Source organism: Ischnura elegans, chromosome 3, assembly GCF_921293095.1.
Source record: "Ischnura elegans chromosome 3, ioIscEleg1.1, whole genome shotgun sequence".
NCBI lineage: Eukaryota > Metazoa > Arthropoda > Insecta > Odonata > Coenagrionidae > Ischnura > Ischnura elegans.
In genome coordinates, this window is record NC_060248.1 from 111,054,602 (window position 1) to 112,120,595 (window position 1,065,994).

General features: G+C 38.6%; 17 protein-coding genes, 1 long non-coding RNA gene and 8 other non-coding genes across 38 annotated transcripts; 13 read left to right on the forward strand and 13 right to left on the reverse strand.

The window, feature by feature from the left end:
- Positions 1-7,840: 7,840 nt before the first annotated feature.
- Positions 7,841-16,012, reverse strand: LOC124155242. Its single transcript, XM_046528960.1, has 3 exons — positions 14,842-16,012; positions 14,318-14,385; positions 7,841-7,948 (listed from the first exon to the last, which is right to left on the reverse strand). The coding sequence occupies exons 1-3, from the start codon at positions 16,010-16,012 to the stop codon at positions 7,841-7,843; spliced, it is 1,347 nt and encodes a 448-aa protein (XP_046384916.1).
- Positions 16,013-22,714: 6,702 nt separating this feature from the next.
- Positions 22,715-24,701, forward strand: LOC124155089 (mitochondrial import inner membrane translocase subunit Tim22). The gene is made up of 4 exons (XM_046528826.1): positions 22,715-23,107; positions 23,193-23,380; positions 23,459-23,531; positions 24,463-24,701. Exons 1-4 carry the CDS (start codon positions 22,888-22,890, stop codon positions 24,540-24,542), a joined length of 561 nt encoding a protein of 186 aa, XP_046384782.1. The 5' UTR covers positions 22,715-22,887; the 3' UTR covers positions 24,543-24,701.
- Positions 24,702-29,938: 5,237 nt separating this feature from the next.
- On the reverse strand, positions 29,939-33,107 carry LOC124155090. The gene is made up of 3 exons (XR_006864124.1): positions 32,935-33,107; positions 32,613-32,743; positions 29,939-30,506 (listed from the first exon to the last, which is right to left on the reverse strand). It is a non-coding gene; the product is annotated as an uncharacterized LOC124155090 (long non-coding RNA).
- A 104-nt stretch (positions 33,108-33,211) lies between these two features.
- On the forward strand, positions 33,212-98,609 carry LOC124156358. 3 transcript variants are annotated; one of them, XM_046530876.1, is made up of 13 exons: positions 33,212-33,313; positions 33,724-33,838; positions 51,034-51,145; positions 63,783-63,876; positions 69,630-69,684; positions 79,854-79,994; positions 81,013-81,175; positions 85,620-85,716; positions 86,574-86,627; positions 88,493-88,685; positions 92,292-92,437; positions 95,594-95,776; positions 98,395-98,609. In XM_046530876.1, exons 2-13 carry the CDS (start codon positions 33,727-33,729, stop codon positions 98,443-98,445), a joined length of 1,401 nt encoding a protein of 466 aa, XP_046386832.1. In that variant the 5' UTR covers positions 33,212-33,313; positions 33,724-33,726; the 3' UTR covers positions 98,446-98,609. The 3 variants fall into 3 exon arrangements, with proteins under 3 accessions (XP_046386832.1, XP_046386834.1, XP_046386833.1); XM_046530877.1 differs by lacking the exon at positions 33,212-33,313 and adding an exon at positions 33,592-33,625; XM_046530878.1 differs by lacking the exon at positions 86,574-86,627.
- Positions 60,765-62,868, reverse strand: LOC124156360 (protein ANTAGONIST OF LIKE HETEROCHROMATIN PROTEIN 1-like). Of its 2 annotated transcripts, XM_046530884.1 has the most exons (3): positions 62,735-62,868; positions 62,400-62,604; positions 61,801-62,014 (listed from the first exon to the last, which is right to left on the reverse strand). In XM_046530884.1, exons 1-3 carry the CDS (start codon positions 62,850-62,852, stop codon positions 61,912-61,914), a joined length of 426 nt encoding a protein of 141 aa, XP_046386840.1. In that variant the 5' UTR covers positions 62,853-62,868; the 3' UTR covers positions 61,801-61,911. The 2 variants fall into 2 exon arrangements, with proteins under 2 accessions (XP_046386839.1, XP_046386840.1); XM_046530883.1 differs by lacking the exon at positions 62,735-62,868 and having other exon boundaries at positions 60,765-62,014; positions 62,400-62,717.
- A 274-nt stretch (positions 98,610-98,883) lies between the features above and the next one.
- LOC124156359 (sex-lethal homolog) lies at positions 98,884-135,423 on the forward strand. Of its 4 annotated transcripts, none has more exons than XM_046530880.1 (6): positions 98,884-98,977; positions 100,401-100,611; positions 107,865-108,040; positions 108,128-108,241; positions 114,686-114,846; positions 134,017-135,423. In XM_046530880.1, exons 1-6 carry the CDS (start codon positions 98,970-98,972, stop codon positions 134,247-134,249), a joined length of 903 nt encoding a protein of 300 aa, XP_046386836.1. In that variant the 5' UTR covers positions 98,884-98,969; the 3' UTR covers positions 134,250-135,423. The 4 variants fall into 4 exon arrangements, with proteins under 4 accessions (XP_046386836.1, XP_046386837.1, XP_046386835.1 ...); XM_046530881.1 differs by lacking the exon at positions 98,884-98,977 and adding an exon at positions 99,435-99,579; XM_046530879.1 differs by lacking the exon at positions 98,884-98,977 and adding an exon at positions 99,443-99,584.
- A 7,487-nt stretch (positions 135,424-142,910) lies between these two features.
- LOC124155243 lies at positions 142,911-159,411 on the reverse strand. The gene is made up of 8 exons (XM_046528961.1): positions 159,395-159,411; positions 158,237-158,363; positions 157,025-157,140; positions 156,771-156,938; positions 154,823-155,142; positions 146,983-147,191; positions 145,097-145,368; positions 142,911-143,247 (listed from the first exon to the last, which is right to left on the reverse strand). Exons 1-8 carry the CDS (start codon positions 159,409-159,411, stop codon positions 142,995-142,997), a joined length of 1,482 nt encoding a protein of 493 aa, XP_046384917.1. The 3' UTR covers positions 142,911-142,994.
- Positions 159,412-166,857: 7,446 nt separating this feature from the next.
- On the forward strand, positions 166,858-179,846 carry LOC124155244 (ionotropic receptor 75a-like). The gene is made up of 10 exons (XM_046528962.1): positions 166,858-166,954; positions 167,354-167,514; positions 168,011-168,147; positions 168,375-168,558; positions 168,662-168,777; positions 172,666-172,833; positions 173,075-173,331; positions 173,885-174,093; positions 175,287-175,564; positions 179,060-179,846. Exons 1-10 carry the CDS (start codon positions 166,858-166,860, stop codon positions 179,394-179,396), a joined length of 1,944 nt encoding a protein of 647 aa, XP_046384918.1. The 3' UTR covers positions 179,397-179,846.
- A 1,078-nt stretch (positions 179,847-180,924) lies between these two features.
- On the reverse strand, positions 180,925-202,320 carry LOC124155245 (homeobox-leucine zipper protein HOX21-like). The gene is made up of 6 exons (XM_046528963.1): positions 201,994-202,320; positions 199,572-199,771; positions 194,636-194,900; positions 194,363-194,545; positions 189,367-189,578; positions 180,925-183,202 (listed from the first exon to the last, which is right to left on the reverse strand). Exons 2-6 carry the CDS (start codon positions 199,747-199,749, stop codon positions 183,093-183,095), a joined length of 948 nt encoding a protein of 315 aa, XP_046384919.1. The 5' UTR covers positions 199,750-199,771; positions 201,994-202,320; the 3' UTR covers positions 180,925-183,092.
- A 37,227-nt stretch (positions 202,321-239,547) lies between these two features.
- LOC124156362 (rhotekin-like) lies at positions 239,548-824,562 on the forward strand. 5 transcript variants are annotated; one of them, XM_046530887.1, is made up of 9 exons: positions 239,548-239,784; positions 814,794-815,026; positions 817,163-817,378; positions 817,703-817,882; positions 817,999-818,093; positions 818,342-818,649; positions 820,099-820,256; positions 821,617-821,729; positions 823,374-824,562. In XM_046530887.1, exons 1-9 carry the CDS (start codon positions 239,587-239,589, stop codon positions 823,706-823,708), a joined length of 1,836 nt encoding a protein of 611 aa, XP_046386843.1. In that variant the 5' UTR covers positions 239,548-239,586; the 3' UTR covers positions 823,709-824,562. The 5 variants fall into 5 exon arrangements, with proteins under 5 accessions (XP_046386843.1, XP_046386844.1, XP_046386841.1 ...); XM_046530888.1 differs by lacking the exon at positions 239,548-239,784 and adding an exon at positions 261,080-261,223; XM_046530885.1 differs by lacking the exon at positions 239,548-239,784 and adding an exon at positions 295,566-296,059.
- On the reverse strand, positions 327,122-327,194 carry Trnaf-gaa. The gene has a single exon. It is a non-coding gene; the product is annotated as a tRNA-Phe (tRNA).
- Positions 328,704-328,776, forward strand: Trnaf-gaa. Its single transcript has one exon. It is a non-coding gene; the product is annotated as a tRNA-Phe (tRNA).
- Positions 346,375-346,447, reverse strand: Trnav-uac. Its single transcript has one exon. It is a non-coding gene; the product is annotated as a tRNA-Val (tRNA).
- On the reverse strand, positions 354,847-354,919 carry Trnav-uac. Its single transcript has one exon. It is a non-coding gene; the product is annotated as a tRNA-Val (tRNA).
- Trnaw-cca lies at positions 381,645-381,716 on the reverse strand. Its single transcript has one exon. It is a non-coding gene; the product is annotated as a tRNA-Trp (tRNA).
- Positions 384,655-384,726, forward strand: Trnaw-cca. Its single transcript has one exon. It is a non-coding gene; the product is annotated as a tRNA-Trp (tRNA).
- Trnal-uag lies at positions 477,490-477,569 on the forward strand. The gene has a single exon. It is a non-coding gene; the product is annotated as a tRNA-Leu (tRNA).
- Trnal-uag lies at positions 520,574-520,653 on the reverse strand. Its single transcript has one exon. It is a non-coding gene; the product is annotated as a tRNA-Leu (tRNA).
- An 8,944-nt stretch (positions 824,563-833,506) lies between the features above and the next one.
- LOC124156365 (coiled-coil-helix-coiled-coil-helix domain-containing protein 7) lies at positions 833,507-834,222 on the forward strand. The gene is made up of 3 exons (XM_046530893.1): positions 833,507-833,786; positions 833,866-833,964; positions 834,047-834,222. Exons 1-3 carry the CDS (start codon positions 833,715-833,717, stop codon positions 834,152-834,154), a joined length of 279 nt encoding a protein of 92 aa, XP_046386849.1. The 5' UTR covers positions 833,507-833,714; the 3' UTR covers positions 834,155-834,222.
- Positions 834,216-855,815, reverse strand: LOC124156363 (ethanolaminephosphotransferase 1-like). Its single transcript, XM_046530891.1, has 8 exons — positions 855,628-855,815; positions 854,254-854,322; positions 853,193-853,385; positions 850,742-851,010; positions 842,380-842,537; positions 839,706-839,886; positions 837,775-837,960; positions 834,216-835,914 (listed from the first exon to the last, which is right to left on the reverse strand). The coding sequence occupies exons 1-8, from the start codon at positions 855,679-855,681 to the stop codon at positions 835,852-835,854; spliced, it is 1,173 nt and encodes a 390-aa protein (XP_046386847.1). The 5' UTR covers positions 855,682-855,815; the 3' UTR covers positions 834,216-835,851.
- Positions 855,816-855,856: 41 nt separating this feature from the next.
- LOC124156364 (40S ribosomal protein S20) lies at positions 855,857-857,721 on the forward strand. The gene is made up of 4 exons (XM_046530892.1): positions 855,857-856,024; positions 856,178-856,271; positions 856,351-856,550; positions 857,622-857,721. The coding sequence occupies exons 1-4, from the start codon at positions 856,022-856,024 to the stop codon at positions 857,676-857,678; spliced, it is 354 nt and encodes a 117-aa protein (XP_046386848.1). The 5' UTR covers positions 855,857-856,021; the 3' UTR covers positions 857,679-857,721.
- Positions 857,722-862,556: 4,835 nt separating this feature from the next.
- LOC124156366 (N-acetyltransferase ESCO2) lies at positions 862,557-869,932 on the forward strand. Its single transcript, XM_046530894.1, has 7 exons — positions 862,557-863,452; positions 863,804-864,502; positions 864,582-865,046; positions 867,862-868,078; positions 868,614-868,778; positions 868,879-869,135; positions 869,563-869,932. Exons 1-7 carry the CDS (start codon positions 863,448-863,450, stop codon positions 869,696-869,698), a joined length of 1,944 nt encoding a protein of 647 aa, XP_046386850.1. The 5' UTR covers positions 862,557-863,447; the 3' UTR covers positions 869,699-869,932.
- A 4,184-nt stretch (positions 869,933-874,116) lies between these two features.
- On the reverse strand, positions 874,117-921,443 carry LOC124155246 (probable ATP-dependent RNA helicase DDX43). The gene is made up of 13 exons (XM_046528964.1): positions 921,306-921,443; positions 911,911-912,363; positions 904,806-905,045; positions 903,033-903,142; positions 901,361-901,581; positions 883,327-883,492; positions 882,934-883,043; positions 882,718-882,850; positions 878,105-878,252; positions 877,471-877,626; positions 876,643-876,728; positions 876,077-876,239; positions 874,117-874,329 (listed from the first exon to the last, which is right to left on the reverse strand). Exons 2-13 carry the CDS (start codon positions 912,349-912,351, stop codon positions 874,117-874,119), a joined length of 2,187 nt encoding a protein of 728 aa, XP_046384920.1. The 5' UTR covers positions 912,352-912,363; positions 921,306-921,443.
- A 450-nt stretch (positions 921,444-921,893) lies between these two features.
- Positions 921,894-946,893, forward strand: LOC124156367 (NHL repeat-containing protein 2). 2 transcript variants are annotated; one of them, XM_046530895.1, is made up of 12 exons: positions 921,894-922,229; positions 922,305-922,471; positions 923,072-923,231; positions 924,201-924,478; positions 925,772-925,909; positions 928,816-929,075; positions 932,942-933,161; positions 936,419-936,679; positions 937,563-937,676; positions 940,947-941,139; positions 943,947-944,219; positions 944,283-946,893. In XM_046530895.1, the coding sequence occupies exons 1-11, from the start codon at positions 922,076-922,078 to the stop codon at positions 944,195-944,197; spliced, it is 2,196 nt and encodes a 731-aa protein (XP_046386851.1). In that variant the 5' UTR covers positions 921,894-922,075; the 3' UTR covers positions 944,198-944,219; positions 944,283-946,893. The 2 variants fall into 2 exon arrangements, with proteins under 2 accessions (XP_046386851.1, XP_046386852.1); XM_046530896.1 differs by having other exon boundaries at positions 943,947-944,206; positions 944,270-946,893.
- A 47,464-nt stretch (positions 946,894-994,357) lies between these two features.
- LOC124156368 (exosome complex component MTR3-like) lies at positions 994,358-998,811 on the forward strand. The gene is made up of 4 exons (XM_046530897.1): positions 994,358-994,602; positions 994,680-994,933; positions 995,016-995,162; positions 998,297-998,811. Exons 1-4 carry the CDS (start codon positions 994,455-994,457, stop codon positions 998,591-998,593), a joined length of 846 nt encoding a protein of 281 aa, XP_046386853.1. The 5' UTR covers positions 994,358-994,454; the 3' UTR covers positions 998,594-998,811.
- Positions 998,605-999,477, reverse strand: LOC124156370 (splicing factor 3B subunit 5). 2 transcript variants are annotated; one of them, XR_006864306.1, is made up of 2 exons: positions 999,340-999,477; positions 998,605-998,983 (listed from the first exon to the last, which is right to left on the reverse strand). XR_006864306.1 is itself a non-coding variant. In XM_046530898.1 (2 exons), exon 2 carries the CDS (start codon positions 998,976-998,978, stop codon positions 998,721-998,723), a length of 258 nt encoding a protein of 85 aa, XP_046386854.1. In that variant the 5' UTR covers position 998,979; positions 999,340-999,477; the 3' UTR covers positions 998,605-998,720. The 2 variants fall into 2 exon arrangements, 1 of the variants encoding a protein (XP_046386854.1); XM_046530898.1 differs by having other exon boundaries at positions 998,605-998,979.
- Between the last annotated feature and the right edge of the window lie 66,517 nt (positions 999,478-1,065,994).

A 1,065,994-nucleotide genomic window follows, 5' to 3' on the forward strand; every position in this document is an offset into this window, starting at 1 on the left:
TTTTTTCTGTTATTTACAGAGCATTGAATTCCTCATTGCATCGTCGACAATTTTCGACATTACTCAGTGCCGATACACTTCCGTATTTCCCCGCAAATGAATCAAAATCATGGCCTAAATAAAAGCGAGAAGTGTTAGATTCTGATGCGGGAGAAAAATCTCATAGATAGGGCGGGCAATGTTTCGGGATAGCAGTCGCAATGGGATCCGGTAGAGGATTGATTGGCCCACAGGCACTGAGCGAAAAGGAGTAACACGGAGAGTGGGGGAACGGAGACAATAGCGCCCCCTCTTAACTGCTTCCATCGTTACCTTCTCCCCTCAGACTTGCTCAATTACAGCCTTCTCCTTTTGCCCACACACCGCTCATGAGCCCTAGGGGAATCCACACGAAGCTGATTCTCTAATGACGTCATAGCAGCAAGGATCAAGACTTGGTGCCATATTTTGTAATGCGAATGCATTTTTTTATAAAAAAAAACGATCTTGCTGATCCATGAAGATTACGTATTCCTCTACAATGAAGTTATGACAATGCTTAACCATTAATTTCACCAAATTTCGCCCGCTCTTATGTAAAGAACTAATCAGAGATCAATGAAATAAGGATGGAATAATCGCGGAGCAACCTGTCCGCAGGTGTAATTAGGTATCAAATGTTTATACCACTTAATGTAAAAAAATTGAAATAAAATCAATCATGCATCTTTTAAATGGTACATCCCTAATAAACATGTCAAAACGATTGCTCCGCAAACCACTTCGCCTTTCTTGAACGCTTACCATATCAAGGATTTAAGAAAACCTTTTCGGAACTGGAGGTATAAGAAAAAACGCTTGGGAGATACAACGCTTAGGTAAACTCTTACAGAGACGGATTGCGAGAATATTAAACAAATAGGCTCATACACCGCTACATGAGGCCTCAATTGCTCGGATTATGAATACTCTTCGACCACTCCGGAAAATTTCCACGACAAGCGATTCAGTCTGCTCCTCTCAAGCAACTTCGCATGCATATATACAGGGAGGGATTCCAATTATTTAACTTGAATGAAGTAGAGAGAGAATTTTGGATGAAAATTTCAGCCTACAAAGCTTTGATATATAATGTCAATACAACTAATTTTTCCAGTGCAGCTAGATTTGACGCTATCATTTCCAGCTATGACCTCTGCCAGGCATCTGCTGCTGCCGCACCGTTACGAAATCGGATTTGGGGGTCCGCTAATCAGATGTTTTTCCACAGAATTACATGAAATGCATCGCATGCACACATGGTTGCGTCGATGTGCCCCGATCCGAAGACTAAAGAATGGGAAACCGGCGAATTCTCACACGAGAGGGCGCTTCTCAAGTTTCTCTCAATAGAGGGATGTGCTGAAGCCACAGGCGACACAAGGTCGTTGTTTTGGCGGTGCACGGTTCATACTGCGGTTACTTGATGGTATGCATACAACAGAGTGATAATGCATCTTGGGTCTTGTGTAAAAAAAAGCTTTTAGAAATTCATCGATTATTATTGAACATTGTTCGTTAAATTGGCAAAATAAAAAAATTACATCGGAAAGCCACCTTAAAATTGAGCGTCTTCTCAATATCTCCAGAAATTACGGGGTGTGGCAGCTTCCTCCCCACCTTAATCCGCCATTAACTAACTGCTATCGATACGGTCCAATGGATTTAACTGACGGGCGCAGCCAATAACGGAAATTTTACATGACCAGGTCATTTAACACCACTTCGGACTGAAGCAAGTCCTTCACATACCAGATTTTGATGTAAATTGATAAATTTTTCTCTCTTTAAATAAAAATTTCTTTTCGAAGCTCCATTTTAAAACCGAAAAACCAATTGAATAACAGTTCAGTTCAACCTGGTGGTTTCGGTCCACCTCGAAAATTTCGCCGTCACATTATACCTATGGATAGGAATAAAGATGAGATGACTGATTTTTCTAAGGCATTCTATAAATTTTTCATAAATATAATCAAGATATTTTACGCACCATCGATAACTGATTAATCAACAAATTGCCGAATAGCAAAAACATTATCACTTTAGCCATTGTCATCTTTAACATTTTTTTCATTTCATACTTATCATACGCTGTACTTTCAAGCATTTGATATGAAAAATCTAGGGTGGTGTTCTTCAAGCTAATAGATAAAAATTATCTCTCTGTACAATGTCCGTTTCAAGTCATTCACGAACAGACTCCGAATCGCCCTTGTTTTTGACTCTTTAAGAATTCCTACAATCGCGAGAAACTTTCCTTGTCGCGAAAATCGTCCGTATTATTGACATCAATATCTTCCACAAGTAAGAGCGAATGATAAGTAGAAACGAACCATTACTAAAACGGAAATTCCACTTCAAACTATCCACCCTATAAAATCATGGCAAGGACCTCGAACTACTCGAATTAAACCCCAAATAGGCACCTTTATCATAGGGATATGAGTTACTGCCGACTTATAGAATGTAAAGCTATCTTTACGGTCTAAATGCCCAATAAATTCTCATTTGTTGCAATGACTAATCGAGCCAGAACTAATGGCTTACCAAAGCTCATTTTAAAAACTGACGGCCGAAGGCAATACCGGAAATTGTTAGCATTATTAATGTGGTGATTTTTTAAGGAAGGTAAATTCAATTTACACAGAGCTTCAGCATCGATGTGAAATAGCTATTTGAAAATTCTACTGACATGAAAAATCACGGATTAATCACAAAAAAAATCATGATAAACCTTTTTGACCGAAGCTGAAAAAATGGATGATTTTAATCGGCTACAACTCACTCTCAAACTCAATCGACTGTTGGAATAAAAAAAACTTCATTGTCCAACTGTAAAAATGATTGCTATTGCTTTACTGCTGACTTATTCGGCGTTTCAAAGATTATTGAAGTAAACTGCTCCCAAAGGCAATATTCCTAATCTACTATCGATCCCTGGCGAATACGTACACGTTTTACTGTGGCAATGCCTATAACTATGAAAGGCATAGAAGGTAGCTCATTAGATATTGAGTGGATATAACCCTTAAAGAATTGACATTGTGGAGGCTCGTAGCTCATCATGTAGGTGTTGATGAAAGTGTGCCATAGGTTAAATTCTCGATCCTAGGAGCCAAATTCCAGATTTGTCACCTTTCTCTGTCCATATGTGCGGTTTTGAGTCATCGAGAGAAAGAGGTGAGGGACCTAAGCCTATCTCGTCCCCCTTCCCATATAATAGCGTAGAGGTCCATTCTGTCCTCCCATTCCATTCACCGTCCATCCCATTGTCGTGTAGAACCCCGGGAGGTCCCTCCACAATGCTGACCACTCGCAGCTGGTCATTCCCGAAATGCAATGACCATCGCTACCCCCAATTCCACCCCCTATAGCAACGCCTGGACAACATATGACCGTCGCGAACCCCTTGCCATCAATATTGCATCAATTCTGGTGAGTCACATGCACTATCAAGGAAAATCGAAGAAACTGGAATCGTTTACGAGGAGCGCGGATTTTTCTCGTCGGCGAACGGTATTAGATCTTATTTTAATCCTTTATATCACAGTTAAATCCATTTAAAATAACCATATTACACATTGGAAAAATTGCATACCCTCATAAGCACGAATACGTGTGGAGCAGCGGTGTTGTCGATATAATGAATGCAATAACATCCCACGATCAATGACAATGTTTTGCTGCATTAGAAGAAATTTTTTTATTTTACCTCATTCGTTGAGTTTTAATTTTTCGGGATTAATCTGACATAAAGTTACGAAGATGGATTAAAAGTGCTGCGCCACGCCTAATTGTGGTCTGAAATAGGGCTTGGAAATTTTAATCCAGAATCGGCTGTCGACTTTGGATTTAAAATCGATTTCGATAAAAAATAGGCTTTTTACCCTAATTAATATAATAAACATAATTTTAAATAGATTTACTAATTATATGCTGAAATATGAATGCGCTGCTGCAACAAGATGCAAAATATGGGTTAAGGGAAGTACTAGGCATAAGAACAGGATATAATTGAGTCATTTCATGCAGTAAATTTATTTTAAAGATGTAAACCCGCGGTAGCACACGCTTTTCACGCAACGCGATAGCTCGAGGGGCGGGGAGAAGTCGGACGGGTGGTAGGCAGCTAAACAAACATTAATAAATAACGCAACGGTCATATATTTTATACTTTTGGAAAGCTAAATATTTTATAAACATAAAAACTTATTTTCGATGCATGAAGGAACAACAAATGACCGAAGCAATGAGAATAATAGAATGTTCTGACTTGAAGGTAAGTTTACACGACCGAAGAGAAGAAATAAATGGAGGAATAAATAAAATAGTTGAAGAAGAAATATTAAAACTACTGAACATATAGATTGATAAAGGATAACAAAAATGCTAGATCCTGTGATAGCATCTTCCCGGCATTGTATCGAGTAAGTCTTCTATGTTGGCGGAAAAATCATACATGTATTTATTTCACTCATAAATTATTTTATGCATGATCCAGAGATGTATTTCCGGCAGGGAATACTCTAGACTTCCAGCAACTTATGAAAACTGGATATGACTGGATATAATCGGGTCACTCCTTAAAATATAACAGTTTGGGTCTCAAAGTTTTTCCTGCTTATACTACTCGGCAGCTAAATTGGATTAATCCGCAGACAAAAAATTGCAAATATTCGTTTCAAAGACACATTGCAATGTTTCCAGTGATTATTTGCACACGACGTATTTCATTGTTACAACAACATTTACAAGTTCTACTTCCATCATATCGTGCCACATATCATACAAGATATAGGATAAAAATAGTTTGGGAAAATAAAAGACTCTACACCTCGCTTCTGCTGGCTCATTTGCTTGCAAAGGTGGAAGAAAACTATTTATATCAGGTGCGGATTGATAAGCAAATCGGAAATATCGTGCTCACAAAATGGGCTTCAAACGTGATCAATATTAATGTTTCCCATAGGTTGATGTTTCCGATGGTGAACGGTGAGGTTTTTTCGGTAGTCGCTGGAATTTCGTCCCAAAGATGCTGCATATCTGGAGCAACTACCGTTGAGATAGAACGGCTTGGGCGGGAGCGGAGTCGCGAGACGCAGGTTGTCACAAATAAAGTAGCTAAAACCAGCAAATTTTTATTTGACAAATGAAACTAGTTAATTATTGAAGAATAAATTTCTATAAAAAAAGTTTACCTTTGAAAATTTCTAATATATTTTTTCTAATGATGTAGTTTTCTAAAAAAATATTCCTAATAAAATTATTTCTTGGCGGGAATTTCTAAATCAAATACTTTTAAGCTCATTAAATAGGCAAATATTCTAATTTTTTATTTATGGTATCAAGTCAATCCAAAGCAATGATATTTGGTAAAGGGTTAAAATCCTTTTTTTACGATTTTAACAATCTCGACTTGTGAGATACTGGTGAGCTGACTGCTGAGGTATAACTTGTAATACAAAAACGTCATCTCCTTCCGGATGCCGCACCCTGGATAAGTAGTCGAGCGCACGCGGTTTTATACTATGTTCCATACAGAGATGAAATAATCTACAAATATAACTTGAACGAGTGAAAAATGATAGCCTGAACTACTTCTATGGTATAAAAGCTTTTAAAATATAAAAATCATGATTTCGGAAAAAGTACTTTTTTCCTCTGTTTTTCCATTTCATCAACCTGTGCGTCGACGTTATCATTTGAACGGTAATGCGTGTTTAGGCTAAAATTTTCAATTGATAGCAATGAAAGCGTGAATCGTGGCACCTTAAACCATGGTAAATCACAGCAATTTAACACTCTAACTATTTCTCTTTGTCACGAATTACCAGATTGTGAAAATGAAAAATTGCCATTGCTCTGAAGTGGTAATCATGGGAATAGGATCTGGGAACCGTGAACCATGGAACGGCGAAATACAGAAGAGCATATGGTTCACAAACAACTTAATCGATAATTCAGAATCAGTCTTGAATTTCTGAGCTATGGAAGAGCAAAGGAGCTCGCGGTTGATTCCAGCCTTACGCGGACTGACAATATACATGGTGGAGGGCAGTAAACACTTGCGTAAGTAGCTGGGCTAATGAAATTGTCCCGGAATGCCGACAGTAGTGGATGCAGAAAACACTCAAGGGGGGGGGCGCAAAAGATATCTTGAGTTGCCTTTACTTTTATCGTAATAAAAAATAATCAACTCACAAGCAGAGTAAAAGAAAATTTTAATTAAAGTAATTATACACATATATGAGACAATGCCATGTTATGATATAAAAAATTCTCAATTGTGGTTCTGCAATGTTCGGCAATACGGGCGGACGTGCAAGTGTGCCCCCCGCGCCACCCATCTGTATCCATCACTAAATACCGTTTATTACTGGGTATGCCATATCAGGGAAGTCTAGGAGCCGCTAATGGACAGGGGAAGGAGCGGTAGACCTCTTGCCACCAACGATTTCGGCCACATCATGAGACAGTGGCGAAAGTAGGAATATGCTTTGGGGGAGAATGGCCACAGCCACCTAGAGAGAAGGCCTGTTCACAGGCGTGTGACGTCACTCATTGTAGTGCTACCGCCAGAGAGAGCATGGCAGAATGGAAGTAGTCGTGGTTTTGTCTGCGACGGTGGTTTAGCCGCCGTAATGAAAAGATAATTGATACCTAATTTACTCAGTCAATAAGAAAATAGTCAGCGGGTTCCGAGAAAATACTGACACGCATAAAAAAAATATTTTTCAATCTGAAGTTATTCGTTAATATTGCGTCTAATCCACGTACCATATAACTTCGCCGCTCTTCAGAAAAACAAACTATTTATAACTGATTCATAAATTGTCGTTGTGAACTAGAAGTACTACACAACAAGATTAAAATCTGAAATAACTGTCTAGAAAAGGCTCTTTGCATCCAAAGAGAATTTATTCTTCTACACAAAAGCGTCTCGAAATTCGATAGCATTAAGTGGTGATGTCAAGTATTTGATTAAACCTGGTTGAAGTCCATATACTTTCCTTGGATAAATAATTTCTTTCTGGCAGAGTAAAAGGTGTTCTCACAAGTTCCCAAATGGATCTATTAATTAAGAGTGAATTCTTATTTATTTTGACACTGAATTAGATATGCCCATGGGCTATGAAAATCTTACCTTAGAGCCTGACGAAATAAGATTTTCAATGATAGTTGCTTGTGAAATATAAGATCGTTGACACATCTGCTATTATTACGCTCGAATACATCAAAATGCCTGCCAAAATTTACGTATAGCCCAGCCTCAGCTAATAAAACGTACTCGTCCGAGGCGCTTAAGTATTTGAAAAATTATTTGGGATGAGCAAAAGTTTCAATGTCACTTCAGTGGATGTACCAATCTAATAAAAAATCTGAAAGTCCAGCAAAATCACCAACATAAACATTTGTATAAAGAACACGACATCTCTTAAATCAAACCTCAGATCTTACTTTAAATGAATGAAGTAATCACCACAAGGAATTTTGGTGGCAGGAAAGAAAAAAACACAGAAATAAAATACAAATATTTTGTATTTTCATTAGTCAATCACAATAATACCAGCAATTTTCTCTTATTACCATGAACTAATTTGATGAAAAAAATACTGGTAATCTCTTTTGCACGAAAATTATTTAAAAGAGCACTGGCAGAAGTCACAATAACTGTCTTCAATAGTTTTTCCGACGAATGTCCATTGTCACATCATCCACTTATAAAAAACAAATCCACCATAGTCCCAAATGTCACTTCAACCACTATGTTATTCTGTCTTCTAGATGATAGTTCGGTAATTATGAAGAAATGGCACCCTCCTCACCATCTGGGCACCTTTAATTCAACACGAATTATCTTCCCCATCTTCTCCGGCAAGGCCACAGATACTTTCCTGATGTCACTCGCTGTGAAGTAAAGCTCACACCACTAAAATTAATAAATAAGAAAATACCATATAAATTACTACGTAGTAATTTCATTCCCAATTTTAGGCATTTCTGCATGAGAAATATATCTAATGACAAGGCCAGTGAATATAGGAGATCATTATATACCTTGACGATTTTTTATTTAAAACTAGACCATAAGTTAATTTTAGATGATGAAAGCCGGGCACAGATAAATTACGGTTCATTGCACCAATTGTAAGAGAAAAACGCATATTTTTTATTCACGGTGGTTCATACACACAAATAACATACTATATACGTTTCTGACGAGACTCATGAATTTCTCATGATTAGATGCTTTCCATGAAATTAATCAAGTAAATATCGTTGGTCTTACGAAATGATACATAAGCTGAAATTAATTTGAACTCAAGAATCCTAGAAATTTATGTGCTGTCCCCCGTAATATAAGGTACTACGGCAAAAATAAAAGACTGGTAGTTTTATCGAAAATACCGAAGTACATAACATATTGCGTAAATAATTCAAATTGCTTTTCAACTCTAAGTTGCAAAAGTATAGTGAAATAAGCACTGTTTTACTGAGTTTCAGACGCATAGCATAGCAGAGGGCAAGATAAGGAAGAATAATCGTTACTATAAACTTGGCTGCTATATTATAATTCCCAGAAACTCCTTCAACCTCACGTTTACTGAACGAAATAATACAAAAAATACAGCTAAAATACAAGAGTTTCCTATTGAATTGTCGCTTCTATATTTAAATCGCCACTTTCAGTACTGTCAACATCCCCAAGCCACATTTAGCTAGAAATTACATCCAAATAATTACAGCGAGAAAGGGTACATACCTTACTGTTTTTCGTGGAGGTGAAATTGTCTCTTCTCATCCCTCAAATACACTCCTTATTCAACTCAGGATCTTTTGGAATGCTAAAAACTTGAACTTCGGATCCACTCCTGAAGTTTTCTTCGCATCCCGGCACTACACACGCGAAAGGGACTTTTGACAAAAATGCCTAACAAATACGTTTCTTAAGCCCAGCGAATGAAATTCAAGAATAAAGGAAACTTCAATATCCTCAGAAACTTCAATTTCCACCAACTAATACCACAAAAATCCCTAAAATGTGGTAGAACGTAACGTAAATACACTCGTAAACAAAGTGGTCTCCAACGGCAGCCGGAACAACAGAGCACTTCTCGTAGTGACGTCAGAGCCTCAGCCGTCGCTTGTGATCGGGCCTTCTCTCTAGGTGGCTATGGAATGGCGGACTCCCCCCCCCCCCGCCCCCCACCTCAGGCAACATTTTTAAAAATGTTTACAAATACAGGAAAATACAAGTACAGGAAAATTTTTAAAAAATATTATTCCTAGAAATGCATTTTACATCATTTTGGCACTTAAAATTTAACTTGTGGACTATGTGGAACTATGTGGTCTATGTGGAACAGGTAAAGAAGGACGTGAAATAGAAGATATACGTAGTTTTCAAAGTATTAGTTGACGAGAAAGTTGAGATCTGTGTCTAACCAATCTTAGGATTATTGGCCAGTGATGATGATTATGACTTGGAAATACCGAAGCTGCTACGAAGTTTGCTTCCGTGCGAAGAAAATGATCATAATAACTTTGAAATGGCGATAAAATAAATATTAATATCTATACCACCGGCAGAAAAAAAGAATTGCATTTCGCGTAAAAAAATTTCGCGTATGAATTATGCTTTTTAGCTGAGTTATGAGTCTTTAAAAATTGATCTTCATCGGCTGATTGAAAACACGACGTCATCAGAGCGTGACGTCACGGAACGGCATCCACTGATGACAGACTGAGGAAGTGGATAGAAAATCGATCTACGAGGGCTCAAATGCAAATTTGGCGATAATAATTGCAACTTTTACTTTAAATATCTTGCATTCAAGCCTCTAACACTCTACCCTCTTATCGAAGTGAATGGTGTTCCGTGCGTTGACGTCAGACGGCGTTTCAGGTCACGTGACTTCAAGCGATATTCGAGCATTTTTAATTAGCATTTATTGACGTTTGTGGAGTACCAGGAGAGTTTTGGCTTATATATTTGGACTCGTGAGAAAATTTTCTATTCAATGAGACTAACTAGGATGATGAACAAATTCCATGCATGTTCCCCATTGTGGCCTGAGATATTATATATAATGAAATCATGCCCTTATCATTATCAGAAGCGCAGCGAGGGGGGTGTTAGGGGATAAACCCCTCCCCTCCGAGCTCACAGAAATTTTTAAGTTTAATCTATTTTACTTAATTGGATTAATATTGCTTATAGAATACTGTGAGGATTAATAAAATATCCCTCAGAAGGCCGTAAAAATCACCATTTTGAACCATTTATCTTAATTTTTTTCCGGCGGAAGGTCTCCGCACCTCCCGCTAACCCTGCCGGGCATGCAATACCCCAAGCACCCCAGTATTGGTTGCGCCTGAAAACCCCCCTCCCCTTGCCTTAATTCCTAGCTGCGCCCCTGGTCACTATTACTGATTGTGCAGAAATTAAGGTTTGTGTGAAATTTTATAATTTGTCCCTGTTTTACCGCTCTATTAATGTTTCCTTTTATGTGGTCCATGCATTCATTGTTTTTATCACTCCCCTTGTCATTGAGTCCGTGTAAATGAGTCCACTATATAAGTTTTCATCATCAGTAACTTATCAGTAGTAACACACTTACCTCTGACCTGATAAAAGTATCGTTCTAATTCTCCTTGGTATTCGAAAGATATCACTTCATTTCTATTTACTTAATTACTTTCCTCATAATTTCCTATTCTTACCAGATTCAAGGTCTTCAGATTTTACTTGTCACTTGACCTAGTTTATTTCTCTCGAAATTTGCATCGTAGACAAAGTTCAAGTATGGATATCGATTACTCTCGTCGGGATTGAAGGGCGAAGGATTAATAAAAGCAAGACGAGGACGAAAATATATTTTATTTGAGTAATCAATTTACATGGATTGATTTCAATTTTTTTGTGTTGAACCATTGTTGCGTTCTACCGTTTCTTCAGCGCATTCCATGCCGAGCCCAGGAGGCCGCGCTGTCGGCTCGTTATCCTATTTAATGTGGGGATTCCCCATCCGGTCCCCTTCGGTTCCGGTCAGGCCTATACCACGCACCCCCGAGGTCGGAGTAGGGCCGTGACCCTCCTCTGTCCCCGTTCATTCTCACACACTCCACAGCTTGCTGACTGAGATACCCATAGCCTTCTTTGATACTAGTATTAAAGGAGATCATGAAGGAACCACTCGTGGAAGATGTCATCCATTGAGAAGTCACCTCCAGCCATCAGGCTGCGCTCGAAAGACCCGATCAACCAGCGGCTGAAAGAGGTTATAGGACCCCGAGCCCTCACCGCTGCCATCGTGGGGGACAGGTAGAAGATCCTCCTCTCCTTCGTCTTCTATGTCCCCCAGATAGCCTCCCTCCACAACTCCCTCCATCACTGCTTCAGCCAGGACCGTCACCTCCTTCTCCGTCACCTCCTCCTCCGTCTCCTCCTCCTCCGGGCGTCGGCAGCAGCAAAGAACGCAGCCCATTATATCTCTTAGCAATGGCTTAAAGAAAACAAGTCCACAGCTAAGCAGCTATTAAGGCCAAATGAGGAACCCGAGAAGTGGTCTCCATGGAACTCCCATTGTTGCTCAGCGCCAGAGCCTTGAACATCTCATCCATGGTAACGAATGAAGGGTACTTGAAATCAATTGTTGCCTCCGACGTTATTGAGATTTTAGGGTAATCATAAGATTAATAAAGTTTAAAAGAGACTGTACACGACACGAGAGAGTATTAAACAACAATAAAGTGGACTGTATATTTTATTATTGCTATGCGCCGGGAGTCCCACACCATCCAAAATCACCACTCACCTGAGTGTCGGGCTACCGTAGATGTCCTCCTCAGGCGGCGTCGGCTCGAGATGCTTCCTAGGCGATGACACATTCACGACTGCCGTTCACGGCCAACAAACACGTAAACAATACTTAAAACAATTACGCCCACACGGGCGCCCAACAAACAACAATCAGGCGAGTGGTGACTATAGCATAGGACTCCCTATGGCGCGAACAACCCGCCCACCTTGGAACGCTGTTCCAACTAAACTAGCCTATTTGATCTAAATTGTTGACCAAAGCTTCTATTGGAACCCCATCGTCCTACCAACTGAACTATAAACTTTAAAAAATCTAAATAATTAACTATCTACCCACTAACAAAATGGGTGTGCACCTTTGTAAAAATCTCTTTCCTATCAGGATAGGAGAGGGTAAAAACATGGAAGGAAAAATTACGATTAATCTTCACTCCCCAGGGGCCATTGGGGAGACTAAAGCAAAGGAGAGGAGGCCCACGGAAATGAAACCATAAAAATCTAAACCTAAAAAAGTGCACACCAAACGAAACCTAAATTTACGCTACTATTCCAGCGGTAATAGGCAAAGGTTTCTCACCCCTCTAGTGATAACCCCCTGCAACGTTTTCACATCGGCTACTCTTGCAATTTGATCCTTTTCAGGATGTACTTTAATGACGCGACCTAGTCTCCAACGCAATGGCGGGAGATTTTCATCTTTCACGAGGACTAATTGACCCTCCATCAAATTTGGTGGCATTTTAAACCATTTAGTCCTTTGCTGCATCGTCCCAACGTATTCATTTCTACATCTTTTCCAAAATGATATCATAATTTGTTGTAACAGTTTCCATCGGGCTACTAGATTTACAGGTTTTGATAAATTTACGTCTGTCTGCAATAAATCCGGCTGTCTTTGCAGTAGAAAATGCCCAGGAGTGAGCGCCTCTAGATTATCAGGATTGGAGCTGATTGGTGTTATGGGTCGAGAATTAAGAGTAGCTTCGACCTGTGCAAGTACTGTGTAGAATTCTTCGTACGTTAAAATCTGAGTGCAAATTGCGGCAGTAAGTAGTCTTTTGACACTTTTAATTCCCGCCTCCCAAATACCTCCATAATTTGGGGTGGCGGGCGGAATCAACGTCCACTTAACCCCCTTCTCATTCAACCAGCTTCCAATTTTATTTTTGTACTCCTGAGACTGAGTAAAACGCTGTCTCTCCTCCAACTTACGTTTCGCCCCGACAAAATTTGTACCACAATCACTGAGTATTTCACTGACTTGACCTCTGCGAGCAATAAAACGGCGAAATGCAGCGAGAAAGGCTTCAGCCGTAAGTTCTGAAACCAATTCCAGATGAATTGCTTTAGTCGATAGACAAACAAATAAGCATATATAAGCCTCGAACTTGCGAGCTTTACGGAGTCTCCCAAGAGTAATATCATATGGCCCTCCATAGTCCACCCCACATGTATTGAATGGCTTTATCTGTTGAAATCTTATCGATGGCAAATTTCCCATTTTAGGTTGAATTGTTGTGGGATGTGTGCGAAAACACCTAACGCACCTCCCAACTCTTTGCCGGATCAAGGCCCTAGCCGGCAAAATCCAAAATTGCCTTTGAATTATAGCATGCAGATTCAACGACCCTGGATGAAGATAAATTTCTAATAATCTAATAGTATCTAAAATCTACTAGTAATTTCGAAAACTGATGACGGCCAGGCAGCAGGATAGGATGCTTTTGCCCATATGGCAAGGAAGAATGAATTTTCCTTCCACCCACCCTCATAACACCTTTCCGAAGTGCTATTAGCTCCGGCGAGAATTCCCGGCTCTGGATGAGTTTAACCTAGACCAACATTGCGGTCTCTAGTTCCTTGGTCGAAATAATCCCAGTAAGACGACCCTTAGGGTTTCGACAATTGAATGCAAATCTCAAGCAAAAGGCTGTAATTCTCCTTAGTTTCGACAACAATGAAAATTTGGCCAGCAAATCGTCCTCCCCAACGACCACCCGCGAATTCAAGACTGTTACTTCTACTTCTTCTTCCAGCTGCAAGAGCTGACATTGGGTGTCGCTAATAACACTTCTCGAAGGCCACTCTGACTCAAGGGCTTGACAGCCAGGAAGGCCCATGAAGCCAAAGGCTAAAGGATGACAATTCTGCGGGGAGCAAACCCCGGGAAGCGCAGTCTGCTGGGTTATATTCAGAAGGCACATGCCTAACATTGAGTGGAGAAATCAAGTCCTGTATTTCACTAACTCTATTAGCGACATATGTTTCCCACTTATGCGGTGATGACCGGATCCAACTAATAGCTACCATAGAGTCACTCCATAAGGTGACGGAGTTCATCCCACCAGGTAACGCGATAACTTTACTGACGTAATTCAATAATCTCGCGGTCAGCAAGGCATCACATAGTTCAAGACGAGGTAAGGTCACTCTTTTAAGGGGCGCTACCTTTGACTTTGCCATTATCAAACTTACTGCCACTTCCCCGCTATTAAGTGTCACTCTTGAATACACAACTCCTGCGTATCCCTTCTCTGAACTATCTGCAAAGCCATGAATTTGAACATTCACTGCAGAATCAAACCTTAGGCATCTTGGAAGGGTAAACTTACTTAGCATTGGCAACTCTCGGCGAAATACTTCCCATCTTTTCAACACGTCATTCGGTGGGACTTCATCCCATCCCACCCCTAATTCCCTCAACTGCTGAATAATACATTTCCCAATGAACAAAACTGGTGCGATAAATCCCAGTGGATCATACAGACGGGAAATATCCGGCAATATTGTCCTTTTTGTTATGGCCCCGGGAGAATACTGAATTTTAAAGGAGAAGGCATCCACCTTTGTCTGCCAAATGAGCCCTAATATTTTCCCCACGTAGCCCTCAGCGTTTTCTTCAAATGAAAAGGAATCTAAATTTTGGGCATGATGCTCCCAAGGTATGCCATCTAATACAGCAGAGCAATTGCTCACCCATTTTCGCAATTCAAATCTACCCAAGGATAACAGCTTCATCCACTCGTCTCTAAGCTTGACCGCTTCCTCGGTTGACTCAACCGATATCACTATGTCGTCCATATAGGTTGATCTCTTAAGGGCATGCGATGCCCCCGGGTAGGCAGCCCCCTCATCCTCTACTAATTTATGCAACGTTCTAATTGCCAAATATGAGGCTGATGCAACGCCGTATGTTACAGTTGTAAGATTATATTCAGCAATTGGCAAGTCACTGCTTGCCCTCCAAAACACTCTTTGAAAATCATAATGCCTTTCACTAATACCAATGTTTCTGTACATTTGACGGATGTCTGCTATAACTACAACATTGTGCATTCTAAACTGTAACAGAACATCTACGATATTCAAATGCAGTTTTGGCCCAGTAAACAATATCTCATTTAATGATGGCCCACTTTCGGACTTCATGGAGGCATCAAAGACCACCCGAAATTTTCCCAATGCGTCTTCTCCGCGATAAATACAGTGATGTGGGATATAGAAAGGTGCAGGAATTGTTGGCGTCATGGAGGCTCGAATCATATGACCTTGTGGCTCGTAATCTGCCATGAAGGCATTATAGTATTGCCTATGCTTGGGATTTTTATCCAGACGCCTTTCGAGTTGAATAAACCGACGCAATGCAGCATTTCGACTATTCCCCAAGAGCGGTGCATCATTTCGTAAAGGAAGTTCCACAATGTAACGACCAGATTCTTCCCGACGTACCGTCGCCTGAAAGTGAGATTCACATTTCCTGTCGTCCTCACTCAGGTAACGAACGGTTGGCGGTTCCTCTACCTCCCAAAACTTTCGTATACAATATTCCAATTGTGACTCAACAGCCAAACAAAATGAATCTATATTTTCGACCGTTTGATGCACCTTTCCCACTAGGCAATATCCCCACAGTGTCTCAATGGCACTCGGAGTACCCTTTGGACCAGCTATTGTATTCCCAATCATTACAGTGCCCAACCATTCGGCACCCAGCAAAATATCAATAGCCTCTGGCCGATAATACTGAGGATCCGCTAAGGCGAGATTGCGCATGTGTGGCCACTGCTTCTTTTGTACCTCCATCTTAGGGCACCGCGCAATATTCTCAATAATCAAGGCTTCAACTTCTAAAGGTCCGCCCTTCGATGTCGGTTCTAATACGACAGTCATTTTACCGCGCGCGACACCCACCGCGGTTCGGGCTAAACCGAAAATGGACGTGGTTGTACTTTCATGGTACTTTCAATAGGCAACCCCAGACGTTCAGCGCATGCTCTACTTATGAATGAACCTTGACTCGCACTATCGAGCAAGATTTTCACCCGCTGAAAATTGCCTGCTTGGTCTCGCACTCTACCAACTACGGTGGAGAGTAACACAACATCATTCAAATTCACCCCGATAGCCTTGGATGAATCAACTACCGAATCCACAGGCGTAGTTAAGGTCATCGATACCTCCTCGCTAATTACTTGCTCACCGGAGTCGCCTACCTTTGGCTCTTTCCTTTCTACACCCTTCAACGCATTTCCTCTGGCTTCATCCTGCTCACGCGTCGTAAAATGCAGTAAGGAATGGTGTTTAAATGGGCAGTGTCGACAAGAATGCTGTCTGCGACAGTTTTTTACAGAATGCCCACTCTGCAAACACCCTATGCAAAGGCGCTTCTCCTTCACCACCCGAAACCTTTCTTTCTCAGGCAAACTCGCGAAATTTCCGCAAGATTGTAGTGGGTGCTTCGCTCCACACCATGCACGAGTCACGGAAGCGGGTACACGATAAGAATCCATACTTGTCAGTAACGTACTCGACTTATTTCCAAACGACTTAATCCTTTCCTCGTTATGGATCCTCGATATTCTTGGGCCAGGTGAGCCGCCTTTTGAGGGTCCACCCTTAGCAACTTCCATTACCCGCGCCTCTCGTTCCAAAAATGCAATAAATTCTTTAACAGACTTCAAACCCTCTTTCTCCCACCTTTCTCTCAGGTCTGTACTCAACTTTTTCCGTAATAGAAACAATAGGAGAACCGCCCACTCTTCGATACGATGCCCCAGCGCCCCCAATGCACCTGTGTATTCAATCAACAATGTAGAAAATGTCCGCAATTGTTCAGCGGACCGCTCGACAGGTTTCAAACCCAATAATGCCTCCAACTACACGTTCGTCAACAATGACGGTTCATAGTAGCGAGAGTTCAAAGAATCCCATGCCACCGCGTAATTAGCACTCGCAAGAGGCAAAGACGACACCAACGACAATGTTTCACCTTTAAGGCATGACCGTAAATACATAAATTTCTCAACATCCGATAATTCGGTCGAATTATGAATGACCGCCATAAAGATGTCATGAAAACTCTGCCATTTTTTAAGATCTCCATTAAATTCGACCAAGTTCAACTTCGGTAATACAATTCTCGACATCCCACCGCTGGTTATGGGGTTCACAGAGGCGGATCCTAATGAATTCGACCCCGGTCCTGCAGCATGAAGTGCCTAGGCCATTATCGCCTTAACGTTGTAGAACATTAACTCGAACTGCGCTATCTTGGCCTGACAACTCGCAGCTTGGTCAATATCCCTTTTCTTATAGTGTAAGACAATTTTCGTAATTATTTCAAGATAGCCGGCACCAAGTTCCTCTATTCCCTCTGTCATTGCCTTGAACATTTCCACATCTTTCGCGTCACCCGGACCCCTTTCGATCCTGACCGCGAACTCCTCGATACGACAAATCTTTTGCCACGCAAGCTCCTCTTTAACCAGCAAGTCCTCAATTCGAGCCATGATGTATAACCGACAAGTTTAGCACTACGATAAACCCAATTAAACTACCATATACGCCGAAGCTTCCTGAGAATAGCCACGAAAAATCAAATACAACGGGTTCAATACCCATAGGGATCCGGCCCGAAGGACCAATTGTACACGACACGACACGAGAGAGTATTAAACGAAACAAAAAGTGGCCTGTATATATTATTATTGCTATGCGCCGGGAGTCCCACACCATCCAAAATCACCACTCACCTGAGTGTCGGGCTCCCGTCGATGTCATCCTCAGGTGGCGTCGGCTAGAGATGCTTCCTAGGCGATGACACATTCACGACTGCCGTTCACGGCCAACAAACACGAAAACAATGCTTAAAACAATTAGACTCTCGCCCACACGGGCGCCCAACAAACAACAATCAGGCGAGTGGTGACTATAGCATAGGACTCCCTATGGCGCGAACAGAGACATTGTATAAAACAATAATTAATCCTTTGAATCAAAAATTATTTCGATTTCAAATTGAAATCCCTCGTTTTTATTGATTTTTAAAATTTATTCTCATTAGTCCAGGAAATGAAGCTCATAAAAGTGAAAAACCTTGCAATTTTTTCAAACTGAATCGATTTGCACCAAAATTTGGGAATAGACTAATTATACCCCCTACTTCAAAATCTATATCATGCCGAAGGGCGCTTTTTATTTTTTAGGGGTGAAAACTACCCCTAAAAGCTGGAACTTAAAAAATTATTTTTTAAAGCTAAATACGAGTAAAATTTAGTTTAAATTATTTGTATAATTATTTTTTTTGTTTGGAAAATAATTTCAAGGCGTTTCAACCCATAATAATCAATCCTTATTGGGGGTTAATGTAAAAAAGAATTTTCAAACTGAATCGATTTGCATAAAAATTTGTGATTATACTAATCATACCTCCTTTAAAATTTTTTTTCAAACCGAATCGTTTTGCATAAATATTTGGGATTAGACTAATCATACCCCTTTCTTCAAAGTCTATATTATGCCGAAGGGCGCCTTTTATTTTTTAGGGGTGAAAACTACCCCTAAAAGCTAAAACTTAAAAAATTATATTTTAAAGCTAAATACGGGTAAAATTTTGTTTAAATTATTTGTATGATAATTTTTTTTTTGTTTGGAAAATAATTTTAAGGCGTTTCAACCCATGATAATCAACCCTTATTGGGGGTTAATGTAAAAAAAATATTTATCACATTGTATCTTCTTATTCACTTTCTTACTCCTTTTATTATGTATTCACTTTTTTCTCTCATGATTTTAATCACTGCACAGAAAAGATATAACAATAGGATAAACAGAACAAACTTCGTCATGGTAACATAAACAAATAAATGTACATTTATGTAGACATTACATGAAACACAATCAAACGGAGACTGTATGGCTTCCAGTCTTCCCACCACATGCATGCTCACAGGTAAGCGAGAGCTCACATACTCACACATGTGTATGTATATATACATCTTATGGGTATGTGTGTTTATTTTGTAGCAAATGTGAGTGTGTCGTTAGCTTCTAACGTAAAGTACAAAAAGTATATGCTGATTATGAGGAATATTATGCTCTGAATTGTGGATTTCGAATTTTTCGAAAATAAATTTGATTGGTATTTCAAGCATAGCTCCTTTATTTTTTATTATAGAAAGTTCATTTAAATTGTATTTTGTAGGGATTTTATTGAATAGAAGGTCATATGAATTAAATTTTTTTCGAGTCATTAATTTTGAAAGGGGAGGGATTTAAGGGTTTAAATAAGGTGGAGCTGGAGGTGGAAATAGAGGTTTTAATTATCAATATCTCACCAAATATTTATTGTATAGAAAATTAAAACACACTAAAATATTTAAAAATAAAGAAGCTACAATTTATTACTCTTGCATTTTTTTCATATCTCCAGTTTTTTTGGAGTTATTTTGAAAAAAAGAGCATTTTTAACGAAATTGTAGAAAATGACTTTTCACTTTTTCCTCCAATTTTTTCAAAATTTAGAGTTGTAAATTAAAAAAACTTCTAGGATCAATTAACAATACTTAAATAAAGAGAAATACTGAAGGGCATTGATCAATTTTGTCTAGTGTGGTAATAAGGAGTTGTTTTCACTGATTTTTTCGTACAAAAAAGTAGGGACTGATCTTATTTTTAATCATAACTCGCTCACATTTCATGATAAAAAATATTTGTTCTCATTATAAGAAAGTTTTTTAAAAACACTTTTAAACAGATCATATAATTTTTCCTCGAAAATTATATTTTTCCCGCTATTTGGTATTGAATCTTTCAAATTTAGCGTATGACAAACAATAGATAACCATCAACAAGTTGTAGCTCGGTCCGAATTGGTCATAAAGGTAATATAAAATAAGATTTTTATTTAATTTTTTACAAGCTACAGTTTTGTAATTCACAATTTTCTAATAAAATTAATACTTTTCAAGTTATTTGCCTATAATCGATTAAAATCGTTGATTTTTTCGTCAAAAAACTGTTACTTTCAATCGCTAATAACTCGAAAAATATTAATTTTACGCAAAAAATGGAAGGAACATTTTATTCTTACAATTCAATTTTCTATCGATTCCTGTGGTCAAAATATAATTAAATATTTCCACCCCCGAGATGGGGTGGAAACCATCCCCAGGGTAAAAGCGCCCGTCGGCATGATATAGATTTTGATTCTTGGTATATTCCCTACTTATTGTGAAAATTACAAGAAAATCGATTCAGTTTGAAAAAATTGCAAGCCAAAATGCTTCATTTCCTGGACTACATGTGAGAAACCAGGGGCTGGTTCAATTTAACTTTGAATAAAGTTATATCAATTATTATTGCTAGCGGAGGAAATTAACCATAAAAAGTGGTTTGATTACTCACATATTATATTTTTTAATATGGCGAGGTGGAAATTGCCATTACCTCGCAAAACAAAAAGTTGTAATACCTACTACGACATTGAAGCGCAGTAGTCCATACGTCCTTCCCCAACCTGATTATTTCATATTGGAACAAGTAGAGCTCCTTCCGCATAGATATTGGATTTCCCCCAGTGACGCACCGACATCATTGTAGGCTTGGGACGCTTGGGACACTGCTCAATATGGGGCCTACCCACTATCGGAAATTTATCCCATTCTCTTTTTGAATACAGAGAAAACTGTTCTGCTGAAACCACTAGAAGACAGCTGATTGGCTGGGGGCTAGGAACATCAATATAAAAGAAAACTCCGCTTGGCTTGAGAAAACTGGAAAAAAAAATAAAATTCGAGGAATCAAGCGAGATGGAGTGGAATTGTTTCATTATTGGAAAAAAAAACTTTGCATAAACTGGAGGTGCGACCTGGGGAAGTTCCGCTGTGCTGTAAGTTATATTATCATTATATTTGAATTTAGAGCATTAAATATATAGGTAATTAAAGACAGTCCAAGGACCAGATAATAATTAAAGGTGAATTTTCGAGAAAAATAGAAAATAATAATGGTCATTCGGAGAGTAGAATCGGCAGAATGTAGGTTTTCAACAATTTTTGCTGAACTTATTTGGAACTAATAGCTGCAAAAAAAATGTCCTCCGGTCAAGGGGGAGAAGCTTTGTGTGCTTTTTGGAAATCTCATTTTTGCAAAAATTGGTCATCGTCTGGTTCTTGCACTCAGGTTTTCAGATCGTGGTCAATTCCTGTGTGTGCTTTGCGCATTAAATTTTAAGTGCCAAAATGGTGTAAAATTTATTTCCAGGCATGTAATTTTCCAATAATTTTCCCGGACCCGCCGTTGCTCGGAGGGTGGGTCGCCGCCCAGGCCCACCCCCCCCCCCCCCCCCCCCCCCCGCCCCTCCCCAAAGCATAGTCTAATTGTAAATACAAGCGAAGCAAGGTTCTTAGAGTAAGTCTAAGAACCTTGCAAGCGAAGTAGCTTTCGATTTATCCTTTGTTCAAACATATTACTACTACCAGGTACTAGGTAACATCAACGTTTTCACCAACTTTTAATCGTCATAGTTGTAAATAATTGCCGAAATATGTCTTATCTTTTCCACGAGGCCATATTGAGGACAACTGCGCTCTTGGAAATATGGTCTCGTGGTTACTTTGAAAATTGTTTATCGGTTTTTAAATTATGAACATCACAAATGGGCATCGTTCATTTTTTAAACGAATTGTTTTTCAATGGAATGATGGCTTTCGTTTTATCGTGAATGACCGTAAATCGTAATTTTAAGAAGTAATATATATCGATATATAATTTTAAGAAGGTATTTTGAAGAACATTTTTATTCGTATGGATATTTTTATTCCATATTTATTTATTTCACGCTAAATTTATTACCTTTTTCTACGCTTTTTCCATGTCCTAATTGTCGCATACTTTAAGTAATGATTTGCTTTATTTATAATATTTTATGTTTGGCCGCTGAAATGGAAATTTGCGTGAGCGAGGAATTACGTTTCTTGGAAACATTACAACGTCGTTCCCAAGTTAAACATAAGAAAGCATTATTCCCGTTATTCTTCGGTTATAATGTGCAATACTCTAGTGCGTTAGGTTTAGTAATTATATTTAATTTTCCTTAAAACGAATATATACGGACATGTAAAAATTGAGGTAACCTTTTCTGGACCAACTTCATCGTAGATTAGAACATCGTTTCCTCTGTAATCGAGGAGTAATACAATTAGGTTATACCAGCAAATTTTCAGCATTGATTTGTAAACCATTACTTAGAGAAAGTGCACTGAAGAACGCATTTCAAAGAATTATATAGAGATCTCAGGTGTTCCTCTTTTAGTGTTATTTTTGGTGTGCCAAGTTGACGTCTATCGAAATATATCTCAGTTAGGAACATGAATATTACTTGGATTACAAGTCCTATTGGTTATAATCTCCGAGTATCTTACTCTGAGTTTATAATATGTGGTAATGAACGTGATACGCTCAATGCGTAAATATGCAATTTTTTCTCTCCACCCGTTCAGACACAAGTAGCAATTAAATGATTGGTCATGATGGCAGTGAGAATCGTGAGAATCCTACGTTGCTATTGGTTGCTATCGTTATAATCGTCATTCATTTGTTAAAATGTCAGCCCCCATGATAAAGTCACCAAGGATGTGTTAAGTTCTGTGGACCTCATTAAATCTACGTTGTGTTTACGGCATTTACTTTCCCGTTGACTTCTTTGTTGACTGTCCTATTGGAAAGGGTTCTGAGTTTTCAGCAACTAACTTATCACCCAAATAATGGGCGATATGGCTAATGAAAAGCCTCAAAAAGTTCATCTCACCAGTGCAGAATGGGATGAAATTGCCAAAACGTTGGTCGGAAGTATGGAGAGGTATAGGGAGAATATTATCATACCTAAATCAGTTGGACCAGTTAAAATAAAAACTTACGAAGAAAAGTTAATTGAGGCTGGATTTGAAAGTTGTGCATTCAAATCTATTATGAGCTGTGTTTTAGGTGAGTGAAAGATAGCAGATGTAATCTAAGATCATAGGGTTATGTTTTGTATACATGTTCGTTCAAATGTGAAGGTCTCTCATAGGTTACGGTTTGGGAGCTGCCATTGGATTATTTTCCGCCAGTGTTAATCCTACAATAACTGGGGCTGATGCAAAACAACAAACAGCACGTGAAGTTCTCCGTGATATGAAAAACACTACAGTCGGATATGCAAAAAACTTTGCCATGATCGGAATGGTATTTGCCGGTGTAGAATGCGCTATCGAATCAGTGAGTTTATAGTTCCTAGTTAATTGTTATTATTTACATTTTTATGTGTTTGTAAGTAATTTGAATGTCCTGTTTCAGTACCGGGGTAAAAGTGATTGGAAAAACGGTACTTACGCTGGAGGAGTGACAGGAGGAATGATTGGTTTAAGAGGTAAACTTTTTCTTGTATACTCTGTTTGGTTTTACCATCATTTTTGAAGTATTTTCTTGGTGTCGTGAGTAATCTCGCTTTGAGCTTACGTCGCTTGAGATAGTTATTCATTTACCTAAAAATTACGAACTACTTCTACACTCTACGAAGTACTTCTCTGCAAAGAAGTATCTGCAGTGGCAATTGATTCGTAACTACCAAGGCATGGTTGTTGGTAAAGTAGATGTTAGTATTACGATCGATTCATTACCCAGTGCACATGCTAGGACTTTCAAAGAGGGCTTTAAACTTGCTACCCTTTTCTGATCTTTATTATCTCTGTTAATGCTGTCAAACTAACAATTACAAGCATAATAACCATTCAATAAGTGCTATTATGAGCCCCGGTTAGCTCAGTCATTGATGTGTGAAAGACAATTTTCGTTCAATAGGTACAGTGGTATGCCATTTTACTGCAGAATTGATTAGGTAGAGCTGTGATATTTGAAATGGGCACCTTCTGAATTATGGTATATCACTTGCTGATCATGAATGGTAAATAATCTTTACAAAAGATGTAGGGGCTCATCTCATTTGCCATTATTTCTGTGAATTCCTTTATCTCAATCTCATATTATTCTGCACAACTTTTTCTCTTCTTCCTGAAATTGTCATCTGTAGAGAGTGAGCGTTTCTTACCTTCCCATTGAATTTAAAATGGTGCATTAAAACCTGTTAGCCCAATAATGTGCCGATTGGAATTTCTGACACCAATGCTCATTTTTAAGATGGAAAGGTGGTCAGGAAATGCTCGCTTCCCTGGTGGTACTGACAGTAAGAAGAGCTAAAAGAGGCAGCAGTCCTGAAAACATCTTACTTACTTAATTGAGAAAAGAAAGTCCAATAGCTTTATAACAAAAATCAATTAATAACTATTTGACTTTATTTGCAGCTGGAATAAAAGCTGGAATCATTGGAGCTGCTGGATTTGCTGCCTTCTCAACAGTGATAGATTACTACATGAGACATTGATTGTGGAATCTTAATAAAATTATTGGAAGAATGGAAGAGCTGATAGTATAAAATGGTAAAAATGGATATATGAATCATTAGCCAAGTGCTGGTGTTAATTTACTTTCTATGAAAGTTGCTATTAGATAGTTATTAATGTCAATAAATTTACAAAATATTTATTTTGTTTCTTTATGATCCCTTTTGATAGCTGTACAGTATATATATCAGTTTGAGCTTAGATACTTTTTTCCTAAGTTTTAATCCATTAACTTTCCCTTAATTATGGACTAAAATTTATTATACCCACTTTCATAACTGTGGCTGAGTGTAGCTGTTTTAGTAGATGGTCTCCAAACATGTACCGTAAGGGAAGTCTTTCTGTGCTTTCCATTGGTTCAACACAGTGGCATATCTCGGCAGGGATAAGAGAGATGGGCATTCATATGATTGGCTGCAGGTGGCATTATGATGTGGAGTGCCAAACTCCAGGGCTTCCCTAGGCAGCAAAAGCTAGCCAGATCATTTGGTCAAGAATCTCTTACTTAGCTTCTGTTATTTCAATGGGCTTATCATCCATCATTGTACGGGAAAGCTCACATAGCATCATCTATCTAAGAGGCATGATCACATTTGCGTGTAGATGTCTTTGAGACGCATCTGAGTGTTTACATCTGAGTGTGTGCAGAAAAATATTCCTCATTTGCCTATAATTCTCTTCAATGATCTTCAGTTGCTACAATTATGAATAACTTAAGCAACTGAAGATACATGAAAAGAATAATTGGCGAATGAATATTTTTCCACTTGCAAATATGACCACTCGGATACATCTGTAAGACATCTACATGCATACGAGATCATTATATGTCATGAAACGTTTCTGAGATATTTGATGCTATGTGGGGGGGGGGGGGGGGTGATTTTAGAAGACCCTGAAATTTTGCGTAAATGCAATGATAGAAAATTTCCTCGCAGAAACATCACCAGTGATGTAACTCTAGCCTAAGAGATATAAATCACCAAAATTTCAGTACAGTATTAGCATTGCTTTTATGTCAGATTTTACAATTTCCCGGAGAACAGAATATTCAAACTTATCTTGGGATTCCGCGCTGGTAAGATTTTCTAAGGGTGCCGACATTTTGGTTTCGACTACCCATTCTCACAGCTACTGAGTATAGGTAATGTGTCGGAAGCCGAAACATTGGCGCTCTTAGAAAATCTTACCCATGCAGAATCCCGAGAAAAGTTTAAGTATTGCTTTTATTTCAGCCCACCATTTTTACTTGTGCATTTCTGTTTTGCATGCCAACAATGAAACATTTTGGTTTGAGACAAAAAAATGTAACAGCAGGTTGCATGTGTTGGAATTTCATTGAGACTAATATCATTCAGTTGGGACAATTATATTTTCGTAAGTTTGATAAAATTCCTTTTGAAAACAAAAAGGGTCTATTTAAAGATCTATAAAATTATGCGAAAATTATACTCATAAATATATATTTATCCTCACCTCAGTTGTTTGTGCTGTAAAACTTTAATTTTGTGCAGGTGCTAAAATATGGGCTGTTCAAAGTTTGATAGGTCAGAAAATCGTGTAAAGATGATTGCATGCAATGGGTATAATTATGTGGAATTTCTCTGTGATTGCTGGTGATGGAGTATAATTTAAAAAATCAATGATTATGATTAATTTTACTTTTTGGGTATTTTTTCACTTGTAATTGCTGCTATTAACCCTAGAACCGTAATGCTATTTTTCTTTACCTATTCTGGTATCGCGGGGTGAAAAAACACCCCAATTTTCAAGGGCCCGTATCTGGGGCCCAGTATGGCTTTAAAGATTTCATTAGGGCTTATTTTTTTTGTCTTTTCATCAAGAATCAAGAAAGCTAACTAGTTTTCCTAAAAAGCTGAAGGGTCCAGAACAATCGACCAAGAATGGCAAAAAAAACGTGAAAAACTAGAAAAAATAACATTTTTCGTTAAAATTACCATATCTTAGTAAGTTTTTGACTAAATTGAGTAATTCCAACGAGGTTCTTAAGCGGAGTTACTATGTTTTGAGGGTATTATAGTAGTTTTGGTCAATTCTCCAAAAAAGGGATTTATTTTGAGAAATCAAGTGCGAAAACTTGAAAAATCGTTTTTTCCGTACAGATTGTTATAATGATAAAGAATTTTGTTCAAATTGTTAAATAATATATTTATTTAAGATGATAGTACAATTGTTGAGAAGGAACATCAATAATATCATTAATCATGTTTGATCAGTCATTCTTGCTCATCACATGCCTGACAGACAACAGCTCTATAGTCTTGGCAAACAAAGCCCAGACACTTGGACCATTTGACACCGTATTTTCGGTCTTTGGTTCGGGGACAAAGAACACATCTTCCCTGTCTCCCTGTTCCACCTACGTCCCTGGCCCTTCGTCCAGTACCTCCTGTATACAGAATATTGTTTTGTGTGGTAGATTTTTCAATTCTTTCCTCCTCCGGATATGAGGCTTTGTGAGATCATCGACCAAACTTTTCAAAAAATCTCTCCTGTTCATTACTGGATTGTAAGCATTAAAATTGTATATGATCGAGGCGTTGATCCCTGATTGGTCCAGCATCCCCATGAAAATGCGCACTGGCCTTCTTTTAGTTTTTCTTGCCATGGTGTACTCGTGACACATCTGGTCAAATGTGTCAGTGCCCCCTTTTGTCATGTTAAAAAACATGACGATCTCTGGTTTGTTCGTTTGTTTACTTTAAAAAGACGAAAACTATACGCAAACGGTATCGCGGGGTGAAAAAACACCCCAGACGCACTTCAAACATTCAGTGCTCAAGCCTCCACGTGCTACTGACGCTGCGAGTGTGCTCTCTCCACTCTCACACCTTATAACTGAATTATGGTTACGGTCCGGGGTCGTAAACGTAAGGCGTTTCTTTTTGCCTCGAGTTTTAAACCGGTCTGGGTTTCACCCTGCGTTACCGTTCTAGGGTTAATATGATGCATATTATACACTCTTCTCTTGCTTTCTACTGTAGACCACTTGATTTCGAGTTCACATCATGATGAAGGAAAGCAATCTCAAAAGACAATTAAGGAACCATCTCCAATGGTGGAGGCGTATTGGTGACTTCGGTAATATGGGTACAATGGAAATTCCATGCTTATTTTTTTGACTCCACAATGACTGCTAGATGTCCCTTTCATTGGAAGTACTTAGTGAATTTTAAAATGAGATCAATGTCTTTAGTTATCAAGCAAACTAGAAATCAATTAACTTCATAATTGTCACTTTCACAATCAGCTGTAATTATTTTTCTGCAATGAGCTTTTCTCACAGGCTAATCAAAAAGCCAATTAGTAAATCACTGGGTTACAGATGGTGGGTTGACCTCTAGATACAGAAATAAGCTGTGATATAAGCGAGTTAATTAGTTGAATTAGCAATCATTGACAAAAAATATGACAGTCTGAGGGGGTATTGGTGTATCTTTGGGTATGGTCTGCCACGTAAATGTTACTGAAACTTAATAAGAAGCCGTGGCTTAACAATGGAAGGCTGCCAGCAAATATGCTTCCCAACATCCTGAGAAGTGGGCAGCAACTTTACTTCAAGAGAGTGAAAGTGAAGACCGCAAAGACTGGTAGAGCAATACTCATTTCATGGCAGACGTGGTAATACATATTTACTTTGAGGGTTGTTGTACTGCTATGTGGAAGGCAAGGGGAAATCTCTTTATAATAATCCCAAGGAGTTGTAACTACTCCATATGTTGACTCAATTGACATGAAGACTTCCTCTTGAGTAAAATATCTCTGGGCAAGGGCTACTTGAGAGGGTACGTTGGTCAAAAGTGATAGACTGTTTCAAATAGGAACATGGAATGTAACAGATCATTTGGTACCTTTGGTAGGCTTGGGAAGTAGAAATAAGAAGAATGATCATCGATGTATGTAATAGAATCAGCAAAATGAAGTGACTCAAGAAGGAGAATTTGGAGAGGAAGCCTCAGGAAAATACACACAGCATCGATAAATGGAAATATTGTGGTGGGGATATTGCTGAGAAGGATTACTGGAATGTTGGTGAAGAGCTTTCTGCTGTATAGTGAAAGGATAATCGAAAGGAACAGGGAAACCAAACTGGTACACCATGCAGGTATATATGTTAAAAACTGGCTATGAAGGGGTTTTCTAGGCAGGGGCGCAGCCAGGAATTAAGGCTGGGGGAGGTTAAGGTGCAACTAAGGTCTGTTCACTTTATCTTTGCGGGTGAGCAGGTGTGGCTTAACCGAGTTGGGGTGAGAGAAGGGAAGGTTTATCTACACGTGACTTTCCCTCGGCCTATCAGCAGACAGTAGGCGTGGCCTAGCACTTCCGAATTTCAGTCGCTCTCAGACCTCTGTCGTGTCAACTTCGTGAATCTGCTAGCTGTGTTGCCAAATCTCGTGCATTCTTTTGGTGCTCATCGATTCTTCCATTTAAATCCAACTTATAACTTACTGTTCCTTATTCTTCCACTTCAATCCTTTTCTATCTCCTTTCCAGAAAATTTTTATTCACCTTTTGCATTCCCATCAGCACCGACTCTCTCCCTCCACCTATTCCCTCTCAGTACTTTTCCGATCCCTTTCTTACCAAACCCTAAGTCTGCATGTGTCCGTCACGCAGAACAGCTGCAAAGGTGAAGATCTGAAAAAAGAAATAGCAAGGGATGCTATTATGGAGCCGATCATTATACAGCTCATGGAAAGTGACTCAGAAAATGAAGACACTGAGGGGAGGGAAAACGAGGAGGTTGATTTATTAGCCACACCACACCACATTAGGAGGGGCTTAAGTGCAACCAATACCGGGGTGTATAGGGGTATGGAATACCCACCAGGATAAGTGGTAGGTGCGAGATTAGTAAATTGCAGAATTATTATGTAAATGGTTCAAAATGGTGAGTTTTACGGCTTTCCGAGGGATATTTTATTAATCCTTACGCTATTCTATTAGTAATATCAATCTAATTAAGTAAAATGGATTAAACTTGCATAATACGAATATAGTCCCCCTCTGAATATACCCCCCCCCTAATTTTGAGGCCTCAGTTTCGGGAAAAGTTAAAAAAATGCGTTTGAATATAGTCCCCCCCTTTACTTTTACCACAGGCATTTTTGGAAAAAAAGGGGGGACTATATTCAGACATATACCGTATTGTGCTCATAATCATTATCAAGTGCTACTTTGGTAAAGTTAACTTCTTTCCAAATCAGAACAACTATTTCCATTACACAATGTTATTCAATTATGTTCATTTTTTAAACTATCTATTGTTTCAATTTTACGTTTGATTAATTTGTTTTTAAGATGTGAATCAACTCCCAGAGAGATTTGAGTTAGCCTCTAGAATTAAGTACAGACAGCAAAATCAGAGAATTTCAGTTGCAGGAAAATTTGAATAGGTTTTGTGGAAAATTGAAAAAGAATTTGAAAGTTAGTTTTGCAATCAAGTCCAATGACTTTTTTCAGTAATTATGCATTTTTCCTAAATTACATAAATTATGCAGATGAAGCTGTAACATCCTCAAATTTATTTTCTTGGTAAAACATGTGTTGACTCATTGGCACCATCATCGGATACAAAGATGTATACATTTCGTACCTGTATTTATGGAAAAACAGGCAGCCCCTCACCACACTCTTCAACTGCTCCAAATCACCAACTCACCACTAACTGACCCATCAGAAAACCCCATGCCATGTTAACCTTCTACCACTCTTCGACATGTTACCCTTATCTTGCTCCTTGGACTCAAGCTACAGCTGTCATCCATCACTCCTCCACACTTTTTTTCCTTTATTAAAACAACAACTGCCCTTCACTCATACTTCAACCATCATACCTCACTCCGACCCTGGGTTTTATCCTCACGTAAATACCCTGGTGGTGGATTAAGAGGAGGTGGGAGGAGCCATCCCCTCCATAATTTCTGTAAAAATTGAAAAGATGATAACGGCAAAAGATAAAGACAAAATCTTTAATATGGCCCTGCAATTTAAGGTTTTGACTTCACCTGGTTAAAAAGTAATTTTAAAAAGTTATTGATGATTATCTAAAAGGCACTTATCCAAACATATCAATAGTCAGACACATTATTACAGAGAGGTGAAGCATACCAAGGTACCACAGAGTGTGATAACCACCCTCCTCCTCCCCCCACTCTTCCTTTCATCTTCAGGCCTTTCATTTTACAATTTAAGACAAAGTTCAGGGAGAGATTGACAAAGGAATCCATTATAGTATCCATAATAGGGTGGTTTCCTATTATTTTATTATTGCCTAAATCGAAAGATTATTACTCCTGGAGTACGTATTTCAAGCTTTTAGATTTTTAAATGACGACATCTATTTTTTGCGATAAAATGAAAAGTGAAAAATTTTAAGCGCGCGAAAACGCGACGGCTAAGTATGAATGCTGGGAAAAGCCCGTGTGACGTCATTCTGGTTCCCACTGCAGCAAGTGAGGTGACCTTAGGGCGACGCTTTGAGCGCTGATACGATGCAGGATGCTATCAGGTAGCAGAGTACCCTGCTAGCTGGTAGCGCTTGACTTAAATAAGGATTATTAATACCTTATCAAATGAAGAAAACTTTCCGACCTTAGCCAGTTTTAATAGGTGATTATTGAGATGTTTCCCTGAGCTCTGTGTCACATGCATGCATTGGTAATCTTCGACGATGTAAAACTCCTATCTACTCGTATAGAATCTAGGTCCCTGGTGGCATCACATGGGTACCAATCTGGCCTTTTTCAAAAGAGGATTAAATTGACCATTGCCATTCGTGTAAACCGGTATTTCTAAAACCAAATAATTTGTATATTATGAATACACTATAATGGTGGGTAACGGATCGCAATCAATGCCTTTCATTTTCTTTGATGAAGGAAACTACCCTATTATTTATATTTATTTTTATATATTTTTATATTATTATATTTGATAAAAAAATAGTTAGACGTAATCAACCTCAAAATCCAAGAAGCTTACTTTACTATTTGAATTATTCAAGAAATATATTACCAGCAGTAAGCTTTAAGGAATACAGAGTACATACTGTCTTTTGTATATAATTTACTTTCTCCTACTTTTCTACCCTTTTCATATGCCATGGTTTTATGATTAACGTCATCAGAGGCAAATATATAGACATGGGCGTACCCAGTGGGGATCGGGGGGGAAGGAGTGGTGGAACTGCCCCCCCTAGAAGCAAAAATAAATTTAGTTCAAAGCAAAAGTTATAAATAAATTTTCCTTTTGAAGAAAATGATATGTATAGTATAAGGCATGGAGCTAAAATAAAAATCATTATTTTTTCAAACAAATAATTATGAAAACTGATAAATTGCTGTCATAATTTCCTTAACATTTTGGTTTCAATAACCTTTCCTGTGCAAAAAAGTTACAACTTGAACGACCCCAGCTAGTTTTGCCCCCCCCCCCCCCCCCCCCCCCCTAGTTTTAAATCTGGGTACGCCCATGCATATAGGGGGGATGTTGGGGATAGATCCCCCCCAAAGCCTCAGATAAATGAGAAACATTATTTAAAACTATTGTCTAGTTTTGACATTTAACAAACGCTATGATGATTTCCTGTAAAATTATGAGTGAAACCAAAATTTTAATTGCCAAAATTATGTAAAATGTATCTCCAGGCATGTCATTTTTCAAAACTTATCCTGGACCTCCAGTTTCATAAGAGAGCGTTGCCCCCTCCAAAGCATATTTCTAGTTATGCTGATGAGCTTGTTAATGACATATCATATGCAAGTGTGGCCAGTCAAAAAAAAACTTATTGATCACATACAATACTGACTGAAACCTTAACCTCTTCTTCCTTCTGCAGCATAATTTAATTTTTATGTCTATTTCAGGGCAGTGTGTATTCTACCTTTATTTACCTCGTTGATAATTCAATTTCTTTAACTGCTCACCCGAAATTCTTATTTATTTTCAACTAACAGCACCATAAACTTGATCCTCGAGGATTGATCAATTCTCCAGCTACATGTTTTCTACCAATTGAAGTCACTTACCTTGCAATTCATAATTCTCACTCTCTCTATAGATGCCAACTTCTACATTCTTCTCTGCACACATATCACAATCTTCGTGTCCTCATGGTTTTTTTCTTATAGATTTTCCTGCTGATTTCATTGATTAGTTTCTGGCGATACAGGTGGAAGGGAGCAAAATCAATGAGTACCGATTAAAGAATAATGTAAATATTTCAAATAATCTTAAAGTTAATGAAAATTGAATTGATGACAATTTTTAAAAGTAATTTCATGTAATGATGGAGCAAAATAGGCTTCATTGTCGTATAATGCCAGCGTCACTTTACGCAAAGCCAGATACCATCCAGTGGTGAAATTCTTCCATGGTGAAATGACAGAACATGTCCTTTCCAGGGGATAACTTATACGAAAGAGATACTTTAGCAACGTAGTACTCTCTAAACAGAGAGAAATGCCTCATTGAAAGTAATTTAACGCGACCGAATATTTAACTTTTCTCAAAAACTTAAATCAATTTTAATTTAAAAAAAAATGAATTTGGCGGTTATGTCAAGGTAACAGTTGCCATCGTATCGCTGGTAGGTGGTGCCATCTTTAGAACAATGGTTAAAAACAAAATAGCAGCTCTAGCCGATATCTCAAAATTCGTGCTTTCTCGTTGAATCTGTTGATTAAACTGTTATTTGTTATTAAGTACCATAGACTCCTCTCACTATTCGGTAAGTTGTAAATATATACACATAATTCCACTATTGTATTAAGTATTCCATTTATTTTTATGCAGAGTTATGACATAATTTTATGGAAGTGTTGTTATTGACCTAGGATGCCCTAATCTGTGATTTATGTCATCTCTCGTTGAATATGAATGGAATACTTGTTGAAATCGATATGATTATAAATTCCTTTACGTGATTGCTTGTTGGCGCTACAAAAGTCCTGAATTCATTCATAAATATCCTTTCGTAAGTCATTTAAGCGTCACTTGACTCGTTTCTTCCTAGATAACGGTCACCGTTCCCTCGTGCTCAGTATGAAAGTGTCATTATATCGTGATAATTAGTGGCTAATGTTACTTATTTCCTGTGCGAGTGCTTTAAATTTGAATGTATTTTTAATCGATTTTTAGACAATGCCGGTTGCGAAAACGCGTCCGTCCTCCAACCCAGTGGACAATGCTACAATCTCCACTAATGAAAAAATCCTACGTGAATGTGCAACGCTATACTCGGACCCTGAAAGAGGTAAGTTGTCATATGATTGAATTGGAAGATTCACCTAATTATTGTCATTTGTTCCTGTCTTTAACTCCTTCCATATTCCAACTCACACAAGTTGTGAGGTTGGCGTGGTAGAAAGAGTTAAAGAATAATTAAGCTAATTCTCCTTTTTACATACAATTTTCACTGGTTGTCATCTGTAGAATATCATCGTTACTGCTGGGCCCTAGGGTCTCTCTAAGGTATTGTTAGGGCTATGCGGTTACGTTTCCCGGTTTGATGTTTGTAAAAGTTTCCGGTAACAGTAGTTTTATCGAATCGCCAATTTTTGTCGGATCTTCATTAAACTTATAAATAAATAAAATTCCTTTAATTAAAGCGAACTATAATCTTTTCACATGATAACTCCGCACAATACTTCATTTGTCTTACCTCTACATAGCTTGTCATCAGTCTCTTTTGGTAGCAATTCTTTTGAGCCTGCCTTTTGCATATCTTCTTTCATCTATTTTTTTTGGACCTATGTTTTAGCTATGCCGAGAGCTTCATCTGTAGTTCGAGTGAGGATCTACAGTGAGGATTTTTTTATGGTCGTGAAGTTCCTCCCCCTATTTTAAATTTTTTGTACCTTTTAATTGCTGTTGAACGCTGCAGGCTATTGCATCGTAAGTTTACTTACGAAGAAGTGCTTTAAGTGGTCCTAACGATGGAGGCGCGCAGTCGGTAATTCTTGGCTGTCAAGATACATGATATGCCTTGGGAAACGTCGCGTCGGGTGGAATTTGCCCCGCTCACCGCTCGTTATGCTGATACAGCGTAAATGATCATTAGATTTTGTGTGAACTCTCTTGGATAGGTCTAATGTATGACCTAATGAATCAAGCGATGATTCAAGTGTTGTCGTAGTAGAGTTGCTTCTCATGATTTTGTCGATTACCTAACGACAAAAAGCATCAACAAACATGCGCTAAATTACGTGACTTCTTCCAGTCCTATATTTGGAAATTAAGTATAGGAAGAGCGCAGTGAAGACGATGTGGACGTATATTAGCTGTACTGTGTACAGTTTTAAAATGTGATCATAAATTCATTGATAATGGCTTTAATAGTAATCACTCTTCTGTTCGGGTCAAATCAAATGTTTGTATCATTAGGTTTTACCGGAATTAAACTCTTTAGCCGAGATTACACCATGCTTTTACCTGTGTTAAGTAAGTACGTGACGATACGTGTGCTCGGATAGAATCACGAAATTAGAACTGAAGCAATTTATTGGGCGTGCATTCATGCATTTACGCAATGTGTGGTGTTTACACGGTGCAATTTTGACGGTGAATTGTTTTATGCGTCCACCCGCGAAGGTAAAAGCGTCGTGAACACGCCTTCCTTCTCTACTGTGGTCTACTAGGCCACAGTCGCGACTCACGGCTATAGGCTGCTGTAGGCCACTACGTAGGCCTGCATCTTGACCGCTTTTCAAACTGAAATGCAGAATTATATGAAGCCCTTCTTAAATAGTGACTTAATTCGGAGTCACGCGCACTTGTTCAAAGAGTGAGAGCAAATGAAGAGAGTCGTTGCCGAGAAAATATTAGATTTGGCCAGAATGCGCACCCCAACAAATACTCTTCGGCAAAAGCACCCATTAGCGTAGCCAGGATTTTGAAATGGGGGTACCGGAGATTTCGTGGTCTCTCCGGGGTGTTGGAAAACACCCCTGGGCTAAGGAAGGTGTGGGGGTCCTCATTTGAAGGCTCAAGGGGTATGGGGTGTAACTCGGAAACCCCACCCCTTCCCCCGTGGCTATGGCACTGGAAGAACCACACTTGCCCGAAATATTCGTCAGCCCAAGGACTAGGATAATGCGTAATAATATTTTTCGAACCTTCACAAATATTACCAACGATTACGTAACTTCTTACATATTTTTCAGAGAGGACGAAAAAAATGCTCTCTTAATTGTAGGTCATTGTTGATGTTATATCTAGTCGCATATACCCAACCGGAAAATTAGGATATTCGGCGTTCGAATCCCGGGAATGGAAATTTTTATCGCATAATTTATTATTTTGGTGTTCTCGATGCTTCAGTTTGATTTGAAGTTAGAATTTTTATCGTTCTCTCTGACCTTTAGGTATGATGAAGTTATGTAATCGTTGGCAATATTTGTGAAGGTTCGAAAAGTATACCACCATCCATCACCACCACCATTATATTACCACCATCCTAGTATATATCCTGAAGCATATTTAGAGAAAGGAATTTTTGCCCTTTAGCTCAGGAATTTTTGGTGGGGTACATTCGGAGGGGGAATAGTATCTTTCAGCCAAACGTTTGGTTTTTTCCCAACCCCCGTGAACCCCTTTCATCGCAGTATCGTTCAAATAACTCCATGTGCAAGGAAAACTTTCATTTTACATTAATTTCTGTCGAAAAGTCTTCTGTTAAGTTTTATGAAATATAATCTTAAAATAAAGTTTAACTTCGTTGTTTGGTGCTTGGCGCTCCTTGTTGTCGAAGAGAGAATCGTTCGATGTGAGAAAATTCTATAAATTCCAAATCGCCCCAGTTTCTTCTTCCCATCTTTCGCTCGCGATAGTGTCCATCGATTTTGGTTTTAAGGGAATCATTCGCAGATTTTCACGCACGCACGCTTGCGCTCTCTTTTGCCTGTCGCCGAAGCCGAAGAATTCCTGGTAATCCCATTACCCGGTTTCGCCCTCCGTTTCTATCGACAGCAGAAAAGGATTTTGTACAGCCGACATCCTTCGTGTATTCAGTTTCAATCCTCGAGGGCTGTTTCTCATTGGTTTGAAAAAAGTCACAGTTAATGCCTTTCGCGAAAAGATTTTCTCGCAATATAAGTTTCTTAAGAGAATATTTATCATGGCCAGTGTTCCATTTCGACTTTCACGCTGTGGATTTTTTTAGAGTCTCAATGCGCAATTAAATTATCAAAAATGTATTTCTGATAAAATATATTATTGAAGTAGAAATGTATCATTTGTATTCATTATCACTGGTCAAAATTTTTAAGATTGGTTTCATATAGCTCTCCACTAAATTCCCCTTTCAGCTAATATTTTCACTTGCTTATATTTCTTCTCTATCACAACTCTTTACTTGCTTAATATATTTTATTCAAGGTCTTCCTTTTCCAATCTTGCGATCCACTTGTCCCTCGTCAATTGTCTTCATCTGGCCATCATACATCATGATAGATATGGGCCGATTTAGTTATTCCGCCATCTTATAAAATTCCGAAGTCAGCAAAATGAAATGAGAAAGTTCCCTTCCTCGCGAAAAGTACGTAAAGTTATCAGGAATCGGGTTCTACAGCCTATTTTCTCGCTTGAAGGTGGGAGAAAGGAATTTCTGTATCGTTTCCTTAGCTAAATGTATTTGATGATATTTATTCAGATATTCGTGAAATATTTAAGATTAGATATTTTGGGCACCACCGATGACTGGGAAATAGGGCAAGGGACTAAAATACCATTTTATCTCTTAAATTCGGTTTAAATTGGCTGCAAAAATGGAAAACCTCTTCCGATTGCTTATTTACTTAGATAATGACTCGGATATCATTCATTTGCCAATTTTACTTGCCGGGCAATTATTCAATTTTGGTCTTAATATGATGTGGTGCATTTTTTAATGTTGTTTTTTTTCTCATCGTTTGAGTCAAAAGTACTTTTCGGTTATCGAGAGAGATTCAAGATTGCAATAATTCCCCGTCATTAGTTTAAACTTAATTGATAATCGTGATTGATGTTTTTCACTCTCGTTTCTATATTTGGATCCTGGCCAATGGCCATACCTTTATTTACCCTGAATTACGGGTTGAGAAATTGTAGAAGGCAGGTTTTAGCAAAATATCGATGGAAAGATATAGAAGGGAGCGTTGAATAAAACCTTGAGTTAGAGTAATGTTTTCTTAGGACGTAGGGAAAATATCGGAAATTACCATTTATTGCCAAAACCTTCAAAATCGGTATTTTTCTGAAAAAAGATCAACATTCTCACATGATCTAAAATGAAATAAATCGGAGAAGGTTATCTATCAAATCGCTGAAATAAAAAAATACGAACTTCTTGCGAGCCATTCATCGTGCGCCATCGTGTGTGTAATCTTTAATTTATCTGTTATCTAGGCCTAGTGTGCGGCAGTAATCGTTATTTTGTATACGGTTTTAGTAAGAATGTTGAATAATTGTTTACAAGTTAGCTGAAATGCAATACACCTCTTAAAGATTACGGGAAAATTACGAATGTATAACCAATTTTTAAATTCATGTGGTGAAAACAATTACTTTATCGCAGAAAAGTGAGTTTTTTTGAAGTCTAGTTTCATTATTCAGTTTCCTATTCTCATTTATTTTACTGCTGCATTACCTTACAGCTCATTTAGGTAGAAATCGAATTACAGGCCATCCATTTAACTGATGAAAAAAATGGCCCACTGCGTGTGGAATTTCAAAATTGTTGCCTTTAAAAGTCATGAGTGGACGGGTACCGTAGACCACAAATAGTTAGACTTCATAGTTTTGATGCCTTTACAGACGACCCCTAAGGTCTTATCTGATTAAATGTACTTCAACTCCTTTCTGAGTAGTTCCTTAGCAATGCAAGTATTGTGGCGATGTACATTTTCTTACTTGTCGTCATCTTTGATGTAACAGAACTCTTTAGTAACTCATGTTATGGTATTTGGAGGAGGCGACCGACAGCTGAGGTCATTTGCGACTTTTGGGCATCTTAGTGAAGAAAAAACCGGCGTCGGCATTAGCGTGCTCTTCACGAAAGGCGCCAAGGGGACCACGTCCTGACGTCACATCCGGCGAACAGAGTGCTGGGCTTGAAGTATCTTCCATACCATACTCAAGGAGGGATTGGGCAGTTTTTGAAAAATCATATATTCATGAATATAATTATACATATTATCTGGCAGCATCAGCAGGTATGGTTATACACATCCGAATTTTCATTCAACTGTCTGAAAAGGGAGGCATTTAGTCAGAGAGGACTGGAGGTACTCCATTTCGACATAATTATTTCAAATTCTAATAAAATTTTTAAGAAACTCGACTATTTATCTAGTAAATGGGTTTTGCATAAGATAAGCTACAAAGCAAACATGAAAATATCCTGGTTATAGATTTACATGCGTCTCAAAGAGAAGAAAAAAAGAGGAAATTACTTCGAACTGTTTTCGATGAGAATGAGGCTCGTATGTGACAATAGAGACCTATTTTCTCTACCCGAGTTAACAATCAAATGCTGGCAGTGGTATAGCCCTTGTACAAATGACAATTCCGTTGGAATCTCTGGTCTCACAAAAATACCAATAAAATGTCGGAAAGAAATTAAAGACCGAATACTCAGTGAAAAACTGCTATTGCCTTTAAGATTCCCGTGATTACAAGCGTCCGTGTTACTCTAAGGCTATGTTAGAGAGGCTCGGTCTAGTAGCCATCAATTTCTATGGCATTTATCATTAACGTAAGTCTCCAAATAATCAGTCTAAATTATGTTGCTAGCGGAAAAATATAGAACGTATGTGTCGAAAAACCTAGCGCTATGAAATTGCTACAAATTGGTACCTCTTCTTTTTGTTTATGTTCGCACGACTTATTATCGATGGGTTATAGCGTTTTCATCTTGGACTTGGTTCAAATACTCCGATGCCGTATTCAGAGAATTACACAGTATGAGTGGTTAGTCCAAGTGAGGGGAGTTGTACTTACTTAGTATTTTCTACGGGTATGCAACCATCGTTCCTGTCGCGTCGCTTTAGGGACCGGAAAGACAGGCGTTAGCTGTAGTTGAGGAAATCCACTTCGTGAGCGGAAACTGTGCCTCAAACCGCGATAGCGTTAATGTGTGCGAAGCCGCATCTTATTTCTGTATCCTTTGAATCTTAGCCGTGTTTTCTATGAGGTAGAAGTAATTATTCTGGACATTCTAAACCTAATAAATGCCCACATTACCCGGAGAAACTTATCGTAGGTTTGCTCAGTTGGTGGATCAATCGAATCTTCTGTTTTAAGATCTTTTACGCGGAGCATGTACTTGTGTACAAAGTCGAAGTCAAAATTAAGTGTTAAGTGGTGAATTGCTAGAACACATCCGAGAATGCGTTGGCGTGAGACGGCAAAATAGCCCCTGTTCTAATTCCGTTCGTGCATTCGCGAAATTCCACGTCATAAGGAGAAATTAATGCATTTTTAACCCGGGCAATTCCGTGCCCAGTGTAAAACGGACTTCAGGCATGATCGAATCGATGGCGACCCTCCATGCGTCAATAGGAAACATAGTGTACTTAATTTGCAATTTGTTTTTACTTTCGGTCAGTCAATGCTATCCGGGGTCTCCCAGTGTCCGAAATGTTGTTAGAAATGTCTATATATAGTATCATTTGGGTGTTATCAGCAACAATTGGGGCATATTTTCTCATGAAATAAATAAGACTTTTCGTTCCGTCTACTTTTTCATTGCGAAACTTAACTACGCGTTTCGACGTCATCGTCGCGTCGATATGAGCGTCATCGTCGGGTCGATCAAATACTCGTCCAAATTAATCTCTTCATCATTTTGTTCCGCTGCATTTCTAATACGATTGAATTTCTCATCCTATCGGTTTTTTGTTCCTCCAGCCAAGTTATTGACTCCGATTCCTATTTAATAATTAGGTTATATCTTGGAAGAAAAAAATCGACAAGCAATCGTGCCTATTATGCGCTGTGCAATGGGTCATATTGTATAGGATTTTTAGACGTTCTCTTGGAGTGAACAAAACTATAATTTTCGGGTACCGAAGAAGAAAAACTGTGCATGTGTTAAAGTAACAACGCTTCGTAAATTAGCGTTATGCAACGGAATGATTTCGCTTGCTATTAGATATTTCCGCATTTTTTCATGTATGTTGAATGATGTTTGCTATGTTTACTGCCTCCAAAATGTATTCGGACGGCTTGAGAAATTTTTGTCACTTCGTGGATTTCAATTCGAGCCCACGGCGTGGAAAGCCAGCTTTGCCAACTCGATCCCCCTCCGTATTTAAAATGGCCAACGGTCATCATAGACTGAAAAGAACATTTTTGCGTGAAAAAAGCTTAGCCGGAATTTTGAAATGGGGTGGGGGGGTTACCGGAGATTTCGGGTCCCTTCCGGGGTGTATTGAAAACATCCCAGGGCAAATTTCCGGGTTCGGGAAAATTTTGGGATTTTTTAAATGGTGAAAACGTGATTTTTAGTACATAAAACCAATAAATTTGTACGAGTATTTATTAAAATAAGGTACATAATGTACATAAAATAAAGTAATAAAGGCTCATGGGGACGGGTGTTTTAACCCGGAAAAACCCGCCGTGGCTACGCCACTGCAGCTTTTCTGAAAAATTTCAGGAATGACCGAAGCCCTTATTGTCGGTTTTCATTCTTATCGCGAGAATTTATTTTACGAAAATCTTCCGTTAATCGTGGGTGTCCATAGCCTGCATTCCTTTATCAATTTTAAGTCCTCTGTCCTGGATAATACCTTTGAGCGGACTGGGGAGTGCAACTTTCAAATCCCGCGAGAATCTCGTCTTTGGGTTCATCCTAATAGTGGTTTACGCCATCGCGTGAATTAAAAATACGCGTCACCATATTTTAACGAACGGAAACCGAGGCAAGCGCGGGTGAGTGATTAGGGTTTTACGCCCTTATCGCCATGACCAAAAATATTTGCAAAACCATTCCAAGCACGCATGTGTGAGCGTCTTCCGATTGGCAGGAATGTCTCACATCGGCCATGGTGAATACTATCTGAAAAATGCGTCCATATTTTCGCTGTAGTGAATGCGATGAGTAATTCGAGGTTGTGACGCATGATTGCGTAGCTACTCGGTCAAGATTATTTCGATCAGTCGAGACATCCTTGAGCTTTGATTGAAACGGTACTTCTTTCGGTTCGCGCCACCACTATTTTTTGTAGGAAAAGGGTGATGCCTACTATAGTAATGTTGATGAGAATTTCATTTATATAAACACCTTTACTCGATATCTTAAGATATTATCTTTATGACTTTGTGACTCCTTTGGTCGTGAACACGCAAGAGCTGAAGCCCAATTCACTAAAACTAAAGTTGGCGTATGTAATTTATTATGAACGAGACCAATTCATGGCGTATTGATTCTCTTGCAGCCAAAACCGCACATGAGTCGTGAAATAGATTTTGGACGAAGTAACTTCGTTTTTATGTCTCTTGATTGATAAAAATATCTCCCTTGCTACTGGCTATTTATGGAGGATTCTGAGCCTTTCTCATCCAGTGACTTTTCTAAGTCGAGTTGCGCCATTTTAAGTGTTGTGAACGAATAGTCCCTCTTTTTGAGGTTTTAACTCCCTATTTGTTCCTAGTTGAGTGAAGGGTAAGATGGGAAACATAATAAAGATGCACTGTTGTATGTTCCACAAAAGTTTTAATAACCGACCCAGGTTTCGACAATGCACTATGTCATTTTCAAGGTGAAGGGTAAGATGTTGGGAATAAGACTTCATGCGCGTTGGCACTTAATAATATTGAGTACGTATTTCTGAAAAAAATTCTAGGTCGCACCAAAATATTAATTGCAATAAGGTGCCAATATTTTTATCATTTTGTGCTGTAATAATTCGTAAAGGTGGAATGATGGCCAATTAGAGCGTGGAGCTTTTGGCTGCTGACTAATGGCTCCCAGTAGTTTATTAGTTTCTATAGTTCTTGATAAAATTTATCGAGTTTTTGTTCTTATGGATCGAAGTGCTTTATCTGATACTGTTTTTTATGTTGTTAAATTTGTAAAAGGAATCAAGTACTATTTAAGTTTATCGGAGACTTTGTGCATCATGGTAAAAATTTACTCATAACGTTAAAAATTGGATTGCCTTCTCAGTATCATTATAAGTTTCGCATGTTTGTTTCGCCGCTTGAAAACAGAAAATTTCCATGGATAATTTTAAATGTTCGTTGATAATTGAGGTTTAGTGGCCATGTTCTGTTGGTTAAAAAGCGCCTGCTCAAGTGATGCGGTTAACTTCTCCTCTTCCGCCGAGTTAACAGATTGAATGCCTTTTGGAAGTATACAGTTATCCCGAGCTATTAATAGTGTAATACGCTCGGAGGTTTAGACAAGGGGCGGACCGCTTTCAAGAGTGCTGTTTTCCTGGAGGTCTGAGATCCTTTTATATGAGTTTTCCACGTTTGTTAATAAAAATACCTTGATTGAAGGCGTAACTCTCTGAGTTGTTGATGTGTTTCACTTTTGTGATGATGGTGATGAGTTTGGGAAATGATTGATTCTCAGCATTTTAAATAAAATGCTATACATTATATTCGTATTCGTGCATTAAATCAACAGATTTCGGAGTTACTTGGTGGAACGAAGTAATATTCATGGTAGAAAAAATCACAAACACAGTTTTGTTCCAAAAATATTTAAATGCTGTCTGCTAGTTTCAACTTTCAACGGCTTTGCGTCCTTCATGTCTTGGCAATGTCGCTATGCCCTTAAGAAATTATTTGTGGAATAATACTTTGTTTTTACCTTGTTCTATCCGTGAATCGTACAGTAATTTGTCAACTTTTCGGTGTCTTACCGAAATACTTGAAATGTTTGATGCAGAAGGCAATATTGAATTTGTTCATAAATATCTCAATAATGCCAATTAATATTTAATATAGAGAACAATTATTATTTTGGTATGGATTTTTACCGATATATTTTAGTATTCATTGTGGGAAATTGCTGCTTTCTGAAGTTTAGGTTACGGTTAAGGCTTAAAATCATCGATTGTGTCGAATAAACCTCTTTTTTTTCTTTTGATAAGGTGGTTATGAGCAGTCGGCATACTCGTTGGTTGATAAGATTGACTGTTAGGTAATCAAAATATTATGTAAAATTTTTCAGTTATTTCACATCAACTCCTCAGAATACTATTTGAAAGACAGCATTGATTCAGTGTTAAGTACTCGTTAAATAACGAAAGTGACGAACGCCACCTTGTCATTTGTGTCCTTTGAGGTAAACCCATTCTCAGGATGCTAATATCGTCTGCCAAAATAGCTGCTTAGCTGAATGTGATAAGTAAAATGTACAAAATGAACATAATTTAAAGGTTGGATTATTGGATTGGATGGCATTGGGTTATCTAAAAAAATTATATTAAATCCATGGGTCAAATTTCGATGCGAGTTCAAGATAATCCACCTCAGTTCATTGCAATATTTTTTGCGCAGTTCAAAACTGTAATATGTTGGTAGTGAAGTGTGCTCAGGAATTAGCCCAGGAGAAATTTTTGAATGGGTCATCGTTTAAAATCCTGCCTGATTGTTATTTTTACTGTGCTTCAATGCCCTCCTCAAGAGTGTTCAAACTTGAAGTGTGAGTGGAGCTGAAAAATTGTCATTCCGGGAATTTAGGCCCTGGCCCCCATATGTGTGTCCAGTGTCCTAACACCTATGTCCTGACACTCCCCGCCACTCGCGTATTTGAGGCATCTTGCGGGCTAGCATATGAATGTAGATGTAATTTTGAAGTCGTACCGACTCGCTGAATCTAAGTCGTGAAGAGTTACGACAGAACATACTTCGGTTTATTAAACGTAGAGATAATTTCGTGATTGATGTAGGAGGATTAACGATGCAGAGTCACTGTAAGATCGGAGGTAACAGATATAGAAAGTAGATGAAAGAGGATCAAGCAATATTCTCGTGGAAGGTAGGCACGAGAGTCGGAAAATATGTATCAGAGCTAATGCATACGTTTCGATTCCCTTTCTTTACGCTGTTAAATATGCGACCGATGCTCATTCTTCTTATCCTTAGAGCCTTTTAAATCCTGTTTTCTTCCCCCTCCTCCTGTCAAGGGGTCATGGGCTTCCTTTCAAATTGTAGCGAAATTTTTGTGTATACCTTTTGAATAAAAGTGTATATCTGCTCATTCCGTATATCAGACTCTTCCTTAGAATTTCCCTTTGACCGTTTTAGAGTTCTTATCATCAGGTATATCCTGTTGCAAAATATTTTCTTTGCCAACGCTGTTCTCTCTTTGACATCGCGACTTATTTTCCCATTTGCCTTTTACTAAGTAAGCTGGATAAATTTTGCTCTGGAATTACCGTAAATATCATAAGGTTCTATTATGTTACTGAATCCAAAAGCCTTACTTGTTTGTGATAAACTAGTTATTGAAGTAACTCATGGTTTATGGTGATCAACTCGATACTGCTAGGATTTGTTCGTATGTGAAAAATGGAAGAAACTTTTCATAAGTTTCATGAAACGAATTTAAAGGAAGTCTATGTAGAATAAGGCTCTTCCCTTACTCCGAATTTTTCTCCTGCCCTCTCTACTTCCTCTTGATGTTCCTTCAATTTTTTGTTCGCCGCAGGAAGCCACATCTTCCTGTTTCGACAGTTTTAAGCCTAGTATCACAGTGTTTAGCAAGGCTTGCCCGCATTCTACTTCTTTCAGTTGTTGCGTGAGTCTGAAAAAATGTCAAGTGGGATCAAGGGAATGCATTTAAATGTTTCACGAGGGGTGGGAAGTTTTATGTTCTACTCAATCCGCACTTAAGAGTGAATATTAACAAGAGGGATTATCGGCTTCTGCGCATGGAACCTTGGTTGAAATCGCCGAAACCGAAATTACTTGGTGGATTTGTCGGGCTTTCATTCATCGGCTGATTGAGACGATAGCATTTGTTTTCCGTGTTCTTTTAACCGTACTTACATTGAATTTATTACTGATGAAGATAGAAAAATAATCAGGATTTTAATAAAATTAATTTATATGTTTTCATCAGCTTTTTCCATTTCATGATACTGATTTTGGGATTTCTATGTTGGTTTTCGGTTACTGCGCAGACACGGTGAGCGTTCTTGTACCTATTTGCCATGAATTATATACTCGAAGATTCTCCAGTCGGGCCCTGGATTTTTTGTCACCCACCGCGTATTTAAACAGGTTTATTAAACCCATCAGTACTTTCATGGTTGGGAGGTTCACTGTTGTAGTATCTTTGGAATGCCTCAAGTTCCCGTACTTTGACAAAATTCATCCCTTTATCACTTATGGCACAATCTCATGGCTGACTTCGTCCCGCATTAAGAGACTCTCCTTGCATAAACTATCAAAGCAATTGCTGGACTGTCTACTATTTTCCCACATTTTTCCCGTGCCAATATTTATATAATCACCCTCACCACACACTAAAAGAAGTCACCACAATTGAGGGACTGAGAAGCCAAGGGGTACAAGTGATTTTGTTTTCTAAACAGAGTCGGGTGCAGAATTGTAAGAAGAAATATACAAAAAATAAAGTGGCCAAGGTATACGAGTGAGTCTCTGTTCTGTGCTGACATTGAGTGCATTTTAAATATCTAGTCCGCTAAATCTACTAAATATCTAGTCCGTATCGTTTGTTTAATTTACCTAATTTCTGTACCTAACTGTGGGTAAAAATATTACTTGTACCGCTTGGCTTCTCACCCCTTCAATTAAGTTTAGTAGACTAGTCAAGGCTTTCTTACTTGAAGAGGAATTTTATACTACAGCAGAATACTTTGAATACAGCGGGAACTATCATCTCATTCTTTAAAATAATATAGTATGTATTTTATATAATATTTAGTTTTTTATTTGTATTTTTGTGTAATGTATATTTTGTTTTTGTATTGACACATTCCAATGCCTACGCGACCTCTGCGTAATAAAGAATATTACTGTAACTATTAAATTCGTCACTCGCGTCGCTGACGGGCAGAGGGGTAAGAATTTCACGGAGAAATAGTATATATAATCAGTGCTGTTTTCTCCGATATCACCGAAATTTATATTCGCGTTGATATGATGTATCAAATACACAATTTTTGAATTCTACTCCTCGCGATCTTAAATACTATATATTAAAGATTGAGAATAAATGGATCCCTCACACCACGTTGGCATGTTGCGGACATTTTGTGATCATAAATAATTCCAGATAACTTTTGCGCGTCTCATTTTCGCTGTGTATATGCAATGTGTCATTTTGCGTATATTCCGAGTGGGAAATAAAATTTATAGGCCACAATGATGCATTGGCAAGTGCCATCCTTATATACGTTGCTAACTATTATGTGATCGCTAAATAGGCGGATTTAGGGGGGGGGGGGCTGGCCCGCCCCAACCCCAGATTCTTAAAAAAATACAAGATTTTTAATGCGTTTATCATTACGTTCGTTTAGTTTTATGTATTAAGCATCCTCATTCATTTTAATTTCATATTAATAAATTAACTTGTTATTAAAATAGAATATTTCGCGCCGTAATTGTTGTATGTTATTTTTAATCTCAAAAATATAAATAAAACGTCAGACCCTTGTGCCCCCCCCCCCCCTCTCAGAAAAAAATCCAGGATCATACACAACTTTTGAATTCTATATCTTTGATCGCTATATTTATTTTCAATGCAATTAACATTTAAAGATGGTAGTTTAAGAAATGAAATTGCGCAAAAACGCACTACACAACTTTCGCATTGTGCAATTGGCTTGAAATCATGAGATGGTATGCTCCAGGGCCGAATTTTTTTTATACGTCGCGAGTCTTCTCACCTATCATTTGTTTTCGCGACGCAGAGCTGCAAGGGGCAAATTTCCAAAAAAAAAACAAGGGCCGATGGAGCGGAAGGTCTAGTCGCGTCGACGCAACGTGGAACTGTGAAGCCACCCTGAAACGTATCCCCAGATGTTTAGTTAATCACTCTTCTAATGGTCTCTTTAAAGGGGCATTAACCTTACGAGTTAATGTCTAATTGCATGAAGGATATTGGTGGGCCGGAACAGAAAATGTACGATTGCATGAACCTAAGTAGAACAGGTTCTATTTTCTGTACTTGCATTCGCACAAGTTGAGTGGTTACACGGTGCATTTTTGCGCTCATTCACGCGTTCAAACATTTTGACATTAACTTGTACGGTTTAATTTACCGTGTAGCCAGGCCTTAAGACGCATGCTTTTGGAGTTGGTTGATATTCGTGCTGCCATCATAAGGTACCTCTACTAGTGGATCACTTAAAATAGGCTCGCATAGGCTTCTCGCCTTGGACGTAATGCAAATTGAAAGGAAAAGAAATATATTTTTCAAAAAAGTTTTTTTGATTCCATGGACTACTTCCGTTGAACATTTGTCGTATGATAATCAAATACTAAGGCACTTAGTTTACGTAGATCGAAGTGCAGATTTTGGCAAACTCAATCGATAATTTGTAAGGAAATTCCTTAAAGCTGTGTTTTCGTGAGTAAGTGATTCAATTTTCCGTGGAATTAGGAATTTTCCTGCTTTCATGCTGATCAGGGAAAAACATTTAAAATAACTGGGGAATTATTCCTGTGAGCCATGATTGGAGTTCAACTAGTAAGGCAACACATTTTTTCTGAAACAGGGGTTGTTTTATCCAACATCAAAATACACCATAAAATTGATGGTTTGAGGTGTAATTTTGTGAAAGCGATTCCTTATGAAAAATGAAAAAGGAGAAACTTCGTGCTCTCACATCAAATATTTATTCACACATTTACACACCTGATGATTTCGTCTTACGTTGAAACCATGGTCGTGTAAATGTGTGAATAAATATTTCACGTGAAAGCACAAAGTTTTTTCTTTTTCATTTTTCAAAATACACCATATTTTTCCCCGATCTTTTAGCTGAAAAACAGTATTTTTCAACGTAATATCTATTCAATGGGCTTGACGCCACATTTAAGGTAGGGCCTGTATGCCTGCACGGTATCATTCCTCCGGTCAATGTCGGAGCCAACGTCGTACTGCATCAATAACTTCTTAATTATCTTAAGTAGCGGCAATGATGAAAAACGCGTTGTCCAACGGCTTACCGTGATTTTGTCCGCTACGATATCACTGTAGACATTCTGCAAGCGCCTATGCGTTATATCTCAGAAATACCCTGGTTTTCCGCCAAAAGAAACTCAATCACTGGCCGTTGTTTGGAACACACATCCGTAAAGGTCGCTATGCACGGTGAATGATCATGCTGAATGATCACGTGATCATTCGCAGGATCTTGCGAGCAAAATAGAACATTCTCTAATATTCACTGAATGATCATGCGCATGACGGTTCATTCGCGAATGTTTCCGTTTTAAACGGCAAATGATTTCATTCGCGTGATCATTCACCGTGTATAGTGGCCTTTACAAACGCCTTTTTAGCACCTCCGTATAGTCGATCACCTACCGGAGTCAATGCTACTATACTAGACGAAGCCGGAATGTTTGAAAATGTTCCACATGAAGTGCCAAGTTTTCCCAAGCAAAATTGACCGTAAAAAAATGTGTTGCAATACTCATTGAATTCACCTCGTATGTTCTCTACGGTAAATGGTTCAATTTTGTTTATAATTAAAAAAATTCCAATTGGTATGCCTATTCAAATCGGTTTTTCAGGAATATGTCCAATGCCGATACAAATGCAGAATACAGTGAATTCCATTGACTCTCCGGTGTTAAAACTACTTTTCGACTCATTAAGGTTATATTAATTGTGTTTACCTTCAATATAATTGATAACTTTTGGCCTAACGGTGTGAAACCTTTCCATTACAAGAATAGAAGAATATACTTTGTAAGGTTCACAAACGTATTCAAAAAAGCACGACCTGGGTTTCACGACATAGTTATGACTGAAGATGGGACTATGTTATGGAAGCCTGGTCGTGCTTTTTTTATATATTATTGGTGAGCCTTGCAAAGTTTATTCTTTTATTTCCCATTCACTATAAAATCTTTTTCTGTCAATCCATTGTATTCTGGGGTTAAAATTAGTTCTACAATTCAAGCAGTGCTCGTCGTAAAAGCGGGCTCTGTTCTAAGGTTAAAATTTATCCGCTGAGTGCGGTCTGAACGTTATCGCATCGCAGCTGTGTCCTTGCGACACTTGTAGTTCCGAGAATTCAAAAGACATCCCCTCCAGCTCTTTCTCGGATTAATAAACAGCAAGTAATTAAGTGCTCCATCTGTGTGAAGAGTGTAAAATTCACAGCATTTTTCTCCATTTGAGTCTCTCATAATAAATTCGCAGAGTGTAATTTTCTGCACAAGGAATTGGGCATCGGATTCTTCCATTTCTTTAAATTTCTTTTTTACTCTAAAGATGACTATCCTTTTTCTGTCTTTCTCAGAAATTTGAAGTATCAAATAAATACCGAGTGAAGAAAATTTCTTTGCTCTTTCATCTTGTCTTTTGGATCTTTCTTCAGGATCTTTGCTCAGTATCTTTGTTCAGATCGAGGGTGTCTCACCAAGTTTCTATGGTTATTTTCTGTAATTGTCATTTTCTAAAACATTATGATTCATTTAAGGCCAATGGGTTATGTAGCAAAAAGTAACAAGTCTTATAATAATAAATTGATTTTTTAAACATAATTTATTTTCCCAGGTTGATAAAAAACTTACTTCTGCAATTGATCATAAAAATGCGGAATAATACTTTAATTAATTGGTTACTTACAAAATGATAAATCAACTATGTTATACAGAAAATAAATATTATTATTAGAAAAAAGATTATCGTTCATTTCCTTCGGACGAATTATTATTGTCATCCTATTCATCTTTACAGGGCGCAATTAAAACTTAGCTCTGAAAAAAACCTCTCTTGTGTTAAAGTTGGCAAAGTCAACGTCGTTTTTCTTCTCAGGCTTAATTATTTTTACTTCACGTAAACATTCATTTTCAGCTTATTCTCATCCGAAGAATCCTCATTGGCAAAATGAATATTTTTTAAATGCTAGCCTTAACTTAATTTAAGCCTTAACGAATAAATTTATTTTTTTACTTGTACTTATTTAATTTACTTCTGGTAAATTATAAATGACACAATCAATTAAATTCGTACTCGAACAATTGCGTGTTCGGAATATTATGAGAGTATCCAATTTTCACTCCTCGTCCTATATGATACCTATTTCTTTTACCCTTGTATGGTTTTATTAGTGCGACAGAATATTATGTGAGGTAAATTTTATTTTTTATCTATTTTAAATTGTTGCGTCGTAACTGTAAGAGCATTTTTTCTTCGACAGGCTTTGTTCGGTATTTACCTAAATACCATTGTCTGTCAACCTCTATTTAAACTCCTTGAAGTTAATTCATTTATGGAGTGTTCATTTTCGGTTTTATTCCTTTCAGGGCTGATAAAAGTTGCTGAGCAATTTGAACTCACGCTGGTAGCTCCTAGAAAGAAAATTGTTATAATGCTCATCGGGAATCATTCTGCCGGAAAGTCTTCCTTCATCAACTGGTAAGTGAATTAAGCGACTACCTTTCCTTTTCCTTCATGGATGCACTTCGGAGCGTTCTTTGTTGTGTTTGTTATTGTTTATTTACGGTATTATTAGTCCCCTTTTTCCTAGTCTACAGAGATCTTTTGAGCTTTTCCTATCTTACAAATATGGAAATAACCGTTGTACGAGCCACCGAGTTTTCACTACACTCCATGCGTCTACTTATATTTTGTAACGGTAATCATCTGGCGTTCCGGTTGGTGTCTTGTACTTGTTTGCTTTGTTGAATTTTCTGCCCATCGTATGCTGCCTTAGACGGGCACTTAGCCAGAAACTTGCTTCGGGGGTGCTTAGGAGGAATGCGGATATTGCCAGCTCTGATATTTCGTTGTCAGTTCGCACGCATCGCAAGATCTACTTTTCAATTCATCAGCCGTATATATTTAATTCGCATGATGCTGAAAGTTAAAACCACCGTTCGCTATTGGCAGAAATTATTAAATATCATTATATCGAAAAATTTAGTGTCAGAGGATGGATACCCCTGGGCTAGCGGTATCTTCAGCCGATGTTATGGGGATAGTCGTCTCTCGGGAAACTCTTTTTGCAAATTTGTTACTCAGGGAAATGTGGAAAAAGTTATACTCTATATACATTCAGGAAATTAAACTATGATAGTTTTATACTACTAATACCACGAAAAAAAGAACGGTTGAGCGAAATTCATGTTCCTCTTAAGGTTTATGGCTGTTCCTTGTTGAACGTGAATCTCATTTTCCTTTTCTAAAGACAGATGGAAGTGTAAATTGCGGATACGGGAAGGAAGAGAACTGGGTCAGGTACGAAGACTACTATCTTCTCCTATCCGATATTATCAGGGTGTTAATAGTGGTCCTCACTGTGTTTTTTTCGCGCAATAGTCCGTGATGCAGAAAAAATTACATGCTTGCCGTTGGGATGATCAATGAAAGGGCCTTTTTAATGGGATGAAACGGGGTCCATTTTCGAGCTAAAGGCGGGTGATTTGTTTTAGAACTTGGGCCATGTAACATTGATATAATTCGTACTGTTTGGAACCTGATTGTTACCATTCCTTAACTACCTCACCTGTATTCCTCCGACTATTTTTGCGGTTTTCTCCGTGATATAGGTCAGTTGTAAAAGATCATCGCAGAGTGTTTTCATGAAACAGATGGAGAGACGTAGCGGTTATAATTAATATCTCACGAAAAATCCACTTCAGCTTTCATTCAAAGAGTCAGTGCAGTCAAAAATGTAATAATAATTAATTGGCTTTTTTGGAGCTCAGTCAACGATTACTCATTCCATTCGTTTACGAGTTTACTTTGTCGAAATTCATATTAAATGAATTACTCTTCAACTTTTAATTTTCAACGTTGTACCGAATTTGTGTAATATTCACTAATTACTAATGTCCTAGGGATCAACATTTCAGCGTATGAAACTAAGGAAAATAATTGCAATGACATCGATGTTTCCAAGTCGAGAATCGACCCTATTCTTTCCGAACCTCCGCACTGTGACCTTTGCCGCTGTGCAACCTCTGCGGTGCCGTAGTGAAATCGGAATGGGTTTTTACTATATCATTTCGTTATATTTTACGGTCATTATTTCATGTTTTCTCTTAATTTTACGGGATGGACGCCGCCTCTCTTTATATTTTTAAATGATCGTTAACAGCCGCCGGGTACGAGTTATCTCGGCTCCCTCCCCTCCATCCTTTATGCCCGGATTCCTATCCTGGCGGTGGCAGACATTTTTAGGAGGAAGCTTGATTCCCGAATGGACGCTCCGTGGAGGGTAGGTATTCAGGCACAGCACTCCGTCCGTCAGATATTGCGCGATAAGCTGTTTCTTTATTCTCGTCTACCCTCCTCCCCTTCCCTACCATCCCTTTGTCGCCAATCGCTTCCTCCAGTAGACCAAATCTTAAAGCAGCTGCTTATCTGCTTCCAGCTCCGTAGACTTACGGTCGGCCGTTGAAATCTAAACTTAGTCCAAAAATAATAAATTTAAAAATAATTTATTTCCCATGTTGATACATATACTTGATTCTCCTATCGAACATAAAATTGCGATAACTTAATCCAAAGTGGATGTGTGTCCAAGGCCATGGTTGCCTCTCGAGAACCTCGAAGTCTGATCTGTTTGCAATGGTTGTGGGAAATGAGCTATCCCCACCAATAACAGTGAGGTAGACCATAGTATGTGTTTATTTCCATCCATTCAGCCCAACGTGAATTCAAATTCAGGCCTCCTTTTTCCCTATCCGTCCCCTCCAAATCGCCTCAAGCAGACCTCAACTTTAAACGTTAGCCAGCATTAAGCGCGCGTTACTAACTTCACTAAGTTTTTAAATGTCGTGTAGTGAGGCTCTTTTTGCATTAATATTCAGTTTCGTACTTCTTCCGATATTAAAACAATTATTATTGTATTTTCAGTGAAACAATGTTTTCTAAGCAACGGTTGACCCTACGAGGTGAATTTTGACAATTATGTCTTTGGATCGTGTTCGATATCTTTGTACACACGTTATCAATTGTTCAAAAATATCCGTTGGTTTTATTATGTTCCCCCCAATATAAAAAAACACCATTACTTTTCTTCATAAAAGGAAACAAAATATCGAAAAATCATTACTTAACAAGATTTCTTTGAAAAATGAAGTGTGTTCCATTATGAAAAGTGTTAAAATTAGTTTAAAACCCTATACTAAGTACTCTTGTCATCAAAAAAATCCCCTTCCAAACAAAATTCCTGGCTATCCCACTGTTGCACGCACTGCCATCCCCTCGATGTTGGGGAAGAGCTTGATGTTTCCTTGTCACGAGAATAGTGATAATAATTAACATCGGCAATATTGAAAGAACAGCGAACGATTCCTTTTCTGCGGCGTTGTTACGGAGGGACAGGGGCATGAGGGATTTCAAATGGGAATTGAGTGTAGGGAGAGAGGGGGGGATGGGGTGGTTGGGCGAGTGGACGCAAGAGGAAGAGCTGGAGGCGGCGGTCTGCGCTCGCGTGATAAGGGCGACCCGCCAGGGAAGCATGGTCGCAGGATGGAGACAAAGGCGTGGAATGTCGGGACCGTGGTGGTGGTGGCGGCGGCAGTTGGGGCGTCGCCCTGTGCTGCGTAATCTTTCGAAATACACGCGTTTTTTCGGGTTGTCCCGAAAGGACTTCCAGCACTTGTGCCCTACGCAAACAACGCTAAATACATATCGGGCTTTCCTCAAAGGCCGTTTTACACGGGGCACGGAATTGCGCAGGTTAGAGCTGCATTGATTTCTAAAATGGCGTGGAATTGCGCGAATGCATGAACGAAATTAGAACAGGGGCTATTTTGCCATCTCACGTCCACGCATTCTCGCATGTGTTCTAGCAATTCATCGCTTTACACGACGCAATTTTGACTGCACCTTCGTACATACGTCAGATTGTGCAAGTACGTGCCCCGTGTAAAACGGCCTTTAGGATTACGATCGTTCATCATGGTTCAGAGATACAAGTGTTAGGTGTATGATCCCTACAGTCTAATGGCTATAACTGCTTGACTATTTAAAACTACGGGTTCCGCTTGACTCTTTACTCGTTTAATGAGTTATGCAACCAAGACCTATGCTCTCGAAGAATTCCTTGAGGCCTGTGCTTGATCAACTCTCGTCTTTTTTTCTGAGAAAGCTCATGTTTTAAACGAAAAATGGTTGTAGTGCTGTGGACCCCCCCTGCTTTATCAGCATGTCCTAGAAATTCTGAGTGACCAAAAATCTAAAACTTTTTTCAGGCGTCCGAGAAGAAGTTCGAAAAATTCATAATGTCACTTATCGTTTTTGAATGACATTTATAATTTATTATATTGCTTCTCAGATTTTCTCGGAGTTATTGATGATTCTTCATCTTTCGGGTATCCGCCGCGTATGAGTCCTACACGTTGGATACCCGCAAGGTGTAGAATCGACATTTATTACTAAGTAGTGTTCTTTTGAAATAATTGGGAAGGCTCTCGAAGAGCTCACAGATCCTCCGTCGTTTCTTTTTTTGGACAGGGAAGGTGCTCGTTAAATCATTTTATTTATTTCTACCGCACTGTACGATGATTGGATTGCGAAGTCGGGCATTTATTTCTTATAGTAAGGGATTTTGTTCTCTGCTTTGCAGTCGCGGCCACAGCACGTTTCGTGGAAATTAATAATTATATCATGCATGAGTCAATTTAGTTTGAATGTGTTTAAAATAATTTCGTAGAAATGACACAAATAAAAGTCTTGACAATATAACCAAAAGCACAGTTTTTATGGAAGTTGCAAAACATAATTATGATATTATGGAGGAATACAAGGCATTACCGCGTGAATTTTGGTGGCAATCTGGGTAACTGAGACCACGAGAAAAAGTAAGGAAACTTGAAATGGTCGTGGATGAGCGGGAAATGGTTGGCAATTTTCAGAAAAGACCAAGATATATATTTGTTTCAAAAATACCAAATTATTCAAATGCATGCTCAATGTGCTATATATTTTGATATCGCATAGGCGTCAAGAAACCTTAAATGTGGTTAAGCTTTTCAATATTGTTCACGGAGGATGATGAGTTATTACTGTTTTGAGTAAGTTGGCGACCAAATGGGGAAATTCCTACCATTTTCTGTGTATTATAAATTTCATCTATCTTTGAATGGATCAAGGAATTTTACTAACCGTTATAGCTTAACCTCATTGACGCAATAGAGACCAAAATATTCTATTATAATGGCTATTACGTATAAAGTCAAATTGGGGTTTGTGATGAATGACGAGACAAATACATTATTATTTATGGAATCTTAAACGTCGGGTTTGAATCCACTTCAAGATACTGCAGTGAGTGAATTATTTCTGCTCATTTTTACTTATTTCCGTGAATATGGTAGTTTCCTTCATCAAAGAATGAAAGGCATTGATTGCGATTCGTTACCCACCATTAGTGTATTCATAGCATACAAATTATTTGGTTTCAGAAATACCGATTTAGACGAATGGCAATGGTCAATTTTAACCGCATTTGAAAAAGGCCAGATTGGCGTCCATGCGATGCCACTCCACGTGACGTCACAGGGACCTAGTTTCTATACGAGTAGATAGGAGTTTCACATCGCCTGAGATTACCAATGCATGCATGAGGTACAGAGCTCAGGGAAACATGTCTTAATAATCACCTATTAAAACTGGCTAAGGTCGGAAAGTTTTCTTCATTTGATAAGGTATTAATAATCCTTATTTAAGTCAAGCGCTACCAGCTAGCAGGGTACTCTGCTACCTGCTAGCATCCTGCGTCGTATCAGCGCTCAAAGCGTCGCCCTAAGGTCACCTCACTTGCTGCAGCGGCAACCAGAATGACGTCACACGAGCTTTTCCCAGCATTCATACTTAGCCGTCGCGTTTTCGCGCGCTTGAAAATTTTCACTTTTCATTTAATCGCGAAAAATAGATGTCGTCATTTAAAAATCTAAAAGCTTGAAATACGTACTCCAGGAGTAATAATCTTTCGATTCAGGCAATAAAAAAATAATAGGATACCAACCTATTGTGGCGTATGTTCTCTCCCCCACATCACCATATTCATTTGAGAGAACACAGGTACTCCTTGGCGGAATAGAACTGAAACCTCTCGCTGGTTTTTCCTTCGTGTTGTCTGCCCAGCCATCCGTGGATGCTCATTAGTCGCATTTACAGCATTTCCTTTTCTGGTGCGTATCGGGAGGCATACCGGAGTGGCCCGCAGCTTAAGATCTTTGCTTGTTCAAACGCTCGACGTCACCCCAAGAGAACCCATACTGAAAAAGAAAAAATGCCTATTAAAATCTTATGCCCGCAAGGTTACCAGATCACCTCGTAATCCTGGATATGTCCAAATAATTAAAACCTCTGTCAATCGCCCTTGAAGCACTGACTGTTTATGAAGTAAATTTTTAAGCTTTCTCAAAACAATTAAATGTATTGACTAGTATCGTATACTGTTTAATTTCCGAGAAAAAAGTGGATATATGCGAATCATTAGTAGATATGACTACAGCCGTGCCGCCAAAATTAGACAACTCGATTCAAAAAGTGCAATAAGGGTCAACAGCTCACGAGCTATTACAGCAGGGTTCCCAAACTTTTTTGTACCACGCCCCCCCCCCTCCCCCCCCCCCGCCCCCGCTACACATATCAGCTTTCCATTTTGCAATACCCTATTTCCACGGTGCCGTACATACCAACTCCTACTTGTACAAGTACTTGTACTCGTAGATTTTTTTGTTCACTGTTGAATGCGGTAACGCAGAATGGAAAGATTCAATAATTGTACGTATGATGAAAATTAAAACAAGTATTTCACGAAAAACGGATATAATTACTGATACAAAATTTAACATTGTAACACAGATACATTTTCAATTTAAGGAAGGTGAAACAATAGGCCTACCTACTTACAAAAACAAAACATAAAATTTAATTTAGTGAGATGGGTGCGCTTGCATGTTCTGGATAAGTTGACAGATCCTGGGTTGAGTTTCAGACAAAGCGCAGCGTAGGTCACTTTCGACATCAAGTTTGTTGCGGTACTTGGTTTTGATCGCCACAAGAGTTGAAAACGCTTTTTCGCACATGTATGTTGTTGAAAAAGGCAAGTACATCCGAACAGCTTTCTCTGAAACTATTTCAAATATCTGAGGAATTTTTTTTTGTAATTTTTTTATTTATTTCATTTGGGTGTCACGCCCCCCCTGGACTTTCTCCACGCCGCCCCCCCCCCCCCCCCGGGGGGGCGCGCCCCCCAGTTTGGGAACCCCTGTATTACAGGATGGTAGTTCTTACACGAAATATGTCCCTACGTATACAGTGATTTAGAAACCATTGTATCAACAATAATGGTCATTTTCCCTGTACGTCATGTAATAATTCATTTCTTTTTTTGATACATTCAATGAAAATAGTGAATGGGAATAATTTTCGGGGAAATGGTGACGCATGGTTATGTTGCCGATCGAGCTGATTGCTTGGCTTTGCGTGATGCATTTGTATCGGCCGGCATGTCCGATAATTTTAGCTGAAAATGCCACCCACAAATAGCTATCATAATTATAATATAACTATCATAGTTATGACTTCGGGGGACTAAGTGAGACACATGGTGTGTCCGAAACCGCGGATTAGTAGGGTGCGTTATAAGCGGTTTTAACTGTACTTGTTTTGTACACAATTACGATATTCCGTATCAGTATTAAAAAAATTCGTTTGTACCTTTTTCACCATTATTATCAATGGAAGTTATTGGAAAACAATATCCTTAAACAATTGTCCATGCATTTTCCGCAGTATTTTATTTTAAAATTTAACGGGGACAATTTTTCACCAGTGTTCAATGTAGAATCTCCATAAACCCATTGTCCCTATGAACACGGGCTCCACTGTGCGAATACTATTCTGAGAGAAGCAAGTGCAGGAGATAGGGCTATTGCCGAAGGAGTGAGGGAGAAAATTGTCAAACCTTCGCGGGTAAATATATGCAAGAATGATCAAGGTTGATTGTGCAGTTACCAAAGGCGCAAACCAAATGGAAAGATTCAGTGAATCCAATGCTTATAATTCTATTTTATCAAAATCCGAATACTTCTTTGTGGGCTCAAATAAAATAAATTGCCTATCGACTCAAACAGCACGAAAACGAATTCAATCTGTGTTGTCTGCCAATCAGATTCATCACGTGGTTTCGATTTTTTCTTCATTATAATCGTGGTCGCATGCGTATAAGCCCGTTTATCCCTCATGTATACTCTTACTCTGACAATAAGTACAAAACCAAGCTGGCAGATTTTTGGCCAAGCGAAGAAACCCTCGATAGCGTCTCAAGTTTTTTTTCAACCCTCCACGTTTGGCATCCCTGGAAATGGTGTTGAGCATTTCGCTTGCGATATATATTTTAATCTCTTCCGCTCCGTCGCCAGCTTCGTCTCAGGGCGTCTTGCCCGAGCGCTTCGCCGCTCCTCGCCCTTCCATCCCGCGCCTCGAAGGAACAACGGACCCGGAAACAGGAGGAAGGAAGGTGATAATGGCCGCCGACTTTTTGCTTCGAAAACATCCTCCTCGCCGCAGTTTCCGCGCTTTCCCCTCCTTACCCACCCGCCGCTCCGGGAGTGCGGGCGCAACCGCACCACATCCGCAGGGCATGACGACACCGCACCAGGGTTGGAGAAGGAAACCTGCTTTCTGTCCAATCCCTTGGTCTCGTGTTTTTCTCATTACCCCCCGTTAATGCCGAAAATTATGGAGGCGGCTTCCGTGGTTTCACCTCAAAAAACAGGTGGCGGGGTTAATAGTTTCAAGTGATGTTGATGTAGATAATTATGCGATTTAATTTTGGAAATTCCGAGGCGATATTATCACCCTAGTCATTTAATATTTCGTCATTAGCATGTATTGCATGCCTCTTTTGGTTTGATCAATTCAAGTTAGATAAATTATATGTAAGAATGTCCATGAACATTTTTATTAAAAGTGAATGTGACGTAAAAAATTAAGAAAGTACGAAATTATTGGGTAATGGATGGGGGATAATTCGATAGCTCCGAGTGGCGGTCGGTAGACAGCTTAAACGCTCAAAACGTTTCCTCATTTTTGAGCCCTATGCATCCCGCCGCCTCTGACATACGCCGTGAGGTTTCCATTATTAGTTTTAGTTATTAGTATATGAAGAAAATATTCCATGCTTTTAGTAAAATGAGTTTAATTTTGTAGAAAAAAAATAGATGTTAAGAAATCTACGAAATGTGTTGAGAAATAATGGTACTTTTAGTTTATTGTAATAAATATTTATTAATTTGTCCACATCAATGCTTTCGTCTTGAAAATCACCCCGTTATTTATAATACACTTGTGCCGGCACTCCCGGAGCAATAAATGGCGAATATGGGGGCTTATTGCTTTATTAGGAGTTACAGTATTATTTTTGGCCTCTAATTCTCGACTTAGGGTGCTCGCATAGTGAAGAGGTAAGAGGTGGAGGTGGAGGTAGAGGTAGAGGTCGCGGTACCTCGAGGTAACACAAATACATTGTGTGTTATGGGCGCGCGCATAGTGAGCAGGTCGAGGTAGAGGTGTACCTCGCGGTTCACCAGGAGGTAGCGCGGGACCGCTTTCAAAGACAAACGAGTTTGTCTTTTCGAGCGGTGTACCGCGAGGTTCATCGGGAGGTTTCTCCGTGATTGGTGCGTTCCAGGCCCCCCTACCACTCTACCCCTCCCCAACCGCTACCGTATTCCACTGGGCGCTACTCCGACACAGTACGCGACGACGTATGCCTACAGTTCTGTATTTTAAAAACATTTTATAGTGTTGGTTAGTTTTTCTTAATAACTGTGAACGGCAGTAGTAGTGAAATGAAGGAAGAAATAATTATCGCAGTGCAAAGTCGTACAGCTCTGTGGGACAAAAGAAACAAACACCACCACAACCGTCACGTGTAAGACAAAGAATGGAAGGCTGTAGCAGCCGAATTGAACTGTACACTGTACAGGTATGTCTAGACTAAATTATACAGGGTGTCCAGCTCTGGCTGTCCGAAACTGTACGGGGTTATTTGTAAGCGAAAAATAAACAAATAAGACAATACAACATGAGATTTGTCTTAAAAAATAAGCCCTTCAAACTTTTCAATAGTCGAAGCTGGAAACCTAATATATTAGCAAATTTCCTGGGACGAGGGTATTTTAAAACTATACTATACATGGTAATGTAACTATTTTATAATCCTTATATTATCTATTTTTAAGTACCGTATAAGGAAAAGGCCTGAGTATATAACATAATAAATATTTAGACAGTGGAACTTCATTTTCATGCAAACACTTGAATGTACTTTAACAAATGTACAAAAAGGATTATTGTAATAGGTTAATATAAACAAATCAGTACAAAAATTTAGGGTCCAAGATCATTATTTTTGTTAAAAAACAATTTTTACTTTCAATCTCCTTCAGTTTTTATACATTATTCACAAAGTATGCCTTAAAGCAATTTCTGACTTCTTTCGCACGGTTTGAAGCGGAATTTCTGGATCTCCCCAAAGGTTGTAGATTGGCTTCGGCAGGAACAGGCGGGATGTCGGACACACTTGGACTCCAGCCATCTATATCAATTATGATATTGCGAAGAATGCACGCAGCCTTTATTTGTTGGTCTGCACTTTCCGGGGATGTTTCAATACACCCACTTAAAATCCGCCATTTAGCATATAAAATGCCAAACTCACATTCAATTGTCTTTCTGGCACTAGACAGCCGGGTGTTGTACACATCCTCAGCTTCACCAACTGTTTTTTGTGAGAACGGCTTCATCAAATATTCCCGCAAAGGATACGCCTCATCCGCAATAAAAACATGGGGCACCTTAACATCACTTCGGGGCAAACATTTTTCACCTGGAACGTTTAGTTCCTTCCGTTCCAACAACTTGCCCAAATCCGATGCTTTGAAAGTGCCCCCATCACTTTGCTTGCCAAAACCACCTACATCAACAAATAGAAATTTGTAGTGGTCATCTGCCACTCGTTGCAGAACGATCGAAAATATTTTTTTGTAATTGAAGTACATGGACCCAGAAAGCGCTGGACATTTTATTTTGCAGTGTTTCCCATCGATGGCATCAATGCAGTTTGGAAATTTCCAAACTTCTTCAAACCTCCTAGCCACAGTTTCAAAATCTGAAATTGTCGGAATGGGCATATGCTTTGGTTGAAAGGTGCCTCATAGTAGTTTGCATACATTCCTCACAATTTTTCCCACTGTATTATCCCCCATCTGGAATGAAAACCCCAGAGTCTTATAACTGCTTCCAGTTGCCAAGTACCTGCAATAGAACAACTCAATACAGTATATTTATATCAACACAATCAAAACGTAATACACCAGTTATTTTAAATATCCTATTGTCGATAGACTAATCAATAAACTATTGATATGTTTTGGTAATATGTGTATACATTCACAGGGTGTCAATTGTGTCGCGGAACACCTCAAGATCTCCGAAATCATTGCAGATGTGGTAATAAAACTTATGACATTACTAGATAGAAATATAATTTAATATACTTTTCTTCATGATAAACCCTATGTCGGCTTACGATGAGGCAGCAGAAGATTTATTTAAATAAATAAATTAATAATTTAATAATAATAAATTAATAAATAATTTGTTAATACTTTTATACTGAATGATTAATTACTAATCTTACCTTATTGTTACTACAATCTGTTCTTCAGAGCAGATAGGGTTAATATGGAGGTTACAGTATTTTCTGCAATTATCCAGCTTTGGTGACACATTGGCGCAAATGTATGAAAACGTTTCAGGTGACATCCTCATGTACTCCTGGAATTTGTCTAGGTATTCTTTTATTTGGGAAAACAGATGGTGATATTCTCCCAGATCTTGTCGCACTTGATTAATTGGATGAGCAGTGAATTCGCGATTACTAGAAGTACCAATCAGCCACCACTTACATGCTGACGACATTTCGTCACTGTCATCACTGCTATCGCTAAACATTTAAAAAATGCTACTACTAACCAAATAACTTGTACACTGGATGCCACACAGTGGAAGACTGGCTTGTGTTCGAGGCTGTAGGAAAGCTGCGTGCGCAAACCTCTTTACTATGCGATACTACCTCTACCTCCACCTCCATCTCCACCTCTACCTCTACCTCCACCTCCACCTCTTACCTCTTCACTATGCGAGCACCCTTAGGAGTGAATTGTGAGAGACTAAAAATACGTCTAACCTCAGCGGCTGCCTGAGACAATGTTAACTATGAAATACACCTTAAAATTTTTTTAAACCCTTGGGGCATGTTTACCAACATAATAAAAAATTGCAATCGGACTCTCCAAACTCGCGATGAATTTAAAAATGAAGTTCCCGTTAATTTATGAACACACCTCGTATTGTATTAAACGTAATTTTAATTATTCACCCCATTTCCTTCGATTTTAAGAGATGTCCATTCAAATTTAACCTTCAAATCTCCTGGATGAAAAAATCCATTCTTGGAAAAATCCCTGCAGAAAAAGGTGAGGAAGTTTTACGAATGTAGCAGGTACGAAGAAACCTCTAGCATTTTGAATCTTGCAGGATAATAAAGATTGATAATCTGCTTCATTATATTATGAAATACGGTATAATTAATTGGAGAATATTGAGTGAACATTTTGTATAAAAAATACGGGTCTAATCCTTAAGTTTTCTCTTCCGAACCAGTTTTAACTTAAAATCTTTAGCGTGAAACACAAAGAATTTTGTTTAAAACACAATGAATGGTTTGTGAATAGTTAAAAAGTGACTTCAATGTATGGCAAATGTTTGGACCAAGAGATACTTCAATTTTTGAATCGCCTGTGGTAAAGTAATCTAATATTTTGTGAGGATAATTTCAGTGCTGTTATTTCATTCTTTCGATTCAAATAGTTTCCGATTATTTTTGTATTAGCACATACTCCCATTATTTTTCCGGGTGTTTGTGATTTCTGTTTAGCATTTTCCTCGCGCGAATTTATGTTATTCAAGTTTTAAAAATCTTTCATGTTGTAGCCAGTTCATTTTCATTTCGATTTTTCAGGTATATTGAAGAACACATACAAAGGACTGGAGTTGCAATTGAGACCAAAGGCTTTACGATTGTCACCAGTGGAAAGAAGAGAGACTCTCTACTAGTAAGTATCTGTTATCCATTACATATGTAAAAAAACTAGATGCATATTTTGATATTACGTCTAAAGTTGTAGATCAATCAAACTTACTGGTAAAAATCCATACGATCCTTTGTAATTAACCGCTACTGACTTAGAAAAGATGTTCTTATCTCTCTCGCATTGTTTTGAAGATAAGGGTTTTTTCCCAATGTCAAATGGGAAAGATCGTTTATGAAAAAATTTGTCTTTTATGGTTTCGCTCATTCGAAATTCAAATATTTATAAAATATTAATGCTGTTCTTGCCCTTCAACGTGGCAGTGGAATAGGAAAATATTCAAAGATTGTTTTTTAAATTTACAGTGAACTTAAGTGTGACTTACCCCATTGTTGATTTGTTTGTAAGAAAATGTAATTGTGAAAGTGGGGCGATAAGAATAATAATACATCAAGGTAAGCAGCCCTTGTGCCTCGCTTGCGGTCCATGAAGGATGTAAAAGGACGATCTTCCTAGTTGTGTGCAAATATTTTTCCCTGATGTTTTCTCTCTTAAAGACCGATTTGATGTTGGCCAAGCAAGTTCATTATAATGCGCCCGTAGGATAAACCTTATTGGGTTAACCGATTACAGCTGCTCTGGCTAAAAGTAGCATATGCCAAGAAGGAGCTGTAAGCTTATTAATATGCCGCGAAATCTAAGTTTTTCAGAACTTACTTCGTAGGGAGACCTGAAGAGAATTTTTCTTTCAATTTTCTTCCATACTCTGTTTTTGTAATTTTTTTTCGAAGTGAGATATTGAGAGAGATAGAGAGTGAAGGGAAATATACCGTATTCTTCTCTATTTTGAGCGCTATTTTCATCCTACTTTTTTTCCGTGCCACTTACATAGTAGAATATTTCGTGGAATGAAATTATGAATAAGAATCATAAAGTTTTCTCATTGTCAGGAGTGGATCCTTATCGAAAATTATGGATCTGGTTCACAATTGGTATTCGTGATTGCTGACGAGTGTACTGTATCATTGTTGATGGCGTGCAACTCCAAGTGCCTCGCCCGTGTATTTTCGTCCTTAGGGCTTTAAGAAAAGTAATAATGAACGGCATGGGCTGTACCCATGTTTTATGGCGTATTTTATTAAACTTCTGCATCAAGGCTAAGTTTCTTATATGCCTCATGTTAGGAAAAACTGTAAATTATTCATGGGAGACTAGCCTTGGGCATATGGCTTATCGCACATTAATTCTTGAGCCTGATGAAGTTTTAGCATGTTTCCTCATTGAATTGAAGGAGGAAAATGGAAGTTCCTCCCTTTTTCAGTTGCCAGCGGATTTTAGGTCTTTGGTTTCCCGCAGTTCAATTTTATACGGCTTTCTTATCACGATTTGGTATTTTTTTATTCCTATCCTCGTCGCCAAAGGGTGTTGGCCAAGGAAATTCATAATTGCGTCCCTAAGATAAACCTAATTGGGCCAAACGCATGTTACCGCATTTTTCCTAGAGCTATTTATAAATTGAAATAGCATTTCGATTTTTCTAATTAATTTATGGTTACTGAATGATAGGTGAATTTTTTACTGAAATTCGTTTAATTTTAATTTGAATAACCTAAAAAGCTGGTGTCCAATTTTCGTGATGGAAAAAACTATGCTCTCTTATTTTTAATACCGGATTTTACGTGCATTCAGTGGAGTAAAGATGTTAGGTTTGTGTCTGTAATGACGAATGCGTTTGTCTTTGATTTAAAAACTCGTTATGACGAAAGTAGTTAGAGAATAACGACTTTTTTTAAATAGGCGATGCTGTTGATGGGTGTTGACAAATCATATATATGTAATGCGTAGTGAAAATAGGATTATTATGTGATGTTAAATCAGCTATATGCGCGTACTTAAATCAGGAATTTGATCTGTACCAGGCGCAAATTTTTTATCAGCTTTGTGATAAACGGCGTTAATCCAAAGCGAGGACTGATTTGTTCCCGCCACGTGAAGGTTGGTACGATAAACGAAGTTGGTTCATGTTATTGATGAAAATTTCAAAATATACTCATCTAATTGTACTTCACCTACTGACGACCACAAAAAAATGACTTCGTACTATGTTTTCTTGCATTCGGTATGAAAATTGTATTTTAATTTGTGTCATTTTGACGAATATCGTCTTCGCAATCGAAAAATGCTGATACGCTCACAAAATAGTCATATAATGTTCCGAAGGAATTATTAATAGATATAAAACTGAAGCGTGTCACGGGATAATATTGATGGATTGGCTAATGAATTCTATTATAAAATTTGTACGAAAATGTCAAAATAGAAAGAATCGCAAAAGAACAAAGAAATTCGCAGTAGCGACTTAAATTTGAATTAGAAAAAAATGAAAAGAAAGTTACCATATTTGTACCAAAAATTATTAAAAATGAAAAATAAAAAATAAAATGATTGCAATAAAATACAATTGCTATGTTTATTTTGTTCCTACGCGTAGGCGCGTTTCAGATTATGTTCCGGTTGAGTCCAAGGCCCGCCCCAACCAGCCAGTTTACAAAAGACGTTTAATTGGCGCATGCACATCAAGGTCGGCGGAAATTGATGTGTTTGTGAATAGGAAGCTTAAAAACTAATAATTTTTACACAATGCAGAAATCAATTGAACAAAATTAACATAGAAATTTTATTTTATTGCAATCGTTTGATTTTTTTTTTATTTTTCATTTTTAATAATTTTTGGTACAAATATGTTAACTTTCTTTTCATTTTTTTCTATTTCAAATTTAAATCGCTACTGCGAATTTTTTTGTTCTTTTGTGATTCTTTCTATTTTGACATTTTCGCACATATTTTAAAAATTGAGAACAATAACACCACGCATTAATAACGTAAGATTACATGCGAAAGACTCATCGGAGAGTAACACGTTGAGGCAGTTTATTTGTTGCTGGGATACTTAGATCGTAATTTCAAATGTCTGTTACAAGTACCCTCAGCCTGGACTTAAAATTATGATCCAGATGTGATATGAAGTCATTTATGGAGGGAAGTTTATGGGGGATATGACATCGGAGGTTCTTATTAATCGGCTGAGATGGAGGAGGGAACGGATCGATTTATTTTGAAATGTTTCTAATTTTTTGCGGATAGTTTTGTTTTCTGCTTAGATCTCGCATGCGTAGAGTACCTCCGGGCGAATCATGCGAGAACTGTGGGAAAGTGGAGCGGTCATAAGACTGTAAGTTTTAAAGTATCCACGTACTCTTTACCTTTATTTTTCTTTTTAACCGTCATGGACCACCATAAGTGCATATTTTCACTCGCGCGCGCACTGTGTACACAGTACACGTTTCATGCATTGGAACGAGTACCCAAGGCGGTTTCGTGAGGTTAAACTCCTGAGGTACGGGAACCACCTCTCGGACTTTTACGCCCATCCTTCTAAGGTTGGAGAGGAGGAAATAGAGAAAGGAAGCGCCGCCGCGATAGGAGCCCGACGACGCTTACAGGGAAGGGATAGGGAAGGAAGGATGGAAGAATACCATCGCCGTCATTAAGGCGACGAGGGCTACCATTAGCGAAACCATACTTTGCTGTTCCTTCTGAAATGTGAAAGAATATTCCATAATTAGGAATATTCTCCCAATTTTTCCGTAGATTCATGTTTCATGAAGTTTTTCAATCGATTTCGTCCATGTTTTTTTACAAATATACATTTGAAAAGTATTTTATTTTTCAATACCAAAGTCGCGAGCTATCTCCTGAAGAGGAATCAATGAAAAATATTTGGTTTGAATAGTAGAGAGCTCAGTGGAATATATAGTGATACTTCCTGGGGAAAGGCATACCGTGATAGGGTGCAACGGCGCCCAATTCGATGTTCCCGTGTGCTGACCAATTTCTGTCTAAAATTTGAAGTTTGCTGATTATCAGTGCAAAATTTCCAGTGTGTGAATTAGGCCGAAGCATTCTTGGCTTTCCGAAATTCGGCATGATATTGGAGAAAATATTGGGGCGGAAATAGGCGCATTCTCCGCGTGGTGGACGACTTCCTCGTACCTTTACCTAGTTGTTACGCCTTCGTTCATTCCGTGGTATGTGTACCGTGGGTACATATATCTCGGAACTTACTTTCTCTCACCCCAGACCGTCCACCAGTGGCGCAGCGAGGGGGGGGTTTGGGGGATAAAACCCCCCCAGAGCTCAGAGAAATTTTTAAGTTTAATCAATTTTACTTATTTGGATAAGTATTACTTAAAGAATAGTGTTAGGATTTATCAAATATCGTTTAGAAAGCCGTAAAACTCGCCATTATTCTTAAAATATTTCTGGAGGAGGGCCCCCGCAACTCCTGATTACCCTGGTGTGTATGCAATACCCCCACACCCGAAAGTATTATTTACCCTAAAACCCCCCTAGCCTTAATTCCTAGCTGCACCCCTGCCGTCCACAGCACGATGTTTGGCGCAGTTCCGGCTCTGAGAAAATTGTACAATTTGGAATTAGTCATTACACAATAATCAGCAAATCATGTTGGGAAATGCCATAGAAATCGGGATTTGCATAGTAGGGTGTTTATTTTAGCCTCTCTTTTCCTTTGGAACCCGGAACAAGTCTCCAATCTGTACCTATATTAGGGGTGTGATTTCTTTTCCATTATGGTTTCTAACCTGCATATCTTTCGTCAGAATTTGAACTTGCCTGGCTTTAGAAGTTTTGAAACCTCGACTAATAACAAAAAATTTTCATTAATTTTTTCCGTCTCTGACTTTATATTTGTGTTAACAGGCATCAGTCAGATTGAATACTGGCAGGAAAAAGTCTCAATGTGTCAGTTTTAGGTGCGTTTTTCAGTGACAAGATGATTTAATTAGTTGCTCCAGAGGCCACATATGTTGGAAGTTGGCAGTCTGGAATATTTTTTCATCTCTTCTCTATTTCTACAGTAAATGACCCAGCGAAGGCATATTTTTAGTCAATACTGCCGTATGTGCTACAAAAAATTCTCCAGACAAGTCAAATAAATGGTGAATTTACTATTTTGCCGCAACTGTCGTGGACTTTAAAAAAATATGAAAATCGGGGAAGCTGGCGAGCAAAAAAATATGAAGCAAAATGGATTTAAATACTGAAGTCCTGAAAATGAAAAACAGCATATTAAAATGGGGTCAGAAATATAAAGTCTTAATATATACGTATATATTTTTTGTGAGGACAGTAAGTGTTGCATTAACCGGAACTATTTCTGTATTTTTTTTACAATTTAGAGTGATATACTTTAAGTTTTTGTTAAGACTCATTCGAGCATTACCCCAATGAGTGTATTTTATTAACTAGGATCAAATAATTGAAAATGGTTCTTCTTTGGATGTAATTTTGTTTCAGAAAATACTGTTTATATGTATTTTGAATTTAAACATGTTTGATTTTTTCGGTTGTCCAAAGATTTTCCTCTTCAAATTGATTACTTAATGGTTATTACAATTTTATTTCTATGTCCTCTCAGCATATTCCGTGCTTAAAAGTGTCTTCAATTGTGTATTAAAAGTGTTATTTCTTCACAATGAGTTAAAGCTCATGGCTACTGCTTTTTATGCAGCTGTTTAGGTTTTCAAAAAATCTATCCCATTGACCCTCAGATTATGTCGTTTATAATTGGTTCAGCAATTGGCCTATATCATTAATTTCTAGTGAGGTGTCTAATGATATTTTTAAGCTGTTATGTATTCCATGTTGTGAGGCTTGATGTTGTCTAGCTCATTTTGCTGCATCATTTTTTCTAGGGAAACGCAACTCTCCATCTTTTTCCTCACTTCAAACCCATAGGCCAATTTAAAGGTAATCCATTCGCATTTCATTGCATGTAGTTGCCTGCAAATCCTGCATTCCTTATTCTTTTTCTAACATTTCATTGCACCATTTCTTCGTTCTGTTGGTCCATTTATATTTTATTGAGTTAGCGCATTCATTATACCACATCTTAGGCTTTAACCAATTAAGTTAAGATTCCTTTACTGCCTGATTATAGTGAGGTGATGGATTTTGATGGAATGGATTCATTTTTGCCAAAATGAATTTATTCTTGATTATCTTACGGAGATAATTTATCATTTTTAGTTGAGTATGTAGAGTTGCCTGATAATATTTGAAGGGAGGATTTGCTATGAACTTAGCAATAACTGTTGTGGATTTTGTGTGGTTAATTTAAGGTTTTACAATGGTTTGTCATGAGGTTATTCTTTTGCCATCACTCAATGTACTGTACAACTGTGTGGATTCAAGCTATCATGTTGTGATGGACCAGTTCCATATTAACACACTTAGAAGCCTGTTGGCAGTTCATGTCTCAGAACCCAGTGAGAGTGGAAGGTAGCCTTAAGAGGGAAGAAATGGAAAACTTTCAGTCTCTTCAAAGCCTTGGATCTATCGGTATAAACCTACTATTGTGTATTGGAAATCAAATACTGTGAATAACTATGTGCTATGTATATCTCTTTTTGTGTTAATAATGCTTAAAATTTAGTATCGACTAAGTGTCCCAAGTTGACTAGAAATTGTGTGTTAGTTACTGTTTTTTTCATATTTTCTATGCCTTGGGACCTCAAAAATTTCCCACTTTTCTCCTTTTATACCCTTCCATTAGCTTATCCCCTTCTGTTAAGTCTATGCTTGGCTGACAAGTGTCACAAAAAATTGATTGTCAATGAGTTTTCCTATCAGAACCTCCTCACTTATTGTTAGATACAGTAAATCATAGGTCATCCACCATAATGAAGAGGAACCCCTAATGGATAGAAGATCCATATAGTCTATTCTTTTTAATTTTCACTTCATTTTTTACTTTGGTTCATCATGCATTCTAGACATCTTTGGCACCCATTTTCATTTAAATAATCGTCAGTATAGGCTGTAATAGATGAGGTAAGTGTATATTGAGACGTGTAGGCAAGGGGAGGAGTATTTGGGGATTGTGGTAGTTCGGAAGTGATAGACTGGTAATCTAGTAAATCGTTACTTGAATGATAAATTTTCGTGGCTCTACTGTGTTGTCTTTTTTATTCATCAGCATTCTTTCAATTCACTATAGCTCAAAGCTCTTACTTCTTGTTGTTTTTAAGTGTTGCTCACTGTCCCTTGATCGAATGCTGAAAATTGTCAGGTTCTTTTTTTTTCTCTCTATTGTGTATGTCTATCTTTGAATAATTGTTTTGTGGATCCTACCAAAATGTATCTTAAACATCCATCAAAAAAATTTGTTCTTTGCTATAGAAATACATATCTTCTCAAAATTTCATTTACAGTCCAAGCATTAGTTATAATTTATGCACATATAGCGACCAGGTATAAGCATTGAAATTAATCAGAAAATTGCTACCCTTCACGTGTTCATTTACTTTTGGCCTACAAAAGCTGTAAATAATTGATAAAAGAATCCTATTTTTGACTTTGACCAGATGAATCCTACTTTTTGTCTTTATGTATTCTCAGCTACTATTGAATAAATTTCTACTTTTTTCAGTTACAATATTAAGTTTTTAGGCTCAGAAGTGAATTATTTTTAAGGCTATGCTGATTTCTTTGGCTGTTTTTTTTTTCCTCTGTATTTATTTCTTAACTTCATGATTTTTCATGTTTTCTAGGACATTCAACAAAGAGGAAAGTTACCTGGAGAAGTGTTATGGTGTGTAATTCTTCTTGACTATACTTTGCTTTTCAAAATAATTATGTGTTTTTACACGGTGTGCTCTAACAATTTTCCGCCTCACTAAAATAATTTGATTTCCATTAACACTTGTGTTATATCTTGACTGTATTCCCTCTTGACTCTATTATTTGCCCCTTTATAAATGTCTTCCATTTTCTTCTTATTAGGAAAGACCGTAGTACGAGCCGAAAACCTTAAAACGATGTGTTTATTTTTTGTGCTTTTTTTCACCTACTGCTTTGTGTGATCTTGATATTCTGTTAGTGTGATGTCAATGCATACAACCATGGTCCTGACACAACCACGCACGAATTTGGTAAAATTTTGCATTATCTAACTGTTAACTGTTAAAAAATGAGTTTCTGTGATGTACTTGTTAAGATTGGTCAATATTTTCATGGTAAAAGAAGGGGTGGATACAGCAGGACAGTTATTATGAAGAGAATGACATTCATATAGTTGATTGATAGCAATAAGGTATTGGTAGCAGCATAGGCGGATCCAGGGGGCACGTGCCCCCCCAGGCCCTTAAAAATATGCTAGATTTTTAATACGGTCCCATTATCATTTCGTTCGTTTTGTATAACAAGGTATCCTTGTGCCCCCCCCTGAACAAAATCCTGGATACGGCCTTGCTTGTGCCCCTCCCAGAAAGAAATCCTGGATCCGCCCCTGGGTAGCAGTAAGATTTGGGGCTTAGGGGTTCAATTATTTAAAAAATCATTATGTGACAGTGAAATCTGTACATTACACGCATTAGTAACTGAAATCTGAGTGGATTTACTGTGTCTCAGATTTTTTTAATTTTAAATAATCTGTTACCATAATTTTATTCACTATTTTCTTTTTTCTTGAAAATGCAATCAAAGCAGTGATGAAGGAAATAGAATGCCCCAAACTGTTAGAGCTCAATCAAATTACCATTGGCTAACTTCATCTATAAATATGTTTGATTGTAATCATTTGTAATTGTTTAATTTATAATGAACTGAAATTGCACATTCATTTTTTGGAAATCTTAGTGATGAAAGTAGAGATGACCTAGTAAAATTGAGTTTTCCATGGCTTTTGGCATTGTAGCGGGGTAGTGACCCCTTGTGCGAACTCCTTGGGTTCACAGCTGGGTAAAAGGGTTGTATTTTTTATTTTAAACTCCAAGTAAAGTACTGTTTAATATGCTTCAAATTGAAAAATAGATGTCATTTTCTAATTTCAGCTCTATAGATACAAACTTCATGTCCATTTATGTAAATTGTCCATTTGTATTTATGTGTATTTTTATTATTGGTGGTTAATGTGAAATTTTGTCAGCAACATACTTTATTCTAAAGAGCCCTGTTAACAGTTGTCTGCATGGTCTCTTGGCTTTACTTATCCATGTAAAAATGTGTATTACAACTGCATTGCAAATTTTTTCTTTGCTAAAAAAAGTCATGCATGATGTGTCATTACTTAGGAATCATGATAAAAATAAAATGTGGACATCTTGAATCCCTAATTTCTCTGGTGATAGCAAATTAATGATGTAATGGAAGTGAAAATACAATAGCTAAATGAAGTCACTATTGCCTCAGACGGCTCGAAGGTGTGTCAATGTAAAATAGTTTTTATTGAATTAGGTATCTGCATTGTATACAGTTGTCATCACTTTGATTTTTAACGGGGAAGAATGGAAGTAAAATTTTTGTAAAATTATTGCACAAAGTTGGTTACAAATATTTGTTTCAGATAACACAGATGAGAGCTCTGATAAATGATATTTTGTATTCTGTCATGAATTATTCTATGTATTTAGTTTTATGATACTCTGTTTTATAATTTGGGATTTTGGTCGTTTTATTGTATCCGGCATAATCAACTCATTTTACAAGTGCTGTACATATTGTATATCTTATGCTTTTTATGTGAGGGTTGTTGTGTATTCTCCTGCTAATGATGGTTGGTTGAATTAGGGATCTTAATAGTGTGCCCTATACGTTGAACAAATGACTTTTTGTGGGCTTAAAAATATCAATACAAATTAGAATTGTCCAATATCTCTATCTGTGGAGATGGTAAGGCAATTCATTTGCATTTTTACAATTTTTGATCATGAGAATTTGTCGTATGCTATCACAAATTTTGTTTATGTTCTCCATAATATAGCGAGAAGGCTTTTGTATTAAATATATCCTTCTACCTGAGGCTGCACCCATAACAGAATTTAATTTGGAAAGGGGTATATGTAATAGGGAGGGCTCATTTGGAAGGACTCCTCGTAACAATGTACACACTCAGAAACTACAGGAGGATTGGAATGCTTTAACTTGTTGAAGGGGAATGACTTTGTCTTTGACTAGGTGTAATTTGAATGAGAAATTTATTGGGTGTTTTTGTAAACTGTTAAAATGGTACACAGAAACTAAGCACCTGAAGCATTCTGCTTCACAAAGAGGTCACTAAATGAATCAGCAGAAAATTTACATCCTTCTTTCTGAAGCTTCAATTCAAAGCTTCATTTTCAATGAGGAAATATGAAGAGGTGGAGAATGTTTACTGAGGTAATCATCAATTTTTCCTGATAAATATGTATCTGTTTTTTAGTCTATGTGATTTGGCATTTAATGCAAAGGCATGACTAGGTTAAACATTTTAGAGGTATATCTTATAAATGGTAATGATATTTTTTGTGGTCACAATAAATTTAAGACTAAGTCAAGAAAAACCATAATTACCCATAATCAAATATTTCCATCCAGTTCCATGTTTGTTCAAGTTCCATGTTCCAGTACCACAATTGATCAGTAATTGATCATATCAGTTCCACTAAGGATTTGGAACTGGAGTTTCTCATCTGGAACTTTTAGGTAAAATAACAAACAGGGAATTTTGCAATGACATACTGTTAGCAAAAGTTTTTTCAATTTTAATCTTAATTGTATCAAAGTAAATATGTGTGCTAAAACATGAAACAGGCAATTACCCAGAAGCTCTAAATGTTCAAAATTCAATACCAGTTCCATACATTCTAAACCAGTTCCCTGCTGGCCTGGTATTATTTGTATCATGCCTATTGGTTCCCTACTGTTTTCATGGAAATGACATGTATAATTTCCATTAATATAGTTGGTCTGTCTGTTGGCTGAAGGTCCTGTTTCTTATCTGAAATTTGTTTATGGTGGGTTCATGGTCTAGAAAAATAATAAAACTAGGTTGAAATTTTTTCACATTGTAAGTGAATTATTATTTGGATTACATAGTTTGTGGTCAAATAACAATTTTTTAATAATCATCAGTTTGTTATAAATTTTTGTAAGCTTAAATGTTTGACCTTTCAAGGACTTTGCTTTGGGTAATCTTTAGCTTTTGAGTCTGAAAAGAGGTAATTGCTACTTTGTTATTCATATTTACTTTGTGGTGTGCAAATAGAAAGAGAATATATATAATTTTCATGGAGTGGTTTAGTACTTCAGATGTGAAATTAGGTTGTACATATGTCTGTAATTGTACGTTGTACTTCTTGTTCTAGAGTGTTTATGTGTTAGTCTCATGGTGGTACATATTTCTCATTTCATAATCATAATATTACCGGAAAAAATTTTGTGCCCACTTATATATGGTTTTTTTCTGGTGCTGATTGAAATTCATAAGTTTTAGAATTTTCTTATGTTGAAGGAGGTATCTAAAGAAATGGAGTTACATGTGTATGATGAGGTGCCTGCTGGAGTGGGAAAATTCCCGAGCAGTGGCATTATGTTCAGGTCCTTGACCTGTTCCACTCGGCTCTTTTTGTCTCTCATATTCACATGTCATTTCCATATCCTCTGCTTGTAGTCCCCTTCTTCTTTTCACTCCTTAGGTTTTACTCCTTGACATTATCTCTTTCCCTGCCTTATCTCCTTATCTGCTTTCCCTTGCACTCACAGCCATCTGGCCTCCCTTGTGTAATGGCAATGTTCCTTGTACAGAATTTGTTTTAGCGCTAGGAATTTTCATCCCTTTAAAGCCTTTCTAACGTTCATTATGTAACTATATTGTTTAATTCCACTACGGTTAATACATCAATTTCAACAGTTTTATGGCAAATTATGTTGTCTCGCATAACTTCAAATTCTGATCAGTGTGCTGTCTTGTGGTATCTTACAGTGTGGCTAATTCCTTTGATTAGAACGTGTTGAATTTTAGCACAATTCAGATTGTTCTGTATACAATTATTTTTTATTTAATTTTGTTTTAGGATCATAATTTAGTGAAAAGTCTCTTGGAAATTAAAAATAATGTTGCCAGAAGTTACGCAAACATCCTCTGTGATGGCTTCACATTACTCATTTGCCATTACTTCATTCCAGTAGCTATGTAATTATAAATAAATGGTCATGAAATTAAAATGAAATTGATAGAAATAAACATATCTACATAAGATAATAGTTCGATGAAATACCCTTTGGCTTCTTAGAATGTTTGATTCTGAATGATTGAATTTTCTGAGATCATATTTTTTGTAGGTATGTTACTAAGTTTTATTTCTTTGAGTAGTTTTCTGAGAAACTTTCAGCCCTCTTTGAGTTCTTGGTGACCTGAATGGCAGCTGTTGATTACTTTCAGGCCTGGCAGGCTCAGTTTTCTTTTCAATGGAAGAACTTACATTAGGTCGAACTAATAAATTGCCTTAATGAATGAAAGTTTGTATCTCAATGCTACTGATCATGTTGCTCTCACTTTCACATTCAGTATTATTATTTCTAAAAGAATTTTTGGTGTGCAATACGTAGCTGAAATTAATTTTGGTGGTTTAATTGTGTTGCTTGTTTGAAAAAACAACCCAGTGTAAATTATGAACCGGAGTAATTCAAGACACCTGCTTACTTGTACTTATTTTTTGGTGAAAGAATATTTGTAATTATGATTTACACTCCTATATAGGTAGTTCTTCTATCATCATAATCTTTTTCAAGTTTAGGAGATAGATATTGGAAGTCAAATTTTTGTATGCCCGGTTAATTTTTGCACTATTTCTGTGCATCAAGTTTCCCCTCTCTGCCGTCTTTTTTTTTTATCAAATGTTCCCTGTCCACCTCCTTTTCTCATGAAAGCGTCAAGCTCGCAGCTGCATATGGTTAGGCCTATCTCTCGCCACTTCCTCTAGTGTGGTAAAGACGGCGAGAAGTGATTGCGGGGAAAGAGGGTGGGGGGGGGGGAGTGTGAAAGGGAGGGAACGAGGAAGGCGTGAGACAACGGGACAGTTTGGGGAGGCCCTTTTGGGATGGGGTGAAGTGGAAGGGGTGATGCCTCTCCGACAATATAAGCTGCCCTCGGCCCCTTGAGCATTCAGTTTCAGTTCAGCATTCAGTCAGTAGGAGTGGTGAAGAGAGCTGTAGGAGCAGTAGGGAATGCCCAGTGAAACATAGTTCTGTGAGCGGCTCATTTGGTTTTCGTTCAACGAGTGCTTGTCATTTTTTAAAGACATTTTTAGTTTATTACGAGGATCCCTCAGAGCCTCTTGTAATTGTTAACTTCAGTGTGTCAATGTTAGGTTTTTTCAGAAAGCGAATTCAGTTAGTTCAATCTCATTATTTAACGTTCAGTTGTTGAACTTGCGAGTTTGTAATTTAGGACTTGGTATCATTTCATTACTGAAGTAGGTTCTAATAGCTCACTTTTTTAATTCTGATCGATTCATTTAGTGTTCTTGTTATTTTTGATATGTGCTAGAGATAGGTGTGGAAAACTTTCTTAAATGTGGTGCTTCTTGGTGTGTGTGCAAGGATTTTATCCCTCTATTTAAGACCTTTATTCAGGCACTACAGTACGGCTCATCGCCGGGCATCTTGCGTGCTTTTGACATGGCAAGCTGCCTAGTGAAGGGCAATGCCGTGGTGCCTCACTGCATCAAACAGAGGATATGTGAAAGAGACACTTAGGGCTGGACTATTGTGAAATAATTTTGCCCAATAGTGATTTTGTGGTATTTTGTGCTTGTATAAATTTTATTATTTCAAATGTTTAGTACTTTTCAGAATCATATAGCCAGTTTTGTAAGCCTAATGTAGTGAATTATTTTTACCTCTTCTTTCGCCATTGAAGTGTGTGGAATTTTATATGTTTTGAAATTGATTACTGACCTTTAATTGTGTTTCTTTTAATATTTTTCAAGTTCATTTTCATTTTCAGTGATTTTTATGTGTGATTTCAAGTGAATTTTTGATCAAAACTCCCTCAGTATTTGCCACTCTCTGTATTTTGATCTATTTTTTGTTTTCTTTTGTACTTCTTATGAATAAATAAATGGAATTTTTAACTTTATATTACATGTCCTTTTTATTCTCAGATATGTGATTTAAGTTAATATAAGCTATTTTAGAAAAAGTGTATCAGTAGAGTAAAAGAACTTTATGCGTCTGGTGAACGGTAGTGTTTTGTAACTCTCCAAAAGTATTAGTTTTTGTATGATAATTCTCAATCATAATGGTTTATGGTAAATTATCTGAAGTTTATACTGTGTTACTTCATTCTTAATCCATTCTTTATGTATTCATGGGGAAGTGTGGTGGCTTACTAGGTAGGGTGCTTGGCTGCTGAGGAAATGGTCCCAGGTTCAAATCCTGAGCTTTCAGTGCCCCAAATCAAAAGTCCTCTAAGTCCTGGGGAAAAAAAACAGGCCCTGATTATTTTAGACTTCACGTGTCTATTACTTTGTCTGGGGGATGAGATTTACCCTCACCTATACAAGCCACCCTTCAGGTTGAATCAGTTAGTGTATGGTTTTTCATGAGAAACAACTTTATCAGAAGTTTGAATGATTTTCTTTTAACTTCAGATTTATAAATATTTCAACCTAGTTCAAAATATATTCTAGCAATGGAATTCTGGTATTATTTGAATCTTGAATCAAGTTTTGAATTGCCTTTAGTGTGTGAAGTATATGCTTAGGTTTTGACTTACTTAGCAATGACATATCAAGTTCAGTAATTGTTAACATTAGGTAACTTGTTTGTTATGGACTTATAATATTTTGTAGGCAGTTTCCTATCAATTTAGGTAATAATTAACATCATGTATCACTTATTTTACTTTTAGCAAATATAATTTCTCTAAATGTTGAGTCTATATCTTTTTTACTTTTTTCAATTTCCTTCCATATTCGTAACAGTTGCTTGTTAAAATTTTGGAAAGACTCATGTATTTTATTGGCCACCTCAGATCCAATTTCAAATCCTACTTTTTGCACTTAGAGTTCAGAAGTTTCTATGGGAATTAATATCAGATGGTGAAAAATTTAATTAGTGTGTAAGTATACATTTACCTATCATGCAACATGTGTGTCACTAACCCTTGCGAGGACACACCCATTATGGGCTTGTGTGCATCATTTGCACTCAGTATGTGAAGGTTTATACATAGGAGAAATAAAGGAATGTAGGGAACCACCCCTAAGCATGTATGTATGTGATTCAGAGTATCTGAATTTAATTTTCTCCCTTATAATTATATGATTACTTGGGGGGTTGAACTTATTCTCTCTTAATAGAGTTGAAGGATTTCAATAATTATTCTGTTTAGCCATTTACTATGACCAAATAACTGACATATGTACTCATGTTTATGATTCTTTTAACTTGTGTGTACAACTTATCCAAATTAAATTTTTCAGGTCTCTTCAGTGCTTATGCATTTACTTTAAGTTCTGTTTACCTTATACTTGTGGAAGATTTTTTTGCAATTTTGTGGACGTGTTGTCTGTTCTTGGTGGCCGGGTATTGATTTTTTGCATGTGAACCCATTATATTAACCTGCTAGTATTAACTGTTATCTCTCAAGCCAGTGAGTATCAGTAACATTTAAATGTCTAATATATTTGATCCATGAAGAGTTGCATGTTATCTCTTTCTTAGGCTTCTATTGAACACCTATAATTTAACAATATCCTGTGGTGTTATCCAGAGAATTCATTGTATGCATGCAAGTAATTGAATTTCTTAGAAAGTATTCCTCAGCTTGGGAAAAATGGCAAAAACATTGATATTATTCCTGTGGATGTGTTAAAAGTATGTGCATGTAATGGAATGGCTTATGTGAAAAATTTGATTACATATTTGCTAGTTTGTTCAATACATGTATATGTTTTCTTGTAATATAACTAAAGTTTTTTAAACATTTTTCTGTGAAATTTTCAGTAATTGAGTCAAAACCTAAGGGATTATTTGTACCATGTGTCTTTATTTAAGAAAACCTGGGGTTTTTGATTTTATTCATTATAAGGTAATCATAAATGAATTTAGGAAAGAATTTATAAAAGCTCACAGTATTTAAATTGTATTTGCAGGTGTTGTTGACTTCTTAACTACTGAAATATCCACCTCCAAGCAGAAGAAATTTAGCCTTGTCTCATTTGTAGACACTCCTGGGTTGGTAGATGGAGATTTAAGTTACCCGTTTGATGTTCAAGGAGCTCTACAATGGCTTGGTTAGTATGCTTGTGCTTAACTGAATGAGTTATCCTAAAGAAACAAATTTCCCAGGATTAGTTTGGTAGCATATTAAAAGGTATTCAAGGATTAAAAAATCTAAACAGTTAAGTTCAATTAGTGCAAATATGCATATTAATTAATTTTGAGTTCAAAAATGTTGAATGGTGAACTATTATCAGTGAGCATACTGGCTTGTTAAAGGAGATGCTACTATTGGAAATGATCTTTGATGGTGTGGTAACTCAGAATCAATTGCATTTTACTCATTTTTTTTTATTCCCAACCTTTCGGAATCGCATAATGCTCTTTTAAGGCATAGTTTGCAATTACCTGGTTCCAATGTAAGCTAGGGAAAGTGCTTAAAGCACCAATATTCACAAAGAATACTTAAAGTAAGTAAGATTCTCTTGGCTTGGTTTTCTATACTTAAGGTTATACATGTAGAGCCTTGATGAAACCTGTAGTCTTTGGTGAGCTTTTATTCTTACAAAATCGATTTTTTATGGTTCAATAAAGTAAATTCTCTGCAGTGTGGAGGATGATCTAAAATTTATGAAGTTGAAGAGTGAGCAAATTAAGCTATGTCAATGAATTATTGAGTTAATTACTCATGTCATTCTAGTGCAAAGTGTCTTAATATTACATATAATAGCTATGAAATTACATTTCTTTGTCTTGCCAATCCACAAAAGCATGTGAAGCAGTTGTGGCTTAAGGTGATAGGAATGGAATAAGAATTACAAATTTTGCTTGGACATGTACCCTTACTTTAATATCTAAAGTCTCCTAAAACTATTGACATGATTCACTTATCAGATGCCAAGTTTTTTCAACACAATCAAAATACTGATTTCAGCATCATGTCAATTTTTGTATGGTAAGCAATTTTAACCTCAGTTTATGAAATGTAGCCAATACAATGCAATGCTATGCAAATGTAGCCAATGCAACTATGCAATTAAATAGGATTAAATTCATTTTTTTTCAAGCCAGTCAATTTTTTTATTCTTCTAGGAGCATTGGCTGATTTGGTTTTTGTGTTTTTTGATCCCATCGGCCAGGCTCTCTGTAAGAGAACATTGAATGTTGTGGAAGCCTTGAATGATAAGCATGCAGAAAAAATGCGCTTCTACCTGTCAAAAGCTGATGAAGCCGGTACTGAATCAGACCGCCAAAAGCAAGTACAACTTTGAGTATTTACCATATTGAATTATTGTTTTCACCTTTCATCTGAATGGAATTTTAGGTTTGCGAAATCTTATGGGATCTATTATGTCAATTTGATACCTCCATTGCATAAACGCTCAACAATCGCCCACTGAATCAAATTCGCTCATCTTGTACTATAAGGGCTATGTAGATGAGCGGATTTGATTCGGTGAGCAATTGTTGAGCGTAATGCAGTGGAGGTATCGAATTGGAAAATCGTACAATTGCAAGGTGTTTTTAAATGTTTGTTTGCAGAAGACCCAGTAGGTAAATATGTGCATTAAGCATTTGCTATATGTATATTCCCCAAAAATTCTACCAACTGATTGTACGAAAGGATTTTGCAGTGTGTACATCGTGATTCATATTCTAAGATATTGCCATGGTTTAATCATTGCATATGCAATTTCAATTACATTATTGATCTCTTTTCAATAGAAGTCATGCATTGAATTGTTGTTTTCACCTTTCATCTGAATGGAGTTGCAGGTTTGCAAAATCTTAGGGTGCCTATTACATATGTCAACAGGCAAATCATACTATTGGAAGGTGTTTTTAAATATTTGTTTGTGGAGTCTCAGTTAGTAAATATGGGCATTAAATATTTCCTGCAACATATGTATGTGCTCCCCAAAAATTCTTTTTAATCTCATTTTCTGTGACCTGAATTTTTTTTGGAATTTTGATTGCTTTTAACTCTAAAATTTAATGCTTTTTTGCAGATTTTAGCATTACAACTTTGATATCTGTAAAGTAGTGGAGATTTATAAGTGTTTAATCTGCAAAATTGGATGAGGAAATAACCCAATTATTTCTACTCCTTAGACCATTTACTCTTTTGCATTTTTTCTTTCATTCATTGAGAGTGAAGGGTATCAGAGGTCAATATTTTTTTCTTCAATTGGATTATGTTGAGATGGTTATGTTAGATGGGTTGGATATTGTTGGAGCAGTTTGCATTAATTAAAGTTTGTTGTATTAAGATGAATTTGGCATAAATAATGGGGTGAATTGGATACTGTTGGTTTAGGTTATCATAATTATATTAATCTGTACTTTTTAAAGAATTCTGGAGATAAATGCCTATAAAATATGTTATAAAGGCATAACTTTGCAGATCAGGTCAATGGTCGATGAGTTAACTCGGTGGAAATTCATCTCATAATAACATGAAAGACAACATAGTAATTTTTCTTCCTTTAAAAGACAACTCTTGAAAATGACATAAGGCATGTCAAAATAGGGTAGTTTCCTTCATCAAAGAAAACGAAAGGCATTGATTGCGATTCGTTACCCACCATTAGTGTATTCATAACATACAAATTATTTGGTTTTAGAAATACCGATTTAGACGAATGGCAATGGTCAATTTTATCCTCATTTGAAAAAGGCCAGATTGGCGCCCATGGGATGCTACTCCAGGTGACATCACAGGGACCTAGTGTCTATACGAGTAGATAGGAGTTTTGCATCGTCTGAGATTACCAATGCATGCATGAGGCACAGAGCTCAGGGAAACATCTCTTAATAATCGCCTATTAAAACTGCCTGTGGTCGGAAAGTTTCCTTCGTTTGATTAGGTATTAATAATCCTTATTTAAGCCAAACACTACCTGCTGGCAGGGTACTCTGCTACCTGCTAGCAGCCTGCATCGTAGCAGCGCTCACATTCTCTCCCCAAGGTCACCTCACTTTGCAGCAGCGGGAACCAGAATGACAACACACGGGCTTTTCCCAGCATTCATGCTTAGCTGTCACGTTTTCCTGCACTCGAAAATTTTCACTTTTCATTTGATGATGAAAAATTGATATCGTCATTTAAAAATCTACAAGCATGAAATTCGTACTCCAGGAGTAATAATCTTTCGATTTAGGCAATAAAAAAATAATAGGAAACCACCCTATTGGTTGACTTATAATTAACACAGCGTGGAAAATTAGTGTCATCTTTCTTAGTAATTTAACTATGCAGTAGTTATCCATCATCTAAAGTGCTGTCAGCAACTCAATAACAATGTGATTGCTCGTAAATATTTCCCAAATATAATTATCATATGTATTTTTTCTGACAAAATTAGTATCTTACAGCGTTAACTTTTGCATCAGCAAGCTTATAACTCTATCTGCAAGCAAATTTCTTACAGGCCAAACATATGTTCATTTGCACAACATCAGATGAGGGTGTGCAATATGTATATGTAGAATCAGTTGCAGCCCCTTTACTAGAATGTTAACTAAGTGTGAGAAAAAGCTATGATTTTCTATAAAAAATAGACTCAGGTTAAATTAATTTAAAATTATTTAATTGGGAGATTGTTTCAATCACAATGATAAAAGAAATCACAAACAATTTTGTAATTTCCTGCACTTTCATCGTATGCTGAGCAGTCCATAACACCTTGTTCGGTTGTCTCCACAAATATCAAGAGGAAGAAATGACGCCTCAGTAGCTTTCAACACATTCAATGCGGGCCCGATTTTCATGAACGTCATCAGAATCGGCCGATAAAATAAGAAAGAAAAATAGAGAGTGGTTTTCGCACCATAACTTCCATTCACATACTGGTATTTTCAAACAGCCCACATGGGCCGAAAGGGGGAAGCTTGCTGAAGGCCATGCACACAATCGGAATACTCGGAAATGGATATTAGTCACATACGGAGGCAAAGAAAGGCCCCCAGTCCAACCGGCAGAGCACGTCAATTGACATGCTCCGTATCTTGGCTGGGACGGGAACAGGTCAATTGATGTGCTCCGCACTGAATGTGTTAACTGGCTTAAGCACTCGACCGGAAATCAGGGGACCTGGATTCGTATCCTGGTCAATGCGAATGATTTTTAACTCTGAGGATTTTTTGCCCAATTTGTGCATTGCTGGTGACTCCCGTAAAAGTTATCAACGTGGCTAGTCTCGGTATTCTTAAAAACTAGATTAAATCTTCTCTAGGTGTTGGACACCAGCAACCAGTATCATTGATTATTCCCTGGGCTCAAACTCAACCGTGAAAACCTTGAAACTGTGAATATGCCATGAATTTTGTCTTACCATGAAAGAACCTGAAAGAAGCCGTGAATTTCGTCAGAAAGTCTTAAAATTCTCTCAAACTTGATTGTAGAAGTACGATTGATGGATCAAAGGAAAATCAATGTGTTGGTCATATTTCAAGGTCAGTCATGCGCAGATACTGTCCAAGCATGGATCTGCTCACGTATATTCAAAGAGCAATTATTGGTCCGTGTGCAATGTCAACACATTGACCTTAAGACTGTACCAAAGCTAGAAGTCTGGTAACCAAGGTGTTCATAACCCTGGCAAAAATTCAGACACTTCTTAACTTCCCTGCCACCCTGCTCCCTCCATTTTCCCACTCACAACCTTTAGCGGGAGCTGAATTTTGCTAACAATAGGTGACATCACAAGAGACATTTTAGACAACTTATTAGATACTTTCATTGCTGTATTTGCATTTACGGCATCTGTCATATTTATTAAATTTTTAATTATCATGCAGTGCAATTAATTTTATTGTTACGTCATCAACATTTCTGCCTAAAATGGCTCAGCAGACCGTGAATTTGACGATAGTTAGTCCGTGAAAACTTGGAGAAAACCGTGAATTTTATAACTTAGTTAGCGTGGGACCCCTATATTCCTCATCCATCCCCCTTTCCCACCACCCTGTGAACTTTTGCTTCCCCCTCCCCAACTGTGACATATATATATTCCGATACCCTAATAATAATTACATGTTTATTGGCCCTGTTGATTTTTGCACAAACATAAGGAAAGTCAAATACAAGTACTTAGCATTACAGAAATTAACAAGTTAAGTATGAAGCATATTTCAGTATATAATTGTTCCCGTACAAAAATATCACTTTGATAAAATGAAGAACATGGCTCTGCAAATAAACATGCTTTAATTACAATTATACTATTAATTGTAACAATAATTTTGTTAATTATGACAGTTGAGAAAAATGTTTCCCTTGCAAAGGCATTCATCTATTGCTGGTGTTCGACACTTTAAGAATTATAGTTATCTGTTGAAACCTAGTTTAGTGTCAGTTTGATTTAAGTGTGGATAATTGCAAATGTTATTGTGTGCTGTTCTTTCATCACTAAAATTTTCTTTGTGGGGATTCAAGTTTTCAAAATTTTCTGTCACTTATTTCTCCATTATTTCCCATAATTTTCCAGAGATGTCTTCTTTTTGAAAAGTTCTCTTCCATTTTATTTTTGTGGTTTCATATTTCAAAAATTTGAGTTGAATTAGCTCTTTTCAACCAAAACATGGTTGACCTATGTTACCTCTCACTCAAAATGGTTCTCCACAGTACTAGAATCCTTATGTACTATATTAATTTTGCGTTCTACTTGTGACAGTCCTTTTATTTGCACTTATTCTAGGGTGATGATGCAGATTGTACAGGAGCTGTGTAAAAGGCCAAGTCTAAATTGCACTGCATTTGACATGCCTGCCATCTACATCCCTGATATTTACAAGGTAAAACTCACATTATTTTGTGTTATTGTGGATTTCTTTGATATTCAGGGATGTAAAGCATCTATGTTTACGTAATTTCGTATTCAACTTCAATGAAATATGTACCATAATTAAGCTTCACTTCAGTGATGCCAATTTCAGTGCCATGGCATTTTCCAAAAATATACTTAGGGGCATTATGTTTACCCATTGAAAGAGCTCCAAAAAAAGAGCAAAACATTTTACAAATTAGAATGGCTGAAAACACGGCTACCTAGTGAAATAACTTGCTATGTAGTTTGCCCTAATTAACATTTAAAGAATCTGGAGGTTGAATTTGCAGAGAATATGTTTAGGGTCCATCTTATTGAAACTGCTCATTCAATAAACAGGAAAGTTTCATTCAGTTTGAGTAAATTGCAGAGAAGTTGACAAATATTTTTTTAAATCATCTCATACTTTTTGGGATTCAAGAATATGCTTCAGTGTGATTTATGGAAAAAAATTCTGGTATAATGTGGGGGTTATGTAGTTATAAATTTATTCTGAATACATTATTTGTGCAACTATTACTTTCATCATATTGGTGTTGCCTTGAAAGCAAGCCTTGATGGAACTCATATTATTGCTGTCTATGCTACCAAGAAATACTGTAATATCTTTAAGTTTCTCTTGGGCTGCCTAAATTTTTTTTAGTTCACATCAGACTAACTCAAAAGGCGTTGAAGTTTGTTCTAACCATTCTCTGGTTTTTGGTGTTAATTGCATTAATTTCTTGGTGTTAATTTCTCTTATTGATCTATTAAGTGTATTATGCATCATATTTTCTTCCTTTCTTCACTATCTGTGATCTGATGCCGACTTCTTTGAACACACAGAAGCCATCTGTCACACATAAGCAGACTGATGGAGATAATGATGATAACTATCAGGTGATGATAGATTACTGTCATTGTTGTGCTGTTGGCTCATATTAATTATTGGATTTCCATGCAGTTCAGAATACATATCTTCAAAATGTGTATGCATAATCATTTACCACCAACATTCTATAGTGTTAGTAACAATTTTTGAGTTTGTAAGAACTATTGCCAGGCTCTGAAACTGCCCTAACAGAATATTTCCATAGATGCTTAGGCACAGCCATTAGAAAATTTTGAAGATGGAACCGTCTTTGGTGCTGAAAAAAATAGAAAAAAAGTTATTTTATGTATTTCTTCATTTGCCGCAGTTAATTCATGTTTCATCCCTCTTTTCTGTGGCAGCAGTTTAAGTAAAAGGGTGGCTTAGTGATTGCGTGAAATGTGGGAGTGTGAATCCTATTGTTGCATTAGTACCATCAGTTTTGAACTGCTTCAAGGGTTTTGAGTTGAATTTAAGACAGTTACCGGGTTCATGTAGTAGAAGTTATTGGTATCGGTCAGAGTGAAAGGTGCTTGATTGTTGTCCAATTTTTTCAAAAATAATAATAACAATATTTTTGATATTGTGTGTCATCATCAAGATGCAGAATATAGATAGCATTCTCGTTGTATGTTTCCAACAAGAAGTGAGAAGAGGGAAGGGGGTTGGAAGAGAACAAATTCTCTGTCTTCGAAAATCAGTGGGGTAGATTCGGTTAAAGTTATGGAATTATTTGAATGAGAGGATGAAAGGAGTGGGATGAATTTAAAGGGCCATGCATGGTCACAGGTCCATAACATCAGCATGCTAGTAAGAGAAGGTTGGAAGGAGAGGTGAGGCATAGGGGAGCTTCATACTTTGATGTCAATGGGATATTTCAAACTGTACTCAAGTTTTCTAGGCTTCATAATCATTTGTTTCTGCTCTATTTTTTTGTTAAGTTTTTTAACAAGTCGTCCATCATTGCTCAGTGGATTTTCCTGTGGAATGGAAGCTCTAAGAGGCAAATGCTGATTCCTGATTATATTGTCATGCTTTCATTAGTATTTCAATTTTTTTTTATTTTGGCTAAAAAACTTGATGTTTTTTTGAATGGAAAAACTACAAAAATGACTCCAAATGATCGCGTCTCTTTAGGAGTTGGATTTCATTTCAGCCCATTAACTGTGCTAAGTTATTTACACTAAGGTTGTTGTATAGAAAACCTAAAAAAATGTCTATAAATTTCCTATGGAACATTGGCAGATGAAAATCCCTTTTTTCAGCTAGAGTCAATCAAAATTTTTTGTACTACAACTTTTGTACATGGTCATGCTAGGTGTTAAAAAGTAAAATAATTGATCAATGGAAATAATAATCTTTGACTTTGTATGATCTTTGTCATTCTTTTTGTTCATATTTCCATATGAGAATGGTCTTTAAAAGTGAGGAAAACCATGAAATGTCATCCTTGTACTCGTGGGCGTGCCCAGCGAGGGGCAGGAGGGAGCAGCTGCCCCCCCCCTCCCCCCCCGAGAAACAAAAATCGCTTATGTCTTTAAGAAAAATAATATTTTTTTCAAGCAAATAATTTTAAAAACTGATAAAGAGCTGTTAAATTGTCCTTAAAATGTTGATTTCATCCACCTTTTCCATTCTTAAATCTTACCTACAACTTGAACAACCATGGCTTGCTCCCCCTAGTTTTCATCCTGGGTACGCCCTTGTTTGTACTCTTACTTAAGTTACTTGTTTTTTTGTCATTGATTAGGATATATGTAGAATTAAATGTATGTGGTGCATTTTTAACTGTCATAAATAATGCTTGAACTGCATCAGTAACTTGTTAATATGATTTGTATGTACTGTGCACAAGGCTCATTTGGTTTCAGCTAAAATGATTCATGATTTACAGGACAAGCAAGCTGTGAAATGTGATAACCAAATTGGTGAGGTGATTAAGGATATAGAACAAACCATCAACCACACAATACAAAACACCCTAGATACATTAGAGAAGGACTGTGACCATATAACTGAGCTCCTAGACAAGCGGTTGATGGTGGACGATGCAGCTTTAAAAAAGAATCGAGAAGCCTTCAGCCGAGGTATATACATTGATAGTGATTGTATGCATGCATTTTTGTTTCATCTCTTAACTCTTGTGGTGCATATTTATTGAGTCTAGCAGATTCCAGGTATGTATTTATTCTAGTTTGTCCAAAATCAGAACAAAATTTTGATTGCAATATGGTTTATTTATGTGGGTGGTCCAGTAAGTAATGCACAATGCGTTTCCATGCTTAAATATACACATACTATTCTGTAAGGTGAAATAAGTTGAAAGTATAGTTTGAATTTTGTGTTCTTGTTTACATATTGTAGATGAGACTTTGCCTTCTTCCATCTTTGCCTTCCTCCATCAGTTAAGGGCTGCTATGGCAGCTTGAAGTTTTATAACTTTTAAAAACTCAGTACTTGATCTACCTATGACTTATGAGAATTCAGTTTCTTGAATTTTTAGGTGGTATTTCATCATCACTGTATGGTGGTCATTATCTGCCTGGGGGTAGCTTTTGCAGTCTTTCACCTAGTTGATAAAGCTCTCCTTCAGCTAGATATGGTATCTAATTGAAATTTTATCACATCTCCTGTAATTTTCTTCATTTAGTTTCTATGGTGATGATTTTTAAACAAAGTGTTAGCCACCACTAGATTGTATTCTATTCATAATCCCAGTTATCTTTCTCCTCCTTCATTTCATTATCCTTATCCATATTCTCAGTTTATTCTTCTATCTTGAACTTCTCCGTTTACAGAATTCCTATCTCCTAAAATTATATGATTCTCCTTCTCTCTTATCTGTTTGATAACTACTGTGATATGCTTATATATGTCTTCCACGTTTTTATCTTAATAGTCCAGAGGTAGTTGAGATCATAGAGGTAGTTGGCATGTAAACCTGTACCACTACAGTATCTACCAGTTTGGTCTCCATCTTAACCATGGTTATTGTTTCATTATTTTGGAGAAAGACCTTTATTGCAATTAGCACTCTTTCTGAGCATTAGCCCTACCCCCTCGTTGCCATTGTTGCCATGTACACATTCGGGGTGTATAATCCTATTGCTTCCTCTCCAAAAGTCTCCCTTCAGCCTCTTCAGTCTTTAGTTAGTTCAAAGTGACCTGGAATTCCACATTCCTACCCTGAAAATCTTATCAGCTTTGACCCTTTGGGTAGTCCAAATCCAGATGTACAAATGGGAGATTACATACCTCAGGAATATTTTATTTGAGAGAATGCCATCATGTCTTTAAAATAATGGGCGGAGTAGCTGCGAATCCTCAGGTTAATGATGTGGTAGTATCCCATTGTCTTCTAATCGCAGTACTACAGCCTTTAAAGTAAATGTTAGCACACCTGTAGTGATAGGAGTGTTGCTACACTGACCACTGTTGTCTCCACCTGCACTCACTCACATGAAGAAGAGCTGTGGTCCACTCCTCTGGGGGTTAGGAAGTACATATAATTGTTGGTAGTCCTCCATCTCCAAGTCGTGGGTTCTTAACTGTTTTCATTGCTATTGAAGTGGCTTATCTTACCCAAAGATAGATCACTACCCCTCAGAACTCCATCACTCTTTGTCCACAAAACAAGCGAACTCGCATACAGTGCAACCTCGATATAACGACACCCCACGGTGCACTAATAAACACTCGCTATAGCGAATTGTCGCTTTACCGGAGGTGGAGCAAATAATAGCTAATATACCTGTTGCGAACAGATATACAGGAACAGGAGTGGTGCGGCGACAGATAAACATCTATCCGATAAACATAAGCATAAATCCAGACGAAAGGCGATGTTTTTTTGCATCACTAAATTTTCTTACTCAAATAACGACTAACTATTCAAACAATTTATAAGCGCCGCACTGAATAAAAATGATGCAAAGCATTGTTTCGTCAATCATTATATTTATCGAACGACAGTTTACTACATAAATTTGAGACTGAGCACTCCATTAACTTCATTTCTAACAGATCGCTAGCAATTACAGAGGTTAAGGAGTCTTGATGAAAGTCTTCCGGCGGTGAAACCCTCGCTATGGCGAGAGCCAACACCGAAAGGGTCTCGTAAAAACGAATTTTTTAACACGCTTATTAAAGGGTCAATTGACGGTGCATCGGCTATCTCTCGTTATAGCGGGGGTGTCGCTATAGCCCGTACTCGCTTTAACGAGGTTCCACTGTATATATTGCCGCCAACCTCAATATGTAGAGGTCTACCCACCATCCGCAGCCCAGTGGATACCCTCGGTGACTTTAGGTTGCCCACAAAAATATCAATTATGTATTGTAAGGTAGCAGTTCTTGACTAGCATGCAGCTATATACAGCAAGTAGGAGTATGCTTGCACAATGTTGCAACATTATGGCACATCCTCAGCCTCTTATATTTCTGGTACAAATTGTAATAACTAAGACATATTTATTAATGGTTGATTTCTATCTGCAGACCAAAATAGTGCATATCTTAAGTGAAACATATCCAGATACAGATGAAGTATTATTTCTGGTTCTTTCAATTGCAGTGAAAGTGAAAATCTTGTTGCATTGGCATAAATATGGACTGGTGATCTTTGCTGAAATGTAATGGTTTGCATCACTTGGAAGGATAATAACTTATGGAAAAAAAGTTAGAGAGGATGATATGGAAGAATGATAAACTATAATGGGAAAATACTAACAGTTTTGTTGAAGAATTATGGCATGTATTGTGATCACAATATGTGCCATTACACGCTCTTTCTACTCAGCACATACATGATGACATAGTAAAAGTATTTTCTGTGCAAACCTAAACATAATTTCCTTTTACAACATAACACGGGAAGTGAGGACCTTCTGGATTCATTTTTGGCTAAACATAGAATTAAATTGTCTTCACATTTACTTGCGAGATGCATCATTAAGGAGAGCTCCGTTCATAACTCAAAGTCAAGGTATGATTTCAATTTCACCTTGACTCTCAAAAACATTATGTAGATGATAAATTGTACACAATCATTCATAAGTAGTATGTAATTGCTCATGACCCCCTAAGAATGATAACTTCGGTATTTAAGTAGAAAAGCTTCTTACAACAACACGGTAGCAGTACAATTCAAGCCATTTATTGTAGCATATGTGTACCCGCTGAGTACTAGTTGAAAGGGCTATTGTTTTCATTGTTAGAATCACCTTTTTTAAACCACTTTTTAAAGGGAGAGTTATAAATTGTTCTGATTCAAGATTTTCTTATTCAGAAACAAGTATGTATGTATGCTTCTAATTTTAACCAAAAGTCTTACTTAATTGAATTTAATTTTTCTGAAAGGAATTATGTTTTCAATTACCAATTAGTAATTTGATCATTTAAAGTTTAAAAAAAAATAATGTAGTCCATTATTAATGAAAATAAGTTAAAAAATGTAAGCTAAAATCAATTTGTGTCCAAATGATTAAATTTTTATGACTCCATCTGTAATAGTTTTTATCTTTAAACTTCGTTTTTTATCTTTATAACTTTTTTGTTTAGGTAATGTCATTCATCTACTTACATTTAGCTGTAATTGAAAAATTTAGTCTTGGTTTAATGTTTTCTAAATTTTGATGCCATAATAATTTTATGATTTGTTTTTTAAATGTTTTCTTTGTTCTCGTTCCAATTAGTCTTCATCCTGGGAATGGGAGCCGTTCTACTACCATGTATTTTTATTTTCAAGTATGTATTTATGAGACTGAATACCTCAACAAGTGTACTTGAAAGTATTTTTGGATTTAATGGCTTTGACCTAGGAGCAGGGAAAAGTCATAAGGTAAGTTCAAGTTATTATCAAGTTATATTGTAATATCATAGAAAATCGAGTTTAAAATTGAAGGGATCTTCGACATGATACAGTAAAGCCACAATAACACATTGTTAAAAGGAATTTTTGTAAATGCGAACTGTTTGTGTTGTCTCTTGGGATCGCTGTTAGCGAGGGTTTATAGTATTCATTTTTCCATGAACCTAAAAATGTTTATTTTGTTACTCGCTGAACTTTCTCTTTATATCCTCATTAATTTTATTCTACATGAAGAGTTAACTCTTAACTGCCAACTGTTAGGATGAGGTTTTTTAGTCTGAGTAGCATTCAGTGATGTAAGATGTGAGGCTGTTGCCAACAAAGTGGCAACTGGCCTCTTCATGATACGAAGGCTGACTTTGATCATATCTGAGGAATGCCTCAAGTTTTTATATTTTGCAAAAATTCATTCTTTCCTCACGTATGGTACATTTGGGGCAACTCATCCCAATCTAAGAGAAATTTCTCTCTGCAGAAACAAGCTGTTAAAGCAATCGCTGGTGTTTCTATCAGAGAACATGGCAAAGCCTTTTTTAAAACAATGAAAATCCTAACTCTACCCAGCATCTACATCCTTCAATACTCCTCCTTTGTTAAAGAAAACCCCACTATCTTCCCGCTTAACAACTCTTTCCATGCCCATGACACTCGGGCAAATGGCGATGTGCACCTCCAAAGATTCAACTCCAGCCTTACCAAAAATGGCCCACATTTCATGTGTGCCCATATCTATAACCATCTCCCTCCAAAATTGAAAAGCATCTCCACAGTTGGGAAATTCAAATCTGATTGTGAGTTAAAGAACTTTCTCATTGAGAATGCTTTTTATAGCATCTCTGAATATTTAAATGGTTAATTGTGTGCTGTAACTGTATATAATTATGTTTTTATTTTTATTATTAAAAAAAAATGTATGTATGTAATTGACAACTTTCCCATGTCTGCATGACCTAATGGTATAAAGAATTATTATTATTAAAGAGGGAGTTTATGCATACCATGTTGCTTCTGGATAATCATTGACTCTTGAATGCATTATCATGGCTGTAATAATGGAGGAATAATCCTATTATCTCTTTATCTATAAAATGTAGTTTTAATGGAATGTTTTTATCTAAATTATTACTATTTAGTGCATATTATTTTTTGGACTGTGGTTTTGATTAATTATAAACCCTTATAACCATCTTTGCCATTTGCACGAAGCACCATAGCACTACCTGTTGTATCATCCATATATTGCACTCTTCAGATGAATATATTTGGTTATTATATTTTCATGCTAGCACTTTCTTTTCCTCTGTCTTCTGTTTGAAAACTTACCTTTACACTTGAGAATGCGTAATACCTATTGAATGTAAGTCAAATTTGATGCAGGTTTTAAGTATGAATTATAAAAATCCATGATGAGTTAAAAAGTGGAAGCAGGTGTACTATAGGGCTTAACTTTCTGGGCATTTTGTAATTGTTTCATTACCATTAACATATGCATATCAATGGCTAAGTTCTAACAACAAGTACATATCTCAAATTCGGCCGGTTTGAGAGAGGTATCTTAAACTAAGTGTAATAACATTAAAAAAATAAAATACAAGCATAACACAACTCTTTGTTTGTAAATGGATGCTTCTTTTTCAGTTTTATGCACTTTTGGTTTTTAATTTCAGTGTACAAGTACAAAAAATAAATCGTTTCTTTGCTCACCTGAATAGTTGCTATTTTTGAGATACGTGTTGTTAGAACTTAGCCATTCATATGTTTAAGGCTTTCCAATAATTAATTGTACTTTTTATGTAAAAGCAGAGTGTATGGTTTGGAAATATTGCATTTCAAAATGCAAAGATATGGGTATATGCATTGAATTTTTAATTCAATAAAAGCAATTTTTTTAATTGTCCTGAAAATTTTATTCCTTAACTATAATTACCCAGCATTGGTAATTATAGTTTAGTACAATTTATATTTTATTAAATTATTTATTTATTATTATAATTACTTTACTTTATTACCTAGCTTTACTTGGCTTATTATTTTAGCTTTATGACCTAGCATTGGTAATTATAGTTAAGGTATTAGGTTTAGGTTATTGGTAATTACTGTTCTCCATAAAATTAGGCTTCTTTATAACACTGTATCTCAAGATGTTTTGAAAACTGTTTATTTTTCAAATTTTTGCACTAGAGCTCCTCATGGAATAGTCCATTGGGGATCCTCCTCTAGCCTACTCCAAAAAAATTTTTTAGTTAAAAAAAAGTTATTAGATGTATAATGGGTGTTTCACAAAGGACTTCGTGTAAACCACTAATGAGAGAACTAATACTGTTAACTATTGCATCTATGTATATATATTGTGTAGCAATTTTGGTGAAAGAAAATATTCATAAATTTAATACTAATGAAGAAATTCACCCCTATGGCACAAGAAATGCATACAATATTCATGTAACTTTTCACAAAAAGAAGATATCTTCAAATAATCCTATGGTTATGGGTAATAAAATCTATAACTTACTACCTGACAGTGTGAAGTGTACAAAATCGACAAAAGTATTTACAAAACTCTTAAAAGAGTATCTGATAATGAAATGTTATTATACTGTAAATGAATTCTTTAGTGATGATCACAAACATTGTTAAATTGAATCATTTTCTTTATGACCCATGTATACTAGTATCACAGCTGTGATGCTTTTGTACTTTGTATTTAAATAATTATGTTGTACTTTATATACTGACGAATCTGATACCTACATTTGTATGGTCTGCGGAGAATAAATTATTATTATTATTATTAGGAATTAGTTAAATGGGGTAATATGGTAAAAACTGAAATCTTTAAACCCCCTCATGTGAGAAGATAGTGCATTTGATGACATGATGATCTGATAATGCCATCATAGGGAATTAAATTGATATAATGTTTTCAAAGTTATTTTTGCATTTGACACTTTTTCGTAACATTTTGGGTGTGGGGAGCTCTTCATTTGTTAAAATGTTTTAGTAAAATATCTTTCAAACTGAAGAAATTTTACTTGAGGCATTGGTTCATATTTTTTGTGTTTCTGATGTCGAAATATGGTGCATCAGTTTTTAATCAATTTGTAATCAATATCTATTTCATTATAGGTGGGAAATCCTGAATCTGAAGAGAGTCCATTGACAGTGGGCCTCATTGTTATGGCAGTATCAGTTTTATTGGCGCTACTAGCAAAAATATCATTTTCTTCTGCACCTACTCTTAGTAGGTCACAACGAAAGTATTTCATTGAATTGAAGAATTATATGCAATCAGTAGTGAAGAAGAAAAAGGTAAATACTTTGAAAATTACCCTGAATTTTCTTTCATATATGTAATGACTACAAAGTTAAGTACAGAGGTTTATTTTTGTAATTTATGTGATTTAATTGCAATGGATCATTGGGAGTGAATTTTAATTGGGAATTCCACTGAAAATTGATGATTATGCGATAAAAGAATATCATCCATACTGGAAATTACATGAAAAGCAGTTTTTCTCTAACCTGTTTTTAAAATGCACTTTATTTTATTTTCCATTGAGTCAATGTAATCAAAATCTCTGAAAGGTTTTCTACGAAGAAGGGAAAAAGTGCCCATTTTTCATCACTTTCTGGATTATCATAACGTAGTATCCTTCTAAAACTGATACCAATTGTATATTACATCGACTTGATATCAATAACACTATTAGATCATACTTTTATAAATGTGGTACCAAAATTCTGTTTGTCAACCTCTGCTTTTGCAAGAGTGATTGCTTATTTTGTGCAGTAACTTATTTTCCGGGATTCAGGTAGAAATGGCAGCTTAGAGCGATGTAACTGAAGGATTAGTTACCCTGGCTAAGCTGTCACCTGCTTGCTAGCTGGTAGTGCTCAAGATAAGAATTGAAAACAATCCTAATTCAATGTAACTGTTTTTACTTTAAGCTCAATGAGATCACACTGAAAATGTTGAGACGAAGGTATCGATGAAACACAGAGGTTTCTCTGAGTACTCATTCTTAAGGATGCACGAAAATCGCAAATGCGATAAATGCGGTATAGATGCGATGTGCACAAATAAATGTGACGTAGATGCAATGACCGGACTTTTATGATATTTTTACGCAAATTTGCCTTTCCAATGGCAAAATTCGTACATTTTGTGCCGAGCGCAGTTTAAATGCTCCGCTGACAATCACCGCTTAAAGCATGTGAGCGACTAGGCAGCTACTAGTTGGCTGGGACTCTACGTGGCCGCGAACTACAAGTGGGCGCGGGAAAGCTACACCTTTGCCAATATATATGTCTTACTCCTTAATTTATTATTGTTCTACAGCAAAATTATTTAAAATATTGTATTTTGTCATATAACTGTGTTTCACTGCATTTTATCGTCATCTACCTCATTATGAAAATAAAAAAGTAGACGCTACAAAATGCGATAAACTGTTATTGAAAGTGCAACAAAATAAAAATGAAAGTGCGATTTTCACGTATCTCTACTCATTCTATTACACTATCCATCCTTAGGATTCTAGGCCCACTCCTCTCTTCCTGAAAATGCTCCTCACCTCTCACCACCCTTTTGCAGCCAGGTTCCATTTCTATGCTCTATATCCTCAAACAGCATCCACATCCTATCTTCTCATGAGATGTCTTTTAAAGTCTAAAACCATATGCTTGTTATTGGTGGGAAACAATCGTATTCACTGTTTTTTTCTCACAGCTCATTTTCAGATCAGGCATAGTTTTTAGTAGATGTCTCCCTTTTTGTATCTCTTCAGTCACATTCATTTTTTGTTTTGTGCGTTGAAGTGAAGGCAGTCCAAAATTTTTGGAGATATTTCATTAAATGTTTTTTCATACCGAATCTCGTCCCTGGTAGGAGGCACATATTTTCCCCCATAAATCACAGCAGGAAATGATCTATCTCTAGCTCAAAGTCCTTATTTGAATTTTATATACAGGAGTAGATATGGTTGATTATCCTGCCAAAAGATCATTCTAAAATATCCAAATCTTGGCCGTAAAAATGAAAAGAAAGCCCAAATTTTTTTCAACTTTGATGGTTAAAAGAGGCACGGATGTCTAGTGTATAGGTTGTGAATAAAATACAGAAAAATTACTCCAGTGGCTAACATAGGGTGTACCATATGGTTTAGCTGTGAAGAGAGATGGATTAGAATCAATCATCAAACAAACAGGATTTCTATGCAGAATGATATGGGTGGAGTGCAGAAACATAGTCTGGGATAATGTGCAATATTTCGTGTAGGGACTCCTGTACTTGCTAGCTAAACAGCAGTTTGTAGACGATTCATGGTGGTAACTTCTAGGTCAGCTTAGTTTGTGGTCTTAGGCCATTTTACATGGGCAGGTATTTGCACAATCTATACAAAGGTGCTGTCAAAATTGCATCATGTAAAGTAGTAAATTGCTAGAACACATGCAAGAATGTGTGGACGTGATATGGGAAAATAGCCCGTCAGAAGTGGATCTAGGATTATTTCCTGAGGGGCACAAGAGTGACAGGTCTCCTCATATTAGAGATTAAAAGCATATCACAACAATTACGATACAAAATATTATCTTTATTTTGATATAAAGGTTATTAATATTAAATTAAATGATTGAAGCTCCGGATATACAAAATAAAACAACATTAATGATAGCCGTATCTTGTCTATTTTTTAAGCATCTGGGGGAGCAGCTCTTGCCCCCTGCCCTAAATCTGCCTATGTTGCAGTTTCTAATTTCATTTGTGCAATTTCTCGACATGATGAAAAATTAATGCAGTTCTAACCTGTACAATTACGTGCCCCATGTAAAACGGCCCTAATAAATTCACAGACTTATGTATACTAGTAATAGTTTCCTTTGATTTCAACTGGTTGTTTACTGATCAATGAATCATTTTATTTCAGAATCAATTATATCAAGAGTACCTGGAGCAAAGTGCTGACCATGATCTCTAACCATCCAGAAGACTAGGTGAAGCAGCTTTGAGCAGTTTGGTGGTTTATTGACTGTTGAAATGTTGTAATTATGTACCCCGAAGTATTTTTTTCTAAATTGTGACAAATCATGGAATATGTGAAAGATTTTTATGTCAAGCTGCCACTAAATATTTTAACAATTCCATTATCTTATGATTATTTGAATAACCCTATACCTCTACAGAAAAGATGAATCCTAGAATCCAGCATGACAAGGTGCTATGCTCGATTTAACCCTCAATTAAAGGCAAGAGAAACCTGGGTTTAAATTGTTACGATCAAGCCCGGCATTATAACGATTACCGGTAAAATAATTAAATGTTGACGTAAATGAGGCTTAACGAATGAGATTCATTGTACTGGTATCCATGACTCCACAATTAAACGTGAAGAAATACTCGTATTAACGTGCTCATTGCGTGAACTTAGCTCACCGAGGGAGAGAACTCTTACTCTGAGGAGAGAATCACACAACCATCATCGAAGGCCGAAGCATACTCGAGATGATCTAGTACGTACGTTTCAGTTTTACTTAATGATAATTATTTCAGACGATTCCCCATAATTGAAATTTTCTTGCGGCCACATTAATCATGGCGATGCGACTGCAGTCGTTCCAAATTAAAATTTACGCGAACGTGGCGAAAATTCAAGAATACTTCCTTATGTACTACAGTAAGCAGTAATTGCAACCAAAGACTGAATTGAATTCAGTGCAATCATGTAATTCTCATACTGCGTACGAGGAAAATTTCACAACACTCATAAACTGAACGAGATATGTCGCGGTTTTCGCTTGTTACTGTGAGATTCAACTGAGAAACTACTTTATTTCATTTCATTTAAGAGTTTAATCTCAGTTATAATAAGCCTCTAAATTAGTTTTCGTGGAGATATTTTGAATTAAAAGTTAAGCAGTGAATCAAAAAATGTAATTAATGTCGTCCTTTCAGCTAACAGTATATTATTCATGTGAATAACTTAATTGCTCTCTTGTCTAATGTTGCATTTACTGCAGTGTAGTAGGAGATTCTGAGGTAAGAGTCTCGTTTTAAACTGTTTAGTTAACTCATGTACAGTAACTATGAAATGGTGAAGAATCACCGCGGCCCTGTAAGGTAGGTGAAAAAGGTTAACTACTTTCATGTAAAAAAATGAAGTTATGGCTTTGAGTGAAGAGTAGTTATTTGAAATTTACCTGCCAAATTTTGCATCTCTTGTGTAGCTGTCTGCTTTCTGCTTCTATTTTCCCTTATTTAACATGAAAATTAGGGTTAAACTCTGGAAAATGGAATGACTTTAAACTCTGATGTACGTGCGTACTTGACGCATTGATGAATATGACGGCAGAATGTATTTCTGAGTGATTATTTTTAGACTACTCGTCAGTAAACAGATGATTTTGTTTTCAATGTCAGCTGCCCATGTAGTTACTTGAACTGCCGAGTAGAACCAAATATTTTTATCCCAAGAATTGTGTATCGGGGTATTATGGTAGAATTTTAGTCTACACAAGTAAATATAGGGAGAAACGGACATGAAGTAATCTTTCTTGTATTAAGAAGGTGAATAGGCACTCATTAGTGGTGCATTGACCATTTAGAATCTTATTGTGAACAGCAGAAAACATTTTCTCTCAAAATTTCCCAAAATTTTGTATGTTGAGTTTCAGTTATGTATATTTTTCGTTCACCTGTGTTGGTAATTTTTACTTATTTCTTTTATTTTATCCAAGGGTTTTGACATTGAAGTATTTTTAGTTTGTCTTGAACTATATTTGTTAACTACAATGTGATTTTCTTACTTCTTATTTTCCTTCAGGCAGGGAGGGACATTGGATGATTTTTTATTTTTTTTAATTATGAAAACCATATTGCCAGGAGGCATGCCTTTGTTTTTATTTTTGTATATTCCCCTCTATGTACTTGGCGTAGTTGGGAAGAAGAGCACCCATCATCCTTCACTTGGAGGGAGCCCAATCATAACAAACAGATGGCCGATCTGCAAACACCACATATGGATGGTGAAATGCGCACCAACTTGATCATCAATTACCTCCCTCAGAATATGACTGAAAAGGAACTGTACAGCATGTTCGTGACAATTGGGCCTCTGGAGAGTTGTCGAGTGATGAAAGATTATAAGGTATTAGCTGTGTACTTGTCAATCGTTTTTGCTATCTTAGAATGTGGCCTTTTAAATTCAGTAGTGTAAATATTTAACGCATCTTATGGAGTATGACTTCAGTAAATTGTGTGAAAATTGGTATCATTCATACTGCAGTATGTCTGGAAAGCTCTTCTGTTCTCTATATGCTGCATATCTTTGTCCTCAACATATTTATGGAAATGCAAGAAATGCTTTAATTTTGAGCAGCTGCATGTTTCATTCTGTTTATTTTGCCATTATTGTGTATGTAACAGAATGTTTCTTTGGCTACAAGAACTTAGATTGCTACTAATCTAGACTGTCATCATAAATTAACTAAGTTGTACTGATTTCTGGCTCATTCTATATTGAAATTATGTGCATGATTTCAGTGCCTCATGGAGTTAGTGCTATTAGTGTTGAAAGTAGATGAGACTTTTAATGCTGGGATGAATCAAGCAGTGTGTATGCTTATGAATTTCTTCATTTTCATTTGATGAAAGGGTACATGACTGCTCATCTTGCTCTGGTATATTCATCTATTGTAATTGCCGGAATGATTTTTACCCTAAGAGTGTAGGTGTCACAAGGTTTGGTTGTATGTTTTATGAACGCATACAGGCTTATATCTAAAAGCCTGTGTGCTAGAATAAATATGATAACGTACTGCATAATTACCCAACCTGTACTAATGCATGAACTGAATTTAATAGAAGCCATTCTTATTTGGGTCATGCGCTCATATATGTTCCATTCAGGTCCACCAATTATGCATTCCATGCATTCACACATTCACGCATATTGATCAATGTATCATGTAACTAGGCTTTCTGTCATTGTTTTGTTGTCAGTGATGGAGCCCTTGACCTAGTAACTGTATTTCATTTGCTGGCATGGGTCCAGGTCTTTTATACCCAGCTTAGTGTCACATTTAATTTTAGTTCCAGCTTAAGTAGCCATTGTGGGCTTCATTTTTCCTTACAGTGCATTTGATAGACAAAGATCTGCTCACGGCTACCCCAAGAACATTTCAGTAGTGACATTTTTTGGTCTAGCTAATCCTGTTGGAATAATAGTTAGCTTTGCAGAGATTGTTATTCATGGTTTTATCAATTGAAGGAACCTAATAAAAATATTTTTTCTTTTGTGACGGAGTTGCTTTACATGCTCCTTTACTTAGCCCCATTCTTATCTACTTCCAATAACCCTGGTTAGTGTTCCAACCCAAGCATAATTCCATGAATTGCTTATGGGAGCCTAGAATTGCGGTCACTTATGCACTCCAAATTCTAACTTAATATGTTCTATAAAAAAGATATTCAAGTTTCAAGTACAGTGAATCATTTATAGAAATATCTTAAGAAAGATACATGTTGTACGTAATGAATTGAAAACCAAACAATTGTTTGTACCTGTTAATGTTCATTTTTAATGTGGAAGTTGATCAGTATAAGCAATGAAAAAATTAACATTTTGGTGCACACCACCCTTGCTAATGTAGTCGTCGTACCTCCGTGCTTGAAATGACACTGCTTAAATACCTAAACGCCATTATGATGATAAAAAAATAGTCTCATGCCTATGCTTGTCGCAATTAAAATTAACGAAAAAGTTGACGCCGTATGATCACAATGAAGACAACAACATGTACAGCCACCACCAAGCCTCGAACCCTGGTCCCCCGGGCGGTAGTCATAAACACAACCACTAGCCCACCTGCCCATCTGAGGTATGATGCGATATCATGAAACTATAAGCGGCTTGTGAAAAGTACCGCATGAAAATTAATTAATTACAGCCAAACTAAGGCCCATTCAACGGAACCACTACTAGTTCAGGGATGTGTTCACCAATCCGAAGGCCATAAAAAATATGGCATTGAAAAGGGTGGAGCAAGTTTCGTGGTCTCCCCTTGTTAGTGAATGTCCCAATTTTTGCAGTGCTAAAAATTGTTTTATAATTCTAGTGGGAATAATTTTTTTTTCTTCCATTTCCTCTGATCAGTTTTTCTAATTGGTGATATCAGATTGCCTCTCCTGTAGTTTTTACTTTCTAGAAGATGCAACAAAGCATGTAATTATAGCTTTCATCATTATCCTCATTGAATGCTGATTACTCGTTTTTTATCAAACTTTTATGATTAATTTTGGCCTTTCTTCAGTGAAATTTTACTCTTTTCTTTCTCAAAATTTTGGTGTGGTGAACAATATTTTCTTAGAATTTTTGTGTATCCAAGAGTAAGATGTAGCTATATCGGATGAATGAATCCTGAAAGTTTTACACAAATGACCTACGGGACAAGCCTATGTCACTCACGTCGTACAATTGACAATAAATGAAAATATTCCCCTCCTTGAGAGATAATTGCGGGTGGGGGGTCCCCGATCTGACCTTAAGGGTAACGTTCTGATGCTTATGCCATCCTACACAACGCATTAAAAAGGAAAATGACTGGGACAAAAGGAACGGCAAGGGATATTTGAGGTGACCCGTGAAGAAATTGAAAAAACCCTTTCACAAAACTTTCAACTAACCAAAGTATAATTTAAACAATAATTATAATAATTTTTATAAAATAATAATTAATAATAATAATTTAAACATTGCATACAAAAAAATATCCGTCTTATGAACTAATGACATATGAGTGGATGAAAACAATTTATGAGACATCAATGAGAAAACACAACAATGTAAACTGATTTGTGAGATGAAAGAATTGAAATGAAAAAAACAACTACAAAAATAGTTTGATTGTTAACACGAAATGAATGATACAATTTGCTTTAGTTATTTCATGTTGGGGAGGTAAATAATATTCCATCCCATAAGTGTTATTTTTGAATTTGGTAATTAACTTTCACTTCCACTGGATAACTGATGTATTTCGTGACTGTCTGCCTTGAAATTGGGAAGGTGAAAAGAGGGGGCTTGTGGGGGGAAATGGTTACGATCTTACTTGACCGTTGTCTGTGGTTAGACCAGGTGAGATCTAGCAAACTCGTTCCTTCCGACTGCAGGCTCCTCCTCCCATGTTGGATAAAGCAGCGTCGGGAGCGTAAGGTATGCGTCTTTCCATGCTGGTCCTTGCTCCTTGAAAGGGGGTCTCTTATTTCAGACCGTATCTTCAAGAAATCAACCCAATGCTAGGTTGATCAGCCCCTCCTCTTCACTGCCTTGTCTAGGTTATCGTCGCACCAAATTCGGGCATAGGCTTAGCCCAACACTGAAATCAATCTACCTTTTTTTTTATAAATGTGCACAACCTTATATATTCCCATCCTTATATTCTTACAGGTCAGGTACTAACTGTAGTATATTTTTCTTTTTACATTCTACACCCTATAATTATAAAAATTTGATATAATATTATGAACTAAACTAATAAGCTTTAAGAAGCATATATTTTGAAAGCAGGAGATAAAGGTTATTCTTTATTAGTTTTTGTACTATTTTTTATACATTAAATTAATAAGGATAAAATAAAATATTTTAACCCTATAAAAAAATTAAATAGTTTAAAGATACTGGCAAAAAACTTTTTCAAGCCAAGTATATTAGTTTATCATAGTCTTGGGGTGAGGTAACACAGAAGGAGAGGGGGAACACATTATGAAATGGGAAAAAACCCAAGTTCCCGTCCTCCAAACACACTCACACAACCTTATCTATTCGTCATTTATTCCCGTTATGCGCACACACTTTCCTCCACAGGCCGTGGTCTAGGGGGTGGGAAAGGTTAGCGGCATAAAAGCGGGTAGGGAAACGAATGCGCCGATTAAGGTGGCATAGCGCAATGGTGTTTGAACCATAACAGTACCTATATACTAGAAGAACCATTCTGAAATATTATTTCAATTAACTAATAGGATGAAGTAAATGCTAGTTATGTAAAATCAATAATTTCGCCACATATGTCTTGTGCCTGCCATTTCCCAGAATCTTCCTTTGCCCTTCCAGTATAAGAACAAAGAGGACCACCTACAAATGTCATTTCTTCAGAAAAAATGCCGTTATTATTGCTCCCCGTTAATCTTTCGGTATGTTTTTGGGGAGGGAAGCTAGTGTAGTCTTCATTTCTCTGCGTTTGAAATTCTCAGCGTCATTTTTCATTTCTTATTTATGTATTACATTAGCACGCATTTACTGGTCGTCGCAAGCCTTAATCACATGTGCTCTCGCAAGAAGTGGTTTTCATTTTTAAATTGGAAGTTGATCACTATATGCAATAAAGAAATATTTTGCCTTCATGCTTGCTGCTTGTCCATCATCAGCCTCTCGCTGTCCCACAAAGGGTTGTTTATTCCCAAATCAGAATGTGCTGCTAGTAGAGTGGGAGCAGAGTCGTAACTTCCTCTGAGGTACACTTTTCGGTGTAAATTCTGCCTTTCTCCTCACAAAGGTGATTCTTTTTTGCCTGGGATTGTACCAATGAAAGTGAAGTTATGGAGTGAATTGTGAGATTCGATATAGTAAAAATCTATTTTAAGAGGCATACAAATGTGAGGTTGTCTCAGTTTCAAAATAGGGTGGTTTCCTATTATTTTTTTATTGCCTAAATCGAAAGATTATTACTCCTGGAGTACGTATTTCACGCTTTTAGATTTTTAAATGACGATATCTATTTTTCGCGATTAAATGAAAAGTGAAAATTTTCAAGCGCGCGAAAACGCGACGCGTAAGTAGGAATGATGGGAAAAAGTCTGTGCGACGCATTTCTGGTTCCCCCTCCCGCCTTGTGAGGTGACCTTGATCAAGGCTCTGAGCGCTGATAGGACGCAGGATGCTAGCAGGTAGCTGAGTACCTTGCTGGCTGGTAGCGCTTGGCTTAAAAAAGGTTTATTAATACCTTATAAAACGAAGAAAACTTTCCGACCTAAGCCAGTTTTAATAGGTGATTATTAAGACATGTTTCCCTGAGCTCTGTGCCTCATGCATGCATTGGTAACCTCAGACGATGCGTAACTCCTATCCTCTCGTGTAGAAACTAGGTCCCTGTGGCGTCACGTGGAGTGGAATCGCATGGGCGCCAATCTGGCCTTTTTCAAATGAGGACAAAATTTGACCCTTGCCATTCGTCAAAACCTGTGTTTCAAAAACCAAATAATTTGTGTATTATGAATACACTAATGGTGGGTAACGAGTCGCAATCAATGCCTTTCGTTTTCTTTGATGAAGCAAACTACCCTATTGTAGATGTTGGTAGTTTTATCAAGAGAAGTCAGAGTATTGAGGGAGAGAAGAGCTGTAGTCATAGTCTTATGTCACTTACGGAAGTCAAGCAACATCGAAACGTGGTGTTACCTCTGTGCAAAGCATGAAATTACTTAAGATATTTTAAAGTAAAACTTATTGATGTATATTAGGCTATCATCTGCTTTTGAGTGCTATTTTAGTAATGATACAGAATGCTCTTGCTGTGATTGAAGCATTTGACTGTGAAGTAAGCCTGCCATCTAATTCCTGAATTTCCGAAATTATGCGAAAGGGAGGCAGCAAACGTTTTAAAATGTAAAAGTTCCCAGATTTATTGCCATTTTAATAAAATAATGGACGATTTCAGGTCAGTCATGGTTTTAATGGAATATTTTTGTTGGTATTGTAGGTTTTTCCTAAATGCAACACACTGTACTTTTTTCAGAAAACTGTGCTGAAATTAAATGGGTCATTCTATCCTAATTCAATGAGAAAACAAATGAAATTGATCCATGAGGCTACCGATTTCAAGCAAACATGGCAAATCATCTCAAACTGATTACAAAACAAAGTCCTTAAGTGTATTTCGAATACATATGTATATGCAATGGTACAAGCGATATTGCATTGCTTGTGTGCCAAACAAACTATTGTTTCAGAAAATTCCGAAGATACACATTTAGTCCCTCTTGGGTGAAGGAACATTTTGCATGCATTGCGGTAATCAAGGGTATTCAATTCAAAATGACAGGTAAAAGGAGGTAGGTGGTGATTGAAGTGCAGTACAGACAGGTAATCGTTTGAAAAAGGAAGGAAGCAAATTTTCCAATGAGTGGTATGGTCTCTATGTATACAGTTGTTTTTACTGGAGATTAATACATGAATGAGTGAGGGCAAGCGATTGCCATTGGGACCATTTCATGTGAAGGTATTTCTTAGAGCATCATGAAGGGTACACAAGGAAAATATGGTTTGGAAAAAAGGGAATTTAGCCTGGAGGTCTAAGATGGGGCAAGGTTTGTCTATTATTTTTCGAGCTCAGTTGCTGATGGGCCCTCAGTCACCCCTGATATTAAACACATTTTTGTCCATCCTGGATTCTATTGGCGGTCCCTTCAGTGGGAAACGAACAACATGGGTAAAGGGAATACAATGGTCATTGTGCTATTTAAATTGGAGAAAAGGAGGAGATGGATGTGTGCTGATAAGACCTAGAGAGCTGACTATAAAGTGTTCGGCAGGAGATGTAGAAGCCCCTGCAGTGGGAGGCCAGTGTGAAGCCTTTACTCAGAAATGTCACCCCAATCCTAATTTCCTTGTGTACCCTTAATGATGCTCTCAGAGCATCACGTACCCCTTCAGTCATCACCATCTTATCCTGTCTTATATGTCATTTTAACTGTATACACTTCATTTCTGTAATGCATGAAAAATGCTTCCATCTAAAGGACTAAATCTCTGAAATTTTCTGATACAATAGTTTATGATGATTAGTTTCCAGGTTTATTCCACGTCGACTCATTTTTGGTGGACAAAAACATTTGACTCATTTTATTTTTGTCCCCCAAAAATGAGTCGATGCCGAATAAACCCGGCAACTAATCATAAATTTAATCACCGTGGAAGCTTCCATAATAATTTTTCAATAGTTTATGTTCGACATGTAAGCATTGCATTATCACCTAAACTGTTGCATGTATTACAAAAAGACTTAAGAGTTTTTGTTTTGTAATCAAATGAAGGTGATTTGTCAAATTTGGTCAAGATCAGTGATCCAAGGGGCAATCATCTGGTGGAATTTGGGTTTAATGACTTAAATATATCTTCATTTCTCTGTTTTCTGTCTTGATAAACGCTATGTTGTGAGAGCATTTGATGCTTGATGGGCATACTTATATATTGAAGCAGTTTTTTTGTTAGAATTCCATAGTCAGTGAATTTTCCAATGGCATGCATCAATTTTATCATAAAATATATATGTATGTATTGAGCTCTCAATCATGGTTTTTTAATAGTTAAAATATTGACATAATTTATTTTTATTTCTTTTAAAGACTGGTTATAGCTATGGTTTTGGTTTTGTCAACTACCAAAAACCAGAGGATGCAGCCAGAGCAATCGGAACTCTTAATGGTCTTCAAGTACAAAATAAACGGTTGAAAGTTTCATATGCAAGGCCATCAGGAGAGGAAATAAAGGAAACAAATCTTTATGTAACAAATCTTCCTAGGTATGCTCTTCTGCTTTAGACTTTCTCCATTATTTAGTCATTGTGTTTTCATTTAAGTCGTTAATTATTTTAATTAAAAATTTCCAGAGATATAACCGAAGAGCAGCTCGAGTTGTTGTTTGGGAAATTTGGCAACATAGTTCAAAAAAATCTGTTGAAAGACAAGGTTACCAGCTTGCCTAGAGGTGTTGCTTTTGTGAGGTAAGTGGATGTGTTCATTGACTTTTTTCTTATACCCCTTCTCAAACACTGGAAAGGTTGCACTGGTCCCTTTACACTTGTTGTGCCATTTGTCCCCTTAGTGCGATTTCATGCTCGATAAATTCTGCTGAAGAGGTGGTGTTCACTGGAAGCTGGACTCTTACTGGGGTATATATTTCGGATCAAATTTGGAGAGGATGGAAGGATGGATGGACTTCTTTCTTATACTTAATGATTATCCCAGGATGTGATTGCACATAGGATAAGTCAGAGAATACATATATACAGATCTAAAATACACCATACATTACATTAAGACAATAAAAATTCATTCGCAGAGTGAAATGTGTTCTACAGTAAAGCTTTAAATTTTGACTTCAGCCCCGGGTGACTCTTCGCACCTATAATATTAGTAGATAAATGGTTGAAAAACTGCATATGAGTATACTAAGCGTACAGAGAATATTCGTAGTTCGCCCGTATTCTTAGTTGACCCTGTATTTCCTGTAGTTTCCTGTAGGGCCAATGGACCCTGAATACATCATCAGCCCCTACATAAACCAATCTCGCCCTACATATGGCCGTTTTTAGAGCTAAACAAGCCCTACTTGATGTAGGGTACCCGAACCAGCCCTACACCCTACAAAAACATGGTGGCCAAATATAGTCTGCTGATCACTTCAATTAAAGAATCTACATTACCATGGATATTAAGGAGATGAGCTCACACAAACCACTTTAAAATGTAATGACGGAAGCCTCCGCGGTGAGTTAAGTGTTGATTGTTTTTCAGGTTCATTCCGCGTTGACTCATATTTTGCGGACGACAGTTTCAGGCGCGGTCCAGCTCCCTTCTTCGCATCCAAATGATCTGCAGAGTTGCAATCCTTTATATATAAGGCTAGTCAGGCGGCCATTGATTTGAATTCCATTGTTGGAACAGCCGTTAGAATGATGAGACTAAAGGATAGTCGTCCTCCCTATTGAAAATCTTTCCATGACTCGCTATTTCTATTGCCTCCCTTATCAGCCGAGGGAAATATTTATTTTCCCTGGCTATGATTTTTGATTCTTTGAATAGTATGACGTGCCCAGGTTCCGACCATGCATGCTCTGCAACCACAGAAAGACGAAAATTTTTCTTTTCGGTTGCCTTAAGATGTTCATTTGCATTTCTGCATTCATTCTGCATTTGAGGGATGTAGGTGTTTGCCCGATGTATGATAGACCACAGGAACACGCTACTTTATACATTCCTTCATAAATATCGGATGGGCGATGATCTTTTTCAGTCCGGAGGAGGTCTGAGGTCTTCTTCAAACTTTTAAATCTTGTCAGAATTTCATGTTTGGCGAGAACTCTAGCGATTCTCTCCAAAGTTCGTGCGACGTATGGCAAGAGAGAATGTGCCTTTGCATTTTGCTGGTCTTCCCTTGCAGTGTCCAAGGCCACATCTCGTTTCTCTTCTTCCTTACTCGCGATTTTCCGAATCAGTTCTCGATTGTAGCCATTCTCTTGGAGCGTGGTAAGGAGGTGTTGTTTCTCTCTAGCGAGCGAATCTGCATCCGAGATGGCATATGCCCTATGATATAGGGTTTTAATGACTGATGATTTTTGCCAAGGATGATGGTGTGATTTGGCATTCAAATAGCGATCAGTTTGGGTTTTCTTACGATAAACTGAATGTCCCAACGTGCCATCTGATTTCTTCTTGACGAGAACATCCAAGAAGGGAAGTTGGTTATTTTCTTATCAGCCGACATATAAGCTTGCAAAGATTCTAGCCCATAGCATGCGGCCATTATCAGGCCTAACTGCCACCTATGTGAAGAACTCCTCCCATTTCATCAAAAGTTAACATTATCATTTCATTTCATTTATTTCTCGTCTGATAAGGGAGACGATAGAAATAGCGAGTCGTGGAAAGAATTTCAATAGGGAGGACGGCTATCCTTTAGCCTCATCATTCAAACAGCTTTTCCAACAATGGAATTCAAATCAACAGCCGCCTGACTAGCCTTATATATAAAGGATTGCAGCTCTGCAGATCATTTGGACCTGAAGACGGGAGCTGGAATGTGCAAGAAACTGTCATCCACAAAATATGGGTCAAGGTGGAATGAACCCGAAAAACAATCACTATTTTAAAATGTTCAGTAACACAGTGGAAAGGTAATAATGTCACCACTTAATAAGCCACCAAGTTAAATAAATTATAAAATTGACTGAACTAATAAGAACAATATACAGTAAACTCTTGATTTTACGAAGTCAGTGGGACCGGAAAATTGGCACTTCGTAAAATCGAGTTTCGTAAATTCAAACCTTTTTCGTAAGTCACCAAAAAAATGTTCGCTTTTGTTTCTTCCGCCGTTTTTTGTCTTTAGTGGTCTTATTTAAATGTTTTCAGTGGTTATTCTCGTTATGATTCATAGAAAAGGCTTTTTGTTGTCGATTTATGATGTGAAAAATGGTTAAATAATTATACCACCATAAAATTCCCATTTCTTGTTCATACTTCAACATCAACGATCGCTAAAGAAATTCCCGACCAGTTTAGAAAACGTAATCAAATAATGAATTGCAGTGTTTATTATAAGAATTTTATGTTATAAATTTGTGGTTAGGAGCGAATAGCAACTATTAAGTATGCCGAAGATAGATATTTGTTTTTGACACCCTCGGAATTTTAGCGGCAGCCGGCCTAACCGCCATTTATGTCGCCCTCTATCGCTCAGTGACGAGAAAAAAAGAAAAACAAGGGTCTTAGCCCGTTTCCAAAATAACCTTTGTAAGTTAATATTTCGAGTTACTTCGTATTTTCAGCAGAGTGTGCTCTATTTTCACTGAGATTCAATTACGATCATAAATAACGTAGGATGTGATTATCTTCTGGCGACTATTTGAAGTAAATTCTGTTTGAGTTCTCCGTCCGACTACTGTGTTCCATCATCTTTGCAGACGTTGCCATAAAAGACAATTCTTCATCTGGACCATATTCTTCATACCGGATGTGATGTGACCTGTATATATAGTATTTTCTCTCCTTTTATGCCGACAGGAGCAAGGTTCCAACCGGAAAACGACAGGAGAATCATCTTACAGTATCGGAGAAATAGAGAGAGAAACGTTATTATCCATATTGATTGCTTTCCTACAAGAGACGTTTTATCATTTCTCAACGTGGTTAAGTATTGGTTCACTTGCGTTAATTCCCAAAAATGATACGCAAAAACCTGTACCTTCACCTCATTTAGTTTTCATGTTTCTTTTTCCGCCGTATTGAAAGTTATGCAAAGGATCATTGACATAGAGCGAAGATTTTCTTAGTTTTAGCACTAAAAAATAGGCGTGCTATAATCGTAAATAAATATAGAGTGGAAAGCGCAAAGAAAATAATTAAATTTTAATTTTGAAGTCAACAGAGAAGAAGAGGGACAATTTAATAAGCACGGCACCATTTCCCTGACTATGGTAGATACTTCTCCAGCCTCTCTCCGGTTTAAAACTTACCCCCGTTGCCGGTAAAGATGAACCATGCCCTTCTCCACAGTCGGAGAACATTCCCAATGGGTGGGGTGAATAAGAGTGGGATGGGGATTGCCTGAGGAAAGAAGTGTGGTCAGCATAAGGAGTGGTGAAGGGGGCAGGAGAAAGAAGGGTAGGGAAAGGTCCTTCAGCTCTGCCTCAGACTACGTTTGGGGGCCGTATTTTGTTACGACGCACGCAAGCTCCGCGACCTTAGGAAGGGAGTGAATGTGAAATGCTGGGGAAGGAGGGGTTTGGGATGCGTAAGGTGGGTGTCGGCAAGATCAGCCAAAGGCGGCAGGAGGGAGTAAACAAAGGCTTTGGAAAGAAATAACCCCAGCATGGGAGAACGGGGAAGCGCCGTAGAAGAAAGTTCATGGTTAGACTTGGAAGTGCGTCTTCATTACGAGAAGCCTGAAATATAAATTGGCTGTAAATAGAGCCCAATACTTAAGATATTTAAGTTGTTTATTCACAAAGGCCAATATATACACGAAAAGATATTACCCAAAAAATGTTATTTTTTTTTTTGCTTTTTTTCCCTTCTCCATCGCCGCTTCCACCATGGTTTCTAACTTGCATAAGTGGTAATTAAATTGGGGGTCCAAATCGTTAGCCAGATCAAAATGTCTTAATGTTTGGAAGGCAGCGTATACTTCTTTTTTATTAGGTGGAATTACTTCCTCACTTTCATCATCTTCGTCACTGCTATTCTGACTAGTCCCGGCCGCTGCTTCTTCCGACACAGGCACCGGCGTCGAATCGTCGCAAGCCTGGAGATCATCATCTAGCGCAATATAATCGCTTGATGTTGCGCGCTGTGCTCCTGCTTTTTCCAAATATTTTTTTAAATCTTCTTTTAAGCCACTAATCTCCTCCGCGATTTCATCTGCCGCAGCTTCCTGAAGGTATAACGTAACGATTCAACCATAGCCGTGATATTAAAGTAGTAAAATTACTATTAGGTTAGTTGTATCAAATACCAACCTCGGTAACATCCTCATGATGCGCTATCGGAGGGAATCCGGCCGATTTCCAGCAATTTGCGATGGTAGTGGAGGAAATCTCTCTCCAGGACTTGGCGTATTGCATGTATCAACGTCCATTTCGGGATGTTATTAATTTCTGTTCCCATTTCTAAAAGTAGCAAATATATTTGAAAGAATCATAATCATGAATAAAAATATCTAAATCGATATCCAAACATGAGCAAAATAGATGAATGTATACATACCGATCCATCGCAAGTAATACCGCACAAGCTTCTTCCGGTACAGGACTTTGAAATTCTGGATAATGCCTTGATCCAAGGGCTGGGACTTGCTAGTCGAGTTCGAGGGTAAAAAGAGGACTCGAACATTAGCCAATTTTAGATCTTCCACGTATTTATGGAAGGTGGCATTATCCATTTTTAAAACAATTTTGCGGTTTTCTCCAGCAATTTTTCTCTGTAGACGTATAACCGTTTGCTGGAAAATTTCTCGGGTCATCCAGCTGTTTTCATTTGCATAGTAAAAATCTGGGAGGGCTTCCAATTTTACATGTTTTAACCACCGTGGCCTTTCAAATTTCCCAATGACAACGGGCTTGATTTTGTCCGTGCCCGTTTGGTTGACGCACAGCCCCACAGTAACACGCACGTTACTCTTTTTCCCCCCATGGCAACTTTGCCCTTTGAAACCCAGGGTTGAATCAGGTAATGCATTAAAAGTAGCCCAGTTTCAGGGGCCAGCGAGGGTGAGCTCGTCGAGGAAAGGGTCCCGGATTAGGGACCCTTCTAAGTGCTTCGGCGAAAAGTAGTCAAGTAGTCTTCGAAGTACGTTCACAGCAGTGCAAAGGGTTAATTAGGGGTGAACAAAATACTCCGCGCGACCTTCCTGACATGTTAAACTACGAATTATTGTCGATGCTATGTTTACGAACAGGCACGTAAATAGGGGCATAATGTCAGCCAAGATATTTTTACTGAACTCCAACTTCCTCTAAATTCCCACAGGGAGGTTTTTGGCGACCCATTTCTCTCCAAAGTTGCATTATCATTTACAATTTCGCACTTTTGATGGGCCACAGTTGGAAGCGCTGATTTTTTAGCTACTTACGCCGGCGTAACTAGTTTTGTTGACAAATTTTTCGCCGTAGTTCGTATAAACGAATGCCATTTGCTCCTAGGGACCGAGCCGAGGTTCGTAAATTCAAAAAATTTCGTATAATCGAAACTTCGTATAATTGAATAGAGCCATGTATTTAGCATAGGCTTTTCACCGGGACCGCAATATCACTTCGTATAATCGAAAACTTTGTAAAATCCTGCTTCGTAAAATCAAGAGTTTACTGTAGTGGTATACATGCACCGTGTTTCTACAAATATATAATAATATTTTTCATGTTTGGCACTTGGTATACTTTTGAGAAACCAATACATCGTTTACGTATGACCATAGAAAACATATTTTCTATTAATCTTTTTCTATTTATATTTTTCTATTTATTAACTAAGAATACGGCCCTATGAACTTCAATTCTGAAGTCTACCTTTTGTGTCATGCCTGTGCACATTAAAGTTTTGAAGTATGCACCGTAGAAGGTAAAATATGTACAATTAGCATTACCTTTTTGTTTCTGCCAGTTTTATATTATTTACCAGCATATATTATATATGATGTGATTTTCCCCAGTATTCTCATTATTTTTTTATGTTTCTCTCGATTTTCTTTGATTTACAGAGATAATTGTCATTTTGAATTCAATTTGGTATGCATGTAACTTTTACAGAAATTGTAAACCCTTAATAAATTGGTTCATAGGTGTTTGAATTGGTAGTTTTGCATGACTCAGCCATGTTTATTAGGGTTTTGTTTCCTTGCTACTAACAACAAACTTTATTAACATGATGCTTTTTATATTTTTTCTTCAAAGGTATGACAGGAGAGAAGAAGCCCAAGATGCTATTAGGGGCTTAAACGGAGTTATACCTGAGAATGGCACTGAGCCACTTAGCGTAAAAATTGCTGAGGAGCATGGGAAGCAGAAGGCAGCATATTATGCTGGCTGGCAAGCTGGCTATAATCAAAGTCGAGGTTAGTTAACTCTATGTTCTCTTGATCGTCTTAGTGATAATTACACATCACCCATGGATGTTCATGAACTCAGTGGAATGCTTTATCGTATAATATTTCAACCCTCTCATATCACCCTAGCAATGATCTTGCTGTAGTTTTTAGCCCTTAGATTGAAAATTAGTAGTTATTGCTGTAGCAGTTGGGCAATATTTGTTGGTATACTTCTGCAAAGTGTGCTTTGGGGAGAGGAAACCATGTCAATGAAGAAACTAAAGGGACTGTTTACCCCTGTGAAAGCCCCTGTAAAGAATGTTTGGTTGCATTAGAATTAGCTTAGAAGATAGGAAGAGTGCATGACAATAGTTCACTCTGAGATAGTTGTGTATGTCTGCATTAATATAAAACATACTTGGTTGATTGGAATCCATTGGTGAGGTTCCAATGGGTGGATTCATATTTTTTCTTTTATATCCTTTTCATTACTGTGAGCTGTCTGGTGTAGAACGTTGGATAAGGGATAAGTGATTGTTATGACGTGAATTAGTTGTAAAAGAATACCTCCAGTTTGAAACCTTGTGTGATGTTCTATTGCTGTATCAAAGCAGTTTCTGGGCTTCCTTTTGTGATTATGGCATTTTGGTGTCAGCATCAACTAGTGAGGAAAGCCTGTCAACACCATCTGACTTTGGATGAATCTTACGATTTAAAGTTTTCAGGTATTCATTTTTATTCATTTGTAACCTAAGAGCCGGAATGTATGAAATGATTGACCATCCATACTTAACTTTAAGGCAACTGCTTCTGTCTATATCCTATACCCTGTGAGACTTAAGTCTCTAGGTAGTTGGTGAAGTGATATGTTAGTTATGTAGCTGTAATTGACAGCATAGGGCTGATATCCAGTATGTAGGTGAATATAATCAGGATTTTTAAAGCTACCTTGAATTATTATTATTAATACATAAATACAGTTTGGTGCAATTTTAGCCCTGCTGTGTTTATTATGTCAAAACATGTCCTACACAGGATGAAATTGAGATAGGTCTGTTGTCACTACACTTCACTACAAAATCCTATCTTGGGAACAGGCATAATGTGGAAATATTTTACAGATGATGAGAACTGACATAGAAAAGGAAGAGTTTTCTATGTCTGCCAAAGATATTGAAATCATATTAGGTGCAGCTTTTGAATGTAATGGGGATATCATCAGTCTCAGCAAAACATGAGAGTTATCAAAGAAATTTATTGTCTTTTCAATCTCTGAGGAATCAGTTGGAAAGAGGAATACTGAATGAAGTGAGGAATTGCTTTATTTTATAATGGATGAGTAGGTACTTGCAGTAAGTTGCAAAGCTATATTGCAGAAAAGTTGAATATGTCAGTGATTTTCTCAGGCTTACTGTAATTTTGGCCATTGAAATTCATGAGAGGAGGCTTTGGTCAGATGATTTCACTACATTAGGGTAGTTCTTAATGTAATTTTCTATTTTTATCTTTCTCATATAAGAAAGAAGGGCTGTAAATTTTTTTATGGCTTTCAGGTAGGTTTTCCATAGATAAGGATTGTTAAATTTGTATTGATAGTGCAGGGATGAAAATGCTTGGACATCGCTTTGTGATCAGGTGATTTATGACCAGTTTTTAATTGCTTAATTTTTCTGAGTGGGGATGCAGAACTGGAGTATATGTATTACAAAAATATTTATTATAAAATACATTCATTTTCTCATCACATTCACAAGTGTCAAACACATCAACCCAAGATTCTTGAGCTAGGGGAGTTGCAAATTCTACCTTAGGGATTTAAGAAAAGATACTTTTTGTGGAATAGGTTGAGGAAGATATGGATTTACCACTTTTTGTGGAATAGGTTGAGGGAGATATGGATTTACCAAAATCAATAGTCAAATTAAGGTCAAAGTGATCAGATGGGACAGTGTCCTGAGTCTTACACAGTAGCTTTGACTCAGTTGTTAGTGAAAAGTAATCAAAAAGGACTGACAACAAGTGAAAGAAAGCAGATTTTATGCATGAATGAGTCGAGAAATTAATATTAAGATCCCCTTATATCAGAACACCATCCGCATTCCTTGTAAACACAAATGAATGAATTCAAAACACAAGAGTCAGTTGTCAAAGTTTCCATTAGGGGCTCTATGCATGGATAAAACAGCAAAAGCTTGTGATAACTTTCAATTAACCAGCAGCTCCTTCACAGTTTTTCTTGTGAGTTGCCAATTTTTAGCACAGTATCAATTACCTTAGATCAGCAGTATAATGCCATTCCACCACATTTAAATTGATTTCTGCTGTCAGAAGACACTAAATTGAAACCTGCTATAGGACTGGTGGATATTTCCTCAGTAGACAACCAGCTGCAAGAATTTGGATATCAGCACAGTAAAACCTCTATGTAGTGAACCTCTTTACATCATAAACCTCCATACTTTATACCACACCTACAGTCCTGTCAGATCTACATGTAAATTTATAGGCAAACCTCTTTGTAGTGAACCTCTTTATCTCGTAAAACCTCCACTTATCATACCAAGGAGACACCCCCGAGACAGCCTAACTACCTCCGCAAATCGTACTGAGACAACTAGAGACCATTACTGCAGCTGCAACTACGTACATGGAATGACATTTTCAGCGACCAATGTTTCACCCTTATTTTTTTTCTTATACACCTGTAATATGCTGTAATTTTCACGTTAATCATTAGTTGTGGCCATTTTGTTCCATATAAGAGCTTACCTAACAGCAAATAAGAAAAGGTATCCAACTATCCCAATCATTTTAAGTGACTGTTGAATTAAGAGAAATCACATCATTTTCTCTCCAATCGTGGTAAAAATCATGCAATAGCACTTGCTTTCTGCAATTATTTAATAATAAATACATGTTCACTAATGCATGCATATTTGTTTAAACACATAAATATAATGGTTTAAAAGACAGTAGTGCCTTTCATTTCTGAAGGATATGAAAAAATGGTGCCTATCACTGAAACTTCTCTATAGTGGACCCCTATTCATCAAATTGCCCAAAGTTTGGTCCCCTCCATTACGATGTAAAGAGGTTTTACTGTATCTTTTTCATTTAATGATAAGGTAGAAGATTTGATAATCTGGAATGCTAGGGACCCAGCACATTCGAGATTAACGATATTTCCCGTGGTTTGATCAGTTACTCTATGTGGGCAACACAGAAAATATTTTTTTTTTTTTTTTTAGAACGTCCATTGCCAGCAGCGGAAATAATGCTTTTTTTTTGTAAAGGGTCAAGTAATGAGAAAAACCCATTCAAATTCATAACATTTATGATAAAAGAAAAATATTCAAAACATTTGAGAAAGTCCTTTGTCTGCAAATCGGTGAGCAAGTCTTGTAAGTAATCTTGATGCAACCACCTGTAATTGGAAGGAAAATGGCACAATATTTTTACAACCCAAATAGAACATCAATATTTTGCCCTTCCGTATTTTTCAATGTGCACCTGTCACAAATTCTATGTCATTTTCACGACTGCTAACATAAAATTATCAGTAATTTTCATATCCTCCGATTGAAGATAATCCCACTTCGAATAAATTACGGTAAATAATAACTGATTATGAATTTTGACTCTTTAATGTAATATTAGTAGTCGCAGCTAATCTTATTAGTGTGGAAAATGTCAGTATGTTGGAAAAACTTGGTATTAACTTCATGAAAAATATTCAGCAAGTCCTCGTGACTGAGAGAGAGGGGCCCTTCAGGTGGTGGGCTTTGCAGTAGGGGTCACCCGCCTTACTATCAACTCAAGAGCATATACTATCAACTCAAGAACGTAATACAAGGTGGCCTTTTGCTTCACTGATGGAACTGCTTATCTCTATCCCAGGTTTCAAATATGGGTGTCTTCAGAAGGGTTAAAAATGTTTTGAGAACAGCTACTTATGAAAAGGTATTTACATATCCCAAAGGAAAACTACTGGCTACATATTTCACTTGTGGATTTTCAAAACTTCTGATTGTGAAAGAGTATTTGCACCCGGGATAATGGCATTTGAAGAAACATATTTTAAGCAAAATGTTGACTCTGACTGCAGCAAATATGTTCTTGTAGATAAAAAAAACACTGGTAGAATTCCTCTTCATGATAGTTGGAACTCAATGAAAGAAAATTTAAGCTCTTGTATTTCAAGGAAGAAAATAAACTTGTTCATGTGCCACTCATTGCGTATGCTGCGCATAATAATAGCTGGAATCTGATTCACTGATTGGGTGATTGACCATAATTCGCAGCCCAAACTACCGGGCCGATCGAGGTGAAATTTTTTGGGGTAAAACTAAAAAAATATTCATCGGGAGAAAAAATCTGAATATGCCAAAAAGTGCGATACTTTTCGAGATATATCGATCTACTTTAACATGGGCTCTTATGGAAAAAAAATAAATTCGCGATATGACCCACTTAAAATCGCCGCACGCGGACGAGATCCAAATGGGAAACATTAGTTTTTTGGCTGATTTTTTTGGCATGGGTTAGAAGCTCCCAAGTCGAGCCGATTTCGAGATATCGATTTACACGCGTTCTTATGTGATTTCGATTTGAGAGCTGGCGAACAAAACTTAAGCTATGTAGCTCGCGAAGTTGTTGGCACAAGCCTACCTATTCGGTAGACTTAGGGTTTTCTTTTTTAATTAGGTATCCTAATAGTTAATGAATTATTTAAATCCGAAATTTTCCCAAATTATTTTTTTGAGTCCCCGGCAATCGCCGCCATTCCTTCCCGGCAAACGTTCGAGGTCGGGCTCCGTAAGAAATACTGGCATCGCCTTATACGAGGGAGTATGGCAGTAGACGGGAGAAATATGATAAGTATGGGACGATACCCAATCAACCATCGCGGTCCATTCTTCGAAATGCATTGCTCTTTTGTTCTCAAATTATTATCTTATGCCTCATGCCACATGGATATGTATATGAATTTAATGTAAGGGCGGCCATTGCCTGTTTCGCTGACCTATACTGCCATTGAAAAACGCAAATTAGCACAACTTGCTTAGTGTTTCGGATAGACCAATGAAATTTGGAGGAATGGTACATCTTGGTATTATTCACTGATCAATGTTAAACGGACTGCTGCTGGTGGAATAATTTTCGATATATATCGAATCTACGTTTTATTGTATTTTATGGAATGGTAATAAGTACTTGGAATATTCATCGCTGGGGATAGATGTGCCGGCATAGCATGTAGAATTATCAACTAATGAAATTTAAACCAACGGAATTGCGTATTCCAGCGTACCGGGGTCAGTATAATCGAAAGTTCGATTCGATTATTACACCAAATAAGTATATTGGTATAACTTGATAAGTATTTTTGTTGGAGTAATGAAATTTGGTGAATATGTACATCTTAGTATTCCTCATAATACACAATGGGAAAATGTTTTGTATATAGTCTCACATTCGATATATATCGAATCTGCGTTTTCTTAAAATATATCGAAATGCTATACCACATAGGATTTAACATCCACGGACAAAGTTGATATGTAAATATGTAGTGGATAACCATAGAATGAAATTTGAATAAAGAGCATTGCGCATTTTACTGTACAGGTGTCGATATAATCGAAATTTCGATTCGATTGTTATACCAAATAAGTAAATTGGCATAACTTGATAAGTATTTTCGTTACACCAGGCAAATTTGGTAAATGAGTACATCTTGGTATTCCTCATGATGTACATTGAGAATACGTACTGTATGTAGTCTCATATTCGATGTATATCGAATCTGCGTTTTCTTAAAATATATCGAATTGCGATACCACATAGGATTTAACATCCACGGACAAAGTTGATATGTAAATATGTAGTGGATAACCATAGAATGAAATTTGAATAAAGAGCATTGCGAATTTTACTGTGCAGGTGTCGGTATAATCGAAATTTCAATTCGATTATTATACCAAATAAGTAAATTGGCATAACTTGATAAGTATTTTCGTTAAACCAACGAAATTTGGTAAATGAGTACATCTCATTCCTCATGATGTACACTGGGAATACGAACTGTATGTAGTATCACATTCGATATATATCGAATCTGCATTTTCTAAAAATATATCGAATTGCTATACCACATAGGATTTAACATCCACGGGGAAAGTTGAGTAGGAAATATGTGGTGGATGACCAGAGAATCAAATTTGAATCAATAGCATTGCGCATTTCACTGTACAGGTGTCAGTTTAATCGAAAGTTCGATTCGATTATTATACCAAATAAGTAAATTGGCATAACTTGATAAGTATTTTCGTTACACCAACGAAATTTGGTAAATGCGTACATCTTGGTATTCCTCAAGATGTACATTGAGAATACGTACTGTATGTAGTCTCACATTTGATTAATATCGAATCTGCGTTTTCTAAAAATATATCGAATTGCTATAACACATAGGATTTAATACCTACGGGCAAAGTTGAGGCTGGATTTTGTTGTGGATGACAATAGAATTAATTTTGAATGTATTCAAATGCGAATTTTATCTTACAAGCGTCCGCATAATCGAAATTTCGATTCGATTATTATAACAAATACGAATATTGACATAACTTGATAAGCATTTGAGGTATATGAATTAAATTTGGTAAATGGGTACATTTTCGTATTCCCCATAACGCACAGGGGAAATATGCTTCTTATGTAGTCTCACATTCAATATATATCGAATCTGCGTTTCCGTAAAATATATCGAATTGCTATACCACATAGAATTTAGCAACCACCGGCATGGTTGAGACGGTAATAGATAGTGTACGACCATAGAATGAAATTTTATTCAATAGCTATAAGCATTTTACTGTACATATGTCAGTATAATCGACAGTTCGATTCGATTATTATAACAAGTATGAATGTTGACATAACTTGATAAGTATTTGAGGTAAATGAATGAAATTTGGTAAATGGGTACATATTGGTATTCCTCATAATGCACACGGTAAATATGTTGTCTATGTAGTCTCACATTCGATATATATCGAATCTGCGTATCCTTAAAATATATCGAATTGCTATACCACATAGAATTTACCATCCAAGGGCATAGTTGAGAAGGTAATAGATAGTGGATGAATAGAAGGAACAGAAATGGATAACATTATAAAACATGAATATAATTGCGTGTTTTTCAATACAGATGTCACTTTATTCATACGTTCGATTCCATTATTGTAGCCAATATTCAAATATACATATTTTCATAACTATATCAGTTAGACCAATAAAATTTGGTGTGTGAGTATATATTAGTATTCCACTTACTGTTCAATAGAAATCAATGCAGAGGATGGGCCAACTTTCGATAAATAACGAATCTGCGCTATCATAAAATATATCGAATTGCTTTGACATTACGTGGTGGAATTCTAGAACTTTTCAACAACTTATGGACACGAGACTCGAAACCACGCGACACAAATATGTTTTCTCTACCCTCTCCAACCCGCTTGAAGAATTCAAGCACCCATCCACTCGTTTTTCATAAAACTGCAGATGTCCTCTGATAGGTTTTGAGTAATTGTGCGAAAATTGTGCGAAAAATCCACAGGGAAAAAATCATTCGCCTTGACCGGGATTCGAACCCGGATCCCTCGATTTCCGGCCGAGTGCTCTAGCCAGTTCAGCTACCGAGGCGTCATTCATCCCTGTGGAAATTTGTGGACTATTCGCGATTCCAGCCAAGGGAGACACCACCTGGCGGAGAACGCTCGAAACAGAGGAACGATGGTCATGACGCGGTAGTGCTATGAGGAATAGTGTATATGAGACCTTTACACTGTTTTATTGACTAGTTACGGAGTGATACCTACTTTTTGGTTTCAAAGCAATTATTACCCTTACTTGAGGTTAAATATTCTTTAATTCTACGACCCTGTAATACCTGCAGCACAAGTGGAATTGTTTCAAAGCGAGGCGACGACTGTTGTTCCCGCAAGTAGGTAGGAGCAGAAAGCTCTTGCTTAGGACGGTTTTAATGGAGATACGTTGGTTTTACATGTTATAGCTATTAATAAGGTGTTATTTCAATTGAAAATCGTTCATGTGTCAGGTTACGCAGAAAAAAAGTAGAAAATTAGCTTATATCCAACGCATCAAAGTATCCGATACCCATGATCGCTGTTTTCGACATTTTCAATATTACATACTCAATATTTACATTGCCATTATTATGAATGGGATGGTATTTGCCCATGTTACTCTGACAAATACGTTTTTTTCTTTTGCGCACGATGTACTATTGAACAATTTACCTAAAGTTGCTGAGTATAGTAACTCAAGATTGACGGTAAGTTTCAATAGCAAGGAGGATGAAACTACTGCACCATTGAACGAACGATTTTTAACAGCGTCCCACGATGTAAATTAGTAATATATGCATATACTGTTAACATTATTAGCTTATTTTGATTTATTCCAGGTGTCAATTCAGTAGGCAATTCGAAGTCGTACATAGTCACAGAACATACTGCTTTCAGACAAGAAATGGACGACTTTCACCTATTCAAGGCAATGCCAAGTTTCATTTCGACTTTGAAATGTAATAGTGGGCAAAGAAACTTAGTCCCCAAATTACTTTCCCCGTAGACAGTTACAATAACTCATTCAACGAATTATTATTTAACTGTGACACCCAGTTTAAATCCAAAGCCCAGTCAATATCATGTGATGCTCTGTCGAATAACCATAAACTGGTGTTAATAAGATTGCTATAAGTAATATTGTTTCTACAGAATATTACAAAGATAATGTTGCAATTCCTTTCTGAGGTAACCGAACGATCAAAGCTAATATTATTCAGACAAGTACAACATATCATACTATGACATAATTCATGTAAAAATATCAGGTCATTCAGTTTCCTTCTAACCATCAGAGGTTGGATATCCAAAATATGCATTGTTTCTCTGTATGGGGTATGCTTACTATTGAATCCACCACATTAGTTTAAAATTTGCTTTATACCCTTTCAGTTGTTTCATTTACACTTTATAATAAGGATGCCATATAACTCTGTTAAATTCGAGAATAGGGCATACGAGTTCTGAATGCAATACTTTGAGCAAATGAATGTGTTTTTGTTACTCAAAGCAGACGATTTATAAAACCTAACATACATACGAGCCTTTTGCAAATTACCTATTAATTACACCAACTTGTATATTTTCATCTGAGGAACTATTAAAAAAATTATTAAATATTGCTAAATTGGTAGTAGTAGTAGACATTATTTATCTGAAATCTTGCTGTTCAGTTACTCGTATGTACATACTTCAACATGGGGATAAAGAATGAAGAACTATCGTCTCCATGATTTTACCAAGAACAGGGAATCAACAGTAAAGATCCTTAAGTCGTCGTTAAATTTCTAAATCATACCAAACAATTTCATTTCCCAATGGTAAATCACATGACATAACTATTTATTTAATTTCTTATCCGGAAATATGATAATAATATAGGTGAACACAGCAATCCACATCAGTGAAGCAGACGGCTGTGGCACCCAAATACAACACGAAAACTGTCTGAAATGGATTATGGTTCCATGTATTGAAGCGGCAGATTGTGTATGAAATAATATTAAGTTCTTTTGTAGTGTATTCCATAGAAATGGCTAGGAAGTAACGCAATACGAGTCGGATGAATGCAAGTCAAGAATCAAACCTGAGTCGTAATGCTTAGGTACATTATAAACACCTTTAGTTACATCGTCAAGCAGTTTTCCTCAGTTCTAGATCTTCTTACGGACGAAAGAAGCCGAGAAATACACCGTAAAAAGGTTTTAAAAGAATATTTCTATCTTATAAGCTCTTGATATTATGGTTTATGTTCTCTCCGTACGCCAAAGCTTTAAGATTGTTTTGATTTTACCATCACTCTGGCGGCCATATTGGAAATTGACGTCACTGACAGCAGCGCCGCCATCGGTCATTTGAGTCTCGAATACTGGACAAGGTGGTGGATACGTACTCCAGGAGTAGTAATCTTTCGATTTAGGCAATAAAAAAATAATAAAAAATATATGCATTCCTTTTTCATGTTTTGCAGTCATTGTTGAGAATGTTAAATCAATAAATTCTTACTCGTAAGTTTTGTTGGCCTTAGGGTCCATCAGATACGTACATATACATTTCCGTTTCTTTGTCGCATACATTACCCATGTGTACCATATTAGTCGCAGTTTCTTGCAGCTCGCTTTTGTTTTACTTAAGTGACATCAGCGTAATATCTGCGTTATATTTTTTGTGAAATAATATCACGTTAATATCTTTTCTTATATTACCATTTGTAATTCAAATCGCTTTTATTGAAGTGTCGTGGATACACTTTGTGTATTATTTTATTGACGTCGCGGGCGTAACACTCAAAATTGACCTTTTATTCCAAACATCCATAACTTTTAATCACATCATTATGCAAGCTTAGTAAACTCTTTAGTGTAGATAATGAAGATATTACATTGGATGATAGAAAAAGTCTTCCGAGGCAGGATCATTCTACCACATTCCACCGTTTTCATCTGCAAAAACAAATGTGATACGTAATTTCACATAACAAGCTTAGTAAACTCTTTAGTGTAGATAATGAAGATATTACATTGGATGATAGAAAAAGTCTTCCGAGGCAGGATCATTCTACCACATTCCACCGTTTTCATCTGCAAAAACAAATGTGATACGTAATTTCACACTAACTGCCGCGTAACGTACAGGAACAATAAACATACACCAATGGAAGCATTTGAGGCATTAAATAACCGCAATACTGTTTTATCAGTCATTTTTTGAATTTACAGTGGAAAATACCAAAATAATGGAATGATCGCATAAATACACTAATAAATACATAGAAAATGGCTTTGTTGGTTGTGCATTACCATGATGGTTGAGAAAGCAATGCTTTGTATGATTTTTATTCAGTACGGTGCATATAAATTGTTTGAATAGTGGTTATTTAAGTAAGGAAATTTAGTGATGGAGAAAAACATTTCCTTCATCTGGATTTATGCTTACGTTTATCAGACAGAAATTTCTCTGTCGGCGCACCAATCCTGTTCCTGTATAAGTTTGCACAATAGATATATTGGCTGTTATTTGTTCCACCTCCAGTAAAGCAACAATTTGCTACAGCGAGTACTTATTTGAGCACTGTGGGATCTCGTTTTATCGAGGTTGCACTGTATTTAGCCTTGGATAGACCTGGTGAAACAATACATACACCTCAAAAATCCCTAAAGGTAGTAAAGGTATTACCTCGCCACAGAGATTGGAATGGAAATTACTGGTTTGGGTTCATTCTGTGGGTGTACATATGTACTTCTAAGTTTCCACTTGCGTAGTGACCGATTTCACGAGCTTCAAGTTTTATTGTGAAATATTGTTGGCAAAAACACTTTTTCCTTAACCATACTTTTGTATCAAATTATGTGTTCTAAGTTTCTAATTGCATTGCTATGATCTTGATGATAGCGTGCAAAGTGGTATGCTTGCTGAAAGTAGATTCGTTGCAGTGGAGGATTGAATTTTCTCAAGTGACCTTTCCTTTACAAATAAAATAATGGATGGAATAATTTTTGGGGACGTTATGATGTAAGATTGTGTTGCCAAGCATGTTGATAACTGGGAATTGTGGATATCGATAAGTTATTATTGCACTATTGATATGCATCAGTCTGCAAATTAGGATAAATTTCACTAAAAAGTCATTTACCAGTAGAAATCAAAATCGTAAAATTATGACTTCAGGGGTCAAAAAAACCTGCGGTATATCTGGCAGTGGCCAGCAAGGGGGCTTTGGGAGATAAACCCCCTCCCCCCCAGAGCTCAGAGAATTTTTAAAATCTAATCCATTTTACTTAATTGGACTAATATTTCAAGATTTGGAAAAAACTTTAATAGTATTGAAATTTATAAAGTGCTTTACACATCTTTAGTTAGATCTAACTGTGATTACTGTTCTGTCGTATGGTCTCCTTACTATGTATCTCACATTAATACTATTGAGTCTATCCAAAGGAAGTTTGTTCGTATGGTTTCGATAAAGTTAAGACTATTTGATAAGGACTATAGCTATTCTGCTATCTTGCCTCTATTTAATCTTCCTTCCATGTTTAAGCGGAGACAGTGCTCTAATATTATTTTCTTGTATAAGCTATTAAATAACCTCGTTGATTCCCCTGTCCTACTAAGAGAAATATTCTTGAAAGTTCCTTCTTATTCCACTAGAGGTGACAACCTTTTTGACAATAGCCATCACTCACGCAACTATACCCATTTTTCCCCATTGCAGCAAATAATGCGTGACGGCAATTTATGTCTCAAAGTGGACCTATTTTTTGATTCCTTACCTTCTGTAATGAGGTACCTGAAACGATTACCAGATAAGATGTTTACTTAATACTTATTTACCTATTTAATATGTATATTATTGTCATTGTTGTGAAATCTTATAGTATTTTATAAAGAATTTTAAGCTTTGTAATTGGGCTTCAGCCCGTTAATTAATAAATTATGAAATTACTTATAGAATAATTTAAGGATTATAAAAATATCCTTCAGAAGGCAGTAAAACTTACCAATTTGTACCATTTATCTTAAATTTTTATGGGGGAGGGCCCCCGCACCTCCCGCTTCCCCTGGTGGGTATTCCATACCCCCTAACTCCCCAGTATTAGTTGTGCCTGAAACCCCCCCTAGCCTCAATTCCTAGCTGCACCCCTGATATCTGGAACCTCAGTTTATTGGGGTGCATTATTACTGTTTTTTTTTCTGAATATAGGAATGTAGAAGGAACTTAGGAGTATGTGCAGCCAAGGAATAAACCCAAACCAGTAATTTCCATTCCAATTTCTGTGGCGAGGTAATACCTTTATTGCCTTCAGGGATTTTTGAGGTGTATGTTTTGTTTCACCTGGTCTATCCATACTTATCAAATTAACTGACTTCATACATGGAAACAGTGGCAAATCCGTTACAAAATTGAAGGCAGATATCTATTATTACATCACATGATATATAATGCCCAGAAGCATGAGGAACCAACTTTTAATAAACTCCTTTTGAGAACATGGCTTGTGAGTTTGATCAAAAAAGATAATATTGGAGAACCAGTTGTTCCATTGTTAAATATAATGCATGCAATATAGGAATGCATGCAGGAATTTGTTACCAATTAATTGCATGAATAAGAAGGAATTCACCCATAGAATGAAAAAGGGACTGGATTGAATAACAAAGGAGTGCATTATTAGAGAAATATTATAAGAAATAAGAATTAGAGAAATCAGATAAGATTAACACCTCTCTATATTAACGGAAAAATTGATTCCACAGTGGGCCACTAATTTTTTGATGCGGCATATGCTACGTGAAAAGTATTATTGAGAGATTATTTTGTCTGTTTATTGTGGAGTGTTTGTTCTCCCAAGTTTTCTCTAAAGCCTTGAATTAATCTTTGGATGACACTAATCCATCAATCCCTTGACAATAATCCTTCCCTTATTTCACTTCTAGATGACTTCTATCTTTCTCACTATCTGTATTGTCAAAATTAATTGGCAGTAAGATTTTTTTTACCCGATCTCTACCTCCATGTAAAGCATGATTTTGTTTTTAGATACCGAGAAGCTAAATTTTTTCTTGCGTTCCACAACTTTCTATATATGCATGATGATATCCAGTCTTACTATTTTGAAATGAATCGTATAATATCATTTCCTCCAAAGTCAGTCTATTTTCACGATGTAATAAATATTCTACCATTTTCTTATTCTTTATCTGCCACACTTGGTGGAGTTTGTCTTTAGATGATAAAGCTACTTGCCAAACATATTGTGGATTGTTGATTGTGTTTTTCTTTATGGCTGGAAAAATCATAACATTTTATATAGATCAGTGTTGGTTTCCTCCCCTCCTTTATTGTTTAATGGAAATAATTTGTGTGTTACTTATTTACTTTTCTTTCTCCCTTTGCTAATGCATCAAAGGAGGAGATGGTTTGTATGGGAAGAAAAGAACATATCAGTTTTAAACTGAGCATTGTTATCTGTGTGAATATGTTTTGTTCTGTGTGCATTCTAGGTAAATAATATAAATACGTCATTACTTCCCCTAACATGGTACTGAGTTTCTTAGGTTTTAGAGCTGTAGATATCAATGCATCTCTGTGGTACTTCATCTTAAATTCTTTATTACTGTGTAGAAAAGTCAATGTACAATTGTTGTTAGCTTGGAAAACCGCATATGTGGTAGCCAAAATAACTATGAAATCTAAGTTGAAAAAATGATGAGAAGACCTGAAATATCAAAGATTCTAATGAGTGTTACAGAAGTCGTGTTTAGATGTATGTTATAAGTAAAAAAAAGCAGGCTTGCGTTATTTTCGTAATATTTTGAATTGTTGACCTCGAATTCAAATGAAATTGACCACCTTTTGAAGCAATAGTATTGTTATCTCGTGATGGCTTTTGTTTTAAGATGAAAAACTGATTTTTGTCCATCATGATAGAAGACCTGTTTTACTTTACATGCAGTCTGTTAAGATAGCATTGTAAGTATGTACATTACTTAACCCACCCGTGGAATTAAAGGTGCCATAAATTATGATATAGTCATTCATGTTAGGTGGCCGTGATAAATGTTGAGCCGTTTAATATGTAACCATTTATATTTTCTGAAGTTATGTGCTTCTGCTTAGCATGAAACTGTAAAATTATATATTTTTGTATGCTTAGTTATGCTTCGGAAAAATTTCAGAACTTCGCATCAGCCATGTTCAAAGGAAATATTTGAGTTTTTTTTGTTAACAGTTACCGTGGGAAACGCCTTGTAATATCTTATTTCTTAGATCATGAGCCTGCTTTCACAATTTTAAATGGTGCATCAACTGACTAAAGCTATAGAAAAACCGGTGGTTTTATTATGATTGCATGGGGCAATCATGGTTTGACAATCATACATCTGTTTTCCCCTGTTGACTGTTATTTTGTGCAGGTTACAAAATAAAATCCTGGGATAGTTTTCTGATAATTCGACAGGGATAGATGATGTACATAAGAGATACTTAAATTTCATTACTTGAAGTCAGATTAATTCATATGTATTAAATTATCATTTTGAAGCCAATGACTATTGGTAATTTGAAATGAAAGATTATGTACAGTTGTTTATTGGTAAATAATTGCCTATAAAAGTTGTTAAGGCTAAGTTGCATTTAATAATTTAAAGAGTTTAGAACTACTGTAAATATTGGGAGTTTGTAACTAGCCGCAAATTCTATGAGAGTGTAAAGTATTGTTTATTTCCAGAGTTTATGAAAAATGGCAAATTAAATTTGTCTTTTAAGGCTAAAAATGTCAGCTCAGTATTTTTTACTGCATAATTTTTGCATGTGCAAGCAGTTTTTGTTTTAATTAGCAATTCCATTGTTTGTTCATGAGATACCGTTTATACTTTCATGGGCATTGATGCCCGCTCATGAAAGGCTAATGTTATAAGATTGACGATCAATCATGTTTTATGATACATGTACAAATTCAAAATAGTATTATGGCTGTTTAAACAGTTAAATCTCTGGGGGTAATTCTCACAACAATTAATTTCTGAAATGCTATCATTTGAGATTTCATTTTTTCAGGTCTGTTATTGTAAAAGATAATTTAAGAGGTTTAGATTTTTTTCCTGGTTTTGACAGTGTAAATACTTATGTATATCTCTATTGATTTTAAATTATCTCTATGAGTATTAAAATTATGAGATGAATTGTTAAAGCTTTACGTGAAATTAGCCTCTGTTGTTAATGAAAGCAAGATATTTTTCTATAGACATAGCAAGCATTGAAATTATTCTTGTCAAGAAAAAAAGGAAACTATATGTAGATATGAAATTAGTATTAAAACTGTTTACTCTGTGGGTAATACCATTCTCTTAAAGTGATATGACATTATTAGACAAGCTTCGATTGAACATTGTCACTAGGTGCAGTTAATATTGGGAATACTGATTTTAAAATGTTTGTGATTTTTATTCTAGTTGTTGCAAAATTTTAATTCTTGTTAGTTGTAGGAATTGTCTTGGAAACCGTTCATTGTTGAAGTTTCTTTAAGAAGAACAAATGTAGATGCCCATCAACTTGTTCCTCTCTGAATACAAGTTATGGGCTTTAGAATTATTCTGTGATGTATATTGATGGGGGTATGTTGTAGAAGAAATCGTTAATGATGTCATCGTACCTCTCTATCAGTCATTTTGTCTTATTTTTTTTTTCATTTTTTTTGTAATTAATGATTGATTGTGACCTGAGAAAATCGTTTTTGTGATAAAGAATGCTAACTTATTATCTGCATTGACAAATTCAAATGAGGTTGTGTGAAATGCACAGTTTACTCTTCAGGACATTGTTAAATGTTTTTATTTTCATTATAGTCTTAAATATAATTTCTACCATTTTTGTCTCATAGGTAGTTTGTTCTTGTGAATTCAATAAAAGCTTGTTCAACCAGCACCTGTATAAATTAACGACATGCTTTTCAGGAGTAGTTGTTTCTACCAGCAAGGCTGATTGCAATAATATGTCATTTAAGTACGGAACGTACTTTTGGATTCATTAAAGTTTTAGCCTCTGGTTTTGGGATGAAAGGTTAAATATTGGGAAGGTAAATTCATAAGTCTAATTGCTCCAAATTTAATGTGTACAGCATGTTATTTGTTAGAGAGCTGCCACTGTAATTGCCCATGAAATCATATTTAGAAATGGCTCTTAGTATTCATCACAGATATCCAGTGCATGTCAAATGAAGACATGCAAGGAAATTTTCTCGATAGGATGTATGTTGTGATGGCGAAATGGTCTTCATTTTCCCAACCGTTTTCATCTCTTTATCACATTGTTGATTACAATAATTATCAGGAGAAGACTGAAGGTGAAAAAAGTTCAATTCATTGTAAGAATGTCTTATACAATTTTAAATATATGGTGTTCGTTATGTCTGGCATTAGAAAACTGAAAGTCAGTTAAGTAGCACACATGGGTCTTCAGAAATCAATGAAAGACTCATTCTCTGAGTCACAACTGTCTATAGGATATTCGAAATACAGGCGAGGTATACACAATACATATATTCATTAGTCAACCAAACATATCATATTTACCATTGCTATGCCCTAAAGGTATGCTTATAACTAATCTGTGATTTTTGGGGTTTTATGTGATTTGGCTTTTCTCTTAGGAGTCTTGGAAGTTTTTTTTTATGCAAGTGCTGTTTCAAAAAGAATATTTACTCATCACTTGATGCTCATTTTATTCAGTCTTCTTCCAGTGAAGTGCATAAAAAGAATTTCTAGGTTTTAATTTAAGTTGACGCTCTTGAGAATATACTCATCTTTTCTAACTTTCCTAATTTTTTATAAAGCACTTTTTTGTGATCTGCCAATATGTCTCAAGGCCCTGCCAACTCATGGTGTGGGTTATGAATTGCTTACTGTTATTAAATGGGTCTTTTCTAATAATGACAAAATAAATGGAGTCTTCTGCTACCTATTGCCCTCATTCTATAGGTTAACTCTGTAGGTTTGAGGACTATGTTGTATTAGGATCCAAGTTATGATACCAATGATCTTAAACTGTAATGCACGTAGTGAATGGTAGGTAAGTACATTTAATGTGATTTATGGTAAAAGGCTCATTAAGAATATCTAATAACATATATGCTGGTGGAATGGGTTTTTATTGCTCTTGGTTTTGAGGGACTTGTGCATTTTTTTGTTTTGTCCGTCTGATTTTTGCTTCATTGATTTGAGATGCCAAAATAATTTTTCTAATTTATTACCACGTGACTCTATCTTTAACGACAATGACTGGAGTATACTGATGTGTAATTCTTCTTTGGTGGTGTTATGAAATACTAAACTTTGAATGAGAAAAGAAATAGATATGCCATTGTATTGGTATAGAGTGGAGCTATGCAAATGTTGAAATGAATGTGATATTTAATAGTAAACATATTTTGGAAGGGAAACCATCTGTGTGGATATCCAACAGTAGAAGCAAATGGCATTATTAGAAGTATCTGTAGCTTTTGTCGTTATAGCTGAAGGTAAAGATGTTTGTTATGTAATTATATGCATTGTGAAAATGATTAACATCTCTATTCTCCATGAAATTCAGCACAAATAAAGATATCTTGGAATTCAGTCTTTTTATGAAGAAGAAAACTTCACCTATCCTCTTTAAAAAGTTGTTGTCATTTGATTGTTTTCTTTTTTTTAAAAAATGTGAATTCCTTTTTGTAATGATAATTTTTTCTTCGTAATTGAATTTTTGCGTGTTCTTAACATTAAGTATTTGGATATAATTTTTGTTGCTTTAGCTGTCTCAGCTCATGATATTTTTGTGGGTAGTGCTATCATTACTGTGCTAAAATTTAGGTCGCACCATAAGTACCAGTCACTCATCATTGTTCTCCCAAGATTCCTCCATTTCCATTGGTGAATATTAATGAATTGCTGACATTATTTTAAAAAGTAAATGTCAATTTTTAAATCTTTGAATCTACCATTATTTTTCAAAAAGCATCAGGGTCAGATATTCACCCTTGGCTAATATGTATTTACAGTGAAAAGTTATTGATGTAATGGAAAATTTTGTCTGCAGCATGCTTGGGTGAAATTTGCAAATTACATATTCAGAATGAAAAGCAAGGACTTAGTGATTCCTCATGGTTTATTGTGGTGACCATGGCATTGACAAGGAATGTCATCATAAGGGAAAAGCAGAGGTACAAAGGCATGGTTATTCATCAATCGTTGAGGGACTTGTGTATTTGGCTCTTGCGCATTACTGTATGCTCGCACCCTTGTTTATCCCTGATGATGGCATTACTTGTCAAAGCCGTGGTCGACTACATAATTATGCAGCATAATTTTGAAGTCCTTCCTTTTCATCCATAATTGTTGATTTGAGCACATCACTTTCCTGCAAAATTTAAAATGCACAAGTTACCAAAACCCTCTTGTGTAGCACACCCACATCAAGCTTCATAAGAAGTTAGAAAGGGTATGCAAATCCTTCACGCTGCTAAGTGAAGGATTGTTGGATATGGCTGCTTGATGATTGTTGCAGGTCGAGGCGGCCGTGGGGCGGTGGGGAGTGCCCGAGCAGTGAGCGGTGGAGGAGGAGGGTTGGGGGGGAGTGGGTTGGGTGTGGGCGGTGGTGGGGGGAGTTACGGCGGAGGACCATCGATTCCAATTAGAGGATACTCCCAGGGCTATGGGGCAATGCGACAGGACAAGACTCACAACCGTTACAATCCCATTGGGATGGGAGGGGGTTACAACACATACAATTGGAACTGATCAGCTGGGTGTTTAAGACCCTGTTTACAATTGTTGAATGGGAGGAAGAAGAGGCCTTGTTGTGTTCTAAATGTGTGGGGAAGAGGATGCTGAGATTCTCCTCCTGCACCAAATGAGGCTTGCTGTGGAACTTTTTCTCTTCTTCCCTCCTTAACTGCTATAACAAATGTCCGAGTGGTTGTGAGACACAAGTGGGGTGGTCATACCTCTCTTGTTGTTACTTGGCTCCATCCGATATGTTCAGCATCATGATGTGAAGATGCTTCCTTTGTTGGCAGCCTTACCTCAAAGAAAACTTGCTTTCCGTAACATTCAGCATTATGGATTGTGCCAAATACTAGGTCTCCCAATCTTAATCCTCTTTTAAATCCTTTATTTTTGTGTTTTGTTTAAAGTATTTCAAAAAGTCTGCTAAAAATATTGTTCTTTTATTTCATGCATGATAAGGTCCTTGAAACAAAGAAGAATTAAAATGAAATTGCTTTTTTATGAGCAATTATGGAAATGTTCAAATGAGTTCCTTAGTGGTAGGCATTCACCCTTAATTTTGGACGTGGTGAATTCTGGATGAAAAGTTTTGCTAAATAATCCCCGATCATATTTGAGGAAACCATTGACTGATGCCATGAACGCTTGTTTCTATTTCGATTTTTAATATGTATGTATATTTTTACATCCAGTATTCCTATGCAAAAAGTAATTATTTGGCTGAGTCTGTTGCCTAGTAATTTTTATCTTTATTTAAGTATTACTAAATATCAATATTTAGTTGGCTTTTCTATTCATGGAAACTAAATGAAAATGATAAACGCTGTGAATTAATTTGGTTGTACCAGGAAATAGTGCAACATTTTTAAAAGAGGACAAGTGTGCAGCTGCAGGTGTGCTGTGCATTTTTCTGGCAAGTTGATTGGTTGTATATAATGGCCTGTTTTCATTTTTGACAAAAGATGTGATAGAGGCTGACTCGTTCATTTTGGCGAAAAATATTCCACCTACTAATGAACTTTTTCTCGCAATGACTATCACATGAAAAATGGCAATACACGTGATTTTAAAACTTCTAAATTAATTTGTTGTCAAATTTATTTGTTGCCATGTTTTATTTTATTTATATCTAAGTTTGTAAAATCAATTTGAACATTCAAATAAAGTTAAAATGCTGTTAAATATTTATTTTGTTTTTTAGTTTGTATTTATAATTGTTTTTTTTTAACCAAATCTTTTCATGTTATTTCTGAGCTTCGTAGTAAATTAATATTTTTTTAGTTTCATTTCAGCCCTGAAACAAATTGTTGTGTTAACCTTTTTTCAGTTAATTTTTAGCCTTCGGTATTGATCTGTTTCATTATGGCTGCTCACTAAGATGACATTTTTTTCACGTCTTATCCCATTGTGCAAGTAGTACCTTCACAGTGGATTGTTGTCTGTTGAAATTATTGCTTAGGTTAAACTCTTATTCTGTTGAACAGCTTGATGATAGAAGTAATGAGTTGTGTCGCTGAACTGATTTTATAATACATATTTAATTCTTCACAATATACTTTTATCATAGTGCAACCTTCCACATGGGAGAATATGTAGATAGTTACCAAATTACCTTCCGTGCTAAGTATCTTATTATTCATTTTAAATGTTCTGATAGGCTTCACAATCTTATGTTGGAGCGAATTAATTCTTAGATTTGTGACTCATGAATGGTACACATTTTAGCCCTGCATAAACAGGTTTGTGCCAATGGTGTGGAAGTGCAAGGCATTTATATATATATGAGCACCAAAGAAAAGTTGCCAGTGACATAATCATTTCACTAAATGGGAATTCAAACTCAGTCTCCCTGTGTCTTTAGTCAATCATGACACCATGCCATTATTCTTTTAAATTTGCATTTCAATGATGATTTACTGAATATGATGTGGGCATAAAAAGTTTACATTTGAGGTAGGCTTGTGCTGAAGAAGCCATTCACTGTCTGGGGATGATGTCGCAAGGAGTGCCTGATTAATGTCATAAGTGTTGGATGTAAATCAACAATGGGACACATTCCACACACTAGTATGTAGGTCTAAACATGAGAGAATGAGTTTGCTCTAAGTCATGCGAAAGATCTACAGAGAAAAAATTTCTTTCGCACGATTGTGCATTGTGGGTGACTCCCGTAAAAGTTATCACTGCGGCTAGTCCCAGTATACTTAAAACTAGTCTAGAGCGAACACCTCTTTGTGTTCTATGTCCGGGCCTGCTCTCCGGCTGTGGCGCTGTGCGCACGATTTGGACTGCTTGTGGCATCATATGCTCAGCAGTCCAGCAACATCTTGTCCGGTAGTGTCCAAAAATATCCACAGGGAAGAATGACGCCTCGGTAGCTTAACTGGCTAAAGCACTCGACCGGAAATCGGAGAATCCGGGTTCGAATCCCGGTCAAGGTGAATGATTTTTTCTCTGTGGATCTTTCGCACGATTGTGCATTGCGGGTGACTCCCGTAAAAGTTATCACCGCGGCTAGTCCCGGTATACTTTAAACTTGTTCTAAGTCATTTAACTTCACTGTGGTTTGAAACCAGGTCTACATTTTTACGTCCAGGTATACTACCAATTATATCACGTATTCATTCTTTGTTAGTGAGCACAAATTCATCTTTTTTAGTCTTTTGATTTGTGACACCAATTATTTAACAGGTATTTGGTCACAATACCCTTAAATTGGCTTTGAAGAATCAGAAGAGAAGACTATGTAACTGGTAATACGTTAATTGGGAGATGTGAGTGTGAATTCCTCTCAAGGATCATAACATTCTCAAAGCAGTTTTCTTCAAATGTTTGCGTACCTGTTTTTACCAATGCCTTTTGATTTGATGACTCATTTTGCACTTTTTTGTGCCTTTCTTAATTTTTAGAAGATGAATTTACTCATTTGTCACCAGAAACATTTGAAAAAAGAAATAGTATGCGGAAATCAGTAGCAGTTTTAAATACTAGTTTTATGCAATTGATCTTTTATAAAGCTTCGTAATGAATTATGTTTTTCAAAATAAGGCATTGAGAGGCTGGCAGGCATTTCCAGTTTTTTACCTGCCAAATAATTTCCCCTCAGAGAAAAATAATTCAAGTGTCCAAAGAGATAGAGAACAAGGTAGTCTTATCTACATGTTGCTTACTGTGTGGCAAAGATGTCTGGAGAAGATTCCGTCAAATTAAACTCCCGCAGCCAGATGTGATCGAACTTTCCGTGTAGCCTTCACCCTTGGTGTTGAAGCCTACCGCTTGCCGAGTGGGAAAGAATAAGCGATGGCTTGATGAAAAGGAGAGAAAAATGCTAAATGGCAATCGATAGCAAATAATTCCTAGCGAGCAGAGAAGATATCAACAGCGTTGCATTGCAAAATAGTCAAACAAAGCTCAAATTCACCGCACCTTGATGGGCGATAGAAGAATTTAAAAAGAGTTATTCTCCAGGCTGCAAAATATTTTTACGGAATAATCTAGAAATATCTTTGGTTAATACTCCAAAGATGTATGTCAGAGACCATTTTCCAATTTAGGATAGTACTTTTAGGTAGATAAAGGGGGGAATGCTGAATGGCAGACAAGCTTTTTAAATAGTTATCATTACTTTCGTTTTTTTTTTACTATGGATCACCCAAGCATTAAATTTCATAATAATATTTTTTTATTAAAAATAAGATAATATTTCGTGCAGTAATTGTCGCATCTTATTTTTGATCTCAAGTATGAGAAGATCGTATGTCTGTCAGACACGGGTGCCCCCCGATTTTCTGTCGACTTAAAATTTTCAGTACAGTTCAGAACCAGATGGTGATGTATTCTCACGCTGTTTTTGGGTCTTCATAATAGGTATGAGCCACCGTTTTCATCAATTAAAATTTGTGATATTCGCACAGCTGTAGCATAAATTTGAAATATTTTATTCTTCACCACAAAATGATGTTGCATATGCGCGATATATATATATATATATATGGCGCAATGAATTACGCGTCTGATTACATTAAATAATATTCTGGGTTAAATCCTTACAGGTGATCCTGAAATATCCTCTCCCTTTACAACGGCTTTTGCTTCTTAGCAAGGATCTTAGAAAGAACCTGCGACGGATAGAATGTCACCGAATCGTGAGGGATGGTTCGTACTCGCAGTCGTAAAGGACATTCACAGCCCTATTCCCCACCCCCGCACGAGCCCCTATCCCACTAGGGCGATGTTTTTTTCGAGCGCCGACTAGCGAATGAACATTGGCCGACAAATCTATCTTCTTGACTTAGGCTCAATGCACAAATGATTGAGGCTCCATAGTAGGTACACGCAAAACGGACCTAATGATAGCAGGACTGTATTAAAAATCTTGTACATTTTTTGAGGGGCACGTGCCCCCATACACGAAAAATTTAAGTAATATTCACATTGCATTTCAACGTCAACCCTGAATTAGCTCTGTGGTGACATGCACTTCGCTCCCGCTCGACGGATCTTTTTGTCTTTTTTCCTTGAACATTATTTGTTGCGCTGTCGTTTTGAAATGGAGTAGGTAGAGTACCCTTTTCAAATTTATCTGTATCTGAAATATATAAAAATTACAGGGGAGAAAGCTTCGTATTAGGGATTCAGTGAAATGCAGTAGATAGTCTTCGAATAATGCCACGAGAAACGACAAAATTCGACCGCTCGGCGCGAATATTACTGGATAGGATTGGATTCTCCAGTCAAACTCAAGATGTTTTGTCCACCACTGCTCATTTAATTAGGTTTAAAAAAGTCATCAGTCTCGTCGTTGACTGCCTCAGCGATCCAGGTTCTAAGAAGAAATAATTACTAGCGACAACAGTGTTGTCGAACTAAATTTGAAGTCGTGATGACAGAAAATATTAAATTCATTATTTCTCTATGTTGTTCCTCGCGAGTGCGAACTCGCTACTACAAATATTGAGAATAAATGGATCGATGTACACTCATCGCTGCGTTTCGGACATTTTTGAAATCTGATTGAAATGCAGCCAAAGTGCCAACAATACTCAAGTTTCAACGGAACAGACTGTGGCCTCCTCTTACGTAGTTCCCTTGGAGGGCGGTAAGTTCTCTTATAAGTTTTGAAGATTTAATACGTTAGGGAAAAAAGGACAAGCGGGAGTGATTCAATCTCTCGAGTTCAAAAGCTTCTTCGCCGTGAAGTCGGACAGTATAAGACTTGGACTATAGCTCGTCCAGCGATTTGGTGGGGCAGCCACTACTGCGTGAATTCTTCTGCGTGGTCCTCTTTGACATTTTCAAATCAAGACACTATAGTGATCCCATGAACTTCTTGCTCGAGCGCTCTCGTTCAGTAAGCACTCAGCTCTTCACGACATGCACAGGCCTCGCGATTCTTGGACTGGTTTTAGGAGCGCAGCGGACGGGCGCGTCTTATGAACCGACACCACTCTGGACATCTCGGGACCCTATCTAATCAGGCGCGGAGCTATGTCACCCATGACGTGAAATACGAGGCGCGTCCGGAAAGAAGGTAAGTGTAATGATAATAATGTAACTACTCATTTGCGAAAAATATAACGGATTGAGAGGACGCGAAACACTTTTAACCGATGGTATTTTGTCTTGCTATGCTACCGTCATTAAACTTACCTTAGCACCTTGAAAATTGATCTTACCATATCGAAAAGCCCTTATTCAATTTGCCCTTTCCGTAAAGTAATATAAGTTAAACATGATAAAATACTAGGGTAAAACTTTCAATTTTGAAATATAGGCTAATTTTGACCACGGTCCGCTTTATGCACCATGAAAATTCCCAGACGAGATCATAAGTTTATGAGTAATAGCCCGTCAGATCAGGAAAAAAAACTCGTCTAGCGGTAGTTATGTATCCTCTTAAGCCGACCTTTAGTTCATCTCCCTTGTCGTTGAGTTCATTCAAACAAGCTGTTGGAGGGAAGGACAAGAAATATCTCGAAATGATTGGTGGAAGGAAAACCTTATTTCATTTTCGGGACCGGTTTTGAGGGGCTCTTAGACGAAAATGTGTAGTGAGCGGATTTTTTGGGAATTAAACCTCTGCTCGACGCGCATCGTGGAACCGTAAATCTCGCAGTTCAGCTTTTCTTAGAAAACTTTCGCAGTCCATGATGTCGAAGGTCAGTGGCGCAGCGGGGGGGGGGGGGGGGGGGGGGTTTGGGGGATAAACCTGCCACCCCAGAGCTCAGAGAAATATTTAAGTTTAATCCATTTTACTTAATTGGATTAGGATTACTTATAGAATAGTGTTAGGATTAATCTAATATCACTTAGAAAGCCGTAAAACTCGCCATTTTGAACCATTAATCTTAAAATTTTTCTGGAGGAGGGCCCCCCGCAAATCCCGCTTACCCTGGAGGGAATGCAATACCCCACACCCCTAAGTATTATTTGCGCCTGAAACCCCTCCCCCCCAGCCTTAATTCTTAGCTGCGCCCCTGTCGAGGGTTGTTCTATTACGGAAATCCGCGTCGAAGACAAAAAATATTATACTGTCAGCTTCATTTTCACTGCTGGGGACTTTCACAGGGTAATTTCTTTGCACGTCAATGTTGTATGTGCTGAGGTGGGGGAGGAATCGAGGGAAGGAGTGGAACGCTCACTTTCTCTTGATGAAGTAGGCTCTCGATGTAAGGAAATATAAGAACAATTTTAACGTAGATCGAGGACATGCAATAACTTCGTTCTGGCTTCCATTTATGGCCTCACGATTGGCTTAAATTGTTTGCTCAATTAAGAATAGATATCTCTGAGAGCGACACCCAGAACATCATTTTAGAACCTCACCATTTTTCTAGGTCCGGCAGAGGCGATAATTGAAGAGAGACATTTTGCCAAACGGATAAGTGTATTAAGTCGTCTTTCCCCCGAATAGCGAAGGACTTTATTAAGTAAATGTTAAGTGGGATTCAGTGAGCGCATTTCCTTTTCTTTTTATTTATTATTTTCTCCTTTTTTGTTAACGGCTGGTGTCCTAATACTTCTCGACACGCCTATGTAGGTGGTTTGAGGCGTGGTACGTAAATGTTATTTCAAGAAGTTAAAAAAGAAGCATAGAGATAGCCCTACACCTACCTTCACCCCCTTGAGGATGTATGAATTTGACGCGCAACTAATATGCTATCGCTCTGAGTAAGTCTCTAGCAGCGGAGACGAAGCTGTTGGTGAACATATTTTTTTTATTACGCGGCTGCTCCCAAAAGAAGATCGCTGGACTTCCCACACTTTCGTCTTTACTGCTGGGGATTTCCTCAGGGTATTTTCAGTGACTAAGTGCCAATTTTTGCATCCGCAACGGGGTAGAGATATGCTATTTTGATCCAAATCGGCATGATAAACGTGAGAATCTGAGGTTCAAACGGATTTTGTTCCGGCGTAGATGCCAAGGGCGTCGAGATAGTAGCCGTCATGATACAAAAATCTATTGTAGATTTGACAGTTAATTTACGAGTTCACAGATTAAAGGGGCCTTGTTGTTGCCAAATTTCATTCCTCTTTATTTACGGCAATATCAATCAATGAAGAATTATAAAGGATCAATCTAGAATTATAAAGATTTAAGAGTGAAGGTCAAACATCTATTTTCTTGCGAACCCAAGCCGATGGTAGTGAAAATCATGACGCTTTTTTTACATCCTATACCAATTTCCAAAAAAATACTTGGGTCGCTTTTGACCATACTATCTGTTTCGCTTTGTCTCAGTAAGAGAGTTGAGCCGCCGAATATGCGTCTGGATAAGTTTTCTGCGAACCCATGCATGAAGCATTGAGAGCAGTTGAGTAAAATCAAATAAGGAAGTTACATATGGTATCTTGTATTTTTTACTCTAATTTTTCAGTTCTATTTCATATTAACTTTTTATTCGAATTTCATATTTTATTTCTCGTGCAAACAAAGGACAGTTATTTGCGAAATTCCATTTTCCATCCATCCTTCCATTCGTACTACATCATTGAAAACTAAAACTGCCCGAGTTCAGTTACGGAAAGGAAATAATACAAGTATGCAGAGACGCTAAAGGTAAAAGTGGTGATCTTAAGGAAAATTTTAAATAATATTCAGTTTGAATTGATTCTTTTTCTTTGATCGTTGCATGATGGAACCTGAAAGCAATTGACATGGGCGGGTATAAAAGTTTTTCATGGGCATTATCCATCCCTGGATAGCACTGGCCGATTCTGATCATATAATTTACAGTTATTTTCTGCTTTTGGTGTTCCTTTAAAAGCAGTTCCTTTAATAAACGAGTGATCCCCAAATTGGACAATATTCTGAATTGAATTGGAGAAAATTTTATTTCTCATTGATATATTTAGACATTCACACAAGCTTTCATGCATTTGTCAATCTCTCATGAAATAATTTCCTAAGTCAAGAATTGATCAAGAAATTATGCCTCGGCCGAAGGCACGAAAATTTTTCGGAGGAAATCAAGGAAGGAGATTGGAAATAAAAGATCTTTATGTCACCACTGTAAACAAGCTGTATTTGATATTTCCCGTCGGTTTCAGGTCATATTTGGCGGAGTAAAAGTTGAGAATAATACCTCTACTGCCATCGGTGTAGGTTCAGGTAAATTAGATTTGAAAACAATATTCTGAAGCTGATTGCAGTTTATTCAACTGTCAGTTATTACATTTCTTAAATATTTCACTCTGTGCTTATTTTCCAAGTGAGGTCTGGGCTCACGTGGTAACTACATCTAACCAATTGGCATTTTACGAATTACGACCCCTTCGAGACGCTTTCTTTTTGGCTCTCTTTCTTTTCTGTCTCCTGTTGAGCATGATTTCACTACAAAGAAAAATCCACGACAAGCTGAAACCAACTCCAAACATCAGGAGGGCATGGCGAATATCAATCAGTCCAACACCTTCAAAGTTTAAGTGCCTTTTGTTGCACTCAGGTTTCTTGGATACCCAACGATTTTCCTCCCGGTTAGAAAGTCCAAACTCAATTACCTTGGTTAACCTGTAAGAGTTAATAATATGGTCAGCATTTCTCCAAAAATAAATTAAAGTTATGTGTAAAGAGATTGAGTATAATCACCTAAGACTAATTTTCGTGATATTGGCGCTTCAATGAATTCGTAATCACCATTTTGGCCATAATTTACTGTTTAAACATCCTCCAATTCAGCGAGATTGGTATTACAGTCAAAACTATTTGAATACAACATTGATATGAATTTCCGGTAGTATCTCATTTTTATAATGTATCTCAACTAATCAATGGGTGTAGTTATCTTAAATTATGTATTCATTACATTTGACGATAGATGAATTTTAAAAATTTCCTCGATATTGTTGTAAATATTAGAACCACTTGGAGCTGAGAACACAAAGAAAATGTTTCAAGGGATGAAGAATTGAAAAGTGTTGGGAAGCTGTTCCTTGCATAGTAAAATATGAAAGGATATTGAAAAAATCTTTAGCCTTCCAATGTTGGAAAATTACGGAATGAAGTGGGTGGAAGTAAAACTTGAAGCAATTACTCATATCTCTATCGCGGAAAGAACAGCCGGAATCATTCAGTAAGACTTCTTTTCTGCACATATTGCATCATCGCTCACCGGTAGGTAATTTCTGCAAAAATCGATGCTATTGCGACGGACCTATGGACATGAGTAAGGTCGCCGCTATGCATATTAACGTCCGTGAGCAGCAGACAGTATCAGTCTCTTCGTTTTATTGCAATCCCCACTTAACCCCGTATTTCTAATCCAAAAATCCCCCCGACCTCTTTTCCTTCGCAATCCACCTCATGCTCCTCTGGCCACGTCTGCTTCCATAAGCATTGCCAACTGAATATAATGAATTTGAAGTGGTTTGCTGTACCTCCGAATGGAGGCTCGTCGGAGGTGCATATTTACTTTTGCGTTCCACTGTACCGCGGCAGCGTCTCTGCTCGTTTTTAGGTAATCACAGGAGTTGAAGTAATTAAAAATTTTCTTTTTCTACATGATTTTTTATTCTCTCCGACCATGGCTTCGTATTGAGTAACGGAACACAGGAAAATTGTGATGTTTTTTTTAAAAGTGAAATTGACTCTTCAATTTTCGTGTGCTCTTTACTTAATGATGTTACTCCATAATGAAACCATGGTCAGGAAAAATAAAATACCACGTGCAAAGAGCCAAGTTTTAATTCCTTCAACTCCAACGATAAAGGATTTCCACCAAGTCACGCTCACTACTATCACTTATATATAGGCAATCAGTTTGAACATAGGTGCGACCGCGACGGGCTGAAGTATATGAGTAAGGTCGTAGCTCTGCATTATGGCGTCCGTACGCAGTAGAAAGTATAATTGCCTCCGTTTGAGTCGAATCACTTCCATCCAATGCCCACTTGACGGGGCGGACCATATCCTTTGTTTTTATTCTCCCGAATTTCCCTCACCACTTCTTCACATTGAATTTATGCTACTGTAGCAGCATCTGCTTTCAAAAGCATTGCTTGAACTATGAAAGTGAGAATGTGAAATGATTTTCTGTAGGTCCGAGCGGTGGGTCGTCGCAGGTTAAAATTTACTTTTGTGGCTCACTTATCATAAATTGATTGTATTTCCGCGTAAAATGCATGCATAATATTCATAGAAAAATATGTTCTCAATTGCCCGGTAATAATAATTAGGCTTTAGATAGCGTTGAAATTAAATCAATGAACTGACAAGTAAAACGGGAGAAAACAAGAGTTTAGCGCTCATATATTACCATCTGGGCACCATTTTTTCAAATAAAAAACTTTACTACGTACGTACTTTTTGCCATGCAAAAGATTGAAATAAATTGGAAGTATTCACAAGAATGAGTACTTACGCATATATGAAGATCTTTTTGTATGGTGAGTTCTTTCTCATGATCAGCCATACATTGGTTTTAGGCATTATATTAACTTCCTGCAAGCTGCACATTTCGTCTTCAGTGAATGTTTCTCTGATGACCTCATAGCCAGAACCAAGTTCCACGTGGAATGCAAAGAGACCGCCCCTAATCTTGGAAATGCCCTCCTCCATGGAGAAGAAAGCAGGAGGACGGTTGGGAGGAGCAATTTTGTTGTAAATCTTCATTTTGAGAGGCTCCTTCATTTCCTGAATATTTAAATATAATTATTAGGCAATATGATTAGTAAACAGCATAGTAAATCATTTTGGGGTGGCCAACGAATAAAATTGGAAAATTTCACTTTTGCACTTCGTGAACCAAATACTTTGAATTGATTCATTTGTATTGATTCACTGAGATGTAAAGAGCATTATTCTAATTTCTTGAGTGTTCCAGGCTCTCTCTGGCTTTATAGCTTCAAGTTATGTATTAATATATCATATCAGGATAATGTATGTATTTGAAAAATGAATAGAATTAATGCGTATTTTTATTTGGCATCCATTATTATTTCCATAAGTTATTTAGAAAGAAATTGCGATCTGTTTTTTTTATTGTATTAATCAACGATGGGATTTGGCACGTCCAGAACATTATATTATGAGATAATTTTAATTAGATGGATTAGTAAAATGCATCGATTTAAAAATAATGAATATTCTTGCAAATCAATTCTTGGAGGTTATGCTCCTGATTTCATGCAAAATGTATATTTAATTAGTTCTTTTAATTTTCTGAAACTCATCTAAAAAGCATTTATTTCATGATTTATGAGTTTGGTTGATCACTCGTTTTTTCAAGCAAATTAATGAGTGTAAACCCGATGAAGTATGAATAAACCTTTTACAAGTGTAATCCATTTTCGGGTTTGCTGCTAGGTGGGATTCCTCAAAGTTTCGTTCCTCGTGCTAGTAAGGCTGTAAGGACACTGCTGACCGACAAAAGACTGCAGCAGTAAATCCGATAATATATTATATTTGTGCATCTAATCGCTGCGGAAATTCCGAAACAAAAATGAGTACACCTCTTTTATGATCCATTTTGCGTTTGTTTTTATCCACATAAGAGTATATTTTACTCGCGCGGATAATCTAGAATCAAACGAAAGTACAGATAAGTGGACGTAAGTACAACGAGGGATAGTGAAAATTTTGCGTTCTTAAAAAAAAAACTGAACGCGGAAATGAATCTCAAAAGAAGAAGATTGTATCCTCTAAAGTCTGAGACTTACGAAGTTCAGGAATTTTAATTCTCCATAATGCACTTTCTTATTCTGAAACACGCTTTTTCATATTATTTTCGGTAATTTTTCGAGTTTAAATTGAGCCTTGGGACTCCCCAAACCAAAATCCTGGAAGTGTGAGGCGGCCCAAGGTAAGGAACGGGGTCCCTATTATTCAGTTATGTGCGAAACTATACGCCTTCCGATGTGTATTTTATTTTTTATTCCCACATCAACGAAAACCGTACATGTAGACCTTTTATATGGGGCAAATTTAACAATTAAACGTGCACAAATAACCATTCCCTGGATAGGGGAGACCTACTCATGCTAGACTAGAACTCGAGACCTCTTGCTTGGCAGGCGTGGACTTTGCCCCGCCGCCACTGAGGCCGGCGTTTCAGCATATAATTCGCAATTATAGCATTTGCATGCAATATATCATTTGCACAAACAATCTCATACTCTCCTAAGGAAACTTTATAAAAAAATTCTATTTTTGGTGCAACTTCTTATTCTGAGGCGAGTTTTACACAAATTTATTTGAACCAACCTTCTGGATTAATCACAGTGGGAGAAGGAAAACCAAAATACTCACTTGAAAGATGTGTCGACTAGCAATCACCTCATCCAGTCCCAGTTTAATTGGACTCTCATATAGGTCTTGTAGGGTCCTAATGGTTGCCCCTGGCATTTGTAAAAGAACCACTATGCTTGCAGCATATGAGGTGTAGAGAACAATTATTGTTAGAAATAGGAAAATGGTCACAATTCGCCCGGCCGCTCCGCGTGCCTCAGCTGGGAAGCCTGTAAGGCAAATAAAATGCTCACATTTTGTTTACCAATCAAAGAGGTATTCCTCTGTCCAAAGAAGAATTTCTTTTTTCCACAATTGGCAGTTTGGGCGAAGTATTTAAAAATAATATCGTGGAGTAGTGCGACACAAATCAAATCAATCTTTGGGTTGAGTTTGCTTGAATCTAGATGGTACGAGTTATGAAATGATTATGGCAAGGCTTAATTGAGCATGAACTCTATTCCTAGGAATATTTGGGCGGATAATTCGTAAGCAAAAAAGGCGAACCTCCCAAAAAGGCACCTTGCCTCCAAATAAAACCCCAACCATTTTTTTTTTTTTATTACTTTTACCATGGCTATTGATGAAGAGTCACAGTTGTGGGAAAAAAATCCAAAAAGGTAGGGGCAACTACTATTGCAGGTCCTCATCATCTCGGAACCTAACAATTTTATATTTCCTTCGAACATTTCTCTGATTTATTGTTCTATTTTAGAGCTTCGTGGGACATTGTTCTATGTGACCAATATCGCCCAGAGTGATGTTACATTGAAGTAAGATCTGATGTTACATTGCTTGACGACCATTTTCATTTACTTTAATATTGATTATTTTCGCTCTATATGGTGGCTATTTACCTTTATAGGCAGTACAACTATTTCTTTGGTCACAAAGAAGGTAATTTCCACATCAGAATTCTGGTCGATCTAGGATTTTCGAATGTGTATAATTTTTAATGGCGCCTGGTGCGCCGCCCACCGAGAGTTTCACCAGCGTATGCATAGGTTGCCTATTCGTCAAAAGGGGCAAGAAAGGGGAGAAAACCAAAGGAACAGATTGGAGCGACTAAAAAGCGACTGGAAGTTTACTAAGGCCCCTTGCACACATACCGATTTTGGAGGGCAGGTAAAATATCGGCTGATATTTTACCAGCGAAGCGATGCTTGCACACACGCCGGATTTTTACCGGTCAAACGATAAGTTGCTATGTTTTTGAGCCGGCGACGGTGATCCACAGTGACAATGGCCGGCAGCTAACCGGCATTTTGCCGGTGCCAGCGTGTGATCGGTGTGTGTGCAAGCTCTCACGCCTTCCCATTGTTCACTATTGGAATGTGGACGGCCGTCCAAAATCGGTGTGTGTGCAAGGGGCCTAACGAAAATCCATTCTTTAAGTAAGGAAGGAAACACGCAGTGTAATTGTTGACAGGAATTGCAAGTTTTGTATAGCTGCATGGAAACTACGGCGTGCAGTGAACTTTCATTGTGCCTGCACCGATGAAAATAAATATTTGAAGTGCAAAAAATATGTAAGATGTATCATCAATGAATACACGGCCGTATGTACAAGAATAACTGCATCTCAAACATACAAATGCTTCGGTAGTACCATAGCCACCTAGAATACAAGGCCTGTTCACTAGCCTCTCAAATTGTGATGACGTCACGTACGGAAGTGCTATCGTTGCTACCACGCCATTGCGAGTTTGTTTGGTTGGTTGAGACGCTCACAGGCAGAAAACGTGTGTGTTTGGTTGTGTTGGTGGAGTTTTTGCATAATTATAGTGACGATATTGGTTTGTGGATTATTTTATTCATCTTATAAACCAATATTCTACGATAAAATGCCTAATACTTGCGTCGTGCCTGGATGCAAGGGCAATTATCGGAGTGGACCAAAAGTGCAAGTGTTCAGCTTTCCGAAAGACCCTGAGCTACACAGAAAGTGGCTGCATGCAATAAGAAGAAAGGATTTCACACCTACCAAAAATAATGTGTGTATTATTTATTCCTAGTTTTCTCCTAACGTATTTATGAATGATATTTTCCACTGAAAAGCTACGGATGGACTCATTAACAAGTTATTCCTAATGGGTATCATTTTTGTGACGGTATTGCTATATTTACCTTCAATTGCCGTAATTAATATAATTACTAGGCTTATTTCTGAGCAAATCTCATTTCCGAGTGGACAATACAAAATGATTTTTTAAATCTAAGTTTTAATTACACCACTTCTAGTTATAACGTTACATTCAGTATCTATATATATGCAATAGAAAGTCAAAAATCGTGTTAGTTAAAACACTTATAACACGAAAACGGCTGCTCCGATTTTAATGCTATTAGGTTCTTTGGTCTCGTCTCAGTCCCGGATAACATATAGAACATTAAAAATAGGAAAAGTTCGCAAAAGAATTTCATCAATTCATCATTCATTCAATTCACAGCAACAATTGATAAGTCGGTCAAAAGTACAAATTAAATTATTTGTTTTGTTTCTACCATTTTAATAGCTGAACTTCGTAAGTGTTTGTAAACAAATATCCGAGCAATTGTTGACAATCGGTAATGTCCGTGTTCCTGACTAGGAATCGAGCAGTTTCATATCACTTCCTCGTAATTTTTGCAAATTAGTCTCATAGGAAGGTGAGCTCATAAATATTTAAAGCCCTAGGATGTACCTGGCTTACCAAGGCACGGTTCTTTGTTCATGATCTTTTGAAACCTAAACCAACAAAAACTATCCAGTGGAACGCGTTTGGTGATTAGAAAAATTGAAAATGAATATGATTCACGCGACTTTGCTCAAAGGAAAACTTAAAGATGAGGAAGTTGTCATTCCGAAGATTCCATAATCCTAAGTTATATGCCCTTTTGAGCTTAAGCGTATTCAATTTCCAATTCGTGTTGCATTCGTGATAACGATTTACAAATCGCAAGGCCAGTCTTTCAGTTTTTATGATGTTTGTACTCATGTGTTAATGAAAACCCATGATTTTCTCATGGTCAATTATATGTAGTATGTTTACGAGTCGGTAAACCATCCGCTGTATTTCTTCCTTCGCCTCAAGGGCGCAGTTAGGAATTAAGGATAGGGGGTTTTAGGCACAGCTAATACTGGGGGTCTGTAGGGTACAGAAAACCCGCCAAGGTAAGAGAGAAGTGTGAGGGCCCTCCCTCAGGCATTTTTTAGGATAAATGGTTCAAAATGGTGCGTTTTACGGCCGTGTGAATAGTTAAATATGTTTCCTTTGTCACTCATCCGTCCCCCTAATATTGGTAACAAAATTTTTTACAGCTCTTGGGGAGGTTTTATCCCCAAAAACCCTCCTCGCTGCGTCACAGCTTTTCTTCGCTATATTTCTTTAGCTTTATCCGTTTTATCTTACGCCTGATAATAAAACAAAAACTGTTGTTTATCAGAAGGTGCTTGACGCAAGACATTAAACCCGAATGTGTAGGCCACACCGTGGTCCGTTTACGCATGCAAAACGTTTACGCAGTGCATTTTTTCCAAACTGAGATACAATAATTGGTGCACATAGTCATTTGATACGAATGCTGCTTCCTAGGGGCTTTTCTTACACGATTTTGTGCATAAGTAAAGCGTCGGTCCGTGAACGGGCCAAGTTTACGCAACATACTTAGGCCTAAAAACATTTTTTACGGTTAATAACACAAATAGCTAACAACTAAATGCGTGTAATTTTTATTTCATTAACTGCTTTATAAAACCACAATTCCCAAAATTTCTTCAATTAAAACGTTAGAAATTCATTGAAAATAATCAGCGTAAACGTGCTCAGATTCACCCTATGTAGATTCAATAAAGAAAATGTCTTTTTGACAAGCAGTTTTGATACTCATTTAGGTGGTTTTGTTGAAATTGTATTCTTCGTTTATTGTAATAAATCAAATATGATTAAAATAGCTCAGCCGCTCTTGGTTTATAAATGGTGTAACTGAACTGTAAGTTCATTGATTGTTAGGCGGAACGAAGTTCGCCGGGTCAGTTAGTTTAATATTTTGTGCTAAATAGCTCTTACGATTCCCAAAACCATTGAAAGTCATGCGGGAAATACTTTGAAATGTATTTGTATTTTTCAATCATCAACTTGGGAATTGTTTTAAAGGAATTCTTTGCTTTGATTTCAAGTGCATCGCCATTAACTTTTCCAGCGAAAGAATTAGAGGAATTGTATTTCGATAAAACACTATTTTACCCTTTTTGTTAGTGAATGTAATATAAATTAATGATTACTCAAAAATTCCTTTAAAATTCCGAGAGCCAATGCAAGTTTATTTTGTCCAATTAGTTGTGACAATTTTATAAAAATAATGCTTGAATTTCCTTATATATTCTTTTAATATCCTATATTTGCTTGAGATCGGTTTCTCTTTAATCTCTCTCTTTTTAAAAAATGTTTACTATGGTGAAACATTCGACAATGTTATTGTGTTCAAGTGGTGTCACGATAAAATATTTTTAGTCATCAATCAAAATTACCTCCTACTGTGAATGATGTACATAAATGTAAATGCTCTGCTTGTTTGAAATCTTGAGGACAACTGTATGTTTTCTTGTTTTATATTTTTCCTCTTTTATTTACCCTGATTTTTTTATTGATAAGATGTGAATATTGAGCACAATGGTGATTTAGATAAATAAAATACAGTGGAACCTCGAACTATCGTTTTTCAGGGGAATGGACGAAAAAAACGATGAATACGTGAAAACGATCGATGCGGGAATGTTTGGCTAGGTTGCCTTTGTCCCAGGAAACCTAGGAATTTGGCGAGTAATTGTGATATTCGTTAAAGGATTCATAACAAGATTTCAGCCAATTACAGCAATACTAGTATTTCATCGAGGCACTTAGATCATATTGTTGATTCTCTTTTAAATATCCTAGAGGAACACGCAACCTCGCTAAAAATGTTTGCTCTCCACTCGATATTCACCCTGCTATTATTGATGTCTCTCTGATGTATAAATTCTTATCCATGAAACGCCATTTCCAATACACGTATTCACGAGAGTAATGTTCATTTAATGCCTAAAACAAACGCTTTCGCTGGCGCCGTGATTGGTTGTGAGATGGATCACATAGGCTTAAAATTGGCAATTCTTTGTAATTTTCCTGTCTAATAATATATTTTTCATGTAATCTAGGCAATGTGTAAAGCGTGAACAATGTAGCGTTAATCGTCAGCGGCACGCCCACCTGAGCCTCGGCTTCATCCCACTTATTGTTTTCACCAGGTAGCTCGCTTTAACGCCACCCCTACCGTCATGTGCTTGCTAACAGCCCGAGACGTTCTCCAATATTCACGCTCATCATTCCCAGATGCTTTTCTTCATATTAAATTATTTTCAGACAATCTTTTAAAGTACTCACTCGTTTCTTCGGAAGGGCCTTGGTCCGAAGACGGATAAAAGTAAAACCAATGAAAATGAAACCTGGCTTTATTAAACCCACACGGAAAACACTCGCTAATTTGAATTCAACCCCCCCTGGAAAGTACGGAACCACTCGTGCGAGGTGAAGTTAGGAACTGATGCTATCGCGTGCGTCTTCCGCAAAACATACTGTAGATGGGAAAGCATAAACATATGTCTGTCCTAAAGAGAAGACAACTAACAAATTCTTTTCTAATTTGTGTAGCGCCAAATGGGTAAATGAATTCGGAGTGTTAGTAGAGAGAAACAAAATATCCTGAGAAGATATGCCTTGCTCAGTAACTCTGACAAGTGAGACTCATAGTATAACATAGTGTATATGACACAACACTATGGAGCCTCGGCAGAATTTCATAAAAATGCTTAAGTTCAACGTTCTACCTTTTTTGCGCCGATAGTAGTTGGTTTCAGTTCCCATCGCTAAAGATTCACTCTTGTAATTTATTTTATGTGATTCAAATACGCCAATTAACTGGACGGCTATGTAATTATTACACTATTCACGGCAAAGGCAAGTTCATGAGTTATAATTTAGGTAAAAGTTGGCGTTCTATTGGCTGGAGACAGCTGAATGCCCAGCGAAGGACGACTTCCCGTCCGAGTACCGTAGCAACTTCCCTGGCACTTCTCTGAGTGACGTCACAAAGCAGTGAACAGGCCTTGTATTCTAGGTGGCTATGGTAGTACGCATTAATCTCTCCTTTCTCAATGGTAAAACATCATTTTTGTGTGTACAATAATCAATAAATATATCCTCGATGGATTTACATCGATTTATCCATTACCAAGTAAAAATTTCGTTGAATATTGCTCCATAAATTTCAATTTTTTGATAGTTTTCCGAATTTTACGCGCCACAGAGTAGTCGGATGCAGTGTTGCCAAGAGTAGCCCTACGGGTTGAACACAAATCGCTACTGTGTATCGGCTTCCTAGCTGGCTAGTAGCATACTAAGTTAGTAGCTCTTATCTGCTCACTTAATAGAATCCATGAATACCATATCCTTAGTAGGCGACTTAAAGGTCTTAGTAGCCGACTAAGTTAGTCACCCTGATAGCGTGCTTTTTTGGAAATCTATTAATACGGCCGAAGGCGTCTTAAATGAACTTCGTGAGTGACTTAAGAAGGGGAGGGCATCTTCTAAAGACCTCGTGTGGCACGCATGGAGGAGGAGGGTACATTCAAAATGACGCAGTTGTTGTGATGTGCCTGAGAGTGTTTCTTACGGCTGTTTTAAACGGGGCGCGAATGGCGCAGGTTAGAACTGCATTAATTTCTGAAATGGCGTGGAATTGCGCGAATGCTTGAACGAAATTAGAACTGGGGCTACTTTACCATCTCACGTCCACGCATTCTCGCATGTGTTCTAGCGATTCACCGCTTTACACGACGCAATTTTGACTGCGCCTTCGTTCATATTCCAGATTTTGCAATTATGTGCCCCGTGTAAAACGGCTTTTAAAATTTGTAAAGGGTGAATATATATGCTGCGAATATGATCGAAGTTCAACTCACCAAATGACGTGTTTTATTCTTTTGGCTCACCCAAGAAATCCGAGGATATCAGTAATCAGCGAATAAGGTGGTACAATTCAGCTTTTTATTGCTGATTTAATCATAAAATATATTCTACGTTATTACAATATGGATTTATGTCATTACACCATTATTTTATTCTACAGAACACACGTATTACATTGAATGCAAGAAGCTTGCGGAGATTCGTGCATTCGGTTGAGATCGAGCTTTCACGCAAGACCGTCTACTATTCGTGATTGGAATATGGGGACGAATGCTGAACGCTACTTGGTAGTGCGTTGGGTATTTGTCATTCTTTATATTTTTGTAATAGCGCTCATACTGAATGTCCTTATCTTCTTCCATTTCATAAAAATGCACTCGCTTTCACTCGGTTGGGGGCTCTGCTGCCTCCCCCCCCCCCCCCGTACTCCCCGGAAGTCACCCACGGCTCGTGGATAAAACCAGGTGCCTTTGGTTTTTCAGGAAATTGCGCAGACTGCAACCTTAATTACTTAATTCCTGTGGTTATTATACCGAGGTTCATGGTATTATATAGTTTTCCCTACCTGTCCATCCGAGATGATAATGAAAGGAGAATGGACTTCTAAGAAGCCACAACCAGTTGATCGTCTCATACTAGCGCATATTATGCCATGTTTATGTACTCAAAATGATCGACGTGGGTTCCATTGCCGACCGAGGGTAATTTTTCCCATGAAAATTTCTATGAGCATCACAAATACCAAAGCTATTAGCGAAAGTGGAAGGTTATAAAATAATCGCCAAAAACAGCTACTCATTTTATATATGAGCAGTGAGTGATCATAGCCTGAGTATATTCTTGAAATTGATGGAAATTGTCTAATAATGACTTACCTTGTTGGCAAAGAGCGCCTAGCGTAAGTAACGTGATGTCGCTCCATGAGTCCTGTATGAACTTCACTTTCGCCATTTTCAGAGCCCAACTCTTCATCTTGCTGTCATTAGCTTGGTCTTGATCACCGAACTTCACAAGTTCTAGAGCTACGTCGATGTTGTTTTCGTAGTATATTTTTTCTGTCTTGATGGTTGAGTAAAGAAACAGCGAGGTCAACATGAGCATGGCGAAGCTGCTGACCCAGACGTTTGCACCGAAGGGTAGAAGGAAAATGTTCCCGACCGAAGACAATCTTGGCTGCCTGAATATGAAGCGGAATCTTTCCACAGGGAGAAGAAGAAATAAAATAAAGTAATATACCTTTGCGTTAGCCAATTTGTCAATAGCGGGAGTAAAAGTTAAATTTACAGGGCGAGAATACACCAAAAAGTTTTTATTTCCGGTTCCCTCTCTCAATTGGCCTTTAAATTACAGTATTTTCTGGTGGATGGGGAATGGAGAAGATTTGGAAATATGTGGAAATATTTTTTTGAAGTAAATTCCCCGAAAAGTATTGTAAATCTAGATCGTAAATCCTTATGTTTTAAATGATTGGTTATATGGATTCCAAAACTGCAAAATCCACTAAGCGTAGTTTTGAGACGCAGAACTTTGTGCAAAAATTCCACGGAGGAATATTTCATAACACATAAAGTGCGAAAATGCCTATATGGAATTGTTTGAGTGCAAACATTCTTCTCCATAGAGACATTTTCGCCTTTAACGTGTTATTAATATTAAGTTAGGCCGCTGGCTAGTCCACGAATATTTCTCAAAAGACGAAAAACTTTTTCTGTACGTACATACTGAAAGCTACCAGACCGTCACTACACTCCTCATGAATAGATATTTTATCATCTGTAATATCCATTTCCGAAACAAATATTCAAGCATTAGTTCTATTAGCCGCAAGTGAATGCATAAATCAGATCGATTGTCGACGAGTTCACTCTGTGGGAATTCATTGTAATAAGATACAAACAGCCGTAATATCCACTTTAAATTATTCTGTTAACCGTTTTCTACGATTAATCGTCATAATCAAGAGCTGTCTTGCTTGCATAAAGACTGTCCAAATGCCAAGTGGAATAATGCCGTTTTGGAAACCAAATCTGCAATTTTTGACGGAGACACACAGAACTTGAGGATATTCCAGAACGGGTAGTCTTTGTACCCCCAAGTACTTAATTGATGCTTTATCACAAAAAAACAGGGATGGCATTTGAAACGTTACGATAATGTTTCACACCGACCCAGAGGGAAACGAAAATACAAGGCCTGGGTTTAGTTTTGTTCTCGCACGAAATTAAAATCACCAAGAAGTTTAGTTTCGACCCGGGACGAAACTTTACCCCCGGGAACGAAACTAATTTAATAGAAACTCCGTTGCTCATAGTTAAGTTTCGATCCCAGATGTTGAGTGGAGGGGAAAAGAGGGAATATTTTCGACCCATTACGTTTAACATACGTGTAGAGAGGTTAAAACAACGAGCTTAAAAATCGAATGGCCAGTTTGCGTTAACCGTTCTCCTTTTTGCGGAAAAAATATGAGTGTCCCATACATCTAATGCCGATAGGCGGAGCCTCAACTTCATTCAACCATACTTCGTACTCGGTGTGTGGCTCGAAACTGAAATGTTCGAAGGTGTAGCACGTGGTCCCTCCGGTGCGAAACATTATCTGCGTTTCGTTTATTCTCAGAGTTTTAGTTTAGTTGTGGCCCGAAATAGTTTTAACTCCGATTTCGTCGCGACCCTGAGTTTAGCTCCCAGGGATTCAATCCATTTCGTTTTGTTTCTACATTTCGCTTTTGGGAACGAAACTATTGAAAATTTACTGATTTCGACTTTCGTTTAGTTTCGATTGCCATCCCTTAAAAAAAACCCTCGAAACATGAAGTCTTTATACTTAGAATGACTCGTGATGCCCAAGTATTCCAGGATCTCTATTCGGTCCCTGTTGATGAGAAGAGGAGTCCCACCGATCTCCACTTTGCCGCGAAGTATTTGACCCACCATTCCGTTATAAGTCCCGTTCTCCTCATATCCCCAGCTGTCCACTGGCACAAACCTGGCGCTGAAACGGCCAAGATATTGGAAAAAATACACTGTTAATTTCTAGATCAGGTTCCTCTATTGCCTACTGAAAATACCTTGTCTAACCTTGCGTTCATGAAGTTTAAGATGTGCTGTAATAGATGGTAGTTCATCTTTGTCGAGGTGTCGTCATATTTATGGTCCAAACTATCCAATAAATTTAATGTCTCCGGATGGGTAACCTGAAAAGTCGAACACATCATCCATACCACTATAAGTCACTTTAATGTAAATTATGATGCGTTTTTCCGTTGAATTTTGTTAAATGAACCGGTCAAATCGGTCACATCATCCATACTACAAGAAGTCGTTACTCTGAACTTCGGGCTTGACTTAGTGAAACCTCTCTATATTGGAAATAAAGGAGTAAAACTTTGTCAGGTTCACTATTATATTAATATGGGCACGACTCGGGTTTCGTAACGTACAGTTACATCTTCAGGTGACTGATCTTACATGCATCTTATAGTTATACCTTACTGCGTTCATGAAGTTGAAGATGTAGAACTGTAGTAGATAGTAGTTCATCTTTGTCGAGGTGTCGTCATATTTATGGTCCAAATTATCCGGTAAATTTAATATCTCCTCCAATGGGGCAGAACTTCCAAGAAAGAATACCACGCAGTGCTTCTACTAAAATTCCCTCAGTGACACATGTCCTTCGGGGAAATCATTAACCCATGCCCGCACCATCCACTGCCGGACTCATGAACTACCATAGACTATTGTGATTTGGATAACTCAATCTATCCCCGCTAACCCTCTCTTTCTTCTCCAACACCGCTTCCTTCCTCTGCCCTCGTCTCCTCACCCACCTTAACCCCGCCCTCCCCTCGCTGGTCAGTTACCTATCACAGGAAAACCATAGAGTTATTAAAGGACTATATGTATACTCCAAGGGATAAACCCTCGCCCCAAACCATGGCTACTCCTCCTCCCCCTCCATTGCCTGCTTAACCCCCACCCCCTCCCACTCAACCAGTCCACTCCCTTCCAATAGATGTCCTTACTATCGTATTCAATATGTTTGTATAAATATAATAGCATGTAAGATCACTACTTGAAGATGTAACTAGGTTACGAAACCAGGGTCGTGCCCATATTAATATAATAGTGAACCCTACAAAGTTTTACTCCTTTCTTTCCAATACAAGAAGTCAATTAAATGTAACGTGATAAATTTTTATTCATTGAATTATACAAAATAAAAAGGTAACTATTCGAAATGTATTCAGTTTGAAAAACATTCCTAGTTTAAGTACAAGTGTGATAACTCACCACAATTGAAATTGGGATTTCCAACCCGTCCAAGCGCCTCCTGTGCAAATTGATCGGGTAGATTCTGTGACTGACCACGGGTTTACTGGTTGACCAAAATCCAATGGGCGTCCATTTTAGAGGAGATCTGTATCCAAGTTTAAATATTTCATACAAGGTGTACGCAGTAGAAATCTCTTTTGACGTATTTGTATCTGTCCTGAAAAATCAGTGCTGTGTGAATATGCTGACATTTAGAATAGAATAGAATTTTATTGTCCAAGGACTAGTGTCCTATGGAACAGGATTACAATTTAACCTTTTTTAGTTTTGGTGCTGCAAATGGACAATATACCAATTATATGAATTTCATACCTGCGCATAACATGCCAATAGAAACATTCGTAGATATTCATAAAGGAGTATACGTATGTTAACATAGACAAAATTCCAATTACATGACAATGAAAACATGCTTAGGTATTCATACAAGGTTATACGCAAGGGAAAAAAATACAAAGTATAAATTATGCATCTCTTCTGAAGCTATATACACACACATGTGTGAAATATATATACATTTCAGAAGATTTTAGATGAATTCAGTATGAAATTGTACACAATGACATATAAATGTTTACTAAATCATGGTTTTATATTCATAATTTAAATAGTTCGTAATTACTGGTTTATATACTGCTCTTAATCGTGCATTTTATGTGACTAAAATTAGATTTTAATCATTTAATCAAGTGAATTCCAAATCACGAATTGGAATTTTTTCAAGGAACATTACATTTTGGTTTTCTTTATGACAATCTAAAGGTTGTATTGCACTAGTATAGCTTGATGGGATAAAGTAAAATTAATAAATAATTAAATGCTTAAGATTTAATTTCATAGTCATAACTTGGGTCTCTCTGTTTGTATTGTTTCAGTACTAATGGATTTGAATTCCAAATAAGGCAAAAATGATGCGAAGAACGGCTTTATACAATGGGGAATAGTCTTCTAGAGACTAAAAATTAATATTTACGAATTCCTTTTTCCTGAAGGCCACGGAAGTGACCTCGAAGTCATTGCTCCGAAAGCTCGAACTGCACCAGTCATTGTAAGGGAAAGTCATAGTAGGTATCTTCAATGAACTTTCTTCAGAAAGTTAAGCTCTAATTTTCTCACCTTTCAGCAATGGTCATGCTTCCGTTTATGAATATTTTCAATCTTCTAATTAGTTGGTTTTCAGTTGCCGACAGTCGCTCTTCCATTAATAGTAACCAATGTTTTTGCGGCGTCCGATACAATCCTTTTTCACCTGCCTGATAGAATCATAATTGTGTTCAATGTACTGTTAGATGCATTTGTGACCGGTTATTACGACAAACGAAAGGTACCGTACAGAGGCTCGACTGAGAAATGTAAGAAATGTCATTTTCTTGATATTTTTACATTTAAATATAAAAATCATACAAAAAGGCAATCCTTTTTAAAAGAATTAATAATTGCCTCCATGTTCCTGGGTTTCACCGCGTGGATTTTCTTTGTGACGACAGTTTCGCCGGTATTCCAACCGGCGTCTTCAGGTCGATGTCGGGATTCAATTTTTAGTGACTATATAGTTCATTTTTGGCGCCAATTTTTCATGCTGGATGCTGATTGGTCCACCTTCTTTTTCTCTCGTATGACCCTCTTCCTGACGACCCTCTTCCTGACATCGACCTGAAGACGCCGGTTGGAATACCGGCGAAACTGTCGTCACAAAGAAAAATCCACGCGGTGAAACCCAGGAACATGGAGACATCATCTAGACAACGCCGCGGAAAACTACGCATCAACAATTAATAATTGTTGTAAATTATGGACACATTTAGAGGCGCTATGCATCTTAAAAATATATAGTCGCCTTCGGACCTCTAGGGCATGTATTCCTTTGACCACTCACCTTTTGTAGGAAGCGAAGTGATCCTGGACAGTTCAGTTTCACAATGAAAAGTATTTTTTCCTGTGCGGTGATATTATTTACGTTATTCGCCGCAACCATCGGCTCCAGTACAGAATTTAGGAAGCCTTCCTTGCGCAATAGGCGGGCTACAGCACTCCCGACTGAAAAGTAGAGCAAACTTTGCTAAATATTGGCTATATTTTATTTCAAGCCGTGCATTTAGTTAAAAATTGAATTTATCGATTACTTTTCATGTAGAAGCATTGAAGCTAAGGAAATTACATAAGACCGTTTTACTCTCAAGGTTTTAATGCATGTACTTCCCGTTTGTCAGCCTCTCGCACAATCCAGTGTCGGCGCACAAATCAGAGAAGGAGCACTTTATTCGTCATTCACTAATACAATTGTGATATCCCTCTTCTCACGTATGCCTATTGATCGTTTATCACCTCCGTTTGCTTGTTACTTCTCAAAATATTTTCGTCAGAATATGCCTTAAATTACCATGCGTAAAACGCTCTTGAGATGCAACTTGATAAAAAATCAAGTTTAGACAACGCTATTCGGGGAAAAAATTTTTAAAAAACTGACTATTATCATTTATTTTTAGTTTTCTTTGATTTTTATGTAATGTGGGGATCAAAAATTTGAATTTAGCAACAGTTTGCTTGTAACAACAATCCCGAACGGCAATTGGGAACTCTCTAATTCCAGGGAAGTCCCATTAGTTTTTTTTACCATGAAATTAATCTTTCAAGGACATGACTTAACCAGTTACTTTACGAGTAATCACATAAATCAGCTATATAGCTATTTTATGCATTGATGTGATTATAATTAGCTTTATTCACAAATTAAGAAGCCAGCTGGATGAGGAAAACGGTCTGAGCGTGTTTTCATTGTTTTAACATGTACATGTTAGAGTTTCGATAAGCAGAATACCATTACATCTTAGTCATCACTACTATCCACGGATATCTATAGAGGGATAGACCTTTTTTGTCAGGGTACCTACATATGATCACTGATCATACAAATTTATCTGGGTCTAAATTGCAAAAATTGTAAAAAAATAAATTGTAATGAAATGCAAACATTTTGTTAGAGGACCAGTTTATACCAGTGTTTCCACTCACAGTTTTCCTTGCAAACCACCGCAGTAACTTGGGTAAATGGCCTGGCATTCCGTAAGTAATGTTGAAGAAAATCTAGAGTTCTCACGTCACCATTGAGTCCACCTTCAAAGAAACTTGTAAAGAATAGGATGAATATCAATGTTTTTAGTATCATCCTTGGAGTAGAGTCTTAGAGTCTGCTCCAAGCATGATAAAACCTCCTGATAGCTTGAAGTTCTAACGCTGAGTGTCCTCTCATTTCACCGCTCAGTCTAGATGTGGATGTCATAAATAAGCTTGACCCTGATATTTGGAAGCCTCAAGTGAATTTGGGGTTGTCGTGATTTTTGGGAGTCCATCTGGCGATTCTCACGTAAGGGGTGATCAATAGATATCCCTCGTTGGTGACAGTATTACGGAAATCGGTAACAGATCTATGGGGGGGACTAAGGCCCCCCACGATAGGGTCGAAATATGCACTAGATAAAATCGACATTTTTGGAGGTTACCTCTTTGTACAAAAGTATTCAATTATATTTTCTGGTAAATTTAACCACGATGACGAATCAAAATACAAATTAGTTTTAAACTTAGTGCCCATTTTACAGGCTTTGGTACGAACAAAACGACCTACTACAAGCACATAGTAACGCCATTTTTATTAAAGAATGTACCTAAATCCACCGCATTTAAGTCAAGAAAATCCCAAATGTCCAAAATCTCCATAACTTTCCCCTTTTGAATGTGGAGGAATTCCCCAGACATCCGGTTTGTCCCCCTCACCCCAGGTTCAAATCTTTCCGCCACTTAGTAGGCGGTTACCCCCCAGTTCCCTCACCTAGCCCCCCCTTGTCCCTATCCTGGATCCACCACTGACGGCTATCCAACTGCTAAGCAACAGAATGCGAATGGGGCTTTAATATTGTAATTTTATGGGTTTGAATATTATTTTCCAGGAAAATTCATCCTCCTGAAATTTTTTGTGCAGTACTTTACTCGCAACTTCATACAAACCATTACAGAAATGTATAACTCTTTAGGTTTCCGGGATATTGTTTGTTTTCATCACTCTCCTTGGTGATTTTTTGTTTTAAATCATTTCGAAAATATTTTAATGGCTGTAACTGCTAAAACTGTTTTTCTACGTAATTTTCATGCGTCACTATTTCCTTGTTGTGACTTTTGTATCCCGTATCTTGGTTTTATCATGAAAAGGCCTTCATTAATACTAATGTAACCATATGCATTTATGTATGTTACGTAATGTTTTTGGTTCAGACCGGCTCATTTGTGAACATCTATTCACCAAAATCGTGTATCAAGTACGGGAGAATAGTCATGGTGCATTTTATAATATTTTGAGTTACCGATGAGTAGAAAAATATTATTGACATACCCACTGTTTGATATTCCATCTCACAAACATATCATGCGAATGAAGTCGGTTTATTTCGAAGGAAAATAAACTATGGACATTATTCCATGCTAAAATAAACTTTATCTGTACTTCAAAGGAATATTAAATCAAACATAGGTTGATCGTTGAGTGTACGCTCTTGGTCTTGTGTTTAGCCAAAGGTGTGCCCATGGAGGGACATTTATGATGACGTATTACTCCCACTCGACCAGTCTGAGTAATGCATTAATCTCGCAAAAATTGAGATGCGAGGTGCATTCGGAAAAAAAAGAGGAAGCAAATTTTTAAATTCCTCGCGGGAAGAATTCTAAAGTTTTCAGCTGTGTTCACCGTTTAGTTTGTCCGTAGCAGCTGCTATAAGGTTAGACGTGTTTTTATGAGCTCGGCTCGGCTTTTCTGCTCACACTTCATGGCTTGTTCGTGAATGTTTTTGCTATAAACAATACTGTAACGATGCCTCAGCCTCCATATTCGCCAGGATTGGCTCTGTGTTAATTTTCCTGCATCCAAAAATAAAGAAAGCCTTAATGGGCTGTCGTTTTATACGCATAGATGTCATTGAAAGAAATCGCTAACAGAGTTGAACGCTGTCCTAAAAATCGAGTTAGAGAAGTGTTTCGAGGATTCGAAGAAGCACTGGCTCAAGAGCATAATATCTAATGGGACTATTTTGAAGGCGAAAACATATATATAAAAATGAATAAACATTTTTCCCAATAAACTAAAATCTCGTTATTTTCTAAACGCACCTCCCATGACCTTAAATTATTAAGATATTTAAAGTAGACCCTTGCAAAAATATAAAATCTTCTGCCTAAAATTTGGAATTTTTATCTCACATCAGTAATTTCTCCGATATATTTTTTTTAGTATTTGAGGCATTGCAAATGTTGAAAAAGTTAAATTACTATGCCCTGTAGATTTTAAAGTGGTAGCGAGTTTAATACAGTACGTTTCTGGTCGAGAGGTAGTGATTTTGCCTCTAAGGGCCGGTTTTATAATGTCTGGTTAGCCTTAACCGGACCATGGTTCAGCCAAAACCTTAGCTGGAAAATGTTAGTAAGTTACAGTAAGTATAATAGTTCAAAATAACGTTAAATTAAACTCATGATCTCCAACGCAAGGATGAGTTAACTCCAGTTTTTATGCTCTGCAATATTTTAACCAGACATTATAAAACCGGCCCTAACTGTACCGTCAACGGGGACATTATGGAAGGAGGAACAAGAACATGTCGTTTAACACGCGTTATATCTGTTGCCACTAATTTAAGTAGGCAGCGGTATCTAGTTCGGTGTGGCTTTCGCCATTAACCGCAATGGAAGTGGTATTTCTTGCTTGACAATCGCCTCGCATGCGTTAAATGAGTGGTTTATATGATTTGTTGACTCAGTTAATTACATCCTTGTGAAAATTGGAAATCGATTACTGGTACTGCAACGAGTGGTGATTTTGGAATCTGATTTTAATGCCCGCGATGCGACAAAAATTCTATCGGCGGACTTGAATCATCTTATGTAATATTCGCGGTGCTGTGGATAGTTCAGGCGCATCGCTTTGCCTGACCTTCACAATGTCTTAGTGGTTGGAGGGACGCTTTCAGCTCACCCAACCTGATTGATTGCCACTTATCGAGTTTTGAGTCACTCGCTCAAGGGTCTCGTGTCCCAATTTTCCCTTTAATGAGTTCTGCAAAGGGAAGCTGGCCTTTTTTTTTTAAGAATTAGGTTCCTAATTGAATGCTTTCCCGAAAGGTGGTGTATCATTTGCATATCAGAAATGCACCTCATGACGTGAAATTCCCGTCATCCGTTTATGGTCCGTGGGATTCCGAGATTTTTCGATGGATTATTCAGAGACATCGCCTTCATTCCTCGTCCCATCTGGGTGATAATGAAATAGGGCCATAGGAAGCTTGTTTTGACTGTACCCCTCCATTATCTTCCAAGTTGCGTGACTCGATCCTCCCACGGAGCGTTTCTTACACAAGGGTCGAAATCAAAGCACGAGATGACCCAGTTTCCTCTACCGATTCTGTTTTATTCACGATATCACTGAAGCTAGGTTGGTACAGAGGCTAAAAATTCTGAGAGACCGAGCGTTTTCATTCAAATATATATTATGAAATCATAAGAGATATTTATATTGTTTTAGTTTTATATTTCTTAAGTATATATTAGAAGAAGTTTTGTTAAAATAGTAAAAATGCTGTTCAGACGAGCTAGAGTAATGTAATAATTTATCGATGTTCATGATTTGGAAAAGAATGGGACTAGAAGTTTCAAACTGTTTTACTCTTGTGATTTCTCATTTATTGCGCCTCAAATGAAGAAATAATTTTTAAATTGAATATTAAGTGTAATACAGTTACAAAATTGTTTTAAAATCACTCATTTGTGTATAAATAAGTTTTAACTTGGATAGTAAGTGTATCAACAGTTTCAAAATCGTTTTAAAATCACTCAATTGTGTACCTTTTGAGAATTCTTTTTACAGCCACGAAAAATGCAGTAGCAATAAAATTACTCTTGACATGTAATCATTACACATGTCAGGGGAAAACTATTTTTTAATACCTCCCATATAACCACACCTCTGCGAACTATGCCGTTTAGCATTGAAAAATGAGATATTTTTTATTGAAGAAAGAGGCGATATCCAAAAAAATCAATCTCATTTTATTAGAAATACCCTAATTGAGTTCGAAACTACTCATTGTTGATTGAGTTTTAGGATTAGCTTCAATCGGACCGACTATCTCAACTCATGAAAATATAAATGGCTCATGAACTTTGCTTCAAAACGATATATTCTGCAGCGCATCTTTTTCTGTCACGTTTCCCGTCCAGTATGCTATATATCGTCTTGGTAACCTCGAAGTATATATTAGGGTTTTAAAATTTATGCATCAATGCCGTTGATTCTCCTGAAAATATTTCATACAGTCGATCATTCAAGAAAGACATCATTTGGAATAATAAAATGAAATGGCAAAGGAAACATTGTTTATGAGTTTATTAGAGCGGCCTAGCATTTTTGCTTAATAATGTGATGTGTGAGTGAATATTATGATTATTGGCGTATGAATCGAGTTCAGGGTCCGAAGTATAGGTAGTTAAAACGGTTGCTTAGGGCTAAGTGATTACCAATGCTATATAATTACAGCCATCAGTTTTATTATTAGGGAGTAGTTTTGAATGAAAGAACTTTTATTTCACATATATCACTCAATTTGGATTTTAAACCGCTATGCAAAAAAAAACAAACAGTTGTGAACTCAAAATATATAGTACTGCATTTTGCTAATTTCACTCAACTTCTTGCAACTATTACGAATAACTACTGTATCATAATTTATAGCAGTTCATAAAGTCAGGTTTTAATTTTTACGGAATAGAAACGTGAGCTGAAGGATTTTCCATTTCTAGCCCAGTCTCTGGTAATGCTCATGGTAATAATCATGAGTAATAATGATCGATGGAAATTTACTGAAATTAAATATATGTTTTTAGATGGATTGTATATTTTTTATATATTCTCTTATACACAGTTTTATGCACATTTATAATTTGGAAAATGAAAAGCAGGCATTTTCACTATTCCTCCTATGGATTTTAATTCGAAATTTAGATTGTTCACAAGTTCTTACAGAAAGAATATATTTCTTATACGCAAATGTAGTTCACGACTTTGTTGAGAGATTCAATACCTACCTATAAGAATGTCCGTTTCAACTGAAGAGATTATGAGGTCTTACTGGTGAAAAATATCATGAAGGAAGTCCTTGAGTTTCACTACCAATACTATGTTACAAGTTTCTTTCCCTCTATCGATTTTATCCCTTTGTACTCGTGTAATTTTCCCCGTAATACCCCGTGGGAGTCACTACCAGAAATCTAATGCAAATCCATTGGCTCAGTTAGCGTGGCCGTAATTCAGGTTTAATTATCAAACGAGACAATTACTGAAGGAGCAGAAAACGTGGGGCTGGAATCTAGGATATAAATGCTTGTTCTATCCAATGCACGAGTTCTAGTGAGTACATTGCGCTAACTCGCAAGTACTGGCTCTTGTGATAGAATTTTACTCCGGAATTAAAAGTGTTACCGTAGCGATGGAGAGAAATTCTTTATTAGTTCCATAGCCTTCTCTTATTAGCATAACCTGAGCAATGAATTTCATATCTATTTTTGGAGTTTTTGCATTGGTATTTTCACTGTCCAAGGCTGATGCAGCATTGATAGATTTCTTTCGCGAATTTTGCAAGAGTAAGTTATCCCGTGCGACAGCATACTTATGCTCAAATAAAGGTATGTAAAATACTCTTCAACCCCGAGTACGTAATATATATCCAACTGAGTTAAAATTTCATTTCCACACTTATTCTCATCACCATTGTCTTAGCATAAGATCGGCACTGATATTATGGAGCCTAAACAGTGCAGTTATATTTATTTTACATTGAATTTAAGTACAAATATTTACAAGTTTTTGGTCCTTAGGAGTTGTGATCAAAAAAACTTACTCGGCTAAAATAATGCTTAAGTGAGGCTATATTTTTTACTTGAAATTCGGCACTGTACTGAAGTCGTCGATTACTCCTTGAAGCTTAGCGCTGCATGTTTTCCTGCGATGTTTTCTGATATATAACACTTTTTACTTTCCAGATGACCTTAAATTTGCCCGTGATATTTATAAGAGCGACATATATACGTCTGTGGCCAGGTTGGATAATAACGCAGGGCTTGCTCGAGTACTCGAACACTCTGATGCAATTAATCACGTGTTAAATCTTGACTGCTACGAATCATGGGCTTTACTTGACCTGGTAAGCCCACGTTAATGAAAATCGTGTGACTTTGGTGTCCAAAACGTTTACTTTATTTTATCTTAAGAGATTTTAGACTATGTAATTGAAGTACCGCAATATATAAATGGAATTTTCCTCAAATTGGCCGTAGAAAATATTAATATTAGTTCATAATAAATAGAACCTTATGTAAAATCAGGAGTCTGGGTATATAGACTCCTAATTTTGCTATAAAAAGTATCTCAAAAAAGTAGTTTTCGCTTTATTTGCATTGTGCATCCTAAGTTTGACACCCTTTGTAATTTCCCGTATCAACCGACTAATTTTTTTACGGTAAAGTATGTGTAAAAAGTTCTTCTCTCCGTGAAGCACGTTTTTTTTCGTGTGAAACTTAATTTTAATTCCACACTCAAAAATAAATTTTCCCTAAAATATTTAGTCCGTTTTAGTCACAAATCTATCGACAATATGAGTTCTTTTAGATAATTGAAACTAATTACACATTTTTTCCCAGGCTAATGATAAGCATCTATTTAGACCTCCAAATAGATGGCTACTTTTTACCAGTGATGAAGAACTAGAGATGAATATCAGAGGCAAAGTAGGGCATTTGAATTTTCTTCTTGACACTGATGTCACGATCGCTCGAAGGTAAATTACTCATTCTAACAAATGTTTCAAATTGCCTTGTCACACTGCACTTGGTACACTGGTAGGTGCGTGGCATATACTTAACTTATAAGCATACTCTATTCTTTTGCCGAATAATATTGCGTAATCAGCATTAAACTATGGCGACTTTAAATTACTTAAAGCAATACAGCATTCACGTGCGAAGTACATCTTAATAAATTTAATTTAACCTTGTTTTTCAACAGGGTATCTGTGGATGGATTCAGTACTTTTATCCTATCTGAAGTGTACAAAACCGCTGTTCATGAACAGTTGATCTTTAAAACTATGGGTTTCTGGAAGGTGAATTACACATTCCCAAACATCTATTACCCAACATCTTTGAGGAGGAAAAATCTTAATGGGCTAGCAATACCAGCGGTTATGGTTGTAAGCAATAAATTGCCTGTTTAAGTAGAGGAATAGTGTCGACAATATCTATGAAGTAATGAGGATTAATCAAATTTCTTTCGAAATATATTTACTTCCGCAGGTAACCAAGAACGAGTCGCTGAACCTTTTAGATGATTTGAGAGATAAATACGTCGATACTGCATCAAAATATAACTACCATTTGATGAACCATGCCATGGATTTCATAAATAGCAGGTATACTTCTATTTTACAAGAACCAAAGTAGTGCATTAATCCAGCCTTGAAACAGGCTAATCGTAGGCTTATTATTATTATAGTATTCTACCGATTAAGGTAGGTTTCCATGGAGTATTCAAGAAGTGATCTGGGAGCCTCCCTTTTCTTCCAGCACTGCCTTCTTTAATTCACTGTAAGGCCTACTCTCTTTCAATCTATCTAAAAATCCTATTCTTTTCCTTCCCCTCCCTCTTTTCCCTAACATTCTACCCTCTAACACCATTTTCAACATCCCCTTCCCGCTAAGTACTCGCTCCATCCATACCTTCTGTCTCCTACGTATCTCATCTAAAAGCCTCTCTTCGCCAACCATATCCAGCACTTCGTCGTTCCTTTTCCTCTTCGTCCATTTCACCCTCCCCATTCTTCTCCATACCCACATCTCGAATGCCTCCAATCTTCTCTCGTCTTCTTTCCTCAGTGTCCATGTTTCCGCACCGTAGAGAGCTACACTCCAGATCAAACTCTTCCCTAACCTTTTCTTTAAACTCTTACACAACGACCCTCTCAGAAGCTCCTTCCTATTCATGAATGCCTCCTCCGCTAATGCGATTCTCTTCCTTATGTCCTTACTACTGTATCCGTTTTCCTCTAACTTACTGCCTAAATAGTTGAATTGCTCAACCTGCTCAAGTTTTTCACGACCCACCTTTATCTTGAGTCTCACATTCCTCGCTCGTGATGCTTTACAAAACAGCATTACCTTAGTTTTCTTGTGATTAATCCTCATCCCATACTCCTCGCAACGCTCGTGTAACGCAACCACTATAGCCTGAAGCCCCCTCGCTTACTGGCTAATCAACGCCTGATCATCCGCGAATCTCACTGATTTGAACATCATTCCTCCCACTTTTATTCCAGCTTCTAACTCATCCCACGATTCCCTTACCATCTCTTCAGCGTACGCGTTAAAGAGCAGCGGCGATTGAGGACAGCCTTGCCTCACACCTCGGCCAATGCTTGCCCACCCAGATTCTCCGTCCGCTACCCTCACTTGCGCAGTCTGGGCCATATACAGATTGCGAATCAGTCGTCTATCTCTCCAATCTACACCTATTCTCTTGAGAATATCCATTAACTTTACCCAGTTCACCCTATCAAACGCTTTCTCAAAATCCACGAAACACGCACATACGTCCAGGCCATATTCCACGTTCCTCTCCACGAGGGACCTCATTATTGCTATTGCATCACGAGTTGACTTCCCTTTTCTGAAACCAAACTGATCTTCGCCCAAATACCCGTTTGCCCTCGCCTCCATTCGTCTGTTCAATATCCTCAGCACCACTTTCGCCGCATGCGATATTAGGCTGATAGTCCTATAATTTCCGCATTCCACAGCTTTCTTCTTTTTCGGAAGCGGAATTAAAACCGTCTTCACGAAATCCTGCGGTCAACATCCCTCCTCATAGATCCTGCGCACTAGTTCGAAAAACCTTTTCTTACCTTCCTTCCCTAGATTCTCCAGAAGCTCACACGGGATATTATCCACGCCTACTACTTTCCTAGCCTTCATATCACGAAGTGCTCTCTCTATTTCCGAATCTAATATCTCCGGCCCAAGATTATCCTCCTCCACTGCACTTTCCTCCTCTAGAGTCAATCTCTCTGGTCTGTTCATTCCATCATACAGGTCCTCCACGTATTCCTTCCATCTACCCTGTACCTCTTCTCGCTCGGTTAGCATCCTCCCACGTTTAGCCTTCATTTTAGACATGGCTTGTCCTCTTTTGCCGCACGATAGCGACTTCACTTTGTCGTACAACGCGCCTACTTTTCCATGCTTCTGAAACTCTTTCATTTCCTCACACTGTATTTTCCACCAAGCCTCCCTTGCCCTCTTAGTTTCACGTCGTAATCGATTATTCAGTTCCCTATACATTCTTTTGCCCTGTTCTGTGTCCACGTTCTTCCACTTCCTCCTCTTCTCCATTTCCCTTATCATGTTCTCCGTTATCCACGGCTTCTTTATCCTTCTGCTGTCAACGTAACCAATTGACTTCTCCGCCGCTTTTACTATTCCCGTTTTAATACTATCCCATCTTTCCTCAACAGTCTTAGTACTTTCAATCTCCCGTATACTAATGTCCACTAGTTCCTGATATTCTCTCCTCATACTCCCCTTCAGGGCTTCTACATTCCATTTCTTCGCTTTCCTAACTTTCATAAGTCTTTTGAATCTTACGTTGCATTTCATGAGCACTAGATTGTGGTCCGAATCCGCATCCGCTGCAGGGAAGCTGCGCGAGTTTTTCACACTATTCCTAAACCTCTGTCTTACCATAATGTACCTTATTTGATGTCTCCCCGCATCCCCTGGACTTCTCCACGTGTACCTTCGCTCTTTATGATGATTGAACCACGTGTTTGTGATAAATAATTTGTTTCTCCTACAAAATTCTGCTGCTTTCTCTCCCCTGTCGTTCCGTTTTCCTAGACCAAAATCTCCTATTTCGTTTCCATCCCTCCCTTCCCCGACTGTGGCGTTCCAGTCCCCCATCACTACCAGATTTTTCTTACCCGGTGTGTCTCTAATTATTTCCTCGAGCTGTTCATACACCTCATCTACTTCTTCCTTTCTATGATTGCTAGTGGGCATGTAAACTTGGACCACCACAAGGTTTGTGGGCCGCGCCTCAATTTCTATCACCAGAATCCTATCGCTTACCTGGTCTATGCCTACCACATGCTTACCCATCTTTCCGTTTAATACTAAAGCTACCCCTCGCTCGCTTTCCTCCCTACCACTATAGGTATATAACCCTATACCCATCACTCCAATAGTCCCCCCCATCCCTCCACCTCACCTCGCATAATCCTAAGATATCTATTCCCCCTTTATCCATTTCCCTTTTGATATTTTATAACTTCCCCGCCCTCATCATTGTCCTCACATTCCACGTCCCTACATTTATAGCCGACTTCTTCTTCTCCATCATCTTGGTCTTCTTTTCTTCCTTCTTCATTGCTGATGCTGCTGCTGCTGATGACGATAAGTCTCTGCAAGGATTTCGCATGTTGACGACCCCGAGGACCTTGCCGACCTCGCTGCCGTGCCCGACACCCGCTCTTAGCGGACGGGTCCCGGGCGATGAGATTCCGAGGCTCATTTGGTTGTACTCCATGTTTTCAGGGAAGAGATAGTTGGTAGGGTTTCCCACTTCCATTCCAACAGTGTTTTTCACGTGACACCATCACGTGGACTACCTTTCGTCTGGCTCCTACCCTTCGACCTATCTGGCATGGGTGGCCCTACCGGGAGTAATTTAGAATTAATCCCGCCAGTGCAGCTCTAGGGGTCATAGGAACGCGCAAGCCTTTCCACCGCGACAAGGTTGTAGCCCAAGGGAAAGGATCGTAGGCTTGACAAGAAATAATTGATAAACTAATATTAATAGTGTTATTACTACATAATTGCTATTTTCTCAATGGAAATACTTTTGAAAGTGTGTTCTCTGTTAGAACTAAATACTGTTCAAATATTATTATTCATATAGTAAGTTTAATGTGGGCAAGGAAAATATTAATAAAACTGTTTGTTATCTTTGTTAATTGTGGTGCAGATAACTTCCTTTTCCTCAATGAGGAACCTTGTTTTCTCGTTTATCTTGACATGAAGCCTGCTCTCATTTTCATGGACTATGTACCAATGGTACATTGTACCATGTTCAAGCGTTATGGAATTTTTAAAGCTAATCGTGGATTTTTAGGTACAAATTGAGCCATTTCAATAGCTTGATAAGGTAAAGCTACACAAATAAACTTAAATAAACTAAATAATGGCATTCATTTCATCAAAAAATAGACTCTATCAGCTTTTTCATGAATTCTTTTATTTCCTCCCAGTGCGGAGTATACAGTGGAGAATACTTGGGGTAACAAGGTTAATGGAACATACAATGGGATGCTCGGACAGCTACAGTCTGGAAAATCAGAAATTGGCGCTTCAGCCCTTTTCATAACCGCCAAAAGATGGCCAATTCTCGACTACGTCTCCATGACAACACCAACGAAGTAAGAAGGTGCTTCTGTGCGCGTTATAAATTATTTCCGTGCTCTATTTGAAAAACACAAAAAAATTTAAACAGTTTCAAGAAAAAACTAAATAGGTTTTAGCATAAAAGAGTAATTTATTGGTTGCATTGGTGCTTCGTTGGAAGGTTTATTTGATTAAACATAATTAGAATTGAATGATTTGATGATGATGATTATTATAACAAGGCTTGTATTCTTATAATTTATTTGTCTATTTTAGATTGAGATTCATATTTCGACAGCCTCGGCTTTCTTCAATACGAAATATCTTCATACTGCCATTCAGTGCCCCAGTTTGGGCTTTGCTGTACGGATTCCTCGCTATCACAGCTGCCTCCTTGTTTTATGCTGTGAAGTTTGAAAACCAATTGGAGAAATGTGAGTTCGTCAAAAAGAAAAGGAGGAAGCCTTGCAAGTATTTACGGGCATCTTGGAGCGATGCAATACTCTTGACGTTTGGTGCGTCTTGCCAGCAAGGTTAGTCCTACACGTCCAGAAAACTAGTTCGTTATATGTGAAAACTTAGTATTGCGTTAATTTGAACACGTTTGTTCAGAAAAATATTTTAGTAGGATTCATAGTCACTTTATAGCAACCTAGTTCAAGATAAAAATAAATCCCATTAGCTGAGAAGCCGATAAAGATGGCATAAAACACGTTTCTTGATGAATTCTCAGAATTTCAGATAAAGGTTTTAAGGTCCAACAAGTTCTGGATAAGGTGAACAAGATGATCATGAATTGTGCCAAATGCGACCTATTTATGAACATAATCAGCAAAGAATTAGCATATTTTTTTACATATTCCCCCGAAAATATGCTTATGGAATAAGATACCTACTATTCATAGCATAACAGTTAGTGATGAAAATTGATCCGAACACCCTTGCGAAGGGCTAAGAATACCAATGAATGAAAAAACACCCTCGTAATTTTTTCCAACCAACAACCTAACTCTGCCTGCTTAGTATTAAGTTTCCATATAATGTTCTCTTAATTTTTTATACCAGGTTTTGACTTATTATTCACAGGTTTCTTTGCCGAGGCACAAGGAATGGCGGGTCGGTTTGTGACGATAGTTCTATACGGTGCTGTCATTCTCCTTCATACCTCTTACGCTGCAAACATTGTGGCTATAATTCAGTCTTCTGGGACGTTAATTCAGACTGTCTCTGACCTGCTGAGCAGCCCTATGAAAGTAGGAGTTCACGACATTGTCTACAATCGACACTTTTTTCAGGTGATTAACCAGAATCCATCTTTCGAAATAACTTATTTGACATTTAGCCGATGGATTGCACTGTTTCGGCGTCGTTTTAAATTTTTTATTGAAAATGATCTTCAGTTGGCCAATGAGCTATCATTTAAGAAGCCTTGGCATCCTTTTCTTTGATTTTCCCTATGCAGGAAAATATTGATTGATACTGTTAATATCCATCTTAGGTTTTCAGATAGCAAAGAGATAAATTCACTTGAATCTTTTGGTTAAGCAGTGATTTATATCATGAGATTACGAGAGAAATTGGTTTCATTCTCCATCAAATAGGTTGATTTTGTTCACACTGCTATTTCGAACGCTTGGTCTGTAATTAGGAAATAGTTATAAAAAGATGCAGCATCAGTATAGATGGCTGCTATTGTGATGTCTGATTTGAGGGCTAAGTCGATAAGTTTACCAATTATTTCCCAGTTCCTCTAGAGGCCTTTAAAGAATATGTGGCAAGATATGGAAAAAAATAGGCGTATCTCGTAAATTCGTTATCGATTACGGGATTCAGGTGAATTGAATATCGTGTGTTTTTAATATTTTTAATGGACTTTCGTTATTCAAGTATGTTTACATACCATAAAAGATTCAGCAACTTCATCTCTTCATAGTATAGGTATAGTAAGATGTCATAGCGTGGTGTATTCACCTTAATTCAGTCAGTATGCCTGTGCATATCAGTTAATTCATGTCAGTTTTGTCTTGTATTTGTAGTCTTTTTTAGTGGGGCGTCTTGATTATATTCTCCTCGCATTAAAATGAGTTTTTCGTTAATAAGAAGACATAAAAAGTATTATCTCTGGGCCAAGAACCCATAGAATGGGACTCCCCCTTCCTCTTTCTTGAATTAAATTGAGATCCTTTCCCAAGAAAGTAAGAGGGTGACTCAGATGTCACCCAGATGACGTTTGGAAGGAGATGTTTCAATTATGAAATGCCTAAAATTCATGGTTTAATCAAATAATACCATATGAGCTCATATAAAACTTTTCTCGATTCAATTTTTTGATACCCTTAAGAATAATCTCCACCGTCAGCGTTTTCAGTGAGTAGTTAAATTCTTCAATGTTCTTACAAAACTTTCACCAAAGCCAAATTAATTGACTGATAAACAAATGATTTGTGTGGGATTATTCTCTAAGCTCCATATTTCTATTTCTCCTCAGCACTTTTCTCACGACCCAATTACCGAGCAACTTTACCAGAAGAAAATAGCTCCGGTGGGCAAGAAGCCTGCTTTCTATGCGATGGAGGAGGGGATAGAGAAAGTGCGCACAGGTCTTTTCGCTTTTCACGTGGAGAGAGGATCTGGATACAATCTGATTCGAGAGACGTTCAAGAAAGAGGAGATATGCAACCTGCACGAAATCCCTTTCCTACAACCGTCCGGGGCTTGGGTCGCGGTCAAGAGACACTCTCCTTACAGCAAGCTCATGAAGATCTCGTAAGTTACACCTACTTTAAATCATTCTGTATTCATTTATCGCATCAAACGGGAAAATATTAATGTTTCACGGTAGAAATTATTATTTTTAGTAGATTGGCATGCCAAGCGTCTCTAAATCGGTCTGGCTATACGTTAAATGCAAAAAGTATTCTTTCGATGACATGAGTGAATGATCTTTGAAACTATTTTTTATAAGTAACAGACATAAATTTTTGTAATAAAAATTTATGTCTGTTTCTCCCGAATATCTTTCGAATACTTTAGATAAATCAAGGCGAAAGTATTTAATGACAGGTACATATTTCTCTCCAGCATCAAATTCTCTAGGCATCTTGCACCTTAGAATACTATTTAAAAAACTCCATACCGTAAAGCTTTAAATGACAGTTTCCTACTGGATTGTGCTTCATCATCAAGCTTTAGGGTATAAATATGATGATCTAATATTCATGGTAAAATTTAGTTGAAGTCTACAGAGTGGATAATAAAATGGTTTTCAGTTCGTTTTTGGAGAGATTGGTTGACTAAAGAAAAACCTACTGGAGCGTAAGGCTTAATCACGATTGTTTTATGTTAATGCGATTCCAAAATACTAGCATTTTTATGGCCGCTCCAATACTTGAATAGGTAGTGGACGGCTTTCATATTTTTGGAAATACAATAAGATATTTCTTCTGGTTGTGATATAATGGACGGTGATTGCCTTGATGATGATATCATCACAGTGAAATATTTACCATGTGTAGGATAACATTTGAATGGGGAACTTGCATGATTTTTTTTTATTTCATAGGCGGACAGAAAATTATTTTCTGAATACAACAAAGAAAACCGCATGTAAATCTGAGTTTTCCTTCGCGAGATATTTAATGATAAATATTACGAATTTTAAAGCGCGGGAAAAACTCCCTCACCCCCCAAGCCACTGCCGACGCAGCCTCGATGACGTCAAAGGTGCCTAAACACCACGCGAAGCTATTGTTGTGATTGTTTGTAATAGTTGCCAGCAGTTGTGAGAGCTTCGTTTGTTAGACGTGTTGAATATTTTATATTTAAAGATAAATATCCGACGATAGAGGTTTGGAAGCCCTCGTATTTTGCATTATTTATAATATTAATATCTGAGTAAGGGCATAAAATATAAAACTGGAGCAGTTAAACCAAAAATTTGATAATACCTAAATAACATCGTTGTAGGAGTCTGAGCCACGGCCATTGGAAAGGGGATACGTTAATTGTAAGTTGAAGTTATCGACGTCATATCATTCATTTAAGTATGTAATTAGAACGATTTTGATGTTTACTAATGTCCGCTTAGCTTTTATATACAATAACTTTATCCGTTTATTCGTAGGTACCGGAGAATTCATCGTTTAGGACTGTCTGTGCTTGTATTATGAGGTGAATTCCTGTCAATGCAACTTTTGCTCGCTGATTGGAGACATCTAGGAACATTTTTGTGCCAAAATAGTGTTATTTTCAACGTGACATCTCCCGTTAAGCTACTGCTAATAATCACAGTGCCAGTGGTTGTAATGCACAAAGTTTGACAAGGTTGAAAAATATCGGCCATGAGTTATCAGTGTTCCATCGTGATTGAATTGTAAAAAGTGCTACTACGCTATCGATAAATGTCTAACAGTAGTGTAAAAATTGTCAGTGGCGTGCTAATCTCCGTTGTTCACCGTAGATATGACATTTCACGATCACGCTATTGAAATAAAAACTGTGTGTGAAGTTTGTTATTCCATTATTTCAACGAATAGTAGTGAGAAATGTCACCTGTGTCACTTGTGTGGGATAATTTAAGGGTTTAAATCAGTGAATAAATAGTTGTATTCATCATAACGAGTTCTGTTATTGTAAGTTGTACGTGATGAATATAAGAATGTGATAGTGACATCCAGTTTTTGATAATAGTATTTGCCTATTTCCCACTATATTATTATGGTATATGCTAGTATATTGTTTATGGATTTACCTATATTATTGAAATAGGTTGTAGCTTGTGTGTGTGTTGGCAGCGGAACCGATTCGCGATCTCACATGTGGATTGTGTGCAGACTGTTTTGCCGTGAATTCGTACCGTAGGGCGGATAGGACTACCTTCTCCGTTAATCCGGCGTTGCCAAATTCAACAGCACAGCTTACTCTAATGTCAACAGCACAGCTTACGATCGTTATCCTCCAGTATTACAAGTTTCTTTTACAACTCGATTTGCCGCCGACGTATAGCAATAATTTGTCTTAACAAATTCCATGAGGGTCGTGGCATCAATTTTTGGTGTCCTAAAAAAAGGCTGGTGTCCTAACACCCCATGCCACACGCCTTTTAGGCGGCTTGCGGGGTATTATGTAGACGTAGATGAATTTAAGGTGTACTATTCGAACGAGTGGCAACGTTATCATCCATTTTTCTGATAACCAAAACACACGAAGTGAAACGCTTGTACTTCATCATCCCGATGCCGCATTATTAATATCCCAAGTAATAATCTAGGCACAATAGCAATAGGAAAACTTTCCCAAGAATAACAGAACAAAATAAAGTGACGATGAGCGGCTAAATACTCCCTCAAAACAAATTTTACACCATACGCTCAGCGTATTTCCCTACTCCCTACGGTTGTTTAGGCACCTATGACGTCACGCCTGGCCTCGGCAACGCTCGGGTGTCTTCGCGCAGTGGTCGGCTCAGAGAAATTTTTCTCGATTTAAAATGCAATTTTTTTATTTCTTTTGATGTTGAATGGAGAAACTGAAGGTATTTTTGCGAGATAATGTATCCATTTGACTTATTCAAAATAGTTTTTAGAGCAATCTACGACCCATGCAAGTTCCTCATTATGATGTTCTCATTGGGTGCTTTCCCTTAATGTGACTCACGCGTCGACTAGTGTCGACTCTCGGAAACTGTTTATAACTCTACAATTCCTGCGCGTAATCGTTTGTTGACTTGTGTCACAACAGTCGGTGACACACATAGAATGGAACAAGAAAACCACGACGCAAGTCGACTTGCGTCGACGTGTGTTGATGAATTGAAAGCACCCATTGTAATGCAATTATTCCGAAAAGTAAAGAAACATATGTCCAAATTTAACCAAGATACGAATGAAAAATGTCGATATCCATGATCTGTTACCAATATTTTACTGAGCTGATTTTTAAATTAGGAAAAACTATCCGCATGCTTTATATTAGTTCCTTTTTTCGCGATTAACTGTAGTCCTTTCATATCCAGATCTTGAATTAGCTTTATTTTTACCGTTTGATTGCGGTTGCCTGGACAATATTGCTTGTAGAAATCGAAAATAATTCATTTATTGCTTTGGAATCAGTTTTAGTTATGACTGTTATCTTCCGATTTTTTTGCTACTTTGCTGCCTCTGTGTTGAGAGTAATTGAGGCTAAGATTATGCGAACGTCAGAGTCACGATAGCGAATGTAATTATAGTTAAGTGACCTGCCTTGTTCAACGTTTTTTCTAAGGTTCAGAAGAATTCAGGAAAGTGGATTGCAGAACAGAGGGTACTTGCGGTGGTTTGCCAACAAGCCAGAATGTGATGGCCTCCAATCAACCTTTGTCCAAGTCGGCCCATCGGATATTTGCCTCTCACTGGTCGCATTAGCATTTGGGACAGTGTCGTCCGTTTTGATATTGCTATGCGAGTCGGCATCCTTTAAGAGAAAGAAGAGACAAGCCAAACTCAACGATAGCAAGAATAAATTTTTGAAAAAGAAAGACCTTCAACTCGTGGTGTATAATGATCTCCAGAAAGCAGTAAGCCAACCTCCGCCGTACAAGAAATCGGAATGTTCTTTTTGAAGCGGTGATTTCGACAAATTTCCGATTCTCTCAACGCCTGTTATATCTTTCAAAGGAGGCCGAGGAAGAAAAGTAGTAATAAAATAGATAAAGTAGTTTTTACGTAGTTTAAAATAGTTTACTATGATGTTCCAATCAAAATAAGCTTCAAAGGTCATTGTTGTCATGTTGGTAAAAAAGTATGCAGTGCACATTGTGCAGTATGTTGACATTATTCTAATCAATTATTGTATTTCATTTAGTCATTGCTGAATTCAATTTTGATCTAGTAATCTTTGACAATACAATATATGGCGAGACATAAAATATTATTTTCGGAAAAGGTAACACATTATTGTTTGTCGAATTAAAAAACTAAATAGTAACATAAATTTAATATCAATTAATTAATTATCAATTTGGTGGAATGTAGGTAATGCAAATTTTGAGAACGATACCTACTAGTCTGTGTAAGCTACATGTTGATGTAATAAGAAAAATAATAAATTGACTGTAGGAAAAACTTGAATTTCAGTTTAGACTAACTTAATTAGCTGGCATCATTTCATTAGTACATTAGAGTTGACTGCAACCATCAAGTTCAAGGAAAACCAACAAAATTTCTTAGGTTAATCAAAGAAAAATCGGATATTTTCTGCATATGTCACCCTGAAGGAGTTTAGAGTAAGTTAAAATCAACTGAAAAAAAAAACAGTTTGATTTTTAGTATTCAAATTCTCTGCTTTCGGTACACTTGTAATATCTGAGGGGATGGTTAAAGATTCTTGGAAACAGAATAGATAATAAATTTGGCCAAAGTAAATGACTTTGATACCTAAATTGCAAAGTTTTGGTATGACTGATTATATTTATAATCTTTCGGTTCATGGAGTATTCTTATTCGTATATTCTTCCTCAGCAGCAAATGTATCCCCTTTTGCCACGAATCAGACATCAATTTGGTGGGATTCTTAGTCAAGATATAATGTCTTCCCTTCCTTTTCACAAAAATGACATTTTTTCGAACAATAAACGGCATCGCCACGTCGGCATAGCATAGTGGCGTCGTTGACCGAGAAGAATCTTCCATTAACTTACACGTCAATAGCTTATGAAGAAAACATTATCCTGAAACGTATGCAGTTTAACATGCAAAGGAGCACTGAACGTCGCCTAACCCGTCGGACTCATGAGGGCTTCTGTGTCCACCAATTAGAAAGGGGATGCCTCTTAAAGAATAAAGGAAGGGATAACTTCTTTATCAACTTCATGCATTGTCACGACTACTCACGTTTTGGAATGTGTTAGGATCGGATTGGCATGGTGGCTAATATGCTGGCTTTCCTCGTGACGCCTCATGTTCTAACATTGGTAGAGAATGTTAGTGGTGATCCAATCCTTACTGATTTGTAAACAAACATTTTCGAGAAATAATTATTTTATTCATGATATAAATAATGGTTATATGTACATAGATATAGTCAAAATCACTGGTTAACGACATTAATATCTGTACACATTAAAAGTTTGACCACTTTTTTAGCCTAGGTTTTCATATTTACATATTTATTTACATAGGGCAACTTATAAATACCCTTATTAATTCATCTCACCAGTCGTCAGAAACATTTTTACATTGTTTTACAAGTCACTCTGAATAATTTCACTTTTAATTGCACATGCATACTTACATATATATGGACGCGATTTTCTCCATCAATGTCACATATAATTGGTTACATGATAATTTTGGGTTACTACTGTATTTCTTGGAGAAAATCTACTTATGGATAATTTAAATTGTTGATTAAATAGATTTGTCTTTGGTTCAAGCGGTATACACTGTCTTGGATTGAACCTTAGCCTTTTTGAAACGGTACTTTTTCATGAGTTAAATAGTTTTCAAAATATAGCACAGCTGATTGGAAATTGAAAGTAAATATTAATTACAAAGTTTTAACTCAAGATTTATATATTTACGTAAAAACTATTCCCAGTTGCGCTTTTATAATTATGGGTTATCATTGATTTGATTGTATTTCTGGAATGGCATTATGTTCGTAATGTCCAGTTCATCGATTATTTTTGGCCGATGATCACTATGAAAGAGAAAATGCTAAGCAAATTCGAATCTTTTCTGGAAAAATTATCAAGTTTTATATTTTTAAAGCCAATTTATTTTCAAGATTTCAACCTCGTTACATGAAATGGACCGGAGAACTTAATGATAACTAATTAGCATTTTTAATTGTCTCACTATTTCAGCAAGGTCGACTAGATAGCATTAAATTTTGTTAAATACAATTTTAAAATGTTCAGGTACATTTTAGGTACGGCACTCTGAGGATTGCGTAAGCTATGAATGCAACATTCAAAAAGCAAGCAAAATTAAATACAATTCAGTATATCGTGGTAGAATATGTACATAGATGGAGCAAAATGCCAGGTTTCGTCCATCGTGTCCATTGTAAACTACAATTTCATCCATCTTGGATTCTCATTGAAAACATTTATATATCACTCTATAATGAGTTTTTATCTTTTGGTAAATTTCTAGCCTACGTTTATGAACACCAATTCATCATTGTGTATGGAAAAAAACATCAACTCTCATTGTTTTGTATTATCAAGACCTCAAGGAAAAATTCCTTCCCCACGCATTACTTTCCAATGATTTGTTCAGTTTTGTCTTTCGCCTATTTTCTGTAACCTACCTACCTACTCTGAAAGACTCAGAATAACTGTGTAACTTTTCCACACATTGATTATTATTTTAAAGTCAGATATCATCCATGGAGTCTTACATAGGTGGTAGCTGCTAGGCTGCTACCATCGTTACCGTGTATCTCGTATAAAACATCTTCCTGATTTGAAACTATTGACAGGGTCTTAAAGAGACACTTTACTTTGTGTCACCAAAATGTCTTCAGTCCGCATCACCAAGACACGAACTTTGTGTTGTAAGTGCATTTAAAAAACAGATCTCCACGACTCTAAATAGCCGTGAATGTGAAAGTATTCTGAAAAAAAGTGTAATTCACTTGAGTATAATGAATATTCTGAAGTTGAGAAGTCACTCTTACCATGAAGTGTTGGTGATTATTGAGGGACTCATGCGGGCAAAAACTCGCAAGATTTACCCAGTTAATGTACGGAGAAAGCACTAGATCTTTCACTCTCAAACGCACGCTATTTTTCCAGAAGTGCATCATGATCCATTGTTACTCCGACGAAGTATCACATCATGGATGTCACAAAATTACAAAGTTAGGCACTCTATGGAGTGCCACTCCGCGTGCAAGTGCAACATATTCTCCAGAGGATGGCAAAGCAAGTATCCGTCCTTCTTCCCGGAGGCCCCTTCCCATACGTTGATCTTTCCTATCATTTAGGCCCTTCACCTCAATCCGACCCAACCCGGCTCACGTTACGGATGTCACAAAAATACATACACATGGACTCCATGAAATTTATCTCCGCTTGCAAGGGCAACATATTCTCCAAAGGATGGCGCAGCAAACATTCTTCCAGGAACATCGATCTTTCCTCTTATCATGTAGGCCCTACACCTTAATCCAGCCCAAGCCGCCCTCGATTCGAGCACTGGTAGTCCCAGTCTCCGTATGCCATGGGCAGCGGTCGTCCATCTTGGAGTCGTTCTGCCGGCCCTAGGCGCCGCTCCGTCGCGGCCCTCGTCAGGGCCTCCGGGGCGCGTCCTCAGCCCGCCATCGTGTCCGCCGTCAGCGTGAGCGTGGTGAGCACGCTGCGGCGATTCGGGTTCACGCCGAGGTTCTCCCAGTTGATCCATGAAAGACGGGCCGTCAAGTCTGGAAAATTTGGAAATGAGCAATTTAAGGGTAGAACTTTGCTTTCCACTTCCTTCTCTAATATTCGGCGGCAGTGGCGTGACTAGTTTTATTTTTTCTTCCGGGGTAAAATGTAGGACTGGATAGTGTTTAAAAATTTTCGTTATTTTACAACAAAACATGCGTTCTAAAAATACGCAAAAGCCATCTTTTTAATCTACATTAATTTTTTCAACTTTTTGTGAAAGATGAATGTTGTAGACGTAGTAGTTTTCCCTAGGTTGAGTTACAAAATTCATGACGTTGACAAAACGGCTAATTTTATGGTACACGGAGTCAATTATTGCACTTGCGGGTCTACATTTTTGATTTTTTCATAAAACAAAAAATCAAACACAATTTAGAATAAAATTTACTTTAAAATGACGTATTATTCATTATTAAGTCATGCACTTAAGTCTATATATAAATTTGTAAAGTACAGCGGCACATTATTTTAACGCCGACAGACAGTAAAAAGGGCAATGATGGGAATTGAAACTCCCCCAAGGCTATTATTACCCAGTGTTATGTGCTATTCAATCTGATCCAATCAGATTCCCCCTTCCCAACACACAAACCAAGTCCTAGTTACGCCACTCCTTAAAGATATTATTACGGCATAATATAGAGGTTTAGTGGAAGATGGGACTTTCTATTCCTAATTTCTCCCAGTAAAGTCAATTTGTTATTATTATTATTATTATTTTTTATGCACTTTCTCAGCTGATTAAAACCAGCTGGAAATATTCACCTATCCCAAGGTCAATTTAGGATTAGGCTCGGATGCTAAGGAAGAGAATTCACCCTATCCCACACTGTCCGATCATGCCCGACCCAGGAATCTTCTCACGATCTGGCAGGTCTGTAGTAAAACAGCTTTTTGCCCGAGGTTAATCAGTTGTTTTTTAATTCCCAGGTCTTCAACTTCTTTTTTGAATCTTTTAGACAAGACTCCCTCCGCAGAGATTATCAGTGGGTGTATGCTGACGTCTTTCAACTTCCAAATATTTTTTATTTCACCGGCTAAATTCTGATATTTTTGTATTTTCTCTCTTTCCGTAGACTCAACATTGTGATTTAGTGGCACTGCTACATCGACTATTTTTGCTCTTTGCTGTAATTTGTGGATCAATAAAATATCAGGCCTATTGTAATCTATGGTTTTATCTGTAAGTATCGGTCTATCCCAGTATAGGATGTGTGTATCTGTCTCTAGTACGGCGGGAGGATGGTATTTGTAATATGGTGGAGTATTTTTTAAAAGTCCATAGGTAGTTGCTAGGTTTTGGTGGATAATTTTGGCCAACTGGTTGTGCCTATTGAGATAGTCATTACCAGCAAGAGCTGAGCACCCCGAAGTTATGTGTTCAATGGATTCACCCGTTTTCCCTCATTTTCCACATTTATCTGCAATTTCAAGTTTTAATATATTTTTTTCATAGTTGTGAGTTCGTATAACTCTGTCTTGAATTGCCATCACAAACCCTTCAGTCTTCGGGTATAAATAGCCATCTTGGAGCCATTTCAGAGAGGCGTTTCTGTCAACCTAATCCTCCTGTATGACTGTTGGGAACTTTCCATGCAAGATTTTAGACTTCCATTCCTGCTTTTGTTGGTTTAGGTCTGGTATTTGAATCCGATCTTGGTTCTCTCCAAAATTCAATGGTGTGTATCCCACGTCAGCCTTTATTACCTCTTTCATTAATGCATCTTTTGACGATTTTAAGGAGGATTTCATTGACTGTTCCTGAGATCGGCATTGTCGGAGAATATTTATTAGGCCTCTACCTCCTTCCTTTCTTGGGATATATAACCTAATTACTGAAGCCTTATCATGTAAACATCGGAATTTATTCAAAAGTCGTCTAGTCAGTCGGTCCAGCTCATTTAGATCCGTGTCAGACCATTTTAAAATTCCGAAGGAGTAAGCCAGCACAGGCACTACCCAGGTATTTATTGCCGTTATCATGTTCCTTCCAGATAGCTTTGTGTTCAGGATCTTCGTCACCCGACTCTTATATGCATTTGCTCGAGCTTTCTTTAATTCAGTATGGTCTATCCGATGATTTTGATAAAAGCCTAAGTATTTATATGACCCATCTACTGGAAGTATCTCTATATCGTCTATACATTCCAGTGGTGTCTGAGGTTTTCCTTTATTTAAGTGAACACTGGCACATTTATCCAGTCCAAATTCCATAAATATATCCTCACTAAACGTTTTCGCAGTTCTGATGAGTACCTGAAGTTTTTCTTTGGATTCGGCGTACAGTTTCAGATCATCCATGAACATTAAATGATTGACTCTAGTACCATTGCTTCGATTTAACCAATATCCGATGTTACATTTCTTTAGTAGAGTTGACAGTGGGTTTATTGCTAAACAGAACCATAGTGGTGACAGTGAGTCACCTTGAAATATTCCTCTTCGGATGTTTAGGGAACACATTTTCTGGTTTTGAAGGTGCAAATTGATTCTCCAGGTTTTCATCATCTCAGCCAGTAGTTCCCGTACTTTCGGATCTATTTTATGTATTTCCATTGTTTTTAACAGCCAATCATGGGGTACTGAGTCGAAAGCCTTTGCATAGTCAATATATCCTACATGGAGGTTTCTATGGTTTCGCTGAGTTTGCTTCAGAATTACAGCATCTATTGTTAATTGATGCTTGCAACCAAGTGAATCTCTTATACATCCTTTCTGTTCTTCTCCTATGAGGTGGTTGGTATCACAGTGTAGGTAGATGCTTTCAGAGATTAATGCAGTTAAAAGTTTATAAATAACAGACAATCATGTAATGGGTCTGTAGTTTTTTGGATGACATGGATCTCCTTTTTTAAATAAGAGATATGTGTTTCCTTCAGTTAAGTATGAGGGAAGTAATTTCGGATCTCGTAGAAGTTTAGTAAAGCTATTAGCTAGTGGTCTGTGGCTTCCTGTAAAGTACTTAATCCAGAAGTTGTGAAGTTTATCAGGTCCTGGACAATTCCAGTTGCTTGCCTTCTTGATTTTAAACATAATATCCTTAGCAGTGAAACCTTCCAAAGACATTGGGTGTACTTCCTCCAAATGTTTCTTTATTCCATCCAACCAAATTGCTCTATCGTTAAAACTCTGCGGAGTAGACCACAGAGATTGCCAATAGTTTTGGAAAGCGTGCGAGTCAACAGATTTTATTGAAGAATTCAATTGGCTCTCAGGCGATTGTTCCAATTGGCGGAAAAATTTCTTTTGTTGGTTCCAGAACATCTCGTTTTGTGTTTTCCTCTTTGTGAGTTCATTATATCTTCTAAGCCTCGCCCCTTTTAGTTTAGCCTTCTGTCTGAATGTGTCCATTAACTCAATGAGTTTTTGAGTGATGTTTTGGTCGTCAATATCTACTTTTTCATTACAGCATATATTCAACACTTTCTTTTTTAATTTTTTCGATGGGCTTCCTTTCATGTACTCTTTTATGGCATCTGCCTTGGATCTGAAATAGTCAATACTTTTTTCCAATCTTATCCTCCAAGCGGGTTTATAAGATTTCATATTCGTCTGATTTCTCTTCGTCAGTTTTGGTACATATGTTATCTGACCATTTAACTCAATAACTGTCACTGCGGCACAGTAGATCGATAAATGCACTTCATCCAAATCATGGACATTGGTTAGATGTTTTTCTAAAATGCTATTGACTTTGGCTATACATGGGAGGGCTTTGGTTATATTTTTTAACACTGGTATGTTTGGCCGGTTAGTCGGATAGGTATTGCGATAGAGTTCCAAGAGGCTATGGAATCTTTCAAATTCCTGTGAGTTTTCTAGTTGATGATAGGTATCTTCCAGTACGGGACTGTTTGTTGAAGTGTTCTGATTGTTTTCTACGGGATGGCTCTCATCAACATCTCCCATCGCCTCAAGCTGGTCCAGCTCAAACCCCACTTCTCGTCTCATGGATTCTAAATCAACTGCTGACAGGTATCCCTTTCTCTGAATCACACCTCGCCGATCAGCTATATTTTGCTCTGTAAGATTTAAGTCTGGATACATCCGTGTAAACTCTCTGTGAAGAAGCTGTCTGTAACCAGGGAGGGGATGATCGTCACACCTGTTCACTCGGTAGAATGCTCTCATTACATCTTCATTCATTTTCCGAGTCCATTTTATTCGCTTGGTATGACCTCCTCTATTAGCAGCCCTCACGGAATCTTGTGAGGGCGAGCATAGTATTGGAGTGGCATTAGTTGTCATCGCCTGATCCAGTTCTTCCCCTAGATGGTCGTTTTGGGCTGTATTTTCTTTAATGACACGAGCCCGCCTCATCAGCTCCGTGCCACCGACGGATCGTAAGCTGCCGTGTCCAGCGTCGGCTCCAGACACGCCCTGGCGCTCCCCAGGCAGCGACCCTTTCCGAGGCAAATCCAAATTCTCCATATCCAAACGGTATGGGTACAGCTTTTTATACCTACAGCCAGGTTTGTCATACAGCCGGTCCTCACATGGACAGCAGACGCTGACCAGGACGCCGCCCAATGTGGGAACAGACGCGCCTGGGTTTTAGTTTCCGTTTTGGTCCGCGGGTGGTATTTTATTTCCCACCTACCCTGCATATCTGCCGAGCATTCCCCTATCCGCCACCTGGGGACGCGCCCGATGGGGGGCCGGAAAACCCCACACGGGGGGGGGGGGGCGGAAAACCCCACACGGGTTATTCGGGTTATTATTATTATTATCATTATATTACAGCTATTTTAGGCAACTAAATATATGCGGCAACCGCTTATATGGGACGAATATCAAGGAACAGAGTACAATTGAGGAATTTCCACGAGTTTTTTTCCGGCTAATTGGAACAAAAAGCCGTTTGAACGAGTCGCATAATGGTGGTATCAGAATTATTTTGGAGTGAATATATGCAAAGTTTTAAACGCCAGGTACCGATTTTGTGAATCCTCTCTCCGTTGCACTAATTTTGAGCACGTAAGTTCGCAAAGAGCTAATAAATTAGGGCATTCAAATTACAGCCGCCACATACTTTCAGTGATAATTATTTCAAGCATACCATTCACAGCCGCACCATTTGCTTTTTGTTATGCATGATTTCCTGTGTTCTGAGAAATATCTCTTGCAGTGAAAAGAATTAACCTCACAGTAAATTTAAATAAGAGCAATTTTGGACTTCTGTGTACACGGATTATGTTCAAATGATAAAACCCGAGATCGAGGGATGGTTCTCATTGGATGACTACGACGGGACTTCATGATGTTTTCATGATGTTCAATTTTATTAGAAATTTTATTTTCTAAAGCTTTAATGCTCACTAAAAAGAAGAATGAGGATTTTGATTACATCTTTACAAACCCATTGCACTTGTTGACTTTTTTCCATTTTCCATTGGAAATACTGAAGTCGTGTGTTACAATGTGTGTATGGTGTGTATATGAGATTGTATTCGATTTCATTTAGAGAAAAGTCTGATATGCATTGACAAGCAAGTATTAAATTTATCATATTATGGCCGTTTTACACGGTGCACGTACTTGCACAATCTGACGTGTGCACGAAGGCGCAGTCAAAATTGCGTCGTGTAAAGCGGTGAATTGCCAGAACACATGCGAGAATGCGTGGACGTAAGGCGGCAAAATAGCCCCTGTTCTAATTTCGTTCATGCATTCGCGCAATTCCGTGCCATTTTAGAAATCAATGCAGTTCTAACCTGCGCAATTCCGAGCCCCGTGTAAAACGGCCTCTATATGCGTTCCACGTTTTTCGTTTTTGATACCTGGATTACTCTTCTAAAACTCATTTTAACTTTCTCATAAATCCTACTTGAAATTTTCATTAATTTAAGATTCCTTAGGCCGTTATTTTCTTTTTAATAAAACGTGTTTTTTAATGAAAATGCTATTTTTATACTTTACTGTTATTTCTTATGCCCATTCCTTACTTATTCAGAGCAATTTAATAAATAAACTGCATTAAAAACTTTTATTTGAGTTTCACTGACTTATTCAGCCATTCTAGTTTTCTAAAATTCTAAATGTATAAATTTTTTATAATACTAGTGTTCTAGAACTCTAAAATTTGCGCTAAAACCGACAATCGCTCTCTTTGGCGTTGATTCTGGGAGACAAATGAGTGGAGAATTTGCGCACTCACCGCTGGTGTTCCACTCGGCCCTCTCCGCCTTGATCTCTCCGCGGAGGCACTTCTCGACGTGCGTTAGCGGGTCGTGGTCTGAGGCGAGCACTTCCCGCAGCAGGGCGATGTACGCGATGGCGAGTCGAAGAGTGTCGATCTTGGAGAGGCGCTTCTCGTACGGGAACGTGGGCACGTGCACGCGCAGCTCGTCGAAGGCCGAGTTGATGCTGCTGGCGCCGGTGAACCGGAGGTAAAAACGAGAGAAATAGAGGGGGCGGGAATCGGCAGGGTGCGATAAGGAAGGGTCGGGGATGTGGGGAGATGGGGAGGGCGCGAGGTGTAGTAAGCAATGTTGTCAACTTGTTGACTTATGTAAGCATAATACATTTCATGAGCACTTGAAAATTAACATTCAATAAGGATCTCTTCATTTCCCGGGTTTTCGCCGCGTTTTTTTTGCCAGAGGTGACGACAATTTCGCCAGGATTCCACCAGGCGTCTTAAGGTTGAAGTGATGACTTCGTGAAAAGACAGTTTTTCATTTAACTGAACGCTGGATGTGAAGTTTGTTTCGTCATTTTAATTTAAACAATAAATTATAAAGATTCATTCGGTGGGATATATTACATTTGGTTTCCTTCGGTGGGATTGCCTTTTCCCGTTGAGTCGTCACTTCAACCTGAAGACGCCTTATGGAATCCTGGCGAAACTGTCGTCATCTCTGACAACAAAAGGCGACGAAAACCCGGGAAATAGAGAGATTCACGAATTCTGAACGCCACGGAAGACTACGAAATAACATTCAATATGTTCAGGCGTTACTTGTTGGAAGTTAAAACAATCAGTAATAAACGAAGGAGTTCTTCCCGAAAGCGGAAAATTGAAACGTCGATCATTTATGTTTGACTCGGAGGAGAACCCGAGAAATATTTGTCAGCTGGTTCTCAGGGAATACATATGATCATATCTCAATCAATAATAACATTTTTTGTCTTTCACGGGAAATAAAATATTGAGCGTACTACCGGCTCTGCAATTTTATGGCGTCATCAATAAGTACACTTATTTCACTTCGGCAAAACATAATGGCACGAAAGAAGTCTTTTAGTTGATAAATAGTGTGATAGAAATTACCGTCATGCACAAGTGACTGCCATAACTTGGCGAATATAGTGGTATGCCCAATATAATACATTCCACCGAATAAATGGTTATAATTTATTGTTTTAATTAAAATGACGACACAACCTTCACTTCCAGTGTTATTTTACTGATTAGTATAAGTGTTATTTGTACGATTACGAAACAAAATAGCTAAAGAAAGCAATTGGATAGTTTAACCAAGGCATTGTTTCAGTAATGAGTTGCAAAATGTGTTCTTTTGATAATGGTACCTCAAATATTTATGAGTTAAATGCGAATATTTTCATGAGAGGATGTTCATTAAAAATATGAATTCATGATAAATTTAATTGAAAATTTTAATTTAAAAATTCTTTTAGAAGTACAGATCTCCAGTACCAGTTTCGAGCCAAAAATAATCTGAATGAGTGGATTGCGGTGCAGTTTTTGAAAAACATGTTTTTTTATAAAGCGCTTCTGTGAAAAATGCTGACGCTATCCGTGTATGAATCGTTTGAATGTAGTTTGCATTTTTAGATTTGAGGTAAGAATTGGGATAAATTAATTATGCCTTGGCCATTTCAAAGTGACAATTAAAAGATGCTACTTTCAAATGCTACAATTCATTATTTCTAGGAATAAATATATTATTTCTTTTAGCAGTTGGATAAAGTACTGCACACCAGGACAAAAAAATATTTCACAGAAAAACCTGGAAAATTTATTCTTTTATGCGATATACATTTAATTCTATCATTCTATCATATAATTTCCTGATTTTATTTGATGAAAAAATGTTTCTTAATATTTAGAAATGAACTAAAAATACTCAATCTAGAAATCATTTAGAAATATGATAGATATTATATTTTCCGTTGTCCACGGTGGATAGTCTTCTTTGTTCCAGTTAAACTTAATAAGTTCGGTATCCGTGCATTATTTCACGGAAATGGAAGTTTCTCCGTTATGGTTAAATTAATTGCCTTATTTGACTTTTTAATAGGTTTTTTTATTGCTTTGGAATTTATGAATTGGAAAATGATGACAAGTTCGAGAAAGTTTTATAAGTATTGAGGGAAGCTACTCCAGATACGTTGGCATGAAGTGTCAGTAAATAGGAGATTTAAACGATGGAATAGTGTTCTTTCACATTAGAATAGGGATTGAAATTTGCCTGCTCTGTGTAACATATTATTCAATCATTAATTATGGGTAACTGTCCATTATTTATTGTCGATAAAAATATTTGTTAATGTCAAAAGGAAAGAGGTTGCCGTGACACATAGGCCATTCTAAATAGATGTAAGAGATCCAAAACAGTTATGAATTCTCTTGGATGGCAAAATTGTATTGATTGTAGTTCAAATCGGTTCCAATAGAAGACATAAACCGTAATATATTAAAAATAAGAGCCTCATCTCTGTACTGTTAACGCACTGATTTTTTAGAGGAGTACTACTAACTTCAGCTGTCAGCTCTTTTTGAATCCAAACGAGAAGGGTAATACTTTCAACCGTTTTAGATTTCCGTTGTATTTGGCACCGTTTTTTTTTTTTTTTTTTTTTTTGAAGCACGCTTTATTTCTTCATTATTCTTGAACCTCATGCTCGCATCAGAGTTTATTATGAATTATTACAATGACGTAGACAAGAACTAATATATTAAATATTACACTGCTGAATATTACGATCCCTTTTTGACTCTTATCTTTAAGGAGATACGTTTCCGAGTCGCTTATTCATGTAATTAGAGTGATACCAGGTTGAAGTGAGACATTAAACTAAAGAGTGAAACGGCATTTGTATTTTTTTTATTTGTGGAGCAAGTATAAAGTCCTATGAATTCCATGTATTTCAGTACATTTTGGCCGTTGCAAATGTACAGGGCTCGTACTGTTGGTAAATAATTTCTTTCTATAGAATCAATCGTGTGTTCGACTTGTAAATTTTTGGCAGCTCTATAAGCGGATGTTATTTCAGCTGATCAATAACGCGGAAACCTATTGCTGCGTTTGACACCACCCTACCCTCTCACCCCTCCCTTCGTCTCCCCCCGGCTAGCTCTCGAAAGCAATGTGGATAAGCGTCGGCCATCTTGTTTTCAAGGCGCCATCTTTTACTAATATCGATCCGTCTTGCACTCGCACTCATGGTAGCTCGGGATTTTTTTTCTTATATCATACAGTGGCAAATGCAGTAATATACAACTAAATCTCAATCAAAAAGCGTGCACATTTTTAAAGTAAGTTTTCGAGCTTTGGATTGCTTCTTCTTCCGACAGTGAGAATTGTCCATAGCAATTGAAAAGACTTTATATTTTTTCCGCTATCAGAAGGAGAAGTATGCTTGTTCTCGAAAATTTAATCTTATATTTATATAAAAACACACTACTATATATACCCCACTCTTTAAAATCATCAAAGTTGTGTTCCGATTGTAGGTAATAAACTGGAGAACGTAGCAAAAGAGAGAAAACCGTCTCAGAATTTTGATTTTAGCGTGAGAAAATATAATAATGAACATAAAACACATTCATGCTGGTATACCGATAATCGGAACGCATCTCTCAATAATTCTCGCATTTACCATTGATAGAGCTGAGGAATTTGCCATCCTTGATTCATGCATTTGCTTTAAATTTACAATATAATTTGTTAATCATGTGTTGAATAAAAAAATCACAGTATATATATTATGAAATTTAGATGGCATAAACTTAACCAACATCATTCATTTTTAGTTAGGGAAAAATGGCATAATCCTCAGCTCATCAATGGCGTTTTTTTTGCCAATAATTAGAATTTCCTCCCCTCAAACAATATCCATATAATATTGAAATGCCTGTTGCTTGCGGTAAAATTTTAGGACAAAACATTTCACAAAATCAATTATATTCTTGCAAATGTATTTTTTTATCGATAAAAATATTGTTTTGGTAAATAATGCTACTAAACAAAAATTTTCATATTGGTTTTATCGTAAAACCGAGTTCACAACAATTGAGTTACTTGGAGTAACTTGGTTTATAATGAGCGAGATCAATACATATCGTATTAATTTAATCACAACGCAAACCGCTTATAAAACGTGAAATCGTTTATGGTGAACTTAAGATAGTATCTCGTAAGAATACACCTTCCTCGCTACTGGTAATTTTGTAGATACATAATTCATTAATTTTAATTCTCACGAATCGCTGGTTTACAAGTAACAATATGTTTTAAATAAATAAATTCCGGGATATACATATATGTATTTCATCTTTTCTCAATAAATGACTATTTTTAGTCAAGTGACGGCCATATTTAATCGTAGTAAATCAATAAATGCCCTTTTTGAGTTTTCATCTTAATGGTTACGCCAAGTCAAGTTGCTGTGAACTAGGATGAAGGGGGCGAATCCGAGGAATGGCGTGCATTGCAATTTCCTAAAAATTAAAAAGTATGCTTTTCGAAATGTATCTCATCGATTGACGGCCAAAACAAATGGGCTTTCCGATCTATATTCCCGGATAGTAAGATTTAATGCTTTCCGGGCGAATGTAGTCAAAAAAGGAAAGCTAATCGGGCTTATAGCCGATTTATCTCCATTCCATTCGGCCGAATGGAGAAATATAACCCTGCTAGAAGTCCGAATGGTCTTCTTTGACTATGTTTTCCGGATATTTATTTTGAAAAATAGCCATTTTTATACAATTTTTCTTCCGTCGATACAAATCTAAGCATTAAAGATTGTGATCAAGGTTTAAAGGCAATTCCATGAAAATAATCGAATTTGAGGAGACGTTTCGCCATGAAAATTTTTCCCTCGGAGCAACGGGCATGAGTAGGTGGTAGTAATAGATAGGTTATATAATGAGTCCCCTCCCCGCCCTCCCTCCGCGGATGCCTCACATCTTGACTGCAGGTTTCTCGGGGGGGCGGGTGGAGCCTGACGCTCGTGCCGACCTCAGCATCCTCTTCCGCTCCCGGACGTTGGCGGCGTGGCGCTGCACTCGGTAGGGGCTGCCGCCCCCGCCGCCGCCGCCGCCTCCGCCGCCCTCGCCTCCGTCTCCGCCCCCGCCCACACCCCCGCCGTCCGGCCCTCCGCCTCCCGCGGCCAACATGGCGGCAGCCGCAGCGGACGAGGAGGAGGAGGAGGGGGTGGATGGGTTGGAGGAGGAGGACGATGAGGGGAGGGGGTGGTGGTCCCCTGGGTGGTGCAGTTGGTGCTGCCCGAGGTGATGGTGGTGGTGGTGGTGCGGGTGGTTGATGTGGTGCGGGTGGTGGTGGGCGGGCGGGTGGTGGTGCAGGACGGGCGGGGGCTGCACCATGTGGTGCGGGTGGTGGTGCTGGGGTTGGTGGTGGTGGTGGCTATGATGGTGCGGGTGGTAGAAGCCGGTCACCTCGTCCTCCGTGTCCACCAAATCGCCGGCGCCCATGTCTCCGTTGTCTGCAAGGAAATCAAGTGGACGACGGATCACGAACAAGGTCCATCTGAATCAATCTAGCTGGAGCAGAAGTAGCTGGATAAAGTATCAACTTTAAAACAGAAGAATATAGTACTCCACATTCTGTTCAACACAATTTCATTCTTTGACCTCGATGGATGTCGTCTGTGAACGCAGACGTTCTCTCGGGTTACCTGATCCCTTAGGGCGAGGAGCTTGTCGGGCTTTGAATTGAGTGGGTTGGGAGCCAAGGGGTACAAGTGATTTCTCTTTTCCATGCAGAGTTAGGTGCAGAAATTAGGTATAGAAAACAAACGAGATCAATTAGATCCTCAGGAGTGCTTTTGATTTTCCTCTTGAAGTCAGCACAGAACAGAGACTCACTCGTTCCCCCTGGCAACTAGGTTTTTGTGTATTTATTCTAACAATTAACTTTACCTAACTCTATTGAGAAAAAAATCACTTGTACCCCTTGGCTTCCAACCCACTCAATTTTTGGATGCAATAAATACTATGACTCGGCTGGAAACCGGATGTTAGCGCTTTGTTGATGCTGTTCGAAGAGTCGCAGATGAGATAAACACATCCATAGTTTTGAGGTCCGTCATCAGGAGCTGATTCAGAATTTTTTTCTGGCGGACGGGGGGGGGGGGGGGAATGGTCTCACAGGCAAACGATCTTCTCATACTTGAGATTAAAAAAAAGATAAAACTATTGCTGTATTGAATATTCTATTTATTTTAATATGAAAGTTAATTATATTCAATTAAATGATTGAGGCCGTAATACACAACAAAACGAACGCAATGATAACCGTGATAAACATTTTTTGCCTATTTTTTAAGATTCTGGGGGCACACGTACGGTGTGCCCCTCCCCCTAAATCCGCTTATGTCAGTCACCTTCCTCGCACATTGGAATGATCCCTAGACGTGAATAAACGTGACTGATTTCGAAACGTCGGATACGTTGGGTTCTCTCACTCGGACGGAAACCCGACAAAACTTCATCTAGGAGCGTTATAAATCGCATACGTAATCAGATATCCCACTTTCTCAGCTTCACCGTACTGGTTGTTTTTCGTAACAACAACCCGGGCCACACTGCGCAGCCCGACTTTCAGTATAACTCTTTGTTCGCCAGCCATGAAAGTTTTTTAAGAGTTTGGTGGAGGTTTTTGCTATCCAGTGTAAAATGTTTTCTTATTGCTCACCTCCTTAACTGTTATAAGAGACTAGCTTGTCATAATTCACGAAGCTAAAGGAATTGTTTTTCGATCGATTCATTAATAAATAAATAAATGATATCTTCAATGACATCATGCGAAGCAAAAACGAACAGTGGATTAAATAGCATTAACATCAGTAAAGACTATTGCATACTTTGAAATTAATCTTTTTCGTAGTAATGTTTGAACTCCGAAATTAAGCCAAATGCATGGCCATTTTCATTTCCAAAACTTTTGCTTTTTCCGAATTTCAGAAACGCATTGGCTATTCCTATCCTAAAAGTTAAAAAATTTAATTCTTATCATGCGCAAGGCAACATGTGACGGTCAGCAGCCACAATATGTCAGAAGAAAAAATATTTATTTCCAGCGATAGTTTTTTGGTTTAACCCGTTTCAGGAATCATTCCCTGCGAATTTCAATACCGCACTGACACGTCGTCTCAACATTTGAGCATTTCTGTTTTATTACGCGCAAAATCATCGATGCATTGACCTCGGTACGCAAAATATGTAGATATTGTATGCATAGACCATGCGTTAGAAGATTTTTACTATATTGAATATTATTATCTCTACATTTCATGATCAAGAAACTCATCAACTCGCGTTGAGGAATACATGCTGTTTTTTCGAAAAATGCATACGCAATCTTGTCCTAATTAGCTCTCAACTTTAAATCGACAATAATGGCTGCCATAACAAAAGGCCCTATTTTAACTACGAAGGTAAATTTTAAGGTGTTTATTAATGTGATATTACCACTTCGTTGTTTTCAAATACGCGAAGATAATTTTAATATCGAAATAAGTTTTACGCACGCCTGATATATCAAATTTTTTATGTTTCGTAAAAACATTATTTTTACTGAGTTTCATCCCATTTTTTCGTTTGCTTTCCACATAAATGTTGATATTTTTCGATTAAATCAATGCATAACAATAAAGAGCCTAAAATACGGTTACGTTGGTAGCGTTTTCTCTGGAGGCTGCCAGCAACTAATCAATAGATGTGCGTCGCTGGAACATAAGCCGCCATTTTGTCGACTTTCCCAGATTGCTAAGAATCACTGCTAGGCCAATTTCGAGGAGATGAAGTCTAATTCTATATTAGTACTGAGCACAGAGGGGAGCACAGATGTGCACGGGTAGTCGAAATAAAAAAAATCAAAAGCATGTCTTTTTTTGCCAAGATATCCAACAAAAGGAGAAGGACGAGAGAGCATGCTGAAAATAGTGGGGGTGCGAAAATTAACCCAATAATAAGCAGGTTCGCGTAAGCGCCTCATTCAAGGGCCCAAAGACAATCGCGTGGGCGGAAATATGAGATGGTGGTCTCCCCATCGTGTATGACGCCAGGCTGTGTGGTGCTTAGCAGCCACAGCAGATGCTCTCTCTGCATTGTCGCTTAAATGGCCTGTTCATCTCGACGCCAAAAGGGTAGAACGAAGAGATATCACGTTCACAGTGCCTCACATATGCAAAGCCGCGAGAGGATCCCGGTTTGCTTATGCGTTATTATCATTGCAAAATTTAAGCGTCCTTAATTCTCCCCTTTGATTATCAAAATGAAAAGGCGCTGAAGAGCCATTTGATTAATATAATTCTTCTAAATTTGTTTGCTTATTTAAGTAAGCTATATTATGATTATTACCATTGTAAATTTTCAACTTCATTTTTCGTAATAGGTGGTCATGAGCCTTTGCAGGAAAAATAATACATGATACAATCATCAATGGCCCTATTGCCTCAAAATATTTTTCAATGATTGCCACTACTTTAAAGAAACTGGCCAGGGTATAGTGTGGAGATGATCTTATTTTCTTCGCCACTGGAGTGATAGCGAAACACATCGCTACCAGCTGATGTTGTGAAAATAGGGTCTCCGGAGCTGTAGTCCGGACTGAAGGGCATTTTTACAATAAATTTAGCTTAATTTACGGGTATTTTGATAAGATTCTACGAATTTTAAACGTACTCTACAAATTCACTTTTTCTGTGTTTTAACCCGAAAATGCACTTGGATTTGTGAATGTAAGGCTGACCCCAGATTAACCCGAATTTCAAATTTATAGAACAGGAAAGCTAGCATCTTTCCCTGGGCCACCGCGCGGTTGACTATATTGGAGTGGATTGTCCAAAGGCTTCACCCAGGAATAAAACCCGGCACTTTTCGGTCAGCAATCTTACACTCCATTCTCAAAGCCACTACGCTTTACGCTTATTAATTAGTGCTTATTAATTCAAGCCGTTCCAAAGTTGATGTTAGTCAAATTTTCTGATGGAGAGCATTATTGAGGAACAACGAAATAATTTGGCTCTAATAACGAATCATTAGATCATTTCATAGGAAACAAACGATCACATTGACTCCAATTAGCTTGTTCGCCAGTTTTCTTTTATTGCTGATTGTGATAGCAGTTGAATCATAAAGAGACCCGTATTTATCCATTCCTCTATCCGTCGCCTACTTCTCGAACTATTTGCCACGAACCAAGGACCGCATTTACCCTTTCGTGGATAAGTTGATAACGTCATGAACTCATGTATAGCTTGTCTTTGCGTTTCAGCAACTCCTCGGTGCGGGGCGTGTGTCTCGTTTCCTTCACTGCTGTTTGCACTCTTGCTATCGATTCCGTCTCTCAATAAAAGTTTCTTCCTGATAGAGTGAATGAGCGAAAACTCTAATACCTTGAACTGAATACAAGTCAGCTGAAACTTTCCCTTTTATTTTAACTTGTGTTTCCTTCCATACAACGGTTTTTTTATTCACTGAATTGCGATTTCTAGTCAGAGTGGATTCACGGACCGAGAAAATAAAAGTCGAATGTCAAAAAAAACGAAAAAATAACAATTGGTACTATTAATTCCAATTTTTTAAAAAACTAAATCGATCTAAACTATACCGTTTTTCCTGCTAGTCAAACTTGTAAGAGAATGCTGAATGAGGAAGATTTATTTTTCGTTTTTACTTGTATTTCCTTCCATACACCGATTTCTTTTACTGAATAGCTATTTCTAGTCTGATTGTGAGTGGATCCACAGGGCCGATAAATAAGAATCGTGGAAGGTTACTCGGGATTTCCACCGGGTCAAGTTCTCCAACTCCATCTCGGCCGCTGTTTCGATGGGCGAGTTGTCCATCGTCTTCAGGGCCATGCCGAGTTGGAGAACCTGAACCGGTGGAAATCCCGAGTAACCTTCCACAATTCTATACGCCGGGAAAGCCTACGATCATTCTAAAATAAGAATCGTTTATCAAAAAATCGAAAAAATAACATTTGGTAATTTAATTCCATTTTTTAAAATCTAAATTGATCTAAGTTTTTAAGTTATTTTTCAATCATTCTTAGGCCTTGAGAATGAGATGGCAAGATTAGGTAGATTATGGCAATTGGATGAAGAATCGTTGACCTCTTTTTGTATGGACTCAAATAGACTACTCACCGGATCCTAGGCGGAGGTAGGGGTGTAGGGAGGCGTTGGAGTTGCACCCGGGTCCCCGGTGGAGGCTGCGGCCCCCGAAGGCGCAGGGAGGGATGTCGCTCACCTCGTCCTCACTCAGCTCGAAGGCGGACACCATGGGGCCAGGGGGACCCCCCGACACGCAGCCGGACACCTGCATTTCGCGGCGCGATGCGCTCGCCCTGGAGATGAATTGGAAAAAGTGAAGAAGAAATGTGAATAGATAATCAATCACTTACAGCACAGGAGGAAATTCAGGAAAAGAAAGTTTTTGATGCAGCTCCTTGACTAATGTGAACTTTTTGAGCCTGAAGAATACGCATGCATCTACACAGTGGCGTAACTAGGGATTTGCTTTGTGGGATTAGGGGAGCCGAGAAGGGCGACGCCCCAGGCAAAATTTTTGAAAAATGACATCCCTGGAAATACGTTTTACATCATTTTGTCACTTAAAATTTAACTTATTTATTTATTTCCACACCTCCGAAAACAGCATCATTCTGCCTTTAAATCGGGGTTTTCGATAGCATTTTAACAATCGAACAGGTACAAACATCTATGCCCTGGATAAGGGTAACTTACCCAGGCGGGCCTCGAACCCGCGACATTTGGTTTGGCAGGCGAGTTTACCCCGCCGCCACTGATGCCGGCGAAACTTAAAGCAAATACAAAAATTATGCGTCAAAACTAGACAATAGTTATGAATTTTGTTTCTTTCTCTGAGGCTTTTAGGGGGGGGGGATATATCCCCCTCCTCCCCCCATAGTAACGCTACTGCATCTACAAAGTATTTATGGATTCTACACAAGACCCTCCTAGACAGGCGTGCGACAAAAAGGTTTTGGGAAACCAATCGTTAACTTGTTCGAGAACAACAAAATTAAATCTAGGCACGCGTTGTAAGGAATATGGTTGCGTCAGTTCGACCCAGCATTTATTAAGTCCTTTCTTATTTGCGGAACAAACGGATTTCTATGCTTTTTTCTTCGGCAAAATATCACTGTTTCCGCCGAAACTGGAAATTTATCACTACTTTAAGATGATGTAATTCCTGTCACTCCGTCCAGTGTCTGCTCTAAATTGCTCAAGCAATTTGAGTATCGTACGAAGCCTCCGAGTCACTTGAGGCAGCCAGCCTTATTTGAGTAAAATCTGCGAAACGCTCTCTGCTCGCTATTGCCAGCTTTTGACGAATTGCGCTGTTTTCGTCTGTGACTCATTAAGTTCTCGGTTTAAATAATTCTGCAACGGATTCTAAATACTCCTAATGTATTCGGAGTGCGGCCTGAAAAGCATGAAGCAACCCCTCTCTTTCACTTTTTTGCCGGAGGATCTTTTCACGTGAGCTTCTTGAACCTGAAAATCACGCCCTAAAGTTGAAACGAGTTTGTTTCTAAAAATGTTTTAATAGTAGACAATATAGCATATGTTTCCCAACTAAAAAAATTACCATTCTCAACAGAGAGTCGCCGAATTTAAATAAATATAGAATCTAAGCGCTGTAAATGAGAGAAACGCTCTTCAGTGTGAGCAAAATGTGTAATGTCATGATATATGGTTGCAAGAAATGTACTTTGGAAAAGATAGGTAAGGGCAGAATTAAGTTGTTTCGAATGAAGAAGTGGAAGACAATGGTGAATACACTTTGAATGAAAAGGGTTTAAAAAAAGGCAATGAATAACTTTGAATAAGAAATAATAAGATAAAGTGGATAAATAATAGATCGTAAATAAGAGGTGTTATAAAAACAGCTCCTCGATAATCGGTAGAGAGAGGAAGAGAATGGCTAGAACTGATTTAAAACTTAAAACCATAGTTACATGGTACATTAACTCGTTCGAGTTAATGTGTGATTACATAAAAATTTTGGTTGCCTGGAAGTAAACCTGCAGGACTGCATGAACCAATTTATAAAAGGTATATTTTTTGTAGTGATATATGCTTATTTTAAGTGGTTACACGGCGAATTTTTGTCTTCATATCGCGTTCACTTATTTACGTATGCATTTCGGTTTACTCGGTATTTGAAGGAATATATGCATTTGAATATACATTTAGTTGAGAATTACATTAGTTGGACAATTACTAGGATTTGAAAGCACCGTGGAAATCGACCAAAACCATCGTTCAATCAAATATGATGCTCACTGCTGGTAGCCGGACATGATAAAAAGACCACGAACATCAACTTAGTCTCACAATTGGGTCACATGAGAAGAGGCGATGCACCGCTGACACTAAAACTCTTATTGCATCGTCAGAAACGTCTCTCGAGTAAATATCCAGTACAAGGGATTCAAAATAACTTAAAGTCTTTGCTGCTCAGCGCATAAGTAAAACTCTTCAGGTGGGAAAATATAGTGGAAGAAGCAGTAAAAAATAAAATATAGTAAAATAGTCTCACCTTAGAGCCGTGTTGAATGCTCAGGATGAATCTCTCGCCCGGGAAAAGCACCTCTCGAAGCCTTTCAGAAGCAGAAGAAATCTTTTCTCCCCAACCAACGCCGGTGGAACTTGGTCTGTCTCCAGCCGATGTGTCGTGGACAGGTGAAGAAAAAACTATCGCTAAGATGACACGATTCAAACGGTAAACTATCCAGTCAAAATATAAGTAGAAGAGATGCTGAACTATCCCACGGTTTTCCTCCCTGAACCTCCAATCGGAACCCTAGCTGATGGATCTACTCTTTCCCTGCGATCAGGAGAGCTCGCGGGTATCGTGACGGTAAGACCCTAGGATGCGCAATGAGACTTCGCTGGCTGTGAGCGGTGCTACTTATAAGGGTTTTCCTGTCGAGGGGGTGTGGCCCCGATCACCTCCCTCGATCGCCCACCCTAGGGTCTAGGGAGCGTGCGCAAGCGACGGCTTAACGAGGGGGCGTAGGGTGCAATTGCCAAATAGGTAGACCAATGGGGGTAAGGGATCTGCTCCGGCATCGGAGGCGGTGGGGTGGGGTGTAGGGGCGTGGTCTCCTTATCCTGAGGGGGTGGCTTCGAGGTGGAAACGAGGAAGGTAGGGTTCGGGTTAAAAGGATCGTTTTGGGGAGGGGGGAGGACATGAGTGTGGTGATGGAGCTTGAGGTGCCTCGAGATCAATATTATTGTGAGCAAGTGGATTTAAAGGTGAAATCGGTGGCTCTTATTTGATGGTACCATTATGCATATGTTATACTACAGATTCATGGCTTCATTTTTGTACTTCAAAAATATTTGTTTCACAATTGCACACAAAAATCATAACAATCTTAACTTACCTCTTTACACAAAACATTTATGTAAATTTTACAATGTAAAAAATAAGATAAATTGTGCAAATCAATTACATAGAGATTTTACATTATAAATGTTAACAATATAATTCATCCTGAGCCACATGGCTATTAAGGAGGTGCTTGCTAAAACAGATATAGTCAAGTAGAGGAAAACGTATAAACATAACATATACCAATAGTTCCGAGGTTTATGTCATAGTTGGTGTTTTATCATTTATATAATTGATTAACTTCGGTTAATTAACATAAAAATGAAACAAATTATTTTTTTTGTATTTCATTATGATAGATATTAGATTTCATTAATTCAGCATGCACGATGATTCGTGGAATTTCTATTTCGCCTATTACGAAGATATATTTACTTAATATTTTTAGATGTTATTACAATTACATTAGGGTTATTACGAAATTCATTCGCTCAAGATTCGTACACAAGGTTAACATATATTAAGGAAGGGTTTCCAGCAAAAATTGGTGGACCTCATTCATTGATTTTCCGTAAATCTGTCTCAAATTGAAACATAATGCGTACGTATTTGGTTTCATTACATTCAAAGTCTATTAGCTAGTTTGTGCTCGTGAATATCATATGAAATAACTTTCAATAACTAATTATTAAAGTTTAAAAGGACTGAGTAATAACTGGTAATGAATGAATGCTACTCCGTGTTTAAAGCTTAGCTATCATCTTAAAATCATGGGAGTGTATGGAGCAGACTATTTTCAAGATGCAAGTGACTCGTCATGGAGTCAAATGTAAAATAAAGGATTTAATGGTGAAAATTTTAAAATTTAATCGGTGTCTGCCTTAATATGAAATCGAACCAAGACTCCTCAACTTTTCCCCGAGTGCGGCAAGAGGGCGAATCACACACGCACAACCGGTTGTAAGTTGTCTCATCTCGAGACGTACCCTTTATTTTAAACTTTTTCTGTCGCCTGTTTTTTTTACCCTATACGACAACATTCTTCCGAAAGTCTCAGAGTATGTTGAATAGACCTTTTTCAGCATATTCTTGTATCTCAAACATAAAAAAATCATTTAATATAAATATATAATGCTGATGTGAAATTTTAAAATTTGAGATCTAGGAAAATGTTGAAAATGGCTTGCTCTGTACACCCTGAAAATTTTAAGATGATAGTTGAATTTTAAACATGGAGTTGCTATCGTTCATTAGTAGTTATGTTACCTAGTCCCTTTAAATTTTTAATAATTAATTATTGATAATTTATGTCATATGATATTTACATAGTATAATATACATCTAGGTACCAACAATTAAGAGCCGCTGCTTTTACCATCCATGATACATATCCTTCTTTATTGTGGTAATAATTTTAAATTTGGATTAAAGGGATTTTCATCACTATTTGTTGGCTTCCGCGTCAGTTTGTCTTCAGTTGTCTGTATTCGCTTCAATTGAGGTATTTTGATTGTTTCTATTAAAAAAATTATTTACAATTGATTGCAGACGCCCATAATCATCCCTCAAGCACAATTCTATCAATAGAGTGTGAATGTTGAAGACAGTTAATAGACTGGTAATACAATGGAAATCAAACCGTATCAACGTATTGTATTTCAATTTGAAGTAGCTTTACGGAAAATCAATTAATCGTTTCCCTATCTTTTTTCTGAAACACTTTTATTATTTGCGTTCACCTTTTTGACTCACGAATTTCATACTAAGCCTCATATAATCATAATAAACTCTTAAATCTTTAGCGCATAAATCCTCGTAATGGGCAAAATGTAATTTACACGAAGCATTTATCTATGCTGCATTAATAAAACCTAGTTTCTATCAGTACGGAATACGAAAAAATAATTTGCTTTATTTTTATATTAATTTTAAATTTCATAGCAAACTTCCTCGACCTTCTATCAATGCACTATTGCCCACAAGTAAATCGGTCTGTTCCTTGGTTTAAATACTAAAAAAAATACTAAAACTACGTATTGCGATTGCGTTAAAAATGCTGCAATCCATTCAGTATAATATCCGTAAGATAATTTCGTCTTTTGCTTTTTATTCAGACGCAAACTCTCTGATCCACTTCAACACACCATATCAGGATGGTGATGAAACACGGAAGGAAAGAGACATAGACCTGTCGTTTCCAGTTATCGCAAGGGATTATCTGGTGTTTCCCTGAGTTATCCAAGCCGATAATCTGGGATATATTTCCCGCACAAGACCACCGGGTATAAAGTGAAAATAAAGAGTTGCTAAAGACCGGCGATAGTAATCAGTTTCTAAATGGGAAGCTCCACGAGCCATTACTAATTCACGATGCCCTATCTGATGAGATATAATTCATCCAGGGCTATGCATCCTCGTTCAACTTCACTTCCCCTTTTCCCTTTAACTCTACCAGTCCTCCTACATCCCAGTTCTCTCATTTTCTCTCGCAGGGTCCGAAGCACCGCAGATGACATCGGAAAAACACCCACAAAAATTTTCCGCTTAATCTCCCACCTTATTGTCCTGGTCGGCCAAAGAAAAACTCATCTGGAGGCGTACAAACCTACGCTGGTGGTCGTGGGATAAAACTCCTTCCTGCTCTTGTATTCCGGTCTGCGTCATGAATGGAATATGCGGTAAATCAAGGGGTTGGCTTGGGTAGAGGGTGGGATCAGAGAGTCTGGTTGTGTAGTGGGGGTTTAGCCGGGCCCAAAGCGAATGGGATGGGGAGTTAGGTAGGGGTGCATAAAGAGACCCTGGAGGGCTATCGCACGGTCCCTAAAGGGCCCGGCGGCGGTCCTTGTTGGGGCGCGTGCCGAAGAAGTTCTCCGGATGTTCAGGTCCCGCCTCCGAGGAAACTTTTCCGTCACCCTTCCGGTAACAGAAGCGCTTCGCTAACTGCTACACGCTGCGATTTGTCGCGATAACTCCGCGGGGGACTCATATGCGTACCTCTGGAACAAGTTGGTCGGCCGTGTTTACTGGGGCCGGAGGTAGTGTTCTGTTGTCGCCACTGATTTCAAGGCTCCCTCTTCATTGGGAAGAGTTGGAATGAGATATGCGGATCACCAATTATAGGTCAATAACATGTGACATGATCGTGGAAGATCATACTTAAAATATATTTATGAGATATTGTTTTTAAGCTTTTTATTTTATACGTTTTTTTAGCCAAGCATAAATTTATTGTATTGGATTACTTAGGTATTTTCTTAATTATCTTCTTCCTCGTTTCAAAACTCAAGAAGATTTTGTTTTTAGTGTTTTTCATTAAGATTATACCCGCAGATTCCTCAATAGGCAGCATTTGGACCAATCGTCATTTTTGAAATACATTATTGCTCATTGAAGAATTAGTGGTTAATATAAAATGTTAAATATGTGAATATGGTGGATAGCTATTGCTCCCACGGTATGGTAGTAATATGTTACCAAAATTCTAGGTTCTGTGGTTGGCGGAGAACTAAAACCACTCGAATTAATAAAATATGCTAGGCATTTTCACAGTGTCATTCTCAAGGGTAATTTTTGTTGCTTAACCTACCTGCAAATACTATATTTGAGTAATTGAGATCTGTTGTGAAAATATTGATTCCGAAGGAGATCGCTCGCAAGTGAGCAACAGCTGCACTTTCAATGCAAACGTAAAAAAAGAATTTGAGCATTTTATATGAATGGAGACCCAAAGAAAAATTGAGCAGACTTGAATTATAACAGGCGGGTAAGGTAAAAAAATTACCTGATGATTTATTTTCGATTTTAAAATCGCCTATATCTATAATCGGCCACTCAATTGCTTTTTTCACTGTTAGAATTGGTTCGCATAGCCTGTGAAACTGGTTACACGACTAGTGTGTGGTACGAATACCTAATGGGGAAACGGCTACCTATTTCTGTTATGTAAACAGTGTTCTTTGTGGTCATGACCTTAATAGATAGGTGACACCATAGTGGTAGTCAGTTTATTATGGAAAGGATAGAAGCGAAGAGGCACCATTCGTCCGCACAGCCTCCTCACTCTAGCGATAGATTCCAAGGAAACAACTGTTTTATCCCCTGCAGACGAACAATATTGGTTTAGAATTGCACTCTCCACTTCACTGCTAGATGGATATTGGCTAAGTGTTGACGCTCAAAAATAGCAGTCATCGGTGGATAAGGGATGATTATTATTCTCTTAGTTATTGTAATCACTATCAATCCACTTGTTAAAAAATACTTTCTTCATGCATTCTATTTATTTATTTGTTTATTGGACCATGTTTAGAGATTTGAATATGAGGTTTTACTTTTCACTTATTTTTTTTCATTACATTTGAGAATATATTTTTCCTATTACGGTAATACGAAGTGATTAAAAGAATTAGAGAAAACTTTTAAAATAATTATGAAGAAATTGGATCAATGAAAACCAAACTTATTGTCCGGTTAAGGTGAAAATAAAATCTTGAGGCGATAATTTGTGGTGATAGCAAAATACAAATGGATCTTCTGGCGCATTGATGGCTCCAAGAAATATTAATGGATGTGAGTGTATATCGGAGGAAATATTTATTTGATTTATATAGCTTCAATTTAGGCGTGACGAGATAAACACGCTTCTGAACGCTGTTGCGCCAAAGACCATCTATGGGTGAGCCAAGGCCGAATTTGTGGTTAACACCCTTTCCCACAGACTCTCAATGCCGGATCGGGGAAAGGATGCGACAGCTATCAGGGAGTTTTATCGAACGGGGTAGTTTTCGCACAGGTACTTGAGATTAATCGGGAAACCAGAAGCTAAAAAAAAACTATTCGTCAATCCATGGGAATCGCCCGCGGAATACAGGGATGAAAGAGACCCTTTTACGTCACATTTCACGTATCAATCTGTTCTCATCGTCAGTCCTCCACTTCAACCTCCCCTCACCCTCAAACAGCCTACCTCTGGGGCCTGTTCATTGTATCTGCACTCCAATCTAACGAGTAGCGACAAAACGATAGCAAACAATTACCTCCCACGCCTCAGGCGAAGCGTTTGGCCCCGTGAACCCCCTTGGCCTGCTTCGTTCCCCCTCCTCCCAACCCCCACCTCTCCCCCGCCCCACGAGGCTTGCCCCATTCTTAACTCTAAAGTGTCCCCCATGCTCCTCTTCTGCACCCAGGCCCAAGGCCAAAATATTCCCGCCAAAACCGGATGAGCCACGCGACCGACCAACGTCCTTCCCCGCCATAGTCCCATTCGACTTGAGCTCCCCCTACATTTAGTTGTATACACTCTTCCCCCCCCTCCGATCGGCTCTTTAGTGCAAGGGGTGAAGATTCCTCCCCCTCTCGAGACCCGTTTGACCTCTGGGAAAGGCGGAATAGGGTCATCGCATAATGTGGACGAGTATGCGTGTCTTGTGTGTTTATCCAATGCATTGCCATGGTCGGTTGGTCCTCCGTATGGCCACCGTCGCCACAGATTCACCCGTGGCCGCTTGTTGGCGTATCGACAGACGCTCCGCGCTCGTCCCGGGAAGAATCGCGCGCTAAAAGTTCCGCCAGGACTCTCGTCTGGCCTTGTTGTGCTGACTCCGAGTGTGTGGTCAGCGGTTTGGAGCTCTCGACCGCGCGGGAAGCAATGTAAACATGCGTGCCGAATGAGGAACCCTGGCGAGTCGGAAGCGGAACCAGTTCACGGGACCGTTTTATAGCGAGCGTGCGCTTTGATTTTTTACATTGTTTGTCGATTTTATTGCCCGACGAAACAATCGAGAGTGTTCTCCCTCAAGTTCCCCACCGCAATGAGTTCCGACCGAACACGTTCCCAATGTTTGCAGATGCAATGCGATTCCCACGTCGACTGCCGATGCGGAAATTGTGCCTTCAATCATTGCAAAAGGTTCCAGGTGTGGTCGCTAAGTCTCTCGTAACTCGAAATCAATTTTAATATTTTTATAAAATTTTTCTCCAATGTCGTATTGGAGTGTGATTAAAATGCCAGTAAAATTTTCAAATTCTTGTGCATGGATTCCCATAGATTGCCTTACCATTATAGGAAAAACTATATATAAATATATAATATAAGAAATATATAATACAAGGGACCTACGGAATTCCGTTGATCCCTATTTTGTAATAATACTTGCCACATAGCGAGGAGAGCGTGATATTCTGTTGTTAATCTTAGATACCTCCTCTCCTGAAGAATTCCTTGTGACTATGGGCAAGGTATCCAGGTGGAGTGTAGGGTCTCCAAATGTTTACTCATTTGATATTTTCTAAAAATACAAAGTAGAATCATTATTCCATAAATTAATTGTTGAGAACTAATTTTTCTAGCTGTAGAAGAAATAAATACAAAGAAATGTTTTCATAATGCGGTTGTAAGCATGGTAACTTACATTTCAAGTGAGGTATCCTCACATGTACACATACAGCGGTGCTGAAGTCGATCCACCTTGGTCTTCATTATAAGTTCGGCTGGATATAATAACAATCACACGTAATCTAGGGGAGATCTATTATAATTTTGTTTCTTCGCTATGGCTTCCAGGGATTTATACTTATTATTATTATTTTTTCTTCTATTCTTGACCTTGTTTAATACATTTTATAATATTTGACCTAAACTCCATATTATAAAATGGGATTTATACTCGAAAAGAGAAGCTTCTGCCGAGTTGAGCACCTCTTATCAATGATATTTCCCTTTATCATCGGCTGTCATCAAAGTTTTCGCTTTCTTGATTAAATTACAAAGTGAACTACAGGAAAACGTAAAAACTAACTACTCTTCAGCGAAATTGTAATTTATCTTAAGTAACAATAAATTGAGTTACAAACTGAATACGAACACTATAGTTTTCTGTCAGAATGCTCGATGCACTTTTTTCACAACTAACGCATCGCTAGGGATTATTTTTTTTCAAGTTTCGTCAAATCTTCCCAAGAAAGAAATAAAAGAGCGTGGATTGCATTTCCCTGTTGATAATGAGTATTAGTGTGAGCAGTGGCGCAGCGAGGGGAGGGGTTTTGGGAGATAAACCCCCCCCCCCAGAGCTCAGAGAAATTTTTAAGTTTATTCCAATGACTTAATGGATTAGTATTACTTCTAAGTAGAATAATGTTAGGATTAGTCAATAATCTCTCATAAAGCGGTAAAACCAGTCATTTTGAACCATTAATCGTAATATTTTCTGGAGGAGGGCCCCCACACCTCCCACTTACCCTGGCGGGTATGCAATACCCCCTCACCCCTAAGTATTAGTTGCGCCAAAAACCCCCCTGGCCTTAATTAATAGCTGCGACCGTGAATGTGAGCGCATTATTTTTTTGGCGAGACACTGAAGCGTATTTGTAAGTTAGTTGTCGATATCTTCTAAAATACGGTGCGGTAAACTTGGTGTGGGGCCGCGGAACTTTAGCTCACTAAACTACTACACTACACTACATTACTACGACTACAAAAAAAACTCACTGGCACCCTAAGAATCCACGGTGCTCATTCCAGTCGTAATCTGAAATAAAAATACTATCTCTTTTTCGTCACTACACTGGTGATCAAAAATGTGCAGCGGTAGTTTCACGAGCTAACACCCGGAATTGGTATTTTTTACATTTAGTAACATACTATCAATCGGCTGTCTCTCATTTCTGCATGTAAGCCCAAATTTCAATATATTTTCCACATGAAGGGCAAAATAATCTTATCTTTTGAACCGTAAAGTTAGTGTAAGGCATAGATTTTCAAGCATATTTCCCAAGGCTACACGTTTCCAAAGCATTCTGGAAACACAACATGGCTAATAAGTGAATAAGTGGTCGAAAGAGACATACCGTGAGAACCTGCCCGAGGGGAGATGGAAACTGTCTCTATTGTCCCCTCTCATTGCCCTCCCCGCCGTAATAAGCACCTGCGTTCATCTCATGTCTAGTAACCTCGATTTACTCCAGTCATTTTTGACCCCGATAGGGTCTCACCCCTACTTTATCCCCTCTCGGTGCCCGCCAGCTGATGACAGGGCACGTAACCCTTAACCTCCTAAAGGGTATGTAGAAGATTAGCCTGGGTCGTATCTCAAAATCACAACCCTTACCCACACTTAAAATTTGTGATGGGGTTCATTCGCCTGTTGAAAGATTGTGAGAACAATTTTTGCTAATATTCCGATCAAATTACCGGAAGGGCTTATTGAAATCTTTATCGTGAATGCAAATTAATATCATTTGTTTTATTTATTATTGAATCAAAAATGAATTCCATGAAATTTTATAGTATTTAGCGCTGATGTTACAAATAGGGAGTCAAATAAAACCCAAGAGTGCGAATTAAAAAAAGCTGAAGTGTGGTTTCCCGGTGAATAAAGAGTAAAAAATTGAAACGTGGTCATTTCTTTTCCTGGCTTGGTGGAGATCACCAGAACGTTGAACGAAAATTAAAACGTATTATAACACATACTTTTTCCTAGTTTTTAAAAAGGTTTTAGATTTCAAAATGGCATTGGTAATTTTATCATTTTTTAATCGGAAATTCTTTACAGACGTGTTATTAGATACCTGAAGCGCCAACTTTAAGAAAGATAAAAAACGTCCTTTATTATTGGCAGAGTTTTCATCTGTCTCATTAAAGTTAGATTCGTTATATTTAAATTGAAGAAAAGATTCTCGGGTTCTCCAAGTCTCCCGACGTTTCGAGCAGCGACTTGAGAAGATCCTCAATAAGGGGATCTCAGGGGATGTTCAGAAGATCCCCTGAGGATGAATTGCAAGTCGCTGCTCGAAACGTCGCGTCGGGAGACTTGTTAACCGAGAAAAAAACCCGAGAAAATTTTATGCATTTGATACCGCGGAATAACCTAAGATCATCCATATAAAATGGAAGTTTAGTACTAATTAATAGACTTTTAAATTTTACGAATGAGAATCATTGATTGATGTTGGATATGCTGGTTACGGTGTCATCTCTTCCTGGCGCTATGCATGCTAAGACACCGAATCCATGGTGATAATTCAATCTCTCGCAAGAATGTACTGGTATATTCATATACCGCGTACTCGCGCTTGGATTATATCTAGCCATATTAATGTGTCACTGGCCGGTCGCTTGTCATCGTCGCGGAGTCACACTTCCGTTCGGGTTTCTCATCGCGCGGACAAAGCCACACACGCCCGCACTCGGGTTGTCCACAATTAGCCCCACTCATAATCCCTCAGAGCCCGTCGTCCGCACCGACACCTCTCTTATATGGCTCCGTATGCAAATCGCGGGACGGCTGCCATGCGCTCCTTGCGCCTCAGCGCCATCTTTTTGCCCCTACGAAACCGGAGGGAGAGAATGCCAATGAGTAGTCGGGCGAAGATGGATTCAACAGTGGAGCGGCGCACACGACCTACATGGATGGTCGACTGTAATCCTTCCACTTGAAAATTCAAAACCCTTCGGCTCTTTGCATGCATATTTTGTCAAGTCCTCTGGAGTGGTGAGGACGGAAAAATATGCTGGAATCAAATGGGGGAATATCTACAACTTATCTGAAGGATAAGTGATGCAACATATTTTGCAATAGGGTGGTTTCCTATTATTTTTTATTGCCTAAATCGAAAGATTATTACTCCTGGAATACGAATTTCACGCTTTTAGATTTTTAAATGACGATATCTATTTTTCGCGATTAAATGAAAAGTGAAAATTTCCAAGCGCGCGAAAACGCGACGGCGAAGTATGAATGACGGGAAAACTCCCGTGTGACGTCGTTCTGGTTCCCGCTGCCGCAAGTGAGGTGACCTTGGGGCGAGGCTTCGAGCGCTGATACGACGCTGGATGCTAGCAGGTAGAAGAGTACCCTGCTAGCTGGTAGCGCTTGGCTTAAATAACGATTATTAATACCTTATCAATCGAAGAAAACTTACCGACCTTAGCCAGTTTTAATGGGTGATTATTAAGACATGTTGCCCGAGCTCTGTGCCTCATGCATGCATTGGTAATTCAGACGATGTAAAACTCCTATCTACTCGTATAGAAACTAGGTCCCTGTGACGTCACGTGGAGTGGCATCGCATGGGCGCCAATCTGGCCTTTTTCAAATGAGGATAAAATTGACCATTGCCATTCGTCTAAACCGGTATTTCTAAAACCAAATAATTTGTATATTATGAATACACTAATGGTGGGTAACGAATCGCAAGCAATGCCTTTCGTTTTCTTTGATGAAGGAAACTACCCTATTAGCTGCTCCCAGAACTGTTTGCCGCCTCGCCACCGACATCGGTAGGTACAGAAAGAACGCAGTACACCCCTATTTTGCATTACTATTTGATTTTTCTTAAATTGTACCGGAAAGTCTACCCACATATTGAATCTTCACGTGATTTTCTAATATAAGCGGTCCCCCCCTCCCCCTATAACTTCCGATTTTTTAAAACTTGCAATTCAAATGACAATGAGAAATCACTTTACCAGATGTAAAAAATGAATTATTTAAAAACTTTTTATTTATATAGGAAAGTTGAGTTTTCGAAGTTTATGTCATGGAACTAATCTTGATTTTAAATTAATCGCCTTGATATTACCATAAATTTTCTTTTGGATTTGAGAAAATATTTCATTCGGTGATCCTAATTGTATTAAAAAATCAGTAAATATATCTTTTTAATGGAAGAACTTTAAATAGTAGGCATCACTTTTAATTTTGCGAAATTTGGGAATACAGGTTAGAGATTTAATTAGCGGAGGCTTAAATTCGGTTGAGAGGTTTTCTATAAACATAAATGCGCGTTACCAAGTTTATGATCCTTAAAATTACGGAAAATATATTTATGCTTTTTTACGAAATTTCATCTAGGTGCTACTGAAATTATATCATCTACATAATGTAGTATAGTTATATGAGTATGATAATGAGTTTATAAAATACTATATAACAATTATGTTAATTAACAATAAAAATAGAAATTTTTTACTTCTTTGACATTGCAGTAACACTCTTACATTGCATCGAAAAGAAAATAGGCGAAAAATAAGTACCAAAAATTGGCAATAGAGATAAATAGAATATGGAACAGATTTTATAGCGCCAATTGCCATCGCTGCTGCCGGTATCCTCCAAAAGCAAATACAAAATAGTTTTACAATGCTCAACCCAAATCCAAATACATATATTATAGTGCAAAAGGCCATAATAATATCAACTTGACACATCACGAGAAAATTTCTCAACTCAACAGAAAAGTGAAGAGTTACTTTGGTGAGGATCTGTAGAATTTACGTAAAAATTTCATTGAACACCAAATGAATATAATGATAATGACAATAAAAACAACAATGATAATAATAACAATAACTATAGTAATAATAATAACAATATTAAAAGACGAGAGTGCTTGGCGTAACCTGTACATCACCTAAAACTAGCAGAAATACTGTTGGAAGAAGAATAAAATGATAAGAATAATAATAATAACAATAATATACTATATGTCTTGAAATAATTATCCTTTACTATATGGCCTCGGTGGCTTACGCTTTAAACGGCAATGCACCAATGCAATCCCACGGGAGATGAACCGAACTCGTGCGAGGGTGTGGAGTCTCCCGAGACCCAGGGATGATCAGGGTTGGTCCTGGCCTTGCGATTAGCCTCCTCTCCCGCCCCACATCCAAATCATTGTGATTAGCCGACGCTGGTGAGGCGACAGACCGGAACTGCGCCAACCCTTTCTCGCTGGCGCGCGTGCGATTCCTTAAGCCATTTATGCGTCATGAAGATTGCACGCTACGGATGATGAATGCACCGCGGGGTCAACTAGCACTCTTGAGAATGACGGCGGTCGCGTGGAAAGCTTATTATTTCCTTATGAATTGGACGTATTTTAATCCTCGCGATCGGCACTGCGAATTTTCTTGTCAGCAAGCACTCAGGAGCCGCGTGAAGCCGTCGTAAATCAGGCCATGGGAAAAGTGTTGCAAGGCTTTATTTTCTCTTAACTTTAAATTTGGTGGCAGAGACCTTGGACCTTGTCCATTTTGCCCAAATAAGTCTTCATTCACGAGGCATTTTTCGTTGTTGAAGCAATCTTGACATATTTAGAAAGACATTGGGTACTTGCACATCGATATCGCAGGTAATTTGCTGATTGAAGTCGTTTTACATGGTTCATTTTACTAATCACCCTAGTCTGTTCTCATCTCACATTGGATTCCCATGTTTAATTAGGCATAATGCTGATTGCTCTTTGTACAATCCATGATTCCTCCCTATTCCTCCACATCCCCGCTTGCAAACTATTTTTTGAAAACATAATAAACGACAAAAAAACTGAATGATTGACGATGAGGATATTTTTAATTTATTATCTTTACGCAGACATATACTTTCAACAAGCGCTAAGTTTAAAAGTATCAAGGAAGGTCTCAATGATGAGCGAGAACTACAATGGCGTCATCGACCCATGAAATCTGGGGGCCAACTTTCGCATGTTTTATAGTGAAATTATGAGGGAATGACTGAATGATGAATATTTTTAATTATCTCATCCACCTCCCTCAATCCTGAGGTCATTAAAATCCAAGTCGATTTTTAACCTAACCAACAAGTTGTCTCAATACTACTCTATCCTCCGCCATGCCAACCTCTTCGCCAAGTCTTCTCATGTCTTCAACCACTTGGTCATTCCATCCTTGTCTTCCCCATGGACGCCTTCCTTCTGGTTGACCTCTCAACACTCTTCTTATCATTGCATCAGCTACCCTTCTTCTTACATGACCAAGCCACCTAATTCTCCTACTTCTTATCAGAACCTCACTATTAAGTCTTCCGTATAAGTTCCTGAACTCTCTGTTTTTCAGTATTCTCCATACGGCTTCTTCAAACGTTGGCCCATACATCCTTTTCAATAGTTTATTTTAAAATATTATTAATTATTCTGGGTCTGTTCTGTTAGGGTCTAAACCTCCGCCCAACATAAGAGAACTGGCTGTATTATGACTGTGCGTATTCTCATCCAACTAGCGAATTTTTTCAATTGAATTTCGATTTTGTCCCTAAGTGATTGACCCCATCCAAGCCATATGGTTACCATAGTGGTCCCTGCAGTGGACCGAAATCCAAAGGTCCAGGTTCGATTCTCGGCCCGGAGGATTGTTTTTTTTTGGCTATCCCATTCCCATGGCATGAGAATTTCATTGCCGTTTAGGCGACGAATTTAAAATACGCAACTTGCTCAAGGGTGTTTACGTATCGCAAAAACATATCACGTTTAGGGTATCAAGACATACTATTATGCACCAATGTTATTCTCCACGGTTGATCTGCCCAGTCACCTTTCCGCCTCATTTGAATCGCACAGAAGTGGTCTCGTTGAGGTCATCACCGAAAAGTAATGAGTGTATCGCCCGTCCCACGCTGTGGAGAGGATGCGCTCCACGCTCTGCGGTGTCGACAGAATCCGTGGTTGGCCACACTTTCTTTCTCCCACGCCCCAGGCCGCACTGCACTTGAAGATGGAGAAATGAAACGGAGTATGCGCAAGCCATGTTACAGTCACACGGTCCGGGAGTCGCCCTCCGACAAAGGAACTTGTCCGCCGATTACGCGCCTGGCGATGCGTGAAGTCGTGATGGTTTTCGGGTGACACCGCGAGCCGCAGGACACATATTTCACCCACCATTCTCACGCTCTGTTTACCACCGTATCGCCTCGGTCATGCCAAAGGGCTGGCTGGAGTGTCTGATGAGAGGAAGGAAAGGGCCGGGGGGACGGTTTGGGGATTTTTTCTGCTGACAAATAAATGCCAAACCCCGTTTTATCAATCATAAGGCCCCATTAACGATTTCAACGCATTTTTAAGATGGGTTTTACATACAAGGTAATAATAAAAAGATGATGCAGTTTCAGTAATTCATAGGAGATTTTTTCTTGTTGGAGTACATCAAAGGCGTTGTTTCTAGACACAGAATTCGCGACCTACTCCACTCAATGAACAGAATTAATGAAGAAATGACAAAAAATAACAAAGAAATATTAATTAAAATTTGGACAGAGGTTTGTAAATTTGGAAATTTATAAAGCGACTAAAGGCGCACGTATTGAAATTTATTATTTATGTAAAAAAGATCCTTGAGATGAAAACTTCGAAAAATAAAGAGCATAAACTGCAAGTAATTATTTTTTCATTTGAACAGTGTTCAAAATCACTCCATTCTTTTATGATAAAAATGTAGTATATAAACAAATTTTTCTGGAGGTTTTCTCTTCAGCGCATGCTATGTTAAGGCCATTATAACAGACGTGAGGTGTTAATATGGCGTCAAAAGTAGTAAGCTGTGAGAAATTTATTAAGAAATTCCATCTGGGTGCCGTAAGTGGGGAATAAAATTTTTAGAGTAGACCAGAAATTGAGTTTGCAAATGCAATTCCATTAATTGTGCATCGTGTTTTGCGTAACAAGTGGGATACTCTTCATTTTCTTATTAAACCATTTAAGGAAATAAACTGAAGTGGACGATATTCAAAACTCTCTTTATCCTTCAGCCAATTTTTTTCTAAATTATTTCTTTTATTCAATCAGAACGAAAGACTTGTATGGTCACTTTCATTACCTCTCAATTCAAAATCGTTGGTGACCTGGGACTCAGTAGTTTACTATTCGAGATCAAGATGCGTTCCCATTGGCTGACTCTTTCTAGCTTGGGGACATGAGTCACAAATATGAGGCATGAAAAGGTTTTCCACCGGTTGATGACGTCCACTGAGAACGGTATTCGGAAGATCCCCTGAGGATGATCAACAAGCCGTTGATCGAAACGTCGGGAGACATGGACGACATCAACCGGTGGTAACCCGAGAAACTTTTCAGCAACTGATCCGCCGGGAAAGCCTAAGATCAGAAAGATAATTTGTTCGTGAACAGTAGGGGTGTTTGGCGCAATATGCACATCGATTAAATATTTGGCAGGGAATTACAATTAAAAAATACACGAATGAAGTATTCACTATTTGTAGATATTTCTACCGTTTACAGAATTTATCCTACGTATCGGAAGATTAAAGTGATAATTTAATGCAAAAAATTCACTGTAGCATAGTAAACCATTTCTTTGCCTGACTGCTAGAAACTCAGCACCTTCATCGTTCCCCTGTATCGTGGCTCCAAACTTGCGCGAATATCGCCCCAAAAATTCGTGAATCCCCCAAAATCGTGAAATGGTTTTGACACTGCTCTCTATGCCCATCCTCAAGTGGCGTAGAATACTGTGCACACAAGGATTGAGAGAGGGGAGATCGTTTTGTAGAGGTGCTGACAAGGGTGTGAGTATGCCGAACAATGCGCCCCCTGCTGGGGATGTGGGTTTTAGGGGGGGTGTCAGAAGAGGACTGGGGTTGCCCCCCCCCCCCCCCCCCCAAAGGTCCAGGCAACCGAGGTCCCTCTGCTGAATGGCATTCTAGCTGGCAGGGGAGGGATGGGTTTGGGATGGAAGCGGTGGAGTGGGGCAGCTGGTATTTTTTCCGCAAGGATTTCGTAAGGAGAGGGATGGGAGATATTTAAGGGGAAAGGGTGAAAAAAAACCCTCCATAGCCACCGTATAGCACGACCCACCCCACCGGAAGGTCCCAGTTTAACACTCGGTTGAACCCGACAGCCAACGTGATTCAATTTTGTCGAGAAGCGATTAAGTACGTGGTGATAGTCACGGGGGGTGGTCCTTTTTAAGGCACGGTTATGAAGAAATATCTCCCCGTAAAAAAGCACAATTTCATTCGCTCTATTCGCACTTACGATTGAGTAAATTATCTAAATCACTGAGTGAGACAGCGAAAATTTGTTGATTGCCCACTAATGCGAATTGAATCCAACCCGAGGTCTAAGTTATTGCGTTAATTTTAAGAGTACAAAATTGTCTCTATCCTCACAGCATGACAGTTTAATCAATAATAAAAAAATCCATTCAATGAAATAACTGCGGACGAGACAGTAGTGCACATTTACGGAACCACCCACGAGTGCATGTGAAGTGCGAAGAATCTACGGAGGAAAAATCATGTTCTACGTGTGGAACACCTGATGCGAATTTGTGAGATCCGGTTTCCAGTTCCGATCAAGAGAAATGACTTTTTCTCTGAGCAATTATCGCACTGAAAAAAATTCATTTCGGGTATATTTATAATTGGCATTGCTCTCTTATACAGGCGAAAGCCGTTTCAAAGCCAAAGAAAAAGGACGGATTATCCTAAACCGAGAGCCAGGCTTTGATTAATGATTTTGAATCTCATTCTTGGTTATTATAAAGGCCTGGTTACACGGTACATTAGAATGTACAAGAATCTGTACATTTTTCTGAATGGTTTTCTGAACAGATTCTTGTACATTCTCATGGACAAGATCCACGAGTAGGTGGTTACACGGTACATTTTTTCGGACATTTTTTCGTACATTTTTTAATGCGCAACAAATTATTTCAACTTCAAATATAAACCAATGGGGAACATGCAAACTTTTTTAAAAGTACTAGAATAATAAGATCCTTACCTCAAATGTACTTGCCGAAATTTTCGCGGATGAATGATGTTTTATAGCTGAGATATGAGTCTTTAAAAATAATCTTCATCGACTGTTTGAAAACACGTGACGGAGCGTGCGCGCGTTACATCACGGCCTGGAATCCACTGATGACAGACTGAGGAAGTGGATAAAAAAACTGTCTATTTAGGGACTAAAACGCAAATTTGGCGAATATAATTGCTGCTTTAACGTCAAACTTCGGATTGTGAATATATTGCGTTGCCAAGGCGTTGTTGAAATAAATAAAGGCGATTGTTTGGGGGGCTTTGGAAAGATTAAATTAAAATAAGTTGATTGCAGATTGTGATCTACGTTACACACCTACATCATTTGCTTAATGCAGTAAGTATATTGTAGCATGGACCTTCAATAGAAAAACGTGTGAAAACCATATAAATAGTGTATCCCATAAAACCATATAAAGTGCCCCGACGTCTAGTACCTCTATTTACTCGCCGGAGAAGTTTTTTGCTTGTGCTCGAAGGGACAAAAATAAGAGTAATGAGTGGTTGATGATCCACAGAATGGAGTCAAATACATTATCTATATTGTCAACGGGATATCCTCAACGTAAGTACACTCTTAAATCAGGGTTACCGCAGGATATTATCAAGTTACTTATTTCACTTTGTAAACAACTCTATAAATGTACCTATCATTCTACCCATTGTAGGATCAAATTATAAGGAAAGTGGCTGTTTACGAGAATAAATACTGATTACGATTAAACCACGGTGAAAAATAAGGAATGTAATGGGCGGCCGGCCTCTCGTCACAAGGAGCCCCTAACAAGGAATATTCTCAAAGTGTCTTTCGCCGATATCGTTAAAATTTTGGTGGATAGTAGTGTTCCATAATAAAAGCACATTTTCAAAATTTCTCGTGCCCTTAAGCCTTGTGATATAAAAAACAGGACATAATAAAGGCAGTTGAATTTTAGATTTGAAAGCGAGTGTGTCGTGATTTCTCTCCATCCTTCTCCTGTGAATCGGCGCACGCTACAGGAATATACGAGAAATATGAGGCTTTTGGCAAGGTAAATTCAATATTTATTACTGCGATGCCCATAACGTTCGCTGCATGTCAACGCAACACCTAAAATTTCGACTCGCTTTGCAGTCGGTCTCGATTTAAAAACAGGAACTTGAGTAAATACAGCGTAAATAGTACTTGAATCTTATTTCTTTGCCTATCACATGCTTTTTATGGCCTTTTAACGATCATTTGGATCTCAATCTTGGACAATTCTCGCGGTTCATACATTCAGCGCCTTTCCATCTGATCCTTCATTTTACCCATCCCCTTTTCTTGTGTTCCATTCTTTCGCTACCTATATCCAATCAGTGAGATATCCAAGTCAAGCAAGATCATATCAAATCGAAATAACTATCGGGGCCGAACGTAAACAAAGAAGTCGTTTTCGTATTCTGCCACCAGGTGACTCTGAGTTCAAATTGTATGATTGTCTGAATGAAATTAGAGCAGGCGTTTAGAAATTCATACATTCTTACATTTTGCGTGGTTACACGGTGCATTTTCGCGTTCATTCTGAGATTCAGACATTCTCACATTTTCTTGTACATTCTCATGTACCGTGTAACCAGGCCTTAATAAACGTGCATACACTTCGTATTGTTAGGGTAAAATAAATGTACTTATAACTTTCAAGTTTTTTTTTAATTTTTCCAAATGTTTTATTACTTATCCAGAAGCGAAATATTAATTTCAACCCGAATTAAATTTTTAACCTGGCTAATCTTGTAGTAAACGAGCTGGTCATATATATGATTTATTTAAAATAATGTGAATACGGAAAAAGGAATTTGAAAAAAGTACAAGGTAGTACAATTGAACTTCATGAGGAAGCTTAATTTGTGATACGGTTTGGGTTGAATTAAGATACATTCCTTTTGAAAATAATATCTTAGCTATTCAGCACCTTCGCCATCCTGTCAGTTTGGCCTGCTCCCCTTTTTTCAATCTGATTATTTTAAAAGTTAAATCCTCGTAAATATCCTGCGAACATGTGTTCCCTTCTAAAGCTTACAATTCACCTTTTAAAATCGATTTAATTTTTCGTGTTTTTTTATGAATGAACCCCATTCATCTGCCTCATTCTCTTCCTGTCATTTCACCATCGTCGCGGGGCGTAATCGGGTCTTCCAGAAGTAAGAAAAGATTATTTTCCCGTAATACCCTCGATTAGGGGAAACCACTGAGTTTACCCCGTGTCATCAAAACTCAAAAGCCTTTTTGTAAGCTCCAAAAGATATATAATACCCGGCTTAAGTTTCGGAGTGATCCCTCCCCAAATCGTTTATTGGAAAACCAAAATCCTCTCCTTTTTTCTGTATGCTTCCTTTTTTTATTTGCTTTCCTGCCACCGAAAAAGGATTTGGACGACGTTCCTCAGTTTTTCGCCGCATGGAACTATTTTGGAGAGGAGAGTGAATGGGTGGTGGGGGAGTGCAAAGCGTTTGGTCCTGGAGTTGGTGAGGGGACTAGACCGCGAAACAGTGTTTGACGTCCACCACGACGGCTTTGATGTGTGGAATGGGGAAGAGACGGCAGTGCTGTGGGCAGGATGGTGCAGCATCGACGGCGTTCGCATCGGCCACGTGGCTTTGAGCCTCGTCGGAATCGCGGCCTTCCCTATGGTTCATGACGGGTCACAATCCCCACCCTCAATAACACAGCAGAGGGGTCCCTCCTCCCCCCTTCGTTTTCTGGCGGGATGGTCACAAAGGTCGCGTGCCGGGACCCCATGGCACGGACGCCGTCGGCGCGGCCGCCACTCCAAAAGGGGCCACTCGGGGCAAATTAAGATTTCACGGCTCCCGGCAGTGTGTGCAAATAATGGTCGGTTAGTAACACATACCGTCCCCCTCCTCCCCTTGGAATATCTCCTCTCTTTTGCTTCTCATTCCACACACCCACGGATATATCCTTTGGTCCTCTATTCGTCAATATACGTGATACGCTTTTTCTTAAATCATATGTAGTCAAATGATTTGTAGAAGGCATACTCATATTTCTTTCGATACGGAGCGTTAATATTAGCTTAAGGTTGGATGGCGATATTTGGTGGAACTTGTTCGCAGGAAACATAATGAAATACACTTTTGTATGTTCCACAAGAGTTTTTAATCCCGACCTAGGTTTCGGCAGTACACACTGTCATTATCAAGGTAATTGATAATGACAGTGTGTACTGCCGAAACCTAGGTCGGGATTAAAAACTCTTGTGGAACATACAAAAGTGTATTTCATTATGTTTCCTGCGTTAATATTAGTCGGTTTTCGGATAACATTAGTCGTAGGATGATAGCTAATGCGTAGCCTACGTTATATACATATATGAATAACGTAGGCTACGGCTAATGAGGGGATCGGGTTGGTGTGGTGGCTAGAGTGTTGGCTTCCCATCCGGTGGGCTCGGGTTCAAATCCCGGCGGAGGTAGAGAATTTTCAGAGACTGTCCGATCTCTGCTTGAATGTTGTGTGGAGGATGTTTCAAGCGCAACACTCCGTCCGTCGGATGGGACGTTAAGCCGTGGTCCCCTTGGCGCCTTTCGTTAAGAGCAGGCTAATGCCGACGCCGGGTTTCTCTCCACCACTGGGTTTTACTTACACCAACCCTCATGGAGCAAATGACCTCAGCTGTCGGTCACCTCCTCCAAATACCATACCATAGCTAATGTTCCCGGAGATAGTACAAACCACCTACGCCGCAAAACTGTGCGACATGCCTTTAGCTGTAATTATATAGCTATGTCAAAGGGGCAGTAATTGGGACAAAACTGGGGGCACAGATTTTTATTTCAACTGTATCAAATGAAATTAGTTGGCGTTTCCCGTTCGGTTAAAATCAATTTCATTTTTATTCACTCATTCCACCCACGGACATATCCTATTTTCGTCAATAAGTGATACCACGCTTTTTATTAAATCGTACGTAGTTTAATGATTTTTAGAACACATACCAATTTTTCTTTTGGTAGTCTGGGTTAAAATTTGTCGCACGTTGATCGCTAGCGTTCCTGGAGGCACTATATAAAAATGAAGCAGCAAAATTGCGCGACACACCTACGGCTGGAAATAATATACGTAGTTATGTCTAAATGTATTAGTATTTATTGGGTACACTTTTTCGTTTAAATTTTACCACATTGAATTTGCTGGCTTTTCCCATTTGATAAAAAATATTAATAATTTTGTCATGGCTGTCCAGCATTGGATGAAATTACTGGGCACTGTGTAATATGATATTTCGTCCAGCAGTGCCAATGTCGCTGTGTTCGGTTGGACTTTCTACCAGGATCTCTTGTACTATAAATTATCGCGCTTAATTTTTTTATTCATTACTTTTCTTGTGTTTCAGAACGGACGTGCATTTAATTTTAAATATTTGAGATGAGTTACTGAAATGGATTTGTAATCTATGTATAGAAAATAGGCTATATCATAAAATCAGTCTGAAATATGATATAACAATTTATACATTTAACGATAGCAGCGATTGATGCGAAACGCTAAGGACATGGAAATTAAAACTTTGGTTGAGTCTTATCATTTGTTAATCAGTACGCCTTCCACAGTATACCACCTTTGGCTAATAGACCAAACTAGGGTAGGCTATTGGCTAATTTTAGACCAAAGACGATCATTACGCGTTTTGGGTACATTTTTGACGAATGCTACCACAGAAGTCAATTGGAGGCAAACGGCGATAAATAATGTCGTCGAACTTGGTATCCGCTCCATTCCGTTGTACATCTAAGCACGAACAAAAATGTTTGCATTATCGCTTTCAATACAGAAATTATATCGCCAGTTGAATGCTCTTGTATACTGGAACCAGGCAGTGGTGTGATAAATGTTTCCTTTGGCAGTGCCATCAAATATTAGCTCATAATACTAGCACGTAAATCTTGCTCGTAAACAATAGTTGTAGCTTTTTATTTCAGTTGAAGGTGTGAACCATAGGAACCATAAGATTTAAGTTCTGTGATATTTACGCAGCAATAAAATTATTGAAGTCAGTCTGTATCCATAGATTTCACGGGTTCCATTCCGGTTAGTTCAGGCATTTGCGGCAATCTTCGGCAGCCTCCCCCACTGCCGTCTTCAGGGATGAATAGTATTCAACATATATAAGAAGAATTCCCGTTATTTCCTATAATAGTGGTGGAATAAGTTCCCAATACCCACTGTATAATGTGCATGTCTTAGCTAACCCGGGTGAAATTCCGAAAAGCCTGTGTATAACTTTTTGTTGATATAACGTCATATTTCCTTTGAAGATGTGGATATTTTGATCACTGAAGCGTATATCATTCTAGTACTGTGGTACTTTAACTTCCGAATGCATCTTAAAAATTAAAGTTGACATATTTAAACTTTATCTCGTGTCTCTCATCGTTACAACATGTCTTTCCGTATTAATTACACCAGATGCTGTGCGATTGGGTCAGGCTAACCCTAACTTGATTTGATTGGTTGAAATAACCAATTTCTTGCCTACGTCATAATACGACATGTTTAACACCGGATTAAATTAATTTCGGTTATATTCGCATAACGTAATGACAGAAGAGCGAGTGTATTGTCCACAGATTTTATTTCCGACACAGATTTCAACAAATTATGTGATTTTCAAAGCATGCATATGCGACATGAGAATAATATTAATATTGTTTATTAATGGGGAATAAAATCCGTTAAAAGATTAGAATACATCAAAAATAAACCAACACAATAATGTGAGAGAAAGACAAGATAAACACTATTACATAAGAGTACACTGGCTTAGATAAATGAGAAAAAATACAAGGTATACTTCATTATACAATATTACACATTCGTGACTCAATTTCTATAGTGCATCTTAAAAATTGCATTACATTGCATTACATTCTTACATTTACCTAATTGTTGTTCAAACAAGGTTCCTAAAAGTATTTAATGGCATAGCAAAAAAGTCCAGGTCACAATTCGTATTGTCATCTCTATTGCACGAAAAATAGGCAAGAAAAATAATAGTTGGCATAGTTTGTCGAAACCGGGGTCGAGTAAAAATCTGTAGCCCATGCAAAAGTTTTCCTGTCATTCAGTTGCCATCTACTCGATTCGTTCGAAGTAAGTTCAAAAATCATATGCCGGAGGAATTTTATTATGAGCAATAGCATTCATTTGCGAATTCGTTGAATAACATACAATTGCAATGGTCTATTTGCCTTTTTACTGGAAACTAAATATTTCGTTCTGCAGTGGTTTATTTTCCTGTTTGCGCATTGAGCTAGTCTCAATAGTTTTAAAGGCCCATCATCCGCATGAGAACTGTGTGGCCAACCGTGCATTTTACAGCCCAAAGACTGATGCTGCGCGACTCCTCCCATTCCCGTATTGATCAACCTGTCTCCTCCAGAGGTGCGGCAGCCTCCACTTCAAAAGCCTCGCCCCTTTCGCTTCCTTCCTTCCCTCCCCTTTACCTCCACCCCTCTGTGGATCCCCGGGATGCGTATCTGGACGCTATCGACTCTTTTCATTTTGCCCTCTCTCGCAACCTCTACGCAAGAACGTCATAACATTATGTTTAGCAAAAACGGTGCCGGGATTGACAGTGTGAAATTCCTACATCGTACCTATTGGGTAATTGCGTATTGTACCCAACTGTAAAAGCGCACCATTAGTTTATTCCCGATTCCAACAGGAACGATTAAATAAGAGAGATACATACTTCTGTATGCTTTGGTGGTGTGGTGAAGATTCCGTGGAGAGCTTTACGGGATACTATATATTTCGTGCGTCCATCTTTGTAGATAATAGTTTCGCTGGCTTTGCCGCTGTGTTTCCGTCGATGAAGTGCAGAGTATCGAGTGACGCTCTGCAATCAACTTTTCATGTCCTTCCATTTTCCTTCAATACTTTCTTCAATTTTCCGCAATGTTTCTCTTCTTTTCTTTCCCCGTCTTAGGCTACCCCTGCCTAAATTTGAAGACACCACTCGGTACTTTTACATCTATCCCAAGTTGTTTTTCGGAAAAGACAATTCTTTGATTATTGATACACCATTTGATTCCAAGTTTTCAAAATATGTCTTATACTGTTCTCCTATGATTAATTCGATCTTTTTCATTCCAGTCTTTTAATACAGGGCTTCGTCATTATGATCTTCCTGTCCCCATCTTGTTTTTAAGATTGCCTTCATGCGATTCCGCTCCGTTATGTATATTTTTTCGCGGTTGGATTTATTTGCAAGCCCAATCCACGACGGTGCTGCGTATGTGAAATGCTGATTTGTGGTATGGACCGTCTTCCCATCGGAGTCCGGTGTCTTCTTATTGGTTCAGTAGGGGACAGGAGACTTCTCTTTGGTCTGTCCACCTTGGCGCATTCCTTTTTCTTTTTCTCCCGAGCTAGTTTGAGGACTCTTTTTCATGAATAAGATAGCTGGTATCTATCCTATCTGTTGAATGCTTTCGTGGATTTCATGATCTCTATCTTTCCCGTATTGATGCGTGGATAGTTTCCCTTCTCCTTGGCAATTTTGCTTTTGCGCAGTCATAGTCAGCGTTGTGAGTTATCCCTCTCCATATGTGTTCAGCTATGGCTGAGGGGTGCAGTAGTTGATTTCTTGCGGCTCTTTGGTGTTCTTGGACCTTATCTTTAGGGCTCTGCATATTTTCCCGATATATGCACTGTCACTTGACTTCGTGCTATCTGAGGAAATTTCCAGCCCACCTCATTTTCTTTTATTTAATCTTGCTCAGAATGGTTGGTCTTCTGTCGAGATTCTTTATGTCATAACTATTTTTTTTCTTCCATTGTCCTCCGTCATTCGTCGGCTGGTACACTTTTCGCTAATAATTATTTTCAAGTGTCGGTACGTTTTTCTTCCCCAACAAGAACTTCCGCTTTTTAGAACCGTAAAACAAGCAATCTGATTTCGGTGCCATCATCATCAATTCTAAGATTGGTTTGACGCAGCTCTCCATTCAATTCTCCTATTAGCTAATCTTTTCAAACCTACGTATTTCCTCTAGTCTAAGTTCTTCTTTCCGTTGGAAATAAAGAAAAAAAACTTTGCAAGGTTCACTTTTATTTTAATATGGGCACGACCCGGATTTCATAAGGTGGTTACATCTTCAGGTGATGAAGACGAAAACCGGGTCGTGCCCATATAAAAATAATAGTGAACCTTACAAAGTTTTATATCTTTATTTCCAATATGGAGAGGTTTCACAAAGTAACGCCTGAAGTTATCAGTTACCTTCTTTACGTGTTCCATATGTTTGGTCTCCCTTTTCCGTTCTTGCCATCTACTTGTCCCTCGACAATTGTCTTCATTAGGCCATCCTGTCTCAAGGTACTACCTGCAAGGCTGTTCCGTCTTCTTGTCAAGGTTTTCATGAAATTTCTCTTTTCTTCTACTCTTCTTAGGATTTCCTCAATACTTACTAGGTCGATCTATTTGATCATCGTCATTATTCTGTTGCACTGCATTTAGAAGACAAGACGGAATCATTCAATTACGATATAGTAATACATTATATGACATATAAATTATGTCTCATCTGCAGGAGTATCTGTCGTAGGAGTGTACTCTAGGCAGATAAATCAAAAGAATATGCTCCTGAGGTTAACTTTTAAGTCTCGTCAGCGAATGATTCCAGCACCAATGATATATCTAATGCAAGAATTACGTGCTGGTCTGGTTCGGAGAGGTAATAACTTGTTATCGATGCCCTCTTGCGGTCCGCGTATACTATGTAGATGTAACTAAGTCGATAAAAATTTTTTCCAGTCAACATTTCCTAATGAGGATATGTTACGTGGAAGCCATCTCAAATATTGATAACCATTTAATCGCAATCTTCATGACCAACAAAAAAAAAACGAAAACTAACTGAGTACAAACAGCTTCATTCTCTTCATTGCTTTTCCAGAGCTTCGATTATTCGAGCCACCAGATGTCACACACTTCTTTGGGAGTGGCGGAAGTAAGTGCAGGGCAGGTATTTGAATATTTACCAACAAACATAGTCATTTTAACGAAAAGTTAATATTTACGGCATGTATTGAACTTTGAGTACAGAAAGCACTCAATGTGAGTCCAATCAATTTTAATTGGTCGTTCCAAAGTTTTTACTTCCACAATAATTTAATTATTTTTACGCACATGGTGCTCGCCACTATTCTTGTTGACCCGTTGATGAAAACAATTAAAAAGATGAATACACCTTTTATACACGACTTAATTCATCAAAATCCTCTGAGACTCAATAGTTTCTCTTATGTGACTCCTGGCTTAAATTGAAAATTTTCTCTGGCGTTAATTAGTTTTAATTTTTCGGGAAAAATTTGAACATTGGTCATTATATAATTCGGAGTCCAATGATATTATTACCATCCGCTATTTGATACAGCAGTGTTTATCTTAAATTGAATGACTGGAAATGTATGATACGGATACGACTTATGATAATAATAAAATAATTATGTATTTAGCTCAGGGATCTCCAAACTTTTCAATGTAAGGGCCACATTATATATTTCTCACGTCTGTGCGGGCCGAAGGAATAAAAAGTGAATAAATCAATACCAGTAATTTAATTTCTTCAAAATTTAGAGTATAAGCATGGAAAAATTTAAATATATCTTGTTGGAACGTCAGGGTAAATAAATAGATTCCTGCCTATTTCACAGAGATCTAAATAATTCCCCAGCTTTGAATAATTCAGCGGTGCAAGCCGTACGATAATTATTTTTTCAAGGCCAAAGCATTTGAATTTGTTTGGAGGGCCGGATGAAATTATGTGTCGGGCTATATGTGGCCCGCGGGCCATAGTTTGAAGACCCCTGATCTAGCTTAATGACGGTCAGGTTCTCAAGTTACGAAATTGAACCCCAGTTTTTCTCAACAAGCTGATGGATAACGCAGGTGGTAATTTCCGTTGAACTATCGCAAAAGTGATATCTAGATAATTGGTTTTGACGGCACATTTTATAGATTTCAATGTCATTCTCGGAGATTTACGGGGACAGGTGGAAGCGTGATTCCTAGTCACAGGCCTTACAGGTTATGCAAATACGTTTGATCTCGCATTGAATGTGTGCGATCCCGATTTTTCGAATCGAAGCAATAGTAGGCAAAGAAAAAGTTGAAATAAATTGCATTAATTATAATTTTATTCCTATCCTTAAATTAGGCTTTTTAAAGGGAAAAGATAGATTTAAAAAATACACTATGTTGTATTCCACACGCTGTTTATTAAAATGCTGTCTGTTTCGACCTTTTCAGGTCACTAAAGGGTCAAGAGGTTACAGAATTATGTTACCTCTTGACGCCTAAGTGACCTAAAAAAGGTCGAAACCGGTAGCGTTTTTAATAAATCGTTTGCGTAAAATATCAAAATAACATGTTTATTTTTGAATTTATTATGTCACAATTCCACGAAGTGTACTCGGGAAACATTGATTTGATAAATGGTCAAGGTGAACAGTGACTTCGAGAGAGAGACCTGCCAGTTCATGCACCTGACGTTTGAAAATTGTACTAATTTAATGCTGGTTTGGAAGTGGTTTTGTACCGCCCTGGAGCAAACGACTGCACACAGTACCAGAGGCGAGGCCAGGAATTTAGTCGGGGGGGTTCAAAAGGGGGGCCAGGGGGGGCAATTTTTGAAAAACAGGGTACTAAGTAGAGGGTTTTCAACTAATTTTAACACTTTTCATAACCGAAAAAGCTTCATTTTTCAAAGAAATATTTTGCAATATTTTGTTTTCTTTTGTGATGCAAAGTAATAGTTCTTTTATATTTCAAGGGGGGTCCGCCCCTCCCCATTGCTACGCCACTGCACAGCACAGCCCCCACTCTTCCCATCTCCCATACATCGGCCAGGGCCTGCGCCCGAGTTTACTGCCACGCCCATCGATGGAAAGCGCCACCGCTCGTCCCCCCGCCAAACTGTCCTGTCAACTTCAGGCGTTGCCCCTCCCACTCCACCACCCCCGCACCCGTGGCACGGCACCCGACCCATCTCCAACAGACGTCCACCTCATTGCGAATCTCTCCCGCATCCCTGCACCAATGCTTCTCCGCACCACCTCACTTCCTCGCTCTGCCTCGAATCTAAAGATTTGTGAAGTGGCATGCCTGCCATTTGCAGGCGCAACATGCATCGGCGGTGGCGCTGAAGTCCGCGAGGACTGCTTTTGTTTTTCGTAGGGCCGCCATCTTATGCCCCGTTCACATTACCATCTTTCTTAACCAGCGTAAGATGACGTCAGAACCAACGCGCGTTCACACTCAACCATGGTTAGACCCTGGCGACATCTGATGAGTGGTAGAGTAATTCCAAGTGAAAAATGAATTGACAAGAGCGAATAACTTGTTGGAAGGAAATATAGAATGTGTAGGGAAAAGTTCTTCTGTTAATTGCAATGATATTGATGATGAATTTAAACATATGTGCATATTATGAGCGGCTTATGAATTAAAAATTGCATTCCAGCGTCGACAATCATTGTTCCTTGCTACGTAGAAGGTAATTCAAATGTGTTCGTCCAACTAATCATTTCATCCATAGTGTGGCTTGCATTCTTCTACTGCTCTATTTAATACGAATGAAAGCGAATATTACTGATAATCAGGTTGATATCAACAACATATACTACTACTTGCCCTTGATTCGGATGTGTCGACAAATCATTGATGTAGGTGAAGAAAATCGAGGACCTAATCTTGAGACTTGAGCCTCAATTTGAGACACTTGTGATTTGGGATAGAGATACACTTTTCGCTGCATTACATTCTTAGCTATTATTGTTTTCTGACTTTGACAAAGGACATGATCCAATCTGATGCTATACCGTAAATTAAAACTCTATTACCTCTTCTTCAAATGTGGACGAATAACTTGCAGAAATGTGACGATTGTTGAACTTTAACTTATGAAATAAGAGAGAGAACGTGGTAATTTTTGCGATATGTGGTATCACCCGACGTTTCTAAATTTATTTTCTATCGTTACATCTGACTAGCCGTTAGCCTGATACTTTATATTGATATGGGAAGAACTTTTGTTCAAGGATGAACATAAGTGATCTTTTTCAAACTGGGACTAAGCACTCTTACCAAAACATTTAAATCATTGTGACCTTCGGATTTTTATTATGGTAGTTTCGCACATTTTACTTAATTCTAGCAAAATATTAATATAGATTATTCAATCTGTCCGTAACAATACAATACGAGCTAATAGCTAATTCACTACGAACTATAAAGTATATCGCATAACTTAAATCAGGTTTAAAATCTCATACTATACAACACATTACGGAATGAATCAATAGCACTTTCCTTTGAATTAATTCTGACGAATATAATTCAACAATAACGGCCGTCTCCTCTTCGAAACTTTATTTTCTGTTTTCTTTACTCCTATCCCACTTCGTTGCTGCTTCGCCTTCTTCTTTTTCTAACCAGCTTTTAACCAACTTGCGTTCACACACGCATGAACTACCGCCAACCATGGTCGGAAAACGGTGGTCAGAATCCCAACCACGGTTAACGGGAACTTGCGTTCACACCTCGTTTTGTAACCATGGTCGGGGCTAACCGGCGTAAAAAGGACGTAGTGTGAACGGGGCATTAGCCGCGTTTGGTGAAGACCCTTCTCTTACACACTGGGATTGTAATGATATATCATTATTTTGCAATCATTTTTAGAGTAATTGTGAGTTATATTCCAGTAAAAGTACTTTGCTGTAAATATATCATTCCTTTAACGAAATCTCATAAAACATAAATGATATGGGTATACATTGCTACGTAAAATCATATTCATTTATTCCCTATTGATTTCGCGACTTCACAAATATAAACAAGTTTTATCGGACATGTTAAGAAAATTAAATTAAGAAAATAAAGGAATAAGCGTAAGTTAAACTCTCTTGGAGTGTACTGGGCTGATCGAGATTTGGCCAGTTCCAGCTAGCAGAGCGAGGATTGCAAGAGACTGGAATTCAAATTTGACAAGTGGTAATATTCCTTTTTTTTCTCTCTCTCTTTTTGTGGGGATATCTCCTGTAAAGAGCAGATGAAGGTTAGCATTGTAATGGAAAAAGACTTTTCATTAGATAGTGGTAAAACTACTGAACAACTGGATATGGAGTGCGGGTAATCCTGATAAAAGTAGTAAATTTAATAGAAATGACCTCAGTGGGAAAATGGATCTCAGTTGATGACATCCAAATATAAAAACTTCACCCATTCTCATTTATTGGAAAAGTTATGAATGAGAGAAAATTTAGTAATCTTGGAAAGCACCCTCGGTGACTTTAGTCGCACCGTATACCGAACAAGAGATTGAAATTTTACCTATTTCAACCATCCGATCCTTCGAAGACAATATTTTTAATTCAATACTCATTAAGATGAATAATTATTGTTTGAGATGCTAAGGACAGCATTTTAACCGGAATACAATTTAGCGACTGGAATGTAATTTAGCGACTGGAATATAATTTAGCGACTAGAATATAATTTAACGGAGAAATGCAGGAGACTTTTTTCTATTTAATGTTGAATTTACATTTTATCTTCTTAAAATCAATATGCTCTCCTATAATAAAGTAATTATCTCAGGATAATTCCTTGCTGAAATCAATGTCGAATGATGCAAGTACACCACCCAGAGTCTCTACTCTAACTCAAGCGACGTTTTGATGAAAGCCATGCATCATGAGGATAATAGTTACTTATTTAATAATATGATCTTTGTTGCCATGGTGTAAACATTTGCTACTTCAAGAGGACCTATCTCCAAATTGAAGCTTTTGTGGCTCGTTATGACCAAAATGTAGTGCTGTTGTGCGCTGTTTCCTTTTCCTTTCATCCCCGCGACGTTCACAAGTCCGACTGCTGGCCTCCCCTACGTAGAAACGATCAACTATGCAGGATCACGGAGGACCCAGAGCTCATTACCATGGACGGATAGCCAAAGGCGGATTTAAGTGGGGCCTTTTCCCCCTTATACAATAGCCAAGATTTCCAATACGGTTATCATTACATTCGTTTCAGTGACGTAGGGAGGGGGGTCCGGACCCCCCTCCCCGCGAAATATAAAAGAACACTTACTTTGAGTCGCAAAAGAAAACCAAATATTGAAAAAAATCATGAATTTATAAAACATTTATTTTTAAAATGAAGTTTTTTCGATAACGAAAAGTGTTAAAAATAGTTTAAAATCCTCTACATGGCACCCTGTTTTTCAAAAAATTTCCCACTTGGTTTTGCTCCCTCACCACTCCCCCCCCCCCCCCCCGAACATAATTCTTGGCTAAGCCACTGGTTCGTTTTATTTGTGTATTACGGAGCATCATTCATTTGAGTCCAAGACAAGAAGACAGATTTGCCGATCATTGGGCATTCGCCAGTCAGCGCACGAAAAAAAGCAGCGCCCAAGTGGGAAAGGGGAACGAAAAGTGTCGACAATGATAAGAAAAGGCCGTATAGTAATATTTGTACGTTATTTTAATCTCAAATATGAGAAGACGGTTTGCCTGCCAGACCCTTGTACCTCCCCACCGCCAGAAAAAATCCTGGATCCGTCCTTGCTCATAGCAGTTCAAATATTTCATCAATAGGATGGTTTCCAATTATTTTTTTAATTCCTTAATTGAAATATTATTACTCCTTGAGTACGCATTTCACGCCTTTAGATTTTTAAATGACGACATCTATATTTTGCGAATAAATGAAAAGTGAGAATTTTCAAGCGCGCGAAAACGCGACGGCTATCAATAAATATGAATGCTGGGAAAACCACGCGTGACGTCATTCTTGTTCCCGCTGTCGCCGTGTGAGGTGACCTTGGGGCGAGGGTATATGCTTCACTGCGATGCAGGCTACGAGCAGGTAGCAGAGTACCCTGCTAGCGGCTAGCGCTTGGCTTAATTAAGGATTATTGATACCTTATCAAACGAAGGAATCTTTCCGACCATAGGCAGTTTTAATAGGTGATTATTAATAGATGTTTCCCTGACCTCAGTGCCTCATGCATGCATTGGTAATCTCAAACGATGTACAACTCCTATCCACTCGTATAGAATCTAGGTCCCTGTGACGCCACGTGGAGTGGCATCGCATGGGCGCCAATCTGGCCTTTTTCAAATACGGTTAAAATTGACCATTGCCAATCGTCTAAACTGGGAGTTGTAAAACCAAATAATTTTTATATTATGAATACACTAATGGTGGGTAACGAATCGCAATCAATGCCTTTCGTTTTCTTTGATGAAGGAAACTACCCTATTAGCTGTGATTGCTTTGTTAGAATTCAATGAAGTTGTTGGATTAAGGCGAGACTGTCTGAAAGATTTTCTTGCGGAATCCTGATATAAATTACTAGGGATGTGCGAGTACTCGAAATTCGAGTCGAGTCGAGTAGGAGTCATTCGACTCTAGTGTTTCGAGTAGTATTACGAATTTCGAGTCGAGTTGAGTATTTTCGGTGACACGCCTGTCGATGCCACTAAGTTCAGAAAACTGCCGACACTATTACGAAATTCATGCAATAATATCGTTTTTAAATTCGATAAGTTGTTCTTATGTCTTGGCCTGGAAGTTTCAGCTTGTTGTATACATAGCAGACAACCACTATAGTAGTCGACGTGGGCACCGAGAGCGGCCGCCGAATGTCCTCCGACCTGGCTACGTATTCGGAGTGGACCATGACATCGCTCATACTTTTCTTATGTGATATTTTTATACCCTACTCTCTTTACTCAAGCGCCGAGAGAATGCGTAAAAAATTGCTAAGATTTCTGTGAAAAAAATGCAACATTTAGGGTTTAGCGGACAATGCCAGTTTTACCCGGTGTTTGACATCATAAGTGGTGCCACTTTTTCGCATATTTGAGTACTACGTACGTCCGATGTTACTTTTCGTTTATTCTTTTGTTGCGTTTAGTTTCCTTCTTGAAAAAAAAAGATTTGCCAAGGTTAATTAAAGGAAGTGGGAAATTAAGATTTTTTTGGTCTACAAAGCTAAAGCTAAGTTCTATTTGGTTCGCTTAGTCCACTTAAATTCCGTTAAGATTCGAGATCCATAAAAATCGTCATTATAATTTTTAATCAAAATTCCCAAATGTTGCAATTTCGGCAAGAAAGTACTTGTCCAGCCAAAAAAGAGTGTAGCGAAAGAAAATTTTCTGCAGGCAGTAATTCTATAATATGGAGACGTCAAAAACTCTTGCCTGAACATGTAGAACAATTAGTTGTCTGAATGAGAGTTTGGAAGGATCAAATATTACATGATTCATTTACACATATAATAATTATTACAATTGTGCAAATTCATTTACTCTGGGCTATTACTAGCAGTTTGGATACATGTACCTATTAGTTAAATTGTCGGCATAATACTAGAGGTTAATTCATTTCAATAGCTTATAGAACTGTTTAAGACACGTCAATTTTCAATCATCTCCTAATTATGACATAATTACCATCAACGTTCCTCTTTAATTTTTCCTTTTCACATCAGGCTAAGCATTTAGAATTGAAAATTTACAAGGGGATTGGAAATGTTGGAGCACGCATTATTGTTATGCTTGGTCGAGAAATGACCACTCAACTCGACTCGATACTCGCGAGTAGTTTTCAACTCGACTCGAGGTCAAAAAGTACTACTCGCACATCCCTAGAAATTACTTTTAGGATCGAAGATCAAGCTCCATCGTAATAAACATTAATATGTAATTATAACTAACATCCTGTGTCTCCCATACATATGGAAATAATGAGAGGTGAAATGCTTTAGATAACGATCATTAATTGAAAATTTATTTAGCACCGACTATTGCGGAGAAAATATATGTGCATTATGTTTAAATTGCTATAGTAACTTCGGCTTTTGATGCCATTAACAGGCCCCGGTAGAGTGCAAATAGAACTATTTACTCTGCTTTGCTATTTTCTTTCTTGGCAAGGGATAATAGAAATCCATCCGCTACCAAATATGATTATGGCAAAATCGTCATTCGTTCCCACTCTGAATCGTTTATGCTTTCAATTATACTGATGCACTCCGACCCCGAGGCGGTATCCTTTTCAATGCTACCGCCTCATTTCCCCCCTCATGCCGTGGGAATTGGCACTCGTTACAAGTCGAGGGAGAAATGGAAAGAATATGCCCTAGCATGGAAAAAGCGCCTCCCTTTCCCCATCCCTGCTTCCCATAATGGCTTGTCTATCGGCCAATTCAAGGCGACCGCATCAAAGCGAAGGCATAAGCTGCGCGTCGCAAATCCCATCCTCCTTCACATGCCCCTCCCATCTTCGCCCTAATATGCACCCTCGATGGAGGGAGAAGGGGGTCTTCCAGCACGAAGGAGAGTGGGAGGGGTGAGGCATGTATTGGGAAGCACAGAAGTTTTATAACGCAAAGAGAATGGTTTTTTCCGTATTTTCCGATTTTTAGGTGACCTCGAGTTACTTATGTATCATATTTAAGAGTAGACATGAGTGGGGTACAAGTGATTTTTTTCCCAACAGAGTTAGGTAAAGTTAATTGTTAGATTAAATACACAAAAACCTGGTTGCCAAGGGAAACGAGTGAGTCTCAGTTAATCTGTGCTGACATCGAGGGAAAAATCAAATGCGCTACTAAGTACGTAATTGATCTTGTTTGATTTCTATACCTAATTTCTGTACCTAACACTGCGTAGAAAAGAGAAATCACTTGTACCCCTTGTCTTCCAACCCACTCATGTATGGTCGTTGAAGGAAATGGGTGCGTTCCCTATTAAGTGAGGAAATTTAAGGGGTACTCGTTACTTCAAACTTATGCAATATGCATGCTAAAGGACAAAGCTATGCATTTTTACCTACCGCCCCATAACCTCAAGTTCCCTTGTAATTATAATATTCTTAGAAAAGAAAATGAATAGAATAATCAAGCATACGATTCTCGGCCTTACTTCTCATCTCAGAAATTCCTTTCATCATCGGGAAAGACATGGCCTGCGCGGCGACCGCCCTCGTGTACTCTTAACGGCTGTCGTCTTGCTAAAAGTCCGCAGGCGAGATACCCCTCGGAGGAAATTGGCGGGTGAGTGCGACCCGCCGCGAAGGCCGCTACACACGATGAGACGCCGGAACACCGGGACGTTACCTGGTGCGCCCACCAGCCTGGAAATCTTTGGCGCCCCTCCTGTTCCAAAACCAGATTTTACAGTCAGAACACCAACATTAAGCAGTTGAATTGATTTCAATGATGTATACATGTGCTGATGGATACATGCATAATTATGCTCTTTAATGATATATTATTAAATAGCATAATTAAAACCATCTGGAGTAAACAAAAAAATAATTTAAATTAATGTAATTCATTCTGGATCATTCCGGTATTCCTCCCTCTGCATAGTGCTGATGCCCCCAGCACTTGAGCAGAATATTAGGCAAACCCAGACCCTTAAAAAATATGCAAGATTTTTAATATGGTGCCATTATCATTGCATTCGGTTTATATTACGAGGTATCCTTGTGCCCCCCTGTACAGAATCCTGGATACAGCCTTGTTTCCCCCCTAGAAAGAAATATTGGATCCACCCCTGGACTATGGCCCTTGTTATGAATATTAAGTGAGAGGTTTAGCATTCATGGAAGAAACAGGAAGTGATGTAGCTAAGGCTCTCTGATACTAGCCTTCTTCAAAGATGAACAATGTGACATTGCGCTCTTATTGCAACATCTGCGATCCAATTATATATTGTTAAAGTTATGTTCCACGTCAATTCTTAATTGCTCTCTAATGACGAACCATAATATAGGTGAAAAGAGTAGGATTTTCAAGATCTGTTAAAAGTACTTTATGTCAGTGATTTCCAGTAATGAGCTTCTTACCCTTAATGGTATGAGCCTCCTGGCTATGCAGACATATGTTTGTGTGCTCATAAGCTGTGTGCTATCACAAAACCACATGCATGTTCGGCTTCGCAATTCAGAGTTTTTCACCGACCTTGCTTTTTATTGTCAGAACGGCATAGTGTGCTGTTTGCAGAATATTCTGCTCAATATGGCTCCAACTGCTGTTGGATATGAGATAGTTGTAAAAAGAACTAAAAGCATTATATGCTGCATGATTTCAGCAGACATGTCCATATCATATTAACCAATTAACATACTTACATTATCGTGGATACCTTCCTGATTTTAACAGTAAACCAAAGCTTTGTAATAGTATTAAAAATTGAATGACTAAGACTCGGAATCTCATCGCCAAATAGTAGGAAGGATAACCATTAAAGAACACACCGAGCACATTCTAAACAAACTGTTGTTTAGACTGTGCTCTGGGTCCATATTCTGCCCTCATGCACCACCACTTCCAGAGAGGAAACCTCAGTGCCTCGAATCAAAGGAAAAGTAATTATGCGTCTAGGGTTGATCAACATTAGTGAGTGATAAATTTTTTTTAAGCAGGCTAATTGCCTAGGCATAACCGTATATTTAAGGGGCAAGGGGCAAACATAAATTAAGGTAAAAACTGAAGCCAAATTTAAAATATTTCACAGTTTTCTTGTTCAGTACGATTTAAGCAACGCAGACAAGTTATCAGTTTATTGTATTAACCCTTAATTGATGTAAACTATGACGCGGTAGCAAAATTCTACTTTAATCGTTAAACGGAATCAGTGTAAAACTTAAAAGAATGATCAGCAGTACTGTAAATGCCTGGTCAGTTTTAGAAAAAAAACTTATGTTATTAGGACTCAAAATATCGATAAAGGATGAAAGAAAATACTTTAATACACACATATGCTGGATTTCTATCACCAAGAATGAAACTACTATAAGGGCAAAGAAAGAATTCAAAACATTTTTGCCCTAAAAAGACCAGGAAAGACTAAGAAAGAACTATAAATTATATCAAGCTTGAATGTACTCGCTCGTCCGAGAAAAACGGTTTTCCAAACACTGGAAGATATCGTCTACAACCTCAACCAACCTCATCAACCCCCTCCTCAACAAATGTGTACATAAATCAGGTTTCGCGGGTTTTCCAATCACGCCCAAACAGGTGGCGGCAAAAAAAACCGGCTGCGCCGACGCCATCTATCACCAAATGCGTCGACTACTTTTGCGCTCATCGTTCATGTTTTGTTTACATAACGGATCATCCTTTTCAAATTGTGAGCGCTTATTTTTGTGCGAAAATGGGTCCGAGAAAAATCACTAGGAAAACTCTCACACTTGGTTTTAAGAACCGGGAAAGTGCACGGATAAAGAAGATCGCTCGAAGAACTCTGAGTTTAGGAAGCCAGAACGATGGTGGTGATTATTTACATGGATTGTGTGAATTTCAAGCTCGTGCCAGACGCCGGGATTCTCTTCGCTCAATGAAGCAGTTAATGGTTAGTACGGTATTTTCCGCCAGTATTTTAGAGGAAAGTTGGATAAAAGTTATTTCATCTTCGTCATTGCTTCTTTGGTTCTCTACAATTTCTCAATAATAATGATAGCAGTCTCCCGCTTAGAGCAGACGATGGCCTTGAACACCACAGGTTGTGTATTTGGTGGAAATAGATGAGTAAGACTTCTTAGTCGTAAAAAGAAGTTCAATATGTATATTTGGGTTATTTCCATTCTTTGAAAACATTTTTATATTGTTTTTGATTCCAATAGCCTCCATAATTTGATTCAAAATAACAGTTCTGTATCTGTAGTCTTTTCGGATGTTCAATTGACTTATTATATAATATATTATAAATAACATTTAGGGATACAAAATTTGATCACTCCATATTGGTTGAATATCTTTGAAATGTTTTAAAATTTCCAAAATGCAAACTTTTCACGGTGTTTGAATGGTAACCACCAAGAGATGTTTATGTAAGAATGCAATTACCGGTGGAAATATGAAATAGCCATAATTTTGGTAGAATATCCTTGCCTTTACCGATTTAGAAATGGTGAATACATTCGGAAATCTCTTGAGAGCTATTTTACTTGCAGAAAGTCAGCGGTTTGGATGTGGAGATGTCAGGACATATTTGTTTGTCTTCATCCATATGTTCTCTCTCTCTCCAGCTGAAAAGAATGGCTAGTTTTTTTTACTAACACTCTGCTGATTCAAAGTGGTTATTATAGATTTGTGGCTTAAAAAGAGAGCCAAGAAATACACAAGTGAATACTAATTTGGAGGTGTACTGAACAATGTTAACATTATCCATGTTTGATTTAATATGCCTACATCACTTATACTAGTTTAATATGAAATCAGCAAAGGAATCAACCTTTTTGCTGTTTTAAGTATTACTTTAGAAGATTGGATCACCTTCTCAATTTGTTTCTTTGTGGGCCTTTTTCTGTTTAGAGGATGGGTGTTTGTAACCTTGTGGTGGTTGGAGCAACCCGTAATGCTTTGAAAGCAAAGCTCTTGACATTAAAGATGTTGGCAAAAAGTTTGAGTTTGTGAAATAGTTTCCCTGCATACTTTGGCTGTATATTTGGGGAAAGTCACCAAAAGGCAAATCTAAGAGCTATTATTCTAGAGGAGAAATAGAGGGGTAATCAAATAATTACACCTCTAGAATTTCTCTCTATGTTATTACATGATATTATTTTTAAGCAGGTATTTCTATCTTAAATCTTTATGATACAGGTTCAATTGACGGTGCAATAGACCAGTCCTTATCTTTCAGAATTGAGAAAAGTTATGTTTTCCTAGGCTCAAAATGAACCGAAATTCACATGCTAACATTTGGGTACTTTAAAATTACGGGAACCCATGCCCCAAAGGCCCTAAGTACTAAGGACTTTCAGTTGGGTTTTTTGGGACCGAAAAGGGGTTATCCTAATGAAAAAGGTGAAAGTAGAGTTCTTTAGGGCTGAATTTCTGTTTGTTTTGACCTATCTCTAAGTGTTTACGAAATATCATCCGTCGTAATGCGATCCACCCTCTAGGGTGCTACCCCGCATCGAGGCGCCATTGAGGTACGGCCCACACCACTTGCTAGAGACTTCCCCTCCACCCCTTCCCTGCCCTCCTCAAAGTCTTTGCTCTTGCTAGAAGGATCTAGCCTCTGAAGGCGTGCTTACGTTAGAAAGGATTCAATTGACATGAAAAAATTTCCAATCAAGAGCGATCCATTTATTTTCACCTTGTCCATGAATTTAAGTGCATATTAACCAAAATAAAATACATTTTCAGTGTATTTCTAATCTTCCACGGTTAGACATTTTTGACAGTGTTTTTGCGCATATCAGGGGTTGTGCTATGATGAAAATTTATACTTAGTAATAAATTTGAAAGCTCTCTTCATTCTTCATAAAATCTCAAATTAGTTTCATCCCTCTCTCAGCACTATCATTTACCGCATGAAGACCCCAAATAATTTGCTAACAGTTCCTGTAGTCAGGATGATCATCCCATACTTGTGTGGGTATATCAAAGAATGCAATAAACTTGATTGTTTCTGGCTTTACTTTGTGAAAATCCATTCTTAATAATAAAACGTTATTGTACTTTTCCACACGATTTAATTAATACGACCGGTTTCGTCGCAGAGGCGACATCATCAGGTACAGAATCCGTTATAATAACAGTTATTTTGTTCTTGTTTATCTGGTTGCTATTACGTTGGTAGGGGAGGGTTGCGTTGGGGTTGGAGCGTCACTCAGCTTCAGGGGAATCTCCAAGAGCGGGGAATAGTTTACAAAAATATTTTCATTTGCTAAAATTCCATTTTTTATATGCTTCCTTATCTCCAACTCCTCCAAGCAGTCCATCCTTCTTCCCTTTCCCTCAAGGTGGAGAATTTCCGGAACAAAATTGCTCCTGTGGTCACTCTCCCATAGATGTTTCGCAAAATGCGATTTTTCTAACTCCCCGTTTCTCAAATGCCTTCCGTGTTCCTCTGCTCTTACTCGGAACGAACGTCCAGTCTGGCCTATGTAATAGGTCTCACAGTCACTGCACTTGAGTCTGTAAATGCCACTTCTATCATTTAAGTCAATTTTATCTTTTATATTGCATAATAACGCCCTTAAATTAGATGTGGGCACAGAAAATGATATACCATTCATCCATTCATAATGAGCATAAGAAACGCTGGTGCAAACTGAGTTGTTATGGAAATATTTCACAGGCAACCGCAAACCTTTTTCCCAGAGAAGACTTTAAAATAGCATATTATAACACATCTAATTTAAGGGCGTTATTATGCAATATAAAAGATAAAATTGACTTAAATGATAGAAGTGGCATTTACAGACTCAAGTGCAGTGACTGTGAGACCTATTACATAGGCCAGACTGGACGTTCGTTCCGAGTAAGAGCAGAGGAACACGGAAGGCATTTGAGAAACGAGGAGTTAGAAAAATCGCATTTTGCGAAACATCTATGGGAGAGTGACCACAGGAGCAATTTTGTTCCGGAAATTCTCCACCTTGAGGGAAAGGGAAGAAGGATGGACTGCTTGGAGGAGTTGGATATAAGGAAGCATATAAAAAATGGAATTTTAGCAAATGAAAATATTTTTGTAAACTATTCCCCGCTCTTGGAGATTCCCCTGAAGCTGAGTGACGCTCCAACCCCAACGCAACCCTCCCCTACCAACGTAATAGCAACCAGATAAACAAGAACAAAATAACTGTTATTATAACGGATTCTGTACCTGATGATGTCGCCTCTGCGACGAAACCGGTCGTATTAATTAAATCGTGTGGAAAAGTACAATAACGTTTTATTATAAAGAATGCAATGCATATTTCTAATGTATTACATAGTTCTCTCGAATTAGCTGTGGCAAATTTTGATAAACTATCTTAGTCAGGTCTTTTTGTTTTTAGGATGCCTTCTACGGAGGATCACATTTTCCTTTTCATACTTAGAAAGGGATCCGTCAAACAATCACTTTGCTGTTTTTGGTTTTGATTGTGGTCATTTCTTCATTCACTCGCATTCTCACTTCTGGTGTTGAAGTTAGAGTTTTCAATGATCTACAATTTCTTTGGAGCCTAGATTTCAATCCCAAGGCCACTCTGGCCACGACAAGGATAGGCCTCATTCATTACTTTGTTCATAATATCTGAAAAAATCACAGTTGCATTATATTTAACGGAATTTTAGGGAGATACAACACTTTGTTCCCTTTGAAGTTGGTTTATTTGGTGGATTGATACTTTGGAATGTACTTTAGTACTTAATTTTCCAAATTTACCTCTCAGTGGTCATAGCCACTTGTGACTGACCCATTATACAATTCCTCTATTTTCCCGTGGTACTGTATTCACTTGAACACTAGATGAGGTATTTTGAACAAACTGTTACATAGAATTTATTACTATAATATGAGTGGATCCCAGATTCAACAATATTTCTCAGGCATTGAATCTAAAGTACCTAAACATCCTCTAGTGTTAAAGGGAATAGGGGTACAACAAAAATTGCCTTCTTCAGAATTGTTGTTTAACTCCAGTGCATTTGTGCGGAATTTCACTCAAACCAGCAAGAATTGAACAGCATTTAGAAACATCCTCACCATTCTCAGCTTGTCAATGATGCATCTCATCTTGATTCTTTCAGTTTTATGCCTACCCTATGAAATTTATTTTTTCTCTATCCAATGTGGGACCTTGACTATGGTGGATTTAGGTTGCTAATTTAGACCATTTAATTTGTTGCTTCAGGCATTGGTTATGTTCAATTTTAATATGTATGTTTGTAAACATTTTGCCCCCAGGCTCTTTCAAAATTGATACAAAAAATTGCCTAAGATCTGGTCTGACAATGGGTGTGCTCTGGATTTAAGGTGAAAGGTGATTGCCCGGTGAACGCGTTTTCTAATTTAAGCGGTGAGAATGAAAATATCTGAGTGAAATTTTCGCTACTGCATAAAAGTTACTGTATATGTTCTCCCTAGGTTATCCAAATTTACATAAAGTGGAAATTGCAGTTTTAACGCGTGGGAATTAAGTGAAAGCATTGTTTTAAGCGAAAAACAATCACAACGGGAAATCCCCAGCTACGTTAATAGTCGATTGCGAGTTTTAAAATCAAGAAATATGCATACATTAAGTCATAAATTACCGAATAATAATGACTAAAATAGGAACCGTCGTAGGGCGTCGCCTGCGGCGAGGTGAGGGTACTAGAAGGACTGCATCGCTCGGCAAGAGGAGGGGGAGGCAGCGGAAGCACGGCAAGGGGAGGGGTCGGGTAAGGGAAGGAGCGCCCTCCCTCTTTCTTCGAAGCTTTGAGGTGCTTGATGGACTGATGGGGCAGATACCCAGTGATTTCAGTTCCTCTATTTTCTTTTAATTTAATTGGTCATATTCCTTGTCCCAATTTTTTCATTTCCTTACCATTTTTTTAAACTTGAGACATTTTTCATCATCAAACCATCGGCTGTCACGGCTGCAATTGCTACGTTTGCTTTTTTTTATTATCAGAAATTCTGTGCATTTTTCTAATCCTTTAATCTCTCTTTGTTCAACTCTTTCCTATAATTTCTATGTGGCCATGATTTTGTATTTTCAATTTTTTAGGTAATTCTCTCATTTCTGCATGCTACTTATATGCTAGGTTTCATTTCTTTATGGTTATATTTTCCTGTTTTACACTGATTTCACATTGATTACTCTGGAAAATCTTCAAAATTAATAATCTTCGAATTTAGAAATAAATTTCCAGCTCCAGCTTTTGTCGAATGATCTATTGTCTTTTCACAAATGGGCATTTTGACTTAGTTGCAATAAATTCAATTGGTGGTGATCCAACTTTGTGGAAGTTCATTTCAGCCTAATCGCAACGCAAACTTTGTACTTTTTCACGCATTTTAATTTACTTCAATCAATTTCAGTGCCTTAGCATTGTTCTCAAGGGGTAAAGTAATGGATTTTATTCTTCAGGCGTGCACGGTGAGGGAGGGTGATTACATGAGTATAGGAGTGGGACTATTATGTTTTGGAGGTCAAGAGGATGAAGAGACAGTATTTGATTGCCTCATTATAGCCCTTACTCACCTTCCCTCATGGTCCCTACCTATTTATACATCAGCAGAATAAAATCCATTACCTTGAGAATAGTGCTGAGGCACTAAAACTAGTGAGGATCAGCTTAAATGGGTGGAAAAGAACAAATGGAATCAAAAAAACTTCATGATACTATGTAAATTTAATACTGCAAGACTTAGGTTTCGATGTGGAATTATGCCACATCGAATCCTAGGATGTACATTATTAAATTTATTTGGGATTATAAAGATTTTTACATTTCATTTTGTTATGTCTAATCCATGAAGTCAAAACCCGAGATAACGAATTAGAAAAGTGCAAAGTTTGTGTTTTAATTTGGTTGGTTGAAATTTATAAATTTGATAGATAATTATTGTAACTTTCAGTGAGTAAGAATTCTATGTTGCTAAATGAGAGAATCATGTTTTAATTCCTCTTATTCCCACTACAACAGCCCTTAGATTGACTTCATGGAGGAGGGCCTTGGCTCAGCCTATGGAATTTCATGTACTCACTCATTTTGTAATAGATGGTAGAGTGTCCCCTTGCTTGCTTTGAGGCATGTGATTTTTGTGGCATTCTTGTCATTCTTATTTAAGTAATCTTCCGTTGGGGGTAGATTTCGGAATTCAATTGCCATCATATTTCCCTTCCCTCGTAGAATCTAATTTTTCAACTTCATACAAAGTCATACCCAGGATCAAAACTAGGGGAGGGGGGCAAGCCATGGTAATCAACATTTTAAGGAAACTGTAATGGCTCTTTATTAGTTCGCTTATGACTTCTTATAAGGTGGCTCATTAATCTCCTATTCATTGACTCCATTCACTGTATCATTCCTTTTACCTACTCACATACCCGCATTTTGGTACATAGCAGGGTTAAGTTGTTTTGAAATACTCGTGTAGGCAAGTAACCTTTACAATTTATATAAAATTATTCTGAAATTTATACTGTATGTAAATTATTAGTGTTATATAGTAAAGAATCATTCGCTAAATGTCCAATCCATTGCTTTTAAATGATCTTTAATGAGTTGTTGCTTTCATTGCAAGTTGAGTTGACTCAGAAATAACTTACCTGTCCTAATTCTTTTTTCAGTGATAATTATCATAATAGAAAGAAAATAAATCCTTGTTGAACTAGATATCTAATATTTGTCATTACTAATTTGATACCTACACTGCACAAACGCTCAACAATGGTCCACCGAATCAAATCTGCTCATCTAGTACAATTAGGGCTACTAGATGAGCGGATTTGATTTGGTGGGCGATTGTTGAGCATTTGTGCAGTGGAGGTATCGACTTCTTTATTAGAATCTAATTGGAATTCATCTACTTATACTCACTGCTTTGTCACATCATTCTTTCAGTATGGAATGTAAGCCCCTTATTCCCCCTCTCTTTTACATAAGATTCTTTTTACTTTGCGTTGAATCAACAGAGTAAGTATTATTTGCCGTTAGTTGACTTGCTTTGGGATCTTCCAAAAGATTGCAAAATACCATCTGATATCTAATAAAACCTCTGCACTTCTATTACGGAAGACGTATCAAATCACCATCTCTAAAATATTGACTTTAGTACCACGCACTCAGTGATTCAACCCTAAAGTTGGTTTCGATGGGAGAGAACTAAGAGCGAATTGATAAATGTGATGATTTTTAGCCAAATTACTGTGTTGTGCATATTTTTTTAGAATTATAGGTTCTTATAATAGACTTTAGGCTTCAGTTTTCACTTTGTAACATTTAGCTAACATTTATATTAGATTATGTTTATTATAAATTTAGAAAACTGCAGTACATATATTTGTATTCTTAAATGAGTTCATTTTAATACTGATGGCGGATTATATGCTGAAGTATTAAAGTTGCTAGACATCCAATGTGCTTTTAACTTTTACATTTTATTGAAGAAGAGCTTTTTAGGATTAGAACTACATACTTTAATATTTCCTAAGCACCCTAATTAAAAATTGGTATCCTCACATGCATACAGATGTATTTCTCTTGCTTTGGCTCAATTCTCCTCCCCCACTATGGACCGCGGCTATGGTTTCTCCAATCTCAATCCTTAGCATTCTTCTATATTCCATTGAGAAAATTCTACCTGAGCATACTGTATCGTTGAATTTGATGTTTGTATAATGTCTTCCTTTTGGAAACGTTCATGGTTCATAATTTTATAATTTGTTTGTCTCTTTTCCAGGTAAGTGGCCTTGATCCTATCTATCATCACAAAGTGTAAGTCAAATGATAGCAATCGTTTTGAACAGGAGCAATGCCACTTTAATGACTTTTGAAGTATTATAATTTTACCTCTCATTGATTGAAAGGTAATTCTGCTCAAAAAATGTTGGAAAATAATATCCTCATGTTGATTTTAAATACTATTATGCTAAAATGGAAAAGATTTTAGCTACCTGTTATCTGTCTGATTTTCCATCTTTTTGTCATTTATATTCCCACCCCTATCTAATTATTTGCAATGAGGGAATTTGAATATTTTGTCATGCCTTTTACTTGGTAGAAATAAATATTGTAATGGCTAGTGTAATTAGTCTCACTTTTGTTGCTTTATCTGTTCATTGAATTATGCTATGAATTTCCATACGGCTGCATGGATTGCAACTAAAGTTATTAAGTACTTGCATCTCATGATTCCAAAGCTCATAGTGCTACTTCTGGTTGTGCCCGTGTGGACACTCACAATAATAAAAGTTTTGGATCAGCGTATAAGCTGATCCAATGCGCCATGTATGGAAATTGTTGTCTTAATGAACCATTAGGATGAGACAATAAAGGGGTCATCAAATAATTCCACCTCTAACATTTCTCTCTATATTAGTGCATGTTATTATTTTTAAGCAGGTGTATATGTACTTCATAATCTTTATGATAGTTTCAATTCAAGTTGACCTTGCATTGCAAGCACTTTGTTGTTTGTGAATGTTTTGGTTCTGATAGTGGTCATTATATCATTCAATCTCATTCTCGCTACTGGAGTTGAAGTTAGAAAAATAAATAGATAACCCCTCTATTGTCTATATTGACTCTAATGTCTGATCTCTTATTACAACTTTTTTTGAATTTGGAAATATGTAAGAATCCTTTAAATAATCTTTTTCTTAAATTAGTTTCAGTATCTTGAATTTTGGTCTTTTGAAAGTCAAAAGTATGGCTATTGTTTTTCATTTTATTTTCAATAGATGATACCGGCTGGTAAATTCAGTTCTTTAAATATTGTGATGTCTCTCTGGTGTAGCAACTATTATAGTCAAGTCATGTTTATTTAAATATTACATTACTTGTAAGATTTTTTGTGGTTTCTGATTTAATTTTTGAAGAAGCTGGTTTTGAGTGTTATAATTTTTGTGTGCAATTTTGTAATCTATTTTTTAACTACTTTTGTAATTTGTTCAAATAATTTATTTATTTAAATGAGCCCACGTTATATAGGATCTGTAGCATTTGATAAATCTATTTTATTTAGTTAATCTTGATTATTTGGATAGATAGGATTGTTTGTATGAACTACAGAGTGGATGAGTCTCTTTGGGAAGTGGTTATTAATTTAATAATGAGTGATTTTTAATCATCTTCACTTGATCTTATTCACTTCGTTTCCTTTGCCGTTCTGCCTACCCAACTTGTGGGACTTGATGTTGGTGGTCAAGTTGTGTGATCATCTTCTTTGGATTTTTTTGTACACTTCTTTTTTCTCTTATTTGGGCTTTCTCATTACTTACTCCTATAGATGATGACTTTGATCTTCATCATATTTCTGTTACATCATGTTTTGAATGTGTCTCCTTTGACTTCTTTGCTGATATGCCTGACCACCATGGAGAAACATGCTGTACTGAAGTATTTTACCATTCCGTTCCTGCCCTTTCCCTCACTTTGCTTCCCAGAAGACAAATTACTACACATTCTCGACAATTTAATTATTGGTTTGATATTGGCCTACCTACTTTCTCCTGCATACTAGTGACTTTGTTTTCTTTTTAATAAATTTCAACTGATGTAAGGGATTGGCTCTGATGGAATTTCTTCCATTTATGATGCCTTTATTCACCATTTCCTGCTTCTCCCTTGGCCTCTCTCTGCATTTAATTTTAATGTCATAATGAGGCTTGCATATGATCCTATTGTACGTAACTTTTTCTTTGATAATTTCTCTATGAAGATTGTTTACAGTGTTTGATTCTTCCATATATTGTTTATTTCTTTTATCTTTTTCCTCCTTCTCTGACAAACTATTTCTATTCTCATCACTTAGTACATTGTATGAATTGCTCCATATGTTATTGGAAATGGCCACTCACTATCTAGTATGAAGCTTCCTTTTTATTCCTTGTTATTGGCCATTAATTATCTCCCTTTATTGGTTTTTCATCTACATTTATCTAACATTCCTTGGCTTTTTTGTTTATTTTTTTGCTAATTATTAAAGCCCTTTCTTAATTTTTTTCAAATTCCATTGATTTCTTGGTCTGATCCTGTTAGAATTCATTCTGTACTGATTCTTAAAAATGCCAACTGGTGTAGGGAATCCATTGCTTTTCATACATGCAGTGTGTTCTTTGCTGTTTTTTTTTCCAGTTATTGGAATACTTTTGGATGGCATTTCATCATCATCATGGCCACAGTCAGTGAACCCTTGGGTAGCATTCTCGCAGTATGGTTGATGCATTTGAACTTCTCTTGATGCATTTTGCCAACCCCATGTTAAACTTGTCTGCCAGTTGCAGACAAGGAACAAGATTACCATGGTTATAGTAAGAATGGCCACCCATCTGACTGGAATCTGGGCCGAACATGGCTTCGTTGGTCTTTTAGGAATTGGTATGTCAATGTGGCTAAACCCATTCCCTAGTTTTTTTTTTTTGCTCCGGAGAGACAATTTGGGTTGGCAATCATTGGCCGAGGAGTGGGGGAAGGCTGTCCATTATTGGCATTGCTTTTCAAAGTGTATGGTAGGGAGATGTAAGAGAGGTGTGAGATTACTTTGGAAGGTTGAGTAAAAGTGGGGGGAAATGATGTTTAAATCAGTGAGGTTTACGGATGATCAGGCATTGATTAGCCAGTCAGTGAGAGGGCTGCGGGCTCTATTGGATGTGTTAGACAAGCTTACTAGGAGTATCGCATGATGATTAATCACAAGAAGATAAGGTTATGCCATGGAAGAAGGAGGTCTACCATGGTTATGCAGTTTTGTAAAGCATCACAAGCTAGGAATATGAGACTTCAGGCAGTTACAGCATTTCAACTACTTGGGCATCATATTATAAAAAAACAGATGCGGTGGTTAGGACACCAAGAAGAGAATTGCATTAATAAAGGAAGGGTTTTATCAAAAGTAAAGAACTGATGCAATAATCATTAATGATCATTGCATCAGTTCTTTACTATTCATAAAACCCTTCCTATTTCCTTCTGTAAGAGTTTAATGAAAAGGCTTGTGAAGAGTCTGATATGGAGTATAGCACTTTACCATGTGGAAACTGGATGCTTGAGGAGTGGGATGAAGAAAAACACTGTAGACCTTGGAGATGTGGGTGTGGACAAGAATAGAGAAGGTGAAGTAGACAGAGAGGAGATGGAAAGAAATGTAGTGTATGGTTGGTGAGGAGAGGCAGCTTCTAGATGAGATATGGAGGATGCTAAAGGTTTGGATGGAGCAAGAACTGAGAGTAAAGAGAATTTTGAAAACAGTTGAAAGGAGAGAATGATGGGTAAACGAGGAAGAGGAAGAAAAATAATGTTTTTTTTTGTAGTTTAATGGAGTAAGCCTTATTGGGAATTGAAGAAGGAAGTACATTAAAGAAGGTGATATGTACCAGTATATTTCATTTCATAGTTTACCATTTAAACTGCCCACTGAGAAATTTTAAAGAAAACAAAAGGTGGTCTTTTTTAGTAAAAAATTGTTAAATAATTACAAATTTTTATTGGTTAAACTAGTCTTATTTGTTTATTATTCCTTCAAATGACTTGAAAGTTATGTCAGAATGTGCATAAATGCATTTTCTTCAAAATGAAACAATAACCACTACTCTATGGGCCATGGTTCTTTAGTAATAAGCATTTATGTGATTTTTCATGTTTTACTCTGAGGCCTGACTCAGCAATCTTCAAAGGATAATAACTTTACAACGGTCCAAATCTGAGCTGAGATAAAGTGATCATTATTAAACATAAGCATACTGCTTTCACATAACTTTCAGAGAAATCAGTGATGGTTATATTTAAGCATTTTTTAAACGTTATTTATTTCTTCAATTTCATGGTTCACTGTGGGCGTATCTATAGATCTCCACCACCATGATACCACTCATTTGGTCTTGGTACAATGTTCTTTTCTAGTATTATTCCAACTTCAACATTATTATTTTCTTATCTATTGTGCATAATAAGGGCGTACCCAGGATCATACCTGGGGGCGGGGGTCAAGACATGGTCTAGGGGGGAGCAAGCCATGGGATTTATGAGATTATTTTGTTGAAAAAATAGCTTTATTTTGTTTATTCTCCATATTTCCTCTCAATTTTAAAAATGTGAAGCAGTCTCACATTCCATGTTCCTAGCATAATATGTAACTTTATTGCACTTGATTGAAGTCTCCTCGTCCCAACCTGTAAAAAAGAGCTGCAGACTTTTTTAATGCATGCTTTTTCTTAACTTGCTTTGTCTATTTGTCTGTTTCATCGATGAAATCCTGTAGTTGATTTTTAATCCACTTCCCATTGTTGGATCGGCTTAAAATTTACAGTACTGATCAGAACCAGTTGACAACGCATTTTTATGCTATTCCTAGGTCTTTAGGGTCAGTATGAGCCACCTTTTCTGGCAGTTAACATTTGTTAACAATATTCGTTCTGCTTCATGGTAAATATTAATGATTTCATTCTTTATGTTTACAGTGCATGTCATCTGGCACAATGGCTAAACGCATCTGTATAGCTAACAGTAGGTTACAGGTTCGAATACTGGAAAAGTTGATTGTTTTCCATTTATTTTAGAATGCTGCTTACTAGTTGCTTTTAAACGTCTTCCATTGTTTTATGCTGTGCAACTTTGCACTCTATATGGGGAAAGTTTTTGGAAGCCATATGGGCCCAACTTTTATAAAATAAAGTCATGACGATAATATTGAAATGGATTAAAAATTAATTTAAAATTCTTATTTATATTATAACTAAAAAGAAGAAAATAAAAATAAAATGAAAAAGATAAGAACACATTTTTTCCAAAAACATTATATAATTATTAAATAATATAAACATTACATAAAACATTATATAACTGTAAAATTCACTAAAAAGTAAATATAATAAGCTTTTCGTCAAAAATTAAGATCTGAGTGTGGGTGCTGATTAGGTTTAGATATTAATATTTCAACCCAATCCTTATTCACTCATCAATCTCTTTTACAATCATTCATTATTAACCTAATCAGCTCCCGCTGAATATATTTTTAAAGTCTATTTTTTTTATTTTTTATTCTGGAATATTTAACTCAAGAGGGTTCCACTATATATTTAAATGAAAATGTAGCAATATAGTATTTGCAGCTCCTCAGGATAATTAAATGATGGTTTCCTTTTGCCTTCCTGGCTGCATTTAGATCAATGATTTTCTTTTGTAGAGGCTAGGCTTTGATGGATTGGGGAAATTCGGAATACCCAGTGGTATCAGAATGACTCTTTGTAAAGAAGCCTGATATCCCCACAATCTCTAGCTGGGACCCTTGGAAATGAGTGTCAACCTGTCAACTTGCTTACTCTGTCCAATTTCCATCGAAGATTCAATATTATACTTGTTGAATGATTTTTTATATAGACTGCGTGACTTTGCGTTCATCGACGTGACACAAGCGGAAAAGAGAGACAGTCAAACTTCGAGAACACCAACTTATTTATTTTGGTTACCAACCAAAACATTCCGACAATTAACAATCGATAGTATCGATACACCCAGTATCACAAATACATATGTAATATATACATTACCAAATTTATGTATTCATATTTTCCAACAATACTCTTCGTCATGATGTGTCTCTACATAGCAAACTTACAGTGTGTAATATGAACTGCCGTGCAGAATGTGGCAATGTTCAGCAAAAATAATTAGGGGAATGATCATTTTCATAAGATTTATCAACAAATAAATTCAAAATTGCCCATAACATCACTCTATTTTAGAGTTGGTGGTCTTTACCATGTTTACAGAGATTGTTATGGCTTTCATGTGATATATGTGATTTTTACATGTGTGGGAAATTCACTTTTTTGTCAATTTTTTTCAAAAGGGCAATTTTTGAACATTTATAGAAAAAAAGTTTTCACGTGAAAATCATTTTGATAATATTTTTGAATACAATATCAGCTTTTTGATAGCCTCTAAAAGTTTTACTAGCTTGGCTCATTTGGTTTAGGTTTTACAGGGGCAAAAATATGGTAGTTTGGAATAATTTGACCGGTGGGCAGAATTTTTGTGTGTGCCTCATTGACTTTAAACACTCATATATAAAATATTCTTGCAATGGGTCTTTAATATTTGGGATTTTTCTAAACTAAGGTTGAAACTAACAACAGGGAATAAATGATCAAAATCTGAGATGGTGGGTGTGACATTGACATTTAATGACCCCACATCTAAAAAAATAGCTTACAGATGTTATATATTTTAGTAGTGGGGGAGAAAGAGCGAGGGGGTCAGTAGGCTCCCCTCCTGGCAAAATTCCTAGTTCTGGCATGCTATATATGGTGGTGTGTAAGATTTTTTGACAATTTTATCTCTCGGTAAATTCTTTGGGCTCGATTTTTTTGAAAATTTCCTTTTTGCTCTATTTTTTTGCTTTCTCTATTGTTATATTCTAATTTATGAAACTATGTCCCGAAACTATGTCCCTTTTACTAATGATCTAACAAATTTTCTCCAAAATTCAAGCAAAATATAAGTATGAATTGTATGACCTTCTAAGTCCTCTGGCGTCTCCCTGGGATCCCTGTCCGTGCGAATGACTTCTCATCGTTAGCTTGTCGTATTCGTGAGTCTGCCGAAGGAGCCGATGTGCTCTCACTTTTCTTTGGCATTTTCGGAAAGACCTTCTCGTAAGATCTCCGCGGTCACGGTCTTTCGGGGAAAAATTGTTTGAAAGGGTGGCGTGTCTCGGAGGGCGACGATCATTAAATTTTTGGAAGTTTGCTCCCTTGGAGATGGTCGGAGAGGGGGTAGAGAGTGTTGTTTAGCTTGTCATTTAATCACGCGACGCTCCCCGTGTTTTTTTTTACGTTCGACAGAAATCCTTCTCCACATACACTTTCCCGCCCTCCGTCGCCTTCTCTTTCGCGAGAGAATCGTGAAAGTGCATTCGGAGGTGAGGCGGTCGGGGAGGGCTAATCGGTTTCCTCGTCGTGCACCACTATCGGCCGATGATGATGATGAGAAGGCGGTTGAGGGCCGTTCACTCTCTCACGGTCACATTCGTGAAGAGAGCGAGAAGGAATGGTGGGCTAAAGTGGAGCTTTCAAGATATAAGAATACGTACCTCTACTTACATTACCACCCGAAGGAGATCGAAAAGACGCAGTTCCTCGGTTATGTGCATGGCTACGGATTTTATTTGCTACCCACGTAAAAATACGAAAATATACGTGTGAATAAAACACGTAAAAATACGTGTGTTCAGAAAATGATGTCTGCATTAATGTTGTCTCCTTCAAATTAGTCCCCATTCGATATATTGTGCACTTTTACCAGTGCTTCTAATCCTCGAAATAATTCTCAAATTCGATCTTTGGGATAGCCTTTACTTATTTATTTTTTATTACCAACTTCCCCGTAAATAGCACATAAAGGCCTTTAAAACGGAGGATTAACAAATCACAGCACAAATATCGATTCCCTAGATAGGGACCACCTACCCAGACGGGATTCGAACCCACGACCTACGGTCAGGTAGGCGAGGACTTTACCCTGCCACCACCGAGGCCGGTGGGGTAAAGTCCTCGCCTCTATCCCATGGCTCTGTCAGCGATTTCTTTTAATGCCATCTTTGCTGGTAAAACGACGATTATTTAATCCTTTAAGGTCCAAGGGACATATATGTCCCAAATTTTTTAAATTCTCTGAAAACTAAATGAGAATGTGTATGGCTGTAAGAATTGGTTCTATTGCATAATAAGCTATTGGATTCTGGTTTTAAATTCTTTTTCTGGCATCCTTTAGAAATTTTATTTTCCTCATTGTTAAGAACTTTCACTTGAAATACTGTTTACAATGTGGACATTTGATATTGTATAACAAATCAATGAGAAGGTCAATTATAACAAGACTTTCGGTTTATCCTTTATGCGTACCTAGCCTGAGGATTTTGAACGAAAAACCCTTCATTTGAGCTTTTAATTTCACAAAATTGGTGTTTTTATGTCATGGGACACACATGTCTCTATGGACCATAATGGAGCGAGAATTGCTATTATTTTACGTCCAGGAGTGTATCTCAGAAACTATTAGAGATATCGCTATCGTGCACTGAATTGTTGAGGCCTTTACTTTGTAGAATTTTCAAGACTAGTGATACACATAAGAATTTGCCGGGATATATACTCTGACCACAGAGATATACAATCACCCGACCACAGAGTACATATCCCGGCAAATTCTTATGTGTATCGCTAGTCTTGAAAATGGTAAAGTGTAACCGAAACTAGTCGGCAATAAAGTGTGTTTTGTAGAAAAGCAAAGTAATTTCCTTCCAACCATATCGCTTTCATATAAATATTTTTGGAATATACGCATCAATATCAGCCTAAAAACGTATTTTTGTTACGCAATCTAACGGCTGCAATCTTTATATACCTTAAAGGGTTAAGGCTTCCTTTACTTTTGGAAACAGAAAAGTCACTCGGGTCAATTCCTGGCGAATATGGATGTTGAAGCATCGTTACAGTATTATTTTTGGCCAAAAATTCACGAAAAAGTAATGAAGCGTGAGCCGACCATCGCCGAGTTTATAAAAACACGGAAGCCACAGGTAAAGTAAACAATGAATAAAGTTAACAATTTTATCATACTTACTCATATGCCAACGTACTTATAAAAATATTTGACAGTAGGACTCATCAAACTCGTGGTAAATTTAATAATGTAGTTCCAGTTACTTTCTGAACAAATCTCGTTTGCCATATTAATTTGGCATTATGGATTAAGAGGAAACGCTGGTGTACACATACCAACACGTAAAAATGAACTGTTTAGACGGTTTCTTCTGTATCTAGGGAATGAAATATTTTCATCTCTGCCTGAAGAAATAGTTAAATTTAAAAATGAAGAGGGGTGTGAAATAGGTTTATGGAAATGGTCATTTGGAATTAGAGATGAAAATTAGTTACTTATTAAAGTTATCTAAGAGTTATAATTTTAAAATTGTATGTGGAAAAATACAAAAGATTTCTCCTTTTTGGTCTGTTTAAATTTATTATATTTGTAAAATCAGTCTATGAACACAAAAATAATAAGAAACTGGTGCAGATTATGTTCGAAAGTGTTTTTACTAAACGATTATATAATTTACATGCGTATAACTAAAAATGAACGTGTGTCAACATCAACTACAAATGAATGTTTTATTTAATATTGTGTTGTACCCATTTATAATGATTATTTAAATAACAGATTACTTGTTGCTTGGGTCTTAAAGTACTTATTTCTGAAGAAAGTTTAATAATTAAGTTAAAAAACTATAATCATAGATAAAAATGTTACAATATTCCTTTTATATTAAATTGTATTCTGTTGGAGCATTGATTGACATTGAAGTGTAAAAAATAGCTGCCGCAGATTACGGACAAAGGTGTTTATGTGAAAGAATGATTCAAATTTTCTGTTAGCTCTTGTCTTTACGCTTATGCATCTAACAGCTTTGTTTTCACTCCATATTTCTATGGGTTAATTACTAATTTATCTAGCACCAATGATAGTATCAATGTGATTGTAGTTGCAACACACTTATTCTATGTTCTTATTAATGTATTTCATCTGTGATGGTCTAGTCGGTGACACCGTAACTGTGATGGTGTCCAATGGGGCTCCTATATTCCGGGAAAATCATGGTATACGTAATAATTGTATTTATCTAATTTGGAATAAAAATCATTATTTTTATATTATTATCATTTCTGGCCCATGTTCCTACAATTAGACCTATCTGGTATTGTTGGGATTACCGAGAGTAATTTCTTTATACTCCCACCAGTGGCGATTTATAGGACATGGCATTGAGCTATATGGATTCATTTCTTGAATATTCGTCAAATTCAGTTGTGCGATTTCAGTTTTGCCTCCATACATCACTAGGTCCAATGCAGCTTGGGAATAAATTTTGATAGCGGATAGATTAAAATAAGGGGGTAGAATGATTTATGGTCAAATTAAATCATTAATGAGGATAACATTATCTATGGTAAAGAATCGGTGCACACCGCGGCAAAGTCCCCAAGGGTGATTCATTAGACTTAGACTGTGATATTTCTTTTTATATTTCTCTTATCTTGGTGAGCGAAATAAAATTCTCTGCTACTTTCATGTATGCGTACCTGGGCCATAGGAACGAACAAGCCTTTCCGCCGTGACAGGGTTGTAAAGGATTCTCCGTGTATTACACGATACACTAGCCATCGCTCGTTGGGGGGCTCAGCTCACTACTCTCCACAGAATTGTTACAAGGTATGGCTGCCACAGTGACTTTGGTGCTATTTAAAAGCTTGATTAACCATTAGCCCTGGTGATGGAACCCGACTCGTGTTCCGAAACGTCGGCAGAATGGAGTGAGACCACCCGGCTGGAAGCCCGAATAGCGTTTTTCGAGTATTTAAAAGCTTCTTTGCGATGCTCAAATTCCTCATTATCATCGATTTTTTTATCCGCTGCTGCCCCCAAAATGTAGAGGAATAGAGGCAGTTGGCAACACAGTAACAGAAAATTTTGTGTTTTAGGATAAATTTTCTAGGGTTTCAGATGATTTTAGGGTTCAATTCCATGTCTTTTCTTCGTATCTCGTCTCGCTCACCCAAGCATGAATCAGTCAGTCAAGAGTCGGGAGTGAGTTTTATAGTATAGTGATTATATAATTAAACAGTCTTAAGTGAGAGAATATCTATATTAAATATTCTTCCACATAAGAGATCGATTTTGCCATTTTCGGCGCGCGGTGCGTAAGACCGTGAGGCACTACGGTGGCCTCATCCCTGCGTTCGCGCACCTTAAGTCTCCCTCCACACCCCACGTGTGAGCGGCACATCCGCCCCCGTGCCTCGAGCCAGATAGGTCGACCCCGGTGCTCCTCTTCCCGTGACCCCCTTGCGCCCTCCCCCTCCTGCCCCACCTACCCACGAGGCAGTCGTGCCAACCCTTCAGAATTCCAACAGCATCTTTATCGAGTGAGGTTCTTTGATGTTGTCCCTCTATCCTTAAGTTCTATTTCGCTAAATCTCTCCCCGATCTCATAATTCTGTACACTCAGCGCAATTATTTGGTTTGAACATTTTTAATACTATTATTTCCTGTTTACATATGTTTAACTACATGTTATTGATAAGGGAACTACGTTGGGAATTGACGTTTGAAGAAAGTACCGGGTGTTTCTCTAGTAAAAATTACAGGCTAGTACTTACCGAATGACTGGTGAATGTATAGTGCTATTGTAAGCCAGAGCTGCTTCTGGGAGATATTGAATTTAAAGAGTTTTCATTTAACAATTGAAAACAATTTCTACTCAACCATAATTATTGTAGCAGCTACATATATCGACATTAAACTTTACAGTACAAAAGGACACGTAAGTAAAATATTTCCTGAATAGAGCTGAAAATGCATTCGTTTTTTATGTTGCTTAGAAGCAAAATTGGGTTATAATGGATTGATGGATAATGGAATGGATAATAAATAACTGAATAATAATTTCCGAGTTCCTCTTCGCCCACCAGTGGCGCCAAATTTTGGGACGAATTTACTGTTAATCTGTTCTTCAAAGTGGAATTGCGTCTCTCTTCAAAGCGGAATAAGTCTTGTACGACCTTTTTTATCTTCCATGGATTTAATTTCCAAAGCTCCCTAGTATTTTCCATCTTCGACTCGAAAAATACGTCATTGCGTCCTTAGGCCCTTGTCCCGAGTGTCTCCATTCCTGGCACATATTCTCATCTTCGATCAGTTCTAGTTACTCTCTGCTCTTACCATCATGCCACGTGTGAGTGATGTCGAGGTAGTTACTGAAGAAGTTGTAATGCAGTGGTTTTTATTTTTTGTGATGGTTAATTTAAAATGCTAGACTGCAGCTCGTGGGGAAATGTATTGCCTTTCTCGGTTAGCATTTCAAGTGATTCTTAGGGTGTGGTCGACGGCATTCTCCCAACTCTCTAGAAATTTTGGTGTCATTATGCAGCTGATTGATATGTGTTTTCATCCTCAATCCTTGCTGTTGTGGGCCAGTGCAGCACAAATGTGTATCTATCATCCCTGTCATTTGAGGATTCTCGTTCGAGGGATCCCATTGCATAACTGTCAGTGAAGCAAGCCCATTATTCTTATTTTGGTTTAAATTGCCGGATAAAACTTTTTATGGATGACTTCGCGGCATTCCTGTAAGTTACGTTTTAAGTCGGGTTCTTAGAATAAATGTTGATGGGTATGTTTTCAGATAATAGCACTATTAATTCACTGAATATTCAGTTAGTAAACGACATCTATAATCTTTACCCAAAGAATTTGTGGTGCTTCTATTTATGCCACGTACATTTGGCTGATAAAGAAAGGACTATCAATTAGGTATCTTCTACGATTGAAATGGATAGGCTACTTTCATAATTTCTTGTAATTAGAGAGTCAGAGACGTTATGTGTATTCAATGAGATCTCAGATGCATCTGGGTTATGAAACGATGACTTTGGTCCCCTGATAACCACAATTTTTTAGTCTCCCTAGCTTAGGGTTTCGTTAATTGTAACCAATAAAGTTTAGAATTGTTATGCGCTCTTCGGGGATTTATCATTTAGTTAAAAAAATGTGAATCCAAATTTATATTTTTTTAATTTCTTTTAGGATCCATATGTAGATAAACGTAGTCCCTTCAACTCTCCAAGTAAAGTATGCACTCACGATTTGGAAAATTCGATGCTTTTCGTCGGACCATTTCGTTTCTACGTCTTAATTATGCCTGTTAAATTCTATTAAACTTTTTGATTACATTATTCTACCTTGCGAAAGAGGTTTTATTTCGGTCTCATCAATTTATCACTAGTTTATGGCTCAACCACAATATCGTGCTTTCGATATATCTTTGTTTCCGTTGCCATGCGCCTCCCTTGCTTACCAAATGCAAGGGAGTTGGCAACCCTTCTCGTGTATTCTTTGTCTTTATTTTGTTCCAGCGATCTCCCGACTGTCGCGCTCTTAGCGAACTCAGCTCAAAGCTGGAAAATAAAAAAAATGAATAAAAATACAAGATGAATAAAACTATGGAATGGAAGGGTTGACGCGTCCTCTCCTCTCGCCGTCATCCTTCGTGGGCGCCTTGTTTAGTTTTCCCTTCCACCTGTCTCATCTCTCGCGGTCGGAGGGGGTAGTAGGGTAGGGGGTTGCAAAGGGAGCGCGCCCTACAGGTGTCAGCGGGGGTCTCAGGGAGTGTCAGGATGCTTAACATGCCCGTGCGGAGCGAATGGCGTCGTCGAGGGAGCGACTCCCTCTGCTGTCACTCGTCCACCGCCAACCCACACCAGGTCATCGCCAGCCTGCCGTTCAGGGTTCGATCCTCGCTCGGGGTGAGTTGCGTGATTTGCGCCACATCCAACTTGGCGCACCCCTCCTCCATCGCAGAATTCAACAACCTTCGTGTTTTTGTTCTTTCTTTTTACTCACCTTTTTGGGAACGGGAGTGTTATGCCCAAGTGGGTCAGAGCGCTTGACCAGGATATTATAGTCCCGGGTTTTGATCTCGGGTGAAATCATTGAATAATACTCGAGTAATGAATCCTCGAAGTGCGTTGTGGCTCAGGGAATGGAACCCCTTCTCTGAATGTGTGAAAGCAACATTGAGTGTGTAAGAAGTTAGGGTAGGATGTTGAATAAATCGACAGTGATCATCAGAATCGATTTTGTGTTTGAGAATGCTTAAAAATGAAAGATAATTGGAAATATAGAACTCCTCTGTTCCTTTTCAAGCTAGTCAACTCTCTCAATAAAGTGACCTCTTGCCATGCATTGATGTCAGGTTATTTCCCCATCGAAGGTTGCATGCTTTACCCTTTTCTAATTACTTAAGTGGTCCGCTACTTCTATTGGAATACATTAGACCTGTAAATGTTTAACTGCGTTTTTGTTAAACTAGGTATTGGTTATACAACCCCATATGGTGGCGATTCGTAGACAGCTCCCGATGGACTAAAAATTTCGATTAAAATCTGAGACCCGGTTTTCGGACACTCCTCTTGTGATACTAGGATTCTCTGCGTAAATATTTTATTGCCAATCAGTTGCATTGTGGTGTTTTTCTGCTGCTCCGTGCACCTGTATTTATAACCGAGGCATCAGTTGCTTCGAGTGGGAAGAAATGCTTTCGCAAGTATTTTTTCTGTCACTTTCAATTTGTAGACGTCATTTCTGAAACGCTGAAATTTGGCTGTTGTGAGACGTACCAGAGAAATGCATAGAATCGATGACATACGATATTGTGTGGCGAAAGGTGAGTATAATATCTTATGAGTAAATCTGTAAATATGCTGGTGCTAATGATCGCTCTTTTTAATTTTATTCTGTTATACTTTCCTAAATTAAGTTTCTCGTCCAGAATTGTGAGTGATGTATTAAGGACGTGATATCATTATATACTCAATACAATGTCATTAATACATTATATACATTATACAAGTCAATTTGCATCTAGTAAACAGTTCAAGGAGTGTGGCTTGCCTAGCTTTTAACAATTTATGGTTAATCTCATACTAATAGTGGTGTCTAACATAAGTAATTTCTAATGCTTTCCCGGAGAAAAATATTTTTTAAGATCTCGGGAGTTTCACTTCGGGTAATCATAGATTTCCCATGCATTGTTCTTCTGAACCTTTCGAATAGATTTGATTTCTGGGTCGCTTATGACGACACGCGAGTCTCTCGTCATGGCGTTGGAGAGCCTAACCCATTGTAATTTAAGTATACCGGGACTAGCCACGGTGGAAAATGTACGTAGTTACCCGCAATGCACAAATTGTGCGAAAATTCTACTGAGAAGAAAATCATTCGCATTGACCAGGATACGAACCGGAAACCTCCAATATCCGATCGCATGCTTTTGCCAATTAAGCTGCTGAAATTTGTGTACTATACCGGACAATATCCCGGTCAAGGTGAATGATTATTTCTCTGAGAAATTATCGCGGTAATCCATTGTGATACTCGAGAAATCTCGACGTATTTATCCCTGACAGAAATTTATAGTACCAATAGTAAATCAAAGAAGAATCTTGCTCTCTTCTTCGCGGCACCTGAAGACGATAGTCCATTCATAGCCATTTTTTCAAATCAGTCTTCAGGTTGCAGTTCTGAAGCGAGTCACTTGTTCCCCTTGGCCATGTCCCCAGTAGTGCTCCTCTTCTTGTCGCAGATCCGCATCCCCAATCCTCCTAAATATTGGATCCGCGCCCAGCCGGTCGCTAGGAGATTTCAACGACCGTTCGCCGCCAGCCCGTTGGCCAGCCGCCCGGGTTCATTCTCAGCGCCAGTGACGGCAGGCTTCACGGTGACGAATATCCGGTCGTTTTTGTTTATTTTTCCCCTTAACTGTGCTCGAGGTGAGGGGAGACCATTCTCGTATCCTTTCCGTGATATTTTTTTAAATCTCGGCTTTCTATTGTTTCGCGTGCAAAGACGATTCTTTACTTTTCTTATTTGGTCGCGTGTTGGTTTATCGACACGCGTGCCGAGTCCACTGTAATGTGGCTGTCATGCCCGTTTATAATGTCATTGTGATCCTCGCACATTTGCTGTCGTGCAGTAATTGTTTACTCTGCTTCGGGTGACTTTGAGGCAGGTAGTCGATGTCTTCCATTCATAGCGATAGCATACATGGTGTAATTTTTAAACTCAGATTCCGGTTACGTATTTATTCTGTTTGTTACTTAATTATTTGAAAGTTTCTCGGAGATTTTTTTCTGAAACTTTTCGGAGGGAAAGCCGGAATTACATTGTTATTTGAAAGTAAAGTTGTGTATAGGGTGATATGTGGCATATAAATAACATGTGATGATAAGGAATGCCGACTGATGTAGAATTATCAAAGGGTAGATTAAAAGATAAAAAAAATTAAACCTGATGATGAAAACAATGTAGCGATGCATTTTTGCAGCAGAAGAAGTTTCTAATATTTTTTAAAATGCGTTCATTTACTTGTTAATTTCTTTTTCTTTGAGGAAATTCTCTTCCTTTTTTCTTGCGTTTCTCACTAAAACATCTTGCCATAATTTAGTAATGAATATGTGATATTTTTCTTCGCCCATTAATGGTTAAACGTGTTTAGAATCAGACTCTTGGCACGGCAGTAACTTACTGCCTTAATTTTTATTGATATCTGGTTATCACATTGAATCCGGTTTGGGGGTTACTTTATTTTCTGCAAAATAATCATCTTTATACCGTAAACATCGCAATTTCTGATTTTTGGGAGTGCTCATCCGTTTTTTATGTAATTAGGAACATAGCGAGGAATTACCTCATTTGGTGTTAAATGAATATTTTTTTCCTGCGACTCAAATGTTATTAGGAAAACCAGCAATGATAAATTAAAGCTAGCTGCTATTCTATAGCATAAATTTTATGAGAGCTAGATTTTACAATGGCAGCTGCAAAAGGAAATTATGAACAAGGAGAGAGTTCATAAAGGAGTGACGAATGAAGGGTAAATGTTGAATCCGGCCCACGGAGTGGGCGTTAGTGCAGCACATATTGAATGGTATGATTTCCGATATTGACGGAATTGTGTCTCGAGATCAGGGGCTTTCTAAAGGTAGAACTCAAGATGAAATTTTCCTGTTGGTAGGCTTAAAAATTTGAATCCCCCCCGTGGAAAAATCGACGCTGTAACTTTCGCGAGTGCAATCATTAATTTCGACCAGAATCCCCTTCATTCTGCCATTATTATTCTGCGGAGTGAACTATATTTTCGAAGTGGCAGCATGACTTGTGTGTTTACTTGATGAATATTTATCTTAACGGTCTCGCGCCGGTAGCATGACGCAGCTGCCGGGGAGTCGTTCCATAACAACGCCCGCGAGATGTTCATCTTGGGTGGAAGTTTGCGCTTCTGCGAAGGAGTGCAAGGGAACAAGTTCTGAGCAAGGCTGGGAATTTATCCTTGCCTATGAGATTGAGTTGGCGTTGGCAGAATACGTCCTTGGAGCATGAATGCGTGTCTTATGTCGTTGTCCGTTCCTCTTCAACAGTTCGGAATGATCATCTGGTGGGTTGCGATCATCTTATCTCTGATTGAAATTCCTCCATTTATTCTAAGTTTAACGGGTCGGAAGATGCGCGTACTTAATCATTCCTTTCTTCCTGAAAACCTCTCCCTCTTTTTTGTTTCTCATCGGAATCAGCTGTTTCTAGGTGCTATCAATCATTCCAACTAGCCGGTGCCGCTCTGTGCCACCTATTAGTCTTGTGGAATGAGTTATTTTTGCTCAAAATTATGATTTTAGTGCCGAAAATTTATCAGTGGTCCACTATTTTCATGATGGGTATCAAAATTTAGTTTATAAAACGAACCTATTTGTCTATATTTCGGATGCAGGTAGTACTTAGTGGGAATTCCGAACTTCTAACATGACAAATGAAACAAAATTTGTACTTTCTACTCAGATTTATGCATGTTCCGATATGTTTTGGTGACAAAGCGTCATTTTCAAATTGATTCATCCTTGAGAATGACGCTTAGTCGTTGAACTCTAAAGCTGTGAGTAAACTACTAGTTGATAGTTGTGCGTTATGATGCGATGGTGGAAGATAGTGGATTCGTCAGGCAATTTTTGTGTTCACCCGTGCCTGCTGATAATGCATTAGCATTGAAACGCGGCGAACGTGTAATAAAAACTGAAAAATAACAAGAACTTATTGTTCTGTGGACAATGAACTTCCGCTATTTGCAGCCTTGCTCCGCCAATTGTTAAAGCACGTAGTCAGTCTTTTTCATTTAATCGCTCGTTCAATATTTTGTCTTTCGCAGTATTCGGAGAGAAAATGTTTTGGTGCGTCCTTCTAGAGCAAATCGTGTGAATGTATTTCGTCGCACCCCTTGACCCCAGTTCTTCACAGTCATTCATGATCCGCCGAAATACTCCGGTACGGCTAGAGAGTGCCCCACTGTCTCTGTTGGAATATCTCAATGGCCTTTCTACTCCTCAGTTTACTGGCTCTGGCCATATAAAAGTGCCTTGTATGGAAGTTTTACGATGATTTGTTGCCTCTGTCACTATCATAAGGATTTCCTATGTAAACGTATTGCTTAAATAATATAACGTGTGATCGTATCACCATGGTCGTTTTTTTAGTTTGGTTGAGTTGTTTCTGCAAAGTAATCTGTGATGTAATCCTGTCAAACGCCTGGTGATGATTATCCTTGTGGTATTAAGGCTAAGTGACAAATAGGTCATTGTTTCCGTGGACACTCGGGAATTACCTGGGAGATACATTCCTTGGTTCTTCTGTTTTTGCGTCCTAAGGTATGATAGCACTCTTTTTATCGTAAACATACCTTTGATATTATTAATGCCAGAATTAGATGCGTTTGGGAATTATTTTTGTATTTATTATGGTATACATATAATAAACTATATTATAATAATTGATAATTTATCATTATTATTTAGAGGATAAATTCGTAGCTTAATCGATTTAATTGACTTCTTTCTCGCTTGTCTCACATTCACTTGTTAATCGTTTTCTACTCTTTTTCATTATCCACGACTAGGATTTCTGCTTTTTGGCCATAAATACGTAATATCTGCATTTTCGCCATATCGCTTTTCGCACCAAAAAATTCCTGTCCTAGCTTCTAAAATATTTCATTAATTTTTGTTCTTAGATCGTTATCGCGCAATAAATGTGACATAACGGTAGAACTAAAATGCGTGGCTTCGTATCTCTCTACCTCAACTTCTTCGTATTTCATTTGCTTCGCACTCGTATCCACCTCGACCTCATGCTCTTCGGAATAACCTTTTAATACGCACCACACTCATTGTGCTCAAGGATTCCCTCAGGTATGTCCCATATGCGATGTGCCTTGTCCCCATTGGGCGGATATGCATGTCTCTTACGCCTTTTCTCACGCTTTCGCGATACGTGCCGGTATTTTGATTCCAGTCCTCGACCTCCTGAGACACAACAGTGTTTAGCGAAGGATCGTACGTTTTGGGCACTCCGCACGCGAATAAGTCTTCTCTTTCCACTAATGCCTTTCTCCCTCTCTCATACACTTTGTTCTGATACCCTTCTTATCTGACAAACGAGCTATGATTAAGCATCCTTAATGCGATGGTGGGTGGCGTAACATGGTGGAACTCCGTCATGATGCACAAAGGGTATGAAAAAAAGACTTTGCTGTTCCACAAAATAATATATATGTATTTGCGACCGGTTTCGATGTATTTATTTATATGTTTTATTTTGTGGAACAGCAAAGTCTTTTTTTTCTTACCCTTTGTGCAAGCATCCTTAAATATTTTCTTCCGGGGATCGGGTTAGTGTGGTGGCTAGAGTGTTGGCTTCCGACCCTGTGGGCTCGGGTTCAAATCCCGTCGGTGGCAGAGATTTTTCAGACTGTCCGATCCCTGCTTGAATGCTATGTGGAGAATATTTCAGGCGCAACACTCCGTCCGTCGGATGGGACATTAAGCCGTGGTCCCCTTGGTGCCTTTCGTTAAGAGCAGGCCAATGCTGACACCGGGTTTCTTTCCAACCTCCCTTCCATACCCTTCCCTCATGGCGCAAATGACCTAAGCTGTCGGTCGCCTCCTCCAAATACTATACCAATATTATCTTCCATTGCGTATTGGTAAGTGTTATGCTCTCTTGATTTTCCCCCTGTCAAGAAGTTCCTTTCATATTGCTGAGCAAACGTGTAGAGATTACGGTATGATTCCGCTCTGATTAGTTATTCTCACGACTTTCCAGGTGCAGTGCGTAAGTCGGACATTGCTTTATGGAGTTAAGAGGATTTCTCCGCATGAATCGTGTCGCACGTTTGTTTTTCCGTTGTATTCATACCGAAGATGCAACTGTGGACGGTCTCGTAACTGTCTACCGGGGTTTAATTTTTCTTTTACAACCGTGCTCCCTCGAATCTGGGCTATCTATGTCCAGATTCGAGGGAGAGAAGGAGATTCGAATTGCCTGTGGTGATCTGGAGTGGTGGAAACTCATTTTATGCCTCGTTTTAGTATTTTTTTTGTATCCGTTTTATCAGTATGGATCAAAAATGTATGGAAATAAATGTAAGTTGCTCACCCATTGAATCCTCTGACGTACGCTTCGGGACATAAAACGCTTTTTCTAATTATGTTTACTACTAATAAAGTGTCGTAAGAAAAAAAATATGGAAGTGTGATAAACTAGAAACCTATATAAACTATTTCAGTCCATTATTACAGAACGAAATGAAGATGACGATCGTCACGAGAGGCTAAAAAATAAAAATCAACTGTTGCAACAAAATGCATGAAGAATTGGGTCACTGCCGATGACCCTTTATCGTCTGCTTTGATTGAATTCAATGTTATATTAGAATATTTTTTGCTTAGATTATACGGTAGGATTACAATTATAAAAACGTAAATGTTTATCGTGAAAGTACCCATGCATTATGCATTTAGAATTTTCGGTTGTTTCCTCCTCAATTTTACGTTTTAACCCATAATTTCGTTTTATTTCGGGGAAATCATTGAAAAAGTATGCTGTTAGGTAGGTGAACTGTTGGTCTTTGTTTCCTTCACTCTCTTCTGTTCTTGAATGCACCATATAGGTCTATTTTCTCCATTCATTATAAGTATGTGAAAGAACTTATACATCTGTGATTGTTCAGTATACTGTCACATTGTTATGACTTCTTCACTCTTTTTTGTCTTCGATTTTTCGCCTCTCACCCGTTTATTATCTTTATTTTATGTCAACTAACATGATATTTTCTTCCGCTTTCTGTTTTTTAAAACCCCTTTTTGTCTGCGTTTCCCGAATTCAAATGGTCCTTCCTTTCAGGGACTATTCTTCAGAAATTTTTATCTCTCGTGTAGATCGCCATCATCTTTTCGTTCTGTAATTATGGATTGAAAGAGTTTTTATAGGTTTCTAGTGTATCACACCGCTATATTTTTTCTCGTAAAAATATCAATAGGTTTCTCTCGTCTCTTAAACAAATTATAATTTCTTTCCTCCTTATAAAATCGATTTTAGGTATAGATAAATTTCATCCATTCACTTTGCAATCCCTATTTATCTATCTAAGCCTGTGGAATTCCAGCGGAATGTGATTTTCAGAAAAAGTAGTGCGGAAAGATGATTTTTTTTTGCAAATGGGTAAGTGCTGTGACTTTTTTCTGCTCTTCGAAAAGTGGTATAGCTCTCATTTTACTAACTAGGCAATTTGCGAGTGTGTTTTTTATGTACATGCTTCGGTTCCGCTCCTGAGTAAAATTCCCAACCCTCGGGAACTTTCTCCACTCATCTCTTGCCTTTGAAGAAGCGCAACGCAGCGTCTCATGGCCACAATCTTCCTCCATTCTCCGCTTTCCTCATTTTTGCGTCTAACGTGTCGCGTCGATCCGTGACGCCCTTGTCTTGTCATCTGATTCATTTGGGTTTCCGGGCCATTCGGAGCTGTCAACCAACTCGCGAGTCTCGTTTTGTTTCGCCCTCCTTCCTTAACTGGGCGCGTGCGCTTTAGGTTGACCCGTTGGTCACCATCCTCCGTGCATCACTATCGTGCATTCTTCCAGGCAGGGATGGGATGCCGTGACCAACCAGTAACTGCTATTCCGCAGGTTGGGGCAGGCTTTTCTTGTAAGTGGCCATTTGTGAGACCATCGTTGTTGTGCAGGTGAAGGATAAATGGCCAGATAACGATGGAAATTAAAAATTACCCGTACGGAATAGATGCTCACAATCATGTTCTGCGTGTTTCGGAAGGATTGAGGTAATTTCGCAATCTTCCGTGCTCTTAAGCGCTACTTTGAGATGATGATGATTGGGAGTGTTTTTTTTGCATGCAGAGGTGTTTTATGGCCTTAAAATTCGTTAGACGGCGGAAATCGTGTTGTCCGTGATTTTCATTAAATGAGACTGCACGAAAGCTATATTTTTCATATAAGTACATGAAAACTAACTAAAAGCTTCCAAGCGTGTTTTATATTTCTAAAAATAATTAAACGTAGACATGACTAGGTCACTAGATTGCTAACCGGCATCTCTTTCACGCGATTCTGTATAATAATTCCTCTGCATATCCTTGGAAGTGAACCTACTCTTCTTTCTCCATGATTGGCGTAAGATTGAAAAAACAATTTCGTTTTAGGTAATTATAAATGGGCGAGAAAGAGAGAAATTAAATGAGATATGTGGGTAACATGTGAAAATCATTGAAAAAAACTTCTTGGGTTGTGGTAATCTAAAAAATTGGCAATTATTCTGTGAATTTCACAAGCGTATTGATTCACTCCTATTTTATGCTTTCGAGTGTATTTCAGAAATATCCCTGGTAGATATCAGTCTTTCTGATCTACTACTCTCTCAGTTTTTAGCGGTACTGATAATATTTTACCTAACCCTCGCATCTTTGTAGGAATTTTGATGTAGAGACTTTAACGAGCGAGGGATTGCCTTAAACTATTTTTGTTGCACGGTTGAATCCTGAAAATTGTATTCATTATTGTAGAAATTGATGTGGCTAATTCTAAAAGAACTCCAATGTTTATTTTCTACCTCTCCCTAATCATCACTTTGCTCTTTGCCTATTCAAGCTTAAAATTCGGCATTTGCCTCCACTCACACCCTTCCAGTCATTGCTAAGGTTTAAGCGTGCGTTACTGTGTATTAATGACTCATTTTGTGTATATAGGTTTGATTGAAAGCATTCATACAATGAATTCCTCAATGAATATAAGTAATCTCAAGCTCGTTCGTCGTGTAATGAATTCTCATGGTTAGCAACACCATGTATCATATCATTTGTTTTCCCTTTTAGTCCCATTGTTATTTTTTTGATAAAATTTTGCATTACATCGCTATACATGAATACCTCGAGATACGACTTCAATTCGTTTCGTAACCTTGCTAGTATGTCAATTCTTTCGTAACTCAAAGCGATTTTACCCATTGAAATCAATTGAAATAGCCATTAATCCGTTTCAGGTCCAAAAATACTACCCCAATTGTTTTTTTTTTACGTATTTTTGAATAAGGAAATTGTACCTATTTATAAATGGCAAATATTGTATAAAAAGCACAATAAAAGAGAATGCCAAAAAACTTGTTTTATAAAGTGTATTTTTATTTTGGCCACTCAAATGCAATTTATAAACAACTTAAATGCTACCAAATGCTTAATTTTAGTCGCTGCTTTACTCTTCACTTGTACTTGAATTCCGTAGTACTTAACATCATTTACTACGTTATTTTACATTCTATATTTTACCGTCCTGAGAGCTGACTTCAGCTTTTTCTGAAAATAAATAAGTGCATCGTTTCACCTTTCCATACCAGATCAATTCATTTTCTTCACGCCAAAAATTAATAAAAATATTATTTATTGTTCTTGGACAAATTTCCATTGAGAACATAAGATGAATATTACATACAAAAGAGATCACAAAATAAACTTGTTCAAAATATATCAAATATTTCCGAATGGAATTCAGCACAACTAACACATCAGGGCATAGAAATAAAATCTTGAAGTTAACTCAATCAATAATAGCAAGAAAACCTAAGTATGCACATATACCCATCACAACATTTAGGGTAGAACATGAGATAATAATTAAATAACTAAATAAGTAGAACATGAATAATGATAAATCATTTACTCCAACAAATATGGCATTCGATTTCAAACAGGCCTGAGGTTAATGTTATAAAACATTAATTATGAATAGTTGAAATCTCAATGACGAATAAATAAACAAACAAACATGCACACTTAACAAGTTTGAAAACCAGTAAATACTTTCCAATAGCATGGACATAAATTTTTAAACATGCTAATGGTATTGCAACTGCGATATATTATGTATTTCACATTACTCAAGAGTTTGCAGGTGTTTTTTTTTTAGCACCATCACTTATTGCTACCAAACCCACATCTATACAAACTAAAAATATTTATAAATGGTAACCACAGGAGTAGGCAGAAACATTACAATGAAAAAGAATACAATAGCACAAAACGATGCCATACATTTTCGAGGGTTTTAATGAATTGAAGAAATCTTTGCTTGAAAGAAGACCGAGACATAGAATCTTTTACATTCTTTGGAATGCTATTCCACAGACGTTTGTACCATCATGTCACGAATTTTGGTCCCCAAATTATTTAATGACAATGTAACTTAACGCTCGATCATGGTGAACTCGATCGATTCGATTTGATCGGGGTCAAGGAATTCTAGGCCTTCCACACAATTTTCTTTAGTGTTCAATGAAAAAAGACTCCAAACGAGGCGTAACAAGTAAAGCATGTGATACTCATTCAGTCGAGCTTCGCTTGTTAAGATCGTTTCCGCAGTATTTTGCTCTTTTTTGTCGTAGTGCTGTGCGGATGATGCGGACACTTAATTGGCTTCGTGGTCGTCATGGCGAGACGTGATTAACTCTTCGCTCTTATTGTCTATTTCTCAGCCAATTTTCTTTTTTTCGAGCGGCAGTGCGAGGGGACTAGTGCGATATAGGACATTTGGGCTTCACACCCTTCAAGAGTCGTTTTTAGCTGTTAAGAGGACGCAGCACTTCCTCTCCACCGGTCGTATTTTGTCTGTCTTTCTCGCAAAGATGTACTCGTGTAAAACTTAGTAATCGTCTTAAAATATAGATGCAAATTTTACATCTTAGTAATAGTGCAAATAATTAAATCCTAAAGTAAATGTTAGGCGAATTATGGAAAGGTTCGAGTCTAGGTAAAGAAAGATTCCTGATGATGAAAGTAATTGGTCGCGAATCACCGATTACTTGCCTAAAGTTTACTCTATAATCTTGAAAATTTCAGGAAAAATAGAACATACCCTATGCCAGTGGCGCAGTGAGTGGTTTTTGGGGTTCAAACCCCTCCCCCTCAGCTCAGATAAATTTTAAAGTTTAATCCATTTTACTTAATATATTACTTATAGAATAGTGAAAGAACTAATAAAACATCCCTCAGAAAGCCGTGAAACTCAAAATTTGGAACCAATTATCTTAATGATATTTTATGGGAGAGGGCCCCCACACCACCCACTTACCATGTTGTATAATCCAACCCCCAAGGGCCCCTGTTATTAGTTTCGTCTAAAAACCCCCCTAGCATTAATTCTTAGCTGCGCCCCTGCCCTATGCAGCATTTGTCTTTATTCACAAATTCGACAGTTTTGCCTCTGTTTTTACTCAGAAGGAAATGGAGTGTAGGTTTATCTAACATAGGTAAATATTGATAAGGGTTGGATGTACGTCTTGAAAATTTTAAGTTGATTTTTATTATGTTAGCTTCAAACAAGTAATACGTAACGAAAAAGGAAAAAATGAGACCGGTGGAGCGGGTAATGACGCGTTCTCTTCGGAAGGAGGTTGCTGCATCCTGCGCAACCGTTGTTTTGCGTGACAAACCACGCGCCCGCCGGCCACGGAATACGATCGCCATTCGACCCGTAAACCGCTAGTTTGACACACCACCTGCCTTGGTCTCTTTCCCTGTGCATCTCACCTCCCCTTTTCTGTGCGAGAAGATAAGCACGTCTCCTCGGGGACGCCTGCTCTCAGCGTCTGTAGGGCCAATAATAGGGTAGTTTCCTCCATCAAAGAAAACGAAATGCATTGATTGCGATTCCTTACCCACCATTAGTGTATTCATAATATACAAATTACTTATAACCTCATTTGAAAAAGGCCAAATTGGCGCCAATGTGATTCCACTCCACGTGACGTCACAGGGACCTAGTTTCTATACGGGTAGATGGGAGTTTTATATTGTCTGAGATTACTAATGCATGCATGAGGCACAGAGCTCAGGGAAACATCTCTTAATAATCACACATTAAAAATACCTAAGTTCGAAAAGACTCCTTCGCTTGATAGGGTAATAATAATCCTTATTTAAGCCAAGCGCTACCTACTAGCGGGGTACTCAGCTACCTGATAGCAGCCTGCGTCGTATCAGCGCTCAAGCCTCGCCCCAAGGTCATCTCACACGCCGTCAGCTGGAACCAGAAATACGTCACACGGACTTTTCCCATCATTCCTACTTAGCCGTCGCGTTTTCGCGCGCTTGAAAATTTTCACATTTCGTTTAATCGCGAAAAATAGATATATTCATTTATAAATCTAAGAGCGTGAAATGCGTACTCCAGGAGTAATAATCTTTCGATGACGGCAATAGAAAAATAATAGGAAACCACCCTATTGACGCCAATCGGGTCCACCTCGAGGCTGATTCACATCCTCCAGGCGACCGTAAAATTAATCTCCGATCCTTTCTTCCTTGGAGTTTTCCTGAGAGAACTTCTCGTGAGACTGGAATTTTTCCAGAGCATCTCGTGTATGTTTTCCGCCCAAAAGTAGGTATTCCCACCCTTAGTAAACAACTCCATTCCGTAGGTTTCAGTGATAAGATTAGGCTCGGCTTTATTGCTGTCTCAAATTGTATTTATCCTCGGAAAATGAGGCATAGAATCTTTTTCGGTGATCAAATTAAAACCCGAGGTAAAATAAAATCTGCGGCCTAATGTTACGGGTATAGCATGGAGAACATGGAGCGATTTTGCATCATTTTTTTTACAGTCTCAAAGTTCTTGAAGAATCTGAAAGAAAAAAGAAGAAGAAAAGAAAAAAAGAAGGAAATAAGAAAAGAAAGAAAGAATAGTGGTAATGTTTCTAAATTAGCTTTTAAAACTCATATACAAACTTGTTTTAAAGTCGCTATTATTAATAGATGTATGAATAGTACTCCATCTACATTTGGGGCTTAATTGACTGTTTTGGTTTGGCTTCTTCCCCCATTATATGCTGAAGGAAGTTCATGTCGCAATACTTCATTCTCCTCTTACCATTCAACACATTTGTGAGGACTTGAAGGACCCAAACTTAGTAACCCACTTCAGTATGAATTCAATGGATACATGCATATTAATATTTTCCACGCGATGCATAAGATAGTATGAGTGTTCTCGCCCACCGCAATGAAAACTCGTGGCGCAACAGTTTAACCATTTAGAGGAAACGTCAAAAGAATTCTTTCCTTTCATCGTAGGCGTGCTGCGTGTAGTCCGTGTGGGAGAATATGCTCGTTATTTCCCTCGTAAGCGAATGAATTCGGGATTGTCTAATAAAGGGAAAATACTTTTCCCGTCCTCTCTGAATTGGGAAAATTCAGTCATAATGGGTGAAGGGGAGGGAGTAAGAGAGGAAATATGTATCTTTTAATGGGCTCTGGCTTGCTAACTTTTGTCACTTTGATTTTATGTTGCAAGGACTTCGGAACAGAAAAGATTCGAGACAGAAACTTTTAAGAGAAGAGATTTTGTGTTGTGATATTTACGGTTTAAGATTTTGCTTTGCAGGGATTTGGTTGAGGCGGTTGAGCAACGTTAAATACACCGGCCCTGCAAGCTTGGATAATGCTGTTTAAGGAATTGAGAGCAAACGTTTTTCAGTATGTCACATCTTAATATTTTGTAACCACTTTTACTTCCTGGCCCATAATAAACGATGCATGTGATGAAAGAGGTATAGTTTTGATTTTTTGTTGAAGGAATGCATTACTCCTCGGTAAATAAAGGATCTTAGTAAGGATAGAACTGCAAGTAAATTATTGCAACACACTCCTAAAAGTTTGATAATATGTCTGGTGTTTTTACTACCTTTATGCATTCCCTTCAGGGCAGCTTGCGAGTGGTAACCATATATAAGCGAGTTTATATATACCGTGTAAGTGTAGTAAGTATATATGCTGGTGAATCGGCACGGTATCAATGGAAACACTAGGTACCAATAGTAGGCAATGGTGTCAATAAAATATTCCAGTGAAAAGTTACAAAGATTGTCTGACATTTACTTTTCATTTCATCTTGGAAACACTATTTAAAATATTTTTCCAACGGATTTGGTTACAATAATTAGCCGTTGTTGCATCTACTGACGATAGCTCTACTTAGTAGAATAGGAAATTACTTGACTAAGGAGTGCCATCAGGCGGTAATATCCCACGAATTTCATTTTAAACCCGATAGGCGTCAACGCCCAACCATTATTTTCAAGAGTACACAATTTTCAAGGGCAGCGTGGTGTAGTATTTCTTGGTGCTGTTTTTCAACAATAAAATTAACTTGGATGCGTGCCCGTTCAATATTCACTATTATGCAAACTCGTGCCCTCCGTTTTATTCGCTTAAGTGGTGTAGACCGCTGCTCTCAAACCGAAACCTACGTAACGAAGATGTACTCATTTTTAGAGTGCCATTTGGGCTGGTGCTGAATCCACAGTGGCAAGCAAAGCAGCAGAAGAATTATGTCACCCAGAAGTGTCTTTCATTTTATCGGGAGTAGGGCAACGACATCAGGGAAGACTTTCCATCCTCAAGCGTCAATTCAGCCTGTATAGTTTCCTTGCCAAAAAATCCCTCGGTCACATCGATCCAGGGCGCAAACCTCACTCGCTGCATGGTAGATGGTGGTGAAGCTTCTTCGAAAGTTTGACCACACTTGCCATTTCTTTTAGGTCCTTCCTCAAATCTGTAAGAAATGTTTAAGGTGCAGTTAACTTTAGCTCACCGAATATTTCTGGCAGATTTTCACGGCGTCTGAGTAAAATTACCTTATTATTTATGGTTTCCGAGCGCAACTTTGATTAGTTTTATGCGTTTTTCCTCCTATTATTGCGGTAACTTCAGGTCAAAGATGTGAAGAAATATTATGGCTACAGGATATGAAAGCATAAATAAAAAACAACGCGAACAGGAGGTGAGAGGGGAAATTTGAGGCTTTTTTGTGTATTGTTAGTGGGCCGTCAATTTACAATAGGATTTGAATAAAGGTCTCTTGAAGCCGATGGAAAAATAGTTTTTTCTCCACTATTAAAAAGTGGTGTCAGCATGAGATGTTTTGCCTGTAGCCAGTGTTTCTGAATAATTTTATGCATAAAAAATTAATACGTGAACTATATTGATCCCTGGGTCATTAGCGAATTTCTGTTTTCATTTGATTCGAAAGTTAGTAGTTTTCCTTAGCTGACAAAAAATCCCTAAAGTTATACCCGTGCTATTAGGTGTTCACGAGAGATTTTATGGGTGGTAAAATTCGTTCAATTTTTCCCCTGTTATCAAGTTCTGTTCTTTTGAAATTAAAACGCGGCGAAATACCAATTGATCTGAACTGATCTTGTGTGTTTCCCGCCATGGATTTCCTTCCAGACCAACGAGGCGCAATCTTTACTCGCTACATGGTAGATGGTGGTGAAGCTTCTTCGAAAGGTTGACCATACTAGCCCTATCTTTTAAGTCCTTCCTCAAATTTTTTTTAAGGTGAAGTTAAATTTACCTTGCCGAATATCTCTGGATGTTTATAACTCTATCTACCGAATATCGAAATTCGAACGTACGTACAGAGCTATTTTAGTGAGAATTACCGCGCTGGAAATTCGAAATTTTGTTGACGTAGAGAGAATGCCCAATGAAGAACTTTTGCAAGTTATTTTTATTTATTTTTAAAAAATTTATTCTCAAACCACCGAATACAGCTATATTGGCCATTTTACATCGGGGTATTCAACAAATTTAACATGTAAACGTACACGTACAACCGTGCTCTGGACAGGGGAAACCTACCCAAGCGGGGCTCGAACCCGCGACCTCTTGTTTGGTAGGCGAGGACGTTACTAATAATAGTAGGTAGTAAATGCTAATAGTAGGTTTTTTTGTACTTTATGTGTTTTTTAGGCTATGTTTGCGCTATATGCGAGTCTGATCCCTTGTACTTTATTAGTAGCCCTTGCCGACTCTCTGTAACCTTTGGGGAGTCATTCCCGGGCGTACCGAAGCCCATGCTTGTCGTGCAGCGGCGAGAGAGATGAAGGGATCAGTTCGATTCGCCAACCACGACTCGGTGAGCACGAAGAATGCGGACGTACGTTGAAACTCCCGCGATCGCGACTTGGCATGTGGCCGCACAACCGTTCCGAAATCGGCGGGAGTCCCATTGAGCAGCATCCTCGGCTCTTCGTGAATGGATCGCGAGGGAGAGGCCTCGTTATTAAACTCGCTTTCGTCGATGGCGAGGCGATGATGTCAATCGCCCATTTCCGTCTCATTCGCCGCGAAAAGACTCGGAATCCGCGCTTGTTTCCTTTCTTTTTTTTTTTGTCCTTTGTGGTCGTCGCGGGAAAATCGTCCCTTTTGTGCTCATACTCTGCGTTTCTCAAAACCCGTGACTTTCTCATGTCCACATTGGATACAGCACGGGATAACGTTGCATCGCTTTTTGTCATATAATAGGTATAATTTTTCCACTCTTATTTCACTTTCGTCAACATGAGTTTTCTAGCTAGTGGTGCGAAGCCCTTTCTTTCCTTTGCTTAGTAGTGAGCTTGGAAGATTCAGTGGTGATTTTCAATTTCTCACTCACAAATTATTTTTTCTGTGGGTTTCTCTTTCTAAAACCTTATTTGGTTCACATCAGTCTAAAACTACTGTATATTTAAGATGCGCGCACTCAAATTTTCCGTGTAATAATTAGAAAATGGAACTTTGAAATAAAAAGGAGTTGTAAAAGTAGATAATGTTAAATGATGAATGATTAATGATAAATGCCTGCAAAAGGAATCATGTTGAAATTTAACGTGTGATTTAATGCTTAATTTAATGTGGCATTAGAGGTCGTCATTCAAAATGCATGCGATGTATTTAGGGGTCCCCAACAAAATTTTAGTATGTTGAATTAAAACTTTTGGGCTATGTCGCCGCGTCAGATTTTGCGTGGCCCCAACGTTTCCCGACCGATGCTGGTCGCTTTCTCAAGGGAATCTCTAGATTCAGCCTCGGTCGGGAAACGTTGGGGCCACCCAAAATCTGACGCGGCGACATAGCCCAAAAGTTTTAATTCAACATGACGAGCACCCGCGAAAGTTTTAACGAAAAAATTTTAGTAAACGAAGTATTTTTAAAATGTTGTCGTAAATTTTAGCATCCCGCATGTATCTTTTGCCGTTTACCATTGGTCTCCTCAACAGCGAGCGCATCTATTCCTGCGGTCCTTTATAAATCTTATTCTGAATGCTGTTGCAGGAAACTTTTTATGTCCCTCCGCCGACTACCAATGATCGCTTTAATTTCATCCAGAAGTTTGTTTTTCTATGGAAATATTTTTTTTACATGCGTAGTGAAAAGAAAGAGTGAGAGGGAACAGAGAAGCACAGTTATGATTTTCTTAGTTTGATTTAAGTTTGAGGTAAGGTTGTGCGAGTACTCGGAAATTCGAAATGAGTCGAGTAGTTTGTATTCGACTCGAGTGCTTCGAGTGGTGTTACGAATTTCGAGTCGAGTTGTTTCGGTTACAGAGCTGTCGAGGCTAGTAAAATTCATAAATCTGCCGACAAGAGGCGCTATCATGAAGCTCACGTAATAATATCGTATCTTAAGTCGATAATTCGTTCAAATGCCTTATCTTAGGAGTTTCAGCTTTTGTATACGTAGCAGTAAGCCGCTATAGTTGATCACGTGGGTGCCGAATACCTATTCGCGGCGGCCGATCGTCTTCCGACCTGGCGGTATAATCGGAGTGGACCGTTGTATCGCGCGTACTTTCTTATGGGATACTTTTATACCCTACCATACTATCTTTACTCAAACTCCGAGAGAATACGTAAAATTTGTTAGTACTTCTATGAAAAAATGCAACTTTAAGGTTTTTGCGGACAGTGCCGTCTTTCAGCCTTTATGAATACTACATACGTCTGACGTTGATTTTTGTTTATTCCCTTGCTGCGTTTTGTTTCCTTCTTGAACTAACAAAAAAGGGGTTTTTGCATGAGAATTTAAAAGTATTGAACTATAAAATAAAGTATAAAGAAAGTATGATATGATTAATTTACGTAAATAATCTTTATTGCAATTGTACAAATGCCATTAATGAGTACTCTTCTGAGCAGTTGGGATAATTAAATTGACGACATGTTACTAGAGGTAGATTCATTTAAATTGTTCTTATTGAGCTGTTTAAGACATTAATTTTCATTCATCTTCTAATTTTGACACAATTACCATTAACGTTTGTCATTATCTTTTCCATTTTAGATCAAGCTAAGCATTCAGAATGGAAAATTCACCAGGGAATCGGAAAAATGAGAATATGTCGGAGTATGCATTGATGTATTTCCTAGTTCAGGAATTGCCGTACTCGACTCTAGATCAAAAAGTACTTATCGCACATCCCTAGTATTAAGTCGAATTTTCTAATAAGGAATGAACCTATTATGGTTTTCTTATCCTACCTACCTATTTTCCCATCCTAAGTCCTACGTCTTTCCCTGGACAGTATTTGCAAGTTGCATGCTTAATCAAGATACGTGGTTTAATACCAATTTGAATGTCATTTTTTTGTAAGTTATCGCAATGGATAACATCCATGTATATCAATAAAGTGTGCTGTGACTCATGATAACTCTCTGTATTTTTCCCCACCTACTCGGACCTGTAGTAAGCGATCGAATCATATTTATCATGAGCACTAGCACTTTATGAAACGACAGAAATATGGATATCATTCTTAATAACGGATTATTTGGGTGAAGCTTATTTCCGCTATCATTTGAAACAATATAGTGCTTTTTAGACTGGAATTTTAGAGTTGATGATCTGACGAATACAAAATTAAGTGCTTTAATTTTCAACTTTTTACGAGGTTCAGTATATATGTGATGAGTTAGTCCCCCTGAAGATTGGCACATAAATATCCCGTTTTAGAAGAAGATTCTGTCCTGGCACATACTTACTCTTCTAAAATTGCACTACTTAGTGCGATTCTTCATTTAAGCATGCATTGGTGTAATGATGTAATCTGGGAAACAACTTGCATCTAAAATTCAATACTGTCCTTTAAAATTTACTTTTTGCGTTTTCCTCATTTCCTCTTCCTTTTTCGAAATCTTCTCCAATCTGCTACGCTTCTGTTTCGAATTGTGATTTGCTCTTGATGAATCGGATTATGTGATTATTTCCTGTCTCTCGTCTCGTTTTTGCTATCCTCTTTCCGTGAGAGACACGATCCTTTTGTGTCCCATCTCCGATTTTTTCCCCGGCCCCATCCCCTCGGGCGTCCGTCGCTGGAAAGTCGAGATGAGCTTAGACCGTTAAAATCGGTCCAGTCCCGCAATGTCGGCAGGACCTCACGTGCCGCCGTGAGACTTCCTGTGAGTCCTTATATCCATCATCAGTGGTCATTAGTCCGAAAACCATCTTGCTGCACCCCAAAACCCCGTTATACATTCGGCTATGCGATGGTGCTGGTGTGATTAGCACTTATCACTCGTAAAATCTTGTATATCTATGTAAGTTAAGCCCTAAAACATTTTGTCGCTCGCCAAAGGTAAAATTGTCATGAAAAAAATAATTGGGCTTACCCTGGATTCGAGCCCGGATATCCTGTTTGCGGGTCCGGTCACCGCAAGTTACATAAATACAGGATTATCATAAAAGACTGTTGCAGTTTTGAACTTGGTTTAAATGACACGGAATTAATTGCAGTTAATGTTTTTTTTTTCAAATTTGCGTATCACAAAGCTTTTCTTAGATGGTAAATTTCCTTATGTGCGCTCGACAAGAGAGAAACCCGGCGTCGACATCAGCCTGTTCCTAACGAAAGGCGCTGTGGGGACCACGGCATCCGTTAATGGAGTTATTGCACTTGAAGTCCCCTCCTCAATGCACTCAAGTAGCAGCTTATACTCATGTTTTTTCCCACAAACAGAAATCTATTTTACACCAAATTTTCACATATACTTGTTTATATTTTTGGCATTTCACAAATAGTGTGTATTGTATATATTTTGTATTGTAAACGTTTAGCTACCATTTTTTAATATGTTTGCATTGACGCTATCGAGGGGTTAGGTGGAAGAGGGGGCTTCTTAGCCTCAACCTCGCCTGAATAAAGGCATCTTATTATTATTATTATTATTAAGCAGGGATGGGATAACCTCTGAAAAATCTCTGCCACCCTATCCCTACTATCTTCCTAAGAATTGCTGAAACCGCGCCCTTCTTATGCGATAGCTATGTATTTTGAAAACTATTAATACTGCACCGCTTTATTTGGTGCGACCTTGACCGGTTTCAATACTTCCGTGACGTTATCAAGCAGCAATAACTTTTTTGTTTAGTATTAAAAACAATCTTTCTTCATTAATTAATCTTAATAATGGCTCGGTAGTATGGATATGGGTGGATGTTCTACCGAATACAGCTTTATAATTGATAAAGTTTTCAATAAATTTATGTTGCCATTAGTAAGTTCCACAACTCGAAAACTATTCGAGATACAGTACACGTTAATTTTGCTTGAGACTGCGTACGAAGTCACTCTATTCATGCAGTGCTCTGAATGCTTTAAACTATTAATTTAATTTTGTGTGGGTACATAATGGAAATTCAACAAGATTCTTCGCTTGTAATGGCTTTCCTACTTTACCGAAAGTGGAATTCTGTTCTAACGTGATACTGCCCGTTCTTACTCTGCATCATTGGGTTTTATCTGGGGAAGAAGTCGATATTGTCCCTGCCATTTGAATTTAGGATTACCTGCTTCTTTTCGTTCACTCCAAGCGTGTGTGACTCGTTCGCCTTATTTTGTTCCGCTCCTGGGAAGAGAATTTATCTACTTCTCCGTTTGATTGGTGGTAGGGGTACAATTGTGGTAGATACTTGATGAAAAGGATTTCACATGGACTCAGAATGGATCTCTCTATTGAATTGACGTCTTGTTCTCATTTTCTCCTCAAACAACCTCTCTGTTGCTCCTTAAAATCAGTAGTTGAAGTAACAGAAGAAGGGGTTTCACTCGTCCAGCCGAGGTATAAAGCACTAGGAAATCGAGGTATTTTGGCCCTTTCCCTATTTGTTCTTTTTTAATCTCTTTTTGGTGCATTATTTAATGTGTTTGAATACATTTTATCAATAAAATATGAGCGGTTTATTGCAATGATTTCGAAGTGTAAAAGATGATTTGACTTAAGAAGCCGTTAAAGCATATGGGAGTATGGTGGCAAATTATAATTTCAAAATCGCCTGGAATAGACAATTCAATAACGATGGTTGAATCTTTCATAGGTTATACTTTGTATCAAGTATTACTTAGGTAAGTCAGTGGTCAAACAAATCTCAAGTGATTTATGCCTCGCCAACAAGTTGCCTCCACTGATGTCTGTCTTCAGCCATTTCCAGATACGCTGTATAAAGTATTGATTACATTAATGATAATTGCATCTGTTCCTAAAATTCTTGAGGAGAAATAAGTCGATCATTTGCAAATTTGTTGCAATTTCTCGAAATTTGTGTGTGTGTTGTTTTTTCGTGAGTCGTTTAAATTCGTTCTCAGTCAATCTGAAGTATTTCAGTGTGGAAACAACTGCAGGATAGGTATTTTAAAATAATTGGGGGTGTTAATTGGAGGATAAAGGTTTCAAATAAGTATCTTATCTATATGGATGTAAAATCTCCTTCTCTTTTTTTGTTCTTGCCGGCTAATTTTACTCTTCCTATTGGATCGTAATAAACATTGAGGGAAACGTCTGCCTCCTCGTGATGAGGCTACGGAAGCTTCCCACGGACTAGGAAGCATTCTTTAATTGCCTGGATTCGGGGAGAAAGTGTTCATCATCAAGACATTTTCCACCCGCGGTCAAACAAACGCTTGAGATAGTCATTGTGGTCGCATGGCATTTAGAAAAATACAGCCTGGGTAATGGGAAAGTGACTCATTCTCGAAAATGTAATTTTATGCTTTTATGTCCATGTGTCGTAATATTTAATTTCGACGCTCAGTTTGCTTTGCTTTCTCCTGGAGTTTTGGAAACAAGTGCCGATGGCTGGATGGCTGTGAGTTTTTTAAGTTCCCTTAGCTCGGCTGTATCATAATTGGGTTATTTTCGTTCCGTGGTCGCTGAAAATGAGAACTATAAACTGCAATCTTTTCGAGCATGTTGCAATATTGACGTTGATTGAGTCTATTTGTGATATGTTAGAAATAGAAATAAATGATAAAAACTGCTTTAATATTTTTCTCTTATTCTCTTCGATTCCTTCGAGATGAAACGATGTTTGCAATTTTGGCCCATAACCGTTTCTGATTTGTGAGAATTACTTTCTTATTTGGTTTCCTCTCATTTTTGTGAGGTTATTCGCTTTTGAAATTTTAATACGGTAAATACACGATTATTTTTTATCGTAAAGTAACGGATTTTTCATTATTTCATCAGTTTCTCTTCCTTGAGTTTTTACAGAACTCTAGCGACAACTAGCATTTTTTAATAAAGTGTGCGTGTAAATTTAAAATTGATAATAATACAGAAATTTGACCTGGCATTGATTTGGAGAAATAGAAATTTGTATTAGGTCAATCCTATAATTAGAGTCTTGATCGACTTCAACCAAAATGCATTAGGAGTGTATCCTATTGGTTTGAAAGCCTCGCAATTTTTTGTCTTGCTGTTGCTAGTTCATCTTAGTATGTTTTGGTAAAAAAAACCATCGCTGCGTCATTGGTAGATGGATTCAATTGTACATGTTGTGACGTTATTTGTGAGAAATGTATTCTATCGTTTTAACTTGTTTCTGTTTGCTTTGTAAAATCGTATTTTCAGTGAGTTCACTTGAGTTGCAATTACAATTTTCAAACTTTAACCATAGCTATTACCTAAATCATATCTTCCAATAAGCATTATTACATTGTCATCATAAAGTCTTGGAATAAGTCGGAGTCGACGGTATACTTTTCATCGGGTGATTCTACTTAACATATTTTCTTCAATGGAGCGGTCTTCGGTATTTTTTTCAGCTTAAATATATATCTTATGAAGCAGTGGTGGCGTTTGTTGGATATTTGTTTTGAACATGGTAATTTTCTTCATTTATCAATTCATGAGGTTACCAGCTACAGCTCTTTTCATTAAGACGAAGCCGTACGAATGCATGGTGAAGAGGAGTGTTCGTTCAATGATTAAGAGTGTGGAGTAAATGAATATGACTGCTGCCGGAAGCGAGTATAGCATGTACGCGACACGCGCGGATTCACACTCGTATTTTATTTCGCGCGTGTCCACTATGTCCGTTCGCGGAGCTTACACTCCACCTAATCGTAATGTTTCCTTCGCATCATCGCCGTAAATTTTGCCGTTAGATTGCTTTTTTAAGTGAGCTTGCCGTCACCCGAGCGTGCGGAAAATTAACCTTGCTCTAAATTGAAAATGCGGCAGTGGCCAGGCCTCCGTTGCGGAAGTCGCAACTAATTCCAGGTGTAGAGCCTGAGAGGAATACCATAATATTATTCACCTGGAAAATTTTAAATCGTTTATAATTCGTTGATATTTTTCAGCTTCTTGTGGGAGATTGGTGAATATAGAAATGCTGTAAATTCCTTCATCTATTACGCAGTGAATTTAGAATTTGAATTTCCATTTATTTTGCTATACGATAATACAATCAAGAAAAATTTACTCTGTCGGTATGTAGTGGTATTTTCTTAGCTTTAAGCTCTGTAAATATTTTATTCACCTTATGGATATAATTTATTTTATTTGTTCATATGAATATCTACGTTATGATCAGCAAACGCTGCAGTACTGTTCTCTAGTAAATTGAACGTGAGGTGAGCATTACTCCTAATATCTAATTCTAATCTAATTTTATTGGTGTTCGCGAAGTATTCGGCGAGGATCATTAATTAATCTTATTCCAATTTTGGGTTAAACCGCTTCGACGTGAATGGATGAGTGGGAAAATCGTTATGATGTGCATTTGCCGTGAGTGAGCATGAGAGAGAGGCTGGCTGCATGCTCATCCTGTTGCAATGATTGTCTGGGTTGCCCGACCGCTCCAACTAAAGGCCGTTTTCGTGACATTCGGAGACGGAGGATTGGGATTCTTTGCCTTCTTCGGAATAATCCTCTTCATTCTCTAGGAAGTGTCACTCCCCATTCATGATTCTGCCCTTCGATTTGCTCGTAAATCTATGACTCTTCCTTCGTTTCCTAGACAGCAACCTTGTATATTACGTAGTATACGTTCCCGTTTCGAAACATTCGTTTTTCGTTTGATGGTGATAGATTTATCATGCATGTGAGGCCGGGCCGACTGCATACTTACGGTCCCCTGAGGTGGGTAGTTTTTGGCCGATACCTGCTACAATGCTGCTCAGTAATCATCAGGGATATAAAATTTTCGTACCGGTTAATACTTTTAATTTTAATGAATTTTTCATGGCAAACAAACATTAGCTATTTTATTTAATTTAAATTATTTAACGTAACTGATATGCCTATAGAAGTCTTGTAACCAACTATTATTACTCATTTCATATTGTACATGCAATATTTGAATAAAACATCTTTCGTTTTACTCTTCTAAAGCCCGCTCTATAAAATTACGTGGTGAAACTCTCCTTAATTATATTCTAGTCGCCAATTGATTACTTGATTTCGTATTCCAAAACGTAAATCTCACTGAATGTGTTGACGCCCATACTGGATTGACACTCTCGCGTCATTTCGTATCAATGAAGATAATAAAGGCTTAGAGAATAGATATTTTCTATATCCGTATCCGTATATATATGTGTGTGACGTGTATGTATTAAGATTTTAATTCGTTCTCGGTCGGAGCTATATGTTTTCGTTTGATTGGATCAACTTCCTGGTGGTTGTGGAGACTTTTCTTTGCTATATCCTTTCGAGTTTTGGGATTTCCTTATGGTATTGACGCGAACTTGTTTCTTCAGCTATTTTATTAATTAATTGAAAAGTAAAAAGTAGATATTCTTGGTTTACTATGTGTTGTCATCCATTCGATGCCTAGAGTATGCTGACGGCTGCATTTCCTGCAATTCTGACGGCTTACTGTGAATGAAAAGCGGAAAACCCTCATACTTACATTCATTTGCATACAGAAGCCAGTTGAATAATTATAGCTATTTATTTTTTTTTAATAATTTTTAATTTCATTATAAATTCAGCTTTTTTATGTTTCATTGTGAAAGAGTGATTTTTTTAAATAGCTTTATGAAATTATTTGATGATTGTTATTAAGATTAAGTCCAACATTTTGATAAAAATAAATTTAAAAATCCCTGTAAAATTATTGATCTAAAATTCCCTATTCTTTATCTAGTTTACTTGTTTATTTGACCTTCTTAAATTCATGAATGTTTTTCATTTACTGATTTTGAATATGTTAATGTCGAGACCCAAGTATGGACAGTTCAAGGAAACACGATGGAATTGTTGGGATGGAATTTATTGTTAATTTCTTATGCGCTTCATCTCTCCTTTCGTAGAGTTTTTGAGTGCATTTCAACCCCCTTGGACTTTTGTTGTTAATATTAAGTCTAAAAAAAATTTAGTACTGAGTGAAAATTCCCATTGGCATTGTTATGGCCGTAAAATTGTCGAGTACACGAATGAGCTGCTCTATTTTCTTTAAGGACGTCAGTTTTCTCCTTGGCGTTTGAATTGTCATTTGGCTTAATATTAGAGACTTGAAAAGTATTCATTACTTTCTTGCATTGGTGATTTATGATAGATGTGGACCTGACGTTCTCCCGTCCAATCGTATTGATAAGCCTTCTTTAGATATCTACTCTCGGCGTTACTTTACGAAAGTTAACCGTATTTAATGAAATGGCAGTGACCTTGATCCACATTTTCTGTTTGAATTTTGGGTTTATTACGACATTTTTCTTCTTATTCAAGTATCCTTGGATACGAAATGCCATGCTGTTAGGTTACGTCACTCTTTAGGGTTCATTTCTGAAAGCAGCTTTTATCTTTTTTTGAATCTGATGTTTAAAATAATTTTTTGATTCGCATCGATGTCCGTGAAAACCATTAGTGATGTCATGTTGATTTTCGATGAGCGAAATTCTTGTGTACGAACTCGTTTTCTCGTACCTTACTTATTGAGGTTACTTTTTGCTTTTTTCTCTGCTGCTGTTTTTTTTCCACACTGAAGCGCATAACAGCGTCCCTTCTATTGTATTCGTCCGAAGCCTCTGTTAAGATTACTCGGTTGGGACTTCAGAGATATCATCTTAGCGAATTTTTATGATGATTCTGCTAATCTGTTTTAAACATGGTGAGATTATACGCTTGAAAGCTTCTTCATTATGCCTACCTCATTGTTCACCTAACACCGCCTGCTGACTACTCTGCAATTTTTCTTTAGTGTCTCTCTGGCTTCATTGGTGATGCTCTTAGCGCATTTTTGTTGAGTCTCGAGGAAGGAACGTTGATGGCTTTTCTAGTCGTCTAGTGAGGTTGATGTTCGCTCGCTCCACGGTTTACGTTCGATGCAATTACCCTTCTCGACAAACCTATTTTATCATTTTTTTAGTTCTGAAATTAGGTCTTGAAATGTAGCCCTATCCGTCCGAAGAAATAATATTGCTTTTTCGCCAAAGTCGACCCCCATACAAGCCTCCACTTGTACTGAAAATGTTTCTTATAATTAATTTTTCAGGTTTTAAATTATACTTAATCCGTGCAAAAAAATTTCGTCCTCTCCAAAATTTTCTTTTTTTCTTTTTAGTTTGACTCACCTTTTGAAAATCGTTTTTGTATTTAGATTTTCAAAACTTTAAGGTTGTACAAATGAGATGACAGTAGAATCATCCTAAGTTAACACTTAAACCGAGCATCAGTGATAAAATTAGGTCTCAGGTATGAAGAAATTAGTATTCTTGTAGAAGTAGTAGAAGAAACTAGGAGGCGAATGATTTTTCCTCTGTGGATTTTTCACACAATTTATGCATTGCGGGTGTCTCCCGTAAAAGTAATCACCGTGGCTAGTCCCGGTGTAATTTAACTCGGATTTGTCGTCCATATATTCCAAAGCCTCGTATAAAATCCGGACCCAAGCGACGGACTCTCCAAAAGAAAATCACATATTTCTTTCAGCAGTAGGACTTCATTTAAACGTGCTGGTAAGTTTTGAATTTTTATGAACACATTGCATTTAGTCTTTAATTAAACATATTACTGTATTCGTTGCACAAAAACATTTAAGTTTGATGGATTTTTTTACGTAAAATTTAAATAGAACAACACTATTACTCATAATAACTTAGTTCCATTAACACAAAAAATCTCAGTTTAGTATGTATTTCATGAAAAATCGTAACTTTTTATTTCTCCTGTGTTTTCGATCAATTAGTTAAATGACTCTAATATAGTGTCACTCTGATGTAGCGTCGATGGTCCCTTGAATGACGTTAAAACCAAGTTATACTGTATAAATGTTTTGAAACGGTTTTGAAAATTTGGAAAGCAGAGTGGTAAATCCTGGGAATTTTTATTGTGATATATCAGTAGCCGCCGTAGGTGTAACGAGAGAAAAAATTAGACTAGTTTGGTGTTCGGTAATAAGCGGACGTAACCCTTCCGTGATTCAATCCTTGCGATGCTTGCGGGCGAGGACGGGTCTGGGATTTCCTGCATGCATGCTAATCCTCCCGTGGAGTGGATATGTACCGCTCTTGTAGGTGTATCCTCTAGGAAGGCGATCGGGATCGCACGGGTATCGAGAGGCAGGCGAAGGTGACGGGGAGCGTGCGTCTCGGACCGTGGCGATGTAACGGGGGGGCGGTCGCGTGTCCGGGAGGACACGGGAGGTGTTCCCGATCCACCCACACCCTTTGATCTCAAATCACTCGGCTCACGTATGGATTGTCGTCGCATGCGAGGAACGGACGTGACGGCCAGGAAGCCTTCCACCGGTGGAATAAAGAACGCGACTTAATCTCATCCATCTCTGCTGCTGCTGCTCTAGCTTTGATACTGCCTTGGGGTGATGCGGAGCAATATATTGGGGTTGACTTGTAATCAGTAATTGAATAAAAACATTATTTTTATCTTTATAACGCAATAAATAAATCGTTATTTAATAAGTATCTAAGTATTATAAATCGATTGTTAACATTAAATGGCAATGGATCAATCTACGATAGATTAAAATGATAAAATATTTTTTTATGAATTTAGTTTTTTAAAATTGTCTTGGCAACAATGTTTAATTTTGATTCATTGTCTTGGTGTACAGGTCTTGAATAATTTTAAATACAAACATTTTCTAACGTTTCGGTATATTTATGCTCATTCATTAGGACTATTAATGAAAATATGTGTACATAATTTTGGTAAATAAAAATCATATAATGTTAGAACAGTGTTTTTACTATAATAAAATAAAAAAAATAAAAATAATTCACTTCTAATTTAATTTAAAAGGAGATACTAAAATTTTGGCGTACCTTTTTTTGAAAATATTTTTTGTGGCCTTCTTACGACCTACGGTTCAATTCCTAGCGGAGTTGAAGATTTATAATAGGTAGGTTTCCCGATTCCTACTTGAGCGCTATTGGGAGGGCCATTCGGGCACAGCCCTCCGTCCGTCGGATGATCCGCTCAGACCTTTCATGGAGTGCATGCTGAGTGCCCACATCGGATTTCTATCTAACATTGCTTCCCTAGCCTTCTCTCATGGCATCATTGGTCTGAGTTATCGCCTTCCAACTTCCAATTCTACTGAAATCTATCCTACGTATCTAATAGTGACTCCACCTCGTGGCTTGGACAATTGTTGGAGACAGAATATTATGGAGACTCATTAAATGCAGAAATATCTCATCGTTCTCCCTTGCCCTTAAAACCTTCCTTATCAGCTGTATTTGTGACGTCATCTTATCTTCATTAGAAACGAATTTGTACTAATGTTTCAATTATTTGTGAAAGGAAACAAATATCAACTATGGAAAGGAAATAAATTTCAACAATGAAAAATTAATTCCCCAACAATGTTTTCATCTCGTCACGTAATCAAAATGAGAAAAAACGTCTAAATATTAAATTATATTAAAATAGGGAGGCAAAAACTGATAGAAGTGGATGAATTCTGTTATTTGGGAAGCAAGATAACTAGTGACGGGAGAAGCAAGAAAGAAATTATCAGCAGAATAGCCCAGGAGAAGAGAGCATTCCACCAAAAGAGAGACCTGCTTACAGCGGGAAACTTAAATATGGATGTAAAGAAACAATTTATAAGAACCTACATCTGGAGTATGCTCCTATACGGAAGTGAGGCATGGACAATGACCGCAGCGGAGAAAGCAAGGATAGAGGCCTTTGCAATGTGGTGCTACAGAAGAATGATGAAAATCAAATGGATCGACCGAGTTAGTAACGAGGAAGTCCTAAGAAGGGTAGGAGAGAAGAGAAGCCTCATGAAAACCTTAATAAGAAGACGGAACAACCTTATAGGCCACATCTTGAGACATGATGGCCTGATGGAGACAATCGTCGAAGGACAGGTGGAAGGCAAGAATGGAAAAGGAAGACCTCGAACAAAATATATGGAACAAGTAAAGAGGGATGTGAAAGAGAAGAAATACGTAGGTGTGAAAAGATTAGCTGATAGGAGAACTGAGTGGAGAGCTGCGTCAAACCAATCCTAGGATTGTTGACCAGTGATGATGATGATGATCCTTTAAAGGAATCCATCTTCTATTTTTTATCGTCACATTTTCAAATTGGTCAATTGAGACAGTATAAAAGTCACCAATCAGTTGCTCGATTTCCACATAACGATCCGGGGTAGGTCACAATGTATGTATATAGCCTCAGTACTGAATTATTTGAACAAGGGACGGAGATAGTAAAAGTGGAGGATGTTTTTGAGCGGAAAGGGTGCTCCAAATACGAAACCCGGATTTGCCGTTGCACACTGGGGCCGGTCCAGGTCAGGGAGAGAGAGAGAGACCGATGAGCTTAATTTCCGGAATCGCCGGCTCCCAAGTTCATAGTCTAGACCCGTGGACTTTCGATTTGTCACTTTCCCCGCGTTTTTATGGCTGTGTGGGTCGCCACACATCCCTCTCGTTCCGACTCATTCAGCCCCATGGAGATAACGTGTCTCGCTTTGCCCTATTTCACGATCAGATCCTCGGATTTTTATCAGGAATCTCTCTTTTTTCCCCCGATTAAAACACTTATTGATGGATTTTGAGGAATGCGGGGTCACTCAAAGTTTATTTTAACGAGTGAAGAAATTCATCGTCTACTCTCTTTGTCTTCAGTCTATGGATTCTCACCCCTCCTTCCCCTTGCCTTACCTGACGTCCTTCCTTCTTCCCAATCGAAGTACCTTAACCGCATATGAAACGGGCCTGCGCCTAACTCTGTAGAACTTTGTTTTGAATTTGAGGAGAACTATGCGAAACCCTCAGAAAAGTAAATTATGAGATCGACTAACGGCTGAACTTCCTTATGTCGCGACTATTTGATGGAACCTGGTTATGTTAGTATAAATTTCGTTCGTGATTTTTTTCATAAATTGCTGCAGTGAGTCCTAAATTCCTTCAAGAAGTACTTAGCAGTCGTTGAATTCGTCTTACAAAGAAGGGAATGAGTTCACGGATTATGTCTTTACTTCGTCTCTGACGGTGTACCGTCTCGTAAGCTTTTCCATCCATCGGCCAGAAACCTCTTTCCTTCCAATCGTTACCTTTATCCGTGATAAAATATAAACAACAAATGGTTACTTCCACACTTATTTTCAACAAAAACAGCACTACAATTTCAACTTTACGTATAACTCATGGTTTCCACACGTAATGTCATTTTCAAGGTGAGTATCAAAACCATGGCCGTTATAGTTAGTGCAGTAATACATTACAGTGTGGAAGTTGCCATTTGTTGTTTTTATTTTATCATTAATATATCGCATTTCCTCCATGTCAAGCCTGATACGATTTCATACCTTTCCTTTATCCTTTCCAAATCATCCCCATCGTCTTCCACTCCTCTCATCCCCCTCATAAATACTATAACCCCTACCAATCTCTTCCCTCCTCTACCCTTTCCCCCTCCACTCACCCCTCCCCTCCCGTGAAAGTGCGGCAGACAGAAACCCGGCCCGCATCCGCTGACCAGTCTCCACGCGACCGCCGTGCTGGAGGCATCGCCCGCCAACAACGGAGCGAGAAAGTAAAGCCTCTCCTGCTCGCTGCTTTCCGGCTGAGTCTGCCGCCGAGACCCGTTTCAGCGAGTTCACATGTCTCATTCCTCGGAAGTGAGATGGTCTGTGTTCCGCCGTAGGAAGGAGGGCCGCAATCACCACGCCCCTTTTCCTCACCTTTTGGATTTGACAGCGCTTGTCCACTTGACCCGCCAGGTCATCGGTTCGAGGACATTTTGTCATCTTTCTTCGAAGAGTTCATCTTGCAGTTCGCCAATTTTGTTTGCAAAATTGTTCTTCATATTTGTGCTCTGAGGTTATTATTTTGGAGCGACTGTAGTGACAGTGCAATCAGTGGATCTTGAAAGAACCTTTCCGTGAATGACTTCAGAGAATATTCCTGATTTTTTTGCTGATCTATTCGTCACATATCCTATCCTGAGGGTATTTTTTTACTCGAAGAGGCTTATCTGCTCTATCCTTGAGTGGCCCTTTGCGGGCAGCAATCGCTTGGCATTCAAGAAACATTGCTAGAGGAATATTTTCCTCGGTGCAACTTTAAATTACACGTTCAGGTCTGCCAATTTTTGTAGTGGTCTGTTCGTCTCATCTTAACTCCTGAAGATTACTGTTTTCTGAAGATCAAAGCTAGTATGACCCTTTGCTGACAGCAATCAGTGGAATTTCAAGGAAAATTACTGCGAGCTTCGTTGAGGGATATTCCACACTTTTGTTTGCCGAACTGTTCATCGCATACTTTGCCACTGAAGTTTGCTTTTGTTGTTAAGTACAGCTCACAAAATCTCGTGTGATCTGTAACAGACAGCAACAGCAGACAGTTACAACGGTGGCCAATCAAGGGCCCTTGCAGCACGCGACGTCCAGAAATATTTTCCCTAGGGCCACATAAACTCATTCTCGCCGAGGGCTACACCTGTCGCGTCTCTTTTCCGAAATTCTCATTGGGAATGCTTTTCATCCGACCGCTGGATTGGGAATCCTCGGAATCGCGAGGCCCAGCCCCGAAGCCCTCCGAAGTTTTCAGACACCCGGAAGGATTCTTCCGTTGAGAACCGTTCCGTACCCGTCGACCGGCGTTCCTTACCCCGAAGAGCATCTCCTCCTGACGTGGGCTTGCACATTTTTTTCCATCCCCTCGTCTCCTTTTTGAAGTGCGAGTGAGGTGGATTTTCGCCGTGTTTGTTCCGTCGCATTATTTTTTTTCCATCCTCCCTGTCTCCCGGAGCCGTCTTGCTTCCTCCGAAGCGGACCCGATTCCGTTGCGCTCTTCCGAGAATCCGCGGCGGTTCTCTTCTCTTCCCACGTGCTCGTCCGCATCGTCTCCTTCGCAAACACCACCAGCAGATCGTATGAAAGCAGACGTTTGCATTTGTGCCCCGCGGGTCCACGCGACGGTTGGGAATCACACTAGTGAATAAGGGAAGAAAATAACGTTCTAAGCTGTGCTTCGAAAGGAGCAGAGATCCGAACTGTGCTGCAAAGGAGGCATCTCTTAAACCATACCATGCAACGTCCCTGAACTTGATCGGATCATCCGTCTCCGGAGTCTTTGTCCTTTGTGTGAATAGGGAAGGACTGTGGTCCTTTCTGTCTCTCTAATCGTGGAGGACGGTAATTTTTTTGTTCATTCATCGTGGCCTACAACTAGGATATATTTGTCGTGTCTATCACGCTCCGCATCGCCTGTTTCGTGTGTTTTTTTGATGACATAGACTGCTGGTACCTCACTCTTTGCCAGTGCTCCCTCAAATTTTACCCCAGTGATATATCATTCCCTTGACGTTTTTTTTATATTTTCCTGGGTGCGGCACGCGTTGGGAGATATCCTTTCACACTCTTTCAGACACGCCGCCTGATCGCTCCAGCCCTTCTCTCCACGGTTGGGGTAAAAGGGGTTGGAAACTGGCCGAGATCGTGCTTTAGTGGAAAGGCGGTAGTTTTCTGCTTCCCCCGCTGAAAAGGTTGTGGGGGAGTCGTGCTCGCTCGCTCGCGGCCGTCCCCTCCACCGTCGCCGGAAAGCCCTCGCCCTCCCACCCCCGCTCACGTCTTGAGATCCCTTTCTGCACTCACACGAGCGCACGGACGCTGCGACCCGTGGGAGATAGTGCGAGTCCGTCTCTTCGACCGCGTGCATCATCGTGTCGCATGCGAAACCGCGCCCTCGCCGAGGAAAATATCGTGTTAGAGAACTTCTTACTATGACCATGAAATCACTTATACACCGTCTCCGATACGCAGTCGGTGACCTCAACGACCGTGCTAGTGCATCAAACGGATTGTGATTTATGGTTCGTGGTTTTAATAGGAACAAAAAAGGAACGTTATATATTGGTTATTTCTCACGAAGGAAGCACTAAAGGTACTTCTGACGGGTGAAAAATATGAGTTACTCTTCCTAACTATCTTCTTCTTCCCGTGGAATACGCATTTCAGTGTTTTTATATTTTTTTAGATTGTGGAATCTCCCTTTTAAAGTATATTAAATATATTTCCCTCACTTAATATCCTATTGCACCTATAGCGATATAGGCCTATTGGATACCGTTTAATGGGAAGATAATTTTGTGCCACGGTTGTTTATGCCTTTTCTCCTGTCGGTAAAGAACACTTATAAGAATTAGGATAACAAACACAAAATTAAAGAACACCTATAAGACTTGGGATTGGTGTCTTGATTGCTCGTATTGAAATAATTGGTGTTTAGATTAAGTTTATACGGTTATAGCGACCTTAGTGACCAATAACAATAGTGTCCCCGTGTGAAACTCCAAGTACTTGGAATCTTCCCCCTACTTCGGATTTTCGCTCTTTGTGGGGAAGTTTTTGACAGTGCTGTATCGCCATGTATCGCGTGCGCCTGTATATCGTGCCGGAGGAGGACACCAAGTCCCCTTTGGGCGTCACCGATGACGAGGAGGAGGTGAAGAAGAAGGGCGGCCCCACGTCGCCGCCCCTGCTCATGGGCAGCGTCGGGTGCTGGTGGGTTGGCCAAAGGGGCGGGCAGCAGGGGGGGCCGCGCAAGGGCATCAAGGTCCCCGTCGTCCATCAGGGCCCGCCCGTCCCTCCGCCCAGGACACCCAAGAGGGAGCGAAAGGCCTTCGCGATGAGGGCCCGAAACAAGGCGGCCGCCGCCAACGCACCCCAAAATAAGGTAAAGTAGTGCATCGAATCGCTAGCAGTTATAACGATAACAATTACGTCTTTATTTTGAATGAAAATTCATGGCATTACACCCGCTCTTATCATTGACTTAGCACCCCAAAACAAGGTAAAGTAGTGCATCGAATCGCTAGGAGTTATAACGATAACAATTACGTCTTTATTTTGAGCGGAAATTCAGGGCATTATACCCGTTCTTATCATTGACTTAGCACCCCAAAACAAGGTAAAGTAGTGCATCGAATCGCTCGAAGTTATAACGATAACAATTCGATGACTAAGTTCTAACAACACGTATCTCAAATTCGCTCGGTTTGAGACAGGTATTTTAAACAAAGCGTAATAACATTTAAAAAAATAAAATACAAGCAAAAAAAACATTAGTTGTTCTTGCTTCTTTTTCAATTTTATGAACTTTTTGTTCTTAATTTCAGTGTACAAGTAACAAATATTGATCGTTTTTTGCTCTCCTGAAAAGTTGCTATTTTTAAGATACGTGTTGTTAGAACTTAGCCATCGAATTGTGCCTTTAATTTGAGCGGAAATTCAGGACAATACTGCCCTCTCTTATCATTGACACTTACCGTGCTGACCCTAGTACTGTAGATCTGTACACCAACGCTGAGTATTTTCAATAATTTTGTGTTATTTCATAACAACGATCCTTTGCCATCGAATTGTGAGGAATGGGTACTTGGTCTCATTTTAAGGAATGAAATTTTTTTTTATCCATTTGTTTATTTAGAGGTAAAAGTTAGAGGTTTACCACCTTTTTGAAAAATGGCGCACTACGATTTTTCAAAAGACGGATGGCGTAATATTACTGCCGTATTAAAAATCGAAGGATTTCACGTGGCGCAATATTAAGTCCATAGCACGGGAAGTATTAACTCTTGATTACGATAACTAACATCCATTTCCTGTGAGCGAAATAGGCTACTCAGGTGGGGTTCGAACCCGTGATCCTGGGATTGGCAGTCTAGGTATCGCCTCCTTGTCTAGGGCACTGTTGAACTACCAGCTTCATCATTTACTATATCACAATGTAAAGCGATACATTCCGTCATTATCCGCCCTTTATATGACCTTCATTGATCGACATTTAATTGAAGCAATATATTGAGGTTGATTATTTCGTAGCGTAGAAAGTGATTATCTGTTTTTATTATTTAAGTTTGAATGGATCATATCTTCTTCCAAAGTCTGCGAAATGTTTTTCATTTACTATTAACTTGAGCAGGTTGAGCAATTCAACTATTTAGGCAGTACGTTAGAGGAAAACGGATACAGTAGTAAGGACATCAGGAAGAGAATTGCATTAGCGAAGGAGGCGTTCATGAACAGGAAGGAGCTTCTAAGAGGATCGTTATGTAAGAGTTTAAAGAAAAGGTTAGTGAAGAGTTTGATCTGGAGTGTAGCTCTCTACGGTGCGGAAACGTGGACACTGGGGAAAGAAGACGAGAGAAGATTGGAGGCATTCGAGATGTGGGTATGGAGAAGAATGGAGAGGGTGAAATGGACGGAGAGGAAAAGGAACGACGAAGTGCTGGATATGGTTGGCGAGGAGAGGCAGCTTTTAGATGAGATGGACAGACGGAGGAGACAGAGGGTATGGATGGAGTTAGTGCTTAGCGGTGAGGGGATGTTGAAAATGGTGTTAGAGGGTAGAATGTTAGGGAAACGAGGGAGGGTAAGGAAAAGAATAGGATTTTTAGATAGATTGAAAGAGAGTAGGCCTTACTGTGAATTAAAGAAGGCAGTGCTGGAAGGAAGGGGAGGCTCCCAGATCGCTTCTTGAGTACTCCATGGAAACCTACCTTAATCGGTAGAATACTATAATAATAATCATTATGTTACATCTCTTATTCTCATTCAACTATAACGACCGTTTATGAAGGCATTCAAAGATAACATTGGAGAGCATTTTGGTTATTTGAATAGGAAGTTTTCGCTATGGTTGGTACTTGAAAATTTGTTACTTAATTCAAAATTAGTGCCAATGTTGCGTAAAATAAATAGTGCCACAATAGGTCAGACAGATCTTCTGCTCTAGTTAACTCTCTATGCCTTATCGGAAAGTAGTAAAAAATACTATCTTTGAATAGATGGCCCATAATTTTCCCAAGTCCTATGCCAATTTTTTTTTTAATATCTACGACCTTGCTCAATCACGAGTGTGATTCAAATGCTCATCCTTACTTTTAATTTGCTGACTCTTTTACAAACACCACACGCCCAATGCCCTGTCGTACGCACTATTCGATTGAAATTCCTTTTATTCTCGTATCAGTAGAAATGTATGCGTTTTGATGATGTCACCGCCACAAAGTGAAATATGGGACAATCTTTCGAATTTTATGATACATATTACAATAGATAATTTCCTCACGTTTCCGTTTGAATTTAATGTCAATACGCGGATTTCAGCTACTCATGAAGCAGTTTTGCAACTTCTGGCCTTTTTTATTTTTCTTAGAAGTTAATACTTTTTGCTTCCGTTTATGCCTTACGTAGTCTTTAAGTGCCTCCTGACTTTTGTCTGTTCACCTTGATTTCTATAGATAAATAAATAAGAAAAGTAGTCTTTTATATTTCTATTATCTGTTAATAAATCAACCAATTTGTTATTATTATGATCGTTTTAGGTAACTACAGGGGGAATTTCAGAGGATATATTTTCGTAGCGTAGGACTCATATTGTTCATTAATAGGCCAAAAATATATTATATTTTCACTTGCTCGATACTTAAATCAACGCTCAAAAAGGCTGCTACCTCATGGAGAACCACACACATTTGTTTCACAAATTCAGGAATTGGGGGGTGAGAGGCGTGTCCTTTCCCTGAGTCGGCTTGCTCGACGTAGACCTTTGTTGGATGAGCCCAAAGGCTTCATGCGGGATTAGAACCCTGGAATTTTCAGTCAGTTAGCCATGTACTATATCCATTGGTCACCGTGCTCACCAATAATACTAGATTAGCTTAATAGTATTATTATCTGTGTAATGAGTGAGTTTCCTGATCAGTTTAGTAGAAAAGAATACAGATTAGTTCGTAGGAGCTTGGTAGTGGTCCATTCATATTCTTGGTTCCTACTGCAATGAGAGCATTTTTATGTTGCTTTTTTTCGTAACTCGGGGTTTAAATTCGTTCGCTTTATCTGAATTATCCGCCTCCCGCATCTCGAAACGAATCCATCGATTAGGGACTTGGTGTTCGCCTCAGCCGTTATTGTATTAATGTCTGTACTACCGAATCGGTACTTTAGGCCAAGAGGTTAAGTATGAGAGTAAATTAAAAGTAATAGTATTACCTTATGGAGGATTTAAAGAAGACAATGGAGTACACGCCAGCATTTGCGATTGTTGAAGGCGAGAGAATGAGAGAGCGGCGGCTTAACATCTCATGGAATGCTTCTCTCAAATTCTATTCGCCACTTCTACTCGGGCATTTTTGTGCGATTAATTTTTGCGAAAACTCGCGGTAGAATTTAAAGTGCGGATTTAAAAAAAAAGAAGTTAGCACTTATCTGGTGCTATTTACCGTTTCTGATTACGTAATTATCTTGAATAATGGTAATTTTCCCGCTGTTCATCGGAATTTGCCGGTACTGGGTCAGTGGCAGAATAATTTGTTATTGTAAATCCAGGTTAAGCCACCGTTCAACGCGACCCTTGCCATACTAGTCCTCTATGCTTTCTCCGTTGGAAAAACTTTTGGTGGTACCCAATTTTCTACTCCGAATCGATTGATCAACTTGGCAGTTTATTACTTGCCTTAAATACCTCAGAATCGCGGAAATCAACAACGTGGGCAACTCTGAAGACACCATCTCCGCCGCTACTGTTAGCGTTCCTACACCGGGACAACCCTATAAGTAACTTAACTATTTTTCGTGGTATGAATGGGTGTATTATCATTGGCCGAGAGCACTTTTAGCTGCTAGTGATTGACGGAATACCTACCTCACCTATTTTGCTCTCGAGGCAGGCTATCTCCTTTTTATTTTCCCCATTTTTATTTATTTTGGTATCTTATCATGAGATTATTGTTGTCAACAGTAGTCGTAGCACCTCGAATAATTCTATTTTGGTCAGTTTATGAGTACGAGGGGAAAAATGAGACTAAATAGTTTTCCTCGAATTGTGGGAAATGAATGAAATGATCAGCGAGTGCTCTCTATGTACATATTTCACATAGTCAATCCTTCGTGCATGTGTCTTTTTTTCATAGTCTTCTTGCACAATATTCAGAAAGATAAATTGTGAAACAAACTGGTAATTTTCGTTCCCAAAGCTCGCTCACAGATTTGCCATTTTGTCCTATTAATGTGTGAAACTTCCGCAAGAAAAAACCTGGAAACGATATCTGTAAAGAAGAAGAATTTTTTTGGAGACTTGTCTCCCTATTTTTTCATTTCATCCGCATTTCCTGTGTAAACGTTCGCCCGCACTCGAGTGAGCTTGTCTTGGGATTAATAAATGACTAATCTAACGTGACCCGACTTTGTGGTGCTACTCGCGCCTTCGTTGCTGCTGTTACTTACAGATTTTAAGTAGACAATCAGGATTTATTCCCGTGCTGCGTCGGGATAGGTTTTGCATATGTTCGTCCTGATAGGTAACATTGGAATGAAGTGTTTTTAGGCTTTATACATGATTTTATTTTTAATTATAATTTAAAAATTTCTCTCCAATTGAAATGGTTGATTCCAATTCAAAGATCTTGCTGCTTTCTTTTTTTACTTTCATTTGCACCCATAGTACAACTCAACTTCAAATTTGATTACTATGCAGACGCGCAGTAGGATAGTATGCCGATGGACATGTTAACGACTCCGTGCACCGAATGAGAAATAAATCTGAGCCGTGTGAGAGATGACAAAATTTCAGAGTACATTAAGTAGAGCCTTTACTTTATGGCTGCACTTAGGTGTTCTTTCCTTTAGTTTTTAGTGGGATCGATATCACTAGCCGTGGTTAGGTAATTTTATGTAATTCTCGTCGATAAACTGTGTTGTCAGTGTAGAATACGTGTTGTGTTCCCGATAAGAAGCATGGATGGATGGGGTACAATTCATTTCACGTTTCAACCTTATTTTCGAGGGGTTTGGCTGGGTACCACTGGCACGTCGTACGTTTACATCCAATGGTGATACCCTGCCAATAGTTGACCCAAAACCCCAATTCAAACCCGCGCCTTCCTCGAGGACTTCCAGCTCAATGGTGTAGCGGCTCGAGTGCTCTAGTGTTCATCATACTGGACGCAATGCGTCACGAGTCCTGGATACTCTTTTCTCATTTTACGGCTGAAAATTCATAAGATTATAATGTTTTGAAGCGAAGAAATGTACGTGAAAGATTTTTTTCTGCAGATTCCAAAAGCTATTTTCAAAATCATGCATTAAAAATGTGGAACAAAAAAATGTTATTTTTTTGGCTTTATGGTAACGTATGGAAATGCTCTTTTGAGGAAGTAATGAATGTGTCAATGAAAGATAAACTTGGCTGTGAATGTTTAATAAACCTACAAAATGTTTATCTTTGAACATTCCTCTTCTTAGAGAGCCTTTTGGTGTCAAGCATTCAAGGTTAGTTGTAAAACATCATGTGTACAGTCTGCTATTCTTAATACCTCTTTCTCATTTCTTTCATTTCCCGAATAAAGCTCAATAATGATTGTGATCTATGTAGCGTTGTGTTTACCTTCTCTTCTCTTTCCCACAGTATGCTACTGTTTGAGTCTCTTGTATTTGCGTGTTTTTCGCCTCGATAGATCGTTATCCTTGCGCTAGCCTTAGTTTTGTTGACAAATTGTTTGTGGAAGTACCTCCTCGCAGACTTTTTGCCGGAAGATGCGCCCGTCTGTAGAATAGTGCTCGAGGCGGTCAGCTTAGCCCGTATAGCGACCCACTTCCAGCGACCGCCTGCGTGTCTTTTCAAAGTTTTCTTGCGTTCAGGGACTTGCGGTAGATTTTCTCACGATTACTTGCGAGTTACCGTTATTTTCACGCTGAACTCTGTCCAGTTTGTGTAAAACTTATTTGTTCTTTGCTCGGCGTCAACTTTTTTCTCCTATCTCAGTAGAAAAAAAATTATATCATGAACAGTTAAAGCCGGATTAAACGATTATTCCTGTTCTTTCCGTTTTTTTTTATTTTTGCGGTGTTCAGTCACAAATTAATCCTCTTAATACTTAACCCTTTTACCTTGATAGTTGACGTAAGGCAATCTTCAACATTTTTATGATCTCCACAATGGTCAATTGTAGTTCACATCTCTAAATATCCACTTTCGAAATAGTCCTTCAAGGTGAAAGGGCTGTTTTCATTTGGCAGCCTTAGTGTAAATTTGCATAAAATTTAATTCTGTACTGAACTAGGAACGCCTATGGATATAGTAGTTTAAATTATGATCTCCGGAAATATCGTGATATCACGGTCCCTAAAACCCGTACTTATGGCATATATAGCGCGGTTATCATGTTACCATTGGAATGCAAATGATATTTGTCTGCTTAAAATTAAGTTCGAGGAGACATCTCGAGGCATGGGAATTGGCTTGTGTCCTTGAGGAAGTGGGCGTTTCATTTTGGGCGAACCAATGTCACGCTCTCCGGGTCACAAATCACCATTCAAGCTTCTTTGTTTTTCCGGCCTTCCATTCGTCTGAGCGCTTGCTCGTGTTTTGCTTTGGAAGGGCGTCTCTTTCATCTTTCGCTGGCTCACAGAAAGACATTGATTTTTTCATTCTATGGTTGATCTAACCTTTTTAAGTTCATAACGCATGAACAACCATTCTAAATTCTTAGGCCTAATCCACTACTCCCTCGTTTGATGTAACTAAGGAATTGAAGATTAATAAGGAAAATATTTATATAAAGGAAAATTCTACCTTTTTTAAGACCAGTATAACTGATGATGACGCAGTAGCGTTGAAACGCGTTGTACTAAATTAAAAGCTTAAGTGGACGTTGAAAAATGTTATCCTCGTAACATGTTCCACTACATCTCGTCTGACACCGTTTAATCTAAGGAGTTGGAAATATTGGAAGAGCGACAACTGGTTTTCAATAACTCAAAGCGGTGTAACTCGGCTTGGAATGGTCATTAGTTGTGAAAAGCACTCACTTCTCTTTAAATTAACCAGTAGCATGTATACGGAATTTGAGTCTTATCGACATACACAGGAACTATCGAAAGCTCTGTTAATTGGATTTCTCTGTTGATACTGTCTGAAGGGAGCGTCGCGGTCGAGTGGGTAAAGCGTTTGGCCGCTAACTGAGGGGTTTCGTCTTCAAATCCAGGTTGTAGCCTTCGGATACTCAAAAAGAGAATACTCGAAATGCAAGATCGCCTTGGACAGGGTTCTCCAAAATATGGCCCGCGGGCCACATACGGCCCACACTTAATTTCATCCGGCCCGCCGAAAAAATCCCTGTGTGTGTACTTACAATTGGCTCATTTAATCTGGAACTTGATTTTAATGAAGTTTTGAACGACAGTATAATACGTCACACTAATTTGGTTGTATAAAACTAAAGGCAGGAATCTATTTAATTTACCTTTATTTTTTCCAGCAAGATATTTTTTTCCATGTTTATACTAATTTTTGAGGAAATTTAATTACTTTTACAGATTTCACTTACCCATTCTTCACTTTTTGGTTTTCCATTATAAGATTTCTGGGACATTTAACTTTTGAAAGTTAAAAAAATATATTTATTAATATTAATGGGTAATTGATGTTCACTTTTGCGAATTGTGGTGCTAATGTAAAAAAATACATGTAAAAATACTGGTATAAGTTAAAGGGAAATATCCAAGAAACCTTTTACTGGTTTGTTTATTTTTGTTTTAATTCTGCCCGCATAAATGTGGGAAATATATAATGTAGCCTTTACATTTTTAAGTTTGGAGAGCCCTGGCCTCGGAAAAGGTATTACTGAACTACTATCCTTATGTGTGACTTTCGCACGCTTTTTATCCAGCCTCCGGTAAGCTCTTCCCTCGCCTATCCGAACCAACCTACGGTGTGAATCACGAAGTGAGTGTGATTGGTGAAATATTTTGGGTATGGGAGAATCAAGTAATGCCAAGGTCAACATTTTGTACCACCTATATTACCGGCCTCAGTGGCGGCGGGGTAAAGTCCTTTCCTGCTACACAATAGGTCGCGAGTTCGAGTCCCTCCTGGGTATTTAGCCCCTATGCAGGGCATGGATTTTCGTGCGCGTTTGATTGTAAAGTTATAGAAGGCATGAAAAAAGGCCCTGATCTATCTGTTCTATCCGGCACCCGATGTCAAAGTCCGATAACTCTGTTTTCATTGGTTCAGGAATAAATAAATAAAATATGATTGGGGTTTAAGCCTTCCCTCTCTTTTCCCATGCCGTCTCGGTGCGTTATCCCCGCTTGCATTCCACCAACTTTTCTGGGAACGAACTTTTCGCCATCACCGCCGGAATGCGTGCGCCCAATTCATTTTTCGCTCCCTCCGCCACGCCCTCGCCGCCTTTCTCTCGGCCTCGGCAAACGGAGCACGCCTTCTCCGATCCTCCATTCTCTTCTCGCCCGCAAACGCTCTGTCGCTCGGAGAACACGCTCTTTCAGACGTTGAAATCTTCAGTAGCCGCCATTGAACCAAGACAAGTTTTGAGACTCGGAGGCTGCGCGCTAGACTTAGATTGCTTGAACAATTGAGAATGGATATCTTTAAGAGCGACACAGAGAACATAATATTAGAGCCACGTTATATTTCCAGGTCCGATAGAAGCGATAAATTAAGAGAGATGTTTTGCCGAAAGGATAGATATGGGAATTCGTTTTTCCCCCATACCATAAAGGACTTTAGGAACGGTAGTCCCAACTTCGTTAGAGCATATTTTTAGCTGTAAACGGCTGGTGTCTTAACACCCCTGCCACACGCCTTTTAGGCGACTTGCAGGGTGTTATGTATATGTAGATGTAGATGAACCAGGGATGGCAATAGAAACTAAACGAAAGTCAAAAACAGTAAAATTTCAATAGTTTCGTTCCCGGGAGCGAAATGTAGAAACGATACGAAATGGATTTAAACCCGGGGAGCTTAACTCAGGGTCGAAACGAAATCGGAGTCAAAACTAAAGTGAAACTCAGATAGACGAAACGAAACGCAGATAATGTTTCGCACCGGAGAGACCATTTGCTTCACATTCGAACGGTTTAGTTTCGACCCACACACCAAGTACGAAGTATGGTTGAATGAATTAGAGGTTCGGCCTAGATGCATGGGGCACTCATATTTTTACCGCTAACAGGAGAACGCAAACTGGCTATTCGATTTTTAAGCTCAATGTTTTAACCTCTCTACACGTATTTCAAACGTAATGTGTCGGAGATATTCCCTCTAACCCCCCTCCACTCAACTTTTGGGATCGAAACTTAACTATGAGCAGCGGAGTTTCGAATAATTTAGTTTCGTTCCCGGGAGTAAAGTTTCGTCCCGGGTCGAAACTAAACTCCTTGGTGGTTTTAATTTCGTGCAGGAACGAAACTAAACCTTGGCCTCTTATTTTATTTTCCCTCCGGGTCGAAACGAAGCATTTTCGTTTCACTTGCCATCCCTGCGTTGAACCCTTCGGTCGTGGGCATTGCAGTATTCGGTGTCTAGCGGTCATTGAAGTCTCTCTCGTCACGGCTATATTTTAAAGGATTTGTTATATTTGGTAAAAGCATACATACATGTGCTTTAATACATTTTAGCATGGTGGTGATATTTTGAGGAGGCGACCGATAGCTGAGATCGTTTGCGCCTTAAGGGAAGGGTATGGAAGGAAGGGTGGAGAGAAACCTAGCGCCGGCATTAGGCTTCTCTTAACGAAAGGCGCCAAAGGGACCACGGTTTAGCGTCCCATCCGACGGACGGAGTGTTGCGCTTGAAAGTCCTCCACATAACATTCAAGCAGGGATCTAGCAGTCTCTGAAAATTCTCTGCCACTACCGGGATTTGAACCCGAGCCCACGGGGTGGGAAGCCAACTCTCTAGTCACCACACCAACTCGATCCCCTAATACATTTTACCTATACAATTTTTTCCTCCCGTATTGTCCATTTATTTATATTACATATCATAGTTACGGCAGCAAATTCAAGTGTGGAAACATTCAAAATGTGGTGCTACGGAAGAAAGATGAAGATAAAATGTATTGACCGAGTAAGTCATAAGGAAGTACTGATAAGAGTGGGAGAAAAGATGAATCCTCTACAAAACTTTATGAGGCATGATGGCCTGATGAAGACAATAAAAGAAGGACAAGTGGAAGGGAATAATGGAAAGGAATGGCACCGAATGGCTTACATAGGACAGGTTATAGAAGATGTAAAAGAAGAGATACGTCACTATGAAAAGGCAAGCGGATTGGAGAGACGAATGGAGAGCTGCGTCAAACCAATTTTAGGATTGCTGACTAATGATGATGATGAATTCACTTTCATTTAAACCTCTTCAAGACTACTTTATTTTCTATTATAATTCAACTTAATATTACATATGATACGTTTTTTTTGCAGGGTTCAGATACCTTTATACTTGTAGACGGGAGTTTTCGTTTGTGCCCCGAGACGAAAGGGATATTGACTTGGAGGAAGGGGTCGGAGAAATTGTTTACAAAATTCGGTGCATGCGCTTGATCATTATTAAAATGGAAAATCCGAGATCACTTGATGATTTTATTGGGTTTGATTGGCTGATAGCGACGATAGGGCTTGTTTTTGTGCTCCTTATTTTGATTGGATTTCAAATGGAATCAAATAGTCAAGAAATAGGATACTATTTATGATTTTATCTGATGCATTGTTGAGGAGCTATTTTGCTGCATCCTTTTCCCGCCGTAATTTGGAAGTTATGATTTCAATGTTGTCCTCGGAAATTGGTTTCTGCGCAGCCTCCATGCGCACTCTAGTATGTTTTTCCTGTGAGGGATAAACTCCGATACTTCACGACTACAGGAACAAAATATGTGAAATTATTGGTATTCATTTATTGAAAGGATGTAATGGAGATTTAAGTTCTGATTTATATGGAGAAATTGAGTTTTACTTCGCGATTTTTGTTCTTCCTGCCATACCTATATGCACTTTGCTTCCTTCACAATCCTCTGCCTTTTATTTTATTCCTTCGATTGGAGGAGAGCGGTAGATTATGGGAAATATATATATTTGTAGCAAGCAGGAAAATATTTATTATTTCGCCGGTCATACTCGAGAAATTCGCGGAAAATACGTAAAAATGTGTAGGCACACTTAGAGAATTTCCGTGCCTGAAATTCACTGAGAGTGATGCAACCTATTTAATGAGTCTTGATGGAAATAAATACGTTCCTTTTCTTGGAATTTGGGTAGATAGGAATAACGTTCTCAATTTGGCGTATGAATGACTGCCGCTGTTTGAACCATGAAACCTTAGCTTCGGAAATTTCCTTTCGTTTATTTATTCATTTGTGGGCTCCGAACGTTTTACCGCACTCATAATTTTCTTTACGAGAGTATGAGAACTCTTACCGTGATAGAGGTGGTTGTTGCAGCAACTTGTCGTGACTTTTTTAGGACACGCTTGCTCTTCTCGTTGACCTAGGTGGTAGTTTACCTTTATAAACTGACCAATGGACCTTGGATTATAAGCAAGAGCGAAAACCCCTTGAGTAAATGTAACCTTGGAAATTATGAAACCAAGAAAGATTATCGGGGTCTCTTTCGAATGATCATTTCAATGACATTCAACAGTCGGTATGCTCTTTTTATATGCAGCTTGGAAATCATCCCATCAGTACTCTGTTTCGAATTAATTATAGTGTGACGTACTTTCATAACACGATGAAAAGTTTTATAGGTAGCTAAAATTTTATGTTTGAGTCTATTATAAGGAGCTTTTTCTTTTTTTATAAGGATTTATATTTTTGCATTTAGCTGGCATTTCAAGTACGCAAAAGCTTACGATTTTCCGCGTGGGATTTTAAAAAAATATTTGGTTAAAGCATTTCCCCATGTGTTTTGTTAATTCAATTTACGTGTCCAAATTCTTGCTCGCAGGGACGACCATTTTTTTAATTATATGTCATAGTTCATTTTAATTTAAACCTCTTCAATACAGAGTGTTATACCTCGACTGAATATAGCATATTATGCGTTTTTTGCCGTTTTCAGGTTCATTTATACTTGTAGGCGGGAGTTTTCGCGTCCGCACCGAGACGAATAATGGGTATTGACTTGGGAAGAAGGGATGGGAGAATGGCCGAGCAATTCAATTCCTTTCAATAGCACTTGTTTTTTTCCTTACACTTTCGATAATCTCCAGGCACATGCCCTCGAGACTCCAAATTCTGCGAATGAAATCACTTGAACGGCGTTCTTGCAGCCATTGGGCAAGAAGTGGCTTGAAGTCTTTTTCCGCAAAGCGTTCTTACATTTCCCACCGCTTGCTTTGAAGTCCCTGGTCGTTTGCCTCGCAAACTCCTGAGTCACATCAGTTGATCGTAGTTTTGTAAACCATGATCATTTGCGAAAAATTCGTCGTGATGCCTTTTGATATGTTTTTAAGAGGACGTTACACTTCCCCTTGATCAGTCGGCCTTGATCAGTTCAAAACTTAGGTTATCATCACGAATTATTCGCTTCATCAGAAGGTGACGAATAAGCAATTTTTATCAACGTTATTGAAAAAGATAACTTACTACATATGACAAAGTAAAATACGTCGTTCGAATGTAGGCATCACATAATTTTGATGGACCCAATTTTGATATGGCGAGCATTACTGTTTATAAAAATAAGTTACACCTACCTTTTTGGATTTCATTGTATCTGAACATCCCTCCATGTGTGCAAGTGTACAATGTGCTCTACAAATTTACCTTCAAATGATAACTATAATCTAATTACGTAAGCAAGTGGACATTTCCAAATTTATATTCTTATATTCCTATCTCTGAAATCAGTTAAATCGCTTAAGGAGTCCATTAATTTGTACTAAAACTATTGACTATCTGATGTTTATTTTAAAATAATGTCTTTCTGCGCATGGAAGAAACTAAGTAAGTATGTCTTTGAGAATTAATTTTTCGCATAGCATTCGTAATAATTTATAAAGATTCGCTTTCGTTTTTATGGCTTCATGATCATTTCTCCAATTCACTCCTAAGAGTTCATTGGAATCAGTCACTGCCTTGGATTCGTGAGGCCGGACTTTCTGAAATGATATCGTTGATGATTTGAGTCGTTGTCTTGGACGCAAAAAATTATATATTACGAGAAAATTCGCCTTCCCCAAGCCCTCGTAATCTTTTGTTGCTCAGAGGCGGTCATTAATGACGGGGGAGGATAGGGTAGTGGGAACAAAAAGGATTTTGCGGAAGCTTTGAGGGCAATCGACCGAACGTTTAATGTCACTTTTTTCAAGCTCTTACGCTGCATGGGTGCCCTGGATTATCCGAAGACTATTTTCCGTTGCATGCCGCGGTTTTGCTCTAAAACGTTGTTGGCAGTGGAAACTAGGCCATCGGCGTGATCGTGGTGCTTCGGAAGAAACACTTGATGTTCCTTTAAGTCTTTTCATCTTGTGAATTTCATGACCCAGGGTTATAAAATCCTTCCGGATGGGGAATGTAATTGCGCCATTTTTCTAAGCTTCGAAAAGGCATAATCAGTTGCATTTTCATTACCACCCGATTGGCTTTTTTCTCATTTATCTCTTCACCATGTATACGAATTCAAACTGCGGTCTTTTCTCGGCCTTATGATTCCGAGTTGAAGGTTTTCTCTTATCCAGCGCAAATTCGCCCTAGATTCATGCAGAGGTCGCTATGTTCTCGGTAATTGGAAATTTTTCTGCTATCAAGCGTGAACAATTGATGGTGAAAAGCTTTCATCTTAGCGATCTCATCTGCTGAAGCTAAGCAAAATTTTCGCGTACCCGTTCTCATGATAGATATTTGAAGCCTCTAGGGTAGCGTTTGCCTCAAGCTCTCGCTGCTATTTATTGATGTAAGGGGGACTTCAAACCTGACCTGTATAAGGGAAACACATAGATCCCTCTTACGCTTTCATAGTTTTCTGGAGTGAATAATTGCAGAGTTTAATTGAAGTCCCAAGTGAATCCATTAGGGAAGTAGGTATGGAATTTCAGAATGGAAGTCAATCTGTGAAGGATTTTAAAATCGGCGGAATTTTGATAGCAATAATATGCATTTAAACGCACAGAATAAAAAAAAACTACACCAAAGTGGCTGTTCCAGTAATAATGAAGAGAAACGAATGAAACTTCAAATTAAATTCAGTTATAGGGTGACAAACTGAACAAAATAATATTTCACGCAGTGTGTTCATGTGAGTGAGAAACATTTGTATAGTACTAAAAAAAATTATATATATAAATTGTGTTCTTGTTTATTTTTATGATAGAATAGGCTTTTTTCGCTAGAAATAAAAGTAAATCTTCAAACGGGAATCAAATACTCGATAGAATTAGTGGATAGTGGACAATCTAGAAAATCACTGGGAAAACCAGGATGTATACTTGAATTCCTAAATATAATAGTGGCTTTTTCTTGATTTTATGGCTATAAACGAAGAAATTTAATCTTACAGGCATTTCTCGATCACGTTTTTTCGTAATTAGTCAATGCTGCTTTAGCAAAAAAATATGAGAATGCTTTGGATTCTAACTTTATTGGCGTACATTTTTGCCTGTGATTCTAAGCGTATTTCCAAGAATAGTCCTTGCAGTCTATCCTTCGTGCGCATTAAAAGGAAATTAAGGTTTTCCCCAATATCTATTCGTCATAGTGATTGTAATTCCTTATCGAGTCCACGTTAACTGTTTCTCCTTTCGACTGGGAGTATGGTTGATCCGTGCATCTGATGAATGCTTCTCAAAACATGGATTGAATCCAAGATATCGTGTCCGAGTGTAGTCAAATCGTTTTATCATCCGGGAGGCGATAGATTCGGTCAGCGATGCTAGCTTACTGCGCACTGGGAATACAAATGAGCCAGGGTGCCCTGGACAAGCGTGAGCGCAGTCGTAGGGATAGTTGAGCGATTTGTCCTTGTCTCTACGGAAGATGTCCCTCGGGGGGGTTCATCCGGCCACACTGGCCCCGATCCTTCAGCCGCCGCCGACGAACCGTAGCCATGGTAAATCTTCCACGATGCGCCTCATCTCTTCCGTTCTCTTTCGAAATTTTTTTTGAGAACTGTCTTCGGTTACGGCAGGGGTGGTCAACCAACATGACCTTGCGAGCCACTTTGGAAATGCTCCGCGGATCGCATTATAAATTATTTTTATTTATTTTTCCCATACCATTGAAAACAGCTCTATATAGCCTTTCACTTATGCGGGTTCAACATTTTAACAATTCTAAAGTACCCGAACAACCATACCCTGGACAGGATGACCTACCGAGGCGGGTCAATCCCACGACCTCTTGTGTAGCAAACAAGGACATTACCCCGCCGCCACCGCGCAAGGTCATTACCCCAGTTTTACAGATAATATTTTAGTAAATGAATACACTAACAATGTAAATTTAATGCATTAGTTCTCACTTATTTGGCCTTTCTATAAAAATAAATGTGTTTTGTGAAAGTGTGGTAAATCTCACGGGCCGGCGGACCCCATGTAGAGTGCAGGTTGATCACTTATGACTCAAGAGATAGCTGTGGATATATTTTACGCGCATTCATAATTTGATTAACTGCATACCTTACCTTTTTCTCTTAGAATATTTGGTATTTTTTTTCTAAAAACATAATCTAACAGAGATGTGAATAGGAATAAACATCAAGAATCAAGAGAACGCTCTACTCCCGCTAAATTAGTCTCTTTTCGAGACGAATTACCTACTCGCTTTAAACTTATGATATCACTTAGAAATTGTCTGTGTGTTTAGACTCTTCTTGGCATTTGCCTTTATCTCATATTTTAAATTATGCCCTCAGTATTTTCTCTTTTATAAAATTATTATATTTGAGGCAAAGCTAAGGGTCTGGTACGTATACCTGAAAGTTTCAAGAAGGCAACGTAAATTTGAAGTGATTAATTCTTAGCGAAAATAGTCAAAATACGGCCAATTTATAGGGATTGATGCGTCCTCTTAATGAAAATACGTAAATTTAGCCTTAATATTTACATTCCTTAAAACATAATGGGAGGAGCAGTGAATAGGAGTGATTATTAATAATTAAAATTTTCAAATATTGAATTGAGTCATGAATGAGGAGATTAATTTATTCAAGAAGTGTTTAAATTTTTGTTCCTGCGACGCGGTGCGTGGCATACTTACCGTGATTACGCCGACGTTAAATGAAAAAGGGTAGCCCAAGTATTATTTCGAAATATGCTTCATTGAATTGCTCGAAAAACGATTTGACTCTTCAAGCCACCAATAATTTCTCATCTTCTCGATCGATTAAACGTGAATTCCGCGTTGAAAGCGGTCAATGACGGAGTTAGGGAGAAAATTGCACCGATCGCGCGCGCGCCGGGTGTGCGGCACATATTTTTATCTGGAGCATCACCAACCGTGAATTTATCGATGGGAACCCTGTTTTTTAATCGTTCTTCCTTTGTTGCGAGTGGAAAAAATAGTATCCGGAACTATCCTTGTTTCTCACCCTAAAAAAATGAATAAAGCTAAAATGGAAAGATTCGTCGATGTAATAAGTCCTTCGGAGTGCCAGGGGAAGAGCCTTCTCGATGTTATCCTGACTTAATAGTGGCGATATAGTTCCCCATTGAAACCGTTATGGTCGGAACTATAAATCGGGTGTGCTATCGTGATCGAGTCCTCGTCGTCCATCACAAATCCGAAACTAGGTCTGTTGCAGGGCTACTCTATTTTCCGATCCAGTGGCGACTTAGTTCTTTTTTAGACTCCTTTACTTTGACGCCATGTGTGAATTACTTGAATTTTTTCTACACTTACTTCCTCTTCATCTCTTTTCATTCTGTCAATGAATGTGTTTTGTGTCTTTGTGTGTATGACTTTGCCCGAAAAATTGTCTTCTCTACTTTTATACTTGCTACTCCACTTTTTTCACCATCTCCAGTAGAATATCTCCTTGCTATGCTCCCCATTCTGTAATCACCATCATTTAAGAAATCATGAATTGGCCTTGACACGCCACGATCGGTCGAAGCCGATGTAATATTTTGAAATCTGACGAGCCAGCTAATAGTGTCTGCTAGTGAATAGTTTTCTACGTCATGCTACTATACCACCCTGTGCTGCTCGCGAGTATTAGACCCCTATTTACGAAAGGGATCATCGGTAAAATTATTTGAGATACTGAAATCCTGATTAAGAAACTCTCGGACTGTTTTGCTGAAAGATATACCTGGAATAGGAGAATGAGGTTTCCGGCTGCAAAATTATCCGTTCAAAGATGGATTTCTGTCATTGAAGCGAGTGCTGTAAAGTAGGATGTTACTCATCCCGTCCTGGTCTAAATTAAAATAAACTATTTACGTGAGTTACTCGTCGGACTCGTGTTCTTAACGGTTCGCGTTGGGACCGCTTCCATCTAATCTCCTTCCTCTGTAAGTGCCGCTCTTCAGATGTAATGCCCGGCAACACGAACGCGCAATTAAGGCCGTCCCATCCCGGGGCGAGCGACTTCGGCGATAAAACACCTGCCAGAACGCGTCAGTCTTCCGTCCGTCTCTGAGGTCGCATACATCCGCCGTGGACAGCCAGGTCGATTTTTCTAGGATCTCCGTTCTCTATTTCGGTGCAGCCGTTGAATTTACATTGCTAATGAGTGGCAGTTCGCAAGAGTAGATGACCGGCAGCCGAGCTCACATCTAGTATTAGCGTTATTAAAGATGGGGTGGGACAATGTTGATGCTCGAGCTGTGCATAATTTACGCATCAAGCTCTTATTTTAAATCCCCTTACTTATGATACCCTAAGCTGTGGTTTCCTTTTCGGAGTCCATCGTGTGAACTATGTCAAGCCATAAAAGCTGTAGAAAAGGAAGTTGGAAAATTATAAGCACATAACGTGAACAATTACAAGCATATAACTTAGCTTGCATTCATAGCTGTGACCATAAAGTATTGCATTCTTTTATGATTGTCACTTGATTGCATGTTTAACATTTTCAATAAGAAATAGTGTCCAGGATAGATATATAATGTTTTAAAATCTGCATTAGAACAATTTTATCAATAATTTCTGAACGATTCTCATTAAAAAGCTTCGATAGACATACAAATAATGATTTCGAGGGTGTAACTATTGTAGCATATGAAGTTATAAATATAAATACGTGCTTGAGAGCCATTATACCACATTCAATAATATTAATGATAACATTAATTTGTATAATATGTGAAATAGTCTCATTGGAGATACATTGTGGAATTTGTTAATCTTATTAATAAAGCACAATTGTGAACTTTGCACATATTTTAATGCTAACCGACCAGGGTTTCAGTAGCTCCGTGTTCTTGGCCCAGAAAATGGCGCAGAGGTGCGGTTATCATTAAAATTAAGTGTGGAGTTTATAATTGTTATTTATTATGAAAATTAACTCTAGATTCCTCTTCGAAACACATGCACTCGTTTCAAATTTTAAGAGAGAGCATTTCAATTGGGAGTTCCCGACGTAGTTCCCTCTAACTCTAAGTGCTCGGGCGGTGCGATGTTTTCCATTTCGAGTATTTCGAGTGGGAACAGTCATATTTGGGTTCTTATCTACTTATTGACAAAGAAAAAAATCGCTGTGGAAGGTTGGCTGATTCAGCCACCCGGTTTTTATGCAAACAATGGTTTCTGTGCAGTAAAGTTTCTCGGGTTTTCGACCGGATAATGTTCTTCTACACCTGATACGCCGGGAAAACCTAAGATCATGCAATGGTTCTGTATTGACCGTGGCCGTGACACTGTGGAAGAAAATAAATCCATTCAGATATTATTTAGCCTTAGTATTAATCTTTTAGACCTATTGATGCTGATAACTCATATAAAATGTCACTTTGGGTCATGCGTACTGAAATTTTGATCCTACGTCAACGTTTTTGAACTTTTATACATACTCCCATTCTCAGTGAGAAGGAAAATAAGAAAACGTTGGTGAAGAATAGATTTTTCATTACGAATGACATGTACTCGTTTTATTGGACGTGTTCGTATGTATACCCTACCGTTTTCCTCGCAGTAGTATGCGAACTCGCTTATTCACTGATCCAACCCGAAGGTTGGGTTTTATAGGCGAGGATAGAGCTCATCCCAGACTTTGCCATAGGCGTGTATTATTATAGTATTATCTGGGTAGGGGGATAGCTCCTTTCTCTCGGTCACCTCGCATTACGAGGATTTTATTTTAGGGTATCCTTAGTAACATTTGAAAAAAAAATATTGAAGAAATATGGGCCAACGTTTGAAGAAGGCGTATGGAGAATACTAAAAAACAGCGAGCTCAGGAAGACCATATATTTGGCTGTGATTAGCAGTAGGAGAATTAGATGGCTTGGGCAAGTAAGATAAAGGGGGGAGGATGCAATGATAAGAAGAGTGGGGAAGGGCAACCAGAAAGAAGGTGCCCACGGGGAAGACCAAGATGGAATGACCTAGAGGTAGAAAACTTGAGAGGAATGACCTAGAGGTAGAAAACATGAGAAAACTTGAGGGAGGTTGTCATGGCGGAGGACAGAGAAGTCTGGAGACAAATTGTTGGTGAGACCATGAATCGACTTGGATTTGAGTGGCCACATGAGTAAGTAACTGTCCTAAGGCTTCAGGCTATTTAAACCTGGGACTCTTCGATCAGCAGCTAAGTCTGTACCCGCTGGGCAACAGCGCACCCCTGCGTATGCAATATGACTATGCAATTATACTAAGAATCACAGTAAAAATGTTAGAAGTATTCGATGCTGTTATTAAAAAAACGGCATACTAGATATCATCTCAAAAAATTTCGACCTTGATCAAGGCGGATTATTTTTTGTCCCATACGTTAGCGTAGTCATTGTCTCGCATCGGATAAAATCCGATTCCTCGAAATTGCCACGCTCATTGGCCTCGCGATTACCGCCGTAGATCCTCAGTTTCTCTCCCCACAGCTCTGCTCCGCCTCGCCTTACTGGTGTCGGATGCGAGTGTGCAAGTTGGGTGGTAAGGGGTGCAAGAGTGGGGCGTGAATTTAGTCCGCCTCGGTGGCCAAGTCCTTCGGGAGTGCGTCCACCCTCGCCTTTGGGGGAGGAGAGTGAAGGGGCGCGACCACAAGCATCAGTCACCAGCCCCTCCTCGCGATCGCGGTTTTGTTCCTTCTTTCTGTCGCCATTTCTTTCCGACCCCTCCCCTTGTACCATGTTCGGCGTCTCGCCTTTGAAGCATGCTAACTGGATGAACGAATGGCTATTTATTGTATGCCCTACGGCACACCAAATGAGCAAAACCATAAAATCATTTTGTTAATGTTTTGATCAAAAATATAAATGAATCTCTTATAAAATAATTTATACGTGATAACGATAGTTGCATTGCCTAAACTGTTAATTAAATATATTTACAATAAGTTCTTATAAAAATTTTTTTTTAAAAAACCAGCCTTTATATTTAGATTACAGGGGATGAGCAACGTTTATATATGACACAAAGCAAAAAAACTCAGTGACCCCGAAAAACCAAAAGTGACGTATTAAAAAAGTCACTATATTTATTAAATTTTCAGTGAATGGTAAGCCCCCTATGTTTCAAAATGCCACCCCTATGCTTTTAAATGCCTACCCCTTTGTTAAAAATGCCACGAAACACGGAAATCGACCATTTGGAACTTCTTAGATCAAAAACATGTTTTGGGGGGCTATAGGTTGACTGGGGGGTGGTTAAAGGGGGGTTGGAGAGAAAAAGTTATATTTTCATGTATTGTCATCGGAAATGAAGAAGTGTGCAAAATTTCAGCGTTTTTGCTTCACAGGAAGTGAGTCAAATTTCAGTTACAAGATTTGTACCAGACAAACAGACAAACAAACAGACAGGTTGGTGAGTTGATATAAAGGCTTTAAAAACCGTAATGAAAACTTAATCACATGAAGAGATTTTGATCGAGGAAAAGGAATATATTTTTTTTTAATTAAGTACGACTTTTCCAATGGCGAGATAATTTTTCTTTGATTTTGGTGGTTGGATTGAATTATTAATTTTCCCACAGTGGTATTCTGACTTAAGTATCGTCATTTCTGCTATATTGCCACGCTTGATTGATGTAAAGAGGGATATGTGTATTTGCCTATCGGAGGTCACTTTTAATAAAAGTAACAGAAAATTAGCCTGAAATCTTCCATTCTCTATTATATTAGTTTGTTTAGTTAAAATTATTTAAATGTTTTTCCTGACTATGTATTTGGATTTAAATATTGTTAATTGTTAGCATTAGTTTTTGTGGCCATTGGAATTGAAGTGTGCCTAGAGTCTCCTCGGTACTACCTCTCCAAATTTTTTTAACCAAATAATCTCTCCATTTTAAACCTCTAAGGTCTTCGTATCCTATCAATAACAGTGGAAAGTGTCCATACTTCTAGATATTATGAAGGGCAACTTCCATCATATGATGCGGTGGCGTTAGGGCAAATATGGATTTTGAGAGTACTATAAACGTCATCATAGATAGTGCTCCATAATTAGTTTCTTAATATGTTATTGGATTAATTTTTTGTTGCAAAAGCTATATTATTTATGAAATTTTCATGTTAAATATTTTTAATTCATGTTAAATTTTCTTGCTTTGAATATTATTGTACGAGTGCGCGAAGATACCAAATATCTTTCTCATCAAAATGGAAAACCCGATTATTATTTCGGTATTTTCATTATTTATCGAGGTTACTATAGAAGGTTACATACGAAACACCTTAAATTCCACCAGTTTTTCCCTTGATTTCCCCCTACTGTGTTCATATTACTTGTTATTTTGATGATATGAGTGTGTATTTTTGTTGTGTTTACGTCTTATTATTTCTTTGTTATTTATTTACTGTGTCCCTGCAAAATGGCAGTATTGATGTATGCGAACAAATAAATAAATAAATATGAAAGTAATGGTGAGGCAGTTTCTAGTAATAATCTTATCGGCTTGTTTTGAAGCATGTTGTATCTTACGATGTGTACGCATGCTGATGGTAGCTCTTCGAAGTTAGGTAGATCAAATTACTTGTTAGTTTCTACCTCCATTGTTCATCGTTTTCATTTCATTTGCTTGGATGCATTAGTCCTGTTTGACTTATACACCGTTTTTATATCCACCGCTGTTATCTTCAGCCCATGTCATTTGACACACGATATTCTCAAACGACGACATTTATCAAGCATCGTACCGTTGAATCTCGCCTTTACATTTGTCTGCGATACTGAGATCGGATCCATTTCGTAGCTTGCTTTTGCGGCTAACTAGTAGACATACGGAAGCAGCTATTGGATATAGAAATGGGTTAATAGCAGTCGTTAGTTTTATAATTTTTTATAGACTTTTCTCAGCTGATGACCAAGAGAGATCTCTGCGTACGGGCTAGGAAAAATAGTAACATTTTGCGGTTCCATCTCGGCTCTCATCTAGTGTCAGCCTGCTCCCATCCCGTGCCGAGGTATTTTATTGAAACCACGGCCATTTGAATAAGTGCTTTATGCCACCTAGGAAGTGCTCCTGGAGTTGAATTAATGTTCCTCCGTCTCCTACTCGCTTTTTCCCACAATTTTGCCTCCGGGCACATTCCTAGGATGCAGGTCACTGCGTCTCGTACATTTACTCGCGACAAATTTCTGTTTTTATGAACATTAATGTATGTCTAAATTAACTGAGGGTCATCAAGTGGTTTTTTACCTTATCCTGTAAAATACAGTCAAATATAACTTGATGTGGGAATCATGTTGATGCTCTTTCCCAATCCGGAGACTCGGGTTCCTAACCTAGCGGCAACTAAGATTTTTGTAGGTAAAGAAATCGCCAGCACCTTTTCTGAAGTTAGTGAATAGACAGAATAAATGACAAAATCCGACCAATCGTGTGCGAGTTACCCTTCCTCTTCAATTTTGGTCATCTCCTCCAAATAGCCAAATCACCAACATTACCAGGTATTTGTATGATTAGCGAACTACGTGAAGGCATGTCATTATGTGGGTCAATTGCTGATCCTATTTTCCAGTCAGATTCCAACGTAGGTTTTGACTCAATTTTTGGCCTTCAGAAATTTTTACGCGAGTGTGGATGAAAAAATCGTGTCCATTCCAGCGTTTTTTCACTTGTTATATCCAGGTTGATTGAATCAAACAGAGCGTAAAAAGCTATTACCTCCTCCCGTCGGACACACCTGTGAGCTCTCTTCACGGAAAATTTCTTTTGAGCTTAGGTAATTATGATGTTCATCACTCTTGAGTAATGCGTGACATTTACAATTTATACGGTAACGCAAATTTATCACTTTTATTTCCTTACCTGCATCAAGCGTCCTACGTTATTAGTTTAATTTTCTGTTGCAGCCCATCAGAATAAATATTTAGATAGGCTAATCTGTCTCTTATATTCTATTAACATTATATCTCCTTCCTATGATGTTTTTTTTAATCTCTCCCTCCTTCTATTTCTTGGGAAACGGATGAATTTTATTATTCCGTATAATGTTTTTGGATCGTGTGATCGAATAGTATACAAATACTGTATCAGTAATGGATAAAAAGAGTATCAATGAGAAAATAGCATCGCAACCGCTGATCGCATAAAATATATTCAACTAGATACATGATCAAACTAGTAAAATAGATTGGCGTTCGTTTGAGTTTCTTCTCAGGATAACTTAAATTTGGTGTCATTTCGAATTTTCCAATTTTTATTCATTGTTGACCTAATATTTTAATTGTGCCATTGTCCCTAAAAAAACTGCCTTGAGGATATTGTTTAGCACAATGATGATGTACATTAGCTCAAAAAATCTAAGCTCCATTAATCAATTCCCTGTACATTTTAATATTTCATCGGATATACTTAAATTTGTTTTATTAATTTGTAATCAACAAGCTTGTTTCACTCAGATCTTCTCTCGCTCCTCCTTGCCAGAACTTTTCATTTGTTTGTAGTCGCCACAAGTCTCCCAACGCCTGCTGAATATGCTTTCCTAATTCAATATTTGGTGTTTGTGTTATTCTCCACATGTTATTTTTGCCGGTCCTGCAGCCTTTGCTTGCTTTTCATTCATTTCATACATAACCGTGATTCGGCTAACTCACGCTGACTAGCACCTTTGCGTTTAAAATACTTGTCCTTAATTTAATTATTCCCTAAAACGTTTATTACGTATTAAGAGAGAGTTGGTTTAAAGTAATCTTCTTGTTCAATTCTTAAGAAAAATATTCCATAAATCAGATCACCCCAATTGTTTCCATTTTTCATTGAACCAAAATTTTAAGGTAAAATTACTTTGTAACAATCCAGAGTATTTATTTTTAACCGACTTTCGCTCAGCAAACCAATCGCCATTATCTGGGTCAATTATGTTGTTGAACCCTGGAGCGTTTTTTAATACACACTTATCTATGTTAGGTGCTACTCTTCTGGGAACTACGTGCATTCAGGGAAAGCCTTAGAACTTCATTTCTTCGGGAAGGTCATAGAATCTCAGGGAGAGTGGCTAACAATATTAAACGTCATATTTGCTTTAAAAATCAAATGTGTCGTATTTTCTCATCCTCTTACGCGTAGATTTATTTTTATATACATTAATATCCCATTTCCTACAAGATATTCAGATGGTACTCCCTACCTACAAAACATTTTGTCGCGAATTTCCCTTTGTATATTTGAAGCTACTATTTAAATGACATTATCACAGCTTCGTTATGTTTTCAGATCTGGTAAAGAAGGCATTATTTATCAGTCTGGAAATATTCTGTAAAGTCCTTAGAAGCTAGAGTAGTTACGTTTGGTATTTGAGTGGCAACGATAATACTAGGCTAGAAGTAGAATGGATTTTAAGTTATGTAAATTATGTCTTCATTTCTTATTTTGGATTTTTTCACTGAAAACACAGGTACTTGTGCTTAGAAAATGGTGCTTCTCCTGTTGCGCCCTTTAGCGAGGTCAAAACCCTTTTTTTCATAGACCTGTGATGCTCGAGCAAGGAGAATCGCAGTTTCCTTTAAGTGCCATTTCCGATTAATGGCACTGGCGGCGGCGGAGATCCTCCTCCACCCAATGATCAACGGAGCGGAACGCCTTTTCGGGCCTCTGGGGCCATTTCCTCAGCATCCTTCCCCTCGCCTCCGATATACAAGTGGGGAGAACAGTGAAAAAAACGAGCTAATCGTTTTTAAAGAATATTGTGCCTTATGTGCACCGTCTTCTATTTTACGACCATCACAAAGGGGGCAGCGAAACAGTTGAGCATTGAGTCCCTAGACTGCCTGGAGGTCATCGCCAAACGAATTACGGATCTGACTCTCTTAATAGCCCTCATTGTCTCCATTAAGCCTCAAAGGGTGTTCGAACATGGCACGCTGCGTAGATTTTTCACTCACTTTTTTCTGCCCGTGGTTAATGATGGTCGATCTTTTTTTTTAGATCAAGCGGAATAGGCGAAACTATGATTAATAGCCTCGTTAGTCTCTATTCCTGGCGTCCGTTCTCGACGAAAAATGATGATGAAAACATCGTTCGCTCGGTTACCACGCCCTATGGAATTCCGAATCGTGCTGGACGCAATGAGAGACCCATATAGTTCCGCGGACATCGCATCTTTTGTCATTCCATATTTTCGATTGTCGTTTCAAACTAATCGACAGATAATAATCGACTCCCTTGCATTTGTTTTCTCTACTTTTTTTTTAAACCCGTAGTCCTCTTCGTGTTGATAGTTAACGTTTATATTTCAAGTTTGTCGCTGCGTCACTGTAAATTGGAAGAAATGCTCTATATGAGTAAAAAAATAAATAAATGAATAATCGAAAATTGAAGTCTGTGTGTACGTGTATGCAAAATGGCTGAATGTTGTGAATGAATGAGTGCATTCTGAACCCATCGTTGAGTAATCTGCATATGAAATACTTTGTATGTCCTCAGGAGCTATTCGAAGTATTAGTTATTGCTTGTTGGGCAGCATGTCCCGTGATCTTGAACAAGGAGGAAATACACTGCTTGCATTAGAGATGTGGCTATGGAGGATTATGTAGTCTGTAAAATAAGTAGTAAATTATGACGAACGAGGAAGTGCTAGTGAAGATAATCGACTAGTAGAAGTACTAATAGAAGATTCCATTTTAGGAAAAAGTTCATATATTTTATGGAAAAAATGGTTTGAAGGAAGCTATAAATGAATAGAAACAGTAAGAGGAATAGGATCAATGGATCTTATGGCAGGGTGGAAAGTATATCTAAGCGATATATAAAAATTGCTAGGGTATAGGTGCTCTCAGATATATAATTGGCCATGCGTAATACTCAGGACAAATAATTTTTCTTGGTTAATTTTCTTGGTTTCTTTGTTGTGCAGCAAAAATATTTGCTTTAATTGCACGCAGCATGTGTCAGTCGTCGTTAACGGATGGCAATGGCTTTATCAACCTGACATTCGTTGGGTTAATTCCATTTCTTAATACGTATCATTCAACTTAGTAGAGAGGAAATGTGTTTAAATTAAAAATTTTATAGAAAAATTAGGTTAGCCTGAAGCTACCTTAAATTATGAAGGATTCGGTGCTTTCCCGGCGAATCTTGTTGAAGTCTTGTCGGGAAATTAGCTGGGTCAGGATGGACATTGCTGCCAACGCTACGTTTCAATGGCCTTCTCTGCCATCGTCTTCAGGGCGAAAGGGGTCTTCGCCCTGAAGAGTGGCAGAGAAGGCCATTGAAACGTTGGAAGCCATGTCCATCCTGACCCGGCTTAATTTCCCGAGAAGACTTCATCAACTACCTTAAATTGCTAAGCAGTTATCTGTTACCTGCCGCAGTGATTCAATCCCAAGTGATGTGGTGACTTCGACACCAAGTAAATTGTTAACGTTACGGCCTTGGCTATCAGCGCTGCATGTTTTGAAGTGTGCCAGTGTTTACGCCAGCACATTGATAATTCCTATACACCGATATCTCGATGAACAGGAACTTTTGAGATCCCCCTCGGTTGTGCTTATGGAGCCTCGGGCCACGCGCGAATGATGTTCGCTTTCATATCGTCATACTCCTGCGCCCTTCCTCCCTCGACTAGTTCCACGGTGCGGTGCGTGAGGACTGCTAGTTCGGCTCCAACTGCGTGAAAGTTCTGCCCCAGCGCTTTATCAAATCGTCTCCCCCTCTCCACTCCCACCATTTATTTTTATGGTGGAGGAGAGTTTAATCCTCTCCGCTAGACTAGAGAACATAGGGAATGGAATCGCTGAGGGCACAGCGCCGAGGGATTTCCGAAAGGTTGATGGATATGCCGCCATGGACCGTGGGTCAGTGTGTCGTCGACTTATCATGCGTGAAGTGGAGATGGGACCAGTTAATGGGCATGTGCAACCGAGCGATAACTGTTAGCAGCGTGTCATATGTACCTTTCGTTTATTTATTTTTTCCGACGTTTCCCCTGAATTCGTCTCCGTCAACTTAAAGCGGCGCATAGTGGAATAAGGGGATACTATAGCTCTCTTTCCCTTATCTACGCACACAAAGCCACCATCTCGCCCCAGCGCTTCTTGTCAAGTTAATGTTGCACATTATTTCCAGTCTGACCCCGTTAAAGAGGAAGGCTGCGCGCTCTCAGTCTCCACTAATGGATTTTTCCTCTGTTTAGTGCAGGTGGGCGAACGACCCTTCGCTGCACTTACTAGTAGAGGGGAAGGCTTCTAAACCGGCGCGGCGGACCGGAGGACACTGTGTTCTTGAAAAGCTTCGGGTGTACCTCTTGAAGCCGAGCAAATGTAACAATAATGAGCTAATGTAATAATTCCTTGTCATGCCACAATTAGTTCCGACGATAACCCAACTAATCATATTCTCTACTCTGTTGCGAACTACTTATCGTTCGTGCGTTTTTCTTGGCAAATTGCCTCAAAAGATGAATTTGGTACATTTACAGTGATTTTTCTTCTTCTATAGGATGATTACTGCTGCTAAAGAAAAACATCGAGAACAGTGGGATTTCGGTGCCGTATGGAGCATTAATCAAAATATTAAGGTAGTTTGTAGAGTATTGAAAAACATAAATTAGACCGGAAAATCAACGTTGAATAATATGGATGCCCTAATAATTTAAAAGTATCGATAGTGGCATTTTAGAAGGTATTTCGTGAGGATATACTGTTGGTACCGAATGAAAGACCTTCTCTTCCTTGAAAAACGGGAACCCGATTATGACCAAGGATGGGTGGTGAATATCACCTCGCCGAGCCGTTGAGAAGGTATAATACATAAATATTTTCACAGAGGATATTTCACCACGGTAATAAATAGTTTTGATTACCATGACGATTACCCGCAGAAGATTCAAAGGTATGGTATTTCATAATGGCAGCTTTCGCTTCGTGTTTCTTCTTTTGTCTCTTATTACACAAAATATCCTTTAAAAATTGTTCATGAGTATGGTGTTACTAAAATTTCCTTTTAGTGCAGTCGAGTAAATTTTTCTGCATCCTCTGCCGAGTGTCTGTCTTGTCAGCAGAAAGTTCGTAGTCGGCGGAATGAGGCACTAAGTCCACCGAATCTCGTATTCCTCGGGCGCACCCGCCTTTTTGCCATAAAATGGATTTTATCATGAAGAAATAAAGGTGAGACTTGGCCGCAGTCACTGGATCTATGAGTGAAATTAGAATTTTCCAAGTGCTCTTTTGTTTTGTTTTTGGCGTCATCTTGTCTAATGAAGACATTCTAGTACATAAAATACCTATTTGCAGTATTTTTTCAATTTTATTTTCAAGGAAGAAATTAAAAGAAGAATATATCGCCTCTCGATGTCTAGGAAATAATTATAATGCAAAGAAATAAAGTCAGTTTAATGAATTTTTCCAAATATTTTCTTAAAATTATTTCTTCTTGACTGGCTTGACAAAGGCCCAAGAACTAGGTTTTCCGCGGCATATTTTCTGGAAACTGCATTTGAGAACTCTCATTTTATCGCAGGATCAGGATGGTAACAATTGTGTTCGCATGCGATACATTTTGCGAAATTAATGCAAGAATTTATCATATCATTTTTACAAAAATCTGTATGACCAAAATAATACGCAGTCTCGCCGTGGGACTGATTTTTGAGCTTATACCCAATTAATGCTGTACTTGAAGTTATATATCACGTTGCTTATACAATAATCGGTCTATATACTGCGGTCGGCGTAAATGCCTAGAAAAAATGATAACTTAATGATGTAAGGATTGTATTATATGTATTCTCGCTACCATGTAGATTTACAGCCTCTACCTATGATGGCAATAAATTTTGTGCAAAATCATGTGCGAAAAGTGTTTATTTTGAATCGCATAGTCGCGAAACTACCTCCTTACCTGACACCTGCCTCCTCGCGGAGTCTGTTGACCCCGCTATAGAAACGTGTGGAGTTTTCGATCAAAACAGCCTTCCTTTTACGTCAGTGTCAAAGTTATGCTCTGTCAGGATTTCCACGATCTATTTGCCCTCTCCTTCCTGCGACGTCTCTGTGCTACTAGTTAGTACACGCTCCCGCAGCTGAATTGCGATTCCGAGTGTGTAACATTTTCGTGACGAGAGGTCGTCGGGTGAACACGACAGAGGTCGCTCGATCCTTATCTGAGAGGGAGCAAAACGAATCGAGAGTGAAGGAATGAAGTTGAAAATAATTGAGGACTGTCCCGATCTCGGTAGAGTTCGAGGTCATCCGGAAAAATTCGCGCAACCGCGGTGGTATCAAACAGATTCGCAGCGAACCGCGCCGCTGTTTGATACAGTTTTCTGATGTCTTCTACCGCCATATTTGTTGCTTTATCTTTCTTATTGAACAGTTTGGTCTGTGAAACTTGTGATGATATAAATATTCAGTTTTAAGCGCTGATGCTAACGATTAATTTCGTGCACAGTGACGCGCACGAATTACAAGTCATTAACATTGCGTTCAAGGGCGTTATTCTATAGAATAGATACATGCAGAGCTTTGGGAAAAATTCGTAGCTGAGGAATGAATAATGTTTTTTGCCTCCTAGTGGGGCTCAGCTATCAACAACCCCGTTTTCGTCTTCTACGATGTGGATTTGAGACGCTAACACGTTTTTCAGTAATTCTAATCTGAACTTCAACATGCAGCAGTATGTAATAACCTACGTATAAGGTTAAGTATGGCATATTTCCATTGAAAAGTTTACAAATACAGGAATGGTAATAGAAGATAGGCGGCGCGTAATTTTACTTTTGCGTCCAAGGGAACATTTGGTCACAGTCTTCTTTCAGCTCATACGTGTGTGGGGTCGAACCAAGCCCTACGCGACTTGTCCTAGTGCCTGAAATATCGAAAACGTCCTTAATATGACTTCCTTGCAACCAGCAATGGTGATTACAGCCGACTGAAGATCTAAAGGTCCCTGGTTCAATCCCGGGTTTCGGCAGTTCTTTTTATTCTCCTCGTTTCATTTTTGCCCTCGTTTTCAACGTGTCCAACTTTCGCAAATGATATTTTCTTTCATTTAACGCATTATTTATAATACTTCTGAATGTTTAATAATTGGAAACAGGATATTTCTCCCTTCCTTTAATGAGATTTACAAGAATGTGGAAACTTTTTTGAATGAGTCGACTAAATTAATTATTACTCGTTTATAAGTAAAATTTATACAATTTTAATGACGAATGCAAAGTTGATTGTTCAGCTAATATAATTTTGGAATACGTGCGAGATAAGTTTGAAGAATTATTTTACGTCGAGGAGCTGCATTCTACAGGAATGGTTTAATTCTTTTACCCGATATTCCAAGTACTAATCGAAGCATGGTGCAAGAGAGAGGAATAGAAGTAAAAATCATAAATTTTAGAAGGGAAAGTTTGAAATAGCAGAAGTTATAATAAAAACTTGACCCTAGAAGAACGAAAAATACATGCCGGAACCTGGGATTGAATCAGGGACCTTTAGATCTTCAGTATAACGCTCTCCCAACTGAGCTATTCCGGCAATTGAAGAATGGTAGTGATTACGAAAAGCAGTTCTAGTTTAAATTATATCTTTCACAATATGCCATACTGTCTTTTTCCTGTGGCACCTTGAAAAAAGATGAAGGGTCTCGGTTTTTCTGTCAAATACAAAGTTCAGTCGAACGGTCAACCGACTATTACGACCTAATTACCTCGGCAAACGGGGGACAGCGTAATTGTGCATTCATAGTCCTAACTAAGTAATCCGTCTATTGTCTGCGTTATGTGTATTTTTATTTCCTTGGGGCATACTTTTCCTCCGTAATATTTAAAAAAAACTTGTTTGAAAATTTTCGAGTAAAATCCAATTTTTTAAAATTTGGTATCCAAGAAAATTTTCTTTGTTGAATCGTTCCATGAAATATACAATTTCTTATTCTCTGTGTTAAAATTTTCGTTTTTAATTCGTCATGACTTGCGCCTCTATTAAAAAACCTTATTAATTCCTAATTAAATCCTTGCGTATTTCAAATAAAATAAGATCTTGAAGATCTTGATCCCCTTAAAAACTTTCTTCGCTCCACTACATGACGCTTTTCTGTGCTTTCACATAAATTTGCAGAGATTTTCCATTTTTTCGGGTTACATAACGTCCAGCTATGCAGTAGTCAACCGTTTCGCCTGTAATCCATTTGGTGTCTTCATACTCTTGAGATAATGCACCTGGAGAATGCTCCAACTGCCTTGCTAGTGACTCGCTTGTGAAACTGTTGTGCACGACAAAGCTGGACGCGATGGAAAATCATCATTCATTTCTCGAAAATCTGAGAAGCCACATCATTTTTAAGTGTCTCACAATCAGTTAGTGTTTATAAATTACTTATTATTATTACTTAGAAAAATCTTTCCTTAGCTATGCACTATATGATCTGTGGACTTTTCAGTCAGATTTTGTGGATTCCCATTTAAAGTGGTGTCCATGATCACGGATCTGTTCCTGAGCGTATATTACGATTTGAGTGAATTTTACGATCGTGAAGGCGTTTCTATCCATAGCTTTTAACCCATGTGGATTGGATGATTTCGTCTTGCCTTCCTACCTCGGGCAACCGATTTTGCTGCGCGAAATCAGAGGCTGATGTCACATTGCGGCCAATCTTGGCTCACGCGGCGAAAATTTGCGCCATACCTCTCGTGAATGATCTGCGTCCACGCCCTCTGCAGGATCGTTTATTATTTGGCCGCAGGGGTGTTGCCGCGAGTGGCAACTGCGATCACGTCTCATTCCGAACGGTTCCGTTTTGCGGAATCTCACCCGGCAGCCTCCTGCCCGCCGACAAAACTATCTGCTCCATTTTTGTAAATCCGTCTCGGTTCTTAGTCAGTTCCACTCTCGTTCCTATTCATGCACAAGACTTGAAGAGAACACGTGATCACAGTCCCCTCTTAGCTCATGCGTGTGTGGGATTGAACCAAGGCTAATAAATATATCGATATATCGAAAAACCCCTGCATGTAGCTTCCTTACTACCGGAAGTGAAGATTGTCCGCCGAAATAGCTCAGTTGGGAGAGCGTTAGACTGAAGATCTAAAGGTCCCTGGTTCGATCCCGGGTTTCGGCAGTACTTTTGTTATTCTTGTTGCATTTTTACCCTCGTGACAAATGATAGCAACTTTCACAAATCTAATTTTCTTTCAGTCACTGCATTATTTATATAACTTAAATCGTATAATAACTGGAACCCGGAACTTTCACCAATTTGAATTAATTTCTCTAGTAAATTGGACTTTATAAGAATCGTAATACGTACCGCCTACTTCTTCAGCAGTGAATTTAATGGAGATGAAATTTCCAATCGCAATATACGTAATGTAAAAAAGTTGCATCTTAAGAATCAGAAATATGCAACAAAATTAGCTAATAAAATATTATAATTCTTTTAATTGTTTTTTTTTATATTTCTTGTAATTTTTATGCTGTCTGTAATTCCTGTATTTTTTTTCTTTATGCGCTCACAATTTCTCACAAGATTATTGTATTGTTTCTTTCATGTACTAGGCGATATGCACTGTTCAAATTTGTCTGTATATGTATATATATTTATTTACTTTTTATTTTATTTATCTATCTCAATGTGAAATGTAGAAAGATGTACTTATATTTTCTTATGGGCCCCAGTGCCTACGAAAATAAACGATATTATTATTATTATTATTATTATAATTTCGTGAAATAGTTCAATTATTGGATAATCGACTTCCTCTTGTCTATTAACTATAACCTATAAAACCGTATGCCCACCTACTTTCTTTAATACATCTAATTATTTCAATGCTTCCATTATCTCATCCTCCCATTTCTATGATTTTATCCCGGACTGCGCGGTTCGAAGTAATGCTTTGAATTTAGGAGCATGCCGTTTTATCGAATTTTTTAAAATGTATAATTGATTTTGAAAGTTATGAATTCTTTTCCGTGTTCAGATCATTCCGTCTCGATCTATCGTTTTTCGAAAAATAGCAATCGGAGTCGGTGCCTATTCCTAAGACTGATAGTACATTTGAAGCTTAGCGTGGTGCATCTTTGCTCCCCGGGGAATATTTGCTCTACTTTGGGATCTCACTTGCAGATAATGAGAAACTGTTTGAGAATTACTGTATATCGATACGATACTTGCACGTTTCTGGAGACCTTATTGACTGTTGCGCTTTCCTCGCTTTCCCTAGAGGGGTGCCATTTCAGCTTAAATGTAGCTCGGCTCGACGTGTATTCGATGAGGCAATCTTTGAGGCTTGAGGCCATTGCGGTGTGTATTGCATTTTTCTTCACGGAATGATGTGAAATGTTGTCCAATGAGGAAGAAATGTGCCCTTAAGAATTCAATTGACCTCTCATGTACTGAAAGTCGTCCTTAATTGACAGATATCTTCTCTGAAAATCTTTTTCTCTACTACGTATTTCATGACCTGCTTTGTTGAAAACTAGTACTTCGCACGAGTCTATTTCTAAGCTAATGATTGGAGGAGTTAGGAAGTAATTGAAGCCATCTCATATTTGGATAATGTGGACTGGATCATATTTGTAGGTATAGATTAGGTTAAGATCTTTCCAGATCAGCCGGCTTTTGGAATTATGCGGCTGGGTAAAACTTTAAAATGTAAGTGTTCAACCCTTAATAGAATCGTCAATATTAGATTAATAGATGACGGTTTTTAAGTGGTAAGTAAGAGGTCACTCGCTCAATAGGTGACTACTGAAAAAAAACCTTTAACTCACGTTTTCAATATGTAGGTATTCCCCTTAACCTTTAACGACTTATTATCTCGTATTTTCCTTGCATTCTTTTCCTGTCTTGTATTGTGTAATAACGCTAATTGTCATGTGTCCCTAAGGCAATATTATGTTTCTGTAGTTAGGTAGTACTATTTATTAAAATGGTGATTCGCCAGTTTAATTATTAAGATATTTTAGTTTCTCAGCTGCCATTTGTTTGCCTTGAAATCTTTTTTAATTTCTTGTTCAATGCTGGTGGAACGAGAATCAAAACTCTTGACTCGTTAATTACAGTTTTTTCGACCCTGACGGTTTCGTGGTGCGACTCTAGTCCCATTATACATTTTATTGCTGCAATTTAAATGGATTATTGTTGCTGTTATTAGGATATATACACGACTTAGTGGGTGTAAGCGTCGGTGTCCACGTTATCTTTCTACTTTTACTGCTATACTACCCATAATACTGTTTCTTTTTATGTTTGACCTTCCTAAATCACGCGGCGATGGAATATTGTGAACCGAGGCCATATAAACACAATGAAAATATAGGAAGCGAGCCGCAATAGAAGGCTTAAATTTGGCGTTTGATTTCTAGGTAAAATTGAGTTTAAGAATGGAATTAAATTATATAGACGTTTCGTGGGTTCGGTGTTTTGGCGTGTGCGCTGGCAGTAAACACTCTATGGCGGTGGCGTCCAGGCGTATTTATTACGACGCACATAGGAGTCCACGGCGACTGTTACTACGGTGAGAATTGGTAATTAACGATTAAAAACCTAGCTCTAACGATTAAGAGTTATAAAACTAATATTCAGATCTGAGGTTTTCCCGGCGTATGATGTTGTTGAAGTTATTTCGGGTTTCCCACCGGATAAGGTTCTCCATCTCTGCCGACGTTTCGATGGACGACACGACCATCGAAACGTCGGCAGAGATGGAGAACCTTATCCGGTGGGAAACCCGAAATAACTTCAACAAACTAATATTCAGTTTTGAGTATGCAACCTAGTTCTGATATTGAGAATATTCTAGGATAGTCGCGATCTTAATTTTCAGTGTCAGCAGCACGGCACCCAAGTAGTATCAGGTTTCCGTGCTTTATTCGCTTATCTTGCAGTAAGACTCTCCGAAACTTGCCCTTAATCTTCCCGTAAGACCGTCGTTGCATGAAGTTTAGTATCACGTGTATATTGCGCGAAAGTTGGGTGAAGACAACTGAATTCAAACGTATTTTCCGCTGTCGATTTCTGTCATTGCCCGAGACCACATTGTTCCTATCTCCAGCCAGCCGGTTGACATAGTTACGGGTCCTCACGACCTAACCACGTCTCTTCATGAGCCTACGACCGCACGGAGTGTATCGTGTTTCAAACCGCGTCTTGAGAGCGGGACGAATAGAGCGTTTACGCGCAGCATTCATCTTTTTTCTCTCTGTCTCTCTGTCTCCCCCCCTCTCACTACACCCCCGCTTTTTCCCCTCCATCTTGCCACCCCTTCCCCCCCCCCCCCCCGCCTCACCCGCGAAAGGGAACTCTATTGAAGCACTTTCGCCTTCGGCCGCGGTCGCGACCTCGCGGATTCGCAATCATCTGTTGCGAGAAAATCGTATATTGAAATGGAAATGTTGTATGGAAAACATGACCAAAAGGCAAGGTTCTATCAGCGAGTCTGTAAATATACATTAACATAGTAGGAATATTTCTAGACTCCACGATTCGCTGCTAAAATTTTCTTGTGAAATTTCTTTGAATTCGACGCTAGCGGTGACGGCACTAGCGAATGAACTCTCTTTATATTAACTCTGTGGTGTATTATGCTAATGAACTGTTATTGAGATGGCTGACGACGGTACTTTGCTTTAAGTGGTCGATGAATCTAGGTGCGTTTTTCAACTTATAGGAGATATTCAAAAACATAATGACTGCGAAGAGTATCTTTCTTGCAGTGAATTAACTGAAACAGATGCATGCATAAGTTTTAAATGAATTGTAGTTGGATAAAAATTACCATCTAGTTTATTCTTAATTCCTATTGCATGTTTAATGCGATAGATTGGGGCTAAAAGACTCAAATGGACTTCATGATGAGTAACCAAACGTCGATTAAGAAATTAATTAAAGACTAGGGGAAGGGAAAAATTGAAAATGCTACTTAAATAATTAATATTCTCATTGTCCCATGATTGAATCTGGACAATAGGTCAGCTCTCATACAAGTTTACTTGACTAATAGATTTATATATTCTTCAGCCTACTTTTCATTTTGAATTCATCACTACTTTTTATTCTTTTATTTAGTTACGAAATGTAATTTTTTCAATAGAATAAAATATTTTTTCATTCTGTAGAAAAATCAATAATCTGGAGAAACTTTAGTTGATACAGAGAAGCTATTTCTTCATGACTGATAGGAGAAGCCAGGGGAAATGTTGTGAAAAGTACCTGTTGATAGTTAAAAAAAAAGCTGCATGCCTAAGTTAGAAGTGAGCGATGGCTCAAAAAAATGGAATAAAATTAAAGGGACTCGTTAATAAGCTAGCTACAAGAGAACCATTTGTCCGATTTTCAGTCTCCGAAATATCATGGTAGAATAGCTTAGTTTGGAATCTATTGCACATGGCGAAGCGTGGGTCGATTGATTAAAGCTTATAGTACAGTGCTTAGTGTACACAGTATTTTTATTTTTTTAAATACAGGTCCAGCTAGAAACGCCTGAAAACGTTCATTTAACCGAAAGAATATTTTTTGTACTAATCATTGATATTATCGCATTGTTTTCCCCTAATGAAGATACATTATTGTGCTTATTGCTTAATTATGCGTATGATGAATGCAGAAATCATGAATATTTATGGTTGCATGCCTTGTAATACAATCTTCTTTTGGTAAGCAATTTTCATGACGGGAATTCTTTATCGCTTTAAACCTTGAGTGAATAAGGCCTTGAAAACCAGGGAAAAAGCTGAGCTTGGAGTGCGTGCCTTCTTGGCCACCATCTCTTATCTCCTGTCTCAGGATTAAATCATTGGAAAATTATTTTTTATATATAAGTCAACGTTGCATGGTGGGAAGGGGCTGGCATTTCCTTTTCACTCGACCTTGTGCAAGTGAAAGGTTGCCTGGTCGTTGGAAACCTGAAATGAGAGAATATGTTATCACTATACACTCAGTCATATCTTCCGTGCCTCATGGATCACTCGAAATCTTCCGCTATTCTCTCCTCCCTATTACTTGTCCAATGGGAAATTCTTTGGCTCTAACGTGTGTACGTGGAAACCACGGGAAATGGATGTTTATTCGCCGGCGCGAACCGTGTGCCTCCCGCTGCAAGATTAAACCTTCCTGTCCCTTTCTCCTACATCTACATACTAACCCGCAAGCCGTCTCAATAGGCATGTGGCAGGGGGTGTTAGGACACCATCCGTATGCATATAAAAAAGAAACGCTCCAACGAAATTACGACTTTCATTTGTTAAAATCCTTTTATGATTCGTGGGAAAAACGAATACCCATACCAATCCATTCAGCAAAATATCTCTCTTAATTCATCGCTTCTTTCGGAACTGGAAAAATAGTGGGTTTCTAATTTGATGTTCTCCGTGTCGCTCTTAAAGATCTATTTCCAATTGCTCAAGCAATCTAAGCCTTGCTCGCAACCTCGGCGTCTGTAGCGTCTCCCAGACTAATTAGTTTAACATACCGACCTTTTGTATGCATTGTGTATGTTGAAAATGGTTGTTATTTATGAGATTATTTTTATACGTGTTTATTTATTATATTTACATAATTTATTTTGTTTGTAAACCCAATGTAAAGGCCTTAGTGCTGTTTTTGGTGTGATATAAATAAATAAATAAATACGTGAAACGTTTTCTGTACGTCCGTAGAATTTAGTGACGTACAGCGTAGCTTTCCTTTGTATTTCATTAAGTTCTTGGATTAAGTCCTTCTGCGTTTGATCCCATATGTTCGCTGCATATTCAAGTTGTGCCCGGACGAGTGCGAAATAGCACCTCTCTTTCGTATTCTTCCCATTCCCCTTAAGCTTCCCTCGACATGCGTCATTCCATCCATCTCTATCGCCCGAGAGGTTGATCGCCAGCGGGCAAAGCAAAATCAATCGAGGTGACGAAACTGTATTCCTCATCCTGGCTTTATCCGATCGCCTCCCAGGTTGTCGCTCTTGAAGTAAAGAACGTAATGAGGGTTAAGAGGTCATTCACGTCCTCACGTAATCGAGTGCTTGTATATGTATGGAAAAGCACCGAACCATTTTGTAGCAGTGGTGTTTCTTGACTTCGCGTATTTTTCACTTATGACGCAGGCGTTGTATCGGCTACCTACGGACCGGGTGACGAATACTTGTAATTTTTTTAAATCATTTAAATCGTGAGAGTTGCTTATGAAAGTGAAACGGGTAAATTTATGATACACATCGTTAATTTTTGTGTAAATATATCTCTTAAAAATTTATTTATTCTGAATGGAACGTCTAATACAAATGGCCTCAAGCGGAGTCCGAATATCCTCTGCTACAGGTTTGCATGGCCGTAGCATAGAAGTCATAATTAAAAGAATTCGATGCGGTTTAAAAAAATAATAATTTTTTCTCTTTCCGAAATAATTGCTTATTACGATGATGAAATCCAGAGAATACCGGCTCATTGGAACTAAATGAGTAATTCCACGCTACGTGCCCCGGAAAGAAAAGATTTTTCTTTGCGCTACACTTCTCTTCTCTTTCATCTACAAGCCAGTGTATAGCGTGAGCGAGGGAGCGTGAAATTGGACGCATCATTTCCTGGTTCTTCTTTGGATTTCTCGCCAATAGTTAATACAAGGGGTTTATAAATTAGTGCGTATCCTTTGCCGCTAGATTTTGTTCATGTCTCTTTAATGAGATTAACCTCAAAACTTGTAGAAAGTTTCTGCTGATTAAGGAAAGCGTCGAAACTGAATCCATTTTCGGTTTTTTGAGACTGTCGTGGTGGATTTGATTAATCCTCGTTTCCGTCTTCAAATCTATAGGATCTCCATGCATTAAAATTTTTATTTCAACACTCGTAATTACTATTTTTAGCTATATAACATCAGTGCTTATTGGATTGACTTTTTTTGGAATCCAGGTATATTTGCACAACCAATTCTGGGCTATTGCTGTAGTACTTTGGTTTTAGATGACACCGCGTCTAAGACTTATTTGCTCTTGTTTGTCACCTCTCGCCGATGGCGGTCAAAAAACTCGAATAGTTTTGTACACATGCTCTAACGACCTTATATAGATTCTTACATTATGGCGTTAATATTCTCCAATAGACCTTATTCCTCATTTATTGCCATGTTTATTTGTCGCCATGTAACCAAATTCTCTCTTCAAGAGCGTGATTCTTGAAACTATTATATTTTTTATACTCGAGTCTTTGCTGAATATACATGGAATTATGGTGTATTATTCGCGGTGGATAGTGACCTAGTGAGTATAGCGTAAGTTCACCATTCGAATTGTCCTACCGTCAAATACCTTAGAAGCATTTTTGCACCGCTCAATGAAACTTCGAACGGCGCGAGGTGAACTAGGGAAAGGGAATAGAAATAGAAAAGTTGAACTTATGAAATTAATAGCTGTGACTCAAGTCCAGGGTAGCTCTATCCTTCCCTAGTCTAATCCACTCCTGGCTCTAGAATTGAGTGTTTTAGATAACATTCATCATTCGTGTGAAATACCTTTTCTGTAGTCAATATATCATAACAATGGTTGTAATTGATCATCCACATTCAGGCGTTCACGAGCGCTTTATCGGCAACCAGTGTTAAGGTCGAGCGCACAGTGCATATTAATTATTGGCAGGCATGTGTTTTTTTCTATTTTATTTTTTCTGGAATGCAGCGTTTCGCTTTTCCTGAACCATTCCCAATGGAAGGGGAAATTCGCGTGCCTGCATTAGGACCTAGAAAGCTGGGCAGGAGCGCGGACTGGTAAATGTCATCTCTGGTATAGGTCGATTCCTATTCTGGGTGGTGGTCTCCTTAGATGAGGAGACGTCCCTGGAAGAAATGCGGCGAGGCATTTGCGACTGCGTTTTCTCCCGTCTCCGCATGCGTGAAAGCGATCACGTGGGCGGGTCAGTTTCACCCCCGTTCCTCCTCGTCTCTGAAAAGGGCCCGCTGTCCTCCGGTCACCTGTTTGCACTGCTAACCCAACAACCCCTCGTCTGCTCCCATGAGTTTAACGAACTCTTCGATGCCCACATGCGAACGCGCTAGTTCACCGCCCCGAGAAAAGAGCGAATGAATTTTTATGGACTAAAATAAAAATTGCTCCAGACAGTGTGGTTGACTTACAATATGTGGTCACCGGGTTAACTTTGTGTACACTTATTAGGCATCGTTCACAGCAACGCAACTATTGAGTTGAAAACTTAAAAAGAGCGTCTACTGTTTCACAACTTCTTAAACTCGACTTGTAGTGGTCATTAGAAGAGAAAGGCGCAAATATCTCTTAAAAGCAGCCAATAACAAGGAGGTTAGCAACGATTTTCTTCAGTCATGTGAACCATATTGTTCACCTCTCTATATCTAACTCTCGAACGCCTCGAGTCTTTCCGCGACTTCTTCGCCCACTTCTTCAGAACATAAATCACTACACTCCAGCTCAGACCCTTCACTAGCATTTTCTTATTAACCTTGCCTAAGGATCCCTTCATTAGCTCATCCCTAATATAAAATTCCTCCTTTGCTGGCGTAATTCTCCTCCTAATATCCTTTCTTCTATGTCCGTCGTTTTCTTACGTGCTTCAGGGTTCTTGCGTGCTTCCCTCATAGTTGCTCCTCCTACTCCAATCAATGCCAACCCACTTTCCCTATCACATTAATTTCCATCCTTTAACGGAACACGGTATTCATTGTAGTTTGTGCTAAATAATCACATATCCTTTGATCGTCATGGATCCAATACTCCCAGGAGGATACTATTTGGGGTCAAGCTGTTTCTTGAAACTTAAAATCTTTCTAAGCCGGTCAATTCATTTTTATAAACAAATAGAAATATGAAAATGGAAAGCATCGTCTCATCCCGAAAATCCAATCGTATTCACTCGTTGAGTTAAACCGATGGTTGGTTAGGATAGGATAGGATTGCCGTATTTTAAGCCTCAGGAATGTGACCCCACGCATTTACGGAGTAGAAGGTCAATTTCTTTCTGGGTGCCTCCTCGCACATAGCAGATTTTTGTTTAGGGAGTCTGAGGCTTCACCCGGGATAAGGATCAATTCGATCAGTGAACCAACAGCCTCTTGAGTCTCAAAAATTCAAAAAGACACTTATAAGAGAGGACAAATCCCTTTTCTTTGGGTAGCTAGTTACTCAAAAATTTTAAAATTAAAATTTTTTAAATCATATATAATTGCTTTTATATATTTTTAAATCCATTTAGCCCTTGAAACTGGCTTTGATTGAATATTTTCTCTCATCGCCATGTCGATTTCTGCTTTCTCTTGGTGAACTGTTGTGAGAATCGGAACGCACTCTTCCTGATTTTTGAGTTTGTCCTTTCCCAGGTGGAAAGGCCAAAATTGAATTTTTTCATGCGCGCTCGTACCGGTTTTCGATAGTATCAAGAAACTCAGCCAATTACGGACGGCGCTGCGAGTCGAATGCTGAGCCAGTCTCTGTCGATACTGGGAATGTTTTTCCATTTAGAGTCGGGGTAAATGCGACTTGGGACCCCTCTCGATGGATCCTTTCCCGCGAAGGTGGAGTAATTAAAATATTCAAGAAAAATAAGGAGGTAGCTTCCCGATTCACGGTATTGCCTATTTGACATACTTGGTGATTATAACTTTGAAACGCCGTAAACTCGCAAAGATAGTGGTTTCAGGCGTGACGTGTTCACCAATTCAGAGAATCAACCCGAAGGTTGGTCGGAATTAGTGACGGTAGAGCTCGCCTCGGAATTATCCACAGGCGAATGAAATATATATATATACAGGGGTCTGTTCATTTTCAAAGGCTACTACGCTCTGCGAAGATTTATGTTTTAGGGGCACCTGAAGGCTTCACCCCGGGTTATGAACCCGAGACCATTCGCGCAGTGGCCTAATACTCTATCCACTGGACCATCACGTGGGCTGATATGTTGGAATATCATAATATAAGTAATTTGGCCACTATCTACGGGATCATCGCCTGATTTTAACGTAGGACATAGAAATGTGGTTCACAAATGGCTATTATGTGTGCAAAATATTGATAATTGTGGAAAACTTTGTTTACCCATGTAGATTATAATTCATACGAAGTACGTCAGTAAATCGCGAATGGTTTTATCGTCTCGTGAAGAGAACGTCTTTATTTTAAATACGTAATTTTTTCTAGCAAACCTCTGTCCCTAAGTCGCATGGGATCGAATAGAATTTCCGCGGCATTTTTTTGCTGTTGTTGAATATGGAATTAGTATTTGTTTTGAAATGCGCAGTCGCAAACCTGCTTCTTATAAAATAGTATTAGGGGATGGTAATTTTCCCTCACATCACAGTCCGGATCCATTCAATCGAATACACAGACCCGCTTACCCTAGTGTGGTTGGTATACAATCATCTTCCTTCTACGCCTTCTACGTCCTACCGTCTGATATTATGAAGGCATCTCTACTCCCACGATGCCCTCTTCCACCTCGTACGACAGAAAGGACGTACTCTGCGCTGTGAGCTCGCCCCCCCCCCCCCCACAAACATGTCCTCTTCTTTACGTCTCGGGAGTTTTGTGAACTCTCTTCTCTCAGGCGAGGCGGAAAGAAGCGGGTCCGAGATGAATTCCAACAATGGGAAGGGGGAAACTTTTCTGTGAGCGCTGAAAAAGGATATGGGATGGCGGGCAGCACGATATCTTGCTATGAATAAAAATCTCATCACAAACGTCTTTGTGCTTCTGGCTGTGCTTCTGGGTGTCACGCCTCCCTCCCTTCCTCCTCATCCTTTGTCTCCTTTGTTGTTTACCTGGTGGGGCTGGCGACAGCCGAGGTCGCTTGTGCGTTTATAGACTGGCCAGTAAAGTGGGTTGGTAAAATGTGCCATCATCGATGAAATGGATGATGCGTATGGGGAACTTTAAATTTCTCTCAGTGCTTGCATTTATGGAGGAGTTCTCCCTTCTATACGGCTGCGAAAATTTCGCTAGAAACAAAACCATCCGTAGAAAACTGGAATTTTTTCAAAATAAATCGCTTCGTCTTCTCCTGAATATTTCTAAATTTACTAACATGAATGACGTTCGCTGTGCTTTGCGTATTCCACCTATCAATGATTTTATAAATTATTTGGTAAAAAATTTTAAATCCAGGCTCGGGGAAACTAATAATACATTGCTTACAGACATCTGGAACTACGATCCAAACGTTCCCACCACATACATACTGCCTTTGCAAATTACTCTCCTATGAGTCTATCCTATGTCTCTCTTTCTTCTAGATTTAATGTATTGGTTATTATTCAAATAAACTTGTGTCAAATGATATGTTACTGGACTGCAAACAAAAAGAAAATATAAAAAAATAGAAAAACAAAACAAAGTCCAAAAAAAGAAAAAAAAAGAAAAAATAAAATAAAATAATAATTATTATTATCAATAAATGTGCTCTTTATCTATGTAAAAAAATCTTTTATTTTTAATTAATCCAACTGTTTAGTATGTAAGCTTCTGTTAACGCAAACACTCACGAACTCAAACAACACAAACAAATGCGCAAAAAATCATTCTATTGTAATCTGGCTGGTTGTGGTGAACATGGTTTACCGGTACGGCTGTGAACGCTGCCTAGCGGCGCGCAAGATAATGATTGTCCAAGTAAAAATATTCAACCTGATAAAAATCACACTGCTGACAGAGGAAGCTGTTAGCCAGGTAAACATGATATTCAGGGTTCCCATTTAACCGTGAAAAAGCCGTGACTATCGTCGTAAAACCTTAAAAATCTCTCAAAATTGATTGAATGAACTACGATATACAAATCAAAAGAAGAATCGATGTGTCGATCATATTTAAAGGTCAGTCAAGCGCAGACACTGTCCACACATTTATCTTATACACGTATATTCGAAGCGCAATTATTATTGCTCCGTGTACCGTGACGACACATTACCTTAAGACTACCAAAGCCGGAAGACTGGTAACCAAAGTGTTCATTAAATCTGGCGAAAAATCAGACACTTCTTAACTTCCCTCTCTCACTCTGGTCCCTCCATTTTCCCACTCTAAACCTTTAGCCGGGGCTGTATTTGGATAATATTTCGTCTCGGAAGATAAATAACTGATATCAACATTCGATTTTTTTAATATTTTGAGTTCAGTGATGCGTGCTTAAATAGAGTCGATCCCCACTCTACGGTGGTTTCTACTTACGATGGATTCTCCATACGATCTGAGCTAATTTTGGACGTGCTCTTGAAATTTTCATATTCAACTGATTTTATTTCCTGCCGCAGATTGTGTTATCAATTATGTTATTATACGCCATATTTGCGTGGGGAATATTGTTTAACTTTGCAAATTTTACATGCGCTGGTGCTCTTCTGGAGTGATTCCTCGTCCGGAAATAATGCCGATTCAACATGAAATTCGATTCAGGATCCTTCTGAACGGTCGAACATTGTTAAGCGAGGTTCTACTGTATATTCGTCACACCCTTTTCTCGACACCGGGAATCAGGCGATTAAATCAAGATGTACGAGGCACTTTGGCTGGTGAGACATTCTTGTTGCTGGTAAACAGCTTACGATCGAATGAGGGGATCAGAAGCCAAGACGTACAAGTGATTTCTTTTTCTAAGCAGTGATAGATGTAGAAATTAGGTCTAGAAAATAAATGATATCAACAAGATGTTTAGTAGTGCATTTGATTTTCCACTCGATGGCAGTTCAGAACAGAGACCTACTCCTATCTCTTAGCCACCAAGTTTTTTTATCTACCAATTTCTGTGTCTATCTCTGTTTATTAATCACAAAAAGACCAAGGTAACGCGGTTTTGTGAAGCATCGCGAGCTATGAATGGGAGACTCAAAGTAAAAGTTGGTGGGGAAAGACTTGAGCAGGTAGGAAATTTAAACTATTCGGGCAGCACATTAGAGGAAAACGGATGCAACACTAAAGACATCAGGAAGGGAATTACGTAAGCATAGGAAGCTTTGATGAACAGGAAAGATCTCATGAGAGGATCGTTATGCAAGATTATAAATGAATGAATGAATGAATTTATTACTCCAAACTTGAATGTACACTTTTTTTCACATCACACAATTAATGGAGCTTTAGGTAGCTTCAATGGTTAAAATAAAAAAACCAGCATGGAAGCTACCATCTTAAAAATTAAATTCAAGGCAGGCCAGAAAACAAAAAGAAAGTATATATAATTTTTTGAAACATCATTATGAAACATATATGTGACAATAACTTACAATAAACAAGAACAAAGTATAATATGTGGGCAGAACAAAATAAATTTCTTTTTCCTCCTTTCACAAAAAATAATATAAAATAATATGTATATTATTCACAAACACATCAAAAAAGAACATTTATATTATCATGGGATAACAAGCAATCTTTGGCCTTTTTTACAAAATTTATTTATACTCTTTAACTCTTTGATCAAACAAGGTAATTTATTAAAAATCTTCGGCCGCAAATAAAGAAATGATCTTTTAAATAAAGAAAGATTAGGCTTAGGAACTAGAAAATTAACATTCCTACGTAAGTTATAACCATGCTCGGTTCCAGAAATTGCTGGAAAACTACCACTTCGCAAAAAAAATAACTTGAAGTTTTATAAACAAACAAGTACCTTAATGGCAATAACTTAAGACTAACTAATAGGAGGTAAGAAGTTTCAAAATGATTTTTATTCGCAATTATTCTAATTAACTTTTTTTGAAGTACCACTGCAGTGTTCAATGTCGTTTTGTGGGCCCCACCCCAACATATCAAACCGTAACTTAACTTAGTGCCAACCAAAGCGTTGTACAATATTACTTGAAAATAGTAAGGACACTTATGTCGAATAAAATAAAGCTTCGATACATAATATCGTAAGACTCTTACTAAATCATTTATATGGTGATACCATTTCAAGTATTTATCAAATGTTACTCCTAAATATTATATGCTGCTTACCTGCTCAATTATTAGACAACTACAGTTCTGCTTTAGGCAGTCTACATTATGGTAATATAATTTAAGATTGATTGCATAGCCGTTGCTAGGATCAAAAAACATAAATTTTTTTTTTTCACTCTGTTCAAGCCCATTATAATCAAACCATTTACGTATGAAGTACGAGTCATTTTAAACGTCATTTGCAATGCTTATTTGGTAGTAACCACTGTAACTCAAGGCGACATCATCAGCAAAAGCTGTCAAAAGACCATTAAATTTAAAATTACACAAATCATTTATATACATTAGGAATAATATTGGTCCTAGTACAGAACCCTGAGGCACACCAGTGTCCACTATTTTAAATTCACTATACTTTAGTCCCACTCTAACACACTGAGTACGTTCAGACAAATAGGATTTAAACCAATTTGATGTTTTACCACGGATACCAGCACCATGAATTTTTTGTAATAAAATGCCATGGTCCAGCTTATCAAAGGCTTTCTTTATATCAATAAATAATCCTCCAGTGCGTCTATTTGCATATATTTCGTTATATATATTAGTCATAAATTTTGTCAAGGCATCTTCAGTTCCCATATTGCGTCTAAACCCGTACTGATTAATACTGAAATAGTTGCCCGAATTAAGAAAGGTAGCAGCTGCTGTAATAAAAGACAAGTGAAGAGTCTGGTCTGGAGTGTCGCGCTTTACGGTGCGGAAACGTGGACACTTTTGAAGGAGGACGAGAGAAGACTTTCGAGGTGTGGGTGTGGAGACGAATGGAGAAGGTGAAGTAGATGGAAAGGTAGACGAACTAGGAAGTGCTGGTGGGTGAGGAGAGGCAGCTTCTAGAGGAGATACGGAGGAGACAGAAGTTACTTATGGATGGAGCGAGTACTTAGCGGGAAGGGCACGTTGAAAATAGGGTGGGACGGTAGAATGTTGGGTAAACGAAGGAGAGGTAGGAAAAGAGCAGTATTTTTAGATAGAATAAGAGGGAGTAGGCCTTATTTTTAATTGAAGAGTGAGAACTTTGCAGCTTATAAAATTGGATTTTGTATTATGGTTCTATTATCTATTGAGTGTATTTGTTCCTTGAAAATGACCTTAATTTAATAAACCTCAAAAATAACCTTTTCGAATAACTATTTCAAAAAGCGAAAGTAAAGTTGCAAAATATTACAGCACATTTTGGGGCCAGATATAGACTTTAGGTTGTTATCAATTAACTATATCTATTTAATTTTTGCATGGCATATAGATAGAATCGGAAGTCCATGAGGGTAGGGTAGACTGCCGGAATGCTTCGTGAAGCTCCATGCAAACCTACCTTAATCAAAGAAAGATCTGAAGTTTTCCCGGCGCATGCTGATGTTGAAGTAGTTTCGGGTTTCCCACCGGGTGAGGTTATCCATCAGCCCTGATGACGATTGACGACACGGCCATCGAAACTTCGGTAGAGATGGATAACCTCACCCGGTGGGAAACCCGAAACAACTTCAACTACCTTAATCAGTAGAATACTTTAATAATAATAATCTCTCTTCAGGAAAAAAGTCCCTTGTACCCCTAGGCTACTCAGCCCCTCAATTATGATGTGCCAGTGCTGTAGCCACTTCGCCGGCATCTGTCCTTCCCGCATCCCTTCTCCCCCATCATCTTTCTTCCCTGCCCGCTCCGCTCCTTTGGGCTTGTCGACTGCGTCGTCTCATTTTCGTGGGAAAGTGATCGTCGGCGGCGCACGCTGAATCTGCCCACCCTCCCTCGCCTTCTCCCGGCCGACTCCGATGGCTGCATACGGCATAGGTGCGCCGCTTACTCGTGATCTCGCGTCTATGAATAGTTTATTTCCCACCCATTTGCGGTTTCCAGTCCCCCTCTTGAGGTTCACGGGAGATGAGCAGGGGCCTCGTGGATCCCTCATCAGATGGCATTCCTACTCGCGTTCGAAGGCTAATTGAAGTGTTGCGACACCTCTGAATACGCACCGCTGCCCGAGTGTCCTCAGTTGCCTAGTGAATATGAGCTCCTTAGTTACCATGGCAGGTGAAAGGGAAATTGAATCACCAATGCCATACCAATGCACAATATTTGAAAAGAACTTGTTGTTATTCATGGTTTCCAATGTCACAGCTTTTTGAGTACATATTTTTGCAAAATCTTCTGTTTTAAGAGTTACTTACTTGTTAGTGGTGATTTTAGCTTAATTTTAAGCCGTAATTTTTACAGTAGTCGAAATGCAATGCTCCGCGTGGAAGGGCTTGCCCTTCTTAGGGATGAATTTCGTAATAATTGTTAATTTTGTAATATCTTATTACTGTATGTTAAACTTCGGATTTAAATATATATTTATAGATGAATGCATGATTTATTGATGCTCTGGTAAACCCATTCGTGTAAAAAAAAACTCATTAAATTTTAATATTCTGCTCAAAAATACAATAATTATGAAATAAGAGTTAGTAAAGAATACAAGGCGTTTGCGCACTGGTAGGAAAATTGCAGGTTGTTTGAAGTACCTATATAAAAATAATTATTTTCACGGAAGCAAGAAACGTAGTGGCCTAACAAAGTGAATTCCTCTCAACGTTATCATGTGAAAATTCTTGCAGAGTGCGTATGAATACGCATTACATCTGGATAATCGCAGGGAAAGTATTTAAGAAATCTTTGTAGCAAAAAACATATAATTAATTGTAATGGAGTGAGTTTTCTTAATAATAGAAAAAATAATTTTGCAATTAATCTCTGTGCATACTGATGAGAGTATGACTAGAAAAAAGCTATGTATTATACAGATATCAATTAAAATGAATTCGGTTGATTCTTCCTTCGTTTATTGTGCCATTAATGGCTTAAAACGGCTTATGCTTGTTTCCCACAAGTATTCTCCTTTATTTACCGGCGACCCATGTTGTTTGTAAAATTAGGAACGGGTTCAATAATCAGGTTAACGTAATAGTGAAACTCGAACCAACAGTATTTATGCACGCTTCGCTCACTAACGCTCGCTGGTAATCGAGGTATTTGGCGGGGAATGAGGGACTCATTGGGAATGCTAATGGCAAAGAACTGCCCCGTAGCCACTTCATTTGTACAAATTTTTTGTGTGTGAAATATTCGATTACTTGGATTCTTTTAGCATACCAAATTCAAATTTTTTTTTTTTGAACTTTCACAACCAATTAGCTCTATTTAACTAAGAAAAAAACGCGGATTATTGACATATTAGCCTGCTTTGATTTATATTATCTCAGATTTTTTGGGTCTTTTTTTTAACTTCCTTAGCATTCATATTTGTAGAATTTAATGCTATATTTCACCCGCTGGGTATCATAGCGTGTATTGGTGCTTTTGCTGTAGGTGGACGTAGATATTTCAAACAGCCTTTCATTTAAATTCTATGTATTTTTTTTAAATATTCAAATAATCTCAACTTTTTGCACTTATTTATTTGTAGCGATATTTTGTGGTAACGATGCTTTCCAAATTAATATTTTACTCTCTTTACACCAACCATGCAGCCATCATCATTCCCCACATTACCTCCTTAAGTTTTATCCCCTCACCCTCTTTATATACGTACTATTTCTACCTCCTGAGGTTAGTAGCCGCTCTTTGAGCTGGGAATGAGGATGCTGGGAATGCTCCTCAAGTGATTTCTTTAGCAAATGAAAAATATTAATTAAAGTATAATAATTAATAAGATAAATCTGGTAGGTAAATGCTCAACAACCTCAATAATATAGAGAGAAAATTTCTATCTTAAGAACTTTTCAAACCCGAGAAAAAAATGTTCCCGCCCGGGTTCGAACCGGGGACCTTCCGCGTGTAAAGCGGATGTGATAACCACTACACCACGGGAACGATGAGGGGAAGGCGCATAATTTCTCAAAGGAGTTCTTAAGTCCCAAAATCATACCTGTTTGCCATCCGTTATCATTGGGTAGCCTTGAAAGCAGCCTTGGGGAGTAGGTAGACGAAGGCTCCAAAGAATGGCCAACGATAGTGTTTATTGCATCGCATGAGGCTTAGTACTGTGAACTATACCTCGTTGTCGGTATCTTATTGTTAGTTTTGCATTTCTCTTGCATATTTTCTGACTTTGTATCTACGTTATTGTTTGCATGGCATATCTTGTGTTGACACTATAGTTTAGGATTTATCTTCAACCCAATAATAATAACGTAGTCTTTTCTGATCTTCCGTCAAAATATATGGTCAATTAAATATACAAGCTCTGACCTTTATTGCTGAAGCCGAAACTTCGGCATCCCTGAGGCATTCACTCCGCTATTGCTACCCGTGAAGACTTCCTCGATAATGCGTGTGCATCATTATTTTATCCTTACTTCTTTTTGTATGCTGTCTTAACACACCAGTGCTTTTGGTACATGTATTCATCATGAACCCTTTGTCAATTTAAACACCACATGGTTTTGGGAGCTCTTCAGCATCTGGTTATTCTGTGTGGAGACAGATTACCATGTTATATTCCTACACTCTACCCACCTCTATAAATCTTCTCCCCTTTGCATGAGGAGGACGAATAAGAAGCTTGATACCAAGAGCAGGGAACATGGTTTCTTATAGAATTCACCTCGTCTTATTTTTGGTGGACCATCTCTTCCATTCTTGAGAGGCAGCATGTCCACTCAATGACCACAATTATCGGTCCTGCTTCGCGACGTGTACGGGCTTTTTCATGAGCCATGCAACCTCTTCGTGGCTCTTCTCTCTTCGTCCAACACAATGCAGCAGGACGCTCTGAGGTTTGAAATGAGTCTCGTTTGCACGTGTTTCTTTACGGGTTCGTGGAGGAGGGCCGTGAATCCGTCCCACAATGGACGAGACCGTGACCATTGTGACGGTCGAGATCTAGGGATCGGGAGCGTATGGAAGCGCATTCATCGCGGGAAGGAGTATTAAAAGCAAGAGGTTTTTTTTAGTGCGTGAGCAGGTTTTTATTTTCATCGAAAGCAAGAGTTCGGAGGGGTCGGTGGCCGGCCAATCTCCCGCTTGATGGCATCATCCAGGCAAGCAACCAATCGACATTCTATATGGATCGAGTTTTGCTGCCTTGGTTGAGTATGCTTGTCTTCCACCCCGGTGACCCATCTGAATTCATGTAGAAAAGTTGTTTTTACCCGTTCAACCTCATTCTATGGAGGGATACGATGGAATTTTTATTATTATTGTTGTATGGCATTATGATTAGTTTCACTAGCGAGGACAATGTTGCGAATATTAGTATCAGAAAAAAATAAAGTGCTTTAATAAATTTAAATTTCCGTTTTATATTTTTTCGTCAAGTCTTAAAACTTCCCGCTACTCGTCTATTGAGGTGTATTACAGGGTGATATGTGGATGTGGTATTATTTTGCCTCTATTTAAAATATAAGGAAAACTTTTTGAAGGGAATTGATTACGATATTGAAAAGGAAATTTCGTTGATTTCCACCGATTTATTTCGTCAGTACGACATGTTTCGAACCATAGAGGTCATTATCAAGTACAATAAATTTGAATGGTAAGCAATCATAAATACTCCTTGAAGGGGATGGGGGAGAAGGTGGAAGGAATGGGTGTCAGGAGTGGGAGGGAAAGGTGTTGGGTTGGAAACCTCAAGTGGAGGTTGTATTGAGAGATGAGAAAACAACAGTTGGAGGACGTCGCTGGTGAGACGGTGGAAGGGGGGGGGGGGAAAGGTTAGTTGACTCGAAAGGGTTTTCCCGTGAGTTAAGGAAGAGGTAGGTAATTAGTGGAGTGGGGTGGTAGGGTTCTGAGGGTTTTTGTCCATCCGTGATGTTAAGGGACACTTGTAGGAGTGGGGAAAATCTTTCAAAAAGGATGTCGTTTGGTAATTGACCGAATTTAACCGAATTCAACGAAGTCTCCTTTGCATTTTCGTGTATTAACGTCCACGTAGTTGAGCCTAATACCATTGAGGGAATTGATTGTTGAAGTACTTGGGAGTTAAAATTAAATATTGAATGTACCGTGATGAATGTTGGGGAAAAAGATATCTATTCTTGAGGAATTTTCTCCGCTTACGGGATCCAAAAATTGAATGCCGATTACGTACGATAAAAATACCGTTTTCCATTTGCATGAATGTGCGTGTACATTTTTTACTATGAGTGATATTTTTATGAACGTGTGGTGTGCATGTGGGAATCCTCTTTGGTACTGGCATGCTGGTGATTGGTCACACCCCTGCCAAACATCCTAGAGTTATAAAGGAATAAAACTTTGTAAGGTTCACTATTATATTAATATGGGCACGACCCGGGTTTCGTAACGTAGTAACATCTTCAGTAGATGTAACCAGTGGCGCCAGGGGGAGGTTTTGGGGAATAAACCCCCCCCCCCCCAAAGCTCAGAGAATTTTTTTAGTATAATCCATTTTACTTAATTTGATTGATATTACTGATAAAATAGATAGAATGTTTAGTAAAATATACTTCAGAAAGCCGTAAAACTCACCATTTTGAACAATTTATTTTAAAATTCCGCAATTTATTAATATCGCACCTACCGCTCATCCTGGTGGGTATTCCATACCCCCACACACCCCGGTATTAGTTGCACCTAATCCCCCCACCAGCCTAAATCCCTAGCTACACTCTGGATGTAACTACGTTACGTAACCCGGGTCGTACCCATATTAAAATACTATTGAACCGTGCAAAGTTTTATTCCTTTATTTCCAATATGGAGAGGTTTAAGAAGTCAACCCTGAAGTTATCAGTTATATCCTAGAGTTAGTTCGCAAGGTATTCCGAAAATGTGGATTGGCTGCGCAGCGTGCGCTTTGGATGATTTGAAAGATATTATTTGAATGTGCATAGTAAGATTCTTGAAAAATTTCTGTGCTGTAGGCATCTAACGATTATTCCTTTTGTGACCAATTATCTATGATCATTCTTTACACAGTCTCAATTTTGTCAGCTTTCACCAAGGTGGAGTGGCTATTGTCTCCTCTCTCGAGAAAACCTGAGAGAATATTTAAGTATAAATCGGTATTAAATAAAGTGGGAATCGTGCGTCGGTGGTCTGCATTGTCTACGAAAATTAATGACTTTTTTAATGTTAGATAATTAACCATAATGTTGAGTTATGAAAATCACTATGCAAAACCACTATAAACTTTGACCCATTGTCGCCGAATCAGAATCTCTCTCGTCTTTATAGCCGTTGGCGTTCTATCTCATGCAACTACTCGCGATCACGGTGCTTGTGCTGTGGATTCAGATGTTAATCTAAAAGGTAACTAGTGCCGTACTGAAAGGGTTTAAAGTACAGTCCTTCCTCTGTCGTATTGAACGTTACGTAATGACTGTCTATTTCACCTTTGTTGTTCGTGTCCCCTCATCCCTTTCTTTCTTTCCCTTTAAAGCGTTCATAAATAGCACAATATCTTACTTATAGTACTATTGTTTACCTTTTCCAATTTTCACTGGAAATCGCCTAAATAAATATTTTTCACTGGTCTCTCTTGGCCTACAACTGATGAAAATGTTAGTTTTCCATCGTAATAGTAATTTGTATTTCAAATGGACAAATATTTCGTGAAATTTACCTTTGACCCTCAATTTCAATCGTGATGAACGACATGTTTCGGAATCTATTCATTGCTACTTTTGTTTGGCCAGCGACGAATTTTTTCGTGAAGCTAACGGTCCGAAAGGACCCCGGCTATCGCTAACCATAAAACCCGAGTTACAGCTATCCCCACGCCTCAGGATCTTTCTCGCGCCCATTGGACGTGTTAAACGGTGGATGCAAGGGTGGCGAAGGGTGTGACTTCCGAGGTGCTTGATTCGGACATTGATAACCGTTCTTCGGTCCACGAGTTGCCACTTCCTCCTTAGGTTCACCTTCCCTTTCCGGCGAAGAACAGCCCGCATTCCGGAGGTACAAATTGGCCTCGAATATTTCGCCGTGGATGAATTGGAATGCTAGGTGAACGCGCTAAAATTCTGATCTTTCAAATGATAACCAAAGACTTCGTATTACTCTTTAATTTTATTATAACAGCTTACAAAACGTTTTTCCATTGCTACACAATCACCATCACGTAGACATGATGTTGCTGATGATGCCGTGAGTACTATCTGTACTTGATGGCATCATCTGGTACATCTTGATGTATCTGATGATTCTAATTGTACTCGTAAATGACCGCTCAAGGTCGAAACATGTCGTACCGTCAAAATAAATTAGTGGAAGAAAACGAAGTCGTTTTTTCATTTGTGAACTTCAACTTCCACAAAGTTGAGCCTGACACCATTGAACGTAACACGATTGTTCTCGATGGGAGGAACACGGCAGGGATCTTCAAAGTAGGTCTAACTATAATCTCACACTAATGCATTCAGAAAACTGATATAGCGTGTAATTGTTTCATTCTCTCTAAAAATGATCAAATTTTGATCTGCGTAGATGATTAGTAGATACCTCATTGCACAGCTGTAACCACAAGTGAATGATATCGAGAAGCATGAATCTAAAGTAAGCATAAGTGTGTGTAAAGCGATATGACTTTGTATTTCAATATATTCTGTTTTATAAACTTACTGTTCAAAATAACATATGCCACATTGTTGAATATTTGCAATCACCGAACGCGATCCAAGTTATTGTAAACTTACATATGTGGCAATGAAAAACGTTGTTAGACTTACCTCTTTGTTCCTAGGAATCCATTGAAAAGTATGTGAGAAACTTAAATGGAAGTGGGTTTCCGTCAAAGTATCGGTAAATTCTTTAATTCCAATTCTAATCGTTTCAATCAATTGAAAAATGAGAGTGGAAGGAATTCCAAAAACGCGCTTTAATTATAAAAATGAAACAAATTACTTTCAACCGCTTCTCTCCTTGCGGTAAGTTGAGAACCTATCGTATCTTGTTGAATCTATATGCCTTCTAAGTCTCATTTTGTAGGAATAGTAATAAAAACACTTCTAGTGACTCCAATTCGCCATTACCAGTGGGCGTACATTTTTAAAAACACATTAATTCGTTTCCATCTTACTGTGCTTTTTCTTACGTGGCGCGGAAAGCCATATATGCTCGCTGAAATGCAATGCTCAGAGTTTTTATTTCCATCCTCTCTTTGTTCATGCTCCTGAGTACGAAGCTAATCCATCAAACCTCTGGAATGCCGTCGTATCGCTCTGGAATTCCTGGGTACATATAAGTTTTCTGTGCGCGTCAAAACTCATTTTTTTTGTTGATAGTGGACACGCCCTTATAAAAATCGTAAGTTTCGTAATATTGATAGTTACTTTACGTGAAAAGGGGCCGAACTTGAAGCAATATGGCTGAGGTAGCAGTCGTGTTTAATGTTTGATATTATGTAAAGGATGTGAACGAATACCGTTCATAAATAACCGGTGGCAGGTACCGTTGACTACTCTAACAGCAAAATTTTTCTATTGCTTTCATTACCTGGTTTTACACGCTACTATGATGCTATCTTTCGTGTTTTTAACGGAGATGTGCTAATCTGTTTGTAAAACTCTTCAGTTGATGATAATAGTCATTGGTGTTTAGTCCCGTGAATAATCCACGACTTCTCTTTAACAACATATGAATTCTAAACTAAAATAGGTGCGAACTTATGGACTCCAATTACGCATAAAAATTCTCGTTACCCATAGTTTCAATCTTATCGCGGGGCAGAGATACTCTTCCCTCGGAAACATTCCGGTAGTTAAATTGTTTGTTGTAACAGCGAAACAATTTAAGGGACACACAATTGGTATATTTTTTAAATCTTTTGATAATAATTTCAAGATAAATTTTAAATTTGTGATAAAATATAGTAAATGTGTAGTGCATTTCCATTTAAATATTTTGTTGTTATTGAACGTCACGGAGCTTTTTCTCGCTTTCTACTTCATGTTATGTATATTCCACTGTCGATTTTAATACTAACGGTCTGAAATGAGTGTCTTTATTCTTATTTTATCTACTTGAACCTGTTTATCGTGAGCGAGTCAATTGGGTTCTAAATTATATCTCAGCCCTCATGAATAATACATTCTCCAAGAGGTAAACGTTCATTGGTTTTCGAACTTTTATGTGAATGGATACCATTTTATGTTGAATAACGTCAAAGTGTGCTCCTTTGCATCAATATTGGAGAAACATCCTACGTGTTCCTTGGAAGAATCAGATGTGAATCAAAAGGATTCAAAAATCGATGTAATTGTAGTTTTTTGTGATCTAATTGTCTTTCTCTTTCGTGAAATGGCCTATTAAGCCTCATGAGATTTATGGATTTCTTTAACCCATTGTTATATATTCGATTCATGTTTGGGAAGACAGCTACAAACTCAGGGTTATGGTAAAATGTAATTAAAATAGGATTTGATTTTTAAATGGGAGCATTATTAATTATATCATAGGTACGATATCGTTTGCTAGCGAGTCGTTAGTTAAAATAGATGCGGCGACGAGATAATTCTGTGCTTCTTCTGGGTTTACCATGTAAAATTTTTCCGTAATGGAAATAATAACTTTTACGAAGCCGGCGCACAAATGAAATTCGCAAAAGTTATTATTCCTAGAGTAGGCTTAAAGTTTTTGAGGCGTAGTACCCGAGAAAAAACATCCAAGCCATCCCCCGGTAAAGCCTGAAACCTTTCATTGTAAAAGTATTTCTCTTGTTATTTTGCTCGACACGACCAATAATCACACATATTTCATTATCATTATCACCATTCGTTTCTGCTCACTTGTAAATTGCCCATCGTGCTTATTACGACGGATTAAATAATTCAAGGCTCAATTATTCTGCGCTGTGAGTAAATTTATTGTTGGCGTTATCTTTAGTAGGAATTTATTTGACTTCTAAATTCGTTCGGCAAATATATCCATTATTATATTTTTTACATATAGTGCTTAAAGTTCCTTCTTAAAAAAGCATGCTGTAAAAGCGGAAGATCGTTGATAGAGACCCGCTATTGCATTCCTATCATCCAGGTAGCATGCCATGATTTTTTAAAACGTTTTCTTAGTTGATTTTTTAAAACGTTTTCTTAGTTGATTTTTTAAAACTTTTTCTTAGTTTAACGTGATTATTGATCGAACATAGGGATCAGCCCAATCTGTTTTAACGATTAAATACTACGTACATAATACTTTAGCGTTTGAAGATTAGCCATTATTTTTTATTTATATACAAAGTATACATTCACATTTATTTACATTTGATTCCTAGCACCTTACTTTATCTCTCGGAATAGCCCTTCTCGTAGCCCACATTCTTTGCTACTATCTCTGCCATTCGGATATTTTTTTTCGTGGCCCCGTTTGTCCTAATTTTCACTCTGTTCCCTTTATGCTTCTTCACCCATGTTTTCCATTTCGTTTAATTTTTTTCGCCACCTAGGGCGTGTGTGGGTAGCTGTTCCGGAGGTTTCGCGACCCTCGGGGCTATATTTGAGTGAAACCTCGCCTTCTCCTTTCATCCCAATCAAATAACACGCGAACTTTCATTCGCGCGAATCCACACCCTGAAATTCCATTGCGTGGGCTTCCCTGCCTGCCTCAATAAAAATGCGCGAGAAGGATATATATATTTCAATAACAGCGATTTCCCCTCTTACAGCGTACAGCATCTATCCTTGCTCTCTACGCTTTCTCTGCCGTTTTATCGTACTCTACCCACTGCCCCCGACACCTGAAGCTTCTTGATCCCGTTTTTAAGCCCTAGATGTTTCTTCGCCATTTTACGAGCGAATGTGCTCTAGACTTAAACCTAACGATTTATTTGGACATGATTGTAGGATTGAAAGCAAGAGGAAAATTCATGGGTATTGTAGAATCGCCTCTCGGAATAGAAATCGAGGCTTGTTTAATCGCAAGGTTATTTGTATTTCCGGTATTTTCTTTATTATAGATTTTTTGAATTTCCGTAGCCTTTCGATTAATTTATTTCTCAGATATAGTGAAATTGCAACGATTACAAAAGTTATTTTGAACTTAGCTTCGTTGTCTTGGAAATATAAAATTATTTTTTAGCAATGAAATTCCCTAACTATTTCCCATGCCTATTTTTTTCGTTTCAGTACTAGCCCCTTTAATTCGAAACGTAGGCATGGGCTCAGAATCTGATGAAAATTGTTGCTTTACAAGGAGTTTTAATATCATTTTAATTGAAGGAAAATGACGCTATTTAACGATTAATGTAAAAATTTGCAAAGCCTCTGAAAAACTGCTCTGAAAAATATTTCATTACTGAAGGATGGAAAAAATGTTCCCGCTCGGGTTCGAACCGAAGACCTTCCGCGTGTAAAGCGGATGTGATAACCACTACACCACGGGAACGTTGAGGAGCATGCCAATTTTTCTGCAGCGGATTTGGCCTTAAGTCCATCCCATTCAGGGCATTATCATTAATGCGGCGCTATCTCTGACTCGTCTTGGTATTGAACTCTAAGTGGTAGTGGCGTCAGCATAAACCCGTTGGTTTTTACCTCGTTTTATGAATACTTCGGCACTTCGTTGATATAAAATTTCGATACCCATCATCCTATATTATTTGAACAGCATTTTCCGTGCCAATGATATCAAACAGATGCACTGATACTGTTTGGTTTCTTTCAGTGAAGTATTAGCCTTAGTTTTGAAATTACAATATTTTGCGAGTGGAGAGCCTTTGTTTCTACCAGTGGCGGACTCAGGTCAAAACCTTGGAGGGATTGGGGAGGAATTTTATGTACTCTTGCCCACCCCCTGGGTCTGGTTTTTGTTTCAATATATTTCACCGCATAATTCTAATACATATTTATATCATGAAATTATTTGGAAATTTAAAGAGGTACAGTAAATTTAGGTCCTTATTTGATAGCAATATCGCTATATTTTCTGCGTTTTTGTCCTTAAAATTCTTTCAATTGAGGTCCAAAGCCACGTATTATTCATGTTATATCCATGGTCAAAGACGCTTTTCCGCTCTGAATTTAAATTATTTGATTATTCATAAATCTTTTGTGTGACTTCTTAATTCGTTTTTCAGTGTTTCTCATGTGTTTATTTTCATAGTCCTTTGTAATGAAAATCTCACTTTGGCGGAACCCGAAACCACGACCCCAAGTTTGGCCGTTGAGGGACTTACTCCAGTGAACAAGGGCACAGAGTACATATTCTATGGCATGAGCTAATTACGGTGCTAATAATTTCACCCTTACCCATGAAACCAACGTATGAAGTGATTGTCGTGTTCTTGCATGGGATTATTATTAAAGTGTGGTAGCGATAAAGGTTTTTTTCATTCGAACTCTTTCATGGGAGTATTTTAATTTACAAGCGATGGGTGAGAGACGAAGATTGAAATCGTTGTAAATAATTTCACTTGTTTCATGGAGTGGCAGCCTTATTCAAGGGCATCTTTCTCTTTCTTCCCGCCTCGCCTTGAACTTGTCCCATCACTTTCCCCCGGCCGCCCACTCTGCCGTCATCGGCCGAGCAGCCTCCCACTTCCGGCGCTCCGCTTGACCGCGAAAGAAAGTTCCATCGATTTGACCCGATGAAAGGCGACCGGTCCATGCCGTGCGCTTTGGGGGACTTGGTTTTTTTTTCCTCTTGCGTCCTACTCTACCGTCCCGTGAGGTCTTTGACCACTGACCTCGCTGACCCACTGGCTGCGAGTGGTCTTCTCCACCGATTCCCGTATTTTTTTGTGTTGGGCCATATTTTCGGCGATGCACACCTTCACGCTCGCCTCATTCCCTTTCTAAAACCTGATTGCCGCCGGTTGCCTGTATTTTTCCCTTTTCCCTCATTTTCAAGTTCTTTCCTCTCATTGTAAACGTAAATGTTAAAAAGATCATTTATTTTGCCTTAGTAGGTTTATATTAAGATATGGTGTCACTGTTTGGGGGAAAAATAGTCACTTAATAGAAAGTTATGTAGTATTCATAATTTATTTTACCCGGAGTGTTGGTTAAAAAAATTCCAGTGAAAACTACTGCTAATCACACAAAAAACATGCCTTAATCATTGCAAATATTACCAGTTGATTAAACTACTGACTTGCATTTTAGTTATTGACAATTATTTCTCAGGCAGAGATAAAACAATTGAAAGGGGATGCACTTATTATGCAAAAAAGAAGTGTAAATTATTATGAAGTTACAACATATTTAAATGAAAGTGATGGAAATAGAATGAAAAGGACTGTGCCCAAAATATTCAATTGATTGCCAAAGACGTTGCATGCCTTACGGGCATTGAATGAGGTGACAATGTAACTCAGGAAGCGTTTATTATGAATATGACCCTTCAATTATTAAAAAAAATACATAATTATAAATGCTATTCTTAAATGTATTATTTCTAAGTTAGTGTGAATTCATTAATTTAATTGAATTACCTTAAATATTCTATAATTGTATAAATATTTTATTATTTTCAATCGTGAAATTTTAATGTGATGACAAGTGTGGTGGCAAGTGTGGTGATGTGGTGACAATTTATTATATTATGTTTAAACCGTGTTTCAATTATTGGACAGCAAAGATATTAGTCTGTTAACTTGTTCATTATGGCATGCATATTAATATTTTATTATTGCATATATTAATGCATAATGGAAAAAGAACCTTCTGATGAACTAAATAAGACGAGTATGGCTAAGAAGGACTCATAATGTAAAGAAAATAACCTACTTATTTATATTTTGTGTACATGTGTTTGTCATTGAATCAGTTTTGAAAATAAAGAATTCCAATTTTCAAAAAAAGTTATTGGACTGAATCGAGCACTTTCACGATATGACTGATCAATGATCATGTTATCTACATAAAGATACTCCGCCTTCACAGGCTTGCGGTGTCAAGACGCCAGCCGTTAACAATTATAAACGAAATGCTCTGAATAAGTTCCGTCTAGAATTTGTTTAAGTCCTTTATTATTCGGGGAAAAAATAATTTCTATGCCTATCCGTTTAGTAAAATATTAATATTGCTATTGAGAATAAAATCTCTATTGCGGCTGAAATCGGACTCAAAAATCGTGTCTCTCTAAGTATTTCGTGAAATACTTTCAAATGGTGGTATTTTTCAGGTGTTGGAAATATAAATGCTTTTATGTATTGAATGTTTTACCTTTTTCGATCAAAAATCTGATTCACCATTTCAAATGCATTAAAAATTACTACCAATAAATGTATCTCATTAAAAAATTGTGATTGGAGACTGAGAGAGCCTTTACTCAAATTGGCCTCGATTGAAAACCTACTTTACGACTGAAAGAAATGATTTTTTTATCATCTATTTGTTCTGTTGACTTGCCAAATTCAGTTACTTGTATTTCATTGATTTTTTAATCGCAGATCAGCATATTTTCTATCTTAGATAGGTATGCTGCAACCCTCCATTCCACTTTTTTTAATCAAATATAACCCGTATTTTAGCCTCCAAGTCTCCTCCCCTCGAATGACACCCTAAACGCGGAAAACTGAGAGGAGAAAGTCATCCTTTAGCATTTGGTTCAATGTTTCTTTTCTGGCGGTTGGAACCGTTGTTCGGCATTGAACGGTTAGTGTCTATCGCATGGCCCGACCACTACCACCCGGAAGGATAAGGGGAGGAGGAGAAGGGGTCACGCCCCTTCCTGAACATGTGCGCCACCTAACTCCTTTGACGTCGGGATCCCTCAATTTGCATAAACCTTGAAAATCTCAATTTGGCATTGCCCCTCCTCATTCTTCTCTCTTAAACTTTCTCTCAAAAAATACCCTTTTTTTTATAAACAACAAATAGCAACGTTCTTCTCGACAAACTATAGAAAATCTAAAACATCAACCCAGCAAAACATACATAAATACGAATTAATATTTTTTTAATCTTATATATTATCAGAGAAAGGTCTTTTTCTGTCATTCCGTATATGATCCGTTAATGCATCTGCAGTCATAAATGAGACATCATTTTAAACTTTGAATCGTCGGCTTCTGACGGATAATACAAACTGAATCTCAAATTTCACTATTTACCCATTAATTTGACTTAAAAGTTTCGATTTTTCCATGCCAAACACCCGCTCGATAATATCGACTCCACACATTTTTTATTCTAAATTACACCGTTTCCTTAACATATTTATTCCCTGATATCGCGAAAGGGCGAAATTTTCGCACGGGTTACCTAGTTAACGTATAAATTTATGCGATGAAAAACCCAAATTACGTGCGGAATTGAATTAATGAAGTAAAAGTTAGATAAAATGATTGAAAATGGAGATGGACAATGCACGACGTTCTACTCCTACCGCTCCCTTGCTATTTCCTTGTTCATCACATCTCACACCTATCGCATCCTTCCCCCTCCCTCATTGTTTTCCTCCACCCTTCCGCGTTGGCGCCGATTGACCCGCCCGCGGAAGTCCCGAGTATCGCGTTCGTGCCTCGAATATGAAACTCCCTCCGTCAGCCCCCCTATCTCGAGTCGCATCCTCTCCCTTTGTCCGCGAGAGTGAAAGGAGCCATATATGTCTCCTGGCTTTGATTTTCATTGATTTTTTTTCGTTATTTCCGTCGCCAGGAGGATTTTTCAACCCTTTCCACCCTTCCAACCCTTTGAATGGGATTTTCGTGTTTTTTCTGTAATTGATGCAGCAAGACGTGGTGATTGGAACGTAGGTTTCCGCGGCGATGGTTTGATCTCTGCATTTCTTCAGGGTTTTCTTCCGCGTTAGCTTGTTTGTGGACAACACTTTCGCTGGCTATCCTACCAGCGTCTTCAGGTTGAAACCTTCCAACAGCCGACACCTTCGACCTGAGTACTTTATGAGAAGAAGATAAATGTGGCTTTGCTTAGACGTTCGTGTATCAAAAGTCGGAGGTTGTGAGAATTTGAAAACATTAAGTGGCTTAGTCGGGAGTGATCTCTAATATATAGTATGCGTTCGTTTTTGGGTGAATACATCTCTTTAAACTCTTCTAAAAACCATAGAGATAAGACGGTAAAATTTAGTCGGCTACATTAAGAGCCATGATGGATTGATGAAAACAATCGCAGAAGGACACGTGAACGAGAACAAGGGACGGCCCCGAATGAGTTACATAGGACAGGTTATAAAGGATGTAAAAGAGAAGACACACGTCGCGGCTAGACTAGCGGAAAGGAGAGCGTAATGGAGTGCTGCATTAAACCAGTCTTAGGATTGTTGATCAATGGTGATGAGGATAGCTCTTTAAAAAGAATTTTAGCTGTAAAAATAAGAGTTTGTTTGGGATCCTCAAGGACGGGTGCTCCCAAAAAAGTCTCTCTTTTCGGAAGACGAAATTCGCGGTTCGCTGCGTGGTCACGTCCTGAGTTAACCGCAGAGGCGATGGTTATATCCCGACGATTTTGATCAATGACCCGAGGGAGGATTTGCAATGGCCTTCGAGTGCTCCGACCGTGTGGTTTTTCTCTTATGCTCGGATCACTTGGTGCTCTAAATTAAGGCGTTTTTCATTTTGACCATTCCAAATATTTCCCAAAAGAATTCTTCACTCCTTGTTGGGATATCCTTTTTAAAATTTGAAACGCTCTCTAAGAGTTAGAGTTTCAGTAGAAGTCTACGTTATCCTTTAGCTTTTTCTGAGGGTTGAATCTTTGAGATTGAATCAATGTACTGAAGCACCTCAGAATCACTGCATGTTTGTTATGCTCTTCACGAAAAACTGTCTGGCCTGTAAAGCATAGGATGTGAATCTCTGGGGACTAGAGTCTGCTTAGTTGACTTAAAAATTATTGGAAATTCTTTTTAAATCTTTCTCCCATTTATTTTTCACCATTTTCTGAAGAAACCACTATTATAGCTGCTCGATAAGCAAATTGGTATCATCCTCAAGACTTATTAAAATTAAAAATGATGCCTGCGCGTTGAAACAAGGGCAAAAGAAATTAATAATAATTGGGAAGCATGGGTAGTGTTCTTTTATTCATAGATTTCACTTTTTTGCATGTCTTAATGACCTGATGTTCTAAAATATTTTCTTTTCTTTTCAGGTAAGTTGAATCGACCGTTTTTGTGTAAGTTCTTCCATTACTGATCGCTGATTGTTTGGAGACAATGCAGTCTCTAACTCATGACGTATCCTTGGTGAGTCAATATAACAAATTACGTGGATATACTGCATAAAATATGGATGTGCTCTAATAATGGAATTAAAAGGTAGTAATCTTCACTTCCCGCATTGTTAGGGCTCTTTTTGGTGAGAGGTAAAGCGAGTAATTCATTGCCAACTTTGTGTACTTACACCAAAAATATTTAGTTGGTGAAGGTGAATAAGGTCGGTTGAAGCATCAAGTTCAAGATATCGAACTTTGGACTGAAGCAATTTTATTATTGTGACAATAATTCTGTTTTTGTTGAAACTAAGAAATCAGTTGTTTTAGTGTCGAGTGCTCGGCCGTATATTTTTTTAACTCTAACCCAGGTATTGATTTATAACCATCAGTTTACCCTTTTAGTGCGGCGCGCCGATACTATATCGGCTTTTACGTAGTTGATGTTAAATTTGAGGACATTGAAATAAAAATTACTTATGCATCAGTAAATGTATAAAAATGTTGTGATTATTGTCCAATTTAATCTCATTAATAAAAAAAACCGCTTAAAGATATCTAAAAAATTAACTATATAATGTTTATTTTTCCTAGTCGCTACATTTTATTAAAATACCCTCCGCATTTTTCGACAGTACCCTGGGAAGAAGGATAGCACTAAAAGGGTTAATAAAGTTCTTGCCTTCCAACTTGAGATAAAATCTAAAAGAGGTCGTTTTTACCATCCATTCTTGTAGAAACGTTTTGTTTCGTATTTTTAATTCGGACTGGAAATTTAAATAAAATGTTAAGAGTAGGGATCGAAGCTCAAGTCCTTACATTTGCTACATTGCGAGCTGTGAATAATATCTGATGTTCTACTAATCCTTGTATTTCTATCTTTGTTTTATGCTTTACCTGAAACACGTGAACTTCACTGATGAAGCACTCCTCCAATTCCACCCTACCTTGCGCCAGGGCTTTCTCCTCTAATTAGTGGAAATTTAAGGCATCCTATTCTTGAAAAAAATAACATGCTCTTGCAAGTGCAATGGAACGAACATGCTTTCTAATTTCCCCTCCAGAGGATCGTCCTCCTTAGTGCCACTGCCGTGTGCCGCATCCGTACTTTCCCTGCTCTGCGGCTACGAAATAAACGAAATTCTTTCACCTAGGAGAGCCTCCCAACAAATGTTGTCTCTGTATCGATTTCTATTTTAGGCCGATAGATGCGGGTGGCCTCGATGGATTAAAAAATACACTTTCAACTTGGAAAAACATTTTATCGTTGTGATGAAGACCATTTCGTCGTTTCTTGATATAAGTTTCGTGTAATGCTCTTGGTGGAAACATTTCAAATGTGATACAATTTTTACGATAAAGTTTATATTTATCTAGAAATAATTTATGAACATCTGTATGTTTCTGCTCTTACCCTTGATATTGCCGAAAATGCGTCTTATCCTTGGTTGGAAAATGAGCAAAAATGTGAAAATTGTACTGAGCTCAGAACTTGTTTCCCTTGATCGACCAGTGTAAAATTTCTCATAATTCATTAATCCCCTCCGCTTAAAACTAAGATATCATCTCAAGAAGCATTTTATGAAGTAATTCTTCGTATATACTCCGTGAAGGTTAGTGATGGCGGCAGGACTATTGGGAAGGCGAAGGGTGTGGAAATGGATTGAAGGGATTTTTTTTACGAGATTGAAGTAGGCGTAACCGAGAAAGAGGCTTGTCTGTATGCTCCAATAAAAGTTCTCAATGCATTGTGTCTCCTTTTTTCTCGCCAACCCTTTTACAGTCCATTATTTCTTCAATAGAGCGTTTAATAATTAAATGTGTCATATTTTGTCATTTTCATTGAGTCCTCAGCTTTGGCATCTGAAATATTATGTGTAATATTTATTATCTTGTGTTTTAAATTTATTCATCGAACATGTTTTTATTTTTGGGCTTCAACCTAGTTCCAATCATAGAATGTGGTGCATGCATTTACGGAAAGTTTGTATGCATGTTATGAAACTTCCAAACATACTTAAAACATTCGGCGTTTAAGCAACTGCGGTAAAATGCTGGCTGCCACAATTGTCATAGCTGCGTTAGGTGTTTTTGTTTCTCATACCGAAGTGTAACAAGAAGACTGTAATTTTTAATGGTCTGTTATTCCATTGAAGTAGCAGGTGAAAACCACTGGCACCCTTGATTGCGATTTGACTTCCTACCTCGTAATTTGGTGCGCTCCAGTGATTTTAGCAGCTTTCATTCTATCGTGAGACGGATATTTTCTCGAAATTCAGTGCTAATTATGAACGAATAGTAGGTCATTGCCAAGCATATGAGGTCATGCGATTTCGGTCGATAATTTCTCAAAACTCATTTGCATGTGCTTGTGCTTACTTAATGTTGTCATGGAAATTTATGTCATCCACAGTGCAACCGAATTGCTGCATTTAGTGCATGAGGTGCTATTTGATTGAATGTCAGGAAGAACCAGAGGGCATAACCTTTTTTTAAAAGCTAAATAATCCAATTGTTTCATTTTAAAACCTTTAACGGAAATATATTCGCCGTCGTAAACGGTAAGTGATAATGATTCAATACAATTTATTATTATTGGTGAATGCAGCTTTTGCAAAAATGTAAGGGAAGTAATATGTAATTTATATTGAATTTAGACCTCGTAGTTCTAAATTTTGTACCTTTGCTTCCCTCCACAATAAATACTTATTCCACCATGGAAGTTGGAAAACATTATTCATATCCAAAACCTCTTCGTGTTAAATTCCTCATCACATATTCTAGCAAAATCGACGGGATTCCTAAATTTCTTTTTTTCTTGCATTCATTTGTTTTCTGTTACCCTCATGTAGAAATTTACACAGTGTTTCACAGGTCATAATGATCAAAATGCTACGAAATTGTACCTACTTTTCCATAATTTAATTTGGACGTGTTTGGCACAATGAGCCACTTGGAAATTTCATGGTATCGGAGGCATATTTTCATGATTTTGATAATGTAATGTCGTATCGTATTTTGTTGTTTCAATTCAACTTTGGAAACGCATGGAGGTGGCAGAGCATATTCGGAAACTGTCCTGTCCTTGCCGGACTGTTGCGTGGAGAACACTTTCAAGTCCATCGGATGAGACGTAAGTCCGAGGTTCCCTTGGCGCCTTTCGTTGAGATTAGACTAATTCCGACGCCGGGTTTCTCTTTATCCTTCCTTCCATACTCATCCCTCATGGAGCAAATGACCTTAGTTGTCGGTCGCCTCCTCCAATTATCATACCATACCTTCGTCAACCATCACTTGTGTTTAATTTACATTGATGTCAGTGGCGTATCCAGGATAGGGACAAGAGGGGGGCTATGTTGGAGGACTGGTGGGGCAATCTTTCAGCAGTATTGGCAGTAGTAAATAAAACTGCCATTTTATCTAGTGTAAATGGTGTACCGCAGGGGGGTCTATAGTCTCCTACCCCATCTCTGGATCCGCTACTAATTGGCGTGTATTAATAGTGAAATAACGAAAGATACCGCATATCCAATATCTACACCGGGAAAACATTCCCAGATGGGGTTCGAACCGGCAACCTTCTGGTTAAAAGAGAGAACTTTACCTCACCCCCACCGAGTCCGGCAAATTTGATCTAGTTTCGATTTCCTGCGTCGATATCTTTTTACCTACCTCCCCGTCCGAGTGTGTGTATTTTTTCGAGCGATCACTGCCTGAGTGCCGGTGATATAATGCCACCATTTACATCAATGCCCGAGGCCATTCTCTCTAGTTACCGCATCGCCTCGGGAGAGGGCGGGTGGGCACGCTCTGCTTCCCCGGCGGCCGCGATGCTCCCTGGGCCTTCAAATTGATACGCTGGGAAGGGATGGGGTGGGGAGAGATGATGGTAGGTTTCGCAGCCTCGGACTACTCGATCTTCGAAGGGTCGCGTCCCGCTCCAGCGGAGAGCCAACAATGTGTCCTCCGATCCGGATGAAAACCTCCGTCGCTCCGTGAGGAAATTGTTTTTAACGAGTTTGATCTATGGGGTCCTTTTTCTCTCCCTATTCTGCTCGAAGGGTTTTGAGGCATGGAGATGGATAATGGGCTATGTATTTGCGGAGTGCACTTCATCGTCATTATATTTACTTCCCGTTTAGGGCCCTTTTCTTCTTCGCAAGCGTGATGGAGTGGAGATTTTCCATATTAAAATAAATACTTGCAATTTTCCACGATTATGAAATGTATTACGACCTAAGTTTCAATGTTATTACATCATCTTCGAAGTACAAATGATGTGTAGTGCATTCAATTTATAAAATTACATAGTGACATTTAAACCCAGGTCGTTATAAAATAATCGTGGAAAACTGCAAGGATTTATTTTAATATCTTCACAATTTCCTTCAATCCTCCTTTTTCCTCTTTTTTTTACACTTTTAGGTCATCGTCTGCATCTGCTTCGAATCCTATTTTACGTGATACGCGCATCTTCTCTACACTTGAAAAATACTTGGAAATTCTGCTCCTTGCATTTTTAATATCGCTTTATGAAGCAACAGATTCTCATCTTATACGACCAGCATCGGCAAGCCTTCGAGCATGTCAAGGGTAATCAGATGTCTATGTTCTTGCTTTCAGAAGTTAAACCTTCATGTTAATTGCAATTCGCCACCCATCTTCTATTCCGTACTCCGTGCATTTTGTCTTCCTCTGGTTAATGTTCCGCAAGACGCCCATTTTCCTTCGTCTATTCATGTTTCTATAATTGTTCCGCTCTTGTAAAAATATAGTCGCTCTTTGTGGCCATGGCGGGCTGGTCTCAAGGTTTGCCCAAGGGGACTAGGAAATGTAATATCCGTGGGTTCGTCATTGCTCTATTCCGACGACCCCACCCCGTTCGTAGCATCTGAAGAATAGAGTCTCCACCATGTGATCCATACCTCATAGTACACTTGGATGAGGATAAGCTCCATGGTTCCTCGTATTAGTTTAGCGAGAATGGCAAATCTAAAAAATGCCCCCCTTTCTTCAGAAGTCTTGATTTAAAATATCTTTACGGGTACCCTAGTTTTGTTTTTTTTGCATATAAAGTTGTCATCAACTGTTGTAGTATTTTTTTCAACCAATCCAAAATTCTGAAGTAATATTTTGATTTAGAGTACCTACTCGTTATTCACGAAAATTTTTCATTCCTTAGTTGCTCGGAGATCTCATCTGCCCGTCGAAGGTATTTAAAATTTGATGGAACGTATCATGTGGATGTGTCCGAATAACTGCGTTAGGTTTTGGACGCATCCTTTAAATGCACTGCGAGGATAATTCCCTGTATTTTTAGTGAGATATGCCGCCCATAAATTTTTAAGCCAAAGCTGATTGAAATGAACTGGACCCATGAGCTGTATTTTATCAACTATTTCTTTGGAAGTATTTGAAATCCCATTTAATTCAATTCATTTTAAACGCATTGAAGGAATTATTTTCCTGTTCTCACTCTCTTCCCTTTCTTCCTCTTCGTAGCTGTCGTCCCTAAATTGCAAATACGATATACGTGCCAGGAAAACTTTTAACATAAGAGTTAATCTACGTGCGAAAAATATATGTTATCATATTATTTCACATGTCCTCGGGAATACCCGACGTCTGGAAAGAAAATCGTGGGTGCGTGCAGCCACTTCTGTAACTTTTCAATCGGCTTCCAAAAACATCTTGTAATTATGGTAGCCCAGAACGCTTGGCTGTAGATCGGAGGGTACCAGGTTCAAATGACGGGTGAAGCCTTCGGACATGCAAAACAAAAATCCTCGGAAGTGTGAGGAATTCCAGGGAAAGAAACTGGCCCAGCTATTCTAAATGTGGGAATTTCAAACGTCTGTGGCTTATTCCGGGTTGAACTCTGCCCCCACACTTCACTTTCGAGTTGTATCACAGAGTGAGGAATTAATTTCCGCCACCTCTGATGTCACAAATATCTTCACTAATAGTACGACCTAAGGCAATTCTTTAAACGGGGAAATCGCTCCGACTTTTTGGTGATATTCTCTTAAATCCTGAAATATTGCTTAGTTGCCTTTTTTCTCTCGCCTGCCGTACCAGCGTCGTCGTATGTATTATTTTTTCTTGCCTCGTCGCATGTTCCGCTTGGATCTCCAAGAGGGAGGCTTCTAAACATCCTTGCTTTTTCTTCTTTTCTACTAAGAGAGTTGAGTGACACGTTCCATTGTGAGATATCCGCCCTGCAATGTAATAGTTTTTTGTTCCTCGCGGATGAGGTTTCTTTGATGACGTTAAAAAAATGCTTGGTCCGTCTCCCGTGACTTATTGAGGAGTGGGGGAGGGTAGTGTATTCGATAGATCGTCCTTCACCGTGCGATCATCGACTGTTTTGCGTCACCTCTATAGATTTACGCCAAACTTTTTTATGTCAAACAGCGGCTCAATTCCAGAGAAGTTTATCGTGTAATATATTTGCCGTATAGAAACCCTTTTAATAATTTATGTCTCTCTTTTTCTATTTTATATGAGCTAAAAAAAATTACGCTGTCAGTAGCCCGTGACTGGAAACCCTCTGCATCCCTCAGAGGGAAAATTGACTGAATTAAGTGAAAGAAAAACTGAGCAAGATATACGGGAGAATCCATGCTATTGCCTCTATTTCGAGATGTTATTAGTAAAAACGTAAGTTTTGAATTATAAGTTGTGGCTTTTTTAATTTTATTTACTACATAATTTTCTATACCTTTGTATTGTCATTGTCATTTTTGCTAATAGGTCAGAGGTGTCGACCATTGTTAAGACATTCTCACCTAAATAACAAGATAAAAGCGTATAAATTAAAAGGCTGGGAAATAAAAGTAACAGAATACCTACAGGCTAAGAAATATTCAGTATTATTTATAATTTTGAACTGTCCTATCCTAAGTTCCTTCTACTTTGTGCATCATTCTTTTTAAATTTTATCGATTTTATACCATCTGAAAATTATATAAATTTTAGTAATAAGTGTCGAGTTGAATTGATTATATGCAAAGCCGATTATGACTATGGTGTCTCAAGACACTCAGCGCCTTGCTGGACAGGAAGAAAAAAATAATTCAAGACACCGTATTTTTCCATCTGACATTTTATGTGAAACATTTTTTGCCCGCAATTTTTCCGTTTTTGATCCGGCTCAAAATTTCATTTTACCGAATTTTATGTCATAATTTATAATATTTCCCACACTTATATTGAAACTTCTCTAGCCGCCAGCTACTTAAGAAATGTAATTATCTCCCTGCTGTATTAAGCTTCAGTGATAGTCTTAGATTATTACCGAGCGATAGGCATCATGCTGCCCAAGCTGCGAACTCCCTCTGGAATTTTCTATGAACCAAATCTAGAGGATGCGCTGTGTGCTAGTATCCAATCGGGGTGTTTTGTTAGAAATCGCACCGGAGACCGCATTCGGGTCCGTTGTTCAGTGCGTGTTTGAGATCGCTGGAGCGAGATGAGCGACCTTTTTCACCTTCAATTTCTCTCAAGCCTATAGGATGTCGGTGGATTTCTTCAGCTCACGAGAATTTACCCTTCCCAACTTAGCGACTTTCATATACACCTACTATACACGTACCTTTCGTTTTCCACGACCCCGTACCGCGACCAAGACGCAAGGCTAACCTGTCCTTTTCCCTCACATATATATTTTTTTCTATCAATTTCCCCTTTTTCTTATGAAATTGTTCGGTCGTGAGGAACCAATTATTCGAGATGCCTGCGAATGGAGAGACTCTCCCGATGGATGAGACTCGGGTCACCAGTTGGTCGGCCGTCGGCACGTGTAGAAGCGATTCGTGCCTGTGTGTATGGTTCTCGTTGCAACACACAAGCTCGCTGCCCTCAAGCCGGTAATTCAAGAGCTCTTTTCGGCGGTGGAGAAGGGCTTCGTTTCGTTTTAAGTCCCCCGAGGTCACTTCTGACTCCTTCGCCCTCCAGCTCTCTCTCTCTCCCTCTCACCCCGTCCATACGTTTGATCGTGCTAATTGATCATACTTCCGCGATTTTATCTGCCGAATCGTTATTTCCAGGGGCGGTCTAGGCAGGTCGGCTGGTCGGCAGTCGGCGAGGGCCCCGAGCTTAGGGCGGCCCACTACGCTCGCGTCTATTGTGATGCGTACATGAAATGTGTAATAAAAAAGACTAAGATTACTTGAACAAAGTTTTTTGCAACTATAAAAATGAATTATATGGAACAGGTAAAGATGTATGTGAAAGAGAAAAAATGCGCTGGTGTGAAAAGAAGCTGATCAGAGAATTGAGTGGAGAGCTGTGTCAATCCAATCTTAGGATAGCTGACCAGAGATGATGATTAAATTCTACGTTTTCATTAGTTTCATTCTTTACAGCATGCTCATTGTAAAATGACCATACAAAAATAAATAATAAAAAGATGTCATAAGATAAAAGAGAGCCTGATGCTTTTTTGAAAGGGTTATTCGAAAAGGTTATTTTAGAAGTGTTTTTAGATTTCAGTGCTATTTCAAGGAAAAAAATCACTAAATAGAATCACAATAAACATTGTTAAATCTTATAAGCTGTGAAATTCTCACTTTTCATTGTATTTTTTCCTTACGAAATTACCCTGTTTATGTTATTAATTTTTATCAAGTTGTTAAGAACCATAATAACGTTAAAATCCATTTCCGCGCATACAATCTCCCACAGCTTTTCGAGAGAGGACCCCAGAAACCCCAAAGACGGGCCCCGTCATGAGCCCCAGCCGCGGGCCCCAAATTACCCCAGACCGTCCGTGGTTCTTCCAGAATATTTTTTGAGCCTGCCATCTCAGCCCGTTGTCTGTTTTTATAGTTATTTCCTCCCTGTTGCTCATTGCACGTTGCTCTGTCATTCCAGTCTCTTCAAGTCTATTCCGAATTTTTAGAGACTTTCACTGAATTTCAACTGAGAAAATTTTCAAATAGAAAACTTTCATTATTGTTTTATACATAATTGATAATTAATATTATTGATAGTGAAATATATTTTCGAAGAAGACCAACCTTTCATTTTTTCTTCCTTTCATTCGCCTTCAATGTCGACGCGTGTCCCTTAAAAAGTCATTTCAACGGAAATGGTATGGTAGGCTTTCCGAGTCGAGTTGAGCATCGAAATGTCGGCTATAGAAAACCTGATCCTGTGGAGAACCCGACATGAATTCCTGTAAGTCGTGTATATTGTTTTCATTGTCTCATAGATAGTTATTTATCGTTTTGGGTCGTTTGGAGATTGTTTTCCCATCGAGTATCGAGATATCTGTTCAGCTTCGTTAGGCTAAACATTATTTTTTTCTTGCGCAAATTTGGATGCGCCTTGAAAATAACGACGGAATTGATTGCTTCCGGAACGACGCAGAAAATTTGTTGAATATATTCTCATTTATTTCTTTCTCTTATCAATCCTCTTGCGGCTGTTGAGAAATTGGTGATGCCCTCTAGATCTTCAAACTTAAAAAAGGTTAATAATTTTATAGCAAAAATTATATATTACTATAGAAAACTTTAATTTTTTGAATTTGAAATAGCCCAAATTAACATACGATAAATATGATGTACTATAGTTATACTCGCTCACCACCAGAGGCGGTAGGCTCAGCGCACCGTAAGTCGGCAGGGGGGAAATTACATGGGATGACGCGTCTGTATGAAGTGAGGTACTTCTCTGAAGGTCACGGGCACAAGGAGCAAACATTTTGACCACATTAGTAAAGGTAAACAGGGTGGTAAGTTATTCTCCGGCGGATGGGTAAATTTCCGGCTGAGAAACCCTTAAGATATTCATCGCCTCCCTCATGGTGAGGAGAAAATCCAGCTGTAGATAAACCCGGCTCTAAATCGGGAAGGCTCCGGTCAGAATCGGGACGCAACTGACTTTCTTCGATGTCCATTTATTTCTGGAAAGAGTGAGCCGTGAAATTACTGCCGACATGCACGCTACGTGCGACGGGTATCATCTTCCGTTTTGCGACATTTTAATGGGGTTAGCGGGGAATTTCTCCACTGTCGCTTACGGGCCTCTTGCCCTTCCACTGTCTCCTTCGCTTTATTCCGAACGGGTTCGCTATCCACCTGGGGAATCTAAATGCATCCATGCAGTAGAGATTTCGCTCTCTATTTGCAGTCGAGGGAAGGCTTGCTTAAATTCTTAAGTCTCCGTCACATTCAATGTTTTCGTTCGCCTCATCTGCTGTGGAAGTACCGGCAAACACGAACATTTATGTAGTTTTATTTTTGCACCTAACGCCAATAAATTGAATCTTAGGGGGATCGGGCTGGTATGGTGGCTTCATTGTTGGCTTTCAATCCTTTGGGTACGGATTCGAATACCGGCGGCGGCGGAAATTTTTCGGAGACTGCTCGAGTACTTTGTGGAGAGCTCTTCGTATACAGCACTCCGTCCGTCGGATGGGACGTTAATCCGTGGCCCCCTTGGCGACTTTCGGTAAGAGCTGGCTAATGCCGACGCGCTAGGGTTCTCTCCACCCTTCATTTCTTATGGAGTAAATCACCTCGGCTGTCGATCGCCTCCCCCAAATGCCATATTGTCTATTGAATCGTAGGTTCTTAGGTGCCTGCAACATAATTCGTCTTGCTAATTGCTACCTGCTCTTTTTAATGTTTTTTTTTCTGAAATAGAAATACTTATGGTGAGCATTATTGACCGAATTATTATACCTCTTGATAAGTTTTGATAGGTAGATAATAGTCTCAGTTTGTTGTATTTCCTCGATCGAATTACATGCAGACTTTTACGCTTATCAGTTGCAAGGAAGCAAAATGACTGCTTCTCGTATTAATTTTAGTGTTCAATCGCTCCAGGCTTTTCGGATGACGCATGAAGGATCTCATTGAAAAGTCCCAAGTTCTCCATTGGTAATGTTTGCTGATATTCGGGTCATCCATATTATCAGCTATATCAGCTACTTCCGAATATGGACTCGGGGATTATTTTTAACTGACCTCAATGATTCCCCTTGAGTATCGTATTTTTTGTGCCTGTTTAACCTTTCCCTCCTATCATTAGGTGATCTCATCTCACCTTTGTATCAACCAAGGGTTAATTAATTTTTAATGCATGCATACTAAAATATTCATGTGCTCTCGTTTATCATTTCCAAATAGGTTCGGTCAGCTTCCAATCTCGCGATATGCCCTCATTCGGATTTCGTAAAATAATGTTAAGGGTCATAGTGTTGTTGAACATTATACTTTGTTGTTGACACAGTATGCGATGATACACTCCCGTAGTTTTGTCTTACTTTCCCGTTTTTTTATACAATATTCTCTCAAAAATATTGGTAAATAGTAACCCAATCTAACTGAAAACGTGATTAATCCCAACTACATTCAAAATAAAAAATAGTTGAGGAAATGAAATGCCGGGAACATGTACTTGCCGTTAAATGTTTCAGGACTATGTTTTGTCTGTTATATATGTCAATTTTAATTTTCCCTGATAAGTGTAATGGCTTTGAGTACTTAACTTTTCCCTAATTTTTCTGTTTCTTTTTGGTTCATTAGTTTTTCACATTAATTTTTAATGAGTGTGTTGAGTGTTTCATTTTGCACCTGTCTCCGTGCACTGCCCCGCCTCTTCCAGTTCATCTTGATTATATCTCTGGACCGACCTCATCAGATCTCTAAGTCGTGGGCAATTAGCTGCTTCAGTCGAATCAATTTCTTTTCTTTTATGATTAATCGAGTTGTCAGCGACTGTCTTCCTTTTAGAAACCGGTATTTTGCTTCAAACATTTGGAAGCTCTTCCCGTTTTCCGTTTAGGAAGGCAATTTTTTATATTCACTATCAGCGAGAATATTAAAGTGACCCAAATTTTATAATTCAATTCCAGGTCGAATCCGTGGCCCGTGAGTGACTTTCAAATCACTGCTCGTTCGTGTCCGTCAGCTTATCTGGCGTTCAGACGGTCCTAATCAATCTCTTGCCCTTTTTCCCTTCACTTGGGGACTCGTACGACTCTCTTCAATGGGGTGTGGTGGAATGGTGTTGCGACGCTGATCATTTCACCGTAGAGTTGAGACTTTTTGAGTTCCGACTTACCTTTACGAATTTCTTGAGTTCTAATATGTGCGAAGCATAAGGGGGCCATTCCTTTTCAAAAATCTACTGGTGCCTTTCTGAAATTTTTAAAAACTGCTGATGACTCCAGGAAATATACATGGAATTATTTATGTTCAAAACTTCTGACGGAACTTAATTATGCAGCGTTGCAATTTTATCTCCGTGAATGCCATGAGCAAGATATTGTCCCCCTAAATTATGGTTAGGAAATAGCACAGCAGTGAAAAAAACGCTTAGAAAGTCATACGCACGACGAAGACTTTTATCCTCACATCTAATTGTGAAGGACGTAGAATTCCACCCCCAATTTTGTAAGTACGGCATTATAACTTATTGAAAAAAATTAAAGCGTTATGTTGATGATTACCATTGATTTGGGTAAAATAATAATGAACTGGTTGCAATTACCAATGTGTGCAACGAAGATGACTCAGGCAAAGTAGTTGACTCTTTATTTTGTGAATGCAAAATGTAAACATGGTTGTTTGACTCCCTTCTTTAAAAACTGTTCTTGGGAAAAATGCCCCGGAGATCCATGTATGTTGGTGTCACATGGCATGGCGTGGAAGCAAGTGGAGTTTCGATTTGGTGTGTGCGCGAGTGGCGATTTCTGTAAGCCCATTTAAATGCGCGGTGGGTGACAACACATTATGAGGCCGACTTGAGGATCCTCTATGTTAACCCGTCAACGCCCACGGGTGCCATATTCATGCTTGGAAGCCTGGACAGTGCGAAAGTCGAATGATGGCTAAAAGCGTTCGAGTTCTTGGTGTAAAAGAGTGTGGGACAATAAAGATTGTATGAAAAATATAGTAATTGTAAGAGGTAGTCGATCAGATCGATGAGGATGGTAAACTTTGAGAAGAAATTAGATACAGAGTTCGCTGCTATGGCATTTGATTCGCTAACTGTAGAAAGGCATTATGTCCAAGTTGGACGATTTCTCTTTTTTTTATTTAAGTTGTTACTAGTTGCAAGACTAAGCTTGTCATGCTAATAACACCGAGCATATGTTTCCATAACATGTTACCTTTTAGTAGGAAACGTTAAGTGTAGCACCTAGCGACAACTTAAAGAAGAAAAAAGAAAAATTGCCCAACTTGGACATGATGCCTTTCTGCAGTTAGGGATTCATACATGCCTCAGTCATCTATAGGGAGAGGGAATGTGTATGTCTTTAATATAAGGAATGATTTTGGCCAGTCAGGAAAAAGGAAAATGGATATTGATAAGACCATCTGAATAGCATGAAGGTTGGTAAGACTTATGGGGAGCCTTTCACTTCAAGTGTCGCTGATTTTTCCTATTTTCAGTGCTGGGATTTGTGTAATTCGTCTGAGAGAATGAACTCCGCTCAAATATTGGTTTTTATATTTTTATTTTCGGTAGCGTTTCTTAACTTAAATTTTTGACGCAGTGGAGGGATCTGAATGTGGAAAATGGGTAAGGAAAATCATTTACAATTAATTAATGAGAAATTAATAATTTTTGGTATTTTTTGTTGTTTTTTTGTGTGGATGGCAAGCGAGCGATTTTTTCCACAGATCCTAAAATAACTTGTTTGAACACAACCTTTTTTCCCAAACCTCGCAAATTTAAAGCAAAAGTAGTGCATAAAAATATTAAAATGACATTGCGTAATGACATGTTTTGTAGCTTTCGGTTGAGGAGGAAACGTATTAGAAAGATTATATGGTACAATAAATCTATCCTTGTGCTACAAAAATTGAATCCGAAAATTACAATCATGGACGGTGCTTTTTTTTCAATAGCTCAGATTGATGTTGGTTACCGTAAATAAGATAAATTTTTTAAAGATTAAAGATAATAAAAAATAAAGATTTTTTTTATAAACTCCAAAACTTTTGATTCGGAGTTGCTTAATTTGCCATTTTTTACCAGCTTACAGGCCTTATAACATTCGTAGCCTTGAAAATAATTTTAATATCTTATTTCTCTTATTTTTTTCCATAAACACCACCGCCTTCAATTTCCTCCTTGCTTAGCATTTTCTTACTGTCATGTTCGCAATTTTCATATGCCTCTGTTGAACTAATGTTTTCACCCGAAATGGCTCCTACCCATTACTTAAAAAGTAGTATCGTTCTGGCTGTCCACGGGGTGAAGGTCTCCATTGACGCCGACGTTTCGAAAACCGACGACTGAGCAGAATTGCCCAACAAATATTCAATTTTAGCCGGTGAAAATATTCGCATCGTCCTTGATTAAAATTTTATGGCGGCATTCCAAATAAATTAGGTCATATGCGTCCATATTTCTCAATAAAATACCTGGTTATGGTTGGCTAAGCACAAGAATACAGTCCGAAATATTTGGATTATTTTCGACCTTGAGTCAACCATGAAATATACAGCGAGTGCCATTAGTCTGTGTCCAAATGAAAAGCTTGTTAACTTCTTATAATTTAATTCAATCTTATCTGTCTCTTAATCATTAATAATTAATCTTTTAAAAAATAAATTCAGTGATGTTGATTGCGTAGTAAGATTTTGATCGATTAAGATCAGCTGATTTCCCACTTTCAACATCATAATTTTCGCGCTTACACCCTATTATAACTCCATGAAACATGCCTCCTTCTTTATTTATTAGATTTTTTTCTTAATAAATGACCTTCATAAATTTCAAATTAGATATTTAGTCACTCGTATAATATTTATGAAAGTTTTCTTGTGATTGGTAACAACATAAATTGGTTCAATGCACCAATGTCAGTTATGCACGGTACTATATTTTCTTTTTATTGTAAAATTTGTGAGATAGATTTCTGCAAATATAAATGCGTTTCGCGTGTAGAAATTCATGCGCACCAGAGTCAACTAATACTAATAATTGGATAACGCATTAGTCAATGAAGTTAATTGACCCCAATCTCCCCTGAGCAATCCACTATTTTAAATCAAGTGAAGTAACTCTTGCTGTCCTAAATTTTATGGGAATAAAATATAAATAACTTCTATTAATTTAATTTCACGGGGCGGTTTAGGAGACTGAACACATCTCGATGGAGGATGAAAAATAGTGAATGTAATAAGTATTTTCATCATTCATTTGTCAACCTCTAAGATTACGGCCATTTTAATTCATTAAACATATTTTGACGTCGTCATATGATAGATCAGGCTAGGATTTTCGACCAGAATTAGCGTTTGATAGAAAATTGGAAGTTACAAAGTGAGATATTTTGAAGTTATCTTTCGAGACAAGAATGTGGGAAGTGGAAGGAATATAATAAGCTCATTAGGTGGCGTGAAGCAAGATAGTTGCGTATTACATACATATTGAATGAAAATAAAATTTTTAATGATGCTCTAATACGGGCGGTCGACTTTCCAGTGTCCATATATTGACTTGTTTTAATAATGATATTTGTCGTATTGGACTAATTATATCGCTGTTTTCATGTACTTGAGCAGAATAATCATTATTATGGAAAACGGTCAGAAGATATAATGGCGAGATCCGACCGCAACTCGGCATTCCGAAGAGTCTTGTAGAGCAGGCTCGGCACATGCCTGCCGGCTGGATCCGTGTCGCATCCCAGCCGCTTGCATCGCTTTCACCCTCGTCCTCAGTCAGTGTCACTCTCTTCTGCGGAGGAAAGGGTGGAATGCGGTTTGATCTCCACCTATATTCTCTCCCTCGCACCTTGCCCTTTCCCGATCGAAGAGTCGACCCCCGTGTCGTTCCGGTGTGCGTGGAAAAAAAGGGTTTTTGTTGTGCAGAAAGAGGTCGCCATTCACAACATCTTGACCCCGAGAAGGAGAGAATTCTAAGCGGGGACACCCAGACACATTTGCGCGTGTCGCGAGGTCAGCTGGTCCTCTCCGTCTCGTCGCACGCTAAGGAATCTAACTCTATTGGAACGATAATAAAAGCCGCTGCAACGAGACATTGATGGCGAAAACTTGAAAATCGTGTAGCGGGTACAAAAGTTTCTTGCTTCTCTGACCGGAAAGTTGTGAAGTTTTCATCGATTTCGCTGAGGGTAACTTACTCGGGGGTTCTGTCGTGAAGTTGTCAGTCATACAAAGTTCCGAAATTAAGCTATTTTTGTTAGATAGGTTCATAATATGCAGTTATCTACTAATTATCGACATCCAGTCTCAAAATTAAGGGGAATATTTATTCGTTCAACTAATTTCGACTTCATAATTTCCCTTAATCACGCGAAATATGAATGACAAGTACTGTTTGGATTGCTATTCATCTGTTTTCGTTTTAAATTTTTAAGAATGTGATGTAAATTGTTAAATAAGCGAAAAAATCATGATTTATGTGTATTTCGAAGATTATCATATTAATTTCTCCATGTAGCTCTTTGTACTCTTACTGGTACTCTTAAAGCTAATAAGTGGGAAGAAGTAATTATTTCATTAACTTCACGGTTATTTAATCAGTTTTATGACATAGAACTTGCATAGATTACTGATAAATTCCATCGAAAACTATTTTTAAGTTTTAAACTACTCACTAAATGTACTTTGGAGCGAGTGGTTAATTTTGCCCATGTTTTAATTGTCACTACGGAATAAAGCTGGTATCTGGGGTTTGGATCACAGCTGACTAATTCTATATCATATCCGCATTACATCCGTACCCGTGATGTTGAAACAATTGGCATATTACAATATGGTTAATTTAAAATTGACTTCAAAAAACCTGTTTTTGGTGTTCTCAAGTTGAAATTGATCGGGTTTCCCTGCTAGATGTTTCTATCGCTTCGAGAAACTAGAGATTAGCGGTGGGAAAAGGACCGTGACACTTTCGTGTTGAATCGACAAGTTGCTGTCGTAGGATGAGGTTATCTGTCAACGAAGCGGTTTGCGGGAATAGGAGAGGAGAGTGATGAGTTGTTGCCAGTCAATCTTCCCTCCCTCGTGTCCCGCAAGAACGCGAGCATGATAAAAATACCCGAGATTGGTCCAAGAGCTTCTCGCGGCGAAACCAAATAGAAGAAGAGTCGTCTGAGAAACCGGACGAAGTTATGTCCATGGTCGGACACTTCGGAGCGATCGACGGGATACCCCTCTCGAAGGGGGGAAGAACGCCTTAGTGAGTGACTTATGTAAGGGTTAGTAAGTATAAGTAAGTAAGCAATCGAGTGTTTCAACATTCGGATGTTATGAGGATATGCTATAGACGATATTGACTCTAGTTTTCAGTTGCCCTAGAGTCACAGCCCTTTTGAGCATCAACGGACTGTGACTCAAGCGGGAAATATTTTGACTATGAATCGCTTTTGCGAAAATAAAATTTTGCATTCGATAATTTGTCCTAATTCCGAATTTCATAATTATATCCTTGTTTACTGGTACTCTTAAAGCTATTAATTGGGAAAAAGTAATTATTTCATTACTCTTCACGTTTATTTAATCAGTTTTATGACATAGGACTCGTATAGATATTCGTATAAATAGTTTTATATGATATTTAACAGTAACCTCACCGTTAAATATCATCGAAAACTATTTTTAACTTTTTAAACTGCTCACAATGACGTGTTTTGCTACGATTTTACGTTTTTTTAAAGTCATGAGCTCTTTAATCAATGGCTCTTTGGTTTAATTATAATATTCGTTCGTATTGAACCTTTCTTGTAGTAACAAAATCTATGGAACGAGAAGTGAAATGCATGACTGGACTCAGGATTGTGGAGAGAGTGTGGAGAGCGTGTGAGCCGTAGAAGGTCATTGTGTTCATCATTTTAATACCACTCGCAAACGAGAGCTGTCTCTTCGCGCCTCTAATGGAAATTATATGATCTGTGTAATTGCTCTTTGGTCATCCACACTTTTCCATCAGCCCATCAACTTTCACAGTGGGAGTTCTTCGTTCCGAATTCCACCGCTAGCGAATCGTCCCTGACCGTGCCTCTATTTTCTTTCTAGGCAAACAAAATTCTGCGGTGGGAATGTTACTACAGTCTAAAAGGTGAAAGTTCATTTTCAGTTTTTAAATTAATTTATGGCATTATTACCTACTTCTATACTCCTCCCTTCATCCATAACATTAACATAATGTGGGGTTACTCCGATATGAAATCAGACTCATCTCCATCGTTCGCATTTGCCCGAGAAATACCGAGACATTTTATTTTCTCCTTTTATAATTACCTTGGATTCATCAATATTTAATTACCATAAAAATTTTAAAAGTGAATGTACCGCTTAGTTTAATGATTCGAAATCCGTGATCCATGAACAAGGAGAGTTTGCTCCATTCATGTAGTGATGCTGGAAATATTTAAATTGTCCGTAATATTAAATTTAAAATATATATAAGTGGAAAGTAAACTTTGCATCTCATTTCTTCGCTACAGTTTATTGATTTTTGAAAAGTCGAATGCTGCCACTTAAATTTAAAATATTTATAAGATGTTTTTCATGTAATGGTTGACTCTTTCTACGCTATGCCTTATCTGAGGCCACACATAATCAGCAATTTTGTTTCATGTCCATTTCGTAATTACAGAACAATATAGATCTATTCTTAAACTTTTTATAATGGTCTTTGTCAGTCGAAATGATGGCATAATGTCATTCTAGCATCATTTTCTAATTCTTCTGTATCAATTCGGATTTGTACATCTTTTTTGGTTATTATCCTTCCTTTGATTCCTCTGAATGGCATCAAGAGCTTTGCCACTCGAGTTATGCCAAAATAAGGGGATACTCGTTAATACTGCTTTATAAATACCTAACCCAGCTTGAAAGATTTTTCTGAACTGAAGCCGCTAAAATTTGTTGAAAATTCATCAAGAAACGAAGGAAATACCGTATTTGACGATTACTCTTCGTTATGCTCATATAATTATACTTAATGGACTTGCAATCAAAAACTGTACTTTGTATACTTTATTTTATAAAAATCATTGGTATTAGAAAATAATATTTTTACATTGGCTCTTTTGGTGCTTCCGGTCAAAGTATTTTGATTAGAAAAATAATTAGTTTTCGTTGTGGCGAAAAGGTGATATTAAGTTCGTTATGCCATCAAAATGAAGATAATACGTTGGCGCGCGATGATACTAATCTTGAGTTGTCAGTCAAATTATACTGCTCTTGAACTCAAATCGCATTAGGTACATAGAAATGGAAATGGCGCAAACGTCGGCTGCTAGAACTAGAAAAAGGCATAAGTGTAGAATTTTAAGGATTTAATTGTCGAAATTCTGCTTTCCCTCAATTTTTTGTTTAACTTTCGATCATATACGTCAACAGATATGCAATTTTATACACTCTGCCACTGAGGAAGTTAGCACAAGAATTAATTAACGCGGACCCCTGGCGTCACGCATAAGGGTGTCATGGTGCCGGAACGCCGTTCCGCTACTGGTTGACTAACAACATAATTTTGAAATACCACTTTTATCAATTTTGTTGCCTCAATTTTAAAATATATTCATTCGAAACAAAAATATAACATTTTTTCATAAAATGTTAATCATAATTTGTCATAAAAAACATAAAGAGTAATATTTCACTTCTAAAAATATTTAAGGAAAGCGCGTTCCGGCACTCCTAATTTTGCCATGACGTCACTGGTCATGCAACATTTTCTCTTGAGGAGCCCATGCATGACATGTTTCGATTTGCGCATGTGCAGAGTGACTTGCGGCACATGTGGCTCTAGCGGTACAGAACAAGCTCCTCATTACTCGTCACGAAAAAGGTTTTTCCTTGGAATCAACGAGTTAGTATTAACACTCTTACTCATTTGAACTCTATCTGGTTGGTTAGAACCTGTATTATTATCTAGTTACGCATCTACTGTTCCCATTATCGACATTTTTAGCATCAGTGGAGTTCATCGGTGAAAGCTAAATTTTTTGTCAATATAGTATGCTGAAAGTATTTGTTTTGAAATCGCCATTCGTGAAGGGACCTTCTTATAGCTGGTCAGTGGAGTGTCCAAGAGGCGATGGGAGGGCGAGAGGGCGGGCAGACGCGTGAGTGATTCGTCCTGTGGCCGTGTATCTTGACAGAATTTGACCGCATGGGAAGCAGGGGGGACTAGCGATAGCCCAAGGAAATCGAACGCCATCCACTCGGCGGCGAAGACATTCTCACCGCGGTCCATCCACCTTTCGAGTCACCCTTCTTTCGATCGGTCCCCTCACGTGCAAATTGTGAATAAATAAAAGAAGGAAGTAAAACATGACGAACGGTCGCCCTTGCCCTTTCATCCATCTCGATTGTTCGGCCCCGTTCCGTGGTCCGCGAAAGCCTCGGGAATAATGAATGGTTTGAGGCCCTCTCGTTGGCAGCTTTTCCGATAAATTTCTCGCGTTTCCATTCGGAGTTACCTGCGGCATGTTCGGGAAGCCTTTCAAACTCGATAAATTTATCCACCCCGGGTGTGGGCCGCAGGACGAATAAAAAAACTCGGCGATGGATCACTAAAGCAATTTGCATTGAGTTAAATGAGTGAGGAAACAATTCCTTATGTATTCTAAATTATTTTTGTAAATTTCCTCTGAATTTGGTTACAGGCACAGCGCTAGGGTAGGATTGAGACTGATAGGAGTTATACGAAGTTTGCTGCGGAATTCGGTGGTCCCTTCATGATATATTTTCAGGATGACTTCCGTCAGGATTTTCCGCTGACTTCTTTGGGTGGAAAGCCTTTGCTCTAGTGGGACAACTATTCGAAATGTCACCTAATTTCCAACATGGAGGCAATCTTACGGGGGTCGCTCACCTGGCATCGGTTAAACTTTTTTCTTCGACACTTGAATTGCAACAATAATTTCACGTTATTCAAAGAACGAACCTTAAGATCTCCGGGATGCTTTAATATTTTATAATTTTCATTTCCAAGTGTAAAAAAGGTTACATTATTCGCTGATTTTTCAAATTCCAATAAAAATATATTGACCCCGACGTGATTTGAACACGCAACCTTCTGATCTGGAGTCAGACGCGCTACCGTTGCGCCACGGAGTCCCTTGATGAAGAGGGTTGTCTGCTGGACTGCACCTTTAAGCATCTTCGTTCGACTGCTCGTCCCAACGATGTTTTTCCGTTCCAGAGTGGTGGATTTTTAATGTAAAATTCACCGTTGGAGTCTTAATTGTATGTCGAAGACGTGATCGATTGAAATCGTGTGTAAAAATAATTTTTAAGAAATTTTACGCCGATTGCTCTTTCCTGCATTCAATTAGCGCTTGCATTTTTCACATTTCCAATTGCTGTGCTGCTATAGAGACGGCAAGAATTTTGTCAACTCAATCTGAGGTCCGCTTACGGCAGTTAGAGTTTGAAATCTTAGTTAACCGTAACTAGGAAGAGAAATTCGTGGTTAAATAAGATCATAGCAGCTCTTTGTGGTGAAATAATTGAAGTTCATGACATTGAAGGAGCCAAGCGAAATGTAAAACGATAGAAACTCTGCCTCAAGTAGAAAGTAGCGTAAAAGCAGTATTCGTGCGTAGGTCACGAGCATGACTCGGAATACCAATTTGCTTCTGGACTACTTCGCCGGCTTCAGGGTCGCCTTACCACACGACAATTTCCTGTGACCCCAGAGATCGGGCGAACAGCAACTTGAGAAAAAACCTGGAAAGGATTGTGTCGGCGCTGCGGTGACCCGGTTAGGCATGGACGATATTTAAAATTAAATATCGGATTACGATGATTTCGATGTCTATAATTGGCGTTAACGATAAGTAAAATCTGGTACAGTAAACATAGGATCCGATAAAAATGTGGAATCCGAAAAATTTATCGGATAATCCGATTGTTGGAACTGCTTTTGAATGGCCTCTTTGTGGTCCTAACGTTCTATTCCGATTGCTTTCTGTCCGTACGTAGCTATGGATCCCGACTTCGCGGCAGCCGAAAATATTCAACTATCACGGTTGTTGAAATTGCTCGTGATCCCCTCCCCTTATAAATTACGTACTTACCGACGACGGTCAGTATCAGCCTCAGAGGAAGTACAACCACATTGGCTTCTTCACATGAAAGCAAGATGTCCGAGATCACGTGATTCCTCACCCACTTCCCTAATCCCGTGTGAAGAAGATCATTTGGTGATTATTTACGATTTGGTTTGCTTTTTTTATTCTTGTGGTAAGCAATGAGAAGTTGTTTTTGATTCTACCACCAGGTCATGAATAATGGCTTATTGTATTTTTTAATTCAAATTACAGAGTGGAAATTGTTTAGAAAAAATTAAAGTGCAACTATTTGTTTTAAAATCTCAATAAAAACATTTAAAAGCTAACGGCGAAAAAATGAAATTCGACTCCGATGTGAATGGATCATTCAACCTTCTGAAATAGGGTGATGCGCACTACCGTTGCGCCACGGTGACATATTTTTAAGGAGAGTTATAGTACACCTTTTAACTTGTGGTGATTGATAATCAATGGTCGTGGAAGCTATGATTTGAATCTCATTTCTGGTGGAGTAAATCTTATTGTATTTACATACCGCTGGACTAAATAGACCCTCTAGATTTATATTATTTTAAAAAATTCAGAATTTTATGTTTAAAAAGTGCTTGTACTTAATTCAGTTTATTCGAACGGATAAAATATATGATGCTGAAACCTTTATCATTATGGAAAAGTTAATCATCGTTGCTTAGTAGAAAATGAACTTGCGAGACAACGTTATGTTTTCAATTTAAGGTTCTATTTCTCGAAATATGAACGAATTGGGACTATATCAGGATGAATAAATAGAAGTTGAAAAAAATAATCCGCAGACACATTTTACAAATCACGACCAAGGCTACACCTCAATGGATTCTCCCAAAAGTGCACTAAGGATTAAAATTATTTTGAATGACAGCTGGACTTAAAGACTACATTCAGTATATATGTCCTATTGAAGAATGAAGAATGCTTAGCTTTACCCATACCGGATGGTATAAACAAATTCTCTGCCCGTGGCTAGGTACCGCCATGATTTTACCCCTTCCTTCTTATTTTTAATAGCCTTATGTTGAGTGTGGATGCTTACATACATTTTTAGCAAGATACGGAAATGGGGCTGTAAGGTTGCCGTGGAATGAATTATAAAATTGATTTTATTCTCCTACTTTAAGTATAGGGCATTCATTTCCATAGATTTGGTACAATTAACTTTTTTTCACTATCGCTGCCGCTTTATAAGGCTACAGCAGTGATAAGCCTCCCTGTGTACCACCACTCTGAGCTTTTACAGGGAAGAAATTCCCAAACATTCTACGGAAATATGAATATTGCCAGTCACATCAGCTATCTTTCGGGAGAGGTTCTTCACATTTCCATGCATACTAGGCATAATTTTTATCGCCCTTTCATCTTCCCTTTCACCCATCTTCGGTCTTGGGGCTTTTCTCTACATCCATCCTGCAAACATCCGCCCGAAACTTCCGTCTTAGATGGATCGAAAGTCGTATTTCCCCCCTGTCTCTCAGATGAGCCCAGAATGGCGCACGATAACTACCCATGTCATATTCCTTCGATGGTGACCGTGCAAAAAAAAGTGAAAACTTCTTGGGCGAATTTAGCAGGTTCCCATAACAGTGGGTGCTTGGATTCCTTTTTAAGTCTTCCCCCTCTCACCCTCCGCGCATAATCCAGCCGCGCTGATGATCTGGGAGCGGTCCACTCGTCTTAATCGAAGGATTTCACTCCGGCGCGGAATGTATGGAGACACTTTCTAATTTCAATCCAGATAAGGGATGGCCGTTCATTTGAAATGGAGGCCTCCTCAACATTTGGTTGGAAAGAGGCTAGTTTGTTTATCCAGAGTGTTTTAGTTTGTGTCTAGCTTGGAAGTCTATTCCGTATCATTTTGTGGTCGCCATTCATTCAAACATCGTTGGGACGGGAAGTCGAACGATGATGCTTTAAGGTGCAGTCTGGACAGACAACCCTCTTCATCAAGGGACTCCGTGGCGCAACGGTAGCGCGTCTGACTCCAGATCAGAAGGTTGCGTGTTCAAATCACGTCGGGGTCAATATATTTTTGTCGGAATAGGGTAGTTTCTCTCGGACTGGGCGGGATTGGGACGATCGCCTTCCCTGTTAGCGTATTTTTCAGAGGAAGTAAATTTACATCCTTTGACCTTGTATGCTGCATTCAATGTTTACTACTTATACACCAGTTTATATTTAATGCTACACAAGATGATAGGAGGAAATATTTACCATATCCGTGGCTAGGTACGGCATTTATTTTGCCCCTTCCTTTGTACTTTGAATAACCTCATTCCGAGTGTGGGTTTTTTAATACATTTTAGGAAAAGGGAAAATGGGGTTGTCAATATGACATGAATATGACGATGGATATCAGTCATTTGTCTAATTCATTCTTTATTAAAAGATAAGAAAATTGTTATCATTGTGATATTATGCCCTTGTCGTTACCTGATGTGGACACGGATGTTAAGTATTATCCAAATTTGTCCAACCCTATATTTTGGTTGCGAGATGCTCGGAGAAATTTGATAGTTTTATTGTTTCTTCTTTGCGCGATTGTAAAAATTTTCTTCAGATAGAGAGTGAATCGTTGTCAGCCATTAATGGTGGGCCGCTCATTTTTTGTTTTAAAATGCGAGTGAAAGTAAACTGTATTGTACAATCACTTCGTCTTACTATTTTGCAAAAAAGGTCTATTTTTGGTCATCTTAGTTGTCTTCGATTTTCCCTTCGAAGTCCTTACCAGTTTGTTTTTTGAGATTCGTCATCATCAAAGAGTAATCAGTCGGTTTTATCGAGGAAGTTAATTTTATCACTATCCCTGCATTTTTATTCCGCCCTTCATGGGAATAAATTTCGGTCGGTGCAAGCAAAAACTTTCTTCTTTTGTTTGCCTTTATGCGGTTCTTTATTACGTAAAATTTTCACGCTTTCCATAGGCCAGGAATCTCTTTTTAGCTCTTAATTGTGGATATATAGCAAAAAGTGCAAATTATCTATCAGCTTTCATGTTTTGTGGGTGGCGGTGGACCGTTAACCTGTTTCTCACTCGCTTTATATATTTTCGCTCGCTAGAGGATATTCGTGAATCAATTGAACTAGTAATATGAAATATCATGTGATCTCCTTATTTAAAATAACCTAACCTTAAATTTGTCTTGAAGCCTCCAGATAAAATCTGTACGCGCTAATGGTGGTATACGTGTATTAATACACGTGGTTTTTTCGTAGATATAGTCATTAATTTTCGGCAGATATAATAACAATAACAATAATATCTGTAATGAGCACAGTTTCTCCCCAATTAAGATCATTTTGATATAATAGGACTACATATTTAAAAACGCCCATGCCTAGGCGGGACTCGAACCCGCGACCATCGGTTTGGGAGGTGAGGACTTAAGCCCGCCACCACCGTGGCCGGCTTCGTTTATAAGATAGTCGTTTTTTTTTCGGCATAAAAAATATTTCGGTTTCCGTGTCCCGTGCGTAATTGCCATTGTCTTGTGTGCTGAGGAATTTCGTTTGGGCTGTCACTCCCACGTTAACAACCGTCCCCTTTGTTCTCCCTTCCACTCTTGGTTTTAAGCTCGCCCTCGTCGGTGAAAGTCCTCGCCAAGGACTCGTGTCCCCACCCCCTAGCTTCTCACTCTCCTCTTTCGCGGCAAGGAGCATCACCATCCATCCGTTCCTCATTTATCTCCGTGGCTACGGAGCATGCGAGTGAGGTCGGGACGAGGAATCCCGCTAGGTGAGCGAAGGATGGGCTTTCTTAGGGGTAGGAGGCACAGGAGAGGGAGGGGGCGCTCCTGTGAAGCGATGATGCGACCACAGAAGTCATTTTTAAAAAAAGGAAAGAGTCCTCTTCTACTGGGTGTTTCAAACAGAATATACGTATTTTGAATGGATATATTTATTAAACTTTAAGACGTACGATTATGAAACTTAGCAAACACATATTAATGTTGGTGGTTGCTTTCGGGAAATGCTGCGTAGGTAACATTATCTGCTCGACGTTGCACTCCTCCTCCTGGGAGCATTTTCAAGAAACGTTTCAAGAGCGTTTACACGTAAAACTTCTTCGAGAACAACAACGAGACATGTAACATGATGGGAACAATAGGAAAGATTCATCACTTATCTCCTCCGGGTCCATCTAATTTTCTTTTTCTTTACAAGTACTGGGTGACATTTTCCATCTAATTCATTGTTTTTGTAGATACTCAGGTCTACATTAGCTCTCTCAGTAGGTTTTCGCAGATTTTTCACGCCCCCCTCCTTGTGTGGGCGTTTTCCTGCAGTGGGTTTTTTCCAATAAGGACGACAGTCAATATCCTTAGGTTTTTCCTACGTTCACTAACATCTTTTTACACTTGGTCAATAGTAACTTTGTTAACTTATAACTTTATTTATTTTTTTATTTTTATGTAAATTCTTTGCATGTAATTTCATGAATAACTTGACAATCTATTTAACTGCATATATTTCATGTTTGACGAGGGGCTAGATGGAAGATGGGACTCTTTAGTCCCAATCTCGCCCAATAAAGACGTTTATTATTATTATTTCCATTCTCTTGAAAACGCTTCCAGAAGGAGTTAAACTCGAGCAGATAATATTACCTACGCAGCATTTCCCGAAAGCAACCACCAACCACATTGATAAAAGAAGCTGTGAAAATCTTCATACAAAAATAAACAAACATATGTACGAACCTCTAAAGTTCAGAATACAGTTCTTCAATATGTCCTCTATCAGTGACACGAACAATATCACATGCATACTCAAATTCCTACCATACTCTGGCAGACATGTCCTTCGTGACTGATGTTATGGCAGTACGGAACCTCTTCCAGGTTCTGTGGGAGTGGTAGTACATAAGCGTAGTATTTAACGAAACCTCACAGGAAGAAGTCACAGGGTGTCATATCCGGAGACCGTGGAGCCCAGCTGAGACACGCTTAAATCGTCAGCTCCTTGACGACAAATCCAACAGTTCGGAGTAGTTTCATTCAGATATACCCTTACTTAGATACTCCAGTGAGGGGATGTCCCGTCTCGTTGAAAAATTAAGTTGTGTTCATGAAGCCTCGGAAACAACCAAGGAGCAACGATTGAAAGTTTGGGCAAAAAAATGCTTTGTAATTCGTATATAATTTTCGATACTGTTTATCTCACCCAAGGAGTTTGTAAATATCTGTAGGCGCTGTTTCCGAGTTTTTGGCTGGGTAAAGTTTCCGTCATCTTGGTTTGACAATTTTTGGACTTAAGACTCCGACTAATAATTTAGGGTGGCTAAGTTTTGTTCTGAAAATGAACTACATCAAGTGAAAAATGCTACCATAATCATAAGTATTTCGCCTGTGAATGTCATCGGATTTTTTCCTATCATTCGCGATTCCACAGTTAATTTATAAACTGTGTCCTGTTACCCACTTCACTGGTGGGGATATCCTTAAAAATATGCTTTTGTACTATAATTTTTAGATTTCCGTTGGTTATAATAAAATTAAATACCAGTATAAGTGCAGGTAAATGACTAATTTACTGTCGTAAAATATTATTTTCAGCTGAGATGGTTGTAGAACGTAACCGTGGAGATTGATAATAATTTTTCCCTGGGAAAAGATGTTTGAGTCATAACTTCGCGAAGCCTACCAATGAAGTAAGAAAAAAATGTTTACTTTGCGCGTTTCATAGTTAATTTTAATGTATTAACGAGTTATGACAAAAAATTTCACCAAATAGTAAGCATTGACCCTTGCGGGATTGTCAATGTTTTGGTAAGGATGGGCGTGGCTTTCCTACCCAAGCACTCCGGCCACACTTCGCTCCACGCTCTAAACCATTGGTGCCCCCTCCAGATATTTACAACCTCCTAGGCAACGATCGATAATTTGGACAAAATAATACTTAGTAATTCGTATATTATTTTCGATACACCCTGTTTGTACTCTCGCAGAGTCCTTTGGATAGGCCATTCTCGACACTACTCCCTCACTAGTTATCATGAGGCAACCTAGAGGACTCTGAGTAATATGTTCGTAGTAGAGCGCTTGCTGATCCCATGTTCAATAATCCAAAATTGGGTCTTGTGTACGTTTACTCTGAGATTCTGCCGTTTTTCACGACTCAAAAGTATTTTTACCATTTTATCAGATTAATCAATTCCGGCCTACATTTTGAAATAAGACATTGATTTCTAATCACATTTAATAGTAGACATATTTCGGATTTAAGTACTCCTAAAAACTAAGGTTTCACATTTCTCTCGTGTTAAAAAATATTCAGTGTCATTACGAAAATAGAGACAATTTGGTTTATTATGATACAAGTTATTATACATTAATATCAAAATTCTCACTTTTCCCCTCAGCGAGAATTAAATGTAATTATATGGCAATGTACAAACAGAGTAAGTATTATGTAAACGCTGTCGTCGCAGTCAGGTATTCATGCGTATCAAGTGATCTCGGATTGTGTCAACACTATCCTTATCCCAAGTTCAGTATTTCAAAGTTGAGTCTTGTGTATGTTTACTCTGAGCTTCTACCCATTCTCACTGCTTTAAAAAAAATATACCCAGCTTTACACGGGTGACGATTATAATCCCTTAGTTATAATGACGGTCATCCATTAACACTTGTGGAACAAGCACGAATGCATGAACCAATTTAGAACAGGCTCTATTTTCTGTGCATGCATTCGCACAAGTTGGGTGGTTACACGGTGCATTTTGGCGTTCATTCTCGCGTTCATACATTTAGACATTAACATGTACGTGTTAATGTACAGTGTAAACAGGCCTTTAGTCATGTCAGTGATTAACGTGCTGGAAATGGCTTAATGCGATGTATCGGTTAGGTTTTTTTTTACGTAGAAACCTCACTCTGCCCGGAGAGGTTTTCTGCAAACCAGTCTGATTAAATTGGTATGATAGGAGCAACTGCCGTGAATCTTTCATTGTGTACTGGGATATCCGCCGATATATATAATTTATCACGGTAATTAATAGTTGTGTTATATGTGTTATTTGAGTTATATGTGAATATGAAAGGGAAAAGTGTCAGCAGAAATTGGTGCGTACGATTGGGTTGTTGCAGTCGCGCAAAATTATAGAAATATATGTATAAACTCTAAAAGAGTTGGTAAGGTGGAAGTTTTTTAAATACGGTCTCATGTTTAAAGGATTATATTTTATCTTTTCATTATTTGATGGAATAAATTCATTTCAATCCACATAATGAAGCAAGACATTGATTTCTAATCATTTCTATCAGCAGAGATATTAAGGCCAAGGGATCTTCAAAACTCACTACACCCTACCATCTCTCACACGTTTTTTAAATTTTGTTTTTGCTTGTAGCGTGTAATTGTAATAATTATTATTAATTTTTAAGTCTTGAGATACATTGAGTAAAATTTGAAAATGTTATTAGCCAGAGGGGAATGTACTCTGCCATTGCCATTCTTCTCCCGATATTTTTGTTTTTCCCGGTCTTCCCGATCCCGGATTGAACAGTTTTTAATAAATGGAAACGGAAGGAACGTACATCAAACTATTTAATTTTGTCTTTGGGGTTTTAAATTGGAATAAAGAAAAATATTCTTAAAATTTTGTATGAAATTACGCGTGTAAAATAGTGTGTTAATGAGATAAATGTTCTAAAGTTTTAGTATACTACGCACTTAATTCATTTAGAGCTAAGAGTTATGCAATTACTTAAGAATACGCTATGAATCCTTCAATGTTGCAGAGAGGGTGCTTCAATCTGTCAGAGAGGGTGAATTGTTTTAAAACGAATGGAAAAGTTTGGTAGTTTTTTATGTCTACAGTAAAGTTGTGAATGCTTGACTGTAATGTGAGAAAATTACCTTGGTATGATTTCAAATTAGTCCATTTAGTAATAATTCCTACCATCATTATGTGAAGGTGCAGCCATATATTCGACGTTTATCCTTTCTACGTTTGTATGTGGGTCCCACATGTCTGGCCGCGAGCTCCTCGTAACCAAGTTACGATCCTCGCTCCCTCTTCTTTTCCCTTTCCCTCACTTTCTCTTGCCGCCGCTTCGCATTACCGGTTCACCCTGGGCCGGATAAAGACGTCACGAAACGCCTCCCCCACCCCCTCGCTCCCCGCCACCTCTGCGCCCCATCGTCTTCCTTTTTCTTCGGAGGTGTAGGGTTAACGGTCAATCGCATACTATATACGCGCGGCCAGCCGACGTAAACCCGCCCTCGCAGTCTCTCCGCCATGCCCACCTGTCCGAGTTGTTTTGGTGCGCCGCCGCCATGGGAGAGGTCAAAGGGGGTCAGGCGTACTCGGAGGGCTCATTCCCGCCTTGACGGCACACCATTTGAGGAAAGACATAGTGTCACCTTCGGCGCAGGAGTGTACAATGTACACTGTGAAACCATTGCATTTGTCAATGAAATTATATGACGAAACGTATTGCCGAAGAGTTGAGTTCTAATGGTGAACCAAATTATCTCTCTCGTCTCATGCTTAGCCTTATGGAAGATCATTTTAACGTAAACGAAAATTAAAACTTAGTTACATTCCATCAATTCATTTTCAGGTGCAACGAGTTTCGACGCATCGGCGTTGTCGCTAGTTGTACCTGAAGATGGCGCCACTGCATCGACACTAGTTGTACCTGAAAATAAATTGGTGGAACATAACAAAGTATTTCTTTTCATTTACGGTGAACTACATCTTATCGACGTAATCAATATTTAAGATTTCTCATTTGTTCCGTGAAAATATTGTTTATTATGGGACCAGTTTGCCAACTTATAAATTTGGCATAGCCCATAAGTAAAATCAGATTATCGAACATTAAATAATACGTTGGGGTTCTGAAGGCCATCGATTCTCAATGGTACTGTGTGACTTTTCGTCATTGTAATGCGTCGGAAATTTCAAAGTTTTGATACGTTAAATACATTACGTCGCGGTGCTTGACGTGATGCTCATTTAAACGCGGTCTGGATGGCGTAATATTGAGCAGCGCGATAAGTAAGGGTTTTAGATATATTACAACTCAAGGTAACTCAATATTAAAGGTTTTTTTAATCGATATTAATGCATAATTGAAGCATAAAATATAAAGTATGTGAGTTAGTAAAGAAAAGATCATGTACACGTGTGATAAAGGTAGGATAGAGAAACATCAACTGCGACATTTTTTAGAAAAAATTACCTTTTTGTGAAAGGAATGAATAAAGTTCAAGTATTTTATCATTCCCAAATGTGGAGATTACATTTCCTGTTTTATAAATTGTAATCAGGGAAGAACGACTGTTCGGGTTATTTTAGTGCGCCGGGAGGAGGTGGATGGGAGAGGTCAAAGGAGGTCAGGCCTTCGGTCAGCGGCCGCCTCCCGCGTCTTCGGTGCTGACCAATTGAGGAGGGATATAAGGTGACTCCATTGGCTCAAGAGCGCACTCAAGATGCCGTTAAACTGTGTCACACGAATGACACATCGATGGTTGCCATGGATGGACTTGCCACTCAAGCAAGGTGCCAATAATGTCCAGCCCCGTGATCACCGTCTCGTACTCGCTACGTGCGAGTATCGCTTAAGATGTATCGGATGACGGTTGTCACTGTGGGCGTCACTTAACTCAGTGATGGCATGGAATGGCATCTGAGTATCGAGAACACTCGGAGCACATATTCCTGATGCCTGTGCTTTTAAAGGTTGCTCATACTCGTAGGCATAGACTTAGTGTCTTCTCATGTGTGAATTGTCATTTTTGACGTATGAAAATGTTATTTATTGTTTGTTGATTTACAGATTCCAAGCTATTAGTATTTTTTGCTGTCTCCGAATATCCCATTGCTAATCCGTCAATTCATATATGTTATTTTTTCTTTCTTCCTTTCCAATTTTTTTCACGGTATCTTTTCGTTTTGAAAAAATCATCCTTGAATTCATATCATATTTTGATTATTTATCATATAAGTTTGGTTATATTTATGTGTTAAACGACAAGGTGACACCAGCGGATTTCATGCGATTTCATTCTCCAAATGGAATTTGGGGTCACCTCCTATTCTCCGGGCATTGATTGACCTCGTATGAACTTAGCAATATCAGGGAGATCACGATTCTATTGAAGAAATTTCAAAGGAAACAATAGAAAAGCTTTGTCTAGAACTCGGCATCAGATATACAAAATTTCTCTGAATTTTTATGTGGGACGTAGACGTTATGGCAGTGGTTTTTCTGATCGAATGTTGGATGCAGAGATACCAGGATCCTTTAGCACTACCAGAGTAATCAATTATCTAGTACAGTGGTGTAGCCAGGAAATGGAATTTTGTGCGGGGGGGTCCAACACCAGGGGGGGGGGGGATTTTTTAAAAACAGGGTACTAAATATAGTGTTTTAAACTAATGCAAGCAATCATAATCGAAAAAACCTTGTTGAAGAAATATTTTGTAAATCATGATTTTTCAATATTTTTTATGAAGGAAAATAATTGTGTTTTTATATTCCGGGGGGCGGGGGGAGTTCCGGACCCCCGGTGACCTTTTTGAACTAATCTCCACACTTAATTTTAAATTATGAATAGCGATGGAGATACGGTTAATGTCATATTAAAAGTATTACATATTGTCATCTGATTCTGATTTATACTGAAATTTTCAGCTTGATAGCTATTTGTAAAGTGAGTTAAAATTGAGTTGCAAAATTTGACCGGGCATGATGAAAAACAACAAAGGGAGATTATGAAAGCGTTATAAAATGGCATTATTCATAATTATAAAGAAGACAATTTTTATTTGCAGCCTCTCTCAGTGTTTGGGGATTTATAAGTTAATATGCTCATATGCTTGTTCTCTGTTCTTTAAAAATTGATTGAATTAACATTTAGGCTGATCCTCTTGTGAGAACATAAAACAAGGTTGTATTTATTTCATAGTTTTTTATGCGCGAGGCCTGGACTGGACGTGGTGTAGCGTAAGCCGTTAGCTTCCTCTTAGAACGAATTGTTCTTCTACTGAGGGTCGAAAGGCCGCTGAAGGAATGGGGATGTTTTCAGCAGCAAGGCACCAGCGTGAAGTTTTCGATTTCATGTAAAGAAAGTTTCTACAGCGCAGCATGACGATTTTCCATGCTGTGTTGGAATCAAAGGGCGTACCGGTGAGAATGCATTATTATACGAGGCATAATCGGAGGAAATGGAATTCCAGAATACCACTTTGATTGAAAGGCACAGTACGCGTGGAAATCCGTCGTAAGCGACCTGACGAGAATCATATCGTTGTGTGATTCACTTCTTCGTGCTTATTCTAAAGAACGGTGTTATCCATAGTCTACGTTTCTGGCTGAAGGTATTGGATGTCACCTAAAAAGCTGAAATGATTAGCCAGGGGGATAAGGATTCAAGAATTTAGTTGTTTATAATACGTCCATTAACTTTTTTGCAATAAAATTTTTATCCTTTCCAAATAAATAAAGCAAGAAGGAAGTTATGGATTTGATAACTACCCAATTATGCTCTCTTTCATGATACTCTGAGACCATTCGATTTATTTAGCTACCTTGAATGCGAAAATCCAAGATTTTTTTATCCAATCGTGCATTCTACGTAAATTACTGCTAATTCTTCAGCTATCACTAATTGATTACTAATTTTTTATTGTATTGAAGATGAGTAGACCATTTTTCAAGATACCTGTTCTCATTAATAGTGGTCAATGAAACTTTACGGTAGGTAGTATATTCACTTAAGAGTACTCCATGGAAACCTTAACCGGTAGAATACTTTAATAATAATAATTCACTTAAGATTTACGATTCATTGCACTAACAATGGTTTCTTTGTTGGTGGTTCCCGTTTTATTCCATGGAATATAATGAGAAATGTATTCGTGCATCGATCTGAGAGATTTGAATTGCTGGATGGATTGTACGGTTGCCATCCTTTCCTTCTGGCCTGAATCTCATCCTCTTCATCAGTCTTTCCATTGTGCAGCGTCCTGAATTTTATTTCACCGGAGGCTTTATGAGATCGTGCTCGCATAAAGTCCGTTCCATTCACCATAATTGAAGTGTCGCGGAATGTAAACCAAGAGAGCTGTCATCAGTGTTCTTATCGTGAAGGTAAATTTTCGTCAATTGCGCTCAATGCGGATGTTTTATTGCTTTATTAGTTCGGAGATTGATAGGAAGTCGATGAATCGTGAACATTGGCTGGGGAAACTCTCTCTTCGCCTCATTCATTATTTTGCTTGTGTACTCTTATCATACAAGCTATTGTATGCCGCTATCTCTTGATCAGTTGACGCCTTCCGCTATTATTTTGTTAAATTTCGATTTTGGCCACTCGTTGCTGCTTTTCCTCTGTACATTATCGTTTTCTGTTTAACGGAGGACTTCTACATTTGTTCGGTTCCCATTTTGCTCATATTTCGGTGATAACTGACTTGTTCCGGCTCCATCTGGTATCTTCAAGTTCGAGTGGACATCGTCGGCTTGCAATTGAAAAAAAGACTACGGTATGAACGCAAAAAATGGACGAGTCGTCTCCCGAGCGTCGAATAAATAACTTCGAAAAACAATGATCAACTACAGTGAAAAATAAAGCATTCAAATCCTTAAATCGCTATCATAAGTCTACAGTGAGTCTCATTATGCGAAACCATCTATGATGGTTTTCATTAAATGAATATTTACCAAACTTTACTATGCTCTAAAATGGAGCGGGCTCTTAGCGTATCAAGGTTAGTCTTAATTCAGTAGAACTAAAATAAGCTAACTTCCTAAATTTTCGCAGTAAAAAATGTTGCAGCGTGGAGGTAGCGTGGTAACATGGTATAGAGAGCTTATCTACTGTAACCGTAGGGATCAAGGAAGCCTTTGAACTCCTCCTACATTCCTAAATTCTTGCCCTTTGAGTTTGCCCTGTGAATGGAACTACCCCTACACTAAATTATTGATATCGCACACCTGTGGTTTACTTTGGGAGTAAGCTCTAACCTCAAATGTACAAACAGATTGCGTTGAATACTGTCGACAGTCGTCGGAGACGATGAAGAGACGCGGAGAAAATCCTGGAAGCAACGGCGCGCCGGTTATTGGTTTTGGTATTTTTAAAGTTAAAAAGCGGTCAAAAACGTGAGAAATTACACTCAAACAACTTCTGCTTAAACATTCCTGTAATTCGAAAAATGGGTAGTAAGGGGAGATAAAAAGATCCATTTACAATGGAATGATCCTTTATCTTCACATAATTAGTATTTTTGGACGGTTTGAACGCCATCGAAAAATCGAATTTTGTTCGCGGAAAAGGGCATCTCAGACCACTGTGCGGCTCTTGGTGCATGCATACATGCATGGTATTTTAGGTGGAATCTGCAATACTTCAGGAGGGCAGACAATGTTCAGCATTTTTTTTCCATAAACATAAGGTTGCACTTTGCAGATGCTATGGAAATGGGTTTTCTTGGGTACTATCCAGCATTTTCGAAATTTTATTTAATACTCTGGGTTTTTAAGGATATTAAATAATTCAGGTTTTTACCAAAATGTACTATTATAATCGTCTGAAAATTCTCAAAATAGGTGAGATTACGCAATCGTATCAATGACAATCGCTCAAATCTCTCGTGTTATTAACCTCAAATATTAATTGTTTAAGACAATTGAGAGGGTGAGAAGCCAAGGGTTACAAGTGATATTTTTTAACAGAGTTAGTTAAAGTTAACTGTTTGAAGAAATACACAAAACTTGGTTGGCATGGGATACGAGTGAGTGGAAAATCGAATGCACTACTAAATGTCTAATTGATCTGGTTTGTTTTCTATACCTAATTTCTGCACCTAACACTGCATAGAAAAAAGAAATCACTTGTACCCCTAGGCTTCTCACCCACTCAATTACAATCGCACATTTTCGTCCAACCTTAATAATTCAATCACATTAAAAGCCATAGTATTAAATAAATGTCAGAAAGGCGGAATACTCGAGAAAAATCATTTTCAAGGTAACTGCAAAGGGCATTAAAAAAATGTTTGCGTTGTCATAGTTAAGTACCTAAGGAGTTGGACCCCATGCTTACAGGACGTAAAATGCTTAAAATTGTGTCCCCTACCACCTTCGGAAGTATTCCAGATTCCTCCTCAAACACCCTGCATGGAGGAAAATTTCCAATTCTATCACAACATTCCACCAGATTACGCGTGAGACGATTCATTTTATTCATTATTCTAACTCGTATCGCCAAACTGCCCATTTTTTCTCCCACCACCCATATTTCAGTATTTCCTGGCCTCGGGGAATTTGTTCCGGTTTTTCGAATGAATTCATCACACCCCGTTGCGATCCGAAGTGTTGACCCACCGGTTTCGACTCCCCCCTTCTTGTGAGTCGAATTTGCATACGTGTGCCTAGCAGCATTCGATGGCCGGATATCACCTGCCAGGTTATTCCTCCTTCCCATATCCATTTTTGGGATCCTGCACCCATATGTCAACAATGGAACGAGCAGCTCTTCGAGTAGGAAATGGTCCGAGAAATGACCCAGTTCTCATGGCCGCCGCTTATTTCGAGATCATCCCGATGGACCCGATCGGTGGGAAGGAGGAGGCCACCTGGATTTTTTCGCTCCTAATTCGCGGTTGCACACATTCCATTTCTTTTTATTCATTCGCCAAAGAATAAGACGAATAGCATACCGATATGCCTGGGGGAAGGAAACCTAATCTTTCACTCTTATGTGTATCTTGCTGTTCTCAAAAATTGCTGTGTCTTCTCCCTCAGAGTTTTTCCTTTGCCTCCGTGTTACTCCTTGTTTCTTAGTGTCCTGTGTGTAGTGCCGTTTGAATATTCATCTTTCCCTGGTTTAATAATACCGCACTATCCTAATATTTACCGATGTCCATTCGAGAAAGGGTGAAGCTTAGGTAATCAACTTTTTCAACGCTTGAATTTTGCATCTGCTTAGTGACGGAATAGCCAATACAACCATGAAATTCGGGATCCGGTTGTCATTTTAGGATAAACTTGACTGTACTCGCGTTTTAAATTTTATGACTAGCCCAGTTTATGTAAATCGACCTGTTTCAATGAACTTCAATTTTTCTGTCACTTTAAAACTTTTCTTACTTCTCTAGGTTTTCTTTGTCAGAGAAGCATGTTCGGTTGGAAGATAATAAACTGCGTGTGAGTATCCAAAATACTGCATAATACGAGGCACTTTTCCCACTAATACAGGTTCATTCCCACGCTAAGGTGCTTAGATCTTTTTCGTACCTTTATGTGTCCTTGGGGATGGCCCCATGAATGTATGCCACTGGATAAACCGTGATTATTTCTTTTAAACTCAAAGAAATCATATGTTGTGTTGGAATTCCATTCCAGATCACATTTTTGACAGTCACGTATGCTACTATTTAGATCACTAAGCCTTTTGGTTCAGCTTCCGGTGAAACCGAATGATTTTTTCATGCCAAAATCAATCATTGATGCGTAAATCTTTTATTTTTTCAATAAAAGTTGCGTCACATACGATAAATACCATTTTACGTGGTAGATTCAGCGCCTTTCCTCGGATCATGGCCTGGGGCCATCAGTTGCTTTTGGCTAGTTGGAGTATTTTTGCTGCAGGTTTCATCGCAACCTTCGGCTTCCCTGTTCCTGCTTGCCGCCGATCACGAGACTGCTTTTCTTGGGTTAGCTTTTTTTGCATTTTTTTACCTTCTTGGCATGCGTCGATCTGTAAGACTTACTGTGTGTGTTGCAAGCGATGGCACTCGACTTTTTGCTACTTCCTAGTGCGGAGAAACATGTCGATTTCTCTGAACTGAGTGGGTCGTTACGCTAAAGTGAAAATCCTCAATGCTCAGTTAAATCCAAGTTTTTTTTTTCAATTGAAACCGGCGACACGAAATAACCCGCAATTTAAAGTCTTTGGAAGTGTCAAAAGGTGAAAGTGATGTTCTTTCCTCGAGGTCTTCGCCAGGCCTCATCGTTTCTACGCCCCAACCCAATTGAAATTTTTAAGTTTAGCAAGTATAGTCATGAAAACACGATAGTCTGATGAAGACATTCGTCGAGGGACAAGTAGATGGCGAAAATGGAAAACGAAGACCTCCAACATAATGTATGGAATAGTTAAATAAGGATGTGAATGTGAAGAGTATACGTAGGTGTTAAAATATTACCTCATTGGAGAATGTAATGGAGAGCTGCGTAAAATCAATCTTTGAATCTTGACCAGTGACGATGATGCTGATGAAATATGAATTATTTTCTTCGGAATTATATTAAGTCCCGCTCGCTCATATGAAAATTTGCGTTTTTGGCCTATCATTTTACCAGATCTTAAACGTTCTCTTTGGTCAGTTTTTCTCATGTTCTTCAATTGTAGCGATTGCCCTCACACTTCGCAATAAAGATGATAAAAAATATTGTCGTTCACGATCTTTAACCAAATACATCTTCCACAATCGTGAAAAACCTTAAAATCCTGGTTAAAAATCTCTTCACATAATTAGTATTTTTGGACGGTTTGAACGCCATCGAAAAATCGAATTTTGTTCGCTCTCTCTCCTTTGTAACGTGCAAACATTAATAAACGAGAAGCTATGAATATTTTCAGTGGGTTGTAAGTTATGTGTTAAAATATTAAGGTTTTTCGTTTGATTACTTCAAATGCCCTTGAAGCTCCAGTCAAATCCTAATCAGAAAAAGATAGGGCAGCACAGTTGCAGGAGAATATAACTGTATTTGTTCCATCGCAGTTTTCCCGTGAAATTTAACTTCGTCATACCTCCCCAATTGCGTTGCGCATCCCGTGTTCCAGATGGTTTTTTGATCGTCCCATCGCACAGTGGGCTAGAATCGAAAAAAGCTGGCCAAAACCTCAAAATCGATTTTTTTGAGCTAGGAAATTGAAACTTCGCATACACATTCTCAAATAAATTGTGCATAACTTCCCAGATTATTTTGGTCCTGTGTTTACACTTTAACAATATATGTGAGGTCAAAGTTGAGCAAATTTAGCGAAAAACGACCACCCTCGATTTTTTCTGAAAATTGCCGACTTTATCCTCGTGCAGTCGTTTTATAAATAGATTTATCGACAAAACTGTTATACCATCTTAATTGACACTTCTTATTCTTTCATTTGAAGGGTTTTTAAAGATTTTGTTTCATCAATAATCATAGATACATAACAAAATGGCGGAGCCTGTTTTCAACCCATTTTTTCACATAAACGTAGAAAAAAAGTAGACATTGTCACCGGCTTACACTAAGTAACTTATATCATGTCGTTCTTTGAAGCTTCTATATTGTGAATCTAAAGTCAAACCTTGCACCAATTTGCAACCCCGAATTTTAAATAGTTTTTTCGAACGCACGGACGACACCGGTTCTGGCCGGCGGCGGCGGAGAGTACGGCGACGCGGCAAGCGGGTGGATGCAATATGGTCTCATTCACTTTTATGTGTGGATAACAGATATATTAGTGACAGAAAATAATCACCAGAAAGTAAAATTTATAAATATTGCTACGAATGACTCTCATTATGCAATCGCTCGGCACTGCAAGAGGTGCACTGAAAGGTTTCCTTCTTTGAGTGCATTCCATGGGGAATGGACTTAAATCGCGTGCTTAAAGTGGGGAAACGGACTCTTTTATTAACAAACAAGCTCTATTTCTAGGCAAGAGCCTTCGATGACCCATAGCCTCCACTTCCTAACCCTCCATACATATTTAAAGGCCTTCTGACCACGGTCGTTTTACAGTATTGTTGTAGTGCCGAGCCCTTCGAACTTGTTTTTGGTTTGAAGTTTGAACTCCTGTTAGCTTTAAAAGTTTCGGAAGGCATATTACTCACATCAAATAATGTATTCTTCCTAAGAAATACAGTTTATTTTAATGTATGCCTTATGCTCAATTTAAAGTATTGATTTAAATCTCTTACCTATATATCAACGTCATTATTCTTATTAAACTGCGCTGCTGACAAAATGGTTATTTTTCAGAAATATTTTACCATACAAACATAACATAAACAAAAGCAGCAAAATTTACACTTTTCCCAACTAACATACTGCAATTATCACTGTCAGCAATAAAAGGTTACTGTTTTTCATTCACTATCTGACGAATTTTTATCACTTTCACTGTCTGAGCTAAAGCATTGTTTTCCTTTTTCAAAAACAGATCCATTACATTTTTCGGCAAGCTGTGTGTTTCCTCCAATTTAATTGGCGTAATTTTTGTCATTATCAGTTATGATATTAGTAGTTGTCTTCGGAATAAATCCCTATTTGTGACCACTCGTGCCATTTTTCTAGTCAACCGTTCACGGAACTTTCTCACGTCCTTATACCGTGCCTATATCGCTTCCCCTGTCAGTTGTCGCCATTAAGAATGGACTCTTTTGCAATGTCAGTTCCTTGAATGAAGACCTTATGTACGGTTGGTGGCATACCATAATTGTATTTAAAGCGTCAGTGTGAGAGAGAGAAAATTAAATTATTTGGAGAGGAAATCTAGAATAATTGTGATGACTTTTGAATACTTGTGCCTGTTTCATGCTTGGCCTAAGGAACAGCATTTTTTACCTAAACAAGAAGGCACAAAGTTGCTCACGAGCAATAATTCATGAGACATAGGCCCTCGTTCCCACGTGTGATTATATTGCGCATGTCCTAACTGCTGCAAAGCCGTGTTTGCAAATTTAAGTGCACTTTATATGCGACGCGAAACTTTGAACTGTGGAAATGTAAGTTAAGATTCGAGTCGCAGTAAGATGCAGAACCATTTTTGGAAACTTCTTATATAACCTCTGCTACAATAATTTCACTCGGGTAAATGAAATCATATACTCGCGTCACTCTCTCATCGCTGGGGTTAATATTATATCCCTGGCATTTCAGATTTTCGAAGACCCTTGCACCGAAATTTTGTGAGCTGCATGGACACAATTACTTAGTGAGAGGGCCTCTTAATCTGACATAACATAATACTCGGGGTTGCATTTTATCCACTTGGCAAGAGTTCTTGCCTCCGAGGATGGTCACTGTATCTTCCTTTTGCATTCGTTTTCCTCATAGTCGTTCTCTTCATACAACCCTAAAAACATGAATTGACGTCCATCTGCACTGGCTAAACTAGAGCAACATGTAAATTGTGCTGCATAAGGAATAGTTATTAATTGCTTTAAATCAAGAATATAAATTAAATAACCTTACTGGATAAGAATAATGAACTCTTCAAGCACCAAGACAGTACTTGATTTGGCAAATTTCGGCAAAATCAAGTACTGTATTGAGCCATTTTCCATCACGTTTAAGGAATATATTATCTGTTATTGTTAAAAAGTTTATTAGTTAGTAAAGCACGCGATTTAAGTCCATTCCCCATGGAATGCACTCAAAGAAGGAAACCTTTCAGTGCACCTCTTGCAGTGCCGAGCGATTGCATAATGAGAGTCATTCGTAGCAATATTTATAAATTTTACTTTCTGGTGATTATTTTCTGTCACTAATATATCTGTTATCCACACATAAAAGTGAATGAGACCATATTGCATCCACCCGCTTGCCGCGTCGCCGTACTCTCCGCCGCCGCCGGCCAGAACCGGTGTCGTCCGTGCGTTCGAAAAAACTATTTAAAATTCGGGGTTGCAAATTGGTGCAAGGTTTGACTTTAGATTCACAATATAGAAGCTTCAAAGAACGACATGATATAAGTTACTTAGTGTAAGCCGGTGACAATGTCTACTTTTTTTCTACGTTTATGTGAAAAAATGGGTTGAAAACAGGCTCCGCCATTTTGTTATGTATCTATGATTATTGATGAAACAAAATCTTTAAAAACCCTTCAAATGAAAGAATAAGAAGTGTCAATTAAGATGGTATAACAGTTTTGTCGATAAATCTATTTATAAAACGACTGCACGAGGATAAAGTCGGCAATTTTCAGAAAAAATCGAGGGTGGTCGTTTTTCGCTAAATTTGCTCAACTTTGACCTCACATATATTGTTAAAGTGTAAACACAGGACCAAAATAATCTGGGAAGTTATGCACAATTTATTTGAGAATGTGTATGCGAAGTTTCAATTTCCTAGCTCAAAAAAATCGATTTTGAGGTTTTGGCCAGCTTTTTTCGATTCCAGCCCACTGTGCATCGTTTCGCTTCGTGGCCAATCCTCCCTAAGATCTCACGGACATTCCTGTGCTCTTTAACTTTGATGGGGCAGTCGGAAGAATTATTGCCGTAAGCACCATCATCGTTTCTTAGTTTGTGTTCATCATGGAGTTTACTAGAAATACACAAGAAGTTTCTTATTTATTTCGTGTGGTCTGGGTTTAAAAAAGATTGCGAAATCTTTTGACCTCTTTTAATCCCTGGCTTTAGTTTTACTCCCTTGCGTTCGTCATTTTATAAAAAAACATCTTCGTTGTTGGTTTAAAATATCTTCCGGTCTAAGGAATCTGTCGTAGAATGTATCTTTAAAAGATATAATTTCTTTCTTTGTCGCTGTCAGCTAGGTCGTCAAAGTATTTCCTTGCGGTTTTCTTCACTATATCTTTAGCTGCTGTCATTTTGCTGATGGAATATACTGCGCGGTTTCCCAAAATTGTCTTATTTTAGAAGTTGACCTTAGGTATCTCCTTTCTAGTTTTTCAATCTTATCGATCTTGTCTTTCGTTAGCAAGCCCCACCACGCCGGTGTAGTGGACTGGACAGTAGAGTGGACTGTATAAAGGATGTATATACTATTGACTTTGTGGCTACCGACGCGACGTGGCGTTACTTTTTAATATGGGGCTTAGAGACACCCTTTCCCCAATATATTTTGCGACGATCTTGTCAAATTGGTGACTCATATTGAGTTTTCGATCGAACTCGACACCTAAGTATTTTACGTATTCTTCCCAACTCAAGACTTGTTGTTTAATTCTAATTCTTGTTCGCCTGTTGTCTTCCATTGTTGCGTGTTTCCTAAAAAATATTGCTTTCGTTTTTTCTGTATTTATTCTCATTCTCCATTTACTAATACAGCTTACAACGTCATCAAGGACGTCCTGGCGATATTCTGTTGCCTTTTTGGGGCACCTGGCTAAAATGGCTGCGTCGTCGGCATATAATGCTGTGATGGTGTGGTTATTCCGCTCTAGTATTTATTGATCGCAGCAACCATCTCCTACTTATTTCCCAGAATTATTTGATGTTATTTTGTTTGAAATCCCTTTTTACTTGCCCTTGCCAATCTATTTTTCTCCTCGTATGGTTTTTATCCTCGAAATTTTTGTGTGGTTCATAGTTGTTCAACCGTGCTATCGAATCTTACGAGTATAGTGTTGCAAGTTTGCCCATAATTCGTTGTCTCGGGCGTAACTTCATGGAATCAGCATACTGGAAATAAAACTTCGTAATTCCACATTGATTTATCAATGGACGACCTATGTTTCGAGATGGCACGGCATCATCTGATGATAGTTTTATGTAGAAATACGTAGTTTTACTTGTCTTACTTCATTCATTCACTCGGCGCATTGAGCGTAAACATACAAATAAATTAACAGGTAAGTAAAGAAAGGATAGGAACATATAATGGAAAAAGGACGAGGACAACGTTGCTGTGGTAGATGGAAAAAACGCCAGAAATCAAAGGGTAAAAATGCGGCCTGGTCAATATATAGTTTACCTATGTCAATATATTATCAAATTTTGCTCAGTTTTGGAAGTGAGTTGATAATGCGATATTCAATAAGTGCTTTCGATACTATATATTCCCGATTTTTTTAGCTTCGTGGGATTAATAAATCAAAGATGAAGAGGAATGATCTGTCCACACTGGAGGATGCGTGTTTATTAAGTTTTATCGTCTATAGACGGTCACAAGTTTACTTCATGGACGTTCTTTGACATTGCTGACCAATATATAAGAATTGAAGCGCCAAATGGTGTAGAGAAAGATAACAGATTTGAATTACTCTGCTGAAGAAGTAGTTACATAGTGATTTTTACTTTTGTCATATTACGAAATACAAAATCAGATTACTTGGTGCCGTGGTCAGAGCCATGGAAAATAACGATTTCGAACGATGTCAATGATGATTTCAAGCATTGATTCAAAAAGTATTTTCCTCCAACAATAACTCATTTTCGCTTACAAAGACATTATTTCATCCTATTTTCATGAATGGTAGGTTAATTATTACTCAATAATGGCTTTCATCGTAACTCAAGCCAAAGAACCCAAGCACATCCAATTCTCCATTGAAATCTCGATTTAAATTTGTTGTTCGATTCCGAATGGTTAACGACATCCGATTGCATCAAAATTTCATATTACCACTCAGAAAAAATCAGGCGGTTGAGAATTTTTGTGGAAATTTATTTTTTTTCCAAATAAGGGACACCGTAGTGTTTATACTTGCCTGCGTGGCTTGTGTGTGTGTCGGGAGGGAAGTGGGAGGGTCTCTTACTCTGTATTCGGAGGCGTCGAGGAAAGGAAATAAAAAAATATTTGGGGAAGGGCAGAGACCGCGACCGCTTCAGGAGACCGTGAGAACAAATGACTCTCTCTTCCCGCGCGGGCTATTCCTCGAATTCGCCGTTGTCGTTGCATCACTGCATTTTCTCTCTCCAGTATTTTCTTATCTTATTTTGGTCGTGTAATCTTACTCTCATGATATTTAATTACTTTCGAGGTTTGTTGTTGTGGATATTGGAAATCAGCGCGGGGTAAAAGATTCAGTGCAGTGAAAAATGTTTGGTATTCATTGATCGAGGTGTTTACCATTATCTTTATGGAAACTAACTTTAATTTAAGTATACCTGCCTGCAAAATAGTTTAATAAAGGAATGTCGAATGAAATTTTATATAGTTATTGGCACATTGAGGTGTTGTTTCATTAATTATCTTGCTTTTATTATGCTAATATCAGCTTGTAACCATTTCTCCTAATTTTGATTCGAATTGAATGATGGATTAAGTACTTGATGAAATTTGTATGATATTGTATGACGCTATTTTTAATAGTAACTGGTATCATAATGGCAGAAATAAGTTCGTCTTGCCCACAGATTTTTATCTCTCGACCCTTGTTTCGATAATCTTTATCAATTTATAGGTGCCACACTGGTTTACGACGGATAAAACAATTTCCGTGAACGGTATCTAGATCACAAAAACTTCATTGAGCACACGAGTAGTTCATTCAGATGAATTGATTTTTAATCATAATTTGGGAAAAAATTTAAAAGCTTAAGTCAGCATAGTATCTTCTACAACCTTGGAAATGACAAAGATGGTTGAAAACTTGGTCGGTGAATAAATATCCGTGGATCATACAAACGTTTTTCTGCCTTTGAATTACCTCGGCTATATTTGGTGCTTCGCTCAGATGGGCGTTGTGCGTAATGGGAGCAATCTCGCGGGCATTTTCGCTGCCCACTTGGGCGCGCACGATGGATTCCCAGCGGTGACCGCAGAAGAATAGCCCATAAGCTTCCGACTGCGCTCCGAAGATGGTAGTATTAGCGGTTTGGCCCCCAAGGAACGTCTTAGTGTTCCGTTATGCTGGAAAGTAGTACAGGATATCGGTCGCTTTGGTGCAAAAGGGGCATTATTATCTTCGGAATTCGCATTAGGCACGGTCAAAAATCGGGATTCGCCTTTCAGAATGATATCCAAGACTCATTTATATCGATGAATATCCGTTTTGCGCGGACGCTTCGAAGCGTGTAAGTTCCATCTGTGGAACAGCACCATCATCCTAATGCTTTACGAGGAGAAAGACTCCTTTTGGATGGGACTTCTTTTATTACGATGCATGCTGTTTTTCTGAAGGCATTGTTGAGGGGTATGTCTTTTTTATGCAATCGCTCGATCAATCAGGGATTTGAAACGACAATTTTACCAATTTTTATCGCACGAAGTCATATGCTTTCAAATCTCAATATGACAAAGAAGTAGATCATCAAATCTCGCAATGCAAAAGAAAAAAATAATATTCGCCTTCACTTTTGGATGTCAATCTTTAGTATCAAAGGCGTCCCTAGGAGTTGTGGACCTAGAGAGAGGCTAGAGGGGGCTATTGGGTATCCAATTTACACTAGATAATATGGTAATTTTGCTCAGATCCCACTACGGCTGGGAGGTTACCCCCCAGGACCCCAACCTGGCCTCCTCCCCTGCTCCTATCCTGGATCCACCACTGGTCCCTAGTTTAGCTCAGATATTTCCTCATTCTCCCTCTTCGCCGTTAAAGGATAGTCTTCTCGAATGTCAACTGTGAACTATAATTTATTCTTGAATATGTATCAATTAGCAGCTGAAAACTAAAATTATGAATTTTTCTCATTCTTTGAGAACCATTATTCATGAGTATATTGTCAGATCGCGGTACGGTGTATTCATCTTTGACTTCTGTGAAAATATGCAAACTGCACTTCTTATTTTAAGGGAATCAGTTCCGTATTCCCCCTCGCGACTTCCTTTCTCACGAAGTAGCGTCAAGGAAGTTTCCTCACTCGAGTGAATCCAAAAGTGCAATGAATTCGAAATGTCTCTTGAGATGCAGCTGTGCCTGAATATGGACGTTGCGACACAACTCCTGCTTTTAATGTCTCGCGTTTTTTTCTCCAGTCCGAATGAACTCTCTTGTCTCCGCGCACTTTCCTCCTCCACTCATTTCCTGTTCTCACTGTCATAAAAAGTCGCGGTGTGTCTTCCTTGATTTAAACGGCTCTGGATTTCAAGTTGCCGGCATCATTCCTGAAGCTGTTTGAGGGTTCAGAAAAATTTATTCTCGTCTATTTATCTCGGTGAGATAAGATTGATGGAAGCGTGAATCAGCTTCAGTTATATTGTGGCCATTTGTTCCTGGCATCGTCTCGCTTGTGTTTTTATGACGCTGCAGTTATTTTTGGAATTGATCTACTATTAAAATTCCCATTGATGAGAAAGTATCTCCATGTTTTCTTGCCCACATCTATAATTTATGCTATGTACGACAGATGTAATGTTGAAATTGAAAATTCCAATTTATTCTTCAATTTTTTAGGGCTTATATGATTGTCAGTGTTTGTCTAGACGCCTGCCTATTACGTTGTAAAACGTGTTATAATTCATTTGAAATCATTTTTCTTTCCGTGCGGCGTTTATCCCGCTTGATAGAAATGCGGCATGTGTGCCGAAGTTCAGGGCGGCGCGGCGTCTCTCCCTTTCTCTGCGGTTGAGACGCCGCACTTCGTGGTTATATGGCCTCTAAGGCCAATATGGCGTAACTAGACTGAAATTATTCTCGAGCAGAACTTACTGTTGCTACAAATCTCACATCATCATCATCATTAGTCAACAGTCCTAAGATTGGTTTGACGCAGCTCTCCATTTCTCTCTCCTATCCGCTAATCTCTTCATAGCTACATATTTATTCTCTTTTACATCCTTTATAACCTGTCCGATATAACTCATTCGGGGCCGTCCCTTGCCCTTTTTCCCTTCCACTTGTCCTTCAACGATTGTCTTCATCAGACCATCGTGCCTCAAAATGTGGCCAACTAAGTTGTCCCTTCTTCTGCATAAGGTTTTTAGGAGGTTTCTCTTTTCTCCCACTCTTCTTAGCACTTCCTCGTTACTCACACGATCAATCCATTTTATCTTCATCATTCTTCGGTAGCACCACATTTCGAATTTCGGTAGCACCACTCTTGACTTCTCTGCTGCTGTCAACGTCCAAGCCTCGCTTCCATAGAGAAACATACTCCATATGTAGCATCTGATGAATTGTTTTCTTACTTCTATGCTGGTATTTTCAGCTGTTAGAAGATTCTTCTTTTTGTAGAAAGCCCTCTTCGCCTGCGCTATTCTACTGTGTATTTCTTTCTTGCTCCGTCCATCGCTGGTAATTCGGCTTCCCAGGTAAGAAAACTCGTTCACCTCTTCAAGCTTATGCTTTCCAAATCTCACACAAACGTGATATAGCAGTAGTTCAACGTCCGATACAAATTTAGTTCAAGGCGAGGAAAATTTTGAAGGTAAAATGCCAGACCTCTATCAGTATTTGCGCTTTAAAATCTTTAAAACAAATGAAAAACAAACGGGACATCCTCACTCATTCCCCGGCATCTACTGTGCCTCTGCATTGCGTATCTGCCCGGAATCTGTCTGGAAACGCCGACACTAAGGGGGGTGCGCAGTCTATCCCGTACGCGGCCTCTCTCCCCGAGTTACCCTACTTCATAATTGGAAAGTAAAAAAATGGTGAACCGAAAGTTGCGCAAATCCCGCATGCCTATGTAATTTTGTCAAGTTCATTCTTCGAGGCTTCGGAAGAAAATGATCTGGGATTCCCGTAATGATCGAATATTGATATCAGAGAGAAATTTTCACGGCCTCATTCCAGGTCTCGCAAATTTTCCTCTGTGGTCACCACTCTTATTTATTTATTTGCACGCTTCATGATTTTTTTCCAATTTTTTGAAAATGAGCCGTTATTTCCCTTCTCATTTTTCCTCGGAACCGGGTTCTCGCACGTTTCTCCCTCCCGAATGTCCTTGCCGGACCGCTTAAGGCCATTTTAGGAGCATAATCTCCAGTTGGTCCATCACCTTGATGGCCAGTGATGCCTTTGCGAACCGGTCATCGAAGAAGCATCCGGGACGCAACTTCCTAAATATCTGGAAAATACTCCTCTCGCTAATTCTTGTCCTCGAAAGACACCCACCCCGGGTAATATTTGATTTTCCTCGTCTGTATATGATGTATATACTTCCCTTGTACCGCTCTTCCATTGTAAAATAAAACAAAAAAACGGGCCATTGCGTGCCGGAGACGGTGTCCTTTATGTTAAAAAACATTTTCTTTATACGCAGAATGTTTAACCAGCGTTCACTTCCTGAAATTGCATAAAATTATCTCATATTATTTACTACAACTGTTAAGTACGTATGTTAGAATTTAAATAAATGTTCAGTTTATCGTTATAGCTCTTGTGTCTTACTTTTTTTTTCGGCAAACTGATCAGCTGTGTCTAACAACGAATTAATTTACTATAGTTCGAGATAAAGTTCATACACCAAAATTTTGCTATTCGTTTGCCCGAATCTGTGGTAAACAGATGGATTTGCTCTCAATGTTGGTCAGAATCCGAATTTGTCACGGGCAGTTTGAAGTTAAAGATTGCATTAGGAATGAAATTATGGAGAAATTTATGTCACATTCCATTTGATCATGTGCAAAAAAATTCTATGAAATTCCAGAAATAAATAAGCTGAGGTGGTGCATTTTTTAAAATTTTAATGCACATCTTAGACTCAAAACAATACATAGAGGTAATATATTTTAAGCAACTACGTAACATTGAATAAAAATATTCCAGCCTTTTCCATAGGTCATTTTTACTATGGAAGAGAGTGCTGCTAAATGAAACGATAGTGCTGTGGTCGGTAGGCGCTGATTACAATCGGACCCTGTCATCCGTCCAGCTTCGTACCACACACCGCTACTATGGAAAAACGCTGGAATGTACTTAATGCTTAAAAAATAGACTTGCGCGACTAATTAAAAGCAAGGCTGCAGTCAATCTACGCAAAGGATGAAAACGCTTCGACGATTCGCATACGCGCTCTTGGCAGGAAACGAACTTTCTGCAAGAAATTGAGCCTAATGGTGATAATTTAATCTTTCTATAAATATATAAATAATTAAGAGTCTCTAATGAAGACAGTTGCTTGGATAAAATCGAAGATACTGCGCGCAGAAGTGTGGTTAGAAAAATTTAGGGATATTTCTTAATGAGTCAATCATAAAAACTCCATGAGAAAAAAATACGCTCTGAGGAATGTAACAGAAAACGAACTGAAGGAACGTCAATATCTTTTATATGCAGCAAATACACTCCGAGGCTGATAATGGCCTAAAACTTACGGCATAACAAATTGGTAGCTTTTAAGTGTGAAATTTATCACCCGCAATTTTAGCCCCGTCAATTATAATAGCTAATATCCATGATAAAAACACAAATGGTAATTTCCACACTATTTATTACAACACTCAACGACCAACCATGGTTTCAACACTTTGTGTCATTTTCAAGGTAGTACAAGCAACACTATCCTCGGTATTTATACCCAGGCCAAGGTAGGAGGTGGGGTAATATGGAATTGGAGTGAGGGGAGTGAGAGGGGGAACAGTTTAGGTGAACAAAAGTATGAAGGCCGATACCAGAAGGCATACAACAAGTGGAGCGTGAGTGAAGGTCAGGGTTTTGACGTCATGGGGATGCTTAACTTTAATAAAGGTGTGTCAGTACAAAATAAAACATCATTACCAAGTCCATCTGGGCTATTGGCAATTTCGAATTTTTCCATAAAATCTAATTTAAGCCCTTTTTTCGATACAATGTACAAATAATGAGAGTGTTGCTTGTATTACCTTGAAAATGACACAAAGTGTTGAAACCATGGTCGGTCGTTGAGTGTTGTATTAAATAGTGTGGAAATTACCATTTGTGTTTTTGTCATTGATATAGCAAACTACCAAAAAATCAAGCCTAAAACGATTTTATACGTATAATAGCTAATTTTTTATGATAATTACCGGTTACACGTCCTACAGCGATTCCATTATATTTATGTGATAAAATATAAATCTTATATATGACTTTATTATTTAGTCGAGGGAACTGTGGAAGGTGGAAGAAGAAGGCTGAAGATGACAGACGAAGTGAGATTGAAAAGAAAGTGTGAGGAAACTAAGGAGTAGGCCTTGGATAGGAGGTGGAGACACCTTTGGTCTTTGGGACCTGATTTTTTATAGTGGGCAGAAAACCAGTTGATGGTGATTGTAACTTTATTCACCCTTCAACGATGAGGATATTTGTTCGCCAATTGAAATCAAAATTCAAATCATTCTAAACCTAAAAGTCTACAAATGAACATTTCAAAGAAAGAATTTCGTGGATTTTTATAGTGAGAAGCAACCGAAAGAAAATATGTCAATATTTCACTCAGCGATTCCACGGCTGACCGACTCTTCACCCAAAACACCGCAAATTTCCCCCAAACGTGGTACATCAAGCGTAGACTCCCCAGGGAAAAAATTCATCATGCCTCACGTGATATCGTCCCACAACGGCAGATATCATCGAGGAAAAAAAACTTACGGCCGTACGGGTTCAAGAGCTTCAAGGGAAAGGCAAGCACCTTTGTCGTGGTTGGTTTATAACAAAATTTTCAAATCAATTTTAAATTTATTTTGTATAAAATTTGGTTAAAAGCGTTGACTTCTTCTCTTGCTTACATCATCACTGGTCAACAATCCTAAGATTTGTTTAGGCCTGGTTACTTGGTACATTAACGCGTACATGTTAATGTACGTTTGCATGAATGATTTTGGTGGACCGGAACGGAACATGTACGAATGCATGAACCAAATAAGAACAGGTTCTATTTTCTAGTCATGCATTCGCACAAGTTGGGTGGTTACTCGGTAATTTTGGCGTTCATTCTCGCTATCATACATTTAGACATTAACACGTGCGTGTTAATGTACCCTGTAAACAGGCCTTTGGACGCAGCTCTCCATTCAATTTTCTTATCTACGAGTCTTTTCACACCTACTTATTTCCTCTCTTTCACATCCTTCTTTACCAGTTACATATATTTCATTCCAAGTCTTCCTTTTACGTTCTTGCCATCTACTTGTCCCTCGGCGATTGTCATCATCTGGCCATTATATCTCAATATATTCCTCATTACTTACATGGTCCATCCATTTGATCCTCATCATTCTTCTGTAGGAGTTCAACAGATTCAGGCGTGATATAGTAGAAGTTTGACGTAAGTATTGAAATAAAAGGTATTTGAACTTCTCCACAATAATTTAATGGGAAGCATTAGTAAGAGCTTGTACCAAATGATGGTTCTGTGAGCCGAAACACGTCAGACGCATTAAATAACTGTGGTTTAGTGCAACTACCTTTCATGTGAATAGTCTTCTGTAGCACCACATTTCGAAGGCCTCTAACCTTGATTTCTCCGCGACTGTCATTGTCCATGCCTCACTTCCGTAGGAAAGCATACTCAAAGTACTTTTTTGCTTTATTCATATGTATTTACCCCAATATCGATACGCTTGCCCTATCTTCGATTTTCGATTGAGGGGGTACAAGACATGATTTTGGAATGCGTACAAGGGCGTACCCAGAATCAAAACTAGGGGGGCAAGCCATGGTTGTTCAAGTTATAGATAGGTAAGACTTAAGCATGGAAAAGGTGAATGAAACCAACATTTTAAGGAAACTTTAACAGCATTTTATTAGTTTTTAAAATTATTTGCTTGAAAAATATTATTTTCCTTAAAGGTATTTGCGATTTTTGCTTCTGGGGGGGAGGCTGCTTCCCCCTCCTGCTCCTCGCTGGGTACGACCATGAATGCGTATTCGTCGGTTTTGTGACCCTGGCGTGGGAAACGGTTCCGATACACCCTTCCGCCTCTTTTCTTGACTTTCCGTCCCTCCGGCGTGAGATCCATCGTTTTAATCATGCGCGTTTTCCTAAAAGACCCGCAAATTTTCGCTTGCTGGTGGAAATCGTGTCAGGTAGTACGCACATACCTCACTTATTGGAGGTGGGCGTGGAAGATGATCCCGCGACTATTGTGCCGGAATGTACGCATGTGCACATACTGATGTGGTGAACGATTCTTGCGATTGTGTTCCCACGCCTCAATGTGCCGTCATTATGTGTGCTTTTTGCGTTCCATTTCTGCCTGCGCATCCAATCATACCAGCGAAGCCACATCCCTTCTTAAAAGTGTGCCGATAAACCTTTTGTGCTCTCGAAGCAACACTTATATTGCTCATTAAAGTGATTTTTTTCATGGCTTTATGGTACGAAATAAAAGTTGAGAAATGGAGCCTCTGCTTGATTCAATTTCAAAAGCTATTCAGCGACGTACTCCGTTAAATTTCTCCCGAATTTATACGAAATTTTTTAAAAGGTGCCAGTGGTTACTGCTTGATTATTAGGTTATTGCTTGATTTTTTTGCTGCGAGAAAAGCGCTCATCATCGTGTTCTACTTTGATCGAGAGAGTTGGATCGTACGGATTCCTAATTTTCAGAAAAATACTTGATTGCGAATTTTATTTCTACATGGATAACGCTTGTCAAAAATGTCTTTCGTTCAATATTACTCTTTTTATACATTTTCACATTCACTAATATATTTTATTCCATTCTAGGTGAGTATTCTTCCGTCGACTTCCTGTCTGTTATCACTCCTATCTGTGATGTGAGTTGGTGTTTCATTGAGAGGGCGTACTGTAAGTAATAATATTGCGTGATGCATTGGTTTAACGGTGTTTTTTAGAGTTACTCCTGAGGGATCAAGGCGTATGTTCATATAGATATTACCCATATTCTTCAGCATGTATTTTCATTATTATTCTTTCAGTATTATCTCATAATTATCATTTAGTACCCCGCTGTTCGTATTTCCTTCCCGAACGTCCCAATAAATCACTAGAATACGATTGTACATTTTCATAAGCACTGTATCTCATGCTTCCTTCTGTAAATTCTCTTTGGAGATGGTAAGAACCAAATCCTTCTCATGGAAATGCACCATGATGATAAAAATGTAAGCGCTTGCTGAAAAACAGTGGGCTTTTCCTTCTGAGTCGCATTACTCCATCATTACTTGGGACACTTTGTCAAACCATCATCCGAAGATGATGTGTCGTAAATCGGGATAACTACCAGTGGCGCCGACTCCATGGGGCCTGAGGGGGCCCGAGCCCCCTCAAAGATTCGTTTGGGGGGGCGGAGCCCCCTCAATAATTCAAGAAAATTATTAAGTTGTATTACGCCTTGTGAAATCACATAAATATTGGTAATTTTTATTTCCCATGTTTGACAATAGTTACCTATTAAAATAAATTCAAGAATGTGTGTTGAAACAAATAATTATAAGGTTAAGCAGGTTATGCAGGTTAACTGAATCAAGTGGTGTGAATCATGGTAGTGTTTCGGTGCTGCGATACACTTTACCTCTTCCCGGGGCAAGACCTCCGATATGGGCCCCCCCAATATTTTTTATAAGTCGGCGCCCCTGATAACTACACATTGTAAGATTTCGAAATATAGGTCACAATGATGTCTCTCTAATATTACTCGTGGAAAATTGCTTATAGCTCTTCAACTTCTGGATATCTTCAGTAGTTTTATTCCAGAGGCTGTAATCATCCTAGATATCATTGATTACAATCACACGAGTATTCAATGGAGCGACCTACCGCAAATTTTTTCGCGCCCCACTTCCCATCGCTATAGAATGTCTTAATTGTCTCGCTGGTCTGTTTTTCCGCTTCGTATGCGAAACTCAGCGTCGGAATATCCGGCCGAAATGTTTTGGATGGGAAAATTCGATATATCGTTCGGCTTTCGAACGCGTCAAACTTGGTTTTCCTTGTGTGGACATAACCGTCGTGTTATTGTGTGAAACTCGGGATTTCTACCCATTAACCTTTGATCGGTAGCCGAGCTATAGCTGTTCCCTCCGGCTGCAATCAGCTATCTTGCTCTCCGTCTTAATTAATTCAATAACTTATGTAATAAAATAATCTCGCCTGTTTAGCATTCAAGAAGAAAAATAATTATTCTTTTCATTGTGTTTTGCTCTAATTTAAGTTTTACCATTTTTGCATCTTCACTTCCTTGATAGAATTGATGGAACATGTATAAAAAATGGCATTTAGTCAAGGTATAGCTACCCATAAAATAATGTTATATATATTAGCCGGAGAAGTAACATTGCAGTATTACTTAATTCATTAACTCTTCAGCTCTATTTAATTGGCCATCAAATTTTTTGTAAGGTTTTGCCATATATTTGTTTATATTGTGATTTTTCTGCTATCAGTTCAGAGAGTTTTTTTTGTAGGTTGCTCTCATTTCATTTCCTGTATGTGCATATGTTCGAATCCAATATCAGACGTATCTTCTTCATCTTTAAATTGTGTATTTACGAATTTTTGTCCTTTTGATTGTTAAACCATTATACTTAAACAATAATTCAATTTTTTATCATTCATAGTAAATTCTTTATGGCATCACATATATGAGAATACTCCATTGGTAGATTGAACCTATAAAAAAAAACAGTTTCAAATGTTCATCTAGGCTCTTATCATATGATGACCCGTTTTTGTGCAAGTTATTGTGGTACGAACAAATTTTTTATCAAATTTATTGTTTGCTGGAGTTGAGCGGCCTTTTCTTCATGTTAAAAATTGCTTGAGATTCAATTCTGTGCCCACACTGATCTCGGGCACTCTTTTGCCGTGCAATTTATACTACTTTATGAGACTTTTTTTAGGTGCATAACGAAGATTCTCGTGGAAATGTGACGCATGCAGTGTTTTCTCCCTCCATCTCTAATATTCCGGGGCAGTTCATGAATCGGTATCCCTTGTTATCTAGGTTGAAACGGAAATTTAAGTGAGTCAGCAGCACTTGGTGGCCCGTCATGCATCAGCTAACCCTCTGACGACCTTTTAGAAGTGCCATTGCAATCCGTCCTCTCACTATCTCGACTTGCTCCGTGGGAAATTTCGAAGGGGGAAAAAATCTCTATCCTCCGCTCCCTAGCATATGCATCATCCTCTCCTGATTGGACTCCTCCTCAAGATCATGTCATTTGAAATTCGAATTAGGTTCCCCTCCCTTCACGCCACTTAGGATGCTGTCTCTCCTCCTTTCGTTGATCATCGTCCCACATATGCGATAAGCTCCAACGAGGTCATCGCCAAATGTTTGCTGGCTTGGTGCGAAAATTTTCGTCATCCATTTTATATTCAGTCTTCAATTCATTGAGATATCAATAGACTTACAGAGAAGTTAAATACCGCCAGGTACCGATGATACGAATACTTTCGATATTGGTTGTGTCATCAAACTTTTTTTGTGGATCATGGACGGTCTGTTTCATTAATATGTCAAACTTCCACCAAATGTTAGCCTGAAAATTCAATTTATACGATTTTTTCTTCTCAATTAGTTCCCTTATTAGCGTATATGCATTACAAAAAAATGTCTACTTTGAGTGATCATTCCGTTCATCAGGAATCTTATTGCTCGTCATTCTCTAATATAAATCTGTTGAATTGAATCAATCAATAATGACTGCGCTGTACTTTCAGTTAATAAATGCCTTCATGCTTAAATATAGTACTTGGGAGAGTGAAATCGAGATGAAATAGTTTTATCCGCAATGTGGAATTCAATTGTTGCCTTTGGTTTTAATACTCATCGTCGTATGCTAAGGAAATATTTTGTATAGTTTTTTTTAATTTTGCTTTATGGCCTTTACTTGACTTAAGTAAATGACTTTTTTATGATTTAACTATAGGAATTTCAAATCTGTAAATCCTCCATTGTGAATTAGTATAGTTATTTTTACGGCCGACAGTGTTCCATTAGTTCTTCAACTGTAAAATCATTATTAGTAACCTATGTGGGGAGTAGTCACGAGGTGCTATTTTGACCTCGGCTTTTATGCAGAGATTACTTGCTTGGTATTCCTGCTAATCGTTTTACGTGTAGTTTTCACGTAATTAGCATGATAATCTCTGAGAAGAATGTATTCGACTCTGTTTCGGTTATTCATTCACTTTACTAGTACATTCCGTCACAATTTATCTCGATTCTATTGACGTCAACTATGTTTTGCACCATTTTTATCCGTACGGATTGTCAGCGACAGTATCTTGATGACTTCATTTTTAAACTAATTGTTCGTAGAATTTGGCATAATTTCTTATCAAACGCCAAGATAATTTACGCATCTTCCGCCGAGTAAGTCATTGAGAAATTTATTGTATTAATTATCAAGTGTTTAAGGCTTTCCCGGTGGATTATGCTCATTAAGTCTCTCAGATAGACTTCCCAGGTCATTTGATCCATCTCCTCCAATGTTTCGACAGTTAACTGTTCGTTCACAGGGAATCTTTCCATTTATTAAGTTTTAATTCTAGCATAAACCTTTAATTTCTCTCTTAATTCTTGAATCTGCTCGGAAATGTTGCGATTGAAGATGAAATCTGTGTAGAACAATGGTGCTCGGTGGATGTATTCTGGCTGTTTTCCCATCGAGTATTAGAATGTGTTCTGAGGCGTCGAGTCGGTGGCCGGCCTCTCTCTCTCCCGGAAGGACTGGACTCCAAACCCATATTTGTGCTCGCTATTAATTTCCTTTCTCGCGAGTGAGCGGCCGTCCGCTTTGGGTCCGCTGCCATCGGCAACTCGCATACATCATAGTGCTGCGCCGAAATAATTGGTGTCCAGCTTAACTTCCGCCACACCCACACCTTCATCCAGCTAAACCTTCCCGTCTTTCTTTATCCTACTCGGTCTTATTTGTTCGTTTCTCATAATTGAACCACGAAGCGAAAGTACTATCGCTTCTGAAGTTGGTGCGAAACCTTACAGGGCATTGCGTGGTGAATGGCAGCATCTTCTGAGGTTTCCAACCGTGTTCGCTGTTGTTTAATGGCAACAGTTTCGTACCACCCGGATCATCACCACTTCTACCTGAAGATGCGTGCTGGAACGCAGGCGAAACTGTTGTCATTGAAAAACAACGAACACGGTTGGAATCCCCAGAAGATGTTTCCATTTACTATCGATTCTCTTTGTTCATCCTGTGATTCAACGGGAAAATTGGTTTTGGATGGGTGAGGGTGGAGCTCTCCCCGCACTGAACCACACGCAATAAACAGTCATGTAAAGGGTCCTTTGGTCGCCATGAACTTCGAATAATATGGCCAATCAATTTTTGTTAAAATCCGACGTAGGTAGTGAAGATGTAGGTGAGTTGTTTTCCGAGTAATATTGAGCCATCTCCTAAGGATATCTTTCATTTTATGGAGTAATGTACAATTGTTCCAAATTTACCTAAAACAGTAAAGCAATAGCATGTCGTATGATACAGCATGAGTGAGTAGATACAAAGGAATTAAAAGCTTTGGATATCTTTATTGAAATCACAAGCGAGTTGTGGGGCTGAGATTCCCTCATCAATAAGTGAAATATTAGCCTAAGAACAGCCTTCTTGCTGGTTATTTTAGCTCTTTTCGACTGTTGCCCAGAGATGTTAGTGTTCAAGCCGTAAGAGAGACAAGTAGTTATCCTTGTACCACGTTTTCCAGAGTAGGTATATTTCGATATTCCCTGACTGTTCCCTAATTTCCCCAATCTTCGAAATCCAGACTCCGGAGTTAACCACACGCGATGAACGTTTCATGGATATTTTTGGGCCGCAATGCTCTTCGAGGAATATCGATACCTCCACTGCATGAACGCTCAACAATCGCCCACCGAATAGAATCCGCTCATCTAGTACTATAAGGGCTATCTGGATGAGCGGATTTGATTCGATGGGCAATTGTTGAGCGTTCATGCAGTGGAGGTATCGATATGGCAATCTGTCAATTTTTTTTAATCTCTCGCAGGAACTAAAGATGAAGGTGAGTTGTTTTCCAGATTTGATTGAACCGTATACATTGAATCATTCATTCAGTGATACAGCCCGAAGGGTGGGAAGTATGGATGAGGGAGAAACCCACCCCAGACTAAGCTACCGGCGTGTGAAAGTCACGCATACAGGGTGAAGGTGCTCGTTCCTTTTCATGGGTCCCCTGCACTTCGATGATTAATATTTAGGGGCGTCCGCAGGCTTCACTTGTGAGTTGAGCACTTTGGTCAGCAGCCAGAGCTCCAAACCACTAAGCCACTATGCTCCGTTCTCTCGATGGGTTATAGCTCTTAAATTCAATTAAGCCTGAATCACATGATCATTTTTCCATCTTTCTGTTGTATTCCCGATTTTATTTGACGTTTTCAAACTTCCATTATTGTTGTCGTCCCATCAAAGTTTGTCGTCCTCGGTGGCGGTGGGTTAAAGTCTTAGCCTGCCAATCCGTAGGTCGTGGGTTCGAATCCCGCCTGTGTCGGTGATCCCTAACCAGGGCATTGATGTTTGTGTTGTGCGTTGTTGATGTTGAATAACTCGTTGTAAAGGCCGCAATGTGATGTTTACGGGGAAGTGGAAAATAAATAAATAATAAGCTTTTAGTTTTATGTATATTTTGAAAAGTATTAATTAAAGGTTTTGTTTTAATTCTTGTTTATTTGTCGTCCATTGTATCCATCGTAGTTGGCTTCCTGTTGAGATATCTAGAGAAGTAGAAAGCAAGAAGAAGCCAGAAAGACACGATCATTTTTTCGTCCGTCAGAGTGATTGCTCCAGCGATAAGTTTTCAGGGACAAAAAGAAAGGTCGCTTGTCCCTTCATTTTCCTAGCTCTTTATTGGTTTTTAAAATTATTTGCTTGAAAAAATATAATTTTCCTTTAAGACACTTGCAATATTTGCTTCTAGGGGAGGGGTGGGAAGCTGCCCCTTCCTGCCCCTAGCTGGGTACACCCATGCTCTGAATGATTCGGATCACGATGATTTGATAAATTTTTGTCGATTAAATTTTAAGCAGACGGATAAATACGGCATTACCCAGTGGATCAGTCTTACAGATACCCTGCGAATAAATGATACAAACTCGAAGGAGTAGTGAAAGTACACAGATGTCTTGGTTAAGTGTGGTTTTCATTAAATCTTTGAAACTTTTGATTTCGTGCATTTCATGCTGCATGCTCATGATTTTGATTTTTCTTGATGTTGTGATATTATTTTTTCAATCTCTGTTCCAGTTCAATAGCTGTTTAATGGGAGGCGCAACGCATTTGAAAACTCTCGAGTCCATTCAATTGATGAATAAAGCAAGTTCAATTTTTTAACTACAACTCCTGTGATTTCATATTGTTAATTAATATTAATTGGTTGGTTTTTTACGAATTCCTCATTAACTGGGCAATTTGAACGAACATCCGCTGGATCAGGTGTCGTGCTAAACGAACGCGGTCATCTCTATTTTTATAAAAATTCAAAATCTCCGAGTTTGTAGTAAACTCTATGTAGTACACGATATTTTTTTCCATTTGAAAATAACCTCAATATAAAATTAACTGTGAACCGTAATTAATAGCATTAAGTAAAAAAATTATACATATTTTAGAGAAGTACGTAGTTTTTCGAAAATTTTACTTTGGCGTTGTCCTAATAACGCCTTTGTTGTGTACTTTTTAGTGGATAGATATTGCATGCTGCATTACGCCCCTATTTATTGATGTAAACTATACCTCTGTTCGCACAGCCGAGTTTTATTATTTGTGCTCACATTTTAAACATTTCGTGATTTGTTCACGTTGTTTCATTTTCAAAAGAATTCTCGCTATATGGATGGCGTACGAATAGCATGCAATTCTTGTGAAATCAAGCAGAAAATTAAATTCTAATTTTGTCTCTTTTGAATGGAGAAATTCAGCAGAAATGAGGGAACATTACATTGTGTTAAATGCAATAAGGTTCTCTTTGGAGTCTTTTGTTATTCTTTAGTCTGTCTGCTGAAAATTCTTTCACGACTCGATCTTGCAATGTGCGAGACTTGCGCACAGCTGCTCGTAGATATTTTTTTTTAGCTTTTTTCGATTTGATGATATTTATCGTGCGTTAAGGCAGAGAAAAAATCTCATTCGTGGAATTGTTCCATAAATTTCATTCTGCTCTCCACGCTTAAAAATGTGGGAATGCTCGTTCAATTTTTTTGAATCTTTTTGTTAGCCGAGAGGTCTGGAATTGCGTTGGCAGGTGGTTAAAGTATTAAGCCACCCCGGTGAGAAAGGGAAAGAGGGAGACGGAGTGACCCACTTAAGTCGCGTCACTTACTATCCGAGTGGACCGGGCGGCTCGATGTCGCTTTTCTTCGGCCCCTCGACGACGACCGCCTCATTGAACTCTCCGAATCTTGATTTTGTTTCGTGCTACAGCCAAGCCTTTTACTTTCTCCCTATTGCATTGACTCTTGAGCTTCTTGTGCACTGTTGTATTATTTCCTTCAAATTTTGGATGCGGTCAACTGGATGCGGCCCGGAGACGTAAAATATTAATAGTTTTGTATTTTGCCATTTTCTTTGAGTTATCGTTTAAGTTTTTGCATCAGTCAAGAGGCAGAACTGGCTTCACTCCTGAATTAGTTTGGGAATTAGTTCCGTTGAGTAGAAGGAAGTTTGAACATTTATTGGTAATATATACATTAGTTCATTTCAATATAATATAATTTTTCCTAGCGGAAATATTGTTTTATTTTTCATTTTTACCCGAATGAAATAAGTTTACAGGTTAAAATCAAGGAACAATTGAAAACAGTATACCAAGAGCTATTTTGTGTGGGGTATCTTTGCTCCAACGAATGGTCTTAACTAGATTTGTGTGCTTTCATTAGATTGGGCCGAAGTTACCCCAATGTAAAGTAACTTTGGCCCAAGTTTTTAAAAGCAAAATCCTCATCGGTAAAATAGTTTAGAGGTTCAGAAACAGCCTTAAATTGATGGTACATGATCTGTCAATAATTTTAACCACTTGATGGACATTTTTTTATAATTTTTAAATTAGATAAGTTTGTTCGTTCCCAAGAAATCATGAAAAGTTGGGCCAAATTTATTCAGTTACAGTACTTATTTTGCGAAGCGTAAAAATCGTTGACTCAATATTACGATGTTGATAGACTTAGATGGCATTCGTTAGAATAAAAATGATTTCCCATTTTTCGTCACCAAGCGACTTAGGTCAGATAGTAAGACTTCCTTAGAGTGACTTAAATCATTTATCTATTTTATATTTGTATATTTAATATTTATCTTACTAATCGTCCAAATTTTAAAAATAGTGAAATTTTTTTCCATTTTTTGTAGTGAGTGAGAAAATAACCAGTTCCATCGTAATTTTAAAGTTGGCGCGAATAATTGGGGGCACAGAATTTTATTTTACGAAACATAGGGTTTATGGAAGCCGCAGAAAGCATAGATATAACGAATTAACACTAATTTTTGCCGTTTGGTCTTTGTAGGATCATAAATAGGTAGTTTATTTAGAAGATATACAATAGGAGAAGAGGAATTTCCGCAGAGAAAGTTATAGTTTTAAATTAGCCATTTTCCCCTGCATGGTTTTACGCTTAATGAAGCCTTATGGGTTAAAATTGTTTTTCTACATTGTTTCACTAAGTTATATATTTTTAACCTCGCTGCGAGAAGGAGGGGGTTATTCGTGAGAATGAGAAAATAGAACCGATGCTCAATAAGTGGGATTCATTAATGCTATACATCTATCTGCTATTCTTTTCACAGATTTTGCTGTATGATTGGTGATGCAATTCATTTTTTTAGTGGACCGATGATACGAGAGCAAAATATCGAGGCTCATCAAAGGAATTTTTTTTTATACCCGAGTTTGTTCTCGTAGATATCATTGTCTACTGAGTAACGCTAACTCCTGCAATTCTGAAGTATGTGCGTACGAGTAGATTATAGCTTTGTATCGATCTGATTGTAACCTATTTCAGAGATATTCTTGGTTTTCCCGCTCGATTCCTGGTTTCTGTGAATGAAATTGGCTGGTCCACCGGCCACGCCCTAACATTATTGAATCATTTCGCGGTGATCATCTTACAGGCTCAGGATATTGTATGTCCACTCATCAATTTTCCCCGGGCTCATATCTAGTCGGTAATATCCTTGAAAAATCCGTCTTCGATCTTCTACTTGAATCATCTTTCCAGCTTTTTTCTATATATACTGTGTTCTCATATTATAGACCACTTTCTTTCTCAAATTTTTCCTCTTAAAAATGTGTATTCCTTCTTATTCCACTCCACTTCAGCTTTCAATTTCTTTTCCGTTTTCATTGCTGCTAAAAAATGGCTATCTCCTTCATGGCTATCACTTGGCATGTGCCTTGTAATTGTTAGACTAGGGGTGTGCAACTCTGAGGAATGTTGTGAGAAATGGAAAGAAATGGAAAGCCGATGTATACTTATAGCTGTTTCTTCCGAGAAATGTTGCGTCCGATTCGTTCTGTTCTCAACACTGATGTCTCTTGATAAGGCTTCCAGTAAGTTGAGTGAAATGTTGGGTTGAAAATGATTCATTTTCAACCCAAAGGAAGAAACGGCAATAGATTATAGAGGCTGCTAAAGCCTTCATGTAAACTTATTTTTGGAGTTGCGTACCTCTGGTTGTTAGATAAGCGGGGGAGTTTAGGGGAGGAGATAGGCTAGAAAATAAATATACGCATATCCTATTCCAAACTAAAGGATAAAATTTATTTGTAGCTATTGCCCGTGGCTCTTTGGCAATTTAATGTCTCCTAATCCACTGTAACTTGCCTTACTAGACCTTTATGGCATATGATATAATAATGATCTCTTTTGGAATTATAACGAAATAACGTGTAGCTACCATCATATGGCTTATCTTTAGTGTACTTGCAGTTTAAAAGAATTGAAGTGGCTACTGAATTTTACGTTTAGGTGTCTGAAAATCAAAGTAAAATTTCAATCAGTCTTAGCTAATTCCATAGAGATAAATTTTTCTCCGTGAGTCGTTAGAAAAGGTTTTGCTAATATGGAAATGATTCCATTGATAATGGCTAAACTTGAGTCTGCCTGCCATTGTGACAAATGCGTTGATGATGGGTTGAAAGACAAGTTTTCCTAGTAGCTGCGCATATATTCAGCCTTGCTTTTCGTGGTCGTATTCTGTTGACGTTTTTTGCGTATCATGTACCTATAAAATCTCAAGGTAAGGACTGCAATGGTATTTTCTCGTAAGGACTTCATCGGTATTTGCATGGCGACCTATTGTGGACTACTCGTCAGTGAGTTTTCCCTTCTACTGTTTCTCACTAGAAACGCATCGTATTATGGAATCGGGAACTCGCTTGCCAAACGGACTCTCTGCGGAAGTTCCGTGACTTGCCTGTCATCCGGAAGGAGTTATTTTCCCGCCCTTCCTCCCGGACTCAAAGACTTTTCTTTTACCATTCCAACAAGTATAGAGCCTCTGGGAATTAACTCGACTTCATCACACTGTTCCCTAATGCCGAATGCAAGGTTAGGCTTTTCGTGTCAATCGCCATTACTGATAACGTTTTCGAAGGAAGAAACCTCATATGTAATAAGATAAATCGTTTAAAAAAATATATATATTTGACACGATTTGAATCCACATTATGAACTATCGTTCGTCTTGGAAATATTTTTGCTTTCGTCATGTAGACGTATAGTAATGACACTAGATTCAACAAATTTTACTCAACTTGAAGTATATGGTTTCCGATTCCGCTTCGTAGGTATTTTTTCGCAAAAATCCATTCCCCTAGTGATACAGCATTCGTCATGACTATCCTACTCCTATTTGTACCACAGCGAATAGTGGTATTCTTAAGGTGCGTGTACACTGACTAACATGTTATAAGAACAAATTACGTAAAACATGTTTTACGAAAAAGTTAAAAATCCTTGTAAAATGTTTCATGTAATATTGTGTTATAAAATAGAAAACCGTGTTGCAAAAACAATTTTTTTATTTCCCACACGAACCGGGAAACCAAAAAAACTTGTTTTATAACACGATTTTTTGTTTACTAACACAATGTTACATGTAACATGTTACAAGGATTTGTAACTTTTTCGTAAAACATGTTTCATGTAATTCGTTCATATAACAAGTTACTCAGCGTAAACGCACCTTTAACTTGGTAATAGAATTTTTACCTTGGGTTTGAGATGTTATGAGCGAGGTGTCGACTTGGCGTTGAACTTTCGATGTTTAATATTGCGATGCATAATATTTGTGGAATGGTAAATTAAAAAGTATTTTAGTTTTTTTTAATGATAGTAACTAAATCGACCCTCAGTAACTCTGTTTCTCTCATCTTCGTCGGGTATCGAGTTTTGTCTTCGTCGTCATAATGGGCGGAAACTCGAGGGTGGTTCCGCATTGGGGTAGTCACGTCGATCATCGTCAGAGAGGTTATTACCCTGGCGTCGTCGGATCTCGCTGCTCGAAGCAGACGGAGGGACCTCAAAAAGGACAACCCTCCACCTGTCTGGGGGCAGTGCATCCGCTTTCTTCCTTCATTTCGGGATGCACTTCGATGCTGTCGGCCATTATATACTGTTATATATCAGTGGCGTAACTATGGGGAGGGATGAGGGAGATAGATCCCCTCCCCCTCCCCCAAAGCCTCAGAGAAAAAAAAATTCAAAATTACACTCTAGTTTTCACTTATAATAGCTGCATCTGCTTAAGTTAATTTTTTAGTGCCAAAATGATGTAAAATGTATTTCCTGGCATGTTATTTAAAAAAAAAATTTCCCGAACCCACCAAGGGGGTAGGGGGGAGTTCTCACCCCAGGCCATCTCATCCCCCCAAAGCATATTCCTAGTTACGCCACTGGTATATATCATTCATATTTATTTCCGTACGAGGGAAATAATCAAATATGCCGAAATTCAATTACTGCTGTTGCAATGTTGGGATTGTTTCATTGCTACCCTTTAGATCTGAATGTCCTATGTTAATGACTGGACGATTCTTTTTGTATAGTACATCCTTCTTGATGTGGACGCAGTCATCAGTTTCCAATCTCTCAATTCCTTGTGGAATTTTTCCAGCAAATTTGTGCTCCATTATGTTCTCCTCCTTATTGCTCATACATTGCTACTCTACCTTATTCTTATTTGGCGCTCCCCAGTGCCTTCTCTTCTCCTGTTACTTAATATGCCTCATTTTTTTTCTTATTTTGTTCTCCAATTTGACATTATTATCCGCTTCCAGCTCCAGGTGTCATTTCCTTATGTCACTTTTTGGCCCAGTTGTAATTCGCTCATGATGGCGAAACGTTTTCGAATGTCATGCGCGGAAAGTATTTCTTTTGAATCTGGCAGTCACGTACCTGCCTCGTTAATCGCGTGAGTACGTTGACCCCTTCGGAAGCGGGTGGGTCGCAGCATATTGGTGGATTGTCATTATTGCAGGTGGAGGTGGATTGAGATTGCACATTGCAGGAGTTTTCGTCTATATGTTGCGCGAGAAGGGGTTTTTCCGTGGTGAGAAATAGAAGAATGTTGGCTTTTCATCAGATTGGCATAAGGGTCAGCATAGAGGAGGCCCCAGTCCATTCCTGAGGGCCTTTATTTATGCTGCCATTTCTGGGGAATTTTTATCGGTTTTCAAAAGTGTCCGCACCGCAGCGATGGTAGAGCGATTCATTAATTCGCAACATTTGCAATGGAGTATTTGCACACCTGAGGAATGGCATGGAATAGTTATGAATACGGAGGATGATCTCATCACGAGTGTAAAGTTCGGTATTTCGGTTATAATTCCTAATTTGAAATTTATTGAAATGAGACATTGAAGTATTTCCAAATTTATATTAGCACCACGCGTTTCGTTGTCACAACAACATTCTCAAGCGTATTGTTGGAAGATTTTCGGATGAGAAAGTAAAAGAAAGGTGCTATTTCACAGTTCACACTCGTCCGACCGCACCTTGAATATGCAGCGAGCGTATGGGATCCGGTGCAGAAAGCCTTAATCCGCGAACTGAACAAAATACAAAGGAAGGCTACGCAGTTCGCCAAAAACTGCAACGGGCGCAGAGATGGCGTTACCCAGATGTTAAGCGAATTAGGCTGGAAGCCGCTGGAGATTCGGAGGCTGCGCGCTAGGCTTAGACTACTTCAACAATTGAGAATGGATATATTTAAGAGCGACACGGAGAGCATAATATTAGAGCCGTACTATATTTCTAGGACCGACAGAAGCGATAAATTAAGAGAGATGTTTTGCCGAACGGATAGATATGGGAGATTGTTTTTCCCCCGAACCATAAAGCATTTCAATAAATGCTAGTCGTAATTTCCTTAGAATACTTCCATTTTATTTGTAACCCCCTACCACACGCCTTTAAGGCGGCTTGCAGGGTTTTCTGTAGATGTAGCTGAAGTGCAAATAGCAATAATGTTGTAACAACAAAACGCAACATGCCTAAATAAATTCAATGGAAATATTGCACTATCCGATAGGCAATTGGAAATATTGCAATGGCTTGTGTAACTAATGTTAATAACTTTCAAAATTCCACGTATTGTACAAGGCACTCAGTATTGCTTATTTGCCTGCGAAATGCTGATTGCTCCATCGTCAGCATCGCTAGCGGTTACTTTTGTAAAGCTATTGAATGCGTGGTGGTGAGGGACAGCGCATTTCATGGCCGACTGGAGAAATACTCCATCGTAATATTCATGAGATTGGCTGCGAATGTCTCTCGAGCTTTGGGTTAGGCACTCCATTTCTGTTATATTTAAAGGGCATTTCATCGAAACGTCGGCAGAAATGGAGTGCCTAACACGGTGGGAAGCCCGAGAGACGTACGTAGCCAGCATTCGTTGGTAAAGAGTAAAGGTCGTCTCATAACTGATGATTTCAGGGTTAACTGTGTGAAACCTTTCCATTGTAGAAAATGAAAAAAATAAACTTTGTTAGGTTCACAAATATATTTGAAAATGCACACTCGGGGTTTAGTAACAAGTGGACCTGACGATGTAACTATGTTATGAAACCCGGGTCCTGGTTTTTCAAATGAAGTGTCAAATTCTCAGTTCAGTCTCAAATCTCACGAATAAGAAGGATTTAAAAAAAATACTTATAAACTCGTTAGGTTCTTCAATATATTTGAAAAAAGGACGACCGGGGTTTCATAACATATGGACCCGAAGATGTAACTATGTTATGAAACCCGGGTCGTGGTTTTTTCATATACATTGCTGAACCTAACGAATTTATTACTATTTTTTTCAAATCCATCTTATTCGTGAGATTTGAGACTCTTGTTTTTCCCGAAACATCTTCCCTCACCCCTCTCACGTCACTTTCTTTTTTTTTTATTCCTTCCCGCGGAAGCTTCTGCGCTCCTCCTCCCCCCTCCCTTCAATTTCCCTTTTATTCCCCTCTTCCTCGAACCCCATATAAAAGGCAAAGAAGGCGGAAACTGGAGGCTGGAGTTCGCACGTTGGACTGAAATGTCGCGGGGCACGCGATGTTCCGTGGTTTCGGCAGCGAGTGAAAGTGAATGTCAATCGGCTTGAAGAGTGGTCGAATCCTATTCGAGTCTCATAACAGATCCAAAAAAATGTCAAAACGGAGTGAGTTTGCAGGGTTGATACAAATTTTCACGATGTAATTCCTCCAGTTATCCATGATTTTCAGGTCAAAATTTTCTTTTACTCATTAGTATTTCATAGGTCAACTGAAACATATTATTTTATGAACGTTGCGAAATAAATTAAGAACACTTAAGCCGTGTTTCCTCAAAAATTAGGCTAACTTCGAAGCCAATAAAATACCCAAACAAAAATACGGTGAAATCTTTTATTTTTCATCTACGGAAGATATCTTTCATTTTTTTTTGGTTAATGCCCACTGATGCAAATGTTGACTAAAACACAGCAATCAAAAGTCATTTCATAGAATATTGGGCGAGTGTGCTAAAATGAAGTAAAACCTTTGGATATGTTTAGCGAGTTGTTGTAGAAATTTGTCGGAGTTGAGATTTCTTCATCTAAATGTGAAATATCCTCAGAAAATATCAGCCTTCTCGGTGATTATTTTGGCCTTTTTGACTTAAGCGTAGAGATATTAGCATTCAAGCCGCAACGGAGACAGCTAGTTATCCGAACGCCACGTTTTCCAGAATATGTTTCGATATTTCATGACTTTCCCCTGATTTCCCCAATCTCCGGAATAGCAATCCCGGTTTGGTATCCGAGCTCGCTAAGGCACACGCAAGACGTCCACTGATCGTGATAACCAGGAATTTTGGTATTATCGGTGAATTATCAGTGCAGCACGTTGAGTTATTTTTTAATATCTCTTTTTAATATAGAACGTACGAAGCTATCATTCTAAGACAAAATATGTGTATTATAAAAATAAAGTCGTGTATGACTGTGGTGTGTGTTTTTTCTTGATTAATTTGATTATGTTGCGGTATAACCTTTGCTAAAAATAAATAGGTAATGGAATTAATTAAAAATTAAATTCTGGGTCATTTTATCGTCAGTACAAAGCGAAGATGTTTTAAATCTAATGTTACTTACCTTCTGGAAGCTGTCAGGGTTATATTTCGCGCCCTATTTTTTGTTTTATTTCCATTGCCTTTCGGGGATAAGCACAGGCTAAATACGAAAAATAATATCTTTATATACCAACGCATAAACCTCCTTTTTTAGGGGCCATATAAATTTTACCGTATTTTGCTCTGGGGGATCCCGTGATATTAAAGATTACTTTTTGCAATAAAAGATGCATTTTGGTACATTAAGTTATTATTTCCACATTTTGTTCACTCCCATAAGGAAAATCTTGCTATTTTGAATTCGTTATAAATAGTTTAAGTTTGGGAAATAATAGTTAGGTCCAATACGATGTACCTTACGGTTTGGCAGCTTCCCTAGGAGTTAAAGTCCCTCGAGTGCGTTTTTGGAGAACTACTTCAATAGTATCTTGGAATAATTATCTGTTTTAAAGTTTTTTGAAAGTATTTTTATATCGCTGCTAACCTTTTTCTCCAAACAGATTCATTTTTATTTTACTTTATTTTCGATAGGTTTATAGGTGCGCTAGGAGGAAACCCCAACTCTCATTCGTAATGCCCGCGTACAATGTTCAGTCGAGTGAACTAGAAGTTCTCGTCTCCGCCGCAGTGGTAGCGCTGATCGCGGTGGTCCGTCAACAGCTGGGAAAGTATCTCGCGAGGGCTCTTAACATCAGCGCTCTGGGTATGTCGGTGGGTGTTTCTCAAAGCTCTTGCGATCATACTTGTTGCTGCATGGTATTCAAACGCTATCGTTTCATTACATTTTGGAAATTTGGTGTTTCTGCATAAGGTTAAATTTTATTTTGGCTAATGTAGATATACCCAGTCAGAATTTTCTAATCAATGGTATTATTCTAACAATTTACTTCTGATTAGTTTTCTTGGCCGATATGAAACGCGAAGTTCGGTTTTATCGCTTGCAGGATTAAATTTTCTCGCAAGTGGAAGTATGAATAATATACCGGTGAGATCAATATAGTTTCTTAAATTTATATATTAAGATAGCTAGATATAGTTAAAAGAAAATTGATTAATGATTGTAAAAACTCATATATCTCGTAATTTTTCGTATTACGCGTGGTAATATCTTAAACTCGGTACCATCAACCGTTATCATCGGCCGCCTCAAGCCGACTTATTTTATAATTATTCGTTAGCATTGTTTAGATGAGACAGTGCTATATATTGTCTGCAAATTTCATTTGGTACAAACCACACGTTTCGTTGTGCTGACAGCATTCATTAGTTGTGAACAAAACAAAATATTTTGTGCGTAGTTAGTGCGGGGAAAATGCCATAAATGTATTATACAATGTTCTATCTCAAATTGCTTGAAAGAATATTTTATGGAAGTCACATTACTAATTGCAGAGGGGAGAATATTGCTTATGGTTTAAGTTAGAGAAAAATGTTTCTATCTCATGAACTTAAGTCATAATATCAAATGAGTTCGGCGAACATACATACACGTAAAAGTTTAAATAAAATCCCTGAGAGCACACGAAAAATTGTAGACGTATACATTTGGGATATTTCTAGTCTACAGGTAACTTAACCGATGGAAGTTACCAGTAGACCATAAATATACGCGATGTACTACTACCGCAATTGGGATATTTCAAGTCTACTGGTAACTTAACCGATGGAAGGCTGTAGACCAAAAATATACGCGATGTACTACTACCGCAATTGGGATATTTCAAGTCTACAGGTAACTTAAATGATGGAAGTTACCTGTAGACCATAAATATACGCGATGTATTCTACCAATGCCTTCTAAGCTAACGAGCCGTATGCTAGAGATGGTAACACAGTTGGTCGTCTGCACACCACGTTAGTGTATTGTTTTGATAGTATAGAGTTGCGAGCAGTTGTGAGATCTTCGTTTGTGATACGTGTTGGTTATTTCCGATGTAAAGCAAAATCTCCGACGATAGAGGCTCAGAAGCCCTCATATTTTGTATTATTTACAATATTAATATCTGAGTAAGCGCATTAAATATAAACTGGAACAGTGGTTAAACCAAAAAGTCAGTAGCATCGTTGTAGCAGTCTGACAATGAGCCACGACCGTTGGAGGTGGATACGTTAAATGTAAGTTGATGTTATCGACGGCACCTCATCCATTTATGTTATTAGAACAATTTTGATATTTTCTAATGCCTGCTATGCTTTGACAGTCAATAATTTCATCCATTTCTTCATAGGTACTGGTAAATTCGTCGTTAAGGACTGCTTGTGCTTGTATTATAAGGTGAACACCAGAGAGTACAACTTAGTTCGCTATGCTTGGAGATTTTCGATTTTTACTAGAACATCTTTTGTGCCAAACAGTGTTATTTTCATCGTGACAACTCTCGTTAATCTACTGCTGGCAATCACAGTGCCAGTGGTTGTAATGCACTATGACAGTTAAGTTTGACAAGGTTGAAAAACATCGGCCAAGAGTAATATTTTCAGATTTCCATCGTGATTGAATTGTAAACAGTGCTATTACACTATCGATAAATGGACAGTTATGTAAATGTCAGTGGCGTGTTATCCTCCGTTGTTCACCGTGGGTATGACATATCACGATCAAGCTATCAAGATCAGAGCTGTGTGTGAAGTTTATTTTTCTAGTATATCAACGAATAGCAGTGAGAAAAGTCACCTGTGCCACTTGAATGGGCTAATTAAGTCTCCAAATCGGTGAATATATAGTATTTTTCATCATAACGAGCTCTGTGATTGTAAGTTGTACGTGATTAATATAAGTATGGTAGTAACTTCCAGTTTTTGATGATTATATTTGCCTATTTCCCACTATGTTTTTATGGCGTGTGCTACTATATCGTTTGTGGATTTACCTATATTATTGAAATACGTTTTTGCTTGTGTGTGAGTGTGTGTGTTGGCTGCGGAACCGATTCGCGATCTCAGATGTGAATTGTGTGCAAACACTTGCTGTGAATTCGTATTCGTCAAACCAAGGAAATTGTGAAGCTTTGTCACATTATCATGAAATAAAAGTTTCTTTCTACAATTAGTACATGTCTTGTGTTTCTTTAACTGTATATTGCTTTTCATAGATAACTGCCTAAAAGTTATTTTTCATTATTTTAGCAAGCGTTTTCTTTTGCTCCCTGAATTGGCATTATTGCTTTCCAAACCCCGCTACATACACGAAAAGAATGCAGAGCAACCGATTATTTGTTATTTCATAGGAGTTCAGTGTTTTTGTCTGTAATTATAATTAGGTTTAGTGCTTAGGAGAACCTTATCAGGTTCTCCTAAGTATTCGTGATGGGTTTTTAGCATTTCCGGAGGGATAGGAATACCTTCTCCGCAAAATTGCCATAAATTCATTTCAGTTGAAAATCACACATTGCTACAAGGTTAGCATTATAAAATGTATGTTTTTGTAAAAAAAAATACGCCTGCATTTGGTATAACCGTAGAACAAAATTATCATAAATGGGCGACATTTGCCCCTAATGTAGACCAAATATAGACGTCTACATTTGGTATAACCGCAGACCAAAATTATACCATTATAAGTTACCAGTAGACCAAAAAAGGAAGACATTTGCACCTAATGTAGACCGAATGTAGACCTGATGTAGACCAAATGTAGTCGCCTACATTTGGTATACGGCAAACCATTAGGTTTGCTGTATACCAGATGTAGACGTCTACATCTGGTTTACATATGGTATTCTGCAAACTTTGTGCTCTCAGGGATAATTCACATGAGGAGAAAATTTTTTCTGTTTTTTTTTTATTATTTATATATTTTGAATAATATATATTCACATATAGCAGAGGTGTCATTTTATTGTGGCTGATTACCAAATCATCACTGGACAGAACTTATTATTTAAAAAATATCAATGATAATGGAATACTGGAATCGTGGTTGGAAAGAAAGGCCATTTAGGTGTCAGACTCGAAATGGAATGGATTAAACGACCTAACTGGAAGTGGAAAGGTATCAGTGAAAAGTGGGTTCTGTGGAGAGGTGGAAGGAAAGAGAACGTTTACTCATCGAAAGTCTAAGAATACGTGTATGGAGTAAAGAATGAGTAGGGCGGGACGGAACTTGAAAATTAATTTAAGTAATTCTGAGTCGTTGATGTTATGCCAACAACCCGGTTGCATAAGCCGGTTGATGAACTCCCGACCTTATACAATAAATACCATTAGTCGCACGCGTACTCGTGATCTTAGCAAGCTGTTACATAGCGGGCTTAGTTGTTACGTCCGCTCCGTTTACTGAATCGATTAACCGCACTCGGCGAGGTGAAGCAGGCATTATTTCCTCCGCTTCGGTTTCCGATTGCGGCCGCCGGGCATTCCCGTTCGGTCAGTGGCCTATTGGGTCACTGTGCCAGGTAAATATGCTGTCACTCTGCTGAAAGGAAAAAAATTGCATCTTCACCTCGTGTCGTCATTCCTGTGATTGATTGATTGTGATAATTGTAAGGATTAGGAGTACCGCTTCACTCCTTAGCGACCGATCATATGTTTTCTTTTCTCGTGAGGTGTTAGTCTTTCAATTCACATTGCCAGGGTTCATAGAGTAAACCCTTGTCAAAATTCCTCTGTATTTAAGATACAAAACTTTTATATTTAGGTAAATAAAAATAATTTAATACGGTTTATTCTGTATGCTCAGAAAATATCAAGATTATACTGTAAGTATCAAGCTTGTAATTCGCCTAAAAAAAAGACCGGTCGAGCAGAAGTGATGCGTAGCCGTCAGTAACTGTGAGCCTTATTGAAGATTCAAATTACAGCACATGATATATTTTTTAATAAGTCTTCTGTAGAGGTTTATATAACCATAAGTCCGGGTCCGGGATAAGACGTCTTTAATTTCAGTAGTCACATATAAAATGGAAAGCGTAGTAAATCTATTCTCGAGGCTTCTTCGAATCTTGTACTACGACTACGTGATATCTTATTCACAAACAAGTTAAATTGATGGAAAATTTGGAACATTATAATTTTCCGCGTGACGAAACTGGAAATGTAAATAGCTCACGTGATTACTTTCAGTAAATTAATACGAACCTTGGAAGATTTTTCATGTAAGTATAGGCTATCTACCTGATAAATGTATAATTTTAAATAAATTAATAAGAAATTCTTCGTCTAATCAATTTTATCAGCGTCGGAATCAAGTAAGTATTTATTCAAGTAAGCAAGTATTCATACATTTTCCTCCTATCTTGATCTTCGAATATTTTTGCCAATATTTTTCCCATTGCTTTTCTCGCTGGTCATCATACGGCTATTCACCATCACCCCTATTCCTCCCGTTCCTCCGGTTTGATGAATAATGTGGTTCGGGATGTGTTCATTAGTTTTCCTTTTCAACTTGTCATCGCCACGCATTGAATTTTGTCATCACCCTCTCCCTCCGACTGCCCCCTTCATTTGTCACTCTGCCCATCCATCTTGTTTCAATGGCTATTTCATTGGACACTCGCCTCAAATTCCTTCCGTATATCTCTGTGCTCATCGCCCATTTGCTTAGCTTTTATAAAAAAAACGCATTAGCGATTAAACGTGCTTGGTACCATGTATATTTTTTTAATGTCTTCAAATAGAGGCGTATTTCGCTTCTACTACGTATACCGTGAATGGAATGGTATTTCATTTCGTTGAATGATTTCCTTTACGTATCATCGGTTACAATCTTCCTATTTTTTTAATGTTTGAAATATGGTACATGTAAATCTTATTGATACATCGGAATACTTTTGGAGTTCTTTTCGAACTTACCCACTAGCTTATTCAAGCGTAGTTGAAAGATGCAATGGTAGCGAATTTGCCTATCGGTAAATGCCAATATCTGTTGACTCTTTATATAAACGAGCAGTAAAATTAGGGAATAAATATATTCTTAAATATCATAAAAAATGAGTTTTTTCTTGAGATTTGTCCAGGATAATGAAATTTTATTTATAATGTTTTAGTATTTTCTTTTGAAAGTGTTACCTCTTCGTTTTGTCATAAATACAGACCACTCCTCCAAAAACGATTTTAGCGTCGTAATTGTCTCTTCGCAAGTGTAGGATATTTTAATCTGTTTAGGATTCGGTTGACTAGTTATTATGTAGCTTTTTGGCGGGTTTTTATTCATGAGGCAGATATTAGTGATTTTATTGTTTTTAATGCCTATAATTTATAATGCATATTTTTTATTATTTTTCCTCTTCATGTAGGCTAAGTCGAGATGCTAGCGAAGGGTCTTGCAGTCCATTTTTAGGATAATAATTAATTTTAGCTGCAAATTCCGCTAATTCCTTAGCCGGAAGGAGGTTCATACTGGTATTGAAGTGGTATAATGGTTACTGCTGGTATTCGAAACCCATAACCCATCAGCTTTCTTTAATCACAAATAATTCCTCCACGACGTAAAATCCTGGGTTGCGAAGCATTTTTGGGATATGCGTGCGTGCGATGCCGCGTGACCCGTAGGCCCTCACCCTTGACCGTGTGACCCACTTCGTCCGTGCCCTCTCCCAACGCGTGTCCCCTCCTAGGGGCTACGCAAAGATTTCCGTGACCTTGGAGTATTGCGCGCCTACGCGTCCCAATGTGAACCCATTCCTGCTCCAAACGTACAATCATCCCATGAATGGGTCAGCTAGGTAACTTGGATGTGGAATACTGACGTGATTAACCAAATAAACTTTTTTCAGGGAATATACCAGTTAAGGTGGGTTTAAATAGATACGGCAATCCAATTTAACAGTAACTTAATAATTTAACTTTCACATTCCTCCGAAGAGGCTTAGGCCAAATGACTATTATTTCTTAGCTCCTACTTAACGAGGTGGTGAGAATAAAACTATTATTCATAGCAGTTGCGTAAATATGGGGGTGATGCGGGGATAGATCCCCCTCCCTCCATGCCTCAAACAAATGAAAAATTTATTTAAAAATATTGTCTATTTGTGACATATAATAACTGCATCTCCTTAATGTTAAATTTTATGTGCCAAATTTATGTAAAACGTATTTCCAGGCATGTCATTTTTCTAAATTTTCCCGGAGCCCCGTTGCCTGGGGGGGGTCCCCCTCCCATGACTCTCCATCCCCTCCAAAGCATATTCCTAGTTCCGCCACTGTTATTTATCAAATCCCATTTATCAAAACTGTGTGATAAAGTTGCTCTCTGGCTTGATTTATATTTTTCTTTACATTAGGAAGTACTAAAAATCAAACATATTTTTAAGCTATTCGTTTAAAGATATCGATTGTTTAATAAGTTACGACGAAAAAGAAATTTACCATAATACGCCATTCTATCATTCGTAAAAGTAAGTGAAAAAAACGCGGAGGCTTTCCTCCAATTTTTAGAGTTGGTGGCGTCATTAGTATTCTATTTCATTTACGCGTCGAGAGAGGACCTTTGAGTGAGGGAGGGATTCGCTCTGAAGAGGGTAAACAACAAGGAATCACGTGCGGAAGATGCGCGGTGTCGAGGAGTGGCGGATATGCGGTGAACCTCTTGCAAAGAGTTCGTGGCGTCATCAACGTATGTGCGAAGGGGCTAACGTTGTCGATTTTTCGGTTTGAATAGGTCGAAGAAGTAGGAGATGGATCGAAAAATAGAAAAAATATGAGTCCTTCATTAAAAATTTTTTTTAACTCAATCACAATGGATTTTTTTTTAATGATGAACGAGACCATTTCCTTGTTTAATGGCTTCCGCTCGACATTACAGTTGTAGTCCTCGTTCTATCCACGATAGTTGTCTTCTTCATCCCCCATCCCCGCTTACCCAACATCCTCATCCCAATCACAGGATTCAACATAACTTCTCCCCCAGTGACGTCATGGCAAAATTAGCATTGCTGGAACCCACTTTTTTTAGAAGTTAAATATTACTCTCTGTGTTTTTTATTACAAGTTATTATTTACATTTTATTACAATATTTTTTGTCGTGATTATAAATAAGGAATGTAAGGAATTTTGAGGCAACAAAATTGATAAAAGTGTTATTGGACTATTATGTCTTTTGTTTACCAGTGCCGGAACGGCGCGGCGTTCCGGCGAGGTCCTGAAGCATGACACCGCTGTTCTCCCCTTAGAATTCATTCCATCCACACCCACTATCTCCTTACCTCTCTTAGTAGTTTCCTTTACTTACTTACCATATTCTGTGGCTTGCGAGATTCTGCTTCATTTTCCGCTAATATAACACCGCGGGATTAAAGTGAATATTAGGTCACTAGTTAAAAGTATGTGCTCTCACTCCGGAGTTTATTTACGTCCTAGTGATGAATTTGGGGGCATATGATAATTGGTGGAAATGTGAAAAGCAGAATCGCTGGGTTGATATCTGATTCGCTATTTGACCGTATCGAACGGCTGTTTGGTGTTATGATGAACCAGAATCGCGCCTCTGCACTTCCTCGTTCCTTTTAGTCGCAGTCCATTTCACCTCACCTCTCCCTCGTTCCCGCGCCCCGAACTCCTCCAGCTAATCGCATCCTTCTCCCTCAGCGTGAACACCACCATCCAACACTCAGTATGACTTTCTAAATTAGACATTTTATTAGCCTTTTCCCCTACACCTCCACACTTTTTCGTCTCGCCAGCTTTTTTCTAATCATAAGCAACCCGTGACGCATACTATGCTTTGTGCTGACCATGTCTTAGAGCTTGTATACCACATTGGTGTTATCAATAAATCATTCAAACGTTTACCATGGTAATAAATAAGTTTTTGCTCTTCCGCAAGTTATTATTCTACGATAAATCGAAAAATAAAATGTGGAAATGTATAAAGTTATTCATTACCATGGTTAATGTCTTCACTAAGTTACGACTGGCTTTATCAGTTTAATCAGTCATATTTACTGTGCTTCCTTTTCAAACCACTATTATATTTACAGGATTTTTATCTCTTTATTACCTATCACAAGCCAAAATATGCCCAAGTATAATAGATTAAGTTAAATGCGATTTTTATTGCTTTTTTAAGTTATACCCCTTTCAACTATTTTCAGCCGTGTTTTGTTCGCTTATCCTCTTCCCCCGCCACTCACCTAATCCTTGTCGCACACTCCAACACTCTTGTCTACACTCGTCGCCCAACGGTAACGTCACCTATTAATATCTCAGAAAGGTGGAAGAAGGCGGACGGACGTTCTGGCTCGAAATTCTCAAAATCGGCTTTCGTGCAAACGACTTAGCTGGGAAGCTGATATTCCTGGCTGATTTGGAGAAGTTATTGGGTCGCGTGTAAATTTAAGCAATGGAATGCTATCGAGTCGTGCAAAAAAGTCAATTCCGCCGTCCCGTGAGGGAGACTTATGGAGTTATCGCTGATGCAGGGGCAATAAGTTCCTTTGGTCGGAAAAAAATACCTAATAACTCATGACTCAGTAGTCGTTTATTTCCAACTTGACTTTGAGAACAATTAAGTGAAACGTGCGCGAGTGCCTTTGACTCAGTATCCACAAAGGAAGCATGAAATGTATGTGTAATAACTGCGCCATTCATTTTTATCAGTGTTCGTTCAGTGTTATTGTATTTTTCGCATTATTGTCAGTGTTCTTTTTCACCGGTTTAGACAAATTTTTAAAGAGTCGATTTGATTTATTGGGTTATTTTGAGAAGTTGAAGCATTGTATGCTGATTTATGATTTTTAATTAAAATTTTACTCAAAGTTGTATAATATTACAAAATCTAGAAAAAAAAACTTTTAGCTATGAATTTTTTGTCGGTTCTTGAACTTTCTGTCTCTTGTGGTACTTCGTACTACGCATGCGACTTTATGAATTTCTCCGAATTGGGGTGATTTGTGAAAGAATATAACTATGGTTTATGTTTGCTGTATTCTCTATGCCAAGAAATTCCTCGGGGGATGAGATAGCCTATTCCATAAATAATACTCATCTAAAAAAGTAAGGCCCATACAGGAAGTATGAATGATGGTTATAATATAAATACTGGAATCTGTCCTCCCAAGAACCCTACTGCAAATTACTTGCACCAAATACTCGTATGTAGAATCCGATAGCCATGAAATATTAAGTATTACTGCATTAGCCCATCAGCACTGGAATTTTGCCAGCCTCGTATTTACTTCCTGTTTTGAAATTGTACTACAAAGCTCAGGATTTTTTTCTAGGTGATAAATTTAGGGTTTGAGTTAAAATAAATATAACTCCTATATTTTCTTTCTAAATTAATTATCTCAGCTGAATTTTTTGGAATCACATAGCATGCAAGCGTGACTTAGTTATTTTTGTAGATTACCATTAAATTATGCTATAAGTTTGTATACCGGGCCTGAGAACAATCGTTTAAGCCTGTTTTTCTTCTTTCGACGCGTATTTTTCCGTTATATTTCTTTATATAAATAATCTGTGGTCAAAATATTGTATTCGGGTGATCCTGATTTCGCGGTTCTTCCTCGCAACCTCTTTTAAATGATTTGGTGCTATATACAGCTGATACTCCGTTGACCGAGGAAATATGCTGTTGTCGATAAATTTTTAATACTTATTCAATAATTTATTGACTGTAAGATGACGAAATTGAATGGGAATTTGAAAAGCAGCTTCAATGATTTTTCCCATGCGAATTGCAAATATTTTTATGGTAATTTAATTTAGAGATTAAATTTATCTGTAAACTCTCTCCTCCATGCCATTAAACTTTGGTAAAAATTTGGTTGCTATCGATTCTGAAATATTCTCTGTTATCGCTAAGAAAGGAAATTGTTTTACCTTCTGTATAATATCTTGCTGATATTTTATGTGAATATCAAAATAAGACAATAATAAATATATTGTTGTCTTTTTTCCGGAAACGAATCGCCAAAACGGAGGGAGACTTATTCATATACAGACAACTGTATTTTGGAAGTCGCCTCCCAACCCTTCAAATCCGCAGCCGCAAGGGCCAAGAATAGCCCGCTTCCGTCGCCATGGCAACCTTCAACACGCCATTTGCCATCTCACATTTTGATTCATCCCGTCTCCTAAGGGACAAATAATGTGAGATGCATATGTGCGTCTCAAAGTTATAGCTCCTATCCGTTTCCAGAAACTTCTACGGCCTCTCGGCGATTCCCGTGGTCATCCGTGTGAAACGAGCTGGGCATCTCAAATGTTGACCTGATCCTCACCCGCCTCCAGGGATATTAGAATACCTGACGGATGATTTTCTTTTGAGTTTCGTTATAAATGATTCCGTTGCCTTTATTTAGCAGGATTCATTGATGCTTTAGCAGTACAAAGCGGTCAAGAATTGGGAGAACAATGGGAAACTATTGCATGTGAAAACATATTAAAACAGTGGTGTAGAATTTAAAGATTATTAAGAGTTTAGGAGACTTATTATCGGCGCATAAAAGTAGAACGCTGAACATTAAGCATTTGTATGAAATTTTGCCGAACCACCATAGGGTCGTGTAATGTATCGTTTTACTCATTGTTTATTTGACTGCAACATTAAATCATTAAAGAGTTTTTAAGAGTAAAAGTTTAACTTTTACGGTCGAGAGAGTGAAGAAGAACACGCGAAAACCTAGTAGAACGGCGAAATAGTAGTCTTTTTCATCTCGTCACTTGCAAAATATTAAATTGGTACACTTTATTCTTTTTTTGTAGATACATTAACATCGTAAAAGCATTTTTTTCGAATTCATTTTTACCCATTCATTGAATTTTTTAAAAGACCGAAAGATAGATTTCAATTTCCGTGTTGTAGAAAAGTACAAGAATGTCGATGTTACATATCCTGTTTGGAAAAAGTATTTCCTAACTTTTCATCTAAGGAAATGTTGAGATATAATATTGTTCCTGTCACTTAAAACAAACTACAAGGACAAAAATCGCCCCGTGAAAATGCACACTACCAATTTGGTTCAGCGTTATACCATAGAGTAAGTAAATACTTACTCTATGATTCTACCTTTTTTGCTCCGATAGTAGTCGGGGGATTTTTAAAGCCTCGGAGAGTATAAGTTATTGCTAGATTTCAGATCTACCCAGCGTGTAATAGCTGGTTCTCCCTCTGGAAATTATGGTAAAATTAACCCTGGGCTTATAATTCCAGTACTAATCTTACCTGTGGGGATTTGCATTTCATTAGTAATTTATAGGTGTATTTTTTCTGGGGCTTCATATTTTTGCTCGTGTATAATTACACTTAAGATTGAGGCTTTCGTAGAAAGGAAAATCTTTTCGATGTGTAGCTCGAGTATGGTTAAAAAAAAGCCTTAGAAGGTTAAGAAATTATGTTGCATTTCATGGCAAGTTGCGGTTTACGCTATTAATTTTATTGGATGATGTTTTTCGAAATATCATCGCCCTTAGGATGAGATAAGAATCAGAAATAATAACGTTCCTGTCCCTACACCTGCTGAAACATGAGTTATATGTATGCATTAACAAGTCAATCGCTTTTGATAGTACTACCTGCTGATAGTTTTTATGAAATGTTCAAATGGCGTTACCTCTCTAATACACTCGATTTTCTTCCACGAAGCAATGCGGAATCCAAAGTTTAAGAATACTTTCCTCAATCTATATAGCTGTGAATATTTTAGTTAAATATATACTTACTTTACAGCGGGCGTTGCGAAAATAACTTTTTCATGATAGTTCTTCATTGATTGTTTTGATATAGCGCAAGTTCTCATTAGTGTATTATGTATTTTTAATCTTCACCAGCAATTGAATGCTTAAACAAGGAAAAATAGTACATATTTTATAATATTACATATATTACGTGAAAATAAATTATCTTAATTGTTGTTTCAGGTTGGCAACTTCTGGTAAAAATTGAGAGAATATCAAGAATTTTAAAGACTGCGTAAATGGCTTTGACAAGTCTTGCGGACTGCAACGTTTTATATTTACAGCAGTGTTGCATGGGCGGTATTTATTCTGAATATTATTGCGAAATTCATCCTTGGCCGGATATTCCACCGAGAAAATTATTTTTTGGGGATTTTCTACTTTGTAGTAACTTGTATGGGTATTTTTGCTGGGGCCACAGAATTAGTGGTATGGAATCGCTACGCGATCATTACTTGTGGCAACTTCATTTCTCATTACCGAGTCCTACTCCTTAAGAAACTTTTGCGAGCGGTAAAAGGTTTCCTGGAGAACCGTAGAGAGTTAGAAACGAGGACTAGTTTCCTGTGCTTTAGTCTTTCAATTATTTTTATCGTTGCTTCATATTTTTATCATCTGTCTCGTTATCGTGCGATTGAGTGCTCTACGGTATGTAGGTATGTTCTGAAAATGTTTTTTTAGAGAAACAAATGATATAGTATTAAATGATGCATGCTTATGCTTCGTGTTCCTTATGTTGTCATACCATGGGAAAATATTGTGTTGATGTAATATATTTTGCATATTATTCTGAGGATACCAAAATGAATTACGATTCAAAGATTTGATTTCCCGTATTAAATAATTTTTACTTTTTTCCTTTACTACTCATGTAACTATTTTATATTGTACCACTGCATTTAAATACTTTTAAGTGATAAAGTATGGGAGAAATTAAAATGTTTTTCTGGATATGCTACATTTTTTCAGCCTAAATTTTTAAATGTCAAATGGGAAAAATTCTTACCCTGATTTTTTTTGGAGATACTCCCTTCCTCTTTAAAGGAACTTCATCACTCGTGTGTAAATATGTGCACGAGAGGTTATTGATGAGAAAGATGCTGCAAGGGTCAGGTATAGTGTAGGAAATTAGTTTAAACTGGGTCAGTTTCCTCGGCGGTTAGGCACCTCGTGGGAATTTTCAATTTTCGAGCCCCTTGCCGTGTTTTTTGCTTTATATCCATGCCTTTATTATCTAGGCAACACTTGCCTTGATTGCATTATCAGTTATGGAACCCTTACCTTAAATATATTTTCAAGAACTTGGCACGCAAGTATTTATCTGTAAGTATAACTACATTCTATTGCGTAAACAGGAAACTTCTTTTAAATGCAAGAACCTTTTTTCGGTATAAGAGTTGATTTATCCTACTTTAGGGGTATTTAAGTGTGCTTAGAAAATTTTTAAAACATTTTCATAAGAAATAAAATTCTCATGGCGAGGATATATAATAGACTTTTAACAAAATGTCCTATCTTTATTACTTTCGTCTTTCTTGAGTTTCTTTATTTCATTTCTGTTTGAGTAGTTCACAGGAGAGAAATGAATTTTCGAGACTATGTTGCATATTGTTTTTAAAAATTCTCTTAAGTATTTACTCTGAAAAGTATTTAAATTAAAGTGAGTATTTATACGGCGGGAAAGCTGAATTTATCTCGTTATTTCGCAGAATATTTAAAAATTTAAAGTAAGAAATAATTATATTCAATATTGTTACTTTATTATTCTTTGTTTCGATTATTTTCTTTTTGATTCCAAAATATTAATTTTTATTATTCCATTTGTTTTTCATGTAACCAGCTATATCACCAATAATATGTTTCAAGCAATGCTACATTTACACTAGTTATTTTTAATTTTTTAAAGTTATGAGAGCCTCCGCTTGCTGATGGAAAAGTAATTTTGGAGTTGGACTGGATTGGAGATGTTCAGAGAAATTATTATGCTGAGAGATCGAAGGAATTAACTATATTTAATCCTCACTCATTATACTTTCTGGTACAATCTTGATCATTCTGTCATTCTTACTGACTCGCCTACTTAGGCGGTGATTGCTCATAGTCACCTGGCGACCTAAATTGGAAAAAGTTCAAGCGCCTAAGGCCTCCTATGCTCTATCAAGGGAATAAGTCGGTTGGGATTCTTCGTGATTGCAATATTTAAACATAAATTGGTAATATTTTCACTAAATACATTGACAGAAAAGGTGACTTTTGACATATGTCACCCATAATGAACATGTGCTATGACGATTTAGTGACGTGAATTCTTTTTGAAAACATTAGGAGCTACGAATTAGGTGTGTAATATTCGTGTAGTTGTATGTTTTGAATTAAAAATGTGTGTTTAATACAAAACGCTTCCATCGATGGAATTGAGCGAACGATGTGCCGCGGTTCATTCGATTAACGTCGATATACAAGACGCCCTCGAGTGAGCGGAAGATCCTTTAAGAGACCACGGAAAAGGAATTATCCAATGTTCTGCGAGTTTTTTTTTCGGAGACATCGTCTCTTTTTATTTTACGCTTCACTTGCTTCCGCGGAGGCAACGCTCTTACTTACGTAATCCGATTAGATCCCGCAAAACTCTCCGAACTCACTTTCCTCTCCACTCCGGCGGGTTCACTTTGGAGCGCTGTCGACCCCAGTTACATCCGCCAGAAATTTTCCAGTAAAGTCTTCGATCCCAAATCTTATTTCAACCGAAAATTACACCTAACATGTCTATACGTGTGATCTCTTGCATGGAGTTGAGTGGAAATATGCAATATTTTCTGGGTTAATACCTCGAGCGTGCCTATACTCAACGCAATCAAATATTTATACTATATTAAATTCGTTCTTTTCTTCTAATATTATTAGGGCAGCGCATTTCATCGACGTGATGCATCACCAGCTCCTCTTCCACAAATTTGGTATCCTTTTCCACTGTAGTTTTTTCACAGATCTATTAATTCCTTCCATCGTGTATCTTGTTGTTCAAATTAGTTAATTTAAATCTGTCGTTCAGTTACAATTTCCTGGTTTTTTCCTCTTACTTAGTGATTCATGGTTGGATCGGATAGGTGAGAGTAGATCTCACCTCAGATTAAGCCCCAGGCTTGTGAAAATCTCACATTTCGGATGGGGGGAGCATTTGTATTCCATAGGCTAATTCGAAACTCGTAGATTTATGAAGGATGTGCCCGTAGGCTACTCACGGGCTTTCTAGCAGGAACTCTCCGATCGGTAGTCAAGTTCTTTACTCTGTAAGCTTCCACATTGTATATTATCCTCTGTTAATGCATGGAGTTAGTACTAAAGCGTGAAGCTCTGGGTTACCAACGGGAGGGTCCAGGGATGACGTGGTGTTGAAGCTTATTTCGCCCCTCATGGTGAAACTACATTTTTGTCTGATGTTCGCGGGTAAGTGACCCGCGTTTATTAACTGGACCCTTTACAGTGAATGTTAGTGAGTGTTAAGTTCGTGGGTCAATGGGTAATCACGGAGCGATCTATATCTACACATTTCATTATGTAAATTGTAACTATTTCAAAATAATATTTTTTTAATTGCAAGTGAATGATCAAGCTCACTCCGACTTTCCTCGTTATTGATTAGCTCTTTTTTTTATTAATTTTGAAATATTTTTGATTAATTTCCATCTTCCACATTCCAGTCTTGTCATCTAACTTTACCGCTATTCATTTTGGCTTGGTTGGACTTAAGAAAAAATACCACTCTGAAATAGTGTTTGAAAATAACATCTGTGAAGCTGTACCATCAAGAAGACAAAAATAAAGGATATTTTGGAAATCTGGTGCTTAAGGCATGGGCCGAAGCCGTAATGTTAGGATGAAATCAATATCTTGGGGTAATGATACAAATGTTGCTGCTGCATGATGAATGAAGTATTTTTGTCAGATGCATGTTTCTGCATATCAGGATAAGTTAAAGAAAGGAAAATAATTTGAAGATCTTGTAACAACCGTGTAGATGATGGAACGGCTCAGGGGTGGCGTTGAGGCAATGAAATAAGATATCCACTGGTCGCGCCACGTGTCAAATCTCAACTGACGCAGTATCCGTTAACCACTTTTCCCGAGGAGTTGAATTTACCAAAAAAAGGTACAGTATAGCAGCTACATCGTGACCCGACACTTGGATTCATATCACAGGCGATATGGATCTTAAAAAATAACATTTTTTATGGAGCCTAATAACCAACCTCTTGCTGGAGGGTAATAATGGGATTGGGTCACTTCATCTGAATGATCTCACTCGCCGTCAGCCATGTAGCCCCTTGTCGTAGTGGTGTAACCCTCGTTTGAAGTCCTCTCGTTCCCGACTTCCAATGCTGAGATGCTCCGTCGAATCCGCACGCCCAGTCCGACTGCGGCGGGTTTTTCATCCCGTCTGCTCCTCGCGTCATTAAGTCCCTCGTTAACACCACCGCAATCTCGTTCGCTTTTTTTTTCACCCTCGGGCGGGATTCCAGCCTCACCCTCGGTTACAGCGTGCTCGCAAGTTTCCAATAGCATCATATGACGAGAGAAGTTTTTTTGCTATCTTTTTTGCGCCCGCGGGTTTGGGATTAACGAGCGCAGAATGCATTTCTTCTCCCGTCTTGCTAAAGAGCTAATTTTAGAATGTTGTGCTTCCTTTTTTTTCCCCTGTAATCTACTGCTCTTTGTCGAGCGGTATATCCTTGTCATTTCTTATCGGTGGCGTTAGTGAGGAGATTTTTTCTCACGCTCGATTTTACGGAACTACATAATTCTTAAGTTTTTCAGGAGAGAAACTGTTGTATTTCTCCCTTGGCCTTTTTTTAATTCCTCATAAAGTTTCCTGATTGATATTTCATCTTCATAATCAGTATTTGCATGGATTAAATGCAGATGAGATGGTTTTTGGAGGTGGTGATCAACAGCTAAGGTCACTGAGAAGAAATGGCATAGAAAAACCCGGAATCGATTTTATTAGGGTGAGGCGCCTAAGGAACTGTCTTAATGTCCTATACGAAGGGAAGAATGAATTATTTGATATTCCATCCACACGCACCCCTGTAGGGATCAGGATTCGTCTCTTACAGGTTTCCCTCCGCCGGAATTCGAGCCGATCCTCATGATCGTAAATCAACTCTAATCGCTGACAAGCTCGATCACTATGTATTTCGGAACTTAATTTGATCGAAAATTTCTGATGCTGTTTTTCATTAAATTATTGTTCTTTCTGAATTGTTACATATTTTTACTTTTTGGCGAATAAAAAAATTCATTTATTTCAGCAATCGAAAATTTTCTTAATTTGATTGTGGTTCTTCGCCATTTTTTGTGATATTGATATGGGTTTTTGAAAGATCTTAATTGACTCGCAGGCTTTCATAGCGAAGGATATACGTTAAGTGTTGGTGTGCCACATAATTATTTTTTCAAACATTTTTATTTTATTTATTATTAGTTTTCACTTTTTAAGCAACCTTAACCCGACATCAAAGTTAGCATAAAGTTTACATATTATCAGAAATAATTTATGAATTCCTGTCTTTAAATATTTTGTCATCGATTTTTTTCTTTCTCCTTGATGTTTTAAATTGCAAGACAATAGATCAGTAAAAAGTCATCCAATTACTTTTTTATTTATCCTAATGTACTTAGCTAGAATCCAAGGTTTTCGAGGTATCATTCCTAGGTGATTATGAGGGTAGCGCTTGATTTCAAATTATTTTTATGCTGCGATTTTTTATTCATGGCTCGATAGCCTTTAAGAATGAGAATTATTTAGTTATAGAATTTAAAATACAGCTATCACTATCGTTTTTGCTCATATAAGATAATGTTTTCACAATAGAATAATTGTGAGCCAGTATATTTTTCAGTAGTTTCTGAACATTTTCCTGATGCATGAAACTTGGTTCTATCATGTCTTGTCTCCACGTCCATTCTGCTTCTTCATCTTCTTCTTTCTTGAGGGGATTCGACCCGTCGTAGTTAATAGATGCCCCCCCATTGGATTGAAAAATCAAGCTTTCGAGCTCCCAGAAATTTTCTGTGCTACTGTTTCAAGCCGTGAGGAGAGCATTTCCATTTTTTTGTGACCGCCTGTGTCCCGACAGACGTTGAAAAATTAATTCCAGGGCAACTAGAGGAGTTTTTTCACTCATCCCTATCCCAAGGTGCGACCTTCACCCATTTTCCACTGCTCTTCGCTGAGAAGGCTCGAGCAATAAAGCTACTTTATCTATGTCTCCTGCCTATCTTTTTCCTCAGTGAGATCCTTGGTGTACCAGGAAGAGAGATATATTTCAATTGTGGGATTCCGTCCCGCCCAGGAGGCTTTGAACTATAGTGCCTCTCGTTGACCTGCAAGAAAATTCTGATTCTATAGTTTTCTTACTCCTACTCTTCAAAAAATACTTTCCCGATATGCTTTCAGTACTTTTATAACTAAGTATGGGAATTACATGCTTTTTGACCGTTTTAAAATATTTATTTACTAGCATCGCATATCTTAAGAGCGCTATATTATGAGTAATTGTTTCGCCATTACCATTTTCTCCTTACATTTCGGCTTCTTTGTATCGACTGTCGTGATATCAAGTTTATAAATATTTATGTTATTAAGGCACTAACATATGTAAATTAAAACGTCCGGAAAGCTTAGAGGAGAGCGTTTGACTGTTAGCATACAGATACCAGCTTCAAGCACCGGTTAAAGTACCTGACTCCCAAAATGCGGTTCGAGGTGGCTTAGGGATGGTAAATGCCTTCATAATCCCACAGCGACAATCCTACTTAAGAATACGATACTATGGTGTGAAATAGTACCATACACCCACACTTTACAATGTAATTGTCTTACGATTAATTCGGCGCACGATCTCATTTGATTTTGATACTTCTTAATATTTCAAATTTCGCCTTTTTTTATTTTCACTCGCAAAATATCATCCATTATTTAATTCTACTCTTTAGTTTTTCAAGACACATTTTATAAGATAGCAACATCATCATGCGCTGATGCTGTTCAATCTGATTCCTCGTCCAAAAAAAATGCAAATTCGAAGTACGATAAAATTCGCTTTACTATCGGTCTTTCCGAATGGATTTTCATCGTAGTGTAATTTATTTTCTAGCACTCTTTCGAAGTGGATTTTTAGATCTTTCCTAGCCCATGCAAGCCAAATATAATGCCACTAAAGGTAGAAACTAAAGCAATGCCTTGACAAGCGTGATTAATTTGGAAAAGCAAAATGAAACCAACACTGTGGATCGCGGAAGATGAAACTAGTTACATCCACAAGGAGGAGTTTCGGAGTTAGCCTGATCGTTCACTTACCTACAGTTAAAAAATATTATTTTGAATTAATCGTAATAAATATAAAACCGAGGCTCTCACTGAGATAAAGGGTCTAGCCGGTTAAGATGGTGAAAAGTGCCCCCCGATGTTTTGAAAAATAAAAATATACACTAAAAGTGCATAAAAAATTATGTGTTTCCCCAAAGTTTCAGACCTTAACAATCGATAATAACCCCAAAAAAATTGAAACACGATTTTTACTTTTTTTTACTATACCTCAAGTTTTTATTTTTGTAAAATCGTAATTTTGATTTTAAAATGTAAATACAATTGCGTTCTACCACCCTGATTTTTTTCAAAATTTTTAGACCGAACTGAACTTTTACATAAGTTTGAAGTATTCAAAATTAAATTAAAAAATTTAGAAATCAATAGACACGCCGAAAAACATATATGTTGTTACCCCTACATCAAAGTATATTCCTAATTTTTTTTCAGATTTTTAAAATTGGTGGAACACTGTTAAAAACACGAAAAACTGCTTTGCGCCATTTGCAACTATGTATTCCAGGCGATATTTGAATTGATTATTGAGAGCAACGATTGTTGATCAGTTTGTAATATTATTGATTAAGGCTACAGATTAGCATAAACAATTTCTTTCGCATTTAGATTTGTCGTAATTATTGGTTATAACCATACTGCTAAGCTTTAAGTTCGTCTTCCTGCTTCGAGAAATGCAACGACTGCCGTAAATGTTTTTCTTTCATCTCTTTCAATATCGGGGGGCACTTTTCACCATCTTAACCGGCTAGACCCTTTGATGGTTACAATATGTACTCTACATTATCCGGTTAGCTCCTTGTTTCTTATCTTAAGGGAAAAAAGTTAAAGAAAAAAGAAAATTCCCCCATTCACCACTCTTTCATTAGGTTTTTCCAAGCCTTGCCATCCGCCGTTGAGTGTGGGCAATCGATTGTGAAGTCGCCACCGCGTGAAAAGGTGAGTGCGCGCGAAATCGTTCGCCTGCGGATCGGTGTGACGTAGTGGAGTTTCGGGAAGTGGGAAGTGTGTCAAGGAGAGGTCGCCGCTGCTGTGCCAAGATGCACTGTAGTGCTCGGCCCACTTCGATACGCCCGAGAATGTACTCGCCTAGGACCTCTGTGGGCCAACTGGGTCATACGACTGCTCCGGAACAAGGGCCGAAAATTGAAATATTTGCATCCCTCGCCGATGGACCCGAGCGAAATTTTTGCATCCTCTCCTCCCATCTGTGTTAATCAGACAAAATGGGAATATGGTCCCGCGTCAATGGAAACACTGCGAAATGAATTGGTAAATGAGCCAAAAAGAAATTTCCGGCCAATAAATAGTAGAAAATGCGTTCCAATTATTGGAGGCATTAACATAGCATATTTCGTGATATAAATCGTAGGATAACCCGAGTATAGCCTTTGGGCATTCCAAAAATGTTCTTGCAGTAACCCGAAGGCCCAGGGAAAGTAGCTGGCACCCACCCTGAATGTGCGTTATATTACACCTTTGTCTAAGTCTGGTGTGAGCTCTACCCTTACCTCCCCAAACTTACCTGGGGGCTGAATAACTGAGTATGGGAAGTAGATGCTTATTGACAGTTTTAAAATTTATTTCTTGACTAATATCGCATATCTTAAGACCGCTATATCATGAGTAATTATTTTGCCATGTTTATCATAAAAATGCGATAAAAATGGCAGGATTTTATCGGGGAGTATATCGGCCTTGTGGGTTAAAATTTTTGTATTCGATTAAAAGGCCGTAGATTCGAATTCGCGTGAAGTTTGAACACCGCAAGCAAAAATCGTTTCAATGAAAGGTAGCTTAGGGAAAGGTATTTTCTCCCCGTCATGAATGTGCGAAATTTACTCGAATGTGGGTTAGTTATGGGTGAGATTTACTCTCACCTCTCCAAACCATCCCTCACATCGGATCATTGAACGAGTCAGTTGTGTTATATATGCTCTTGTATGTTTCATGAGTAAAATCATGCTCTGACACCTAAATATTTAAATTTTATTTTCTTGAAGGATCCCTTCATAGTACAAAGAGGAGATGGACAATAATGCTGGCTAAATTCCGCCGAAGATTTATTCGCATGCTCCCTTGACTCACAGACCTTCATATACGTGCACTTCATCGTACCATCTTCACTCATTTCCCGTTAATCAAGGGTTTTGTTTGATGTCTTCTGAGGTTTTTTCTCTCAACTCCCCAGTGGTATTGGGCGCAGCGACTGTAAAATCACTATATCCCATTCTTATTTGAATGACGAATGAGCTCTCCACCCTTCGTTCACAACAGTCTTAACGGTGTAAGTGGCCTTTTGTATGTTGCTTTTTCCGAACAGGAAGGCATTAGGGTACAGCCGGACCTGATACATTTTTCTTCCGAGTTTATGCAACCACACATAGCAACAGAACGGATGATTGCATAACCTCAAGGATACAAAATCCCCAGGCGAGTGAATATTGCTGTCTCTTCATGTGTGATGTCATATTTCGGGTGCTACTTCCTTGTCGATTTTATGATTATTTTCACTAGGTAATCTTTTTCAATTTTGAAGGATATTACCCCAAATTCGATCAAATAATACATAAATAGTGGGTCTATTTTTTCTCACCTTATCAAAATTCTAATTAGGGGATGTATTAGTTCTTTTACTATATATCAACACACAAATTGACCATTTTATGGAAAAAAATATTTTATGGAAACCGATTTGTGAAGCAAATTTAGATCTGATACTTAGTTCACAGTCCGTATTCTACTTTTTCCTATACATTTAGTCTTTAATGAAAAATTATTGGTTAAATGAGACATTGCAATATTTCCCTAGGATTAATTGGAACTTAATACGTTTCTTTGTTACAACAACATTATCTAGTGCAAGTTGTTGTAGCATTGTTGTAACAACAAAACGCGTTGAGTTCAAATTAATCCTATGGAAATATTGCAATGTATCATTTCACCAATATTAAGAACTTCCACCATATCGAGTCTCATATCAATCAAGACAAATGAAGAATGTCTTGTTATAATTCGACCAGCGTGTACATTCAAGTTCTGGTCAACGTATAAGATAGCAATTATAAGCCAGGTGAAAAAGGTGAAATCAAAATGGCTGTTTTAATGGCGTATAAAATTTACATCATTACAATTCGTGCAGAATAAATATCATAACGCGTATCGATATACGCAATGTATTATACGAGCAAGTGGGCCTCCCAACTTTTATACCAAAGAAGGGTATGAAAGGAAAATACTTTTTGAATGGTTTTGCATGGCATTTTTTGAAAAAATGTTCGTCGTTGATTGAAACGCTTACTGTACCTCAGCGCTTTTCTTGAACTTTATTTCGCTTTGACGCCAGCATTGTTGATTTTGTCTTTCACTCCGATTTTTAGCATTCCAACGTCAAACTTGCTTTTCCAAGACGCCTAAAATTTTCCGAATTGCACATACAGTCACGGACGACGTTATCTCAACCTCTTCATCTCTTCTTCTGTAGACCTTGAAACTCGAGTCTCGCTACCCAATGTCTCTTTTGATCATTTTATTGTTACAGAAACTTTTCGACTCTTCTTTTTCTCACTGAGGGAAGTCGCTTCGATGGCTCGCCCTAGAGGACCGGCGGATGAAAAAGTCATCATGGCTCCCTCTGAGACGCCACCGAGACGATATTTTTAAGCGTTGAAAAAAGTGTTATTGTCGATAACAGGGAAAAAGTTCTGCCATCCTCGACGATCGATAGCTCTCTTTTATTTCCTTAGCAGTGTCGAAATGACACGTAGGGCGGAGAAGTCGTATGGGAATTGACGAAACATTTCTCTCCCTTCGTGTTGGTGATGAAGCTGAGCCCGAGGCGCTCATTAGGGACGATTCTCGCGAAGTTGCTCTCGCAGGTTGCTGAGTCGATCGCCAGAGGATTCAGAACGGTGCATGATAAAATTTCTGATAGTTCTGTGTTTCCTAATGTGTTATGTATTTCATAGCAAACACTCTGAAGAGGTAAATATAGGAATTTACTTCCTAAGAAAAAGGTTATTTAGTTATCCTATTATAAATGGATGCGTATACTTTTAGTTATTACTTTTTTCGACTTTTTTGGCGAGTAAAAACGAATTCAATGCTTAAATAGATACCTCCATAGATATTTAAAAATTTATCGATTAAGCTGTAAATTTCATCAATTTTTGTCACTATAAAATGTGACATTAATGAGCCTAATTGATTGAGATGAAGAGTTTGGCATAAGTAAAAATCTATTAACACTTTCATAGGATTTACTAGTGAAAATTTTCGGGTACAAATGAAAGTATTTCTGAAAATTTCAAATATTCTGAGTGAAGTTTTTTACGATGGTTAAATATTCAGTTCAGTTCAAGGTACCTAGTTGAATAAATAAAATGATATGATATTGAAGGTCCGCATCTAGTCTTCTCTTCCCTAGTTTTCGTTTTCCTCTCATTCACAGTATTGTGGAGATGTATGTAAATTTGAAAAATTATAATTATGCATTCTTTCATATCATATTTTCACGGATGGGAGCTATGATATAGATTCCTAAAATGGCGTCGCGCAGAACATTCGTTCTTGTTTTATGCAATGTAAATAAAGGATTAGTTGCAGTTACTGTTTATCAAAACATTAATAGTACCATTTACTTACTGTCATTTCCGACGTTTGCGTCATCTCAAATATTTCTGCAATTGATATACTACTCAATCATTATGGAAATAAAATTATTAGAGCGTTTCTTGTATTTTTGTGAATTGCCGTATTTGAATGCCCATTTTTTGACAATTTTTTGCGTAATTAATAGCAGCTGCTGGAAAACTGCATGGAGTAGGTAAATTTGCTCGCGGTCACGCGCACGATTTTTTAAATTAATTTTATTTCTTTATCATTTATTTTTTTTAAACCATCCGACGCTGAATTTTGAATAGCGCCGGACGTTTTACAAAGCAATGGAGAATTAATTTTAATGGCTTTGTCTTAGTTAGTAAGCTCGATCTCTGTTTACAGTGCCTCAGTCTGGACTTGAGACGTTAACTCCTTGTTCGGAAAACTCAATCTGAAATTCAGGAGGAAGATCAATTGGTATTATTTGCATGAGTGTACCTGATAATTTACCTGAGCGTTACTTGGGAGATCCGGGTTAGAATTCCGAAGAAGGAAAATAATTTTCTCTTTTCGAACGTCATCAATTGGTGTATTTAACAATTCGAATAACTGTATCAAAATTAAATTTTTCCAACCAGTGAAAATGCCACACTCACAACATCACTGTATATTGCAACAACAGAAAATTCAGTTCAGAGATGAGGATTTATTCGCAGGAAACTTCTTTTCTCGACCACTAAGCTGCTCTGGTCTTGGTTTATTGATTTTCCTGCCTCTAATGCTTATCCATTCTCTTTTCCTCTGTCGTTGAATGTGAGATTTTGAAGTCATGTCACGATCTTCTGTCCCATTTTTCTTTCTTATTACTGTTGGTTACGGATGTAGGTACATACCTTGTCCCAATTCCCATTCTCTAAAATATACTCAGACCCTTGCCTCATCTGATGGAAATTCATGAATTGCCACAGCTTAGTTGCCAAGAGTTTGGTCCCTTAAGGATTCCGCCTGAGTGACCCTGGACCCCATTATTTTTCCAAGAAAATTGGTACCCCTTGAGAGTTGGAGGAGAAGTAAGGTGGAGACGGTCAGTGAAGGGAGGGGCAAAGTGATTCTTTTAATCATTGCTTCGACTCAAGGCTCGAGAAGAATTGGATGGGGGACCACCAAATTATACAAAAGCCTCAAGCCGATCCCGTTTCTCCTCGGCGGAGAATAGGTCAAGTGTAGTGACGTCGGCAAAGAAGGATTGTATGAGTCACATCGGATCTACTTTATATTTGTTCGCATTGTTTGATTCTACTCTAACATCGGGTATTTTTTCGTAGTTGGGGAAAACTCCCACCTGTCCTTTTCTGCATCAGCGAGCGTGTTTTTTTTTCTACTATCAAATTAAATTTACTTTAAATGCCTATAATTGATTTGGTGTGGTGAATGAAAGGCGTAACTTACTTAATGACTCATTATTAAAGAAGTTTGAATTTAATGAGTGTTTTGAGTTAGATCATATTGTCAGTCACCTTACCGCAGATATAGTTAGGTAAAGGTATCTGAGAGTATAACCTAAAATCTATGATTTTTTATGAGTCTGAAGAGTGTTTCCTACTGAGGTGACATTTATCGCTTAGTATCATCCTACAGTTTTATATTTGCGCTTTTTTACCCTAAATCTCAAGGTTTTATTTTCCAGGCTATGTGGTAATTCTTTATATTCCAGTATGAAATGTAAGAGCATATGTACAAATTGTTTGGAATGCAAGCCAGGAGTTTCTACCGCATATTTATTGGGATAAACGATCGAAATCGAGCCCTAGGCCTTTCCCTCTATCACTCATGTATATTTTGAGGCAAAAGGGAAAGTAGCAATCAAGGGGAATCCTTCCTTTCTCTTCCATGAACTAGCTGAACACATTTTATTGCCGAGATAGGGTACGATTACATCTTATATGCGTTTTTCGTGGATCTCTCCATTTCACGGGTTTTCGCCCCGTTTTGTTGCCAGAGGTGACGACAGCTTCACCAGGATTCCACCAGGTGTCTTCAGGTCGAAGTGATGATTTCCGTGAATAATCATTACTTGTTGCGCCGAAGGCGCGATTATGCTGTCCCGGTGAACCATGTTCACCCTAACCAGCCAGTTCACGTAACAATAATTATTGTGCGCCAATGAATGTGTTGTGTGAACAGAAACTTTAAGAGGACGCAGTACACCCCTATATTATATGCTTCTACACGTTCCGTTCTTATACCGTTGATTTTGCTTGTACAGGCATGCGTTTTTCGATATATTCAAGGAAAAGTATGTAGCTAAGTCGATATCTTATTTTTTTTTTTTTTTTTTAATTATACAACTATGCAAGGCGGTATTGGAAATAATCGGAATTTACTGGAATCTCTGTGGAATATTGAATCCATTAATGACGTTAATGCTTACGCATCACCTTTTAGTCAGATGTTTATGGTTAACACACCAACTCTCGTGGCCAATGCTTTTCACATAAGTGCGTAATTAAGGAATGAAAAACGAGAGTTTTGAGGGATTTCAGTCCCAAAACGGGCATCAACGACAGCGGCCGCAGTCATCTTAGTTCTCACTTCTCTCGCCCCGAGCGCTCTGTCAGAAATAGAACGGATTGCTATCATACGCTATTCCCTGAGTCTAGACTTGCAAAGACCTTGAAAGAGGTCCTAGAGGGATGGGAGGGGAAATTTTCACCTCCGTGGCCGGTGTGCATGGGGAACATAAGGAACGATTTGGTCTTCAGTGTCTGCCACCGCATTCGTGCAACAGTGCTTAAAATCATTCAGATGCGGACTGCCAAACAACGCCAAAAAAGGGGCGAAGTGATAAAAAATTGTGATCTGTGACAGAGTTGAGAGGAAATTTATAGCAGAAAATGTTTTGCGCTTTAGAACTGCATTGACAAAAGCTGTCTAGTTCCGAAAATCTCAGGATATACCCTTGCCTAAAAAAGCTCAACTACTCGAGAGGGATATCCTGAATAGTGCGAGCCACATTTTTGAAGAGCATGAGAAATGCAAAGAAATCGGGTATTTTTGCGATGGTAAAAGCAAAAGTGATCAAAAAAACTACATTCCAGAATTGAAAAGAAGTGGGGTGTATGAAAAATTGATGTGTATTGTAAAAAACATTAGTCGTCATAGTCGAAGCCTTATTTATGATGTGGATAATAATCCAGTAGAACACTGCAACGCTGTTATAGCAAAATTCATTGGTGGAAAAAGAGTCAATTATGCCCTCTCCCGTTCATACAAGGGAAGATGTGACGGAGCAGTTGTGAGTTTTAACTCTGGCAACCCATTGCGCACACTTTATAAAAATGTATGCGACGTAAGTCCAGGGTACCACTGCAAAAAGTCCCTTCAGAGGAAAAGTGAAAAGGCGCTTTCAACTTCAATCAGAAGGAAAGGTGTGCCAAGATCGAAGAGAAGTATATTCAGTCGTCTGGGAAAAAATCGTGACCCTGATTGCGGGCCCTTTTCTGAAAGACCGGACATGCTAAACCACCATTTGAAGATGAGTGTCGGCTTTTCCTCAAATCCCTCCAAAGGAGTGAAAAAGAAATAGAGGAAATCGAAAGGCAAACAGTGGGGCAAGGAAAAAATATTCAGTGGGTCACAATGCGGCGGAAGATGCTCAGTGCTTCCAATTTTGGCCGCGTGTGTAAAATGCTTCCGCACACTGGCTGTGAAAACTTTATAAAATCAGTTATGTACAGCAATTTTGACTCTCCTCACTTGGAATATGGAAGGATAAATGAGGAAAAAGCTCACACAGCATTGGAGTTAAAGGAAGGTATTTGCATTCAACCATGCGGGCTGTACGTTTACAAAGAATTTCCTTTCCTTGGAGCTACTCCCGATGGAATTGTTGGTGATCGTGGGATAGTCGAAATAAAGTGTCCGTCATCGGCAGCAGAGATGACTGAAGAAGAGGCAGTCAACAAAGGAAAAGTAAACTTCTGGATGAAGAATGACAAAATGAAGATTTAACAGAAGCATAATTACTTCTTCCAAATTCAGGGCCAGCTTCACATAACCCAGCGAGATTCTAGTATCTTTGCCGTATGGACCAAATGTGATGTAAAAGTGAATAGAATCGAAAGGGATGACGATTTTTGGAGAAAATTTATGGTGGAAAAATTGAAAAAATTCTACATTGAGTGTATGCTTCCCGAAATTGTTGATCCGAGATTCTCCCGACCAATGCCGATTCGGAATCCTCCTGGAATTTTGGCAGCTCAAGAAATGAGAAATTCAGCGGGGAAACGAAAGAGGGGGAGAAAGACGGGGAAGGACAGTTGCCTAATAAAAAAGCTAAAAATAAATAATTTAAAAACAGATATTACATACTCTTTTCTTTAACTCTGGTGCAGTATCCCAACAATTACCAGGAAACTACTACTACTGTCCCCATCGGATAGCACTCCATTCGGAAAAGCAACCAGAAACTGTAAATTACCTCGAACGAAAAGACCTGCGAGTGAAACAGGATTTCATCAGGACTTTTCAAAGTCCGTAAGGGCAGCATTTTCGTTGTCATTCGTGTGGCACATCCGATACAAACAGAAATTGAAGGTGTATCTTATATTCAAGCCAACATTATTTTGTAATCCTCATTGGTATATTATTGATTTTGCTGCAATATTTACCTTGTCGCCAAGGTTTTTCCAATCACTACAGCTGATGCAACTCCACTACGAAAGCTTTTCGGATTCATAACGTCTGAATAATTAAGTACTATTAAAATACAAATTCAACAGGAAAATAGAATATTATTTTTATGCTACAAAAATGATATTTTTCGTTCCCAAGTCTCTTTTCCGCGGTTTTATTTAGGTATCTAGTATGTCAGATGCACAGCATGTGTGCGATCTGGCCCGAGGGACCAAAAAATGTGCGGGTGGGGATGAGGACCCCCGGTTACGATAAGGCGGGGACACCTTCCAGCGAATGTGGATTTATTTCCTCCGTGACTTCCGAGGAAGCGCATTGCAAAATTCTGCGTCCATACGCTCTCAGCTTTCTATGAATACGGATAAAAAAACTCAAAGTGACACCCATGCTGAAAGTAAAAGGGCTCTAATGAGAAAGGGTAACTGATCCTCGAGTATCGCTACTGTCAGGGTGCACACACACCCAAGAGTGCGAGTGAATTCCCGTTGGCGACGGCCACGGGAGAAGCGAGAGAGGAGGAGCGAGAGCTTGCAGAAGCCTCGCCCGCCTCATTCCTTCAAAGAGGAACACACTGAAGATAATAAACCCTAGTCAAAAACGCCGACGCAAGGATGGATTGTCTGAGACGACTCTACCGGCCGACAAGAGAACTATCTCCAAACTCAGACGGCCTCGTGGGAGGAGAAAAATTTATGTCACACGTCCTCTTAATCTAATCCTTTTTTGGCATGAGATTTTTTGTGATTATTATTTTTTCCAATTATATGCTTTTTATTATTACTTTTTGTTTATCTCATTTTTTATTTTGCAAGTAGCAGTTTTTTTTCTTTTCTTCTTTTGTTTTTACCGCGTATACAGGGTGTCCCATTTATCTTGACCTCCCGAAATAACTTTTTGTCCAGATGCAAATTCAAAAATGTGTCATGCGCTGTACTGTACAGTACTGTAGTACAAGAGAGTCCACGTGACTTTTGTGTTATGTTTTGACTTGGTTGTCATTTGTTTACTGCTAACTCCAGTACGTGGACGAATTTCTTATGTTTTTCTAACGTTGCGTTTATGTTAATGGTCTACTTTGCTACATTTTTGAATAAGTCTTTAGGAGAGGAAATTAATTGCCGAATAAAAATTATAGGGAGCCATTTAAAAATGACATAGCGCTGTTCCTATCTTTGTAAATAACAAATCTACAAGGAAGGCAATCATGCTGATTAATGTCCCCCTGACGGCTAATGAACATTTACTTGACAAATTTTTGAATTTGCATCTGGACAAAAAGTTATTACATATGCAGGGGATCGGGTTGGTGTGGTGGTTAGAGTGTTGGCTTCCCATCATAAGGGCTCGGGTTCAAATCCCGGCAGTGGCAGATAATTTTCAGAGACTGCCCGATCCCTTCTTGAATGTTGTGTGGAGAACATTTCAAGCGCAACACTCCGTCCGTCGGATGGGACGTTAAGCCATGGTCCCCTTGGCGCTTTTTGTTAAGAGCAGGCTAATGCCGACGCCGGGTTTCTCTCCACCCTTTCTTACCTACCCTTCCCTCATGGCCAATGACCTAAGCTGTCGGTCGCCTCCTTCAAATACCATACCATACCGACAACATGTGCGTTTTTATTCCTCTGTGAGGAAAATTAATGGCACTAAGCATAATGTATGGATACATGAAGCAGCTAGAAAAGTTTACCTGTCGTTTGAAGGATTAATTTGCGTGCAGTGATTCGTTTTCAAGCCATTTCTTTTTCAATTCTCATCCCGCCGTAATAATTTTTGTTTCAATCCACGCCACCATTATTCTACCGACTATTAGAAAGATTGCCAGCATGGGATATGTTACAGGTCGCTGGCATATCCGAAAAGGGCCGTAGCCATTTAGCCTTGCAACAGTGGCGGTTCTTCCTTAATTTCTGGAAACATTGAAAAGGTGAAATCTTTAAGGTGGCACTCCAGTGAAAGTTTATTTCACCAGCTTAAATAGCAGTTTAAATTGTTTTAATGACTTGAATGAATTTCGATATTATAATTAATGAATATCTAATATCAAAGTAAATTAATTTGAAATATCTATTGTTGATTTGGTGTACTTAATGAAAGGCGTAACTTAGTTAATGGCTCACTATTAGAGAAATCGTGAAAGTAACTAATATTTGTTTTTATTATATAATATTTCCAGTCATCTTACGATGATATGAGGATAATACCAGTAGATACGATAATAACGGTAATATCTTATCTCAGATATACGCAGATAAAAATAAATTATAACCTAAAATCTATGATTATTCTAAGAGTCTGAAGAGTTTTTCTATGGAGGTGAATTTATCGCTTTATATTATCCTTAAGTTTTGTTTTTTTGCTCTTATTTTACCCTAATCGCACGATAACGACTTCGTGGTTATTCTTTACATTCCAGTATTTTAAGTCGTAAGAACATCAGGTTAATTTTACCCTAATTGCAAGGCTTTTTTCCAGACTTACAATTAGATGTTATTTTTTTATATTTCAGTATTTTAAGTCGTATGAACATCAGGCCTGAGGCGCATTACCTCCGAGAGTTATTGCATACCACCGCGGCGCTATGGGAAGTGATGGAAAAAATCCTCCCAAAATTGACCTTGATGCGCCCTTGCCTTGGAGTATCGGGCGTTCATTCCTTTACCCCTTCTCGTATCTTTACGATGCCCCTCGACCCCTTCCAAGTAGCGAATGAAAGTGAGCGTGTCAGTCGCATGAGAGTGAATTAGGAGTGTGTTGGGTCAGTCCCTCGTCTTCTTCTTTAACCCCTATCGAAGAGTGGCCAATGTATTTTGGGGAGCGGCTGGTAGCTCTCCACGGAGATGCGTGCGTTTGATTTCAAGTTTGCAGTGCCAACTTCCGTCGTGTGATGATTCAGTCCCAAGAAAACACAATGGTTAATAGTAGTTACATTATCGTATCTATTGATATTATTCTTCTATCATCGTAAGGTGACTGGCAATATTATCTAATTCAGAAGGAAGGCAAGCGTCACGGAAATGTTAAAAACGCTGGGATGGAATTCTTTAGAGTCAAGGAGGAAGAAAGCACGCTTGAAGTGTGTATTTAAAACTTACAGTGGTGATCCTGCGTGGAGGGAGCTAACGAAGCGGTTAAAAGGACCAAGTTATCTAGGGAGGAGGGATCATAATTATAAGATTAAGGCCCCAAGGCAGCTGACAGATAGACTAAAATTTTCCTTCCTACATCGGGGCATAGAGGATTGGAATGGCTTACCGGAAGAAATTTTTTTTGAGCCATTTCCAACTCACGCCTCTATATTTATCAAAAGAATTGATAAAATTGAATTTTGAGGGCTTTTTAATTGTATATTTTTAAAATTTGGTGTTTCTTGTCTTTTTTTTCTTTGGCCTTAGTATATTAATGTGTAAAAAATGGATTTTGAGGGCAATGTAAATGTAGATATGTATTGTATTTTTGCTGATTTGGTGCTATGTATACGGGGACATGTATTGTGTAAAAATGGTTTTTTGAGGGCTTTTTAAAAATTTTGTGGTACTAAGTATTTTGTTTTGCATTTTGGTTTATGTATATTATTGTGTAATAACTTTGTGTTACCACCCGACTTCATGGTCGACTTGTAACCAATTATTTAATTATAATAATAATAATTCATTGAAAGCGTGCTCAATGTGTCCGTCGTTGATTCTCTATTGATTAACAAGTACCCAGAGCCCAATCTATTGAAATTTCATTTCAATCGATAAAATATTCGTACCCTCGGAGGTATATGGGTAATTTCTCTGCAATTATTGGCAAATTCAAAATTCCGATTTATTCCTATGATGAGCATTCAGATATATTTCACTCCCAACGATTCAGTGGCAAAGGTCGTTTTCATTTGTAAAAAAATCGTCCTCGGAATATAGAAAAGATGTTTGTATACCTTGTATTTATTGTGTGATATATAAAATGACGTGTCACTATCGAAAAGTCGATGAAAACCGTTCGGATTGAATTATGAACAAATTCATCTATTATTTCCTTAGTTTTGTTCTAATTGTTTATGGTTAATCATTTTGAAAAGAGTGTTTGCTTTCGATTTTAATCGCGGGTCCATTTAAATCTCATTTTATTCCTCGTTCCCATTTCCGCTGTGCACGCATTTTTTCTACCAAAGTTGCGATCGAGTCGAAAGTGAGATTGGGCTTTTTTTGCTGCGCTCCCTCGAGGCTCACCGTTCGTTTAATCGCTCGCGAAACTCAGCTGGCTGCTTAAATCGGTGTCCGGGACATGCGGCTGCAACGCGGTGGCATCGTTGAATGCGGTGCCTTGTTCGCAGGGAAAGCGATGGAGATCGAACATTAGGACTACGTGAAAGAAAAGTGGTAGCGGGAACGAAAGCGAGATGGATCGAAAGAATTGAAATGATGGATCGGTTGGCGGGAGAGCGGAGCGTGAGATTTTTCGCCCGGATCAGTCATTAACTTCGCGGCGAGCGATGTTGCTACGGCCTCAAAGGCCTCGTCTTGTCCGAGTTCTCCGGATATCTCAAGCCGACGCCACGTTTCCTTCAGGTTGGTATCGTATACGCTCACGTTCTGTCATCGCCAAAAGTTAGATGCTTCATATAAATTAGGAGAGGTAAAGAGCTGGGACGAGTAATAGTACCAATAATAATTTTACTAATTTACCTAGAATTTTTCCTTCCATTTGGATCATTTCTTATAAATATAGGAGTAGATTTCTGTTTAAAATAAAATTACAAGAAAAAATAATTGACGAAAAGTAAATTTGACCGAGAAACAGGGAATTACAGTGGTGCCAGGCAGTGACGTCATGGCAAAAATGGCAGTGCCGGAACGCACTTTTCTTAACTTTCTTTAGAAGTGAAATATTACTCTGTGTTTTTTTTATTACAAGTTATTATTTACATTTTATAACAATTTTTTGTTTTGGTTACGAATGCATGTATTAGAAATTTTGTGGTAACAAAATTGATGAAAGTGTTACTTGACTGTTATACCTTTTGTTAGCCAGTGCCGGAACGGCGTTCCGGTACCATGATACCTCTGGTAACAGGTATCTGTAAGTTGTAGAAAACGAGATAAATTGCTAGAAAAGATTGTGGTAGCAAACGTTATGGTCGAGCTGGAAGAATTTAACAAAGCAACATAGTAGCAGTCGGTTGAGGCGATGTTTTTGGTGTATTTTTCCTGAATGTGAGAGAATGGCGAATTAATTGGTATTCTTTACCTGTCAGCATTTTTTTAGTGAAACCAATCATCGTTTTTTTTTAATCAGGGTTTCAGAAAACCATCTATTTGAAAGAATCTAAAGTATGAAGTGTATTTTAGTGTACCTATACGAAAAATCATACCACCGAACTTTCTTATCTGTAAATTTATTGTATTTTATTTCATCTCGTTCGAGGAACAATCATCGAGGAACCTACGTATGCTCTTTCTGATAAAAATAGTGATTTTAATGCTTGGTTAATTTCCTTTTTATATGTTGAATTATATGAAATGTACTGTAACGCAGGGTGTATTCTGTTTCATTTATTTGGAAGCCAATCGCCTATATATTTGCTACTCTTGCAGTAGGGTGTGTATGGGGGAAGCTTTTCGAAGGAGGAAATGTTGTGGGATCAAGATAGGGTTAAAAGAGGAGGTGGAAAGTAACCTGGGAATGACTGATGACCCTTCTATTTATGCCAAAATGAGTCGAAAAAGGTGCAGGGGATGTCGGTTTCCCGATGTAATAATCTAAGCGTGGCAGGATCAAATAAAAGGGGACGAAGAATGAGAAGGCAGGGATAGCACAGCAAGGCGACGAATGAAATGAAACGGATCTCTGGATGAAAGGGAAATAGAGCAGAGTCGGGAAGTTGTACATCAAGCGATGCAATAGCATGAATAAATCCTTCTCGCTTGCGTCATAACCGTTAAGTCGAGCCTTTCGTAACTCTTCTCTCTCTCTCTTCCGTCGGCTTCCTTTCATCCGTTGCAGATCATCCAAAACGACCACTTCAACGTGAGAAAATACTTAGCTGGTCCATATGCGGATTTATCTCTCAATGACACAGTCGCTTTTCCTTGGATTATATTTTAATCCATCTATAGTTACACAATCACCCTGTAGATTCCTCATCACTTCTCTCGCTGCTTCTAGCTTTGCGCCGTAAAATATTTTGTGGCCCAAGTGTCCTCCCAAATGCCTGAAGATTATATTTATGGAGCTGACGGATGACGTCGTATACTAAAAGCATGACGTCGTCCGTTGCTGTGCACACAACTGAGTAAAATATTCGAAGGCAAAATAATCTATAATTGGAAGGGAATTCAAAGCACACTCTCTCTGTATTGCGTCGCCTCCGATTTTTACAAACCAGCAATAGTAGGTATCCACATTAATTTCCGTGGCAAAAATATCTCCTGGACCAGTGATGGAACCTTAGTCATTAGGTTTAACCTGAATATCGTAGTGGTCTGCGAAGTGGCCTTTAAAGCTAATAGGTTGTGGTTCGATTCCCGGTCAGGAGAATCCTGTTCTCTTTATTATAAATGTCTTTGCCTTTGAACGCCTTTAAGTCGGCAGGTTTTAAATGGTTTATCTTAGCAAGCATTTTATCTGGTAGTAATTATATTTATCACGTAATTTTTTACCTGGAACCTTAATTAATCGCGGGATTGTGTGAACTGTTCCAAAGTTGCAATAATTGTATTTCCATATTTATCTTAATTTTTTCAAAACTTAAGATAAATATGCAAGCCTGGGTTTCTATGTTGGTTTCCAGGTTTTGCGAGTTTTTTTTTTTATAACAACTCGGTCACTTTTTGATTTAAATTTCGGCTTTTGAATGACTTTTTCACCCAAGAATATATACAAGTTTTGACTTTAATACTTAACCACCATTTTGCACTGCCATTTCACTACACCGCATGAATTTCAAACGTGCGGTATTTTTTGAGTAGGTGGTGTGGTTGTTAATATTTTAATCCTCATCCGTATGAATTTTTCCGCCGTGAAATTCACATATCATCGTGATTACAGAGGTGAACAATTCCCTTCAACTTGGTTTGAAACGGCTCATATTTAGCTATTGATTGAAATGAAACCGTGACATAAGTACCCCCTGTTGTGAAGATAGTGAATAGAATTAAAATTCAAGTTAGAAAACGAAAGAAAATTAAAATTTATGGAACATTACTTGACTCACCCTGAAAGTGCCGTGTCCAAAATAGTAATTGATCCGAGAAAAACTCTTGAATTAGGGGTTTGATACTGTGCAATATACTGGAATCGTCTTAAAATATCCACCTTTGCGGGATATACTCCCTGTCTCAAAGTGTCTCCTAATTACGTGATGGTACGTATCCTCGTGATGACGCTTTTATATTTTTCTTTATCTCATTGTGTCCTCCATCAAAAATGAAAAATAACGAAGCGACCATTAGTGTTTCCAGGGATCGAAGTGACTGAAGGAACTGAGAGGGATGATTGGGAAGCTACCGGATGAGGACGAGAATAGAATCGGGAGTGTTGGAGAGGGAATTGATTGGGGGCGTTGGAAGGGGTGGGAGATAAATGTGAGGGGGTGGGGAGGGAAGGGGAGGGAGAGGAGTGGGGGTTTGTTTGTTGGAAGGGAAGTGGTCGGCGGATCAATCTTTCTAGGCCAGCCGATACATTAACTCGCGATAAATCTCGCGGCGGTCACGAAGCGACCCGGGAAATGAATTAATTAAGACAAATGTTCCGGGGTCGATCAATCAATTAAACAGGGCCGTGGTGGTGGAGGGAGTGCGGGACCGTGGCCGACTCGGACAAATGGGGCCGGTCGCTTTATTTTTATTTGTTTAGCCCGGCGTAGACTTTGAGTGAGTGTTTTGGTTGTACGAAAAAGGCAGAAGGTACAACAAGTAATGAGCGCTTCAGGCCTCCAAAACGGGTTCCGCGATGTGATGGCTGTCCATTTCCGTATCAAAAGGAGTGTACTTATTCTGAACTCATTTATTCATAAATGCGTGAATGATGTTTTTGTTGAGTTGTTTTTAAGTGGTTGTTTCAGTTCTGTCACTAAAAGAGCTGGTCAGTGCCAATGATACAAAAATGCTAAAAAATGTATTGACCTGTTGACATCAAGACTTCCTTGGAGAAGAAGATTTTAGGAGCGTAATAAATGGCGAGAAATCAAGCTACCATTACTTTTACTTCGGCTGATCTAATTTTATATCCGTGTTAGTTGGTCAAAGAGTTAATGAGATGGGATTAAATTTCGCAAGTTATTCAAATTTACATCAACATGTATTTCAATGTAGCTTATTCACCTAAACTAAGTACTTTCGAGGCGGCCATCATGGCACTTACTAAAGAGGCTTAGCGCTCATCCTAGTTATTTATAGGACAAATAAATGGCAAACATGTGGGGAAATGGTGTTTTTTAGTTTTCTGGTCGCAGTTTTCCTTCTGTCGAAGGCCAATGTTTTTTAAACTAGTTCCGCTTATTTTATTAAATATTTTAATACACATTAAAATGGATAGCCGCATTCGTATCTGGATTTATGTATGCAGTAAGTTAAAATGTTATGTTTTATTTTGTCTTATGTTCTAACGAATTTTAATGTTTTTTTCAGGTAAGTTTGCGGTCCTACTTCTGTGTGAAAATTTTGATGCCACGTTTAGTGTGATGGCACCATCGGTAAGCTTCTTATTTTCCAGCGCACATGCGTTTTTGACGGCTGTAGAATTCTCGGGGAAAATAACACCAAAAAAGGCTTTACTATAGTATTTATTTTGTTTGTAGACACACCTGCGGATTTGCGATCATTTTTCATGCTGGGCTTAATCTTTGTTTACTTGAATCTAAAGTGAAAAATGCTATCAATTGTCCTCTTGTGAGAGGAAAAGTGTTCGACGAAAGCAATGCTACAAAGCCTTTAATAGCGAAAACTCGTCAGCCTAGAATTCTAATAGATATCAATCAGGATAATTTTAACATATGGATGGCTAAGTTCTAACAACACGTATCTCAAAAATAGCAACTTTTCAGGATAGAAAACAATTAATCAAGAAAACAATTTATCAAGAAAACGATTAATTTTTTTTACTTGTACACTGAAATTAAAAACCAAAAGTTCATAAAACTGAAAAAGAAGTAATCATATTCAAACAAAGAGTTGTTTTTCGCTTGTATTCTATTTTTTGATGGTATTACACTATGTTTAAGATGCCTGTCCCAAACCGGTCGTATTTGAGATACGTGTTGTTAGAACTTAGCCATCGATATGCCATTCCCGCCAGGGTTATATCTAAGCGATGTACTCATTTCTTACCCTATTTCTATTTATCGTAGAATGCTGTCAACTTAAATTTGCCTTAACAAGACCGTGTACGATCGAATTTTACGTTTGATTAGAGGTACGGGCACTGCGAAATAGAAACCTCCTACTCTAGGTTCATTTGGTAATAATCTATCTTGAAATCTAACAATAAGAAACACAGCTGTCTGAAGTATCGTAAGTTGTTTTTTTCAATCCGGGTTTTGATGTGGATTCATGGGTCTAATGATGTTGCGTTCCCGTATCGTAACCGGAGCCTTAGAAGTGGGGTCGTGGTGCTTGTGACGATTATTTTCTTGTGAGAATAAGATATTGATTTGGAAAGATAACCTTTTTCTATTTTTTATGACATACCAAGCAGCAATACTAATACATGAAGCTAATGCGTGAAATCACTGCAAAGATCTCTCGCCAAAAGAATTCAAAGGAAAAATATATCTTTAAAATGAATTAAATGCTGGTTTCAAATACCTTGGGATCGGGAGGCATACCTTATTTTGAATTTGCGAATCTCCTTAGGGGTGATGGTTGAAACTTATTGCGTTCTCAAAGTGACTAGGATGAAATTCTTGCCTGCTGTGAACTGTTTCAACCTTTTCCTAAACGTGCTCACATTCACAAATGCTGGTCCCCCTCCCACCTTCACCCCCTGAGACATTTGAATATCATTGATTATGGTGTTCATACATGTGTCCGATTACGCGTTTGATGCCTCCTATTCGTTTGTATTCCTGGTTGGGCACGCAATCCCACCTGATATGATGACGTCCTTGTGTTTTTGCCTCTCCGTCTGCGTATTGGAGGCTGTGGGCGGGCACGCGATCGAGGTATTCAGCGTTCCTGCAGAGAACAGCTGACACGCGTTCAGCGTACAATCCCATACCCACTTAAATGCCTCTCGGCTGCAGATGTCTCCTGCGAGGTGCACCGCTCCAGTTCGGCCACCGCCGTCGCCGTTTCAGGCTGCCGAAAAAAAAGAAGCATTCGAAGTAGCCTGACAATGGCTCGTGAGGGCCTTTCACCGATTCCGAGAAAATGGTGGCAGATGTACGAAAGGGGGCGGAGGAAGGAGGGGGGATTCGGGGGTAAGTTGAGAAAAAAAGGAACAGAATGGAAGAGAAAAACAGTCTGGGGCAACGTCGTCCTATCTTGCGTATCTTATTGCGCTTAACAACGAAAGTCGTGTCTGCGAAATCTAATGGTAGGATTTATTTGACATCTTCTCATGGAAACTTCAGTAACGATATCAGCTAGATTATGAAACAACAAATGTTTATCGTCAGAATTAACGTTTACCACTTTTTGTCATTTTTTTTAATTTGGGCACTATAGCTCTTACCAGATTTTGGTCAACTACAAAGTTTTAGTTTAACCTCTTCTATAGTTCTTTTCAATTGCTATTTCGCCTTCTAACGTAATGATTTGCGCGTATTATAAACGTCATTTTAATGTATTTTCTTTGACCTTCATCGAGATTTTCTTCTATTTGGTATCCAACTGTACATATTCTCAGCGATGTTGTATCTATTAGGCGTTTTACATGCCCCTGCCACCGTTTGTTCAACCATTTGAACTAATCCCCCTATTGTTATTTTGTCGATAATCTTACTCTGGGCTTATATAGTTCTCTGAAGGATTTTACCTAATTTATAATAGTTTTTAATGAAAGTATTAACACTTTCGGTCGGTGATAGGCTTTTTATGGAGCAGGGACTCGGAAAATAGTTCTCTTCATGTAAATGTAAATAAACGTAGTGGATTTTTATCGAAAGTTCATTTTGCTCCAATTTTCGTTCAGTTTTCTACATAGAGTAGAGCAGTTTACTTTGTAAATAGTAGCTACTCTTCTAAAAGAGCGTATCGTTGTACTATAGCTGTAAGACTTGGACCTCAGTAATGTGAAGATCATCGCGTGGGGATTTGGTGGTCAAACGTGTGGGTAGAGGATGAACTCCGCTCGAAATTCAGGTGTGCGGTGGATTACGTGGGAAGGATTTGGAAGAGCAAGGAAGGATGACCAGATTTGGCTGCTTAAATAGGAAATCTTTTTCTTAAAAGCACCATGTTCAAACTGGTATAGTTCCGTGCGACGTAGACACCGGTATTTTTCATTATTTTTTTCAATAAATTTTTAATTAATGTACTCAATTTACGAAAATCAGACTCCCTTAATTTTCTCGGTGACATATATAGCGAACAGCGAATAGACCATAGTTTTTTGGGCCTCGAAAACCGATGAAAATCAAGGAAATTTTCCTATCTGATCCGATGAAATTAGGATAAAAATGCTAGAATTTTGTATTCGAAAGAATATTATGGTTTATGGTAGAGTTGAAAAGATACTTGCCATAGCTACTCACTGATTAAGGCTGAAATATTAGGAATATTTAAATAGTGCAGAAAGCTTTGAATTATGTCCTCTGTGGATAACTTTTGACCCCTAATGAAAATCACATTTACGAAAAATTTACGTTCCAACCTTTAAATAAAACCGGGGTTCGCGAACTGTATAATGAAAAGTTTAAGATTCACACCGATGAATGAAGAAAATAAACATTGCATACGATTATATTTTTTCCACTATAAGCGTAACCGTTAGAATACCCTAAAATTTCCATTTAAACTTACCTTACGTAGTAGAATGTCCATGATAATAGTTACAATAATATCTCCTAATACATAAATTATCGTGATAAAATAAGAGAGAAACATTGCCGAGCATGTAGGTATATTAGCTCTTTTTTGTTCCTCAAGTAATTATTAACCGTAAGATTACTTCATCTCCTCTCAAAACATTCCCAACGTACGCTTTACTTTCCTTTACGGCTGGTTTCGCTGTGTAATCACTGTCTAAATCAAATATTTTCTTCCCTTGAGGGGCATTGTGGGGAGGAAGAAGGAAGTTTAGAATCGGAGTAAGAAAGAGCGTGAGGGAAAAAGGAGTGAGAAATGTACCGGAGCTTGTGATCCTAGAACGAAACCCATCTTGGAGTGGAGACGCGAGAGGCATGGCGTCGTTGAGGGTGGAAGACCGTCTTGCCTCCTCTCTTACGTCCGGGGTAAAAAAAAAGCACGACCCGTGCGGCAGACGGAGCTAATTAGCGGGGTCTTGGCGTGGAGGCGGCGGCGGCTTCCTCCTCTCCGCTCCGCCGAGCGCCGCCGCCACGGCCCGCGGCGTGACCCGGGACAAAGATAGATGTGAAACCGAATTTCCTCAACCCCGAGTGTCGGTGTGAAAGGCAGTAGCTTACCTAGGACTAGTTACTACGCGTTCGCCAGCCTCCGTCGCTAGCCACCGGCATTGTACGGGGGCGCCGGAGGAGTTTCCTAGAGTAGGTTTAACCAACGCACGATTCAGGTATTTGCCCTGATTAGCATTCCGCTGCCGTGAGGCATCGTTTCGCTTGAAAATCAGGCATAGGTAGCATGGAGGATTTACGCCAAGGTGAATTTATTTTGTGAAAAAATGATGTGGCTTAGCCGGGATGTTATTGAAGAGTAGCTCAGTAGCACATCCACGCTCTGTAGTTGATATTCGTAATTATTTTCGTCATTTGAGATACTTTACTGGCTTAATTAGGTTGAGATTAAAGTCAGCGCAGATATATTTGATGTAATATTTATTCCTTATCTGGCTGCGTGAAGAGTTCACCGGGTTCATGACCCGGTGGCCAGTGGCGGATCCAGTATAAGGACAAGGGGGGGGGGGCTAAGTGGGGGTTTTAATAGTACTGGGGATCGGAAAAAAATCACCATTCTATCGAGTGTAAATTGGATAGGGGGTGCTATAGCCCCCTTGGCCCCCCTCCCAATAGATCCGCCACTGCCAGTGGCGATCCCGCAAACTCTTCACGCAGATATATTGTCTTCGTAGACGTATTTACTAAGTCTCTTACCCTATTTCCTTGTTCAGCACTTCCATTGACCTAACTCTTCTCGTCTCAATTGGCAATTCTCATTTTAAACTTCACTTTTTCCATTTCTGCAACATCCCAAATTATATCTCGGATTTAGGTAACACATCGTCATCGTGCGTGGAGATTTGTCATCGGCGTGAGGTTATTTCATTACCAGTAAAATTCTGTATTAATTAATATTATGAATAGTTTCTTTTTAGCTAACAATATGATTCTTAGAACTCCGACTTACACACGTTAGTGTTCATGGCTTCTTTTATTTCCTGATTACGTTTACTCATCGACAGACAAAAGTGACACACAAACTATTTATCTCTCGCATAATTTATTGATGAATCAAATTATTTAGACTAGTATTTGGTTTAAAAACAAATTTAAATTAATGCTTAATTAATTTTAGGAAAATAAGACATTGCAATATTTCCACTCCGTAGAAACTCAGTGGAAATATTGCAATGTTTTATTTTACATATATTAATAACTTCCACCACATCGTGCCCAACATCATACAAGATATACCTAATTAATTGTTTAAAATAAATAAATGTATACTTTTAAGGCTATTGTGTGCGTTACTTGGGTACATACCTACATTAAAAATTAATTGTGTAGCTTCTCTCAGAGTGAGGGCCTACTCGTGTGGTTGGAAACTATCATGAGCGAAAATATGTTTTTAAAGTGTTCGTAAAATACAAGGAAAAACTTAAACCTTCTCTGAACTGATTTTAAAAAGCTTCGTCTTCATATCAGTAAAAAAATAAATGCTACGAATTACTACGAATGATCGACTGATGCTAACAGCCGCGGAACCCAATTCTGATCATATGGAAAGGGTTCATAAATATCAATGGTATTGCCATGGAAAAATCATCGGCCATAGCTTTCCCGGTTTCCTACCCCTCCTAGGAACGATTTGCGAGATTAATCGCAACCAATACACGTGAAGAAGTCTATAGCCGCCTCCACTCTTCGCTTGTATGTACTCACTTCTTCATAGCTCTGTGCAAATCAGGGTTGACGAGGCTGGAGTCATGCGACTATCCGTAAGAAAAGAGATGGCGTCACAATGATGACACCTCGACGTGCATCATATTTCCTGAAATTTGTTCGCGCAAATTACGTCATTGGCAAAACTCTCAGGCTGGATCCTACGCAAAATGATGTATGCACTATTTATTTCTTGCTTTGAACACCTGTCGCGAATTTTCTGGCTTTGAGCGTCCTCATCCTTGTTTTTGTCTTTGCATTACTTATTGATATCCGATTGAGGATAGGATTAAGGACGAGGATATTAATTGAAACTAGGATGAAATTATATTTTTTGTTGTTAGCATGAATATCTAGAGCCTTGTGAAATCCATAGAAATATGCTTCTAAGGACCGATCTGTCCTAAGGCGTACATTTTCACCTCTAATGGTTGCTCATGTAGCAACATTAAATGAATTCAGCGTAGTGTTAATGGATTTGATATTAACGTAATGTGGTAGGAATGAGTGTTCTCACATATCGTTTGCGGCCGTGAATTGGAATTCCTTAATGTCGCAAATTTATCTCCTCGTTTTGAAAATTAAGTCTATTAGGTGCTTATTCAGCCTTTAATTAATTATTTTTTTAAAGTAAATGTGATGTGAAATTTCACATTATCAAATTCAAAATTGCCTAATTTAAGTGTGTAATTCAGTGCCATGCGTTTTTTTACCCGTTTTTGATATGCTTATGAGAGGTTTGGCTTGAAAAATACTAAATATTATTTTCGATGGCTCTCCTTCCATTCACTCATTCAGCATGTCAGCCTATTAGGGTTCTTTTGATGACCAACGTTTTAGCTGGAATACTGAAATATCGTTTTTTGTTTTGATTTAATACTTTAAGCTGCGTATATTTGCTTATATTTTTGTTTATAATATTTTATATGTCACCTAGTGTCCTCGAGAGTTTATTCGATTGAAATATTTTGGGCTTAATATATTGGATATGGATGGAATTGGAGACAATCGAGGAAGATAAACAATAATTATTATTGTTATGAGTGATAACTTCGCTATTTTCTGCTCAAAGTGTCTGCTAATTGAGTGCATTGTTCCTTCTACAGCGGTCCCCTACACGCTTGATGCCTAGTACAGCAAAAGACTCAGATAATACGAAAAATTAGACTTTTTCCACTCCCCGGCTTACTTAGTGATATGTATGATTTTTCGAGGGAACGTAGTAGCTTAATGGATAGAGCGCTTGGCTGCTTACTGGGTTCCGGGTGAAGTCTTCGGATACCCCTAAAAAAATCCTCATTGTGCGAGCTGACTAAGGAAAAGAACTGCCTTATTAATTCCAGCTTCATAAATGTGTTAGCAATTTAAGCTTATATCATCTGTATTTTGTCTTCTTTAATATTCTTGTCACTCCACCTTTGGCTATTGAAGAGGAGTCAAATGAATGTCGTTGCTTCAGTTCTGAAGGAGAAAATCAAATGTGTTGCTGAATAATATCTGAATATTTATAATTTCGGCAGTACACTATGGCTGCGGTTCTGCAGGAGAAAGAAGGTGTATTCTACCCCCCTACCTTGAATTTGCGAAATTCACACGGCTGAGATTTCGTCTTGAATTAACGTATCCCTCACTTATCCAAGCAAACCTTCGGGTTGTATCACTGAGTGAGTTAGATTTTGTCTGCTAAAGATACAAGACGATTCTTAGGCTAAACTTATTGCGGAGGCCTCTTCTGTTAGAGGAAGTGGAAGGCTAAATTTCTGGGTGCGGTAACTGTCAACGCAGTGTGGGTTTTACCCCACGGCTGCGTAAAGGGTCATGGCGGAGGAAGAGACTTGAAAATGACAGTTGCTCTTCCCATTCAAGTGGCGCAGTATTCGTTCCGGAGGGCGTGGAAAAACACCGCCACAAAGTGAGCGAGCAGATGCCGCGGTAATGGTGCCGCTGAGTAAACGAAGAGGGAACGGAAGTATCTACGTATTGTTAACAGGGTACTTGGCAGGAGCAAATGGCGTAGTACACGATTGCGGATTCTTTTTGGAACGAGCTTCTGTCGGTTGTGCCCTTTTTTTGACCAACTAAGTTGACATCCGTGTTTAAGTCGTTTTAATAGTACCTTCGTTAACCCATTATATTAAAAAACGACTGCTTTTTTTATTATTTGTTATATCAATGTTTTTTATTTGTTTTCGCTTCATAAATGTGTTAACAATATATATTGAACCTATTGAAAATATTTGAGCATATTTAACCGACTTAAATAAACGACTTAACCACGGATGCCAACTTAGTTGGTTAAAAAAAGGGCACAACTGACAAAAGCTCGTTCCAAAAAGAATCCGCAATCGTGTAATATGCCATTTGCTCTTGCCGAGTACCCTGTATATAGCCATCCTTACTTTGTCTATTCTAATATTTTTTGTTTATTCCATCTTTGGCTATTGAAGAGGAGTCAAACGTATAAAAATATATTTTCGGCATCATGGCGTGGCTGCGGCTCTGAAATAGAAAAACCGATTTCATTCTGAATAAAATCTGAAATGTTTTGCATTTAAAACATATTCTGTTAACACTAGGCATGCATCTTTACGCGAAACTAAATAAAATTTATTACGTTGAGCCGATCCATTTTTGCTGTAGTACTCATGGGTTTGCGCAAAATCATGTGCTGGTAAACTTTGCTGTCCTGCGATACCAAATATCTATGTCGTCTCTCAATCATAAAGATATCTAAAAATGGAGTAGTCATCCTCAGCGTTGGGACCCCAAGCGAAAGGGCCTCGGGACAGATGGTGGCGTGCAAGGGCGTGACGAAAGGCCTTTGCGATGGCCCTGAAAGGTCCTTTTCATCTGGCCTGATATTTTTTTCTGGCCGTTTAAGTCTGCAATTCGATTTCGTTCCTATTTCAAATTGTCAGAATCTTCACGGTCCTTACTCATGTGTGCTAAGGAAGACCGATTCTTATTTCTCACTACTTTACAGGATTTAAAACTAATGTTTAAATATAATGCTGTAAAAAATCAATTTCTCTTATCCAGCCATCTTTGCATTTTTTTCTTCTCTCATGTCTGTGGATAATTCAACTCATCTGAACTAAACTGTACTGGATATTAAGAACGGTGTCTTAAAATACTACCGTTAAACTGGGAATATTTACAGGTAATTTTTAGCCCTCGCCGTACCTTGAGTTATAGCTACCGTAATTATGAAGCTAGGATTGAAGTCATTTAAGAAATATTTCTAGCTAAAAGATTAAACCAGTTTCTCCATCTCGATAGCTCAATTTTTGCTTTCAAAATTCATCTTCCTTTCTGTCCGCCAACTATTATTTTTGAAGAGGACGCATTTTCACGATCGGATACTACTAAATGAAAGTTTAGACTTGGGAATCTTGCGTGCAAAGTTTTCAAATTCGTAAGATGGTTATTGGCGAGGAAAAATTAAGAATGACTCATCAGGGTTCTCCTCTCATTAGCGTGTACAAGATTCCAGAAATCCACTTGAGGCTTTGCGGGTGGCGACTGGTCCTTAGCAGACTCATTGATCGCCGAGAATGCTTCCAAAGTGTCATTATACCCTTTCTTCAAATCATTTTTATTTCTATTAATGTATTTTACGGGCTGATGTAGGCTTGCATGGATCCTTCGAAATATATATTCCAGCCGTCTAAACCTCCCATTCTGGACTAACCTGTTCAATTCGCAATAAGTATTTTCCATTTCAAACCTCTGTCCCTTCCACATCTCATGTAGAAGTTTTCTCTCCTCTCCCACCATGTCTGGCGCCCTTCAAAGCATAAACAGCGTAAAAAGCATACTTATACACTCAAATTGGACGTGGCTTCCAGCTGCTTTATGGATGGCACTGTCGATTAATGTTATGCACAGCCGTAGCACAAGATGGTTAAGGGTTTGGAACTGGCCAACTACTGTTAATGAATGAAAGAAAACTGTCGAGTCCGGGCTACCTCGACTGTCATCCATCGAAACAACCCTCTGGGCTGAAAACTAACTAGTTGTGAGTGAGTTTATTTGGTCGAATTCCCAAAAGGAGTCGTATTAGCAATTTTTTATTTATTTAAGATTCAACATTCGGTATGATGCTCAAATACTGGTAAAACCGGTCGACCAAAAAAAATTGGTCCTGTAATTCCGTTAAGACGAGGATTCCACCTGTCCAAGTGAGCACGGAGAGTATAAGGCAGCGTGGCCGAGCGGTCTAAGGCGCTGGTTTTAGGCACCAGTCCGAAAGGGCGTGGGTTCGAATCCCACCGCTGTCAAATTTTTTGTGTAACCCCATTGTAATGAGATGAATGCATGTATTTTGAGGCATAATTTTACATTAGTAAAACAAGTTTAGCACAAAACATAGAGTCGAATTTCGTTACGTTTTACATAGTCATGCCAATTAAATTACGTATTAGTTTGTTATATGCCGCAGCTGCTTGTTGAATAATGTAAAGGATATCACTTCGGGGGCCTGTCTCATTATTTCAATTTTATATCATATTCTCAGTCTTGACTCATAGCCGAGCTTTCGACTTTTAGCTGCTTGTTTTCCTTATCCGTCTTCTAGTCAATGTATAAGCGTTATTGCTATTAAAACTAACAAGAAACGAAAGACAGTAAACTATGTAGGATACTTTGTAATAATAGTAATAATAATGATGAACGAAGATATCGTATTGTCCACAATTTATTAACCGAGTACTACACGTATTTCGATTTTTATACAATCATCCTCAGGTACTAATAGAAACTAACACAACGTTCCAACAGATATATTCCTTTTAATAGATGATACGGTATTTAATTTGCTGGCCCATTGGTAATGACTTCTGAAATATTGTATTTATGAATAGTTGTAAGTATAATCTTCTTTTATATCCGTTTAAGCGCTTAGTTATCCTTTATCCATCTTCAATTAATCTACAGTATGAGATACTAAACCTCACGCGTAGAATCATGTGTAATTCATTACGAAAATGCGCGCACTCTATTATTCGAAGTATTAATCAACTTCGAAATTTGAACTTCCTCATGAACTAGCGTTTACTCTCATTTCAATCTCTTATTTTCGTTAATACTTGCTTTGAAAAACATTTCCAGCTGTATAAATGTACTGCTACGTACAATAACTGCCTTTGGATTTTTTTACACCATTCAACTCGTTCGCTGATTAATGTAGCTCTAATTCGCGGTGGATGCTATATTGATGGATTTTGTGTGCGGCTGATTATATTCCTGTCGAAGCATGACTAATGCTACCATTGATTTGAGAATGGCTAAAGTCGGGAGACTTTGGGGACCTATTTTGGAGAAGGAAGAATAAAGTCTGTTTTTTCTCGGGTGAGGAATAGACCAGTTGATTTCCCCTATCATGTTGTCGTGAACGTGCGCAAAACTGGTTAATATTTGCTCAGAATAGGGTAGTTTCCTTCATCAAAGAAACCGAAAGGCATTGATTGCGATTTGTTACCCACAATTACTGTATTCATAATATACAAATTATTTCGTTTTAGAAATACCGGTTTAGACGAATGGCAATGGTCCATTTTTATACTCATTTGAAAAGGGCGCCCATGCGATGCCACTCCACGTGACGTCACAGGGACCTAGTTTCTATAGGAGAAGATAGGAGTTATACATCGTCTGAGATTACCAATGCATGCATGAGGCGCAGAGCTCAGGGAAACATGTCTTAATAATCACCTATTAAAACTGGCCAAGGTCGGAAAGTTTTCTTCGTTTGATAAGGTATTAATAAACCTTTTTTAAGCCAAGCGCTACCATACAGCAAGGTACTCAGCTACCCTCTAGCATCCTGCGTCCTATCAGCGCTCAGAGCCTCGATCAAGGTCACCTCACAAGGCGGGAGGGGGAACCAGAAATACGTCACACGGAGAGATTTCCTTACCCGTCGCGTTTTCGCGCGCTTGAAAATTTCCACTTCTCATTTAATCGCGAAAAATAGATATCGTCATTTAAAAATCTAAAAGCGTGAAATACGTACTCCGGGAGTAATAAACCTTCCGATATAGGCAATAAAAAAATAATAGGAAACCACCCTATTATAGATATGCTCCATAAATTCGTAGAGACTTTATCCCGCGTTGCAGTCATCGAATCTGACGCTTTTATAATATTGGGATATCAATTACCAGTTTTAGTACCCAAATGGATGAATTACTTCTGTGAATTTAGAACGATACTCTCGTCGAGCAAATAATCCGTACTTCAATTCCCGCTCTGGGAGAATTTCATCTTTTGGAATTTCGCATGAATTTTACTCGCAGTTTATGCCGTATTATTGAGTTTGTGTGGTTGCTTCTTCGTAACCCATGAGATGTTTGCAACCGTTATCTTTTATGAAATACTCGGCCGAGAAAAAGGTAATGACCTTAAATAATTAAAAAAACTCGTTTGTTTTTTAAATATAATGCGTTTTGCCGTTCATCCTTGCCGATCACGTAGGATAACGATGGAGAGCTAAAGGGAAAGGAAAAAGGATATATGCGAATGCGTGCACGAATGGTTATTAACGACTGATGCGTGAGGATCATCATTGAATAAGCTGGGGTGCCGCATTACTAAGTACAGTCCAGCATCGAGGGCGTGGAGAGCATACGGTATAATATTCATCATCGATTTGCTAATGCGCTACTGTCTTGCCTACTGAAGGAGACTGCTGCCAAAGCTGGGACACCTGCGGAAACTACCTATTAAGTGACTCCCTGCCAACTCTGAAGTATTTCTGTACGAAATAATTTATCAGGGGATAAAAACTAATGATTACCTCAGTAGCTATCATAATATCACTTTGGCATGCACAAGGGGGGCTTTCCGGGTTACTACCCCCCCCCTTTAGCCTTTAAAGCTATTACTTCATCCATATTATTTACTTTATTCTAATAATACTCGTACAAAATTACTGTTTTTGAAACCTAAAAATCACGTTTTCGGCATCAAAAATCCCAAACTTTTGGGTTAGGACCCCCGCACCTCTCTTTACCTTGGGGTTCAATACGTCCGGGAAGTGCGTTCAATACATCCGGGAAGGGCCCCAAAATCTCCGGGAAGCTCCCTCACCCCCTCCCGGTTTAAAAAACCTGACTACGCCACTGACTAATGTGTAATGCTTGTTTCTTTATTTTATCGCAATTCTCGCAAAATTCCCGATGAAATATATTCCTTTTAATATAGCCAATAATTGCACATTCTCACTTATATCTTTTCAACGTTTTTTTTGTAATTGAATACCGCTTCCACCCACGTATTCTATCCTCATTAAACGTCGCATCCATCCGCCTCATATTTGAGGCCGTATGCAGAATTAGATATTACAATTTTCTCTGTAATAACCCATGTTTACTGTTCGTCTCCGCAATCTATATTAGTAGAGTTTCCAATTTATGTGTATTTTATCAATATCCTCCCAAATCAATCACCTCAAATCTCAACTTAATGAAAATCGGATTCCAATCAATCTGTTAATTAATATTCAGGGATATCGTGTTATAGTAGCTGCAAGAATTCGTATTTGCTTGGATTTTTAAAAAGTGGATTTGATGGGCACACGAAGTACAAGCAGGTGGCACTACCGCCTAAAGCCTATTAACAGGATCAAAGGCAATGTGTGTGTTTGCACGATCCGCCGCACTGTCGAGAAAGTGTCATGACTTTTACGTACTTACCTACTCAAGTTTTGAATTAGTCCCGTGACGGATTTTTCTGCCCGAAATGTATTAGTAACACCAGATCCCACCTTGTTGAATCTACCTTAAAAGGTGTAGTAGCTCGAGTGCATTCAATGAAGATAAATTATTATTATTATTATTATTATTCAAATTTTCTTAACTTTACTTTTTTTGCTCATTGAGACCATTTTTATCCTCGTATCAAAGGCGGAAGAGTAGTGTATCCACATGGATGCTCAGGTGATTAAAGAGACTCCCGATGTTTGAAAGGATTCAAGAGTAGGAAAATTTTCCAAACCACCAAATATTTCCGAGTACGCCGCGGTTAATTGACTAAACCTTATTTTTTGTGAATGCTTGAGCGAGCTGAATGTTAACTGACCCCGTGTATCAGACGCCGTTTGTGATAGTTTTGTCGAGGTTATTCGATCCCCACTTTCTATAACTACTAGTAGTTGCCTAAATGACACAACTGAGTAGGTTCATATGTCCAGACTTCTGGTTGGACTTAAAATTATTGCGTATGGCTTAAAATCTCTCGTCCAGAGCAGCTACTTCCGAACCGTGATCCGTGGACCCAGTGGCGTAGCCAGGGGTCCAGGGGGTCCTGAACTCCCCCCGAAATATAGAAATACAAGTAATTTTCCTTTATAAAAGAAAATAAAATATTGAAAAATTATAAAGTTAAGTACATAATATTTCTTTAGCAAATGAAGTTTTCTCGATTATGAAAAGTGTTAAAATTAGTTAAAAACCCTTTACTTAGTACCCTGTTTTTCAAAAATTTCCCCCCTGGTTTTGGACTCCCCCCCTGGCTGCGCCACTGGCTGAGCCTCGATAAAAGTATCAGAAATTCGCCATAGCTACATAATTTCAAAATATATTTGTATTTTAAAACCTTAAAATATATAGGAGATTAATTATTATGCCCTCTGTTCGTATGGATTAAAAACTATAGCATTAAAATTGTCAGTGTTATTTTATTGCAACAAGGGGGTCCTTGGGCATCCGAGTAAGAATGTCTCAGGAACAAAAAGATCGGGAAAACCTGGTCTAGATTAACGTGATAAAGGATGCGGGCTTCTTCTTTTCCTTCCATTCTATCCTCTTCTCCGTGTCTTGATATCTATTTTCGCTCTCTGAAGTGTCGATTCTGCTTGGCGAAACACATAGATTATATCCATATATACACACGTGACGTTATCGCTATGATGCTCTTAACCTAGAGGAATACTTATGGGAGTCTCTATTCCGTTTCGTTGAAGACTAATTTATGCTACCACTACCCTCACTTTTTAATAAATTTTCAAAAATTCCCGCAGTGAGCGCAAAGCCATCCTTTTCTTCCTAATATTTGCAATAAGATTATTTTCACTTGCGTGGGATTGCATTGAAAAGCTATCAGTTCGATTGGTTCCATCACATTTTGAATTTCGGATCGCTCTAGCATCAGCGTCGCGAGTTGCGACTTTTGTGAACCCATTTTAGTGCGCGGTGGGTGACACGATATATAGCGAAGAATCGTTTTTTGTGATATTCGCGCTCTGAACTGCGGGGTACCGTTGTGTAACCGCCATTTTTTCTGTTAGGACGACTGCGCTTGCGAGGAAGTGCGTTTCTTCATCTTCGCGTCCGTTCCGTCTTGACATTCTGCGCGGGGAGCATCGCCCACCGTGCGGGGTCGGCCGCCACCTGTCGACGCGGCGCGTCACCCTGGGCGCGTTCGGCGAGTCATTTGTACGTGAGCATGGAGGCAGAGGCTCACTTTCACTCCCATCCCATCCCCACTCGCTTGCACACACCCTTCCTCCCCGAGGCTTTATGGCTCACGGAGCGGAATGAGTTCCAAGTACGGACCATTAACATTCCCATCGACATCTCACCGCCCGAATGTCTTTTCCTCCGCCGTCACCTGCCGCGCCGCCCGCGTTGATGGCCTTCCTTCTCGACGATCCCACTCTCCTTCCCCCCCTGTCGCACTCAGGCAGGTCTCCCGCTCTATTGATTACATTGGTTGAGCGCCTTTTGGATGACACCGTGGCAACATTACTCTCTCTCAGTGTTTTGACCTGCAGGTTAGTTTGGATCGTTGAGGATAGAACTCACCTCAGACCATTGGCGTAACAATGGGGGGATGAGGGGATAGATCCCCCCCAAATCCTCAGAGAAGTAAAAAATATTTAAATTACTGTCTAGTTTTGACGTATAATAACTGCATCTGCTTAAATTTAAATTTTAAGTGCCAAAATGATGTAAAAGGTATTCTCAGGCATGTCATTTTTTCAAAACATTTCCCGGAACCCCTGATGCCTAGAGGGGGGATCACCCCCTTGTCCTCTTCATCCCCCCCCCCCCAAAGCATAATCCTAGTAATGCCAATGCCTCAGACTAAGCCGCAGGGATGAAAAATCCTATCTCCGGCCCACCTTGAACCCGGGACCAGTTGAGCTTGAATTTATGCGTCGCATATGACCTATATTATTTCATTTAGCTTATCATATAGCATATAGAAGATTCAAGTTCGCCTTGAATCCTTTGGGCTTGAGTTCGCGTAAGGAGAAGGTGTTTCGAAGGATAGAAGGGAGGGAACGGTGGGGCACTACATGCGAGAGAAGGACGCAGTGGATAGCCCACACCATAAGACAGCAATTAAGTGAGAAATATGATGAGGGAAAATGGAATACAGTGGAACTTGGTTATAACGGCATCGGCTGTAACGTCAACTCGGGTTTAACGTCACATTTTATACAGACAAACCAAAATTGAACATTTTATGTTGTACGAAAACCCGTTTTTATCGTCAACAAATATTGTAACGCTCGGGTGTAGCGTCAAAAATTTTGCTTTTCTTAAGTTACAAAAGTGGTAGTGTGATTTTATTATGTCCCAAAGTTCATAGAAACCATGTGTAGAAACATCAAAAGCAAAAACAAGTCACAAGCTGGACGTTGAGCTGGTGACGGGATGCAACTCTTTTGTTTAATTGGTGTCTGGAGGGAGCGGGGGCTGTCCCGCATACCTGGGTCTTATCCCTTCCCACCCCTACATTTTACAAGGTCACTTACAGAGGCACACTGTATTATTTTGTATCATATAGTAAGTATATACTTACTCTATGATTGTATTCACTCAGATTTAAGGCTGCTTTTTTTATAACGTCACTCGGATTTAACGTTAAAAATCTTCTGGTCCCTTTGATGACGTTATAACCAAGTTCCACTGTATAAAGTATGAACCTATGAAGGACAAGACTTAACTTGACTTTTCGTTTTATTTGAGGCCACAATCCGGCCCCCTCTTCCCACGGGCCAGGGCTCTTTTACGTAAGATGGTATTAAGCATTTGATTGGCACGTATGCCGGTAAGACCATTACATGTGGTGCTTGGATGTACGGTCAAGTCAGGAGGCTGCTACGGTGTGGAGAGACTCCTTTCATCCACCGATGTAATTGAGGCAGCCTCCGTTGAGTCGGCACCATGGACCTCCATGTCGGATGTAAACCTCCGTGGAAATAAATAAATGGCAGGGGATAAGTAAAATGACGACATTCAACGGGTTAAAGGAGAAAAAAATCTTTGAAGGAATGCAGAAAGGCACAATCAGTGAAGGATTGATAACCGAGATTACTGATGAGAAAGCATGAGATTAAAGAATTAAGAGAGATAATACTGAAGACAGATCAACAAGGACATGAGGAAGAAGAAACATAAGGGACTTAGAGAACCATAAAGAAAGGAAGGACTGCAGGACGGCAATCAGTTGCAGTATTATGAATGAATTTTGGTGAAATAATACTTAGCAGATTCCGTACTTGGAGTGCATAAAAACTGAGCGCTGAATGTGGCGTCGCAGTAACCAGAAGCTTAGGACAACATTGAAAACCTCACCCTCAATTAAATGTATAAAATGGAAGGAGCTAGTGAATCTAATATTCCTAAGGACATTTAATTAAAATATTAACTTCTCTCCATCATCTTAAGTGTACAATTTGTCGTAGATAAAATTTTAAAACGGAATAACCAGAATCTAAAAAAAACACACAGTTTCAAGCAAAATGACGATATCGTTTGAATCACCCAGTCAGCGATTTACGGAGGCACGGAAGGAGATGGGTGTGCGATAACGTGATCTTAGATTTTTCCTTATCAATCTCGGCCGTGTGCGTCTAAATTGAAGATTGCTCTTGGTTGTGTTTCTGAAGTACCGCCAAGAAATAAAGCCATCTCATATTCCTAAAATATATCAAGTAGCGGCTAAACTTAAAGCCACCGAGTGTGTCCCCCGGTTTTCGGATGGTAGAGTCCACCTCAAGAGGTTGTGCCTCGTTCAGATTACGACTGTTCAAGCAGTCGTTGGAACTATCGTGCATTCACACGACCATGGTTAAAACCTATGCTGCCCTCTAGTGCCGACAACTAAAGTGAACGAGAAATTGACGGTTAGCAAAGCTGTTGAGGCATGCGGGGTCGAGATATTACTGTGTTCAACGGGTATTTAACGAATAATTTTTCCTCCGCCCATACTCTTCTTTGCTTGGACAAATCCATGAAAAAAATAGTGCGAAGAGAGCTTCACGAACATTTGTCTTTCTCTTGTCGCTTCGTTTTCCGGTTCCCAGCGCCTAACCGTCGTTAAGTGGCGATCGGAACTTTTGTCAGGACATGCATTCACACAGCTAGTTCGGCCAACTATCGTTAGGAAGATCGCTCGATCAATCGTAATGTGAACGAGGCATTATATATATGCAATAGCGAGAAGTTAGCTGCGATATTAGCGACTTTACTCGAAGCGAATACCGCGGACTCGCGGAAGGTGGTGTGGGTCCGTCCATCCCTGGGCGACGGAGGCCGCCAACAATTATACTTCCCATCACCCAGAGGAGAGCACAGCAGCTCCTCTTCACAGGAGTGAAGTGGGAGACAACAGTAGTCGGTACATAGACAATCATTTCACTGCCGACGTGTTAACATTTACTTTAACGGCTGTAATACTGCGATTTGGAGTACAAGGAGAAACACAACATTATTATCTCAAGGATTAACAGCTACCCATCATTATTTCAAACGCAAAATGGAATTCTCGCGTATAAAGTATTCCGGAGGTAAATTAGTCCCCCATTACGATTTCCGGGCGGGGACTACTCGAGAGGGTACATCAGCCAAATGTAGTAAAATACTGAGGATAGAAACATGGAATGTGATATCACTTTATTATGCAGGTGATATATTATAAGGTTACCCGATTGGAGATTTGAGTGATGAGCTGCGTCTAACCACTCTTTTTTTGGTTTTATGTCTGCTGATGGTGATGATGAATTTGTTCAAAATTTATGGATTCAGATCTTGCATGGTGGAAACGCTCGATATCCATAATTAATAACACACAGCTCTGTTGTTTCAAAAATCATTTTAGCTCGCAAAACGCGTTTCGCCAATCCGTGGTATTCTCATGTGCATTCCAATGAAGCGTGGAAGGCAATATGTGGACGAGGCTGAGTCATGGATTTGCAATTCTGAGCTCAAACAAAATCAACTGACTCACCCAACTCTCCACTGCCTTGCTCGCCTATGGGCAGGAAATTAAAATAGAAATCCAGCTGCAGAATGCGTTAAAGTAGATTTTTAATGTATTTTTAACAAGGCCTTCAAATCACTGTCGGATTTTACTCTTGTGTCATCTTTATTTTCCAGCAAATGCTTTTAATTAGTTTTCAAAATATTTACAGATTTGCAGATGCCATTACTTACGCAGCTGTTTTTTTTAATCTTATGCTTATTTATATTTGCTTATTCATCCTAAGGTTTTAAGTGTAGTATACAATCTAGGTTTTTAATGAACCACTCAGTCGTCCTTAAAGTATGAAATTGGATCAAAGGTTTTAGATACACAAACGATTCTGGAGTTTTAACCCTCTTGATTATGCTGGTATATTCGCGGATGAGAAACTATTTTGTTGTTTTTATCAATTTTTAAATTCACTGTGGTCAGGGGATGATACAAGCTTACGTCCGTTATGAACGGTCACCTCTTTTAATTGTAATCGTATGTACTTTTGATAAAAAATACTGGCCTGTACCATCCTTAGTCATTCTATAATGCTTAATGTGCGTGATATCGCTGCTGTTTTTATATAATATTGATGGGGTTATATTTTTTCTGATCTGCATCTTTTTATGCTAGTAGTCTAGATGGCAGGATTAGTTCCGGGAAAAAAATTGGCCATAACGCTGCAGAGAACACGTATCAAGGTTCGATGGCCTCCTACAAGAAACTGTGAGTGTATCCAGCGGTGCAAATGGCAATGATGGATCACTCCTGAAGTGAAAGCTCCTATTAAGGGTATATTATTATCGAGGTTTTTTTTCCTCTTCGCGGCCGTGAACTATCAATAGGACGGTTTGTTGGTGTGGTCAACGACGGATTAGCGTTGGCTGCGTCACGACTCGCGGTCGACTCGTGGTCGTTAAGGAACACGATGCTGGGGCGTGGCGGACGAGTTCCCATGCTACACAGTTCACGTGGACGAAATGGCAAGGCTATGGGCATACTTTTTTCTCTGAATCAAACGGTCGCATAATTTCGTTAGTTTTTTTTAGATATTTCGCTGATTGCCAGACTAATATTTGGAAGGTTTGAATTAGAGATGATTAACCCCAACCCATGTTGCTTCAGTCGGCACAAATAGCTGGAAATAGTGCGAAGTTAAAAATATAAGGACTGAACTATCTGCATTATGCTCTACCACATTTTGCTTTTTTACATCAGGTAATGACGTCTATAAAGTCATGGTGCTTTTTAATTGCACGTACGATTAGTATTTTTGAATTTAAATCATGGGAATTTTCACTTTTCATGTCGCCCGAGGTGATATCGTGATATGGGAATGCAGCGGGTTATCATTTTACCTTTTATAACGTCTGCAGAAAGTAATATCTAGTCCTCTCATATCGTTGGACAATAACTCAGCTTGAAGCATAGCGATTAGATATATGCCCTTGCAGTACAGTAGAATTCTCTCTTTGGTCAGGTTTACTATATTTAACTCTACCATTCTTTGTCATACAATTGTAAATTATATCGTAGATATCGTAAATAAAAAGAATTAAGCCGAGATAGAATCTAAGTTAAGCTAACCGGGTTAGGCAGGTTACTGGTTTTTACTGTTATCTAATACTTTCGACTTTCAAATAAAAATGACAAAACATATATGCATAGATTCCATATTTCTTACGTATTACTTTGAATACCTTTTATCCAGTTAAAACTTTTTCTCTACCATTCTATTCCTCTAATCCGTTCCAAGTGTAATAATCGATTTTTCATCGTGACTTCTTTCATCTGAAGGGTGTTTGGTTCTATATCGAATCGTAGCAGTTAAAATTTTTCGATTAGTATAAATGTTGCAGGTGATGATATTAATTCACCACCTTTTTAATACGTTATCGTTGACAACTATAATCTCTCATATCAACTTTTTATGTTCAATCGGTTTTATTTTACGAATGCTTGAATGAATTTTAGCGTCTGTAAAATTGTAGGTTTTCCCGGCGTATGGATTGATGAAAATTTTCTCGGGATTCCCACCGGGTATTGGGTTAATTCTCCCAATACCACACCCGGTATTATTTTTTATTGGGTTATTCTCGCAAGAATTAACCCAATACCACACCCGGTGGGAATCCCGAGAAATTTTTCATCAATTTTAGCCTTTGTAAAACAATGACTACCGCAATCAATGAGTATGGTAAAATTTCCATAAGTCAACGAAAAATTATTATTTACCTGTTCGTATCGTGTTGTTGCCTCAGTAAAATCAAATTTTAGTTAAAAAAGTTAAATTTTACGATTCCCGTTTTTTTGCCCTTGGCGTGGTTGAAGAATATTTCATCTGAAGAGCGTTTGGCTTTGAATTTAAATCATTGGAACTTTCACTTTTCATGTCGACCGAGGTGATATCGTGATATGGGAATGCAGCGGGTTATCATTTTTCCTTTTATAACGTCTGCAGAAAGTGATATCTAGTCCTCTCATATCGTTGGACAATAACTCAGCTTGAAGTCGTACACGAATTCAATTACCTCATGAGCACGGATCGGTCGTGAGCAAACTCCAAGCCTGACTGTGTTTCCCCTTCCAAGCCATTTCTTTTTTACTCCTTTTCTTTCACGTTCGAGGGCAAAATTCAATCGGCCCAGCCCTTCTGCGTCGGTGAACTCTCGATCCCCTGCCTTTTTTTGCCACGCGGGGTGTCATCTATATATCATTTCCTATGAGTGAAAGGAAGAATTTCTCCCTTCGCTTCAGAGCAGTCGAAAAGGATTCAGCGTGAAAGGTCGAGTTGGTGGCAAGCCTTCGGGCCGCCTTGTCAGTCATTTGGCCTTGCAAGTTCTCTTGTTTAACTCTGTTGTTTTGAGTTTTTTTTCTCTCTCTTGACCTCAGTTTTTAACGTTGGTTTGTATCTTGGAATTTAAGCCTTTAGGAATTGAATGCAATTTTTTTCGCCAACGTTTCGTATATTTTCAAACCTTCATCAGGACTTTTTTTTAGAATGAATATGATTTGTTTATCAATAACATATATAAATCCGGTATATTTATATAATTTAATATAAAAATATACCGAATTTTTGGCAAAAAAATTGCATTTAATTCTGTATTTTTGGACGTGAGGGACATAATGCAGGAATATTTCTCATATAGAGTGAGGGACATAGATCACGGCAAACGGCTCACTTCCGGATAGCTCGCGCTTAAATAAAAATGTCTCTCACTATTGATTCATATAATAATGATAACATTTTGGGCGTTAATAATTATGTCCTTGTTGGCAAGGATCACTGGTAAAAATTTATACATTTTTATTTTATTTTCCGTCTCATTGATTAAGGGGAGCTTGGTGAGTGAGCGCTTGGCTGCTGGTAGAAGGGTATCTAACGATTTGATCGTTGTATTATTCTTCCTCATAGAATGATCCTCCAAAGTCGTTAGAACATTAATAGCTTTGCTTGGTTTCGCTATTTAGTGGGTCTTCTTCGCTTATATAGCATTGAAGTGTTTTTCCCCGTCCCATCCCTTCCGAACCTATGCCTTCCCAGAGGCGTCAACGGGCTCCTATCGCGGCGGCGCCTCTTTCCTTTTCCCTTCCTCTCCTACCTCTCCCCGGGTGATCGGGCGTATAAGCCACGGGCTTGGTTCCCGGCCCCGGTGTGTTGTATTCTTGAAGAGTTCCCCTTGAACCCTCATACTCTTTGTTGGTTGAAGGGTCCTGGTTTCGTATCCCGGGCGAAGTTGACATCCCACTCGAAAATCCTCGGAGTACCCGCTTCGAGTAGGGAGGCCTCGGGAAATCCCTACAATAGGGTGGGCTCATGCCTAGCGTAGCAACAGGCGTGCGAATTCACGCGTGATCCCTTGCGTTGGCTTGAGTTATAAAAAGGCATCGAATCATCAACTTCAAAATGGCCTATGACACCAAAATATTGAAATCACAATACAAGATTTCTAAGAAAAAATATGCAATATAAGTTCCTGACTACTACTTATTGTTTACTTCAAGTGATGTCAAGATCGCAGCAATTATGAATCAATGAGCACAAACATTTTGTCGATGCAGCGATAATCAGTCGATAATTCCTTCAATCTCTCTGCATAAAAATTTCTCAGGAAATCTCCAACATTCCAACTCCCGAACTTATCTATTTATTAACCGAATAGGGGATAAAAATCAGCCAATGCTTTTCTTTTTAAATTGAATTCCTAAAGGCAATTTTAAAATTAAACTTCACAGTGCGTTTCAGCGCCTTTAATTTTATCTCTGATAACGGTGCTTTTCATTAGGATGAAACTAAGATTGATCAAAGGTTTTGAAAAAAATATGCCGTTATTAAAAAATTACTAGAAACTTAAATAAAAAATATGAGCATCCTTTTTTAATATTCAGGGTGTATCAGAAAGAATATTTTTTACTTCTGGAGGTGGTTGGGAGACAAGTTTTTGCATTTTCTGGTCCATCAACATAATATTGGAGCTTAATTAAACGAGAGCTTTCAGCAAGTATCAACAATGCGTTTGCGCAATCTCATCCATTCATCTGACAATTGTTTCAGACAATTGAGGGGGTGAGAAGGCAAGGGGTTCAAGTGATTTATTTTTCTAAACAGAGTTAGTTACATAAATTAGGTAAAGAAACAAACGAGATAGTAAATCATTTGATTTTCCAGTCCATGTCAGCACAAAACAGAGACTCACTCGTATCCCTTAGCCACCAAGATTAATTGTATCTATTCTCAAGGGCGTACCCAGGATCAGAACTAAGGGCAAGTCATGGTTATTCAAGTTGTAGATAAGATTTAAGCATGGAAAAGGTGAATGAAATCAACATTTTAAGGAAACTGCCTCAGCTCTTCATTAGTTTTTAAAAATTAATAGCTTTTTAAAAACTTAATTTTTCTTAAAGACATTTGCAATTTTTGCTCCTGGGGGGGTGTAGCTGCTGGGCACGCCCATGTCTATTCTATCAATTTCTGTACCTAACTCTATTTAGGAAAATATCTCTTGTACTCCTTGGCTTCAAAACCATTCAATTGTAATCGCACATTTTCGTACAACCTTAATTATTTCATGTCCTCAAAAATCTGGAGTATTAAATAAAATGTCGAAAAGGCTGGATATCCAAGAATAACTTTGTTCATGGTAACTACAAAATGCATCCAAAAAAATGTTTGCGTTGCCATAGCTCAGTGATTAAGGAGTTGCGACCCCATTTTCATAGATAAAGAATACTAAAAATGGTCTCCTCTACTTCATCCTGAAATATAACATATTCCCTCCTGGAACACCCTATACATTCACTTACGTTTTTGCACGTGTTTGAGAAAACAGCGTAGGGAAAAATCGAGGGCATATCTCTAATTGACGCAATTGGATAAAACACGCAATCCGAGCATGTTCCGTCCGCCCGTGCGCGAGCAGAGGGTGAGGAGGCATTGATTACTTCTCTCGCCCAGCCGTTGTGCGTCCAAAACATTCGTTTTTTTTCGAGACTTCTTTGTTTTTTTCTTTAATCCCTTTCCCCATCCCCCACCCGTCTGTCCGACTCGCCGGAATGGGCATCGGAAACGAACGCATGGGAAGCGATAGGGATGATTGGGTTTCGTCGCCGCTCTTTCAGAAGGCGTAAATGCGATTATCGCGGGAGGGGGGCGTGGTCGATTTTTGATCCGGTGAACACGTGGACGCGCAACCCCCCTCACTCCCCCCATTTTACCTCTCCGCCTGTTTTTTTTGGTGGCTATGGGGTTGGTAGATGAGGAAATAGTGGGTGGCCTTCGGGCATTCTTCATTAATTAAACTGTCTGGACTAGGGCTTCGATTATCCCGGTCGTCAAAGAGCTACACGTGCCTGAACTTGTGTGGGACCGGTATCCGTTCCCGCTTCCTCTAAACAGTTGATAGTTAATCGGCGACAGTCACTGCATCTCTCCTGCCTACCTTTGTGTCTCATCTGCATAAATGAGGAGGCTCCAAGATGAGAGGTGAAAATTTTGACGATGATATATGAATATAAATGGAAACTGCGAAGGGTCTTACTCCGAATTACTTTTTATACGTTTTTGATCGTTGCAGATCTTCTGGTTCTGTACGTTTCCGTTAATCTTCCTCACCCTAAAAATTATTTCATGGCTCAACGTTTTATTAATGCTGGAGTTTTATTTCTTTTCCTCCTCACTTACTTTGATCTCTTTCCTTTCTTTGAACGACCAATTTTGCTGTGCAAACTTTTTCTTATTTTTATTATTTTTTACTAGTTTTATATTTCAGAATCTCCATGAAGTTCTAGCTAATACATTCCTCGCCTTCATATTAGAGGCTCACCCCATCTCTGAGATACGTGTGACTTTAGTGATGCAACTACAAAGAGGAAACTGGTGCATTACGGAAATTATATTAAGAGAATTAAGGGTATTAGGAGCAGCAAAGAGGAATTATTGGAAGCGTGTGCCCTAAAACTACATTGCTAGTGTGTAACATGTTTTTAATGTCTTTATACTACACACATTCTCAGCGTGCTCTTTTTGTAATAGTTTTACGGCCGCTGCAAATTTCAATTTTGATTATAGAAGGATATGTACGATGTGCGATTAATTATATTTAATGAATATTATATTCTAATATCTTTACTTTAAATTTCGTGCATTATAATGTGGAAAATAATATTGCAATGTGCCGATCAAACTATTTAAATACCTATTTTTCCACACCTGGATAAGAAGTAGGTATCACCCTGTATTAACCCATTATAACCCAGTGTTGCTTCTAAGCAACATCAAAAATGTATACATTTTCTGCTATATTTAGGAAATATGTAAACTGTGCCTTATCTTGTGGTGTAAATTGTAAGGACGAAATATTTAGCTGCCACATACACTAGGATTGAGTGAAAAAATTTCAATTTTTCAAAATGAAAAATCTTGAAATTTGATTTCTCCCAGAAACAGCTCTAGGTTAGAAAGGGTTAAATGAATGCGTCATTATATTTTGCGGCGTAAAAATGGCTTGGTGTTCATGAGATTGGGTTGGGAATGACGTTTAATTGTCAAAAATATTATCTCGTCGGAAAGATTGCAAGCTGCTGGCACTTCGAAATCTATACATTGTTACTCGAAGAATTCCTGTGTTCACGCACCTCACTCTGCTTCCCATGAATTTCGTCGATGACGAGGCAACAACATACTCTGGACAGGGTGCACATGTCCGCAAGAGCTGACCACCTTGCTCTAATGGTGCTGGGTTTTCTTATCTCCTTCATCTTCCTAGTATTTGGTGATTGAATGTATTTATTAATGCTGTGGCTATTTTATCGCGATACATAAATTTTGAATGCAAAAATGTATTAGTTTCAGATTTAATCGGGAAGATTATAACCTAAAGCAATGGTCGAAATAAATTTTATTTAATTCGGCTTTTAGTACAGTGCGGCCGGTTAATATCGTCATAGTTGTTCCCCCTTCCAGTTTCATCGACATCGACATATTTAAGTCACATTAATGTAAAGTATGTCTCGTTTGGTCTATTTATGGATGAGAGTTGGCTGTAATTCGAAAGCCTTTAATTGCAAGTACACAAGAGGCAAACGTTCTTCCAGAAACTTTGCCCATTCTAAAGATATTTTGAAGTCATGCGCATAGGTATTTAAACGTCGCGAGTGGTTGGTCGTGATTACCCGGGGGAACTGACGGCGACGTTTAGGATTAAAATTGTCTTCGACTTCATGGACGACAGAAAGCGTCACCTTTTCGTTGGGATATTCATGGGGAGCATATTTATGTCCCGATGTGCTCATTTCTCACCCCCTATGGGCTCCTGGGTCGTAACGGTGGATGCTCCGAGAAATACGGTAGTTTTTTTGTGCATTCGGAATTCTCTGTGGTAATCCCGTCGGGTAAAGTCGTAAAGCAAGCTGCACAGGGGTTACGGGAGGAGACTTGATTCGAAATTTCCTTGGAAACGATTTCTGTCTGCGGTTCTCGGAAACGCGACTCGGATTTAAATGATGAAGGCATTATTCGAAGAGCTTCCTTTCGGATAGAAAGGATTTTTTTCCATTTTGTGGAGCTTATGAGGTGGTGGCGAAGTGGTAATTTTTCCAGAAAAGCGTTCAGGAACGAAAATATTTGCCCCTTTAACGCTTTTCCCCGCAGTGATCAAAGTAAAAAGGTTGTGAAAGAAAATTGCGACTCATCGCAATAAGTCGTCAGATCTCATTGGCGAGGCCCTTAACCTTCGCGATTTAATTTTCAAATCTCATTTTTTTTCTTCTTTTTATCGAGGGGATAATGGTGTGATTATGATTCTTTTTTATCCTTATCCCAGGAGTACCAATTTTGTTTAGGCAAAAAAGCTGAAAATACCCAATTTACTTAGCCTAAGCCTGTTCATAAAGGCATCTGGAGGTGAGATAGGCTCCTTGTTATTCTGTAACTGCAAACTGTTGCGCATAATTTTTGCTTATGTGGTTTACAGTAACTAGGAGTTTATTATCGCTAGTGAGTTAGGCATTTGCTAATGACGTTAAATTCCCTGAATTAGTACTCAGGGATTATGAAAACTCTAGTACATGGCTAACTATTCTATGTATGGCTGTATAATTAGTAAGGGATATGTAGATTTTTGTTCTCGAATATTTGAAAGATGAGTTAGTCATTGCTAATGACGTTAAATTCCCTGAATTAATACTCAGGGATTATGAAAGCTCTAGTACATGGCTAACTATTCTATGTATGGCTGTATAATTAGCAAGGGACGTGTAGATTTTTGTTCTCCGATATTTGAAAGATGAGCTACCGAAATTCCGCCAGAAGCATTTCTTCAAACGCATTTCCTAGTTAAAACATATCATAATAGTCCTGAAAGGAAAGGAATTGGCAGAGTCCACTATTATTTATGCTTTATGCTTGGGAATATTTGAATCTGTATTTAGGTATCCTTGTAACCAATTCGATGCTTCATGTCTAAAATATATTTGGATTGGAGCAACTGTCACTCCTAGCTCCATCTAATATTTGGATATTTTCATCATACATTTGATAAATTCAAAATTTTAAACTAATATCTAAATTAATTTCATAATGAATCTTCAATAAAACTTGCTGGAGAAGTTTTATATATTCCGTGCATGTAATCGTGCTGCTAAAGGTGGAAAATATTTTGTCCTTATCAGGTTTTTTTAAATATTTATATATTGAATTTTGCTTCATCACGTGTTCTTATTCATCCTATCTTATACTCGTAACTTTTATTTCCTTAGCAAGTTGTAGTATAATTAAACCTCCATTCTAAACTAGGGTAATATGACGGGTAAGCTATCGGTATTAGAGTAAGTGAAATAAAAGCGCAATATTGAAATAATGAACCATCACTACCTTTTACGCAACCGTTAATAACTGAATATAGAAATTTTGAGTGACATAAATTTATGTGAGGAGAGTTTTTCTAGCCTTTAAATATTGCGGAGTTTAAAGGGTATTGAGGAAGGAAAAATGCTTATTCATTGTACTGACGGCGGAGGCGTTTCTTGCAATTAGTTTTTGAAACACTATATTCTCCTTGACGAATCCCCGTAAAATCATATAATCCGACATTGGATTTTAAAGTGGTTTAAGAACTTGAATCTAATGTAGCATCGTAAACTGCGACTTGCAAAATTTACGTGTTGCGTGTGAATAATATTACCATTTGTAATTTTTTATTTCTTTTAGGAAAATTTCCAGCACGAAGTATTAATTTCATTAGAGTGTTACCGATAATGTAGTGAATATTTACTTATAATTAGATCGAGAAATATACTTTGCACGTGCTGACCAGATCGTGTGAATTGTGTAAAAGAGATGGCTCATGGTGAAAGATAGTAGGGTCTATTGTGTACACGTGAATTCATAAATTACCTAGTTCGTGGAAATATTCCGTGATACTACTGGGAGTATCAAAATTCTTGGCCCATATATCTTTAGCCGTGAATTCGCGCTATGGGCACGTGGAAGGTTGCTGTGACCTAATTGTTCGTGAGTGCAAATGAAATGGGATATGTTAATCCTCTCACCGATTTTGGATTCTCCGTTGATGTACGATACTCCCTCCACAATATAACTCCAACTTCCCCATCCGGCTCGTTAGTGCTTCCATTGCTGTTCATCGGTGATTTATTTACTTTTTTTCTAAACTGGTGATATGAGAGACATATGCTGAGAGCATGGAATCAAACAAGGCTTAATTCTTCAGGGTGAATCGAGCTCTCTGTGAAGCAATTTATGTCCGAGTAAGATGAACGATAAATATGATACCTACTCATTTTCTGTTGTTGCATGTTTTAGCTTTATCCTCTAAGTTTTAGTGCTGAGGGACACAAGCATGCATGATATGCCATGCGACCGAAATCAGAATAACGATCAGAGGTAGGATGTGTACATGGGATAATGCATTGGCCTCTCATTAACCATTTTCGTATAAAAAACACATAGTGTGGTCCGAATGAGAAAGGTGACAGTTTGGTTGCCAATATTCAATATATAAAGATAGAGGAGAAAAAGTCGGGGAGGCAGTTGTGGCCCGCCACAGAGTTTGTGATGGTCCGACAAAGAATTTAAAAAAAGTGATAGGGTACTCTTGTCTCATTAAATTGATTTTATGATTAAATGTGCTAGCAGCTAAAAATCTAACTAAATAAGTAGAGTAGAAATACCATTATTGTTTAATTTTTATTACACAATTTATATTTCTTCTGAAATTAAATATAGTGTTAACTGATGAATACAATCGTTGTAAACGGTGCGGCGCTCCGATAACCTCCTCTCATTCAAAGTGGTCCTTCAGCCCAAACAATTGCCCATCCCTTGAGTCTTAATGTGTGGCTAAAACAGGTCATCACCATCAGGGAAACTATTTACGGCTTATGAAATGCCTTTTTTGGCGGTGTATGTGGGCCGATAGAAATAAGTAGTGAACGTATGACTGGGACAAAAATTCCCCTTCACCTATTGTACGCATGCATGCATATTACGTTATTATTTTTAGGAAATTTTAATCTCGTATCATTAGGATTATATTGGGGTTATGCATTCATTTCTTTCCCTAATTCACCTCGCATCGTATGACTTTCGTTTTGGGAGTTGATTTATCCAGGGTTTGAACCCATTAAGTCAGTAAGCAGTCAACCGACCGACTCACTTAGACCGTCTATAGGTAAGGGGATTCTAATTGTAAGTCCTTTATTTTTCGTGGAAAAACGAATTACTCTACCTATCAGCAGATATCTCTCATTTTTTATCGCTTCTGCCGGACCTGGAATCACAGTGAATTTATATTCCCTGTGTATCGCCGAAAGGTATCTGCCCTTTATCATTCATGTAATAGCCCTGCTAGCCTTGCTCGTAGACTTGCTCCATAGTGGCTCGCAACCTAACTCGTGAAAAAGCTCTGAAAGACTCGGTATTCGCTCCCAGAATTTTTTGTGTGTATCCCGTGACTTTCCTTACATAGTTCATCGGATGAAATATTTCTGCGCCCAATCTTATATGCTTCATGTCCAAGATGTGGCTTGACGAATACGAAGTAGCACCTCCCTTTCGCTTTTTCGTTCGGAGGATCTTCCCATAGTTCTTATTACGAATGCTATCTTCTTTAGGGATTTGCCACAAATATTTCTCATACGTCTTCCCCACGACAGATTAGAAGTTATCATAAATCCCAGATGCTTATTTGACTTTATCCGACGTCTTATTGTTATATTTACCCACAACCTGCAGATAACATTAGGCTAGCTTTATAGATCTTTAAAGATGACGTGTCGTCTCTATGGGCATAGTATAGCCATTTTGTAATTGCATGGTAAGAATTTAACGAATATTTCCTTTAAGATCATAGAAAATGATGGAAAATACACCATCATAACAAATTGTATTTTCTATTATTCCGTAAGAATCCACCTTTAACTTCACCATCTACTTAGGGAGATCTTAAGAGAAACTTGGAGACAGTAATTTTTATCGAAATTTACTCACGTTTGAGCCTCTGCATCTATGTAGCGGGTGAGCACCATGTCAAACCAGGTGAATTTCCATTAATTTTAATAATTATGGAGTTTACTTGCGAAGTTTGCAGTTTTTTATCTAAAAAAAAGGCGTTGAGTAATTTTGACCACCTTTTCCGATTTCCGACCACTGTGCGACTCGGTGCCCCTTTACACAAGGAATGTCCTGCTGCAAATTCGCTGTGGGACCTTCACTGTAGGCGAAAGAGATCAGGACAAAGGACGGGCGTGTTTGTCTTTTGGACCGTGCTCTCGGCCGGATCATCTGGAGAGCACGTGCCCTTTGTCCAGCGGCGACTGCCAAAGGGTCTGACGGGAAAGGGAAGGGAGACCCTCCCGCCACGCTGCGTCGATTCGAAAAGCAGGACGACGGACTCCTCTCTGGCGACCAGCTGGGCGGAGGAGCGGAGCGTGAAAGTAAAGGGATGTGAAGCCGTGTCCCAATTGGCCATTTGGCTATGCCAATTCCAGGATTTAGCCATGACGCCATCTTGGAAGGATGTCCCAACTCGTTAGCCAGCATAAGGGAGGGAATTTAGGCAGCTAACGCGGCCGCCAGATTTAGGCATCGAGGAGTGCATCCTTCGCCCCACTTTTCCCATGATTCAAAGCGTGCAAAGCGTCTTCAGGAGAAAGGGCATCATGGCTGTCAACAAGGGATAGTACTTGTTTGCAAGTAGTGTTAATATTTTGAGACTTGTTCGAATAATTATTAATTTTTATTTTGTTTATAATAATGAAATTGCGTTAATGGAAGTGTAAGAATTACGGAGACATTAGTTAAAGAGAAGGCGGCGTTAATTTTAATGCTAATTAATGTTTATATGCTTCTTGTGTATGTATATGTTATTTTATAACTTTTTATACCGATCACATGTTATCTTTTGCTACCGTTTACTTTTCTAACGTGTTAAATAATGCTTATTGATGTTTATATGCTTCTAATATATTCTTAATTATGTAACACTATGTCTAAATTCTTATTTAACACTTTTTGTACATTAGGTTAACACCCGTAAGAATAAACAATTATTATTATATGTTATTGGACAAAGTCCCGAAATTGGAATCGGAATAAGTAACAAAAATTAAAATGTATGGTGATTAAAAGATGATACCGAAACCTGATTTATGTACGTAAACCATACTTTATATAAATTTTGAAAATAAATCCCAAATCAGACGGTAACCGTTTGAATAGACTAAATAGACCTGTTCTAATAATACAAAACTAAAAATTAAATTGCTAAAATATAAGGAATTCAAAAAAGTACTTGGTTGAGAGACGATTTAAATATTACAAACCAATTATAAGGGATATACGTAAACATTTCGCCACAAACTTAGCTAAAACCTCTTTAACAAAACCATACGGAACTAAAAATACGAATTTGAAAGTATAACCCTACTTTACTATTACAAAAAGGTTGTCTAAGATACTAAAATTATGATTAAATACTCTTCTCCGACATCTAATACTCAAAATCACATTTTAACAATTTAGGGTGGGTTTTGTTCATCATTTGTTCAAATCATTCCGATTATCTCTTGTTTTGCATTGGCCTAGTGCCCAGTAGATGGCAGCACGTCCGTAAGGATGTCCCAATTCATGCTCCCTTGTGGTTGGCTGCCCAGAATCTGGCTGGCTAAATACATGATGCCTAATGGCTAACGAGTTGGGACACGGCTTGAATCTTCCTCTGGATGGCTCTCGTCGTCCACGGGTGATAAATGGTGTTTCGCGCGGGACTCGTCGTAAAGGTCTGAGAGGCCGGGAAGTGGTGGGGCGGGGAGGCGTTAGTCAATTGGGGGCGGGAAGGATCGGCGAAAGTGGGCAAGGGACGAGATGGGGCCTTAAGTAAACGGCAACGGCGAGGAAGACAAACACATAAGAGAGTGACCCTCGCTGATGTTGAGTGATGAGGAGTCACCGCGTTCCTGGGACGGATACTTAACGACGAAGTGTTTCGCACGCACCAAAAATTTGCTGGACGTCTTGCGGGAGGAGCGTCATTGGTACAGCTACATCTGCACACTATAATGAAATGTAGAAAACTTAATAATTCCACGTAAATTTAATTCTGTGTGACCTAAGGTTTCTACATTTGCACCGAAGACACAAAATAAATATTCGGAGACACAAAATTCGATGTATATGAACCTGATGATGATGTGCCACGTCGAAATCAGGGTCGTACAGAATTAAATTTATGTGGAATTATTAAGTTTTATGCATTTCATTACCTATTTCACGTCGATTCCATGAAGTCACGCCCAAAACAATGAATATCCATACTACTCCGCAGGCTGCCTCAATAGGCGTGTGGTAGTAACAAACAGTTGCGTAACTATGTGGAGGATGAAGGGATAGCACCCCCCCTTAGGCCTCAGATAAATTAAAACATTATTTGAAACGAAACTTTTGTCTAGTTTTGACACATAATAACTATATATGTTTAAAGTTAAATTTTTAGTGCCAAAATGATGTAAAATGTATTTCCAGGCTTGTAATTTTTCAAAAATTTTCCCGAACCTTCCCCAGTTGCCAAGGGGCGGTTTCCACCCCAGGCCATCCCATTCCCCCCCAAAGTATATTCTTAGTTACGACACTGGTATCAACCCTTTAAGTGAAACTGATTTCATCTACTCCAACTTACTACCTAACAAGCCGCCTAAATAGGCGCGTTGCAGGAGGAGTTAAACACTATCAATTTGCCTGCATGGTTAATAAATTAATTAAGGTGTGCGTTGGTAGGGTAATTTGACCACAACCTGTTATTGTGGCCCTAATCCTTCAAAATTCTTGAAGCTAGGAATAGTCAAGCGTATTGTGGGGAGGTCTTGGGATGAATAAGTAAAAGAGAGGTACTATTTCGCATTCGTTCGGCCGAACCTTGAATATACAGCGAGCATATGAGAACCATGAGCAGGAAGACTTAATCCGTGAACTTAATAACATACACAAGAAAGGTGCGCGATTCGTCAAAAATTGCGGCGGGAGTAAAGAAAGCGTTTCACAGATATCAAACGAATTAGTCTGGAAGCCGCTAGAGACTCGGATGCTGCGCGCTAGGCTTAGATTGCTTGAGCAATTGAGAATAGATATCTTTAAGAGCGACCCAGAGAACATTATATGAAAAATTTTATGTTTTGTAATATGTCCCGGCGCATAGATTGATGAAAAATTTCTCGGGTTCCCCACCGGGTGTGGTATTGGTTTAATTCCCCCAACGTTTCAACGGCTGAGTCTGCCATCGTCTTCGGGGGTTTACTCTTTATGGTACTTTTTACGGTACTTATTTATTTATTTTTTCATATCCTTGGTTGCCCAATATCCTTGGTTCATAACGTTGAGAGAACTAACCCAATACCACACCTGGTGGGAAACCCGAAAAATTTTTCATCAATCATATGAGAACTCCACTATGTTTCCGGTTCCTCCAGAAACGACAAATTAAGAGAAATATTTTGCCGAACTCCACTATGTTTCCGGTTCCTACAGAAACGACAAATTAAGAGAAATATTTTGCCGAACGGATAGGTATGGGAATTCATTTTTCCTTCGAACAGCAAGGAACTTTAATTAATGCCAGCATTGATTTTGTTAGAGTATTCCCTTTTTATGTGCACACGGCTGGTGGCCTAACACCACCAGCCGCATGAGTATTGTGTCTCTCTATCAATGTGTATTATTAGGGAGCCAATTAGTGCAGCCGTGTTGACTATATTAAACGTAGCATAAACTGCTTAAGCGCATAAATTTGAATAAATATTCTTAAAAAGTTACCTCAAATGTATCATAATAAAGTTTGGAAGGTTAATTTTATCGTAGGGAACCAAGTTTTGTATTTAAAAAAAATAAGATGTGGCTCTTTTAGTGCTTATTTTATTACTAAAAGAATAGCTTCATTACCTTCTGATATTTTTAGCGGGGCTAATTTTCATCCAAGACGATGTGCGTAAATGCGTTCCGGACGTGTTCTTCTTTAATGCTTTCTGCGAAAAACATTTTCTCTCGGAGTCGGCTTCATCCGGTGAACCAGAAATATTCCAGAAAGTTTTTCATTGTGTCAAGTAAATTCTCGTGAGGGATGACGAAGCGAAAAATTAATTTCTCTTACTCGAGTGGCGCTATTGCCATGGATGTTTCTCAACGAGTGCACTCTTTGTTGTCTATGTATTCTTTCGCATATGGCGGAAAGGTTATGCGCTCGTGCAGCTATACCGTTTATGCCCTGCTGAATGCTCTCTCCACTCCTGACATTGAATGTGTCATTCCACTGAATGCATGCTGTGCAACTTGTTATTTCACATATAAACGACCCAGTGTGCTTCGTTTATTTTTTTCGCTCAGACTCTCTGGATTCAGATTTTCGAATGCATACGCATTCATTGTAATATTTCGAAATCTAGCTCCTCGGTCAAATAGAACTATTTTGCGTACTTAACAGTTGTTAGATCCAATATCATAGATTTTAATTAACGTATTATATTTGTAAATGGGAAAGTATTTTCTAAAAATATATTTTCTAAAGTGTTGTAAAGAGAAAGAATATGGAAAAATATTTCTTTTTAATTTTTCTTTATATATCCCTTTACCTTTGTGTTCTGTTTTGAGAGTAGGTTAAATTGCATAATTTTACATGTAATAGTCTGGTAGAAATTAAGTCTGAAATTAATATTAGACTGAAAATAACATGAAAACACTATATTATGTTATAATATGATTTTTTAATTGTGAGCTAATTATTCAACCGACAATTTTCACTAAAATATTGGCTTCATTACCTTCAGATATTTTTCTCTAGCGTGAGCAATTAGCGTCCAGGACGGTATTCTTTTATGAGTTCTTCAATGCTCTGCGAAAAGCGTTTTTCGTCGGAGTAAATTTCATTGATTTTTTGTGGCAATACTCTTACCTGAGCGGTTGAGTGAATGCTGTTAGCACAGTGAGAAAAATCAGGACACTCTGAAAGGCAAACGATAAAAAAAACCTAAAATGGAGTGAAAAAAAGTTAAGAGAAAAGTGTGTTCTTAAATCGAACATCTCTTTAATCCCGGAATTTTCCAGGTTTGGGTCTCGCATCATATATGTAGAATAGTTCAATTCCAACTGAATTCCTTTGTTTACCTCGTCACGTCCGCTGCGAGAAGGGTCCCAGCCCTCATTCACCATTCCCGTCCCCTTTCGGCCATTTCGCCTCCCTCTGGGGACTCAAGCATGTCCGTGCGAAATGGTCAAGCAGGGGGCTACGGCAGACTACGTGAGGCGGCAGTAGGATCGGATATTTCTTGTGGGAAAAAGGGTTTCATGTATTTCATTGCTACGCACAACTTGGGAGGGTATTTTAACAGGAATCCAGTGTAGGTACTTCGGTGTTAGAGTGCTGATGTTGGACTTCCTTTAGGCCTTCGATGATCATAATGGTCTTTTTCTAAAGGCCGTTTTACTCGGGGCACGGAATTGCGTAGGTTAGAGCTGCATTAATTTCTAAAATGGCGCGGAATTGCACGAATGCATGAACGAAATTAGAACAGGGGCTATTTTGCCGTCTCGCATCCACGCATTCTTGCATGTGTTCTAGCAATTCACCGCTTTACACGACGCAATTTTGATTGCGCCTTCGCACGTATGTCAGATTGCACAATTCCGTGTACCGCGTAAAACGGCCTTAATACTCGAACTGGTTTATATTAATAGAATTTCTTTCCTGTAAGCTCCGTGGCTCTCGAACAATTTTTCCAGGTTTTTAGCGTTGCATTTAGGCTTCATTTTCATCGTTTAATGAGCGTTTATGAGAAGTATTTGAGCATAAAACTCCTCAAATTATTCAATTTTTTACTTTACGTTTTTAGTTCCACCATAAACGTTTTATCCAGTTGATTAACTGAGTGAGGTTAGGTGCATGGCCTTCGTGCCTTTGACGCCGCTCTACGCATGGATGTATCTCTCTTTTCACCTTCTGCATTATTTATCCTCTTCGCATAGTATTTTAGCGTAATAGTACGCAATAAATTATATCTGCACGATTTCCTGATCACTGCGTTAAATTGTACAAACATTTCAAGTATATTTAATTTGAATGCATCAACATTTTTCATGATATTTTTAACGCATATTATCTTTGCAATTTTTGAGATAAAAATTCCCATGTTTTCACTATCAATATCGCTAGACTTAATTTTTTCATATATTAGGGAATGGGAGGAGTTTAGATTGTCATGCATTTGGGGGCCAACAATCCTGCCGGGAGTTTAGGGGCTATGTCTAGGTCTCCGGACCTCTCCGCGGGAAAATGTTGTTATTAACTTATTTTAATTTTTGATATTTTTGTTTTCATTATACTTGCAATTACAGATTTCGTACTTTTTTAGGGCAAATTTAGCATTTAATTTGGGGGGCAGGCTCCCTCTGCCCCCCCCAAAACTCCGCCCATGTTTGAGATGGTATTCACCAGAAGGGTGTTAAAAATTGTATTGATGCCGCAGAGGGGCGGCTTATTACTTTTACCACTACATAGTATACCATAACTCGCTTCAATCCTCTTTCGGCTATCCATGGAAAAGTAGATAAGCGGTGAGCAAACGGGAGGCCTGCGGAGAGAGAGTGGGAAGGGGTTGGTGGTGGTCGCGGCGGTGCAGGGGAATTTGTCGAAGAAACAATTTATCGCCTGTCAACTCCTCTTCCCCCCCGAGGACAAAGGGAAGCACAGGACGGCTCGGGCGGCATTGGAGGCTGCACGAGGCGTATTGTGTCGGCAGAGGGGAGGGTGAGGCGGGGGACTCGCAGAGACAATGGCGAGGGAGACGTTAACCAGAAGGGCGAGGTGCGCATTTGATTTTTCAGGGGATTGCTTTCGATTCCATTTCTTTTCGTGACGAATGTGAGGGATGTCGGCCTGCGGTCGTTGTCAGGCGTGGAAAAAAAAGCGAATGGGTGGATAACGGCGCAGATAAGAGAATTTCTGTTTTTTTGCTGAGGTAAGGCTACGATGAGCTATTTTTGTCTAAATCTTATTTGTAATTTTCCGTTTTTAATGTTGCTTTAATTATGTCACATTCCATCTTAAATTCCGTCGAAGAACTAGATATCAAAATTCCACAAATTATTGATTGATTAGTATAGAAATTGGCTGTAGGTTTTGCATTAACTTAACAAATAATTTTAGCGCCATAAACTGCGTTTTTGCTTTATTTGGGTAAAAGTTGTGAATGTCTCCACTGGACATGTATGTCTCCACATGGTCCATGAGGGACCCAGAATTGATATTTTTTCGCTCACATCGAGTCTAACTAACTGAACGGTCGACGGTGTGAATGCCGCCTCTAATGTTACTTGGAACTGGGACTGCTATACCCATCATCATGGATTTACATGATTTATGACTGAATTTTATGAGAATAGGTGTGGACGAATATGCATCAAAATTGACATCTTGGTCAATGAAATTCAGGATTGTATCTATATCGATTTTTTAACATTGAAACCCCATAAGGCAAATTCAAATTTTTGCTTTGGACCCACATTTTGATGTCAAAAGGTTTAATTGTAAAACTTTGCTTACACTAAACAAAACTTAGGACCTTTCCCCCTAAGTATGCCAATTTTCATGAATATTGCTCGATGAGAAGTTACTAAAATTAGAGGTCAAAAATGACACACGGCCTATGGGACAGTCCGTGTATTCCCGAGCGAATTAAATGTCTGAGAGGGATTGTGGTTAGTGTGGGAGAAAAGGATTCGTATCGGCTCAGAGATAGTTTCCTAGCCGGTATGAGCTCTTTTTTGTATTCCGCTTTCTCCAACTCCCAACCACAAGGCACGGGTGTGCGTTGTTCCCTCGAGAATATCCATCCGACCAACCAACCCTTCCGTTGCAGCTCCACCACCTGAAAGGCCTGGCAGTCTTTTCCTTTCCCGCTGCATCCATCATCCCTTTGTTTTCCCCTCACTAATACCGCGATAAGGCCTTGTAGTGCGCTGAATGCGTGCACGTGATGCCGTCGTGCCGGCAGCTTCATTGTTGCGGGGGTGTCCAGTTGGTCCAGTCGTGCATGTTATGGTCCTGAGTAAATTGATGGCCGTTGGGTAAATAATGGATATCAAATGGGAATATGGGTGATAAAGCGAATGTCATCTACGAATTTTGCGGAAGTAACCACTCATCTTTTACTCGGTGCTTCAAGCCGAAGGTCCTTTTGTTTAGGTCAGAGTAGAGCTCATCATTAACACTGATAAGATAGGCTGGACGGAGCTCTCCACTCAATTCTCCCATCCAGTAATGTTTTCTCACCTACTTATGTCTTCTCTTTATGAGGCTTCATTATCTGTGCCGTATATTTTAATCAACGTCTTCTTTTGCCGTTTTTGTTATCACTTGTCCTTCGACGATTGTCTTCATCAGGCCATCATATTTCAATATAAGGCCGATAAAGTTGAACCGTCTCCTTCTAAAGATTTTTTTATGCTTCACTTCTCCCGCACTCTTCTGTGGACTACTTCATTGCTCACTTAAGGGTAGAGCTCACCCCGAAATAAGCCTTAGGTGTGTATACTCCAGATATTCAAGCAATGGTTCCTTTTCGTGGGCCGCAGGGGGGAATTTACGGTAAAGGATATCACTTATATTTTGCGAAATTGATTGCTACCATGCGTTTATTAAGATTCAAAAGCTGAAGTTCATCTTCATATTTCCTGCATTGAAGAACTTCATGAAAACTGTGGATGAAGCTACAAATATGAGGCAGATATTTAAACTGCTATTTTAAATCGCCTTCTTTGTTTCCCGTATGGTATATTGAATGGGGCCGTAGATTCGTTTTACAACGGAAAATTCACTGAGTTCAAGCGATTTGAGTGCCCGATGAAATGATCCTATAGGCGTGCATGTTGCATAAAGAATCTCTTCGGAATCGATCGAATCATTGTTTTCATTTTATTTTGGCGATTGTACAGAATTGTATAGTACGGAGTCAATTATCGGGAAATATTTTCCGTGCCTGATTTGCATTTTAGGCGTTTTTTTGTTGTCGGTCGTTCTCTACTGCACGTATGAAATGGAATTGAAAGTATCGTGCAGGGATTCATTCTAATGGAGAATAATACTATAGCCATAAAAAAGCAAGCCCTTCAATCTACCGGCGCCGCGGTTTCTTTTTTATTCCCGTTAATTAATCGTAGTGGTCCCACATTTGCGTACAAATGGCTCGATGTTAGGCAAATGGAGGGAGGAGTGGCGTCCCCCCTCAACCCCCCAGAATTCCAATGAACGTATTTTTCGATCTTTCAGCTTGGAAACGGTGAGCTGTCGCTTTGAATCCGGTTCCATTCCGATAGGGCATTAAGGATTAATACCAGAATTGGCCATCTGTTAATTTCGATTAGACGTGCTGCACTATGCGAGGGAAGTTATGATGATGATTTTTGCACTCTTTGCGGTTGAATTTTATAGCCGCGGAGAATACGATTTACATTTGAAGAGATTTTTTTTTCGAGTTTTCATCTTTGCGCGGTGATTTCCAGGGAATGCGCAGTTGCAAAAAAAATGTACCTTTTCATCACCTCGTTGTCGCCGATCAGTATCTCTTTTTCCAACCCCCCCTGATGGCATTTATCTTCGGCGAATGTATTTAATTTGCGTTTGAAATGTTCATTATCGTCTAGTTATCGTTTTTTTTTGTTTTTGCTGGCATTTGAAATTAGGGAATGGTAGCCGAGTGGATAGAGTCCATGGCTGCTGTTGTTCCGGGTTTAAATTGTGGTTGAACCCTTTGTGAAGCCCGAAAATTTATCCTCGAAGTGCAAGGTTAACTAGGAAAAGGATTCGGCCTCCCTAGTCTGAACGTGCGAAATTTGCTCGGTCGTGACTTGTTCCGGGTTGAGCTCTCCCCTCGCCGATCCAAACCAATCTTCTGGTTGATCACTGAGTATGGCGAAACAAGCCCTTATTTCACATCTATTCTGCCAAGGGAAGGACTTCAGCAAGCGCCATTTATATTCCTAATTCTTGCTCTTTCAGTAGGTTTATAAAGCAAATTGCCTTTGCCTTTAACGTGATAAGCGGGGTATAGTTGTACCATCCGTCGGAACGTGAGAGTCACTGTTTTGATGAGTGATCAAATGAGGTTTCACCTTCTCGGTTTAAAACTTTCATATTTTAGATAATTCCTACCCATTTGTTATTTTAGAGTGGTCTAAATGCAGCAGCGTCGAATCGACGAATAAATACAAGGTTCTCTAGTGGGTGACTATATTCTAGTCACCCTCTGCGCATTTAAATTGGTTTACAAAAATCACCACTTGCGTCGCCGACGGCATAGCGATCCTGATTCCACGGGTAAATAAACTATAATGAGGGGTGTTAGCCGAAATTTTTAATTTTATAATGATGATACGAGAATTTTTTCTCGATAATTTTTACTTTATGATGTTCATACTTTCTTGCGATATTGCTCACGAGTGCAAATCCTATACTGCAAATATTGATAAAAATGGATCGCCCTGCTCTCATCGCTGCTCTACGGATATTTTTGCTAATTAATTAATATTGTTGTGACCTTGGCCACAAACCTCTAGCCCACAACCCCCAAATTCCATTCTTAATCGAGTTCGGTTGATGTTCGGCTAGATTGACGGGTAATTATCCCACCCTAGGTGGAGCGAGACCACCTCTGAGTCATGGAGATCCTAAAATCTGAGCTAAACTACGTTCCTCGTCTGTGACCTATCCTTAGGACGCGACAATGTGTGCCTGTAGTCAAGCTTCTACGGATAAAGGATACTGTTTTACGGCGTATGGAAATCTTTGATATTTCACACAATGAAAGTACTCGTTTATTTCCACGTTTATCTATTTCAATAGACCCAAGTTTCTGCGCATAATGCCATTTTCTAGGAACATGCCTTTGGATGACAGCCTATATATCGATGGATTTTCGTATGAAGATTTTCACAGCTTCTTTTATCAATGTTGGTGGTGGTTTTCGGGAATAGCTGCGTAGGTAACATTTTCATACTCAACGTTTCACTCCTCCTACTGGGAGCGTTATCAAGAGAAAACGCATCCTAAGAGGGCTGTCATCCAAAGGCATGCTCCTTGAAACGTTGAGTCTGAAAACGTTACCTACGCAACAATTCCCGAAAACCACCATCAACATTTATGCATCGATAGATATTTCAATGGGAGAGGGATGGTAGAGTTTTCAGGGAAATGGGGGATTACTGGATTTGGGGAATAGGGTAGGGGTATTGATTCATTGTAGAAAATGTTGGTACGGTAGTGAATCCAGTGAATTCAGCAATGAATCCCTAAAAACTCTATCCCATCCTTCTCCCGTTAAAATTCATGTATGGACTGTCATCCAATGTACCTTGAAAATAGCCTTATGTCCTGACGCCTGGGTCGTTTGAAATAAATAAGTTTGAAATTAGACAAGTATTTTTATTATGTTAAGCTTCTATGGGACGGACTGCAGCCTCCTGTATGTGGTCGCCGTAGACAAATTCTTCGCTTAGTTTTCTCTCTGCCTCTTTTCCTCTCCTTCCTGTCTTCGGAATGAGGTTGAAGGCAGGGCGTGGTGTCCACCGGGTCTGAATGCATGTGGATCAAGGGTGCGTGGTCACGCCAGCGGTATTGCGGCAGGGAGTAAGAGTCGGAAGGTAGATGAGGGGTGGGCATGGAGTATGAAAAGCGGGAGAGATAGCGTTCAACATATCGCTAGATCGATCCCTTCGATTTATTGGACGCTTTCGTTTATATGGGCAAGTAGGGTAGAGGAACGTTTGGCCAACAACCACCCGCAAACGACTGCCAGGGTTGGAATTGCTTTGGATCGGGTAAAAATCGTGGAAAATTTCCCCGTTATTTAGGCCCGCCCTCTAAAACTTTGGAAACGTTCGTCTTGGCTGGCTTTTCCCGGCGAAAAAGAGTAATTTTTGGGTGTCAGGGCGTCTCTTTACATCGTTGGCTTTTTTAATAACCTCAGCGTTGTGTCTTTTTTAAACAGGCGTTTTGCTGCAATTTAGAGCCTCATCCTCCCCGATACTAAAAAATTGTGGTAATTACCCAATCCTGTTAATTCTATTTGAATACATTTCCCAGAAAACTTGTCTTTATATTCCTCAGAGCAAAGAATTAAGTTTAAAGCAACTCTGGGGTTCAAACAGAAGGTTAGTTTGGATCGTTGAGGGTAGAGCTTACCCCATATTTAGCCACAGGCGTGTGAACCTCACGTATTCAGGGTTTTTGGGCCATTTCCTTTCCTTATCGAGGGTTTTTAGTTAGGGATGCTCTGGGGTTTCACCTGGGAAAGGACTCTGAGATCCTTCCATGAAACGCTTAGGGCTCTACCCACTAGTGTATCACGCTACTTATATTTAATTTTAAGGCTGGGGAAAAAGGCAAGATAATATTGTACAATTTTATTGCTTTTGCAGTCACTTGGAATGGAAACAGGCCCAGCAATGAAGATAGAAAAAAATAAAGTTTTCTAAGGAGAAATCTCTCAAAGAAAGAAAGAAGTTAGTGAAATGCGCGTACGCAATGAAATCGGAATTCGTGGAATATTTTTTTGAGATGAGCGATTCTATAAGAAAATAGACGATTATAATTTATAGACGAATATAATTTTTATTAATACATGGTAATTTGAGTATACCCATAATGCAATTTTTATGCTTTAAACTATGCATTTTCCTCTAAATTATATCAATTTTTATGGAGGCCAGCTTGAGAATTTAAGCGTACATTCTATTTTTAGTTCACTCTGATAAAATACTTCCTGAGACTGGAAGTAATACTTATGAAAGGATAGGATACGGTTAAATGTAAAAGTTCGTTTTATTTTTTTACTTTTTTGCGTCAAGACATGCCTGAATGCATTTTCTTGCTCACAAAAGGGCGTATTTCTGGGCGTACCTTCTTCGTGCGATGATGTTCGTACAAAGGATTCAACCAGATACGTAGACGTGCTCCTCTGCTACCAAATCCACAAAGAACTTCTATTTCTGGAGCATTGAACGTAATTTTATTGCCCGAGTCCATTGCTAAATACTGAGAAACCGTCCGAGAAAATATTCTTGGAAATCTCCGAAGAAAAGAAATGGGCAGTAATCAGAAGATAAGTTGAAATCCCATCTTGGGTTATGTTTTTCAGCTCATAGCCATAAAGATAAATTATAATCATATTTTTCGGGCTGCAATTCCAGGTTTTTTATTACACGTGGTACTAGTCATTCAAAGTCGGGGTCAATTAGGGATCCTCGAAGATGATAAGTCATTAAACAATAGCCATGGCTAATTTCATCATCGTCATGTCATTATTTCAACAGGATTAATTAGAACACGACGCGTTTCCTTGTTAAAATAACATTTTAAAGTGTTGTTATCATAAAGAAACGCGTCATGTTCAAATAAATCCTGTGGAAATATTTCATTGTCTCATTCAACTAATATTGAGAACTAGTATTCCACCACATCGTACCGCATATAATACAATAGTCATTCAATTCAGATTTCTACTGCCTTGTGTTAACGTAAGTTTCGTGTTGGTCTTGTAATTGTGATAATAGAGCTGGGGATTGCACTTCTTTCTCAGGATGAATGCTGTGATAGACTTTCTCCGAAATGCACCGTATTCCTCCCGTGTTACGTTCTATCCGACTCCATCTCCCCAGGGAAATCCTTTTCTTGGGTGGCTTATTTCCTTTTGCAATTTCAAACCACTTTTCCTCTTCCCTCCAGGCTTATATTCTATTCTCATATTAATTCGCTTCATAGTTCCCTCACTTGACGGTTCATTTTACGATAAATTATACGTGGATGAACCTATCTACCCCGTAATCCTTCCCACGAGAGCTCCCGTAGTGAAGTACCTCCCTTTTCGGAGCTAGAAGCTTTTCTGCCGCTGCCAGTTCTTGGATATTGTATCGGAGTCCTCCACTCTTGCTAGATTTTGAGATAAGCCTCTCCTCTCGCCGCTGTGTGGAAATCGGAGTTTGTGCATCTGTTTGCTCTTCCGCGACCCTCTTCGCTTGAGTGTTGTGTTTTACGTTTCAGAAATCTCTCGGGCGGCATCTGGTGGGAGGACTTGAAAAGGGTTTCGAAATTCGCCGAAAGCGTGAAAACGGGAATGATTCTATCGTGAACACTTGTGCCATCCATCCTCTTGGTTTGCAGATGTATTGTGTAATTAAGTCGTTTTAATTTATCTTCGAACCGCGGAAATCTGTTATCCTCATTGCAGTAAAGTTCCGCGATGACGCGTGTTTGTTGCTGTGATTTATCTTTTCACAAACGGCATAAATTTAGAATTTAATATGCAATTGCTACGCCTCCTTTCATCTGTCATTATAGCGTATTGAAAAGTGTTGTTATATAGTTGCCCTTCAATGCGAAGGTCATGAAAATAACTTTATGATCTTTGGTAAAGTGTGAGAAAGTACTTGCCTTAAATGTGATAAATCCCGAGAAAAGGCCAAGGAACGGTAGAGCCTTCAAAATTCAGAGCTGCCAAATCGGTCTGCATATTTAAATGGGAGCGTAAAATTAGCTATACAGATGTATTAATAGCATTAGTAATTATGTTTTTGCTAATAATTTGTATTTTTTGGCTTCTTTTGTCCATTTTAAATAGCAGTCATTTTTACCTAATGTAAAGATCGAGAATTCAACCTAACTTATGCTCAGGATTCTTTAGCTCCCTGTATCCCCTACTGATTTCTCATTTTCTATGCTTACAACCCACTTTTCCCGTTTAGTTTTTACATTATTGGCTATGGATGATTAATATGTCAAAAGTATACCCTCCACCACCGCCAAAATCCTCGTATACTAGGGAAGGTTGTGGGGTTTTGATGACTACTGAGTTACAAAATTAAGATCGAGTAAAAAATGCTAACGGAATTATATGTGTCTTTTGTCTCTTTAGGAAATTTTTTTGTTACAAATGTTTCATGCGTAGTTGAAACTCAGTTTAAAACCAAGTCTCGCACTAATTTCGCACTGAGTGCTAGGGCTTCAATGTTAGTGAAAGTCGACGTATGCATCTGACCTGAATTCCATGACGTTGAATGCTTTAATATCTGTTTTAGTTCCGCGCGCTGCTTTTCGACGTGGTCACTGTAAGTTCTTATTGAAGTCGTGGACCTTGAGAAAATAGGTTTCTCTCGACCTCGAAGGCTTTTACGATGTTCTTTTGGGCTCATGGAACATATCTTCATTATCATGCCTCACCCTATCTTTCGTAATTTGCAACTCTTCTCTGTCATACCACATGCAGTGAAAACTGCGGTGAGCAGCCATTTATGGAACAAAAATGTAGTGGTCAAGAACGCGGCTGCTGAAATGAAGGGAATTTTGCATTGCATGCGGAGCAAAAGCTAAGAGGGCATTGGTGGCAAAAAGGGCGCTTCCCTCCTTCAGCAGCACTGATTTGAATGCATTGAGACACGGAAACATTGCGAGAAAGCATCCATGTGTGCCATGGCTCTTTAGGGATGATGATAAGTGGTTTCCTATTATGTTTTTATTGCCTAAATCGAAATATTATTATTCCTGGAGTAAGTATTTAACGCATTTAGATTTTTAAATGACGATATCTATTTTTCGCGATTAAATGAAAAGTGAAAATTTTCAAGCGCGCGAAAACGCGACGGGTAAGTATGAATGCCGGGAAATCTCTCCTTGTGACGTATTTCTCGTTCCCGCTGCCGCCCTGTGAGGTGACATTGAGGGTGGCTTGAGCGCTGATACGACGCAGGCTGCTAGCGGGTAGCTGAGTTCCCTGCTAGCTGTTAGCGCTTGGCTTAAATAAGGATTATTAATACCTTATCAAACGAAGAAAACTTTCCGACCTTAGCCAATATTAATAAGTGATTATTAAGACATGTTTCCCTGAGCTCTGCACCTCATGCATGCATTGGAAATCTCAGACGATGTAAAACTCCTATCTACTCATATAGAAACTAGGTCCCTGTGACGTCACGTGGAGTGGCATCGTATGGGCGCCAATCTGGCCTTTTTCAAATGAGGATAAAATTTACCATTGCCATTCGTCTACACCGGTATTTCTAAAACCAAATAATTTGTATATTATGAATACACTAATGGTGGGTAACGCCTTTCGTTTTCTTTGATGAAGGAAACTAGCCTATTGTTCTAGGGAATAAGCTGACCAGAAAATCAGTGATGGCAAGTGTAACGAAACGAAAATGTTTCGTTTCGACCCGGAGGGGAACGAAAATACGAGGCCTGGGTTTAGTTTCGTTACCGCTTGGAATGAAAATCACCAAGGAGTTTAGTTTCGGCCCGGGACGAAACTTTACTCCCGGGAGCGAAACTAAATTATTCGAAACTCCGCTGCTCATAGTCTTAAGTTTCGATCCCAGAAGTTGAGTGGAGGAGGAAAAGAGGGGATTTCGACCTACTACCTGTGACATGCATTTAGAGAGGTTAAAAAATTTAGCTTAAAAGTCGAATGGCCAGTTTGCGTCCGCCGTTCTCCTGTTAGTGGTAAAAATTAGAGTGCCCCATGCATCTAATGGCGGTAGGCCGAACCTCTACTTCATTCTACCATACTTCGCACTAGGTGTGTGTGTCGAAACTAAACTGTTCGAAGGTGAAGCACGTGGTCCCTCTAGTGCGAAAAATCTGCGTTTCGTTTTGTCACAGAGTTTTACTTTAGTTTTGACCCGAGGTAGTTTTGACTTCGATTGCGTTTCGACCTTGAGTTAAGCTCCCCTGGTTTAAATCCATTTAGTTTCGTTTCTAAATTTCACTCCCAGGAACGAAGCTAATGAAATTTTACTGGTTCTAATTTAAGTATACCGGGGCTTTCGTTTACTTTCGATTGCCACCCCTGCAGAAAATACTGGAAGCCATCGAGACCTGGTAGTAGCGGCGAATGCTGAAGGTAAAAAGTGCGGGTTGGGAGTGAAACAAGGTGGTGTTACGAAGAATATGAATGGAAAGGGAATAATGGAGCTAGTTAAGGACCTGGTGGATTGATCATGTCATTAGACATAGTGCTTACGTGAGGAATATAATGAAGGGAATATTTGAATGAGCAGTCCCCCGAAGAGAACCATTGATAAGACTCTGGGACGGATTAAGAATTTAAATGAAGGAGAAAAAAACATCAGGGAACCGGAGGAACTAAGCTGGGAAACGGAACAATGGAGGATTGCAGTGTGCCAATCTTACGTTTAAAGTTGGTTCTTAATGTAATGTATGCATGAAGAAATTTGTAATTTTGGTTGAATTAGCACTCTGTTCGCTTATGTAGGTGACAACAGAATGGGCGTGGCTGTTGAGATGAGTTTCACTGTATCCCTATTGTATTTCCCACTTTTAAACACAACTATTGCTTTCATGTTCATCGCCGTACTTGAAACCTTCTAATCATTTCCAGACGTCTACTTACACTACCCATTTCGTTTCCCTCCGGAATTCATATTATTCGTATATTAATATATTTTAGAATCGTCTAATATTTTTATTTTTTCTTCACGTTTGCGGAATCATCCGGGTATTACTTGAATCCCTTTTTTTAATTAATACCGATTAATTGTTGGTAGTCTGCGGGTGCTGTTTAACAGAGAATATATTTTTTTTAATGAAAGTATAAAAGTTAAACTAAAAAATGAAATACATTAAACTCATAGATTGGCAAAAATTAATATATTTAAATATTCAAATTCCCATCAGAAAATTAAATGAAAGATTTGTTTGATTCAAATCAAAGAAAATGGTACCAGAAATGTTACTGTCTTATATTGTGAAATTTATGGATAATACTGGAGACATGGTAATTTATAATTGTTCCATACAGAGTTTGAGTGCCTGAGTATTTGCTAGTGTGCATGTACGTCTATTTTAATGCCTTTCGGGAGAAAATGTAGAGTATCAATTTCAAGTTTCCAACATGGTCGTTTTTTGCCGTTTTATTATTTTGGCAATGATAGATATTTATACACCCACAGATATTCCGTTATAACATTCTATCCAATTATTTTCTTTTTTCTGAATATTTGTGGCCAGAGTTCACCAATTACGTCGTATGGCAACTGAATTATCCTATTCTTACCACCATATTGAAGTTGTAAATAATTAATTTATATAATCCGAATGCAATTTTTCCTTTTGGTTCACCTGTCCTTGTCTCCAATTTATGCTATTTTATTCTACTGTAATGGAGAAATAAATATGAAAACGGAGCATAAATGTCGTGCGGTGAAAGCCCTACTAACGGTTTTAACTTTAGCTTCGTAAAACTTTTACAACCTGTAATTTTTTTATAAAGTAAGGACTACGTTACAGGCTGAAATAATTTTTAAAAAGAGAAGAAATTATAATGGGATTCTTGATTTTTTTTCTGCATTATGCCTTTGGTTTAATTTTTGCGAAAAACTCAATTAAAAGGTTATGATTTTCTGTACCTTCTTAATATTAACATTAGCTGCATTAAGACTCAAACGTAGATATGATTTACCTTCGGCTCTTAAAAGAGTGCTCTCAATAATACACTGAAGTATAAATTAAGGGCAAAATGAATCGAGACGCTAGACAATAAACAGGCGGAAACATTTATTACCCCAGAATCGTCTGGTTACCTGCCTTTTTTATGTTTATTTGGAGGAATCCCTAGGTAATATATGGATACGACAATGCTTGAAGGAAACGGGTTTCCTCTTTTGTGCTTCCGGGTAATAATGTTTTTTCTTTTCCTATTCGGCTCAACTCCTCTGAAGGGGTTTCTTTTTGATCTTTCCGCGGGCGGGTATGCCTTTTAACACTCCCTCTTACCGCCAGATCCCCCCACCTACTTTCTCATCCTTTCCACGAATGAAACCAACGACTATTCGTTTGGGAGAGGATATTGATGGATAAGATGATTCAACTTGAGGGCCCTCGTCTTCAGTTGGGACGGAGAATCCTTCTATTCGAATGGGTTGGTTTCGTCCCTACGGTTATGGAACCCGGAAGGGTGTATTTATACACAGTCGCTTTGTAATTAACGGATGGAGACGCGTGGAAGGTGTCAACCAAGTTTTACATTTAATCGGGGCATATTTTTGTCGGAGAGGAAGTGGGCGTAAAAATAAGCTGATTCCCATTTAACTCACTGTTTCGAGATCGTCAAAAATATGCCATGTCTAAAGCAATTTCCTGTTCTTTATGTTTGCTGCCCACAAGGGCTCATAAGCAGGGGCGCCGACTTACAAAAAACATTGGGGTAGCCCAAACCGGGGACAATGCCCCGGTAAATTTTACAAGTAGTGACTTTTTAGTATTTTAAGAATTTTAGATGAGTCATATGATCAACATTAGAACCCTGATCACTCGAATCTCGATATCTGGACACTCCGGGGAAAATCGAATAGCCTGACACATTTTTTCCTCTCATCTGTAACGAATTTTTGGGGGGGCTCGGGCACCCTCAGGCCCCAATGAGTCGGCGCCACTGCTCATAAGAAGGGTGTATATTATAGCAAGATGGATTTACCCAGACAGTGTACACCTGACCCGGAAATTTCGGGGATAATATTTTACCTTTATTGCCTCTCCTTTTTAAATTCTTGGAATGAAAATCAATGAATACTCGTTCGAGCCGTATCCGTAAAGCTTATCACTTCTTTTCTCCCAAAAAGTTTTTTAATCTCCGATTTTCTGTACGACGTTTAATATTCAACTCGTATTTTTCATGCGTATTGTCGCTGATCGCTGGTATTTTGCTGTCATTACAGGCCTCTAAACAGTTTATAGCAGTTCAATCAATGCGATCTAATTCTTTTACGAAATATGTATTTTTAATACCAGTAATTTGGATACTAAATGGCATCTTAATTCACTTGTGAGATAGTTTTATCCTTTTCTCTAATCTTTCAAAAATGGTCCACTAAAGGCTACGGCCCGATACACATTTGCTACCAATCAATTCTTCATTTATTATTTTGTCATATTCGTCAAACATTATTGATAGTGATAGGCTCGTATTTCTGAGTAAATTAACAAAAAACTAAGACTTTTTATATGCATAAAAGCAATTTTTATCTTCCTACCTGAAAAAGGATTCATAGGATTCATTTCGAATGCATTCCCCTATATATTTACATAAATCTCTTCACATTTTGATTCTCGGTGGAATTGTTAGATTTGAAGTCCGTAGTGTTATTTTTCTTTTCTTCTTATCGTTTCTTTTTTTTAATTTTTTTTTATTTTTAGTTGATCATAAGGGCTCACTAGAATATTTTACTCGACGAATAGTTTTATAACCAAGTTGAAACTTCAAAAGCCAAGATGACGATTTTACGAAATTTGGGATATTAGAGCCAGGTATGGTATGGCATAAAATTATTGCTCTGCTGCGCAACTTGTTGTCTTGAGAAACCCATTGGCGTTTGCTGTGGTCGTTGGTACCGTTACTCGTAAGTTCTTCCAGGGGTAAGTGACTGATTGGGCTCGTGAAAAACCCCCAACTTGTAGGAAATGCGGAAGTGTGCCTATATAATGATTCAAATCTTTTCCGCTGAACGACACTCCGAAAATTGTGTCCGGAAACGGAGGAAAAAAAGACCTCGTGCTGCGAGTTTTTTTGGGGTTCTGGGAAGGAGGATGAGGAGTAGGGTTGAGGGGATAAAAATAGGAATCCTGAGGGATGGAGCAACCCCATGTGGTGGGAGAAAGGGGGGGATCACAGACTCCTGCGGTCTTCCGTCTCCCGATCCTCATTAATCCTCCTCCATCGCGATCCCCAAATCCCCCCAATTCACCAGGGACACTCCCAAGCCTGATCTTGGGGTGTCTCGCAGGAAATGACACGGCGGAAACCTTCGTTGATCCCGTATGTATCGTGTCTACGTCGGAGGACGTCTCTATGTTTAAAACGTTATCATTTCCTCACTTATGCTTATACTTTAGTAGTATTCGTTGGCTGAAATCCATTCACCTTTTACGAATATTTTTCTTCATTCATACTCTTAAGGCCGTTTTACACGGAGCACGTGCTTGCACTATCTGATGTCTGTACGAAGGCGCAGTCAAAATTGCGTCGTGTAAAGCGGTGAATTGCTAGACCAACATCGAAAATGCGTGAGAGTGAGATGGCATAATAGCCCTTTTTCTAATTTCGTTCGTGCATTAGCGCATTCCACGACATTTTAGAAATTAATGCAGCTCTAACCTTCGTAAATCCGTGCCTCGTTTAAAACGGCCTTTGTGCTTGCAGCTCAAAGTTCTCTCGATCATCATGTTAAACTATGCTTTATCGCTCTGCTGAATTATCTCTCTTTCCTTTACAGATACAATTGAGGAAATAATAATTAATATGCGATGAATGCGATGATTTTCTCTTCCAAATTTCTCTGTGGATACATGCTTTACTTCGTATAATTTGTATAACTTTCATATTACAGTATCTTTATTATAACTGTCAAAAACTACTAAATGTATTCTAAGATTATTTATGAGTTTATTTAGAAGTTTATTATGATGTGTATAGTGTATTATAAGCAGGCTGTGAGTTATTTGTGTAGCAAGTTGTGAGATGTACCTCTACCTTTTATGTATTATTGAAGAAAAGGTTTTTTAGGATAAACATTAATGTTCTACGTCGATATCAGGTATTGATTTAAAATGTATGTTGATGTATTTTTCTCCTTCACTCCTGTCCATCCCCCATTATGGACTACCCCTATAGATTCTCCACTCTTCATCCTTATCTTTTTCTCTCATACTTTGAGAAACTGAACCGAAGTATGATGTATTTTGAGATTGGTTTTTGGCAATTTATTTTCTTTTGGTAAACATATATCCTACTTATCCTACTTCTTCTTTAGTTCTCGAGTTTATATATTTTTTTTTCCTTTTTCCAGGTAAGCCTCATTGATCCTGTCATCATAAAATGTAAGAGAACCAAAACCGATCGCATTGGATGAATGTAGCGCAGCGTCAACGCCTAATAAGGTACATATTTAAATTATGTAAAGTATTTAAATTAAAAAAGCTGACAGCGGTGGGATTCGAACCCACGCCCTTTCGGACTGGTGCCTAAAACCAGCGCCTTAGACCGCTCGGCCACGCTGCCTTATATGTCTATAGATCCTACCCGTGTCTATGAATGGAATCCTTGTCATTTGATGACGCTTGTGCTGTGCACAAATATTATAGTAGAGGTTTCTGTATTCGGCCTCTAATTTTTTTAATTAGTATATTACTACTTTTCCTCTTCTATTCTTGACCTTGTTCAATTAAAAAAGACCACTTCCACTACGATTAATGGCGAAAGTCGTACTGAACGAGATGCCGCTCCCTGGTGGGGCCGCCCAAATAAATGCGCTCGAAAGGGCAACAGATAGATTAACGTCTAACAGCCATGTTCTTGGGCATCCTTCAATCGATTAAAATGCGTCCAAACTTGCAGAAAAAATCAAGCTTCAACTGGATGGTCTGGTGTCACTTCAATGTATTCATTCCCCTTGGTACTGGCATCGGTGGGCACATGACCGAACTCTGCGAACAGAGATCTATGAATCGAGGAGAGAAGAAGGCCGTGTGCCGTTTGCTATTGGGTTGCGTGACTTAACTCGTTTCAATTTTTGTCTTTCTCCAGTCGTAAAAGCGCCGACATATTGGGTAGTCGTACATTTTGCGGCCATAGCGGTCACGATTGAGCACAGACGTGAACATTTGCACGAATTGCTTAGCGTCACCAGTCGTTTATGGTGATTTCTCTTGTAAGCGGAGCTCATCTGATTCTTAAACTGCCGTCTCTCTCTCTCTCTCCCTCTGGAAAAGGACACGTTACTCACGGATAATTTCCGATAATAACTTACTCAGTTGTAGACTGAGTCTTTGTGGAGCCGGCCAACTTGGTTCAGGTCCTTTGGCTCACCATGAGTATCACCATATTTGGTCGCTTTGTTGGTTTGATGAGTATATGAAGAATTTTTCGTAGAGAGTCATTGAAGAGTGATAGCTAACCACTGTCAAATTTTCCTGCGAAGGTTCAAGATAATTCGTTGATGAGCGTTACGTATTTCTGAAAAAATGACTCTTATTTTTATGCCAGCTGGTTACTGATATGTCGTAAACCGTTTTAATAATCACTTTAGAGCGTTTTAGCTCGTAATGTTTCATGAAAACCAAAGCATAGTGTTCCATAATGCGCGAAGTAAATCAGGTTTTGCATTTTCACGCAAATCACTAACCAAATTTTAATCTCAATATCCTCTCTGATTTCCATTTTCGTCCGTTTCCTGCTATTTGATAGGTGGGGGTAGAAGTTCAGTAAATTACCTTCTCCGTGTCCATTGTTTTAAAAAAACTTCAGATCATGCAAGGGAAAAATTGGTAATTTTAAGGATAAATTAAGTACGGTAGATTTAGTAGGAGCACTACCGTACTCTTCTAATCCTAAAATAACCCCTTCGGCAAGGCATTCCCGATTCTTCGGATAACCTTCAGATCTCCCAGTGATTAGGCGGCGAGAGCCTTTGATGAAGAATATATATATATATATATATATTATAAGCAGAGAGAACAGAGCCAGAGTTTGAATTGCACCGCGTGAAACAAAGTTTACGATCGCCGTCATTAACCGTAAATTGGAATCACGTTCACGACTCCGGTTTACAACCGGCAGTAAACCGAAACTTCCGTCTAGGCCTAGGAAACAACCCCCCGTTTCCGTAGATTTTGACGATCGTGGAGTCAGCGTTATGAGCAGAAATAAATTGTGTCATTTGATCTATTAAATCGTGTCATACTGATTACCAAGGATAATTTGGTAATTGAAAAAATAAATGGATATTATCACCTCTTTTGGTTAATGTAGATTCTATTTCTGCAGAAGTGTGTGACTCATCCAATTGTAACTCATAATCTGTCGTGGTTTAGATGTATGTTCTAGCTCTCTTCGAGTCTTCCAGTGATGATCGTATTCTCTCCCTCCCATTTCCTCACGTAATTGAGCTGCTTCCCATTATTACGGATTTATTCTAATCCGTATTAATTTAAACCCTCGGTAATTCTTTTACCCTTTTAGTCTATGATGAGACGATTCGCACTCGTTACACTACAGATCGAAAACGCAGCGACCTACGAGATTCGGCACAAAAATATATAATTCGTAGGTTAAATAAAATACCAGTTAAAGCGGCGAGATTCGCCAATTACTGGAACGAGAGAACATAGGTTGTTACATAGCTTTTACCCGAATTAAGATGGGAGCCACTAGAGACTCCGAGGCTAAGTGCTAGACTTAGATTACTTGAACAGTTATTCCCAGAAATCTACGTGGCATGGAGAACTTTTCCTTAGCACCACACTATATTTCCAAGTTTGACTATAAACGATCGAGTATGAGAGATATTTTGCCGACCGGATAGAGGTAAGAATTTGTTTTTCCCTCAGACAGTAAAGGACTTTATGCCATAGCCAAATTACCCTACCAATGCCAACTAAATTTCTTAGTGCACACATCTACTAATGTGTTTGTGGAGATGAATGGGGAGGGTGAGGTGTACAGAGAGGAAAAGGAACGACGAAGTGCTAAACATGGTGGGTGAGGAGAAGCAGCTTCTAGATAAGATACGGAGGAGACAGAAGGTATGGATGGAGCGAGTACTGAGCGGGGAGGGGATGCTGAAAACTGTGTTAGAGGGAAGGGATCAATTATGCGCGGGAACCTATTGAAGAAGAGGCGCGATTCAAGCGAGTATCCGGCTAATTGAAGTCTGAGAGAGGAGACTTAAGGAATTACGGCCCCTCTCGAGGGAGAAGAAATATCGGCGCAGTTGAAAGCGTCGGTTGTGCGCCGATACCAAGGTCGCTCGGTGAGAAAATGGGCGTCTCTTTGCGGTTAATTGAAATGCGCTTGCGGCTTTTGTGAATGAATGCAGTGAATTGGGGGCAAGGAGAGGGAAGCGATCACGGAGCTGCTGTGGATGAAGGAACGGCATAGGCGCGGACCATGGGCAGCGACTGTGCGATGGTGGAAGGTTACACGGGATTTCCACCGGGTCAGGTTCTCCAACTCCATCTCGGCAGACGTTTCGATGGGCGACTTGTCCATCGTCTTCAGGGCATGAAGACGATGGACAACTCGCCCATCGAAACGTCGGCCGAGATGGAGTTGGAGAACCTGACCCGTGGAAATTCCGTGTAACCTTCCACAATTCTATGCGCTGGGAAAGCCTACGATCATTCATGACTGTGCGATAGGTTGAAACTGGAATTGCTTGCTTCTGCGTGGGTTTCTATATCACCTGTGTACATGCATCGTATGGTATTTGGAGGAGGCGACCGACAGCTGAGATCGTTTGCGCCTTAAGGGAAGGGTATGGAAAGAAGGGTGGAGAGAAACCCGGTGTCGGCATAAGCTTGTACTTGACGATAGGCGCCAAGGGGACCACGGCACGACGGACAGAGTGTTGCGCCTGAGTTGTCCTCCACACAACACTCAAGCAGGGTTCGGGCAGTCTCTGAAAATTCTCTGCCATTTGAACCCGAGCCCGCCGGGTGGGAAGCCAACACTCTAGCCACTACACCAACCCGATCCCCCTGTGAACATGCATATTTTGTTTCATTGTAAATTCCTTGTCGGGACTTCTGTCACGTTCAAAGCCCAGCGTACAAAAACTTAACTTGGCGTAACGTGACTTAATATTTCCCAGACCTATTGATAAAATATAAACTCTATGAAAGATTCCAACAATCACAGCTCAGACTGCGCCTCGATCTTGAAATAGATTTTACAGGATAGATATTCAGGGTATATTTGATTGTCGATGGCTTTCACTATCTTTCTTGCTACTGGCTTCTTTTGAAAGAAAATTGAGGTTTGATCAACTGATGCTGACCTGTCTAAGTAACTCGAATAACGTCTTTTTTAAGTTCATATGCATGTTCCTGAGGAAAATATTCTTAAGTTTTTAATTCCCTGTTTACGTCAAATTAAGTTGTTGTAAATGAAGCTCAAAAATACATAATGCATGCTTCGAAGCTACTGTCCCTTACCGGTGCATTTAAATGAGTGAACATTTATCTGTATTACATGATTTATAACAAACGGAATGGCGATACCCTATCCATTAATGAAACCACCAAAATTTACATGAAGTCATTTACACAGTGGTAGTTCCCCAACACACACTAGGCCCCCAACAGTGGTATTACTTAGGAATGTACACTTGCAGGTGACTTCTTTAAATCTAGTGCGTTTAATTCGAGTTTGCGTTTTTTTCCTTGAATAAGCCATTTCAATATTATTTGAATTGCCACTCTATTAAAATCATTTGCAAAAGTTTATCTCATTTTTAGATTATGCAAGCTGTGAATGTAGCTGAAATCATCAAGGATTATAGTTAGCGTGAAAAGTTTGTCGAAAAAGAATATGGATCGAAATGCTCGTTGTCATGGCGCGAGTCTTTGCTGCCACAAACTACCTGCGCAGGAATTAATTAAATGTGCCTTAATCAGATTAGGAGAATGGGCTTACATCCAATGCGCGTCGGGAAATTAATCTTTGGAGTCACCTGGAGCTCCAAACTTTTCATTCCATATCATTTGATCAGGCCTTCCTCTTCATTTTCGAATTTTTGGGGATTAACTTATTGTCAGTGCTCGGTGGGGGGTTGAATACTAAAGAAGAAAATTCGATCAGAGGCGTAGGTGAGGAGAAGATTACAGAGTATGAGATGAGCAAGATGGAAACGAATGAGGGAGATTACCTACACGTGGAGTACAAGGTTAGAAATTTGCGGAGACTGGGTCAAGAGGGGTGACGTAATCCTGAACGCGGAACGTTATATTTCAAGGGTGAAGTCGGGTAGGCTTGATTATTAGATGAGAATGAATGCAATGCATTTTCATGTTACCTCACGTTCGCTAAGCACTTAATCACTTAGTGAGAAATTCAGGTTTCCCAAGCACGAGAAATCCAGCTTTTGCTTTTCGGCAATTTTTGACAAGATTAATTTGGAATAATTAAGTTGAGTTAGTAATTGGATAAGTGAATAAGTCCGAGAATATGAAATCCAATTCCTTATTAAATTTATGAGGAAAAATATCTCCAAAACCGGTTTTTCGTTGTCTTAGGTAATCATCTATGGGGAGGAGAACAGGTGTTCATGCGGCAACGGCTATGGGAAGAGTGTCCTAAGACCCAAGACAATCGAAAAACCGGTGTCAGAGATATTTTTCCCACCAAATTTCATTGGCATTTGGATTTCCTGTCTTCGGACTTATTATAATATTAATCTGAACTGTTATGTGACATTTTATCATCTTTCTGCCATTTGTAAATTAGTAAAGCAGTCTGTAACATTACTTTTCAAGTTCTATAACGAAATATTATATTCAAATTATGGTAAAAGTTTGAGACGACATAGCCATCAGTGTCGTTTGAATCTACGTATATTTAAAGAAATTTATAGAAATGGTCTTCGTGTTTGGAGACGTTTTGTAATAATTCATACTTTCTTAATCTTCGTATTCATTTCTTTTATGATTTCTGGCCTTTTCAGTTATCCAAAACAATTGCATGGTGTCACATTGCCACCGTCCTAGGAAAGTTGGATTGGAAAGTCCCTTGTTCACGGAGGAAATGCTTTCGCCAAGCTAAGAGTCGAAGTTAGAATTAGAAAAGATAAAGAAACCCAAGTGTGTCTTTTTATTAGTCTATCCAACTCCTGATTTTATGAAGTTGAAACGTACTAATTATTTCTTTGGAGATGCGTTCCGATTGCCTTTTTTTGCGTTAGATTCTGTGTATGCCATCGAGGGATCTTTAAACGAGTAGTAATGTTTTGAATCCGCTCGAGAGTTTTTCCGTCTTCGTCCTTGGGGAAGTGTCTCTCTCCTTCCATCCAGCACTCCTTCGGGGCAGAATCCGCGGGCCGCCATTCTTGAGTGATTAGCCAGCCGTCGACGCCTCCCTTATGCTTCCCCGCAGCAGCAGCCGGAGACAATGCGACGACTGTGGCGACGCGTCGCGGTGAATGATCGCCCTTGGGCCCTGGAATGCAGACATCGCGCCCCCCCCCCCCCCTCTCGGTCGACGCAGGTTGGCAAGGAAAAGGGTGATTACATCCCTGCCTATATCACTTCTCGTATCACTTCTCGCCGTGAAATCGCTCATGATCCTACGCGGCGAGAATTTCCTCCGCTCTGCTTCATTTTATGCGACGCTTAAATGGTTATTGTTCTGCCTCAGGCCGAGCTAAGGAAGAGTATGCATTTAGTTGTGACCTAGACTGTCCTACTTTCATGAATCTATGTGAGACCCGTGTCGCTCGCACTGTTTTGGTTCTTCTTTTCGAGTTCTTTGGTGAAATATTATATTCAAATTATGGTAAAAGTTTAAGACGATATATCCATCAGTGCCGTTTGAATCTACCTATATTTAAAGAAATTTACAGAAGTGGTCTTCGTATTTGGAGACGTGTTTATAATAATTCATACTTTCTTAATTTCGTAAATAGCATATTTTTTATGGCACGTCGCGTCGGATTTGGACGTGTTTCTCGTTTACTCATGTCCCGTCTTTTAAATTGCATGCCGTGGTGACCTACAGCGGTAACACGGCCTAAGTAGTGTCAAATTAATTCCCGTGTTTTCCTTAGATGTTACTCGACAAAATTAGCAGTATTCCTCCAAGGAGGATTTTGATGGATGTATGAAGTAGATTAGGTCCTCAATTTTGACCGTTATTGAATACAATACATGCATCCCGGCATGCTATATGCTAGATGCAATCGTCCACCTCGTAGAAATCTTTGCTGTCTGGAATAGTGTCGCAAGTGCTTTACGAGGTCATTTAGGTCCTGATGGAAGGAGGGATATCTTATTAATAAGTCACTTACCACACATCCACTCAAATCACAAGCGCTCTAAATTTACTGACTTCGCGATCTATAATGATGATGATCGCGACACGTCATTGACCAATTTCTTTACCATTCCTCGAATTTTAGTATCGCAATAATAATTTTCAATACATTTGTATATATTGGCTAAAGTTAAAGCAGCATAGACTGTTTTCAAGTGCTATCGTGTGAAATAAAATTCTCATTGTAAAATGATAACGTAAAAAGGCTACCTTGCTGTCATCATCGTGTGCATCTGCATGTTTATTTTAAAGAAACAAATATTATATTCGCAATTAGAGACTTTTTACTATAATAACTGCACTTTATGTATATGCTTGATAAACACGTTTAATCATTTTTATATTAAAATTTGCGTGGTGTTTCCTATCTTTTCAAATTAACTTTTGTATGACATGGGCCGTAATTATTTTGCATTGAAGGTATACCGGAACGTTATAACGTTCTGTATAATTTAGGAACACAAGCCTCAGATTTTACATCTGCAAGCCCATATTGATCTGACCTGTTGCTTTTTACCACTGCATACAATTGTCCTCTCTCCACTCCATCCGTAAATCATGTTCTCATCCTTCAATGAAAGAAAGCGTTATACACTGGCTATCTGATGTCGGTCGGATGACGTTCCATTAGCATTTATTTGTACTTTTATTACTTTTTGTAAGTTTATTCTTCCTTATTTCTAGGCTCTAAGCCGTCGCTCGATTTCGACGGTGTTTCTTATTTTCGGATATCAGTCATATAAGTTTCATAAATACGATTAAGTCCACAGGGGCATAAACTCTGCAAAAAGATGTGTGATTCATGGTCGTAATTTTGAATTGCGCCTGCCCTGTCGCCAGTGAAACACTAGATGTCGGCCGTCTGGTGATGGGACTCATAAATTTTTCAAAGGGAACGGGATGATTTATTTTTTGTCACTCCCGCGAGATAAGTTTTTGATTGCTCGACATGGGTTTCGACGGGCTTCGTCATCTCCTTCCCCCATGTATGCGCATCCTTGACAACCAGGAAGATGACTGCGCCTTATTTTATCCCATCTACTCCCCACTTAACCTGCCAACCCTCTAAACCCGTCATACTACGTTATGACTTGTCATACACACTCTATTTGCAGAGTAAATCTATCCCCTCATTCTCAACCCCCGTTGGCGAATTCATAACTTGATAGTGCGAAAAATCCAAACATAACTTGATCTTCGATAATTACTCAATCTTCATTTACAAGTGAATACCTCTCACGAGCTGCTCCTCTACCAGTATTATAAACATTGAAATAGCATTTGATGCTTTCCCGACGAATAATGCGGGTAAATTATTCACGGCATTCTCATTGGCTTAATACTCTATTTTAGCTGATATTTCGAGGTCCGATTCGGGGCTCATCCTCGGGGCTGCTCCCCGAGATTAAATTAAAATATTAAACAAAAGATTACCCAAATTATTTATATTGTTGGTTGCACGGGGAAATACTGGAAATGAGCCTTTACGGGCGTTCTCCATTGAAATCAGTTATTTCTATGTAGTATTATTCGTATTTAAGTATTCTACCGATTAAGGTATGTGGAGTATTGGAGAAGAATTCTGGGATCCTCCCTCCCCATCAACCACTTCCCTCTTCAGTTCACAAGAAGGCCTACTCCCTTTAATTTTATCTAAAAATCCTATTCTTTTCCTTCCTCTCCCTCGTTTAACCAGCATTCTACCCTCTAACACTGTTTTCAACATCCCATCCCCGCTAAGTAGTCGCTCCATCCACCTTCCATCCATCCTACTTTCTGTCCCCTCCGTATCTCATATAAAAGCTGCCTCTCCACACCCACCATATCCAGCACTTCATAAAAGCTGAAATTCATAGGCTATATCAGTGCTATATTGCTATAGTCTCTATTTGTAAAAACATATTTTTCGGTGCAACCAGCCGAATCTACTGCTCCGCTTCTCTTATACAGTATTTATTAATACTGTTGATTAACGTCTCGGAGTATATAGATCTAAGTATGATATATAAGTGTATATATCATATTATGATATATAAGTGTATAGTGTAGATATATAAGTATATATATGATATGAAAAGTATATAGATCTAAGAATGATATGCAAAACGTTTTGCAAACGTTTCGATATATTTTTTAATGCTTTCAGGGCTTTTTCGCAAATATTTTTTACTGATTATTAATATTAAAATATTATAGTCAAGAAAAAGAAAAAATGAATCGATTTATCTTTACTATTCATGAGAAACTAATATCAATGCGTGATCACCTCCGCGGGTAGCAACTGCAAATCCTTCCCTGTGGTGAGATGAGCGCGGTAGGGACGATTGCGTGATTGGGGAGCAACCAGCCCAACATCGTCCTCTGCCGTGGATGCAGTTTAGTGTTTTTTTTTCTCCGCCGCATTGTCGTGGCCGTCGCGACCAATTCACGGCGCAGCGAACGCGCGACGGAGATTCGATTTACCGCCGAGGATGTGACTCGACAATGAAATCGCCAGGAGTCCTCGTCTGAAGCAGCTTTTGTGGACAGAGTGGGGAGTGGATGCGTGATCTTCTGAAAAGTCGATACCGAAGCCGGACAGTTTTTGGATTACTGCGTAGAGAATGATATTTGATTTAGTTTTCTTTATACTGGCGCTTGCGTGATGAAACTGGCCACATTTGATTAGATTCCAGATTAGCAGGCGATAACTTATGGAAATTTTTCAACATAATATAAAAAAATTAAAATTCATCAAATTTGCATTTCGCTAACAAAGGTTTTGGCAGTTAAAATGCATTTATTGACGTGCCGAATCGTTGATAGATGAAATAAAAAATCTGTGGACATTAATCTAAAACTATATGTGCTATAATGGAGATTAAAATGATCATTTTATTATAATAATATGCTAGTAGGAATTTTCGCGGTGGTAATTACTCTGTACGATGCAAACTGGACTCGTATCCCCTGCAATCATGTGCCGACTTACTTGATCAGTCATCACTTTCTTCGCTTTCTGTTCTGATAGCTTGTAAAAAATGCTCGTTCGTGCGTAGTTCTACCGGCGATTTTCGTCTTATCTAATGGAGTATATCAAATATTCGTACTCGAGCCTGTGGAGCCTAAGGAGTAATAGTTGGTTAGATCCATTAGCGTAACTAGGGATAGGCTCTGGGGGGGTGGCGACCCCTCCCTCCCCCCCCCCCCCAGGCAACGGGGTCCGGGATTTTTTTAAAACAATGACATGCCTGGAAATACATTTTACATAATTTTGGCACTTTAGATTTAACTTAAAGCAGGTGTCGTAATTACATCACAAAACTAGAGATAATAGTTTTAAATAATTTTTAAAGTTCTCTGAGGCTTTGGGGGGAGGATCCCCTTATCCCCCCCTATAGTTACGCCACTAATTAGATCCATATCAAGAGATTACGGGAGCCTTTTAAGGAATATTTTGCCATTTTTAAACAGAAACGTGTCCACGAAACGTCGGGCTTCATTGAGACATTAACTAGCGTTAAAAAATGAGAGGCGCTGTTAGCGCCGGTTTGCCTCAAATCCTTTGTACTGTCTGATTATTATTTTTACTGTTTTTGTTCTGGTTTTTATTTTAGTTTGCGGTAATAAAGGTAATAAATCTTTTTTGATTGTTTTTAGCATGAAATTTTTTTTGCTGTGATGAGGTTGTTCGTAAAGGGAAGTTTGGAGGTTGAATTTTTGGGAATGGAAGAAATGGCCAGACACTACAAAGCTACGGATGATTTACGGCTACAATTAATTTTTAGTCACTCTACCTTGAGAATGCAACAAAAAAAGATTTTTTCCGAGAAAAGACTGACGCTACACCGTCAATATGCGGTATCGCTGTCTTAAATTCTCCGTTCGTAATGTCATTCTTCCTCCAGAGTTCTCTTCTTTCCGCGTGGGCTCACGGGTTTTGCTTTCCTCTCTCCCACCCCTGTCCCTCCATCAATTTATTTTGATGCGGCGTCGTCTCTGACGACAACAGCTAGCTTACGTCTTCTCTCTCGTCAATGAGCTTGATCGCGCGAAGTGATTCCCCGTCCCGCCTCTCCTTTTCCATCCCCTCGACGTCCGCAGCATGCGAACGAGTGAGATCTGATTAAGTCCCCAGCTGACTCCATCCAGTGTGCAGATCCCCCCGGGAAGTGGCTGGCTTTTTTGTCCTAGTTTCATCTCCTATAGTTACATCAGGTCACGGTGGCTGAATCGTCTAAGCAGTCGCAGTCGCGGTCGAAATGAAAATGTACTTTGCGAACTCCTGTCAGGAAAATACTTTTGATTTATTCATCTCTGTGATTTAGTTTTTTTCTGTTCAGCTGCCTCTCTTTTCATCTCAACGGTTTTAATTTGCTTCATGTTATTAAAAGACCATTACCAGGCTTCAGTGTGTGGAACTACATTGCGATATTTGGAAATAACTTTACTTTTCAATGTTCCATTTTTTTATTTACCGACTTAGGTTTCAACTCACTATTAGTCATTATTTCACTTATTACACACCTTTAACAATGTCTCACCAAGAGTAGTATCTTAGTTCTGTATGAATAAATTTTCTGCTATGTACCTAAGTTAAGTTATTTCCAACTGTCTCATTGACCAGTCAGATTAAATCTCAATTTTAGACAATACTTTGCCCCGTCTTTCAGTGGATTGGGATCAGATGATATGCGAATACCACTAATTTGTTATTACTCAGAAAAGGAACGCTTTTTTCTCTATTTACTTGTGTTGATTAACATTAGTTGATTTTTACAAAAAAATGATTTCCTTGTAATATGTGTCCGAATTAAGTAATGTGGATTTCAATATTTTTGATTCTTTTGCGTTTACCCTGCATTTACCTTTGTGCAAATTTTTGTGATTGATTTAAATCTCATTTTCGTTCCCTTAATCTGTAAATTATGCATAAATATTTAACACTAAATTTCTGCACTACTTCTGAATGATAATTCAAGAGATCAGAGAGCAGAAACATCGGACGATTAATTCCCTCGGGATTTTGTTTGAGAATAGATTAAAATAATTGGCATATGTTGTTTTTACATCGTATGACAATAATCATCGGATCGTATGTGAAGTAATGTATATTTTTGGAATTTTTGACGCGGCCCCCCCAAAAAGTATGCTTTATTTGCTTCAATTATGCTTTTAAACAGCCATTTATTCCTGGCTCTGCGCCGTGCAAGAAAGAGATGAAAATGAGCAGAAATCCTCTGTGAATTGTGCTCCGGAACGCCCAGTCAATCGTTTTGAATCGGGCAGTTAAGCACCAGATGAGCAGATAACGGCTTACGCAAAATCACAATGGAGCAATTTGCGCTCGGCGAGGCTCTTTCCTTTTTCCAGCAATTCGCCTTTTTTTCCGGCGCGCCGCCCGTGGCGCTCCGCGACGATTGCTTGCCCCCGCCCCTTCCCGCGAATATAAGCGGAGAGTTTGTGTGTGTCAAGGATGTATCTCCCCCTGGCTCAGAGGAAATGTCCAATTCGACGTCTTTCGCAACGCTTTTCCCGACTTCTGCATCCTTCGGGCTGCGAATGGGATGATTAAAAAAATACATTGCCTACGTTGTGGCTGCATCGCCGCTCTTCGAGGTGGCTTGAACTATTATATCCTACAATACTATCAATGAAGAGAAAATATACTTTTTTAAACCGCCTTTTATTATAATTTTCTTGATTATTTCTGGATTACACTCGAGCGCTCAAATGAAAAAGTAAGTGGTATAAATGCATCCACCGCGTTATTACTAGCATTACCTTAATTTGCGTCAATGTTTTCAAGACTTTTGAATGCATTTTCCCTAGTTCCTCTGGAATTATTTTTATAATTATACGTAAAGCATATAAAATATTGAAGCGAGCTTTTTTATTTTGTTCGTCGATATCGGAATTCTTGCCGGAGGCTGCAAAACTGTATTCTAATTGATGAATTATTCTCGGGTTTTTAGCCAGGTTAATTCTGCCTTATAAGCCGACGTTTCTTATAACCCGAGAAGAATTCATCATTAGTATTCAACCGGAGAAATTAAAACCACTGGATTCTAATGTTTTCATTTGACATTTAATTGGTTTAAGTATGTTTATAAAAAGTCTTAATGCTCATACTACTCTGCTAAGGAAAGCTGCATCTAACAGTTATTTTTTCGTCAGCACGGGCCACGCTGCTTTTCTTTCCGTTCATCTCATGTATCTTTTATTGTAATTAATTCCATCAAATACAATCGACTCAAAGACCCCATATTTTATCTAATGCCACGTATGTATCGATCGGGTCAAACTTAATTCTGAGTCTGTTTATTGATGAATGGATTTTGCTCGAGTGTTCCCGTATTTTTAACTTTCTCCTCTTCAACCCTTCCCACGCCAAGTTCCAATGGCTATTCAGCCGCCTCTAAGACCCACTTTGCCTCTCCATGCTCTCTGCTTCCACTCATCTCGCTCCAAAGTCCTTTTCTTCCGCCTGCCCTCAAATGGTGGCTTCCCAGCCTTCTGCAGAATTATGCCCTCTTCAGAATACCCTTCATCTCTCTCATTGCAGCCTCAACTATTCGCTTATTCTGCCCTCTTCAAACCCTCGCCCACAATTTTCTCTCCCAACGCGCTTCTCTTATACATATTTTTCCTTGCCTTCTCTTCTTTCCCCTTCCATTCCTCTGACGTCCCACTCCTCACTATACTCACATCTTACGTGAGCGTATTCTTTTTCTGTTATAACACTTTATCCGAGCCACCAATTACTCTTTTTAACAAGTCATTTAGTACTTATAAGTGATTAACGAAATATTTTCATTCCATCATATTCCGGCTATTGAGTGTCTCCGTCGATACAAAAGAGGCCGAAAAATTATAAAAATGCCGTATTATTTTTTTTAATCTGTCCAACTAGATATACTGTGTATTTTATTTTCCATAGTATTTCCCGATCGGGTCTTAACCTTTTACTTAAAATATTTTCTAATTTTCCGCGTTTAAATATACTAAGCACTCTGGTGTACTCGCTGATGGTTTTAATTATTTTTTTTTAAACTTGACTTTTCCTATATTTGTTTGAAATAACATCTTTCCTTTCATGTGGGAACTCTTTTACTTTGGTTTACGTCGTTACATACGTTTTCGTCATTACAATCCCCTAGATGTTTCGGCTCACCAAGTGCATCGTGAATATATGTCGAGTATTACATTCGTTGCAGATGTATGCTGCTACATATTGCACAGGTAACCGTAGACATGCTTTATCCCGAATGATCATTTTAAGTAATACGTAATTATGCCTTTTATACTAATGGAATTTTATTTTATAGCATGGCGCCGAACATTGAAAAAGGTTATTTTCATAAAGAAAGTGAGATGCTACTAGTGATCTCAGCATGTAAAAATAATTCAAAGCTTCTTCGCAGAGTGTGTCATGTGCGTCTGCTCCCTTTTATCCATGGATTTTATGTAAATTCGCGTGACGCATTTCCCTCCTCTGTTTTCGTCTTCTTGCCCTCATTTTTTTGTCCCTGCTCTTCCCGCACAACATCCTACTTGAAGTGTACATAATGTCCGCAATTTTATGTTCGTTTCGTCCTTGGAGCATAAAATAAACCCGTCTCCTCCTATCCTTGTGTCAACCATAGCTCCAATCCCAACGCGTTTAGTATGCTTTCAATCACGTCACGTTTCTCACTCAACACTACGTGATTTGCCTGTTTTAAATTTGTTTTGGTCGCGCCAGCTCTAAAAAGTAATTTACTATGCCACTCATAATAATGATTCTCTAGCGCAACGAGAATCCAGAGTGTGCTGATATTTTTTTTCTTAGAAGTAGAGGTTTATATCCATTTTGCCTATTTCTCATAAGAATGTTGTCCTTTTGTGGCTACCTATAAACATCATTTTTTTTCAACTTAAACTTCATGAAAATTATTTCCTCAGATTCCTTAGAGCGGATTTTTACAGAAAATAGATTGAATCGTAGTTTTGAGTTTTTTCAATAGCTGCTTTTTTAATAGATTGTATGACTGTGTCTGGCACGATGAAAACGGTTTCATTCTTGATCTTGATATTTAGATGCTGATATATATACGGACTATTATCTCCGTGGTTTCATCTCTGTGTAATCCGATTGGAGCAAATCGGCCGTGAGGTTTACAAGCAGCGAACTGGTCGTGTGAGTTGATACTCTTGTCAGCCGACGGGCGATTATTAGCCGTGCCGTCATCTCCCTTTCATTATAAATAGACGTCTTTTTTCGGGTGTGAATGGGAAGTGGCTCCAAAGTGGCCGGCCGGGAGGCGTCTGCGGTCCGAAGGAGCGAAGTTGTGGTGGTTGCCCATACGGAGGCTACTTTGCATCCAAGTACCTGTCCTCAGCTCCGTGCCTTAATTTTTAGTGTCGGGGATAAGTGATTGTTGCGATCACGGAAAGTATGTACGCGGAAAGGTACACCGGCCTGCTTCACTTTTGTTTTTAATGTGAGGATTGAATACTACTCCAATTAATAGAATTTCAAAATATCATAACTCTTCTTAATTTGTTGACTTGGGTTTCCTGAATATCATTTACCTTTTTACTGGCGAATCAAAACTCGAGGAATCGTTTCATTCTCAGTCACTACTTATTTTAATTGTTTTATAAACAAGTAAATTATTAAGGAAAAATTAAAATATTTGACAGTGGCTCAACCTTTTTCAAAACCTAAATCTGCCTTATGTAAATTTAAAAAGAGAGCATATAAGTGCCTTTTTTGCCTATGAGTTACATTTGCTTATTCCTTCAAGATATCGTCTGGCTCCTACTCCTAAGGTGGTTAAACTGTGTGGAGAAACAAACTGGTTATGGGCTTAAAGATAGATGTATACATTTATATGTATATGTAAATTGTTGACCTTCAAGCAAGCAGAACAATTTTTTTGCTGGTGGAAATCCTATTTCCCAAAACATCCATATTCTCATTTATCACATGCACACCGACTAAGCATTCATGCAAGAAATATCTGTCCTAAAAACCGTGCCCGTCGATCTGGCTTTAGCGAAAATTTTAAGAATACCGGGACTAGCCACGGTGATCCTGGTCAAGGCGAATTATTTTTCTCTATGGATTATTCGCACAAATAAAGCGAAAAGGTTTACTTATGTTAGATGCGAGAAGAGAGTATATTTGCTTGCTGGGTAGGCATGGAGTATGATCTATTCTCTCATCCCCTCGTTATGCCCCTAAATTAGATGAAGGAAATTTATGAAATCCTGTTATTTTTTCGCTCTTCGACGTGAATTTGTCGGATTCTTTTGTTGCCTTGGTAACCCTTTCTTCTATTCCTCTAATCGTCCCCTTTTATTCATTACGGGTTTTAATTGGTGTGTCAGCCCAATCTCGGTGCTATTTTCCGAATATATAATGTGTCTAAATAATCGGGGTTTGCTAGAAATTGATATGATAATAGTTCGCCAAGAATTGATGTGATAATCCGGTATCCATCTAAAACCCTTGTCTTTGCCTCAATTATGTACCTTGGCTTATTCAAGAACTCACTAAGTTCCTCTAGTAATAAGACACAGTGGTATATAGGATTTGTACGATTATTAAAAATTTATTTCATAAGTATGATTTGAACTTACGCTTCTGTGATGTCCGGGAATTTTAAAACTGATATGATTACTTTAACGTGACAAGTTTACGAGAGTATTAATTGGTAAACTCTGTTGATTCTTTTAAGTAATGCTGTTGATGGGAGATAAACACTCGATGATTTTAATATAGCAGACGTTTTTCTAGAGTATTCAATTCTCCCTCTCAGATAAATTATGTAATTAAACTAATCTGTTCCGGAGAGCACCTTGCCATATTTGCTCTTAAAAGGATTGCATTTGGATATGCACTTAAGCCCAGCTCGTTGCGATCTGGGGTCTCTAAATCCGAATATGTATGAACTCATGGAATTCCATTAATGTATCCGGCTCACCTAGGACCTCATTCTAATTTTTTTTTGCATGAGATCACCAAAAAAACGTTAAATTCCACCTCGGTTTATATGCTAAGGTTTTGGGTAAGTCATAATAATGGGTATGCGTTCCAACAGCCTGCATTTTCGCAATGCGATAAACCATGCGTCCAGAAAATCCATGGAAAGCCCTCATTTTGCAAAGCCGCTTACGCCCTCTGCCGCTTTGTCGTGCGGTGGAGAACTACGTATCACACCAGCGGAAAAACCTCTGCTAATATTACATAAGTTTCGGAGTGTAACCAAATTTTGCTTAAAAATGAACTTGTGGACGTGGTTGTAGAAGTTCTAAAAATATTTATCTACTGAATGAATAAAGGAATACGCATAGAAAATTCATTGATTTGTTGCGTATGTAGGTGGCCGACGTTTGCTGATACTGAAGTACACTTTGTGCTTTCCCATGAATTTTGAGATTGTGATTTGTGATGCCTCTCCTGCGATAACTTATCGGTTGCTATTTCTTTATTTCTCTTCGTTCTGTACTACATATAATTCCAGCGCTTCTACATCCACATTTGAATGATTATTTGTAAAATAATGTTTTTCATATCATGTAAAGTGATGTCAGCGGTTTTAATAGTGGTGTCAACAAGCAAACTCCTTTGGTGGTAACGATTTGATCAATCATTACGGCCATCGCATTAAATATATTCTTGCATTAAAGTTTTTTATTTTATTGTTAGCAATGTTTTCTGTTCATAACTAATTATTGCCTTGAGGGGAATTGCTAATTTCGCGGCCAGATATCGCGACACTGCCTCAGTGTTCTTTCGTATAGCATTAAACGGAATCGAGGGAAATACTGATGAGATGAATTCTATATCTTTTCCCTGAGATTTTATCTCGCGTACATTATTTCGTAAAAAATCTAGAGAGTTGGCCACCCTGTCCCCGTCGTGTTTTGGTGGATGGGGGAAGATTCCCGAAGAAAGTTTTGAGGAGGATCTCATATTGATTCCACTTCCACCTCCCTGGACACCTTTCTTCTTCTTTTTTTCTCCTTTTTTGCACTTTCCCAATATCATTGCGTCATTGGAGCCATTATTCTTCCGCCCGCAGCGCAGGCAATTCCATTCTCTCTTCGTAATCTTCCCAAGGGGCAGATATTCCATGATACCCTGCTTCCCTTTCACTTCTGCTGAAGCTTTTATTCTCATCATGTCCCCAGTTGCTTTCGCTAATAGAGTTGCCCTCCTAACCCCTATATTATTCTCGTGTTAATACCGGTCCTGTGGTATCCGAGGAGGGCAATTAAAGAGTCTAACTTAAAGAGGATATACTTAATGTAATGACTGGGCTATTTGCTTTCGTACTTAGGCATTTTAAAGTCGTGGAATTTAGTCAAATAGGACATTGAAAAATCATTTTACAATATCGAAACATCATTTCTTTCATGGTGAAACAAAAGCCCAGTACTGTTCCACAAACTTTTATTTGCTGCCGACTAGTTTCGACGGCTATAGAGTCATTCTCAAGACAAGCAGGTAAATACAGTACACCCGTCAAATGTGGACGAAGTCAACAGCTGCAAAGCCTTAAGAATGATATCTCGTCTGCTTCAGTTAACGTAACTGACATTTTTGAGAATTCAAAAATACTCGACTCGAAGCCGAGCTTGAATTCAACACTATCCGAAAACTCCCTTCAAGTGGCAGATGAGCTGGGATTTGAAATATCAATACCAGGGGCGGATACAGGATTATTTTCTTGGGGAGGCACAAGGGTCTTACATGCAACGATCTTCTCATACTTAAGATTAAGAATGAGATACAAAAATTACTGTGTGAAACGTTTTCTTTATTTTATTACAAAAGTTATTAATATTAAATTAAACGATTGAGGCTCCGTAATACACATAGGTAAGTGAACGTAATGATAACTGTGAAAAATATTTTGTCTATCATTTAAACACCTGGGGGGCACGTACCCCCGCCCCCCCCCCTCCCCTAAATCCCGCATGAGAGAACATGCATACGTCAAAGAAACAGAAGCAACGCGCCCGCAGAAAATCCTGAAGAATATTTTAGGAGATCAATTTCCTACCTTTTTTGGATAATTTTATATTATATCTAGATGTAGGTGACCATCATAATACTTTTTACTAACAAAACGACCTACTACTTTTGCACTGTTGCGTCCACGTAGGTGTAGGACCACGTGAGCTCCACGAAAACCCTCCCCTACTTCCCCCTTCCTCTCTCACCTCCCCTACAACTTCAATACTTCTCTCTGATGACGCGAGAGTGCAAGTTACCCGGAAGCCCCGTAAGACATCGCACTGGTTGGTTGCGTCTTTCTTTGTCAAGTAATTAGTCAAAAACAGCCGTTTTAGAGTCTTGAAAATCCCAAATTTCCTGTATGCTTAAACTAAAAATGAGAGAATAATTATGCTGTGCGCGCGCAACTTCCCCCTCCAATACCGCTTCCTTCCCTACTTCTAGTTCGTGGCACTGAATCCCACGGATCCCACGGTAATTGATACCCTTTGCATTAGTCAAAAACTCAGACAAGTGAGATGTGTAACTATACCCAAACATTATAATCTGATATTTTTTCTCGATGAATGAATTGGGGTATCGACTCCCCAGAAACACTTGCGGGGATATCGGGTTTCGCTACGGAACTGGAGACTTGGGGGAGAGTGGACGAGGGAATTAATGACATGTCACATAATCCTTAATCGTCCCTAATATATATACTGATAATGGGCTAAAATATATGTGGTTGTATACACACGGTCGCACATGGGCACTTGCGGTTGTCACCGTGGTCTCATCTCACGAAGGAGATTCACACGAACTGGTCGTCGTAATTGGCCCGAGCGCGCTCGAGCGTGGGAAAGGAGAGAGGGAAGAGACGCGACCAGCGCCCCACCGCATGCAGGCCACTTCATGATATACGCATGCGTTGTCGGGGCCCCCGAAGCTCGGGGTCCCCTGAGTTCGGGGCCTTCGGCGATCGCCGACCAGCCGACCTGGCCAGACCGCCCCTGCAATCGTCATAAAATTTATCATGAAGTGAATTGATTTATGAATCAATCAGGATAAAATGTATCATGAAGTATAGTGGAGATAAATTGGCAAAAAAACGTGCTAAATATCGCTCTGTTGGCCTGAGGAGCCTGACGTAGGAGTGTATCTTTTCTACTGTGACTTTTTTGGAACTTTAGCTAGCATAAGAACCTAAAGTGTAGGTATACAATGGCGTATCCAGGATCATAACTGGGGGCAAGCCATGGTCTAGGGGGGGCAAGACAAGTTGTGACATTTTAGCATGGAAAAGGTGAATGAAACCAACATTTTAAGAAAATTATAACAGCGCTTTATTAGTTAATGAGATTATTTCCTTGAAAAAATAGTTTTATTTTAGTTACTTATCTCATACTAATAAGTACATATCATTTTTCGTGGGTTCAAAGAAAATTTGTTCAATACTTTCGTTTCAATTCAGTAGGTACTGATTTTGCTTAAAAACTTGCCATTTTTGCTTGGGGCAGCTGCCCCTCGCTGGGTACGCCCATGTAGGTATACTATGATATCTAGCGGAAACAATTGCCAGGCAAGGTAATTACAAAGAATGCAGTTCCTTATGAAAGCCTCCCGAGGGCTGATGTAAATAAGATATACTTAGATCTTCAAAAAAGGCACCTGTGTACTCTCCTCTTACTTTGCATCCTGCATTATTCCTGTACGCTCAGATTTCAATAGAGATTATTACACTATCAAGTACTTAATTTTTCCTTGATATTGACATTCCTTGTATCGAAACCTGACCGGGATGAACGAAAATAATGACAGCGGTGGCGGTGCGGTGTAGTCCCCGCCTGGTAATCGTGATGTCGCGGGTTCGAGTCCCGCATGGTTGGTTTTTCACCTCTCAGTGCATGGCCGAACTTCAAGTTCCGTAGTTTTGGTTTAAAACCTGACGACAGAGGCTGAGAGGACTCTAGGGACTGGTCCTGGTTCCTGGTCTCCACGGCCAACAGAACCGCCTGAAAGGGAAAAAAAAGGAAATTACATATAGCAAAAATATTCTTCTCGTTTACTATTACCACCAAGGTTGGTGCATTGGCATATTCCACGTCAACTCGGCAGAAAAAAATGTAGATTGCGGAGTTCTGTTTCGTGACTCTCTTCCGTTTTGAGAATATCAGTTCCTTCGCGTGTGGAAGAGAGCCACCCGTGAAGGAAGATTCGTCAAAATATTCAGGTCGAATATTTCCTTCCTTCGCTTTGTCCCATGCCATTTGGTCGTTATGGAATCGTGGTAAGTCAATCACGTGACACATTGTGCCCCAGTGACCCCTCCCTCAAAAATAGGGACGCGACGGTCGTCGTCAAGGTGGTGCAGAAAAAGGACGGTGCTCAGACGCAGGTCTGCGGCAGTCGAGTTGTGGCGGGATGGATCGTTCGCGATAAACGAATATAGATGCCTTCTTAAATGTAACTCTGCAGAGTCGTTGGTTTGTTGAATTTGGAACATAAAATTTGCTATTTTACGGTAACGATCTACAATGATTGGTGGGAATATGCAAATATCGATGGCTAAGTTCTAACAACACGTACTTATCTCAAAAATAGCAACTTTTCAGGAGAGCAAAAAAACGATTAATTTCTTTTACTTGAGCACTGAAATTAAAAACCAAAAGTTCATAAAAATGAAAAAGAAGCATTCATTTGCAAATAAAGAGTTGTTATTTGCTTGTATTTTATTTATTTTTTTATGTTATTACACTTTGTTTAAGATACCTGACTCAAACCGGCCGAATTTAAGATACGTTTTGTTAGAACCACCCATCGACCTTATAAGTGGGGTATCATAGTAAAACCCTGTGAATAATTAAACATAATAACTTTCGTTTTCTATTATGAAGGAAACTAACCTATTCGTGGTCTCGAGCGTGACTTCATGGAATCAACTAAGCATAATTAAATGTAAAAAGCTTTATAATTACACATAAATATGATGCTGTAGACCTAAACGAATACTGTACAACGTGCCTCGTGGAAACCTAGGTCATGCAATAGTAAATTTATGTGGATTTTAAAGTTTTTTACATTTGATTATCATATTGTATGATTAGTGAAAGTTATATTTTAAACATTAGCTTATTAACCATGTTTTAAACAAGTGCCGTTCGCCCAAATTGGCACATATTTTCAATCTCAAAACCTATACCCAGGTAATTCGTTCCTCTCAGTGGCTTAACTAGGAATATGCTTTGGGGGGGATGGGAGGGGATGGGGAAGGCCGACCTCCCACCCTTTTAGGAAAATTTCGGGAAAATGACATGCCTGCAAAGACATTTTACATAATTTTAGCACTTAAAATTTGGGTTCCATTCAAAGGTTACGTTAAAATTTACTATAAGTCAAAACAAGACAATATTTTTTAATGTTATTTTTATTTTTCTGAGGCTTTTGGGGGGGGGTCTATCCCCCTAATTCCCACCCCAAATTGACCTCCCACCCTTTTAGGAAAACTTTGGGAAGATGACATGCCTGCAAAGACATTTCACATAATTTTAGCATTAAAATTTGGGTTCCATTCAAAGGTTACGTTAAAATTTACTATAAGTCAAAGCTGGACAATATTTTTGAATATTTTTTTTATTTCTCTGAGGCCATGGGGGGTTTATTTCCCCCCCCTTCCCGCAAAGTTACGTCATGGGTCCCTCTACATTTAAATATCCCGGTACGCAGCGTTTTAAGTCGCCTCATTCTCTGAAAGTGAACTTGGCCTATCTCCACATAATACGTTGCCACTTTGGAAATGTGTGTGTGCATGTCTGCGGGAACTGTCCACCGTGTGTGGCCGCCTTCGCACGAGGGAGTGAGGGGAGGGATGGTTGGAGGGAGCGGCGGCGCCTGGGGGAGATTACGTGACGTCGCGTCGGCATTGAGGGTGGGTTCCGTTTTATTGCCGCCTCCCTCGCGTGATAAGGTCCCTCGTGCACTTTGCCGGATAAAGGAGGGTGGCCAAGCATGCGGAGAGCTTGCCGTCTCAAATTCAGGTTTATGTTTCCTCGGCCGAGTCGAGGAAAATACAATTGTCCCCCCGATCCGTTTTCCTTAGTGTACGCTCACTTCCCATGATCCTGTGAAGGTTTGATCCCATCCAGATATCCGCTTGCTAGTCGGTTAGAAATTTCCGGTGGAAGCGGAAATTTTATTGAGCGAGAAACCGCCTAGCCTAGTTGAGCCTAGCCTATGTTGGAAGATTTCGAGGGCGTAGTGGAGACTGTCCTTGAATCGGCTGTTTATATTGTTTACGGCCTATTTTCATGAGGATACTAAAATGAAACCCCAGATGACCTTGGAGGATTTTTCTGTTATTGAACCATATGCCATTATTTTATTTTTATAACAATTTTTCATCTAGCCAAAATTTCCGCTGGCTTATGAGGACGCATCACTCCGACTCTACCGGCCTTAAATTGTCTTTTTTAACGCATGACTTTCTTAAAAATGACTGACACTGTTAACCAGAAAATTTCAGGATGTGCAGAGTCAGGGGCGCAACTAGGAATTAAGGGTGGGGGGGGGGGTTGGTGCAACTAATACCGGTGTGTGTGGGGGTATGGAATACCCACCAGGATAACCGGTAGGTGCGAGATTAATAAATTGCGGAATTTTAAGATAAATGGTTCAAAATGGTGAGTTGTACGGCTTTCTGAGGGATATTTTATTAAACCTTACTCTATTCTATTAGCCATACCAATCCCATTAATTAAAATGGATTAAACCTAAAAATTTCTCTGAGATCTGGGGGGGGGGGGGGTTTAATCCCTCAAAACCCCCCCTCGCTGCGCCACTGTGCAGAGTATATCCTCGCCAACATTCACCTGTATCGCATGCTTAAGAACTCTACCCTCGAGGAAATATTAAGTAAAATTTTTGTAGTTTAGATAGTTGCGGTGTAGCAGAAGGGCATCCTGACTTAGTAACAACTAGATGATACTTTTTCACCAATTTATTCAGTAACGCATGACGCGTTTCGATTATTAGGTCATTCGCAAGTAAGCATCGTACGGGAGAATGACCTAGCAGTTGAAACGCGACGCACGTTACTGAATAAATTTGTCGAAAAGGGCCCTCACTTTATCATTAAGTCAAGTAAAATATTAAAAATATTTATATAAAAAGTCAAGTATTTAACTTAAGAAAATATTGACAAGGGTCATTTTTATGTACCCAGAAAATTTTTAAGTGATTGCGTAGCATTTAAGAAGTAAAATTTACGGAAAAAGTCCGGTCGAGTAGATTGGTGTCTTCTCTCTACCGCATCTTATCTTTCTTTATCTCCCAGGCAATGGTTTATCAACAAGGTCTTTAATGATACGGAATGGTTGCGTATTCAAGCTGTTTACAGGGATCTCTACGAAGGTCTCCAATGGCTGTCATGGGGAAATCGGTGATTCATTCGACGGAACGAAATTGGCAGCATGCCTGTCTCTCTCTCTCTCTCTCACTCTCTCCCTTTTGTCTTTCTCTCCCTGTCCGTTTCGCTAATCGGATGCGAAGGCGTGGTGCCGCGGCGGTCAAAATAGTCCTTGGCGTCACTCGCCACTATAGCAGGCCACAGTTTGTGACGGGCATAAATCGATGTCACTGGGGCCGAAGGATTGTGCGTGCCACCTATTTGGGGATCCCAGAGGGAGAGTGGAATCCATCAGAACGACCCCTTTCGCAGATTTCCAATATGAAATCCGTATGAGATTGCCGGTGAAAGCCGGTAGGAATGGTGTGTTTACTTCTTTTTTTATGTATTTCTTTTTCATTACTAAAGCCTTAGCTGCACTATACACGAGTTTATATGACGTGGTATATTTCCAGGTACGACAGGAGTGATAAAATAATAGAGATATTTTGCGGAATTTATTGGAATAGGATTTTTTTCCCGAAATATCAAGGATATGATAAAATGTTACGTCGAACTCAAGCAGTCCAAATTCTAATGGTTTCTTGGATGATCTGCTACTTATACCACTATAAAGCGACCCGGGTTTCGATGAGTAATCATCACCAGGCGTAAATTATTATTTATTTATCTTATTAATGTAATCTTAGTTACGAAACGGAAGAAGAGGTGAATTTTGTTACGGACGCTGGAATAGTGGAAAGGGATGTGTTATTTTATTCGTTAATTTGAGCGTTGTTCTGGTTATTAAGTATGAATAATTTATAATTAATTATTAAGAATATTTTAAAATTTGGTAACGATCGCCGCGTATTATCTTCCAAAGAGCAGTTAGAAATTAAAAAAAGAATTAATAATCAGGACAACTTTTACATAAAGGAATAAAATTAGACATGCTTTTCCACTATTCAGGCGTCCGTTTAAAAAATTTCAACCTCTTGATCCATTAGAGCGACAAGACTTCACAGACAGATCTCACGGCTCTTGAACTCAAATAAATTTCAATCTTTAAAATTATAATTTGAAAATTATTTTTTTTAATCTAATGAAATGTATAGTGATGAATATATTTTTAATTACTATTATTTCTTCTTATGATCCTCTTCAATCAATCATTCGGCAATTTTCATTACAATTCATCAACAATTTGTTCTCATTATTATTTATGCAATCGAATGAGGTAATATTTTCCATGAGAACCCCATATTCCGTTGCTCTTACTGAGTATAAACTCTTCATAGTGATGATCGTCGTAGAGTGATATTCTCGAGTGTTGTGTGGGAGCGGCCCCTTGCATCTCCCCCACCTCCCTTCCCGCATTCTCTCCGTTTACGAGCATATTTATAAAAACGGCCTCGTGTGCCAGGGCATCCGATGCGCCTGTCCCCGGCGACCCAGATATCTCTTCGTGACTATTTTCGAGTGGGATTCTAAACGTGTGTAGTCTTCATTTTTCGGAAACTCGAGCGTGCAGAGAACAAACGGTGCCCGGGAAGTGGTGGAAACATTTTTCGGCATAGGCACCTATTTGAGAAAAGAGATTGGAAAGGAAAAGTTTTCCATTTTTCATAGTTGATGTAGAGTAGTCGTCAGAAGACCGCCCTTGTGGGTTCTTTCGTCGGAAAGAGTTATATGCAATGTATGTACATACATTAGCTATGCGTAGGCAATACAACAATTATGGCGAGGGGTTACTAAGTTAAGGGTAAATTGAGGAAGTCACTCCTAAATGTAACCTTACTAAACGCCTCCTTTCATCATGTGGTCATCGATTCCTTTGAATCAGCGAAGGCTCTTATCTGCTTCTCCCTTAATTTAATAATGGAAATTGAACACTTTTCTTGCATTCCGGGTGAAGAATGAACGGTAATACGTAAATTTAGGTTGTAGGTACTTTAAGGTTATTCATGCACCACTTTTCAATGCTTTTAACATTTCGTTTATATTTTAGCCCGCTTGAAATTACCTTACTCAGCGCTTTTTGATCGTTTCATGTATTACGATTGTGTTGTTAAACCGAGTGTAAATATTTAACATTTAAGTGCATAATTCCAAAATTTTCTCATCTTGGACATATTTTGATTTTTGCAGCATGATTTCATTTCCCTAGATTTGTGACAGCATTTTAAAACCATTTATTTTTTCGTGTCAATCATTGATACATGCAATGGGATTCGTATGTAGATTAATGTAGGACCGAGTCAACGCATCAACTCTATGGAACGACGAATCTCTGCAAAGTTTTTGGAAGAATCAAGGAAGTGGTTGGGCGAGTAATGCTTCATCAGTAGAGATGCGTGAAAATCGCAAATGCGATAAATGCGACATGGATGCGATGTGCGCAAATAAATGCGACATAGATGCGATGACTGGACTTTTATGATATTTTTACGCAAATTTGCCTTTTCGACGGCAAAATTCGTATATTTTGTGCCAGGCGCAGTTTAAATGTTGCGCCAACACTCACCGCTGCTAGTTGGCTGGGACTCTTCGAACTACAAGCGGGCAAGCTACACCTCCGCCACTATATGTCTTATTCCTTAATTTATTATTGTTCTACAGCATAATTATTAAAAATATTATCTATTTTGCCATATAACTGTGTTTCACTACATTTTATCGTCATCTACCTCATTATGAAAATAAAAACATAGACGCTACAAAATGCGATAAACTGTTATTGGAAGTACGATAAAATAAAAATGAAAGTGCGATTTTCACGTATCTCTATTCATCAGTCTAAGGTCATCCAAATTTCCATCCTACCGGATCTGCTACGGCAAAGCTTTCCGTCTCTTCTTCAAAACCTCCTCCACATACGCTCCTGTCTTCTTTTGTTGAGTCGCTGTTAACCCGCCCCTAGGGATACCATTCGCCACGCTCGGCCTGCGCCACTCAACAACGGAATCGATCCGCCCCGCTGCCGGATATTGTCGCGAAACTGCGAAGAGATCCCTTTCACCGACGCCGGCGGGCGGGCTGCGCAGAGGTGACGGCATTTCTCCAGGGTGCGGTTAGACTCAGTAGGCCCTCATCAGTATTCTACACCCAACCCTACAAGTCCGCAATGTGAAAAGAAAGTAACTCCATCGCGAGGAATGACTTAAGCAACATTTTTTTTTCGTGGGCCAATTCTTCTACATCTACGCATTACCTCGCAGGCCACGCCCTAGGCTTGTTTTGGGAGTCTCTTGAACACCAGCTGTTATCCTGTACGATAATAAAAACATGGAGATGCTTGTTGCATTAAGAGACTCCTTAAATACGACTTTTCGTTTATTCATGTCCTTAATTCTTCTGGGAATAATCTGTTTCCTACATCTTTCCGTTCGGCGGAATATCTCACTTACTTTATCGTTTCTGTCGGATGTGTTTTTAGTGTAATTATTGTGAGGTTCAAAGGTGATGTTTCCTTTTTCGCTCTGACGAGTAAAATTAAAACAGTCTGAGCCTAACACTTAAACATCAGGTCTGTAGCGGCTCCCAACATGATTCATGTAAAAGTTGTGTAACACTCGCTGTTCGCTCGTAGAATGTTTCCAAGAGTCGTGCCGCTTTCCTTTCCATATTATTTTGTTTACGGATAAAATGTGTTGGAGTCGTTTTAATTCTATTTTAGAGTAGAACTGATCGAAAAATTAGATTTAAGAATGAGCTCATAGAGATCCAAAAGAGCTCGTATAAACACACAGGATCATTTTTTAGGTTAGACCTGATCATATTTCAATATCAAACCCTGTTCGAAATTTTAATCACATAGTTTTTTGATCGAATATTTTTAGCAGATCTGAACTAATTAGGTCAGATTTAATTTGATTCATGATGAGATTGTATCATCAGTAATATAATTTATTAATTCTTGATGAAGTCGAATGAGACCTGATGTACGTAAATCAGAATTGATTTAATACTAGGGATGGTCGGATCGGATACATCGGATCCAAAGTCGCGGAAGACATCGGATCTGGATCCGAAATTTTAAATAATAGCTTTAGTGAATGCAATAAGGGTGGAAAGAGTTCCAATTCTCTCCTCGAATGCGCCGTCGCATGCGATTCTTGTCCTACTCATGAACCGTTTTGTTTGAAAACTCTCGCAGAGGTTACCAGAGGCAGAATTTCAGCCGTGGAAAGTAAAAAAGGCAAAATACGACTGGCTCATAGTGTGACTCTTCCCAAAAGATTGAACAATCATCGGGGAAATCTCAGCGTCAGGAATTTGAAAATGCATTTGGTTACGAAAATATCCGATCCGAAAGATCCGGCTCCGAAAATCAAGGGTCCGATTCGAATCCGGATCCGAAAAAAATACTGGGTCTGTCCATCCCTATTTAATACCTGATCAGACCTAATCCAGTTGGATAGAAAATTTCCCTGATGGCTAGCTAGAAAACCAAAGTGTTGCTGCTGCGCTCGATGCTGTGGGACGTTAAATGGTATTTAATGTGCTTCCCTTTACTCCTTTTAACCCATTAAACCCCGTGTTGATTCTAAGTAACGCCAAAAATGTATACATTTTATGCTTCATTCCGGAAAGATTTAAACTACTTGTTCTTCTGTGCTTAAATTTTTAATGGAGAAATATGTAGCTGGCAAAATAATTATGATTGAGTTGATAAATTTCACATTTTTATAAAGAGAAGTCTTGGAATTGTATTTCTCCCAGAAGCGGCTCTGGGTAAGAAAAGGTTAATGCCGATTGAAGTAGATTCTAAAGTATTTGTTTCTGTCAGCCGCAATGAGTTTATATTTTTCTGGACATTTATTCAAAATATATTCGCAACTACTAATTGTAGAACCTACGAAATTATAGAACGTGTGCATGTATTACCCTATGATCTCGGAACACCCTGCGCAGAATTGTATTAAGTGGAGGTGGAGGCGACGGTCGACGAAGCCCCATATCCTTGATTCTTGAGGAAAAAAAAGAAGAAATTTTAATCACCATCGTGGCGCTTCAACACAAATTGTCACTTACCAATACCATGCATAATATTTCAGTTTTTCGAGTTTCCTTATTGCCTTTGTGTTTCCGAAGCAGATGCTTCCGGAACCCTTTCTATTTGAAAAATAAAAAAGCAGGAGCAATTTCCACAATTTTACATTTATTAATACTACCGGTTTCGCTTTTCAGCATCATCAGGTACAAAAATATCAAGTGCGCTACGCTTAAATAGGAACACCATCCCTGTGCACCCTCACCCAATGTACACCCTCCCTCCTTTCCCCTTCCCCCGCCTTCCCGTCTTACCACCCCCACCTGTCTTTCCCATTTAAGCGTAGCGCACTTGATATTTTTGTACCTGATGATGCTGAAAAGCGAAACCGGTAGTATTAATAAATGTAAAATTGTGGAAATTGCTCCTGCTTTTTCATTTTTCACTATGTCATGTTTCCACTCCATCTCGCCTGAAACCTCAGACTATATTCCCTGTCTATTTAGTGGTATCGCATAGGTATCCCAAGACCTCGCACATTTGTACCCCACTTTCCCTCCCAAAAACAGCCTCTAAAACGTTTTTTACTATACTTATTAATTTACTATACTAAAATAGTAATTGTTATTCCTCAGAAGTCGTTTCTTCAGCTGTGAATTGAAATTTTGGGAAAAAGAGTGTGATTGTAGTCGTAATTGAGTCAAATTTATTTTTTTTATTCAATATATCGATGGCTAAGTTCTAAAAACACGCATCTCAAATATAGCAAATTTTCTGCCGAGCAAAAAATCGATTTATTTTTTTAATTGTATTTAATTTTAATTGAAATCAAAAAAACAGAAAACTGTAAAAGAAGCATACATTTGCAAACAAATAGTTGTTTTTGCTTCAATTTTATTTTTTATTAACAGTACTAGCAATATTAACTCAGACCGGCCAAAATGTGAGATTCGTGTTATTAGAACTTTAGCCATCGATATGGTGAAATCGCACCATTCCAAATTGTAAATTACTAAAATAATGACATTTGGGTCCAATTTTAATGATATTCTCCTTTCATTTTTAAATACTTAGATTGTACGTATAAAAACTCCTCATTTGGCACCTATGGTTTGTTTTTAATATTTTTCGATGTTTTTGCATTGTAATTATTTGAAAAAATAAATGTATAGGTATTAACCTGAAAAATGTGTGGTTTTATGGTGAAAATGCATGAATCTTATATCTTTGAAGAGGGCGATAAGAATAGATCTCTAGACGCTGATGGTCTTGATGTGGAAGAAAAAAGGAAGTTATGGTTGGCTTGTTGGTATTTTAACGTTCCAGCGGAAGTTCTAGGAATAGAACTAGAATATTGATGATATCTCCGAATGAAATCTGAAGGAGCGAAGTCATTTATCCCCGCGGGTAGCGGTGGTATTCGGGGACAATGGAATGCTGAAAGACAGCTCTTGAAAGAATCGCAGAAATGTGCCAGAAAAGTGGGGAAAAAATCAGATGTATTGCGAGAGAAGTAGGGATTGCGCGGTCTTGAAAAGTGAAATATTTGTTTGTGATTTTGATTTTTCTTTCCAATTGGGTGAGTGTTTTTATATTACTTTTTTATTCTCTAGGAAAGTCCTTTTTAGTCGGTGGATTTATTGTCGCAGTGAGTTGATATGTTCGCTCTGTATTAAAGTGAAAGGCTCTTCAGAGTAACTCGCAGCGTGGTCTCTTGTAATCTTTCCGGCTTATATCCGCATTCTCTCTGTTCTCGTGTTATATATTACGCTATTTGTCCGCCGTGCGGTAATAACCGTTTATGAGACTGCTTGCTTTCTTCCGTGAGAGGGGAAAATTCCTGAGGCTAACGCAGGGATGAAGTCAGTCATTCTGGCATAGTGCGTTTACCGTTAATAAGAAAACGCTCTCCAGCCTTCAATTTAAAAGAGCTCTCTTGTCGCTGTGCACTTGAACTCAAAGGAGTGCTCCAGAAATGCACTATTTCTGATATTTTTCCCGAGAAAATTTACGAGAAAAAATACGAGTTTTTTATGTAGACTTATTTTTTTACCATAGAATTGAAACTATTTTTCTATCGCGCTTAAACATTTTTTGTATCAACGAATTGTTCATTCGGAATTGTTAAGTGTCTAGATTGGTAGTCGTAGGCCATTTTACCCATTGTAATAATTTTTAGATCCTTCGATAAAACTCCGTGACCAAGGTTTTATATTCGTTTATTTATGTCCAAGGACTCATTACACTTTTGTAATTTATATAAAACTCATATTTTGTTTTCTGTATTCTTTTACCTATGAGGAATTACCGAGTGAAAACGTTGGGCGTGTTGGTGGTGTATATTTACCTAACTGGCTAACTCGCCAGACCGGCAATTGGGAGATCCGGGTTTTAATCCCGGTTTAGTCAAACATTTTTTCATGGCAAACTCCATCCTTTGGTGTATTTAACTTTGCGCCCGTGCGCGTGACTGCGTACGAATTCATTTGTTTCATGCAGTGCTTTGATATTTAATATGTTGTGTTTTTTATGTGTTCTTACTGATTTGTATCCTTCTTTATGGCTGAAATTGTGTAACGCTTCACGATGATGGCTTAACTTTATTTCCCTTTTCACATATACTGTACTGTTATTTACTGTTTCGGGCGGACTTAACGAGCTATTGCTTGTCGAATTCGAAACTTGGTCACGTTTTTCTCTTACTGTGGCCATGAAAGTGAGCGGCGGCGATTTTGGATACCGTTGGAATTTTACTGCATTACTTCTGCATTGCAGTATCCAATTTAACTAAATAAGCCATTTTGTACGTAATATTCATATGTTGCGTGTTTTTCTTGGGATTGAAACCAATGGCGTATTTACGTATATACACCTACTCTCTTTAACATTGCAGATGATTTGTTTAAACATAGATAACTTAATTTCTAGCGGAAGATTCATTAATGCTTGTCCTATATTATCATTGCTATCTGTTTTCATATTCATTTAGTGGTATCTCGGTCATTGATTAAATTTCCGTCGATATACCTGCGAACAATAGACGTGAGATTGTCTTGGGTATCGCTCTAATTTTGGTTCTCCATGATTTCTTCCCATTCCGACGAGCGATTCGTCCATTGTCATTATGTATCCCGGAACCCAAGTGAATCCCTCGATTTCAGCTGTTAAAGAAAGCTAAAAATATTTTCATATTAAGGTCTTCTTTAATGTAATATTAATTATAAATTCTTGCATACGGTTTAAAATAATTTACTTAAATGTAGTTAGCCTACGAGTGGACACAATGTTGTGGGGCTGAATTTTTCGCTAAAAATTAATCAGTTTTTTTTTACGGGTAATTGTTTTCTTTTATGAGATGCGTGATATGACTTATTACCTTGAAAGTATCGACCATATTGGGTGTTCTAATGTCTGAGTTCACGTGAGTTACTTATGAGCGTGTCTCCCGCTATTATTTACGATTACATACTTTGAAGTGAGATGATTTTACTTAAATCTTAAATGAGTTAAAGTACTTCATATTACATTTTTTAATCGTTGAAAAATATTATTAAATTGGAGAACGATACTAAGTTTGGACGCCATTATTTTTAGGGCCTTTCAATCCTTTGACCAACATTTCTCCCTGTTGTGTTAATTATTTTTCGTGGAATTTTTGTTGCCACCAACGAGAATACCTTAATTATTTATTTCTACCACCTTAACAGCGTGTTATTGATTGATCAGCGTAATTTAACTTGGCTGTAGTTAGAAGGCAAGCGAATTTGTTCATTCAGCATCCTTACGAATATCAAACGAGATTAACCCGAGAAACGTCAGTGAGTTTCGGAGGTAATACTCGGTAATCGGTGTCTTTATCATTGGCCATGCATTGTCATCGAAATGATGTAGATGTACTATCAAATCATAAACACTGCGAAACTGCCGATTTTTTCTGCACCCCTGACTCCTTTTGCTGATCCAGTTGCATCGCGTGAAGTCAGTTGTTATCTGCAACGGCGATAGGATATCGTGTTTGTCTTTGATTATAAATCCAAAGCTTGCAACCCGTTAATTTTCTCTCTAATTTAAAGTGTCCCTCGACCTTAAAGACAGACGACTTTCCCCATCGATATACGCACGTATAAGAATCATGGAGAAATATCCACATTTTAATGATATTCTTCCGTTCATTTTATTGTTTCTACTTTAGAAAAAAGTCTTAATGGTTTTTTGTTTGATATCTATTCATAGGTCGATCAACCACACTGTATAGATCAGTTATTTTTTGGTTCTCTTCAGTTCATTGATCCGCGTGAATTGCCCATGTGGTTCTAAATTATTTGAGCCAATGATGAAAGATTTTTATCAATGATATTCTAAAGAATAAATTTATTATTATCTCTAACGTTAGCCTAATTGAAAGGGACTTTGGTTTATTAATCAGTGGAAATATTAATTAAAATAAAACATAAATTATTCGGAACTAGAGAGAGCGATGAGAGGCGTGGGAAATAGTGTCTAAACTGCTGAATGTGATCCCTGAGCTATGTCTAGTGGCCCTAGCATACCTACAATTTCACCTCGACGGGATATGAACGGAACGAAAAGTGAAATGAAAGGAAGTTGTCTGGGAGTAATCCACGTTTTTTGTGTCGACAACTTGACTTTTCCACTTACCCCGTGCATAAAAATAGACCCAAACGATTGACATTTCTTTATGTGGAAATCGCTATCTTTCTCAAGTGACTATAAAAATGAAAAATAACAAACGGGAATCGTAAATTACCACGAGCGCTTCGTGATAACACCAGCTACTCCTGCGTCTAGACACACGTTGGCTCATAAAATTCTAATTTTTCTTTATTGAGGCTTATCTTCGGACTGTAAAGAAAGCATTTTTGCACCAGATGATGGCAATGTGAGCCGAAACGCGTCATACACATTAAATAATTGTGGAATGGTGCAACAACCTTTCATTACAACATGTCGAACATCCACAATATGTTCCACTGTATCTCGCCTGCATCGGTTGAACTTATTCGGAACGAAAAATAACGAATTATGCCTCCAACTTAATGTGGTCTCCACTGAATATCTATAGATTACTATTTGGTTAAATAGTCTCTCTCCTAGGATTCAAACCCAGCCAGGAAGCAGCTTGGACATTGGTGAAGTGATCGCTTACATCGGTAAAATGATTATTGCTTAATGTTTCGAATGAAATGGGTGAACTATAAATAGGAATCTTTTTATTAGGATAATATTTTTATGAATAGTCATAATTCATAATAAGAATTTATTTTGCATTCTTTTCGCTGGATTCATATTACTTTAGTTTCCCCCGAAAAACTATTTCCCCATATTTACATTGATTTTTATTCATTAGAATTGTAGTGATAAATATATTTGTATTGTTTATATTATTCATGTGATAACTTGTCCGTAGTGATGCAAAAATAATTATATTATTGCGCACCAACTCGAACTTCAATGTGAAAATTAATGTCTTTCGGGTGAATGACTATTAAGTCGACGCGGTCGTTAGTCAATGCACCCGTTGGGTCTTCTGAGAAACTATCGGTATTTCCCATCCTCTCGTGGTTAATTTTCTCAGACACATTTGCACCACATTAACTAGTTTTTTGCTTACTCGTGTTTGTTCTTGCCTTCTGGCGTCGAACCCAGTCTCCTCTCGATCCGAATGGTATCCAGTCTCCCGCAGTTTTCCTCCCTCGCCTCCGTTCTCGCTTTGAAGCTGCGACTCGCATACCGCTCCCCGGGAGGCAGATTCCTTCGCTCCAAAGGACACGTGTTCTCTCGCTTGCAACTGATGCGGAGACCTCTCTGTCTGACATAGTGGTCTCGGAATTGCGTTCTTAGCTGTAGACAGCGTATTATTTCTAATCGTTGTCATTGCGTTGCCAATCAAGTGTACAGCTCCTCCTGTGTGGATTATACCAAAGACATTATTACTTCCATTACCATGGATTATTCTATCAAAAAATCAAATTTGAGCAATTGGCTTTAAAATCTATGGCAAACTTCAATGGTCAATGACAGGGTATAGTGTGGAATACACGAAGCATTTTTATTTCGTCGTATATTTGTATTTATGTAAGTACCTATTGATATCAATATATAAGTCTTGCGTATTAATATAATTTTGAGGGTAAGTTAAGATGTTTTGGAATGTTCTTTGCCTTGAGAATTTTCAATTACATCTTTTTCCACTATTGAGCATTCTCGTTCTTGTCGCAAGTTACCATATAGTCAAGAAATGAAATCATTTACATTTTACATTCTAACAAAGTAACGCCAGCTGAGTTGCAGATTATCAAAAGTCGGCGTGTGTTATTATTTCTATATTTTTCTCACGTTGTAGCCATGATTCACGTTCTGCCGGCTAAGCTGGACGTCATCATGCTGTGATTTAGTTGAGCTAAGTGATCTTTTCGTTTAACAAAGTGTTCTTGGTTTTGTGTGCGAGAGGAATACAGTGACGTGCGAAATGACATCTGCCGTGCTACTCACACCACGCACTTAACTGACGAAAATTTCACGTCCTATCTTCCATTTTTTTGCAAATGTAAATTCAAGGCAGTTGTACACGATAAATGGCTTTTAAAGGAGAATTAATCGCTTCAATCACTCCATTCCACAGCAATTACGTTCAAAGTTCTATGTTTTTTTTCTAAATTCTCTTTCCTTACCGACGACGCGATACGCTCGTTGATATCAGTTATGCTTTGGAAAAAAAAACTTCAGTGTTTTGTATCCATGCTGATATAATTTAATGGCAGCAGTGGCGCCGACTCCATGGGGCTTGAGGGGGCCCGAGCCCCCTCAAAAATTCGTTATGGTTGTGAGGAAAAAATGTGTCAGGCTTGTCGATTTTCCCAGGAGTGTCCAGATATCGAGATTCGAGTTATAAGGGTTCTAATGTTGATCATACGACTCTTCTAAAATGCTTAAAAAACTTTAAACTCACTACTTATAAAATTTCCCGGGGAAAGATCCCCGGTTTGGGCCCCCCAATATTTTTTGTATGTCGGCGTCCCTGAATGGCAGTATAATATGGCTTATCTTTATTCTTTTTATTTTCTAGTTGAATGACGGTGGCCGTTATATGTAAAATTATCGCTAATAAGTGTCCATATCTGCATTGGTTTCTCAGGGAGCGCTTTGAGATTAAATTGAGGAATGAAATCATTTGATGGCATTATTTTATAGGGGATTTAACCTGGTCGTTTGTTGCTGTTATTTGCTTCCTATTCTATGCCGTTTTATAAATGGAATGAGATGATGGCTTGTTGATGCACAGAAATGATTTTCATTCTTAAAAGTTATTAATTTTCCATGAGACAATTTATTTTTCTGAATGAGTAATCCACGTTATTTGTGTCGACATCTTGACTTTTCCACTTACCCCGTGCATAAAAAATGACCCAAACGATTGACATTTCTTTAGGTGGAAATCACTATCTTTCTCAAATGACTATAAAAATGAAAAATAACAAAATGGAATCGTAAATTACCACGAGCGCTTCGATCACGAAAGAAAATATTTTCAATATTTCCGTGATAACACCCCAATATAATGAAATCCAGCAACTCCTGCGTCTAGACACACGTTGGCTCATAAAATTCCGATTTTTCTTTATTGAGGCTTATCTTCTGGCTGTAAAGAAAGCATTTTCGCTCAAAATAAAGTGCGAACGCTGTCACGCGAAAAGGAAGGTTGACGAGCGGTTGGAAAACGAACTACGTAAAAATGACATGATTGAATAGCTATGAGTAAATTCAGGACACTAACTTCCGTACGTAGATCCCTTTAGACGATAACTTCCGAATTTTTTCTAGCAGTGGTCTCGTTTCGTGTAAGAATGTAATTTAACGGAAAGAAATACGGAGACCTGCCGTCTGGTGCTGTGGTTACTTTTTGTCTATTTTCAAGCAAATCTCGCAGGCACAAATCGGCTTTTCTTTCGTTTTCCCAGCGCTTTGAGTTGGCAACTAGGTACCCACGCTATGACGTAGGAAAAGCCGAAACGGAACTCGAACCAGCGGCTTTTGGGATAGGAAGCGAATTCATTGAAATTTTCAAGATTATTTTTATGTTGCCTCTTTCATCACTTTTAAATCACTTTACAAGCAGCGATTTTTATGGCCATAATATCGTAGTTATTTTCATTATTTCCAATATGTGTACTTATACATATATTTCATGATTAACATTATCATTTTTAGGGTAGTTTAGGTTGTTTTTGGCGTATTCTTTGCTTTGAGAATTTTCAGGTATTTTTTCCATTGTTGAGCATTCTCGTTCTTGTCGCAAGTAAACAAGCAGTCAGGTAATCCAAAAAAATAAAAAAAATATTTCATTTAATGAAATTGAATTGTGAGTATTTGGTTTATTCACCACCAGTCCCAGCCTCAAGGAGATTGGATCTCTCTCTGGTAGGCTAAATATAATTCTAACGCCCACTGACTCCCAATCGGGCGTAATTTTTAATAGAAGCGTAGCAAGTTCACCCCACTTTTTCGTGGAACTGATCACCTGTGGGCGTCATCCCCACAAGTCTTCGGCGAACAGGAGTCTGAGTGAACTAAAATCTCTGCATGTATTTTTCCGTCAGACATCATAACTCCTTTCTAAAATTGATTTTCATTTCGTAGAAATGCTCTCCCTCGTTCACGCGGAATTGGCAAATACATTTACCGATAACCTGCCTATTTTTAGGTAGCCATATCAAAAAATATTTATGGGCCGACTCATTTTGTATCGGTCACAAGACAACTTTTTCCCCGCGCGTGTTCATTATGTGCGTATAGAAATATTGCGTGTGTGTAGCGTTTGTTTTACAATGTAGTATGTGTGCCAGACTTTTGAAAACTTAAAAACTGTCAAAATCATTGCACGTGCAATAATTGCTCACAACGCTAGCGTCTATCATGAAGTGTATCTATATAAAAGGTGTTACTGAAAAAGAATAAGATTCCTAGAACGAAAGTTTTTTTTGTAATTATAAAGTTCTACATTTTCATTAGCAGCTTCAACATACTAAGTGAGAAAATATCTTATAAAAGAAATAAAATAAAGGTGTTAGAAGATTAAAGAGAACCTGGTGATTATCTGAAAGGCATATTCGAAAAGGTAATTTTTTAGATTTTTTAGATTACAGTGCGATCACATGGAACAAATTCGCTAAATAGTTAATAGAGCCATAATACATTATTACAGTGTATAAGCTGTGAAATAGAATTTTTTTCATATCTAGTTTTTTTTAAGAGCCAGAATAGCGTCAAAATCGATTTCCAGGCATGCAATTTCCAAAAAATTTCCGGGGGGTGCCGGGATAGGGAGGAGGGCCCTATAATGAGTCCCAGCTAATGGCCCCTAATTACTCCAGACCGCTCCTGGTCTTAGGAACTTGTCCCTTGGATATTGGCATGGTATTGTTGCATTCGTGGATTTCACCTACTGTCAAAAGTTATTTCACCGACCAAAATTTCTCCTCTAGCTTATCAAATACCCGCTCATTCCTTTCATCAGGAATCGATAGAAACTTTTCTGTTTCCTTCCCCCTGATAGAGGGAAATCATGTATTCTCCGTCGGACGCCTACGACTTAAACAATTACGACTTTCCCCCTCTGCGTTGCGCATTCGCATAAAAACTCTTACTTTCGAGAGAGAAGAAACGGCGAGAGTGTTGGCAGGGACCCAATTTACTCACGGCCTACGTCGTTTCCATCATGGGCGGCCGTAATTGACGAAATCCACAAAGAGGATGGGTCAGTTAAAGATTCCGAGCACGGAAGTATTGACCCGTGGGAGGGCGGGGAAGGGAGAGGTGGAGGGAGGGGTGGGCACCTTTGGAACGGTCCCAGACTCCCGATGGGGATCTCTCCTTTCCGTCACGTCGAAAACTCTTGAATCCTATGAGGAATCTTTGGCGGTGGATGGGAGTCTCGGGTCCGTGTCAAATCACCTTTGCCGAAGTATCCGACGATTCTACTTAGAAATGTGTTCGTAGACATTTCATATCAGGGGACATCGCGATCTAAGGGTTCCTTTTGACGCTTTCTACTCATTTAAATGGTGGAAATGACTTTTTTCTGATTATTATTATTATAGTATTCTAACAATTAAGGTAGGTTTCCATGGAGTACTAAAGAAGTGATCTGGGAGCCTCTTTTCCCTTCCATCACTGCCTTCTTCAATTCACTGTAAGGCCTACTCCCTTTCAATCTATCTAAAAATCCATTCTCTTGAACCTTCCCATCCCTCGTTTCCCTAACATTGTACCCTCTAACACCATTTTCAACATCCCCTCCCCGCTCCTCCCATTTTTTTTTTCATTTCAAAATTTTCATTTTAAAGCATTGTCTTTTGCAAAATTTTGTGCCGTAACGTACTTAAGTTTAATAATGTAATGATTTATTTGGTATTACGACTTCTTAAGAGTTTTTTAATCGATATTACATTTATATTCTAGGTTTAGTCATTTTTTTCTCCTGCTTTGACTGGTATCGCTGTAGGCTCGATTGGCATAGCATGTAGGTTAAATTCCGATTTAAAAATATGAAAAACAGGGTTTTATGAAAAATTGAGTTATTCTAAATGTTGGACCTTTTTTCAGATACGTTTATTTATTCAAGTAGAAATCCAAAATGAGAAAGCTTTATAGCAATGAAAAGAAGAAGTTTCAAAGATTTTTTCGTATTGTTGTATCAAGTTTTTGATATATTTAATAATTCGTAATAATTATTTAATAGTTTGCAATGTGTATTAGTATCAAACGCGTTGGCTGCATGCCCAACAAATTTGAAACTTCCTTTGTTCTTTGGTATAAAGCTTGTTCTTTTAGAGTTCTATTTGAATACATACGATTTTTTTGAAATTTGGGTCCATCATGTAGGATAACCCTATTTAATTCGGGAATACCAACATTTACATCTCCAATCTATGAAGTACAAGTTGTTTTAAAGGAGGGGCCTGGGAATTTTCTGAAAATAGCACATACTTAGTTTTCCGAACCAACCTCCTTAAACGCTTGATCCCATCCGGTAGAGTGTCAGTCCCCGCCATTGTGGGGTACGAGTGGTTGAGCGGTCCCGCGATGCCGCGGCTGGTGTTAGGCCCACCCGTATTCCCATCCTCCCAATGTGTGTCACATCCAGGGGAGGCCCCGCGGCGATCCCAGTTCACGCCCACTGCTTTATTCCATCCACGGGATTTCCTGGGAGCGTTTCCCTTCCTCCAGACTCATTATAAGGGCTAAAAATACGAACGCTTGCTATTGGAAGACCCGTCAGTGTCACTCCCCGTGCGTCGCGGCGAGAAAAAAAAGGCTCCCATACCTGTCTCTATGATTTTCCCTCCCCGAGCGCTTGCTTTGAATGCGACGGCCACGCAGTATTTCATCTCACGGTCGACCATGATAATACCTTGCAGGAGAAAAATGATTCAGAGACAAATCGAATATTAATCACCTCCAATAGCAATCGAAGCGTGGAATTTAGAATAGGGTGGTTTCCTATTATTTTTTTATTGCCTAAACAGAAAGATTATTACTCCTCGAGTAAGCATTTCACGCTTTTAGATTTTTTGAATGGCGATATCTATTTTTCGCCAATAAATGAAAAGTGAAAAATTTCAAGAGCGCGAAAACGCGACGAATGAAGAATGAATGCTGGGAAAAACCCGTGTGACGTCATTTTGGTTCCCGCTGCAGCCGTATGAGGTGACCTTGGGGCGAGGATATGTGCGCTGCTGCCATGCAGGCTGCTATCAGGTAGCAGAGTACCCTGCTACCAGGTAGCGCTTGGCTTAAATAAGGATTATTAATACCTACCTTATCAAACGAAGGAAACTTTCCGACCATTGGCAGTTTTAATAGGTGATTATTAATACATAGATGTTTCCCTGAGCTCTGTGTCTCATGCATGCATTGGTAATCTCAGACTATGTAAAACTACTATCTACTCGTATAGAAACTAGGTCCCTGTGACGTCACGTGGAGTGGCATCGCATGGGCGCCAATCTGCCTTTTTTTAAATGCAGTTAAAATTGACCATTGCCATTCGTTTAAACTGGGATTTCTAAAAACAAATAATTTTTATACTATGAATACGCTAATGGTGGGAAACGAATCAATCAATGCCTTTCGTTTTCTTTGATGAAGGAAACTACCCTATTGGTAATTACGCTTGTACTATAAGGAAAATGTTTTTCATCGACAAAGCCACTTCAGTCACATGATCAGCACTCTTAACCTTTTGATCGATGATAAAATTATCATAGGTACATGCATACCATAGGTAGGCTTTCATAGCTACAGTACAGATGACGTGTGCCGAGATTGAGAATTCAAATGATGATATAAGAATTGCAAGAACGCTCAAACGGTTTATACATGTATTCTGTTTGTGATCTAATGCTTTATTTCAAAGAAGGTAATTATCACTGATATTTTTACTGCTGATAAACTCTTAGTATTCACACAAAGTGAATTAAAATCTGCCAGAAAGTTTCTTTTGTGACTATTTGCCATGGTAACGTGCGTTTTCATTTACCTGATTGAAATTCCTTATACTCTATTGTCATGCACCCTTTTTTATTTTTTTATTTTTATCTAATGCCCAGTTGTCTCTTCTTATAGGTAAGTTTTACAGCTGGCTTGTCTCCCGTGGCGAGTTGGTGCGGTTGTCATTGTATACATGGCAACGTCTATGAACTTGAAAATGTTTGTATCCATGATGCTGCTCTTGCGGTAAGTCTCTTATTGATGAACTTGAAATTTCCCCTTGAAAAATCACTTCTGAAGATATACAAGGCAGCGTTGACGTTTTTGTGAACTGATGCGAAATTCTTAACGTTATAACTCACTGTTCTAGCATTTTTGCCTTCATCTAAGCAAGATTTTCAGTTGTAACTTCGAGGAGGTTTGTCTTCATGAAGAAAAGAAAAACATGTAAAGAATTCTGTTACAAAAAACCACAGAACAATATTCTATGGCAATGGGGTATAAAAAAATTGGTACCTGATGATGATATACCGTTCGCATCAATAACAAATTCTCTTCTGTATTTAAAAATATTTAATTAGTTTTAATGTTGTCATTTTTACCTTCAAACTCGATTGAGAAGATCTTTATCTGCGAAATGGCGCGATATTCAAAATACAATCCCTCTCTTTGGCGCTTGCTGGGAAATTTGTAATTTCTTGCAAGTATATTTGCAGCTCTTGAGTCAAATTGAATACTTGCCTCGTGGAAAATTGACCAGCATGTAGAAAGCTTAAATTTCATCACAGTTCACATGTTTGTGGATCTACCTCCTTGCCAGGCTCAGCTCTAAAAAGTCGCAGCTATCCCTGCTACATTTTGGGGAAACTTCGGACTCATCCTACGTTCTTTTCAACTTTTTCAATTTTTTGTTGGAAAATTTACTTGCCATGGCACAACTTTGGTTACGCTTTTCTAGCTGTTTCCTCAATGCCGTTTTGCACGATTTGAGGACGAATGTCATTATTACTATGGCATTAAGCATTAAATTAGCAGTCAAAATTAGTATTCGAATTATGTAAATCACGGTCAAGCATAGCTTTAAATACTTAGTGAAAGCCTCTATAAAAGGAATCGTTCGTGAATACTTTTTATATTTATTATAGATGTTATTTATTACAGATTCATTTAAACGCGCTTCAAGATATTTTAGCGTAAACAATGCAAGTAAATAGTCAACCAGGAAATTCCGTTTCCATGCTGAAGTGATTGACTATGGATTGGCTTTGAATTAGTTGTTTTACTTCAGTTTGTCTTTCTCGGTCATGGGTTACAAGCGTCATTGGGTGCAATTTTGGCAGTGTCTATGTACAGTGAAGCTCTTTCGTTTTTTTAGTTAAGTATTTCAAATTGCAGTAAGAATTCGACTTAAAATTACTCGTATCGTCACAATTTTTGTTGCTTTATTTCCTGATGAATTTATTGGGAGATAGGTAACAACATTTTTATAAATCATTGAGCCTCTCAGGTACGAGTTATAACTATCATATCCCATATCACGTCGACCACAAATATTTCATTCAAACGCTGTATTTGTAGTTTGTATATTTTTATTCGTCGAATTTTATGAGTTATTTGCTTAGCATGGCTGAAATATTTTGCTGAAAAGTCTAATTTCAAACCCAAATCGCGGACTTTAAATATTTGTGATGAATGCAAACATGAAATATTTCTGGACTTCGTACTAAAATCACGGGCCGAAAATGTCTGCAATGTTGGACAAAATATAGTAAACTTCGATCCGACTTTCAATATTGATATCTGAAAATTTAATGTTGACGTCTAAACCAATTCAAATTTATTGTGTGGAAAACTACGGTGTATTATTTCAATAGGTTGAACGTATTTCAAAATTAAATTATTTATCATATTTCTATATATTTTTACCGTTTTTGATCGAGTGGCAAAATTCCGAAATGACGCTAATATCTGTTTCCCGTTAGCACTCCTTACATTTCCAAAATCTCTCTCCGTCGCCATTTCATATGCCTACCCTTTCAATATTAAAATTGACCTCAACTGTTGGTTTTCAACTCGTAAATTCTTTCTAGTAAAACAGAACAAGGGAAAAACGTTTTTTCTGCTATCCATGTACCCTATGAATGATTGGTTCCTCATTGTTGTTTAATCAAGCGTTTTGATTTTTTAAGAATATGACACATATAATTATTTATTAGATTCCATTTTTTATAATACTTTAGATTACAGCCTAAAAAATATTTTTTGGTCTTTGATGCATTTTCTCACACTGAGTGATTCATCCCAATAGTTGGTTTGGTTAGGGTAGAGTTCATCCCGAAATAATTACAGGGTATGGGGACCAGTTCCTCTCCCTGGGACACCTCGGGCGTCAAAAATTTATTAAGGACACATTTTAAGGCCCTACCCAGGATTTGACCCTGGACCTCTCTATCAGCGGTATAGCGCTTTATCCAATGGTCTACCACCCTCCCCAAAGATATATATTTGTGTATTTCATTGGGTTTTATTTTGTCACCACTCTATCTCCCTGGGCTCATATTTTAATATCAATCTTCTTCACTCGTTTCCCTCACTACTAACAGTACCATGCTTTATTGTTGACACCAGAGAAGAAATAGCTAATTGTATTAGAAACTGCTCAGTTCTTTTCACCTGTCCTTTACTGTTCTTCAATCATTCCCAAGGCCTCAGTTGTTGAGTTCTCTTATTGCAGCCATTTCTAATCGGTTCTTCTATTCATTTCTGGTCTTGTAAAGGAAAATAGATGATAACACGAATGTGTCATTAGCTTATGCCTATTTTTATGCAAGGATTTTTTTCTACAAGCTCCCCCTGTAGGTGCCTGAAGGGTTTGATTGTTGGTCTCACTAAGTGCGAGTGAATGGAGAGAATTGGGTAATGGGGATAGGGGTTGAGGAATTGGGGTGGGTCAGCTGTCCCATTGGAGGAAAAATATCTCGGCTCTCGGAAAGGGTTTTTGGGGGTCATTGGGGGCCGGGGGGGGGGGGGGCTTGAAATTGAAATGTGCGATAGGGTGGCGCAGACTCGGGAAGAGTGCTGGTGGAGTGAGAGTAAAATTTCAACGATGAAAGTTCCGTCCTCTCTAGTCTTCTTCCTCTTTTTCCGTCTTTTTCTTGTTTTATTTAAATATCCTTTCCTCGTTTTCGCTTTCATTCCATTAAAATTTCCACACTATTCTCCCATTCCTTTGCATTAAGCGCGCACACCGACACGCTTTTCTTTCATCATTTTTTTCTACCTCGCCAGCAAATCTTTTACGTCATTGCCTCAACGATGACCTTCTAAATTTAACACATTCCGGCGTGATATAGTTTAAGTTCGACTTATTAAAATAATGTATATTTTGTATGCAAGACTTTTACCAGATGATGGCTCTTTGAGCCGAAACGTACGTATTTATATAATTGCGTTGTACGAATTAATATGATTGTGGAAGAGTGCAGTTATATTTTATTTAAAATTGCTGACCTTCGTTCAAAGACGCGATGAAGATATCGTGACCGAATCACTGAATCAGGATTGTGGTTTAGTTATCAAATCACTCCCCCGTGTAATATCGTACTTCCCCATCCTGTCCCTTTCTGTTATCTCTCTTTTTCGCCTTCCCTTCCTATTTCCCCGCCGATATATATCCATTTCTCTTACAAGGAAAAAATTAGGATGCTGCTTTGGTGTGGAAATGTGCATAACATTATTATTGCTTCATTATTCCAATCAAGAGAGTTAATTGGCAAAGAGTTCTCAAAAGTCAGTGTGTCTAGTGAATTGCTCAAATTGTCCTCATTTTTAGGAAAAAAAATGTTTATAGCATTTCCTTTTATAGCTTTTCCTTTCCAACACAATAAAAGACCAAAATAAAAGGATTATCCTTCGTTTTCTATATCCAAGATACTATTAATTTTAGGCTATTAGGCTTTGAGGAGAATAAATGCAGCCATGCTGCTTTCCCACAAATGAAAATTGTTAACTATGTTATTAAAAGGATTTGAATGATGATGAAAACATGCCATAGATTCGGGAAAATAAAACTCAGCAATTTTATTTTCCCTCATTTATGATTTGTACTTGTTATCAGTCAATTCCTTTTAAAACTATAGTTAACGATTCTTGCGTCAACATTCTTTTCATTTTTTTTAAGCAGTAAGGTTGAATATTTTTTCCCTTTCAGGGCTTGAGCTTCTAATGCAAGGAAAGATTGCAAAAGGGGGTTATTCCTTTCTTCCTATGACTCAACTCATTGAAGTGCTCAAAACTTTAAAACGATCTGTAAGGCCTGAATATTGACGTCATTTTTCGTATAGGTTAATCTCATTATAGCTTTTGACCTGGAGAAATTTCTTGATCGATTTCAAAAGTGTTCTCCGGCGATTCTCCGCGGTTAGGCCATGCCATAGCACTTCTGGAATGGAAGAGCTGAAAATGGCCGGTTGCTGAACACCCTATTGCCGGTTGCTGGGCCTTAGAATGGCGAGAAGGGTCGTGAGAGGGAAAATAGGGCTTTGGGATTCGCTAAGGGTCGACTCTCGGTTCGAAAACTAATGGGTATCCCAGAGAAAGAGAGGGAATGTGGAGGGAGGAGAAAGAGAGGGCGAATATGGGTTTAGGGAGCGAAAATTTAATTTCGCAGCCCATTGTCCACCGGGGATGTTGGAATCCAATCTGAGCTTGTGGAGTAGTGTGGGGTTACGCCGAGCTGAGTGGGGAGATATGGTGAACGCTGTGAAGGAAGTTCCACCTCCACTGCGCGATTCAAAACAAATACTTATTCCACTGATTTTCGTGTGCGTTTTTTAGGAAGTAGTTTTGCGACGGTGATATTAAATAATTGGCAGGAACTTCAATTTCTGTGGCTTTAATAATCAGGTAAACAAGTACAGATGGAAGATAAAATTTTGGACGGATAAGTTTTTCAGTTTTTTTCACCGGTTTAAAAACTCCATTGTTACCGAAACTTATATTATATCGCCGTGGCTGAGAACAATCACCTTTCTTGGCCCCAACGACCTTAGTTATTCTATCGGAAAGTCAGCAACTATAGCATGTTTAACCCTGTGTAAAACCATTGAGTAATTCATATATATAATCCCCCGGAAAACCCGAAACTCTACATAATCTGCTTGGAATTTTCATGAAAATGGCATTTTCTGCTTCTCGGATAAACCCCTTTAAAAATTATGTAAATGATAAGATGGATATATCAAAGGAAAACAATCATTTACGTTGCAGGTTGACTTGATGGCAGACGTCACGGTGTGGAAACCTAATTTAATTAAAAATTGACCAAATCGGATGAGTGACGTCACACTGAATTTTTATGATAACGACCCAGATTTTCGTCTGTTGGCCAAAACCTGGACGGTGCCAATACAAGTCCGTTTAACGTCACTAAGTTGATTTATTTTCACATTCCTTTCAAATAAGTTAGTTTACCATGTAAACTCTTAAACTATTTTTGTACTGAGTACCGTTGAAGTAAACTGTTTTTCCATATACTTGAAATGAAACCGTTGCGCCATTTTCATAAAACTAATGTATTTTTCTTGAATGATAGCATTAATCTCCCAGCTACTCAAAAAGTTGAAAATATAATTCTACAATGATTCTTGTTTTATGGCTCAACCTGTATCAGTTTCTGTCAAAACCACTCTTACATCCTCATTGTTATCTTTATTAAATTTTTGAGTCGTATAGCCAAGAATGCCAATTTTATATTATTCTCCAATTTTCATCTATTATTACATATTTAGGATAGATTTGGCCATGAATTAATCATTTTGCTACGCTGGGATTTGACTAACCTAAATGATGTTTTTCATGGTGAATTCAATCCTTGGTATCAATAACTTTTCTACTGTGTGTATGACAGTGAGCAAAGTTATTCGTTACCTACTTTCAGTACTGTAGAAGTGTAATATAGCCCAATTTTTTTTACCAGCTGTCAGAATATGTACAGCGAGGAGGGCATTTATTGAAGTTTTTGCGGGAGCGGCATTACATCATTTCTCGTTGAAGCTCTCTAATGGAATAGAATTCCTCAATTCCTCTCTACTTCTTCCCTCCTACCTTGGAGATGATTTAATCAATGAAGCTGCTGGATAGATCAATATTTTATCTTCGTCGTGTTTTGAACGGAAGAATTTCTTCAAGTATTTGTGTGAAGTGCGTGAGGTTTCGCGTGATCATTCCTAGTTCCCATCTCAGGGAGAGAATTTTTGACAGGGATACACGCCAGATTTGGGTCATTGGGTGGCCTGATTTCGTGCCCAACCGAACGCTAGGTCTCTGTTAAGTATGGATGGGGTCTCATGTATCAATGGGGGCTCTGCCTGGGTATGAAACTAAGAATATCTGACCCTCTCGGGTCGTATGCGAAAGTTATGAATACGTCATCGTCTATGATTTTGTAGAAAAAGTCTGGTATCTTTACATTGTTCAAAGCAGTCAAATGAATGATGCTCCTTCGTTATTTTCTGCGTTATTTTTAGTGTTGAATTATACCCACTTACGTAAGTGCCTTTCATTGTTTCCTGGTTGGCAAAGGAGAAAGATTGGAAGAATGGTGGCGGATGATATTTTCGAAATTCTGTTGTTTATTATTTTTTTATGGGAGGAATAAGCGACCAAAAGATTACAAAAATTTCTAGACTCTATGTGCTACGCTTTTTACAGAAAGAAATTGCTTTACTTTATAATGCAGGCATCAAGTACAAATCCACGTGGTTATTCAGTAATTCAAATGCAAAACGTATAAATATTTTTAAATTACAATGTCACAAACTTTATGTTTATTATCCTCATAGTTACTTCAAAATTATAAAAAATATTATTTTGTATTTTGATTCAATTGCCAGTTGTTCACTCTTTAATCAGGGTAATTTCGCTTGATTCAATCAGTAAAGTGTTTTTCCAATAACACTTTGTGCCCTTGATGGACCTCGAATACTTTTGAAAACAGGTGACTTTTTTCTCTCGAATCTCCAAAGACATTCAATGTCACGCGAAAATAGGGCAAAGGGTGAAATAAATAGTTGGCCGTAAGGATGTTCAAGCCTGTCATTCCAATTGAATATCCTTGAACGCATGTATTCTGAGCAAAAAAAAGCTTACTGTATGCTATCGTGAAATCGTTTCCTTACTAGCATGCCATAGCATTCGCGAAAGCTCCCGCTGTTACTCTGCTGTTGTGGCTTTCCCATGCATGGAGGGGTCGAGCGATTGTCGTTGACTCGTGAGCATCTGCTGGCGACCGCATTCGATTCTAAGGAGTGATATTGCCCGCCTGTGATTCGCTGCTCCTCAGGTGTTCGCGACCGTGTGCGCTGCAGGCCAATCGCTGAATGGCCCAAGGTTAAGCGTTGCATGCATGAGACATGGAGGCCAAGGACACACTCATCCTGGGGTTCATTCAAGCACGTGTCCGCGGGGCTGCCGTCATAGCCCACGGATGTATAAGGGCTCCACAGGTCCATTGCAGATATGCATCGCGCAGTCCAGAGAATGCTATTGCATCGTGGGAAATTGCTATGGAATCTGGAACGCTACTGCTTCCGTCATTCAATTAACCTTGGTTTGCTTCTCATTCAACGCGATTCATGAGGCGCAAAGTTACGAAAGAGGTTAATGACATAAAGAGAATTCCGTGGCCTTGTGTCCAATGGTATAAAATTGAAAAAACAGTATGTTAAAAAGACGTTAAACGTGTCGAAAGCCGTAAGATGGACCTTTCAGATTTGGTTTCAAAACATTTTCTGCCGAAAAAGTTTGTCCCAATTCGAATTCTGTTTCACTCACTGGAATATACGAAAAAGACACGGAACAGAAAATTTTCATTAATTATTAACTGAACTAGAGCCGTTGAACTCTTTTAGAATTGAGGATATTCCTTGAATACTAAGGTTGTGAACTTAATATTGAATAGGTATCTATTTCAACTATTGTTTACGTAAAGCTCGAAATTTCGATACTTAATGCTAGGGTTAATTCATATTGTTACCAGCATGAAAATGATATATTCTCTGCCAATGTTGAAAAGAACTATTTAAACTCATCATTTAAATGAAAACCAAATTCAAGTGTTTGTCTGTAAAATTATAGAGTAAAATAGGCATTTCTCACGTCGATTGCTGAAGAACACCGATCGGTCATTGTTTGACTGGAAACAATTTTATTTTATAGATTTTTTTGATCCTGTTGAAAACCTTAAATGCTCTTCCCATCCTATCTCAAAAGTTAATACGTACTCCATGTTAATTACTTTCGTGGTGTAAAATTCCTTCTTATCATCGACGATATGGGTTTTCGTTGCAGTGAATGTCAAGAAGTCCTTCCTGGATCAGTTTAGGATATGTGCAAATTTGGTCATTGTTGCTAAGTGGAGGAAAAGTTATTTCTGTAACGAAACCTATGGTTAGATAAGGCTCACCAATGAGACTGTTTTCTACAGGAAGGTGAGGTGCTTCAGTAATCTTTTACCTGTATGAGAAATATAAGGGAAGAGAAGAAGAGATTATGGGATTAAAACGAAGAAATACCTCTCAGGTTTTCGATGAAAGTATAGGAAAGAGTACAAGATGTATGGTCGCGGAGAGGTGAAATCAATGGACTGAAGAGAAGTCGGTGAAGTGAACTCAAACCCTCGCCCTCGGGTTCCGATATTGGCCTGCGTTCGGCTGGCTAGGAATTCTCTGACGAATATTCCAGCTTCATCTCTGGCCCCAAAATTTTTGAGCTATTTTAGAGGCAGAGATTTAGGTAAAATAATATGGTGCCTCATGATTTGGTTTATTTTAATTTTCAAATGTGAATGCCCGCTGGAACTATCTTTTTTCTTGACGAAGCACTCGTTTGAATCTTTCACTAACATCTCGATATTTTAAGAACATAAATATAAAAAACTGGTTCAAATTTCTCTGTATCTGAAATTGGATTATATTACGTGACTATTTTCTCTGAATTAAAATATTTATCCGTTACTGAGAGTGAAATGTTGTCGATAACCTAGTATACTATAATACTTGAAATTTCTAGATGATAACATGAGTTTTGAGAAACTAATTGTGCACGAAAAAAGGCAATATACGACCCGTTGGGAGGGCTTAATGCGTTCTTCCATCAATAACTGAGCTTTTTCGGACGTAGAGTCAAATACGAGTAACTTGGCTTCACGTAGCAAGTTACTCCTTGTGAATCACTTTCATTTTCCTATTTCAACGCTTGTAGTATTTCACTTGCGCGGATATTCCTGAGTTAACATTAAAATTTATTCACGAATGAGCTTGTTCAATACCTACATAATAAACCAGAGATGAGTTTGTTAACCTAGAATATTTGTCTCCGAAGTTTTTGAATTTTATATTTCTTAGAAAACATAAGTTTACTTTATTTTATATTACATAACATAGCATTGTTAACTAAATTGATCATGGTAAAATATAATGAATTACTCTAATTGCGTTAATGATTTCATCACCACTGCACAACAATCCTAATATTGGTTTGATGCAGCCCACCACTTAATTCAACTACCAGCTAATCTTTTCACATCCAGGTATTTTTTCTCTTCCGTATCCTTCACTACTTGTTCCGTTTATTTAATCCGAAGAAGAACGATTTTATTTTGGCTATATCGTAATGCATACTGTGGAAGCATATTTTGAGCATTAAATAAACTGTCGCACTAGATGTTGGAAACTAAAGAGAGCTAACTGCGGTTCGGATAGCTTCAGTTCGTTGACCCTTGCTGCAGGCCAATACTGTTTCGTTACCCATTGGTGTATCGATCCTTGGATTCTCTCACCGAGGGGAATCAGATCGAATATTGATCAGGAGACCGCAGCCTCGGCTTTGCCATTGAGGTGGGCGGAGGATAGTTAAATGCGATTTGTTGCTAAAGAAAGGTAATAGGGTAAGTTTCCATCACGCGCGGCTGCACAGCTGTTGGTGGTTTGCGGTCTGTGCGAGGCCCCGTGATTGTAGGCAACCCACAAGTTTCCTCCTCCCTGGTGGCCCTGTGTTGTCTGCCCGGCACCATTGATTCCCCTGCGGCCGGGGAAAACTGCTCTGGGATGGGTACCGGGTCGATTCGAAAGGTGTGCGATATCGTTATTACACTTTCCCTGTAGACACGTTCATCTCATCACCGCGGGAATCTGTACCCCACATGGGTTCCAGAAATTGTGTGGGTGTCATGGTAAATTTATAATACCGTATCTGTCGCTCACATTTGAATCCAACCACCCACCACAACCCTGGCTGTTATTCGTTGTAAAAATCTTCATGTGAAGCATTGTCTCATGCAAAAATACTTTTTCAGACAAAATTGATTGCTTATTCACAGCCGCTTATGAGAATACATTCATCCATGATACGATAAAACCGTCAATTTCTTGATAAGTAAAAGTACTCTCCTATCTTCTTCCTCCATAATTTCGGTATGTTATCTGCATGTTTCAGAATATATTTATCATTTGTAACATCGTTTTTAAAACGTCTAAAATGGAGCTACTAACTCTAATGAACACCTTAAGGGTTCAGACAGCATATCCCACTTCATTGTAAGGTCCTGTGAAAATTGTTTGCTGATTGTAACTCGTCTTTCTAATCTCATCATTATCAGGCATTGATTTTGTGAAAATTTTCAATTGCTTCAGTTATTTTATCAACAATCGATTGATTCGTAAAGGTCGATACAGGGATAATTTCGTCAATTCATTATACTGGAAAGGCCTCGATTCATTCTTGAACCCACCCTTCTTTACGCTGTCTGTTGGTATGTAATTGCGGTAACACTGGCTGGCACGCCCCGCGTCATTTCTTGCCAATCCCTTTCCGCTATTCTTTCCGTTCATCGCGTCAGCTCGCCATATCGTGTGGCTGATGTCACCTCGCGCGTCTCGGGAAGGAGAACCGAATTGGATTGGCACGCCTAATAATCGCTCCCTCCCACTCTGTTCTTGTAGGGGAGTTGGTAAATATAAGAATATGCAGTGTCAAATTCGCAGGTTTTATAATTTTTTTAAAGCGGGCTGTGAATGGTGAAAATTGAGAATAAATAATTTAAAAATCAACTTTGATTATTAATTAAATAAAAATCGCATACATACTACGTAATCATTTGCCTTGCCCAGGATTCGAAACCGATTCTCCCTAATTCGCCCCAGTTGCTTGAACCACTTGAACTACGAAGGCGTGATGTTCATGGTTTTTCCCATATTGAATTTTCGCACTAAAGCTACGCTTCACACTATCGTGGTTGAAGCCTTCAAGTGAAAAATCCTCGAAGTGCGAGGTGGACAAGGGAAATGAACTGCCTCCCCCCACCCTGAGTATGTGAAATTCATTCGCCTGTGGCTTAGTTCGGGGTGAGTACTACCCTCACCTATCTAAACCAACCTTCGGGCAGAATCACTGAATGATTAGACTTCACTTGCGGATGGCTTCGTAAAGGTACGTTGCTGACAGTACCGCAGTTATTTCTTGAATGATAGGTAACAAACGCTTATGTGCCCTCCTTTTATACAAGGATGGTAAGCAAACATTGTGTGTCATGTGGTCTTAATAAATAGTGCCTAATAAGGCAACGCTAGCCCTGGAAATGAGTATTTTTTGTAATAAAAAAATGGGAAGTCAACCTACTCTTATCGATGCTTCTTAATTCTTCAGAAGTCGTTTACCTTTCTCTGACGGTATTTCTCTAGTAGGTGAGGGTGACTGCTGGCCCGACTCGGGAAGAAACGAAGAGAAACTCCTTCGGCGCGCCGCCGCGTCTAAAATTAGCGCGTCGCCCTCACTTGGGACAGCACCTCTCTTGCCATCACGGCGCCCCTCGCACCGAGGTGCGGAACGAGGGGGCGTGGCTTGGAGGGGCGCGGGGAATCACAGGAAAAATTCCCCCACCCCATCCCCTTCAGGCTATTCCTCGAAGTCTTTGCGGTGACGCTTGGTCCTCAGGCGCCGATTTTCGCGAGATTAAGTTCGTCTACTCGATACCCTGTAATCCAGTGGCGTAACTATGGGGCGGGGGATGAGGGGGATAGATCCCGCCCCAAAGCCTCAGAGAAATTAAAAAAATATTCAAAACCATTGTTTAGTTTTGACTTATAATAACAGCATCTGCTTAAAGTTAATTTTTTTAGTGCCAAAATGATGTAAAATGTACTTCCTGGCATGACATTTTTTTTTAATTTCCCGAACTCCCCAAGGGGGAGGGGGAATTCGCCACCCCAGGCCATCTCATCTACCCCAAATCATATTCCTAGTTACACCACTGCTGTGAGCCACTTAGAAGGTGTGTGGCAGGGTGTATATTTTCCCAAAAATGCGCTCAGACACATGTAAGTGCCACAACAATTGCACGTGCAATTACGTGGTAGGAGTTAGCTCTGACAAAGCATTCACCATTAATTCCGCAACCTGCGACAGTACTATGGCCTTGTTGGGTATGTATCAAACTCAGGGCATGCATGAATCCTACGTGAACATCAGCTATTAACTACTATTGTTATTTCTGTTACATTTCATGTGATAGATTCCGTGCGAAATCATTTAAATAAGGTGGGAAGAGGGAAAACTATTTTTATTGATGTTCAGTTGATGCTGGAAATTGCAAGAAACTCAAAGAAAGCCAGGAAGAGGATATTAAGGAAAAAAATACAACATGGATGGTATGAAGAACGTAATGCTTCATAACGATCTTATGAAGGAATTTAAAAATAGAAAGGTGACAAGTAGGAGTATTTTTATCAATCTTTAACGCTGCTATACCCGATAGAAAATATGCTGTTATAGTATTTGTTTCTCAGGGCACAGTTTAGGTATTATAAATTTTTCGGTATGCTCTCAAAGGAGACGTTAGATATTTTTGCAAATTTCTAATGTAGACTTATTCAGTGGCGGATCCAGGATAGGGACAAGGGGGGGCTAAATGGGAGTTGAAACTCCAGCAGTAGTGGGGGTCGGAAAATCACCATTCTATCTAGTGTAAATTGGATACCAAATGGGGAGGCTATAGCGCCCTTAGCCCCCCCACCCCCCAATAGATCCGCCCCTGGACTTGTTTAACTACCTTGATGTATCAAAGATCCGCGGATCAATATCCATTTAATTACAATAATTATTTCCTCGCTCCATTCGTGAATGTAAGTTGAAATAGCCGAAGTATTAATGTACGGTGTATTCGTGCTAGTTTTTTAGTGGTTCTCCCTCAATTCTCCATATATTTGTAGGTTTTTTAATGTATTTTCTCAAGATCGTCATTGAGGAAAAATAAAGCATACTTTTCTTAAGACTATGTGAACACCTGAGTACGCTAATATATATTAATCTTTTCTTGTCATTGGATCTTTACTCCATCGGCTGGACGGATGGAACGCATTCAGTTGATGCATATTATTTTCCATAGTGCTTTCAGTATTGTATACAAACGTTTTAAGTCGCATAAAGTGGGAGAGTTGTCTTATTGCTATAAAGCTGTGCTTTACATATTTCGACGAATGCTTCCATTTTCTCATTTCACGAGAAATTCATGGAATCCTCGTTTTATTGTGTTTCTCAGTGTTTATTTCGGGCCCAATTTTAGCTCTTTTTTACGCCTGGAGGTCTTCAGTTGTTAATCAGCCTCCCCTGACAACGAAGAAAAACACCTCCAGTAATGCCGTGATCTAAGTGGGGATTTGACGTCGTTCCATTCTGAGAACTCGTCGCCGCAGCGCGCCTTACCGACCTTTCCTTCCGAGTCTTCCTCCTTCTCATCATCCACCATTTAATTACTGGATGGAGCATTCCTGGTAAGCGAAGACGATGGATGAGAGAGTCAGGGAATGGATGGATGGCGGGCTCCTCCGACGCCGCGGAAATACTCGCGAGAGTATGGCACCGAGGGGATTCCTCGGCCTATTTTTTTGCTTCGATTTTTTTACTCTCTCAACTTCCCAGAAGTACGCCTTTCACACCCCTCCCCCCATACTTCTCTCCTGCTCAACACTGCGACCCGTTAAAATCGAATACTTCTCCTCCTCTCCCAGCGCGAGACGTGGCCCACCTTCTGAATCTTCGATACAGGGGCAGGAAGGTGCGACATGCTTTATGTTGCGCAAAAACCGTGCGGTTCTGCGAAGCGAGATGAGTCCGGAGATGCTACAGCGCCCGGCGGCTCCAGGAAATGGGGAGCAATGGAAACAGAGGACTCCCTAACGTTGTGTTCTCAGTATTCTTAAGAAGCTAGTTTGGTAATGGATGGAATACTGTATGAGATATATCCAGTTATCCAATTTTGTATCTACCGGAATTCTTCCCACACTGAAGTTATCTATGCGGTATTTATCAGGGAATTAAATTAATTGGAAAGAATAAAAACATAACATTCAAGCGTTATGTAGTGGAATTTTTCCATATTGAAGTAAATAATTTAAAATTAAATAACTTTTATTAAATAATTGATATTTCCACAATTATTGAACAAAATAAGTATTTATTTCAATAATTGGAAAGAATCAAGAGAGCCCTCTCCATTTGCCGATTGTTCGCGAATCAGTTTGATGATATGTATCGGCTAAATTAAAGTAGCACGTAAGGTGGTGAAAGAGCTCACAAAAAGTCATCGCTTGAGAACTGATAGGTTCATCATAGCATTATAATCGTTTCTTCTAATAGAATAGATTTCAATGGCACAAATGAAAGTTAAACTTTGTAAATTTCCGCTTTAATATTTATTTACGTACCTACCGCCTGTTAATTGTTAACAGCCATTTTCTGCCCTTGAAAATGACTGACGACAGCTGAAACAATGGCCAGTAATGTAATAAATATTCAAGTTGAATTTTACTAAGTTTTATTTCATTTGGTCAGAATGGATTCCCATGGAGTGAAGGCTGTAGTTTTGCAATTTTAAATTATTAAAAGCATGTTGCCAAAGCTAAAAAGAGAGCTAGAAATTATTAAATGATTGGTGAGTCATCCTGAGCTGGAGCTATCTCTGCCGTTATTACTACAATTTAGTAATAATAACTAGGCCTGGAAAAAATACGACAGAGCTTTGTATAAATTAAAGTGCTGTGTTGCGGAAAAATATTTCAGAGAGTCTTGGGTCACAATCTCTCTCTCACCATAGCTGTTACCTAAGATCTCCCATGGTTCCTCAGTGTTATTTTTCCTCTCCATACTCCTCTAACACCGATGTGATGATCGAAAAATATCAATCCCGTCTGCCGATGATCTGTTAACTAGGTCACTGCTTTATTAATCGGGAATCGGACTTTTCGTTTATTTCCATTCTTTTTCAACCTGAATTGTGAAAAGCTCTCCCTCTAGAAATTTCCTCTCTTGCGATTGATGATAGCGTTGAAAAAAATAATACGGAAACGAGTGATTCATGGACGCACCCCAAGGTTCTTGATGACTTCCCGAGCTTATCATGGGATATTGGTGGAAAGCTACTCGCTTCTCTTTCATAAAATAGCATAATGCCTATTGCGACGGTTTCGCATAATTATAATCCTCGATGTATTTAACGCCAACTATATTTCTTTTACTACATGAGTACTTCATTAATAATCATCCTCTTATCAAAACTCATTCATCATCCAGTGTTCGCTCCTCTTTCTATATTAGAATGTTTTATCTCGATAGACGCTGTAACTCTTGTCTATTAGGCCTGAATCCTTAGTGGTAGACCAGGGTGTTACCCATATTTTTCATTGCAAGGTTTTAAATCGCACGTTTGGCGGATGAATTTGTGTAACAGTTCCGCTAATTTGCTTTAATATATCAGGTTTCGCCTGGAATGGTTTTGTTTTTGACACAAGGAAATAATTATATTTCTGTTCCTATAAACAAACCTTTAAAAATTTCAAATGCTTATGGACTGATTGATTTATCGAGCCTCATCTTTTTTTCAGTTTGTGATTGCATTTATGGCCTTACATTTACTTACCCTTCAATTTTCCCTCATAATTTTAACTTTATTATGTATTATAAGAAACATATCTCGAGAACTATATATTCTTGGCTAATTTACTTCAATTTCATGACTGCGTGAACGGAGAGTTGTGATTTTGAGGTCATCTGGGTCATTGAGCCAGTTTCAGTGAGTGTCGTGAAGTATCCATTCTTTTCTGCTCTTTTGCATCCGTTTTTTTATTGATCTCTGTCATTATCTCACAATTTTACACATTTCGTCTTAAAATATTCATTTTTTCTCTTTGTGTCTCCAGAAGGTTGCTTGTTTTTCCAACTGCACAGAATCAAGGTCAGCTGAATGGAATCGGGGTTATTCATTCATAAGGCACGGTAATTGTAGATGATGTACCTTAAGATGAACTGTTACCTCGAAAGCCGGATCATTTAAATGAAGTTTTTTGTTTGGAACAACTAAGTCAGTTCTGTTATTTATGCGATGAATCGGATCCATGAATATCGTCATTAATATTAACCACGTGTCTGATTTCTCACACGTGTCGGATGCAAATATATTTATCTGCGACCGTTGCGGTTTATGGAAAATTTTCATCGAAATAATTCATCGTCAATGGAAAATTTTCATCAGTCTAAAATATCGTTAATATTTCAATAAAGCAAAACAAAAAGCGAATATTTTAGTTAACGATATAACATGATTTCTCCACACTATATTTCCGTGGCTGAAACTGGAAAGGCCTTTTAGCTAGGACTATGGATTTCTTACCACACACATGCTCGTATACAGTTATTTGATCAACTATTGGAACAAAGGGATTAGAATGCAGATTATTTGAACGTGTATTTACTCATTTGAATTTCAGCTCGATATTTATTTCGTAAAAATTCGTTTCTAATCTCTCGAGGATGTGACCCGTATTTTTATCATTTGTAAATGACAGTTTTTGCTTCCCGTTTTAATAATCGTTTAATCCATTTTTTCATTCAAATTTCTGGAGATATAATTCAATTATCTGATAATTCAGCTGTTTTCCTAATGATTTTAGCGTAAAATTTTTCTGGGTGTAAAGTAGACATAGGATAAGTCTGTTTGAATATTTGAGCTTAAAAAAATTCTCTCTCTTTTGTCAAGATATTGACGGGCTGCAAAAAACGTGCTGTTTTTGGAGAAATATTAATTTAAACGATTTCTTTTATAATTTCTTATCTAATTGCCGAGTGAAATAATGTGCCTAGGCATTAATTAGCCCATTTATTTCACATTTTTCTACTCCCTTATGGTCTTTATCTTGCCGAAATATTTTCCACCAATTTCGTATGCATTTGCTAACCTGAAATTAATATTTTTTCCATGCTTTTATCCTTTCTATATTTAAAAATCACATATTTTCAGCTCATTTGCCGTTTGGGTTAGTTTCTACATTGCTGCGAGACTCAAAACACGCGCTTTAGCGTAATTAACTATTGGTTTTAAAAATTGATTCCATTGAAAGCTATATTTGCTGTTAACAAACAAAAATAAAGCCTTGAATATTTAAATAAGCCGATTCATTTTATTTATTGGTTTTCCCAGTCAGTGGAGCCCATTTGACTCCCTCTCCTATCCAATTTGCGTTAATTAATCTTGATGGCCACCGTTATTGACTGGAAGGTAAAAAGAATGATATATTTTGATATTTGGGTTTCTCAAATAGTATTCATCAATGTTTAATCTTCTTTCAAAAGCCTCACTGAAAAGAATCTTTCATCATTATCTCCATAAAAATATTAATGTTTGTCATACCTTTCATTGTAATCCATATTTCCAAGACGCACTATTCGAGAAACCATGTATTGCCTACTCTTTAATTAGTATATTTCGGTGAAAATTGTGTCAAGCACATAATTAGTGCATACGTTTCCATCAATTAGTGGTGCTACCGCTGCTTTTCAGTTTGAATTCATCCGAATTTTTTTTTTTCGAGGAAAATTTTTGAATGCTTAAAATAATATTTGCATTCATGTGTGTTTTGCGTATTGAATACATTTCGCCTATCATTTGAGCCTGGCCGAGTATTTGAAGGGGAAGTCTATTTTATCTTACTTGTTTCATCATCTTAATCCTCGCGGAACTTATTAATCCCAGCCACTATCTATAGAATATAGATCCGCCTACATATCTGCCGATGGACATTGAAAGACTTTTTTTTCTTCATTATTTTCCCTTATACTTCATGTTCACCGCACCGCATGATGTAGTCAGAAACTAGTTCCGCTGATTTAATTAAGCTAAACAGAATCTATTTTTACGGCACGCTCCCTAGATACTTCGTATGCGTGTTCTTGCTTGAGATAACTATTACTTTCCGTGTTGCCTTGAGTAAAATCAGATTAGTACATATTGTAAGTGGAAGTTTATTGATGCAAAACAATAGTTTCATTTCCATTAACAACAAATGTTCTGGTCCTCAAAGTATCTATATTATTATCAGTTCAACTATTTTTACCAAAATATCATAAAAGTCCATATTCCATGGTATTGTTGACAATATTACTTTACTTTGTTTTTCAGATCTATTTTATGTTTTCACTGAGGAAAAAACACTTTAATTATTACCATAATGACTACCACAATGTAAATATAATCGCATTTTGCGTAAATGGACCTGATCCTATCCTTTCTGTAACATAATTTTTTTTTAATCAACGCTCGATAGCTCAGGAATAAACGATAAAGTTCCTTGATACTGCCGGAGATGTACTAATTAGAATGATCTCGCTGAACATCTAGAGAAGGTGAAGTTTCCTGTTGGAGTGTGAATGGGAAGAGGGGTCATACCCTTTGCAGATCCCCTTTCGCTTATTCCTTCCAGCAAAAACCCCCTCCAGGAAACGAATTATTTTCGCATCCGCCCGAGGTGAGCATCGCTATATCCGGGCTGTGTTTACACGCCCGGGGCAATGCCGAAGTAAGCCGGCGGAGGAGCGGCGAAGCTTCAAGCGTCCGGCCCCAAATCGCAGTGCGTCATCCCGACCACTGACTGCCTCTCAGCTGCTCCCCATTGACGTGTTTCGCATCCACGTGACTACCCCTCGAGCGAACGTACCTTCGGGTTTAGAGATGATGATGCCCCAACCTCAGAATGAATGCAACCAAGAGGAATGTGCTTGTGCAGCTCACCCGCTTGCGACCAAGATTGGAAAGAAAAACTCGTACGTTCGCGGGGAAAGTGGTGAAAAATAGGCCCTTCCTATTCTCTAAAAAGATGCAGTTTCCGGCGTAATTCGGTGGAAATCTTTGATATTTATCGTAATGAAAGTACTTGTCTAATTCCACAATTCTTTATGCCAGTTTCAAGGTTGAAAATGGCGTTATGTGCCGAAACCGGGGTCGGTTGAAATAAAGAAGTGTGGGAATATATAAATTCTTTTATTAAATTAAATACTTGCTATTCTCGATTGATGAAAATTAATTTAAAAAACAGCGAAACTTTTTGTAGCAACTATTCAACGCAGATTGAACCTAACTTTATTTTTATCTAAACGACGTTGTAATCGGACAAGTCTTTACTTCACTTCGGTGCTTTAAACTGGGGTACCTATACATTTGAAAAAAGCGGTAGATACGTGAACCCTTTCTCCTCTCTGTGTCTGGGAAGATCTCTGATTGGCTGATTCGGACGATAGCGTTTGTATGCATGTTTATTATACCGACTTAAATTGTTATTTAATGTAACTCCCTTAATGAAGGATTAATTACAGCATCTCCTCTCCTCCCGTCTTTCCGTACTCTTCCCTGTGGCGCAAATTACTTGAGCTGGCAGTTGCCTCTTCCAAATAAATACCAATCTAAACTGAAATCAATGGATTGATTTAGGCCAACCACGGATCAGCCAGAGAGGGATATCTCAATGTGGCGAATAACTAAGTACTTCCCAAATTTCGAATATGAGGATAATACTTTTTGAAGTACTTAAACTATTGTAAAAGATCCTAGTATTTCAAAAATCCGAATCACAGTTGAATCAAATTAAAGATACCTAAGCTGAGAAAATTCAATGATGAATATAAGTAATAGTGGCGGGCGTGACTTGGTAGAAATCCTTTATCTCTAGAGCTGAAGGAATAAAAACTGCTTTTTCACGTGTTGATTTATTTTCTCCGGCCATGGCTTCGTTACCGCGTAACATTTTCGAGGTACCATGAGAATGTTACGGTGTAACGGAACTATGGTCGGACCAAATACATCACCACGTGGATAAATCAAAGTTTTTATTCCTTCAACTCCATCAATTATGGATGATTCAATTCAAATATAGATACATTTTCCTTTGCGTTGAAATCGAGCGCAATTCTCGTTGGCCCTTGTCGTGGTGGCCACATGCCTTGGCTTCACGTGGGGATGCGACATCGTCATTGCATCGAATTGAGTCCATTGGATCCCGATGTGATTTGATTGCCCTCCGCTGCCGATCGGATTTAAGGCTTTTGATACGTCGCCCATCCTTGTGGACCACCACCCCACGGTGCACGAGAAACGCATTCCCTCGCCTGTTGACAGCTGGCCCGGCACGGAAAACTTGTTAGCTTAGCCTCGAAGATTGGTCGTCATGGAAACGCGATTGGAGGCGTCAATCGACCATTGTCAAAATATTTTGATCGCAGTGAATCGCTTCGGGATTCGATTTTTTCACAGTTTGACGATGAAATCCTTTTTATCTGTGCGGTAAAATTTCGGGGAATGTCATTTTTTCTATGAGGGGACCACACCTCCGTCACGAACTGTTATTTTTAGTCTTTTTGATGACTCTGGTTTCTCAAATCCTTGTTATCATTGTTTAATCTTCTTTAAATACCTGACAGAAAAGAATATGTCGTCATTATCTCCGTTTAAATATTAACTGTTTATCTTATAGTTAGTCTTCATTTTAATCTATATTTCCGATGAATACTATCCGAGAAACTACGTAGTACCTACTCTTCGATAAGTAGGTACATATTTATCGGAGGAAATTGCGTTGAGCACTTAATTCTATTACTAATACTCAACTAGCGAGTTAGTTGAGTATTCGTAATAAATAAATAATAAATTATTTTATTACTCCAAAAAAAGAAAAAAGGTGCAGTATGGGAAATGTATCACATACTTACTAGAATAACTTTAGGTAGCCATAAAGGAGAACTTGTTTAATGGCTATCATCATTTACGAAAAGGTTATGTGCACGTAGAAACATTTTTAGATACAGCATTTGAATGTACAGTCAATACGTATAATACATGATATTTCATCAAAGGAAACAACTAAGCCTGTATATATTTCATATTTGAGTTACGATTTTTCGATTTCAGGCATTAATCCGGTTGTTAGGCGCGAAGAAAGAATTTAGTTGAAATAGTACATTAAGTCAAGAGTTGTTTCACTTCGCTCTTTTGTCTTGTTGTGTTTGCGAAAATAGTAGAAAATCATAGAGATGGAAAGTCCAATTTCTGAAAAAAAATATTGTATCGCGTTTAGGGATGAATTATAAATTCATCGGGTTCAACAGACAATTTTTTTCGCAATGTCATTGTGCTTGATGTGGGTTCAATGTATATTTCACTCCTTCGGGAGATCAATGTGTATGAATTAAATAAATTTGACCTGAAAATTTTCCTCTTAAGTTTGGCCATCCCTCTACGATCAGCAAATTGCACTTTAAAAAACAATTGATCATTACATTATAATAGCAAACGAACGCACTTCCTTCTGTGTTGGAGAGATTTTTCATTCTATTAATGAAGACATTAATTAGTCTGCATGTGTGTAATAAAGGGGCACTCGCTACTTCTTTCAAGCCCCATAAACGTTGTTAATCGAATTTGAAACAGGAAGTACTTCGTAACATAATATCGTACATCAAGCCGTTATGGGAGTTAATCGGGGCCATATCGTGTGAAGTCGCCGCAACTTTTAACTAAGTCGTTCGAGGCGAAACTGCTCGATACCATCGTGAAAGCGAGGCAAGATTCTTCCGTTTCGACTTTATCGGATTAATGCCGCAGACTTCCGCCGCTCCGCGTACATCCCGTCGACTATCACCAATCTTTTGTTCGAAGATGGAGAATTCGATACATACGTCATGCCTACAAGAATAATATCTCATCTGTAATCCCTATATTTCGCTCACTCTCTGGTTTTGTCGTGATTCTTCCCAAATTGGATTGTGTGTGTCTTAAACGGCCCCCTCTCTAGCCCGGGGAGATGTGGCCTATTAAGAAATGGGTTTACGGAACCAGTCTAAGAGGTTAAACCGGTTGATACCAATCTTCTTACCCTGATTCCCATAACTCACTTTCTTAATAGCCCAACCCACTCTTAGCAGTTAAAATGTTTGCTGGAGAGATATTTAATTAGTAGAAAATTGTGTGTTCGAAATAACTTTGATTAGTTTATCCTTCAGCTTTTCTTGGAACGTACAATCATATTACAGGCGTATTAACTACTTCCAAACCTCTAATTTACTTACAATGCCAATATGTATTTTTCAAATTACTATTTTAATAATTTTATTGGGGATGAAACTCTTGGAAACGCCCTTAAAGGGTTGAAACATCCTGTTTTTTCTTTATAGCAGTTGGAGATTGACACAGTGTTTTAAGACTTTACTTATCGTCTCTCATAGATCGTAAATCTTTTAAGGCAACGTGCATTTATCACGTTGGTAAAAATATCTCGTTAGCAAAAATACTCAGATTTAGAGGATTGGATGAGATCAGCTTCAATTTTTGTGAATGTAATAGGGTTTCTTCACTATTTATTACATTCGCGAATATCCTCTCTAAGTTTCATCACAATTTGGACACCACATTTATTGTACGATCACTCATAATACTTTGCTGTTGATTGATTGTCCATTGTTTTCTGACGAGTAATTGCCACACTGTGAATCAACCGTATCTATTAAAACTTCGCGAATGGTAGTCTCCTCGTCTAAGTGTATTATATTCTGCCACTATTTTCGGTATTGTTAGTTAAAAAAAGTAAAATTTAAGTGTGCAATTAACAATTGTAAATATTAATTTCTTTGCTGTTTTTCCTTTACCTCGATTTCGCGTAGTGGGTTAGTCTAGGTAAAATGATTATTTTTCTAAATCCAGAACATCATTTGGCTCGACTCGTTTCAATGTTAATTATGAATTTTCAATCCACTTTCACCCAATAGCATTTCATTCAAGTTTCTGGTTTATAATCAGGTTAATGGGAATGGAGAAGATTCGATTTTACTTTTAATTAAGACTAGGAACCGTGTCCCTAGTGACCTAGTAGTGATAGATTCTTTGATAAGTGGTAAACTCGCGGAATATATGGTCTCCAATTTTCTACAGAAATGAACTCAAGTTTTCTGCTCTACTTCATATTAGTGCACATGTGAAAATTAAAAATTTCTATGCGTCAGCACGTTTATATATTTCAAACGGAGTTTGGAAGTAAGGTGGTGGAGCTCGCGTGCTAAACATAGATTTTGGTATCCGTTGAATGAAGATGGCGCTGTTATGAGACAATATTTTGCGGGCATAGGGGTGTCATTGAGAAAAGGGGTATTGACTCCATTTGTAATTGAATAAAGATATTAAAATATTAATCGATTATGGTGAGGATCTGATAATGTTTATAAAAATAACAGTTTGGAAATAAATCGCCACTGTTCTTGGCTGAGACTAACGTCATGACTGACTGGATACAAAAACGGGTGTTATGCATTCTTGGAGAAATTGGGGTATTTCAGTTTGAAGGTCCAATTAATATTTAGATTGATACACATCAAAAAGCTATCTAATATACTAATATGTTTTACCGAATTAGTTATTAATACCTGTGTTTGATAACAAGCTCTAACGTACCTTTACACGTTATAAGTAAATTCATTGCCTTTGAAGCTGAGCTGGTAAATCTTATAATATAATGTTATCTTTTTCCGAAGTGTTGCTCTTAAACGCTAAGGTTTTATTTTCGTTGTACTCAGTATTTTTATCCTGTAAGTTCTTCTGTGATTTCGGCTAAGAAATAGGCTTAAATATCGAATCAGAATGGGTATGTAGAAACCCTTTTCACTATTTTTTCGCAAAAGATTAGTTATGTGTTGCAGAAAAAAAATCGAAACAAACGTTATATGGTAAATGAGTGGTTGTGTAACTTACCAATGCTACCTAAGAAAATGCTGTGTAAGCATTTGAAATGCAAGCATGGTTTAAAGGATTGGAGTATAAAGTTTCCAAAAATGTATCTAAACTGTTGAAAAATATAAAATTTTTACGAATTGTTTCCTGGCTGTTTAGGTAAATTATAAAATTTCGTCACATGATCTTATTAACCGAACCGTTTTGAGATTTTTTGCTTGTTTTAGGTTTTCGCTGTTTTGTAATGTTCCATCCATTGTGTTCCTAACCATATTTATATATTGACAACTCAGTGCAATTTAAAAAATTATGAGTGCATTGGCCTTTATTCTAGTTATTTGTATTTTCTTTCCTAATTCGGCCTAGAGTTGGCTACCCAAAGGTGTTGAATTTTCTCTCTATAATGCTAAATAGTTATTTTCCTGGCTCACAGGAAAATAATCTTTCGAGACTCGAAGGTTTTTAGGCACTGCTAATTAATTTCAGCTTGAAATAAAAATCTTCCTTTATCAGGCCTCCCGAGTCGGATCCATGCTTCTCGAGTGCCTTCTTGAGGACGGAGAAGTGGGGTTGGTTTTTCTTTCTTTTTCTTATCTCCTCGTGAGACTCTTCCCCCCAACATCCCTCGCATCCAATCAATAGCAATGAAGCGTATTATATTGGCAAACGATCGGATCCTCATCTCCCTTTCAATGTTGAGTGCCTCCCTCTCGGGTTGTTGCTCTTGGATCGTCCAAAATAGCCTCCTCCCTCTCTTCGCACCCCCCCCCCCCCCCTAATCCCTCCAACCGGCCAGGGAGCGTGCTTTCGCGTGCTTGCGATCGCTCAAGTGGCCCTCGAGGTGTGGCTATCCGCCAGCCACCGACCGCTCTCTCTATCTAAGCTGTGTAGACCAGTACACATATTTATGTACCAAGGGCGGAGGAATTTCGCGAATACCCACGCCCCAAAGATTCTATATAATTCAGAGATCGCATCAATTCCACTTGACAGGTCTTTTTCATGGTATTACATAATTTGTTTTTTTCAGCACAAGACCTGATGCGAAGTTAAAATATAAGTAAAATTTATTTATATTCAAATTGATGGTAACTGTTGTATGTACTAGCATAGCTACAGTCAGTCCACAAATAAAATTCATTGCAAGGAAGATATGTCAAAATATTGTCTCTTCCTATGAATTATTATATGTACAAGGGAATTCTTTTTTTTTTATTTTATTAAAAAAAACACTGTAATAACCTTTAATGCCTTCATGTATCAATTCATTGTAATCATATTCATTCATTCTCCTGAATAGGGTATAAAAATATATCGAGACGTTGGCCAACAATTTTGCATATCATTCGTAGGCCTATGCTCCGAGACGCTAATCAACATTAATATGTAATGTCTGTGTGAGGAAATGAACTTTGCCACTGTAAAAGGTGAGCCCCGAGATGAGGGAAGAAGGGACCGTCTAACCTTACTCACCACTAATTAAATAAACAAAAAATAAATTTCTAAGATAAATTTCGTGCAATAAACTGCAGATGTTATATTTTCTGTCCTTCCTGGTGGTAGTAATGCCGTAAAAAAATTATTACGCCAAATACGCAGGCGGATGCATTCAGCTTTGTCTGAGGTTGGAGCACTGACGAGCCAGGTTGAATTTCCACCTCAATTTCCAAGTAATTTCCCCTTGTGTTACTATAAACGATTTTGGGTAGTCCACAGCTTGTTGAGAATAAGAGATGGCTTACAGCCTGGCCTAAAAAAATATGTCTTTGATTATACCTCAGGGCCTCGAAAATGGATTGAGGGGAATTTATTTTGAGTCCTAAGAAACCACGGTTATAAATAGCTTAACAGGGCTGGTATATGGTTATTATGTGATGGTGTGATTGATTTCAAAACTGTCGTCCAGCGAAGAAAGCACTTTTCTTAATTTTAGTCCTAAAATGCCTTGTATCACTAATCTTTTATCTTATCTCGCCCTGAATTTCTGACTCTATATCATTTTTCCACGTATTTTTACCAAATTAGCGTGCAAAATCTCAGCTTTCAAAGTTCGTGCAAAATTATTGTTTCCAGGAGATATTTGCGTTGGAAAGACTCCTAGATAGGGTGGGCGCCAGAATTGGGAATTGTTTCCGTGACCTGTATCGGGTGATATTGATTTATGAAAAGAGCGAATCCAACATCCTAGCCTGGAAAGTTGTGCTTTCGACGCATTCTTTAACGAGCTGTCACATCGTCTAAGTGAACCGATGGAAGTACAGATCTAAATGTTATTCGCATTGTTCAAAAAGCATCGCCGATGATTTTTCAGTGACATGAAAGAATTTAGACACGAAACCCCTGTATTTTTAGGCGATTCCATGTTGTATCAGAGCTGATTTCTCCCGTATAAATCGGCTATAACTCTATTTTATGCCGAAAAGGCATGTAATACTGCTTTTATGTTGTTATTAATGATTCAAAACTCAAGAGGACGTGGCCATTTTATTTTATAAAATATTTATTTCATGGGTTGGTAAGCTTCTAATTGGGAATTTTTCGTCAGCTGTTTATAATTTTGAGTTGATAAGAAGTAGTAAATGTCCACGGTATTTAATCCATTCTCACATTAAAAACCATGTCAATTTAAATTCAATTTATGTGAAAATGAATTTATTTATCTCCAAATTCACTTTTCGAATGCTTACAATAAATTCACATCCGCCTTCCGTAGAGACTAGTTGCTCACAATATGATCCTCCACGTCACTTTATTCCTCAGTCTTCTTTGCATTTACATTCAAGATTCCCCCGAATCATAATTTATTGGTGTCGGACGCCTCCGTAGCCAATGTAAAACCTCTTCCTGGTGCGTGATTTGCAACTTCCAAGTGCTCTCTTCTTAATTAGTTCTCGAGCGTCACGTCTCTGGATTCGGTCCACCCTGAAATGGGTCGAGGGGTGTCGCCTATCACCTCTCGACCGGAGTACTCCGCAAAAGTGTGGAATTAGGGTTTCTGACTACGCGAATTTAAAAGAAACGTGGAGAGAGAGAGCGGGATAGCGCACCGTTGTGTGCTGGAGTGGGTCACGCTCCTGAGTGGGGTTCTGGAGCGAACGAAGCATCCGATCACTCGAGACCAATGTTTCCGCCCTGCCTGCTTTTCGATTTCTCCCGGGATGACACTATAGAGGTGACTCCGGGAAGGACCTACCTGGCCCTGTTCGTGTAGTCGAGCCACCGGGTTTACTTTTTAAAAAAGTATGAAGGAGAAGAAGAAAAAAGCCCGACTCGAACGAGATAAGAAGGCGGAGGGCTCGTCGAAGTTTCTGGGTCACTGCCCTGATGAGGACCTCGCGGCTTCCGCCACCCGCTCCCCCTTCGAGTCGATCCTCACGACTTTTTGAAAAAATAATTCCGTCTCTTGCTTGTTTTTTTTTTATTTCGTCCCCGATATAATCGGTCAGCAGTTTTAGGTACGTGCCGAGAGGAGTGGGTGGTTGGGAAGGTGGATGTTGTGGTGTTGAAGGTTGTCTCCCCTCGTTGAAGTGGCTGTCGTGGGTGATTGGTGAAGTCCCACTCAATGTCAGCTCCTGCGGGCTGGCCCAGCTGGGATGTGATCTTCCTATTCCAAAAGAGTTGTTTTTCCCCCAAGCCGTAAGAAATGTATGATTCATTTCTCAATCAGGTATTCTCTCCACATCTTAAGAAGAAAGCTTTCTTCTTTCCTCATCTCTTGGATTTCCGCCTTAACATGTTTTTTCGCCGTTAGTATTCTATCGGTCGTTAGATAGGAGTTTTGCACTACCCTAGCCTCCCTGTTTGAATTATTTTTTATAATATTCAGAACCTTTCATTGGCATTCTTAAAAATCCCTTCACGTTTTCCATACTTACATATTTTCCTAAGATGCCGTTTCATTCGATTTTCAGAATACTTTAGTTCTATTTTAATTTACATGGAAATGTTCTGTAAAAATGAAAGGCGTCACAGATGGACGACGGATACAAGTAAAAAGTCGAAGTTAAAAAAATATTGCATGAGCAATTAGAATGGGAAGTGTTAAAGACAGCATTGAATAGGGAAGGAAAATGGCAAATATCGTATTTAAGTTGACTTACGGACATAATTTGAGTGTTGGTATTGGCACAGAAGTGTTATACCTAAAATGTAAGAAGAAAAACGTGAATGGTGGTGAAGTTCTCATACATTTCATTGTAAAGAAATTTGAGAGCTGAGGTAAGGGTGACATTCTTTGAGAATTTGGGCTATTTTTATAAGAATATTTTCCTTCTCCACCAATTTCATCATAGAATTTCAACCCGGTACCCCACTGGCTAAGCAAATTCGCGAATGCTTCCTCGTCGAGATGCGAATCGCTGGAAGTGAGCGTGGGGTTAATACGTGTTTCACCTAAATAGTATACTTCGCGTCTTCGCCCGCGTGCCGTCCCACTCCTTTGCACTTTCTTGTGCTGTCATCGTCGCAAATTCTCGCCAACCGCGCGTGTTTAGCGCGACCCCAGAGGGGCGCCATTTCTCGGACCCCGTGACACATTTTCGCTTTTTATTGGAGCCACTGTTGCGTCAGTGGGACTGAGTGCGTTATACCGAGTGCCGCATGAAGTACATGCATCCTGTTTTCGACTTCTTCTGACGATGTTAACATACTGCGAAGCCTACACACTACGACATATTCCTGTTGATTTTTTAAGCAATTATTTCCTTGCCGACGGGAATATATTTACGCACTTTCCTGGTGTTATTTTGTGGAGGCGACTGAAAGCTATGATCATTTTTGCAATAAAGGGAGGGTAGGGAAGAAATTGTGGAGAGAAAGCTCGATATTAATCTCATCTTAACGAAAGGCGATAAGGGGATCACTACTTAACGTCCTATCCGACGGACGAAGTACTTTAAGTGCCTCTCGCAAAGCACTCGAGATAAAGCAATCCCCGAAATATATCCGCGGCTGCAGAGATTTGAACCCGGTTCAGGAAGCGAACGCTCTAGACATCACTCTAAAACGTCCTCCCTAGCACTTTCCTTCCTTTTTCTAAATTTCTACAGTTAACATAACTTTTTAACATCTTATTATTATTTTTTGTTATATTTAATTTTCAAAAAATCAATAATATTATTAGTAAAATATCTACTCATTGATAAAAGATTTTTTACTTTCCGATTAAAATATCTCGGTACATATGATTTACTTGAAATTTAACAGTCGATCAGACCATAGCTTCGATAAGCGCATGGGGTGTTCACAAGAAAAGTACTGGACTTCCTGAGGCTAAAAAATGGGACCTCTTAGTTTTGCAGAACGTTGTTAAAATAATTGGCTCAAGTTTAAAGTCTTTTAATGTTATATTTTGTAACAGGTCAAAGGTTAAACGAGCTCATACGCAAGTTGAGTTCCACATCGGGCCTGAAACTCAAAACTGGTATTTTATTATCAACCTCACGGCAACCTGGGTTACGAACCGGTTATTTGAAAAGTTCGCTCGTAAACTGTTGATGACACTGGAAAGGACTGAGGCTTGGTATGAAAGGAAAAGTAAATTTCCATCACAGAAATACGTGTCCTCAATTTTACAAAATTCCATCCAGGAAAATCATGTTACGTACTAAATTTATGGATATGGAACATGCATGAATTTTTCCGAGTAAAACTTGACATAGACTAGGAATTGATCCATGGAACTGAGTTTTTTTTAGGGAATTCATGATAGATAGATTTTTTGTTTTTAGATAGTTATTCCAGTCTCAAATTTATGTAGGGATTCGTAACAAGGGCGTACCCAGGATCAAAACTAAAGAGGGCAAGCCGTGGTCGTGGAGATGTAACACAGAAATGGTTAAGTAAACCGAAATTTCAAGAAAATTATAACATCGCTGTATTAATTTTTAAAATGATTTGCTCGAAAGAATATGTTTTCATTTTAATTGTTTTCATTTCATGAATTTAAAGAAAATTTGTTCGTATTGAAGTAAATTTATTTTTGCTTCTATGGGGGGGGGAACTTCTATTGGATTGCGGATTGCGGGCAGTTGCCCCCTGCTGGCCCCCGCTGGGTATCCCCATGATTCGTAATTTTTTGGGATGCCAACAGTTGGTAACATTTGACTACCTTAATGACTCATGACTTTCTTTCACCGTTTTCTCCAGAGACTTCAGCGTAACCAAGGTCGAAAGGAAATACTTCGAAATATTCAAGCCTCGGAAGTATTCAGCCTACATACTTTTCGTGTTTGAATACATTATTTTTTTGCTGACTTAAAAAGGATATTTTGGCAGCTAAACCTTATTACTTGGTATTCGAAGAACGAAAGAAATTGAGTGAATTAATTTGGAGTTCTTTTTCTTGCTTTTTATGCGTAATAACCTCAACTTTATAGCCCATGAGAGGACCAATTACGTTACCCGACACGCTCAGCATACCAAGAAGGTAGGTAGGAGACTAGGAGAGGTTGAGCATCTCGTATTACGAAGAAAACGTTCCAAATGAGATCATTCCTCTGCCGCGGGCAGTGAGTGAGCTTGAGACCAAGGATGAATCGCGATAATTCAATGCATGACTTTCCTATCATGGGCGAATTTACGTAATGACGCGAGATGCGAACCTTGTCCGCAAATAATTTATCCTCGTGGGCATTGATGCGTGATCAATCAATATGCTCCGCAGTTAATTTATATGCGTAATTTTGACACCGAGCCTCTAATCTGGTCTCGCTTCTGGTTAAAACAACGCGTCGTCGAGGCGGATAAAAGCTAAAAGAAGTCTCCGTGAAAAGGCTGGTTTTTGTAAAAGTTAATAATTTCACCCATCGAGCACCACGGGAAATTCACACACGATTGGATTGCGGTAATTTATCTGATGTCTTGGGTGGGACTTAAGCGTATTAGGAGCATATTACGGTTTCGGCAAGAGCTTGATTATGCTAGTGCTGGTTTTCTATTTTTAAATTTCTTCACTTCATTAATATTCTTATCCCGAAACATTTTAGAGAAATTAATTCGTATATTTTAATATTTTTCGTATTTTAATAATTTTAGTTTTACTGTCCTGTGCTATTATTTACCGTACACATTTTTTTTGTTTCCATGGTTTTATGTTCTCAGTTTCTATTCAATATCATGAATATAGCGCCATACATTAGTGGACGAACTGCTGGCGGATCCACTCCTTGCCTAGTCAGGAAATGTGATTTGTTTAAGAATTGTTGCATAACGCTTTCGAAGCAATGATATAATATATGTATTATTAATCTATATCAGTATAATATTCTATAAATTTTCTGGCTATGAATAAATTCAGAAATATTTGTAACGTGTTATACGACAATAGCTCTTGTATTGCGTCCAGAATAATAAATGGAATATACTTTATATTTGTGTCCAATTTATTTTCGCGATAACATGGTGGAATCGTCATCGCCTAAGGCACAGTCTTGTAGTAATTCGCTTGCTACTGTATAGATGCAAGTGAACATGCTGTGAGTCCATTGAAGGACTCGTCTGTAAATTATACACGTCTCTATGTGGCAGCGGTTCCCCTCTTCGCTGTAATAGACGTCGTTAGGGTGAGTTAATGCGAGAGAACAGTCTCTTGATGATGTCCCTGAAGACGCATTTCGCCACGGGAGACCCAGGTGTACCATGAAGTACAATTCAACCCTTACATTCTCTGAGTATAACCATCCTTGTAAACCACGTTAGCATCAGTGCGTCGCCACAATATCCCACGGTCAAAGCCAAGGCCTAGTACTCCTTAGAACTAACCGTAGTAGTTTAACGCTTGCTTTGAAATTGGGTGCGAGAAAACAGTTTAGATCGGTTCCGTGATGAAAAATTAATGAAATTGTTGACCGTAGCCACTTTCGTCTTAATGGGGGATTGGAAAAAGTGAAAGCGCTCCATAGAGGCTGACTTTTTTCTCTCCATTCGTTTTTTCTTTCGCCAAGTTAATAGTTTCGGCTCGTATCGATTGCTAATTTACCTTCTCGCCTTTTACTCATACCACCGCGAGGTTAAATTCAATGGCGAGATACTACCATATGAATATTTATTTTTCGTCATCGATCTCGATTTAAAAGCGATAATTTTTCCTGAATGACATCACAGAATCGTTCCATTAATAGGCTCCACCCAGTCTGGTGATTTCACCATCAAGGTGTAAATTGTTTGCCGGCAGTATGACTGAACGGATTAAAAAAGAATGTATTAAGTGAACGAGAAATCCACTCACTAGTTTGTTCGACGAATTTCATGCCCTGCTCCCTCCTTGTTCACTTCGATGAAATCGTTTCGCAGTGGACCATTGGTTATGCAATAAGGCGTTGTCAATTTTTCTCCCTAGCCCCCCTCCTACTGCCATCATTCTAATTGCCGCGGGCCTCGGACGCAAGCGGAATCCATCCATTGCCTGGGGGAAGAGGTATTGATGTTTAAAAAAAATAAGATAAATGGCCAGAAAATAATGCGAGCGAGCATTTTTCATTGAAAACATTCCTCATCATACGTAAAAAACAGATCCTGTCCTACATAAACTCTCACACACTACATCATATACTTGATCTGGCGCCTCAGGGGTGGGCTTAACAGATTTCCCAGCACCTTGCAGTCATTTTTTTTAGATAATTTTCAGCGAACTAGTCTTGAGTACCAGGTTGGACGGGCTGAATTCAGACACAAGTTGAATTTCGATAGTCATATTCATTATTTTGGGCAAGTGAATGGTATCGATTTGTCTTCTCCTGTTAATTTTTTTGTATTCCTCATAACTAATATTTAATCAAATACGTGGACGGTAACCGAGTGACAGTTTTTTTCTCAATTTACCCAGGTGAGTGAAATAACTCGTTTTTCTTTCTCTCCATCCATCTCATCTTATCCAATCCCTCCATACTCTGCAACTGCAACGCATGAAGCCCAATTTTATTCTCCCTTCTCATGATTCACGGGAAGGTCGCTAGCTAGCCACGAATGTTCAGACACTTCTAGTTCGAGTATCCAGCCTCCGACCGAAATTGTGAGGTAGAAGGACCGCTATATTTCAATAAGCTGTTGGTGATTCAGTATTGACTCATTCTCATTTCACGGTTTTTTATTTAGTTGTGTTATTCAGAGGGTAATGTAGCTAGATCCGAGATGTAGTGCGAAATATTGCATTAACTTCTTAGATCGATGAAATTTCTTATCAGCAATCCAACGCCCTACGTGCTAGACTACCCTGCGACCATAATCAGATCACATCCTGTTAACCATGCTCGTATGTATTCTCTTCTCCCGTCATATCGAACGAGGAGCTGGCGAAAACATTTTGTGAATAATTTTCTGTTTACATGTTAAGAAGTGTATCTCTCTAATTTTTTCGCACCGGTTAAACCTTGCGTATCGCTATGTTTTTCTATTTTACTCATTAGTGCTGATGACTTCATCATCTACTTGCTGGACACGTGCCAAAACTTGGCAAGAGGGTCTATCTCTTTAAACAAATTTATTCTAGCAAAAAAGTAAGAAGAGGATTCTTGAGTCCACTTTCCGTGATGTTCACTAAATATAGCCAACTTCAGTACTTGTATGAAAGATAGCTATTCTTAGGTGTCTGGTACTTACATTATGGTCTTGTGAAAGTGAACGTCTACACAATGGGCACGATTTATCGATTGTTTTTCGAGTGCCCCGAAATTTCGCTCGGAATGTATGGTAATAGGGTACAACGAGGTGACCCGCTCTCTCCCATTTCCGTGTTTATCGTCGAGCTATTCTCTCGCCTCTCCCATTGCATCCGCTTTCCGAGGCACGGAAATGATTCTGTTAAGCCAAAGTGTCCGTCGTGCCCTTATCGCCGACAATAATGGGCCGTCGTTACCTCCCTCGCGACCGCGTCGCAGCGCCGCCGTGGCAGAAGAGGGGACTAGACTCTCATTGTTTAGGTCGTATACGACGCGACGCACATTGGTCCCGAATCGAAAAAAGCTGGCCAAAATGAAAAGCGCCGTTATTATATCCAAATCGTCAACATAAAGGCCACATCTTTTCGATTTTGATCACCTGAATTTGATTTTGGCTTTATTTTTACTCCCATCTCTTCATTTTAACATTTTTTGAGCTGTTATCACTTAAACAATACTTAGGAAGTCTCGACATAGAATTTATAGCGATTGGCAATAACTAGTTGTTTCTGGAGGTCTTAAAACAGTATAATTTTTAAGTTAAAACTTCATAAATCGTAGTTAAAAGTCAAGATTAAACATTGGACGTGAAATCGACTGGATTCGAACCCGCGACCATCAGCATAGTCGTCAAGCTAGCCAACTCGGAAAGGCACACATTTACTAAAATTTTGCCTTTCTTGCATTTGGTGAGTAACATTAAATTGAAGAAATTGGCTGTGATTTAGTGCATTGAGGAGAGCGATGAAATCGCTTTATTTATCACTATTTTATCGCTACGCCCGCCTATGCATCTCTCCAGTTGCCTTTAACGCTGCCATTCCCTCCTCCGAGCCCCAATAGCATAGCCAAAATATTAACCTAGGATACAAAATTCATAGAGAAGAGTGATTTATTTCTATTCCATTTTTCTTTTCTTCGAGTAAAAGTTAAGAACGCTAAAAAGAACAAAACGGCTTCCAGACGACCCTCCAATTGCGTAATTTTAAGTGCCAAAATAACATAAAATGTGATTTCTAGAGATAAAAATGTTCAAATTTTCCCCTGACCCCCCGGGTCGTACCACCCCTCCTAACCCCCAACACATCCTCCTGGCTACGCCCCTGCCCTGCCCATAAATTCGTCCTTTCTCCCCTCCCCCTATTTCCTTTAAAAACCACCGTGCATCCCCGACCGCACCATCACCGTTTGGTTTAATTGGTCTTTTTGGTGTGAACACAATCCCTCGCCCGCCAAACACATTCACCGCCATCCTCTCTCTCCCTCTACTCTCTCGATTGTCGCTTTTGAAACACGCCTCGGCGGAAACGAGTTCATTTCTGGTGCGCGTCCTGTGTCGTTCCGGAACACAAAAGGTCTCTCGATATTTTTTTCCGGTCCATGCTTTTCCTTGTGTAATTTGGATCGCGGTCGAGTCGTAGACACTTGATTTCCCTCTTCGCCGTGTCCGATTTATTTGTCGTGTATCCAAGGGCTATTGCATGCGTTGGCGATCATCCCGTAAAAATATCTGGACACTTCGTTGGATTCACTGGTTCGATATTGCGGTACGTTGTCTATAATTTCACTTCGTCCGTTAATGGGGTGAATTTAGATGGATTTCTACTGATTGAGTTTGTTGAATGCTTCCCAGATGCCCATATATCTCCTTGCGAGAGGACTTTTCCTTTGGTAAGGAGAAATTATTTCCCTTTCCTCTCCTTCTTAAGCCGGTTGGTATAATACCTAGATGACTGCTACTTCTCTGCTGAAAATGCGCCTGTCTCTCCTCGCGTATGTATCGTCAGTATCGCCCGTATTTCCTCGCTGAGGTAAGCAGGACGTGGTTACGTACGTTTTGCTTGTTGGATTTGATAGGACGTAAAAATTTTAATTGTTATGAGGAGACGACAATTTTTCGGAAAAGGCGTGATGAAGAGAAAATACCGTTAAAAAATCTGAAATTAAAACATGATAGTTTGGACCTGAATAGTTTTTTTAATAACTCATTAATCTAGTCTGTGTCACCAAGGGAAATTTTGCTACGGTATGTTATGATATCAATTCTAATATTCATCAATTTCTTTCCTTTTCCTTTTTTATTGAAATTAATGCATTTTCTTAAGCTCTACCCAGCTAAGCTTTAGAAAGATAGAAATGGTACCGTTTTCCTCTGTGAATTTAGTTAATTCTGAATCAGAAAACCATTTTGGTGGATTAAATAATATTTTTTGTGTTTTGGACAATTTTCGATCGTGAATCATAGTTATTATGAGTTTGACCTCAATTAGCCGTCTCTTTCACGTCTAATAAACTTCTTTTACTACTCCTGGCCTAATTTCATTGACCATGTCAGTGAAATACTGCTCCTTTTGTGCTCAAACGTTCTTTCTAATTTCCCTCTCCAGTGTGAAACTTCTTTATTCTATAGTGCAGTTCTTGGAAAAAAAAATGGGGATTGAGCTTCTACGGCCTCAATGGATTAAAGAAGAAAAGGAATTTCTCAAATGGCCGTATAATTCTCCCTGCTCGTCCACCTTGCAAGTCGAAAAATTTTGCTGCGTTGGTGTGCGGGAAGGGGGAGAAATTCCCCGCAGGGACCAAACACCAGCCTCTCAACCGGAAGGCCCAAACAACACACACACTCACACAATCACTCACTCAAACATACACCACAAGATCCTTTGTGGGGCTGTAGGGACCTCCGCTAAGGATTCTTGCTCCACAGAAAACCGGGAATCTTCACAGGATGGGCCTGTTAAAGACAGCCAGTGATCCGTGGAAACACATTCACTCGATAAGCAGTCACTCACCTGTGGATGGCTTCAATGTTCCGGGAGAAAAGGTTTGCTCCAAAAGAGCGTCGTCGGGGGAGTTCGGCAAGGGGACGAGGAAAACACACGTATACGTATTTCGGCTACAAAGTAGCCCTCTTCAGCGTGCTGAAGGAAGAACCAAAGTCACTTACAACTCAAGGTTGAAAGTGAAGGGGACGGGAGGACAACCAAAATATATAACTAAGAAAAAGAAGGGGTGAAGATAGAGGGGCTAGGGGGAGGATGAAAACAGTAATGGGTGTTAAACGGAAGATGGGAACCTATGGCAAAAAGGGGTCCGAGGGGAACGGGGGAGGGGAGTGAAGTGATTGGCTAGTGGCGTACTGGGGAAAGGAAGGGGGGGAGGGGTTAAAGTGAAGGAGAGAGTAGGGAGGAGGGGGGAGGGAGGACTATGGGAAGGGGGGGAGTGAGGAGCTTGAGGGAAATTTTTTTAACGGTCGTTGAGAATTGGCAAATATTCAAATATGAAAAATTTGGAAAAAGTTTTAAATTTTAACTGTTGAAAATGTCATGTTTGGAGATGGAAAAAAGGGAGCTGTGAGGGATAGGTCCATGGTCGCTGTTAACGATTTTATTCTTGTTTTTGTATATAAATAGACTTTCATAGGCGTCTAGTAAGTGGTTGGGTGTTTGTTTTAGTAATTTAAGATGGTTTTCTGATGTTACATGTCCAGTATCAATTAAATGTTGAGCCATGCTAGATTTTTCTGGCCTGTTGTATCTGAAGTGGGCCATGTGTTCTTTGAATCTGGTCATAATATTTCTACGTGTCTGACCAATGTAGAGGCTTTCACAAGAAGAACAAGAAATTTGATAAATTCCAGATTTTTTATTTGTGTCAATTTTGTCCTTGGTATTCCCCAGTAAATGTTTCAGTTTGTTGTTGTTGTTACTAAATGCGATTTTTGTGTTTACCGTTTTAAAAATTTTCTCTAGGCCTTTTGTTAGTTGTGGGTGGAAAGGAAGTTTTATGTAGCGTGGTGTTTGGCCACTTGCCAATGTAGTGGAATTATTTAGGAGTTTTTTGAATTTCTGTTTTTTAACTAAATTGTCTATCAAGGATTCTCTAAATCCATTTAATTTTGCAATGCGTTTAATGTTGTTTAGTTCTTTTAAATAATTATTTCTCCCAAGTGGAATATTTATGAGTCTGTGGACGAGGGCATTAAAAGATGAATATTTAGTGCTAGTGTGAACAAAAGAGTCCCGATGAATATAATTGTCAGTGTGGGTAGGTTTGCGGTATATATCAAAAGTAAGTCTGTCGTCTTTTCTGGTGAGTAGTAAGTCAAGAAAAGGAAGTTGATTGTTGTTTTCAATCTCATGAGTAAATTTAATGGTGGGGAATAAGCTATTTAAATCACACACAAACTGATGTAAGTCATACTTATTGGTGTCGAAGATGGCAAAGATGTCATCTACGTATCTTAAATAAATGGATGGGAAATAACTGAATTTACTTTTAAAAATGTTTTCAAAATGAGTCATGAAAACATTAGCAAGAAAGGGCGAAAGGGAGTTACCCATGGAAGTTCCGAATTCTTGTTTATAATATTTGCCTTCGAATGAAAAATAATTTTGATTCATCACTAGATTGGTTAATTTAATTAATTCTTCAATTTTTCGTGCATCTAAATTTAAGGAGGTTAACCAACTTTTTAGTGCAAGTATTGCTTCGTCAATAGGCACACTTGGAAATAGATTGGTGACGTCAAATGAAACCATGATTTCTCCTTCCTTGAAAGCGTAGTTTTTAATTTTGTCAACAAATTCAAAAGTATCCTTTAATGAATGATGACTTTGAAAATTTAGCTCAGAAAATTGTTTTAATAACCATTTTGATAGATAATAAGTTGGAGAATCGATCCCCGAAACTATGGGTCTCAATGGACAACATTCTTTGTGTATTTTTGGGAGGCAATATAATCGAGGTAGAACAGGGTTCGATACCGACAACTTGAATTTAGTCTGTTTGTCAATTAAAACTGGGCAATCATTGAGCACATTTTTTACTTGGGAGGTCAATTTATTAAGTGGATTTTTGTTAATCTCTATGTAAGGACCAGTTGATAACAAATTAGAGGCTGGTGTTTGGTCCCTGCGGGGAATTTCTCCCCCTTCCCGCACACCAACGCAGCAAAATTTTTCGACTTGCAAGGTGGACGAGCAGGGAGAATTATACGGCCATTTGAGAAATTCCTTTTCTTCTTTAAGTGCAGTTCTTGTTTTCCAATTCTGCGGGCCTTTTCCCTCTGCATGCGATATTTTTCTTCAGCACGTGACTCAAAGCATAACCAAAACAGCTAGCTATTCATTGCCTCTATTCATCATCCACTTTAAACTCTAATTTTCATCTAGATTTATGCTGGACCCTAAGTGTAGAGATGAATATCTCGTTCTTTGGTCAATTCATGGTAGATTAATGATGGAACAGCGGACGTGAAATCAAGTAAATGCATGTTCACCGTACTGAGGGCATCTAATATTCATTTGACGAGAGCGCCGGTGTCGATTGGAACTGGAGATATAGCTCGGAATAATTCCATCATGGCGCGTGCCCAACAATGGAGCCTATTACCGCTAAGCATTAGCTAGTGAATCGGTGGGAAAGGCGAGCATGTAATTTGGTGTCCCGCTCGTACGGTTTGCTTCGCAACAACTACTCGTTCATGGCTGGACTTCAACTGCTGCAATCGTCCTCCATTCAATGGTACTGCGGCCATCTGTTTCCATCATAATGAATGCCTTATTTCTACCTCTTCCACCTCACTCGGGTGATAGTTCGCAGTTTTTGCTGTAGCGAGTGAAGTGAGTTAATAAGTATCTGTTCGTAATAATGCGAGACCTTAATAATTCAGAAATACGTAGCACTTGTATTCATTCAGTTGGTCTAAGTTTCGCTATTATTTTTATGAAAAAATGGCACTAATAATATATTCCCTTCACGCCCAAGTACTCTTGCAATCACGTTTTCGTAATCCTATAGTATGTTACATTAATCCTTTAATTTTCATCCTGTTTACTTTCATTTGTTTGAAAATGTGTGGAATAAATTCATTGACTAACTATATTCCGTAAATCAAATTGGCACTAATTTTAAAGGCCTAGTGGAATGTACTTAAGGTCCTTCTATGTAATAATTAGCCTCAATATATAACGCGGACGTAATATGCTATTCAATACCATCATTTGGCTCAAGCTGAAAGAGCAAACCCCTTGTATCAGACTTTTATTTCGGGGGAGGGGAATTTGAGCCAAGCCTTTCAAGCTTGAGTTAGCAAACGATCGTTCGGAGTTAGCTCTTATTTGACCCTCATTTTTTGGGAATATTCCCTAAGCCTTTTGTCATTGTTAAGATATTACGATGGCAGTAATATCGTTGAAATTGATTGAAGACATTATAACAAGATTTACCATTGATCACCTTAAGGCTCGATGGCGATACTTGTTGGAACTTGGTGACAGGAAACATAATAAAACATACAACAGTGTATCCTTTATTATGTTTCAATATTTATATATGCTGGCATCCATGAATTTTGATGCTCGTAAAGGTTTGCCACCGTCTTATTTGAACTTGAAAACCTTCTCGGAGAAAAATATAGTTTATGGGACTTCATATTTAGACTTCACGCACGCTAAGGACCAAATTGAGCTTCTGTTAAGTGTGCCATAAATTGTAAGGACATGAACGCGAAGGCAACATTTATCCAAATTTGCGTCCAATACGTGGATACATGTCCCGACGGCATGTTCCCCACCACGACGGAGCCTTGTCCCATTTCGCTGTCCGTGCGTCGAACGTATAATCTTTCCTCAGCCATCGCGTCTCACTCTCCGGACCGTGAAATCGAGAGTGTTGTGGTTCTCGACTTGTGCCCCCGGGGACGGAGGAGGGATCTTGGAGCATGATCTTTTCGCCCGCCGCCACCTGGCCGGGGCTCCAGTCGAGAGGCCCGCCGCATTTTGGATAGCGATGCCCGCCCTCCTCAACCATCTCGGTCGGTCACTTTGATGCTCTGGGGGAGGAAGATTCGGAGAAGGGTGGGTCGTGGCCAAGAGTTTCCAACGACCGATCAGTTCGAAAGGGAAAAGGCGGACTGTGCCTATCGATGGAATCGGGAATAGTCGATGCTGTTAGTGTTCCCAATCCATTAGGGGATTTGAGATCGATGGTCTAGTAACATTGTCCGCGCGGTGACGAAACATGGCTATTTATATGAAGAGGGTCGTGTATCGCATCCATTCATCTAAATCCATGCGATTCCCCGAAATCCTCCACTACCTCAAGTATGTTTAGGATGTTAGGCAAGGGGTGAGTGTTGTACTGAACTTACACGTGGTTGTGTACATGGTTTTTTCGTTTCAGGTGTGATCGTAATGGGCTCGTACACCAATTCTCTTTTAGAGCCGACTTTGATGGACTTTGAAATTAAAGAGACCTGCTGAAAATATACCATTCAATATTCGCTCGCTAAGTACACTTTAGTTCCACCAATAGTTATACTTTATTTTCAATACAATAAAATCACAGCGCTAGAAAGTAAGCTGAAAACTCATTTTCAAAGTATATTTTATTTCCATTATTTCATTTAACGCTACTTGCGTCGTGAGACATCAATCAGTGAAATTTGTTGGGTACTTATCTTGATTTCACTACTACTTAAAACAGTATTCTTCAATTTCTCTTACATTTCCCTAGAAGTCGCGATTAAATCACATCTTTAATGGCTTTTTTTGTGGAGGTTTCCGTCATAATTATTCGCCAACATTAAGCTTCTTGGGTCTGGAATGGACTCGTTATTTTATTCTCGTTTGAATGAGGAGAGAGAAAGAATTACTTATTTGAAATGACGGATGACAAGAACCTTGCCATTTTTCCTGTAGCCACCCACTCCTTTCGCTTACGTGAACGGAAACAAGCTCTTTTAAGGGGATAGGATACTTCGGGAGAACTCCGCGACAACGGTCGCTGGAATTTAGTTCCGAAAGCGACCGCTGCAGTTTGAATTGGAGGGGAAGTTGACTGGGTGGAAGGGGGACTCGAGAGCGAAGAAAAATTCATGGTTGGGGAGAGGGACTGAGCTCTCCTTCTGCGGTGTCAGATTTCGGTCCGCTGGCGGTCGGGATCTCGGATGACCTAGGCAAACTTCAAGGAGTTGTTTGTGTTGCAAAAAAACTCTCGAGGCCCAAAAAACTCTTTTTGTGTTTTTTGTGTTACTTTAGTTGATCAGCCCTTCGGTCGGTCTCTTTTTCTCTGGATAGTTCCCGCATTGAATTCCGCTCGCTTTCTTCACGGTGTCCCATTTCTATTCATCCTGTACCTCAATGAATGCATCGTAAATAAGATTGAAGTTTATAATTTATAATATAAAAATAAAATAGACTGTATGACTTGACTTATTCCACGCCGGTAACCAATATTGCACAATAAAATTGATCGATACGAGAACGCGAGAAATCGTGTATCAGTTTCGTTAATTGCAGTTTCATTTTTCTCTCTACCGTTTGTTGTTGCAATCCATCACAAAATCCACGTTTATATTACTTCAATGCTCCGTTTTATTGCGCACTTCAATTATAATTTTTTCCAATGATGGCAACGACAGCATAATTTTTAATACAGCTGGGACGAATCCTAAATTACCTCTATTTCGAAAGCTTCAACTCCAAGTGTGAAAGGTGAAAGTACGTCTTAAAATTCGAAAATTTTTACAAGTGGTCTATTTCATATGATGTATATATGTGTTTATGATTACATTTATAAAATTTCATACACAGTTATTAAATCTCAACTCCCCTGGGATCATGCAAAATTATTTTTTTCTTAACTTTGAAGTCTGTGGCGCGGTAATCGGCACTGAAGCTGAGGAGTCATGATATCCTCATTTTTTTATCTTACTCGTTTGAAAATGCCCGGAGAAAATTAATGTCGCGCCGCAGCACAGAAAAATTTCGACTCGGTTCACAATTGGTGAAGGGTATGCAGAGGGGGAATTAGTAACTTCATGTATTGCGATCTCATTACCCTGTAAGAATCCCATCACTAAAGGCCGTTTTACACGGTACACGGAATTGCGCAATCTGACGTGCGTGCGAAGGCGCAATCAAAATTGCGTCGTGTATAGCGGTAAATTGCTAGAACACATGCGAGAATGCGTGGATGCGAGACGGCAAAGTAGCCACCGTTCTAATTTCGTTCATGCATTCGCGCAATTCCGCGCCATTTTAGAAATTAATGCAGCTCTAACCTGCGCAATTCCGTGCCTCGTGTAAAACGGCCTTAAGGCTAAAGCCGGAAACTTATGACGCGCGCGTGACTCGATAAACAATGTGGTTCGCGTGGCTGAAAGCTATTAATTATTTCGATGTATAGCATATTGTAAGCACTAATGGAGTCGCACTTAAATTTGTTACAACATTAATTAATTTATAAAATTGGTCGAGAAAAGAAAAATGCGTCTTACTCAGCCATGCCATAATATATATGCGATAATCCAGGAAAAACCAGTGGCCGGGGCAGAAGGCTGCTGTTGGCCGCACCGCGATATACAGGGATAAAATATTACCATATTTAGTCTCCAGGAGGCCGGTGTGCAAAGAGAAATGAAGGGTAAAAAGTTGAGGGAAAGGATTGATTAAAAAACATCAACTCCGGTACAATAATTTATTGTAACCAGGTGTATTCTGGCATATTTTAGGCAGCATAAAGTTCAGGTAAAACTCTTTTCATTTATCCACCATTGCTGTGGCCCAAAACTGCTTTCCCTTTGAATTCTGTCAATTATAATCCCATGAGGAGACCACACAATAAAATCGCAATATTTTGTATCCCATATTTCCAGCTGTCCCTGTACTTGATAAAAATATCTGTTTCTCTTACGTAACTTATATTTTCCTTCTTTCACTTCCATGAAGGTAGCTCTTTTATTTTTAACTCCTTTCTCAGGAGTAATATACCTACAATTATAGGGGCACTTGATTTCAACCAAGCCTTCACCATCAGATATTACCCCATCAGGACTAGCAGCCAAAGAAGGTAATTTGTCATCAACAAAGAGACCAGCGGGTTAAACTTTATATTTGATTGAAGACTCATATTCCCTGATGGCAGATTTTTCGTTAGCATTTCCCCAATCTGTAGCCTTGTTTCCTCTGAAGGAAGGAAACAAAATATCGTCTGCCACCTTCTTCCTAGATATTGTGGGCCTTAAATTGCAAATACGGCCAAAGAAAGAGGCCGTCAACCTTTTCCACATTTCCGCCTGCCACGCCGCATTGAGCATTTGCTCCCGTATTTCCCTCTCCAACTTTTCCCTTGAGGTTTTATCCATTTTAAGTGATGATAGGAAATTATTCATGGAATCTTGGCTGGCCAATGCGATGTCACTTTGTGCATCAGGAACAAGCCCATAATGCTTGTCTGGTCCCTCAATTCGCAGACGTTTCTTTTTTGAAGTTTCAGAGAATTCCAGTCGTCGCTTTCTCATGTACTCCCTATTCCTTTTGGAGGAAACAGAATTTTTTTGTGTATTCTCCTGGGCTCTTGCTCGTCAGTCCTTTATGAATTATGCCATGTACATCATCTTTCACATTGAAGGCTACCGATGCAATGGCACACCTAGTTTCATTGGCCCCCCGTAAACATAAATTAACCCTTTTCCCTCCTACTTACTAAGCTACATAAGAGTTGTAGGACTCCGCAAGATTGTTTGTCACGTTATATATCAAACTAGCGGAGTGACGAGATAATAGACTGTTGGCAAAGGTGATATCCTCCCATATGCCGCAACTAATGAAATGAGGGACCAAGTTTTCCTCTCCTTCTTTGGGCCCTTTGCAATAATATTTGTCACACTTATTATGGTCACCAAAAACATGATTCGATCCTTGCTCTATGTCCTTCTGTCGGAGTTTGACCCAACGGGCACTGCCCCTTTTGAATTTCTTGGCCGTCGTGCAATATCTTGCAGTCTACTGCTGTAATTTCTAAGTAGATGGTTGACGCATTCTACTTTTTGCACTGGTAACTGCTGCCCATATGGCATTTCCCTAGACATCCTTTGCATTATGCTACTATCACCATCACCTGTAATAAAGAGGATTTCATTACTTGGGAGCGATGTTGTTTGATCGTGAATGATTTCATGATAAAAATATATAAAATATTCAAGTTTTAAAATTAACTTTCAACTAAAGTATTGAAAGAAAATGAATGCATATAGCTTCTAATGAACAAATTTTTTATGCACATTAGCTACGCAAGAGTTGTATGACTCTACAGGATTGTTGGTGACATTATATATTAAACTAGGGGCGTACAAAACAGGAGACGGTGAATTACATTAAAATGTGTTTTTAAATCCTGTGAGTTTGCGTATTCAAAATTATGATCCGAGTAATTCAACCTAACCGAATCAACAAATCCACCAAAGTCTTATTGCAATTACCTATCCGTTTTTTCCAAATGATCCTCAACTCTGGGAAGGCAATCATCTACGTCTGATTGCTCAGCTTGTCGATATTCATCCTGTTCCTTAGGGTCCATTTCTCGACCATGCCAATTGCTGCATCCAGGCTGAGGTGATGATGGCCTAAGGGGAAAAAACGAATTTTGAGAAAACGAATGTTTGATTGAAAACGTTTTTGCTGACGGTGATGTAATGTACACGTTAATTATAATTAGCAACTAGCGCTCCATTGAATATTTCTGAACTGTTATCAACTAAATCGTAGGTATAAGATTTAATGTAATTATTTTGCAGCAATATTTACCTTTCCACTACACCTGTTCCGGAACCCATTGGCGATGATTCTTCGGAATGAACGCTTCCGGTTTCAACTGCTACAAAATAAATGTGTAATAAGGCTTCAGGCATAGGAGGGAATTTTTATTCTCGTTATTTTTCTTGAAGCTTAAATAATTGGTACACTATTAATACAAGAGAGTCATTTTTTAAACGCAAAATGAATTGAATTTCATTGTGAAATTACCTGCCTCCTTAGGTTTTGGAGGGTGATATTTCCTCTTCTTTGGCTGGTAACCGTTACGATATCTCCACTTCACCTAAGGAGTTGGTTTTTCCATAATCTGCTGTCCACAATCAATCTCGACACTGACCCGTCGAAAAACACAGGGGTATCTTTCTCTCGTAGCACGCTTGAACTCTCCAATCTCCCGAGACAAAATAATTTTTTTCTCCGAATATGACGCCCGACGTAGTGGAGCAGTGTGAGGGGAAGGAAGGCAAGGGATTGGTAGTGGGGGAGAGAGAGGGGAAGGAGAGAGACCTCCGAAGAGAGGGGAAGTGGAGGTGGGGGGATCCTTCTCTGGAAGACGACAGCGCCAGGTCCCCGCCAGCGCTGTGATAGACGTCGAGCCGTAGAAAGGCCAAAACATCCATCACGCCCAAGAACATAACGCGAATCTGGTTGCATGCACGCTCTACCGGTATATATATTTGAAATTATGAAAGATGCAGCCTTGACTCAAATGTTTGATCAGTTCTGAGTCTCAATTTGGAGCGGAGTAATTCTCACGAGAAAAAGGCGATTTTTTTGGGAAGTTAGCAATTTTTTTCTCCTAATAGGTTTTTACGTGTGCAACTGTGAAGACATACAAACCAAGGCTACATACATCTTAAGTTTTTTAGTGGAAACAGTTCCTCGTTACATGCAAAAATGGCCCCCTAGCGACCTAAATGGTAGCTTGCTGCAACGGCACTTTTCTGGCGTAGTATCCAGTCCCCTTAAACAATCATCAAGCCTCGTCGTCTCCCTTGCTGTCACTGCTATTCTTGGGAGACACGACTCGACGATTCTCTCCTTGTTGTGAATTGGAAGACTTTCGAGAGAAAAGGTTTTTGGAAAATTGGGAGAAAGAAACTCTCTTTGGAATTAAAGCGCTCTTATGAAGGAACTTTAATGCATTGAAGGTGGAAATTTAATTTAGATAACTGGACCACAACAGATAATTATGAATTTAAGGTAAACGCGCACCATAGTCTACTTGAGATAAATATCATGGTGTATTGGATAATTTCTCGTGTACAGTCGCTGAAAATTTGATTATGATGTGTTCAACTTTCTCATAAGAAAATATTATCCAATTTACCTTGTAATCGAACGAGAAATCCCAATTTGGGTGCTGATTGTGGTCATAGGCCGATACAGCCTTGAAATGCTCTTATAAATTATATCGCAGTTTGAATCTAAGTTTTTTGTTTAGAATTTAATTATTTATTTAGAATTTAGTTTTTTATCTAGAAATTTTAAATTAAATATAGAATTTAATTTAAAAAGTCCTTTCTTTAGTCAGTGGCCCTCGAATCTCTCTGAATACGTCAATGATTATTTTGATGTGCTATACAAGTCCCTTTCATCCGTACTAGTGTGTTTGCTTTGAATATCTCAAAGCTACTTTCGGTCTCAAGATTGGTAATACTGAATTTATATATAATGAAAGTAATTGCTTCATCCTTCGCTTTGCTATTCTGAAACAAGATTGCTCTTTCGCATCATTGTATAGTCGAATCCCAACTGGCGCGATGCTTTACTTCTTCATTCTATTGGAAAAACTACAAATCTGATTACCATAAAATTATATTTTACTGTACGGGACGACTAGAAAGTTTTTCTTTGTTACTTTTTCCGCCTCGGACTAAAACAACGAACTTATTTTTTTTCAATATAACGCAAAAATAGTGATCAAAATAACGAAAACATTTTTGACTTAAACAATTTACATTAAATAGAGCTAGGTTTTGTTGGTACATGTTTAGTCTTTGCTGATATTCTTTGCTGAGGCATAAGCTTTCAAACTTTTGACGCTTAAATTTTTGAAACTGATCAGTCGATCACTCGAAGTAAGAGTCCACGTGTTAGCGGCTGATCTTTTTCCCCTGAATTCCTAACATTCTCCTTTATCATTTCGTAGGTTATGCACCCTGTGCGAACGGATTAAAAATTTCTTTTGGTGGACAGTACGTTGATACAAGTTTTTTCGCAGAAGTGGATGGAGTAGATTGATCTATGGAAACTGCATTTTGGAGCAACCCTCCGTAGGTAATTATATATCTTTGGGTTCGCTATGCCCTACCGGAATTAAGGTGTGCATCGGTATTAACTTTTTTCTTGACCACATGCCTAAAATTAAAGCTTGTAACAAGGCTCTGTTAATAGCTGAAATGACTTATCTGAAATTAGATGAAGAAATGTCTGCTTTGGTCGGGAAGTTCCTTCCTTCCCCAAGCCTTACCTGGTCCATTTTCTTCCTAATTTTAAATGTGTTGCCTTGTAAAGAGCTTGTCATTATATTAACTGGAATAGTGGAAAGAGAGAGTTGCAAAGTGCCCACGTGGGGTTGATTTTGCTTTTGAGTGGATTTTGCCCCACGTCGCTGTCCTCACTTAGATTACGCAATGTTTACCTGTTCGTCTGGGAAACTTTTTCTGCCCATTAAACTCAACGGAGAATAATTTCAACTCATTTATGCAAACTCGATGGCTTACGAAGCACATCGAAGTTTTTCAAGCAGAAAGGCAAAAATGCTGCTCATCAAACATCAGCCGTGTTCTTCCTGGTGAATCTTAATCAGCATTATAAGTTATTCGAGAAACCGGCCACTGTCAACTGCTGGTTAATTTATCCACCTCCGTCATTTTTATTATGATTTGTGTCTTCGTAAGTGATAGTTTTTCGAATTGTGTGAGCAAACTTTTACCTTTCCCTTGATGCACAGTTGGGATTTCCCGAGGAATACTTAAGCGTTTAAAAGGTTAAGTAATTGTTGTAATTATGGGCGGTTAGAAATCGCTGGAAATAGCCATTGCTAGGTCTGAACAATCAGCGACCCACATGGGCCAAAGGTATGTCCATTTGCTTGGTCGTGAAAGAGTAATGGCCCTGGGACTCCCCGCAACATCTATTCCTGTCTCCAGCTTTGTAACGGTGAGGCCTGCGCATGCTAATCCTTTGCTGAACATGGCTTACGGGTGCACCCTTATCAGCCGTGTTAACCCTCACGAATAATCGAATATGGTTCTTTGACGTTATTTATTTTATCAGGTAAGTCGTCAAATTGCCTGAATTCCAGAATCACTTTTTAGGAAAACATTGTTTGGCGTTCGAATCTCCGAGATAATGTTTTTGTGACTCGTGTGCAATCGCGGAATGTCATTTATTATAACTTGAACGCTTCAAACATGGAAATATGAATGCATTTCTTTCTAAAATATCCGGCAATGTGATGATTCCAAATATATTTTGAGGTTTGTGCTCTCACACTTTCATTAAGTAATATTTTCATCGCGAAATCTCTTGAATTCCCCCAGTAAAAATAATGGAATACCATCTATTCATGTATGGACTTTCAATAGGAAATGTTTTCTTCTTTTGGTTCATTGAAAATATCCATCCCCTTCAATACTGTACAATTTCAAAAATTGAAAGGTATCATTACCTCCCTTGATAATGACACTAAGTGTCGAAACCATGGTCGGTCGTTAAGTGTTAAATTAAATAGTGTGGAAATTACCATTTGTATTTTTATCATGGATATAACAATATTCCACTAAATCAAGCCTGAAACGATTTTATACGTTTGAAATTGAGTGGTATAAAAATCTGAAATCGGTCATCATGTGAGGGAGTAGTTTTTTCAGAAGACTTCCGCGCGGTGGCACGAAGGATGATATATTTTCTACGACAAATACGATTGTTGGTGCCATAAATTGCAATCCATATGAACAAAAATCTTCTACGAAAAATATGTGAATAAAATTTAGGTACCCCTTTATATTATATATTCGTTTTGTAGATAATTGATCTTAATTTATCAAATTAAATGGGCATTAGATCCTCTGAGATGCCATTTATGAGCGCTCATCTGACAGGAAAAAGCCTCCGCAAAGTATATCTCCATTGACTAATCTGCATATTTTGAATATTTTCAATTGATTAAACCCGTTGCATTAGGAGTAGTGCATTCATTTTTAGCAATGCGTGAAAAATTAAATTCTTATGGTCGTGACTTCAACAGTCAGTGTATGATCCTAATACAATGCAGGTGATCAGAATGTAATAGTTTTCGTCTTCCGGGTAGAGTTAAAGAGGGGTGACAAGTGAAACGCGTGTACTGATGCGGAACTAAAACGATAATCGGTCTTAGTGGATCATAGCGCTTTAATTGGAGAAAACATTGTTCATTTTGGCGTGGAAAGAAAAGCATCCCCAATCGCGGAGCATGTGTGTTCCCCCAGTGTGGAGGGTTTAATCCACTCGTTCGCGACGAAAGCACAATCAGTCTCGACGAGTTGAGGGGGAAAATAATACGGAGGCTCCGAGGATCACCGTCTGGACGAGAAATGACTCCGTCTGTCACTGCCTGGTTCCCCCTGAATACCCCTGGCATCGAACTCTCGACTCCCGGAGTCGAGTGCTCTCTTCTAGAACGATATGGACCCCTTCCCCTCCAGCTCGTGAACCCGCCTTAATTACACGCCAACCCTGAAGACACCCCTGACCACTCCCTCCATCTTCCGTTAAGAAGCTTGTGTCTGCGTCACCCAAAACAAATATTTTTGCTTATGCTTGGAAAACCATTTCGCCATCATGAACGGAGTCCACCGAGGTTATAAGTCAAAACCAGGCCTCACAGAATGTTGAGAATGTATTTCTTATATTTTAAGTTACTTTTTTCCAGCCACTGGAGCCGCTAATATGATCCATGAAAAAATTAGACATCTTCAAATATATTTTCATGTAACTTGACTTCAATTACAGAATTGCTTCGCTAATTACTAAAAAATAATGGATTGAGGAGACTGCGTTTTATTTTTATCTATATTCTAATTTGTTATTGAAATTTCATCATGTTTAATCAAAATGACATATATTCTATCAGTAAATAACATTTTTTTGCAATTGTAATACAAGTACCGTCGCATGAGCCTGCATGAAAATGCTAATTTTCCCATTGCTCTAACGTTCTATACATTAAATGCTTAATCTCTTTAATTGGCCTGAAAGCCTCAGCCGATGCATCACAGTTAGGAGAGTAGGATTTTTAAATTTTCGTGAAAATGACTCACACTTCGTTCTTTGGACCAACCTTCTCAATTACACGCCAATTCCGAAGACCACTCCTCACCACTCTCGTTGAGCCTTGCGAGAGTTCATCGAAGGCTTATTTTCCCTTTCACTCTCGGAGGAACAAATCATGCTATTCGAAATGGATAACTCACACACACTCACTGAGAATGAGAACATTTCACAGGCTTGGTTGGGTCTGTGCCCAGAACTCTTTATGCCTTGCCTGCCCCTCCCTTCCTCTTTTCGTGGTGGTGGTATAAGAGGCTGGAGGGGAGGGGGATGGGTGAATATGCTTTTTAATCCGACATGGGGAGTGGGGATTTTTTTTTTTTTTTAAAGGATGTGAGAAAAAAGGGGTCCGGTCCGTGCCTCTTCCTTTCGTTCCTAGCGCGGGCCACTTGGCAACACCGCATCTGTGTGAGTGCGAGCACGAGGGATACACAGTGAGGGAGAGGGGGGTGGGGACCTCTGGTTTAGGATGCGGCGGAGGGGAGGGGGGAGCAGCTGACTGCCGCGCGGCGTGGTAGGGGGAGGGGTTGATGTTTACCTCCCCTATTTTACCAGCGGGGACTCCCTCACACTCCCATCCTATTCCCCCTATAGCCGCCTCCCCTCTCTTGCGTTCTCCCACTTCCCTCATCCTTTCCCCATTCTCCTCTTTTCTCTTCCATCTCCTTCTCCCGGTTTACAAGTCAGTTTCTTGCCGTGCCTCGTGTGGGAAGGGTCGGGCGTTCGCGGCGTCCGCACGCTCTTGCATCGCTCCCTGCCGTTGGCCGCCCTCGTGTGTTTGTTTCTGGAGGTCCTTCACCGACTAAGAAACGTGTTGTGTGCTCCCTCCGTGCTTTTTTACTATGTTGTCTCTCTCGCGACCGAGTTCGCACGCGATAGCAACGCATTTGATCATCAGCTTCTTCGGAGTAATGTGAGCAGAAGAGTTCTTCTATCCCATTTGACTCGACGGAGAAAAGTTGGATTAAAGAGGATTCTACTGTTTTCTCCATCTGGCCTGCCTTCGTGTGAGTGTTCTATGCTCTGATTATCACTAAGACGGTGTTATATCCTTTGGATCTGATTCGTGGATTGACGATAGTGCGAGGATAACATTGGTTTGTGGGAAGAAAGTGTTTATGTTCGGTGAAAAAAATCAGTGCATTATCCTCCATTTGCGTTATACTTGTGCCTCTGAGTAAGAGGTAGAAACGAAGAAAGTTTTGGTGAATATCTGAGATAATCTCTCAATTTTCCTTCCGTGGAAACATCTCCCGAAAGTCATCGAGTGGAACTGAAGTGATTCTCTCCCATTATTTACGTTATTCTTCGCGCGCGAGGGCAGTTTTGCTTGTTTTCCCGCGCTTCTTTTGTCTATTTTTGCCAGTGATTTCGCTTCGCGGGAAATTTCCGCGGTACTATCCTCCGCATCCCTCCACAGTCCTACCTCCCCTCGTGCGAAAACTTCTGAAACTCTGTTGCGCATGCACCAGGGCCGGCCCTGCGCCCTTGCACCACCTCTATAACCGACCACGACGAAACCCTCTCCACGAGGTTCAGGATACCCTTTCGTAACCTCCCCTACTCTTAGCTTCCCCTCCTGAGACATTATTTCGAGGATCCCGTCCCCTTTGATACTATTACTACGACCGTGGGCTTGGCTAGGATTCATTCGTCCCCTTGACTTCGGCCGTGTTACTCCTGGCACGTGCAAGACGGGCTGATCTTCTTCACCGTGTGTTTGCCTGAGGGTTCCACGAGGCTGTCTCCGGGTTGTTAGTTACCTTCGCTGTTTGGTAAATCCTTGAACTTGCTGGAACGGGGATTTCCCCAATCGACAACCCTTTTCCCAGCGTGTGAGGGGCCTGGAACCTTTTCTCTTCTCCAAACCTTTCGTTCGTGTTTGTGGGAAGGGGGAACGCGAAATATCTGTCTTAACGAGGGAGGATCTTATAAATAAGTCGCCGGGTGGTGGTGGTGGCGTAGCGGCGTCCAACCTCCCCCCTTTCTCTCCGTGTTCGCGCGAGGTTGCCCGGCAACCCACGCGAGGTCTCCGCTCGCGGCCCGTGATGGCAAACTCGCGTTCGCTTTCGCCGAAGAGCCGCGATTGTGCCGAGCCGGAGCGTGGCTGACTTCTCGCCTCGCCCCGCCTTCTCGTCTGAGGGCTCGACATCAGCAGCATCGCATCGGGGGTGTTCCCTCGGTTCATCTGAGACGGACTGCGTCGGTGCTAGTCACACGGAGGCTTTGTTATTCCCTGCACGGTGTGCCATAATGCTGCGCTGAGGGAAGCAATTCTTCCAGGAGGAGAGCCTCGGTTTAGCCGCCAAAAGATTTTTTATTTAAACCTCTTAAACTTCCCTTCTAAAGATTTAACCGCGTGGGCCAGTCAAATAGAAGTTTATGTACGACGATAACAGAGTTACTGGTGGTAGGAAGAAGTGCTTGTGAAGTGAAATAGGTTCAAGACAGCATTTGACTCAAAATCGTGAAAGACTTCTTTCTTGGAAACATCAAGCTCTTTCCCACGAATCTCCGAGCGTTTTTTCAGTGTTCTATTTACTCATTTTGAATACCGCCTTACCCGCTATCACAACTCCCTTAAGTGCGGAAAGTCTTCTCAAGTGCTTCATCTGTTCAACACGTCGAGTCACCCAAGTTTATACATTCCCACGACCATCAGCTGGAGCCAGGCGGTCTAGTTCTGTGATAACACTGCTCCTAGTCTTTTCAAAAGGATCCTCTACCAGAAGGTCATTCGCCTGAGGGCTCTACCATCAAGTCATTGTTTTTTTATCCCTGGTGTCGACTGGAAAGGATTTACATATTACGTCGTCTCCACTTTTGAAGGGACCGAAAGATTCCACAAGGCCTACCATCCTTTTCGAAGCAGCGTTACTATCTTGGGTGTAACACAACGAACCCGAAACTGTGTCACGCCCTACCCGAGGCATTCGGGGCTTCCGGAATCCTTTTTGTTTGGCCGGACCGATTTGTTTGTGTACGTGCGCGTGTGCCTCATCATTGTTTTTAGAGTGCCCCACCGCGGGAGATACCTTTCAAGATGGATTCCTGTTTCCCGCCGTTGGCGTCCCTCAGTCTGCGGGAGCATCGTAAGTCGACGGGCGGTGCTGGGGGTCTTGCCGTGCCCAGGTCTCGAGCCCAGTCCTCCCACTCACCGAGCGGATCCTCTTCTATATTCTCATCATCGTCCTCTGGCGATGAGACCGACGGACAGAACTACGGCAAGATCGAGATCCTGCAGGACCTGGAGGTTTACTACATAAAGCAGATAGCACACAATTACAAGGTCTGTCAATAGACTTTTTTCTCTCTCAGAAATACGTGGGTAAAGACTATCTGGATTTTAAAGTGGCTGTAAAATGGTCAATTAGTATTTTTGCTTGTGTTCTAATCCATTCCAAGTATTTATTTTATCGATCTCGAAGGTGCTTGTCTTTTCGCCGGCGGCCTCGTAACCTTAGGAATTGATGCAGCACATTCACTTGTGGCGCCTGGCGACCTATTTTCTGGATTCCCTCTTGACCCGAAATATTTTCTGTTCCTCACTGCTATATTCCACGGAATTCACGTTTGACTTTTAGCATTTTTAGAATTTCGTGGCCGTTTTTGTGATTAGAACACAGAACATGTCAGGTATTCCTGCGATGACTGCTCTAATTGTAAGACTACTCTTTCTTAGACTACAATGGGTCTTTGGAATAGTTTCTATACCTTATTTCGTTTGTTTTATCATTTATTTCACTCGCTGATTTTTTTTAAATTGTAGAAGGATGAGTTTATGAGGAAAATATATAATTCGCCTACAGGCGTGGAAGATATGGACATTTTGATGCTTTCTTAAACGAATCTAAAAATCGGTGGATGTTTTGGGCTATTTCCTTTTCTGTAGTCGTAACAGCACGCATTAAACCATCCTTATGTAATTTATCGTGTCGGTTCGTTTCGCTCGCTGATTTTTATCGCTTTGCGCTCCAGCCTGTGCGTGCGAGCTGCCTTCATAATTTACTTGTTGATTCCACGTTTATTTCGTGGGTAACCTTTCTTAGTGGTTAGAATAAATGTCTGCTAATCAACGGGAAGGAGGGACGTATATACATCACCGATGTTATCGTGACTGGTCATGTTTCTTCTTTACGGTCCTCGTAACCTTAGGAATTGATACAACGCCTTCACTTGCGTTGGATGACGACCTATTTACTGAATTCCCACTTGACCCTAAAAAATTTTCTGTTCCTCTCCGTTGATCTTCCACGACATTAATGTTGACGTTGCATCTTGCGGAATGAAAGTTTTTTTTCTCGTAAATAATATATTGTGTGCTTGAGGTGTTTAAGGTAATAGGTCAATGAGCGGCTCTTTAGAAATTCCCACTTTTGAGTGCATTTTCTTATATATGGGAAAAATGCACTATTGTTTTCGGTTTTTCTGTCGGTGTATATCTGGTTCTGGTTTGTTTCGGTATTTATATCTGTCCTCACTTTCATGTCAATTTACCGACCACTATGCAGTGCAACATGATTTCGATGGTGGTGCTGCTTCGGTATGGAATACCATTTCCAAAAACATTTGATGATGCCCAGGTCTCGAGTCCAGGATCTTAGTCTGAGGCTTTGTTTGATTGGATAGTAAGTTTTTTTTTGTGATTTTCACGAATTTTGCCAAATAACTTCAATAATTTTGATTGCGGTATTAGATACAAGTTTCCAGAAGAGGTCTCGAGTCTTGATTTTGACGCAAAGTCATCTAAGGTATGTAATAAATTAATCGCAGTTTGGTAAACTAATCCCAGTTTGATAAACTAATCGCAGTTTGACATACTAATCCACAGTAAAAAAAACTCATCTATGCAATAGAAAATGCGCTGTGTATCACTGCGTTGAGTACTGATCTAATTGCTGCTTGTCTAAAACATTTCGCACAATTTTTGTAATATAAAAAATAATTCATATGTCAAATGACTTTATATCTTATATAAAGTTATTTTATTGGATCAGGACCAAGTTATTAATTAGCTTCCTATCTAGGTCAATGATTTGGAATTTCGGTTTTGTGTTTATTATCAAATGATCAGAACATTTATTAATAGTAGATACATGATGTGTGTTCTATTTATCCGGAAGCATCCGGTAATTCTTCGATTCCATTTTCAGGGATGTCACGTTATTCTTGCTTCCCTGTAACTGTTGTTACTGAACTCACGAAAATAAATTCTATCATCTACTAAAGACATTATTTTCCCAGTGCGATTAATTTCGGCAAGTGACTGTTTTCCACGTCGGATGTTGGAAACCATGTTATAGTGCTATGCTTAAATTAAATACGAAATTCGTATATTTGTTGCGAGTGTTGTAATTACAAAAGCGAGTTCATTTATTTCGGAGTACCTTTTTACGACTAACCGCCTGTAATGTCTGTTCTCCATTAGAGGAAGTTTATTTTCGATAATTGCTTGTGAAGTTTTTTTTGTGTGTCCGTGTGCACGTTCAACTATCCTGCCTTCTCATGGGGCAGCTCTAAAATTGTTAGCGATGAAAGACAATTTGCTCTATCGGTTGTTTATTTTTTTCGTTCTGCATTGCCTAACAGTTAGCGCGAGCGGAACTCGGATGATGTTGTATGCATTTATGAATTCATATCTCGCTTCAGTCGATCGACGGGAGTCGGTCACATCAAATCAAGGTCAGGTCACGGCTACGCCATTTGCGTTCGCTGTCGTCCCTTTATCGATGCGGTCTCTTCGAATCTGGATGGACGATAAAATCCGTGCTCTCAGTCGGGTGTAGTAATTGATTCCCTGATCGAGGCTTTATTTTTGCGTCCCGAACCTGTGTGCCTGCTGTTCAAGTGATTTGCGGAGAAGGAAGAAAGTCAGGCATGAAAAAGGTTTTTTTTATCATTTAGTGAACGCATCGTTCCCTCTGGAACGGTCCTCTTTTTATATTTTTTCCGCAAGAAAGACATCGTGTTTAAATTCGCGTTAGCATCTTGGATATGTCAGGGTGTGAGAAATTAGGCATCCATTTAAAGTTCCTGTATTGTAAATATTTACAGTTTGCAAGTGAAAATATAGGAAGGTGGAATTTTCACGTTTGAGATACAGGCAAATGTTGACAAAGGTCTACTTTATGCACGATACCAGTGGCGTAACTAGGGATATGCTTTGGGGGGGGAGGAGAGGGCTTTGGGATGGGGGTTGATCGGGCATTGGGAGGGATGAGATGGGTTAGTGGGGGTCTAGCCCCCCCCAGGAAACAGGGAGGCCAGGAAAATTTTTGAAAAATAACATGCCTGAATATGAATTTTACATAAACTTGTCATGTAAAATTCAACTTTAAGCAGTTGCAGTTATTATACATGAAATCCAGACAAGATTTTTAAATATTTTTTTGATTTCTCTGAGGCTTTGGGGGGGATACATTCCCTCGTCCCCCCAATAGTTACGCCACTACACGATGCTATAAGTGTTATTAGAGAATATGTTCCGATAAAAGGCCGATCGAGCGTAGGAGTAGTAGTAGCGTAGGAGTCCTCTCAAAGTGACTTATTAGATCATATCCTCGTCCTATTGTTCATACTTAGCTGTATCTGAAACTGTATAGTTTATTTAATGCAGTGACTCATTGTACTACCGCTAAACTTCCTTGAGGGGGCCTGTGTGTCACCTTATAGGTGTAGATATCTAGGGTTCTACTCGTATTCTGTTAATGAAGCTGAATTTCATCTCTATGACAATTAATACTCCTCCAAGTTGAACAAAATATTGATACACTTAACCTTTAACTGAGATTTGGGTTTGAGGGTGACAGCTCAATTGTGCGTAGTTCGTATTGCCATCCTAAAGCCATACATTTTTGTTAATGCGCCCTGAATTATAATAAATTTTTTCCATAAGTTCAAAAATAATTACATTTGTTAGGCTAGGGTAATACCTTATTTTTTATTGTAAATGAGGAAGTTATTAGCTTGGAGTCCTAGTTCATTAATGAGTTGAGACTGATTCGAAGCTTCAATCTTTTCTCCCGTTGTGATTAAATTTATTTTTTCCGCATGACGGTTGAAATGATATCGATTTGGTGTAAGAATCATTTTTCGAAAGAGTGTTGAGTTACCATGCTTGCTCTTAACGTTCGTATAAACACCTTAGCTCCGATTGCGTGGGAAAATGACTTAGTCCCGTGCAGGAATTGTAATATTAATGTGCTGATATCACCGTGAGCTATTCGATGTGTTCGTAAGCGCATTACTGAATTTCTAACTAGCCATTGTACTCCTAGTGCATGCCCGGATTCAATCATGGGGGCGTGATAATTATTGGATTTGGGTGTGTTGGATGTGACGTGCGTGGTAATGGTGGAAAGTGATCGTGATGACTGTTGTTCGCTCACAGCGCAGGGTGTGTCGCGAAGTCACGAATAATAGAGGGGTGAACTTGTTTGAGGCGGTAGGTTCGCGACTTCGTTATTAAGAACGTACACTTTTCGTGTATAAAAAAGTTTTGATATCATAGACGACATCCATCGAGGTGAATAATCAAAAATAAGGCACATGTGACGCGGGTAATAATTCCTAATATTTCGATGAGATCACTTTTACCAGTTATTTTAGCCGCTTCCAATTCCAAACTTACGTGATTTGACTTTATTTACGTCATTATTTTACAAATAATGAAAAATTATACGGCAACGGCCCTACATTTTATTTCTATCACGATTCTTATGGTATAAGGAACACTTTATCAGCTTTTTATCAAAATTGCATATAATAACTCAATCAAAAATTTCCCTATTCTCAGTCAGGCACTGCCGTAAGAGCAAGCGTAAAATACGGATATTCAAATGCGATTCCCAGAAATTGTGGCTCGGAAAGTCTGTTTTTTTTTCCTGTGGATCCTAGTCGATGCACGGTTAGGAGGACATATTTTGAAATCTTAATGTAAATTATACGGTTTCGTTTCTCGTACTAAGTATGAGCCCGAAGACAATTAGTGAGGTCCGTATTCCCCTACACATTCGTGTTCTTGTGCCGGGAGGTCGTGATAGACATCTGTGAATGAGGTTGAAAAAAGTCGTATAGGTTGGCGAAAGAGGGATTGTGTATTGGGTGCCCTTAAGGAAAGTAATAAAGTGTGATTTATGTGCACTAGCCTATTGTGCTGAGATCATACAGCGCCTTGCCTTCTAGTTGTTTGTGTTCATTGGGTTCACTTTCATTTGCGTATTGAAATGTCTCTCGGTGGTATGATGTTTGAAATCATGAAGGCCTATTAGTTTGCTCTTTATTTTTTCGGTAGCACACTACGATACCAGCTTGTGTCATCAGCTTGTATGTTGTTTTTGGTACTAATAGCTTTCAGATGTTTCATTGCCTACATTTTTCGTCGATTTTATGTGAGTTGTTTACGTTGGTCAGAACGAATTAATTACTTATATATATACCAGTTGCCTTATCGTTCAGCTGGAACGTGCTACCTTGAATTTTTATTTCCACTGGGTATTTTTTGATACGGATCATTGTTTTTATTTTTACTTTTATTAACTTTATTTAACATAGAGATTTATACGAATGTATTACAAGTAAGAATAATTATACTCGTGTATTTTCCTCGGCAGTTTTTCCATTGTCATTCGACATTTTCAAGCGTAGTAAGGTATTGCAGTTTCTTTAGAAAGTATGGCCCGAATGTTTATCTCTTCCATTTTCACTCCACGGTGTGTTTTGTTCGATGAGCGTGAGCTCCCGAATACTTGCTTCATTTACATCGATGCCCGACCTGAGTTACGGCCTCATCTTGACGTTTGCCCGTATATTCATTCTAATTATGCGTGGTCTTCTCCACGAGGGAAAATTGGCGGTAGAGCTCCAAAGGGAAGGAATGATTTACGCAAGGGCCTAATAGTGGGATGGTGGTAATCAAAGGGTCGGATGGTTCCCGTCTTAGTCAGCGCGCGATCGTCGCACTGGATTCCAGATACTCAGCTAATAGAATGCAAGGCCCAGAGGATCGTTGACAGAGTATCGCATTTGGGAATGAAGTCACGCGAATGCAGAGTGCTTGCGTGGGTTGCATGCGCATTCCATTGCCTTGATTTGAGCGTTCGTATTCAAAGGATTCGCCCACGCTATCGCCCTTGTGCTAAAATCTGGTTTGCCTGTGGTTAAGCATCACGGGTAGTGTCACCCGGAACATTTATTGCTGTGGCTTTTGTTACAATATTAATTAAACCAGGCATGGTTTGTGGCATACGTAGGCTTTCGCTACAGGATGGGATTGTATCATTCTTTTTCGGTAGAAGTTGCGAATGGCGCTTTGTCGTGCCAGCTTTTTTTATTTATTTATTTATTTATCACAACCCCCGTAAACAGCACATAACGGCCTTTTACAACGAGGGATTTCAATATTAACAGAGTACAACACAAACATCCATGCCCTGGAGAGGGATCACCTACCCAGGCGGGATTCGAACCCGCGACCTACGGTTTGGCAGGCGAGGACTTTACCCCGCCGCCACCGAGGCCGGCAAAGCTATAAAAAGGCACTTCATGATGTTATTACGACGGTTATTTACGGTATCAATGATGATCCTCATCCATATGCCCATTTGTTTGTTTTCAAGACAAGCAATAGCTTATCTTGTAATTGCCGAGAAGTCTGGTCGCCCCAGCTCCCTCTCGCAATATATCCTGATGGGAGCAGATTATGTCCTATGCTCTCGGTCCATCAAGAATGGCTGCGCCAAGGAAAAAGCTCATCCTCTTGAGCCCTCCTTTAGAGTAGAGAAACCAGGCTACACTGTTGTCTACGCATTTTTTTTCGGATAGTGAATTGCTCGTATAAATATGCAGTGGCAGGATATCTTTTTTTTTGCAATTTATAATCTATTTTCTGTATTTTAAAAAAAGTTTATTGTGATTAAAACATATCTACTTCTATTTGCGAGCTAATGTGATTGTAGTAAGGGTGGTTCCCGGATCTATACAATAATCTTGAAAGCATAAATAGGAACTTGGTTGAATTCGGCGTCATCCGCGCCACCAGTCTTCATTTGAGGGTCTGTAGCGATCTAAGTTTCGGAATGATGGAGGTCCTGTCTGTCAAAAGACTTGACGTTTCATCGTGAATTATGACCGTTGGGTTCGAGGTGTACAATACAGTCGGTGAAGTTGTGTCAGTGCGTACATCTTGCGAAATGAGAATTGGGACTGGTTCCAGGCGCTTGAGATGAGCCGGAAGAAAGACTAACGAGGAAGTACTCGACTTGGTGGCTGAGAAAGGAAGCCCTTGCTATCTGATGAGTAGGTAGAGTGAGTGGTTGAAGTGGGTTCCGATAAGTAAGAGTATCCGAAGATCACGGTAGCGAAACGGAAAAAAACGTAGACGAGATTTGGTTAAGAGGGTGCAGGCTTTTTATTTCTAATGGAGACACGAATAATACGTACCGATTTATAGATCGACGTCGCACGGTACTACGTAGGAACCGTTGGTAGTGAATACGTTGTGAACTTTGAAACGGTCCTATTTCTTCCGTGGAAGTCTTTGCTAATCTGAAGATCTCTCACCTTACTACTATAAAAAGTAAAGGGACAATTCTGTTCGGAGTTTATATATTTGTTACGTGGTTCGTCATTAATGGCGATATGGAAATCAGGAGCAAAATCGTCCTCTCGTACGTGAATACCGACCGCGAGGTCAAACTTTGTGTTGTCGTTATCGGGTGATTATTTATAATAATTACGAGATCAATTATTACTATTAGAGGATTGGAAGTTACTCAGGAAAGAAATTACATAGGCAGTTATTTCAATGAAGGAAGTATAGAAATGTTTGTGATCAACCAATGACGACTTCGAAAAAGTGGAAAAACCTTTTGGCAAACTACGTTTTGAGTCTCATCATCTAACTTTAAAGGTTTAATGATGTCGGAATCGACGATAAATGTTGGGTTTAACCCTCATCACCTCTGCGTTCTCTGAAGTGTATATTCAGTCGCCACCCCGCTCAAGTCCAGTCTGGGAAGAATTAAAATTTTGTCGTTCCAATCACCGCCCACCGCATTGGTGTGGACTCGTAATCATGTTGTTACTTGGCGTGCCATAAATACTTTTTCTGTTAATGCTTGTGGTGGGTTAACGAAATTTTTCACCGCAAAACGAAGTGCCTGTCTATATTTTTTGTGAAAATAACAAATAATATACCGTTCACATTTTATTTACCCGGTATTTCTTTGAACACTTGCTATCCGAGCAATAGTTTTTGAAATTGGAATTTATCAATCTTCAAATTTTTATACAATCCTATCGATATAGTTGTCTATGTTCGGAAAAAATGTAGATTGAAACTATTATTATGAATTTGTACAAATACTGATGCAAACAATATGATTGAGGAAACATGTCGGTCAAAACAAAATGAACATTGCCAACTCACCAAACTAACTTTTCCTAAGTTGTTTGCAAATTAGTGCTGTGACATGAATCGCGAAGTGAATGCAAGTTATACCGCAGTTAGCAATTGTTGTAAATTTCAATGGAAAAATGTTTCGATTGACTTATCTCAATGCTTCGTTGCCTAATTTTCCATCTAGACATCGAATGATGCCCCTTATGAAATATGTAATTTTGAAACAAGATGTGAAATTATGTATTTGTTTCGAATCGCGAATTCTCGTCCGACTTCCTTAAAAAGTGTTGGTGTATACTTCGGCTGGTGAGGAGGGGGGGGTTTGAGTTGACACATTAGATGCAATTTCCGCTTTCCACAATTCCCGGACGTCAATTCAATTGCCTGCCCGGTAATTCAACCGCCCGGCAGCGCCGTGCGCACGGAGTTAATCTGGAGAGGCTGTTGTTGTCGTCCGTCCCATCTGTGGACGGGCGGCGGCGGCGACGTCTGTCTCTCCTCCCCTGAATGTGTCCTCGCGCTCTTTCTGCCGGCTGTATTCTTCTTCTTCCTCGGTGGAAGGGCGGAGGAGGTCGGCAACCTGGGGTTGCTCCGCTCGTAAAACAATAACGCGCCCCCGGTGGAAAGCCCTAGCGTTCATAAATTACGTCACCATCGCTGTCCGGTGTAGCGTCGCTCGGGAAAGAATGGCAGATATGCAATTTGTGGGGTCGCTGCCTGGCCCTTCTCCTCTCAGTTGTTGACTTTATGACCCTCCCGTTTTGAGGGCCGCTCTGGAGGATATGCGAGAGGCTTTTCAATAGGCAATGTATAAATTTTCATATCACAATTATTTCATTTCATGATTTTACCCAAATATTTTTCGTTTCACAGTTTTAATGGTTTCGGATACAATTGAATTCGAATATTTATTATTCAAAATCGCACCAATTGTGAATAATTAGCAATAATAATATATCGCTTTATAAATTATTTCGGTTGACCGAGCCACAGTCACTATAAGGATATTTGATAGAGTTTTCAATAAGTAATATATACATTTTCATATCGCAAATGTATTATTTAAAAATTTTATCGCAAATATATTATTTAAAAAATATTTTTCTTTCAAAATCACGCCAAGTACAATGAATCACCAATGAAAATCTGTCGTATTGCTGAATGATTTCCGTTGACTGATATTCGCTTTGAGTTTGTAGTTTATTATTGGTTTTTAATCGCGTATTTTGGGCGGAATCTAGTGGTATGCTGTCATGGTTTGATATTGGTATGCTTGCTACATACTAAATTATATTTTCATCCTTGTGAAGAAATGGGTACTCTATTTTCGCAGTTGTAACGTTTCTTTTGCTGAAAAATGATAGTGATGCGTGGGAGCTTGTTCGTCTTTTTATATTTTATTATATATTTGAATTACTTGATTAAAGATATTATTTTAGTAAATGAATACTTCCGCTCGAAACTAATTTCATGGTTCATAATTGCTTTCCTCACCGTAAATATTCCACGTTCGATAATTTGATCTAAATGCAGCCTTCCCATTAATTCAAAGTTTTTAACTTCTTTTTCTTGTATTTATACTCATTGGATTCTTCAACGCATGATACGTGCTTGATTGTCGCTTGCACAAATTCGTGGACAAAGACGCTATTCTGTTAAATATATTACATTCCATCCTTAAAAAATAAAAATTCCATCAGTTCGGGTTGCGCAATGAGTTACGCGGGTATCAAGATTAATAACGGGATTTCATCTGCTGTTGCACCTTCTATTCGAAGGTCATTTGTTCGATTCTCGGTCAAGGGGAATCCTGTTTCATGGGTTTCTTTTCGCCAGCCAGCCCCTTGAGTGACGGGTGGAGGACATTTCAAGGACATCGCTCGTTCCACCGTCTGTCGCCTCCCGAGAATGGGAGGGTCAGGGTGTGACCAACGCCACTTGGTCAAGAGCGGATGTTTGCTGCTGGCGCCGCCGTACTCCGCGCCCACCGCTTCTAGTCTGTCGTTTTTTTTTAATTCTGGCCACACTCCTACGACCCACCTTCGTCAAACGAAGAGTTCACTTACCTAGCTATGCGTGGAGGTACTACCTAGTATATAGTACCTACTCCTTATTGCCTTCTGTGTGTGTCTACTGCCGCTTAATATTGATATGTGGCGGCCGCACCTCCTGCCTCGCCGCCACACCGCTTGCCCGGAGGCAAGTCAAACCGCGTTCCGTCATCGCTTCCTTCCAACAGTCCGGATAGCCCAGCGGTAGCGCGGTCGCCTCCCAAGCGAGCGGCCCGGGTTCGATTCTCCGTGACGGAAAGTTTTCTTATTTAATTTTCTGGCCTTCTAGGATTCCCTTCTAGAGGTTTCTTTAATGTTCAAGAAAAGTAAGATAGAACATACTGGAAGTTTGCAAATTGAATAAATACTGCGGCCTTTCGGCCGGCAGTTCAGTGTGGAATTGTACACGAATCAATAAACATCGTCCAAACCAGTGGTTCCCAACCGGTGTGCCGCGGCACTAAGGGGTGCCGTGAGATCTTTTGAGGGTGCCGCCAAAATTCACATTACATATTTGTATCGTAATACTATTCTTTTTATTTAGGCAGAATCAGTGTAAACAGTATTCTCATATCATCTAGGACTAGGTATAAGGTGTTGTTGCATGCAAACTCTCGAAATGAAACAAATAAATAAATAATAATAAAAAAGCTACGGAGATTTTAAATATCTATTTCCTTATAAGGGTGCCGGGAACTTTTGAAAGGCTTTCCAAGGGTGCCTCAAACAAGAAAAGGTTGGGAACCACTGGTCCAAACCATTCCATCGAATCTTCATTGATAGCAGCCTACTTCGACGCCTGCTACAGATATATCTCGGCGTTGTTGAAGTGATGGGTGGCAAAATGATCTCGGCAGAAATCCATTGATGAGTACCGCAATAGCTTATGTGACCTCTCATTTTTTGCTCTGGATAAAGGGAGACAAAAGGTTCTGTTATTCATTATTTGTGGCTAAGTTGTTGTGCGAGGAATCACTTAAGTTACATTGAACTCATTGATTAGGATCACATACTTTATACTTCAAATGTTTAGACACGTCCTGATGCTATCGAAGGGTCAAGGGTCGTCGCACTATTCATACTTTCCGGCCGTGGGTGTGTATTACCATGACTTGGTACTTTTATTTTCACGAGAGTTTTAATTAGGTAACGTATTTAATTGATGCGCCGAACTCTCTGGATAATGTTTCTATTTGTTTATGTGGAAAAATAATTAATTAGTATCCTTTATTCATTGGTGCCACTTCTAAGTTTTTCGCAGGCCGAAGTTTGCCGACCCCTTCACTAAAACCTTTAATTATTATCTCACATTCTTAAAATTCTAAGATATTCTGACAATTTTGTCTTCCTGGAGATAACTCCCATGTAGCAGCAATTTTGAATTTATCTCAAGAAGTGACTCAAATTCGCGTGATCTCCCAACTAAAAAATGTTTTCTGCTTTGTGTATGTCCTTTGTGAAGAATATTTGGCTGCCGAATCTTTTCTCGTTCTCAGTTTTCCTTCGGCCGAGGCGACAAAATTTCTCCTTGTGCACTGACTCATAGCCCAGCAAGGTTATACTTCTTTGCAAATAAGTCCATGCATGGGGTGGATGCTAGTTCTGGCACTACCTGATTGTTTTATCCGATATTTTTATCCATACTTGTAACTAAATTTGTGAACTATATTCCTTTCATGTAAGTTTTTTCACCTAAATATGAATGTAAAATATTTCTCTCGCAATAAGTTACAGGATAGAAATACACGAACTTAATGTAATAATTTTGAGTGAATCAAAATATATTGGCTTGAAGAGAAAAAGAGTCACCGCGATCAAGGTGGATTTCACGATGTTTTTTTTAACCAAATAATATTTGAGTATTCCGCCTTTTCGTTTACTTGTAGAATACTTCGAGAAGGTGAATCACCGGTACGTCCGCGCAGGTCTGTGTAGTATATATGATGGTCTATGATTCTGTTTCCACCTACTTGGTCTCATTCTTAGTGATACAACACATTCCACTTATGGTCTTGTTGTATAAGTTCGCACTAACTGCTTCGCATTTCAAACGTAGAGATGTGTGGCTTTAAGATTTGGGGAGATACTTGTCTCCGACATGCGCTGCCCTTGACATGAAGGCCGGGCACCTTGCCTCCTTTTTCCCCAAGAGGGGGTCACAGTGGTTTGTCTTCATGCTTTCTTGTCGACCATTTCGTATTTCGCCTGACTGTGATACATGACCTCGAGTGCGTGTTTGTCACGTTTGGCTTTTCATCGTAAAGAATGGTGCTCCCCGAAATCGTGAACTTGAGATGATCGTATGGTGGGTGTTCGGAAATGTTTCATGACAGAAATTTTTGCTGTGATGAACGACGTGGCGGGTTTACATAATTATATTTTTATTCTTAGCCAGCCAAGAGCAACCTTCCATTGTTTTCAGATCTGTCGTTTTCAGGGTCATGGTCGCTGGTACGTCACTCCCTGCGCTTGTCAAAGCCTCATTTCAAGTATATTTTCGTAGGATTCTGTATTTAAACAACTATCGTCACCATTGTGGTAGTCTCGGCTGTGTTGTTCGACAAATTTAATTGCCCGAAATTTCTTAGGTGGCATACCATTTTATGTTATTAGAAATTTTACTTTTTAATAGACAATTGGGTCTTCAGTGTAAAAATTAGGAATGAAGCATATATTTATTCATCTTGATAAGTAAAAAAAATCGACTTGACAATCTCTATACTTGAGCACTCTTTGATCCTATTGCGCCGATGTCGCTGGAAGTTTTTTCTTTTTGCTAGTATGATTTATGCTTCAATCAATTGTTTAATGAATAATAAATAAATTCATGCATTATCCGTTTTGTTTTCATCGCGCTTCTTGCTATGCCTGTCAAATACGCGCATGCTTTTTGATCCAGCACTGTCGTGACTCTAAAAATAGATTCCCGACAAGATGAAAGCCATTCATTATGTTCTGTTTTTGCGACTTTTGCGAGTTGAGTGCAAGGCATGTATTCGCTCTTTCTTTTTTGTTTAATAACTATACATGGTGGAGAGTGTTTCTTTGAGCTTTTGTGAGAGCTGTAGTGAAGCATCCTATTCGAAGCTAATAATTACCTATACTTAAGAATACAGGAGAAAATTTCCCTCTGAAATTATTACATGAGGACATTTTTCTGAAGCTAGGTCATCCAAGTACTGACCTTTTTTTGCCCAAGTTATTATTTTAATTGTGGCTTAAGTTAAAATGTCTTCTGTTGATTGAAATCTCGTCGGGCATATCATAGTTCTAAAAAAGAACTTAGTATTAAGTATATTTTCTGGGTCCCACCTCATCATTTGCTAATCAACGCAAAATGACGGAAATTTTTTCTTAATAATGGTTCAATTGCCGGCCAATTGTGCTGTTGGTTATGAAGATATTCGGTGGGTCTAATGTCTGATTGACTGATCCCGGTTATCAGTATATAATTCATTAGCTTGGCTTGGCATCATGCATGCGTAAGAACACCGGCCAGGGATAATAATTCTATTTAAAGTTAGTTTATGTGCAGTGCTATATCATGCTTGAAATTGGGAAAGAAAGCACTTCATCTCCGTGTGTCTTCGGCGTTAACATTTTTCGGGAGGGTGATGGAAAAATGTGGCTCCTATCTATTTCCTGCGCAATGGTCGCGTCTGGAAGAGCATTTCTGGGTCAGAACACGCATCCCAACTGACCATGATTTATGCTCGCCGTGGGTGTGAGGGTAATGTGGGTGTCCCCAGGGAACAGAACCCCTTCCTGTGTTCACCTGTTTCCCTGCGTAATTGCTTGATGGCCTTTTTGCGGGTGGTGATGGAATGTGTTGCTACCTGGAGGGCTATTTTTATCCCGTTACCGCCTCAATTTACTGTCTCTTTGGTTATAAATCCTCGTGTATCCCGGTATTTCTTGCTTATTTTTGAAGTGCACCGCCCATAATCCTGTCACATTAATTCATGGATTGATTGGGAGATACATATCGGGTCGGACATTTACCGAGGGAGGGTTTTCTTTATCTCATAAACGAGTATTTATGGTTGTTTTTTCCAGCATCGCTGGTGACTCCCTTTGTAGAATGCATGGTGATGATCATTATGAAAATTGTTTGTTAAACTATATTCTGTTAAATAATAGATTTTGTACGGTAGTGGTAGAAAATGAATAGGCAGGCATAAGAATTAAATAGAGCCGAAGAAGAAATAGAGCTGATATGGATAATTTTTATATGACGCATGGAGTTCTAATATGATGCTTTTCATTCTGTACCGTATCCACTCAAAATTTGATTGGGAATGGATTCTAGACGTAGGGTTAAACGAGAATTTTTTCTTCCTTTTTATATTTCGTTTTCGAACTTGATACCACCTGTCTGCCTTAAACATCAAGAACATTGTCTATCCCTGATGCTTGCCTACAAAATTTGGTATTATCTAATTGTAACTCCAGCTCTCAATTTTGATTGGTACCAATTTTGAGCATAGCAGTGGTTATGTGAAATCAACGCGAATTGAACATTATGCTTCATTGAGGAGACCATGCCTTGATGTGACGCCGTGTCCCGCTTCGTTACTGGAAACAAGGAAACATGTTGATATAATGCCTCTTGCTGTTAAAAAAATCAGATTCAGGAAAGAACACACAGTTAACTTTTGTCCCGTTAATAGCGTTCCATTAGTTTTGATGGCTCTCCTTTTCTTCTACTTGAAAAGAGCTAAAGAAAAGATACACAAACCTGGTCATTTGACCTTAAAAAGTGCTCTTAATGCTTCAACATTTAATGACTCTCTGTATTCCGTCGCTAAGTAAACTTGGACCCAAGTCCTTTATGGTCATGATAACTCCGCATTTATCTTCTCCTTGGTCTCTTTTTCTTCCATTTGCGCAAAGTAATATTATAGATGTCCTCATCTAAGTGGTATTTTGAGTTACTCCCACGTATTTCGGAGTCCACTTCGAGATAATCCAATCTTTTTTATGGCAATGGAAGCTGTCAAAAAAAATAAAATAAACCTGATAACCTTCGTCTTTAATTATAGCTTTCAATTTTTATCCGTTCCAACTCCAGTTTGGGCGATGAGAAAATATGTATCTTGATGTTCCAATTGTTATTATTAAATATTGATTATTTTTTCTACAAATTTTCGTTTCTCGTATTATATTACTTCATTGTGTTATGGTTTTGTAGAAAACTAAAAATCTATCATCATTTTCATTCCTCAACTCTTCTGCTCGAAAGGGGAATGATTTTCCTTTTATGTTAAAAGACATGTTTGAATAGTCTATCGTGATTCCTCAAAAAAAAAAGTTTTGATAACTATTGTCATTTCTCATTTCCACCCAATCAATGCTTGCGGGAATTTCAGTTTTGTGGTCTTATCATTTCTTTTCTTGGCAATGGGCCGACTTTGTTCCGTGCTCGTGACGCACCAAGGTCGTCGAGGCGAAATATACTTCCAATCGCCCGGGTGATCGTTGAGTCCAAATGGCGGTTTGGCGGCAGTGATCTCGCACATTATTGATTGCACCTCTCCAGGAAGGTTTTCCGATGGTTGGAAATTGATAGGCCGACCTCGCCGAAGAGTGGTTTAGGTTTGTGGACCGCAGTTCTTTATCGTGCCGATCATTCGAAAGGAATGGGCGCTGAAAAGTCGGGCCTATTACGTACGTCCAAATCGATGGTTTGTCTGGTGAAAACGAATTGGTTTCTAGATCTCTCTGCGGTTGAGGCAAAAATGCCCCTCTTGTCTTCACTTCGATTGAGGAAAGATACGAAGTGGTTTTGAGGAGGAAGGTGGTCTAAAGTTCCGTACTGTTCGTTGATCATGAGCCAGGAGACTACAAAGAAGAGCGTTAAAGCTTTTAAAATGGAAGGCGTGCAAAGTGGGAGGATACATCTTCGGGATTCTACCTTACGGACTGTGACCTCCTTTATAGTATTTCCCTTGTTTTCCTTTGATTCGGTTGGTACTTTTTGAAAACTTGTGTCTGCAGTATGCCGGGATCGCATCTATTCGTGGAAAGCCGAATATCCTGGCGCGTGTTCTTAATTTTGACCGTGTGTGGCACAACCCTTCGTCTTCGACCGAACAATTCATGCGATCGACTTGGGATGGCGACTGCGGTGTTTTGAATGACGATTACGTAGCATCGCGCCACTTCGGGCATTGCTAAGTGGTGCACACCCTTTCCTTATGTCGACATGTTGAGTTAAGAGCTCGCGAATGTTAAGAGAGGATTCCCCAGTTGGCTTTAAGATGTGTTATCGATACGTCCTTCAATCATCATCGCAATTTTTAATGGGTTTGCAAAAGCCGACAGTCGTGTCACTAAAAGGCAAAACATTCTGATTTTCACGGAGAAATACGCTATAATTAGGCTGTCAAGTGAAATTTATATTCGTGAATATGTGATGTATCAAATTCATAACCGTTCAGCACTATTCCTCTTATACTTGTATATCCATTTGTTAAATTTAAGTAACACGGTTCTCTTTGCCGCACGAATTGTCATAGGGTTCCACGAATGTACATATACAATGCTGCAAATAGAAGGATGTACAAGAACACATAAAATTTGACAGAAAATTGGATATTGATTTTAAATATACTATGATTATATATGTACTGTAAATATAAATATACTATAATACTAATTAACTTTTTTTAGAAGTGAAATATAACTCTGTGTTTTTTTATTACAAGTTATCATTTACATTTTAATTCTTTTTTGTTTCGGTTACTATTGTATATTATAGAAATTTTGAGGCAACATAATTGGTAAAAGTGTTTCTTATTTGTCTATTATTTCCTTTGTCAACCAGTGCATTCAGCACCTATCGCGTTCCGGCACCATGATACCACTGATTGATTATATACCGGTATCTGCTTATATAAGGCTTACAGTGAGCGCGTGCTTTACACATTGAAGTTTGGAGACCTTCAATTCAAACGGCTCTATGTTCGTTTTTATGAATTTCTTTCATAGTTTTACTTTTTTCTTTTTTTGGCGCAGGCTTCCTATTAACAATCCTCTATCATTGCAAATTGAAGTTCTCCCCCATATCGACACGTTGAGTGTACAGCCTGTCGTATTGTTGCCATTCCGGCGCGAACCCGGTCCCTTCCGTTTCCCGCCTCTCTCAAGAGAATCGAACCCTCTCCCCCAAGTGTGTCGCCTTGTGATGCACGCGGGAGTAACGTGTTGAGCCGCGTCGCTACACAGTGGGTGCCGCCAGGTGTTCGTGATGGCGTTCCTGAGCCGTGAGGAGAAGGCTATACTCTACTCTACCCCACCCCGAGTCGTTGTGTTTCGCCTCACGGTCAAATGGATCCATTGATTCGGGCTGCGCTACTAAATGAATTTGTCGCTTTGCGTGCATGCTGCAATGCTTGCCGAATTGTCTCGTTGTTTCGAGTCCTTAGCGGGCCGTGTCGTCATGGGAGGTATTCTGCAGTCCTCTAACGCGGAAGCTGTTCCACCAAATGCGGCATATTTCAGTCGCCAATTTGCGTTGCGAGTTCCGCTGCTTCACATTCCATTGTCTTGGTTTAGAGTATTAGGAACGGAAAAACCGTGAGGAATCGCTATTTCTGTGTCGTTATAGAAGGAAATTTTACCCTGCACCTGCTAGGAAGATGTATGGATGTGAAGTACGTATGTACTTATACGTTCGACCATCTCTCCTCACCTGCTCTCGCCCCCTTATTACTATAACCCTAACTCTTTCTTTCTAGTGTTGGACATTTGGGAACTCTCCAAATTTCTAGTACATATCCTAAATGTCAAAGCTTTTGATATTTATGTATTGTTCTCTATTTAAAGTCATTACTTCGTGGCGAAGTGAATTTGTACTTGGATAATTAAAATATTTTTATGTATATGCGGTTTTTAAGATGGATGTTCGCGCGATTTTTTTGTGTCCGTCAAAAACTTTCATATCTTCAAATATTGTTTTAAGAAAATATAGCGGCTATTTCCATGACAAACAAATATATTGGTTCATAAGCATTCCCGTGAGGTAAAGAGAGAGAAACTTTTCGGTGCTTTGACCATAAAGTCATAAATATTCGACTTAATACGAACGCGAAACTACTCTGTTCCTCATAATGCCGACAAGCGTCATCCTGATCTTTTCTTTTGTTTAACACTTTTGCTTTTAATGAGTTAACCGAATACCTGCTATACAAAGGTTTGTTAAGCTTCAGAATGGCTGTCATTCTCCGTTCTCAGTCTGGGTCGCTTTCCCGAGAGGGAATGACGTATCGGTGGGAGGTTCTTCCGGTTCGATGCAGGTTAAATATAAAAGTTCGTTCACTCTTTGGCACGAGTCATTTTGGGGAATGTCCCGCCTGATTAGTGTATGGCGCGAATAGCTTTTCAGGCAAATCAGCGTGTGCGGTCGCTAAATTCCGTGAATCGTTCACGAATTGGGGAACCGTCTCTAACGCTTGCGCTGGGATCTTTTGGACGTCTCGGTGAAGGACTAAGACACGAAAATAGTATTTTGTCTCCATCTCAATTCCCTAACAGAGCTCGAGGAAAGGGCGTGGGTTGCCTATTTTTGTTTCTGAGAGTTTACTGAGAAAAACATGCTCAAGGTCCGTGTTGATCATGATTATAAATAAAAGTGGCCCAGTTTTGTATTACGGCTATTGTTAGTTAGTTTTAATACAGAGACGGCCACTACGCAAAACTTTCTTGTTCTCTATCTTGTTGAAGTGAAAACTTCTTATTGCGCGTTGAGGACTTTTGTAGATGGGTAAAAGACATTGGACTCGTGACACCGTCACCGCTCCTACATATATGTATCTTCTGTATATACTCAGTATACTCGCTATATATATATACAGTACTTGTGGAGGGGTACAAACCATTGGTCTGGCATCACCGTCTACTACATAAATGCATAATTGTGTATATTCTGCATATACACAGTACTTGTGTAGGGGTACTAACCACTTGACTCGCATCACCGTCACCAGTCCTTACTCCTGCAGGAGACCGTTCTACATACAAGAATAATAACTCAATTTCTTTTAATACGTTCAATTTGAGTAGCTTATTCTAATGTTGTGCCATAAAATAAATTTATAAATGTGAAGTGTTTACAATTATATATTGTGTAAACATGAACATTGGAAATTATTCCTTACATTCAAAAATGTTCACATTATTTCAAGTTTTCACTTCTGTCGGCACTCCCGTAGTGCAGCTTTTTTATTTTGTTTTTAATGCGGGGTCGGGGAGCAGAATTATGGAGACGGTTTAGGATGATGAACGGCAATTGGTTGGCCGAATGTGGAGACCGTTTATAGAGGTGACCTAATTAGTGCGAGATATCTATTGGGAAGTGGTAGGAACCTTATACCCCAGGGGGTGTCATTTCCCAACTTCGTAGTCGTGGCAACACAATCGAGTCGAACTCGATTTTAGTGCCGACTCATTGTTGCGGTGCCCTTGGGTTTACTGAAAATTGGTCGGAAGTGATGATTAAAAAGAATCCTGCGGCTAAGCTTTTTTTTAGATTTCTCGATTACACGCTTCATCCCAACGGGCAACAGATTCCTGGTGTGAAAATGAGCTTTACGCTTTTCAAGTAAAGAAAAACTTCACTGCCATCCTTTCTTTTAACCTGGCAGCGACGAGGATAGAGATATCATTGTTTATAGTATTGCTATTATTTAATTTGCTTTGATAATTTGCGTTTTGACTTCTCAGGTCTTTCGAATTGCGATAGAATTACTATGATGAAAGCGATAAGCTTACAGTATTTTTATAGTCTTCATAATAATACGGTATTTTCAGCTTATGAAACGCCACTTGCTTGGTGCAAATCAATCTCCTATTATCTATGCGTGTGTCTTAATCCGGTGTTCTCAGTAAGGATATCCTTCGTTTTGCCTGTTTTAACAAACCTGTATTAAGAAATTATTTTGCTTAATCTTTTCCACATGAATGGAATAAATCTGTTGCATACAGGGCATACGTTGTGTTTTGGGGCAGTTTCACATTCTACGCACAGCTTTGAGATTGCTCTTAGGCCTGGGAGATACATTAAGCTTGTAACGATATTCTTCGGTTCCCAACTTTTGCAACGTTCCCACTACGCATGGTGACCTATTTTTGAGTGAGCATTGTCGGCCGAGATGCGTGGATAGATCATCTGGCGTGCAGGTGCTTGTGTCTTCAAAGTCGATGGTAGCCGTTTCAAGATCTTCCGCCAAGTCGTCCTCACGAAGGAAATGCTGACTTTGTTTGCCGACTCAGGATTGTATGAATAATTTTCATGTCGATACAGCCTTCGGTATATATTTTAATCTTCGTTTCCTTTTTTTCTAACACTTTTTGTTGGTAAAACTTCATGAAAAACTGTCATTATTACTAATGTATTCAAAACATATTTCCCTTAGAAAAAAATTTGAAGCAGTTAATAAGCTAATTGCACAATTAGCTGTTCACCTACTGTCTGTGGAGCTCTAATTATGAAACTCGTTGTAGCACGGTGAAACCTTTTAAGTGCCGGCTCATCTTTATGTCCATTCGTTGAATCTAAACTTTACATTTTTTCCCCTTCTTGAATTTAATATGTTTTTGGGAAAGGTCTTATTGAACCTTGATTGATTTTAAGAAAAACACACACTCTAGAGTCGCGCTTCTTTGGAGGATTTGATTTTTTTTTTCATCTCGTCTTAATTCGCCGTATTATTCCTAATTCTTGAAATGGCTTCCGATCATTTAGCTATGGCTCCGCCTCACCTCAACAGATGCGGATCATATGCATTCTCGAAAAGTTACTCCTCTTCTAAATTATTAGTTGGTAAGGAATCATGAGAGGATTCTTCCATGTGATCCAAATTCGTTTTGAGTTGTCGAGTGGGATGAGCTAAGCGGAAAAGTTTCCGTTGAGAATCTCTATGAGCAAGATGCGGAACCAATGTGGAAATGGCTGGCTTGGTAATTGGATCTTCTCTATTCCTTGATCCCTTTTAAGTGTTTTTATCGCCAATCCATAACTTCCGAAGATTGTGAGAACTGAATTTTGCTTGTGGCGCCTTCTAAGTAGGCCATTGGGTGTAATGCCAGGAATTCCTCGATCAGTGATTTTGCTTCTCTACATGTATTGATTGATCTTCAAAATCACTCATAAAATAATTTTCAGCTTATAGTTGTAAATATTTGTCGAGTATAGTTCAACAGATTTATTTTCCATTCTCTGTGCGAATGGGATTCACCATTGTTAGCACTTCACATGTCTTCTGAACTAGTGTAAGAATTTCGTGAAGCTTGTTTTTCTAAGCCTCTGGTGTTCTCGTAAAATATTGTTCATTAATATAAATTAAATTTTGCCCAATTAGATAAGTATAGTGCAGTCTAGAGGGCTATCTTAACAGTCTTACCACTTTAACGAATTTTATTTACAAGCGTTTAGCTTCAGGGATTCGCTGAATTTTCTAACGTTTTTTTGGGTGGCATCTTTCGCATTTAATTATTTTCAACTTTATGGCGAATGACTGATTGGAGAACATTTTTAAGTAAATGATAAAATTGTCTTCTTTGTTCCACGCAAAAAAAACTTTATTGAAACGACTCGGGTCTTGAGGTAAGACTTCATCTTCAGGGGGAGAAGATTTTTTTGCCGTAACTCATTCATCTTTCTCTTCCATTTGCGTAATTCTTTTTAATGAATCGCGGCTTTTGTTCTGAGTGGGCATTCCCTTGTCACTCGCAAGATGGGGTTAAGGGAGTACGATGGAGGGGAGGGGGGACTAAGAGGAGGAGATGACGACGGGGACACGCTTCCTAGGGTCATTACGGGAGAGGGCTCCGTGGAACTGACCTTGCTCTTCGGAGTAGGCAGGGAGGAAAATCGATGGAGTGGCAAACGCGCTTTGGAAAGCAGACACACACCAACGCGCCCAAGGGTCTCTCTCTCACGTGCCGGAGACCAAGATGTGGGGCAGAGAGGGTGGGGAATTAATGGTACTGTCACCGGGAATACTTCTCCAGTCTCTCCCCTTTTACCAGCATCCCCATTCCGCCTTCAAGCGTTACGGGATGGGTTATATGCGATTCTAAGCCGCCATTACTCCGCGGAGACTCTCCACTAGGCTCCTACAATCGCATGGAAACTTTCCTCTTGCGTGTATGGAAACGTAGGAATGAACTCATTTCACTTCTCCGAAGACTGCTCTTCGACTCCAGAGATAGTAGACTTCAGAATGGGGTGGTAGGTGTAACAGTATGCACAGAATCTGTTTTTCTTTAGCTTCATCCTTCTTTTCTACTGTAACTCTCATATCCTGCCCCTTCACGTTGTTCTGCGTCACTCAATTTCATTATTATTACCTTTGACGTTTCATCGTCTTTATAAAATGTCTCCAGAGCAACAGCATTTACGCTGCAGCAAAGCTGAATCGCGGGCATGTTGGGGCGGTGAAAAGAGTGACTAATTATTATTTATAGAAATGCGACTGGCGATCGCCGTAAGGAGCTATGTCCACATTTTTGTTTTGTTCTTGGAAAATTATCCCTTTTCTGTATTTGATGGCCAACGCATCCTTTAGTGCGGTATTGGGGGTAAAAATAATCTTCTCTGTATTGGAAAGTTTTCCGTTTTGATTCCCCAATAGTGATGAGCATTTGAAACTGGCATTTTTTCCGTGTTTCTGCTGCTACCAGCTTCTTCTGACCTTTTCGGTTTCATGGAAATTTGCAATTTTTTTCCTATGGTGGACGTAATTGTACAAGGAACGGTACTGAAAGACTTTGGCATGTTCTCTGTTTTATGTTTCTTTTGTTGTGTTCCAATCTGAAGCGAAATGCCTTGAATTTGCATTTCAGTAATTTGCGCAACCTGGTTATTTCCCTAGAATAAGAATAATGCTTATAGGAATTTTGTGAAAGAGTCGTTGCGGAATGACTCCACATCTCCTATTTTTGTTGGGTTAGGATATTCTTATAATAATTTTAAGATATATTCTTTTTTAGTAATTAACTTGGATTAGTCTGCTCTTGACTCGATCCTCTTCCTTCCCGAGGACTCTGCGCAGACCTCCCTTACATTGAAATCAAGCCTACGTACAAGAAGTCACAGTCCATTCCACATAAGTTTGGTGTTTGTAGCCTGTTTGGACGTGTTTTAATCGCTTTTCAGATATGTCTGCTGCGCGGCGCAATCGACGAAGACCGATCCATTTACTTTCAATATTTACCATTAAGTTATTGCACTAAATAGGGAATAGTATGAAAAGTTATGATCAAGTTAGAGAATATCGTCATGGATTTAATTTTTGATTTTCAGCCCTAATTTTAGTTTATTTCCCCGTGTAATTCGGATCACTCTGCCGTCAGTGACGCGAGTGGCGACTATTTTAAACCCCATTTAAATGCGCTATAGGAGGAAATCCAAAGGGGAGGCCTGGGGGTCCGGACCTCCCCTCACCCCCGAATTATAAAAACACAATTGTTTTCCTTCATAAGAGAAAACATTTTTTTAACGAATAAATTTGCAAAAGATTTTGAAAAATTATTTTTCCGATTATGACTAGTGTTAAAATTAGTTTAAAACCATGTTCTTAGACCCTTTTTTCAAAAACATTTTCCATGGTTTTGGGCCCCTTCCAACCCCCCAACAAAATCCATGGACTCCCCACTACTAATTGTAAGTGGAGAATCCTCTGCTGTAATATTAGGGATATAAATATTCACCTGTGGAATCGAGTCGTAGAAAACGTGGTATAACTTACTGAAAATGCGGGAATATATGACAAAAATGAGGGAATTCTGCTGCATCAGCACCGTGGGTAAGAGAAGAGTGGTTGTTATCACCTAAGAGCCCCACAGCCCATCACTCCCTTACAGAGGGCTTTCGTCCCCTACGATTTCAGCAGGCGATAAATAACGCCCCTTACAGATGAAGAATTCTGGCCCTGACCCTAATGGACGGGACGCCATGTCTCCACGGGGGTGGGCCCTTCGTCAGCATCGACTGCCGCCTGTATCGCGCGGCGCCATCGGCGTAGACTTGCAAGGGCCCGCGTGCTCACATATATCTATCTCTCCTTCCGTGCAGTCCCAAACGGACGTCGGGGATGGCCGTGTGGTGTGGGTTGAGCGAGCAGCACATGAATTATTAGCGCAGCAACTGCGGGAGCCGTTCCGTCCCCGTCTGTTTGGGGGTGGCCGACTACGAAGTCGTCGAATGTGCAGTCGGGTTTGCTGCTCAGGTTCCCGGGCTGGGGCGTGTGTAAAGAGGTTTTGCTTACCCCCCTGAGATGAGGAAAATAAATGAAAGTCTGAATTAGTTTCATGAATCATGTAAGGGGGGGGGCGGTATGGCCGTGGCATGATGCGATGATATTCCATCACTTACATTGTTATTCGCGGAAATTTAAGTGTAAAAATCATGGTGCGTGCTAATTTGAAATGAGTTAACCTGCCGTTACATTGATATTGCGACCCCTTTAATGTTAATGATCCATCATTAGAAAGAATAGCTTAGAAATAATTGAGACAACTAGTAATTTTCCAGTATTTCATCTTACTCAACCGGTTTCAATGCTTACGCATCATTCTCAAGAGCTGTCTTGATGTCTGAATGATGCGTAAGCATCGAAATCGGTTGAGTAAGATTTAAAAAGTGTGGAAAATTACTTCAGTTGTCTCATTTGTTACTATCCATGGACTTCCAAAAAGTCAACTCGTCGACAATCAGTCTGATAAGCACTAGTTGCCCATGGACGTGAGATAGCGAGAGTTAAGCGGTAGATGCATAGAGGCAAACCTGAAGGGACGAAATCACCTAACATAATGTCAAAATATTCCTGAAGTAGCATGCCAGGCGCCATCGCCTCTAGTGACCGAGGTTATGCCCTGTACTGGGGCCAAACCAGTGGTCAAGAGTTGTTAATAGTAGTCCCCTCTGGGGAAAATATATGGTAGGGGGCCTGAACCGTCGCGAATGAGAAACTATATGCGCCACAGGGTGGAGACAGTAGTATAAAGTCGTGTTCTACCTTCCGCAAGTCTTCCCGTGTATGTGGCTGTGCGAGTGGAGGAAATCTTGGAATTTATCGGTGGGAGAAAGAGAGAGGGAGACGGGAAAGGGGTGGGGTTAGATAAGAGTGGGAGAGAGGAAGTTGTCAGGTGAATTCGAAGGAGGATAGAGAGGTGGATGGGGAAAGACTTGGAACGTGGTCGATTGTGACTTAGCTACGGGGAACGTTAGTATTCCATCTAGGCAGGAAGAAGTAAGAAAGGTGGGGTGTGCTTCGACAGTGTTGATGGAATTAGAAAGCGTTTTTAGTCATTGTATTTTTAGGAGATATGTTTAGAAATTACGGATGCCACCTAATGGAGGGTATTTATTTTCTAGCTGTGTAATATTTTTTAAACTTTTTTAAAAGGTTTATGGACGAAGTATGTTACTCCTAAATAAATAGTTTTTGTGGCATTTTTGGAGTCAGTTGCCTAAAATGAAAATTGTCAAATTTCGTTTTTTCTCAATAATTTGACTTATTTACGATGGAACCATCTTTTAGATTTTTCAATGTGTATAATTTCCTCACTGGTATTCATCGGTAAGGTTTAAGTTCGAGCAATAAAGCTGCTGCTTCTCTTTGATGGTTCCCGGGTGCGCGAGCAATTAAATAACCTTTGTACCTCATTTAAACCCTAGTTTATGTGGGTTTAATTTTAAATTGTTGAGATAAATCGAAAATTTTCTAATATTCACACGTGTCACTCCTTGGCGAATGAGTTGTGACCTGGTTTTCCCTGTGGGAATATGGGAACAATTTTAATTAAAATTTGAGTGCAAAGTTTTTTTAGTATCTCGCTCCCTTTATTAATTCGCTGACGTTGCTCTTTTCGGGTCTTTGCTGGTGTTTTGTACGCTTAATTGATTGAAGCGGAGAATAAAAGTCTATTAAAATGATTATAAATTTGTATTTCCATAGAAGTTCAAATTAAAGGAGACATCATATTGAGCTTGATATTTCGAATATGTTATTCCGCACTACTGATTTTTATGAAAGTAAATTAGGGTGTTATTCGTTTACGTGAGAATGATATGCAGCAATAGGCGAAAATCATATCACGTGCAGGGCAGTTGCAGCTGTATTGGTTTTGGTCTAATAAAACTAATTGGAACTTTGAAAATCCACTTAAGTTCCTGCATTTGAATTTGACCAATCAACTCTGCTAGCATTGATCATTGATATAGTATCCTACCTTCCATTTCCGCTTAACTGCATTATTGAATCGCTAAAAGCATGGGAAAGCACTGATATTTGCATCCAATTTATAATGAAATATGGATAATTCTTCCGATTAGCTGTGCCAGAGTTTTCAACTACAACATGTATTTCTGCACGCAATATCGATTGCCTTTATCCTACTAGGGTTGTAGGTCCTGAACTTGTTTCCGTGGACCGGTTTAGGGCCGCGATGTTCAGGCTTTAGGCATCCTAATGTTGATGCATATGTTGAAAGTCTCGAACTTTTAAAGTTTTAGGTTTCTACAATGCGAAGAGAATTGAAAGCGTGTGTAATACAATGTAGCCTTTTTTTATAAAGGAAACTTATGAGGGTCTCAGACACAAAAGTTTGGGAAACTCCTTTCTAGGTATCATCTCAGTTTAATTTTATGGAAGAGGGATGAAGTAAGGAGGTTTCGTAGACTGCCCAACGAGGAACGGCGTTTGAGTATATCTCGTCTTACGTATCAGATGAGGCAAACAAAGTCTGGATTAATGTAGCAAACACAGTGGTAAAAGAGTGTAATTGTTCAATGCGTCCTTCTTGCTGGAGAGGTACCAGCAGAACTCGGCTCATACGTTTGTCCTTTGACCTACAACCCGCTCTCAGGCAGCCATTTCATTGTCCTTCTAAAGTTGTTCGAATTTATCTCAAGTGTCCCAGAAGTTAAAGCAATTGAGCCCGGGTATAGGCTACGGGTTGGCAATTTCTTAAGAGGGTTCAACGTGAAATTGTCGGAATGGCTGTTGGTAATTTTTTGTACTAGTTTTAAAGTAAAATTGGATAAAAATACTTGTTCTGCTGGTACTTCGGTTTTTATGGAAGGCATTCTAGTCTACGCTTTCTGTGTTTTAGTCACAGGGAATGATGTTTGGTGGAGGGGAAATGTAGAGGAAGAGAATAGAATTTGTAGATAGAATGAATAGGAGTAGGCCTTATCGGGAATGGAAGAGGGAGGCCCAATAGGGTGGTTTCCTATTATTTTTTTATTGCCTAAATCGAAAGATTATTACTCCTGGAGTACGTATTTCACGCTTTCAGATTTTTAAATGACGATATCTATTTTTCGCGATCAAATGAAAAGTGAAAAATTTCAAGCGCGCGAAAACGCGACGGGTAAGGAAATCTCTCCGTTAGACGTATTTCTGGTTCCCCCTCCCGCCTGGTAGGTGACCTTGATCGAGGCTCTGAGCGCTGATAGGACGCAGGATGCTAACAGGTAGCTGAGTACCTTCCTGTCTGGTAGCGCATGGCTTAAAAAAGGTTTATTAATACCTTATCAAGCGAAGAAAACTTTCCGACCTTAGCCAGTTTTAATAGGTGATTATTAAGACATGTTTCCCTGAGCTCTGTGCCTCATGCATGCATTGGTAGCCTCTGACGATGCATAACTCCTATCCTCTCGTGTAGAAACTAGGTCCCTGTGACGTCACGTGGAGTGGAATCGCATGGGCGCCAATCTGGCCTTTTTCAAATGAGGTTAAAATTTGACCCTTGCCATTCGTCTAAACCGGTATTTCAAAAACCAAATAATTTGTGTATTATGAATACACTAATGGTGGGTAACGAATCGCCATCAATGCCTTTTGTTTTCTTTGATGAAGGAAACTACCCTATTCTGTGAGGGGGATTAGTGGGATGATTCGCAAAATATTCCGTCTATTGTGTACCTACCCTAACCGGTGGAATAACCTCAATAAGAACTGCTTAGAGTACCTACAGATATAGGAATTTATTACCAGTTTAATCCTCCAAACCGTGCCTGGATCATTAGCACCTTTTCGCAGCTATTTGTTTCATAATGTTTATATTTATAGCACTTAAACGACAATGATTCTTGGCTATTGCTACGGAAATGAACCTCCAAATTTTATCCAATATTTATTTTGCCCAGAACTGCACGCCCACGTAAAAGCGATGAGCTTGGGGATCGTTCCAAAGGCCCTTTCTTTTTTTTTTGGTGGATGCTCGAACGTTTTTTCGCTCCATTTACTCCACGAATCGCGTTTTTCATACTTTTTACGTTTATTTATTTCTATTTTGGAAACCCCCAAACCCGTTCCCACCGCAATGCATTTGCATATATTTTTCTCGCAAATCTCTTCCGCTCTTTTAAGTACATGTGACTGTGTGTTTTCGCTCAGCTCCATCGATTGCGAGCGTCTTCTGCGCTGGACCCGGAGATGAGCCGTAATATCTTGGCGGTCTAAGGTCTGGGAAAAAGCCAACAGTCACATCTCCGAGCCCCGACCTTCTTAGACGTTTTCAAAGGATCATCTCGTGTAATTGGACCAATGGGAACTATAGCCATTGGCACCCTTTCGTGTGTGATTGTTGGTCTTTCGTCGTTTCCTTCTAGCTTTACTCTTCCGTAAACATTCTGTTGGTGAATAATGCAAGGTATGACCGAGTCTTCAAAGTATTTAAAACCTAACTAAAGCATGGCCTATACGCCTCACTCATCCAGTCATTCTGCTCGAAATTTGGTTTCGATGGGTAAGGGTATATCTCACCTCAGCCTTAGATACAGGCGTTCGAATTTTGTTCATTCACTTCCTTTCTCTAGGCCACCATGGGCCGTAGATTTATTACTTATCCGCCTATCAAGTACCATTTACACCAAATCCATTTACTTTTTGCCTAATTGTGCCTTTCATATTCTTGTGTTACCCAAATTTGGGGGATTTATCTTAATCTTAACAGGATATTAATTGCTTGTCAACTTTTCAACGGATGAAATCGTGTTATTTGGTTGTAGAGCTTCAATTTGGCCTATTGAAAATTATGAATTATTAGATAAAGGGTGCTGAAATTGAAAATTAGAAAATTTAATGAATCATTTTATTAGTTAAATATTTTCGCATGCGTATGCCATGAGACAAATCTGAAGAAAGCATTTATATGGGGTAAGGGTCCTGACGTATCCCAGGGACCCAACATTATTTGGTTATAGAGTGTCATTCCCATAAATTGGGATTAATAAGGGATTTACCTCGGCCTATGCAATTGGAAGGATACGTGTATGCAACCCACAGTACGGTAATGCTGCAGCGGTAGCCTAGTGGTCCTGCGGGAGAACTCTTGCGTTGACGTCAATTCATATTTTGTATTCTGTGGCACTAATTGACAATAATTCCTTCCTCAACAGTTGACACATTTTTCATTGTTTATGGTCAAAGTAGGTCAGACATGATTTTATGTGTTCAAACGCACAATATTAGGTCTTTTCCCAAGAAATTAGAACCATTTTTTTCTATTTCCATAGAAATAGGGTAGTGCTGCGTCAGTTTTATAATAAATTAATATGAGGTTGAAGTCTATTTTTTGCTAAAATTTTTACCCAGTTTACCCAAGAAAAATTAGTAAAAATTGCATCTGTATCCATAAAATATTTGTGTGTCAGTAAATCCCTTTATTTGATATTTTTGCTCCGAATCTCCTGCATTTTTTATTTCCAAGGAATGTATATTTTTTCTCATCGCAGGACTTAGCTTTTTCCCCGTAAATATTAATTATCTTTTTAAGTGTAAGCATGAATTCGTTTTATTTACGATAACGTACTTCAATATACCGTAATCGATGTAGTATTTAGTTTTAAAAATTGACCCTCAAATTTTTTGTGTATATAATTTGTGTGAAACTGACACGGATTTTTCCGGAAATTTTGGCTCATACCTCAAATGTCTACTGAGGTCGAAACTTAAGTTCCAACCTAGCTTTTGTGACGATATGTCGTAGAGTTGGCGTTCTCCTCTTTTTCTGGTGAAGGGAACTTTAGGTTGTGTTTTTTTTTCGTTACTCTTAAATCATTTTGTCTTCCTGGGGTTCACCAAGTATGACGACGGCGTAAACACTTCATGGCCTTGGCACTTCCCTCCCTTATCATCGCGAGAGTGTCGCTGAATATCCCTGTACCGAAGTTTTCCTTAGTGTTAGATATTCTAACTTTGGGACAACATGCTTTATTTTCTTTATGCATTTGTTTATTAATACGCTCCTCCCTCTCACTATTTTCTTTCTCCAATGCCTTTTTGTTTATCATGTTGAGCAGTTTCATATTTGAAGATTATATCGCCACTTATCACCAATATAATTGTTTTCTTTTTGGTGTTTTTTAGTAAATTGAAAATTATTCCTTTGCCAACTATGATCCATTTAGTTAACGATAAGCAATCTTTTCCTCAACAAAATTATTAGTTAAGGATTGTTGAAAGAAACTCATCTTCTTTTTACCATTAACATGTAATAATTATTGAGCTTATAATGATAATGGATTCGTCGAAATAGCTTTCAAAATTTAGTTTCTGTACCTTTTGTGTGACAACTGAAGAGTATCTTCTCTGTTTAAGTAACTGCTGAAATGTAGGCGTAGCTGCTCCATTTGTGTCGCCAAGCCGGGAAGGATTTTCTGGGTGACGTTAAGTAAAATACGAGGCTATGCAATTGCCATGATGTAGAATCATTGTATAACATTGGTGAGCATTCAAAAAACTATATGATCGCTCAAGTAAGCCATTGTTGAGTAATGTCGTTTGGCATGAAAAGACCTTGAAAGACCTTGTTGCTCATAGCAGTAAATTCTTCTCGGGATGTCATCCGAGTAATCTGCTCAGTCTTCATCGAAACGTCGGCAGCGATGAAGATCGAATAGATTACCCGGATGAAATCCCTAGAAGAATTGACTACCACCAATCGCCGGTAAAAAGTGAAGTCCTACATCTTATTGCTCATGTTTACACCTTTGTCCTGGGCAACTTTTCTAAGAATCTTTTTAATCCTTTCTCTCTCTCAGAATTGTCTATTTTTTCTGTGCCTTGTCAATATAATAAGATCATTGTGTTTCTTGGTATGTCGTGAAGAGATACGCCTCTTTTGGCGACCCTCTCCTCTCATTGCTGTCCCCTTTAAGAGACCGGCCCCTTTTTACCCGTGACCCACTTCGCTCTAGTTTCGGGATTCGGTAGGGGAGCGGAGTCGGAGATGCGAAATGGGGACGACGAAGGGGAAACGAAACAAGGGCCGGCCGCCCGGCGGGCAGGGCCGGCGGGGAAAATGGGTCGCGACCCACTTCCTCGCAATTGGGTCGCCGGGATGCCAAGGTCGGCGTAGAGGTGAAAACCAGGGCGATCTCCTGCGAGAGGAGTGTGGAGAAAAATAGTAAGTAGTAATCATCTCTAGGTGCGACTGTAACAATTGGTGCGAACAGCACGGAAATCTTTTGTTTTACGTCCTGCGGCCCCGCCGCTGTTTCTACCGTGTATCAACTCTGTTTGTTCGGTCTTCCCATTGAGGTACATCTCAGCATTTGTGCGGTCCATAATGCCTTCAACAGTGTGCTCTTTTTTTCCCTACTCTTAATTCTACTCTGCCGCGGATTAATTCTGAATGCTCAGCAGTGTCGAACTCCGAGCGAGGACCTTCGTATTGTTTGATTCATTGATTCTGGAAACTTGATGGTGGAGGTTGAATTTAGTCATAGATTTATCTCTTCATTCGCATTTCCTTGTTTGGGTTGCTGGAGTGGAACCTAATTTTGGGATATAGCTTCAATTCACCGAATGATTTCATTCTGAAGATCTATTAGTAAAATTTCCAATTTTTTATTCTTGCTTCAATTTTGGTATAGTTAGTGCAACAGTAGTTTTGCGATCTGTGCATGTTTTTTTACAGTAATTTTTTAAGGTATGGTACACATTTTTTACCGCATGTATAGATTTCTGGTTTAATTTTCTCTCTGTACACTTTTCTTAGCATCTTTGGAAATCATGAATGTGGCCTCAGAAATACAATGACTGCGCCACATTTTCGTTTGTGCTCAGACTCTAGTACTACTTTCTTTCCGGTTTCATGCACAATTTATATTCATTCAACGAACATATTGCGTTCTTTTATTTGAATTTTCATCTCCCGTAAGATAATTTACCGATCATATAAATGGTGTACATTATCAGTATCAAAATTACACTCCATTCGGAATTTTTTTCTTGACTTAGTTTGAATGCTTACTTGTCATCATGAAGTATATGCCTACGTTATTTCTTTAGGTTCTTCCAAAGTCCTTTTTTATTGTACATCCGGATAGCGATTATAATCTCTTGGAAACAAAGAAGAGAGCTACGTCCCAGTTACGTTAATGGGATTACCAGTTTTCTTACTTTCAAGACGTCAACCACTTCAGTGATCTTATAAAATTCTTTTATTTTCTCCGAGTACCTGGTATCTCTTTCCCAGTAACCGAGTACAAAGATCCCATTAGGCATTCCTTTTCATTTCTTCATCATGTCAGAATGAGATCCCATCCTCTTGTCCTCAGCAATATTTTAAAAGACTTCTCCATTTCCCAAAACGAGAAGTTCTTTTCCCCTCATGTAATTCATTATGCATGTATAAATGACTGAGTTTTGATTTTACTTTTCTAGACGTATTTCTTACAGGACGGTCCCCATCCTATCTTCTGCATAAAGCGCTGGAGTCTTATTGAATATTACGTACCGGGGGAAGCTGGGAATGCTGGTGTAAAGGTGGTGGGGAGGAGATAATAAGGGTTGGATTGAAGTAGGGTACGATATTCCTTCCCCTTATTCTTACCTCGCAATCATTTCAGATGCGTGGGGGAGACTTTGACGGGAGAAAAGATGCGAAAGGAATAGAATGGGGTCAGATGAGGGTGCGCAGTATTGATTTTCCCAAGAAAAGAACTCGAAATTAACCATTTTATATTGCTTTGGGCTATAGTCTCTATGGATTCAACGTCAATCGTATTTTTGGGTTGCCACGACTAGGTTTTAATGGATTTTTCGCTTGTTCTTGCCAGTGAATGTGGTAGTGTTATTTTTCATTTGTGGTGTAATATTTTCTTCGAACGAATCTCCTAGAAATTCCTCCGAGGGTATTGAATGGGAAAATTGAATTGGGCTAATGAGGCAATAAGTTGCCTTATCCAAACATTTTTTTGATGCATTGGATGAATTATGAAGTATTGACGAGTCATATTTTGTTATTTCTCTCGATTTTATTCATCAAATGATTCCTTTGCTTGCTATTTAGTGATTCAGCTATTTAGTTGTGCCACAAATCGCAGTGTGTGCATATTACTCGTTCCAATACCCAACGCTCATCTCCAATGCATATATTTCTGTGTATGTGAGAAATGTGCAAAGTTTTGTTATTTTATCAATGTAATTAGTGGTATAAAATATTTGCCTTTCCTTTCAGAGAGGCAGTATTGTCATTTTGTTCCACTTTGCCTTTACTCAATGGTTGGCAAAACTTCCTACAGTATAGGCAATACAGATTAGTTCAGTAAAATCTGATGCTTTCCCAGCGAATATGTTCAAAAAAGGCTATTCAGGCTTCCAGCCGGGTGGTCTCCCTCCATTCTGCCGACGTTTCGGAACACGAGTCGGGTTCCATCCTCAGGGCCAATGGTGAGTGGATGAAGTTTTTCCTTACCTCTTCTTCTTCATCCACTCACCATTAGCCCTGAGGATGGAACCCAACTCGTGTTCCAAAACGTCGGCAGAATGGAGGGAGATCACCCGGCTGGAAGCCCGAATAGCCTTTTTAGAACAGATTAGTTCAGATTTGCCACTTCTGGGCGAGTATCGGAGTTTTAGTTCATGACTGTAATGGGTTGATTGATCGATAATACGCTTCGATACGTGGAAGCACATAGAAGAACCCTGAACACTCTAATCTCTCTGGGGAACCCCTTGTTTCTCCTCCGTCACGTCCTCGTACCCTTCCCTCCGCCTCACCCTCATTCGAATCCCCTGAACGCTTTTTATGCGGCAGGCATATTTTAACTCCCCTTTTACCTCATGCGTCTTTGATCGTGGAGCACGTCCTAAAGACGTCATTTATATGCTCTGGCGAACAATATCTGTAGATCGTGTATTGTTGCTGGGGATGGTGAGAGATCAAAGTTCTTGTGGAAAATAAGAGGGTCGATAGCGAAGGGAAGTTAAAATTCCCGTGAAGGAGTTCGCACCATTCGCGAGAAAACTAAATGAGAGATGATAGCGTGGATTCAAGCATTCCTTTATCTATTCTATGTTACACACTATCCACGCGCACTTTAGTATGACTCGGAGTGCTTTCTTTTCCAAGGAGCTTGGGATTTAGGTGCTTTATAAAATCAGTGGATTCGTCATTACTCGTGTAGTTTTTTGTTTCATTTTCATATAAATGAAAGGATTAAACATGAGGTGACGGCGGTTACCATTAATTAAAGTGTTTTATAATTTATATAAACGCAATACATCCCTATTGACGTACGAACTTCCTTTCCTCGAAATTCTAATATATGGAAATGGCGGAAATGAATTTTACTTATCGCCATACTGTAATGGATTTTATTTTAAAAGTAGTTACATCATTCTCAAGTGTCACTGTATAACATGTTTTACTTTATGTGATAAATGATAATGTATGATTAAATGATAATGGCTTTAATTTTTTCCTAACTATTATCTAATTTTAGGCGATAGGTAAATAGAACTCGTGTCATGGCAAGGGATGAGGTCAAACAAAGTATATCCTGGTTTAGTTTTCCGACTTCATATGTATACATAGTTATTGAATTAGATTTGTGTGTGGCAAATAGCTCGCAGAAGGTGATGAGTGGAACTATAATCACAAGATGAGTTTTACTTTCTCTAGCTTATACTTATTTGCGGAATGAAAAATTGAAATTTCCATGTTTTGATCGTATCAGTAGGGTATTTTACATGATGTCGTAGGTATGAGCCATTTTTTCCATTCTTCTTGTAACACGAATTCAACTCCAGCATTTCATGACGATGACAGTTTTGAAGGCGATTTCATTTATTCACTAAACTGAGTGTTACCACAGCAGTGATAACTTGATAAATTATCTTAGTCAAAAGCACTGCCTCAGTTTTCAATGGTCTAATTGAATTTCCCATAGTCGGTGCGAATTACAGTAAGATACTCATTTTCATCGCATGCCTCTTTTCTCTTGGACGCCGTCCAATTCTTGCATCATCTATTCGAGCCCTTTTGCATTTGGGGCTTCGCCATGTATTTTAGCGAATAATGAAATTGTCACGGTGACCTCAGGGGCTCCTTCATTAGTTAACGAAGGCCCGTGAGGTTGTGTAATTCTCTTCAAACGAACGGCAATTAATTTCGTGAGCTCGTCCGAGTTTGCCTTTGTCCCTTTTTCAGCAATAATTCTCCCTAGATTGGATTGATCTAGTTTTCCCCTGCTATTCGTTGTTTCAATTCGGCTGTGAGTTTGTAAGGACTGCTAGTAATGCTTATAAGATCACCTTGGCATTTGCGTCGGGAATGTGGAAATTGTATTACCAATCACATAATGCTTTGGCGCAGGGTGGAAGAAGCTCTCAATTTGGAATTGGGTACTACATTAATGAACTGATTTGTCGATGCATGATTTATTGCTTTTGTGATTACGCTTGTAACTGCATGCCTTTTCATTCGGATGTTATAGGGAAGTGAACTTGATTCACCTGCTCTAACATCTCAGCAACGAAGTAGCGGTGTGCATTAACTGTATTAGAGTTAATTAAGTGTTTTATTTCGACCTTCATTGCTGGGCGAGCTTTCTGCTGTTTACTGCATAATTCATGAGATGCAATACTCCTTGCATGTTTATTACTATCGGTTATATATTTATATGCTCCGCTGGTCTATCAACATGCCAATGGCGCACCGAGATCTATATTCGTTAACGGTTTCATATGTATGCGTGAATCAAATGCCGCCTTTGCCATTTGCGCCTGCGCGTCCATATTCGTTGGAAGAGGTATGACTAGCGGAGTAGTCAATGCGTCTCCTTTTGCGGATGACCTAACGGTAGCTTGTTTGCTGATGACTTAATGTGCTGGGCTGACTAATTGCGATTGCCATCGGGAGTAGTTGGCCTTAGACAGAGGATTTCTTGCGACTTCGCGTTATATATTTACGTAGGCGTTTTATTACTGCCGGTTATTTGCGGTGTGATACTAAGTGGGACTGGAAACTTCCCGTGGCGTTTGAATAACTTGTGATGGCGGACAACTTCAGAGTTCTCGACACATCTCGGCTTTCCCGCGATAGTTCGTTCCCTGGTTCGCTACCGTAGTTTTAATATCTTCTGCCATTATTTTATTTATTTATGTACAATGTGGGATCAATTGAGAAAACATTGATGGAGACTTCAGACAAGTTAAAGGAATTACCCTTGGCCGCTGAAGTAGATTGAGTGCAATATTTTAGCCTTTTTCCATGAGTAGCCCTTTAATTTATTTTCATAAATATTTTCTTACTTACAGTTAATTCAGTTCAATTGTTGCCTATTTATATTTTTGTTGGATTCTTCTTTGCTATGCCACTGACCTGATTGCAATGGTGATTATCTTCCAATATCGTTCGTTAATGCAAAGCTTTCCTTTCTTTCCATGACCTAATAACTAGAATGAAAGTGTCTACCGACAGTATTTTTATAGAAATTTATTAATTCAATTGAATGGAATTGCTTTGGTTCATGTAAATTACAGGTTCTTTCTTTCGTTTCGATTTCACTTGAGACGATGGATATCGTTAGGAAAGTATTTAGATTTTATAAAACTAATTTCGAATGAAAAAACGTGCTATTTATCGTTGGTTAATTGGGTAGTTATCTTTTAAAATCATCATGAGTTTATCCCCATTCTTCTATCACAAAAGCGCTTGCTTCCTGGGCGTGAAAAAAGGGAAGCCAGTAAGTCCTAAGTTCACACCCCTCGATTTGATCTTAAAAACTCAAATAAATAAACAAAGACAAGGGGGCTTCGTAAGGTGGCGGCTTATTGACAAAAATTCTAGGTCAGCATTGTAACCCCAACCTCTGCATTATTATTATTATTCGATTTAGAAAAAGTGGCCAAATGGAAACTTGAAAATAGATTTTATAATAATCGTGATTCTTTTCCTTCGCGATTATTAAATTGAACCCAAATAAAATTCTCTATCTAAATGGACTCCATGAAAAAAGGCATTATCGTCGTAGTCGACCAATCACACCCCTCAGATCTTACACTTGATCTCAGGTTTTGATATTTCAATCTTGGTAGCGTGCGCCGGGAATCGCTCTTGTTTATCTTTACTTTGAGCTGAGGCTCAAACCTTCAGAGGTTTATCGTCTCCCAGCGCTACGTTCTCTCAAGTTTCCGTTAACCCTTTAGCGGCGCCGAAGTCAATGTTGTCGGTCTTGTTTAAAAAAAAATGCCGCGACAGAAGGTCGTCGCCTGGGAGCGAGCACTTGACCAAACAAAACTCGGGAGGGTAGAAGATGTCGCGGGAGCAGCTGTCTCCGTCCGTATCTCTTGCTTCCCGCGCCACCGTTCCCCATGCATTCCTCCCACTGTGTGCACTGTCTCCCATCATCTCCGCTCACCACCGCAAAACGGTCCACTTCGTCACTCCATGCGTGACTGCTGTGGAGAACGCTAGATCATAGATTTGCTTGACAAGTGCACCTGATGATCCATGTGAACTGTTATTTTTATCCGTGTTAAATACTGCAAATGGTAATTTCCACACTTGAGTGTAAAACTCCACTGCCCAACATAGTTTCGACATTCCGATATACCAACGTGGTTTCGAATATGAAAATGAAAAATGAAAAACAATTCAAGGTACCTTGAAAATGACACAGAATGTCGAAATCACGGTCGGTAGTGGAGATTTATATTAAAGTGTGGAGATAACCATTTGTATTTTCCATCGTGGATATCTCGCATTTTCACCAAGTGAGGCCTGAAACAATTTTATTTGTTATTTTTACATTCCTTTGTGATCATTTTCAGAAATATAAATAGGAGTGTTAAGCGTACTTTTTGTTGAAAGATATTTTCTTCGTGTCGAGAGCTTATTTTTCGTATTTCACATTCTTTGTTAATATAATTTCATCTATGCATTTTCATAAATATTTAAGTGAAATTCTGCGGACGCTTGTTAATTCCAACATGTATTTTAGAGCTACGTAACGTGAATATGATCGACATTATACCGATTTGCGATTATCTCTTGATAGTTCGAGCAAGAGTATTTTAGGATACTTTCATCATGCACGCCACGCTATTGCTAAAAACTAGTAAAGGCATATTGTTTCAAAAAAATTATGGTACATTTTTATTATCCACCTAGGTAATTTTCTGTTTGATGCAAAATTTTAGGCTCGTAAGCTAAAATGAAATTTCTTTTAATTATTCTATTCTTAAATGAAATTTTTCTTAAATGAAAATCCTTTGAAATAATTCGAAACGTTTGGCTTTCGCCTAGTTGATTGTGTAATATTTCTGGAGGTCTTCGATCTGTGTAGTTAGACCGCTGGATAAACATTTTTGCTTATCCAACGATGCTCTTCTGGGTATACCCGTTGATCGCTACTTTTAAATTTGATCCACTTTAGCTACGATTGACGCTCGGCGTTTCCAGCTTAAGCAGCCGCCTTGAAGTCTCTCCCTTGGATCGCCTGCGCCTCTCAGTCAGTCAGTCAGCTCTCGTGCACATGGCCCCGCGGGTGCATGCCAATGGGATAGAAAGGCGGGGCTTGCTCCAGCTTCCTCGGGATCTCGCGCATGAGGGATTTCTCCGACATCTATAGAGCCTCTGGCATTACTGTGCGTGCATCTGGAAACTGTCCCTGTTGTGAATAATAATCGATGACATATGAGTGGTTTGGAAGCCAAGAGGTACAAGTGATTTTTTTCTCAACAGAGTTAGGTGAATTGTTAAAATAAATACACAACTACAATAAATACAAAAACCTAACTGATAACTTCGGGCTTTACTTTGTGAAACCTCTCCATATTGGAAATAAAGAAATAAAAACTTTTTAAGGTTCACTGTTATTTAATTATGGGCACGACCCGGGTTTCGTAACTTGGTTACAAACCCGGGTCGTTTACAAACCAAGTTACGAAACCCGGGTCGTGCCCATAATTAAATAACAGTGAACCTTACTAAGTTTTTATTTCTGACACGAAAAACTGGTTGCCAAGGGAAACGAGTGAGTATTTGTTCTGTGCTGACACCCAGTGGAAAATCAAATGCGCTACCAAATATCTCATTGATCTCGTTTGTTTTCTATACCTATTTTCTGTACTTAACTCTGTATAGAAAAGAGAAATCACTTGTACCCATTGGCTTCCAACCCACTCAAGTGACTTAAGTCATTGGGAAAGAGACATCTCCCGCAGGCCTGGCAAGCTGGGCCACATCTTCGTGGTATCTTGCGTGTGCATTTGGAGTTTTTTTTTCCGGGTATACTTACTCCGTTAAAAGTGTAATGCAGTAGTCCCTCGCTTTATTGTATTAATCCCTTACGGAAGACCGATCGTAAAGCGAATTCCGCGTCGTATTTTGAATATTCATTTTTCACGGACGAGGATTCAAGTGTGAATGTCGCCATCTTAAAAATGTATTTCGTTTAAAACTGAGGCATATAATCGCTTAATTGATGGCGAATATATGTAATTTACATGTAGTGCGAATGTATGTATAGTGTAATTAAATAAGTATTTATCAACATCTGTACTGATGAAATTACAGTAACAAAAAATGTGATACACGAAACGGTATGAGAAATAAACTCTCGGTGAGAAGAAAATGTGATTCCACAAAATGTACGCTCAACACACCAATATAGATTTCTGAAAATGTTTACATCGAACGTGGATTTTTTACGAGCGCGGATTCAGTTAAAAGGACATCGGCGCACGTGAATGTTCCTATCTTAAAAATGTGCTTCGTTTAATAATGAGGCGCATGATCGCACGATTGATTGTGCGAGTGGAAACAAAATCGGCGGAATTTTAAATACTAAAAAGCGCCAAAAAAAAATCAGCTCCGAATTTATTCCGATTCCATCGTGAGTCGAATCCGTCGCAAATCGGGGGACTAATGTAGTTGATTGAACTAGGATTGTATGATGGAATCCACATCTTTTTTCCGTGCTTAGGTAAATTTCTGCTCGCTTACTGAAGGCTTCGTGAAATCCCACGACCATTTTATTTATTTTTTTAAATGCAATTCGAAAATCTTTTTCCAGCACTTAGGAAATCTGCCCTATCAACAAGCGGTTCCCAAACTTGAAAAAAAATCAAACTATTTTCTAATGACACAAAATAACACAAAATTATCTAAATAACACAAAATGTGATTCACGAAACGGATACAAGAAAGTATAATTTGATAAGCACTTTTTTCATAGACGAGTTCCTATTTACATGGACGATTCCAGGAAAAGCGTTTTGCGATAGAAAAATGTTATCTCAGTGTACGTAAGCGTTGATACGTTTATTCGTTCGCCAAATGGAAGCGTGGGTTTTTAGGCGTATCCGTTCGCTGTCACGTGAGTATACATATTTACGCGATGGCGTAGCGAATGTGCCATCTTCATCTAGATCCTTTCGCGTATAAAATCGCATGAGTGAGTGGCAGACTTGCCGAGTAAAGCCGTCGGGTGGGCGTCCCAAATAAACATTCATAAGTCGCCACACGCGACGCTGACGGTATAGCGATCCGAATTCCACGGGGTTATGGTTAGGACTGGTGACCGAAAATTATATTCGAGATGACGCGATATATGGAATTCATTATTTCCCGATGCTATTTCGCGAGTGCCACCGCTCTATTGCGAGTATTTGGATAAGATAGATCGCTCATCGTCGCCCTGCGGTCATATTTAAAAGCGAGCGAGGTGGCTCCATTACTCTGCGTGACAGATTGGGTCTCCTCTATGTCGTCCCATTCCTTGTAGCTAACTTCTGTGTCAACGTTTGTTTTTTGATTTTTATATTATCGCAATGGGTTCTCTAATTAATGTCGGGAAGTTGCGGTTTTTTTTTACTATTTCTGTTCTTCGGCAAACGTACAGTAACCGGTATCCACAACTTGGAGACTCCGCGGAAGCCTTCATGTGGTTTGAATTCCTGCTTGAGACTTTCGCAGCGCTGGTTATAGTTCTCTCGATTGTTTTTGGGTTAGCTACGTAAACGTGGATTTCAGATGGCGTTTCGTGGTCTATGCTGGTCACATCTTCAGGTCAGGTTTGAGTGCCGATAGATAGAAATGGCCCTCAATATACCATCCCCAGAGTGACACGGCCAATCACCGTCGAGGACCTCGATTTTGGCGTGCTTTTGCGTTTGTTTTCCAGGTGGCATTTAGTCTATTCCCACATGTAATATCTCTCTTGAAATTTTCTGTTACTTTTTCTATTTCAATAGCTTCCCAAATGATGCGAGGGAAATGATGTTTTTCTTTGGCATGTAATAGCATGCATTGTGTACTTCACCGCCGTTCACGCGGCAGGATTAGAAGTATTACACAGGACTTACGCATTTTAAATCATAATTTGATGCCCGGGATTAGTGAACGCACGTTCTGCCACTGGTGAATGCTCACAATGTTTATTTTTGAGAGCCCTTCGGTGGTTAAATAAATCTGGCATAAGAATTCGCGGACTGCTTTCCGCTCATGGCTAAGAATTAGTAGTCAGTGGTGGTGGTTGGGGGCGTTGCCTTACTAGACGACGGGCTGACGAGGCCGCTGACTCCCCACTCCCTCTCCGCCCCCCCCCCCAAACCGCTCCCGTTTAGCGAGGTTCCGCGGATGTCAATTGGACTTCTTTATCGGTCTCCCACCCACTCCTCTCCCTCCCCTCCTCCGTTTATTCCCTCCCCTACTTCCCCCTCCTCCTTGCGAACGCGACTGTTCCTTCTCATACCATTGCATCCGCTTTCGTACCCCCGCCCCCTCTCCCAACCCGAAGCATTTCCCCTTCCGGCGGCGCGACCGTAATAGCATGAGCGCTGACGTCACATAGGGTAAGGTCACTGTCACGAGGCAAGCAACGCTTTTTTCAGTAGTTCAATACATTCATGTTTTTTTTCCCCTTGTTTTTGCGTGCGCTCCGTGTTTAGGGTCGTGCTTTCTGTCGTGAGGTTTTCCTGGAGAGCTTTGACGCTCTTGTGCATGCGTTCCCTGTAAAGTAGTGGTTTCCGATTGCTGTAGAGCACTCCGTCCTGCTTCAGCGGAAACATCCTCGTCTCTCTACAGAGGCGGTGCAGCGAATGTTGATCTCTGGTCTAGTTATTTTTATTGTATTGGTTAATTTACCAAAGGGCACCGTATTGTATAGCAAATATGTATTACCTCTGGAAATATGGATGGTAATAAAGAAGTTCTAACTTGTTTTTCTAATGTGGTTGAGCATTGCTTTATGCGTTCCAATATGCCGTATTTTAATGAATTGGTTTTCCAGTATTTTATTTTCTTCACATTAAGGATGTCGCCTTGAGTTCCAGTGCTCATTTTCCCTCGCATCTGCCCTTTACGCCTCCTGAATTCATTTTTTATAGCATCCGACTATGTGTGTATGCGCATTGGGTTAGATGTGGAAACAGATTTGGGAACCGTATACCATTGTCCTGCTAAGGGTTTTAACCTAAGCCGAAAGTTCATTGGTCGATCAAAGTGTGATTAGCTACACTTGGTGCGTGCAAATGGAATTATTTATTGAAATACTGAGTTTTCCTTGGTGTTATGTCATGCTTTGATCGTCTGAGGGGGACATTATTTTCCTCACGCCTCATGATTGAGGCTGTTGTTCGTTCGAAGAGTTTGGTTGGTGAATATGCAACACGATGCAGCATTACTTGAAAACCGATGAAAAGAACCACATTAAACTAATCCTTCAACCCTTCAGCCAAAAAAATTACTTCCTCAAGCCGGGCAAGTTAATAACGTCATAATTTATTTAGTGGTGGACATAACTATTGAATAATAAATATTAAGGAAAATTTAAAATTAAATATCATGTGCTGAAATTTGAGAAATATATTTATAGCATTAAGGAAACCAACTATATTAATAAGGGTCCAATATTTTGTCTTTGTACAACTTATCCAGCAACTTAAAGAATCAACTCTACTTGCTCGAAAGTAGAGAGGATGAAAATTTGTCTGTCTCTGCATGGAAATATAAGGCGGCCAACTAACCTAGGGAAACGTGCTCGTTCACACGATTGTGGGGAGTCGTTGTCGATCGCAATCGGGCCCTCGTCTTCCCCCCAAAGGTTAGCCTTCTGCTCAACTGCAAACAATGATAGGCGATGTGTTTGCCCATGTCCGCCTTGCTTTCTGTCGTCTAGCCGCCTTGGTGGCTAACTTCGCTTCGGTCTGGGCCCGATTTGCACACTGGTGTGCTTGTATCGAGCGATGAAATCGTCATCTGATGTTTGGGCACGTAAGCTTTAAAGGGCCCAAAGGAGCGCGTCGATGGCTGTGATAGTCCAAGGGTCCTAGTCCAAGGATTTATTCTGATTCAATGGTGTACATGTTTCATCCACCGGAGCAGTGGGGTAGCCAGGTACTTCTTTGTGGTGGGGTCCTAGACCTAGGGAGGTCCCAGGGGGTCCCAGGTCCTAGGGGGGTGAGAATTTTTTTTTTTAAGGGTACTAAGTTAAGGGTTTAAAACTATTTTTAATACTTTTATATTTCTATCATAAAAAAACTTAATTTATCAAAGAAATGCTTTTTATATTCATTATTTTTCAATATTTTGTCTTCTTTTATGAAGCAAAGTAATTGTGTTTTTATATTTCGGAGGGGTCCAGACCCCCCGGACCCTCCCATTCGCTACGCCACTGCACTGCAGGATTCAGAAATATTTGGTGATGATCTGAGAGAAAGGTGCTTCGTAGATTAGGAAGAGGGTGGAATAGAGGGGATATTATTAATGGGAAGGACTTATCTCATCACGTACTTCAAATGCCTCACTTTTTAGCTTTCAACGGAAGTGCTCTACGCAAAAAATGGGGTTGTTATTTAAGAATTTCCAGCCTACCATTGTGATTCCTTGGCAGTTATGTGCTTTATAAAATCTTACCGTAATTTACCTCATTATTTACCGTTTCATATTTGTGGTTTTTGTATGTGATTGGGCTGAAGGGAATATAATGGGCTCTTTTGCCTCCGTAGTTTAAAAGTAAGGAATTACTTTGAATAACCCTTTATCGGCTTCTGACGAAATCTGTATCTTTCAGTCGTGATTCATATGTGTCTACCAAAGTTAACCAGAGAAGAGAGAGAGTGCTAAATGGCCAGGCTACCTCATCAACTTGCTACACCGGATGACCTTTCCGTGGTATATTTCCAAACTATGGCGTCATGGTTGCGTGTGATGTTCCTTTCGTATTTAGCTTCAGACTTCTCGTCTGAAATTATTGCGGTTTTCGGTCGTAAAATTACTTTACGCCCATGCGACTTCATAAATATTTCCCAGTGAGTTATATGCTGGGCCTGAGATGGGTAAGTAACCCTTATTCTTGAGAGAGAGAGAGAGAGAGACCTGAAGCTCTGTTGCTCGCGTAAGTCGGTGGAAAAGAGACTTAAGATGAGCGAGCTATCTGGCGGCGGAACCAAAAGGGACTGCTGGAGAGAACGCATGAGAAAAGCGACGATAGATGAAGCAGTGGGGGGTGGGAAAAAAATGTCCTTGAAACAAGACAGCTGGCGGAGGCCCAAAATAAAAGTAAAAAAATGCAAAGATCTCAAGCATTGTTTGAAAAAACAAATCGTAGAAGAGTTCGGGAAGGCCGCGGATAGATAGGTAGCTAGTCGAATCAATCCTCTCTTTTTTTTACTTCTCTGTTTTTTTGTACCTGTTCCGTCGTGGGAAAATAGAAAATGATAGGTTCTTTGCCTAGAACGGGAAAAAAGTCCTTCACATTTGATCAGCTTCATTATATAGTGCTCATCGTATTTTAGTTGCTTTTCTCCCTTTTGAAGGAAGGCGTTGAGTGTTCATGTCGGTGGTCAGATTTCCTTCTCTACCCTACATTTATAATCCCTTTAGCTAGGTTCGTGAACTGTACCCTTGTCTTCTAGTAGGCATGCATTTCACTCAACGAAGAGAGCTGGATTTTGGCTACTCTCATCTAGGATACATTGAATAACGTTATATTTCATCATGGTATTAGTTTTCATTTAAAGTTGGTTTCCATTTTATAAGATGTGAATACGGCAATTTTTTGATAATGTGGAGTTAACCAAGTTTAGCTCAGCGAAATTTTTAAAATGCAATTGGCCCTGAAGTATGACTCAGTCATTGACTCACCCTATGTTTCAACCCTATTATTGGTGTGGATAGGTGAGGGTAGTAGGGAATATCATCTATAAGGTAACTTCTCACAATCAGGGTTATGGGACCAGGTGGAAGTGTCCAAATGCTCCTTTTGGGATTTGATCCGGTCGGTAGCCAATCTCTGGCTGTACCCACTGGGCTACCATACTCCACTGAATGACGGCAATCAAATCATGTTAATCACTTTCCATCCCTCAGGCTACTGTCTATAATTCAAAGATCGAAAAGGGAAGTGAGGCGATTTTTTTTGCTAACTGACGAATAAAACTAATAAAGGAGTTTTGGTATCGAAAGTGAAGGAGACTACTTTAGAGTGATGTCATTCAATCGGGCAATTTACGTCAAGCTGAAATTTATCTTTCGCGATGTGGTAAAGAGGGATAAACACTTTCGATTCTTTTATTTATCTTTCGCTTCGTTATTTTATTGATGACACCCTCCTACGTCTCCTTACGTTGACTTGCCTTAGGATGAGACGGGTCAAATAATCAATTTTCCTCTGTGCAGCCCTCGTCAATTTGAGGAGTCACTTTGGAGAATTTCACTTGATTTTTTTTATAAATGTCAAATTTGTAATGTCACATTGGATAGACTCCTTTTACAGATGACTGTTAAATTAATGATCAAGTAGTGGATCCCTTCTTTTCTTGACACCCGTCATGCCTCCATCAAATCCATTTTATCCTCGAGGAAGTTTTCCTTTTACTATTTCGGGAATTTAGCGCAAAGGACCCTTTTAGTAGGGGGTGATTACGCTACGAAGTTCGTCTCTATCCTCGGGCGGATATTCGAATCTCCACGTGGCACTTGCAGACGGCTGAAAATAGTGGTCGTTTGAAGCACCACTGTCCCCGAACTGATCTTGGGTCTCAAATGAACGATAGGATGCTTACTCGGAGAGCCGTGGAACTCATCAAGAACTTCCTCCATGAGACTCCGCCTCCGGTGCTCAATGTTTCCTCGTTCCTGACTCTAGTGGCTCATGAATGCTGCTCACTGCCTCCTACCTCTGTTGTTTCCTCGCCATCATGGACGGTGGTTACACTATCCATGAGATTCTGTCACATCTCGCTATCCTATTGAAAATAGGAGATCTAAAATCGTTGTTGTGCTTTGAACGGGCCTGTAATATTGTACTTTTTTTAAATTAACCAGAGGCATTCATTTATGCCGCCGTGAAATGAACTTTTGAATTGTCGATTTAGGTCCTGTATGTTCTTAATTATGTAACCTGTGTAGTTTGTTTAAGATATAACGTGATATTTTTTTAACTTTTTGTGTGGTTAAATTTTAACGCATAGTAGTATGTTTCCACAAAACGACTGTAGCCAATATTATTTTGAGCTGTACTCATATTACTTTCCTGCTTATCTTCTTGTGTCTTCCTTATGTATGACTAGAAAGACTTAAGGTTTTCATCAAAATATTCGCCCAATATTTTTATTTTAAATGTGGAATATAGTCTTTTTAGACATTTATAACCGATGTCTTCGTCGACGCTAAGTTCATAACTTGTCGCACACGCATCGATATTTATGACTACAGATGCGTTCAACTATTGCGTTTCAGCTCGTGAATAGTGCCCGAATGTGTTCTGAACAGGTTCCTGCCATTTTGTATAAATTGATAGCGGCTGTATCCATTTTTAAGAAAGCTATTTGCATAAGAGCGTTTCTACGCGTCACTGACTGACCGTTACACCCAGTTTTTGTTCATATATTTCCCCTTTGACTCAATACAAATCAATGTAGGAACTTTCTGGAGAATTCCTCCAAAAATAAGTTAGTGAAAGCATACACTGGCTTTGGTACCACCCTGTGACCCCTGTAGAACCGGAGATTTTAAACTTCAAAGTCGTCGTCACTGACTGACAAAAATGAAACTCCGTTTTTTGACATCGTCACGTTTCTTGTGATTGCTCTGAAATTATTCATGATAAAGAAAATCCACGAAATACGTAAATTAGTTCTAGGTGTTGTTTAAACGTATGCAAAATCGTGACTTTGTGTAAGTAATGGTTTCCTCTCTTTGGTCATAAAAATGGAGCGTCACTGACTGACGGGAATTGTCACTGACTGACACATGTGATTTGACGCTTGTTAACTTTTCTTTTTCATTGAATGAGCATTGCAAAATATATATATTGAACCCAGAAATTCATATAAAAGAAACCTAAGAGTGGTATAGCCAGGAGGTATGCCCAGGGGGTACGTCCAGGGAGTCCGGACCCCGCCCCCCGAAATATAAAAAACACATTTATTTTCCTTCAGAAAAAGTGTTAGCATTAGTTTAAAAACCCCTACCTTGTACCCTGTTTTAAAAAATTTTCCCCCTGTATCGGACACCCCCCCCCCCCCCCCGAACGAAATTCTTGGCTACCTCATTGAAACGTAAGCACATAGTATGTATTATATCCAGTACTTTTGCTTCCATTTCTTTGGTCTCGCTTAAAATAGTGAGTACGCCTAGCACTGTGATCTATTATCTATGGGACATCTTAATTATATTTATAGCAACTAACTCCACATGGTGAACAAAGAGTGTATGTTGTATGGGTTAAATTCCGTGCCACTGTTATTCCAGCATTTCATTGGAGGGAGAAATGCCGTGTACAGGAATCTCTGCAAATTTTGTTTTCTTGCTGTTATAATTGCACACTTGCACTGCATTTATCACAGGAGAACCTGACTTAAAAGCTTCCCAGGTCATGTTTCTGCCTTTGCCCTCATCTACATCAACACCACCCTTGCCATGATCTGTTACGATTTCATTGCCGCTCTCTATTCTTCCTTTTTAATTCCTCGCATTCCCCGCTACGCTTTTTCCTCTCACGATGCTCGCCCTGTCTTTCAGCTCCCGTCTTTGTCATCTGAATCAATCCTGACAGATGGTACAATTAAGGATTTCAGATCTCAACAATTATTCCACTCCTATGTCCCGCTTTCACAACAAACGTACCGAAGCGACGCGACGACAATGAAGGTGACGGTGCAAGCGGCATGCCGAAGGCAATAATTAGCAAAAAAAATGAAATACTCCGCTGTGTAAACAAATAATTTACTGAGAACAATAAAACTTATATGGCATTATTACTCGAGGAACATATTATGCCACAAATTTAGTGTACCAGTTGGGGCCAATGAAGCGCACGCACCAAAATTTGAAACCTGAGCACTACCAAAGCTTAAAATGTCAGTCAGTGACGGCGCTCAAGAGCAGAAACGGTGAATACCAGAGAATTTTTTCATTCTGATCTTTCATCCTTGTGATGGACTTGATTAGGATACGAAACGATTTATCTCCCGCATCCTTCGTTTTCGGTCAGCGGAAAAAATGGATGTCAATCGTCACTGACTGACACCAAAACGACGCACTGTTGCATTACATTCCTCTGCAGGAACATGTGACTTTCAAGTATTGATGAAATGGATTGGTAAGTAACAGTCATGATTGGGGAGGATGGTTAACTGGAAATTTTCATGGAAAAATCGTATCTTCGTTGCGAAATCTTCAGTAATAGAATGGCTCTGTAAACGGAATCATTTGCTCATTTAAACAAGAGCTCAATTCCGCGGCGTTTTCGTAAAAAATGGTTGGAGTATGGGGATAAAAAAGTACGGATTATTAAAATTTGAAATATTTACACCATTTCAGGACTTTGAACGGTCCATTTATCTCAAATTGAATTTTTGAACCCTGGTATGACAGTTACGTAGAAACGCTCATAAATATAAGTGAGCGCTAAGTGTATTCCGTTCTGGAATGTCTGCGAAATGAACGATGTTTTCTTATTTCGGAAACCTGTTACTTTACTTGAAGATTCGCTGTTATTCCGGCCTCTCTGTCCCTTTAAGATGAAATCCGCATTTGCTGGATGAAGTGACTCAGTGGCACACGAGTTTATGCCAAAGGGTGTCAATTGTATGCTGAAATGTGTAGGTCAAATGAGGGGTCATCGTTTGCTAATGTTGTCCCTTCAAAGCTTTTATTTGTGTGTTCGCCATTTGCATTTCGTTAAATGCTAATTTCGTAGCGTTTTCGCGATTCTTCTCATAACCGCGAGTCCTTTTTTGGCTGAGCAATCTTTGAGGCCCTTCGGTAAAAGTCACTCAGGAGACGACTAAATGCATGTATGGGATCGTACCCGCCCAGTGAACGAGCACAGCATATTCTTCTCTGATAGTCATCTGTAAACATTGGCTCGCCTTACCGCTATGTCAAGTCCCGCGATTTCTAGGATGTTTGACTTATGACTGGTGGGAGAGCGACTTAATTTTTCTCGAGTGTTCTGCTGTCTTTTTTGGGCATATGATTTCGTTCGCAAACATTTCTGTATAGAAATGGACCCCTCTCTTTTCTCATTTGCAATCCGCGTCGCGTAAAGATATTTTCTCGAACCCAATTAGCGCTTTCTTTTTCCAAAGTACAAACGCAAAGCGACTGATCAACGACGTATCGGCTATCAACCACCACGTGTCGATAGACAATTCCATGCGTGTCGGTGACTCTTTTTGGCCTATTTAATTGAGCCTCAATACGCCGTATTAATGAATTTGTAATAAATCATTATGATCGCGTCAAGAGTAATGCACAGCTGTGGAAGAAAAGGAGACTAAATTTAAGTTTTTTCCCAGTTTAAAATATGTGGAAATTCGAAATTTCTGCTTCGATTAATGTGTAATTAATTATATTTTATTCATAATGTTTAACTTAATTGATTCAGCCGTCAGTTTTCTGAAGCTATCAACTGCGATTTTGTGCGTTTTGAATGAAGAAATTTACTAATGGCTTATGTATTTATGTTTTTGTAGTGTATCTATAACATTTGTCAATCATAACTAAATGCACTCTTCATATTCATGTACTTTTTTACTACATACTCATGTACATGTTGAAGTATTTAGTATTTAACTTAATTTTAGTGAATGCACTTGGAATTCAATATAAATTTGAATGTAGAATGTTTCTTTTACCACAAGATTGTCACATCATTTCCCCGGTGAGACTTTGGTTTTATAAATCAAATTGTTAGTGGTAGCCTTCTTCTTGTAAAGTAGCATGCATTGTTCATTTGATGCTATATGTGATCAAATCTACTTCTGTCTTATTTACATACTTTCTCTTCGTAAGCTTATGTCCCAGGCATCACTATACATGGGAATATTTTGCTGGCGGCCTTACATTTTTTGCGCTGTCCTAGGTTCAATTCTTACCGCGATCATATCCAGTTGGATTTTTATATTGAGCTTCCGCTGCGAGAATCATGGTTTTCAATCACCAAACCAAAATGGAAATATCACACCTAAAATCGATTCATTATCTGAGATTAGATTTGGTGTTCTGTCGGCTTAAGCTCAGGAATCTCTAATCCCGAGGTTAACGCTTCCGATCGTGTCAAAGGGGTATACAATGCCAATTGGTTCAAAGTTAAGCCCTATAATCACAGCGGTTAGTCACCAAACTGCGATCTTGTATCAACTCCGCCCCCTCTCAAAGCCAGGGTATTGTAACTTTTCCGGTCCTCCTCTCCACGACCTGTTTGAGCCGAAACCGCTTTCCAAGCCCATAGTTTGGCTTCCCCAGGGTCTAACAAGTCGGGCCTTAACCGCATCGACGAAGGGTTTCTCACCACCCCTTGTGTGTCTGGACGAGGGGTGCTCTTCCGCTGAGGGATTCGGGATAGGGAGTGAGTCATCCTTGTGCACTACGCAATCTAGGATAGTCTACGGCTTAGCTGCAACCGGAACTTCCTGCATGAAATGGTGGATCGTGCGTCAGTTTATCTATACTCTGATTACGAAGGTAAAAGCTCGTTATCAAGACTAGATGAGGAAATATCGAATACCGATTCAAGTTTAAATTTATTTTTATCAATCGAGCATGCAATAATTCAAAACTTCCTTCTTCAAGCGATGAGTCGCGTGTTGCTAAACGCTTAGAAAATGTTAACCTTACTTTACAACTATCGCTCCAACTGTCAGGTAGTTTTCTCCGAGTCAGTTTTCAGCATTCTCGTCATCGTCAGATAGATTATTTGGAAAAAAATCCTCTAAGTTGTATGAAATTTTCATTCGCAAAAATAAAAAGTTTAGTTAATGCATAGCATAATTACAGTATGATAATTATTGGTCCTTACTTATTAGAAATTTGCTATTTTTCCCATTTTGGACAAATAAAATTGATAGAAGTCGTTCATGTAAATTATTCCTATCGCAGCTCTATGAAACCGAAATATTTCGCTAGCATTAACGCTGTAGTCCTAAGCCTCCATTTTATGAAGCTGGAAAATTCTTAGGAATTCTGTTCGTTCTTGCGTGAAAACCTGGAGATTATTTTTAATGACCCTGTGTTAAGGATGTCCTTAAAGACTGAAGGTGTGGATTATTTCAATCCTTCCCCCAGAACGGCGGTGAAATATTCATCTACAAGTTCTGTAATAAAATAATCCCATGGTTGAAGAAAAACCTTGGGAATCAAGGATCCTTGACAGCATAGTGGTCTGCGCATTGGCCTAGAAAACAAAGGATTCCTATATTCGATTCTTAGTCCGGGGAAATTTATTCCCTTGGCATTGAAAGAGGAGACGAGACGGATGGTGTTGGAACGCGAGTAAGCAAACGCTAATATTTATGCCGTACTCGGAGGCGGTGGGGTAAAGTCCTCGCCTCCCAAATCGAAGGTCGTGGGTTCGATTATCGCCTGTGTAGGTGGTCCCTAATCAGGGCATGGACATGAACATTTCTTTCTGAACTAGGGAACTAGGATCTCGTTACATTAGCCGTGATTATGGGCGACGATACGGATCCTGGAACGTAAGCTGCCGTAGGATTTTCTTGCTCGCGCGCAAACCCGAGAGAAGTTCATTCATTCTTGCGTGCTGTTTACGGGGATGTTAATAAATAAATGTCCCCAAAAATGTGAAAACGGTCAAGTAAGGATTCCGTGCTCAGGGTGATCGCAGTTTTTTTTTCTTACTTCTCACTTTTATTCTTCCAATCCAGAGAGTCCCTTCATCTCTCCCTTCGGGTGTCGGCGGAGGGTTTGTTGAAGGGTTGCGCGAGAACCAGTGCGTGCACTTCCCTTGCGGCGGGCGGGAAGGAGATGGATTAGGAGTGATGGTGGCGGAGGGGGGGAGGAGGCCAGAGAGGGGAAGCGACACCTGTAGGGTCCGACACGAGAGCAGGGCGGGTCTCTTTAGCCCTTTCTCTTTTTTTACTTTTCCTCATTCCTTAGCCTTTACGCGTGACCCGCCTTCAGCACCTGTTACCGACAACTTGGGCCATTTTATATGGGGAAATACATTGCCGTTTCTTTTAATTCCAACTTTCTTAATTTCTTGCTTACGCCCTTCGTTTTTCCTTCGTTTAATCCCACCTCCAATGGTGCTATCGTGGATTTGCCCATTAATCTGTTCCCGTTTCGTGTCGGGAAATGTCTTTTGAAAGGGAGAAAATCATCTTCAGTATAAAGAGAACGCATAAATCCCTTTCTACCCGTAATATTTTGTATTTACTCGCTCAGTACTTGAGATTAACATCTTGAAATTTTCAGGGCACGCCTTTTTTATAATTACCTTTCTCTCGAATGTACTTCTGCCAAAATGCTGAAGTAAACTTTTTAAATTTGGGATGCAGGCTAATCATCGTGCATTTGCTGGGAATACTTGAGAAAATCTATAGTATTCCGCGAGAAATGCGCTTCGAATAAATGGGTCGATTTGGAGTGATACGTCCCGTAAAATTTGTTAATTTTTTTCGCGGAGCTTTCGAAGTGATCCTTAGTGTTTGACATTATAGATGATTAACTGTTACGTTTCTGATCCATTTAGATACCTGGAGGCCCGTTTCATTTCTTTCTCGTGAGTAATCTCCAGCATTCATATTTCGATATGGTGAACTAGGGAAAATCAAGTAACATAATTTTTTTAATGTTTCAGGTATATCATTCTTGGTTGTGTATTATCCTTTATGGGGACTTATTTGGTATTTGTTTGGCATCTAATAGAAGAATATAATTTTCGTTTTGTTTTTGAATACATTTGCCGCACTTGTTGTGCCTTGCTGTACATCTGTCTATATGATATTTTTTGTATGTACCCGTAGTTTCTCATACTATATTTATTTTTGTGACTTGTTTTACTTATATTTTTTTCTCTATTTTCCAGGTAAGTTCCACCTGCCATATTCTTGGAAATCCAAAAACGAAAGTGGTTTGGCAATATTGGGATTTGACCTTCACTATGTCAAAGACAAGTCGGTGAGTTGGTCAGGAAAATAATGTGTAATGAATAATGCCAGGTGTTTCCATTCATCGGATTCTTCCCGATCCTTTCTAAAATTTCCTGTCTCACTGACTGTCCTACATAATTCTTACATTTATATTTCGGGCTGGTTTTGTATTTTTAACGCCCTTTCGTGTGACATTTCCTTTTTTGGGCCAATTTGGAAAGTTTCTTGAGTTGATGTTGTGTTTGCTGAATAATCCCTCTCCACGGATGTTTAGAGTTCGGAGTTCTCATGCCTGCTCATCCGGACTTGATGTAATGTCACTTGCGTAATACGACCGTTATAGCTCTTATCTGTTTTTCTCGCATACTTCTGATGTCACTCGTTGTGTAACTGATGTCACACTGGTCTTTCGACGGTCTTTTTTTCGCACCTCGCAAACGTTTAACCCGATGATTTTTCTGTGTCCATGGCGTATACTTGTGTAAATATTATTATTATTATTATCCTGCTATTTTATTAACTGTAAGGAAATTAGTTTTCGTCAGTATGACTCATCAATTCAATTTCTCCACAACCACACCCTGATGGAAATGAAAATTATTGTCCTATTCCTCTGAATTGATGCTTACCTCTTTCAATAATTCGAATGGAGTAAACTCCATAGCTATTGTTTCGGCTGATAAGCTCATTCGTATGCATTATGGGAGGAAGAAATTCGTAATTTCAAGGGTTTTTGGAATGCCAGTGCATTTTATTTCTTATCTCACTCCGTACATCTCATTATAAATCTCATTAATGCATTCCATGACTAATATGAGATAGAGTAGAAATAGATCTTCTCGGTGTAAATTCACTCTCTTCTGTTAATAATTGTTGTAGGTGAAGGATGCCTAACCATACTTACTCCGACGCGTGAGTGTAATTATTCTACCTCTCTCGGAGTCATAGGAATTTCCAAGTCATTGTTTTCGTATCCAACTTTGTAGAACATCATATTGTTGTCCGCTCGAGTGCCCATTGTTCTCTGGGAAGCAATGCAAGGTTTTAAAAAATGGAATCTCAGATTGCTGTATGATTTCGTGACCCTGCATTCAAATGGATCCATTGAATTTGGTAGTGTTCTCCAAGTAAACGAGCAGGGTTCTTGAGAACAGCAATTTTCTGGTCGAGTAGCGCAGAAGCCCCACTATTGATAACATTTGGTGGATCCATTGGAGTCATTTTCCTTGCATCAGTGAACCCGCTTTAGACAGATCGATGTAGAATTTTGTGAAATTGAATTTTCTACGTGGTTGCTCTGCGTATAGGGAAAATAATTCAGCATTACGTCGCTTTCACAGCGGTGCAGCTCGTCACGATGTATTATTAGTTTTTCTTTTATAACGCTGAGTCAAAAATGTTTGCTTCATCAATTGGCCTTTGCAGGGTACCTAAGTAATGCATGCATCTTTTCTAACAAAAATATTTTGATAATAATTTATGGATGATTACTGGCATTTATGACTCGATCCATGACGCAGTCCAATTGTGGAAACCCTTCGACGATTCATTACTTAATTTCAATAAATTAATTTTTGTTAAAATCATTTCGTCACTTAATTTAAATTAAAACCTTTCTCATTTTCTTAATTATGCATCGATAGTGATTGTTTTTTGCAGTTTTCTCCTAGAATTGATCTTGCGTGTATATCTTTTGACGGCCCTCTGGCCTTATATGAATATTTTGGACGATAGACTCGATATATGTAGTTCGGGAGCTGAGGGCACGAAACTCTGAAACAATAGAATGCTGATATCCCCTCCGTGAGCGAAGGCCAGAAATCGGGAATCTGACCATCCTGCAAAGTACATAGATAATGTCCATTCTATCAAATTAATGGGAAAGCACGCATCTTTGAAATTTCTGCTCTGCCCATGTAAATCAGATTTATCAGTTTCTTGGATATTAAAATAATGAGGGTCCCTACGACAGTTAAAGCAATCGACAAAGCACAGTCTTCCCAGCAAAATTTTTCTGATTTCCAGGTTACTTTTCGTGTTACTGGATCATGTTGAGAGACACAGTCACCAATACTGCAGTTGGAGATTCTCCAGTCGACCTCTATATATGTTTTCACCCTCCGCGTATTGTAATTAGTTGTCAACTGTCGATATTCACGTCGATAACGGCCAGAGTCATCCGAATTTCACGGAGAAATAATCTTTAAATGCGGCTGTTATCCGAAAGTCACGTTTTTATGTTATTCCATCAAATTCATAACTTTTCTCTCATCTCATTATTTTGTGTGACTGATGATTTAGGGCTTAACTGTATGGAATCTTTTCACAATGGAAAAGTGAAAAAAATAAAATTTGTTAGTTTCAATGATTAAAAGTTCCTGGAGTTTAGGCCAAATGGCGCAAAAGTGTTTTGCCGACGTTTCGGTTTATTTGTAAACCATCTTCAGGGTTTTAAATGAAAAAATGAGTGTACAATATTGATACATAAATAAAAGGTTACCAGCAATATTTTTTACAATAATACAAGTAAAAAAAGGGAAGACACAAGAATTTTGACAGACCTTAGTTTTGCACAGGGTTGTTTATTGATAGTAACTAAGTTGTGACCTAACTAAGTTACCATCAATTTCGATTAATTAAATAGAAATACATTTTACTAAGATTCTCAATGTCCGATCTTTTATTAGGTACATCTGTTATTGGTTTTAGATATATGAACCATTTATTTGAATAATATTTTTTTCGAATTAATTTCACAATCTAAAATTTCGGTGTTATCAAAATCGAAAGTATGGCTATTGTTTATGCTAATGTTAGCAAGGTCACATAATGTTATACTATTTTTCATTGATGATTATTGTTGTTGTTTCACTAATATATGTGAAAAGGCATGACCCGGGGTCCATACTCGTAGTTATTCATTCATAACATTAGTGGCGTAACTATGGGGGGGATGAGGGATAGATCCCGCCCCAAAGCCTCAGAGAAAAATAAAAAAATATTGAAAACTATTGCCTGGATTTGATATATAATACCTGCATTAGCATTAAGTTAAATTTTTATTGCCAAAATGATGTAAAATGTATTTCCTCGCATGTCATTTTTCAAAAATTTTCCCGGACTCCCGTTGCCTTGGGGGAGGGGGGTCGCCCCTCAGGACTCTCCAACCCCCCAAAGCATATTCCTAGTTACATCACTGCATAGCATAATATATGTTCATTACATTTCATAACCTGACGATGTTATGAAACTGGGTCGTGGTTTTTCAAATATGTTAGTTAACCGAACGAAGTTTATTTTATCATTATTTTTAAATACTGTTACTGAATGGATCACTTTCCATTCATCGCCACGCTGCAGGCATTTTTGAAAACTGATTAAAATACGCCCGATGTGTGGCGATATGTATCAAGGTTCTGCGAGAGGGACTTCCGCCTTGTCAATGCAGTCCCTTTAGGCTCCGGACTGGCTTCAGCTGATCCCGTTCGCGACCAGCATTCCATTGTTTTCAGTTCAGTGGCGGATACGGACGTCGAATTCAAGGGGGGGGAGGGGAAAGCGAACAAGTGCAAATTTGAATGAAAGGAGTTTATATTAATAAGGTCTCCCTCCTGGAACTCCTACGCACGTAGCAGGAAAGAGTCGTTTCTGGCGCGTGGGATGGCGGGAAGGGTTGCGAAACGGCGGCTCCCGATTGGAGGCTTGGGTGATGGTCTACTCACCGATTGTGCCCCCACCCACGTCCTCAACCATTCAGCCTTCTCTCATAAGAGGTCCGACAGGTCGACGGGAAATCGTGGAGGGAAGAATGGAAAGAAGAGATTAAGCGATTGAAAAAAAAGAAAAATTCAGTGCCGTGGCAACCAAGGCTTGCGTTAGCCGAGGGACGGAAAGGAGTTGCTTCGCCGGGCATATCCATCTCGAACTTGTACGTGGGATTAAGATTGCGCAATTTCCTCCTTGAACGAGCGGGTTCTTCTCTTCTTCTTTTTTATTCTTCTCCCTCTGCCCCTCACCGAGCGGCTGTCGTCGAAGGGAATTGAAAGAGCACGCGTCGGTGGGCGAGAAACGCCGGCCGGCGTCGTTGATTGAGTGGACGACTCGACGAGCAGTCACGACTGCGGATACTCCTATATTCCTCTCATCGCTCCCAAGGATTATAATTGTGTCGAACTTCTAATCTACGTCGCGGCAGTCTAATTCACTCCTCTCTTGTATTAACGTGGACTGACCGTGAATTTCACTCCTTAAATATTACTATACTCTGCTAAAGTTGATAGTTTGAGGCGTTAATTTATGGAATTTATTCAAATTGAATGAAAATTAAACTATGTTATACTATTTAATATAATATAAATAAATAAAAATATAGTAAATATTTTATGTGGAATAACATAGTTTAATTTTCATTCAATAGACTGGTTCATGACGACTATTAATAATGAAAGCACTTTGTTTCTTTCACAAGTTTATAAATTTTTTGTATATTATTACCGGTTTCGGCCATGACGCCATTATCAAATACTTATTATAGGTGGGTTATTGGGTGGTATAGGTGGGCATAAGTGGTGATAAACAGGTATTTGATATTGGTGTAATGGCCGAAACCGGTAATAAAATAGAAAATTTTATATACTTGTAGAAGAAGCAAAATGTCTTTCATTATTAATATGGAGCCCTTCCACCACGTACGTGCTTCAAGTTGCGGTCTGCTATGCTCTCTTTTATTAACCATTCATTTGAGCTCCAATTTGACCATTAGTTTGGATGGTAGTTTAATATAAGTAAATAATATGAGTAAAATAATATCACGATAGTATGCTAACCATATTTTAAAAGCAATTTAAACTAAATTATTATCTATTTTAAAAGTTCTAAATATTCTGAATTAACGTGTCACCCAGGAAGTCATTGCTTTAATATTTTTGTGTATCCATAAGTATAAAATCTGAGGCCCCAAAGTTATTTTAGTAATTTGTTTCTGTTTAATCATTTTTCAGAAGAATATTTGTAGTAATCACACATTTCAATTCTCAGTCATTTTAGACTTATGTTAAAAATATCCAGCGTGGTCTACTCAGGAATAAAACATTTTGTTGCTTTCATTAACGATTAAAAGTCCCGCCTCTGTCGTTAGTTGAATATTCAAGTTCATGACAATGAGTGGGGTCCCATCAATGGTTTTGATACCAACCTCGGTGGTCGTTGCCTCATATCGGTTGTTTTTTTTTCCTTTTTGAAGCAGGTATCATTTGGTTTCCGGCAAGCAAGTAAAAAAAGGAAAAATAGCATTCAATTTGAATTTACTTTGCACCCTTGACGTATCATACAGCGTAATAATAACTCTTCTGGACGAATAAAAGCAATATTTGAATGAATTACGTGTATGTGCTTTCATTTCAGCACATTTTCATATCCAGGGGATTAACCCAGTCGGCCCAGTCATTGTTGATTTCACAGTGTGGAAGTGTTTCCTAATAAAATAATAGGCTAATGCAGTTTTCTATAATCTTTTAATTTCGTAATACATTAGGCTGAAGTTTGTTGCTGTAGGCGGATGTGCAAAATGACAAAATAATATTCGGAAAATATGAATTTTTGACGCATCTCAATGAATCGTTTAATGTCGAAAGTTCTTATATTTCCGATAGATATTGGTGCATGGTGAAAATTCGAGTATTTAAGGAAAATGTTCGTTAAAATGTTCATTTCTTACGAATCATATTTACTCTTGAGTTCTTGTTGAATTGAAAATCATTTAGAGTGCTCTCCACTACCGTATGTTTTTCCTGTTTTTCTTCTGACGGAAAGATTCGAAGAAGTGTTATTTCTGTATTTCTGCTGAATTCGGCAGGACGTTCTCTCTCGCGTTGAGTGCTCTGAAAGTTGGGCAAGACGTACGTTACGACAAACGACTCTATTTTTGCGTTTTATTTCCTCGCCAAGAATTACACCAATGTCCTCTTTTTCCGCTGTGGCACGGACACTCGCTTCCGGGCCATTTTAATATTTTTTCTCATGTTTTTCAAGTTTTATCGTGCATTGTATTGTTTTTTTCCAGCTCGAAAAATGAGCCTCGGCTTGTCTGCCCCGTCGCGATATACATGTATAAATTCGTGGACCGGAAGTTCGCGGGAGAAGTTAATCGCATTAGCGAAGGGGTAGGGAGGGAATATTTTTTTAAAGACTGAGGGGTAGGGGAATGTAGGCGGAAGGAATTGTGAAAAAAAATAAGATAAAATCCCGCGCTTTTATGCGTGAGCCGCCTATCATTCGTTTCCTTATCTGCCTTCTCTGCGTCTTCCTCCTTCCGAGGATCTAAGTAGACCTCACTCGGTGCATGTCGTGCTGTAAGGAACCTCGTTATCGCTCGTCTTCCGCTCCGGGGACCCCTCCCTTCCCTCAGCCGTCCGTTCGCAATTTGCTCTTTCCGCGCGTCTTCGATGTGGCATCCACAAGAGACGGAAATTTATTGTGTGCAGTTTTCCGAGAGACAAGAGTCCCTCCAATTAATCCTGTCAAGATGCTATCCGCCCTATTCCATCGTCCGTTACCAATGTATTTATGGTTTTGATATGTGAATAACCTCTTTATATAGTTTTCCTGACCTCACCAAGGTATCAATTTTATGATAAATCTCCGTGATAATCTATTATCCATTATGTTTTGTTATCAAATGCGAGAAATGTTTGTACATGGACGACCCCATCATCGTTCTTTTATCCACATCCGCATTAGTCGAGTCATAGTCAAGAGCGAACACGTCTATGCGTTTATTGGTCTTGTTCTCTTCCTTTACAGGCATAAGTACTGGCCTTGTTTTTCGGCTGTGGCACGATTTGCACTGCTTGTCGCATCATATGCTTAGCAGTCCATACCACCTTGTCCGGTAGAGTCCTCAAATATCCATCGTTCTTTTACCCTAGGGTTGTCTGAAATCCGCTTTGGTCTGGTTTTGTAATATCCACAAGTAATACTGGAAGTATAGAATATAATTAAAACTTGCTACATGAGAAGTAGAGATAGTTTTGATTAAGAATGATAGATTTTATGGCTATTTTAAGTGTCCTTTGGTGGAGTTCGTTCATTTAATCTTTGATTACAATCTGCTATATCTGGTTTAAGATCCTACTTTATTAGCTCAATGCATCACTTGACGAATGTTAAATGTTTTACCCCAAGTTAAAATTATGATTAAAATTAGGTACTGATCATTCGAATTTTATGAAGATATTGGTGAAATAATGCTATTACTGTAACCAGAATTCGTGATTAATTTCGTTTTCATCTCCTGAGAAAATTTTAATTGACTTTAAAAAAATGTATCTTTTACCCTTGCCATTGAAGAGGCTAAATTTAATGACTTTCTATCTTTTTTAACAACTCCCGAATTCGTGACGTGTACCGTGGGAAAGGTCTTGTGCCCCCTTAGAATTGAATAAAAAGGAGTTGAATGTGTCTGCTAATTAATATGTATGGTGTTTTTCTCGTGCTGTCACCTCTTCGGTTGTTTACTCTATGTCGAAACGTATCCAAAAGGAATTCGTATTTAAATGAATCGAGTTTAATGGCGTATTTAGCCTTCCATAAAAAATAATTTCGTTTAAATTCGTTTAAGTCTCATCCCATGAGATCCTTCGTCGAAGGCATCAAAAGCTTGTTCAACTCGCAGTTTTCAACGAATTGAATCCAATTCGTCGGGCAGGTGATGAATTCAGCAATATAGGTACATGAATGACATGAGAGTGGGAATGACATCGATGAATAATTTTTCCTTAACGCTAAAAAAAATGCAAGTGGATTAGAGGTCGCACCAAATTCAGTTTTTTTTCCTACTGGTCTGACACGTGGATCATTGACATTGTGGGTTACGCGAAATCCACGTGTACATATATGACGAGCGACGGATGGACTGGATTGGAGGTCTATAGCTGGAGTGTGCGAAATGTGGGAGTAAAAAAAATCATTCCCGCAAAGAGGTCTCGTGCTTCAAATTTTTATTGAATCAGTTGGAAAGCGTAATTGGGTTATGGTATACATCATGGTGCGATGATGCGTTCGAAGAGTGGGAATGGCGGAAGAGATTTTTAAACTCATCCAGTTATTTTTTTATCAAGCGTGGTCTTTCGCGAGTGTTTCCGACGGACCCATTTCATCAAGTGGTAGTTTCTACTTGACATTTCGAGCAGTGTGTTCCGTGAAAAATAGCCGTCATTGTGGACTATTGGCTCTTTTCTCTCCCAGATCATCATATGAGAATCCCAAAATGTAGGCAAATATCCTAATTAAAGTTTCGAGAATGTGAGATAGAATTTGATGTTTTTCAAAGTCTACATCATCTGGATATCGTTTGAGTGTATTTTATTTCATGTTTCACCCGGGTCCCAGCTGCTCATATTTAAATTAGGCATCACATTCAGTGAATTACTTTAATTGAATTGTGGTATTCCTCGTTTTTCATCGCTATACAGTAGGAAACGTATTCCTCTCGACCCTTCAGTTTGTGCGGTGTATGCTTCAATTAGTTTTAATCAAGCGAGAAGAGTGTGTTCAAGTTACAAGCCTATTTGAAGTGTGCATTCATAAATATGAAAATTCAATGAAACATTCTCTCCACAATATGTTCTGTTTCAGCTGATATGTCTAGTGGTTAGCTATGCCAGTTGTGGAAATTAAAATAGTGGAAATAACTTTACTCCTGCTCATGATATACTCTTTTTACATGTTCTATATAAAATTCGTGGTAGACTTCGTGTCGCCCTATGGATTAAACATAGCTTTTTTGGTCTGATCCTTACCCCTTTTGTTCCCTCAGGGACGGTTTTATGATGTCTCATCAACGCTAACCTTAGGATGATACAGCTTTTAACTTAACCTAGAGGTGGATGAAAGTTTTGGTTAGACTTGGAATAAGATCAGACTTCAACCTAACCAGAACTTTTACCCACCTCCAGGTAAAGTTTAAGGCTCTCTCGTCTTATGGTTAGGTTATGGCGCTAACCAGACATCATTAAACCGGCTCTTAGTGTATTAACCCTAAATCTGCTTGATTTTTGCGCATGAAGCCTTCTCATTTTTTTCATTCTCGTAGGGTTGGGGGTCTAGTTTCTTCCTCCGGGCCACATGAAGTTAAATAAAAAAAGTTCCGACTGTCAAAAGTTTGCACCGCTAGGATTTCAGTCTGGGGCACCCTATGGCTTCTCCCAGATTTTTACCTGGGACCCTTCGCTCCAAAGCCAAGCTTTCTGATTAATAAACCACCTCGCTACCCTTCTTACTACAGGTTTGATCTTTCAAGGCCTGGTTACTCGGCACATAAACACTAGTTAAGTAATACTTAAATACATTCACGGGAGAGTGAACGGAAAAAGGCATCGAGTAACCATTCAAATTGTACGAATGCATGATCAGAAATTGGAAACTTTCCTTTATGGTTCACGCATTCCCACATGTTTCGTTCAGGCCCCCAAAATATTTCATACACTCACGCATTTACTCGTACGGGTTGGTATACTTGGAACCGGGACTAAAAACGAACTTTAGAAGATCGATTAGAAGAAAATCCAGTGAAAAGCTGTCTCTAGAATCTGCGAGGTCTTATCCTTATACTATCTTTTTACCAAAACCAAGGAAACTAAAACTTTAACACCTATTTCACCCTTTATCAATTTCAACGGAAACAAATCCGATCAAGGTTTCGAGGCACCCTCGTCATTTTCCTCCATTTTGGTGATATTTAGTGCTGCTGCATCAGGTCTTATAAACTTACGCCTCAATAATAAGGTGGTTTCCTTCATCAAAGAAAACGAAAGGCATTGATTGCGATTCGTTACCCACCATTAGTGCATTCATAATATACAAATTATTTTCTTTTAGAAATACCGGGTTAGACGAATGGCAATGGTCCATTTTTATCCTCATTTGAAAAGGGCGAGATTGGCGCCCATGCGATGCCAATCCACGTGACGTCACAGGGACCTAGTTTCTATACGAGAAGATAGGAGTTATACATCGTCTGAGGTTACCAATGCATGCATGAGGCGCAGAGCTCAGGGAAACATGTCTTAACAATCACTTATTAAAACTGGCTAAGGTCGGAAAGTTTTCCTCGTTTGATAAGTTATTAATAATCCTTATTTAAGCCAAGCGCTACCAGCCAGCAGGGTACTAGGCTACCCACTAGCAGCCTGCGTCGTATCAGCGCTAAGCCTCGCCTCAAGGTCACCTCGCAGGGCGGCAACGGGAACCAGAAATACGTCACGCGGAGAGATTTCCCGGCATTCATACTTACGCGTTGCGTTTTCGTGCGCTTGAAAATTTTCACTTTTCATTTAATCGCGAAAAAGAGATATCGTCATGTAAAAATCAAAAAGCGTGAAATGCGTACTCCAGGAGTAATAATCTTTCGATTTAGGCAATTAAAAAAAATAGGAAACCACCCTATTGCCGTCCTTATCGCCTCTCCTCTCTCTACTGTTTGCTGAGCTTTCGCTGAATCCGCGTTTGCGATATGTATCTCTCCGTTTTATCTGCGACGCGAAAGATTTCTCCCTTCCTCCTTCCCTTCGTTCGCCAGTTCGTCTCGAGACACTCGCTGTTGTGAGCGCTGCGCCCAAGTTTGCATTGGCCTTGAGATATGAGTCCTGGTGAACTGGAGCGATTTCATAACTTCTATACAGATTTTTGTGATCACATCACGTCAATATTATTTTTTATTCCGTTGTAGTTTTTGCGGGTAATAGTGTAAATATTGATATTTCTTGTTTATATGTCTCTTCACACGATATGACGTAAATTTCTCTGTTATTTCTTACGCTAATACTCAGAAAATTCCTAACTAGTATTTTATAATTTTTTTATAAATTATTTTTAAGTCCTTTGTTTTTTTGCGAGTAATAGTGTAAAAATTGATATCTCTTGTTTATATGCAAGACTCTTCACACAATATGAGGAAAAATTTCTCAGTTATTTCTTACGCTAATAGGTACTCATAAAATTCCTTATTAGACTTTGATAACTTTTTTTTATAAATTCTTGTGAATTCCGCTGTTGTTTTTACGAGTAATAGTGTAAACATTGATATCTTTTGTTTATATGTAAGACTCTTCACACAATATGAGGTAAATTTCTCAGTTATTTCTTACGCTAATACTCATAAAATTCCTGAAATAGAATTTGATAACTATATGGGCATCATGACGAGCTAGATGTTCGAAATGAGAACTTTGTGTTCACTTATTTTAATACTAAAAAATTCTGTTTACTAATTGGGAGAAATTTAATATTTTTAATTTTTATAATCAAAAAAGCAGAATAAATCCAGTGTTGAATTGTACGTTATTGTGTAAAAGATCATTATTACTACATGACAGCAAGTATGTTCACTAACTCATCGAAATGCGATCCCAGTCTTTTCCTCGCCTGCTTGAGGCATTATGAAAGTGTCACCTTAGTCGCCCTTAGTTCCGGGAGCGTGCTGGTGGCACGAGGGCGTTTAACATGTGCGGCTTGTTTCCTTTCTGCACCCAATAGAGGAGACCGCCGCGAGTGGGGTTTAGTGACCCGCACCACCCCGCTCCCGATCGTATCTCTGCAACGCCAGACGGCGCGGCGTGCGCCTCGTCTTCAATCGGCCGCCCTTGTTCGCCCATCCCCTCCTCCGACCATTGCGACTCAACACTCGGCTCTTTGGAGTCGCCGCTTACGTGAAGCAACCTTCTCTCTCTCTCCCTCTGTCTCTCTGAGCAACTCCCGGCTCAACTGTCTTCCGTTCTCCCACACGACCGAGGGGGCCTATCGTTACCTCCACTGCATAAGCGCTCAACAATCGCCCACCGAATCGAATCCGCTCATCTAGTACTATAAGGGCTATTAGCGGATTCTATTCGGCGGGCGATTGTTGAGCGTTAATGCAGTGGAGGTATCGCTATGCCTGTGGCGTAACTCAGGGTTCCGCGAAAAAAAACATTAAAATCGAGAATAAACCGTGAATTTCGTCTACCGTGAAAAAAACATGGAAATAGCCGTGAATCTCGTCATAAAACCTTAAAAATATCTCAAATTTGATTGCAGAACTGCGATTGACAGATCAAAGGAAAAATCGATTCGTCGATTATGTTTCAAGGTCAGCCACGCGCATACACCGTCTTCGCACATATCTGCACACGTATATTATTGGTCAGTGTGCCATGACGACACATTGGCCTTAAAACTGTGATTGGAAGACCGGTAATCAAAGTGTTCATTAACCCTGGCGAAAATTCAGACATTTCTTCACTCCCTTACCACCCTGCTCCCTCCATTTTCCCACTCACAACTTTTAGCCGGACCTGAATTTTGATATCAATAGGTGACGTTATGAAAGATAGAGACTTTCACTGCTGCATTTGAATTCACGGAGTCTGTCGCGGTTGATAAATTTTTAGTCAACGTGCGACTGGTGATTGTTACGTAATCAATGTTTCTGCCCTAAGATGGCTTATCTACAGACCGTGAAATTGACGATATTTAGATCGTGAAAACCTGGAAAAAACAGTGAATTTTATAATTGAGGTAGACCCCCCATCCACCCCCCAAAGCATATTCTTAGTTTCGCCACTGACCTATACCAATGTAAAGTGACGAAATACAAGGGTGCTCCAAAATGATTAGCTAACGTAACTGATGATTTCATGCTTAACTTTGTGAAACTTTCCATATGGAAAACAAAAGAATAAATTTTGTAAGGTTCACTGATATATTTTAAAAGCACGATCCGGGTTTCATAACATGATTACATATTCAGGTACATCGATCATTGCATCCTTGCATCGATCCTTGCATCTCATCTAAAGAGTGGGGTGAGTTGGGACTTTCTCGACAGATAGATATCCTCACTGTCGCATCGGGCTTGATATTTCAGGAGATGCATGCGTTATCGATGCACCTGAATATGAAGCCCGGATGGTGCTTTTTAAATATATTAGTGAACCTTTCAGAGTTTATTCTGTCGTCATGATTTGCTAGCAGTTTTGGGGTCGGAGTTCTTCGCTTCTATTGGGTGTCATAATAAGGAATGCTTGCGAACATAATCTCAGAAAATATGATAAAATCGAAATTCGCTCAATTCATCAATATTTTACGATGTATGCAGCGGAATTATGTTCAACGTGAGAACAATTGACAAATTTTATGATGTATTTATTAGGCTCCATTTAATCAGCAGTGTTATCCGATTTTTGTCTTTTCTTGTTTTGACGGCCCAGCTTCATAATCAGTTGATGATTGAATGATAATAATGATAGTTGAATCATAATGATGGTGTAGATTGTTCCTTGATACAATATGAATTGGGAGTCATCTTCTCGAGTCTTTTCTGAAATAATTGTCATTCCCTGAACATATTTTTTGGGTACGTAATCCAAATTTAAATTTATTGCCAAATTTATTGCTTAGTTCATGTCACCGTTTGAACTTCCGTCAATTATTTATTTAATTATTTGGCGAAATTTCTTTTCGAAGCATAAAAAAATTTAGAAGAATAAGCGTTCATATTTTATCAATAATACTTCTTTCCCAATTGTTAAGTATACCGGTACCAGCCACGGTGATAACTTTACGGGAGTCAGTTTCATTGAAATTTTTACTCGTCCACGGTAGATAAGCTGGCTAAAGCACCCTACCGGAAATCGGGGGATCCGGGTTCGAATCCCGATCAAGGCGAACAATTTTTTCCTCTTTGGATATTTCGCACAATACTTCAATTTTAATTTTATCAATTGAATTTAGCATTGCTGTTTTTCATAGCTGATTAATAGTGATACAGGCTGGATTTAGAGAATGACCTGAAGACAAAAATTATTGGATGATAATACGAATAAGTAATATTTTGAGCCGTAAGTCCCTCTATAACATAATTTTTGCCCACGGAAAAGTTTAAAGAGATACTTTTCCATGTTTGATTCTTGAAAATAATACTTTCTACCTTAATTTTTTTGGAACGAAAGCATTTTGTGCATCTGGTCCCATTATTTTACCTAGCGCCTGTGTAGTGTCGCTCATTATTTATAGCGAGCCCTGGTCGTGGAGTCTGCTCCGCGAGAAAGCATTTGTAATTGGTGGAAAGTGGCCCCGAATGACCTGAAAACAAAAATAATTTCCGTTCTCCGCGCGGGTCACTTGACGTACGCGGTGGCCTCCTCTGCCTCCTTTAATCGTGTTGACCCGGTGGGCCTGCCTGCGCCAAGGGTGTTTGTTGTTGGCGTGTTTGTCGCCTTAACGACCGACTCGTGGCCGGCAGCGCACCCGTGCTCTGCTCGTGGATGTGTGTTTGTCTCCCGGCCACCGCCTCAGCCGCGTAAAGCCTCCTCCAGTTTCGAGGGCGCTGCTCTCCTCCTCCGGCGACCCCTTCAGCTCCCGAGCGGAAGTCACGCCACCGCAGAGCTCGTTTGCAACCCCCGGAAGGGGAGGGGGATTTATGGGGCAGTGTGACACGCTCGCGACGACGCCACGCGCGTGTTGCTTCGCACGGCGCACGCCTCGCCATGGATCCCTGGGTGGTAAAAGGGGGGTATCTTTTCGGCCTGCGTATTCCTGTAAATGGTGGAAGATTTTGTGGAGCAATGCGGTCCATTAAAGAAATCAGGTGCTAAAAGTGTCAATGAATCAGCCAATTAAGTGCCGGGTTATTTATGATAGGGTGCAAGATTTTTTATAAAAATCACGGAAACTTGTTTTGTTTTATCAGTTTATCTATTTTAACTAACGTTTTTATAGTTTTACAAAATTGGTATATTCTCACTTCGAAGACTTTTGAGTTGACCAATGTTCGCATGCCCTAAGGAATTTAATTCCTGCCTTTTAATTTTTATTTTTAATTATACTGAATTATTATGTATAAAGTGAAAAGTGAAAAGGGACTTAGGGAAGATGAGAGCAGATGCAGAATGGATGGCGGATAGAGATAGATGGCGACATGTTGTTGGTGAGGCCAAAAACCTCCTGAGGTTTGAGTGGCCACATAGGTAAGGTAAGGTATTATGTATAAATATTTTTGTTAATCTATTTTTTCCAGTGTAATTGATCTCTTTAGTTTTCCATAGCAAAACCCAAGATAAATTTCCTTTGTAGAGATTCTTCTAAGTTATAGTCGACAAAGTTCCCCAAAAGCGTGCCCATGTTTCGCGGTGAAACTGAACCGTTTACAAGATATGATCTTCAAGAGGCCTGAAATGAAGTTCTTCCATTCGATGACGTGTGAGCGTTGTAGTTGACCTAGAATCATGAATGTATTTGTAGAACACACTTGAGTTGTGCGTGGCATTTGAACTTCCCCTTCTTTCTCCCCGTTATCTTCTAAATTCTTTTCGCTCTTCCTCTACGGCCAGTGTTTAGTATCCCACTCCTCGGTGTCTCTCTTTTTTCCTAAATCACCTCTTCTATCTTCCCAATGCTGCCTCGTCCATCGGTATAGTCTCTCCTCTCAAGTTTTTTTCTGAAATCTTCATGGTCTACCTTCCATTGAAAATTTTGTGAAAAAAATCTGCAGCTCACTGGTAAAAAATAATTCCTCTCGGACGGTATTCTTTTCGCTTAGCTTTTAGGTTACAAGGAAAATTTTTACTCAGCTTATGCTCTTTTAAAGAATACAGAAATTTTATCGAAATCGGTTCATTAGCACTTATTTTTTAGATAGGAAGAGAGCTTAATTGTTAGAACTACTTTTCATTGTTTATAGATTGTTAACGTCTGTTTGTTTTTTCAATTCGGTCCATTAATAATCCTCAACACCTTTCCCTGCGCTTTTTCGTGTGCACTTGTTTTTTTTTGCTTTTTCGCCAGCTGGCGTGGAAGAATTAATGGTGATCCCACGAGGAAACACGGTGGAAAAAATGGATGATGTTCGGGGACCACTTCTATGCCGTGTCTCTCTCGACCCTATTCTTTTCAAGGAGCGCGACCTCGCGTCAGAGGACGCCGTGAGGCTTGGGGCGCGCGCTGCCTTTGTGAGGGCGCGAGATCATTATTGTTGTATCCCATTTTTTTCCTAATCCCCATTGCTGGCGACCGAGTTCGCCTCTTCGGGGGAACGGGCGTGATATCAAAAGAGTGTGTGTACGTAGAAAGCACTCGTGTGGCGCGAAAGAAATCTCGTGAAAGGCGTCGGTGCTCTCTTTGCGTTTTTGCGGGGACTGAATAGGCCCGGAAACCTTGAGGCCATTAGTAGGCTAAGTGCTGCATTGGGTATCCCTTAAGAGCTGACAAAGCGAGGTTTGAGAAGGTTGAATTACGTGAGAGAAATTTTAAATTCGCCTCATTTCCTTACCTCGTGCTTCCCATTTATCTTTTGCCTGCATTTTTGCGTTATTTGCATCATGTTGGCAGGTACTCCACCATGAATACTTCTTAAAATAGAATCCACCTCCTCCGTGTGCTTCTTTGTTAACACGCACGTTGATATTTGGAATTACAGATGTTGGATGTCTCCCGTCATTCAAGGTGCCTTGCCATTTACTTAAACTTCCTACATTTTGTGTTAAATGTCATGTAATACATTTTCGAAGAATTACCTTTTCAGTGTATCCTAGTTTCAGGAATACCTCCCCCTCTATTATCTACGAATGAATTATTTGTCATATAACAGCATCTCCTGTCGATGGAAATAGATGAATTATTTCCTCTCCTAATTACCTTAAGTTTATTGAGCTAACTGAAACGCTCATTCGATAGGTAAATATTCCATATATTCTTTAAGTTCAAAGCGCATAATATATGGCCTTTGGAGCTGTATTTCGTGTCATTCGCCGATAAATCTGTGTAAAATAGGAGATTGCTAAGAGGAAATTAATAGTAATTGCATTTATATTATATCATCCGACTACGCTTTATTTTATTACAATTTGTGCATTGCGGGTGACTCCGTTAAGTTATCACCGAGACTAATCCCGGTGCTCTTAAATTATTAAATTTTATTTTTTGTAGCCATCCCGTGATTAATTATCGTTTTTCTTGTCGAATGAGATGTTTCAAACCCTCCGATGTGAGAATGCCTGATTTATTTTTCTTCTTCATTTTGGAGTTCATGTATAGTAAAATTATTTAGGTCTTCAGTATGCAAAAAAAAGAAAGGTCCTACATTCTACATGGTGCACCGGAAGTCGCGTCTCAAATCGAAAACTTTTAGCATACTTCACATTCGCAAAGAGCTGTGATATACTTGATATTAAGTTTCCCTCCTTTATATCGAATAAATTACTGCTCATCATTAATCGGCTTATTTTTCTATTCATTTTGTGGTAAACAAGTTAAAACATTTAGTATATCTTGACCATAAGTCGCAGAATTCTTCGTAATGATAGGGCAATTTGGATTGAGAACGTCAATCGAAACTAGGCTCTGCCCTTTCAGCACTTGCTTTCGATATCTGCCGGATGTTCTATCAGTGATTGTGTCGCTTCCTTCCTCTCTCAGATTAAATACCCGTTGACTAATGCTGTGGATGTCGGATTTTCGTCTTCCACAATCCCTCTTCGGCGCGGGGAGAGGGGGGCGGTGCAATCGTTCTCGTTTGTTTGCCTTGACTCTTTGAATCGTGCGTGGGAGGGTGGATGGAATGAAATCTGGACGATGACTCACTCACTTTGCGCTCGTCAAATGGAGACCGCGCCTACTCCTTTTACATCTCGTCAAATGCCACCCTCCTGCCTCGAACCCGCCCCGTGACAGATGCCCTGTCCCTTTGCCCTTGGTTGGGCAACGGGGAATGCATTACGTTTACTTTGGTTATTTTTTAATTTATCCAAGGGTTATTATCGGATGAGGTGAGGTGACATCCTGGGCCCATATCGTCCATTTCAGGGTATAAATTATCGTCATCATCTGTCGACAATCTTTGGATTGATGTAGCGCAACTAAAAAAATCATATTCCATCACTGTTTTATCTCGTGATCGGTATGGATAAAACATTGTACCTTTTTTATGCCATTAGCGCTTCGATGACTGTCATTATGATGTGGCCGATTAGGTGTTTCCTTGCCGGTATTTAAATTTAATGACACTTACATAGACATGCTTTTTTCCTGTTAGTTTGCGTCTTCTCGTGAAAGTAGTTATAAAATTTTCACCGCGCTCATTCATTTTAAGCTAATTTAAACTAGACCAAATATGCATGATTTTTTCCGCTCAAGTATTTCGCGCTTGCTTCTAACACTCAGTCAGCCACCATTTATTAGACTTTTGATCTCACCTCTTATTAAAACCATACCTTTGCTTCCGGATTGGTCTTGTCGGCATCCTCCATTACTAGTAGGTCATGTCCACGTGTCATTATCTTTTTATCGCCGTATTTGAGGTCTTGGTGGAGCTGCTTCCTGAAGTACTATATCAAAGATTACAGTTCATTGTTATCAATAATTAATGTTTTGCATTGAGTTTCACGTCCGCTGAGTTTATTTTCAGGCAAATATTTCCTTGTACAGGCCTTTTAGTCCACCTACGCTTAGCGTTCTGTGCCGGCATTCATCAACGTTGTCGATGTTTTCCTGCGCGTGCACTTAATACCTTCACGAATTTTCGTCCCTATTATCGCAGCTACCTCTCTTTTTTCCTCCGTCGCCTAATAACCCAACTATTTCTACGCTGCAAGGTCAGAGTGTAGTATCATCTGATCTGGTTACAGGCTTCGTTACTTTTTCCTCCCCAATAATCCTTTCGTGATTTTAATTTGATTACTGGACCCTGTGGAATAGCAGGAAATGCAGAGGAAATTCTCTGTGAAAATAGACCAGGAAAAAATACGGGGCTCAGGGCTTTTTGCTGAAAAGTTTTCGTTATCTTTTCATTAAAGGAAGAAAAAAGTGAGTGGAATAATTGTTAAATTTTTGTTTTTAATTTTTTAGTTTTTCTCACGAAAATGGAATCTGTCTAAAGCTATGTTACTTTGGATTGAATGTAGAAGTTGTTTACCTTTATTAACTTGGCAAATAGCTAGTCATGTTTCCTTAAGATTCGACCTTTAATGAAATGCATGTATTTACCCATTATACTCATTCCGTTTTGATTTTCTCATCTCCGATTGTTTATATTGCTTTCATGTAAGTGTCATCATTTCGTCAAACTCCATTTAGGTAAGTGTTTCGTCATGAATAACTAATTTCTTTGAGCATAATATGGCGGAAATATATTTTAATCCCACAGTTTTAACATATTACGCGATTTAACCTAGGAAAGCATATTCGAGGAATTAAGGTGCGTCTGATATGTTGGGGTGATATAATGCTAAGTTATTCATCAGCATATTCTGCTGAGTACAGTAACTTATCTTTCACATTAATTCACTAAATTACGATTGAGGTTTAATGGCAACTCATCTCAATGGTGATGTTTACTATTTGTCCAACTTTTTTGTGTATCTCTTATAAAGGAAACATAGTGATGTATATATGACCGCTTCAAATCACGTTAGCAGCTCTTTCCAACGCCATGATTTGCCGCCCTTATGTTTTCTCATTCTTTTATCGGAGAAAATGTTTTATACGAGTGCTCAAGGTGGCAGTTTCGTAAAAAAAAACCGAGGTTAGCATTGATTCCCCGAATTATTGGGAAGTGGAAATAGTTAACAAGTGAAAAAATTATGAATTGATTTTATTAAAATATTGAAACAACTCGTTCTTCGTGGGCAATGAATTTAACCGAGATGCAACTTCAAATAGAAATAATCAACCCGAAAACGAATGCTATCTTCATAGTCAGCCATTGTCAATATCATCTGACTTATCAATTCCATCACATGATCTCGGATTTGGCCATTTCAATCCTGGTCTCATGCGTAGAATCCAAAAATCGCTCTTATGAATGTTTACCCTAAAGAATTGTCCCCGCACATCCGCTTATAATTATCTGCGTCCCCGGCCGAGGTCGTCTTGGTAACCGGTCCGCCTCTCTCATCAACACGATTATCCCCATCTGCGTCTTCAGTTACATTTTACTCTCTCTGTCGCTCGAATTTGCGCCGTAATTTTCTCTCCATAGGTGTGTCCTCGGGGAGTGGTGTCCTTATAAGGTCAAAGATGTTCGCAAACCTCTTCGCCTTCCTCGTTGTAATTTGTTGTGCCGGTTTGACAGCGAAAGTGCTTCAAGTACGCGCTAAAAGGTTTTGTCGGGATGGATTATTCTCGCCTGATTTTCGTGTAATTTCCTCCTCGTGTCTTCTGTCGGTGGGCGATGTATTAAGTGCGTATATTTAGGCATCCCTGAAGATGCTCAAGGTCCTCACCCCACGAAATGTTCTCTCGATCATGCATCGCGTCGACAGTGGCAGACATGTAATTTTCTTAAAATTTGGGAGTTGAATTTTTTCGTCCACCTGGTGTTTTTAATTTTAGCCGGCCTCGGTGGCGCCGGGGTAAAGTCCCGGACTGCTAACCTAGAGGTCGCAGGTTCGAATCCCGCCTGGGTGGATTGATCAGCATCCAGGGCATGGATGTTGGTGATTGTCAATCAAGTTAATTGTAAGAGAGGACAATGTTGTCCTAAATTCGCTTGAAAAATAACATGAAGATGAATTATTTTAATTTAACAGATCCGCGGCAATTCCTATGGAAAACTGTAGTGCTTTTACTGTACTGATCCATAGTGATGGTTTAAAATGCTTTTTCTCAGAAAATAGAGCAATACCTCTTGACACGAATTTACCTAGAGTACGAAACTACTTGAGGGGTTTAAGGGGAATTCAAGATGGCGCTGGGCGCAATAACAAATGACAACACAAATGCGTATTATAATGAAATAAACTGTTTATTAACCTTTAACATAAAATTGAACATCACCAAATACACCAATGGAAGCAGAATCTGGGGTCAAATTACTTTTACAGAGTACAATTAAACGATCTTCAGGTTTAAATCTCATACACCTCTTAGATGTTAATACATTCGGAGAAACAGTAGTACAATGCTCCTTCTGATAGGATTGAAAATTGTTCATTTGAATTGTTTTATAACACAAAACATCAGAAGCAGGAAAACTTTCAAGGCCACCAATATTCATAGTAACATAGTAAGTATTTGTTGTCTTATTTTGAAATGAAGCAACGTATCGAAACTCATGTATTTATGAAGACATTTACGTAATTAACCCACCAGGAATTCCTTATTTTTCATCTGCAGTCTCTTCTTCAAGTTTAGGTTTGAAAACATGCCTCTATGAAGGCAGATCATGGTCATTATAATTTCTATGAAAGGATTTACGGCTCATACTGTACTCAGAGGCTTCATTGAGCATATCACTCCCCGAGATCGCTCTGTGGGAGGTATTTGATCCGAGGCAGCTGCTAATGGCCAGTGTTATTCGACACCAAATAATCCGTAGAGAGGCCTCCGATCAATCATTTTTTTTAATGGAGATATCCATGAGATGGGTATCCGGGGCTTCGCCGCTGCTGTCGGCAGATGCCGTGTCATCCCTCCGCTTTGCCTGCTGTCTCCCCCGTGATGCACGCACGCGTCTTGATTTTCGGGCGCGTGCTCCCGTCGCCCTCCCGCTTCAAGCAGTAATCCACCAACTGTCGCGCCCGCTCGCCCATCCCCCTAAAGGTGCACTGTGCACACACACCTTTCGGCTCGTCTCCTTCACGTCTCATTCGCTTACATACCTTCATGGGCATTATACTTCCAACTATTAATACTTCGGATTTTGATGAATTGAACCTAGCTGCTTATTTCTCTAGCTTATCGTTCATAGTGTTGCGATCGTGAGTTTAACGCCGGAATCTCCGGCGCTTAGATGAAATTTGTGCTTATGGAAATTATTTCCCTGAATGAGCCCCCTTCTTGATTAGATTTGATAAAAATCATTTAATCAAATAATCCAATTTAATTAAATGCAGTATTATTTTCTCTTTTTTGACGCCGTTTGTCCATAAATTATATTATTGTTTCTTTCCAGTTATGAGATCAAAATTGTGAAAAGTTCGTGATAATTATTCGCAATCGCAATACCTTCGAGTGCTTTCACCCACACAGTGTACACGGCGGGCGCTTCGCTTTTTTTCTCTGAGCAGGAGGCTTGCTGTCGCTGTTGCTCCTTCCACGACCCTCGAGTGCCAAGGTGGCTGTTGGCATTAGGGTATCGCTTTTCCTTATGAGGGTAGCATCTCTTCTCCTTCGGTCGTATTTTTCGAGAAAGTAGTGCAGCCACGCGATGGGATAATGCAACCTAGTAATTTTTTCGTGCATCAGGTGGCGGGGTGACGGAAATGCACTCGGAATCGTGACGGCCGGGCAGCCGGTCGATTTTTTTTTTCGAGGTTATTGTTTCATTTTCTCACACCTGTTTAAGGACTCGGAGTTCCTTGGTCGAGGGGCCGGAGACTCAAAATGTATTACTAGGTTAAAAAACATTTATCTCCTGACGTAGGCAATCGATTTTTCATTTTGATTGATTAATTTTCATATGCCGAATAGGGTTTTTAATGCTTCCACCATAGCGATACTATGGATTAATTTCCATATTGAGTGCCTTAACGTCAGAAATAACAAAAAAGATGACTTTTATTTATCCCAAATTTGATTTTCATTTGTTTTTAATGGGATTTGTGCGTAACTCTCATGATTCACTATCTATTTAAAGTGTCATTTCTTATTAGAAAATAATTGTTCTATACTGTAGTTTTCTTAGCATTCAGTTACATTTTTTCAACCCTTTCATTTTATTCTCCTCGTTTCCTTTTTCAAAATCTTGAGGTATCATATTCGTGATAAAATATAATGCGTATGCCACACCAAATTTTATACGCTTCAAGGTTTTTCACGCGTATTGGTTTTTTGCGCTCATCTATACAATGTTAGTTGAAAACATGCATGGTTTTCAGTAATGAATTTCAGTGAAAGTATCGGGCGTTTTAGGTCAAGAGAAAGCAGCAATCTTTTGTTTATTTGTTTTCCTCTTATATACATTTATATTACACCAGTGCATAATATGAGCTTCATACTTTAAATTCCTTATATTTTCTCGTGGATATTGATAACTTTCCCCGTATTTCTAACGAAAAAACTAATGTGAAAATAACGTGATAATTTTATTTCTGGCTGAGTGCCACGGGCCCTGGCGGGAGAATTCGTTGAGTCGCATGAATGTGCCCGCTACCGGCGGAAAAAGGAAACCTTTTTTTTAGCTTTAATGCGAAATCATTGAGCACACAAAAGGTTAAAAAATGCGGCCCGTAAAAATTTCACGAGGAGTGATCTCCTGCATTCCCGGCGAGTCGTATATTTCGCCGCCCGAAAGCCTTAGCGGGGGGAAATGCTCGATCCGCAACCCGAAAATACCTAAATTCCGCCGTCGAACGAAAAAAAAATCTAGAGATGGGAATAAATGTGTGTATATATCGTTTGCATTTACCTTGCTCCTCCCCACCGTAACTGGAGCCATTGAATTTTTCCCTATTCCCTATGCTTTGCCCTCTGTACTTTTCTAATGTCTGTCCTGAGTCCTTATTATCATTATTGAGTAACTGCAATAAAGTTTAACTCGACATGTTATACGTAATTCCTGCTAGTTATTGCTTTCATGTCATTAACATTATTATTTAAAGTATTCTACCGGTTGAGCTAGGTCAATAACCTTGACCACATAATACCCCTCACACATAAAACTTCCCTCCATATTTCGAGGTACTGGAAGAATTTTATAAATAACGGGTATTTGGGTCAATTTAGTTACTTTTAGGTTGGGTTGTTCCTTATACTCTAGGCTTCGAAGCAGTTGTAATGGTACTCCTCTTAAGATCTTTCTCAAAATTGTAAAAGGTCAATAAGGAATCCGGGAAGATGACTTTGCCAGCGGTATTTTCTAATTTAATGATTCAAATCTTTATACCACAGTCTTTATTTTCAATTCAATCTGATCTCCCTGTATTATTTCAATAGAGCTTTCCACTTTTCCCTCCTTTCAAACAATCATTTCCTATCAAACTTAACTCCTTAAAATAAATTGTATCTCTTACCCAGGTAGGAAAACCACCCCTATTAGAGCCCATTTTTTCTGTCAGGATAAAATAGTTTTAGTAGGTGCTTATGTCAATAACTTTCAATAAAATTAGGAGAGGCAAATGAACTCATGGGAAATATCCATTGTATGTATGAAATAATTTTACTTTACTGTCTCCTTTCATAAAAAAACAGTTCCTTATGAACCTGTCTTTATACCCAACTTAGACCTCCATCATGCCTGTTTTTTTGAGGGCATACTTAAAATATTTAGTGAAATCAATCCATGTCATAGTCATTATATATGCCGAAGCTCAAATGGCACTATAATGAATAATATATCAGTGTCTATTTGCAATCTTTCTCTTGGCTTCTCCCTAGCACCTTCATATTATCCTTTGACGTGTCATTTGGGCCCCAGCGAGAGGCCCTAGGGATCCCATCTGCCCCCGAATGCAGCAGCCGCCTCGTCCGCCGGCACTCGCACTCCGCCGCCGGGCCCCCCTAAAGGCACCCACGCCTCCCTCACACGCACGTCCCCCATCGAGCCTTCCGCCCCCGCGCCTCCCCCCGCCCCCAACCTCTTCGACCGTAAATTTTCCATCCCCCCGCTCCCATCGCCTCCGAAAGTGGGAAGTTGGTGGGCCCGAAACTAATTACGGTGCGTGGAGACGATACCTAATCCTTCGCCCTCCAATGCTCCCATCTTTAAATGTCCCCCATTGGGGTTTTTAAACTTTTTTGTCCCTCAAACAAATGGTAAGACGCTTTGCGTCATCCACGAAGCTAGGCTTGAAAGGGCATGATGGGATTACAGCAGCCATCTTACCCCATTTTTTTTCGTTGAAGCTATGAATGTGTTTGGTAGGTGCTGATGTTAATAATGTTCAAAAGATTCTGGAAGGGACTAATTAAGTCATTGGAAATATACTTTGTATCAGTTAAAGAGTTTTATTTTACGTTAACTTTTATTTAAAAAGGGACAATTCCTCATGAACATGTCTTTTTACCCAACTTATCGCTCCTTCATGCCTATTTTTTGAGAGCGTACTGAAAATATTGAGTGAAAATGGGGATTAATAATATAAATTGGAGCCTGATGCAATATCATTATCTTCGAAGAGTTATTGATGCCTTTCGACGAAGTTTTAACAGTATGAGTTCTCGGAATTTTATCACAAATTTCGAGCAGTTTTTAGTATTTTATCAACAATAAATTGGCTAAAAATACTTCATTTGCTTAAAAATTCCGTATCGTGGTATCTAAAATTAATTAATTTGCTTCTTACAGAGATGTGAAACAAAAATCATTTTTCAGAAAAGTTACGTAATTCATGAACGAATGACTGATCTTTAATTTTCCGTGGAGTAAGGCTTAGACATTATAGATCGCTGAATTTTGGAAAATCTGGATTTACGCAAAAAAATTACGCCTCATCTCAGTTTCGGAGTCTCTCTCGGGTCTTATTTATTCATGCGAATTTTATAATGACACGGAACCATGCCTCCTTCCATCAGCTTTTCGCCTCATATGTGATATTTAATTGATTTCATGATTCTTCCGAAGTAGAAGGAAGAGGGAATACGAGTCAATTCAATGCGCAATTTATTCAGCCCTGCCAGCAGCTTTCATTGTTCCCCCTTCCGGGTTTTCGCGACAGAATACGAAATACTTTTCCGTGTGTTATTCGGCGTCATATCCAATGAGTGTACGCTCTGATGAACCAGCAGACATCGCCGTTGCCGATTTAATATGCTAGCGATGAGTCAGTAAGATTGAAAGATTGTCGGAATCAAATGAGAAACGGAATGAACATATCGAGTAATGTGGATGTAAAAAAAGTGTGAATTAACTAGTTGGATTTTACGTAGTCGGACTTGTGTCCCTCTGCTATGCATAATTTTGGTTAGGATTCCATATTCTTTTCTCAGTACGTGGTTAGCTAGTAAGTGGATTGTTGGGATACAGATCTTGGATGAAGCCCTCCGACAATCTCAAACGAACCTAGGGAAAGGAGCTGCCTACCCCTAACATGAACATGTCATATCTCAGACTGCGGCTAGGTTCGGCGTGAGCTCTAACCAAATCGAACGAGGCCTTTGTGCCTCATCCTTGATCCCTGAGGATTTGCTCGTAGAAAAGTGAAGCAATTAGAACGAATAAAACCATTGCCGGTGAAATAAATGATTGAGAAAAAATCTTTGAAACAAGCTGTTTCATTTTCGGGATTGTTAACTCCGTCCCAACATCGAAATTTCTGGTTGAATTGGGTTAATTGAGTGAAGTGTCACTTAGGATATTGAATTAATACTTTCAATTTTCCTGGGCTATTTATTACTATTATTTAAATTGCAAGTATTTATTTTAATATGGAAAAATTCCGCTCCATTGCGCTTGAATCTTCTGATTTTATTCGATATTTAGCACCCATTGGTAAGTTTCCAAGAAGAAGTTTCTTTCCCCGAAAATCTATCTATCTAATTTAGTGAACGATGCATCTACGAGTACATCTACATAATACCCCGCGCGCCACCTCTAGGGTGTTAGGCAGGGAGTGGTCAATAACCAGCATGCAATTGGACTCCCACATGCACACCACACGGTCCAAAAAACGTCACGCATACTAAAAAATTATACTACCTCTGCATGTAGCAACTTGTTTGAAGATTTTTTTGTTATTTATCTCACCTCTTCTTGTTCTACTCGTTTTAATTGCCTCACCTGTCTACGTGCAAATCCTCAAGGATCACGGGTGAGAAGCATTGAGGCCTCCATACAGTCTCGCCTCTGAGAACATGGGGAGGCCTGCCCAATGGAACGGGTAGACATCGCCCACTTCTCCTCAGCCTCCCAATTATCCCCCCTCCCCCCCTCTGCTCCATCTACTCTCCTCCGCCGGCCCACGCTCTCATTTCGACCACCCAAATGGATATCCCTTTCTCCCCTTCCTTTCCACGGCCGCAAATTATCTAGAATGGGAAAGTGGTGTACCCTGCAGGATGCCTTCCATTCCGTCGGAGTTGGGGTAGTGTAAGTTCCGCGTGATTCGACTCTCCAACAATCAGTGCCTTCCTCACGGTCCATGAAGCATCGACACAAATCAAGGTTTGCCTTTGTTCTCGTAGTGATCCTTAACTATAAATCACCGCTCTTCCAGCTTTTCCAATGATGGCTGCTGGTATATCGATTCCAAGTACATAATGAAAATCATAGCATAATATCGTTTTAAAAAGCAGAAACTGTGGATATTCCTGTATGTTGTTACCTGTTTTTGCCGATTCAAGTATTGACTTATATATAGTGAGAAAAGTTTTTGCGGGCTCTATACTAAGAAGCTACTTCGGTTATAAATATTAGATGACCGTAACATTCCTTTATTACCCTCACCTCGAGGAGGATGGCCTAAATCTACACCTTCACCATGCTTGACACTCTAGAAAACTTTAAATTCAACATTTTTCGGGAAAGTCCACGCATTTTCAACCTACATTTCCGTGATGTGCTGATGACCGACTTGAATTAATGTTCTATGGAAAAGTTCCCCCTGAAATACTCGTACCCTTAATCTGCGAGTCACTCCTTCGAAGAGTTACACCATCATGCCAGTCTATTTGACGCCTAGAAAAATTATCCAGTTGTAATTTAATGCATTCTCTTTATCTGGTAGGTAGAAAAGGTCTGGTAGGTATCTTCTTACTGGGATCATGTTATCGTTTTCACGATTTCCACGAGTGGTCAATTATGCGTTGGCAAGCAGTGGTGTAACTATCAAGGGGACTATAACACCCTCTCCCCCCCAGAATCCTAAAAATACAAAAACAATATTGGTATCAGAGCAGTTTTACCAGTTTGAAATGCAGTGCTTTCAATGCTTTCGTATTAATTTGTCCTCTCTTATTTATTAAAATTATTAAATCATTTCTATAATTAACAGATTCTAACTCGATTCTTTAATTAATACACCCAAGGTTTAGTTTTGTTTTGATATTATCACTCAATGTGTTGACCTATTCAATCTGATCCAACCCCCTGCCCAAAGCCAAGTCCTAGTTACGGCGATGCGTTTGTGGGTGTGAATATAACGATCAAACTCCTCACTGAGCATCCCGTCATAATACACTCGTGGTTGGCTCGACCGAGCGCGCCCCGTCTTTGCCCTCATTTTCGAGAACACGCGTTTACACGCGGAGGTAAGCGAGCGCACGCACGAGGCGTTCCACCTGCCGCCTTTCCTTCGTCTCCCTTGTTGTCTGTCGCACCGCTCTCTAGTGTTGTGCTGCCCTTTTCGTCAGTAGCACTCCCACGCCGCGCCGTCTTCCTCCCTCTTGGTTTCCGGTTGTCCTTTTTCCGTCACGACATCCTGAATATCCTTTTCCTGTAGGGGAGGTGGGAGGGAAGGGACTTCCTTCAAACCACCACTCTCACTGCTCCTCAGAAACCACGAATGCCAAAAGATTTCATTCGTGTGTGTTTGTGTTTTCAAAAGTTATTCGCTTGTGTGCCATGTGTGTACCGATTCAAGCAGAAAGGGTTTTGTACACACACTACCTCTGTTGCTTAGCAAATCATTCTGTACACCAATGCTGATATTTGCTCTAAAAAATAATTAGGCTTCGCCGGAATCCGACTTCGGATCTGCTGCTTGCCCATCATTATGCTGCCAGTTACACCACCTAACATTTTTATGCTTTAGAGCTAAGGTTTCCTTTCAATATTTCTTTTTCAATTGCTTTGGAACAGAAAACGTGCCTGCTATATGCCTAAAGTCATCATTCATTTTAACTCGAATATCTGGTTGATTGGTGATTCTTTTTCGGGTTCATTCCGCGTTGACTCACCGCGGAAGCCTCCGTAATAATTTTATCTGGTTGATTACTTGAATACTTAAATGACTACTTGTGTACTCAAATCAAAATATGACTACCCGTATGAATATTGAGTATTTTAAGGATTGCAATGAATTCCCGGAAGAATACCAAATCTATAAGGTTCCAGACGCGTTTGTTCATCGAGCTACCTTGGTACTCACCGTGTATTCATTCTAAGAATTCCTATTCATTAAATTCAGTGCGGAATCCGAAAACTCGGTAGCTATGATATTCGTTTGGGTATAATTTGTAATCGTTTGAGTTCTCATGTACTGTTGAGTTACCAAGTAACCATTCGGGTTCTCGAGTAACAATGAGTTATTACTCTTTGCGCACCCCTGCGTTAACTTTGCTCTTTGCGCACTCTTATCGATTGATGTTAGAGAAGAATGGAGAGAGTGAAATGGACGGAGAGGAAAAGGAACGACGAAGTGCTGGATATGGTTGGCGAGGAGAGACAGCTTTTAGATGAGGTACGGAGGAGACAGAATGTATGGATGGAGCGAATACTTAGCGGGGATGGTATGTTGAAAATGGTGTTGGAGGGTAGAATGATAGGGAAACGAGGTAGGGGAAAGAAAAGAATAGGATTTTTAGGTAGATTGAAAGATAGTAGGCCTTACAATGAATTAAAGAGGGCAGTGCTGGAAGGAAAGGGAGGCTCCCAGATCACTTCTTTAATACTCCATTGAAACCTACCTTAATCGGTAGAATACTATAATAATAATAATAATCTATGGATGAAGATGTATTCGTGTCTTCAGCGACGACCTTCTTCCCCCCCCCTCTCCTCTGCCTCCCACTTTCCCTCTCTCTTTCAGCCCCGTTTGCCGACACAGTTCCTTTTTTTCACCTCGTCTCGAGGCTTTCTTCTCGCCCCTTTGATTGGCGGCCTTGGCTCGAGGGGATTGAAAAGGGTTTTGTCGCAACAACAGCAACTGCCTGGTCATTACGCGGCGCGCCGCCGTCTCGTGGGCCGTGGGTGGCGCCTCGCCTCAGGGCCCATGGGTGATGATGACTCGGAATTCCTCTGATCGCCTCTGCGGAAGAAGGCCTTCCCTAGAGACCGATCGTCTGGCCGGCGTCTTCGGGTAGCTCATTATCTCCCAACGCATGTCTCCCTCGTGATTCTGTCTGATAAATGGCGTATTTGTGTGTATACGTTGGTTCGTCATAGTAAAGCGATGCTATACTACTTCGCATTCATCATATATTAGGCTACTACATGCATGTCTTTCATTTTCCTGTATCTGCGTTCATGTTTCATGCGCCGTTTTTTATTGCGAGGAATTGTTCACTCGTTCTTGCATGCTACAGACGATCATTCTTTTTTTTCATCCAAAACTTTTGTTCCATGATGTTGAAAAGAGTGCAAGAGGGTAAAATATTAGGGAAAGATGAAGGGGAAGGAAAAGAATAGGTTTTTTTAGATGTATTGTAAGGGATTAGGCCTTACAGTGAATTGAAGAAGGCAGCGCTGGAAGGAAAGGGAGGCTCCCAAATCACTTCGTTAGTACTCCATGGAAACCTACCTTTATCGGTAGAATAATATAATAAATCACAGTTTAAATACAATTTATTGCCATACTGAATAATTATCCTCTGCTTATTACTTGATGTAGGAGTTAATCCCTATAAGCAGCTTGAAATAGTCATCGGAACACTGTTGACCGCAGTACTTCTTTTGTAATGAAAAAAAATATGTGCACTGAGTTTTCTTTTAAACCGCTGACCGAATGGCGGTCTCTCTATTGATATATATCTTTCTCTCTGTATTTTCGAGAAGGTATGTCAAACTATGTTACTCTCCTGAAATTCATATTTTGGTTCAGATTTTGCGTCCTTTTTCCACGCTAAATTAGTAAAATGGGAATTTTTACTAGATATTTACTCGTAGCTTGCCCTTTTCTAGGGTGCTCTCATTAATGCTATTATAATCTGAATCTACCCGGTCATAACACGGTCTAAGAATTTTATAATGCCCTTTGCTGAGGCATTTGAAGCACTCTTTGATTCCTCAGTAAATTATTCAAAGTTCAGGTAATGCATAATAACCCTTAATTTAGGTAATAGCACCATTTAATGGAACGGTCTAGGAAGTTTTCAGGTATCTAATTTCTAACTATGATTGTAGCGTGCCCTGCCAGCTTGGATCAACCTTTGATTATATGCTTGGATAATTGATCTAAGACGAGTTTGTTTTTTTATTTAGCGTGTTTATTTTTCCAAGATTACAACCCGCTGATCTAGTACGTTTTCGTTACCCTAATAATTATGTGTGGGTTGATAATGACGAAGAAATCAGTGGAATTTGGTGTAATCGATACTCTTTTTTTATTTTCCAACTTCGTTTTAGATTTTAGTTGAACGATAGTCTATGAATGTTTAGACCGTTTAATCTCAAGTTGTTTTTTTATGCTGTGAAAATTGTCTATATTTTGTATACTTAAGTATAAGCATAATTTGTTGGCGAATTGCCACACGAGGCCGGAAAAAATATTCTTAAGTAGGTATCTAATCGAGCCCAATGGGGATCTCCATCTTTGGTCCTTTCTTCTAGGTGTGGTATTACTTTAATTCACGCTTGATTTATTCTTGATGCAAGACTATACATGTATATCCCTCGCATTAATCGCGTCTCATTTCTCTAGTTTAATAGGATTCATCAATCCCGCTCGACCGATCTATTTTCGCGACGAACTACTTGTTTAAAACTCACGCAATCACCAACCAATTTTTAAGGTATATGGAGTAGAAAGACCCTTCCCAGCATTTATCTTCGTATAAAATTGTAAAAAATACCTCATTATACTTTTTCTCCCGTGTAAAATTTGTAAATTTGAAAAAGAAGCAACTGTCTGCTCCTTGTACCCCGAAGATTTCAAGAAAATAGCGTAAGTTTTCAAAGAGTGACTTGTTCCATTCCCTCGTAAAGGCCTGTTTACACGATGCATCAACTCGTGCGAGTTAATGTCTGTTTGCGTGAATGATTTTTGTGGACCGGAACGGAACACATACGAATGCATGAACCAATTTGGACAGGTTCTATTTTCTGTGCATGCATTCACACAAGTTGGGTGGTGCATTTTGACGTTCATTCTCGCGTACCCGTACGTGTTAATGTACCGTGTAAACAGGCCTTAATGGTGGCGGTGAATTCTTCTCGGGATTTCATCTGGGTAATCTCGATCGATAATATAATCGGTGGAAAAGATTTTTATCGAAACGTCGGCAGCGATGGATGTTGAGGAGATTGCCCGGACGAAATCCCGAGAAGAAATTACTGCCACCATTTGCCGGGAAAAAGTGAAGTCCTACTCACTTAAAGAGTGTTAACATTTCTGATGATGGTGGTCAACAAGGAATGGTGCACTCGAGGATCTAGGAGCCATCTTCGGGCATGCTCTGCGTGCTTGGTTTTTGTTTTGTTCTCAGCGGTTTAGTGCCGCGTTCGCCTCTTGCACAAAGGCCGCCTTCATTCGATTCCGGATTGTTTTTCTCTTTCTCCTCCTCAACTTCCGTCGCGCTTTCAGGGGAAGGGAGCGCGTCCCCCACCCCACCCTCCCATGCCCCTACAAACCGTCCGCAGCCACCATGCGACGAGATCTCAATCCCGCCCCATAAATAAAGTCACTTTATCTCCATGGCAGCACATCCCACCCGACCCTCACCTCCCACTCGTTTTATTTCATATCCCCACCAATCCTGGTCTTTCCCCCTCGTGCCCTTTCACAAACAACCCCTGGTCTCCCCATAAGGGTTGGAGGTGTTACTTTTCGACTCGTGCCCTCTAATATACCGCCGACTACTTCTGAGTAGCACGCGCCGCTTATCTCCGTGCACTGTCGTCCCAAAGAGGCGTGAATGAGAAGAAGTGCATGATGTCGGCGCGGGGAAGGAAGTAAGAGATAAATTGTGTAAGAGTCAGAATTTTGCTCCATAAAATGGCTGTGCTCTAATGAGTCTTTTCTGTTGACTTTGATGACTCTTTATGGGGTACATTACTGTACCAGTCATAAGAAGTGTATAGAACCTAAGGTAGGCCTAATAATGTCTTGAGCAAGTATTTTTATGAGGAAAGTTTTCGGGTTCTGTCATTTCAAAAAGTATGGCTTTTGAGACTTTGGGTAAGTTCGACGCCTCAAAACTTTGAACTTGTGATATATTTGTTGTACGAGCAATAATATAAGTACGACACTAATAACTCCCAATCAGTGAAGTAGACAAGATGGAGTTGCTATATTTAAATCTTCTCCTTTCCATGGCTTGGTTTGTAGGCACTCAAGTCCTGAAATAGATTGATTCAAAATCTCACTTCACTGTGGCTAAACTTAGTTTATCAGGTACAGATAATGTAAATATATAGTTCATCATCTTTTCCCTTTCAATATCGTTTTACGTTACCTTTCCATTCTTGTTAAGGCCGTTTTACGCGGTACACGGAATTGCGCAATCTGATGTACGTGCGAAGGCGCAATCAAAATTGCGTCGTGTAAAGCGGTGAATTGCTAGAACACATGCGAGAATGCGTGGACGCGAGACGGCAAAATGGCCCATGTTCTAATTTCGTTCATGCATTCGCGCAATTCCACGCCATTTTAGAAATTAATGCAGCTCTAACCTGCGCAATTCCGTGCCCCGTGTAAAACGGCCTTTAGAAGCCCGTTTTTTCTATCTTTGTGATTCATTCATTATTCTTCGCTCCAAGCTGCTATTAAACGGCAACCTTGTTAATATTTCTATGCTTATTTATTTGCCCTCAACCAGGGATAATGCGTTCTAGATTATCAGGATAATTTTTATTAAAATCAAAGTCAAAATCGGTCAATGGTAAATGAAATAAATATGAAAGTGATAATTTTTGACACCGCAATATATTAGATAGGCTTTCTGCTCTGCTTTCCTGAAACAATGAGAGTAAATTGATACTGAATCTAGAACATCCTTAAAGTCTTGGTTGGTACTTGGCGCACGGCAGTCGGTAGCATCTGGTTTATGTAAGTCTTTGAAGACTGGCTCTCCCCCTGACATTTCAGTTGGTACGGTTAATTTCGGCACCCCCTGTTTAATGTCTTTAGTCTGACCATGATTCCTCGAGATGACATTGGTTCCCCACAGTCTCATTTAGAAGAGATGCTTGCGGAGAGAGATGCAGCTGCTCCTGTTTTTTGCTTTTTTTTTATTAGTGAGGTGAGGAAACGGAAAAAGATGTTGAAGTTCCCACCGCCTTCAATGTCAACACCATACCATTTTCGTCGCCTTTTCATTCCTCAACCGTCTGCTTTTTCAAGCACCTCAATTCCTCATTGTCTTCTCGTCATTTATCTTACGTGATAAAATTCTGGACCCAGATCAAAATATCCATATGCGTTTTCTAAAGTGCTTAGCCCTTATCGCTTCATCGCTTTTCTTTTGTCATTCTTCCTTATTTCTTTAAAATCAATAATATGTGGACCGACCATATTAAGTACATGACTGTCCTCTGAAAGCATATCTATAAAGCGGATACTTCTGGATTTTAATGTAATTCTCCAATTCCAATCAAGTAAATATCATCTACATTTCACTTTGATCGATGTATGTATATCGATTTTCCTTTCGCGAGAATGTCTGCTGCAAAAGCATTGATCAGTTGGCCCATGATAGCAGGACAAAGGTAATGAGTACGGACCGATTTTCCTTCGTGTGTAAATAGTATTTGGCTTGCAGTGAAGAACGCAGTAGTGTTGGATGTTGCCTTAGCTATTATATTAGTCATAATGATAATGAATATATAGTAGTTGAAACCTAGGGTCGGAACCATAAAAGTTTTTGTGGAACATTACTAAGTGACTTATTTCGCATTATAGATATGTAGTTCCACCTCGTGAAGCCTGAACACTTTATGTGTACTAATTTTTGTCGTTGAAAAATTTGTTCTTTGGCGGAACAATATATATTTATTTCGAGGTCCAAATTGGCAGAAAGGATTTTTCCGCTTAGTAGATAAGCAAAAAATAAATCATTGACATAAGCAAGCAATACATGAAGAGGAAATGTAAACTCGTGAAATGGCAGATTAATTGAGAATCTACGGAATCCAGGTATAAGGAGGAGGAAAATTAGTTGAGTATGACCATAGAGTTAGTACATATAGAGGGCTCACCGCACGTACAAAAATCTTATACATTTCTGGTGTATTTCTGGAAGAATTAATCAGATGGCGAGGAACAATTTTTCGAATTTGCTCGTTCCACAAGTCTAAAAATATATTCTGAAACAGAAAGGGTCGCTACGGTTAGTAGAGACCATAGTTAATCGCTTTTGTTTATAACAATTGTTATAAAAAATATTTCCTCGAATTTCGACTAGTAACTTGACCTTCCTTATCCATGTTTAAAGCACAAATGTCATTCTCAAAAAACCAAGTGTCGAAATCATGGTCGGTTAAGTGATAAATAAAATAGTGTGGATATTACAATTTGTGCATTAGTCATGGATATGGCATTATTCTAGAAAATTAAGCCTGAAACGATTTTATACGTTGACCTTTCTTATATACTTACTCTATGGTATGACTAAAGGGATCCGAATAAGAGCTTAAGTGAGGGTAACTGGGAGGTCAGGGAGTTTCAATCATTGTTTACCAATAAGTTTCTCCCTAGTGGAGTCATAGGGACGCTTTTTAAAAAGTTTGCGTTTTCCAGAAGGATCAAGGATGATCCGTAAAACCGCTGGCACTCTACCCTCTGGACTTGCGTAACGAAGGAGGCCCGGGGGGCCCTCTCACGTTCGGAGCCAAGGCTTCTTTTGGGTCCTTTCGTCACGGCCCTCCCGTCCAATCATTCTTTCTCCCTATCTGGCAGCGACTCCACTCTCTCCGCCACCAATACTTTTTTTGGCTGCTCTCCGCTCCCGACTGCCTCGACGAGGGAAATCTTATTTATCCCCGCGCAAGCTGTTAGCCGTGCTGCCCTTCTTGCCTCCCGCCATTGCCTTCTCCGTGTTGTAAGGGGCGACTGCGACACCCGGAGACAGACCGTTGCCTCGACGGGGGGTACTTACCCTTGCTCCACAAAGGAATATGCGTCTCATTATGCTGACTCTTGCTCTGCCTTTCCTCATACTCCATGTGTCTCGATTGAGAGCTGGAAGTTTCCTAAAGCCTGAATCACATTAATTTTTTCGTCATTTTTGTGTTTACACTCCAGCGATCACTATAGTGCTCACTCGGAAATGATCGTCGCGCGCGATTATTTTTTCCTGGTGGCTCCAGTGATGAGGATTCCCATAACTTTTTGTGTAAGCATTTGTATTATAATTGGGTAAGCGTAATTTTTATCTAATGCCCACACAATGGGAAAATTATTCTTATCTAACCGAGAGAAATGGGGATTTCCATTTTTGGTCCTTTCTTCTAGGCGTGGTATTACTTTACTTGACGCCTGATGCATTCTAAATGCAAGACTATAATCGTGTATCCCTCGAATTAATCGCATCTCATTTCTCTAGTCAATCGCGTTCAGGGATGCCGACTTGCAAAAAAATATTGGGGGGCCCAAACCGGGGATCTTGCCCCGGGAAATTTTATAAGTAGTGAGTTTGAAGTTTGTTAAGCATTTTAGAAGAGTCATATGATCAACATTAGAACCCTGATAACTCGAATCTCGATATCTGGACACTCGGGGGAAAATTGCCCGACACATTTTTCCTCACACCATCAACGAATTTTTGTGAGGGCTCGAGCCCCCCTCAGGCCCCATGGAGTCGGCGCCACTGATCGCGTTTCATCACTCGGCACGTTGCTTTTTCCATCGCTGAAACCGTCACTGAAACCGCATAAAAGCCAATCAGAACTCATGACCGTATTGAGCGATTGCAGCGCAACGTTTGATAATCGTGGGATCGACTTTGGTAAACGTGAACGACTCATTGTGAAAACGCCGAAAAGTGACGGACGGAGTAATGGAAAGAGTGACGGAAATAATGGCCGTGTAATTAAAAAAAAAAGTGATGTCTCGGCTTTTTCTTATCACTTTTCCGGCCCCGAAAAGCGATCGATCGTGTGAGCACTAAGAGGAACGAAACAAATGATAGTGTGATTCACGCTTTAGTCTATTTAAATAGCTCCATGGGCTAAATTCATCATCGATGGTATTGCCTGCATCGTCTGTACGTTGGTGACCTCCGATGTCCATTGCAGCTACCACCTCATCGGAATCTATCGAAATATCAGCAATCGATTCTCCCTCTGTCGAGCGCCCGTCTACTATCGGTAGTCAATGGACGGTTTCTGGTCGCTCATCAGTCGATGGTCGGCCTATTTACTTTGTCTCATCAAGTATCTGGTTCAATTATTAATCGATTAAAAAATATATGTATTGCTTTAAGTTTTTGGCATTTTTATATAAAAGTCTCCACTGCGTGAAGACTCATTTTATGATTCGCTTCAAGTCAATTCGCTTTCAATTCGATCAATCCATTGACCATTCAAAAGCAATATTCACTCTACTTGTTTTACCAGCGTATGTTTTTTTTCTGCTCGAACCGGAGCTTACAAACTCCAATTGCTTTCAGTGAGAGATCGAAAGCGTGTTCTTTCGTTAAGGGGATGTCGTTCGTTTCGACCACTTCTCCTTCAGATCCACGACACACTCATTTCCTTCCCTCTCTTAATTATCACCCTCATCTCTCTCCGGCACCGGAAGCATTCGTTCCCCCTCCCTCCATGCTCTCCCCGATTCCGGTGAGTCCTACAAAGAGGATCTGTCCGAAGGGGGTTGGCGAGAGATGGCCCGAGAGGGAGGGAAGTGCTTGAAGGATGCTTTGGAGAGTGATGGAAGGGCCTGCGTGCACGTGGGGCCTCCTCATTCGGGGCCCCTTGACGGACCCTGCCACTGCAGTGATCCGGAAGTCGTCCCGGACTCTGGGTGGGCCCTTAGGGGGCGAGGAGGGGTGCTTGTACTTCCTCTCTCGGCCTATTGCCTTACTTTTTGGATACCTTAGAGTGGACTGTCTCGTCTTATTCTCTTATTGTATAATATTATTTCGTAATGGTTAAACATTATTAAAAGTATTTTACCTTTATTGGTGAGGGTACATGGAGTATTTGGCGAATCTTCCCCAAATTAAACTTCTTAATTCAATTCCCATTGAAGCCTTTTGCATTTCATTCTATTGTCTTTCTTTCTATTCTCTTTCGTTCTGTTGTGGTAGAAATAAGAATACAAACTTTTCATAAAGCTACAAAAGGGTTTAGCGAGCAGTCTGGATGTTTTTATTAAAAAAATGGGAGAGAATATAGCTGAGGGAAAAAGGTAGGAAAGGAAGCAAATAAGTTTTAATGAAGTGAAGGCGTGTAAAAGATGGGGTTCAAAAATATTTTTGAGATATGAAGGATTTTATGGCATTTGCGAGGGATTGGTGTAATTTTATTTGCGAGTTAGTGAGAACACTATTGCGAAATTTATCATTGAGAATTTTGCAGTATTTTATACTTGATGAATGGTCTGGGATACCTTCTTTAGTTGCTAGGAGGGTACCCAATACCATAGCATATGGCATGGCATAAAGACTTGTTTCAGTCTTAATCTGGTGAAATTATTATATTTTATTTTATTAGAAGTAATTGGTAATTTTACACTTATACTTACTTTAATATCACTAGTGAATTATAGTAAATTGTTTGTGAAAAATGGTCAGTAACTTTTTATTTAGTAATTTGAAATGGCACTGTGAAACTCGGAAGTAACCGTGATGGGACCCGGAAAACATTGAGAACGCTTGGAGAGCATGGCGTGTAGTGTACCTTTCAGTTTTTATTTATTTTTTCATGACGTATATATATTGGAGAATAATTCTGTCACTCTGCGTGGATGTTTCAATCCTGTCAGTCGAGCGTCGCCTCGTTAAAGTTCGGGAAATGCGTACTTTCTTCAGCGTCAAGAGTTACGCGAGCATAAAACTGGCCGAACATTCACGCACGCGAGAATATCCAGGTGGAAGAGGAACGCAAGGGGAGTTATTGAGTTTTATATTTTTCATTGCTGTGAATGTGATACTCGTAGCTTGTCCATGCTTTTTACGTTGTCGCCGTTGAGTTTTGAAGCAGATGGAGTTGCAGTCTACCGGGCATGTGAATTAACGATGTCATCGTCCTTGCTTCATGGGATGATTATTTTTTGCGTGAAACCTGGCGAAAGGAAAGCGTTTTGGTGGATAATAATGTTTTATTTTAACTTGCACGTAATCCCTTTTTACGGCTCATCGCGTTTCGATGAAAACCGTCCGTCGTGTTAGTGATGATGGAAAGATGTGTTACCATAAAATGTGTGTCGAGCTGTTAATTTTTTTATATAACTCGAACAGCACGAATCCCAGCCATTTTTTAAGTGTGTACCGAATTTCCGTTCTTGTTAGTGCCAACAATTGCAGCGTTTTAATTGAAATTTCGCGCTGAGTTTGGGATGCTGTTGATGGATCAGACTGTTTCGTGTTCATTGGTACAAAAATTCAATTTATTTTTTAAATGTTTACCCAAGTACTCAAGGGATTTTATTTTGTGATCAAGTCGGTATCTTGTGAGAAAGTTATAGCCGGGAACCATTACCTTTTGCTGGTAGCAAAATGATGTTCACCCGTTTTTCCACAGCTAGCCGTCATCTATTATGTTTGTTCTTCCTCCCTTTGTTCAATGTGCATCTTTTCAGCCCATGCATTTTGCGATGCTTTCTTGAAGTCTATCTATTCAGAAATTTGGAGTCAACCTTGTTGTAGTCCACAGGTTTTAGGAAATTATGAACGAGAATTTTTCGGAGATTGGAATGTTCTCTCCAGGAAATTACCTATGTTGCAGCATTTCTGGGTAATTAATAAATTCATTGATTAACTACCGTTTAAAATATTATATAAGTTGAATTATTGGCGATCAATGATTGATTTAGTGAACAATCACGTTTCGTTTGGCAACTGTTTCTGCCATTAAGACTTCGCTGGACGTTTTTTTTTTTTTAAACTCCTTTTTTTCTATCCTTCGTCATTACTCGTTGGTACGTTACTATTGTCACCAAAATTTGGCAAGGAGTCAATGCGACAGTGTAACTCTCCCTTTCCTATTTTCGAAAGCTACTTCAGAAGACTCGAGCCTGTGTGTAAACTGGGCTGCGTCAGCAAATGGACTCGATTTCACGCGACTGCGACCCTCGCGTAATCACAAAATCGATATATATATCCATGCGTCGATGATCCGAGGGAGATGATCGAATCTGCTGCACGCGCCGTGGAGAATGAAATTGGGCGAAGATTCGAATTAAATGAACCGTGACGGTGGACGCGTCTTCGCTGTAGCAGTTTGACGCCCTCCAGCGGTGAATCCCTCACCCCTCCTCATTCTTCCATTGCCGTTCCTATTCACCCCTAGAACTCTCCTCTAGACGCCCACAGACCTGTGAAAACTCTGAAATCCGGAAATAATTCTTGTATTCGGAATTATTATATTTGAGAATAAAGAATTCTTGAAACAAAGAAAATACTGTCTCTAAAAAAAAAAAAAGGAATACACCCGAGTTTGAGGTCCTCTATCGTCTAAACGAAGCAATCAACTGTAATGCAATATGAAGCAAACGTTAGAGAACTTATTTCTACATTGGATGATGTGCTTCAAAATATTTTCGGCTCCATAGTATTTCCTGTACTTATTTTTTTCTAAAAAAAAAGGTACTGGTTTTTTTCGCGTAAAATCAAGTTGCCCAACTTTGAGCGCTTGGTATTGCCGTAGTTTTCATTCCAATAAGTATTAATTTTGATGCAAGAAAGCCAGATCTATTATTATAAATTGTTTAAAACAACTACAATTATTTTATACCACTAAAATTTATGGATTTGTTGTGAGCAACGCAAATCTCTGCTAACTTCTATTCCAATGGGTCAATCGAAAATTGATAGTAGCTGTAGGTAATATGTATTTCGGAATCCGCCGTGTGAACGGCGATGATATATACATGAATTTACATGAGAAAAAATCCCTCGGGCCAGGAATCTGACCACGGACCTTTGACTTTCCGAGTCTCTTCGCATACCACTACGTTATCCAGTCACCTAACATAATCCTAACATCTAGTACCAAGAGCCTCGGTACAATTGCCATGGGAAATCAGGAATCTGGATATCGTAGTGGTCTGTGCAGTAGCACGGAAAAATAAAGGTCCGTGGTTCGATTCCCGGTCCAAGATAATTTTCTCTTGGAAATTCATGTGTAAAGAGAATAGGTTTGGAGTCGTAGCTAGAGAGTGCTGGCCTTCCACCCAGTGTTTCCAGGTTCAAATACCAGTGTGGTAGGGATTTTTCTGGTACAGCCCTGGGACGATCCCTGATTGAGTGTTTGGTGGAAGGCACTTCAAGTACAGCATTCCGTCTTCCGTATGGGAACGTTTAACTATTGTTCCCTTGTTGCCTTTATTTAAGAGGAGGCTAATGCTGAAGCTGGGATTTTCTCAACCCTTACCTCATTGCGCAAGTGATCTCAGTTGTCATTTACCCCCTACCTTTGAAACAGAAATGTAACGTGAATTTTTTTATAATACCCACTGTCTAAAATCAGGAATGTTTGCAATTATCACGGACGTGTTGCTTGTTTAAAGAGATCATGGCGTTTCCATGTACCTAATGTTCCACAACGACAAGAGAAAATGATACGATTGAAGGGAGTACTTTGAATATGTCGATTCTCAGAAGACTAAAATAAAATTAAGCACTCTTTCCCAACGTCATTTCATAGATTTTCCCAGCTCATGTCTCTTCCTTGATTCCGGAAAACGTTTAAGGTTTACTTGGCGATTTTCTTGTAGCGATTGAAATTTTATTTTTCCCCTTGTTCATAAACTATATTAGAGTTAAAAATACCACTTCCGAATCGGCCGATTAAGCCGATGCACCTTTGAGTAATTTTCTAGGAATATAGTGAAAACATTTTTTTAGCAATATATTGAATTTGAGCCGCTTTTAGCTGAGATATGGAGAAGGTACGGAGGGGAGGAGTACTTAGCGGGGAGCGGATGTTGAAAAAGGTGTTAGAGGGTAGAATGTTAGGGAAGCGAGGGAGGGGAAAAAAGAATATGATTTTAGATCGATTGAAAAAGAGTAGGCCTTACAGTGAATTGAAGAAGGGAGCGCTGGAAGGAAAGGGAGGCCCCTAGATCGCTTATTTAGTACCCCATGGAAACCTACCTAAATCGGTAGAATACTATAATAATAATTGAATTTGATGGTTCCGAATAGGAGCACTTGATGATAACTCTTCCTCTTCGTCATATTGTCGTTAATTTTATATTTTCTTGTCATGTAAAATAAGCGGTCTCTATTTTCTATACTTATTATATTGCTTCTTATAAAAAAATTCGATACTTGTGACTGTAGTACCCCGTGATTAGAGTGTACTACGGCGTGAACTTCAGCAGTAGACTTTCTCATTTCTCGCATGACGTGTCGTATCCAGTCTGTCGCTTTTATGCTGGTCATCTTCTCATCTTCCCATATCGTGGCTCTTTGGCGTGTCTACTCCTTGCCTCGAGAAAAGTTTCGTTCCGTCCATTACTTGCTCATCTCCCGCAACAACTTTTTTTTGTGTCTCGCTTCAATCTTCAGTGAAATGGTGTGCACACGTCGCTCGCTCCTTCGCTGTGTTTTGTTTTATCCGACAAGTCAGCTGGAGAGGCCCCGTAGTCACGCACGTGGCGTGCCCGTGCGGCTGCCCTCGACATTCACGATTGAGTTTTTCTTCTCTTTGGAGTCTTCGCCATGACGGACATCCGAGGATAGAAGAGAGAAACGGCTGATGCACCAATAAATAATTCACTTACCAGACGAACTGTGAAGTATTCAATGGTAACACAGCTGGCGCAAAGGGTAATGGAACATTACCGCTGTTGATGGTACTTGTTTGCCTTGAGTTATTGAAATGATATGGTGGTGATTTGTTTCATGGATCACCAATTGAACTACAAACAGAGTTTCATGGAGTCAGAGTTGTCTAGATAATATTTTATCGCTAGTGATGTTTATCTATTTTGATAGTGAGCTGTAAAGTGGTTGCTATTGAGCAAACATGACGAAAATTATGCTTACAATTTTGGGAGATCAATAAACTATGTATTTTTAATGTCCGAAACACGACTTCCATGTAAATCTTTTTTCTCGAAGTTACTTCCTCTTTGGCGGTCGAAATTTCTAATGCGGCACACGACTTACTTCTAAACTAGAGTTGAGGAAACGTGGCCATTTTTGTGATTTTGTTCGCCTATTGGTTTTAAAAATTACTGTAGTCGGTGGTGAAAGACCCAAGCCGTGTGTAACTCTTCTCGCAACAATAGTCATCATCCTGCTAACTTAGAATGTTTGTATCAATTTGATTGATTGTTGTGAACTTACATTCATAATCATGGTATTGTGCGCTTGTTGGCCATAATGGTAGAAATCATAGGAGTATTACGAACCTTGCAATGATTTTTTATCGTTTTTCGGTTTTACCAGATAATATGAAAAGATTCATCTTAATTTATCGCTGATTTAAATCTTATCTTTAAATCTCCAGAGACTTAAATCTGCCATGAAGCTACTAAAAAAACGTTGATATTTTCATGCCCTCCTCAAAAACATCTTCCTCTCTTTACCTCTTCACCTTTCTCTCTCCTCTTGCCTCATCCTAGTTTTTCCCGCCGTAGCGTACTTTTGGCATTTAAAATATTTAGGAGAATGATATGTTGTGGATAAACCATGATAACCCCCAACGGAGTCGGAATAATCTACTTTCTTCTGGAAAAAAAGCTTTTAGGATGTATCAATTAGTTATATACAGAGTATAAATTATTTAATGACCTGTAAATATCGTTGGGTAAAGTCGCAACCATATTTATTCGTCAGCAAAAAAAAAGACGACCGCGGATGCAATTAATCCGACTTTCGCCGAGTAGAGATTAAACTGCAATTTTCCTTTTTTTCCCCCTTTTTTCTCCCTCGGTTTCATTTGGAAATGTAGTTCACGAGTACAGTGTGTAAACATTTCCGACCTCTCGCAACTCCACGTGTTGGGCTTACAGTTTTTTTCTGGTAGCATTATGGTCCATTGGAGAAGGTGTTTTCATCGCATGACCGACGGAGAATTTTTTTCGCCATCAATCCTTCCCGCGAGCAGAACGGTTCGATCCTTTTGGGGGTGCAAAATCGCCGGACTTCAATATTTTCCGGAAGGAGGAAAAAATTTACGCGGCGTGTGCATCGCGGAATCGGGGTCACGAATTGCACGTGGAGCGCCCTCCGGGTGAAAAGAGCTTCCTTTTTTCTGGTTTTTTCCATTTTATTTTTTTCAAACGCTTCCACTTTTGCTGCTGCGAGTGTTTAACCCCGCGTGCTGTGTGCGGGTGGCCGGGTTCATGAACTCCCTCAGTTTCCTCTACTTTACGGCTCAGGGAAGAAGGGAGGGGAAAAAAAGATTAAAAGCCGCGTGGCGAAGACGAGTCTCTCGAGATGGGGAAAAAACAATGGAATAAGGATTCGCTCTCGTTTTTTCCCGCCTGTGTGTGTGTGTGATGGATGCAGAATGCATAGGGGGCGGAGCGTAGTGTTATAGTGTTGTTCCCCGGTTGAAAGTGGACTCCACTAACCCCATTACTCTCCACAACTCCCTCTCCAAGTCATCTCAATCCGTTTCCCTCTTCCGCGAGATCCTCCATCCGAGATATTTTTAACCTCCGTGCTAGCGAACGACGGCTTCCGACTCCTCGTGCGTCCGTCGAGGGCGTTCTGGGTCGTCGGAGCCGTCGCTGATACGACTCGGGGCACATGCACCAGTGGCCGATGAAAAATGAAACCAAGATCATCCATTTAAATCATATGTTTCGAACAATTCCGATTCTTGCGCGAGGATGGTGATGCATATTCTTTGAATGACTCAAACCACTTTTATACATGTTTTTATGTACCTAACTTATCCCTCTGTTTCATTTTCTGAAGTTCATTTGTTGTTTGTTTTCGTTGCTTTTGGGTTCTTTAATGCTTTGGTTGAGTTGGCGCCTTGGAGACGGATAAAAACAAAGGATTGTTGTACCAGAAGCCATATCGAGATGTAAGGAATAAAGGGAAACCATAGTATCAAGCGGTATTGAAGTTTTTATAATCGCTTTGAATCGTTAATGGTCATGCATTATGCAGTAATTGCTCTCGGTCTCAACCTCGTGAAAATTCTGACTAAAGAATAAACTTCGCACGAGATTTTATCCGCAAATTTGTCTTTCATGGATGACCGATTACATTCAACAGGGATGCCTTATGATGCTCCCTCTGTGTTGGATAAACTTTCTACACGTGTTTCAGTTAAATTTTGAATTGATTTTAAATACAAATTTGTTTCATTCCTTTTTTTCTTATTTAGCTCCTAATATGGCATTTATATCTGCCGTGCAACCCATCTCTTGAATGCTAGGTTTACTTTATCTCACAACGCGCCGCAGCGCATATCGCATTGCGTTAAATACTACTGTAGAAAGCATCCTTATCCTCCCTTTAGGTATCAGTGGTTGTGGTGAGCTTTGTTTAGTTTTTAATTGATTTGAGCCTGGTCCATCGTTGAAGCCGTATCTTTGTTTATTAATTTAAATGTCGTCAGGGTGGCGAATTCATTTTGGCATTTTAAATCAAAATCTAGTATTAGAATATCGATGTAATTATAGATGATGAGTGACGCGTAGCAATAAATCTTTAAACTTGCATTGCAAGGCTACTAATTCTCGCCGCGGCTTACCCTTATGTTTATTGGTTTTAGACCATTCTATTGTGTTCAAGATTGAGTCTCCTCTCCTCAGTTTATTTATCGGTGATTATCGACATATGCGTGGAAGAATGGTAATTTATAGTGCAGCTGCTATAAACAGGTGTTGCGAGGTGATTGAAGTGCATGGTCGTCCTTTCCGTCCGTAATGGCGATGCATGCCCTTGCGTACTCGATTTGCATATTGATGAAAGTAACATTAGCATCCGGAATTTTGTTTCCATCTTACCATCCTCTTCGGTAGGTTAACTCCTCCGAAGCCTTTTATATTCTTCAAATAACAGTTTGACTAATCGTCTAACCATTCTTCAGGAAGTATTAAACGCAGGAGAGTCATTATAAGCGTGACGAATGTCAACATGTGCGTTCCATCTTGATTGGTACGATGTCTTTGAGTGCTTCTTTTTCTTGCGAGGGCTTCTTACGTTTGCGAATGGGTCGTGTTTTGAATTTCCTTAAATTGGCGCTCTGCAGATTCCTTAGCGGTTTCATGTCGGGCACCTCAGTGGCTGTAGTCCAGGTTAAGGGGTTCGAATTAGCATACGAAAACGAGTTTCACACTCTCTATCATTAGCGCCCCGTAGAGAGGCACGCGGAGAGAAACTGATCGGACTAGGTAAGCTCCATGAAAACACTCAAGGTAAGTAATGTTTAAAAACTGTTTACAGGGAAATACCTGCGCAGAAATATTGCATGACTGTGTACATGGCTGTCTGGGGTGGATCGCTGGGTATATGTATGGCTGTCTGTGCGAGACAAGGAATGGAAGTAAAATAAAGATTACTCGTTAGAACCAGGTGTCAGTTTCTAAAACTGCAGCATACTACAGGTGATATTTGCCATTCTGAGGTCATTAATTTACCGACGTTATTGGCTTGAGTAACATCATGCTGAGTATCCCTTTAGTATGTCAACCCCTTCAACTTTTTGATGAGCGTCCCCTGCATTTGACATAGTATTTGGTAATTGCCACTATTAAATTGGCTATTTGAACGGAAAACTATGCAACTTCCAAGTGGACCTGTTTTATATAGTTTGAATGGTGACTATTTCCGTTGGACATTCAATTGGTGATATTTTAGGTAATATTAACTACATAACTGTTTTATGTGTGGAAATGATAATTCTTTGTTTATAATGCGCTATAAATAAATTTATGGTATTAAGAATGATTATACGTTAACGATATAAGATCTGTTGCTCTTCGCGCATCCTTGCTAAACATTTGCATATATGTGTAGCTCATTGTTAATCCTTCTCTTGTTGCATTCGCAGCATTTGATGCGTTGCATGTTGCTATGGTCACTCCGTATCAGGCCATTGCCGTAGCCATGAATTTCATTCGGGAAGGGGGTCCAAAACCAGGGGGAAAATTTTTTGAAAAACAGGGTACTAAGTAATTGGCTTTCGATTAATTTTAACACTTTTCATAATCAAAAAACTTCACTTGTTAAAGATATATTTTGTTAGTTCATGATTATTTTTTATTATTTTGTTGTCCTTTATGAAGGGAAATAGTTGTGTTTTTATATTTCGGGGGGTCCGAACCCCCTGGACCCCCCCTGGCTACGCCACTGGATCAGGCTGTTAGGACACTAGCGGGGTACTAATTTTAAGTGTGTTTTAGTCTTAAAAGTTGTTTTGTAAATGGTCTTGAGTGAGTATGAATTCATTAATAGTGATCGTTAACTGGGGCAGATCTCTCGGCGAAGGGCCCCTGCGTAACTCGTCGCTTTGAAGAAGAATTCTCCCGTCTCCTGTTTCGGGGGCAAAGCCGAATCGGTGGCAGTGCTGAGTGGCGTCGGAGCTTCTGAAGCTAAAAGGCAACGGGTGATGATGGTCGTGGATTTAAGGGCGAGCAAAGGGAATCGCAATCCATTAACTCTGGCTCCAAGCTTTGAGTTGGCGGTTGGTGGGCCTCGCTCGTCTTTGGAGTGGTCAGCTCTTTGCGCCCGTGAAATATTCGAGGCCTGTTTTCCCACTCGCCGTGTAGTGAAGTACCGGCTCCTGAAACCAGTCGAGCCGAACGAGAGGCGCGCTGGCGTTCCCTCGAAATTCCTAAGAAGGTTCGACGAGAGAGACGAAGTTCATTCCATTTTCATGAAAATGTCTAAATATGCTCATCCAATCGACTTCCACGTAGGAAAGATATGGAAATCGCATTTTAAATAATGTTAAAGGATAAAGATTGCAATTTTACAAAAACCGCGTTTTGTTAAAAAGAATAATATAACTCCCAACGGCCATTTGTCATCCAGTTATAAGCTATCCTGAAATTTTCAGCTCTCTAGTTAATCAGGAATTGGTAGAAATTTTAGTTGCAAGATTTTTTCCGGAAGGACAAACAAGAAAGCGAGTGTAAAAAAACGTGGTAAAATATCATAGCAGCATTTTTCATAGAAAAATGTTGATTGATTTTAGAATGTATACACTGTCTTTGCAACAAGTCCAGGTACCCGAGTTTGAAGTGCTGTACCTCGGTAACTACCTAATAGATTGAAGTGAAATACCTGGAAATGAAGGGGCTTATAATTCTGCGTTTCCTCAATATCATTTGGAAGTCATCTTTACAGTTATAATTTTTCTATCCGACTATATATGAAAAAAGATACGGTTTTGACGATTAGAAAACGATAGCTGCTCTTAAGGCCGTTTTTTACGGGGCACGTACTTGCACAATCTGACGTGTGTACGAAGGCGCAGGAAAAATTGCGTCGTGTAAAGCGGAGAATTGCTAGAACATATGTGGGAATGCGTGGACGTGAGATGGCAAAATAGCCCCTGTTCTAATTTCGTTCATGCATTCGCGCAATTCCACGCCAATTTAGGAATTGATGCAGTTCTAACTTGAGCAATTCCGTGCCCGTGTAAAACAGCCTTTAGAACTCTATTTTCTCCGTATTAGGTTTCATGCAATGTGGGAACGGACTCATATAAATGCATGGCCCAGAGACGAATTTTAAAATAATAGTTATACAGCCGAAATGTTTTGCTAACGAAAGTTCCGTTGTTTTGAAATTAATTGATTCGGCTTTTACTTTGTGAAAATCCATGTTGAAATGAAAATACACAGCCCAACAACAATACCCAGGTACTTGAGAATGACGCCTCAGCGTCGAAACGCGTCGTACCAATAAATAATTTTCCAGTGAAAAGTTACCAAGGTTGTTTATTTTCCGTTATTTTCGTTATTCGAAGATTTACATAAAACTTAAAATGACTCTAGACACCGTCGGGTATTATTTTGTCAAAATAAACTGATGGGTATAATGTTCGTAGAACCATTAGAATCATCATTGAAATAAAATATTGGCGTATACCATGTCACTTTTTGAGATATTAACACAATAATTCTGCCCTTTTGTGGGATTCCGTAAGTAGTGTGTTTGTGATGATACAGGTTTTTCTGGGCTTGACTCCGCGTTGGCCAATTTATTCGGAAATTCCTTCGTTTTAAAGAAGTGGACGAACGAGGAGGCAAGTCTGGAAGACCTGTATCTTCAGAATTTAATTCAGGATTGAATGCTATGATTGAAGTGAAAGCACGTTATTTACATGAAATTTGGACTACATTCTGCTCAAATAGGTGAAAAAGTAGTATTAGTTTAAAAAGTGTAAGGAATGAATCATTCGAGTATTCTTTATTTTTACATTTGAAAATCTATAGATGTCGTCCATGACTCCAAAATATTTTTGCAGTGACGCAAGCGAAAATTATTTTTTTTTGGTATGTCCTGTGGCGAGCTTACCCCATTAACTGCCTCATTTAAATTCAACGGTGGAGCCCAAATTCACTCGGCTTGTATGTAGCTTACGGTATTCCTCGCTTGTCTGTGCAGCACCCAGGAACCACTTGGCGTCAAACGCCTAAAGTGGATTATTACAGGGCTTGTGCCCAACAAATTGTCGAGAAAGCCTTAAAGAGAGGCATCTCGAGAATTCTCATCAAGTCCGTGGCTCTTAATTATTTTGGACTCCTTCATTGCTCCCCGTCTCTTGTGTAGGTTTTGATTGCAGCTAGAAATTCCCTGGGTTTTACTGTATATCTTCGCTCGTGTGGGAAAATTACGCGGACGAGGTAGTAAGATGCTTAACTAGGCCAAACAGTTTGAGCGTGAAAACTGTCTACTTATCTTTACAATGTATCATTACTCTCTCGAGTGGGTTACTAGAAAATGACGTACATACGAAAGAATTCCTCTAGCATCTTCGCTACACTTCAAGTCGGATCTTTTATGTGAACGTTATATTTTATTTGTAATAAAATGAACCACTTTGAATAATTAGCCATAATCTTATTTTTAAACGTTTTTGCCTAAAGTTTACCTGCAATTGACCTCAATTTGGCCAGAACCAGTATGTTCTTGAAAACCTGAGTTGCAGTGGCGTAACTATGGGGAGGGGATGAGGGTGTTGCCTTACAGAAGCCCCCAAAGCCTTACAGAAATATTAAAAAATATTTAAGACTATTGTCTAGATTTTATGTATAATAACTGCATCTGCTTAAAGTTTAAGAGTCAAAATGATGTAAAATGCATTTCTAGGCATGTTATTTTTTCAAAACTTTTCCTGGCCATCCGTTGCCGGGGGGGAGGTAGTTCCCCCGAGCCTCCTCATCCCCCCCCCCCACAAAGCATATTCCTAGTTACGCCACTGCTGAGTTGAATCGTTTTGAAAACTGTCTGTTTCGCGTAAACGTTCTGTATTCAATGCAAATTGAGTGTCGTGAAACCTACTTACGCTGATATGCCCCTCCTGTTTAATTGCAGCATTAGGTTAAATGTCCTAATCGTTTCTCGCCCGCTGTACGTCGTAATTCGACGTAATCCTTTCACGTTAGCACGCGCGCGCCCCCCTCCCCTTATCCCACTTCTTTTCAGACCTCGGAAGTGGTCTCTCGCCTTGGTCGGAGGGAGAGAGGATGAAGGATTTGAATGGAAAGGATCTTTCGTCGAGTTCGTTAAGAATTTTCCGTCGCCCTTCGAAAGTCTTTCGCGAGCTAAAGCGTCGCTTTACTCCCTTCGCGCGACGACCAAAGGACCTTGTCCCACTTAAGCCCGCACCCTCCTCGTCTCTGAAATCTGTTTTCGTCCCCTCCTCGCGGAATTGCTTAAATAATTCCTGAGCAGAGCCGTATGAATATTTCAGCGGCACCTTCTGAAGGGATCGCGAGAGAATATGTGCAGTCTTGGGAGTGGAGGGCAGGGACGATACTGCTCTTGAGAAGGAGACGTTTTCCGACGGTTGGAGACGGCACGCACGAAACGTCCGCGAATTTTATCGCTCGTTGACTTTCTTCGGCTAATGTTTGAGCCTTATTGATGAGTTTACTCTAGTCGGCTGGTGCGGATTTGAAGGCTTTTTTGAGACTATATTACCTTTGTGAAGATCGCTTAAATATTCTGTTCTCTTTACAAAATTTCAGAAATTCGATAAAACGAGAACAAACTCATTACGAAATTTCTGCAAATATTTATTTTAGTCCTTTTTAAAGGTGGGATTGTTCGCTTTGTCATATCAAAAAATTAGAAAGTTGCTTTAACAAAGAGGATGAAATTTTCAGCCGCCGTCGAAATTGGGGTAAGTGAGGTTAAAGTATACTTAAAATATCAAACAACGTTTTACTTTAAGACGCACTATTCTAGGTGTATGAAATTGGAAACTGGAAACGAATTAAATCTCTTCCTAGTGTTAACAAATTGCGGATTAAAAATATATATTCTACAGTTTACTTTCTGAGAATACTGAATGAACTGTCGGGTTGATATTTTCCACGAAAAGCATTTTTATTTTTTTCTTTCATTGATAAATCTGGGAGAGGAATGGTTATCTCTAAGAAAATGCTCTATTTAGCGATCTTGATATGTCTTGTTTCAGTGGATCAGTACAAAGCTTTTTTGTGTCAATGGCAAAATTTCAAAATATTGTTGTCTTCGTAATCTATCCTTACACCCGTTGTCATAGGCAGAGTTAGGGAGGGGGGCTCGGAGGCACGTGCCCCCCCAGGCGGTTAATAAATAGACAAGATTTTTAATATAGCTATCATTATGTCCGTTTTCTTAGGTGTATTACGGAGCCTCAATCATTTAATTTAATATTAATAACTTTTATATGAAAATTGATAGAATATTTTCTATCAATTTCTACTGTAATTGTTGTATTTTGTTTTTTATCTCGAATATGAAAAGACCTGTCAGGTCCTTGTGCCCCCCCAGAAAAAATCCTGGATACGCCCCTACCCGTTGTGCATTGTAACATGTTTCCTGAAAGCAATTCAGCTCCTCGACTCACTTGTGATGCTTCTTGTGCGTTATCCGTAAACCTTTAGAAGGCTGGGAATATAGTGTTGAACCCATTACTTCGCCAACCAGTTCATTAAGCACTTCACTACTCATAGTTATTTGCTCCCGAAACCCGAATGCGAGCATAAAAGTGGTCCCCTCTTAAACCTATGCTTCACACTTTGTCAGTGCGAAATTGCCCTGGGAACTGTAATGGTGGAAACTCTGTAAAGTTGCCTTTATGGTCAATTTTCCCGCCCATATTTTTAAAATTCCTAAGTAGAATTCGTTGATTGTTTCGCCTCAGTGAAAGAAGTCGCTGGCAATATCTATATTACCTTCCAAAACAACCTCACCAAACCTCAACTACTTTGGTAAACACCCATCACGCATTGCTGCTTCGTTGGAAACCACTGCCCGTGAAAGTATTTCCGTTGGGAATAAAACCGTTGGAGATTCTTAGGGCTCTCTCTTCGCCGTGTCAAGTTCGCATTTGGCCGTTTTTCTTTATTTTTTGTGTCCCCCCGTGTTTGCGAGGAGATTTTCAAGGGCGGAACGGAGTCGCGGGCGAAGTTCCATCCCCTCTCCCCTTTTTTGCTGGTATAAATATTCGCGATTCCCCCTTCCTGACACGCGTGGTGGGATCCTCTGGGGGTTGGAGAAGGTAGACCAAACTAACGCACATATTTTCGCTGCTTATATTGCTGTTTCGTGGCTTTTTATGACCGAGACGAACAAGTGAACAAATTTCACATATTCCAGTTCACACTGGGTATCAGTCATGAAACAAGTGTTTGTGATAGTGCATTGATATTGATATTTTAATCCCTTGGTTTAACGACCTTTTATGAGCTGTTTTCGGGAAGGTTCAGATTTTAAAACATTATATAAAAAACGATTTTAACAGTTATTTTGATAGGTTGTGTGACTATCCACAATCAATGATGTACTCCTTGCTAAAGTCTAGCATTAGTATAAACTTAAACTTTTCCTTATTAATGATCACGCAAATTCGAGTTACGCCGCTTAAGTTTTACGAAAAAGCAGACCTCAAATTCTCGTAAATCTCGTTCAATTGCGTCAAGTTCTTACGAAGCATTAAGAAGTCCCATTTAGAAGCGAAGGAAATGCCATTTTCATCTGATTCCAAAGTATGAATCCTCTTCTAATTGAACCTCATCGGCTTACGATGGAAATAATAGTACTTCACATGCTATTTTTCCTGGAATTTGGATTTAAAAATCATAATTTTTGAACAGTCTATTATGGATTAGCTGGTATAAGCTCAAGAAAATGTTGATTAAGACTTAATTGTAAATATTATGCCGGAAAATTTTGGAATTAAGTGTAAACAAAAAAGAAACATGGTGTAACTACATGGAAGGTACTTCATTTCACTAAAAATTGTTGGATGTTTGGATGTTAAATGCAGGTATGCTGTAATGTTTTATATATGAAAATGGGACTACTGAAACTATATGTGAAGTTCAAACATTTGAAGTCGTGAATTCCTAATCAGGAAAAGTGTACGAACTTTTGTACTTCTAATGTATGTTCATATTATTACGAATCTATTGTATAGTTTGGAAGTCATGTCTTCATGCCTTTTACAAAATATGAGAAGAATATTTGTTTTGAGTTGTGCGTACTAGAGCCTCCTTAATGTCGTTCCGCCGGCATGCGCAACTCCCAAGGCCGCTGCCTGCCGTCGCGGGCAGACTCCCCCTCGGGGGTGTCCTCGTGACCTCGCGCCCCCGTTCCCAGGTCGCCGACGAGAACGCATTATTTATGCCGAGCGCCCTTTCGCACCCCTCTCTCCCTTAGCGAGAATATATCTGCTCCTTAACGCCGCTCGTGCGTAAGGGAAACAGTTGGTTTGGCCACCTTCTATCATGGCGCACTTCCGGCGTGAAGGTACCGGAAACCTTCGTTGTGTTAACCCGATCCTAGCTAACTCCACCTTGTTCACCGATTGTGCTATCTGATGAAACGTTTTTCCGCTGAATTTCGAGACATTCACTTGGCTAATTCATACTACGCGATGAATTCTCTCATGCTATTACGAATCCATTATATAGTTTGGAAATCATGGCTCTCTTTTATGCATGGCGTTTTGCGCTACGATACTGGTTACCTGATGGAAAACCACGTATTCTGCGATTTACGAAATATACTTTTATTTTAATATAAAAACAACATGTGCATAAAATGTAAAGTCAACATATAATTTGTACACGGGATTTTAAATTTTAATGCTATAAGTGCATGATTACGCAAACGCTTTTTTTGTTTCACACGTGTAAGGACATTGTATTCATTCATAGTTTGTCGTTAAACTTATCCCGTGACAACCAACGCCGCGAAAACCCGGAAGATGGAGAGACATGAATCAAGGATGGAATGGGAGACTACGAGCTAACGAGGACGTTCAATATTAAATTTAGATATCATGTAAGGCGTTGGTGGGCTGACATTGACTGTGAATTGCCGTTCACTAGGCCGGCCTCTTTTCGCTTTAGCTCATGACCGTAATGCAATTGCCGAGACTTGCTCTCTCCTTTAGCACCGTACCTTATTAACCGTCTAATTATAGGAGTGCATACTGCAAATCTGCTGTAACTCTACAGGTTAACCTCTCACCGGTTTAAGTGGGCTAACGACCAGTCTCCAAGGAGTAACACCTGGCGTTAGAAAAGGGAACTTAAAGCGTTTCTCGGAAGTTTCCCTGCAGTGAAGCGTGCTTTGGGTCGCTAAATTGAACCTGGTTGAATTTCTTTTCCCCTTTGTACCCTCTCGGCCAACTTAAGAGAATAAAAAACTCTCGTCTGCCTTCCCGTCAATTTGGCGTCCGTTTTTTTTTTTAGCGCTTAATTTCCCGAAAGTTTTCTTCCTGTGCCTAATTACACCCTTTCCATCGTAAAAATTTAACTTTAATCGCCTTAAGAATTATGGGTAACGAAATGCCGGCTGTGGGGGGAGATTAAACTAACCTTAAACGTTTTATTACCGTGGAGGAGAGTGCGCCACATTTAATACATCTCAGCCTTTTATTATACCTAGAGTTTTCTATTTTCACGAAAATATGAGGTAAAAATTTTCCCCGGGGACGTTCATTTTTTTAACGTATAGTAAATGCAGAGGTGGCTCAGGGAAAAAGCCCTCTCTGCCCAGTTATTTTTCACTTTCCCACTCTCTGTATTTCACGTATCACAACTACCTGTATTTTGGTTGACATAATGAATAATACTGGCTTAAGGTTGTGCCCATAAATCCTTTAAGCCTCTAAGATAGTCATCATTATTATTTAATTTATTTTTATAATTTAATAAAACGTTTCGTTGAGACTTATTTTTCTCTATATATTTTCATATCTACTCTGGTATGCAATGCCTAGTCTTTAGCGGATCTGCTTTCTCTCTTCTGTAATCAGAGAATTTTCTTATTAGCTGTTATTCAGCTAAAACAATCCTTGTATTTGGCAATAATTTTTCGTACTAGCCTTGAAAATGTTTATTTGTTAAGAAATATCGCTTTTGATTATGAGTTTTTTTAATTAGATGTGTTCTTGAACCTTGAGGCAGATTTTTTCGTATGATATTGCTCTCCGAACGTTTAATTGTGTTGCGTTCGAAGCGATCCGCCCTCTTTTGCATCTCGAGTCATCAATATGTTCCTCTCGTAACGAGGATGGCGGTGTGCTTTAACCTCATTGACTTGTGAGAAGTCGCTCCCCATTTGGAACCCACTTACTTGGAGAAGGAGAAAACTTTGGAAATTAGGAAATGGGTCACGTTCGGGAGAGGGCATCTCAGGGAATTAGGGCGGATTGCTCTTTTTAATGAGCTGAACGGTGAAAAATTAATGCGGAGAAAGGGTTCGTTCTGCGCGTCCAATAGGATCTCCTGCGAGGTCCTCCGACCCTCCCTCCGGCCGTCTCCCTCTCTTCCCACAATGCCCTGCGATCCTCGTTCAAGTCGCTCCCCCGGGATGACCCTACTCTCTCTCTCAAGAGCGTGAGCATCGGATTAATATTGAAGAGAGACTTTCTCGAGTTTCCTATCCCATCGTGTGCGACCACTGGGCCCTCCTCTCTGTCACCTCACGCTCTAGAACGTCAACCTAATGCGTCCACTCCATTTTCCCATTTCCAAGGAATCCCATGACCCTTTTCCCGAAGTCAGCTCTGCTCCTCTTTTTTCTCCATGCTCCATTTATTGAATCTGATTTAGATTGTGACCCTTTTTTGTGGTGGAATGGGATCATATCGCCACATTAAGCACATTTACCTGGTTTCCTGAGGTTTATGCAACACTCTTTGACAAAACCTGAAGGTCAGAGAACCCCTTAGAAAAATTCAAAATAAATTCCAGAAGACGCGTCACACCCGCTCAAGCGATCTTTTTTTTCTTTCTTTTATCGTGACGAATTCCTGTCTTAAGACTGGGGCATTCATATTGAAATTTTCTCATGTAATCATTTTTCATGTAAGGAAAAAATGAGAATGTTGCTTTTTAATTTCTTGACGGCTAACTGATCCGATTGTTTCAGAGCACAAGGTTTGGTGTGGGGTAAAGTGAAAAAAATTTTGTATTGCAATGCTAGTTTGATTTATTTATATATTTTGTCATAAGTATTTGTGTTTTAGGCATTTGGCATTAGGTATTTGTGATTTCTCCTGACCAGCGATTTAATTCATATTTAATGCTGATGCGTTGATAAAGATGTGTGGTATCTAAAATCGGGTGCGCTCCCTAATTGACCCCTCGTCGCATCCTTTCGCCGTCGACTCTTCGCCCTTCTCCTCTTTACATGTACTTTTTCATTATCTTGTTAGGCCATAGGGGTGGAGGTTTTCGGAAGACGCTCTCTGATCCTCTACATTATTCATCCTCCCAGTTCTTTTTTTTTCGCGAGTAGGCGGAGGTTTTTGCGAGTATGGCAATGGTGAGGAGGCGTGCGGAGAAGGGACACGGAGAAGAGTGGGCATTGTCGGTGGCGCGAAAACGGTTTCGGGTCGACTGGCGTCTACAAGGTTTCAAATTTTGCGAATGCATGCTTTCGAAAGGCAATTGATATACTCCACAGCTACGCCCCAGTCACCGTGAAATTGGTGGTCTTTCGGAATTGAAAGACTAAATGATATTTCCTCATAGAATAAAATAACTTTGTTTTATTCCACACTTTATTTAAATAGCACGACCCAGGTTTCAGCATCTAATGCTATCATCAGGATATACCTGATGATAGAATTAGATGGATAGTAGACCTGGTAGTGATTTGGTGGATATATCACCTGATGATAGCATTAGATGCTGGAACACGGGTCGCGCTATTTAAAATAAGGTGTGGGATAAAACAAAGTTATTTTATTTTATTCTATAATGAAGCAATTCCACAAAGTAGCGCCTGAGACCGTGTCTTATAATATGATATTTCCTCGTCGTTTTTCATTCAAAGGATAATCTCGCAATAATTTATTAGGGGGCGTCCATTGATTACGTGAGATGATTCTGGCGATTTTTGCACCCCTCCTCCCCCTATATCGTGAGAGGTAGCTGAACCCCCTCTCTTTAATCTCACGTGAGATTATTCAAAATTCGTATATTCAATGTAAAAACGTTAATCTATGCCTAATTGCGTTGGATTCTTTGCCTAGCCGCCCTTTTAAAAATGGCTGCAATATAAATATGGATTGTAATTTTTTTTCAAATGGTGTTTTGTGATTGTCTACTTGTAGGGACCCATGATAAAAAAGCAGGACAGTTAAAAATGTTGAGCAACATGGCCTGGGTGATTTGAAATGGATTGACCCTTAATTCAACAAATCATTTTTTAAATTATTTTCATTTAAGATTAGTTGAGACTAGTATTTAAGATTACCAAGATCGCAATTTTACACTGTTTCTTGCGGAAAAAAATTACGTGATACTAGTGATACCCTCTTCCTCACGTGAGATTTGGTGAGAATCGGCTTGACCCCCCTCCGTAAACGCCTCACGTTATTTAGTAATCGGTGCCCCCTCTGTGTCTTGGAATGTATGTATTGAAGAATTTAAGTTACTCTAATCAACTAACCAAGGCACTAATCAATATTAAAAATAGTGGTCAAGAGGAAGAAAAACTCCATTTATTGATAATCTTGCAGCTAACTTGTCTGTATCGTTAATGTTTTAAACGATAGAATAATGTTAATTATTCGGTAAATTTACATTCATATTATTTGTAACGTGCTTCTTCCCTCTATTGTGTTATCATTTAGTTATTAGCGAAATTTAGTTGCAAACTCGCGTTATTGACGCTACTGGTCACGATGAATACGCTTCAGTCGTATCAAGGGCACTATTTCTTGATAACTTCTGGTAAAAAATGTGACATCAAGCTTGAACGAGAGTTTTTATAATTAATAGCGTCCTTCGGAAATTGCTTGTCCCTCAGAATTGTGCAATAGGTAATATGAAGTAGATAATTGCCAATCGATGAGGTAGTACTAGTAACGTAAGAAGATTGTCATATTACGACCTCATTCGCGTCGCCATGCGCCGCCGCCGGCGCCTAGGTGAACTATCCCTACTCCCACACTTGCTCTCTGTGCTCGGTGCCTGTGAAAGCGAGTTAAATGCTTCCCTTCGTCTCCCTTTTTAGAGCCGTGGTGAGAGAGGGGTTATTGTCTGTTTGTGGGGTACATGATGATTGATGACCTGGTGTTGATCTTCATCTTAATGAATTTGTTTGATGAGTTTTCTTTCGCGCACATTTTTATTTCTGTGTACTCTCCTTCATATAAGAAGCGCAGTTTTTTATCACCTTGTCATCGAGCAAACAATACTCTTTTATAATTTAAACCTGTCCTGACATGCCCTCCTTTTCCGTTAAAATGGGAACATTAATTTTTTTCAATGAACATAAGTTTATTGGTCGTGTTACTCTTAAAAAACCTGCATGTTATTATAATTTATTATTGTTTATAAACACATTACAATACATTAAAAATACATAGCTCAAATATTAAAATACATATAATACATTAAAAACATTCCCTTTACAAATTCTTAACACGCTTTTCACTATATAACCAACACATATTTTGACTTATTGGGGAAGAAAAGATAAAAGAGAAAAACCCTGATATTACAATATTTTAGAATAAAAAATATTTTTACAATTAGGAGACCTTCTGAGCCAAAACAGGCTCATCAGCAGGTTCTCCATAATTCATTTGCAAGAAACCTTTTGATTGCAGTATTAATTGATATTTCAGTAAAAAAGGTTGAAAATATTTTGATAGAGGCGCAACGGATATCGAACTTATCTGTATTATTTGTTTCGTGTTTATTCCCTTTGGCCTTTAGTGGAAAAGCAGGGTTTTATTCAAGATTTTCAATTCAAAACAATCTTTGCAGTGCAGACATGTAATGTTACCCACTCATTCGCTTACTTATTTAATAATTATTTTCATGCAAGTAAACTAATATGACTGTAGGAGAAATTTTGGGAGAAATTGGAAATTTAAATTGTTTTAGCTTTGTTCGCCCTGAGTATCTCTCTTTCGTTGGCATTATTATTATGCAATAGGAAAAAAGTCCTTATCTGCTAATTCAAAGTGAAAGCCATGTGGGATAAGTTTTCGACTATCAGATCATTTATGGTTTTGAATTTATATCTGATTGGATTGTTATAAAGTTAAGAGTATGGACAAATTCAGGCAGGCAGTGGCCCTGCTAATATTCTTCAGACAATATAAGATATTCTTCAGATATTATAAGACACGGTCTCAGGGGTTACTTTGTGGAATTGCTTCATCATAGAATAAAATAAAATTACTTTGTTCTATTCCACACTTTATTTAAAATAGCACGACTCGGGTTTCAGCATTTAATGCTATTATCAAGATTTTATTCTACCATATTCTTCTTACTGATGATACCATTGGAAAGATCTGAAATGCCTTTTTGTGAATTTTATCAATCAAGAGGGGATCTCCTCGCTTCCACATCAGTGAGACGAGATCGCCTCTGCATTGGAATCATCTTTCTGGAAGACATAGTGCGGAGGAGAAATGTATGAACGGAACTTTCCGCTGCAGGTGGCCAGCCGGCGCGGATCCTGGCCATTGAATCATTGGAGGTGGACATGTTTTGATCGGAGCGAGGGCTCGCCGTACTCAGTGGCTTGCTCTCTCGGGTGGGCACTTCGCCAGCCTCGCTCGCTGAGGAATCACAATCGCATGGAAAAACGGCGGGGGAGATCATTTACTCGTCGACGTATTGATGTGAATTTCACGCGGGCGCACGCAGGTTTATTGTCCCTTCAGTCTCCGTTACCGAAGCAATATCACAGCACGTGTCTTACAGTGGGAAAAGGAGGAGATGCAATGCGTGTTCCCGTATTTCTTTAAAATAGGTGTGTTTTTTATTGCATTCAGCCCATTGATGTCGGTTTAATTTTCATGGTATTGCGTTTTAAAAATGTGGTTTTTACGTGAACACTAATTTCGGAAATGTGAACTATTTTCGAGGCTCCTATTTTTTCATGTGTAGGCGAATATATATATCATCAGTTTTTTAACGCCAATATTTTCAAGTTTCTTTTTAAATGGTTAAAAATGACTCTGTTTGCATGATTTTATTATTCCGTTAATATTGATGAATTGTTAATGTTTGTTCCAAAAAGTTTAGGAAGAGTTCAACAAAATTTTTATCGCCGTAAAAATTGAAACTATTATTATGGACTACTTTAATAGGTTATATGCATCAAGGATGAAATTCGCCATTTGGCCTATCCCAACTTCGGATCTATCATCTCTCGAGGGAATTCCAGACTAAGTTTACCGTACAAGATATTGACTTCTCAAGTCCACGCTAGCATTGGAGACGTAGGTCGTGCTTACAAAGTCACTGTTGGAGAAATAAACCCTACTTTGTCGCTTCTCCGCGACAAACGTTTTTCAGAGCACTGCATGGAACAAGTAGCTAAGTTGTGACCATTTTTTTCAATATACTCGACTTCAGTGTTTAAATGAAAATTTAAAAGTGACTGAATGTGTTGCATTGCATGACTTATTGACTTACGAATATTTCTCCGAATCCGAAAAATAATAAAAATCCGAATACTGCATTATGTTCCACACATTATTTAATGCATCATTTAAACGTGAGTCAATATGTGCATTGCATGACTTATTGACTTACGTTTAAATGAAGTGTGAAATTTTATGCAGTAATCGGATTTTTATTATTTTTCGTATTTGGAGAAATGTTACTCATAAGGTACAGGAAAAGGAACTTGCAAGACACAGGATGCGATTTTCAGCGTTTTTCATCTCGTTCTCCTCGATCCTGTCCCATGCGGCAACCGAGCGTCCTTTAAAGTTTTTTGGGCACCTCGAATATCAACCCCTGCGACAATAGTTTCCTCCATCTCTTGACGTCATTCCCCTGAAATATCTCTGTTCTCCCTACGGACGCATTGAACCAGATCTTTCATTCCTTCCGAAAATTCCCTGTTGTGAACCCCCTTCCTCTCTTTCCTTCTTCCTTTCTTCCATTTTATTCGCACCACGGCACCCTGGGATCCATTTCGGCCGTATTTCTCATAAAATTAAATGCGTCGTCAAATTTATGAGCCTGGAAAAAGTCTGTGAAAGTAATCATTTTCTCATTTCCTCTTTTGAAAGGTTAGCGTTTATTATTTCGGTCTCGTGATAACTTTTTTTATTATACGTTCGCTGAGTGCTTTAAAAATATGCGTCTGTTAGACGATTCTTTTATATTGAAGTGACTGTTGAATTCTTAAATCATATTTCGTAATCCCAAAATTGGTTTTGTGCTGACTTTGCGTAGCTTTCACTTTCCTGTTTGGGAGATATATTTTACCGAAATCTTTCTATTCATCTCTCGTTGAAATAATTAGGACCGCTTCCTCCTTTGTGGATATTTTTAAGTATCGTTTTTCTCAGGGTACTGAGTATTCCTTAATGTTTGGACGATTGCTCGGTTACCCAGGCCTCATCAACGTTCAGTCTATGTGTAGAATTTTCTTGAACTGTTGTGCATAAATTCTCAAATGATTGTTTACATTGAAAGGTATGTTGTGAGGCATTGTGGAATATACGAACCGATAATTTCATAAAGAAATTTAAATTTAACGTAAATTTACTCTTTAGTAATTTTATGTATATTTAGTTTGTACGCTTTTGCATCATCCTCAGATACTTGGAGATTGCGTGAAAGCGATTTTTTGAAGTAGTTATGTCCGATATTTTTTCCACCTCATTATGAAATGGGGGAATGTACGTCGATTTTGAAGTGATAGCGGCTGATATTTTATCTTGCTAGTGGTGGAATCAGATAGCGTACCTGATTCTCTGTTACTTATACTATATCAAACTATTCTTTGGCTTTAATATCCTTATGTTTACTTTGTGTCAGGGGCAAAATTTATCTGAAATATCATAAGTTCGAGCCCGGACCTCGATTAAGACGTGAGCGAGTGAGGATCCTCCATAAGGTATTCCAGCGTCTGCCTTTCTTACGCTACTGTTCTGTCTAACAACTCAATCTACATTATGCGTAAATATTTCTCCCATCTCAGCCCCTGCCAAGGGTCCTCTTCCCAACCCCGCAATTTACCGCGTCAGGGGTCTACTAAAAGGCCAAGTAATTAAGCAGTGAACTCAGTCGTTTACGAAGTAATCTGCATTCAGGGAAGAGAGATTATCCACTGAATTATCTGACTCTTCCGCGTGCTTCCTCGGGAGTAAAAACTATTTGGCTAGCCACCGCTTTTCCATCTTCTTGTCCAAGGTCTAGGTGGTTAAAATAGCCAGCTTCCGAGTTACGAAAAATTTGTAACATCCTATGTTCCTTGTCTTCTCCTAAGACCACCATACGTTCCCTGTCTTCTTCACACGGCCTCTGTTGACCATGCGGCGAAACTGAAGTCATGAAACATTTTCATTTCAAATTTCGAAGTGATTTTACTCATCTTCAGAATGGAAAAATTCTCCGGGAATCGCATGATGCCGTTTCTTTTATGAAGATAAGGGGCCCTGCGGCTGCAGGGAAAGATTTAGTTTTCTTCATCTGTGGCCGTTGCCACTTTCAAGTTGTAAAAGGAAACTTAAATTCATGATGTAATATCCAAGCCCTGGCTGACGTATATGTCTTGTATTAGCGGTAAAGCTAGGTACGCAATTCGCTGTTCGTGTGGCGGGCATTATTTATCGCCTCCCCCGCCCTCTGTCGGTCAGGCGGCGGAGATAAAACAAGAGAACTGGCATCTGCGTCCTCCCCCAATGGAAGTGAAAGGGTTTTGTAATTATTTCTCATACTTGGGTGCAGTGGTATTGCGCAAATGATGTCATGATTGCCGACTATGAAAGCGTTGCGAGTTATCGGCAAGGATAAATGTAAATCATTTCTTACCGCACCAATGACGAACATACACTTGTTATCCAATGTTGGTGGCCTTTGGGTGTCATACCGTTTTCAATGAATGCGCGAAAACCACACATGCTATGATAGTCACTGCCAGTGGCGTAACTATGGGGGGATGAGGGGATAGATTCCCCCCCCCCCCCCAAGCCTCGGAGAAATTAAATTAATATTTAAAACTATTGTCTAGTTTTGAAATTTTATAACGTCATGTGTTTAAAGTTAAATTTTTAGTGTCAAAATGATACAAAATGTATTTCCAGGCATGTCATTTTTCAAAAGTTTCCCCGCAACCCCGTTTCCTGGGAAAACCACCCCAGGCCATCCAACCCCTCCCCAAAGCATATTCCTAATTACGCCACTGGTCACTGCCAGTTGCTTCATATGATGGAAGTTCACTGTCAATGTTTTGCTACGCACGTGTAACTTACCTGAGAACTTCCCTCATTCTATCCCTCCAATCCGTAATAGATAAAATATTACGCTCCAATTCTATTATTTAGACTTCGCTATTGGCTTATTCGTAATTGTGATCAATGTTTCAACGTGAAGACCTTTTTTAATTTCCTCTTTTTATCATTGAGCTGAACTCGTGTGGAGCTGGACTCAGCCATGTTTTCTCTGTGGAGAATGAATCCCTTTATATGTATTTGTGCTGCTGAAATCACATCCAAGAATTTGTATTTAAATGCTGTAGGCACCAACATTTACCCGACAATTTACATGAAACACCAAATCAGTCGTTGGTTTTTCCTTGATGTAAAGGTTTGAAGGGCCCTCGGTGGGTATCCATGGGTGTCATGTCTTGGAGCTAGATCATTTCGGTGAGATATTTGACTGTCGCTTTGGCAAGGGGAGGCGGTGGAGTATCTGTTGAAGGTCGGATTGGCCTTATAGATGGGCACTCTTCTATCTTTGGTACTTGAACAGCCCAGAGTGCCGTGTTAGTTTGGAGTGGTAAGTTTTTGCACATCTCTAGAGCCTCCCCTTTCCCAGCACGCAGGAGTTTCTCCCTCGGAGTAGAGTCGTGTTTTTAGCATCCGTGGCTTGTCGTAGCTCCGTCTTGACGTATGTAAGTGGACGGCGATATTCTCGCCACTGTTTGGTCACCAGTTCCGAGCAATGTTTGCCTGTCGCGTTTCGAAATTAATCCATTACGTGTCTGTCATTAAAACTGTAAGTAGATTTATTATGATCCTTGCGAAGTTCAGAGACGTTTTTGGTGAATAGGGCACAAGAATTTTTTTTCTGAACTGATTTCCCGTCGGAGTTTTCGGTTGAAAGCGATGTCGTTGAGTCGCATGTCGATAAAATTAATCGAAGTTCACATCCAATAAGAAGAATAGACTCTAGCGATTAGGTACGCATTTTAGGTAGTGAAATTTGGAGGCAAGGTTTTTCTGTACTCTTCATCTTTTTATTGTATTTAACCCATTTTAAATGTGTTTACCTATTGCCCACTAATGTGTGTACTTTTCCGTCATTACCTTTCCGCTCCCATATATTGTGAAGTATATTTAATCCATTTATCCCTTGGTGCATGTTCTAGCGTATGAGTTTAACTTAACGAGTAATAAGAATTTTTTGATCGTCATGCTTGAATAGGCATTATAATTGTTAAATCTAAACTGCAAGCCTAGCTTGAGCTTGAATGGAATTCTGTGTAATGCATAGTGAGGTAAACACGGCGTATGCTTGGAGGATTAATCTTTGCTTACCGATCATGTCATTGACTTGCCTGAGGTCACTTGGTTTCAATTTATGGGCTGTGGCAAATTTCCGTTGCTAGCTCTTAATGGGATTCATTGCGATATGTGTTATCCTGTCCAAATATGAGCTTAATGCTCTATCTTTGTTAGCAGAGGAAGCTCTTTGGTGGTGCCTTCCCTTTTCCTATGAGTTCCATCTAGAAAATGTGTTTGTTGGGCAGTCCTTTTCAAATATTTTTTCTACCCTTCCGTTATAGGTGCTTTCATAATGATTCTTTCATACTTATGCCGTTAAGATGTTGCTTGGAGTATCTCGGTAGCAATTGAATACAATTAAAAAATTTTTTTCAATATGTTGTGAGTACTATATATTTCCAATTATAATTTATGTGAGTGATAAAAATGTTTCATTTATATTCAATTAATTTATGCCTTGCGGATGACTATTATGCGTTGTCCAATCAGGAATTATTTTTATTTTGCTGAAGTCTGAGTACTTTTGTGACCCTGCGTGGCACTTCGCAAAATTTTTTACCCTTGTAAGCCTTATGGATTTTGTACAATTCCAACATGTTTTCATTTCACGGGAAAGAATTGCCTGTTTATGCTGGATATAATTTTTCATCGTAATGAATGCCTCACCAAACAAATGTATCTCCTCATTTTTTGTAGAGCATAGTATTTGTTAAACATTGACGAAATATACAGGTCTGGATGAACGCTGAATCCCTCCAGCGTCTAAACGATTATCACGAACATTTAGTAGCAATTGATGTTAAGAGGACTTTCCTCACTGCGCGCCATGTCCACTCTGTTGTGTAGTATTTTTTTACACTCTCCTCGGGAACTCGCGTTTCGTGAGCTTTGAGTCTGCAATACAATTTCACCAAGTGTGGTTTCTTTGAGACAAATGGCGAGCTCGAGGAAAATTTCCAAGTTGTCGCGCTGAACTGTCTCTTTCTTTGGCGAGGGTGCGACTGTAGTCCTCGGGCGCAATCGTTAAGCCCCTTGGTTTTTTGCGCTGTAAATTTCCAAGGTAGTTTCTCGTCGAGGGGTTTAACGCCTTCTGCCGCCGCCGCCGCCGGCAACAGCCTGCGTCTAAAACGGTCCAGACGAAGACGACGCGACGTTTCAGGAAGGCCCGCCTGGCGCAAATGAATGAGCCGACTGGCGAACATTCCCGTGAGAAGAATTTTTGGCGACTGAAGCCACATTCATTGATTATGTGCCCTGTTTATAAAATTTTCTTCCTCTTTCCTTTTTGTCTTTTGCACTCGTGGATTCGAGGAGAGAATTTTCTGAGTCATACGACACGATGACTCCGTTTACTGCCGGAACCAGATGCCCCAGTTGTCGTCTTCTTCATGCATTTTCGGCCTTCACGGTCTGCGCTAAAATAGCATTGTATGGATGATCTTTCTTTCTGGTAATTTTTCCTGTTTCCAGCTAAATTTTTCTCTCTCTTTTTTCATGTAAATTCCTTATGAGTATATACAATTGCAGAAATCTTTTAATTATTTTTTTTCTGCATGGATTCTTGAAAATTATCCATTTCCTCTTCTACGGGCGAAATTCAAATCCCTAAGTTCGTTTAAACTAAATGAAACTCTTTAATGGAAGCCTAGCTGTTATTGAAGGAATGTTTATTATTTTACGCTATTTAAATACCTTATTCACTCTTCTTATGATTGTGAATCTAAAATTTCCACCGCGGAATTGTCTTATTCCTCATGTTTTGAACAAAGGTATATAGTAATAGAAAATAAACTTTAGATTTCAAGATTTTTTATCTGAGTAACTGTGATTAAGAAAAGGAAATTGAAAATTCCACGAATTCAAAACAATCTTTAATTATGGCTAATGAAACGATTCGGGTTGGATGGCAGCGGGAATATCCTCTCAATCTCGCCTTTTATGATAGGTGCAAATGATAATTAACTTTACGTCACCTAACCTTTCATATTAGACTTATTTCCCCAACGCATGCATTTCGTCCATTTTTTCACTAATTCGTATGTACCCCTGCGCGCAGTTTTCTTCCCCCAGTTCCTCGGTTTCCCTCATCTTGGTCCTAACCTTTAATATTCAGAAGCCAAGATGTGACTTTCTTCCTTTTGTTCCCCCTTTCGGCTGTGCCTCTCGTTTTTTCGGCTCTATTCTTTCGGAATTCCTTTCCTTCCTCCGTCTCTTCTCCGTTTTCTCGTGGCGTCCCTCGCGCGTGTCTGTCTTCCCCGTTTCCGCTCGCATTCGTCGTGTTGCCTCGGGAATTTTAAACGGCGGCTTCTTCGGCGAGTCATTTTTTACGTGTCGAGAATGAACCCTTTATGAATCATCAATATGCACAGCGAATGAATTATGCGTCTATGTTCCTTCTTAGTTGGAGTGAAAGAGAATGCTTGACTTGCCGATGTAAGATATGCTGCGGCTTAACCTCTCTTGTGATGCAGACTCTAGAACTGTTCTTATCCGTCTTTCTTGTTCGAAAATTGTACCTCTATTCTCTAAATATCATGTTATTGTTGTTTTTTCAAAACCGTCTTTGTCTCTTATCTCGGTTCTTCTCACATCACTCTTGTCTATGCAAAAACCATGAAATTCATTATGTTTCTGCCTAATATCTGACCATTATTTGCTAAGGCCTTCTGGTCATTTTTCCCTATTTATGTAGGAATTTTCTTTCCGGTTACTGAATACCCATTAATAGAGTGACGTTACTGCTCATCACTCCAATAGGGTGGTTTCCTATTATTTTTTTATTGCTTTAATCGAAAGATTATTACTCCTGGAGTACGTATTTCACGCTTTTAGATTTTTAAATGACAACATCTATTTTTCGCGATTAAATGAAAAGTGAAAATTTTCAAGCGCGCGAAAACGCGACGCTTAAGTATGAATGCCGGGAAATCTCTCCGTGTGACGTCTTTCTCGTTCCCGCTGCCGCCCTGTGAGGTGACCTTGAGGCGAGGCTTAGCGCTGATACGTCGCAGGATGCTAGCGGATAGCTGAGTACTTTGCTGGATGGTAGCGCTTGGCTTAAAAAAGGTTTATTAATACCTTATCAAACGAAGAAAACTTTCCGAACTTAGCCAGTTTTAATAGGTGATTATTAAGGCATGTTTCCCTGAGCTCTGTGCCTCATGCATGCATTGGTAACCTCAGACGATGTATAACTCCTATCCTCTCGTGTAGAAACTAGGTCCCTGTGACGTCATGCGGAGTGGAATCGCATGGGCGCCAATCTGTACTTTTTCAAATGAGGATAAAATTTGACCCTTGCCATTCGTCTAGACCGGTATTTCAAAAACCAAATAATTTGTGTATTATGAATACACTAATGGTGGGTAACGAATCGCAATCAATGCCTTTCGTTTTCTTTGATGAAGGAAACTACCCTATTGTCATTTTGGTGTTTTAATGATGAAATTATTCTCTCGGAGATCATTAGCCTATCACTATTCTAAAGTTACATTGAGGTTTAAGGTAACATAAAGGTTTTAACTGTGGGAAACAATATTCTCTCACGTTGCCCTCACGAAAAAGACTAATTCGTGCATGAAAGAGGGACATTTTATCCTTGGAAAAACGCATTAAATTATTAATAGAGTTCTTTCACTTTTTTGTGTGGCGCTTTCATTCAGGAACTACTTATTTTTAGCTTTTGATTGAATTTTTTTCGTAAAATTTTCCAGTAATATTTTCTCCGTTTATATTTATGCTCATTAAATGGCCTTACACACTAAATTATGAGTATATATTCCTGCGGGTCAAATTTCTCAGTGATTTAAGAGATTTTTTTAAATTCCAGAATACATTAAGAGATAAGAAATACCAAGGCCACTCGTTCCCTTACCAATGACGTTCACCCAATGCAACTTCCTTTCATTACTGTTATGGAAAGCTATTATCTTCTTGAGGTATTTGTAAAAATAAATAAAATGGTCTATTTTCTTACGTGCTCAGCCTCTAAAATGAATGTGTTTTTTTCTGTCTGTGCTGTTAATAATTACCTTTCGCTAATGACGTTTTCAAAATCCCTTTCAGTCTGGGTGACAGCACTGTCAGTAAGCCACGTAGCAACTTCATTACAAAAGTGCCAAGCCTCTGCCGTGCAATAAGTGGATTTAAATATTTTTCGAAGCATTTGAAGGTTATCTTGAGAATCTCTTCCTGCTGGTCTCATTGTCACTGCTGGAGTTAGGGCAGTTTGGAAGCCGGGAGTTTCGTGGAGCTGTTGTTCGTATTGCGACCCAGTGAAGTCTTTTGTTAGGCGAGAACCCTCTTGTGAACATTGTTTTCCGTCTGACACTTCTCTCTCCTCTCACCCGATTCTCGTTGAGCCCTCAACTTAATGGTTTGATTGACTTGATGTCTTTGTGGTATATCCTCGTGTTTCTTCCCCGCTTCAATTGTGCCGTGTGTGTTTGGAATACGCCTCCTGTGAGCGAAGCTTCCAATATCTTTGATCGCTCGGGGCGGTTAGTGCAACAGGGTAGTTTCCTTCATCAAAGAAAACGAAAAGCATTGATCGCGATTCGTTACCCACCATTAGTGTATTCAAAATATACAAATTATTTGGTTTCAGAAATAGCGGTTTAGACGAATGGCAATGGTCCATTTTTATCCTCATTTGAAAAGGGCCAGATTGGCGCCCATGCGATGCCACTCCACGTGACGTCACAGGGACCTAGTTTCTATACGAGAAGATAGGAGTTATACATCGTCTGAGGTTACCAATGCATGCATGAGGCGTAGAGCTCAGGGAAACATGTCTTAATAATCACTTATTAAAACTGGCTAAGGTCGGAAAGTTTTCTTCATTTTATAAGGTATTAATAATCCTTATTTAAGACAAGCGCTACCAGCCATCAGGGTACTCAGCTACCCGCTAGCAGCCTGCGTCGTATCAGCGCTAAGCCTCGCCTCAAGGTCACCTCACAGGGGGGCAGCGGGAACCAGAAATAAGTCTCACGGAGAGATTTCCCGGCATTCATACTTACGCGTCGCGTTTTCGCGCGCTTGAAAATTTTCACTTTTAATTTAATCGCGAAAAATAGATATCGTCATTTAAAAATCTAAAAGCGTGAAATACGTACTCCAGGTGTAATAATCTTTCGATTTAGGCAATAAAAAAATAATAGGAAACCACCCTACTCTGGGAAGTAGTTAGGTCTCATTTTGGTCGTGGATTTGGCGGGTTTTATATCACTGGATACCAACAGTTACATGTCGGCGAAGGAGGATTTATTCTGATAAAGATTAAAATATCTGTCTGACCCGGAAGCAGCGTGATAAATGAATATATATTTTTGTATTATTTCGAGCATTGCCTTTTAAAAAGTCGAAACTAATAATATTTTGAGATGTAACTGTTGGTATCCAGTAGTTAGAAGTTGTATCATGTGAAATTTTTGTCTGATATTCATTTAAATTTCATTCTTATTGGAGCTGAATTTCGCCATTTTTTCATCAATCTAGGCAATGTGATAATTTAATTTAAGATTGAGAAAAAATGTGGGTGTAGTATGTTTTGATGCATTGTATTTTAGCTTTCAATAGATATACGATAAATATAGAATTTGTATATTTTCATCGATTTTTTCTTCTTATTGACAAGTTTTAATGCTGGTGACAGATAATGAATCTAGTTTTTACATTTTGTATCTTTTTTTCTTTACAGGTGAGTTCCCATGCTGTGCTGCTCCAGATGGTTCATCCCTTTTGCGTTTGGCTTGGAAGCACGGTAATGGTACATTTTCATCTCCCATTCCACGAATCATTTCCATCTTGTTTTCCTCTCTCAGATTTTATGACACCTTGTGTTCAACCTTGAAGGGCCCCAGATTGCAATATTACGTCTCTCTCTATAATGGTATTTTTCAGTGTGGACTTAAATGGCATTGGCATTGAAAGCCGGCATACGAATTACGAACACAGGCTTGCATTCATTTTCATTCCGAAGATTCCAATCAATAATTATTAATGCTGTGCCACTTTTCGATATGCAATCGGTTACGGAGGCATACCATCTGCTGTTTTTTTTGTAGCTTTCTCTGTGTTTTCTAAATTTTGCATTGATACATAATCAAAATTCAGTGGTGTATTTTCATTTTCCAATGATATACCTGGGGGCTACCTAGCAGCGTAGACTGTTACAAGCGCATACATATTGTGTACACTTACTGATGAGTCCGTTAAATATGTAATTTATCATATAACTGATGGAAGTTCCCTTAAAAGCAGTTTGTGTAGCTGAGCATTTTTTGTATAATTGATGGCGGATAAATTCGTCATTTGATGGCCCTATATCAATTTATTTTCATACATTTTTTGCAAATCTATTCTCCATCTAAAGGAAAACGAAAGGAGGCAACTTTCAGAAACGGGATTCTCTTCTATCTTCCATCTGACCTTCCGCTCCCATTCCGTTACCTCTCCTGCCGATATGAGGCGTGTATCCCTGCGAAGTGGAATTTAAGGGCATTGATAATTCTAACTAGGTGTCATGTATTCATCGCGTTGGTCATGGAGGCGAAAATCCAATATATAGATGTTCTCCGTGTCGATGCATCTTCCACTACTAAGTCGCTGGCGTTTTATTTGGCGTCCTCCGGTGTGAAGTCACGTATCACCTGATTTATCGACGCGGAGGACATCCCGAAAATCGAGATGCGTCTCTCACTACACTCCGTGAAAGTCTTCGTCCCCAATGGGTTTCTTCCCTGGCGCGTCTTCGTTTGCTATTCTGGCTTATATGTTAATCGTTATGTAAATACATCTGTGGAGTCTTACCTGGCTGCCAACCATTCGTGAATTCCTTGGCGTGGACCGGACAAGTGTTGATGGGAAGGTGAGGACGAAGGTGGAAGGGCGGAGGGAAGGGGAGTCGAGTGGCGTGATGATTCTCGGAAGATTGAAGGAGCGGAAGCGGGGGTGTGACTCGGATTCTGGGAATCCGATGGAAAGCTGTTTGCTGAGGTAATAGCGAAGGGTGGACGGCGGAGGAGTGGAAGAGATGCGAAGTCACCGGCTGGGATGTCTTGGTCATGACTCGTGTCGGAAGGATTTTAAGAATTACTAATCAAAAATCAGATCGGGATTTAAATATTTAAGCATATCGATGGCTAAGTTCTAACAACACCTCTCTCAAATTCGGCTGGGGTGAGACAGGTATCTTTAGCAAAGTGTAATAACATTAAAAAATAAAATACAAGCAATGAACAACTCTTTATTTGCAAATTAATGCTTCTTTTTCAGTTTTATGAACTTTTTGTTTTTAATTTCAGTGTGCAATTAAAAGAAATTATTCGTTTTTTTTTTGCTCTCCTGAAAAGTTGCTATTTTTGAGATACCTACGTATTGTTAGAACTTAGCCATCGATATACGCCCCCTCCATTTTTGAAGCACCGCATTCGTATTATGGTGTGAACCGGGGTCATAGTTTTTGGATCAAAGTCAAGTCGTCCACTGCTTCTGTGCAGGTATTATTGTCTTGTTTACGGGCTTCAATTCCCTAGTTTATAAGGACTTTATAAGGACTAAAGCGTCGATTTTAATTAATTATTTTTTGTTACGATCATATGGAGGATGAACTTTAGCCATTAACTTGGAGTAACGAAATGATGATTCCACATATGATGTGTAAATAGCATTCTCTAGGTATTTGTTGTCTTTATAAGTCATTGTAGTTTAAGTTTACCGGGACTAGCCACGGTGATATCGGAGTCACCCGCAACGCGTAAATCGTGCGAAAATGCCGCTAAGAAAAAAAAATCATCCCGATCAAGGCAAATGATTTTTTTCTCTGTGGAATTTTTGCACATTCTAGTTTGTTTAAATTCACATTTAATCAGTTTCCCATAAAAATCAGCTAAAACCACCAAGTTGTTTTTGCCAATTCTTATTGTCGTAGGAAAGTTAAATCATCAGCTTCCTGTAGAACAAAAAAAATCGAGTATCTGGTAAAATGGTAAATTGTTTCTATTATTATACGACTACGATCTATTCAGGAATCCTATAATTACCAGAGCGCAAATCTAAGAAAAGTTGACCCTATGTGCTTAATGGTAGCTTTGCTATGGTTTGTCCAGTTGGAGGCTTGGCTCGGTCGTGAGTGCCCTTCTAAAATTCCTGCCTTGCCCTTGAGTGTGATTCACCGTCGCCTACGTTGCGTCGGTCTCGGGAAACGGGAAGGACGAATTAGTGCCCGTCTTTATTCAATTAGCGTCACATTGGCAAGTCCTTATTAACTAGCTTATCGCCGCCATCGTGTGCAATCTATGGAACCCCTGGATGCCTACGTTTCAGCACTATTTATGGAACGCTTCCATTAGCTAAGTACGTGGGAGACTTATCGCGAGGCATCAGATAGTGCGGCATCATTGTATGAGTGAGGCCTTCGTCTTCCGTACCGCAGTTGCCAGTGTCACTATAGATTTATTGGAGTGTCGTGATATTTTCACTGCGGATATTTGAGTACATTCTTGAAGCACCGTCTAAAAACACTCCGCTGCCTTAAATTTACTGAGTAATGTTATCATGCATTCTTAGCTATTTTTAAAACATTTTTCTCAGCTTGGTATTCTTCGGAATAAATTTTTTGCTGGCGCAGCGAGATTTCAAAATGTTAGTTACTTAAAATTAAATGGTTAAGGTATCATGTAAATATTGCGCAATTTTTTTCTATATCGTACGCTCTTCTTTTAATTTGTTTTATCGTATGTTGTAACGGAATATGACTTTATTCGAGCATGTATAGGAATACTTGACATTTTAAACGATCTTAATATATCAACACTGGTAATAACTTGGATCTGTTTTGAAATATTGGATGACTAAGGTCGTGCAGCTAAATCCCTATTCTCTTTTCGTTGTCCTCTCCCTGCTCGTGTTGATTCCCTTATCGGCCAATCGCAAAGTTGCCCTCGTCTACTCAACTGAGTCCGTCGGAGAACTCAATGCAGTGTGTCACCGCTGTTATTTGGCGACGACCGCGGCCCACCTCCTCCTCTGCGGCGTGACCGAGCAGCGTGGATGACTCAAGGCTTCTCCCCGCTCCAAGCACCAATTCCCACGTCTTTCCCCTGCCGCTCCTCTCCGCCCGTTCAAGTCTCCGCCCCAAGGTTTCCTGCTCGCGCGTTGAAGTCTCCGGCCTCCCCGAGAGAGCGCTCCCTCTGGGCTGCCGACCGCAAGGATGCACGGCTGATTAAGCCCTCTGCCACCACCACTGTGACGGCACACCTGTTCCCCTCTCTCTCTCTCCGAAATCCGAGCGGTGGAAAAGCCCTTCTCCGTGACTCACCGCAGTACCCATCATAATAATCCTTGGATGAGAGCCACTTTTCGGCGGCGGCCAGGCTATTTGGTCCACTTCGTTCCGCCGCGATTCGACTCAGAATTGATGGCGTTAAACGATACTTTCTCTGAGGCATTCTTGTGTGCCTCCCTGTGGAGGCTGGGTTGTGGAACCTTGACCTTGATGTCTTAATTTTTTCTCGGGCCGCCGACAGTCGTCCATAGGGTTACACACAAGTATATTTCTGTTATATTTGTTCTTTCAAACCCTTTAGTTTATTCTAGTGACGGTTGAACAAAGAAATAAGTTCTTGAGGTTATACCACAGTCGTTGTTGGGAAGGGTGAGTTGAAAGACGTCCTTTGTGCTTTTCCGATGAATATCACTCATTTGAATAGAACAAAATGAAATGGACCTTATAGTGAATTAAATTTCAATGCAGGAAAGGGATCAGGCGGGGGTGATTCCCAAATGTTCAACATATACCTACCTTAACATGTGGAAATCTTTTAAAAGTAAAATTAAAATTCTGAATGAAGTCGTAACATTCGTGGCTTCTTTGTTTTTGGATTCCCTGCGTGTCTTCTTTAAATGTATTTTCAATTTTCAGTAGGCCGAATTCTCTTTTTCTGCTGACTTTTCGATAGTGTCGTTTGTATTACTTGTAAAAGCATCGATTTAAACCGTTTGAATCTATGAATTTTCATAATTTTGTGAAAGAAGAAATCTTTGATCGTTGGTGATGGTGCTGAGTAGCTCTTCTTCCGTGATAGAGAATATGTAGGACGCAAATCGCGTAGTAAATAAGTGGTAGCGGTGGCGTGGTTGGATGTAACCGGCGATGACTCTGTGGGTGACACACGCCCGCGTGACGTGGCTCCCACGCTCGGTCGAAGCAGCGCCGCACACCTCTCTGAATGTGCGTCTTGGAGAGCAGATCGTCCCTTTTACCGCCCACCCCCTTGCGGTCGCCCCTGAGGACATTTCCCACCGCGTGTTTCCACGCATGAGTAGATCCGTTTTTATTTTTATGGCCGGGATGAGGCTGCCATCCCGTGGTTACCACTCGGTCTGATAAGCCGTACGAGTTGAATCGTGCCCTCGCCGGTTGCGGTTGTGGAGGTGAAACGGTGGGGTCACGTCCATATGAGCTATCTAGTGGGCGAGGGTATACGTCTCGCCCGTAATCGGTGACTTGCTTTGCCCACCCGCTTATTAGAATTCATCTCTATGTGCGTGAGTGCGTGTGCTAGATGTTATCTATCCGCCATCTCTGAAAACCAGAGGAAAAATGTTGTGAATGGAAAGGATTGGAGCCTCCGTTCTAGAATAACCTCGGTTTAAAAAATCTTTCCTCTTGGTCATTTCCTTCTCTTCCCTAAGGAATTGCGTGAATAAGATGATTGTGTACATGTGGTCCTTCTGGTAGTGTTTGAAAAATTCATTTTCTGCTAAATATGACTGTGTTTGTAAGTAAAAGAGGCAGGATTACATGAGGTGAGTAGGGAAGAGGAAGGGATACAAAATTGATGGAATGAAGATAGTTGTGCGATTTCGGGGCCGATGGAAAAGCCTGTCTTTAGAAAGTTGTTTGCTGAGGTAATAGCGAAGGGTGGACCGCGAAGGAGTGGTGGTGATGCCCAGGAATGAAAAACTGTGCAATTCCAAACAATATGGATTGCTATAAATAGATGGATAAACTCCTGTGTGGAATTGCGGAGTTTTCCTTTCTCATGCATCATGAAAGACTTCCTCAAAGTTTCATCGTCTTCCATTCCATCTGCCAAAAGCTTTTACTCTCGCTCATGAAAACCATATTAGCAAGTATATAACGGTAAAAAATGCTTAATTAATTGCCTGAGAAAATCTGTCAACGGCTACCTTGTCTTCCGTGGGTTCTGTTTTAATGCTCCTTGCTTTTCCTTTGAAGTAGCGTCCTACGATGGAGTATTGAGTGTTTTCCTTTCTTTTTCTTCCTCCTCAGCGCTTCGTCTTCTCCTCAACACGTTCTCACGTCACCACACGGAGACTTTATCATTTGCACACTGGGTGCGGCTCTCCCGGGCGTAGGTCGGCGCCGCCGTCTCTTCCTTATGAGAGTTCCCGCCCCGCACCTGTTCGACCGCTAGCTTACAGTCTCCTCCCTGTCCCTGACCCCCAACACTCTTGCCTCCTTTGTCTGCGTGCCTTTCGTGGTCTTCCGAGGTATGTGGGCAGATGGGCAATTAGCCTGGCCTTCCGCGGAGCATGTCTTTCTAAAGTGCCCACCCAGTCGCGCTCCTCCACGTTGCCCTCTTCTCAGCGTCCGAGCTACGGGCGAAATGTCGTCTTCACGAATTTAAGTGCCGAAATATCGATTCATATTCCCGAAAGTTGCCTATTCATTTGACTTTACGTCCATAGTAATCCCTTTAATGTCACTGAAGCTATAATTCCATAGTAAGCGTTAAAAAAGAGTATTTTTCGTCCGGTGCACATTGGATCGAGATTGAAGTTGCTACACCCGAAATCACGTCTTTGGTCGGATGGTCCTCCTTCCCTGACGACGGATATAGTTTATTTTCATGCTGCGTTTTTCAATTGGAAATTTTATTTCCAAATTTATCTCACGTAAGGAGAAGTATTGGAATCTTAATATCTACTCATGGGTATTTGACCACGTTTTATTGTACTCGCTTCCCTGTGTGTTTTTTGCTTACTTTTTCCAGATTGCTTAGTGATGCTGAAATTTTTATTTCAATATAGGTAAGTCTCTACTTTTGGCACTGCCTTGATCGCTCTTGTATATATTTTCTCCTAAACACTAACAACGTCGGTCGTGGGTATCTATGCCTTCTTAGAAGATGGTTATAGACTTCAGGGCCGTCAGAGCTATTTCATGTGATCTTTTTCCCTTTCCACTTTGGAATCTAACATCATCATACAATCGTATGACAGGAAAGTAGACCCGTGTAATAGTTAATCAAGAATAGTAAATTAGGGTTGAAGGCTTGAGAGATGGTCGCTATCTTTCAGCGCCTCCCTCCGTCGAAGATCCAATATATTTATTCATATTCATCCTCAGATATTGAGGCCATAGAGCAACTGAGCTGCGTTCTTCAGGTAATGATCCCTATAGTTATCTGTTTGCGTTCCTCAACTCTTCCATTGTTATGATTTGATTATTTTTAGCTATTCCAGGTGCTGAATGACGCACAATACTGTGTCGACAGGCATTGTTTCCTCTTTTCTTGATTCTTTTCCGCGCATGAAGTTGGATGGAACTTTAAGATTCAATGAACGACTTTTATGGCATGGCTGAAGGACATGATATTTTGATTTAAGTGCTTCGTTACATTACGTGTATATGGTGGATGAAATATCACTCTGTATCCCTTTGACTGAATTGGTTATCGCCGTTGTCCGTTATGACCTTATCTATGTTTTTATTATCTTCGCCGCTAGAAATCTTTTCCTCGTTATATTTTAATGCCTATTGTTTTCAGATTACGGAATCATTCGGCCACTGTTTTTATTTATTTCTGTTCAGGAAATTAAATTGTAGAATATTCTGCATTGCGGTAAACGTTTTAGGTAGAATTTTTTCCTAATGCTTTCATTATTTTTTCATGAAATAATCTTCTTCCTCCATTTAAGTTATGATTGGACACAATTGACGAGACTCTTCATTAACCCTATTTTTTCGTGGTCGGATCAAAGTGGCTTCATAAGAATATGCTTTTCTGGGTTAATTTTAATACTGAGGCTTCAATTGAGTAGCTTTAAGGATGTATTTTGTTTGTATCTGCGGACATTTGGAGGCGTTACTTCGAGATTTCGCCAACTTGAAGCTATGGCACGGGTATAAAAAATACGTCCTTAGGATCGAGAGACGCGGCAAAAAGAAATAGGAGAAAGTTACTTCAAATAAAATGAAACATAGGAACAGATTGGCACTGACATAGTGATATTCCGTTATAAAAGTCACATGTTGACGCATATTTTAAATACAACTACGTAGTTATTTCAGCGTGCTGTTTGTTGTCGAATAAAATGAATTCCCCAAGGTCGTTTTCTCTAATGATCAAATGAAGGTATTGTTTACGATTGAGTGTAATGAAGGCGAATACGCATATAAGTCCTTTATGATATGAGTCCTTGGCCTTGTGGTGTTTTGGCTGCATTAAAAAAAAATCAAGGTGCAGTGGCGGGTCTATGGGGGGGGTATAGCTCCCCCTTGGATATCCAATTTACGCTAGATATAATGGTAATTTTTTCCAACCCCTCTTAATGCTGGAATTTTGACCCCCGATTGTCCCTATCCTGGATCCGCTACTGTCAATGCGTATAGTAAGGTTAGTGTGGAAGAATATAAAACACAAACACGCATTTTTCTCGCATACCCACCTAGGAAATTTTCCATAAGGAACAATTTTTCCGAAATTCCAAATTGGTTACAAGCACGACACATGTTCGCGTGGATTCCTCCTTTGACAATGCCCAAACTCATACCAAATATAAAGCATTAATTTACAAAATAAAAATCACTCTCTCATGCGAACTCACATGATTCAATTTTTATCTTGCGTGTAATCTGCAACTTCATGGTAAATGATACAGTGTCCGGCGTGATACGGTGGAAATCTGATAATGGCTCAAGTTGCTGAAACGATGGTCGGTGAAAATAAAAGTGTGGAAACAAACAAGTGGTTTTAGTAAGCTGAACTTCATGGTAATTGCTGTGGCGGCCTGTAGATGACCTAGGGTAAAATTACTGCGTAAGACAACCCAGGGTCGGCACGTATGGATTGTTTACATTTGTGGCTGCTGAGGGTTCCTGATCACTCACTGATGTGTGCGATGCTTCTCAATATTAAGGTGACTCATCTGTAGTAATCTGTAAGCTTATCAGATCCGACCCGAATGTATGTCCTCATTTCAGCAGTTATTTCCAAGGCGTGTTAAGGATTGTTTGCGTGGGTTCCAAAAGTGCTTGTGTGTTTCCCCTGCCCCGTTATTATCCTCATTATTCACTTACACGGTTTGCGACATCCCCAGCACTTTGTCATTCCTCATACTCCCATTATGAATTTAGTCTTATGAATTATTTTGAACCAAGTGTTCTATTGAATATAAATTTAATTATAAATAAATTTTTCTGCAATTCAACTTGCCATTGTAAAATAAGAAGTGAAGAGGGGAATCAAATTCACTTTGAACGTACCACACTGAATATTAGTTAAAATCGACCATGGTTTCGATACTGTCATATCATTATAAAGATTCTATCGGGCTGGATATAACGGTACCGGAACCATGATGGGTGGGGAACATACCTAATAATTAAACAGAATAATACCTTATACAAAGGCCTTATACAAGAAAATTAATTCAACCATCCTTACATTTTTACCAGATAGTTTGGGTTTTCAAGGGTACTTAAGCGCCTCTAAAGATCATGTGGGTGCCACGACACCCACTGTAGACAAGCGTATGCCCGTCCACCCTGATTGCGAGTTCATACGTTGGAGTTCCCAACTGTGTGCGCTATGACCCAAGAATAGGAACTGCCGGCGCGGCGCCTCCAACGCCGTCGGAAAACAGTTGACCCTTTTCCCAACACTTCTCGCGTCCCAGTCCGGACAAAAGGGCGGCTTTATCTTCAACCATCTCCTCCACTGTTCTCCCATCCCACAATGATACTGTCACGCTAGATGAATATATATTCAGCCGTTTATCCTAACTTCTTTTTCCCATCCGTGCTAGGTGCTTCTCCCGATGGGTGCTGATAATGGGTACGTCCCATGCTCTTCATTAGCCGTTCCATGATAACGGCGTATCTCGTTGTACTTAAACGTGCTTCTTTTGTAATTTTGCGCAAGTTATTATTGAGGAACATAACTATTTTTTTGTGTTTTCCTCGATATGCATTCAAATATAGGCACGAAATAATCAATATTCAGACCTTGGGAGTCAGTTTTCGAATGTCTATTTTGTCATTATTGTTGTCTGTTAGAAATCAGGATTTCTTATGACCTATTGGTTTCAGTCTTAGCGAATTGATTTGAGTGTTAACGAATTGTTTTCGGAGAATCTCAGAGCTCAGATAATGTAGATCTTGTATTCTTAGTGTAAACTTCATTTTAGCTTCTGTCATTTGCGCTATTCGGGGAGAAAGGGTGGAGGAAGACGTGGCGTCAGCGATAGCCTTTCCTGAGTAAGGTGCTATAGCAATTTGACCCATTAGCGGAAGCAATTGTGTATTTAAGTTTCCTCTCCAAAGCATTCAATTAGGGATTAGAATTCATTCTTAAAATCTCCGCAACCGCCGAGGCTTAAACTCAAGTTGTTACGATGGGAAGCCAACACTTTAATGATCATTATCAACCAAATACTAGATCTTGACACACATTTGTGCATACCAATGTATGTCTCTTAGTCTATCCAGGCTCTTGCATTATTCTGTAGCAAGCATTTGCTACGTAATGAAGTAAATTCATATTTTTCACTCAGATTTCTTTCATAGTGTAAGAATATAATTGGGAAGTCCCTGGGGCAAAGTTAAATGAGTGAAGGCGGGCCAGGGGGTGGGATTGTAGTATTCCTCTGAAAAATGTGATTGACGCCTTCGCCGAGGTGTCGCTCTTGACTAACGTTTCGCCCTGCATGTGGGGTGGGATTTAGAGGATCCTTCTGTGTCCCTCCCCTTCCCTAATTACACCCTCGGCACTCTTTTCCTCCCCTAAAGGACGATAATCACGCTCGCGACCGTCCAAGACACTTTTTAGTGCGTCCCCTGGCCATCTTGAAATTCGAAAAAAAATAGAAAAACAAGTCACGTCACCACAGTATAAGGTACTCCCCACCTGATGTTGAGTAATTCGGAGAAGTTGATGTTTTTAGAAAACCCTAGGCGCTTGATTAATACCTCGTAGATATTTCAGATGATTACCTTTTTTATAATGATATAAAATACCTTGATGATGGCACTGAGGCTTATAAGCAGTCGTGTTAAAAAGAAAAAAATTAGAAACTACAAACATGTTATGATTTATTATTTTAGAATAAATGAAAAATATGCAATTTTCAGTCGCTCTCATTGAATTACTCTCAGGGTTGATATATTATTTTTCATCGGGTTCATCCATAATAGAAAGTACAACATTTCTCATATGTACTTCTATCGTACTTCCATCAGCCTTCTATCATATATAAATGAAAATTACCAAATATTTTATCACTATCGTAAATTTGTGTCAGAACTGATGCATTACTTCTCAACGCAGTCAACTGGAGTGGACCAGTTCTCTCATCCGTCGGTTGACTTCAACGTTTACTCTCGTCCCTACGCGGTGGCGCCAAGTGAGTGAGGGCCAAGGGGGGCGTACCGCTGAACCCCCCGAGTGGATACCCCCCTCCTTATTCTCTCGAGTGTGACCGCTCCGAGCGCGATGGAAGTTGCTCAACCCCCCGGGCCCTGCTGTTCCCTAATGGCTCTCCTCTCCTCACGCACTCTGCGTGTTTTTTTTCGGAGAGAATGAGGGGTTGGATTTGGGAAGGAGTTTGGAGAGGCGGGGGAGGAAGTGATGGCTATTCTTCGGGGGGGGGGGGGGGGCGAGGGGGTTGGAATGGGGTGGGCGTTCGTGCTGTGGCTGGCGTAGCGGGAAGGGATGAAGTAGTTTACGTTTGCGCTCACTCCAATGTGTTTCAATGTTAGGAGAGTGCGTTTGCCCCGAGGGAATGGATGTGTTTGGGGGTGGGTGGAGGATAAACTTGAATGGGATTTTGGGGATAGGGCTGGCGCCGAGGGGGGACGTCCGTGTGGGGAAAGTGTGCTTTGGCATTTTTACGGAAGGGATTGGTGGTCTTACTTTACGATTGCACGCAATATTACATCACTCGCGTGCTAATGAATGCTGTACATTACCTGAATCGTAGCAAGAGTTCCTTGATTTTCGTGAATAAAAATTTTAGTTGATGCATATTCTTTACTCGTATTTTAGTATTCGTGGCGGTATTTACGATTTTTATTGTTTTTCGGGCCACACGTATAAGAAATGCGATCAGCAACGTAAGGAAGAAAGTTTCCGGAATCAAGGAGCCTTAATCAGGATGTATTTACAAGTAGGTGCATCAGTAACGCACCCCAAAATGTACAGTTTATTCCAATGCAAGTAACTGGTAAATTTCCTTTTTCACTTTTACAGACCAGTCATCTAAAAAATACGCAGAAATATTTTTTTTAGCAAAAACACGTATGATATTTTGAAAACAATGGTTGAAAAATTGGGAGAGAAAATGGTGTTGACAGGGATTAATCCATATGGTCAAATGCTCTGCCACATCCCAGTTTCTCAAATGTATCTTCGATAAATTTTTGTATTGAGCTTCGTTCAGATGACTCACATTTCTTACGCCCTTAACTCGCGTAGTGCGTGTGAATGTGTTTATGTGGGAGCATTAAGGTTCCTTGTTAGTGTTGGGGGAGGCGGGAGATTGGTAAGGTTTTTAGGGAGACGGATGGTGCTTGTGGTTAGTAGGGGAGTAGTGTTATATCACTGTGAGAGGTGGTTTTGGAAAAGGGGAGAATAAGCACCGCGGGATAGGCCTGGAGGAGTTGCGGAGGAGTAGGAGTGAAAGAAGGGTGGTTTACGAACGGGTCTAAGGGTACACCCTGCTTCTTCAATGGGAGCGAACGGGGCTGGAGTGTTTGCTTAGCGGGGAAGGAGGTGGTCTGACTGGAGAGGGCTGCTCTGGAAGTATTTCTGATAGGCGATGCGATTATAATGGTCTGCTGTAAATTTCGAGAGAAAAAACGATGCTTGGCCAGGTTGTTATCCTAATCCTTTAGATATAAATATAGCATATAAATATGGGCAAATCATTTAAATATTTTTTATTATTATTATTAACGTATTCTACCGAGTAAGGTAAGTTTCCATTTAGTACTTATGAAGCATTCTGATAGCCTCCCCTGACTTCATGTACTTTTCTCTTCAATTCACAATAAGGCCTGCTGCCTTTCATTCTATCTAAAATTCCTTAACTATTCCTTCCTCGCCATCGTTTTCGTTATCTTAAAATTGGTTTCAATGTGTGAAGTTCTGGTAAAGCCGCAGTATATTATATGGCAAATTTTTCGCTATTCAAGTGAAATAAGCTATACATATTTTCATGGTGATCACCGTTTGAAAAGTTTTTTATCGCCTATTTCCACTAAGTTGAAAGGGATTGTATGCCAATATTATGATTCCAAACCACGTAGCCTATGTGTAAGTGAAGCAATTAGGATACGATGAGAGAAAACTTTTCTTTTAGGTAGCAAGAATGTGTGACCTCAAAGAACATTTAAACCGAAAAAGTGAAATACTTGGATCTTGAGAATTTTAGTTGCATTTTTGTCTCTTCTTGGTAAGGACATAATTGTCTGCAGCGTAATGAAGGTACATTCCATGAATCTCTTGTGCTTATCAGGAATTTCGATTGCAATGCTTACGGTTTCCATGGGTGAAACTATGGATAAGCGATTTCATACTCTACGCCCAAACCCTCTATTCTCCATATCCCCCTAAAAATTATGCTTTCTCCTTTTTTTGCCGGGGAAAGTTAGATCTATGTGTGCATAATCTGTTTTGAGGACAATGACTTCACTCCAATTTCTTTTAATCGTTCTCTTAAGGAAATTTCTTCCACTCGCTTCAATTTCTGGATACTTCGAGGTGGGAAAATTTCCCTATCCGATTTTCTCATCTAGTTCAAATTATTCAGGCTCGTGTGCCGACAACGTAGTTAACGATTATCTCGTATAGTTAAGCGGTGTTATTAAGGCGACAAATTTCTGCTAATGTGTGTCGAGAAGGTGAGATTGTGAAGTGGGGAGAAAGCAAGGGAGCTTGAGGCGTACCGTCCTTCCGCCGTAATGACTTTTTCTCTAAGTTTTTTTTGCTCATTGTTTCCAGTAAAGAAAAAAGCGGAACTGCTGGACTCATTAGGCACTTTCTGTGCGCACTCACGGCGTTCTCCAAAATGTCATCGTCCATACCCCTAGCGAGAAAAACTAATTCTGTGAGGGGTTTTATATTTTCACTCTTGCTATTTTGTACTTTCTTCGAACGGACCCAGATGGCTCCTTCTATGGTTTAATTGTTGTGCTGTTTACACTATTCTCACATTTTTTCTCTCCGTTGTGGGTCCATTGTGAACGATTTAAGTATAATCTTGAGTATTCTCGCGTTATTTACTGAAATGGTGCATTTTGTCATCATCATTAGTAGGGATGGACGGATCCAGGATTTTTATCGGATCCGGATTCGGATCGGATCCTTTATTTACGGAGCCAGATCTTTCGGATCGGATATTATCGGATCCAAATGCATTTTCAAATTCCTGTCGCTGAGATTCCCCCGATAATTATTCAATCTCTTGGGATGAGTCACACTATGTGCCAGTCGTATTTTGCAATTTTTATTTTCCACGGCTGAAATTCTCCTACGTAACCTCTGCGAGAGCTTTTAAACAAAACGGTTCATGAGTAGGATAAGAATCGCATGCGACGGCGCACTCGAAGATAGAATCGGAACTCTTTCCACCTTTATTGCGCGTTGCATTCACTGAAGCTATTATTTAAAATTTCGGATCCAGATCCGATGTCTTCCGCGACTTTGGATCCGATGTATCCGATGAAGGGCAATATCAGCGGATATTTGGATCCGAGGTATCCGATCCGACAATCCCTAATCATTAGTCAACAATCCGAAGATTGCTTTGACGCAGCTCTCCATTCCTCTCTCCTATCCGCCAGCCGTTTCATATCGACGTATTTCTTCTCTTTCACGTCTTTTATAACCTGTCCTATGTAACTGATTCGGGGCCTTCTCTTGCCCTTCTTCCTTCCACCTGTCCTTCTACGATTGCTTTCATCAGGCCATCATGTCTCATAATGTGGCCAACTAAATTGTGCCGTCTTCTATTTAAGGTTTTTAGAAGACTTCGCTTTTCTCCCACTCTTCTTAGCACTTTCAATTTACTTTCACGGGTTATTTCACTTGCCTTTTTTGTACGAGCTAGAAAACTCCACTTCTCGCATGCTAGGGAGACGTGTCGCGTGGTAGAACTCTTGCCCAGGTACACAGTGTAGAAAGTAAATGTTCCCGTTCCATTCTCGGTGCAAATTAAATAATAGTAAATTATCATACAAAAAAGATAAATTAAATTTGAAACACCAATTCTCCCCCTCAGAAATTCGTTATAACCCAAAAACCAAGTGTTTTGTTCAAAACTATGGTCGATTTTCTATTTTATTTATAGGAAAAAATCCTTACGCTTATTTTTCAAAGCTTCGTCCTGATTGTACCTTGAATTAAAGTCGAACAATTTCAATGGCATCCTAATTCGAAAGGGGCAATGTGGGGTATATCATTAAAGTTATCAGGTTTACCAATTCACTGTGAATTCTGACGCAGTAGTGAGTAAACCCCCGGAAGATAGCAGGAAAGATGTCTGTGAAATCGTCAGGGTCATTAAAAAGACATCACACATTTTGAGCCTGCGAAGTGTTTTTGCATCCTTGTTAGTTGCCAACTAAACTATGATATGAACTTGCCTTTTGGTCTATTCCCGGTCAATTAAGCGTCTTTGAAGACTTATGGAAGATTTTCGTTTACTAACAATAAGTGACTATAGCAGAAATTTTAAGTGATAGTTTATTCACTGAAGGTCGGTTCGATTGTGGTAATTTCATCCCCTTTTTAGGTCAGAGATTCTTGGAGGGAACAATATCCCTGATTGCTGAAGGCAAGAGGGAATATCCGCCTTCGGTTTATTTATGAAGAGAGGGCGGGAGTGATGGCAGAATGTGCTTGAATTACGTTCGTGAGTTATTTTCCGTTGTGGGCGGACCCTAATTGCCTCGGTGTCGACAATGTTTTCTCTCGCTCTTTACTTTTCCTAAAAGCTTTTTTTTTCTGAGTTCGCGGGTTTGGTGGTGGGAGACTTGGGAGGCTGCCCGAATCTGCATTGGACGGGAAATGGCTCGAGCCAATAAGCCCCCCTCGCCCGAATCCCCTGGCCTGGTGATTACGTGACGTGGAGAGACGGAGGTTCAAACTTCCCCTTTGCCCCGCGGACCCATTTTGCCAGATCGTCCGCATTGGCCCCGTTTTCACGGTCATCGAAGCGTTCCATTTTCTCTTGGAGGAGGAACTCGGACCAAAGTTCGCACACGTCACGTGTTAATTGGAGATGTGATGGTTTTAAAGCCTATCCCTGTTCCCTTAATCTCGGCAGTGCATCGTGGCCGGTCCAATGAAGTCAAATCAATCGCAGGAAGCATCATGCCAGTTGAATCTTGGGGATCAAATTTATTTTCGACCCTTCAATGTTCTCTTTTTTGATTTGCATGAGGTCGTATTTTGACCTTTTACATCGCCGTCGTCAAACTGTGAGTAGTGGCGTTCTGTTGCAGTAGAACGGATATCTGTCGATAGAGATTAAAACTATTGTGAAATGAAGTGAAACGCAGTATCAAATCTCCATTGTTTTGAGTTAAAGGAAAATGCAACTCGTCTAAAATCTCAGCGTCTCAGGCCTAAATAAATCAAATTGTTAGCATTCTTATACGGTATGCGTTAGCATTCAGATATGATATACTTATTCAATGGACAGTGAACGTAGTATATTGTCATACGTAGTAGCTTGAGTGTATTTTATCGCGAAAATATTTCAAAATTTGGTTTGTTATTTCGAAAAATTATAAATAGGTTTGACTATAACGATTAATGATGTTATGCATTCAGGCCATTCTCTTGAAATCGGGTGTTAATTCATATTACCTTCGAAAATGAAAAGACGACTTTGTTGACTTCCACTGATTTATTTCGTCGGTACAACATGTTTCGATCCATAGAGGTCATTGTCAAGTACTACAAATTTCAATATTAAGCAAACAACGAAGTCTTCTTTTAATTTTCGAATATCAACTTCCACATAGTCGAGCCTGATATCATTGAACGAATCATAATGCCTTTTTCAAATGCATGGGAATATCTGTTTACCTTTCAGTTCGTTAAATATCTCCCTCTATAGCAAGTTAATCTCCGTTAGCAGTTGCTTCAAAGGACTCCCTCTCTCTTCAAAGGAAAGGACTTTCAATCTCTTGGTTTATCATCTCCTGTTTTCCATTATATGATTCCTTTGCTCTCCTCTGTTGTTTCTTCTTCCTGTAAATTCTTCACGTTTCGTTAGAGACACATTTCATTATGTACGGCCATTATGTAAGTTCCCATAATCTTTTTCTTGATCTTATTACTGCTTATTAATAATTTTGGGCGTAAAACCACGCTTAATTTCACCCTAAACCGCTAGATTCTCATCCTGTCAACCTTGGACCGCTTGCTTGGGAAATTGATGGAGCGCTCTAGTTGAGAGCAGAATGCAGGCTGTCTGTAACTCTGCTACGGAGGTCCTCATACTATCGTCTCATTAGTAGTACCTACGTAATCTCGTTTCCTCTTTCCTGCTATTATCCCCTGAGATTTTGTTTTTGAAATTCAGTGTACTTTTTGTTTCATTTCAGGAAGTATTTTTTGACCTCAGTCATTAATCTTGTTATGTGCCTGATTTTAACGCAAGTGCGCATACAGTTTTGCTTCTAATGCCTTAAGCTAAATATAGATCGATCGATCTTTTGATTTACTGTCCTATGGTTTAGAATTAATCGTTTGCATTGTAGTGAGTTGAAATGGAACTTTTTCTCATATCTTGATTAAATATTTTCCCTCCGCACAGCATTCTTCCTTGGTTTTTCATAGATATTTTCGTTAGTCTTCCCCATTACTCTTGATTTAAAATAGAAATACTAAATTTCGGAAGTGACAATCGAGAAAAGAGTGACTTTGATGCATTAATTAATGATAAATTTATTTTCCATTAAATTCAAGGTTATGGTCTATAAAACAGATGATACTGTTCGGGTAGCAGTATTACCCCATTTTGGTGAACAAACTTTACTTTGATAAAACGATAGAGTGAAATATTTTCAATTTATAGTATAGCAGTCGTCACAAGTCTCACAAATTTCCTTAATTAATCGCGCTATGTGTTTAGCCAAACCTTTCATGAAGTTAGTGGACTTAACAAGCGTGCATTTTCACCGAGGATTCATTTCTTTCTCGATGCACACGCTTTATACCAACTTCAACATCGTCAAAAGTTTGAGCTCCCTACTTATCCTCAAACCTCCTCTCGCACGCTTACGATCTCCAGAATCCGTATTGTATCTTGACTCCCCACTTCTTCCGTCCCCAAGGAGAGGGGCTATGGGTCTCTTGCACCCCTGAATCGAGTCTTGATGGGTTACGCCCCTTAACTAGACGCCATGGTGGTAATACAGACGACCGTGTTCCTTCAGGGATATATATTTAAAGGGAGGGAGAGGGGTAAGAAATGGAACAAGGATCGCATTTGGAAATAAAATACGCGACGAGGGGGAAGGAGGAATGGTGTTCCTCTAAGGGGATGGTGTTCTTTCTGTGCTGGATACGATGAGGGGGGGGGGAGGGTGCGAAGGGGGTTGGGGGAAAAGCGAGAGATTTAATGCGAGTGGGGGAAATTTAGTTTTGGTGGAGTGAAGGGGGTGGGAGACTGCACGCTTGTGTCAGCGGAGACTGGATATATGTTGAGCATGGGAGGAGTTGTACGGGGTAGCGTGCCTGTAATGGGCACGAGAATGGTCGGTCCTCGGAGTTCTCTCCCCTCTGGCCTCCGGATGTTAAGAGGGCCTCGCATCGACATCCGAACATCTCCAGCCAGCCCAGCTATGTTGGCAGTAGCATTATGTGTGCTCAAAATACTCCAAACCTTTACGGATACGATGGTTTTTTTTAGCTCTACGTAAAAGTGGTTTGTCAAATTCCACATAAACCTACCTTGAATGGTAAATTATTTGTGGTCATTATATGCAATTGGTATATTTGAGCTGGAGTGCAGGCTATTCAGTGCATTTTAAGAAAACAGTTGGGTTTTTTTGGAAATATTTCGTTTGTGGTTTGCGACTCGAAATGGTGGAAGTTTTAAGTCATTTTTAAGTGTGATATTGCTCAAATGTCCTCCCAATTTATTGGTGAACTGAAATTAAGTGGACAATTGTGCTATTCCTTATGTAAACAACGTTAAAAATATTTTATTAATTACTCTTCATTTAGCCTTACTTAGGATTCTCTTGCTTTCTTCCATTTCCTAGGGGGTATAATTCTTCCTTTCCCCTATGGTATTTGGTAGCTTAAGTTAGCGTCCACATCCGACGTCTTTTCCCTTCCCACCTCTAGGAGCTTGTGGCGTCATCAACTTATTTGCGAAAGGGTTAAGGCCGAGGGGTTGAGGTCAATGGAAAATCGTGTTTCGGAGATATTACTCCTTCTAACTTAAATTGGTATTCGGATTCTCTTTCTTAGGACATATTCATCCAGCGACTTTGTCTCTTTCCTCATGTTTGGTTGGCCGCCAAAACCATTAAACTGACGGAATGACCTTTTTCCGTGGGAGTGCAATCGTGCCAGGTGGATATACTTGCCTTCATCCCTTTCCTGGCGTTCGGGGTGTTCCACCGCCAATCATCAAGGACTCATGGAGTGAGAATAGGCCACCCTTGTACCCAAGCCCGTGCGATCCCCATCCCTTGAAGAAACCCATCTTCCCCAGCGTATAATCTCCTCGCAAGGTCCCTAATGCAGTTTCTTCCATTAGGCGTTACGTATCGTTGGATGGTGGGGGGACCCTTCCCTACAGTGTCACCAAACCTTCGTTCCCCGCTATATAACTTCGTTCATCCACCACGCCCATTTTATCCTCCGTTCGTCCCTCTCGCCATTCCTTCCCCAACCCAACGGTTTTTACAAACTGCTCCCGAATCTCATAAATTCACTCCAACTGTCTCAATCTTCTCCTATCCCCGCCCATTCCTGCCTCGGCGAGCCCTCATCCACCATTCCGCTTCGTTCTTTCCGACTCCCTCGTCATCTTCGGGGCTCCTCCTATCTCCCCCTTATCTTTCCTCCAGTCCTTCTTCTCAAGGAAATCCCTTCGCACTTTCAGCTTCTTCAGCTGATATTACAGAATTCTTGAGCTTCCTCGAGAAAGATCGAGTATGGGGATCTTCTTGGATTTTTAGCATTTTTCGCTATTTTAACATTCCTTTGCCATGGCCGCCACTTACTGGAATTCGGTGATGTTAGAGTTTAGACAGGAGCACGGTAGCTTAGTGGGTATAGTGCTTGGCTTCCGAGTGATGGGTTCCGGGTTCTGATTCTGATGGTAGCGGGTATTAAGGCCTGTTTACACGATACATTAACACGTACGAGTTACTGTACGTTTGCGTGAATGATTTTTGTGGACCGGAACGAAACATGCACGAATGCATGAACCAAATTAGAACAGGTTCTATTTTCTGTGCATGCATTCGCACAAGTTGGGTGGTTACACAGTGCATTTTGGCGTTCATTCTCGCGTTCATACATTTAGACATTAACCCGTACGTGTTAATGTACCGTGTAAACAGGCCTTTACGGACACCGCAAAACAAAATCCTCGAAGTGCGAGGTGGCTTATGGAAAGTAACTGGCTATCTGACCCTTAATGGATGAAAATTCACACGCTTGTGCATTAGTTAGGGGTTTTCTCTACCCTCACATATCGATCTGAATCCGCATAATATTCTGCAAGCTACCTCTAGGGTGCTTGGCAGGGTATGATCCATCACCAACATGAAGCATGCAGGAGGACCACTGCATGCATACCAGACGGTCGTAATATATTACACATAATAACAAAAAATACGTGGATATTCATGAAAAGGCAAAACTTGCCAACGATTAGTAATTCCTATAGCAAATCAATGCAAGATTAGAACTAACGTACCGATTTAATTAGTGAGTAAATGGGAATTATAACCTTGAGAGGACCAATTCTCATCTCCTGCTCGTCTCCCACATACCTTGTTGTAGAAAACGATTTTGGGCTGGAGAAATTGGTTTTGCCTTCCCAATACATATTACTATTCAGGTTTAATTTTTATGAATAAGAAATGTTATGCTGAAAGTGCTGGTAAAATTCTTATTATGGATTCATTAGTTATATAATACTTTTCCCCTTAAATTAATCTGTGGTTCCTAGGCTGGGTTACTTTTTTTTACAAATATTTCGTTGACTTTTATCAAACGAGCGTTAATTCACCTGGTTTAATTTTTGATACGATTTCAAAACTAATATTATTAGAAACATAGATATAAAATTGAACCATTTCATCTCTAAAACTCAAATTCAGGCTTGTGTTAAAAAAAATGCGAATAAGAACTTATACCCCTAGGACGCCATTTCTGTGGGTTCTTTTCATGCAAATCTTTAAATTCCTTCCATCGCCCCACTTTTTTATACTCATTATTTTTTACTGGGTATTTTAACACCCATACTTTCTCGCCTGACTTCTTTACTGGCTAAACTACTGACTGGCAAACAGCGTCGGTGTCACGATGGAACAGCCCCATCGCTCTCGACGTCTTAATAGGTACCTCATGAATAATACGCGTAACGATGGCACTAAAATGCTATAGAGTGGAATGTTACTATTCTTAGAAGTCTTAGAAGTGCCACTTATGTTAGATTATGGCATCTCGGGGATGTCGAATGCCTTTCGGAATTCATCGATAAATCGCTTCGATCTTCATGCCTGTGACCCGGTTTGGGGCTCGTGGGTCGATCGTCCTCGAAGAACGCCTCAATATAATTACAGTTTTTGATCCATCGAGATTCTCGAATGGGATAAAATTTTGGAATAGATAGTTTTTTCGGACGGTTGAGTTGTGCCCTTTTAATGGCTAATCGATTGATTGAATCGATCTCCTCCATTTCTGAGTGTCATTTATTTTATTTTGGGCTAGTTCTCTTTCCCGAGATTATCGCCTAAGTCGCCCTTGACCCATTCACCTTCGCCCTCCTATAGATTACTGACTTCATTCACGATTTACTTCGCGATTGAATGTGGGTGTAAAAATACTTGGCATTCAGTGAAATTTGTCTTTATTTCGGTGAGTTTTCTCATTGTCTTGCACTCAATCTACGGTGATTTCGTCGCCTAGTTCAGGAACATGTACTTCTGCTCAGGAAGGATTATGGAATATTTGCATTAATTTGATGATTACACAATTTGGTTTCTAAATCGTAAAGATTCAGTTGATGTCATTAATGCCTACATCGAAGCTGTAATACACATCATTACCGTGGTTTCACCCAAGTAAATTAGCTGAATAAACATTCCTTCGCCAAAGCTTGTCTTGAGTGCTTAGGATATTCAAGAATTGACCTTAAGTTGACATTTCCTTCTTATTACTGGTGACAAAATCACGAATAAATAAAGTTTTTAAACACTTCTCCTTCTTCTCATCAAAAGCTCCTGGTAAGTATAGGGAGGTATTGAATTACATGTTTTTTAGCATATTGTTATTTCAATTATTTTTCCTGGAAGCTGTGTATGTGGTAAAAGTTTCATTGTTCCCAAACAAAGACTTGGTCCGATATCTAGCGTGTATGTGAAATCGTAATGACTGCTAATTTTCGGGTTCTCCAGCCGCGTCTGTCGTTTATGGTTGACAACAGTTTCGGAAGCCATCCTGCTTCCGTCTTCAGGTCGAAGGTGAAGACGGAAGCAGGATGGCTTCCGAAACTTGTCAACCATAAACGACAGACGCGGCTGGAGAACCCGAAAAGTAGCAGTCATCGTGAACAACGCCGCCGAAACCTACGCACGAATATGAAATCGTAATTTAAAAAATTGAAAAGCGTTTACCCGTTATGAACGAGATGAAATTGCGTGATATGGACGAACTCAATTTTGTGTGATTAATCTGCAGGTCTCCTCGAATTTCACGATGATGCATGCAGGGACCTACTATTCTGTGGTCTGCATGAGCTGGACCGCCTGGCCTGCAGGAAAAAAAATGGAAGACCGGATAGCGCCATTACCGACCATCGTTTTCAGGGCCGAGGAGCATTTTTTTCCTCCCACCTCCCGTTTTCCCTCCGACCTGCAGGACCTTTTTCGGGATTTTACGCCTGCCGTTTTTGCATAAATTACCCCGGAGGGGCATAAATTGGTTCCACTCCCGGCCTCGGCGTTTTTGCCGCATGGCCAGTCAGTTTCACCTGGATCCTTGCTGACCCTGTACCCTTGCATGAACGCATCCACGCCGGGGGCGTAGGTTCGTAAATTTAGGATAAGGAGACAGGGTCGGTTGTATTCGGGAACCTTTTTTTTTACTCGACGAGGAATCCCCATTTTTCCTTGCAAATGATTCGCGGTTCGCCCTGTCTTCAGTGTCTCCATGGATGCCTTATGGATGGTCCCCGAGTGGACCGTTACCCGCACAATCCTTCGACATGTTTTAAAAATGGTCAGAATTCTATGTATTTTTCACTTTCGTTTCGTCTCTGGCGGGGCGATACGTAGTATTTAATGCCTGAATATGGATCTGAATTTGAAAATTTTGGCCAAAAAAATTCCTTAATATACGTTCCGGAAGGGCTTGCCGAGGTAGCCTGTACCACGCAATTATTGTTGTTAAAGAGATAATGAAAAACACCGCTACCTTGTATGTGTAGTGATATTAAATGGCATACTTGGCAGTCTCTATTTTTATTATATTTGGAATAGGTTTTGCTTATTACGCTTTTTGAATTGCTCGCCATGCTGAAAAATTCGACTTTAAGCTAAGTCGTTCGTGGTAGTCCAAAGGACTACCAGGAACCATCTTATAAAATCCATCGGTTATGCTATTTTGATAATAATATCTGTAATTCATTCTGCAATGGCATATTGATGAGATGCAGTTCGATGGGCTGAAATATATTTACCTCCACTCTGTCTGGTCTTGAATTCACTTCAACTTGTATATTACTGTCGAGACAATTTGAGGTTGAGAAGCCGAGACAAGACGTGCTGTGGGTAAAGGTTATTTTCAACGGAAAAATTGTATATTTGATTATTTATTTTTGACTTTTGATTATTTACTTTATTAGTGACACTTCATTAGACGTATTGGCCCTTCATTTTTTAAATGGCATCGTCGAAGTTTTAGTATTACTTAAGAAATAATAGTAAAGTAGTTCTGAATAACTTCGTCTCTTAATATGATTCGAAAACGCTTCAATTGCAATTTACCTCCGTCGAGATAGGTATCGTGCTGTGGGTATAGGTTGTTTTGAACGGAAAAATGCTACCTTCCGCTACGGCTCGTATGTCTTATGTGGTATTCAGAAGTGGATGTAATAGTTGGAGTTCTTTCGTGATTGGAAGATAGGAAGCGATTGAGATTTGATGAGCTGCACGATATCTTGCTTTCCGTAATGATAACCCATCTCAATGGCTGCTAAGGATCCCTCGATTTCCTTGTGACCTAATTAGCTTCCAGGCCGTGATGGGGTTTTAATGGAGGCAGGCTGTGGAACATAGGAATATCTCATCTGTTCCTCAAGTTTCCTGTCTGATGGATGTGGGAACTTGACGGCAAACCTTCTCATCGTGATCAGTTTTTCCCCTTTTTATTTATTCCAAGGTTGCTTGATGGAGAGAATATTTATTGGCTCCTCTACCAACCACATTTACATCCGTGTTTAGTACTCAAGTTCAGTTCTGCAGAAAATGCATGTGATGATCGCTGTGGATAAATTGGAGCATGCATTGAAATTTATGAACTTCATTAAAAGTTTCAAACCACGTGTTATTAAAGGAAGAAACGGAGATCAGATGGTAGGAAACCAACATTCGTGTTAAAATGTATAGGTACTTCATAAGCATAGTTATTAAGTAAAGGTTACGAAAATTATTCAAACCTATAGAATGAGGCGAGATGGCTTTCGGCGTACGTGTCATTTCCATGGGTAGGCAAGGCGCCAGTAGTTTTGTCGTACTTACACCCTTTTATTTAACTGCATTCAGAGAGAAGCTTCCAATTATAATATATGTAGCCACCTATATTAGAGACACTTCACTGGACGTATTGGCCCTTCATTTTTTTAAATGACATCATCGAAGTTTTAGTAATACATAAGGAATAATTGTAAAGTAGTTCGGAACAGCTTCGTCTCTGAATATAATTCCAAAATGCCTCAATTGAAATTTACAATTGATTCCAGAAATTTTCTTGTGTTTCGCGAAGCGGTTTGCTCTTTTTAGCTCCCTTGATCAAGCACCAATACAAGGGACACATCGTGTTTGAATTAAAGTCAATTTTGATCATTCTTTCTGCTAAAATGATCACCCGTCACTATTCCTGTTGGTGGGGTGGAAGTTTTCTCAAACTCGCTTCTACTCTTTTGTTGTAGTAACCTATACCAGAGAGGAGATTCCTCGCCTATACGTATACATTTTACAAATCTTCTATTATACATTATTTCTTAACTATATTATGTATAAAGTACTAATCTTCTCTACGATTTCATCTCTGTAGTACTCTTCTTGCCCAGTATTTCCTTCATATCTTTATGTACACTCCAAGCCACGCTTCGTCTCTCCCTATTCCTTTCACATAAACCCGATTCACAGTTCACAGTACGAACTCCAGGTGTGCAATGGAGAGGTAAGTGAGGGAGTTATGGTTTCAATTCGCAATTTCAATGAAAAAAAGCAATAGAATAACCTTAAGGTTAGAATGTCCTGGAAACGCGATGAGTTGTATGGATAGGCGTGTGCAGCAGAAAGTAACGTAATACAAATGTGCCAAGCTCTACGAACCACGCTGTCGACCTGGAAACAAACGATCATCTCCCTTACGTATCTCGCTGCGTTGTTCTGCAGCCTTGTGTTTTTCGCAGAGTGTTTTCCCTATTGTGTTCCCCCACGATGACGGTCCAACTTCGTTCCCGCGATCCATAACCGCTTTTCAGCATGTCTATCGTTCTATCTTTCCCTTGTCTCGCTCAAGTTAAATACCGTCTGGTGAATACACTGGGCAACTCGTTACAATTTGTCCGTCGCTGTGAGCCTTCTCATATTTTTCTACTTTATGAAGTATTTTTCTTATGAATTTTAAAAGGGTGAAACGAATCATCGTTGTCTCATGAACTTTGTTCCCAATGGTCAGTTTTTACTTGTCAGTATTGTATGTAGTTGTAAAATTTACGTTTAGCTCAATGCCGTAATTTTTTATACTTTTTGTAATCTTTTGACTCTTAACATCAGAGAATCGGCACACACGCCAGGAGCAAAAAACACTTTGTCCTTTTTAATTAATGAAATCAGATCAATCTTGTCGTTTTCATTTGAAAAAATTGTCTTTTTACCTGCAAAAATAAGAGAGAATAAATATTTTGGCTGTCGAATGGAAATAATACATTTTCCAACTGTTATTTCTGCAGTCTCCAGCTGTACGGTAATAAAGGTTTCCTTCCTTCGATCAGTTAGTCTGTGTACCTATCATATACTTACTTGTTGTTTTCTCAGTTTTGAAGTCTCTGGGTCTAGTGGAATCTATGTCCTTCGAGGAGGACCATGATGCAATTTTTGGCTCTGAATGGTACTGAATGCGCAGTCTTCGAAAGGAAACAACATTGTAGTTTGAGGAGCTCTATCCTCTCATCTTTAATGCTGCAAGTGCGGGGTGAACTTGGGAGGAGTATTAAGAAACCCGGGTTATGTTGAGTGTAAGGTCGGTGGGGTAGGGGTCCTATTTGGATATTAAGGGGGCTCCCCCATTTCCTGCCTTTCCTCCTCAATCTTGCCGTAGTCCCTCAATCCTGTCTCCCCCCCCAATCCTGTGTAGCGTCTCCTCTCCCCTACCAAGGATGCAGTAGTCGACCTTATGTATTTTCATCACGTCATGTCGTCTCCCCTGCCCTCGTGGGCACAGTCGCCGAGCTCGGCGCACTCCTTGGGCCACCTCACCCCTCCCCTTGGTGTCGCCTGCCACTCCATCTGCACCCGAGTGCCGCAACCTTCCATGGTTTGAGGCAATCCCCTCCCACCCACACCGTCCCAGAACTGTTTCTGGTGTATTGAGTTTTTCCAGGGCTTGAACCCATAAAAGTGGGATGAGAATGGTCGGGAGATGGAGGAAGAAGGTTGGGAAATGGGATAGGAGGAAGAAAGGGGGACCACTGAAATCTCATTGTGTGCCCACGAAGTAAGTCGCCCTTTCGGATGGCAGGGATAGTCGGAGCACAACACGTTTGGGGTGGCATTCTGAATGTAAGCAAGAGTTTGATGCATATTTTTTACATTTTTTTCTCTTCGGAATCATGCATATTTTATCGTGAGTATATTCCTCAAATCTCTTTACGCAAAATTGGGTGATCCTTATTTGAGTCTTAGCGAAGTCGAATGGATTTTATCCCTCGAGGATTTTCGCATTTGTAATGTTTTAGCTGTTGACTCCTTACTGAATCGTTGCCATAGCATTAGGAGGAAGTTTCCGTAAGATTTAACGTATATGAAGTGCAAACTATATGAAATCCTTTACTACTGAACTGTGGCATTCAATTAATGGTCGACTTGTAGTAATTGTTGCAATTGAGGAGATTGGATTGTCTTCGATCTCTCGTTGTAAAAAGCTAGCTTACTAGAACCATCTCTGCAGATTTTTTCCCTCTCGTTCTGAGTACTTCTTGCTCCTTTTGTATTGTTTTCCTACTGAGAAGATAATGATGAATGTTCCGTAATCTTCTACGAAAAAGTTTCGTCCATAATAAATGTAAATTCGCTTTCTATATTCCACGCTTATGCATTATTCTCAGCCATGGCTATGAAAATACTCTGTTATTATCAAGGCACCAAATAATTATCGTCTATTCCTAAAATACCATTGAATTAGGAGAATCATATCGGCAGCAGAGAAATTTAGAAAAAGAGCGGAAAGTAGTTTGACGACGTAAAGGATTACTGTGGGATGTTTAAGTATATTTTCTATGTTGTGCTAGCCGATCCATCTTTAAAGTTTATTTTTTTGTGAAATATATTTTCCGGAAGAATGAATACCTTATCAATAGTCAGCTGCAGTGAATTGATCGGGTAATAGTAATAATAATAATGTCGTCTATATTTTCACAAGCGAATTTAGGACTAGATAGTCCTCTTTTACAATTAACTTGTTTGACAATCACATACATCCATGCCCTGGATGGTGGTCAAACCACCCAGGCGGGATGCGAACCCAGGCGGCTACAGAGAGAACAAGAGAATTCTAGAATCCGTGATTGCGAGAATGATGGGTAAGCGAGGAAACGAGAGCAAGAAATCAGAAACCATATAATGAAATATAATAGGTCTTTTGCCACCCTACATGCAATTTAGAAATCGAGTCAGGCAGGTGTGATGGGTTAAATTGTTGTAGGGGCTTCTACGTAAAACTAACTTCACTAGTAGATTACCTGTTATAATAATATCTAATACATTCTACAACGTCCTCTGGATGATAGCTATACCGTATCCTTATGCTTTATTTTTAACTTATTTATCGATAGAGAATGTTGGAGACGCTGGATACTAAAGGCGTCCTTGCAAACATAAGGCACGTGCGTTGGAGAGATTTGAGTCCCCTTTGAATACTTTAATTGTATTCTGTTAGGGGGGTGATGTGTTGCGACAGCGCTTCAGTGTAACTTTGCGTCGCCTAAGGTATGGAACAACCGTGTTTGTCTTCCTATGGCAATGTTTCAGTGTCATTATCGCACGGCACCTCTCAGACTAGAGGGGTGTTTCCGTAACCCGTTCCCTTATTTCGAGTATCCATTTGTGAATGCAGCGAAACGCTTTGTCTCTCAGCCGTGCGAGGTTTCTGTGCTTTAAGGAAGGAAGCCGTTCTCTGCGCTGCTTTTGTCGTCACTCTAAACAATTTTTAGGCTCAAAATATTGGGATTGGTTTCGTTTTGCGTCGGATTATTTTTTTAATATCCTACTTCCCTTCTGCTTCAAATTTTGTATTAATTTTAATCGAAAGTGAGATGGCCAATACGTTTAGTTTGTGCATTCTAATTTTCTTCCTGGCGACTGTTAAAGAGCATGCTCCCAATTATGTTAAAATTGCTAGTTTCCGAGGCAAATAGGGTGGTTTCCTATTATTTTTTTATTGCCTAATCGAAAGATACTAATCTAAAAGTGTGAAATTCGTACTACTGGAGTTCGAATTGCACACTTTTAGATTTTTAAATGACGATATCTATTTTTTGCGATTAAATGAAAAGTGAAAAATTTCAAGCGCGCGAAAACGCGACGGCTAAGAATGAATGCTGGGAAAATCTCGTGTGACGTCATTCTGTTTCCGGCTACCGCTGTGTGAGACCACTTTGGTGCGAGGCTATGAGCGCCACTACGAAGCAGGCTGCTAGCAGGTAGCAGAGTACCCTGCTAGCAGGTAGCGCTTGGCTTAAATCTGTGCCTCGTGCATGCATTGGTAATCTCAGACGATGTAAAACTCCTATAAACTCGTGTAGAAACTAGGTCCCTGTGACGTCACTTGGAGTGGCATCGCATGGGCGCCAAACTGACCTTTTTCAAATGCGGTTAAAATTGACCATTGCCGTTCGTCTAAACTGAGATTTCTAAAACCATATAATTTGTATATTATGAATACACTAATGGTGGGTAACGAATCGCAATCAATGCCTTTCGTTTTCTTTGATGAAGGAAACTGTCCTATTGTCTGGGATTTAACCAGATATAGCTGCCGAGCATTGATATCCAAAAAAGGATTCGTCGGCTTTATGGAGTGCTGTAGAAGTTTTGAGGCTTGGCATTCGTTTCTTATTCCTCCCGCCTACTGTAGACATGACCTCACTTCGATATTTCGACTTCTCCGGGAGTGTGAAATTTCGTTTATTATCTCGTGGACTTTTGGCGCTTGGAAATAGCGCAAGTTACGCACGACAGCGCAGGTGTTGAAGCTTGGTTCGAAGCCAGAGTTAAAAATTCGCTCATTCTGTCTTTCGCATGTTTGCGAATTTCAATCCTCACTCATCGTTTTGAATCCGAGAATACTTCACCTTTTTGTCTCTCGACAGTGCGAATGTTCATCTTCCTTGTGCTTTTTGCGTGAGTTTTCAGTAATTTTAGCCACTTAGTTGGGCAAGCGACCTTCAGCGCGCATCACTTGCGCCATTGCGGTTATTAAGGTGAAGGCATTTAAGACTTGAAAAGGTGAAGAGAGATTATGAGGTTTGGCATTGGCCTTCTCATGCGTTGAGACGCCAAGATAAACCGGGAATACTTCACGATCCTTACGTAGGGCTGTGCATGTTGTGAACGGCGTTTGCATCCTTTAAATACCGCGAGGATTTTCCCAGTGAATGGCGTCACGCACTCTTATAATCGCCCGCTATGAAGCTTTGGAGTGTTTTATAGACAAATAAGAAACGATTGCTTATGCTGGTGGGATTCCGAGGAATTTGAAATTGGGTTGAAAAAAACGTTTTCTGCACCAGGAATCAACCGCGCCCACTAGAGCACAACCAATCCCCGTCAACCGTTTTTCCTCCCTCCATCTTTACCCTCTCCTTTGCACCCTTCCTTCTAGCCTCACTTTTCTTCCTCTTCTCACTTGAGAAATATGGGCAGCGTCCCATCGAAAATTCGAAAGAAATAACCATTCCCCGTAAGTTCCCTCCTTTTATTTTTCGTTTTTTCCTCTATTACAAACGAAGGGAGACCATGTACCTTGCTCCGCCTTTTTCAATACCGTATTTTTTTAATGGCATTCGGAATGGCAAACACACCTCTGAACTGATAGTGGTTCCATTGAATGGGTCTTAGTTTGGCTGTAATTAATGTATTTCCGAGCGGTATTTTTAACAATCGTTATATAATCCCAAAATAGCGCCATTACTCCAACAGGGTTGGTTGGTGTAGTGTTATAAATCACCAAGTATTGTTACCTTGGACTGTGGCGTCAAAACCTTGTCATCGTAGAGTATCGGATCCGTTGAGTCATTCCTGAACTAGGTCAATCCAGGGTGTCGCACAAACTCGAGTGTCATCCCTGACCCTCCCTCAATCCCTTTTATGCTTCCGTCATATGTATTCTCCGCCACACAGCGCGCGACCCCCGAGTTTTACTCCCGCAAGCTTTTCCCCAAACGGCCTTGCCCTCCGCCCGCCATGGCAACCCCTTTTTTTTACCCTTTAATTTATTTGGGAGCTCATCCCTCGTCCGGCAGAGGTGGACTGATGAAATTCCAGGATTTATTCCCCATCGCCTCCCTTGCTTTCGGAGTCTTTCATGTGCGTGGGTGCCCCCGCGGGGGTCAAGCCTTCGTCATCCCGAACGAGATGCCCTCGCATTACTCTCTTGCTTCTCCAAAAATTCCGTGGCCTGTCTGACATTCAGGTCACGTGCAGCATACGAGTCGCATACAGTGCTGGCACGTCGTCAGAAATTCATTGTGGAGAGATTGAAACTAATTCCAGCCAACCATTTTAAGGAAGGTATAAGTTCTTTTTACGCATTGGCCACTGCATCGAGATATTTGATTGAGGTAAATGATGCAAGTGAACAATGTGGTATTGACAATCACGGCGGCGAAAGCTTTCCATGTATGGTGCTACAGAAGAGTGATGAGAATCGTCCGAGTAAATAATGAGGAAGTCTTAAGAAGTGTAAAGTAAAATAGAAGCCTTGTAAAATCCTTGATTAAAAGACGAAGCAACCTTATCAGCCTCATCTTTAGACATGATGGCCTGATGAAGGCAGTCTTCGAGGAACCAGTGGATGGCAATAATGGAAAAGGAAGTCCTCAAATATAATACATAGAATAGGAAAAGAAGGATTTGAAAGAAAAGAAATGGATGGATGTGAATAGATTAACTGACATGAGAATTGAGTGGAGAGCCCCTATAGGATTGTTGACCAGTGATGTTGATGAGGGCCGTTTTACACGGGGCACGTACTTGCAAAATCTGACGTATGTACGAAGGAGCAGTCAAAATTGCGTCGTGTTAAGCGGTGAATTGCTAGAACACATGCGAGAATGCGTGGACGTGAGATTTTTAGAAATTAATGCAGCTCTAACCTGCGAAATTCCGTGCCCCGTGTAAAACGGCCTTGACAAGTTGTTTTGTAAATGATCATGCGCTAACTATAGATGTTTTTGGCCGGTCGTACACAACATTGTTGGGAAAGCTGAAATTTTTTCGGAAAATGCTTAAGCTCATATGGCACCCTCCCTGGCTACGAGCCTTTGGTCAGAAGGCCGGGAATATTCCCATACGTGATCACTGACCTTACAATCCATGGTATTTTTTCGATTAATTGCGCGTACCGGTATTTCTAGATTGAATTCTGGTGGATATTTTTTTTGATTGATGAGGAACCTTTTATTCATGTGAGTTATGTGTCATAACTCACAAGTACCTACCTCACCCCGATATTTTGCTCCGACGTTGGAATTTCATCGCTGGGTACTTTTACCACGCTTATCGTCGTCGATGAATTGGTCTCTGGCCTCGATTATAGTTTGGTATTTGCTCCGTGGCGTCAATTCTGCAGGGTCCATAAACCCATGAGTCACCTTATCATTACTCTTTATTCTTTACCACCCTTCCTTCATTTCGGACCCCGTCTCCACCCTTCGCAATATCATTGACCCGTGACCTAATCCCTAACTATATTTCTACATTGCCCAACTCCTAGGTCCCTCATCCCACAGTGAACATTAGGTGCGCCAACTTTACGAAAATATATGCAAAATATTGAAACAATTTTTAATAATGTGATCTCCTTTAATACAAACCGAGCATCTATGAAGCATTATAGGATTTATATTGAGTGGCACTTAAAGCGACTAGAGCTAAAGAGAGTTGTTGCTTAAAACCATCTAGGTAACGATTTCGAATATACGCGCGTGTTCATCGCATTTAAACTCAGTTGTGAAATGATGCAGTATAATCAGGTGTACAACAAAGCTACAATTTTCTACGTTGTTTTTTTTTTAAAGTTGGCCGTAATTTGTTTTGCTAACCTGAGTGGAAGAACTAGAAATATGACTTATCTGTCAGAGGAATTTACATTGCAAGGGACACACACTCGCTCATGTATTCCACCCGAAGGTTTCTATGACTAGGTGAGGGTAGCGCTCACCACAGATTAAGTCATAGGAATGTAAATTCCGCAAATCGAGGGTAACGGGAGGCAGTTTCTTTCGAGCTTCGAGGATTTTGCATTTTGGGTTGCTCGAAGGCTTTAGCCGGGATTGAAAACAGACCCTTCCTCCTCTCCAACACTGATGTTGAATTTTATCACCGTCGAAAATATTGTATGCTTGATCTCTGCATTTCTTGAGGGTTTTCCTCCGCGTCAGCTTGTTTGTGGACAACAGTTTCGTCACCTTCGACCTGAAGACGCTGGCAGGATAGCCAGCGAAACTGTTGTCCACAAACAAGCTGACGCGGAAGAAAACCCTGAAGAAATGCAGAGATCAAACCATCGCCGCGGAAACCTACGGTCTAATATTGTATGCTTATTGCAATCTGACGCTCTATTTTTGCATTAATTATCATTTCGTTGTTGAATCTTTGTCATTATTCTGGAGCACACCGACGGGTGTTTGGCGATACTCTTTTACCTTGGTGTGGTTACGGAAATCCACCTGCAGAGTAGTTTTTTCCCACTCCAGAACGTTGGACCCAGAAAGGGATAGACTGCATTCGGCCCCTGGGCCAAATGCGGTTCCTTTCCAGCGTCGGTGGAAGGGCGTAAATGTTCACCGTGCCCTTTGTTGGAGGTTTCTATGGCTTTCGGGTTATGAATTTTCTGCAGTTAACATTTTGCGGCCTTCGTCCCGACACGTTCAGCGTGAGGTTTTTATGGACCTCCGAATAAAACACAAAGGGATATAAAAATAAGGGAAGCATGTGTTCCCCGAATTACTGTACTACCGAATATATTTCCGTTCAAATTGGGTTATATGGTGGTAAATTATTTATGTGCATACGTGGTATTACAACTTAAATAGGTTTCTGGGAATCGAATTATGCTGTTACTTATCTAACCAATGAAGATAAAATTTTGCTTTTGTCGTTGCCTCCGTCGGAGAAGTGAAATGGTTGCTTTGATATTTATCGATACTCAAATATATATCGATACTCTCTTCAAACTTTATCGATAGTCTTTGATTAATAATGCCCTGCATTTTGCGAAGATATTTTCCCGATCGAGTTCTGACCGAGTTAGTTTTTGCGTGGCTTAACGATAACTTTATGTATCCGTGATGATGATTGTTACGAAAATATTTTTCTCGTGAAAGGCCGTAGGAGTTGATAAGCTGCGTAAATTTTATATACTGCAGTGCATGTTCCCTAAGTTCTGGAAGGTTATGTTGGATTGTCTATGTTGCTGAGAGAAGCATACTTATAGGTATCACGAAAGATTCAAGGTGCAGCATCCCCAAGGGTTTTGGCATTTAACTATTATCATACTTCACTACGCTGCATGAGATTTTACATCTCATGAGTGTAACCAATGGAATAAATGCATGGGCGCATATGGCTGGCAGTAAGTTCTATGATAAAAAAATAATTTTAATATTTAAATTAATAATATCCCTCAGCATGCAGTATCACCCCAGCTATTGTGTTTACGTATGAAGATTACAGTATGCTTCACTCCTTTTCAGACGGAAATATTTTGTCATTTGTCGCGGCGAATTACTTGTTTAAAAATTAGTATTATTATTTACCACAATATCTTGAAGTTTTCTGGGTAAATTTTGTATGCCTACGTCAACGTCAAACTTTATCTCAACTTTATCTCATATTTTATATTAGAAAGTACTGTGGTTGAAATTTTAAAATTTCGGATATACCTACGAGGCGTGTTCATAAATTAGCGGGAACTAAATTTTTAAAATTCTCGCGAGTTTGGAGGATCCGATTTTCAAATTATTATTTTTTATTATATAGGTACACATGCCCCCGAAGTATGATGAAATACTCAGGTTTGTGCATTGTTTACTTCTTCGGTGGCAGCCGCTAAGATTAGACTTGTTTTCATGTGCACTGCGATTTTTGGCTCACACTTCATTGCTTGTTCGTAAATATTTAGCCATAAATAATATTTTAACAGTTCCCCTGCCTCCATATTTTCCAGAATTGAATCCGTGCAACTTTTTCTTGTTCTCAAATATAAAGAGAACTTAAAAAGGCCGGCTATCCCAAAGATCGAGTTGGAGAAGTGTTTCGAGGATGGGAAGGAGCGCTGGAACAAGTGCATTATATCTCATGGGGACTATTTTTAAGGCGACAACATTAATGTGGATAAATAAATTTTTTTTTTTCGTAAAACTAAAATTTCCTTTATTTTCCCTACTCCTAGTAAGCAACTCTTGACAAGGTTCTACTTGTAAACTGAAATTTTCAAGATGATAGCATCAGTTTTAAATGATAAATTCGTCGCGAAGGAAAACCGGTCGAGCGGAAGTGATGCGTCCTCTTAAGTAAGCCTATTTCATCATCTATTGGAGAATGAAGTGCGAGCAATCATGTCCATAGCACAAACTTTTCATTTCATACTTCGGCACCAATCACATCTCAAGAGAATGGCGTCAAGATGCTTTCCAAGTGGGCTTTGCTGACTAATCAGGAAACTCGCAGTTATCTCTGCCTCCCTTCGCTGGACCAAATTTCGCTGCTCCCTCCATCCCTCGACCCATCTTCATCTCGTTAACCGAAGTCACCACTCGTGAAAGGACTGTGCCCGTGGAGACTTCCTTTAGGATTCGGATTTCCCAACCCAACAGCCCTCCCCTTTAACCTCTCCCAGGAAATGTAAAGCAGTGCGCGAATGATGGCGTCGCAGTAACCTGAACCCTAAACTAACGTTGAAACCCCAATTTCCGTCTTGCTACGGAAAATAGAAACTGTAAGCAAAATGCGTATTAATAGATTATTAGTTGGTAAAAGTAATAGGTTAGTAATGACCTGTTTATTGGTTATTATTACCCATTTATAGTTTCATTATAATCCTGATACTTCTTTTTCGTGATTATTAACTTCAGAGGATTTGAATTATAATCGAAATAAATAGCAATAAAACAGACGCTATCATCGTAGTCAGCCAATTTTATCCATCAGATGCTTCATATGATCTCGGATTTTTCCATTTCCATCTTGGTCACTGTCGCAGAAGCCGGTTTTGCGCTCTTGTGTATATATTTCCCTTGAGTTTAACCATCCGTATGGTTGGCAGCCCTGCTACGCGTGATCACCGTCACCATCGAGACCCCTGACATTTGTCTCTAGGGAGAGTCCCTAGGAGACCCTTCTACCCCTCTTTAATATCCTCATACCTTTCACCCTCCAGCCAGACCTATTTTGTAGCTCCCATCCAGAACGTCCCTTACGCAGTCATTTTCCTCCCCCAGTCATCAGAATTGAACCATTGTAGATTGTCGTGTCCACCGCCCACAATCCCCTGCGATCATCTGTCCTGGGTCTCGGCAGTCGTATTTATCCTGACCTGCAACCCATGCTCCCTTCCGTCTTGTCCTGCCAAAGCTTTCTTTCGACATCCTAGGGGTATGCCCATGAAATGTTACCGTGAAACTTGGTCGAATGGTATTGAGTCATGGGTTAAGGCCGCTAAAAACGGTGAATGATCATACTGAATGATCAAGTGATCATGCGGGCGAAATAGAACATACTCTAATTTTCACGGAATGATCATGCGCATAACGCTTCATTCGCGAATTGTTCCATTATTTCACGGTGAATGATGATGCGCATTTTCATTATGAATGATCATGCGAATGAAATAATTCGCCGTGTATAGCGGCCTTTAGGCCCTAAGGTTTAGGCAGAGGTGGGCAAATTGTGGCCCGCGGGCCACATGCGGCCCGCTACGGAGTTCGTAATGGTCCGACAGAGAATTAAAAAAAAGTGATAGGGTACACTTTTCTCATTAAATTGATTATATAATTAAATGTGCTCCAAGCTAGAAATCTTAGTAATATAAAATTAACCGTATAAATAAGTAGGATAGAAATACCACTATTGTTTAATATTTATTGTACAACTTATATTCTTTCTGAAATTAAATAAAGTGTTAACTGATGAATACAATCATTGCAAACGGTGCGGCCCGCCGATAACCTCCGCTCATACGAAGTGGCCCTCGAGCCCAAACAATTGCCCGCCCCTTGGTTTGGGGACCACATACAGGGGCCTTCAGTCCGTCCCGCAGCAGTTTGATATATGTTGCAATTGTGACGCATTTTTTAACCCCTTCCACTTAGATTAATTTTCTGGATATCGTGCCCATATTCTCTGTTTATTTTTTCTGTTGTTCTCTTTTAAATGGTAGGCAATGAAATGTTATTTTGTAATTTGTAATCAACGCAGAACCCTCACATGAAATGTAATTACTAAACATGGAGAACACAGCTATCGCTACTCGAATGAAATCAATTTAATACTTCCAATGCATCATGTTTCATGAAATATGAATTATTTATGCATGCTACGAATGTTTTAACATTTTTAAGCTTTAAAAATAATTTTACTGCTCCTCTGAATAGTGCTAAACTTAAGAAAATCTGATGACGAGATACACTCGTCATTGCGCGGTTTGGCATCGCAAGTTCATGACGAGCTAGACTCATCACTGCAGCGCAAGGGGTTAATAGGTTATAAGTAATAATCCAAGGCTCAGCGGTGAGTGCACTGAGATCCAATTTTCTCGACATTCGTAATCGTGGATTTGCACTCGCGAGGAACAGCTATTAAAAGTCTTGGATTTGATAACTTACATAAACACGAATATGATTTCTTTGAAAGCTCTAATAGGGTAGTTTCCTTCATCAAAGAAAACGAAAAGCATTGATTGCGATTCGTTACCCACCATTAGTGTATTCAAAGTATACAAATTATTTCGTTTTAGAAATAGCGGTTTAGACGAATGGCAATGGTCCATTTTTATCCTCATTTGAAAAGGGGCAGATTGGTGCCCATGCGATGCCACTCCAAGTGACGTCACAGGGACCTAGTTTCTATACGAGAAGATAGGAGTTATACATCGTCTGAGGTTACCAATGCATGCATGAGGCGTAGAGCTCAGGGAAACATGTCTTAATAATCACTTATTAAAACTGGCTAAGGTCGGAAAGTTTTCTTCATTTGTTAAGGTATTAATAATCCTTATTTAAGACAAGCGCTACCAGCCAGCAGGGTACTCAGCTACCCGCTAGCAGCCTGCGCCGTATCAGCGCTAAGCCTCGCCTCAAGGTCACCTCACAGGGGGGCAGCGGTAACCAGAAATAAGTCTCACGGAGAGATTTCCCGGCATTCATACTTACGCGTCGCGTTTTCGCGCTCTTGAAAATTTTCACTTTTCATTTAATCGCGAAAAATAGATATCGTCATTTAAAAATCTAAATGCGTGAAATACGTACTCCAGGTGTAATAATCTTTCGATTTAGGCAATAAAAAAATAATAGGAAACCACCCTATTATAACATTTCTCCGTGTGATTCGGATCGCCGCTCTGCCGTCGCGACGCGATGGGTTACTTGGGTAAATACATTTAAATCCACGATGGGTGAGTACACCCTACAGCCTACACATCTAGTCTACGAATTTAGAATCGTCTGCTGTAATATTCGTTATCGTGGGAATAGTATAAAGGCCAACAGCGTAGAAAATGTTACGCTCTTTTGTTCGATGGGGTGAAAAATGTGATATCCTCGAACTGTGATAAAATTGTGCCTCACCTTATCGAGTCCATTTCAAGAATATAGTCTGAGGTTTCAGGCGAGATGGAGTGGAAACGTGACATAATGAAAATGAAAAAGCAGGAGCAATTTCCACAATTTCACATTTATTAATGGTTTTTATTAAAGGTACCTAATGATGCTGAAAAGCGAAACCGGTAGTATTAATAAATGTAAAATTGTGGAAATTGCTCCTGCTTTTTCATTTTCATTAATCCATTTCAAGAGATGTGAGAATGCGGTGAAGTTTTAAGAAGGACCATTGTTGTAAACCGATGGTGGACCTTTGGCTATATTCACAGAATATTTCTGTCAGGAGTTTTTCACCTGAGTAATCACGGATATTTTTTTAATGTAAAGTTTTCTCTTATCTCTTAGATGTTTTTGAATTCGTTCATCGTCATCAAAAATCAAATTTGGAATGATGCTGAGCAGACTGGACGCTTTTGGAGTAAATTATTGCATGATTCATTCATGCGAGTGTTATTTCGAAAATTCATTGCATTTTGGCTTACTGATATTTTACGCAACTTCGATCTAGGCGTATCGCGGATTATTTTATTCATCTATTAACTTGCGTCTCTCATCCAGTGTATGGCCAAATCCTGTTCAGTGGGTGATTGGCCATATATGGTGTGGATACATTACTTCTTCCTTCCATCTCACGTATCCAGACCTCTCACTACCCTCCCAATTGCTCTGTAGATACGATAGTCGTAAAAATTCGGGATAGTTTCGCGAAGTGGTGGGATAAGGAAGTGGCCCTATGGCCTGCGGTGTGGTCCCGCACCGTTTTACAGCCCTCGTCTCTGCTCGGAATTCGACAGTCCCCCTTGAAAGCGCTAAGACGGCTCGCGAGAAAATGGCTAGCCATTAAATTCGCCATTAATCCCACTCCTAACGTACCGTGATAGTCCCAGGGCTTTATGACTGTGCGCCAAATTATGTAGGTGCGTCACAAAGTGGGCCGCCTCGTTATTTTTTTTCTGCTCGCCATGAATCAAGCGCAGCCTATAAGCCTGTGCTGGTGTACCACCTGCCCCGTTGAAAAATACTATCGCAATCCCACGCACTGTGACACTAATTATAAGTCCGAAAGTAGTCCTGGTGAATGGTGCGGGCACCTTGCGCCCATCAAATTTTCAGTAGGTGATGACGATTGCTCTTTTTCTTCGTCTACTTCCTAATCTCAATCGCTGTGTCGAGACTGTATTGTCTTTTTCTGGGTGGGCCTACCTACTACACAACGAATTGTGTATTTTCCCTTACATCCGTGTATGACGAGAAGTAATATCTATGGAAAAAAGTTTCGGAACCCCCATTGTAAGTCATATTATTCTTTACTGTTAGATGAAGTTATTAATTTCCGAATATTTTCCAAAAATAGTTAAATTATTACGTTTGTTATCTCATTTATTATCTTAATTATCTTCATTTCTCATTTACATTTATTATCATATCTCATCTCAAACGTACGCTACTCATTGTTCGCTGGGTATCTTCATTTTAATTTTGCCGATACCCGTCGATGAAAATATTTTTGTTTCCTTTGGCCACTGGTTGGTAGATAAATATCAGGAGGAGCATTGGTGAAAAATTAAGGATGGTATGGACGGTAATATTAAAAAATTCAAAATAACGGGATTTTTGTCTTGAATAATTTTAAAGAGAAGAATTTCGTGAATTGTCAGTCGAGCAACGTTGTCGGTAGCTTTCTTCAAGTACCAACACTTTATTCTAGTGCCATTTTTCAAGTTTCGAAATATACCGGAATTCGATTATTCCGATTCTGATTGAAGATTTTTTTTAGCGTTTTGACCCCTTAACTTTTTTTTCCTGTCTCCAGATGTTTCAATTTTGGAAATTAATTGAAGCAAACCTTCCATCCGCGGTTTGCCTTACTATCGTCTACGTGTGCAGATGCTTTATTATTTGTCGGCATGGGCATTGATATTGTTTTGTAAAGTTGAAGGGGAAAAGAGATGTAGGATGGATGGTGGTTTCTCTAACCGCAGTTGTCATTCCGAGCTTTCTCTCCGGAATAATAGGCCGTGGTAAGAGCGTGGGACATTCCAAATGAGAAAAAGTTCGCTTTCGCCCTAAATTTTCTCTATTTTTGTGGTTTATGTACAATGGATTTTGCCTACATCCCATGATGGACCCAGCAGAAATCTCATTTCTGCACATTCCCTCGCAGGACAGCGCAGGATATAGTAAACGCTCTCAATCCCCCTGGGGGAAGTACCTGTATCTCATCGTGAGATTTAAAAATATCGGTTGAAATTCTCATAACTTTTAATTGTTTCCTTCATGTCCCGAAGGCTTTAAACAAAACTGCATTTTTAAAGCAACCTTTAGACAATAATTTCTAATGTATTATTAAATAAAGACTTTAAACTTCAGTGTGAGGGACACTATTGATTAGCTAAATAAATAATACTAAGGAAGCTTCACAAAAATATACAATTTATCACTGACAGGTCTCATTGTGCTTGCTGTAATTCTACTGACGTCACTCATGATACGATGGATTTAAGAAAATGATATACCAATATGAAACATGAAATCGTTTCAGAGAACTCATTCGTATGTGATGTATTTTATTGCTTAATTTTATGCTTTTGATGCCTATGCCACTAAATAACTTCCAGTAATAATCAGTTTCTACCATCATGGACGTATTTCATTTATTGCATCGGATCAATATAAAGTGCGCATTGACTTCAAATTATATAATTATTTAAATATAATAAGACAAATATCTCTTGTAATTGATGAAATATGGAATCGATGACGAAACTGACTTTGATAACCAGTAATGCCTCAGCCATGAACAATTCGAGTATTGAGTTTTGACTGTACGTTTTAAGAAAATCGTGACTGAATGAAAGAGGTGGTTTTGGCGGAAAGATAGGCGTGTGATTTTTTGACGTTACCTTTCTCAGGGATCCTGCGGAGAAAGACTTAATCTGTGAACTTAATAAAATACTAAGGAAAGCTGCGCCACTCGTCAAAAACTGCTGTGGGCGTAAAGAAGGGTTACGCAGATATTTATTTGTTTATTTCCATACCACCGAAAACAGCTCTAAACGGCCTTTTACATTGGGCTTATCAACATGTTAACAATTTAACGTACACAAACAACCATGCCGTGTATAGGGGTAACTTATCCAGGCGGGACTCGAACCCGCGATCTCCTGTGTGGCAGGCGAGGACTTTACCCCGCCGCCACCGAAGCCGGAGATGTGAAATAAATTTGGCTGGGAGCCGCTGAAGACTCTGAGTCAGCTTCTATTGAGGCGTAGGCATCTTGAGCCATAAAGAATAGGTTACTCCGAGAGCGATAGAACATCATTTTAGAATCCTACTATGTTTCCATGTCCGACAGAAACTATAATTTAAACCCTTCCACTTCGATTAATTTTCTGAATATCGTGCTCCTCTTCTCTATTTATTTTTCGGTGGTTCTTTAACAAATGGTAGGTAACGAAATGATATTTTGTAATTTGTAATCAACGTATAACCGCGAAATAAAATGTGATTATTAAACATGGAGAGCACAGCTACTCGAATAAAATCGTTTCAATCCTTCCAATGCATCATGTTTCATGAAAAATGAATTATTCATGTATACTATGAATGTTTTAACATTGCTAAGCTTTCAAAATAATTATATATTTCCTCTAAATAGTGCTAAAATTATGAAAATCCGAGACTCGTCATTACAGCGCAAGGGGTTAAGAGAGATATTTTACCGAACGGATAGTTATAGGAATTCTTCTTTCTCCCGAACTATGAAGGACTTTAATAAATACTAGGCGGAACGTTCGAACGTTTGAGTATTTCCTTTTTATCTGTAAACGGCTGGTGTCCCCACACTCCTCGCCGTACGTCTACAGAGGCGGCTTGTGGGGTAGTATATAGATGTAGATTTGTTCGATCCCGTCGTCAAAGCGGGGAAGAATCCGGCTAGCTGAGTAATTTTCACTTCTTGACGCCCGCGGCGGTCTTGTCGCCGTGTGGTTAACCACTTAGAATCTCACTGGGTCGAGTTGGTTGTTAGAGAACCGCCCTTTCTTGCGGATAAAAAGTTGGGTAAATATTATAATGAGAACACCAGACGCTTTGCCCCCAAGGGCGGATGTGTTTCCGTTCCTTTGTCCATTACCGTGGAATGAGCCCTTAACCTTAACCAACACTTCAAGTGGCCTGATTCAAATGCTGTCGTGCGTGAAGAACTGGGTTTCGGCGAACAATTTTCCACGTTTTCTACTGCTCCTTCTGGAGCCAAATATGTTGTGGATTTCCATCTTTATTTGCTTTTTTATTGATTGATATGACTGGAACAAGTTTTTTTTTGTTTCTTCTCTATTCCGTATTTAATTTTTCTTACATTAATTTTAAATAGTGATACCAGTTCTTAGGTAGTGATCTGATCGTTTTGAAATGCTGGAATAAATTATGTAGATGGATAATAATGACTTGGGTCAAAAGGTTTCAATTTTTAATATGAGAAATCCAGTATATTCTTTTCTCGGAATATTTTCTTTTTTTAATTATTTTCATTTCATGGTACTTCCAACCAAGTCTATCGGTGTCACGCATGAAGACTGTAGTTCGTTTGTTGTTGGCGTTTTTATTACTGTGGCTTTGACGAGAATAAAATGAACTTTTTCGTGAAACTTTTCTGATTAAGTGGATTTTCGACATTCGAAGTTATAGATCGGAAATGAATGATGGAAAAAAGTCAAAACATATTAATCCCTGTTTATCGTGGAGCATTTGTTTAATTGAAATGTACTTCAGTAGAATTTTTGGTTTCAAAGAGTTTATTTTCCGAAAAATTCCGGTATTGTGCAGACTTCATGGGTTGTCTAATGCTAGATATTTTGAAGGTTAAAGTGTAGCTTTGCATGCCAACTATGCCCTTCAGCAGCGCATATGTGAATGAATTTCAATGCCACTTCCTTTGGCCTGGCTAAATTCGATTTTTGCGCATCTACGAAGGATGCTGTGTGTCTCACGTACATATTTTGAGGAGAAATGCTCTTTCGACAGTTTGTTTGGTGCGATTTGCACGTAGTCATTATCCCTGTGTGTTGACGCCGCTCGAAGTTCTGAAGCTTACTGGCAGGCGTTAGATGCGGCCGGTTCCCATTTGGAATGGACCCTTTCGAGATGCCATCATGGGCACATGCGGTACGCGTTGTGTTCGAGGAAGTAATAGACCGGCTGGAAGTGTTGAGTATTCAAGGTGCCCCCGTATGGGTTCGTTGCTCAACTCACAAACAATTTTTTATGGAGGTTTTTTCGCGTATACGCGGTCCAAACCAGACTTTTCGTCAATGTTATCGATAAAAACTTGTCAATAAGGACGACAACCATAAAGGTTTAAAATCGAATTTTGGGCGCACAGAATGAGGATAATTAATCCTTATATGTTCAGGTTAATTCTTTTTCCAGCTATTTCAGCAGAATAAAGCGTCATTGTCATTTAACTAACGTGATTTGGCTTTAAATACCGTATTCATTTGCTTAAAACTTGACTAGCGTTATTTTTTTAATGATTTTTATGGTATAACGAACATAATGTCAATTTCTTGTCGCAATCACTTGTATATTCTTACATTTAGTAGCATTTTTCCTTCGATTTGAAATTGATCGTCATAAACGCCTTAATAAAAATGCTTGTATTTAATTACAATTTCCATAAAGTATAGCGCGTATATCCTACTTTTTTTGCTGTCTGAAGTCGATGATTTACTGTTCGAAGAGTGTATTTTAAAACATTCCTGACTTATTCTCCTTTTCTCATATCAAACTCCTTAAAAATGTCACGAACTATAAGCATCACATGTTGGAGCGTGGGATTGGAATACACTGCATAGGGTTAGAAGGCAAGCAGAGCACGCAACGGAAGAAAGAACTCCAGTAGTTCGGGTTTTTTTAACTCACTGCGTCCAATCAACTAAGATTTTCCGGATCGCTGTGAAATCATAATAGATGTTGCTGGGATGTATAAAGATTCGCATTTTATGTCATAAAGGTGTCGGCATTTCACGTTAATTGTCACAAAAATAAATTGAACCACAGACTTGTGAATCACGTACTTAGTAGCCTATTGGTATGTGCAAGGTTTTTATGTGTCAAAGGTCCGTAATTATATTCCCGGACCAAATCACCCCTCTTTGCTCACCCACCTACCAATAAACTTCAAAGTACTTTAATATTACATACGATGTTGATATTTTAGATTACAATTATCTTCCAAATTTTCTGCTAAATTTTGAGCATCTGTGTCTTTCAAACTGTTTCATTCTTTGGCGGTGAATCTTACATGTTTCATTCTTTGGCATCTTTCGTTCTTTGCTCAGTTTTTTGCTTTTTATGAGAACAATTGTATTCCATAGAAAGGTTTATATTTGTAAAATGAAATATATTCTTTCAAATGATTCCGTAAAACACTTATAGATGAGGAGCTCTTAGACGTATCAACATTTATGTTATAGCATGACCGTCAATGTGGGCGCGTCGTTTTTTCAGCTGAGCGCTGTAGTCTTGGTCTCATGGAAGCACTCTTATCGCTGACTCAGGTGAGGGGCGATACAGCGCCCGAGGAACGGGAGATGTTGTCTGCTGAATGGAAGTTGTTTCCTCAAGCATTTAACGCCCAGGTGCTTATCAGTCAACTTCCATCCCACGCCTTCTCAGATATTCCTTTTACTGCCATCGTGTGATTCCTGTTGCATAACTCTCTCGTGAATGGACCTTAATTGCCCTTGAAAAGATCCCTCATCCGTCTTCATTCCTTTTTCCCTTCCTTCTCTTTTTTTATAAAAGGTTACAACAACGAGTTTTCGAGTCGCTCACTATGATTGCCCGTGATAAGAATTAGAAATTATCATACCGAAGTTTGTCTTTTATTGTTTATGATCATGCGCTGTTTCAGAAGCATTCTTATATAAGACAAAGAAAAGGATTTATAATATTTTACTCCAGGCAACTGTCAATTGGGTGAGGTTCAAAGGATTGGTCCCTTTAAAATATGAGCAAAAACCGGAGTGGGAAGTAATAAAATTATTAAAGGAAAAAACTATTGTTTCTTTCGACATGAATGTTGAAACAGTTCAAATGTTAATGTATTAAAAACTCCTATTTTAAACGACAAAAAACGAGTATGATTTCGTAGTGCAGAATGATGAGCAAACAGTGATCAAAAACTTCAAAGTGTACTGACTGAAATCTTTTATTTATATTTCATGAATTTTCCTAATAACATTGAATCTTCTGGAGTGCTCAAATATTTATCAATTCAGTACTATACAATTATGTGCAAGGAAGATTCTACCCTGATTACAGATTAAAATGTTGGCCTCGTTGGCATTAATAATAACTCAATGTCGCATTCAAATAATCCCCTTTTCCAGCTTTTCCCAAAATTTTGAGCATTGCAAAGAACGCCGCCGTCAAATTCACCCGTAGGGGTATAAAAATACTTGAAAAAGTACGGTATTAATTTAAACATGGAAAACATAACAAGTTTCCCTCATCCCCATTCACGCATCCCAAAAAGGTTCCCGCCTTGAACTTGAACATTGAGCAAAAATGTGCCCCGCCTTTTCCAGGATAGGTAATAGGGAAAGACAGGAATCAACTACATAAGACTACTATAAAATGAGAGAAATATTTGTGTTTCAACCCGAGTTGAGGAATAGGTTGATGTGCGCTGGACTGGTATCAGCAAGCACCTGAGGAGGTTTGGTAGGGAAGGAGCGGGACCATGGGGAATAATGGTCCGATAAACAAGATTCCGAGATACATATTTTACCGAACGGGTCGCTGCTTTTGGAATGATATGCCAACTAAATTGGCCCTACGTCCTTACTCTAATCGTGCGCAGCATTGTTACGGAAGAAAGAAACTTTGATTTTTTACACTATACACCTTTGGAAACAGTCTATTTAAAGGGACATTAAGTTTTTGCAATTGAATATTCTTGAATATTTTTATAATACTTTATGATTGTGAGTGTTACTTCCCCATGTCTATTCAAAAATACATTCTGTATTTTAAATCAAAGAATATGAAGAGTATGAAAAAATCTAAGAACACATTCTATATTCTTAGATTTTTTCGCGATCATGGAGCCGGTTCATGAAAGTTTTTTTTTTCGAGTTTTTTACCTGCACTGGGTCAGGGAGTTGTAATAACGTTCTCTCAAGATTTTAATCTAACTGTTGGCGAGCGGCTTTCCTCTTTTAAATTCGCCGTTTCGTTTTCCAAATTTCAGTCTCGTTTTCGCCTCAAAAAGGTTCGAGTGAAAATCTCTGGCTTCTGCGCGCACGGTCGAGATTAGTGTATCTTTGCTTGCGGTTGCTTTTTCTCTGCCGTATCTTATAACCGTGGCACACGTCTCATTGAAAGAATAGGAGAAGGAAGAAAGCCGGGTAGGCATTATCGCGACGTAAGAAATGCTGCCAGCGGTATATGTGACAGTGCAAGGCGAGTGTTTTACTGGGGTCGGCATGCGCTGTTGTGGCTTATCGCGAATTCCATCCTCGACTCCCCCTCGTGGGTGTTTCCTCGCTAAGAATGACTTAACCCTCTCCAACCCCTCCTCCCTCTCCCCTTGAATCAGTCCGTCGTGCCTACGTGGTGGGCGAACCAAGAGTACACATCATTCTCTCTCGACCGTTTATATTTCATCTTTTTTCGCGACGAAGCAATCGTTTTTAACTTACCCTTTCTTACCCTAGTAAATTATACGATATATTGAGTAATTGAGTGAGCATGGTATATAATAATAATTTTAAATTCTCATAGTACAAATAAAACACAAAATATGTATAAACATTTTTTTTTAATTTGACACCCTTTGAGACTTTCGCCTCGCTTTAGGGTTGCCCGCTCTCTCATGTACAAATAAATTTTTAAGTTGGCCTGTGTTGCATAAATATTTATAAATAGCCCTTAACTGCTGGATTAAAAAAACAAAATATATAAAATAGACACAAAATACATAAAGATAATACAGTATTCAAAAATGGGATACATACAAAGAAATTACAACAAATACAACTCATCATAATATCCCAAACCTATTAAATCAGCTCAGTCAGTGAAGTAAAATCTGATGCTTAGTCAGTATTAATCAGCTTAGTCAGTATTTGCTTGTATCTCATTCATAAAAATCATACGTATGATGAAATACCGATGAAAAAGTTTTAAATATGAGGTACAGGCAAATTTTGACTGGGTGTAATCAATACACTGTGAACATTTCAATATGTACAGCGTAAGTTTTAAACGAATAATACCTCTAGGCCTAGGAAGAATGAACGCTTTCGGTGCCTGCCTTCGTTTGCAGCATTGAAGTTCGTTTGGAAGATAAATGAAATTCGATCAATTTTTACAATCACGCGAAAAAAGAGGTACGGCCGGTTGGACGGGAGTGATTCCTCGACTTGGGAAATGAACTTCCTAGAGGATATTATATGTTATATATACACCATTCGTCATTTATTCATGCCATCCGAATCTTCTGTATTCTAATTTTTTTCTCTTCTTTTGCAGGTGAGTTTTTGCAACTATATGAGATAAAATACCGGATTTCAATACTGTTACCTCCACTACTCTTCTAGCATGAGGTATGTATTTTTCTTCAAATAAATAGGAGCTTGAGTACCAAATACTCATTCGGGAAAAATACTTGATCTTCAGAATTCTTGCCTCTTGTCACATCTGCAATGGAAATTTCTCAGACGCGTGAGATAATATTCATGTATGTATTTTTTATGGTGATTATTTTATGTATACATATATACTTAGAGGACACATGTATGTCTGAGAAATATTTTTACCGGCGATTGCTTTGTGCATCTCTTGCAGTTCTGATAATATTACAGAGTGATTTTAAATAGTCTGAACAAAAAGTAGTTTTCATTGGGTGATTGCCCAATAGTTAGTTAAAATCACATGACCACGTTACTGTCTGGAAAGAAAAAGACTCCATAGTTTCTTTAAAAATATTTTATTAGCCTATGTCTTTACATATGTCATTTGTGTTTCATTAGTTATTCAGACTGGAAAATTGCTGAATGAATGTTTTAGAAACAGATGTTTTAAAATAATTCTCTCAAAAATATTCGGGTATCTGTTTAGCATCAAACCGTTGCCCAGAAAACATGAACGATTTTTGTATCTGCCTCCGTTTTTAGACTTGAAATTTATGTATGAGAATTATGTTCGTCATGAAATTCAATCAATCATATAAAATGCTACGAATATATTTATATTCTTCCCTGATTTCAGTTGTACCAGTTCGACGTCAATATTACGCAACATCTCATTCGATGCTTATTATTCGTCCGTTCCTTGAATTATATTTTGGCATTTAATTGGCGGTAATCCATATAAGGGGAAAGGAGGTTGAAAAACAACCACAAAAAATAGACGTTGATAATGGAATATTATTTCGTGCTTACGTTCAATCTATTAAAAGCCGCCTTTTATTCTTTTTTTATTCTCTGATTTAGAGGTGTAAATCGTCTTTGAGTTCTTCGTGCGGAGTAATAATAAAATTCGGCTTCCCCCTTGCCCGTTTTCACGCAGCAAGGCAGTCTTATTTCGTGCGCGCAAGAATGGTGCGGGAGTCGCTGACCGATATCAAACGTTATGTTGGCATTCCTGGAATGGTTTTGGCGCACGCATAGCGAGAAATGGCTGGGATATCTTAGAGCGCAATGACCGCCGTCTTCAAAGAGTGGTATTCTGGGGCCGCATTGAGTCACGCGAAGGTAGCTTCACGGGAGTCTTCGATTTGATAACGTCCTGGCGGCAGTGACTGTATTGGGACACGCCCATTTATGTTTGTTTTTTGCTGGACGCTTCTAAGGCCTGGTTACACGGTGCATTAACACGTACAAGTTAATGTACGTTTGCGTGAACGATTTTGGTAGACCGGAACGGAACATGAACGAATGCATGAACCAAATTAGAACAGGTTCTTTTTTCCGTTCATGCATTCGCACAAGTTGGGTGGCACTTTCTTGCCCGTTTTCACGCAGCAAGGCAGTCTTATTTCGTGCGCGCAAGAATGCACTTTCGTGTTCATTATCGCGTTTGTACATTTAGATCATTAACCCGTACGTGTTAATGTATCGTGTAAACTGGCCTTAAGAGTGTGGTAAATGTATCCGAATACTGGTCTTCGAGTACCTACTCGGATGGTATTCGAATACTCATGCAAGCTACTTATTACCCAGGCAGTTTCCTGAGTTATCAGATAGAAACACAGCTGTTCAGATCCGGATGTCCCTGCAGTGCGGCTAAGTTTATATTCATCATTATAAGAATGCTTGGTTATTTTACTTTAATTCGTGATATCGCATGTATATTTTTTTATTTTAGTATTTTAAAGCTCCCTTTAAAATAAAGCTCCCTTTAAAAGTTTAAAAGATCCTTACCATCACTGATTTACACGAGAAAGTTAATTATTAAGCGCTTTTTACCGTTATAAATGCATTGTTTTCTTCCGAGCAGGGGGCTGCTTTCTATATTTCTTTATCATCCTCAGTGCTTATAGCAGGTAATCTTTTGTATATCTCCGTCCTTGAATCTTTGTTTGTATTTTTTATTAAATTATAGAAGTGAAATATGGAAACAATAAAAACTGACCAAAGAGTATTTTATAAAGTCTCTGTGTGCTGTATTTTCAGTCAGTTTGACATTGGTAATTAATAATCCCCCCACAATTCCTTGTTTTATGGTAGGTGCGTATTATTCAATAAAATATTGAGGCCAGAGGGGACTCGGGATTGGCTCAAGGGAGTTTTTCGCTGCAGAATTGAAAGCAGACTTTCATTTTTAAACTGCCCAGCTCATATTTTAATCTGGAAAATAATAAACAGTCGATATTTTCGCTGCGACGGAGCCACGTAAGCGATGGAGGCTGGCTAGTATTGACTTCCAAGATTTTTTTTATCTCTGGCAAAGGTAACAAAGTGGAAATATTCAATTTGGATTAATGTAATAAAGTAGTATTTTGCCATGCATAACTCACGACTTTTGAAACCCCTGAGGTTAGGAACAATATTTGTATTTTTCTTTTCTGTATGATGCATTGAAATTTTTTTCCTCCTCAATCGAGTTTCAGTTTTTTATGCCTATATTTTTTTAACGTGCAATGGAGAAGCGACGCCATGCCAGATTTCAAAGTCAGGCGTTGGTCAATGTAATCTTGCTGTAGTTTTTAATTGTTACGCATCATTATGTGGATTTTTATCATGGGAAAGGACTCAAAAACTATAAATTCGCTTATTTGTGGCTGTATGTATGCGTAGCTGGGGGTAATACGTTCTTCCGGTTTCGGTGAGGGTGGAATGGTGAGTGAGGCCTAAGGGGCTGCAGGGTGACGTTCCATCCGACGGACGGCGTATTGCCCTTAAGGTACCCTCGTTAAATCTATAGTAGATAGCCGCGCCCTCGGCCGCCGGTATTCAAACGCGAGACAGCGGGATGGAAACTGGAGTGGTCAGTCAACTAGCCTACGCAGTATTTGCATACATACGCTACGTCATTGTACACTTCGAAGTGTTCAGTATGATGAGCTGGGTATATACGTTGGCTATAAGTACCGTTACCTGCACAATAGAATTTTTCATTCGATTGGAGTCAGAACCTGATTCTTTGCATCCTTATGTCACGCATTTGACCTTTACGTCGAGACGAAGTCATCCATGAGGCGGAAGGTCGAAGGCGAAGAGGAAGTGACTTAAACTATCGTCAGCGCACCTTTCGATCGAAGTCATCAGTCGCCCGCGGAGGAAGTGGTAGACGTCGTGTCTGCGGCGCAAGAGATGAGTTGGGCTGATTTTCGCTTACCATTCACTCGCGGAGATTGTTCGTGAAATAGGGTGGGAAGGGGAGCCGCCGATGGAATCGGGTTAGCGAACCCGGAGGAAGAGTGGGCTTTCGTGGGCGGCGTGTCCACGTGCCGAGACACAATCCCCCTCCTGCTTCTTCTTCTTCATATGCGAGGGACAGATTGAGGGATGGAAGGGAGAGGTGGTCTTGATTAGTCAGACGGTGGTGGTCGCGCTGTGGGCGGGCTGCTGGCTGGCTGGCTGTTGTTGTCCGGTGATGTCTCTCTGCGAAGACGGCCGAGGCAGTTTTTCACGCTTTGTCAGGGCGGGCGATTAGAGGAAGATATCATCAATAATCATGAATAAATAATAATGGCTCCTGATTAACTTTGCGGCGTTAAAGGGAGTAAGAAACTGCCTCGGTGGCGGCGGGGTAAAGTCCTCGACTGCTAAATCGAAGGTCGCGGGTTCGAATCCCGCCTGGGTAAGTTACCCTTATCAAGGGCATGGGCGTGTGTGAATGTCCTTCGTTGTTAATTGTTAATTACGCCAAATGTGCTGTTTATGGGGTAATGGAAATAAATAATACCTAATAAATTTCCACTCGGCATTTATTCAACGTTTCGATACGTATTAATTCTTATATTTACGGAAAATCGCAGAAATTTCCTTCCTCATAGGAAATTTTTTCCTTTCATGTAGAAACATTAAATCATGGTTTCGCTAGTAGTTGGACCCGCCCGCCTCTGTGACGGTGCGGGATTCCTCATCCCTACCCTTCCACTCCTATCCACTCCTTGGAGGCGTCGTCGAGCTCCTATCGCGGCGGCGCCTCCCTCCTATCTCCTTCCATGTCTTCCTTCCGTGGTGAGGGTGAAAAGCGAGAGCTTACACACCCTGCCCCGGGAGTATAACCCCGCGAGCCCGCCATGGAGTCTCTTTACCACTGTGTCATTCGCAGTGGTGCAACTCCCATATGGAGGAGTTTAGTTATCTCCTTTTAGACTTGTGTCCTTACGAATTGAACAGTCAGCGTCATATCCGGTTAGGTGAAATAATCGTTATTAGGAAAATTACTAGGCCGTTATTGCTCCCATTATCATCGCTATATTACGCTAAGTTGAGCCTGCGACGATTGAATCATTACATCTGTGGTATTTTTATATGAATAATAATGATAAAAAGAACTCGGGCTCAGGGGCCCAGCGAGGTTAACGGTTGGTGTCTTAAACTTCCTGCCACACGCATATTTAGACGGCTTGCGAGGTAATATTTAGATGAGCAATACTCCAAATCTTGGGAAAGGGAGTAAATTCCTTTTCAAACCTATATAAGCTAAGCGGAGGGTATGGGTGTAATATCATCATTTCCCCTTGAAATTTTGCGCTGCCTTCAAAAGAAGTGGGGAGTTGCTTGGAATGAGTTGCAAATAATAATAATTTACACGTCCAAAAAAAAAACAAATGGGTCCATGCATTATTTTATGAACATATTTGGAAATTAGGTGCCCTATTAGACAAATTACCCGTCTGTAGTTGATTCCAAGCTTGGGTATGTAAATAGAGATGTTTTCTCACTCATATGGAATTGGTAACTCGAATTAATAAAATAGATCTTAAGTATTCGTGGAGAAAAGTCTTCAATGAAATGTATCTATTATTTAAGGGATTAGAGCAAAAGTAGAAGCGGCGGGAAAATTGAAGTCAGCTTGAGATGAGAAATAAGGAAGGGCACTGTGAAGGAGATTGAAAAAACGAGCAAAGTTGTCTAGAGAAAGAAAGAATATTATCTGTGAAAATATATATAGCATGGGTAAAATAACAAAGGGGAAGAAGGCATTGAAAAAGTTTCATGGTCTCTAGATGGGCGTAACGAAGTTAAGGAGAAGGAAACTCAGTTATTTCTGCCACGCTACATATACCGATCATTTTTATGGCAGCGTGCGCGATTTCTCAAGATATCTAAAAATATGTTGCCGTAACTGTTTCTGGTATTTATTAAATCTGCTGTTGGTAACTGAGTACACTTCAGTATGTGTATCATGTGATGTAAAATGTAATTTTTGTCCAATCAGAAGTTACGACTCCTCAAGTCGTGAATATTGGGACTCTCCTTTACCTAATAAGGGCTAGCTCTCATTTCGCTCCATGTAAAGAACTGCAATGATTGAATAATTTCTTGTTTTCCCTTCAATATCAGTGATTTATCTGAGGGTATTTTTCAATGCCCCCAATATTTAGAAGGCCAAATTTTTCTTACTTCCTTCGTAGGAATACGTATTTTTTTAACGGACTTTCCATATTCATCACCCCATCATCCTTGCTTATCAATCCGGATATTGGGGATCAATATCTCTTTCAGAAGCCGGTGATTCACTGTCAAGGCATCCGTCTTCATATACTTCTCTCGGCTTCTCTAAGCAGGATTTGAGATTTCCTTCTCTCCGCATTTCGTAAGGGAACCATTGGGTCTTTCTGTTGGCAGCCGGTTGTGATTTTCTCATCATTTTCTTTCCAGAACTCCTCTATTTCCGATTCGCCATTTCTTTGGTCTTCCCGTGGGAAATTCTTTCCGAAGTTCTGGCATCCTTGTTATCTTTTTTTAGGTTTATTGATTGCTTACCCTCGGGTCTGACCCCTGTTGTGAAGTTTTTGAAGAGTCCATTGTCTGAATTCGCGGAATAAAGGTCTAGCATATTTCATCGCCAATTTTTTTTTATCTTTAAAATCCATGTACATTATTTTTTTGCTTTTTAATTAGCTATTCCTTTGAAATATTATTATGGTTCTGCAATAATTAATTCCTAATTTATTACCTATTAAGGTGATAATAAATACTTACGTCAATTCAGTATTATTCCCTGGTCCTAGTACAGGTCTAAAATTAACACGCTACTTCACAGATTTATACCAGCTGTGCAATTTAATTTTAATATAAATACGTTTTTTATGAAAAATATTCGATCTTAAAAAGTATCGGAAATATTACTTGAGTACGTGTTATTTCGCATTTACCAACTCCCACTTCTGAAGGAGATCGATCCTGCCCCTTCTTTTTAATACATATATTTTGTGAAGGCAATCGGAAGGTTTGGTGTAAGATCGTCCAAATTTCGACAATGTTTATGGAATGTAGTATCTTTGCGCTTGGCTATAATTGTATGGTATTAATGAGGTAAAATTTATTTTTCTCGCAACAACTCGTGATATAACATGCCAAACTCCATTGCGAACCAAAGAAATTATTTTTTCTGAGACATATTTCTAGATTAATCCGCTTTCTCTTCCCTTCTTCCTCCACCCATACCTAACGTTTTTTTTCCATTATCCTCTAAGACCTATCATACCTTACTTCTGCCTAAGTATGCAAAACACTGCTCATTTCGAGAATGTTAACCGTAGTCGTATGAGTGTCCGGCTATTTTATTTAAGCTGTCATCCGGGTTTCTCTTATCTCGCCTGCTTAAGGTTGCTCCTCTTGTAAACGCGAGGCTCAGCCATGGAGGATTTTCTTTCTGGTCGTCCTTGCGACAGGTTGCGGGCTGAATTTAACCCCCCCCCACAAAGCCCCACCCCTCGTGCGCGTCACCCTGGGCTCTCAACTTGTCGTGTACGTGTGCGGCCGATCCCACGGAGGTGTTGGGTCGCGTGGGCGAACCTGACCTCGCAACACCTCCCTCCCCGAATAGTGTTCGAAGCGACCACACCTTTCACCTGACTGAGATTCGCGGAGACCACGCTGACCCGCTAACAAGGCTGTCGTTGTCCCCGTCGGCAAAGTGTGCTCCCAGCATCCTTTACCTCCCCTACCCATAATGATCTTTCGTGGAATAAACATATTCGAGAAATGACCGGTCAAGCCAATCGTAAAATGGGTTTTGTTGAAAGAATATTAGGAACACAAAAGTGAGAGAAATTAGCTACTTTTCCCTCGTTAGACCACATTTAGAATACGCTGCCAGTGTTTGGGACCCTCACGAAAAAGGTTTAATAACAGAGTTAGAACGTGTGCAAAGAAGAGCTGCCAGGTATGTGAAAGGTCGTTACGATAGTCTTGTTAGTGTAAATGACCTCTTAGATAAACTCGGATGGGAATCTCTGTCGGACCGCAGATTGAAAAGTAGACTAAACCTTTTAGATAAATTCAAGAGCAGTGTCTTTTCTAACGAAGTTAACCATATCTTACGGACGCCAACATACTACGGAAGATCTGATCATATAAATAGAATAAGAGAGATAGATTGTAGAACAGACAGATTCAGAATGCCTTTTTTTCCACGATCAATAAGAGATTATAACGGCAGCGATAGAACTCATAAATAGATTGCCTGACTTGTAGTGTAGCCTACTAACCTATGTAAAACGTAATGCATGTTTCTTAATTTTATTATTATTTCTAACCGCATACGGTAGTATAATTTGTTAGTATAAGTACGTGACTTTTTTTGGACCGTGTGGTGTGCATCTGGGAGTCCAATTGCATGCTGGTGATTGATCACCCCCTGCCAAACACCCAAGAGGTGGCTCGCAGGGTATTATGTAGACGTAGATTACGTTGATCAAGGTGTTTGGGTTGATGCTGGAGACTCGCCCTATGTTTCCATCTTCCATAAGGCCAGTTTTTACAGGGTGGAGAAAAATTGCGTCGCGAAATTTGAACCGTAGGTAGCTGATGCCAGTATATGAACCTACTACTACTGATGATGTTTTGTTTGAAACCTGCCTGGGTATTTAGTTCGTGCCAGCATTTAGCTGTAGCCGAGCAATTTAATTTCGTGGCGAAACGGCTCTTATGAAAGAACTGGATGTGCCTCTCTTGATGGCGCATTGCGAAGGAATGGCAAGGAGTGGAGATTGAAACATTGTTTATCTGCTTAGATTTAATACCCATCGTTTTGAAAACGTTTGGAAATTTGTTGAAAAAGTTCGTGAAATACAGTGTGTGTTGAGTACGGTGTTGAAAAATTAAATTTCTACTTCTACGAAAAGAATTTATTTAATGGTAAGAAGTCGCGCAGTAGTATGTTGCCACACTGACTACGAAACGTATGTTTCTTCATCGTGTTTCTGTTGTGGGTGAATTCGCTTAGTTTGCAAGATTTATGGGTGGAGACGGTGCAGAGAATTTGGGTCTGGGACAATCGCGAGTAAGATTTGCGGCCGCCCCGGAGTATTCAGCGATAGCAGTTGCGCGATCCGTCGTCGTTCGTCGACGCGTAGTTTTGCGACGTTTCTCATCATCGTCATTAGTCAACAATCCAAAGATTGGTTTGGCGCAGCTCTCCATTCCACCTCTCTCATCCGCTATCCTTTTATAGCGAAGTATTCAAGTCTGATTATTTATTATTTGGAGTAGCTGCGACTCCTCGGGATAATAATGTGATGGTTTCCCCTTGCCTTCCACATCGCAGTACTGAAGCCGTTAAAGGAAATGTTACCGCGCCTGCAGTGAAATGATTGTCGCTATACTAACCACTGTGGTATCATCCTCCACTCACATGAGGAAGACCTGCTACCCTTCCCCCCAGGTGATGGGAGGCATAATTGTTGGCGGCATCCCCACGGCATCTTCACATGTTAGATTGCGACGTTTCTATAATACGTAAATTTGTAAAAAGAAATCTCATTGCTCAAAGGTTCTCTATTCGGTCCTTGAAAATGTAGATTTGGTTGTTATTATACCTTCCATACTACTTAGGACGAAACGAAGACCTCATAGAGAAATAGAAATGCATGATAGGTATTCTCCTGGCTAATTGTAAGTCCGTGAAACCTTGTTATCTGTTAGTATTAGGGACATTCGCAGAGCGTTTTTTTTATGATCAACCTCGTAGAGAAATAGAAATGCATGATAGGTATTCTCCTGGCTAATTGTAAGTCCGTGAAACGTTGTTATCTGTTAGTATCAGGGACATTCGCAGAGCGTTTTTTTAATGATCAATGATAGTTTAAATAAGGCAATAGATAAATTAGTAATTGGTAACGTTTAATATTAGCTCTAATATCTCTGTGTTTAGTTTAATTGTGTTACAATGATTAAGAAATATTTTCACTTTAAATATTTTGAAAGCGATTCGTAAACGCTGTACCTATACTTGGAATAATATCTGCACGCGCTCCTAGAGGATCATCCCTAATGATACTGAATGACTAACTATTATTTTTGTATTTTAATCAGCAGATTAAGATGTTCAAATAATTGTTTTGAGACTTGTGTCATATTTATAAATCCTTGTTCCATGACAGACTTAATATTTTTGCCGCTATAGGAGTTTTCATCTTATCTTTTCACCTGCTCTTTTCCTACTAATCCTACGTATCCAATATAAATTCATGTTGAGTAGTTTTCTTCATTTTCAATGTCAGGTTGGCAACGCCGAAGGTCAATACAAATGGTCGTTAAGAAGTGGATAAAGTCGAGAGCTCCTTATGCGAGAAAATTCTTGCTGTCATCGGAAAAAGATTTTCGTAATCCAGTCCGTGTCACTCTCACTTTCGTAATGTGCCTGAAGCGGTAATCTTTGATCGCTTTAAAGTTTTCTTGCTCTAGCGATCGAATCGTGTAAATGCTCAATTTGACGTCACCTCATTATAAAAACCAGCGTCATCTGGATCATGATTCATGCTTGAGTGAACATCCTGAAAAATATTCTTTTGAATTTAGCGTTTGGAAACATTCACTGCTCCCTTTGACGTCTCTTAAAATGGAACAAAAATCTTTTTAATGCTCTTAGACCTCAAATTGTACGTCCAATGAGACTTTCCAGTGTTGTAGCTTGAGTACATCTACGAGGGTGAGCTTAATCTGTACCCGCAGCCATTCTTAAGTAGGTTTGCGAAAAAATAGTTTTTACGATTGATTGAGGAAAACGCCAGGCAACTAACCGTCAACTGAATGTGAGAGCTCTATTTGCTTACTTGCCGTGTCATGTGAAATTTGGGGACGATGGTAATAATATCCTAATAAACTAGTGTGGGTGTAGAGGATAATGGAGAAGGTATCGTATACTGGTTGTAGAAAGTGTGATTTAGTAAGTTCATGGAACGGTGGATGGGAATGGGAGGAGTTCGGATAAAATTATGAGATGCAAGATGCGGATAGAGCGTGCGTTGTGGGAATAGGGAATTCTGAAATCCTAAATAGTGTGATTCGTAAATGTTATATTAGCAGAGGAAAGGGGAGAGAATTAGATTTATTCAGGACTAATACATCTACATACAACCCCGCAAGCCGCCTCACTATGCGTGTGACGGGGACATCTGTCTTCAACAAAAAAAAATTAATTAAATAAAACCCGAAGATTTAAGCGTAATGGAATTTTCCGTGTTTTAATAAATACTTTGCAATTTAAAACGGTTATAAAATTTATTACGATCGAGGTTTCAATTTTACACATCACCGTCAAAGTCCAAATATTGAATAGTAAAATTGAAACCTAGGTCATAATAAATTTTATAATCGTTAAAAAATTTGGATTAATTATTTCCATAAAAATTAAACGCTTTAACGAAGTTCCGCATAAAATTCATTTAAGTCCTTTATTGTTCGGGGCCAAGGTTCGCCGCCATCTAGTTTACGGTGGTTTCCTAGAATATTGCAAGGCGAGGAAATAAATGAAATTTGATTTTGATCTCCGTCGCCTTTGAAAAATGAGCCGGTAAACTTTTTTATGAGTTACGTTAAATACCTTCATTATTAAGTAGACTGTAATCTTATCCTAAACCTTTTCCTTGGGCGTCGAGGATCTTAAGACCTCACGACCCCCCATATCCTTTTCGAGAGAGCTCTGTGTTCGTCCTTCCATGGGCTGTAACCTTCCTCCGCATTTTGTCGACTGGGTTTCACCTTGAACTGACATCATCTCTTAAACTTTACATTTTGGCTTTGAGCAGCATGAGCCCAAAAAAAATCCGTTGTGTACCCCTTTGCTTTTTTGCTTACTGCTGCTGCTGCGCATTTTAAAATCCACTTCCTTCTTCTGCTTCTCCCCTATTTTTTTTGGAAGTTTCTATTCTTATTTGATTTTCGCTTCGGTAATTTCGGTCGTTTTAAGAGGCAGGAATGGGGTGGGGACCAGAGGGGTGTGGCGCCATGGTTTTTCGCTTCCGAGGACGAAAGTCACCTCGGTACAAGTTTCGAGGTCGTTATAAAAAAATTGGAGGGTGGGTTGTGTTTTCTTGTTGAGGCAGGATATAAAGGACTCGCTTCCGTCTTTAAGCGTGACGAGGGGCTGGCAGAATTTAAAAATAACGAGAAACGCGGCTTTGTGTACTTCCACCCCCTCTTGGGCGAGAGACTTTCGTCTCCATGTGGACGAGGGGTGGGGGAGGGGCAGAGAGGGGGGTCTGGCGTCCTGCGACGGAGACAAGGGTTACTGAGGGCGCTGGAACGTTTACTTTTCATTCATATTAATTTTGTATTCTGGTTGTTTGATTTTTTATGATGAAATTTTGTGGTACAAGTGCAAGTACTTTTATTAGGTACGAGTTTAGAGGTATTTATTAGTACTTTTATTAGGTCAAATAGCATGGAAACTTATGTAGTTATGAAATAAACTTGAGAAAGTAACTTTCGAATGCTAACCTATTTTTTAAATTATTTATTTATTGTGCAATTTATTTATTGCCCAATGTTACTGTTCAATTTGTTGAGCACTATTGTATTTTATTCCTAATCAATCCTTCTGTTGCCCTTTCCGTGCCTGAACACCTGCCACTCAAGCCTAATTACGAGGGCTCGTAATGTGATAATCATAATGATTCACTATCACCCCGCTCTTTCGTCTCTTAAAGCTGATATTTTTTTCCATCTTGATTTTTGGATATTCAGCCCTTTTGTGGACATTAATGTTTCGGCGACATGGTCCCCATTTTCACGCTATGAATCGATTTCTTCGCTTTATGAGGGTTCCGTGGAGTTTCTGCGCTGGCTTCCGGAATTGAGGTACCAAGGTTTCGCTAGTATTACTCCATGTCAGTATGCATGCGTAGGGGAATGTGCGTAGCCTATTTTTTCAGGTCGTGCTAGGGGAAGAAAGTGGAAGAGGAACACGACGCTGCCTCTCCATTGCAGTGGCCCGTTTATCTGATTATCTTCCTTGCATCCAATTAGATCAAGTTCTTGCATTCAATTCCATCCACTGAAAAATCTGGAAATTCATGGAATTTTATTGTGTATGTAAACTCATATAAATGTGCTGGAAAATGGAAAAATAGTCTGAAAAATAATTTTTGGTTAAAAATAACGAGTGAAGATGTACCCGCGGTCTCTAACGCCTTGGTATATCTTTGTGGCGTGAACATCTCATTTCCTGCATGTCATTCAGAAGATGCTCCGTAAGTGTTCGAATGTATTTTGATTTCGTGATTAAGTTAATACATTCAATCGATTCAGGCGTGACGTATGGAAGTTCCACATTTTGAAATAAAAGGTAGTTGCACTTTTCCGTAATTATTTTATGTACCAGATGATGGCCGAAACTCGTTTTATGCATTTAAATTATCGTGGATAAGTGAAAGTAATATTTTTTTAACTTTTTATTTTTCAATTTCGTATATTTAAATACTTTGAAACCTCTTTATTTCAAAATTAATTATTACATTTTAAGCATCTTGCATTGAAATTTTGGCGCAGCCTCATTTTTATCTCCTCTGAGGATTAGTATTCAGTCAAATATATATTATAAGGCCATCTAGAAAATTGCGAATACTGTAGAGAATGCCTGGAAATTCAGGGAATTTTATTTTGGTGGATATTTCAGAGGTCGCTGTGAATTCGCTATTCGCCGAGAGAGCCTCTTTTTCAAATTACGCTTTTAGTTAAGTTAAATTCAAGAATCAATATCGTAGTTTAGTATTCTCAATTGTCTTACATTTTTTTTAAAAACTACTAGTTCTTCTCTTCATGCGTAGGAATTTCTTTAATACGACTGCGTTCAAATCAAATGAATTTGTTCAAGTAAGATGGCGTTCGTGGCTAAGACTGCATTTCCAGTGTGCCACAAGATTTTAGTTCCTTTCAATGGAAGTCTTTTGAAGAGTTTGATAAAGTCGTTCGAAATGAAAATGGAATAGAATTTGTTAAAATTAAATTTTCGTCTGTGGTTATTGTGAAGATTATTAAATCTGAAACTTATGACTGGAAAATCCATGAGTGCTCTTTGGATTATGAAGGTACTACTGAAGCTTGTGCAGTGGAATATCGGTGAACTTGTTAGCTTCTTACTAAATGTTACTTATCGGCATCGTTCTTCATTTTAATGCTTTTGTTCCATAACTGCACCTGCACTGGTAGTAATTTTCAGTCTTTGAAGCGGGTTTATCTCTTCCATTAATGCTGTTTCTCGGTGGTATGTTCCGCGATCATGAGTCTTGTTTGAGATTACTCCTCCTGTATTTGTAACGCATCAACTGAATCTTACAAGTTCGTATTTTTTTCTATTTTTTATTTCGGATGCATGACCATGTTTGTTTTAATCTATACTCGGCTTGATTCCGTTCTTGACTGTTCTCAAGCGAATTAAAGACTCGGGTGAGGAGTCATTGATCCCTGGATATCCTTCTTAGTCGTCTCACCTTAGGCTCGACTCGGAGGAATAAAATATCTACCCTCTCCTCCCGATATGAACTCAGGTGTCGTGGGTGGTGCGTGAAGCTCGACTTTGAGGGACGAATCGTGAAGTCGTAAACGGGGACTAATAAAGTGGAGTGGTTGAGAACCAAAAATGAGAAGGCTGCGAAAATTGAGTTTCAAGTGTCATCTGGGAGGTTCTTTATTTTCCTAAGGAAGGCTGAATTATTTTTTTTCTCCTCTTTTAGACATTGTCCCATTTGAACAGTTGATGCGAAAGGATGACGAGAAGTGGATCTTCTTTAATATGGGGACGAGTTGAACTTTAAGGCACTTTTCTACTAACTTCCATTTCTCAAAATTCATTTTTCTGCTGCATAGTATTTGATAGTTTTATTTTTGAAGGGGTTATAAATTATAATTTTATAATAATATGTATGGTAATAAATGTTAAAATTGTTGAGTTTTATACGTTTTACTATATTTTGCGTTCTTATTTTTAAAATATATATTTTTTTAAATATTTATTTAATGTTCATCTCTCCTGAGTGATTGTTTAAAGCCCTCAGTTGGTAGATAGAAGAATGTATGTCATTCTTCTAGAGCAGAATTCGCTCAATATTTTAGGCCAGGTCGAAGACCTGTGAAGTTTTTAATCAAGTTGAGAGTCGCGAGTTACGAGGTGATGTTTCGCAAGGACACGTTCCTTAACAGCCAATCGTGAAGAACGCAATCTAGGTGTTTGCTCAACTTACGAACCTATCCTTTATGCAATCAATTCTAGTAGCTCAGTTTACGAGTTTCATTATATATTTCCCTTTCATATTCCTTATTGGGTGACATTTATTGTTTTTGTATCTCCGTCATACCTGCTATCCTTCTTCACTGGTTTATGGTATTGAACTTGTAGAAGTTATATGATCTAAATCTGAAGGGAATGCAGATGAACTCAGTGTAAATATCCAAGCCTTTGACAGGCCGTCCACAGTTGAAATTCGAAAACAATACCTTATGGATAAATGGCACTGACAGTACACAATGCTTGTTTCACCAGTGGAGGGGATATCGCCTTGTGGCTATTCCTCCTCCCCTTCTTCAAACTTTCTAGCAGCCCTCATAATTCAGGTTGAAAGGTAATCCGGATAATAAAATCATGGGACGCTAAATTACAGATGAAATGATTCACAACGTAAAAGCACCATCCTGTTATTTGAATTTCGCTCATTTTCCCATTGAAAATACATGGTTGTCGGTCTTGTTCGGAGATCCCGATCTGATTCCGTGTGCGGCGATCGTTATTCCATTTTGAAACAAACTCTTGAAAATTTCCACGATTATAAAATGTATTCAGACGTAGGTTTTCATCTTACTACACCATCCTCAGGGTTATGTAGTAACTTACTTAACTTAAAAATAAAGTAATAAATAAAGTAAAAATACAATAGTACTAATTGAAATGATTGGATATTTACACTGACAATGAGTTCAGCTGCGTTCGCTTCAGATTTAGACCACATAACTTCTACTAGTTCAATACCGCACACTAGTGAAGGAGGATAGTAGGTACGACGGAGATATAAAAACAAGAAATGTCACCCAATGAGCAATATAAATGTTATGTGTATTAAAATAAATAAAGTATAGTGAGCCATTTAACCACCATATTATTGTCACTACATCATCTTCAATTTGTATACCTTTAAGGTGATGTAGTAACATCAAAACCTAGGTGAGAATAAATTTTATAATCGTGGAAAATTGCAAGTGTTTATTTCAATATGGAACAAGTTCCACTCCATCGCGCTTGGATCTTCGGAGTTTATTATTCCATTTTATTTAAGCTCATTGTTGAATGGTCAAAGCCGTCGACGATGGTTTCGATCGATCGAGTCTTCAAACAAGGCTTGCTTAGCAACGGCGAAGAGGCCATCGCACGCTGGCCGTGTGTGACGGAGCATTCATCGCCTCCCGACTCGCTTGGGATGCGAGGAAGTGGACGGAGATGAGAGGAGAGGCCGGAAACTGTTTGGGGCGCGTGGCGAGATTAGGAGGTGCATGTCCGGTGTGCAGCGATGGCGTCGGGGGGGACGAGTCAGCGGAAAAGTCAGTGGGTTGTTGCGCGGCGGCGATATCACCTGATCTGGAGAGGAGAAGTGTCTACCTGTCGCTCGGCTTCGATGAGGTGGTCGCGTAATTTATTCGCTTCATCGTTTTTCCTGCACATGTCCGTGAGACTGTGAAAGAAGGACGTTGCACTGTCATCAAGTGCCGGTCATTGCCCAGAGAGAAGAGTTTCCCTTGCATAAATTTGGCTCATAAGTGTTAACAGACTGTGGGAAAAGGCGATATTTATTTCAATTACTGAAGACTCCGGTTATCGGGGCTAGGATAGTAGGGACAGCCGATTTCTTGGGACATGTCCACAATAATATAATACGAGAAAGGAATTACCTTGAGTTTTCTCCAACTAATTGAGACGAAAAGCATTTTAAATGTGCTTGTGGGCGGTATTCATCCAATACTTACGTTAATATGGGTATGTAATTTTTTAAACTTTGTGTGTGACTTGTAAACTTATCTCAAAATATCAGAAATAGTCTACATTAATTGCCGTGGAAAAAAATCCCCTGCATCGGAAATCGGTCGAAGGACCTGCATTAGGCATTGCGTAAAGTGTTTGGTTCGATTCCCGGTTCAGGGGATTTTTCTCCAGTTCTCCGCCGTTCACGCGGTAAGCTTGAAATACACCTCTTCTGGAATATTTTTTATAATTTGAGTCCTATTTTGATTAGCATTGTTTAAGTAATAGAAGGCAGAAGAGCGACGTATATTAAATCTCAAATAGCCCCCTTAGCTATGTGTAATAATTGTTTAAGCTGTAGCTTTATATGTAGCTGTTAAGCAGAAAATTCCAGTTAAGTAAATCCCGATTTTGAATAATTACGAACTTTTTCTTGAGTGGAGAATAAAATTATTTTCTTATTCGCTGAAAGGAGAGCCGTAAGAGAACGCATTACTCTCGCTCGTTTGAACTTTTTCGCGAAGAATGACTCGGTTTAAAATTGAGCAATAATCAATTGAGTATGAGCTTACTTTATGGAATTCTCTCCTGGTTAATTAAATAAGTTGGTCACTTTGTCTATTCCACTCACTTTTCCTCAAGAAAATAACGCGGGAATATTCTAACCGGTCAAGGTGTACCAAATAAAGTGTGTGAAAAGGACCAAGTGATCAACTTATTCAATTGACTTTATGCTATCATCATAAAATTTTCAGATTTTAAAGTGTAGACCTTGATCAGCATTTTTATGAATGAATGAATGAAATATATAAATTGTCCTGGGCCTATCCCTTAAGAATAAAAAACAATATACATTATTTGATCAAAATGAATAGAAAAATCAACAATTTCGAACTAATATAGTGAAAATTTTAAAATAAATTAGTACAATTTTCACAATTAAAAGGCTAAATGCGGCTGAAGGCTGCGAGGTGTTTTCGAAATCATATTCATCTGCATACTTTCTTAAAAGTTAACAGCAGAAAAACTGCACTGAAATGCTTACTATTATTAAATATGCAAACACCACTACTACAATATACAAAATAATAACAACATTTAGTGTTGAGAAGGTGACATTTTATGCATGTCATGTTTAATAATTATATTATAAATTCAATATTTTCTCATATGTGATAGTTTTATATTCGAGATGTGGAGAAACGTTGATGAATTCCTACCCTCTCTTCCCGAAAAATCGACTGATGAACACCTCCGTTTTTAAACAGTAATTCGTTGATACGAATGACAAAATGCGGCAGTCCGAGAGGGTGTAATGCTTCCTTTTGCAATGATTATTTTTCTCTCTTTCCAGCCTGTGGCTATTCCTCAGTCCCTTGCCATAGCTCACGAGAGCACCCATATTCCCGCCAATGTGCTCAGTGTGGCATTGCATAAGTGGCGCTCGATCTGCCCGCCGTGGCTTCGGCGACTGTGGCTCGTGTCCCTTGCGAAAAGATCTTATCGGTCGGCGAAGAGCTCCGTGGGCATCGCTTCGTTCCGCTTTTGCATCCACTCGACCAAAGTAGGCGGCCGACCTCAAAGGTGCTTTCTGACGTGAAAGTCCTGCCGTATCCTCGCTCTTATACGTTTCGTGATCGTTGGCTCATTCACCGGTCGTAAATTTCTTCTTTAACCAGTAAGAACTTACCTCCGCGGAGGCGCAAGACTTTCCACTGTCGCTGCGTTCTGCATTGTTTCCGCGCTCGTTGGAAACTCGCCCTTGTTTACGTTTTGTGACTCTGTCGCCATAGCGGAGTCGTAATTTCGTCCTGAATCTTCCCAAGTTTCACTGATAAATATTTTTAAGGAGCTGCTGTTGTTTTTATTTTCTCACTGCATATTTGATGTTTTTACGTCATTCACGTCATGACGTTATTCCCTACTTATGTTCCTTCAGAAATTAAAGCAAGGTCGGCTGTATTAATTATTCTATAGCACTGACACTTTATTGTGGAATCCCCCGAATTATAAGAATATTATCGTTTATGAACCCATCGAGCACACTGGGTTAGAAATTTCAACGATATAATCCTATAACTTCTCATAATCACACGTATGGATACTCGAATGCTCCTCTGGTTCTCAGGTGCTCAAGTATACATATATGCAACTAGGATGATCAAGCACCGTCGTAAAAAAAATTATTAATGGACGTGTTCTCTTGGTGGGACACAAATATTTTATCAAGTTTTCTTTATTGATTTTCGCTCATCGTCGTAATTAGTCGCGAGTGGTACTACTACGCCTTCGAGTATCCTAAGGTCTAGTCACATCCCACACGCACCGGTTCACGCAGAAAAAACGAAGTTAAGAAGTGTAGGGCGTGGACTAATTTTGGATGAATGATCACTCATATCGTAACCGTGGTGATGCTGTCTTCTACTCTCTGCAAGTTGTTGGGAGGATAAAAATGGATTCCGTGGACCGAGGAGGGTATAAATGCCAGAGAACCTGACGGAGGAAACCATGAAATTCACGTTTTAAGGTAGATCGTAAATTTACTATCTTTCAATACTTCTTCAGAGCGTAAATGCGATTCTTTGGTGGCCCATGGATGGGTCGGATTCAACTAGTTCCGGCTTCTCGTGATCCCGCCCAAAGATCGTGGAAATTGAAGATGCGGAAATTAAAGAGAAAAAAATACGTAACTCCCAGAAAGTCGTGATCCGCGACGTGCTTTCTCAGTTAACTGTATGGAAATCGTTTCCCCGGCAGGCAAGCAGCCTCTTTTCATCTGGCGTGTCGTCCCTGGGGCGGCTTCACGGTTGTTCGTGCGCCATTCTTCAGCACGCAGTAATCGCCCCGTGATTTGTTATCCGCCTTTGGGCGTATTATTACATTCCTTGGAACCTAGGACAGTTGAAATTCATAAATGTAAATCAGCACAAAGGGTAGCTCTCTTCTCCGTGTCTAATCCATTATTTTCCCCTCATCGTTTGCATGAAGCTCAGGTACCTCAGGAACCTCAGCTTTGCATGAGGCTCATTTGTAGGATTCCCCAAGTATGGTGGGTCATGTAATTGGATGGGATATATTCACTTGCCGTTATTTTCTCGCTGGCTTTACTATTTATATTATACGTGCCCATTTCAATCATCTAAATGCTTCCCTCCCTTCCTCCAGTGTCTTTTATCTTTTGAAAGTTATGAGCAGCAGGTTTATCTTCATCCTTCGGCAGGAACCGGATCAAGCAATACCTACCGTGTAATAGGCAGAATCAGTGGCGCCGACTCCATGGGGACTGAGGGGGCCCGAGCCCCCTCAAAAATTCGTTATGAGTGTGTGAAAAATATGTGTCAGGCTTGTCATTTTTCCCCGGAGTGCCCAGATATCGAGAATTGAATCATCAGGGTTCTAATGTTGATTATATGAATCTTCTAAAATGCTTAAAAAACTCAAAATCACTACTTATAAAATTTCCCGGGGCAAGATCCCCGGTTTGCCCCCCCCCCCCCTAATCTTTTGTAAGTCGACATCCCTACGCAGAATTCAATGATAATATTATCTTAATGATAATAGTCAAACTAATCTTCCATTTAGTCACTTATTGGAAATAAACTTAATTTTTCCAACTCCTCAGATACTCAAAATCTTTTACGATCCGATTTTTGTGAAATTTTGGAAGGGTGGGATAGTCCCTCAATTTGATGGAAATGAATCATTGTTATCATTATCATTGTATTTTTTACTACCGCCCTAATTTATCCAATTGACATGCAACCAGATTCCTTTCAGAATTTAATAAATATGTAGACGCATTCGCATTCCCCTCACTCTGTTCTATTTCGGTCATTATTAGAAAATAAGTTATTATTTTTACCATTCATTTACATTGTGGATCTTACATATTTGATTTACGATGAGAAGCATGTCGAACGATTTTTTGACTTGGATTTTGGCACAGTCGAAGCACGTCCGTTCTCATTGGAAATAATAATGATCCGGATCATTTTTGTTCGCTCTAAATTCCAGTATTTTCTCTTTCATCGGGTTGTAGCCGATTTCGAATGCAGATTTTATCCTCTCGCTTGGTTTCTACCCTCAAAGAAAACAGTGATAGATGTTTGCGGTTTGATAACTTCGCCTTGATTACGTCTCGCCCATGTTGCGTAAATACGGAACACGCTCATTTGTTTTTCTTCGCTGTGTTGGAAATTTTTTTATCTCCGATCTCTTGGATCACTGATAACCTGTGCGATGGTTCTTCGTGGATTCCTTGGAGGAAAGGAATTCGCCCTTTTCCATGATGATATCTCACTTTTGTGAATGCTTGAGATTTTGTAAATTCGTAAAGGAGACGCAAATATCACTACAGAGAAAGAGAGAGCTTTATTTGTGTTTGTGATTGTATTTATTTTCGAATTGAAGATATTTCTATTCGGATTTACCTTCAATCCCATTAATATCCATCCAATGCGTGCGACACATTGCAGGGAACAAGGATAACCTTGAAGAATCTTTGGGAAAAAGAGGAGTGATTTATGTTGGAAAAATGAATGCAAGTGAAATGGAAAAGATGAAAGACGAATAAATGGGTTCGTTGACCTCGGCAGAATCCAAGACAAACATCATAACTATGCATACCTTCGTGATTGAATCGGTACAGCAGTGAGCAGCATAATAAATTATTACCGCAATGTATTAAACCGACATTGAGATTATTAATGAAAATTTTTCGTGAAATCACGAAAAGTTAGACTTTTAAATGCACTTTTTGAATTGATACCTCACGAAGAAAAGGACGGTTCCATTTTCCCATTACGGATCTAATTGTAGGTAAGTCCTTTCTCGCCCAGTCAGCATGGGAAAACGACAATCGAGGTTTGACCCTGAAAGGTTCGGATGGAGAGCAAAGTGTAAAATTGCCCAGGCTTGTGAGGCTAGGGACGAATGTGAATTTACAAACGTAAAAATGGAATGAAATTTAAGAAAAGTTGCGAAAGTTAACGCTATGTAGAATCGTCATTATAATAGTATTTAAGGTATACATTCCATTATTTTTCAGCTCATCCCGCATGAAGTCGAATTTATTATGTGGCATTCTCCCAATTGAGTCTACCCTCGCTAATCTGTACTTTATAAGGGCTTACACTCCGTTTGCCAAAAGTCCGAGTGTATTTCTCCTTTCGCTTAAATCGAGGGAATAGGGCAACTCAGTGTTCCTTATTTTATTCGCAACTTTTGTAAGTTTCATTATACTGTCGGCCATTTGATAGAATTTGATTTTTGATAGATCTCTCTAAATTTAATCCAAATCGGAAGCCCTACAGTTGAACGTGCTATCTAATTGTAACCTAAGAATTGTTCGACTTCTGAGGATTTTCCCTGGTGTTAAAACCATCGTTAAAGACGGTAATCCGGTTCAATACGGGATCAATAGAATTATTAATATATGCCAGTGGTGAGCTAAATGAAGTGCTTGGTTTATTATGAATAAAAACTTTTGGGCTGTGTCGCCGCGTCAATTCTTGGGTGGTCCCAACGTTTCCCGACCGATGCTGGTCGCTTTCTCAAGGGATTCTGAGGAGTTGAGAATTTAAATTCTTGTATATAAAAGGTTTTAACAGAGACTCGTCAGAGAAGCCATTGAAATATCCAAAGAAGAAAATAGCAATTTCAACAGGGACACCGGCATTAAAATTAGCCGTCCTTGGCAACCCGTAGTGAGAAAAAACAATCAACAACCCACTCCTCCAACCTCCCGCTCCCCTCCCCCCACCACCTGACACAGATACCTATATAAAAGAATTTAAATTCCCAACTCTTCAGAATCCCTTGAAAAAGCGACCAGCATCGGTCGGGAAACGTTGGGGCCACCCAAGAATTGATGCGGCGACATAGCCCAAAAGTTTTTATTCATAATGACGAGCACCCGCGAATGTGTGGTTTATGTTAGGATTCAAGAATAGCGCCACTACCCTCCATGCGGTGGGGATGTTAGAACTCAGCGCAAACTCCCTTTCCGGCCGTGCCCTTGATGCGAATAATTCATGCCGAAGCCATGAGGTTTACCGCATTGCTGATAAGAGTCACGAAAAGGAAGCGTGACGTATCTCTAGCTCTCTTGCAAGGATGGATGCGGTCAGCGACGTGTAATCTGCCTTGTAAATTGAGGTAGGTCTGTACCAAGGGTTTCTACGAGCCGTGCATAGCCTCGTCGTCGGAAGAGTCAGTAGGACTGAATTGTGTAACTAATCCTTAAGTTCAATAACTAAGAAAATTTTACGCTATTTTTTCCAAAGATGTGTGTGCCCAGTTCATTTTTATTTAAACCTCTAGTCCTGATTATACCACATGAAATTTTCAAATGTAAGCAAGAAGTGTTGGAGTTTAGTACTTTTCAGTCGACCTAAAGGCTTGAGTACACGATGCATTAGAACGAAAGAGTGGATGTACGAATGCATGAACCAAATTAGAACAGGCTCTAATTTCTGTTCGTGTAGTCGTACAGCTAAGGTAGTTAGTTACATGGTGGATTTTTGTGTTCATTAATTTACACATCTACTTGAACGTGTCCATGTTTCATACAACCGAGACTTGAAATTTAAATATCTTAGTTAAAGGCATCATAATTCCTGGAAAATCTAGTCCATCATTTAAAATGTACTAACTGAACTTTATTAACGTACCCGATTTATGATGAATGTGTCGGTCGGTCTATGGACGTACCCAGCGAGGAGCAGGGGGGGGGGGGGCAGCTGCCCCATCTGTTCTCCTAGAAGCACAAAAATCTCAAAAGTCTTTGAGCAAAATCAGTACTGGATTGAAACGAAAGTATTCAATAAATTTTCTTTAAATCCACGAAAAATAATATGTATTAGTATAAGATATTTAACTAAAATAAAACTATTTTTTCACTGAAATAATCTCATAAACTAATAAAGCGCTGTTATTATTTTCTTAAAATGTTAGTTTCATTCACCTTCTCCATGCTAAAATGTCACAACTTGGCTTAGTTATTGTCCTGGGTACGCCCTTGGGTCGGTCTCGCTTGCAGTAAGTCCTATTTCTTCGCACTCAACTCATTTTTGACGCGGCTTTGATGAATATGTAGTTCCATTAGACGGCTAATCTAAGCAAGTGCCCACCGTCTGCCTCTGCCCGACTTCCTTGCGTTACCAACGAGTGGAACATTTCCTTCAGTGTGTCTAAGTCTGTCAGTGTGCACTGTCCGAAAGAGTATTCCTTGCACAGTGGATTTATTTCGCTTCGTAAATTCTCTTGAGACAACACAAGTGTGTGCTCGTTGTGTGGTGTTGCTATGTGCCTTGTTTTCCTCGCATCCGTGAAGTTATCGCTCCGTGTCGTGTCCTCGGCGGCCCCTCGTCTTTGATGGCTATTTTCGTAATGCGCTTGGATTCGCGGCGTCTCGTCAGCATCATTGCTCCAACCCGCCAACGTCCTCTCCGTGGTTAATTAATCGTTTCCCTAATGAATTTTGCGCTCGAGTTCTTCGATGAGATTCTATTGGTGAGTGGTCGAGGAACCCATCCTTTCAATGTTTTTCTCATTGGTGTTTCTCTTTGAAAGTGCTTCCCTTTTCCGGTGATCTGATCATTTCTCGCCACTTTATGTTTTTTTATTATCTTTCCGAGTCCTGGTTACAAGATACATTAGCACATAAAAGTTAATGTTTTAAATTTTTTGCGATAATTCATTAATTCACCGCGTGACCATCCAACCTGTACGAATGATCGAACTGAAAATAGAACCTGTTCTGCTTTGGTTCATGAATTCGCACATAATTCGTACTCTTTAATGTTTCGTGTCACCAGGCCTTAATTCATCTCTTTTCCTGTGGTGATGATTTTTGTGTGATTCATATGGCTACCTTGACCGGCATCATAGCATTTCAGCGGAAATAGATCATTGAATAATGCGGGATCTGTGAACGTTTGTGTACTGTAAAGGATGAAATTGTTGGGATACTGTAACTTTCCTGATTTTTTTTCGTTCTTACCGACCCTTACTACTTATTGCTGTATATTCGATGGATTTGACCCACTATCGATCAATGAATCCCCCTGTACCGCGTTTTATAATTATAATTTTCGATATAATTGGGAAATTCTGGCGAGCGGCTCTTTTCATTTGGTTTCGAGCTCTGGAAAAAAAAATTAAATTGACTATGCAGCAGCAATGTGTACATTTGTGTCCAAATATTGGCACTGTTTAATGAATAATTCAACTCGAGTGCTGATTATTTCTCTTTTAATTTTCAATTGTGATGACGATGTCGAACGTAATATTAATGTATTTGTATGAAATATTATTAAACTCCAAATTTTTCCGTTAAATCGTTGCAACAGTGATTCCATATATGGTCAGAAATAATTTTGTGATCATTAAGTCCAATTGATCATCAGATTTTCTTGTTTTTGCTGTTCACTCCAAGCTAATCGGGTGACATGTTTTTCGAAGTCTTAGCGTTAAGCCCTTCCAGAAGTCATCTACCTTCCGCGTTTAGCAAAGAAATCCAATTTCTAACCTTTTACAAACTTCCAGGAGGTTACAGATCTAAATGGAATTAAAGTTACTTTACAATATTTCGCGAAAAAGGTTTTGGGTATTGTAGTGTTCTGTTATTATAAATGCGTCAAGGCCGTTTTACTTTATTAACTCTTACGATTTCATATACCCTCGCGTGAGTGTTTCAGCGGGACGCAACTTGTACGAATTCATGTATCAAACTAGAGCCATGGATTGATCGAAGGCGTTCATAGCAGTGGAGCCGAGCCGCTTTTCGTATACCTTTCACGATTTTCAATATTCGTTGGAAAATCATGTTTATCATTTCCATTTCGAGGAACTATCGAGGAGCCAGCCGTCGCTGCCCACTGATTAGGTCAGGTTATACTTTCTGTTTATGTATTCGTTCATAGCCTTCGTTACAAAGTGAGCTTCCGCGTGTGTCATCACATTCACAGTCTTGAACCTGTTAATTCATCGTTTATCCAAGAAAATTAGTGGGACACGATTGAAGCCGTGCATTGCAAAATGCAACACAATTTCACTAAGCCAACTTTTGATATCCCACCTTGTTTCTGTGACCATCTTCGAAGCTTCCAAATCCGTCACCTCAACTTTTCTCCATAAGATAGAGAGAAAACCGCTACAGTAGCCATAAAGAAGTCATATGAAAAAAAACCTTCATCCCAAATTCTTGCCTAGTGGACGTTTGAAGTTTTGGATATCATGGCTTCAATTGTGTTTCGTATCATGGGCGTACCCAGAATCAAATCTGGGGGGAGAGGCAAAACTATCTGGGGTCGTTCAAGTTGTAACTTTTTTGCACAGAAAAGGTGAATGAAACCAAAATTTTAAGGAAATTATGACAACAATTTTTTATAATTATTTGCTTGAAAAAAATAATGATTTTTATTTTAGTTCCATGTCTTATACTAATATAATTTTTCTTCAAAAGGAAAATTTGTTCATAACTTCTGTTTTATTCTCGCTTCTAGGGGGAGGGAGTTGTCCCCCTCTGCCCCCCGCTGGGCATGTTTCGTATTTTGGCTGGGGTGAATTTTTAAGCTTAATATAGGACGAAACCAAGCTGAAGATCTATTTGAAGTTCATATGTCGATGTTCAACGAAATTTTAGAAAGAGTGATTTTGTTTTCGAAGGTTCTTCCGTCGTTCACGTAGAATGTTTTGATGTTGCAGGAGTATGATTTGGAGCAGAAGATCGACTTGGAGATCAAGATGCGTGAGGGCACGACGAAGCTGCTGGCGGCGTGCAAGCACCAGACGCAGAGCCTCGAGGCGGCCAAGAACCTGCTCACGTCCAACGAGCGAATGTCCGCCTACATGGCAGAGCTGCAGCAGCGACGCAAGAAGGACGCCGCGGTCGAAGACGGCGTCCGCGCCAACGGCCATCCCAACAACCCAACCAAAATGTAAGTCAATTATCGTCGAGAGCACGGTCAGGTCAGAGTCAGGGAAACCTGCCCAAGTGACCACCTCTGTTTTACAGACACTTTCTGTGGGAAGATATTGTGATTCCCATGTTAAAAATGTGAATTCCACCTCTACTCAAGAGTTTACTGCCAAGTGGAGCCACTTTTCCGTGTAACAGAGAACAATTTCCTTTGCAAAAAATGTGGTAAAATCTACCTTTTTTCAAAGACCAACTCCTTCAGCGCCTTGTGGTCACACTAGTCTGCCAACCAAGGGTGTAGCTAGTGAGGGTTAAAGGGGAGGGGCTGTTCAAACCCTTTCCCCCCCAAAATTTTTTTGAGATAACATTATGAGTTCACCACCTCCAAGTAAGCCGGTGGCACCGACTTCATGGGGCTTGAGGGGGCCCAAGCCCCCTCAAAAATTCGTTATGGGGGGGAGGAGAAGATGTGTCAGGCTTGTCGATTTTCCTCGGAGTGCCAAGTTATCAAGAGTTGAGTTTTCAGGGTTCTGATGTTGATCTTATGACTCTTCTAAAATGCTAAAAAAATTTAAAACTCACTATTTATAAAATTTCCTGGGGCAAGACCCAATGGGCCCCCCCAATATTTTTTAAAAGTCATCACCCCTGAAGTAAGCCACCCCACCCTTAAATGTACCCCCTCCGCGGCCAAACCCCACTTTCCAAGAAATAATTTTTCTGGCAACAGCCTAGCATCTAATACTTCATGACCACCCCTTGACCTTTACTTGAACAAAGTTCTTATAAATCCTGGCGTTGGCAGAGGATTTGATGAGAAACCATCGCCAGTTAAGCTATCAAAAGAGGCTGTGGCTCTCCTGGTGCCTTGCATTTAGAGCAGGATTATGTTGACCCCAAGTTCCTCTCCCACATCCTTTCCAACCCTTTCCCGATGAAACTGACAGTGGCTTCCTCTAACTTGCTTAAAACCGGGGTTGACAAATGAAAATGTTTCATTTTGATCTGGAGGGCAAGAAAAATAAGAGGCCTAGGTTTAGTTTCGCTCCTGCACGAAATTAAAATCACCGAGGAGTTCAGTTTCGACCTGACCACGAAACTTTACTCCCGGGAACGAAATGAAATTAATTGAAACTCCGCTGCTCATACTTAAGTTTTAATCCCTGAAGTAGAGTGGAGGGGGATAAGTGGGAATAGTTTCGACCCATTAAGTTTGACATACGTTTAGACAGGTTAAACATTGAGCTTAAAAGTCAAATGGCCAGTTTGCATTCACTGTTCTCCTGTTAGTGGTAAAAATATGAGTGCCCCATGCATCTAATGGTGGTAGGCCAAACCTCTACTTCATTCAGCTTGGTGTGTTGGTCAAAACTAAACTGTTCGAAGGTGAAGCACGTGATCCCTGCAATGCGAAACATTATCTGCGTTTCGTTTCGTCCCAGAGTTTTAGTTTAGTTTCGACCGGATGTAGTTTTGACGCATATTTCGTATTGACCCTGAGTTTAGCTCCCCGGGTTATAATACTTTTCGTTTCGTTTCTATGTTCAGCTTCCTGGAACGAAACTATTGAAATTTTACTAGTTTTGACTTTTGTTTCATTTCACTAGCCAACCCTGATTGAAACAGCTGCACACAAACTTAAGGTATTCAATCATTGGACAGACTATGAAGAATTTAATCTTCATGATCTAATCATCTTTGTTGTCTCTTTCTTTCCTGAAGCACCCCTTTTATTCGTATTGTTAAATTCACCAAAGGTCAACCAACAGTCCCGAGATTTTCTCTCCAATCAGAAAACTGTTCATATTTACATGAGTCTTCTTAATCCTTGATAAATTATTGTATAAAATTAAATTGAGGTATTCCTTTGGCATTCTTCCCATCCAGTTGTCAAATGATGTTTTTCATCAGACCATCATGGTTCACAACATGGCTGACTTAGTAGTATGATCTTTTTACTAGTTAGTAGTACTCAGAAGACTATTTACACCCATTCTCTTTGCTCCTGCTGTTTATCCATTTCACCTTCTTAGTTCTTCTATAGTATGGCAGTTTGAATGTTTATATTCTTCTCCTTTGTGTGTACGTTAAAATTATGTTTTAATGTCTCACTCAGCATCTGGAGTAATATGTTATATCGCCTCTCTTTTTTTAGGCCCAGCTATCAAGCTTCAACAGCCAGGGTTTCACTCTCTGACCTCCGTATGCCCCTCATATGGAGAGACACCGACCACTTCAAGAACAAGGGAGACTACCGCCGGTTTGCGGTGTTCTGCCTTGCGCGAATTGGAACAGAGATATTCAACACAGCCCTGCTGTGCCCAGTCGACAGATCCTTAACAGACCTGACATTCCCAGATGTACTAGTTTTGTAAGTATTGAATTATTCATGCCTTCTTAAAAATTTAAAGCTTACATCATCTGGTAAAGGCATTGAATATATAAGAGTGAAATCTTTTGATTCAATTTATATCATTAATGTCTACTTAAAATTTTTTCTGATGGAATTAATCTTTTTCTCGATTTGCACGGGAGTTTTGAAAATCAGGATAAACCATTCAGCTGCGTAACCAATATTTTCTCTAAATAAACACTGAATCTTCCTTTTTAATTGAGCATTATTTATTAAGGTTTGTTGCATATAGTTATCTCTGTTTGCCCTTAGTTTTAATTATAAGTTCTATTTATTTTACAGCAACCATGTCCCTGCTGATTTTGAATTCAAGCTGGAAATATATAGTCACATTCTTCAGGATGATCTTTCTATGGCTAGTGCCCCAAGAAAGATCAAGAAGACAATCCACAGTTCTATTAGTCGTACTGTTGGAAAGAAATTAGCTGCATCTCTGAAAGATGAACTTCAAACTGGAAAAATGTAAGAAAATATTTTTATGCAAGCAACTGAGTCTCATAAAAGAGCATTGCTAGTGTTGTATCTCATTTATTCACTTCGTTAATTTGTAAATTAATTTGGCATATTTCTTTTTTTAGTGGGCCTAACTTTGAATTGATGGCCTCTGCACATTTGAGTCTCGCAGAAGTCCATGACAGTATCCACACCCATGACCTAAACCTAGAAAGTATTGGTAAGTGAAGAAGAATTTTTATTTCATAATTTTGTTTACGTTATCTTGTGACGGTACGTTACTCTTACTTAAATCGAGTCAGAGTAGGAATAATAAACTATGATTTGCTAAAAATATCTCATGAAAATGCTGAAATTTGTGGCCCATGCAGCCTTGCCGATGTAAAAATTCAGTCAAAAGCTACAGTCTGGTGGCGAAAGTGTATAATTTGGCATCTTGAAATAATTTCTTCTCCGTGTTATCCCCAGGAAATCGCACACATCAGCTGCCCCTGTTTGGGCATTTCTGCTGTCGACTGGCTGCTCAGCCAGATTGCATATCAAGAGAAGTGTTCTCGGGGCCTCTCCAGCTTCTGCTCACGGCAGAGGACCAGGAGAGGGAAGGCCTTGGGCGCGACGAGAAGGCAAAGAAGGGAAGCGAGGACACGGCGGGAGGGGGAAGGGGCCATTGGTGCGGTGTCTGGGGCCAGCTCCAAGCGTTTCACCTCGACTTGTGGGAAAAGAGGGAGGACTTCGACCAAGGTCGAGATCCTATCAAGTCCATAACGGTGGATAAAGTAAGTATTATATTCTTCGTTAAAACTTTCGCGGGTGCTCGTCATTTTGATTAAAAACTTTTGGGCTATGTCGCCACGTCAATTCTTGGGTGGCCCCAACGTTTCCCGACCGATGCTGGTCGCTTTTTCAAGGGATTATCTGTAGACTTCAGCCCAGAAGTGTAACCCTGCGAGCCCGCCCTAGGGTTTTGTATCTGCTGCCAGTCAGGGTTGCTAGCCAATTATACCACCAAGATTGGTTTCATAGCACACTCCACTCAATTTTCCTATCGGCTAATCTCTTTCACCATGAGTTATTTTTGTGATTTGAGTCCTGCAATCATAGCAGTACACACTTTTGTTTACAATTACAATGCTCGTAAGGTGTACTAGGTATAAAGAAACGGCCAAACAAGTAGAAAATCCTGGGCTGCATGGAATTTCCAGGTATGTAGTAAAAAAAAGCAAAAGGCAGGAAAATTAAATAACCTTCCTAAGAAGAAACGGGAAAAGTTGTTGAAATTGCTATGACTTTAGAAGAGGAATACATACTTCCTATTTAAGAGGACTTAATTATTAGTCATTGCAAAGTTATGAGACTAAAGAGGAATTTCAAATTAATTGGAAAATTGTGATTATGTACGAATCAAATTAAAGAGCAGTGTCATGTGAAAGATCTGTGGGCATAGAATTGAAGGCAAAAGTATTAATTTTGTGTCCTTGAAAAAAGTGATCTGTAGAGAATAAAACTTCACCGATAGCATTTGCTACTATGTGCAAAGAGTGACAGGGAAACAAACAAGTGCAAAAGGAAAAAGTCCTGGATTATCAGAACTGGTCAATCCCTTTCAAATGGTCTTTTTTGTGATGCATTACTTGTTTATAACTTCTTTTATCTTCTTGAAATTTTTGGGTTTCTAAATATGCCCTTGTCCAAATTTGTATGTGTCCTTAATATGAAAATCTTGATTTATGATTTTCTCTGAGTAAAATTTTTATATTTGAGATGCTTTTAAATTTTGTTTAGGGTTAGCTCCATAAGCCATGAAAATATCAAGGTGACAGATTAAGTTTTAAACATGTAAGTAAACCATGCAGAATGACAAAATATGACTCGTCTGAGTTCTGAGAGGACTATCATCCTCTTAAGCATATCTATTTAGTCTGTTGCGTAAAGGCCCTGAGAGTTTGGTGTTGATATGGGTGCCAGGAGAGGTTTTCCCCGATCTCTTCTCTGTTGAGTTGGTTATTAGTGTTGTCTTATCCATCAATACAAAAGAATATCAAAGCTTTGAAAGTAAAATTTTGCACCCTTCCAGCAAAAATTTTGAAGCCTAGTATGCGTGTATATCTGTGACTTAATCAATTATGACCATTTGGTTTTCAAATATGTGTTTGAGTGAACTTCATATTTTTTATTGGTGTTATCTTTTAGCAGAATTTTTAAAATCATTTTATCATGTTTCATAGGAGACATCTATTCGAGGGGGTAGCTCATCTTCCAGAGAAATTTCCCTTGGCAACATGTGTGAAGGCAAGGAGGACATATCTTTTGTGAGAACTACTTCTTGTGAGGATCAGCAAAAGTGGATTCGTTACTTTGTGCAACATGCCAAAGACCATCAAAGGTATGCCTAGAACCTAAACCTAACCTGTATGAAATCCTAAACCTTAAATGTCCCAGATCCTATCAACCACCAAAACCAAAGTTTCGTGTTACAGTGCTGAATTCATTTCTTCCACCTTTTTAGAACCTAAAATTCTTAATTTTGCCAGTTTTCGGATTTATTGTACCAATATTCTGTCTAAAATTCTGTCAACTTTGACCACTTCTATTGTATTTTCATTGATTGGATGTACATATTCATGTTTTTACTACTTTTTGGAGCCTTTCAATCTTTTATGCGTTGTGAATATAGGTTCATCTGCATACATTTCTTGGTGTATCCTGGAAGTTCATACGAAACGATCATGCTATTATTTCATCTTAATACATATATGCTGACAATATAAGGCCTGAGGTATATATTTAAAATTATCTTTTAGTTTAAAAAAATGATTGACTCTAGTGCAGGTCTCACCATGCCCGTTTTCTTGGATAGAATTTGAAGTAGATAAAAATGTTCTTAAAAGACATTTTTTCTTTTGATATAGTCTCTGGATCTCCTCTTTTCTCTCTAACAACAGTTTTAAATAAATTAAAATTATTTTAAATATTTCTTCTTAAACAATTTCCTATTTGATAAAAAATTTCCCTCACCCTTTAGCTACTCACTTAATTTTTTCTCATGACTTAATTGTGGAGTAATCAAATGCTTAAATAAATTTTTGAGTCTGCTTATGTCAATTGATTTAAGCTTAATGTCATAATAAAAGTCATATGGTATCAATTTACCCCCAGTGCCAGTCACCAGGCTTCACCTCAAGTTCTCGAATGACTTTGAATAAATTCATCAATACATAGTTGCTTGAGAACTTGTCTGAAAATTTGAGAATAGTCATGGCTCGGAATTTTCTGTATGGCAATTCATTGGTCTAATAAGTAAATATGTAATAAATGTTATAGCTGAGACTGGTCTGATTATTACTGCCACAAATCGAGGAAATTGGTATTAAAATGGATCCTTCCGCCATTGTCACCTTGAGGCAGCTTGTCTTCCAGGTCATCTACCATATTTATCCAACTCTTATTGTTAAAATTTTATGCCCTAAAGTTGCGTGTTACAGTGCTGGCAAAACTGTGTTCTAAAGGAAGGGAAAACTGTGCAAATACCTGGTAGACGAGCTACTATGGTAATTAGTAAACACTCATCACATTCTGAGTATACATCCATTAACATGTATACTTTAACTTGAGTTTCTTTTTTCTTTTTGCTGTTATTAATTTTTTTCTTATTTCTCCGTTTTTTTCATCAAGTCATTACCATTATATGGTATTTACATTGTGTTTAACCCAACCAAATAATTATGTGCCTGTTTAATTTTTAGGTGGAAGCAGGCTGCTGAGAAGATAATGGAAATACAATCTCCTGGATCTACTAAGAATTCATTTCTTCGAGAAATAAGACAGAGATCCTTGTATGATGAGACCCCATTAATAGGTAAGGACTTTTTATCCATCGACTTAATCTGATTATGAGTTTATTATGTGATGCCCTCATGCCTTCATGAGTAAGTTTCCTGGATTGAAGCCTCTGAATTTGGAATTCCAATCTTTGATCATGTGGTTGGTATGAGTAAAAATGTTGATAAGGTAGGAAACTCCCTAAGATAGAACTTTGGTATACATATTTATGTATTTTTGAGCTATGGTTATTGTGCTTCTTTGCCAAAAACTTCTTTTATTATTACTTTCAAAGTGATACTTTAATTTGAAGACATTTTTATTCATATAAAATAACTATGTGGTCCCATATTGGCCCCATGGTAATATTGACCATATTTTATTTCAAATACTTCTTTGACTTACCAAGAATTTCAAATGCATACTCACAATCAAGTGAATGAAGCTAAACTAAACACGTTGCCTTTACAACAGAACTCTGGTTAATGAGTTCACTGACTTAAATCAATCCAAGTTTCAAGTCATCTGTTGGATGATTCTTAAATTCCTTGTGGCTAGCTCATTGAATAAAATTGGTATTTAGTCATATGACATGTTCTTTTCTCTGGTCTGAGTAATTCAGCATTAAAAATTATGTATGTATTGAATTTTCAAATGATAGAAAATTGAAATTTTACAGAAATATATAAGTACAGTAAAATCCGGTTATAAAGCGGGTCTCAAGGGACGGAGTTTATACATACCCACTTTATGGGTAACCAGGATTATTACAGGAAACTTTTTGGAAACAAAGAAAAAAACATCTAAAGCTAAATTTAATGACAATTTTTTTTCATAACACAGTTTGAAAATGTTATTTTGTCTCTGTATTTTAACGTGAGTTACTATAATAATCTGACTTTTACTTTTGGTGCAGCAGTTGATAGGACGAATTTTTCTAAAAGTTACCAAAAAGAAGTAATCAAAATCATCAAGTATGTAATGACTTTTGGGGATATTGTTAAACCCGCAGAATATCATAAACCATGGTGTAGTGGGGTGCCTTGAGAGCGGTTTTTACTCCAGTGGAAAGCTTGGGAGTAGTTCTTTTGATTGTTGAGTTTTTCTAAAAATTGTATCTAATCATTACATAATAGATACTTTTATCAGGAAACCTTTTTGGTGGTTTTCATTTTTATGGGGTAAACCATAACCTCCTAAAATTTTGAGGCATTTACCTTTGACATTTGACACATATCATTACAGCCTTGTGGATGATAGTGATACATAATTCTTCTATTTACTTTAATATTTGTTTAATGCACTGTTCCCCTCACTTTTTCAAGCCACCTAATTCCTATATTCAACCTGTAATCCTTAGGAGACTGGGTCTTTACTCAGTAGCCTCAAGTAGCCATGCAGTTATGTACCAATGATTACATTCAGTCACGTCTCCATAGTTTCCTACTCTAATATTTTTCTCATTCATTATGTTTGCCCTATGTGCATTGCAAGAATATATGGGGTTGTAATATCCACTATGGGAGTCACCTATACATTTACTAGAAAAGGCTCTATCTTCTATGTAAATAATTTGATTTTTCTTAGCTCAAATTTTGCTATTGTGATTAGATAATTTTCCTTACTTATAGCCAGTATACTATCCCTGTATTTATTTCATATTGCATATTTTCTGTTTTAGAGAGCCTGCAGTCTGACTATAGGAATGGTCACCGGCCAACGGTGCAAGAGATATTTGGACTCACGCCATCAACCAGCCTGAGCTCTTGTGCATCATCTTCGTCATCACCTCCCATGCCACCCTTCAGGGAACGCTCCTTGAGCATAGGGACCAATGGCAACATCTCCAAGGTCTCCAAAGGAACCTTTGGGAAGACACAGTCCTCGGTGGCCATGGCCAATTCCCACGCACCCCTCTCGTCGTCATCTGCGTCGTCTTCCTCCTCCTCGAACTCTTGTAACTCGTCGGCCACGCCCATGCGATGGCCGTTCGGAGGCAGGCATGGTCGCAAGTAAAGTGCGACTTGTGGAGTTTTTCTCACTTAGCCGAGTCCTGCAGTCGTCTTGAACGTGAAGAGGGATTAGTTTTGTGAGAAACCTTCCCGTAATCCCCCTCGTAAGCTCAATTTTCCCCCCACCCCCACTCATTTATACTCGTAGAAGCTCCCGAATCCTCTTCTCTCATCTCGCGACGAGAGATGCTAAGAAGCAGAAAGAGGTGAGTTGGAGTAGTGGCGAGTAAATTTAATCCTAAGACAAGGATTGCACTACTCCCAATGTTTTATTTTCAAGTCATATTTGTGTCCCAACATGAAGAATGGCACCTACCTCAAAAGTATGAGGATTTGAGCAGTATTGTTGTATTTGTTTCTTTTTACTTTCCTGTACAGAGAGGACAGTTATATGTTCAATGTTTTATATGACTCTTTTTACAACAGACTGGCCAATTTCGCTCGTTCCCACTTGGACTGAATGTGAACTTAAGTGAAAGTGTTTCATTCAGCAGCAGAGAGATGGAAGTTAGTGAAAGAGAGAAAGCTGTGCATTCAACAGGATTTTTGTTGTAGTGCAAAAGTTTTTTTTTAGTGCTGCAAACAGTGTTGTGCCATTTACCTATCTGAAAACATTGTAATACAGCCAAGATATTTCTATCAATTATTTTATAAATATATATATATAATTCTGTTTGCATAAATGATTTATTTTGAAGGAAAAGGAATGTAGTAAATGCTGTATCATTGTTGTAATGATTTTATGAAAGTTTAGTTAACCTTTGGTGGTCCAAATATTCAGATTTTCTTGAGAAACAATATGTTATTTATCCATACCCTGAATAAAATATAAAATAAAGCTGTATTATGAGTATTGAACTGTACTGTTTTTTTTGTTGCACAAAAATTATAATCTTTACTTATTGGAATGCCTTGTACAAAGTTACGTTACATCATTTATGTGCTTTGAATGGTTTGAAAATTTAGCATTCAAGAATTTGACGGTGCATTTGAGTCAAATGTCAGTTTTCATGGCATGTAAATCTCACTACAGTAGTGTCAAAACTGCATCAAATTTCACAAGTTGAGTACATAATGAATGAAAATCAAAATAGGAGTCGGCATTATATCTGGATGGTAATGAAGAGTGTAAAGGCTAGAGGGAAATACCTCAGAGAGGAGGAGGAAGGAAATTTGCAATGGTAATGGCCGTTAAGTTTAACTGGAAGACTGGAGAGGGATTATCAAATGAATAGGGTAGTTTCCTTCATCAAAGAAACCGAAAGGCATTGATTGCGATTTGTTACCCACCATTACTGTATTCATAATATACAAATTATTTCGTTTTAGAAATACCGGTTTAGACGAATGGCAATGGTCCATTTTTATCCTCATTTGAAAAGGGCCAGGTTGGCGCCCATGTGATGCCACTCCACGTGACGTCACAGGGACCTAGTTTCTATAGGAGAAGATGGGAGTTATACATCGTCTGAGATTACCAATGCATGCATGAGGTGCAAAGCTCAGGGAAACATGTCTTAATAATCACCTATTAAAACTGGCTAAGGTCGGAAAGTTTTCTTCGTTTAATAAGGTATTAATAAACCTTTTTTAAGCCAAGCGCTACCAGTCAGCAAGGCACTCAGCTACCCTCTAGCAGCCTGCGTTGTATCACCGCTCAGAGCCTCGATTAAGGTCACCTCACAAGACGGGAGGGGGAACCAGAAATACGTCACACGGAGAGATTTCCTTACCCGTCGCGTTTTCGCGCGCTTGAAAATTTTCACTTTTCATTTAATCGCGAAAAATAGATATCGTCATTTAAAAATCTAAAAGCGTGAATTACGTACTCCAGGACTAATAATCTTCCGATATAGGCAATAAAAAAATAATAGGAAACCACCCTATTGTTCCGAACTGAAGTGTTTTGGACTTGTTAGGTGATCATGCTTTTGGTGTGTTTGGATTAACTTGAGTATCTAAATTCATATTGACAACCAAGAGTGAGTGAACCCATAAAGAGCATTTTCATGCCTCACTCAAGGAATTATCTTTTCATTTAATAGAATTATATTTTCATAGGAAAATTTTATAAATTGATGACTTTTTCAGGTACACGCTTATTATTGTACAAATATACTGTTAATTGATTAATCAAAATGGACAATTTTCGGTGTATCCTAATTTCTTCTATTACGTTCCATATTACATTCCTATCTCTCGCTGTTAAGCTTCTTATTTGTGATAAATACTTAAGGTACTGATAATATTTTTATAGCATTTTTTAAGTATGAAAGTTAAAACCAAGACAAGAGATAAATTCTCTTGCGTCTCATAATATCTGGAATTATGCATTTGTTCAAGCTTAAAAACACCTAGATTCAAGGAGATATTGGGAGAAAATACATTTTCGTGAGGAATATCTTTATAATTACTGGCATATATACCCATTACAAGCATGATCATTCAAATTATTTTGAAATATGTACAAGGAAATTGTAGTTACCCGGCAACAATTTGGAAGCTGGGAGATCCAGTTTCAAATCTGCCTGAAGTCAAATGATTTTATGCCAACATATATCCTCCTTTGGTGTTGATATAAAAACTATTTGAAGACCTGTATTTATTTTAAAGTGCTTAAACATTGAGGTGGGATAGGGAAGCAGAAAGTGGTGAACCACTCCCCTCTCCCAAAACAATAGAGCTCTTTAATCAGCTGCTGAGCTGATTTAGAAGCATTTCAATTTTCAGACTTTTTTTCACAGTTCATTAATCATTCATTCAAAAGCAGCTCATGAGTGTCATGTCTACACTGTAATGCCGTCTATTGATCCTCACTTCAGAGGGGTGGTGGCTGATGTGACTGCTTTGAGCGACTCTAAACTTCGGTTTGGCCCCAGTGCTGAGTGAATATTTGGTGAAAAGAGGCAATCATGCCTTCGGAACCCTTGAGAAATATTTTTCAAATTCAGTTTCACTATTTTGGCCCTTCTGGTTTGCCTCTCTCAATCCCTCATTGGTACGCACACTTGTAAAACCCATAACCCATTGTTGCTTCTAAGTAACATCTAAAATGTAAACATTTTTAGCTCTATTCAGGAAAGATTTATTCTGCATGTTTTTTTTTGTGCTGTAAAGTTTAAGGATGAAATATGTATCTGCACAATAACTATGCTTGAGTGGAAAAATTTCATTTTTTTAAATAAGGATCGTCTTGAAATTTGATTTCTCCCAGAAGCAGCTCTGAGTTAGAAAGGGTTAAGATGATGGATCAATTATAGTATGGGGGTCAAGATCAACGTAACATTATGGTAACTCATTTGAAGCAGCAACCCCCATAGTATTTTATGGTGTAATATTTGCAAATAATTATATATATGCCTGTGCATTATAGCATGACCTCATGCATATAAAATTTACCTAATTCAGAGTACAGTGCATCATTGTTTCTCCATTTTACTCATTTCAGGCCTCTCCTCAACCCCTTTTATACACCTGTGTGTACTGGCTAGAATATACGCTTTTCCTCTTTCTGCCTCTATGAAATTTCAGCTTGAAAATACTAAAGTCCCTTCAAACCTGGCTGGTTTCACCAAGTACCTTGAGAAAGTCCATACAACTTGGTACTCTTTCCATGATTGGTTCATTTCAACCACTGTATTATCTCGTGGTAAAATGGGGCAATTAACATCCCCTACCTGCAAGGCTGTCGTAATAACAAAGGAGTGCTCTCCAGCAAATTCCAAGACCTGGCTGACAGTCTCCTTGTTACTCTTCTTAGAGGTGGCCGGAGTGTTTCGACGACGTGCCACTGGAATGACACGACCCCCCAGCTCCCCAAAAGTCTCTGGTTGGACTCGCTAGAAGAAGAACCAGAGTACTTATTTTTTGACGGGTACTAAGGACTGGTGGAGAAGCGGCGTAAGTGTATGTACGCAGGCACGTAGCCAGAAATTTGGGTGTGCTTGGTTGCCCACGCTGATCATGAACACCTTCATAAAAGGGATCCGAGCTTGATAGCCACGGGGGAAACTTTTTCATAGTAATTCTATGTTTTTATTTAAGAGGAAATTTAAGTTTTGCCAATCCCCACTTATTGAAAAACCATACCTATAATCAATTTAGCAATAATTTTTGTTTTCATAACATTGAAATTAATAGTAATCTTTTCCTTACATTTCACCCATAAGGACTTAGGTTCCAGGGCTTGGTCTTGGATAGACATTTATTTTCAAAATCCAACTGCTTTTCAAAAAAATTTTAAACTTAATGACTATCATATTAACCACTGCCGCCAAAGCTGCAGTGGTTAATATGATGGTCATTAAGTCTAGCATCAATTTAAAAACGTTACCCTTCTCCATTTAGCGCCCAGATTTGGTCAATCTCTTCCTTTCTTTCTGAATTCTTGGTACATTTGCATTCATAGTGCCTATTTATATCTCATTTCACTGGTTAAGTTCACCGCAAATTGTTTTATGAAATAAGAAGTTCATTTTTCTCAGTCTCTAGCAAACATGCATTGCTGGTAGGTTTTACTTTGCTCTGAGATGAATATGATTGGACAGTGGCATAACTATGGGGGGGAGGATGAGGGGATGATCCCCCCAAAAGCCTCACAGAAATAAAAATAATATTCAAAACTATTGTCTAGTTTTGACTTATTGTAAATTCTAACGTAACCCCCCCCCCCCCCCGAAGCATATTCCTAGTTACGCCACTGTGATTGGATTCCTATTCTATTTATTCCTAATGATTAAAAAGCTACAATCAATGTCGCTAATATGATATTTGATGGCTTTTCATTGGCAACAAATTTTCAACTATCAAAAAAGTTGTTTTGACTTATACTTAATAGCCATACACCAAATTTTTCATCAAAACCTGACTGTATAAGCCACTGCTGCCAGAGCACTGAAGTTTAATTTTTCTAATCAGGAAGATTTCAAGAGGGCAATGATGCAGAGGGCTACTTAATGTACTTCTTAAATTAAATAAGTATACAAACGAAATAACGTGGGTAATGCAGATGAGAATAATATTTTTTTTACAAATCTCCTGAATTCCTCGTGTCTCCTCACAACCACATTGTAAATGTCAGTTTTCATTATGACTTGCATAACATAACAGGGTACTAATTGTAAGTAGAAGCAAAAAAAGAGTTGCTGGCTGTATCACGTATGAAAGTAATAACTAACTTATTTACAAAATATATAATGTATTGACAAACAAACACGTCAGGAAAACCAATATGTACATTTTCATACTTTTACTCTAACATACTCATCTGTTTTAAGATAAATATCTCAGGCAGAATATCTCACAGGTTTTAGCTTCGACAGAAAAAGAGCTGGTGAAGTAAGTGTTGAGTTATGATAGAAAAAAGCTGTATCCGAAATGTGAGCTTAGAAAAATCCCAATGCTAGAACTAAGCATAAATAATTGAATGTGTCATCGGCCAGTGGGTTAGCCACGAATTTCGTTCTGGGGCCAGGGGGGGGTTCAAAACAGGGACCTGGAGTGCTCCTCCGCTCTGCTATGCTCCGGCTCCATTGCCGGAGCGGAGCAGTTCAATTCCTGCGGCTCCGATCCGGAGCGGAGGGAAGACAATGGGACCTAAGTGATCCACTCCGGAGCGGAGCATTTCTTGTGAGAACTCCACTCCAGCAGGAATTGAACTGCTCCGCTCCAACAATGGAGCCGGAGCATAGTGGAGCAGAACTCAAACGTGAATGCTCTGCTTCTTGGCGGGAAATCGACGTAAGCTCGCTTCTACGGCTGTGGAACGCGTCGGATATTCCCTGCTGCTATTTTTTATATTGAGTTAATAATCCACAATCTACACGATTTGCAGGATTACTTCATACCAATAAATTTAAATTTACAATTAGTATTATGTAAATAAGTATTTTTTTCGGGTGTGACTTAATGGGAAATTCTTGGCATAATGAAAAGTAAAGATTTTTTAAAAAAATTTTTGTGTACGGCTGTTTATTCTGTCTTCTGTGCATCTGTACCAGACAATGACATGCCACGTCGAAACCTAGGTCATAAATTAAATATTTATGCGGAATTACAAAGTTTTCTTTACTTTTCATTATGCAAAAAATACTTTTCAAATTGGGCAGTCCGATATGTGTTCTATTTAAACACCATACGTTAGATATTTTTGAATAATAAATAATGATAGTGATAATCTTAAGGATTAATACTACACGATAGTTGATATTCTCTATCTATGCAGTTATATAGTTTGACAGGCTTTGTTTCGCCATTTTAATCATTTATTAATTTTATTATCGCATTATAAAATTCTATTTTGGGCGATATTAAAAAATAAAAATGCTGTAGGCTAAAATTTTCAAAATTCTGGGATAAGGCTTTTTACAATGCCATAACGTACGCTTAAAATATTAAGGATACGGATGTGGCCCATTCGTTGGGTGGAAAGAGTGTTTTTAATGGAATTTTACAATATTAACTTGAATTTGAACGTAATATATATTTTAACCAAATCCCATAAATTTTTTCCGATTAACATGCTTCGTAATTAGAGGTTCTTCTGAGTAATGTCTGTCTGTTAAACTGACATCCGCGATAACACCTATTTTTGAACACCAATGTAGTATTTCTATCCCAGACAACGCAAGCATTTGTATACAAATGGTATATATTTTGTGCATTTACAAATTGTACTGATTTTTGTAATACAATTGTATAACAGTTGTATTCAAACTTCTTGTATACAGATGATTCGCAATTCAGTTGTTATAAAAAGGCAAAATACAAGGGAAATATAAATTTGTAATACCTTTGTAATTAATCTTTAATTAATTTTAATCTTTACATTGTATTACGAAGGAAAATTGATATTTATAACTTTGGAAAAAATAAAAGCATAATTTGGAAAAAATAATAGCTCTGAAAATCTCCTCTCCTTCAGTGATTTCTTCATGGAATCGTTCCCAATGATAATTTGAAACTGCTCACAAAATATTTCATCTGTCCTAGTTTGATGTGCAATGGTGGCAAGTGAATATTTTCTGTTGGACCAGGGAAACATGAGCGACATTTTTATGATCATGAAAGAAGTTTTCTAGCAGAGGCCAGTTCCGTAAGATGTAATGTTTTTCTCGGGCGCGGCTGTTGTATTCACAAAGGAAGCCGTAAAGAAGCAGCAATAGTAGTTTGACCAAGTATTTCGTCAAATTACTGTAGCAAGTGGTACAGCAAACACTTGGAGCTTAATCCTTGGAGCTTAATCCAATCTGGCAGTCACAGTAAAATTTATACGCAATTTTTAAGCATTAAAGAGAGAGGTTATTGTTGGGATGTTTAAGTCAATTCACCGCAAACATAGCTGAAGCGATGATGATGACTTTTACACACGTGTAACATAATTACACATTAAATCACGGTAATAATCACAACTCAAGCCCACATACTGACATCCACTTGGAAAAGGCTGGAGTAAATCAACTTATTTTTTATCAACAAATTACTGTTTTGCACAATTTAAACTACTTTGGAAAAAAGGATCCTTGTCCAGATCTAGTTGACTCTTCGATCACTAGAGGTATACCGAGGGAAGGTGACAAAAACTTCAATATACATAATTGATTTAAGAGGCTGATAATTTGTGGAACTCCACAATTAAGGAGAAAGAATACTTTTAACTCCAATGAGAGTATAAAAATCTCAATCTTATATTATTCGCATAATTATAAAGTTTTACTTTTCCTTTTTTAGCTGCAAAAGCAAGAGAATTGCTGTCCAAGCCTGAGCGGGACAGGCGGGAGAGGCCAGCGTAGTTTAGTGAATCTTCCGAGGTATTGCTACATATTTTAATTATTGTTGCTATGCTATGCAGTAAAACATTTTTTTTATTACTCATGTTTCTTGTGGCCATATATTTTTATCATTCAAGGGAGGATGATGTGAAATGGAAGCTGGAAATTTTTTAAAATACGTGAAAATTTGCAAAAAAAATGCAAAATTGATCATTTTGAATGCGTTTTTACATAATTTATGGATACTAATTCCCCCCAAATGTACCCCTTTACCATAAATGTTATTTTTTTTAGGATTTAACTCCCTTCAAAACCCATAGAAAAAATTTAAATGCTAAAATAATCCTTTTAATTCCTCCAAATGACCGAAAAGTGATAAAAATTGGAGGGGGGAGCGCCTCTGAAAATGGTGGGTGATAGGGAAAAACGGAGTTCATTTTCGGATTTAGGAGGTCATTTTACTGAAGAATCAGCAGGAATGGAGTCAGGGCTGATTTTCATGACGTCCAGTGTTATTGTAATGGGTAGGAAAAAATCTACATTGTACACGTAAAAGATAAAAATCACTGTTGGCGTAATTGCTGTGAGGACATTATACATATTACATGTTGAAAGGTGTTACCAGTGGCGCCGACTCCATGGGGCCTGAGGGGGCCCGAGCCCCCTCAAAGATTCGTTTGGGGGGGCGGAGCCCCCTCAATAATTCAAGAAAATAATTAAGTTATATATATATAAGTTATATATAAGTTTTACAATACATTTCACAAAGCATAATATTATGCTTTGTGAAATGTATTGTAAAATAATTGTATTGTATGTATTGGTGATTTTTATTTCCCATGCTTGACGATAGTTACCTTTTAAAATAAATTCAACAATGAGTGTTGAAACAAATAATTATAAAGTTAAGCAGGTTAACTGAATCAAGTGGTGTGAATAATGGTAGTGTTTCGGTGCTGCGACACACTTTCAATTTAACCTCTTCCTGAGGCAAGACCTCCGATATGGGCCCCCCAATATTTTTTATAAGTCGGCGCCCCTGGGTGTTACGTATGTTTAAACGTATACTTAAAATTTGAAACATAGCGGAAAGTATATAGTGCATCATTTAATTTTGTTTTCCAATTAAATTTTCGTTATTATGGTTGTTTTGGCTATGGACATATTGATGAATATTAGTCCACGTTTACAAGGATATCATTAGGCCAAGAATCCGATATTTATTTATAAAATGATGTATTTTTAGTAAAAAGGTCACGAAGGGTCGAATTGCTGTTAAATATTGCGGTGCCATCACGTGCAGGTAACCCTTCATTATATTTTAATTAATTAATTTTTATTATGGGTATTTCTATTAATAATTAATTATGGGTAATTCTATTTGGAAAATAAGCACTACCAGGTGACAATAGAATTTATGGAACAAAGTTAACATAAAAGTAATACCGGAGCGGAGCAGAATCAAAGCAATTCGCTCCGCTTCGGGGAGCTACGACATGCCGCTCCACCCGAGTTCTCCGCTCCGACCTGCTCCGCTCCGCTCCGGCCAGTGCCGGAGCAACAATGAAGATCCGCTCCGCTGAGCACCCCGGAGCAACAATGAAAATTCGCTCCGCTCCACTGCTGCTCCAGGTCCCTGGTTCGAAACCAGGGAGAAAAATTTTGAAAAACAGGGTACTAATATTTGTAAGTAGAGGATTTTATAGTAATTTTAACACTTTTCATAATAGAAAAATATTTTATTTTTTAAACGCCCTTTTTAAATCTATGACTTTTCAATATCTTCTTTTATGAGGCAAAGTAATTGTGTTTATATATTTCGAGGGGGGTCCGGGCCCTCCGGGCTCCCCTCGCTACCAACGACGCAATAATCCTTCAATGAAAAAATGAAATCTAATTTTAAAAATTTTCTATACTCACAGTTTTTAAGCACCTTTATGCTTTTGTGCGAAGAGCAGTAGGTGATTTCATGCTAAAATTTCCTGCGTTTTCAACACATTAATTATAAATTCAAAACAATTTGGCGCTAGGTACGCTTGAATTTTTAGTAACAACTGACAATCGTAATTCGATCAGCGCCGTTGTTTTCTTGTATCTTGTTTTCTTTTGCCAAGTTTTCACGGAAAAGAATTTTCCGACAATTAGCCTCCATATTATGATATTAACCGTTTAGAGCTATTTATTTTCTTTCCAAATCTATGCGTGGTTTCCAGCTGTTGTGTAGGAAAACGTGAGTGTGAAATGCCCGAACCCGAAGAACGTCCGAAGAGGCCTGCTCATCAGAAAGACTCGTTCAAGAACCCTTGCTTCAAGGTGTGTTAATTGCATTCAATATTGGTGATAATCTTGCTAATTTTTAATGTTTTTATTTAATAATAATAAATTGAAACAGGAGCAAGCGATGTCATTTAAGTGCCTGGACGAGAATAATTTCAACAAGGAGAAGTGTACAAAGTTCTTCCAAAATTACAAGAATTGCCAGGATTTTTGGGTAATATTCTAAATATTCATTAGATATCTTACACTTTTTATCTATTTTTTTACAATCAATATTTATTATATAAAATTTGCAGAGTAAAATACGCAATGAAAGGCGTAGACAAGGAATAGAACCGTACCTGCCGTTTCCCGAGGATCGAGAGAAGATAAAATCAGAGTACATGAAAAATAGACAGAGTTGATTGCCGTAATAAATTGTAGTTATGTACATATTTAACCTAAGGAATAAAGTGCTCCTCAATATAAGGTATTCAATAGCTGTTTATTGCCTGAAGAATCTCTGGATAGTAAAACATTATTCGAAAGAAAAACAATTTATTAGCTTATGTAGTGCAAATAAAATGCATAAGATGCACCTCACAATAGCTCAGCATTCCAATTTTTTTTCTGTACAATGTTTGGACTCATTAACTCGATCAAAAAGAGGCACTTAGAGCCCATACAACACCATGATTACAGAAAAATAAATAATTCAGAGATTCACTCCTCTTGAAATGACTGAATTTTACATGGAGCCAGCACAATTCTGTGTTTATAAAATGACCAGTCACACTTGAAACCTTTGGTAACAGATGGTACAGTAGCATCACAAGTATGTATATATATCAAGAAAAGTCAATGCTTCTCATTTAAAATGCATTATTACAACTTCTTATTTCTAGGCATCATCAAATGCTATTACCCTCTCACAAAAGAGGTCTATACATAAATAAAGCATAATGATTTCATGTAATGTTTGAAGGGGAAGCATATGCATGTATGCACACTTGTCTATATGGCTTAACTGATGCTAAGCCAACAACAGCACCCCCTTATGTTTAGGCAAATATAAAAATAAGGATTGTATACCTAAGCAAAAGTTCATATAAATCAAGAGCAAAACAAATAAATAAGAAAGAATGTAACAATTGCCAGCAATAACTTATGCCAGCCAAGCTGCAAGTAAAAATGACTCAACAATTCTAAATAATGGAGCAAAGGCATGAACATATTTTAAAAAGCATGATTTTTTTCAATACTAAAAACACAGAAAAATTATACTACAAAACTTATATTCATCACCATGGTTGATTTGATTAAAATTAATGAAAATCACTGGTGACACTTCATATAACAGAAAAAATGATTCTCTTTTTACTTACCTGAGCTTCAAAACTTGGGGGACAAGAATCCCTAAGGCAAGAAAAAGTCAATTCAACTCACATGTAGAATGTAACAAAAGTCACAAGTAGTTCTCTCTAAGAGGGTAAATCGTCCGAGGGACAACACATGCTAATCAAGAGATTGTTTGGTTACAATGATTATACAAAAAACCAAATGGAGAAGAAGTGCAAAAAACAAGGCTACATACAACAAAAACCACACAGACCATGCACAATCAAAATCAATACCATAAAACAGTAAATTCTGAAGTTTAAGATGACACCAATTGAATACCTGACTCTTGACAACACTTAAATGTAAAAACGGTGAACATGAGAATTGACTTTGACACAAAAACTGAGTGTCACATCTTGTATCAATAGGAAACAAAAAGGACATCAATAATTAACCTTTAACATGAATATCATAGTAACATATGGCACTCAAAGAGTGAATTTTCCGGTCATGCCATTGTCAAATGGCAATGATATCCACTGTACCTTCAGTCATTCAGTAGTCACTATAAAAATAAGATCACCCAGTCATTCAAAAACATTCATACAAAAACTATTACACTGCAATGCTAGGTATTAGTGATTCTGTGAGATATGGCAACAATGTATTCAGGGATAAAGGATGTGTGTGGTTTTGTTTAATTTCTCTGCCAGAGTTTCCCAACTCTGCACTCCTAAACTCCGTACATTTCTCTTGATTAACATGCGCTGTCGGCAAGTAGTCATTCATCGTGGGGCTTTATTTTGAAGCAGTAAATCTTGAAGTGCTTGCACATCTGGCGAACCTACAATGAACAAAAGACAAGAATATTTAGAGCAAAAAAACCCCGGGGCACATTCAGGAGGATGATTTCAGAGTCAGCCCTTCCCCCTCACCTCCGTAGCCAAAGTCGGACTTGAGGAATTAAGGTTCTCATTGTATTTAAAATAGTAAAATCACATTAAACCAATTTCTACCGTGCTGCTTATATTTCAAAATATTTTTCATAAAAAATCCATTTTATGTTAAGTGATCATAAGAAAAAAAACTTTGATTAATATCTATGAAACTTCTACACCAAAATAATTTCAGAACTATGCCACATAGGAAGCAAGCAAGGGCTGTATGACTACCGAATATGTTATCCTTTTTTATAATACTAAGGCAAAGTTGCAAACAATAGTTGTCCATGAAGGTTAAAGGGTTTTATTCCATGATCCCTCGTGACTTGAAAGGATGTTTCTGTTTTCTTATGCAGAGATGGGACATGTACCTTTGAGCCGAACATGATTAAGAAGAATAAGAATGTGATACTTTTACTGCATGTGCACTGATAACAACAGTTTTTGGGCTCATACTGACAGCAAATCAATAGGAAACATGAAGTTTCCATCAGATGATGAAGTGAATGCATCGAAATAAAAATGGGGAAACCAACGAGAGACTATTTGTGTGGAAGCATGGTTCCAACACCAACATGGCATAGACAGAAAATTAACCTGAAGGGAGGCTTCATCAAGATAAATTAGAAGTGGTTTTCCATTCCATGAACCACAATATTTTTCACTTGGAGATTCAACCCAATGTTTAGCCAGGATCAAAAACAGTTGCAGAATGTCCACCAAATCTTGATTTTTTCCCAACATGTATCCCAGGAAAATATTTAGATTTTCCAGTCCTATATTCCATTCTCTTTCCAAAAAACTTCAGCTAACAATTGATCGTTCACTCAGACTCATAAAATTTCAATTCCTTAAAAATGAACACGTAAATGGAAGGGAAAGATAAGTCACAGCAAAAAAGATCTTCCCTGTAAATCCATTCTCTTGTAATTTTCAAAATAAGAAAACATTTATGCTGCCAATCACTTTTTGTGAGTTGGTGATGTCATAACTTATCTGAAAAAGTATTAAGGCCATCGATTTTTCATCTTGGATAGCCTAAGTAGTAAGAGAACGATCGAAAAACTAAAAAGAAATTGGGGTCTCTTGATTAATATCTTTATTCAAATAAAATTGGAACCTCTATATCAAGGCCTATGTTGGAAGTCCCTAATGAAATAAATTACTAGTTCCCTACTTATGAGATTAATTAAACTAGGTCTTGAATACATGCTGTGCTTGACCTGTAGTGATGTACATATTAAGAATAATAGAATCCTTAACTGCTTTGCTACTCAGTCTAATGATTACAGAAGTTAAGCTTCATATTTGAAAAAAAAATAAATTAAAATAAAGCTATCATGAGTAACCACTCTTGTCAGACTTTCATAAGCTTGCATTTTCTCATTGAAAAAGGAGAGTTTTCAGAATTGATTGCATTCCATAATTGGTCATCTCTTATTCATAGGATCATGATGGGGTATAGATAAAAAAAGAATGATCAATTTAGATGATAAGGAAAATCAATAATTCAACAGCATGTACTACACTACAGGTTTGAATTAAGGAAGAATAATCAACATTGCAAAAATTACAAAAGGGACAAAACCATTTATCATCTCATACTGTAATGATGAGGTTTCTGGAAGGCTAAGGATACAATTCCAACAATTAGTGATGAGAGAAATCTTTATACACATAACATAAACAAGTAGTTGAAAGAGATCGATGATAACATAAGATAGAGAAAAAGGATGTATTCAGGAGTGTCAGATATGACTTACCACACAAGCACCATAATGGATATGAGCCAGAGTGCAAAATACTGCCAATATATACAAGATGACTAGTTCACCATTGAGGGCAGGAGGAAGCACCAGTGACATGCACATCCCTACAAGAACAGGTAACAGCATCCAGTTCCAAACTTCACACCTAGTATTGCTCATCTGAGTTACTATAAGGCGACACTGAAACGAAAAAGGTAAAACATGAATTCAAGATAATTTACATAGATTCAAATAAACTTAATATTTCATATACTAGTTTCTATGTAATAAGTACATGCTGGTACACTGCATAGATGAAACTGGACTTTGCTCAATGAAAAAAATTAATTTTTACTAGTTTTATTTCCCTGGTCCTCCATTGAGGCCTTCATCCAAAGGGTAGGTGCAAAAGGAGAGGGACTTTTTTCCACTCTTGCTCCCCCTCTTAATGGAAGCTGTGGTTGAAAGGATGCACTTCTCTTTATGCTTTTCAAGGCAAGTAATCAAATAACTTTTAAAAAACAGTATAGAAATCAACTATGCATAAAACCATTTTTTGGAATTTGTATCATGAGATTTTGTTTACAAACTTAAGATTTGGATACAGCACCCCAAAAACCATTGTGAGAGTAAGAAATCACTACTAACCCAAATGTTTCACGCAAAACTACGTTTTGACTGGACTACAAATCCATACGATATTGAGGAAGCAAGGGGAGGATGGCTGTTCTATTCCATTGCTCATAGGGTTACTTTCGTTATCTTACACCAATCGGAAAAAGTAAAAGAATTGTTACTAAGAGGAATAAGAGTCAGAATTTGCAGTGCAGCTGAAAGTACCCATATTCCCTGATTTTCTCGCACAAACAGCTGCACACTTCACATAAAAAAATTAAAGACAGTAAGGTCATTTTTATGATACTTGCCTTGCCCCTCTGCCATAAAAGAAGGGAGAATGGGAATTATACATTTTTTGAAACCTTGACAATTTTTAACACAACACAATACTGGAACTATCAGAGAGAAAAGTAATGACAGAAGTAATTTTCCCGGATTTTTCAAAATTTCAATAGAGATAAACAATATAGCAATAAGCAAACCTAAATGAGAGGAGTGAAGGGAATTATGCTATTTTTTATACAAAAGACCATCAGTAGAAATCACATCAAAATTTTGAAGGCAAGATCAATGTGACCCATTATTTTAAAATACAAAAAATGAAGTCAACTTTTTTACGATTTTTTGAAATTTTCCTCGAGATATACAAATGGGAAGTACAGTCTAAAAAGATTCACAAATGTTCCTGCTCTAATCTTTAGGTAAAAATTAGTAGAAGTAGAAAAATTTGTTCATTCCATAGTCATGGTTTTGAGGTAGTCCAGCAAGGCCATCGTGCTCAAAGAAATATTCACGGATTAATGAAATCCAACCCAAACGGTTCATTTGGCATGTAAGCCTGCGATGAGAAAATAAATGACCCTGATTTAGTTTTGCAAGTCTCCTTCAGAAGTACATTGCAACCCCCACCACTACAAAAGACAATAAAGTTCATCCATTTTCTAAATGCATTTCAAATGAGGTATACATAAAGAAATACTCCTGCCAATCTCTTATTCCTGGGCTATTACATCTTTGGCCTAGTCTCAGCACTTTAGACCTGTTGATCCCAGCCCTGCTCACAAATGCAGCAAAATACCAACGAATTTTGATACTTCGGGGATTTTTGTTTGTAAATATCAAACTCACTCACAGGATCACAATCATTATGACAGTATTATGCACTACCACGACGAGCATGAGGAAGTGCACATAAGGCTCAGAATAAAAGGGGTACATGGAAATGATGTAGTCTGGGCACGTGCAATATGCAGATGTCTCTTAATAAGGAACCAGGATTTTCTGTGCAAGCATCTACAATATAAAGCATTTTGAATGGATCTACTTACACATATATTAGAGAAGATACTTCCAGTTAGGAAAAACACACAACGAGGATCAGCATTCATAATATCTGACGGTGAGTATAAGACCCAAATAGCAGATAATGCAATGAAAGTTACAACAGGTACCAATGGTCTGACTGCTTCATAGAAGGTTCTCATTTTCCCTGTCTTGTCCTTGTATGACCTTTGAAATGAAAGTTGCAGTTTAAATTAGAAACTAGACACACTTTATCCCGGAGGATAATGAATTAAGGCAAAATTATAACCCAGCAAGTCAAATAAAAGTGTATCCCAGAGCAATACCTCCACTGTAAAAATGCTCAACAATAGCCCACCAAATCAAATCCGCTCATCCAGTACAACTAGGGCTATGAGATGAGCGGATTTAATTTGGTGGGCGATTGTTGAGCATTTTTGCAGTAGAGGTATCGAGAGTTATCCTTGACTTGGAGGACTCACCAATACATAAGTCTATGATAGGGAAATAAATTGGAAACAGTGGAGTCATTGGTTAATACTTCAAGTAGAATGCTAATCACCTTATATATGTGCAGAAAAATAACCAAATAAACAGGTAGTTAATACGCTGAATTAGCTTTTCTATCATAAAATATGTCATTTGCAGTGTAAGCAAACACCCCCTCCCCCCCTTACTTTTCCTTCTCATTTAACATAAACATTAAATTTCATGTGAATGAGTAGCATTAAAGTAATTATTGCTGATAAAGGAATAAACATGCAAACATTATTCAAAGAATAAATGCATTCTTCTTGAAAATGAGGCTATTATACCTTCTAAATCAATTTCTTTTGCTGTCAAACCTTGTAGAGCTAAAAAAACAAAAAAAAAACTGGTACATCTCAATTGCCCGCTGTTTCTCCCACTTCTCAAATCATAGTTGAAAAACATTCCATTGCTAACCCTATTGGCAAAATGTAATGTTAAGTTGTTTACATCAGTAGTGGGTCATCTCAAAAAACCATAGGAATTCATTGATCTCCTTTACCCTCTATCTCTCATGATGTCACTAACTTAACACATTGCGTACCGGGGTATTTAAATTCCTAGGAACGCCGATTCTGGGTGGAGGAATTGAGATTGGAAATATGCCTTTTGTTAAAATATGGTTAATAAGCTAATGTTTAGAATATAACTTTACCCAATCGAACTTTATGATGCATCAATTCATTATGAATAACGAACAACAACTGAAAACGTACTAACGAATACGTATTGTACGCTTTAAAATTGGTTAGGCTGACGCGCTTAAATTACGAGAATCTTCGTCATCCGTCTGGAACGTTCGGGGAAAAAAATGACGAGAATTCTCGCCATCCGTACGCAAGATGTTAAGGACCAGGAGGCAACTTAGGAATTTTTTTTCTGTATTTTTAAGTCGGTGGATGTAAACAGAATTTTTTTTTCAACAAGCATATTTCCTCATCCATTGTGAATAAATGAATGACATAGCAAAATCATAGGAAGTAAACAATCCCATAATTTAATGTGAATGATTATCCTCAAACCCAGAGAAACAATCTACAGGTGCCCATCCCTATTCTCCTGCTTCTCTTGGCATCACATCTCAAGTAACTGGCAACAACAAACTGACCACCTTCACTCACAGGAGCAAGTGACAAGGTTGGCCTAGCAGTGCAATTAGTACTCTAAAAAACGTGGCATAAAAAGATAAGAAAGTAATGGATGGGATCAGATATGAGAAATTAACAAACATTAATCCATTTCACATGACCCAGTGTGTTTGGAGGGTGGGGTCAGGCAGGAAGAGCTGGAAACCAGTCACATGGTCTTGAAGTAAATGTTAGAAAGCATTAGACATATGGGCAGTAAAAGCCAGATATCTACCAGAGTTCGGTGTAGCTTGGGAATTCATTGCATAATGATCTGAATGCTTTGGGACAGGATATGCAAAGGAGTGCATGGACTTTGGGACAGGAACTTTAGCGAACAGTTTCACCCACTGGGATCTATATAAATAAGGGAAACTCACAACAAAAAATCAGTTACCTGGACAGGGATTTCAACTTGGACCTTCCAATTTTATGCTGAATGCTCTGATCACTAACCCAAACCTGCCTGTTGCAATGTTCATTGAGCAATACAGCTAGTGTTTTAAGTTTGGTTTCACTCATTGGACATTGGGGCTCTATAGGAACCTCAAGGCATAACACCTATGCCCCTCTTTTATCTGTATTGCTCCTTAAAGCCTATCCAAAAATTCTGAGCTAAAGAAAATATCAAACAAAATAAATATTTCTGGATTCTTAATTACAGTCTACAGTGACTTTACCACTTTTGTTATGCTTTTAAAATCCCACAATACACTAATTCACAAAGGTAAATAATACATATAAGATACTAGGCTATTGCTGAATGAGTAGGTTAATATTTCCTGCCCTCAAACAATACACATTCCACCACTCACAGCAAAAAACATTGTAATTAAAAGGAGAAATAAGCCTTCCATCACTCAAACTGAGCTCTTGCCTAAAAACAATATTATCAATTGTCTCAAAACAAATACCATCACTTTGCTATAGAGCAGTTTAAGACATATGTTGAGTTCAAAATAAGTGCACCATGAGGTATGATGGGAAGAGATTTCCAATCAAAAGAAATAGACAATTAAATCCTTGATAAAATCTGCAGAATTACCTATAAATATTCCATAGCGCCACAGGAAGGTTGGTCACGATGGCCGATACATAGAAAAGAAGTTCAAACATATGTCCTGCAGACACATCTCCCGGCATATTAAACTTCCAAACCTGATGTCCACACACTGATGTAATGGCAAAAACTAATATGGTGGCCTGAAATGATTTATCAATTAATATATACATGTAATGCCATTATGATATACATAATCTGTCAGACAATCAGCCCTTTAATGATAAAACCAGCAACAGCAATCATTTATGTATTCACAGGAAACTTCATGAAATTATTTGGCAATTATTGCAACACCGAAAAACCTTACATTACATATTTGCATTATAACAACAAATAATTCAGCCTTTAAAATTAGGGTCCTCACCAAAATGCAAATGCAGAAACAAAACACCAGTAGTACTCCACACTCATTTAATAAAAACTGACCAGAGAATTATTTTTAGATTATGGGAAAATGTGGAGAACATTTGGTCATTGCATAAAATACTGTGAGAGCTACCAATAGGTTGGTTTCCTATTATTTTTTTTTGCCTAAATCGAAAAATTATTACTTCTGGAGTAGGTATTTCATGATTTTTAATTTTTAAATGACGATATCTATTTTTCGCGATTAAATGAAAAGTGAGAATTTTCTAGCGCGAAAACGCGACGGCTAAGTATGAATGATGGGAAAACTCCGTGTGACGTCCTTCTGGTTCCCGCTGCCGCAAGTGAGGTGACCTTGGGGCGAGGCTTTGAGTGCTGATACGACGCAGGATGCTAGCAGGTAGCAGAGTACCCTGCTAGCTGGTAGTGCTTGGCTTAAATAAGGATTATTAACCCGTTAACGCCTAGCGGTACCATATGGTACCAGCCGGTAGCGCAATGCTAAACGTAACGTTTTTGTCACTTATTGTAATTTATTTGGGTTTTTGAGAGCTTAAACATAATAAGAATGTTTTTATTTACATTTTCCCGAAAAGTTTGCTTTTTTAAAGGTGAAATTAACGTATTTAGAGCCGTTTGAAAATTGAGAATTTTCAGCTATGCGAAAAAAACGGAATTTTTAGTGCAAACATTTCGATTTTCTTTACTTGCGTCTTATGTACTCATAATACGAAGATGTTTTTATGTAATTATGATTGTTATAACATGTACATTTCATATTAAGTATGGTTTTTGTATGTGAGCCTAATATTTGGGATGTTATGATGCAGAACATTTTGGTGGTACCATATGGTACCGCTAGGCGCTTGCACTACCATGTTTTGGCGGAAAGCGTAAATACGAATATTTCTGTGGTTTTCGTTTTCTAACAGTTCTTTATTTTACAGTTATTTATTTTTCAACATGTATATTATAAATTTTGCGTTATTTAAATGTTATAACGCATATTAAATGAGTAAATAAATAATTGTTTTTGTTATAAGGACGTCATCCAAGTACATAAGGCCCTAATTTGTCCGCATTTTTTCAGAATCTCGTACCCTCACGAGGGCTAAGGAGTGGGAGGTATAATTGCATACCTGAATCCTATTTAGAAAAACATGAATAGGAAGAGTATCGGTGTACATACTCAATTAGGAAGGGGGTATGATGGGGAATAAGGGGGCTTGCTAAGGGGAAAATTCAATGACGGCTGGCGGCGAGAGACGACCACGCGACAGGCATCACTTCGACAAGAGCAGCGTAATCCTAATTTTTATCTAACGTATCTCAATCACACTCCGATACTTTTCACACTTTCATGTGCTAGTAAAACCGAAATAACTTACACATACTGCTTAAAATATAGCATGTGCTGCTACAAAGAGAGGATGAATACCTTCCTTCTGACTGAGGAAAATGGAATAACGAGTGGACGACAATTTTGTTCGAACTTGAAGTTGTCGTTCGAAAAGATGGACAGTCAGCTGAGTTTATCTCAAGAAATGACTGAGAATTTTCAAAAGTGTAGTGAAACTGGACAGAGCCGTAAAGCACCCAAAAGGTATGAAAATAGGGAGGAAGGACACATTTTTGATGATGAAGAGATCGTAAAGCACGAAAGGATTTCTCGTAATCCTGATTACCAACTCACTGTTTCATGAAGCATTCCCAACTTGAATATTTGAACTGTTCTTTGACGAAAATGTCCTAACATACTCAGTGTTAGAGTCGAATAGGTGTGTACAATCTTGCAACTGTTATGACCCAAATATAACACATGAGGTACTGAAAATATTTGTTGCAATTCTTTTTATAAGTTGGCATAAAACGACTCCCAGTAAAAGGCACTATTGTGAGGCAGCACTAAACGCCGGAAATAATCTTGTTTATTACACAATGAGACGTAACAGATTTCTACAACTTCGTAGGTTTATTCATTGCGGTGATTATGGATATGTTATGGATACCGTTATGGATAAATCATATAAGATATGGAAAATGCGCCCTTTTATGGGCATGGCAAAAGAAAGATTCGGCGGATATTTCAGAGAAAAGCAGTCCTTGAAATTCAATGAGTCGATAATGTTCTCTTTTGGAAGACATGGCTGTTAGCAATTCATGCGGGGGAGGCTAATTAGGTTTGGCTAGAAAATGTGGTGCATCAATAGCTCAGATTGCTACTTCATAAAACTAAGGAATGTAAAAGCCTACGAAAAAGAAATTGGGAAAGATGGTGCGGGGTCGGCCAAATGTTTGTGGCCCATTTTTACTTGGATTCTGGATGCAATGACGCCTAAAGCATGGATGCTGAGGCGGAAATCGTGAAAAAACATAACTCAGCTTGAGTTCCGAGGCCAGTAGTATAATCACAGCTGGATACAAGGATCCCCTAAAATATCAAGGACGTGCTAAATTTACCAGAAGTGCGACTGGAATGGGGTACTTGGCTAAAGAAATAGATTTGTAATTGATTCATGTTTCAAAGATTGCATTCAACTGACAGCGGCCTATCTTCTTTCCAATGCCCCTGATAGGCTCGACGGGCACAACCAACAAATAAACTCCAATCCCCAGCAGGGACGGTGTGCTACTGAAAACTGAACCAGTAGAATAAGAACAGAATACTTTAAATGCAATGCAGTGACAGCTTTGTTCATTTCCACGTGCGGCAACGACTGAGTGAAACACTAAAATCATATTATTCTTGATTTCTACGTCAATTATACATAACTTCTATTTTATATACAATAATATTTAATAATTAATTGAATATTATCGCTATTTGAGCGTAATTTTGGATGAAAATGAATGTATTTTCCGGAAAATAATAAATATTTAACGTTTTTGGCTTAAAAATGTGATTTTCGAAAAGTTTTTCAAATTTCGATTTTTTGACCCCTTAAACGCCTAGCGGTACCATATGGTACCAGGCTGTATCTCGGTAACTATTAGAGATAAAAGAATAAAATTTGCACTGAATGACTCAGAATTTCATTCGTATTAAAACATATGATTACCACAAAAATCGCAGAAACTTTTTAATTCAGGCGTTACCGGGTTAATACCTTATCAAACGAAGAAAACTTTCCGACCTTAGCCAGTTTTAATAGGTGATTATTAAGACATGTTTCCCTGAGCTCTGTGCCTCATGCATGCATTGGTAACCTCAGACGATGTAAAACTCCTATCTACTCGTATAGAAACTAGGTCCCTGTGACGTCACGTGGAGTGGCATCGCATGGGCGCCAATCTGGCCTTTTTCAAATGCGGTTAAAATAGACCATTGCCATTCGTCTAAACTGGGTTTTCTAAAACCAAATAATTTGTATACACCCATGTCTCTTATAGCGCAATTTCGATTAGCGCAATTTCGATATAGCGCAAATTCGTTCCTCGGGGAAACATTGCAACGCAGTGTAGCCTAATCAAAAATCTTAAACGCTCTCGTGATAAAACGTGAACTTGCGCTAAGTACACACGAAATTTCTATCAATTTACGCATATTAATATTATTTCTTGCCTCAAATCTTCTTTTTTGTTTATATATTAATCGAAATTCATTGCTGCGCAATTGCCAAAAGTATTACTCGTCATTGGGTCTAGATAGCCGGCCTACCGAAGATTTATCTCGTCTCCTTAACAGAATGATAATAAATAATTTAGATCGTTAATTAAGCGTGGGGCTAGTGAAATGAGTTTTTTTTTCAGCAATACGGTTTGAGTATTTTTGCCGTCCTAGGTTACGGGGCAATTGACTTCCAGGTAGAGTCTATGCTAAAGCCTTCAAGGTCATCGGTATTCACGGGGGAGAAATGGAGCGGTGACCGAGTTGCGCATGAATAGCGTCAACACATAAAAGGGTCCGCTATAGAGTCTTAAACACAATGGCTTCGTTCCCTCCCCGCAGTCATAGCCCTTCTGCGTCTCAGGAATACAGTTCAGCAGAAGAAGGTGATTTGGATAGAGCCATACAGAGTAAAAACCAAGAGAATATGGCAAAAAATAGGAATGCGTGTAGAAAAATCAAGAATTTATCAAGAAAAACCATTAACCTAGAAGAGGACTTGAGAGAGGTCAATTGCTTTGAAAATGGAGAGCGTCAAAGCGATATTGCGCGGAAGTTTAAACTCACGATGCCTTATTCTGAATAAAGACGAAGCTAAAATATCAGTGACCTCAGCCGCACCAACTTCAACCAAGCGGTCTACACATACGGAAAGTTCATAGTGAATCAGTTCAAAAAGACGAGAGTGGTAATCGCTCCGAGACATTTAGTGAAAGCTCCGGTTGGTTCCAGAATTTAATCGGCAAGCAGGTATTTTCAGTGCAGCGATATCAGGTGAATCTGCAAGTGTTGATAGCGCAGCCACCACAACATTTTCTGATGAACTCCAAGCTGTTATTGAAAGTGGCTCCTTTCCCCCTCAACTAGTTTTTAGTGTTGATGAGACGATATTCTTTTGGAAAAGAATGCATTCTCGTTCATTCATTTTAAGGGAAGGAAAACCTGGGTCAGGTTTCAAGGCATTTAAAGACTGTTTCACGTAGCTGCTAATGACTCGGAGGACTTCAAATTAAAATGATTTATCATTCATAAACTCCGCTAGCTATGAAATGGCATTTAAAGTAGCATTTTCCTGTCATTTCGATGAGCGACAAAAGGGCCTGGGTGACACAATAGTTGTTTTTAGACTAGTTTGAAAAATCATCAACTGCCGGCAACGCATTACGATCCCCTGAGATAGCAGATGTTAGCCCACCCGCACGACAGGATGGAATTTCGAAAGCACGTAAGAATTTTTTTTAACGTGAATAAAAGTCTTTGAATGCGTGAATACTATCTTTAAAGATGTTTTAAACTATAAATATTTCTAGAAATAATGTTTTCAAAGGCTTTTTATGGGAATATAGATGTTTTAGAGGAAATTCAATACCCAAGACCTATGCTACCAGGAACGCATCCCTATCTTCCCTATGTTAAAACGCTCTCGTATAACGCAAATTCGTATAGCGCAAAGACCCCAAGGAACGCATCCCTTGCGCTATACGAGACATGGGTGTATTTTGAATACACTAATGGTGGGTAACGAATCGCAATCAATGCCTTTCGTTTTCTTTGATGAAGGAAACTACCCTATTCCAAACTGTTCCAAAAAATCACTGATTTCATAATTAACATTACTAAAATGGCTACCAAAACACAAAATGTATTGAAATTTTTTAGTTATCAATCCCATTAACATAACAGTTTCTAATTTCTTTTTCTACAAGACATGGTCTCCAGTGTTACTTTGTGGAACAGCTTCATCATAAAATAAAATAAAAATACTTGGTTCCATTCCACACTTTATATTAAATAATACGACCCGGGTTTCTGCATAGCATAGTTCCTGATGATAGCAAGATATGCAGAAACCCGGGTCGTACTATTTAAAATAAAGTGTGGAATAGAACACAGTATTTTTCTTTTATTTCATAATTTCTTTTTCACTATCTTAGAATGTTTTTCCTCCAATTTGGCCAATACGTACAACAAAAGTCATAATTGCCAAACTTCACTTCATACATTCCACTATAGTATCCTCACACCATTTTCTTCAGTATTAAAAAGGATTTCTCAACAGTACCAAGGTGATACAATTAAGCTCCTCATATTAGCCAGATAATAGCCTCTAAAGTTTGCACGCTGTACTTCAGAAAAATAGCAAAAAGTAATGTATTTTAAATCTATTCTCAGGTGAGAGGGCAGTAAAGATTTTTATGGATTTGATTTTTCTATATTTTAAACAACTTAAATGTCGCAAACCTAGGTATAACCATTTTTCACTGCAATTATATAGATTTTTTACCATTGTTTAACAAAATTTACTTTCAGTAGGAGTATATTTACAACTCATAAAAGTCATAGTTCTCCAAAAGGCAAGTTTGTGCTGATGGTGATGGTCAAGAGTCACATGGAATTATCATGTCGGTAACCTTGGGTATGTGATAGATGGAAAATTCAGAGTAACTCATTATAATACAAAAGTTAAATCTTTAAAATTTACCTCAATACCTCCATTGAAAATATAAAAACTGAAATTTTATTGTCTGTTTTTTCTCAAATTAAGGCAACCAAAGGAAAGGAGAGAATAACTGAGCCACTGATTGCAACAATGTTTAGCAATTTTTGAATGAATACATACCGTATAAGCGCGTGTAAGAGGCGCACCTTTTTTCCCAGAAATTGCAGCCGAAAATGAGGGTGCGCATTTTACACAAACTTCTTATCTACTCCCCTTAGCTCCCCTTTACCGGTCGCAAGTCCAAGGGGAACTGAGTGGCCTTGGTTTTCAGCGTGAGTCAGTTATCTGAAACCCTGGGTCAAAAACAAGCGGCACGCAGGGGAGTTTCTCCCTTATTGACGTATTTTTAAAATGCTCCTGTTTGCTTTTTTGTAAGCATCGCACCGTCACGTCGGTACCCCAGAGGTGAACATGGAAAAGATCGCACGGGTTTTTCGCTCCGGAGGGCGCACTAAATTTACCGCCACGAGTGGGCATCCCGCGGCATTTATACTGCCTATAGTAATTGCTTATCAAACGTAGAGAAACGCGTAGTTTTGAAGGACATACCTGGTTAATAGTCAATATCTGTCTTGCCGAGTAATTTCCATTACGTTGAGGACCTGATTTTTCAAAAGTCATCTTCAGACGCTAATATGAGGATTATTGCAACTGAAAATTATATTGGTGTCAAAACCTGCACTTCAAAAATTCGAACGAGTGTGCTCACTGTTGGACTAAATTGTGGATAGAAGACATCAGAAATGCTTATAAGTGAAGAGCGCTGAAGGAGAGGTCAAGGGGAAGGAGCGCGCTCCCTCCGTCTTCGAAGAAACGAGGCTACCAGCAAAGGAGCAAGGGACGAACACGTCCGATCTTGCATGTGACGTCATTGCCTACAAAGCGAAGGGGCAGCAATGTGATATACGCAGTTTGCATTGCCTGAAGTTTCCAGTCCGTCTCGTCTTGTTTGAATGCACTTATGCTACGCTTGTTCCTTCAGATATTGTGCTGTTTGGACTATTTTGAATATTAGTAGCCTAATTGTAACTATAAATCTTTGTGTCAATCGATTATAGCTTAAAACCTTAAATTCTGTCAGATATGCGTCACGTTAGATCTCTTTCTTTTTTAGAACCTCGTGCGTGTCATACAATTATTGAAAGCTATCGAGATATCTTCGGGCTCAGTAGATGACTCACCTAGCATGTGGCCTCCAGAAACTGGGAGATCGATCAAGGTCAGTTGGTGAGATGGGGTAGGGATGAAACACGTTTCCATTGTTCCCCTGTAACTTGATATTTTCCTATTTTCGTGTGGGGTCTCGGAAAGTAAAAAAAAATGGCAGAGGCATTGTCTGATGGAGGGCCGAGTGTGGCTCCGTTAAATCTATGACGTGGTTATTATCCTACAGCGCTGAGATTGCCCCGATTGTTGTCTAAGCTCTTGGGAAGGTTCATGCTATGTGCCTGCCGTGTTTTGCCTTAAAATTTTCCACCGCTGCAATTCTATTGCAATACTCCTGTGAGAGCATTTAAACAAAATTGTTCGTGAATAGGACAAGCATCGTAGAGCAACGGCATATGCGAAGAGAGGATCGGAACTCTTTCTACTCCCTCTTATGCCGCCATTACCGCCGCAGTTATCAAAATTTCCTCTTTCAATTAGTATTGAAAGAAGAAATTTCGATAACTGTCGAAATTCCAGGCATACAACTGCAACACCGCGCGATAGTATAAAAAAAATGCCACAAATTGTTTTTCTTCATAGCTTCGATGCTCAAAATAGGGGTGCGCCTCTTACACGTGTTCGCCTCTTAAATGTGTGCACCTCTTACACACGCTTATACGGTACTTAAAAATAAAAACCTCAGAGAGCATGCAGAAGCTTACCAGCATTGATGCATCATATCCCCAAGGGAGGAAAAGTACACCAGTATTGTATTTTTCCCAGTGAGATATATAAAAATTGATGAAGACATTCCACAAACAAAAGTACATCCTCACGGGTTGTATACTGTAGTCATTCGCAGAACGTCCAAATGCTGAGTACATGCATGTAGGAATGAAGAGAGCTGTCCAAGAATCCAAACCATGGTCAAAAAGCTCTCCCAATGGCCCACTTGTACCAGTCCGTCTGGCTTGTTTTCCATCAATGCCATCTGTAAACAGTCAAAAAATGTAAACACTGGACCATCACTTCCTTCTGTCTTAATGAGGTTAAACAAGGATGTAATAAAATATTTTCACGAAGATTCCCATAGCATCATCAAATATAACATCAATACATTTTGAATCATTTACAGTACATTTAAGGCTTAAGTAACATCAGTAGAGATTAATCAAATACGCATCAACACGGGAAACCAAGTAGCCCAGAACAACATCATAAGTACTCCAGAGAATGGAAGTTAAAGCAAGTCTCATTACTGGGAACTTTGCCAAATTAAAGTAGACTTAGGTTCGAAGGGAGACGAAGATAATGACAAAAAATGATGCAGCACCACCGTAAATCCAACAATGTAACTAAACTCGTAAATCCATTTGAGGGTTAACAAGGATAAACCTCTCAGAGAATTACCAAAACAGGGTAGGTCTGGAGTGGATACATGACAAGCTATCACAGCGTTAACTGATACAGTCTTCTCCTGAGAAAGACTGGCAGCTTGACAACATGTCTATAATCCACTGATGATTGTGGAAAATTGATAGCTGATGAATTATCTTATCAGAATAATTAGAACAACAAATTAGAATAAAGTACTCAGTCTTGAGAGGCAAATCAACGACAACACTATTACGACACCTAATTCCAATTCACCAAAAGGAAAAGGCCACCATTTTCATAGACATGAGTATGCCAGTGACACTCCTGATGAAAAGTGGATTGTTTTTGAGGCCGCAGCGAGAGGAAGCCCACGTGAAGGTGTCACAAAAAAACAGGGTTAGAATGGACGTGGGATAACCTACAAACTACCTCTTCCCTCAAAACATGGAACAAAATAATTTTACCCTCATTCAACTCGAACTGATGCTTAAGGGCGAGTAATTTGCCAAGAAATACCAACAAAATTTTAATGGCTATGGCATCATCAGCATAATGTCTTGCAAATTTTTGTTAATCTATTTGATTTGCAATTTTCCCATGCCGCTTCCCTGTTTCTTTGTGAAACCCTCAGCTTCATCCTTATATAGACATATGTGTATAATGCCCTTGCGGTTACTTCTTCCTTATGGTCAAGGCATGGGAAAAACTAACACCCAGAATCCAAGTCCTTATCAAACGTTGCCCTGTGCACATTATCTTCTTCAGAATGTTTAATGAAACACGTTTCCACAAAGCAGATAAAATTAAATACATTTAAATTAGGGTGAATTGATTTACCGCCAGTATTTAAGTTATGCAAGTGAGTTAATATGCCACCCTTGTTATCATTCCCAATATCAGACTGACGCATGATGCCATATTTTAAAATTTGTTTGTGCAAATACCCGGTGAAAAAAAATATTAGGTTTTCCATGGTGTTGCAGCTTGCCATTTACTTCTCTTAACAGGATCTTTTGGAGCAGGGAAAAATGAAAGGGTAGACTTTTAGGAGCCATACCCCTCATTACACCCTGGTGCGACACAGCTTTGGGGAATTTCCAAATCCGACGAAAATAAAGCAAACGAGCTCCTTTGTCAGTTGTAGTATCCACACCGAAAATTACCTTCGCGTTCAGAAATGAAAAACATGTTAAAAAACTCAGTTTAATGCTTTTTTAAGAGCGAATAACTTTCATAAATATACCGTACCACATAAAAACCAAGGGTTGACTGCAAGTGGTGCCCGCAGTACGTTAAAATTCTGCAGCCTCAAAAATGTGGCACTAACATTGAACAGTAGGCATGAGAAGTGTCACTGGCATGGACATGAGGAATGCCATCGCTTTAAAAATTCATTTAATATTGCTTACAGTCCAGCCGACGAGAGTTGTCCGATGACAGTTCTAAAGGAGGGGCGGAGAAACCTGCGACAGAAGGGTTTGCAGCCAATCGCTGTCCCCCAAACGCACCTCACACCCTTGCCAAGTCATACAACGTTGTCACATGCATATGAAGCACCGAGCAAGCCTGAACCACCAAAACAAGCCCTTTCTTCGAATTACCAAAACAAGGGAGTCTTCCTTTGGTCCTTCATGCTCGTCGTCCCTTCTGGCTCCTTTCTTAAGGGAAGCCTTTTGTTTATATGTGAGGTGTGCGTTTTCCTTTTTACCTGGCAACCTTGCCCCATACCCCTTTTTCCTGTCATCGGACAACTCTCGGCGGCCGGACTGTACTGTACTCTATAGCCTAATACATACCTAGAGTATAAGCCAGGAAAAAATTTATGGATGCAAATCCCCAAACCCAATGAGGGATAGATGGAAACTCAGGATGGTCATCACTTGAAGCATAAAATTCATAATCATACCATACAAACAACATGAAGTTGCCAACTGTGAACAGGAAGCCCACAAAAGTTAAAAGGTTTGGAGCAACCCATTTGGGAACAAGCTGAAAGGGAAATATCATAAATAAATGAAAAATGTGAAATGGGCAACACACACAACAAAATTAAATTCATAAAAATCACACCAAACAAAGTCACAGAGTAAAAATTGGATTGTCTTCCAGAGAAGGCACCTCGCATCCAATAATGATTATCCTAAGATCAGTTTGAATAAACTTGATTGGGGGGGAATTTCACATGAACTTAAATACCAAATTTTAAAAATTCTAATTTAATTACCCCCCTATGAACAACCCTCAAACTCCACAGTCTCTTTACCAACATAATTTTAAAAAGTTACAATTAGAGGTGCAACAAAGGATGGTGATATTTAGAAAATTTATTTTGTTCTTAAAATTTTTAATACGTTTTATTTAATATGCATGTATTTTAATAATTAGATTTTAAAATTTTCATTTGACTATTTTATAAAATCTATGCAATATTTGTTCAATATACATCTCATAGGAATTTCATAGAATTGTTACATCTGGAAGAAATAGAAAAATTCTGGAGTGAGCAACAACAAATTCAAAATTCACTTTTGTATCTTCACACTCAACTTCCTTCATTAAAAAATACAAAAATGCTGAGGTGCTAAGGGCAATTTTTAAAATATTTTTGAGTGTTTTTAACATTGAATGATGCATGAAATCGACAGACTTCATGATAAGACACAATATCTACGTAGTTTTTGGCAGTAACTTTATATCCATGATCACAAAGACTTTATAGAAAAAATATTCACAATTTGCAACCAATCTCCCAGCTTTGGGTCATGTTGGCAGCAGTGTTGATTTCAAATGGAATGACTCTAACACTAAAAAAATAATTTCGGATGATATGGTTTCTTTTCCAAACACACTGTTTTACCTTCACAACATTGTTCCAGAATGGGTGCATAACATATATGCTTAGTGGACTGGTGTCCAGGGAGCTGTACTGTAATAGAGGAAGAGGGAGACACCATGTCAATGAGTATTATACCCTGACAGTTGAATGCAATAACCTGGAGGAAAAAAGCATGAGTAATTTGGATCTTAAAATGTCAAATATTTTTGGTTCCAGTCAGCATAAAGAATATTGGTAAAAGAAGTTAAAGAGAAAAGACATAACAGAAGGAAATGACCACTTTTCGAAAGAAGTGAGGATTTAGCTCCATTAATGAATACAATTTATAGATAATTTTGTAAACATATTTAGAGTTAGTTAGGATATTTTTTCAAACACAAGCAGCAAAAAGAGTTCAAAGAATGAGAATATGCAAGAGTGTGAGAAATGAAACAATAGGCACCTATTATGTCTAAAAAAAACACATTATATCCTACTCGTGGGTATGCTTTCCTTGAATATGGTTCATAGATGATACGATGAAATTAAATTTTTACAGCAAAATGATCATTTTCGTGCCCATTTAAATGTTAAATTCTGAGACCAAAGATGATATCGCACGCATGAATGGGAAAATATGATGAGACAAGATAGGATATAGAAACTTGGTACCAAAACGTAACATGTAAAATATAATAAACAGAATTTCAATACTTCTGATTATAAATTTCAATCTTTACATTACTTTATCCGACTGAAATTTCTATAGATTTGCATACAGTCAATCTACTTTTGTCAGTAAACTGCTTCCATAATTCAAATAATGAAACTGATACACTGAGTTTTTATGGACGAATACAAACATTATTTTATGATTTTGATTAGTTCTTGCAAAGTTCACATTGCATTTAAGATATTCAAAGCATATTTCCGCAGATATTGCTTACAACAGGACCCAAAATCCCCTTATTCGGAAAAAAATTGAATGAAAAGTAATTAATTGGAGAATAATAAACAATTAATTGCCAGCAAAATATCACCTACGTAGGTTGTTTACGACACGTGAACCCTAAAGAAACAAAAATACTTTCCCAAAGAAGCCCAACCATCATTCCGTGATTAACTTTCAAAATCCAGTGCGTGTTTATCAAGAAAAAGCTGTCAGACAGGTTAAAGAAAAGAAATATAATACTAAGATAAGCGACCTCGTAGAACCACTGATTAACTACAGGGGCACTTACCACCCATTATTTCTAGATAGGATGGGCCATAAATAAATATGAAATTAAATGTAATGAACAAATTCATTACTTCTTTGTTGATTTTCCAACCAAAGAACTAAATTCGAGAGTGGTTGTACTTAAAAGCCAGAGCTAAAGAAGAGGTAGAGTAAAACATTCGAAGCGGTTCAAATACCTTGTAATGTTCAAATCCAGCTAGATGCTGCTGCGTTAAATATTGAACTTCCATTTTCAATTTTGATGTAATAGATATATACAATTTCAAAAAGACAAGCTCGATCGATAAGTTACAATAACTTTTACGAGTATGCCATGACTAAATAAAAACTTGCTTTCTTCCTCCGAACAACATTCCCTGGATTTCCTGCCCAACAATTGAAATGCCACGAGCGACTGTTTTCTATGATATCGTTATTCATATTTCGGGAAAAATTTATTCTAGCGCCACCTACCCATTCTCTGTCTTATTCACACACGTGGTGATCGAAAGCAAGGTGAAAGCTCGGTTCAGCGCTGATCAATTTTATGTGAAATTGATTATCTCGGCCGAGTGAAAATAAGCTGCAAACATGGTATGTAAGATTTTAACGCTACAAAACGTTACTAGAGGAAGGAATTTATGAATATATTGACGCAACTTTGATGTCAAAGGCAGGAGAAGTCCGCCATTTTGGCAAGTGGGTTTGATGTGAATGCCATTGATATAGTTTTCTAATTTATTTTAGTCGTTCAAAGATCCCGAGAAGCCTGGAGTGGAACCAGCCTTCCATCGTATTAGGATAACTCTCACATCTCGAAATGCCAGAAGTCTCGAGAAAGGTGATTATTTATTTTAGAGTTACGTGTTTTACACGCTTGTTTACTGAATTTATCCCAATGTGTTCCTTTTTTAATTCAGTTTGTGCAGACCTGATCAAGGGGGCCAAGAAACAGACGCTGCGAGTCAAGGGACCGGTCAGGATGCCGACGAAAATTCTCAGAATCACGACTAGGAAGACACCATGTGGTGAAGGATCGAAAACGTGGGATCGTTTTCAAATGAGGATACACAAACGTGTTATCGACCTTCACAGCCCATCAGAAATTGTGAAGCAAATTGTATCCTTCTATAAACTATTTTAGTTTCTAGTTAATGTGATTCATCGGTTTTGTGCTCTCCTGATGGTGGCACCGGCATTGTAGTTTTTGTTATTTTGAGCGCCAGAATATAAGTTGGGGACTTGAGCAGTACGCACCTTGTGAGCTGGGAAGGGTTTCTTTTATTGGCTCACAAAATTATGATGCTTTGGGTTCCGACGCAACTGCTTAAGAGACCATTTCGAGAGAGTGAAGCTTGATTCTGTTAGTCAAGATTATTTTTCATAGTAATGCATGTTACAGTACCAATTAGAATGGAAATTTTCTGGAAATTATAGTAAAAATAAATCTGAAAGGGGCACTCTAAGCTCTTAGTTGGCTTTGGATTTATTAAGCTGCATTTGTTCTTAATCATTTGGTGGAAAGTAAAGGAATAATGATTGCGTCTGTGTGCTTGTGTTTCTCAGATTTTTCTCTTAATGGTCATTTACGTAATGATTATTGCTTGTTAATGGTGCTAACGTGAGCCTTCATTTCGATGCCTTGCTATCGAGTTTTCGTGGCCGGGTCATATGCATAATTCCTTTTTAGGGCAGTATGCCTATCGATAATTAACCCCTCTGTTCATCCAAATTTAGTCCCGTGATCTCATTGCAGAACAGTGACCAATCTCAAGAATTGTACTATTTTTTTAAAGTGAAGTGTAGTTACTAATAAGCAACCATGACATCTGTGTTAAGATGAAAATCGTGGTGCCGTGTAATTGACCGCATGAAGTCCAAAACAGCTCATCGATTCTGCTCGTATTGGCACAATCATTTTCTTTATTCTTACACATTCGCAGCAATCAAAGCCATCAGTGTAGTGTCTGCCTTAAATAAAGAGCTTCCATTACATACTGTCTCTGTAAAAATATCGTTGCAGCAGGATTAATAACATCAAGGATGAACTGTAATAACTGTCCATCCCATGCTCCTGCCAAGTACACTTTATCTGCATTGGAAATGATGGCTTCAATTGTTACCCGATTCTTTCTTATTTCATTCAATTTTTGCATTATCATGTTTGTGTTCTCCTTAATTAGAGTTTCAGACATCCATTAGCATTGAACCTGGTGTGGAGGTTGAAGTAACCATTGCTGACCCATAAATGTTTTTATTTTACTTAAAATAAATGAATAATGACCTCTAAATTTGGTATTATTTCATAGCTATGTTCTCTCCTTCGCATTATTTTTTTAAATCAAAGTAACGTATGCGACTTAATGGAATTATTGTATTGCTGCAACTTAATCCTGTACCATAATAGAGAATTAAAATTTACAGCAATATTTTTTCTTTAGGTTAGTTAGTACACATAAGTATGTTTGTTTAAGCCATAAATGTTGTACGTATGGACCCTTACATCTTCCCAAATCATAGTAGTGTCTGGAATAAATCGCGATTTATTTTTCTGTGGTTCTCATTAACACTACTTATACCTTTGTGTGAGGAGGCAATCAGCATGTTATATTCAATAGCTCTTGAGTTTAGATTAGTGCAAATTATTCCAATAATTGTGCACACGTAGCTAATGATCAATGTATTAATGGAATTCCACACTTTAATTATATCACGGCTGTAGTGTAATCTTTAATTTTTACACTTAAACTTCTCATGCTGAAGCAGAAAACAATTTTAAATTAAAAGGTACATCACATTACTTATCTTTTTGGTTGAAATCTGCTACCTTAATTTCTGGTTTTTTAAATGTGTCTTCGTAGTTTGTGGGTCCACCATTTGTAGACATGCACTGGAGTAGATGGGGTAATGAGTTTCAAGCTTGTCGTCTTATTTTTGGGAGTGCCCTTCAGATAGAATGTACCTTTGTTTCTACCCTCTATTCTGGGAGAATTAAAATCATATAAGTAGATAATGATATTTCCTCGTTAGCAAATGTATGTTCAATATTAGAACATCCAACTTTGCTGATGCCTTTGTGGTTCTGCTATGATTGGGTTAGCATAACAATGGCATTGTTTCATGCCTCAACTATCATATTTCTTCCTAGGGTTCTGATCCTGTCATTGAAGTCAGAATATTTTCCAAATTTTTTTAAAATTATATTATTTTGAGATTGTTAGTTTTTTCAGGCTTGTTTTTGTGGAATCTATTTAGCATCAAGGAAAGCAGTCTTCACTTTTCATTGTATTGATGTTATGCTAGAACTTTGGCATATTTTCCCGGTGTGTGATGAAGAAGTGACTTCCGAGGTTCCATTTATGGGACTAAAAAGATTTCAATTAGTGTTCAGATCCTTAAAATGAATGAAATGATTACTGTTCAGATAGTTACCAATCTGATTTCTACATTTCCAGGTCTTTGTTGAATGTCCTATACCATAAAAGTATGCAAGAATGATCATAGATGATGTTAACCTACTTCCCAATTAATAGCCGTGGAGAAAAATTCATAGGAAACACAGACCTTCGTATTTACAGCTTTTTGTGCAGACCACTGCTATGGAAGCTTCTTAATTCCAATGGCAATTTTAGTCGGTTGTAACCTTATTTCTTCAGTACGTGTGGATGTAAAGCAATGGTTGCCATTCCAGTATTTACATGGACAGTATTTGAGCTGAGAGAGAAGTTTAAAAAATTTCTTTTTTGGTCTACAAGAATGAAACATGCTAGATATGGCAGTGTTTAAATCCCTCTCGTCTCGGCAGGTTTTTAACCTGAACACTGATATGCACTCTTTCTCCTTAAAGTGCCATTGTTTCTAATTTTTTGTACCTACTCAGGTATAATGTTAGTAATCCTTTTTGGTGTGATGTGAATTCGAGACAGTAGTAACTTCAAAAACAGAACTGTTGGAACAAAATATAAGCAGGCATACTGCAAAAAAAACTATAAATGCAAATTTATATATTGAATGATAGTTACCTGATACACATGAGAAAAACAAAAGGAGTCAACAGTAAAAATGAAAATTCTGGCTTTGTCTTTAACAAATAGCTTTGGAAAAATAAAGATTCCTGTGATCCTTGTACAGCTTATTCAATATTCAGGGCCTACTTCTAACTCCTCTTCATTGTCATCTCCATATTCCGGTGCTATGGAACTTAAAGAGAGACCTTGGATGGAATTATTTAGTTAGGTACCGAGCTACACTATGCATTTTCTATACTTGAGGTCCTTTCACAGAAAACTAAATCATTCCAAAAATTCTCCACGTGTTTCAAAAGCACTTTTTCCTAATCGGGCAACATCCAAAAAGCAATTTCACCTACCATATTACTCTTTAGCTGTTTAAATTATTATTTTCTCACTGGAGGAAACCCAAAATTAACCCTTTCCTACCGGCACCTACGATAGGAAAGCATTTTCCGTGCTACGAGTAGCATAAGAATATTTGAAACCTCTCTGTGCAGAGCTCTTTTTTTGGGGTGGAGTTACCCTAGTATTCTCGTCCCTCAGATTTGGGACCTAACTTAACAAGGTGCCCATCCCCGGCCCTCTATCTTAGCAGGAATCCACAGTCAACTAATTGCATTACCAATGTTTTTTCCCTAAATATTGCAATTGATTTTCATTAGTTAACTCTTCTAATAGAATTACGGATAATTTTTTAAGCATTATGGAATTTTTAACTGATTTCTAGCGTTAATAACGACAAAGTTATGGAGCATAAGGTACAAAGACTGTAAGTCCAGAACTCTTGTCATTTTTAATGCTATAATTTCATTAAAAATTCCTTACTCACAGAACAAAATGGAGAATTCGTTTCATCTTTTAAAAATATTTTAGTATGCAGCAAAATATATTGCAAAAACCATTGGTAATATAACCACTTTGCAATGGACTCCTTCAGTGAGGATCATCATAAATGAGTGGGAGGGTCAGGCTTAATTGCCTAGGAGCATAGGCAGATCCAGGGGGGGGGGCACTTTTTATGCCCCGAACTATTATAAAATCGCCTTCAAGTGTTTCGTGAACTTCAGCTCTCCACCCAACACACTGACTCTGAAAAAATAAAATGTTACTGATAAAAAGTATCATTCATGAAATGAAATAAATTTTTATTTCCAATGGTAAACTTACCTCACCAACCTATTGACATTTACAGAAAGTTTCTTTTCGGGCAATTTAGGCTTATAATTCATACTAGATGCATTACTTTGGAAAGAAATTTCCATTTTTTCTTGATCAACCTGAACAGAGGCTGGCGATGGAACATCCACAATTTCTGTACTTTCGGTAACAGGCAAGTTCTGTGGCTTCTGAATTTTCATTTTCTTGGGCCTTTTGATTTTATGGCATATATTTTTGTTTAATTTTCCACCGTCATTTCTCTTCCTGTGATCGAGAGATTTAGATCTCTTCCTTTTCAGAGAGTTCGATTTAGGCTCCTGCCTCGAAACACTAATTGATGAACTTAGAGCTGCAGTTTTAAATAGTGGCAAAAGGCACTTTTTATGCCCCGAACTATTATAAAATCGCCTTTCAGGTATTGTTATCGATGATCCTTTCGTGTCGGTAGTTGGTTCGCGTAATTTCCTTAACGGTGGTGAAGCATTAGCAGAAGAACCAGACATCGGTGGAGTATCTGAATTCCACACAGACTTGGAAATTGGCGAATGAGTATTCGGAGAATTCATTGTCACTTTTCTTAAATGAAATCCTTCTGATCTGGGGGTACGATAAACTTCAATAACTCTTGGCGATGCCACCTGAGAAATTCTTTTCATTGACGGCGTCTTCGGCGAAGGTAATCCCATTTCAACATCCATTTCTCTGATACTGAAAGAGAGTAAAATGCAAGAAGTCATGCATTTATTCCAATACTATTATCTGAGGCAACAGATGACGGATGTATGAGAAACGAACTACCTTGAGCCATAACGAACTTCAATTACATTTTAAGACATACATCCATCTGAAAACTCCAAAAATATGGAGAAACTAAACCCCCCCCAGATCCTCAAAAATATGCAAGATTTTTAATGCGGTCCCATTATCATTGCGTTCAATTTGTATTACAAGATACCCTTGTGCCCCCCCCAGAACAAAATCCTGGATACCGCCTGGATTGTGCCCCCTCCCCCCCCCAGAAAGAAATCCTGGTGCCCCTGCCTAGGAGTGGCCCTAAGGTCTTGCCAAGCTGGGTCTCAGGCCCGGCCTGAATACATCCGACAATTGTTACCTCAGCGGTCACTACCCTTCCCTCGTGTTGGCTAGAGCAGATGTCTGGTCGTTTGCATTGAAAAACCACGACAGCTATACCCAATGGTAGGTCTTCTGCATGTAAAAATGCCCGTCGGCCGCACCCGACGTCTGCTGCGAAAGGGTTAAGGACGATTATCTGTTCTAGAAAACTGCAGGTAAAGTGGATATTTATTTTTTTTTATCATTCATGGATGAGGGATCAGTTTTAAGAGCATCAATGAATATAAATGTTTCTGTTATGTTTTTCATCAAAAATATAAAGCAAAGATTCATGACATGATGCATGCATAGCCAAAGTTGGCAGAAATTGATATTTGTAATAATGAATGCTTGCACTTAAAAATAAGCTCGGATAGTGTGCCAAATCCATCACAATTTAAACCCATTGTAAAGTGGGGCTCTATTTTTTAATTTCAAGGTTGTGCTCGAAAATCATTTGACCATACTTAAATATATGTATGTTTATTTCCATTTGTAAAGGAATTTATAATTGCATATGTTGAAATAGTAATGGAAGGTAGTTATTATGTTTCAGATAGATGTAGCGTGGGGATGGAGTCTGTTGCAAATAGAGGCAAAGCAGTCGTAGGGAAGAAATCAACTCCTTTTGTCATGGACTTGCCTGAATGGTCCAGCATAAGGCATAAGCATGTCATTGAACCTTTTTGAAACATTTAGGAATAATTGCTGTTAGTGTAATTGAAAAATATTTCTATATCAATAATTTTTCTCACTTTCCTTTCCTGTTAATTTATTAATGGCATCTAGGAAATTCTTAAGCTACTGGTGGGCTCACATTTACAACACTAATTTATTGATTGATTTTTTCTTATTAAATATCCAGGGTTACGGTTTTAATCCAGTATAATACTTTGCATTGGAACCCCACACAATTTACTATGGTTTATCATGGTGAAATAATGGCATTGGCATTTAATTTATTCACTCAACAAGGGTTCTAAGATTTACTTTTAAATCAATCTATGGGGCAACTAGGCCTTTACATTTGTAAATGTGAACTTTTAAAATACCTATATTGGAAGAAAATTATTAGGATTATAATCAAGGTAAAATTTGAAGGAAAAGTCCTTTAAGGAAGCTCTTCCCTTGCTCTTTCATTTTCATTATGTCACGTTTCCACTCCATCTCGCCTGAAACCTCAGACTATACCCTTAAGGAAGGCCCAGAGATAAGTATTTAGGACTGATATTCAGAGGGCAAGCTATGTCTCCTCGTGCAAGAGGAGTATATTTCTTATTAGGCAGTGGCAGATGAATGTGTTCATACACAATTTTCAATAATAACAGTATAAAAAATTATTCCCGTATTTGGTTTTATCTGTAGCCAACTTCTTTAGCCATTCACGATGAAAAGTCTATTGCCGCTGTTGCATAGATAATTTTATGAGCTCAGGTCGGGTGAGTTACCACCTCTTATGTTATTCATTTCTTCTATGTATCAAGCTTGAATCTGTATTTACACGTATTAATGCGATGGTTTACATCGTCATTTAAATATCTCCCTCCACAAATCACGATCGAATGACGAACTATCGAATTTTTCTCCAGTATCGATACATATCGACAGTCGCTTTTACATAGCGATTGTGCGGGAAAACTGGCTTGACTAGCGAGTTGTGTTGTTTTAATTATTGTGGATGCAGGTGACGAAGAAGTTTTTGGATTTGTTGCTCAATACGAGGTGCAATCATAATGAGGTATGTAACTGAGTGTGTTCCTCAGTAAATTTATACTTATTTCTTTGAGGAATTTCCCTGCGTTGCATTATTCTCTGATGTAAGTTGATTTTGCTTGTTAGAAAAAGTACTTGCTCGTTTTAATTAAATACTGGTGTTGTCTTCGCATAATGTCCTGTACAGACTGATAATTTCGTAGCTCAAATTTAGTTTCTCCATATTTTTGGAGTTTTCAGATGGATGTATGTCTTAAAATGTAATGGAAGTTCGTTATGGCTCAAGGTAGTTCGTTTCTCATACATCCGTCATCTGTCGCCTCAGATAATAGTATTGGAATAAATGCATGACTTCTTGCATTTTACTCTCTTTCAGTATCAGAGAAATGGATGTTGAAATGGGATTACCTTCGCCGAAGACGCCGTCAATGAAAAGAATTTCTCAGGTGGCATCGCCAAGAGTTATTGAAGTTTATCGTACCCCCAGATCAGAAGGATTTCATTTAAGAAAAGTGACAATGAATTCTCCGAATACTCATTCGCCAATTTCCAAGTCTGTGTGGAATTCAGATACTCCACCGATGTCTGGTTCTTCTGCTAATGCTTCACCACCGTTAAGGAAATTACGCGAACCAACTACCGACACGAAAGGATCATCGATAACAATACCTGAAAGGCGATTTTATAATAGTTCGGGGCATAAAAAGTGCCTTTTGCCACTATTTAAAACTGCAGCTCTAAGTTCATCAATTAGTGTTTCGAGGCAGGAGCCTAAATCGAACTCTCTGAAAAGGAAGAGATCTAAATCTCTCGATCACAGGAAGAGAAATGACGGTGGAAAATTAAACAAAAATATATGCCATAAAATCAAAAGGCCCAAGAAAATGAAAATTCAGAAGCCACAGAACTTGCCTGTTACCGAAAGTACAGAAATTGTGGATGTTCCATCGCCAGCCTCTGTTCAGGTTGATCAAGAAAAAATGGAAATTTCTTTCCAAAGTAATGCATCTAGTATGAATTATAAGCCTAAATTGCCCGAAAAGAAACTTTCTGTAAATGTCAATAGGTTGGTGAGGTAAGTTTACCATTGGAAATAAAAATTTATTTCATTTCATGAATGATACTTTTTATCAGTAACATTTTATTTTTTTCAGAGTCAATGTGTTGGGTGGAGAGCTGAAGTTCACGAAACACTTGAAGTCTCCCAGAAAAACTCCGAAATCAAAGAATTCGGTTGATCCAAGATCTGACTTGTGTGATGATTGGCTGCAAGAAAAAGTGGATGATATACTAGGTGCTCTAGATAAAGAGAATGATATATCAGATGTTTCCTCTTTAACTAATGACTCTGTATCGGCCCCATCACCTTGTGACTCAACGGTTCATTTAAGTGATGCTTTCTGTGAGCTTGGAGTTTCAGAGTTGAGAGCAAGTCATCCCACTGTTGGTCATCTGGCAGAAAGAAAAAATCGGGAAATTCTGAGTACGAGACTGCCTGAATATCCTCAAATTGGTAATGGAGAATTGGCTTCATTGACTCAAGAGAATGGTCCTCCCTTGGATGACTCCAGTGATAAACTTTTTCCTGTATTCTACAAGAATCATCAAGTCAAGAACAGGTGAGGGAAAAACACAGCATTTTATTATGTTTATCTGCATTATTTAATATTTTGAGGCAATTGGTTCCAATAATAATATGCAGAAAATCTAGATAAGGAAAATGCACCCAATGGCAGATTAAGGGGGGAAGTCAAAGGGGTCATGACCTCCCTCCCCAAATGTTATCTAAAATATTTAAATTTCATTTTTTGTAGTCTTGTAAAGGAGTAAAGAGTGTGCAAATGTAAATGCAAGCTATTTTAAAGAAAATTTCCCAGTGCTCCTCTCTCCTGGGGAGTATCCCATCCTTATTCATGATCCCCCAAATTTGATGCTGAATGTATCATTTAATGTACCTAATGTTTTTTAATGCATTGTGATGTTGTTTATCCTGTTATCTATATTTGAATTACATCGGGAGGAAACACAAGTAATGTGTGTATTTTGAAGTAACTTTGAATTTTTTTGCATGTGAAGTAATAATTTTTTCTTAATAATATCCAGGGTTACGGTTTTAATCAAGTATAATACTTTGCATTGGAACCCCACACAATTTACTATGGTTTATCATGGTGAAATAATGGCATTGGCATTTAATTTATTCACTCAACAAGGGTTCTAAGATTTACTTTTAAATCAATCTATGGGGCAACTAGGCCTTTACATTTGTAAATGTGAACTTTTAAAAATACCTTTATTGGAAGAAAATTATTAGGAATATAATCGAGGTAAAATTTGAAGGAAAATCTCTTAAGGAAGGTCCAGAGATAAGTCCTCAGGACTGATATTCAGAGGGCAAGCTATGTCTCCTCGTGCAAGAAAAGAGAAGTCTGTTAATCTTACCAGAATTGAAGTCCATTACTGGTTTACATGTAGCCACACTCAATCATTAGAATTAGTTAACAAATTCCAGCTGCACATTTCAACTCTCCTAACTGAATGCGCAACTTCAACTATAGGCAGTTGATTTTATTCGCTTTCCTGTCATTGTGCTTTAAACATGTAACTTTTAGGGTTTAATCCATTGTATAAAGGCCACAGTCAAAGGATTGTCAGGGAACTAGAGGAAGGTTCACGAATAACTGTAAACACCAAGAACCAATGCTCAACACCACTCCACGGAAGAAGGCTTCCGTGGAGTGGTGTTGATGATTGGCTACTTTCAGGTTCTCTCCCGGGTCTGTTCATCTCAGGCGACAACATGTTTCGCAAATGTTGCAGTTTGCTTCTTCAGGCCTGAAGTGTAGGATGCTGTTGGTGATTTCCTTATATACCTTTCCTTCAGCCAGAGGCCGGTTCGTTTTGATGCACTTTCTTATTTTCACTGAAAAATCGTTTCTAACAGCTGGGCAGTGTGTGTCCATCTTCTCTATTGAAATTATTTGGGTTTTTCTTTATTTCGATGGCTTCTCTGATGATTCTTGGATTATAGCGTCTTTCTTTTGTGATCAATCTTGCTTCCTCCACATTTACATTGTGTTTCGGTCCATTCCCTGTGTGTTTGGCAATGGCTGAGGTACGAAACTACCTGAAGAAGCAAACTGCAACGTTTGCAAAACATGTCATCGCCTGAGATGAACAGATGCGGGAAAGAACCTGAAAGCAGCCAATCATCAACTGGAGGAAGTAGCTTGGAAAAGTGAAATGGAGGGCTGGATTTACCATTCTTGAGATTGTAGTACTGTGTATGATATCAAGTGCCCACCATTTCCCCTTGTATGGGCTAAAATATTGAAGTTAGTGCATAGCACCTTGCTGTGATGAATTTTTCAATTGTAATTTGATGCATTCTAGGTGTGCTACTTTTTAAGAAATATCCCTCCTACTCCTATCCTCTTACAGTTGAATTTTAGTGAACATCTGCATCCTTTTTTCATACTTCAATGGATATCTAGTTTCAGATTTTCAATTTGATCTCCGGACATTATTCTATGATACGCTTTGTCTTACTAATAATTAATTAGTTAAATTTTTGACTTATTCTTTGTTTATTCTCCTGGTGTCGCCCTAAATATCCTGTTAGAATTTGTATGGCTGCGAAAGTATAAAATACCATGGGAATTTAGTACATATATATACACATTATGCCTTTGATTGTCTATTATTTTTGAGAATTTTCTGGGAATCTTGTTCAAATTATTAAGGTATTTTGTTTAATTGTTCATTAAGCCTGGATTTTCTCCGAATTGGGTCTAAATATCTAAATAAGCTAATGAAGTCGAAGGGAGGGTCTTAAAACTACTGCTAAATTGCCAAGAGGTCTTTCTCATTTTCAGGCAACAAGATACATACTTATTTTAAGATTTTCATTTCATTTTTCCATGGAAAAAATGGAAGGATGTGTTTGTTTCCATAATTTGTTACAACTTAACTGTGCTGAAATAAGGGTAATGATTGATTTTGGAAATAAGTTGGGTTTAATTGTATATTAAAATTAAATTTTCTCTGCAGCAGAACTAAGTTTAAATTAATTTACAAGTTGAAAGAAATGAAGTGTTGGGTTAATTGCCGTGTTGACCAATTTAGTTAACATTTCGGTGTAAGTGACGTGTTTGTTTTTTGGTGCTAATGAAGTGGTTGTTTTGAGCATGAAGTTATCACTGAGTTCCTATAGCAGTCATGCAAACATGTTATTAATTTTTGTACCTCCTTAATCTTTTAAAATTGCTCAGTCTGATCTAATTGTCCACCTTCTAATCTAACTTATGATGATCTTTATGGCTGCCATTAGTAATGCCTTCCGCTGGCACATAGAGGTTACATTGTTTTCTTTTTGTAATTGCACATTCATGTACAGATGAGTATATCACTATTGAAAGATTCCGTTTTTTGTAGTGACTCAAACAAAAGTTCCCCGAGCAATCATCCAAGGGTCTCCCTTCCTGCCAAGAGCACTGATGGTCTGGAGCAGTTAATCATTGATGCTGGACAGAAGAGTCTTGGCCCGTCCAACTGTCCAGAGTGTGGATTTTACTATCAAAAGGGTGATCCAGATGAAGAAAAGATGCATGTCATTTACCATGACTCCTGCAAGCCAGTTGTAAAACACACGGTAATTATGTAATTGAATTTTATGGTAGTGGTTAAATGCCTAGAATAGGATTGTTGAGGTTAGAAGTGATGCAGGAATTTAAAATTACCAGATTGAAAAGAGATACCAAAAAGATGCAGAAAATTCAACATTTGCACAGCCCTAATGATCATAAATATGATGCCATTCTAGTATCAGCTTGTCATTATATTATTAAGCATCTCAGTCAGATGTGATACACAGGATATAGGTCATGATGTAGTTCACTATCGTAATCAAGTGGAATTGCAAGTTTACCTATAATTTTTCCCAAGGAAATATTATCTTGATTAGAATAATAAGCTTAATGCCATGAGAAAAAATTCCCAGGGGAATTTTTTTAAATGGCAATAAATGTGAACTCATATACTTGATGATATGCTTGGCTGTTGCCCACCCAGTAACAAAAACACATACCCTGCTGATTCAAACATTTGTGAGTGAGATAAATTGCAAAGGTATTGATCATTTTTACAGTTTATTTTTCATAATGTTTATTGAACTATTTCCTTCTTAGGCCTGGAAGTGGGAGAGAGTGGCTTGCACGTTCCCAGATGGTCGCGTGGTCCATGTTTGTCCAACCGACCCCAAACCATGGTGGAGTAAGGTTTCATCAATCCTTGAGAAAGCCAATGAAGACCTTGGAATTTCATTAGGCGGCCAACTACCGAAAAATGCTCATGTAAGATCTACAATTGATAAATTTGAAGTGGTTGTGCGAGCAACAAATTTTTTTAGATAGACATTTCATTCAGTTTCATTTATAATTATTTCCTTTCTAGGCATACTTCTATGTAAGCAACATGCTTGTATTAGGATGCCTCATTGCTGAGCCGATTAGGGTGGCATATCGAATGCTTGAGAGTGATAGGAAAGAATTGGAGAGATTAAAGGAGCCTGGAGAAGAGAATGCCATGACAGCACCTTCTTTCTGCTCTAATACTCCAGTGCGAGGGAGCCGTTGTGGAATTAACAGGATATGGGTGTGTGCAAGTGAGAGGAGGAAGGGCATTGCCTCCAAACTGCTTGATGCTGTCAGGTGAGTGTTTTTTCTATTGATTTTTGGTATTGAGTATGCAATATAATAATTTATTTACAATTTAAACTTATAAAACAAGCTGTTCCTCCTTGTTTGTACCCAATTAATGTCTTAAATATGGTGTGCATTCTTAGTGCTCATTAATACTTAACTGGCCAGCAATTTGCAACTGAAAGTTAAACATGCATATTTAATTTTCATGAGCTAGTTGGTAATTAGATACCTTAAAAGTGACATCCATAGAAAAATAAGGATTAGAAACAATTTTTAGGCTTATTTAGTTATCTTAGTCCTTGACATTAGTTTTAGTGGTTTTTCATTTTAGTTGCTGATGAAATATTAAATTACTTTGAGCTACCAAGAGGCACCCTGATTTGTTTATTTATTTATGTGTGCTTATGTTTATTATTTATGCTATCTATTGCAGGGCCACCTTTGTGTACGGTCACATTTTGAAGCTGAATGAGATAGCATTTTCAGACCCTACACCTTTAGGAATGGCATTAGCAGTGAATTACACAAAATCTCCAAATTTTTTGGTGTACAAAATAACAAAAGACTGAAGATTATCTTATTGAGTGACTGGTAATATTTGATTAATTGTTTTAATATTTTAAACATCTATGACCTAATTTTGTATTATAAATTCCATGACACATGAAATACCATTTCATGGTACCTGAAATTATTATGTAATTTCCATAGGTAACAAAACTTTTCTAATTTACTGTTTGTCTATTTAAATTGTACCTTTGTGAAAGGATCAATAAAGTTATTTACATGAATCTCATATTCAAGTGAATGTATTATTAGTTAGAGTGTACTTTTTGAGTATAACCTACGAGCTCATAACATAATTGTTAAAAACTTGGAGATATTTGCTAAAAAGCAATATTTAAAGTAAAAGCAAAAAGCACATTGATGAAAGATGAAATTGAGTGACAAGAAAATGACTCCAGACTCCACAACAGCCTCAATTGCACCTACCATACATTCACCACACTACTGTCTGTAAAAAAAAGCAAGATACTAGAGTTTGAGGAGCTCTAGCGTCTAAATGAAGCAATCGATTTCAATGCAATAAAAAGCATACGAAAGATAATTTAGTTCTACGTTATATCATGTACTTTAAAAATTCTGCGGCTCAATAGTATTTCCTGTACTTAATTTTTTCTCGAAAAAGTACCCGTTTTTTGCGCGTAAAATCAAGGTGCCCAAGTTTGAGCGCTTGGCATTCCCGTAGTTTTCGTTCCTATGACTTACAATTTTGATATAAAGAAGCCACATCTATTACTAGCAGTACTTATTATTTATCTAGATGTTTCTATGCGCGTACCGGCAGCTCCGTCGTGGGAGGGGGAGGCGAAAAGAGGCGCGTGGTTGCCACCGACTCAGCAGAGGGCGCCCTTCCTTTAAATGACCGACTCGCACGATGAAAGTATCGTTGTAGCACCGTTCAGGTAAACTTAGGGTCAGGTTGGGCTGAGCTTTCATCAAAATGCTTTTCTACGACGTAAATTCTAAGCCATAATAGCGTAAATTTTATCGGATGGTAAAAACTATTTGTACCTAAATCCCATGTCTAACAGAATGGATCTTAACTTTGGGAGAGAGAAACGTGGGCAATCGGGAACATTCTCTAGCAGGTGATCCATCATTCTGCGTAACGTAGGAAACATATTCCTCAAATAGAAACCGTGCACTGTCCTCCTTATTACTCTAATCGTGAAGTCGTCGATGAAGATCTTCGGCCTTCCCAAAAGACGAACCCTCTTCTGTGCCGTAGGAAGGTCACCACTTGTGTTCTCCTTTTCACAATCCTTCTGTTTAGCCGTGACTCTTTTCACTGATATCAAGCTGATGCCAAGACAATCAGACAGTTTGATACACAGGATATCTTTTGTCCATACTTTTTTCTGCTTCGCAGGGAAAAAAGCAAATTAAACTCAATACCATTTGGACTTCCGTCTCCGAAAAACCCTCTTGGACGCATGATTCACAGAGGGAATCTGCACTAACAATAGTCGAATCATTCCTAAAGGTAAACGTTTTAAAGCAACCAGCGAATGATTCCTTAACTGCTAGGGTACTGTGAGTCTCGATGCGCTATGTGGCAACTGCGCACGACTTCGAGAGACTCTCTTTTCTGTTGCTTTGTTTAGGCCAATCCCGTCAGGCAGGGAGAAGGCGACAACAAGAGCTAAAAACAAAAATAAATATAAAAAGATATTGAATATACTGCTGACATTTAACGTGTACGATCTACGTATATACATTACTAACATTCTACGGAAGACAACAGTACCAATCAATTTTCAATTGACTCACTGGTTTCGAAGTTAGCAGAGGTTTGCGTTGTTTACAACAACTCCATTAATTTTTGTGGTATAAACAATTTGTTTTCGGCAAACTGCTAGTAATAGATGTGGCTTCTTTATATCAAAATTGTAAGTCATAGGAACGAAAACTACGGGAATGCCAAGTGCTCAAACTTGGGCACCTTGATTTTACCCGCAAAAAACGGGTACTTTTTCGAGAAAAAATTAAGTACAGGAAATACTATTGAGCCGCAGAATTTTTAAAGTACATGATATAACGTAGAACTAAATTATCTTTCGTATGCTTTTTATTGCATTGAAATCGATTGCTTCATTTAGACGCTAGAGCTCCTCAAACTCGAGTATCTTGTTTTTTTTACAGACAGTAAGTCAACACCATAGAGTAATCTGGTAGTCCATGAGAGTCTGGAAATTGGTAGCAGTTAGAAAAAAATATTAATGCTTTGCTGTCTTGGAAACAAAGGGCATTGAACGAGTTGCATAAAAAAACTGGACCTTCAATCTTTTAGTGCCAACCCATTTTGGTTGGGTAGCACAAAACTACCATAGCGTAAGTCAGGAAGTTCGCACAATTTCACTAAAATAACTGGCAATTATAAACCAAAAACGCATGGATGACCATGCAGTGGTTGCGTGCATTCGATGCTAGGATTGGGGGAAAATCATAAAGTGATGCTTTTTGTTGACAATTGTACGGTGCATCCAAAGATTGAACTTAGGCATGTGGAATTGGTATTTTTACTGCCAAATTCTACGTGCATTGTGCAGCCGTTGGATCAAGGAGTCATTAAACTCCTCCAGCACCATTTTAGAAGTTTATTGGTGAATTACATTGTGACGCGTCTTCCAAAGAATGACGTGAAGAGACTGAAATGGAATGTGCTCGACGCAATGCGGGCGGTCCCAATCAGCTGGGAAAAGATTTCTCCGTTACATATATCAGCTTGCTCAAGACAGGCAAGGTTGGTTGTTGAGAGGAACACCCCGGCATTTAGATGCAGTTCTGAGTAACCCTGACCTTGAAGGTTGGCAGGACATTACCGTGCATTTTGGTCCTTGCGAGTTTCGTGACTAAGCCAACACTGATGACAGTTTGCTTGTGCAGGAGGAGTTGACAGAAGACGAGTTGATTGACTCAGTCATGAACAGACTTGACGACGAAAGTAGTTCCGATTCCGGAGAAGAAGAAAAGGTACTATGCCCTCTAGAGCTTAAGCACATCAGGCTTTAAAAGTAATTAGCGACGTCTTTAGGGCCAGTAATGCTTCCCTTGACGAACTAAAAACATTCAGTGAAGTAGGATTTGTCCTTTCCACAAGCGCCGCTAAATTGAAGCAGACAGTTCTTCATAAATTTTTCACGACTGAGTAGTGAGTAGGCACGTATTATTATTAATGTGTTAGTGAGAAAAGAAATAATATTTTTCTGTTAGATGTATTAATGTTCGAGTATATTTGTCATTGTATAAAATGAAACAAATCCTTATGCTGCTCTTAAAATTAAAATTCATCCCTTTCACCAGGTATTTGTTTTCTTTGGTGATTCCAAATTTCACAGGGAATTATCATTATTCATATTGCGTGGGCCCTGGAGATGGCAGTACTTTGCATAGCACGAAAGGGGGTGCGTTCACAGTTCGGCGGTTCAGCGTTGCGTTGACGCCGCGGCTCGTGAGTCAATCAGAACCCGTGTTTGACAGTTGATAACGTCATGTCGCCAGCTTGCTGTGTCATCGCAGAAAAATCTGGCCGTGTCTTTGCATGAAGGCGGCAGTACGCCGGCGATTACGAATTGGTTTTTTTTATGGGAAGCTTAGGTGTACAAATATGCTGGAGTGGCTCTAACGGGAGTGACGAATGCTATTAATTTCCATTATTCACTATTATTTTAAAGTTTTAAGCATAGATATTTTACATTTATCCGAAATATTAGACAAATGTTAACCCTAGATTAGGTTACAATCACTGAGGTGCATAGATTAGCATAACAAATACCCATGAATGGTATCACAAGCTAAATACAGCATGAGAGCTCCTTGCTGGTTACTATAACAACCATAAAGGTGAATGAAATTTCATGTTTAGAGAAATGAAACCATTTCTCTACACATGAAATCTATTCTTAAATAGCCATTTGTAATATATTTTAAATGTCATTGTTAATAATACCCTCGAGTTAATGCAAGATGGATTTCTTCCCTCCAACATTGAATTGCACCCTTCCCAGGCCATTACTTGAATAAAGGAGGTTCTGCCTCTTATGAAGTAAGTTTTATCTCAATAAGGAAGAAAACCTGCAATCAACATAGGTATTCTAATGGGAAAATAAAAAAAAAACAAATTTTTGGAATACCAAAATTATATGTTTTATGGGTGTGAAAAAGTATGACGAAATATAAAATATGTGATATTACATCATAAAAAATAATGTTTACAGAAAGAAAATTGTGAACTTTAACATAATCTCAATACAACATCTCTATTCACTCCAGAAATAATGATCAGAATTTTGGTATCCACAAAGCACATGACAATCAACACAGGCAGAATAAATAATGCTCTAATTGTCAACACATAAAAAAATTCTTACTCAACTACGTCATGAGGAATGTGCCGCACACAGATTCTGGGCTCGAATGAGATTCAATACCGGTCTCTCCTGCCTCTGCTCCAGCTCCCTCCCCCTCCACCATAATCGCCGCCACCACCACCACGACCCCCGCCTCGACCCCTTCCGCCCCCACCTCTCCTGCCACCACCCCCCCTGTCCAGCCTCTCTAGCTCCTTCTCCTCGTGCTTCCGCTGCAACATAGCATCAAACCTCTCCGCCATTTTGTGAAGCTCATCAGGTATTTCCTAAAGTGGGGTAAACAAGCAAAAGGGTAATTACCAAATACGGTAGGTAAGCAAGTGGTTGTGCAACCTTACCATCCGCATACGATACTGCTTCTAGGCACAGTGTATATTTAATCAAAAGCTTTTGACCTCCGCTGTGTGCTAAATTATTACAGAGTAATATGAAGTAAAATTTCTAGCAAGCTTTGTAGTATTGTGAGCCCATATGTTTAACCCAATGTTAAATTAATACATTTAAAACCCAATTTTTTGAGAACATGTAATGCAGAGTCAAAAATTTACCTTTAATTAAAAGCAAAAATTATAGCGAATTAATATGTTCATTTTCATAATTCAATATTGGCACCAAAGATAAGTTTTGGTACAAAAAATATTCTCCATAAAACAAAATGGTACAAAAGTATATGAGACATTTTAAACAGCAAAAAAGGTATAGTAACAAGTTAAAGGCATTTATAATGTTATTAATTGATATTAATATTCGACTTTTCTTTATTGCAATGCTCACGCTAATGAAGACTTCAAGATTATTGACTTTTTAAACATATCATGAACAAAGTACATAAATTCATTCATTCAATCCAAACAATTATTATTATTATTATGCTTGGATTAATTTCAGTGCTATAAATCCATCAATATATTTCTATTAGTTGCATGCACTTCAATTTTGCAATTGGGCTAAGGAGACTTTCTTTGAAGATTACGTTTGTTATTAATGTTGGATATAATACATGCCTCAGTGATTATTAGTGATCGTAAGTACAACTAACACATTGGAATATTTTTAAAGGGCTAATTTAACATGAGATCGCTATAACTTCAACAACGCAAGAATAGGTACCAATGTTAAGGGCATTGACATCAACTGGGAAGCGAATACCTGGAGCCATTGAGGGAATTGATGGAATATTCATTTGCATGGTAGAGTGAGGGAATATAACATAAACAGTTTTGTTCTATATTCTAAGAGGAAAGTAATTACACATTCCTTTTCAATTATAATATTACCTAAAAATGGGCATGGTGCCTCTCACTTGTTTACTGACAATATTCACTGAGGGCTTTTGTTAAAACTGTAATATTAGGATATTATAAAACCAGGATATCATAAGATAGAGGAGATGAAGGAGTTCTATTACATGGGTAGCAAAATGACTAGCGATGGACAAAGCAAGAAGGAAATACAAATGGAAAGAAAAGGACTTGGATACAAGGAAAACGAGAAAGTGGATTTATTTTAGATTAGGGCCATTGCCAGCAAAAAATTTTAAATGCAGTCGACAGTGATGACAATACCTGACGAATATGTTCCACCATATTTAGAGTTTTTGAATGCAAGGCTTCAGCGAAGTATCACATAGTCAAGATATTATTTTGTACTTCAATATAATGAAATCTGGAAGATGCCTCTTTGTGGTGAAACTAGCTTTACGCTCAATTAAACTTTTTGTGGAAAAGTATAAATAATATCATGAATATAGGATCAAGAAGATTCTTAAATCTGTAAAATACTGTTAATACAGGCATTTAAGACAGAATCTATATTTTTTCTACTCAATTGGAAAGAATGGTGATAATATTCAATACCGCAGCTTGTACACACACTTGAAACCATTTGTCAAAGATTTATTTTTAATTAATTTCAATTCAAAGATTAATTTCAACAGGGTAAAAAAAAGCAAAGTTTTAGAAAATTCTGAGCACCTGAACAATCAACCTAGAATAGGGTACAATAAAGTCATACCTGCCCAGCTTCATCCAGAATTGCAATGAGTTCTTTTGCTTGACCCCAATCTTCACGGGTAAATAAACTAATGGCCACTCCTGTGCGCCCAGCTCTCCCAGTTCTTCCAACTCTGTGCACGTACTCCTCAATATTTCTAGGGAAGTCATAATTAAATATGTGCCTAAAAAGAGAATTATACATTAAATTATTCATAAATGCATATACTATTCAGTAATTTTTGTACCCTCTACTAAACAGTGGCCGACCTTGAAACTCATCATTTGATGATGTATAAAAAAGCTAAATCAAGAAAAATGGCCATCAATCACATTTAGCTACAGTCTCTGAGTATTCATTTTGGCAATTTGTTTCAATTTCTACATAACATACTAAATAATTTAATATCAGTTTCTTAGAGATTAGTAAAATATTTTCATACACAACCCTTCCTTCAGAAGCGATTATCTGTAATGTTCTTGAAGGATGGTAAGGATAATCACATGAAGCATTGTTACAAAATCAAATAAATTGCCAAAATAAAATCTCTGACCAACCGAATTAAATAATTACATAAAAGCACTTACGTGACATCTTCAATGTCAATTCCTCTTGATGCTACATCAGTAGCAATTAAAATTTTAACGTTTCCTTTCTTCAAATCTTCAAGAGCCTGCAAAAGAAAGATAACCAACAGTTGAAAGAATGAACATGGCTATTTAAATCCTTCAAGACTTTTGTAAGCCATATATGCCCTTCCACAAAATTAAGAAAACTCAATGAAGAGTATTTATTCAAAACAGTTAGTAATCAACCCTGGTTTCAGAGATGAGTTCAATGGAGATAGAATATTGGAAGGTAAAAACAAAATAGCAAAAAAAGATGATGAAGGAACTTTTGAAAGGGGGTATGCAATAAGCCTAATAATTAATATGTTTTGTAAAAAAATTTAAGGACATAGAAATTGTCATGAGTCTAATTTTGAATTAATTAATTAATGAATTGTCTAAAATTTACATTATAACCTTAATCCTATCACTGCTGACCATTAAAAAACATTTTTCTTTCCTTTCTGGAAGCACTCGAATGTAACTTGCTCACAGAAAGTGATTTATTGCACCAGTCTTTTAATTTTAAAATTTGTGGAGAGATATGACGTCGCAAGTAACATGGATTGCTAAATATTGAGGCTTTCAAAATCTGTGATACGGATTGATTACATCCTTCAGTGGGTTTACAAGCTCACACCACAAAATACATAATGATAATGGAAAAGTCGAGTAAAAATATTTTTGGAGCTAATTTCCAAATCAACATGGAAATTATATCACTCCTGATTACAATAAATCTAATGCCATTACTTGTGTCCCAATTAAACCAGCATTAAGCATAAAATATGAGGAAAAAGAACAAACCTGCTCTCTGTCTATTTGTTCCCGATCACCATGAATGCACTGACAAACTACACCATGTAAACTTAAATCACTTGATATATGATCCGCTTTCATTTTCTTCCCAACAAATACGATAACCTTATCATCTTCTCCCATATTCAATAGGAATTCATACAGCTGAAAAAAATTTGCACATGATTATTTTCAAAATTTTAAACAAGAAATTTATATTATGCAGTAATACTTCAAAGCAATTAAGTCTAAATAATCTCTTAGTATTACAAAAAAAGCAGATATAATAATCAAAGTGCTCTAATCACATGCTTATGTTAGTTATTAACCATTTCTGATAGGGCAAATCATTTTAAAAGATCAAGAAAGTAAAAATGTAGAGTGAATCCAGTTTTACTTGATCACACTTTAAAATAGATGCTGAAATCCAACATTCCTACATAAATATTCTTTAAATTACACTTTCCAAATAAATTACATATAGAAGACATAAGGATCATTTGAATGAGTTGACTAAGATTTTCCCTTAAAATTTCATTAAGTTGAAAAGTAAAACTAAAATGGCTGTTTCACAGCTAATCACTTGCTCTGCCAATTCACAATAATTTTAATTTCATAACTTTAGCCATTCTCAGCCACCTACCATACGGTCCTTGTCATCAATATCAATAATTTCAATTTTCTGAGTGACACTGTGTACAGCTGCCAAGTTCAAAGTCCCAATGAACACCTGCATAGGCTCATTCATGTATGATTGAGCCAGGCGTCGTACACCTTCAGGCCACGTAGCACTGAAAAATAAGCATGGATGCATTATTTAACTTTTCATATGAATCATGCGCCAAAAAAGTGCAACTTCAAACATTTCAATCAAGACTGTCACACAGGAGTTATTTTTTAATGCCCACTCAGAACCACGGTAAAAAGTATGTGACTAGCAAAATGTCAGTGGTACTTATATAATCAGTATTCCTATGACTTCTGTGACAATGTCATGTACGCCAATCAACTCCTTCTGGACTATGCCACTCAAATTGTGATACACAGTGAAGAATTTAAAAGTTCAGTCAGCATTTGATGCATTCTGGCAACAACAAGCACCATGGAAAGTCCATAAATTTTCTTTGCCTACAATGGAATGCTTTGAAGGCCCTTTCCGTAGTTGATGAACAAATATAAACCCAATGAACAGCAAATATGTACTTCTATTTCTATGAATAACAGAGATGTATAAGTTCCCATATGGTAGATTTGGAAGGGAGAATTATATTAGAGGTATCTGATGAAAATTATGAACACAACTCACTTCCTGAAGGTGTTTGGTGGTTCCAACATAATTTTGGAGTGCCAAGAACTAATCATTAATAGGTAAATAAGCGTAAGCATAAGAGTTACATCAAATTAAAAGGACATGCAACTTTTATTCACCAGATTCCTATGCAAACTGATCAAATCAAAATTTACTTTCCTTTACTAATATGAAGATAAAAATTGAGTAGCACTGGCAGAGTGAGAACAACTTAGAAGCCAAAAATATCTGCAGATTTAACCTTTCCAAACACGTAACCCATTCAGGGGACTGGATAACCTCGACTGCAGTCTAAGAACTAATAAAGAATGGCGTGAAGAGAAAAGAGTCCTAAACTAAAACATGAGCTACACATTATTCCTGCATTCATTATTAAATGGTTGGAAAGGTAATATGTAGATATGGGAACAATTTAAGTCGAGGTCAAGACAGAAGGTTGGACCTAAGATAACTGAAAAAGGTAAATAAAAGAGGGATGGCCGAGGTATCACACGCATGCTTGTATGACTATAATGAAATTGTATTTAACAGAGTCATATAGAATATGTACCAGGAAATAGACATCAACCTGTCTTTGGCCGCTACATCAAATCACTTTAAAAGTAATGAAGACAACACATAACTAATATTCTATACTTGGATATTTATTATATTCCTGCTATTTCCCACATTAAATTACATAAGTAATAGGGTAGTTTCCTTCATCAAAGAAAACAAAAGGCATTGGTTTCGATTCGTTACCCACCATTAGTGTATTCATAATATACAAATTATTTGTTTTTAGAAATCCCAGTTTAGCGATGAAAATTTGCGCTTGAAAATTTTCACTTTTCATTTTATCGCGAAAAATAGATATCGTCATTAAAATAATCTTAAGTGTGAAATACGTACTCCTGGAGTAATAATATTTCGATTTAGGCAATAAAAAAATAATAGGAAACCACCCTATTACGTTAATATGAAAAATTCAGCCATAAGAGCAAGAACTTCAAAATTTTACTCTCACTGCACACATGGATACTATGGTTTTCAATCATTTTCTATCCCTGTGACTCTAAATACTGATGAAAATAGAATTTTTTGCCAGGGGGGATGAAATATGGACATTCAAAACCTAAAATTAAATATGCTTTGGCGAGGAGTGCAATTAGCAACACACAAAAATGACAAGTGGTCTAAAAATAACTATAAGTTCTAAGAAATCACTGGGAGGTTAACGCATACTAACAGTTTTGTCAAAGTTATTTAGAGTTATAACCACATGGATAACTGATAAAGGAGAAAACATGATTTTCAGGCAACTTAAATTGCAAAATAATGAACAATCACAAAATGACTACGTTCATTCTCGTATTGTGGTGATAATTATCAAGGGTATGAATTTCAGTATTTTAAAATGCATGCAGTAAAACCTTGTTTCTACTCTTCTACACCATAAATAATATCACGAATACAAATTTGAAGGAAGATAAACCTATCGATGTAATTACTAAATTTGTGGAGAATGTCGTGCATCCAGTAAAATTTCTTCACCACAGTTGAATTTCAAATTCATTTTTTAATTTTGCTTTCTTAGTGCCAAGGTTGTGGTTGAACAACCATATAAATTACATTAAATATATAAATTAGTAAACAATACTCTAACTTTAAAAATCCACGATAAAGGTTACTAATAAGGAGACATCGCAAGAGTGATGTTCAGGATTTGAATGCCAATGTTATTTTCTGAAGGTATATATTCATATAGGTAAGTTTGAAAAAGTGTCATGGCTTTCTTCCACATACGCCCAGGTTGGAGAGATATTCGCATGTAAAGATTTCGCATACCATGACTTCCCTTGAGTAATCGCTCCCTCTCAACTATGGCGGTGGGCGAGTGGTTAGAGGTGTTCCTCCTATGTCTTTCGCTGCATGCGTCCCACATTCGAGTCTTGGTGATGGCTATTTTTTTCCCTCTTTAAATTTTAGAAATAACTGTTACTACTCATCCCCCAAGGCCAGCTGGATGAAGTCCTTGCTGATAGTTAAGTCCTCCCATTGTAATGTTCTTACAAGCACTCATAAACAAGGTTTTACTGAGTATGAAATAGGATTAATGCAAACGTTTCATCAATAATATTAACTTCCCATTCTTTCAAAATGACATTCACCACAGTGTCATAACAATTAGACGTGTAGGTGCATCATTTTTCAGACACAAAAATCTGGTGAAATGGTAATTAGATATGTAATCAAGACAACACACATTCTACCAGATAAAGCTAGATTTTTCGTAAATGGAGATCAATTTTTCAAAAGGCATGCAAGGTTTGACAGCATCACCACCTTATGTCTCACCGGCAAAATGGAGAGAATATAAGAAGATTTGAATGCGAAGAAGTGGACACCGAAGACTGCCATTAATATAACTGACAATAAAACTAAGACATTAAGTGGCATGAAAGGATCTTCTGGCCTTTAAATCGGCTTCTGAAATGAAGGAGAATTAAATGACTGATTTCAGCCAATTATCGAATCATTTTCAGCAATAAAAATACAGATTTTTCTGATTTCTGTACTTTGATTTTCAATTTAAAATAATCTTAGGGAGCAAAATGTGCATACTTTTAACTTTAAAGATCCAGTAAATATAAACATGGATGAGAAATTCCACTAATTACATATTAACAGTAACAACATTAAAGCAGAATATTATATGTTTCATTTTCAATTGATTTGAGAACTCTGAATGTACTACACAGGTATAACATTTCATATGAAGTAGAAGCAAAATCAGAGAAAAACGTTCCAAAATTTATGCAAGAAAGTTAAGCAACCTTAAGCTGATGAAAAGTAACAAAAAGCACTGACAATGTGTTGTTCTTACATTTCGACAGTTCGTAAGAGTGATTTTTCTTGATTTTATCACCAATCAGATTATCTAAAGAGAAATACAATTCCCGTAAATCTATGAATTTGTCATCAGAACTCAATAACCTAGGCAAACAACTTTGAAGAAAACATTCCAAATGATTTATGTGCATACACGAGAACACAAATCACACACTAAAACAAGCAATTGCTACTCTAACATATCTGATCATATGACAAGAAAACAATTCTTAAAATGTGCACAAGCTCACGAAAGCTAGGCTAACCTACCAACAGTCTCATTGATGGTAACAATGAGTGGCACTTGTCTTAAGCCTCTTAACGCTAGAGAGTGCAAGAAGTGCTTACACAATGTGTGTACTCGCAGAATCATGGTTTCATTGGCACATATTTTCCACATTCAATACGTAAATATTGAGAAAACCCATTCAATACAAAAGTGTCCTCCAGATGGCCACTGTGTGCCTGCATGTCTGAAATCTATTCACAACTTTTAAGACTGATTCTCCAGGATTCTGAGATACATATATTGCCACTAATGTCAAAAGCCACATGTCCAGTAGACATCCAAACACTTAAGTTTTTGCAGATGCTATTCCTTATACTAAAAAATTTAAAGTCATTTTTGCATTTTAATAATACCACATTATTTGATTAGAACCTTGAAGCTTTGCCAAGAATTCAATGTGCATGCACTAGCAATGGAGTTATTTTATGTTTACTGTAAGCTGACAAGAGGGAAAGGGAGAACATTAATACAAGTTATATTATGTAAAATACACACATCAACGCAAAAGCTACATAATTTTCTATCCCTTCTTAAAAAACTATAGATATATTGATGGAGCAAAAATGAACAGATCTCTAACATAAGGGCGATGAAATTAGAACTTGGGGGATGTGTACTCTTTAATAATATTAAGGTAAGCCATGATGAACTAAATGCCAGCCACAATTATGATTAAATGAAAGAAAATTTAAGATGACCAACACAATTTCCAAACAACCATTTTCAGAATGGTTGTTCCTATTGTACTGCATAACTCAAAAAAGAAAGAATTCTAGTCACTGCTCACCTGGTCATCACTGTCTGCCGGTCTGGCCTGATGTCCATTAAAATTTTCCTAATTTGTGGCTCAAATCCCAAGTCTAACATTCTATCTGCTTCATCCAGTACAAGGTACGTAATTGATGAAACATTTACCACGCCTGAAGGAGAAAGAAAAGTGACAAAAATATAATAAACAAATGAATTATAAAAAAATGATAGAGGTGAATAAAACTTCAATTACCTGCTTGTATGATATCATTCAGTCGCCCGGGAGTAGCAATAATTATTTCAACTCCCTTACTAACCATGTTCATTTGCTCCCTTCGATTTCCACCGCCATACACACAAACACTAGAAAACAGAATTATAACAGATCATAAAATAAACACAAAATATAAGCAGTCACGAAATATTCATCAAGAAGCCAATGGCTAATTATTTAACACTTTTCAGTGGAACTGTACTAGAATAATATTGGTGCACAAAAAAAAGATGTTACAAGTGAAAAGGAATTTTCTGAGAATATTACATATTCACATGATAACTCAGGTTATCATGAGAATATGTAATAACTAACTCAGGTTAATATGCATACATAGAAGGAACATTAGTTGACAACAAAACCTGCACTTACCAATTAATATCCCTGTAACTGTATTTCTTCACTTCTTTCTCAATTTGAAGAGCCAACTCTCTTGTCGGGGCCATCACCAAGACATTGGGACCACCCCTTTCACTTCGAGGTATAGGTTGATTGTCAATGTGAATGAGGGCTGGCAAGAGGAAAGCCAGAGTTTTCCCTGGAAATACAAAAGAATAGGAGAATACATAATAAATAAGAGGATAAATCTGGATGAAAAAAATTAATATATCAAAAGCGGAATATAGGCACCCCTGAGGAATTGAAAAATACCTGTGGCAGCAGTATGGCAATATAGGTCATAAAATTTGTCTGCATTGTATGTATTCAATGCAAAAATATGATCCAAAACAGAAAAGGAGCTATCAATTAAAATTTTTGCATAGTAAAATATACTAGACTCAGCAGTATGGAACCAAAGCACACAGAAACAATAAAACAAAAAATAAACTAGTACACATAACTCTTTACAGCACAACAGAGTACGAGTAATCTTCAATAAATCATATGGTAAACAACCTCATTTTAACATTTCTATGAATAACCAATAGACTTTTATGATGCGATGCGGTGTGGCACGCGGTATTAATAATTGGGGCACAACATTCGTATGATACCTTAAAAGTTTCATTGTTAGGATTCAGGTTAGGTTTTCTATTAAATGATATACAGTGGAACCTCGTTAAAGCGAGTACGGGCTATAGCGACACCCCCGCTATAACGAGAGATAGCAGATGCACCGTCAATTGACCCTATAATAGGCGTGTTAAAAAATTCGTTTTTACGAGACCCTTTCGGTGTTGGCTCTCGCCATAGCGAGGGTTTCACCGCCGGAAGACTTTCATCAAGACTCCTTAACCTCTGTAATTGCTAGCGATCTGTTAGAAAAGAAGTTAATGGAGTGCTCAGTCTCAAATTTATGTGGTAAACTGTCGTTCGATAAATATAATGATTGACGAAACAATGCTTTGCATCATTTTTATTCAGTGCGGCGCTTATAAATTGTTGGAAGAAGCAGTCGTTATTTGAGTAAGAAAATTTAGTGATGCAAAAAAACATCGCCTTTTCGTCTGGATTTATGCTTACGTTTATCGGATAGATGTTTATCTGTTGCCGCACCACTCCTGTTCCTGTATATCTGTTCGCAACAGGTATATTGGCTATTATTTGCTCCACCTCCGGTAAAGCGACAATTCGCTATAGCGAGTGTTTATTAGTGCACCGTGGGGTGTCGTTATATCGAGGTTGCACTGTAAATCATTGGAGAGAAAATTTAATAAAGCCGGTAACATTTGCATTCTAATTTATAACATATAATATGCAATACAAAAGACAAACAAGTATATCAAAGGCAGAACGTCCACTTTTTTATTACAGCAAAAGCTACATAAAATGCATTTGTTGGGACAGGAAAAACCATGACTTAGCTATAGAGGTTTTTGCTGTATGGGATTGACACATGGATTGTGCATTTGCAGGGGCATCCAAACACTCCACACATTACGAGACACATGTAAAGCCAATTGCTCAATCTTGAGACATTCACCACAAAACATCTTTCCCATAGAGATGTGAAGAAACTGTTATTATTTACCTTAAAATACCGCAGCTATCATCATGTAATTTTCAAACTGCATATTCCTAATTAAAATTACTGCTTTCCTCATTGATTCAGCTCTACACCTCATTTCATTGCTTACTTTAGATATAGCCCGAAATTAACGGACTACCAAAGTTAATTCCTGTGGATTGAGAATTTTCAATGTGCTTCATAATTTTGTGGAATACCTAGTTGACTTTATTTTTGGAGTGCAATACTATAAGTCAATAGTTGTTGCTTGCACCATGGTGATAGCCAAATCATTTGATGTGGTTTCAGGATGACATAATGCACAAGCACAAAGGCCTCTCTACACGGTGAATGATCATTCGAATTAAATTCAGTTGCTGTGACCGCTTTACACGGTGAATGATTTTGGCCAATTTTCTGCACAGAAATGATGTGTACTGGTGCGACTATCGAGAGTGTATTTCGATTCTAACGATATTTCCGACCGTTTCTGACCACATGATTTGTTTTGGAGGTCGCATACAATGGAATGCTTTGTTTACATGTGCACTTCAATATACTTTTTTTATTGCTTTGACTTTCGGTAGGGTATGACGTACTAAGTAATGAGAGGGATTAGAACAGTAGGAATTGATAGTGGAAAACCACTTTATGCGTTTTGTGATCCCGTAACGAAGTACATAAGTTATTTTTGCAGCAGTGCAACCATGATAATGCTTCAAGATAGTGTGCTCTAGAACATGATCATAAGGAAACTTACTCTTCAAATGGTTACCCGAAGTCTTTTCCCTTCCGATTCAGTAAATTATAAAGTAAGTGAAAAAATAATTTGGGGCAGAACTGCACGTTGTTTCTGGCTTACAAGGGGAGACCATGTACCTTGCTCCGCCTTTTTCAATGCCATATTTTTTATGGCCTTTGGAATGGTTAACACATCTCTTAACTAGTAGTGGTTCCGTTGAATGGGCCTTAGTTAGGCTATAATTAATTAATTTTCATGCGGTACTTTTCACAAGCCGTATATATTTCCAAAATATCACAACCATCAACAGATGGGTCAGGTGTGGTTGTGGTAGCGCACGTGATTCCCACCCAGGGGGCTTTGTCATGGCAGTTTATTTTGTCGTCTTCATTGTGATCATACGGCGTCAAATTTTTCATTAACTTTAATTGCAGCAAGCATAGACATGAGACAATTTTTTTATCATCATAGTGGCCTTTAGGTATTTAAGCAGTCAGGCATATTCTAATTTGCTTGAATGATTTCCATGAATGATATGAGCACACGGTGTCCATCTTGCCATTGGCATCCAATGCCTCGGAATTTTAAGATCATAAATAAAAACCTTGGAAACATAGTAACCCATGCAATAACTCAAATAATTAATATACACTTTGAAAGAAAGTAAATTCACAATCAACAATAGGGTAATTCGGAAAAAACATTCTGGATTTTTAAAGTTCAAAAACGTCATTTTTCTCCTCGATTGCGTCTATTTATAGTTTAATTTACAATTATCAAACTATATTTAATGATTTGAATGCTAAAGTTTGGGGTGAGAGTCCCAATTAATGACAAAATCTTTGTTTCTACAGTGAACACATTTCAACGAAAACGAGCCATGACATCATATTGGCCCACCTAGGAAGTCAAAATCTCACAGTGTTGCCTATAATTCAAGGGGTAAATCCCATAAACTGGCCCTTGGATTTCACAGTCCACTTTCTTCCCCTGCATCGATATTTAAAGAACAGTGAATTCTCTGTGGTGAATAATTTAGGTACTCCTAAAGCCTTTAACTGTAATTGCACGCAATATCCCACAAGATATCTTGAGAGCATTTGCAGCCCTGCGGTAATGGGGAAGTCGCAAGCAATGAGATAACACTGAGCCAACTTAATGGTAGAAAGTATGAGGATGCTGAAGCGCACACCTTCGAAAATAGAGCAGGTCCCTTCCTATTTTCTATTCCCGATACCTTTCTTCTATCGCACACGAATGACCTTAGCTCAACTGCATTGTGAAGGCTGTGCACCCGTTGGGACCCCAAACATAAAAACTCAATGTGAACCGGCCTTCACCCTTGTAGAGCCTTTGCTTTAAGCTTATTGTGTTTTTTTTTATTGGAGCTGGATGAGCGGCATCAATACGGGACTCGTCTCTCTAAGGTAAGATTTCAAGCCATTCCAATGCAGAAAGTTTCCATTATACACGGTGAATGATGGTCATTCGCAAGATCATTCCAATGATCTTTCGAATGAAAATTCACCATGTAAAGCTGCCTTAAGGAATCCAGCATTATAATCCATGGTTAGAACTACTGTCATGAAATTGGTAAAGGTGACATTTATTCAAGGTATCCCTGGATCTCACACAAGATTTTTTTCAAAGCCTTGCTCAATATTGCTAAATCAAAAAAAAATCCTTGCTTGGTGGTCTCATGAACTTGAATTATAGGGTAAATAATATAGGATGTTGATAGCTATATTACTAAGGAAATAAGATAAGTATCAGCCTTCATCAGCAAATTTGCTTTCTCAGTCATATGTACTTGGGAAGTCAACTTGGGAAAATACACAGTAACATCACTGTTATTAGTATTAATTTGAAGTGTACAGAACATACTTCCTAAATATCCATCTACCCATCCATTTATTGTCAATAGTTGAATGTGAGCTATCAAATCTATGAGCTATTCAAAGCACAGTGCAACCTCGATAAAACGAGACCCCACGGTGTTCTAATAAACACTCGCGAATTGTCACTTTACCGGAGGTGGAACAAATAATAACCAATAAACCTATTTTCAACACTTGTAAATGAATAGGATGATTGTGGTGATGGAGACATTTCTGTCCAATACACTTAAGCATAAATCCAGACGAAAGGCGATGTTTTTATGCATCACTAAATTTCCTTACCTCAATAGCAAATTAGCCATTCAATTTATAAGCACCGTACAGAATCAAATCATGCAAAGCATTGCTTTGTCAACATTATCCCAATGCACAACTGACGAAGCCATTTTTTTAATGGACGTTGTGCGTTTACGTGATCAATCTATTATTTTGATATTTTCCGCTGAAAATTCAAACTATTGCTGATAAAACAGTATCTCGGTTATTCAATGCCTCAAATGCTTCCATTGGTGTATGCATATTTTTCCCGTACATTTTGCGGAAGTCATGTGAAATAACGTATCGCATTTGTCTCTGCAGACAAAAACGGTGGAAGGTGTTAGAACGATCCTGCCTTGGAAGACATTTAGTATCATCCAATGTACTATCTTCACTATTTACCCTAAAAAATCTGCTAAGCATGCATAATGATGTCATTAAAATTCCTGTTTTTTTAAATAAAAGTTCTGTTTTGAGTGATACGCCCGCGACGTCATTGAAATAATAAGCTGAGCCTATCCACGGCACTGCAATGAAAACTATTTGAATTAAAATTGGTAAAATTGTTTGAGGCGCAACTTTGTGAAAGCGATCCATTTTTCATAAAATTAACTTGAAAAAGAAATTAACTTGATTTCATTTCACGAAAAATATAACGCAGATATCATGCTGATGTCCTTTTAGTAAAACAAAAGTAAGCTGCAAGAAACTGCGACTAATATAACACGCATGGGTAATGTACGCAACAAAGAAATGAAAAAGCATAAACATCTGATGGACCTTAAGGCCAACATATACGTACCAGTACGAATTTATTGATTTAGCATTTTCAATAAAGACTGAAACATGAAAAAGAATGCAGAATTTTTTAAATTAAATAAACTAAAAGCGCAGCATCAGATTTTCAAATGTGTCACATAATATCTCTAACAGCGCATTAGAAGCTCCTCCTGGAAGCACAATGGCTAGAAACACCCCATACTGCAAGGGTTTAGTCAGGGAGTAGATTGTAAAAGAGTTCCGTTTTGTCTGCATTACATCACGAGAGGAATATCAAGATATTCTGTTGGGATAGGAGTCCTTTCTTCCACGGCTTCGGGTTAACATTGCAGGCATCACCAGCAATTATGAAGGGAGATAACTAGTGATGGGTCGATTCCAAAATTTTATCGATTCCGATCCCGATTCCGATTCTGACATTTCGATTCCGATTCTACCGATACCGATTCCATCGATTCTGACGACATAGGCTCCAAGAAAAAGACCACTTATAAATACAAGGGAGAGCCCTGAGTAAAGTCATTCTCACAGTTATAATTAAGATTAAATACTGCTTATATGAATCGTGTAATATTTGGCCCTTACAAATTCTCAAGCAGAAAAACCAACATGCTCATGCTCAGCCAGTAGGTTTTGATGTCTCCATGTTACAGTATTACTGCCTGCAGAAAATTGCCTTTTGCTACATAATTGTGTGACTGGGAAAGTACTTTCCTCCCTAAATTGCAAGATTTCGGAAACTTGAAGTATATCATCGATCTTTGTGGATCTTGAAACCTCATGGAACTCAAGTTGCCTAAGCAAATGAACTAGAGAACTTAGCTTTAGTTTTGTAGAGCCAAAAATACCTATACTTCTCACGTCGTTTAATCAGCCTTAAAACTCTTGCTTTTTTCAGTTCAAGAAAGAAACTAAACGCTACAAATGAATATCACATTGGACGGACGCAGTATTAAAAAAGGCTAAAAGATGCCTTGTGATGTGAAAACTCTGCTTTCCGCGCGACTCACCTCTGCGAAGGTGGAGAGGGAAAAAGGGTATCGGCTGTTGCCTTTCGAGGAAACAGTTCATTTTCCTCTCTCTTAAGCATGCCGAATTAATCTCTTCACTTTACTTCAATACCCGAGCCATATTTCTTATGCGTGGGATGGTTCCCGAAAAATATCCAATCCTTAGTATTTTCACTCGAGTAATGCGTTAAATGGTCAAATCGATCTATACATTACCCTTTTTAACACCCTCATTTTAGTTTTTTAAGTCAATGAAGACGATTTTCCGTGCTTTAAATGACGATTTTCAAGACTTAAGTTTTAAAAAACTTGAAAAATCGGCCTCAGTTACCGAGTTCCACGGCGTGTAGCTCAGCCTTGACGCGCCTTTAAAAAATCGCTCTTTTTTCCTTCTTCTCAAAAGTGTTTTTCCAAGATTTCTGCTTAGTACTTTTTAGAAATCTCTACTATATATTGTGGTTCAATTTTCCGAGTTATATTTTTCGCAAACGAAAGATACTTTCTACTTTATGTCAAATTTCAAGTGAAAAACGGGTCGACCATTTCGCGTTGTAAAACCAGACAGATGAAAGCCAAAATCTTCAAAAGTCATTAGAAGTATAGAAAAAGCACCAAGTGTAAGGAATATTGCGTTTTTTATTCCATAAAAATCATACCAACGCAACACCACCAGGATAAATTTAAAAATTTTCGAGGATTAACGAGATCGCGAGTGGTTTTGAAAAGTTGGTCATGTTTGGGCCACTGTATCATCACTAAAGCGTCGTATTTAGGTAAAATGGCATATAAGTATACATCTGGTAATGATTTATGAGTATTTACGCTAAGTTTCAAGCCTATATCCCCAAAAAGGTGATTTTGGACTTGATTCCAGCTTTTTCCGATTTCGGACCTGTGCACCGCGGTGTGCGCCGGGTCGGAAGACGATCGGCCGCCGTGGCTGGCGTAAAGGTATTCGGCGCCCACGTCGACAACTGTAGAGTGTACAGCAAGCTAAAACTACCAAGCCAAGACATTGGAATGACTTATCCGCTTTTAAAACTGTATTACTACATGAGTTTCATGATAGCACTTCCTGTCGGCAGATTGCTGGACCTACTAGCCTCGAAAGCCGTGTAACCGTAACTTGATCGACTCGACATTTGCAATGCTACTCGAAACGCTCGAGTCGAGTACCAACTACTTAAGCGCATAAAAGTACCAACTACTCGACTCTACTCGAACTTTCGAGTACTCGCAAATCCCTAGAAGATAATGTTTTTTGTTGTTACGATAACGCGGCGCGAAAATTCAAATGACTGTTGGAAACGCGGTCATATTTAAATTTGGGGTTCGAAGTACTACTGGAATCGGAATCGATTTTTCACATTGACAAGTACTCATTTTCGATTCCGATTCTTGGCCGAGAATCGAGGAATCGAAGAATCGAGGAATCGAACCGACCCATCACTAGAGATAACGCTTTAAATTAATAAATATAACCTATCTTCCGAACACTTGAAATTCTCAATTCTCCGTCTATCGCTGAAATACTCCACTTAAGCCTTAAGCATAACCCCTTTCCCAGGAGTTCCCAAAGATTGAAGTGGGCAAAACCACCCGAACAAAGCACCTTCCAACTCTTCATGTTCTGCATTCTTCGGGTGCTTTTGCTGTGACGGTTTGACCTCCCGCACCACGGTAGACCTAATGCTTTCTATGTTTTCTTTTAATAGTGAAGAGCGAATAGGAAGATAAATTAACAATACCCCTCTCATATTTCTCTATTATTTCCATTTTATTGCTTACACGCATTTAGCATTTTTTGGCCATGGTATCTACCTTTAAATGCTCTCTATTCTTGCAACTCATGACAGTTTACCACATGAATTTGAGACTGAGAACTCCATGTTAACTTCATTTCTATCAGACTGCCAGCAATTACAGACATTGGGGACTCTTGGTTAAGCTTTTCCGGTGATGTAAACTCTTGCTACGGCGAGTGTCAACACCAAAAGGGCCTCGTAAAAACGAATTTGTTTTGCATACTAAACATAGGGTCAATTGATGGTGCTTCAGCTATCACTCGCAATGGTGGGGGTCTCGCAATGGCCCATACTTGCTTTAACGAGGTTCCACTGCATAAGCACTCATGAGGATTACCATGAAAAGTTATGAAATCGATACATTAAACCATCACGAATATAAATTAGTTTAACAGCCCCAATTATAGATTTATCCCCATGAAATTACTCCACCATAATGACGCGAGTGGCAACTTTCGTTTACCCATGAAAATGTGCAGCGGGTGGCAGCATTTCTTGTAGTCAAAGCAAGAGTACTCTTTTGAAATATTAGTGGTCGTGGAAATATGTTTCTTGGAATTGACACATTGAAATTCTATAAATTATTCTAAAAACCCGTAAAAAGAATGAGACCCAAGTGAATAGCTGTAGATTTCGTATCTTAAGGCATGTAAATATTGGGCTATTGAGTTTTTTTACGAAAGCCAGAATCAACCATTTAGATATTTTGTTCAATTCATTACAAAATGACAAACTTGCCGCTAAAAGAAGCTTGTTCTTCCCAGAAGAAGTAGATTTTGGATGAAAGGCACAAGAGGTTTTGGAAAAAAAGCCACAGATACACAACAAATTTGCCGTTCATTATATGCACCAAGCTGTGAGTTCAAAGTCGAGTCAATGTTGTCAGTTGTCAGAAACAAGCTAAAGAGAAGGTTAAGATCACGATTAGAAATGACGATTCTGATTGGCCTGTTTAATGGAAGTCTCTAATTGGCCTTCCTGGACTACGCATACCAAATTATTCAAATGAAAATAAAATTTTAACCAGAAAAATTATTTATTGAGAGGTGAATTTCACTCGATTGGACCAATATTTCATTTCGTGGAACTGGAATTTTTGTAAAAAAGGAGTTCATTCATCGGGGCTTCACACTGCTGCGTTTACATATGCAGTTGGCGGGACTAATAGCTTTCGTTCGTTCAACGGAGTTGTTCGCGTAGTAGGAGTTCATAAAGTAGAGGTTTTACTGAATCTACTTAATGTTAATACAGTAAACTCTTGATTTTACGAAGCAGGATTTTACGAAGTTTTCGATTATACGAAGTGATATTGCGGTCCCGGTGAAAAGCCTATGCTAAATACATGGCGCTATTCGATTATACGAAGTTTCGATTATACGAAATTTTTTGAATTTACGAACCTCGGCTCGGTCCCTAGGAACAAATGGCATTCGTTTATACGAACTACGGCGAAAAATTTGTCAACAAAACTAGTTACGCCGGCGTAAGTAGCTAAAAAATCAGCGCTTCCAACTGTGGTCCATCAAAAGTGCGAAATCGTAAATGATAATGCAACTTTGGAGAGAAATGGGTCGCCAAAAACCTCACTGTGGGAATTTAGGGGGAGTAGGAGTTCAGTTAAAATATCGCGGCTGACATTATACCCCTATTTACGTGCCTGTTCGTAAACATAGCATCGACAATAATTCGTAGTTTAACATGCCAGGAAGGTCGCGCGGAGTATTTCGTACACCCCTAATTAACCCTTTGCACTGCTGTGAACGTACAACGAAGACTACTTGACTACTTTTCGCCGAAGCACTTCGAAGGGTCCCTAATCCGGGACCCTTTCCTCGACGAGCTCACCCTCGCTGGCCCCTGAAACTGGGCTATTTTTAATGCATTACCTGACGCAACCCTGGGTTTCAAAGGGCAAAGGTGCCATGGGGGGAAAAAGAGTAAAGTGCGTGTTACTGTGGGGCTGTGCGTCAACCAAACGGGCACGGACAAAATAAGCCCGATGTCATTGGGAAATTTGAAAGGCCACGGTGCTTAAAACATGTAAAATTGGAAGCCCTTCCCGTTTTTTACCATGCAAATAAAAACAGCTGGATGACCCGAGAAATTTTCCAGCAAACGGTTATACGTCTACAGAGAAAAATTGCTGGAGAGAACAGCAAAATTGTTTTAATAATGGATAATGCCACCGTTCATAAATACGTGGAGGATCTAAAATTGGCTAATGTTCGAGTCCTCTTTTTACCCCCGAACTCGACTAGCAAGTCCCAGCCCTTGGACCAAGGCATTATCCAAGATTTTAAAGTCCTGTACCGGAAGAAGCTTGAGCGGTATTACTTGCGATGGATCGGTATGTATACATTCATCTATTTTGCTCATGTGCGTTTGGATATCGATTTAGATATTTTTATTCATGATTATCATTCTTTCAAATCTATTTGCTACTTTTATAAATGGGAACAGAAATTAATAACATCCCGAAATGGACGTTGATACATGCAATCCGCGCCATAATATCTTTTCGTGTATATATTGGCCTTTGTGAATGAACAACTTAAATATCTTAAGTATTGGGCTCTATTTACCGCCAATTTATATTTCAGGCTTCTCGTAAAGAAGACGCACTTCCAAGTCTAACCATGAACTTTCTTCTCACGCGCTTCCCCGTTCTCCCATGCTGGGGTTCTGTCTTTCAAAAGCCTTTGTCCCTTCCCTCCTGCCGCCTTTGGCTGATCTTGCTGACACCCACCTTACGCATCCCAAACCCCTCCTTCCCCAGTATTTCCCATTCACTCCCTCCCTAAGGTGACTGAGCTTGTGTGCGTCGCAAAAAAATACATACGGCCCCCAAAAGTAGACTGAGGCAGAGCTGAAGGCCATTTCCCCACCCTTCTTTGTCCTGCTCCCTTCACCAGTCCTTGTGATGACCACACTTCTTCCTCAAGGCAATCCCCATCCCACTCTTATTCACCCCACCCACTGGGAACGTTCCCCGATTGTGGAGAAGGGCATGGTTCATCTTTACCTGCAACTGGGGGAAGTTATTCACCGGAGAGAGGCGGAAGAAGTATCTTCCACTATCGGGAAAATGGTGCCGCGCTTATAATTGTCTCTCTTCTTCTCAGCTGACTTTTCAATTGAAATTATTTTCTTTGCTCTTTCCACACTATATTTATTTACGATTATGGCGCGACTATTTTTAGTGCTAAAACTAAGAAAATCTTTTCTCTATGTCAATGATCCTTTGCATAACTTTCAATACGGCGGAGAAAGGAACACGAAAACTAAATGAGGTGACGGTACAGGTTTTTGCGTGTCATTTTTTGGGAATTCACGCTAGTGAACCAATACTTATCCACGTTGAGAAATGATAAAACGTCTCTTGTAGGAAAACAATCAATGTGGATAATAACGTTTCTATCTATATTTCTCCGATACTGTAAGATGTTTCTCCTGTCGTTTTCCGGTTGGAACCTTGCTCCTGTCGGCATAAAAGGAGAGAAACATACTATATGAACAGATCACCTCACACCCGGTATGAAGAATACAGTCCTGATGAAGAATTAAGTCTTTTATGGCAACGTCTGCGAAGATGATGGAACACAGTAGTCGGACGGAGAACTCAAACAGAATTTACTGCAAATATTCGCCAGAAGATAATCACATCCTACGTTATTTATGATCGTAATTGAATCTCAGTGAAAATAGAGCACATTCTGCTGAAAGTACGAAGTAACTCGAAATATTAATTTACGAAGGTTATTTTGGAAACGGGCTAAGACCCTTGTTTTTCTTTTTTTCTCGTCACTGAGCGATAGAGGGTGACATAAATGGCGGTTAGGCCGGCTGCCGCTAAAATTCCGTGGGTGTCAGAAACAAATATCTATCTTTTGCATACTTAATAGTAGCTATTGGCTCCTAACCACAAATTTATTACTGTAAATTCTTATAATAAACATTGCAATTCATTATTTGATTACGTTTTCTAAACTGGTCGGGAATTTCTTTAGCGATCGTTGATGTTGAAGTATGAACAAGAAATGGGAATTTTATGGCGGTATAATTATTTAACGATTTATCACATCATAAATCGATAGCAAAAAGCCTTTTCTATGAATTATACCGAGAATAACCACCGAAAACATTTAAATAAGACCACTAAAGACAAAAAACGGCGGAAGAAACAAAAGCGAACATTTTTTTCGTGACTTATGAAGAAGGTTTGAATTTACGAAACTCGATTTTACGAAGTGCCAATTTTCCGGTCCCACTGACTTCGTAAAATCAAGAGTTTACTGTATCACTGTCAACAGAGCTTCCAATTTGGATGGCTTTATTATGCTTAATGTGGTTTTTACAAACACATGAAATGTAACTTTTGAAGGAAATTTGTCATAACTTTTGAAGGAAATTTGTCATAACTTTTGAAGGAAATTTGCCAAACCAGCCACATTTGAATGATTATAGCACAAAAAGTTTGCAAGAGAAAATATCTGTAACATAATTCTTAAAAACTAGAGTTACCCGACTTCAGCATCAGACTATTTAATTATTGTAGCTTGCTTACTTTTTTCTTTATATAGTAAGGCATAAAACAATTGATTGGCATAATTTGAACAATGGGTAGGATTTAAATAAATTCTAAAAAAAAAAATCTGATATGGTGAGCGTATTGCCCACAAAAATTGGATGAGTTCACATGGAATGCCCCAGATGTATTCACGAATGCTACAAATTCATATTATCCAGGATTCAACGTGACCAATGACTTTCAAGGTGGAACTGTAGGGACGTGGCACTGCAAGGACTAATCTTTATGGCGTGCAGCTTCTTCCGCACCACTGCTTTGGATGCATGGCAAGTGATGGGGGTATACAGACTGATTACTGACATACACTGCATGAATTTGTGGTATGGGATTGGAGGATGTTAAAAAAGGTGTTATGGATTGAAAGAGGGAAAAAATGGGGAGCTCTTGATTAACTTGAGAGATAATTGAGTGTGATAAGGAAATTGGGACAGACGCTGAGCTGAATGAAGAAGGATGAAGACAGGAGCCTGAAGCTGTGAGCAGGCATCTAAGTTTCCTTGAAATTTTACATGAAATTACAGTTAGTGAATAGCATCATATGACAATGGTACCCAAATGATCCATTAAATAAAATCTACATTTTAAAATTAACCTTTAACACTTTGACTGCGACTATTCAGGTGCCGTATGATCCAAAAATGCGGAAATTTTTTTTCTCGCCAACAGGTCTGAAATTGGATGTAATGAACAGCCAGTATCGCCAAACTTAAATTTGCAATTTTTTTTCGGTGAAATTAGATAATTTATTTTCCACGTCGATCGACGTGGTCCGCCGTTGACGATGGTCCGTGGTTATGCAACCCGCATCACATGGTGTTGTGAATTCACTAATGCTTAAATGCATCTTATTTAGACGCTATATATGGATTATTTAAACAATTAGATAGTTAATTTGTATTGAATTACTAGCCTCGTACCATTTACTGAATATTTGAACTCGGAATCCCATCTGACGTTCTTTTTTATCGTACATTTTTTACACAAAACATTTTTGGACGTTCACCTTAGCTTGGGGGAATATACATTTTGATGTTGATCTTCTGCACATATTTTAGGTAAATACCGGTATTAGGTACTTTTTATGCCTAGTCTCATTATACTTACCTTGGAAACCAATCTTAGACCTTTAGATCTTTTATACTCCCCACTGGAATGGTTATTCACTCGACGGTTCTTGAAGAGTGGTGGAAAAGAGTAGAGGTAAAATACTATTTATGCACTCCTCTATGTTGAAAATACAGTAATAAATTGGTAAAAGTTTAATTTCTAGGATAATATGTATTTATCTCGGATTTAGATTAACAATTTGCATTCTTAGCTAATAAAGTAATAAAAATTGAAGGACTTTTACAAATTGTTTATCAGGTTTTATGACCATTAAAAAAGAGATCGTCAGTAAATATACAGGAATATGATAAAAACACTCACATAAACAAACAAATCTGAAACATATCCTCCAAGCATGATGCACGTAATTTAATCCATCCTTCCGTGAAACACTTTGAAGCACTTTTCTAGGCAAAGAGGAGGATTTTCTGCGCAATCAGGGCAGTGGTATATAGTTTGCTGGCGTTTTCCTTTTTTTGTACGCACCCGGCAGTTTTTTGTTTCCTTCTATCCCCTTTAGTTGTCATGGGGTTGAACTTGGGAAAGTGCATCTCTAGTGGTTGGGTATTTATTTGGAAAACTATGACATTTTCCTGAGTCCGGCCAAAACTGACAAGTTTTCCTATAATACTGAGTCTATAACTCTGTAGACTCATTTTCTCTCCCTTTGAATAAATTTTGTACAGCTGAAAGCTGTTTAGTAACATTATTTGCACAATATGGAGAGCAACCTTTTTATACCAACGCAGTGTCTTTTTTGAGGTTATGTGGTAGGACAAGAGTTGATCTAACACCACCCATGAATTTATTATATTCCCTCACCGCTTCTGGAACCCACCTTTCAATTTTTCTTTTGCTGACACAATTCACCAACTTTCCCGAGTGCTGTGTACTAATCATTGCCACCTCCCTTTTGTCCTTCCATTTTAGCACATAAACCCCGTCGTCCGACCACATTTCCACCACTTCTCCATTGTTTATTTTTTTCCCAGTAACTTCTGCGGGATTACATTTCCGATTACTCCTCAACGTGCCAGTGCACAAAATTTTATATGCTGCTGAACTTGCAACAATGTCCACACTGGTGAAGTAGTTGTCCATAAATACAGTGTCCTACTCCTCCATAGCCTGCAAAAGTTTATGAACAACACATCCCGCGTGCCCAAGTCCTCCCTCGGAGTTTTCCCCGGCTCCAGTGTAAACGAAAATTTTTGTGACTAGGCCAGTGGGTTCAGCCAGCATGTATAGCTTTACACCGAACTTATGTTTTTTTTCCTTTGATGTACTGCCTGAAAGACAGTCGCCCCCTCCATAAAATCATAGACTCGTCAATACTCAATTCTCGGGAAGGGTAATATATTTCATCCATTATGTCATCAAAATGATTTAACAGCGGCCTTATTTTCTGAAGGCGGTCACATAAACGTGGTTTTTGTGTCCCTTCGGCAGGTGCAAAATGTAATATTCTTAAAATTATTTGAAACCTGTCCCGAGACATGTGTGAAGGAAAGAAAGGGATGTTATAAAACTTGTCTTTCCGCCATTTATCCTGAATCTGGGATATTTGGATCAGTCCAATGTGCAGTGGTAGCCCCATAAACACGTAAAACTCATCCTTTGTGACAGGTTTCCAGCATCCTATGCGTGCGCAAGGAGATAGCCTCTCTTTCAAGAAACGGTCCGCGTTATTATTTGTTTCTTGAATAATTTTTTCTACTATTTGGTCAGTAAAAAGCAGACGAAAAAAATCCCGTTGGGTGTCTCCATTTGGTTTCACTTTCAAATTTCTCTGTCCAGTGAAAGTCATTTCCGGCAATGCGGGTGTTTCCATAGACCAAGTGCGGTCAGTGCGGCGCGCGAGGATAGGCAAACCCGGAGTCACAGTTGAGCCATGGGTTAGGGAACTTGAGGAGCTATCACACATACCTATGGATGAATCTTCAAAAGCGTCATCATCCTCTGGATACACGCAGTCTTCGGATTCGGTGCTACCATCCATAGGCGGATCCAGGGGGGGGGGGGGGGGGCATGGGGGCCCGGGCCCCCCCCCCCCCCCAGACACTCAAAAATATGCGAGATTTTTAATACGGTCCCATTATGATTGCGTTCGTTTTGTATTACGAGGAATCGTTATGCCCCACCCAGAAAAAAATCCTGGATCCGCCCCTGCTACCATCATCCTCCATATCGTCGCGTCGCTACTCAGAAGAAAGCTGTCATCACTGTCCTCTGAAATATCATCTTCTAGGATCACTTCAATTTCTTTTTCTGGTAAATTTCTATCTGTGTATACCGAAATTGCAATGGTTGAAGGCATACCTACATTCGTTGACAGAATAAAATATATTATATAAATAAAAAATACACAGGAGGTGCAAATTTTAGCAGGCAGATACTTTGTCATCAATTTTTGAAAAATGTTTCATTTTCTTACCTAGTATTGATAAAGAGGCATTTGAAGGACCAGCTGGAGACTCTTTGTTTATAGAAACAGGATCCAACGACGGATCAGAGCCTAAAACGTTAATGCAAAGAGTGAAAGAACTAATCGTTTGCTAAGTGTTTCCGAGCGATCTCAAACTGACGAAGGAATAAAGCAATAATTACCTGGAGTTGATTGCACTTCAGGAGTGGATGACAATTTGTTTTTGGCAATCCTTATTTTTTTAATCTTTGTTTCGATGATTCCTCTAAATAGAAAATTCGCTTTTGAGAATAAGCACTGTACACAAACTATTAAAATAGGAAAAAACTTAGCTAGACATTGAGGAGATATTTCTACTTGACGTCTTCTTTTCCCCATTGTGGATACCACTGACCTAATGTACTTGAGCTAAAATTGCACTCCCCGATATCAGAACGTCTCTCCTCCACGTTCACGTCTGTTCTGCGTTATCGAATGTTATATCTTCAGGATAATTTTCAACCGTGCCGTCACTTGGTAGTACATTGCTTCTGAGTTGTTGCTCACCGAGTAGTAGGTCAGAAGCACAGCTAATGTAGCAAAATGTTGAATCTGTCGTGTAGTTTTCTGATTACAACACAGAATGTGACACCATCAAATGTTTCCTTTATGACGTAATGGTATCCAGTTCCAGAAATATCAATTACAGCGTATTTATACCGACGTCCAGTCTCCATATACTCATCTTTCCGTTTCAGGTCTGAATATATTTTCGGCAACATTGCTTCTTCATCACGGTAGAATTATTTCTAACGAAGTTTCCACTTAGTATTCATTGTGTACCGATGGGTTCTTTAGCACTCATAACATAGCTGTCTCAACTACATCTGAGAAAAAACCTCCACTATATACTAATGATGGCAAAAAAAGATGTGCCGTTGTCTCTAAGAGCATCAATGTTTATTATTTATGTATCAGCATACCACACGGTATGAAATGTTCGTTAATATAAATAAAAATTGCATAATATTTCATTTATAAGGTTTATTACGGATTTTAGGGTAAAGAAAATATGCGAAGCGCCAAGTTCCTCGCAAAATGCTTATATTTAATCTGAAAACAGACCATAGGAAAATGATAAAAGTAACTCAAGATAATGATAAACATAACTTTCAATCTAAGAAAGGCATCTTGAAACGGCTCCGAATATATGATGCCTGGACCATAAAAAAGAAGAAGAATAAAGGACATGTCGGTATATATAGAAATAATACAATTAGAAGCCATATCTTACGAAAATGACTGAGCACGTCGATCGACGTGTTCCGCCGCTGGCAGAAGATCACGACCACGTCGATAGACGTGCTCCGCAGTGAACGTGTTAAATATACTGCATGTCAATATGAACATAAGAAAAGGTTCAATGTCATGGTTCAAAGGTTCAATGTTTTTCTTATGTCAATATGAACATAAGAAAAAGCCGTTCTTTGCCACACATTCCCACATGGGCACACTATCTTCAATAAAATAATCTTAACTCTTGTCACTGAAAAAATGAATGAATTTGGCAAAATAATTTGTTCGAGGATAAATTTCAATTGATTTTTAACTCAATGACTATGCTTTTACTCAAGAATAAAATTTGGTTTGAAAAAAACATTTTACATAAACAATCTTGCTCTTATTAACATCAGAAAAAAAAATTAATCTGGAAGTGGTGTGGAGAAATTAAATCCAGGACAAAAAGGTTAAAGTCTATCGAAATGAACTAAAACAAAAAGAGTGACATTTCTGATAAGAGAAATAAAAGGGGCTGCAAATGTCAAATAAAAGTTCATTTGGTTATTCAGTAAATTCTGCTCTTACCTGTCCCAGTTTGAGCTATTCCAATCAAATCATAGCCCTTTAAAAGGACTGGCCAAGCCTGACACTGTATTGGAGAAGGTGTTTGAAAGCCAGCCTTGCGTATTTCTTCAAGAATTTCTGGGAAAGGATGAAAACACTCCTCAAATGACTTCACAGGATTGGGAATTCCTTCTGTACCACTCTTGAAAACATAGGAAACCACAATGTTGTTGTTCTTTTTCCTGAAATTGACAAAAAATCAATTAACATCCAAACAAAATATTTCACCAATTAGATAAGACATTTACGTTCACCATATGAAAACTTTTACAGTATTCAACTGAGAACTATGGCAATGCCTTGCTTAGATACAAAAATAAGTCAATTGATGGTCAAATAAGTATTTCTTATGGAGTACAACACAAATAAACAGCCAAATTATGAATAACTCATCAATATTTTACATTCAATTTAATTTACTAACTCATTACAATTTAATCTATACAAAATAAGTAAGTGGTAACTATGACATACAGTAAAAACCTCTATGAAGTGAACCTCTTTACATCATAAACCTCCATACTTCATACCACCCCTATGGTCCCATCAGGTTTACATGTAAATTTACAGGCAAACCTCTAAATAGTGAACCTATTTTTCTCGTAAAACCTCCACTTATCATACCAAGGAGATACCCCCGAGACGGCCTAACTACCTCCGCAAATTGTACCGAGACAGCTAGGGACCATTAATGCAGCCGCGATTACGTACATGGAATGACATTTTCAGTGATAAATGTTTCACGTTTATTTTTTTCTTATACACCTTTAATATGCTGTAATTTTCACGTTAACCATTAGTTATGGCCATTTTGTTCCATATGAGAGCATACCTAACAGTAAATAAGAAAAAAGGTGTCCAACTATCCTAATCATTTTAAATGACTGTTGAATTAAGATAGCTCACACTGTTTTCTCTCAAATCATGCTGCAGCACTCGCTTTCTGTTATTATTAAATAATAAATATATGCTCACTAATGCACGCATGTTTGTTTAAAGACATAAATACTATGGTTTAAAAGACAGCAGTGCCTTTCATTTCTGAAGTGTATGAAAAAATGGTGCCTATCTCTGAAACCACTCTACAGTGAACCTCCCAAATTGCCCAAATTTTGGTCCCCTCCATTACGATGTAAAGAGGTTTTACTGTATCATGAACTGGCACTCAATATACTCACTCATGCATGAATGCACTAAGGGCAGAGTTTTTTAAGTGAAATGTGTAATAATTTTCTAATTAAAATACCAAACGGGTATCAATTTCCTGAACATACAAATTTTCATAAACTTGTATAACATTGAAGAGAAAACTGTTGAATGTAAATTTTAACATCTGGTCAACTGATGTCAAAGTAGCCATGCAGCAGGCCCAGATATTGTATGACTAAATAGCAACCACTCAAGTCAAGATTTACGGAGTAAAATCTACAAGTTACAGCTAATTGATTTTATTGCCATTCCAACCTATCTAAATTTCATGGACAAGTAATCAACATTTAGATCATTCATTGAATCTCATGGTCATGGGCCTGGCTCAGGGAACTATTATAAGCATGCATTGGACCAAGCAACAATTTACAAACCACAAAAACAACCGTACAATACCCTCAATGAAGTAAAATAAAATACACACCTGAATTCCGCCACCTCTTCCTTAGACATGTTTGCCACAGTGGGATCCTCTTCATAAAAATCTTTTTTCAATGGTGGACATTTACTCCATCTCTCTTTTTGAGCCGCCTCCTACAGTAGATTACAGTTAGTTACGGTAATGCAAGATAATATACCTCAACTTTAAGACATATGTTGAGTCATAATTCATGCATGCAGAAATTATACACATAAATTAAGATATCTGTTTAAAAAATTATCATGACTATTACACATGCTACACCCATATAGCACCTCAAGGAGTACACACCAATCAGGCTGTTGTAAGTCTAATAAAAAGTTCTATAAAAAGATTGTGTATACTTTTAGAAAAGACATAACCTCTGATTAAATCCTTAAATGGGCACCTGTAATTGCACCCAAGGAAAATACAGAAGACCCTTTTTCATACAAGCAAGTTTAAAATGAAAGTTTTGTCATGGTTTTGAAGAAAGAGGCATATTAACACAAGAATGACCGGGGTAAGCAGCATACCTATAATGACCGCCAACGGTCAATTGACCGTTCACTCTTTTCTTGCACTCTTTCATTTGTTTTACCTCCATATTTTCACTTAGCTAGTGTAAAAGTGTTCTGCTTATGTGTTACGGTTAGGCGTAACGATAGGAAAATAATTATTATAATAAAATATTAATTACTCCTCAAAAAATTTATTGTAAAATGAAAATGTGTTTCACTTGCATCGTTAAAAAATAATACGTCATTTATTTTAAAACACCAGAAGCATTTCAAAACATGTTCAAAGGAGATGCAAAATGCCGATATCAGCACTTTGACCAGAAGGCACTTGGTGGAATCCAGGTGAAACTGTCATCACCCTATGATAAACAACGTGGCGATAACCCAAAAGATGGAGATATCAACGATACAAAGGACACAGCGCTTAAACAAAGTGTCCAAAATTGTGGAATGAGACACGTATTTGAATCTCAAGGAGGTAGAAAAGAACACTATCGGAATGCGTCGTTCATTTGATTTTATCGATTCTCTGAGTCTGGAGTTGAACTTGAACGTGTTAGTAAGATGTCTTCTTGAAATCAAGCGCAACGGGACAATGGGATTGACATAGGGAGTGACGATTGACCCAGAAATATATTCAAACACATTCGATGACCATGTGGTACAAAATATACATGGAATGCACAGTATGGAGGAATACTGAAGGAAACCATCACCAGAAGAGCGACGATCATGGCAAAGCGAGACTACGTGCAAACAAATGAGTTGATGGGGAGGTGGTTGGAAACATGCATTATCATTTACATAACAGTGGTAATGATCACCAGATATGCCTCTCAACGACAGACTGCATCCATTTCGGGAAAAAAAAACAACACTTTGTGCCTCAACCTCTGAAAATTTCAACTGCCATCATCTAGGAAAACTGTGTATGCTTTGTCGCATTTGAAAAAATTTCATTCATCCAATGAACTGAGCACAAAAAGTTTTCACCAAATTTTGCTGTACAAAGCGGTAACTTTGGTCCACTATCCATGAATGTAAACAGTATGCATTTCTTCACTCATGATTTAACTCTATAGTTGAAAATGTTTGAGGATATTTTGAAAGTTTCAGATTTTTCATGGAAATATTAACAAAACTAAAATATGTGTTAGAATGTGACATGTTATCAGTCATACAGAAAGAGGGTAATTACTGCTGCAATTACTTTATGAGAATTATGCTTGCCATCTAAGTAGAGAGCCCCCTTAAAGATTAATAAAATTCTACTTACATGACTCATGTTTAATTTGTCCCAATCAATTTTGAAGCCTTCTCCATCATCAATCACAAAATCAGATTTATTTGAATCTATTGCATCAGAGTCATTGTTTTTAAATCCTCCAGATCCACGATAAAAAGTCTTCTCGGTCAATTCTGTAATTAAGGTTTTAGCTTTTTCAGTTGCTTCTTCCGAACCAATTAATTGCACACTTGTGGTTGCACCATAGTCCTCCTCACATGGTTGAAGAATCTATAATAAGAAAAAAAATAAATAATCAACGTCAAGGGGCCTCATTATGTGTACCAACTAATACCTACAAGAAACTAAAACGATAAGAATTAGACTACATATATAATTCAAAACCTAATAACATGGAAATGCAAGCCTCTATCAAGATACCCTTCCCTTAAAAGGTCAGAGTTCAGGATGAAAGCTAAGCAGGAATATAGATGATCGAGGCAGTTGGTTGCAGAAGGGTATCTAAGCCATATAAATGGACATGGAAAATAAATGGAGGCAGTTAAAACATTCCTGGGTTTTCAGCCACCTGCAGGCTTCTCCATGAAAGACTGCCTACACCAAGGTCCCAGGTATCATATAGCACAATGATTCAGGGTATTTTTTCACCTGACTGTACACTGGATATGGCATATGAAGGGCCAATTTGACCTCAATAACAATAAGTAAAAGCATTTTCCAAAAGCACTGAAAATAAAATGGGGTGTCTCATATTATTTAACATGGAAAATGAGGACACTATTACATCGATGGCTTCTGCACACCATAAAAACGAGCATTTCAACTAACACATTCATGATTGATACTATTAGGGTAAAGATAAACAAAAGTGATCATTGACATCTGCAAATATGACAAAGATTGAAATGGCAAGATCTTGTGATCCCTGATGGTCTCCCATTGGCAGATTGTGACTATAGCATTTGTTTTCAGTCAGTTCAACTGGAAATTTTACTTCCATTAACATAAATTCACGCAAAGGAGGAGTAGTATCAGACTTTTAATAAGATTTATTTATTAATATTCCCTTTATTAACCTTATCCACTTCACTCTAATGGAAAATTCTACAATGCAAATTACCAGAATGAAAAGGCTTTTTTCCCTTAACAGAAGTTCAGGGATTTAATTTTGGCCTCAACTTTAAGTTACTATGTACAGTAGAATCCTGATTTAAGGTTTTTCAGCGGGGACACAATTTAAAACACTAAATGCGGAAAAACACTAAATGAGGACCTGCCTTTTTTTTCAGTTTTTAGGGTCTGTAATGATTGGAATGGCTTTTTATGAATAAAAAATATTATTTTAAGTAACTAAAAGTTGCTGCATGCAGCAAAAAATTCATTGATTAAATGATTTTTGCCGAATTAAGGTTGGATAATACTTTTCAGGAATCAGCTAAAAAAATGGGTAGTAAAAATAAGTAATGAGAAGATGACAATTGTTTCAATGAAATATTTTAAGAAAATTATAATATTCATCAACTTAAAAGCATTCCCACATGGAATATTATTATGGAAATTAGTGATTCCATTTTATGCATATTTCAGTGGCCTCGAAGAAAATTTAAAATTTTTTTCTGTAAAAGCGACATGTAGGTGACTATAGCATTTCTAATATAATAAAAAAGGTGTAAGTAGGTACTCGAAAAAAATCGTCATTGCATCAATGAAGATGAGTGAAATAAAGGGACAGCAGAAAATCCCGAATTCTAAACTACCGAATATCTAGGAAAAGGGAGATTTACTGGAATTTTGCCAATCTAACGTTTTCTGTTGTCTCGGCGAAACGAGCGATTTATGAGCCTCCTGTGCGCACAGTTTGGATTTCGAGGTCATCCAAATATTGAGAATCTTTTTTCTAGTATGCGTACAAGTCGATGGTGATTCAACTCGATGATAACACCAGATTCGTTGTCATATCCGCGGCCTCATGCAGGTCGAATGGAACCGAGAGAAGTTGTTTACGCGGCGCGATGATCACCTTGACTCCGACTCACCGTTTCTCGGCAGCTTTTAATAAAATTTGGTTGGACCTTGAATAACGATTAGCTAAACTCTGTTAAGTGAAAAGTTTTAATCTTCAATAGAACTGGATTTCATCTGAAAAATTGTCAGTGCCTCCGGAGTTTGGCAATTTCGTCCGAGTTATGATGTCGCAGTCAACCACCAAGGGATTCCTGCTGGATTTTCGTATTTTTCCGCGCTCATCTATTTTACCGTGATTATGTGGTGATTTTTTCCAGCATGATGGATGAAAAATAACGATTTTATTAACTTTGATATAATGGCCGTTTTCCGGTGGTCCGCAGCCACATTTTGTTGCAAAGTTAACAAAAACGTTATTTTTTATCGCAGAGACACGGTTCAAAGACGTACTTGATTGCTTGATTGGCAGGAAAGCGATGAGAACAATCATATTGTGATGATCGGATTTATTGATTGATTTTCAAATTGCAGTCAGAGCGGTCACTTTTCCGGAGGTAGGGCCCCCGCTGGTAGGGCCGATGAGACGGTCCTGCGAGGGTGAATTCGTCGAGGATAGGGTCGCGGATTAGTGACCCTTCGGAGGGTGTACCACACCCATCCTGGAAGTACCTGCTCCATGGGCCCAGGAAACGCAGTTTAACATTTTCGCCGCATGTGTGGAGAACGTTTTCGGAGATTGAACAGCAGCGAAAGGGTTAATATTATTTCTTGCCTCAAATCTTCTTTTTTGTTTATATATTAATCGAAATTCATTGCTGTGCAATTGCCAAAAGTATTACTCGTCATTGGGTCCAGATAGCCGGCCTACCGAAGATTTATCTCGTCTCCGTAACAGAATGATAATAAATAATTTAGATCGTTAATTAAGCGTGGGGCTAGTGGAAATGAGTTTTTTTTTTCAGCAATACGGTTTGAGACGTATTTTTGCCGTCGTAGGTTACCGGGCGATTGACTTCCAGGTAGAGGGTCTACGCTAAAGCCTTCAAGGTCATCGGTATTCACGGGGGAGAAATGGAGTTGCGCATGAATAGCATCAACACATAAAAGGGTCCGCTATAGAGTCTCAAACACAATGGCTTCGTTCCCTCCCCGCAGTCATAGGCCTTCTGCGTCTCAAGAATACAGTTCAGCAGAAGAAGGTGATTTAGATAGATCCATACAGAGTAAAAACCAAGAGAATATGGCAAAAAATAGGAATGCGGGTAGAAAAATCAAGAATTTATCAAGAAAAACCATAAACCTAGAAGAGAACTTGAGAGAGGACAATTGCTTTGAAAATGGAGAGCGTCAAAGCGATATTGCGTGGAAGTTTAAACTCACGATGCCTTATTCTGAATAAAGACGAAGCTAAAATATCAGTGACCTCAGCCGCACCAACTTCAACCAAGCGGTCTACTCATACGGAAAGTTCATGGTGAATCAGTACAAAAAGACGAGAGTGGTAATCGCTCCGAGACATTTAGTGAAAGCGGTTGGTTCCAGAATTTAAACGGCAAGCAGGTATTTTCAGTGCGGCGATATCAGGTGAATCTGCAAGTGTTGATAGCGCAGCCACCACAACATTTTCTGATGAAAATGAAAGAGCAGGAGCAATTCATTTTCATTATGTCACGTTTCAACTCCATCTCGCCTGAAACCTCAGACTATATTTTCTGATGAATTCCAAGCTGTTATTGAAAGTGGCTCCTTTCCCCCTCAACTAGATCTAGTGTTGACGAGACGATATTCTTTTGGAAAAGAATGCATTCTCGTTCATTCATTTTCAGGGAAGGAAAACCTGGGTCAGGTTTCAAGGCATTTAAAGACTGTTTCACGTAGCTGCTAATGACTCGGAGGACTTCAAATTAAAATGATTTATCATTCATAAACTCCGCTAGCTATGAAATGGCATTTATAGTAGCATTTTCCTGTCATTTCGATGAGCTACAAAAGGGCCTGGGTGACACAACAGTTGTTTTTAGACTACAGTAAAACTTCGATTTTACGCACTTCGATTTTACATCAAGTCTCGTTTTTACGCAGCGGCATTCAAGTCCGGCCGGAAAGCATAGGGAATTGCAGTGGTGAAACTTCGATTTTACATCTTTTCTTGATTTTACGCAGTTTTTCGATTTTGCGCAGCATAACCCCAGCCCCTAAGAGGTCGCTAATCTTGATTTTACGCAGTTGTCTTTCGGCTTGTTTTGAAAATCCGACTGGAGCAATATGCAGTTAGGTTATTATTTCGTCTCAATGAGTTGCAAAAATGAATACAGGAACCGTTGAAATGACATCGCGCTGTAGAGCGTGAAACTAAATACATCGCGAATCTAATTATTGCTTCCCCGTGAGCCCTCTCAGGCTCCATTACGAACGCGAATGTCGCTCTTAGTTCAAATTCGCCGTAGAAGGATATCGAAACCTAAAACACACGGCAATCGCCTGCATGCGTAACTACTTTTGATTAAGACATGATCGCTGGAGATATTAACATTATCACCTTTCGTTTATTATTCGACTTATTGATCGACGCTGTTTAAATCCAGAATTATGAGCTACGGAATATCTATCCCCAACGCAAGGCTTTCTAGAATTTTGCCAACGCTATGTTTTCCGTCACCCCAGCGAAATATAATGGCGAAATGAGTCGTTAAAAATACTCCCGTGCCAAAATTTTGGCTTCCAAGGTGATCCAAAAAAGATAGTCGTACTTCTAGTATGGACGTAAGTCGATGGTGATTCAACACGATGGTAAAAGCAGCCTGCATTGTCTCATTCCCAGGCTAACCCCACATCTGCGGGACAAATGGAGGCGAGGGAAAATTGCTTGCGCTGCGCGCTTATCAGAACCGACTCAACTTGTATATCATTGTCAGAAGGTTTAAGTTAAACATGGTTGGACCTTGAATAGCTATTAGCTTAACTCCGCTAGGTGGCAAGCGTTTTAACGGAACGGGAGTTAATGCCCTCGGAGAATAACTCGCGTCGTCAATCGTCATGTAATCATTGAAGTCAAATTCAAGACGTGAGTGATAAGGGAGTCCCTTTAAACTCAGGAATGGCTTAGTACCATTAAATCGAAATACAAAAAGTGTCCGGTGTTGTTATCAGATATGGGGAAGCAAAATATTACGTGAAGCTAAGTCACTCGGCTTGTGAGTCGAAGGTCCCGGCGCTGAATTCGCGGAAGAATGCCGACAGAGAAGCTATTCCCGGAAGAGTCAATCAACTAATGCTAAAATTTCATGGGGAAATGCTTTTTTAATGCATATAAATTATAAAGAAGGAAAACTTTTCAGGACTATTTGTCATTTTTTATTCATCACGGGCGGCATGACGGCAGTTGCGCGGTCATTTAAATAGCTCACTTAAAAAAAGTGATTTAAGCACCGGAAAAATCTGAATTTCCGAATATCCCGAGTCCTGTGTGCTCCGTATTATCTATGGTATGCTATTTGAAGGTAACCAACAACTGGGGTCATTAGCGCCATGAAGTAAGGGCTGGGGGGATAGGAACCCTATGTTGGCATTAGCCAGGTTGTAATGATAAGCTCAAAATGGACCAGGACTTAACTTCCCATCTGATGGACAGAGTGGTGCACTGGAAGTGCCCTCCACATTAGACTCAAGTAGGGATAGGGGCATCTCTGATAAGTCTCTGCCACTGCCAGGACTTGAACCCAGGCCCACAGGGTGTAAAGCCTATGTGATGTATTAGCAAAATTTTGCACCCTATTAATGGGGTTAATTTGGATGACTATCCTCAGGTATCTCATTTCTTCAATCTCCAATCTTTGTTTGTCTGCTGGTGGTTAAACGGATATCCTGAAAACTGCTTTTAATGAGAATATTTTCGAAAATTAGCTTCTCTGCGAGCATTTAGTATCACCATTCCGAAATTTCTCCTGGGTAACAGAAGTAATCTTAGTGCCAGAAATGCCCCCATTTCAACCATTTTGTTCAACCATGGGAAACACTGTTCAGGAATGCAAAGTTGTTTCTCTTAAGGTAACACGTCATCTGTGGTGTTGCTTTTGAGTAAATAAGATTATTAGGCTTCATTTTCCGAGCAATAATGAGCTAGTGTTATCCTGAAAACTATACTCCTCCTCAATACCAACTCTTGATTTTACACACTTTGATTTTACACAGTGCCCATATTTCGGTCCCTCCAACTGCGTAAAATCAAAGTTTTACTGTAGTTTGAAATATCATCAACTGCCGGCAACGCATTACGATCCCCTGAGATAGCAGATGTTAGCCCACCCGCACGACAGGATGGAATTTCGAAAGCACGTAAGAATTTTTTTTAACGTGAATAAAAGTATTTGAATGCGTGAATACTATCTTTAAAGTCTTTATCTTTATGTTTTAAACTATAAATATTTATAGAAATAATGTTTTCTAAGGCTTTTTATGGGAATATAGATGTTTTAGAGGAAATTCAATACCAAAGACCTATGCTACCAGGAACGCATCCCTATCTTCCCTATGTTAAAACTCTCTCGTATAACGCAAATTCGTACAGCGCAAAGACCCCAAGGAACGCATCCCTTGCGCTATACGAGACATGGGTGTAGTATACTCTTCTAAAATAATTACTAACATTTTTTAAAAAAATCATTGTGGAATTTTAAGTCGATTTCTAGCGTCAATACCAACAAAGTTAGTGAACACATGGTACTAAGTCCAGAAGTCCATTATTTTTAATGTCAAAATTTTGTTTAAAAGTTGCTAATGCACAGAACATAATGAAGAATTCATTACAAAGTATAAAAAAATTGTGACATATGACAAAATATATCATTGCAAAAACCTATGGCAATATAACCACTTCAAAATGGATTCCTGCAGTGAGGATGATCGTAAATGACAAGGGATGGTCGGGCTTAATTTCCAAGGAATGGCCCTAAGGTCTAACTAAGCTGGGTCTCAGGCCAGGTCTGAATGTATCCTACGATTGCTACCTCAGGGGTCACTTCTCCCTCACATCGGCTATAGTTGACGTCCGGATCTTTGTATTGAAAAATCCACAACAGCTATACCCGACGTCAAGTCTTCTGCCTATGAAAATGCCTGTCAGCCTGACATTTGGAGCAAAAGGGTTAATGCCTACGACAAAGTGACATACCTTGATCGAAGCTCCACTTTCATCTTGGAGTTCCCGTATTTTTGATCCAGAACGGCCAATTATTTTTCCAACATCAGTCGACTGGACAGAAATAATGACAGGCTTCCCACCTCCCTGTGAGTCACCTCCCACATCATTGGAACGGCGCCAATTGGTATTTTCACTACCAGAGCGATTTCCACGTCTGGAGCCTCCTTGGTCTGATTCTCGTCGGTCCTGGTTTCTGGAGTTGTTTTGCCAGTGTCCTGACCAGCTTCCAGAATCTCTCCCACCTCTCCCACCCCTCCGGCCACCTCTGCCTCCTCTTCCACGATCATTGAACCCAGATGAGAAGCCAGAGTTGCCAGAATAACCAGCATTAGCATGTGAACTGTTGTTCACTTGGTAGCTTGCAACAGGTGTTGAATTGGGATCATCCCAATTCTCCTCTTGAGCATACATGTCTAATACTCCCTGCAACATAAAGTAAACTTTAGAAGGATGTGGTAGAAATCTGAATCATATCACTCGCTTTGTCAAGAACTTCTGAATCATGCTCTGGAAGGAAATCTTTATCCAGTACTTTGCAAAGCTTTTTGTTCAAACACATTCATGAAGTTTTTTGTCAATAGAAAATGGAGAAAGTTAACTTGTATTGACATGCATCCTGTATTACGATGTGTTTTATAAAGCAACAATCAAGTTATCCCCAGCAACGATGGGTAAGTAGTATGAATTCCTTATAATTTTCTATTTCGAAAATATATTTTTCTTATCGGGAGAAAAACAACCTGCGCATAAAAAATGTTATAATTTTTGAACTTATTATGTACTAGATTCATCTTGTAAATATTTGCTTAGATATAGAAAACAGTTAACACAAGCATTTCATCACACTTGAAGGAGGACTCAACACTGACTACCAGAGTCGTGAAAAGGGATTTTTTTGCATAATTTTTTTTTTAACAACAAAGAAAGCAAAAAGCCATGAATTTTATTTTTACAGGTGGTGGGTCATAGCTTAAGGAATATTAGAAAAAAATAATTTAGCTTGATTCAGATATTGCCTCAGGTCAAAATTTGATGTTTTATAGAACCATGTTTTAGACGCAAAATTTTCTAAAATCTTATGAAACATATGATTTTAGAGAATTTCCAATATCCCTTAGGATATTTTTCAATTAGATTTTGGAATCCTCATGACTTCTATAGTAAACCTGCAAATTTCCATGAGAACCGGATGAAAACTATGGCTGAGACAAATTATTTCCCTCTGGAGGTACAAGTGCCTCTGGAGACCGCATTCCTTAAAAAACTGCAGTTTCACCCAAACTTCAAATGGCCGTGAAAAAAAAAAACTATTAGAGATAGCCAGAAATACTTTACACTGTTTCATTCCTACATGGAAGGATGAAAATTGCCAAGTTTCATCGAAATCCGAGTCGGTGGGTGTCATGCCTGGATGAACATGTTATGACCCATGAATGAAATTAGAACAGGGGCTACAGTATTTTGCCGTCTTGCATCCACGCATTCTTGCATGTGTTCTAGCAATTCACCGCTTTACACGACGAAATTTTGATTGCGCCTTTGCACATACGTCAGATTGCGCAATTCTGTGTACCGTGTAAAACAGCCTTTCCACTCACAAGGGGAGACCACGAAACTTGCTCCGCCTTTTTCGATGCCTTATTTTTTATGGCCTTCGGAATGGTGAACACATCCCTGAACTGGTAGTGGTTCCGTTGAATGGGCCTTAGTTTGGCTGTAATCAATTTATTTTCATGCGGTACTTTTCACAAGCCGCCTATAGCTCCAAGATATCACCCCCCTTTACTAGCGGGTTGGGTGGGGTAGTGGTTAGTGTTTACGGCTACCACCCAGGGGACCAGGGTTCGAGGCTTCGTGATGCCTGTGTATTTTGTTGTCTTCATTGTGTTCATACGGCGTCAACTTTTTCATTAGTTTTAATTACGACAAGCATACACATGAGACTATTTTTTTATCATCATAATGGCGTTTAGGTATTTAAGCGGTGTCATTTCCAACGCGGAGAAGTGAAGGCTCCACTTTCTACTCCCCTCAAAATCATATCGAAAGGTTAACTAGAACACCGGCTTTTTTTTGGAAGAAATTACATTTGCTGGTGGGCATCTTGTTATTATATTGGATGGGTTACGGAAGATTTTGGGAAGCGGCAAGCACAAGACACATTTGGTGTGATTGTTACTTTTAACCCTCCAGCGGGCGCGACTGTTATTTCTACACAACCGGGCGAATGGCGTACTTTGCCCATGTTATGTGCATATATGATAACACTCCATTTTTGTTAAAATTAATCTTTATTTGTAGAAATTAGTAAAATCTTGTACATTTATAGGTAATACAGATATAAAGGTACGCAGGTGGTACACGGCCGGTCGCGCGGCGTAATTTATACGCCACGTGTGACGGGTTCCTCTTACTGATCTAAAAAAATTAGCAACAATACCTCGAACTTTGAAAACTCAAAGTACATTGTAGGAATACGCGAGACCATTCTAGCCCAGAATGTACGTACGATGTTGAAATCCTTGGTTTTCGAAGATTGACGTATTTTATGCCATCACGCCCGGTCCATGGTCATCAACTTTTATTTCATCCTATTTGTTAATGGAAATTATATTTCGGAATGGTTCTTTTAGCACATGGGTACTGTGTAAGTAAACTCCCTTTGGAGCAAAGTGAATTACAAGTGTTCGAGAAATATGGCATTTTATAATCGTTTTGTGTTCTTATTAATTATGTCTGTACGCATGTTGTTGATCGCCGCGAGCCTTTAACGGCATGTGCTCTCGCAAGAGTGGTTTTCATTTTTAATGTGGAAGTTGATTAGTAGAAGCAATGAAAAATTAATATTTTGGCGCACACCAACCCTTGCTAGTGTAGTAGTCGTATCTCCATGTTTGAAATGACACTGCTAAAATACCTAAATGCCATTATGATGATAAAAAAATAATCTCACGTCTATGCTTGTCGTAATTAAAACTAATGAATAAGTTGACACCGTATGATCACAATGAAGACAACAAAATACACAGGCATCACGAAGCCTCGAACTCTGGTCCCCCGGGTGGTAGCCGTAAACGCTAACCACTACCCCACCCGACCCGCTTGTAAAGGAGCGTGATATCTTGGAGCTATATGCGGCTTGTGAAAAGTACCGCATGAAAATTAATTAATTACAGCCAAACTAAGGCCCATTCAACGGAACCACTACTAGTTCAGGGATATGTTCACCATTCCGAAGGCCATAAAAAATACGGCATTGAAAAAGGCGGAGCAAGTTTCGTGGTCTCCCCTTGTCAGTGCAGAATCCTATCATAGGAGGGATGAATGTGAGATAATTCTGTTCACCAATAACTATCCCGTTAATACATAAATCAATAAACTAACAACTATTACACTATACCAAAGTCCGGAGTTCAACAGATAGATTTTGATTAAGCTTTTCCCCACTATCGACAAAAATATTTGTCACAGATTTTCCTTCACTCACAAAAGAATGCCAAAAATACCTGTTTCTTTGCTCCCCCCCTATTATGATGGTTGCGGGTACACAAAGTCTTAGTTTCGGTACTCTATGCAGCGGGACTTAGGGCCTACCCTCGAAATCCAGGAGCAGGTACCTGGACCCCTCATCTTATATGACCCCTCTTTGTAGTAAGGGGTTGCGGTCATACAATAGGGTGGTTTCCTATTATTTTTTTATTGCCTAAATCGAAAGATTATTACTCCTGGAGTACGCATTTCACGCTTTTAGATTTTTACATGACGATATCTCTTTTTCGCGATTAAATGAAAAGTGAAAATTTTCAAGCGCGCGAAAACGCGACGCGTAAGTATGAATGCCGGGAAATCTCTCTGTGTGACGTATTTCTGCTTCCCGCTGCCGCCCTGTGTGGTGACCTTGAGGGAGACTTAGCGCTGATACGACGCAGGCTGCTAGCGGGTAGCGGAGTACCCTGCTGGCTGGTAGCGCTTGGCTTAAATAAGGATTATTAATACCTTATCAAATGAAGAAAACTTTCCGACCTTAGCCAGTTTTAATAAGTGATTATTAAGACATGTTTCCCTGAGCTCTGCGCCTCATGCATGCATTGGTAACCTCAGACGATGTATAACTCCTATATACTCGTATAGAAACTAGGTCCCTGTGACGTCACGTGGAGTGGCATCGCATGGGCGCCAATCTGGCCCTTTTCAAATAAGGATAAAAATGGACCATAGCCTTTCGTCTAAACCGGTATTTCTAAAACGAAATAATTTGTATATTATGAATACACTAGTGATGGGTAACGAATCGCAATCAATGCCTTTCGTTTTCTTTGAAGGAAACTACCCTATTGTTCATTCAGTCAGTTTGCGGAATAAATATTTGTTCCTAAACTAAGAATTGAATTATTTTGCCTATGGAGCTGCGTTTACAATTCCTAAACGATATCCTACCATAAATATTAACTTATATTTTGATTTCAGTATTTCAGTAATTTTGTCATGGTAATTGTGGCTTATATTCCCTTCAGTTAAAATCTTTCTCTCTTAGATTTTGTCAAATTAACAGGGTTTTTTTAAGTACTGCACAGACCAAATTACTTTGTTCATTAAATGTTTTCATTTGATATATCTGTCGTTGTCTCTAAAATGAAACTTTAAAATGAAAAATATTTCCTCTACCATTGAGTGACTTAATTCTCTTCCTTCCTCATATTTCCATCTGTTGACTTGAAAACAGGTCACGAGGTTGCTTATTTATCTGCAAGAACGTTGAAATTTGAGCAATTTTATAGAATTGCAGCATTCTCTTGGTATGATTCAATTATGTAGGTTTAAGTTGGAGTACATATAAGGAATACCCCACATGACCTTCCTCACATGTTTAGGTACAAAGTATTGTCGACGCGATGTCTATGAGTATGCACGTAAATAGGGAATTTGCATCAGCAACAATATTTTTACTGATCTCCTACTTCTTCTTGATTCCTACCATAAGTTTTTAGGTGAACCCTTTCCCTTCAAAGTTGCACTATCATTTACGATTTCACACTATGATGCACCACAGTCAGAAGCACTGATTTTTTTGCTGCTCTCGCCGAAATAACTAGTTTTGTTGATAAATTTTTCGCGGTAGTTCGTATAAACGAATTCAATTTGCTCCTGGGGACTGAGCCCGATGTTCCAAATTTCAAAATATTTCGTATTATCAAAACTTGGTATTATCGAATAGCGCTATTTATTTACCGTAGGCTTTTTGCCGGGATCACAATTTCACTCCGTATTATCGAAAATTTCGTAATATCCTGCTTCCTATAATTGAGAGTTTACTGTACCATCGGGAGAAGCTCACCGTCGTAGAATAGTAATTTCGTCCCACATTTCCCAAAATCCATTATCCCCCACCCATCAGTCCTCAGTCCAACCCTCTAACGTTTCACTCCCTTTCGTAGCCCCCCAACAAGCCTCTGGCACCCCAGATCATTGCTCCCTCAGGTTTCATGTTACGAAGACCATCAATCCTTCAAAATAAAAGTTACACGAGAACAATAGAAACATGTTTCACCCCTCCCCATTTCTTGCCAACTGACCTTTTTTAGCCAACCTTCAAGATTTAAAGTTCCCAGTTTCTGGAGCCCAAAAAAAAAAAAAATGTCACCTATTGGGTCCAAAAGTGTCTAACAGTGACTTTTGGCAAATGATGAGGTATCTTGATTGAATTGAAATATTCATATTATGTACAATATTTGAAAGAAAATGATACCAAACATGGTGTATTTTTGACATTTTAAGCATGGAAGTAGTTTCCCGGGGAAAAATCAAAAATGGAAGTGGAATAGGGAGTAGGAACGGATAAAGGCCAGAGTTCCGTAGCCTGACAAAATTGCACTGACATCTAGTAAAAGTTTCAAGTTATATGAGTAGAATGGGAAGTGGTTGCTTTCCAAGAGCCTCTCCCCCTGTCCTTCTGCCAGCTCCACTCTGTTCATGCTGTCTGCCTCTGGTCCCCAATTTTCGAAGCACTCTGATAGCATGACTCACATAAGTACTGTGTTATTTTTTTATTGCCTAAATCGAAAGATTATTACTCCTGGAGTACGCATTTCACGCTTTTAGATTTTTACATGACGATATCTCTTTTTCGCGATTAAATGAAAAGTGAAAATTTTCAAGCGCGCGAAAACGCGACGCGTAAGTATGAATGCCGGGAAATCTCTCTGTGTGACGTATTTCTGCTTCCCGCTGCCGCCCTGTGTGGTGACCTTGAGGGAGACTTAGCGCTGATACGACGCAGGCTGCTAGCGGGTAGCGGAGTACCCTGCTGGCTGGTAGCGCTTGGCTTAAATAAGGATTATTAATACCTTATCAAATGAAGAAAACTTTCCGACCTTAGCCAGTTTTAATAAGTGATTATTAAGACATGTTTCCCTGAGCTCTGCGCCTCATGCATGCATTGGTAACCTCAGACGATGTATAACTCCTATATACTCGTATAGAAACTAGGTCCCTGTGACGTCACGTGGAGTGGCATCGCATGGGCGCCAATCTGGCCCTTTTCAAATAAGGATAAAAATGGACCATAGCCTTTCGTCTAAACCGGTATTTCTAAAACGAAATAATTTGTATATTATGAATACACTAGTGATGGGTAACGAATCGCAATCAATGCCTTTCGTTTTCTTTGAAGGAAACTACCCTATTGTTCATTCAGTCAGTTTGCGGAATAAATATTTGTTCCTAAACTAAGAATTGAATTATTTTGCCTATGGAGCTGCGTTTACAATTCCTAAACGATATCCTACCATAAATATTAACTTATATTTTGATTTCAGTATAAAAATCAACATGGAAATTATAGATGCATTAAATCTGTTACTGTTGACGATAGAGCTTCATACAAAATTTAACAATTCTCGGAATAAAATGAGGAATTCAAATCAAAGTCTGCAATTTTACGTGCAAGCAACAATTACCCATATAGCTCATTCATATAAAAAAAATTCATGAAAAAAAAATAAGTTGACTGTGAACCAAAGGCCCTGGTGGGTTTGTAAACCTGGAAAGAAGGGAGCCCAACTATCCTATCAGTCGGAGATAATGTGGAGTCCCTTCTAGGAAGGGTTGAAATAGCTTGGTAGTTATCCGTGACCCTTCCTAATGAATGCCCTGCAAAAATGCTCGGTACTGAGGGGACCAAAGTGTCTCTTGGAGATCAGTCCAGCAGTCATGCTAAGGAGAGAACTTCACAGTCTCGAAAAGGTTAACTGTGAAGCAGATAGGTTTAGAGGTTTGGTTACAGCCCAGACAGCACATTTGTGGTAATACATTTGTAATCCAATCGTTTTACAAGTGTTTTCCAAACCGAGCATGCTGTATTACAATCGTATTACAATTGTAATACAGTGTCAAATGTCCTCTATTACAATCGTATTACAAATTCCCTTGTATTTTGCCTTTGTATTACAACTGTATTACAAATCATCTGTATACAAGACGTTTGAATACAACTGTAATACAGTTGTATTACAAAAATCGGTACAATTTGTAAGGTTACAGAAGATTTACCATTTGTATACAAATGGTTGTGCTATCTGGGAGACTGTATGTGCCAATGTGAACTGGGCTGTAGCCAGGATTATTGGCCAGGAAGAGCAAACAGGTTGTAAGGTTGAGCAACAAGCATCACCTGACCTGCCCCCTCCTGGCTATGTCTCTGCATGTGAATTTGAATTAACAGTTTTGATCAAATTAAATGAATGAACATATGCATGGGCTAAATAAGAACACACTATATTATCAAATCAAGCATTTTTACAAGTAAGGTTGTTTTACAATGAATTTTCCGATCGTACATACTTTGCACTTGTGGATTTCTTCATTTTCTGGGTTATCGCCGCGTTTCGTTGTCAGAGGTGACGACAGTTTCGCCAGCATTCCACCAGGCATCTTCAGGTCGAAGTGGTGCTTTCGGTGTTTTTGCCGCGTGTATATAGCTCTCGTAGTAGTCACCTCTAACAACGAAACGTGACGATAACCCGGAAAATGGAGAAATCCACAAATTCTGTACGCCACAAAAGACCCCGAGACTACAATACTTTGCACTTGCTAATGTATTTTGTAACCAAGTCTTCAGAAAAGGTATGAACTCTACTGGTGCACATACTACACGCATTTTCTGGTTACTCATATCCTTCAAAATCTCCATGCACTCTCAAAACAATTAAGATAGCAATAGAGGTTCAGATAAAGCAAGTCTATTCATTAAGGAATGAGAGTGCAGTGTTTCCTATGAAGACAAGACAGTAAGAGCTGAAGTTGCTGCATATGTTCTAAAAATTGCTTACAATAGCGATTAAAAATGAAGTTGATGAGATATCCACTCAATAAGTGCAAAAATGGGAATGCCTGCAAGTGCAAGTCAGGGCAATAAAGAAATATCTTCAAGAAATGATTGATGAAACTTCTTCGCAGAAAATAACAAAAAGCAAAATAAAACAAGGCCCACCCAATCATTCATTGTTTGCAAACTAATTGCTTGAGAATTGTGTCCACATGTGAAAAAACATATCTTACTCTGGAAGCTATTTGAGCACTTGAATTGGAAAAGGGCCATTGTCTAAAGAACATCACACTGTGCCATCAAGCACCATGGGTACTGATTACCATTCTTGACCTTGAGGCAACCAGAGTTCGATCCCTAGAAATCTCAAGGACGCAAACATTGAACCCCGTTCCTCCCCGAAAAGGAGAGATACGGTCATCAGTGCATCCCGTCCAAATCAGCCCCCAACGAAACACAACCATTGGCCTCTTCAAATGAACCTTTCCCCTGAAAATTTTCCTGCCCAAGGTCTTCATTATACTTGATCAAGAAAATAAGAGAGCTGATGCATAGCCAAAACTTAAACTTTAAATTCAGGAGGTATCAATTATACAAAGGCTAAAACATAGACTTACTTGCTCATATCCCTCGGTAGCTTACATACGGATTTTACCACGACTTGACAGAATTAAACTATCGATTGATGGTCCTCATTACCTACACTTCCCATGGCATGGATTACTAGAAGTCAATGGTTGTGCCTTTTAACTCATATCTTAAGCTCCATAAATATACTATAAATACTGATTGTCACCACTACAAGTGCTTCGTAAAGAAAGGGATCACAGTAAAAGAAATGCAGGAAAACGGAAATCACACTTAAAAATCGTAATTTAAGTATAACGGCCGGAGGAAGAAAGTAATGCAAATACCAAGGACTAAGGTTTCTTAGCACGAGGGCATAAATATTGTAAATTCACGTGTTCCCGCAGCCACCAGCGAAATTCTGCTCTTACAAATTTTATGAAAGCAATATGCAACCTATAAGGATAATTGTTACCTACGGTAGCCTTTTTCTATGCTTTCCACCGGTGGTCGTCTTATGTCACTTCAATATGCAACGGAGAAAAATATTTCTCCGTGAATCTCGGTATGCGGCATCTTCCACTTTCCGACAAATCTCGACCTTCTCGATTTGTCCAATAACAACTCATTTGTTTATTATGATGATGGCGCGGATGCCAAAGCGGGATATTTGAATTTGGTGCCTTGTTTAATAAATTATACGTTTAAGATAACTTAGCCTAAATTGCTCTCTCTAAACAAATTCAAATCAGTTATTTTACGTTTTTTACGGTTCATTGAGGATTTTTCAAAGTTAATGACGCTTCTATATCTACAAAACATTATGTTAATTTGTCAGAGTAATGGAAAATATCCAATGCTTACATCCGCATTGAATAAGCCATTGTAATAATTAGTCAGAGAATACTCAGAAAATTAGGACAGTGCTACTTTTAGGATAAATTCAGAATTAAATAAAGAGAGCAACAAGAGCAATGCCAAAATTTGAACATTTTTAATTAAAGATATCGAGATATATTGGCAACCCTGCTAAACGCCGAACGCATGACGTTTGGCAATTATTACACGCAAGTCACAAATAATGTGAACTTTCGAAAAATGATGCTGAGGTAACAATTTTTAGTTTCCTCGCCTGTATTTGTTGCTGGGAGCTGGGAGGGACTTGTGTCATTTGAATGTAGCAGTGTGAAGGAAGGAAGAAGTTTGTTTTCTGTTGTTAATGCTGACGCCTTACTAACGTTGAAAATGTCTGAGAATATAGGCGATGTGACCGAAGCAACTTATGAGCTTATACAGAAGTTTCGATGTAAAGAAATACCGTTGTGCGATACAATTAAGGATATTAACGAGCACATATCAAAATATTGTGCTTGTGCCAGCATCGAGGAATTTAGTGGAGGTGAAAATCATTCAACATTTCTTCGAGCACCATTTAGAAAAAGTGGTATTACTGCAATATCTTCTTCTTTTTCAGATTTAGAATGGTTTAATGTCAGTCGGCCCCTCACTTTCAAAGAAGATCTTAAGGGTAAAGTGATTCTACTTGACTTCTTCACGTATTGCTGTATCAATTGTTTACATATACTCCCAGATTTGAAGAGAATTGAAAGGGAATTTTCTGTTGAACAGGGCGTTGTAGTGGTACGTAATATAATTAATACTATGGGTGGCCTATATTATTTTTAAATTTTATCGACCCAATTTGCCACAATCTATGCTTTGCAGGATTGTGGTATGTGATTGACGTATTAAACTTGCTGTTGTGACTTTCATTATATTTTGTCAGGAGCAACTACTCCCTCCGGCGATTCAATACTTGGCCCTTCTTATGCTATCAAAGTGTTTTTATTTTTTCCTATTGGCCTTATTAAACCTGTTCTTCAGAGCGTCATGTTAAAATCTCAAACCGGGAATTTAAAATGTTTCATTAAAACTTTGTGTACCACCAAATATCATCCCAAAAACTGGGGTGTATATTTTAATGCATGGAATTTTTCTATTAAATTGGTTATGAAGTTGACAATTACCCCTATCTTTTGAAACAAAATTTAATATTTTTAATGTAAGTTTTCAACTCTATACTTAGGTATTGAGGCAATTCCCAAATGGTATGTTTGAATGATTAGAATTTTTCTGTAAATTGGGAATAAAACTGGTGGATTTAGTTTCCTTTTAAAACGACTTCGTAGGCATATGGAATGTGATACTTTAAAAAAATAAATATTTTTATTAATTCACCAGGTTGGTGTTCATAGTGCTAAATTTGATAATGAGAAGGATTCTACCAACTTATTATCAGCAATCCAAAGATATGAAATTAATCATCCGGTTGTAAATGATTCAAATGCGGTGATGTGGAATCAACTGGGTATTTCCTGCTGGCCTTCAATAGTAATTCTTGGTAAGTATGTAGACAATATTTCAAATTCAACAATCGTTTATTCCAAGGATAACAACAGGTATAAAATATACAGCTTTTTAACATAGTAACACTATGTACTTAATCAGGGCACTTTTTCATGGGATGCACTATCATGCATTATACTTCATGCTGTGGTAACTTCAAGCATTTCTCCAAATCATCCCTCCTACCTCTTTACTGTTTCATCACATTTAAGAGAATATAGTAGCATTTATATGCATATTATTTGGAACTGGTTAAATTATATCCTATTGACTGTTATTTTTTGTTACTTCAAATTTTTTCCTCTAAAGACCAATATTGACAATAATTCCTGAAAGTAATTTGGCTGAGCCAAATTTATTTTACTCCCACACCCTCAAAAATAAACTGAGAGGTACTTAGTAGGGATTTCCTCTGGATACATTTTGAAATAAATATAAATATTTGTGGAATAAGGGTCGAGACTTAAATACCAGTGTGAACTTATAACTCATGCTTGTTCGTATGTATTGAATGTGATATTTTTAGAGCTTAAAAACCAATTATGTATGCATTGGACTGAGTGCTTAGGTGTCTTTTGCTTGGCATCCTACGTGGCCAGGTACTTCGATTACGGCTTAAACCAGCCCTGTTAGCAGTATGCAGTTGTGCTATCTTATGTTTATAATGCATTTTTTAAATTGTTTTGCTATGCTTACGTTTGTAATGAATTGTTTAGATTTCCACATGCCTTTTGCTCAAAATTTGTTTGTACTTGCAGCAAGGTATCTGTGTAATTGGATTGCCTGTGTAGCCTTAAACTTAAGGATATTGATGCAAAGTCTTGCTGGGCTTGCATTTTTCATTGTGAAGCTGCGATATCGTGTTGTATTAGTTTTTGTGGTTACTGGATTGTGTTATGTGCCTTGAAAATTGCATGGTTATGACATGAATATTTTGTATAAATTAATTTTATCCCTTTTTCAGGTCCTAATGCCCAGCCTTTGTTTTTGGTTGCTGGGGAAGGGTATAGGGAAGAATTGACTCTCTTTGTGCAGACCACACTTGCCTTCTTCAAGCAAAATGACCGAATGACAGACTTGAGTATTTCTGACCATTCTCTCCCTACTGCATTAGCGGCTCATCTCCTCCCGCCTTCTCTCCTTTTGTTTCCAGGGAAAGTGGCATATCACAAAGGATTACTTGCCATTTCCGATACTGGGCATCACAGGATATTGATCACTAGCCATGAAGGGGCACTCAAGGTAAGTGAAGTATCCAAACCAAGTTTTTGATCTCTCTAACAGCAAATTAAGGTTGGAAGGAATTCTCTGAGAAATAACATACAGCTCCCTATATCTAATTTGAGGTGGATACTTTTGGGTGTAGATCCAATCCATCGCAAAGCAAGATTATTTTCCAACTAGAATGCCAAAAATTACATATTTACTCTCGTTGATGAGTTTGCCACCAATGCATTTTACGTGGTTGACAGGAAAAAAAAAACAAATTTTCATGTGTAAACTCTGCAAATGGCATTGATTGAATTCGTAAGATTTTCTCTGAGAAGCACCTAGTCACATCTTTACACTCAATTAAGAAGGATTACATGAGATTGGCCCATCCAAATACCAGGTTTGGCAGCAAGACTCATAAGAAAAATAAAAATGTATGAAGAGCGGTTCAATTATGATGGAACATAGGCATACCATTTTGAAAAATAGAGAACTTTGCTTCTAGAGGAGTGCACGAGGCTTGGAAGACAGGATCACAGATACATGGCGCATAGCAGTTGTGACCGGGGCAACTTGTGGGAGATGCTACTACGTGGTGTGGTGACTGACAGTGTAGTTTCTGACGTTGAGCAGTGGTTTTGAAGCATTTGTGCAAACTACTTTTCTGTATTGGTGATCACACAGCCACCGATGTTTGGTTTTCGAAACCAGGCCTTACGTGGAGCATTAATAATACGAGTACAACCATGTTATTGCCGCTACAAAGATCACGAACTGGCAAAGAAAGCTCTCATTGAGTCTGGAAAGCACTCTAAAATAACAGAATACCTGCATAAATAATAATAATAATATATTGTTTGTTTTAGGTAAATTATGAACATTGCAAGACATTTAAGTGAAAGTTTGGGTTATCCATGTTTTCTAATTATTCGTGCCGTCTCTCCCCATCATTAGCCCAGATAATCGGGAGTGTACTGTAGTCCCTTGTAACCTTAATGTGTGAAATTAATTCCCTGTGGCTCAGTCTGTGGGAGCTCAAACCTCACTAATTCAAAATAACCTTCAGATTGATTCACTGAGTGAGTGATATTTTCCTAATCTCAAAATTAAGTTTATATTCACACACTAAAATTTGATTTCGTTGAAATTGAGGGAGCCTGTGCCCCAAGCCTGCCTGAGCATTCTGGGTCTTTGTACCCACTTTTTCCAATTTTAAGGCTCAATACCAAGGCTCTTTTTTTAGGTCCCATGGTGAAGTTTTTAATGTACTATTTACTACTTATGAGCCCAGCTAATGAGGTATCATTGTTCCCTGTATTCCAGCTTGTTGTTGGTGGGTCCACTCCTGGCTTTACTGATGGAAAACCTGGGGATGCAAGGTTCAATAATCCTCAAGGTGTTACATTTTATGGATCAGATGTAGTTTTTGTGGCAGACACTGATAATCATGCCATCAGAAAGGTAAGCTATATTATGAAAATATTTAATACCTTTTCTAATTGAAAAGTGTTTGTATTTAATCGGAATGAAGTGTTTGGTGAAGTGGATGTGCAAAAAATAATTTTGTCATGGTAATTGTGGCTTATATTCCCTTCAGTTAAAATCTTTCTCTCTTAGATTTTGTCAAATTAACAGGGTTTTTTTAAGTACTGCACAGACCAAATTACTTTGTTCATTAAATGTTTTCATTTGATATATCTGTCGTTGTCTCTAAAATGAAACTTTAAAATGAAAAATATTTCCTCTACCATTGAGTGACTTAATTCTCTTCCTTCCTCATATTTCCATCTGTTGACTTGAAAACAGGTCACGAGGTTGCTTATTTATCTGCAAGAACGTTGAAATTTGAGCAATTTTATAGAATTGCAGCATTCTCTTGGTATGATTCAATTATGTAGGTTTAAGTTGGAGTACATATAAGGAATACCCCACATGACCTTCCTCACATGTTTAGGTACAAAGTATTGTCGACGCGATGTCTATGAGTATGCACGTAAATAGGGAATTTGCATCAGCAACAATATTTTTACTGATCTCCTACTTCTTCTTGATTCCTACCATAAGTTTTTAGGTGAACCCTTTCCCTTCAAAGTTGCACTATCATTTACGATTTCACACTATGATGCACCACAGTCAGAAGCACTGATTTTTTTGCTGCTCTCGCCGAAATAACTAGTTTTGTTGATAAATTTTTCGCGGTAGTTCGTATAAACGAATTCAATTTGCTCCTGGGGACTGAGCCCGATGTTCCAAATTTCAAAATATTTCGTATTATCAAAACTTGGTATTATCGAATAGCGCTATTTATTTACCGTAGGCTTTTTGCCGGGATCACAATTTCACTCCGTATTATCGAAAATTTCGTAATATCCTGCTTCCTATAATTGAGAGTTTACTGTACCATCGGGAGAAGCTCACCGTCGTAGAATAGTAATTTCGTCCCACATTTCCCAAAATCCATTATCCCCCACCCATCAGTCCTCAGTCCAACCCTCTAACGTTTCACTCCCTTTCGTAGCCCCCCAACAAGCCTCTGGCACCCCAGATCATTGCTCCCTCAGGTTTCATGTTACGAAGACCATCAATCCTTCAAAATAAAAGTTACACGAGAACAATAGAAACATGTTTCACCCCTCCCCATTTCTTGCCAACTGACCTTTTTTAGCCAACCTTCAAGATTTAAAGTTCCCAGTTTCTGGAGCCCAAAAAAAAAAAAAATGTCACCTATTGGGTCCAAAAGTGTCTAACAGTGACTTTTGGCAAATGATGAGGTATCTTGATTGAATTGAAATATTCATATTATGTACAATATTTGAAAGAAAATGATACCAAACATGGTGTATTTTTGACATTTTAAGCATGGAAGTAGTTTCCCGGGGAAAAATCAAAAATGGAAGTGGAATAGGGAGTAGGAACGGATAAAGGCCAGAGTTCCGTAGCCTGACAAAATTGCACTGACATCTAGTAAAAGTTTCAAGTTATATGAGTAGAATGGGAAGTGGTTGCTTTCCAAGAGCCTCTCCCCCTGTCCTTCTGCCAGCTCCACTCTGTTCATGCTGTCTGCCTCTGGTCCCCAATTTTCGAAGCACTCTGATAGCATGACTCACATAAGTACTGTGTTCTTCGGTGACAACCAATAACTTTCTGCAATTAGTGTTTTAACTCCGTATGATTTCAAGAATAAGAATGTGCACCAAACATAAAAAAGAATGAGTCCAAATACGATGCGTTTCCGATATAATTAAACTTTGTTAATCATGGTTTCAATACTTTTATTAATCGATTAATTAATGAATCACGAGTTCCTACATTAGACGAAACCCAAAAAGCGAGGAGAAGTTTTCACCAAAACACCATAATTTTGCTTGAATTAGCATAATAGTATTAATATAACTTCCACTGTTATATCTAAAGACGAAAGTAATAAGGATTACATGCAATAATTAGAAAAAGTAGGTATGTGCACTTTAGATTGTATTTTAAACATTAGTACACATATAATTGTGCATCTTATATTTTCGATTTTCTCCCATATATGTATAACAGTATAGAAATTGACAGATGGCAAGTTTAAAAAAAAGTTCTGACTCAATGTAGTAAAAGTAAGACAGTTTTCAGATGAGACGCACAAAAATATTTGGTACTCCTTGAACAGAGCTTGAAAAACATGTTAGAACTGCAAAAATGCAAGCCTGTGTTATGAGAATTAGACCCAAGCAAGACGAGACAGACTGGAAACTCAAATTGCACAAATCACTTGGCTCTAACGTTTCTGGATGCAAAGAAAGACTTCACAAAATTTCATGATCTTACACGCTCGTCCTTTACCCCCACCATCTGTATTCGATGCAGGCTGCTAGCAGGTGGCAGAGTACCCTGCTAGGAGGTAGCGCTTGGCTTAAGTAAGGATTATTAATACCCTATCAAATGGAGGAAACTGTCCGACCATAGGCAATTTTAATAAGTGATTATTAAGAGATGTTTCCCTGAGCTCTGTGCCTCATGCATGCATTGGTAATCTCAGACAATGTAAAACTCCTGAGTACTCGTATAGCATCTAGATCCCTGTGACGTCACGTGGAGTGGGATCGCATGGGCGCCATACTGGCCTTTTTCAAATGAGATTAAAATTGACCATTAACATTCGTCTAAACTGGGATTTCTAAAAGCAAATAATTTGTATATTATGAATACACTAATGGTGGGTAACGAATCGCAATCAATGCCTTTAGTTTTTTTTGATGAAGGAAACTACCCCATTTGCAAAATCCTCATTTACTTACACCTATATGGTGCCGTACCTCAGAGATTGAAACTTGCTTTCTTACCCATTGTTTTCCTATGCCCTGTTTTTTTTTTGCTTGCAGATAGACCTGAGTGAGGAAGGCATGGTATCTACTGTGGCAGGAGATGGTGCGCAGGGCCGCGATAAAGAGGGGGGAGGGATTGGCCTTGAGCAGCCCCTCAACTCTCCATGGGATTTGTGTATTTCACAAGTGTCTAATTCATCTTGTGGCCAGGGGGACAATGAGGTGGTCAGTAAAACAGATGTGCTGTTGATAGCCATGGCAGGTGGTCACCAGATCTGGGCTTACTTCCTAGAAGACACTGTGTGGTGGAGGGACAAGTTAGTGAATCTATAGTAGAAAGTAACCGTTTGATGGTGGTGCTCTTACTTTTTGCATATCAGGGTTCATTTTTTTTTTTTAGTTTTGCCTTGTTTTATTGTTTCTGAATACATCTCAAGTTCCAAAATGTTTGTTCTTTAACATTTTATTATTTCATTGTGAAAGGATGAAAATTTGTATTTTCCACAGCCTTTCATCATTAGTGTTCAAAATGTCCATTAAGTCTATCCCAAAGTCATCTTTTTAATGTATTATTTGTGTATTAAAGTAGGCATCATCTCTAGTTCTTGGAAATTTAATAGGTAGGATGTAATTTTGGAGAGTATTGCATGCAAACGAATTTGGTAGAAAATGAATTGGCATAGCTATTGAAGTAGATGATTTGTAATGATTTTGAGATCGGTTTCAGTCCCATGTTTTGAAGCAAATATTGATTCCAAAGTCTGTTGTAGAGTGCTCAACTAACATTGCAGTCTGCCATCTCTAATGCTGTATGTATTACCATTCATCAACTTTTAAGTATGGAAAATATCAATTACATAGTTGCTGATGAAAATCCATTGGTATATTTTGAAAGTGTGTCTCCCAGAAAATTGCTCTAGCAACTAATTTAATGATAGGTATAGGGACTCCATCATATCCTACTGACCAGGAATTAGAAAGAGAGTGGATGATGTTGGCAACCTCATTAGGGGTAGATGGGGAGAGAAAAATTGACGAGGGTGTTTTATCCCAACTAAGAGAAGGTAGATCTGTGTTATTAGCAGTTTGACAGAATTGGCTATTAAAACAATTTGCAATTGCAATAGGGTTCAAAACAGGTAGGTCATTAAATTTGATAAAAGTTGGTCTCTGTTCAAAGTTATTTTTAGTTTGTTGGTTAATAATCCTCCATGCAGCTTTGGAGGGGTTATTTGAAGAAGCAATGACATGGCTATGACGATTTTTCTTAAATTCCCTAATACTGCATTTGTATTTATGTAGAAGAGCTTTGTATTGATTGAGGAGGGATGGATCAGAAAACTTTGACAGTCTATGCAGTTCTTTAACCCTGGCATTCATATTTAGGAGCTCAGGAGGGAATTTAATATTTTTGCTTTTATAGTTAAACTTCCTGGTTCTTAAAGGAAATGAATGATTAAAAAGCAACAGAAAATCATTCAGGAAGGAGTTAAACCTAGCATCAACATCGAGTGGATTGCCATGGCCTTGTTCACTCCATGTTGTATTAGCCACATTATAAATAAATTCCTCACAGCTTTCCCTGTGGTAAAATCGTTTAGTTACATACATAGGATCAATGAGTATAGCATCAGTAATCTTCAACACAACCCCTAGCATACAGTGATCCGAAAGATAGCAAGATGTAGTATCACAGGAAAAAGATTGCTCTGGAAAGTTAGAAACTACTAGGTCAATCAGAGTAGAAGAGTGTGAGGTTACTCTGGTGGGATTATTGTTCATTACAGCTAACCCAAATGAATGGAAAAGACAATCCAGTTCTAAGTACTGAGTCGAGTTAGATAATATATCAGTATTAAGATCAGCAAAGATGATTAGGTTGTCAACATTAGCACTAAACACAGATTGTATCGTGTCACTGAATTCCTTTAAAAAGGAATGAAAACAGGAGGTGGGAGACCTGTAAACAACAATAATCCCGAAACGGGATTTGTTGGATTTGCATATCACTGCGGCGCACTCATTCACTTTTTCGATGTTATTGCTTAGCTTGATTTTCGAGCATTTCATGGAGCGATTACAATAAATTGCAACACCGCCGCCAATTGTATCCTTTCGACAAAATGATGCAGCAAGATACATATCACTAATGACATAGCACTCGATTTCATTTGGTAATAACCAGTGTTCAGTCAAAAGAAGAATATCACATTTTGTGTCTTGCACTATGACTTCCAGATCAACAATCTTGTTCCTTAACGATCTAATGTTAAGGTAAAGGAACTTATTTACATTTGCATCTGCATCTAGTCACGAAGTCCCTGCCGATGGTTTGGCCTTAATCAAACTGTTCTGACCAAGCGCCTGCCGTTTCACTGAGTCACACTGGCAATTCCACGTTGATAATCTCAACAAAAAAATTTCATCTGGTATCTTCATGATTCGTAAACTTGCCCCCACCACCTCTGTGGAGATCTTAAAGCTAGTTTACTTTGCTAAAATCCACTCCTACCTGTCTTATGGTGTGATATTTTGGGGCAACACCAGTGCTGCCACAAGGGCCTTCTCCATGCAAAAGAGATCTTTGAAGGCAATTGCTGCTGTCTCCATCAGATCTCCAGGAAAGCCACTGTTTCTTAAATTCAAGATAATGACACTACCATGTCTGTTTATTTTTTATTGTGCACTATTTGTCAAAATGTATCCTGATTTGTTCTGTCCGAGCTCTACCATTCATGATTACTTCACTCGGCGCAGAAATGATGTTCACCTGAGAAGGCAACCCTGTGCCTTATCTAGAAAGGGAACTCATCACTCAGCTTCCCTTATTTTTAATAAATTACCACCGCATGTAAAAACTCAGTCCAACATTGCAACCTTCAAGCGCGAATTGAGAAGGCTGCTTTTATCCAAAGCCTATTACAATCTAGACGAATATATGTGTGATAATGTATAATTGATCTGTGTCGTTTTTTTGTGTGTTTGGTATCTCCTTTTATCTGTAATATTCTCTTGACCATGTTCTATGTTCTATTCCTTGGACCAACAGAACAATAAAAATTATTATTATTATTATTATTATTATCCGGCTACGGTTTATCCAGGATGTGGATTATCCGTGCATGAGTTCATGGTCCTACGAAGTTTTCTGCGATCTTTATAAAAAAAATAAAATCAGATGCAAAAGCACCAAGATATTGGCATTAAAAAAAATATATTGCTACACCGGGCTAATTATTTCCATTATAATCCCCTTCTTAAATCGGAATTATTTTATCTACTTGCTGACAAGGAATGTTTCAAGTTTACTTAGACGTCTGCTCTAGCATTGTAGACGACGATCAGTGGCGGGAAAAAAAACTCTTGATTACTTTTAGAAGATTTTTCAATGGCTAATCATTCGCGAATTCAGAGGAGTGTAACTTACGACCTTTAATTGTGTATTTCATATCCAAATGCGTAATTATTGCTGTGGCCTCGCATGCAGTTGAATAAGCCCTAAAGGAACTGGAGATTTCGTCGCACTCGGGCATATTTACGCCGGTACCAGTCAAGGCCAAACTGGAGAGGAAGGGAATAGTAGAAGTGAAAGCAGCGGGGGATGTGGAAGTAGAGATTGCATGAGTCATAGCAAGGCACTTGCCTGTGTTGACATTTTGCCATAAGACCCGGTTTCCAATAACCGCTAATACGCGATGGCTTAATTGCTTGCCTTTTACCTTCACGGCAGTTCCGTGATCCTCTTTTCCAAGCATCACTTTGTGGTATAGGTCTCAGTGATTATGGAGCCGCATCCCGCAGCAGTTGCATCCCGGGCAACTTCTGCAAGATGCGAATACTTGGCATGGTGCCTGTCAGTGTAGGGTCTGGCATCGCACAGTGGTTTCAATTCATCCTTTTCATTATTTCTGGAATGGCATCATATCAATGGGTCAAACACTTTTCCGATTTCCTAAGCGATTTTGCTTAAAATGGACATTTTTTGGTTGACTACTTTGTATAATCGTTATCAATTGGCTTACATATACTGCATGGTATTATATTTCCTCCTGCAAAAAGGAATGGATTATCCTCATTCTTCAAGAAAAGCATTCCTTCCATTCCCTTTAGCCTTCTGCTAGTAAATACATCAGTCATTGAGGAATTAGACTCACCCCATCTCCTTTTCTCTTTATTTTCCTAGGCCATTCTCCAAAGGTCAGTGTGTTGCAATAGCAGGATCAGGTTTGGAGGAGAACCGGAACAATGCCTATCCTCATGCTGCTGGCTTTGCTCAACCATCTGGAATAACATCATCTCCTCAGTGCATTTTTGTTGCAGATAGTGAAAGCTCTTCCATTCGTCGTCTTTGGCTTGCTGATGGCAAAGTTACTGCAGTTGTTGGAGGAAATGTAGATCCTCAGGTAAGTTTATTGTTATGGTTCATAGAATTCCTGTGCAAATGTTAAGCATGCTAGTAACAATTAAAATAATAAGCAAGTACTACAGTAGGCTCTCATTATTACGAAGTTCACAAGACAGAAGACCAGGAGGTTCGTAATGATGAATTTCATACGAACGTTTCTTTTACGAATCATCGAAACAAACATATGTACTGTGTAACAATTTCTTGTCTCTTCAATCTCCCGTACTTGTAATCTTCAGTGTCTAGTGAATAATATACTCAATTAAATTACGTACAAGTCCTCAATGTACGAAGAAGATGCATTCCAAGACCTTGCTCATAAGTGGATAAACCTATGCAAGGCATCGAGGGAAGTGTTTATCCTGCAGAATGCAACACTGCATCACAATCGTGCCTTAACTCTCGATTGTGAGGAAAGATGTGTTACTAGCATGCTTGTGACTAGCTAGGCGTGCGACATAGCTGGAGGAAAAGCAATTGCTGTCCGCAGGAAGAAAGAACCGGAAATGCTAAACAGTTCCCGACTTCACACAGGATTAAATGATACTTTTTTCAGATGATACCCTAATTGCGAGTTCCTCAGCACCACGTTGCATCGGATTGGCTAACTCCAGAGGTGCCAAATTTGAAATTTTGGGCGCACTTAAATTTTTCAGATGTTTGTATCTCTGAAAGTTCTCGAATCAAATCAAGGGCATACCCAGGATCATAAGTAGGGGGGGGGGGGGTGGCAAGCCATGGTCTGAAGGGGGGCAAGCCAAGTTGTGACATTTTAGCGAGGAAAAGGTGAATGAAACCAACATTTTAAGAAAATTATAACAGCGATTTAATAGTTGATGAGATAATTTCCTTGAAAAAATAGTTTTATTTTAGTTTCATACCTTATACCTAATGCATGTATATAATTTTTTGTGGGTTTAAAGAAAATTTGTTGAATACTTTTGTTTCAATTCAGTACAGATTTTTCTTAAAGACTTCTGCGATTTTGCTTTTAGGGGGGGCAGCTGCCCCTCGCTGGATACGTCCATGAATCGAATGTGCATATGAAGAGGACTAACTGTATGTCCAATTCACGGGCATTAATGAGTGGGTCACCATTATTCCACAGGAAAGAAGATTATTATATGATGTTGAGTGCATACTGAAGTATCTTTTACTGAAGAAAGAATCATAATTGATGTGTTTGGGCACAGTACACGAAGAGAACTTAAACTTAGACCAATGATGATAACGTAGCATAGAGTATATCAACCTAAATGCCGTTGCTTATTCGTGGAACTTCGTAGTGAAGTTCATTTTGTAACCGTCAGGACCGGGACTGTGGTTGGTTATTTCGTAACAATGAAAATTTTGTAATAACGTTTCTTTTACTATAGATTAGATAGGCCTTTTGGTCAGGACCAACGATTTGCTTCATAACAACGGGAACTTCGTGATGACATTGTTGGTATTAACGAGAGTCTACTGTACTTAGTTGTTCCTCATGAAAGCTATTTCATGCTCCGGGTTTCATCTTGGATGAATATCATAGGGTACATTTAAATGGTCTCTTGCCATTTATGTAGCCAAGGGAATGGTAGATGAGGAGGGATTTGTGGAAGGTATTAAAGAAGGAGGGTTATGTCCCCACTTCCATGACAAAGCTCGTTATTGTTTCGAGTGCTCAAGCAAAGCTTAACTGAGTAGTACCCAAGGCAGGGATGAAGAATAAAATATTTTTTACATTATCTCTTGCACTCCTTAGTTACCTACGGTCCTTAATCACCAGCAAAATGAGATTAAAATGACCTTATTCTGGTAAAGTCATCGGTCACATTGGAGACTGTGGAGTAGGTAGCACGGCTACTTTAAGGAATGTGACACAAGGGAAAATTATTTTGGCTAGGCTGTCACCTCTCACCAGTTGATATTGCCCAAGAGAAAAAGGGAAAGTACAGTTGAACATCCGTATAACAAATTTGTTGAGACCTGAAAAATCATGACTTCGCTGTGGGAAGTTTTGCTGTATGGAGGTGAAAGGGTGGTTGTATCTTTCCAGGAGCATATAGATGTTATTTCTTTTGGGGTTGAAGGAAATTAAGAGTGACCAAAGAGGAGAAAGCCTGCTCTCAAAATCTACCATCCAAAGAAGTTGATCCTCTCAAGAAGTCTTACCTGCAGCCACAGCCACTGCTGGACGCAGTTGGCGACCAAACGAATCGAAGTTATTTGCCAGATTAGCACTGTCTCCTGCACTAATCCCTCCTTGTGAATAGAGCTTAGTCACAAGCCCCTGTCGTACACCCCTCCAATGAAGAAGATTAAAATTTCATATAATTTGCCAACCCCTCCCTTTTGTCTATTCCTAAAAATTGCCATGTGTATGAGTGATAGTGCATGTGTAAAAAGTGTGTACATTTGTTGGGCATATATTTATTTCCATTTTGTTTGAATTCAGATGTTCAGATCATAATGAATGTTTTCTGTGTTTGCCAAGAAGAAAGGTGAACGGGCAATAATTAAAAAAAGGAAGTTCTTTGATTTCATCTCTCTGATACACTTGATTTTGTGTTAGTCATTAATTTTGTGTAACTTCCGCATTTCCCTCGTGACAGAGAATCATATTGATGTATTTCCAATGATTGTGGTGTTTAATGCTTCGTTGTTCTTGAGTCATAATAAAAATAGATGTGCCAATCCAATGTCTATGTGAAAAGCTCTTCTCTTACCCCAAATATTCCACCATCAATCCGACCTACTTTTCCCCTTTTCCCAGACACATGGGATCTCACCCCTGTCCTTTATGGCTCGAGCATCTCAAACCCTCCACCTTTAAAGTCCCTCCAGTTGTTACCTGCCCGGCTGAAGGGAAGGTTACAATTTGTAGATGTAAGGGACATTTTAACTGGATAAACCTTTTCTAAACAGTACTGCTTCAAATTTTGGAATGGATAGTAAGGATGACTCAATAGGAAAAACTGTGTGTGCCATTAAATGCATGTAAATACATTTTTGAAGTTGTGCAGTATATTTTTCTCATAATTGTCCCACCTCCAAGACAAGGGGTTTTATTTTTATTTTAGCTAATAATCTCTGCCAGTCAACTTTTCTTATTAAGACACGATCATCAAGGAATGAAAACACACATTGAACACTTGGTGATGATGTATGGGTTAAAACTTAGGTACTAAAATATTTAACTGAAAACATAATTATTCTTATCAGTGTCATTTGTGTGTGTGAATATATTCAACTTTTAATATTTCTTCTTCACAGATGCTATTTACTTTTGGGGATGCCGATGGTAAAGGTAGATCTGTACGCCTGCAGCATCCCTTAGGTGTGGCATTTCACAATGGTAATCTGTATGTGGCTGATACCTACAACCACAAAATAAAGATAGTTCGAGTGGCATCTGATGGTGGCGTGAAAGATGCCTCTACCAAATCATTGCTAGGAGCTCCCAAAGAAGAATGTGTGACTGTGTTGGGTACTGGTCAACCAGGAGAATTATGCGGTGATTTGAATTTGGCACAGGTAATTGAAGCCAAAACATTTCTTTAATTCAATTTCATCTCTGAATAGTTTTTTCCTAATGAAGTGGAGGGAGGTGTGAAATGTTACAACTATACAGATTAGCTGTTTCCTCTCAGACTGCAGATTGTGATCATTCTCTTAATCCAACCATGGATCTGTAGTAATCCATGACTTAGTTATTTGAATATTTTGCTTGTCTTTCTTAACTGCTTCTTTCTGCTGTCCCTTTTAACCAGATGAAAGCTTATTCATTCCCATTATCAAAATATGATCCTTGTTAAATCCCATTAATACTTTCAACGTTAAGTTGTTTTTCATCAACTAAGACACAATGGTTTAATGTATTCATGTCCAAAAGCCGCTATGTTTTGGTATTAAGCAGAAATAAGTGATGAGATGGAAAAATTAGGTATACAGTTACTGAATGACATTATTATTTGAATTGTAGTTGTCCTTGTCTTAAATTTTTAGTGTGTGGCTAGTTTACTTCAAACCATTCTTAAGTGTATGTAATATGCCCCCTTAGCAAATCTTATTATGGGAAAATGGCTGCTCAGCATTTGTGGAATGCTTATTATCTTCCTTGGCGTATGTTTGCTATTAAGTAAGGTTCATAATTAATGCTATCTAGTAATAATACATCTAAACCATGGGCTGAATATGCATGTACAATTTTTATGAAATGAGTGTAAGTAAAGGCCAGTGTTTCCTCATTATTACTGTTCTACATGTGTATTTAAATACAAGTAATCTGTTAATCTGATCCCCTTCTTAATAATCCATTTTTCATGGAAGTCTTATCTTACACATACGTACCCAGAAATCTTTTATTAAAAGTTCAACTAGGTGAAGTTCTCTCATGACATTTTGTTTTATATTTTAGCTGAATGAACCTGGAGGATTGTGTGCAACAGATGAGGCTGATGTCATTTTTGTTGCTGATACCAACAATCATTGTATTAAAAAAGTTAATTTTGTGCAGAATATAGTGAGAAAAGTGAGTAACTCTTTGACTTATGTTTCATATTTTCTCATTATCTTCAGTAGTTGAATGGGTTCTTGAGTTTGTTACGTTGGCTGGGCTGTATAACCTCCCAGAAGTTACAGGTTATTAAATTATTGTCCATCGCTTTTCATTGTCACCTGAATTGGCTTCCTCTGTCACAGTGGTTAAATAGCATCCTAATAAAGTTCTTCTTTATTTCATGTTAAAGTGTCAAAGTGATGTGACTTTCATGTTAATGCTGTAGACTTTCATTTTACGTTCAAAGGACCCAAAATTGCACATTTTACTATTTATGAACTTCATAAGAATGTATTTTTTCAAGAAGCATCTCGAAAAACATGCCCTTGATACTTATCATGTCTGTTCACTGTTTCCTATTTAAGTAGTCATTCTGTGGTACACATGGCATCAGGCTTATGCATGCTTTTTGATTAGATCATTTTTAAGGACATAAGGTGAAGCGCATACTTTTTATCGATTGATGAAATTTGGTGCTGTCATTCTGGGGTCGTAATTTAAAAAAAAAAATGAATGTGGCAACATGCAATAAAGAGGTACTTTGGGGAATTATAGATGCAAAAATAAGTAACGCCTAATAAAAGTTGACGTAGGGACTTGGGGGTGGTCTTGGAGCCTTTTCTTACATCTGTCTCTTTAATCAGTCCCTCCCTCTCAGGGCTATGAAAATGTGGAACAATGCCTACTGGCATTTTACCTTAGCTTTCTCTTCTGCCATGGGACCTAATAAACTGCTGTTCCATCTAACAAGGATCATACACAAAGTTTCCCCCTACGATTTTGTTCAAATTTTGTTGGATGGTAAAGTACCATAACAGATGATGTTCAAAATTTCCTTGCCCTAGAAGTCGAGTAATTAGCTTCCAAAGTTCGTCAGTGAAAAAGTTTTTCAGTGATGGGCTAAAGCTTCCCAAAATTTAATAGTAAAAATTTTTGAGATGGTAGGTCTCATTCACTGCTCTGGCAAAAGAGAAGAATTTTGATACCTAGGTCAACTAATTCAACTTCCCTTTGAGCAGTTAAGATAGTAAACAGGGAAGGCATTATTTTTCGTCTCATATTCGTACGTTTGTGAATTCCTATGTTTTCATTAAGAAATTTTCAGCATACATCAGACTGTTCATTGGAGATAGTTTTAGGGACAAGCTATCCATTGGAGAGATAAAGCTCACTTTCTGCTTGGACAAGACTTCTATTCAAATACATACTAATGAAGTCAAACTTGGAGAGTCAAAACTAATGAAAGTAAATTCCTGTAACTGAGCAGTATGGTTATACATAATTATATAATTAAATAATATAATCAATTAGTCACTCTCATGATTTCTGGTTTTCCAACATTTCATGTCTGATAACTACAGTTCTGTTATCATCTTTGGGTTAGAAATGGAGTTTTATGACTGAAAGGCCTGCATAGGAATGCCAAAGTGGTGGTAGTGGTAATTTTTCAGGTCTACCTTTTTGGCTCATTTCTATGTGCAGGCCCATTTAGCATAAATCTCCAATTCTTGTGGACGGGAAGAAGGGCAAGGGACGGCCCCAAATGAATAGCATAAAATGGGTTATTAAGGATATATATAAGAAGAAAGATGTCTCTATAAAAAAGCTAGCATATAGGAGAGTGGAATGGAGAGTTGTGTCAAACCAATCTTAGGATTGTTGACTTATAATGATGATGAGTCCAATTCGGACCTCAAGATGCTGGTGCCGATGCTGGTGAAATTGTTGTCATCTGAAATGTGATGACACGTTGGAAACCTGGAAATCATGATAGCATCTCCTTCTCACTACGGAGGCCCTCACAAGTAATAGGGTAGTTTCTTCATCAAAGGAAACGAAAGGCATTGATTGCGATTCGTTACCCACCATTAGTGTATTCATAATATACAAATTATTTGGTTTTAGAAATCCCAGTGTAGGCGAATGGCAATGGTCAATTTTAACCGCATTTGAAAAAGGCCAGATTGGTGCCTATGCGATGCCACTCCACGTGACGTCACAGGGACCTAGCAGCCTGCATCAGCAGCCTGCACCTGGCGGCACACATGTCCTCGCCCCAAGGTCACCTCACTTTGCGACAGCGGGAACCAGAATGACATCACACGGGCTTTTCCCGGCATTCATATCTAGCCGTCGCATTTTCGCACGCTTGAAATTTTTCATTTTTCATTTAATCGAGAAAAATAGATATTGTCATTTAAAAATGTAAAAGTGTGAAGTGCATACTCCAGGAGTAATAATCTTTCGATGTAAGCAATAAAAAAATAAAAGGAAACCACCCTATTACATAGTCTCGCATCACGCATAGTCTTCCTTCGACTCCAATCTGTACTGACTGGAATAAGTGAAGCTCTTTTAGTCAAGCATGTCATAAGCATCTCAAAAATTGGCAAATTTTATTATCCATGATAGATATTTTTAAGATTGAGCCCTCCCCAGTTGCCTTCCAACATGGATGGGTACCTGGCGACCTCTAACAACCATGGTCATACAGCTGGACACAGCCCACAAGGCTTGGCTGCTCAGTTCACCTGCTAGACTTGTGAGGAAAATGGATGCGTTTGGGTCGAGGCAGAGTGCCCTTCTCCTATCTTTTCATTAAAATTTTGCACTTCTTCATTTGTCATGGTACTCTACAATCAAATGAAAATTGAGCACAATCATGGGGGACACTTAGTGAATGTTTCTTGTTGGGTTCTTATACCTCTTCTATGAGCGATGGGTTGCTGCCAACTAAGCAGTAGCAGATACAGAAATAACTCAAGGGGGCGCAAAGGATATCTTGATCTACCTTTAGTTTTCTCGTAATAAAAAATTAATCAAGCCACGTTACGAAGTTGAAGAAGGTTTTATTTAAACTCATTATACACGTATATAAGACAATATCTTACGATACAAAAAAAGTTGCAACCGTGGTTGTACAATGTTCGGCAATGGGGATGGCCCCGCAAGGGGGGGCGTGCACCCCCTGTGCCCCCATCTGTATCCGCCACTGCAACTAGTCTTATCATAATCACCACAAAGAAAAACTGGAACAAAGGCTGATAATGTTGCAATGGAAAAAATATTTAATATTGTTTTTTAGCATGTTTGTGGATAGCTTTGGTTGGAACTGACTCTACACTTTGAAAACAACTTAATCTTCGTGATAATAGTGTCTATTGAAAATGTATTTTGGTTATTTTGCTTTGCAATTTTAATTTTAAAAACTGCTACTTTAACCCCTTCAAACTATCTTTTTAGGTCATCATAGCATCTACAGAAACTGATTCAGCACCTAGTGAAAATGTGGATTCTGTTATAAGGGAAATTATTCATTTTAATCCACATGGGGGCACCTTGTCCATCTTGCCTAAACTTATCCTAAGTGAAAATTGGAGTTATACCCATGGAGCCCCAGTGAGAATGGAGATAGTTTATCCAAAGACTGATTCAGGTTAGCTAAATTTTGTAATTTGTTTTGGTGATAAAGGAGAAAAAATGTTCGTTCGTCATGCACCAGGAAGATGTCTTTCTGGGCATTGTGAGTACTTAATGAGCAATAGATGCAAATATGTTAATCTTGTGTAAGGAAGTTATGTATTTGCAATGCACTAAAAAGACTGACCCTTTCTTTTGTGCAGTGAAAGCTCACTCTTATTTCTGCATTGGTAATTAAACAATGTGTGAGCTCAGTCAAAGACAGGAGCCAAGAGCTTAAGCTAAAAACTGAAATGCAACTGAATAGAAGGAGAACCAACACATCCCCAGTTGCAATACAACAGACTCCCGATTATCTGGCTGCGGTTTATCTGTGTTGCGGCTTATTCGTGCATGAGTTTTACACTTTTTTAATGTTTTCCATGATCTTTATAAAAAAATAAAAAGGACGCATATTCACCAGGATATTTGGATTTTAATGCAATGCTACACTGGACTTAATATTTCTATTAGAATTACTTTCATAAAAGGGAATTATTTTATTCACTTGCGGGCAAGGAATGTTTCAAGTCTACTTGGACGTCTATTCTAACAGTGCTGACGACGATCAGCGGGGGGAAAAAACTTTCGATTAATTTTTGAAGATTCTTCAATGTTAGCCAATGGTAAATTATGAAAAATGTTAATTACGATCTTTAACTGCATATTTCATATCGCTAATTTGCAATTATTGAGGTGGCCTCGTGGATGGTTGAATATGGTGAGAATAGGGAAGTGTAAGTAGAGATAGCCTGAGTCATACCGATGCATTCGCCTTCGTAGACAATTTGCCTAAAGTCCAGGTTTCCTGTTTCCGCTACTGCGTGATTGCGTGACTTATCTTTGCAGCAGTTCTGTGTTCCTGTTTTCCAAGCACCGTGGTGTGCGATTGAGCTCAGTGATCACAGATCCGTATCCTGCTGCAGTTACATCCCAGACAACTTGTGCAAGACGTGACAATATGGCGTAGGGCCTAACAGTGTAGTTTCTGACATTGCAGAGTGGTTTCAAAGCATTCATGCAAATCGCATCTCTGAATCCGTGATCTCGCAGCCAGAGAAGTGTAGTTTACGGAAACCAGATATTACATGGAGCAGTATCAATATGAGTACAATCATATTATCACCATGAAAAAGATCGTGGTCAGGAAAATTAAGCTCTTAATGATTCCAGAAAGCTATCTAAAATAAGGAACAATTTGCATAAACAATATTTAATTGTTGAATTAAAACTTTTGGGCTATGTCGCCGCGTCAGATTTTGGGTGGCCCCAACGTTTCCCGACCGATGCTGGTCGCTTTCTCAAGGGAATCTGAAGAGGTGGGATTTAAAATTGGTATATATAGGTATACGTGGAAAAGAAGAAGGACGGAACATTGGGGCATGCAGTGTATCGAAAACCTACAGCAACAAATCGGTACCTGCACGCCTTATCTCACCATCATCCAGCGCAAATAAATGGAGTGGTCAACACGTTAATTCACCGCTCCTACAAAATAAGCGACCAGAACAACTTTGCCGAAGAGAGGAAGAAGCTAGAGGCCATTCTACGGGCAAATGGATTCGACGACAGAGTTATCTCTCGAACATTTAATAAAGTTATCAGAAAGAACAATGAGATCAAAATCAACACCGCAGAAGCAGCGAACTCCTCTGTTAATGACCTCAGCGACCAAAAGAAAGCCTTCCTGCCATACATTAAGGGGACGACTGACAGAATAGGAAATATCCTACGCAAATTCCAGATAAGGACAATATTCTCGCCTCACGTACAGATAAAGCATCTATTGAAAACCGTCAAGGATAGAACTCCACTACAAGTCGAAGGGGTATACCGAATTCCTTGCCAGACCTGTGGGAAGAACTATATCGGCGAAACAGGCAGATCGGTTAAAACACGTCTAGAGGAGCACGAGAGAGCAATTCGACTGGGGCAGTCAACGAAGTCCGCAGTAGCCGAACACGCAGCGCTGGGCCACACAATCGACCTTAAGGAAGCAAAAATTGTTGCGAGAGTGAAAGGCTTTAAACAGAGACTCGTAAGAGAAGCAATAGAAATATCTAAAGAGGAGAAAAACAACTTTAACAGAGACACTGGCCTTAAAATCAGCCGTACTTGGCAACCCGTAATCGGCAAAAATAATCGACAACCTACTCCTCCAACCTCTCACTCCCCTCCCCCCACCACCTGACACGTATACCTATATATACCAATTTTAAATCCCACCTCTTCAGATTCCCTTGAGAAAGCGACCAGCATCGGTCGGGAAACGTTGGGGCCACCCAAAATCTGACGCGGCGACATAGCCCAAAAGTTTTAATTCAACATGACGAGCACCCGCGAAAGTTTTAACGAAGAATATTTAATTGTTATATTTACTTGAATTTTGAAAATTACATAAAATTTAATTGAAAGTTTGGATAATCCGTGTTTTATGATTATTCGGGCCGCCTCTCCCCATCATTAGCGCAGATAATTGGGAGTATGCTGTATGTATGTAATTGCTTATACCCATTTTATCAAATGTGGATAATTTCCTTGATTACATATCTGGATTTTGAAAAAAAAATCTTTAAATTAATATGCTACTACTTTTCTTTTGTTTTTTTTTATTGAAAACTAGTGAGCCATTTCTACTATAAAGCTAATTTTTTATATTTAGTGTTAATTTTATATTAAGATTTGATTATTTTTTGTAGTTTTTGTTATGACATTGCTAATTATTTCCCAAAATTATAAAGTATGGAATGACTTGTGAAATTAATGATCAATCTACTTTTCTAGGTATTAAGTGGCCAGAGAAGAGTAGTGGTAATTTGGCTGTTGGACCAGATTGTGAATTTCTTCCCATAAAAATAGTTATCCCTCCAGGAAGTGTTGATACTGGAGGTACTATTAGTTTAAAACTGAAGGTATTTGTTTGTTCTAAGAATGACACTTGTTCAGTCAAATTACTTGTTTCAAATTTGTCTGTTGTGTATGTCGAGAATGCTTCCAGTGAACAATCACTTGAGGTCATGCACAGTATATTATAAAATTTTTTCATTAGTTTATCATCTGTTGTCATCACCAACAAACCGACGCGGTTGCACCGGAAATATGGAGAAATTAGTTTATCATCTGTTCAAATCTTCCATTTTTCAAACACTCTTTGTTAAAGCTTTTATTCCCCAGTGAAGTGATAAGGTACATGAAGCAATGTATTCTGTGACATTTAAAAAAATTAAAAATTCAGATGAGATTTGTACCTCACTGAATTTATATGAGAGTATCATTGTTATAAATGGTATTGTCATATACCATATTGGCAAATTATTTTTATAACTTAGTCCATTTTAATAATCTGTTGAAATTGGTGTTAATTAGAATACATATTTATTCTTTCTGAGAGAAATGAAAACTTTTTTGAGAGCACTTGAATTTAACCTTGCTGTCTCTCATAGGTAAACAATTTTTAGAAGTCTGAATTTTTGCAAACCTGAAAGAAAAGGGTATTTTGTGAGTGCAGAATTAGTCTGTTTTTAAAGGGATTTTCCTATAAAACATGACATACCATGCACTGTTTTAGTGTATTTTAATATTTATGAAACCTTGTCTGGTTTTATTGTGTCAAGAATAGTGGAATAGATATTTAAAAATCATGTTTTCTTGTTATGCAGACTTATAATTGCTGCCAAGAAATTGGCCGTTTGTATTTATTTGATGTACTAGATCCACTTTGGGGTAGTGTATTATGTAATTCTATTCCTTTACAATTGCCTTTGTCTTCCAAGAATATCATTTACTTTTTAGTTTCCTTTTATTAATTGTTTTAACACATTCCTTGCTGGGCCCCATATACATATGCAAAGCATAGGATCCAACAACACTATAAGACATCATATGAAGGCTCACCCCCTAGAATTTAAAGGTGCATGAAATAGAATTTGGTGGCGCTTAGTAAGGAACTTATTTAGTTTAATGAAGAGGATATTTCTCAAAAATAAATACATTTAATGGTATTTTTTAATGCATAGAAATTTCTATATCGTGTAATATTACAGAAACAGAACTGAGAGTAGAACTAGTTTGCTTCTAATAATGAAGTACCTTTGTTTTTATTAATTCTTTATTCTATTCATTGAATTATGGTGAAATAAGAGTGCCTGTTTGTATGTCATCATACACTCTTTTTTTACGTGCATCTTCAAATTTTGCATTGATCTCTTCAAGTGAGCCCTTTTTGGACACTGTTATTCAAGAAATAGGGGACATAATTGCAGAAAAGTTAGTGATATAACAGAACATTGTTGACCCATAGACTCACAATGAGCCAATTTATCAGATGTGACTATTTTAGCAAAAATCCCAAGCCAACGATATATGTATTGGCCACCAGTTCAGACCCTGGTATTTGTGGTATCAGTTTTGATAAAGCCGTGGGAGTGAAAGGGTTTAGGGAAATACTACTCTGTCTAGGATTTGAGGGCAAGGGCGTAGCCATGTTTAAACACTATTTTTTATAAGATCACCTAAGTTAAGCAGTGTTGGGCAAGGTTGGTTGGGTTAACAGTCATACAATAACTGCAATGATCCTGCCTTCTGTCTTCAAAAGGAAAGGGTGGTTAAGCATGGGGTTAGCACAATGGACAAAGAATGGGGCAAGAGCCCAGGCACGTAATGAAGGCCCCCTGTAACCATTCAATCAGTCAATCGACATGAGCGGTGCTTTTACTTTTCTGTATAGAGCTCTCTCCCATGATGTTGAATTCTTTGCTTGTTTAGCAGCCCATTTGGGTGTGACACGTTGGTCCTTTTCCCTACAGGTGTGTTTGAACCTCAAACTCCTTTAATAGCCCTCTCAAAGCATTTGAAAAGCACTAAAAATTCATCTATTAATGTAAATTTTTTAAGTACCCCACAAATGACTGCTTAGAATGAACAGAGTTAATGGTTTTGTTCATACTTCGAAGGGGCTCATGATTGATGGAGTTCAATGCCAAGAATAAGGTATCAGCTCATGATTGGATGGATCTCAAGGAGAAGTGACTTATTGGCATTTATTGTTTTTGTAGTGACCACTTCCTGTTTCTAAACTTAGCTATGGATGGAATGAGTATTTCTTTGCTAAGAAAAATTCTTATCATTGTCAAGGATATTTTTATCAAAGAAAATTCTCACAGGCTACAATCAGTATTTGTGATTTTGGAGGACAAAGATTTTATATTTTCACTGGTGGGTCATTCTTTCAGCTATGCATTTTAAAAAGGCATTGATTTACCAGGCTAATAAAAGTTACGTTCTGGCTGATGAATGACTGAATGTTGAATGTTTGCAAAGTATATACATATATCTATATCTGTATACATACATCAATTTCAATGAATATGAACGAGAAGGTTACTCATGGGCATTAAATTTCCCCATTTGTTGTGGAAATTGATTTATTGGGAAAAATGTATCATGAAATGTAGTAGTATTTTCATGCATGAAATACCTGTACTTCCAAAGTTGCATGTTGCAGTCTGAAAATACTGGGTGCTTACAAGTAGACCTGCATTCCCACATGCCCCTGACTTCAAGTACATGCCATGCTGTGGGATGCTTGTCAGCATTTGATTAAATGTAATAATTTTTATTCTCAGAAGGCAAAAGTACATTTGCCTGGATTTGCAAATTCATATGCTGTCATCATGTCATTGCAGTCATAATAAAATCATGCAGCAGCAAGCATTTACTCAGTAGGGAGGTGCAGACCCATTGGTTTTATTCATTTTGCCCTTTGAATCCCTTGGAGTTCAATTTTTAGTCACAGGGTTGTTACAGATCAGGAAATTCAGGGAAAATCATAATTCCCTCATTTGATTCAGGGAAAATTTGTCATGATTCACATATCATAAGAGCCACCTTGGGTGCCTGAGGACTGCCTTTGACATGGGAAGATGCAGTACATTAACCTTTGGATTTCCATTAACTTCCAGGGTTCCCACTCAACCGTGAAAACCTTAAAACCGTGAATTTCGTCTACCGTGAAAAAACCTGGATATAGCCGTGAATTTTGTCATAAAACCTTAGAAATCTCTCAAACTTGATTGTAGAATTACGATAGACAGATAAAAAGAAAAATCGATGTTTCGATCATGTTTCAAGGCCGAGTCACGTGCAGATACTGTCCACGCATTAACCTGCACACGTGTATTCGAAGCGCAATTATTGGCCCTTGTGCCATGACGACACATTGACCTTAAGCGTGCGATTGGAAGACATTAACCCTGGCAAAAAATCAGGCACTTCTTCACTTCCCTGCCACCCTGGTCTCTCCATATTCCCACACACACCCTTTAGCCGGACCTGAATTTTGCTAACTATAAGTGAAATCATGAGAGATAGCACTTTCATTGCTGCGTTTGCATTCAAGGCATGTTGCGTTTGTTACATTTTTAGTTAACGTGCGGCCGATGATTGTTACGTGATCAATATTTCTGCCTGAAATGCCTTATCTACAAACCGTGAATTTGATGAAATTTATACCGTGAAAACCTGGAAAAAACCGTGAATTTTATAATGTAGCTAGAGTGGGAACCCTGACTTCGTATAAAGTCATTTTAGTAATTTTTTTAAGAAAGTTAAGATTCTGGCCACTTCCAATTGCTTCAAATCCTTTGTACTTGATTGATAGATATTTATTATGTTTTCTTATTTCCAATGAATCCCAAAAGAAAATTCCCCGCTCATTGTCAGCTTCACCATGTTTCTTTCATAGAAGATTTGACTGCAAAGGAGGCTACTCCAATGGACCATTAAGATCTGCTATGTGCTCGTTTATCAAAGGCATACACGATTGGCCCAGCCAAATGAAAATTTAATTTAATGATTGAAGGGAGAGTGAGGAAAAGTTAGGGAATTAGAATATTGTTATCTTGTAACAACCCTGAGTTTTGTGTGGTAGAACCCTGTAATGTTAATTCCATAGCTCTGTTGCTTGCCACAAAAATTAAATCCAGAAACTTTGCAGCATGTATACATACTAGGAATTTATGCACCTTTTAGTTGGTTTTAAAAGTTAATTTTCAAGATGAAGGTAGGATTCAAGGAAAGTTATGAATCTGTAACATACAGCATTGTATTTTTAGTGATGCCTAATCTTTCATTTTGACAACAATGTATGAAATCAAGGCATTTATTATTAAAGGAAAGAACATTTTAAAGGTAGGAACACTCTTGAGATGTAAGGGGAGAATGCAGCCATCACTTGACTTTTAATTACAGTGATACATTCATTAACCCTTAAACTGTGGGAACTTTTTTAAATGGTTTTGTTTTTCTGGGATGGTCAGGGAGAGTTAAGCTGCATTAGCTATCCCAACGGTGAGGGCACTTGGCTCTACTTGGGTTGCAAAAATAATTTTTAAATTCCTAAATTTTGGGAAACTAAAGAATTAGTCGAGCAATGGTCTAACGTTTAATAGCATTTTTCCTCAGTCAGCATACAAAACGTATACAAACGTTCCCGCTGTCTAAGGGTTAAATAAAGAACTTTTTGGGCCTGTAGAGTTGGAATCATTTTAAGAACAAAAGATCTTGAACAAAAAATTAGTCTTTCGACTGGGTGCAAACCAGTCATGCAAAGAGAATTATCAAGGTTATTTTTCATTTATTTATTTTGAGTTGTTATGCTATTTGGTTGTAAATCATTTTAGCTTGCTAGTGTTCTCTTCAAGTTCTTTGGCATTGGGCACTTTTTATTTTAGAATAATTTAGTTGCATACTGTGATATACTTAATCATTTAAAAATTCTATGATGAATATGATTTCTGTGAAAATAGATAGGTACTTAGATTTGATGAATATCATCGCATTTGCATATGTGCATACGATCATGTGTGATGTAATGCAGTGCGTGTAACATCAAAGTGCCCTGTGTTCAATATATATGTTCTAAGGTTATAAAGCATGAAATCTGGTTAAATTTAAATATCTATGTTCTTTTATGCTCTTAATTGTGTTTAAGTTGCATTTACCAATTTTATCATTGAGTAACATACATTGATCAAGGATCAAATGGTAATTTGGTAATTTAAAATCTTCTTAATGTATGAAATATTATACCAAGATTTGAAGTTCATATATTTGTTTATAAACTTGTTATGGCTGAATTAAAATCAATGAAAACAATTGGCTTGAAGACAATTTGTTTTGGTTCCTTTCCATAGAGTAAAGTTAAGGTATTTCATTATAAAAGTGTGTTCAACCTTAAGGCGTGAGATTTAAATTCCCAATGGCTACCCTTCCCTCCTGGATGTGATTCTAATTTGCCCTTTAAATTCGTGTGCCCATATAGACATGCTGGACACCAATTGGAGCTTTCTTGTCATGCCCACATGGGCTTACTAGGCATTTAAAGGTTAAAAGAATTCTCTAAATGGCTCCAGTATGGGATTGATTGATATCTTAGAAATATTTTGCTGCTCTGGTTATACCAATTTTCTCTTGAATCCCAATCGAGTCATAAGAACCCTGCAAAGCATCCCTAATGTGAGCTCTGTAATGCCCAACTCAAATCAGTCATTCCATTGCCGAAGAGCAGTTCACAGCTGCATTTCGGCTTGAGAGCATCGTTATTCTCATTTATATTATATTCAAGTCATAATTACACTTTGGATAGTCTCCAGTCATAAAAATAATTTGATATTTTTCATCAAATAATGGTGAAAGTCTGCTAATTTGTCTAAAAATTACAATTTCAGTGCCAGCTTCGGATGAACTTTTCTTAAAAAATGGACTGATGAAATTAAATTATTTTGTTATAAACTCAGAATGAACTGTTGTGTTCAAAAATGAAAAGTACTCAATTGCTATACCTCTTGAAAAAAAGGCACTACTGTTTAAAAAATATGCAGCTTTGTTCGTTGTGCCCTCACTGCTATTAATTTTGAGGAGAATCGTCTGATGTGTTGGAAAATATCATGGGAAAAATGCTGTCCAAGGAAATATCTTCCTTAGGATAGCCATTTTCTCTTCCCCCTGAAATATGACACCACTTCTCATTGGTGTGTTTACTATTCTCAACCAACCTGTCGAGTCCCCATCCCTCTCCTCCGCTCACCGCTGAATACCCCTTCCATCCATTTCGGCTTCAGTGGCCACCTTTGAAAGTGAATTCTGATGATGGTTGCTTCAGAGATTTTGGATGAGTGTAGATTCCCCTTGTGGAGTGAAGATGTGGAGATGATATTTGTTAATAACTAAAAACATAATTAGTTAAATGTGCTACATTTATGATAGCTCATTGCAAGTGAATATTTTAGTTTTATGTACTTTTCTTTTAGAATTCCATGGGGCAAGTTTATATGATGTGTAAAGATATGATTGCTATTCTCATCCAAGACTGGAATCGTGTTTGTGTGCCCTAAGATACATGTGAATTATGTGGTTACTGAAGTCAGTCAGCAAGGCCTTAGCAATCAGGGTTGGGAAAGAGGGAGGGGGCCAAGTAGTTCATCCCCTTTATAGCTCCCAAAAATAATTTCCTACTTACAGACTTGCTGGACTGTTGCCACACTAGTCAGAAACAAAGAATAGATGTTCTTCCTCTATCATGTTAGAGGTGAATTCCACCCATAGTAATTCCTACAATGAACTTTACCACCTCAAATAACCCCTATTAATGAAACCAAATGAAACCCTATCTATTTGTTCTTGTGGCCTTGGCAGATGGTCAAAGGGAGAAAATTTTGTTAAAGTGGTAATTGAAAATACAAGACTTTCAAAGATGATTGTTGGGGGTAGAGCACACCATGGTGTACCATATATTTGAGTTCATAAGACTGATCCTCAATTTTTCTGTTAAAATATAAGTTTTGGGCTTTACTCACCATATAAGACTATCCCTCTAGTACTATAGAATAATATGTCAATGCTTTTATATTATTATTGCTTGAACAGTGCTGACCTTGCTGCTTTATAATAGTATAAGATTAATTGTTGATAGTGTTTCTATCTTTCAGATTTAGGATCTGTAGGCTCCACCTGTGGTGTGGGTCTTCTGGGAATACCTCCGAGGTCAGTAGCGGAACTGAGGGTACGTTAGCTACTCTAGTCTAGGGGGGAATAAAAATACTGTTGAGGTGAAAAACAGCGTAGAATCTGCTCCATTGTCAAGATTGATCATCAAGGCTATCCAAAAATATTCGGCAGCCAGGAATGAGACTCCCTTGACCTTCCCCACCTCGACCCTCACATTTAAGTATTTTTGGGGCCATGGCTAATGTGCCACTTTCTGGGGCCCAAAAACCTCTGCACTGGGCCAGGAAAATGATGGGCAGAGATGGTGAGTAACTACGGAAAAGTTAATGCTAAGAATTACATTTCAAGTATTTTGTACTTGTTATTGTTACTGTTAAATAATGTATGAGATCAGTGGCAGCTTGCCCATAAGGACTCTCGGATGCCACCCCTCCCAAAGATTTGAAAAAGGATAAAAATTAAATACCCATTCAATTGTATTTATGCATCTATTAACCGAGGTGTTTTTTTCAATCGCATACATCGAAAATGTAGGAAAAATACGCAAAAATAGCGCGATCAGTTCGTATTAGTAGCTGTGGGGCGCTGGCCAGTACGTCCCATGTTTAATCTTCTTGGGTTTTCCATTGGGTGAGTTGCTTGTAGGCCGATGTTTCCATTGCTGCTTCTCATATTTGAGATTAAAAGCAAAATACAACAATTACTGTACAAAATATTCTCTTAATTTTGATATGAAAGTTATTAATATTAAATTAAATTACATACAAAAAAATGAACTAAATGATAACTGTATAAAAAAATCTTGTTCATATTTTAAGCATTGGGGGGAAGGGGGGAAACGTGCCCCAGTGTCCCTCCCTTTAAATCCGCCTATCTCCTCAGGGCTTTTGAGTATGATACTACATCAAAATGTTGGCTTACAAGCAACTCACAGAGTGGAAAACCCACAAAGATTTTACCAAAACAAATATAATAATGATAAAAAATTTTATTACTCCACACACAAATTACATGACAATAGCAAAATAGAGTAATTTTAGGTAGCCGCGGTGCAACCCCAAAGATTTTACCAGGACAAATATAAATTGATAGTTTCAATGGTGCCCTCAGTTTTTGGATAGTGCACAGCCACATAAGTGCTTAGGTTATGTGAAATTGTTTAAGGTTTCGCATAGTGGAAGTGCGATATATCCATGATAAAATAAAAGCAATGAATGGCAATTACCAGGCTTCAATATATAGTTCCACCACTGACCATGGTTTCGACATACTATGTCATTTACGAGGAGCAATTTTTGCATGTTCTAGCCCCATAGGCAGAATACCTTCATGAGTAGTTTGCAATTTTTGCCTTTGCATGAATGTGGAAGTATAACTTAATATTATGTGCAACATTTTTGAGACTGTGTGGCTTGCATGTCCGAATCTTATTGCATGCTGATGATTGATCACCCCCGCCAAACACATTAGAGGGGGCTCGCAGCAGGCATGCTGCTGGGAATTAAGGCTAGGAGGGCTTTTGGGAGCAACCTAATACTGGGGGTGTGGAATACAGGAGGTGCGGGTGCCCTTCCCCAAAACATTTTTAACCTTTTAGAGCCGAGCTCCTTCGCGGGAAGTTGCTTTTGGCTCTACGAAGGGTTTGAGATTTTCTTTTTCGCCCCGTACGGAGTTTTTTTTCGGCTCGGGACTGACCAGGTAGTCGCTTCCTCCCCTTAATGACCTTTCCTAGTGGGGATAATCCTCGACCCTTTTCCCCGAGAGCAGCCCATCCCGGCGTACTTTTGCGGTCAGTTAATTGTTACCAGTGAAATTTTAATTTTTTTAAATTGTTACTGTTGCATTACATGTCAGTTCATCAATGTATTCCTTTCATTTTGCAATGCCTGTAGAACTTTTAAACAAAGTTCTACGGTTATTTTTAGGGTTTTCAGCAAAACGGCATTATATCATAGACCAACAAATACTTTAAGTCCAGGAAATTTGCCTAACGCTCCTCTCGGCCAAGCAACTCCGAACAGGTCGAGAACGTAAGCAAAACTAACGAAAGCGAAACGAGAGGCACTTCAAGAAAAAAATCCTGGCTGTATAATTCCAAGAAAAATGTAATTGCACCGAAATATCATTTGAAAAAAAGTCCTTGCAGGAGGAGGAAGGGGAATACACGGCAAGAAAATTTTGAAAAGAAAATGAGCTATTCCGAGAAGAGTGAGGTTATCATCTTCCACGTACATATTTCCATAGGAGAATACTTACACCAATATACTCTTGGGTCTTCCAGTTGGAGGATAATAAGTTTTTCCAAGATAACATTAATGCGCTAATGTGTCCCGAACTAACTCTGTGAGGTGCAACCTGACCAGAGATCCAAGATATGAGAGTAACTACCTGGGTAGAGCAGTTGTCTTTCCTGCAATGGTATGGAATGCTTCTCACAACATGTGTCTACGTAAAACATTCCTTATCATACATTATCGTACATTAAATTTACGAATTTTTAGGATATGCATTAATCAGTATTTATAGCGAAATTCGATTATAATACCTTTGTATTCAAAGGTTGGTAAGAGGTAATTAAAAATAGGCGCTGTAATTTTGGCTCACGACAAAGAACTGAGAGAATCATATTTTATTACATTACGAGGGTTTTTTTTCATAGAAGTTAAATCTAATATTCTATCGAATTTCACCGCAAATGTACATCTAGAATGTAGCTAACAAAATGACGTATATTTTTAGATGTAAATCATTACAATATCGCTCCTACAAACTTGCTGGTGAGTTATAAAAATAACAATTAAACATCTATCCTTAGCGTCTCCAAAAATTGTTCTAGGTGATGATCAACTCCGTTAATATGAACGCTAGAATTCCGTTTAAAATTTGGAACCTATCAGCAGAACATACAGAATGTAATTCCTCGCATTGATTTTCAATTAATGCAACATGATTTTTTTTAGTTATTTTAACTTATAAACAAATAAGTGACCATGAGCACCTTCCTTGAGTGGGTCACTAAGTGCCGGGATGGGCCGAGATAATCCCCACGCGGACAATAGGAAAGGGTCGGACCTCTCACGCCGAGAGACCCTAATGGCGGTTGGGACCCACTTGGCATGCTTGACCGCGAAATCGTGAAAACACGGCCTTTGGCCTTTTGCTTCGAAAACGTCAAGCCGTGATAATCCGGCCTTCCTTCTTTAGCATCAGAAAATTCAGGCCGTGAAATCACGCCCTGCGTAGGGAAGAGGTTAAGATAGATGGTTCAAAATGGTGAGTTTTATGGCTTTCTGAGGGATATGTTATTAATCCTTCCACATTTATATAAGTAATATTTATCCTATAAGTAAAATGGATTAAATTTTAAAATATCTCTGAGTTCTGGGAGGGGATTTATCCCCCCCCCCACGCTCCGCCACTGGCCCACAGGGTATTATGCAGATGTAGATTGAAGGTAAGGAGCTTGAAAATGTCAGTGTTGAAGCCATATAGAGGAGATATATTTTAAAGTGTGGAAATAACCATATGCTAGGGGAGCATGGCTTCTTGGTTGTCCTCAGCGTTGATTCATCTTTGTAAGGCAGTTGTGCCGGTGTTCCCAGGCATCTTCTGGGTAAAAACTTGCATCCGACCCTTCAAACCTGAAGATGCCTGCTGCAACGTTGGCGTAACTGTCGTAATAAGATGAATGGAAGCGGAGGGCAATCTCGACGTCATGCTCCTCCTACTACACAACTCTGTGGAAGCCTCCATCATCATTACATTATGTCGTTTATACTTTATCATGGACTCTTTTTTTTTTGTATTTAACTCTGAGGCCTCTGAATCAATCGGCCAACTTGCAGCACAGTGGGGTAGGCAAGAATTTTGTTCTGTGGGGGGTCCAAAACAAGGGTGGAAAATTTTTGAAAAACAGGGTACTAAGTTGAGAGTTTTAAACTAATTTTAACACTATTCATAATCGAAAAAACTTCATTTTTCAAAGAAATCTTTTATAAAGTCATGATTTTCAATATTTGGTTTTCTTTTGTAATACAAAGTAAGTGTGCGTAAATATTTCGGGGGATCCCGGACCACCCGAAACTCCCCCCCTCGCTAAGCCATTGTTGCAGCATGGTGAGGTGAGTCATATGTTCGTGGAGGCGGAGTAGCATCCTTGAATGACCTTGGGACGGACCCTGCACCCCGTCCCTCAGCTGTTATTCCACTCGCAACAATGGGGGCTTTCAATTCTCGGAGGACAGCTGATTCTGGGCTACGACGAAGGCACGGCATCTTCATTCGTCACGCGCGGCTGAGCGTTTTACGTCCGGAATTGGTTCGCGTTTCTGTCCCCTCGGACTATCAAACTATATTCTCCGATTTCTGGAAAAGGTAATTTCGCATACAAAGCATTTAATTTGTGTCAAATAGAAACCCACAGAGAAATGAAGATAAACCCATCTTATTGTTTATTAGTTTTTCTATCTGTATTCAATGGAAATAAGAAAGCCGTCAAAGAAGAAGGCAGATTTCACGCCCAAGAAGGCATACCTATCTCTTAGCAGTCACTTTTAATGACGCATTATTTGCATAAATCTTTGTTGTCTCGAAATTTTCTTAGGCTTAGGGCGGGGCGACCGCCCCGGGCCCCGCGCTTTGGGGGGCCCCGCGTTCGTGAAAAAAAATTAAAATATACGATAGTTTTGAAAACGCTATTGAAAAAGCGCGCTTTTTATGTTTATTTTACGTTATAATTTTATGAATAAATATAATTATAAATTTTATTTGTATTATACTATTTTGAACTCAACTGCGTGATGGTATCATAACGGCGTAATTACGAAGTCTGAATTTGGGAGGGGAACACATACTTAGCCAGAGAGTGGTAGGGATTCAAAATGCTCGAGTTTGTAGATGGGGCATAGAGTTTAATATTTTAAGTGAAGGGCCCCGCACTGAAGGTTCGCCCCTAGCCCCGCACCTGCTAGGGCCGGCCCTGGGTAAAGCGATCCAGGAAAATATTGTCTAAGTTCCACTTCATACACCGTGAAAATTTGAAGATGGTAGCTAGAGTTTTAAGCTCGTAATGTGTCACAAAAAAGACTGGTTGAGCTGGAAGTATACGTCCTCTTAAAAAGCAACAGTTAATGTCAGAGCTGATACTGGGGACCAGTGGCGCAGCAAGGGGGGTTTTGGGGGATAATCCCCCCCCCAAAGCTCAGAGAAAGTTTTAATTTTAATCCATTTTACTTAATTGGATTGATATTACTAATAGAATAGTGTAAGGATTATTAAAAATATCCCTCAGAAAGCTGTAAAACTCACCATTTTCAACCATTTATCTTAAAACTCCGCAATTCATTAATCTCGCACCTACCGCTTATCCTGGTGGGTATACCATACACCCAAACACCGTGGTATCAGTTGCACCTAAACCCCTCAGACTTAATTCCTAGCTGCGCCCCTACTGGGGACTGAAGCTGCAACGGGATAGGTTTCGTATATCTTTTCCGCATAAACGATCGATAAAGAATAAGCTCGTCCACTAATTTTACTTTATTATCGAGTGTGATATAGAGTCTGAAGAGAAAATATGACCCGTGTTTTCTCGATTTTTTTCTATGTGATTGTGTAAACAATAAAAAAAACAGATGTGCTAAAAATTCATTCTACGCCGAATTGTGTGCTTCGAGTCATTTACGCTCTCCACGAACTCCCACTTTAAATTTGTCTGGTTACGCCTCTACTGTGCTCAAGATAAAAAGTCATTTGAAACAAGCCCGCAGCAATCCCTATGCTGTTGAAATGAATGACGTCTGTAACTACTGAAGCCCTCGCAGCCGATGTTGAAGAATGAAGGCCACTATGGGACAGGTTTCGTATGAGCATATCTTTTTCCGCATAATTCATTGAAGCGACCAACTCGGGCGGGTAACTGATAAGCATCGGCGTTGTGACGAGGTGATATCACTGCGTTCTAGGAAGTATGGAAGGAGTTTTAGGAGAACGTAGCTGTTTTTAAAGAGTTAGAAAAAGATAACAAGACTGTCTAGAGACAAAATAAAAAGCAAAGAAGGCTTAAAAGATAATAATAAAAAATAAAGTTTTTGTCGTGGACCCTCAAGGTAATAAGGACTTAAAAGAAATAAAAAAATAGCTTGCTTTTACAATTAGAAAACAATAAGAAATAATAATAAACTACGAAGAACTTCATCCGACACTTAACTGTACCTTCAATATTACAACAATAAATTCCACTCAATACACCTCTAGAACCGGAACAAGATATAATACTTATCGGGAGCAGAATGAACTTCGAGAAAAACAAAATGGGAAAGTTCACAAAATATCAAAGAAAAAGTGACTTAACCAAGATGATTGGTAGCATACACTATATAAAACATGTCTGTTTACTATTTACATGCACTACGGGTTTACATTATTACAAGATAGGGGTTACTCGAAGATAAGAGCCTAGCTTGGACCGAAGAGTTCATTTCTTGTCGGTGGCTGCCTTCAGCTTATCTTGGTTGCTCTGTGCATGTCGAAGCAAGGACAAGAGGTCTCCCAAGAGGTTAAAATTGGGGTTTAGAAGAGTGAGAGGTAAAATGCGGCGCCGGATCCAGGATAGGGACAAGGGGGGGCTATCAGTAGGTAGGGGATCTGGGGGGTAACCTCTCAGCTGGAGTGGGGGTCCTAACAAAATTAGGATTTTATATAGTGTAAATACGATACCCAAGGGGGTCTATAGCCCCTCTCTGGAACCGCCACGGGACTATAATGGTATGCACTGGAAGATAGGGGCTTTATTCAATCAGATAAGTTTGGATCCAGTTGAGTCTACAAGTCCTGATTGACCCCTAAAAGAGGCTATGTAAAGCGCGGCCTAATCCGGTGATATCAACGTATGGAACATAGGTGGTAACAGAGTGGTAAATAATACCAACATCTAAATATATTCAGGTGCTAGAATTATTTCAACTGAATTAACAGGTAAGAGGCATTTGGCCGGGTGTGGTAGGGTAACTTCATTACCTTTATCGTTATTAAAATCAGAGTAGTGGTCATAACATATTGGGGTTGAGACCACCCACGTAATTTCTAGAATTTAGGTGTTAGAATTATTTATCACTTAGTTTCATGCGTTGATATCACCGGCAAGACACCACTTATCAGGGGCGTAGCTAGGAATTAAGGGTTTTTTTTAGGCGCAACTAATACTTACGGGTGTGGGAGTATTGCATACACACCAGGGTAAGCAGGAGTTGCTGGGTCCCTCCTCAGAAAAAAATTGAGAATAATGGTTCAAAATGGCGAGTTTTACGGCTTTCTGATGGATATTTGATAAATCCTAACACTATTTTATAAGTAATACTGATCCAAATAAGTAAAATGGATTAAACTTAAAAATTTCTCTGAGCTCTGGGGGGGGGGGGGGGGGTATATCCCCCAAAACCCTCCCTCGCTGCGCCACTGCCATTTATAATTAGTAGAAATTAAAGGGGAAATAAGTTCCATTTATGTGATTCGGTAGTATTTTCCTAGGTAATCGGTAAATCAGTTAATTCTTGCCCAAGATTATCATTTTCGATCAGCAATATTAAAAATGGTAATAAATATGCTTAGAATTTTTCTCGGGCTTCCGACCGGGTTAAACGTCCTCCGAAACGTCGACAGAAATGGACAGCATATTCCGGTCGGAATCTCTAGAAAATGCCATCGCATGTAAATTCAAAAGCAGTTGATATTCCGACCAAGTTAGCTAAATCTTACTAACGCTACACACTATGATCAATTTATAAAAGTAAAATTAGAGAGATAGACTGCAGAAAAAATAGATTCAAAGTGTCATTTTTTCACGATCGATAAGAGATTATACCCACAGTGTTAGGACTTACAAATAGGTTAGTTTACTCGTGGTGTATCCTTCTAACTTACGCAATCCTTAATGTATGTTTTCGAATTTTCCTAATGGATTTCTAATCGCATGTGTAGCATCCACTAGCTTCATAAGCAGATTGCCTTCATGAGTATTAGGAGAGTTTTGCCTTTGGATGAATGTGGAAGTATAATTTAATAATAATAGTTTATTGACGGGAAAATTACCCAATTACAAAAATGTACAATTATCATAAGATTGAAATATTTTTAAGCTCTTAAAAATACAGGAATAATCGTATAAACTTGCTGTAAGAACCAACAATAGAAAAAATAAACACAGTAGTTAAAAATTGAACAGTCACATATCTCTTAAACGGTGGAAATAGACATTATCATTATACACAAGAACAAATAATTTAAGTCAATGCACAAACAAAGGTAGTTTTCTCTTTAAATTCTTTGGATTTAAATTAATTTGTTAGTATGCGTAAAATTTTTATGACTTCGTGGTGTGCATGTGGGAATATTCTTGCATGCTGCAGGCTGGTGATTGATTATCCCCCTGCCAAACACCCTAGAGGAGGCTTGCTGAGTAATATGTAGATGTAGATACAGTCAGGGGCGCAGCTAGGAATTAAGGCTGGGGGGAGGTTTCAGGCGCAACTAATGCTGGGGGACTTGGGGTATTGCATACCCGCCAGGGTTAGCGGGAGTTGCGGAGGCCCTCCGCCGGAAAAAATTAAGACAAACGGTTCAAAATGGTGATTTTTACGGCCTTCTGAGGGATATTTTATTAATCCTCACACTATTCTATGAGCAATATTAATCCAATTAAGTAAAATAGATTTAACTTAAAAATTTCTATGAGCTCTGGGGGGGGGGAGGTTTGCCCCCCCTCGCTGCGCCACTGGATACAGTAGCTCTCCGGGAAAGCATTAAATAAACCTTAAGAAATGTAAATTTCAGGGTTAAACCCCAACACGGTCAAATCGTTGACGGCTCGAAAATATTCACTCAAATGATAAATTATTCATTAAGAAGGACAAACAATTTTGATAGATTTTAGTAATTTAATGAGAACTGAAAACTAGAGAAATTATACACTTGAATGAACACGCAAGAGGCATCGCAAGGGTGTTTGGCAGGGTTTGAGAGGGTTACTTTACTACGTTATCTACGTTTACTACTTTATCGTTATTAAAATCAGGGCCGTGGCGTAGTGGAACCACCCTCGCAATTTCAATAAAAATTGAAGATATTGTACTCTTTCAGGTGGCTTACCAATCATAGTTTTTGTTTGACCAAAATAACGAACAATTGAGTTTAACGTCTTAGGCATTACCTTGTCGAAATCAAGAATCGATATCATGATAAAGATAAAAGTTGTTTTATTTCCGCAGATTTTATTTCTTAAACGAACCATATTTGGACAATATACTCTGGATGCGGTAACTACTACCGTGATAAGGATAGTGTTTATTGTCGAAACTATGAAGATCTGTTTAGAAAGAAAATCGGTGGAAATAAAACAACTATTACATCTTAATCTTGATATCGATTAACGAACAATGTTCTTAAAAAATGGTGAAAACCACGCAGCCACTCGTCTACGAAAATGAGGCTCAACCACACCACAACCATCGCGACACGGGCACTAATGAATCCTCCAAAACAAATATCTTAGACCTAATCAGAAAACTTTCGGAGGGAGAGGGAGGTGGGATCCGTTATTAGAGATTTCGCATATGACCATTCCCTTTCGCATGGGGGGTTGAGTCCCTTTGACTTCCACACCGCTGCTACGACTATGACCTCAAAATATTAACATTATTTCATCGAAAAGCATAACGAAAACACATGCTCGTACATGCGAATAATATAAAATTTACCCTCAAGTGATCAATGCACGATGTAGAACTATTGATCAAGTGAACTGCTCGAATGGATGGAGAGTAATTCGCAACGCAAAAACAGTAATGCGATTTAACCTCAACGTACTGCTTAACTCCCCACTCAATGGTGCAACAAATTCATTTATAAACTACCCATTTTGAAGCTTTCAACCGTGCTAAGAAGAACAGCTAGGTAATGATTTTCGCGTCCATTAACGCCACAGATGTTTTAATGAAAAAATTATATCTCAAATACATGGATTTTAGAAGACTTTTTACTTTTTTTGGCCCTTTCCTCCCCACCGATAGAACCCGCAAATATCACGAAAGTCACCACAAAATAGCCTACATACACTTTTCGTAGGAAGTGCACTTTATAAAATTTTATTCCACTCAAGTATTAAATTTGCGTACTCACGTAAATGGTCATCTGAAGAGTTTTTAATGTCTCCTTCGTTTCCTCCTTCGCACATTCGGCTGTCTTCTTGAACCAACTTCGTAACCGCTGACGTAGAAGGTGATCTTGACGAGGGTGGTTGGTATGTTTTTCAGCTGTCTAATGTTAAGGAATAAGTTGCTTGCAATGACTCCAAGGTTCCTGTTGGTTAGAGGAGAAGGGTATGACTGGTTGGGAGGTGGGGTAGGGTAGTTATTGAAGCGGTTGAATTAAGGCGTGACGTCAAATAGGATACTGGATATTGCCCATGGATTGCCTATGGATACTGCCCAATTTTACTTCGTGGAACAGATAGTCATTTGAGGCAGAGGAATAACGCAATAGCTGATTGAAACACTGATAATGATGAGTCTGTGGCTTTGAATGGCCTTTAAGGCCGTTTTACCCCTCCCACAATGAGATGATTTTTCTGGAAAGCCTCTGCACTAAAACTTCCTCGTGACCCCCGCGCAAGGATACAGTTTTCCGTTGACGGTAATCGTGTTACTTTAAAATTTAAATTTGTTCCCTCGCATTTTAAATGAAAAATTTCAATCCACCGGATAATAAAATAAATGAACAGCGTATAGTATTATAATCAATATTTTTAAATATTTTATATATTATTAATATAATGATGTTACTTGCTTTGTGCTGTTTTAAAAATGTATCGGAACTATTTACTGCGGCGGCCAGAAGTCACGTGACACTCGCAGATTCAATAGGGTCCTAGGTTTTCACTTCGTCATTTTGCCGGCAACTTTCATCGAGTTAACAGGTAAGTACATCACTGTGCTCGAAAGTTAACAACTTTCCTTTTTTACATTATTCTTCAGTGTTGATGGTGTGTGAATTCCTCTTGAATTGGAATGTGACGATAATTGTTATTGCTCGCAGTAGATAAGTGATTATAGAGCTCGTAGAGAATATTTATTTTACGAAAAATTGTGTTCAACGAAGTGCTCAGAACCTGTATTCCCGTTTCGTTTTAAAGACCATCTCATCTATTTTATTGAATTTTTAAGGTAGATTAGTGTTATCGACGTGATAGCCGTGAACATATTTTTTGGAATGAAAATTTTCACCTTTTCAAGAAGCATTCTCGTGTGGTCAATCTGTGGAACTAATAAAATACTTACTCGCAACGTATTACACATCCATTACTGTGCGTGGTGAATTTATCTGTGTCACGTCTTTTAGGTTTTAATCTGTTTTTCTCTGCTCGTGTGAATCGGCCTCTAAAGCTGCGCTGTAGAAATTTTGTAAGCGGGGCTTCAATGCCAACTGTTGAATCAGCGATCATCGTGGCAGTCCATTGCTCTCAAATTTCACCATCAATACTGCTGCTAATTATTTTAGTAGTCACCGGTGTATTACTGCGGTTGCGGAAACAATTGTCTTCTATGACTATGTAGTAATGTTATTCAAATACCGGTATCATCAAATCTTTTGCCTATCTCCGTTGGTTATTCCACCTTTCCATGAAAAACTTCTCACATATTTTAATCCTCTTTCTAATGATAATCTACGTAGTATAAATTGAGGTTTCCAAACGGTGGAAACCATTTGAATTGTGTCCTAAGTAGTGATATTTAATTTGTTTTTTTTTCTTTCTTTACAGTAGGTTATTCAAATCCGTTGAGTTAACGCTTTCAGTTACGTCAAATGAAGTAATATTTGCCGGGAAATCCTTTGAAGAACGCATGGGAGAGATGTGCAGGTTACGAAATGGTAAGTTAGTCAAAATTTCGTTTATTTACATTTTTTATTTTCAAATTTCCACTGTCAATTTGCTTCATTTTGTCTCAGTGAACTGGCAAAGCAGAGCTATTTCATGATATGCTGACCATTTATTTAGTGAAGTAAACTTTTTTCGCCATAGTTTTCTCTGTTCGCTTTGTTCTTCGTGGTATAGCTTCCCAAGAAAACGTATCCAGAGTATAATCAAAATGCTTTTGCTTATCGAGATGTCATTACGCTCACGTACCGTGAGGATATTGCCATTAACTAATTAAGTTTCAACTATCAATGAATGAAACTCATGTTTCAGCCCCACAGTGATTACAGTAAATTGTCATTACATTAATCCATTGCGAGTATCTACAATTTTAAGATTCAGGTTAAAAGGTATAACCATACATAGTGATCATTTAAGCGTTGGTACTTTTAATGGCTTGCTTACGACGATTTGCCCTGTCTTTTATTCCATAAGCCTCCTATACACAATTTTTACTTAGGTTTATTTGTCAACTCGAGCGATAGGTATTTATTTGAGCTCATACTCGATTTTGACACAATGGGCAACTCATAGACTTCCTTCTTCATCGTCAATCTAGATAAATAGGCTCACACACTTTTTCGTTTCGTCTTCCACTTTTCGAGACATTCTTAGTGATGTATCAACGGGGTCGTCAGTCGAATTGAATTGTGTCAAATCGTCAGAAAAGTTGATGAGGTCAGCAGTTATGGCGAAGTCGGTCACTGCTGCCCAGTATCAGCGAGGAACATCCCATGGGACTTTCGATGTTCATTGTTGCTTATTTTATTAATTTATTCTGACGGTAGCACCGTTTATACATTCATGAAAACAGCAATAGAAATATATTCAGATGCGTAAAAATAAAAGACTAAGGGATAGGTAGTAGAAGAAGTCATCATCAGGACTGGAGAACAATCCTGATTGGTTTGGCGCAGCTCTCTACTAAACTACGAATGTTTTCTCCTTCACATCCTTCTGTAAACTTTCCATATATTTTATTCGAGGTCTTTCTTTTCCGTTCTTGCCATCGACTTGTTCCTCGACAATTGTCTTGATACATCTTGTCTGAAGATGTGGCCTATAAGGTGGTTTGTCTTCTTATCAAGGTTTTTATGAGGCTTCTCTTCACTCCAACTCTTCTTAGGACTTCGTCATCATTAACTCGGTCAATCCATTATATTTTCACCATTCTTCTTTTGCACCACATTTCGAAGGCCTATAGCCTTGGTTTCTCTGCTGCTGTCATTGTCCAATGGGACTAGCGAGGTTCATTCGTTTGTGATTTTTATGCAGCTGGTTCAACGTCTTTTGTCCTATATTTTTAATTAGGTATATTTGTGAATCGTCAATTCCAGATGATTAATCCATCCGCAGGTTTCCAACCGCCGGATCTAATTTTGGTCTTAAAATTAGGACTACCATGTCATTTTTATCCACTTTCTTTCTGTAGTCGATAGCATTGGTTTTTAGGTTGTTTTCTTTGTATAACTCTTCCGGATTTTTTTCTACACTTTGTCTTCGTTTTCAATCATTATTTCTCCATTTTTGTTTTCTTAGTTTAAACAAAGAGTATTACATCTTACGCCCCTTTCCTTGAAATTGTCCCTTACTATCTGTCGGTCCTCTTGCTCGATATTCTCTCCCATATGATCAGTGACACCTGAGTGATTACATTTATCAAAGATGTAGTGACGTCATCGACTCATGAAATGTGTGGGGTTTCTTCGCGTGTTTTTAATTTTAAGTATAGCATGGCTAAATGAGAAAGAATGTATTTCGTCCCAACAAATCTTTCCACTTCTATTTACGGAATTCTCATACTGAATTGGAGTTTCGTGTCTTATCGCTCCATCCTATGGTGAAATTTTGCCTCCTAAATACTGTTGTGAAATGAGGAATTCCTTCCGGTTAAGAAATTGACACTTTAACCCGGCTGAAAACCGGAGAAAACATTATTTGACTGTAAAAGAATACCTATTCAGCGGCGTGGCTGACGAGTTCATAGTATTTACACCCATTTATTTATACTTGCCCAATTCACATTATAACCTACTTAGACTTGCTCATCACGGTGTTCCCAGCATACTCTCGTCTTTCTCTCAATGACGGTTTCTTACTTCCTTGTTATCAAATAAATTAGAATGTGCCTTTTCTCCAAATCAGGCCTACTTATTTTTGATAAATTTTTGTTTACTCATCGTTCATACATTTGAATTTATAACTAATTGTAAGTACTATTTCGTTGTACCAACTGGAACTAAATCATAGTCGTTTAATTAAATTTTCACATAGTTTAATTTTAAGAGACATAGTATAAAATAAACTTCTTTTCAGAATCATGAAGGGGTAGTTCCTTAGCTTAATTGATGCTGTTCGGGATGAGTGCTGATGAGTGGTGGTGTGATGACTAGGGGAATATAATCGCTTTGAATTCTATAGGGGAGACCGGGGCACGTTGGCCATAAGGGCAGGATGGCCCAGTCGAGGTAATTCATACAATAGACACTGAATCGTGCTAGAAATCTATCAGAAGGTTGGTAGCACACTTCCCCTTTCTCCACAAGACCATTATGACTGGCGGAGCAGTTTTTGACAAGTTATAGTGATTAATTGTATTTGCGCGTGTTTCAGTAAAATTCTAATCCCAGGTTAAATATGTGTTATTTAAGTTTTGATCAATTTGGGCCCAATAGTTAAGTACTATAAGTAAAGATCATAGTTTAAGGATAACTTGTGTGTGGCATACAATCTAAATTGTTGCAGTGAATTTTGTAACGAATAGAATTTATAGTAAACATGGCAATGGGGCAGGTTGACCCAGCGACGACGGGGCACGTTGGCCACCCGGGCCAACATGTCCCGTCCTATGCATTCCTTCGTCAAAAATGGCCTAATTTTGAATGGACGGTCACTTCCATAATCAAATGAGCTGTCATTCAGGTGAAAATGACTTAATATTGTTTCAAATCGGTTATAATGCATGCTTGCCGACAAGAGTGTGGGGATGTACCTTTTGTTAAGTTTTGTTACCTCTTTGGACCAACACATGCGTTTATTAGGGTATTTATCGTAGCATGACATTAGCATTACATGTCATATTGGCTGACATTAGCATGTCATACGTTCCTCCTTCTCCAAAGCTAGATTTACATTTTTCTGGTTAGCATATATGCCACTGTTTATGCAAATGTGCTTAAGCAGTTCATTCGAGAAAAATGAAAAAAAGTCGGGTGGACTTTTTTAAAAGTCGGGTGGTCGCATTTTATTGCCTCCTCAGTAGGAAGATTTGGATTACAGTTTAAATTGAACTCGAAAGCTGAATTACCCCTTCCCCACTTACATGGATTATTTTATGTAACATTTGAGGGTAAGCCTGCATCAATAGTCAACTCCAAAGGTGCCGCTGGGTCTGCGATTAGTCGTCTTTGGGAGCGTTGGGTTGCGTGTGAACTGATTAGACACAAGGACTCAAGTTAAATTATCAGAGGCTACTAAAATATAAGCGCAGTGGTGAAGATAGACATTTATTTGAACGTAACATAGTATCGCAATGTAACGCATGTCAACTGAAGCTAAAAAAAAAGTAAAATACGCGCGTCCGATATAGGAAGATGAAAATTCACTGTGCCTAAAGTGTCTCTTTTTCGACGGTTAGCTTGGACACAATGTAATTAGTGCACAAATTGCAACCATTGGGCTCATCAGACATGTGTGAACAATAAAATCCGCGTATTATTTTACAAGTGCAATAACTGTGCTGATCCTTCGTATCTGGACAGTCACAAAAGTTAACTGGTTTGTATTAGCACGCTATAAATCCTAATAATTTAAAGCTTTCCCGTCGTTTTAGTAAAATGGTGACATATATTGAAATATATTTCTTGATAATTATTAGTTTTATTTTGATTTCCTAAAATCATACTAGTTTAGTTTATCAAAAAATACATGGGCCAACGTGCCCAAGCCGCTGGGCCAACTTACCCCGATGTAGGGGCAGATTGGCCCACCTGTCATATGCCCAGTATTTATTTATTTTTTTATTTATTTAATTTTATTTATTATTTATTTATTTTTAACTTTATAACTCATATATTCAATTTTAACTATTGCCATCCAGATTCAGAAAGACTGTTCGATAATTTAGCAATAATTTCATAAAGTTAAATATGTATAAATAAATAATGTTAAAAAAATTTTTAAATCGGGCCAACGTGCCCCCGTCTCCCCTACTGCGAAATCAAGCGGATTCTGAGGTTTCCACCGAAAAATATTTCCGCTGGTAGATTGGTTCCCTAGCGAATGATTTCTATTTAACTTGCACAGTAAGTCTAGACCATGCACAATATTTTTAAACACAACCTCGGCCTCATAATGTCTTCCCATTCCTGCTCTTCTTGTCGTGTCTGTTTTGCGAAGTGGTAAAACGTCACGCGAGTGCCTGCCTGTTGATCGCGAGTGCCTGCGTCATGCGCATGGCACAGGCGCCTGTTGATCTATGGCCATTCGGAAACACATTTACTTTCGATGCCCTCTTCACAATGGTGAGAGTCATCCCTTCTCTAACGATTTTATTTCCACATATCTCGATACTTATGCAACCGCATAAAATACGACGTGTTTGGTTTTTCAAGTTTCCCGTTCTCGAATCACATTTTATCCTATTTGGCACTTAAAATAACGGAATTGATGGTTCGCCGGGAAGCTGTTTTGCTAAAACATCGTGACGGAGTAGGATAAATTTGTTTTATAACTTAATATTTTTCCGTTAAAATTAATTGGTTGGGAGTGAGGGAAAGGTGTCCTCTGTACCTCTCCCTGGCTACGCCATTGGTTTAGTTACACAATTCATAAATCACAAAAGGCTGTATCGATTTTAATCATAATTGACTTCAATTAATAATATGAGGGAAAAAATGAATAAGACCACACAGATATAATAATTACAATGGCTTCCTAAAAATACATTTTCTTTATTCAATTTGTATATACCAGTATATAGGTACTACGTTCTGGTTTCATATCTTGAGTCAAGCACCATTTGATATATACAACATTCTTAGTTTTGTTACCAGGCGCAAAAACAAATAAAGCGGATGGTTTACCAACACGAGACCATGTAACATATAATTGACCACGAGAAAAACAAGCTTTTTGTAGATTCAGACAACAAAAACTCAACGATTGTCCTTGTGATTTGTTAATAGTCCTCGCGAATGCAACACGAATTGAAAATTGAATTTGTTTAAACTCAAAAGGCAGATCGGTTGAGCTCATTGCAATCCTCAGATTGAAGAGAACTTCCTCATCTTTGAGATTTACTTTCTGTATAGTCGTGTGAATCACATTGATTATCACTTCTTTTTTAACGAAACGCGTTCCATTTCATAGTTTTGGCTATTTTAGTTTTTGTAGCATCATGACCACGAGCCAACCTTCAGCAACCTTCGATTGTTTGGTGGTATGCAAGACACATTGAAGAAGTTTAGAAATTCAGATGGATAGTAAGTGACCTCGTTGCTCAGTCAATATATATTTTAATGAATACTGAGTACCAACGATTTGATTCTAAAGGTAAAGATTCACTAACTGGAGTCATCCATATCGTTGTTATTAGCCGCCAAAATTGCTCGCTTACTCAGCCATTAGTGATTTTCTAGCAATCATGTTCGGGAACACTTTGTTGATGAGCTCATCTGTCGATGAGACGACTTTCAAAAATTTCAGAGGAAATGGAATCAATCAGCTGAATTCGTGGACAGGAACAGGGGCGCAGCTAGGAATTAAGGCTAGGGGTGGTTTTAGGCGCAACTAATACTTACGTGTGTGGGGTATTGCATACCCACCAGTGTAAGCAGGAGTTGCGGGGGCCCTCCTCCAGAAAAAAATTAAGAGTAATGGTTCTAAATGGCGAGTTTTACGGCTTTCTGGGGGATATTTGATAAATTATAACACTATTCTATGAGTAATGCTGATCCAAATAAGTTAAATGGATTAAACTTAAACATTTCTCTGAGCTCTGGGGAGGGGGTTTTATCCCCAAAACCCCCCACCCCCCTTCGTTGCGCCACTGGACAGGAACAAGGCCATTTCCGATAGTTGACAATTACTTGGAGAAATCTTCAGCAGAGGGATCGTTCAGCAATGCAACTCATGTTTATGATCAGTTGAAGTTTCTTCACACAGCGCCACATATTTGATGATTTTAGGCGTTTATTTCATCGGCAGCAGTCGATCTTAGACTGACAGGCGGCGTTTGAAGGAAATCGCCAGACCACGAATATTATAAGAGAGGATCCTCAAGACGGCATCTGATTGTGTTGTCATCCGAAGCGTATTTAAATGGCACTTAAGCGTATTTAAATGGCCAAAGCGTAATTAAATTTAAATGGCAGTCCCCTTGCGCCAGACATTAAAATCATTGCGTCTCCAAAGCATTGAGTCATTACACCGATCTTTTAATGTCCAGTCACTAAAGTCGCCACTCGCATCGCTGATGGACGAAGTGATCCGAGTTTCTCGGGGAAATAAGATGTAATCAGGAGTATGTGTACCGAAATTTGTATACATTATGATATGTTATATCAAATTCATCATTTTTCAACGCTATTCCTCGCAATCGCAAACATTTTACCGCAAAATATTGGAAAAAAGTGGATCGCATTACACTCATCGCTGCATCGCGGACACTTTTGTAAGCCAATTAATTTGCGACCGATGTAGCCACAGAAATCAGCCTTCTATGGGATGCAAATCCTGCACGCAGTCCCCTTGCGCCAGACATTAAAATCATTGCGTCTCCAAAGCATTGAGTCATTACACCGATCTTTCAATGTCCAGTCAAGTGCCTAAGCGCGTTTGTGCGCCATCGTGCATTAATCCTATGTGATGATTTTAGATAATCATAATTAGTTAATTATCCTGAGATTGGTTTGACACAGCTCTCCATTCCTCTCTCCTATCCACTAACCTTTTCATAGCGACATATTTCTTCCCTTTTAAATGCTTTATAACCTGTCCTATTTAACTCATTCGGGGCCGTCCTTTGCCCTTCTTCCCTTCCACCTGTCCTACTGTTGTTTTCATCAGGCCATTATGTCTCATGATGTGGGCCATTAAGTTGTTTCGTCTTCTCCTTAAGGCTTTTAGAACACTTCTGTTTAATGCAATTCTTCTTCCTCATTCCTTCCTCAGCACTTCCTCATTAATTACTCGATCGATTCATTTTATAATTCTATTATTTTTATTAGCATTAATTTTATAATTAATTTGTCGATATTAATTTTGTAATTATTTTCATAAATCTTAGGTAGCACCACATTTCGAATGCTTCCACTCCTGACTTCTCCGCTTCTGTCAACGTCCAAGCCTAGATTTCAAAGAGAAATATGCTATATAAGTATAGCAATTGATGAAGTGTTTCTTTAATTCTATGTTTGTTTTCTCTGCTGCAAGAAGATTGGTTTTAGTTAATATGTACTAAAATTTTGGCCGTAGTGTACTATTTCGAAACTTAAGATGTCTCTTGTTAGGTTAAATATATAAATTTTGTAGGTTTAACGGCGTGTTTAATGATGAATGAGCCGTATGGCATGTGGTCGGAAGCCAAATGTAGAAACTGCTTCCGTGATGTCCGATCTTTAACGAAAAGTGGCAAAAAGCATTGATAGGAGGAATGTCTTCCCACACACTAGGGGCATTCATGAAAATTAAGCCACCGTTTCCATCATGAACTGCCTTTATTAATATCAGTATCATGCAATTTCTTCTGTTGGGGGCTCGGCAGGAGTACATTCGTTTGAACTGATCGGTCTAATTCATGGAGCTCGACGATTTATCACTCCCAACTGGGCCATTACACGGGTTTACTCTCTCTGCTCTTCTGTTTGAAAATATCGAAGCCGGACTATACTAACGCGGCTATTTTCGCGAGCGTTTTCTCCTTCTTCGGTGGATTGATTCGCAAAGTTCCGAAGCCTAATTGCATAATGGGTTTTTTGAGAAAGCTTAGGTCACCTGCGTCGTGGCATAATGATATTAAACAAAGAAATTGACCGGTACTTAAACTTTGCGTTTGTTGTCTGTGATTTGTTTATAAACACGTTACTAGCGAGTCAATTAGAACTGGGCTTAGCTCGAGTTTACTGGAGTTGAATTCTAAATCTATTAAAATATTTTTGATGTTTTTAGGAAGCTTATTGTTAGTCATTTAATTGGTAAAAACAAAATATCATTTAGTTAGTAGTTTTGACCGACTTGTCAGTTGTTTTAGAGCTAAAAAATCCTAAACAATTTGATATGAAACAAACAAACTGATCGGTATCCTAAATAATAAACCTGTGATTTTTTTAAAATTTCGCCTGTGATGTGGTAACTCAAACTGCGCTCAGCTCGAATTTACTCGAGTTGCATTCTCAAGCTATTAAAATGTTTTCGATATTCTTGCGAAGCTCAATAATCAAATTGGTAAAGCAAAGCGAATCATTCGGCTAGTAGTTATGACTGACTTGACAGTTGTTGCAGTGTTACTAACCCTAAAAAAAATCTTCTTCCGTCAAGATTAAATTTTTTGGCGAAACTGTACGATATTTTAATGGTTGCTCTGGTATTTAGGGCTTAGACGAATCCGATTGAATTTATTTGTATTTCTTCTTTGAAACCCTCGCGGGTAATTGTAGCTGTCTTCTGAAGCTGAAGTTTGTTCGGGTGTGTTATTTATTTATTTGGCTGATTTTTAAGGCACAGTCCCTGTGAGCTGATACATACACGACTGCTATTAACCTGAGCTGGGTATATGAAACGGAAACGATCGAGAGCAAGTGTAATTGGAAAACGAAATGAAACTTGGATTGAAGCTACGTAAATAGTCCTTCTAGGAGAGAATTTTTCCTATTCGAAGCTCACTTTAAATTACCCTTTGGAACGAACATGCCATTCATAAAGATGTTTAGGGATGAAAACTGCAAAACGCTGCGGATGAAATTGTCTGAATTTCGAAGTACGTGAACTTCGCGGCCTCTTCTACTCTTGCAATTCCTGTATTCTGATAATTTCATCTCAATAGGATTCAAATTTAAATAGCCCCATAAAAATGTCTCACTGAGTTATTTTAAATCAATAGCTTATAGCAGGAGTCTTCTACCTTTTTTAACCTCAGTTTTGACCGTCAGGCGCAATATTTAAATAGGATAGTTTCCTTCATCAAAGAAAACGAAATGCATTGATTGCGATTCCTTACCCACCATTATTGTATTCATAATACACAAATTATTTGGTTTTACAAATCCCTGTTTAGACGAATTTTAATGGTCAATTTTAACCTCATTGGAAAAAGGCCAGATTGGCGCCCATGCGATGCCACTCCACGTGACGTCACAGGGACCTAGATGCTATACGAGTACATAAGAGTTTTACATCATCTGAGATTACCAATGCATGCATGAGGCACAGAGCTCAGGCAAACATGTCTTAGTAATCACCTATTAAAAGTGCCTACGGTCGGAAGGTTTTCTTCGTTTGATAAGGTATTAATAATCCTTATTTAAGCCAAGCGCTACCAGCCAGCAGGGTACCTAGCTACCTGCTAGCATCCCGCGTCGTATCAGCGCTCAAGCCTCACCCCAAGGTCACCTCACAAGGCGGAAGGGGGAATCAGACTGACGTCACACGGACTTTTTCCCATCATTCCTACTTAGCCGTCGCGTTTTCGCGCGCTTGAAATTTTCACTTTTCATTTTATATCGAAAAATTGATATCGTCATTAAAAAATCTAAAAGCGTGAAATACGTACTCCAGGAGTAATAATATTTCGATTTAGGCAATAAAAAAATAGTAGGAAACCACCCTATTGCCGAGTTCAGGCGTAATGTACAGTCACTTTCAAAAGTCGGTCCCCATACCCGGCGCAGCCGTCTCCGTTATTCTCCGAAGTCGACCTTCGCGTATTGTTTTCACGTTCCTTGTCCCCTGGGGATCAATTCGACTTGATCAGGGAGTACAAATGGTGCAACTTGACTACTTTAACCGTCGTCAAGAGCCCCAAGCATGATTTCAGAGGTAGGAAGGCCCCGTGAACCTTCCTCCCCACACAGCCAAACAATTCCACCATCGAAGAAAGCGGGGAAGAAAAATTAAGCATTTTTCCGGCAAGTAACCCATCGCGCGAGGAAGAGGGGAGACGTCTGAGTCGTTTGGTAAACTCATACAAAACATATAGTGCAAATAACATTTTCGGAGCATTACGAGCATATTACTCCAATATTTTTATCCACATCGCCTTGTGAAAAATACGTAAATATAAACGCCAATGTAAATATTGTCATTTGGGTCACGGTTACCATCCGTGCTCGCGTTCATCCGTGTCGGCGGTTAAGGATTTTCAGTCATTTTTTCAATGTTTACAAGTGAAATAGCAGTTACTCCCCAAGTAGTAGGTTATTCGGACTACAAGTAGTGCCTACATGTTGAATACCGCAACTTATTCCCATACTGTGAATAGAAAATCAGAAGAAGTATTTTACTTTTTTACCGGTCAAAACTATCCGTACGTCAATTTTTTTATGGGAGAAGTTAATTTTGTATTATTTTTTCGGGTGAGCAATTGGATTGCCTTTGAATTTTATTGAATTGCTTTTAAGATAAATATAAATTTTCACTAAAAGAAGCAGCGAGATATTTATTGGCATCGAGTAAAATAGCAGGCTTTTAGACCATAATGCGTCGTAGGAAGTGTTATCCTTTTCTTTCTGGGGAATACTCTTACATTAGTATTGTTCAGTGTTTTTTTAAGAAAAATAATACGAGCAACATGAGCGTGAAATTATGATGGTGAGTCAGCCAGTTATGGTGGTTATAGGAAAACATCATTTACCTGCCCTTCTGAAATTAAGATTTTACGAATCACCCTGCCTGCACGCCTCCCAACTTGAAATTACCCCTTTAATTAAAAGTAACGCCCATTCGCATTAGGCCATTTCAATCTAACCATATCCTTACTTTCATCCTTCCCCTCCCCCTTACCTCGAATCTCTTCACCATAGATGGCACTTCTCCATTTCTTTTCCTCTCCATCCTTCTCACCTTTTCCTTTCTTTTTTATACTCATATCTCGGATGCCTTCATTTTTTTCTTGCCCCTTTTGCGTCCTAAGTTTCCACACCGTCAAACGCTACATCCCAAGCAGTATATTTGGCAGGTCATAAGTTTAATTTGTATTAATAATGAAGAAATAGTAAACAGGTACCCAACACGGTATATTTTTATCGGATGAATATTATGCATGCGTAGTTTCGTGTCAGTAGGAATATGATCAGTATTTGTTCGCACGTAAGACTTACTCAAGGTATTCATTACATGAGTGTAAGTTCTATTTATGCTATAAAACCACTTATACATAATAATGTGAAGGATATTGCCGTGCATGATATCACCAGGCGCCAATTACCACCGTTTTCAGCAGAAAAAAAGAAAGGAAAAAGGGCCAGGAATACTTAGGTTAACCTCTCAATGAAGGGGCAAAGTATCAATGTGCCTTAAAATGGTAAGAAATAGGCACACAAGTCATGTAATTAATGCTTCCGTTGGTATTTTCATTATAGAAACTATCTTTATGGTAACTATTTAACAATTCGAACTTTCGATGAACATGAAGATTTGGGTTAATTACTTACTGATACCTGGAATATATATATAGCATTATTTAAATATTTGTTCAGGGATATGTTAGAAATGACTGGAATAAATATAATACAGAATTAAACATTAAAATTTAGCGCACGTCAGTATTTTTGATTCTCGAGTGATGAGACACGTAGAAAACTGTATTATAAACCGTAGTAAACATAAGTATCCTAAGAAAATGCTTAGGAATAATGAATGCGCCAAACAGTGTTTAAAATAATTAAAAACATAGAGCAATATGTATTGATGGTGTTGGTAATAATGTGTTTGAGGTATAATCTAGAAGGTTATTCTGTGGGAAACTCTTTGAATAATCCTTCAGACGTAAATTCCAATTTTCGTTTCTTCCTCATATGTGCGTTGCGACGCATGTACGTCTCGTTATTTTTTAGTACAAGCCAGACTACTCCGAATACCTTTCTCAGAATACTATCAGGGTGGGAATCCCATGACTGGGAACATATGCTTCGCCTTGTGCTCTGGCACTGGGAGTTGGGGAAGTCGCGAAGAATTTAGGAATAGTGAAGAATGCCTCGGGAAGACTTACGAGGACGGTGAGAGTAAGTCAAACTGGCCCTTTCAAGGTACAGAAGGCATAGGCAATACCCGAAGTTCGACCTCCGAAGAAAACGTAGTTGCTTGCGCTGGCCGTGGGGACCGACTTTTGAAAGTGACTGTACATAACAGGCACAGATGTGAAAAAAAATTATTAACTCTTAGCACGGCGCAGTGGTACACCTTTAAACTTTAAACCACCATTATTAGTTTATTCTAACACATAAATGATGTCTTTTGTGCTATGCATAGATCCCTGTACACGTGCCGTCATCCTGCTCCGGACCGATCCAGCAAGGTGTGCTTTAACGCGCTCATTAGGACAATAAGTACTAATATGTGTAAAGTATTTTAGTATGGGAATTCTATACTATCAGTTTTTTATTTTTCTAACTTAATAGCTAATAAAACTTCCATTTTACTTTATTTCACCATCATTTTCCTTAATTGTGCTAAATAATTCGCCACTGATCTGTCGGCATACATGCGAAAAGGAAAATGCAGCGCAAAGCGTGCGAAAACTAACAGCTACTATGAGTATTAATGGCCCAGAGAGCATAGAGCTCTATGAAATGGCCTACGCCGTCTATTGGCGCGGAGAAATGAAAAAAACACTCGCACAGAGCGTGTCAGATTCATTGCGCCCGACGGAAGGTTAATGAGAGGGCCAAATACAGATACCACATCGCCAAAGGGACGCAATTCCACATGTCACTTTATCACCACATCAGTAAAACAAAAAAAAACATAATTTCTAAGTACATGATCTTTATAGGTTGAAAAGTTCAATCAATCAGTGCGAATTTTGAAATAGCTTCTTTTTAACGAGTGTGCGTATATTTGGTTTCGAGAAACAATAGTTTCTTAAGCCTCTAAGGGCCGCAAAAAATTATCCTGCGAGCCGCATACAGCTCAGGGGCTGAAATCGAAAAAAGCTGGTCAAAAATCAAAATATCGACTTTTTATTTCGAACCAGAAATTCTATATTATCATTTTAGAAGGTTCAGGGCATGTCAAACTGAATTTATTTTTCTGTCAACATTTTTTGTTTAATTTTTATAGCTCGCCAAAAATCAAAAATCTATGAAATCGTGAGTGCGCGATTTATACGTAAAAGTTCAACGTTTGTTCCCCATGCTATGGAATACAGTTAATAATTCGGAAATTTTGAGGATATTTATTAATTGTACCACTCCTTTAGTTAATTAAGAGCAAACTTTTAAGTCAATTGTTATTTATTAACTAAATGGATTGTTTAAAATATCACTGTTTTTCATTAATTTTTTACCTAATGCTAGGATAAAAGTAGTTACCGCCGCTTCCCGCTCCTAATATATTTACACCAAGAGTTAGACTGAAGTCTATATTATTAGAAGGAAAAGAAAAATCTTGCTCCAACTTGCTTCCCTCCGATTTTTTCGCAAAATGATGTCTGGCGGGTGTCGCGCCCCATGACCCGCAATACACGACGTAGGCACTCGGGAATGACATGCGTCGTAGTCCGTTTGAGAGACTGGATTTTCCCTTATTTGTGAGTGCATTGTACTCAACTACTTGTTATTTGCTTTTATTTATGATTTGTGCCCTCTTCTGACGATTATACCCCTGTGTCTTTACGCGGGGGCCGCGTGCGGATGGTTAAAAACCTAACGGTTCGCGCGTTCTCCAAGCCTTTTGTCCTCGGCGGCTACCCCTATGCACCCAGATTTGTTCTTTCACTATGAACACGTTCAAGTGTTTTCATTCTACAAATTGGGTTTTCCCAAAATATGCCGTCTATGCGACTGGCACGCTCATTTTTACCCGAGTGCTCAGCATCAGTCTCCCTTCAGTATTCCTTGCTGATGTGTGTGCCGAAGGCCGTTCACAGTTTAGTTTCCCAGTCATGGACACAGCATTAGTGACTCGCCAAGATTTACATAGTGTGATATTGGCAAATAGAAGGGGGACCATCAAGCAGAAGAAATCGTTAGTATCCAGTGGAGTTTATGCACTAAAAACTTTTTTGGGAGAAGAGAAATTAAAAACTTTGCTTGCGGCCTTTATTCAAAAAGTGTTTTTTCAGCAATAATTTCGAAAGTGGAATGCGTGCACCAGAGTTAATAGTAGATTTCCGAAGTTGAATTATATGTAAGCTAATAACACTTCCTGACGCTGTGTTAAAATATCTCCCATGCTCGTCTCCTTCAGGTGAATTCTAATGTTTACGGATAAATGATACACGCTGATACAATGATGATACACGCATATAAAACTGTGCGTGTATTTCATTCCTGTTGCTTTAGTCCGTGAACTGTAATTATTTCGTAATTTATCATTGTTTTATGCTTAACTGAAAGCACTCCTCATGGAAGACCGTCACTGCATTTCGACAGTGCAAGTGAGAGGTCTAAACGTAGAAATAAAAGTAAAACTGAGAAGTTCTACTTCTCTGGAGGAATCAAGTGTATAAGTATTTTTCATAGAATTCGCGTAAAAGACACCAGGAAAATTTCTAGAATTGCCACAAACTATGACCTTTTCCATAGGCTTCTGGTTACGTCAGATCCTTCCATTTCTTGTTCTGCGGATGTTCCCCGAAAAGTAAAAAACTTACTAGAGGAGGTAAAAAATCTTCTGGTGAATAGCGAAAATATTTTGGAATATGAGGAGTCTTTATCCTCTGGCTCAGAATAGAATTTAATGAGCCACACCTTTGTGTTGAGAAATTTGCAATAAAAATATTTATCAATGGTATTCATTTATATTATTACTCTTCAATGACCAAAATGTCAGGTTTAAAAGACTCAATAGCAATTTTCAATCAACACATACCTTATGAGAAGCTACTGGATAGCTTAAACATAGTTGAACGTAGAAGAAATTCTGAATTTCCTTCGATATTCCCATATCAAAATTTCGACTTGCCCCTGGTAACTATGGTTCCCGCATAACTATCCCCTATGCTTAAATTTTATTGCCCTCCTAAACAATGTTCTGGACTTAATCATCCTAAATAAGTTTCATTGTGCCCATACAATACCCAATTCGCAAACATTTTCATTCATTCAGCAATACTTAAGACTACAGCGATTTTTGCCCAGCTTTTTTCGATTTCAGCCCACTGTGCGTGGGTTGAAGACCCTTCGTCTACAGAATGTGCAGTTGAAATACTGTTCGCATTTCCTAATTTCCAAAGCCTCGCGGATAAGTCGTGTTTTGAATATTCACCTTGGCATCTTGGAAGTCATTCAAGAGTCCCGAGGCTGCATTTTCCGCTCCGACGATTTCAATGGTTGTCCAAGTCGAATGGCACGCTTTTGTTCTTTTCTGGTTTTCACGGAGCGTCCGGTTTCGCCGATGTAGTATTTCTTAGGGTAATCTTGACAGGGTATCTCGTACTTTGTTCCCAATGCTTCTACTTCGAACGGCAATTTTTAAGTTTCATGCTTAAAAACGGTTTTGTCATATTTGGGGAGATTATTCCTTATACTGGGGAGAATGTCCCACGTGCGCTTGCTATTGACAACCAAATTCAGGTATAAATTCGGTTTTGGAGTTAGATAGTCAGATAAGACGTTTCAATTCTCAGAAAAATCGTATTAGTGTCATTATTGCCGTTGACTTCGATGTCCCATCGAACTATTGGGAAAATATTGTTTTTAAAAATGGAGGTAAGAGCAAGGATATGTGCGAAAGTTAGCTTTTCACATTTTATTCCATTTCCTTGACTCAGCTAGTTGAAACACTTTCCAATTCACTATCTACAAATATACTACCTGTGATCTCATCTTTTACTGCAATGTATACTCCTGCTTTAGTTTTTCGGTCCTTCCTGTATCCTATGATTTCGGAAAGATTTCTCTGTCATGGCTTTCATCCGATAACCAACTTTCAGTTCCTGTTATGACATCAGCTTCTGTTTTTTTTTAATTCTTTTCCTCTGGTATTCAATCCTAAGATTGTTTGGCAGCAGCTTGAGTTGTTGGTACTCTCCATTCTTCTCGTCTCGTCGTCTTCCTCTTTATTTCCTCGTTGTTTTTGCATCCAATATCCTTCATTATTTGGTCCATAAATTGGAGCCGTGGCCTGCCGTTTTCCATCAACCTGTCCCTCTAGGATTGTCAATAGAATCCCTCCATACCACGTTATATTACCAATAAGTTGGGCTCTTCTATTCACGACCGATTTCAACATGGTTCTTTTCTCTTTCATTTGATTCAATATTACTTAATTAATTATTCAGTCCGTCCACTTAATTTTTAAATTTCGTCTATAACACCATAGTTCGAAAGAACTCGGTCTTTTCTTATCCTCTTGACACAAGAGTTCGTGTTTCACTGCCATATAATGACACACTCCATGCGTGGGCTTTGAAAATTCTATTCCTAATTTCAAGGCTGTTACTTCTGGATGTTAAAAGTCGACTATTTTTATTGAATTTCGCTGATGCCTGCGCGTTCTTGCTTCTTTCTTACCTTATTTTTTCCATCTCGCGCGATCTTACCCCCTAGATAGGTGAAGTCGTTAACTTGATCAAGTTTTAATCTTTCAATATTTATCTTCACTTCCATAATTTCCATCTTTATCACAGACCATTACTTTATTATTTATTTTCATTTTGTATTCTTCTTTCATGGTTGTTTCTATTTTATTTAGAATGGTCTCGAGGTTTTCCTGACTTTCAGCTAGGACAGCAATGTCGTCAGCATATCATATCATGATTAATCTTTGACCATGAATTCTTATTTTTCAACTTTATAGTGGTTTATTTATCAGAAACTGTTTTAATACTACGAAATTTTAGAACTAAAAATAAGGTTTCTTTCATATGTGGTTTTTTGACCTTTTCTGAAATCTAAGACACTCAGTGTATACTAAATATGATTTTTTTACCACGTAGTTACGAGATTATAAAATTTATCCTTGCTTGTCAGTGTATATCAGACTTGTCTCTTGACGAATGCGAATATAATCTTACTTGTGGACTACGTGTTTCATTTTCCACATTTGAAATGTTCTTCTAAAACTTATTTCAACTTCCTCGTCAATCATATTTGAAAATTTCTCTAATTTAAGGGGGCTATGCCGTTATTTTTATTTTTAACAAAACTTGGTTATTTTATAAAATGTCATTTTTATACTTCAACCTCCTTTTTCCTGTATGAATTTCTACGATGTTTATGAAGACAGAAGGTAGTTTTACGAATTTTATTTACTTTCCCAGCAGCCTTATCAAGACTGTTCATCCCGGAAAAATAATGGCCCATGTTATTGATGAAAATGAACTTCCGTTTATAATTTTTCCAAAATTAACGTTCTAGATTGAAGAGTAAATCGCGATCTCGGTAGAACAAAGCAACTTTGAATTCGAATATTAACTACACCATGACAACTTAAGGTGCTCGGGCTTAATTTTTAACGTAATTACACCGTAATCGATAATTTTTGTCGGTAACTTCAATAATTTGATCTATATTCATTTTGCTCTCCTCCTAACTTTTAAAATACAAAATAGTAACTGCGATGTGATTTTTCCAATTTTTAGATTTGTATTCATTTAATGCTTCTTATTTTGAACACGCTATGGCATATGATAATGGTGTTAAAAGTGTATATTTTTAATTCAATTTATATTCTCATATATGTCCTTCACTGCTACAATAAATTCGTCAAGGATTTCTTAATCCATAATAGTATACTTTGTGCACGAGAGTTGCCAATATAACAGCTTCATTCAATGGCACTTAACCAAGCTCAATAAAAAATTGGTAGATTTCAAAAAGTTATTGAAAAAATCGGTGGATCGCTTGAGATTTTTTGGATGGCTAACTATTAAATAAATAGCCTTTTTCTCGCATCCATTATGCTGCAAAATTTTGAAGAAAGCATATTCGGGTTATTCCACCTCCAATCAACAAACGGAAAATTTTTGAGGCACTTATGTGTATTTAAATTTTTTCGAATTTCCGTCAAATTATGTACGTGCCAAACTGAGTCATATAAATCTCACATCTACCATCAAATCGTTACATTAATAGCGCAATTAAAATCTGCATAGAAATCACATATTTTCTAAAACCGGTCTCGCAGTATTTAAATTGAGGTGGATATAGACGAAAATAGAAAATTAAATCAATAGTTGAGACTCAGAGGAACAAAAGTTTCTTTATTTGAGGTGAAATGAACCGTATTTAAGAAACTATAGCCCAAAATTTATTTTCATTTCCCCCTTTCTCCCTATAGGTCCAAGCCATCCCTGGTTGGGTACAGAAGCATGAAGAGTCATCCTTAGAAGTGACGCAGATAGAAGATGATGGACACACGGGACTTCCAATGCTTTTTCTGATAATGTGGAATATTTGACTTGTGCTATAATTCATATTTATTTTTTTTCAATTCCAGAATTTTCTTCAATGTGTATTGAAGAAAAATTGATTCCCAGAGTTTTGACAACAATCATCATTTTGAGTTTAAGGCTGAGAAGACTGCAAGTTTCCTCAGGATGCTGTGGATTTCATGACGGTATATCAAGTTATCCTGAATGCGAAATGGTAAATGAGGGGCGATCTGAATCACTCTACTGGAGTTATGAGAGACTCCTGGTAGAAAGTGAATTCACTCTGGTAAAATAAGGTACGAGCTCTAGGTAACTAAGGTATATCCGAAAGACAATGGCTCTAAGGAGCAAGTTTAAAAAGGTTTATAAACAGCGCTGAAATAAAGGTACCAAAAAGTGCACTGCAAAGGTATTACTACGAATGAGACCGGTCCTAGGAGACAGAGAATGTATTCTTAGGCAGGAAATTAATTTGAGGTATTTTTCTCTGTCTGTATTAATGGCTTTATTTTTTTCAGGTATTTGGGTGGCTTTTGTACTAACACAATTTATTTCAGGAGTGAAGAATGAAGATCAAGAATGAAGAATGAAGACCTAGTTAGGGCCCCGAAGAATGAAGACATCGCTGGGGCCCAGAAGAATGAAGAAGTGAAGATAATGTGTGTGTGTGAGGCGTTACTGGACTTTGATATCCCTCGCCTGAACTGGGTGTGTTTTGTACTAAATTGTAACATGTCTGTACCTGTTTCCCTTCCAGGCGTGAAGACTGAAGACATCAAATGGAGCTAGAAGAACGGCAACGATGCGATGGCGTGTGTTTTTTCTCTATCGTGTGATTTCGTGTGATATTTTCCTGCGTGTGATTATTTTCGTTTGCGTGTGCTGCGATATATCATTCCGTTGCGTCGTTAGTCCGGAATGATCGGCGTTAGGGCTTGCACGGTAGTGTTATTTATTTATTTGTTTGTGCATGCACTAATCTTACCTCTTCACAGATTCAAGCCATCGTTGGAACTCAAGAAAGGAAGAATGAAGACTACACGAAGAAGGAAGTCACCGTAAGAAGACGGGAGCGGCATTTGGAGTTTAGTTTTGGGCCCTTCTGGCCAGTGAATACAAATTTGCGCAAGGTTAGGCGTTTTTGTCCGTGCGTTAGTTGTAGTTTTTTTGTGCCGTGGTTTTGCATTGCGTATTCCATTGCATCATGCAGGGATGGGGCAGTGGCTAGAGGGGAAATTTAAGATTTCCTGTTGATGCCATTGTCGCGTTTTTGTGTGTTGCTTTGGAGTGATGCGATTCCGCGGAAGGGTTATTAATTAGTGTATGTACTAATCCGCTCTCTCCCTAGGTCCTCGCCATCGCTGGATGTGAAGAGAAGAATGAAGACTCATCCCAAGAAGAGAATAAGATTGAAGACGATGGCATCGCGGGACCTCCAAGAAGACGGCGTCTTAGCTTTGGGCCCTTCCGGCCAATGAACATTAATTTGCGTAAGGCTAGGCGTTTTTGTCCGTGCGTTAGTTGTAGTTTTTTGTGCCGTGGTTTTGCATTGCGTATTCCATTGCATCATGCAGGAATGGGGCTGTGGCTAGGTAGGAAATTTAAAGTTTCCTATCGATGCCATTGTCGCGTTTTTGTGTGTTGCTTTGGAGTGATGCGATTCCTCGGAAGGGTTTATTATTTGTGTATGCACTAATCCGCTCTCTCCATAGGTCCTCGCCATCGCTGGAGTGAAGCGAAGAATGAAGATTCTTCGCAAGAAGAGAAGAAGATTGAAAACTATGGCATCGTGGGACCTCCAAGAAGACAGCGTCTTAGCTTTGGGCCCTTCCGACCAATGAACATTAATTCGCGTAAGGCTAGGCGTTTTTGTCCGTGCGTTAGCTTTAGTTTTTTTTTGTGCCGTGGTTTTGCATTGCGTATTCCATTGCATCATGCAGGAATGGGGCTGTGGCTAGGTAGGAAATTTAAGGTTTCCTATCGATGCCATTGTCGCGTTTTTGTGTGTTGCTTTGGAGTGATGCGATTCCTCGGAAGGGTTATTTATTTGTGTATGTACTAATCCGCTCTCTCCCTAGGTCCTCGCCATCGCTGGATGTGAAGAGAAGAATGAAGACTCATCCCAAGAAGAGAAGAAGATTGAAGACGATGGCATCGCGGGACCTCCAAGAAGACGGCGTCTTAGCTTTGGGCCCTTCCGGCCAATGAACATTAATTTGCGTAAGGCTAGGCGTTTTTATTCGTGCGTTAGATATAGTTTTTGTGCCGTGGTTTTGCATAACGCATTCCATTGTGTCATGCAGGAATGGGGCTGTGGATAGGTAGGAAATTCATAATTTCCTATTGATGCCATTGTCACGTTTTTGTGTGTTGCTTTGGAGTGTATGCGAATCCTCGGTAGGGTTATTTATTTGTGTATGCACTAACCCGCTCTCTACCTAGGCGCGCGCCATCGCTGGACATGCTGATGAGGCTGAAGGAGACATTGGAAAGAAGGTGGCATGGTGACACCTTCTGATGGCTCTACATGAGTTGCTGCAGATAAGGAGCGGTATGATCCCATACTCATTCATTCATATTTGCTTTATTCTTCCAGCATCAGTTTTAAAATTAATTATCTCTGTTTCATAAGTATGTTGGAGATGCTTATGACATTTGCTAATGCTTATACAGAACTTCTAATTTGTCTATCATGCCCTTATCATTCTCAAGTGAGCATAATATCACTTTCACTTCAATAATCGATAACTTGGTATAAAAATGGTATATGGTACTCAGCAACTGGAGTTGAATTTTCTTTGATGAATTGACTTTCAGTCGGAAAAACATGGAATTTTGTTCGATTGGGCTTAACATATTTTTATTCTACAAATTAATATTTTTTGTAATGGTGCTTCAACTATTTTTTGTGGCACATGTGTTAAAAAATCTCAAATGAGTCAATGACGTCAAAGTATCACTTCCCTCTAAAATCACCGCAAAATATTACCTAACAATCAGAGTTAGTCTTATTTATTATGAATTTTAAATTAGATTCTTGGTCATTATAATACTTTAGTTTGCCATCACGACTTTTCACTTTCAATCAGATTAATGAAATTATTTTTTATTCTGCAAAAATTTATCCACTTCATAATCAATCCTAAGATTTTCCTATTTTAGGTGAATGCTTTGTTGCATTCAATCGAAATGATTTTTTAAAGTATTAATAATTGATTACAAATTATTTTAACTGCCTCTACAGTATGAGAAATTTTTTATGCACTCTTTTTGAAGATTTTGATTTTTTCCCTATTCTTTAAATTTTGACCTGATTTGCTATGTGATGACAATACTTTGAGAGAAAATGAATTGCCATGTAATCCAATTTTTTGGACTCCACTTCGTCTCATCATAAGTGATGGTATTCTTTTATAATTGCAGGGATCATTTTATCCTGATGAGTGCTGTATGGCCTCAAGTAAACCACATGTAAAGGGATTGAAAGCTGGAGCTCGTCACTGCTGGAAGAAGGTAAGATTTAATTTATTCCTCTTTCAATTACCTTAATTTTATTCTGTGATTTTATTATTTTGGTTAAAATGAAATAAGTTGACAAAGTTTTGAAATCAGTTCAGAACTTTTTTTTAAGTAAATCCAATTAATTTCTCCTTATTTTCCCATTCAGGAACCTTTGTAATAAAGTCATTGATTGCATTCGAAAAAAAGATATATATGTATGTACTCACTTTCCCAGCAAGAGAAAATTTGATTTCACATCACACAAAAATAAGATAAACCCCAGTTGAATCTCAATGCATTGATTGGCTGACGACGGCAATAGTCTTTTCTTTCATGCTCTTAATTTCTATTTGAAACTTCATTTCCATTGAATTTAATACTCGGTTAGAAGGAAATTTTTTGACAATAATGGAAAATCTAATATAAGGATTTACCTAGCTTTATTTTACCAGAGCTCAGAGAAATTTTTAAGTTTCATCCATTTTACTTAATTGGATTAATATTACTCATTAAATAGTGTATGGATTAATAAATTATCCCTCAGAAAGCCTTAAAACTCACTATTTTGAACCATTCATCAGAAAATTTTTCTCGGAGAGGGCATCTACACCTCACGCTTAACCTGCTAGATATTCCATACCTGTCAGACCCCCCAGTATTACTTTCTACCTAAAACGCCCCCTAGCATTATTACTTAGTTGTGCCCCTGACTTCAACGTTTATAACCACCAAAGTTTCGATAATCTATGAAAACTCAATATATTTGTATTGGGTCATTTTGGTTTCATTTCCAGTTCACAATTTCAATGACATGTTTTACATTGTGATCTAATACCTATAATGCCAATGACATAGGTATGTATAATATTTTTAAATATATTAGCCATCAATGTTGTTTTGTTTAGTTGATTTTTAATTGCTGAAGTGGCCTTTGGACTTTGGTGCAGTGTGTTAAGCATTTACTTTTTGTTTCTATTATACCAGAAGTCAGAATTTTACTTTAAAATTATTGAAATAGATCTCACTGAGTAGGTGCGATTACCTTGATTTGAATGCCATTTTTGATACTTCAGTTTTAGTTTATTTTTTATAGATGTCATTTTATTGGTTTTTCTGCTTACAATATCGGTTTCCATTTCAAAATTATTGTGTCTACAAGGATATATATTTGCTATATTATTGCCTCAATTATTTTATATTTTGATTTCCTTAGATTTCATAGATACATATTACTGAAGATGTCTAGCAAAATTTGTGCAATAACATTTTTGTAATCTTTAAAGAATAATAAAAATGCATTGTGATATTGCATTTATATCAGTGGTGAATAATTTGGAATTCTCCACTACTTTTTTTCAACTTTTAAAATTTCTATTTATTCAATCAAATTTTATTAAGGTTTTCCTCAGAATGATATGACCTTAGAGGTAACCCTTTGGTAGCCCTTTCGTTGGAATGTGAAAATATTTTTTTATTTTATTATAGGTCAAGCTTGTGGGCAAAAATAGTGCTAGCTGTTACAAGCTCAGAAGGCTCAAGATTAGAAGAAAGTGCGATGACAAACTTTTCCTGGAGAATGGAAGACAGAAGAATGAAGACATCATGCCTGAAGATAGTTGTTTTTCTTATTTTGTGCATTTTTTGTAAATATTATTGTACAGGGTCTGTTTGTATATTTATTTTACTAATGTCATGTTTTTTTCCAGCTGTAGTTTAGATTTGGGGCAGGAGAGTAGAGATTTTATATTGCGTCTTACAGTCGATTAGAAATTACTCAGATTAGGCAGGTCTTCGTATATCGTGGCCACGATTCCGTGCGTTCATTGCGTTAATTCAGGCGTGCATATTGAAGTATTTAGGTAGGCAGGGCTGTATGAATGGATGAATGTGATTTTATGAATGGTTGAATGGAGTGTGATTTATGAATGTGTGAATGGAATTTGATTTTTATGAATGTGCGAATGGAATTTGATTTTTATGAATGTGTGAATGGAATTTGATTTTTATGAATTTGTGGATGGAATGTGATTTTTATGAATGTGTGGGTGGAATGTGATTTATAAAAAAGAGTGAATGGAAGTAGTAGTGTTTTATTAGTATTATTTCCTAATATTTTTTTTGTAGTTTTTTATATTAACTATGTATGTATGTAGTGTAGATAGTAGTGTAGTGCATGCCCCCCTCAAATCCAAACTGTTCCCTCATCGTGGGGAGGGGGTGTAACAGGGATAAGTCATCAATTTGTACCAAACAATCACGAAATCGCTTACAACACGCTTGTTGAGGGTGTGTTGGAATAAGTTTGTGGTTGTCCACTATGCATTGCATATTGCAAAAGTTATTTGATGACATGCAAATATGACTTATCCCTGGCTAAAACAGTTGGTACATTTGTGGTTTGTATATGGATATGTGAAGCAACAAAACTAAATGTATAATATGCCCCTGTGATTTTATTTCATTCCATAACATTGTAAAATTGCTGTAATAATGTGTCATTCTGGTGCATAAGCAGTATTAAAAAATATTGTTTATTGACCTTCTGACTGGGAGAAATTGTACCCATTGCTTGATTCTAATTGTATCATTTTTTCATATTCCCTGCCTTGAGGTGAATTTAAACGATATTAAATAATTTGTCTCTAATTTCTTTCAAGTTTTATTTTGTACAAGTGCAGCTTTTTTAGCCATTACAACCCTTTTTTTTAGTTACCCATTTTACCCATTTGCATGATTTTTTTTGTATGTTGTGCTTTAAGGTGATTTCAAATGTTTAATGTTCCTCTAATTTCTTTCAAGTTCCATTTTGTACAAGTACAAATTTTTGTACCCATTGCTGTTTTATTTGTGTTATTGTTTTTGGCATTTCATGCGTTGAGGTGATTTTTCAGTGCTATTAAATGATGTGCCTCTAATTTATTTCAAGTTTCGTTTTGTCCAAGTGAAACTTCTTGGCAATAAAGGTACTTGCTGTATACCTCTGACTTGATTGCCAAGAAAATGTTAAAATAATAAAGTATTGTTATTTCTTTGTGAGTGATGTCATAAAGAATAACATTATGTTCATATTTTGTGAAAATTAAAATACTGGAATAAATCCAGTAAAATGTAATGCCATCCGTTATTGAAAAAATTATTGCAATTGTCAGGGGACAGTCCACAATCAACTCGAACAAAGCCAACATATTTGGAAAGCATCCGGGAAGATGCATTAATTTTGGGCTTTTAATATTTGAATAACAATATCATAATTGAAATTATAACATTATTATTATCATTGTATCTAAATTGCTATTTCTGTAGTATTATTTATCAATAATTGGTCATAATGTATAATACAGAAAGACGGGGGAGGAGTATATAATAAGGCCTCACTCTCCTCATCCCTCATCACCATTCCGATATGTTCTCCCTTGTGACAACTACACTCAATACATATGCTGAAAAGTCCACTACCTCAGCGGTGCCATTTAATAAACACTACTTCTCAAAATATTTGTGGGTGTAGTTACATTTGTGTTACCCATGTGTGAGAGAAGTACGTGTTCATGAGCAGTGGCACAGAGAGGGGGGTTTTGGGGGGATAAAACCCCACCCCCCTCCCAGAGCTCAGAAATTTTTCAGTTTAATCCAATTTTCTTGGATATTGATATTACAAGTGATCAGTGTAACGATTAATAAAATATTCCTCAGAAAGCCGTAAAACTCACCATTTTGTACCATTTATCTTAAAATCCGCAAATCTTACACCTGCCACTTATCCTGGTGGGTATTACACCCCCATGCCCCCATACCCCCACGCACCCATGCATATTTGTTGCACCTAAACCCCCAGCCTTAATTCCTAGCTGCGCCCTGTTCGTAAGTAATCTAAGATATGACAATTTAACCAAAGATTTAATGCTGGATGATAGAACAAACCTACTTCTTTCAAGATATACAAAATTTTGCATTTATTAATATTTCAGTTATTTTATTAATATTGTGGCACTTAAGTAGGTATTCTATGCTCTAAATTCACAAATTCTATAGAGGCATTGCAATCAAATGTAGAGGTTGATGGAAATAGGTTTATCACGATGGTAAGGACTTATTTAATGTTCATTTTTTTACAAAATTACTGCCATATTTTATTTTGAGCTATTTAAGCACTTGATTTTGTAATATATATATTAATAAAATGCCCTCATTCTGCTTGATTTTCATGCACATTCTGATGCAATTTACATACAATGCACAAAATTTTTTTTCCTTGCCAACGAATGGGCAAATAAAAACTGCTAAAAGTTACACAGTTTATCAATCACGGTGGTGTGTAAAAGTAATTAGATGTTATCAAAAAAGCCTGAATTATTGCATTTTTTAAAAATTAGCGCCTATATTTTCTCATTAATTACCGTGTAGTAACATTTATATTTTAATTAAGAAAGAGAAAGTAGTTCAAACTTGTAAGAATTGAAGACAAACTTCACTTACAATTGATCCATATAACTATAAAAAAATATACTTATAAAAGAAGTAACACCACAAGCCTTTTTGAATTTGTATTTAAACTATCTCAATGTAAACATCGAGAAGTAATCTGGCCATCGAAATTGGTCGTGTATATCTAGTCATTTCTAAAATTTTGTGCACTAGTTTTGTCTATGAGGGCTAAAAGGTTTTTACGTAGCGTTCATTCTGTATCTGTCTTGACAGTGGCATAGCGAAGGTGGGGAGGGTCAGGGGGGTGCAGACACCCGTAAATTGAAAAGAGTCAGGAGATGAAAAAACAGGTATGATGGCTGATAAAGACCGCATAGACTGTATACTTTTGGGGATTTGGTGCTAGTAATGAGAGAAGCAGCCAATTGTGGGCAAACCCAAAAGTTAGAGGCAAAATTTAAAGGACCCTATCAGGTAATGTCTGTGTTGGACGATGGCAGATATATTTTGTAGGATGTGCCAGGGTGTTTGTTAGGTGGAAACTGCAGTGAGCAAATGCTTGATGAACTGCAAAAAATTGGAATTAAGTGCATGATATCAATAGACAAAGGAATCCCTAGCAGTTGATAATAGTGATGGGTACTGTGCGAGTGAGTCAGTTCAAATGTGCGACTCAGTAGATAGAGCTGTGAGGCGAGAGAGTCTTATTTAGAGAGTCACGACTCCCTCCGCGCACATTGTGCGTGTTGGAGTCGTAAGCAGTGGAAGTCGGACTCCATGTGCAAACGACTCCTTCCACAAACATTTTCCATGTGAGGCTCACCGCACGTTTGGCAGGTCAAAAGGAGAACATGGCAATTTTTGCGGATAGCCCACTGCTCACCTTTTCACGCTGCTTGAAAGATTCTCCTGATTCATTTTCTGGGTATTACTTTAAAAAATCTCAAATGACCCTTATTGTAATTCTCCTACTACATTTTCCATACATCATGAAAGAAAAATGGTGGAAGAAGCTCATGTAAAAGTTTTCGGCAACAGCAAACTTATGAAAATAATACGAGACAAAAATGAAAATTTGTTGTAACACAAACAACAGATTAATCGATGAAATTAATTATGAATTGTTTACGTGATCATGTAGTTTTTTAGAGAATATTTTGTTACAACAGAATTTTTTAAATTGCTGTCATCTCTAAGAACAGGAGATGGAATACATTTTCCGTCTTCCATGAAAGATATTATGCAGTGGTTCCCAAAGTGGGCACTACCGCCCCCTGGGGGGCGTTGCTGTAGTCTATGGGGGCGAAAAGTGCCAACGGGGCGGCAGGGGGGTGCCAGAGGGTCCTGACAATGTGACAAATGTGAAGGATCCATAGCCTTCCTTTTGTCTTAATGGGTGATAAATCCGTTTGTGGATGTTGGGTTATTAGATGAAGAATTAATTAAACTACAAAATGACATTGAATTGAAACCAAAGTTTAAGATAAATTATCAAGAGTTTTGGCCACAGAAAGAGATTTCCAATCGTTATCCTGCATTATAGATGGTGGTTAAACTCCTTCTTGCATTTAGGACTTCATATTGGTGGAATGTGGTTTTAGTGCAGTCACTCAGCTATTTCCACGCAGAGAAACAGACTTCAGGTTTGCGAACGCAGTGACTTAAGACCTCTACTAAGTGACATTAAACTGGACATTGGAAAACTTGTATCATGTCATCAAGCTTATTCTTCTCATTAAAATTTTATTTGATGGAAATACGTAATTAATTTTAGCAATAGAATCTTCTAAAATGACTTCTAGGCCATGGACAACTATAGTAAAAAGTCACTTAATTGTTAAAATAATTTTAACAAAACATGATTGGTCATGACTATAAATTGAAAATTTTCATGTCATATAATTGCTTATTTTAAGTAAAGAAATTACATGAAAAATTCTAAAAAAGCTTTCTTAAAATTATTTATTTTTATGTCAAAAGTATATTCTCAGTCAAGTTCCTTTTATTGTGTATTAGATCATTTGCATAAATGATTACAAAAACTATGCATGCATTGGACTCTAAACAAACATTTAATTAGTCCTTGTTTTTAATTTAATTACTTCCCTCAACCCAGAAGCGCTTTGCTGGGTTGCACTGTGTGAGCGACTCTCTGGAGTGTGTTGTGAGTGGTGAGGCAGCTCCACAAAAAGAGTCCTTTATACCATCACTAGTTGAAAATATCAGACATTTTTTTAAGAACATAATATGTTAAATAATATATTGTCTGATAGCAAGTAACACTGCCCACATAGCACAAAATATCTTCTAGATATCTAGAAAATATCTTCAATGTCTTGGATATTTGAAATATCTGCTAGATGTCTAGAAAATATTTTCAATGTCTTGGATACTTTAAATAATATAATATCATACTTTATCATGCCTAGAATATTCTTTTGTTGCACAGTGGGGACCAGGGAGTTCGCACCTCCCCTACCCCCCTCGAAATATTAAAACATGTTTTCTTTGCTTCATAAAAGAAAAAAAATCATTAATTTTTAAATTTGATTCCACGAGTCCGAATCCCCCTAAAATATAAAAACACATTTACTTTGCTTCATAAAAGAAAAAAATGAAAAATCATCAATTTTTATATTTCGTTGGGGGGGGGGGGGGGGGGGGGGGGGGGCCGCCACCCATCGAGCCCCTCCCCCCCCGAAATCCAAAACATGTTTTCTTTGCTTCATAAAAGAAAAAAAAATCATTAATTTTTAAATTTGATTCCACGAGTCCGAATCCCCCTAAAATATAAAAACACATTTACTTTGCTTCATAAAAGAAAAAAATGATAAATCATCAATTTTTATATTTCGTTGGGGGGGGGGGGGGGGGGCCGCCACCCCCCCCCCCCCCCCCCCCCCCCCCCCCCCGAAATCCAAAACACGAAAACACATTCACTTTGCCTCATAAAAGGAAAAATTGAAAAAATCATCAATTTTTATTTAGGCCCGAGCCCTCTCAAAAATTTGTTATGGGTGTGACTTAAAATGAGTCAGGCTTGTCGATTTTCCCCGGAGTGTCCAGATATCGAGATTCGAGTTATCAGGGTTCTAATGTTGACATATGACTCTTCTAAAATGCTTAAAAAACTAAAAACACACTACTTACAAAATTTCCTGGGGCAAGATCCCTGGTTTGTGCCCCCCCAATATTTTTTGTAAGTCGACACCCCTGCATCTGGGTGGGGGGCACGTACCCCCCTCTCCACCATAATTCCTCCTATATGTTGGCTGGGATTATTAGCGAATCATTTACTCTGAATTTTCCCTATGGATCCAATTTGAATATGAATGTCTAGAAAATATCTTCTCAAAGATATCTTGTAGATATAGGAAAAGCGGACATCCTGATATCTACAAAATATTTAGAAGATATTACAAGATATTTTCTAGACATTAGCTGAAGACATTCTAGATTTTTTTTAGACATCTAGGAGATATTTTGTGCTATGTGGGTGAAATGTAACTGCCATTATTCTTCTTGTATATGCTTGCAATATCTTCTTTCAGTATTCTAAAATAATAAATAGTACTAATCCTCTGTTTCAGTTTTTCAGTCAGCTTTTCATTTTTAACATTTCCCATGCAAATAAGTGAGTAAAAGTGAAAATTCTCCATTTTGCACTACTTGCATTTTCCCACAATTAGCACTTTTTTCCTGGGGTGCCTAGAAAAGTGTACATAAGAGATGTTACTGTAAATAATTTGAAGAATGGATAAAATTTACGGGTGCAAATAGCGAATGGGTGTAGCTTTTGATGATGGTAATATTTTTTGCATGCACCTGCAGATTTGTGCCGTCGTATACCCTGTATTAGTATTATTTGTTATCTACTCATTGATATCTGCAAGCAATTGTTATCTTACTATTATGACTGCACCAACTGGTGAATGCATTGAATGCTACATGCACTGAAATGTCATTGTTTAACTCTTCCTCATTACCAATCAAAAGCAAGGTGTTAAGCTGTATTTTAAGGAAACATTCTATAAATCCCCCTGCATGAATCTCGTCAGCAGTTTTCCAAAGGTTAAAAAGAAGTAGCTGTAACTGCTCTTGTTACTGTAAAGTTGCATGTGGAAATTGTAACTGTTAGGTACTTGTGATTGAATACAAATTTGAAAAAGTAACTGTAAATGAGCTGAGTTACTTTTTTTGGTACTTAATTACCCCTCTCTGCTGATGGGGAATGATTTATAACCTCCCTGCCATGGGTGTAACACGTATTTTATTCAGTTATTCTTCGGGAAGTAGGAGGTGGATGGATGAGAGGAAGATAGAATTAATGTTTTTGAGATGTGGGCACGGAGGAGACTGAGATATTGTAGGATAAAGTAAGAAATAGTAAGGTGCTGGATAGAATAAGAGAGGATAGCGGTCTCCTAAAAATAATGTAGAGGACAGTGGAAATCTGAATGGGGCGCAAGTTTTTTCAATGCTATATTTATACGAAGGGACGTATCTTTCCCAAAACTTCTGCTTCATACTGTTCTGTTCAACGAGATGCAAAGATAATGAATGCAGAGGGAGTAAAAATCGATACTGAGATTTAAAATTTATCCATAGATACTTATTATGTGGTGTTTTACTGATAATGAAATCAATTTGGTACACATTGGACGAGAAATTTTCTTTAAAAGATGAACTTCAAAATAATGGCATAATTTGAATGAACCGCTAAAGTGGCATGTAATAGCCCATTCTCATTGGAGGTATCATGTTTTTCGCGTGTATATTGTTTTTGGAACATGCCGCTGGTGGCTTGATGTGGAGGATATGCAGTTTTAGGTGATAATTTGTTGTTCATTCTGCAATATCAATGCCTCTTGACACAAAACGCATTCAAGGCCCGGAGACCTCTACGCCTTATGATCTCTTCTATGAATCAAAGGAGGATGAAGAACCAGGGAGGGATATTTCAAGCCAGCGAAATGACGGCCGAAAAAATGACCAACTGCGCGAAATTTGTAATTTTAAAATGAACATGGTATGTTTTGGTAGATTTTTATTCGTTGATTTGACATTGGTGTCATTAACTTTCCAGTCTTGAAAACTGCTGTCATCAGTCAGGCTAAAGGTTCTGCATATCTGGAAATGAACAAAACCAAAGTAATCTGTTCTGTGTTTGATCCTCGAGAAATTCCTCGGAAGTCCGAATTTAGTGTAAATGGGGAGCTATACTGTGAATTCAAGTATGCCCCTTTCTCCGGACTAAGAAGACGTGGGCATCAGCAAGATGCTGATGAAAAGCAGATGAGTGTGCATTTAAAAAGGGCCCTTGAACCGGCTGTGTGTAGGGTATGCCATACAATAATGTTACTGATACTCTTGGTTTTTAGCGTTTGAGGCTGTATTTTTAACTTTGAATTTATATTTTCAGCATGAATTCCCAAATCTTCAAGTCGATGTATATGTATTGGTATTGGAAAATGATGGTTCTGCTCTTGCTGCCGCAATAACATGTGCTGGTCTTGCTTTAGCGGATGCCAGCGTCCCCATGTTTGACCTCGTCGTTGGCGTGTCAATGGTACGCTGAACTAGATTTTGTTTATGTTGACTCGATTTAATGTTATTTTGGTCGGTTTATTTACGAATCGCCTTTCATGGTTTCTCAAGTCAAGCGTGACTACAACTAAGTTTAGTTATCAATGCATTAACCTTCAGTTGTTATTTTATGATCCAGAAAGAGGCTGCTAAATAGAAAGGAGTCTGAGGTGTAGGTGTGGTATGTATCCCAGAGGATGTAGATGGTGGGAAGCAAATAGGAAAATTATGGGATATGGTGTCAGGGAATAATCATATGAGGATAATATTTTGGCTTTTAATGCAGCAGAGGCAGCTTAATAAAGGCTATTGCTTATTTATGAATGACCTAGAGGTCAAGCTAGGCAAATTGATTTGAAAGATAGATTTAATTTTCTCTCTACTGTTGAATTGTAATTACTCGATGGTTTTCTGAGAATGGATGATTATTAAACTGGCATTCTTCTTCTTGATTGCTAGCTCTGTTTTAAAGCTGAAATTTCTTATCAGGGAAATCTTCCAAGGGAGTTACGACTTACAATCGGAATAGAAATGAGTCAAATAATATCTCTAGATGCTCATCCACCTTTCAAAATTTAATCACTGTGTTGGTGCACGGGAATGGAATAGTTTAACTGCAGCCAAACTCACACACATGCAACGAAAACAAGGTCCTTTGTGAAGGCTGCCGCTATGGTACCCAAGCTAAGGCTTCTTGATCTACAACCAGGGAATCTTCATAGGGCTACAGAGACCTTGTCAAGGATGCCTAGTTGTTGGAAGATGTACACACACACCCTCTGAGAATGTTGGTGTGCAGGATTTCTGAATACATAATAGGTAACTTACTCTGTCCCAGAATAGCTCGTGTCTAATTCATTGATCAGAAATATGGATGGAAAAATGGGTTGTTTGAAAAATAAAGGGACATGTATTTCTCTGTTTTTCAATCTATTGCCTACTTCTTGAGCCATTACAGCTGGCAATCAACTGCCAATCCTTTCACAGATAAGGGGATCACTTACCCCTGCTGATGGGATCACTACACCTCTGCTATTCCTCATCCCCGTGCATTGAACGTACTTGGTTCATTGCTAAAAATATTATCTGGCTTACCTGGCTGTTAAGCAAATGTAATTCTTTATTCTCTTGCTATATGTTTGTTCTTCTTCAGTTTTTGTATTCTTTTACAGCCTACTTTTTGAACAGGGTAGAAGATTTTATTTGTAATCTATGGCTTCTTCTTGGCAACTTGTCTTCTTCCTAGAACTGCCTTTTCTGGTCTCCTGTGGTCCTTTTCTAATCTCTCTTTATCCAAGCCAGTTTTATTTTCGAGGCAGGTAGCATCATGTAAGCCAGCAGCTCCCAACCGTTTTTTTCCTACTGTACCCCTCTATGTGTATATAACTAAAATTGTATCCTCAAAAGTATAAAGAGCACATTTTTTATACATATTTTCTGTTTAAAGGCATGATAACGTGATACATTAATACGTGCGGATTAATGTCTAAATGTATGAACGCGAGAATGAACACCAAAATGCACCGTGTAACCACCCAACTTGTGCGAATGCATGCAAAGAAAATAAAACCTGTTTTAATTTGGTTTATGCATTGGTACAGGTACTGTTCCGGTCCACCGAAATCATTCACGCAAACGTACATTAACTTGTACGTGTTAATGTGCCGTGTAACCAGGCGTTAAGAGATGCATAGTTTCATGCATCTACCATTACCGATTATTTTTGGCTTACACCTGACTGGTTTGTTCGGGTACACCCATGGGGTACGCATTCCAACGGTTGGGAACCGCCAATGTAAGCAATAAGACCATTAACCATAATGTAAATACATACTTAAAAGAAAATACGGGAAGCCATAAAAATAACTCTTGGAAAATCACTTGTGGTTAGAAAATGTCTTCTTGTTGTTGAGAGTATAAATTTGTTAAGATATGAAAAGATAGTTGATATGCATCCTGACTTGGCTCTTTTATAGTAATTTTATACCAGTTTTTGAAATATTTGTGCAAAGCACAGTAATTTGGAAATGGATTCATGGCAATGATTTATTTTGATACCCTTTCATTAATGTCGTTTACTCCCATGTGGGCCTCTGATAAAGAGGAAAGGTATCATTTTACTCCCTTAAACTAATTCTTCCTTAAGTAGTTGATATGTAACATGTACTTTGAGCTTTGGAAGTGTTTGAATTTTCTGATCAAAAATGCATTAACTACTGGAGTGGCTGGCATACAGAACCTATATCAATGGCTCTTTCGGCAAAGAAACCCTGATGGTATGAATGGATATTGTCGTAAGGGAATGTTTGGAAGCAGTTTGGAGCTGAGAAGTTCATGGCCATGGGGTGAGTGTGGGCTTGAGCTACACCTGGTGTGGGAACTTAGTGGGGAAGGAAACACTATGCCTTTTGTCAGTTCCAAGGATAGGAAAGGGATGAATGGCTAACATTCCGAAGAGATACACTAGGTTGAGACATTAATGCAAAAAACATACAATGCTTATTACAAACATAATACGTACATGCATTACAAGCATAGTGCTTATTACAGCACAAAACAGTGTGGCAGCAAACTCGGTGAGATGCTGTGGGAAATAGAAGTGGGTCAGGCAGGGTTTTCACCAAACCCACATGTGCACCCATTTGTGAAAATAGTAAAAATTGATTTGTTTAGTGTCCAGTCAGTAGTGGCATGCGAGCAGGTGTGGAAGACTAGCACATTCCACTGAGGTAGATGCGATAGAGGTGGACTTGGGAGGCCCCTCACACAAATATTTCTGAAGTGTACTGGAAGGAAATTACCATCTAATTTAAAAATACTCATGCACATTTAAATCGTGTAGGCTCATGATGTTATTTGTGGTCACTTCTGGTACTTAGCAATAGAAAAACAATGTAATCCCACAAACTATGGTAGAGAGGTAGGATGAAGAGGCATTACTTGGGATGAAGGTGGTTGATATCTTCTTAAAGCCGGATGTACCTGGGTATTAGCTCAGCTGAGTTTTTACCCAGAAAAATCCACTGCTACAATAACTCTAAAATGCTTTGTCAATATAATTGAATTAGTGTGCATTGTGATATCCATCTTGAAATGTTTCTTTATTTCTCTTCATAGGGGATCACATCTGATGGTATTAAGTTTATTGACCCGACATTAGATGAAGAAGCTGCATGCTGTATACCTCCGGAAAATGGGGAACGCTCCTTTGGGAAAGTAACTGCTGGTTTTCTGCCTTCTCTGGGACAGATGTCTCAAATTGTTCAGGATGGCTCGTTGGACATTGATAAATACAGTGAAATGATAAAAGAACTGTCAGAACTCTCACGTGAAGCATATAAACTCTCTCAGGAATGTTTAGTGAAAGCCATACAACTAGCGAACGAGAGAAAAGTTAAGGAAGTAAAGAATTAATGGTGTTGAAATGAGGCAATAATAAATTTATTTTAATTAAAATTATCTCTTACACATAATGTGTACACATCACCTATGCACCCTTGATTAAAATAATCGCAATAAAAGTCCACAGCAGGCAACACACTTAATCTTCGGGTTTCTCAGGAGGTGGACCGCACGGCTGCAACATTTTCTCCATCAAATTGAAGCGAACTCGAGCCTTAGCCTCATTTTCACTGGCAGCAAAAAAATTAAGGAGGTCGAAGTGTCCCATGTAAGATGCGTATGAATCCCTATGTTGATTCACCATCCATTCAAACTTCGTTGTATCTGCATGACCCGTGCCAATATATTTAGACTGCAAATGCTCCAACTGGCTGTGAATGTTGTATCGATCACCCATTCTACCTGAAATCAAACCAATAAGTTGAAGAAAAGGCTGACGGAAAATATGAGTCAAAATTTAACGCATATAATGCGAACCAATTACACCAGAAGTTTAGGGATTGGAAAATAGATCCCTTCCCGGTGTCAGCCGCTACGGTAAGTCAAAAGTCAACCATTGCTTACGTAACACATTACAATATATTTTATTTGCAAAACACTTCTCTGTCAGGATAGGGGGTATTTTACTGGTAGTTAGCAAAACATGACGGTGATACTTAGCAAGCGCATTGAGAAAAAGTCGGAAAATTATATGCTCCAAAAACCAAGTCGAAAAGGACAACTTAATTAACTTATTAAGCTTCCTTTCGATGACTAACCTGTGCAGGAAAGCAATGGAACACTTTTGAGTCAATAGAAACCGCAGCCAGGAGCCAATATTCACATGTAGTTTTAGAAGCGGTTAATTGTTCACAAACAAAACAATTTTCTCATATGGCGGACAGCGATTTTCAGATGTTAACTATGTAAGTCACTAACATGTTTTTATTATCGAATTTCACCATGTATTATCTCAATTATCCATTTAAAATTTAATTTTATCAATTAATAAATAAAATTATATTTTAATACTATTACATGGACATCTTTAAATTAAAAGTTGGATAGTAAGACGATTTGAACTAGTTTAGGCGGGATTTTTGTTGCGATTGGAATTGTCACGGATCCTCACTTTGCCGATTTTAACCTTCAGTTATTATGGGAGAGTAGTGCCTTGAGAAGTTGATGGACAACAAGAATTTAGCTTTAATCCAGATTCAACGAATCAATCCTTAGTGCAGTTAATAATGTGCAAACGCCTCTGACCTCAAATTGAAAAGTTACCATTTCGTACCACGAATTTCAGTTAATTTAAGGTTATGTATTACTTTTGCTGTTTCTCTCAGGTAAATTTTACTTAAGTTGATAACCAATCATCTTTTACTTCAACGCCGTCGTGAAAATGTCTGTGCAATCCTCGTGGCCTGATGATTTGGGGATGTTTATTTATTTAGTCATATCCAATGAATAACACCATTTTACATTACTGATCAAATGAAGAAAGCAACAACGACTAAAAAAATAAACAAAAAACCTGCAACATGTCATTACGTTAGAAATATAAGTCTACAACTATCAAGTGACTCCATGCAAGACAAATGAGTAAATGATGGTTGTTATTGGATAGATAACATGGGATACAAAAATTTGATTCATAGATTACAATCTTGCTGATTATCAGTGATGAGACATAATATTTATATTAATGTGTATTAATATCTGCAAACATCCCAACTTTTCTTCTGAGTGAAGCTGCATATTCATGGAAGAAATCCAGGTGCGTAGTAACAGCACTCCATGTTCTGACAAAATGGGAGAGCCCACTGTAATAGGTTGAGTTTGCAGAAGAGAATCTTTGCTAAAAATGGTCATACATCGGAGACCCCTGCACACGGAAAATTCTTTACCTTCCGAGAGTACTGGGCTGTTGACGAGGCCTCTCACCAATGTGAACAGCAGAAATGTATCAGCATGTTGGTGCCGCGGTTGAAGAGGGAGGAACTTTATATTTGGTGGAGTGCAGTCATGAAGGTATAATGTTTTTTTATATGGCCTATTGCTCATTGACTCCGTTTTTGTACTTATAAAAAGTGGATACAGTTCACTTTTTGTATGTTGCAGGTTATGAATGGTTACTTGAGCCATATTTGCTTTTTTAAATTGACTACTAAATATGTTTAAAAAAGTAAATGTCATAATATTTCTCTCAGCTGCACTTGTTGGTGCATTTTTGTAATTTTTCTTTAATTATGGTCTGATTTCACTTCAGTATGCTTATTTAATGACTGAACTCTTAGACTACTTAAATATTTTTGACATTTATTATACCTTTACTTAAAATTTGAAAATGTATTATTTACAATGTGAAATATTGCTATTACATATTTCAAAATCAGACTCTTTAGATAATCCATATTTTTCTTCAGGAAGTATATCCTTGGTACATCACACTCTCTAGAATGGGAAATCAATCTGCACTCTTGGTGGAGTTTCAATGGAAAACAAAGCAAAATGCTCGAAATGATACTTCCTTCCACTAACTGTCGATAGGGCGTGGCAGCTTCTGGATTCTCAATGATTTATCCAGTCTCGAGGATCTGATGTATCGAAGCTCTGCTCCACTTGCGTGGTAAGTGTGAATGCATGTGGTTCATACTTTTGCTTTTGCATGCCTACCTAGGTCATTCAGCCTCTGAGAAAACTGAGCATTTCATAACAATGTGCTAACAGAGGGATGGTCAGTGGTTTATAGCTCAAGAATAAGGCAGTCAATCCTGGGTCATTGTATAGTGGCTTGTAGCCTTAGCTCTCAAATCAAGTTTCTTTCTAAAGACTGAGGGATAAATATGAATGTGATGAAACTTCATTTCAATAAACTAATTGGTGCTTATCTCCAGTGGTGTCATTAAATGCAAAAAATTATTTTATGACATAGAAGCATCTTACTACATATTCCAAAAATATTTATTGGCGACTCAAAAATGAATTTTTTGAAAATGTTTTATTTAAATAATTATTATTTTACTTTGTTTCTTAAATGTGTATTTCTTGCTCAAGGCAAGTTAAATTTCTTGCTCAAGGCATTCCAGCTCCTATGATAGAAATAAATAGCTTAGGCCCATAGTACAAGTCTGTTGGTACGACAACTGATTCAGACTGAAGAAATACAACCTTCACCTTCAATTTTAAACTATTATGCTGCCATTTGTAATTTATATCATTAAAAACTAGCTGACCACCCGGAGTTGCTCGGGAAGGATGATACCCAGAACAAAAGAAACTTGGAACATTGATTTCATAATCATGTGGGCAGGGCCGGATTTACCCAGAGTTATGCTATATGCACCTCTCTAATGAGTACCCCTCCTCACTTGAGCCCCCGCCCCTCCCCAATTTTAATGATAAGGCATAGCCACTCGCATGAGGTAAAGTTCTGAAAAAAGGAATAAACAGATATATTGTCTGACTGCATAAGTTTATACTTGAATTTTTACTTAGTGAAAACAGACAACTCAATTAAAAAAAACAGCTTGGAGTAAAACTGCATGAAATAATTTAACGTTTATGCAACCAAAATACTTTAAAGTAATAATGTAATAATAATTATGAATACCCTTTCCAAAAATAATGTCTGGTCTTAATTCATGCATCAAAAAAGAAGAGTAACTTCAAAAATGAAAACATTACGTACTGCTGTAACTGAATGAACTGTGTTAGCACGAAATATAGTATAAAAAATAGTAAAACGCACACTAATTTTAAAACGCATGAACAGCAGTGGTATGAACGACATATTAAATTGAACAAATCCTCTAAAATACAAATACGGCCTTCTGCATATCTTCCTGCAATATCTTCCAGAGAAATTAAAGTGCAGACTAAAAACGTGAAAGGCATAACGAGGCCTGCCTCAAGCACGACCGGAACTACTTCAAAAGTTTCATTCTTGTCTTCTTTTCGGCAAATTCATTCACTATGGCATCGACGTTCAAGTTCTGCTACACTCCTAACTTAGCATATTTAAACCCCTTACAAAGAGGGCGCCTGCAGGCAGACGGGATCCACAAAATAAGCCTGCTGACGGCGCGGCGGTGCCCTTCGATGCACCTCCAGTACAGATCATTGCCGGTTGCCTAACAGAAGGCGCCCCTTGGACTGCGACGCACAGTGGTCCGGATCTGGAAAAAGGTGGACAAAAATCATTTTTTTGACTTTCTTGAAACTCGCTTAGACTAAATAAGTTATGTAGCAATATGTCTGGGGTATCACCTTTCATGCTTACTTTTTTTATAAAAAAATTGTTTGCTTAGATATATTGCGTCAAAGTAGCACTATTTCTAATATAATGTAACGTTGATTTTTCCGTTTTTTCGAAAATAACGTACTTTAAATTTATTTTTGGCTTTACGCCACCAATTATATTCATAAACTAACTTTGCAATATAGTAATATAGGCATTGCAGTGTCATAAAATATAGATTTCAACCTTTTAGAGATGTTGATGATTTCTGTAGAATTATTTGAAGAGGAGTAATTTTTTTCGGAAAAATTCGCATAAATGTTGAGTTCAAAAAAAGTGACGTCGATTTGCGCGGATTCGGCTATTGGTGACAATAAAGTACAGTATTATAAAGATATTAGTAAAGAAATCAAGCTGCAAGTTTTTGCGAGTAAGCGAATAACAACAATTTATGTTCCTAGCCGTGGCAGACGTGAGTGTCGACACGCTAGCATCAGCGTCGTGTAGGCATAACGTAAATCGTGTCTACCAATGCTTTATGGGCCAGAATAACAAAATTAAGAAGTTTAGCATTTGGGATACTATTTATACTTAGTTATCATTCAAACTTCATCTATGTGTAGAGCAAGAGAATAATTTCGGTCTTGGAGGTTAAGCGCAGTTGTGACGCTGGGAGAGGAGAAAAAGTATTTTCTTCGATCGCTTCTCAGAACGACTTCAATCGTTCTTTGATAATCTATATAAGTAAATACGACAGGCTACATGCACTGCTACTGGGAAAATCCACTACCGGCTTCCCTTTCTTTCAATCTGAAGTGGCAAGAGACCGGTTACCCGAACACGTGCCGGACCTCAGGGAAGTGGGAAGGGGTCCTTAGTCGGGGAATTTTGCTATCTTAACTTTCCTGCGTGTAACATACTGGGTGTAACTTCATACTCATCGTGGGAAACACATAAGAGACTCCTGAAATTGGCTGACATTTATTAAGATCTTGAGAATTACGAGAAGTACGCCGCCTATGAAAATAGTGTGAAAAGTTTTCTCTCTTTTTATTTATGCATGATAAACCTAAATATTTACGGCTAAAGAAGCTAGATTCTTAAAAGAAGCTAGGATTCGTCAGGCTCATTATGGGAAGGAATTCAAAAAGGAACGAAGAAGTGAAAGAAAGTGGCATCTTTGCACTCATCTGTCCGCTCCTCAAATCCGCGGAAAATATATGGGATCCATCGCGAAGGGAACTAATTTTTCACTAAATAATATATAAATGAAAGCGGCGCGATTGGTCAAAAGCAAGCGAACAGAGCGTAGCATAGCTTTTACACAGATTAGGTTTGGAGCCTCTATAGATGCGGAGGCTACGTTCTATTCGGTTCTATGCAGGGGTTGCTTGAAAAAAATTTCACACGCGGAGAAAATCATCTTAGAACCACACCATACATTTAAATACCACAAGCCGCCTCGATAGACATGTGGCGGGGCCGTTAGGACATACCTGTTTATATAAAGAAGGAGATGCGCGAACGGATCCCACTTAGTTATTATCTGTCCCTTTTGTTCGGGGGAAAAACTAATCCCTGAACCTATCCGTTCCCTGATAATATAGTGACATTATAAGATGACTTTCTCCGTGTCGCCCTGAAAGGTTTATATTCTAAATTGCTTAAGCAATTTTAGCCTGGTAGGTAGGTACAGTCACTTTCAAAAGTCGGTCCCCACGGCCAGCGCGAGCAACTACGTTCTCCGCTGCGCTCGAACTTCGATAAGCCTTCTGTGCCTTGAATGGGCCAGTTTGACTTACTCTCACCACCCGCAAAATCTTAGCGAGGCATTCTTCTCTATTCCTAGTTTCTTCACGACCTCCCCGATTCCCGGTGCCAGAAAACAGGCGAAGCATAAGTTCTCAGTCACGCGATTCTCATCGTGATAGTATTCTCAGACAGATGGTCTGTAGTCTGGCTTGTACTCACCGATACGTGTCTGCGTCGCAACGCACACATAATGAAGAAACGGAAATCGGAATTTACTTCTGAAAGAGTATTCTAAAAGTTGCCTCCAAAATAACATTCTAGATTATACCTTTAACACATTATTACCAAACACGATCAATGCATATTGTTCTATATATTAGTATTTTATACACACTGATAGGCGCATTCATCATTCCTAATCATTTCTTTGGGATACATGTTATCCTACAGATTTATACGGGAGTCATCATACGAGAAATAAAAATGCTTATGAGTGCCAAATTATTACGTTTAATTCGTTATGATATTTATTCCAGTTATTACTGACATTTTCCTAAACGCAAATTCCAGTCATTACTAACATTTTCCCAAAAGAAAATGTTTAAGTAATGCTTATTGTATTCTAGGTATCAGTAAGTAATTAACACATTTCTTCGTGTTCACCGTAAATGGGCGTTACTGTTAATTTAAGTGATAAGTTCAAGTTGGGAGGGGCGCAGGCGGGGTGATTTTCAAATTCTTTCATGTAATCCAACATTATCAAGATGCCTTTCATAATAATCAAACATACTCCCTTTTTCATTTCAGAAGGGCAGGTAAATTTTGTTTTTTTTTCATGGCCACCAGAAATGGTTGACTCACAATCATAATGCCAGGCTGATGTTGCTCACACTATTTTTCTTAAAACACACCGAAAAATACTAATGTACGAGTATTCCACAGAAATAAAAGAACATCATTTCCTACGACGCATCGCGGCCTTAAAGCTTCCCATTTTTCTCAATGCCGATAAATATCTCGCTACTTATTTCAAAAATTATATTTATCTTCAAAGCAATTTTAAGGCAATCCGATTGCTCATCTGAAAAAATATAACGCAAAAATTATCTTCTCTCATAAAAAAATTCTTTGCCTGTGGTTTTTCTAGGAAAAAATTATAATACTTCTTATTTTATATTAACAGGATGGGAATAAGTTACGGTATTCAAAATGTAGGCAACACTTGTACTCTGAATAAACTTAAACTTGGGGAGTAACTGATATTTCACTTGTAAACATCGAAAAATGTCTGAAAATCCTTCGCCCTCGACGCGGGTGAACGCGAGCATGATAGTAGCCGTGACGCAAACGACAATATTAACATTGGCGTACATATTTTCATATTTTATCAAGACCATGTCGAGAAAAAAAATTGGAGTATTATGCTCGAAATATTGTGAAATTTTTATTTGTACTGTATGTGCGGTATAAATTCACCAAACGATTCGGATGTTCCTCTCACTTCCTCTCACGATGTGTTATTCGCCAGAAAAATCTTAAATTCTTCTCCGCTTTCTTCGATGGTGGACTTGTTTGGCTGTAGGGGGGAGGGGGGAGGGTTCACCGGGACCTTCCTACCTCTGAAATCGTGCTCGGGGCTCTTGGCGAGGGTTAAAGTAGTCAACTTGCACCATTTGCACAACCCGATCAAATCGAATCGGTCCCCAGCGGACAAGGAATGCGTAAGCAATACGCGAAGGTCGACTTCGGAGAATAACAGAGACGGCTGCGCCAGGTATGTGGACCGACTTTTGAAAGTGACTGTACATAGCCTCCGAATCTCTACCGGCTCCCAGCGTAATTGCTAGAGCTATGCAATGCTTTCTGTTCGCTCTTAGCAGTTTTTGGCGAATCGCGCAGCTTTCCTTTGTATTTTATTAAGTTCTTTCTTCTTGCGTCGTATCCTATATGCTCGCTGTATTTTCAAGGTGTTTCCAGGTCAGACAGAAACGAAGATATGGGAGAGATATATAGTACCAAATGGATGAACATAGGAATGCATTTCCCCCTAAAATAGAGTCTTTTAACAAATGCTAGGTCGAACTAAGCGTGTCAAATTACTCTCAACGTGCACCTATTTTTAAAATACTCGTATGGTTCAACTGGTGTCCCAACATCTTTTTTTCTACTCGCCTATTGAAGCAGGTTGCGGGATAGTAGGTATTTAGATGCATCTTTTTTTTTAAGAGTGCTGCTTGTGTTTCTCTAGAGACTAAGAAGAGTCTCGAGCGAAAGGCCAGTAGGTTTAGGGATTTTCAGGTGCTCATTTGCCTTTTCCTCCTCTTCAGATAATTTTTGCTGGGAATGTAATTCTATCCAACCACAAACATTGTGGCAACTGCTTCGATCGTAAACTCAATATTAAATATCACCGAATTGAATTAATGGTCCATTAAGTGATTCTCAGTGGCACAGAGTGAAGCCAACGGTGTTTTTAATTTCTCTCTCCAGTTTTTTGCGGATTGCAGTGGCTGCTAATTAAAGAAGTTACGCTAGCGAGAAGAAGAATCAGAGCAGTCCGGAAAATTTATGACGAAAGCGGTTGCTTACTATCCGCATTACATTTTTGGAATGGAATGTAATGAGGGTGATGGAGCTTATTGGATTGTAAGTCTTGTGAATTGCCATGTGCAATCTGAAAATATTTATGGTAACTCTCGCTGTTCAATGGATAAATCACTATAAGAACCACCATATTATACTATACTCGCCGTAGAAACACTCGAAAAGGAATTTCCGCTAATTTAACAGAATGCCAACTTTGCGATGCATTTTATCTGATCATAATTTTTAAAATTCCACATGGCCGTCATCTCCCGCACACCCAGTTTTTGTCTCTCTCTCCGTATGTAATTGGTCGCGCGAAATATTCATGAGTAATAAGCTTTTGATATCTATAAGAGCGTATGTTCAAATATTTGAAGGTTCAAGCCTTTTTGTTGCGTTATTTATTTCTCCAACTCGGCTACCACTCAACCACCGAGATACCTGAAAATGATAGTTATAAACCTTGTTTTCCAACGCAAGTAAAGATACCCTCCAGAATCCACATTTACTGCAGACACTGGACTCTTGTTTTAGATTTCTATTCGCTTTTACGATTCTATCATGCAATTGTTTCGATTTACCGACTGTGATTGCATTATTAAAATTTCTATTCTTAGGTTTATCGGGATTATCCCTTGCGCACGTATATCCTTCTTTATATTGTCTTAAGTTTTAATGCAGTTATTTCTGTTGGAATGGGTATCATCATAAAAATTCTCACGGAATATTATAACATCTTCAATGATTTTGGTCGATACGTAAAAATTGGAACGTACAAAACCATACTTTTAATTCCTACTTCGCGTAATTGTGCAGCCAGTAAGACGAAGCACACGAAATATATTGGAAGGAAGCGGGAATATTCCTCGTAGAGGTGATTTACGTTCATATAAAATATGAGATTCTTTGCTGATGAAAATTTCAGTGAATTAGTAATTCTAAGCAAATTTAATTTTATAACGGATGAGTAACATTAACTTCAGCGGGAAATAGCCACTCCTCAGAATCCATGTCGAGAGTAGGTATCGTAAGTTTCATATAGTAGCAATTATTTGAATATGGTAATTGCGTACCTCCCCTCTAAACATTATGCATTACACTAAGTTAGCTCAGTTACAATACGCATAACTGATTTGGATGGTTTTACTTCAGTTTGCAGTTATATTTTGTACCTTAACAACATCAAGGCCGGATGATCGGGGCCGCGCATCACAGAACTAGACATTTCGTTGACGACGGTAATCGATGTCATGTCTTAAATATATATTTTAAGAGGTAAAAGGATTACTGCAGCGATACTTGCCCGTAAATTCTGCAAAATGATCTCTGACGAAAATGTTAGCTTTCCAGTGCGGGTGACGATGGCAGCGAAGAACGCTAAAACAGGGTGTTGGAAGAGTTTAAGAAATGCTTCGCGAGATGTGAACTATTTCACTGAGAATAATTTTTAGCGTAGAATAATGGAAAGCTATATCATAGCAAGGTTTTTCGGATTATTTAACGGCGTTAGAACATAAACATTCCAATGCGCTTCGGCTATAATTGTATATGTTGTGTGATTTGTTTTCATTGCGATGCAGAAATGAATTTATTTTTCGTTACGCTCGTTGAACTGAAAAAATAAAAACTTATCGTTTCATTAGTACCTACACAGGTTTTCATAGAAATTATGAAAAAAGATAGGTAATCTAAAAATGGAAAATCTCCTTGGAGCCACCCATCCCACTCTGCCTCAAACGAAGGGGCTCATAAACTAGTGCTTCCCTTAGGTCGTAGGTTTAAATGGCCAGATGATCTGATCTATTAGCTAAGGTATATTTCTGAGCGAAACCTTCTAATCAGCTTGTACATGGCAAAATTGAAGGTGACATTAATCCCTAATATAGCTACAAAATTTAGCTTTTCCTGCTGGGAGGCTGGAATGCCGGTGGATTATTTTTCCGCCGAAACTCTGTTTTTCCATCCATGATTAATTTAACTGTGAATTCGGGCCATCGTAAATATCATCATAACGGTGGCCGAGAGGCATGATAGGAGAATGTGAAGTCGTTATTGAGAAGAAGAAGACCTAATATTGTTTCGTGTTGCTTATCCTTTAATATGTTTTCTCTATTTAACTATGAAATTTCTCTAAGAACCTTATTAAATGTCGTCCTCCTTAATTTAGTTACTAATAAAGCGAGATGTTGTGTTTGCATGAAATAAAGAATAAACAAATGCTTAAGAAAATTATAACAAGCAAGGTATTTCTCTCTGAAAGACGTCAGATTTTAATCATAGAAACATTCTATTTTTCCAAATCGCAAGCCCGTTTTGAGTTTGGGCCGATGAATGACGGCGAGGCGTGTCCAATTTGGAACGCAAGGGCGTTTAACGGCTTGAGAGAAGTCTCGGAGCGCTCTCTAGTTCGTTATCGGTTTCATTTGCGGTGCACTTGTGGATATATATGCTCGCCTTAACAATCAGGTGCGGCGCATTACCTCGCAGGAGCGGAATTGGGAACTCGGGGAGGGAGACCGCTTGCTTCCCCTAATCAACTGGCGTGACGTGCTCCCGCCCTTTGGTGCGTAATGTGTCAGTGCGTGCCGGCTCATCATCATCCGAATAATTTTTTCCTGATGCCTTTGTGAGCTCTCCTTGGGAGGCAGCCACGCCCTCAGCCCGCGATACGAGCTCATTCTTTCCCGCCTTACCGGACTCCCTGAGGCGGGAGAAGCTGAGAGGTGCTCTGGTAGTCGTGGTGGAGGGGAGACCGGAACGTTGGAGGACGCTGCATCAATGTCCTCAGGGGATTCGCGCGTGGAGGAAATAAAAGAAAACAAGGGAATGCGTGCGTATCCCGCTTCGAAATCGTAATGGGTGCTCGCGCCCTCATTAAGTGAGCGCCTTCAAATGAGCGTGAGTGGGGGAATTGCCACCGCCGTGGCCGACTGATCAACTAGGCTCTCGCGGCCAAGCCTTTTTTCCCTCTAGCCAATCCTCCTCGCTCCTGTCCGTTTATTCCATCTCTTCGGTCATCTCGTGGAAAGTGGGGTTAGAATTCGTGCTAATCTAATCCTTAGGGCACATGGGTACATTGCAGTCCTCTATGTCTCCCTTCCGCAAGCTAGTTCCTTCAGTTTCCTGTTGTTCTTATTCCTTTTTGTGCCTTTTATCTGCGCCAAATAATTGTCTCTTGGTCTTCCTCGGGGGGCTTTTCCTTCAATTTTTCCCTCCATTATATTCTTCACATAATTACTATGTCTTATGACATGGCCTATCCACCTGATTCTTCTCCAGTGTATGGTACTCCACAGTTCCATTTCCCCTTCTCCACTATAGTACACCTCGTCTCACCCTGTCCGTCCATCTAATATTCAGCACGAGGTCTCGAAAGCTTCAAGTCTTCTGAAGGATTCGGAGTAGTGACAATAAAACTCCAGTCATTCCTTCAGAATTATTTTTTGGATTATCTTTGGCATCACTCGGATTTGAACTCGGTACCTCTCGATCAGTCGCCCAACAATCGCCTGCGCACAAATCCTCCAAGCTTTTGAAAAACGTGCGTGATGATAAATTATATATTTTTTTAATCGTCTCCTTTTCTCTAAACATGAATTCGCTTCTCTGTAATATTGAATATTCGTTCATGAATATTTGAATGTTTTACTATTTACTGAACGTTGCTGTATGATAAAAAACATGAATTCAACAAATCAACCGGATAAACTAATTTATCCGTTATTTTTTCATGATAGCCTAATTACTTGAGGTCTTTAACCAATGAATACCATTAATATTTCTGACGATTTTGGCGTTAATATCGGCATATCTCCTACTTCTTTTCTTCAATCTTTTATGCTTTTGTTCTTGCCTCATCGAGGATTTCTCTAAATGTATCTTTACCCATCCCAAAAATTTCAGCATTCTCTCACCCATCATCCACGTACTCTTTCTTATCTCTGGAAAAGTTCCTATCTTAACCAGTCTTTTCGTGTGCTTCATCCTTTATCTGTATAAGTTAGCAGATAAGTTCTTTATTTTATTTCAAAGTTTCTTAATATTGTTTTCGGGAAAATTTTAAGTCCTCATAATCCCGAAAACGATAAGAAAAATGAAGATTTTGATTAATTTGCTTGTGAATATTGATATTTAGTTTTGGGTAGATTGTATCTTCTGTATTATTTCTACTGTACCTACATATAGATACCTTTTTCTCAACTTATACGCAACCAAACTCTACAAATGAGGTACCAAAATGCACAGAATTTATCAGAGAACATGCGACGGCATATCTTACTTCCTAAATATTGCTATTGTTTCCTAAAATTGGTTTTTAAATAATAATAAAAAAACGGTAAGTATTCCTGACGTTAACGGCGCATAAACTGATACATTTGTTAATTTGCAACAATATCTCGCATTTTTTAAATAACTGTTATCAAAATGCGGCTGATTCCACATTCAAGTCTCCTGTTGATACGTAAGTATGAGTCATCATGTGCGTTTAACAGAGGATAGTGTAATTACTTCCAATGTTGTGTTTAAAGAGTTCATCTGACCTCAATTTGTACATGAACATTCCAATTAAATTTGTGCCCAAGACCCTGCCTTTTTTTCTACATTTTAAAATTAGAAACGCGCCTATCCCTTATTGACCTGCATTGAAAAGAGCGGGGGAAGCCCGCTGGGAGCGGGCGCAGCACGCTCGTTATATATATACTCGCACGCTCCGCGCGCTCGTTAAGGGGCTCCGCCCCTTAAAAACCCCGGTTCCGGCTTCGCCGTCTACATTTGTGGTCGCTCGAAGACTTTTAAAGTTCGAATAATCTCACCTCAGCTAGAGGCCGGCTTCGCCGGCCAGGGGGTAGGGAGGCGCCCCACTCATTCCTCGAAACGGCTTCGCCGTTCCTCGCTGGAGGGCGACTTCGCCGCCCAGGGGTTGAGTGTGAGTTGAGATGGGTGGAGTCTACAGCGGCTGCGCCGCTTGAACGGCAGGGCGGCTTCGCCGCCCGAGGGTTACTGAAGCTCACTCCTCGGCACGGCTTCGCCGTTCATCATTGTGGGGCGGCTTCGCCGCCTTGGGGTCGAGGAGCCCCCCCGCGGCTGCTCCGCTTAGTCCTCATTAATGCTCTTCTCCACCGAGAGGGGTGCCCAAGGGGATTCGGGGGTTTTAATGTGTCATGCATGCGGTCACTAATCGTCCACAGTGATCACGTAGCGATGATTGTAAAGGGTAGTGCAATGCGGAGTAATAGTGGCGACAAGTACCCATAAAAGAAGACTTAATGGCACGTTTTTCATTTTTTGCGGGGGTTCCAACGGAATACCGGGGGGTTTATACTTGTGTTAAACCAGTGGTCACAAATCGTTCTCATAAATTCCGTGCCGATAAGTCGTAGGGGTCCGGAACAGTGGTCTGACGATTCTTTTACCTGGAGAGGTGATTTGTTAGAAATTTTTTGGGAGGTTTCACGGGGTTTCGGGGGTTTTAATAAGTGGTAGGGGCACCGGTTAAATTGTGACGAAAACTACTCGGAAAGGCGACTTTAAAATTCATTAATTTTTTTAGCGATGTTCCAGGAGGTGATCGGGGGTTTCTGGTATTTTTTCCCGTATGGTTTACGGTTGCTCGCCCTCACCTAATATTCCGGACCTAGACCTCAGAGGGGACGGGTAGTGTGGCGTAATGTTTGCAAGAAGTACCCAAATAGGAGACTAAATGACACATTTTACGTTTGGGAGGGATTTCAGGGGGATACCGGGGGTTTAAATGTGTGTACTCCTGGAGGTCACCATCCATTTACATAAATTCCGTGGGGATGAGTCGTTGGGGGCGGTGGAATAGTCACGTAAAGTACCCAAAAAGTAGACTTATATGCAAAATTTTATTTTTGGGGGGGTGTATGAGGGTTTACCGGGGGTTTATAGGTTTTTACTGCCAGCGGTCATCAATCGTCCACATCAATTCCGTAGCGATGAGAGGTAAGGATTGGAGAAGCGGCGGAATTGTGACGATAAGCACCCGAAAAGGCTACTTATATGAAAATTTTAATTTTTTAGGGGGATTCGGGGGGTTTAAAGTTGACGATACTATATGGTCACATTCATTTACTGTCATTTCTAACAGAAGTGTGCCTTATGACATCCATATTTCGAGAGTAATACAATAAAAAGCCAACCAGTCCCCAAAAAAAGTGAGTAGTGCCCGCCATTTTTATTTTTTCGCGGTTAAATATATTGAATCATTTATTAAACGTTCATGTTTTCTGAAAGACAATAAAGAAGTGTATGTAACTACAAAGTTTGAAAGAAATCGGTCAGGTTAAAATTGACATAATCTTCTATTAGTCTGTTGGAAATCGTAATTTTCGGTGATTTTCGGAATATTTTAATTTTTTTCTGAGTAACCAAGGACGACGAAAGAAAATTGTTACCTTCATTTCGTAAATGATGTTATTAGCATATATAATAATCATTTTCGTTATCCTATACCTTAAATTAAGTCGAAGGGAGCGGAAGTTATGAAATTTTATTCGAAAAACGAATTTTTGGACGCCATTTTGGCTGCAATTTTCTTAAAAAGAAATTAACAACATTACGTAATTACGTGCCCACGTTTGTCAGCTTTTAGGAAATGCATTAGCGATCCGTGTGGCACACACCATTCGCGCGCAGTAAAATAAAAACCGAAAGACTGTCCCCGAAAAAAGCCCGATCTCGGCCATTTTGTCGTCCTAGCGACGACACGTGGCGGAAACTTCCGGTTTTCGGATTTTTCCTCCGGATCATTTCGGGTTCCCCGCACGCGTGCCAAATTTCAGCTCTCCAGCACTTCTAGAAGTGGTCGGGAATTTGTATCCATGAGTGAGTCAGTCACCACAAGGGCTGTATATAGATAGGATGTATATAGATGTATATAGATACAAGGGCTGTATATAGATAGGACTCGCTGTAGCTCGTTAGGGGGCTACGCCCCCTAAAACCCCCCCGCATCCGGCTTCGCCGGCTGCCCCCACCGGACGGCTTCGCCGTCCTATCCGCGGCGTCTCGGAACGGCTTCGCCGTTCCTCGTCAGGGGTCGGCTTCGCCGCCCAGATGTCGAGGTAGCCCTGTGACGGAGACCCGCTAGTTCCTCGGAACGGCTTCGCCGTTCATCGTGCGAGGGCGGCTTCGCCACCCAAGGGTTACCCGAGTCCCCCCGAGGTGTCGACTCCTGGGAACGGCATCGCCCTTCTTCGTGGTGGGGCGGCTTCGCCGCCCAAGGTTTACCTGGGTCCCCCCGAGCCAACGACTTCTCGGAACGGCTTCGCCGTTCCTCGCCCGTGGTCGGCTTCGCCGCCCAAAGTTTACCTGTGTCCCCCCGAGCCGTAGCCACCTCGGAACGGCTTCGCCGTTCCTCGCCTGTGGGCGGCATCGCCGCCCGAGGGTTATCGGCGACCCGCATCCGGCTTTGCCGGCTGCCCCCACCGGACGGCTTCGCCGTCCCACCCCCGACGTCTCGGAACGGCTTCGCGCTTCCTCGTCAGGGGTCGGCTTCGCCGCCCAGATGTCGAGGTAGCCCTGTGACGGAGACCCGCTAATTCCTCGGAACGGCTTCGCCGTTCATCGTGGGAGGGCGGCTTCGCCGCACAAGTGTTGCCCGAGTCCCCCCGAGGCGTCGGCTCCTGGGAACGGCATCGCCCTTCCTCGTGATGGGGCGGCTTCGCCGCCCAAGGTTTACCTGGGTCCCCGCGCGCCATCCACTTCTCGGAACGGCTGCGCCGTTCCTTGCCTGTGGGCGGTTTCACCGCCCAAGGGTTATCTCGTCGTAATGGGGCGGGTTCGCCTCCCAAGGTTTACCTATTTCCCCGAGCCATCTCCTCCTCGGAACGGGGTCGCTGTTCCTCGCGTGAGGGCGGCTTCGCCGCCCAGGGGTTATCGGGGCCCCCCCTCGTAAGCTTCCTCGTAATGGGGCGGGTTCGCCGCCCAGGGTTTACCCCTGTTCCCCCGAGGCGTCAAATCCTGGGAACGGCGTCGCCCTTCCGCGTGATAGGGCGGCTTCGCCGCCCAAGGTTTACTGTGTCCCCCCGAGCCGTCGACTCCTCGGAACGGCATCGCCGTTCCTCGTCTGTGGGCGGCTTCGCCGCCCAAGGGTTATCGGCGCCCTCCCCCCGTAACCTTCCTGGTGATGGGGCGCCTTCGCCGCCCAAGGTTTACCCGTGTCACCCCGAGGCGTCGAATCCTGGGAACGGCATCGCCCTTCCGCGTGATGGGGCGGCTTTGCCGCCCAAGGTTTACTGTGTCAACCCGAACCGTCGACTCCTCGGAACGGCTTCGCCGTTCCTAGTCTTTGGGCGGCTTCGCTGCCCAAGCGTTATCGGCGCCCTCCCCCCTCGTAAGACACGCATTCGGCTGCTCCACGTGTTGGAGCGGATTTTCCGCCCCAGGGTTCTCGGAGGTTTTCCGCGCATCTGACTCCTTGGAATGTCTCCGTCGTTCCTGGGGCGGGGTCAGTTTTGCCGCCAGGGTTTTCACTCCTCACAGAGCAATGCGTACTACCAGCCTTCCCCTATCGTTTACAAAGGCTGCCGTGGGATAATGTGGCTGAATGTAGACGCATGCTAGCCGTGATTCTGTCATTTTAGCTTATGACGATGTTTTTAAGGGGGTCCGGGGGGTTTCCAGGGGTTTTTTTATGAGTATACTGACAACGGTCGCAATCATCCAAATAAATTCCTTAGCGATGAGTCATAGGAGAAGGGAATTACTGCTAAAATATGCGGAAACACCGAAGAACATGCTATTCACAGAAAAAAAATAATTTTTACCCTGGTCTTCTAGGAAGCCACGTGAAATATCGAGGGGTTTTCTTGCATAAAAGGTCTTTGTCTACCTACAGTAAAAATTCCAGCGATCTAACTGTAGGGGAACAATGAATTTTCTCGTATTACTCACATTTAGATTACCAATTCTGTGTTCTCCACATAGCGGTGCATAGGCGCTGTAATAAGGCATAACTAATGTGAATTTCGTAGCCGTACCTTATGGGGAAGTGGTTAAAAAAATCGGATTTAGGTGTCCTTGTCCTGGAACCCCTTTTATTACTCTACTATTTTGTTAAGAAATGTACATTTAAAAATTTGAAGTTTTATTGCGGGTGTGTAATTGGGGCAGGATAATTGAACATGACGGGTAAATATAGCCGACACAATTCCCATTCGGAATCAATAAAAACGATACAACTGGGATGAATGGTAAACGAAATATACGACTTATTAAGTAATTTTTATTTTTTTGGGGGGGTCACAGGGGGTTTTCGGGGGACCTAAAGTGCTTGTTCTGTATAACGCGGCATCGTTTACCTTGGATAAAAATTTCGGCTCTGTAGCTGTAGTGTAAGCATGCTTTTTCGACGGTGTCACCCCTTAAAATTAAATATTCTGCGTTCTCCTGGTAGCGGCGCGTAGGGGCACGAGGAAGACGTCAATCACCTGAATTTGGTGTCCGTACCACGTCGGGAAGTGGTAAAAAAAAATTCGGAAAAATTTAAAATCGTGTGTTGAGGGAATGCAAACTTCACGGCGGATGTGTTGTAAGTTACCAAACGTTGTAGGAGTCGCAAATTCAATGAAAATACATAATCGTTAATTACTCGAAGTTCGATTAACATGTGGATATCAAAGGATAGCCAAAAAATTAAGAAAAAAATCTAGTGTCTTGCATTTAATGGAATTGGTCCTATGATTATTGCAAATTGGTCAAAAAAATTCCCAAAGTGAGCCCATAAGAAAAGCATTGGAAATTTTAAATTGTTAAAAAAAATACTTTTAAACAAAAAATTGCAAAGGCAACCACACCAAAAAATCAACCAAAAAATGTAGTATCTCATAAGTTAAGGACTTATTCCTACAACGATCATAAGTTGGTTTTAAAAAAATCCAAAGATAGGCCCATAAGAAAAGCATTGGAAATTTAAAAAAATTATAAAAAATACTTATAAACAAAATATGGCAAAATGTTTCACATCAAAAAATCGGCCAAAAAATCTAGTTTCCGTCAGTGACATTTCATGTTCCCGTGACATTTTTAAGTAGGCAAAAAATGGAATATGTTTTAGTCCCATAAGGCTCCAATGTTAATTCGGATCGATATATCTCGAAAACCGATCGAGATTTTCGAGTTTTCGGACTTTTCCCCCCGATGAATATTTTTTCTCCACGACCTGTAAAAATTTCGTCTTCCCAGTACGTCCGGAAGTGGTCGGGAATTTGTATACGTGAATCAGTGAGGCAGTGAGCTATCTGTCACACATCGGGTTGTATATAATATAGACTCGCACGCTCCGCGCGCTCGTTAAGGGGCTCCGCCCCTTAAAACCCCGGTTCCGGCTTCGCCGTCTACATTTGTGGTCGTTCGAAGACTTTTGAAGTTCGAATAATCTCAACACGGCTAGGGGTCGGCTTCGCCGGCCAGGGGGTAGGGAGGTTCCCCACTCATTCCTCGGAACGGCTTCGCCGTTCCTCGCTGAAGGGCGGCTTCGCCGCCTGGGGGTTTAGTGTGCCAGAGGGCGAGGGCATTTCGGAACTGTTTCACCGTTATTCGTTTAAGGGGCGGCTTCGCCGCCCAGAGGTGGGGGGAGTCCACAGCGGTTGCGCCGCTTGAACATCGGGGCGGCTACGCCGCCCGGGGGTTGCTGAAGCTCCCCCTCGCCTACTCCAGTTCCTCGTTGTGGGGCGGCTTCGCCGCCTTGGGGTTGAGGAGCCCCCCCGCGGCTGCTCCGCCTAGTCCTTATAAATGGTCTTCCCCACCGAGAGGGGTGCCCAGGGGGATTCGGGGATTTTAATGTGTTATGCATGCGGTCACCAAAAGTCCACAGTGATCATGTAGCGATGATTGTAAAAGGTAGTGCAATGCGGATTAATAGTGGCGACAAGTACCCATAAAAGAAGACAATGGCAAGTTTTTCATTTTTTTTCGGGGGGTTCCTAGGGAATACCGGCGGTTTTATACTTGTGTTAAACCAGTGGTCACTAATAGTTCTCATAAATTCCGAGCCGATAAGTCCTAGGGGACCGGAAGAGTGGTCTTACGATTCTTTTCCCTGTAGAGGCTATTTATTAGAAATTTTTTGGGAGGTTTCACGGGGTTATCGGGGGTTTTAATAAGTGGTAGGGGCACCGGTTAAATTGTGTCGAAAACTATTCGGAAAGGCGAGTTTAAATTGGTTTTATTTTTTTTCTCGGCGATGTTCCAGGAGGTAATCGGGGGTGTTCTGGTATTTTTTCCCGTATGGTTTACGGTGGCTCGCCCTCACCAAATATTCCGGATCTAGAGCTCAGAGGGGACGGGTAGTGCGGCGTAATGTTTGCGAGAAGTTCCCAAATAGGAGACTAAATGACACATTTTACATTTGGGGGGATTTCACGGGGATACCGGGGGTTTAAATGTGTGTACTCCTGGCGGTCACCATCCATTCACATAAATTTCGGGGGGATGAGTCGTTGGGGGCGGTGGAATAGTCACGAAAAGTACCGAAAAAGTAGACTTATTTGAAAATTTTATTTTTTTGGGGGGGGGGGGGTTTACCGGGGGTTTATAGGTTTTTACTGCCAGCGGTCATCAATCGTCCACATCAATTCCGTTTCGATGAGTGGTAAGGATTGGAAAAGCGGCGGAATTGTGACGAAAGGTACCCGACAAGGCTACTTATATGCTAATTTTAATTTTTTAGGGGGATTCGGGGGGTTAAAAGATGACGGTACTATATGGTCACATTCATTTACTGTCATGTCTAAAAGAATTGTGCCCTATGACATCCATATTTCGAAAGTAATACAATAAAAAGCAAACCAGTCCCTGACCAATGTTAGCAGTACCCGCCATTTTTATTTTTTCGCGGTTAAATCCATTAAATAATTATTAAACTGTTTATGTTTTCTGAAAGACAATGCATAGCTGTATGTAACTACAAAGTTTGAAAGAAATCGGTTGAGTTAAAATAGACAAAACCTTGTGTTAATCTTTTGAAAATCGTAATTTTCGGTGATTTTCGGAATATTTTAATTTTATTCTCAGTAACCAAGGACGAAGAAAGAAAAACGTTACCTACATTTCGTAGACTATGTTATGAGCATATATAATAATCATTTTCAATATCCTACACCTGTAATTACGACTAGGGGAGCGGAAGTTATGAAATATTTTTCGAAAAACCAATTTTTGGACGCCATTTTGGCAGCAAATTTCTTAAAAAGAAACTTATAACATAGCATAATTACGTTACTACATTTACCAGCTTTCAAATAATGCATTAACGATCCGTGTGGCACGCACGGTTCGCGCGCAGTAAAATAAAAACCGGAAGACGGTCCCCGGAAAAAGCGCGATTTCGGCCATTTTGTCGTCCTAGCGACGACACGTGGCGGAAACTTCCGGTTTTCGGATTTTTCCTCCGGATCATTTCGGGATCCCCGCACGCCTGCCAAATTTCAGCTCTCCAGCACTTCTAGAAGTGGTCGGGAATTTGTATCCATCAGTCAGTCAGTCACCACAAGGGCTGTATATAGATAGGATGTATATAGATGTATATAGATACAAGGGCTGTATATAGATAGGACTCGCTGTAGCTCGCTAGGGGGCTCCGCCCCCTTAGAACCCCCGGATCCGGCTTCGCCGTCTATTTTTGTGTTTCTAGAGAATTTTTTATACCAATCATCTGACCGCAAATGGTGAGCCAAAACGAACCCTCGGCTACGCCACGATCGGCTTCGGCGTCGCAATCTTCGTAATGGCCTCGTTATGCGTCGAAGCTCTGTGCACTAAGTCCAAAACATCCCTTTTCCGTCCAGGGAGAATGGTAGCACCCGTTGCAGCCGCCTTCGTAAGGACTCGTTCGCCGAAAGTACTATATATGTTTTGTGAATCTTTTATAAATCGAAATTTATGTGATTTTTGGCATTGTTTAACATTTATCTCTTTAACAGGAGGGGATGAAAACAATCTGTTACCAGAAATCAGTTGATGATATTGACAGTATATATAGTAATCATTTTCATTATTCAACCCACGAAACTACGTCAAGGGCAATGAAACGTATTATATTTTTCCATAAAATGTATTCACAGACGAATTTTATGCTGGCTTCGCAGAAACACCCATTGGAAGCTCCGTTCCCAAAATTACCGGGTTCGGGAAGGGGGGGAGGGGAGGAAAACGAACCCTATTCTACGCTACGGTCTGCTTCGCCGGCATATTCTTCGGAACGGCTTTGTCGTTCCTCGAAGCTTTGTGCACAAAGTCCTCGGGGCCGTCTTCGCCGTCTGGTGAGGAAGGATAGCGCACACCGCACCCACCTTCTCCAGCACATTCCTTGGAACGGTTTGCCGTTCCTCGTAGCTCAGTCCATAGAGTTCTAGGTGTCGGCTTCGGCGGCCAATGGGATGGGTAGCACCCACCACGTTCGTCGTCGCCAGTGAACTCCACGTAACGGCTTCGCCGTTCCTAGAAGCTCCGCTCTTATATATCCAGTGACCAGAGGGGATGGGAGGACCCCGCGGCCAAGTTCACTTTTTTCCGAAATGGAATGCATAATTTTTTGTAAATGCAAACTTCATAAGAAATCGGTCGTAAGGTCAGCTTCCATCTTTAACTTAGAATCCCCTGATTCGGCTTCGCTGTCTTAGAATGTGGTTGTCCAAAGAATTTCTATTAGAAAATTCTGACCAAAAAGTGATATGGGCCGGCTCTGACGGCCAGGGGGTAGAGAAGCGGACCCTTGGCTGCTCCACCACCAGCATCGTCGGCAAAGTCTTCGGAACGTCATCGCCCATCCTCCTACCGCTGTCCACAAAGCCCTCCGGGGCAATAGGGCTCGAACCCCTAGAAGCCCCTTTGCGGCCATCTTGGTTCGCCGCCTCCCTCGACCGCTTCGCCGTTCCCTGCCGCGGACGGTCGGAGGGAAGTGTCACTAACCGCGGCTACGCCCATCCTCGTTTCAGAGATAGCATCGCCGCCCATGGGCAAGGGAATCCCCCGAAGCTGCGCTGCTCAGACCTCTGGACGGCTTCGCCGTTCCTCGTAGGCTGCACCACGCCGCCCGGAGATAAAGGAGTCTTACCGCGGGTGCCACGCTCATTCCTCGGGACGGCGTCGTAGATCCTCGTTGAGAGGCGGCTTTGTCGCCCAGGGGTTGAGTGAGCCCCCCGGGGTACCCCGCTTCGAACTCGTAACTGTTTCGCCGTTATTCGTTAAGGTGCGGCTTCACCGCCCAGGGGTGTTAGAAGCCCCAAAGTTCAATGGGCGGCTTCACAGTTTATAGTAAAGGGCGGCTCTGCCGCCCGAGGGTTACTGACGCCCCCGCGCCTACGCCAGTCACCTATCACCAGCGGCTGTGCCGCTTGTTCCTTGGGTCGGCTTTACCGTTTCTAGTAAAGGGCGGCATCGCCGCCAAAGGGTTACTTACGCCCCCTAGCTTCGCCAGTTAGTTGAAAGGCGGCTGAGGAGGCCCCCCCGCTGCTGCTCCACTTAGCTCCCATTACGGGTCTCCTCCTCCGAGGGGGGCTCCAGTGGGATGCAGGGGTTTTAAAGTGTGTGATTCATGAGGTCAACGATAATCCACATTGATTCTGTAGTGGTGATTGAAAAGGGTAGGGCAATGCGACGTAATTGCGGCGACCAGTACCCATAAAAGAAAACCTAATGACAAATTTCAATTTTTAGGTTTGTGTAATTAGGGAGGTTTCAAAAAAATACTGTGGGTGTCATATTTGTGTTCAACCAGGGGTCACAAATTGATCTCATTAATTCCGTGCCGATAGTTGTAGGGATCCGGAACAGTGGCGGAATTCTGACGATAAATACCCAAATAGGTGACCTTTCAGAAAATAATATTTTGGGAAGTTTCAAGGGGTTGTCGGGGGTTTTAATAACTCATATGGTTGGGTATCACGGGCTGAATGGTGACGAAAACTACCCGGAAAGGCGACCTTAAAAAATTTAATTTTTCTGGCAGGTTCAAGAATGTGATCGGGGGTTTTCAGGTTTTATCCCGTATGGTTTACGGTGGCCCGCCATTAGCAAATATTCCATATCTAGGGCTGTGAGGGGACGGGCAGTGCGGCGTAATATCGGCCAGAAAGTCCCAAAATGGAGATTTAATGTCATATATTACATTTTTGAGGGGTTTCAGGGGGATGCCTGGGGTTTATATGGGTGTACTGCTAGTTGTCACTAGTCGTTCACATGAATTCCGTAGGGATGAGTCGTGGGGGTAGGGATCAGCGGTGGAATTGTGACAAAAAGTACCCAAAAAGTAGACTTCCAAATGCAAAATTCAATTTTTTTGGGGGTGTATTGGGATTATTAGGTTTCCACTGCCTGTGGTCACCAATCGTGAACATCATTTCCGTGGCGATGAGTGGTAGGGGTTGGAAAAGTTGAGGAATAGTGACGATAAGTACCCGAAAAGGAGACTTATATGCATAATTTAATCTTTTGAGGGTGTTTCAGCGGGTTTGAAGATGACGGTATTATATGGTCCCATTTATTTACTATCATATCTAACTGAGGTCACCCCTATGACATCCATATTTTGAGAGTAATACAGTAAAAAGTAAGACATTCGCGGGAAACAAATGAGTTTTGCCCACACTTTTTTTCTCCATATTTTAACTTTTTCTGAGTAATGAAGGACGTTGAAAGAAACTTAACTTCTATTCGTATAACATGTTATGAGCATATATAAATATCATTTTCGTTATCCTACACCTGATATTACGTCACGGGGATTAGGAGTTATGAAAGTTTTCCAGTAAAGAGGTGTTCATTGGTTTCTCATTGACCTTCTTACGCTCACGAGTCCCTGGAATGTGCCATGAGTCATTTAAATAAGAAATACATGTAAATTTAATGTTTATTGCCTGCAGACGCCTTTGCTTTTCGGTATTATGATTACTGATAATGGTCTCATTAAGCTAAGCCACGTATCATTTGAAAGAAAAAGAATTGCAATTTCTTATTCCTGCAGTTCCATTTCGTTTTATACCTGATTTACACTGAATTTATAAATAAATATCCAAAAAAGGTTCAATTTGAGCGTGTTTTGCTTACTGTTCCCTTGACAACCATCAATACTGTTTATGCCGTTTGAAGTATCTTTCTATCACACTAAATTATAAATGGCATGTTCCAAATATTGAAAAACTTTGTTTTTCACACATACACAATTTTACGTTACACGTTTTATCACATGGTAAACCATTCAGTTTGTTTGTATTGGCTAAGGATGGATTTACTATAAATACCGTACACTTCATCGCACTAATAGAGAAAAATTCGGGCAGGTAATGTCCCATGAGTCAATTCCATAAGAAATACATGTAAATTAAATTTTTAATGCCTACAAACGTATTTGTTTTTTCATATTAAATTTAGTGATAATGGTCTCATTAAGTAAAGCACGTATCATTTGAAAGAAAAAGAATTGCACTTTCTTATTCCTGCAGTTCCATTTCGTTTTCTATCTGATTTACACTTAATTTAGAAATAAACATCCAATAAATGTTCAATTTTATCGTGTTTCGCTTACTGTCCCCTTGACGACCGTCAATATTGTTTATGCCGTTTGAAATATCTTTCTATCACACTAAATTATAAATGGCATGTTCCAAGGAGATGTATTACTACCACTTTCTAGCGAAACTAAAATCTGCTCTAGAAAAATTTTCCCTTACATTTGATAAAACAAATAATGCACTGTTAAAAAACCTTTGGGACTACGAACCTCCGCTGAAACCAAAACACCGCCTCCCCAAATGTGCCCTCAACCCTTCCCATATCCCTATCCCCTTATTCCCTGTCCAGTATTATTATGCCATGACTCTTTTAATCTGTAAAACGTGATCAACTAATCTGCCTGCAAGATTACTAAACGAAACGCCCAGGAGACAGCTGCAAAGCTGGGAACTGCGGAAAACAATAACGAGAAAAATACTTGGACTTGGACCTATTACTACCACGAATCCATATTATTCCGACAGATGTGCCAATTGAATAAACACGGGTTCAATTTCTAATTAAATTGGCAATCGCAATGTAAATAAATCTGAAGGAATCTATGGAATGCACACTTTGATCGTTAATTACTTCGACTATATTCAGGCGAGAGGTGGCAATAGGAACGCGAAAAATCCAGACAGAAATTTAAACCTTAAAAATTTTAATTCAAAACCATTTTCATAACCGTAATTTGAAATATTGTGGTCCACTTTGGTTGTTCGGCATTGTTGTCTCTATCATTATCCATAAAAATTAAATTTCCAAAACATATACATCACTGCAAGAGCAGTGTTAGTTAGACCAAACCCGCAACCACTCACTGAAGATTTTTTCATAAACATTTTTCAAATAAATTTACATTCAAAACCACATTCACCACTGCTGCGCGGGATATTGTACCAGGAAAGCAAAGCAATATACATGGGTGCGACAACCAGGAGGGCTTTTTTATCTACAACATTAACAATAACAATTTTAATTCAAAATCATTTTCATCACCGTAACGCGGATTATTGTGGTCCAAATTGGTCGTTTGGACTTTCTGTTATGTATTAATGCGTGGAATAAATACGCAGTTATTCCGGTTAGAACAACAATAGAGTGCACATAGCATTGAAATCAGTGTGTTATTTAACTACTTAATTTGAATTAAGTTATTTAAACTCCCCTGGAAAAGTTTCATCGCTACTTCAAAGTCACTTTCACTTCCGCTCCATGGTAAAAATCGAGCGCTTGCCTGAGAGTAGAGGTAGAGTCAACGGAAAGCTCCATACATTTCATGTGTCTTCATTGATAATCGGTTCACTCTCCGAAATTCCTGTACCCCAAACACTCGTCCCTAGTTCCTATGCGTGAGTGCACGGAGGGTACCTCTCAGCACCGCTGACGCTTTACAGATTGGCAGTTTTGCATTGTTGCTATGAAGTAAGGCGTCACATAAATAAACAGTTATTCGGGACGGGACAACAATAGAGTGCACATTGCATTGAATTCAGTGTGTTATTTAACTCTTTTATTTTAATTGAATGATTAAAACTCCCCTAAGATCTCTGAAGTATATATTAGGAGAATGTATTGAAAACAGTACATAGTTGCATTCATATCTTTCCTTGTTCAGCATATCTTTCGATCTAATCTTTCATTGGCCGAGATTCATCATATTTATTAATCGCATGATTTATGCCAGGGGGTAGCTAGGAATTAAGGCTAGGGGGGGTTTCAGGCACAGCTTATGCTGGGGGGCTTGGTGGTATTGCATACCCGCAGGGTTAGCGGGAGGTGCGTAGGCCTTCCGGCCGCCTCCGCCGGAAAAAATTAAGATAAATGGTTCGAATTGGCGATTTTTACGCCCTTCCGAGGGACAGTTTCTTATTTGTCACAATATTCTATCAGCAATATTAATCCAATTAAGTAAAATAGATTAAACTTAAACATTTCTGTGAGCTCCGGGGTGGGGGATGTTATCCCCCAAAACCACCTCGCTGCGCCTCTGATCGGTGGCACTCCTTGGCAGTGGTATACTGCACTTAATATGCATAAAATAGTATAAGGTACAGTAGTCCACATTTATTATATAGTGATTATTGGAAAGGGTAGGTCTATGCAGCGTAATGTCGTTGACAAGTACACATAAAAGAAGACCTAATGGCAAATTTCATTTTTATGGGGGGTTTCAACGGAATACCGGGGGTTTTATATTTGTGATCAACCAGTGGTCACCAATCGTTCTCATATATTCCGTGCCGATAAGTCGTAGGGATCGTGAACAGTGGGGGAATTCTGACGATGAATACCGAAAAAGGCGAGCTTTCAGAAAATAATCTTTTTGGGAAGTTTCACGGGGTTATCGTGGGTTCTAATAACTCGAAGGTTTGAGGAACACGGCCTGAATGGTGACGAAAACTACCCGGAAAGGAGAACTTAATAAATTTTATTTTTCTGGAAGGTCCCGGAGGTGATCGAGTGTTTTCAGGTTTTTTTCCCCGCATGGTTTACAGTGGCCCGCTGTTAGCAAATATACCATATCTAGAGCTGTGAGGGGACGGGCAATGCGGCGTAATGTCGGCCAGAATGTCCTAAAAAGGAGAGTAAATATCACATTTTACATTTTTTAGGGGTTTCAGGGGGATGCCTGGGGTTTATGTGGGTGTACTGCTAGCGGTCATCAGTCGTTCATTATGAGCATATAAAAATGCAAATATTCGTTATCCTAAACCTGATATTACGTCGCGGGGATAGGGAGTTATGAAATTTTCCAGTAAAGAAGACTTGATTGGTTTCTTATTGACCTTCTTGGGCTCATGATTTCCTGGAAGTTCCAAGGAGATATTTTACTACCACGAATCCCTATTATTCCGACAGATGTGCCAATTGAATACATATGGGTTCAATTTCTAATTAGATTGGCATTCGCTATGTCAATAAAAAGGACCAAAGTACGCCTGTTTGTGGCTTAGATATTGGAAAAAGATAACAGAAATCTTATATCACAATTCACGTTCTATAATAAAAATTTAAAAATGGCACGCCCAATTAAAACGGAGAAAATGAGACCTATTGATATTTTTTTATTTCGATATATCTTCATTATGAATCATTACTCATCAACATAATTTGCATGCACGTAAAGAACGTTGCTGTCTAAGCAAATAATTAAAAATTTTATCCCCGTAACTATATAAATAAGTTGAAAAAGACATGTATCGAATGCACACTTGGATAGCTAATACCTTCGCCTCTAACTATTTGATCCGCTTGATTTAACTTTTGTCTGATTAAAAACGTCAATTTTAGTATTATATTTTAATTTTATATTCATACCATGAATAACAAAAAAGTTATTAGCGAATAAAGCGTAACCAAGAAGATTGGTATCGATATAACTCTCACATGAATCGATCGATTGGAATGGTTATCATTGAAAAGGTTGTCCTTTTTGATTATAGTATTACCCTGATAATTTCATTCATCTAACTTGAACGGTTGCCAAGTTATTCAAGATCGTGTGCTTGTGAGGAAACTTGTATAAAACGATTTAGATATATCCCCATTTACTTTATATTGAAAATATATTTCGGCATAAAGTTGAAACTATGGTTGCCATGGAGACCAACATATAACAGAAATCTTATATCACCAATCACGTACTATCCTAAAAATTTCGGACATCTACGGTCAATAACAAAGGAGAAAATTAGACCTATCGATATCATTTCATTTCGATATATCTTCCAAAGGAATCATTACTCAACAAAATATTTTACATGTACGTATAGTACGTTGCTGTGTAAGCAAATAATTAAAAATTTTATCCCCGTAACTATGTAAACAAGTCTGAAAAAGACATATATCGAATGCACCCTTGGATCGATTATAACTTCGCTTCTAATTATTCGATCCGCTTGATTTATCTTTTGTCTGATTAGGAAGGTACACATTAATATTATATTTGAGTTTCGTATTCATACCTTGAATAACAAAATAGTTATTAGCGAAGAAAGCGTATCCAAGGAGATTGGTATCGATATAACTCTCACATGAATCGATCGAGTGGAATAGTTATCAATGAAAAAGTTGTCCTTTTTGATAATAGTATTACCCTGAAAATTTCATTCATCTAACTGAAACGGTTGCCAAGTTATTCAAGATCGTGTGCTTGTAAGGAAACTTGTATAAAACGATTTTGATATATCCCCATTTACTTTACATTGGAAATATATTTCGCCATAAAGTTAAAACTATGGTTGCCATGGAAACCAAAATATAACAGGAATCTTATATCACCAATCACGTACTATCCTAAAAATTTCAGACATCTACATTCAATAACAAAGGAGAAAATGAGGCATATCGATATTATTTCATTTCGATATATCTTCATTATGAATCATTACTCATCAAAATATGTTACATGTACGTATAGTACGTTGCTGTCTAAGCAAATAAATAAAAATTTTATCCCCGTAACTATGTAAACAAGTCTGAAAAAGACATGTATCGAATGCACCCTTGGATCGATTATAACTTCGCTTCTAATTATTCGATCCGCCTGATTTAACTTTTGCCAGATTGAGCACGTCAACTTTGGTATTGCATTTGAATAACAATTTCATATCTTGAAAAAAAAAAAATAGATATTGGCGAAGAAAGCGTATCCAAGGAGATTGGTATCGCTATAACTCACACATTAATCTATCGAGAGAATTGGTTATCATTGCAAAAGTTGTCCTTTTTGATTATAGTATTACCCTGAAAATTTCATTCATCTAACTTGAACGGTTGCCAAGTTATTCAAGATCGTGTGCTTGTGAGGAAACTTGTATAAAACGATTTAGATATATCCCCATTTACTTTACATTGAAAATATATTTCGGAATAAAGTTGAAACTATGGTTGCCATGGAGACCAAAATATAACAGAAATCTTATATCACCAATCACGTACTATCCTAAAAATTTCGGACATCTACGGTCAATAACAAAGGAGAAAATTAGACCTATCGAAATTATTTCATTTCGATATATCTTCCAAAGGAATCATTACTCAACAAAATATTTTACATGTACGTATAGTACGTTGCTGTGTAAGCAAATAATTAAAAATTTTATCCCCGTAACTATGTAAACAAGTCTAAAAAGACATATATCGAATGCACCATTGGATCGATTATAACTTCGCTTTTAATTATTCGATCCGCTTGATTTAACTTTTGGCAGATTAAGCACGTCAACTTTAGTATTACATTTGAATTTCGTATTCATACTTCGAATAACGAGAAAGTTATTAGCGAATAAAGCGTATCCAAGGAGATTGGTATCGATATAACTCTCACATGAATCGATCGAGTGGAATGGTTATCATTTCAAAAGTTGTCTTTTTTGATAATAGTATTACCCTGAAAATTTCATTCCTCTAACTTGAACGGTTGCCAAGTTATTCAAGATCGTGTGCTTCACAAAATAATGGCGACAATGATTTTCTCACGTGCAGGATATTTTTCGGAATTTTATTATGAATTAACCAAGAGGGTTATCGGAAAAACAGGGTAGGGCGTGAGGGTACGGAGTACCCTCTAAGGGTTTTCACGGAGATTCCAAATTTTCATATGCCGAAGTCTCAAAGCCGAAATCCGAAATTTAATATTCGTCTCCTCGACAATGGAAAATCGAAAATCGTTTATTCCTCGGAATTCTTTCGACTTGTGAATATTCCAAGATAGCCAAAAAATCAAGCAAAAAATCTAGTATCTTGCGTTTCAAGGAATTTGTCCTACGATTATTGCAAGTTGGTCAAAAAAAATTCCAAAGTTTGTCCCGTAAGAAAAGCATTGGAAATTTAAAAAAAAATGATAAAAAATAGTAAATACAAATACACCGTTATGAAAACCGTACCAAAAAATCAATCAAAAAATCTAGTTTATGTGCATTGAATATCATGTTCCTACCACGTTTCAAAATACGAAATAAAAGCAAAAAAGTTTTAGTCCCATAAGGCTCCCATGTTAATTCAAGTCGATATATCTCGAAAACTAATCGACTTTTTCGAGTTTTCAGATTTTTCCTCCCGATGAATTTTTTTTACTTTTACGTACAATAAGCCAAATGTCCACACCTATCACAGTTTTGGCTGTGAATTTGTATCCATGAGTAGATGAGTCAGTCACACATCCGGCTGTATATATACGGGACGAGTCGATTGGGCGCTTGAATTCATCAAGCGGGTAATTAGGGGGGGTGGAAACATAGTTGTGTCACATATTTTCGAGTCATGTGCCCATAAGTGGTTTAATATTCAAAAATTTCCCCGCCGTTTTTTGAAAGGGTAAGGAACTAAATTTTTCACTGTTAGAAATATTTGTTATTTTCAATGTGATTTTATTTGACGGATAATTGATTCTTTGATCCATTAAGTTAACCATTGAATAAAATCGGAATAAGGTTTTAAAAATTTCAAGAGAGTGTTGATTATGTGGTTATTTTTCAACTGTTAAAGTCCATAAGCATTGTGATAAGCCACTCTTGAAAATACAACGCAGGTTCTTTAGATAAATATATAAAGATATTCCACTTGCAAAACGAATGTCCATAATGCAGTTTGTAAAATACTGAATTGTAACGATTCCTCTAATTTCTTTGGTCTTAAAAAATAGTTATTCCAATTTGCAAAAAAGATTTGGCATATTTGCTATCATAATCGTATCGAATTATCAAGTATACTGACACGTGCATTGAAAACACGCAATCCGATTGATTTACCTTCCAATTTTTGATCATCAACACTAAAATTCCTGGTCGACTATGTCGATATCCATTCTTCGATTATACTGGCATTTGTATTGTTGAATCCGCAATGCTATTGATTTAACTTACAGTCTATGGCTATCTTCCACATAATTCTATTGGTCAACTATGTCCTTGGATGTAATATCCTATATGTTATAGCAATACGATATATTTTAAGAAAAAGTAGATTCGATTAATACCGAACGTGAGACTATACACAAAATATGTTTCATTTGGGCATTGTGAGCAATACCAAGATGTACCCATTTGCCAAATTTCATTGGACCAACGTATAAACTAATCAAGTTTTGCAAATTTGCGTATTTGATAGAATAATCGAATCGATCTTGCGATAACACTGCCATCTGTACTGTAAAATCCGCAATGCTATTGGTTTAATTTTCAGTCTGTGTATCTACTATACAGTACCTGGCCAACTATGCCCTTGGATGTAAAATCCTATATGTTATAGCGGTTCGATATATTTGAAGAAAAAGCATATTCGATATATATCGCACGTTAGACAACATACAAAGCATATTTCCGTTGGGCAGTGTGAGGATTACCAAGATGTGCACATTCGCCAAATTTCATTGGTCCAACGGGTATACTTTTCAAGTTATACCAATTTGTGTATATGCCATAATAATCGAATCGATTTTTCGATCATACTGACATCTGTACGGTAAAGTCCGCAATCCCATTGGTTTAATTTTCAGTCTATGGGTATCTACTATTTAATACCTGGTCAACTATGCCTGTTGATGTAAAATCCTACATGTATTAGCAATTCGATATACTTTAAGAAAAAGTAGATTCGATATATATCGAATGTGAGACTACGTACAAAACAAATTTTCATTGGGCATTGTGAGGAATACCAATATCTACCCATTCACCAAATTTCATTGATCCAACGGTAAATCTATTGAAGTTATGCCCATTTACGTATTTGCTATAATAATCGAATCGATTTTTCGATCATACTTACATCTGTACGGTAAAGTCCGCAATTCTATAGGTTTAAAATCCAGTCTATGGGTATCTACTATTTAATCCTTAGTCAACTATGTCCTTGAATGTAAAATCCTACATGTTATAGCAATTCGATATATTTTAAGAAAAAGTAGATTCGATATATATCGAATGTGAGACTTCTTACAAAATAAATTTTCATTGGGCATCGTGAGGAATACCAATATGTACCCAATCACCAAATTTCATTGTTCCAACGGTAAATCTATTGAAGTTATGCCCATTTACGTATTTGCTATAATAATCGAATCGATTTTTCGATAATACTGATATCTGTACTGTAAAATCCGCAAGGCTATTGGTTTAAAATCCAGTCAATGGGTATCTACTATTTAATCCCTAGTAAACTATGTCCTTGGATGTAAAATCCTACATGTTATAGCAATTCGATACATTTTAAGAAAAAGTAGATTCGATATATATCGAATGTGAGACTACGTATAAAACAAATTTTCATTGGGCATCGTGAGGAATACCAATATGTACCCAATCACCAAATTTCATTGATCCAACGGTAAATCTATTGAAGTTATGCCCATTTACGTATTTGCTATAATAATCGAATCGATTTTTCGATCATACTGACATCTGTACTGTAAAATCCGCAAGGCTATTGGTTTAAAATCCATTCAATGGGTATCTACTATTTAATCCCTAGTAAACTATGTCCTTGGATGTAAAATCCTACATGTTATAGCAATTCGATACATTTTAAGAAAAAGTAGATTCGATATATATCGAATGTGAGACTACGTACAAAACAAATTTTCATTGGGCATCGTGAGGAATACTAATATGTACCCAATCACCAAATTTCATTAATCCAACGGTAAATCTATTGAAGTTATGCCCATTTACGTATTTGCTATAATAATCGAATCGATTTTTCGATCATACTGACATCTGTACTGTAAAATCCGCAAGGCTATTGGTTAAAAATCCAGTCAATGGGTATCTACTATTTAATCCCTAGTAAACTATGTCCTTGGATGTAAAATCCTACATGTTATAGCAATTCGATACATTTTAAGAAAAAGTAGATTCGATATATATCGAATGTGAGACTACGTAAAAAATAAATTTTCATTGGGCATCGTGAGGAATACCAATATGTACCCAATCACCAAATTTCATTGATCCAACGGTAAATCTATTGAAGTTATGCCCATTTACGTATTTGCTATAATAATCGAATCGATTTTTCGATCATACTGACATCTGTACTGTAAAATCCGCAAGGCTATTGGTTTAAAATCCAGTCAATGGGTATCTACTATTTAATCCCTAGTAAACTATGTCCTTGGATGTAAAATCCTACATGTTATAGCAATTCGATACATTTTAAGAAAAAGTAGATTCGAGATATATCGAATGTGAGACTACGTACAAAACAAATTTTCATTGGGCATCGTGAGGAATACCAATATGTACCCAATCACCAATTTTCATTGATCCAACGGTAAATCTATGGAAGTTATGCCCATTTACGTATTTGCTATAATAATCGAATCGATTTTTCGATCATACTGACATGTGTACTGTAAAATCCGCAATGCTATTGGTTTTAAATCCAGTCTATGGGTATCTACTATTTAATCCCTAGTAAACTATGTCCTTGAATGTTAAATCCTACATGTTATAGCAATTCGATATATTTTAAGAAAAAGTAGATTCGATATATATCGAACGTGAGACTGAATACAAAACATACTACCATAGAGTATCGTGAGGAATACCAAGATGTACCTGTTTACCAAGTTTCATTGGTCCAACGTACACACTTATCAAGTTATGCCAATTTGCGTATTTGCTATACTAATCGAAACGTACTTTAGACACTGCTGACATCTGTACTGTAAAATCCGCAATCCTATTGATAGCCCTTCTATGGTCACTCCCTTATCCCTGCCTTCTCTAATATCCCCGCTTTCAAAATTTAGCCTATGTTCTTATATTGGTGACGTAGATAGACGGGATGCGTTTTTTTCTTACGGGGGCCTAATACAAAAAGATATAAATTCAAATCGATGTATCTTCAGTAGGAAACATAATTCATCTAAATAATTTATGTGTGCGCATAATTCATTTTTTTCCTTACATATTGTTAAAATTTTTATTTCCGTAACTATGTAAATAAGCCCAAAAAATGGCTCAATCGAATACAACCTTGTATCGATCATATCTTCGAGTCTTATCATTCGATCCGTTTGATTTAACTTTTGGTGGATGAATGACATTATCAGCTGTATTTTGTATGACATTCATGTTCAACACTTGATTCACAAAAAAGTTATTAGCGATTAAAGCGTATCCAAGGAGATTGGTATCGATATAACTCGCACGTGAATCGATCGAGCGGAATGGTCATCATTGCAAAAGTTGACCATTTTATTAATATTATTACTCTGAAAATTTCATTCCTCTAGCTTAAACGGTTGCTAAGATATTCAAGATTGTATGCTCCACAAAAAAATGGCGACAATGATTTTTCGCGTGCAGGACATTTTTCGGAATTTAATTATGAATTAACCAAGAGGGTTACGGCGAAAGTAAGCTCAAACGTGAGGGTTCGGAGAACCCTCTAACGGTTTTTCTTAAAGATTCCAAATTTTCATATGGCACATGTCTCAACGCCGAAATCCAAGATTGAAAATTCGACCACCTCTACAATGGAAAGTCGAAATCGTTTATTCCTCGGAATTGTTTCGACATATGAAAATTTCGAGATAGCCAAAAAATCAACCAAAAAATCTAGTATCTTGCGTTTCAAGGAATTTGTCCTGTGATGATTGCAAGTTGGTCAAAAAAAATCCTAACGTAGTGCCATAAGAAAAGCATGGGGCAATTTCAAAAAATCATAAAAAATACTAAATATCAATTCATCGCAATGACAACCATACCAAAAAATCAACTAAAAAATCTAGTTTATGTCAAGGGAATGTCATGTTCCTCACATATTTAGAAATATATTTTAGAAGTGAAAAAGTTTTAGTCCCATAAGGCTCCCATGTTAATTCAAGTCGATATATCTCGAAAAGTTATCGACTTTTTTAAGATTTCAGATTTTTCCTCCCGATGAATTTTTTTTTACTTTTACGTCCAATATTCCATGTAGCCACAACTATCACCAGTTTGGCTACTAATTTGTATCAATCACACAATCAGTGAATCAAATCGCAGCTATTATAGGGACGTTAAACGAGTCGATTGGGCGCTTGAATTCATCAAGCGGGTAATTAGGGGGGGTGGAAACATGGTTGTGTCACATATTTTCGAGTCATGTGCCCATAAGTGGTTTAATATTCAAAAATTTCCCCGCCGTTTTTTGAAAGGGTAGGGAACTAAATTTTTCACTGTTAGAAATATTTGTTATTTTCAATATGATTTTATTTGACGGATAATTGATTCTTTGATCCATTAAGTTACCCATTGACACATAATCGGAATAAGGTTTTAAAAATTTCAAGAGAGTGTTGATTATGTGGTTATTTTTCAACTGTTAAAGTCCATAAGCATTGTGATAAGCCACTCTTGAAAATACAACGCAGATTCTTTAGATAAATATATAAAGATATTCCACTTGCAAAACGAATGTCCATAATGCAGTTTGTAAAATACTGAATTGTAAAGATTCCTCTAATTTCTTTGGTCTTAAAAAATAGTTACTCTCAAGATATTCCAATTTGCAAAAAAGATTTGGCATATTTGCTATCATAATCGTATCGAATTATCAAGTATACTGACACGTGCATTGAAAATACGCAATCCGATTGATTTACCTTCCAATCTTTGATCATCAACACTAAAATTCCTGGTCGACTATGTACGTGCATGCAAAATCCTATGTTATAACGATTCGATATATTTTTAGAAAAAGCATATTCGATATGCATCAATCGTGAGACTACATGCAAAACATATTACCTTTGGGAATTGTGAGGAATACCAAGATGTACCAAGCACCAAATTTAATTCGTCCAACGGATACACTATTCAACTTGTGCCAATGTTATGTATTTGTTATAATAATCGAATCGATTTTTCGATCATACTTACATCTGTACGGTAAAGTCCGCAATCCTATAGGTTTAAAACCCAGTCTATGATAACGTATTTGTTATAATAATCTAATCCATTCTTCGATTATACTGGCATTTGTATTGTTGAATCCGCAATGCTATTGATTTAACTTACAGTCTATGTCTATCTTCCACATAATTATATTGGTCAACTATGTCCTTGGATGTAAAATCCTACATGTTATAGCAATTCGATATATTTTAAGAAAAAGTTGATTCGATATATATCGAATGTGAGACTACTTACAAAATAAATTTTCATTGGGCATCGTGAGGAATACAAATATGTACCCAATCACCAAATTTCATTGATCCAACGGTAAATCTATTGAAGTTATGCCCATTTACGTATTTGCTATAATAATCGAATCGATTTTTCGATCATACTTACATCTGTACGGTAAAGTCCGCAATCCTATAGGTTTAAAATCCAGTCTATGGGTATCTACTATTTAATCCTTAGTTAACTATGTCCTTGGATGTAAAATCCTACATGTTATAGCAATTCGATATATTTTAAGAAAAAGTAGATTCGATATATATCGAATGTGAGACTACTTACAAAATAAATTTTCATTGGGCATCGTGAGGAATACCAATATGTACCCAATCACCAAATTTCATTGATCCAACGGTAAATATATGGAAGTTATTCCCATTTACGTATTTGCTATAATAATCGAATCGATTTTTCGATCATACTGACATCTGTACTGTAAAATCCGCAAGGCTATTGGTTTAAAATCCAGTCAATGGGTATCTACTATTAAATCCCTAGTAAACTATGTCCTTGGATGTAAAATCCTACATGTTATAGCAATTCGATACATTTTAAGAAAAAGTAGATTCGATATATATCGAATGTGAGACTACGTACAAAATAAATTTTCATTGGGCATCGTGAGGAATACCAATATGTACCCGATCACCAAATTTCATTGATCCAACGGTAAATCTATTGAAGTTATGCCCATTTACGTATTTGCTATAATAATCGAATCGATTTTTCGATCATACTGACATCTGTACTGTAAAGTCCGCAATCCCATTCGTTTAATTTTCAGTCTATGGGTATCTACTATTTAATACCTGGTCAACTATGCCTGTGGATGTAAAATCCTACATGTTATAGCAATTCGATACATTTTAAGAAAAAGTAGATTCGATATATATCGAATGTGAGACTACGTACAAAACAAATTTTCATTGGGCATCGTGAGGAATACCAATATGTACCCAATCACCAAATTTCATTGATCCAACGGTAAATCTATTGAAGTAATGCCCATTTACGTATTTGCTATAATAATCGAATCGATTTTTCGATCATACTGACATCTGTACTGTAAAATCCGCAATGCTATTGGTTTTAAATCCAGTCTATGGGTATCTACTATTTAATCCCTAGTAAACTATGTCCTTGAATGTTAAATCCTACATGTTATAGCAATTCGATATATTTTAAGAAAAAGTAGATGCGATATATATCGAACGTGAGACTGAATACAAAACATACTACCATAGAGTATCGTGAGGAATACCAAGATGTACCTGTTAACCCAGTTTCATTGGTCCAACGTACACACTTATCAAGTTATGCCAATTTGCGTATTTGCTATACTAATCGAATCGTACTTTAGACACTGCTGACATCTGTACTGTAAAATCCGCAATCCTATTGATATCCCTTCTATGGTCACTCCCTTATCCCTGCCTTCTCTAATATCCCCGCTTTCAAAATTTAGCCTATGTTCTTATATTGGTGACGTAATAGGACGGGATTCGTGTATTTCTTACGGGGGCCTAATACAAAAAGATATAAATTCAAATCGATGTATCTTCAGTAGGAAACATAATTCATCTAAATAATTTATGTGTGCGCATAATTCATTTTTTTCCTTACATATTGTTGAAATTTTTATTTCCGTAACTATGTAAATAAGCCCAAAAAATGGCTCAATCGAATACAACATTGTATCGATCATAACTTCGAGTCTAATCAATCGATTCGCCTGATTTAACTTTTGTCGGATGAATGACATTTTCAGTCGTATTTTGTATGACACTCATGTTCAAAACTTGATTAATAAAAAAGTTATTAGCGATTAAAGCGTATCCAAGGAGATTCGTATCGATATAACTCGCACATGAATCGATCGAGCGGAATGGTCATCATTGCAAAAGGTGACCATTTTAATAATATTTTTACTCTGAAAATTTCATTCTAGCTTAAACGGTTGCTAAGATATTCAAGATTGCATGCTCCACAAAAAAATGGCGACAATGATTTTTCGCTTGCAGAACATTTTTCGGAATTTAATTATTAATTAACCAAGAGGGATACGGCGAAAGTAAGCTCAAACGTGAGGGTTCGGAGAACCCTCTAACGGTTTTTCTTGGAGATTCCAAATTTTCATATGGCACATGTCTCAACGCCGAAATCCAAGATTGAAAATTCGACCACCTCTACAATGGAAAGTCGAAATCGTTTATTCCTCGGAATTGTTTTGACATATGAAAATTTCGAGATAGCCAAAAAATCAAACAAAAAATCTAGTATCTTGCGTTTCAAGGAATTTGTCCTGTGATGATTGCAAGTTGGTCAAAAAAAATCCTAACGTAGTGCCATAAGAAAAGCATGGGGCACTTTCAAAAAATCATAAAAAATACTAAATATCATTTTATCGAAATGACAACCACATTGAAAAATCAACCAAAAAATCTAGTTTTCGTCCAGGGAATCTCATGTTCCTGACGCATTTATAAATACCGAAAAAAACCTAAACAATTTTAGTCCCATAAGGCTCCCATGTTAATTCAATTCGATATATCTCGAACACAAATCGACTTTTTAAAGATTTCAGATTTTTCCTCCCGATGAATTTTTTTTTATTTTTACGTCCAATATTCCATATTCCCACACATATCACAGTTTGGGCTGCTAATTTGTATCAATCACACAATCAGTGAATTAGTTTGCAGCTATTATAGGGACGTTAACGAGTCGATTGGGTGCTTGAATTCTTCAAGCGGGTAATTAGGAGGGTGGGAACATTGTTGTGTCACGTGTTGTCGAGCATTGTGTCAATAAGTGTTAAAAATATTCAAAAATTTCCCTGCCGGTTTTTGAAAGGGTAAGGAAATTAATTGTTTACTTTTAAAATTATTTGTTATTTTCAATATGATTTCATTTGACGGATACTTCATTATTTGAATAGGCTAAGTTTAGCACTGAGACATAATTGGAATAAGGTTTTTAAAATTTCAAGACAGTGATGATTTTGTGGTTATTTTTCAACTCTTAAAGTCCAAAAGCGTTGTGATAAGCGAAACTTGAAAATGAAACGCAGATTCCTTAGATAAATGTATAAAGATGTACCACTCGCAAAACATATGTCCATAATGCAGTGTGTAAAATACTAAATTGTAACGATTCCCCAAATTTCTTTGGTACTAAAAAATAGTTATTCTCAAGATATTCCAATTTGAAAAAAATAGCTTTGGCATATTTGCTATCATTATCGTATCGAATTATCAAGTATACTGACACGTGTATTGAAAATTCGCAATCCTGTTCCAGTCTTCGATCATCAACCCTAAAATTCCTGGTCAACTATGTACGTGGATAGAAAATCCTGTATGTAATAACGATTCGATATATTTAAAGAAAAAGCATATTCAATATATATAGATCGTGAGACTACACGCAAAGCATATTTCCATTGGGCATTGTGAGGAAGACCAAGATTTACCCATTCACCAATTTTCATTGGTCCAACGTAAATACTGATCATGTTATGCCAATTCGCGTATTTGCTACAATTATCGAATCGATCTTTAGATAAAACTACTATCTGCACTGTAATATCCGCAATGCCGTAGATTTTAATTCCAGTTAATAGAAATCTTCTCTATATTTCCTGGTCAACTATGTCCTTGGATGTAAAATCCTATATGTTATAGCAATTCGACATATTTTAAGAAAAAGTAGATTCGATATATATCGAACGTGAGACTGAACGCAAACAATATTTCAATTGGGCATTGTGAGGAATCCCAAGATGTACCCATTCACAAAATGTCATTGGTGCAACGTATATACTAATCAAAATATGCTAATTTCAGCATTTGCTATAACTATCGAATCGATCTTTCGATTATACTGACATCTGCACTGTAAAATCCGCAACGATATTGATTTTATTTCCACGCCATGGTCATCTTCTATATAATTGCTGGTCAACAATGCCCGTGGGTGTGAAATCCTAAATGTTATAGCTATTCGATATAATTTGTGAAAAAGCAGATTCGATATGTATCGAATGTGAGACTACATGCAAAACATATTTCCATTGGGCAATGTGAGGAATACCAAGATGTACCCATTCACCAATTTTCATTGGTCCAACGTAAATACTAATCCAGTTATGCCAATTTGCGTATTTGCTACAATAATCGATTCGATCTTTCGATTATACTGACATCTGTAATGAAAAATCCGCAATGACATTTTTTTTATATCCAGTCTATGGTCATCTACTATATAATTCCTGGTCAAGAATGCCCGTGGGTGTAAAATCCTATATGTTATAGCTATTCGATATAAATTGTGAAAAAGCAGATTCGATATATATCGAATGTGAGACTACATGCAAAACATATTTTCATTGGACATTGTGAGGAATAAAAATATGTACCCATTCACCAAATTTCATTGGTCAAACGGATACACTATTGAAGTTATGCCAATTAACGTATTTGCTAGAATAATCGAATCGATTCTTCGATCATACTGACATCTGTACTTTAAAATCCGCATTGCTTTTGGTTTAACTTACAGTCTATGGGTATCTACTATATAATTCCTGGTCAACTATGTCCTTGGATGTAAAATCCTATGTGTTATAGCAATTCGATATATTTTAATAAAAAGTAGATTCGATATATATCGAGCGTGAGACTACATACAAAACAAATTTCCATTGGGCATTGTGAGGAATACAAAGATGTACCCATTCACCAAATTTCATTGGTCCAACGGAAACACAATTGAAGTAATGCCAATTAACGTATTTGCTATAATAATCGAATCGATTTTTCGATCATACTGACATCTGGACTTTAAAATTCGCAATGTTTTTGGTTTAATTTCTGGTCTATGGGTATCTACTATATATTTCCTGGTCTACTATGTCCTTAGATGTAAAATCCTATATGTTTTAGCAATTCGATATATTTTAAGAAAAAGTAGATTCGATATATATCGAGGGTGAGACTATGTACAAAACATATTTCCATTGCGGATTGTGAGGAATACCATGATGTACCAATCAACTAAATTTCATTGGTCCAACGTATACACTAATCAAGTTATGCCAATTTGCGTATTTGCTTTCAAAATCGAATCGTACATTCGACTATACTGCCACCTGTATTGAAACATTCGCATCCTATTTTTAACCCCTCCATTCTATGGCCATTCCCTTATCCCTCTCTTCTCTACTATCCCCGCTTTCAAAATTTCGCCTATGTTCTTATATTGGTGACGTATATAGGGCGATGCGTGTATTTCTTACGGGGACCTAATGCAAAAAGATATAACTTCATATTGATATATCTTCGTTAGGAAACAATACTCATCTAAACAATTAATGTGTACGCATAACTCATTCCTTCCTTTACATATTGCCATAATTTTTATCCCCGTAACTATGTAAATAAGCCCAAAAAATGGCTCAATCGAATACAACCTTTTATCGATCATAACTTCGACTGTAATTGCTCGATTCGCTTGATTTAACTTTTGTCGAAGAAAAGACATTAACAGTAGTATTATATATGACTTTCACATTCATGCCTTGATTTAGAAAAAAGTTATTACCGATTTAAGCGTAACCAAGGAGATTGGTATCGATATAACTCGCACATGAATCGATCGAGCGAAATGGTCATCATTGCAAAAGTTGACCAATTTGATATAAGTAATACCCTAAAAATTTCATTCCTCTAGCTTAAAAGGTTGCTAAGATATTCAAGATTGTATGCTCCACAAAAAAATGGCGACAATGATTTTTCGCTTGCAGGACATTTTTCGGTATTTAATTATTAATTAACCAAGAGGGATACGGCGAAAGTAAGCTCAAACGTGAGGGTTCGGAGAACCCTCTAACGGTTTTTCTTGGAGATTCCAAATTTTCATATGGCACATGTCTCAACGCCGAAATCCAAGATTGAAAATTCGACCACCTCTACAATGGAAAATCGAAATCGTTTATTCCTCGGAATTATTTCGACGTACGAAGATTCCAAGATAGCCAAAAAATTAACCAAAAAATTCTCTAACTTTTTGGCAAAGGAATTTGTCGTACGATTATTGCAAGTAGGTCAAAAAAATTCCTAAAGTTTTCCCATAAGAAAAGCATTGAGTGCGTTCAAACAGTAATAAAAAATACTAAATATCAATTTGTCGCTATGGCAACCACATCAAAAAATCGACCAAAAAATCTAGTCCATGTCCATTGAATATCATGTTCCTCGGACGTTTAAAAGTACAAAATTAAAGCGAAAAAGTTGTAGTCCCATAAGGCTCCCATGTTAATTTAAGTCGATATATCTCGAAAACTAATCGACTTTTTCAACTTTTCAGATTTTTCCTCCCGATGAATTTTTTTTTACTTTTACGTCCAATATTCCATATACCCACACCTATCACAGTTTGGGCTGCTAATTTGTATCAATCACCCAATCAATGAATCAGTTTCCAGCTTTAAATAGCGTAATATATATATATATATTGGCACTTTCAAGCCAATAGTTTCCCGGGTTTGAACGTTGCATCCTAACCCCTATACCTAACTCCCCCCTCCCCATACACCTCTCCCCTTACCCAACAATTCACCATCTCTTCAAAGAGCCACACAGAACCTCCATCATGCTCTCGTCAAACGAAAGTATCCAGAACCCCTGCTTAAAAAGAAAATACTCTCTCCCTCCGAACAGTACACCCCACGCACCAAAAAAGAACAAACCAGGAAACTGAATCTCACCACCACATTCTTCCCGGGCTCTCAAAAAATTAAAAAAATATTAAAAGATCTGTACCCTATCATCAGAAAAAACAAAATCACGGCTGCTCTTCTTCCATCCTGCCCCTCCATTGCCTACAGAAGAGCACCTAACTTAGGTAATATTTTAAAATCCACCCGCCCCCTCCTACGGCACGCTCTGCCCCCACCTTCCTCCCTGACTCCATGCAACCGCCCCCGTTGCAAATGCTGCCCCCTGCTACGCCCCACCACTTCACCTGTCATCAATAGATCCTCCTCCACACCGTCTTGCACTTCCTTCAACGTTGTATACAGGCTATTTTGTAATTTTTGCCCCGCGTACTACATAGGAGAATGTACCACACCCATATCCATCCGTATGAATAACCACAGGCACTCCTGCAAAACTCCCCCCTTTCATGAACCCATCCCCATTCACACTTCCTCACACAACAGTACCTTCGACCAATGTTTTTCCCTAACCTTCATTGAAGTTTTGCCAGAGAGGGCAACTATCATCGAGGTGAGGACGAGGGAGATGGCCCACATCTGGGTTGAAAAGGCGTTTGAAACGCCCGGGCTAAACATCGCCCACTAAAAAGCCAAAACAAACCCTACCCTCCCTTTTCCCCCCCTCTCCCCTTCCCCTTCTTCCACCCCCACTACCTCACCAAGGAGGGCGACTGGAGGAACTTACCCTGCCTGCAGCAGTTCACCTTCAGCATTGAGGATAGCGGATCAATCCGCTGAAACGTCTGAACGTTTATTTGTGAGTGTCCCTTTTTTTACGTGTGTCTATGTTTTAGTAATACAATTTTTGTTCGTTCGCCTCGATCGGCCACATATTTATATATATATATATATATATATATATATAAATAATGTAAAGGAACTTCTTCTTGCCCTGGGGTGGGCACACAAAAAAACTGAGAAATTGACAGAAAAACGAAAATTAAAATAAAAGTGAGGAACTTACGGGGAAAGGTTGTTTTTACAAATTTTCGATGGGACGCAGCCCATCTTTCTCAAGTGAGAAGAGGAGGGAAAGTGAGGAAAGGGCATAAGGAAGGGTGCAGGGCAGAGGGCTAAGGTGGAGGGAGGAAAAACGGTGGACGGGGATTGGTTGTTCTTTCTAATGGGCGCGGTTGATTCCTGGACCAGAAAACGCACGGAAAGCCCATATGCATTGCAACGTAACTGCAACCTCTGGTGAAACCTATTTGCAACACTTATGCAACTCCTGCAACGCACTTGCAACATTTATGCAACCCTTTAAAATAATACTCACAATATGCCTTTAAAGAAAAAAATATTTATTTATGACAAAACAGATTTTTCTCCCTTCTTCTCATTTCTTAGGTGCCTTGAATTGGCATGTCTCAGCCAATCTATTACCTTCTCCTTTACATCTTTGTGACTGTAAGATGCCAACATTGGTTTTAAACGAAAAGCATCTGAAATTAAGTATTTTGATTTCAGTCACAGGATGGTGATAATTATTATTCCCCAAATAAGTATTCATTCAATGACATTAACACATAAAAAATGCTGGCACAGGTTAGCGTGGTGCTAAACTACCTTTTTCACATGCCGATCTTTGAATTCCCTGAGTATGAGAAAAGCCTCCCAATATCGTCCATAAAGATGTTGTACATCATGCCAAACACTCGAATGGTGAGGTTATTTCCTCTTCTTCTTACTAACTCTGTCTTAAGGTCGAAAAACAAAATTGTTCTTGTAAGAGAAAATTTGCTTCAGAAGATTAATATACGCTATAAAAACCTAATATTTGAATATATATTTGTGGAAAACTATGTCCAAATAACACTCCACTAAGCGACGGGCAACATGTCGCAACCTTTCTTCAGCCTAGTGAACATTCCACTCTCACATACAATCAGTGTCTTTTGAATAGTATGAATCGGATTAAAATATGTATAACCTCTGGCTAATATATTTCGTTATAAAATTTGTCAGACCAAACGAGTGTATCAGCGACGTAATTAGGACGTTGCAGAAATGTGGTCAAACACCTAGTTGCATCCTGCAACTCCTGCAACCTCGCGCAACCCTGTTGCAACGTCTCCTCGACACATTGTGTTTACTGGGGCAGTATCTTTCATCCACTTCAAAGTATTTAAAAAGGAAGTTGTGATGTGGAATAATACACCTATTACTGATTAAATTATCGTCTCATTCTAATTTTATATGAAAAGCATGAAATGTATGAGTCGCAAATTATTTGATTATATAAAAAACATCGTCTCTTTCATTTACTTACGTAAAATTATGATCTAAATGCATTTTAAGACTGCCGCTTTTAAAATTTGTAGTGAATTGAGACCGGCTTTTCAATCCATTATGGGCTTGTCGGTGGTAAGATAAGCGAGGGATTTAGATACTGTAAGAGGACATGCGTCTGAATTTCTTGGCTTACAGTTAAGCGTCTTTTGTGATGGACGGACGGAGAATGCTCTTCTGAAAGTAATGTCCTCAACCAAGTGTAAACCGATGTTACTTGGAAGATTTTTGATCCTACGGAACGCGAAAGCAATACCACGAGTGGCAGAAAGCAAGGATTTTATCTACGATGAAAATGCGTGCGCTGGACGTGACCGTAGGATTGTGCATATAACTAGTTGTACGTGTGGATAGTTGTTGAAGATCATTGCGAGACTCTCTTTGAATATTGGCATTGATCTCTTGTGTTTGTAGATCGGTTTAGGGATGACGCTGAAAGCCGCAGTGATGATGCAGGAATGCTCAGATGGATTATGGCCCAGTCGATTACGGATGAAATGATGTAAATGGTAATGGAAGGCATGAGCAGGATAGCTCAAGTGGGGGATGGTGGTATAAGGAGGATAGCTTAAATGGGGGATGTATGATGCGTAGAAACTAGAGTTGTGCAAGGTTCATCATTGGATAAATAAGAGTGTTTGAGTGAGATGATTGCTAAAAGATTTTTAATCGACGCCGTCAAAGATGTTATCTTTGGAATTAGGATTAAAAACATGCATTGCTATAGTGAGTGATATAAAAGCAAGGGAGAGCATAGACCAAAGCTGGGAGAAGAATAGCAAACACGTAACACGCACTGGTGTTCTTATTAGCTAATGAATGCTTGTACTTGTGTGTGCCTTCCAGTTCAGCCAGTAGTCAGTTCTTCGTTAATTTTTTTTTACCTATAATCACCAATCCTGCCAATCAGAGATCACCAATCAAAACTCTTTCGAAGACACGAATGTCAAAATACGTGTGCTCTAAGCATTCTAAATGTGTTCGTGCTGAGCTCTGATCTTTGAAGCTCGTATAAGGAATGGCGCTACTAATCTCGGGGATGAGAAGGAAATATTCAGATCGACCATAGATAAGCCGATAAAGAATATAAAGGGGTGGTAAGTAATTAATTAAATTAATCATGTGGCTTAACTCATTTAATCCTAATTTTTACAGCCGCTTCAATATTCTCAATTTCTTGATAGTTGTATATTTGTGTTAATTCTTGCAATCACAAAATAAATCTTATCACGTAGGCGCTCAAATTTTGAAAGTTTATCTGATGAATTTTATAGTTTACGATGAGTGAAAATGATCAACAAATATTGAGCGTATGCAACCAGCGTGCCACCAAAAATGTCCGCCTAGGGTGGCACGCGCTCACTCATGGGGCATCATCTCTGGAACCACTGGTCACAATTGGAAAATATTTTAGTTGCAGCATATCAAATGTCTATTCTATTGTTGGTTACCATAGAAAATCAGTCGAATAATACCAGCGCCATTCATATCTTCTATTTTCTTATTCTTCTTATTCTTATCGCCATTCATATCCGAAAAACAGCCAAAAATGCCAAAATTTGTCAACTTAATAGTGCGAAGCGGCACGTCTTCCCGTTATCCAATTGCAATATTATTTTACAGGATATGTTTTTACACCAATTGGCATAAAATTATGGGGTGTCCCGAAAGAAATCCGAAAAATTGAAAAATAAGGACCACACTAGTGCGCATGTGTCTAGTAATGTCCCTAAGGGAAATGTCGGCACCGATTCCTTGGGTCTTTAAACTCGAATCACTTGAATGTACAAGAATGTATTCCAGCGATACTATATATTGGAACTATTTATGACGCATTTCAGTTTAAAAACGAAGAATATCTCTCAATGAGTCTTTTAAATCGAAAAATGTATCTATTCCTCCATAATAATTACATATGCAAAAAGTTTTTCGATCAATAAAGGTTTTTACCTATCCTCTACGTCTATTTTTTCAATGTCCATGTAATTCTAGTGATTTAATTTCAATATTTTAATTCCGTTATTAAAATTTTCTTATGATTTGGAGTATTGATAGATTTGTGAGTTCGTTCTGCCGGTCGAATTGAATTTTTTACATTTTTATTTCATCTTTAATGTTTCGATTTCACAACGTTTTTTCCTTTCTGAGACTTTGTTGTCAAATTAACACTCAAGTTTAGTAGATGGTTTACTCATAGCTATTTTCTGGAGAGAAGTGGAGATTTTGGAATGAAACTTGAGGCTTTCTACCACGAGATAACTAAAAATAATAGTGGAGGTAAAAATAATAGTTCGTGAAAAATAATTAGGGAGGTGAAATCAAAATATCATATACCCTCTCTTTCCGCGACGTGGATTTTTAGTTTGGAAATTTCAAATTAAACAAGATGAAGGGCTAAGCGATGTAAGCTTAGGTATCAAAATTATTCCTTCGTGCAGAGTAGGCACTATGTTAGGAAATTGTAATGGTTCGAAGTAGATTAATGTTTTGCTTATGAATTTAGTTTTTATTAAGATTTTACTCTTTAATTGTGTGGGTGTAGACAAATTTCAATGGATGACGGTTCTATTCAGTCTATTCCAAAGTAATGTGCAACTTTCAGTGCGGAAACAATTATTCAGTAACTAATTGGAACTAATTATTATCCGCTATCGGGTTGATGATGGTTGTGCCTAAAAATAGAAGATGTGGCGCTATTCTAACATACAAATGTCGCTGAAGAAATTCTTATCCCCAGGGAGATAGAGTATGATAGAACTCATATAGGGAGATGCACAACGAGGTAGAATATATCTATATCTCGCCGTGGATTCGTACCTTGGCGGCTAACTCTAGGAACTGCAGCGAACGATCAACTCTTGCTTCGAATCATTACCGAATGTCAAACAATATATTGCTATGTTTTTTATTTCCTATTTAAAAACAGTCCATAGTACTACATTGTCATAATGAATATTCTGTCTGCAAATCTGTCCCACATCGGCTTTTCAGACCAACTTATCTACTATCTTGATGATCTATTAAAGACTAGAAGATGCTCATCCCCGTGGCATCGGAGATGAGAGAAACACTAGGCGGAATGGGGGAGAGAGACATCGCGTCTTAACGAAAGAGAACAATGAGACCGCGGCTCGACGTCTTTCTCGACGATCCCAGGACTGTTCCTACTAGTACCTAAGTGGGGCTCGGATCACCTCAAATTAAAATTTTTTAATGCCCCCGCCAGAATTCGAACTCGGTCCCCTGAGAGATAAGTCCAAAACACGGCCTTCTAACCATAAAATATGAGGGCCAAGGTCCTTCATAGCCAACCTTGATATACTGGGTCTCGGCCTCCTTATATGACGTTTGTCATTTCGTTTTATTGAAATTTTTTGGCAAATCCGACGTGGGGTACAAAATAGCGATCTAAAGCATTTGTTAGGTTTGGGGGTTTATACTTTTTTTCGTGATTATTTCCGCAGTCATCGTTTATTTCCTGTTAGAACAGTGGTAACTGCGAAGGGAAAAATCGTTCTCAAGAGAACGATGGTGGTTGGCGCTAGAAGACACCGTGGTGGTTTCTCATCCATTTTATTGCTCATTTTGAGTACTTACTCAATGGCTGAATCATGTCTTCATCATTCAACTCGTAATTATACATCATCAGGCTGATCTTAGCACTCTTCGCCTTTAACTTCAGGTTTGGGGAAATTGCCATTGCAACCGGTCGCGCAGTTATAATGTGCGTTTTTTCACGCGTGGCATTGCGGAATGCTCGAGGTATTCTCTGGAGGCAGAGGTACCTACGATAATCGTGATTTAGAACACAGTTACTTATATTTTTTTCTTGGTTGAGTTACGATATTTATCAGCTCGTGAGGGATGGGTTAGATTATAGGAAAAAAGTTTTACCAGATTATCTTGAGTCATCAAATAAATCGATTTGCAAGACTCAAAAGAGTCTAAAGAGAGAGATTTTGATGTATTGATGAATAATTTAAATCTCCGATACATTCTTCAAGAAGGAAATTTTCCTTTTTCAAACCATTTTTATTCATTTTATTGTTTTAACGAAGTCAAATTTCAATTTTTGAAAATAAACTTACCGAGCGGAAATAGGATTTGGTTGGCGTATTTTCAAGGATTAAGGTTTTGTTCACCTTAACAACTTTCTTATGTGTTATGCTTGGTAACACTATTTACCTATAGTAGGATTCTGTCGGTCAAACCCCTTCCATCGTTCCAGCCAAGGGATACATTTTGGTGGGAAATGATGTTAGCTTGAGCTTTTAAATTCAACTTGTGTAATGATTCAGATTTGAATGAATAGGCTGTGCCATTCCGAGACTAAGCATATTCAGAAGATGGAGCTGAATCTGATATTTGCAGTATCGCTCTTATTTATTTTCCCCCGCATTTCGGTTTAGTGGAGAACCAAAGGTTAGTACATAGGAAAATGGTAATAGGAATTTTTCGATTCTTTGAAGCATTATATTTTCATCCTATTTCATATCCAGTTAGATGTCATGTAAAATAGTTACTTTTATTAGTTAGTTATCCATATCGATCCCTCCCTATCGATTCTTTGTGTCTCGAAAGCGAAATAGTTTTTTCTTTCCCAACAGAAAATTTATAACAAATGGAAGGTAGCGTGAAATGCTTCGATCTTTAGGCTTCCGTCATACATTTCGATTTTTTTGTCATACCTCATTCTGTGTCATTTTTTTCTCATTATGAGAATTAATCTTGAGCGCTCATCATAAAAATTAATTTTTCTCCAGCGTGAGAACTGCCCGGAGGGGACCTTATTCTGGGTTATCCTGATTTCTCCCCTCTAAGTGAAAATAGCAAGAATGACTTAAAAGAGGTCATTGGCCTTAATATACTCCAGCCAAATATATAAATTGTATTTTGCTTTCCTGAGGACCAGACATAAACTCTCTGTTCTTATTCAATTAATGATTCTGAGAAATTAACTTGGAACTAAGAGATATTCTCTACGGATTATTTCTTATACAGATTGAATCAGATATGTCTGTAGATTATTCATTTTGTATTGTATTTTAAACCAGAACCAAACATGATCGTCTACATCTCTCAGTATTCTACCAACCGTCATATTCATTGAGCTCCATTTTGAGTGAACGTCAAAAATAGGCTGAAATAATAACAATAGACTGAGACTTTTCTATTCTGAAATTGATTTTGATGCATGGCACCCTCCTTGCGTACGACAAGAACTAAGGTTTTCATTGCATCGTCTCCATCAGTAACCCTTACCTAAAAGAGTTTGACTTCGATAAAATAATATAATTTGAATCTCGAACTATATTAAATTCAGATCGTTTTTTGTTATTAGTCAGTATTTTCGGGTTAATGGAACGCCTCGAGGAAACGCCATAATCTGGAAATTTTTATTTCAGTTTATTTATGATTTGTATGTACATACTATTTTTTCTTCCTTTAGTTTGTTATTAGATTTCTTACTATAATTTGCGAGGTATAAATGGGCAGCTACGTACATTTTTCATGGTTAGAGGACTTCAATTTGACATTTTTACGCTCTCATCAAGCGTAATTGATATCCAGGCTAGAATAAGCTACCCAGAAGAAGATTAGGGTCTATCTTTGTGAGGTGAGGGAAATGTTTGTTTACTAATTATCAGGTAACTCGGGGCGGTGGTAGACAGTCTCTCTAAAAAAACGGGTATCCGGCGGGACTTCCTTCAGAAACCTAAAAAATATATGCATTCGGATTGTACTGACAAAATAGAATCGTGCTCTGAAGAATCACGGATCCATAATTTTTTTATTTTCTCAAGAATTACTGGGTGGGAAAAGGGCAGATCAATTTTATCACCATTAATTCGCAATTAATAATCCCAAATTATTCTTATATTTAATTAGATCAATCTATGAATCTACCAAACAAAAGTATAAGTTAAAATGTAAAAAGTAATACCATTGTAAGTTGTTGCCTATAAAAATATAGGTTGGTGAGCTAAGCCGCGCAATCCAGGATAACAATGTGAGGATAATATTTCGATTTCTAATTTCCTCAGCGTTGAGTTTCTTCGTAATTTGTGCCCGCCCATCGAGTTAGAACGAGAGTGATGATTTATTTTTACATGCGCTGAAGGGCATATATCCAATGTTCCTATTGGTATAATTTGGCCTAGAGTGGTGTTGTAGGTGAAACTGGAGAGGCCATGCTCGCGAGGAGCATGAGATATTATGTAGGAGCATAGACGCTGAGGAATAAGAATCAGAATCAGCTTCAGGAATTCGAGTTAGTATTTAGGAGAATGGTTAGGTTGGAAATGGAGGGGAAAGCGAATTTATAGGCCCCTGAAATGATTCAGACGAGAGGAATCTTGTTAAAGAGAGGAAAACTTGCCAAGATAAGGAAGGGACTATTTATTTATTAGATGTCTTTGAGAGTGAGGGTATGCTGAAAACCGTAGTTGATGAATTGGTTTTAGGAGGACGAAGAAGCATGAGAAATGAAAGGGAATGAAATACGTGATGGATAGTGACAGGTCTTTGCCGAGGTGAAGAATCGAGCCATGTAACGGAGTGTAATTTTTCAATACCCACACCGTAGTTGTGTGGTGTAATTGATTGGGATGCAGGAAGCCAAGTTGTGGACATCTCTCACTTTATTTTTAATTTTACGTCATACTTAACATTATACCTGTCCTTATTGCGGATATTGTGGATTTTTCTCCCCGTTTCACACTCATCAACATGACCCAGAGTGTAATTTAGAGCTACGACTAATTGATTTTTGGCCTCGCTCTTCAAATAAATATCTCGGGGTGGGTAATTAATTATATGAGCCGAAATCAAGGGTGAGTGACCAACAGGTTTCAACGGGGGTGAACTGCCACGTGGAGGATAGGTATTTTCGGAAGCTCACAACGCCTTGAGGTTATGTGCGGAAAAATTAATTATTGAGTCAGTTGTCTGGAAATTAATGAACGAATGATCTGATTATAGTGTGGAGCCAGATTTCAAGTTCGAATGTAATCGACCCGTCTTCTTGTACCAATAATTACCTGGGTCCGGGGAGAATGGAATACCACTCCTGGGAGACAAAGGGCGTTTTTACTCGCTCTACGATAAATGCAACTCAAACTTCTCTCAAGTTTGGAAGTTGTAGCCTTGCATTTGCATATGCACTCCCTTTACTCCTTTACAAGGATGCAAAAGCTATTAAGCTGATAAAAATTAAAAATGTTTGATAAAATCGGGGGGAAGGGGGGTCGTCACCCCTGTGACGGCCCCTAAATCCGCATTTGGAATTAGGTGTAGCGCTGTTTGCTTTATACTCACTACGAATTCTCTGCCGCCAATGACAGAATTCAAGATGAAGTTAGTAATCGGCGTCCAATTATTGCCCATAAAAATTCTCGCTCTACACTCGCTCGCTCGCTCGCACTACGCTAGTCTTTCATTCTTTCATCATTTGATCAAGGTCAGGAAAGCATATTTAATGCTCTGAATTAAAAGACGTTATTGATTATTTTAGTTGAAACTAATTGCGAGCCAAAATCATCTTCGGTTTCAAATTTCCTATCGGACTGCTTAAAACGAGACCAATAGTAGCCAGTTATGGAAGATAGGAAACCTCCTTTTGGACCTAAGTCAGCGCACACAGTTTGCTACAGTGGAGAGTGCATCAGGTTTTCATTTCAATAGGGCTAAACTCCTCTGTGCCTCAGTGGTGTTGAAAATGTTTTCTTAGAAGGCAAGAATGACGATGCATGATTTTTCCTCATTTGAGCGCGACAACTCTTGATTGCACCAGCGCTTCCGGAATCAGAAATAGTCTCAAACCCACTCTCCAGCCAAATTTTTCTCTCGTCCTTGTAGTTTAGTCCTCATTGGGAAACAATAAGTGTGAGGGGCTCTCATTCCTCAAATTAAAGTACTTCTTTTCTATTGAGACGATTCAAACTTGGTGACAGCTACATTAACAAGTCTTCTGCCCTCGGGAAAACTCCTACTTTTCGGAATGACTAACGAATCTTCAATAAAATATTCATCAAGCAAGGTTGTTCTTATGAGCGATATTCCCATATTTTCACTTTATTCTACCTCAGTAAAGAATAATTTTCGTGAAGAAAATCATGAATTGATGACGCTAGAGCTATTTCAGTGGTTGTATCTCAATTGTTTTTCTCTGAAAAGTGACTGTAATACCTCGTGCTATTATAATCGAAACAGGAAATTCGGTTTTTTTGATCACCCACTCAACTTCACAATTGTGGAATGCTATTTTCTATGAAGGTAAAGATGGGGCAATTCCTTTTTTTAAATTGGATACCTCCGATAAAACTGTAGGAAATTTTAAGAACATTTTGAGGATTAAAAAAAATTTGACGTTATTGAAACTGATATATTCTACGGTTTAAAATTTTCCGCGAATCGATTTCATCTTCCCACAGTTGCTGAAAATTTCTTATTCATTCTTTTTTTTCCTAAATACTATGAATTGATATATGGTATAGTCATGTAGGGTTCCCATTTTATTCTGTGAATCTGAAGAATCCCTGCCCATCGAGTTGGAAAGACTCATATTCTCTATACCCTCCGCCGGCAAACCTTTCTCGGCGATATAAGGATTCCTACTGATCATTTTATAGACAGAAGAGCGAAATTTAAATGAGGTATCAAACTTGACAGATAGTAGAAGTCAATGGAACCGTAGGAAATTATTTTATCGATTGTATAATTTATATTTTCCTTCCTCTTTGGTTCTTTCACCAACATGAAATCCTCATCTTTTCGGAAGAACTCATATTAGCATTACGTCTATCTTTCCGATTGCTTCATTTGTTACATGATGTATGAAAAAGTGTTATTTTCATGGATTTGTGAAACTATCTAAGGGGTCGGCAACCTTTTTAGGCGGAAGAGGCAAATGTTATGCAACCAGCGTTGAAATAAGCTGCGAAGCTACATTTTGGCAGTGCTTTAATTTGACTACCGGCAAATTATTTGGTATAGGCAAGCATAATCCTCTATATACTTCATAAATTCATGGTTTCTCTCCTGTTTGCAGTATTTTTTAGCATTGAAAATAAAATAATTTAATTATAATTGTTTGCGCAATGTACCTGAAGGCCGCAATTTAACATTGAAAAAGGACGCACTGACAGCGGCTCGCGACCCATACATCGCTGATCCCTGGGCTATTTAAAAAGTGTAGTATCAACTGACTTTCTTTAAATGTTTACAACGGTCTTTTATTTATTTAAATATGTTTAAGTATACCGGGACTTGCCACGGTGATAACTTTTACGGAGTCACCCGCAGTGCACAAATTGTGCGAAAAATCCACAGAGGAAAAATCATTCGCCTTGACTGGGATTCGAACCCGGATCCCTCGGTTTCCGGCCGAGTGCTTTAGCCAATTTAGCTACCGAGGCGTCATTCTCCCCTGTGGAAATTTGTGGACTCCGGAAATCGAGGGATCCGGGTTCGAATCCCGGTCAAGGCGAATGATTTTTCCTCTGTATATTTTCGCACAATTATTTAAATATGTCTAACTTCCACCAATTGAGGCCTGCATCTGTTGAATTTATTTGTCTGTTAACCTTACATTCACAGTAATCACCAAAATCTCACTAAACGTAACCACCTCAAAAGTTGGAGATTTATGAGGAAAAATATAATCAACTATTAAATAAATGTACCAGCTTCCAATAATGAGAATATATACTCCTCGTCTATCTTTACCGCTGATTGTAAAATGTTATCGTGATACCTATTCTGCTGCATTTTTGCTCGACGATATGGATTGAATTGATTCCAACGAATTGGAAAGACCAAATTTACCTGGGTCCACTCAGTGAATGGAAAGTCAGCGCCAAATCTCGTGCAATCGAGGCCAGAGTGTTGCGAAGAGGATTTTTTTTCTCACCCCGCCCCGAAAACATCTCTTCCAGAATTCCGAATCCCCACCAACTGGTATACGCGCGAGGAATATCCCACACTTCCTGTCCTGAATCGGAAGAGGGCGCCAAAGAAAGCGTCGTGCGGACTATCGGACATCATGCCAGCTGCAGGTTTACACCTGAGTTTAGCTCCCTTTCGAGGTGAGATCGTAAAATAAGAGCACCACTCCTAAACATTGTGCTCGCGTGCCGATCGTTCTTAAACCCAATACGTGAGAAGACACCGCTAGCAGAGGATATTCTCAAGCAGCCTTATTCCCATTGAGCGTTTTAAGGCTATATTTGGAATGAGGGTGAAGGCGGATTTGGGAGAAATACTTATAAATACAAAGAGATTAACATCAATGTAATAGGGAAATGGGTGATCGGGTTGGTGTGGTGGCTAGAGTGTTAGCTTCCCACCCGGCGCGCCGCCGCGCTCGTGTTCAAATCCCGGCAGTGGCAGAGAATTTTCAGAGACTGCCCGATCCCTGCTTGAGTGTTGTGTGGAGGACATTTCTAACGCAACACTCCGTCCGTCGGATGGGACGTTAAGACGTGGTCCCCTTGGCGCCTTTCGTTAAGACCAGGCTAATGCCGACGCCGGGTTTCTCTCCACCCTCCCTTCCATACCCTACCCTCATGGCGCAAATGACCTCAGCTGTCGGTCGCCTCCTCCAAATATCATGATAGGGAAATGGTATTCCTGAAAAAATAGCAAAATATAATGCCTTAAAATAATTAATAAAAAATGACATTTCGGTATAAAAACATTACCCAATAGCTTTATTTTCTTATGGCACAAACAGTCATCATACCGTGTGTATTTATTACATGTGCCGGAGGTTCTGATGTAACGATCACTCGCAGTCATATGTAGGCTAGCCAGGAAGGATATTCGCGATGAATAGTTGGCTCAAAAACATTAGGATATTGGCATTATATCTAAATCCCGACAGTTTTTGAAAACCAAAGCGGTGATAGTTTAGGACTAATTGTAGGCTTATTCTGCATAGTAACGTCCATAGCTTCGCTGTTCGTCCTATAATTTCGCCGAGTTAGTAAGTAAGACCTGAATAATATTTCCCTTTGTTCGAGAACCTATTATTTAGAAATTTGGCAAATCACCTGTCTAAAGCTGAAAATATATGGCGCCCGAGTATCTTTAGGAGTGTTAAATAATGCAAGCTGAAATAGTACTATTTTCAAATAAATCGGTAAGTAGGCCACTCCCAAGGGCCACTCCACACTATTGGGCTGACATGAAAATAGTTATAGAAAAGACTCCCTTTTCCGGATAGACATTTTGAATCGTCAAAGAAAAGATTTTTTTTCTCCACAAAGGGAGCTTTATTGAATTTATTTTTACTGGAAAGGCATGTTATTTAATTATTAATAATTATAATACTTTTAAGCACAAAAAACTGATTCAAGTATACTCTTATAATAATAATATATTATTTTTTCTATATGCATAATTGTTTAAAAGAAAATATCGACTTATGTGTTAACATTATCGTATTAGGTGAGAATTATAATGTTTGTAAAATCAGTACTTAACTCTTAGTTGTCATTGATCTCAAACATGTAAATCTCGGGGACTCATGATATTAAAGAGTTTGTAAAGAACTTGAAGGAATGAAGTGATTTCATGCAAAAGGTATTGCAAGTATCTCCATAAGCTCTAGTTACTTAGATCCTTAAAAGGTTACTAGTTGTTTGAGTTGCTCGGCATTTCAGAGCCTAGATCATATAGGCTAAGTAACCAATCACGATAGTAAGTTAATAGAAAAAAAAACAATACGAATTTTCGAAAATTGTTTTTTCACGTTTTTTCAGCTCGAACTAAGAAAAAACGTTTGTCAAATGTTTTCAACGCTTAGTTTTTTTCTGGGTTCCCCTCTATACATAAAATTTTGTGTGAATTGAATGGGATTTTGGAATTATATATTATAAAAGAAACCTATTTTTGGGCTGACATAGAGCGTCTGGAAACGGATACTTGTATAGATAGACGTAGATTTGACGAAGGGAGGTTAAGAAAATATTGCTTTTAGCTTTGACGATGAAGTACTATGGACATAATGAAAAATTACTCGATGATGAAGCTAAGAACAACATGTTGCACTCAGCTACTGACCATGGTTTCAATTTGCAAGGTCATCTTGATTTCATGTCAGCTGGAAAATGACACAATGTGTCTACATTTCTGGGGGAGGGGTGACCCTCGCGGTGGCCGATTACGTAGCCAATCAGCAACGAGGAGATTTTCTATCCACGCCGCATGCCTTACCGCCGACCCTTCGCCGATTTTTCCATTTGGCTTCTTGTCAGTTGCGATCGTGGAAGGTCCTATCGTTTTTAATCACCAACTCCTCGGCGATTCGCACATGGTGCGGTTGGGGGCGCAACTGGGGTGGGAGCTGGAAGGAGGTAGGTGCATGCTAACAGCCTGATGGAAATACGTACCAGTTAATCGTGTTTGTTAATTTTCGTGACATATATCCACAATACTTTTTTCCACAAGTTCACCCCGCCCGGATCGGGATGTGCGTCTCCGGCCGCGAGGTGGTTGAGCTGAGGCAGGCGGTAGATTTTCAAGGATTTTTTTCGAGGCCCGTGATCGTCCTTATTGGCTCGAACGATCTCCACAATGTAAGTTTGCTGTGACAATGAACATTTACAATTTTAGGTGGTGCATTGTTTTCCCGGCAATAAAAAATTTCATCTTTTTCTTCCCTAACTCCAGAATTGCGAATATCGTTCCCTCCGAGGTGCCCTCCATCGGCTGATAATGCGGCTCCTGGCGCTGGCAGTCACATTCCTCACCATCCCTCCCGCACCAGCCATGTGGGGTAATATCATTTATCGCAGGCATGTTTTGGCACTGGGGGGATGGTTGAGGAGATATGAGCGATGTAAGATATTCCATGTTCCTTATGCTTTTGCAATCTACCAGTCGTGACCTATTCATCTGATAAGTGACTTCTTTCGCAGGGGGAGGTGAGAGTAATTGATATCACCACTCCCTTCCTTCGCGACGGTGGGGTAGACGACACCTGCTTCGAGAAGTGAGTACCATACGCTGCTATGTAACTGTAATGCCATTTAAAGTCATTTTCATCATATTGTGAATCCTTCCCGCTCTTCAATGCAGGTGGATGGGGAAAGGGTGTCGTCGCCGTCCCGACGGCATACACTTGAATGCCAAAGGAATGGGGGTGCTGATGGAGTGTCTGGCTAGGCGTGTATGGTAAGGAGTATTTGCGCGTGTGTGGTGCGTGTGTATTTTTTGTATGTATGTCTGTGGTATGCATGTCGGTTTTTCGTAGGCCTATGTGTCAGTTGAAAATTATTATATTTTCAACTGAGACGTGAGATTCCCTTTTTCCGTTAGGTCCTTCTTATAAAGAAGGGCAACGCGCCTGCCTGGTTACCTCTTGGGTGGCGTGGAAAAACCGGGATCGATTGAAAAAATATACCCATTAGTACTTTCTACTGAGTAGCATTTGGAGTTATGATAAAGTGTTGTGGTATGGGAATAGAGCAGGTGTTTGGTTAATTATTCTCACGGGTCAATCAACGATTTCTTCAGCATGTCACATAAATATTCTTTGCAGGCGACTTCTAGAAACTAACTTAACAATCAGCAATATTTCGTTAATTCCTTTAGTGTTTCAAAATAACGTCTCCATTTTATTACAAAACGCTTCTTCCCATTGTGTCATTCCGTAACAATGATCAAATGTTCATTTATTTTCCATTCACTTCCTCAAACTAACATTTACTTAGCTCAAAGGATGCCATTACGATAGACCGTATTTGATTCCGACTCTCAAACCAGACTCCTCGTTAGATTGAAAAATTGCATAACGTCACGACGCACAGTGGTCCCAAATCGAAAAAAGCTGGCCAAAATTAATAACGTCGTAATTTTAGCTAAAATAGCAACAAAAGTGGGTGCCTCTTACTGATTTTGATCGTCTGAATCTGATTCTGGCATTATTTTTACGATGTCTCTTCATTTTAGCATTTTTTGAGCTGTTATTATTTAAACAATTTTTAGAAAATCTCGATATAGATGTCATTGCGAATGGCGATAACTTGGTGTTCGTGGAGAGCTTAAAATAGTATAATTTTAAGGTAAAAGATGTATAAATTGTTGTTAAAACCCATTATAGAACTTACAAATGAAATTGGTGTGATTCGAACCCGCGACCATCAGCATAGTCGGTGAGATACCAAAATCGGAAAAAAAATACGCACACTCACTCATTTTTGGCTTCCATGTATTTTATAAGTCACATTAGATGAAATAAATGACTGATATTAAGAACATTAAGGAAAATAATGTTCGAATTGCAATAAAATCGCTTTCATGTGTCACAAAGAACAAATTTTAAAAGAATCGTCGTCCGATGTCACCCCATCGGACTCATTGTCGCTCTGCGAATCACTTAATATTAGCAAATTTCCACCTCACCTGATAGGCTGACATCGTTTTTTGTAACTCCTGATGTAATTAAAATGTATGATTCAGATATTTAAAGGAGTATATATATATATATTTTTTTTAGATCACGAGATGTGATTGACCCACATCTCGTGATCTAAAAAAAAAAAAAATATATATATATATATATAATAAGGGGTCGTGAAGCATAAAGTTTGAATTTAAAGGAGTCTTCGAAAGATATCTTCATAATTTAACATTCTTGGGTATTTTCTTGTACAATGCTCTCGGAATTTCCTCATGTCTATGTTCCTGATCTCTAATGCTTCCTCCGTTAAAACTTCAATTGTATGAAAGGATTATTTGGAAATTGATGTTCCATGTATCAGCACTTTATGTACCATGAGCAGAATATAATACCAACCATAATTGATGCACAGCTCAGCTATTTCAATGCAATACTGGCTGAAGGCTTCATTATTTATCTCATAGCCGCAGGACAGAGATTTTAATATCACTGAAAGTCTATGAATAAGTCTTTCATCGATACCTGTCGTGAAAATTACGAATCACATTAATAATTACATTTCATACACATAAAGCATTTATTCGTAGATTTTTCAAAATTATGGAAACGAGTCCAATGTTTCTTACTTATTGATTATAATTTTATATTTACACGTAATTTCATCTTGTCTGAAATGAAATCCTGAATTAAAACTTCACTTTTAAAAATACGATGATTGAGATTAATGAGTGATTATTTATATACACTGCATATATTCGCCGGCTGTGCATACACGGTAATCATTTGCACTCACTAGGTAGGCTAGGAGGGAGGTATTGATATGCTTCTGGAGGGAATTTCATTTCCTTCTGCAACCAGCTTTTGAACATCTCTTTGAAATGCTCATCTGTCCTCGAGCTTTGATTCCACTTTCTCAGGTATTTCGAGAATACATTCTTATCACAAAACGCGTCATAATATTTTTTGCATGCTTGATTTCATTCAGTCGAAATCTTGTTTTCAAATATTCCACGACATATTCCTTCTTCTTCGCTAATTAATATTCTTTTCTCTCTGTATTTTTATTGTACACGGCAAGGTACGAAAAAATTTGCGGCACCCATAATTCAAATTTAACACGAGTATTTACGGCTGTAACGATGAATGTGTTTTCTAAAAGTTGTCTATTTTTAACCAATAATAAACCGGAAATTATGAGTTGACATTGAATAAAAGATATACAAGCTTATACAGACTTGCCTCTGAGTTTCCGGCGTAACCTGAAATTTGAATGCCAAACATTGCCAAACCAAGTGCTTTAATTATCTGGACAGGAGAAGTTTCTCGAGTTAGCCGTATTAACACAGTTCGGAGCACAGCACTTTTTCACTAAGAAAACCATTAATTATTACTGAGTGGGAAATATTCACCACATCCATGCAATGGATCTGGTGAGGGAAGTCGTCATCCTCATTCCATTATTATTAAAAAATGCACTTGCAAGATTCACGCTCCAATGGTGGGTTTAGACGAATGTTTCCCTCCAAATTCAATCCTGTCTACGTGTATGGGCTGTTGAAATGATTCTGTGAACAATTCTTCGCATTAGGGAGCATTTATTTCTCTTAGCGCCAATACCTTATTTCGGAATAACGTGCTGACAACGCTGTACAGCATGTAAGGGATCTCTTCTCTATAAAAATATGAGGAAAGTTTTGCGGAGAAAAGCATATTGTGGTTATTGTAATATTCTCGCATAAGGACTTCAAATATTCAAATATTAGTTTTAGCTAATATTATTCATATAGTTAATATTAGTTAATTAGTAGTCGCTTTTGATCACTCATAATGTTTCTCATTAAGAGCATGAAAACCGGCCCTCATTGGTTTCATGAATATTTGAAGGTGAGTGAAAAAACGAGAAGTGTGCATACCTAAGGCGTGAAGCACTTGATTTATGTGATCGTACAGGATGTAGAATTATACTAAGTATACACCATGCAAGTTTGACCACCGATACAGGAATATTTGAGCGATAATGCCACTGTCTCCCGCCGGCCGCCGGCCAGCCGCCCTCAGCGGAGCGGTGCACCGCTCAACTTAAAACCCTCTAGATGACGGATAGGCAAGTATAGGCAAGATTTTTTTTCTCCATATTGTTGTACATACTCTTCCTAAGGATTCAGCATAGGAATCTTCGAGGGGCACTGAGGGGCACAAAACTATATCGACACATTTGACTAAAAATAGGCCCAAAAATAGCTAACATTATAAATAATTAAATATTGCTATAATAAATTCTGAAACTAACAAAACATACTATAATATTGTTAAAAAATATGCAAAATTACCATATTAAAATTGACAAATGAATCCTATGAAATTAAAATAGTCATTTATTAAGTTGAATTACCATAAAATCGACTATTTCAACGCCTCTGGCGTTTTAGGCTGAACATGCCCATGTTTGGCGGGTTACACAGGTCAACATAATAATCACACAGACCTATCAGGTACGAAATATTATAGGCCATATTCTGTAGAATCCGAATACATAATTCAAAACTTCCTCGTAAAAAGTCGAAAAAATTACTTTTGGCCAGCTTTTTTCGATTTGGGACCACTGTGCGACGCCGGAATACGGTCGCTACAATGTAACACTCAATCGCTTTCAGGATCTTTCCAACCTGTGATATTCATCCAACTGCCTTCGCTCTCCTAATCTTGCACCAACAATAAAATTTAAAATCCACTTCCGCTAATCCCTTTTTTAAATTGTTCCATCATGCCATTAAGAAATATAATATTTTCTTCATTTTTTCTGTTTCTTCTTGTTAGCTGCACTGATGTGTTCCTTCGAATTGTAGGTGGTTACTTTCTCTCACTCATACTTTTAATTTTCCCCGGACTGAAGTTTGCTATCTACTGTAATACTCACGAATTATGGATGCTTTCTGATAATTATGAAATAAAATGGCTGTTACGTAATGATGTCCTTTTCCAAGTGCAATTTTACGAGATACGATTTACTTACCTGAGCTTGGTATACATTTAGATTGCTAAAATGGAATGCTTTAATGAAATTACTGTAAGGAAGATATGCACTTCTTTCCTAGGAATTCTCTTATAATTATGAGCAGATGCTGAATGATAACTAGATAAGGAGAGGATAGATAACTAGATAGGTTAACGTATCGCATGCGGGCAGCATGTTAAATTGAATGCTTGGAAGTAGCTGGTGGTTTCAGGAAGTAAATGAAAGATATGAAGTAGGTATACATGTAAGGGAAGAACTTCAACCTATTCAAAAATATATGAAGGAAGACTACTAATTAAAATTTTAGAGTATCGGTGATGTAATAATGAAATAAACAAATGAGAAAAGAATTTATTTCCTGTCGACCGAATCGTAGACGTGAACTAATCCTGCAAGTAATCTTAATGTTTGAAAAGCATCAATCTGCTTCTGCTTTGGGAAATTTCTACGTGACCTGGGAAATACCTTTACGTGGGCATTTGTTAAAGACAGCAGGGTGAGATCAAGTATGGAAGTATGGAAGACAAGTTGGAGATGGGGAGGATGCTAGGGATTGAGCATTCGCTGGAAATATAATCTCATTGCATATTTTGTGTTTAAAAAGTATTACAATCTCTTAAAAATGTACTTTGAATCTAGAAAACGCCGAAACAAATTCTTTTCTGAATCCATCTTATCTAGAGTTTTATGAAACCCTATAGAAGAAGCCAATATTTGAAATTAAGGAATCCCTCAAGCCAAACTATCTCATTCAAAACAATTTGACTTTAAAGGTAACTTTACTCTCTTCAGGCAAGCAATTTAGTGTCCCAACTACTCAACCAAACTTCTCTGTGTGTTATACCTAGTAAGCCTAGCACGTATAGTTACACCAATAATTCTTGGAAATCGGTTTAAATAGTATGCAAATATAATCGTTATTATCCATTAAGGCAGGTAAAATTCAATAGAAGCCATTCAGGATGCTAAATTGTCTAGTCAAAAACGCCATCTATCAAATTAATAAAAAACGCGTCACCAACCCTCTCCGTGGCTGCTCGTGGCGAATGTGGCGCATAAAAAAAATAAGTATATATATTTACCTCTTCTTAAAATTACCTACCCGACTTAGGTCTATGCGCGTTAGGTTTTTTTTCAGAATGCATGAGTTTAAGATGAGTTTTGTTCCTCCCAGTGTCATCCCTATTGGTATTGCCTCGAGCGTTGATTTTATATGCTAACCCGTCATATATTCTTTCAATGAATTGTATTCAGCCATTCCTTGTTCCCATTCCACCATCGCCTGCCCTCTTTCTCGAGTCCTTATTCATATATTTTTACTTTGGCCGCTTTAATATGATCTCCACGTGATTGCTTTGCTATTCCCCGAGGCATGAGATCTTGTATTTATTGCGTTCTCGCCCGTTTCCTATTCGATCCATCAACCCTTCGAGGTTCGACTCTTGATGAGTGAGGTTTCAGTTTAAAGCCCCGCTGTTCTTTTATGATTGCATCCTATTTTTTCTTCGGTGCAGATGTTGCTTCTTTCGCTTGGTCTCGATGTCATTACGGTCACTAATTGCGTGGGTATTATTTGCTAAGTCATAAATTTTTATCCTACCACATCTGCGATGACAACGGGGGAAGAACGGTCTTATTCAGGTCCTCCTCTTAGACATACCCGTAGTCAACCAGTTCGTAGATGCTAGAAGATATTGAGTAGGCTGAGTAAGTGATATAAGATTTGCGAGGAGTATTATTACGGAAAGGAATAATGAATGCAATGCGGGTGACGAATTTGTTTAATAGTTTTTTCTAAGTTGCGGCAATTACGGAGAATATGAAGGGATGGAGTCTCAGAGGAAGAAATCAGATGATGAAAATTGAATGAATCTTTAAATAATATAAGGATGTTTACTTTCTATGATATCTTTAAAGAATATCAATTTCCGGTCAAGTATTTGTTTTAGTCATGTTTTTAGTAGTTATATTTTATACAGAGTATTAACTTAGTAACGCACATGGTATATGTTGGCATTTTATTGTTACGATAATAGCTTCCTTATTATGTGTGGACGCTGTTATGCATAGCCTTATCATACGTTCATTTAAACGCTCAAATTTGGCAAACACGGGATTTTATTTCTCGCAACGCTAGACTAGGATCGTTACACATTCGTTTCACTAGACTAGACTCGTTTATTACTATATTCCTTAATAATAATATTAATTATTTGAAATCTTAAGCCCATTGCTTTCCATTTTCAGGCAATATGGGCAGCCGAAAAGCACTCACCTACAAACAAATTTATGTTTCTATTATGTAATACACCACATGATCGCACATATATATGATTAATAGCGGCTGTTTTCCGCAGGGTCATCCAATTTTTATTGACGATCGCGTCTTGAGAAAACAAATGTAATCTTTCGATTTCATCGGTTTACTTCAAGTAAGGGCATAATTGCATCCGATTAATGCACTAATAACCCCCGTGAAGGGATATAGATTTGATCTAAGTAATTGACTCGCCAACCTCTTCCTCTTTTTAAACACAGCCTTCGAGTTCACAGCGTAATTGGTGTTTTTACTCCTGGGGGTGCGTTTCCTCAGGCATGTTTGCTTTGCCGACAACTTTGACTGTCGGAGTTTCAAAGCAATTACTGAAAACCTTAGGTTACATACGTCATGTATCTCCACTAGCTCGGCCGGATGCATTGGTTGTAGTGTATCAGTTTCTTGTTTTTGGATATGGAGCAAGACTACTTCATGGATCTTACGTACAGTAAAAAACCCGTAATTTCTCTATTTATCTCTGGGATAAGATTATAAACGAGAATGAATTAAAATTTTTGCCTTCATTTTTATCCCTATTCCTTTTTCATGTCATTTTTGATAACCTCTTCTTCATGTAAATGGAATTTTTAAATATACCCGCTGGACTTGAGGTGTTGTATCTGTAGCTATATGACTTTGTTAAAATAATAATTTCTTAATGTTCGTCTAAGTGCTTTTGAAGATGGCTATTCCCGTCATTTTTTGTAGTTGCCGAGAAAATTAGTGAAAAATGACTTCGTGGGTATGTTCCTCCTTTGACAGAACTTAGGTTTCTCCAACGTAACATGCTATGGGGACTCATATTCAGAAGTTGAAAATTCTGCAAGACATGAAAATATAGCAGCAACTGGAACCCGAATATTTTCCGTACATGTATTACTTTTGGATCTTGCTCATCCCATAATTTTTCGGTAATATTATGTTACCTCACGAATTTGCCTGATTTCTCAGAATCCGTTCTGGTAATTAATCGAATGAGACAAAAAGCAGCCCTCTTTAGTTGCAAGTTTTCGTCCTCACGTAGGGCGACGTTGTCGGCCAGCCTGGCTTGACCGGCTTCGAGCCTCTCAAAGTTGTTGGCCGGGATGTGACATTATTAATGGGCTCCCAATTGGGCCATGCGCCAAAGCAACACGCATCTGCCCGCTGCTCGCTCGGTGCAATTAAACGGACTCTTTAGATTCGTCGGCACCTTTGTGCGCCGCTCAAAGGTAGTGAGGGAAATGAAGATTCCAGGAATGTGAGGGAAGTGGATTCGTGTGAAATCTGGGACTTAGTAACGGCGCGTCATCCCGTGAATTCACGTCTACATATATTAACCGTAGATTAAAGTGCCTTCACACTTTCATGCAATATCGTAA

Excerpts from the sequence above, each read along its gene's own strand:
- LOC124156370 (XM_046530898.1), bottom strand. The coding sequence starts at position 998,978 with ATGGGTGATCGATACAACATTCACAGCCAGTTGGAGCATTTGCAGTCT.
- LOC124155246 (XM_046528964.1), bottom strand. The coding sequence starts at position 912,351 with ATGTATGCTCAAGAGGAGAATTGGGATGATCCCAATTCAACACCTGTT. Across the intron at positions 883,044-883,326 it reads AGTTACAGGGATATTAATTG|TGTTTGTGTGTATGGCGGTG; the intron begins GTAAGTGCAGGT and ends TCTGTTTTCTAG. Across the intron at positions 876,729-877,470 it reads AACAAATAGACAGAGAGCAG|GCTCTTGAAGATTTGAAGAA; the intron begins GTTTGTTCTTTT and ends TTTCTTTTGCAG.
- LOC124156363 (XM_046530891.1), bottom strand. The coding sequence starts at position 855,681 with ATGGAAGTTCAATATTTAACGCAGCAGCATCTAGCTGGATTTGAACAT. Across the intron at positions 854,323-855,627 it reads CTGGATTTGAACATTACAAG|TACAGCTCCCTGGACACCAG; the intron begins GTATTTGAACCG and ends CCTCTATTACAG. Across the intron at positions 839,887-842,379 it reads GCGCTATGGAATATTTATAG|GTCATACAAGGACAAGACAG; the intron begins GTAATTCTGCAG and ends TTCATTTCAAAG.
- LOC124156366 (XM_046530894.1), top strand. Across the intron at positions 868,079-868,613 it reads AGCCAGTTGTAAAACACACG|GCCTGGAAGTGGGAGAGAGT; the intron begins GTAATTATGTAA and ends TTTCCTTCTTAG. Across the intron at positions 868,779-868,878 it reads AACTACCGAAAAATGCTCAT|GCATACTTCTATGTAAGCAA; the intron begins GTAAGATCTACA and ends TTTCCTTTCTAG.
- LOC124155242 (XM_046528960.1), bottom strand. The coding sequence starts at position 16,012 with ATGACTGTCGTATTAGAACCGACATCGAAGGGCGGACCTTTAGAAGTT. Across the intron at positions 14,386-14,841 it reads GATGAAGCTGTTATCCTTGG|ATAGTTCAGAGAAGGGATAC; the intron begins GTAGATTTGAAT and ends ATGGCTTTGCAG. Across the intron at positions 7,949-14,317 it reads TTAATAGCGGGGAAGTGGCA|TGGTGTGAGCTTTACTTCAC; the intron begins GTAAGTTTGATA and ends TATTAATTTTAG.
- LOC124156358 (XM_046530876.1), top strand. The coding sequence starts at position 33,727 with ATGCCGGTTGCGAAAACGCGTCCGTCCTCCAACCCAGTGGACAATGCT. Across the intron at positions 33,839-51,033 it reads ATACTCGGACCCTGAAAGAG|GGCTGATAAAAGTTGCTGAG; the intron begins GTAAGTTGTCAT and ends TATTCCTTTCAG. Across the intron at positions 81,176-85,619 it reads ACTGAATCAGACCGCCAAAA|GGTGATGATGCAGATTGTAC; the intron begins GCAAGTACAACT and ends CACTTATTCTAG.
- LOC124155089 (XM_046528826.1), top strand. The coding sequence starts at position 22,888 with ATGGGCGATATGGCTAATGAAAAGCCTCAAAAAGTTCATCTCACCAGT. Across the intron at positions 23,381-23,458 it reads TAGAATGCGCTATCGAATCA|TACCGGGGTAAAAGTGATTG; the intron begins GTGAGTTTATAG and ends GTCCTGTTTCAG. Across the intron at positions 23,532-24,462 it reads AGGAATGATTGGTTTAAGAG|CTGGAATAAAAGCTGGAATC; the intron begins GTAAACTTTTTC and ends CTTTATTTGCAG.
- LOC124156359 (XM_046530879.1), top strand. The coding sequence starts at position 99,538 with ATGTACAGTAACTATGAAATGGTGAAGAATCACCGCGGCCCTGTAAG. Across the intron at positions 108,041-108,127 it reads TATGTAACAAATCTTCCTAG|AGATATAACCGAAGAGCAGC; the intron begins GTATGCTCTTCT and ends AAAAATTTCCAG. Across the intron at positions 108,242-114,685 it reads AGAGGTGTTGCTTTTGTGAG|GTATGACAGGAGAGAAGAAG; the intron begins GTAAGTGGATGT and ends TTTTCTTCAAAG.
- LOC124156368 (XM_046530897.1), top strand. The coding sequence starts at position 994,455 with ATGCCTCTTGACACAAAACGCATTCAAGGCCCGGAGACCTCTACGCCT. Across the intron at positions 994,934-995,015 it reads TTGAACCGGCTGTGTGTAGG|CATGAATTCCCAAATCTTCA; the intron begins GTATGCCATACA and ends TTATATTTTCAG. Across the intron at positions 995,163-998,296 it reads TCGTCGTTGGCGTGTCAATG|GGGATCACATCTGATGGTAT; the intron begins GTACGCTGAACT and ends TTCTCTTCATAG.
- LOC124155245 (XM_046528963.1), bottom strand. The coding sequence starts at position 199,749 with ATGCAGGTGTCCGGCTGCGTGTCGGGGGGTCCCCCTGGCCCCATGGTG. Across the intron at positions 189,579-194,362 it reads GAGAAACCTGCAGTCAAGAT|CAGCATCAACTCGGCCTTCG; the intron begins GTGAGGCATCCG and ends CACCGGCGCCAG. Across the intron at positions 183,203-189,366 it reads GGCCGAGTGGAACACCAGCG|ACTTGACGGCCCGTCTTTCA; the intron begins GTGAGTGCGCAA and ends CAAATTTTCCAG.
- LOC124156360 (XM_046530883.1), bottom strand. The coding sequence starts at position 61,890 with ATGCCCATTCCGACAATTTCAGATTTTGAAACTGTGGCTAGGAGGTTT.
- LOC124156364 (XM_046530892.1), top strand. Across the intron at positions 856,272-856,350 it reads TGCCAGAAGTCTCGAGAAAG|TTTGTGCAGACCTGATCAAG; the intron begins GTGATTATTTAT and ends TTTTTAATTCAG. Across the intron at positions 856,551-857,621 it reads CAGAAATTGTGAAGCAAATT|ACATCCATTAGCATTGAACC; the intron begins GTATCCTTCTAT and ends TTAGAGTTTCAG.
- LOC124155244 (XM_046528962.1), top strand. The coding sequence starts at position 166,858 with ATGAATTTCATATCTATTTTTGGAGTTTTTGCATTGGTATTTTCACTG. Across the intron at positions 167,515-168,010 it reads CATGGGCTTTACTTGACCTG|GCTAATGATAAGCATCTATT; the intron begins GTAAGCCCACGT and ends ATTTTTTCCCAG. Across the intron at positions 175,565-179,059 it reads AGCAAGCTCATGAAGATCTC|GTTCAGAAGAATTCAGGAAA; the intron begins GTAAGTTACACC and ends GTTTTTTCTAAG.
- LOC124156367 (XM_046530895.1), top strand. The coding sequence starts at position 922,076 with ATGTCTGAGAATATAGGCGATGTGACCGAAGCAACTTATGAGCTTATA. Across the intron at positions 925,910-928,815 it reads ATAATCATGCCATCAGAAAG|ATAGACCTGAGTGAGGAAGG; the intron begins GTAAGCTATATT and ends TTTTGCTTGCAG. Across the intron at positions 941,140-943,946 it reads TTATCCAAAGACTGATTCAG|GTATTAAGTGGCCAGAGAAG; the intron begins GTTAGCTAAATT and ends CTACTTTTCTAG.
- LOC124156362 (XM_046530885.1), top strand. The coding sequence starts at position 295,751 with ATGTATCGCGTGCGCCTGTATATCGTGCCGGAGGAGGACACCAAGTCC. Across the intron at positions 296,060-814,793 it reads CCAACGCACCCCAAAATAAG|GAGTATGATTTGGAGCAGAA; the intron begins GTAAAGTAGTGC and ends TTGATGTTGCAG. Across the intron at positions 817,379-817,702 it reads TTCCCAGATGTACTAGTTTT|CAACCATGTCCCTGCTGATT; the intron begins GTAAGTATTGAA and ends TTTATTTTACAG.
- LOC124155243 (XM_046528961.1), bottom strand. Across the intron at positions 145,369-146,982 it reads CTAGTCGACACATCTTTCAA|GAAATGAAGGAGCCTCTCAA; the intron begins GTGAGTATTTTG and ends TTAAATATTCAG. Across the intron at positions 143,248-145,096 it reads AAAAAGATCTTCATATATGC|GTTAACCAAGGTAATTGAGT; the intron begins GTAAGTACTCAT and ends TAACTCTTACAG.
- LOC124156365 (XM_046530893.1), top strand. The coding sequence starts at position 833,715 with ATGCCCGAACCCGAAGAACGTCCGAAGAGGCCTGCTCATCAGAAAGAC. Across the intron at positions 833,787-833,865 it reads TCAAGAACCCTTGCTTCAAG|GAGCAAGCGATGTCATTTAA; the intron begins GTGTGTTAATTG and ends AAATTGAAACAG. Across the intron at positions 833,965-834,046 it reads AGAATTGCCAGGATTTTTGG|AGTAAAATACGCAATGAAAG; the intron begins GTAATATTCTAA and ends TAAAATTTGCAG.